This window comes from Tursiops truncatus, chromosome 10 (genome assembly GCF_011762595.2).
Source record: "Tursiops truncatus isolate mTurTru1 chromosome 10, mTurTru1.mat.Y, whole genome shotgun sequence".
Classification (NCBI taxonomy): domain Eukaryota; kingdom Metazoa; phylum Chordata; class Mammalia; order Artiodactyla; family Delphinidae; genus Tursiops; species Tursiops truncatus.
This window is the reverse complement of record NC_047043.1, coordinates 96,536,220-97,552,486: the sequence shown is the minus strand read 5'-3', so window position 1 is coordinate 97,552,486 and position 1,016,267 is coordinate 96,536,220. Positions and strand designations below refer to the sequence as shown.

General features: G+C 45.9%; 6 protein-coding genes, 2 long non-coding RNA genes, 3 other non-coding genes and 1 pseudogene across 30 annotated transcripts; 3 read left to right on the top strand and 9 right to left on the bottom strand.

Annotated features, from left to right (window-relative positions):
• The first annotated feature begins 52,999 nt into the window (after positions 1-52,999).
• Positions 53,000-322,880, top strand: LOC101339418 (phosphatidate cytidylyltransferase, mitochondrial). Of its 10 annotated transcripts, XM_073787705.1 has the most exons (13): positions 53,002-53,371; positions 55,843-56,025; positions 58,425-58,517; positions 58,630-58,653; positions 65,508-65,658; positions 81,677-81,822; positions 96,813-96,978; positions 98,483-98,545; positions 182,649-182,714; positions 283,628-283,817; positions 315,938-316,160; positions 319,636-319,756; positions 320,117-322,880. In XM_073787705.1, the coding sequence occupies exons 1-13, from the start codon at positions 53,237-53,239 to the stop codon at positions 320,386-320,388; spliced, it is 1,833 nt and encodes a 610-aa protein (XP_073643806.1). In that variant the 5' UTR covers positions 53,002-53,236; the 3' UTR covers positions 320,389-322,880. The 10 variants fall into 10 exon arrangements, with proteins under 10 accessions (XP_019800097.2, XP_019800098.2, XP_073643806.1 ...); XM_073787706.1 differs by lacking the exon at positions 58,630-58,653 and having other exon boundaries at positions 53,003-53,371; XM_073787707.1 differs by lacking the exons at positions 53,002-53,371; positions 55,843-56,025; positions 58,425-58,517; positions 58,630-58,653 and adding an exon at positions 62,464-62,484.
• On the bottom strand, positions 96,973-130,410 carry LOC109551429 (uncharacterized). Its single transcript, XR_002178200.3, has 3 exons — positions 128,224-130,410; positions 116,930-125,007; positions 96,973-102,386 (listed from the first exon to the last, which is right to left on the bottom strand). It is a non-coding gene; the product is annotated as an uncharacterized lncRNA (long non-coding RNA).
• A 1,071-nt stretch (positions 322,881-323,951) lies between the features above and the next one.
• ATG7 (autophagy related 7) lies at positions 323,952-560,970 on the bottom strand. 6 transcript variants are annotated; one of them, XR_012323919.1, is made up of 20 exons: positions 560,851-560,970; positions 544,213-544,382; positions 543,682-543,736; positions 536,654-536,771; positions 534,731-534,808; positions 531,263-531,379; positions 529,841-529,990; positions 518,561-518,649; positions 516,807-516,928; positions 512,740-512,830; positions 511,837-511,981; positions 506,441-506,599; positions 502,690-502,884; positions 499,596-499,799; positions 498,211-498,326; positions 493,394-493,469; positions 479,489-479,569; positions 443,463-443,585; positions 341,891-366,167; positions 323,952-324,224 (listed from the first exon to the last, which is right to left on the bottom strand). XR_012323919.1 is itself a non-coding variant. In XM_019944530.3 (19 exons), exons 2-19 carry the CDS (start codon positions 544,370-544,372, stop codon positions 324,192-324,194), a joined length of 2,112 nt encoding a protein of 703 aa, XP_019800089.1. In that variant the 5' UTR covers positions 544,373-544,382; positions 560,851-560,970; the 3' UTR covers positions 323,952-324,191. The 6 variants fall into 6 exon arrangements, 4 of the variants coding, with proteins under 4 accessions (XP_019800089.1, XP_019800094.1, XP_073643805.1 ...); XR_012323920.1 differs by having other exon boundaries at positions 544,213-544,385; positions 560,851-560,867; XM_019944530.3 differs by lacking the exon at positions 341,891-366,167.
• TRNAG-ACC (transfer RNA glycine (anticodon ACC)) lies at positions 362,085-362,157 on the top strand. The gene has a single exon. It is a non-coding gene; the product is annotated as a tRNA-Gly (tRNA).
• TRNAK-UUU (transfer RNA lysine (anticodon UUU)) lies at positions 407,140-407,213 on the bottom strand. The gene has a single exon. It is a non-coding gene; the product is annotated as a tRNA-Lys (tRNA).
• A 741-nt stretch (positions 560,971-561,711) lies between the features above and the next one.
• Positions 561,712-649,338, bottom strand: HRH1 (histamine receptor H1). 3 transcript variants are annotated; one of them, XM_073787710.1, is made up of 2 exons: positions 649,244-649,338; positions 561,712-571,370 (listed from the first exon to the last, which is right to left on the bottom strand). In XM_073787710.1, exon 2 carries the CDS (start codon positions 571,333-571,335, stop codon positions 569,872-569,874), a length of 1,464 nt encoding a protein of 487 aa, XP_073643811.1. In that variant the 5' UTR covers positions 571,336-571,370; positions 649,244-649,338; the 3' UTR covers positions 561,712-569,871. The 3 variants fall into 3 exon arrangements, with proteins under 3 accessions (XP_073643811.1, XP_073643810.1, XP_073643812.1); XM_073787709.1 differs by lacking the exon at positions 649,244-649,338 and adding an exon at positions 621,099-621,230; XM_073787711.1 differs by lacking the exon at positions 649,244-649,338 and adding an exon at positions 604,715-605,110.
• Positions 649,339-696,145: 46,807 nt separating this feature from the next.
• Positions 696,146-698,734, top strand: LOC101338335 (store-operated calcium entry-associated regulatory factor). Its single transcript, XM_073787813.1, is given in 8 exon segments — positions 696,146-696,150; positions 697,739-697,929; positions 697,932-698,073; positions 698,075-698,100; positions 698,103-698,468; positions 698,471-698,539; positions 698,542-698,634; positions 698,637-698,734. Coding segments are annotated over 8 exon segments (990 nt in total).
• A 57,297-nt stretch (positions 698,735-756,031) lies between these two features.
• Positions 756,032-796,460, bottom strand: SLC6A1 (solute carrier family 6 member 1). 3 transcript variants are annotated; one of them, XM_073787702.1, is made up of 17 exons: positions 796,275-796,459; positions 775,032-776,161; positions 774,700-774,762; positions 772,472-772,801; positions 771,914-772,045; positions 771,291-771,391; positions 770,411-770,520; positions 769,881-770,013; positions 766,777-766,911; positions 766,431-766,534; positions 766,055-766,179; positions 764,634-764,746; positions 764,148-764,279; positions 763,203-763,305; positions 761,947-762,047; positions 760,903-761,070; positions 756,032-758,415 (listed from the first exon to the last, which is right to left on the bottom strand). In XM_073787702.1, the coding sequence occupies exons 4-17, from the start codon at positions 772,707-772,709 to the stop codon at positions 758,311-758,313; spliced, it is 1,800 nt and encodes a 599-aa protein (XP_073643803.1). In that variant the 5' UTR covers positions 772,710-772,801; positions 774,700-774,762; positions 775,032-776,161; positions 796,275-796,459; the 3' UTR covers positions 756,032-758,310. The 3 variants fall into 3 exon arrangements, with proteins under 3 accessions (XP_073643803.1, XP_033719615.1, XP_073643804.1); XM_033863724.2 differs by lacking the exon at positions 775,032-776,161; XM_073787703.1 differs by lacking the exons at positions 760,903-761,070; positions 775,032-776,161 and having other exon boundaries at positions 796,275-796,460.
• Positions 796,461-804,601: 8,141 nt separating this feature from the next.
• Positions 804,602-840,436, bottom strand: LOC141279665 (uncharacterized). Its single transcript, XR_012334249.1, has 4 exons — positions 840,216-840,436; positions 808,092-808,322; positions 807,860-807,966; positions 804,602-806,887 (listed from the first exon to the last, which is right to left on the bottom strand). It is a non-coding gene; the product is annotated as an uncharacterized lncRNA (long non-coding RNA).
• A 1,967-nt stretch (positions 840,437-842,403) lies between these two features.
• SLC6A11 (solute carrier family 6 member 11) lies at positions 842,404-964,685 on the bottom strand. 2 transcript variants are annotated; one of them, XM_073787701.1, is made up of 15 exons: positions 964,081-964,685; positions 961,031-961,165; positions 960,775-960,915; positions 957,179-957,269; positions 940,604-940,736; positions 910,475-910,609; positions 874,306-874,409; positions 868,398-868,522; positions 856,324-856,436; positions 853,439-853,576; positions 849,476-849,578; positions 848,571-848,671; positions 847,593-847,763; positions 845,153-845,289; positions 844,618-844,765 (listed from the first exon to the last, which is right to left on the bottom strand). In XM_073787701.1, the coding sequence occupies exons 1-15, from the start codon at positions 964,334-964,336 to the stop codon at positions 844,750-844,752; spliced, it is 1,899 nt and encodes a 632-aa protein (XP_073643802.1). In that variant the 5' UTR covers positions 964,337-964,685; the 3' UTR covers positions 844,618-844,749. The 2 variants fall into 2 exon arrangements, with proteins under 2 accessions (XP_033721323.1, XP_073643802.1); XM_033865432.2 differs by lacking the exon at positions 845,153-845,289 and having other exon boundaries at positions 842,404-844,765; positions 964,081-964,679.
• LOC117314043 (U6 spliceosomal RNA) lies at positions 865,508-865,614 on the bottom strand. Its single transcript, XR_004528726.1, has one exon. It is a non-coding gene; the product is annotated as a U6 spliceosomal RNA (small nuclear RNA).
• A 15,268-nt stretch (positions 964,686-979,953) lies between the features above and the next one.
• On the bottom strand, positions 979,954-981,023 carry LOC101333519 (26S proteasome regulatory subunit 10B pseudogene; annotated as a pseudogene).
• Positions 981,024-1,016,267: the final 35,244 nt, after the last annotated feature.

Sequence of the window (1,016,267 nt, the reverse complement as noted above, 5' to 3'; positions counted from 1 at the left end):
AGTCGTTACACAGAGTAAGTGAGAGCATGTATGTAAAGCGCCTGGCAAACAGTAGGCATTCTAGTAGTGGTGGCAAGATTCTTATACTTTTTTTTTTTTTTTTTTTGCCGTACGCGGGCCTCTCACTGTTGTGGCCTCTCCCGTTGCAGAGCACAAGCTCCGGACGCGCAGGCCCAGCGGCCATGGCTCACGGGCCCAGCCGCTCCGCGGCATCTGGGATCCTCCCGGACCAGGACACAAACCCGTGTCCCCTGCATCGGCAGGCGGACTCTCAACCACTGCGCCACCAGGGAAGCCCAAGATTCTTATTCTTATTGGAACTAGTTCTCAGTAAGTATTTATTGGGCTGAATGGAATCAATGAGCAGCTTGTCACTAATGTTGGCAGGCAGTTCTTGCTTCCTACATCCCAGCTGGCACTCAGCTTGGGCACTGGAGATGCACAAACCAGCCCTGAGCCAGAGACCCAGTGATGTCCAAGAGGTCTTCGGTCAACTATAGTTATACAGTGGTCCTCCCATCTCCCATGTGCCAGGCATGGTTAGAGCTGGATAGACTGACATGAATGGAAAGTGTCCCTTGTTTGCTAGTTCACCGTCTATGTGGGCTAGAGGGGGAAAGTAGGGAGGACAGACAAAGAAACAATCACCACAATAAGATGGACGAGGTGTTTTAGGAGCACCAGAGAGCGAGGGATTCATTCTGCCTGTGAGGCTTAGGGATACCTTCTCAGAAGATGTGATATTTGAGATGGGTCTTGAGGCATCTGAAACGGTTTACAATCAGAGAAGAGGGAAAGCAGTCAGACAGAGAAGGCCTGCAGGAATGTTCCTTGATGACTCCTCCAGGAAGCCTCCCCTCAATCCTCCAGGGTGGGCTGTTTCAATGTCTGTGCTTGGTTTCGTCATAGCCCCTGAAGAAATGATAATAAAATATTCTGGTGACTAGAATATAAGCTTTTCAATGATGGGGTTGTGTCTCAGTCATCTTTGGACCCCAACACCAAGCACAGTGCCTGATACATAGCAAGGACTCTGCTGTTTAAGAATCCAGCTCTACTCTTACCCAACTCAGTTCTTGTGTTTATTGGAGAATAAAACTGATGTCACTAATAACTTAAGTAAATAAACTCAGTTTGATGTATTAAACTGAGTATTTTTTAGAAAATGAGAGGAATCTTTTCCAAAGGCATGAATCTCTACTGATGGGATTTCAGACACTGTATCACCTTAAGTTTTTTGAATGAGTGGGTTGTCTTTTTTTATATATATTTCACTAATTCCCCCCTAACCATTAAGCTTGTAGAGCACATATAATATTTAAAAATCAACCAATTAACAAACATGTCTTGAGTACCTAATACACACAAGGCATCATGCTAGGCACTGGAGGGTAAAGGAGATTCAAGATGAAGAAAATCCAAGTTCTGCCCATAAGAAGACAACTCAGAAACACGTGAACACATAATTAGCAATGGCAGAGCGTCTGTGTGTGACCAGAAAGTGGAGCAGGCAGTGAGGATTAAAGGAGGCAGAGGAAGAAGAGATCTCTGGGGTAGGAGGAGAGTTCACAGGAGCAGTAGAGCCCAGGCCGTGTAAAATGGGTGGAATTCAGAAAACCAGGACAACGTAGGGGAGACAGTCAAGACGGAGGAGATGGCAAGAGCAAAGTCAGGGAAGCTGGATTGGATAAGTCATAAGAAGGTATAGATCTATTCCTTGAAAGCAAAGACCCTCCCTGTATTATCACTATACTCCTTAAGCCTTAGAATAGCACCTGGCATGTAGAATGCACTCAAATATTTGTAAGAGGGGTTCTGAGAGGCTGTACTTGTGTGTGTGTTTATTTTGTTGGTGTCTGTCCAGCTATAGTTTTAGATGGCAAGCACCTCACAGTGAGGAATTCTGTCTGCTGCTTCTCTCACCATGATCTGCAAAGCCTGATGTAACATTCAACACACAGGAAGTATCCCAGTCTTGGGTGGTAGATCAGAACGTTCCCAGAGAACTGCTTACCTATAGATTCCTTCACTGATACAATGGAGGCCCACAAGACCATTAAAAATATTTATCAAATATTCCACTAATTTATAACTATTTTCTGGTAGGTTTTAATAAGAATATTACTCTTATGGAAGAACAGAATATTTTCTTATGATTGGGCATGGGTGGTTATTAATCAGCTCAATATAATCAGAAGATTTTCGTTAGTTGGCACAAATGTAAATCACAGCCGATTAAAACAATATCCTCCGTGTTCCACTGAGTCCTTGCCAGGAAGTGTCTTTAGCATGCAAAGACACTGTATTATAAATGGGCTTGGGTTTTCAATGAGCTGTAATGAAAATCTTTCCCGTATCCTTACCTGTGGATCTAGGTTCCAGATGCAGGGAGAATATAGCCCTCTTCATTTATCTTATATCCTGCCTTTTCTCTGGAATTGAAGAGGGAGCAGGATTGGGAAATGCTATAAAATATAAAATTCTGGTGCAGTTAGGGCCTTTTCTACCTATCTCCCTCTGAGACCAACCAGCCATTCCCCATCTCCAGGTAGAAGGCATTTCTCCCAGAACAATCAGTGAAGAAGTGGGGACGGGGGATCTCTCCCATCTTTCTTTCTTTCTTTTTTTCCTAACATCTTTATTGGAGTATAATTGCTTTACAACTGTGTCTTAGTTTCTGCTATATAACAAAATGAATCAGCTATATATATATATATATATATATCCCCATATCCCCTCCCTCTCATATCTCCCTCCCACCCTCCCTATCCCCCCTGTCTAGGTGGTCACAAAGCACCGAGCTGATCTCCCTGTGCTAATCATTCAGTGACTGACTAAGCCCTGACGGACTATTCTGATTCTGACTATCAGAATCTCGGAAGTCTCTTCCAGTTCTGGAAGCCTGGGACTCTTTGAGGTCCTTCCTTGTGTAATCTTTATCTTCCCACTGAATTGTAAACACAAGTAACCACCTGGCGACTGCAGATGAAAGAATCCTGCTAAACTTGGGAACCAATTTAAATGCTTTACCGCGCCCCTCTGATTTCTCTCTTCCCCTTGAGCAACAGTGCAGCAGAGAAGGCTCACAGGGAGCCAGGCTGGGTACAGGTCGGAGGAGCAATTGAAGTGCCTTTTGCAGGCAGAGCTCAAACACAAAGCTTAAAGGGGAACCTCGGCACACTGTCTTGGTTCCTCCCAAACAAGGAAATTTGCTGGAACATGCCAACCTTGGCCCTTGCTCATGCCTCAGGATCAGGGACCCCCTTCAGACCCAGCTGCCCTAAAAAGAAGTAGAAAGCGTTTGGGATTGAGGAACTGTGGGTTCTTGTCCTGGCTCCATTACTCGTTGGCTTTGCAGATTTTCAACAAGTTGCTCGGCTCCCTGGGCCTCTTATGTAAACTGGGGGTATTAGGTCTTCCTCGGGCCTCTCATGAGATAATATGACAACACTTTGAAGGCGACAAAGCTTTCCTGGAAGAGGCATCATTATTGCTCCCATACTATCTTGTTACCTGCCGTTTGGAGAACCCGGTTGAATTGAGGGTTTGCCATCTCTATTCAGGTGGGCCTTCGTGACCGTCAGCCCTGGGGATGCCCTCCTCCTCCACTCTGCACAGAAGACGGCTATGTCCTGAGCTTTGAATTCTCCGAATGTGGCACATCAGCTGGGCCACTTTGCTATACTTACGAATCACACAAATATAAGTTCAACTCCTAAATCTGCCTAGTGGTAACTGTGTCGCTCTGAACAAGTCACGTTCAGCCTCAGTTTCCTGATCTGTAAAAGAATGGCGATAATTATCATAACGACCTCGAAGGACTATTTCAAGAGCTAAATAAGATCAAGTATATGAGTGTATTTTATCAGCCATAAAGCACTGTGCAAATGTTAGCTATTAATATTTCTGATGCCAGGGGAATCACAGAATTTGCCAGTAGCACAACTAAATAAAAAAAGGACTCTCCTCATACATGTGTATCCCCACGTTACACACCCAAGAGAATTCATAGAAGGCACGAGGTCGACCTCTGCCGCTACTCCCAGGCTTAGTCATACCTGCCCAAAATAAATGCAACAACCACTTCAACTATTGGCTTCTACCTTTCTGGATGACCTTGAAAAGACACTTCACTTCTGTCTCCAGGCTTCCATTTCCTGGCTTGGAAGATGAGGGAGAGGGAGCTAAGCTGGGCGATCCTCAAGGTCTGGTGTTGTGGGATTCTCTGGGTAGGGCCCCGCAGGGAGAAATAAGCACCTGACGTCACCGGGCTGAGCCAGGGAACACAGGGGCAAACACTGAACGCTGAGACGGCTTTAGGAAGAGAGAGAAGCCGGGGCGCCCAGAAGAAACACAGGTGGCATGACTTCTAATTCCAATACCCCTGACTTAAGGGAGTCAGAGATGGTCCCCTTGCCAAGTCTCCACTTCTCTGACAGTATTGGGGACATCATAATAACTACAACTGATTAGATGCTGACCAGTTGCCAGAAACTGTCCATGTGTCATGTCATTTAATCTCCCACAAGGGAGGTGTTAAATATCCCCCTTTTACCAATGAAGCAATTAGACTTCAGAGAGGGTACAGCAACTAACATGAGATCTTTGAACTAAAAAGTTACAGAGCTAGAAGTCAGGTCTCGTTGTCTGCAAAGCCCATGAAATTCTGCACTAGGGTGTACTGACAGCCCCCTTAGAAAGGTGCCATCCATCAGCAACTTGCCTAATAAACACATTTATTGGAAGCCATGGAAAATGTAATATGCCCCCTGGGCCCTCCTCAAGCTTTCCTGCCATCTCCCTTTGCCCAGATTCCTTCAGACACAGGAGGCTTGGAATCCCGTATAAACATTCCTGCCCCAGCAACAAGCTAGCCTCAAGCAAGAAGAATCTAGCTGATGAGACACCCCTCCCCCATGCACCCCACTCCTACTCCCACCAAGCTTGGACCACAGCTCCCCACAGAGCAGCTCTGGCCTCTTGTGGGATGCTGGTGTATTGGCTGTTGCCATGGTGATAGAGGAACATTTCTGTCATGTGCGCAGGAGCAGCACAGAGTGGGTTTCCCTGCCTGGGAAGCTCAGAGGATTCATCAGAGGTTGCTTTTTAGCAGCATCTGCACACCACTTCATGGATAAATAAAAGAGCATCCCTTCCACTTAGCATTTAATCCCACTGCAGGGAAGGAGCTGAGCTCTCCGTACAAGTCGGTGCAGAAGGCAACCCCTTCCTTCTACCTCTGGTACAGTTCCTCTTCAGGGAGGTGCCTTCCAGGTGGTAGAAAGAGATATTTACAAGATGCCAGTAAATTAGCTGTTTACAGAAAGTGAGCAGCCCTTGACTCCCCATCCTGCTGACCACTCCCAGACTGTGGATCAATTAGATCTTTAGTGTCAGACCCATGCAGGTTTATCCTCTGCTTCAGCCACCTATTAGCAAGGCAGCCTCATGCAATTTCATTAATGAGACTCAGTTTATTTATCTGTAAGGTGGGGTTAATCATTCTTTGCAGAGTTATTGAAGAATATTGAGATCATGTAAAAATACTGCCCAGTACAGTGTCTGGCACATGGTAAGTGCATATCCATGATAGCAATTATTTTTAAAAAAGAAATGTAATGAAACTTATGTTCTGATTTGCAGACAGACTAATATTTGAATCCCTGGCTCACCACTTAATAGCTCAAGAGCTATGTAATATTCTGCAGTCAATTTTTTTTGAGTCTCCCATTTTCTGAAGAGGTCAGGATGAGATTCATAGACTCAGACTCTATGTGAAGATTTTATTTAGAAGGTATGGTTATAATATCTCTGCTGAGAACCTGAGGATCTGGGTTAAAAAGAAAAAAACATCTTCTCTTTTGGTGAAATGGCATGAGGCATTGATGGCATTACTCCTTAACGTAAATATCCGTACATTGAGAAGAACCTTGCCCACCTCCAACACATTGTATGAGTTCCTGCGTGGCTGTCCCCCAGGGAAAGGTTCCTCGGTGCCAGGGCCAGCTCTGAGCAGACGGCCCCACTTCTTCTCTTGAAAACAGCCAGCTCCAGGGATTGGAGAAAAATAGAGTCATAATCCAAGGTCAAACACTTGACTGTCGTTTTAATGAGTGTGATTCAGCCTGAAAGCCCATCAGTACTCTCTCTCCAACCCCTCCCCTTCACTCTGCACATCTTCAGGACTCTGCCAGCACTAGAGGCCCTCTCGAGGGCTGAAGACACCTGGCTGGCTTGCCTGTCTTCTGTTCCTGATCAGGAGTGGGTCAGTACTACTATTTCTTGGTTTTTATCTTCTCCCTACACTGCCACTGTCTTTTCTCATCTCCAAAATAGCATCTGGTCCATTTGAAGCAGACTAGCAGTAGGCTGTCTGCCAGCACCCTCATTTCTCGGAAAATGGAAGGCATCCCCCATCCAATTATCTAAAAGTCCCTTTGCCTGGTGATTCAGCCAACCCCTCCAGCAAAAGCCAGCCCTGGGTGTCCTAAAGGCACCTTGAACAGATTGATTGTAATTCAACGCTTCACACGTTGCCTTGAATTCTTATAATAGCTCTACAAGGTAGGAATCACATGCTCATTTAAACAAATGAGGAAACAGAGGCTCAGAGAGGGGAAGGGACTTTCGCAAGATCATACAGCCTGTCATAGAAGAGCTGAGATGCAAACTGTAATTTCCAGCTCTAGGAGGAAGTGTTGAACACTCACTTGCCACTTGCTTTTCTCACAAGCCATAGTGAGTGCTTTGGAAAGTGCTAGAGTTTAGAGAGCGTGGCAGCCGTGGGTTCCAGAAAATCAGCCCCGTGTCATCCCTAGTGTGCCCCCAAGCCTTTGCTCAAGCTGTTCTGTCTGCTTGGGATACCCTTCCCCACGCCTTCTAGCGTGGCATGGTGGAACAACCACAGGCTCTGCAATAGACAGAGCTCTTTTGGAATCCTGTCTGTACCACTTGCAGTTTTATGATCTCAGACAATTTATCCAATCTCTCTGAGGTTTTCTTCCTCCGTAAAGTAGGGCTGTCTACGTCATAGTATTGTCACGAGGATTCTCGCAGAAAGGGCCTGCCTAGCATGGTGCTAGTGACTATAACCAGCCCTTCCCGATGAGCTCAGGCACCACCATCTCTGTGAAGCCCTCCCTGACTGCAACTCCTGTCTCCATGCCCTAACATTCATTCATTTTTTCTTTCTTTCTTCATTCAACAAGTATTTGAAATACATAAATAACTCAATCATAGTGCTGTAATTATTGGGTCATCGTGCTCTGTTTCCCTCTTTAGACTGGGATCTTTCTGAGGGCAGGAATTTCAACTGAGTCATTTCTGAATCCCGAATGCCTAGTCCAGGGCCTGGCAGGAGAAAGGAAGGGAAAAAGAAAGAAAAAGGAAAGAATAAAAGGAAAGACAGAAGGAAAAGAAAACAAGGCACAGGACTGCTTATGACAATCTGCTACCCCAAAACGCCTCGTCTCTATATCCAGGCAGACAGGAAAGGCACCTAGTCCCCCACAGCCTCCTCTGAGAACGCATCCCGATTCCTCCATTGACGGGAGCCAACAACTGGATGAGAATATCAAGGACCGCCGGAGTAGGAGGCCTCGGATGAGCCCCACATTGAGAGTGGAGCCGGTGGGAAGGCGCAGCTGCGGAAAGGAAAATTCCGTCTGTGCCGCCGCTGGGGACAGACTGCCATCCCAGGCCCGGTAATGGCGCGTGCGGGCTGCGGGCCGCGCCCCGCGCCCCGCGCCCCGCGCCCCGCCCACCTCTGGTCCCGGCAGCTGCAGCCCCGGCGACCGCTCAGCCCGGCGGGCGGGGGAGGCATCTACCGTCTCAGCCGGAAGGCTGGAGGCTCGCCCGTGTTGGCTGGCTAGAGTGGAGTGTGCTGAGCCCCAGAGCGGGAGCTGGGAGCCCCAACCCTCGGGCAAAAGCATCAGGGAGGGGAGAGGAGAGGAGAGGAGGGATCTTCTTCCTCCCTGCTCCCCAGACAGTTCCCCTGCCCACCACCAGATGGGCAGGGGAGACTTCTAAAAAATTCCATTCTAATCCCACACCCCTTTCCCCACCAAGGGGGAAGTCACGTGATATCCGTGATTCTCCACACCACCTGACTAGCTCATCTCCTGGTCTTCCTTGAATGGCTCTGCAGCCATATTCAACTTCTTTCTGGTCCCCAAACAAGGCATGCTCTGTCATACCTCTGGGCCTTTCTCATGCTGTTTCCTCTTCCAGGAATGCACTCTGCCCATGCTTCGCTGTGTGGGGTCAGTTTCCCAGAGGCAGACCCTGAGACTAGGATTTGAGCACAAATAGTTTGCTTAAGAGGTGACCTAGGAAGCACAAGTGGGAACATGGACAAGCGGGACCCAGGAAGGGAAGGAAGCCAGGAAAATGTGCATTAGGAAGCAAGTTATCCCTTTGAGCAGCTGGGGCCCAATCCCACTGAGCAACCCTGGTAGATATTGTAGAACACATCTCGGAGCTGTCCCACTCAGTGGGTGAGAAACTAGGGCATTTATCCACCAAATTCCATTCCAGATTGGTTGAGGACTGCTCCTGGGAGCATTAACTACCACCACCACCCCTCCCCGACACCCTGGCATCCTGCCCTGTGCAAGAGCCAGGCCCATCCCACCATCAAGTAGAGCCTTACAGGGCACTAGTACCATCTGCTACTCTTGCCAAACTAGCTAACTACTCCTTATCTTTTAAGGCCTAGCTCAAAAGCCTATATCTCTAATCCCAAATAAATTCCAGAGCCTCCTCCTCTGCATTCCCATGGCATGTTGAACACAAGTCTATTGAATATTTGTCCTTATTCATTATAGTGATTTTCTGCCTATCTTCCCCACTGGATGGCTCCTCTAGGGCAGGATTTGTGACTTTATTCATTTCTGTGTACTCAACGCCCAGCACAAGATGGCACATAGATAATAGGTGCTCATTAAATATTAGTGATGGTCAAGAATGCTAACGAATATTGACGAGTTCCAATACCAGCCCAAGATTCAGTTTCTCTGGGAGGACGCCTGACACCCTATCGCCTTTTGTGATTTGAGAAAAAAATGGAGTCTCATCTTAAAAAGTATAATACTAGGGCTTCCCTGGTGGCGCAGTGGTTGAGAGTCCGCCTGCCGATGCAGGGGACACGGGTCTGTGCCCCGGTCCGGGAGGATCCCACATGCCACGGAGTGGCTGGGCCCGTGAGCCATGGCCGCTGAGCCTGCGTGTCCGGAGTCTGTGCTCCGCAATGGGAGAGGCCACAACAGTGAGAGGCCCGCATACCGCAAAAAAAAAAAAAGAAAGAAAAGTATAATACTGAATGCTGCCTCAGTTTCCTCAAGTTGATCAACTGTCAGGACACCAAAGATAAGTTTATCCAAAGAGTCTCAGACTGAAGCAACATAAGCTTTACTTTGCCATCTTCTGCCCTGGTGTAGACGGACACCTCATAGAGGATAAAAAGGCATTGGATTCATACAGATTTGTAGTTGTTTATGACATGCATAACATCATCAACCTATTTTAGTATACATGGCACCCATCCTAGAGGTGCTTAGCTGTATGGATAGGGCACTCCTCCTGCTAGAACCCTCAGACTTCATCTTTATCCCAAGGGGTCTGGGTCTTGCCTGCAGGCTGATGGCAGCAACTGGAACCCAAGTCAAGTCAGATGTGGAGTTTCCCAAGACAACTTGAGGCAATACTGCCAGAGTGGAGTATTGTTGTCAGTTATTCCAACAATGTTGGAATATTGTTGGAAGTATTGTTGTTACAACTGTTGCCAAAACAATATCCAGTTAGGAAATATGAGGGAAGGGAAAAAATATTTACAATAGCAATAAAAAAGATACATTATCCATCAGTAAACCTAACAAGATGTATGCAAATTCTATTTGAAAAAAATTAACATTACTGAGGGACATCAAAGAACACTTAAAAAAAGAAAGGTATATCTTTTTCTTGGGTAGGAAGACTCAACTCCTAAAGATGTCATTTCTCCTTAAATTAATCTGTAAATTTAATGCAATTCCAATAGAAAAAATACCAACAGATTTTGGGGTGGCAGGGGTGGGGAGCGAACTAGACAAATGGATTCTGAAATTCACATGGAAAAATAAACAATCAGGAATAGCTAGGTGAATTCTGAAAAGGAAGAGCAGAAAGAGAGGGACTGACTCTCCCAGATATTAAAACATGGTATTAAGCTGCACTAATTTAAACAGTGTGGTACTTGGGCATGGAAAGACAAATAGATCAATAACATAAAGCTCAGAAATAAACCTAAATATGTCAAGAGATCTAATATAGAATAAATGCGGCATTTCAAATCAGCAAGGAACAAGATTATCCAATAAATATTGTTGGAATGACTGGTTTGCTATTATGGGAAAAACTTAAATTGGAGCCATATCTCACTCATTACAGCAAAAAATGTACAGCAAAAACCCATAACATTAATAGAAGAAAAAGTAGGGAACTTTGTTTTATAAACTTGGGGTAATTAATAGCTGTCTAAGAATGACATGTCCCACTCATAAAATATAAAAATTGACAAATTCAACTGCCATAATGTTTCTCCATGGAAAAAACCTTTGCATTTTCAAAAGGCAAAAGACAAACTGGGAAAATATTAACAATTCATACCACAGGCATAGGACTAATTCCCTTAATATATTAAAAGCTTCTATGTATCAATAAGGAAAAAAAATCCAATAATTCTATAGGAAAATAGGTAACAGACATGAAAGAAAGAAAATACAAATGACTTCTAAACTTCATCATAATAAGAGACTGGGTAACAGGGAAATACCTGGATGCTCTTTCGTACCTCTAAATTTTGTACCGTTTGGCTATATTACCCAGTTTTGTTTTTTTTAAAGCACCCAAGCTCAAAAAAAAAAAAAAGAGCAAACAAAAATTATTTTAAAATAATAATAAGATTCTTGGTACTAGCTGAAAGCACCACTGTGGACATCAAAGGCATACGTGGGAAAACAAGTAACAAAGTTGATAACTGAGGACTTTAAAACTAGAAGCAAGGGTGGGGGAGTATAGTGGGGTGCTCAATCACACAAGCTTTGGTGTTCAAGTTCCAGAACTGTTTTGTCCTAGCTGTGTGACTTTGGCAATTAACTTCATTCTATGACCATCAATTTTCTCATCTGTGAAAAGGGAACAATCGTAGATTTTCTGAGGTTCAAAGAGGATATGCACAAAAAATGCTTAGGGCAATGTCTGATATACAGTAAGTGCATGAAGGGCACCTTGCGTGTGCTAGAAGAGAGTGGGTGTGACAGCTTAGTGGCTGAGTTTAGGTTTGTTTATGTATTCTGTAACTTTACTGTTTTCTAGGGTCCTATTTTTTCTACTACTGAAAGAGGAGTGTTGAGATCTCCAACTGGAATTGTAACTGGCTTCAGTTCTGTGAGTTTTTGTTTCACATATCTTGAAGCTCTATTTTAAGTGCATACATCTTTAGGATTGTTGGCTTCTTGATGAATTGACCCTTTTATTATTATGCCCCTTTTTATCCCTTATAAGTATTTCTTGTTCTAAAGTCTACTTTATCTGAAATTTCTTGTTCTAGAACCAGTTTTTTTTAATAAATTTATTTATTTTATTTATTATTATTGGCTGCGTTGGGTCTTCGTTGCTGCGTGCAGGCTTTCTCTAGTTGCGGCGAGCGGGGACTACTCTTCGTTGTGGTGCGCGGGCTTCTCATTGCAGTGGCTTCTCTTGTTGCCGAGCGCGGGCTCTAGGCGCAAGGGCTTCAGGAGTTGTGGCTCCCGGGCTCTAGAGCGCAGGCTCAGTAGTTGTGGTGCATGGGCTTCATTGCTCCGCGGCACGTGGGATCTTCCCGGACCAGGGCTTGAACCCGTGTCCCCTGCATTGGCAGGCGTATTCTTAACCACTGCGCCACCAGAGAAGCCCACATTTCTCCATTCTTGAATCTTTATCTTAGGGTCTGCTTGTGGTCAAATCCAAACTAAGACAGCTCCCCTCCGCAAATCTTTGAAATAGACAACTAACGCTTTCTCAAATATACATAAAATGTTATGCCAGTGGAATTTCCAATCCCTTCTGCTAACCAGGTTTGCTGTCCATAAAGCACCCCCCTGCCAATATAGGAATTCTGGAACTGCCACCACTTTGCGGGACAGATCTTGATAACCCCCGCCCTGCAATTCACACAATCCCTTACCTGGAGCTCAGTCCATCTTCAGTCTTTAAATTCCTCCTTGGGGACCAGGGAAGGCCTGCTCCAAAGCAGGAAACTTTCTATTCATTGTTGGCCTGGGCTTCATCCAATGGCACAGAAGCAGATCAGCATTTTTTATTCCTATTTATTTTCAATGTCAGGTCCTCTTGTCAGGCAAGATCATGCCCCTGCCTATCAGTCGTGAGGGCTGTCTGAACCTTTTGAGAAAAATGGATCACAAACTAACTGCAGTGTAAAGGTAGAGCAGAGGAAAGCAGAATTACACATGCAGGAAGCTAGAGCAAAGAGACCCCAGGGAACAATGGGATCTGATGGGAGCCACAAGGAGAGGACCCTCCCCCAAGCCCACACCCAAGATCTGTTCCCACAAACCTACCTGACCTGTGTGTGAGATCCCACTGTTAGAAAGTTGTGCCAGATGGTATTTCCCAAAGACAGCTACACCAGTACATGTCCATCCCACGTGTTCTTCTTATAATGTGACATTGACATTCCTGCATCGAGAAGTGGGTAGACCTTTGGTACTGCCTCAGCCAGTGGGATGAGGCAGAAGTGACACTGCACGAACTCCAAGACTAGATCATAAAAGGCAGTGAGTTCTGTCTGACTCTCTTTTGGGTTATGTGCCCCGGGAACTCAGTTACCATGTTGAGAGGAAGTTCAGGCCAGATGGAGAGGCCATGAGGGGGTGTTCCAGCTGACAGCCGGCCCCAGCCACCAGGCGTGTGAGTGAATGAGTCTTCCTTCTGCCCCCAGCCTTTGAGTCCTGCAGCAGAGGACCAAGACATCGTGGAACAGTCGAGACTTCACCGTTCTGCCCTGTCTGGGTTCCTGACTCACAGAGCTTACGAGAGATGATAAATGATTGGTGTTTCATCAAGCCACCAGGCCTTAGGGTAATTTTTTATATAGCAATAGATTACAAATATAGGAATGAACCCTCAGCTGCAGTTGAGAGCAATCTCTCTAAGTGCAGACACACCCAGACGGAGAAACATCTGACCCTAGGTATAGTCATTCACACTTCAGTATGAATCACCCATACTCAGCACCACCATCCCAATGAGAAAAGAGACAGAATTAAAAGTCTTAGGAGGGCTTCCCTGGTGGCACAGTGGTTGGGAGTCCACCTGCTGATACAGGGGACACGAGTTCGTGCCCCAGTCCGGGAAAATGCCGCAGAGCGGCTGGGCCCGTGAGCCATGGCTGTTGAGCCTGCGCGTCCCGAGCCTGTGCTCCACAACAGGAGAGGCCACAACAGTGAGAGGCCCGCGTACCGCAAAAAAAAAAAAAAAAGTCTTAGGAAATGAGAGAGAGGACCTGGGAAACTGAAGAGGCAGAAATGGATACGGGGTATTTTGTAGAAAGAGATCTGGACTTAAAGCCGGACAGGACTGTGTTCTAGTCCTAATCACGCCCCTTTCCAGCAGAATTTCCTCTGAGGTACGGAACGGGCTCTGCCACTTATTAGCTATGTGACGTGGGCACAGCCTCAGCTTTCTCATTTGTGAATCATTCACAACAATACCTACCTGTCTCTCAAGATTGCTGGGAAAAGCAAGTAAGACGGTTGTTATGAAGACAAATTGTTTATGTAATTAAGAAAGTTGCAGGATGTGGTGGACCAAGCAGGACTCAGCAGATCTGGGTTCTAGTCCAGACTTTGCCAGTAACTCACTCTGCAAGCCTTGGCAAACTCACTCACCTCTGCACTGTAGTCCCCACAAAGCTCGTGCCAATGTAATACTCACTGGTAGACCCAAGCACTCCTGGTGCAAGAAGGCCTACAGCCATCAGTGCCAGCAGAAGGTTGCAGAGTCTCAGTCACCAGTCCAGGTAACAAAGAAAGGTCAAGGTTAAATCAAGGTCAAAGCAGGGTCAATCTAGCAGAGTGAGAAGCCAGTTACAAACAGGGTTAAAGGAGTCCAAGGTGAGTCCCATCGTCTAAATATACCTTTTCAGCTCTGAGAATGAGATGCAACCAGGGATGCAGCTGATAACTAGTCATAGGACCATCCATTGCCAGTATAAAATATTATTTAGGAGTTTAAACTCTGGAGCCAAAACACCTGAGCTCCAAATTCCAGCCTTACTGTCGATTAACTATAGCGATCGTGGACATGTTATTAACCATCCTATGCGTCAGTTTCATCCACTGTAAAATGGAGGTGATAATTACTTATAGCACCCTGTTGATGGGGTTATTGAGAAGATTACATGGACACGTGCAGTAAGAATTCTTTCACACCTGGGAAGCTGGCCCTCAGTGAGGCAATTCTGGCTCCTGTTTCCTAAACTGAAGAAAATGGTTATAGGGCAATTTTAGGAGGTAAATTCACAGGTCCTTCAACATAAGATCACACGTCCCCCTCCACTCCCACTAAAATCACTTTTCAACGCTCCTTTGATCCTTCTGACTATACCAAAGAGAAAGTGTCAGCTTGGTGTTAGTAAATCTTAACACCCCTCTGGCTCCTACTAATTTGCTAATCCCCCTCCAACAAAGTAAAGTACAGGGCCTGTAGCTCAGAGCCTTTCCAGGCAACAGCGTCTAGCTACAATTTAGTAATATTTTGCTTCTGTCATATTTATTTTTATAGTTACTTTCTTTCTACTTGAGTGATTCTGGTTTTACATTGATAGTCATGATTTAAAGTTCTCTTTTAAAGTAAACGTATTTTTTAAGTAAGTCTTTTTTGATATTAAACATTATGATATATATGGTTCTTCGATATGGAAAATAATCATGAAGGTGGGAAACATGGTATCAGGCTGCACGGGCAGACATGGCATCTCCAGGGAGCTACATGGGTCTACTGACAGCTAAAGTACATGTCCTAGTCCTAAGTTGCGTCCCCAGAGTCCCCCGTTTTGTTTCCAGGACCCCAGAGACTCACGCTGCTCTTCAATCCTTCCAATGCTGCCAGAATGTAAACTGGTACAAACTCTGGATAATTTGGCAAGTATATCCTCTATGCATCGGCAAATCCATTTCTAGGAATTTAATAAAATAACCAGAGATATGCCCAAAGATACATGGTTGTGAACATTGTGGCCACATTATCTATGACAGGGAAAAATTGGAAATCATCTAAAAGGCCAACAATGGGGGACCAGCTTTGCAAATTACAGTATTTTCACAAAATGGACTGATCTAAAAATAATAATATGACAAACACTCTGCACAAGGTGGATATTATTATTAACTGCACTTTACAGATGGAAAAACTCAAGCACAGAGAGGTTAATTATCTTGCCCAAAGTCACAGAGCTAGTAAGTGATAGAGCTGACATTTGAACACAGGCCACCTAGATCCAGAGTCCATGTTCTTAACCGCTAGGTTGTCCTGTCATTGAAGCTGACATTGTAGATGAACATTTATTGCCATGGGAAAGTGTTCCCTCAATGTATCGGTAAGTGAAAAACAGGTGGGAAAAAAACAATCTGGAACATACACCATATGTCAAAAGAGGTTATTTCTGGTTGGTGGAATTATTTTATTTTTGTTGTTTGGTTTGTTTGTTTTTTTAATTAATTTATTTTATTTATTTATGTTTGGCTGCGTTGGGTCTTCGTTGCTGCATGCGGGCTTTCTCTAGTTGCGGCGAGGGGAGGCTACTCTTCGTTTTGGCGCACGGGCTTATTGCGGTGGCTACTCTTGTTGCAGAGCACGGGCTCTAGGCATGTGGGCTCCAGTAGTTGTGGCTCATGGGCTCTAGAGTGCAGGCTCAGTAGTTGTGGCGCATGGGCTTAGTTGCTCAGCGGCATGTGGGATCTTCCAGGACCAGGGATTGAACCTGTGTCCCCTGCATTGGCAGGTGGATTCTTAACCACTGCACCACCAGGGAAGTCTGTTTGGTTTGTTTTTATATGTGTTTTCCAGGTTTTCTGTTCCGAATGCCTATTACCTTCATAATAGAAATGAAACATGAAAATATGACTTTTCTCCTCAGTTCTCCCATTCCTTTCTGCTTCTAAAGACAAGACAATTGGTTCTTCATGATGACAATAAAAATGACAATGATGGTAATAATAGCCAACATTTAATTTTCTTTTAGTATGCTAAAGGAATGACAAGCACAATTTCATTTAACTCATCACTGCCACTTCCTGTGTACTGCCTCCCAGTCTGTGCACTGCACAACTCCAGGTAGTACCACTCATATATCATCTACATTATGGACTGAGCTGTGAATGGTGCTTCTGGGAGCCATGCAACAAGGCCACCCTGTCAACAACCCTCAGGGGTAGATACTCTGATAATCTCCATCTGATACAAGAAGAAATTGAGGCACAAAAAAACGCTAATTAACTTGCCCCGTATCACCCAGCTAGTGATTGGAACCGGTATTGAAACTCAAGCAGTCTGGCTTCAGGATCTGGTCTCTTTTTCTTTTTGGCTGTGAGACTTGTGGGATCTTAGTTCCCCGACCAGGGATCGAACCTGGGCCCTAGACTGTGTAAGCGCGGAGTCCCAGCCACCGGACCACCAGGGAATTCCCTGGTCTCTTATTTTTAATGGCAGAGGGGAGATAGGGCATGACAAAGAAGATACAGTAAAATCTGGACATCCAGACAAAGATTACAGATCCAACAGGACATTGTGGCAACATGAAGAGAGCACTGGTGTCAGAGGGAGGACATTGACATTCTGTCTCTTGCTCTGTCCCCACCTAGCTAGTGACCTTAGCAATTAGCAAAGTTCCTTTTTTTTTTTTTTTCCTTGCTCTGGGCTCAGCTTCCCCATGTGTAAACTGAAGGAATTAGATCTTTAAGATCTCTCGCAGCTCTGAGTGTCTACAATTACAGATGGCATCCCAATATGGGCCCAGAGCTCTGGCCTCCCACTCAGCACAGACATTCTCCCACCTGCTCAGGGAAGCATCTCTCAAGCTGACCTACTTTGTGTATGGGGGAGAGAAGGGCAGAGAGGAGGCCTAAGGCAGGGGTGAGAAACCAAAGGTTTGCCCTCCTGAGCAGCCAGGCTCCTCTCCAGCTGCTAATGATTCAGTCAGTGCCCCCTCAGAGGCTTCTGGGGCCTGTCTCCCTGCTCCGCAGAAGGCAGCGGGCTTAAAATATCTGACAGGGTGGCAAAGCTGTTTTAATGCATCGCTTTTAGTTTTTAATCACGCTGGTGATTCATCAGGGTATTTCTCTGACTTTCCAAACATGCTTTGTTAAAGTCATTCTTGCAGGATCTTTAGAATGTTTAATTAAACAAAAAAACAAGGTGCAGAACAGCGTGTATAAGGTGAGAAAAATTATTTAGATATACAGTTGTGTCTGTTTGCGAAGGGAGAAAGAATGAGTAACTCTGGGAGGAAACATGAGAGATTGGTAACCATTCACCTCCCAGGAGGGAAACCAGGTGGGTTGGGGGAGGGGCAGAGGCAGGAGGGAGAATTTATGCCTTTTGCACGTGCATGTATTATTACCTAGACAATTTCCCATCTCAAGAGTGTTTAGTTCTGACTTCTCTTCTTCAAAGATATTCCTGGCTGTATTAGTTTGCTAGGCTGCCATAACTAAGTACAATAGACTGGGTGCCTTAAACAATGGAAATGTATTTTCTGATAATTCTAGAGGCTAGAAGTGCAAGATCAAGGCGTCTGAAGGGTTGGTTTCTCCTGAAGGCTCTCCACTTGGCTTGTAGATGCCTGTCTTCTCCCTTTGTCCTCACCTGGTCTTCCCTCTGTGCATGTCTGGATCCTAATCCCGTCTTATAAGGACACCAGTCACGTTGGACTAGGGCCCACCCATATGACCTGATTTTAATTTAATTACCTCTTGAAAGATCATATCTCCAAATACAGTCAGTTTCTGAGGGCTGGGAGCCAGGACTTCAACACGTGAATTTTGGAGGATACAACTCAGCCCGTAACCGTGCCCTACACCAATGAACTCACCCCATCAGACCAGTGACCTCTGAGGAACAAGTACAGGTTCTTATATTCATTCAACTTTAATTGAGCATCTCTTGTGAGGGAAGCAATGTTTTAGGGTTGGAGGTGATATCCAATTGAGTTAGATTTGATTCTGGCCAGAAATAAATAGGAAAATGAGAAAGACCGCAAGACTTAAAATCAAAAGACCTGATCATCCAATCCCACCTCCCCCTCTTACTAGCTGAGTTAGTCTGGACGTAGCTTTTAGCCACCATTTTTATCCTCAAGGGCAGGTTGTAATACATACCTCAAAGGGTAGGGGAGAGGATTAAAGGAGAAAAGACAGGTAAAATACCTTGTCTATAGTACTTGTTCCCTGTACAGTGCTTATTCACCTCAACTCCTCCCTGGGTTGGGGCTCGGGGAGCAGGGTCCACACCCGTTCATCCTTATGGCCCTGGAGTATAGCAGTGAACAGTGGGGCACTGGCTGGGCAGCTTTGCTGGAGCATAGCCCAGATGGATTTGTGAGGCCACGTGTATATACCCCAGAGGGACTTTCAGAAACATCATAGAGGCTGCCTTTAAAAGCAGTTTTTCAAAATGAAAAAATTTGAGTATTAATGTTAATACGACCTCCTTGGGAAGCACAGGCTGATGGAGCCCAGGAAGATCTGAGCTATATTTGGAAATTCTGTCTTTCATGCCACACAGATCTCCCCAGGAGAACAGGAAGCACATAAGATTTGTAGTGGACGTTTGCTGTTTTGATCTGCCAAGCACAGATCCTGCTTCTTCTGGTAACAGAATTCCACGGTTCTTTTGGGGAAGCACACCCTCCAACATTCCCAGCCCACGTGGTTTAGACCAGCAGACCACATCTCCAGCTCCAGGAATGAGCCCATGACTCAGGCCTGCCATGGAGAGTTCTACCTTCTCTGGTTAACTGTGGCTGACGCGGCAACTAGCACATGACCCCAACTGGGCAAATCAGCAATTCCTGGGAGTTTGACAGGTTCTGTCAGGAAAGAAGTGCTCTTTTCACCAGGATTGCTAAACTAAAACTTCTAATGACTGTTTTGCCACCACCTGGGGAAAGCCTGTCTGAGATCCTGGTGACATTGTTTGAGCACCTGGATTTAGCCTTGCCGGAAGCCAGCAACCCTGAACCTCATGTTGATGTGAGCCGATAAACTTTCCTCATTTCTTAAATCAGTTTGACTTGGGGTTCTGTCACTTGTCAACCAAATAAATGGCACGTACAGGATTAGTTCTCAGTAACTTCTTTCCATGTGTAACTCTGATCCTTTCTTTGGGGGCTTAGAACTATTCACTACTCGAAATCAATTCATCAGACAACTTGCATGTAGACTCGCTCTGGAGTTTACGGACACCTTTCACAAATCCAGGGGTATGTGTGAAAAGAGCTATTGGAGATGGGGAGAGATAAAATGAGAGCTGACTGGTAACTACACCTGCCAGGTGGATCCAGATGCTGACTCTGGCCCTGCCAGCACATCTGGCTACAAGGTGGCTGATTCTGTGCTCTGGGTCAGCTGCGTGCTGAAGCTGGCCTGTACCAGCTAACAAGAGGATTTGTTAAATAACTGGGAATTTTGCAGCTGGTTTTAAACCACTGATAGTTTGAAATTGGCCATGGTGAGAGTATTTATACCATGGATATCACCAAACACTAAAAATCAAGTTAATTTTTTTCCCCTTGGAGAGTTTGTTTATCAGCAAACCACAGGCTTTGGCCTTGATTCAACAGGTCTGAAAATGGCCCATAAGAATGAGGGCTAAACAGCAAAGATAACCAAAATTTATATTCCACTTCACAGCACTTCCTCACCGAAAACCTCATCTTGCCCCTCTAGCAATGCTGTAGAGTAAAAATTATTACTCACATCCTACAAGTAAGGAATCCAAGGCCTTGGAGAAATGTCTTCCTTGTGGTCAGATGGCAGAGCTAAGAAATAAACTCAGGTCTTTGGACCCCATGCCTAACGTTGTTTCCCTGACATCCCAGTAGGAGGTGACTGAAGCATCAAAACAGGGTCTAAACAAGTAATTTTGTCACTGGGTATGGAAAGGCTCTTTCCAAAAACAAAAGAGCTTTTTAACAACGTATTTCTGAACAGAGGTGGCCAATTAGCAAGGCAGCTGCCCGGAGATTAGCAATAATACTACATATTCAATCCTCTAAGACAACACAGCACCACTTCTAATAAATTAGACAGCTCATATTTGTACAGAATATTTGGTTGGTTTATAAAACCCTTTCAAGTATGTTGCCTCTGTAGATCAACTCCTTTAAAATATTCAGAAACTTTGGCCCTGCGTGGCATGCTGATTAACTTAAAACTAACCATCAACACTCTTTTCCCTTAACTGCCTCCACTAAAACATCTGGAAAATTGGAATATTTACTTTTTCAGCCTCCCTTAGAGACCTACAGACATGTGATCTAGTGCTGGCTATTGAGACTTAAGCAAAAGTCGGCTTTCCTGATAAAAAGTATTGCCTTTGCCCCTCTCCATCCTGTCTTAAACAGGGACGTAATAATGGTACTGCAGCAGCCATTTTGTAACCATGAGGTGACAAGACAAAAAGCTAAGCAGAGCAGAGCAGAAATAGAGCAAAATATGGGTCCTCGATGGCATTATTGAGTCTGCACCAGGCTGCTTCCTCTGAATCTTTTATAATGGGAGAAAAACAAACCATTGTCATTTGACTATTCTGTTACCTACAGTGGAAACATTCCTAACATAACTAGAAATTCTACTTCTAGGAATTTATCATAAAGATCATCTATAATAGAGGAAAACTGGAGTCTCAATGTGCAACAATAGGAAGTTGATGAAACATAACGCAGGGTGGCTATATAATGTATACTATTCAGTTATTGAAAATTATATTGCAGGCAAGAGATTCTTCAACTTGTGTTCTTAAACAGGTGCCCCTAGATACATACAGACATTATGTGTGGATGCATATATGCATTTTTCTTGGTACATCATTATTTTCAGATTCTCAAAGCTTTCAGAAAAAAAGTTTAAGTATCACTATTTCAAATTAATATTTGTAGACATGGAAAAATGTTCACAATCTATTGGAGGAACAGAAATTGACAAAACAGCATGTTCAATATTCTTCCACATTGGAAAAAATTGCATATATATTATAAATGTATGTATGCATGGTGGTGAGCTGAAATTTACCGAATACATACTTGGGAGCCACACCCCCCAAAAAAAACCCACAGACTTTATTTCTGTAAACTTAGCTTTGCCTACTATCCCACATTCTTGCTGATTACAGAAAACTTAATCTTGCAATTCAAAGTAACTCAGACACTTCCTGATTTAAGATGGTCAGTTCAAGATCCTTCCCATTTCTCCCTCCTCTCCTGCTCCTCTAGTTCTTCCATGGACAGATGCATTGTCCTGGAATCCAGAGAAGTGGCATCTGGTCCTATGCTACCCTCTGTTCTTCCCTTGGCCTCTGCAGTTCATCTTTTCTGGTCCCCATCATGAAGCTCTGGCATCTGCTACTAATGTCTCTGGTCTTGTCCTGACTGTTAGTTGAGAAATCTATGCACTCCTGGTCTACCTGGTCCCAATTTATTCTCAGCCCGTTTAGTGCCCTTCACAGGGGTCCATGGGGACCATTCTTAGATTCTTTCCCACATCTGAAATGGTGCCCTCAGCCTCACCACCCCCACCCAAGCAATGGCTGCTTTGCCCCTCAAGGTACCAAGCTTGACATGGACTTTAATGGACTTACATCCTGGGAAGAGAGGCTCAAGTGCCTCCTGTTTTCCTGTTCTCACTAAACTTATTTAGGATCCCTAAGGCCCTCTCCCAGTCTCAGGTGTGGGGCGGAACTCTGAGCCCCTTCTCAGCACCGAGGTAAGGTGTCAGCTCTGATCTCATCCTTCCAATGTTCCCTGTTCTCTCCAGATATTCCAACTCTTATCTCTTTCTTCAGACATACATTCTTCTTCATTCTGGGGCTTATCTTCCAAACACAGTGCTCTGAGGCTCCCAGGTTTGCTCTTTTATATACTAAGTCAGGCTATTGCAAATCTGAAGATAAACTTTTTGTTTTCCCTCAAAATCCTGGCTCTTGTGACCCAAAAGTACTCTGGCTTCCAAATTTTGTGCCTGCTGTAAGTTTTCAAGTCACCCTAGGGGTCGCCAAGAATTTGGCTTTTTGTTTTTGTAAACACTTTATTGTCCCTGATGGGTAGTGCCTGAAAAATGCCCAAATGGTGGGTGTAGAACACAAGGTACAAGGTAGCATGTGTTAGGAGGAAACATCTTAATGTCTCAAATTATTTTCCTGCTGCATATTCATCGGGAAAGATCTGAAAAGATGCAAACTGAGATGTCATCATTTATGATCCCTGGATGATGAGAGTACATTAATGTAATAGTTATGATGGAAGTTACAGAAAACCCAACTAACAGTGGCTTAAAATAACAAGGGTTTATTCTTCTCACAAGATAAGAAGTATGGAGGTGGATAGCTGCTGGCGTTGGCCCAGCAGCCCAACACTGTCAGGGTCAGCATCCGTACTGTTCCCTCAGCCTTCCTCCATGGTCTCAAGATGGTTGCAACACCACACGTTACATCCCACATTCAAAAGGGAGAAGGGATGGCACGAGCTCCATCTGTTCCTCTGAGCCAGAAAAGCCAAAGCCTTCCACTTCTATCTCATTGACCAGAAATGGGTCACATGGCCATCCCAGCTGCAAGGGAAGCTGGGAAGACCCCAGGGACCGGTTGGCATGGGTTTAGCCAGCCGATGGTGCCTACCACAAGGGATAGCTACAGTCTTTTTTCTTCTTGCTTCTCTGTGTCTCCTAATTTTTCCACTATTGACAAATATTACATTTATAATAAGTGCAATATTTATTTATTATTATTTTTTAAAAGAATGAGAATTTTTTTTAATTTAAATTTTATTTTTGGCTGTGCTGGGTCTTTGTTGCTGCACGTGGGCTTTCTCTAGTTGCGGCGAACGGGGGCTACTCTTCGTTGCAGTGCACGGGCTTCTCATTGCGGTGGCTTCTTGTCGCAGAGCACGGGCTCTAGGCGAGCAGGCTCAGGAGTGGTGGCTTAGCGGGCTTAGTTGCTCCGCAGTGTGTGGGATCTTCCCGGACCAGGTATCGAACCGAACCCGTGTCTCCTGCATTGGCAGGCGGATTCTTAACCAATGCACCACCAGGCAAGTCCCAATAAGTGCAATATTTAATTAAACAAATAGACAATGCTTAGAAACCAAATACATTGCCTCATTTGATCCTCCCAACACCTTGCCCTGGATAATCTTACCCTTGTTTCAGGAAAAAGTGAAGATCAGAAGTGAAATGACTTCCAAGGACACATAGCAGATGATTGATAACACTGAAGAAAGCAAGCAGGTATCCATCCTCCAAATCCTCTGATTTTTCTCTACACCAACTTGCTGCTAAAGATCAAGAAGCTTAGAAATGAAACTTCACAGTTGCAGTTACGCTGAGAGAGAGGCGAGTGGAGATTAGTGAAGCACAGCACAGAAGGCCCATTCCCCATGTTTCAAGCAACGTCCCGTCAGGCCCTTCCTGACCGTCCGAGCCTCTTCACCTCCTCCTGCCTCCTCTGTCCTCAGCCCTCCTTCCTCACACTCTCCGCCCAGCCTTTCCCACCTGTCACCCCCAGCAGAGTGTCCCCCAGTGGAAGTGTGCTAGCTGGGCCTTCAGCTACTCCTGAGTCTGAGTCGCTGTTCCCCCAATTAACTACCCAACTTGAGCAAGTTGCTTAGCTCTCTGGGTCCCCAATTCTTCATCTGCTAAATGAAATAGTACTACTTGTCTCATAGGACTAATTTGTGAATTCTACGTAACAACATAAGTGAAAGCTTCTTGGGTGGTATCAGACGCTTAGTACATGCTCAATTAATGCCAATATTAGTCATTATAGTCATAATATGGAAGCTCAACAACATCTGAAATCTCAGCCTATAATCCTGCATTATTATGAACTAGGGCAAGCATATGCCAGAGCAGAAGGTCATCAACTCTGCTGTCTGTCAACAGAGCAGTCACTTGTATGTGTCACTTAGGATTAAAGCAAGAGGATTTAGGAGTCGACTCTGAGGACCCACTCAGTTTGCTGAGTGGAGGAATTCTTAGTAGCACATAGTTTTGAGCAGAGATGGTTGAAATCATGGCTCTCACACTTATCAGCTGTGACCTGGGTCAAGTGACTTACAGTCTCTGTGCCACAGTTTGCTCATTTAGAAAATGGGGATAATAATAGCATTTACCTTTCAGGGTTGTTGTGAGGATTCGAGGAGTTAAAATATGTAAAGCACCTAGAAGAGAGCCTGACATATCAGATCAAATGTGTTACATAACTCTACTGTTAATGCTATTATTATATCATATTGAACACCTACTATGAGCCCAAGGTCATGAGGTAGTAATAAATGAAGACAGGATTTAACCTCAGCACTGTCTGAGCCTGAATCAGCACTTCTAACCCCTAACCAGCCTACATCCATCATCTCTAATTTCCTCCCCTCCCCCATTGCTTCCCCTTCCCTTCACAATCCAACGCTTCCCTTGTGTTCCTAGGATACAGGTCCCTGTCTCCTCTTTATCCATTCTTGCCACCTTTTATCTCTACTTCTCCTTCTCCACCTCTTTTCCCCTGTGACAAGCCTGGAGCTGAGGACAGACTATAACACCAGCTATATCAGAGACCCAACTCCACTGGCTTAAACACATTTTTATTTTCTCTTCTCTTTCTCTTACATAAAAGAAGTCTGGAAATGGGTAGTTCAGGGCAGTTGCGATAGCTCAGTCATCAAGTTTAGGGCAGTTGTGATAGCTCAGATGGAAGTCTAATGGCTTCCATCATCAAAATCACCTCATGGTGACAAGAGTGATGCTGCATTTCTAGCCATCACATCTATACTCCAAGTAGTAGGAAAGGGTAAGATTATAAGAGGTAACCTTGTTGACTCAGCACAGTCAGCATCCTGGAAAGAGCTTTCCTTGAAGTCCCACTTCAGTACCGTCATCTGACCATTCTTATCTTCAGGGGAGACTGAGAAATAGTTTTTCATGTGGGCACATTGTTACTCCCAACAGAGTCCTGTTATTAAGGAAAAGAAGGAAAATTGTAACTGGATAAGTAGCTCGCTCTCACTGATATCCTATCTTCAGAAAGAAGAAAAGGAGACTGGATGTTGGGTAGGCAGTTAACCGTCTCTACTGCTCCATCCTTAGAATTCCTTCCAAGGAGAGTATTGTGAGTGGTTGGGAACGATTCTCTGATGAACCACTTAGACACATGATAAGACACCTAAGAAACATGGTCCAATAATTATGGGTCCCTAACTCACCTTTTAGGAAGGAGGTTCAGATTAATTCTGGCCTTTGTGCCGCTGAATGGAGATGTGAGTTTGAATCGAGAGCTGTTTTGCTTAGACAACAGAGAGACTAAATACTGCCAAGAGGACTCATTTGTTTTCATTCTTAACACGCAACAACATTCAGCCTCTTCTCTAAATACCCTTTTAGCAAATGTTTGAAGAATAATGGTTTGAAGGGATACCAAATTATTAGCCTGCCTGGGATAGACATTACTTGTGCTCACCAGGTTCTGGTTTTCCTTTTCCTCTTTCTGGGTGCACAGGGAGACTACACTCTTGCAACTATATGGGGCCATGTGGCTAGTTCTGGCCGGCAGGCTTCAGCAGAGGTGACATATGTCACTTCCAGGGCTAGGCACCCAAGAGCTGATGTGAGTTCTCTTTGCTTCTCTCCGCCCACACCCTGGTCAATGCAGAGGTCTTGGGTTGAGATGGTGAAGCCACAAAACTGAAGCAGCCTAGGTCACGTGCAAGACGCTGACCTAGGGGCTGGAGGGGGGTGCCAGTGAACTTTGACCAAGCAAGAAACAAATTTTTCATAATAGCTGAAAAGTATAACTGTTTCTTTCTCTGTAAAATGTAGACACTCATTCAGAGTTTGCACAGAACAGCTAGTATCGTGTCACATAATAGTTACCCTCGATGTATGACAATAACAAAAAGAACTTTATTTTCTCACTTAATCCTGACGATAATCCCTTGAGGATTAGAGCTCAGTGTTTCCCTTGGGACTTCCCTGGTGGTCCAGTGGTTAACAGTCTGCCTTCCAATGCAGGGGACGCGGTTCGATCCCTGGCTGGGGAACTAAGATTCCACATGCTGCGGAGCAGCTAAGCCCACGCGCCACAACTAGAGTGAAGCTCGCATGCCATGGTGAAGAGCCTGCGTGCCACAATCGAGACCCGACGCAGCCAAAAATAAATTTAAAAAAACCAAAAACTCAGTGTTTCCCAAACGTGACTGGTTATAAGAATCACCGGGAGGGAACATGGTATAATTATAGATTCACAAACTCTCGCCCTGGACATTCTGATCCAGTGGCACTGAGGTAAGGCCTAATGATTCTGCATTTTCATCAGGTGTTCTGAGGACTCTTGTGAGCAGGTAAGTTCGAGAAACACAGTGGGTGTTACTATTACTTTACTGATAAGAAAAGCGAGTTTTGGATCAGTGCATCTTCTGAGCATTTTAATGGGCAGGAGAATCACCCGGGGATTCTTATTCAGTAGGCCTGGGTTGGGGCCTGGGGTCCAGGAGTGCTAGCAAGTGCCCAGGGGCTGTCCGCACCGCAGCCTGAGGACCGCACTGAGTGGATAGGGCGAGCCTGGAGAGTGAGCTCACTGGTCCTCAGGCAGCTGTTCTTTGGTGTCAACTAAAAATGCTGATGCCCGAGTCCTGCCCCCATAGACTCTGATGTAATTAGTGGGGGTGTGGCCTGGGCATTGGAAGTTTTAAAACCTCCCCAGATGATTCTACTCTACAGCAAAGTTTGAGAACCACTGGTTCAGGTAAGTCATATAGTTTGAGTTCACAGAGCTAATAAATGGCCAAGCCATTTTTTTTCTTTTTTAAGATTGAAGTGTTGTTGATTTACAACGTTGTTAATTTCTGCTATACAGCAAAGTGATTCAGTTATACATATATGCATTCTTTTTTATATTCTTTTCCATTATGGTTTATCACAGGATATTGAATATACTTCCCTGTGCTCTACAGCAGGACCTTGTTGTTTATCCATCCTATATATACTAGTTTGTATCTGCTAATCCCATCGTATATATGCTAGTTTGTATCCCAGTCCTTCCGTCCCCCACCCCCCTCTCCCTTGGCAACCACAGGTCTGTTCTCTACGTCTGTGAGTCTGTTTCTGTTTCGTAGATAAGTTCATTTGTGTCCTATTTTAGATTCCACATATAAGTGATGTCATATGATATCCATCCATGTTGCTGCAAATGCAAGCTAAGTATCTTGTGAGAAGAGTATACAAAATGGTAACTGATATTATTACTAATATTATTATTATAGGGGGGACCCTAGAAATATGGCACAAAAAGGTAGCATAAGGCTGGGGTCAGAATCTGTAATTGGTCAGCACCAAGTGGGCCAGGCCAGTGGTGCGAGCAGCCTACAGTCTAGGCACGAGCTCCCTGCCTTGAGTCTCCCAGCTGCGGGCAGACAAACGTGGGCGTGGGCCACCCCCTCTCTTGCTGGCAACCCTCCAAGTGTTGTGAGCAGCTGCTGAGGCCTGAGCTCACCTCACACCCACACTGACAGCTTTTTGAAGATGGAGACAAAAGCCAGGCTGCCCTGGCGCCGAAATGGGAGTCACGATCTGTCAGCCTTGAGAAAAGGGCAGCAGCCCCTAACTCAATTTCTTACCAATTATCCCAGCAAAACATCTCCAAGGGACAGATGTCCATGGCCTGATTAACTAGAACGCCAGACCACTGGAGACAGACAAATATTCCAACCACAAAATTCATTTGGAAGACTCAAATAGAGAAGGGATGTCAAAAGAGACTGACTGTAATTTCAGAAGCCATGAGTGGTACCACTTGACATGAATAATAACAAATAAAAGCTATCATTTATCGAGGGCCCGCCGTGCGCCAGACTCTAGGCTAGGTACTCTCCACGCATTATCTCATTTAATCCTCACCACCGTGCTATCAGATAGGTACTCTTGGACCCTCTGAATATGCAAGGAGATTCAAGTTCACAAGCCCCAAGTTCACACAGCTAGTAAGTGACAGAGCTGTGGTCTGAAGGTTTAAACCACACCCTAGCTCTTACCCACTTTCTATTTTCCTTCTCACCCTGTATAGCTGGACCTCATAGATCACTGTCTACTTTGGCCTTTAAACAAAGAAAGAAATATTCTTTCTCTGACTCTGCATGGTAATAATTATTCACCTCCACTAAGCCATGGAGACACAGAGCCCAGCTGTTCCTCGTACCCATATCCATCTCTCCAAATGCCTGCTCTCCAGCGAGGAAAGGGACTGGCTCCGCGATCCTGCAGGGCCCCAAAGGAGGGATGAATATACTCGGCTTTGCAGGGCGCCAGTAACAGAGCGAGTGAGGTTGTTCTGAGTCCTTGTCTTTAGTTTTTCATCAGAGCTTTCTGCTGTTTTAATTTGCCCCAGGGATCTGGAAAGACAAGCCCTCTGTTCTAAAGGCTTCATGCAGAAACAACTACAGGTGTGGTCATTTAATTTCCTGTCTTTAAAAAAAAAAAAGGGATCCAGAGATGTTTTGAACCAGCTGGCAGATTTTTGTTCTAAAGAGCAGCATCGTTGCTGGTTCTTATTTTATGCTCTCCACCGCAGGGCATACCATGGTGCTCTGTCCTCTACCAAGGTGATTCCGGGATACAGCATTATCTACCCCCCTATCTGATCTCTGAAGCCTGAAAACCCTTTCACAGGGGGACAAAAGCTTTCCTTCCATTAGAGACCAGGGTTATAGGCAGATGGCCAGGAGAAAGGCAAGGTGAGGGCTTTCCAGCCTGTCTGCAAGCAAAGACCTAGAATCACCAGGAATCAGGCCCTTTGGCGACTCACAACCAGGAACGCCTTGGGAGGGCAAGTGTAAGCAAAAAGCTGGGAGCAGTCTTCAATTGTAGGCTTTTAGCTAGCTGACAAATTAGCGAACAAAGGATCTGAAATCCTTTTTTTCTTTTTCTTTCTTTCTTTTTTTTTTTAACTTGCACGCTAATGAGGAAACCTCTTCAAAGTGCAGAGCTAGCTAACAAGCTAGGGAATAAATGGACTCCATGGTGGATTTCAAGCTCTTTTGTTGGCTCGGATTCAAGTTGGTTTGGAAACTATTTAGCCAGCAAGCACGCAAGCAAATAATTTGAGGGACCATCTTGACTTTCTATCATTTTGGCTACAAAACCCAAACACAGATCCTTCACCAGTTCTTTCCCTAGCTGTCGGCAGGCTTGGGTTCCACTATCATTATTATTGGAATAAAGTACCCAGTATTGATAGAGTACTTACCATTTGCCAGAGACGGTTTTGAAGGGTTTATGGGTCTTAACTGATTTGCCTTTTTTCATTCCAACTTACACGTGAAGAAACTGAGACACAGACATTAGTATCTTCTCCAAGGACACAGACAATAAGAGCCAACCAGTCTGATTTCTGAGCCCACACTTGTTAATATTTTTTTTTTTTTTTTTTTTTTGCAGTACGCGGGCCTCTCACTGTTGTGGCCTCTCCCGCTGCGGAGCACAGGCTCCGGACGTGCAGGCTCAGCGGCCGTGGCTCACCGGCCCAGCCGCTCCGCGGCATGTGGGATCCTCCCGGACCGGGGCACAAACCCGTGTCCCCTGCATCGGCAGGCGGACTCCCAACCACTGTGCCACCAGGCAAGGCCCTCGTTAATATTTTAAATTGTGAACATTTTATAGAAGGATAACAGAGATCAACAAACAGAATATGATCATACCCAAGTGACTTCCTGCTCAGTTCCAATCCCTTCCTGCCACCCCAAGGTAACTACTATCCTGATTTAATACCATGAATCACTTTGCCTGTTTTGAACTTTATATAAATCTAAGTATACAATATGTAACTTTTCGTGTTTATCTTCTTTTATTCTTCATAATTGTGAAATTCACAATTGCCTCTCTATCCCATTCTGTCACTCTGTCTGTCCTTGGGCCAATACCACACTGTCCTAATTACTATAGTTTTTTGTTGCATCTTCACATCTGATAGTAACACAAAGCTATAATAATTAAGACAGCTTTATTCTTCTTCAAAATTGTTTTGGCTATTAGCTCTTTGCCAAGCTTGTCAATCTCTACCAAAATACGTGTTGGGATTTTGTTTGTTTGTCGTTGGGATTGCATTAAAATTATGAATAAATGTGGTGACAATTGTCATCTTCACAGTAGAGAGTCTTTTGAATGAAATATCCCTTCATTTTTTTAAGATGTTCTTTCTCTCAATAATGTTTTGTAGGGCTTAAGGTATTATATATCTTTCATTCAATTTATTCCTAGGTATTTGACGTCTTTTATGCCATTATATATAGATTTAAAATTCTTTCCTTTTTGATTTGTTTGTTGCTAGCATTTAGAAATAAAATGATTTTTGTACATTGACCTTGTATCCAGTGACCTTGCTAAATTCACTTATTAATTTAATCATTTTGTGTAGATTCTTTAGAATTTTTCACATACACAATTATATCTACAAATGATCACATTTTTGCTGCTTCCTTTCCAATAACTATGGCTCTTATTTATCTTTCTTCCTTCAGAGCTCATTACCTAAGTACTCTGCTAGAACCCAAATCGCCATGCAGAACAACAGAGCTCTCTGTAGAACCTGCTTTCCTCTCAAGTTAAACATTCCTGGGAACCCACAGCAGGTATTCTTTTCTTGTGTTCACTTATCAAGTTAGGAATGCTTTTTGTCCCAAAGGACAGAAAACCTGACCTTTGTGGTATAAGCAAATAGGAGAGTGTTTTGTTTTCCTTTGTTTTGCCTCAACCATTTATGGAGAGTCTAAATAAATGGCTGCTGCAGCTCCAGCCATCAAATCACATTCCCGGCAGGAAGTAAAAGGAAAGGGACCAGGGCACCTCGTGTTTATATCCTGAATACATTCTCAGAAGTATCCAGAGCGGATTGCCCCTTAGGGTGCATTGAACAGAACTAGGGCACATGGTCATTCCTTAACTTCAAGGGAACCTGGGAAAGTGGGGTATGGACTTATTAGAAATCCATCATCTGGGCCAGATTCATTGCCTCTTTGAACGAGATGTTAATTCATCTGGCAAAGAGGAAACGGTTTTGGATAGACAACGAGCCGCGTCCACTACAACCTGAATAGACTCATCTCCACCCTAACAGGCTTCCACCTGCTCTCTCTCCCTATCTCCCCTCTTCTGCACGACACCATCTCCTCCCACAACTGAAGCCTCCAGGTGGTCAAGCTGCCCTGTGTGTAGCAGCCAAGTGGAGCGAATGCTTCTCACCTCCTTTCCTGCTACCCTCTGTTTGAAGTGTCACAGATCAGTGCGGATCACGCTGAAAACGTTATAGAATTGTTAGTAAAACAGATTACTTACAATCCTCTCCTTTGCAAGGACCTCGACACAGGTGTCTGAGCCAAAGCCCAGTGGGAACCACCATGCGTGCACATGGCCCCATCTAAAGATCGGAATTTGCTGGCCAGCCAAGCTCCTTATGCTAGGCGCCCTCTCCCCTTAGGATGACCTCTTTCCCAGGAGGCACTGGCCTTCCAGTGAGCCAGGATTCTGACATGAATCCCCACTCAGGCTTGAGCTGGAACCCGGGCTACTCACATAAGTAAGCTAAAAACTAGGAAACCCTTTTGGCTTTGGAGCACTTTTGAACATGGATGACAAAGCAGTTTTGAATTTTTTTTTAGCAAGCTGGCAAGTCAAAAAACCTGGGTCTGGACCCAATCCTGGTAGTAATTGGCAAATTAGTCTCAGGCAAGTCCAAGCCCCTCTCTGGGCCTCGGTGCCCCCCTGAAAACATAAGAGAGCTAGCTGGACCAAATGGCCTCTCACATTCGACCCAGCTCAGCTCTTCAGAGCCCACCGATGAGAATGTGCTAGGGCAGCAGTCCCCAACTGGTCCCTGGTGCCGGTCTCTGGCACCAGGGACCAGTTGCATGGAAGACAATTTTTCCACGGGGTAGGGGGGAAGGTTCAGGTGGTAATACAAGAGATGGGGAGTGGCAGATGAAGCTTTGCTCAGTGGCCCGCCACTTACTTCCTGCTGAGCGGCCAGGTTCCTAAGAAGCCGTGGACCGTTACCCGTCCGCAGCCTGAGGGTTAGGGACCCCTGTGCTCAGGGAATGCCCCGTGAGCCCTCAGTATCTGTCCCTCAGTGTTTGTCGGCTTAGACCACGAGTACCCTAAGAGGATTCCAATACCATCCCACATTAAAGATGCGGAAACTGTGCGGCTCAAAGGTGAGGCACTGTCAAGATGGCACAGTTAGTAAGCAGTGATCAGGGTTTGGACCCAGATCTATCTGACTCTCTTCCAGGCTCCGGATCACAACAGGTGGCCTCTACAATACTGGTCCCACACCCGTTGAGACTGGAGCCTCTGGAGCCACTGTGCAAAGCCTCGGCTGCAGGGAAGATTCTCTTGCTTCTGGGTGAGTTGAAAGAGCTCCCGGGTGAGGGGCAGGGCTGTCATCTGCCCACCCATCCTTCCTGTGCATCAGCTGCCTACATGATTACAATTCTCTGCTAAGCCTTCGGCTTTTCTCTGCCTTCCCGTACCAGAGGCTTCTTATTTCATGATTTCCATATAAATGATTTCCTGGGAATTGTCATTCCCTACAGTGGTCAGCTGCTACAGAAATCGGATTGCCCAAATCTACAGTTAGGTTGAACAGAGGTGGTAAACGTACCCTTAGCTCTAAGGATGCAGGACTGAGCCAGTAGGCAGCCTCTGCACGTGCACCGTGTCATTCGTCCGACATACATGCATCCCTGGACCAGCCACGCAAGTGGGCTGCAAAGACCCTCGCATGTGTGCATGCTCTTCCCAGAGTCTCCACGGGAGCCCGTATGCACTCCAACAATTCCACCTTGAAAACTTTTTGTGAGAACTTATGTTGTATTTGTTAAGCTGCCTCAGTTTTCCCAAAAGCAATCAACCTTTGGGAGGACAAAAGGCAAAACAGCAGATGGGAGCATTCGGTTTCTGGATCATTCTCTTAGGCAAAGGCAGCCAAGACCGCAAACTTCTGAACTCTCCACCAGCTGCTTACCACTACAGGTTCCTGAGGGACAGCTGTGGAAATCTCAGCAGTACCTGCTCCTCGTTACCTTCTTTTCTCCTATTCTAATAAGCGTGGAACAGAAAGGACCTCTTTTCCCCCTTTTTTCCTGAAGCTCTCAGCAAGTGCTTCTCAAAGTCTCCTTGGTGAAGGACCACTTCCTCCAATCTGTCATGGATAGATAATTTTATAAAATACAATAAAAGTGAACTACTAGAAAAAAAGTAAGGAAAAAAATGCAAGTAAAAGCCTGTTTTATTATTAGGTTCAATAAATTCAATAGATTTGATAAAATTACCCTGCCAAATTGCTACGAAGTTTTTTTGAACACTTACTCTCAATTTCAGTTCTTATCTTGTTGCTGACCAGTTTCAAACAGCCCACAGATCAGCCCTGGTCCTTGGTCTGTGATTGAATAGCACTTGTCAGACCCCTGAGGGGCAAATAGGTGGATAAGTGCCCTCAGTCTCCTATCCCACAACTACAGCAAACACTGCTAACTGATCACAACATTCGTTCTTGACTGCAATCCCAGACTCCTTCTCTTTCACCTACTCCCAAAATCAGACTGAGTGTGCAAAAGGAAAACTCTGCTATCCCTGGTTCTCTTTTTCCCGCCCCACGCTCTGATCCTGGATCATCTGACTCTGTGCAGAGCTGCTGTCCTGAGTCATCCACTCCACCCCTCTTTGCCACTCTCTCCAACATGGATAGGTCTTCCAAGGGGCCAGAGTTTGCCTGCAGAGGAGACAGCCCAGCCCTGGATTCACTGAAAAGAAGAGAGAGAAGTGCAATCCTGAAATTTCAAGGAAAGAAAAATCTAAGGATGTTTTCCCTGCAACCAGTGCTTTTAATGATCTCTTTACACCCCCCTAGCAGTATGTACTAATCACATGCTTTGAATCTAGAGATGCCATCTGTGGAGCACCTGCAATGGATCAGACCTTATTTTAGGTGGTTATTTTTGCTGTCTCAATTCAAAACACCCGTATGAAATAGCCATTATTTTATCCCCATTTTAACAGAGGATGAAACTCAGAGAGAGAGTGACTGAGCAAAGTCACGGAGCTGTGAGTGATAGAGCTTGGAGTCAAAGGAGGTCTGTCTCACTCCAAGGTCTGTGTTTTGATTCACTTTATCTTCTCATCTCCATCCAGACCCAGTTTCGGAGTCGGGGAAGACAAGCTTGAGCTCCCTCTAGAGGTGACACTATGCAATCCACCGTCTTCTCCAGAAGCTACCACCAGGCAGGAGAGGCAGCACTTCCCCTCCCCACCCCTAGGCGGCAGTGGAGGGCAGACCAAGGCACAGCCCCAAACCCAGCGTTTTATCTTAAAGACCATATATGAATGACAAACCCACAGCCAACATCGTCCTCAATGGTGAAAAACTGAAAGCATTTCCACTAAGATCAGGAACAAGACAAGGTTGCCCACTCTCACCACTCTTATTCAACATAGTTTTGGAAGTTTTAGCCACAGCAATCAGAGAAGAAAAGGAAATAAAAGGAATCCAAATTGGAAAAGAAGAAGTAAAGCTGTCACTGTTTGCAGATGACATGATACCATACATAAAGAATCCTAAAGATGCTACCAGAAAACTACTAGAGCTAATCATGAATTTGCTAAAGTAGCAGGATACAAAATTAATGCACAGAAATCTCTGGCATTCCTATACACTAATGATGAAAAGTCTGAAAGTGAAATCAAGAAAACACTCTCATTTACCATTGCAACAAAAAGAATAAAATATCTAGGAATAAACCTACCTAAGGAGACAAAAGACCTGTATGCAGAAAATTATAAAACACTGATGAAAGAAATTAAAGATGGTACAACTAGATGGAGAGATATGCCATGTTCTTGGATTGGAAGAATCACCATTGTGAAAATGACTCTACTACCCAAAGCAATCTACAGATTCAATGCAATCCCTATCAAACTACCACTGGCATTTTTCACAGAACTAGAACAAAAAATTTCACAATTTGTATGGAAACACAAAAGACCCTGAATAGCCAAAGCAATCTTGAGAACGAAAAACAGAGCTGGAGGAATCAGGCTCCCTGACTTCAGACTATACTACAAAGCTACAGTAATCAAGACACTATGGTACTGGCACAAAAACAGAAAGATAGATCAATGGAACAGGATAGAAAGCCCAGAGATAAACCCACGCACATATGGTCACCTTATCTTTGATAAAGGAGGCAGGAATGTACAGTGGAGAAAGGACAGCCTCTTCAATAAGTGGTGCTGAGAAAACTGGACAGCTACATGTAAAAGTATGAGATTAGATCACTCCCTAACACCATACACAAAAATAAGCTCAAAATGGATTAAAGACCTAAATGTAAGGCCAGAAACTATCAAATTCTTAGAGGAAAACTTAGGCAGAATACTCTATGACATAAATCACAGCAAGATCCTTTTTGACCCACCTCCTAGAGAAATGGAAATAAAAACAAAAATAAACAAATGGGACCTAATGAAACTTCAAAGCTTTTGCACAGCAAAGGAAACCATAAACAAGACCAAAAGACAACCCTCAGAATGGGAGAAAATATTTGCAAATGAAGCAACTGACAAAGGATTAATTTCCAAAATTTACAAGCAGCTCATGCAGCTCAATAACAAAAAAACAAACAACCCAATACAAAAATGGGCAGAAGACCTATATAGACATTTCTCCAAAGAAGATATACAGACTGCCAACAAACACATGAAAGAATGCTCAACATCATTAATCATTAGGGAAATGCAAATCAAAACTACAATGAGATATCATCTCACACCAGTCAGAATGGCCATCATCAAAAATCTAGAAACAATGAATGCTGGAGAGGGTGTGGAGAAAAGGGAACACTCTTGCTCTGTTGGTGGGAATGTAAATTGGTACAGCCACTGTGGAGAACAGTATGGAGGTTTCTTAGAAAACTACAAATAGAACTACCATATGACCCAGCAATCCCACTACTGGGCATATACCCTGAGAAAACCATAATTCAAAGAGTCATGTACCAAAATATTCATTGCAGCTCTATTTACAATAGCCTGGAGATGGAAACAACCTAAGTGCCCATCATCGGATGAATGGATAAAGAAGATGTGGCACATATATACAATGGAATATTACTCAGCCATAAAAAGAAACGAAATTGAGCTATTTGTAATGAGGTGGATGGACCTAGAGTCTGTCATACAGAGTGAAGTAAATCAGAAAGAGAAAGACAAATACCGTATGCTAACACATATATATGGAATTTAAGAATAAAAAGTCATGAAGAACCTAGGGGTAAGACAGGAATAAAGACACAGACCTACTAGAGAATGGACTTGAGGATATGGGGAGGGGGAAGAGTAAGCAGGGACAAAGTGAGAGAGCGGCATGGACATATATACACTACCAAACGTAAAATAGATAGCTAGTGGGAAGCAGCCGCATAGCACAGGGAGATCAGCTCGGTGCTTTGTGACCACCTAGAGGGGTGGGATAGGGAGGGTGGGAGGGAGGGAGACGCAAGAGGGAAGAGATATGGGAACATTTTATGTATAACTGATTCACTTTGTTATACAGCAGAAACTAACACACCATTGTAAAGCAATTATACTCCAATAAAGATGTTAAAAAAAAAAAAAAGCATCGGCTGGAGAATTCACTCATCTGGCCTCCTAGACAGCTGCGGAAATAAATAAAACCAAATAAGAAAATGGGGATAACAACTGCTACTATTTATTGAGCTCCATATGCTGAGCTCCGTGATAAGCATATATGTATTCCAAAATACATATATTCCAAAACTTCAAACAGCATTCCTTTGCCATTTCTTCACGAAAGGAAAATTTTCATACTTTGGGTGAGTGATTTTTCACCAGATCCTAAAGTCATTTGATATAGATGCAGTTGAATTAGGTGGGTGATGGAACCAAATAATGGCTTTTTTTGGATCCAAAATGAAATGATGACTACAGAGTAATATAATCAATTTCCTGTGGGTCTCAGGACCTAGCTCTTAAGACCGCTAGAGACGGGGTTCTGGAAGATTTTGAGTAGTGGCAACCTTCCAAAAAAATATTTGTAGCCAGGGTGACTTCTTTTTCCCTTTTCAGAAAAAGCAACGTTTATTTGTTTTCTGAATCGCAAAGGCCATTTATCTTTACTGTAGAAAGTAGAAAATAGAAAAGACGAAAAACAAAAACATAAATTATTTGTAATGTCCTGTTATTGTTTAGTTGTTTCCAATTTTGTTGCTATTAAAATTAAGATGCAATAAATTCTCCTAATCATCTACTTTTTGCACATCTCTGATTATTTCCTTCATACAAAGTTTTAGACGTAGAATCCCTGGATCAAAATGTATGTATATTTTTAAAACTTTCGAAATTCATTGCCAAGTTGGTAAGTGAAAATGTTATCTTATTTTAAGATGAATGTTTTAATTATTAGTAAGATGGAATCTTTAATAGGTTTATTTGTATTTGTTTTTATGTGTTGCCCATTTATAACTTTGGCTTATTTTCATATTGAAGTATTTAGCTTTTCCTTTTTTCTTTTTTGTAAGGAATGCTTATCCAGTGAGGAGGCAACCCTTTGTGTCTCTTGCTGCTTTCCCTAATTTGTCACTTGATTTTCAATCTTTAATGATTTTTTAGCATCATGGTTTTTACTTTCATGTAGTCAAATACATATTGATAGATCTTTTCCTATGTGTTATCTGTCTTTGCTACTATACTTTAAAAGCCTTTTCCTAAATGGAGGTAAATATTCATTAAGGAGATTGCTTTGCAGGGAGCAGTGTGGTTTTGGATGTGTAAACACTGGTATATTGTTTTTAAAGTCTTGGTGCTTTATAGTCACACTTCTTAATGTATTCATTCAATCATGTTTCTCAACCAACATCAGATGAATACCTCTATTTTCCAGGCTCTGTGCCTACAGTTGGGTCATATATTTTCATAGATCATGAAAATATTTTCACGGATCTCCTGACCTCACTCTACTTTGGCTGAAGCCAAACTTGGCAACCCATGAGGCACAGGAAGAAAAAAAGCAGGGTCGCTCTCCTCATCTCCTGTCCTTGACCTCAGTATGTCCCTTAGATTCCGTGCTTCTTGGAGTTCTAGTTTAGGTCTTCTTTTCCTCTCACATGTTACAAGGTCCCCGGATGATCACCTCCAATGACTGTGGGGTCACCCTCCTGAACATCAGGATATATGTTACCTTCATCAACACCTGTGGGTCCCACAGGCACCTCAAACTCAACTCATCATCTTACCCACAATCCTCACTCGCCTGTTCAGCTCAGTAATGCCCCACTGTCTACTCAAAGTTCAAGCCAGCAACCTGGGCTCACCCTTCATTCCTAGCCTCTCTATTGCCTCTGTTTTCTAACCAATCACCAAATTCTGACAATTCTACCTCCTGTCATATTTCATCTCCACTCCCTTCTTTCCAAACCCATTACCATGACCTTATGCTGGGCCCTCACATCTTGCACCTGCATGATGTTTCAGCCTCCTAACTAAACTCCATGCTTCCCGTCTGGTCCCCTTCCAACCCATCTTCCACACGCCAACCAGAATGATTATTCTAAAGAGCAGCTCCGACCACGTGACATCCCTCCTTCAACTGGTTCTCCCTGGCCTCAGGATAAAGTCCATGCTCCTTAGCTGGCCCTACAAAACCCACTGTGATGTGGCCCCTGCCTGACCTCTCTAAGCTCATCTGCCATATTCCTTGCCCTCCGCCCTTCCTTATTCAGACTGCATAAACTACTCACAGATCCCTGAAGGTACCAAACTTTTTGTTGCCTCTAGCACTCTTCACATGCTGTTCCCTCTGCTTGGACCTTTTCCTCCCGCATCTTCACCTGGCTAACTCCCATTTTTCCACAGGGCTCAGTTTAGATATCCCTTTCTCCAAGAAGCCTTATGTGAAATCCACCTCCATGTCCAGTGACTTACATACCCCTCCTCTCTGCTCCCACAGTCTCCCTCCCTACTTGCCTTAAATACAGTACCACAATGGCCTGTTTACTGGTTTGCCTTCCTCTCTAGACTGTGGCATAGCTGCATGGGTTATACATTGCACAACTCACAAGAAACAATGATGTAGAGAGTGGCCCCGAAGTTATGCAGCATCTGGCAGTCCTACCTGTGACCCCTTGAGGAGGACTCTTTCTGTTCACTCTCGTATAACACGTGCTCGGAAAATAATTGTTGAGTTGATGGATGGAGAGATGGGTGATGAATGGGTTGATGGACGGATAGGTAGATACAGAGCTTCCTCCTTGGTCTCCATGTCTGCTGGCCAGTGAAAGTCCACATCTTTATCCTTGTCGTCTCCCATCTGCTCTGCTCACCTCTAGCTTCCAAGCAAAACTTATTTATGGGGTTTAGTCCTTATATTGCTTAAAATCAAGACTCATTGCTCTTTAGTTGCCACCCCAACTCCTAAGAGTCTCCTGAAGGTTTAATCAGGAGTGACTAATGACCTAGGGTTATGTGGGTTTTTGTCTTTGACATTATGAAAAGTTAACTAGCCTGTCTGCTGTGTTTCCTAAGGCATAGAAGATTTAAAGAGAAAACAACTCAAATCCTCCTTCCTCCTCCACCCCTTTTCCCACTGTTTAAAGAGAAATTTCCTTTGGAAAATTACAGAGTTGTTTTTTTTCCTGCATCCTAAGGAAGGAAAAAAAAAACTTTGTGAGAATTATAACCAAGGGATGTGCCTAGGAAACATTTGAAGATATACTGTGCAGATACACCAAATGAAATAAGCCATACTCAAAAGGCCAAATCCTATATAATTCCATTTATATGACATTCTTGCAATGGCAAAATTGTAAGTTCAGAAAACAGATTAGTAGTTGCCGGGAGTTGAGGGGCTGGGGGATTTGGGGGTTGGGGGGGATAGAACTGTTCCGTATCTTGATCGTGTTGGTGATTATACAACTGTATACATTTGTCAAAACTTGCAGAACTGTACACTAGACAGGATGAATTTTACTGTAAGTAAATTATACTTTAATTTTTAAAAATGAAAAAGGTTGTAACATCCAGAGACCATTAACAGCCATGTAAACGTGAAGAATGCAGAAGGCAATGTATGGTAAATTCAGTTCTGTTCATTTCCATTCAGTCTCTACCTCTGGAAATCCACGGAGAATGTCATTTTTTCTCACCCTTTACTCGCCCCGTTTTCTCAAACAAAAACAGACTTAGGTTTGAAACTCACTTTGCTACTTCCCAGTAGATGAATCCTGGACAAATCACTCAACCTCACTGAGTCTCATTTTGGGGTTTCCTTATCTCTAGAACAGGAAAAATCATATCCACCTTTGAGGGGGTTTCTGTGAGTGCAAAAAACAGATGATGTAAATTCAGGCAGGTACAGTGTCCTGGGAAAACCTGTAGGAGAGGTAAAGTGCCGTTGCATCCATCCATCCATCCATCCATTCATCCATCCATCCATCCTCTACTGATCACTTAGGGATCAAGGAGAAAAAGGACCAGTGAATTCACTTTGTTAAGGGTCTACTGGTACTGTAGACCAAACACTTTCATTTAAAATTTCTCATTTAATCCTCCCAATCTCATGATGAGACTCAGATTCAGAATATCAGGCTGCATCCCCAGGAAAAGGACTCAAAAGAATGCAAATTTTTCTGAGTCCACCCACTCCTTCCCCAGCTGTCAGAAATTCTGTTTTTCAAATGCCATCTCCTCTGGCCCTCACAACAACAACCCTACAAGGCACACAATCTCATCCCATCTTTTAGCTGTGGAAACTGAGGAGCTGTCCCTTGCCCAAGAACACATGAGGCTAGTGAGTGACTTTCTTCTACAGCTCCCGTCCAGCTCTTGTCGCTGCTAACTGGTCCTGGTCATGTTGCCAAGCATGGCAGCCACCCTCTTTTGCCAGGAGAACACCTGGGCTGTGTGTGATGCAGTGCACAGCCAGGGCACATAGGAAGAGAGGCTGTCACTGCCCTGAAGGGTGGGAGACACTTGGGAGTGAAAACCACCCTGACAGGTAAACAGTTTTCATAGTATGTGAGCTTTTCCATTATTCAGAGTGTGACCCTGTACCTATTACTTCCACCTTTGGAATCCCCATGGCCTCCTCTGTTAAATGAGATTATATCATGCATACCTGTCAGAGTGTGATGGGGATTTAATGAGATACATATGTGAAATCACCTGACACGGAGATGGTCCATAGTAGATGCTCAATAAAATGTAGCATTTCTCTCCCTTCCTTTTCACAGTCCCTGCCCTCCCAAAGCTCAATCCACCTGTGAGCAAGTAGTGATGATATTTATGGCTCGTTTATGTGCAGTGGTGGAGGGGAACTCAAATCAGCAGCACCTGTTAATATGATTAGACTGGAACGGAATCATCTTAGCTCCTGCCCCCATTCAGGCCACAGGCTTGGAAGAAGAAATCTAAGGAGGCAAGTTTATGGAGTTACACGTGGATGTGGGGCATTCAGATCAAGGCCTCTACCCTCCATGTGAGAAGGATCAGGAGTGTCCTTCCTTAGATGCGGAAAGGGGAGTAGTTGCCATAGTTCCATGTGCCCTGGACAACGCAGCTGGGTGGGACCCAGCCAAGTCTTGGGACCGAGGTGGGCGTTACTCCCGCAGGACCCTGCTGGGTGCGGTTGAAGGAGGCCTTCACTCCTCACCAGCAAGACAGCAGAGCCCTTAAAACAGAGGCCGGGTAGCCCCAGGGCTCCTGCTGGCAGGTGAGGGCCAGCATTCACGCAGGTAGAAGCTGGGTGGTGGGCAGAGCCTGGCTCAGCGCCTCTCCATGGGGTCCTTTCAGGCGCACACCCACCTCCCCACCTCCTCATGCCCTGTCTGTCTCTCTCCTCCTCTCTAGCACAGAGAGTCATTCTGTAGTTCTGAGGACAAGAGGCCTTTAATTTTTCTCTCAAATGAGTTGAATATGCCCTGAGTTCTTTTCATTCTCTTGAAAGTCTAGGCTTTGGAGACTCAAAACCCAGGAGCTCAAAACGCTCTTTCCTCTGCCAACGTATCTCCTCCCTGGGATAATCTGTCCCAGAATAACCTAACCCACCCCCGAAAGTGATTAGCAGTAAGTGCATCACCAGGAAATTTGTTGCAGGTACAAGTTCTGGGGCCTCACCCCTGACATACAAGTGGGAATCTCGGGGTGGGGGGTGGGTACCGTTCAGTAATCTGCTGGAACATCCCTCTAGGCTTTGCTGACACAAGATACAGTTTGAAAAGTACTGCTTAGCTGATGGCTCAGTGCCGAGGTGAAGTGTGTTGGGAAGGAGTCAAGGAGGAAATAAAAATACTAAGAGGAACCAAAGCAGTTATTATTTTAAATACGTTCTCCTCTTATAATGATGGCTAATAATTGTATTTGTAACGACTAACACACTTGACTGCTTACAGCGTACCAAGCTCTAAAGCAAGCGCCTGACCTGCGTTGCTCACAACATCCCTGTGAGGTAGGCACGCTTGTAATTCCTATTTTCCAGATAAGGAAACTGAGGCTTAGAGAGACGATTAGGAATTTGCCTTTGGTTATATAGGAAGTAGTGGGGTCAACATTGGGATCTTGTGTGTGTGGGTGAACAAAATGAATGAAGGAGATCGAAAGGTACAAACTTCCGGATATAAGACGAATAAGTCCTAGAGCTGTAACGTACAGCATGGTGACTAGAGTTCATCATACTGTGTATTATATTTGAAAGCTGCTAAGACAGTAGATCTTAATGGTCCTCATCACAAGGAACAAAACTGTGTAACTTTGTGTGGGGATGGATGTCGACTAAATTTATTCGGGTAATCATTTTGCAATATATACATATATGAAATGATTATGTCATACACCTAAAACTAATGTAATGTTATATATCAATTAGATTGCAATAAAAAAGATGAGGCTCATGTAAATATGCAAGAGCTCCATTTGAGCCCTAACTTAAAAATATCAGATTACAGAACAGTCACTAGTACGGAAAGTAGCATTACAGATGACTTTTATTTTCTTCTTTCTAATTTTCTATATTTTCCACATCTCCCCATGAACATGTGTTGCTTTTTAATCAGAAAAAGCGTTGCTCCTTAAAAAAAAAACAACAATTTGTACACTATGGTCCCTTATTGGTAAAAGAAAACCTATAAGACATATAATTATATATAAATGCACATATATACTTACATAAATAGATATATTGATAGTTATTTATTCATAAAAGACGAGAAGGCTCGCATAAAATGTCAGCAGTGATTATCTCTGTGTGGTAGGTACTAAATGATTGTAATTTTCTTCTATTCGCTGCTCAGTACTGTTGTATAATAAACATAAATTACTTTTGTAAATGGAAAGAAAAATATCATAAAAAGTCAAAAGGCTTTTTTTTTTTGGCGCTTTGGGTCTTCATTGCTGCCCGTGGGCTTTTTCTAGCTGCGGCGAGCGGGGGCTATTCTTCATCACACTGCACGGGCTTCTTACTGCGGTGGCTTCTCTTGCTGTGGAGCACGGGCTCTAGGCGCGCGGGCTTCAGTAGTTGTGGCACGTGGGCTCAGTCGTTGTGGCTCACAGACTCTAGAGCGCAGCCTCAGTAGTTGTGATGCACGGGCTTAGTTACTCCGCGGCATGTGGGATCTTCCCGGACCAGGGCTTGAACCCGTGTCCCCTGCATTGGCAGGCGGATTCTTAACCACAGCACCACCAGGGAAGCCCTACTCTCTGTTTTTATGAGCTTGGCTTTTTTAGATTCCACATACAAGTGATATCATACAGTATTTGTCTTTCTCTGTTTGACTTATCTCACTTAGCGTAATGTCCTCAAAGTCCATCTGTGTCGTTGCCAATGGCAGGACTTTCCTTTTTCCATTGTGTGTGATATATATAAACAGCATCATCTTTATCCATTCATCTGTTGACAGGCACTTAAGCTGTTTTCATATCTTGGCTATTGTGAATACAGCTGCAATAAACATGGCAGTGCATCTGTATCTTCAATATCCTGTTTTAATTTTCTTTGGTGTATATCCAGAAGTGGAACGGCTGGATCCTTACTAGCAGACCTTGTTTCTGTCCAGGGGATTTACTTCTCCCCCAGGGAAGGGGGAAGCTGATAACCACGCTCAGCTCTAGGAGACCATGTAAGAGATGAGACAATCCACCTTCCAGTGATTGGTTCAGGTACCCAGGCTAAAGCCAATCAGTGCATGTTGTTCTCTCATCAACTGTTATTGGTCCAGGGGTGGGCATGTGACCCAGTCAGGCTGAAAGGAATAAGGAGGGTAGAGAGAGTTTTGATCTGTCCCACCAGAGGTGGAGTGAGGAAGCATGCTGGTTCCGTTGATAACCAGCAACCATCTTGAAACCAAGAAGCCAAGCTAGAGGAGGCTAGAACCTAGAGGAGAAGAGAAAAATGGAACGAGAGCCCTGTCCTATACCTGAAGCCTACTTAACCCCTGGATTTATTTTAAGCTACTTTGTATCCAGACCTGTTATGTGTAGAGAAAGAAGCCAAATGGATGCACCTCTTAGAGCATAAGCGTGGGAGCAGAAGTTGTTTGTTTGCTAATCCTGAGTCCATCCTCTTACCCCAAGGGTTCTACAGATAAAGAAACGGAGTTACACTTAATAAATGCAGTTTGTGATAGAAGTCATTTCAAGTTTCCACAGGGTGTGGCTGTAGTACATTATAAATTTTAATTTTTACATTTTGTATTTTATAGTACATTTTAATTCTAATTTTTTTCTCTAAGACCCAGGGTCCAGCCAGTACTTGGCACACACACACACTCATAAAATAAAATATGTGTTGAATGAATACATCACAAGAAACTCATAAAAATGGGTCCTTAGTGGTGAGAGGGTTGGGAAGTTATTTAACCATTGTAAACACAGAAACGTTGTATGCTTTAGGTTCCATGAGACAGTGTACCTACAATGCCTAGCACAGGATCTGGTGCCTAGTAAATAAATGAAAACTGACATTAAGATTCTTGGAGTCAACTAAGCCAGTCCATCTTGAAGGTTCCTTTTAAATTTAATTATGTTGTTGTTCTAGGACATATAGTATAGTGGCTAAGAATGTAGCCTTCATTCATAATTTTCTAAAACCAGAAACGAATCCAAATTCCATCAGCAGGGCAATGGATAAACAAATTGTGGTATAGCCATATATCAGGATACTACTCAGCAATAAAAAGGAACAAAGTACTCATACATACACCACATGGATGAATCTCAAAAGTATTAATGTTAAATGAAAGAAGCAAGAGACAAAAAACTACATTCCGTGTGATTCTGTTTTTTAGCATGATGGCACATTCTCAAAAAGACAAAACTATGGAGACAGAAACCATGTCAGTCATTGCCAAGAGCTGGGGATACGAGCAGGAAATTAACTAGAAAGGAGCACGGTGGAGCTTTTTGGAGTGATGGAAATATTCTATATATTATTTGCAGTGGTGGTTAAACAATCATATATTTATCACAACTCATTGAACAGTACACCCCCAAAAAAGTGACTTTTACTATAATTGTATCATACCTCAATAAACCTGGCTTTAAAACCAAAAAGTAACATGCAGACTGTATAGACTGAATTCACACAGACTTGGTTTCAAATCCTGTCTTCATCACTTTCTGTGTAACATCAAAGATGTTTCCTTAATCTCTTGGGGCCTAAGTTCACCACCTAAATAATATCAGAGGAGATTTTGCTCTGGGTAAGATGGATTAGACACATTCTACCGTCTTTCACCCACTGAATACAGCTGTAAAACCTAGGCATGATGCTTGGCACAGATATTTGAGGTCTCTGAAAAGTAAATACTAGCAGTCAAATTAGGAAAGGAGACTAGAATTCGAAGTACCACTAAACTGAAATATAACTTTTTTTTTTAACTCCAGTATCTCCCAGGCTGGTCTCAGTATAGCCTCAGCCTGCAAGTGGACAACCACGTGGACAGAGAGAAGTCCTCTAGTTATGGTTCTGGGAGCAGGATAAGAGAGTCCTGGTGTTCAGAGAAAGTGAGGGAAATCTCCTGGGGATTTTATCTTCTTTTTTTTTTTTTTCTTTTCTTTTCTCAGCTCCTGTGTACTCATCCCCAAGCAATTGCACGGCAGTGGCAGTGATGTCATTGGCAAAAGGGACTCACAGGTGCCTAAAACTCTGAGAGGGGAAAATTCCTCTCTGATTATAGCAGAAGTGGTCCCAAAGAGGTGGGGCAAACTTGTTTATTTTTCTCTTTCTTGATCCCAGATGTGGGCAGTAGAACAGGATAAATAAATCCCCAGCTTTCTGTTTAAGGGCCAGAAAATATTTAAGGTGTTAAAAGAAAGAAACTGCAAAAGAAAACTGAATAAACAGAGAGACTGACATACCATGTTAATGGATCAGAAGATCCAACAGAATAAAGAAGTCAATTCTTCCCATACTGATCTATAGATTTAACATAATCCCAGTAAAAATCCCAGTGGGATTTTTGAAGAAGAAGAAAAAAAAAAGACACGCTGATTCTAAAATATAGGGAAAGGCAAAGGAACTAGACTACAAACCAATTTTGAAAAAGAAGAATAAAATGGAAGAAAACACACTATCCAATTTTATTTTTTTATTATTTTATTTTATTTTATTTTATTTTTTGGCCATGCTGCACGGCATTCAGGATCTTAGTTCCCCGACCAGGGATCAAACCCATGCCCCCTGCAGTGAAAGCACCTCCAGAGAAGTCCCCAGTTTTAAAATATTGTAAATCTCCATTAATCAAGAAAACTTTTTGATGGTACTAGAGAAGGAACAGACATATAGATCAATGGAACAAAAAAGAGTGTCCAGAAATACACATAAAATATAACCAATTGATTTTTCACAAAAGTGCAAAGGCAACTCAGTGGAGAAATGACAATCTTTTCAACAATCGATGCTGGGCAAATTATATATCCATCTTTTTCAGATTCTTTTCCATTATAGGTTATTACAAGATATTGAATATAGTTCCCTGCACTATACAGTAGGTTCTTGTTGTTTGTCTATCTTATATATAGCAGTGTGTATCTTTTAATCCCAAATTCCTAATTTATCCCTCCCCCTTTCCCCTTTGGTAACCATTAAGTTTGTTTTCTATGTCAGTGAATCTATTTCTGTTTTGTAAATAAGTTCATTTGTATCATTTTTTAAGATTCCACATATAAGCAATATCATATGGTATTTGTGTTTCTCTTTCTGACTTATTTCACTTAGTATGATAATCTCTAGGTCCATCCATGTTGCTGCACATGTCATTATTTCATTCTTTTTTTATGGCTGAGTAGTATTCCACTGTATATATATATACCACATCTTCTTTATCCGTTCATCTGTCAGTGGACATTTAGGTTGCTTCCATGTCTTGACTACACAGTGCATATTAATATATTAATGCTCTGAGAAATCCCACAGCAAAGAAGTCTATTTATCTCTACTTAATCTGATTTCCCAAACTTAGGTGACTATGGAATTTTTTTTCAAATAACTCCAAATAATAATTCAATGAAACCCACTTTGAGACACGCAGCTCTACGCCAAATCCAGATTGCAGACTTTGGTGGCTAGAGATAGACTAGGTATATAGTAATGAATTCTTTCTTCTCTAACTGGGTTCTTTGCCGATTCAATTTCTCCCAAAATTCAGGGCCAGTTTTACAAAGAGATAAAGTAGACAGTTGCTGACTTGCTTGAAATTCAGGGACAGTATATGATGATGATGATGATAATAATAATAATAATGGCAAATGCATACATAGTATTCACTACATGTCAAGTATTTTTCTAAGCACTTTATGTATGTTAACGAGTTTAGTCATTGTGACAACCCAGTGAAGTAAGCACTACTATTATCCCCATTTTATACATGTGAAAACTGAGGCACTGAGCTACTTGCCCAAGGTCACACAGATAATATGTGGCTGAGCTAGGATTCAAACCAGGCAGTCTGGATCCAGGGTCCATACTCTTGACCACTGTATTATACTACCTCTAAGATGAGACACCTGTTCTGTTCCCTGAAATTCTACTATTATTCATTCATTTCTTTAGTACTGTAAGAGTGTGATCTTCCAGAACTTCATTGGAAAACACAGTGCCAAGAAGCTTTCCCAGAATCCTTGAAGAGCTGTCTTACCACAGGTATGGTACAGACCATCTCTGTATTTCACTGTAATTGGTTTGTATACATGTCTATGACGTTCTCAATTGCAGAAATTTTGTTTCAGGCACTGTGCTAGGTACTAAAGGATAGAAATATGAATAAGATATGGCCCCTGACCTCGGAGAGTCCCCAAGCCTTTTATAACTCTTCTTGATGGACACATTTCGTATTTAAGACCAGGGCTGGAGAGCTATAAGCAAAGGGTTACATGTGGGCATGGAGGACAGAACAGTTACTTCTGATTAGAAGGGGGTGATATTTGAACTGAGGAAGAGGAAGATTTCAATGGGAGAATGAATGAATGAATGAATCCCTTGGGAAAATAAACGGTTTGTGTTATTTTTATGGTACAAGAGGAAAAGAATTAGATTTGGCACTCTATTGGGACTTCCAGCAAATGACTTCATTATTCTACACTTCAATTTATCCATCTGTAAAATTGGACTAGTAAATGCTAATTTCCCAGGGTTTGTTTTAAGAATTAAATAAAACCATGTCTGGAAAAGTTCTTTGTGCGAAATGCTAAGTGCCATGAAGATACTAGGTATTCTTACGCTTCTTAATTCCTCTTGTACATTGTCTCTTCAGAATCCAACACGACGGAGAACATTTACTGAGAGCTTGCTCTATGGCAGGCACTTTCTGGATACTATTTCATTGGCTGTCCCAACGATGCTAAAAGGTAGGTATTATTTGCATGACCATCCTACAAATGAGGAAAAGAAGGCATAGAGATCTTCAGCTGTCTTGCTCAAGGTCACACAGCTATTAACTCCTGGGGCCCTGATTCAAACTCAGGTGGTCTCTCAGCGCCCCAATGAGAGACTAAAAATGTATTAAAGATGCCCTCAATCTGGCCCAGTTTTGACACATCCGTCAGCTGAGAATGGACAGATGTGGCAGGTGACCCACCTCTGATGAGACAGATCAAGACATTTCTCCTTTACGTCCGTTAGCAGGTCAACTGAAAATTTGGTTAATTGTAAGGATCACAGTACCTGAAGTTTCTTTTCCCAAACACTTTATGCCTTTTACTTAAACACTGATTAGAAGAAAAACTAAGGCATAAAAGTTTCAGAGATTTCACAGGGTTTTTTAGAAAATGGAATAGGTGAACATTCTCTTGGTGAAACCTAGCCTGACTTGGTCATTGTTAAGGAGCACAAAGCCAACAGCGGGATAAATCAGGAAAATGAGATCCAACGTGCAGTCAAGTGGCATTTATCTATATTTTAAAATGGCTCCTAATGCTTTTATTTCATTGGTTATGAGAGTTCCAATAGAACCCTAAAGCGATTATATAGAACACTGGAGCTTCTTAATAGCTTCTAACTTAGCAAGCCACGGTAATTTAAAAGGAAGTGGATGAGCTGCTAGGAGCAGGGAGAATTCTGATGAAGAATACAAATGTGTTCTTGCTACATTGCTTCTGCCTCATTCTGGGGAGAGGCGAAATGCACACAGGAACGTGATGGAACTTTCCAGTTGGTGCTTTTGCATTATCAGGAAGGAAAGTGTTTATGGAAACGAAAATTACTGATAATTACGTGTGAAAGCCTGCAAGGGAAAAAAACGGAGCAACGTTGCAGAATCTTTGTTTATATCCAGGGCTGAACTCCACTGGTGGGAGTGGAAATTGGTACAATTTTTTTGGAGGGGACTTTAGCAATGTCCTGACACTTTGACCCAGCAAGTCCCCTTCTAGGAATCTCCTTTTTAGCAATACTTGCATATATTCCAAAGCTCTATGTAAAAGGATGTTCACTGTAGCATTGTTTGCATGTACAAAAAAATGGCAATAATCTATATCTATCAACATGAAAATGTTTAAACAAAAGATGGCATATCCATATTTTAGAAAATTTTGCTAATAAATGGAATGAGATAGATCTACATATTCTGATATGGAAAGGTGTCTGTGATATTTTAAATGAAAAAAAGCAAATTGCAAAAGAGTATCTATCATGTGCTTCCATTTTAAAATGTTTTTAATGTTAATATATTCATAGAAAATTATGTTGAGGAATATGTACCAAAGATTACCAGTGGCGATCTCTGGCGGACGGTATCCAGATTTTTGTAATGTTTACATTTTTATGAGTATGGATTACTTTTGCGAAGAGAGGCGGAAATAAAATAAGCCTAATTATTTCCTCAAGGGAGGAAAGAAAAAAAAGAAAAGAAGTACGCCTGCAGAGATTTATTCACTATCTTTAGGTGAAAGGTGTCAGTGTAATTCCACGGTGAGTGCATCTCAGATTCTGGCCATCTGGGCAAGGGTAGTGTTTAGTCAGAATGAACCAAAATGCCTGTGTTCCCAGAAGGGGACTGAGCCGCACTGTGTCTCCCTTCTGCCGTCCTCTTTCTGGCCTTGTGGTGGCCATGGCAGCTGCTCCTCAACCTTGGTTGATGGAGTAAAACCAGCTGGTTTCCCATTCCCTTCCCTTGCCTCACAAGGTGCCCACTTTATTTCTTTTTCTTTTCTTTCTTTCTTTTTTTTTTTTGCGGTACGCGGGCCTCTCACTGCTGTGGCCTCTTCCGTCGCGGAGCACAGGCTCCGGACGCGCAGGCTCAGCGGCCATGGCTCACGGGCCCAGCTGCTCCGCGACATGTGGGATATTCCCGGACCGGGACACAAACCCGCGTCCCCTGCATCGGCAGGCGGACTCTTAGCCACTGCGCCACCAGGGAAGCCCACAAGCTGCCGACTTTAGAAGGCTCTGAAACAAGGTGGTAAAGAGCTCGGCCTTTGGAGCTCAGGAGCCCTGGGTTCAAATCCTGACTTCACCACGCTCCTAACTGTGGGACTGGGGAAATCTGCTTCTCCTCTTAGGTGGTCTGTTTCCTCTTGTGAAAGATGATAGTCTAAAAGAACCTGCCGCAGGGGTCTTTGGAATGACGAGAATAGATAAGTATAGAGAATGCTTGGAATAGAAAATAAACAATTGTCACCTATTATTATTGTCCTATCGATCGATCCTTCCTTGGTAGAATCTCCCATCTGTCTTCCGCTTGATAATCTCCTACCCATCCTTTAAGGCCTGGCTCAAATGCCATCACTGCAAAATCTCCTCTGGTCTCTCCCTGCACATCCAGAACTGATTGACGCTCCCTCATCATAGGTCCTGCAGGGCACTGGGTACCCAGCTTCACCACCGCATGTTATTTTCTGGGTTTGCTTGTCTGTTTCCTCCATAGACCCTGAGTGCCTGTAAAGCTTCATTCCTAGTCATCTTGACTTACCTCAGAGTTTGAATTCCAATAATCATTTTTCAAATTGAATCAATCCCATCCCTGCCTCTATCACCCCAGGCCAGGCAACTTAATTCACAATGAAACTATGGTAACAGCTTCCTAACTGGTCTCCCTGCCTCTCTTTCCCCACTCTGATCCAGGCTAACGTTTGAGCCTGACAAGTCTCTGCTCAAAACCCTTCAACGACCGAGTGGAGTCGTAGGACATGGAGCCAGATTCTTCATTCCAGTTTTGCCACAAGCTGATGTGATCCCAAGCACGTTGCTTTCTCTAACACTTAGCTGCTTCATCTGTAAAATGAAGGCAATCACATCCTCCCACAAGGCAGTAGAGGGAACTCAGTGAAAAATGCATGTGAGTGCATCACTGTTACCCAAATTTAGCTATTACTACTTCTGTTATTGTTGAGAGGACATGAGCATCAGGGAAGAAGGGAAGAGTATCTGAAAAGTCTCTGTCTGGGGACTCAAACTACATCCTGAATGGCCCTGTGACCTGGAGCAAGTTTCTCTAGTTATACACAAAGAGGTGAGCTCTTCACCTGGGGTCCCGTTTCCACCAGAAACTGCATTTAATGTGCCCTTTTGTGAGCCCAGTCCACAAAACGAAGGGGCAAATACTCCTCCCCATGCTTAAAATTAAATACAAATATCAGAGAACCTTGGTGCAGGCTTTTTGTTGTTTTTGCTTTTACCATTTATGGAACACTTTAATACCCATTATCGGATCTGAAAAGGGCTTCAATGGCAAGAAGACACAGCAAACTCTTACCAGTAATAATCTCTGGATGGTGGGATTGGGGGTGATTTTAATCTTATTTGTGTTTTCCTAAACCTTCAAAATCTTCTGCAGTTTTCGAGCTGCATAGAGACATGGTTACACACGTTGCGAATGCAGTAAATGCCACTGAATTGTAAAGCGTACAATTTTAGGTTATATGAATTTCACCTCATCAGAAAGATGATGGGAAGCTGCAATACTACATGCATGATTTCCTAGTCACTTATTAAAGTGTGGTTTGAGGCGAGACCAAAAGAGAACTTTTAAGGTTGAAAAGCAGTTCAATCAGCTGTTACATTCCCCCACTCATGTTCAGGTCACTGTCCCAGGCTGCCAGCCTGCAGTGCGGTCCTCCGACCACCAGGGATCTCTGCGAAGGCCTCGCGTCCCCGCTCGCGAGCGAGCGCCTGCTCTTACTCTTGCGCCTTCGGAGCACTTGTGCGTGCTGGAGGCGTGGCCCAGGGTGGGCGCTAGACAGGCCAGGCAGACGCCTACCCGGTTGCCTGTTGGGTTCGTACCAGCCTCGTGTCTGACTGGTCTGCAGCCCCGAGTCCTTGCCGGGTCTTCCACTCCCCGCCCCCGGCTCCAGCCTTCTCCCGTCTGGGCCGGTCCCCGGCTTCCATCTCCCCCCCTCAGCGGGTACTCGTTCCCCGCCTGCTGCCCTCCACGGGTCCCTGTCAGAGCCCCGGCCCCATGGCTCTGCAGGCTTTGCAGAGCTCGGGGGTGGCCTTTCGCAAGATCCTGTGTCACTTCCCCGAGGAGTTGAGCCTAGCTTTCGCCTACGGCTCGGGGGTGTACCGCCAGGCGGGGCCCAGCTCAGACCAGAAGGTGAGCCCGGGTCGGCCCCACGCCGGGAGTGTTCTCACGAGTTCCCTTTGCCTTCGGTCCCTCCAGAGCCGTAGAGCTACCTGTTTGCTCTGCGCACTCCACGTATCAACTGGCAAAGTACAAGCCGTACAAAAGTGCTCCTAGTAGAACGACAGCGTCAGCTGAGTTTTGAAGGATACGTAGGAGTCAGCTTAGGTCTAGAGCGGGAGGTGCAGTCATGCGGAGGGAAGAGCTGATGCGGGGACAAGATGGAAGAAAGGAAGAGAAATATTTGCCAGGAGCTAGTTCAGTGCTCCCAGCCTCGGCCGAACATTGGCGTTTTCTGGGAAGCTTAAGAAAATACTGATATCTGGGTTCCATCTGCGGAGATTGAGATTTAATTGGTCTGAGATGAGCCTGGGCTTCAGGAATTTTAAAAACTTCCCAGGTGATTCTACCACGCAGCCAAGCTTGAGAATCACGTCTCCGGTTGTAGGAGAAAATACAGAATGATTCTCCTGACTTTGGGAAGCTGACGGAGTGATTGTAGGGTCAGGGCATGTGCAGTGACGTTAACTGACCGCAGAAGTTAGTGATGAGCAGTATAATTGCCCCTGCTCAGGACATGGAACAGGAGTCTGTTTAAGGCTACGCATTGTTCTCTTCAGAGCTGGCTGGGCACAACAGTAGTGAGGGGACAGTTTTCCTTGGGATTGCAGTTTTTTTTTTTTTTTCTTCTGCGACTGGAAAAAAAACTTTGCTTCCAAGGTGGCGACAAGATTCAAGACATAGCAGACAAGTGGCAGGCAGGTATTTTCCATTTAAATGAGGCTTTTAATTGACTTTGATACAGCTTTTGAGCTCTTGCTGAATTAATGTAAAAGGAGCGGGAGTCTAGATGGAGGTGTTTTCTGTCTGTACAGCTCGTGTTCTGGACTGGGTTTCTTGAATAAATGAAGGAAATGGTAGTGTGCAGTTTGCAATAGGGCCTCGTGGATCTGGACACCTGGCTGTAATCTGTCTTTCAGTTAACCTTCGTCTCTTCGCTTCCTGGTGAGACCGTCTGTACTGTTGCTTGGATTTCCTGTTTCCCACCTATACTAGTATTTAAGTAATAGTTTTCTTTAAATTGAGAGCATATGAGAAATTACAGATTTGGGGCATATAGGTTGGGCAACCTAATTGTAGTTTGCAATAGGCTAGTTATTTTCTTGTAACATAAATTAACATAAATTTTTTAAAAAAACGTGTCCACCCCAAATCTTAAGTATCACCGCTGGTTTGTGGATCACACTGTGGGAAACTCAGAACAGGCCTTGGCCTCCTGATTCTCTAGCCGCCTCTTCATTTTCCTGTGTAGATTTTCCTTTGAGCAGACCTGGAATTCCCTCCAAGAAAAGGTCCTTCATTTTCCCTCACCCTCATTCCCTACAAGTTAACAAGTAAACTCCAGCACCTAAGTCTCTCCCAGATGAGCCCCTGCCCTCAGTGCCTTAGTGGCAGTTAGCCTCGTGTGGTGTTCCATCCTTTAGTCTCTCCTCCTCCCTTTCTACTGCAGGAACATTAGCATGGTAACCAGCCTCCCTCTCTGGTCCCATCTCCCGCCACTCCCCTGCCTGCGTCGCATTCCAGTCCTACCAGCTCTCATCTCCACAAGAGTGTTTTCCTCTAACAGTACTCCCTCCCTTCCTCAGGCCTCCTAGTACTTCACCAAGCCTGCTGAACTCTTGCACATTCTTTTAAGACTCAGACTTATCAGAGTCTGGAAGAATATAAACCTGTAGGAAAATTCCTCCTTCTTCTCTGACCCCACTCTGAGTGAAGTTAGTGCGTTTTGTGTTCTCCTACCAAGTTTTTGCTAGCAACCTGTCTATTCTCCCCAGTAGACTTTGAGGTCTTTACCTCTATCCCAGGACCTATCAGAGCTCATCATAGGTGCTCAGTGAGGGGTTGGCAAATGGGTGAGAGTTAAAATAACTTATTTCCCTTTACATAACACTTTATAGAGCTTGTCCATATGGTGTTATTTGATCTGGGAGAAACGTAGAGCACGTTTAACTAGATTTAGATGAAAGACAGTGTGGCCAAGTGGTCCAGCACAGAATTTGGGACCAGATTATGTCTGTCACTCAGTAGCCATGTGTCCTTGGGCAAGGAACTTACTCTGTGCCTTGGTTTTCCTTTCCTATAAAAATGGGATAATGACAGTACCTACCTTGTAGGATTGTTTTGAGGCTAAAAAGAGTTACTATATGTATAATATATAAAGTGTTTAAAAGAGGTCTGGAACATCACTTCAATAAGTGTTACTGTTATTATGTGAGTTGACAAAAACGAAGCTCAGATTGGTTCCAGAGACTTGCTTAAGTTTCTGATGACAGCCCTGGGTCTGCTGTTAATCACAGCAGCATAGAGTCCTAGAGCTTTCCATTCTGCCTAGGTGCCTTTCTAGGAATTAAAACTAAAATTATTCTCTTTTCTTCACCTCCCAGAACGCCATGCTGGACTTCGTGTTCACAGTCGATGACCCTGTTGCATGGCATTCAAAAAACCTGAAGAAAAATTGGAACCATTACTCGTTCCTAAAAGTTTTGGGGCCCAGGTTTATCACCACTGTCCAGAATAACTACGGCGCCGGGGTTTACTACAACCCATTGATCATGTGTGATGGGAGGGTAAGTGACTGCGGGCCTTTGTCTTAACTTGGGTGGTTATTAACCTTTGTTAACAGAATACCAGCTAAATAGATGTGTTCTTACAGTTAGGAAATGTTCACACTTTTGCTGGATGAAGGTGGTGAATGTGACTGTTTTTATTTTTTGCCTTTGGCCAAATTTTTTTGGTTCTCAAATTTTAGTGTGCATCAGAATCACCTGGAGTGCCTGTAGGACGCACAGATTGCTGGTTCCCACCCCCAGAGTTCCTGATTCAGTAGGTCTGGGGTAAGGGTTTGAGGATTTGCATTTTTTAAAAACTGAGCGGTAATTGTCATATAACATTGTAGTAGTTTTAGGTGTGCAACGTAATGATTTGAGATATATATATATATATATATAGTGAGGTGATTACCCACAGTAAGTCTAGGTAACATCCATCACCACATGTATTTACAATTGTTTTTTTTTTCTGGTGATGAGAACTTTTAAGGTTTACTCTCTTAGCAACAAAGATTTGCATTTCTAACAAGCTTTCAAATGTTGCTCATGCTACTGGTCTGAAACAAACTTTGAGAGCCACTGGTTTGGGCAGTGGGAGGAGTAGGCGGACCCACTGTGGATCAGGGTGGAAATTAATCTTATCTACATACAGAGGGGCAGACACTCCCAGAAAGAAGTTGGAAGTGGAGAGGGTATCATAGGAGAGGGTTTCATAGGTAGACGGGAGCATATGGTGCCTCTTGTTGCCATCGGGTGGGTAGAATTTGATGAGGGGTATTGGAGAGCAGGTGAGAACCCCGATCCCAGCAGAGGGTTGTGTGACAGCAGGAACCCTGCCCAGCCGTCTTTCATATGGAGGGCCCAGCCTCTAAAAGGGCTTCCCGGAACTAGGCAGGACCCCAGTCTGAGAGGACCAATGGGGAACTGAGTCAGATGCCTCCTAGAGGTCAGCTGGGCTGAGGGTGACTCTGCTGTGCCAGCTTTGCTCCATGCTGCTGATGGCTTAGAGCAGTCATCCTTTGATGTGCAGACGAGTTACCTGAGGCTCCTTTTGAAATGCAGATTCTGATTCATTTGGTCTGGAATGGAGCCTGGTATTCTGTATCTGGTGATGCTGGTGCTACTGGTCAATGGACCACACTTTGAAGGGCAGGAGGTTGGAGTACTGACTTGAGAAGGATTTTGAAGACCTATCTGAACGTGGCAGGAACGAGTGCTGTGGTTGATTGGTGACGTCTTTGGGCCATACATTTACTTTTCTGGTTAAGGTCCCACCCGACACCACCTGTGGTTCGCAGATGAGGATACCAAGGTTCAGAGAGAGGAAATGACCTCCCTAAGGTCTTGCAGCTAGTTAGTGACAGGCCCCTGTGATGTTCCCATTACCTCTCAGCTGTTACGCACCTGCAGCAAGAAGGGCCGTCTGCAATACTGTGGCCAGAGTGGAGGGAAGAAGGTTATTCAGCGCAACGTTGCACATCCACTCTAGTCCTGCCAGACGCGTAGCTGTGTTCTTTCTCCATATTAATATTATGCTGAGCCGATCTGTAATTAGTAGTTTCAAATCATATTACAAGCTCCAGTAACCCAATGTTTGGGCATAATTATGGGCCAAAGGGACTGTACTTTTTAATTGAAATTCTTCAGCTACTTTTTAGATACTTGCAGCCTGAGAAGGCTGTTTGGGTACTGAAGTTCAGTGAAGTGAGTCTGAAGATATTTGTTGAAGCAAATGGGATTTCATAACCTGGAACAACTGCATTCAGGGTTTGTGTGAATTACTATTGAAATGAGCTTGACCATAATTCCATGTGTTCAGCACTGATAAAGAGGTTTTATTTTTGAATGTTGCTTTGTGATTATAAAAGTGTTTGAAATAGCCTATAGTGAAAGAGAACTTCACCATGTAAAGGATGTCAGTGAAAACGTTAAAGAAAATTTCTTGTGCTTTGTCGTGAAGCAAACATTGGAAGCCCAGACTGAAATTCAGGGACCTGGTTTAACTCTGCTCTATGTGGTACCATCTTGGGCACATCATCTGTTCTCTCCGAGCTTCAGGTTTCTTATTTCTCAAGTGAGAAACGTGAACTATGTTATCACTTCTTGAAGTGTCTGTGGTGAAGGACCGTCACGAGAGCCTGAGTTAAAACAGTGGTCACTTCACCTCGAATGCCTGAGGAAACACACAGTCTTGGAAACTAATCCTTTGCAAAAGGTTTTGTGGAGATGTGTATTTTTACAAGGTAGGCAGTTTGAGTGGCTTTGGAAGTGGAGCTTCTGCGCTGGTCAGAAACTCATTTTGTTTCTTTACGTTTTGTACTTGCATAAGCATCAGCGTGTTTCTTTACGTTTTGTACTTGCATAAGCATCAGCGTGGTATTTGGCGATTTCTCATGCCCATTTCTTTTCTTTTCCAGCTTATCAAATATGGCGTTATTAGCACTAGTGTTTTGATTGAAGATCTCGTCAACTGGAATAACCTATACATTGCTGGACGACTCCAAAAACCGGTGAGTGAGTGTCTTATTAGGGACGTCTCTCCTCTCTGAACCTCACCTTACTTTGATCTTTGTGATTGCAATGACGTAGAAATGAGTTTCACACTCCTTTCCCTCCCTACAGAACTCGTTGCCAGACAGTATCCAGGTATCACCCACACTGCTCCCTCCCTCCCTCTCAAGATTCTCCAGTTGTCTGAATGCATCAGGTTCAGAGTCAGTCCGTGTGGCTGGGGAGGATGGCAGAAGAGGTGTCCAGTGCCTTGGTGGAGCCTCGGTCGGCCTCCCCAGATCGCCACCTCTTCTGGAATGCAAGTGCCATGGGGCACTGTTTGTCCAGTGCTTTGTCCCAACAGTGCCTGGGATGATGCCTGGCTTGTAGTACGCATTCAGCAAGTGTTTGTTGAATAAATGAATGAGACAGATCATCATTCTGAGGCTAGTGGACTCTGTTCCCCTTTATTCTCCTCCTCAGGCCCTACCCTCATTTGGGACGTTGCTGGAGGAGGCTGTAGGGGCAGGCTTCTCCGGCTTTACTAGAAATGGAAACAAACAGAAAACAGGAAAAAAGTCGAGAGGACTTGAACTTTTCACTCGCATTCACAAATACCAGGTTTCCTCCTTTTTCCAGTTGTATAGTCTGTTTTCTGAGAAGGGGTATTTTCGTAGTTTAAGAACTATTTTGAACTATTTGAGGACTTCCCTGGTGGTCCAGTGGTAAAGAATTTGCCTTCCAATGAAGGGGGCTCAGGTTCGATCCCTGATCGGGGAACTAAGATCCCACATGCCGCAGGGCAACTAAGCCCACGTGCCACAACTTTTGAGCTCGCGCGCCTCAACAAGAGAGCCCGCGTGCTGCAAACTATAGAGTCCACACGCTCTGGAGCCCGCGCTCCACAACTAGAGAGAGAAAACCCGCATGCCACAACTAGAGAGAAGCCTGCACACTGCAATGAAAGATCCTGCATGCCGCAGTGAGGATCCCACGTGCCACAACTAAGACCCAGTGCAGCCAAAAAAATTTAAAAAATAAAATTAAAAAAAAAAAAGAACTAGTCGCAGTTGTCTGCGACTGCCTCCAGTTTCCCTTTCCCGCAGAAATCACGGCTAACTGGAGAATTCTTAGGATAACTAGACAGTTGCTAATCTCTCAGCAAGGAAGAATTTTCTCTGTGCTGTCAGAGGGTCTTAGGTCCCAAAGAGGGTTCAGGAATTATTCCCAAATGCCTCTCATGGGTGACTATGCTGCTCCTTTTTTGTCAGCTATGGCAAGAAATTAGAGAAATTTATACAGTCCTAGCTTGCTTGGTTGTGTCATAAAATCTCTGTTGATATATGTGGGAGGTTCAGATTCTCTTGCCTTGTATCTGGGCTTAAAATTAAACAGTGTAGGTCATTAAGACATACAGAAGCATTTGATCAGGGTGATAGTTACATGGGTACATCCATGTGTAAAAATTTGTCAAGCCGTGCTGATTAGATTTCTTTGCTTTACTGTACAGTATATAATTTTTACTTCACTAAAAACACATTTTAAGTCTGGAAACAATAGGTTACTGATTTAATTTCATATTTATGTAGATGAATTTCTCATTTCTAGGCTGGATAACTAGTAAGCCTCATAATTAAGCAAATAAATGTAATTGGAAATTTGTAAATATTCCTTTTCTTTCCAAGTTTCTTTTTAAATATACAAAATATGTAGTTTGATGGGAAGATTAATAAACGTGGAATTAGAAGCCTTGGGCCTTATTCATTCCTGCTACTTATTAGCTGTTTATGTGATCTTAGGCAAGTTGTTTTACCTTTCTGAACCTCAGGTAGTTTCTCTGTAGAATGGGAGTAGCAATCCTTGCCCTGCCTACTTCACAACGGTGTTGAAAATTGGAAGCAGAATGGTAATGCTGGAAAGGACACAGGTGTTTTAGAATCAGACAGATCTGGGGTTTGGGTCCCAGCTGTGACACTCCCCAGCTGTGTGACCCTGCACCAGTGACTTAATCTCCCTGGGCCTTGTGACACCCTCACCTGGGGACAAGGCCAGTGACACCGACCTCAAAAGGTGTTTGAGAAATGCCTAGATCTAAAATGTCTAGCATCCACTAGACACTCAGGAAACAATCTTTCTCTTGTCTCTGTCCTCGCCTGTCTCAGAGTTATTTTGAGATAAAATGAGATATTGAATGTGATATTATTCTCTGTACTATGTTTTGTGCTTGGAATAGTTCAAGTTTTTTTAGAAATAGGCTGTAGAAAACTATAATGCCATGAAATCTCAGAATGTAAACACTGGAAATGACCTCACATTTCATCTAAATGTCATGTATCCTAAAAAGATTAAAACATCAATTCAAGGCAAGTAGTGACAGATACACTTATCATACAAAACTGCATTTCTCAGCTAACTTGGAGAAGAAAATGTTCTTTATAACAGTGACTGCCCCTCCAACTTATTAAGAAGCTTCTAGCACAAGAAAATTAAACAATCTTAAAAACCATTTGAGGTGTTGAACATGACACGATTTTAAAAAATCAAAAATCGTAAATGGGTGAATTAACTCTTCCACCCACACCTGCCTCCAGTTTCCCTTTCCCGCAGAAATCACGGTTAACTGGAGAATTCTTAGGATAACTACCTTTAAACTATTTTTACCTCTAGGTGGCAGCAAATATTAATCAAACTCCATGAAACAAATCCGATGAAAAGAAAGGGTTGGTAGCATTTTGGACAAAAATAATGGGTGACTATCTTAAGAAAGAATTGTGAGAATGAGTGTGAATTTTTTGTTTCTATGTGTTTTAAAACGAGTTACATTAAATTATATTGTCTAAAGCTCTAAAATTACCTTCCATATTGCAAATAGAGTAGAATTTCTCAGTCACTAGCAATTTAAGTCTTTAAAAGGAATATGCAGAGGATATATGGGAACTCTCTGTACTTTCCATTTGGTTTTGCTGTGGACCTTAACCTGCTCTAAAACATAAAGTTTACTATCAAAAAAATATATAAAGGAGTACTTGGCTTAAAAAGATGGACATTTCTGGAAAAAGTTGAGTGCAAATTAAATTTCTATCAGACTTTACCATTACCTTACCTCATAATTGAGGAGATAACCCATTTTTACTTCTAGTGCAGCTTTAAGTTTGAGTTATTTACGAGTCAGTTTTCCAAGTCAAGAAACATGAAAAGTATTTAATAGAACCTTGTTGTGGCCAATCTTTTTTTAAGTCAGAAGAAGTCTAAAGTAGTATTTTCACTTCTGTAATTTATTTAATGTAAGTTGGATTTTTGTATTTCACGTTGTTTTGTATTTCATGTATAGATAACGTGGCTTGAATTTTTAAAGCATTCACATTGGCAAACAATGGTATTTTGCCACCTTGTTAAGAGGATTTTAATTTATTTTAATGTATTCATTCCAATATATTTTCTTTTACTTGCTAGTCATATAGCTTTTTATAACAGGTTTACTGAGATATAGTCACATAGCATATAATTCAGCCCTTTAAAGTGTACAATTCAGTGGTTGTTAGTATATTCACAGTTTGCAAGCATCACCATATTGTAACTTTGTTGATTTACTTTTTTGTAGATAGTAAAATCCCAGTGGTATAAAAGGTCCCTGAATGGGACTTGGAAAGCCCAGCTTACTAGTCTTGGCTCTGCCCGGCTGAGAGCAAATCTTTGGACTTCTAGCCTTGGAAATGAAAAGATTAAGCCATTCATTTACTTATTCAAAAGACAACTAAGTTTTTTTCTCTGTGCATGCCAAAAGAATTTTTTTAAAAAAAGCACCACATTGCTAGCCTCAAGAGCCCACAATCCAACAGGTAGATGATAAGGTTTTTTTTAATTCAGCTCAAATGTTCACTGTTTCTTTTTGATCCTCCAGCAAAAATTAGCCTTTCTGTTCATTTGGAATGGAAAACTACTGCGGGAAGTGTCATTTGCTTAATGGTCGAGTATTTGAACACTGAGGTAGGACTGTGTTCTTTGTGACTATAACTTCACTCTTTGCAATTCAAGCTCTGTCTCCATGTGACTATTATAGAGGAGACCACATGTGACTTTCTCTTTTTTTCTATCTTGAAAGGTACTCACAAATCTCTCAAGTTGGGCTTTTGAAAGTCCCTTCAAGTGTTGCCCCTTCCTCTCTCCAGTAAAGATTTTCCCCTTGGCAGTAGTGCTAATGCTATATCTGTGGTTCAGTTCGGGGCATTCCCAGTAAGATACAAACAGCTATTCACAAATCTGAGGACTTTCTTTTTTTCCCAGGCCTCTCTGGCAGTGTCCCAAGGGTTCACTGGCTTTTCACTCTGAACAACAAATAACAGTGCTTCTGAGACAAGTTGCTAGTTCACCTTACACTGGAGAACCAGATCAGCACAGTAGCAGAGTCTTCTGAACTGACATTTTTCCTTTGAGTAAGGATGATTTTATTTTCACTCTCTTAACCTTAAGTAGCAAACAGACTGCCTTTTTTTTTTTTAAACAACCTCACGTAGACACTTTCTTGGAGAACAAGGGTATTTTATTGAAAAGGAAAATTTCCCCAAACTTTTTCCTTTGCATCTTTGTTAATAAAATAACTTCTGTTTTCATTGAGTTTCTGTAAAAAGTTCCCCCCACACACACACACACACAGAAGAGGGTGAGGAATTATTGAGCAGGACCTGGTGAATGAGGATGAAAATAGGAATTTGGAAGTAAACAGGCTTCACAGGCTCACTTCACGAATCCTGGGTCCTGGTACGGTGTGCCACTGTTCCTCGTGGGGAGATCTTTTAACCCTCTGGGCCTCAGTTTCCCCATTAGTGAGATGAGGAGGTTGCCTTCCTAGATCCTTGATTCTGTATGGAGTATAAGGAGGGAACGTTATTCAAGGAATAGACATAGGAATTATAATAGGACCTTAAATTTTGTTTTAATCATCTTTCAAGATTAAAAGTTAACAAGAACAGAATGCATGAGGATAACTCAAAATATTTAGATCTGGGTTTGCCAAGTACAAGGGTGTTACCCTGATTTTTGCCATCAACTCATTATGCAACCTTGGGCAGATCATGCTGCTGGACTGCTTCTTGCTTTGACTATCTGCAGATGTTTGCAATAATACTGAACTCACCCAAGTGCTGCAAGCCTTCATTCAGGGCCATTAAGTCCTTGTAATTATGAGGGAGGAGGTGGTAGTATGGAATTAAGCGGCTTACCTATCACATGAGAGGTTTGTATGTTATAAATATTCCCTTAAAAAAAAGTAGGGACAAAAGGTAAAAGACAGATTTTAGGTTCTTAAGCCAGATTTATAAAATAGTTATGTTTTCTAATATTGCTTTTCACAATTAATAAAAAAAATTAGAGAAGAAACTATACTTGGGGATATACATCATTCCTGTCTTTCCTTGCTATCTAATAAAATTTTAGTTTGGAGTTTCTCATACTGTATGTGTCTTTTATGTGCCATCTGAATTTTGTCAGAAATTATCTATATTTGATAAATAAAAGGCAATTTAAGCCCTACTTTCTAGAACATGAGAAAACTGTGGTGACAGCGCTAAATGATTTAGAGATGGTGGTTACATTTCAGATACATGGGTGTCCTTATTAGGGATTTCTAGATCCTTCACTTGTTGAGAAAATCAGTCAGAAGCAACATGATAGTTTAAGATTATGTCAGGAGTGCAAATTGGCACAATTGCTACAAAGAGCGATTTGGCAATTCTAGTTCAAAGTAATTATACACCTTAGAGCAGTGGTTCTCAAAATGTGGACCCTGGGCCAGCAGCATCAACGTTACCTGGGAACCTGTTAGAAATGTACATTTTCAGGCCCTAGCCAGGCCTACTGAGTCAGAAACACTGGAGGATGGGCCTAATAATATGTGGGGGTTTTTTTGGCTGCGTTGGGTCTTTGTTGCTGCGCATGGGCTTTCTCTAGTTGTGGTGCACAGGCCTCTCATTGCGGTGGCTTCTCGTTGTGGAGCACGGGCTCTAGGCGCGCGGGCTTCAATAGTTGCGGCATGCGGGCTCTGGAGCGCAGGCTCAGTATTTGTGGCACACAGGCTTAGTTGCTCCGTGGCATGTGGGATCTTCCCGGACCAGGGATCAAACCCATGTCCCTTGCATTGGTAGGCAGATTCTTAAGTACTGCGCCCTCAGGAAAGTCCCATAATATGTATTTTAACAAGCCCTGCAGGAGATTCTGACGCTTACTAAAGGTGAGAACCCCTGGCTCAGAAAAACGCTTGCGTGTGCAACAAGAAACAAGGAATCTCACTTCAGCTGCGGCTTCAGATGAAACATCTCATTTAATCTTCCCAGCAACCTTATAAGCTTGGTTCGGTTATTAACCCTGTTTTACTGATAAGGAATGATGCCCATAGTCAAAGAGCTAGTAAGAGATGGAGCTAGGACTTGAACACATTCTCTGAACTGCAGTGCAGTCTTTAAAACCAATCTGAACACACTGGAGCAATTTGTATCTTGATGGATTGGGAGAAGTCAAAGACAGCAGATTCTACTGTAGCTAATTTTCTTTCCCTTTTCCTTAGTCACATTCAAAATCAGTTCAAAATAGAGCATGACCTGCTTAGGTTATGTATGGTTAAGAACAGAGGTGAGTTCTAAATAAAGAAGTAAAATGCCTTTTTCCACCATAAAATTAAGTGAAGAACAGTGAGATTAAAAAATAAAAAAATACTAAATTTCCCAAAGGTCACTTATTCCATTTTGTGCTGACTTCTTTTTCAAAACTCATGTTGAATTTCCTCATTTAAGAACAATATTTGTTTTTCTTTCCTATGTCACGAGTTCTCTGATTTGGGCTTAAAACAGGAGACTCTGGAATTGCTTATTAGAATAATAAATATTTCATGTCAACTGGCCTAACTCAAAGATCATCAGGGCTAAGTGTTTAGGACAGTTGCAGTGTATGTATAAACACATAGATTGGGCAGTACTCCACTTCTGGAATTTTTCTTCTGAATGTTCTGCTTTTTCCAGGTGAAAATCGTAGCAATGAATGAGAACGTCGCTCTCAGGTCGGCCCTGGATAAAAATCTGAAGAGTGCCGTGACTGCTGCTTTCCTCATGCTCCCCGAAAGCTTTTCTGAGGAAGACCTGTTTATAGAGATTGCCAGACTCTCATATTCAGGTCAGTAGGTTTCATGCCTGTACTTTCTAGAGGAAGGAGATTCGCTGTTGGAAGACCGTGCAGGCCAGACACCCCCGCCCCTCGCCCTGCACTGGAGCTGCAGCAGCCGAGGCTCGAATCCCACCACCTCTTTGAAGGTCGAGGCAGGAGTTCTTTGATTTGCCTCCTTGCCCCCAGGGTCTCTTCCTTTCCACTTCTCTACATAGGGTCACCTTTTTGTTGTTGTTATTGTTCAATTTTATTTTGAAACAATTTCAAAGGTACAGAGAAGTTTCAGTAATGATCCAGAAAACTGCCATGTGCCCTTTCCCCAGAAATGTTTCGCCACACTTGTTTTATCACTCTGTATCCGTGGTTTTCCAAAGCTAGTGGGCAGCTGAATCCTCTGGAGGGCTTGTTAGAACAGACAAGACAGCTGACTTGCGAGGTCTGGGCTGGGGCCCGAGAATCTGTATATCAAGCAAGTTCCAGGTGATGCCTGGTGCTCCTCCAGGGATCCCACTTTGAGAACCACTGCTCCCTCTGTATGTGTAAATGCGCCATATTATATATATTTTTTCTGAACTACTAGAGAGTAGGTCACAGATATCGCGTCCCCTCTAGGCCAGATTCTTCAGTACGTGTTTCCTAAGAACAAGGACATTCTCTTACATAACCAGAGTACAGTCACCAAATTCAGGAAATTTAACATCAATATAGGACTTCTGTCAAATTGCTGATCCTTATTCCAGATGTTGTCAGTTGTCCCAATAATGTCCTTTATACTGTTTTTTTCCTTCAAGTACATGATCCAGTCAAGGATCATATATTGTACTTCGATGCCATGTCTCTTTTTTTTTTTTTTGGTGGTACGCGGGCCTCTCACTGTTGTGGCCTCTCCCATTACAGAGCACAGGCTCCGGATGCCGCAGTCTCCGGATGCCACCATGTCTCTTTTATCTTTTAATTTGTAATGTTTCCTCAGCCTTCCTTTGTCTTGCATGACATTCACACATTTGAAATCTACAGACCAGTGATGTTGATGCCCTGACAAGCAGCGTTTTCTCCTTTCTAAGCGAACTCTGGGGAGACATTTGAAGGTGAGGCAAATACGCTGCTTCTTACTAAACTTGCCCTCCTAGTGTGAGTTTCCACTGATGGTCCTTGCTTGAGCCAGTCTTTACTATGATGGGCACAAAGTGGAGACTTGCCCACTTCGTCTTTCCTCACGTTAAAGAAAGCTTGCCCTCCTTCCCCAGTCATCTCTTTATTTATCTAAATATTAACTTCCTTTCCCCTTAAACCAGTTGTGCTCCTCAGAGATGTCAGGGCACAGGGGAGGCTGAGAGGGCGGATCCCGACCCCTCACCGCACCCCACTGATCTTTTTAATGTGTTAAGGGTCCATGTAAAACTCCGTTTATAGAAAAGTAGCCTGCTACCTAAAAAATAGTTTGAAAACCACTATCTTAAATAAATATCGTCTTTCCCAACTTTTAAGTATGAGTCAAAGAACTCTGTACTCAAAAAATTGCAAAGCAGGCTTCCCTGGTGGCGCAGTGGTTGAGAGTCCGCCTGCTGATGCAGGGGACACGGGTTCCTGCCCCGGTCCGGGAAGATCCCACATGCCGCGGAGCGGCTGGGCCCATGAGCCATGGCCGCTGAGCCTGCGCGTCCAGAGCCTGTGCTCCGCAACGGGAGAGGCCATGCAGTGAGAGGCCCACGTACCGCAAAAAAAAAAAAAATTGCAAAGGCAGTTGACTCATTTTCTGAATCCCTGTACAGATAAGATTTCATGGAAACGCAATGCTGAAAGAGACCTGAAAGGTCTTGTTCTTCAGTCTTTTTTCCAAAATGTGTGTGCTGTGACCACAGCTGTCATTGCAACACGGCCGAGAAAGGAGGTGGCATAACCTTGGTCTTGGTTGCTTCCAGCTTCTCATGGCAAAGGCAGGGGAGCAAGCGTGGCGTGGCTGCCTCCAGGGTGAACATGTGGGGAGGGCCTCTGGGTACCTCCCTCCCCACGCTCCCCTGTGAGACAGCGGGGACCAGAAGCCTTTTGTCGGCTTCTGTGGGAGAAGATGCAGAGCCGTTCTCTGCTCTGCCCACGTTGTCAAGATCAGCATAGTGTTAGGTGGATTCCAGTTCTCTGTAAATTCAGAACACTGACTAAAGACATTTATCGAATCTTATCACTGCTCCCACCTATTTGCAGACTTTAAGTCGGCACTCAGGCTGCTCTCAGTCTTGAGCTGAGTTTTGCTCTGCCTCCTGGAAGGGCTGTGTCTTATGCTCCTGGTTTCTCCTGTTGTTCAGTAAACACTTGCTGATTCATAGCAGTATCATCCTCTGTTTCGCTTCTTCTGTAATATATATTAAGGGCTGCTGTATAGCGACACTGTTCCAGACACAGATAAGGAGGTCAGTAAGTAGGTAGATAGATGTGTAGGTAGGTGGATGGATCATTTATTCCTTTATTCCATTACTGAATCCTCGTACTACAGCCCTGTTTGTTCAACAAATGTGTGTTGTGTTGTGTGTCTTCCCTGTGGCACACACTGTGCTAGGCCTGGGTGCTCACTAGCAAGCGTGACGCGAGTGAAACTCCTCGTGGAGTTTCTGGTCTTTTAGGGAGAGGCAGGCAGTAAAGAAGCAATAAGGCAGTTTGAGATCGCGCTAAGTGCCATGAAGAGAAGAAAATATATCAGGCTGAGGGTAAGGCTGTCTCACAGTGGGTAGCCCGGGAAGGCAGTCTGAGGTGGTGATACGGAGCGTAGGTGGAAATAGTGACAAGGAGCCGGCCCTGGGCTGTTGGGGGAAGAGCTGGCAGAGGAAGCGGGCTGCTCCCCACAGCCGGGTCTCGCACCTCGCTGTGTGTGACTCCAGCCCCTCGGCCTCCGGTCACTTCCGTTCCTCACCTTGCCGCTTCCTGTTATTTGTGATTGCTTAACCCAGATTTGGATCTGAGAATTTGGCCAAGTAGCCTACATTACTCATTTCAAAGAGGTTGGCTTCTTTTTCCCGCAAAACTTAGGACACAATACTTGCCAATCCTCTCCAGGGGGACTACTTCCAACACTGTGTAGTCCCTACCTTATGAATGAGACATTTTCCAGAAAGTCTTCTGTAAGCCAGTTGTTTAGACTGGGGATATATTTTCCCATTGAAACAACACCGTATATGATGGTTGTTCCTCAGCCGGGACACAGTATAATTAATGGTTACCTAGCCTATAACATGATGGAACTATACGAGGAGAGTGCACCTGGGGAAGGATCTAGGCCCTGCAGGCATGTGTCCTTCATAGGTATGAGACTTGCCCCAGGCGATGTGTTGAAAGGCAAGCTTTTCTACCTGCCTTTCTTAGGCTTCTGAGAACCCAGTATCCTTGAATTGATCAGATTCTATCCCTTGGGCAAACTACCTAAACCTCCCAAGCCCTCAGAATATTCCAGACTTCAAGTTACCCACCAATGTATTTTTATTTCCAACTTAGACATTTATTTTCCACCTGGTTCCAGTTGAGAGAGAGAATATGTTGTCCCTAACCTGTGAAATTCAACATTTCTCCCAGGCAGGGTCAGGAGGGACACAGAGAAAACAGTGTCTCCGTGTTATTGGACACGTTCCTGCCAGTAATTACTGGCAGAGGCAAGATTTGTCAGTATTGCTGGTAGTAATAATAACCCCTATATTTTATGCAGTATTTAAGGATCACTTTAACTGCCCTGGGGTCAGTATTTATGGCATTATTGTTATAAATGATGGTGAGAAAGGAGTAGGTGGATGATGAGAGCCTGCAAAATTGGGGAGGAGAAAGCTTTCTGATCCTTCAGTTATTCTTAGAAGTCAGCATTTAAGTAAACAAAAAGAAAACCAAATGAACTTTAAAGGGCCACCTTGAACATGCTTATGGAAGTACAAACTATTAAAATGACTAATTTTAGGTAATGATCCTGGTTGAATATTTATCAAGTGAATCAGCGTACCATAACATATGAAGAACTAAAGCTACAGTTTCTGCTGTAAAGAACTGCACATTAATAAACGTATACAGCCATGGTGAGTCAGTGGTAGATTTAAAAAACAGCCCATGTGGAAAAGGCAGGGGAGTGTGAAAAGCATGGCTTGTTTAGGGAAGAAGGAGCAGATTGACGTGACTCAGGTCCATGGCTTATGGCAGGAGAAAGTCGCATTTTTTATTGTGTACCAGGAATGACTCTGAATACTTTTGATCTAATAACTAGCTTAATCCTCACCACAACCCTTTGATTGAGTGCTCTATTATTGTCGCCATTTAACAGGTGAGAACACCAAGGCCCAAATCTGTCTCAGGTCAGTTGTTTGGTAGATTAGTAGGTGGTGGAGCTGGAATCTTAGCCCACACTCTTAACCATTTAAATTCACTGCCTCTCTGGTATTTTGGAGAAGAGGTTAGGCCGGTGTTGGGCAGGGCACTGAATACAAAGTGAAGAGGTGGGAATTTCACAAGCAATACACAGCTAAGAGCCACAGAAGTTTTCAGGCATTGCAAGTTGGTCCAGGATTTGTTGTTTTGGAAAGATAATTTTGCCAGCACTGTGCAGGAGGGAAAGAGACGAAAAACAGGAAAGTTTTTTCACTCAGCATATAATTAGGGGAGTCTTCTCTGCCCGGCGCCCCTGTAAGCTCTGGGGATGAAGGAAATAAACAAGGCAGGCACAGTCCCTGCCCTCATGGGGCTTTCTTTGTAGGTAAAAAATCAGACAGCAAACACATGGCAGCACAGAATAGGGGAGGAAGGAGAACGTTACTTTAGTGTAACCAGGGAAGGCCTCTCGCAAGGTGACGTTGGAACTGAGCACCAGCCTCTGAGGACCCGTGAGCAGAGCCCGGGTGAGAGCTGGCCAGGCAGAGAGGCGTCTGTGGGGAGGACAGTTAGGACCGAGTCTGTGTCCGTTGCCCTGTATCCTTGACCTCCGGAACTCTGCCGTGGCTCATGGTAGGCATCTGTGCATGTGTGTTGGGTGGATGGACAGAGCCCAGCAAGTCTGGATGGTGACGAGGGCTCGAACTAGGGCAGTGCCTCAGAGATGTGAACAGTTTCACGTGAAAATAATCAAGGTCAAACCCTTAACTGCTTCAATTAAGTATTCTATTGATATTTACTACTTTGCTTTTTTTTTTTTTCTTAAGTCATAATATTACTTCATGGAAGGGAGCATTTGTAAAGTGTTAAAAACCCAGTCAGACTCCTGGGTTCACGTCTTAGCTATAACCTTAATTAACTTTCTGCCTCCTTGTAACTCAGTTTCTTTCTCCCTAAAAAAGGTTTTTATAGGGATTAAATTAAATCATACATGTAAAGTGCATAGCCCAGTGCCTGGCACATAGTAAATGCTCAGTAAATGTTAGCCCTTATTATTCTGGATACATGTTTGCTTGTATTAACACAGACACTTAGAAAGGGCAAGACTACAGTCAGACCTGAGTTTGAACACCAGCCTTGTGGAGGTGCTGGAACCTTTCTGAGCCTGTTTTCTTCTTTGTAAAACAGAAATAACAATCTCATAAAAAGGTTTTCAATGAGATAATATTTATAAAAGCCCCCAGCTTCATACCTCATTGATGGTTGGGGCTCAGAAAATGACTGCTATTATTATTTATTACTATTATTGTGTACTATTGCTGGCTATAGAGGTTTTCCTCAGGCTGAGACACCTTTATTCGCTCGATCATTCAGTGATTGGTGGGTGCTCAGGCTGCCTCCGTCCATCATTGTTTTATTAATGACACTGCTGCGAATCACTTTGGCCAAATTACTTTGGTACAGAAGGGGGCAGAGTTGGAAGTTGTCTAACTTCCTTGGACACATTCTCCAAATTGGAATTATGTTGTCAGTTATAATAATCATAAAACTTGTTACATGTTGACAAATAATGCCTGTTGAAGTTAGCAGAGTACTTAAATCAGGTGGATTCACTTGGCCCTTTACAGTCCTTAAGAAACAAAAAACACCTTCAAGCACTGTCAGTAAGAGAGAGAATGGGTTTGTTTCGATGCCAGATTGTCTGAACGCAGTCTCAGCTACTTCTAGGAATAAGACAAAGCAGTGAGGAAGTGCCAGTTGAGTGATTCTTGGAGAAAAAAATTAGAAACGGGTGTCCGGACTCTAAGTGGGAGTAAACATCCCCATTTCTGGATCCTGGTCAAAGCTGGTAAAGAAACATTTTCTCTGGGGTGAGAGTGTTAAGACTTATTCCATGACAGTCACACCATCTGTGGCCTTGCAAGCAGTGTCATTGAATGACTTGCATGTTGGGGATTGACTCTTTCAGTAATTTGGAAGCATATTTCTCCAGGCTTGGCAAGCTCGAGCTTGTGCTGAAACCTCACTTGGAACTCTTTTTACTCAGTCGCTTGCTAATTTCTGAGCATGCAACACTCCTGAAGGGATGTTAATCACCAGTCATATCTAATGTTTCTGGATTACTTACTGTGTATCAGGTATTGTTCTAAGTGCTTTACATGTATTAACTCATTTAATCCTGGAAACTTGTAAACTAACAACTACTGCTGCTTCCACTTTACATTTGAGGATACCGAAACCCAGAGAAGTGAGTTGCTTGTCCTGGGTCATGTAGCCTCTAGTCCTGAGCTTGGATTAGAACACAGGCACTCTGGTTCTAGAACCCTTGCTCTTAGCCCGTCACTGTTCTACAAAGTGTCTGTGAGGCATGTGTCATTCCTGGTTTACACCTGGGACACTCTTCCCCCAGGGCCCCTTGTGTCTCGCTCCCCATTTCCGGTCAGCTTTTGCAGCTTGTGTTTTCTTCGGCGCACTTTCCATCATCTGAAGTACTGTTTATTTGTTGGGATTCTTGTCTCTGGTCTTTGTTCTACCACTTAGGATGCTGAGGGCAGACGTTTTTGCCTTGCTTTGCTCACTGTCCTCCAGTGCTTACAGTGGTACCTGACATGTACTGGGCGCTCAGTAAATACTTGATGAATGAATGGGTGGATGGTTGTGACATTGGTTCCTTCCTGAACCAGTATCGTAAATCTGATTCCTCCCCGTCCCTCCCTACACCTCTCCGTTATGTGTTCTCTACAGGAAGAGAAAATTTTATTTATTTATTTATTTTAAATAAATTTATTTATTTATTTTTGGCTGCGTTGGGTCTTCGGCATTGGGTTTTTGTTGCTGCGCGCAGGCTTTCTCTAGTTGCGGCGAGCGGGGGCTACTCTTCATTGCGCTGCGCGGGCTTCTCACTGCGGTGGCTTCTCGTTGCAGAGCACAGGCTCTAGGTGCGCGGGCTTCGCTAGCTGTGGCACGCAGGCTTCAGCAGTTGTGGCTCGCAGGCTATAGAAGGCAGGCTCAATCGTTGTGACGCATGGGCTTAGTTGCTCCGTGGCACATGGGATCTTCCCGGACCAGGGCTCGAACCCGTGTCCCCTGCATTGGCAGGTGGATTCTTAACCATTGTGCCACCAGGGAAGTCCCCCAAAATTTTTATATGATTCAAATTTATATCACCAAGTACATCAGCTGTTTATTCTTATCTCATTCTCTTCCACGTGCCATGGAGGTATTTTGGGGATGTATTTCGAATGATGTGTTAGGCTGCCTCCTAGAAATACTGCCTTAGTCATCTTTTTTCAAATAAGAATTATTTTGTCCACATGCAAAAGAATGAAGTTAGACCCCCTAACATATACCCTACACAAAATTAACTCAAAATGAGTCATGGATGTAAGAGCTAAAACTGTAAGACTTTTAGAAGAGTCACTTTGGGTTATGCAGTGGTTTCTTAGGTATACACCAAAAGCACAAGCAACAAAAGAAATAGATAAATGGGACTATACACAAATTAAACTTCTGTGCTGCAGACAAAACTGTCAAGAAAGTGAAAAGGCAGCCAACAAAATGGGAGAAAATACTTAACAAATCATGTATCTGATAAGGGACTAGTATCCAGAATGTATGAAGAATTCTTAGAATGCAGTAAAAAGACAAATAACCTAATATAGAAACGGGCAAAGGACATTTTTTCAAAGAAAGTATACAAATAGCAAATAAGCACATGAAAAGATGCTCAGCGTCATTCGTAATTAGGGAAATGTCAAACAGAACCACAGAGACCCTGTTTCACACCGACTACAATGGCTATAACCAAAGTGACAGGTGAGAACAGGTGTTGACGAGGATGTGGAGAAACTGAAACCCTTGTACATTGCTGGTAGCACATAAAATGGTACAGCCGCTTTGGAAAAATAGTCTGGCAGTCCCTCAAAATATTAAGCTTAGAGTAACTATATGACCCAACAGTTATACTCCTGGGTATCTACCCAAGAGAAATGAAAACATATATCCAGACGAAAAGTCATACACAAATGTTCATAGCAGCGTTATTCATAAAAAATGGCCCCAAAGTAAAAACAACCCAAATACCCATCAACTGAGAGATGGATAACTAAAATGTGGTACATCCATCCAGTGGAATATTATTTAGTCATAAACAGGAATAAGTACTGATAAGTGCTACAACATGATAAACTTTGAAAACATTATGCTAATCATAAGAGACCATATGTTGTGCAGTTCCACTTACATAAAATGTCCAGGATAGGCAAATCTATAGAGACAGAAAGCAGATTAGTCTTTGCCTGGGGCTGGGGGTGGATGGGTGGAGGGAGAGTGACTGTTAATGGTACAGGGTTTCTTTTAGGGAGGCTGAAATGGTCTAAAATTAGATGGTTGCATAGCCCTGTGAATAAGCATGGAATTATGTAGTTGACATAGATGAATTGTATGGTGTGTGAATTACATCTCAAAAAAACCCACAACTGTTTAAAATGAGTATTATGCTGCTGTGTCGACTTCCAGTTTGGGCTCCTATTCCTGACCACTTTCACATGGGAGTCCCACGTCGTAACCTGCACTGAAATGCTCTGTTTTCATGTCACTTACCTCCTGGGCAGAGCCTGTAGCTTTGTATCCCCAGAGTCCAGCACAGCTCCTGGCACTTAGAAACCACCCAGATATTTATTGAACTGAGATGACAGTGGTAGTGCAGTTAGTCTAAGAGGGGAAAGTTACCCAGTCAGTATCTTAAAAACTCAGGGCTTCCTGCACCCTCTGTCCTTGCCCTTCCCATATACACATCGTCACAACAATATCTGCTTCACTATTTACAAAGCATTTTCTAATACCTTAATCATTTGAGCCTAAAAGCAATTTTGTGAGGTTAGTATGACTATTACAGACATTTTTCAGAAAAGGAAACTGATTCAGAAAGGTTAAGTAACTCAACTGCAGCCACCCTGGGACATTGCCAGACTTGAGAGCCGGGGCCTTTCCACTCACATCCCTGCCTTTGTAATAACGTCCCTGACTGCTGCAGACATGCTGGAATCATAGAGCAGGCCAGCTACAGATGGGTTACAAGCCTCTGAGTTTGTCTTATTTCAAGTCAAGGAGCGGTTACCCTTTTGGTTACCCATTGAATTAGACTGGCAGTTCTCTGGCTTGAGCAATTATAAACCCACCGGTAGAGGCATAAAATAAAAGTCAGCAGTCAGTTTTTCTCAATCCCTGTATTTTGTTGTAAACATATATTTGCAGGTAAGAAAAATTGATTCCTATGATGCTGGTTCATGCTGTGCTCACGATTTTATTCATTTTGTTCTGAAGCAGCAGGTAATAAGCCCATTTGCTTGCTGTTCCCCATGGCTGAGCACAGCAATTGGAGAAATTCAATTCAGCAGACATTTATTGATGTGCCTTCCTGTGCCAGGCAGTGCGTGAGGAGCTGGCGGTTCAGGGACGAATAAGCTTCAGTCCGCGTTCTCAGAAAGTCCATGGTATTTTCCAGCTCCTTTCATTGTGGCATGCAGGCATGCAGTTGTTCTTTGGCGAGGATTTGGATTTGTATACCCTTACATTTTGGTAATGTACAGTCCCTCTCTCAGAAAGTTACTCTCTAAAATATAAGCACTTTTTGTTTGTGGAATGTACAGGGGAGAAGAAATGGCACAAATATTGAGAACTCAACAGTGATGCAATTTGATCTTTCACTTCCGAGCCAGCCTGTTAGATTCAGAGTTTGATGACATTTCGCCCCTTCAGAGATTAATAGAAGACATTTATAGGCTCTGAATAAAAGCGTAAGGATTTACACAATTGAAAGCTAACCCAGCTGCCTCTCCGTTCACATTTGCTGAGCTAGCACGTCTGTGCATCTGCGAATTTATTTTAAAATGCCAGAAGTAGTGTGCCATCGTTACAGAAGTGAGGGAAATGGAGGAAAATTACGAAGTGAAGTAAAGCTATTACCTAAGACATTGCTGCCCTGATACTAAGAGGTGGCTGGGCCTTGGGCAAGCTGTCTTTGCAACCCCATCTCCTCATCATTGAAATTGAGAATAATCAGTACCTTCTTTTTTTTTAAAATTTATTTATTTTCTGCTGTGTTGGGTCTTAGTTGCTGCGCACAGGCCTTCTCTGGTTGCGGCGAGCGGAGGCTACTCTTCATTGCGGTGCACAGGCTTCTCATCTCTGTGGCTTGTCTCATTGCAGAGCATGGGCTCTAGGCTCGTGGGCTTCAGTAGTTGTGGCACGTGGGCTCAGTAGTTGTGGCTCACGGCCTCTAGAGCACAGGCTCAGTAGTTGTGGTGCACGGGCTTAGCTGCTCCGAGGCATGTGGGTTCTTCCCGGACCAGGTCTCGAATACGTATCCCCGGCTCTTACAGGCAGATTCTTAACCACTGCGCCACCCGGGAAGTCCCAATCAGTACCTTCTTTACGAGGCTTTGCCAGCCCTGAACTAGACAGCCAGTGTGAAGCACAGGCCATTAAAAAGCCCACAATAAATGTGTATCTTATTAGAGCAAACATCACCATTTTAAAATAGCCCTTTTGTCTTGTTTTTCCTGTTTTTTACAGTTGTTTCCTTCTTGTACTTCTGTATCCTGGTTTCTTAGCTGCACATTATTACATGGTCATTTTACATCTCACAGTGTGTCGTGCCTGTAATTTTTAGTGGTTGCACCCTGCTCCGTGGTAGGTGTGGGTGCACCGTTCCCCTGTCATGGGACATTTGGTTGCTGCCAGGATTTCAGTGTTATAAATAGTGCTTCAGTGAACAGTTGTGTGTGTGGAATGTATTCAGTTGCTTCTTGTGAAACCTCAGGCGGGTTCCATCATCCCTGTGTCTCTTTTGCCTTCGTGCTCGATCGGGATAGGGCAGCATCCACCGGAGAGGACAGGTGCATGGACAAATGAGGTAATATGACAAAGCAAATGCTCAGCGAAGTTTGCCTCCTAACCTCTGTTTGGGTGTGTTGCTTGGGGCTTCCTCTCCAGAGATGAGGTTTCATCATTCACCGCTTCCAGAAGTATGTTAGCAGTTTATAAACTCAAAAGCATTATGTGAAAGAACCAATTTCTCTACACCCTCACTAGCAGTCGTCCCAGGGTTTAACTATGTAACTCTCTTCCCTTTAAAATAATAGTGAAAAAAACAGTCTTGTCTGTATTTGAGCAGCTTGTTAGGACAGGATTCACTTGAGCTCACTGCTCTAACCAGTCCCGACCTCATCTCACAAAGGTCGGGTTCCAGAGGCTGTTTGTAACTCTTTTTCCAAAGCTTATAGTCCCCACATGCTTTCTACCAAATTGTAGTGTAAGTTGGTCCTTTGAAGCTTAAAAATCCAGTGTATTTTATTCCTTACTGAAGTACATACTGACTATTGGATATCTTTTTATTTTTCCAAACAGACCAACAGTTTGCTCTAGAAGATCTGCTGTGGCTGGTCATAATTTTGATGATTCCCTTCCCTGCTCCCAAGAAAAGAAATCGGTGAGGGTAACCACATGTCCTGGTTTGCCCAATTAATACTTGTCCTGATGACTTTGCATTGCCCACTTCACCCTCAAAAGTGACCTAGTTCGGATGATAAGTTACACTGTCACCCTCCCCCCAGGGGATTCCTCAGCAGCTGAGGTATCTGCCTGCTCTTTCCACCTCACTCCTCCCCCAGACTTCTTTCTATCTGCCCAGCAAAGGCTTCAGCCACATGGCTTTCTCCAAGCTTCCCCAGGGGTTCCTCACGTGTGCCCAGCCTCTTCTGAGTTAACGTTAGCCCAATAGGCATTCACACAAGTTTTTGCATTTCATCACTCTTTTGCCCCCATATCTTGCTGATTGATGGTCGCCAGTGGCTTGGGCAGGGTAGGGCACTTTAAGGTTGTTTCAAAAGTTGCTCTTTATCCTTTGGAATTAGTATTTTGCAGCTCAGTTCATCCCACAGGCCAATGTAAGGTTCCTCATTTCTCACCACTTGCAATTTTTTTTAACTTTAAACTGAGCGTAGTCTTTTTTCTTCTTAAACTAAATTTCATACTTTTTTTCCAGATGCTTTGGCATCATGTAGAGGCAGCCTTTTGGTGCTTTTTTTTTTAATTGAAGTATAATTGACTTACAATATTATATTAGTTGCAATGTACAACACAGTGATTTTATATTTTTATACATTACAAAATGATCACCATGATAAGTCTAGCTATCATGTATCACCATAGTTATTACAATGTAACTGACTATATTCCCTATGCTGTATATTACATCCCTGTGACATTTCTTTTATAAATGGAAGTTTATACTTCTTACTCTCTCTCACCTATTTCACTCATCTCTCTCCCCCATCCCCTTTGGCAACCATACGTTTGTTCCCTGTATCTGTGAGTCTGTTTCAGTTTTGTTGTTTGTTTTGTTTTTCAGTTTCCACATAGAAGTGAAATCATACAGTATTTGTCGTTCTCTGACTTATTTTGCTTAGCATAATACCCTATAGGTCAATCCATGTTGTCTCAAATGGCAAGATTTCATTCTTTTTTTATGGCTAATATTCCATTGTGTGTGTGTGTATGTGTATATATATATATCCCATCTTCTTTATCCATTCATCCATCAGTGGGCACTTAGGTTGCTTCCATATCTTGGCAGTTGTAAATAATTCTGCAGTGAACATAGGAGTGCATATATCTTTTCAAATTAGTGTTTTGTTTTCTTTGGAAAAATACCCAGAAGTGGGATTCCTGGATCATACAGTAGTTCTATTTTTAATTTTTTGAGGAACCTTCATACTGTTTTCTGTAGTGGCTGTACTAATTTACATTCCTGAATGAGGGTTCCCTTTTTTCCACATCCTTGCCAACACTTGTTACTTGTAGTCTTTTTGATGATAGCCATTCTGACAGGTGTAAGGTGGTATCTCAGTGTGGCTTTATTTTGCATTTGCCTAATGATTAGTGATTTGAGCATCTTTTCAGGTGTTTATTGGCCATCTTTATAAAACTTCTTTGGAAAAATGTCTATTCAGATCTGCAGCCCATTTTTTAATCAGGTTGTTTGGGTTTTTTTGTTGTTGAGTTGTATGAGTTGCATATATCATTTGCAAGTATCTTTTCCCATTAAGTAGACTGCTGTTTTGTTGATAGTTTCCTTTGCTGTGCAACAGCTTTTTAGTTTGATGTAGTCCCATTTGTTTATTTTTGCTTTTATGTCCCTTGCCTGAGGAGACAGAGCCCCCCAAAATATTGCTAAGACTGATATTAAAGCTCATATGGACAGAGTTTTATGGTTGCAGGTCTTATTTTTAAGTCTTTAATCCATTTTGAGTTTATTTTTGTATGTGGTATGAGAAAGAAGTCCAGTGTCATTCTTTTGCATGTAGCTATCCAGTTTTCCAGTACCATTTATTGAAGAGACTGTCTTTTCCCCATGATATATTCTTGCGTTCTTTGTCATAGATTAATTGAATGTGTAAGTGTGGGTCCATTTCTGCACTCTCTGTTCTGTTCCTTTGATCTATGTGTCTGTTTTTGTGCCTGTGCCATACTGTTTTAATTTCTGTAGCTTTGTAGTGTAATTGGAAATCAGGGAGCATGATACCTCCAGCTTTGTTCTTCTTTCTCAAGAGTGCTTTGGCTTTTTGGGGTCTTTTGTGTTTCCATATAAATTTTAGAATTATTCATTCTAGTTCTGTGAAAAATGCCACTGGTGCTTTGATAGGGATTGCACTGAATCTGTAGGTTGCCTTGGGTAGTATGGTCATTTTAACAATATTAACTCTTCCAATCCATGAGCATGGTATATCTTTCCATTTGTGTAGTCTTCAGCTTATTTCATCAATGTCTTATAGTTTTCTGAGTACAAGTCCTTTACCTCCTTGGTTAGATTTATTCCTAGGTATTTTATTCTTTTTGATGGAAGTGTAAATGGGATTGTTTTCTTAATTTATCTTTCTGATATTTCATTATTAGTGTATAGAAATGCAACAGATTTCTGTATATTAATTTTGTATCCTTCAACTTAATTCATTTGTTCTAATAGCTTTTTGGTGGCAACTTTAAGATTTTCTATGTGTAGTATCATGTCATCTACGAACACTGACAGTTTTCCTTCTTCCTTTCCAATTTGGATTCCCTTTACCTCTTTTTCTTGTCTGATTGCTGTGGCTAGGACTTCCAATGCCAGGTTGAATCAAAGTGGCGACTGTGGGCATCCTTGTCTTATTCCTGATCTTAGAGGAAATGCTTTCAGCTTTTCACCATTGAATATGATGTTGGCTGTATGTTTATCATATATGTCCTTTATTATGTTCAGTGTGTTTCCTCTATACCTACTTGGTTGAGAGTTTTGATCATAAATGGACGTTGAATTTTGTCAAAAACTTTTTCTGCATCAGTTGAGATGATCATATGATTTTTATTTTTCAATTTGTTAATCCGGTGTATCACATTGATTAATTTGCAGATATTGAACCATTGTTGCATCCCTAGGATAAATCCCACTTGATCATGGTGTGTGATCCTTTTAATACGTTGTTAAATTTGATTTGGTGATATTTTGTTGACGATTTTTACATCTAAATTTATCATTAATGTTGGCCTGTAATTTTCTTTTCTCTTCTTTTCTTTCTTTTTGTGGCATGTTTGTCTGGTTTTGGTATCAGGGTGATGCTGCCTGCTTGTTTGGTTTGGCATCAGGGTGATGCTGGATGTTTCCCAATCTTGGAGGAGTGGCCTTATGTAGGAGACGTCCTGTGGGTCCCAGCAGCACTCTTCCTTCTGGTCACCAGGACTATATAGGGGTGCCCCCTGTATGGGCCACATGGGCCCTTCTCTTGTGGTAGGGCTGACTTCTTTGGGCATGCTCATAGGCAGGGCTGGTCCCTGGCCCAGTTAGCTGTCAGGCCCTGCCAGTGTCGTGGCCACTGGCTTGCTGGTGGTTGGGGCTTGTCCAAGGGTGATTGGCTGTAGGGCCTGGGGCTGGTTCTGACCCAGTAATGAGCAGGCCTTGTGCTAATAGGCTAGAGGGAGGACTCCAAGATGGCACTTGCCAGCACCAGTGTCCTCATGGTAGAATGAGCTCCTCAGAATGGCCACCATCAGCGTCTGTGTCCCCAGGAGTCCCAGTTGCCTCTTGGCTTCTCTAGAAGATCAGCAAGTTCACCACTTGCAATTTTTTAAATTATATCTGCTTTAAAGTTTATCTTAAATGTAAACCTTGCCCTTATCAAATATAATAAGGTTATTTATATTCATAAAGCACCTCAAAAGCCCTCACGCAAACAGCAAGAGGGCCAAGCTGAGTAAGCAGTACCAAGGACACAGCTGTGGTGAGGCACACAGCCCCCATCTCTGTGATTGGTCACAGGCAGAGTTTTGTTCACAAGATGAAAGTTTATAAATACAGAAGCTTCTGCATTGGAAAAACAAACACATATTAACCTCTCAATGGTGACTACCTTTTGTACTTAGGTAACTATATTTTAACTGCTAAAGGGCTTTGTGATTTGAGAGGCTCTCTTTCCCCCCGAACATGTGCCTGCATTTCTGGGGTACTGTGTTCCCAGTTTTAAGGTGAAAAAGCAAGTGTTTTGAATGAGAGATCCTGCCAGGTTGAACTAGTGCAGTGTCAGCTGGGGGACTGTAGTTCACAGGTCAGAATGTGAATTCGCAGTGGAAAATTCGTTTTTCTGTTTGTTTTAACCAGGTGACTTTCGGATGGTGGTTGGAGAGGATAAGGCAAAAGTGTTGAATATTGTGAAGCCCAACATAGCCCATTTTCGTGAGCTCTACGGCAGCATTCTACAGGAGAATCCCCAAGTGGTGTATAAAATCCAGCAAGGCAGCCTGGAGGTAAACTATCTGTGGGAAATCCTGTGGACTTATGTTCTTCCGTATATTTGAAATAAGGCTAAAAGGTACACAAATGACTAGTAAGTGACTAGTAATAAGAGGCTGCCTTTGGAGAAGGGGACCAAGGGCTGACATGAGGCGGGGGGAGGTGGGGACTGGTCCTCACTGTGTGTGTCTTTTTTGCCATTTGAAGTTCTTACTATGTATGTTAATTATTAATTAAAAATGAGTGAAAATAAACTCTGAAATTACCTTCTTTCCATCCCCAAGCCCACCTGCCTCCCCAGAGGTAGCCTTATTAACAGTTTGGCATGTTTTCTTCCAGATCTTGTTGCATGTACTTTTCTATGTATTTGTACATATACACATGTATGAAGCAGTTTGGTCTTTTTTGTTTGGTTTTATTTTACATAAATGTATTCATACAGGTTATTCTGAAGCTTGTTTTTTCCCCACTTGTTATATGTATCATGTCTTGGAACTTTTCTTTGATACATCAAACAAAACTTTCTTTCAAGGCATTCTTCAAAATATTAAATTTTTTGAAAAGAAAAATCAAAGAGCCTTTCCTTTGAGAAAAGTAATTTGGATTTAAGATTTTTTAAACTATAGAATTCATAGTTTTTGATCTTTAAGTTAAGGAATACTATTTTACTTTTTTAATGCTCTTCCTCTTCCACATAATAGGGGCAACTAATATTATGTTGAATGACAAGTTAATGGCATTTCTAGAACTGAAAGGAAACTTTAAAAAAGTAGGAATTATTTTAAATGTAATGTTGGAGGATAACATGAGTGCCCAGAATACCCACCACTCAGGTTAACAGATTTTGCCATGTTTGCTTTAGATTGAGGTATTTTGTTTTTAATTTTTACTTTTCTTAAAGTAATGCATACATATTGTTTAAAAACCAGGTGGCACCCCAAGGTTTGTAACAAAAAGCAGCAGTTCCCTGCTGTACACCTTCCTACTTGTCTGTGCTACTTCCCAGAGCAACTGCTTTCGTCTCCTTCACTGATTCTTCTTACGTTTACCTCCATATTTCTAAGTAATATGGTTTGATTGTTATTCTTGATTTTTTTCAACTTGTACTTTATTTTTGTCATCTTTCTATGGAAAATGAGGATTTTTTACTCTCTTATGCACCGCAATCAACACACATACATTCTCTCTCTCTCTTTCTCTCTCTCCTCCTCTCCCCACCCCCCACCCCCACTCCTCCACCGCTTATGCTCCATGTATAGTTATTACATAATTTTGGGTTAGGGTAATAGTCGATATTTACTTTATTGTGACACATAACTTTCTTCATTGCTAAGATACACTACTATGAAATTTCCTTTCCTGTACAACTTTGTTTTTCTTGGAGTTAATCACTGTCTCATTTTTTTCACTTGCTTAGTTTCTACATACCTGTAACTAATTCACCCTCAAATTCTGCTACAGACCTGTAGAACATCTTCCACTGTAGACAAACACATCACGTGTGTTCTCTGTTTCTTACTGTTCTTGGGGACGTTCTTCCTGGAGCCCTGTGTCCCCTGTTGCTTTCGGGTATGGTTCCATTCTAGGCTTGATGCACAGCTCTTCTCCTGAAACTTTCTTTCATTAATACCCAAGAATTTCTTCCCCTCTCCTTTGCAAGTTTTTGGTTTACTGGATCTTTTCCTCTTTCACGGTTTACACTTTAATTTTGATGAAGTATACCTTTTAGTACTTCCTAACATAGGTTGTGAAGGACGTAAATTTTTTGAGACCATGTACATCTGAAAATTCTACCCTCACACTGATTGATAGTTTGAGCTAGATATCAAATTCTAGGCTGGAAGTAATTTTCCCTCAGAAGTTTTAAGTCATAGCTTCATTTATTCTAGCTTCTAGAGTTGCATTCAGAAGTCCCACACTAGAGACTGTCATACAGAGTGAAGTAAGTCAGAAGGAGAAAAACAAATATCATATATTAACACATGTAGGTGGAACCTAGAAAAATGGTACAGATGAACCAGTTTGCAGGGCAGAAGTTGAGACACAGATGTAGAGAACAAACGTATGGACACCAAGGGGGGAAAACCGCGGTGAGGTGGGGATGGTGGTGTGCTGAATTGGGCGATTGGGATTGACATGTATACACTGATGTGTATAAAATTGATGACTAATAAGAACCTGCAGTATAAAAAAACAACAAACAAACAACTAATACTAAACTTTCTTTGGGTTATTTGTATGGAAATATGTTAATATAAATGTTTCAGACATGACATGAAATTTCTAAAAATCTTATATGTTTTGGTATAATGTTATAAGTCATAATTCTAGTTATTACTTTAAAATGTATATCTCAGAGATAACTAAATTTCCTTGTCAGTTGCATTATTATGAACTTTCATCAAATCTGTAACCGTGGTCATTTTTAAGTCTTTTGTCATTTACAGACAGTTCTGGGTGTACTCTGATGCTTTTGCAAAAATGTTCCTATAAAAGGGTTTCATCTTCAAGGAATTCATAGAAAAGGCTCTGACAAGTACAGGTTTCTGGTAACTGACTGTACTGCTGAACTGAATGAATAAGCATTTTCAGAGCTCTAATGGAAAACTGATGAATTCATAAAAGTGCTAACAAAAATCAAGAATGAAAAAAAAATTAATTACATGGGACTGAGTGAACTGATGAGGATGATTATAATTTTTGTGACTTTCTGTTTGAATTAAAAAAATAAAATGTCCAACACTATTCAGATTCCCTATCCTTTGGATGTGACCTTTTTTATCTCTCTGACAGTATTTAGGATCTTTTCCTTTTTTCCAGTATTCTTAAATTTCATGATGATTTGCCTTTGTCTTTGTGTGTATGTTTTTCATTTATTTTTAAAATTACTATTAGTTTTATGGCTGCACCATGCAGCTTATGAGATCTTAGTTCCCCACCCAGGGATCAAACCCTTGCCCCCTGCAGTGGAAGCGTGGAGTCCTAACTGGTGGAATGCCAGGGAATTCCCATGTTTTTCATTTATTAGTCTGGCATTTCATGAGCCTCTTTTGGAAATTCACGAGCTTCAGTTCTAGGAAATTTTCTTTTATAATTTCTGTAATGAAATTTTCTTTCATCATTTCTTCATATCCATTTTCTTAGCTTGTTCTTTCTAGAATTCCTGTTAGTTGGTTGTTGGACCTCCTTGTTCGATTATTTCTTTCCCTCATTCCTGTTTCTTTGGGTTTTTGTTCTGTTTTCCAGAAGAATTGTTTGAATCAATCTTCTAACACTTCTTTTGAATTTTTAATTTCCTCTGAATGTTCTTTTTTATAGCATCCTGTTCTTGTATGAATGCATTATCTTTCCTCATCTCTTTAATGATCTTTATTAAAATTTTTGAAGTTTTTTCTTGCTCTCTATATTGTCTCTGTTTCTCTTAGTTCCTTTTTTTCTATGGATTCACTCTCATCTGTTGTGTTAGAAGCTTTTCTCAAATGTTTGCACATCCTTTGTGGCCTGTATTTTAAAGAGCAAGGCAGTTTAAAAAATGCAGACTGGGAGTTCTTTGTGATGGATAGAGCATGTCAGCTAGTGAGCTTCACTATAGGATTTGGGACAAGGACCTGACTGTTTCATTGGAGGACCCCAAGTTTCAGTATTTGTAGAATTTCTCCAAAGAGACATCATCTACTCTCTGGTTAGAGGATAGGGAAAGATAATGTGCCTAGCTGCCAACTTTTAGAAACTGAGCAAGGGAAAACAGCTGGGAATTTCCTTTAACTGTGAAAATCAACTTCCAAGGCCCTCAGTTTGGCCTCTGAAAGCCTGGATGATCTATGTTCTAACTGGCTTCTTATTGTGGGGAAATGCACAAGAATAAGATGAGTGGGCTGAGCTTCAGTTCCCAGAGATGCATCTAATCTTAAAGCTGCCACTGATACCCATCTTCTCCCGCCTCTGCTGCCCATTCCAAATTCCCCTCACCCTTTCTAGCATTTAGGCTGGTCTAGCTAGGTGAGGTGGCCCAGACCCTCATCCCTGAGGAGTCTGAGACTCTGGTCACCATGCCCATCTCGGACTGTAGCTACTACACTTTCCATTTACCATCAAAGTTGGGCAAGAGGTAATAAGAGATGTGTACCAGCAGCCCTACCTCCTGATGGTCAGGTTTAATTATTTCTACCAGTATGGTGATTCATTTCTTTGTCTTCTGGACTTCTTGTCTGCCAATTCTAAAGTGATTGGACGGCAGTTATAGGTTTAAGTTTGTTTGTTTGTTTTTAATTAGTTATCCATTTTGTACATATTCGTGTATATATGTCAATCCCAATGTCCCAATTCATCACACCACCACCACCCCCTGTGACTTCCCCCCCTTGGTATCCATACTTTTTGTTCTCTACATCTGTGTCTCTATTTCTGCCCTGCAAACCGGTTCATCTGTGCCATTTTTCTAGGTTCCATATATATGCATTAATATACGATATTTCTTTTTCTATTTCTGACTGACTTCACTCTGTATGACAGTCTCTAGGTCCATCCACGTCTCTACAAATGACCCAATTTCATTCCTTTTTATGGCTGAGTAATATTCCATTGTATATATGTACCACATCTTCTTTATCAATTCGTCTGTTGATGGGCATTTAGGTTGCTTCCATGACCTGGCTATTGTAAATAGTGTTGTAGTGAACATTGAGGTGCATGTGTCTTTTTGAATTACTGTTTTCTCTGGGTATATGCCCAGTAGTGGGATTGCTGGTTCATATGGTAATTCTATTTTCAGTTTTTTAAGGAACCTGCATACTGTTTTCCATAGTGGCTGTATCAATTGACATTCCCACCAGCAGTGCAAGGGGGTTCCCTTTTCTCCACATCCTCTCCAGCATTGATTGATTGTAGATATTCTGATGATACCCATTCTAACTGTGTGAGGTGATACCTCATTGTAGTTTTGATTTGCATTTCTCTAATAATTAGTGATGTTGAGCAGCTTTTCATGTGCTTCTTGGCCATCTGTATGTCTTCTTTGGAGAAATGTCTATTTAGGTCTTCTACCCATTTTTTATAGGGTTGTTTGTTTTTTTAATATTGAGCTGCATGAGCTGTTTATATATTTTGGAGACTAATCCTTTGTCCGTTGATTCATTTGCAAATATTTTCTCCCATTCTGAGGGTTGTCTTTTCGTCTTGTTTATGTTTTCTTTGCTGTGCAAAAGCTTTGACGTTTCATTAGGTCCCATTTGTTTATTTTTGGTTTTATTTCCATTTCTCTAGGAGGTGGGTCAAAAAAGATCTTGCGCTGATTTATGTCAAACAGTGTTCTTCCTATGTTTTCCTCTAAGAGTTTTATAGTGTCTGGTCTTACATTTAGGTCTCTAATCCATTTTGAGTTTCTTTTTGTGTATGGAGTTAGGGAGTGTTCTAATTTCATTCTTTTACATGTAGCTGTCCAGTTTTCCCAGCACCACTTATTGAAGAGACTCTTTTCTCCATTGTATATCCTTGCCTCCTTTGTCATAGATTAATTGACCATAGGTGTGTGGCTTTCTATCTTGTTCCATTGATCTGTATTTCTGTTTTTGTGCCAGTGCCAGTACCATATTGTCTTGATTACTGTAGCTTTGTAGTATAATCTGAAGTCAAGGAGTCTGATTCCTCCAGCTCCGTTTTTTCCCTTCAAGACTGCTTTTGCTATTCGGGATCTTCTGTGTCTCCATACGAATTTTAAGGTTTTCTTGTTCTAGTTCTGTAAAAAATACCATTGGTAATTTGATAGGGATTACATTGAATCTGTAGATTGCTTTGGGTAGTATAGTCATTTTCCATGTTCCTGGATTGGAAGAATATTGATTCTTCCAATCCAAGAACATGCTATATCTATCCAACTGTTTGTATCATCTTTAATTACTTTCACCAGTGTCTTATAGTTTTCTGCATACAGGTCTTTTGTCTCCCTAGGTAGGTTTATTCCTAGGTATTTTATTATTTTTGTTGCAGTGGTAAATGGGAGTGTTTCCTTAATTTCCCTTTCAGATTTTTCATCATTAGTGTATAGGAATGCAAGAGATTTCTGTGCATTAATTTTGTATCCTGCAACTTTACCAAGTTCACTGATTAGCTCTATTAGTTTTCTGGTGACATCTTTAGGATTCTCTATGTGTAGTATCATGTCATCTGCAAACAGTGACAGTTTTACTTCTTCTTTTCCAATTTGTATTCCTTTTATTTCTTTTTTCTTCTCTGATTGCCGTGGCTAGGACTTCCAAAGCTATATTGAATAGGAGTGGCGAGAGTGGATATCCTTGTCTTGTTCCTGATCTTAGAGCAAATGCTTTCAGTTTTTCGCCATTGAGAATGATGTTTGCTGTGGGTTTGTCGTATATGGCCTTTATTATGTTGAGGTAGGTTCCCTCTATGCCCACTTTCTGGAGGGTTTTTATCATAAATGGGTGTTGAATTTTCTCAAAAGCTTTTTCTGCATCTATTGAGATCATATGGTTTTTATTCTTCAAATTGTTAATAATGGTGTATCACATTGATCGATTTGCATATATTGAAGAATCCTTGCATCCCTGGGATAAATCCCACTTGATCATGGTGTATGATCCTTTTAATGTGTTGTTGGATTCTGTTTGCTAGTATTTTGTTGAGGATTTTTGCATCTGTATTCATCAGTGATATCGGTCTGTAATTTTCTTTTTTTGTAATATCTGTGTCTTATTTGGGTATCAGGGTGATGGTGGCCTTGTAGAATGAGTTTGGGAGTGTTCCTTCCTCTGCAATTTTTTGGAAGAGTTTGAGAAGGATGGGTGTTAGCTCTTCTGTAAATGTTTGATAGAATTCACCTGTGAAGCCATCTGGTCCTGGACTTTTTTTCTTGGAAGATTTTTAATCACAGTTTCAATTTCATTACTTGTGATTGGTCTGTTCAGATTTTCTGTTTCTTCCTGGTTCAGTCTTGGAAGGCTATACCTTTCAAAGAATTTGTCCATTTCTTCCAGGTTGTCCATTTTATTGGCATAGAGTTGTTTGTAGTAGTCTCTTAGGATGCTTTGTATTTCTGCGGCATCTGTTGAAACTTCTCCTTTTTCATTTCTAATTTTATTGATTTGAGTCCTCTCCTCTTTTTCTTGCTGAGTCTAGCCAGTGGTTTATCAATTTTGTTTATCTTCTCAAAGAACCAGCTTTTAGTTTTATTGATCTTTGCTATTGTTTTCTTTGTTTCTATTTCATTTATTTCTGCTCTGATCTTTATGATTTCTTCCTTCTACTAACTTTGGGTTTTGTTTGTTCTTCTTTCTCTAGTTCCTTTAGGTGTAAGGTTAGATTGTTTATTTGAGATTTTTCCTGTTTCTTGAGGTAGGCTTGTATTGCTCTAAACGTCCCTCTTAGAACTGCTTTTGCTGCATCCCGTAGATTTTGGATCGTCGTGGTTTTGTTGTCATTTGTCTCTAGGTTTTTTTTGATTTCCTTTTTTATTTCTTCAGTGATCTCTTGGTTATTTAGTAATGTATTGTTTAGCCTCCATGTGTTTGTGTTTTTTACGGTTTTTTCCCTGTAATTGATTTCTCATCTCATAGCATTGTGGTCAGAAAACATGCTTGATATGATTTCAAAATTCTTAAATTCACTGAGGCTTGATTTGTGACCCAAGATGTGATCTATCCTGGAGAATGTTCCATGTGCACTTGAGAAGAAAGTGTAATCTGCTGTTTTTGGATGGAATGTCCTATAAATATCAATTAAATCTATCTGGTCTATTGTGTCATTTAAAGCTTGTGTTTCCTTTTAATTTTCTGTTTGGTTGATCTGTCCATTGGTGTAAGTGAGGTGTTAAAGTCCCCCACTATTATTGTGTTACTGTCGATTTCCTCTTTTATAGCTGTTAGCAGTTGCCTTATGTTGAGCTGCTGTTATGTTGGGTGCATATATGTTTATAGTTGTTATATTCTCCTGTTGGATTGATCCCTTGATCATTATGTAGTGTCCTTCCTTGTGTCTTGTAACATTCTTTATTTTAACATCTATTTTATCTGATATGAGTATTGCTACTCCAGCTTACTTTTGATTTCCATTTGCATGGAATATCTTTTTCCATCCCCTCACTTTCAGTCTGTATGTGTCCCTAGCGGGTCTCTTGTAGACGGCATATACATGGGTCTTGTTTTTGTATCCCTTCAGCGAGCCTGTGTCTTTTGGTTGGACCATTTAATCCATTCACGTTTAAGGTAATTATCGATATGTATGTTCCTATTACCATTTTCTTAATTTGGGGGGGTTTGTTTTTGTAGGTCCTTTTCTTCTCTTCTGTTTTCACTTAGAGAAGTTCCTTTAGTTGTAGAGCTGGTTGTAGAGCTGGTTTGGTGGTGCTGAATTCTCTTAGATTTTGCTTGTCTATAAACCTTTTGATTTCTCCATCAAATCTGAATGAGATACTTGTTGGGTAGAATAATCTTGGTTGTAGGTTCTTCCGTTTGATCACTTTAAATATATCATGCCGCTCCCTCTGGCTTGTAGAGCTTCTGCTGAGAAATCAGCTGTTAACCTTAGAGTTCCATTGTATGTTATTTGTCATTTTTCCCTTATTGCTTTCAATAATTTTTCTTTGTCTTTAATTTTTGTCAGTTTGATTACTATGTGTCTTGATGTGTTTCTCCTTGGGTTTGTCCTGCCTGGGACTCTCTGCGCTTCCTGGACTTGGGTGGCTATTTCCTTTCCCATGTTAGGGAAGTTTTCGACTATAATCTCTTAAAATATTTTCTCAGGTGTTTTCTCTCTCTCTTCTCCTTCTGGGACCCCTATAATGCAAATGTTGTTGCGTTTAATGTTGTCCCAGAGGTCTCTTAGGCTGTCTTCGTTTCTTTTCATTCTTTTTTCTTTATTCTGTTCCACGGCAGTGAATTCCACCATTCTGTCTTCCAGGTCACTTGTCCATTCTTTTGCCTCAGTTATTCTACTATTGATTCCTTCTAGTGTATTTTTCATTTCAGTTATTGTATTGTTCATTTCTGTTTGTTTGTTCCTTAAATCTCCTAGGTCTTTGTTAAACATTTCTTGAGTCTTCTCGATCTTTGCCTTCATTCTTTTTCTGAGGTCCTGGATCATCTTTACACTCATTATTCTGAATTCTTTTTCTGGAAGGTTTCCTATCTCCACTTCATTTAGTTGTTTTTCTGGGGTTTTATCTTGTTTCTTCATCTGGTACATAGCCCTCTGTGTTTTCGTCTTGTCTATCTTTCTGTGAATGTGGTTTTTGTTCTACAGGCTGCAGGATTGTAGTTCTTGTTGCTTCTGCTGTCTGCCCTCTCATAGCTTTAAGTTTAATAGGATGCTTACTGTGTCCTCTGGGAGAAGCATTTCTTCTTTTGAAACTAGGATCTCTAGACGCACAGTCCTAAAGTTGTGGAGGTGGGAAGCACAGATTGCCCAGGTGGTCCCTGGGAATGACAGTAAGCAAGGCTGTTTCTCCTTTTACCCCATGGTTCCCAGACTCATGTAGTCTAGCAGGTGGGAACATAGTACTCTATAACGGCCATGAATTTAGGGTATATACTGTGCCCCGCTCTCACAGGGTATCATCTCTAAGCTGTTGCTCAGCTCTTCTTCAAAGCTCTTTCATTGGGTTTTTCAGTAGTGACACCATTGACATTTTAGGCTGAATAATTCTTTGTTGTAGGGGCCAAAAATGTCCCCCTTTTGAGAACTACTGCTCTCCCAGGCTGGCAGCTCTGGCACACTGTGTGGTAGGAACAGTGGAGCCGTGATCCTGTGTCCGTCCTGCACCTGTGCCCTGTGAGCCCTGTACAGTGGTATTGGCTGAGTCCTGTGGGCAGGAAAGGCAAGCCCATGCTTAGAATATGAGTCACTTCCAGGCAAGAGGAGTTGCTGCCCGTTCCCAGGTGGAAGGGATCCAGCGTAGTCAACTTATCACCAAGTGGCTGGTTAGTCTCAGGAGATGGTCGTGTTATGAGGATCTCAGTGTTGGCCTCTGTTGCTGTCAGGATAGACTTTCAACCACAGCAGTGGCTCAGTCAGCCTTGGTGAGTAGAAGCCCCTGACATTGGATCTGGGCAGAGCCTCTGTCTCTCCCGCCCACTACTCCTGCTACAAGCCGTTATGCCATCACTGGGATGAAAGAGCCTGTTGAATCAACTGGCTAAATTGTTCTTTTGGTTGTTGTTGCTTCTTCTGTGTTGGATGCTCTCAGATGGAAGCATTAATGTACAATACAAAGATCTTCATACTTGTGTCCCCTCCCATAGGTCCATCCACATGCCTCTTCCCCCCAGATCCTGTCTTCCACCTTCTAATCTTCTTCCTTTTAGGTCCCTAACCAACCAGTGAACCATTGTCCACTCTTTGAGTCTTTGTATATTCTTATCTTGGGCCACTTTTCCATGTAAAGTGGGTAACCAGCTGTGCCACCTGCAGCGTACTCACTGGGACGATGGCTCCTCATCAGTGTCTTCCAGGGCCATCCCTGGGTGCGGCTGTGATGCATCATTTTCACCCCGTACATACTTCAAGCCAAATCATCCATGAAGCAAGCCCATCCTTTATCCTCCTCCAAAAGCCTCCTTGTAGCCGTGTGCATGAGCCAGTGGAGAAGTAGAACATTATGTGCTGGTGCAACAGTGGAAATGATGGGGGTCTGGGTTTCCTGTTTGTGCAGCTGACTTGTGCCCTCTGGCCTTGCGCATGTCCAATGCTGGTGTATCTCTTACATCCTACAGTGGATTGCTCTTGAGCTTCGTGCCCTTATGACTTGGTGAATCTGGCAGATCCCAGTTCATAATGGGCAGTTCTTGACACATGGTCATTTGATGTCCCATGGTTAGAAGCTCTGTCTCTGCCAGGGTGTAGCATCTAGGAGCTGATTTCAAATGGTGTGTGGTTCTTCACTACAGATGGCGTGGCCTTGCTCCAGAACCCTAGCAGTCTCCATTGTGATCTCCTACTGGGAGCCCACTGTAACTTCCCCTGGCTTCTCTGTACACTGAGGATACCTTTAGTACCATAGTTTACAGGGAGGTGTGGCCACGTGGTGGAGGGCTGCTTACCCTGCTGCCTGTATCTATTGCAGAGCTCGTTTTCGTTCTTGCCGCTCGCAGACCTTGCATCCTTTTATATCGCTGGGTAAATGGCTCTGAGCATTATTCCCAAGTGTGGAATACGCTGCATCTAGGACCTGAAGAGGCCTATCAGGCAGTGTGCTTCCTTCTTAGTGGTGAGAGGTCCGAGATGCCCTAAGTTGATCTTTACTTTGGAGAGGCTGTCCCAGAGCTCCAGGTCACTTGACCCCTAAACTCCTCCCTGATGTGGTGTGCTCCTCACAATTCATGAGGTGTATCTTCTCCCCGCTGGGGTGCATATATCTACCAAGGCCCCCAGTGTACTTGCCCTTTAGCGCTCACCAGGTGACAGCAGCAACGTGTCATTGATGTAGTGGACCAATGAGATTATGCAGAATATCCAAACAGTCTGGTTTTCTTTGAATATCTTATGACAGGGTGGGGGAATTAACACGGCCCTGAGGCAGGTGGTAAGCACTCTGGTCTGTCCTGTGCGGCCGCGAGCTGCTCCTCATCCTCCTTGCTCTGTGGATGGCAGAGAATGCGCTCGCCAGGCCTGTGGCCCCGTCCAGACACCTGAGGCTCTGCTGATACGCTTCAGCACACTTCCCACATCTGCCACAGCCGGTACAGCGGGGCTTTTACTTGGCTGAGTTTGTGGTGGTCTGCTACCATCTGCCAGAATCCATTTGGATTTTGTGAAGGCCAGACTCAGTGGAGACATGATGGGACCGTCAGCTCTAATATTAGTCAGGGTTCTCCAGAGAAACAGGACCAATAGGATATATAGAGAAAGATTTATTTTAGGGAATTAACTCACAGAGTTGTGAGGGTTGGCAAGTTTGAAATTTGCAGGGCGAGCCAGCAGGCCGGAGACCCAGGGAAGAGTATGTTGTACTCTTGAGCCCGAGGGCAATCTGGAGGCAGACTTCCTTCTTCCTCAGGAAACTTTAGTCTTTTTTCATAAGGCCTTCAACTGGCTGGATGAGGCCCATCCATATTAACGGGGGTCATCTGCTACTCAAAGTCTACTGGCTTAAAAAGATACCTTTACAGTAACATCTGGACTAAAGTTTAACCAAGCAACTAGGCCCTATAGCCTAGCCAAGTTGACATACAAAATTAAACATCACACCCCTGCATCCTGCAGGTCTATAGGTGGCATTAATCTCTGCCATTCCTCCTGTGATGTGGTTTTGTTTTTTCATTACTCTTTTGGCCAGGGGGTGAGAACGGCAGCTTCAGAGGCTTCCACTTGGCCTTGTACCCTGTGATAGCTCCAGAATGCTGTCTGAGAATGCTTTCTAGGACCACTCTTGGTACCAGTTGTGTAGGATCAGGATTGGGGAGATTAGAAACAAAGACTCCATCTGATCCTGTGATGGCACTGTGGAGCTCGATGGCCCTTCCTAGCCGTCCCCACCTGGGGCAAAGAGACCAGGCCTTTGTCCTCCTGCATTTTCCAGTCTTTGGCTACAGGCAGCTCCCTTTGCCTGAGGACAGTTGTGGGAGGAACTCTGAGGGAGGGAGTCAGCCAACTTTCCCAGCAGCTGGCAGAATGAGTACCTTGCCCCAAAGCCAGGATGTGGTCGGTGCAACGCAGCATCCACTATCATATGCCCATATCTGCTTTTTTAAAACATCAGCCTTATTGAGATATAATTTACATACTGTAAAATTCGGTGGTTTTTAGTCTGTTTACACAGTTGTGCAACCATCACCACAATCTAGTTTTACAGCATTTTCATCACTCCAGAAAGCAACCCCATGCCCAGTAGCAGCACCTAGCTTCCCCCCCCCGGCAGGCAGCCACTAATCTACTTTCTGACTCCGCGGATTTGCCTCTTCTAGATACTTCCTGTAAATAGAATCATAGAACATGTGGTCTTTTCCATGTCTGCTTTTAAAATGCAATTTGACTCATAATTTAACTGAATGCTTTCACTTTTGTGTTTTAATGAGAATTGAAGAGTAAGGATAATTAAAATTTTGCAATTTATTTGAACATGTCACCTAATATTTTGTCTTGGAACACATGCTTTCAAACAAAAAACTCCAGTGCATTCTTTTCCTCAAGAGAAAGCAGTGGCAAATAACTGTTTTCTAATTCCTCATATTACTCAGCCATTTTGGCATCTCTAAAATTCCTGGAAGTCTCATAGGTAAAGCCTTGAAATATAAGATCCTAGTGACTAATCTCAATACTTGGCCCCAAAATATGAGTCTATAAATGTCATTTCTAGCATCTTTTACAGAAATATTCACATTTTTTGTCATTTATCTAGCCAAAGCTAAGTGGAGGTTGAATCCTGTGAATTTAGGACCATCTCCATGATAAATATGAAATATTTAGGTTAAAAAAACCTTTACCTTATTGAAGCCACTATATAATAGCATTTTCTTCTTTTTTGCATAGATTTATAGATAAAACTAGAAAATCTAGACATTGGCATATACTCAGTAAATATTTGTTGAATGAAAAAGTGGTAGAATGAATGAATTCTAATTATTAAGAAAGTTGGTCATATCTGGAAAATCCAAATCTAAAATTTAATACATTCATGTATCTATTCTTTTTTCTTACTGTTCTCTTAAAGTTAAAACCTAAACGCTTGTTGAAAGAATACAAGACAGATTCTTACTGGGAGAATAATGTGCTGAGCTGCTGAGGGCAGTGGTACTGCTTTTCACCTTGGCAGGGAGTCATATGTTTACATGATTTTGGAAAAGTTTAGTTCCATGACGTAAAATATATTAGACTAGGAGTTGGGGAAGCTGGGTGTGGGCTTAGCTCTATGGATAACTTTTGATTCACAGGTTTCCAAGTAAAGTCTAATGCATAGTTTTATATATGCTTTATTTCTGTATTTTTCTTTAAATTTGATGTATTTTAGAATACACTGGGAACAGAAACCATTGGTATAACTTACTGCTGTTTAAGAAATAATGACAACTAAGCTTTATTGGTGCAGTTATTCATCCTCTTATTCAACCGATGTTTTTTGAGTACTTACTATGTGCCACGGGATTAAAAGTGAAAAAAGATTAGTCTCTGTCATCAGTTTATTCCTACAGTTTATGAAATACAGCATGGTACATAAAAGGCCCTACAGACAGGAGACGCGAATTTAGATCCCACTCTCTGATTGGCTGCATGTTACTGGCTATGTTACTTTGTGCCCCTGTGTTTAAAATGAGTACATGGGGAACTTCCCTGGTGGCACAGAGGTTAAGAATCCGCCTGCCAATGCAGGGGACACGGGTTCAAGCCCTGGTCTGGGAAGATCCCACATGCCGTGGAGCAACTAAGCCCAGGCGCCACAACTACTGAGCCTGCGCTCTAGAGCCCATGAGCCACAACTGCAGGGCCCACATGTCACAACTACTGAAGCCCGCGCGCCTAGAGCCCGTGCTCCACAACAAGAGAAGCCACCGCAATGAGAAGCCCACGCACTGCAACGAAGAGTAGCCCCCGCTCGCCGCAACTAGAGAAAGCCCGCGCGCAGCAACGAAGACCCAACATAGCCAAAAATAAATAAATAAATAAATAAATAAAATTTAAATACATAAATAAAAGAAAATGAGTACTTGGGTGAGCTGGTGTGTCGATGAATTTTAGCTGAAATTTTACTTTCTTTAACTACCGGATTTAGAACAAATAGAAATTTTAAAACTGAGAGTCAAAAATTGATTCTTGAAAGAAATTTCTATTCTTAAGTACAAGTAGAATATCATAGGAAAAGAATTAACTTGTTCGAAGGAACTTAGAATCCTTAACACCTAGGCATTCAGTTTCAGAAAGGAGAAAGTCTCCTTAGCACCTGCCTAGTCTACTAGGTGTGAGTTCATATATGTTCATGTGGTTTTAAGGAGAAGCCATGTGCTTTGAATATTTATAGAATTCAAAGCACTTTCCATAGACATCATCTTTTTTTTTTCCTTAGATCGATAAAAGCCCAGAAGGACAGTTCACTCAACTAATGACATTGCCCAAAACCTTACAGCAACAAATAAATCATATTATGGACCCTCCTGGAAAAAACAGAGATGTGGAAGAAACTTTATTACAAGTGGCTCATGACCCCGACTGTGGAGACGTGGTGCGTCTAGGTACGTGCATGAATCTGACGGGGAGGAAGTGTTGGCTGGAGGGGGTCGGGGGGAGCAAACTTTGTGGCTGAGACGGGTTCTCTATTCTTTCTTGCCTAGTGAGATGGAGAGAGAGATTTCCTCTCAGAATAAGAAAGCACTAACAGTCTGGGGGTTTTCCCAACCTAAATTCTTGTTTGTTTGAAGTAGGGTGCTGAAAGTACTTCTATTTTCAGATCCCTGGGTCCTAAATCACTGACAGAGAGGGAAACAATGATTCTTTTGGTCCCAAGGGCATAATGTTTAGAAGTTATTTCAAAGACATGTGTTTGTTCCTCACGGTGGTCTGAGGAGGATGGAGACTGGTGATTTTTTTTTTTTTTTTTTTTTTTTTATTGTGGTACGCGGGCCTCTCACTGTTGTGGCCTCTCCCGTCGCGGAGCACAGACCCGGACGCGCAGGCTCAGCGGCCATGGCTCACGGGCCTAGCCGCTCCGCGGCATGTGGGATCTTCCCGGACCGGGGCACAAACCCACGTCCCCTGCATCAGCAGGGGAACCCTCAACCACTGCGCCACCAGGGAAGCCCGAGACTGGTGACATTTTTAATGCTTTTATAACATCAAGAACACCACTCTCCTCAGCCGACGCCCCCTCGGTGTGGCTCCTGTGTGCACAGTAGGTCTGCTCCAACATGGCCCCTGTTCCTCACGTCATCCCCAATGTGGACCAAAAATCTGAGCCTGATCTTCAGAGACTTGCTGCCTTTTGAGGTGTTACAGGTAATTTACAAGGTCAGTCAGTAAGTAAGGAAATCATGAAATTGAAAATGATGCCCTCCCTCAGATGAGCACACCGTTTACTGTTGAGTACGTATTTGCTGAGCTTCCCCAGGGAGCAGCCTGGCCACCTGGCAGGATGCAAGTCACAGTGACGGTGTCACATGGAGAGACCTGCCCGTCGGGCAGAGCGGAGCATGTGCCTAGGGCGCTGGGTACCTTTTCTGAAGATACATGTGGAGGCGTGTCTTTTCTGGTCATGGTGTGAGTCCTTCTGCCTTTCTGCGGGCCTGAAGGACTGTCCCGCTGTCCTCACCGAGGAGTCCTCTGAGTGATTTCAGAATAAGTTTTCCTCCTAGGCAGAAACATTTGGTGTTTTTTTTCCCAATCTTTCCACATCTTGGAATTGAGAGCCAGCAGACTTAAGCAGATTTAAAGTGAAAAAAATGACCTTCAAGGGTCACCTAACCCACTGGTTGTAAGATGAGGCGTCCCAGACCCAGAGTGGGGCGGTCATTTGCTTGTGTTCACACAGCTGGTCAGCGACACAGCTGGTCGTTGACACAGCTGGCAGCTCCAGTCTCCTGGACCTCGATCCTGATACTCTTTTCACTGTCACTCTGACACCAGAGATAGATTTGCTGGTTTTATTGGATAGCTGGAAAGAATATTTAGTTTCAAGTTTTAAAAGTGTTAGGATGACTCACATCTGACTTTTTTGGCATTGTTATTGTTTTTTTCTCACAGGGCTCTCAGCAATCGTGAGACCTTCCAGTATGAGACAGAGCACCAAAGGCATTTTCACTGCTGGTAAGAATTGTTAAAAATCCACACTTAACGTACCTGCTGGATTGAGCAGCCTCAGTGCTCCTGGTTAAAATGTAAAGCTTTATCTGTATCCTGCAAGTACTTGCGAAATGCTGAATTTTGATGGTCATAACCTAGGACACGGCAGTAACATATAGACAGGCAGATGGCGCTGTAATCCGGAGTCTGAGGTGCTGCTGGGAGGATTTGCTGCCCCTCTGCGTTTTCCCAGTTACTCCTTATGTGCAGGTTTCCCCTTGCGTTTTTATATCTGTGGGAGTTACACATGATATTGTTGCAAAAACAGCAGTACCTTGCCCTCCCCGCCGGCCAGTGTTCCTCTCCAGAGACAACCACTGCTGACTCTCCTGGTGGGTTATTTTTGTTTTCACTGCTGTTTCTCTGGATAATGAGCTTATATTGCTGCTTCTCCCCTTTTAATTTTAGGCATCATCTGTGGACTTCTCACTCTAGCAGATTAGAATTCAACTGCCCCCACCAACGCGCACACACACACCCCCGCACCCATCCCTCTGTGTTCCAGATATGGTTGTGCCGTAGCTTTAGTGAAGCCAATCTTGAGTTTCCATTGTCTGACTGTGTTACTGTGATTCATAGCTGAGCCATGTGATACACTTCTCCTTGCCTTCACAGCTTTCTTTTCCCACAGAGGCTGTCGTCACCTGTCTCATGTGAGGAACCCTGTTTCCTGTATCTGGTGTCTTTGATTTTTGTGGCGCACAGCCTCATTTTGGTGAAGCGCACCATTCGGGAACTTCGTGGGAAAGGGGGCAGAGGAGGCAGATTTGGAGCCCACGTGTGGCCAAGCGTATCTTTAGTCCACCCTCACGCCTGACTGAGGCTCAGGCTGGAGATGATTAGAAATAGTTGTCCTTTAGAATTTTGATACCGTTGCTTCAATTATCTTCTCAGTTCTAGGAAGTTCTGATTCTTAATCCTTTGTGTATGTTCTTTGTGGAAGCCTTTTAGGTCTTCTTTTAACCCCAGGGCTCTGAAGTTTCTCAATGGTGTGTTTCGATGTGAGTCTGTTTTTATCTGTTACACTGAATACTCATTACCCTTCAGTTTGGAAACTCAGAGTATAAGAATATAGGAAAAATTTATTGTATTCGCTCTTCCCATCTGTTTTCTCTCTTCTCTTTCTGGAACGCCTTTTATTCAAACATTGGACCTCCTAGACTGGTCCTTTGGTTTTCTTTCTTTCGTGTCCTCTTTGTCCTTTTTTTTTTTTTTTTTTTTTTCGGTACGCGGGCCTCTCACTGTTGTGGCCTCTCCCGTTGCGGAGCACAGGCTCCAGACGCGCAGGCTCAGCGGCCATGGCTCACGGGTCCAGCCGCTCCATGGCATGTGGGATCTTCCCGGACTGGAGCATGAACCCATGTCCCCTGCATCGGCAGGCAGACTCTCAACCACTGCGCCACCAGGGAAGCCCGATCTCTTTGTCCTTTTGCTTTGCTTTCTCCACTTGAGTTTCCATTGAGTTGTTTTATTTTTGTTATTTTAATTTCTAGGAGCTCTTCTCTTTTTTTGTTCTCTGAATATTCCTTCTTTTTTAAATTTAAAACATCCTGTTCTTGTGTTATGGGCTTAAACATTGGAACATATCTTTGGATATTGCCAAGTTGCCAAAGTGGTTTATCATTTTATCATCCCACTAGGGGTAAACGAAAGTTCTTGTTTCTCCCCATTCTTTCCAACACTTGGTACTGTCTGATGACAGACTTTTCCAGTTCAGTCTCTCTTTATGCAGCTGTCTACTGAGCATCACTTATGTGCTCGCCACGCAGGATACAGGGTGAACCCTGTACCATCCTGCCTTCAGAGGCTTCATCATCTAGAAGGGGAGATGGACACATAAATAGAAGTTTGCATTACTAGGGATAAATGGCACAGAGGGAACCTGAAGAAGGAGTGGTCTTTCAGCCTGATTCTGGTCCCTGGCATGAGATTGCCAGGGAGCTGCACGATCACACCTCTTAAGGCCTCGCTTCGGTTGCCTGGGGACACAGCCAAATGTTGCCGTCCTGAATCTTTGGAAAGATTCAGCCCGTCCACAAAGGTTTAGTAGCACGTGTGCCAAACCTACTCAGCTGAAGATTGTCCTACCACTCAGGGGTGCATAGCTTTGCATTTCCAATTAAGATATTTATTTAATCTGTCTTCTTGCTGAGTTCTCCTGGCAAGGCTGAAGATGAGGTACTTTTGTTTGCTTGGGTGGCTCAGGCTATTAATCTGTGTTTTGCATGATTGCACCTCCCTTACCATAATCCTTGGGTGAGGCTGGATGCTTCGGGTTTTTTTATTTTTGGCTTCCTGTGCTATAAGCAACTACTAGATTTATTGATTTTTTTTTTTTTTTAGTTGTGATAATGGTGGTGTTACGGGGTTAAAAAATCATTTTCTTGTGGAAATACATACTAACATATTTACAGATGAAATGACAGAATGTCTGAGAATTGCTTCAAAAGAAAACATGTTGGAGGGAAGTGGGTAAGGGTGGGGATGACTCGAGATTGGCTATGAGTTGATACATTGTTGAAGCTGGTGAACATACATGGGAACATAATATGCCATTCTTTTATAAGCTTGAATTCATCTCTAATAAAAGGTTTTTAAAAATCCACCCTCATCATCTCTATTTTTTTTTTTTTTTTTTGGCTGCATTGGGTCTTTGTTGCTGTGCATGGGCTTTCTCTAATTGTGGCGAGCAGGGGCTACTCTTCGTTGCAGTGCGCGGGCTTCTCAATGCGGTGGCTTCTCCTGTTGCGGAGCACGGGCTCTAGGCATGCGGGCTTCAGTAGTTGTGGCGTGCGGGCTCAGTAGTTGTGGTGCACGGGCTTCCTTGCTCCACAGCACGTGGAATCTTCCTGGACCAGGGCTCAAACCCATGTCCCCTGCATTGGTAGGCAGATTCTTAACCACTGTGCCACCAGGGAAGTTCTATCCACCCTCATCATCTCTTGACACGTCAACCTGAAATGGATCTTTGGTCCTCTTTCCTCTTGTTCTTCCTGGTTGCCAGCAGAGGGCAGTGGGTATCATCTCATGGAACCCGCAGCCCAGATTTCCTTGTGGCAGTGGAATGCCCAGTGCTGCCTCCTCTGAGTGCTCACTGATTTTCTCCCTTCCCCTCTAAAGATGTCTCATTGGATTGTGGAACCAGAGGGACAGAATGTCTGCAGCCTGCTCTGAGGTTGCAGGAATTGTGGAAGGTGATGCGCGTTCCTTCAGATTTCGCTGGGTTTGCTTACCCTGTGCTCTGGCTTCTCTGGTTTCTGGTGGTTGAGGGCTGTGATGAAGGTGGCCCAGGCCAAGGGCAGGGGTTTGCGAGCCTCAGAGATTAGGGTTCGAACTCCAGCTTAACTACTGTGACTTGGGTAAGTTACCTAATTTTTCTTAGTTTTAATTTCATAGAGATAATTATGCCTGCCTCACTGGGTTGTGAAAATTATATCTCAAGACATATAAGAGCACCAGCACTGTGCCTGGTCTTTCCTCTTTGGTATCATTACCTAAAGGCTTCCTGCCGTCTCTTTAGAACATGCCTCCTTGCATTTTCCTATTCAGCTAGCAGTAGCCCCGTCACTAGGTCTCCAGCTGGAGTAGACTAGCAACCGTAGGCCCTGAGTGGCTGGTTTACTCTTTCTCTGTCCTCTAACTTCACAGCAAGCGTCAGAACCTCTCTCTCCTGTGCGCTGCTCTTTAGAAGTCCTCTGGATGTGGCCATAATTGCTGTTGTTCTGCCTGGCTTGTGCTGGGTGCATCTTCCTGAAATCTCCCAAGTTCTGCCTCTGGTCAGGTTTTCAGCCAGCTGATGTATCACCTGCAGAGTGAGAAAATCCCGGGTTATTTGGTTGCACTTTTCCTCCTTTGTAGCTCTTATCACTCCTCCCCTCTGCAGCCAGTCACTCGTAGTGGGGGTAAAAAGGAAGGGTCTCCTTAGCTAGTGAATAACTTTTATATTCAAATATTGTTAAATTCAGAGAGAGCGAAGCTAAGATGGTGATAAGAAGGCCTTGGCTCAGAGTTGTAGTTCACGTCTTCGCTCTGTAACCTTGGTATGTTAACAGCCCTTCTTCCTTGAAATGAAGGGGGTACTAATACCCAACTCGTGGCATGTTGTGAGAGTGTCCAGTATGTACCCAGTACCTAGTAGGTGCTTTATAAACTTCAGTGAGTCTAGATCTAAGTATCAGTCTCTTCCTGGAAGAGATGGAAGCCAGGCTCTATGTCAGCCCAAAGGGTTGCCCTTTCTAATGAACTGTGTTGGGTGACACGGCAGGTGTCCTCATGTGGTCTGACACTCTGTCTGTGTTAGTTCCCTGAAATTCCCCTACCATCAGATATACCCATGTTCCAAGGTGAGTACAGAACTACTTCCAAAACCAAACACTGTTTTTCCCTTTAGCCTGGGAGTCGGTTATTGGCAAGATAATACTGACTTCTTAGACTGTGCTGTTAATGGAGCAGCGGTTTTTATCAGGGTCTCGGGGCAGCAGCTGCAGCAAGGCAGCTCGGGAGAGCAGGAGACTGTTTAGCCTCCTGGTCCTTGCCTGCGCCGCCCTGCAGGGCAGCAGCACACCGCATCACGGCTCAGCCCGGCCAAGCAAACATCACGTTCTGATCAGCCACAGCCGTTTATGTGTCTAACCTGAATGAGTAGAGAGGAGTGGAATTCTTTGCATCTTTGCGGGAAGGCGGCGGGGAGCTTGGGGAGAAATGGGTCAGGGGCTTAGCAGTTAGACTGAGAAGGAAGCAGGAGCCAGACAGGGGAAGGCCTGTAAAAGCCTGAAGGGGAATCCAGAGTTTCACTGAGGGGAGAGGGAAGCCGCTGAAGGATTGTCGAAAGACGGCTGTAGCGAGAGGATAGAGAGCAGCTTGGAGGGAGGTGACGCTGTTGCTTGGGAAACTGATCGACTGCGGCTGCAGCCCGCCAGGTGAGGAGGCCTGGCCGCCCTGACTCAGGGTTTTGCAGGAGAGGCAGAGGAGAGATGCAGGCAATACTTGGAAGACGCATCCCCAGGTCTTGGTGATGGGAGGGATTTGGGCAGTGAAGCAGAGAGGAGTCAGAGAAGCTCCCAGGTTTCTGGCTTGGGGAGCGGAGGCGGAGGTGCCTTTCCTGGGGTGAGGGAACGTGGGGGAGGATGACAAGTTTAATCTTTGAAATATTGCTTTATTTTTCCCCACCTGACTTTCTGGTCAATCAGAATTCACTTTGGAGTCAAATACCTATTTACCTCTGTAGCTTCAAAAGATTCAACTTAAACAAGACAGGTTTAGTCTTGTGCCTAAAAAGATTCCGGCACGCCTCGGCCGGTCCTTACCAGCCCTTTCCTGAAAGTGATAGAGTGTATCATTGATTATCTTCTCCTTCTCATCTCTTACAACTGAAACATTTTATCCCCATTTTTCGGTACCTACATGTTTCAATAAGAAGAACACATGATAATAAAGATTTTTCTGGTGATGTATTTATCACTTAAACCTGAAAGTTTTAAAAATAAAACTGCCTCAGAAAAGATTTTCTTTGTAGATGTAGCTAACTGTGGTTGGAAATTAACTGGAAGAATGTTTGAGGCTTGCTGATTTTCTCTCCTAAATATCTGAAATATAGGATTATGGGAAGGTAGAGACCTCTCACAACCTGGTCTCATCTCTGCCTCACATTGTTTCCTGGAGCATTTTGTCTGTCACTGGACCTATCAGTTTAAGGTCACGCAGGGAATTCATAGTATTACATATGTAGTGATTTTGCTGTAGGTAACGTGAAACATACTGGAAACCAACAGAAGAAAAACCTTAGGAGCCATGTATTAGAGTAGATTTCCGTTTGCTTCCAAAACAAAATCCTGACTTTGGTTACTAATCAGTGTTCATAACGACCAGCTTTAGGTAAATAAGGATCTGCCTAAACAGGATGTCGCTAAGGAGATGTTTGCACCTTTATCCTCTGGGGAAGGAACAAAGTCAACAATGATGGTTCTTAGAGTAGAGTTTCTCTCTTAGCAGGCTGTCTTCCTTCAAGACGCATTCTAAATGCAGACTTCCTAAGTCACCATCATCTTTAGAAAGGAAGCAGAAACCACACAAAAGCTCAGTGTCGGCCAAGTAGAAGTCTGTGGATTATAAACTCTGTGAGGGCAGAGACCAGGGCTGTTGTTCATACCGGTGTCCCGAACAACTAGCTCCGTGTCCCGTATGTGTTGGTGCCCAAGAAATGCCTGTTCAGTGTATTTCAGTGACTGAATAAATGGAAGATTCTGAATTTTCTGGTAGTAGGGAAAGTCTCCATATATACAGAAAAGTACACAAATCATAAATTTGGTGAATTTTCACAAAGTGAACAGACTCGTGAACCCAGTACCTAGATGAAGAACTAGAATAGGGCCAGTTCCCCCAGAACCCCACTGTGCCCCGTCCAGTCACTGCTCCTCCCAGAGTACCTACTCTCCTGACCTCTAATGCCATGCTTCTGTTTTGCCCATTTTTGAACTTCATATAAATACGTACTCTCTCATGTCTTTCACTCCTTGTAACAGCAGTGAGATTCCTCGTGGTGTTGGGAGTAGTCCGTTTATTCTCATTGCATCCATCGTCTGACTAGAGCACAGTTCATCCCTTCTACTGTTGATGATCTCCCGGGTTGTTTCCAGTTTGGGGCTATTTCAGAGAGTCCTGCTATGCATGTTTTGGTACCTGTCTTCGAGCGAGCGTAGGTATGCATTTCTGTTAGGTTTTTAGTTGCGGGTGGAATTACTGTATCATAAAGTGTGTGAATGTCCAGTTGTGGTAGATACTACCTAACGAGTGTCTAGGTTACACGCCAAGCAGCAGAGTTCCTGCTGCAGTACCTCCGTGACCAGTGCTTGATAGCAGGTCTTTTTCTTTTTAGGCCCTCTGGTAGGTGAGTAGACGTATCATATTGGAGTTTTAACGTGCACTTTCCTGATGACCGATAAAGTTGAGCGTTTCTTCACATGCTTACATGGTCGGAGATCCTCTTTTGTGAAGTACCTATTCTACTTTTGCTCATTTTTCTTTTGAATTGTCTGCCTTTTTTTTTTTTTTTTTTACACTGAAATCTCTGTATAGTGTGGATACAGGTCCTTCGTTGGACAAGTGGAATGCAAAAGTCCCCCACTCTAGAGCTTGTCGTCTCGCTGTCTTAATGGTGTCTTTTGATGAAAAGTGCTTAATCTTACTTAGTCCAGTTTATCAGTTTTGTCCTGTAAGGTTAGCAGCTTTTTGTGTCCTGTTTAGGAAATATTGCCTACTCCAAGTTCATGAAGTTTTGTCCTCCACCTTCGTTGCAACTAGAATATTAAGGCAGGATCCTTCCTTCTAATCTCTTGGTTCTTAACCTCTTGAAAATCCTGGCTCCCAGTGAGACTCTGACTAAAACTCTGGGCCCTCTGCACAGACATGCACACGTGCACACACTCAGCAAACCTCCCTGCAGCTTCAGGGAGTTCTCAGACTGAGGCCTGTCTGTTGGCCCCTCGCTGGAGAACCCGTAACCTAGTCCAACCTGTCAGTTTGCAGATGAGGAAGTCGATGCCCAGAGACGGGGAGTCTCCCTGTCCCCAGCGGGGACTAACATTCCGCTCTCCTGACTCCCATTCCGGCGCCCTTGCCAGATCCGTCCCCGGCTGCAGCCGTCCTGAGAACATGTCTCTGGCAGAGCTGCCGAAGGGAGAGACTTCTTAATTAAGGGAGGTTTCTATCCACTAGCAGCAAAACATGGCTCCACAATGCCGCTCGTGGACTGTGGTGTATTTACCGTAAATGTTAAGCTCCCCAGAGTCTGTGAGGAAGGTTTGTGAAGCTGAGCTGGGACTCATTATGGTCGATGCCTCTTCCTCTCGCTGTGACTCAGTGCCCTGGAGTTGCCGCGTTGACCCTTACTGTGTGCAGCTTACCTTGGTGTCTTGATCGGTTCTGCCTGGAATTTTAAAAAGCACCTTACGTAATAAGATTCCAGTCCCAGTGCTCGAGTGGGTGAGGTTTACCAGAGTGGTTGCTCCAGGGAGAAAATTAAAACGGGTGGAGGCAGGAAAAGGAGCTCTGAGTTTCTTGACGAGTCTCGGTTTGCAGGAGTCGGTCAGTGGACAAGCGAGGCCACAGCTTCTAGAAGCATTCACTAATGACTTTATCGGTGCCCTGCCTTTTTACCTGCCGCTGCCTGCAGTGGCGTCGTAAAAGGTCCTAAGTGCATGAGGCGGCCTACAGGTAACATGATCAGGTATTTTTGAGAGCGCTTACACGCCAGTGCTCAGAGCCTCCGGAACCAGTCCTGTTATACCTTGTGAGCGGTGCCCACACTACATGTCACACCTGCAGCGCAGACCACGGTCTGGATCCCAGGGTGAAAAAGACTGTTCGGATCTTTGGGCCACACCCTGAAACACAGACTGAATGATCTCATCCTCAGCACAAAGAAGGTCAAGCCCGTAACACCGTCTGCAAATGGGATCCTGTGAGTCCCGACAGATAGCAGCACCCCGCTTAGTCCATGCCGTCGGACTTCTTTCCCGTAAACTCCCCCGAGAGCCTCTCCTCTGGTTTCATCAGGCACTTGTGACTCAGTAGATGGGGTGCTGGAAGGGCAGGTGTCTGAACAAGGTACATCTGTTCCATCACTGCAGGTGTTTACTGAGCACCTGCTGTGTGCCGGGTGCTGCACTAAGTAATGGGGAACCCGGGATGAATAGGACAAGGTCCCTGTCCTCAAGGAGCTCCCGGTGTAGGCAGAGGGACAGGAGAGCACTGTGCAGTGTGGTGAGTGCTGAGCTGGGCGTCAGCACAGGCACCGTGGGACCAGGAGGAACAGTGGCTGAATCGGCTGGGGAGCCCGGTGCTTCCAGGGGAAAAATCTGAACGGGATCGCGGCGTCTACCAGGCAGGGTGTGGTGGGAACGCCCTTCACCGCGGGCAAACTGGCGTCACACGCAGGGACATGGCAGCAGTGCGCTGGGGGTGGTTGGGAGGCATCGGGGGCTAGAAAGGGGGCCAAGGACGCTCACTTACATATGGCGTCTTGTCTTTGCCTTCCTTTCTCCTCCTTTTTCAAAGAGCTGCTAAATTCAGAGGTTGCAGCATGCTCCTATCTGAAAGGACTCCCTTACCCCAGAAGCTTGGGTGCCTTTGGCATCCATATCACTGCTTCAGCAGATGCGGAAATCACTCTTTTCCCTCCCGTTGATCACGATGGCCCCCAGGGTCTCCTGGACCCTGTCAGGCCCCCAGGCTCTCCTGGAACCCCAGTCAGCCCATCGCTGTTCTACTCCAAAGATGAGTCTGATCCGAATACCACAGGACCTCCACTGAGCATCTACTCAGTAAGCCTCAGTGTTCTTACTCTCTCTTCTTTTCTCTTTTAGGCCTGAAGAAATCAATGATTTATAGTTCTCTAAAACTGCGTAAAATGTGGAAAGGATGGCTGAGAAAAACATCCTGATTTTGCTTGCTTTTATCTATGTTATGTGTAGCTGAATAAAATGATCCTTTTTGACAGAACAGCGTCTGTTACTCTGACCTATTTGGTTGAATTTGAAGAGGTCTTGGTTTGCATGATACTGTACTGGATTTTGGAAATGTATGCGTCAGACCTTTATCCGGGGGGAACCAATACCTTTGAGGACTCAGCATGAGAAGAGTCCTCGTTACACACAGCACCATCTGGGCCCTGCTTTCCTGAGAGCTTCGGCTGTGGTCTGTTCGGCAACGAGGGTCAGAGGTCTAAGTGGCGGTGCACGCGCTGTGGACCGGCAGCCCCGTGCTAGGGCAGGAGCTTTGGCTCTGTCTGCCTCGGCTCCATCCGCTCACTCGGTTTTCTCCAGTGAGAGCTCCAGTCAGCATCTTCCTGGATCTGGGTGTTTAACATTTCTCCTTGTTCTCCATGAGGCTGTGTGGCAGTGACTCAAGTGAGGAACCTGCAACAGACCGGTGCAGAGCTTTCCCATGTAACAGGAGCGTTTGGGGAGCAGGAAAGGACAAAGGACTCATCAGCTCAAAGAACTGGAAAGTCAGAGGTTGGTGGGCTTCAGAGTTGGATTGATTTAGGGGGTTAACAGACCAATTTCTGTCCTTTCTCCATCCTTTGCCACATTGACATCACACTAAGGCCAGCTCTCCTCTTAACTCTGAGACCCCTGACAACAGCCTCAAGGGCTGTGTGCACCCCCATCTGCATCTGGGGAGACAGGGGGAGTTCCTTTCAGAAGCCCTCTTAGAAAAGCAACAGAACTGCAACAGTTCCCAGCAAGCCTCTGTCTGGATTCCTGGGCCCTAATGGGTAACTTGCCCATCACTGCACCAGGAATGGCCGGGGGGAACCAGGCCAAGGAGCTTGGACCTGAGCCTGCCTCCCCTCCAGCTCATGGGCTGCAGGATGAGCTGACAGATGGATGGAAATGGGGGGATGGGGGGGAGGCAGCGTCTGTTCCCTCACCTGGCACATCATCTCTTCAGTCCAAGCTCAGGTTTTGTCTTTCTTTTCTCAGATTGTCTCTACCTCACCCTGTTTCCATTGCCCAGTGCTCTAGTGCAGACCCTTAGGTTCTTTTGAAAATTTGAACAATAGTTTTCTACTAATTTTTTCTACCTTTGGGTTCAGCTCATTCCAACCCAAAAGAGCTCAGGCTTAAGATATGACCAAACTGGGTTGAATCTTCGCTCCACTGCTGACTAGCTTTGTGACTTTGGGCAAGTTATTTAGTGTCTCTGAAGAGTTTTACCATCTCTGAAAAGGGAATAACAGTACAGACCTCCTTGGGCTGTAGTGAAGGTCCTGCAAGCCAAGTGTCCTGTGTACTAGGACACTGCCTGGTAGCATTCAGTAAATGTCACTTCTGTCATTACTTTCTATTATTGTTTTTGTTACTGTTTTCTTCTGCAAGTGTTTTTGTTTTATTGGGTCAGGTTCTTCCTCAAGAAGCTAAAATGATTCCCCACTGCTTATGGGATAAAATAAGTATTTCTCATCAGCCTTGGTCAGTTCGGGCTGCCATGACAGATACCACACATTGGTTGGCTTATAAACAGCAGAAATTGATTTTTCACAGTTCTGGGGCCTGGAAGTCTGAGACCAGGTTTGCTGATATGGTCGGTTTCTGGTGAGAGCTTCTTCCTAGTTGCAGAGGCCTGTTTTCCCAGTGTCTTCTCTCACAGTGCAGCCAGCAGACCCAAAGCAAGGTCTCATGTTTCTTCTTATAAGGATACTAATCCCATTCATGAGGGTTCCACCCTCATGACCATGTTACCTGCCAAAGGCCCCACCTCTGAACATCATCACATTGGGGGTGGGGGTGGTGAGAGAATTCTGAGGGAACACAAACATTCAATCCATAACAAGATTATTCAAGACCTATAAGCTACAAAGTTGGTTCAAGATGGTGGAGTAGAAGAACGTGTGCTCACTCCCTCTTGCGAGAGCACTGGAATTACAACTAACTGCTGAACAGTCATCTATAGGAAGACACTGGAACTCACCAAAAAAGATACCCCACACGCAAAGACAAAGGAGAACCGCAGTGAGACGGTAGGAGGGGTGCAATCACAATAAAATCAAATCCCATAACCGCTGGGTGGGTGACTCACAGACTGGAGAACACTTATACCACAGAAGTCCACCCACTGGAGTGAAGGTTCTGAGCCCCACATCAGACTCCCCAACCTGGGGATCTGGCGACAGGAGGAGGAATTCCCAGAGAATCAGACTGCGACGGCTAGCGGGATTTGATTGCAGGATTTCAGCAGGACTGGGGGAAACAGAGACTCCACTCTTGGAGGGCACACACAAAGTAGTGTGTGCATCGGGACCCAGGGGAAGGAGCAGTGACACCATAGGAGTCTGAACCAACCTACCAGCTACTGTTGGAGGGTCTCCTGCAGAGGCCGGGGGTGGCTGTGGCTCACCATGGGGACAAGGACACTGGCAGCAGAAGCTCTGGGAAGTACTCATTGGCGTGAGCCCTGCCGGACTTGAGTCTGCCATTAACCCCACCAAAGAGCCTGTAGCCTCCAGTGCTGAGTCACCTCAGGCCAAACAACCAACAGGGAGGGAATGCAGCCCCACCCATCAGCAGACAAGTGGATTAAAGTTTTACTGAACTCTGGCCACCACCAGTCCCTCCCATCAGGAAGCTTGCACAAGCCTCTTAGATAGCCTCATCCACCAGAGGGCAGATCACAAAAGCAAGAAGACCCAGAATCCTGCAGCCTGTGGAACAAAAACCACATTCACAGAAAGACAGATGAAATGAAAAGGCGGAGGATTATGTACCAGATGAAGGAACAAGATAAAACCCCAAAGAAACAACTAAATGAAGTGGAGCTAGGAAACCTTCCAGAAAAAGAATTCAGAATAATGATAGTGAAGATGATCCAGGACCTTGGAAAAAGAATGGAGGCAAAGATTGAGAAGATGCAAGAAATGTTTAACAAAGACCTGGAAGAATTACAGAACAAACACCTAGAAGAATTAAAGAACAAACAAACAGAGATAAACAATACAATAACTGAAATGAAAAATACACTAGAAGGGATCAATAGCAGAATAACTGAGGCAGAAGAACAGATAAGTGACTTGGAAGACAGAATGGTGGAATTCACTGCCACGGAACAGAATAAAGAAAAAAGAATGAAAAGAAATGAAGACAACCTAAGAGACCTCGGGGACAGCATTTAACGCACCAACATTCGCATTATTGGGGTCCCAGAAGGAGAAGAGAGAGAGAAAGGACCTGAGAAAATATTTGAAGAGATTATAATCAAAAACTTCCCTAACATGGGAAAGGAAATAGCCACCCAAGTCCAGGAAATGCAGAGAGTCCCAGGCAGGATAAACCCAAGGAGAAACACGCCAAGACACATAGTAATCAAATTGACAAAGAAAAATTATTAAAAGCAACAAGGGAAAAATGACAGATAACATACATGGGAACTCCCATAAGGTTAACAGCTGATTTCTCAGCAGAAGCTCTACAAGCCAGAAGGGAGTGGCATGATATATTTAAAGTGATGAAAGGGAAGAACTTAGAACCAAGATTACTGTACCTGGCAAGGATATCATTCAGATTTGATGGAGAAGTCAAAAGCTTTACAGATAAGCAAAAGCTAAGAGAATTCAGCACCACCAAACCATGTACAACAAATGCTAAAGGAACCTCTCTAAGTGGGAAACAGAAGAGAAGAAAAGGACCTACACAAACAAACTCAAAACAATTAGAAAATGGTAATAAGAACATACATATCAATAATTACCTTAAACGTGAATGGATTAAATCCTCCAACTAAAAGACACAGGCTCACTGAATGGATACAAAAACAATACCCATATATATGCTGTCTACAAGAGACCCAATTCAGACCTAGGGATACATACAGACTGAAAGTGAGTGGATAGAAAAAGATATTCCATGCAATGGAAATCAAAAGAAAGCTGGAGTAGCAATACTCCTGTCAGATAAAATAGATGTTAAAATAAAGAATGTTACAAGAGACAAGGAAGAACACTACATAATGATCAAGGGATCAATCCAAGAAGAAGATATAACAATTATAAATATATATGCACGCGACATAGGAAAACCTCAATACATAAGGCAAATGCCAACAGCTATAAAAGAAGAAATCGACAGTAACACAATAATAGTGGGGGACTTTAACACCTCACTTACACCAATGGACAGATGATCCAGACAGAAAATAAATAAGGAAACACAAGCTTTAAATGACACAATAGACCAGATAGATTTAATTGATATTTATAGGACATTCCATCCAAAAACAGCAGATTACACTTCCTTCTCAAGTGCACACGGAACACTCTCCAGGATAGATCACATCTTGGGTCACAAATCAAGCCTCAGTAAATTTAAGAAAATTGAATTCATATCAAGAATCTTTTCTGACCACAATGCTATGAGATAAGAAATAAATTACAGGGGAAAAAATGTAATAACACAAATACATGGAGGCTAAACAATATACTACTGAATAACCAAGAGATCACTGAAGAAATCAAAGAGGAAATCAAAAAATACCTCAAGACAAATGACAACGAAAACATGATGATCCAAAACCTGTGGGATGCAGCAAAAGCAGTTCTAAGAGGGAAGTTTATAGCATTACAGTGCTACCTCAAGAAAAAGAAAAATCTCAAATAAACAATCTAACCTTACACCTAAAGGAACTAGAGAAAGAAGAACAAACAAAACCCAAAGTTAGTAGAAGGAAAGAAATCATAAAGATCAGAGCAGAAATAAATGAAATAGAAACAAAGAAAACAATAGCAAAGATCAATAAAACTAAAAGCTGGTTCTTTGAGAAGATATACAAAACTGATAAACCTTTAGCCAGACTCATCAAGTGAAAAGAGAGAGAGGACTCAAATCAATAAAATTAGAAATGAAAAAGGAGAAGTTACAATGGACACCAGAGAAATAGAAAGCCTCCTAAGAGACTACTACAAGCAACTCTATGCAAATAAAATGGGCAACCTGAAAGAAATGGACAAATTATTAGAAAGGTATAACCTTCCAAGACTGAACCAGGAAGAAACAGAAAATCTGAACAGACCAGTCACAAGTAATGAAATTGAAACTGTGATTAAAAATCTTCCAAGAAAAAAAAGTCCAGAACCAGATGGCTTCACAGGTGAATTCTATCAAACATTTACAGAAGAGCTAACACCAATCCTTCTCAAACTCTTCCAAAAAATTGCAGAGGAAGGAACACTCCCAAACTCCTTCTACAAGGCCACCATCACCCTGATACCAAAATCAGACAAAGGTACTACAAAAAAAATTACAGACCGATATCACTGATGAATACAGATGCAAAAATCCTCAACAAAATACTAGCAAACAGAATCCAACAACACATTAAAAGGATCATACACCATGATCAAGTGGGATTTATCCCAGGGATGCAAGGATTCTTCAATATACGCAGATCAGTCAACGGATACGCCATACTAACAATTTGAAGAATAAAAACCATATGATCATCTCAATAGATGCAGAAAAAGCTTTTGAGAAAATTTAACACCCATTTATGATAAAAACTCTCCGGAAAGTGGGCACAGAGGGAACCTACCTCAACATAATAAAGGCCATATATGACAAACCCACAGCAAACATCATTCTGAATGGTGAAAAACTGAAAACATTTGCTCTAAGATCAGGAACAAGACAAGGATGTCCACTCTCACCACTCTTATTCTACATAGTTTTGGAAGTCCTAGCCAGCGGCAATCAGAGTTTAAAAAGAAATAAAAGGAATACAAATGGGAAAAGAAGAAGTAAAACTGTCACTGTTTGCAGATGACATGAGACTATACATAGAGAATCCTAAAGATACCACCAGAAAACTACTAGAGCTAATCAGTGAATTTGGTAAAGTTGCAGGATACAAAATTAATGCACAGAAATCTCTTGCATTCCTAGGGACTTCCCTGGAAGTGGCGCAGTGGTTAAGAATCCACCTGCCAATGCAGGGGACATGGGTTCGATCCCTGGTCTGGGAAGATCCCACATGCCACGGAGCAACTAAGCCCGTGTGCCACAACTACTGAGCCTGCATTCTAGAGCCTGAGTGCCACAACTACTGAGCCTGCGTTCTAGAGCCCGCGTGCCACAGCTACTGAAGCCTGCACACCTAGAGCCTGTGCTCCGCAACAAGCTAAGCCACCGCAATGAGAAGCACACGCACCACAACAAAGAGTAGCCCCACTCGCCACAACTAGAGAAAGCCTGCACACAGCAACGAAGATCCAACACAGCCAAAACTAAATAAATAAATTTATTTAAAAAAAAGAAATAGGGCTTCCCTGGTGGCGCAGTGGTTGGGAGTCCGCCTGCCGATGCAGGGGACATGGGTTCGTGCCCCAGTCCGGGAAGATCTCACATGCCGCAGAGCAGCTAGGCCCGTGAGCCATGGCCGCTGAGCCTGCGCGTCTGGAGCCTGTGCTCCGCAACGGGAGAGGCCACAGCGGTGAGAGGCCCGTGTACCGCAAAAAAAAAAAGAAAAGAAAATAAAAGAAAAATAAATAAATAAAAGAAATAAAATAAATCTCTTGCATTCCTATACACTAACAATGAAAGATCAGAAAGAGAAATTAAGGAAACAATCCCATTCACCATTGCAACAAAAAGAATAAAATATCCAGGAATAAACCTACCTAAGGAGGTACTGTACTCAGAAAACTGTAAGACACTTATGAAAGAAATCAAAGATGGCACAAACAGATGGAGAGATATACCATGTTCTTGGACTGGAAGAATCAATATTTTGAAAATGACTGTACTCCCCAAAGCAATCTACAGATTCAATGCAATCCCTATCAAATTACCAATGGCGTTTTTTACAGAAGTAGAACAAAAAATCTTAAAATTTGTATGGAGACACAAAAGACCCCAAATAGCCATAGCAGTCTTGAGGGAAAAAAATGAAGCTGGAGGAATCAGACTCCCTGACTTCAGACTATACTACAAAGCTACAGTAATCAAGACAATATGGTACTGGCACAAAAACAGAAATATAGATCAATGGAACAGGACAGAAAGGCCAGAGATGAACCCCCACACCTATGGTCAACTAATATATGACAAAGGAAGCAAGGATATACAATGGAGAAAAGACAGTGTGTTCAATAAGTGGTGCTGGGAAAACTGGACAACTACATGTAAAAGAATGAAATTAGAACACTCCCTAACAGCATACACAAAAATAAACTCAAAATGGATTGAAGACCTAAATGTAAGACCGGACAGTATAAAACTCTTAGAGGAAAACATAGGAAGAACAGTTTGACATAAATCACAGCAAGATCTTTTTTGACCCACCTCCTAGAGTAATGGAAATAAAGTCAAAAATAAACAAATGGGAACTAATGAAACTTAAAAGCTTCTGCACAGCAAAGGAAACTATAAACAAGACAAAAAGACAACCCTCAGAATGGGAGAAGATATTTGCAAACAAATCAACAGACAAAGGATTAATCTCCAAAATATATAAACAGCTTATGCAGCTCAATATTAAAAAAACAACCCAATCCAAAAATGGTCAGAAGATCTAAATAGACATTTCTCCAAAGAAGACATACAGATGGCCAAGAGGCACATGAAAACTGCTCAACATCACTAATTATTAGAGAAATGCAAATCAAAACTACGAGGTATCACCTCACACCAGTTAGAATGGGCATCATCAGAAAATGTACAAACAGCAAATGCTGGAGAGGGTGTGGAGAAAAGGGAACCCTCTTGTGCTGTTGGTGGGAATGTAAATTGATACAGCCACTATGGAGAACAGTATGGAGGTTCCTTAAAAAACTAAAAATAAAATTACTATATGACCCAGCAATCCCACTACTGGCCATATACCCAGAGCAAACCATAAGTCAAAAAGACACATGCACCCCAATGTTCATTGCAGCACTATTTACAATAGCCAGGTCATGGAAGCAACCTAAATACCCATCAACATACGAATGGATAAAGAAGATGTGGTACATATATACAGTGGAAAAATACCAGCCATAAAAAGGAATGAAATTGTGTCATTTGTAGAGACATGGCTGGACCTAGAGACTGTCATACAGAGTGAAGTAAGTCAGAAAGAGAAAAACAAATATCGTATATTAATGCATACATGTGGAATCTAGAAAAATGGTACAGATGAACTGGTTTGCAAGGCAGTAACAGAGGTACAGATGTAGAGAACAAATGTATGGACACTAAGGGGGGAAAGCAGGGGTGCGGGCCTGGGGGGAGTGGGATGAATTTGGAGTTTGGGATTGACACATATACAGTAATATGTATAAAATAGATAACTAATAAGAACCTGCTGTATTAAAAAATAATAAAATAAAATTTTTTTCAGAAGCCCTATAAGCTGGCTTTATTTTAACTTTAACTTGTCCCCCCTGTATCTAATATAGCCTTTTATGTCCCCAACTAGTTTAGACAGTAAATACTCAGAAGAGCACAGAATATCAGTGTAATTTTCCAGTGTGGGGATCCCTGAGGCCGCAAGAGAGAAAATGACAGCCGAGGGTCAGAATGCACATGAGCATCGTGGCTGAGGCTTGACGCAGGCCTGCAAACTCCCTGGTCTGGTGCCTTTTCCTACACACCCCGTAGCTTCATAATCGATGAATGCTTGAGTCTCTTGTGTTCCACTTTTCCTAGATGTATTCTTATCTTCCTTTTCCTCAATGCATTTTGAAGTATAGATATCTAAGTTGGGAGTCATCAAACAGGTATATAAGGATGAGGGCTGAGACTTCCTCTGAGGAAAAAGGAATTCTATGGCAGGAAGTAGCTCTTCTCGAACTCCAGGAGACCCAAAAAATAAACGTACCTGAGAGTCAGACTTCCTTCCAGCCGTGTTCTTGGGCAAGTTATTTAACCTTTCTGAGCTTCAGTTTCTGTGCTGTGAGGTAGGTACACTCATACCTCTCTGGCAGGGCTGGTATTAGAATTAAATGAGGAAACATATGTTCAGCACCTAGCATGGTTCTTGGCACACGATAATAGTTCATGTTTCTACAAGTCACTCTACTATTCAATTCAGATGGTGAGTTTGGATAGCTAGGGATAGCCTGCATATATCCGTCAGGAAAAGAGAAACAGTCCTGGGTATATCAAACAGAGGGGATTTTATCAAGGGAATTAGTTACAAAAGGGAGAAGGAGGGAGGGATGACTCCCAAGGATCAGGAAGCAGCTAACATCCCGAGGCTGCAATCTCCAAGCTGACCTGCTTGCTGTGATCCAGAGATGCTGCCTGTGGTGGTTTCAAAATATGTTTGCAAATTCTTTGACCGTCTTCCCATCAGTAGGTGGACTCTTAATTCTCCTTCCCTGAATATGGGCTGGCCTCAGTGACTTGTTTCTAACAGATAGAATGCAGCAAATGAGATAACCTGATTTACAAGATGAGATCCTAAAATGTGGCACACCTTCCCCTTGGCTCTCAGGGCACTCGCTCTTAGAGCCCAGCCGCCATGTTGTAAGGAAGCCCAGGCCACACAGAGAGGACGTATAACTGCTCTGGCCGACAGCACCAGCTGCCAGGCAAGTGAGTGAGTGACCGCGGCCAAGCATGAGACCCCAAGCCAGGACCACCAGTCAAACTCCCAGGACTCTGAGGGGGAATCACAAAATGATTATTGTTAGAAGTTGCTAAGTTTGGGGGAGGCTTGTTTTGCAGCATTGGATAATCGGCCCAATGCCCCTGCCACTGCGGGAGCTGCTAAAGCGGTCTCACCCCTGCCCAGAGGCCACAGGGGACCACGAATATTGGAGGCAAACCGGGGAACTTCGCTCTTCCCTCACCCTCCGACCTCCTGCCACCGTCTCCAACTGGCAAAACCTGATAGGAAGTCACCAGGTAAGAAAGCCTGAGAAAGGTAGTTTACATTCCAGAGTGGAGTGTAAAGAATAGACGTGTGTCTGCATCCTACCAGATAAAAACTGCCACGTCCACTCCAGTGACAGGGCATCCGTGCACACCATTTAATCCATAGGTGACCCTCCCACGGTAACAGCAGCACCCCCAGCTCCACCGACACCAGGCACTATCCTTGGTACAAAAGAAAATGCTCTTGCTTTCTGGCAGAAAAGAACATTATATCCGTCTCTGGGTGATGCTAATTCCTCTTGCAATCACAGTCTCACCTGACTGTCGTGTAACCTAGAAACTAACATGTGAAGTTCACCACCGCTTCTTACAGAAAATGATAGAGGAGAATAAAGGGGGGTAAAAATACATACAAGGGCTTCCCTGGTGGTGCAGTGGTTGAGAGTCTGCCTGCCGATGCAGAGGACACAGGGTCGTGCCTCGGTCCGGGAGGATCCCACATGCCGCGGAGCGGCTGGGTCCGTGAGCCATGGCTGCTGGACCTGCACGTCCGGAGCCTGTGCTCCACAGTGGGAGAGGCCACAACAGTGAGAGGCCCATGTACCGCAAAAAAAAAACATATGAGCCGGTCAGTGAGTGAGTGTGTGTACTACACATTATCAAGCAAGGAAGAAAATACACCCACCTAATTTTTCTGAACTGGTCAGGGTGTCACAGCAGACACGTCCAGCATCTTTCTTTCATCACCCGTTCCGTGTTTCTACTGTCCTACTGGGGTGACCCAATCTTCCCTCCTGCAGGACCTGCATCCTTAGTGGTCCTGTCTTTATTGGGTCGTTCTAGTCTTTTATTAACTTTCACTGTTGAACATGTTCCAAGTTTTGCATGTTGAGTAGTGAGAATTTGATAATGCTTACTGTGCTAAGGACTGTTTCTTGCATTAACTCATTTACCCTCACTGCAACCCTATAAGGTCGGTACTATTACTATCCTACAAATGAGGAAACTGAGGCTCAGAGAGGTTAAATAATTTACCCAATGTCACACAGCTAGTTAAGCGGTAGAGCCAAGATCCACACACACGTTTGAATAGTCTGAATCCAGTCTAGGCGCCCGTAACCACTGTGCTTATCCACAGCTGGGCACACAGAAGGTACACGGTCAACGGTAGCTGTTACCATTCATGTTGCTTCCATTTGACTAATACTTGACTTTTGGGGAAGCTTTTACTCTCTGCCCTATAAAAATGACTAGTTGACTAAGTAAAGCCTAAATAAAGAAATCTCCCTGATATCTGGCTAGAATTCCTTAAAACACTCTGAGAATTCACAACTGTCTAATGCAAAGCCTGATTCCCAAAGCAGCGTCCCCTAGAATTGAGTCATGGCTTCCGGTCATAACATGTCCCTTTCTCAGCCGGGCAACCTCGGAAAAAGTTTGGGACTTGGTGACCCGAGACTCATGAGCAAATCCCAGGTGAGCTCTTCCCCAGAGCAGCCGGGAGACATCGGGCCTACCTGAGGGAGGCGACGGCTGAGCTTGCTCATGTGGTTGCAGCAGGAGCAGTCTTTGCGGATGGGAGAAAAAATGGCAAGGGTACGAGTACAAGGCAGTGCGGCCCTGGAGGGCTGCCCCTGCACACTGCGTGTGCCCACACAATCCCCAGGCGAGCGTCGGGAGAGCCGCGTGTTGAGAGGCCTTCTATACTCTGTCACGTGAGCAGAACTCCTTACAAGTAAGAGGTAGTCCTGTTGTTCCTAAAGTGTCTCCACGGCCAGTCCTGGGTTGCGGCTCCAGCTGGATCATGGATTCCTGCTCCACTGAGGTACTGTGTGGCCCCGTGTCTCCCCGCTGAGCCCTGCCCTCCAGGACCCCCAGTGCTGCTGGTCCCCTAACTACCAAAACACCCTCAGTGAACAGAAAGAAGCAGGAGTGTGAATTTGATCAGACTCACTGTATCTGACTAAGAGAAGATGCTCGTCGACCCAGGCATTCTGTGTGGTCCTGACCAAAAAGTTCCCGAGCTCATCTAACCACAGAAATGCCCACTGCCAACCTGTGCTGAGGAGCAAGTGGGTCCAGTGGCACAGGTACCAGTGAGTGTGCAAGTCCTTTAAACTAATGGAGGATGGAATGGAAGAGGGAAATGACCCAACAGTTGCCAAAGGCCTGTGAACACCAGGGGCCATACATAAACCGCTTCCTTTAATCCTTGCCCTGCTTCAACAGCACCCGTATGATTCCTGTTTTTTTTTTACAACCGAGGAAACTCAGGGTTAAAGAGGTTCCGTAGCGGGCCCACCACCCCACAGCTAGTACATGGCGAGGCTGGGGTTTGCGTTCGGGTCTGTCCGGCTCAGAAGTCCACTTGCTGTTCAGCATCACACCCCACTTTGGCCCTTGCCTGCAAGAGGTGGGTAATTCTCTCCAAGTTCATCCAGATGATGTCTCCTGTGATTATTTTCAGCCATCACTAGCCTTGGGACTAAAGTCATCTGGCTTAGTTTCTCCTACACTATTTCTATTTCTTCTGAGATCAAGTGGAATGATAAAAACATTCCTTCCTAGAATGAGCTCCTTCTGGAGAGATGATGCCTGAAATATCAGACTCGCTGGGGAGCCTAGAGACCGTTTACCCTCCCTCACTGTCCCGGTGGGATAAGGAGGTCCCAGACAGGTTGCACCTTCCAAGGCCACACGTATTTGCTGACAGCCTGGACTAAAACCTGCAGCTTTTACATCCCACTTAATCCCCCCTTCACTTCAGCCTGCTCTTCTACCCACCCAGCAGGTAGGTCAATTGTAACAGCACCTAGGGTTTCAGTAGCTTTTATGAGATCAAGAAGAACAAAATCTCCAGGCTCATATTCTTTTCAGAAATTACAGGACACCCCACCTAAATGTAGCTCCTAACTCTAACTTGAGTTTCATTATCCTCAACCCCTTCCTATATGACCGACCAACTATAATGTTTGGGCTACAGATAAAAGAAAGTCTTTCCCTGGAATTCCAGGTTACCCTGGGTTACGTGGAAGTATTATACATCAGGGACTGTAGCAGGTGGAAAAGCAGGAAAAGGCTAAAGGCTCTCAAGAGAATTGAATTCAACTGATAGTAATTCAATGTTGCTTAGCGATGTGGGGCTGGGGGGAGATGGGATCCCGCCCTCTGTAAGATTAGCAAGTAGGGAGAACAGAGTTCATCCTCATATCATAATACAAGATGAGAAGGGATCAATGCCATGAGGAGAAGTTCATGGATTAATTGACTTCATACTTAATAAATGTTTAATAAGTGCTAACTACGTGTCAACTGGAGCACTAATAATGAATAAGACATTGTCCCAACTCTAAGGATCTTACAATGCAGAAAAGTAGTCAGGTCAGTAAATTGTGAATTATGTTTGTCTGATAAATGCTGAATTATAGGGGTCACTATAGGCTGCTATGAAGATACATAAAAGTAAAGGCAAGTATTGTTTGAGTCCTCCCAGTGTGTCAGGTGCTATTGTCAGCATTCTCTCTGTATTTATTCATTAATCCTCCCCACAGCCTTATGTTATAGGGACTCTTATTATCCCCTATTTTATGCCTGAGGAAATGGAGGCCCAGGGAAGCTATACCCTGCACACTGTTTCACATCACAGTAGATGACAGCCAGGATTCAAAACTGGGGCGTCAGGTTCCAGAGCCCTTCCTTTTAGCCTCTTAGCTAAACCATCTTCCCATCACTTAGTGATCGCCTAGTCTGAAGGAAGGAGCAAGTGATGCCCAGCCTCGTACTTTAAGAACAAGTACGATTTACCCAGAAGAGGAGGAACAGTATCGCACACGTGGGGATAAAAGCCCTGAGTGAAGTCATCACCGTGCATTTAGGGAACTAAAGTTAACTCAAGAGCAATAAAATGCCAGGCTGATACCATACAGAAGTGAGGCTGGAGAGATGACTGAAGCCAGATCATGAAAGGTCTTACAAGGCCTGTTAGTGTATTAATCATTATCCCCAGAGCAATGAAGAGCCAGCAGGGATTTTGAGCTGGAGAGTGGAAAACGATTTTCATTTTATGGAAATGATTATGGCCTCAACATGGAGAATGGATTTGAAGGGACAGGACTCTGATCATCCAGTGGAGAGACAGTGGTGATCTAGGGCACAATCACCAAGAATGGACCCAGAGAGACAACTTCATCTGATGTTTGGGAAGCAGACTCAGTACACCTTGATGGTTGAACATGGAGAAGGTGGTGTCAAGGTTCTGGCTGGGGCAACCAGGAGGATGGGGTGCTGTCTCCCAAGTCAGGGGTCCAGGACGAGGAGCAGATTTTGGGGTGATGGGGACGGTGATAAATTCAGGTCCTGGCATGCTGAGTTCGGAAGGAAAACCAGGAGAACAAGGCATCAAGTCATACAGGGGATAGTGAGGAAGTGTTAAATTGTATTCCTGTTCCCCTGAATGATCAGTGTTTCCTCCTTGGAGTGCCTGCCCTACGGGAGGATTAATTTTCTTTCCCCATAGACATCAGATTTAGCCTTATGACTTGTTTTGGCCAATGAAGTGAAAATGGAAGAGACACATGTCACTTCTGGACAGAAACTTAAGGAGTCAGCCCAGAGTCTATCCTGTCTTGTTTCCCCCTGCCATAGGACTGGCAGTGTTCCAGGCAGAGGCAACGCCAACAGTCTGGGTCGCAGAGTGAAGAAAACGTGGAGCAGAGCCACAGCTGACCCACGATGCACTCTTAGCTTGAGTGGAAAACAAACATTTGTGGTTGTAGCCTCTGAGATTTGGGAAATACTTGTTACTGCAACATAACCTAGCCTATCCTGACTGACTAAGTGGGAAAGGTCACATTCAATTGGGAGGGTCAAAAAAGCTGAACCCTTACCTCACACCATACCAAAATTAACTCAAATGGATCAAAGCCTAAGTGTAACAGCTAAAAATATATAACTCTTAGAAGAAAACATGAGTAAATCATAACTTTGAATTAGTCAACGGTTTCTTAGAACACCAAAAGTGCAAGCAACAAAAGAAAAAAATATACTAGACATCATCAAAATTTTAAACTTTTGTGCTTCAATGGACACCATCAAGAAAGTGAAAAGACAACCCACAGAATGGGAGAAAATATCTGCAAATTATATATTGGAGAAGGTCCTTGTACCTAGGATATATAAAGGACGATTTAATTCAATAATAAGAAGACAACCATATTTTAAAATGGGCAAAGAATCTGAATAGACATTTTTCCAAAGAAGATAAACAGCCAATAAGCACATGGAAAGATGCTCGACATCATTAGTCATCAGGAAAATGCAAATCAAACCACAATGAGCTACCAGTTTACACCCACTAGGGTGGCCCTAATCAAAAACAACAGAAAATGGTAAGCATTGGTGAAGATGTGGAGAATCAGAGCCCTCAGCCACTGCTTGTGGGAATTGAGAGTGCAGCTGTTGTGGAAAACCATCAGGCACTTCCTCAAGTGGTTAAACAGTTACCACATCATCCAACAACCCCACTTTAAGCTACGCACCCAAGAGAAATGATCACAGACGCCCAAACAAAAACGTGTATGCAAATACTCACAGCACGGTGATCCACGATAGCCGAGAAGTGGAAACATCCCAGTGTCCATCACGATGATGGATAAAGAAAATGTGGTATACCCCTTACAACGGAATAGTATGCAGCAATAGGAAAGAACGAAGTGCTGACACATGCTGCAGCGTGGGATGCACCTTGAGCACGTTATACTCAGCGAAAGAAGCCACACGCAAAAGACCCCATATTGTATGACTCAGTGTCTATTGAATACCCAGAATAGACAAATGTATAGAGAAGGTAGGTGAGTGGTTACCTGAGGCCGGAGGTGGGTAACGGAGGGGGCTTGGGAATGACAGCTAAGAGATGAGGGGTTTCTTTTTGGGTTATTGAAAATGTTCTAAAACTGATCGTGGTTATGGTTGCACAACTCTGGGAATACACTAAAAACCATTGAATTGCACTTAAATTCGGTGGTTTAAGTATATTAAACAGTGAATTGTATGGTATGTGAATTATATCTCAATAAAGCTTTTAAAAATAATCAGAAGAAAGGTCTTATGGAGAAGGCCCTTGAGATGGCCTCATAGGAATGGTAGGAGTTAAGGAGTTGACAGGAAACAGCAAGTAGGGCTTTAATTTTTTGGCCTGAGAATTTAGAGTTTAGTTTTAGGGTCGCAAACCAGGGCTGCCTCTCATCTCTAAGCCAAGCTAGACTTTAGGACACAGGGGCAACTCAGAGGAGGTCCTACTCTGTTTGGTTGCCCTCCAGTGCAATGCCAAGAAATGCCTGGGTACATTGCTTCCAGCCCTCTGCTGGAGAGTAGGACTCCTCAGCCTGCCCCAGAGCCAGTGGTGCTTTCGACTTGAGTATCTACACACCTCACATGTGAGGCAGCAGTGGCAAAACGGGGGGCCCATTGTGACGTCCGATGACATCCAGTCTTACCACAGTCGCATACTGAGTGCAAGTTTCTCAATGTCTTATAGAAATTGGAGAAGCAAGTACGATTCCTGAGACTGGAGGGACTTCTAAGAGGGAATTTGCAGTGATGACATATTTTCCTCGTTTGCTGCAGAGATGTAGCTGATCATCCTACAAAAGGCCCACAGACCTCCATGTCCTTGGGCAACTATGGCAGACGAAAGTCTCAGTCTGTTGATAGAGTCACTTCCCTCGAGAAGGATGGTGTAAGTCCTAGGGGGGTTCCCTGGGAAACAGACTCTGAGAAGGGGATCGGCCTGCAGGAGGTTTATTGGGGAGTGGTAGAGGAACAGCCCCTGGAAGAAAGCAAGGGCAGCGAGGGCAGGCTGAGGGAGAAGCTGGGCTGGGATGCAGCTTCAATAGCGGCCTCCGCTGGTCCTCCAGGGAAGCTCCGGGGCCGGGTGGCCTTGCGGAGTACTCCAGATTGGAGCACGGCACCCAGGTCTGTGTTCCAAGGCAACAACTCTTTTCAGAACAGTTTCTTTCCTTTTCAGTTGTCTGGAACAACTCTCTTCCAGATCTTTTCAGCTATAGCACCTCAGAGCCCCTGTAATATAGAACAAACATTCAAATATTGGCTGTTTGTATGTTAACACTTTTTTTTAGCCCTTTTCTCTAAAGATCTCACAGACCTGTGCAGCCCAGCATGGTGGCCACTAGACATGTGGCCATAGAGCCCTTGACATATGACCGCTGCAAAGTGAGATGTGATGTGAGTGTAGAATTTATGCCAGATTTCGAAGACTTAGCATGAAAAAAAGAATGTAGGATGGCTCATGAATAATTTTTAGTATTGATTGTATATTGAGATGATAATATTTTGGATACCTTGGCTAAATATATCATTAGTGCTAGTGTTAATACTAATTTCACCTGTTTCTTTTTACTTTTTAAGATTTTTTTTTTCTTGATATGGACCATTTTAAAAGTCTTTATTGAATTTGTTACAATATTGCTTCTGTTTTCTGTTTTGGTTTTTTGGCCCTGAGGCACGTGGGATCTTAGCTCCCCGACCAGGGATTGAACCCACACCCCCTACATTGGAAGGTGAAGTCTTAACCACTGGACCGCCAGGGAAGTCCCTACTTTTTTTGTTTTAATGTGCCACTGTACAGTTTAAAATTGTGGCTCCCACGATGCCTCCCCTGGGCAGTGCTCCCCTGGACCTTTTCAGACAGTCTGTACCCTGGTTTCTGTCTGAAGTGCGATGAAAACTGTTCTCTCTTCATGGGATGACTGGTAAGAACTCTCTTCATTTCTTCTAGTCACCCATGCCTTGCCCATGGAAGCTCTCACAAAAGTTTGTTGAGGAAAATGATGAAGCAGGAACATCCCACTTTGTTTGACTTCCCTCTTTTAGATGTTCCTGTGCCATTGTATCAGCTTCATCACGGATGGGAAAGAAGAAAGATTGTGGGTGTGTCGAGGGTGTGTAAAAGAAAGAGTAGCTTCTTAGGACTTCGTGATGTCATTCAAAGAAAGCAGTTGGGGAAAGATTATACAAACACAATGGCCACTATTTGTGCAGAGTCTTAACAGCTATATACATGTCTCTGAATCCTTTTTCACGGGCATTAACTTAAGCCTCATAACAGTGCTGTGAGACATATATTTTTATTATTCTCATTTTGCAGGTGAGGGAACTCATCTCTCCAAACTCTGGTTTCTATTACCTGCCTGGCCCTGTGAGATCTGAGGTTTTGACACCCTGTTCCTTGGCCAATTACATATTTTTATATTGAAAACTTAATTGAAACCAAATGAGTAAGGTTCCAATATATGCTTTAGTCCAAAAACCTTGATTGAAAATTTTCATCAAATGCATTTACGTTGTGATTTAAATATTTATTTAGACTTGATTCCATCCCTGGTACAGGAGATTCCATTTCAGTTTTTCTTTTGTAACTATACTCTAGTTGTTTAACATAACCTTATTATGCATCCTTCATAACTCAAAGATAATTTTAAGGTTTCCTTTTTGGGAGGACCAGATGCTGAAAGCAGTTTGGTTTTCAAATTTTGGAGCTCTTCCAGAATCCGATGCTAATCGAAGCACATAACTGTGAATTCACTGGGAGGTGACCTGTTTCCAAGTCAGCAGGTCAGGGAGGGGCTTGGGTAATATTTTCATTATTTTTATTAAGAGTACAGCCACAGCCACCACAAATGTAGAGCTCTCAGTGGTTTTATTTAACTAGAACAACAAACATATGTTTCCCAGATATCTTTATTCAAGACAAAAGAAACAGATTTTCTTCCAACAAAAGAATGAAAGTTTTACAAATGTTTAACTCATTTATAAATGTAAAATACATTTATTTTTAAAATATGCAGTAAGCATATTTTATGATGTTTCTATCAGAATATTTTTCTGCTTTATTTATATATATATATATATATATATATATTTTTTTTTTTTTTTTTTTTTTTTTTTTTTTGCGGTACGCGGGCCCCTTACCGCTGTTGCCTCTCCCGTTGCAGAGCACAGGCTCCGGACGCACAGGCTCAGTGGCCACGGCTCACAGGCCCAGCCACTCCGCGGAACGTGGGATCCTCTCGGACCGGGGCACGAACCCGCGTCCCCCGCATCGGCAGGCGGACTCTCAAACACTGCGCCACCAGGGAAGCCCTATATATATTTTTATGTTTTCATCAGGTTTGCGTGTGAACCTTAAACTACATGATTATTTTACACGATTACGTACGTACGTACGATTTTGTAGTGAACACTCTTCTCAGTTTCTCTTTCCTTTTTACTCACAGAAGAGAAAGCGTTTCTACTTTCCAATTCCCAAATGATATTTCCACATAGTATTAACTTATCTAAAGGAAATACATATTCCTTCTATGCTTATTGCTGTTAGAAGCTTAATTATTGACTCAGAAAGTGCGTGGTTTAACGGGAAAGGTGTGACCTCTGGGGGTCGTTAGACTAGGGTTCCAATCCCAACCCTGCTGCTTGTCACCTGAGAAGCCCCAGGAGGTCATTCATCCTCTAAGAAGTTGGGTTTCCTCGTCTGGAAAATGGGGATAATGCCTACTTTGCACGGGTTGGCGTGAAGCTCAAAGTAAATGACCGTGGTAGTATTTTATCGATTGTAAAGCTGATGTATAATATCCTCTCTGATGAGCTGCGGTGAAGAGGAGGCAGAGTGGTATAATGGAAAGAGCTGAGAATCTGAAGATGGAGGGGAAGGAAGGCAACATTGCTGTGCTCGCCTCCCCTTCACGTAAACTGTATCATTTTCCTACAATAACCCTGCCAGGTGGATGTTAATATTCCCATTTTGCACTCTGTTCTTCTCACTATACCTCTTCGATTTAAGTTCAAGCTTCCATTATACCAATTACTATGTAGCCTTGGGGACCACATTTATTCTAAGTCTCAGGGTTTGTTTTTTTTCATTAATTGATTGATTAATTAATTAATTTGGCTGTGTCGGGACTTAATTGCTGCATGTGGGATATTTAGTTGTGGCATTTGGATTCTTAGTTGCGGCATGCGGACTCTTAGTTGTGGCATGCGGGATCTAGTTCCCCTACCAAGGATCGAACCCGGGCCCCCTGCCTTGGGAGTGCGGAATCCTACCCACTGGACCACCAGGGAAGTCCCATCAGGGTTTTTTTTTTTTAATCTGTAAAACTGTAGTGATATTAATCCTGACATCACATAGTAGCACCACAACTGCTTTTTTAGAGATGCCCAAACCCTTTTTAGAGCTAGATTAACTATAAATACAAAAGTAAAAGTTCAAATGCTTACCTTTAGGATCCGGTGGGATAATACGCTTCATAACACCTCGCTTTCAGTAGGAGTGCAGTAAAAAGTCTGGATCTGTACTAAGATTCCTGCACCAGCACAGTGGTTTGACTTTATTTTAAGACTTCTCAGCACACACGTCTCTTAAAATTTGTAGCAGTTTACATAGTGGAAATGGGACTGCAGAACGATTAGACCCTGGCCACCTTCCTGAAACAGCAATGCTGTCCTGAGAAACATAGTTGAAGGGTGAGTTGTGCACGTAGATGTCAGAAATCGCCAGGACAGCAGCAGGGAATGTGACCCTGGGGGGGCTGGTGAGCAGGGCTCCAAGGCCTGCAACGAATGTCGGAGGTCAGCAAGAGGAACAGTGTTCTGGCTCGTGGCCTGAGCCTCAGAGGGAGAGAGGTGAGGTCCGAGGGCAGCTGTGGGAGTCAGGAGATCGCGGGCTCCACCCCCTGGGCCTGTGGAGTGTGGTCCCTTCGTGGCAAGTGCCCCCCTTCTGTCCGTGGTCCAGCTAGTCCATCTGTGCTAACCCCGCCAGCTAGTCAACAGCCATCCTGGATCTCAGTGACTGCTCTTGTTGGCAGGGTGGAGGGCCTGCCTGTGTCAGTCTGGTTTGATAGAGAACTTTCCAGGTGCACATTTAAAGGGAAAGGACATCTTCTGACTCCCAGGGAAGAGAAGCAGACACCTCGCAGGGCTGGGTTTTCTAAGGTGCTGAGAGAGCCCTCCCTCACTCTGTTCGTCCAGGAAGTTTTCCTGCCTGTAAATTGCATCTTCTTGGAGTCAGAACCAGGGTGCGCAAACCTGTTTTCGGTCGCAGAGCACCTGGAAGTCAGCTTCCTTTGCAGAAGATGATGAAACACCTGTATTTCTATGTCTCATACGAGCCATGATTTAGCTGAGAATATGTTGATGTACTTAGCATCTAGTTGGGTCAGAAATGTTCTGCTTGATTAAACTTGCACACTGACGTGCCTCAAGCAGACTGGTTCATGAAGGAGGCGAGCTGCTGAGGCTCCAGACAGGTTTCCTCAGGATCCAGTTTCCAAGAGTCTCCAGTGCATTCATTTCATTTCCAGTATTCATTTTCCAAGAGGTTTGGGTGTTCTGCTACTATTTGATAGTAGTCATCAAAGAAAAATATTGGGAGAAAAACTTAAAATTGACCAAGTACTAGTCATTAGCTTTTTTTTTTTAGCAAATCAAAAAGGAAAAAAATAATTATATTTGGGAGACTTTGCAGTCAGAAAGACCTGGGTTCAAATTAAGAGTATTAGCTGTGGGACGGTGGACAGGTTAATCAATCTCTTGGAACCTGCTTCCTCTTCTAAAATGGAGACGATACTTACTTGGCAGGATTATTCTGCAGATTAGCACTAGTGTCTGTAAAGCCCCCAGCACAGCACCTGCCCCATGGTAGGAAGGTTAATAAACATCAGGCATTATTAATACTATTGGTGTGGGAACACCTCGTTTTGCCCCTGGAACACCAGTGTTCCATAAGCCTGAGATGGAAAAGGCCTGGAGATGATTGGATTGTATCCTGCACTCCACAGGGGAGGTAACAGAGACTCAGAGAAGAGCCCGAAAATCACACAGCAAGTTTGCAGCACATCAGGGGTAGAATCGCAACCTCAATGGCTTCCCTGCCACGTTGTGCTGTTCCCTTCTGCAAACCCAGAGCCTTTCTAAAATTCCCCACATACTGTCCCTTGAGGCCACCGGCTGTTTTGCCTGCATTCTCTTCTCTGGTCGCCTGCTAAGGCCAGAGGATGTGCAGTGACTCCCCAGGTGAGCCCGGCCCCAGCCCCTGCTGTGTTAAAGAAAACAGTCCTCTCCCGGCTAGGCCGACACGTTCGTGCTTCTCGTCATGTTCATTGGTCCCGCTGTGGCTTTGCTCTGTTGGAGAATTTGTCAAGGAGGCTGCCTGCCCCAGCACCAGGGCACAGCTCGAGATGCTGCCAGCATGGCTGCTGGAGCAGGGAAAGCCCCGGGGGCTCAGCCGGCCTGGGCTGCCCGCCTCCGGGCTGCAGAGAGCAGGTTTGGGCAGAGAGAGGGGGACTGGCAGTGGAGGGGGACCTGTCGGCACTTGCCTGCAAGTCTCCAGGGAGAGAGAGAGTGAGACACCTGGGACGGGGGAGGCAGAAGCAACACAAAGGAACCCAGGTACACCTTAGGGACCATGCAGAGATATCACTATCTTGAACACCGTCTTTATTATTTAAAACAGGAAGCCTATGCTTTAAAATGTGTTGGTTGGTGGCTCCCCCCCCCCGGCCCCGCCCCATTCTGTTCCTTTTTTAGGTTCACGGCTCAGCAGCCGCGCCTGGCCCACCAATCACCTTCCTGAACTTCTATTATGTCACCAGCAGCCAATCAGAGAAGCTGGTGAGTGTGCGATTCCAGTGTTACTGCCTAGGTTGACTTAATCCCGGCCAAGAGCAAAGAAGCTTGACAGTTTTCATCAGCAGGCCGAGCCTTTTAAACGGACTTTTGAAAAGCCTGCGTATTTTTTTAGGGCCACTTACAAACTTTCTCTGTGTCTCCACCCTAGGCTTATGGATGAGCCCTCCACACATCAAGGTAGAAAGCCGGCTTGCAAAGCCTGCGGCAGACACTGAAATAAACAGGCACCTGCTTCCAACTGTGCAGCTCCCGGCTCTGGTCCAGGACCACCTGTGCATCCCACCTCTGGGTTCCAGGGGGTGCCCTGAACAAATTCTTTAAATTACCTTGAATCAATCCTTCCTGTCCCAGACCAAGTTATGCTTTGCCAGGACTTTCTACCTTGTTATCCAGGCTCCTTCTTCCCGGACTGTGGTTCCTTGGCAGGATGGTCCCTGATTTAGGCTCCATATCTCCCATGTGGCTAACACAGGGGCTGGCAGAGAACTCCAGTGGCCTGAAGGAATGGTGTGCTTTGGCAGAGCCTCGGAGTTCTGCCTTGCCTCGTATCAAATGCTGGCTGAGGGTTGGATGGGGCTGGGAAGCAGAGTTCCGCTCTCCAGCCCAGCCCATGCTGAGGACATGACTCTTCTGGCACTCTGAAGGTAGCATCTGCCTCAACTAAAACTTCCCTTGTGGAAAACCAAAAAATAACATGCAGAGGAATCCCCATAACGTTATCAGCTGATTTTTCAGTGGAAGCTCTGCAGGCCAGAAGGGAGTGGCAGGATACACTTAAAGTGATGAAAGAGAAAAACGTACAACCAAGATTACTCTACCCAGCAACGATCTCATTCAGATTCGATGGAGAAGTCAAAAGCTTTTCAGACAAACAAAAGCTGAGAGAATATAGCACCACCAAACCAGTGGGGAACACAAGAGAAGAAAAAGACCCACAAAAACAAACCCAAAACTATTAAGAAAATGGTAATAGGAACATACATATTGATAATAACCTTTAATGGAAATGGATTAAATGCCCAAACCAGAAGACACTGACTGGCTGAATGGATACAAAAACAAAACCCATATAGATGCTGTCTACAAGAGACCCACTTCAGACCTAGGGACAATACAGACTGAAAGTAAAGGGATGGAAAAAGATATTCCATGCAAATGGAAATCAAAAGAAAGCTGGAGTAGCAATACTCATACCAGATAAAATAGACTTTAAAATAAAGACTGTTACAAGAGATAAGGAAGGACACTACATAATGATCAAAGGATCAATCCAAGAAGAAGATATAACAATTATAAATAAGCACCCAACATAGGAGCACCTCAATACGTAAGGCAAATGCTAACAGCCATGAAAGGAGAAATCAACAGTAACACAATAATAGTAGGGGACTTTAACATCCCACTTACACCAATGGACAGATCATCCAAACAGAAAGTAAGTAAGGAAACACAAGCGTTACATGACACGGTAGACCAGATACATCCAATTAGTATTTATAGAACATTCCACCCCAAAGTGGCAGAATACACTTTCTTCTCAAGTGCACATGGAACGTTCTCCAGGATAGATCACATCTTGGGTCACAATCAAGCCTCGGAAAATTTAAGAAAATTGAAATCATATCAAGCATCTTTTCTGACCACAATGCTATGAGATTGGAAATCAATTACAGGAAACAACTGTAAAAAACACAAATACCTGGAGGCTAAACAGTGCGCTACCAAATAACCAAGAGATCACTGAAGAAATCAAAGAAGAAATAAAAAAATACATAGAAACAAATGACAATGAAAACATGAAGACCCAAAACCTATGGGATGCAGCAAAAGCAGTTCTAAGAGGGAAGTTTATAGCAATCAGTCTCACCTCAAGAAACAAGAAAAATTTCAATCTAACCCTACACTTAAAACAGGTGGAGAAAGAAGAGCAAAGAAAACCCAAAGTCAGTAGAAGGAAATAAATCAAAGATCAGAGCACAAATAAATGAAATAGAAATGAAGAAAACAATAGCAAAAATCAATAAAACTAAAAGCTGGTTCTTTGAGAAGATAAACAAAATTGATAAACCTTTAGCCAGACTCATCAAGGAAAAAAAGGGAGAGGATTGATATCAATAAAATTAGAAATGAAGAAGGAGAAATCACAGCTGACACTGCAGAAATCCAAAGGATTAGAAGAGACTACTACAAACAACTATACGCCAATAAAATGGACAACCACAAAGAAACTGACAAATTCTTGGAAAGGCACAATTTTCCAAGACCGAACCAGGAAGAATTAGAAAATATAAACAGACCTATCACAAGTAATGAAATTGAAACCAAAATTTAAAATCTTCCAACAAACAAAAGTCCAGGACCAGATGACTTCACAGGCGAATTCTATCAAACATTTAGAGAAGAGCTAACCCAATCCTTCTCAAACTCTTCCAAAAAATTGCAGAGGGAAAAACACTCCCAAATTCGTTCTGTGAAGCCACCATCACCCTGATACCAAAACCAGAAAAAGATACCACAAAAAAAGAAAATTATAGATCACTGATGAACATAGATGCAAAAATGCTGAACAAAATACTAGCAAACAGAATCCAACAGCACATTAAAAGGATCATACAAGATGATCAAGTGAGATTTATCCCAGGGATGCAAGGATTCTGCAATATACGCAAATCAATCAATGTGATACACCACATTAACAAATTAAGGAATAAAAACCATATGATCATCTCAATAGATGCAGAAAAAGCTTTTGACAAAATTGAACACCAATTTATGATAAAAACTCTCCAGAAAATGGGCATAGAGGGAACCTACCTCAACATAATAAAGGCCATATACGACAAACCCACAGCAAGCATCATACTCAATGGTGAAAAACTGAAAGCATTTCCACTAGGATCAGGAAAAAGAAAAGGATGTCCACTCTCACCACTCTTGTTCAACATAGTTTTGGAAGTCCTAGCCGCGGCAATTAGAGAAGAAAAAGAAATAAAAGGAATACAAATTGAAAAGAAGTAAAACTGTCACTGTTTGCCGATGACATGTTACTATACATAGAAAATCCTAAAGATGCCACCAGAAAATTACTAGAACTAATCAATGAATTTGGTAAGATTGCAGGATACAAAATTAATGCACAGAAATCTCTGGCATTCCTATACACCAACAACGAAAAAACAGAGAAATTACGGAAACAATTCCATTTACTTTTTTTTTTTTTTTTGCGGTACGTGGGCCTCTCACTGTGTGGCCTCTCCCGCTGTGGAGCACAGGCTCTGGACACGTAAGCTTAGCGGCCATGGTGCACAGGCCCAGCCGCTCCGCGGCATGTGGGATCTTCCCAAACCGGGGCATGAACCCGTGTCCCCTGCATCAGCAGGTGGACTCTCAACCACTGCACCACCAGGGAAGCCCCCATTTACTATTGCAACAAAAAGAATAAAATACCTAGGAATAAACCTGCCTAAGGAGGTGAAAGACTTGTACTCAGAAAACTATAAAATGCTGATGAAAGAAATCAAAGATGACATAAACAGTTGGAGATATACACCATGTTCTTGGATTGGAAGAATCAATATTGTGAAAATGACTATACTACCCAAAGCAATCTACAGATTCAGTGCAATTCCTATCAAAGTACCAATGGCATTCTTCACAGAATTAGAAGAAAAAATCTTACAATTCATATGGAAACACAAAAGACCCGAATAGCCAAAGCAATCTTAAGAAAGAAAAATGGAGTTGGAGGAATCAGGCTCCCTGACTTCAAACTATACCACAAAGATACGGTAATCAAGACAGTATGGTACTGGCACAAAAACAGAAATATAGATCAATGGTACAGGATAGAATGCCCAGAGATCAACCCACGCATCTATGGTCCACTAATTTATGACAAAGGAGGTAAGCATATACAATGGAGAAAAGACAGTCTGTTCAATAAGTGGTGCTGGGAAAACTGGACAGCTACATGTAAAAGAATAAAATTAGAACACCTAACACCATAACCAAAAATAAACTCCAAATGGATTAAAGACTTAAATGTAAGACCAGACACTATAAAAGTTTTAGAGGAAGACAGAGGAAGAACACTGTTTGATATAAACCACAGCAAGATCTTTTTTGATCCACCTCCTAGGTAACAGAAATAAAAACAAAAATAAACAAATGGGACTTAATTAAACTTAAAAGCTTTTGCACAGCAAAGGAAACCACAAACAAGACAAAAAGACAACACTCAGAATTGGAGAAAATATTTGCAAATGAAACAACAGACAAAGGATTAATCTCCAAAATATACAAACAGCTCATGGAGCTCAATATCAAAAAAACAAACAATCCAGTTAAAAAATGGGCAGAAGACCTAAGTAGACATTTCACCAAGGAAGACATACACATGGCCAAGAGGAACATGAAAAGATGCTCAACATCAGTAATTATTAGAGAAATGCACATCAAAACTACAGTGAGGTATCACCTCACGCCAGTCAGAATGGCCATTATCAAAAAAGCTAGAAACAGTAAATGCTGGGAAGGGTGTGGTGAAAAGGGAACCCTCCTACACTATTGGTGGGAATGTAAATTGATAAAACCACTATGGAAAGCAGAATGGAAGTTCCTTAAAAAGCTAAAAATAGAACTACCATGTGACTGAACAATCCCACTACTAGGCGTATACCCTGAGAAAACCATAATTCAAAAAGAGACATGCAGGGCTTCCCTGGTGGCGCAGTGGTTGAGAGTCCGCCTGCCAATGCAGGGGACACAGATTCATGCCCTGGTCCGGGAAGATCCCACATGCCGTGGAGCGGCTAGGCCCGTGAGCCATGGCCGCTGAGCCTGCACGTCTGGAGCCTGTGACCTGCAACGGGAGAGGCCATAGCAGTGAGAGGCCCGCGTACCGCAAAAAAAAAAAAAGAGAGAGACATGCACCCCAATGTTCATTACAACACTATTTACAATAGCCAGGACAAGGAGCCAACCTAAACGTCCATCAACAGATGAATGAATAAAGAAGATGTGGTACATATATACAATGGAATATTACTCAGCCATAAAAAGAAATGAAATTGAGTTGTTTGTAGTGAGGTGGATGGACCTAGAGACTGTCATACCTAGTGAAGTAAGTCAGAAAGAGAAAAACAAATACCGTATGCTAACACATATATATGGAATCTAAAAAAAAAAAAAAGGTACTGATAAACCTAGCTAGAGGGCAGGAATAAAGAGGTAAATGTAGAGAATGGACTTGAGAACATGGGGTGGGAGAGCAAAGCTGGGGCGAAGTGAGAGTAGCGTCGACATATATACACTACAGAATGTAAAATAGTTGGCTGGTGGGAAGCAGCTGCACAGCACAGGGTGATCAGCTAGGTGCTTTGCGATGACCTACAGGGGTGGGATAGGGAGGATGGGAGGGAGGCTCAAGAGGGAGGGGATATGGGGACATGTGTATGCGTATGCTGATTCGATTTGTTGTGCAACAGAAACTAACACAGTATTGTGAAGCAATTATACTCCAATAAAGATCTACTAAAACAAAAACAAAAACTTCCCTCGTTTGGTTTTGATTTTCACCACCAATAAGAGAACTTCTGGATAGTCAGGGGCCTACTTGCTTTCATTCTTCCCTTGGCCTAATCTAGCAGTCAGTAAACCAGACAAATAGACTCTGCCTTGTTTTGTAAATGAGCTGTATTCGGATACAGCCAGGCTTATACATGTAAGTATTGTCTATGGCTGCTTTCACGCTACAATAGTGGAGCTGAGAAGCTGGGATGAAGATCATATTTTGGCAAGGCAAAAAATGTTTACTACTTGACCCTTTAGAGAGTTTGCCAACCTCTTAAATCATTTACCTGGCTGCCCCACACCGATCACTTAAGCCTCAGATTCAATCACACCATTCTTCTGCTTTAAAAAAATCTCCAAATTTACACTGTGTAGACAGAAGCTCCTTCGTGGGGCTCTACACAGCCCGGCCCTCACGCCCTTCCATCTCGACTTTGCACCCTCTGCCTCTGCTCACGATCAGCCCTGCTGTCATGCCTTTGTCCAGCCTAGAACACCGTTCCGCTTTCTCCATCTGCCAAGCGTCTAGACATCCTTTAACACCAAATTCAAATGTCATCTCCCCTATGCACCCTTCCTAGATGCTTGGCCGAATTAATTGCTCCCTGCTTGGTGCTCCCATGCCTCTTTGGACAGACAACCACCATTGTCTTGACCATATGGGATGGCAGTGGTGTCTTTCTGTGCTTGTCTCCCCCACTAGACAGTGAGCTACTAGAGATCAGGGACCTTGTCTCATTGGCTTTCTGCCCCTGCCAGGAGTGAAGATGAATCATCTGGATGATATGTTAAGTCAGAAGCAGATCTTTATAAAAGTGCCAGGAACCTGACTACAACGTCTTATCCATGCCACCTCTCATGATCGATGGTAGGTTTTTTCCTTATCTCTGTACCTCCTGGTAGCTGGAATATCATAGGTGCTCAGAAAATGTCTTAATAGTGAGTGTGTAAATACATATATTTTTTTTCTTCTATTCCAACATCAAAATGCAGTAAACACATTGTTACATTCCCTTTATCATCAAGTACCTTCAGGACTTTTAAAAGTCGTCTATCTCTACCCAAAGATATACAAATGGCCAATAAGCACATTAAAAGATGCTCGGTATTGTTAATCATTAAGAAAATGCAAATCAAAACTACGATGAGATACTTCACACCCACTAGGATGGCCATAATCAAAAAGACAGATAAGCGTTGGTGAGAATGTGGAGTAATTAGAAGCCTCGTACACTGCTGGTGGGAGTGAGACATGATACAGATGCTGTAGAAAACAGTTTGGCGGTTCCATCGCGTTACCAAATGACCCAGTAAATGTGCCTCCACACAAAAACACACACAGCAGTATTCCCAGCAGCGTTATTCATAATAGCAAAGAAGTAGAAATGGCATAAGTGTCCATCGACTGATAAATGGATAAATACAATTTGTATCCCATGCAGTGAAATATTATTCAGCCTTAAAAAGGAATGAAATTCTAATGTGTTCCATGAGATGGATGACCCTTGAAACATTAAGCTAAGTGAAAGAAGCCAGTCACAAAAGGCCACATAGCGTATGATTGCATTTATATGAAATGTCCAGAACAGGCAAATCCACAGAGACAGAAAGTTGATTAGTGGTGGCCTAAGTTTAGTGGGGATGGAGGTGGGGGAAGAGATGAGCAGTTACTGCTAATGCGCCGGGAATTTCTTTTTGGATTGATAAAAATGTTCTGGAATCAGATAGTGATGATAGTTGTACCAGTTTGTGAATATACTAAAGTAATTGAACTATATACTTTAAATGGTCTTATTTCATGGTAATGGATTATAACTGCATTGTGAGTGTGTGTGTGTGTGTTTTAAGTACTCTACATTAAATAGAGCTAAAATTGGTGAATTCTATCAATTCAATATCCAATTCAATATCCAAATTGTATATAATTTTTTTCATTGTAATGTAGTTGATGTACAATATTATTTAATTTCAAGTGTACAATATAGTGATTCACAATTTTAAAGGTTATGCTCCATTTATAGTTATTATAAAATATTGGCTGTATTCCCTCTATTGTACAATATATCATTGTAGCTAATTTTATTTATATCTTTTGGCTATGCCGCATAACATGTAGGATTGTAGTTCCCCAACCAGGGATCGAACCTGCGCCCCCTGGAGTGGGAGCGTGGAGTCCTAACCAGTGGACCGCCAGGGAAGTCCTTAATTTTATACATAGTAGTTTGTACCTCTGAATCCCCTACACCCATGTTGCTCCTCCCCACTTCCCTCTCCTCACTAGTAACGGCTAATTTGTTCTCTATATCTGTGAGTCTATTTCTTTTTTTTTATATTCATTTGTATTTTTTAGATTAAGGGATATCATACAGTAGTTGTCTTTCTCTGTCTGACTTATTTCACTTAGCATAATACCGTCCAAGTCCATCCATGCTCTTGCAAGTGGCAAGATTTCATTCTTTCTTATGGCTGAGTAATGTTCCATTGCACGTGTGTGTGTGTGTGTGTGTGTGTGTGTGTGTGTGTGTGTATCACATCTTCTTTATGCATTCATCTGTTGATGGACACTTAGGTTGCTTCCATATCTTGGCAATTGTAAATAATGCTGCAGTGAACATTGGGGTGCATGTATCCTTTTGAACCAAGTTTTTCTTCGGATATATGCCCAGGAGTGGGATTGCTGGGTCATACGGTAGCTCTATTTTCCATTTTCAGGTACATGTATCTTTTCGATTTAGCGTTTTTGTTTCCTTCAGATATATACCCAGGAGTGGAATTACTGTGTAGTTCTATTTTTAGTTTTCTGAGTAACATTCATACTGTTTCCACAGTGACTGCACTGATTTACTGTCCCTCCAATAGTGTATGAGGGTTCCCTTTTCTCAACATCCTCGTCAACATTTGTTGTTTGTGTTCTTTTTGATGATAAATATTCTGGCTGATGTGTGGTGATCTCTCACTGTGTTTGTTGTTGTTGTTGTTGCTTTTTGCGGTACATGGGCCTCTCACTGCTGTGGCCTCTCCCATTGCGGAGCACAGGCTCTGGACGTGCAGGCTCAGCGGCCATGGCTCATGGGCCCAGCCACTCTGCGGCATGTGGGATCTTCCCGGACCAGGGCACGAACCCGTGTCCCCTGCATCGGCAGGTGGACTCTCAACCAGTGCACCACCAGGGAAGCCCTCTCACTGTGGTTTTGATTTGCATTTTCCTGGTGATTAGTGATGTTGAGCATCTTTTTATGTGTCTGTTGGGCATCTGCATCTCCTCTTTGGAAAAATGTCTATTCAGATCTTCTGCCCATTTTTTAATCAGGTTGTTTGTTTTTTTGATGTTGAGTTGTATGAGCTGTGTATATATTTTGGATGTTAACCCCTTATCAGTCATATCATTTGCAAACATTTTCTTCCATTCTGTAGAGTGTCTTTTCATTTTGTGGATGGTTTCCTTTGCTGTACAAAGGCTTTTAAGTTTAATTAGGTACCATTTGCTTATTTTTGCTTTTGTTTCCTTTGCTTTAGGAGACGGATCCAAAAAAAATACTGCCATGATTTATGTCAAAGAGTGTTCTGCCTGTGTTTTCCTTTAGGGGTTTTATGGTTTCTGGTCTTACTTTTTGGTCTTTAATCCATTTTGAGTTTATTTTTGTATATGGTGTTAGAGAATGTTCTAGTTTCATTCTTTTATATGTAGCTGTCCAGTTTTTCCAGCATCACTTACCGAAGAGATTGTCTTTTCTCCATTGAATATTCTTGCCTCCTTTGTCATAGATTAATTGACCATAAGTGTGTGGGTTTATTTATGGGTTTCTTATCCTGTTCCATTGATCTATATGTCTGTTTCTGTGCCAGTGCCATACTGTTTTGATCACTGTAGCTTTGTAATATAGTCTGAAGTCAGGAAGGTTGATTCCTCCAGCTATGTTGTTCTTTCTCAAGATTGTTTTGGCTATTCGAGGTCTTTTGAAATCGAGACTCGAAGAAGTTAAGAAACGTATCCAAAGCCACAGAGCTACAAGAGGTAAAGACAGGATTCCAAACCAGGTCACCTCTGGGTTTTAAATTCTCATGAAACACCACATTAAATATTAAGTATGTATGATACACACACACACACACACACACACACACATACACGCATGCACACACACAGAAGTATATGAGCTGAGTTGAGTTACAGCCGACTGTTTGATGTAGGATCATAGTTTGTAGACATGTAAACATTTGTCAATGATTCTGTGGTTTTCTTTTCACCTTTTGGAGTCAATAAACATTTTTGGTGCATCCAACACTTTGGTCAGCTCTTGAAAAATTCATATTGTCAATGAACTGGGCCTGTGGTTTCCAAAAGCAAAAGATGCCACCAAATAGCAACATCATTTAAAGAACAGGGACATGCTGCTCCTGGAAAAATTCTTATCTTGGGAGGAGAGGAACAGGAAAGAGATTGAGTATGTTTTTAAATTATATTTTGTATTTTTAGATCACTGTAAATTCCATGCAGTTGTAATAAATAAAAGAGAGAGATCCATGTGCCTTTTATCCAGTTTCTCCCAGTGGTAACACCTTGCAAAACTATAGTACAAACTAGAACAAATAATTTTAAAATGCAATCGTATGCTATGTGGCCTTTTGTGATTGGCTTCTTTCACTTAGCTTAATGATTTCATTTTCTGTGTAAAGAAAATTGCAGTATCTACTCCATAGAGGTGTTGTGAAAGTTAAAATTACATGAATAACTAATTCATGTAAAAGGCTCAGTAGATTACATGCCCCATAGTAAGGAAGTTATGATGATGATGATGTTACACAGGACAGTGATTTACTCACTGTTGACCCTGATGGATATTTGTAGGTCACTGGGGCTGATGATAAAAGCCTTGAGCCCAGGAGGTCCTTGGGTCCACTTGACAATGGCTTTGTACTTAAGCAGAGCCAGAGTGACGGCTTCTATTCTCAGCTCTGCTGGAGGAACAGTTGAAGCAGAAGAACAATGACCTGGTTATAGTGGAGGCTCCAGCTAACATTATTTTAAATGAAAGCTACAAAAACAGTGTGGAAAAAGCACAGAAGGTGTAGAGCCAGCTAAGGTTTGCATCCTGAGGTCAGCTGGTAGTTGATTGAGTCACAAAGCATTTCATACAAATCGTGATCTGACAATGACTGTATTTTCCTTGCTAAAACACAGGATACCTGTTTTTTAAAAGTTATTTTTAAAAATCTGTGTGATTTGTAGTATCTGACCTATGAAAAGGCTTGCGTAGAACTTAAATCAAATGTGGTTATACATTTACTCAGTCATCTTTATTGAAAAAAGTAAGACTGTGTGCCTTGGGACCTCCCTGCCAAGCCTGAGCTTTAAGGTTGTGTCACCTTTGGGATCACTGTTTGGGACGGCTCTGAAAACATGTGTCAGGGGCTCGCACCTCACTGAGCACTGAGGACGCAGAACAGCAGCTCTGGCACTCAGTACCATACGTATAAAATGTAAAAGGCAAACAACGATAAAGCAAAACAAAACAATACGAAACACAAAAAGAGATCTTTAACAGATAAAAATCAGTGATTCTGTGAATGTTTTATCCTATTAGTCAAAGATAATGTTGAAACAAAAATGATTATGAAGGTCATATTCATGTTTCTGGCACTTGAAAAGTATTGTTTTAGAAAAACAATAGAACAGTAGAAATGCACTGATATACTAGGCAATACAAAGGTTAGATATGAAAAGATCTGGGTTGTGTTACAGGTTCTGCCACTTACCTACTGTGCAACTTTAGCCAAGTCGCTTAACCTCTCTGAGCTTCATTTTCCTCATCGGTAAAAAATGAACAATACCCACCTCACTGGTTTGGTGTGAAACTAAGTAAGAGAAATTGAACCTTATTCAAATATAAGCAACATTATGGGAAGTTATAGCAAATGTTCTCAGTTGTGGGCTGTTTACAGATAACCAGGACCACAGAATTGTATTATTTCTAAATGTGTTTGTTTTTCAGGTTTTAGGACAAAATTAGAGTGTGAAGTAAAAATTCCAGGACAATAGAAGGAGACCACTGCATGAAACTAATTTATAAAATTTCCCTGTTTTGTTTTTCAAGAGATTTAGGAACTTCAGTTGATAAAACAAAAATTTGTGTCTCCTCTGGGAGGTCAAATGCTCATCAACTAATAGTGAGTGTCTGAAGTGCTGGGTAAGGAGGGGTCATGCATCAAGGTCTGGGCAATAAGAGAGAGTCTCACTGATTGTAATGTTTGCTCTGCGCATGGGAAGGGCAGGATAGGTAAGAATTAGGTGTTCACTGACCTTGCATTTCTAAGGAGACAGATACAGTGTTAGCTTAGGGAAGAAAAAAACAAAGGAGGATTATGATAAATCTACAAGATAGCAATGGGAGTCTAACATTAAGTCACTCAACAAACATCAACGGAGCACCTGTTTTATGCCAGTTGTTTACTCCTCAGTGTTCTAGACAAGAGGCGTTGGAGTCAGCAGACTGAAGTTCAAATCCTGGCTCTGCTACTTGACCTATGGCTTTGGGCGAGCTGTGGAGTCAGCCGTGTAAACGCTTTTAGTACCAGGTAGCTAGCGGGCTAACAGAAGTGTGTGGAGAGGACCTGGGAGGCTTCTGCTTGAGGTGGTGTCGTCAGGTCATGCTTTGAGGCTTTCCGCTGCTCCAAATATATGAAATGACAGAAAAAGTGTGAAAAGAGAGAGAAAAAACATAGCCACACTAAAAGACATAATAAATATCTCTGTGCAGCATAAATGGAACACAGCGAGTGATAAATGGGCCAGCAGGGCTCTGGGTGGGAAAGCGGGCAGAGGTCACCAGGAATCAGCCTTTTGTGTAGTGACAGGAGAGGCAGGGCACCAAGCAAGGGGAAGGGCCAGGCTCAAGCTCCCTGGGGAAGGATGTCCTCTTTGTTCACACACGTGCACACACACACGTGCACACACACATACACCCAGGAAAGGAGGCTAAGAAATTCACAGCTCTCTGGACGTGTGGCTTGTGAAGGTATGCTCCCTGGGAGATGGAGAGGCCAAGACCTGGGCAGCCTTTCCAGTGACTTGTGCTCGGATTGGCATTTCCCCTGTGTGGGTGGAGAGCCCAATATGGACACCCAAGGCACCAACATGACACTTGATTCTGGACTAGGAGCCCGAGGGCCTGGATGGAGGCCACCAGAAACCTGGACAGGGAAGAAGGAAGGAGAAAAGCAGAGAGACCGGGCCGGGGGTGGGGGTGGGGTCAGGAGGGGAAATGCGGCCTCAGGATGAGCATGCAAAGCAGAATCCCAAAGTCTATAAGGAACATCAGTGCTAAGACACAGAGCCAAAGAACATATATTTCTTTACTTCGGAACGCTTCCTGGGAGGACAGCAACTCGCCCACCCAGAATGACTGCAGTTGTGTGTTATGGAAATATTCTTAGGTCCATCAACTTGTGGGTTTTCGGCTGAGGAATGTTTTCTTAAACCTGATTTATAGAATTTGGTTTTAGTCTAGCTACTTAACCCTGGAGAGAGGAAGAGCTGGGCTGGGGTGGTGGGAGTGAACATTTGCTGAGTCACACACTGCCCTTGTTTTCCATACACTTCTCATTAATCTCCACACCAACTCTGGAAGTTGGGTGTTTTGATCCCCGTGTTACAAACTGAGGCTCCAAAGGATAAAGGGCTTCAAATTTCCCCTGGAGCCCAGGAGGTGGTGAGGCGGGAATTTGAACCCATGTCTGCCTGTTCCAGTGCTCTTTCCACTTCAAAATAGAGACCATGTCACATTTTTGTTTGTATTTCTGGTGCCTAGCACAGTGTTTGGCACATGAAAGATGCCTAATAAGTGTTGGCCCAAGGAATGGAAGCCCCGTTGATCAACCCATAGGTTCCTAAACGGGCAATCAGTCCTTTCCCTGAATAGTACAGACCGGAGCTGATTAATACCAAGCACAGGGACTTCCCTGGTGGCACAGTGGTTAAGAATCTGCCTGCCAATGCAGGGAACACGGGTTTGATTCCTGGTCCAGGAAGATCCCACATAACATGGAGCAACTAAGCCGGTGCACCACAACTACTGAGCCTGTGCTCTAGAGCCCACGAGCCACAACTACTGAGCCCATGAGCCACAACTGTTGAAGCCCGTGCGCCTAGAGCCCGTGCTCCGCAACAAGAGAAGCCACCGCAATGAGAAGCCTGCTCACCGCAGCAAAGAGTAGCCCCGGGTCACCTCAACTAGAGAAAGACCGCGTGCAGCAACGAAGGCCCAATGCAGCCAAAAATAAAATTAATTAATTAATTAATAATAAAATTAAAAAAAATAGATAACAGCAAGCACAGGTTGGTGAATCCCTGATGGATATCTTTTATGAGAAAGATGAAAAGTAGTTGCTGTTCCATCATTACACTCTGTAATCTCACCAAAGCTTGCTAATCCTCACTCTTAAATCTCTCTCAAACAATTCACTCCTCTCCACGCCCACCACCTCCATCCCAGCCCGAAACACCTCGGTTTCCCACCTCCACGGCCGCAGTGGCCTCTCACCTGCCTGCCCTCTTCTCCCTTCTGTCCATCCCACGCTGCCGAGACGGTGGGATGCTTAAAACCCTTGAATGTCTTCATCACCCTTAAAAAACAAAAAGCACTGAAACCATTCACGCCTTAACCTGGCCTACGGAGTCCTGTACAATCTGTCGTGACCTGGCGTCCTCTTCGCCTTGCAGCGCCCTCCCTCTGGCTCTCTACCCTTCAGGCAACTGGAATTGTCTCCGTTCCTTGGACGTGCTGTCTCCTGCCTTCGTACATGCTGTTCTTCCCTTCTTTTACCTGCCTTGCTCCTTCTCTACCCCCAGCCTCAGTTAGACATCGACTCTGCAGGGAAGCATCCTCTGTCCTCCCAAGACTGAGTTGGGACCTGTGTTGTGGACGCCCAGGGCTCTCTGTTCACCTCCTTTAAAAACTCCTAATACAACTCTGTTCCTTAAATGTCCCCCTTCCCACCTTGACTCAGTTCCTAGCCCACAGGGACTGTCCCATCCTTATTCACCATCATCTCCTGCGCACCTTCTCGGTGAATGGGCGTGAAGCTCTCCATGAATACATGTTTGTCTGCCTGGATAATTTTCAGGCCGCACTGAAGAAGTGGTGACACGCCAAGTGATTGAAGGGAAGTGACACAGAATTGCTGCTAAATCGCAGAATCAGAGCAAAGATTAAACAACCCTGTGATTTACTTCTGAGTGACTTCTAGCTGGGGAGCTACTGACGGTCTGAAGAGTCAGTTTAAAAGCATTTTGCTTTCTGCGGCTGGCGGTTAATCAAGCCCCAGTGGGGCCCGATTCCCACGAGGGGAATAAACAAGGTGATATCATGGTGACACACTCCCGAGGGACTGTGCAAGTTGTCCGCTCTGTTTGCTGGTTGGAAGAGTCCTTGCTCTCTTGGGCTGCTCATCATCTTTGTACGGCTTCTGACTCTGTAGGTCTCCAGGGATGGGTGACAAACTTCATCTCCCGGTTCCTTTGCCCTCCTCGTGACCCTCAGGATCTAGCCCGCCCTTCTGTGGTGGTGGCCTCCACTGCCCATGCAGAGTTCCAGGAAAACAGTGCCTCTGTACACAGGCTTTCAAACCCTGAGCACAGTCAGTATTGCCCCTCCCCTGAATTTCGGCATAACAGCTAACAACAAGGTGTGTAAAACTCACCCACTTATTCCCTCTCTCATTTGATTGTGGGTCTTATGCTTCTTGAAGAAAAAAGATCAATTGAAGAGTGCAGTGTTCCGCATGTTATATATACAGATAGATTCTGCTCACGGTCTGGACAAGTCATTTCATCTCCTATGCTTCAGTTCTCTGAAAAACTGGATAGTAATAGTTCATAGGGTGTTTGCAGAAGTTAATTAAATTAATACATGTTCAGAGTTATAATAATAATTCCCAGGAAATAGGTAATCACTAAGTGCTAACTATTTCTATTACTATTATTGTTATATTGTAATTTTCATGAGAGGAAATGTGGTCTATTTATAAGGATACGGGCTTTGGAATCCAGAAGACTGGCTTTCTATCTTGACTCTCTCAGTTGCTGGCTGTGTAACTTCAGGGAAGTTATTCAACTTAGAGCCTCAACTTGGTCAGAGTAGGATAGAGATTAATACTACTGACCCCCAGCAGTCATTATGAATATTAACTGAGGGACTGTCTTGAAAACACCTGGTGAAGGTCAGACACAGAGTAGACACCCAGTAAGTGATAGCTCCTGTCTGTTACTCTGCATGGAAAATACATCATTTCCAATACATAATAAAATTGCACACATGTTAACTTGTAAAGGGAGGTCAAGGAGGAAGGGAAAGGCAGTGCTGTCAGACACTGCAGGTAGCATCCCACAGACTAGCTGTTCGGTGACTCTAGAATTAGGACCAACATTTATTGAGTGCCTCGAGGGCAAGAAAGAGAGCTAACATTTATTGAGCACCTACTATGTGCCAGGCACTTTAAATAAGTGCATTTGAGCCTCAGAAGGACCCACAAGGAAGGGTTTGTCTAGTTTCCTGGTAATAAGACAGACAAAATGCTTGCTAAGGTCTCACACTGAGTAAACAGTGTAGCTGGACCTCTAATCCAGGACTGTGTGATGCGCAAACATGGCTTTCCTCCCCCTTACATAATACTCAGACATGGAATGGCAGTCGTAAGGATGAGCGGAGCATAGCCAGGAGATGGGCAGGGGTGAAGTCATTGCAGGCATGAGAACAGCGCATGGGAGAAGCAAGAGCTGCAGAGGCTCACAGGAGGGTCTGAGTCCTTTCCAGGAAGGTAACAGAGGAGGTGGGAGAGGTGTGTGGGAGGAGGGGGGCCGCGGAGCATCCTGCGAGGCGGTGACCCCTTCACAGTGAGAGGAGGGCACAGGATCCAGCAGCTGTAGTGCTGGCCAGCGAGGGCACATCGGTCACATGGGTCACAGGGCCACGCGAAGTGGTCCTTCTCTTCAGGTTCAAGCTGAATGTTCCCACTTGACGGTACCCAGAGTGCTCAGGGTCCTCCCATGCTCGTCCTGTCCAGACGCCTTTTCCCATCTCCTTGACCCGCCTGTGTCCTCAAAACCTAGATAGCGACCCTGTCTGCATATCTCGAGGCTCTGTGTTGTTTTGCTGGATCTCTCCCTCTACCTTGAATCCCATCCTCAAGGCTTCCTTGTGTTATCCTGGCTTAGGCATCTGCCAGGTCAAGAAGAACTGGGCTGGGGGGTGGGGGGAGGGAGAAAAAGTAGATCCCACCACCACACTGGGAGGAATTCGGACTTCTCCACGTTCACCCCCTGCAGACTTAACGCTTTAGCAAGTTCAGAGCGAAGAGCGTAGTTGAGGGGACAGGACCAGGGGAGGGGGACGATGCAGGGCGACTGCAGCTGCCCAGGGAGAGCTGTGGCCCTCTGGTTTAGGACTGTCATTAGGCAGGATAGTGAGGAAAAGGGAGATCTGAGACATATTTACGAGGTTAGAATAAATCGGTAATTGGCTGTGGAGGTGAGAGAGAGGGAGGGATTCAGGAGGACACTCTGGTTTCTAGGTGGTTGTCTGGGTAGCAGGGAGCGTTGTTACCCGCTGCAGATACGGGGCTGGAGCCGATTGAAGGGGAGGCTACCGAGGACCTTGCACAAGTTTGAGGGGCCTCTGGGCTAGATGGGGGGGTCCAGCTGCATCTGATACATGAGCACGAGACCCAGGAGAGGTCTTGATGGCCAACTGAGAGCAGTCAAGATTCCCCCCACCTCCCTGGGTAGAATGAGAAAAACAAGGGGCAGGGAGAGAAGCTGGGAGAACAGCAAAGCTTAAGGGGCAGGTGGAGAGAAAGCAGCTCTCAGAAAACCCAGAGACGCACAAGAATACGGGGAGTGTGTGAGGCTTCCCGCTGCTTTGAGCGTAAGTCTGAACTCCCTACTGCTGCCCACAGGGCCCTGCCTCCTTGATCTCCTGCCTCCAGCCCCTTCTGCCTGGATGCGCACCAGACCGTCCTCTTTCCTCTGGCGCACCAAGCTCGTTCCTGTCTTGGGTCTGTCCTTCTGACCTTCCCCACCTTCCAGGGCAGCCGTTTATTAATCCACTTTATTGAGGTATGATTGACATGCAGAAAAGCTGTGCGGATTTAATGTAGACAACTCAGTGGGTTTGGGGATAAGTATACACCTGTGAAACCATCCCCCATCAAGGCTATAAACGTATCCATCACCTCCCCATTATTATTTTTGGGTTCCTCCGCCCCCCTTAGTTAGTAGTAGTAGTAGTAGTAGTGTGTGTGTGTGTGTGTGTGTGTGTGTGTGTGTGTGTGTGGTAAGCACACTGAACATAAGGTCTATCCTCTCAGCATATTTTAGGTATGCAATATGATACTGTTAGCTCCAGGCACTATGCTGCATAACAGATCACCGGAAATGATTTATCTTGCCTAACTGCAGTCTGTACCCTTTGATCGTCACCTCATTGTCTCCCTCACCAGCCCCTGGTTACCACCACTCTACTCTTTCCTTCTATGAGTTTGACGATTTCAGATTCCTCATGTCACTGGAATCCTACATTATTTGTCTTTGTCTGGCTTATTTCACTTAGCACAGTGTCCTCTAGGTTCATGCGTCTTGGCACAAAAGGCAGGATTTCCTTCTTTTTTTAAGGCTGAACAACATTCCATTGTATATATGTGCATTTATCCATTCATCCATCGATGGACCCTTAGTTTGCTTCCATGCCTCGGCCGCTGTGAATCACGCAGGGCAGACACTCTCGACCATCCTGTCTCAGGTAGCTCTTTTTCTTCCTACTCACTTCATCCTGAGTTACTTCCTGTCTGGCTCGTAGCACCATCTGAAATCTCTGGAACCTAAGTAATTATTTGTCTCTTTTCCCATCCCCCATTAAGACACAAGCTCCATAAAGACGTGAGCTTGTCTGCCTTGTTCGTCCCCATATGCTCGGCACATACCTGAGTGCCTGGCACCTCGTGCACACTCAGTGCATACCTGTAGAGAGAATGCATGGACCGGGAGGGGTGATGTCACAGCAGCCTAGGGCAGTGGTTCTCCATCAGGGCTGCTTGCATCAGAGTCACCCATGAGGTTTTGTAAACGTGCAGATGTCTGTCCCCTGCCCCAACCTCATACCCGTGAAATCTGAATCCCCTGGGCATGGGTAGTGTAAAATTCTCCACTTTGATGTACTTTGCTGACAGCCAGGTCGGGGAACCTGTAGAGTAGAGAATTTCAAGGATCAACAGCGCCAAATGCAGCAGGGAGTTTCATGGATCTAAGAGCCGAACAATGTCCAGACTTGACATGCTTTAGGGTTAAGCCAGTCAGTTCAAAGTACGGAGGAGGCTACCCAGGAGGGAATGTACCCCCATCTTCTCCCACCACCCATGTGGTTTAGAGGGTCTGACGCCCTCCTCCCCCAGAGCAGGCACTTACTGGTCACAGCGATGGGCTTCCCTTCTGCAGCATACAGCTCAGGGCTGGACACAGCCAAGGACTTCCAAGAGGAAGCTTGCTTGGGCTCCTGAGTAAGTCTCTTCTGGAAACTCCTGGAAAAGACCCTTCCTCTTCCTCTGGATGTTGTCGTGTGAGAGTGTGCGACCTGGACCTGCAGTAGCCATTTCACTGCCACAGAAGCAGAGAAGCTTAGAGCCTGCAGATAAACTAGGTCCCCCGGGAAGGGAGAGCTGAGGCAGGGAGAAACCCGGCCCTGTCTGGAGCCCGTCCCCTCTGAAGCTTCAGTTCCACGACTCAGTACACGAGAAGGAGCCTGACCGACCCACCCAAGATGTCAGCCTGCACGTGTGCTGAGTTGACAGTGAACCAGGCCTTTGTTGTTGTTTTATAAATTTATTTATTTTATTTACTTTTGGCTGCGTTGGGTCTTTGTTGCTGCGTGCGGGCTTTCTCTAGTTGCGGCGCGTGGGCTTCTCATTGCGGTGGCTTCTCTTGTTGCAGAGTATGGGCTCTAGGCACCCGGGTTTCAGGAGTTGTGGCTCGAGGGCTCAGTAGTTGTGGCTCGTGGACTCTAGAGTGCAGGCTCCGTAGTTGTGGCGCACAGGCTTAGTTGCTCCACGGCATGTGAAATCTTCCCAGACCAGGGCTCGAACCCGTGTCCCCTGCATTGGCAGGCAGATTCTTAACCACTGCGCCACCAGGGAAGCCCAACCAGGCCTTTGTTGTTCTGCAGACCCTTCAGCAGACTCTCCTGAAGCAGGATGGGGATCTAAGCCGTGGGCTGCAGTCAGCAGAGTGACATGAGCAATCGCAACACCCGTCACAATCTGTCCATATTTTTAGAGGGTTAGAACCTGGGTCTAAAGGGTTGGAAGCCTAACATGGCCTGATTCCGGGAAGTAGATCTTTTACGACCGATACAGAGAAAGCTATTTAGAAATAGACACTCTGTGAAGTCTTTTATCTTGTGGTCACACACCAACGCCAAGATGTTCCAAGATCCAGGACGGCCTCAGTAGTCTTCACAACCAAAGTCAAGTCTTGACACCTTTAGAAACCAACATGGGAACAAGCAGAACCAATAGGTCTCAAGCTACTGTGGGTGTGAATGAACATTCCCTTTTGCTTCATGGCCCGAAAGCTGTACATCTGTTTTCGATTGTACATTGTGTCTGTGCTTTGATCCACAGTAACTTCTCATGTTATGGAATTGATTTGCATTGAACACCACTGTAAATTAAAAGAAATTAAAAAAAGAAAAAGAAAAAAGAAATACGTGTCTGAAAAAGAAAGCTACCTGCCAGCAGATCCTGACCAACAGTAGTAACAGTGGACTGTTTGTCCTATGTAGGTTGGAGTTGCACAGAATTCGGGGGCTCTCCTGGGGACCCTTATCATTGTAAAGCAAAGGAAATGGGCTTTGGTGGCAGGACCCACAGCATATGACCATAAGATTCCAGTTTTGGGGTTTGTGGTCAAAAGAGTATGGACTTTGGAGACAGATTTAAGTTCAAGCCCTAGTTCCACCACAAGGAAGTTATTTAACAACTGGAAACACGAGTGCAGTCAAATCTGCTTCTTAGGTATTGAGGATCAAACGGTAATAGATATCATTTGAAGGTGGCTTGCAGGCCCCCTCTGGGCTCTCAGACTTTTCATGGCAACAGACTAGTGGCCACAGTTTCAAATGTCAGGCTCTCCACCATACCATCCAGATGACCCCTGTGGATCCTCTTCTCCCCCTTCAAAGAGAAAACTCTGGAAAGTGTCAGTTTTTGCTTCTTTTCTTTCTCTATCATTTTACTGCTGCATTGTAAGAGTACCCAAAACATTTATAACATTAATGTGAGACATTCTAATTACTTTGAGGCTGAAATCTAATGTTTGAAACATAGATACTGAGTACACTTTCTCATCTGCGTCCTCCCAACATTCTTTCAACTTTATCGACATATAATTTAGATCTGTTTTAGGTGCATGCCTCAAGGACTTTTGACAAATGTATGCACATATGTAAAGTATAAATGATTTCTACCAATAAAGTATAAATGATTTCTACCATTCCAGAAAGTTCCGTCATCCCTCTTTGCAGTCAATCCCTGCTAAGCCCTATCGCAGGCAACCACTGACTGCATCTCCATCACCATAGATTAGACGTGTCTTTTCTAGAATTTCATAGAGATGAAATCACACATGTAGTCCTTTGTATCTGGTTTCTTTTTTTCACCATAATGTTTTTGAGGTTCATCCCTGCTGTTGCATGTATCAGTAGGTTATTCCTTTTATTACTAAGAAGTAATCCATTGTGTCCATCTGTCTCAATTTGTTTATCTTTTTACCTATTGAGGGGCATTTAATTTTTACTATTAAAAAGTTTTAATCGTTTTCTGCGGTTTTTTACTATTAGAAGTAAAGCTGCTCTAACGTTTGTGTGCAAGTTTTTTTGTAACATTTCATTTCTCTTGGGTATCTATCTAGCAGTAGAATCGCAGAGTCATGTGATAAGTAAATGTTTACATTTTTAAATGTTTATAAAATGTGCCCAACAGTGTATGAGAGTTCCAGTTGCTTCACAGTCTTTGCCAGCACTTGATACTCTTTTAGCCATTCTAGTGGAGATGAAGTGGTAACATTGTGGTTTGTTACTAACCTTTTAAAAAAATTGTGGAAAAAACCATCTTAACCATTTTTAAGTGTACAGTTCAGAGGCATCAAGTACATTCACATTATTGTGCAACCGTCACCACCATCCATCTCTAGAACTCTTTTCATCTTGCAAAACTGAAACTCTGCCCCCATTAAATACTATCTCCCCATTGCCCCTCCCCCCAGCCCTTGGCAATCACCAGTTTACTTTCTGTCTTTATGAATTTGACTAGTACTCTAGGTACCTCGTATAGTGGGATTGTACAGTGTTTGTCCTCTTGTGACGGACTTATTTCACTTCACATAATGTCCTCAAGGTTTCTCCATGTTGTAGCATGTGTCAGAATTGCCTTCCTTTCAATTCTTTAGGGTAAATATCCAAAAGTGGGATTGCAGGATCATATGATAGTTCTATTTTAAAATTTTGAGTAATCACCGTACTGTTTTCCATAGAGGCTGCACCATTTTACATTCCCAGTGTCAGTGTACGAGGGTTCCAATTTCTCCACATCCTCACCAACACTTGTTTTCTGTCTTCTGGGTTTTTTTTTTTTCCTACTTCTTTTTTAAAAAAACAGCGATCCTAATGGGTGTGAGGTGTAGCTCACTGTGATTTTGATTTACATTTCCTTACTGATTAGTAATGTTGAGCATCTTTTCCTGTGCTTATTCACCACTTGTATATCTTCTTTGGAGAAATATCTATTCAAGTCCTTGGCCAATTTTTTTTTTATAAATTTATCATTTTATTTTTGGCTGCATTGGGTCTTCGTTGCTGCACGCGGGCTTTCTCTAGTTGTGGTGAGCGGAGGCTACTCTTTGTCACAGTGCACGGACTTCTCATTGTGGTGACTTCTCTTGTTGCGGAGCACGGGCTCTAGGCGTGCAGGCTTCAGTAGTTGTGGCACACAGGCTCAGTAGTTGTGGCGCATGGGCTTAGTTGCTCTGCAGCATGTGTGATCTTCCCGAACCAGGGCTCGAACCCGTGTCCCATGAATTGGCAGGCGGATTCTTAACCACTGTGCCACCAGGGAAGTTCCCCTTGACTAGTTTTTAAAATCGGGATGTTGGTTTTCTGTTGTGGTCGCCACTGACTTTTCAACTGTCCTTCTCTTAGTGGTGTTATTCCATTTTATAGATGAGGAAACTTTAGTTCAGAGCGGCAAAGTGACCATAATAGTACTAGTCACAGGCATTGTTCTTATCTCATCAAAGATAAAGATGAGTAATCATTTGAATTATCATTTGAAGATTGACTGAACATATACTAAGGGCAATAGAAGTGTGACACAGGCTGGAGATACCGGTTTACAGTTCCTGGAGGGAGACAGATAAGTAAACAGGCAATGTTAGTACAGTAATAGGGGAAGTACGTGCCGCTCTGAATATTTGGGAAACTGGAGGGAGCTTAGTAGAGCTGGAGCACTAAGTTTAGGAGTGGCTAGGAATGAGGCTAGGGAGGGAGATTGGTTATGGTTCTTAATTGCAAATAACAGAATCGGGGCTTCCCTGGTGGTGCAGTGGTTGAGAGTCCACCTGCTGATGCAGGGTACACGGGTTCGTACCCCGGTCCGGGAGGATCCCACATGCCACGGAGCAGCTGGGCCCGTGAGCCATGGCCGCTGAGCCTGCGCGTCCAGAGCCTGTGCTCCGCGACGGGAGAGGCCACAACAGTGAGAGGCCCGCGTACCACACACACACACACACACACACACACACACACACACACACACACACACACACACACACACACACACACACACACACAACCCAGAATCGACTCAGGTTTATTTGAGCCGAAAATAAACTTGTAAAAGAATATTAGATATTTCCAAGAGGACCAGAGAGGGGGGCTTGGAGGCTACAGGACCAGAAACAATACCCAAACCACCCCACGGGACTTTCAGCAAAGACCCCACTGCCGCAGCCCAGCTGGTATAGTCACTGAAGCTCACGAGCTGCAGTGACATGGACACCCAGCCCCCACCAGTGCTGCCCCCAAAGCCGGTTGCCTCTGCTCTCATCCTTGTCTTAACATGATTCCCTGGAGTGCCTGCTTCCTCACCCTGCTCACTTGTGAACAAAACCTTGCATGGCTGTGTCTGATGGACAGAACTTGCTCCCCAGATGCATGTTGGGAAAATGAGTTTTTCTGGCTCTGTCTTCAGTGAGCAGGACTCTAAAGGAGGGAATTCCCCAGTCACAGAAAGGGTTCAAGACAGTGGGCAGGTTCACACAAACACTTGTACAGGAACATCCACAGCAACTTTGTGTGTAGCAGCCAGTGACTGGAGAGAGTCCAGATGTCCTTCAACATGTGAATGGTTAAACAAACTGGTCCGTGCACACCGTGGAGTATTCCTCAGCAGGAAAAGGAATGGGCTGTTAATACACACAGCAGCTTGGATGGCTCTCCAGGGCATCACGCTGAGTGAAAGAAGCCAGTCCCCAAGGGTTGCATGCTGTGTGTGATGGAAGTACGACAAATAGTCTGCAAAGCTGCAAATCCAGCCTTGAGGCAATCAGGGAAGGCTCCACTGAGAAAGAGATCTTTTGAAGAAATGCTCTTACAGGGAACTGCACTGCAGGTACCAAGGCCTAAAAGGGCCTGTCAAGTTTAAGACAGAGAGGAAAGTCTAATGGTGTTGGAGCATAAGAGTGTTTTAGGAGTGTTAGAAGAAAAGGCCAGAAAAATGGGCTGGGACCAGAAGAGGAAGAGCCTTGAATGCCGTGCTAAGAAGTCTAGACTTGTTTCTATAAAGCAGCAATTCTCAGACCATAGCATGCTTCAGGATCATCTGGGGTGCATGTTAAAATGCAGATTGCTGGGCCGCACTGCCAGAGTTTCTGACTGAGTCTGTCTGGGATGGGGCCTGAGAATTTGTGTTTGTCCCTGCTGATGAGGGGACCCCATGTGGAGAACCACAGGTGTAACGAATAGGAGACAGACAGAAGTTTTCAAGCAGGGGAATAATGAGATCAGTTTTTTTAGAAGGACCTTCAATGGAATTAACCTGGGGACTGAGTGACTTCCTGCAGTGTAAATCCCTCAGACGATCTACACAGATGGTATTAAAAGCAAAGGGCTAGGTGTTGAGAAAATTTGGGTTCCAGTTCTGTCTCTGTGACTAGTGGCTGTCTGAACTGGGGCAAATATGTTAACCAATTTGAATGTCAATTAGGATGCCAGTAACAATAATTACTACCATTTATTGAATAGTTACGTAATTATCTTGTGAAATACAGCTGTTCTAAGAGATAGGTATTATTGTTCCGTTTTACAGGTGAGAAAATTAAGACTCAAAGGAGTTAACTTGCCCAAGATTCCAAGACTATTAAAGGGTGGGGTTAGGATTCAAAACTAGGATTTTTTTTTAAACTCTAAAGCTTGTGCTCCTAACTGCTTTGTCGAGGTTTCTGAAACTGAGGTTTACAAATGTAGTCTTAGGAAGTTATGAGTTTTCTATGAGAATTTTTAAACTCTGGTATTTTTTATGTTAATCTTTAAACATTTGATATAAGCAAATACTGGGTCATCTGGGTGACCTTTCTAGCTGATTTCAGGCCCTGCATTTGCATATGTGTTTACAGTGGCATTTAAGTGGCGTAGAATCATTGTAATTGTCCCAGCCTAAGCCAAACGGACATCAGTGGTCCTCAGTAGTGAATGATGTGACCATGCAAAATAAAGAGCCGAGGACCCCAACACAAGCTGGATGAATGAAGCGTTCTTGGTGGTTTGAATGGAGAAAAGGCAGGAGAGTTAAGTCGCCAAGGGGCCCACGGTAGTAAGAAAATACACACACACGAGCCCAGAGGTGAGTTCCATATTCACACTGCTAACGTATTTAGTTTCACGGAACAACATCATCTGTCATATTAAGTTAATGCTGTTGATTTCAACATTGCTGACTTAGTGGCATTGCATATGTTTAGCTTGCAAATACGTTTGTGTTTCATAATTGCTTAAAAGCTACAAGCCAGGGAATTCCCTGGCGGTCCAGTGGTTAGGACTTAGCACTTTCACTGCCGAGGGTCCGGGTTCAGTCCCTGATCAGGGAACTCAGATCCCACAAGCTGCACAGTGTGGCCAAAAAAAAAAAAAAAAAAAAAAAAGCTACAAGCCTTTTAACAAGGTACAAATCCTAAGAGTTCTCGTCACGAGGAAAAAGTGGTTTTTTTCCTATTTCTTTAACGTTGTATCTGTATGAGATGACAGGTGTTGAAAATGTATTGTGGTCATCATTTCATGATGTCTTAACTCAAATCGATGCTGTATACCTTAAACGTATACATATAGGTCAATGATATCTCAGTAAGACTGGAAGGAAAAGAAAGCTGCAATCCTCTAAGGGCCTTGCGTTGAGTTTTATGGTGTCCATATTCGAGCGACATGAGAACAAAAACAATATAAGTGAACTCTGGGAGGCCCGGGGAATCTTTGTTCATGAATGGGGGTCTGCAGATGACTTAAGAGTAGGCCGGGGTTCTGGGTTATAGTCAACAGAAAAGGTCTCTGGTTAATATAAGCAGAAAGAGAGGTTATAGGATGGGTATTGGGTGGCCAAAGAATAGATGGGAGGCTAGAGATTCAGACTCAGAATGTGGTCAGGAGCTCGGGAAGGGAAGAAGCCCTGGCTGTCCTGGCGCTGCACTCACCACTTCAGCCCGGGCACTGGAGTCCCAGGACTCTTGACATGGCTGCCACCACCAAGCCTTCAAATCACTGTCTCAAGAAGGAAGAACCCTGGCAGGAACGTCCAGTTGGCTGAGCCTCGCTCATCCCCCTACCTCCTGGCTGTCAGGGAGGGACAATGTGGCCCCCTTTGGTTTCTGTAGACCCAGCCAATGGAGAGTCTCTCCCAAATAGGTTAAACCTCTAGATGCTGGGGAGCCAAAACCCAGTCCAGTATACACACTCCACTGTGGATCAGAGAAAACGGGCCCAGTTCTAGGGATGTCAGCATTAAATAAGACAACCTCAGGAGCATCAGCTAGAAAGCCCCGCCCACATGTTTGCAGTTACTGCGGGCAGCGGCAGTGTCCTGCCAGGTCCCACCGAGATCCAGAGCAGAGATAAAACGCCCAGCCTCCACCCTGGCTATTTTGGTTCCACGGCCTCACTGCAGTGGGCAGATCAGGAGGGAACCACGCACAGTAACTGAACAGAGAAAACAGAAAATTTTTTTCTTCCTGGAAAAAAAATGTTTTTTCATTGAAATCAGCTGCTTCTGATGTCTATAAAAAGAAGCCAATAAAAGGCCTCGAGCTCAGATTTTGGAGCTGAAATTCAGAAAACATAGTATTTATCATCGCAGCACTCTTCTGTTCCCGTCCTCCTGGGCCGATCACACAACTGGTTTTGCTGGGAGCAGGAGTGCTGGGGGGTGTTTGTCCCGGTCTCTGATGGCACTGGCTTCAAACACTCCCCTGCAGCGCTTCACATGTGACTGCAATTAACTGCAGCAAACCTACTGCAGGAGGAGAGATTGTGTGTCTTATACTTCGCAGTAGGAAACTGTGACCCTTTCTCATTTTGGTCGCAAATCCTCCACTTCGAAGGTGTTTCATTTGGGGAACTGCACAGGAAGTTCTTGATTGTGTGTTACTTTTTTTGCAAAGATTTCTGTACCCGGAAATAGTGTTTTTCTCCCTCCTTCTCCAGTTACATGAAGGTGTTGGGGAGAAAAAAAACCTGTTTTGGCTACTGCATGACCTGCCCCCTGTCCATCTCTCTGACCTCATCGCTACCAGTCTTCCCCTCCCACCCCTCTCCAGCTACCCTGGCCTCCTGGCTGGTTTCAAAACACGCCAGGCCCTCTTCTGCCTCTGGGTCTTTGCACCTGCTTGGTCCTTGCTTTGGCACATCCTCCCCCCTTAGAGACACACGATTTGCTCCCTCAACTGCCTTCCAGTTTCTGCTCATGTATTTCTTACTACAGAAGTCCTCCTGCTTCTAGTATTTTCTTACTCACCCTGCCCTGTTTCTCTTCAGTGTACCTGATGCCCTATACTTACTCCTTTATTTCTTTATTATCTATCTTCTCCTACTAGAATAAATCTTCATGAGGCAGAGACTACGTCTTCTTCCTTGCTAATCACTAGTGGTCAGCACATAATAGACACTCAATAAAGTGTTGGATGAGTGAATGCATGTAATAGTAAAAGCCATTTCATGCGTAGTGGAATGATAAACATTATCTCTAAGGAGGAGTGAATTTATGCTGATGTAGTTAGTGCATTGAGGATCAAGGGCAATGGGGGACCTGTACCAGGATCAGAAGCCACCGGGGAAAGGGAAAATGCAATATTTAAATCTTCACTCTTGACACCTCCTTTGCAGTCCTGGCTCATATACCCAACTGCCTTTCCAACAGTCCCTTTTGGATATCTCAGAGGCAGCTCACATTACATACGTCCAAAGTGGAAGTCTTAATTCCTCCTGCTCCCAGGATAAATCTCCTCCTTCCCGAAGTTCCCATTTCACTTAAAGCCCACCTTTCACCTTGCTCATGCCAAAAGCCAAGGAGTCATCTTGGGTACCTTGCTTTCCTCCAACCCCTACGTGCAATCCACCAAAAAGTCTGCCAACCCTGCCATGACAGAAATGGCCAGCTGGATGCAAATCTGTGTCCCCTTTCCACAGCGTAGGACCATTGATGGGAAGTAGTTGGCTAACCAGGGACTACATTTCCTAGCTCCTGTCATTTGGGTGAGGTCACGTGACTAGCTCTCATCAAGAGATATAAGTGGAATGATCTGTGCAGCAGGCCCCCGTGTCCTTCTGCATCTGTGCGCTGGATGGAGAGGATCCTCAAAGGATTCTGGGGCCCCAGGGGTTGGCAGAGTCACAAGATGAGGATCCTGGGTCCCCGAGTCACCACTTGGAGGAGAGCCACTTGCTCTTCTAGAACTGCTCACTGTTTGGACTTTATGTCAAAAACCACTAAGTTTTTGGGGTCATTTGGTTCAGTAGCTGATGTTACCTTACCTAGTACATCTATCTCCAAACTATACCTCAGATCTGTCCACTTGTCTTCGTTAGTCTCTTATTTTCTTTGGAATCTCCATCCTCTCTCATCAGAAAGATTGCAGAAGTCTCCTAACTTATCTCCTTCCTCTATCCCTGCCGGCTATAGACTGAATGCTTACGCCCTCTCCCCCAGTTCATATGTGGAGACCTACTCCCCAGTGTGATGGCATTTGGAGGTGGAGCCTTTAGGAGGTGATCAGGTCATGAGAGCAGAGCCTTCATTAATGGGATTAGTGCTCTTATACGAGACTCCAGATAGCTCCCCTGCCCCTTCTGCCACGTGAGGGTACAGCAAAAAGATGCCCATCTAAGAACAAAGAAGCCAGGCCTCGCCAGACACCAAATATGCCAGTGCCTTGACCTTGGACTTGCCAGGCTTCAGAACTGTGAGAAATAAACGTTTGTCATTTAAGCCATCCACTCTATGGTATTTGTGTTATAGCAGCCCGGAAGGAGTAAGACCACCCCCCCCCCCCACCCCCGATAGTCTATTCTCTACGCAGCCATCAGAGAGACTTTTAAGAATCCAGGGCTTCCTTGGTGGCGCAGTGGTTGGGAGTCCGCCTGCCGATGCAGGGGACACGGATTCGTGCCCCGGTCCGGGAGGATCCCACATGCCGCGGAGCGGCTGGGCCCGTGAGCCATGGCCGCTGAGCCTGCGCGTCCGGGGCCTGTGCTCCGCAGCGGGAGAGGCCACAACAGTGAGAGGCCCGTGTACCGCAAAAAAAAAAAAGAAAAGAATCCAAATCGTGTCCCCCCCTCAAATAGCTTCCCTTTGCCTGTAGAATAAAGTCTGGACTCCCTCCCATAGCCAGTCCACGGCCCCAGCTTTATCTCAATCCTCTCTTCTCCCCCGTTTATTATGGTCCAGCCACCCTGGCCTTCACTCAGTTCTTCAAGCACAGGAGACTTGCTCCTGCCCCAGAGCCTTTGCACTTGCTGTCCCTTCTGCTTGGAAGTCTTTCCCCCAGATCGTGGTATGACTGGTTCCTTGTCATCATTCAGGTCTCAGCTCAAACATTACCTCCTCATAGGAATCCTCCCTGATCACACTGTCAGATTGATGCCACTCTGCTGCCTCAACGGGTCATTCTCTATTTCATTCCCTGTTTTATTTTCTTCATTGATCTTATCACTATTTTAAATGATCTCTTTTAAGTTAACTTACATGACTTAAACCATGTTTCCTGGCTAATCATGTCTCTCCCACCTCCTCCCCAGCGCCCCTCCATTAGAGCATTAGCTCCGCGGGAGCAGGACCTTGTCTGAGTTATTGGCAGTTGAATCTTCAATATCTAGAACAGTAAGACAGAAGGTGCTCTAGATCGAAGGAAAAAAGGGAGGGAAGGGGGGAAAAAGCGTGGCGGGGGCGGGGGATGGAAGGGAGAGAGGAAGAATTGCCCTAATCAGATCAAGGACCCTCACAGCACAACCCCAGGATCCACACAGAGTTGCTGGAGAGGTGGAGTGAGCTGGGGAGAGGCAGATGGAAGGCAGGCTGGGCAGCCCTTCTGAAGCAGCCTCCCAGGTACAGAAATGACATCACCTACCACCCCAGGCCATCAGCTTCCTATTCTTTGGGAAGCTCTCTCCCCCTATGGAAAGAAAAAAAAACAAAAAACATACCTTTGCCCTTCTTTTTTCTCTCTGTACAGAAACCTTATCTATTTTGGACCCAAACCCACTTTCCGTGCTTCCAGTAAGCACTGGAAAGGTTATCATGCCTCCTTGTCTGTGTGATTCAGAAGGATATGAAGCTGTGACTGTAGTATAAAGAAGACGTGGTTTGTCCAAGGTAACTAGTTATTTACCAATATGTCTCAAATTCTTCAAAAAGCTTTGTACATTGTGGTATCTTAAATACTAACACAGTCTGCTTACTGGGTATTCCAGGGCGGCATGCAGTGGGGTCACATTGGACTTTGAAATGGGACCCACTTTTATTGATTATGTGACTGTTCCAATGTATACAAATACTTTTTTAAAAAAAATACAAGCTAATACAAATTCATCAGTCTAAGCAAGGTTGACCTGGATTTTAAAGCTGTCCTAAGTAATCAACTGTAGGGTCAATCAGACGAATGATGAAGTGGAAGAAAAAAAAGCCACGAAAGAATTTTAATACTTTATAAAGTACTTAATAATTTTAAAAACGCTGCCTTTTTTTTTTTTTTTCCACTTAGGGCTTTTTCTTTTCCTTTTTTCTTTTTTTCCCAGTTTTACTGAGATGTAATTGACATACAGCACTGAATAAGTTTCAGGTGTACAGCAGAATGACTCGACTTACCTATATCGTGAAACAATTACCACAAGTTTAGTTAACATCCATCATCTCAAATCGATTTTTAAAAAGGAAAAAAAATGTGTTTTTCTGACTCAGGATGAGAAGTCTTAGGATTTCCTCTCCTGACAGCTTCCACATACACCATACAGCAGTGTTAATTATATGGCGCATGCTGTGTGGGTTACAGCTCTAGTACTCATGTACCTTATAACTGGAAGTCTACCTTTTGACCACCTTCACCCCATTCCCCCTCCCCCCGCCACCTCTGGTAACCACACATCTGATCTCTTTTTTATGAGTTTGGTTTCTTTCTTTCCTTTTCTTTTTTTTTAAGATTCCACATATAAGGGAGATCATACAATATTTGTCTTTCTCTCTCTGTATCTGTCTGTCAGTATTTGTCTCATAAGCACCTTTCTAAGTGGGAATCATCCCTGTTGTATAGGTGAGAAAATGAAAGTTTGAGCAGGGTCCACGTTTGTGCCTGGTGTCATGCAGCTAGAAAATGGTAGAACCAAGGTTTGAACCCTGGTCTGTCGCTGAAGTCTCAGCCATTCTCATGTGCCAAGGGCTTCTCCACCCTTTGACAAACAATGTCAGAAATGATGTTAAGACCCTACTAAATTCCAATTCCACATGGTAGCCCACAGGGAGTGGGAAACCAGCAGGAGATACTTCCCTTCAGAATTGAAGTGTCGGTCTAGGAGTGTAGATTCAGTGATTTATTTAGGGATTATCAAAGGGGTCTTTTCCGGGTGAACTGAGTGATACTGTTGAAAGATTATTGAATGAGGAGTCAGGCCAGGTGGTTTGAATCCTGGTTTGGCACTGCTCAAGTAGTTGCACTAAGGCCAATGTTCTACCTGCTCTGAGCCCCCATGTCCTCATCCACTGAATGGGGTCATCAGTGCTCTCTCACAGGATCACACTGCATTAAATGAGGGTGCTCAGCACAGCACAGTGCCTTTCACGTGGTTGGCACCCAGTATGCTGAGCTCCTTCCTTCCCTGTTTACTTTCTTCTTGCCTGTGTACAGCACATGCTTGTAAGAGTTAATGCCAAAGAAGCAATTGGAGCCAGGAGAGACGTGGCAATCTCGGTTTGAAGAATTTCTCTCTGAGATGATGTCCTCTGAGTGCATCCACCCTCAGAAGAAAAACCCATGCTTATTTTTGGTGGAGTTCCCCAGCTCAAACCATTCTCCATCTGAGAGGTAGGTAGTTAACTGTGGCCAAACTCTAGCCGGCCTTGAATCCAGCATCTGCAACATTCTTTTCTACGGAAAATGGCTCTTCTTATCTCCCGCCCCAGCCCACCGAAGTCTGTGTCTAAGAAAGACAACAAGAATAGATTGCCAGGCGCAATCATCCTTACAGTATTCGAAGGAAAATTTCTTGTGTGAGGACAAAGCCAATCTCTGGACCAGTGTTAAATATCACTTAGAGATCCGAGGTCTGAGCAATTGATCTGGCCATAAATCTGGTCTTGCTTAAGGGGACTCATTCAGATCCATGCTGTGAAAAGAGCTGACATTCAGAAAAAAGCTCACCGCTGACTCCTTGACAGGTTTCAGATGGTGCGTTCCCTTGGAACACAGCCCTGGAGCAAAGGCTCTCCGTGGAATTCGGCATGGGGCTCGAGGCTCAGGTTACTACCACTCCAGCGGCCCCACCATGGGATTCCATCCAGGTGTGTGGGGGGTAAAATCCCTGCTGGGTCATGGTGGAGATGAGGCTCACTTCTGCGCTCTGAGACGGAAAAGAAGAAAGGGGATTGAGTGCTTATTGCCTGTCTGGCACTGTTAGAGGCCTTCATATACATCTGCCTAGAAATTTTGCAAATGTTTTAACCATTCACAGGTCTGTTACTTACCACGTTGTGATCCTGTGACCATATCTCTGAAATCTGGGCACTAGAGGACTTGGCAAGCAGCTCTGGGTTTGAATTATGACTGCCCACCCAGGACTGATAGCTCAATGAGGGCAATGTGTTCACTGCTGCAGCCAGCCTCCTTGCACACAGGAGGGCCTCCATACTCATTTGTTAAGTTGAATTACCCTGGGCCTGCTTACTTAGCCTCTCTAAAGCTTCTGTTTCCTCAACAATAAAAGTAGGAGAAATAAAACTTAGATTATAGGATTTTTAAATTATGCTTTAAATTGTGAGGTTGTTGTAGATGCATATGCGATTGTCAGAAATAATACAGAGAGATCCCATATACCCTTTACCCCACCAGTAACATCTTGCAAAACGATAGCACTATATCACGGCCAGGATGTTGACATTGATCAATCCATTGATCTTATAGGATTTCCCTTCTAGGACTTTTATGTGGATTAATTGCAATTATGCAGGCATAATGTTTAGCAAAGTGCATGAGTACTGTAAACATTTAACAAAGGCAGCTAATATCCTTCTAGGAGACAATACGATGTAGACCAGTGCTGCTGAAAACATAATGCGAATATGAATCATCTGGGGGGCTTGTTGAAGTGCAGATTCTAATTCAGTAGGCCTGAGGGGGCCTGAGAGTGTGCATTACTAGCAAGTTCCCAGGGGGTGTCTGCTGTGGCTGACAGGCTAAACTTTAACATGGACTCCAGAATCAGACTGCCAGGGTTCAATTCTGGTTGTGCCCTTACTATCTTTAAGACCTCGACAAGTTATTTAACCTTTCAATGCTTCAGTTTCTTTATTTGCTTCATAGGGGTATTTACAGTCCCTATCTCACAGGGCTCTTGTGAGGCTTAATTATCTTAAAGCACTTAGTGCCTGGGCCGTAGTAAGTGCTCATTAAGTGTTAGGTATCATTATTTTAGATTATTTCTTATTCTGTACTCTCTCACTGAAATAAGACCATTTGGGTTTTCCCACTAGTTACTTTGGCCCCCAGAAAAGTAGAAATTCACCTGTTCTCTATGAGAAAAGAGAGATGTGATTGCTAGAAGGTATTTGTAGAGCTCTTCTAGATCAAAAATGGCAAACATCTGATTCAGCAGTTCCTATTCCCCACCCACAGCAGACATTACTAATCAATCTTGACATTCTTTTTTCATTGAACCTCAACAATAGCTTCAGAGGCCTTCTTAAGGGAGCTTAAGCACAGCTGGTGCTCAAGATGAAACCTGTGTGCCGAAAGTGATCTGGTCTAAGCTCCTCCCAGAAGTGGAGGCTTAGCCCCAGGGCTGCAAGCTGACTTCCAAGGCTCACACTATCACCGGGAGACTGAGTGTGAACTAGAACCTACATCTGTGCTCTCTGCGGAACGAGTTGGAGTGAAGAAATCAAGAAAGGAAGACCAGGAGAGATTCACAAGAGCACGTTAGAAGCAAAGGGATACGGGTAGAGAAAGACTTTCTTCATAGACAGGTTAGTGCATCTAGAAGAACAATCAGAGTCCCTGTGCACTGCGACCATTTCAGATTGGCAGCCATTGGGGTTTCCCTTATGACCCCTATGGCGTATGACATGGGAAGACACCCCGAAAAGTGAACTACTTATCGGGAATGTGGTGTGGAAAAGAAAACTGTCTTTACAGTACTAACTGGGGAGGCCTTAAAAAATCGAAGGAGCAAATGGAAAGGCAAAGACCTTATTCCCACTGAACTGAACTCCTGAGGGCTTTTCCATGTGTGAGTTATTATCTGTCTTGATGGGGCAGCTGTGCGCTCCACCCTGTAATTCTGCCTCTCCCCGCTCTCAGTTTTCATCACTGGACCGCGCTTGACTTTACAGGCCATCGTGGACCCAGGACTTCAAGGTAAATCAGATTGTGGCCATTTTTGTGGATTGGTAGAAAGACAAGAATCAGATCTTCTCTCTGAGCAGTTTGAATGATGAAGGTATGAAAGGAGTCAGTTACTGGTGGGGGCAAAAGCCAAAAGGGGGAGTAGGGGCAGTAATAAGGGAGCCAAAGTGAAGGGGAGGCTCCTTGGTAGATAAATGAGGAAGAATTAAACTGCGAGGAGGCACAGAGAAAAGGAGAGGGAGTCTGGGTAACGACTCTGTGGCCTGTGGGGGAGGCAGAACCGTGGTTCCCAGAGCCGCCTTTTCGTGAACTTTCTTCCCCTTTTAATTAATATGGAAAATTTCAAATCTATGCAAGATTCCACAGAACAGGGACTTCCCTGGCGGTCCAGGCTTCCACTGCAGGGGGCATGGGTTCCATCCCCGGTGGGTCGGTCGGGGAACCAGGATCCCGCATGCTGCCGGGCTCAAAAAAAAAGAAAAGAGTAGACGGAATAGTATAACCCCCGGCCCCCATACCCATCCCTCCGCTTCAACCGTGATCGACTCAGGGTCCATCTTGTTTCTTCTCTATCTCCACTCACTCACCTTCTTGATTATTTTTATTTATTTTAAATAAACTTCTGATGCACTTATAAAATCCTTGCTTTGAAACACATTCTTATCAGTGGTCCATGCACAGCCTTCCTTATTATTATCATTTTAGTTACTTAAAGTAGTTTTTTTGTTTGTTTGTTTTTCAATTTAGAAGTTTGCCCAATTTTTTCTTTTACCTCCTTAAATATATTTTTTATTATGGTAAAATATACATAGCATAAAATTTACTATTTTAACCATTTTAAGTGTGTAGTTCAGTGGCATTCACATTGCTGTGCAACTATCACTTAAGTAGTTAATTTTATTTATTATTATTATTTTTTTGCGGTACGCGGGCCTCTCACTGCTGTGGCCTCTCCCGTCGCGGAGCACAGCCTCCGGACGCGCAGGCTCAGAGGCCATGGCTCACGGGCCCAGCCGCTCCGTGGCATGTGGGATCCTCCCGGACCGGGGCACAAACCCGTGTCCCCTGCATCGGCAGGCGGACTCTCAACCACTGCGCCACCAGGGAAGCCCTAAGCAGTTAATTTTAATAGTGAACCCGTGAACCCATCAACCGAAAACTAAGACTTTGACAATGACCTACATCTAACCAATGGTTCCCTGCCACCCACCCCGTGCAGTTCCCCTCCCCAGGTAACCATCATTCCGAATTCTCTCATCATCCTTCCCTTACTTCTTTTTTACATAGTTTTATTGCAGGTGCATGTACTACCACAATTATTTTTCATGGTATTTGTAACATTACAAATAGGATATTACGCTGCGCGTAATCTTTGGGGACTTGCTTTTTTCACTCACTGTTGTCGAGATTCCCCTCTATTGCTGCAGGCCTCTGTGGAAGTCGCTCGTTTAGGCTGCTGTTTACATTCCCTTGTGCGGATGGTCCGTGTCTGACACATTCCACCTCCAGCGCACTTCTGTCTTGACAGCATACCTTCCTTTTCTTACGGTAGCTTGAGCGTGTCTCTCATCTGCTTGATCAAGACATTCAGACTGAAACCACCCTGGTTAGATGTGGCCAGGGAGAAGTCACACTAATGCTGATGTAAGGGAAGCAGCGAGATTAATCCTTGGAAAGGTTGAAGACTGGTCACATCCATGAGGAAAGGCCCTCTGTCCCCATGATTTATCTGCAGAGTAAGGCTCACTCTAAGCAGTGATGGAAATTAAAGAGGCAGCTTTAGGACCTCCACCTTGACCCAAAATGGAAATCATTTTGCAGTACACAAACGGCAGAGCTGTCATACAGATCAAATGAGATAATGATATGTGGGGACACTTTGTAAACCCCAGAGCCGTTTTATAAACGTGCAGTTGCATGGTGACTGTTACCATTACTCATTTGCATTATCTAGACAAATCATTTTCCTATCCCTCCATGATTACGGTGGCTGTCTGTGTATATGGTGCCCCAGCAAGACTGGGTTTAAGGGAGGTAGAGAGAAGGGGAGAGATGTGAATGTTCACCAGATATTCTGTCTGGTCTTTAGTCCCTGCAACAGCTCTTTAAATTAAGAATTGTCTCTGTTTTACAGATGAGAAAACTGGGCTTGATAACATGCCCAAAGTTATAACTTTGGGCATGTTATAACTTCATAACTGACAGAGGTGGGGTTTGATTCAAATTCAGGTTTGTTCAAATCCAAAGCCCCTCCTCCGTTGTCACACTTCCCGAAATCTGCCCCAGCAGTCCGCACCCTTTCCTCATTCCGCGTCCTAATGTGGCAGGATGAAAACCTCCTCTTTAGGATCTTTCTCAGGAATTTCTTCCCCTAGTCTGAGACTATTGATGAACTCAAATGGAGTCTAAGTAAAAATGTCTTTGGGAAGACTGGGAACCTCCCCGAGCTTTAATCTGTGCACTTTAATCTGGGAACCAGGGGAACAGGTGTGGTTATGCTTGGGTCAACTTGTCACCTGGGTCATCCTATCTCCATTGGCCCTGTGTGGACAGCAGGAGAGTGTATTTCACAGGGGGCCGCAAGACCGTGGCTCGGGTTCAGGCAATGCCTCGCCGCGGTTTAGGTAAAGCTAATCTCACTGTAAAGTGGAACTATCTATACCTGTCCTGCTCCCCATCCCGGGGCTAAGATCCAATGAGATAACAGGCTGTGACCCCATATAATTGGATGAGGTAATACATGGGAAAACAGTTTGAAAACTGCAAAGCATTTCCCCCCAGCATTAATGTAAGCCGGTATTTGTTTTCGTTATCATTCCATCTCAGCAGAGCCGTCTCCCAGGGAAAGCCCTATAGCAGGAACCCCTAATGATGACTGAGGTCTGAGAACAGCCAGAAGGCAAGCAACATGAAGCCATTTCAAGCAAACCAGAGGAAGTCCAGTCCCTGACTATTTATTTTATGAAGTTAGCGGCTGGGTACGTTAAGCAAATGTTTTCTTAATTGTGGCAGTATGGGAAAACAATGGGGCAAGGGCTGCCGGGGACCGGGGAGGATCAGGCCCCCACCCCTCCTACCCACACCCCGAAATCTCCAGAGAATGACAGCAAAAAAATAAAGACAGGGCTTTTCTTTTCGTGGTCACATGTCTACGCTGCCGCTGTAATAAGAACCTGCACCGATTAGAAATGTTTCGCCCCCTCCTCTCCGCCCCTTCCCGGGCACGTTCCGGAGCAGACCGGGCTGTGGACTCCGGGAGTGTGCCAGACACAGCAAACACCGGTGTGTGAGCGCCTGGAGGGGGCTCTTTCCACCCCGAACTCTCTCCCTTCCTCCTCGGTTCCCTCCCTTCCACACTGACTTCATTTACTAGGACTTCCTCCTCCGGGCGAGGGAGGGGGAGGAAAGACGCTGCCGTGCGCCCGTGGGGTGTGTGTGGAGTGCGGGGTGTAAAATGCTGTAATGAGAGGCAGCTGAGCGGCGTCTGAGAGCCGGGAGCTGCAGCAGCCGTTCTGATCGCGGTGGCACCTGAGCGCTCACTTCCCCAAGCTAGCGCGACCTGTCCCTTCAGGTGCGTGTGTGGTCGCCGGCCTGTCGGGCAGAGCGGCTGGGGGTGTGCGGGTCACGAGCGGGCGAACCAGTGCCCCAGGTCGGCGGCCCGTGGAGCTTGGAGCCCGGGAAACGGGAAGCGCCGGCGTGCGCGGCGCTCCGGCGGCTGAGCTGGCGTGGACGCCGACCCCCGGGCGCCTTCCCTGGGCAGCTTAGCGAGCCGCTCTGCGTGATAGGCGGGACGCGTGGGGGTCTGGAGCCGAGGGCTGCGGAGGTGCCGCAGGTCCGGCGCGAATGCGCGGGCACTTGGCCGGCTGCGTGGCGGTTAAGGGGCAGGGAGGTTAAGGGACAGTGGGTAATGGATCGGGTCGTCTGTGGTCGTCGTGGTCATGTGTGCTGTGTCCACCGGATGCGAGAGCCTACTGTGTGCGTGCGGGGGAGGGGGGGGCGTGCTGGCCCGGAGCGGCGAGCCTCTGGGCGCGCACGAGAGGTTCGTTTATGTTCGTGCGTGTGCACCAAATCTGTGTTCCCGCTGCCTGGGCCTCTGGGGTTCGGTCCGGTGTGTGTCAGAGGCCGGTGCACACCGCGTGCGCTGGGTCCACGCGCTCCCCGGGGTCGATCGCAGCCCAGGCCCCATGCGGACGTTGGCCGCCCGAGCACGTCTGCATCCGTTGGGTAGGTGCGAGCTGCCGTCAGGCGTGGAGCGGGTGGGGGAGGGGAAATGAGCCTCCCCCGGGCGCGCGAGGCCCTGCCCCCGCCTCCCCGCCGTCTCACCTGGGCCCGGCCCCCACCTGCTGGGCTGGAGGGGCGGGCCCGGGGGCGTGGCCCGGCGGAGCCCGGCAGAGCCCGGGAGAGGGCGGGCGGCGCCTCATTCCAGGGATTCCTCGCGCTCCCGCGCTTGCGTCCGCCGCGGAGCCGGCTCGGCGCGCGCCGCCCGTGTGTGCGTGTGGGTGTGCGGAGCGGCTGGGGTCGGTGCGGGAGCGCGGGCGCGAGGGCGCCTGCGCGTCGGCGCGCCCCCGGAGTGCGCCCGGTCCCGCGCGCCCCGTGGTCCCGCCCCTGCCCCCAGCGGGGCCCGGCCGGCCCGAGGCGGGCGATCCCAGAGCCGCCCGGCGGTGAGTGCGGGAGAAGGGGGCAGGGCGAGGGCTGGCTTGCGGGGAGCTCAGGGGTGGACTGGTTCGGAGCGGGACGCGGGCGTCCTCCTGGAAGGACGGACGAGGCGGCTTGTTCTTGCGGGGCAACTTGAGGCTCCTGGTGGGAACCGAAGCGCCAGGACACCCGGAGGGAGAGGTCTAGCGTCTGGAGTGGAAGCTGTCCTGGGAGTCGGCGGCGAGGGGCCGGCCGGGGGGGTGCCCGCGCCCTGTAGCCCCTTGGTCTTGGCCAGCGGCAAAGGAGGGCTGTGGTGCGGGACCGCGGGACATGGCTGAGGATGGGCAGCTGGGATCGGCTCTTTCCTCTCTGTATACTTCCTGCCCCCTTTCCAAAACAAAACGGCACACTCTTCCTGCAGTGAGTGAGTGCAGGCCTCGCCGCAAAGCAAAGGTCTTTTCCTTTTTTGTTTTGCTTCAAGTCTCCTTTTATTCATCTCCCTAGACCTTTAAATCTCTTAGGTTAGGATGACAGCACTGTTGGGGCCGCTGGTCTTTATGCGCTTTAGTTGGCATGTGTTCGTCAGTTCAAGCCAGCTGACTTAAAAAAATCGGTTTCACTTTGATCATTGGTGCTGTGTGTTTGCTAGTCGTTATTTCCTTCTCTGCGGTTAATAAGAACCAGCAGCCTGGGGGGCGGGTTGGAGGCGGCTCTTCTAGTTTTTACCAGCGGCTGGTTGCCCCCTCTATTTGGAAGGTACTGTCTCCTGTAGAGTTTGAGTATATTTTTTTACAAACCCAAGCCTATCTTGACGAAAATGAAGGCTCTCATTTGTTTCCTCTGAACTTTCGAAGACAAAGGCAACAAATGTTAATTCCTATTAGTATTTGGAGGTCAGTTTTGCGTTCCATTTTAGCATACCAAACTTTTAACTCTTTGCAGTAGCCTCCCAGTCCACAGACTTGCAGTGTTCATTGTTTCCTGCTTGCAGCTGATTAAGTCTGCGCATGAGCGTGAGGGGAGTAGTGTGGGTCGTTTAAAGAGCGCTTAGGGGTCAGCGCCTCAAGGCTGTACTGGGGGCACGATCTTGGAACAAGTTTTTTATCATCTGTCTCTAAATCTCAGTGCTCTCATTTAAATAATGGGTTTAGGAATACTCAGAAGTTTGTTGTCTTGTACTCAACACAGTTGTGTGTGTGTGTGTGTGTGTGTGTGTGTGTGTGTGTTTGTTTGTTTGTTCGTTTTCTGTGTGTTTCCTGATGTATCTGCCTGAAAAGTCATCTCCGTCCTGGTAGAAATGAGGTAACCCCCTCAATTTGTTGTTTGACTTTGGCAACATTTTAATCCCAGGCTAATTTCCTCCCCACCACGGTTTTTTCACACTTCTGGGCAGCCTGCCTTTGCTTTCCATTTGGAAGGGAATGCAAACTAAACTTTATGTTGACCAAAACACAATACAATTAAGACGATAATTCTGCTATAAATAACCATGAACTACATTCCAAAACTGTGAATGTTGTAGTAAAAACAGCTCTGGCTTATTTCTGGAGACTTGAGTTCAAGTCCTATCCCTGTCACCTACTAAGTTTGTGACCAGAAAAAGTTACTTCTAGTTAACATTTGTGCTTTATTTTCCTCTGTAAGAGGGTGATAAAATCTGTTCTGATACATCGCAGAGTTAATTACAGGGAATAGTGTGCTTTGAAAAGTATTTTGTGTCATGTTATTTATAAAAGTCTTTGAAGACTTGAAAGAGCTTCATAAAACACAGTTGTCACCACTTCTCCCACCCGATTTAGAACTATGACTTTACCTTAAGGTTTCAACACTTCTTACAAAACGACAATTATGAAATGAAAACTTTCCCTTTCAAATGGTTTATTTGACAAGAGTTCTGCCGTGTGAAATTCCTTTTAACTCCTTAGGGAGTCAGCCTTGTCATCAACCTCTGGTGGTTGCCCAAACAAATCCAAAGGAAGATTTTACTTTGTGTTTCTTCCAGGTATCTCTCCCGGATAGTTTTGTTGTGCAACTTTTAGTTTGCCTTAATAAAATAATAAGTCATATAGCCATAATAAAAGTTGCTTTGCAGCTTTGAGTATGACTTAATAAAAGAATGAGTTGTCATAAGTTTAGGAGGTAAGAGTCAAATACATTGGGAAAATTCTAATATAACTAAAATGATGACAGTATGTGGCAATTTTAACATATCAAGTCTCTTCATTGCTTGTGTTAGACAAGCTGTCGCAGTTACGGGAACCTGGTGAAAGAGAGGTTTTTTTTTTTTTTTTGGTTAAGAAGTTTCTGCAGGGTATGTTGATTGAGGCTTGTTTTTGATTCTTTTAGGGAGCCTCTCTGAAGTTAATCAAGTCTATATGTGGGAGCTTAAGAGAAGAGAAAAGGGGATAATATCAATCAGTCTATGATAATATCAATAGTCATTTAGGATCTGTCCACATTAAAACAACAAACAAAAAACCCGACAAGTTAGAAATCAGACTGCCAAATCTTGATAGTATAAACTGCCAAGGTAAGGAAGGAAGGAGTGTATGCATGAAGTGCTGAAATCAGAAAAATTCTTTCTACCTGGGCTACACCGTAGTAGCTCTTTTACAAAAGAAGAAACCCTTGTAGAATGTGCTTTCAGTATCTCAGGCCTCAGGTCTTATAACCAGATTCGTCAATCCTCACTGTTCGTGGATTCCTGTGTTTGTGAATTTGTCTCCTCACTGAAGTTTATTTGTATCCCCAAATCAGTACTTGGAGCAGTTTCTTCCGGGGCACATGGTTCAGTACTCACTAATTTGGAGGTCTCAGAGGCTTTATAGAACATAATGACTGCAAATGATAAGAATTTACCGTATTTGATGATGCCGATAATGAAAGAGCTTCCTAGTGATGCAACGTGTCATGGGTTAGAAGACTTTTCTAGGCTACTAATAGGCTGGGAGTTGAGCTTTTGGTACAGTGGGGAGCTCGACCTGGGTATTATGGGAAGTTGGCCAACTTAGGCTGTGATGCAGGTCCATGTCTGTCATTCTTGGGTGTAGCAGGTCCCCAAGAGGACCTGGCACCTCAGTACTTCTGAATAGGAGATTCTAAGTATCCAAATAAAATAAATGGCAAGAACAAGCGTATCCAGAGTGAACTAGAAAGGCCAAAGAGTTTCTTTTATTTCCTATGAGGTGCTGTAGAAGGCCGAGGTATTGAAAATGAAGAGACAGGTTCCCAATAGCCTAAATATGAGAAAGAAAAGGATAGTTCATTGTTTGTTTGACAACTGTGTTGAAAAATCGTGGCAATCGGTAGTCTGCTCAAAAAGTCCAGATGTGAATTTTATTTTTCCTCTTTGGACAGAGTGGTGGTGTCATTGTGGGCCCGCATACAGGCACTTTCCAGGGGGCACTTTAGGGAGACGGATGAACTTCAGCCAGCAGTAACAATTTTACACCAGCGTTGGGCAGCCTCACATAAAGGACATGAAATACGCTATAACCTGAGTTTGGTTTTGCAGCTTTAAGTCCATACAGGTGACCCTGACAGGCACACGATTGCTTTCGTACTGTCCATGTGTTTGCACAGCTGACACTGATGCTGAGCTGTGTTATGGTCATAGAAGATTTTGCTTACTGTGTGGTAGCACCGCTGGGCAGCTTCTGTTGCCCGGGTCATCAGGATGACTAAATATCACATCCCTACAGTCCCCACCTCGGGGAGGGGGGTGCCTAGGAGGCCCATGGAGCCTTGGGCCATTTTAGCATCAGAAAACCTAAGGTGGCTGAGTTGAGCATTTGTGCAAGGGTTGCCATCCAGACTGGTACCCGTTTTTGAGCCCAGCTGACTCTGTGTTGATGTGATGGGAGGTGGAGATGAGCAGGAGACCGAGCTAAGTTCATGGCAGACACCTGAGGTTACCTTGTTCCTGATACCTGATGCGTCCCTGGGGGGGAGGCGGGGAGATGGATGGCTGCCTAGCCTATAGACCTGCCCTATTGAGGTTTCCTGGGAGGGGGAAGGGCGTTAAACCCTTACGGAAAGGGTACACACCCTGTACTAACTTAGTGAATTCTTTAGTTTTCTAGGACAGGGCTGGGAGGGTGGGGGAGGAATTGCCAACAGAGCTGGCTCTCATCCTGGGACTTAGGCTTGAGGTTGACAAGCACCTGAAAGAAGCCTAACAAGGGGTTTTACACAGATATATATATATATATTTTTTTTTTAAATTAATTAATTTACTTTTTGGCTGTGTTGGGTCTTCGTTTCTGTGCGAGGGCTTTCTCTAGTTGCAGTGAGTGGGGGCCACCCTTCACCGCGGTGCGCGGACCTCTCACTGTCCCGGCCTCTCTTGTTGTGGAGAACAGGCTCCAGACGCGCAGGCTCAGTAGTTGTGGCTCACGGGCCCAGTTGCTCCGCAGCATGTGGGATCTTCCCAGACCAGGGCTCGAACCCGTGTCCCCTGCATTGGCAGGTGGATTCCCAACCACTGTGCCACCAGGGAAGGCCCCACAGATATATTTTTAATTCTCTGGAAATAAGCATAGAACATGTAGATATGTTGTTCAGATTTCAGACATTTGGCCTTCAAATGAATTTTCAGAAATGATTATGTGTAGAAATAAGGAATTGGATATAAGGGGAAGTCAGGCAAGTCCTTCTGACCTTGTATCTGGTAAGATGTTTCAAATTATGGCAAGACAGGTCCATAATTCATGTCTGGCACATGCCTCGATAAGGAAAGCTAGACAGGCAAAGGGTCCATGCGGTTGAAGGAATATTTTGAATAAGGACTGGTTTCTGTTTAAGAGTGTGACATACAATTTCAGGTTGTGAGAAAAACAAACAACGCGGTGAAAGTTTTCACATATCATTCATTGAGCCTTGAGAGTTATCCGCTGGAGTTTAATAGCAGGTTGTCTCGAACATGACTCAGTAGGAACCATCCTTCCTGAATACTGAACCTGCTCTTGGAGCTTGAAGTCCTCAGGGCTTATGTTAATTCCTGTGTGGCCGGGGGCCCCAGGGATCCTGTGGCATTGCTGCCAGCATTGTCTGTCCCAGTCTCACCAACGGACTTGGTGTGAGAATCTTCTTACCTGCCTTGGTTACTGTTCATGTGACTCTGTGCCGCTTTCTTTTCAAAGCAAGTGAAACATGTCCTGGTTTTTACGTTCCTAGGAGAGGAGGGCTTGTCTTCCTTTGCTTTCTTTAGAAATTATCAGATTATTGCTTCATATATATCTCAAGGTATAGGGGAAAGAGCACAGGACTAGAAGTCTAGCTGGAAGGTATTCTTTATTTTGGTTTTTTTTTTTTTTTAGATAAGCTAAAAAATTGCTTTTCTCCAAAAGGTCTTTATGAAAATCAGCTGAAAATAGTTAAAATCGCGTTGGATGTTGAGTCAGGAGACTTGGATTCTAGAGTTAGCTTCTTCAGGAAGTCACTTATATTCTTGGCACCTTGGTTTTTCATCTGTAGAAAAATATAGTAATCCTATCTGTGAGGATCAGTAAGCCAGTGTATGTGAGTGTGTTATTAAAAGTATAGGCTGCAAGGCGGTAAGGTGGCATAATGTGAATGTATTTCTCACTTGTGTTGATTGGGCATTTTCAGTGACGTTGTATCATTTAATCCACAGTGCCAAGCTTGTGACCATGTGAAGTAGGCAACGTTGTGACCATTTTCTTTAGGTGCGCGAACTTGGGCCCAGAGAGGTTAAATGGGCCCCACAATTGGTGTTAGGCATTTAGAGCAAAGTCTAGAACATCATCGGCTTTCCGTGATGATGGATTGAATGAGTTCAACGTATTAAAATAGGGCTCAGACTTAAGTTTTCTGAGGCTAAAGTCCCGGCTCTGCTGATTTAACAGATGGTAAAGTGCGAGCAGAAAAAAGGGTTACACCAATGAGAGAGGTTTTGAGCATGAAGAACAGAGGGGTGACCTGAGAATTGTATGGATGTTAACAGAGACAGTATGTGTGTGTTGCCAGGAGTTAGTGGGGCCTCAGTTGGACACGCTGTGGAGAAGAAACAGCCAGGAGGTTAATTCACGTCTACCTGATGTGCCTGAAGCTATGCTTGCACGTGGCCACCAGAATCTGGTGACGATTCGGTATGAAATTTCATTTCAGTTAAGCTCATTGAGACCCACAGCTGGCCACATCGACCACAGAGTGATCTGCATTTGGTGTAAGTTGCTCAGGGCAGGGGGTTCACGTTTTCTTTTCTGAAAAGTCTCTATGTAGTGTTTGCCAGACATAGGAGATACCCAGTGAAAGCCTCTGAGTTCTTGATGGCCCCAAAGGCCACACCCCCCCGCCATAGTGAGATACTTCATACTGTAGGCTTGTCCTACAGTTATATTTCTTAGCTGAGGCCAAGTTAGATTAGCTCGGGAAGTGGTCCTGATAGAGTGATGGGACGGGGCCAGCAGGAATTAGGGATACTGAAGAGTGTGCATCTGGGAGTTGGACGTGCCGTCAGGATCCCAGGATAGTGATATCTTCCTATTTCAGGTTTTTGGTCGAGTGACAGTGTGGCAGGGACATCAGGAGGTTTGAATGGGGCTCTCCCAGCCTCCACTGGTTTCCACCTCTGGCCAAGACTCTCACTCTTTCCTAAATTACACGGTAGTTGGGCCAGTGTTACTGGAGGAGCTGTGCAGTGAGCCAAGCTTGGTGCTGTAGTTTTCACCTTGGAACACTTCTATGACGTATCTTGAAATTCTGTTCCCTTGGAACACTTCTATGACGTATCTTGAACTTCTGTTCCCTTGCCTGAAAGAAACAAAACAAAACTAATACACCCCATAATTCTATTCCCAAGATAGGAGTTCATGTCCTCTTGTTGATCCAAAAAGAAAAAAAAAAAAAGACGGTCCTTTGTGGAAGCCCAGAATAATGGTGTTCGAATTTAGAGCTGAGCTTTTCATTAGCACCCAGTATCCCTAGAATGTAGTTATCATTGATACCTATTATTCCCTAATTCTCAATCTTAAGCTATTTGGAAGGATGTATTACTGGGGGTAAGGGAGCTTCAGGAAGGGAATATGGGCTGTATGGGCTGGCAGAGAAAATACCGACCATTGCCTGGAAAAAAAAAAAACCCAAAAAGCAAAATATGTGTTCTCTTCACCATGAGTTATATTCATAGTTGACAGCAGCCACGAAAAAAAGACGAATGGATAGACCAGAAATGGGTGGCAGTGCAGTAGAACCCTTACAGACGGACTTGATGTCTTTTTCCAGAAGCACATTCCTCTCCCTTTTACGGGGTTACTATGTTCCAGGTGTCAGTGTTTTAAGTGATTATGTTTTCGGTGATCACGATATTGTAAAAACTATCACGCCAGTGGGAACTCATCACTGGCTTGTACTTAGATTTATTTTCCAGATGCTGTGTAATCTTTTGCAAAAGCTCATAGATGATTTATGGTTCATAAAGGATATAAAATAAACCAGACATGTCGCTCCCCTGTTTAAAACCACTCAGACCATTCAAGGACTTTTCACTGACTAAAGAATAAGATCTCAGCTTTGTCACACCCTGCAGAGAACGCATGATCCGGCCCATGCCCACTTCCCTGCCTTGCCCTGTCCTCTCGCTGTGGTCGTGGGAGCGCCCCACGTTCACAGGGCCAGCTTGGTCTCTCCCCCACCTTCCCCTTTACAAGCCCAGTTCCCCTTATCCTTTAGGTCTCTCATCTCAGAGGAATCTTCTCTGTCTCAAGTACTGGCCAGTGCCCTTTTTCTAGTATGTTTACCATCATTTGCAATTTATTTAATATGTTTGCCTTTGTTTTGACACATAATTATTTTAATACGTGTAAAGTGCATTCACTTCTGACACCCTATGAGGGAGGTAATATCAACATCCCCATTTTACAGATGAGGAAGCAGATACACAGACATAAAGTCAGTTCCCAGGTCACAGAGGTAGGAAGTCGCTGTGCTCATTCAAGCTCACACGGTTAGTGTCCAGAGACCCCCCTCCTAAACCACCGTGATGCTCATTCCCCTCTCAGCAGACTGTGACCCTCCATCAAATACTGTGACCGTAGTTTTCTCCCCCATGTTACTCACACGTCTCACATGTTTTTTTGGGTTTCTTGGACTGTGGATATTGTACAAGATGTAAAAGTCAGAAGTGTTTTTTTTTCTTTTTTACTGTTATCTTTCACCTTTATTTGCTTAGGCCTTTTGTGGCTAAGTAGTGCCTGGTCCCTGGCCCTCCTCTCCCACCTGTATCACTGTACCCGCTCTCGTGGTCCTTATCTCACACCTGGTTCCTACAGAAGCCTCCTAGCTGATCCGCGTGACTCCTCACTTCATCCCTGCAGGTCAAACCGTCCTCCCCACACCTGCTAAACTAAAACATCCTTGACATCACCTCCCCAGCCTGCTCAGGGACTCACCACTGCCCGTTGCCTCCTCCAGTAAGTGGACGCCAGCCTGGCCAGCCTTGCGCTGTCTCCCGAGTTCACCCACATTGTGCTCCCCGCTCCTCAGCAGGGGTCCTCGATCCTGCCTGGGCGGGGCTGAGTCTCCCTCCCGGGCTCTCATACCTGTGGTTGTGCCTTCCCTCAGGCTGTGGATCCAACAGGACTGTACATGTAAGCATCAGACAGGGTACTTGCACCCAGGAAGTATTCAGACCGTGTGATCCAGGTGAGGAGGAGAGGTCAGAGAGTAGAGGCTGCCCAGGAGAGAGGAATGGAAGGAGACCTTTGAAGTGGCTTTTTTTTTTTTTTTAAATTTATTTATTTTGCTGTGTTGGGTCTTCGTTTCTGTGTGTGGGCTTTCTCTAGTTGTGGCAAGAGGGGGCCACTCTTCGTCGCGGTGCGTGGGCCTCTCACTATTGCAGCCTCTGTTGTTGTGGAGCGCAGGCTCAGCGGCCATGGCTCACATGCCTAGTTGCTCCGCGGCATGTGGGATCCTCCCAGACCAGGGCTCGAACCCGTGTCCCCTGCATTAGCAGGCAGACTCTCAACCACTGCGCCACCAGGGAAGCCCTGAAGTGGCTTTTTAAAACACACACACACATACACACACCAAACTGAGAAAAAAATGCATGTTCATGAGGTAAACACTTGAGCTGACACTGATCTCTCTTTTGTAACACACTACACATTTCAGTGTTAAATTATATTTTGTCTTTTATTATGCTCTTAAATTTGTCTGTTGTTATCCCATTCCATATACTTTAGGTTCATGAACAAGGTCGTAATTCCTTAAAGGCAGGGATCATATCTTCTATTTCTCTGTGACCTCTCCCGAATACTTTGCTGAACTCAGTAATTGTGTAATAAAAATTGGTCACATTAATAAGGTTGCAGCAGATGGCAGGTGCCTCGTAGATGAACCTTAAACACCTAATCTCTTATCTACCTACTTTGAACCTAAGTAGCTTGGAGTGAATGAACTTAAATAATCTTCCACGTGCTAGAATTCTGGGTCTACTTTTGTGTCATTTGGTATCTTTATGCTTTGATATTTTGCTTCGATGCACATAGTTTGCATAAGAGGCACATGTTAACATGTATCTTTTGGGGTTTAGAATTTTGAAAGCATTGTCCTTCAACTTAATGAGGCAATTAATTTAAGCAATTGTGAGTCTAAATACTGCTTTACAGAGTAGAATGCTTATCGGCATTTACTTAAAATAAAAGACTTTAAAGTCAGGGACTTCCCTGGTGGCACAGTGGTTAAGAATCTGCCTGCCAATGCAGCGGACACGGGTTCAAGCCCTGGTCTGGGAAGATCCCATATGGCACAGAGCAAGTAAGCCTGTGCGCCACAACTACTGAGCCTGTGTTCGAGAGCCTGCGAGCTGCAACTACTGAGCCCATGTGCTGCAACTACTGAGCCCATGTGCCGCAACTACTGAAGCCCATGTTCTCTAGGGCCCGCGTGCTGTTAACTACTGAAGCTCGCGCGCCTAGAGCCCGTGCTCCACATAAGAGAAGCCACCGCAGTGAGAAGCCCGCGCACCGCATCGGAGAGTAGCCCCGGCTTGCCACAACTAGAGGAAGCCTGCGTGCAGTAATGAAGACCCAATGCAGCCCAAAAAAAAAGACTTTAAACTCAAATCTTGCCTGAATAGGAAACTGGCTTGTGTGATGAGAATGTAACTGGGTTCTTGTGAGTTCAGCAAACCTTTTCCTGTCAGTCTGTCCCAAACTTTTGTTTCTTTGCCTTTGAACAAGTTTCCAAATCCTTACTCTCAGGAGGTGATCTTTTCTATCTTACAAGGAAGACAAGGATTGTGAATGTCGTTCATTTTTCTATCATACGCCTCTGATTTTACTCACCTCCTTCTTGTCTCTGAAAAAGAAGAAATTTACTGTTTGCTTTACAACCTCACTATCCTCCCTGTCACTCAGAGTCCTCTTGGACTCTCCTCTGACACCTTGAGACCTCCCAGGCTCCATCACTTCTGTCTGTGTTTTCTCTTATCCCCGCTGCCTCCAACACACGCCCCTCATTACTTCCTGCCCGCTGTATCCCTGTACCTTTCAGACTGTCCCCTGCCTTTGGCTTCCTATTCTGTAGGCTGCGACTACAGGGCACTACCAGGATAACTTCCCTGGAACATGTCAATGGCCAAGGTATTGCTCGGCTCAGAGATTTCAGTGGCTCCTTAATGCGGACAAAATGCAGCCCAAGTCCCGTTCAGGCCCTCGGTCCTCCCATGCTGTGGCGCCGGTGCAAGTTTCCATCCTCGTCACTTCCTGTCCCCGCATTGCTTGTCTCCTGGCTGATTTGGGCAGCTTGTTCTTGAATGGGTTCTGCTTCTGTTCTTCCCTTCTGTGCTTTCACATTTATTCTTCAGAGGCTCAGCTCATCTTCTGTTTTCTCCACAAAGCCTTTCGGAATTCATTGATATTCTATAGGATTCTGTTTATAGCACTGTTTTGGCACTTAGCACATTTTGCCTTAATCCATGATTTCCACGTGTCCCCTAGGAGGTGTTTCAGGTTAAAAGAAAGGCCAATGAAGTTTGAGAGACTTCAGGTATATAGAGCTGCCCTCCCTACTGCCTCTGCCCCTGCAGAAGGCACAGCAGCCTATCAAAAGCACAGGAAGGAAAAGAAACTGCTTAGGGGCTTCCCTGGTGGCGCAGTGGTTGAGAGTCCGCCTGCCGATGCAGGGGACGTGGGTTCGTGCCCCGGTGCGGGAGGATCCCACATGCCGCAGAGCGGCTGGGCCCGTGAGCCATGGCCGCTGGGCCTGCGCGTCCGGAGCCAGTGCTCCACAATGGGAGAGGCCACAGCAGTGAGTGGCCCGCAAAAAAAAAAAAAAAAAAAGAAACTGCATAATTTGGTTTATTCCAGTGTTTTCCCAACTTATTTATCATAGAAAAATTTTTTCCTTACAAAATATGAACATCCAGTGCAACATTTGGGGAAAACACTGCCTTAAACTAGATTTCTTGCAGGCATGTCTACTGTATAAATTGAAAGCTCTTTGAAGGCAACTGTTGGGCTCTGTTTATTTTTCCTGCCTTAGTACATAGTAGATAACGTTTGTTGAATGAAATCACATTGCAAGATCAAGAGCTGATGTTTCTTTGGAGGCCTGAGGTATGAATATTGTAAAGCAAAGCTGGTCTGCTGTGTCTTGTAACTGGCACATGCATAGTAGGGACTCAGTAAAGGCTGAAGAATGCTGAGAAAATGCTGAGCATCTCTAAAGGGTGCACTTAAAGTATTTTCTCTCAGTTGTTGAACTGATAGGGTGTGTCTCTTTTCCTAATAACTGTGTGTGCGTGCATGCATGTGTGCGTGTATATATTTAAATAATCCAAAAAAGGAAAACTGGGTAAAAGTAGCCTGATTCTCTAGGTTTTTCACCATCTTTAACTCTTTTTCAGTGTTTGCTTTTATAGGTGTGCTGTAATTTAAGAAAACAGAGTTAAAAATAAAAATCCAGGTTTTATAAAAAAAAAAAAACGTTGGTGTTAGGTGGTGGTGATAGCTTTAAAACATGATATTTAGAAATAAAGATTCCTATTGGACTTAAAATACCATTTAACTCACCAATGGAATTCACACACGTTTCATGAGTACATTGCCTATTTTAAGCTACACAGTTGTGCAGAGTCTCAACCAAGGAGGGAAAAGGACAGAATGGTTCAGTCTTAGTAATTTTTGTTAAAACTAATAAACCAGCAACAACGACGACTACCACCACGATCTCAGACTGGTATAATGCTGTGTTCATAGAGTAGCCTTTGTTCCGAGAACTGTTTTTTACTGGGTATGTCTGGACAGGCATGTTGTTACGTACGCACATAAACATTTATAAGCACGAATAACACGGGCAGGAATATTCACAACATCCCTTCTTTTAGTTCTGACTTGAGCTGCTTCCTGGAGTTGGCAAGGTTTGGCTGAGTAGGCAGCATGGAATTTAACCCCTTTCTCTATCTGTTCCTGAACCACGTCCACTGGATCTCGTCACAGGCTGGGAAGACTTTCAGTACAAGTATAATGCTTCAGCCCTGTGATTTGCATTTGGTGGAGGCATTATTCTAATGGTTAACTGCCAGAATTCTAAAAAAAGTCTTTGGAATTCCATTTAAATTCTTTTTTTCTCTCTTTTTTTCCTTCTGGGCTCCAACCAGGAATGGAGACGCCATTGGATGTCTTGTCAAGGGCAGCATCCCTGGTACATGCTGATGATGAAAAACGTAAGTCAGGAATGCATTTTAAGTGTTTTTCACCTATACCCCCTTGTCTCCTGGAGTATGATAAAATCACGTGTTTTTCCACATGGTTTTGTGGCTGTATGCTGTTAATTTTGGTTGTTTTCTTCAGAGATAACAGCTTGGCATCCTTATTTTTGTTTTCGAGTGCCAGAACATGTAAGTCGTCTGTTATCTTTGGATGCTAGGGCTTGAGCTGTTAACTCAGGAAGTTCTTTTCCTCCGCAGCTTACTCTAGTGGGATCTGGCATGGAGATACTCCTTACGTGTCTCTAGAAGTTTAGATAAATAGGTGTTTGTTGATAGACTAATTGACCAGCAGAGAACTAGAGATGCGAAGAGTCATCTAAGATCATTTGTGTCATTGGAAGTGTGCATATAATGGGAAATAGTCATGGAAGTTCTATTTGCATAGCTAAAAGAGAACAAATACTGGGGGGAGAGCGCCGCTAATGTGGTGGAGAAGGGGCACAAGAAGAGAGAACACCGACATTGGAAGCCCGTTTGCCATTGTGTGAAAGTGATTTTCCTGCTCGTCCTAAGGTATATTTAAGTGTTACTGTTCACAGTTGATATTTGTGAGAATGACTGTTCTCTGTGGAAGCAAGGTTGTGTTCTTTTGTAAGCACTAAAATGCTACTGACAGAAGATGTGGTGAGATTGAGCTTTTATACATGGTAAGTTCTTGAAGGTGAGCAACTTTCAAGTTCAGTTCTTAATAAGTTGGCAGCTGAAGTGCCTGTTGCTTAAGATGTAAGGTCTGCCTTTCTACTAGCTGGTAGGACTTCTATTTGTCTAAGGCTCAGTTTCCTCATTAGTAACCCCGAAATAATAGTAGCTACTTACAAAACATATGTGAGGATTAACTGGACTTTATGTGTATAGTACTTATCTTAACTGTCAACTCCTGGGGCGACTGCCGTGCCCTGTTCTCTCTAGGCACCTTGTTGGCCCTCTGATAGGACTTTCTCCAGTCCTTTATGTTATCCCTGTGCCTGCGGCTTCCTCCCTTCCCCCACTACCACCGCTCACACAAGATCATCTTTAGACGAGTGACTGAATGAAATAGCCATTGAAGTTTTTTTTTTCCCCCCAGCCTCTTTTGTAATTTACATTTATTTAGCTTTTGATTGTTGGGAGGTATAATTATCCTTTCCTAAGGAAACTGAAGCTCAGGGATGTTAAGTGTCATTCCCAGGGACATTGAGCTCGGGAGAGGCAGCTCAGGTTGTAGGCTTTTATTGAAACAACAAGAAACTCCTTTATGCCTCTAAGATTGCAAAAAGCGTTACTGACTTGAGTAGCTAGTTACGGATTTCGTTAAACATTAATATAGCTAATTTAGAAGTTTTTTATGTAAGACAGTATTTTGCATTTTTCTGTTTTATAATGCCCACACTTAGTTAGGATCAGTAAAACAAAATGGTGTTTGTATAAATGAAAAATAAGTAATGACCTCAGTGTAGCTTTTTGTGTCCTGAGTGAAGAGAGTAGAAGTTTCTTCTCTTTTTCTGCTGCCTTCTCAGGTTCTCTCCTGGAGCCCAGCTTCAGGATCAGTCTGCTCAGGTTGGAGTCCTGAATAGTTACCAATTCAGTGAGCAGTGATTGAAGGCTTATGGAAAAGGGGGCCTTTCTGGGGGGCAAGTGGCAGTCCTGCCTTCATGGAGCTTATGAACTGATTTATGCGTTGACTCTTGCGGCTGTAAAATGTATGTCAGGGGAGTCTGGGTGTACTTGTGACATAGGTGCAGGGCCTCCGTGGACCCTACAGTTTGAGAGAGCTGTTTTTCATAGAAACAGAACAATACTGCCAAGGGAGAGAGGAATTCTTACTTTCCGCCTGTGTTGAACACAGTATATTAGTGTTTTACAGAGGAAGGCTATATACGTATGGAAGGTCAAAGTGATCACAGGGTAGACTTTATTCTGAACTCCAATTCGTTTAGGAATGGGCTGGCATGATTCTGGAATCCCTCTATAATGGTTTCAGCATCTCAGGATCATTTTTTACATTTAAAGAAAAGTAAAAAAAAAAAAAAAGCCCAAAGATGTCTGTAATCATTAACACGGAGGCGACATTTTTGAGAAACTGTTTTACTGTGGTGCTCTGTGTACCACCCACAAGAGTAGAACCCAAGCACCAGGGATTCACCATATTTTCTATTACCTAATAACAATGTAAGAATGTGAAAATTCAGGCAGTTTATAGACGAAGTTGAACATTACGTTCACAGCCTTTCGGTAGATTTTTCAGACCTACTTGTGCTTGTTCAGCGTGATTCAGCTTTCTGTGCCCCAGATTAATTCTATTTTAGCTTTTGTTGAAAATTGCTCTTATACTTCACGTTCTCCTCAACTTTAAAAAAGTCTTGTGTATGTAATCTGATTTGGGTGTCTTATTACAAGCAGAAAAATGTTCTACGACTTGAGATCAGTTTTCCAACTTGTGTTGGTGACCTAAATGGTTCCCTTTCCTTTTGCTCCTGGAGAACCAGTAACTTAGGCATTTTTGAAGATGTTATTGTTTTAGCATCTGGAGGGGAACAGTGTCTGTTAGGAATTGAGTATTTAATACCTGGTAGCCTTAAGGCTTCATTATGTCTACCAGCAAAGAATCAAAGAAATATCTCAATAGTACACTGCAGAGCTGAAGTCAATAGTGAAATGGCGGTTTTGTAGTAACACAATAGCCACTTATCTGGATGGCCTAGAAGGAATACACTTACTTAAAATAATCATTCCACTGCTCATGAGACATTGATTTAATCAGCATCCCGGGTAATCCTGGAAGGTACTTAATGAAAATACAACATGAGATGGCCAATTTTCCATGTGCTTGAGGAATCTCTCCTTTCAGGGATCATTAATACTGGTGCTGGGAAGACCTTAACCTTTTTCCAAGTCTATTTTTTAGGAGTCAAAATTGAACAATTTGTGGACAGGACAGTAGGCACCTATGTTTATAACGTCACCTGGGTGTGTCTTTAACGTGATACTGCACTTCATCATGATATGTACAGAATGTTTTCTTTTTGGTAATTTTGTTCTTATATCTTCTAAGTTCTTGTATCTGCTGACTTCCTTACTTAGGCTGAAATAGTTTTAAGAAACATGTAGCTTTGGTTTTGAGGATTTTGGTGGAGGGGGTAGTACTTTTGATCTGGTCTAATGAATGTGTATGATCAGAACAAGCTGGGTAAGGTCGGCGTGAGTGACATAGAGCAGTAGGGGAAGAAGCAGCAGTAGGGGAAGAAGGAGCAGTAGGGGAAGAAGGAGCAGTAGGGGAAGAAGCAGTGTTGCTGTTGCATCTGCTCCTAGAAATTCACTAACTCCTTGTTTGGTGAAGGTCGCTGAATGTTGAGTAATTGATGAAGCATAAATTAACCATCCTTCTCCCGGGAAAGCATTCCTGGGAGCAGAAGCTCTAGTTATTATGAGGACCAGTGCCTCAGATGTGTGGAACATTTTCATGTGTGTAGGTTGTGTTCTGTTTTGCCTTAAAAAGGGAGAAAAGAAACCTATACACTTCATCATAACATAAAGATGAGTTGCGCTCACATACTGTCTTCTCGGACTTCTGTCCTCCTAGATCACCATCTCTTCTTGCTGGCCTCCTCGTCAGTCAAGTCACTGTGTGTATAGGTTACGGTGCTTTAGCCAGTGCTTTCCTGTGAGCACACCAGTCGGGGCTGCTTCTGATTTTTTTCCCATCCTCTCCCTCCCTCTTATCCTCTTGCCTTTCCTCTCAGCACGTGACACAGTGGCTTTCAAACATTTTGGCCACGGCCCAGAGTAAAAAAGCATCTACCTTGTGACCTTTGTACTCATATTGACATAATTGATACAAAAGCTTCATGGAACAATTCTTAACCCTGGCTTTGCACAGTGTAGCTTGATTTGCCTATATTTCTTTGCGTTTTACTTTGTCCAAATAAAAGTTGGGTCATGACTTGGTAAGTTGACTTTAGGATCCACAAATGAATTGGGACCTGCAGGTGAAAAAAACATGATTTGGTTTATGTATCTCTTTCATCGGGTGAACTTGCTTTTGGCTCCTCCATGTGTGTACTGGGGAGATTTGACTAACCCGTGGGGCATGAAGGTGCTGTGAGCCAGGGTATTCAGATGAGCTGGAATCCACTGGTGGCTGGACAGGGGTGACGTCCTCACATTGTTCTCGGTCAAGAGCAGTGAAGGACTTGGCATACCCACTGTGAGCAAACAGGACTGCCCCGTTAGAGGCACTTCCTCTCTGTCCTAAGCCTGGAGTGTTCCTGATTTTTAGAGTCAGTGCTCAAGAAAATGGTCACTCCCCTTTGGTTAACCCTACTTAGGTCCCTCTTGCTTCCAAAAGCGTGTTGCATTGAGACTGCCTAACGGACACTGATGGAGAGCCTACCGATCGGCTCCTTTGCAGCCCAATTTGATGGCTCCGATCACTGCATTTATGACTTTTATCCTTTATATCCTAACACCTGTAGAGAGACCATGTATCCAAGACAGGGGCTCACCGTGGCAGCGGTTCCCGGAGAGAGGAGGAAGGAGTTTTTGTAAGCATTTTGCAAACGCCTACCCAGGTGATTCTGATGTTGGGTCCCTTCCCCCAGATGTGACTTACTGAGTCACTGGTCTGATAATACTCCTTCGGGAGTTCTGGGTCTGCATCTTTAAGATGGAGGGGCTAGATCTTCTAGGTATGAGATGCTGTAATTCTTTGGCTATCATAATCCTTTAACCAGGTTGTTTATATTTTGTTCCATTTCCTTCTCTCTCTCTCTCTCTCTCTCTCTCTCTCTCTCTCTCTCTATATATATATAGTATATATGTATGTAGTGAGAGATACTGTATATATGCTATGTATATCATATCATATATATGAGATATTGTATATATGTATGTAGTATATGTGTATGTATACATGTATACACACATATATATGTGGATTATTTTTACTGAAACATTTGAGAGTAAATGGAAGCTATCATGCCTCTTTACTCCTAAATACTTAAGTATGTATTTCCTACGTATAAGAACATTCTGTTTCATAACCACAGTTTGGTTATCTTTATTGCAGTGTTACTTAAAAATATATAAGCAGAACACTGGGCATAAAATCTTTATGCTTACAGTTCTTTTACAGCTGCACAGCCAGAATATGAACTTATCATTTAAATGTAGCCCCTGAAAGTTAGCCATAATCCAATAGATGATGATCTGCTACCGCTGAATTCTGTTCCCCCGGCGTATGGTGCCACTCCTGCCGCGCTGGCCTTGATCCTTTTAACGTCACCGTACCTGTACTACCATGTGTCCTTTGACACAGTTTCCCCCACCATTTTTATCTGTGCAAACTCGTGTAAACTATTTCATTGCATGCATTGTGGTGACATAAACTGGTTTTCTTTTAGTGCAAATACCTCAATCTCATACGAGGTCTGTTTCTGTATTTTTCTCATTAGACCAGGAAAAAAATGCAAACACAGTCACCAAAATCATGTGCCAACACTTGGTTATATTTATAGTAGGTGTCTGATTCAGGATATACTTAAGTCAGATTTAAAAAAAAAAAAAGATTCTCAGTGAAATAACAGCACAAGTGAAAACTCCTTCCAGATCCCTCAGCATTTGCCTGTGGACCTCAGTTTAAGGGTTACTGTGTTCTCTCTTTCAGTTCTCACAACAACCCTCCTCAGGAGGCACTATAATTAGTCCCATTTTATGACCAAGGAAACAGAGATGTACAGCACTGAAATCATTTGCCTAAGGATTGTTAGCTGGTCATGGCAGTGCTGAGGTTTGAACTCTGAAGCCTAAGCCCTCATTCATCTGCTCGGTGCGTCCTCAGGTGGGAGGCCATTGAAGACATGGTTGCAGATTAAAAACAAACAAAACTCTACATGCCCCCCCCCCACTAATAAGTCAGCAGGGAGGTTTACATTTGGAAAACGTTTCCCAACCAGTGAAACAGCGTTTCCTAGGTATGAAGTAGCTGTCATCAGCCACATGTGGAGGACGGGTGTTAGCACGTTCTCAGGGGCTGCCCGGACTGTCTTCACGCATGCCGGTGACTCAGCTGCCTGCCGCCCCAGAACTTCCCTTTACCCTGAGCTTTCTTTTCCTGTAAGTACCTCAGTGAACACAAGGAGAGGATCTCGGCTCTGATGACACGGGCTGCTTACAGAGTAACAAGATCCCTCATTGCCAAAGTGCTCAGGCAGAGATGAGATGATGACTGTTCAGAGGCACTGAGGAAGGGAATAGGCATTGGGTGAGTGGCTGGACTTGGGGACCTAAGGTTCTGTGGGTCGGTGTTAGACCCCAGACCTGTTCACGGCAAGGGTTCTACACTCTTCTGCTTCGTATCCCACGCATGGACCATTTGGTGCATATGATCAGCCTTTAATCAACATCTGTAGGTAATAAAGTAACTGCTGGAGTGAAAGGCTCATCTCTAAGGAATTAATTTATTGAACACTAGCAAAAATGACTCACTCTAATTATCACTATGACTACTAATAACATACAAATTCAAAGGAGTACTGATTCCCTCTTGATAATACTTCATAGTTTGCAAAACATTTTCATTTGATTCTTATAACAAGAGCCTTTGCAGTAGGCTGAGTGGGAGGTGTCAGAGAAAAAATGAAGCGTTAAAACTTTGGATGCCTAAGTCAAGATGAAAGTTTAAAAAAAAACTTGAGGTGCTTCCCCCACCCACCCCAGTATCTTGATGCGCCGTCACGTGCTACGATCATCAGAAGAGCACTTAATAACTGAGTGTCAGCTGTTGCTGGGTAGTGCAGAGTCCTCCAGGCGAGGAACTCACAGGTCCTGGGGAGCTGTCTTCTCCTCTGGCTTCGTGTTCGCAGCCCTCCTTCTGATTTTCAAAGTAAGGAGGCTGAATTTACTGCCTTTTCTAAAGGTTGGAGTCACTCATAATTTGTTTTCTGCGTTCAGTTATTTACCTTTCATGAACAATGGCATTGAAAAGATCATTGCCCAGTAGCCCAATTTACTTTAAAAAGCTTCATAAAACATAAGGCGGGAGAGTATTAGGTGCTTATTTAAGACACTCTCTAGGTGTGGCCAGATGCTTTAATCACCGTTTGCTTCCCAGAGTGGGCACCTGGCATCTAATCAGAAGGGCTGCCCCCCAGAGACGGCTACTACAAATGTCTACCCCCCAGAGACGGCTACTACAAATGTCTCTGCTATTTTTGTAGTTTTATATCAGATCAAATTAGCACATTAAATGTTAGAAATGGATCTCACTGGTGAAAATAATGGCTTGTTAATTAGCATAATGGATGTTGGAACTAGATTCTTCCACTGAATAGCTCTTTAGACACTTGAGGATGGTTTATTATTTCCTTTAAATGAATATTTTTCAGTCTTTAGAAATCCCTGCTTTCCTTTAATACACATAAAAATGTTTTGAACTATTTTAATGTCATTCGCAGTTGAATTAAAAATATCAGAGTCAAAAATCCTTGGCTGATAAACCCACGCACATATGGTCACCTTATTTTTGATAACGGAGGCAAGAATATACAATGGAGAAAAGACAGCTTTTTCAATAAGTGGTGCTGGGAAAACTGGACAGCTACATGTAAACGAATGAAATTAGAACACTCCCTAACACCATACACAAAAATAAACTCAAAATGGATTAGAGACTTAAATGTAAGGGCAGACACTATAAAACTCTTAGAGGAAAACATAGGCAGAACACTCTATGACATAAATCACAGCAAGATCCTTTTTGACCCATCTCCTAGAGAAATGGAAATAAAAACAAAAATAAACAAATGGGACCTAATGAAATTTAAAAGCTTTTGCACAGCAAAGGAAACCATAAACTAGATGAAAAGACAACCCTCAGAATGGGAGAAAATATTTGCAAATGAAGCAACTGACAAAGGATTAATCTCCAAAATTTACAAGCAGCTCATGCAGCTCAATATCAAAAATAACCCAATCCAAAAATGGGCAGAAGACCTAAATAGACATTTCTCCAAAGAAGATATACGGATTGCCAACAAACACATGAAAGAATGCTCAACATCATTAATCATTAGAGAAATGCAAATCAAAACTACAATGAGGTATCACCTCACACCAGTCAGAATGGCCATCATCAAAAAATCTACAAACAATAAATACTGGAGAGGGTGTGGAGAAAAGGGAACACTCTTGCTCTGTTGGTGGGAATGTAAATTGACACAGCCACTATGGAGAACAGTATGGAGGTTCCTTAAAAACTACAAATAGAACTACCATGTGACCCAGCAATCCCACTACTGGGCATATACGCTGAGAAAACCATAATTCAAAAAGAGTCATGTACCACAGTGTTCATTGCAGCTCTATTTACAATAGCCAGGACATGGAAGCAACTTAAGTGTCCATCGACAGATGAATGGATAAAGAAGATGTGGCACATATATACAATGGAATATTACTCAGCCATAAAAAGAAACAAAACTGAGTTATTTGTAGTGAGGTGGATGGACCTAGAGTCTGTCATACAGAGTAAAGTAAGTCAGAAAGAGAAAAACAAATACCGAATGCTAACACGTATATATGGAATCTTAAAAAAAAATGGTTATGAAGAACCTAGGGGCAGGACAGGAATAAAGACACAGATGTAGAGAAGGACTTGAGGACACGGGGAGGGGGAAGGGTAAGCTGGGACGAAGTGAGAGAGTGGCATGGACATGTATACACTACCAAATGTAAAATAGATAGCTAGTGGGAAGCAGCCGCATAGCACAGGGAGATCAGCTGGTTGCTTTGTGACCACCTAGAGGGGTGGGATAGGGAGGGTGGGAGGGAGATGCAAAAGGGAGGAGATATGGGGATATATATATACATATAGCTGATTCATTTTGTTATAGAGCAGAAACTAACACACCATTGTAAAGCAATTATACTCCAATAAAGATGTTAAAAAAGAAAAGAATCTTTGGCTGAAGTACTTACCTTTCTTCATTTGATACATACCTTTCTCCACGTTCCTCCCTCCCCATCCTCTCTTCCCCTCCCTGTGTCTTGAGAAAATCCTTGCCCTCCCTAATCAGTATCTTGTCCAGACACCCCCAGCACAAGGACCCTTCTTTGTTGGGTGTCTTCCAAACCATCATTTGAAGTCGCTGTCTTCACCCACCCTGGCTCATCAGTCTGCCTCCTGTAGGATGGAACATTCACACCTGAACAGTGATTTGTGTGTGTGGTCTGGGCACAGTGTGCTGAGGACCGCCACCAGCCTTGTCTTAGTCATGAGTCCTTGGGGGTGAAGGGAGAGAGGGAGCTGGGTGGGTTGGTGACAGGTGCCTGAAGTGGCCAAGTGTGAGACTGCAGGGTGCAGGGACCCCTGGAGAACAGAAACTCTTCCTCCTTTTCAGGGGGCGGCCCCCACCCAGCTCCAGCCACTGCTATGCCAGAGCTGGCTCACAGGAGCCGGTTGTGCGAGTCTCCTCCCAACCTCGAGTCACGTTGGGAGCTTGAAATCAGCCCTGGTGGGAGTATTTACACCAGATCCTGGCTTTTTTGTTTTCCCTCCTTACAGAGCCAGTTGTTACTACTGGCTCCAGCTGACTACTTTTACATGTGAATGTGGAGCTCTGATTGTTCAAGACATCATGAAGGCTGGATTTTTATATAAAATTTCTAGATACTTAAAGTTCCATGTGAGGCCAACAGTAGTTCCTTTGCCAAGATGGAACCTATAAGTATCTATCTAGTATGTGTTTTCTAGTTTAGTCCCAATACTTCTATTAATACAACCTAAAAGAACAGATTTTTTAAAAAAGCAACTTCCATCAGCTTCTCTCCCCTCCCCCTTTGTAGTTGTGAATTCCTATAGCGATTCTTTAAGAGCTGGAAAAGGTGATATTTAATATTAAAACATCTCCAAGTATCTGTCATGATCTCAGTGTGGACATGAATCTGGGTATGTGTGTATTTCTCTTTCTATTCATACTGTTTATTTTTAAAAGACAAAAGGCCACATCTTTTCTTCATCTTCTTTTGTTTTCTTAAAGATTTATGTTACACAGTTATGAAATGCTTGTTGACACTGTATGTGGATATAATTTGTAGAAGCAATACGTGTGGGATTTACACTTTTAGAGAAATCAAATTCAGTTTGAAAAATCAAACTGTTACTTCCTCAGTGGCTTTTTGATTTATTGTTAACTGCTTTTTATTGGATCAAACTCTTGATTCCTTGTAAATGAAATGAGTACATCTTCTTTCCATTTGAAATCGAGGGAAGTTACCATTTCTTTCTCTACTTTTCATCAAGCTTCAATACATGTGTTTTTTTTCCCTCTGAAAAATACTGCTTAAAAGTCCCTTCTCTCATGGAACTTACCTTGTTTAACTGGGCTGCAGTCATTTCTTAAGTGAACTGGGCAAGGCAGAAATCCGTTTTGTTTACCGGTAAGCAGGGGTTGAGAAGAATGATTTTTTTCAGTTCCCCAGCAAAGTGCTAGCTTAGGGTGCTTTGAATAAAACACTTTAAATTACAAAGGAATGTTTCATTTAGGAATTCGGGAGGACAAACTGGATGTTTGGAGTAAAATGACAGCCCGAACACATGCATCAGGCTCCCCGCTTAACAGAAATCCTTTAAAATAAGAAAGTACACGATACATTTTAAAAAAATAATCTGTAACGCTGCCGGAAAACCAGCAAGGGTGCCTACCTTCGTTAGAGTAAGAGTTACAAAGAATTGCCGGAAAACTGAAAACAGATGCGATTAGATTGACAAAAGAAAACAAAAACAAAAGTAAAAAAATCATAACCCCAAACACAGGTGCAAAACTGAATTAAAAGCAGAACTTACAGTGACTAACAACTGCCAGTGGGAAGGGGCCCTGGAGCAAAATTCAGGAAATTAAAGTATTCCATTTATAACAGTGATCCCCTGGCTAAGAACTGACTGTGTTCACAAAACGTCAACATCCTGCTTGGGAGGGTTCCTCCAGTGGGTTTAGGGACCTGAGAGAGAAGCAGAGTAGAGTTTAAGATCACCATGGGCACCCACAGCAAAAAGGGTGCCGGGGAAGGAAGTCTGAGCCTTCTAATAGGCAGTATCTACTCAAATCCTTCACACGAGAGGCAAGACTTTCTTATTTTGGCGGGTCTGTGTATTTGTCTCCCAACCTGCCTGCTGCTTGTTCCTCACTCCTATACCCTAAAGCAAAGCCCATCATCAGACGCATCCTGTACTCTTTACCTAGAGCCCTACAGCTGAGCCTCCCCAGGGAGAGACCTCATACTCGAGAGGAAACAGGCATTAGTTGCCCTTGTGGATCAACCCAGTCTTTTATTCTTAAGTATGAATGAATATCAAGGGATCATCAGACATTTGAGGAAAACAAATAGGATGAAAGAAAAGAACCTGAGTCAGAAGACTCTGGGGAGTATCGGAGAAGTAAAAACATGTTAGATCTTCAAAGAGATTTGACAGTATGAATATATTAAATAAAAGTACCCTGCTATGAAGAAAAAGATCATTTGGAACAAACAACAGAGTTTATGGAGATTAAAGCTGTGATTATTGAATTTAAAAGATTAAGGGAGATCAGCTTGAGAATTGAATGGATATGATTGAAGACAAAATTAGGGGTTTGGAAGATAGGCAACAAAATGTTGCAGAATTTTACAGAGATATTAGGATCTTATGCATCTGCCGGATTGAAGTTCTGGTGGGATGAGGCCAAAGCAGTATTGAGAAGAAGATGCATTTATTCGGAAAATAGGAAATAAGTGAGTCAAATGGACAACCAAAACAATAACAACCACAATAATAATAACAAAAGTAGAAAGAAAAATTTATCTGCTTTTATCTTTATAAATGAAAATGAAAATAAACCAGCAAACCCAGACAGTAAAACCCCAAAGTGTGTTTTTTTAAAGTATAGTTTATTTACAATGTTGTGTCAGTTTCAAGGGTATATACTGCAAGTGATTCAGTTATATACTGAATATGTTTGTTATTATTAGAAAAGTAGCCATCCTTTAAAAGAAACAGCCTTGTAGAGGTTTATGTATTTCAGAAACATTTAGGGAAGTCAAACTAAGACCAGTGAACAAGAAAATTCAAAAAACGTAAAGAGTCTGTAAGCTTCTGGGCTCTGTGATAAAGAACCCACCGAAAGAAATTTGATCTAGATGGTTCTAATATAATTCTTCCTCTGGTGAAAGCAGTGAGGGAATTTACAGGATTTCATTCATTCAAAAAATATTATTGAGGGCCAAGTTTGTGTAGAGAACCATGCTAGATTTGAACAGAACACATTAAAATGTGTAAGACACAACATTTGCTTGAAAGCTAGCAAGAGATAGATGTTAACAAACAATTGTGTTAGTTTTCACTTGCTACTGTGACAATCACTGCAAACTTAGCAGCTCAAAATCCCACCTGTTTATTTTATTGTTCCCTTGATCTTAATTTGGTTTCTCTAAATCTTCCTGAATTAAGCAATTTTTGTTTTGACTGTAGTACTGTAGGTCTGCTTTTCCTTATTATTTTCCATCTCTCTGAGCTTTCAGAAGAATTTCAGAGATAAATCACAAGAAGCTACTTTACCTTTGTGTGAATAGACCATTAAAAAGATCTTTCTGTATTAAATTTTAAACTCTTTTTCCTCTAAAAATGGGTCAGTCTGGTTACCAAGGAGGTGGCCTTTTAGATAATTCAGTGTGAGGGCAGGCCCTGCTTGCCTTTGTGCACATCACTTTTTTGTGTGTTGTGTAAATATACACTTCATGAGCAAAAGGAAAGCCTTGTTAGTATTTGTATCATAACTGAGCGTATGCTCCATCAGCAGCCTTTTAACCAAACAGTAAATTATTCTTGAGACTTGTTGAAAACCCAGCTGCACTAATTGTAGAAGACTAGATGTTATTCACCTATTTTTCAAGAGTAATGAATTAAAATATAAAATAATTGTTAATTGTCCTTGAAGTATATGCATAGATCATATTTAAAGAGTGAGTCAAATTTTGTTTTCTTCTGTGGGTTTGGTTATTTTTCGTGGTATTGAACCTGAATTTCAGTTGAGCTGTATGGAAGTCTCATTATTTGATATTCCCATTTCATATGTGTGGTGCAGATAAGTTTATAAATTAATGTCCTAGTATTAATAGCATGAAGGAATAGCATGGTGAAAGGTTATCAGTTAGAAGATAACCAATGAGTAAAGGAATTGTTTACATCTTGGAGGAGAGGGAAGGGTTTAAAAACGTTTAGTTTTACATTTAATTTGAATATTACTGGTTAATTTTGGCTGTCACACCTCAAAACCATAGTGTCCTAGGTGAGGATTCTCAACCCCCTAAATTTTGCCTGTGGAGATTGGGATGGGATATTTCTATAATAAGAATGAAACTTGGTTTTTCCTTTATTAGATTTGTTTGTAAATATAACGATATTCATGTGCTGTGATGTTTTCACGCGAGACCACTGAGCTACTATTTCACAGCGCAGTGTTGTGAAGCGCCGGCATGTGGTGTTGGCATTTGGCGTATGTTTTCCTACTGAAATAATTGACACACAACAATTTTACGTAACGCTTTGTAATAGACGCCATGCTGCTGGTTGTGTGCCCCCTGGCAGCTCTCAGCCAATGGGAGCCTGCCTCCCGAGGTCATGCCCCTTCCCCGGTGCAGCCTGCAGGCAGTGACTGGTGGGTAAGGGGTGTAAAGGTCCAGCCAGCCCTCTTGCCCTGACTCCGAAGGTCGCTGTGGCCCCTGTGACTGCATTGAAGGCCAACTTCTCCCTCTCTAACTTCTTCCCTTCCCCCACGGGGATGATCCTGAGAGAACCCCCCCAGCAAACTTCCTGCACACTCTGTCCTCTCAGTCCGCTTTCTGGGGAACTCACCTTGCAGCAGACCTCTACTTCCCTTTGAGGACTTCTGTGCAAACAGATGCTAATTTAGGACCATAGGACTTTTCTATATAGATAGGACTTTGATTATATCCTCTTGTTCTTATATCCTCTAATGCAGAGATACCCTAGCAGTGTTCCTGATGTTTGCCTCTCTATCCTCTGCTTGGATGTAAGAGTTTATTAGTTCACTGCAATGTCAGTTGTTAAACACTTAGAGGAGCTAGGGCAGTTTTATTATTGAGTGGAAGTCTACAATGCTGTAACTTTCACTCCTTGGACACATTTCTACTCCCAGCTACTTAGAACATTTTATCCTTGGAATTGTTCGTTTCCATCCTTGCAATATTTGAAGAAAATTATCACATTCCCTTTAAGTTTTCTTTCTAATCCTGAGATGCCTCGTTTCTCACTTATTTCGTATATGATGTGCTTCCTTTCTTTTTTCCCCCAGCTTTATTGAGGTATGATTGACAAAAGTTGTATCGGGACTTCCCTGGCAGTCCAGTGGTTAAGACTCCACACTTCCAATGCAGGGGGCGTGAGTTTGATCCCTGGTCAGGGAACTAAGATCCCACATGCTGCGCGGCCAGAAAAGTGTTTTTAAAAGTTGTTTATTTACTTGAGGTGTACAGCATCATGGTTTGATATATGTATACATTGTGAAATGATTACCACGATCAAGTTAATTAACACACCATCACCTCACATTGTTATCAGTTTTTGTTTTTTTTTGGTGGAGTGAACACTCAAGATCTACCGTTAGCAAATTTCTAGTATATAATACAGTATTATTAACTTTAGTCACCATGTTGTGCATTAGATCCTCAGAACTTATTCATCTTTATAACTGAAATTTGTACCCTTTGACCAACATTTCCCTATTCCCTAACCCCCAACCCCTGGCATCTACTTTTCTGTTTTTTGTTTCTGTGTGTTCAGCTTTTTAATTTCTATTATTTACTTATTTATTTTTCTTCTGCTTTTATTGAGATATAATTGACGTGTAGCACTGTATAAGTTTAAGGTATACGGCATGAAGATTTGACTCACATACATAATGAAATGATTATCACATAGGTTGCGTAAACATCCATCACCTCATGTAGGTAGAAAAGGAAAGAAGAAAAATTTTTTTTCCTTGTGATGAGAACTCTTAGGATTTAGTCTTTTAGCAACTTGCATACATAAGATGCAGCAGTGTTAATTATATTCCTCGTGTTGTACATTACATCCCTAGTACTTATTTATCTTATAATTGGAAGTTTGTACCTTTTGACCAGCTTCATCCAATTCCTCCGACCCTGACCCCACCCCCGCCTCTGGTAATCACAAATCCACTCTCTTTTTCTGTGAGTTTATTTCTTTGTTTTTGAAGTATAATTGACCTATAACACCGTGTTAGTTCCTGGTGCACAACATCGTGGTTTGATATTTCTGTATATTACAACATGATCACCACGATAAGTCTAGTTACCATCTGTCACCGTACAAAGATATCACGTTTTTATTGACTCTGCTCCCCAGACTGTATACTCATACCTGTTTCTCATTTATTTTGTAATTGAAAGTTTGTACCTCTTTTTTTGATTGAGGTATAGTTGATGTATAATATTATATAAGGTTCAGGTGTACAACATAATGATTCACAATTTTTTAAGGTTATCTTCCATTTTTAATTATTATAAAATATTGACTGTATTCCCTGCATTGTACAATATATCCTTAAAGGTTATTTATTTTATACATAGTTTGTGCCTCTTAATCTCCCTCACCTATTTCTCTCATTCCCTACCCCACCCTCGCCGGCAATCACCTGTTTGTTCTCTGTATCTGTGACTCTGTTTCTCTTGTTATGTTTGTTCATTTGTTCTGTTTTTCAGATTCCACATGTAAGTGAGATCATATGGTATTTATCTTTCCCTGTCTGGCTTATTTCAGTTAGCATAAGGTCCTCCAGCTTCTTCATGTTGTTGCAAATGACAGGATTTCCTTCTTTCTTGTGACTGAATAATATTCATATATGTATTTATATAAATATATAATATCTCCTTTTCTTACATTAATATGTATTCATATATTCTCACTGTATTTCTCACAGTAATATCTACAAATATAATGTATATTAATATATAAATGTCTTACATTTTTCACATTGATATCATATATATTATATATACACACACATATATATCACATTTTCCTTATCCATGTATCTGTTTACCGACAGTTTGTTTCGATACCTTGGCTATTGTGGATAATGCTGCGTTGAACGTGGCAGTGTAGCTATCTCTTTGAGATACTGATCATTTCCTTTGGGTATATACCCAGCAGCGGAATTGCTGGATCATATGGTAGTTCTATTTTTAATTTTGGGGGGAACTTGCATACTGTTTTCTGTAGTAGCTGCACCAATTTACATTCCTGTCAACAGTGCGCAAGCGTCCCCTTTTCTCCACACTCTTGCCAACACTTGTTATCTCACCTTTTTGATAATAGTCATCCTAACAGGTGACATCTCTTTGTGGTTTTGATTTGCATTTCCCTGATGATACAAAGGTGTAGTTGAGCACCTTTTTATATACCTGTTGACCAGTCATATGTCTTCTTTGGAAAAATGTCTATTCACCTCCTTTGCCCATTTTTAAATTTCGTTGTTGTTGGTGGTGGTTTTTTGGGTTTTTTTTTGGCTGTTGAGTATTGAGTATCATAATACTAAATATTAACCCCTTTATATAAAGGGAATTATATAATATTAACCCTCGATATTAACTCATAATATTAACCCCTTATCAGATACATAGTTTGACTTTTTTTTTCTCTTCCATGGATTGCCTTTTTATTTTGTTGATTGTTTCCTTTGTTCTGCAGAAGCTTTTTAGTTTGATGTAGACTCAGTTGTTTATTTTTGCTTTTGTTGCATGTCCTTTCCATGTCATATCCAAAAAAATCATTGCCAAGACCACCGTCAAGGAGCTTATCCTTTATGTTTTCTTCTAGGAATTTTATGGTTTCAGGTCTTAATTTAAGTCTTTAATCTATTTGGAGTTGATTTTTGTATATGGTATAAGGGTCCAGTTTCATTCTTTTGAATGTGGATATCTAGTTTTCCCAGCATTGTTATTGAAGAGACTATCCCTTCCACATTGTGTATCCTTGGCACTCTTGTAATAGATTAGTTGAACTGTATTTGCATGGGTTTATTTCTGGGTTCTCGATTCTGTTCCACTGGTCCTTGTGTCTGTTTTTATGCCAATACTATACTGTCTTTATTATTCTAGTTTTTTTGTTTTTTTTTTTTAATGCTGTACGCGGGCCTCTCACTGTTGTGGCCTCTCCCGTTGTGGAGCACAGGCTCCGGACGCGCAGGCTCAGCGGCCATGGCTCACGGGCCCAGCTGCTCCGCGGCATGTGGGATCTTCCCGGACCGGGGCACGAACCCGCGTCCCCTGTATCGGCAGGTGGACTCTCAACCACTGCGCCAGCAGGGAAGCCCATTATTCTAGTTTTATAATATAGTTTGAAATGAGGAAGTGTGATGCCTCCAACTTTGTTCTTCTTTCTCAAGATTGCTTTGGCTCTTCAGGGTTCCATATAAATTTTAGGATTGTTTATTTTATTTCTGTGAAAAATGCCAGTGGAATTTTAGTAGAGATGGCTTTGAACCTATGGATTGCTCTGGATAGTGTGGACATTTTAATAATGTTAATTCTTCCAGTCCATGAATAGGAGACATATTTCCATTTATTTGTGTTGCCAATTTCTTTTATCCATGTCTTACAGTTTTCAGTGTACAGATCTCTTACCTCTTTGGTTACATTTCTGAACCCCTTATCATTCTTAATTATGTTCCAGCTTGTTTTTATTTTAAAATGTGGTTCAGACCAGGCCTTGTCATGGTATTACATTTTCCATATATACTGTTACCCCATTTGAAAACCTTTGCACAACCTGCGGTCTCTGCTTGAAGTACGCTTCTTCCCCATCTGAGTTGCTGGCTCCTCCTTCACGGTCAGTCTCCACCTTGAATGTCCCCAGGGCCGGAGTTTGACTTCCATGAGCCTGAGGCACGTTTGCTCTTGCAGGCGCCTGCCTTCCTCAAAAATGTTTTAAGAATTATATTTTACAACTGCTTTGGTATAAAGATGAATATATTGATATTATACATTAAAACATACTCTTCAAACTAATGGTTCATTTTTTCCTTCTGATTTTGAAAACAATTAAACCATTCTCACGGGCGACCCCTGCTCTGCCACACGATGCTACAGTACATAACGTATTTACCTCTGTAACCTCAGTATCTAGAGCAGAGCCAAGCTCATGAATGAATGAAGAAAGATACACTGGGCTCCAAGTCAAGAATTCTCTGACCAGAGTACATGAGAATTGGATATTTTGAAAATGTTTCAACCCGTATTAAGTTTTTATTATCTACCTAATACCTGCTCATTGTGGAAAGTCTGATAAATTCAGAAAAGTGGGAAGAAAAAACTCATAATCCGACCATCCAGAACATCACGTGTCTCTTCTGCTTTGTTTCTTCTCATCAGTTTTCTGTGCCTGCTTTCTTCTTTCATACGCTCACTGCTGGACGCACTCTTTAATACCCCTTTCCACTTAATATAATGTAAGCATTTTTTAACGTGAGGAAATGTTCCCACATACTTTAACGGTTGTATAATATGCCATCCAGTGCATGGGCCAAAACAGATGCTCCTCTATTGTTGGAGTTTAAAGTTATTTCTAATTTTTCCCTTTTATACATAATACTGCAGTGAATGTCATTTATTCAGGCAGCTTCTTCTTGCCTTTCCCCCCTTTTTAGGGTTATTTCTTTATGGTGAGTTCCCAGACATGAATTACTGGGTCCAAGAATGCATGTATGCTGTTATCACTACTTCTATCCTGGCTGTCCTGGGGTCTTTTCTTTTTCTTGTTTTCTTTCTTTTTTTTTAACTTTTCCCTGGCTCCTATCTTTATCACATAGAGCTGAATTTTCAGTTAAATGAATTTTTAATGGGTGGAATTAATACTTTGCTATTTATAGTTTATTGTTTCACACGTTTTAGTTTATTATTTCCAAGTAGGTATATAATTTTGAAGGTAGGATTTTATATTCTCAATTTTTCATTGTGCCCAGCACAGTATAGAATTCACAGTAGGTACTTAGTTTTGGTTGATTGGTTGAGAAGAAGAGAATTTTAGAAGGGGACCTAATGCTGGGGAAAGATGACACAGTTTTATTGCTGTCAGATCAGATTGTCAGTTCTAGACATATGAATTTGGAATGTATTCTAGTAATAATAATAATAGTAATAATCGACTCCATGGGAATGGATCATCTCGGAAGGAGAGAAAACCACAGCAGATGAGAACAAGGCAGGGGACAGAGCCCTGGGGAGGGGAGGAGGGCTGCTGCCCTCTACTGAATACCTGCTATAATGGTGTGAGCATTTCCACGTTTACTTCCCACCCATCCATCCATTCATCCAACAAATACTTATTGAAAGCTTATGAAGTGTCCGATGTCGTGCAAAGTAGCGAGATGGAGAGTATTGTCTCCGCCTGGCAAAGATTGGGAGAGACGGGGTGAGAAACCAGACTTGACAGATTCCACAGTGCATATCCTTTCCACTGGGCTGTTTCAGTGTAGGTGGAGATGATTAAATTGACTATTTGGAGTTCACCGTGCAAGTGTTATTTAGAATTTTGTTAAGGAGCTTGTACAAGTGCTGCGGATGAGGAAATAAAATTGGCTAAACGGTATCCACCAAGTCTGTGGCATCTTCCCGCTGTCCCCCCGCTGCCCTTCTGGGATTAGTCTTAGAATGTTACCGGAACCACGTTTTGGTCTAGTCTGCCCTGCAACAGGCTTGTCACCATGTCAGTCTGCCGTCTCCCCCAGGCGTCTTGATCTTTTGTGTCGTACTTTAAGCAAAATAAAATTTTAATTTTAAGTTGAATATTATTTTTCTTAGTAGGTGTAAATTTGGTAGTGTTTTGGGATATTTGATTAAAATACTGCTGTAGGAAAGAGCACACGGTTGTCATAGTAGGGAATACTTAAAAATAAGATGGCATTTCTTAGGAACATCCCTTTGCTGTGATTTTTTTTTTTTTTAATGAATACACTTAAAATTTTTTGTCATGAAAAATTTCCAACATAAACAAGTAGGGAGAACATCATAATGGACTCTCTTATTCCCTTCAACCAGATCAGGATGAGATGCTGAGGATCAAAGCTAAACAAAAGCCGGTTTAAAAGGAAGAGAGTTGCCAGCGGGAACAGAATTCCTGCTGAAAGATAATTAGTGCTTAGATGAGAATTAATACTATGTATCTTTGGAGTGAACAATGCCATGATATTAAGGATTTAGCTATGGGTCTGAGCCATTTATTTGATGTGAATCTTTAAGGAGCCTCTGTTCTTGAGAACTACCATCTGAGAATAGTGGCTTTCATTGAAGCAAGCCCATAGAATTGTTGATTTAAATTGTCAACAATATGGCTTCAACATTAAGCGAAATTTTAAAAAATGACTGCCTGTGTATTCACATATACTCTACTCATTATAGCACTAAAAAAATTTGCAGTCTACTTTGTTTTTTGGATTCTAACAAATCATATGCATGGTCACTGATGGGAGTACAGATTAGCAGACTGTTCATACTTATTAATTCAGTAGTTCTGCTTTTAGGAATTTATCCTAAGAAAATAATCCGAGGCTTACACAGTGATGCTTAGGGTGGTATCACATGATATAGAAAACAACCTAAATATTTAACAGTAAAACTATACATGCGGTATGACACTAATTCTGCCAGAAATGTGTCTCACATAGGTAAAAACTCGTGTCAGTTTTAGCTGTAGTTATCTTTTGATCCATAATATTGGAGACGCAGTAAGCCCCTTGTATCTGGAAACTCATTCCTGGGGAAATTTCATTGGTAATTCTTCTTATCTCTGTTTTTTGTTTTTCTTCTTTTCTCCTTCTGGCGGTTTTATTTTTCAGATGTTGGGCTTCCTAGACTGGTCTTCTCATTTTTCCACCCCGTTCTCCCTTTTTTCCTTCTTAACTTTTTATTTTACTTTCTGGAAGACGTTTCTCAACTTTATTTTCCAATTCTTCTATTATTTTTAAAACTTCTGCTATCATGTTTTTAGTTGCTAGAGCTCTTTTGAAAAATCACACCCTCTTTCAGGGCTGCTATATCTCTCGGGCAATTGATAGAGTATTTTGAAAATTTTCCTTCTTCTTGCATAGTCTTTGTGTCCTTGGGACGCTTTTGGGGTTTGGTTTGGCCTCTATCTTCCATGTTAGTGGCTTTCCTAAAAGAAATATCTGCATGTCTACTGATGGTTAAGGTCAGAGAAGAAATCACAGAGTTGAATAAAAGGTGGGGGGTGGCGGCTTGTACTCTGAGCCCCACTGTAGAGGGACCTCTGGGGGCCGCCTGTCTGTTAGGAGAACCTGCAGTCTCAATATAGTGGGTCTTTCATCTTGGGCTGGTCATGTCTCAGAGCTTCCCAGAGTTTAGAAGTCTGGCTGCTGGCATTCTGGAAGCCAAGAGGGGGACGTGTAATCAGCCTGCCAAGTGAACTTGGCTAGGTGCTCAGCTAGCACAAAACTGTGTCGTTTTATACCCGACCCCTTGTTTGCTATTCCTTTACTCTGCATTTTTTTTTTTTTTTTTTCCTCTAACTGTTGTGGCCTCTCCCGTTGCGGAGCACAGGCTCCGGACGTGCAGGCGCAGCGGCCGTGGCTCACGGGCCCAGCCACTCCGCGGCATGTGGGATCTTCCTGGACCGGGGCACGAACCCGTGTCCCCTCGGACTCTCAACCACTGTGCCACCAGGGAAGCCCTACTCTGCATTTTTAAAGACAGCTTTATTGAGATACTTAGATTGATGTACCACACAATCGACCAATTTAAAGTGTACAGTTCGATGGTGTTAGAATGTTCCCAGGGGTAGTATATTTGTAGCTTTGTGTAAATATACTTTTTTCTTTTTTTTAAATTGAAACATATTTGACATATAACATTGTGTAAATTTAAAGTATACAACACGTTCGATACATTTATATATTTTGATATGATGGCCATTGTAGTGACGGCACCTCTATCACATCACATAAATACCATTTCTTTTTTTGTGATGGGAATAATTAAGATCTAGCCTCTTAGCAATATTGTATTATGATACAGTATTGTCTGTATTCACCATACTGTACATTAGATCTCTAGGACTTACTGTCTACTCGTTGCAAGTTTGCATCCCGAAACACCATCTCTCCTATCCCCCCATCCCAATCCCTGGTAACCACTATTTTCCTTTCTGTTTTTATGAGTTTGCCGTTTTTAGATTCCGCAAGTAAGCGAATCCTGCATTTCTTTTTAGAGGACTTATTTCTTCCTGATATTATCTTATGTACTTGTGCACTGTCTCTGTCCCTCACAGGAATGCTAGCTCCTCAAGGGCTGGGACTTTGTTCACTGCCAAGCCCCGGCATGTAGAACAGCACCTGGTCTGTGGAGGCTCTCAACAGTGTATGTTATCACGTGGAGTTCTGCTTGGAAGGCTTGTATGGGCTTCCTTCCCTTTCCAAACCCCTCTGGACTCTCAGCTTTTGTCAGTGATTGCGAGGCTGCTTGTTGAAGTAGAAAAACGTTGAACTAATGATGGAGTTTTGGACTAAATATGTTTCAGAGGCCTGTTTCACTTCTTGCTCTGGCAATAACTGTGTTATTTATTTAATCTTTTTTGTATTCCCTTTTTCTTAGTGGGACTAATACCTGCTCTGCCTGCTTCCCATGAGTTGATCTTGTGAAAGTGCTTTAAAAAAGTATACAGTGCTGTTCTAACTCAGGGCATTTAAAAATTAGGAACAAATTTGTTGACAATTTTCAAGCCCTTAACTTTGGAAAGTTGGCCATTGTTACCATTGTCTATTACCATTGTTCATGGTAACAGAATAGCCTTGAAGGCAATTAGAACAAGTAATGTACAAGCTGAGTTCGTGAATAACAGCGTTGTCTCTTTGGGGATTAGGACAGGCGATGGAGGGAATATTGTGATAATATGATATTAGGAAGGTGATAATACAGTATGGGTCGAGAATATGATGTTTACCTCTTCAGTGGCCCAGTTTGTGTCGTTAACTTAGTGACAGCTGGCTCAGGAGGCAGCGCGGCGTTGCTCCTGGGAGCGGGCTGCAGTGTTGTTTGTTTTCCACCTGAGGTTAATTCACGGGAACTTGAAAATGTGCACTTTTTTTTTTTTAAGTGGGATATAGGTGAATGGGGTTCCAAGATTCCTTCTTTCCAAACTAATAATTATTATTTGGAATTGAACTCCCTGTCGAGTGACACTTACTAATTCGTATTGGTCAGTAAACAGGAACCCGGAGCCTGAAGGCAGGTGTTGGTGCTCAGCTTGGTTTTCTCAGGCCTGGGGGATGGAGCAGGCCTGTCCCCGCCCAGCGCTTTTCTCTTTGCCTTGGCTGCACCTCAACTCATAGCTTATTATCTGTCATTGATCCACACAGAGCTCAGCTCTGATCAATCTGTTTATCACACTTAATCCTCATTTTCCATCCATTCCCCGTCAACAGCCATCGTAGTTTGCTCAGCGTGTGTCCATGTGCTGCAACTTTCTTCTCTTCTTTCCCTTTTCTCTTCTGAGTCATTAATTCAACAAATATGTGTTGAGCATCCGTCCTGGGCTTGGCACTCTTTCGGGTACTGGGACACAGCAGCAAACACCCCCAAACCTTGTCCTCATGGAGTTACATGGACTGTCTTCCATCTGGGATGCCTCTTTTAATTACCTCCAGTATAAAGTAAAAGTATGTAATGAAACAATCCATGAATATCCTGGCTAAAGTTTATTGGTCTCTGTCCATATTTTAAAAAGTTAATTGCATGTGATAAATTTTTCTGAAAAATTAAGCTTTAATTCTTTGACTTATAATGATCCTGTGTTGACTTTTATTTATTTATTTTTTTCCTGCTTGGGTCAATGGTACTCAGTAAAGAAGGATTTCTCTACTCTGGTAAAATGCTATCAAACAGCATTGTCAAAACCTCCACCCTGATCAGTCAGCAGAATCAACTTTGAGGCAAGAGCCTCCACCAGCCAAAAAAAATTATGGGGCTTCCCTGGTGGCGCAGTGGTTGAGAGTCCACCTGCCGATGTGGGGGACACGGGTTCGTGCCCCGGTCCGGGAGGATCCCACATGCCGCAGAGCAGCTGGGCCCATGAGCCATGGCCGCTGAGCCTGTGCGTCCAGAGCCTATGCTCCGCAACGGGAGAGGCCACAGCAGTGAGAGGCCCGTGTACCGCAAAAAAAAAAAAAAAAAAAAAGAAAAAAATTATGATTTGCTGAACGCTCTGATGATGCTTAGTAATTTTAGCAATAAAGTATTTTTAATTGAGGTATGTACACTGATTTTTTAGGCATAATGCTATTGCACACTTAGTACACTGCAATATAGTGTAAATATAACTTTTATGTGCACTGGGACATCAAAAATACTGTGTGACTCACTTTATCACAACATTTCCCTTATTGTGGCGGTCTGTAACCAAACCTGCATTATCTTCAAGGCATGCCTGCAGTGTTCTTTCTGTGCATTATTTATTTGCATTTATCAATACTATTATTTTATTAAGACTCTTCAAGATTGTTGGCATAAGTAAGATTGGTCTACAATTTTGTCATTGTTTGCTGTCGTTCAGTTAGCTTTTTTTCAGCATTTGGAATTGATACTATGTTTGCCACACAAAATGAATAAGAAACTGTTACTTTTTCTAAATCATTCAGGAATAATAAAACAGTTTCCATGTTAAAGAAAGGAAGAAAGGAAGAAAGAAAAGGAAGGAAGGAAGGAAAGAGAGAGAGAAAGAAAGAAAAGAAAGAAAGAAAGAAAAAGAAAGAGAAAAGAAAGAAGAGAAAGAAAGGATTTCCTCCCTCTACTGAATAGTGGAGATTTGCTGTGAAACCTGGCCTGGTAGAATAGATGAGAGAGTACTTGCTGTTATAAATTCAGTTCTAGGAGTAGTGGCCTGAGAATTCACTATGATATTTACCCTTTCTTTTTTTCTTTTTTTTTTTTTTTGCGGTACACGGGCCTCTCACTGTTGTGGCCTCTCCTGTTGCAGAGCGCAGGCTCCGGACGCGCAGGCTCAGCGGCCATGGCTCACGGGCCCAGCCGCTCCGCAGCATGTGGGATCTTCCCAGACCTGGGCACGAACCCGTGTCCCCTGCATTGGCAGGCGGACTCTCAACCACTGTGCCACCAGGGAAGCCCCTGCCCTTTCTTTTTCCATTAAGATAAAGCGCTCTGCATTCTCTTTTTATTCCGTTTATAGAATTTTTTATCGGTAACTTTTTCAGTAAATGTTTATAAATAGCTTTTATTTCTCATAATTGGCTGTCTGTGCAGGTCTGTGGATTATTAGAAAGTGCACAAATGAAGATGCTAGGGGACTTGGTTTCCATAGCAGTGTGGCTTTGAACCTGTTTGCTTCTCTGTGGTCTCACCCGTAAAAGGAAGGGGCTGCAGGAGGCTGTTTGCAAGGGTCTTGCTCTGCCAAGAAATTTAGCACAGCCTCAGCAAGGGAGCGATGATAGAGGTCAGGATGCAGATGACACTTCCTTGCGAAAGTTTGACAGGTGATGTTTGTACAAACTTTGACTTGGAAATCCACAGCTGTGCTGGAAAATTCATGGGGAAATATGAAAAATTTGCCAGGATATTGAATGAGAATGAAGATGTTTTTTAAAATAAGAAAATAACAGGACAGTAAAATTTACAACAAGAAGAAAAAAACACTAAGTAGAAGCATATGTTTTCTTCTTGAGCTATTTTATTTTTTTTGAAATCCCGTTCTCTCTTTTTTTTTTTTTTGGCTGTGCTGTGTCTTTACTGTTGCATATGGGCTTTCTCTAGTTGTGGCGAGTGGGGGCTACTGTTCGTTGTGGTGCACGGGCTTCTCACCGTGGTGGCTTCTCTGCTGCGGAGCCTGGGCTCTAGGTGTGTGGGCTTCAGTAGTTGTGGCCTGAGGGCTCAGTAGTTGTGACTCAAGGGCTCTAGAGCGCAGGCTCAGTAGTTGTGGTGCACGGGCTTAGTTGCTCCGTGGCATGTGGGATCTTCCCGGACCAGGGCTTGAACCCGTGTCCCCAGCATTGGCAGGTGGATTCTTAACCACTGCGCCACCAGGAAAGTCCCTTCCTGAGCTATTTTAATGCTGAGAATACAGTCTTAGAAAATCAAGTTACTGCCTGGATGCCTGAAAGATCTTTGCATCCTAAATTCCTTTGAAGTTGACCTTCTAACTTGAATTCTAGTTTTGTAGCATTTTTGCTCAGTAAAGAGGACCTTTCCATGGGATGACAATTTGAAGCAATTACAAACTTTGAGAAAGTACAAACGTTCTTGTTGGTTTCCTGATTCCGTAATGGCTGCATGGTACTGTGTGGCACTGGGAATCTTAAAGAATTGAGAGTAATAGGGAGAGGTTGGTAAAAAGGTTCCAGCTTTCAGCTATAGGATGAATAAGGTCTGAACATCTGATGTGAAGCATGGTGACCGTAGTTGCTAACTCTGTATTGTATAATCGAAATTTGCTAAGAGAGTAGAACTTAAATGTCCTCATTAAAAAAAAAAAGATATGTGAGGTGATGGATGTGTTAATTAGCTGCATGGGGGATCCTTTCACCATGTACATGTATATCAAATCACCACTGTGTACACTTTAAATATCTTACAATTTTATATGTCACTTATACCTCAGTAAAGTTGAAATAGAAATAAATAAATGAAAGAATTTAGAAAACTTGCCAGGAGAGAAATCTTTCTCTGCTTTGCAGGAGATATGCAAATGGCAAAAGGCGTTTCATGTACGTGGCAAACAAGAACAGGGATTTGGCAATTTTGCGACACAGTTTAATGCCACGGTAGAGCAGGAAGTGGAAATTGAAAGAAGGATGAAGTTAATAAAAAAAATAATAGGGACTTCCCAGGTGGTCCAGTGGTTAAGACTCCACGTTCCCAATGCAGGGGGCCCAGGTTCAATCCCTGGTCAGGGAACTAGATCACACATGCATGCTGCAACTCAGACCCATTGTAGCCAAATAAATAAATAAATATGTTAAAAAATCTTTTAAAAGTAGTTGGATTGGTGAGTATCAAGAACTTTGCCAGAATATTAGGCAAATAACCTATTCTTTTTTAAAAAAATGCTAGGCATTTTGAAAACCTATTTTTAAAAGGAGTGTGGCTGGGATGCTGGGCTCTGAGCCAGGGTCTGGCTGCATAGAATTTTCCCAGTTGAAGTTTAAAAAAAAAAAAAAGTGAATTTTTAGATTATATATTTTCAGAATGCATCTGTTTGGGAAGCTTGTTACTGTGTAGAATATATTCTCTATCTCTTTGCACCTCCAGCGTGGTCCATGGTGTCACCTGGGAGCTTATTAGAAATGCAGCATCACGGCCTTCATAGCAGGGCTACTGATGGAGAGACTGCATCGTGACCACTTCCCTGAGTGAGTCCTGTGCGTGCTCAAATTTGAGAAGCACAGCTTTACACCAGGGTAAAATGTTCTCTTTACTTCCACATTTTCTTTTTGGGGGGAGCAGGAGAGGAGACTCAACGGTATTTTTTTTCCCAGCATGAGGTATAATTGGCCAAAATGTATATATTTAAAGTGTACAGCGTGATGATTTGATATCTGTATACTTTGTGAAATGATGACCACACTTAAGTTAATTAATACATCCATCACCTCACTTAGTTACCACTTAAAATTTTTTTTTTACATATTCTTATTGACCTGGCAAAATGGTATTGCAATGGTTTTCTTAAAAAAAAAAAAGTTTGATATGTTCATGTGAATGTCTCATTACTTCATAGAAACACTATTTGTGCTTGAGGCCAGATTGTAATCTTAAGGACAGGGGCTCTTGCCGCGATTATTCTCTCTCCTCCGCGCAGGGCAGGGGCTCATTAATATCCATGATGGTCTGTCCGTCAGGGGGCTCCAGGGACAGTAAGTTTTATTTATATTTATTTTTGTCTAAAAAAGAAAGTGAGCTTTGCTAATATGAAATATAGATATTGATGACATTACTTATATGTACTTTTTAAATGAATATACATATTTGGGGTATGAATGTTGGACACCTTTAACGATGGGTCACTTGATGAAATCAAATCCAGGTACTAACCATGTGTCTGCATCCTGAAAGGGACCATGGGATTCAGGTAAATTAACATGTTCTCTGTTAACAGAGTTGAGGATATTTGAAAATGATAGCATTTTAAATGGGAAGGAACCCAGGCTTTCCTTATTTTCATATAAAGAAACTGAGACCCAAACAGTAGAATTACTTTCCTAAGGTTATAATACTGGGGAGTAGGACAGAAGTTTTCCAGCCTATACTTCAGTTTTCTTTCCATTGTTCCTTTGGCTCCTGAGTGTCTCCCAGGGAACCTAGGGGTTACGTGCCGGTGCCTCAGATGCCAAGTTGTGGAAAGAAGGAGGAAGGGCGATAGGAGGGGTGTCAGGTAGCCTTTCTCTAATCTGAACACTTTTACTTGATCTGTTTTAGAAACAGGCTCTCACTTTTGCACATAGTTCTTTCCTAAAAACTCGTCTTAACAGACTTACCTGCTGGAAGAGGGATCCTGTTTTCCTATTTAGGTTTAAAGATGCATGCCAGAATTGATATATTCAAAAGAATGTTATTCTAAACATTACTCTAGAATCAAAAAATATTACAGTGATACTGTCACTGTTTAAGACATTTTTGAGTTGCCTTGGGGAAGAGTTTATAAAATGCACCAAAATAATCGATTTTATTCATATGTGAGCTCTGTTTTGTAACTGCAATTGTATTACCTGTCTTAGCCACCCCTTTCATTCACAACACTTATATATATGTATAGTTATATTTGATTAAAGAAATTTTTACACCACTTATATTTAAATGATTAGGTATTTCTTAAAATTCGAATTGTGCCTTCAAAGGACATTTTCCATCAGTTAAATGGATGCCATTAAAAAGGAAAGTCATAGTAAGGATTTCCAAAGCATTTTGAACAAAGAACATTCTGTCTCTGATTTGCTTTTTAGAAAACATTTAATTAAATGCCTGTTTATTCCAAGCCATGTTCTAGGTGCCATGGCTACAAAGATGGATCATATTTGGTCCTGCCCTTGAGGTGCACACTGCCCCGTGAAGGAGAAAGAGATGTTTAAATACAAATCACAATTTAGGGATGATGCCCTTGCTGTGTTGGAGGATAGTTGGAAGCCCAGAGAAAGGAGGGATTGTTTCAGCCTGATTGGTACTGAGTCAAGGACAGGGTGTGGGGTCGGTGGAAGCGACCAAGTGGGGAAGAAATTCTAGGTAGAGGAAACTGCGTGAATCTGGCATGAAGTCGATACAATGCATGGGTGTGTTTGGAGAAGGCTGGGTAAGGTCCTCTGACTAGAACACACAGGCGATGGGGTTGATGGGAATTGAGTCCTGAGAGCAGTTACCCCCACTGGAAGGTAAGCTGTGTGGGAGCAGGGACCTCGGTTGCATCCTTGCTACCTGCCAACGTGCCTGGTGTGTAGCAGCGCGTCAACATGTGTCTATTGATTTAATGGGAAGATTGTTGCAATTAAATTATGAAGATACTTCACTTTTTGCTGAGGTCTTTGGACTTTATCCTGTGGCCATTGAAGGTTTTTTATGAGGCATATGACACGTTGAAGTGTGGTTTCAAAATGTAACTCCACTAGCGGGATAGATGGGGTAGAATTGTCCTTCTCCAGTGTTTACCTGAAGAGCGGTTCTGGTGCAGCGGGCCTGGGGAGTGCCCATTAATTTGCATTTCTGACAAGTTGCCAGGCGGTGCCGATCGTGCTGGTAGCCTCGCTTTTAGTAGCAGGGGGAGAACGGATGGGATCGTTTCAGTAAGGAAGTTTCCAGGAGCCGTAGTGAGCACGATACATTTAGAAATAGCGGTTCCTCTAAGACTGTCTTTGGGATTTAGAAGAGGAGAGTGCAGCTGTTTTGATGTTTAAAATTCTGTCTGCCTTCAAAATACTGCTCTCGAGTTTGGTTTGTTTGTCTGTCTGTCTATACGTGGAAGAAATGGATTGTTTCCTGTGGCTTAAAGAGAGGAAGTTGAGGCTCTCACGAAATGTGTCAGGAAGGTTCTCTGGTTGTAAGGAACCTTTGCAAATTGCAGAATGAGGAAAACACAACCAAAGTGATAACGGTATTTAGAGAGTTTTAAAGGAAGTGACGTTAAGGAAGATTTTGAGTTGGCTTTGATGTTCGGTCACTTTCCATTGTCTTCTATACATTCGTTTGCGATACAGCGAATTAAGTATTTGTGGCCCTTCTATGTGCAAAGTCTGTATACCGGTACTAGACAGAAGTTACAGAAAGTGAATCAGTAGATCCTGAATGATGGTATAGCGTAGCAGGGAATATAAAGCAATCAGATTAATGAAAAGCTGTGTGTGTGTGTGTACATGTTATATAGATATATAAATAGATCTGTCACTTTTTACTTTTATGTCAGGTCAAAAGGAACATGAACCATAAAAAGAAGACAGATAACATGTTATGTAAATTCAGAGGAAAGAGAAGGAACGATTATCAGGAGACTCACTGATCTCATTTTGCTCCTTGTTAGTCATTGAATGAAGCCCAAGATGTGGTGCCTGTCACTCAGAATCCCACTCCCCTGGCTTTAGCCAAAGAGAAAAGTGAAGATTAGACGCTCAGTTTAGGACTTTGTGAACTTGAGAGGCTGCAGGGTACTAAGACGTGTCAAGGATGCAGTGTGAAGTAGGAAACTGTGGCCCAAAGAGAGTCAGGCTAGAGATGTACAATTTGTGTGCCCTCCCCTTTGAAGGGGTTGTTGCGCGAAGTGATTACAACTGCTGAGTGAAAGACTGTGGAGACAGGAAGAAACAGACGAGGATAGATCTTTGGAAGGGATCAGCTTCGGGTGTGTCAAGTGAGGAAGTGGGATGAGGGAAGGACTTGGGAAGGCACGGGTACCGCAGGAGAGCATCGCAGAGGCTGCGAGGGGAGTTTCATCAAGCAGGCGGTTAGCAGTCTTTACTGCACAGAGAGGTTAAGAGGACAGTGAGAATTAAAGAATATGTTGTTAGTGATTTATGAGAATAAATGAATTTCTCATAAATGTACATGAATCTCTACAAACAGTAGAGTGGGAATAAGTAGAAGTATAGTAGTTTAACATTTTGTAAGTGACTAGTATTGCAGTGGATTTCTTTTGTGGGTTTGGTGTTGTGGAGCCGTAGAAACTGTAGGTTTATAGTTCCCTGTTGATGACCTTTTATAGCTGAGAGGTCTCCTTGACTCTGGATTCCAAACCTGTTTTGAGTGTGAGTGGTAGTCATGCCCAAATACATGTTTTTGCAAATCTTACATGGAGGCCAAAAAGCTTAGAGTCACTCTTGACTCTGTTTCTCTCACAAACTGTTTGCCAGCAAATTCTGTTGGACCTGCCCGCTAATAAATTCCAAATCTGACCTCATCCCACTGCCACTGTTGCTGCCAGCCTAGTCCACAGACACTCAGATCTTTTTGTTTGTTTTTGTTTTGCGGGACGCGGGCCTCTCACTGTTGTGGCCTCTCCTGTTGCGGAGCACAGGCTCCGGACGCGCAGGCTCAGCGGCCATGGCTCACGGGCCCAGCTGCTCCGCGGCATGTGGGATCTTCCCGGACCGGGGCACGAACCCGTGTCCCCTGCATCGGCAGGCGGACTCCCAACCACTGTGCCACCAGGGAAGCCGAGATCTTTTTTTTTTTAAAATGAGCTAGAGTCGATGTACAACATTATGTAAGTTACAGGTGTACAGTATAGTGATTCACACTTTTTAAAGGCTATAGTCCATTTGTAGTTATTATAAACATTGCCTGTATTCCCTGTGTTGTACAGTATATCCTTATAGCATATTTTATACCTAATTGTTTGTACCTCTTATTCCCCTCCCCCTATTTCACCCCTCCCCCTTCCCACTGGTAACCACTAGTTTATTCTCTACATCTGTGAGTCTGCTTCTTTTTGGTTATATTCACTAGATAGTTGTATTTTTTTAGATTACACATATAAGTGATATTATACAGTATTTGTCTTTCTCTTTCTGGCTTATTTCACTTAGCATTATACCCTCCAGGTCCATCCACACTGTTGCAAATGGCAACATTTCATTCTTTTTCATGGCCGAGTAGTATTCCTCTCTCTGTGTGTGTGTGTGTGTGTGTGTGTGTGTGTGTGTGTGTGTATCTCACAGCTTCTTCATCCATTTGTCTATTGATGGATACTTAGGTTGCTTCCATATTCTGGCATTTGTAAATAATGCTGCTATGAACATTGGAGTATATGTATCTTTTTGAATTAGTTTTTATTTTTTTTCCAGATAAATACCCAGGAGTGGAATTGCTGGGTCATATGGTAGTTCTGTTTTTAGTTATTTGAGAAACACTCATTTCTTTTTTTTTTTTTAATTAATTAATTTATTTGGCTGCACTGGGTCTTAGTTGTGGCACAAGGGATCTTCATTGTGGCATGAGAACTCTTAGTTGCAGCATGTGGGATCTAGGTCCCTGACCAGGGATTGAACCCAGGCCCCCTGCCTTGGAGCGCCGAGTCTTAGCCACTGGACCACCAGGGAAGTCCTGAGAGACACTCATTTCTTGCTTGGGTTATTGCAGAAGCTTCCCAGCTGCTGTCACTACTTCTAACCTTTTTCCCTTTCAGCCTATTCTTAACTAGAATAGTGATCCTTTAAAAATGTAAATCAGGGCTTCCCTGGTGGCGCAGTGGTTGAGAGTCCGCCTGCCGATGCAGGGGACACAGGTTCTTGCCCCGGTCTGGGAAGATCCCACATGCCGCGGAGCGGCTGGGCCCATGAGCCATGGCCGCTGAGCCTGTGCGTCTGGAGCCTGTGTTCCGCAACGGGAGAGGCCACAGCAGTGAGAGGCCCGCGTACCGCAAAAAAAAAAAAAAAAAAAAAATGTAAATCAGAGGACATTGGACTTGTTCAGGGTGATATGGCCGTAGACTAAAAATGTAAATCTGATTATGTCACTCCTCTGTTCAAAAACCTTCCAGTGGCTTTCCATCTCATGCAGAGGTAAGAGCTGATGTTCTTATATAACCTCTAAGCTAAGCTGACCTCCTTACGGTTCCTGGAAAGCTTGCCCCCTCTCCTGCCTCAGGGCCTTTGCACTTGCTGGTCCCTCAGACTGCGTCCTCCCTTCCTTCAGTCAGATGCACCTTCTCAGAACAGCCTTTCTTGTCTCCTGCCTCCCCCCGGCCATAATCTGTGACTGGACTGCACTTTTATGCTTTATTTATCTTGTTTCTCTCTCACTTCGTTACAATGTATGATCCATGAGAACAGGGATTTTTTTTTAACAGTTTGAGGAATGTCCTTCATATTTTATTTTTTTAATTATTATTTTCATTGAAGTGTAGTTGATTTACAATATTGCGTTAGTTTCAGGTGTATAGCGTAGTGATTCATTTTGTTTTGGTTTGTTTTTGCAGGTTATATTCCATTGTAGGTTAATACAAGACATTGGGTATAGCTCCCTGTGCTGTGCAGTAAATCCTTGTTGCCTATCTGTATTGTGTATAATGGTTTGTATCTGTTAATCCCATACTCCTAATTTGTTCCTCCATCCCTTCCTGTCCCCTTAGGTAACCATAAGTTTGTTTTCTATGTCTGTGAGTCTGTTTCTGTTTTGAATATGGATTCATTTGTATTATTTTTTTAGATTTCACATGTAAGTGATATAGCGTTTGTCTTTCTCTGTCTGACTTATTTCACTAAGCATAATATTCTCCAGGTACATCCACGTTGCTGCAAATGACATCATTTCATTCTTTTTGGTGGCTAATATTCCATTGTATATATGTACCACATCTTAAGCCAGTCGTCTGTTGATAGGCATTTGAGGTGCTTCCGTGTCCTGGCTGTTGTCAATAGTGAGAGCAGGGATTTCCGTCTTGTTTTGTTCACTGTAGAATCTCCAGTGCCTGGGACAGTGCCTGGCCCAAGGTAGGCAATCAGTGACACGTGCGGACTGCAGGAATGCCGTCTCTTTCTCCCCTCACTGCTGGTGCGTGGGTGGGTTGGATGGGCGGGATGTGCATGGGCAGGACGGGGCTGCTTTCCTGGGACAGCATCCTCAGTTCCTCCCTCCTCTGCAGCTGCTCAGCCAGCGCTTCCTGCCCGCATAGAAGTTACTCATCCTCCAGGCCGCAGGCTGGCAGCGTGCTGTAAATTGGCTTTGGCAAAGTTATAGGCGCATGAAGCCATGTTGGGATTTGAATATGGTGGAATTTTAGAGTAAATGAGGACATTCAAATCTCTTTCATTTTGGTAAGCAGTGTTTGGAACTTTATTTTGGAATTAACCATATGTATTAACAAAGGTAAGGGGAGACATTCAAGAAAACCTCCAATAGTCACTACAGAGGGCCTGCATCCTGAAAGAAATGCAGGAAGAGGCTGCCCGGCTTGAGGATAACAGAATGGGAACATACTTTGGCTAATTGGGGCCGTGACTATTTGTTGTTTGGGGTCAGTTTTGTTTTCTGAGCGAGAATTGAATGGATTGCGGGGATCTGCGGCTGTATAGATTGAACATAGAAGAAGCACACTTTGGAAAAATCTCAAGGATTAATGTTTATTCTCTTCCACTTATTTCTGGTGAGAACTGTGTTCTTTTTGAGGAAATTGTTCCTGTCATAACCCTTGACAAGCCTGTCTCTATCTCCTAAGTCTAGACCAGTGTCTCTTTTATGTGGGAAGCGTTTCACCTCTGGGCATATCAGAAACCCCTGCAGGAGTTTTTACCAATGACACTGTGTGTGTGTGTGTGTGTGTGTGTGTGTGTGTGTGTGTGTGTGTGTGTGTGTGTGTACACATGTATGTCTTCAGAGATTTTAATACAATACACTTCTGTATCTTCTAGGTAAGAGACAAATGACAGAAAAGAAACCGATATTAGGGATTTAAAAATATGATTACAAGTTTATTGTCATTTGCTTCTTGCACATTCATTGAAAATTAGAAGATGTATAAAAAACAATCACAGAAACCACCTGAAGTCCTCCCTCCTGCTCACAAGATAACTTGTTATTAGTTTCGGTGTGCAGGCTTCAAACATTTTCCCATACAAGTGTATAATATATCGCAAAAATAGAATAATATCTAATGTAGTAATATTTATCTGTTGTTAGCTAGATATACAATTATATACACTGGTCATGAAACAAAAATGGAATCATACGTATATAAACAAAAATGGAGTTACACCATAGATACTGCCTGCTTTTTTCACTTAGAATTATTGTGAACATTTTTCCATATCACTAAATATAGATCTACATTATCATTTTAAATGACTACATGATATAGATGTAAATTCATTAGTTTATAAGTTCAGGTCGTTTTCGGTTTTTTAAAAGTTATAACAGTGCTATTATGAATATTTCTGTGTTACAGACATTGCTGTGTTTCTTATATATGCGTTTTTTTAATGGCAGTTCGCTAGATATCTGATAGGTATAATCGTTTTTCTTTAAATAAAATACTAAGACCTGTGGTCACACACTTTTTTTCTCTGGTTTGTGAAGATGTTGCCTAAGTATTAACAATAAGATAGAGAAACCTAGTTATATTAAGCTGTACTTTAAAAGAATTGCGAATATTGGGAAAAAATACATGACGTTGGAATTGTCGTAGAAAATTGGGAGAGATGGTTGCTAGTTATCAGTATGTGTTGGCTTAAGGCCATTACCTGCTTTATATGCAGCCCTGGGCTAAGGTAATTGATCTTCCCAGGGATGACCTGCTTCAAGCGTTCCAGCACGTCAAAGGGAGGCCGAGTTATCTTGTATAGTTATGAGTGTTTATTAAAGTATTTGTTCTGTGATTGTCTTACAAGTAATCGAAAATTAATTATTTACACTTGGTAACTTTCAGTTAGCCAGAGCATTTACTTAATACTCTTGTTTCTCCCAAACTTCAAATAATTAGGAGTTTACTGAAATTTCTTCTTACATTAAAAGTACACAGTATAGGTAAGTCTGTGTACGTCTGTGTTATTGAGTTGAGATGTTTAGGTAATTTAAATTGACAAGAAGTGAAAATGTTTATCTTGATGAGATAACACTAATTTTTAAGGAATCTGTTTCTAAACATTACACCATAGATTTCCTTGGCAAAATTCCACAAGCAAACAGAATTTCAATTATGAGGTAATTTACTCTCTGGATTCTGATGCATATGACTTCTCTGTTCAGACAGGTCCTACCAGTTCTCATTTTTCTCAAACACACTTTAAAAACATACCTAGTAAATAGTATCAATGCTATGTGAGTTTTTTGTTTGTTTTGATTTTGCTTTGTTTTGGTTTATTTCAGTTGCTCCTGGGAGCAAGGGACAAAGGAGTCTAAAGGAGAGAATTAAGAGGATGTGATAAAAAAGTAAAGAATCACTAGTGAAGAAGTGTCAGATCCCAGGAAGCAATAACCCCATTCTACTGGCCCGTTCTCTTCTGAAATATTGTGTTCAGTTGTGCACTGTTTTTAAAAGAATGTCAGTAACAATCTAAACTCGCATGAAGAAGGAAATTAAATGGAATGATGTAGGGTTAAGGCTGTGAAATCCTTTTTCTTCTCCAGAATTGAGAGAAGAGCCAGCTGCTGAATGACAAGTACCCTCATTTTAGATGAAGGATGAGGCTTATCGGTATTGCTCCAGGGGACCCCACTAGGATCTGTGGGCAGAAACTCTAGGAGTTGATTTTAGTTCCCTGAAAATAAGAACTGTCTAACATGAAGAGTGGTCCAGCAATGAAATAACAGGCTCCCAGGTGAGAGAGTGAGCCCAGAGCTAGAGCTGAGAAGGGACCACCATCCACAGGTCTTCTGTACTGTGATTTTTTTTTTTTAATTCAAACAACCGAGCTGATTTTAATCAGATCAGAAAAGCAATAGCACACTTAATGTTACATGTTGATGGGGAAATTCAAATTCTAAACATATAAAGAGAAATGTAATCTCCCTAGACAAACAAATAAGTAGACCATCATATTTAAAGTAGAATCTCGTAAGATTGCTTTGTTCAAGTCAGGCAGTCTCAATTTTGTGATGACAGATATCAAATAAGTATAAATCAGTAAACCATCTTCACTTCAGCCTGGCTTACCCTTAGTGTCCTCAAGATAGCTGACTTGTAAATACTCTTCCACTTCTATCCTTTTCTATAAAACAAGATAAAATGGCTAGCCAAGTGTTCTATATAAATTTTTAATCAAAAGGATTTTATTTGATATCTTCAGAGAAGATATAAGGCAAGACATAGTAATATCAAAAGAAAAAGAATGATGAAGCCATAATAATTCACATATGCCTTTTGTACAATGATTTCTTGTACTCTGGTGAGGAGGTGAGATTTAGACAGCCCGTAGGTCCCTTCTAATCCTGAAATGTTAGGATTTTATACATTGGCTAGTGAAATGCCCAAACCAAATGCTTAGTCATAAAAGTCTATTTCCTGGGCTTCCCTGGTGGCGCAGTGGTTGAGAGTCCGCCTGCCGATGCAGGGGACACGGGTTCGTGCCCCGGTCCGGGAAGATCCCACATGCCGCGGAGCGGCTGGGCCCGTGAGCCATGGCCGCTGGGCCTGTGCGTCCGGAGCCTGTGTTCCGCAACTGGAGAGGCCACAGCAGTGAGAAGCCCGCGTACCGCCAAAAAAAAAAAAAAAAGTCTATTTCCTGTCATTTAGTTAAAAAATTTTAAATGCTTTTCTATTGAAACTTCTGATGGCTCTGCAGCTGCTTTCTCAATGACACAGTTACTTACTTGAGCCTGGGTTGTGTCCTAGTGCTGTAAACTTTCTTCTCCAATCCAAAAATTTCTTTTTTAAAAAAAATTTTGATACCTTTATTAAGGTACCTGACGATGTAGATTTACATAAGAGAATATCTCAGTGCAAGAATTCTATCATTGCATTAATTTAAGTAACAATGAAAATTCACAGTTAATTTCTAAGTTGATTATGTAAAGATAGTGCTGACTGAAAGGCTGAATATATAAAGATAATTTCTGTAATTTATTCAAATGTATATTCACCTAAAGGCATAAAGACGTATTTACTAGGTGATTCATCATAGCACTGTGTATAGAAACAAAAAATATAGTGAATAATATTCCTCAATAGGTATTATTGGTGCTTTTAAATTTTGGAAAGAACAATTAACGTGAAATCTCTCTTAATAGATTTTTCAATGCACACTATAGTACTATTAACTCTAGGTACAGTGTTGAACAGCACATCTGTAGAACTTGCTCACTTTGGGTAGCTCAGACTTTATACCTTCAGACAGCAACTTCTGATCTCCCCCGGCCCCTGGCAACCACCATTCTACTCTGGGTTTCTATCAATTTGCCTGTCTTAGAGTCCTCGTCTAAGTGGAATCGTGCAATTTTTGTCCTCTGACTGGCTGAATTCACTGAGCATAATGTCCTCCAGGTTCAGCCGTGGTGTCGCATATGGCAGGATTTCTTGCTTTTAAAAGGCTGAATAGTATTGCATTTGCAGGTATGTACCGCATTTTCTTATTGTGCAAAGAAATAGAAGGGAACCGACTAGGATGAAAACTGGAAACCATTTGTGCATTAAGATGATGGTATTCTGGGTGAATTTTTACTCTTTGTATATTAAGTTGCTAATTATACAATGTTTCAAAAGTTATATATATATGTATATATATAGTATATAATGTATTTTATAGTTACTCTAGGATTAAGGATTTAAGGATTATTAAGGATTCCCCCCGCCCCCGCCCCCACCAAGGCAGATATGAAGTTGGGTAGTACAGGTTCCTAAGTGTAGGACTTTTGAACTATTCAGGAAGTTTGCAACAGCATGATTAGATTGCTATGTGCTCGGTGTCATGGGTGACCTGTTACCAGAGAGTCTCAGTTACTTCCAGGTCTCCAGCTCTGGTCCCAGACTCTCTTAGCTGCCATTGATGCCAGCTCCAAGGTTAAAGTAGACACAGAGCTGTAGGCTTAAAAAGGACACTTTTGGTCCAGTTCCTTTATTTAGTCGATGAGAGTGCTGAGCTTCGGAAAGAGGAGGTGACTGCCTAGGACCACAGACTTGAGACTAGAAGCCAGGTCTGCAGACTCCTCATTGTGCACTGTTTACTATTTCACTGTGCAAAAGTGGTAAATTGGACTCGGGCTGCCTTCCTTCTAGGGGATGGTCTGTGTCCAACTACTATTCTTTTTGAAGCTGTTTGGATGGAATTTATACCTAAAATGAAATGGAAAAAGAAATGGCAAATGTATTCTCTTACATTACAGTTCAGCATTGAGACATTAAATCCATCATTTTGCTGGTCTCAGAAATAATATGTAAAGCAATAGTGTGTAATGATAGAGCTGTCCAGATTCTTTATCATAGGCAACAACGGAATTCCTTTTATCAAGTTCTGCTAATTTAATTTGGAAACCTGAGGAGAGAGGTGGGAGAATACAGCTAGAGAGGAGGGCAGGGGCCGGATTAGAAGAGACCATGGAGACCTTGGAAGAAGTTTGGGTTTTTATTCTAAACACAGTAGGAAGCCATAGGAAGGTCTCAGTCAGAGAAGGAGCACATTTAATGCTTTAAAGATTGCAGCTTCTCACTAAAGGACTCATAAATGGAACGGGCGGAGTCAAGATGGGGGTACTAGGAGGACGCGGAATTCGCATCTCCTCGCAACTAGGGCACCTACCCGGCACCGGCGGGGGACCGTGTATGCCTAAGGGGACGGGAGGAACCCCCAGCGACTGGTTGTTTTAATTACAGTTTTATTTTTCCTTATATATTTTTTATCTTTCTAATTTTATTTTGTTTTTTATTCTTTGTTATTGTACTGCTCCATTTTTTCTTTCTTTCCCCCCCTCCCCCTTTTTTTTAAACCGCACCGCGAAACTTGTGGGATCTTGGTTCCCAGGCCGGAGGTCAGGCCTGAGGTCCCGTGGTGGGAGCTCCGAGTCCAAACCGCTGGACTAACAGAGAACCTCAGACCCCAGGGAATATCAATCGGAGTGAGGCCTCCTGGAGGTCCTCATCTCAGCACCGAGACCCAGCTCTATCCAACTGCTTGCAGACTCCAGTGCTGGACGTCTCAGGCCAAACAACCAGTAAGACGGGAATACAGCACCACCCATCAGAAAATAATTTTGAAACCTGAGAATTGAGTTGAATGAATTGGTTGTGATTTCCACTTCATTTTTCTTTTGCTTCTTTCTCTCCCAACTTATTTTGTACCCTGGACTGATCTTTAAACATTGTTTTTACCGTATTACTCCCTCCCTTTCCTCAAAACGAACCCGTGGGACTCTTCACTGCTGTGCGTTACTGCACAAAGTTGAATTTGATTTCTCTCTGATTTATTGCTGGTCCTCAACCTCTGGCTGACTTTACCGTTTCAGTTCTATTTTCTATTACTTTCCTCTCCCCCAAAGCCTTTGCTTCAGTAAACTCATGACTCGTGTCATTTTGATGGGCTGAACACCTTTTCTTCTGCTCTCTTGCTTACCCAACCTTTACTTGTCCCCTCTTTAAAAGCTCCTAAGTACTCTGAGTGACCCCTAATAACCTTTCATTCTGTATTTCTTAAAAAAAAAAACAAAAAACTTTATTTACCAGTTTTTGTTATAAAATGTGCTTTTAAGAAGAGATTCAGGAAAGAGAAAAACAAATGCTGTATGCTAACACATATATATGGAATCTAAAAAAAAAGGTTCTGATGAACCTAGGGGCAGGACAGGAATAAAGACACAGATGTAGAGAATGGACTTGAGGACACGGGGAGGGGGAAGGGTAAGCTGGGATGAAGTGAGAGAGTGGCATGGACATATATACACTACCAAATGTAAAATAGATAGCTGGTGGGAAGCAGCTGCACAGCACAGGGAGATCAGCTCAGTGCTTTGCGACCACCTAGAGGGGTGGGATAAGGAGGGTGGGAGGGAGGCTCAAGAGGAAGGGGATATGGGGATCTATGTATGCATGTAGCTGATTCACTTTGTTATACAGCAGAAACTAACACAACACTGTAAAGCAATTATACTCCGATAAAGATGTTTAAAAAAAAGTAAGGAGAATCAGGCAGTGAAGAAAATCCCTCCTATCTCAAGTTCCTAGTTTTTCTGAAGTAACCACTGTTAAGTTTCTTTTGTAGCCTTCTCATGTTTTTCACTCATGGTCACAAAATGGCTGCCTTATCTCTAGGCATCACATTTGCATTAAGACAGTAAGTCAGGAAAGGGAGAAAAAAATGGTGTCATGACCCATATCTGAATTTTTTTTTTTTTTTTTTTTAAAACAAGATCTTTCCCAGAAGCCCAAAGCAGACTTCTGTTTATGTCTCACTGGACAGGTCTGTGTTACATTGCTACTCCTGGCTATAAGAAACTCTGGTATACAGAGTATGTGTTTAGTTTTCTCAGTCCCTCCAGTGGAGATAATAGGGAAGGGAAGGGAGTTGGAAGTGTATTTTGAATGAGCCACCAGATTGTGTCTACCACACATAGAAGGTTAATTTTATATTGGATTTTGATAAATTAATTTTACAACAAGTCATTTTGCTATATTCTCTTATTGTTTTGAATAACTTTTCAGCTGTTCCTCTTTTGTCTTTGTGGTATGTTATTTTAAAAATATGAAAAACTCTCCTTTTTCTATTTTACTAGTATTAAAAATCTCATGAAGAAGCTTACGATGTAGATAATGGAAAACTCAATCAAAATGAGTTTAAAGACAAAAGGAATTTATTAACTCACATAGCGGGACAGTGTGAAGGTAGGGTGGGCTCCAGGTGCAGTTTGATTCAAAGGATCCTGGTGTTTTCAGGTTCTGGCTTAACTTCTCTGTGATTTTCTTGGTATGTGGCTTTGTCCTTGGCTGACCTCCTTTGTAGTAGCAGGATGGTTGCACCATGTTCACCAGAGAAGAATGTCTCTTCTGATAGCTCGCCTAGGCTTCTTTCCAGAAAGTCTGCAGAAAACATGGACAAGGTGTCTGCTCATCCTTGAACCAATCCCTGTGATCTCCTGAACCCTGCCTGTCCTTCATAGACTGAACTGAGTTTTCATCAATGTCTCTGTTTCTTTTATTGTTCTTAATGTGGTATCCATTTCTATCGTAGCCTAATTCTTCTTTTCTATTTCTTCCCTGAACTTTGCTCGCTCTCTTCATTTCCCCTCGTTGTCTTACTGTTTCCTCTTTGAGCTCTTATTTCAAAGAGGTTATGCCTTTCTTTTTAATCTCATAGAGAAATGTTGGTTCATAAATTTCAGATTCTTTGCAGCATGATTTCTCTGCTGTGTTTCTTTAACTGGCTGTCATTTGTAACTGCCCTTTCTTTCTTTTATCTTGCACATTAGTTGCATCATTCAGTGACGGTTCCTTTCTCGTTATTTCTCAGTTTTAAATGGGATTGTTCTTTCCTTTCTCGTTATTTCTCAGTTTTAAATGAGATTGTTCTTTCTGGGGTAGCAGTTTGCTGCATGATGTGTTTGGGAGTGCAGGGGCTACAGGCAGCTGCCTCAAGTACTTGCTTAGCAGCGCTCCATCCTGAGGGTCCTCCTCTCCAGTATGGCAGGAATTTTGGCTGTGAAATCAGTGAGCTCAGGTCCTTCTCACTTAGTGTCTGAATAGAAACAAGCAGGGTATATGTGTGCATTTTGGGGAAGACTGTAGTGTGTGATCATCTTGCTCTTTGGTGCCACGGCTGCCCTGATGAAGTGAAGCATGCAGTGGACTGGTCGCCCTTCGGTGTTCCGCGTTTTCCTTGATTTGTGGGAGCAAAGCTGAAATGCAGGTTCAGTTAACGTAATGCTTAAAAGTCTTCTCTTAGGATCCCACAGTTACTTAATTTTTAATTCTGAGAACTAAATTCAGATGATTTTCCACTGGCATTTCGTATACCCAAGTTCCCAAAGAAATATATATATATATATATTTTAAACCTGTAACATTAATCAAACAAAAACTCCTAGTGGGATAGAGATGTGCTGATGAGTGCCAGGTAAAACTCAGGTTTTGAAATTGGCATACTTCACAACTTGAAGAACAAAGGAAAGTATTTTCATAGTAAATAGAAATTCAGCAGAAGGAGGAGAATTTGGCAATTAGGGGGTGTCTGCTAGTACTAGCACTGTGCTGAGTGTTTCAGACTAAGCAGAGGACCCCAGGAAGCTCTTGGCCTATAGGGGAGGTAAAGCCATTCGAGACCAGAGCAGGCTGTGTTCAGTGCCCTGCTAAGAGTGCTGGCCTCCACGGAGAGGATCTGCCTTTTGGGGGTGCCGCCATCATCCCCATTTTCCTAAGATGGAGAACTAGACCAGAGAGGTTAAGTTATATGCCTCAACTCACAGAGCTAGTTCGTAGCAGAACCAAGATTGGAACCTGCTTCTGACTAACTCCTGGCCTCCAGAATTGCACATTTCAAATATTTCTATCATTTAAGTTACATTTGTCCCCAGTAATCAAAATTCACTTCATATGCCTCTGGAATAATTGATGAGTTATATCAAATATTTACTTTTGTTTATGTCTAATGGGGTACTCAACCCCACTTTGGAATTCTGTTCTTTTAAGGGCCCAGACAAATGTGCCACTTTCTTCATGAAGCTCACCCCTAAGTCCCTTCAGAAAATAGTGTTTCTCCCTCCTCTGCCTTCTATTTTTGTTTGTGGTTCCTGTGGTCTGTCATCAGTTATGAGCTCTTCAGGGACAGGGACCGTGTTGGCTTCATCTGTGGACCCCATCCTGTTCTAGGCCAGTGAAGTGGTCCCTGGGTTAACGTGGCACCCTGTCCATACTGTTTATCGCGTGTCTTGCTTCCCATATGTCTAGGGTTCTGAAGACGAGTGCATACTTCTTGGAGGCATGAAAATTGTATCTGTGTTGGGTTTAAATGCTAGATTTTTACTTCTCTCCTAACCCTGGACAGGATAAATTTGTATCTGAGGCTTGGCGATAAGAGGTGCATATGGGGAGCATCGGAGACGCCTGTGCCTCTGGGGCTCAGCAACGCTCTTTTAGTAGTAGTAATAATAACAAACTCTGGGTGGTACATTTTGTGTAGTGCCTTCTATCAACAGCCAAATAGCAAACTTTCTGGGTCTTCAAAATATTTTCACATTCATGTACTAAGTGTACACTGTAGGCATTTAAACATTTTATAAGTGCCTGTGGGGCAAGTTATTCAGATGCTCTTTCCATTCAGTGCGTTTACGAGTGAAAATTGAGGGCATGATTTTTCTCTTTCATGAAGAATAGCGGACCACGTGCCAGATGAATAAGAGGAAAGGTCCAGAAAGAGTTCATGTATCTTTTTCCTCTGTGGCCTTCCCAGTTTATTAAAACTCGCAGCTGATTCTTTCATTAATCATGACATGAAGACAGCAAACACACTGCGGTGCTCTGTCAGAAGATGATTGGAAGGTTCGCTTCGGTAAGAGGAAGAAGGGGACTTCCCTGCTGGTCCAGTGGTAAGGAATCCACCTTCCAATGCAGGGGACCACGGGTTCGATCCCTGGTTGGGCAACTAAGATCCCACATGCCGCAGGGCAACTGAGCCTGCCACCACAACTACTGAGCTTTCACGCCTCAATGAGAGAGCCCGTGAGCCACAACTACAGAGCCCACGCGCCCTGGAACCCGTGAGCCACAACTAGAGAGAGAAACGCACACGTCACAACTAGAGAGCAGCTCACATGCCGCAACGAAACATCCTGCATGCCGCAACTAAGACCCAGCGCAGCCAAAAATAAATAAAATAAACAAATAAATACATCTTTTTAAAAAAAAGAGGAAGGAGGCTTCTGTTTTGTGTGTCAGCCCTCCAGAGGAAAATGCGTCAGTTACCTTTCCTTGGTGGTTGCAGGTCAAACTAGAAGTGGTTCACAATGAGGTATCACCTCACACTGGGCAGAATGGTATCAAAAAAATATACAAACCATAAATCCTGGACAGGTTGTGGAGAAAAGGGAACCCTCTTGCACTGTTGGCGGGAATGTAAATTGATACAGCCACTATGGAGAACAGTACGGAGATTCCTTAAAAAACTAAAAATAGAACTACCATACGACCCAGCAATCCCACTACTGGGCATATACCCTGAGAAAACCATAATTCAAAAAGATAGATACTTCCCTGGTAGTGCAGTGGTTAAGAATCCACCTGCCAATGCTGGGGACACGGGTTTGATTCCTGGTCCGGGAAGATCCCACATGCCGCAGAGCAACTAAGCCCGTGCGCCACAACTACTGAGCTTGCACTTTAGAGCCCATGCTGTGCAACAAGAGAAGCCACCGCAATGAGAAGCCCACGCACCGCAACGAAGAGTAGCCCCTGCTCGCTGCAACTAGAGAATGCCCGCACACAGAAATGAAGACCCAATGCAGCCAAAAATAAATAAGTAAATAATTAATTAATAATAAATTTATTTAAAAAAGAAAAGAAAGATACATGTACCACAGTGTTCATTGCAGCACTATTTACAATAGCCAGGACATGGAAGCAACCTAAGTGTCCATCAACAGATGAATGGAGAAAGAAGATGTGGCACATATATACAATGGAATATTTCTCAGCCATAGAAAGAAACGAAATTGAGTTGTTTGTAGTGAGGTGGATGGACCTAGAGACTGTCATACAGAGTGAAGTAAGTCAGAAAGAGAAAAACCAAATACTGTATGCTAAGGCATATATATGGAATCTTAAAAAACAGTACTGATGAACCTAGTGACAGGGCAGGAATAAAGACGCAGACGTAGAGAGTGGACTTGAGGACACAGGGGAAGGGGAAGCTGGGACGAAGTGAGAGTAGCTTTGACATATATACACCACCAGATGTAACATGGACGGCTAGTGGGAAGCTGCTGCATAGCACAGGGAGATCAGCTCGGTGCTTTGTGACCACCTAGAGGGGTGGGTTAGGGAGGGTGGGAGGGAGACGCAAGAGGGAGGGGATATGAAGATACATGTATACATATAGCTGATTCACTTTGTTGTACAGCAGAAACTAACACATCATTGTAAAGCAACTATACTCCAATAAAGAAGTGAAAAAAAACAAAAAAAAACCCAAAACTAGAAGTGGTTCAGCCTGTGCTCCAAGCCGTTTGTACCTTTAGCACGTCTGCAAATAAAGTAAGGCCATTTCGTGGTGGTTCTTGGGAGTAGACACCACTAAGTGTGCAGGTGCAGTGCTGTTCTTATGCGTGTTTCCCTCTCTCTTTTTAAAACTTGTTTTACTGGGGAAATGGGGAAGAGAGAGCAGGAAGAAGCATTTACTTAGATGCAGTGTAAATTGGCATTCCTGCAACGAGGTTCATAATTTTCTTCTTGGCAGCTCGCACAGGGCTGTTAGCACAGATATCCTGTCGCGGTGATCCTTGAATAACCGGACTGTTACAGAACACCGATAGGCATTCCGAAGTAATAGGATTATACCTGACACTTTTATGGGTGAAGTGGTCAGGCTCCTTAACCCTCTCGTAACTAGCCTCACCTAGAACTAGAGGCAACTGGTAATTTTAGTTTTTTTCATTCTTTTTTTGGAGAGAAAAGACAGATCTCTTCTACTTAGCCTCGGTGTTCTCCCCAAAGAAATGTAAAACGGGCACTTGGAGGCCTCTCACAGTTAACTGTTGCTGAAAATGAGCTAAACAATATTCTTCATGTCTATTGTGATAAAAAATGTCTCTCTCTTTTTTGCCCTGGAGGGACAGCTCTAATTCACTCTTCACATCCCTTCAGTAACAAAAACCAAAGAGAAACTCATTAGCTCATCCAGAAACAACCATTTCTAAATAATAATCACCATCATTTATTATAAAATATGAAACTATTGAGATTGCAAATGAAAGTGGCAGCCTGCAGTTGGATGGGGGTGAGGGGCGAAAGAGAAGAGAGGAATTGTCCAGAATCTGAGAATTTTACGGCTGATTCTGATACAGTGGAGGAGGAGGAGAGAAGAGTGTCTGTGAAGCGGGGTGGACGGGAGGCGAGGCCTGGGGGGTGGTAGTAGTCGTGGTGCATCTTGTGTTCCGTCAGCAGAGTAAGTCGTGTCGAGTACTAGACCCTGTTTTTAATGCCATCTTGAGGATGTGCTTTTGTTTCATTTAAGTGATGGGTGAGTAGTCCATGTGAGTTTTGAATATTTGACAGCTTGTAGGGTAAGAATGCTAAATTTAACTGAGCGTGCATTATGATCATATTTTTAAAGTTTAAAAAAAAAAAAAGGTGTGTGCTGATACCTTCACAGGTCCCCTCCGGCTTGAATGAATGCCTCGGGACTGCTGGCCTCTCCTTTCAGAAATCCATGTACTACGGCCTCATTAAGCTGAAGGAAAGGGCTACTAGGACCTTTGTTCCCGCTGCTTTTTTATGGATGCTGTTTCTGTTTGAGGTTCTTGGGGTGGGGCAGGGTGGGGCCGTCTCCTTGTCTGAACAGGCCCCGCTTCTCCTCGTGGGATACAGAGGAAGACTCATCTTAAGGAAGAATGGTGGCCGTCGTGCCCTACGTTTGTGCGCACTTTGTGGTTTTGGACCCCTGTGATAGCCGGGTCTGTGCTGGGCAGGGGAGGTTCGCTCGATCTACCCCTTTTGCAGATGAGGCAACTGAGGCCGGGAGGTAGATTTCCTTGATCACTATCCCTTGATAGTGGGTCCGAGCAGGATAGGACCCTGGTGGTTCTGACTCTGGGTCTGGTGCTCTCTTGTGCTGGGAAACCAGCATGAGGTACTGAGAGCTCAGGAAGTCAGGGTTCCTCACCCCTTCAGCTTCTAGCTTCTTTCTCCTCCTTTGGGGGAGGGGAGCCACTGCTGTCTGCACCTGTAGGTGGCCATGGTCACCTACAGCCCTTTCCTGCTTGGGTTAGTCCCAGGCTCTCCTCTCTCCTTCCCTAGGGTCTGACTCCCTCCCCAGGGCCGTGGTTCCTGTTACTGGGGCCACAGTCGTTGGTAGTTGGCGCTTCCCTGGGAGGCTGGGATGTCGCCCATCTGCTAAGCCTACTTGGAAACCTATGGGGCATATACAGAGAAAAGTAAGGCACAGATCTAACTTTAAAGATCACGGCGTGGTGAAGAAGATGAATTTGTTGAAAAAGTTTAGGGTACAGTTCTTACAGGTGCATGTTAACTTAACATTGCAAATGATCTAGTTTTCATTCCTAGTTTTTATTCAGCTGCTTTTTGCAAATCTAGAGTGAAACTCGCCCCTTGCAAGATAAGTCATTGTAGACTTTAAAAACTCTTCTTATTTTTGGTTAAAAGTAAGACCCTGGGTAGAGTGGAAAATCACAGCTTCAGATCCCAGTTCTACACTCTTTGTGTGAGTTTGGACAAGCTTCTCAGCCTGATATGTTTCCTCATTTATAAAATGGTGAAAGTACCTCCCAGCATTGTTGTGAGGATTTAACAAGAAACAAGATACCTGAGAGAACCTAGCGCTCTGCCATGTGCCAGGCCCCACGCCCAGCACGTAGTAAATACCCTTTGTCTTTCTGTTCCTTCAGCTTGAGGAAATTGAAGACAGCAGGAAATTGACCTCTTGAGCTGTACCGGCCATCGATTACCTTGATTACATGACTAAGGGGGATGATTCTAACAACCGTCCGCTTAGATAATGGTTCCTTGGCAGCAGCATTACTGCCGTTTTGGTCCCGATAATTCTTTGCTCAGGGAGGCTGTCCTGTGCATTGTAGTGTCTTTGGCAGCATCCCTGGCCTCCATCCACTAGAGGCCCGTGGTACTGCCAAGTTGTGACAACCAGACATTGCCAAAGGTCCCCTGGGTTGAGGGAAGCAAAATGGTTCTGTTTGTGAGCCAGTGGATAGACCCTTACCCCACTGTTCTGTGTGGTGAATCCTATCCCTCTGCCTCTTAGGAGCATTTAAATGTTTTTACTCTCGGTCAGAGAAGTGTGAAGTAAAACCACAGTGAGGCTGCTGCATACCTCCCTGTGTAGCAGGAATGAAGAGATGAAAAAGTGCTGGCAAGGGTGTGGAGCAACCTAAAATCCCATACATGGCCGGCGGGAGTATAATTGCTACAAATACTTTGGAAAACTATTTGACAGCATCTACTCAAGCTGAATGTATGCAACAGAAATGCAGTCCATGCTCACCAAAGGCAGAGACTAGAATATTTGTAGCAGCACTATTTATAATATCCTCCAGATAGAAACTACCTAAATGTCCATCAACTGCAGAATGAAGTGTGGTCAGTCAGAGCAATGGAATACTATACAGCCACGAAAAGGAATGATTTTCACCTTCACTTAAAAAGAAGGCTAACATTCATAAACATAATGTTGAGTGCAAGAATCCAGTCACATAAAGGTACATACCATATGATTCTATCTGTATTAAGTGGTCAAACTAATCTAATGTTCTTAAAAGCTAGGATAGTAGTTACCTCATGGGGTAGTTACTGGAAGGGCGCACAGGTTGGGAGGAAGCATTACAGTTCTATTAAAAAACAGGTGTGTTGTCTGTTTTTTAGACTGGATCCTAGTTGGTTGAAAGGGTGATTCTGGAGGTAGAAAAATGGTGCCTAATGAACGAAATACTGTGAAGGCAAATTGAACTGCTAGGTGAAGATTGAATCAGAAATTGGGACTGTCAGTGACATTGACCTTCAGATGTTAAATATTTAGGACTTTTCCTCCATTGGACTTCTGTTTTTACCATGGCAGTAAGTGCTAGCCAACCTGGCAAGAATACGTCTGTGGATAATAATAACTGGTGAGAATGTGAATGTCAGAATAATATTTTATTTATGAAGGTTCTTTGAACAGGATTTACTGAACTAAATTGTCTACAATAATGAAAACCACTAAAATAATCATTCTTGTTAATAAGGAAACATTTGTTTCAAGCATATAAGGCACTAGTTTAAAACTAGTAAGTTATAGTGTTTTGCAAGATATTTCTCCTTTCTTGGGAATGCTAATTAATTATATTTCCTTCCCCAGTGCTGATTTATTTAAAATATCAATCCTAGTCTGAACTTTTAAATGCTATTTTTATCTTAAATTCATGTTAGTAAAGCAGATTTCCTATTCACTCATTTGATATCAAGAGAATTGATTTTGTTAGGATTTTTTTAATTTTTGCAAAGTTTAATGAGAGTGGAACTGTTTGTTAAAAGAGATTCACTGTGACTTTTTAAGTTAAGTAAGAGGCTTATTGTGTTTGAACTCAGGTGAGAAATTAGGCAGTTTGCTTTCCCAAAATTGTCTTTGCAATTTAAAATTCACCCTTAGAGGGTGCTGTTGTATTGAAAGTTTAAATCTTTGCTTTGAAGAACCATTTTAAGTTTTTTAAAAAGTACATATATTTGTGTTAAAATCCCATTATATTATAGCACATAATCTAGTCATACTTAATAAAACTTGAGAGTGTTTTAGCTTAGAAAGTTACTATTTTATAAACAATAAAAGTCAAGATATGGGGCTTCCCTGGTGGCGCAGTGGTTGAGAGTCCGCCTGCTGATGCAGGGGACACGGGTTCGTGCCCCGGTCCGGGAAGATCCCACATGCCGCCGAGCGGCTGGGCCCGTGTGCCATGGCCGCTGAGCCTGCGCGTCCGGAGCCTGTGCTCCGCGACGGGAGAGGCCACAACAGTGAGAGGCCCGCGTACCGCAAAAAAAAAAAAAAAAAAAAAAGTCAAGACATACAGCTTAATGGCATTTGCTTTTGTGAAAAATTTGAGAAAATACTGTATTTTTCATCGTCATTTCAGTGTGAGCAACTCCAAATTAGAGAAATAAGCAATGTTTTGTGATATATTTAGGAATTCTTTCCTTGACAGAAAATGTAAAAAACACAGAGAACTTAATAGATATTCAGGTTTGCATCCTTGATACTTGAGGCATTTGAAAATTGTTTTGTTTTGGTGTCTTCTTTGATTCAACAGGTACACTGTTGAAGACCTACTGTGTACAAAACAGTCTTTATAATCACGTAGGGGAGAGATACATAAATCATCTCGTAGTCTGCCTTGTTTTAGAATTAATGCAGCGTAAACCTAAAATACAGTGGACTCATAAAGAGATTAATCCTAGCTAATGGAGTTCTTGTGAAAGGTGGGATTTTAGCTGAGCTTTTGAGGAGCCACAGAACTTTGCATTGTAAACAATATTTAAAAGAAAAAGTTTCGTTCCTTAAGTCTTCTTTCTTACCACTCAGTGCTAAGTTTGTTTTCACCTAAACCCTCTTCTATGCTTTCCTTCTCTTACAACCTTGTCTTAGTAATTAAGGTAATATAAAAAAGTGAGAGTGCCTTGACCAATGAGGTATTTAACAAACATTATCATCACCATTGTTGCTGTTACTGTTCATATTATACTGAAGAATGTGCCCATAGATTGCAGTGGGGTCTAGAGATGCTCTTAAACATGGCACTTCTGCACATCCAACTGTTTGGTTAGTTGATAATGTAGATCAAGTTACAGTCAGACGTAACTTTCTTCCTTTGGTATCGTTTTTGATTATTAGTCACATATCAGGTTAAAGTGATTTGAAAAAATAAATGTGTGGTAAGGAGAAAAATAAACTTAAAAATGAAAGCATTAGTTAAATATATTGGTTACTTAGCATCCTGGAAAGAAGAGGGCAGTTGAATCCATTGGGGGGGACCAAGCAGCCCTGTAGGGTTATTTACCTTTCCTGGTGTCTGTGAAAAAATAATTGTTAGACTTAACATTAAAATATTCCTTGCTTGGCAGATGTGCTAATGAAAGCATTTTATTTTATTTCTTTATTTAAATTTTATTTATTTATTTATTTATTTATTTTGCGGTACGCGGGCCTCTTACTGTTGTGGCCTCTCCCGTTGCGGGAGCACAGGCTCCGGACGCGCAGGCTCAGCGGCCATGGCTCACGGGCCCAGCCGTTCCGCGGCACGTGGGATCCTCCCGGACCGGGGCACCAACCCGTGTCCCCTGCATCGGCAGGCGGACTCTCAACCACTGCGCCACCAGGGAAGCCCTAAATTTTATTTATTTATGTATTTATTTGTGGCTGCGTTGGGTCTTCGTTGCCGCATGCGGGCTTTCTCTAGTTGTGGAAAGCAGGGGCTACTCTTCATTGTGGTGCGTGGGCTTCTCATTGTGGTGGCTTCTCTTGTTGCGGAGCACGGGCTCTAGGCGTTTGGCCTTCAGTAGTTGTGGCACAGGGGCTCAGTAGTTGTGGCACACGGGCTTAGTTGCTCCGCGGCATGTGGGATCTTTTCGGACCAGGGCTTGAACCCGTGTCCCCTGCATTGGCAGGTGGATTCTTAACCACTGCACCAGCAGGGAAGTCCCAGCATTTTATATTTTAATAAGTGTCTCGAGAGTGATTTTGATCATTTGGCTTTTATGAAGCAGCTCACAGTTTTGCTGATTCTATTCTAAACTGGTAGTCAGCTCTCTAGCAAGTAGAACCATTTAACCTAGTCATTAGCCTGGGCTTCCTACTGTCATCATTTTGGCATCATTATTCCCCAAAGATGTTGAGGCGCTGCCGTAATGAACATTCATGGAGCCCTTATTTCATACTGTGGGGAGCTTTATACCAAGAACTGAAGCTTCGTTTTCCTTTTCTCCAAAGCTTATGGTCTAGTTTGGGGAATTGTTACTAATACATGAAATAATTAGTAAGTAATAGAAGACAAAAGCATACGCATACATGTCTACATTCTCTGGAAGTTTAAAGTACAGGGAGTTTCTCCTTGTAGACTGTTTTCCTTAGCCCCCCAGTTTTACTGAGATACAATTGGCATACAGCGCCATATTGTAGACTGTTCTTTAGGACAGATACCTCATTATAAACGTCTTTAAATCTTACAGAGTTCTAAATAAATGTTTGGAATTTTTAAATCTTTAGCTGTTAAATCCTAATGAAAAGGACATTTCATGGTGTTCAAAAATTAGATATAAATGATCCATTGCTTATGCCTCACCAGGGCATATTTTCTCATATGTCCCTGCTTTTTAAAAAGTGAGGACCTTCCTTCACCCTCACATTGATTATATAAGGAATATAGTCTTTGCAGGTAAATTAGAGACACAGGAAAATGTAAAAAATGCCCACCCGTCCAAGATAGGCACTGTTAACATTTTGCTATGCTCTCCAATCATTTATTTATTTTTATTTATTTTATTCCTTTTGACTTTTTCCTTTTTTTTTCTTGTTTTTCATTTTAAATTAATTTTTATTGGAGTATAGTTGCTTTACAATGCTGTGCTAGTTTCTGCTGTACAGCAAAGTGAATCAACTACAGCTATACATATATCCCCTGTTTTTTGGATTTCCTTCCCATTTAGGTCACCACAGAGCATTGAGTAGAGTTCCCTGTGCTATACAGTAGGTTCTCATTAGTAATCTGTTTTATACACGGTGATGTGTATATGTCAATCCCAATCTCCCAATTCATCCCACCCTCCCCTCCCCCCCGGGTATCCATATGTCCATTCTCTAAGTCTGTGTCTCTATTTCTGCTTTGCAGATAAGTTCATCTGTATCATTTTTCTAGATTCCACATATAAGAGGTATTACACGATATTTGTTTTTCTCTCTCTGACTTACTTCACTCTGTATGACAGTCTCTAGGTCCATCTACGTCTCTGCAAATTGCACAGTTTCGTTCCTTTTTATGGCTGAGTAATATTCCATTGTGTGTATGTACCACATCTTCTTTATCCATTCTTCTATTGATGGACATTTGGGTTGCTTCCATGTCCTGTCTGCTGTAAACGGTGTTTCATTGAACATTGGGGTGCATGTATCTTTCTGAATTATTGTTTTCTCTAGTACAGTCTTTTAAATACATGTGTGTATATATTTCTTTCTGCATATGTGTGTATACTTATAAATAAGCAAAATTGGTGCTTAGTGTACATACTATTTTTATATTTTTTATTTGCTTGTTTTCACTTAACATATGTAGTTCCATTAGCATATGTTTTGAGTATATCATTTTCTCCTGTCATTTTATATATATATATATATTTTTTGTGGTATGCGGGCCTCTCACTGTTGTGGCCTCTCCTGTTGCGGAGCACAGGCTCCGGACGCGCAGGCTCAGCAGCCATGGCTCACGGGCCCAGCCGCTCCGTGGCATGTGGGATCTTCCCAGACCAGGGCACGAACCTGTGTCCCCTGCATCGGCAGGCGGACTCTCAACCACTGCGCCACCAGGGAAGCCCCTGTCATTATATTTTTTAGAAGGAATTATAATGGTTGCATACTATTCTGTCATTGATATACCACAGTTTTCATTCATTCCCTTATTTTTGGACTTTTAGGTTTTCAAATTTTCATTATTATAAATAGAAGCATGATAAGCATCTTTATGTAATTCTTTGACCAAATCTTATTATTTTCTTAAAACAGAGTTCTAGAACTAGAGTCCAGAGCACGGAAAGGATGTGAACATTTTCAGCACTACAGACAGCTTGATGTGTATGTTGACTGCTTTGTAGAAAGGCATGGACTGCTTACACTTTTACTAGCAGTGACACAAATTCCAATGGCAGCTCACCTCACCAGCATTAAATAAGATTGAAATGCTTTGTCTTTTTGTTAATTTGGCAGGTAGAGAATCACTTAATTGTTTTTAATTTGTATTTTTTCTATTTTTAATGAGGTTGAATAGGCTTGTTTTTAAGAAAAAAATTTAAAGTGTATTTATTTTATCTTTTATTTGTTTATATTTTTGGCCATGCTGCGTGGCTTGCGGGATCTTCCCTGCGACCAGGGCTCGAACTTGTGCCCCCTGCAGTGGAAGGGTGGAGTCTTAACCACTGGACCGCCAGGGAAGTCCCTCGAATAGGCTTTTTAAAACTGTATTGGCCATTTGTTTCTCATGTTCTTTGCTCATTTAAAAATAATTTAGATTAATTTTTTTCTTATTTTCTCTTCTTTAATGTTTATATACCAAGAACATTCATCCTTCATCCACCATGGTATATGTCACAAATATATTCTTCTGTTTTGTGTTTTGCCTCTCTACTTGGTTTTGGTGTTTTCAGATGTACGAAACATAAAATTTGTATATTCAGTCAAATTCTACAGTAGTTTCCTCTGTGACTTCTTTCTTTGATTTAATTCTTTTTCAGGCTTAGAAAATGTTTCCCTATTCCGAATTAGATAGTCTGAACATTTTCTTACAGTTTTTAAAGTTTTTACTATGTGACAATATCTGTTTCATTTTTCTTATTCTCTTTCCAGTTCCACCCCAAAAATGTTCTTTGCTTTATTTATTTGTTTTATTTTATTGAAGTAGAGTTGATTTACAATGTTGTGTTAGTTTCAGGTGTACAACAAAGTGATTCAGTTATATGTGTACATATATATATGTATATATATGATTCTTCTTCAGGTTCTTTCCCATATAGGTTATTACAAAATATCAAGTATAGTTTCCTGTGCTATACAGTAGCTTTATGTTTTAAATATCTGATGGATCAAATTTCTTCATCCAAAAAAACCCAACTTTCTACCTGATTTTTTTTTTTTTTTGTGGATAAAATTTAGAACCATCCTTCCAGTTTCCTTAAGAAGAATCCTGTTGGTGGTTTAATTATGACAGTGTTAGTCTGTGAATGAACTTGAGAAGCACTGACATTTTCCAGCGCTTGGCGTTTTTCGCTGGACATGTTGACCATAACCTGAAGCCTGATCAGAATCTACATGAGTTTTCCTCAGATGTGAGGACTTGTGTCCCCAGAAGATTCTGACAGAATCCAGTTGGAGAAACGTTGAGTTAGATAATCTGGTGTGTGCTGGGAGTAGGGAGGGGGAGATAGAGAGTCTGCCTTTGAGGTGTTTTCATCTTAGAGATTTGATTCAACAGGAATTTATTGATGGCCTGCCGTGTGTCAGGCTCCTGCCAGACCAACCCTGCAGAGGTACAGAAGGCATAGCCCTTGCTCCTAAAGCCTGGACGTGCATAGGATGGAAGCATGTTGGTGGGCAAATGATGGTACAGGCCTGGGAGTGAGGACTCAGAGGGACGGGGGTCCCACAGGACAAAGGAGACGTGTGCCAAGTCCTGAAGGAAGAATGGGTGTTTGCTGGGAGAGAGGCTGGAAAAGTCTTGCACGAAGAGGGAGCGTGTGCACTGAGACAAGAAATAATTTGGTTTTCGAGAGTAACTGTAGGTAGTTCACTGCTTGAAGCGGAAGGTGGACGATGTGGGGAGCTGTGATAGGATAGGTCCAGCCGCAGGGACTGGCTGCCCTGCGGAGTCGGCAGGTGTGGCCACCACCCTTCAGGGCGGGGCTTCTCAGACTGCCTGCCTGGAAGATTTACAGGACCTAAGATGACTCTGTCAAATTGCTGTCAAAGTTTCTACCTGTTCACTCTCCTTGTCTGTAGCTCTAAGTAGGACCACAGTAGCGTCCAGATTAGTGGGAAACACGCGGTGGGGGCTGGGGATTTTATTTTCCCTCTGCTCATTGCAAACACAGGTCAAGGTGTACCTGTGGGCCTGTGTCCACATGGGTGGTTGCCTCTTGGAGAGTGAAGACTACATTGTAAGTGACACTGAGTCATTAAAGGGAAGTTACTAAATATTTTACTCATGTCGTTACCACTGGATTGTTTGGATCTGGTTAAATCACTGAACTTTAAAAAGAAAACTTTCCTTCTCGAAATAAGTTGTGTAAAATGAAGTATCTGAAGGCAGGTGATTTTTTTCCCTCTGAGATAAAAGCGGTGGTTCTCAATCTTGGGCGCATGTTAGAATCGCCTGGGACTCTTTAAAATCGATCCCAACACTGGGCCCCACCCTCTCAGATTATTTTGGGGTGCACCCACAGCCTCAGGATTTTAAAAAACTCCACACTGATTCCAAGGTGCGCCAGCTTTCTCCCATATGGGGTGTGCTAATGACTCATAACGTTTTCTGATTGAGAACTTACGTCAAAGAATGTAGCACAGTAATTGTTCTCCGCAACCAGCTGGGTAATTGAATTTGGACCAAAACTATCAGTTGAACTTGAATCTGTACCTAAAGATATTAAGATTAAGTACAATAATATATATTAGATGCTGTAAGAGTTTTCTTCTGACCCTCCCCGTCAAGTACCATCAAGTATTTTAATTACAATTGATGGTGTACATACCTTTCAGTATAGCTTATTCAGATTCCAGAATATGTAATCTAGCATTAATAAATACCTTGTAAATTAAAGCTTGTGAAATCTCGATTTTTCTGTTGCCTCCTTCACCTGCTGCTATGCCAGTTACTCCTATTGCAGCAGGGACGGCAGCAGTATTGGGTGTTGTATGTATCTCCAAATAGGATTCTATTAGAACAACTTGTCGTGAACATGCCTGTTACCCAAAGTGCAACTGCCGATCTTTTAACATATAAGCCCTTGAAATTATTTATCCAGTTCTTATTTTAGAGTATTACAATGTCCAGTCTTGGTCTACAGTATAGCACACCCCTTGGTATTTTCTAAATCTCCAAATAGCATACAATAGTATTAGCATAGAAACACCTCCTGTGGCGAATTACTAGTCTATTCATGGTGCCAAAAGCTAGGTGCCACCTCCAAAGAGAAAATTATTTTTCCCCTTTATTTTGCCAGTGTGTTCTTCACGTGCTGAAGATTCTGAACTTTCAGTGATTTACTGACTCAGTAAATAGCTTTTGGGCACCACTTGTGCTGGATGTTGGAGATGTGAAGTTTAAGGCCCAGGTCCTTACAGTAAGACGTGATGTGCTGGCGTGCTGTTCTGTTAGCCTCTAAAACACAGAGGGGACAGCTTTCCTATGTGCAAAATGAAAATAATTTTATCCCTCCCGCCCATCGTGTCAGGTAGGCTTCGTGTTTGGGATATGTAGTCTTACTTCCTTAAACTCTCTCTCTTTCTCTTTCTCTCTTCCTGTTTCTCCTTATCTTTCTCTCTCCCTCTTCCCCTCCTTATTTTTTAGAAGGTTTTAAGGGAATAACACACTCTGAAAGTAGTTCTACCAACTATTTTGGGAGCCATATACCATTATTTAATCCCTCTGAGCCCCAGTTTCCGCTGCTGTAAAAAGGTGATACCATCCCTGACGTGTTTATGTGAGTTGTTATGAGAATTATGAGAGAAGTTATATGTAACATGACATTGAAATTTTAAATATACAGTTAAAGTGTAAATGGACCTTGTAAAACGACTTTTAAAAGAGAAGGAAGGAAAGAAAAGAAATATGTGGTATATGTACCACTAGCTTTCGGTTTCTGAAACCCGAAAGTGAAGCTACACCAGTAACATGACATTGAAATTTTAAATATACAGTTAAAGTGTAAATGGACCTTGTAAAACGACTTTTAAAAGAGAAGGAAGGAAAGAAAAGAAATATGTGGTATATGTACCACTAGCTTTCGGTTTCTGAAACCCGAAAGTGAAGCTACACCAGAGTTAAATTCCATGGAAGTTTGCTTCCATGATGGATTTTTGACTTTGTACTCAGCTCCTGAAAAAGCGACTTCCTGGGTTTTCTCTTCCCTCCTCCGGTTTTGCAGCGGCAGGGCTGCTTCCTGTCAAGAGCAGCTCTGCCCCGGCCCCTCCTGCAGACTCTCCACCTCCTCCTTCTCTTTCTTTCAAACACTTAGTACATTTAGAGCCTGATCTTGTGCAGAAAACATCCCTGACATGTGAAGAGCCCCGGGGATTCAGTGAGCATGCTCCGCGCTCCCTCCCGCTGGGAAGAGGAAGCTCGTCCACATACGAGTCATTCCAGGCATAGTCGGCGTGTCAGCGCAGTGAACTCGCAGCGGGCTGTGAGCGGCGCGAGCGCGGCTTTGTCCTAGGAAATGGGCTTCGGGTTTTCCTTCCTTGCTCCTTTCTTACGTCGAAGAAAGACCCGTAAAGACTTCTGAAACGACTTTTAAATGTTCCATTGAGGATCCAGGACGTATACCGTCTGCCCACGAACCCTTGAAGGGTTTTCTGCAAGTTCGATTTTGTGTGCGTCTTTTTTTTTTTTTTCACTTTTACTTTGTTTTGATCCGAGGCCGGGCCTCCGTCTTTGTGAAGTTTAAGAGAAGAGCCAGGAGCTGCTCAGCACTAGTTGATTTTGGAAACGTACTTTTTCGGGGCGAAAGCAAAGAGCTGGTTTTCTGTGCTAGCCCAATAAATGCTATTTATGAAGATGGACCTGTTGAACTACCAGTACTTGGACAAGATGAACAACAACATCGGGATTCTGTGCTATGAAGGTAGATGTTCCCTTCTAGAAACTGCTACCCTATTGCTTGGGTCAAGGCCACTCCTCCTTTCCGGTTCTCATTGCCTTCTGTGCATTTTGTTCTCTTTCTTGAGACTTTAGGGTGCTTTGAAAGGCAAGCGGTTCTTAGGTACTGTTTTCAGGACAAAGTTTGTTGTTTGTATCTTAGCCTTCAGGGGTTACAGTGGAGGTGGGGGCGGGGCAGGGGCGGGGAGGTGGGGACATATACATTGTTAAAAGTTTGCTTTATGCTTGCAACATACTAACTCCTCACATTTTAAACTCTTTTAAATTGTATTTCTTTTTTGATTTCTGTTGGCGTTTTCTTTAGAGGAGGAACTTCTGGACCCAAGTAAAACATGCCAGATTTTCTCTCTCTCTCTCTCTTTTTTTTTTTTTTTTTTTGCTTTCATACTTACACTATCTACGTACAGTATTCCTGTTGTAGTCCAACAGCCAGCAAGAACTTTGGATTTTCACGTAGAGGGGAACAGAAAGTTACAGTGCGTTTTTGTGTTCAAGAGCGATTGTCCCAAACAATGAAGAATTTTTCTATTCAGTTTGGGGGCCTGGAAGGGCACCCATGTCACAGAGCACAGACTGGCCCTTTGTCTGATTTCCCGTTTCCTGTACAGCTCTGGGAGAGTTCTGACATTGAAGGATGTTCCCTCCACACTCCTGTCCCTTGTGGAAGTGATTGCACAACCTACCAACCAGAAAGCTAAATTAAAAAACAAAAACAAAAAAACAACTCGGAAATCTTATCACTTATTACCTCCTACTAAACCATGAGGTATTTCCCCACTGCCCTGTAGTATTTCAAGCTGTCTCTATTAGTAGTAAGAAGAGAAAAGGGAATTTCTTAATCCAACATTATCTACGTGCGATTTGAAAAAGTGGTAATGGTCTGAGTCTGAGTAGCCGGAGACACATCTCCGGGGGAATTCAGCTTGGCAGGGGAAGTGTTTTTTGTTTAACCACATACAAATCAAGGAGACTTCTCCCTTCTGATTCAGCAGGAGAAGTTTCCATGTCTCTGCCTATAGTGAACTGAACATTGCTCTAGAAAGAGAAAACATGGAAGAAACTTGGGAGGGTGAGCCGATCCACTTGTATTTTTCGTGTAGAAACTTTAGCCCTGTTGCCCAAGCAGTCAAAAACTTACCCTTTCCCCTTCAAGGAAAAAATCTCATTCTTGGTTTTATTTAACTTTGTGGATGAGAATCTCATATTTAAAGTAGTCTTTTTTTTTTTTTTTTAATCCTACTTGTTCCAGGAATGCGAATTTTGGTGAATTGCTTTCTTTGAATCTGCCGCTTTAGGTATCATCCTGTTTCTAAAGTCACTCATTTAAAAGGCAGACTTTTTTTTTTTTTACATCTTTATTGGAGTATAATTGCTTTGCAATGTTGTGTTAGTTTCTGCTGTACAACAAAGTGAATCAGCTATACGTATCCATATACTCCTGTATCCCCTGCCTCTGGAGCCTCCCTCCACCCTCCCTATTCCCACCTCTTTAAGTGTCATAAAGCACTGAGCTGATCTCCCTGTGCTGTGCAGCTGTTTCCCACTAGCTATCTATTTTACATTTGGTAGTGTGTGTATGTATGTATGTATGTATGTATGTATGTCAATGCTACTCTCTCACTTCGTCCCAGCTTCCCCTTCCCGCCCCCCCTGTGTCCTCAAGTCCGTTTTAGAGTGGTCTAAGCAACAGGCCACCAGGCGTGTTTCCTGTGAAATTAACATTGCAGTTAGTTTAAAAGAATTTTTTTTCAGTGAACAAGAAACTGAAAACTTCTAAGGCACTTTCTGTTGGATTGTCTTTGTCATTGAGTAATAAGATATTTTCAGAATAAAACAAAGCATAATAATCAGCCTGAGAGAGGAATATAGGGATTATTAGGAAATTGATACCACGTTAATTTTTTGTGTCTGCAGGTGGTGAGGAAAAGCTTACGGAAAGCTTGTCCAGGTTGATCTGTTGTTTAGTAGGTACCATACACAAGAGTGGTCTTCTAGGCTCCCTCCTTAATTGGGAGGAAGAAACTTTGATTCTGAAAGTTGAGTAGATGTGTGGGATGATGTGCTGTAGTCTGTTTGGTTTAAACATCTGCTGCTATTTTCCTTATTATGAAAGTTAACATTATTTTAACACCAAAATAAATACACAGGAAATGAAGAAAAGCACAGCAAAATCTGAGTGGTGTTTATAGTGGGCTGTTTATGTCCTAGTGGTTTTCTCAGTGTAAACATTGCACACATCTGCTCTGAACTCAAAAGGGTGTTTAGAAGATGGGCATAAATCTTAGATGGGATTTTTGGGCGGGGGGTAAGAAAAGTTGGAATAGTTATTGTTCCTTTTAAGTCCAGCACTTTGAGAGTATTCGTATTAAATCTATCAGCTCACCAGCATTCCAGGGAAGTTATTTGCAAAACGGAATGTACAGTTGGTGGGCAGTGTTTGATTTCACTTAGGGCCCAGGCATGCTTCACGTCTCTTAAAAATAAGGGACAAAATAGTTTTCTGAATTTTTAGTCTTAAGAAGGTAAGATGTTGATGGTTAATTATTCTCTAGGTTAGTTGTCTGTTTTCCTTATTTGTATTAGAGCTCTACTCCACAAAATAAACCATGTGTCTGCACCATCTTTCCTCAGCCTCTCTAGGAACTTATACACAAATAGGTCTTTTTTAGCCAATTCTCTCATAGCCTGCAAGGTCTTCCTAAAACCCCACATTTAGGGTAGACTCCAGATGGCTTAGATATGGACTCTCTGCTGGGTGTCTGCTCCTGACTTTCACCATAGAAATCCACAAACATAATTGAAAAGAGAATTAAGGGAAAAAAATGAACCACAAATAGATATGGGCTGGGGACCTGTTGGGATAGGAGAAGATGATTGGCAAAGGGCAGGAAGAATCTGCGTTTGGCTAACTTATGGAAACTAACTACCTTCATTGGTGATAAGCCAGTTAGCAGAACTCTGCTTGGGTCTTAATGTGTCTTTTCAAAAGTCTCTGGTTTATTACTGAAATTCTCAAGTTAGCCAGTTCATCATTCATCACCCTTCCTACTGTATGTTCAAATCATACCCGCTTGAATCCCAGTTTCGCCTCTATCTCCTTGAAAAGGAGCCTTCATTTTTTCCCCTCTGAACTCCTGAGAATGCGCCACTAATAGACCGAAAGCCTCATGAAGGCGGGGCTTTGTCTCGGTCACTGTATCCCTGAGTCCTGGCACAGTGCCTGGTGTGGCTCTCAGGAAGTGGTGGACTCAGAAATCAATGAAATCTCTCTGTCGGCAGCTGTGGTCGCTGCTGTATAATTTAGCACTTAATTTTATACTGTCTCATGTTCTCTAATTATCTAATTATTGCAGAGCTATCCAGGGCCTTAGATATAGCTAATACATTTGCCTCGTTTTTGCCAAGAAAACTGAGACCTAGAGAGGTAACTTGTCTGTCCGAGTTTATTCAGAAAGTTTGTGACAGAATTGAATTGAGGAGCAAAGTGGTTTCAGTTAGGCTGTGATTCTTCTATACCGCACCACCTCTCCAAAATTATTTGATGTCTTGCCTCCTTAATTAATCATCACCTCCTTGATGTTAGGGGCCATGCTCTGTCCCAGGGACCTTCACAGCCCGCAGCACAGGGACAGCATCTTGGATCACGATGCACAGCTGAGTCTGACCTGGATTCTTCTTTGCTCTGAAACCAGTTGTTGGTCTAGGTTCCCAAACTCTTGTGATAATCAGGGAAGACGGTAATCAGGGCTCTAGGCGAGGAGAGTCCTCGGAATTCGCTTTCCTCCCTCCTTTGGCGCGTAGCTTTGTTAACTTTGCTCTGACTGCAGGGGAGGAGGCCCTGTGTAGATGCCAGTCACAGAGAGTTTCCTCAAGGGACCAGGGAGCTGGTTCGACCGTGGACTTTTCTCAAGATGGCTGATCTATTTACATAATTACTTAGTGCTGAAAACTTAGGTCCCAATAAATGTACTCCTGGTTGGCCGTGGCTTTAAGCTGCTGTTAGTGATACTTTAATTATGGGTTAAGAGCCATTAAGGTGTAATTTGGTAGAAGAATTCTTCCCTTTTAATTTAATGGTGTGATTTATATTGGGAGAAAGGAAGAATAGATTGTATCTTCAGATCTTCTGAAAGTTTAAGAGAAGAGCATTGCAAGTTCCTGGACTTTTAGAGCTGTTCATTGTTTCAGAACTTAATTATCACTTGTTTCATCACAGGCTACATATAAATGAATTTTCTGGAATTGAAAGGAAAATGTACACAAGGAGGGTGGTGGAGTCGAGTGAGACCCCACTAGGGATGTGAGCGAGGCCCATGCCCTGCTGACGGATTTCTTTTGTTTTCTGCCAGTTTAACCAGCAGCAGTTTAATGGAGTCCTGGTTTCATTGTTCTTTGTCTAATGAGCTCAGAGGCATCAGGAAACTTAGGAGTGTCCGGTACTAGTGAGTTGAAAAGGGCACAGAGCAGAGCTGCTTTGTACTGGCTGTATTCTGTCCCCCGCCCCGAACATCAAGTGACCAGCTCTTCACCCAGGGGTGAGGTAAAGTGTCTGCAGCTGTTTTGCTGTGGAAATTCATTTTACTGTAGCTTTTAATTTGTAGGAGAGGGTCGGGAGTGAAGGGGGGGGGGGGAAGGAGAGCTGGAGAGAGAGGGGGGAGGGGGGAGAGGAGGAGAGGTTGGGAGGAGCTTGGTTAATAAAACAAACTCAGGTGAACCCAAGAGCTCTCCCGCGAGGACCTGGCCAGTACGTATTCCTTCTATCTACAGTTTGGGAGGGAACGTGTGATTATCCCCTCCTTCCTTCCGGCTCCCCTCCCTTGTTTCTCTACCCTTTTCTGGAAGGATTATTTTACTTGGCTGTTTCTTGGAACCTACACCAGCTTTGTTTTGGAAGGCGGATTTCTCTTCCTTCCTTCCGCCTTACTTCACTCTCGTCCTCAGGGCCTTCAATTCCTAGGGTGTTTGGATTCGTTCGCTGTGAAGGAAGATCATTTTAAAAACACACCGTAAGATATGAAGAAATTCCCCCTCTGCGTGTGAGAAGATTCGATACCTCTCCTTAATAGTTCGGTTCTGCTTTATTGTGAGGATGTTGCAGAAAACTGGGTTTTGTCGTGAAGAAATTAGATCCAGATTTAGCACTTCTGCATGTACACAAAGATATAAAAGCAGTCTTACCAGGGATTGTTTCTGACTGTATCTGTTTTATCTCTCTGTATCTGCACGTTTATTCCGTGACTGTTTATATTTAGTGGTGTCTATGTATATACTGGGCTCCTTGCAGCTGAGCTCAAGCCTTCCTCAGCAACGTCAGTTTGTCTTACAAAATAGTCCCTCTCCCTTTTATTTTTTAATGAATTAATATATCAGCCGCTCCCCCCACCCCAGCCCCCCAAATACTTCAACCACTTTATTTTAGAAGCAGAGTCTGAAATTTTGATTTTCTCTCTTTTGCTTTCCTTCTCTCTGCCTTCCTGAATGTTACCTGTTCTACTAAGTTCTGAGGGATTATTGCCATCCGTTTGCTTTCTTATCTTGCCTTTTCTACATTTTCTTTCTTAGAATTCTGTAGATTGTTTTAATTTCAGTGTATTGTATACAGGATATGTTTTAATCCTAACAATGTGAATCACTTCTAGTTGAAAGAATGTTTATTTATGCTAAATAAAATAGAAAATCTCTTCTGAAAGTTGTCTTTAATTTGTGGCTATTTGTGTGATCTTTTCTGAACTCTTAACATTTCACCCATCTGTTTGCAAAGAAGTCTGTAAACATAACAAACTGAAGTTTGTTAGTAAGTGATTGGAGAAGACTCAGTACTGTGCTTTTGTAACCCAGTATCCATTCTCTTAAACATGTATGGAATGCCTCTGCTCTGCTAAGGAATGTGTTAGGTCTTGGGTTGATCTTTCTCTGTCTGTGTCTGTCTGTCTCTCTCTGTGTGTCTCGGTCTCTTAACATTTTTTGTTATGGAACATATATAGACATAAAAGTACATAAAACATATGTGTAATTTATAGTTTAAAAATAATCAACCTTGTAATCATCATCAGGTGAAGAAGTATTCAACTGCCTCCTTCAAGTGTTCTCTCCCAGTCAGAATTCCTCCCGACCCCAAGAGGGCGTCGCAGTTGTAACTTGCTTTTCTTTATACGTTTACTACCTATGTGTGCCATTCTAGACAAATTAGCTTAATTTTGTCTGGTGGGGTTTTTTTGTTTTTTTGTGGGTTTTTTTAGCCCTATTTGATTGGAATTATCCTGTTAAGTCTTCTCTGTGTCTTGTTTATGAGATCTTTTAAAGTAGTAGCCATGTCCTAAGAGGTTGTCTTCTCCATATGAAGCCTGCTTCTCGGATGGGGGACGGCTTCACCCTGGAACTTTCGCGGATGTCCCAGCCTCCCTTTTCACTCACCTGCTGCTGCCCTGTTAACAGACGTGGTGTTGCTTTGGTCTGAACTTTTTTTTCAATCAGTATTTTGGTCACAGTCGTCACCACTGTTAAAGCCCACCAGCATCCATGTGTAATGGAAAATGGTGTGTTAGAAAAATTCTGCCCAGCACAGATGTAGAGAACAAACGTATGGACACCAAGGGGGGAAAGTGGCGGTGGGGTGGGGGGGGGGTGAGGGGGTGGGATGAATTGGGAGATTGGGATTGACATGTATACACTGATGTGTATAAAATGGATAACTAATAACAACCTGCTGTATAAAAAAATAAATAAAATAAAATTCAAAACAAAAATTCTGGCCAGTTTTGGAGAGCGTAGGACTGGGGGAGGGTGGGGGGACGCTTCTGGAGATACATAGGTTAATTAGGGTCTGAAGAGAAACTTTAGTTGTGCATTAACGAGCAATTTGCTTGAAGGCTGAGACCTGTTACAAGTCAGCTTTGTCGCAGCGCCAGGTTTCCTTGGATGGTAATGCAGGGACTTTTAGATATACAGAAAAAGCTTAAATTGTTTGTTCCAGTACTCAAACAATACTCTGCATTGTATAGAGATGGCTGCTGGAGAGCAACAAAGAGCTGAAACAATAGGCGGCCTCATGCACCACCTAAAATTATGAATGAAGAAGGACCCTCCGTATGTATCCCTCTTGGTGTTTATTTTATATCTGTTTTGCATGAAAAGAGTTGCCTGTTAATCCTTCTTGGCTAATGATTAGATTTTAATGGAGTGAATTCCAGAATTGAAGGGTTTGAGGCAGATGCTTTCTGCCGAGCAGTGTAGCACAGTGTTCACACTCCCTCACCTTACGCTGGACAGAGCCTGTGCTGTTTCCCTGTTCACAGTCCAGGGAGTGATGAGTGCACATTTCTGCATGTTTCCCCCCCTTTGAAAACAAACACACCTTCCGTGACGTGGCAGCCCTATTAAAGTGACAAGGGATTAATTTAAAATTTTATTTCGTTGTCGGCAGCTTTCTCCTGTACCCATTTTCTCCCTTTCTTACTATGCGTGTCCTTTTAAACTATTGTTTTTTTTTTTGATGAGCAACTGATAAACTATTGGCTGACCCCACAGAGAACCGTGTTTTATTTCCCTGCTGAAAAGCTCTGACCTCTTTGCCAGTGCTTAAAATCACCCAGGAGAGTGATTTGGGTAGCTTTTTAAAGAAATATGTAATAGCAGCTATAGTACCAGGCTAGAAGTTCTATGGCGTGGAGGGTAAGAGGGATGGAAAATAGTAGTCATTCTCGGTGTGAAACCTATGTAAAGTTCTGTAACACTGACGCACTGAATTCCCCATTGGGAACAATTACCACCAATTTCTGGAGATGATGATGGAGCCCTTTTTCTGTTAGAGGCTTTATTTCAATAAAGGGAGGGAAGCGGTAGAGTGAAGTAGAATTCCAGGACTAACAGCAGACATCAAATATTGCTCTTAGCGTCCAATAATAAATATAACACATAATAGATATATATATAAATAAAGTGATATATATATAAATATATTTTTACATATTCTCTCTATATAAATATATAAAATACACACACGTGTATACCATACATGGTTTTATATTTTGTTCGACAGAGAGAGAGAATGAGAGAGAGCCTTCTTGTAGAGTGGGAAGAATCCTTATATACCATGTAAGGAGAAAATAGTGGAACCACCACATCTCCTTGGCTTTCCTGCCTGCAGGCTGTTCAGAATCTGACTCCATCCTTCTTTCCTTTCCCCTAGGCCCAGTGAAAGGCTGGTTCTTCTATTTATGCTCACAGGTCCCTACCCTCTGGCCTCAGGGACTTATCAGTGTTTGGTTTCTTTTCTGATTTCCTTTCTTCTTCTTCTTGGGTCTTTCCCTTCATCGTGTGCTTACGCACAAGTCTCTCCCAACTTTAAAACAAAAACTAACCCATCCCTAAACCTTGTGTTCCCTTCTTACCTATTAGGTCTCTTTTCCTTGCCATCCAGGTTATCGGAAGAAGGTCGGTGTTCTCTGTTTAGCGTCTGTCCATTCGCTCCTCATTCCACCGCCATCTGATTTCTGTTCCCACGACTCCATTGAAACTGTTTTGGACAAGGTCACTAAATGTTACCCTCGTGGCACGTTCAGTGGACACTTGTTCGTCCTTGGTGGTTCCAAATTCTTAAAGTTCTTACATCCCTTGGCTCAGAGACTTATGGGGTCCCCACTCCATCGTGAACGAGGTGCTGTGCGCGGCATCGGCAGGGGCTTTATGTGCTCCTGGGGGTGGGTAGGAGGGTACCTGAGAGGGAGGCAGGCTGATAAACATTTGTTCTGAGCTTGAGAACAGACTGGAAGGAAATAGGAGAAATAGGAGAGGACGTGACTGTGCGATGCTTTGGGCAAGAGGTGGTGGCAACCCAAGTCACAGGGGTGGTCGTGGAGTTGGAGAAGGGGGTAGATTTTAGAGATGTTTGGAGAGAAGACTGAAGGGCGTGGTTCTGGATGGGAGCAGGGGAAGAGGCTGATGACGGGGAGGATAGTGGCTGCTTCCTCAGCTTCCGGCTTGTCCACGTGGAGGGACGGTGCTGCCGTTTGCAGAGACGGGAAACACGGGGAAGACTGGGTTCTGTGGCGAGATTGTGAGTTTCATGAGTTGAGTTTTGGGTGTGTTGAGTTTGCAGGATCTTTGAAATTTCAAAGGAGAGATAAGTATTAGAAAGTTGAGTATATAGGTTTAGAGCTCAGAGAAGTGGCCACTGCCGGAGATGGTAATTTGGGACAGAGAATAAGAATGGTCACCTAGGAACAAAGACTAGAATAAGAAGTTGAAGAGGTCCTAGGAACTCTTCTCTTAGTCAGGTCTCCATGGGTTTTCTTCATTATCACTAAAATAACCGCATCACTGAGCCCACCTCTCATCACGTTCCCTCTGGGCCTTGGTCTGTAACATCACGGGAGTGTCATTCCTCATGTACCCCTCCAGCCTCATCCTCCACTACTCTGTCGCCCACGTCATGTCTCCCATCGCTCCTTCACTTGCACCTGTGGTCCACACACACCCGACTCCTTCCTTCCAGTGAGCCGTGGCCTCTTCCTTGAATTCCACCTCTTCTTTCTCATGACGCCTGTTAGCCTCTCCCTCAAGGGCAGAGGCTTCTTCTGGAAAGTGACCCTCTTCACCCCTACCTTCTTGGCAGGGTTAGGTGTTGCGTTTGCGTGGCGTGCCACGTGTGCTTCTGTCAGAGCATTTGTACTCACCTGTCTGCCTTGCTGTAAGCTCTGGGAGGGCCAGGCCTTTGTCTTTGGTCTCTTTGTTCTTAGCATCAAGCACCGTGGTGTCTGCTTATGAGTGAATCCACGCCACTGTCTTTTCATTAAAGATAAAGAGACATTGGAATTGTGTGACTAGCCCAGGGATGCTCAGTTAGTTGAGAACACAAGGGAGTTTGTTAATTCTTAGAATGTTCTTAGAGGGGGGACAGAGAGCCAGGAAAAGGAGGCATATGAAGGTTGGGGGGGCACTCTTTAAGGCTCAGTGTCTGTAGAGAAACATTTTGAAGTGGGCTGGTTGCTTAGAAATAACTGCCCCTCCTCATCTGTTTTTTTGTTTTTTGTTTTTTTGTTTTAAATAGAAGGGGCACAGCCCACTGGGGAGACACATCGATCTCATCATTTTATTTTTATATTTATTTATTTATTTGTTTGTTTGTTTTTGGCTGTGTTGGGTCTCCGTTGCTGTGCACAGGCTTTCTCTAGTTGCAACGAGCGGGGGCTACTCTTCGTTGCGGTGCGCGGGCTTCTCATTGCAGTGGCTTCTCTTGTTGTGGAGCATGGGCTCTAGGTGTGCGGGCTTCCGTAGTTGTGGCGCGTGGGCTCAGTAGTTGTGACGTGTGGGCTCAGTAGTTGTGGCGCACGGGCTTAGTTGCTCCGCGGCATGTGGGATCTTCCCGGACCAGGGCTTGAACCCGTGTCCCCTGCATTGGCAGGCGGGTTCTTAACCACTGCGCCACCAGGGAAGCCCCTCATCTTGTTTTCTAATCACTTGCCTTTAGTCTATGAAGTGAACTGATCACTTATGGGAGAATATTTAATACCTGTTACGTGCCAGGCACTGTTGTATGTGCTGGGGATGTAGATGTCAACAAAATAGACAGCAGGATCCCTGGGTTTTTGGAGCATAACAGCGAAGATGGGAGGCACACAATGAAGATGTAAATAAAGAAAGAAGGTAATTACAGGTTATGAAAAGCGTTCTTATTACAGGTTGCTGTCTCTTAGCTGACTTACTGTTTACAGTAGTTTTATCCACGCTCAAAAAGTGACTAGCATTCCCAAGCTTTGAGTGGATGATTTCCCTTATTGTCTTGTGAAGGACTTAAACGTATGTTGAGGAAACTTGAAAAAAGTTTCCTTTGGAATCTTAGAAGTGTGGAGTCTCCTACTTGGTTTATTCACTGTGATCAGAGTCAGACTGCCTTGCTTCATCGTACCTGTCTGTTATATTGGGAACTAGTGTTTATTGCAGTCTTCTCAACTTAAAAAAACCCAAGATAGTCAAATGGTTCATTTGGGTCCTAATAGGAATAAAATATATATTTAGAATTTACAAATTCAGTGAATTAAAAAAAAAAAAAGCCCAGGAAATCAATGGATTAGTTGTATGTTCTTTTTAAAGTACTCTAGTCAGACCTTAAAAGATATTGCCCTGTCTGGGATAGATCCTCCAGTAACACAAAGGAATTTTTATTGGGAGCTCTTATTTTGTGATAACAGAGTGTTTGCCGAGGGCTAGACAAAAAGTCAGTCTTGGACTTCATGTGGATAATGGACTGGAGTGTCCCACCTGTTTGGTTTCCTTTTTTTCTTTCGTTTGCATTGAAACATAATTAATTATGGTGAAATCTTAAGGGCATGGGTTCAAGAATTATCCCCCTCTGTTTTTACTTTTTGTAACCACTACCCAGATCAAGACATGGCGCATTTTCATCACCACAGGAAGTTCCTTCATGCCCCCTCGCTAGGCGGTACCCGTCCCCCAGAGGTAATGTTACCACTGCTTCGACTCAGTGGTCATAAATTAGTGTTGCCTGCTCTTGGGCTGCACGTCAGTAGAATCATTTGATTCCAGCTTCTTGTGCTCGGCGTAATATTTCTGAGATTGGTCCACGTTGTTGCCCAGATCAGTAGTTTGTTCTTTTGGATTGCCCTGCTGTAGTCTGTCACACGAGTATATCACAATTTGCTTCTCTGTTCTCAGGTTGATGGACATTTGTCTTGTTTCCAGGTTTTAACCATTATGAATAAAGATGCTCTAAACAGTTGTTTCACTGTGGCAAAGGTATACCATAAAATTTGTTATTTTAGCCGTTTTTAGGGTACAGGTCAGCGGTATTCGGTCTGTTCACTTTGTGGTGCAGCCTCCGAACATTTTTGTACAAGCCTTTTTGTGGACATATGTGCTCCTTTCTCTTGGATAAATACTCATGGTGGAATTGCTGGGTCATTGGGTAAGCTGAACTTTTTTTAGAAACTGCTCAACTGTTTTCCAAAGTGGTTGTACCATCTGACGCTCCCACCAGCAGCACCTAAGGGCTCCAGGAACTCTGTGTCCTCACCAGTACGGGGTGTCACCAGTCTTAAATTTTAGCCCTGCTGGGGGTTTATCATTGGACAATATCCAGGTATTTTTCACTGTTAACTTATAATCCGTTACTTATTGGAATACCTGCTAGGACACTGCTGATTGGTACGATGTGCCAAAATACATAGTCTCTGCTTTGGATGAGCTGATGGCCTCAGCTAGAGGCTGGAATATGTATGTTTGTTGTCTAATTGCAGGGCAGAGGTAGTGATTTTGGTATTGTTCAAAGGAGGGGTTGTTTTTCCAAATGGGTAAATCCAAGGCCGTGGAAACCAGGAGGCAGCCAGAGTGAGAGATGTGAACAAACACCAACGTGGCACAGAGGCCTCTTTTTTTGGGAACACTTTGCCGTAGTATAGTGTTGCTTTGCTTTAGTTCATGTTAGGTAATGATTCATCCACCCACTGGCCTGTTAAAAGAAAGCTCAGGGATTAAGGTCTCTCAGCTCCAGTTTGATTTATGTCCTGGTTTACCTCCCATTCCCTCTTTAGGTTCTTCTAATCTGTGACTCGCCGCCCCCCCCCACTTTCGAATGCCCTCCACGCTCCTTTCCAGCAACATGAATTCTATAGATCCTTCAGCCTGCATTTATAAAACTTTACCTGAAACTCTTTATAGGCAGGAATAGTACTGTAACCTGTTGAATTCTCAATTCCTGGCAAGATGCCTTGTTGTCTTTCAATGTCTGATGATGTTTATATCCTTTTCTTTTGAGTTTCTGTAGAGTTTACAGTCTGTAATACTCATTTAGCAGTTAGATCACCTTGTATTTTGTTATCTTTAATGTAAATACAGCGTGACATTGAAAGCAAACAAATGTAACAGCTTCCATCTAAATAGGTAAGGTGCTGAAGCTTGTCTTCAAAATAGTTACCCTGGAAAATTACACACTTAACCCTGTGACGATCTCATTCCGAGAACACTGCCGGTGATTTAGAAGTTGCCTTCATGGTCCGAGATACATTCTTTTGAATATTTTAAACAGTTACCAATAACTAAATGTATATATTAGATATTTGTAGAGGGCTCATTCTCTGCCAGGCTCAGTTCTATGTAAGTGTGCCTATAAAATGATGAGCTGCTTTTTCCTATGTCATTCTAAAGCCAGTTCCACAAGTGGAGTTTGAAAATATATTTTAATCAGTGACAGTTTTCTTTGGAATAAGTAGGTTCAAGTCATTCCAGAGTGACTGCCTTGGAAATGACAACACTCATTTGCATGCTCACCAGGAATTTTTAAAATTCAGTTTTATTGGTGTGTGTGTGTGTGTGTGTGTGTGTGTGCAAGGCAAGGAGTCTACTATCTTTTGTGTATCCCGCTGCTAGTAAGTCGCACATCTTGCTGTGACGTGGCCGGCACTAAGTGAGTGCGTGGTGATTTGAGATCACAGAGCCCTTATTTTAGGGCTGAGATAATTTGGCTGTTATGCGAGGTAGACTGACAATCTCTGGCTTCATCTGTGTACTGTTCAGCTTTGCTCACTCATTTGTATGTTTGTGAAGTTCTAGCAACATGTTCTTCAGCTTACTTTATGGAAGATTTGAATGCTGCCTAGTTTGCCTGTGAGGGATTTTCTGTAAAATGACTCCCCCATTCCCATCGCTGATGGGGGATAATCACAGCTTATAGTGGCCACAATGGTGTCCAGAGTGCAGTTCAGGGAATAGTTGGTGCACTTAAAATACTTATTGCTGCCTTTAAAGGTTTTGAAATCTTCAGCTGTGCTAGGTCTTATGTGTCATGAGGAAAAAAAAAAAAAAAAATCAAGTTCCTGCCCTTCCCAGGGCTTATCTTTTAAGTAACAAGAGGAGAGCGAGAGAAACTCCGGTGACATGAGTGACACTGGGACACATACATACCCATACAGGGACTCATGTTGTTTTGATTTTGTGGTGTGTGTGTGTGTGTGTGTGTGTGTGTGTGTGTTGCACAGTTTATTTCTTTGGGTTTAGAAACTTTCCCTTCTGTGTTTGATTCATCTCACTTGGTTACATCGTAGCCGTGAGGGTTGATGGACTAATTCTTCTAATGCGCAGGGTTTATCTTGAGAATCTTGGAAAGATAAGGATTCACCATATTTACTGTCCTCCATGTTGGCTCTGTTTCTGCTATAGCTTTTAAAAGATGATAGTTGTTTTTTTAATCTAGTGTTTTTTTAACAGCTTTACTGAGATATAATTTGCATATCATAAAATTCTCCCGTTTAAAACGTACAGTTCAGTGGTTTTCTGTATATTCGCAGAATTGTGTAACCATCGCCCCGATCTAAGATTAGAACATTTTCATCAGTGTCAAAAGAAATCTTGTTCCCACTGGCAGTCCCTCTTCATTCCTTCCCTTCCTCCCGGGCCCTGGTAACCACTGGTTTACTTTCTGTCTCTCTAGAGCTGCATGTTCTGAATGTTTCATGTAAATGGAATCATATCATATATGGGTTTTTGTGACTGGCTTCTTGCACTTAGCATAATGAGAGGCTCACGCTGTAGCAGGTGTCACTGCTTCATTCTTTTCTATGGCTGAATAATAGTCCCTTGTATGGATGGGTCCCATTTTATTTATCCAAAAGTTAATGTTTTTTAAGAAGCAGTAACAGCTCCTGGATAGAGGTGAGGCTGAGCAGTTATACAGACTATGATGTTGTCTTCAGCCCTGAAAAGCAGAAGAAAGGCAAACCGTTTCGTTTGCTGATCTGCACTTGAACCCCAGCAAAATGTCATGGTCGCAGTCCTATGGTGTAACCCCCTGGTGCAGTAGCATGCTTTCTTTTCAGTATCTGAGTGATAATTTCTGCTCACAGGTAGACTGACAGTCTCTGCCTTTATCTTTATTCTGTTCAGTTTGGGGCACTCACTTATACGTTGCACAGATGGCTCTACAGGAAGATGGTAGATTCCTCGCTGTCAAGTAATTTGCACTTTAGTTGTGATTTATATACACACATCTCAGTGTGTGTGTGTGTGTGTGTGTGTGTGTGTGTGTGTGATGTATGGCAGTGAAATTGGGGTTTCTGTGCTAGACCTCTAATTTTACATGGATGTCTATTGATAGATATGTATATATATTTAGAACATTTCTATTATATATAAAGTTAAATATATATGTATACATATGTACCCAGATAGATAGGTAGGTAGGTAGGTAGAAGGAAGGTCTTTGGCACTTCAAAGACTTCAGAACCATAATGTCATTCAACCTGAACCATAATGGATTATCAACTAAGTGTTCTGTAGTTTTGTTCCCAGTTATCGTGGGGTTAGACAAGGCAGACTGCCGAATGCTAGCAGTCCTACCTAGGAGGCGCACTCATAGGATAAAAGAAATGTGCTGCTGACATTCACACGTAAGTCCTGTGTACTGTGTTTAATGATGTCACCTGGTTTTTCAATTTATTTGTGCTTTGTAATAAACTTCATATATCTAGACATTTGCAGGTTTCTTTCCCGTTTTTTTTTTTTTTTTTTTTTTTTGCGGTACGCGGGCGTCTCCTGCTGCGGAGCACAGTCTCCGGACGCGCAGGCTCAGCGGCCATGGCTCACGGGCCCAGCCGCTCCGCGGCATGTGGGATCTTCCCGGACCGGGGCACGAACCCGTGTCCCCTGCATCGACAGGCGGACTCTCAACCACTGCGGCACCAGGGAAGCCCTGCAGGTTTCTTTAAAAGAAAAACAACAACCTTGTAATCAGATGTCTGCAAGATGACTTCTAGGATAAGTGTTTCCCTCGGTACAGATTCTCTTTGAATTTTTGTTAAAAAGCTTTCACGTATTTAAAATATCTAAAAAGGTTCTATACTTTGTATCTCTGACATTCATGGAAACGTCACCTCTTGTTAAAGTCTTCCATAAATGTTGCAGTCTTTGTGATTATTCCCCTTTAGAGTGTTCTGAGTCCAACTGGTATAAAAAAATGTCTGAATGCTCAGGATACTGTTAGGACTTTGTCACTCATGTGAGCTTTTTGGATGTCTAAATGATGCCTACCCTGACAGATGTTGCCTGACATTCATTTTACTTGCAGGATTTCTCTCATGTGGTTTCTCTGCTGTACAATAAAGTATGACTTCTGGGGAAAAAAGAAAGAAAATGTGTGGCCACATGTCAGGAGCCATTCCTCTGTCATGAAGCAGCGTTGGAAAAGCAACCTGGGACAAAAGAAAGAGCCTCTGGCACTTTTGAATTTTGGGAGACAGAAACCTTTAGAAATTAGCATGAGATTCTTTGTAAATTATTTTATTTCTTATTTTATGAATATGCCCAGCCTGAAATGAGATGTTTTAAAAGGCAGATCTAGCAAAGGGCGTTTTGACCACCTCCGCTGACGCCACTTACCCGGGCCTGTTCTTAACTCAGTCCGCAGCTTGCCCGGGAGTGATCGCCGTGGCCTTAAGTTAATCCTGGGGAGCCAGCTGGGCGCACGCTGGCACGCTCCTGCTCAGCCAGTTGAGACTAGTGTCTGCAGTTAGAGTACAAGTTCCTCTGCTTCCCTGCCCCTCTCAGTTTTCTAGGCTTGGAGAAATTTACAGATCAGTAGCCGTGGACTCCATCTGCAAAGCTTTTATTGAACATCTCAGGGTCCTAATCCAAAGCTTTTGGGGGGATGAGTTGTTTCATTATGTAGAAGACATGTAGGAACTCTATGGCAGTAAATGCATTACAGGGAATATAGGGCAGCAGATGGTGAACCCATGTTGCTTATGGGGAAATTGAGGTATCGGTGAGGGTCCCCTCGCTGAGGTTCTGAACTCTAAAGAGGTGAACATTTAAAATAATTAGGCAGAGAAGTATCAGTACATCACTGTTTGAAAACAGGGTCTCCTAAAGGTGGTTTTTAGGTATTTGACCTGATACCGTTGGCTGGAGGAACCAGGACGGCCTAAGTCTTGCTGTCCTTCGGGCATTTCCTGATCAGATGCTTGAGCCTTGAGATACTCAGTCATCTGTTCTCCTTTCCAGCAACCACATCACTGTACAAACACCCCTTAGGCAGTTGGAAATGTTTGATCAGAATATTGGTTGATCATAGTATTGATCAATTTTGAAAGTGGAAGAGGCACAAGAGAAGATACCCACTAGCGTGCATGGGAACGTCTGGGGGGCATGCTTAATGACAGATTTTGAGGGTCCCTGGACCCCCTGGGACTGGGTTCGGGCCTAGGAATATGCATTTTAAACAAGCATCTCAGGGGATTCTGATATAGGTGGTCCGGGACCACACATTGAAAAACATTGTACCGAGTGGTGAGTAGGAGGAGCTGAATGAGACACAATAAGGAAAATCCCCACAGACGATGGGAGTAAACCGAGAACCACTTTTGCTTTAAGTAGGAGCTTGGTGTAGATCATGATCAGACTTAACCAAAAGTTAATTTACTCCCAAATTTTCAGGAATACATTTGTCACATGAAGTCAGTTTCACCTGAAAAATATTTAGCATCTTACAGAAAACCGCAAGAGAAAGAATGTAATTCCTCCTTAGTATACAACACCTATTTTTATTTTTGGCTGCGTTGGGTCTTCGTTGCTCGGGCTTTTCTCTGGTTGCGGCGAGCGGGGGCTACTCTTCGTTGCGGTGTGCGGGCTTCTCACTGTGGTGGCTTCTCTTTTTGCGGAGCACGGGCTCTAGGCGCACGGACTTCAGTAGTTACAGCACGTGGGCTCAGTAGTTGTGGCACACGGGCCCTAGAGCCTGTGGGTTCAGTAGTTGAGGCACGTGGGCTCAGTAGTTGTGGCTCGCGGGCTCTGGAGCGCAGGCTCAGTAGTTGTGGTGCATGGGCTTAGTTGCTCCGCGGCATGTGGGATCTTCCTGGACCAGGGAGCGAACCCGTGTCCCCTGCATCGGCAGGCGGATTCTTAACCACTGCGCCACCAGGGAAGTCCCTACAACACCTATTTTAAACTTTTTGCTAAAATAAGATCCTTTGCTGCTTCTGCTTCATACATCCTTCCTCTTATTCCTCCCAAGCGAGTCCCCGGTGCCTTGACAGTGTCCCAGTAGACGCTCTGTGGTCTCAGTGGGGTACCCTGATAACGTGTGGGTGAATGTGGAGGCAAGGATTTGGATGTGAATGAGTTGGCATCCCTTTCTCCATCTCGGTTTATCACCTCTGGGCTTTCAGCCACCTCTGGGATTCATAATAGGTGTAATGTGAGAATCTTCAGTGAATGTCCATCCGCCTTTGAGAGGTTGGAGCATTAGCCATTTAAGTTATTTGCCGAAATACCGAGTGCTTATGTTAATTGGATCATCAAAGACTGAAACTCCCTGAATGAGTATAAAAAAGAAAATGCAAGTCTTTCAGGCCTCAGTTCTCAAGGCAACAGATGGAAACCTCTCAATTACATGAGCTCACATCTGTCCCTCTGATTTGACTGGGTCTGTGCCACAATGTGCTATGGAATTAGTGATTCTGTAATCCCTGGAAAGCACGGTTGAAGTGAGATTGACAAAGAGCTAGACCCTCAAGGTTAATGGCACAGGGAGAACAAGAAGCCTGGAGAACGAATAGTGAAATACAAATGTCAGTGGTTGCAAACTGCCCATCCATTTAATTTGCTGGAAGTTAGTGTAGAGTCTAGTAGACCCCAAATTAAAATGTTTCAGTATTGCTTTGTTTCTTCATTAGTCTAATTCCCATTGACCTTATGTCAAGGCTAAAACAATTTAGAAGCACGGCTAGCATGGGAACAGTTTTAATGACTATTGTCAGCATGGTTTTAAAGGAAATAGGTTGGCAAAACATATGTAGGTCCTTAAATCTATTAATAGTGTGAAATTTTATTTCTTTGTTTTGTTAAACCATTAACATAAGGCTTTGGGGGATGGATTGAGTTTCTGAAATGCCAGAATGTCCATGGTGAATATCACTGTTATTTATTATTTCGGAGTTTGCTACCCAGGTGTATGCAGTGGGTATTTAGCGATGGATGGGGCCTCATTCTACATAGGCCGGCCTATCGAGAAACGGCATGGCAAGAGAGTGGCTTTTAGGAGAGCGTTTGTAATAAAATTTGCATACCTTCTAAAGGGAAGTAAGAGTAAGGATCAGATTTTCGTTCCTATGCCTGCAGGACATAGATAAGGGGAAAAATAGATTTGAATAAAAAGACAGGATCGGAGGACATCTTTACAAAGCAAAAATCTGATAGGGGACTTGTGTGTAGAAGATATAAAAAAACTCTGACACCTCAACTTTAAGAAGACATACAGATGACCAACAGGCACGTGAAAAGACGCTCAGCGTCATTAGTCATTAGGAAATTGCAAATCAAGACTACAGTGAGATACAACGTCATACGCACTAAAATGGCTAAAATAAAACAGACAATGACGTGTTGGTGAGGGTCTGGAGACGTTGGAACCCTCCTATGTTACTGGTAGGAATTGGAAATGCTGCAAAAGCCCCTTTGGAAAGCAGTGTGGCATTTTTCTCAAAATGTTAGAACACAGAGTTGCCGTTAGGTCCAGCAGTTCCATTCCTAGGTGTATAGCCAAGAGAACTGAAAACATAGCCTCACAAAAATCTGTCCACGAACATCCATAGCAGCATTATTTATAACAGCCCAAAAGTAGAATCAATCCAAAGGCCCATCACCTGATAAATGGGTAACTAGAATGTGGTATATGTCATAGGATGGAATATGATTTGGCAGTAAAAACGGGTGTATTGGCATAGATCATGGATGAACCTTGAAAACACTATGCTAAGTGAAAGAAGTGTGACACACCAGACTACACGTGTGATTCCGTTTCTATGAAATATGTCCTGAATAGGCAGATCTATAGAGATAGAACGTAGGTGCATGGTTGCCAGAGAGTAGGGGTCGGGGGCAGCGTGGGGAGTGGCTGCTAAGGGGTATGAGTTTCTTTCCGGGGGGATGAAGTATTCTGCCCTCAGACTGTGCTGATTATTGTACGACCCTATGAATACACTAAAACACGTGGAATCGGGCACTTTATTTTATTTTATTTATTTTTAAACACCTTTATTGGAGTATGATTGCTTTACAATGGTGTGTTAGTTTCTGCTTTATAACAAAGTGAATCAGGTATACGTACACATATGTCCCCACATCTCTTCCCTCTTGCGTCTCCCTCCCTCCCACCCTAATCGGGCACCTTAAATGGGTGAATTTTATGGTATGTGAATTGTATTTCAGTAAAGCTCTTGTAACATTTGGAGATTTGAAGTGGAGAATATTGTTTGTTACTGTTACTCCGTTCATTTGACTCTTGGCAAAGTTCTACGTGTGCCTTTGCTCACGTGAAAATACTTTGCGAAGTACCGTTAGCTTGATCATGAGCCTCAGTGATGGCACCTGTAGTTAGTGCCGTGGGTGCCTGAGCTAGGCTTTGTGTCTGGTGCTAAGGGACTTCCCTGCTGAACACGATACACAGCTCTTCTCAAGGAGCTGACAGTCAAGTATCGTGCTTTCTTTATAATCACTGCCAGCTATCTTATAGAGAAACAAATCAGTGCCATGCATGTTGTAAATTAAGATACTCTTTACAGAGAATAAGTGGTGTGTTTGTCAGGGTCGGGTGTTTGGAGGCTGGGGGTGAGGAGAGGAGGGGATGGAATTCCAGGGGAAGCAGTTGACAAGGACAGGTGTGCAGATGGCCACGTGTCCATGTGAGTGTGCTGCTTTCCGGCTCGAGCCTAGCCGTTTGCTCCGCGTGGCCTGCGGGATGAAGTCCACACTCTTTCCTGAGTGTGGCCAGTGAAACTGGCCGCTCCGGAACTTCCATGCAGGGCCGCTTCTGTGGGGGCAGTCTGATTGGAAGCGGGCAGAGGGAGGGCTCACGGACTTGATTGGCGCCCGCCTGCATAGCAAACTAAGTTTTTACTCACAGTCATTGATTTGAGGGGGCCTTGGAGGCGCTAAAGCCTTTGTACGACCCAAGTCTAAGCTGTCCCCCTTACACCACTGTCTGTGGGGCTTTCTTTTCTCTGCCTTGTCCTCTCCTGTGCTTTCACCGGCCCTGTGCGCTCCAGCAGCTCAGGGGTGCCATGCTGTTTCCCACCACCCTGTGCCCACTGGCAAACTCCTACTCATCCTTCAACACCCAGCTGGAGTGCACTCGGATCCACTAAGCCTCTCCAAAGGCCTGTGACCTGGGCCAAGTTGCCAAGCCACTTTTTGCTTCCATTTTCTCTTCTGAAAGGTAAGACTAATAATAGAGCCTACTCCACAGGTAATCAGGAAGATGAAATGAAATTCGTGCACATAATGCTGTTGGGATACCTCTTGGCCCCAAGGAAATGCTCCTGAATGGTTACCCATCCTCCTGATTATTCATTTCAGGCAGAGGTGGGTGGCAGGCTCCCTCCTCTGCTTCCTGGGCACTAACATGCAAGTCTTTTACTAACAATAAATTACAGGGGAGAAGCTGTAAATTCCCTGAAAAGTCTGCAGTATGGCCACAGCTGTACAGATAAGGCTGTTCCCTGTGTTAAAGGGGTTGGGTGGTAGGGTTCACAGTCACCTGTTTTAATAGTCACTCCAGGGAGTCTGTCTGAGGAAGGAGATTCGATTAAGTGACTTAAGGGCCCCTGAGAATGTAAGACCTTTCCTGCCCACAGGAGCTTCGTCTGCCCAGGTGCCTGGTGTGGGTAGAGGGAGCGGATGGGGTGAGCTGAGGGGGACTGTGGTGGAGCCAGAAATGGACCTGGTGTCCCTGCTCTTCCCTCCACAGCCCATCGTGGCTCTAAACCAGCTCTGCTCCCACCCGAGGTCCTCGAGAAAGTCTGGGGGGCCCTTTGCCTCAACGCACTAAGGATCCTTCATTAAACTCCTGGGGAAACCAGACTTCCTGCTACGGCCAAGATCTCTCAGAATTAAGATTTATTTCAGGACACACCTCAGGGGCATAAGGAGAAACTGTTTAAATATAATTGTACACGGCTTTAGACGTGCCAGCTTCCTCAGCAGTCCTTGAACCTTGTTACATTTAAAACTTTCCATCTTTTCAAGTGCAGACCTGATGTACGTCACTTGATGTTTTGGGGTTACGTACGCCCCTGTACACGCAGGAGGAAAACATTTGAATTTGTGTTCGTTGTTGTGGTTCTACTGTGCGTAACCGATCCCAGGTATCTGGCCCTCGGCAGGCCACCTCCTGTCCCTCACAGCCGCCTGTCCTCGGGGCCCAGCCTCTCGCTGTTTGCGCACCTGAGCTCAGCTGCCCTTTGAAGTGGAGGGCAGGCCTTTCATCTGCCTTCATTTTCACTTAAGGACAGCCCAGCCTTTGATCCGCTCCATTTTCCTCTTTCTTTTGCTTCTTAATGAGTCACTTGGAGGTGAGGAGAGACCTGAAGTATGGGCCCCCAAAGGTCACAACTTTTTAAGCACAATGGTTGTTTGACCTTCATATCTTAAGCAAACATGCCCCAGGGAGTCAGCCCTCCTTGGCCTCCCATTGATAAAATTCGCTTACCGGGATAATGTAAACTTAAAAGGAGAGGTTGGGGAGGGGAGCAAGAAGTAGAAGGAAAATGTCAACAGCACACGCCCCCAGCATTTGAAGTTGTTTCATTTGGGGGACCTCCCCGCCTTCACACTGAGCAGCAAGTGGGCGTTTTGGGTTTTGGAAACACATTAAATTCTACCTGCCCGTGGAATATTTGTTTTCAGATGAACTTTTAGGACATTTTAGATTAGTATCTAACAGTATCTTTTCTTGGAACTTGGTGAAGATACAACAAGTTCTCCTTGGTTGGATATAGTTTTTATCAGCATCTTGTAAGATTTCATAAGGAAATCAAAGATTTCCAACTAATATGAAAACCTAGGGGACAGATTTGCAGTAGTCCCTTCAGAAAGCAGCTCTCACATTCCCATATTCTTTGGTTGTGCTGTACACCGTGGCTATGCATTTTTCTTAATATGAAAGAAAAATATGTTTCGACATTAAATACTCTTTTGTATGTGTGAAATTAGCTGTGTGCCTCTCCAGTAAGTGTTTTAGTGCTGTTTCAAGCTGGCCAGTATACTGTGAGACTTCAGTTTCAATAGTCTCTTCGTTTGCAGTTGGGGAATGCAAACATCTTTTAATAATAGCTTATGCAAACTATAACTGTTGAAATAAGTTTGTACGTAAAAGGACTCCGAAGTATACTGGGTGCTGTGAAAAAACCAGCATAACTGTGTGTTAGCTTGGCATCCGTTTAGTGAATGATGGCATGTGGTAACTTTTTTAGAATTGGTTTATTTTAACATAGGGTAAGTTCCATACGAGTCTGCTTTAAATGACCATTCCAAATTTTTCTCTTATGAATATGCATTATTATTTGAGGTATTTGATAGTTGTTCTTCACAACTCAGTTGTTACCCAGAAAATATCTATTGAATGAATGTCAGTTAATCGTGGGTAATCGGAAGCTGTTAGCACAATCCCTGCCGCTAAAACGCTGGACATCAACATTATTTTACTTCAAGAAAATTTGGTGTGCTGATTTTTTTTCTCCAACAATAAAAATAGTCTTATTAGAATATTAAAAGTGTCCACTGACAGTGAATGTAGAAGGTTAATTAAACTTTGTTAGATCAACCTGTGGAACTTAACATACGGAGTTATACTGCTAATTCAATCTTTATTTTCCCTCTTATGTGTTGATAAGTCAGAAAAAATGTAGCTCTCTGGCTTCTTCAATTCATTTTAGTTTCTCAACTTATGAAGAAGCAAAGATCAGCGAGTGTTGAGGGAATGATTAGGAAGAAGATGAGGGTGGCCTGTTTTGAAAGGATCAGGTGAAGGTACAGGCTGAAATACTGTCCAGTTCTCTGATCATCCCTTAAAATGTCCCTTGGACTGGCCTCTTCTCCCCCCTCATGGGTATGAACATTGGTGCCCCGCCCCCGATGCATTGCTGCCCTGCCCCCTGGCTCAGGTGTGTCCATCCCAGCAACTCAGCATCATCAGACCACCCTTCTCTGAAGCTCTTCTTCCGCTGTGTGAGCACTCACAGAGGCTCTGTCCAGTTGTCTGCCGTCAGGTCTGAACTCTGCCTGTGCTCAGAGCCCTTTATTATCTGACCCATCTATCTGTTTAGCCAGTTACTCTTAACCAACAGAAGAAACGAGCCCTTTGTTCCAGTTAGATTGATCTCACACACACATGACGACGCCTTTCCTGCTTTCTGCCTTTATGTGTGTAGCTGTCCCCACCTGGAATGCCCATTCCCACCATTTCCAAGTGTCCAAATCCTACCTATTTTTGCAGTTCCACTCCTGACTAGATTATTAGAGCTAGAATTGATATCTTCCTCATCTAAAATGTTCATAGCTTCTCTGTTTTTCTTTTTACATGTAATGAGTTTATTTTTATCTTGAAATTAATATTTGAAAACTTTCTCCATTTTAATTCCTAATATGGTAATTATTGATAGAAATTATGTAAGCAAAAGCTCTTTGTGGTCCTCGGTAATTTTTTTTTTTTTTTTTTGGTAACAGCTTTATTGAGATATGATGCGTATACCATACAGTTCACCCACTTAAAGAGCATCTCTTTTGTTTTGGCATTTACGTTCTTCCTTATTATTTATCACCGTGACTTAACACTCCTACTGGAACTATGGTTCGTGAGGCAAAGACCAGATCTCAGACATTTTTGTGTTCCCCTTAGTGCTGGGCATAGTGCTACAAACATACCAGGCACTAAAATGCCTTTGAACGATCCACGTTTCCTCTTTTCTTCTGCCAGTTCTAAATTCCATACCTTCTTTAGGTGGGACTAGATTCAGCAATTAGCAGCTAGCCTTTAAAATAAGGGCTGGTATGTCAATTTCCAGGGCGATTCGGCAGGGTTGCTAGTTTCACTTAACTATCATTTGGGAATGAGGAGTATCTCAAGAAGAGAACTTGGATGGCAGCTTTCAGAGCAAAGGATAATGCGCTAGGGTTTGCCCAGCAAACTTGCCAGGTGATGGGGAGACGGAAGAGTGTTCGCAGCCTGAGTGAACAGCGTGAGCGGTGTAGCCTGGGAGGAGTTCGTTTGACAGGAAAGAGAGGGGTGAGGCTAGAGGGTTGGGCTGTGGAGGTCTCCACCACCAGGTTGAGAGCTCTTAGACTTTATTTCAGCGATCGAATCCATCAGGGTCTTTAAACTCTCATGGTGGAAGGCTGGGTGACCATGTTGAAGGACTTTCTGCCAAGGTATGTGGTGATATGAGAGGGATGATTGAGAGGGTGAAGTTAGTGCCAATAGCTTTTATTTGCCCGAACTGTACAAGCTCCTAACACAGCATTATGTTTATTGAATGCCTAGTGTATTTCAGGAAGTGCATAAGCCAGTCCCTGATCGTGTCAGGTGTTTTCTTATATTTTTCTTTCACTGTCTTTTATGTAAAAATGCTGCGTGTCCCATGTCAGACCTGTGCCGATTTGTAATCGGTGGGAGGGGGGCGCCATGTTTTATCCAGCTTAACTCTAGTCTCTTGCAGAACAAATAAAAAGTGCTTAATAAATGAGCAAGAGATTGAGAGGGAGTGACAAGATGCTCACCCCATATTACTATGAAAGGGAAAGATTACTTTTTTAGGATAGAGAAATTCTGTGGGCATCACTGTAACCAAGTACTCAAGTTTAGTGGCACCTGCATTGGGACACAGTGGCATCAGGTGCCTTTGATGTGATGCCACGTGCTGTGCACACCACCTCTCGTATTCTTGCCGAAAATGTTCACCTCAAATCGAATCATGAGGAAATGATCAGATCACCAAAAATTGTACGGCAGTTAATTAGTCTGGATTATTTAAATACACCAATGTCACGGAAGAGGAAGAAAGATGGAAAAAGTTCCTTTGGAAATTAAAGAGATGCAGCTATGCAGCTGCTTCCCACTAGCTATCTGTTTTGAATTTGGTAGTGTCAGTGCTACTCTCTCACTTTGTCCCAGCTTACCCTTCCCCCTCCCCGTGTCCTTAAGTCCATTCTCTACGTCTGCGTCTTTATTCCTGTCCTGCCCCTAGTTTCATCAGAACCATTTTTTTAAATTCCATATATATGTGTGTTAGCATATGCTGTTTGTTTTTCTCTTTCTGACTTACTTCACTCTGTATGACAGACTGTGGGTCCATCCACCTCACTACAAATAACTCAGTTTTGTTTCTTTTTATGGCTGTGTAATATTCCATTGTATATATCTGCCACATCTTCTTTATCCATTCATCTGTCGATGGACACTTAGGTTGCTTCCATGTCTTGGCTATTGTAAATAGAGCTGCAGTGAACATTGTGGTACACGTCTCTTTCTGAATTATGGCCTTCTCAGGGTATATGCCCAGTAGGGGGATTGCTCAATCATACAGTAGCATGCTTTGTGACCACCTAGAGGGGTGGGATAGGGAGGGTGGGAGGGAGGTGCAAGAGGGAGGGGATATGGTGGTATATGTATACATATAGCTGATTCACTTTGTTATGCAACAGAAACTAACACAACATTGTAAAACAATTATACCCCAGTAAAGGTGTTAAAAAAAAAAAAAGACACTGATGAAAGAAATTAAAGACGATACAAACAGGTGGGGGATATACCATGTTCTTGGATTGGAAGAATCAGCATTGTGAAAACGACTATACTGCCCAAAGCAATCTACAGATTCAATGTAATCCCTATCAAACTACCACTGGCATTTTTCACAGAACTAGAACAAAAAAATTCAGTTTGTATGGAAACACAAAAGACCCTGAATAGCCAAAGCAATCTTGAGAAAGAAGAACGAGCTGGAGGAGTCAGGCTCCCTGACTTCAGACTATACTACAAAGCTACAGTAATCAAGACAGTATGGTACTGGCACAAAAACAGGAATATAGATCAATGGAACAGGATAGAAAACCCAGAGATAAACCCACGCACATATGATCACCTTATCTTTGTTAAAGGAGGCAAGAATATAGAATATACGTGGAGAAAAGACAGCCTCTTCAATAAGTGGTGCTGGGAAAACTGGACAACTACATGTAAAGGAATGAAATTGGAACACTCCCTAACACCATACACAAAAATAAACTCAAAATGGATTAAAGACCTAAATGTAAGGCCAGACACTATAAAACTCTTAGAGGAAAACATAGGCAGAACACTCTATGACATAAATCACAGCAAGATCCTTTTTGACCCACCTCCTAGAGAAATGGAAATAAAAACAAAAATAAACAAATGGGACCTAATGAAACTTAAAAGATTTGCCTAGCAAAGGCAACTATAAACAAGATGAAAAGACAACCCTCAGAATGGGAGAAAATATTTGCAAACGAAGCAACGTGACAAAGGATTAATGTCCAGAATATATAAGCAACTCATTCAGCTCAATATGAAAAAAACAAACAACCCAATCCAAAAATGGGCAGAAGACCTAAATAGACATTTCTCCAAAGAAGACGCACAGATGGCTAAGAAGCACATGCAAAGCTGCTCAACATCACTAATTATTAGAGAAATGCAAATCAGAAGTACAATGAGGTTATCACCTTACACCAGTCAGAATGGCCATCATCAAAAAATCTACAAACAATAAATGCTGGAGAGGGTGTGGAGAAATGGAAACCCTCTTGCACTGTTGGTGGGAATGTGAATTGATTCAGTCACTCTGGAGAACAGTATGGAGGTTCCGTAAAAAACTAAAAATAGAACTACCATATGACCCAGCAATCCCACTACTGGGCAAAAACCCTGAGAAAATCATACTTCAAAAAGAGACATGTACCGGGCTTCCCTGGTGGTGCAGTGGTTGAGAGTCCACCTGCCGATGCAGGGGACACGGGTTCGTGCCCCAGTCCGGGAGGATCCCACGTGCTGCCGAGTGGCTGGGCCTGTGAGCCATGGCCGCTGAGCCTGTGCGTCTGGAGCCTGTGCTCCGCAACAGGAGAGGCCACAACAGTGAGAGGCCCGCGTACCGCAAAAAAAAAAAAAAAAAGAGATGTAGCGGGCTTCCCTGGTGGCGCAGTGGTTGAGAGTCCGCCTGCCGATGCAGGGGACACGGGCTTGTGCCCCGGTCCGGGAAGATCCCACATGCCACGGAGCGGTTGGGCCCATGAGACATGGCTGCTGAGCCTGCACGTCCCGAGCCTGTGCTCTGCAATGGGAGAGGCCACAACAGTGAGAGGCCCGCGTACTGCAAAAAAAAAAAAAAGGAAAAAAAAAGAGACATGTACCACAGTGTTCATTGCAGCACTATTTACAGTAATCAGGACATGGAAGCAACCTAAGTGTCCATCATCAGATGAGTGGATATGGCACATATACACAATGGAATATTACTCAGCCATAAAGAGGAACGAAATTGAGTTATTTGTAGTGAGGTGGATGGACCTGGAGTCGGTCATACAGAGTGAAGTAAGTCAGAAAGAGAAAAAGAAATACCGTATGCTGACACATATATGTGGAATCTGAAAAAAAAAAAGGTTCTGATGAACCTAGGGACAGGACAGGAATAAAGACGCAGACGTAGAGAATGGACTTAAGGACACGAGGAGGGGGAAGGGTAAGCTGGGACGAAATGAGAGAGTGGCGTGGACATATATACAGTACCAAATGTAAAATAGATAGCTAGTGGGAAGCAGCCGCATAGCACAGGGAGGCCAGCTCCGTGCTTTGTGACCACCTAGAGGGTTTGGATAGGGAGGGTGGAGGGAGACGTAAGGGGGAGGGGACATGGGGATATATGTATACATATAGCTGATCCACTTTGTTATGCAGGAGAAAGTAACACACCGTTGTAAAGCAGTTATACTCCAATAAAGATGTTTTTTAAAAATTCCACAAATGAAAAAGAAAGAAAATAAAGAGCTGCAACAAGTCCATCGACCAGTGTGTGATTGGATCCTGGATTCTCTCCACTACCTCCCCCCAGAAGAGATAGTTCAGTTGAGGAAACTAACCTGGATTGGGTATTAGATAATGATGATATATGAACTTGAACTTGCTTGGGTGTGATGATGGTTCTGTGTCTGTGAAGGAGAGTGCCTTCACTAGTAGAAGACACTTGAAGTATTTGGGGTACGATATGATGCCTGCAAGGTACCTTAAAAATTATAGCAGTTATAGTTTAAAAGGTGCATGTGTGTAGACAGACGAGATGAATCAAGGGGAAGGGAATGGGATGCTCACTTAGTAAACTTTTCGGTAGCTTTAAAATTATTTTAAGAATTGGAAAAAATAAACTTATGTACTTGGGCACTTGGCTGTTTGAGTGATAAGGCTGGCAGAACCCTGCTTTAACTGGCTCGTTTTACCAGTCTTCACGGTGATTAGGCCCTTGGATCACGTGTGTGCCTGAGTGCCCAGAGCTGCTTTCACTCTCAGTATTGTGGAGTCTTTGAACTTTGTGTCCTATTTTAATCCTTGGAAAAATCACTCTGGCTTCTGAAACCAGCTCATTGAGCAGCAGTAAGTAATCCAGTGGGTTGCTGCCTCTCTGTGGGTTGGCGGAATGGCCTTCTGAGATGTCGGACTCAGGATGTTCGTCATGTCCCAGCGACCTGCCGGCCTCCACGCTGGAAGGGGTTTGGAGCTGATGTGAGATTCCGTGTTTGGGGTAAGTCGGCCCATCTGTGGCCTTCAGGAGCTCATATGCCAGTTTATGTATGAATTCTGAGTTGGTTCCTGGGAGCCTCATCTTTTTCCTCCAGGTCTGGACTAGAATTTATTGCAGAGAACAAGACTGCCTGCCTGTCTCGTGAGAGACAGCAGCAAACACGATGGTACGGCTCAGAAATCTGTAGTTTGGGAGCTGGAGCCGGGCAGACTCCAGCCGGTGGTATCAGAAGAGGTGCTCTTGGGCGGCTGGCCGCCTTGAGATTGCATGTTGAAAGTGGAGATGACTGAATTGGTCAGGAGGAATTCTAGTGGGGGGAAAGGCGTCTGGAAACAAGCAAATGAGGGGAGGCTGTGGGGGGGGGGAGGGGCGCTAGAGCACCTGGCACTGTGCCAAGTGTCCTGTTTAACCCTTAAGATAGATCTGGGCCTCCGTGTGGGTTCACGTGGTCCTTTTCACACACGTGGAAACAGTCACAGGCAGTCAGGTAGCTGCCCCAAGATCCCCCACTGGCTCCTGGTGAAGCAGGTTTGGAAGGTCTCTGACCTGTGCTCCTGGCGCTGTGTCTGATTTTCGACTAGTTGGTGGAAACCGTGCATGTGCTAACCTCTCGTGAACAGTGGGAGCGACCCTGGAGTAGTTCCTTTGCCCCCATCATTTCATCCTCTGGGTTGGAGTCGTATCAAAGGATGGAATTGAACAGATGGTATAGTAACAGATGGCCCGTGCAGGGCTGGGAACTTCCTGTGCGTTTTCACTGGTTCTCACAAAAGAAGCTCTCAAGGTAGATGAAGAAATAGAGGCTCGAGAGAGATGAAGAGACTTTGCCAAGATCACACCTTTGATCCCAAAGCCCACCACGTCTCTCTGCACTGGGCCAGCGTGGTCGGGGACACAGAAACGAGTCACGGGGCCGCACTCTGACCACACGCAGGTGGGACAAAGAGGATGGGACCCAGGCAAGCTCGAGAGTAGCCAGGGTGTGAGAAGTCCATTCTAGAGGGTCAGTGTGATGGGACGTCAGAGGAAGGAACGTTTCGTTTTCCAGTGTCTCCTTCCACTCCCCAAACTCTCTTTTTCCTCCTTCAGTGGTCAGTGACTGATTCTTAGGTTCAAAACTCCCAGGGCCTCTGGCCCCGGTCATACCCTCTAGAATTCCCTTAAATTTAAGAATGTTTTGACAGTGCCGATACTAGCCTGTTACCTTAGATGTTTAACCTGTTGCATGCCAAAGGGCTGGAAGAGGGAGTTGCTTAGGGTATTTTTACCCACTTATATAATACATTGAAGAGGTGGTACCTTCCCCAGGTGGCTCTCCTGTTGAAGAGGTTAGGACAGCCTCTTTCTTGCTTCACGTCGTTCAGCGATTCCTTCTGTAAGCTCTACTCGAAAGAAAGTCGAGTCCCCAGCAGAGCGCCTGATTCCAATACCACCTGCAGACACTTTGCTTTCATAATTCTCCTCTTTTTTTATTAACAGAAACATGTTACAAAAGTAGATTTGCTAGTAAACATAGTGAAGAATTTCTGGCGGGCTTAGAGAGTCTTTTCCATTAAGGAGGGTTCTGTGCACTTGGCATCCAAGGTACTTGAACTGCTCTTATCTCCTTGGGGTTCACGGGTCATGTGTCAGTGCTGGGGCCTCAGACAGGGACATGTGAGGGCGTGTGACTCACTGTACTGATGTTCTAATATCCAGGCAGACACCATACAGTAGAAGCAGGGCTTGTACTTTCAGACTCAGCTTCTCTGATTTACTCTGAACCCTCTGCAGCTCCCGTCAGAGCCACAGTCTGGGGTTCGAGGACCAAGAACAGACGCCGGTGTGGTTACTAGGTCTGGCTCAGGAAACCAAGGATGCGAACGGGTGTTCAATCCTATTAAATCCCAGTTATGATTTATGAAGCCAAAACCCAACCTAACGCTGAGATCTGTGGCTCTTCAGCCTGATTTTCTCACTGTTTGGTACCTGAAATTTTCTTTAAGCCGAGATGATATATATGTGGTATATATGTATAGATGATATAGATAGTAAGATTAATCTGAGTTCTCTTACTTTGGGATAATTTCACCCAGGTTAGTATTACATAATCTGTGAAGTTCAGGTATAAGTTCAGGTATACAGTTCAGGTATAAAGTGAACTCAGTAAGGGAAATGAGATTGCACGGATTTTTTTTTTAAACCCTGAGCACAACACAGTTATTTTAAATGATGCAGAACTTGCTCATTCAATGAATAGCAACATATGGATGCGAATATAAGTTTTTAATTTACTTTATTTTCAGTTAGTGCTTTTTGATACCAGATTAACCTTTCTCTTCACCTTATTAAAACATCTTATTGTGTATTTAGAATGTATATTGGGAATTATAGACATCTTACCATTTCTTGGGGATTGTCTTTTTACCCTTTCTCCTCTTGCCCCTGGAGAATTCCAGGTGTTTAAAACCATTAGGAACTGTCTACACTGTCCACCCCTGGCGCACAGGCAGCTTCGGCACTGTCTGGGAGCAGCCTGGGTGAGACCCCCGCCTGGTCTCCTCGACCCTCCCCTTCACCTGTGCTTTCCAGAGAGAGCCCTGGTCTCTCCTGTGCGTTTGTTCTCGCTGAGACACAGCCTGAGTCTCTCTGCACTTCTCCTGGTATGGAGCCAGGGCTCCCCTTGCCCTCTGTGCCAGCCCACGGGTCTCGTCCCCTCCTGGGCACGTTCTAATCTGGAAGTGGCCTCCAGGCGTTAAATTGCTTCCATTTCTCCACTTATATGAGGTACCTAGAATAGTCAAATTCATAGAGTTGGAAAGCACATTGGCAGATGCCTGGGGCCGGGGGTTGGGGGCGGGGGAGTGGGGAGTTAGTGTTTAACGGGGACAGAGTTTCAGTTTAGGAAGGTGAAAAATTCGGGAGATGGATGACGGTGAGAGCTGTACAACAATGTGAATGCACTTAGTGCCGCTAAACTCTACAGTTAAATAAGGTTCAAATAGTATGTTTTATATTATGTGACTTTTACCACAATAAAAAAAACTTAAAAAAAAAAATTGCTTCCATCTCGACCAGTCCCAGTAGATCAGGTCATTCAGGATAGACCAAGCGGTGGAAGCTGTTAGGTCCCAAAGTGAAGAGCTTTATCCTTTGTGTCAGACCCAGGTTTCAGCCCTGTCCCTGCCTTCCCTGCTTCCTCCCTTTCTTCCCTCCTATGTTAGTTAGCTGGGGCTGTGGGATCATGGTACCCCAGACTGGGGGCTTACACAGCAGGCATCTATTCTCACAGTTTTGGAGGCTGGACTTCGAAAGATCAAGGTGTCGGCAGGGTTGGTTTCTCCCGAGGCGCCTCCTCTTGGCTCGTAGATGTCCATCTTCATGTTTCCATGGTCTTTCCTCTGTGTGTGTACTTGTCTGTGTCCTAATCTCCTCTTATAAGGACACTGGTCCTATTGGATTGGGGCCCACCCACAGGACCCTATCTCTACATACAGTCACATTCTGAGTACTGGGGTTAGGATTGCAACATATGAATTTGGGGGGCACAGTTCAGCACATGAGTCCCCCTTCCCGCCCTCACCCTGCATGCCTCCTCTTCCTCTCCCTTCCCTTCCACTCTCTTTCCTACTTCCTCCCTTCAAGTGTCGTCTTCCCACTCCTTTTCCTTAACCTGTAAACATCCTGCACAGCTAGAAGGATATGAAAGCTAGGAAAGCAAAATGCCAGGTGTCTCCTTCCAGCCCTTCTATCAATCAGTCTTGTGACTTGAGCTATTCACCCATTGTTATTATTTTTTTTAATATTTATTTATTTTGCTGTGTCGGGTCTTAGTTGTGGCACGCCGGGTCTTAGTTGCCCCACGGCACGTGGGATCTTAGTTCCCCGACCAGGGGTCAAATTGGCATCCTCTGCATTGCAAGATGGATTCTTACCCCCTGGACCACCAGGGAAGTCCCTTCACCCATTCTTGAAACACGACTCTCCTTGGCTGTAGGATGGGAGTTATTCTTCCTCTCTTCCCTTACAGGACTATAGTCAGGGAAACCCAGAATACCAGCTCGGATTTTTAAATGCTTTTAAAATAAAATATGCTGATATAAGATAGAAGAAAGCTCTGACAAAGTGTAATGTCTACAAGATTATCTGGAGTACTTGAAATTCTGATTAAAACAGTGTGCGTTTTAACTCCGCAAGTTTTACTGTGGTGTTGTTATCCTTAATTATATTAGTAGCAGTCAGTCATACAGGTTGTGGTTGTTTTTGTTTTTTTTCTCTCTTAACAATCTCATTGTTGCGCTAAAGAAAAGGTGAGAGCTGCTGAAACCAAGCTCAGTTCGAGGGTCTGGCCTAGCCTCCCCTGAGCCCCCTGACCCTGGCTGACTGGACAAGAGTGACCTTTAGCTGAGGTTTGGCCTCCAGATGTACGATCGGGCTGCGGGTTTAGAGCCGTGAGTCTAGGGTGGCAGTGGGGAGGGCACTTGGTGGGGCACCCCGAACGGAGGTGGGCGGGGGCTCCGTCACTGAGCCATGAAATCCTTGCACCGCTTGCAGACGCTACGTCACATCTTTTATCTCTGCTGGCTCTCCTGGGTTTCATCGTATTGCCTAACAGCCTTCCTTTTTAGAGAAAAGAAAAAAGTCAAGAATAGCCACAAGTTGGACTGTTTGAAAGAGGCTGACTTCTCTGTCTTCTCCCCAGCTGCTGGTCCGTGAGACAAAGAAGTATTCTTTGAAAGAAAATGAATAGGCCCCGGCTGCCGGGGCTTGGGAGATGGGAGATGGGTTGTGAAATGTAGAGTGCGTTTGTTTTATCAGGTGCTCCCCTGCCAGCAGGGTGATGTCAGTCTGTCGCCGTGGGCTGTGGTCACACAGGAGACGGATCCCACTGCTGGGCAGCTGGCTTGGGGGACTGAGCCGTAGTTTTACTTCTTTGGTTTACGTTTAGAAACAATAAAAGGGGTGAGGAGGAGAGTAGAACGTAAAATCTTGGACACAGCAGGGATTTAAATTGTGACAGAAAGCTCTCCGTTGGGCAAGGCATGGAGATTTTTGTGAAAAATCCTTAGAAGTTATAGCAAGAGACCCCTTAGTATAGCTGTCCCTTCCCCTTTGCCATAAACACAGACATTGTCATTTCAGCCTTGTGCTGTCTAACCTTCATAAAACGACAATAAGTGCCCTTATTTTGATTCATTTCCCCCGAGTCATGCCCACCTTAAGTGCAGCCACAAGCCCCCGTCTGGCCTTTGGCCCACAGAGCTGATGGAGGCGTTGTGACGGGAGTTGAGCCCAGTTCTGACACCGCCCCTGCTTTGTCCCGGGACCCGTCCGTCCCTCTGAAACCAGATCAGTTGTCTCCGCTCCATGGTGAAGGTCTTAGTCTCTGCCATTCAGCTCAGTAAAAGTCAAGTCTGCGCTTTGTGGACCACATTGCGTTTATCTCAGGCTTCAGTTGACTAAGGACAACTTTCTCGTAGCACTGGAATAAGTAAATGAAGCCGGGACACTGGCACCGAGAAGGGTGCTTGGTTTTTAACTAAATCTCCTTCAACTATGAGGTGAGCTTTGAGTCAGGAGTTCTTAGTTGAACCACCTTTTGCTCCCACCATGTCAAGGGTGTCCTGTAAAAGTTGACTATTTCTCTATCAACCACCTTTGGAAGATGTACCTTATGGACAATGTAGATTTGAGAGCTAAAGGTAGGCCTTCAAGATGAGCTAATGGAACCACTGAATTTTACAAATGAAGAAATCAGGGCTGAAGAGACAGGTGCTGTTTTGAAGGCCCTCCAGTCAGGTTCTGTATTGGGTCCAGTCTAAGATGAATCACTGTGTCATGTCCGCCAAAGAAAAACAGTCCTATCAAAATATGCCACTTGATGATAGACAGACTTCAGTTTTAGCTGTATTATAATGTAGGAAATAAGGGGTCTTAGAAGCCCTTAAATATGGCAAGAATGGGATTCTGAAACTAGGCTGCAGATTCCTGTGGGTCTCATCCCTCTGCCTTGGTCTCTCTTCTCCCACTCCATTTCTGACTTTGACAGCAGGATTTTCCTTCTGCTATTTCAGCAGAATCATTCTATAGCACATCATAAAGCTAAGTGGTTTTCTTTTTTCTTTCTCTCTGTTAAACTTTTTTAAATTGAAATTAATATATGCTGATTCTTGTGAAATCTTGGGCCCAAATCCTTGCTCATCTTCAAAATTGGGAGAAACATTTAAGGAATATATATATATATATATATATATATTTTTTGCGGTACGCGGGCTTCTCACTGTTGTGGCCTCTCCCGTTGTGGAGCACAGGCTCCAGACGCACAGGCTCAGCGGCCATGGCTCACGGGCCCAGCCGCTGCGCGGCATGTGGGATCTTCTCGGACCGGGGCACGAACCCGTGTCCCCTGCATCAGCAGGCAGACTCTCAACCACTGCGCCACCAGGGAAGCCCTTTAAGGAATATTTTTGATCCATATACTAGAACTGCTACCATGACTAAAAACAGCAATTAAGTAAATTTTTTGTATCCATTAGGCATTGTTCTCCAGCATCACATACCTGGATAAGATTATCTTCTGTTAAGAAGGCCAGATACATTTTAAAAGTTGAGCTTCTTTAGTTATAATTGTAACTTAAAAAAAAGAAGTTAAATTGACAGTTGTAGCTAAGCCAACTCGAGAAACTTAAAATACTGGGTTCCTCAGCTCAAACTCCCTCCTCTTGTTTGTTCTTGACAAAGAAAGATCATTTCTCCCTTTTCAATTACCAAACCATTGTGAGATTTAGAATACACATGAACACAAAAGGAAGAAGTCTTTTATACACCAAGATAAGTTCCTTTTGGTGTGTATTTTTTTTCCTTCCCTGCTTGTGGTCAGGGTCTGTATAAGTTTCATCATTTGTTTTTCTGACAGCGCTTTGCACAGCCTTCGGCATGTAATAGACACTCAAACACAATCTGATTAAAAGCTGAGCTGGAGCTTAATAGGACTCTGATGAATCCAAGTGTCTACATAACCTCAAGCACTTCTGCTTTGATTTGTTTTAACTTGATAAATATTTAGAAAATTATCTGACTGACGGAGAGATATCGCTGTAATAACAAAAGGTTTATTTTTATTTCAGGGAAAATTAATGGATGCTTGTTCTTATTTAACAGTTAATTGTGGAAAAGCCTGAGAGAGAAAAGGATCTCGTAATACTGGGATCTTCTTTCATCTACTTATAAATACAGCTTTATTGAAATATAATTCACGTTACCGTACAATTCACCCATTTAAAGTATACAATTCAGTGGATTTTAGTGTATTCACAGAGCTATGCAACCTTCACCACAATACATTTTAGAACATTTTCTTATCACCCGCAAGAGGAACCCTGCCCTCAGTAGCAGCCGTGTCCCACCCCTCACTCCCCCAGCCCCCAGCAGCCACTAATCTACTTTCTGTCTCTATGCGTTTGCCTTTCCTGGACGTTCCACAGAATGGAACCTGATGGCATGTGGGCTTTTGTGTTGGCTTCTTTCACTCAGCGTACCGTATTCTAGGTTCATCCATGTCGTAGCGTGAACCAGTACTTCATTCCTTCTTGTAGCTGAATAACATTCCATCGTATGGCTACACCACATTTTTTATATCTGTTCGTTGTTGATGGATATTCGGGTTTGGGGCTATAATGAATAATGCTGCTGTGAACCTTCATGTATAAGTTTTGTGTGCGTATATGTTTTCATTTCTTTTGGATATATACCTGGGAGAGTAGTTGCTGGGTCTGTGTTTAACCATTTGAGGAACTGCCCCAAGTGGTTTTCCCCAGCACCTGCACATTCCACCTTTGCTCCAGGAAGACACGAGGGTTCTAACCTCTTCACATCCTCATCAACACTTGTCCTCTGTCTTTTCATCCTAGCCCTCCTAGTGGCTGCGAGGTGGTGTCTCATTGTGGTTCTGTTTTGTGTTTCCCTGACGTCTAGCGATGTTGAAGATCTTCCCTTGTGCTTCTTGGCGATTCTCTTCTTTGGAGAAAGTTCTTGTGAGATACTTTCCTATTTTTAAATCGGGTTATCTTTCTCTTGTTGAGTTGTAAGCGTTCTTTATATAAATATATCCTTAAATAGATCTTTAAAAATTCCTTATTCTACGTTATCTTTGATCTTTAACATACCTCAAAACTCTATAACCTGGGCACCCGTTGCCTCATTTACTCATGGTCAGTGTATACTAACCATCTGCTGCATGGAATATATTGTGCTCTGTGTTCTAAGGATAGAAAATGAATAAAATGTCCCTTGCTTCAAGGGGCACAGAACAGAATGGGAAGGGAAGGGCCATAGTGATAAATTTCTGTGGGTATTCAGGAAAAGAGATGACTTTCAGATTGAGGAATCAAGGAAGGCAACCTGATGGAGGTAGCATTTTAAAAGTGGCCTTTGCAGGATGTGTAGGATTCAACACAAGAAGATTAGGGGAGGAACCTGAGTAAAGATCTTTAGTTCTCTGTGGAATGGTGACTAGTCTAGTTTAAACTTTAGGGCTGAAATTTTCAGAGCTTAGTAAGAGGAATACTAGGAACACAGATGAGAAGCATAGCCGGGACCAGGTGTTGACTTTGAGTGCTGAAGCAGTGTGGATAGTGTTTTATCAGTGACTGGCAAGCTCCTGGCTCTTTGGGTAAGGATGGGGTGATGTTCTCACGACGGAGCCTTGGAAGGCTGTGTCTACAGAAGGTGTAGGATGAATTGGGGGTGGCGTGATTGAAGGCAGCGCTGCTGGAGAAACTGGCACGTGCATTAGAAGACAAGAAGGAACTCCTGGGAAAATTATTTAATCTTGTGGTTTCCAAATTTATTTGACCGTGGATTCACTTTTTTTTTTACATATAAGATCTGAGGAACGTACTTTGGGTTTTGATGTCTTAGTTCAGTATTCACAAGTAATAATTTCATAGTAAATGTGGGTTGGTTGGTTGGTTACTTAATTGATTACAGGATTGTGGACCATAGAATTGGGTCTGAAGGAATATGAGATATTAGCTAGTCTGTCCCCTGGTTGGATGGAGGCCCAGAGGGGGGAAGTATGTGCCCATATGTGCCTGTTTCTGAATAAAGGGAGGGTATCCCACAGGTGCCTTGACTCCCAGATCAAATGTACTCCTCGGGCTTCCATGTTGGCACAATGGATAAGAATCTGCCCGCCAGTGCAGGGGACACAGGTTCGATCCCTGGTCCGGGAAGATCCCACATGCCGCAGGGCAACTAAGACTGTGCGCCACAACTACTGAGCCTGCACTCTAGAGCCCGCGAGCCACAGCTACTGAAGCCCGCGCGCCTAGAGCCCGTGCTCCGCGACGAGAGAAACCGCCGTAGTGAGAAGCCCGCGCACCGCAACAAAGAGTAGCCCCCGCTTGCCGCAACTAGAGAAAGCCCACGTGCAGCAACAAAGACTCAGTGTGGCCAAAAACAAATTAAAATAGAGTTTTACTAAAATAATTTTAACCTTGTTTTGCTACGTACACACTGACACCAGCAAATCCTGCTCTACGATACCTGGCGTTGGGCCAGGGCCCTCTCCAGGGGGGTGCAGAGATGAATGAAGGCTGAAGGCTTGTAACTGAGCAGACCTGCCTGCCCTTCTAACTGTGGCTCTTTTCCTCCTGCCCCTGGTTTCTTTGTGCTGAGCCGTGTGTGGGGCTTGCACGGTGTTTAGGAGGAGGTGTTAGCCTGATAGACAGAGGGCATGGTTCTTGCTATAGTTAACCTGTTCACATGTGACCCCGAGTAGGTGACTCCATCTGTCACACGAGGGAACCCAGCACTAACGGCATGCATGTCCCCGTCATCTCTGGAGGAGCCCCCCTCCCCCCAGGACCACCTGTGGTTCCTTCGTGGGTCCTTCACCTGCCAGGTTACCGATCTCCAGTGTTTTCAAAGGATTCCTGTGGACTTTCTCTGCCAGACACCAGCAATTCAGTCCTAAGATGAGCAGTGCCTGCATTTGATGAACTTAAATGCAAACAAGCACAAGAACTTGCACGAGGATGGAAACTGCGGAGTGAAGCAGGAATGTTCTCATTACCCCAAGAGTTTTGCTCTTCATGTGACAGTGATTTCCTGCGTAATGAGTGACTGTTCCTTTTTTGGGGTGATTCGACTTCGTTGATATGGTGGCGATTTTCCATGGCAACTGGCATTGCCACACATCTGGCATCTGATGAAATGGCTCCCAAAGCCCGGGGGTCCTCACAGAGTACTCCTCATCCCACTTACGCTGCCAGGGACATGGAGAGACGCTGGGTGGAGGGTGCGCTGGCGCTGTGCCTTGCGGATGAGGCTTGATTGGCAGTGGTTGGGTTTCTCAGGGCATCACCAGGGCTCCTCCAGAAGTTAACCGGGTTACTGATGCTCTGTGGAGAAGGAGAGAATGAGAAGGAGGGGCAGCTGTCGAAAGGATATTTTCTAATTTATTAAGGTACAGATATTAGCACTGCTGTTTGTTTGTTTGTTTGTTTAAACCAAAAATGACTTAATACGAAGTAGAGGTCAACCAAAATCCTGCTGAGTTTCTGAGTGTAGCAGGCCAGCATAGGGCTTGTGTTTTAGGTATTTCATTTAAAGTGGAAAGTTCCAGTTTGCTTTGGGGCCAGAATCCTTAAAAGAAATACTGACTAGAGGTGTATTATGGGTGACTGTATATTTGCTAGTTTATATCTTGCTGACTAAATTGGCAAAATTTTTATTTTTCCTGGTAAACATTAAGAAGGCATTTTTCCCTCCTTTCCCTAACAAAATCGCATTTGTCATATGTGTGTGAAGCAAACGGCTGTTAAAACTGTCCACGCATTTCTGTGACGATACGAAAATTAGTGGTGGCAAACAAAGATTTCCTTTCTTAGGTACCACAGGCCTCAGATGAAGTCGACTTTATCCTAATGTGACTCTCAAATGGTGACCAAGTGGAAACAAAATTGGTCAGGCCTTAGAGGCCAATATGAAAAGCACAACAAACAGGTTATTATTTGTGAAAATTTTAGGTACTCAGCCCCCCATGACTTAGAAAGCTTGATGTTTTCTCTTAAAGTAACTATTACTCTTGCTTATAATTTAGAAAGTATATAACCATTCTTGTAATGAAAGGTTATGCTTATTTTAATTCATAACAAGGCACAAAGTTATCTCTTCGCATGAAGCCTTTCTAAAACGGGAATGAAAGACAGCAAGATGTCGAATCAGATCAAAATGTGAACTCTGATCATGAGTGTCTGACTTTGAAAATATTTTGAGAACAGCACATGTGCATTAAGCTGGTGACAGATTATCCACAGAAGCTTAGTGCTGATAATAATCATATTTTTAACATGCCATTTTTAGTGTACCGTAAGAAAAAAATAAGTATTTCCCATTAAACAACGTATTTTTTTTGTTTTAACGTTGGGGGGCAAACATGTGAACTATTAACCCATAAATTTTCCTCATTCTTAAAAAAAATAACATACCAAAGACATAATAAAAGTGTAACAAGCAAGAAAAGTGAGTTTAGTTGTTTAATGAACCCACGGTTAGGTCATCATACTCTTACAGGTATGTCGTTGAATACCCGAAAATCAAAAGACCTCTGTTGTCTTCAGTTAACTTTTGAGATGGTTTATGGTTGATACGCCCTCTGTCCCCAGTTACTTTATTGCAACTTTTTATTTTAAAGCCCTAAAAAGTTATTGAAGAAATGGTAGGTATGTGACGTGATGGATGTGTTAGCTCTGGTGGTAACGTTTTGCAATGTATAAGTGTATCAAATCAACACGTTGTTCACCTTAAACTGACACAATGATACATGTCAGTGATATCTCAATAACGCTGGGGCAGAAAAGAGCGACTGTGCTGGGAAACCATGTTTATGTAGAAGGGCTCGCGCTTGGCAGCTCCCCGGGGCCCGGGCGCGTTTTGAGAATGGCAGCCCATCCCCTTGCCAGAAACTTTACCCCGGGAGTCGTTTTGCGAGGGGCCGGGGTGGGGGCGTGTCTCCTGCTTGGTGACACATGTCTCTCTCTCTCTGCTCAGGTGAAGCTGCTCTCAGGGGGGATCCCCGGCTGCAGACCCTGCCCGTGGCCTCGGCCCTCACTAGTCACCGCACGGGGCCCCCGCCCATCAGTCCCAGCAAGAGGAAGTTCACCGTGGAGCCCGGCGACGACGAGCTGGACTGTGAAAGTGACCATGCTTCCAAGATGAGTCGCATCTTCGCCCCCCACCTGTAAGTGCCCCCCCTGAAGCGGGTCCTGGGCCACGGTTCTCTTGCCACTCTGTGCCGCTGACTCGGAAGGGGAGAGATGCCCGCTACTCCCCTGCCAGGAGCGGGCACTAAACCGGTGTTAATAGCTCCAGGAGAGGTGACCTCTCATCTCCTTCCGACGCATGTGTGCAGCCATTCGAGTGTGTTCCCCAGAGGAGCTACCTTTCCCTAGAGCGGCTTGGGGACGTTGTCTGGAAGCCTTGGCTTCTCTTGCCTGGTCACTGCCAGCTGCTTGCGCAGGGGGCCTGTCCCCACCGAGTGTCCTTAGGGGCCGGGGCAGTGGCCGAAGGGGCGAGCGCCGGGCCACCGCTGTGAAATGCTGGCTCAGGAGCCCCAGTTGTGCACCCTGAGAGCTAGGTGTGCAGCCGCAGCTGTGTGTCCCACGGTGGGGAGGGCGCTTTTCGTGCTGGGGACGCGCGCGGGGCTGCCCCGCGCGGCTGAGGGAGCTTCCTCCCGCGCGCAGAGGAGCGGTGCCCGGGCGGCGGCCCTGCCCCTCCGTCCCCGCCCGCGCCTGCGGCCTCCGCGCGCGTTGCTTCAACTCCCTGCGCCTCAGTGTCCCCCTTTGCTGAGACGAAAGTTCTGTGACCCGATGCGGCGTCACCACGTTTGTATTTGGAAACCGGCGCGCTGTATCTGGGCTCCCTCGTTGTGTTTCTCACACGCACGCCTCGCGGAGGGAGCGGATGCTTCTTCGGAGGTCTGGCGGCCTCGGGGACCCCCCAGGCAGCTGCGCGGGGAGGCTGGCCTGGCGGTTGGGAGGCCGGTGGGTAGTCTGGGGTCTTGGCAGAGGGCGGAGGCCGCCCTGACGGCTGGAAGTAGCGCGCTGTCTGGGTAAAAGGCGCTGCTCCTTTCTCCTCCGCACACGTGACTTAATGTGTAGTGATTACTCAGGATGCTCGGCCATCCCCAGTCCTTCCGAGGATGCTGCCGTTCCTGGCAGGAACGTGGACCTCATATTCCAGGCTCCTCACTGGAGGCGGGGACCTAGCACGGTTCGAGGGGGCCGAACGCGCCAGCAGCCCTCGGCATTGCCGGCATTCCAGCGCGCTGGCCTGTGTGTGTAGTCATAAGACATACTGACAGCGGTATTTCTCTATCCTCAGTAAATCACTGTAGTGTTAGTCAGAGGCTGAGCCTGCAGTCTGGAGCCCTGGAATTTGCTACGATCAGGAATCCAGCAACAAGGCTCTGCAAAACAATGACCTCTCGCAAAGAGGGAGAGGCTCATAATTTAGACCCTGGGCGTCCAACTGTTTGGAGTTCATGCTTATGTTACTAGGAATCTCTTCCTCTCTCCAAACCCAAATAAGAGACATTTGGTCCTTTTTTTTTTTTTTTTCTCTTTTTTTTTTTTTAAACGAAGAAAGGGGGAGGTGGCTCTGAGATAGTAGGTTTTGTGATCAAGCTTGCCTTAGTTTAAATCCCAATTCTGCCACTCACCATCTTTGTGGCCTTGGACAATCACTTAATTTATCTGGGCCCGATATCCTTCTCTGTAAAATGGCAATGCTGACAGTTCATGTATAGACCTATTGTGAGCAGTAGAGTGAAAATATGCGAGGAGTTGGGCCCAGTACAATACTCAGTTGATGACAGTTACTGCTTTTATTATTAATGAGTCCATTATTCAGATACTGGTAGTGATAGGGAATAAGAGCACTGTTACAGTGAATGTAATGTGTGAACGTCGTAGCGTCGGGGTTAACATCCCAGCTTCCTTATCTTTCGACGGGAGTCATAGTGGGTCCTTCCTCAAAGGATGATGGTGAGCGCTTAGTGCGGTGCCTGGCAGATGACAAGCAGAGCTTTCGTCGTTATTAGTACTATTAGAACGTCGAAGCATTTAGAGAATGATTTTGTAACTCCTTGGGTGGTTACAAATGTGACCTCGATGCGCAGATCTGTGATGACACTGTAAGTGATTTAAAGTGTAAGTAATAGAACTGCAGAGTTCACTTGCAACTCACAATGGATGTCATCATGCACAGGTTTAGAAAACCAGAAACGGCAGCGCCCCCTGGGCCAACTCCCTGGACTCAGAGAGGAAAGGTGGGCAGTGTCACTTGTTCGCCGCAGGTTAATTCCTCATCTCAGTAACGTTACTGATGTTTCCACGTGTGTTTTCTAAGCGCTGAATGACCAGTTTCACAGGCACGTTTAAAAGATGCTGCATCTGTTACTTCTTCATGGGTTAGGGTACTTAAGTGCATCGTCTGATCTGATGAAATGTTTCCTATTTGCACGATAGTGTGTCCCCTCCTTTTTATTTAAGATATCCAAGAAACTTCCTGCACTGAGTTACAGATTCCTATGAAGAGGGTCTCAGAGATGCATGCTTTGGCTGCATTTCACTGTAGCCATCATACTGAGATATTTTCCAGTAGAGAGATGGAGAGGTTGAGCCAGGGTAGGAAGCTACAGAGTACGACCAACTTTCATTTGATTTGGTTCGGGGAGGAGGGGGAGAGGGAAGAGGTTTGCCTAGTGATTTCTCCAGAACTTGGAAACTGAGGATTCCTGGGTCATTTGAACTCTTTATTTTCTTACTGAAAGGGTGACCCTGAGAAATTTTTTTGTTTTGTTCCCTAAGTGTTAAGAACATGAATGTCTTATTTGGGAGTTGAAAAGTACTCTTATCTGCCGTAGAAATAAAGTAGATCAAGGTATGAGGCAAGGGGTAGAGTGGGGTTCGTCTTGTGGAAATGTCAGTGAGTAATTTTTTCTACGACCTTGGTATTCAAGTGTGATCTGGTGAGGAAGAGCTCTCCTTTCCCCCTGTCTGTCATCCGTATGGACTCAGGGATTCCTGTTTTGTTTGGTGAGTTGAGCTGTCCCTGATGTGGCAGATAAGAGTCCCTTCAACTGACTCATATGTCCTTCTTTTTTTTTTTTTTTTTTTTTTGTGGTACGCGGGTCTCTCCCATTGTGGAACACAGGCTCCGGACGCAAAGGCTCAGCGGCCATGGCTCACGGGCCCAGCTGCTCCGCGGCACGTGGGATCTTCCCGGACCGGGGCACGAACCCGTGTCCCCTGCATCGGCAGGCGGACTCTCAACCACTGCGCCACCTGGGAAGCCCTTATGTGTCCTTCTTACATGACTTCCCCCCCCCACCCCTTTTTTGAGCACTTTCTTATTGTCTGGGAGACCAGATGTTCATCTTGTAACTTACCTGCTTCAGCCATGGAGTCGGCCGTTTCTCCTGGGGACCCTAATTCCTTTCAGTGGGGAGTAGTATTTAGAAGCCAAGATCTGGGTGCTAAGTGTAACTGTGGTGTCATGGCCTCTAGCCTTGAGTTGTCTAATACAGTAGACACAGTTGCATGTGGCAGATCACACTTAACATTAAATAAAGTTTAAAAAATCAGTTCCTCAGTTGCAGTAGCCACATTTCCAGCTCAGTAGCCACATGTGGCTAGTGGCTAGCACGTTGGATAGACACACATAGAACATTTCTATCATCACAGAAAGTTCTGTTGAACAGCATGGTTTCTAGACTCTGTGGAAAGAGCCAGGGAATCATGAGTTCATTTTAATACTCCAGTTATAATCCAACCCCACGGAGTTCTTCCTCACCCTCCCCTATTCCATATTTGTATCTCCCTGATTCCAACAACTTCAGCCCATTTACTTAGTGTTCAGTCCTACAGCACACTTAAAAGAGTTTCAGAATTGCTATGCCTGTACCACTCTGAAAAACAAACCTGCTAAAAAGAGTTCAAGATTTGTTGGTGTTTTTTTTCCCCTGGTGCTGAGGGTATAATAGTAGCCTCTTTTGAAGTACCAACTTCAAAAGTTACCTCCCCTCCCCACTTCAGTGTTGCGTTAATTACAATCTATAATTAATTTCTGTTGGCACTCAGTGGGAGATTTTTTCCCATCCTTGTTGATTTCATTTTTTCAATATGTAAACTATTAACATGCTTCTGAAAGTCAAGACTGTGTCATCATATTGCCGTTTAAGTAAGTGAAGTCATTATGCTGTACACCTTAAACCTACACAGTGCTATCTGTCAATTATGTCTTAATGAGACTGAAAGAAAAAAAAAGTTAAAACTCTATTTAAAAGTACTAGAGGAGGGCTTCCCTGGTGGCGCGGTGGTTGAGAGTCCGCCTGCCGATGCAGGGGACACGGGTTCGTGCCCCGGTCCGGGAAGATCCCACATGCCGCGGAGCGGCTGGGCCCGTGAGCCATGGCTGCTAAGCCTTTGTGTCCGGTGTTCCGCAATGGGAGAGGCCGCGACAGTGAGAGGCCTGTGTACCGCAAAAAACAAAAACAAAACAAAACAAACAAACAGAGGTCCTAGAGGAGCATTATTCCCTTCCCTGTCCCGTTCACTGCTCTTGTTCGCTAACCCTGAAGGTGATTACCCTTCTTCTGTGTCTTTCTGTTAAAGTAAGCAGGTACATGAATATTTTCTCATTCCCTTTCTTTCTGACACACAAGGTGCCATACTTTGTATACTCACTTGAGCTCAGGTGTTTTCAGTCAACCATGTATTGTGGAAATCGCTTCATGCCAGTTTCTCATCCTTGTTTGCAACTGCGTAGTACTCCACTGCATGCATATGCCATGGTGGGTTCAGCTAATCCCCTTTGTTTGGACATTTAGATAATATTTTATAATAATGCTGCAATGGACAATCTTGTGCATTTGTAATATCTTGTGTATTTGTAATACAGTGAAGACTCTTGAAGGCTAACAGTTGATGCCGTGTAACAACACGCTGAATTCACACTGGTTTTGAGACTTAGTCTAGGTGCTTGGCTGGTGGAACCTGGTGAGAGTTCTGTGCTGAAGAGGATGGTCTAAGACGGATTTCAGTTTGCACCTCTGTGTGTGAGTGATGGGTATGTAGCTCAGCTGTTCACTCAGTTACCTGTGAGAGGAAGGGAGTGTATATTGAGTGCTTACTCTATACTGGCCCTATGCCAGACACTTTAAGTGTGTTATCTCATTTAACCCTTACAATAAGTGTGTCCCTTTAAGATGGGGTGTGTGTGTGTGTGTGTGTGTGTGCGCGCGCGCGCGCGTGCGTATTACAGAAGCAGAAATTGAGAGCATAACGTGTCCAAAGTGATGGAGCTGGGATTAACCTTGCTGTGTGTGACACCGAAACCAATCATCACGTGATTCTGTCACAGCTGTATCTCACCTGAGACAGGATGACATGCATCTTAAAGATGGACATCACATATTTAGGGTGACATTTGACCATTCTAGTGTCTGGCACATGGCAGGTGCTAAATAATTTTTGTGTTGAATTGAAAATTAGACCCACTGTCCAGAGAACGTGCTCTTTGAGCTCATTTCCCGATTGGAAGAGGCACCCTCTCTTTGATCAGTGCTATATAAATGTGCAAAATAGTTGCCCCTGGCCTCAGAACAGGGCAAAACCCAGAAGCTCACACTGAGATCAAAGCCATGGTCACTGGCCTTGTGCAGTAACGGCCGTGCTCGCCCCAGACGGCGTTAACCATCCAAGCTGAAAGAGGCAGGGCCCAGCGAAAGAAAACATGACCCCTTCTCCCTGGTGCTGTTCCTTTGAAATCCTCTCCTGGTGTGAAATATGTCCCCTGATGTTGTCTTTGCTTCTGTGGCCATGCCTTTGAAGTTTTCCTCAAGTCTGATGGAGCCGATTCTGGTGTATCCTTGGGTACGTTCTCCAGGCTCGGGTCCTCTGTTCCCTTTGCTCCTCCCCTTTCTCTTCCTCCTTCTTTCTCCTTTGCTTTCTTCTTCCCTTAACCTCCTATTCTTATTTTTATTTTATTTTTTTTTCTCCCTTGGTCTCAGTCACTTCCCTCTTGACCCCATGAGAGTGAACAGAAAAAGAGGGAAAAACAGACTCAAAACCAGTAATTCTTGCAGCTTGACAGAAGATTGGAGGAAGCCTTTGAAATCACGTTCTGGGTGTGATTTAGGAACTCGGTTTAAAAAAAACACAAAACCTTACTGATTACTGACTAGAATGGACATTTTTTTCCCCCAGAGGGATTGATTGTGTAGATGGTACCTCAGGTGTTCAGGAGTATCTAGTTTGTAAAGTATAAGAGCACCGTCATGCTCTGTTTGGTGATTCTCCATTTCTTGTATCTCTTTAGTACCTTTAGTAGGGATGTGTATGAACGTGCTTTACCAGGGGACTGTTAGTCCACAAGACTTCATGAAAGTAGAGGAAGCTATTCCTCATTTCAGTTTAAAACCAGACCCAGAGGGAATGTAAATTGGTGCAGCCACTATGGAAAACAGTATGGAGGTTCCTTAAAAAACGAAAGCTAGAGCTACCATATGATGCAGCAATCCCACTCCTGGGCATATATCCGGAAAAGATGAAATCTCCAATTCCAAAAGACACATGCACCCCTGTGTTCATAGCAGCACTATTTACAATAGCCAAGACATGGAAGCAACCTAAGTGTCCATCAACAGATGAACGGATAAAGAAGATGTGCTACGTATATACCATTGAATATTACTCAGCCATAAAAAAGAATGAAATATTGCCATTGGCAGCAACATGGATGGACCTAGAGACTATCATACTAAGTGAAGTAAGTTGGACAGAGAAAGACAAATATTATATGATAGCACTTACATGTGGAATCTAAAAATAATACAAATGAACTTAGTTATAAAACAGAAACAGACTCACAGACATAGAAAACAAACTTCTGGTTACCAAAGGGGAAAGGTGTGGGGAGAGCGATAAACTAGGAGTACGGGATTAACAGATACTATATGCAAAATAGATAGACAACGAGGATTTACTGTAGAGCCCAGGGAACTATATTCAGTATCTTGTAATAACCTAGAATGGAAAAGAATCTGAAAAAGATTATTTGTATATTTTTGTGTGTATATATATAGATTTATCTATATCTATCTATATAAAACCTAGTCGCTTTGTTGTACACCTGAAGCTAACACAATATTGTAAATCAACTATAGTTTAAATTAAAAAAAAAACCAGCTAGACCCAGAGGAAATTGAAAAGTTGGGGTTATTTCAGTACCTTGACCTAACAGCAGCTGAGACTTTAAAGGGTAAACAGTGACGTGTTTTTATTAGGTTAACAGTAATACGTGTTTATAGGCAGACCATGTCATTGCTGTGTCCATGTCTACGTAAGCCTTAGAGGGGGTCCAGATTTTCATCACTGAGGATGATGATGGGTCAGGATTCCCAGCATCTAGAGAATCAGGGGAGCCTCTGTATCAGGGCTTATTCGTGCCCGTGACTGTCTGTGGAGCCTGACGGTGTACCAAGCGCTGTGCCGAATGTTTCGTGGGCGTGATCTCCTCGCGTCCTCTCAACCCTGTGATGTGGATGCTGTGATTATCCCTCTTTTGCAGGTGGTAAAAGTGAGGCGCAGAGCGATTGGTAACTTGCTCAGGGTCACAGAGCTAGCTAGCTGGTCATGGAGCCAGGAATCAAAACCCAGCCTGGCTGTTCCTGGAGCCAGCGCTGTTGGGACCCATGTTACGTTGATACTGAGGAGCGCACGCATCCGGCTGCTGTGAACTGTTTGATACGGGAGCTTAGCGCCTTGTGCTTTTGGATGATCTGCCGTGTGAGCGTTCTCCACACAGCGGAACGATGCTTTGGAGATGACGGGTGGAGAGGGGTAGTTGGAGCACGCGGTGACGGGATGCAGGCGCGTAAGTGTGGAAGGGCTCTGAGAGCGCTAGGCAGGTCCGTCCGCCACGCACGGCGAGGCTTCCCTGCAGGAATGATGGGAGGAAGAGCAGCTGTTGAGCTTCCCCTGAAGAGGCTGAAAGGGCATCTCTGTGCAGGTGAGAGCCCCACGTGAACAGAGGAGGGTTTCCTTCATGCTCAGGAAAGTGCTTTTGAAATTGTGTTCTGGGGACTTCCCTGATGGTCCAGTGGTAAAGAATCCGCCTTCCAATGCACGGGACGCGGGTTCGATCCCTGGTCGGGGAATTAGGTTCCCACATGCCGTGGGGTGGCTGGGCCCGTGTGCCACAACTGTTGAGTTCGCGTGCCTCAGTGAGAGAGCCCGCGTGCCACAACTACAGAGCCCATGCACCCTGGAGCCTGTGCGCCACAACTAGAGAGAGAAAAAATCCGCACGCCACCGCTAGAGAGAAGCCCGCACGCTGCAACGAAAGATCCCGCGTCCGGCCACTAAGAACCAAGGCAGCCAAAAAAAAAAAAAGAAATTGTGTTCTGGTTTAAAATCTCTGACCCAATATTAAGTTAGTGGCACAGGCCAGTAGTAACGTTAGTCTAAAGATGAAGACGGGGGCATTTTAAAATTTGCTTTAAATATATGAAGACATTTCCCCCCCCCACCCCGCCACAGATTTCATAAATCAAGGACTTTTGAAATAGAATCCCTCAGACTATGTGCTTTCTCTTTTTCTCCCACATCCTTTTTGGCATCATCTGAACTTGGGAAGTTTTAGCCCCAAAATTCTCTCCTCTTGTGCGCTTTCACACACAGTCGTGTAAGTCTTCCCACAAGTGTTCTGGGATTTAAGATATTTTATAGCCTTAATTTTAGTTATCCTAAATAACTAACTCAGAAACTGAGATGTTGTTAATTTTTTTCTTTTAAATCCCCCCAACCTACAGCAAGTATGTGTATTTATTTCGAAAAGTAAATGAGAAGGGAGCCTGGGTCTTTAATGAGTGCTTCTGTGGGGACATAGAGTGTCAGAAGGGCTTCGTGTGAGGCTGACTTTGCCCTGCACTGGAGCTAGGGCTGCGGGTCAGCCCTCACGGGGGTGGAAATGAAGCTGGTTTTTACAGCCACTCCATGCGACATTAAAGGCGCATCTGTGTGTTGCATGTGAGTGTTTTGCTAATGAAGTGTGGTACCTTTAGATAAAGGTCACGGCCCGACCTCTGTTGTGTGGGTTTCTTGTTTGTCAGGCTAGAGGCATTTTCTCATTTTCACAGTTGAGCCGAAAACAAAGACCTCCTTATCCGAGCAGGGCGCTATGCTCTTAAGAGCTGACATCAGCCTTTTCCCAGCAGGCATCATTTCTGCCTTAAGAGTCTTTGCAGAGAGCTCGGAAAGCAGAGAACCGTCCTGCTACTGGCGTTGTTCTGGCCAGATGACACACGGGATGAAGAAATGCCAAGCGTGCCAACAACAGTCAAGGCAGCAGAATAAAGGACCGTCATCGCGTGTCTGTTCTCGTCTGCTCAGGGGACCTCTGGGCTCTTCGTATCACAGAGCTTATAGAAGTGGGACGAAACCTTGAAAAGGGGGACTTCTTTACTAGAGAGGCATTAAAGAACCTTTGGGATCCATCAGAGAACTTTCATTAGCATGTGTAAAGACACTTTTTAAGACGACACACTAAGATGGAAAAAAAGAAAAAGAGTGTTTTTAGGTTGATGGATTAAGTCAAAGGCATTTGTTCAGAAGTTGAGGAAACAGCTCAACATAGGGTTTGGCCGGTTCCCCCTCCTGCCCGGATTCTCCAGGCGCCTCAGCCCCTTTTAGAGCGCGGTCTCCATGAAGGTGCATCTGTGCCGGGGACACAAACGGCAGCTATATTTACACGCAGAGGATTAGTCTTGCTGCTGTGTGACCGCACAGACCTCTTCTCGTTGCAGCGTGGAGCCAGCCTGTCCTGAGAGCACATCAGGTGCTGTCACTTTAGTAGATCTGACTGAGGACCAGGAGGAGGACTGCTCAGAAGTGTGCCTCGTGTGAGTGTCGGTGGTTCTTTGATTTTCCTCTCGGGTCTTGTAAACCCATGGTCTCCTGTGCTACCAGCGGCTGGCACACGGTGAGGTGGCGTCCAAGTCCCGCGTGCTGTGTTTGGTGTGAGTTTTGTTTCATGACTGCCAGTACTTTGGTCCCTTATCTTCTTTGCTAAATCTTTGGGTACGCGCACACACACACACACACACACACACACACACACACACACTCATGCAGCACACATTCTCTCTCCCTCTCTCTCCCTCTCTCCCTCTGTCTCTCTCTCTTTCTCTGTCTCTGTCTCTCTCTCTCTCTCGAAATTTCTCCACAGATTGTCTCCAAAGCATAATTAAAGAGCTCAGTGTTGCAGTAAGGGTTTCGGTCTGGCAGGAGCTAGAAACCTTGGCAAACAAGGGATCTGGACTCTGGATCCGAGCCTCCACGGCCCCAGCAGAGGCCCCGTGCACCGCAGACTAGAGGGGGATGGATTTCGCTACCGTGCTGTCCTCTGACTTCTCTGCCTCCTGCCTTGCTTTCCTTGAAGAGATCTAAGAATACAACTAACAGATCCACAGAGAAACCGGATCAGGGCCAAGTGGAAGCAACAAACCAACTCCTAGTTGGTCAGGTCACTTTAGAAGCACGTCTGAGGCTGAACCCTCTTTGCTCCCCCAAACCTGTCCCTGTCGTTGAACCCGTCGAGGGAGGGTCGTGGGCTTTTCTGACTCATCGGAAGTCGTATCCTCGTGACCACCAAGGTGACCCCTCAGGGATGCAGGGCACCGCTGCCCGTCGAGGGCCTCAGGGCCCTCTTACCTCAAGATGCTCGAAGGACAGAGAGTGTTCCCCGGCCAGAGTTTGGGAAGCGCCCAACCCGATCTCCTGAGTCTGCCTGTGTGGTTGGCGCCAGTCAGGCTCTGAGAGTCTGAGGTGCAGAGACGTGGTTTAGCCCGGGGTTTCTCAGACGTTAACTCGCCGTGGGAGCCTTGATTCCTTTCTCACGAGCCCTGTTAGCAACATTCTGGGGGGCATACTTGCCTAACAAAATGAGCATTTTATTTGGTTTCAAAATTCTCTGATGAACGTGCAGACTCCCAAGGCTCTGGTGCCGTACAGCTTAGGTATGTGATGACAGGATGGTGTGATCCCTTGATCTGGGGCTGTAGGGTACCAGCTTTCCTGCTCAGGGCTTTCAGCGAAGTTCACTGAGGCCAGAGACGTTGAGGAAGCCTGGGGCCCCATTCTCCCTTGCCCGTGTGCCCCTCACCTTCCTTCCTTACCCACCTCTTTCCCTCCGAGCTGTTTCTAGGGGGTGGATTGTCTCCACTTCCGTGTCCATTCCCCAGTCCAGTGCCGTGATCCGGACCATCAGCGTTAATGAAACTTCTCTCCCTCCCTCGCTGGTGCCCTGCTGGTCGCCAGATGCAGGGGGAACCTGAGCCAGGTTATCTTAGTTGACTTCCTGTTTCATGGACGCCTCTTCTCCCTTGGTTTCCTTGGCCCCTTTCTTGCTTTCGTTGGTTCCCCTCCCAGTTCTCTGGCTCCGCCATTCAGGATCTCTCAAAGGCTTGTCCTTAATCCATCCTCCAGGGCTCCGTCCTTCTCACTGCACAGACCCTGGAAAGAAGTCACACGCCAGCTCGTGCCTTGATTTACCACTAGAGGTGGAGGGTTCCTAGGTCTTTCTGTCCGGCTGAGGCCACACCTCCACAGCCACAGAGCCGCCTGCCTTCCGGGTAGTGTGTGCGCCGCTCAGGCCCAGAGGTGCTCCGCCGGCCGTGACCTTATAGGCTCTTTCTCCTCCAGCGCCTCCCCAGCTCTGTCCCCCATCTTCATGGCAGGGCAGCCGTCCGTCTTTCCACTTGCCGTGAAGGCACCTCGCTCTTCTTCGATCTGGTCTCCCATGTGTACTCCCTCTGCCCCCTGTTAAGTCAGTCTGCTGAATCTTTTCCACGAAGCTCCTGGCCTCGGCCATGGCTTAGACCCCCATTCCCACGGCAGTGCCCTCCCTACTGGTCTTGGCACTTTAGTGCAGAAGAAGGTTTCTGACGTCTTCCTCTCTGTTGGGAATTCTCCCACGGCCCCCAGTCAGCTCCAGGGAGCCCTGAGCAGACCCCCGCCTGCAGGAGCTTCTGCGCTGCCCGCTGAGGTGCCGCCCACTGCGGTCTGTCGTCACTTTTCTTGCCTCCTTCTCTTGACAAAGGGCGGTTCCTTCCGCTTCAAGGCGAACAGTTCTGTGCATAGAATGATCACACTTTGCTGTCCCTTGTTGTGTCTGTCCCACCAGGGCACCCAGCATAGTGCCCGATGCCTTCTAGGTGCTAAATGTTTCCATGAAAAACGTGCCACTCTGAGGGCACTGTCAATGCTCTTCCCTTTGGAAAGGATGGTAAGAATTGCTTTCTTTTTTCTTTGTTTTCTTTAAAAAATATTTATTTATTTATTTATGGCTGTGCCGGGTCTTAGTTGCCCCACGGCATGTGGGATCTTAGTTCCCCGACCAGGGATCAAACCCGCGTCTCCTGCATTTGAAGGCGGACTCCTAACCACTGGACCACCGGGGAAGTCCCAAGAATCGCTTTCAAATATGCAATAAGCCCTGAGTGGCACCACGTACTGTACTTCTGTTTTTTTCTGCGTAGCCCTGATGTTTCATTCAGTGAACCCCTGGAACAGAGAATCCCACTGCCACTACCTGTCCTCCCCGAATCCCTGTTTCCCCCCCAAACAGAAACATGCAAATCCCTAGTACCTGGGCATGTGCACACTTAATAATCTGAATCACTGGCTCTGCCTGAGATGCTGGCTTTGGATCAAATGCTCTTATCCCAGTGCTGACCCTGAATAATAAGCCTTCGGAGTTTATTGTAGGAATGAAGTTTCCCCCGCTCCTCCCTCTGTTTATGTTTCTTCCTGTGCGTCTTGCTCTGAGCCCAGTGTGAGCACCAGGTAAGGGGTATAGCAATGAGAAATCCAGTTCAGGTGGGTGCAGCTTGCAGGTCAGAGGGATGGCCAGACACTTGTGGGTGTAAAGAATAGTTCTGTCCATGCTAGAAAAGCCAACAGATCTCTGCTCAGGTGTTTATTACTTCTGGAGTTTTTCAGATCTACCTAAAAAGTTCTCAAAGCCAAAGCCTTTTTCAACCATCTCATAATAGAGCTGTGGTGTGTATTTTATTTGTGTGCGACCACTTTGGGTGCTAGCTCTCGGGCAAGTTATGTCAAGTGACCGCAGCGCAGAGGCTCCGTGTTCTAACCGTGTAACACGGGTACATGGTGCTGATGCCCTGTGGCTCTGTGATTGGCACGTATTGCTTGAGAGCCACCCTGGAGGGCACGGCAACGTTCGCTGATGGGCAATGGTTCTGGCTTATTTTTGACAGTAAGATAAAATCCAGGTTATGTAGGATGACCTTCAGGCACTTTGGTGACCTGTCCTAAACTCCCTTTCCCAGAATTATTCTCAGTAGATGGCCGTCTTGGACTATCAGTTGTCAAAAGCCTCCTTTACCATGATTATGTTTAAAAGAAGTTATCCGAATCCCCGCCATTGTACGCCTTTGAGAAGCTCCACATGGTGTGAGAAGCGATTCTCCCCCAACTCACGGTGGGCAGTGTGGGTGTTCACCTGCTTTGGAACTTCCATTCTGAGGCTCCTATTTGAAACCAGCGTTTTCACTGCCCGGGGCATCTGAATGTGTGCGGTGTGGCCCTAGCCATCTCCCAGCTTCCTCTTCACACCCCCTGTGTCAGGGTTCCCAGCCTCCCTGGTTGCCTCTACTTTAACTTAGATCTTTCGAAACATGCCACCAAATTTGGCGAGCGTCTGACCTGCCATCCTCCCCGACATTTCATTTTGGAAAAAGTTCAGATCTACAGAAACATTAAACGACTGGTTTAAACAACCACGAGCATCCACATATCGTTCACTGGCTTCACTAGTTGTCAATATTCTGCCACATTTGCTTTCTCTTTTGTACGCGTCGTAGACAGTGATGCGATCTAACATAGTACATGTGTTCACTTTCGAGAAGGCCCTCTAGGGACGTTTTCCTTTACATTCAGGGTGCAGTTAGGAGCCACACATTGCATTTCGTTTTTGTGCCACCCAGTGATCTCTGATCTAGGACAGCTTTCCCCATGCTGCGGACTGGATGGTGGTGGCGTTGGGGGACGAGGGAGGCGGGGTCCCAGGCGGGGGCGTCCCTGATATCATTCCTTGGGAAAGTTGCCCTTTGGAACCAGCCAGACCGACAGCAGGGGCCTGTCTGTCCACACTGGGAGGGATGACGTTGTAGATGATAAATAAAGCACGTATTCAGGATGTGCATGTGGTTGTTACGTGGGGGGAAGGGTGAGTTCAGAAATGGACAAGGCAGAGGGAGAGAAGTCAGGTTGAAGGAGGAGAGGAAGCAATTGGAACAGGACGTGGCTGAGCTGTAAGGAACAGATGTAAATGTCCCTGCCTGCTCCGAGATAACTCACCAACTTTTCATATATTTTTATTGCTGCCCCAAAGGCTCATTTCTGTTTTTAGCCAACAATCCCAGTGGTTTTACTTACAAAAAGAAAAAAAAAAAAAAGCAACAACCCAGCACCTTCCCTCATTCGCTGCAAAGGTGGGGCGTTGCCCTATTCTCCTCCTCCCTAAACCTGCAAAACTCTAATGGACCGCTTTCCTGTGAGACCCCCGGTTTCTTAGATATAATTGATTCGAAGCTCAGGTGAAGTCTCTTGACTGTGAAAACTGGTAGCATTTGGGGGAGTGGAGAGAGGGTTCTTCTAATTTTCAGTAGTGAATTTGATGTCTAATAAAACCGACCTCAGAATTTCTGAGACTCGATGTTAACTCCTTGGGGGTGCTGTGATGGAGACCTAGACGGTGGCTGTGGGGTTTCTCACCCGAACTTGGAGCGCCTGGTGGGCTGGGTGGGTGGCAGGGTCTCCCAGGCGGGCATCTTGCCCGGTGCGGGGCTGGGGGCAGGGGACGCCTTCCTCCTCCTGTTGCCCAGATCCCGGGACGCCTTAATTTTTCCTTTTTGAGCACTGGTGGTTTGACTCTTCTTTCATTTCCAAGAAATGTAGCAGAGTATCCTTCCAGTAAATTCCCCCACTTAGCCTAAGCTAGCAGGCCTTGTTTTATGTTGCTTGTGACCAAAAGAACTTGTTAACAAATACAGATATTGGGGCTGTTTACAATGTTTCGCTATTATTTGTGATACCTCTGGGGCCGTCTCTGTACATCCATTCTTGTTCACATCTCGTATTCCCCCCGTTTCTAGAAGTGGAATTTCTGGGTCGGACAGCGCCCATTTCTGCTCCCGTGCATCCTGCCAGCTCATCTCTGGTAGGTTAGCTGACTGACATTCCACTGGCAACTCTATGCATGTGCCTGTCACCCACAGCATCACAAAGGTGACTGTTAATGTGTATTTAATTTTTGCAGGTTTCATAGGAGAATCATTGTGGTAACTTGTCTTTTTTGTTTTCTTTCTGCTACTAGGAAACTTGCATGGTCTTTTCATATTTTCATTGACCATTTGGATTTCTTCTTTTGTGACTGTTTCTATCTTCTTAAAAAAATTTAGGGCATTCATCTTCTTTCTATTGCTGTGCTGTAACTGCTTATTAAGGACCGTCCATCAGATGAGTTAGGAAAATAACCACTTTCCTAATTTGTTATTTGCTTTTCAACTTTACTGTGTTTTTGAAATCCAGATTTTTTTTAAATTTGGAAGTGGTTGAATCATTAAAGCTTTTCTTTAATGGAAAAGGCGTCTAAAGTGTACTAGAAAGGAGCGAAATGTGCTGCCTAGTACCTTGGGACACACGTCTAGGCTGTGTGTGTTGACGGTGGGATAATTGTATGTGCTTAATACATGTTAGTTGTGCAAGGAAGAGATGTATATTGTGTGTCCGTTGCTTCGTTCGTTCACTTATCCGGCACTTCCTGGGTGCCTGCTTCTCTGGCGGCATTGGGTGGGGGTATGAGGGTGGGCGTGGAGGAGCCCTCCCGGGCCTGAGGAAGTTTTGGGGGCGGCGATGTGCAGGGCAGAGCCCCAGGAACGGGGGCCCTGCCACCCCCCACCCCCGCCAGCGTTTCTGGATTGTCTGCTTATTCTCCCCTCCCCCTCCGAGGACATTTTCCACAGTTGCACTGAGCATCCTGAGTGGGCAGAGGGCTTTTGGTGTGTGTTTTAATGGTCTCTTGTTGGGTACCATCAGCAAGCTCTGAAATCAAACGTTTCAATTCTGGTTTTATTTAACCATCTTACCAGATGTTTCCTGTGGTTTGATAGATGTACCATTTACTTGAAAGTTACACTCCTGAGAGTTTGAATGTTATGGACACCGTTGCTATAGACAATGATTCGGTCCGGGCAGGATCTGGGAGACAACTTTCGCATCATTTGGGGGTTGAAGATGTGTTTTTCCCCAGAACAGTAACGCCGTCTTCATCATTGGCTTTTATCGTCTCTGTTACTGTTCTGATCTCTGGTTTATAAGAGACTGTAACCGGTTGCTCGGAATTTATTCCCCTCAACACCACTGTGCCGCCGCGGGTAGTACTTTCTGAAAGCAGCTGGACCCAGGTACATCTAGGTTTTGTCTGTAAAACTCACCTGGGTCGAAAAGAACTCAGGTGGTGGGCAGGCGAAAGTTCGAATTGGCCAGAAATGGGACTGAGGCTGGCTCCCGAGGGCTCCCTGATGCTGGGCGGGGTGAGAAAGCTGCAGACGTGGCATCTTTTGCACCCACCCCAGGCCTGTGGAGACAGACCCGGGACCGCGGCGGCACCTTTACCGTCCCCAGCGCTCTGCGGCCTGAGCCCCCGCAGAGCGGAGCCTCTCAGCCAGGCTTCTGCCGACGGGAGGAAAGCAGAAGGAAGTCGCTCCCTACCAGGCACGAGGGAACCTGGGGCATTTCGACCCTCCTGCCGTGGGGGGCGCGGGGGAGGGGACCGTGCGGGGCGGCGCTGCTCCTCCTCGCCAACCCCCCCCCCCCCCGCCCCGCCGGCAGCCCGCCGGCCTCTCTGGGTTCTGCTGGGCCTCGGTTTAGAGAGTTTTATAAAAGCCTGATGTTCTGGCAGACGGGGAGACAAAGAAAGAGGAAATGGCATGCTGTCCTCCTGACAGCGGATCTCTTTTCTCACGGACTGGGACCGTAACGATGCGTGTCGCCTTCTGGCAGGAAAGCCTCTGTGAACGAACCTCGGCCCGGCCCGGCCCCCGAGCCTGGCCCTCGCGCGCGGGCGGCGGCCCTCACCTTGCCGCCTCCCCCGGCGGGGACTTTTATTCTGACGAGCCTCCCGCCCATCCAGTTTTGCGCCTGGACCGCCTGCCAAGTTTGGGAGGCCCAAGGCTTTCTTGTGGGAGGACGCTGGGCTGTCTTCATGCTCTTTGGCAATGATTAAAGTGAGGTTAGTACCAAAAACCCTTTCATTTTATTCCCTTATCCTTGCTTTTGCAAGCCAGATGGCAACCCTGTATTTTCAGCTGTAATTAATTTAAACTCTGCGGCAGCAAGGCTGGGAGAGGCGGCAACTGCCTGTGCTCAGAAGGGCAGCAGTGACTTTCCTGCTCATCTCTCTTCCCTCACCAGGCGGCCCCTTGTCCCAATCAGATCCCCGTCGTATCCGGTTTCTTCTGAGAGCGGCCTGGAGAGAGAGGGCTCTTAAAGGGGCCGCAGCCCCGCCGCTGTGAGCCGAGGGGTTAAGGCACATGGGTAGTTGTTGCCTTAATGGGGTGGAAGCAGCCAGGTTCCAGGTGACCGCTGACCTGCTGTTGCTGGGCCGGGCCATCACTTGACCCACTAAAGACAATGATGCATAGCTGGTGAGGCTGCAGCTTCGGGGAGGACGGGGTGCGTTTTCTTCCCACTCAGTTCAGTCGCCAGGATCGCTTCCAGAAGGGGGTACGTTTTACGTTTAACATTTATTCTGAAAGAAAATGAGAAGGCAAATAAAAGCACTTGGGCACAATTGAAGTCTGGAGGTTCCGACCTCAGCTGCGTGACCACTGCCCTCCGTGGAGAGGGTGCTGGAGGCCCTCCTCTGTGAGTTGCTTTAGGGACCCACTGGAGAGGAGGCCCCTCCACAGGCCTCAGGACATGGGGCTCTTGTCCCATCTCCCGGGAACTTGCCACGTAACTCGGCGAGCAGCCTCCTCCCTCCTGGCCCTGAAAGGAAGCTGAGGTTCAGATGCAGACTGAGAGGTCCCCGGCCTGGGAGCCGGTGTCCAGGCGCCCTCACCTGTCCGCACAGCAGGCCATTGGAGGACCACACGTGCGGGGCAGCGAGGAGGGGCTGCAGACTGAGGCAGATCTGTTAACAATGACATGTGTGCGGGACACTCTGTAGACCTGTACGCTGATGTCACACAAATGGTAGCTCTTACTGTTCTTAACACTAGCCGTCCCTAGATGGCTCGAAGTCATTTCAAGGCCCATAGTGAGAAATGAGAACCGCAGGTGTGTAGGCTGTGAGTCTCCCAGTGCTCCCCGGCGCTGGCCACACCCCTGACTGCGTCCCGAGTGTGCGCCTGGAGCTGCAGGGCTGGCTGAGCTGGTGATGGGTGGCGTTTGTTTATTTACCTTTTGACGTCAAATGCTCACATTATTCTTCAGCATTTCTCTCATGAACCACTTGGACTGTGTTTACAGAGACTTGTGTTTGTGTTGTTGTTGTGAGCCAGACCTATCCTTTCGGAAGCCTATCATTTTTCTCTAGTAGAGAGGGCCACTGACTACCAATGATTTGTCAAAATGCCTAAGGAGAGAATTACACACAGAATTACCATAGGATCCAGCAAGTCCACACATGGGTATAGACCCACAAGAAGTGAAGGCAGGGACCTGAAACCGGTATCTGTACACCTGCCCATGTTCACAGCAGCATGATTCACGACAGCTGGAAGGTGGGAGCAACCCAGTGCCCGTCAAGGAATGAATAGATCCATACCACGGAATATTATTCAGCCTTAAAAAAGGAACACGCGGTTCTGGCACGTGTCACCGCGTGGATGAACCTTGAAGACATTATGCAAAGTGAAATGTGCCAGTCCCAAAAGCACAAAGAGTCTGTGATTCTTCTTGAGTGAGTGTCACATGCGGAGCAGTGAAGGGAATGTGGTTGCCAGGTGATGAGGGAGGGAGAACCGGGAGTCCGTATTTAACGGGCACAGAGTTTCACTTCGGAAAGATGAAAAGTTTCTCCATGTGGGTTGTGGGATGGCTGCACGACAGTGGGAATGTGCTCAGTGCCTCTGAGCTGTGTATTTTCAAATGACTAAAATGGTAAATTTTATGTGTATTTTGCCACAGTTTTGAAAAAAGATTAAAAAACCTTCCAAAGACTAATGATTAACTTTGGTTCAATTGAATAAACAATACCGAATCCATTATGTGTTCAGCCTTTGTATTCCGTGGTCGGCTGGGATGAACAGTGTGTCAAGAGGGGGTAAGAACTTGAAGGACAGACGTTCAGCTCTCAGGATGTGGCATTTGGGGCCTCATGGTGGGGAGTGGCACTGTGAGGACTCTGGGGCATGGTCATTTTAATTTAAAGGGTGGTTGGGAGTCACCATTGCCATTTGGTGTGGGAGGTCCTTGTGAAAAGGAAAGGAGTGCATCACTTGAGGTATTTGGGAATGGCAGTCCTGGATTCTCCAAAGACATTTTTAGAATCATCCACTCAGGAGTTTGCGGGGGAGATGCCATTTCTGTGTTGAACAGTCATGAGGTTCCCCTGGGTTCCTTTTCCAGGTCCCAGGTTTGGGATTAAATATGATTTTAATAGCCAGATGTTAATGACGTTACAGTAAAACTAAGCAGACGCTATAGGGAAAGTGAGTTCTCAATTCTCTGAAGAGTTTGAAAATAAGAATATTTGTCAAGAAATGCATTTTTGTAACTTGGAAAATGAAGTAAGCCATCAGTATTGGTTTTTATGGATCCCTTGGGAACTTTGCTTCAAGAATAGAGATTGGTTGGTAATTTGCCTATCAGTTGCTAATACATTAGTAGCCTTTCTAAGCACTGGAGAGTCCTCGAAATAACCTTTAAGAAGTTCAGATGCGTTCTTACCCTGTAATCTAAGTAAAGAGAAACAATGGCTTAGCTAACCTCTTCCTCTAGTTTTCGAAAAGATGGAGTTCAGCCCAGACCATACGGATTCTCAGAGGGAATTAATTCAGTACATAATGTGGTCTCAGATGCAAGGTTCTGAATAATGATAATTTTATTACTAATAATCATAACTAATAATTTAATAGTAACAGTAGTAACTATTTTAAAGGATATTTGGTAGATGCCTCAGAATCTTCTATTAAATGAACATTTAATCACTTTATATACTCAGTACTTAAATTCTCAAACTTTTTAGTATAGTTTTATAGTAACTTAATTCAGTAAGTAATTGAATTTTGCCTGCAGAGTTTCTGATGTCAGTCAGGCTAGGTGGGTGGTTTTAAAAGAAAAACTGGCTTTCTAATTTTTGTTTAGTGTAGAATGAATATGTTGAATTAGAGCTTATCCTCTATTGTCAAGAAGTCTGCAGCTCCAAAATATACAAACAGCTCATGCAGCTCTGTATCAAAAAAACCAAAACAACCCAATCAAAAAATGGGCAGCGCTTCCCTGGTGGCGCAGTGGTTGAGAGTCTGCCTGCTGATGCAGGTGACACGGGTTCGTGCCCCGGTCCAGGAGGATCCCACGTGCCGCGGAGCGGCTGGGCCCGTGAGCCATGGCCGCTGAGCCTGCGCATCCGGAGCCTGTGCTCCGCAATGGGAGAGGCCACAACAGTGAGAGGCCTGCGTACCAAAAAAAAAGGGCAGAAGATCTAAATAGACATTTCTCCAAAGAAGACATACAGACAGATGGCCAAAAAGCACATGAAAAGCTGCTCAACATCACTAATTATCAGAGAAATGCAAATCAAAACTACAGTGAGCTATCACCTCGCACCATTCAGAATGGCCATCATCAAAAAGTCCAAAACCAAATGCTGGAGAGGGTGTGGAAAAAAGCAAACCCTCCTACACTGTTGGTGGGAATGTAATTTGGTAACAGCCACTGCGGAAAAGAAGATGGAGATTCCTTAAAAAACTAAAAATAGAACTACCATACGATCCAGCAATCCCACTCCCGGGCATGGATCTGGAGAAAACCATAATTCAAAAGACACATGCACCCCAGTGTTGATTGCAGCACTGTTTACAATCGCCAGGATATGGAAGCAACCAAAATATCCATCGACGGATGAATGGATAAAGGAGACGTGGTGCATGTATACAATGGACTAAGCCATGAAAAAGGAACGAAATAACGCCGTTTGCAGCAACACGGATGGCCCTAGAGATGATGTCATACTAAGTGAAGTAAGTCGGAGAAAGACAAATATATGATATCGCTCATATGTGGAATCTAAGTTTTAAAAAATTGGTACCAATGAACTTACTTACAAAACAGAAACAGACTTACAGATATCGAAAACAAACTTATGCTTACCAAAGGGGAAACATGGGTGGGGGGAGGGATAAATCAGGAGCTTAGGATGAACACACACACACTAGTATGTATAAGATAGGTAACCAACAAGGACCTGCTGTACGGCACAGGGAATGCTACTCAGTATTCTGCGATAACCTATATATATGTTTAACTGAATCACTTTGCTGTATACCTGAAACTAACACAACATTGTAAATCAACTATACTGTGATCAAGTTAAAAAAATAAAGAAGTCCACAGAATAATTTGGAACCGGTTACTGCCACCATCGGGGCTGGATGCTGGGAAGGTACTTGCATTCAGGTGTAGGAATGCGACTGTGTGGGTATGTGAAGGGCAGGAGGGAATTGCAGCAAACCAAAGAGCACAGGGAGGAAATGTGCTGCTCTGTCTTTGACAGGCATGCGCATGTGATGCCGACGTGTGCAGTAACTCATTTATCTCTCTCTTTGGCCAATACAGGGTCACAAGTATAGCTGAATTAGGAGGATTTTAGGAGACTACACGTTACTATGCGACCAGGCTGCTGGCAGAACTGTTGTGTCTTGGGTCGTGCCGTTCCGGGTGGAGTCCCAGTTGACTACAGGTCTCAGAATCATCCTGATTTCCATACTCTATTCTGTTGACCTTGGTTCTTATTAGACCTTCTGCACTGACTTTTGGTTTAAAATGTGCTGTGTAAATTGAAGGGAGTTATCTTTTCTTGTGTGCTGTGTTCTTTAGATTTCCTCTGGAGTACTGTACATAGTTCTGGGTACCACACTTAAAGGTGGATGTCACTTTGGAGAGTGCTTGGAGGTGGGTGGCAGGATGGTAAGGTGTTAGGATGGTGTGAGGGTCGTTGGGAGGGATTCTTGTTGGGGGAAGAGAATTCTGGGCATGGCAGGGCTGACACAGAAGCAGTTTTCCAGTGATTGGAAGAAGAAATAGACTTCGTTGAATTTTTCCGAAGAGCAGACCGTCAATCAAAGAATCGCATTGGAACATCGATAGTAGGGGAGGGCCTTTCATTGAACCCTTCCAGGAGTTGAGTGAATTCCGTGGAGGGGGAGTAAACGAGCGCCCTACCCTGGGGGTGTGTGAGAAGCCGCCGCAGGGCGTCACGTGAGGACGCTGCTGTTCGCACCCCTCTCTGGGGTTCACAGCCGTCCCAGCACGAAGCTCTCTTCAGCTCTCTTCCTCTGAGTGGGACAAAGCTTCCACTCTCTTCAGTAAACAGTGTGTAATGTCTTCCAGCGATTTGCCACAGAATGTGGAACAAAAGCTAAGAGTGAGCCTTCGGAACAGAATCGGAACTTGAATAGAATCAGAAAGTGCCCCCCCCCCCCCCCCGCCCGCCCCGAAGAAGGGAGCGGAAATGGCACTGGAGGTGTTTGCAGACCACTCCTTCCTGGTGGCCTTGCGGGGGCTGGGATTGGTTCTCCAGTGACCCTTGACCCAGATGCTGCCCTGGAGCTTCGTGGGTTCCTGTCTTATTCAGACCAGTTGGTGCTGCTTTTCCCTAAGAATCCATTTGCTTTTTGGTCGGTTCATTCACGAATTAGATACTGTGTGTCGGGCACTGTTCTCCATGCTGACGCGTGGGGGCTTGGGAGCAGGGCGCTGGGCAGGAGGTCCGTGCCGCTCTGGGACTTCCCTGGTGGCGCAGTGGTTAAGAATCCGCCTGCCAATGCAGGGGACATGGGCTTGAGCCCTGGTCCGGGAAGATCCCACATGCTGCGGAGCAACTAAGCCCGTGCGTCACAACTACTGAGCCTGCGCTCTCGAGCCCACGAGCCACAGCTACTGAAGCCCGTGCACCTAGAGCCTGTGCTCCACAACAAGAGAAGCCACCGCAATGAGAAGCCCGCGCACCGCCAGGAAGAGTAGCTCCTCTTGCTGCAACTAGAGAAAGCCCGCACGCAACAACAGACACCCAATGCAGCCAAAAAAAATTAAAATATAAATAAATAAATTTATTAAAAAAAAGCCACTCTGGACCTTCTCTGTGGGCAGATCTCTTAGCGTCACCCCTTTCTCCCTCACCCAGCCATCCCAAGTGGTTGGATAGCCAAGCAGAGCAGTGCCGCAGTGATACCTCTGCTGCTGTGCAGCGGGACAGACGAGCTGCCCCAGGTTTGTGTGCGTTGCAGACACTGTAGCTGTTGTGCAGAAGGAGAGACATGATGTTTCTATCACTCCTCTGGTGCAGGGACTTCGATGCCAAAAACAGAAGAGTGGTTGTATTATTTTTTTTTTATTTTTATATTTTGCGGTACGCGGGCCTCTCACTGTTGCGGCCTCTCCCGCTGCGGAGCACAGGCTCCGGACGCACAGGCCCAGCGGCCATGGCTCACGGGCCCAGCCGCTCCGCGGCACGTGGGATCTTCCCGGACCGGGGCACGAGCCCGTGTCCCCTGCATCGGCAGGCGGACTCCCAACCACTGCGCCACCAGGGAAGCCCTGTATTATTTTTTAATATCATTCGTCAAGAGGCTACAGAATGACAAAAATGACTTACACATTTAGTAGCAGTAGGAATTTTAAATTAATTTGTATTTTATTAGTCTCAGCCACATCTCCACTCATTTGAAATGAGTGAGTGTACACGTGTGGCCGCGTGATCCGTTGAGTCCATAAGCAGAGCTCAGGCTGCACGTGGTCCCGTGCTGCGCCCGCCGTCCGCGGGTGGACGCCTGCCGCTCTCATGGCAGCCGTGGCCCACCCAGGATGGGGGGGGGAGGGGCGAGGGGCTTTCCCCGTCGCGTTCTCAGGGTTGACCTCTTTTCTAAAACTTCAGTTTTTTCTCTCGTCTCAGCTAATGATGGAAAACATGCACAGACTGTCTTAGTCAAAGAAAACTAGTCTCTTATTTTCACAGAGTTGAGCTGCTGGGAGAGGGGCTCCGGGTGGCGGTCTGACATCACGGGTCTCGCCCTCTCTGGGCAGCAGGTTGGGGAGCCCTGACTCCCCAGGCGAAGAAGGCCCGAGTGCTGGCCCTGTTCTCGGAGCGGAGCACAGCCTCTGGCTGCCTGGCCTCTGGGCCACCGCGAGGAGAAGGGAAAGCAGAGGCCGAGCAGACGGGCAGGGACCCTCCCGCCAGGCCTGCCCCAGGATGACCAGGGAGGAAACCAAGACACGAGGGGAGCGGACCCAGCGCCTGCAGCCGCTGAGCCAGTGAGGAGCCTTAGCACGGGACAGACGGGCCTGCGCGGGGCCGTCACGTCCCGAAGTCACGTTCATAATAAAGATCCCAAGTCACCAAGAAGGACAGGAGTCAATTGTAGGCTGTTGCAGACGGGTTCTAACTACAACGCCTTTAAAGTACCTTGTGTCTTAAGGCTTACACGGCGGTTGTTTAGAAGCTTTACAGAAGTGGCCGCCGTGGGCCCAGGTGACGGCTGTCGGGTGTCCTGGGTGCCCTGGGTCCCCACGCGGGTCTGCGCAGTGACTGTGCCCGAGGGCAGAGAGACCCACCGTCTGGGGGACAGAGCAGGGCAGGAGCAGCCACGAAACGTCCCCTGGGGCTGGTCCCCTGGAGGGTCCCCTGGGGCTGGCCCCCTGGAGGGTCCCCTGGGGCTGGCCCCCTGGAGGGTCCCCTAGGGCTGGTTTCCTGGAGGGCCCCTGGGGCTGGCCCCCTGGAGGGTCCCCTAGGGCTGGTTCCCTGGAGGGTCCCCTGGGGCTGGTTTCCTGGAGGGCCCCCTGGGGCTGGTTTCCTGGAGGGCCCCCTGGAGGCCAGCGCAGCCAGGGCATCTCAGGGCTGGAGATTGTGGAGCCGTGGGCGGTGCTGTCTCAGTGCCGCTCGGTCTTGAGGGCGGCGACTGGAGACCCTTCACTCAGCTACAGAGGCAGAGTCCAGTGAGGATGGCTGAAGCCTTCCTCAGACACGCCTGTCCTCTCCCCTACCCAGAGCTGGTCACCCTCCCTCCAGCACCGAACAGCGTGCAGGAGTTGAGGCAGGAGGGGGAGGGCTGGCCTGATGGGAGCCCCCGTCCCGCCCCCGCCGGCCTGTGCCCTGGGTGCGCCTCTTCTCAGCTCCGTCTCCCTCCTCCTGCCCTGGGAAGGGTGCGGACACCCCCGAGGCTGGCACGGGCGTTGGGGAGAGAAGGCGGGCGTTGGACGCAGCTGGCCCGGGCCTTGGGGTTGGTTATCGACGGGCCCATCCGCGCAGGACTGAGGAGAAGGTCTGCTGGTTCGTTCACTCTCTGCCTGCAGTGGTCCTGAGCTGGACGGCCGGGAGGATGGCTTGGCCGATGAGGGTCTGCGGTCCTGCGCGTCGGGGCGGGCGGTGCCTTTTCCTGGCTTCCTGAATTGCACTTGGAGGAGCAGTCGGGGGGGCAGCTGGCCCTCCAGCTTCTCACCGGCAGGCCTGGCCTCACACACTTTGTCACCTCAGTGCTGATTAAATGTCCTCGTGATGACAGGCACGTGTGACAAGGACACCTCAGGTCCGGTGGGTCTTAGGGGCCTCTGAAAATGTCCAGACCAGGCTTCAAAAAAATGGGTGTCGGGGGGAAGAGATTAATTACAGATAAAGCAGAATAAAACATGGATGTGGAGAATATCTAAAGAAGTAAAAGCATTGGGGGTAAAAGCCATGGAAACTGTATCAGTTTCTGGGGCTGCCATGACCAAGTGCCACAGACTGGGTGGCTTCAGCAGGAGAAATGTATTTCCTCCCAGTTACGGGGGCTGAAGTCTGAGACGGAGCTGAGGGCAGGGTTGCTTCTTCCGAGCGCTGTGAGGACCGCTTGTCCCAGGCCTCTCTCTCAGCTTCCGGTGGCCTCGGGCATTCCTTGGCTTATAGATTGCGTTCTCCCTACATCTTCACATCTCACGTCGTCTTTTCTTGGTGCATGTCTGTCACTTGGTCCAACTTCCCCCTTTTAGAAGGACACCAGCCATTGGCTGAGGGCCCACCGTAATGCCCTCATCTTAATATGATTCTCTGTGAAGACAGAGGTACTGGGGTTGGGTCTTCAGCCTCTTTTGGGGGGCAGGGGACACAATTCAACCCATAACTGATAAAAGGTAATTGAAAGGAGAAAGTGGAGTGGCTAACAAATGTATGAAGAGGCCCTCAGTTGCGCTGGTGCCAGACGTGACTGAGGACGCAGTGGTGGGAGGAGTGCGGTGGACGCGGGGTCCTAAAGGGCTCCGGCAGCACCCGCTGGCCCTGAAGGCGGGGCGCCCTGCAGCCAGAAGCCTCCCCTCCGGAGATGCACCTGCGCGGCACCCAGGCACAGGAATGTCAACACCGTGGGACTGTTGATAACTAGGAAAACCCGACATGGCCAAATGCCTGTCGGGACAGCAGTGGATCAACAAGCTGGTGGATTCCTGTGAAGGAATCCTGTATGGCAGGTGACGAGCATGAATGAACCGGATCTCTAGGCCAGACACACGTGAGGGGAAAAAGCCCGGCTGTTAAGTACATACAGTGATGGGAATGTACAATGTGCTGCTCTGCTTCCCAGATGCGTTCACAGGTGGGCAGAGGGCAAAGGCTCCGGGGGGAAGCATCTCCCAACATGGGCCAGCGGGTGCATCTAGGGATGAAGGAGGGGCAGGGCCTGGGGGCGTGAAGGAGGACCACGCTCTGCAGCTTTAATCCTTAGGAGGGAAGGAAAGATCTGAAGCGAATAGGATGGTGAGGTTTCCTCTGTCAGTTCTGGGTGGTGGGTACGTGGGTCTTTGTAGTTTTCTCTGCATCCCCCTCTTGAGACAGAAAGGAGCCAGTCAGATATAAATAGAACCCTGGCACTGTGTTAGTGTTGCAGCCTTAGGCAGGTTACTTATCTCCCTGCATCTCAGCGTGCACACCTGTGCGGTGGAGATGCTGACGCTGACGTTGCAGCACTGTGGTGGATTTAATAAGGTGAGGATGATAACTACCTTCAGTAAGTGGTAGTTGATGATAGTAAAGGTAACCCACGTAAGCAGTTTACTCGGAGGGATTCCCAGCCCGTAGTGCTCTCTCTCTCTGGGCAGGTTTTCTGAGGGCAGCCATTGCAATGGAGGTGCTTCTCCCTGGCACTGTAGGTCACACCTGTCATGGGACAGAGCCAGTGAGGAGTGTGTCGCTTAGTTCCAGGTAGTGGGTTTTTGAAATGTGAACTAGCAGAAACAGCGGGGGGAGGCATGTTACTCGGTTGGAAAGATGGGGCGGGGATGTCATCAGCCAACTGCACGGTCCTCCAAGCTCAGGTCGGGTTCCCTTGAACCTTGGATGCGGTAGGGCTGTGGCTTTTTTCTTGATTATTAAGTTACGTTAAGCGGTGGCAGGTGTCCTATACGACACAGTCTTCCCCCCAGTCAAAGGCAGAGACAGCTGCCCCCGAGTCACTGCCGAGCAGGACGTGCTGGGCACCGCAGCAGACAGTCCCTCTGTGCCTTTGGGATGCCCTGAATGCCAGTATTTCTCAGCTTTTTCCGGCCCATGACACACAGCTCACCATTTTGTACCAGGAGGGCACCTCTGCCTCGCCTCCCACCCCTTCCCCATGCCAACGCCTTCCCTCCACACCACACACCCTGGCGGCGCTGTCTTGCCCCGCCGCTTCCCGTCTGAAATTGGTACCTTGGAGTGACGAGACTGACCCAGGATGTCCTGGACACACCCACGCGCCCTCCCGCCTGGTTGGAAGGCAGTGAATTCTCCTGCTCACAAGGAGGAAGAGGGGGTGATGCGTGAGGTTTGGATGACCTGGGGGACACTTAGAAGCGGGGGAAGGGGAAACAGAAGATGGGGAAGGTAGTGAAAGGGAGAAACTATTTCACAGCTGTTTATGGCTGTTTAAATGCTCCCTAAATTCTGCATTTTTCAGAAAAAAAAGTCTTTCCTGTTGGGAATTTCCTCTGAAATTGCCTTAATTCCCTTTCGTTCACCACAGAGCCTAACTGGACTCACACATGATGTGTGTACTTTAATAGTTCAGTTAGGGGCTTCCCTGGTGGCGCAGTGGTTAAGAATCCACCTGCCAGTGCAGGGGACATGGGTTCGACCCCTGGTCTGCGAAGATCCCACATGCCGCGGAGCAATTAAGCCTGTGCGCCACAACTACTGAGCCCGTGCACCACAACTTCTGAAGCCTGTGCGCACCTAGAGCCTGCGCACCGCAACGAAGAGTAGCCCCCGCTCGCCGCAGCTAGAGAAAGCCTGCGCGCGGCGACGGAAGACCCAATGCAGCCAAAAATAAAATAAATTTTTAAAAAAGATAGTTCACTTAGTGAATGGTGGTTAAAACACCCGCTCTGTGCTCAGCCCCGTGCCTTGCAGGGTCGTCCCCTCACGCACATGCAGGTCCCCACCGTGCCCTCTGGTGCTCCAGTTTGGGGGGTCAGGGAGGGCCTCCTGGAAGCTGGGGATGGAGGGGTGGGTGATGCGGGGGCCTGCAGTGAGGATGGCTGAGCGGCTGGGTGTCTGGTTGCTGTCCCGCCTCCACCGCTCAGGCTAAGCGTTTATCGTCCTCATCTCCGGCCTCTTTTCTGTGAGACAGGGACGGGGCCATCTACTTGATCCACGTCACAGACCCAGCAACTCAGCAAGTAATGGCAGGGGAGAGACATTTTCTGGTTTTAATTTTTTTTAATGACTATTATTTTTAATTGTAGTGCATACAGTGTACCATTGTAGCCATTTTTAAGTGTACAGTTCAACGGCATTAAGTATCTTCTCTGAGGAAGCTGTCTAAAATTAACGATGCTTTAACAACTTTATTGTGATTTGTGTTGGGCCGTGAAGGTGAAGGTTTGTTACCCATCCTGTAGGTTCCCAGAGGGCGGACGCTTGTGTGAGGGATGCAGAGGACAGGCAAGATGGGTGAGTCGGAGGCCAGGCTCGGTCTTTGCCGGGACCCTCGTGGGCCCTGCTCCCTCCTTCCTTGAACCTCCATATACACCTCACCCTCGTGCACAGTGGGTCTTGCCACAGACCTTCAGTCCCCTCCTGCCGTGGGTGTTCTGCATCCCATTGGCCGGGACACCCTGTCACCTCAGGGATGTTCCTGTATTACGGGAGCCTGGGCCCGCGCGGGGGACACGGGGGCCGGGTTGGGCCGAGGGGCCTACAGCATGGGGACCCCCGGGGCCCCAGAACATTTCCTCCAAAGCACTAAGTAAATAGCTTCATCCCCACATCCCTCCCCTGTGCTAAGAATTCAGACTCCCTTTGGTTTAGTGAATTGGTGTCAGGAGGTAAGGAATTTAGTCGAGGCCCGAGATTGTCAAGTAAGACCTTCCTGAGGGTTTCCTTCAGCTCTGAGCCCCGGCCGGCTGAAGGGCGGGAAAACCTCACGTTGACGACTGTGCGAGTGGATGCACTTTCCTCAGTTTCACTGCCTGGAGTTGAGTCTACTTTTCCCCAGACACTGGGGACATTGCTGGCTTCTCGCCTCAGGGCAGAGCGGCAGCACGTGGCACCCATTTCTCTGTGGAAACGCCCTCTCCAGGGTGAGGATGGGTCCCGGGAGGAGCCGTGCACCCCAAGCCTCCTGTCATCGGCTGCCCCTCTGCGTCCAGCCCCCCGCACGAGCCCTCTGGACTCTTTCCCGAGCAAACGTCGTCTTTAATGAGAACGGAGGCGCCGCGGGGCTCGCAGGCAGGAAGCGTGTGGTTTGGGTCCGGGAGCACATGACGCCCCGGGAAGCAGTGGAGCCCGGGGTATGAGTCACTGGGGGAAGGAAAACAACGTCTGTCTTCAAGCTCCGGGAACTGGGAAAACGAGCTGGAAATCTGAGTAATGTATAATTTTACTAAAATTAACCAGCGAGGTCTTCAGATGGTTTCTGGGTGTTTCAGTGTCTTTTCCGGTCCTTGATGCCTGCCGCGTCCTGCCTGCGGGGGCCCATTCTCCCGTTCGCTCCCCGCGGGTTGACTTGGGACAGTCCCCATCGTTCCTCGGGCCCCTGCTGCGCTGTGCAGCGTCGCGGTGCTGCGTGGTGCGGGGTGTGAGCACCGGCGCCCCCGGGCGACTCTCCAGCCTTCTGCCCGCTCCTCCGGCCCTGCACCCCTCCTGGTGCTGTGGTGGTCACGGGGGAGCTTGTCGCCCCTGCCCGTGGTCGTGAGCCCATGAGAAGGGCTGTGTCTTCCTCTCTGTAACCGTCAGAAAATAGGGGCTCAGTTAACATTGGTTGAATATCGTGGGGCCTGAACTGGACGGAGGCGCGTTCCAAGTGACGTGTCCGGTCCCTGAGTTTGCAGAGTTCATGAAGTGACCTCTAGAAACCTCATTTTGGGGGGTAGGTTCCCTGACACAATGACAAACCTCACTGTGTCAGGGAAGCAATTCACATAGCTCATCAAACACTGAATTTTAGTCAAATTTAGATGGAAACCTGATGCTGGAGATGACTCTGTGTGACAACGTAGTCTTTTCAGACACTGGTCACCTGTATATTCAGTAATAAGTACCCGTTCAGGGAAAAGCCAGGTTATCTTGGGTTTGAGGGGCCTGAAGCCCATCGAGCCAGACGTCCCCGTTCTGTGCCGTTCTGCAGGAACGTTCGGCGTTTGCGGTCACGACCGCGCAGCCCTTCACTGTAAAGGCCTGTAATGTCATCTGAATCATCACAGGAAGATGAAATCATGGACGGGCTGGTTGCAGAATTACTTTTTTTCTTTCCTTTTTTTGGTATTGTAATTCTTTGAAACTTGTCAGGATCCATGTGGTGTGTATGGAACATCTCATCTACACTGTGACCAGAACATACTTTTCCGTGATTGTCTTCATGGGCTGCAAGTTTATTGTCTAATTGCTTCTAAGTCAGCTTGTATAGTCGACCAGCGAATAGTGCAGGGCTGGGGGGACACACCCATAAATTACATGCTGTGCCTTCCGCGGTTCGTTGCCCTGTAGTTGATGAACTGAGCTTACAGCTGATTTGGTTCCACTAATGTCCATTGATCTCTCCACCGTCACAGAAGTCATTACCACATTTTTAGTTAGAATACTTGCTCCTTTGTTATGAAAAAAAGACTGCTTTGGCAGCAGAGAACACAGCGGATTTAAGGGCTGAGACCTGAGGCACAAAGAACCCCTGGGCGGGGGTGAAACCTGGGCCGCGAGTTCCTGGGCTTCTACCATGAGGCCCACCGCTACTGTGCGGAGTCATTCTCCCCGTTCTCAAAGAGACGCAGCGTGTGACCTTGCCCCTAGACGAGATCCATCAGGTTGCAGGCAGGGCCCTGCTACCGCCTCATCTGGGTCCCACTCGGCCCGCACCTGCCTGTGGTTGGACTTTCCTATGGCAGGGCCCTCCCACTGGCGCGCCAGGCTCTCCACGCTCCACACCAGCCTGATCGCCACACCGTGAGCCAAATACCACGGCTCGCGGGCCAGTAGCCTCGGCCAGTGAGGAGACTGCACTGGGTCTCGGTCCCCTCGTCTGGGGCGGGGGTGGTTACAGCCTCCCCTTCTCAGTGCTGTTGGGAAGACTGAATGAGCTGAGGCCAGTGGAGCCTTAGAACAGGACCCGGCAGGTAGGAGGCATGGGGTTCCTTTGGCATCATCACCACCTTCATCCTTCTGAAGGCAGATCCTGGTCCAACCAAGCCAGCCTGGAGCACACAGGTGAGATCTCTGGGCTCCGAGCGAGTGGAGTTTGTTGAAGAAGCGCTCAGCCAGACTGCCGAGCAGGGGGCTGCCGTCTCGTCTGGATGGAGCTATGGAGCTGACTCTGGACCCTGGGAAGGTGCTTCTCCCCAGCACCCACCTGGGTTAGCATCCTGGCCCCTCAGTTACTGGTAGGCTATTCGATCAGAGCCTCAGACGGCGGGGTGATGATTGTGTAATATTTACCCACACCAAAGTGAGGGATGAAATGATCAGTGTGAGTGTCTCACCACGGTCGCCAGCCCCCTTGCCTCCCAGAAGCTGCCAGGTTTTCCTGTCTGAGCGTTCACTCCTCTTTTTCAGGAACAAGACGGCCAACGGGGACTGCCGGAAAGACCCCCGGGAACGGAGCCGCAGCCCCATTGAGCGAGCCGTGGCCCCCACTATGAGCCTGCACGGCAGCCACCTGTACACGTCCCTCCCCAGCCTCAGCATGGAGCAGCCCCTTGCACTGACCAAGAACAGCCTGGACGCTGGCAGGCCGGCCGGCCTCTCGCCCACCATGACCCCAGTGGAGCGGCAGCAGGTACGCCCTTGTCCAGCGCGGCTCGGCCGGTGGCCAGTAGTGGGTCCGGGGGCTTGGGGGATGGAGGGTGGGGTGCAAGGAAGGCAGTGACAGACGTGGGGAGTAACCCCACCCTCGGTTCTGTACTGAGAGTGGTTTTAATTCTGACCTGGGCCTGCCTAGGCCTCGCCCCTTGGGACTAATGGCTTCAGACAAGACAATGTCTTTGGGGCTTAGTTTCTTTGCACGAGACGGGGTTGGTCTAGACTAGCTGTGTTTCTAGCAGTCTTCCTTGGCAGCCGTGTTTAGGGATCAATGTAATAATCCTAATAGGAATCCTACGTCAACCCGTTACAGGGCCACACGGATGGAGTTAAATGCCAGGTTGCTTTGCTTTGGGCTGGAATCCTATGAAGTCAGTGGTCACAGTGGCTAGTAGCTCCTGCTGGTCAGAAACCTGTGATTGGCAGACAAAGATTTTTTTTTTTTTTTTAGGAAATTAAGTTGTTACTTAATAAACACAGATTGCTTGGTAGGAAAAAAGGCTTTAAAAAATGGGGTTCCTGGGGGCTTCCCTGGTGGCGCAGTGGTTGAGAGTCCACCTGCCGATGCAGGGGACGTGGGTTCGTGCCCCAGTCCGGGAGGATCCCACATGCTGCGGAGCAGCTGGGCCCGTGAGCCATGGCCGCTGAGCCTGCGCGTCCGGAGCCTGTGCTCCGCAACGGGAGAGGCCACAACAGTGAGAGGCCCGCGTACCGCCAAAAAAAAAAAAAAAAGTGGGGTTCCTAAGGGAAGAACTAATAAAAGGAGGCATTAGCCTTGAGGTTCAGAAACACTGCACGAACCCATGGCTTTTCTCTCTGAACCTTTGGGGCCTGTGACCTAATAGGTCCTCACTCAGTGTTTGCTTAAGACTCTTGGACGTGGACAGCGAGCAGAGGAGGTGGTGGGGCCGCCGGAGCCGGGCTGAGCCTCCAGGCCGCCGCTGTGTCCCTGGCCCGCGCCTGGTTCTGACCCAGTCTGTGACACCTGCTTGTGAGGGGCCCCGGGCGTTGGGCGAGGTTGCGCTGGTGCCTGTGGTTCCCAGTGAGGCTGATGGAGCCCAAAATCACAACCCTGTTTGTTTCCTTTGTTCTTTTAACAAAACTGCGTGGACACTTGCTTTGTGTAGGGAGTGTGTTAGAAACGGGTCAAGCTGGATGCGGGCGCTCACAGTTTTGAGTCTGGAGGAGACAGGGAGTCAAATAGCTCAAGTCTTAATGTATGAATTGGTGAGAACCAGGCTGAGTTAGCACGTAGTGAACACTCACCAGTGCTGCTGCGCCCCGGCGCTGGGAGGCCCCGGAGCTACAGGAAGGAAGGGAGTTATACTGGGAGGGCCCGGGGCGTCTCCCAGACCCAGGGTCGCGGGTACAGCCAGGCTCAGGAAGCAAGGGCCGGCTCTTGCCTGGGCGAGCAGATAGGAGGCAGGACCCTCCTTCCTCCCCTGGCCCCGTGCCTGTCTCTGCATCCTTTTCTCTCTCTGCTTCTGGATCACATGGCCAGCTCGGCGTGGCCGTCCCCCAGCTCCTGAGCTCAACTTGAATCTTCTCCTGAGTCGGCCTCGGTGGTTGAGCCGCAGCTGAGGCAGATCTCCAGCCTGACCACGGGGCGAGGTCACTTATGAACATGGCTGCACAGCCCCATCTCGAGGATGGAGAGCACGTCACTACGAGAGGGCTGGCGGGGAGATCACGGGCTCGGGGGTTTAAATAGGCCCTTCAAAAGGTGGGCTGCACACTGCAGGCTGTCCTTCAGGTGCGGCATGACCAGCACCTGCAGGGCAGGACTCCTGGACGTGACCACGGGCCAGGCCCTCACATCCATCTCAGGCGATGCTCCACGCCCCTCAGGTACGAGTCTTCCCGTTTCATACTCAAAGAAATGGAAGCTTAGAGGGCTGAAGGTCCTGCCTACTGACTAGAGCTGGTTCACCCAGGTCCACCCGGCCTCAAAGCCATGTTCTCTCCTGTCTGCCATTGTCGTCCACACGGGGCGGTGTCACACCAACTCTCCTGGTGGCTCCATCCCATTGCTCACACGTGGAATTAATAAAGCCCCAGATTCTTGGTTCACGTGCTGCCGCTAAGCTGCATCTTCTTCCATCCTGGATGCGTGGAATTTCTTGTTAGACCCAAGCACATCCCCGCTCACCGGTGTGGGTACAGATCTTCATCACAGACGTGTTCTTATCATTCGTGTTCACTTCCCATCGCAGGAAGGTTTGATGTGCAGACTTCACGGTGGCTACTGATCCACCTCTTTACGGGAAAGGCCGGGGGTGGACAAGGCCCGATTCCCTTGTTGACACTGCCTTTGGGGTGACCCTTCAGCTAGGTCCTGCTAGCTGTCTTGTCGTCCGGGTTTTCAGGAGTTAAGTTTCCTGGCTGGAACCTAAGGGCGCTCAGTTGGTTCACAGATGTTTTCCGTCCGGGTCTGGGGATGCAGACACTCGCTGGTCCCTGCTCTGAAGTGTGTGTGGTCGGGGAGGCAGGTGCCTCTGGAAGGGCTGGTATACTGGCTGAATGTGGGGCGGGCAGGGGGAGGGTCATGCTTCACAGAGATGATATTTGAACAGGGTTTTAAAGGACGAGCGGAGTTTGCCAGGCAGACTCTGCGGTGGTTTCGGGGAAGGAGGGCGAGCGTGGGCAGGCGCATGGGGTGAGGGTGCTTTGTGTGTAACTCAGGCACTTGGATAGATTACTGCGTTTCTGTCTCCATCGTGACTTGCATGGTTGTAACAGAAACCGACTTGAGCTGGCTTGGCTTGAGAAAAACCAGGAGTATATTAGAAGGGTCCTGGGATGGCCCAGAGAAGCCGGGGGTTGGGGGGAGGGTTCCGAGGATACACTCTGAGAAGGGCAGGGCCAGGCGCTCTCCGGACCGTGACAGTAGGAGCCGTGGTCCCTTTACAGCCCCGACTCGGCGATGGTCTCATTTCAGATCCGAGAGTTGGGACAGGCCAGCTCCCAACAGCCAAGCCTCTGTCCCACGTCCCTCACCGATCCACACTGCCACTGCCTCACACTGAGGGTCACTGCTCAGACAAGGGAGAGCTTGGGAGGGGGCCGAGCGCACCCCCCCCCCCCAAGACTCTAGTTCACGGTGGGTTCGGGTCGTTGAGCGGTGTGGCCCCCGACGTGAAGCAGGAGGCGGCACCTGGGCTTGACTGGATCTGCTGTTGGGCCGGCAGGGCTCCAGGAGGGGCTCCCGCAGAGCGTGGGTACTGGTGAGGCCCCGCGCCGAGGCACCACTCCAACACCGAGGCTGCCGGCACTTGGTTCTCCAGGCGGGACGGGTGCCCGGCGTGGGGACTGAGGGGCGCCGGGGTGGCCGCCCGGCCTCGGAGCTGGGCGGGGATATGAGGATGGGGTCGCCACTTGGGGCGGGGGAGCAGAACCGCTGCTGCCGCCTGTGTGCCCGCGCCCGCACTGACGCCAGCCCCCTCCTTCCGCAGAACCGGCCCTCGGTGATCACGTGCGCCTCCGCCAGCGCCCGGAACTGCAACCTCTCCCACTGCCCCATTGCGCACAGCGGCTGCGCGGCCGGCCCGGCCAGCTACCGGAGGGCCCCGAGCTGTAAGTGCCCCGCTCAGACCACTGCAGGGGACTGAGGGCTCCTTCCGTGTCCTCTTGGTCCCAGGAGCGGCTGGCTTCTGGGCCCCTTTCTGAGGGAGGTCGACACCCTGTTCTTTTGAGCCCCGGTGCAGTGGCCTTGTGCTTGGCGGGGGGGCCGGGGGAGCAGCACGTCGGCCCCACCCTCCAGGTCCCACCTCTAGCGGGGCCCGCCGGCTGCAGCACGGGGGGGGGTCTGAACGCGTTCACGGCCCGGCGCAGCAGGCGTGCCGCCCCGTGGCAGGCTCAAAGAGGTGACCTGTGCGGGGGGGCCCCCCCGGTGTCCCCGGGTCCCAGCTCTGACCGCTGTCCTCCCCCCCGCAGCCGCCACCACCTGCGACCCCGTGGTGGAGGAGCATTTCCGCAGGAGCCTGGGCAAGAACTACAAGGAGCCCGAGCCGGCGCCCAACTCCGTGTCCATCACGGGCTCTGTGGACGACCACTTCGCCAAAGCCCTGGGCGACACATGGCTCCAGATCAAGGCGGCCAAGGACGGCGCGTCGAGCAGCCCCGAGTCGGCCTCTCGCAGGGGCCAGCCCGCCAGCCCCTCTGCCCACATGGTCAGCCACAGCCACTCCCCGTCTGTGGCCTCCTGAAGGGAGCACCGCCCTCCAACGCCACGTCCATCTGCATGGTTTGCCTGAGCTTCGAACAGTCAGTGCTTAAAAAATGGAAAAATGAAAAAAAAAATCGTGGGGGTGGGGGGAGGGAGGGATGGTTTATTCGCAAAAACCACGTCGTCGGGATTTCTGTTCTGTTTTGTACTTGCTTGGTATCCGTACCCGGGGCCCTCAGACGTGATAGCAGCACCTGCGCGTGGAACCTCTGTCCGCTGTCGCTCCCCAGTCCCTGCCTTGGTTACCAAAGAAGCCTCAATGCAGGTCAGCTGCCCGACAGGGCCTGGACTCCACGGCTTGCGCTTTCTTAGTCACGGGCCAGGCCACTGGTGACCCAGACGCTTTGTGCTTTTTCATTTGCTTCTCGAGACCGGGGCGTGTGCGGCTCAGCTTCCAGCCCACGTGTGTGTGTGCGCTTGTGTGTGTGCGTCTACTTGAAGAGAACAGAACTGTCGTGTCTGATTTGCACTATGGGAGGAGGACTCAAGTTGCCTGCCTGACAACTTTGTGCGAGATGATAGTACTCTGAGGGCAAACTGCTGAAAAACGGAGGGTTTAAGGATGACATTTCTGACCATGGGTGTGTTTTTCTGTTGTTGTATTAATTTAGACAAAACTGCTTTGGAAGGGGAAGTCTCATGCAGGTTTATAGGTCTTTCTCTGTCTAGATTTTCAGGTGCTTGCAACTGGACTGCAGACTCTACCAATCACGGGCATTTTACCTTTTCTAAACACTGCAGTTTGTTAGACTAGAGCTGAAGTTGGAGGATTCTGTAGTGCTTTAAACGTGATGCATGTTTTAATGGATAAAAATAGCTGGTTTCTATTAATTGTATAGACAGTAAACAGAAAGCTTAATACTTACTAGCTTCTTTTCAGAATTCGTTTATTTTTGTCAGTTACAGTCCTAGATATACTTACTGCTGGTACAGTTGTACTCTAAGATTTGTGTTTGATATTCACGTTACTCCCAAGTAGCGTGGGGCCAGTCGGTCCCTGGCAGGCCCTGGACACAGGCGGGCGAGTGGCTGGTCAGCTGCAGAGCAGGACGCTCGAGTTGTGGCTGCAGGCTGACAGCATCAGTTATTTTTTGCATCCCTGTCTGCTTCTTAACGCGCTCCCAGGGCAGTTGGGACTTGTGTCTTCCAACTTCCCTCGATGCAGAAACTGCTCCCTTTGAACTCGTGGCTGAACAGCAGATTCCTGACAATCTGTGAGATGGTGTTTTGTATGCTTCCTCGTACGCTGGGGCCAAGGCAGTATACATTCCTCTGACTTTATACAGTTATTACTGCATTTATTATCGTTTGCTATAGTAATAGCTACTAACTAGAACTTAGTGAAGAAGAAAGCATGACAGACCCAGCTGTGGATGTTCGACAGCTGCTCTTCTTTCTGGTAAACGTTTCCATGCCCCTGCCCCTCCCCTGTGCTACTACCCTCCAGCCTTGCCCACCACAGGGCCTGAGCAGTCACCTGGCCAGGTGACTCGGGCATGACCGCCTCACCCGCGAGGCACCGTGGACTCACCGGAGCTCTCGAGGCTGGTTGTCAGTATGAGAAAAGTACAGGTTCGCTGGTTGGCATTGGTGAACAGGCAGGAGGATGGGCTCTTGTGGCCACAGGGTGGCTGTAGGTATTTGAAAAGGCGGAGGAAAGCCTCCCCTTTTGGCCCCCGCACATGTTTCCCTCCCACTTAACTGGGCTTCCAGGCTTCTGCATTCAGGCCCCTATATTTTCTGTAGAAAAAATCGTTGAGAACACTTTTTTTATATAGGTAACTTTAAGACCATCATTACGCTGTGCGTAAAGAATGTACAGAGAAATTTGTAGGTATTTTTTGAAGAACAATTAATTTGTTAATGATATGTAGCTATTTAATTTTTCCCTTTCCTATTGTAATCATTCATATTTTTTTGTTGTTTGGAAAAAAAAGTTGATCTTTTTTTTGTCGTAGATTTGTCTGTAAAAGTGCAGGAACACAGTTATTCTATGAGAACACTGCATCTGCCTTAATAGCCACTAGTTTGTTATTGCTACAGGCTACTGAGCGTCGCCCCAGGAAAACAACCCCACTGCCGGCGGCTCTGTGCAGAACGGGCTCCTCGCACGCCCGCGTCCACCAGCGAGGCCATCGCTTTGCGAGGGACGGTGGCACTGAGGGCCGGGTCCCTGGTGCGCTGACCTATCTGGGATAGGCAGCACCTGGGAGGGGCCTCGGGCAGGAAACCAAACGGTCACCAGGAAGGGACACTCCCAGGCCTCGGGGGGCACAGAGAGGTTCTTCACAGAGCCACGCCATCTGCAGTGTGTTCTGACCATTCTCTCCATGTTTGTAAATCTGTAATATACCATTCTCTGTGTGGCCTGTTTTTCCTGGAAGAAGAAGAAAAAAAAAGGTTTGGCAGGCCATCTTTTTTTTGTACTTAAAAGTAGCCTTAAGAACAATAATAAAGTGCTCTTAAACCACAGACTGTATGTGTGATCCTTGGGTCCTGCAGTGACAGAGCCAGGCTGGGCGGGACCTTTGCTTGAAGCCCCAGAGAGGCTGGGGCAAGGCTCAGCAGCCCTGCCCTGCTGTACAGTGGCCTCTGATTTAAGCCCCGCACAGGCTGGAAAGCTGTAATTTTAACTCTCTAGGAGTAACGTCATTTACCTAACTTACTTACAGAAATCCAACTCTTGTACGACTCAGACTCAATTCTGACTTTGGTTCCAGGCCCAAGACAAAAAAAGATGACACCACAGAAATAAAGTGGAAATGGCCCCTCTCCTGGGTTCCATGCCCAGCTCTGAGGCTGGCACGGACGTGCTTACCCAGGAGGAGGAGGAAGATCAGCCCAAGGGGCCCACGGCAGAGCCCTCCCGCCACCCCTGATGGACACCTGGCCACAGGCTGAGGCAGACACACCACGGACTCCAGCCCACACAGAGTCGGGCCTTCCAGGCCACCACCAGGGAGGAGCCTGGGACGGAAGGCGCAGCCGCCCCTGCTTGTGGCAGGAGAGCAGGCTCTCACGTGGGGTCTGAAGCCTTCTCTGGGCCTCGGGTGTCCTGTACAGAGGCAGGAGCGGCCCCACGCAGGCAGCTTCGAGGATCTGTCCCTGGGCCCTGCCACCAGCACAAAGCAGCAGACACTTGTGTCCTCCCAAGCCCGCAGCTGAGGACAGGCCCGCAGGCGGGGGGAGCTGTCTGGGCAGCAGACTCCGTCCTCAGCGGGGGTCTGGGTTCACAGGGATAAGTGCGGTCCCTTCTGTCCCGCACGTGCCTCAGCTCTCCTGCCGCCCCCGCCTGCAGGCCACGCTGACGAGAACCCCAGCGCTCACACGTGCCCGGGGCCCCTCTGCGGGCTTTGTGGCACTGCCCCCGCGATGGCTGCGGCAAGGAGCTGACTTCTCACTTCCCTGCCTGCTCTGCATTGGGCCAACTCCTCCCTCTCCTCATTCCACCCCATGGGGGTCACGGCCAGGAGAATCCCGGGAGCCTGACTACCAAACACGTGTGACAACAAGAAGAAAGAACTGCTCGTGGAGGGAACCAAGTCCCAGATCACTGGCAAGGCCGAAGCCAAGGTTATTATTTAGCTGAGAACTGGTGGGACCATGAATCATAAGAAACGGAGAAGCTCCCGGGCAGCAGAGGGAGGGCCCCAGTCCTTAAGGTATGGAGATGAGGGGACCACAAAGGTTGGAGAATCACCACAATCACCGGTCCTGGGGGCAGCGTCCTGCTCTGGAGACTGAGAGCCCCTCAGCGGGCCGGCAGCCAGGGTGGGGGGCGTGTCAGACGGTCTCGTCGTCGCTCATGTCCCAGATCTGCGTGGAGAACGAGAGATGTTCAGAGCGTTCGTTCACCCGGCACCACCTGTGATGCTGCCTCAAAGCCGTGCAGCTGTGGTGACAGCAAAAGGAACACGGCTGCCACCTGCAGTGCCTCAGCCCCCTTGTCACCAAGGGACTGACACCCCGTTTCCTGTATAACGAAACCACGTCTCAGAGCCCTGCGGTCACTTGCCCAAGGCCTCCCTGGTGAATGAGCCCCCGGTGGCCGAGCTGGGGGAGCTGGGATTTGGACCGGGCCGTGCGGACCCTCCCACTGCTGCAGCGTCCCTGCCCCGCCCAGCCCCCCACTCACTCCCATTTCTCTGGCGCTGACCACTGCTGCCCTCCAGAGTAAGCCCTCTGGCCACCACGGGCCCCGAGGAACGAGAGGAATGAGGGGGGCCCTGCCCGCTGGCCCCCACAGGCCCAGCTTTGTCTCTGCACCCCCAGCGTGAACCCCCGGGAGAAGGCCCAAGGCCAGCATGGAGCCCCCAGGCGCTCCTCGCACCCTGTGCGCCTGGGCCCTGAACTTACGCCTACAGACTTTCAAAATTCCTAGAATTGGTTGCAAAAGGCCACCTCAGTGCTGGCAGACCCGAGGAAAGGAACATCGTGTTTACGCGAGGCTGGCCCGGAGAGATGGGGAGTCCCAGCCAAGGTAAATATCAACACCAGCTTGGCTTTCAGTGTCGGGGATGTGGAAAATAAATACAGAGAAGGAAATTTCCTCTCTCCTGAGGACCAACTGCCTGGGGCCGAGGGCTGGTGGTGGGTGTGCCTCCCACACACCCCCGCACTTTTACATGCACCCTGCTGTCCAAGGACACTGGGACGAGACCACCAAGGTCCAGACGCCCGAAGCAGCGGGGATGGTGTGGAGGGCCTGGGGCTGGGGCCCAGCAGCCTGAGGGTGGCCTGGTGGCCCTGCCCTTTTCTGGGCCAGGCTCCCCGCCCGGATCCTCCTCAGCAAGGCTTGAAACAGACCCCTGGGCCTGCCCCCTCGGGTGGGATGGGGGCTGGCGGTGGAGGAGCTGTTGCCTTTCCGACTAAGGCTGCATCGGACGCACCTCCAGTTCTAGCCATCTGAGTGGGGGAAGGGGCACCAGAGGGCTCTCTGACACAATTCATTTATTCTTTCACTCTCTCATTCAGTAAACACACGCGGGCTCTGCCGACCTGGCACAGATGCTCCCTCCTTCACTCCTCACAACAGCCTGTGAGGAGGTCTAGATGCAAACAGGCTCAGAGAAGGAGTCAACTAGCCCAGGATCACACAGCAAGTAAGGTACAGAGCTGGGAACACGGGTGAGAGGGAAAGGGTTATGTGAGTAAAAAGGCTGCTTGGAGGAGGGGGCCAGGCCAAGACGAGGGGGGTGAGCCCGGCGGGCCACGGCCCCCTCTGTCCTCCCGCCCAGCCTCCGGGGAGGGGGGCCGCCAGCCAGGGCCGGGCAGAGTCCGTGTCAGTGAGCAACGCTCTCCTGCAAGTGGGTAGCCAGGGCTCTTCACAGGACCCTGGGGGCTTTAATGGGAAAGCAGGAGCCTCAATCCGTTCTGTCATCCATCTTATTGGCTCTCAGCTCTGGGGAGGACTCCTCAGCACCCGGCCCTACCTCTGCACACGGCAGGGCGGGGAGAGAGCTGGCTTGAGCGTGGGCAGCAGGGAGGGATCCTGGCTCTTCCCCTTGTTCCTGGCACTGCCCAGGCTGCGTAGGGGATCAAGTAAGGCACCCAAAGGGCTGATTATGATGGGACTCAGCAAAAGCGGGGTTGCGGGGAGGCAATGGATTTTACAGAACTGCTCAGGGATTTTCCAGAATGTGTTCTCTGGGCCGGAGATGGGGTTTCTCTGCTAGGGCAGCCAGTCCTTTTGCCGTTGGCTGGGCTCAGGAGGGTAGCAGCAGTCTTAAGTGTAAACCTCCAGAAACTTCAGCCTCGACAAATACTGTATGATATCACTTAACGTGTAGAATCTAAAAAAGCCAAACTCATAGAACCAGAGAGTAGATGGATGGTTGCCAGGCCCTGGAGGGGATGGGGAGATGGTCACAGGGTACAAGCTTTCAGTTATAAGCAGCATAAATCCTGAGGATCTAGTGTATAGCCTACTGACTGTAGTTTATAGTACTGTATACTTTTTAAATTTGCTAAGAGGGTAGATCTTAAGTGTTCTTACCACAAATAAAAAAAGGGCTGTGAGCTGAAGGATGTGTTAATTAACTTGACTGTGGACATCATTTCAAAAGTATACACATATTAAATGATCACATTGTATACCTTTAAAAAATCACATGTACAACCTAAATATATAGTTTTAATTTGTTAGCCATTCCTCAATAAAGTTGGGGGCAGGGGAGAAACTTAAGCCTCAGCTCCTGGTAGACCGTGGACTCCCAGGTTAGTCTGTTCCCTGCTAGGTCCTCAGCCTTCTGCCCACCACCTGGGGAAGACGGGGGGAAGACGGGGCCATGTCCTCTTAATGAATAAAGGTTGTAATAAACTGGCAAAGATTTTAAAAATGTTAACACTCAGTGCTGGCAAGGGTATGGTGAAACACTTCCAGGAGGAGTATAAATTGGTACCGTATTTTTTTAAAAGAAGAGATTTGGCAATATGTAACGCAAAGCTTTAAAAATGTCTGTACCCTAAGGAAGAGATAAATGATCTCTTTTGCAGATGATATGCAAGTATACCTAGAAAACCCAAGAAAATAAATGCTAAGATGAATACAGATAATAACGAGTATTCAGTAAGATAGCAAGATATGAAATTAATGACACAAAATTATAGCCTTCCTGTATACAAACAACATCCAGTTAGAAAACATAACGAAAGAGAAGAACCCATTGTAAGAGCAATGAAAAAGATAAATTACTAGGGAGTAAACCTAACATGAAATGCACAACATCTTTAGGGAGAAAATCCTTCAAAACAGTCCTGTAACAGTCCTCACAAACACTGTATGAAAAGTAAACTGGGATAAATGGGGATACACCCTGTGTTTTTTGCATGGGACAATTCAACATCAATAAAGATGTCAACTTTCCCAAGTAAACATATAAATTTAACACAATCTCAGTTTTTAAAAAATCAAGTATCTTTCCTGGAGCTAGACAAGCTGGTTTTAAAGTTTATGTGGAAAAGGAAATAAGCAAGACTATCTAAGAAAACCTTTGAGTACGAAAAGAGCAGTGAGGCAGTTCCCCTACTCTGTGTTTAAACAAGTCATAAAGCCTGTAATTTACAGGGTTGTGTCAGCAGGAGCACAGACAAATGGGCCAGTGGAACCAAATGAGTCGAGAAACAGAACAGAACAGAATGTCCAAATACACATGGAAATTTAGTATCTTAATAATAAAGGTCTGAGGAATGCGATCTCAAATCATTAGAAAAATATGAGCTTTTAAATAAAGGACATAGGGACAACTGGAGAGTCATCTGCAAAAAGATAAAATTGATTCCATGCCTCACTGTATATCAGAATCAAGGCCAAATGGAGCAGAGATGTAAGTGTAAAAAAATGAAACCATTCAAATGCTGGACGCAAACGTGGGTGAATTTCTTTATAACTTGGGAGTGGGGAGCCGATGATCCAAAATCTATAAACAATAAAAACAGATACAGTGGATGATGTAAAGACACACATGAGGAATTTTGCATGGATAAAACACTGTAAGCAATGTTGAAAAGACAAATGACACACTGGGTGAAAATATCACCACACACCATGAAGGGCTCATCCCCCTAACATATAAATAGCTCTTAAAATCAAGAAGAAAAAGACCAATAAACTGATTAAAAAAAAAAACCAAACAGGCCAAAGACATGGGCAGTTTACAGAAAAAGATAAGCAAATAGCTTTTATACGTAAGAAAAGGTGTTCAACCTTACGTGAAAGAAAAGAAATGCTAAAATTTCTTAGGACACAAAATTCAAAATTTCTGGTCTCTGAAAGACACCACTATGAAAATGAAAAGGCAAACGACAGAGCCACACTGTACATAAAGAGGACTCAGATCCAGAATATACAAAGAACTCTTCCGGCTCGATGATAAAGAGACAAATAACCTGAGTTTTTAAAAGTGAGCAAAAGGTTTGAACACATATTTCACAGAAGAGGAAATACAATGCTAATAAGAACCTGAGAAGATGCTCAGCATCCTTAGTCTTCAGGGAAATGCAAACCCAAACCACAGAGAGAGAGATGGCCAAAGAGCACATGAGAAGATGCTCAATAGCACTATTAGAGAAATGCAAATCCAAACTACAATGACACACCACCTCACACTGGTCAGAATGGCCATCATCAAAAAATCTACAAGCAGGGCTTCCCTGGTGGCACGGTGGTTAAGAATCTGCCTGCCAATGCAGGGGACACGGGTTCAAGCCCTCCCCGGGAAGATCACATATGCCACGGAGCAACTAAGCCCATGCGCCACAACTACTTAGCCTGCGCTCTAGAGCTGACACTCTAGAGCCTGCGAGCCACAACTACTGAAGCCCACAAGCTTAGAGCCCGTGCTCTGCAACAAGAGAAGCCACCGCAATGAGAAGCCCGCACACCGCAACGAAGAGTAGCCCTCACTCGCCGCAACCAGAGAAAGCCCACACACAGCAACGAAGACCCAACTCAGCAATAAATAAATAAAATAAGTTTTAAAAAATCTACAAACAGTAAATGCTGGAGAGGGCATGGAGAAAAGGGAACCCTCCTACACTGTTGGTAGGAATGTAAATTGGTAGCGCCACTATGGAGAAGAGTACAGAGATTCCTTAAAAAACTAAATATAGAAGTACCATATGATCCAGCAATCTCACTCCTGGACATATATCCGTAGAAAAGCATAATACATGCACCCCAATGTTCATTGCAGCACTGTTTACAGGAGCCAAGACATGGAAGCAACCAACATGTCCATCAGCAGAGGAGTGGATAAAGATGTGGTACATATATACAATGGAATATTACTCAGCCATAAAAAAACAAAATAATGCCATCTGCAGCAACATGGATGGACCTAGAGATTGTCATACTGAGTGAAATCCGTCAGACAGAGAAAAATAAATATATCACTTATATGTGGAATCTAAAAAAGGGTACAAATAAACTTATGTGCAAAACAGATGTAGAGTCACGGATGTAGAAAACAAACTTATGGTACCAGAGGATGGGGGGGAGGGATAAATTGGGAGACTGGGATTGACATATACACACTACTATACATAAAACAGATAACTAATAAGGACCTACTGTATAACACAGGGAACTCTACTCAATACCCTGTAATGAAGAAAAGAATCTAAAAAAGATTGGATATATGTATAGCTGATTCTCTTTGCTGTATACCTGAAACTAACACAACATTGTAAATCAACTATACTGCAATAAAAATTTTAAATTAAAAAAAAAAACCACAAAGAGACAGCATACCTTACCTTCTAGAATGGCCAAAATGAAAAATTGTGGCTGGCAGCACCAAAGGCCTGCGAGAATGTGGAGCAGCAGGGACTCACCGGCTGCTGCTCGTCGGAATGGAAACGGCACAGTCCGTGAGGAGAAAGCCTGGCGACTTAAGAGTCCACATACACATCACATGCGCCCCAGCGACTCCACTCCCATCTACCCCAAGGAATGCAAACACGGGTCTGCAAAAAGACTGTGCAAGAATGCTCATGGCATCTTTAGTCCTAATAGGCACAGACTAAGCTCAATCCGAATGTCCATCAACAGGCAAACAGTGACATCCATCCAGCGGACACTGCTCCCCATCAAAGGAACCAGCCACCAAGGCACACAGCAATGTGTATACATCTCAGAATCTCTATGCTGAGTCACGGGAGTCTGACACAAGTCTACATAAATCCATTTATATGAAATTCTGGAAAGGGCAAGACTAACCTATGGTGACAGAAAGTAGATCACTTGCCACACTCACCAAACTATACACTTTACATGCGTGTGTTTTATTATATGTAAATTGTACTTTAATAAAGTTGACATTTTTTAAAAAGCTACACAGAACATTTTTCACCTCTCAGATTGGCAAAACCCCAATACAAGTGCTGTGGGAAATAGAATACAAGTGCTTGGGAAACAGCACTCTCCTGTAACACTGCTAGGACAGAAGTGGTGTGACCCACAGATGAAAATGTGGCAACATCCAGCAGGACTGTTGAGGTGTCAACTCCTGACCCAACAAGCTCACTCTTCATAAAATTTGCAAAAATAAACAGGAAAGATAAGCCAGAAATTAAAGTAAATGGCTATCTACGGGGTGGGTGGAATGGGCGTGAGGCTACTCTGAGCGTACCTTTTCACTTTAGAATCAAGAGACTGTTTTGTGTATTTGAAAAACTAAAAAAACCAAAAGCACAGCAACAAAACCAAAATAGATAAATTGGTCTTAATCAAAATAAAAATCTTTTGTGCATCAAAGGACACTATAAAGAAAAGGGAAAGACAACGCAGAGTGAGAGAAACATATCTGATAAGGAACCTGTATCTAGACCATTGACAACTCAATAATAAAAAGACAACCCAGTTTTTTACAATGGGCAAAGAAGCTGAATAGACATTTCTCAAAAAAGACAGATAACTGGTTGAGAAGCACATAAAAGACACTTGCTCATCATTAGGCATCAGGAGAATGCAAATCAAAACCACAAGGAGATAACACTCTGCACCCATTAGGATGGCTTTAATCGGAAAGTCAGTAACAAGTGTTGGTGAAGATCTGGAGAAACTGGAACCCTCATACGTTGCTACTGGAAGTGTAAAGTGGTGCAGCCACTCTGGAAAGCAGTCTGGCAGTTCATCAAACAGTTAAACAGAGAGTTGCCAAATGGCCCAGAAATTCCACTCCTGGGTGTATACCCAAGAGAAATGAAAACCCATGTCCACATAAAAACTTGTACACGAATGTTCATAGCACTATTCATAACAGTGAAAAAGTGGAAACAACCCAATTGCCCACCAAGCAATGGATGGAAAATGTGGTCTCCCCTTACAGTGGAATATTGTTTGGCCAAACACCTGCCTACACTCCGTCTTCTCAAGAGCCTGGGGACGCTGGGGTGACTGTCCCCTTTTGCCAAGTAGGCAACTCAAGTGCAGAGGAAGTTATGTAACCTGTCAAGGAGGCCAAGCTAGTAAGGGGTAGAGCAGAGGCTCCTTCCACTTTATCTCACCATTTCCTTACTGTTGAGCATAATTCCTTCCAAAAAACAGTAAAGGGCAGAAGCTGACATTCTGTTAGCCTGGCACCCAGTGAGTGGCCCCACGGCCCACACACAGCTAACCCAGGGCAGTAAAGGCCAGGGCAGCTGGCTCCCAGGGTCCCTAACCTCTGTCCTCCAACACTGTTCAGAAAGCGGAACCTAAGCTCCTGCCTCTTGGCTCGGGCTTTGGGCCCCCCGAGGAGAGGACTGGCGGTAGCCTGTGCTGGCTGGGGGGCCTGGGCAGTCTCTGACCCGGGCCCCTCATGCTCTCCCCCAGCCCCTGCCCTGCAGCCCTCAGGCCAGTGTAGGTGTGTAGTTGGCGGGGCTGGGGCCACCACTGTGCATGTGGGGAAGGGGAGCCTTCCAACCGCTGGGGCCCGTCACACGGGGTCAGGGAGCACGAGCGCTGGACCACACACCCCCAGAGGGCCTCAAGGTTTCACTTTCCACTCTCCCAATGAGACAGACGCATCTCAGAGGAGCCATTTGTCTTTCAATTTCGAACCTGTGTCCCATTTCTGGACCACACTGTGCCTGGAGCCTGCCATGAACTAAGGTTTTTCTTTTATAAACACTGTAATTATCCCGTAAATGGCATGGTTATATTTGTGTGTGTGTGTGTTAAGTGTTCATTTGTTAAACGTAAACATTTAAAATCTACCACCATTTTTGAAACCTAGTTTTAGCATTTCTTTATTTTTAAGATAAAAATTAAAATATCCTGATCTCTCTTGGGCCTCTGAGCAGCCCTGCTCCCCGTACCTCCTCAGTGGGATCCTCACAGGTACGATTCGTTCTACTGGGAAGAACCGAGAACAGAGGGGTCTGGGGGTGGCATATGCTGGGGACCAGGTGAGGACACTGGATTGGGCTTCCCCGGCAGACTTCCCAGCCAGGGCTCCGTCCACTTGGGGGGAAGAATGAAGGTCCCATCATGTTTCCAAGTGGGTAACACTATAGCCATTCATTCATTCACTCATATGTTCACTCATTCAGAAACACTTACTGGGTAGTGCGGCATTAGGTGAGAGGAGGGGAGGGGGTTCCTTCATTTCCTGCCTGTCCAGGTGGTCAGTACTTTCCTTAAAATTATGGGAAACAGTGGCGGGCCGGGGTCTGGTGGTCAGTGAGCCCTGACTGAGCACTTCCAGGGGACCACTGGGACCAGAGGAGGAAGGGGACAGGAGGCACTGAGAAAAAGGCTCCAAACAGGTTCGGCCAGAGAGACACATGCCCACAGGAGGGCCGGGCCAGGCAGGGTTGCTTGGGACAGAGGACCCAATCATGGCCGAGGCCCAGGGAGACAGCAGGGCTTGCCGGGCTCCCCCGGCCAGTGGACTGTGGGCCTGTGCTTGGTCCCCAACATTCTAGGTCAGAGTCATGGACAAGGAGGGGAGGGGAGGAGGTGGCCTGGCAGGAGGAGCAGAGCGCAGGTTGCAGGCCAGCCTCCAGGCAATACCCCTCCCTGACCCCGGGCATCTCCACAGCGTCCACTTTGTCCCCCTGGGTGGAGACACGGGGCTGGGATCCCAAGGAGGAAGGCAGGGCTGCTTCCAGGGTCACTCTTCCACCCTAGGTGCCCGCCGGAGAACAGGGCCTCCTGTCCACAGGCATCATTGGCCCCTGGGGGCTCTTTCGGGTCTCCACAGACTCTGGTGCTGTCTACACAGGAAGAGTGCAATCCCTGCTCGTTTCCGGGCCACTGGGCTCCACACCTCTGCGAGCTCACCTCCCACGACCCTCCCTCCAGCTCACCAGATTCTAGCTGCCCCGGCTCTCGAGCTCTTCCCTTGCTCTGGGCAAGGGAGACCCCTCCCCTCGATTCTGCGCTGCAGGGCTGGCTCCTGCTCCGCGCGCCTCAGACAAACAGCCCGTTTGGTTCCTGCCGACTCCTCCCCTCCCATCATTCGTCATCGTGTTTTAGTTTGTGCATCTGCCTGACTCCCCAGAGGACAGCGAGCCGCCCGAGGGTGGGCCCCCAGCCCTGGTGCAGAGCCTGGCCCGATACGTGGCTTTTGAATGAACAGTGATTCGGAACCATCTGCCCTGGGTGCGATTCCACAGTGGAAAAAAGAAAGGGGAATTCTGGGTGTGAACATGATACCCAAGAATCAAGCAGTAAAGAAGGGGTCCCTCAGTCCACCTCCTTGCTGGGGATCCTGGCAGGTCAAGCCTTTGGCCTCCACGCCCACAGGACGATGGGGCAGGGCTGTGGGCATCTCCTGCCGGGTAGGCGGGCGGTAGAGCCAACTTTCCAGGGAGGCCTTGACTCCAGACCACTGACGCCCTGTTCTCCTCCCTGGGCCCCGCCCCGCATCGAGCCACACACCAGGCTCCGGGAGTGCAGAGTGGTGGGCAGTTCTTGCTTCTGGACTCCCAGAGGCGGGATTGGTGCTCGCTGGTGACTGTGTGTGCAGCAGCCGTGGGGCTGTCCAATGGCGCCTCTTGGGCTAACCTGTCTGCCCCGGGGCTGTTCGTGTCACATCCGGGGAGGGTAGCAGGAAGGGGCCCCTGGGTGAGGGCCCAGGTTCTGAGCCCACTCCCAGATTTCCACCTGGAGCTCCAGTCACACCACGGGAATAACCCTGCCCTTTCACCATAAGTCCAGAATCTAAGAGCACAGAGCACATGCCCCAGCGTCCCTGGAGGCACCATGTGATCTGAAAGCTTCAAGATCCTTCTGCCCCTCAGACAAGGGTGACTGAAGGGAACTGCCTAGGCTGCCTGGTGTGAGCAGATGACAGCTGTCAGGGACAGACAAGAGGGAAGAGAGAGGGTACAGCATCTGTGCGAGGAAGCCGGGGCAGATGATGAGGGCTCCCAGGGGACTTCCAGGGGCCCTTGCTCACACTCCATCCACCTGCCTTTCACCCTCCTTCAGTGGAGATGAAGCAATAGCCCCGTGTACCATCCTCAGGGGTCTGCAGGCCCCTCTGATGCACCACCACTTTGGTGCCTCCCTTCTGAAAGACCCTCACCTGCCACTCCATCCTTGTGTCCCAAACACTCTCGACCTCCTCTAGCCTGGCCTCTGCTGGACGCCAGATCTGGGAGAGGAATTAAGGCCCAACCCCTCTTCTTGGGGAACCCCAGCCCCAAACTCAGCCTTCCAGAGACCAGGCAGTGGAAGGCTAGTGGAGGGGAGGGGGATGGAGACATAGCTAGAACTTGTGTGGCAGCATGGAGCTCTAGAGGCTCCTGGTGGAGACCTTCTCACCAGTCTTTCCCATTCCCCCCGGCGGCCCCCCACCGGCGCTAAATCGGGCCCTGCGTGCACTGCCTCACGGTTCCAGGAACAAGGTTAAGGTTTCACTAGAAAGAAACTGTGGTAGCCAAGAGAGCTGATAGGATGCAAATAATGATTTACAGCAAGTACCCTGGGCAGCCGATGGGGAGGGAGGAAAGGCGAAAGGCAATGCTTTCTGGTGGCTGCAGCAGTGGCAGGAGCGGGGTGTGTCCCCCCCCCCACCCCGTGTGGCTGCAGCCCCCGTGCACACAGGCGGCCTGCACGCCACCTTCAGGGCCTCTGCCCCCATCCTCCCTGCTCCTCCCACCCACAGAGATGCTCTGGGCTCCAAGTGACAAGAGGAGATGATCTGAAGAAGACAGCCTCATGCCTCAGAACCTAGATCCAGAGAAAAAGGCCAACACGCCAGGCCGGCGCTCAGGAATGCTGGGTGGCGCCTGGCTGGTCCTCACTTCACTGCTCCAGGCACCAAGAACTCAGCTGACATGGGATACAGGGATAGGATGCCCTGGAGGGGGTTCCAGGGGGCCACCTGGCATCTTAAAGGAGGCACAGGAGGGAAGCAGAGGAAAAGAGGCTGCTGCGAGCAGCGACCAGACTGGAGACACAGACCTCAGGTGACACCACCCGGTGACAGTCCACCCAGGCTTGTTTCCACCTTCTGGGGCTCCTTGGGCCTCAAAGCTAGGGCAGAGGGACATGGGCGGCAGGGGGAGAAGGTATAGCCCATGGGGGGCAGGGGGCTCAAGTTGCCCCCCGGGCCAGAAAAGAGAAACAGGTGGCCTCCCCACACCATGGAGGGGACTGGGCAAGAGAACGTGGCCATGCACCAGAGGGAGGACTTAGGCAGGCGTTAAACATGTTTTCAAGCAAGTTTTAATGATGTGAGAAAATGATCAGAAATCTCTGAAAGGAGAAAACTCTGTGCTCAGTCTGACCCCACTGACATACATGCTTGGTGAAAAAAAGGGCTAGGAGTAAAAAGCAAATCAGAACAATAGCCTCTGAGTGGTGGAATCGTGGGTGTGAGTATTGTTCCTTATATTAGAATTTTTTTTATAATGCTCACTTATGACTTCCATGATCAAAAAAAAGGTTGTGTAAGGAGGGGGCGGAATCCTGACGCTCCCCAGGGAGTGTGGAGGTGAGGGTGTGGCTCTGTGCACAGGGACTCAGTGCCTGTTGGTTTCTTGTGTTTTTCCCTCCCAGGAAGTGCTGAGAAGCAAAATAAGAAACCTCCCGCTAAGGGTGGGGTGGGGTGGGGTGGGGGGAATGCTGCCATTTAACCGTGGACCCCCAGTGAGATTTAAGTGGAAGACCTCAGCCGGAATTCCCAGCCCACAGTGCAGGCTGCCCATCACCTCCCGCTGTGATTAGTCTGGAAAATGGGGCTCAGGGCCCTGCTATATATTTAGCCTCCTCCCTCCAGGCATGTCCTTAAATGAGGACCAACATCTAAGAGCTCTAAGGAGGGTTTACGGCCGGCCGAAAGACGGAGGTGTGACTGAGCTCTGCTGTGGGGAGGGCCAAGGACGGGTAGCAGTGGGTTTGGGCTCTCAATCCCTCATCTCTAAGGAGGGAGGCTCTCAAACAGCAGCAGCAGCAGCAGCAGCGACTGACAACAGGGTGTGGATTCTCCACTCAGACTGGGGAGTAGTGGGGATTCACTTTGGAGACGACACGAGGCATGAAGGAAGGGGACGTGAGGGAGAAGGGTGGCCAGGCCCCAGGCCTGCTTGCTTTCTTCCTGGCTTCGCAACACATTTTTCAAATTAGGTGGTAAGAATACAGGGCAATTTCTGTGGCACCAACATACTTTCTTTCAAGATATGATTTATACGTTTGGCCCACATTTTAAATGAAATGGTTATTGAGATAAATGGCCGTGCTGGAGGCTGCAAAATGTTTTCCATTATGTAGCTCTTCTTTTCAGTTCCTTAGAAAACTTTCTGATAAGGGCCCCATAAAAAGGCGGACACTTTGGCATTTTTGTTCTCTACCTCAAAGCGCTATGGGGGTCAACACTGGAGAGGGGGAGATGGAAGAGAGGAAAGCGTGAGAGCTCAGAGCTCCAGCGTGAAGTAAATGCAGCATCTAAACAGACTCAGAGCAGCCTTGACTTGGTACCAAGAGAGAACTCTGAAACTTTAAATATGCAAATGCAGGTGCCCTAGGCTATCTGCAGAGGGCCAAGATTCACCCCCCCCCACAACCCGCAGACTTTCTCCTGAGGGCCCAGCCTCTGGGCCTGACCACCAGAGACCTCGAGATGAGGCAGAAGCTGTCCCCTGGACTTTGTACCAAGCTACAGGAACCCGAGAGTGCAGTACTGACATAAGGGTGGAAAAAAATAGAGAGTGAGAAACAGACCCACACATATATGGGTCGAATGACTTTCAACAAAGGTGCCGAGGTAACTTAAGGGGAAAGGAGAGTTGTTTCAATACATGGTGCTTGAACGATTAGATATCCACATGGAGAAAAATGAACCTTGACCTTTATCTCAAATCATACGTAGAAATTAATTTGAAACGAATCATGGACATATATATGTAAAAGCAGAAAGCATAAAACTACTTCTAGAAAAGAACATTAAAAAAATAATGAGACTTAGACGTAGGCAAAGGATTCTTAGAATACCAAAAGTATGAACCATAAAAAATTAATAAACTGGATTTCATCAAAATTCAATGCTTTTTGAAAGACAACATTAAGAAAATGAAAAGGCAAGCCAAAGATATTGAGAAAATACAGGCAATGCATATACCTGACAAAGGACCTATGTCCAGAAAATATAAAGAACTCTTACAATTCAATAAGAAGATAAATAACCGATTGGAAACATGGGCAAAAGATCTGAAAGAAATGTCACAAAAGAAGATATACGGACAGCAAATAAGTACATGAAAACATGTTCAACATCCACTATCATTAGAATACAGAAATAAAAACCATATACCCACTCAAATGGCCAAAATTAAAAAGACTGCCAGCTCTAAGTGTTGACCAAGATGCAGAACAACCAGAACTCTCATACACTGCTGATGGGAAGAGATGGTACAGAGCAGACACTTTGATAAACAGTTTGACAGCTTCTTAAAAATTAAATATACACTTATATGATAACCCAGCAATTCCAGTCCTAGGTAATCACTCAGAGAAATGGAAACAAATGTCCACATGAAGACTTGTTTAACAAGCACACACTGGAGCTTTATTTTCAATAGTCCCAAACTGGAAACAAATACTCATCAATAGATGAGTGAATAAACAATTATGATATAAAATGGGATACTATTCAGCAATACAAAAGGACAAACTACTGACCCATGCAACAAAATGGATAAATCTCAAAAATTTACTGAACAAAAGAAGCCACACAAAAGAGTATTCAATATATGATTCCAAAAAACAATCCTAAAATCTGTATGGAACCCCAGAAGGCCCCAAATAGCCAAAGCAATCTTGAGAAAGAAGAACAAAGCTGGAGTCCTCATACTTCCTGATTTCACACTACACTACAAACTACAGTAATCAAACCAGTATGGTACTGGCATAAAAACAGACACACAGACCAACGGAACAGAACAGAGAGCTATTATTTGGCAAGGGAGCCAATAACACTCTATGGGAAAAGGAGAGTCTCTTCAATAAATGGTGTTACGAAAACTGGATAACCACATGCAGAAAAATGAGATTGGATCCCTATCTTATACCGCTCACAAAAATTAACTCAAAACGGATTAAAAACTTAAACATAAGATCGGATACTAAAAACCTGATATGGAAGAAGCTCCTTGACATTGGTCTTGGCAATGATTCTTTTTATATGACACCAAAAGCGCAAGCAACAAAAGCAAAAATCAACAAGTGGGACGTCAAACTACAACATTTCTGCCCAGCTAAAAACCGTGAAGTAAAAAGGCCATCTACAGAATGGAAGAAAATATTTGCAAATCATATATGAGATAAGGGGTTAATATCCAAAATATATAAAGAACTCATACAACTCAGTAACGACCATCACCACAACAAAACCAAACAATCAGCCAAACAATCTGATTAAAAACTGGGCAGAGGAACTAAACAGACATTTGTCCAAAGACATCCAGATGGCCAACAGGTACATGAAAAGATGCTTAACATCACTAATCATCAGGGAAATGCAGATCAAAACCACAGTGAGATATCACCTCACACCTGTTAGAATGGCTATCATCAAAAAGACAAGTAACAAATGTTGGTGAGGATGTGGAAAAAAAGAGAATCCTTGTGCACTAGTTGATGGGAATGCAAATTGGTTCGGTCACTATGGAAACAGTATAGTGGTTCCTCAAAAAAATTTAAGAAGAGTACTTTATGATCCAGAAATTCCAATCCTGGGTATCTATCCAAAGGAAATGAAAACAGGGTATCAAAAAGATACATGCAGTCCTGTGTTTACTGCAGCATTATTCACAACAGCCAAGATATGAAAACAACGTGTCTATCAACAGATGAACACGTAAAGAAGATATGCTGTATATATACTATTCAGCCATGAGAAAGAAGGAAATACTGCCATCTTCAACAACAAGGATGAACCCTGAGGGCATTATGCTAAGTGAGATAAGACACACAGAGAAAGACAAATACTGGATGATATCACATATGTGGACTCTAAAAAAGCCGAACTTGTTAAAACAGAGAATGGAATGATGGTTACCAGAGGCCGAGGGGCTGGAGAATTGGAGGGTACAAATTTGGAACTAGTAGATAAATAAGTCCTGAAGAGCTAGCTCACAGCACAGTGATTATACAAAATGATACTGTATCATAAACTTCAAAGCTGCTAAGAGAATAGGTCATAATTGGTCTCAACACAAAGAAATGACAATTATGGGACATGATGGGGGGCGGTTAGCTAACACTGACATTGCAAAAATAAATGTATCAAATCAACAGGCTGTATACCTCAAACTTACACAATGTTTTATGTCAATTACATCTCAGTAAAAATAAATTTAAAAAATAAAAAAATATGTTGCATTTATATGAAACCCTAGAAAATACAGATGGAATCTGTAATGGCAGAAAACAGACCCTTGATTGTCTGGGGCTGGCTGGTGCAGGATCTGAGTGTGAAGGGCCCCAGGGAAATCTTTACCTTTTGGGGTGATAGACATTGTCCATATTTTGATTGTGGTAGTAGTTACACAGGTGTGTAAGTTTCTCAAAAATCATAGAAAGGTACACCTTTACATATATTTTACTGTATGTAAATTACACCTCAATAAATGTGATTTTTAAAATTCAGCAAAAAAAAAGCTAAAAGGTGTGTGTGTGGGTTCACAGAATATAAATACATATTTATAATAATTGCCAAAACATATAATAAGAGGAATACTGTGACTTTTCCAAAACGGGCAAGAAGGCAGAGGGTGGGCAGTCCCCAAGGAGGGCCCCCTCCCACCCTTTCAGCACCCAGACTGTTTCCCAACCGTTTTACTCTGAGTGTAATTTTCCAACCACTGAGCGGAACAGAATCATTACGGTCTAGCATCCTTGCTTCCTCAGCTAGATGGCAGGCCTTCTCTTACCCTGGGTAGGATTTCCCCTTTAGTCACCAATCAACACCCCATGGTTTAGCCGAGGGGTAACAAGCTCTGCCTCTGAAACCAGACTTCTTGGACTGCATCCCTGCTCTGCCACTTAACTAGCTGGGTGACCTTGGGCTATTTACCTGTTCTCTCTGTTCCTCTGTTTTCTCATCTGAAAAACGAAGACAAAAACAGCATATCCCTCATAATGCTGTCGTGACAAAGGATTTAAAGTGCTCAGAATAGTACCCGACACTGGGTACACAGGAGTTGCTGTTATTTGCTTGAAATGATTGAGAACACAACTTAACCTGGAAAAAAAAAAATCCCTGTTGCCATCATGAACATTTTTTGGTAAGCTCTTACAAGTTGTGGGTAACTGATCTCACAGAAGAGCCTAATTAAAGCTTTTCATGCTGAAAATACCACAAACCTGTTTCCTCCTGTCTGTGATGTCATTCCTTCACCTGCTCAGTCACAAGAATCATCCAGGGCCAATTCTGTGTCATATTCAAATATGACCCTCTTTAATCTCTACCACACCATGGTATCTTTACAGATAAAAAGCTGATGGCTCAGAGGGCAGATGACTCAGCCAGGGTCACACATCTAGACAACAGCAGAGCCCAGATTCAAACCCAGGTCTCTCTGCTTCCATGCCCCATGCTCTCTCGCCACTGTGGCTTCTGGCAATAAGTCACTGTGAGGCTCCTAGGGAGTATCTTGCCGGGAGAACTATCCTCTGAAGGGTAGCTGTACGACAGAGTCTGTGCTCGCCTCAGAAAGGCCTTCTTGGGACTTCCCTGGTGGCACGGTGGTTAAGAATCCGCCTGCCAATGCAGGGCACATGGGTTCGAGCCCTGGTCCGGGAAGATCCCACATGCTGCGGAGCAGCTAAGCCCATGTGCAACAACTACTGAGCCTGTGTTCTAGAGCCCACGAGCCACAACTACTGAGCCCACATGCAACTACTGAAGCCTGTGCCTAGAGCCCGTGCTCTGCAACAAGAGAAGCCGCCGCAGTGAGAAGCCCACACACCGCAACAGAGTAGCCCCTGCTCGCCGCAACTAGAGAAAGCCCACGTGCAGCAACGAAGACCCAACACAGCTAAAAATTAAAAAAAAAAAAAAAAGAAAGAAAGAAAGAAAAGAAAAGAAAAGAAAAGAAAGGCCTTCCTGAAGTAGCTAACTGGTCACGCAGAGAGGGCAGGATCACTGGGCCTGTCCTCTGGGCTCTCAGCTGTCACTCATCCCAGTAGAGCCCCCACGCTCTGTATGTCACCGGGGCTAGATACGCCACAGACCTTCTGTCAGGTTCCCGTGATGCCCCGCATGGTCAGTCAACCCTGGGCTCCAGGTTCCTCCTAGTGGGGTGGATAATAGAGGCCACCTGAGGTCACACACACCCTTCCCAGGCCGCCGCCCTGTTACGGCTACAGCTCAGCTCGGCGGTGCCGGATAGGAAGGGAGCGAGGTGCTCCCAAGTACAGATCTGGGCTCTCCCACTGAACAGCTCCGTGATCTCAGGCGAGGTTACTTCATCTGTCTGAGACTTAGTTTCCACCACCACCCTCACAAAGGTTGTCATGGGTAAATAAAATACGAATGGAAAGCACTCACCCAGAACCTGGCATCAGGCAGGCCCTTAAGAAATGTTAAATGAATCTGAGTCCAACTGCGCTGAGGCCACAGCAACACAAACCCTCTTGGCTACTGGCTGAGGACTTCATAATGGACACTTGTTTTACGTAACATCTCCCTCATTGCTACATTCAGACCCTTGAGGGAGAATGGTGCCTGAGACTGAGAGATCAGGAAGAAAAACGATACTCTTTATGGAGTATCCAGCCAGCCAGCCACTTATCCATTCAACAAACAGGGAACACCCACTGCATCCCAGGCCCGATGCTAGGCTCTGGGTGTGCAGCAGTGACCGGGGCAGATACGGCCCCCACTCTCAGGAGGCCTCTGATTGTGCGAAGCTCACGTTCTAGTGGGGGCGACAAGAGACCAACACACAACCAGAACTAAGAAAATAGCTCCAAGACATCTAAGTACCATGAAGGAGAGTAAACAGGGAGTGTGAGATGGAGTAACAGAGGAGCATTTGCTTTAGACAGGGATTTTCTGTAAGCCCTCTTGAAGGCAACATTTAAGCTGAGATCTGAAAATGGGAAGGAGCCAGCCCATCAAAGAGCAGAGGGAGGGTGGCTCTTGGTGGAGGGACCGGCAGGCGCAGAGATCTAAAGGCAGGAACGGGCGCCTGTGCTCCAGGGACTGACGGCAGAGGATGTGGCTGCGGTGGGAAAGCTCGGGGCAGAGGGTCTGCGACGAGAGGGTCCATGGTGAGGAGTCTGGGTTTACTCTAAGCCACTGAACTTAAGCAGGAAGCAACACGATCACCGACGGTGCCAGGAGAAACAGAGAGCAGTGTGCATATCTGAAGTCTGTCCTGGAGGGAGAACCAGCAGGCTGAGCATAAATAGCTAGGATCGGAGTCCTTAAATGTCAGAGCTGGAAATCATCTTACACACATCAAGTCCCCCCACCCACTGTTACAGAAGGGGAAACCGAGGCCCAGAGAGGGGACACGGCCTAAGCAAGGTCATAGGCGGAGCTGGGCGTGGAACCCTAGACACCAGGGTGGTCCTCGGCTGCCCTGTCCCGGGTCAGAGCCACAGGCTTGGTCCACGCCCACGGAAGGAGAGGTGAGAGGGTCCACTCTCCCCGGAGGCCCCCCACCGGGTGTGCTCACACAAACGTTTACTCTGAAAACAAGGGCAGTGACCTCCGCGGAACACAAACATCCTCCCTAGGTGCGCGTGAAACTCTGCACCTCTTGCGAAGTGGAGGTTTTGGCTTTCTTCCTCTGCAGTCCCGGTAAAGGTCCTGGGAAGGCACAGACCCATCCTGAAGTCCAGGCTCCGTGGCCAGGACAAAACTCCAAGCGTCAGTGGTGATGGTCACTGTTGCTGGAGCAGGGTGCGGGCAAGGTGGGGCCCGCCCCCGGCCCTGCTGTCTCCAGGCCACCGGCTGCACGTTTCCCAGAGGGTTTATGGGAGCTGGCTGCACTCACTAATGGCAATCCATAAGGACATTCCTCTTGCTCCCTAGCTTGTCTCTGATGAGCTACTTCCCAACTCACCAGAAGGCCCTCAGGTCCCCTCCAGCCTGCTCACCTGGGTCCTGGGGACAGTCCTTCCAAACTCCCACTACCCAGGCACCGGCCCTGAGAGGCCCAGAGAAGCCAGGGCCTGGCTGACCTGCTCATGGAGGGGGTCTCATCCCCAGCCGGCCAGTGTGGGCAGCAGGCTTGGGCGGGGGTGGGGGTTTGGGGGCTCTGCCCCTCCCACGTGGAACCGCTTTTTCTCTGCTGAGAGTGACAAGCTTTGGGCTCATTTTTTGGTGGGATCAGCAGAAATTCTTTACAAGGGACAGATGTGTTTCACCCTGAGAGCAAGGGTACGAGGCTAGCAGGAGCCCTGGTCCCGGGGGGTTCCAAGGTGCTCTGAAGGCCCTGGGAGGGCAGGCTCGAGAACAGCCGCACGGCTCTCCCAGAGACAGAACCAACTGTGCCTCATCCCGGGCTCCCCCACGTCTGTGCCAAGGACCCTGTGAATCCGAAAACTGAGGGGGTCGAGCCCTCCTCACAGGAAGCCTGCGTGCCTCAAATGCCAAATCCACCTGCAGAGCTGGGTCCTCCCACTGGGCGTACAGCTGTCCCCTCAGTCCGCGGGCCTGAGGGCCCCATCAGGGCGGCTGTCCCATCACCACCTCCCACAGCCTGTCCAGCTCCGCGAGGGGCCGATGCGGGACAGTCTTAGGGTGACAGAAGTCGGGACTCCACCTTAGGGACCTGGGAGCTGTGCTAGGTGCCTCTGGGGATAGAACGATGACTAAGATGGTGAGGCCCCTCCCCTCAGCAGTCTTCAGTCTGGCCAGGAGAGTAAGGCACAGCAGGCAGGGTGTCTGATAGACGGCCCAGGGGAGTGGCCTGAGCTGAGGGGGCAAACGTCCGGGCACTCCGCTAAGGCTCTGCACAGGATGGTCTGGATCTAAGCCCTGAAGGATGGAACGTTCCAGAAGGAATGCCAGCATGGCCTCCAGGGAGGCCCCCATGTAAGGAATCCCAGGAAGAAATCAATCGGCCCTTTTACAGAAGGCTTCCTGGAAGAGGTGATTCACAAGCAAACGGGGGTGTGAACTGGACGCGCAGCCGGGGTGATACCAGGCAGCCAAGGCACTGGGGCGAGGAGTGCAGGTGAGGACTGGAGGCCAGGAATGAGGCTCCTGCAGGGAGGGCAGGGAAGGCTTCCGGGATGGGGGCTCGAGGCCGGGAGAAGCCTCCGGGCTGCTGGTTGGCTAAGGCCCGCTGAGCTGGGCCACCCTTCTGCAGGTGGGAGGCTCTTAGGTGGTCCCGAGGTGGCCAGGTACGTGACGGCAGGCAGTGACTGGGGCTCTGTCTCCAGGTGGCCAGCAGGCCCAGAAGACGGAGCCGGGGGAGAGCAGCTGCCCACTACGGGTTAAAAGACTACTGCTTCAGAGAGGCAGGCGATGAGCCACTGGACAGCCCGGGTCATCTGGGGCTCCACCACACGGCCTGCTAACAAACAGTGCGGCAACCTCAGTGTCCAGTCCCTGCCGGGTGGCACGTACCACCAGCATGAAGGACAGCCATTCAGGAAGGGCGCTGCCACCTTCCAAACTGCTGGGCTCTGGGGAGATGCCTTCTCCTCGGTGAGAATGTCTAACCCTGGGGGCAACACAGGGCCTGGCTGTGAGCAGAAGACGTGGGGACAGGCGGTGAGGGCCTCTGTTCCAAGACAAACAGCATGCCGAGGCGACATGGACCATGCCTTTCTTTACCTTGGCAACACCCTGCCCAAACCTAAATATAGACGCCTGTGCAGAAGGCGCATCTGCCTGCCGCCACAGCATCGGCACGGCCCGACTCAGAGCAGAAAGGCTCAGTGTTAAGACTCTAGAAGCTTTTCACTGTGGGTCGCTGGAATCTCAAGTTCCTTTCTTGTTTGGCTTGACCATCCTCAGGGGCAGGTGAAACTGACAGCCCGCCTGGCCGAGGGGCACAGCTACGCCAATGGGCTGGAGAAGCCCGGAGGCCCACAGCCCCAGCTAGAGGCTTTCCTCTGGTCAGTACTTTTCCAGCCCAGACAGCTCAGAAGTGCCGCAATTCTTGACCTCTCCTTTGCGGCTACACATTTCTGATGGTGAGAAATCTGGGCCTCGAGATGCGCTCCAGGTTTTTTCTAATTGGCCATAACTTGAAAGAGTTTAAGTGTTTAAGGATGAAAAAGAAACAACGGTTCATTCTCTTAATATTTTTTTAAAAACCCATTTCATAAACCGTTCAGAGTTTTGCGCTTCAAGCCTATTTCGTTTTTCTCTTTTCTCTCTCTTGGTCTGATGATAAACAGCGGGCACTACATTCAGAAAGTTGCATTTTGGTTAACAGAGAAGAACTGTGGCTACAAAAAATAACATCTTCAAAGAATCAGCTCCACGTACTCCCTCCCATCTCTTCTCTCTTCTCAGAAAGTAGTTGTAGTGATAGTTTTCAGTCATCTCAGAAAAGTTTCGGCCTCAGTGTGTTTCGTAATGGCTATTTTTTTTTTACAGAATGGGGATTTTTCTCAGTGGTCCCAAACTATCAGAAGAAGAAGGTAAGTCTAAGTTCATTCTGGGAACAACATCAAATCCAAGCAGAAGAAGAACAGAAAGCAAGCTATGTATGGTCCTAACTCGTTTAAAATCACACTTAAAAATCACTTTATCTTTCTTAATAAATTACTGCAAGCTGGACTGGGAAAAAAATCGCTCCAGAGGAGGTTTACAGTATAAATAACCGCTGAGAGATCATTTTCTTTGTTTTTCTTGGCAAGGGTCTTGCTGGGTCTAAATGAACACGCACAGCCATGCTGAGAGGCGCTGGGGATGAGGGCTGGGGGCTTAAACAGCTCAGCCTGGGGCCAGCCCAGACCAACCTGCCCCGCAGGCGGCACCGCGCTGAGTCTGTGGCGGGTGTGGGGTGTGGGGGGGGCGATTCCAGGTCCGGGACTCCAGGTGAAAAGCCCACTCTCTGCTCTGCCTCCAGGCTGTGCCTGTCTCGGGCCCCTTCTTCCAGTCCTCCCCCAGCCTGGGGCCTGCTCCCCTCCCAACCCCTCTGGGAAAGCCTCCAGGTGAGCATCCAGGTACCAAGCCGGGTATGCAAGGCAACACTGACACCGGGGGCCGGGGGCCTGTGTGCAGGCAGAGGAACGGACTCAGGGCTCCTCCAAAGCCCTTTCACTCCATTAACAAAGTAGATACATCTTCCTGCCTGCTGACTGCCTGTCAGGCACCGTTGGTAAACATGCCCTATGTTATCTAGATAGTTCCTCACCCCATGGGGAGATTATCATTAACCTTGGGAGAGAAGCCTGTTCTTAGCTACCAGCTCACACCCCTCCTTGTGCCTCCCACCCGTCCTTGTAGACTAGCCCGCTCCTGCGGGGCCCAGCGCACCGCACTTCTGGTTTATTCGTTGTGGATGATGCGCTCCTTAAGACCAGTGTCTGCAGCGTCTCACACAGCGCTCAGCACCAACACATCATAAACCAGGCATAAATCAACAATCAGGCTCAATAAACGCCTGTTAAATGAGGGAATAAAAGAACAAGCCTGTTCTTAGCACCAAATCAGCTCTGTGAATTCTCTTCTTACCATTTTGAATCTCAAGCACCTGGAGGGCAGGGACCAGATGCCCCCTGCAGTCTCTGCGTCCCTCACAGAGCCTAGCCTAGTGATGCATTGGTCAGTGTGTTGGTATAAAATGCAATCTTTTCGTTTCCCTTTTTTATTTTGGCCGCACCGTACAGCTTGTGGGATCTTAGTTCTCCAACCAGGGATTGAACCTGGGCCCTTAGCAGTGGAAGCACTAAGTTCTAACTACTGGACTGCCAGGGAATTCCCCGTTTCACTAAGTCTTAAGTGATCACTTTCTAAAGTGATGATTCTGGGGAAGATTAAATAAATTTGATGATTAAATTAAATGATGCCAACAAAGTATATGTGTGTTTGGCACACAGTAAGCACTGGATAAATGTTAGCTGCTGTTATTATTATTACTAGACCATTTTTAACCATTTAATAAACTTCAAAATGCTTTGTTGTCGGGGTGGAGCTTACCGAAAGCCAATGCATGGGCTTGAGGACTTTACAAATGAATGAGCACTCCTGGTGGCATCCAGCAAAGGACCAGGGCGAGGAGGTGGCGAGTCCTGTGAGGAATGGCTTTGCCTCCCCGACGGGCTGCACCCAGCTGCTCACCTCAGGCTGAGAGGAATCGCCAAGCATCACACGAGAGTAAGGCTGCTCCTGCTGCAAGCTCCCCCCGCCTCTCAGGCTGATGCGACAGGAGTCCCAGCTCCCCACCCTCACCCTGCTCCACTGGCTGGGCCCCTTGCACAGCCTCCCGCTCCCAGGGGGCCAGGATGACTAGGGTCTCCGCGCGCTATAACCTACTAGCTGAGAGTACTGCCCTGCCCTGCCCTGCCGTGAGGGGGCTCTCACCTGGGACCATGGGACGAAGGCACTCCTCATTTTCAAGAGTAAAACAAACGTGAAGGGTTACTATTCATTACTCAGAAGAACCAGAGAGACAAAGATCACGGCTAGACAGGGTCACAGATGGAGGTAGTGATCAGGAGGGTGACGGTCCATCTTGGGGCTGGGGGCACATTTCATGAGGAGGTGAGGTCCAGGTTGGGTGCCAGTGGGAAGAATTTGCATTGTTCTTACATTTCCGTTTACAACTAAAGCAAACCTTTACTTCACAGTTCAGCATCCAAGTTTGTCAGAAAACCATGAAAGGAGGGATGGAAGTGATTCCTGGGCCAAGATGCAGCTCAGGTCATTATGACTCTTTAAATTCAAAAGTTTATCTTAGTGAATGGATAAAGAAGATGTGGCACATACATACAATGGAATATTACTCAACCATAAAAAGAAACGAAATTGAGTTATGTGTAGTGAGGTGGATGGACCTAGAGTCTGTCATACAGAGTGAAGTAAGTCAGAAAGAGAAAAACAAATACCGTATGCTAACACATATATATGGAATCTAAAAAAAAAAACAAAAAAAAAACAAAGGTTCTCATGAACCTAGGGGCAGGACAGGAATAAAGATGCAGACATAGAGAAGGACTTGAGGACACGGGGAGGGGGAAGTGTAAGCTGGGATGAAGTGAGAGAGTGGCATGGACATATATACGCTACCAAATGTAAAATAGATAGCTAGTGGGAAGCAGCCGCATAGCACAGGGAGATCAGCTCGGTGCTTTGTGACCACCTAGAGGGGTGGGATAGGGAGGGTGGCAGGGAGGGAGACACAAGAGGGAGGAGATATGGGGATATGCGTATGCATATAGCTGATTCACTTTGTTACACAGCAGAAACTAACACACCACTGTAAAGCAATTATACTCCAATAAAGATGTTGAAAAAGAAAAAGTTTATCTTAGGATGTTCAACACATTGACGGGCAACCCGTTCAGCAGAAGGAAGCCTGTGGACGCACAGCCAGGACTTTTCCTGAGGAGAACGTGCCGTTTGCTCACTCGCCCTGTGAGCAGCTCTGACTAATGAATGAATTGTTCACAGCAGACAGAGTGTGTTTCGTCATGTCTGCAGACGTGGGAAGGATATTACAGCACACCTGTGGCAGCTCTGTCTGCATGGGTCATCCAGGCCTCAGGCCTGCCTCTGCCCCACTCCCTCCAGCCAGGGCCAGAGGGTCCCCCACAGGCCAGCACCTCCCAATGAAAAAGGAGTAAGCGTGAGGGAAGTCGGCAGGAGGGGATGGTGAAGGACAGTCACTGCAAGGGAAGAACATGAGAGAGACCCGGCCTGTGGCTGACTGACCAGCGCAGAGCTGCCCCGGCCCCAGCACCCTCGGGTGGAAATGCACCTGCACCCAGGCCGGCTCTTTATTCCTTGTCCTTCTTTCCATTCCTTGCCCTTCCTTCCATCCCTCCTCAGGTGCCTTCTTATCCAGCTACACTGGCTGGTCACCACTGTCACCTGGCTGTACCACTCCGTTATCAACCGTGCTTGCGATGCAGTATTTCGCTTACCTGAAATGCCCCCCAGGCCCACCTTTGAAATGCCTATCCATTTTGCAGAAACCCTCCTCCCTACCTCTCTCATCCCCACCAACAGTCTGACAGGTTATGTGGTTGTGAGTCTGACGACATTTTACATATGACTCCTCCGCTACTGTGTCCTCGAAGTGTGAGTTTATTCTTGTAATGTTGTTTTTAAGTCTCATGTGTGCTTTGTTTTGTCTCCCGTACTGGACTGGACGCTGGGCCATAGTGTCAGAGATGAGCTTTTTTTGCTGTGGTCTCAAGGTCTCTGGCGGTGGCCACCACACAGGAAGTGCACATCCGTCTGACTTACTGGATATTAGTGCTAATAAATGGCCGACCGCAAGCTTTCTGAAGGCAGGACAGATGGTGGGTGTTTTTTGTAAGGTATGTGCCATTATAACTCGATATACCTGGACATATTAACAGGGCCTGATACTTGATGACAGCAGCTCAAGAAATATTTATTGAATGAAGTCAACATTCTCATGGGCTGAAAACAAGAATCAGTACAGAAAACCTTGCCTTGTGAAATGATTACCTTTCAAACTAAAAAGTAAGCAGGACCTTGCTTCACTAATGTGTTTGTTTTCTTTGCCATGCCTATTCCCATGGTCTCCCAAATGAGAAGACAACAGAAAGCCCACAGCTGAAGCAGAAATTATTGCGTGGGTGATCTTCAACCAACAGGCAAAGTAGGAAAGATTTCATGATTCAAACCAATAGGCAGGGAAAGAGGAGTTACCCCAAATCAGTTCACTGATGCATTTCTGTGTAGATAAGGGTGATAAATCCTAAAGCAGGAAGGTAGTACACTGCTTCCTACGCAGTTAAAGTCCTTTGTAGGATAGAAGGTTCTCAAACTTTGATATGTTTGCTTCCTGAGTAAACTCTGTGGGGTGTACATGGTAACAATCACGCTCATGAACACAAATCCCAGTGTTCCTTCCCACACAATCCTCACACACCCGGCTGAATGTTGTGAGGCACTGGTGTAACATGAAAAATAGTCCGGTGTCACTAATATCTGGGAGTTAGTTCTTAGGAATACAAATTCTTAACTACAGGAAATAGTCACTCTGGGACAAAGGGAAGAATATTATCTCAGAAATGCGAAGATGGTTCAACATTTTTTCTAAAAATCTAGTAATTTAATATACCACACTACTACTTTTTACAAAAGGACAAAAAAAGAAACATCTCAATAGACGCAGGAAGTGTTTCTAACGCTGAGTCATAATTTTAATAAAACTGCAAATCTAAAACCAAAAGGAGATTCCTTAACCTAGTAAAACCTATGGTGAGTATCACGATAAATGGTAAAACTTTAGAAGCATTCTCAGGAAAGTTAGGAACAATTCAAGGAATCTGCTACTAGGGCTTTAATTCCACATTATTTTGGCAGCCTTAGCCAAAGGGGAAAAAAAAAAACAAGAAAAAGAAATGAGGTATACAAATTGGAAGAGAAGAGCCCAAACTATTTCTACTTGCAAAAGATCTGATGATCTACATTGAAAACGTGAAAGAATTCTCAAACTATTAAAACTAATAAGAAAGGTCAACCATGTTGTTAGATATACAATCAACATACAAAACTCAATTTTTGCTGTATACCAATAAGAATTAGCAATTTGAAAAAATGTAATAGGAAGAGGCAGGGGCGTTATTAACAGCCCTGTTGTTTATAAGGATTATTATTGTTTAGCAACTTAAAAGACAGTCAAAACGCTACCATGGCAGGGGTTCCTGAGTGCAGGTTATGGTCCAAGAATCTCATACTCTGCCCGTGAATCTAGGGAACAGCAGCAGTAATCACGTTTGTATGAGCATAGTGCTTTACAGTATACTGAGTGTGATACTGTGATATAACAAGAAATATATTGAGTGAAAGAAGGAAGAGCTGAGTGACTGTTCATAGGTATGGAATTTCTTTTGGGGGTGATAAAAATGTTCCAAAATTGATTGTGGTAATAGTTGCACTACTCTGTGAAAATACTAAAAACCACTGAATTGTACACCGTAAGTGGGTAAATTGTACGGTATGTGAATTATATTTTAATAAAGCGGTTATTAAAAAACAACAAAAAATAAAACAAAAAAGAATTTCTCTAGGCAAACCCATCTTAGAACTGACAGTAAAATGTCACCTACTTAATACCTTTTTCTTAAAGGTATACAGTCTTTTTTTCTTTTCCGCTTTAAACTCGCAACAATCTTTGGAAATACTGTTAGCTCCCTTTGGGCTTTATTTTACAGCTGGAGAAAGTGAAACACACAGCCCAGGTTGGCCTGGAAAAACCCCATGAAGAAAGGGAAACTTGGGTTGACTCTTGCTTGCTCTAGAAAGTGGGACTCTCAAGAAGGAAACAGTATTGGAGGATAAAAGTTGACAGCTTTATTAAAGAAGGAAAAAAGTGAAAGAGATGGTTAGGCTGCAAACTCCCTGAAGGCAAGAATTCTCTTTCATCTGTGGCCACAGTACCTAGTCAGAGGCTAGCTTAAAGAAAGGTTCAGTAAATATTTGTTTAATGCATAAAGGAAAAAGTGGGTGAATAAACAAACAAAAAAGAAATATATTTTTTGGTCTTTGTCCTTGGCTCCTGGCCAAGCTCTTATAACCTTCATAATTTCCTAAGTGATACAGGCGCTAGGAGCATCTTTTGTTCTAATATTTGGTCCTTGACCCAGGTTCCTGACACAGAGCTCCTAAGTCCCTCGGAATTTCCTGGGCGACAGGAGTACCTTCTGTCCTAATGAGGTGACTCTTGGTGTTTTCCTGGACGGCTTCAGGATGGGGGCTGGTCCCCAGAAAGACCATGCCATGATTATAAGCTTGGAACTTTCAGCCTCGCCCCCATCCTCTGGGGAAGGGAGAGGGGCTGGAGATTGAGTTAATAACTGATCACGTCTACAGATGAAGCCTCCATAAAAGTCCCTAAAGTACAGGGTTTGTGAACACCTGGGAGGTGCTGAGAGGGTGGGAGAGGGCTACGGCTCCATGCCCCCTCCCCCATACCTTGCTCTACACGTCTCTTCCACTTTGTTGTTCCTGAGTTGCGTCCTTGTATCCTGAGTTCTGAGAGCCATTCTAGCAAATTATGAACCTGGGGAGGGGGTCGTGGGAACTCTCGATTTGTAGCCAAGTCGGACAGAAGTCGTGGGTCACCTGAGGAGAGAGTCTTGTTGGAGGGGGAGTCTTGCAGGCCTGAGCCCTTAACCTGTGGCATCTGATTCTACCTCCAGATAGATAGTGTCAGAATGGAATTGAATTGTAGGACACCCAGCTGGTGTCTGCAGAGAATTAGAGAATTTCTTGGTGTGGGAAAAAGACCTGCACATCTGGAATACCAAAGTTTTCTGTCAGTCGGGAGAAACGGAATTTTTCCTTTCCCTGGGTCTAGTCAGCTATCACAAGAGCACTTCTGATCTTTCAAACAGTCTTGTGAGAGGGAGAATCTCCATTTTATACACAAAGTACGCTACAATTTTCTCAGTACCTGGTCGTCTGATTAAAAAAATGACTATACCTAGATATTCACACCAGCTGAATAAAAGACGCTCAATCCATCAACAACCACGTAAGTATCTATCAAATACAAGGACAGGGAGTAAAAAACCCCACCAGTGATTTCCTGTGACCCTCTATGAGTCAGTCACTCAGGCTGGAGAGGAGAGCAGTCTGTCTCCTCCTCAGGAAATAACTCATGTCAGATTTGAGCAGACAGAGGGATAAATGCCCCTACAAATTCCACCCCAATCCTGAAGCAGCAAGGGGAAACGCAGAATATATGGAGTTTGTTTCTGTGTTGTCGTTTGAAGTGTCTGCTCACTGACAGAGAGTCGTGTTCTTAATGATCTGCAAAGTACAGACCCTCACCTGGAAGATGACAGGATAATGGGGGGTCTGCTATAGACTCAGAATGCATGGTATTTATTAGGAGCATTAAAAATAGACCATACATTCTTTATTAGAATTCTTTGGCTTTTCTGAGAGACGTGGAGCAGCTGCCACCACTTTACGCGGTGCTTTTCTACTTTGTAACCCGCCACAGTTGCAGGGAACCCCCGCACCCCCGTTCGCAGCTCTCCGGCTCGGGTTTCCCTGTGGTGACAGCAGCAGAACAGGCTGCGCTGCCCATGGCTGGAAGGAAATGCCTTCCTTCATTTTAGGTGCTTCAAATTCAGCTTAACTGAGCCACGGTTCACCCAGGGGAGCCAGTTAATTGGGTTAGTCAGTGAACCTGGGGGAGCCTGCCAGGTAGGCAATCAGAGGAGGGGCACACAGGACAGTGGAGAGATTTGGGGTTCCTTTGGGGTTCCTTTTGATGGAGACATTCACGTGAGAAAAAGAGAATGTTTCAAACTGCTTTTGAACTGAGACTTTTAAAAATTGTTTTGTCTGTTTTGGCCTGGGGCTGCAAACTCGAAATGATAAAAGCAGTTCTTTCAACTGGACTTTAAGTCACGGAGTTCCCACAGCCAGTGTCCACACGCGGCGGCTGCCTGGGCCCACACCCGGCAAGTGGAAACACAAGACTGTGTCCCACCACTGCCCCCTCTCTCCGTCCCTGGCCATGGGTTTGGCTGATTTTCCCTCTTCTTTTCTAGTTTTTCCATGTTAGCTGGATTTAGCAACTGTTGTTTTAGCTGTAATCGGAGATCAAGTGTGGTTCAATCATCCTAACATCACAAGGTGCAGTTTTGTTTCCAGAGCTGACGTTTTAAACCCTTTGTTACTTGCTCAGTGCCAACATCACCAGAGCACTTCCTTTAGAGTATGTGAAAGGAAATCAGTACCAGGGTGATGCTGTAAATCAGGCTTCACCGAAACCCCCGCCCTCCCAAAGGCAAATCAACGTTTAGGGCTCCCCGAGGAACAGCGGGGTGGATTTCCCGATGACTCGAAATCAAACACCGGAGCCCTCACCTCTGCCTAAACGTTGACTGGGAACAGGTCACACATATGGTAAAAATTAAAAAGCATCCTCCCCCTTCCTCTCTCTAGGCCTAGAGATAGGCTAAATGGATATGCCTCATATGAGATGGGTCACCAGGATAGGGGGTAAAATAATCTTTGGGTAAGAATTTTCTGAAGACCATCTTAACAGAAGTGATCACCTACCATCACGCACTCCAAAAATGAGAAGGGAAAGATGCTGATTTTATTTTATAGGTCAAACATGTACAGAACCACCATCACAGGGCTTCTCTGGTGACACAGTGGTTAAGAATCCACCTGCCAATGCAGGGGACATGGGTTCGAGCCCTGGTCTGGGAAGATCCCACATGCCACGGAGCAACTAAGCCCGTGTGCCACAACTACTGAGCCTGCGTTCTAGGGCCCGTGACCACGACTACTGAGCCCATGTGCCACAACTACTGAAGCCCGCATGTCACAATTACTGAAGCCCGTGTGCCTAGAGCCCGGGCTCCACAACAAGAGAAGCCACCGCAATGAGAAGCCCACGCACCGCAACAAAGAGCAGCTCCCGCTCGCCGCAGCTAGAGAAAGCCCGTGCAGCAATGAAGACCTAACGCAGACAAAAATAAATAAAATAAAAAAACAAAACAAAAAAACTACCATCACAACTTTTGGTTGATCCTTACAACTTAGGGATGCTCTCGGGAAGGACTTGAGTTGGGCGTTACAAACACCAAGGAAGCATTTCCTATATGACACCAAATTGCTGGCAACACTTACAAGGTGCTTCACAAAGTGTGGCCACACAATTTCATTAACCCTTCTGAAGAACCCTAAATGTGTGTCGATTTTACAGGTGAGGAAACGAAGCTGAGAGAGGAAAAGCAAGTGGCTAGAGGCCACAGGGCTGGTAGGTGGCTGACTGGGACTGGACCTCTTCTCTGTTTGACTGTAGATCCAGAATGTCTACTAATTTGTAAAAAGGCGCCTTCAAACACCAAATCAAAACAGTGCGGGGATTCACAGCCTGCCTACGACTCCCGGCAGCCCCGCCACGATGCGTCCACGCTTAAGCGCAGGCACGTCAGGCCTGGTGTGGAGGATACGCAGTGGGTGTTCAACAGGCTAGTGTGAATATTGTGCCTTGTTTGAATCCATTGTTCACAGTCACGTGGAATTGCCCAGTAAACACTGTTAAAATTGGCTGCAGCATTTTAATATAAAAGAGCACTAGAGTCTAGTCTCAATTCCATTAAGAATGATGTCTGTCACCTTGGGGCACGACTGCTTCTGTTCCCAGCCATCCCAGCCCTGTGCAGCCACTCAGGAGGCCTTGCCCACACCCTGCTGACTCCCTTGGCCAGGTGGAGCTGTGGACTCCGCTGTGACGCTCATGGGCTTTTCTGATTGATTAGTAAGTCCTGAGCTTATTCAGGAATTCCCCAGGGTCTCCTAGCACAGAATCATCTTCCACATTTCTGTAAAGCCACCTCTAGTTAGGAAAAAGGAGTGAGGACACAAAAGGGGAAGGTGGGAAGTTCCCAAAAGACATGACTCCTGGCTTCAGGATGTCAGGGCTCCCTGACGCTACACCAAGGACATGTGCTGTCTCCAGTGGCTGAACCCTCCACAGGGAAGTTCCCACACAGAGGAGACCCAGGTGGAAGCAGGTGAACAGACTGCGGAGGCACGAAAATCTTCTCCTCCCAAGAGCCACCTTATACTGCTGGGTTAAGGGCTTGCATTCTGGGGAGAGACAGATCTAAATGGAACCCTGGCTTGGCCACTTCCTAGCTGATGACCTGGGGGCAAGTCAGGCAAGCTCTTTGTCCCTCGATGTTGCTGTCTATAAAACGAGGATAATGACGGTAGCCCCTCGTGAGTTAGCGGTGACACCAGGGACATAAGGAGTTAGCACAATATCAGGAGGCACTAAGACAGTCATCGACTTTGTCACTGTTGGTATAGCCACCATCTAGAGCCACTGGATGCCTGGAAAATTCCCCACAAAGCTTCCTGGAACGAGCATCAAAGTTCATCCCATGGCAGGCCCTGGAGGCATTAGAAAGAGACCATTTGGGTGCCAAGTCTGGCATCTGAGGGTCCTGAACACCCCCCACTCAGCGTGCTCCCTCCGGCTCCCCTGCCGTCAGTGCGCCTGCCCCGCCCAGAGCCCAGACTGTCTGCCCGTCCCACACCAACGCACACCCACGCTCGGCTGACGAGTCGCCACTCCGCCGCCGCTTCTCTCAGCCAGCCTTTCCCAGGCTGGTCCCAGCCCCCGTGGGATTTCTGTTAGCACTGTCAGCCTGTGGCCTGCACAGCCAGCGCTCTCATACATCTAGCTGTTTCCTGTGCTGCAGGCCCTCCCGACTCATTATTAGTAACGGCAATCAAGCTCTGCTGAGTGCTCTACAGATCTCACATGCGCTACGCCTGTTATCCATGATCAGCTATCCCCCCAACACCTCTGTTAGGCAAGCATTTCTACCATCATCGCCATGTTACAGAAGAGGCCACCATGCGGCTGGCTGTCCACTGGGCTCTCCTCCCTCTCCCATACCGGGTGTGGCCTGGAGCAACAGTTCCCTCCCCTTATGCGAACAAGGCAGCCACAAGTGCTACAAAATGCCCACCTGCCTGCAGAATGTTGACCCGCCCCCAGGACTCACAACTGTGCCTAATTCTTGGGGGTGGGGTGCGGTGGGAGATGCAGGGAAGACGGGAGGCAGAGGAGGGGGAGGGCTCCCACTAAATGCTGTTTAAGGACTTTTTAAACACACTGTTGGTCACTGGCACACCGAGGCCCAGATCCACAGAGTGATTTCCGTGACTGCGCTTGTCAGGTCCACGTCACCTCTGCTGGGAGGGAAGTGGGCGAAGTCAGAGACGCAGAGGCTGCGAGCTGAGGTTCTGCTTTCGCTTGTTATTTGTTTTGGAGCCATTTCCTCCTCTGCTAGCTCCTCCAGGGCAGGGGGAGGACGCGTCCACCTCAGTCTGATTCCCCCAGCCTGTCTGGTCCGGAGCCTCGCACAGAAGCCACTGTTAGTAGCCATAAAAACTACCGTTGAGGGGCTTCCCTGGTGGCGCAGTGGTTGAGAGTCCGCCTGCCGATGCAGGGGACACGGGTTCGCGCCCTGGTTCGGGAAGATTCCACATGCTGCGGAGCGGCTAGGCCCGTGAGCCATGGCCACTGAGCCTGCGCGTCCGGAGCCTGTGCTCCACAACGGGAGAGGCCACAACAGTGGGAGGCCCGCGTACCACAAAACAAACAAAAAAAACTACCCTCGAGCAGGCGTTTACTGTCCAGTTATAAACCAAAACTCTTATAGGGATTACCTCTCTTTAATCCTTAAAATGTCCCCATGAGGGAGGTGGATGCGTTATCTCCACTTGTCTGTTCAATGAACAAACGCTAGGAAGACAGTGGCATTTCAGACATGCTGGTTCTCTACCGGAACACTGCTGGAGGAGGGATTCTAACCAGGGTCCCCTAATCACGGTAGAGCAGCACGCTGAGTTGTGGGGTCTGCCCAAAGTGGGTTCAAGTCCCAGCTCTGCCCCCTTTCAGCTGTGTGGTCCTGGGTAAGTTTACTGAATTGCGCTGAGCAACATTCCTATGAAAATCAGATGAATTTACGTGCGGAAGTCTCAAGCACAGAGCCGCCATTTAGGCATCTGGCAGGCTCCCTCCTCCCCTTACTCACTGCAAGACCAGCACAGCCTCAAGCTGTATGAATGTGGCCCCCAAACTATTTCCCTTTTAAAATGCCCCCCAAAAGTGTCATTATCTGAAAGTGGGGATGGGAAGGAGAAAGTGAAGATAATTGTGCTGAAACAAAAAATGTTTCAGGAAGTAGGAAAACTCCTTTCACCGAATGACTTCAGTGGTGACAACAAACAATACTGTGAGCATGAGTGTAAGACAGCTCGTCCCCAGATTGCCGTCTGCTCTGAGAAAAGGAGCTGGGGGCGACCGCTTCTCAAGTCAATTCTAAGAATAGCATCAGAACAGAATCTGAGTAAGATTCACTATCCAGACAAATTCCGCCAAGGAAGCACAGGGTCTGAAATCATCACCTGCACCTATATATTTCTTCACTAATAAAATGGAGATTATAATTGCATCCGGGTTCCTTATATGACACAAGATAGCTGTTAGCTTTGCATTCTAATAGTATCAGGATATTCATTGCTGAAAATGTGGAACTTTATTGCCTTCCTCCCTTCCTTCCTCTCTCCTTGCCTTGTAAACTCAGAGCTTCCGAGGCTACAGTATTTTCAAAGAATAACACTTTACTGGTCAGGGGATTTATACTCTGGGAAATCTGGCAAGTTGGAGTTTCAAAATTAAAATTTTGGATTAAAAAATGTTTGAAGCTCAATAAGGGACAGCAGTGTACTCTGCGCATTTATTCACATGAGTCTTTTTAAAAAAATCTTGGTGAAAATTTTTATTAGGCTAGAATTTCAGAGCTGGAAGGGAACTCTGAGATCAACAGGTCTTCCTTCATTTACCAGATGAGAAAATTGGGGTCAAGAGGGATTAAGATTGTTTCTATTGTTTGCCTTACTGTTTAAATTCAATATTTTAAAAAATAATTGTTAGAATTCAACAAAAGGTATTCTCTTTTAACCAACTGCATTGGCTCTGAGGCTCACGTCGAGTTTCCCTCCACACTTCAGCAAGCCCCCGATTGTCAGTTTGGGTACAGGCCACTTTAGGACTGCAAAGGCTGTCAAATGTTTATTCTGGAATCTAACAATTCCCAGATGTCCATCTATATTCCAGGTTCTGGCTGAAGTCTGATGTGTCAAAGAAAAGAGTGCTAACAGAACAGTGATTTGCAGCAAGACTGTGCCTTCCGTGGGTTTTAAGACAAATTCTCTGTGCTGGCGTTCAGCTCTGTCAGAGCACAGCTCTAATCAACCTTGCTAGCTTTAGTCCCTCACCTTCCTCTCCCAGATGCTCATCCTCCTCTCTGTGGCCCCCACCACCCGCCATCTGAGCGAGACCCAGAGCCCAGGGAGGCCCCACCACCTCACCACCCACCCACCCGGTCATCAGGGCCTGCAGATTACACCCTCTCACTTCCTCCACTTCCCTCCGGCCTGCTCTCAGCCAAGCCACTGTCCCTCTTAAGAGGGCCAGCGCATCATCTCCAGTCTGTCCTGCACTCCGGGGCCATCGTTCTGAAGCAGCGATCTGATCATGTCACCCTGCTCAAAACCCTCCAGTGTCCACAGCTCTCCACGTGAAGTTCCCACATCCTCGTGCAGGCGACCAAGCCCTGCGTGGCTCAGCCGTCCGGCCTCAGCCTCCCTGCCCAGGCTCCTAGCTCTGCCGAGCCATCTGAGTCACATATGGTTTGTCCTCCTTTCTCTCACCTAGTCTATGCCTTTCCACGTGCAGTTTCTGTGGCGTAGAATGGTTTTCTTGCTTTCTTTCTGTTTGCCGCTCTTTCTAGTCACATCTTAGATGTGTCTCTTCCTTTAGAATCCGCTGGGAGCCCCCAAGGCCGGTCAGTTTCCTCCTTGGACTTCTTCTAGGAACAGAGGAAGAATCCACAGTTCCTCTGCTCCCTCTGTACTGCCTCTGTGTCCCCAGCTGGACAGACGTCCTAAAGGACAGGGATGGAGCCATTTTTTCTCCACTGCCCTAAAAATCCTCTGTGCTCTGCCGACTTATTTATCCTCTCTCTCCCCTGGCCCTTGGCAACCAATGAGCTTTTAACGCCTCCATGTTTTTGCCTCTTCCAGACTGTAATATCATTGGAATCATAGAGTGCACAGCCTTTTCAGACTGGCTTCTTTCACTTACTAACATGCGCTTAAGTTTTCCTTCATGGCTTGATAGCTCATTCCTTTCTAGCACTGAACAATATTCCATTATCTGGATGTATCACAGTTTGCTTACCCATTCACCTATTGAAGGACATCTTGGTGCCTCCAAGTTCTGGCAGTTATGAATAAAGTTGCTATAAATACCTGTGTGCAGGCTTTTGTATGGGCATAGGTTTTCAGTTCATGTGGGGAGACACCAAGGAGTGTGATTGCTGGATGGATGGTAAGAGCATGTTAGTTTTGTAAGAAGCCACCAAACTGTCTTCCAAACTGGCTGCACCATTTTGCATTCCCACCAGCAATGAATGTTCCTGTTACTCCACGTCCTTGCCAACATCTGGTGTTGTCAGTGTTTTGGATTTGGGCCATTCTAATGGGTGTGTGATAGTATCTCGTTATTGCTATAAGTTAGAATTCTCCAATGACGGATGATGCAGAACATCTTTTCATGTGCTTATCTGCCATGTATATATCTTACTTGGTGAGGAAACGTGAGCTGTCCCAAGACATGCCCCTGCTCCCGCGCCTCTATTCTGACCACTCTCCACTCTAAGATCACACCGCACAGGCCACCCAGCCGTCAGGACAGGTGAGGTTTCCCGCAGCCAGCAGTGCTCCACACTGGCTCCAACACTCCCCAACATTCTTTTGTTCAACCTCTCTCGTGGCAGAGACTGTATTTAACTATGCAAGACAGGCGACCACCTGATCTCGCGTGAAGCTGTAAGCTCTCTGAGGGGAAGGATCCATCTTTCACACTTTAAAGAAATATTTATTTTTAAAACTTACATATGGTAAAAACCCTGATTTTCTGGTGAATAACTCTATGAGCTTTAACACACACGTGTCTATGTAACCATCGCCACCACAACCTTGCTCACTTTCACTTCCCTCCAACAACTATTCAGTTAAGACACTGAAGAAAATTGCACCGTGTCTCACCTAAGACATGAACACTCTGCAAAGTGGCAAGTTTTATCATGTGCCTTTTCTTGAATTAAGATTAAAATGCAAATTCTATCAAGTCCTCTCAGGAACACTGACCAAAGACACTTGGCTGTTTCTCTCACTGGGAATATCCTTCTCTCCTCACAATTCTACCCATACACGCCAGCGCCAGATCAAATGCTCTTTCATGGGGGCGTCCCAAGAGCCTGTATCCATCTCTCCCCTCTCGGAATTCTCCGTTGACGCACCTTGTCCTTTACTGCCAAATATACACACACTGGTGAGTCACAGTGCCTGTTCCGTCTTTTCTGTAGGATGGGGGCTCTGTGTCTGACTCTCCGTGTGGCTGGCCACGAGCTCTGCCAGGAGCTTGATGAACTCACACCTGCCCCAAGGCTCTTAAAAGCAGAGTGGTTCTAAATGCCCTCCTAGGTCCATTGCCCATCCCCCACCCCGGGAACAGAAATGCAGTGGCACTTTCTGAGCCTTAGTCATTTTGACAGCTAGCGGCTTACACAAGAACCATCGTTGCGTTGGCTGAGGTATAGTCAGTGCACTGGGAGGTTCAGTGTGGGCGACGAGTGGGCAGCGTCTCCTGGAACAAGCAGCCACGTCCCAAGCCTCCCTCTCCCAGTGGGAAAATCACTGAGTTCCTTCTGCTGAAGGGATTAAGGGTTGAGCACAAGAAACTGCTTGTTGATCTGAAAATGGAAGGTAAAATATGTATCCCAAGGAAAAGAACTATAAATCCCCATCTTGGAAGTTAATTATGCTTCTCTTACCAATCCTGAAATGGGGAGGGGAAAATTCTACTTAATAGCTGAAAGCACGGGCCATAAAGTCAATTGGCCAGACTCAAATTTTGATTCTATCACTTTCCCGAGGTATGGGATCCTGACCAGTAACTTCATCTTTTCGAGCTTCACCTTCCTTTCTATAAAACGGGCATACTGGGACTTCCCTGGTGGCGGAATGGATAAAACTCTGCACTACCAATGCAGGGGGCCCAGGTTCGAACCCTGGTCAGGGAACTAGATCCCACTTGCATGCTGTTACTAAGAGTTTGCATGCCACAACTAAGGAGCCTGCCTGCCGCAACTAAGGAGCCCATGTGCTGCAACTAAGGAGCCTGCCTTACTAACATCCAGCACAACCAAATAAAAAAACCAAAACAACAACCAAAAAAACCCGGCATACTAATACTTTTAAAAAATAGTTGTCAAGATTAAATTAAATGAGATGGATCCCGTGAAGCACTAAACACAGTACTTGGGACACAATAGATACGTATAAAACAGTAGCTACTATATTTATTCTTGCTGTTGTTATGCTCTCTACCTTTCATAAGGCATTTCAAGCATTAATACATTATTTCATTTGATCTTCATAGTTATTCTGAGATGGAACATTAATCCTATGCCAAGGCAGAACCAAAGCTCAGAGCATCATTGGTGACCTGGTTTTGTGGTCCCTCTGGCGAGACCACAGCACCAGACTCTGAGCTTCTGGTGGAACTCAGAAATCGAAAACAGTCTCTCTACTTCCAGCACTTGGCCCAGGAAGGGAGAAGGGGTCCAACGGTCAGGGCTGGCTGGCGGGTGGAAGGGTGGGGGAGCTCCAAGAGGCAAGCCAGTTGTAAAGTTAAGAAGACACTCAAGGCCACTGGGTGGGTGAAGCCACACATGCTGGTAAATTATCCAAGGGAGCTAAGATTCCAAATGGCATTTTGCCAACCAAGTTAACATTTACACTTTAAGCTATCAATTCTACCCCCAAGCCTGGAAGTTTGACTGCCAAGAACAGCATGGTCAAAAACACAAGGTGAAAAAGAGAGCAGAATCAATTTTTGTTTCATGTTGAGAATGTGCTGTTTTCAGCATGAAAACCTGGGAAAAGGATGCAAAGAACAGCAAGCTTCTCCAGCTGACAGCATACTTACTATGGTGGATGTGGGCAGGGCGGAGGCCCCCTTAAGGAGGGAAGAGAGCTTTGGAGGCCCAGTGGGGCAAAGATGTCCTCTGGGAAGGCCTGACCAGGCACCACTGCCTCTGCGTCACTTGGGGTGGGCATGCAAGGCTGGGCACAGGGAGGCTGGCTGGGGTAGGGGAAAAGTAGGGGACCTCAAGGGAGGCAGTTTGGTTCATTAGCAGTAACTCTACTTAGGATCTTTTTTAAAAAGTTGGGGCAGGGGCAAACCTGCAAAGACAAACAAGAGGTAATATTGTAAAATATATGTTCAGATACGAAGTAGGGAATTGTTCTGCTTGAGAGCCGGTGGATATCTATTTCAGACAAGGCATCCAGTCCCAGAGATCCTGTGGCCTGATGGGCGGGGCAGGTGCCATTCTTGGGCCGGATAAAAGAAAGATGATCCTGAAAGGAGGTGAAGATATTCAATTTCAGGCAGCTCTGTGTCAGGCACGTACCTTCCTTCTGATTTCTGCAGACACCAGCTGGCTGGGGGAGGGGAAAGATAGGCAGGAAGAACGAAGAGAGGATCTCCCCAGCCGTGGAGGAAAACAGGGGAAGCCAGAGGGAGGAAGTCATTCTGGGTTCAAAGAAATCAACTTAGAAAGCTTCCTTTATAAAAATAGCCATTGGCAAATCCTAGTCTATTTATATCACCAATCCAAGGTCACTATCAGGATCCTGGACTGAATCACAAGACCCAGCAAATAATCCTCACAAGTATGGGGTGCTGGCTGCCTGATTTACGGGAAGATACTTGAAACACCACGGGAGCAACTAAGTCAGGGAAAATTTGAGCGCTGGCACCAAAAGGTGCACTTGCAAGTGGATCTCACTTTACATAAATAGATAGGTTCCTGGAAAGTTGGCTCTAAAATGCATTCAATTAACGGAGTCATATTTTCCTAGTGAATCACATTGTAAAACCAGAGATGGATTAGGGTCGGGGTGGCCGAACAAACACAACAAAACAATGATGACCCTAAGACTAAACAAAAACCACCCTTCATTCACCAAACTTTAAAATGGCACTTACTTAAAAGGCCATTATAAATGCTCAGAAAATACGAACGATTTGCCAGCAAACATATGCCTAGCGCCTGTGACACACAAGAGTTTGCACCAGGCTTTGTGAGGGCTCCGACGGCTCCAGCGCCTGCCCCTTGGGAGCTCACAATCTGGGACCTTAAAGAAAATGGCACTGAACAGTCGTGTTCCATCAGAAAAACATCCCCCTGTATGGAGACGAGCAGTGTGCAAGGGGTCGCCTGGCCCTCTAAGTGCTATCTGGCCTTGGAACAGCTCTGCCTCCTTCCTGCCAGGAGGAGCCAGACCAAGCTGGCCTCTAACTATGCCTTTTCAAACCCTCCGTTTACAAGTTAAAAGCTGCTGGCCATGTGCTACTGTGTCATAACTGCTATTTATTTAACTAACTTGAAAAATAAGAAAAGGAAAAAAAAACCATGATCTGGGCACTTTACAAATAAGAAGAGTTAAGGTACTTAAAGCTCTCTGAGAAGTTAAAGGCCGTACAACCCAAGGGGTTGTTATTTTAAACTTTAAAGGGCATTTGTTCAGGGATCTGTTTGTTTGGAAAAGGCCTGCCTCCTTCTACTTGATGTTCTCTTGCACACAGAATACTGGTCATTGGTGACAGGAACAGACACCTAATTTGTTATTAGTTCCGTAAGTGCAGATCAGGGCATACTGAGTTTAAACAAGGGACGACACACTTCTGGCACTGATAAAAATGGTATCTCTGTGCTAATGACAATGTTGCCAGCAACTATAGGCACAGAATTGGGGGACATTAGCTCAAAATGTGCTACATCCCTTAGACACTGCATGGCCCAGGAACTGGTACCACACTGGGGGCCTGTCAACAGCTAGTAGAAGTGAAACTTCTCCTGGCATTTTTGACTTAGCCCTGCAAGTGTACGAAATAAGCAGTGCATTTTTTGAAAAGATACTTTGTTTCATAATTATGAACAAAGCTATGGCAGAGACTGCTGGTTATCCTAATATCCATTCTTTCCTTCTTCCTTTAACTGATAGAATTCCTCCCAGTTTTGTTTTGTTTTGTTTTGTTTTTGCGGTACGCGGGCCTCTCACTGCTGTGGCCTCTCCCGTTGTGGAGCACAGGCTCTGGACACGCAGTCTCAGCAGCCATGGCTCACGGGCCCAGCCGCTCCGCAGCATGTGGGATCTTCCCGGACCGGGGCACGAACCCATGTCCCCTGCATCGGCAGGCGGACTCTCAACCACTGCGCCACCAGGGATGCCCTCCTCCCGGTTTTTTACTAGCAAGATACAGGGCTGCCCTGGAGACTACATTTCCCAACCTGCCTTACAGTACTGATGGTCATGTGACTAACTGCCGGCCAATGGGAGGCAAGCAACTTTCAGGTCATGCCCTTTAAAAGGGAAATCGTTTGCCCTCAACTTCCTCTCTTTCCCCCTTTCCAGAGGGTGGACTTGGCATTGCCAAGCCAGCTTTGACAACACCCAGCAGGGTTTCTTAATCCTGAAGTCCAGAGACTGCAAAGGGGTCCATAGATAGAATTGTTGGCCTATAAACTTGGATGGGGAAAAAAGCTATACAACTTTATTTTCACTAATTTCTATTTGAAATTTAGCATTTCCTTCAGTTATCAGGTAGGGAGAAAAATATAGTATATTAGCAGTATCCAAGACTCTGTCAGCAACAGGCATTTACAAATATTCTCACACCACATGATATTTGTTATGGATTATCTTGAAATATTATATGAACTCGTCAATATTTTTTTATTGTTTTAAATAAATTTATTTATTTATTTTTGGCTACGTTGGGTCTTCGTTGCTGCACACGGGCTTTCTCTAGTTGCGGCGAGTGGGGGCTACTCTTCATTGCAGTGCGCGGGTTTCTCATTGCTGTGGCTTCTCTTCTTGCGGAGCATGGGTTCTAGGCCCGTGGGCTTCAGTAGTTGTGGCTCGCGGGCTCTACAGCACAGGCTCAGTAGTTGTGGCACACGGGCTTAGTTGCTCCGCAGCATGTGGGATCTTCCTGGACCAGGGCTGGAACCCGTGTCCCCTGCATTGGCAGGCGGATTCTTAATCACTGCACCACCAGGGAAGTCCACTCATCAATATTTTGAAATTATAGTAGTCATTATACTTGCCCCTAGATCATTATTTGATGTATTAATAAAGCATATGTTACCACATTACGAGCTTGTTTCATTTTTCATTACCTTGATAATTGTATTTCAACGTAATTACTTTCCTTTGTAATTCTATGAATTTTATCTTACACATTTAAAAATATCACTCAAAAAAAAATATTACCCTGTGAAGTGGTCTGTAGGCTTTGTCACATTGCCAAAGGGATCCATCGCACACACAAAAAATATTATGAAGTCTTACCTAGGGAGTGGCAGAGCAGTAATATTTAAGGAACTCAGGTCCATGGATGACCTTGTACAGCAGAGCCACCCTTCAAGTTCTGGACCACTCCTCTAGAGCAGGGCTGCCCAACAGGACTTTCTGTGATGACGGAAATGTTCTATATGTGCCTTTCAATACAACAGCCTCAGTCAAGTGGCTACTGAGCATCTGAAATAAGGCCACTACAATGCACCCTTTGATACCTCAGCTGGTAGAGCGGAGGACTGCAGAGGTGAAATGAGGCCAGTACAACTGAGGAACTACATTTTTAATTTTATTTAATTTTAATTCATTTAAATGCAAACAGCCACATGTACCTAGGGACTACCATGCTGGGTAACACAGCTCTAGACTGTTATATGAGAGAGAAACACATTTCTGTCTGGTTTGAACTGCCATATTTTGGGGTCTCTCTGTTACAGTACTTTAACCTATACCTTAACTAATACGGAAGTCAACTACACCTTAACTACTACCTGGAGTCAATAATAATAAATATACTAGGGATAGAAGGCACATTTGTAGATACAACAGGTAAAGAAACTCATTAACTGAAACCAAGATTTAGAACAGGAAATTTCTATTTACAAAGCATTCCCGTGCACATGATTTTACCTGCTGCCTCTAATCACCCTGGGCTTATTATTGCACCTGTCTTACTCTCAAAGAGGTTAGGCAACTTTGTTGAAGTTACAAAGATGGTAGAGCCAAAAGTCAACTCCAGATCTTACGACCACACCTTGTGCTTTCTAGCCTTTCAAATGTCTCTGGATGGAGGTCGGCAGTCAGCAGTCAGCAGTGACCCAGCAGCTGCAAAAGACCTACAGCCAGCACTTAGCCACCCCACCCCTCTCCTAGATGCCCACTGGCCTCTAGGGCACACACAGCTGTCAAGTCCTTTTTCTGGCCCTGTGGGCTGTGGGATACTGCAGGCATCTGAATTTCCCAGATTCCTGGCAAAGTGCCCATTTCCTTTGGCGTCTATTGTCTTACGAGGACTTCTGAGTGCTGGGAATGGTGACTAAAACACTCTTCCTCAAGTCCAGGTAAGGACTTGCAAATGACACGGTCTTCTCAGCAAAACTTACTGCAAGTCATTTCAATGACAGCTCATTTTCCTCCCTTTGAAATTAGTTCAAAGAACACTATTATTTTAGAACAACAACCAAACATAGTAATACATTATAATTTTATCAGTTAACAAAAGGGCCATGTCTTAAATTCTAAACAACCTAGACGCCAAAAGGAGAAAAGCCAATACTGAGGTGTGACTACACCCCACATCTCAAGCTTCCATGTGGAGGCCAGGCAACACCCACCCTGCTTGCTGCCAGTCTTGGTTCTATTTGCCAGCACACCCTTCTGTTCCCTAGGCCCACAGAACTCCTACTTATCTTTCAAAAATCCAGTCTGTCCATTCTCATTATCACTTCTTCCATTTTGTTTTGTTCTTTTAAAAATTTTTCATTTGATTCTAAGTTATATATGAGCAAAGTTTAAAAAGCCAAATAATTCCAAGACGTGTTATGAAAAATAGCAGGCCTCTACCTTCTACTCCCCATGGTGAGTTACCTGATGCCATTCAAGTATTAACCTCTATGTTAAAATAATATGTCTACAATATTGTGCCATAAGAAATATATGTATTTGGTCACTCCAATGACTGAAATATATTTCTCACACATATTTGGTCTTCATCCATGGTTCTTGGCTCACAGCTCCCAAAAACCTTGGAATTTCCTGAGTGATAAGAGCAATGGGAGCATCTTTTCTTATAATATTTGGTCTCTTGTCCTCAGTTCCTGAAAACTCTTCAGAATCATAAAGGTGAAATGGGTGTCAAGTCCCTTTCCACCATAACTGGGTTCATGTTTTGTTTTGTTTTAATTTATTTTTTGGCCACGCTGCACAGCCTGGGAAATCTTAGTTCCCCCACTGGGGATTGAACCCAGGGTACCACAGTGAAAGCACCGAGTCTTAACCACGGGACAGCCAGAGAATTCTGGGTTCATGTTAATAAGGTGACTTGTGGAAATCTCCTAAAGATGGGGGCAGGGGACTGGTTGCCAGGGGAACTAACCATGAATAGAGGACTGTAATCTTCAGTTCCACCCCCTGATTTCCAGGGAGGGGAGGAGCGGCTGGAGGCTGAATCCTTCACCAATGGCTAATGATTTAATCAATCATGCCTATGTAATGAAGTCTCCATAAAAACCCAGGAGGAGGGGGCTCAGAGAGCTTCCATGGTTGGTAAACTAGATTGCTTCCACGTGCCAGCATGCCAGGCCCCATACTCCACAAGGACAGAAGCTCCTTTGTTTAGGGCCTCGTTCTATGTATCTATTCTTCTGGCTCTTGATTCATATCCTTTAATATCCTTTGTAATAAACTGGTAACCTAGTAAGTTGGTTTCTTGAGTCCTGTGAGCTGCTCTAGCAAGTTAACTGAACCCGAGGAGGGGGTTGTGGGAACCTCTGATGTAGAGCCAGTCAGTCAGAAGTACACGTAACAACCTGGACTTGTGACTGGCATCTGAAGCAGGGGGCAGTCTTATGGGACTGAGCCCTTAACCTGTGTAAACAGTGTCAGAATTGAGTTGAATTGTAGGACACCCAGCTGGTGCTGGAGAATTGCTTAGTGTGGGGAAACCATCACCCCACATTGGAATTGGGTACAAAATCTTTAATGTCTGTATTGTTACTTCTTGACTTTTTTTTTTTTTTTCAGGTTTAAGCATTATATGTCTATTTTTCTTTTTGGTAAGTGAGGATTTAGCTCTCTTCCACTGTTAAGCACGCCCTTACCCCTGTGATCACAAATTCTTACCTTCCTATCCTCTCATCCTTACATATTATAATTCCGATTAGATCAAAGTCTAATCGCTATATTTAGGTGACCTGTGTAATATGCTAGGATTACTTTTTTTCCCCTTCTACAACATTGCTTTCTCTGGAGTTAACAATTGCCTTTTTTTGTTTGTTTTACTTCGTTCCTAAGTACTTTCCCGTAATTTAATCCTAAACTTTCTGCAATTATCTAAATCTCCTAACTATATGCTCAGACACATTAGGTATTCAAGCAATTTGATCTCCTTAACAAAATCTGTGCTAGAGACTTACGGCCTAATCCAATCTGTTCTAGTTGCCCTTAGTGCTTCAGGCACAACTGTAACCCTGAGCTTTCCCTTCACCATTATTCTGAGGGTTCCTTTGACTCTCTTCTGGGTACCATTCCCCACTTCCTGCATTCCATGTCTTCCTCTTCCTTGGTTTACTCTTTTGTTCTTCTGGAGTTCATCCTTCAGTGGTTTCCTCAGAAAGGGTGAACAGAAGGTAAATTTTTTGAGATCTTACATATTTGAAAATATCTTTACCTTCACACTCAATTAACAGTTTGGCTGGATATAGAATTGTAGATTAGAAATAATTTTCCTTCATGGTTTGAAAGCACTGTTCCATTGATCTCTGGTTTCCAATGTAGTTACTGAGAAGGAAAAAACTAATCAGATTTTAAAAATTCTTTATATATGACCTTTTCTTTCTTTAAGCTGCAGGTATTTTTTGACCCCAGTGTTCTGAAATTTCACTGTGATGGGCCTTGGTGTTAAGCCTATTGTTATTCTCTGTTCTGGGCAGTCAGTAGGCTCTTCCAATCTAGAAACTGTATTTCTCAATTTTCAGAAATTTTATTTAATTCCTTCTTTATTTTTTCTGGTCTGTTTCCTCTTTCTTTCTGGAACCTATATTATTTGGATGTTGGCACTCCTAGCCTGACCCACTAATTTGCTTATCTTTCTCCCCTATCTTCCATTTCTCTGTCCTTTTGTTTTAATTTCTGAAAGATATTCTGAATTTCATTGTCAAATTCTTCTATTGAATTTTAAACTTATATTTTTAATTTCTGAGAGCTCTTTTTAATTATCTGAATATCCATTTTTATAGCCTTTTACTCTTGTTTCATGAATATAATATCTCTCTTATCTCACTGAGAACCTAAATGATGGTGGAACTTTTAGGAATACATGAAATTTTCATCTCCTGGCATAATCTATTTCCTTCAAATTTAGTTTAGTCTGTCTTTCAACTCAGATGTCAAGTAATACTTGGTTTCTGCTTCTATTCAAGGAGGTACTTGATTTTAGGTCCCCCGTGGACCTCACTGTGGGGCCGTCTGGCTGAGCTGTCATTTCAGAGCTCCTGACGTTTTTCTCTTTAGGGTTGGTCAGATTCCCAGGAGGAGGATCATCTACTCTCCCATCTGGAAGGTATTTAAGCTGGAGGACCTGTGTTGTGGGAGCCCAGGATGAGGAGAAGGTCTGATTTCTCTGTATTTGATACGTAAACATTCATTTAATCCCATGTTTTCAGTGATACATCCTATTTTCAACTTTGGCTGATGTGTCCTAGTCTAGAAACCCTGTTTTACTCTGACCAGAAAGTAAAATTTCAGTTTCTTAACCAAAGTTGTGCAAAGCTAGGGTGGGGATCTAATTGCTTCTTACAGACAGACTTTCAACTAACCCTCCTGTTTTAAGTCTCATATTTACTTCCCATTTTCAGATGTATCTACTGTCCCCAATTCCCAAGTCGTCAGGTGGTTCTAAGGAAAATATTGGCTTTCTCTACTGGCTGGCTTAGAATTTAACCTTCTTGTTGTCCATTTGTCTTGGTCAGTTCAGGCTGCTATAGCAAAGATACTATAGATTTGGTGGCTTAACCAACAAACTTTTATTTCTCAAAGACCTGGAGGCTGAGAAATCCAAGATCAAGGTACCAGCAGATTTGGTGTCTGGTGATGGCCTACTTCCTAGTTTACTGAAGGCCCTCTTCTCACTTTGTCCTCACAAGGTAGAAGGGGCAAGGGAGCCCTCTAGGGTCTCTTTTAGAAGGGGCTAATCCCATTCATGAAAGCCCCACCCTCATGACCTAATCTCCTCCCAAAGGCCCCACCTTCAAATACTATCACACTGGGGACTGGGTTACAACATATCAATTCTGGGGGGACATTCAGTCCACAGCACCACCTTTCCAGATTCCAAATTTTTTGTTGTTATTTGCTCTCCCATTCTTACTATCTTTGAAGGTTTTAAAAAATATTCTCTTTACTGTGATTTTAGGACATTACAGGAGAAATAATAAATAAATAAATATGCTTAATCAACTTTTTTTTGAGTATTCACATGGTTCAAGTTTCAGAAGGAAAAAACCATATATAATTATGTCTCCCTCCCATCCTTAATGACCAGCCAGCCACCCAAGATACCTCTCAGGGAGAAAACAGTGTTATTGATTTTTGGTGTCCTTCCAGTCTACCTTTATCATTTTAGATCCTACTCTATATTATCAGCCTATTTGTATCATTTTAGACTTTGCTTTATTACTAAAGTACTTTTCACAATGCACTAAGAACTTCTTGAGGAAACAGATAAAAGAAACCTAGCTCCTTGGGGAGGATTAGAACAATGATAAAGTTCATCTTTACAGTTCCTTCCACTTTATGTACATTTTCCCACCTTTTACGGCCCTTTTCACTGCCTCAGACACTAAGAAGTAACCACAAAAGCTTCTCTCACCTATTATTAAACTAGCTCTGCAAGAAAGGATCTGATAAACTGTTCTCATGTGAATGACTAATACAGCCTACTCTGTCAATCTTCCCCAAAGTGGCTGAACTTTCAGAGGAGATAAAACTTAAGGCCAAAGGAATCAAACTCTAGCAGCTGCCATTTTGAGAGCTGCCCAAGACAACCGGTCAGTTTTGCCAAGATGTGCTGTTACTAGGACTATGCTTACCAGGAAAATTAGGTCAAGCCAGAGTGGACTCTCAACACTAGACAATTTCAAACCAAGCAAACACCAAAGAAGCTATCTCTTAATATAATGAGCAACAAAGCTGAATAGGCCAAGTTAAACCTTTCTACATTATAAAAAATAATCATTTTCCATCTAAATGATAATCGGAAACATTACTAAATAACAAAATTACCATGAAGTAAATTTAAATCAAAATAAAAATAATCCACAAATTATGCCTTTTAAAATGAGTATAAAGAAATGTACCTGAAACCAAGATAGCAAAATGCTGACTTCCAGCTCTGACTATAATAAAGTAGATGGTATCAGACTTACTTTCTTGCCATAAACAATAATAAAAACAACAAATACATATAATAACTGTTACCAGGCTCAGAGAGCAACCAGTACAGGAACTCAAGCAGAGAGCAATGGTTTTGATAGAGAGACAAGGCAAAAATCAAACTTTGATGCTGCTGGGATTTGGGGAGCAGGTAGCAGGGATGGGTGTAACTTAGAAAGGGAACCCGGAAACCTACATGGAAATTGCCCTTGGATCCCTGGCTAACTCTTGGGCTGCAGAGTAAAGAGTGAGACTTCTAAAAGTCTGGAAGAAAGCTCGGACACTGAAGCTGAGACAGAGTGAAAATGCCAGATGTTAAACGTACTGGAGAGATGTTGGATTTTGCCCCAAGTCAGAGTGGAAGACATAGGTGAATACACCAAACATTTATTTACAACTCAGAAAGACCTCCTCCAAGATTATCAACCATACTTAGGATTTAAGGGGAACACTAAAATAGATCTTCCCTAGAAGCCCAAAGCAGACCTTAGCAGAACCAAAGTGAACTTCTAGTAACTTAGCTGACTGAACAAATTTAAACACCCTAGAATACTATAACATAATGTAGGGCAAATCTATCATTCACAGTGTATGGCATACAATAAAAAATTATTAAATATAGCCCTGTACAAAAAAATCATAAAAAATGACCCAATTATCAAAAGATAAAATGGTGACTAGAAATAGATCAGAGGTAATCCAGATATTAGATTTAGCAGACAAGGAGTTCAAAATAACATAATTAATATTAAAAAAAGATAGAAAAGCTGGATGAAAAGACAGAATATTTGAACTTAAAATTTACCAAAAAAAAAAAAAATCCAAAAACACTTTCCAGAACTTCCAAAGACAACAACTGAAATAAAGAACTCATTGGCTGCATTAACAGTGGACTGGATACAGAAGTAGACAGGATTAGTGAGCCAGTAGATAACTCAATATTAAATATCCAAAATAAAGCACAGAGGGGGAAAAAAAAAAACAGAATTACAATTACATCTAAAAGAAAAACCTATACTCTGAAAACTGTAAGACACTGATGAACGAAACTGAAGATATCACAAATAAATGGAATGAAACACCATGCTCATGGATTGGAAGAATTAATATTGTAAAAATGACCATACTACCTAAAGAAATCTACAGATTCAATGTAGCCCCTATCAAAATACTCATGGCATTCTTCACAGAACTAGAACAAATAATCCAAAAATTTGTATGGAACTACAAAAGACCCCAAATAGCTAAAGCAATCTTGAGAAAGAAGAACAAAACTGGAAGTTTCACATGCCCTGACTTCAAACTATACTACAAAGTTACAGTAATCAAAACAGTATGGTACTGGCACGAAAACAGACATAAAGATCAATGGAACAGAATAAGGAGCCCAGAAATAAACCCACACACATACGGTCAATTAATCTACAACAAAGGAGGCAAGAACAGACAATGGGGAAAGGAAAGTTTCTTCAATACATGATGCTGGGAAAACTGAACAGCTACATGAAAAAGAATAAAACTATACCATCTGCTTATACCACACAAAAAATAAAGTCAAAACGGATTAAAGATTTAAAGGTAAAACCTGAAACGATAAAACTCCTAGAAGAAAACAGGCAGTATGCTCTTTGACACTGGTCTTAGCAATATATTTCTGAATCTATCTCCTCAGGCATAAAAAATAAAGAAATAGGACCACATAAAACTAAAAAGCTTTTTCACAGCAAAAGAAACCATCAACAAAACAAAAAGGTAACCTACTGAATGGAAGAAAATATTTGCAAATCAGATGTCCAATAAGGGGTTAATATCCAGAATATATAAATAACTCATACAACACAATAAAAAGAACACAAATTACCTGATTAAAAAATGGGAAGAGGACCTGAATAGACCATTTTCCAAAGAAGACATACAGTTGGCCAACAGGCACAAGAAAAGATTCTCAACATCACTAATCATCAGGGAAATGCACATCAAAACCACAATGAGGTATCACCTCACGCCAGTTAGAATGGCTATCAAAAAGACAAGAAATAACAAGTGTTGCTGAGAAAGTAGTGAAGAGGAAACCCTTGTGCACTGTTACTGGGAATGTAAATTGATACAGCCACTATGGAAAACAGTATGGAGGTTCCTCAAAAAATTAAAAATAGAACTACCATCCAATCCAGAAATCTCACTTCCGGATATTTATCCAAAGGAAACAAAAACAGTAATTTACAAAAATATATGTAATCCCTATGTTCACTGCAGCATTAATTACAATAGCCAAGATATGGAAGCAACCAAAGTGTCCATCAGCAGATGAATGGACAAAGATGTGGTATATATGTATGTGTTTGTGTATACATACACACACACACACACACACACAATAGAGTATTTCTCAGGGATAAGAAAAGAATGAAATCTTGCCATTTGTGACATGGATGGACTTAGAGGATATTAGGCTAAGTAAAACAACTCAGAAAGGACGACAAATACTGTATGTTTTGACTTATATGTGGAATCTGAAAAAAATAAAATAAAACAAAAATAGACTCATAGATACAGAGAACAACCTAGTGGTTGCCAGAAGTGAGGGGGTGGGAAAACAGAAAAAAATAAATGAAGGGGATTAAGAGGTACAAAGTAGGGTCTTCCCTGGTGGCGCAGTGGCTGAGAGTCCACCTGCCGATGCAGGGGACATGGGTTTGTGCCCCGGTCTGGGAAGATCCCACATGCCACGGAATGGCTGGGCCCATGAGCCATGGCCATTGAGCCTGCGCACTCAGAGCCTGTGCTCCACAACGGGAGAGGCCACAACAGTGAGAGGCCCACAAACCGCAAAAAAAAAAAAAAAAAAAAAAAAAAAAGAGGTACAAACTATCAGTTATAAAAAAAATAAGTCATGAGGATGTAAAGTACAGCACAGGGAAAATAGTCAATAATACTGTAATAACTTTGTGTGGTGTGCAATCAATATGTTGTACACCTGAAATTAATATAATATTGTAAGTCAGCTACACTTCAACTAGAAAACTTTATTTTTGTATTCTATAATATTCATTGTATGTTATAATCTATTTAAATGAAAAGAAAAATCTGTCTATTCATTATTGTCTTTCAAGCAAATAGCTACTTATGCTATAATATGGAAATTATACACTCTTCAAAGCCAGAACAATATGAAACTGATCAAAATGCAACAGTGATAATAAATTCAATTAGTGACATCTACTTTTCATTGGATAACACATGAAATAACAAATTAAGTGATACAAAAAATGAATTATGTTTTGCTAAGAATTTTTCAAATTGACTTGTTTTAATACTATGCTGATATAGTATTGTAATGGTTTCTGAACATATTATATTTGAATAAGCCACAATAAAATGTCAACCATTAAAAAAAGAAAGTAATACAGATTTGAGACATGGTCAAATGATCTAACATGCATGTAATTAGACTCCTATACAGGAAAAAGAGAGAATGGGAAAGAAACCAAATTTGAAAAAATAATGGCAAATAATAGTCCAAGCCTGAGGAAACATATCTGCCCCACAGATTCAAGCTCAGTGATTCTCAGGTAAGATAAATATAAAGAGAACCAAATCCAGGTACACTACTAAATGATAAAAAGTAAAGATAAAGTCTTAAAAGTAGCCAACGGAAAAAAAAAGACATTACCTTTTGGGAAACAATAATACAGAAAAATATTTCTTAAGAGAAATGACATACGGCAAAAGATATGAAAAGTTCTGAAAGAAAAAAAAGTCAGCCCAAAATTCTATACCCAAGGAGAATGACCTTTAAAAAGGAATGCAAAGTAAAGATGCTCTCAGAAAAACAAAAACAAGAGTATTCATCATTTCTTACAGAGAACTTCTCTACAAGTAATACTACAGGATATTTACTATGATGAATACGTTATAGGCTGTTTTTCAGGTTGAAAGGCAAGTGATCTGATATGGAAGTATACAGTCATAAGAAGGAATCAACAGCTCTAAAATGGTAAATATACGGATAACTATAAAGATTAATGACTATTAAAAGCAACAATGATAATAAAGTCTTGTGGGGTTTGTTACTTATGTAGAAATAAAGTATATGGCAATTATAGCCAAAAAATGGTAAAAAATAAACAGAATGCACTACTTTAAGTTTCTTGCATTGTTTAAAAAATGATAAAGTAAGTTGTAAGATTAATTTGGAAATTTCTACAGTAACCACTAATAGATTGATATATAAAGGTATAACAAAAATGTTAGTAGAAAAAATAGAATTAAAAAATTCTTGACTAGTTAAAATAAAGCCAGAAAAAAGGAATAAAGGAAGAAGATACAAAATGAACAAATATAAAAGAAATGACAAGAAAATTAAACCTAACTATAGCAGTAATTACATTAAATGTAAATGGAATAAACAATCTCATGAACAGACAAAGGCTGGTTGGTTTAAAAAAAAACACACAACTGCAACTAAAAAAAATCCCCCAGCTGTTGGCAGTTTACAAGAAATACAGCCAAATGGTTTTGTTTTTTTTTTTTTACAAGAAATACACTTTAAATACAATGGTTGAAAGTAAATGATTTATATCATGCAAATATTAACAACAAAAGTTTTGCCATTATATTAATATTAGATAAATAGATGTTAAAGTAAGAAATATTATGACAGCTAATGAGGCATTTCACAATGATAAAAGGGTCAATGCAACAGAAAGATATCACTACCTGGAACATGTATGCATCAAATAATAGAGCTTTAAAAGGAAGAAAACAATGTTGAGAAGAAAAATCAAGGTATAGACACATCTACAGTCATAGCTGGGGATTTTAATACACCTCTCTAACTGACAGAATAAGCACACAAAATACTTCTAACAAAAGAAGCTAGAAAAAGAATTAAAAACAAATAGAAGTAAGAGAATAATAAACGTAAGAGCAGAAATCAATGAAAGAGAAAACAGAAATAACAGAAAATCAAGAAAGCCCAAAATAGGTTATTCTAAAAGATAAATAATTCAACAAGGTTGCAAGACACAAAATCAACACCCAAAAACCAGTTGCATTTCTATACGCTAACAATGAATAATCCCTAAAGAAAATTAAGAAAACAACTTCATTTAACATATCATCAAACGTCGGAGTAGAAGGATGTGCTCTCACTCCCTCTTGCGAGAGCACCGGAATCAAAACTAACTGTTGAACAATCATCAACAGGAAGACACTGAAACTCACCAAAAAAGATACCCCACATCCAAAGACAAAGGAGAAGCCACAATGAGACTATAGGAGGGGCGCAATCACAATAAAATCAAATCCCGTAACTGCTGGGTGGGTGACTCACAAACTGGAGAACACTTATACCACAGAAGTCCACCCACTGGAGTGAAGGTTCTGAGCCTCACGTCAATTCCCAACCTGGGGTTCCAGCAATGGGAGGAGGAATTCCTAGAGAATCAGACTTTGAAGCCTAGCAGGATTTGATTGCAGGACTTTGACAGGACTGGGGGAAACAGAGATTCGACTCTTGGACGGTACACACAAAGTAGTGTGCGCATGGAGACCCAGGGAAAGGAGCAGTGACCCCACAGGAGACTGAACCAGACCTACCTGCTAGTGTTGGAGGGTCTCCTGCAGCGGTAGGGGGTGGCTGCGTCTCACTATGAGGACAAGGACACTGGAAGCAGAAATTCTGGGAAGGACTCCTTGGCGTGAGCCCTCCCAGAGTCCACCATTAGCCCCACCAAAGAGCAGGTAGGCTCCAGTGTTGGGTCGCCTCAGGCCAAACAACCAACAGGGAGGGAACCCAGCTCCACCCATTAGCAGACAAGCGGATTAAAGTTTTACTGAGCTCTGCCCACAAGAACAACACCCAGCTCTACCCCCCACCAGTCCCTCCCATCAGGAAGCTTGCACAAGCCTCTTAGACAGCCTCATCCACCAGAGGGCAGACAGCAGAAGCAAGTAAGAACTAGAATCCTGCAGCCTATGGAACAAAAATCACATTCACAGAAAGACAGACAACATGAAAAGGCAGAGGACTTTGTACCAGATGAAGGAACAAGATAAAACACCAGAGAAACAATTAAATTAAGTGGAGACAGGCAACCTTCCAGAAAAAGAATTCAGAATAATGATAGTGAAGATGATCCAGGACCTCGGAAAAAGAATGGAGGCGAAGATCGAGAAGATGCAAGAAATGTTTAACAAAGACCTAGAAGAACTGAAGAACAAACAGAGATGAACAATACAATAACTGAAATGAAAAATAGACTAGAAGGACTCAACAGCAGAATAACTGAGGCAGAAGAACGGATAAGTGACCTGGAAGACAGAATGGTGGAATTCATTGCTGTGGAACAGAATAAAGAAAAAAGACTGAAAAGAAATGAAGACAGCATAAGAGACCTCTGGGACAACATTAAATGCAACAACATTCACATTGTAGGGGTCCCAGAAGGAGAAGAGAGAGAGAAAGGACCTGAGAAAATATTTGTAGAGATTATAGTCGAAAACTTCCCTAACATGGGAAAGGAAATAGTCACCCAAGTCCAGGAAGCACAGAGAACCCCATACAGGATAACCCCAAGGAGAAACACGCCAAGACACAGAGTAATCAAATTGGCAAAAATCAAAGACAAAGAAAAATTACTGAAAGGAGCAAGGGAAAAACGACAAATAACATACAAGGGAACTCCCCTATGGTTAACAGCTGATTTCTCAGCAGAAATTCTACAAGCCAGAAGGGAGTGGCATGACATATTTAAAGTGATGAAAGGGAAGAACCTACAACCAAGATTACTCTATGAAACAAGGATCTCATTCAGATTTGACGGAGCAATCAAAAGGTTTACAGACAAGCAAAAGCTAAGAGAATTCAGCACCACCAAACCAGCTCTACAACAAATGCTAAAGGATCTTCTCTAAGTGGGAAACACAACAGAAGTAAAGGACCTACAAAAACAAACCCAAAACAATTAAGAAAATGGTAATAGGAACATACATACGGATAATTACCTTAAGCGTGAATGGATTAAATGCTCCAACCAAGACACAGGCTCACTGAATGGATACAAAAACAAGACCCATATATATGCTGTCTACAAGAGACCCACTTCAGACCTAGGGACACATACAGGCTGAAAGTGAGGGGATGGAAAAAGATATTCCATGCAAATGGAATCAAAAGAAAGCTGGAGTTGCAATACTCATATCAGATAAAATAGACTTGAAAATAATGAATGAGACAAGGAAGGATGCTATATCATGATCAAGGGATTGATCCAAGAAGAAGATATAACAATTATAAATATATATATACCCAACACAGGAGCACCTTGATACATAAGGCAACTGCTAACAGCTATAAAAGAGGAAATCGACACTAACACAATAATAGTGGGGGACTTTAACACCTCGCTTACACCAATGGACAGATCATCCAAACAGAAAATTAATCAGGAAACACAAGCTTTAAATGACACACTACACCAGATAGATTTAATTGATATTTAGAGGCCGTTCCATCCAAAAACAGCAGATTATACTTTCTTCTCAGGTGTGCACAGAACATTCTCCAGGATAGATCACATCTTGGGTCACAAATCAAGCCTCAGGAGATTTAAGAAAACTGAAATCATATCAAGCAACTTTTCTGACCACAACACTATGAGATTAGAAATCAATTACAGGGGAAAAAACGTACAAAACACAAACACACGGAGGCTAAACAATACGTTATTAAATAACCAAGAGATCACTGAAGAAATCAAAACATACCTAGAGACAAATGACAATGAAAACACGACAATCCAAAACCTATGGGATGCAGCAAAAGCAGTTCTAAGAGGGAAGTTTATAGCAATACAAACCTACCCCAAGAAACAAGAAAAATCTCAAATAAATAACCTAACCTTACACCTAAAGGAACTAGAGTGAGAAGAACAAACAAAACCCACAGTTAGCAGAAGGAAAGAAATCATAAAGATCAGAGCAGAAATAAATGAAATAGAAACAAAGAAAATAATAGCAAAGATCAATAAAACTAAAAGTGGTTCTCTGAGAAGATAAACAAAATTGACAAACCTTTAGCCAGACTCATCAAGAAAAAGAGGGAGAGGACTCAAATCAATAAAATTAGAAATGAAAAAGGAGAAGTTACAACAGACACTGAAGAAATACAAAGCATCCTAAGAGACTACTACAAGCAACTCTATGCCAATAAAATGGACAACCTGGAAGAAATGGACAAATGCTGAGAAAGGTATAACATTCCAAGACTGAACCAGGAACAAATAGAAAATATGAACAGACCAATCACAAGTAATGAAATTGAAACTGTGATTAAAAATCTTCCAACAGGGCTTCCCTGGTGGCGCAGTGGTTGAGAGTCCTCCTGCCGACGCAGGGGACACGGGTTCGTGCCCCGGTCCGGGAAGATCCCACATGCCACGGAGCGGCTGGGCCCGTGAGCCATGGCCGCTGGGCCTGCACGTCCAGAGCCTCTGCTTCGCAAAGGGAGAGGCCACAGCAGTGAGAGGCCCGCGTACAGAAGGAAAAAAAAAAAATCTACCAACAAACAGAAGTCCAGGACCAGATGGTTTCACAGGCCAATTCTATCATTTAGAGAAGAGCTAACACCCATCCTTCTCAAACTCTTCCAAAAAATTGCAGAGGAAGGAACACTCCCAAACTCATTCTATGAGGCCACCATCACCCTGATACCAAAACCAGACAAAAACACTACAAAAAAAGAAAATTACAGACCAATATCACTGATGAATATAGCTGCAAAAATCCTCAACAAAATACTAGCAAACAGAATCCAACAACACAATAAAAGGATCATACACCATGATCAAGTGGGCTTTATCCCAGGGATGCAAGGATTCTTCAATATATGCAAATCAATCAATGTGATACACCAATATTAACAAACTGAAGAATAAAAAGCATATGATCATCTCAATAGACGCAGAAAAAGCTTTTGACAAAATTCAACACCAATTTATGATAAAAACTCTCCAGAAAGAGGGCATAGAGGGATCTACCTCGACATAATAAAGGCCGTATACGACAAACCCAGAGCAAACATCATTCTCAACGGTTAAAAACTGAAACCATATCCTCTAAGATCAGGAACAAGACAAGGATGTCCACTCTCACCACTATTATTCAACATAGTTTTGGAAGTCCTAGGCACGGCAATCAGAGAAGAAAAATAAAAGGAATACAAACTGGAAAAGAAGTAAAACTGTCACTGTTTGCAGATGACATGATACTATACATAGAGAATCCTAAAGATGCCCCTGAAAACTATTAGAGCTAATCAATGAATTCGGTAAAGTTGCAGGATACAAAAGTAATGCACAGTAATCTCTTGCATTCCTATACACTAATGATGAAAAATGTGAAAGAGAAATTAAGGAAACACTCCTATTTACCATTGCAACAAAAAGAATAAAATATCTAGGAATAAACCTACCTAGGGAGACAGAAGACCTGTATGCAGAAAACTATAAGACACTGATGAAAGAAATTAAAGATGATACAAACAGATGGAGAGATACATACCATGTTCTTGGATTGGAAGAATCAATATTGTGAAATGACTATACTACCCAAAGCAATCTACAGATTCAATGAAATCCCAATCAAATTACCAATGGCATTTTTTACAGAACTAGAACAAAAAAATCTTAAAATTTGTATGGAGACACAAAAGACCTCGAATAGCCCAATAAGTCTTGAGGGAAAAAAACGGAGTGGGAGGAATCAGATTCCCTGACTTCAGACTATACTACAAAGCTACATTAATCAAGACAATATGGTACTGGCACAAAAAGAGAGACATAGATCAATGGAATAAGATAGAAAGCCCAGAGATAAACCCACACACCTATGGTCAACTAATCTATGACAAAGGAGGCAAGGATATACAATGGAGAAAAGACAGTGTGTTCAATAACTGGTGCTGGGAAAATGGACAACCACATGTAAAAGAATGAAATTAGAACACGCCCTAACACCATACACAAAAATAAACTCAAAAGGGATTAGAGACCTAAATGTAAGACTGGACACTATAAAACTCTTAGAGGAACACACAGGAGGAACACTCTTTGACATAAATCACAGCAAGATCTTTTTTGATCCACCTCATAGAGTAATGGAAATAAAAGCAAAAATAAACAAATGGGACCTAATGAAACTTAAAAGCTTTTGCACAGCAAAGGAAACCATAAACAAGACGAAAAGACAACCCTCAGAATGGGAGAAAATATTTGCAAACGAATCAACGGACAAAGGATTAATCTCCAAAATATATAAACAGCTCATGCAGCTCAATATTAAAAAAACAAAAAACCCTGGGCTTCCCTGGTGGCGCAGTGGTTGAGAGTCCGCCTGCCGATGCAGGGGACATGGGTTCGTGCCCCTGTCCGGGAAGATCCCACATGCCGCGGAGCGGCTGGGCCCGTGAGCCATGGCCGCTGAGCCTGCGCGTCCAGAGCCTGTGCTCCACAACGGGAGAGGCCACAACAGTGAGAGGCCCGCATACCACAAAAAAAAAAAAAAAAAAAAGACAAAAAACCCAACCTAAAAATGGGCAGAAGACCTAAATAGACATTTCTCCAAAAAAGACATACAGATGGCCAAGAAGCACATGAAAAGCTGCTCAATATCACTAATTATCAGAGAAATGCAAATGAAAACTACAATGAGGTATCACCTCACACCAGTTAGAATGGGCATCATCAGAAAATCTACAAACAACAAATGCTGGACAGGGTGTGGACAAAAGGGAACCCTCTTGCACTGTTGGTGGGAATGTAAATTGATATAACCACTATGGAGAACAGTATGGAGGTTCCTTAAAAAACTAAAAATAGAATTACCATATGACCCAGGAATCCCACTCCTGGGCATCTACCCAGAGAAAACCGTAATTCAAAAAGACACATGCACCCCAATGTTCACTGCAGCACTATTTACAATAGCCAGGTCATGGAAGCAATCTAAATGCCCACAGACAGACGAATGGATAAAGAAGTTGTGGTACATATATACAATGGAATATTACCAGCCAGAAAAAGGAACGAAATTGGGTCATTTGTAGAGATGTGGATGAATCCAGGGACTGTCATATAGAGTGAAGTTAAGTCAGGAAGAGAAAATATCATATATTAACACATATATGTGGAACCTAGAAAAATGGTACAGATGAACCAGTTTGCAGGGCAGAAACTGAGACGGAGATGTAGAGAACAAACATATGGATACCAAGGGGGAAAAGCTGTGGCGGGACGGTGGTGGTGGTGGTGGTGGGATGAACTGGGAGATTGGGATTGACATATATACACTAATATGTATAAAATGGATAACTAATAAGAACCTGCTGTATAAGAAAATAAATAAATAAATAAAGGCATTTCCATAGGGGGGAAAAATATCATCAGAAAGAATAAAACACTTAGGAATAAATTTAATCAAGGAAGTGAAAGATCTGTACACTGAAAACTACAAAATGTTGTTGAAAGAAATTAAAGACACAAAATTCATCAAACTGTATACTTAAATGAATTTTATTATATGCAAATTATACCTCACTAAAGTTATTTCTTAAAAGGTATAAAATCTGGAAAAGTAGTAAATTAGTCTTTATTCAGTGATAACAAACTGCATACACTGAAAATCCCCGAAAATGGACAAATAATTGGAATATATAAGTGAATTTGGCAAAGATCACTGGCTACTAAGTCAACATGCAAAAATTAACCGTACTTCTATATTCTGGCAACAAACAACGGGAAGATGAATTTTTAAAAGTGCTATTTATAAAAGCATCTTTTCTGTTGTAATAGTAGCAGGTCCCATTTAATGAGCATGTATCATCTTGCCAGGTACTGACAAAATCTTTCACATATATAGCTTTCTTTACTGAACCTCCAAACAACTCTGAGAGGGGGGCATTATTAACTTCATTTTACAGATGAGTAGATAGAACCTTAGAGGTGTGGGGCTTGCCCAAGATTACACAGCTCCTAAGCATCAGTCAGGCCTGGGGTTCAGGTTTATATGACTGACAAAGCCCATACTCCTTCTGCTCATTTGGGTATACACATATGACAAGGGGACAGATGTGAAGATGGGAGATTTACTAAAGGGATTTCTTCAAGGCTACCTTCTCTCTACTTCCCCTGGCCACATCTGTAGTGTAGCACTTACCACAACTTACTGCTTCCCACTCTCTGTCCCCCACTGGTTTGAGAAATGCCTGTACCCCAAATAACTGGCACAATACCTGATACATAGTTGGGACTCAATAAAAAGCTGAATAAATGGATTCAGCAACAATCCTTTTTTACTTTTTGACAAGCCATGTGTTTAAAATTTTGATATTTTCCTGAGTGGCTGCACCATTTCACAATCTACAAGTAACGCCTGAGGGTTCCAGTTACGGTACATCTCACTAGCAATTGCTACTGTCTGTCTTTTATTTTAGCCATCCTAGTGGGTGTGAAGTGGTATCTCATTATAGTTTTGATTTGCATTTCCCCAACCACTAATGATGTTGGGTATCTTTTCAGGTACTTATTGGCCATTTGTGTATCTCCTTTGAAAAAAGTATATTCAAATCCTTACTTATTTTTATTTTTTGTTGTTGTTGATAAGTTCTAAGATTTATATATTATTGATCTGGGCTCTTATCAGACAAATAAATGATTTACAAATATTTTTTCCCACGCTGTGGGTTGTCTTTTCACTTTCTTGATAGTGTCCTTCAAAGAACAAAGGTTTTAATTTTGAAAAAGTCCAATTTATTTATTTTTGTCCTCTGTTTCTTGTACTTTGCTGTCGTATCTAGAAATCATGGCCTAATACAAGGTCATGAAGATTTACACCTACGTTTTCTTCTAAGAGTTTTACAGTTTTAGCTCTTACATTAGGCTTATGATCCATTTTACATTAATTTTTGTATATGGTATGAAGTAGGGGTCCAACTTTCATTCTTTTGCACGGGGATATCCAATTGTCCAAGTATCATTTGTTGAAAAGACCATTCTTTTTTATTTTTTTTTTTTGCGGTACGTGGGCCTCTCACTGTTGTGGCCTCTCCCGTTGCGGAGCACAGGCTCTGGACGTGCAGGCTCAGTGGCCATGGCTCACGGGCCCAGCCGCTCCGCGGCATGTGGGATCTTCCTGGACCGGGGCACAAACCCGTGTCCCCTGCATCGGCAGGTGGACTCTCAACCACTGCGCCACCAGGGAAGCCGGAAAAGACCATTCTTTATCCATTGAATTGTCTTTCACTTTTGTCAAAAATCAGTTGATCACAAATGTATGCGTTTATTTCTGGACTCTCAATTCTAATCCATTGATCTACATGTTTATCAGTAGTACCACACTATGTTGGTTACTATTGCTTGGTAATAAGTTTTGAAATGAGGAAGTGTGAGACCTCCAACTTTGTTTTAGCCACTCTGAATCCTTGCATTTCTATATGATTTTTAAAATCAGGTGTCAATTTATGTAAAAAAAAGGCAGCTGGGATTTTAATAGCGAATGCGTTGAATCTGTAGATCCATTTAGGGTGTATTGCCACCTTAATAATTGTAATTATTCCAATCCATGAACATGAGATGTCTTCCATTTATTTATGTCTTAAGTTCTTTCAATAATGCTTTGTAGTTTTCAGTACACAAATCTTATACTACTTTTGTTAAATTTATTCATGACAGTTCCATTCCTTCTGATGCTATCGCATATGGAATTACTTTTTAGATTTCATTTTTAGATTGTTCATTGCAAGTGTATAGAAAGAGAATTGATTTTTGTATTATTTGCCCTGTATTCTGCAACTTTGCTGAACTTATTAATTATAATACTTCTTTTGTGGATTCCTTAGGCTACTGTAAATATAAGATCATGAATAGAGATAGTTTTACTTTTCCTTTCCAATACGGATACCTTTTATTTCTTTTTCTTGCCTGACTGCCCTGGGTCTATGTCCTTTGGACAGACATGTCCTGTTAGTTTTGAGAGTTTAATTTATGTATTTTGGCATAGAAAGATATCACTCCAGATCTAGAAACAGTCATTTCTCCAGGAGCTCTGCTGTCTAGAGATTCTGAAGATGTATTACCTTCTCTGGCAATTACATCTCTACAGTGGAGAGGGAACACTGGCACTTAACATCATCCAACTTGCTCTGATCCATAATCAGCAAGTTACTTGATTATAACTTGTCTTTCCACGTAGAATGCGCCAACCAAGGGATTCTGATGAAAAGACTATCACAGTTCTGTTTTTCTGTAGTAAGTTCATATGTGTCAGCTCTGGGTACTCTGCAAAAACCAGGTTTCTGGGCCTTCATAATTGAGAGTCAGACCTTGACACATGGAGATGGAACCAAACTGAGCTGTCAGCTGGCAGCCTGAGAAACCTCGATCTCATCACATCTATAACACAGCTGTAGTCTTCAAGGACAGGGTAGCACTCTGCAGCAGGCACACCTAAGGGTGTCTTGTTATGTTCTTTCTGTCCCACTTTCATCGTTAAATGCCAGTTGAAGCATAATCCCTCTTCAGAGTTCACTAGCTTTTTATATTAGCTCCTTAGCCAAAAGATAAGGCCAAGTATACCACCATCTGTTTCATGAATCCTTTAGAAGCTTTCTTGCTCCTAAACCAATGTGGGTCAGATTGAGAAGTGAATCATATGACTCATGGAAGTAGTTTACAGGAATTCGGGAAGCAGTTCCTCTTTTGGAGAAGTAAAGGTGAGTACTATCCAGAAAGACATGCCCAATGGGAGAGGCCTAAAGTGCTGTCAGAGCAGTCTGCAGGACATTAGGTCTGGAAGGGATCCTGGGGCAACAGACAAACCCTGTTTTAAGATGGAAGGGACCGCAGTGTAGAAAGGTCGAGTGGCTTGTACAAGGTCTCACAGTCAACAGGCACAGCAGGGACACTAAATGCTGGCTCCCTGAGTTGGAATGCGGAGGACTTCTCTTGTTTCCTGACTTCAGCACGTGCAGAAATCAACACACAAAAAGTTAAGACATACGGGATGGCTGTTTAATATTTTTAACTGACGCTCATTTCTTTCATATGCCTCAAACTCTTGTCCTTATTTAGATGTCTTGGCAATTATTTCCAGATCATACTCCATTTTGTTTTCCCTTATTTTCATAGCCTTGAGTATTGATACAAATATTGCTGCCATTTACCTTTCATCTGACCCCAGTTTGACAAAATGAGTATAAACAGAAAAGGAATAAGTAACCAAAGCTGCCCTCTGTCAATCTGCATTTTGCTTACCCCTGACAGTAGCTGCCTTCAAATTCATCCTTTCCTTTGCTTTTTTCTATTGCTGTGCCTCTTCCTGTCTTCTGACGAGGCTTCCAGCTCTTCCTTTGCAATTAGTGCCCTTCCCGGCTGCCAAAGGCATTTTTCTAACAGTCCCTACCCCCGCCTACCTTCCTATCTTTCAAGTTCATCTCTCTGCATCATCCCTACATGCACCCTATTCTCCAGTTACCTGAAAAAGGCAAATCTGTGCCTTTGAACCTGCTGTTCTCATGTTCACCTGCTCTGTTAAAATCCTACTATGGCCCCTCTTCTGTGAAGTCTTCCCCATCCTCCAAACCAGAATCATTCCGTCTTTGACACTCTATATCTCTCCTTTACATGTGTCTAGTGGTCTTTATATTATTTCTTGGGTTACAGTTATAAAAGTATATATGTGCAGCCTTTAGCATCAAAACACAATCTCACTGAAGGCAGGCTGTAACCCCTATATTCAGCATGATACTGGGATAAAGTGACTGCCCTAGTATTTGGGGTCAAAGAGGTTAAGCCTTTTCCAACACAAAAGGAAGAAATACAAACGTCATCCAACCTGCCATAAATCCAGGCGCCTGGAAGGGATGATAGAGATGGAAGTCAAACGGCAAAACCGGCAGGCCAGGACCGCACCGCAGTGGCGTCCACATTCACAGTGGTTACTCTGCTGAAAGGCCACTTCCTCTCATGGGGTGGGCCCACTTTCTAGAGGGCTATGACCAGAGTCTACTGAGACGTAGTCAGGGACGGACGTGACTTACCTCCTCAGCTGTGCAGAGAATAGCCTGCCTGAGTCCAGCTGGGGTGGTAAATCAATGCACGGCCCCTGTCACTAGGAACTTCTCCAACAGGACCTCTTCTTCCCCCCGAGAAAGTCAAGTTCTCTAGGTCTGAGGTAAAGTCCTGAGTTTATTTTCAAGGAAAAAAAACCAAAAACAAACCCCCAGGTGACTTCAATGTACCACTCTCTAAGTTAAAACCCCTGAGGTAAACGAACGTGCCACCTCTCAGATAAACTCCCACCTTTATGAATCATGAGTTTCTGGACTAGAAAGAGACCTAACCCATTCATTCGGGGTGTTGATCAATGAAGGATACAGTGATAGTGAGAAAAGGCTCAAACCCTCAAGAACAGGTGCTGTGTGCAAAGGATGTTAGTTGGGGCATTATTTTTATCCAAAGCTTGAAAACAAACTCGATGTTTTTCAACAGAAAAATAGATGGATTTTCAAACTAGTATACATGTGGTAGAAGTGGCTGAACTGGAGCTACATGCAGCAACATGGAGACATTTCAAAAAATACACTCTTGAATGAAAAAAAGTTAAGTCGTGGAACGATATGTACAACCTGATACCATCTATTGATACATAAAGTTTTAAACTATGGAAAACAAGGTGATACATTGTCTAAGGAGACAGCACACATGCTGTCAGAGTATGAAGCCAGCACAGATGGGCCATGGTGGTGGGGCTTCCACTCAGTATCTCCCTTCACTCTGGGGCTCAGCGGTAGTATGCAGGCTTTCAGGATCTTTCCTAAATCCTTTTGCACGTCTGAAGTATTCCATAACAAAGACAGTGGTTAAGAAAAAGCTCTCAAGTGTTTTATGTAAAGATCTCCAGCGTTAGGTGTTTTAATGCACTGAGAGCAAAGGACAGAATCCCCCACGAATTTATCAGTCTTTTCCTGGTAGGAGGTGAATCGGGTTCCTGGCCAGGCCTTGCATGGGCAAAACTTGGTTTTCATGAACCTTGCCTCCCATCTGCCCCCCCCTTCCCCCACCCCCTCAGCTGTACGCCTCACTCCGCCCTTTTCTTCTGGAAGCAAACAAGCACATCAGCTGCAGCACCAACTGTCCAGGGTCAACCTGTCTAGGGCCTGTAGGAGGTCTCGGAGCCCAGACTCCCTGAGGGCTTCTCAGGCGCTGCAGTGTCACGGAAGCACCGGGCATGGCTCAGGGGACATGTGGGTACTAGCTGTGTCACTCAGCGAAGTCTGTGGACCTCTCCTGACCTAGGTGTCTTCATCTGTAAGGCATCCGGTTCGGACCCCTTAGGATAGTCCCTTCCAGCTCTGAAATCGCTGGCAGCACAAGCCATATCCAAAAGACGTGGTTCTCTCCACAGCGGAACCTCAAGGATCAGTGCCTCTCGCCCTGAATTCTAACTCTGACACTGGGGAGTCTCCTTGGTGTCAGGGTAAACAAGTTATGTATTAAGAGTATTCTACAGAAATGCTCTCCCACATGCCTGAGTCACAGTGAAAACAGGAAGCCCACACCTTTTTCTTCTAAGGAGCGTCCCATGTGCCCACCACCTTCCACCAGCTGTAAAAATGCCTTCATGAAAACCCCACAGGGCCAAGGCCAGGGGGCTGCTCCTTGTGGGTAGGGGCGGGAAGCACACAGGCTGCTCAGAGCAGCAGAGCCCTGACTCCAAAGAGAAACCATCTGCCTTGAGAGAGGGCATTTCCTAAGTCGTTTTCGGCAGCCCCAGCCCCCAGGCATTCTTACTTCATTTATGGCACAACAGTGAAACTGAGCACAGGACAGGGAGTTATATATTTCTTTTAAATGTGTTATTAGCTTTTTTTTTAAGACAGAAAATGTAACCACATAGTACAAGGTTCAAAAGCTAAGTCTCCTTCCAGTCCTTTTCCCCAGCCAACCAGCTCCCCTCCCCAGCAGCAACCACTGTTCTCAATTTCTAGTATATCCTTTAGAGACAGTTCATGCATGTACAAGCCTGTGAACACACAACCACACACATATACATACACGTGATTTTTAAAGCATACTATGTATGTTCTATACCTTGGTTTTTTTGTAATATTTGTTCTTTCACTTTTGAAAAGTTTCAAACTTAGAGAAAACTTGAATGATCACCTCTATACTATTTACCCAAATATACTGATTAATATTTTCCCACATTTTTCTCTTAATATATGTTTATTTTCCCCCCCGAACCTCTGAAAAGTATACAGTACCGCAGGTATCATGACACTCATCTTCTGAATGCATCAGGATATAACCTCTAAGAATAAGGGCATCCTCCTGTGCACCCACAACAACATGATCACACCTATGAACATTAACATTAATTCAATAATATCGCCTAACATGGAGTCTGTATTCAAACTGTCCCAACTGTCTCAAAAATGAAACTTGCTTTTTAAAATCAGAACTCGATCCTGGAGATTTTCCTGTACCATTCAAATAGAGACTCCTCAATATTTTTGATAACGAAATAATAATAAAGACTAACATCTATTAAGTGCTTACTGTGTGTCAGGCACTTTTAAAAGATTTTTCTTGTGCCATCCCTGGGTTAATTTTCTTGTTCTTTTTATAACTTTGTAAGTTTAGTGCATAATTTCTTTTTTTTCATAACTTATTTAATTTTCATTCATTTTTGTTATTCATATAAGAACTTATGCTGATGAATTTTCCTAAGCTGTATTAGCTGTATCAAAAAAGTATTTATGTGTAGAATTTTCACATTATTTTCTAGAGAGTCTACAGTTTTGATTTCGGTTTCCTTACTGACCCAAGGGGAGTTTTTAAATTTTCCAGTGATGTTTTGTTTTAAATTTTTTAAATTTGTACTTTTCAGTTATATTACATAGCGATCAGATACGGTTTTTGTGCTATTTCTACTTTTTTGGTATGTACTGTCATTTTCTCAGTGTCCTACTATATGGTCAATTTCTGTGACAACTGAAAAGAAGAAAGTTTTTCAATTAATCTACCTTATTAAGGGGCACAGCAGTTTTATGTCTCTACCTCTTTCCTCCACACGAAATTCATGTTAAAAGTCAAATATTTTTATAGTTTTGGCATGGGGTAATAGGACATTTCACCCTCACCACTGTCATGCAACTGTGCTCATATTGGTCCTATATGACATGTCACTGTCAGTGAATTAAAGAAGCTTAGCGATGACAGGGAATTTAAAAGGCATCTAAGCTAACCTCCACTTAGGAATTTCCTTCACAGCAGCCTCAAAAGATGTTCAGGTGGATGTAACTTGAATTATTACCATGCCAGAGAACTCAGCACATTGCTGAAGTTGTGGCATGTGTGGCCTCTATCAGGCACTCAAGGATTAAGATTGTATTAACTGGCTACCACCATGAGGACTGCATTACCCAACGCACTTTGGGGACACACAAGAGAAGGATGATATTACATGTGTGCTCTAGAGCTGTGGTCCCCAAACTGTGTGCCTTCAGGCACTGCAGTGAATTTCCACCATGAGGTATTTAAGATTTTGGAAACATGATATACAACATCTGTCAGGCCCCCCACACAAACTACTAGATCAAAGTAGTTTACAGCTTCCACATTAGTTTTTGCTACAATCATTCTGATGATCTCATATCTTTGCAAAATTAGGGTTCTGGCAGTCATTTTATAAAAGTATTATGTGAAAATCAACACAGAACAGCAAAGGAGTTTGGCAGTGTCCCATCTAATTCCAAGGTTTGGGAAGCTGTGCAGAGCCCAACAGAAGCAAACATCCTATTAGTAAATAACTGCTTATTTCAGAATAAAATGATATTATCTTTCAATTTACGTGCAGTATTTTTTCGAGTAGTTACTCAATTGTTAGGACATAGCTGCTTGCTAAGTTGTTTGGTCCTAACTACTTAATGAATGGAACTGTTATGTTTTTCTTTGGGCCTAGGGATTCCATGAAGTAACTCCTGAGACTCCAAGAGCACCGTGAACCGACAGAGCTGGAGAACTCTGGTGGCTCACAGCTGAGTTTCAGAGACCAGAAGTCATGCCAGTGATGTAATCGGGATGTGAACAGTTAGCCTTACACATTCCCTGAAACAGCAGACATTTCAGGAGTTAGACTGGAGGGAGCACAGCTTAGGACAGAGTCTAACAGGTGGGACTGGCCTGCCTGCTGAGAAGTGGGAAGGGCTGAACACGGACAAGAGAAGGGCCTTTACACGACCAAAGAGGGTTGGGAATGAATATGGCCTGTTCTGGTGACAGTGAAGACACTGGTCTGGCCGGGGGCCTTGGAAGAGCAGCTGAGGACACGGTGGGGTGGAGTTTGGTCATAGGAATGATGCAGTAAAAACCAGTGTTTTAGGAAGATTAATCCTAGTGGGGATAATAGATGGACTGGAGGGATGAGAAGGTAGGAAATTCTATCACCTGAAAAAGCAATTCTCCTACACAGTCCAAGCCTGATATAATTCAGAGCAGGTGGTGGTCCCTTCCTGCAACGCAGCATGACATAGGGGACCACACTGCAGAGTTCCCCAAACTGTAGTTCTTGACTGCAAGAATTGCATTCCTTGATTGTGTGCTTGGAAAATTGCTGTTTAAGGATTCTCTCTAACTGGGGCATGCTGGAATCAACTGTTTAGAAATTCTGCTTGGAGACCATAGCCTTCCTCCTAGGAAAGCAGGTAAAATGAGGGACTAAATACGGAATAGAGAAAAAAATACTGGATAGAGACTTGGAGTTGAATCTCCATTTGACCACAAAGAGTGGGCCGTGGCCCTGGCTTCTTATTCTTAAAATGAGGGCTCTATGATTTGAGATGCAAAGAAATACTAAATTGCCAAAGAGGGCTCCGATCCACCTGATGGCTGAGGTTCAATTTCTTTGTGTACTGATAAGGAGAGCCAAAATTGTGGTTTTAATATTTCATTTCGATTTGCATGAAGCATTTATACCAACAAAGGACTCTATATTATTGAAATACCATAACCTGGGCTGCTGTAAACTATTATTACTGTAATAGCAGTGAATCTATACAACAGACAGGAATATTGGCAGACTTCTGGGGAACAAACTGCAGCCTCATGTACCAAAGTTGCCCCACGATGATAACTCACAGACAACATTTAAAATAAAAATTAAGCCACTGACCTGCTTTGGATCTTGAGGGAACAAACATGATCTGTACAACCTACGTTAAGACAGGGTAGGAATGTCCAGGTATGGCGGGGTGAAGACGGTGGAAACTCAGCGGGGGCAGAAAAACTCAGAACTTGAAATAATTATGAACACAAGAAATAAAGGCTGCGTCAGAAAGGACATGAGGAAAGTCCTACGGAGTTTTGTTTAATTCAAGGAGTAACTTTATTTTTCCTTTCTAGCTTCAGGAGGAATGGCACTGTGCCTTAGAGAATTTGCCCATAAAGCACTCCTGATTCTTTACTCAGACTGCGTATAAGGTCAAATGAGACGGTATTTGGGACCCCCTACGGTGATAGGATTCTTAAATGTCAGGACTTGGTGATGAGTCACAGAAGCGGCCTCTGGCTTTTTCAATAGCCACTGGATATTCCGGTCTCTCTGATAGCCCTGAAATGTCTTTCTAGAGGCACTGGTCTAGTGGCGGCACGAAGCTCCAGCCTCAGCAGCCCCCAGAGAAGACCACGGTCAACACGGCCACAGCCAGCCTTTGCTGCAGTAGGGAGGCTGTGGTTGCTTTACAGAGGAGGAGGAGGGGGAAGAGAAAACATTCTCTCATCCTTGGGAAACTTGCAAAATGACTTCCCTACAGGAGTTTGTGCAAGGAAACTCTCTACCTCCCGCCCCTGCTCCCAGGTCAGTGAACCCATTCATGGATTAGGAAGTGACCCGCAAGCAACAGTGTGAGGAGAGGGGCGCGGCGGGGGAAACGCTCGGAGAGAATGCTGTATCCTGTTTAACTTGGCCTTGCCAACGCCAAACCCTTCTCTGTGAATGTTTCTTTAGTTGAAGAGCGATAACATCCTCCTTCCAATGGCCTCTGCTCTCACAGAACGGGCTATTCTCCATTCTCGTGAAAACACTCTCACCATCACTGAGCCGCTCCTACAGCCACCGCCAGACGCGGAGGAGGCCCTGACTGACTCGCATCTCAGGGCCGCCTTGTGCAAGTCACTGGAAGCACACGTGCGATGCACACGCACAAGGTCAGACTGACAGGCAGCCTGGCTCCTTACAGTGCAATGCCCACTACATGCACTTTGCATCTCGCTGTTGCCTGTTCAGTTAAGGGGAAATGATGGGTGAATGGGGGAAGTAAAACTAAACTAGATAAAGTGTGCTGGTGGCCTGAACTAAGGAAGAGTTCTCGAGAGCCATGCTTACGAACAAGGGCAAAACTGACACTCGGTGCCCGCGGCTGCTAGAAGGACGGCAGAGAGTTTAGAGAGTTAGCGTTAGTAGAAACCCCAGACGCCCCATGTGGCTGCAGGTGGAAAAGGAAGCCTCGTGTCCTAAGAAGGCGCCTTTCTCCCAGAGTCTTTAGGAACTTGCCTGCGGTTTGGTGTGGGCACCTTACTCTCTATCGACCAACACAGAAAGAAGGTGACATCACCAAGGCTGTGGGATCAGGGTCTCTGACACCTGTCTCCCTGCATGAGACCATGTGAGAGCACGGGGGTCCGAGGACTTCAGTGCCTGTCTCCCCGCAGGACTATGCACCTTACCTCACCCCCAGTAAAAACCCTGAGCAGCGCACAATGGCCTGCAGCAGCAAACCCGTCTGCATCTCCAGCCTGGGCCTTCTCTGTCGCCCCACCTTATCAATCCGAACTTCTCTCTCGTCATCTCCCACCCCTCACCTCACTCCCCATGCATGTCTACCTCCAAGCCTTCAATCACCTTGTGCTCCTTAATTCTGTCCGCATGTCAAGATCCATGACAATCCCTGCCCCCTTCCAGCCCAGGGCCGGCGTACCAGAGCCTGGATTGCGTGCTACCGTGGAATAGCAGGCGTGGACGAGGCCTTGCAGAGCATCTGTTCCACACCTCCACGGAGGGCACACACTGCTCCCACAGTCCCTCTGATGAGCAGCTGCTGGAGCTCTACGACTGGCGTGCGGGATGTCCTCCACACCCGCAGGGCCACGAGCCCACCTCCTCCATTCTGCCCGACAAATTCAAGGGCGGGTAACAGAACTAGAGACTCTTCTCTGTGAGTGCCCGCTACTCCCTGCTCGGCCCTGGAGCACAAGTCGCACTTGCCCCACAGGTGGGACAGCCGTCTGGTATCTGCGGATGGGACAGGGCACCCCTCTGGTTTCCTCTTCCTCCACCTAACTGCTCATTCTTTTTTTTTTTTTTTTTTGTGGTACGCGGGCCTTTCACTGTTGTGGAGCACAGGCTCCGGACGCGCAGGATCAGCGGCCATGGCTCACGGGCCCAGCTGCTCCACGGCATGTGGGATCTTCCCGGACCAGGGCATGAACCCACGTCCCCTTCATCGGCAGGCAGACTTTCAACCACTGCGCCACCAGGGAAGCCCTGCTCATTCTTTTATCCGAGGATGTTCCTGGTAACATGGTTCCCGATGCCAGTCCTCCACGTCCCTCGCTTCTGTAGGTGTGGTGATCTGAAGTCAACCCGCCAGATGTGGGTTCTGGCCACTCGGTTCCTAGAGACGGAGCTTCACAGTGCAGAAGCGATCTGTGACGCCCCTTCACACTGCTTCACTCGTACTGTGCTCACAAGCGTTGAAAACCTCTTTTCACTGGTTCTGTTTATTGCATCTCCCACATCCTATGCTCATGGAAACTTTTTTTTTAAAAAAGATCTAAGGACTTACACATCTGCCTGTTGTACTTCAACTTTTTAGGTTCAGCCTCAGGTCTGTCATGATATCTTTAGGTCCTGATTTTAGTGCTCTTTCCTGGCTTAGCACCACCCCTGAATGTGGCAGATGTACCAATTTTGTCCTAATCTAAATCATGGATAAAAATGCTGAAAAAGACAGTTTTTGAGGACTGAACCTTTTTGGCATATCACCTTCCCTTTAGGTTGTGAACTGTGCTTTGTGCAATACTGTGCATATAATAAATGATTAAATATAACTGTTGAATTACACCAAATTCGACTCCACATCAAAGAATATTATAATTATAATATATTTTTATGGTAATGATGGAATCCATCTTGATTCTTTCTTGCTGGTTTCATCTTCTCTTTCTCTCTCTAAACCTCCCTGTCTCTTTAGCTCACAGAACTCTGGGAACACGATGTAGCCTGCAAAGCCCAAGGAATAAACATGTCAATAACATGTTCCTTCAATCCTCTTGTAGAGTCTATCCTGATTGGCTGCAAAGTCAGTCTGTAGAAAACCCATTGCATTAAAGCAGATAACATCTGTGAATCCTCTGATTTCCTGTTTGGCTCCAGTGTCAATATAATAATAGCTTCTTGTAGATATTTTTACTGTAGGATAAACAGACTAAGCTCCACTTTTAAATACAAGGATTTGAGTGTGGCGGTACACGCCGAAATGGGGGCTTCTGTGGGCCTCCTGTAAAATAATCCTCCCCTCGTATTCCTCAAGATGGTCAACAGCAACATGTTGAAAGGGGAGTGTAATGCCGCTAGCGGTCTTCAAATGCATTTCCCATCCCCAAGAAAACGCAAAACGTAAGCAGGGGAAAGAAAAACTCTCCTCTGACAGAAAATGGAAAGCAGGAATCTATGCACTTTCGGAGCTCAGTGGATACTGGATGATTCTAAGAACCATACTCTTATTTAGCTTAGAAAACACTCTACTGTGAGGTCTGAGCACCAGGAAAACAGGACTAAGGTCCCGGGGGCCTGTTTCTCTTCTCTTCCAGACTGTGGGATTAAGCATGACTGACCAGAAAGGAGAAAGACGGGTGCTGGATGGGGGGCAGAGGGTGTACTGGAACATGTGGGGGACGAGAGGGCAGGAAAAGCATTTCTAAAATGATCACTACTTTCTTTTTGGTCACAATAGGCAATAATTAATCTTGAATTCTTAAATGATATTAAGTAGGAAGGTGAGTAGGACTTACGGGTGGGCATAGGTGGAAAAAAGTTGAGGACCCAAACTAAGGTGATAGATTAGTGATCCTTGGGGGACTGAGTGCAGAGGGTTCAAGGGAAGCTCTGGAGTAACTAGAAACATTCTGAATCTCAACCTGGATGGTACTTACACAAGTGTATAGCTAATAAAAATTCACTGAGGTGTACACCTAAGATTTATACATAATTGAGATTTAATTGTATATAAATTATAGAATCCTCAATAAAAAGTTAAAAAAAATTAGAAGGATTGAGAGCACTGGCTTAGTAGCCCGGCACTAGCTATCCCTTTTAACTCATGGAAGGGTGTTCACAAGATGGCAAAGGATATTGTTAACTTCGGAGGCTGGTAAATTGTACCACCAATCAAAGTCATCTTCCAACAAACTGGATAGTAGCTCTTGGTGAGGCCTGATGCAAGACCAGACTGTCCCGTGGAGCTGGGAGGAGCAGTGTGGATCCACAAGGAAGGAAGGGTGACAGTCGCCAGACACAGCTTTTCACACCTTGGGGACGAGGGGCCCACTGGGGCCAAGCTACCTGCCACAAAGACAGGTCTGAGGTAACAGTATCTTTCTTTACTGCTGGCTTTAGACTGAGGGACAAAGAGGTCAAATCAAAGGGTATCAAGGGGAAGAGATTCTAATCCAAGGGAAAGGTGGTAGGTCTGGTGGGAAGCGAGACGGTGAGGCCTCGGGTCCTAAGAGAGCAAGAGGCCCAGACGTCAGACACTGAGCACCACTGTGTTTCCACAGCTGTCGCTGGCGCCGGGCCGGGGGCTGAGGGGTGGGCCGTCTCCCCTCTCACACAGCATCAACATATTCATAGCATGAACTTCCCAGCCCAGTTCAAAGGCAGGCAGAGTGGGAGCACAGTCTAGAGAGTGAGCAGAGAGGGGACTTGGTACCAGGAGAGGGAGAAAGGATCTCAGGAGATGGTTGCGTGTTCCACATGTGCAGGACGAAGGGCTCTCTGGAGCCTGGCTCAGACATCCATTGCGTTACGGTCCTTGGACTGTCACGAAAGTCTCACAAATGTTTGTACGTTTGGCCTGACAACCCTACAAGGTGGGCATCTTCACTGCAATTTTGAGGATAAAGACATGGCAGTCCACGAAGATGAGATGATCGACCCTGTCATACTACCGGCCGAAGGCAGAAGCAGGAACCAGGGCCTGCAGGCCAGGGTTTTCTCCACTTTAGCAAGCCTCAGAACAGGATCTGAATCTGTTCTCCAGGCTCAACGAAGCTCCAGTCATGTTTGGGCACTGCGGTATGGACATGAAGTCTGAGGCCTAACTCGGGAGTTCAGTTCATTAGTTCACAGTTCATTAGTTGAGACTCTGTTTTTACTTCTGTTGTAGAGCATAATTATTTGTTAATTACGATCTTACAAAGTATTCCGATAATAGGAGATGTCAGTGGAATCATGACCTCAGAATTTGCTATGTGAAATACAAGAAATGTGGAATTCTAGGTTTCTGTGGTGAATCACACACACATATTTTGATATAGAATATATGAGAAACTTATAGCAAATAATTAATCTTGACTAAAGGAAAAATGCAAGAACCCTAATTTTTTTTATAATGGTAAACTATATATAACAAAATCTACCATTTTTAAGTGCACAGTTCAGTGGTAAGTATACTCTGACACTGCTGTGCAACCATCACCACTACCCATCTCCAGAACTTTGTCATCATCCCAAACTGACACTCTGCCCCCTTTAAATGCAAACTGCCGTTATCTGTTCTCAAGTAGTGGCTTCCACAGCACTTTGCCCAGAGCACATGCTTAGGAGATGCTTGTTGAAGAAGAGTGAGATTTACAGGTGTACAAGAAGACCAACTATTATATAAATAAAAGAGATTAAAGTGAATATATTTTTCCATAACTAAAAACTAACAGCATCGTAGCCAAGAAGCGTTAAGAGTAATTTACAACTTGTTTACACTTCTGGCATCAACTCTAATCACCTATTGTGACCAAGACCTCCTGCTCTCTTTAGATGCACTAGCAGGTGACAGGGACGGCTAATGGTGGGGGTGGGAGAGAAGAGACACCTGGCCAGCTGGCACTCCGGGCTAGTTGTTGAACTCTCACCTAGTGGACAGGGACACGGTTCTCTCCTAGGCAAGCCTCCTTTGACAGACTTGTGTGACTTGGCAATGACCCTGTGATGGAAATTCACCGAGAAGCCTGGATTTCAAGTCCTGGTGAGCAGAGCTTTCAGAGGTCTTCTGTACAGAAGCAGCCTAGCGAGGAGGCAAGCCTCCCCAATCCCCTTCGGGTGAAGTTAGAGAAGCAAAGAAACACGGATTGCAAGGCTGCTTACCGACTCTGGCACTGCAGAAGCATGGAAAGCCTGAACAAATGGGCCCTTCACTTCCGAATCTCCTAATCTGGTAAAGGCACACGGCCCTAACTGAAAAGGGCTGGAGGTAGACGATTTGTTGGAGGGAGGTTAGCTAGGTTTTCAAAAACTGACCAAGGGACCAGGCAGGCACACATACAGCAAATGGCCACTGTGCCACTGGTTGGCCTCCCTTGACTTTCTTTGGCTAAAGAATAATTAAAGAAACAAATTTTACTGGAAAAAAAATTATCCATTAGGATCTGTGGTGCTCTCTGTGGTCTATGACTCATCTGACAATTGCTCTTCCACAGCTTTTCCTTTGCTTCCTGGAGAACACGCCTTACCCGATGCTTCATACTCAAAACCCTAGGCTGGGAAGGTGATTCTGAGCTGGCGGACTTGGACTGGTTCGGAGATGCTCTGTTCCAGAGATGGGACCAATAAACATCTGGGCTTTGGAAGCGACTTTCTGATGTTTGGATTTTGTGCTGGCACCAGCCCCTGGGTTTTAAGCACTTTGCTGTCATACGGTGTGCGGCCTTTCCAAGAAAAACTCTATAAAATGAAAATACTTTATTGCCACGGCCTTTGACTTCTTGAGAGTCACACAAATACTGTAATCTCTTGCAACATTTAATTTAATTTAAACTCGGTTCACCTAAATAAAAAAATTAGCTCTGAATCTGCCCATTTCACCTCTTAAAAAGCACCAGTCTTCTCTATGTTTCACTGTTTTGTTTGCTATGTGCCAAACTGTTATTTCACATATGTGAAAAGACAATTGGCATCAAGTCCACATGAACTAAACTACTGGCAAAGGCGATGCTGGAGCTTGCCATTGAGAAGATTAGATTCCCAAGAAACTCCTGTAGCAGCATCCAATATCCACAAACTGAAAAGTGTGCGTGTAAATACACACATACTCATTCAACTGAAAGACGCTGCCTCCCCGCCTCCAAGTTCAGGTAGTATCCTATTAGTGGTTTAATTTACCCTGAGCTTCAATATCGCAGTTGTACAAATAAATACGTTAAAAAAAATGTGCATTGATTAATAAGATAAATAGGAAATTGAGAATTTATTTTTATTCAGCTGTGAGCTTGCCCACTTCAGTCAGTCATCTTTCTTATTTGCTTAATAAACAAGATGATTCACACTTTCCCCGTAAATAAGATCAGGTTAGGGTGGGCGGGGAGGGTAGGAGGGACACTTTTCTTTTGAATTTTCAATTAATGTTTTCCTTTACTTTAAAGACTTTTTTCTCTTTAAGTCTGCTCCTTTGCAGACTGTTTTGCCTTTGCACTCACAGATTCAAATATGGAGCTAAACCAGGAGGGAAATGGAAAATTTTATTATCCAGAACTGTGGTAAATAAATGGTTGAATACTTCAAGGTAGTTGAAAACTGTGCTCCCTGGAACCCTGGATCCTGAGTTGCTCATGATAACGCAGCCGTGGTGGCCATGCCACCAGAGCAAGCATCTTTTATTTGTGCCTGTCCCATCCCTTCAGCGCCCTGCCCTTAGATCACACTATTAAGGGGTCTCTGGCGCACAAGAATGACTACAAGTAAGGTTAGGCAATCACCTGAAACTCAGTCAGACACTTTTTCAACTCAGTCTCACAAAGGTGGACTATTTCTAAAAGAAACATGGAGATCCACACTTTGGGGAAACATGTAGAGAATGCTGTTTAAGTTTGGATCCTTCAGATTTTCACATTCATTTTCTTTTTTAAAAAATATGTATTTATTTTTGGCTGCGTTGGGTCTTTGTTGCTGCGTGCGGGCTTGCTCTAGTTGTGGCGAGCGGGGGCTGCTCTTCGTTGCGGTGCGCGGGCTTCTCACTGCGGTGGCTTCTCTTGTTGCAGAGCACAGGCTCTTGGAGCGCGGGCTTCAGTAGTTGTGGCACATGTGCTGAGTAGTTGTGGCTCGCGGGCTCTAGAGTGCAGGGTCACTATTTGTGGCGCATGGGCTTAGTTGCTCTGTGGCATGTGGGATCTTCCCGGACCAGGGCTCAAACCCGTGTCCCCTACATTGGCAGGCGGATTCTTAACCACTGTGCCACTACGGAAGTCCTTCATTTTCTCAAATAATTGTTGGTTTTCTTAGTCATTGGGGTACCACCTATAGGAACATATCAATGTCTCTGACAGGACTGTTAACCACAGGACTTTATCTTCTCTACCTTACACCCAGGGTAACATGTGATCCAAGCTTGGCCCATCACGTGGTGCCATTTCCTTGGCAACAGTAATTAGTCCAGGGGGTGGGTGTATGACCCACGCAGAACCAATCAGAGTCCTTCCCTGAGACTGATTTATGAATGATGGAAGACACAGTGTTGCTTTCCACTGGAGCTGTTCAGCTAAGAAGGTGGGAATCTGGGGCGACTAAGGGCCATGGTTCCTGACACAGAGGGAAGCTGGAAGCCCATCCTCAGAATGAGGCCAAAGCACAGGCAGGGTCAGCTGAGAAATGGACAGAAAGTCTCAGAGGGACTGAATCCTAGTTCCTAACCCTGAGGCCTGGTTCCTGCAGCTCTTCCTTTAATCCTATAAGCAGTTCCAGTAACATTCCAGCTACATAAGCCGGGAAAGTTCCTCTTTGTTAAGGTTGGTTAGGATTAGGTCTTTGACACTTACAACTAAAAGAGTTCTGAATAATGCAGGGGCCCTTCTTAATCTGGGAATCACACCCATTACTAAGTTCTTCAGTGATTAATGGCTTCCCAGCTGTCTGTTAATGAAAGCCACTTAACTTTTATACCAACTTTTTGTTAGCGGCATATCATGTCAATGTATATGTCAAGAAAGAAATGCTGGAACTTTAGAATGGGAAAAAATGCTTGTGTTAAAAAAAGCAGAATTATATTAATATACTTCTGCACATTTAGCATTTCTCAGCACATGGGGAAACATTCATTACTGAGTATATTTACTGACTCAGGAGTTTGAAGCACAAAAATTCTAATCCACATCTTATTTTAACACCACTGTTCATCTGCCTTGTGAAACAAAAGAGGCCAAGAACCACAATGGGGAAGAATAAAAGAAAACCTTCCATTCATAGGAGTGCTTGATTCTTCCTGTCCATATGTTTAGGTTCTGCTTCTTCCCCTCCAGAGCTGAACATCATAGAGATGCTGGCAGGTACTAACATGCTCCCTTTTAATTATACCACCAAATTGCTGCAATAACTGATTGCCAGTTAAATAATTATAATCAAGTGGCCATTGTGCATAACAATCATTTAATGACTGCCATCCCAAAACACTATAATAAAGAGAGCTTTAATGAAGAAATCTGGAAAGGGGCCAGGGTTTTATGGCGGTTTGCTTAAAGGGAAAGACAGCCATAATCTGTATTTAAGATTAAAAGAAGACTTTAATCCAGATGCTCGACATTAAACAAGGGAGTGGAGTCATGTTTTGATCAAAAGTTACTGCATGCATAAAAGAAGTAATGTAAATGTTCTTTTAGGAATTAAAAAAAAAGCCTCCAGTAAATTATATAAAGGAAGTGTTCGTAACCATTTGCTTTGGAAAAAAATGAAAAGGAAGAACATCTGATTTTCATTTTGGACAAGAATACTTAGCTAAAATAAAATAAAAGGGAACAGGATTTTATTTGATTTCTATAATATCACTGAAAACAAGGGAGCTGCCATTCAAGCTACCTTGTACCAGTAATCATTCTCCTACTGACTCTATTTTTTACCCTCACTTCCCTAGGCCAGGCCTGAATCTTTGGGAGGTGTAATTACATTCTCACACAAAGTCCTAACTGAAATGGTTTTGATGATCTCAGCTCTAGCAAACAGTAGTTCTCATCTGAGGGGAAAAAAACAAAACAAAACAAAAATCTCACCACATAAAACTCAGATCAACTGGCAGCTACCGCCACTGCTGATGCATGGAATATTTGGCTAACAAATTAAGACTGCAATTCCTAGAATTGCAGCCATTTTCTACAAACTGCTATGTAGCCTGGCCAATGACAAACACCAGAGCCTCCAGATTTTGCTAGAGTGATTGCTGGGAGAAAACTAAAAGCAACATAAGTCCTCTCAAGGAAGAATAAGAGGGAAAAAGCAAAACCAAACCAAAATAGTTCCTAGAGATATAAATAGATATAGACCAGATATGGGCTCCAACAGCTTTCCTAATACCCCAGCATAAAGGAACAGGACCTGACCCTAGTTACGTGCCCACAGAACACCCCAGCCCTTAGGAAATCCTGATGATGGCTTGGGGCTATGGAAAGACCCTGAGAGTCTGAAGAAAACAAACCACACCTGGGATCATTCTTGTCCCAAGGTGAACATTCAGAATGGAAGAAAACTGCTCTGGAGCTCTTGAGGTGCCCCAGCCTGTCCAGGTTCCGGGATGTGTGTGACAGAGACCGATGAACCAGGGTTAGGAAAATGTCCCCACTGGCCTGCCTGTCTGGGGTAGAGGACACAGGTCAGGACAGATTTCCTAAGACCATTTCAGCTTAAAATTGACCTAGGAGAAGGTGTAGGATTTCAATTATGACATCAGAACTTTCCCTGATATTCTAAGTTAAGGGTATTAACAAATTCTCCTTCAAGAAGTCCCCGATTTTGAACCCCCTTACACTGTTGGTGGGAATGTAAGTTGATGCAGCCACTACGGAAAACAGTATGGAGGTTCCTCAAAAATCTAAAAACAAGAGTTGCCATATGACCCAGCAATCGCATTCCTGGGCACATACCTGGACAAAACTATAACTCAAAACGACACATGCACCCCAATGTTCACTGAAGCACTATTTACAATAAACAAGACATGGGAACAACCTAAATGTCCATCAACAGATGAATGGATAAAGAAGATGTGGTGCATATATACAATGGAATACTACTCAGCCATAAAAAGGAACAAAATGATGCCATTTGCAGCAACATGGATGGACCTAGAGAGTATCATACTAAGTGAAATAAGTCAGAAAGAGAAAGACAAATACCATATGATATCACTTATACATGGAATCTAAAATATGACACAAATAAACTTATCTATGAAAAAGACTCACAGAGAACAGACTTGTAGTTGCCAAGGTGGAGGGGTGGTGTGGGAGGGATGGAGTGGGAGGATGGGGTGAGCAGATGCGAACTGTTATATATAGAATGGATAAACAACAAGGTCCTACTGTACAGCACAGGGAACTATAGTCAATATCCTGTGATAAACCACAATGGAAAAGAATATGAAAAAGAATGTATATATACATATAACTGAATCACTTTGCTGTAGAGCAGAAAGTAACACCACACTGTAAATCAACTATACTTCAATAAAATAAATAAATAAATAAAATTGAAGAGAAAGAAGTCCCCGATTTTTAGTCTGCGTTAGAGGTGTTCCCTCAGCCGCCCGGCTCCTCCCAAGATGCTCACAGGTCTGGCCACCTCCTCTACATTCAGGTCTCAGTTCGGAAGCCGCCTTCTCACAGGGACCGCCACCAACCCACCAGTCTAAGTTGTCTAGCTCCTGACCTCTATTCTCTCCACTTCCCTCCCCACCCCAGTTCATTCTAATCCAATACCCTGTTTTGTTTTCAGCTTTGTGCTCATCACTAGCTGAAGGTTTCTTTTTCCGCTTGCTTGTGGAACTAAGATGTAAGCTCCTGCAAAACATGGAGCCTTGTGTGCCTTGACTACCACTGTATCCCCAGAGCTTGGAAGGGGCCCAGCACTCAAATGAACATGCTGTCTCCTCCACAGCCTTGCACACAGGCTGCCACTTCCCAGGCACTCAGCCAGCTGCAGCTGAACTGCACTGCACTGAATTCAACCAAAGGGCAGATAACTAGGGCACAGATAAAAATCCAGCCTTGGCCACTGTCTTGCCGTATCAGATGTATAATGAAGGGCTCATAACTGGGACCTGTGCTTATCAAGGACTTCATAGGACCAAAAAGGCAGTGGACATGAGCGTGAACACATGTAAACATATTTAGGGCTCACCAATATTTCTGGGTTCAAAAGAAGTGCGAGGAGACACAAATGCCTAAATTCACAGCACAGAACAGCTGATCACACTGTGAAACCGGGGCCAAGTTTACATTTAAAACAAAGTCTTGATTTAAATTTATATATATATGCCAGTCAGGTTCAGAGAGAAGGAGAGTGGGAACTGGAGGCAGAATTCACCATTTTCTGAACTTGAATAGCACCATAAACCACACTGTATCACACAGCACTTAGCAATGATCCTATCTTAAATTTACTCTCATTCTTTCAAATGTGTTAGTCTTATTCCTTCCACTACAGGTAAGAAATTGGATCTTATATTTTTCCAGTATGTTAGCACTCCTAGCCTAATTTGTGGAGAATTAACTTTGAAGGTTACCAGACTCAGAACTGAATTCCAAGGTCTTCTACCAGTTCTAAGACATTTGGCAAATTATTTATCCTCTCTTAACCTTAATTTCCATATCTTTTAAGTAGTGATATTGATACCCATCCCACAAAGGGTTGCTATGAGAAATAAATGGGATTATTTGCAAAAAAAAAAAAAGTCCTACTGATGTACTTAACAGAAAGTAGGTATTCAAAAAATTAAAATTTCCATTTGGGTAGACGGTAGAAGCTCAAAATGCACTAAATAGGTGGCAAACAAATTGGGGTGGAAAGCACGCCAGGAAACAAGTATATGAAGAGTGGCAGGAAAAAAACAAGTTAGCAATTGGAAGACACAAAACATGGCCCAAACTGCCATGGTGTTTTGTTATTATTCCCCACATAAGCAGGATCTGCAAATATTCCTATTTTATGGCTTCACCACAGTGACACGTGGCAATCAGAGCTGCGTATCAATCAGAAAGTCACCGAATATGAGAACTCATTGGTTAACAGCCAAAAGAAATAGGAAAGTATGTTCCTGAGAACAGTATTTACTTTATTTATTTATTTTATTATTTATTTATTTATTTATTGCTGTGCCGCAGCTTGCGGGATCTTAGCTCCCTGACCAGGGTTTGAACCCAGGGCCATGGCAGTAAAAGTGCCAAGTCCTCACCACTGGACTGCCAAGGGAACTCCCAAACAGTATTTACTTTAAATCTATATAGTATCAGAGAATTCACGGCAGGATTCCAATTTTAAAAACACTGGCATTCCTTGATCTTATCAAGAAACGCAAGTCATCATGAAAAACTCTTGTGTTCACATCACTCCATTCCAAGGCTCCGACACAAACACTGGAGCTGCTGGACCCATCACAAAGTCTAGGGTGAAAATTCAGTCAAAGAAAGCAGTAAACTGGCTATTTTTAATAATCCTGGGGGACAGATATTTACGAAAAAAAAGAAGACAAGGCCACCTGCTTGGGGTCCATCACACCATTTAGCTCTTGGAAATAAGAGAAACATTAGCAACAACAACAAAAAGGAAAAGTAACTGTAGTGGACAGCTATCACTCTGCCTACTCAGACTGTGGCATCTTTATCCCCGTGAAAAATCATACCAGTTTTCTAATTTCTTACCAATTTCTCCCTGACTCTCAGGGCATGTGATGTAGGTGGGTCATTCACCCCATGTAACACTGGTGATGGGAACATATCCCAGATCTGACCAGTGAGAGTTACCCCCTGCCCCACCACTGTGACTGAGCCGTCAGTGACCAGTAAAGCAGGACACGCGCCAGCGCCCCTGGGAACAAGGCTCCCTTTCCATGGGAGTCGCTAAGCCCGGGGCTCCCAGTGCCAACTTGGTCTCATGAGGAGACAGCCTGCCTCAGAACAAAGCAATGCAGAAAACAGCCAGGCAAAGGAAAGAAGGCAGAAAGGTCACTATTGACATTTTTTGAAAACTTGGATCTAGTAGTGCCTAAGGCTAGAACTATCCATGAATTTTTCAAGTTACTTGAACAAATAAATCCCCATGTTTGCTTAAATCTCTTTGAATTAGTGTCGAACTTTCAACCAAGAGAGTGTGACTGATACAGGAAGTAATCTTGTAGAGTTTAATCCTAAAGGACTTATCTAAAAAGGCAGCCTGTGAAGCACTTTTCTGAGTTCTCTTAAAAAAAAGTTAGAGTAGAACATGTGAGATGCTGGGGAACCACCAGCATTTCTTTCTTTCTTTTTTTTTTTAATTTTTTTTTTATTCATTTATTTTTGGCTGCGTTGGGTCTTCATTGCTGCGCGCGGGCTTTCTCTAGTTGTGGCGAGCAGGGGCTACTCTTTGTTGTGGTGCGCGGGCTTCTCATTTTGGTGGCTTCTCTTGCTGCGGAGCATGGGCTCTAGGCGCGCCGGCTTCAGTAGTTGTGGCTCGCAGGCTCAGTAGTTGTGGTGCACAGGTTTAGCTGCTCCGCGGCATGTGGGATCTTCCCAGACCAGGGCTGGAACCCATGTCCCTTGCATTGGCAGGCGGATTCTTAACCACTGCACCACCAGGCAAGTCCCCACCAGCATTTCTTGAGCCAGCAATTCCATTTAACCAAATACAAATGGAATATAAATGAGACAAGTGCACTGTGAGGTCACTGTGGACAGAAGGAGAACTTCTATTCTCTACGTCCCTGATCCTTCATCTTCACCTCCCATCAAACACATTCACTCATTGTTTCAAAAATGTTCTTACTAAGCACCAAGTATGTGTCAGGTATTATGCTAGGTACTGAGGATACAGAGATGATTAAGACATAGTTCTCATTCTCAGGAAGCTAATGAATAATTATGATCCAGGGTGACAAATGTGAGAAGGGACCCTTCAGGAAGGATGAGTATGCGTTTGCCAGGTGGGGAAAACAAGAGCAAAGGGGCGGTGGAAAGCGTGGGAGGTCCAGGGCGGGAGGTAGGCTGGAGCCGGGCTGTAAGGGCGTCTGCGACTGCCTGTGAGGGGCTGACCTGATCCTGAAGCCAAACTGAGCCTCTGGAAGTCCCTGAGTAACTCTGTGCGCCACCAAAGGCCTGGTAACCTTTGTGGAGGGTGGACTGGACGGGACAGAGACTGAAGGCAGGACTTACTGGGGCCTGTGGTCATCAATGGGAAATGGCCATGGGGACTCTGGTGGAGAAAAGCTCAGACTGGAGTAGAAGGCAAGAGTCTACAATCCTAACTCAAAAAGCACTGAAAACCAATCCCATGTCGATGACTTGAGAAGAACTCTGGTCTAGGGCATTAGCTGCATCTTAAAGGACAAAGACTGAGTCAGAGTAATATGGGGAGTGGGTAATAAATGCCTGTGCCTTCTCAGACTCTGGGTCTCAGCTCCTCCATCCTAAGTTCTCTCCCCACCCTAAATCTGATCCACCCACAGAGCTCTGCTTCAGGGAAGGCCACTGCTCCATATCTGCTGGTAGATTGTTGGGTGCCCCCTTGCCACGGATCCTACACTTGTATTTTAGACCTGATCACTCACGACACTTCTCCGAACCACAGCTTCCTCATCTTGAAAGTGGGAAGACTGTCACTTATCTCAGGATAACGATCAAAATAAGAAAAATTTCATAGAGCGCTCTGCACAGAACCTGGCATGTGATAAACACCCCGTACACAGAAGCTGCCACACTCCTGCAGGAGATGAAGTAGACTGCACTACGCGCTACGAAGACACAAAGACATCCTCACGCCAAGCAGCAGCTTCTCACTTGCCAAGGATTTCCAGATCGTACAGTTAACAGAATGTCGCTCTAAGAACAAGGCAGAAGCCCTTTTGTGGTAGTTTAAGCACGTGGACTAACACAAGTGCACAACCTCTGAAGGCCCCTCAGAACTCCGCTCTGGCTGCTGTGAATGGGGCTGGAGGAGACGGGTGTCGGTGCTCCTGGAGGTGGAAACGCAGCTCTCAGCCAGCACTTCCACGGGCGAGATGGTCAAATGTATCACGGTTCCTCGTCCAAGAGTGTGGGAACGGCCAGGGAGTGTTTTGTGACTGAAGGGAGAAACTCCAGACTAACAGATAGGCTTGTTGGTGGTATGGCTCTGCCTTATCCTTGAAGCTGAATCCAGAGATACCTTGTTCATAGAACCTCCTACTACCTTCTTCAACTGGGTCCTCTGCCGACAAGTCAGGACTTGGTTTCCAATGCGCCTGACTTCATGGTTCGTGCAAACAGCAAACTCAGTAAGAGATGAGCGAGCCATAATGCAAAAGCCCAACAAGACTGGGCAGCTGTGCACTGCTTCTGCATTTCCACCCTCAACCCACGCACACAGAGCCTTGAGTGCCAGGGGGCAAAGCTGCAGAGTTTGCAAACACTATAAAAATATATTAGGTCCACTTAAGGCAGGGGTCCCAAACCTATTTTAGACCAAAGATATCTCTCGAGAATTTAATGACACAAATCCTTCCCCCATAAAACACACACATGCGACCTTTTGTATACAACCCCTGGGGGTTCAGGAACCATCCCCACCCCACCCCCTAAGCCCATCTTAGCCCAAGAGGAATTTAGAAGAACCAGTTCATAGGTCTTGAAAGAATGAGGTAGTAAGAGTCCAGAGTTCCTCTTCTCGGGGCTCGGTTTTCTCCGTGACACAGTTCGTTGCCGTGAATGCCACCTCTTCATAGGGAGAGGGCTAATGAATGATGTGACACTCAGAGCCCGAACATTTATCTGTCTGCAGTGCCCACCTCTCAGTGACTGTGGAAAACCTTGGAATCTTAGTGGTTTCCAAGGTGCTGAGTAGATAAAAGTCAAAGCGGATGCTCTGGGGGGGGGGGGTCTGTGGTGGAGAGGGGGGCAAGTGTGGTCTAGGCCCTGGAGAAAGATGCCAGATTCCCTGGGAAGCAGCAAGGAAGCCTGTTCTCCCCTCAGCTCCCCTCTGTCCTTCCACTCTCATTCCTCACTTATGCAGAGGCTGCAGATTCCTAGGGTGATCTGTACCAAATCCAGATGGTTAAAAATAATTCACTAAATACCTTCCTAGATAAATTGAAATCCAAGATCTTTTTGAGTCCTGTCCAGCCATCCCTCAAAGGGCGAGCCGGGCTGAAAGTCATGTTCTTTTCTAGCTGAATCCCTGAGTCAGACTCCTGCCTGTCAATCTTCTGATGTCACAAGTCAAACTGTGCCATCCAAGGCTGAGTAAGCACCTTCAGGAAACAGAAACTCAACTGTAAGAACACACGTATTTCCAAACAGAAAACAACTCTGCCCGGTTTCTAACTCAGCTACTGTATATACATTTAGCCATGACACTGGGAGGGGAACTTCTTACAAACAGAAGTCAAAGGCGAAAAGAATAAATAACAGTAATGTACCAGTCACTATCTTTGGCAAGACATATAAAATGGTAAACAAGACATTACAAAGTCTTTGCCCTTATGGGGACTGTATCTGAATGAGGGCTGGAGTGGGAGACAGAAAATAAACAGAAATTTCAGATAGTGATAAATGCCATTTAGAAAATAAAATAGCGTAAAGGGATAAAGAATGCTTGAGGAACTATTTTTATATACAAATAAAAATACACAGATGAGGAAATGGGGATAACAGAAGTTAGGTAAATTGTTCAAGGCTTCATAGCTAGTAAGTAGTGAATTTAAACTCAGGTCTTTCTGATTCCTCAGTTGTTCATAACTACTACCCTATGCTATCTCTATAGCATCCAGAGAAACCAAAGAATCTGCAGAATAGATAAGGTGAGAGACCACCTTTATTTTGTAAAAGTCCCTCCTTTTGGGACATTAGCAAAATTCTGAGATCTATGAACTCATACGAGTGTGCTACAGGTACCATTTTGATGGTAATGCAACTAACAGTTGAGTTTCTATACATGATATTTAACATACTTTAAACCTTAGAGCCACCCTCTGAGATGGGAATTACCATTCCTATATTTCATAAAAGGACACAAAGGCTCAGAGAGTGTAACCTGTTGAAAAATCATAGAGCTTGTAAGTGTGGAAGCTGCAATCCAGGCCTCATGCCTCTGAGTACATTGCTTTTTCCATTACACCAAGCTGCCTTCCAGAAGACTCCCCAGGGAGCTACATTTTTCTCCCACTGGGAGACAGGGCAGTAACTATCTTGGCAGTGCAGACAGAAAGGAGTGACTGTTCTGCGTCTCCGCCAAGCAAGTATTCATGCCCTTTGCAATATGACTTGGACACAACACCCACCCAAGCTCTAGGAGCTAAGCATTCTAAAATTTGCTGAAGAATTTTTTCACCTTCTCCGAATGGGGTCCAAAATTAAAAGGGGAAAAGCACATTTATGTCTCATTCAGAATTCAAAAAGTAATAAATCCTTCAAGGCCCTGGCAAGTTTCTCTAATCCACTGTAATCATGTTTCCTTGTATAACAAGTCTTGTGATGTCTGAAGCAGCGTCTCACTATAGTAACGGCAGCCTGAATCTTGGAGTTCTTCTTCTCAGGCCTGGGGGATTATTCCATTTTCCACATTAGGAATAAGCCGCAGACTTTAGGTTCTAAAACGGAGCCAGAAATGCTGACTAGAATCCAGATGCCCTAAATGCTATTAGAACTAAATTTTACTGCCTTCTGTGAAAGACACAAATGAAAAGAATGTAGCAACCTCTAGAATACTGGTCCAGAAAGCAAAGCTATGAATAGAGCCAACACAGGTTCTTATGCACTTAGAGGCTCCTTAAAACTACCTGGAGACTTTCCAAATCTCCCCTGCTTCAATCCTTGGCTTTCTAACTTTTACAAAAGCCAAACATACTAGGGATGGAGGATGTACTACAGACTCATCCTAATAAACCATGTTTTCATGGAGATAGCCTTTTACTTTTTTTAAATTTATTTTTTAAAACTTTTTGTTGGAGTATAAGTTGATTTACAATGTTGTGTTAGTTTCTGCTGTACAGCAAAGTGAGTCAGAGGTAGGCTTTTACGTTAAAAAAAAATAGGTTTTCAGAAATTGATTTGATAAAAAATGATTTACCTCTATGGTCAATTACTTCTGTTATTAAAAGAAATACATTTGGGACTTCCCTGGTGGTCCAGTGGTTGAGAATCCGCCTTCCAGTGCAAGGGATGGGGTTCAATCCCTGGTCCCGGAAGATGCCACAGGCCACGGAGCAAATAAGCCTGAGCGCCACAACTCCTGAAGGCCGCGCGCCTAGAGTCCGTGAGCCACAACAAGAGAAGCCACCGCAATGAGAAGCCCGCGCACCACAACAAAGAGCGGCCCCCACTCACCACAACTAGAGAAAGCCCACGTGCAGCAACAAAGATCCAATGCAGCCATAAATCACTAAATAAGTTAATTAATTTTAAAAAAGAAATACATTTATTAAATTCTTTAATGGAAATGACACCCTCATTATACCATTTAACATGAGCAGTGTGAAACAGTATAAATATATATGTCTCACTTCAAATTGCGACTGTTAATTATAATGATGATGATGATGACAGTTGTCCCATTTTTGAGTGCCTACTCTGTGCCAGGAACTGTGTTAAGTGCTGTAAATACATCATTTATTTAATTCTCAGAATTCCCCAACAAAGTTGTTATTATTTCCTTTTTACAGTAAAGGGGCTACGTCTCAGGAAGATTCCACCTCTTGCCCAGGGTTACAGAGCTAGTTAGTGGTGAGCTAGAAGGTGTATACAGGGGATCAGACTGCAGAACCTACTCTGGCATGAAAGGTAAAAGCCCTCTCCCCACTGCAGAAGAGCCATTGCTTCTAGCTACTGTCATCAAATCTTCCTGAACTAAACTTGACTTTCATAGAAATAACTTTCTTTTTGCATTTTTTCACTTGGGGGATATTTACTTAAATGGTATAATTACAACAGTAAGTCCATCTGGCATTCCCAGGTCTGGCAAGAAACACGAATGACTCTTGGAAAGTGTATGCCTCAACTGGTGGAAGCAGAAATGTGCAGGTGTCCTAGAAACCAGCCTGCTGGCTGGCAGCATCCAGCCTCCCACGGGCACCAGATCCTGCTGTAACAAGGGAGTGCAGAGTTAATCAGTCAGGAGGGGCAATGGAGGGAAAGCCGGTTAGGGAAGCTTTATTGAATATGCTTTATTTTTCAAAAGCATATTATGCCTCTTGCTACTTCAATCACTGAATCACCCCTCTCCTGATGGACTCAGGTTTGCAGCAGACACCTTTAGCTCTGTTTGCCCAGCACCTCCTGTCTCCTGGTGATGGCAAATACCTTCTAATGCGAACTGCTCCTTTCCCTCATGCCAACCATGTTCCTTTACAGACCCTGCCTCTCTGGCCCAACTTGACTGACCCCAAAATAAGCAAGAGGCGCAAGCTGGGCCCTGAGTTTTGAACTTGGGTCATGGGCCAGTCCACATCAGGTGAATGAAGCCATGAATTAGGAGGAGCTGCCAGCAGCCATGCTTCCTGCCTTGTGGAAGAAGCCGGTCTCCAGGGGAGAACACCTGTTCCTCCTAAACTGCAGCTTTTCCCCAAGGTTTGCTTGATCTACCTTTCGTTTAATTGTGTTCAAGGCTCCATTATTTCCATTTGCCTCTGATAATTCAAGTTGGGTGTGTGTCACTTGAAACCAAAAGCGTTCTGAATAATTCAGAAATGGTACCAGCAATGGAGAGTTGAAGGCAACCAAGTCTAAATACAGAAAAGGATGAGAAATACTCCACCCGGGGTGGAAAATTTTACCCACAATTGCTGTTACAAGGTGGTAAAAACAATTGGTTTAACAAGGCTGAAGGTTTAGGGGACTTAGGGAAGCATCCAATTATTGGAGACACTGTCTATTTCTTGCAACATTACAAAAGGGGCAGAAAGAGACGCTTCAGTGCAAGCTGGCCCTTCCAGAAGCAGATAAGGACAGCCGAACTGGTATATAACACCTTAAAAGGAGGCCTCTTCTGCTTTTGGTGGGCAGTCTGAGTCCTTTTGAACTGCAAAGTCTGCATTTTCTGCTGCAAACTGAAGCCAGTGGTTGTTAGGGAGATGGTGAGAGTCTCATAAATGGGCAGAAGTCGACAGGGGTGGGGGACGGGGAGCCAGGAGGGCCCTTAGCAATGGCAAAGGGAAGGCCCTAGTCTCAGATGCAGACTGAGGGCAGGGGACCTTCCAGGGCCCCAGCAGATGTCTTAAAGTGAGTTCCTAGAAGGATGAGCAGAGACTCTTAAACCGTTCCTAGAGGCATTTCTAGTTAGAAAAGGAAACCATGAGGGCTGACTAGGTTTAACACCTGGACTCCTCAAGTTATTTGGGGCTGTCTCTTTGGATTCAGATTCCACATCTTAGAACAAGAGCACCGGATGAGATGATTTCCAAAATGTCCCCTTGGTAGAAATGTTTTGTTTCTTGGTGATTAAATATAGTATAAAGCTTTATTATTTTCTTAAAATCACTGAGGAAAATTCTCCTCATTCTAAGCATTAAACTGAAGAGCAAATGTGGGGCAAGAGAGATTAAACACTTCCTTGTGGTCTTTGTTCAATTCACTGTGGGATCTCAGACCACAGACTTGATTTCCTCACCTGCAGACGGGGATTCTGGATGCCTGTCTTCACAAGGCAGGGAGAAGGGAAAAGTGAACGCCTTTGACTTCTCTTCAGAAAATATTCTGTGGAAATCCTAAACAGGATTAGGGCAAAGCTCTCTCTGAAATCAAAGGTTAGCTCCAAAATGACTTTATTTGGGGCTTTTCGGCCCAGTGATGCCATTTCTGACCCCAATCACTGCTCCCTGTGGTTCTCATGTGTCTGGAGACAACATATTTCCTAATGGACACAGAACAGGCCTTGGTGGAAACACCAGTGCTGGCTCATCTCGGGCATTTCTGACCTTCCCTTTTAGCATCCGACTCCACCTGCCCGGGACTGACTCCCTAGGATCCCTGGCTTCATCTTCCCTGAAGATCTTACTCATAGCCAAACTTGAAAAATACTGACTAACCATGATAAATTCCTTTCATCCTCTCTTCCTGGGTGTGTAACTGCATCAACACCCAAAGAGATAGCTTACTAATGGTGGTGCTGTATGTACTGTGAATATGACAGTTGCCAAAAAAATTGGGGACGCTGGTCATGCCAGGTGGCTATCAAAACATACTCCCTCATTGGCTCCATACACAGGGACTGAACCAGGGTCTGGACTCACTGGCACCATCTCTGTGATGCCTGTCTGCCCTTATTACAGCACTTTATAAGAATAATTATTACCTCACTGTACAGAAATGATTTGTTAAATTTTATGTTTGTAGCTAGAATAATATTTTTGGAAAGACTTTGACTTATTCATCTTTCTATTGTTTGTTTTGTACAAAGAGAGAATTCATTAGATTTTTGTAGAATGAATTAATGAATTATGTGAAGCCATTCAGGGTAGAGGGAAGCCCTGATCTTGAACTAGACCATGGCTGGCAAAGACACACACTCGTGCTTGCCCATGGGAGATGTTACTGCTAAGCCATGAACCTCTCTCATCACGTCTGAACCAGGCCTGAGACCCCTTCTCAACGGTTTCCCAGGCAGCAACCCTCCCTGAATAAGCTGGCTGATTAGCACTCGTGATGTATATAGATGAACGATACCCGAGGACAAGAGGGTGGGCGGCTGATGTACGATGCAGCCACACCAACAGTGAGATGTGTGCAAGAATGCTTAGATAGCGCTTACACTGTTCCTTTAAAATTCAGCATGCCACCTTAAAGCAATGCAAAAAGAACTGCTTAACTCAGTGAGCAAAGAACTGATCCACTCAATTTGGTAGCACTGCAGCTGCCTCATTTTTAACTAATAACTGCTGCTTTAAATGAGACAGTCTGTCCTGGGATGGCTCGGAGCCGGGGAGCTGAGCTGTATAACTGGTGGTAAGTTAAATCTCTGCGTGACTTCAGACATGTGACAGGCAGCACGGTGCAGTGGTTAAGACCACAAGCCTCAGAGTCCCTAACTCACAGAGCTGTTGTAAGGATGTGATATATTAATGTAGATAAAGTGCTTAGAACAGTGTCTAGCACATAAGCACCAAAAAAGGAAGCATCAGCTACTATTATTATGTGTGGCCTGGCTAAAGCTTACCACACAACTAGTAAAGTAGCCATTATTGATTAAATAAGGCTTGGCCTATGTTGTCACTCTTGTTTGCAATTCAATGTTTCATTATTGACTGATGGTTCTTGCCTTGGTAACGGCTATTAGAACAGGCCTGGCAGGCTGACGAATTGTGCCTGCATTTTCTTTTCTTCCCCCAAAGCCAATCACCCTGGCTATTATCAGACAACTAAAACTAGGTAGTCCAAGAGCCATGGAGTTACACTTCACGTTCAACTTTGGAAGCTTTCCTTAGTTTAAGTTTCCTAAAATAATGACTTTAAAAACACAAAACTGGGCTTCCCTGATGGCACAGCAGTTAAGAATCCGCCCACAAATGCAGGCGACACGGGTCCGAGCCCTGGTCCAGGAAGATCCCACATGGTGCGGAGCAACTAAGCCCATGTGCCACAACTACTGAGCCTGCGCTCTAAAGCCCGTGCGCCACAACTACTGAACCTGCGCTCTAAAGCCCGTGCGCCACAACTACTGAACCTGCACTCTACAACCCGTGCGACCCAACTACTGAGCCTGTGCTCTAAAGCCCGAGTGCCACAACTACTGAAGCCCGTGCGCCTAGAGCCCGTGCTCCACAAGAAGCCACCGCAATGAGAAGCCTATGTACCGCAACGTAGAGTAGCCCGCTCGCCACAACGAAGACCCAGCGCAGCCAAAGATAAAATAGAAAATAAATAAATAAAGACAACACAAAACTTCGCTCTTGTCCTTTTAATCTCATTCTACAGGTTTTTAGATTTAATTATGTCTACGGTTTTCACTGTAACTATCTTAAATCTTTTTTTGGAATCAGGCAGAATGTATATAAATATTAAAACATAGTTGTCAGATTCCTGATGCTGAATGTCAGCCAAGACGTGCTTGAGGTGATACCTTATGTTTTTATACATTACATGTACCACAATCATCTTGGAATATAGGGCAAATCTCATGGAACATTCTGCAGAGATTCCAAAAAAGGCTTTCATCATGTTGATGTTCTACTGCTGTGGTCATCATTAAAAATGTCACTCTCCTACCCTATCCCAGGATCACTGCTCCTTGGACAGAAAGTGAATCCGGAATCAGAGAAGCTATCAGCTAGGCTGAAGGCAGATTATACAGTTGAAACGAGTTCCCTTTTTCATCCTCCATCCTGATTCAACAGAATCAAAGAGCTCATTGACTTCAACTGTCTCATTTTATAGAGGACAGTGAGACCCAGAGAGGAGAAGTGACTATCTTAAGGTCACATCGTAGGTTAACGGTTGAGCTGTAAGTAAAACCCAAATCTGACTTCCAGGCCTGTGTTCTAAGATGCCAAGATTCTTCTCTAGACCACTGAAATAGAAAATGAATTTACTTAGAGTAGCCAGTTTAAGTTGAAATTCTTGAAATATATTATTTTGTTGTAGCAAAACAGAGGGCCTTTTTGAAAATATCAAGGCAATAGCTCCAAAAAAAATCAAAGTTCTCTGGGAAACACTCTGTTGCAAAAATTCATTTACTGTTATGGCCTTTAGTGTGTGTCATTTACTTAGAATCACGCGCCCATTCTAAAACTAGGAAATCAAGTCACTCATTCAACCAATGTATACTTAATGGTTAATTACTACATACAGGCAATGTGCTGGGTCCTGAGGATATGCTATTAAGACACTGTCCTTGTCTTCACAGAGTTCAAGGTCTAAGACAAATATTCAACACAATATGCCATCCTTAGTATCTTAGGCGTCATGACAAGAGACTGTCTTCCCTCGCTTATATGACCATGTTTCTTGCTGACCCTGAAACTGGCCTCAAAAATCCTTCCCAACACAACCCTCTAAGTGGCCGAGAGCAACTGATAAGAGGGGCATGCACTGAAATCTACCCATCACTCCTGAACTAGTATAGTTATTACTCCGTGCCTATTAAACCCTACACACAATGTGAAGTTCTTACTGTATCTACTAGAATGCTGATTTCCCCCCATTCAGAAGAGAAGAATGTAAATCCTTTCATTCATTTAGCACTGATTAAACTGGGAAGAACAATTCTTCTAGGTACTGGGAGAACCCTTGATAACAGCTCATGAAAGACCAATTACACCCCAACAAGAGACCCCAGTTCTCTCTCACTTGAAATTTCCCTTTCATCCTGGGAAGCACAGCCCTCTATCTCCTGTCCGTCATCACCCACAGCTGCCATCTGCTGCTGGAGAATCAAACAGAGGTGCTACACCACTCACTTCAAAGCAGCTGCTTATCATGCCCAGTGATTTACCAACTGAGAAAAGAACCGGTTACTGACAATGCTGCTGAGTACAGTTCTTCCTGCCAGCAAGAGTTTGGAAAAAAAAATACTTCTGATCTCACCTCAAGGTGGACCCAAAGACAGCTGCAGGGCCTCCATTTTATAAACCTGGCATCATTCCTCTCCTTTGTTTAAGCTGTCTTCTTAGGGTCTGATCAAGGGAGAAAAAGCAGGAAGACATCTTTTCCTCCTAATGGCTTTTACTGTGTCCTTAAACATTTTAATTATTGGTGATGAATGAGCAATGACCCTGTTAAGCCCTGCCGGTAGGGGTCCACTAATGCCCCACAGCTGACCTGTCTCCACAGCACAGAGCACTGCACAGTGTTGTCCGGAAGGAGACACAGTGGAAGCTGACCTTCCTTTGTGCTCCCAAAGTACATCCCCCTCGGGACACTCAGACCTGCGGGAGCTGTACACTAATTACCTGCATTTGCAGATTGGTCCCCGTCCACTACCAAGGCCTCGGAGAGGCCAGACACTTTTAGAAAAGAGAGCACATGCAGCACAAACAGAAAAAGGTGACAAAAATCAGGGTTAAACAAGGAAGAGAACTTTACAAGTCTCTACCTCTTTGCATTACATTTTGACATCCAAATAGCAGCTGTGTTTCTTGTTGAGTAGACATGGTGGTGGGTACTGGGTGAAGTAAAAAGAAAAGTGGGCCTTTTTTCCCCTACTCCCAAGGGTTTAGGTCTCCTAAGGAAGCCAAGATGTAGTAGTGATAAACTAAGTACCATGGGATTTAAACATTGGAATATTTGATGTTGCCAAAAGAATGGTACAAAACACAGTTACCATATGACTCAGCAATTCCACTCCTAAGTATATACCCAAAAGAACAGAAAACATATATTTACAAAACAACTTGTACACCAATGTTCACAGCATCACTGTTCATAATAGCCAAAAAGTAGAAACCACCCAAATGCCCAATGACTAATGAATGGATCTACAAAATGTTGTGTAGCTATACAATGGAATGTTACTTGGCCTTAAAAAGGAAGTACTCATTCATGCTACAACATGGATGAACCTTAAAAATACTATGCTAAGTAGAAGTCAGTCACAAGAGATCACATATTATAGGATTTCATTTACATGAAATGTCCAGAGTAGGCAAATCTACAGAGACAGAAAGTAGATTAGTCATTGCTTAGGGCTTGGGGAGAGAGGTGGAGCTTGGAGAATGAGGGCTGAAGGTTTCTTTCTGGGGTGATGAAAATGTTCTAAACAGATGATAGTGATGGTTGCTACCCTGTGAATACATTAAAAAAAAAAAACCAACACATTGACTTGTACATTTAAAAAGGGTGAATTAGGGCTTCCCTGGTGGCGTAGCGGTTAAGAGTCCGCCTGCCGATGTAGGGGACACGGGTTCGTGCCCCGGTCCAGGAAGATCCCACATGCCGCAGAGCGGCTGGGCCCGTGAGCCATGGCCGCTGAGCCTGCGCGTCGGGAGCCTGTGCTCCGCAACGGGAGAGGCCACAGCAGTGAGAGGCCCATGTACCGCAAAAAAAAAAAAAAAAAAAGTGTGAATTATATCTCAATAAAACTGTTACCAAAAAAACAGTAGCACAGACCATGATGTTAAGGCTTAAAGGAGGGATCAGAATTTCTGGCTTGGATGGTTTGAAACACCATCATAACAACAGGTATTTGAGCCAAGTTTTGAGGAGAAATTAGTACCTGGAGGTGGGGGAGATGGGTAGGGACTCAGTGTGAGCCAAAGGACAGAAATGCTCTGGGACTGTGAGTAACCAGTGTGGTGAGGATGAGAGCCTTCAGTGGGGAACGGAGGGGACAAGGCTGAAATGCAGTCTGGCCAGCATGGGCTAACCTGAGACGCTGACGATGGCCCCTGGCGAGGGCACAGTCTCTCACGCTGACAGCCTCACGTCAGCTTCTCTCAGGGCTGTCAGGAGAACTGGACGCCCCTGGAGGAGGGCACTGTGGGGAGGCTTTCATCCTCTCCAGAATGAGTACATCATAGGCCTGAGTATGCTTCAGACACCCTGCAGTGAAGGAGGGGGACAGCAGAGGGCCGGATGTGGGACACAACAGAGCAGAAGAGGAGCAGTAGCATGCCCAGGAGCACGTGCCAGAGACAGACCCCTCTGCTCTCACCGTGTCAGAATCGTCACCATCATGAGAGAGAAGGAACAAGCGCTCCGAGAAATTTTAGGACTTTACTACTTGAGTGACGGTCCAATGACCTAAAATTAAACCAATGACTTATTTCTTGAAAGGGCTCCAAAAATCAACACGGCATTCTATTCCACATATCTTCAGTTTCCAGGCCCAGTAAATGCTAGTTCCTCTTGCATGAAAGAACATTTAAGCGAACCACACTTTGTATAATGAGTGGCTCTATGTAGTGACTTTTTTCATTAAACTACTTCGTCAGAATTTATATGTAAATAATTATACATGGGAAAAATAAAGCTGGCCTTTTATAAATGAGTCTTTTCCCTAAGTCAGAATATCATTCTGTATGTGATGCTTTCTATGGTTATAATTTGAAAGCAAACAACTGCAAAAACTATAGCTTCTTGGAGGCATGTTCTGAGTCCTGCGCATGTCTGTATTTTCTGCAGTAGCGCTGTCCTCCAGAACTTTCTGCAATGATGGAAATGTTCTATATCTGTATTGTCCAACATGGAGGCCACCAGCCACCTGTGGTTATTGAGCGCGTGAGATGTGGGTGGTGTGACTTAGAAACTGAAGTTTTTTTAAATTTATTTTTCACCAGTTTAAATGTACAGTTAAAGAGCCACATGTGGCTAGCAGCTGCTGTATCGGACAGTGCAGCCCTATAAGATCCAGAACAAGACTTTGTTCCTCATAAGTGTTCAATAAACAGCTGTTCAACTGAATGAGAATTTATGCAATAAACACATACTGGACCTCCTCTACATGCCAGGCACTCTCCTAGATGCTGGGGCTGAGTCAATGAGTTAGAACTCCTGGTTGCAAGCGACAGGAAACTCAACTGAGCTTTACTCAAGCCAAAAGGGGACTTGGCTCACAGGCCGAGAAAGACCAGGATAATGATGCCTTCAGGGTAGCTTGGTTCAGGGCTTAGAGGATAAGGCCATGGCTGTCCGCACCCTCTCCCTCCTCAGCTAGCCTCAGCTCTCTTCCATGCATGTCCATGGAAGACTGTGTCCATGTGCAAACTGCCTCTCCACTCATAAGCACTAGAAGGCCGCGCCGGGCTAGACCTCACACTGGCAAAGCCCCGGGTCCTTTCCCAGCCTCCTAGCCAAAGCCTCATTGGGTCCCACTGGCCATGACTGGGTAATCATTACGACCAGGGAAATAAGAAGTGTTGAATGTCTTGGGCCGCAATTACATGCTCCAGCCCTGAGCCAAGGGTGGAGCCAACTGCACCAGAAAAGCACATGGGATGAGAGCAAGGTCCAGGATGGTCTCTGAGGGTAAAATCAAGGTAATCATTAGGGAAGAGGAAACTTTGCTAGGCAGCAGAAACAACATATATCCCTTCTAGTCTCTACATTAAAGAGCTCAGTGTCTCTCTAGGGAAATTTTAAATAAGAATGCTGGTTGGTCAGATCTGCTGGCCAGATAGTGAAGAAAATACTAAGAAGGAAAAGCTAAATTTGGCAAGATCCAGGCTGAAATGTTAGTAACATTTATTCACCCAGAATTTCCTCTGATGTTGTCTACTTTTTCACAGATAATTCTCATAAAACTCTGTGGCAAAGGTTACATCTATGAAATCTAGAAACCTTTAGGAGGGAGCTGTCAGCGGGTGGGGGCCCACTGTCTTCAGCCTGCCTCAGCTTCAGAGTCCAGACGTCTTCCTCTGTACTCCCCTGTCACTCGGCAGGCACACTGAGGGCGTGCTCAGACCTTAGAAGCCCTGACATGTGTGGATGCAGGCAGAGCAGACGCAGCACAGCCCACCCAGGGAAGGGACACACAATTGCCAATTCACACAATGCAATGTGAATTGTCTTATTTTCATAAGGGCTACTCCAAGAGAGATTATTTGTGGGCAGGATGACTCATGAGAGAGCCAAATGAATTCGCCTCACATAGAAGACAAAGAGCTTGGAACATCGCTGAGATGAGAAAAATTAGCCAAAACAGCTGCAGCACTTTAGGGTCTTTTAAATAGCCTCCTTCTGCCTACTTCTCCACCCATTTCTAGCTGTTCTCTCTCACTCATTAAACAGTGACTGAGGTCTTGCTTTTGTTGGCTCAAAGGGCCAGCAGAGGCTGGGAAATACTCTTTTTAGCAAGTGTACCTTTTTATCCCTCTGAGCTTTCTGGTATTATCTTTTGTGAAGATCATTCTGGATTATTCTGAGAATTACTCAGAAACTTCTTGGCTTCTTTCTAGGTGGAAAAAAAGTTAATAGGGACTTCCCTCATGGCGCAATGATAAGACTCCGCGCTCCCAATGCAGGGGCCGCAGGTTCGATCCCTGGGAACTTGATCAGGGAACTCGATCCCACATGCATGCCATAACTAAGGAGCCGGCAAGCTGCAACTAAGGAGCCAGGCTGCCATGACTAAGACCCAGTGCAACCAAATAAATAAATAAAAATAAATATAAAAAAAAGTTAATAAAGGTTGTGGACAGGACTTTCTACACTTCAAGGACATTCAGTGCTTAGGCCACATGGTAAGAAGGCCCATGACTCTGTCTGTTCTCTTCTCCTGGGAATTCAGAGAACCCTCAGCCCGCTCAACATCAAACTGACCACCCCTCCTTTTTTTTTTTTTTTTGCGGTACGCAGGCCTCTCACTGTTGTGGCCTCTCCCGTTGCAGAGCACAGGCTCCAGACGCGCAAGCTCAGTGGCCATGGCTCACGGGCCTAGCCGCTCCGCAGCATGTGGGATCTTCCCGGACCGGGGCACGAACCTGTGTCCCCTGCATCGGCAGGCAGACTCTCAGCCACTGCGCCACCAGGGAAGCCCTGACCACCCCTCCTTTAACTGTACAATGAACCTTCCAATTTGAGCGTGGCTCTCTTTTAGACTATCTACAGAGCTGTAGACAGTCATGCTTGGTAAGAATTAAGAGTTGTTTGTTTTCAATATCTTTTCTGGGTTTTAACAGATTGCTCAGTTCAGCAGTAAGTGGACCTGTCCCCCGCTGGACTGGCACTGGAGCCCAGATTAGACACTTCCAGCAGACAAGAACTGGTTCTCCCTTGGGTTGGCAACTGGCACATAGCAGATGCTTAGTGAATGCTGGTGAATTGTGGAATACTGTTGGTAACTTGGAGATGTTACTGTGCATAAAAAATATTAAATGGTTCTGAACACTAATATCTGCACTATTTGTGTTCTAGAAAAATGTTCATCTCGTCTACTTGACTCTATAAACCTCAGTCCCCCAGTCCTAACAAATTTTCAGCCCTAAGGTGACTCAGCTTTTAAAATGGTCCTTATTATGGATCTCAAGCCTATGTAACTAGTTAATTGATTATGTACATGTAAGTTAGTTAACTGGTTCTCTATTCCTCAAGGGTTAACACCCCAGGATTCCAGTAGATCAGATTAGCATGAATGAATCAGCTTTTCAAAATGCCCCTTGTCTTATCCCTATCATATCATTTGCTTGATGTCTAGTGGGACTTCTTATGGGTTTCACCTTCTCATTCATTTTATTTATGTCAAAAAAATTATTGCAGCATTGGCAGTAAAAACATAAAATCAGAAATAATGTAAACATCCATCAATAGAGAAATGGAAAAATAACATAAAGTAACATATATACAACAGAATATGATATTACAGTTAAAAAAGATTTTTATAAAAGATAAAAACATTAAATCTATATTTAGCAACATGGACAGATCTTTAAAGCATCAGGTTGAATGAAAACTGCAAGTGGTTGCAAAACACTGTTATAGTTTATGCAACTTATGTACTGTTTTTAAACACCTGAAAAATAATGCAATTTATTCAATATGAAAGCGAGGACAGGTACTAGTAATAGTGGTTTCCTCTGGGGAGGGTGAGGGATGTCAAGGGGGGGATTCACCTGTAATATTTTATTTCTTTTACTTAAAAGAAAAAGTTGAAGCAAATAATACGAATGTCAGTACTGCATGGTAGGAACATGAGTGTTTGCCATATTGTTTGTACCTTGTTTTTTTAAAATTAATAGACTATTAATTTAGAGAAGTTTTAGATTTACAAAAAATTGAGCAGAAATTAGAGTTCCAGTTAGAGAAATTAGTTTTCTCTCCTCGACCCTCAGTTTCCTAAGTAACATCTTGCATTAGTGCCGTATATTTGTTACAACTGATGAAACCATCGTGATACATTATTATTGTTAACTAAAGTCCATAATTTACATTAGGGTTCACTCTGTGTGTTTTCCAGTTCTCTGGGTTTTGACATGTACCCGTCATTACCGTGTCACACAGAATATGCCGGAAAAACCTCCTTAGCTCCACCTATTCATCCCTTCCTCCCTCCTCCTGAGCCCCTGGCAACCACTGATCTTTTTACTATTTCTGTAGTTTTGCCTTTTCCAGAATGTCAAATAATTGGAATTATACAATATGCAGCCTTCTCAGACTGAATCCTTTCTCTTGGCAATATGCATTTAAATTTCCTCCCTATCTTTTTGTCATTTTATAGTTCATCTCTTTTTACTGCCGAATAATACCCCATTGTATGAATGCAACACTGATTTTTTTTTTTTTAAATCCATTCACCTGTTGAAGGACACCTTGGTTGCTTCCAGTTTGGAAGATTATATTATACAACTCCCCTAAGCACTCGTGCAGATTTTTGTATGGACGTTAGTTCCCAGCTCATTTGAGTAAATACCTAGGAACACAATCCTGAATCATGTAGTAAGGGTATCACTAGTTTTGTAAGAAAGGTGCCCAACTGTCTTCCAAAATGGCTGTACTATTTTACATTCCCACCAGCAACAAATTCTCATTCATTTTAAAATTATTAAATTTACTGAGATATAATTCACATGCTATATAATTCACAGATCATACAATTCACCCACTTGAAGTGTAAAATTTTGTGGTTTCACTATATTCACAGAACTGTGCAACCATCATCACTATCCAATTCCAGGACATTTGCATCACCCTCCAAAGAAACCCATTAGTAGTCACTCCCGATTTTTCCCCAACTCTCCCTCCACCTCTAAGCCCCACCCCACCAGCTCCTGGCAACCACTAATCTACTTTACGTCACTATAGATTTGCTTACTGTGGATATTTCATTTAAATGGAATCTCATTCATTAAAAAAAAGAATTATTGTGTTTTCTGTGGCATGCCAGCTCTCATACCAGATACCAGAATCACAGATTGGAGTAAAATCTAGTGTCTGCCTTCTAGTTGCTCACGGTCCAATCATAAACATTTGCTGAGTGCAGACCTCCCAGGCTTTTCTCTTGGGCATGACAGCCACACACACATTAGCTGGCGGAGGCCCTTTGCACCCATGGGACACTCAGGCCAAGGGGCCCATCATTCCCCTTTGGTTTCAGCTCTATTGGGTAGATTCTACCCACTGCTCCATCTCGTGTGCTGATCAGGCCTACAGATGTTTATCTTCAGTCCTACTCATCAAGTACATGTACTTGACCTGTCCTCTTCAAAAGACACCCTCCTTGGTAATGATTCAGAAGTTTTAGTCTGTTTTTAAATGCACCCAGTTTGCCATCTTCTTTCCATTAAGATCAAAGGAATGTTTCTCCTGGGTTTCCAACAAGGTATTTGTGATGTTCCCCTGTGATAATGACTATACTTAGTACATATGAGGAGGTATACTGAGGTCTCTCTGCAGATCTTGAAAATAAGGTTAGCTTTAGAGAGTGGAATTAGTAGAACTGACACGCACTGAAGGACACTGGCCATGTGTGGAAGTTAGTCATCTGAAGAGACTGTAGAAAAGCAGGTGGGGAGATGGGGAATTTCCAAAGTGACAAAGGAGTGATCTAAGAAGACATATTTTAACTAAGAAAGCTAAAATCTACATAACTCTAGAAGATTGTTCATAGATGGTATCAGGTTCCACGTGAGTGTGAAAAGGGAGCCCAGAATTTCTGCAACAATTTGTTAATGTCTCTACCTTTGTCCAGAAATTAGCAAGATGATCTCACTGGAAAGCAAATCCCTTCAGTTCTTCAGGTATCACAGTTCCATGAGGTGATCATGAAACCTTCCAACTACCAACTGTCTCCCCATGTATGTATGGGGAGTGGCAGGCAGAACAAATTTAACAAGCTAGTTTATACATCAATCTCTTATGAGTTTGGCTCTTGGGAGTTAGCCCTCCTGCTCTGGCAAAATTGAGTTTCTGACCCAAAGGGGTAGGATCCGTACACCATGATGGTCTACCAAAGCACAAATGTGGAGAACAGAGGTTTGGGGAATGTGAAAACCATGGCCAAACACACAAAGGCCTGCCACATAGAAGAGAAATTTAACTAACTCTAGGCAGGCCCAACAAACAGAGATACTACAAGGTAGTAGTTAAAAACACAGGCTCTGGAGCCAAACTACTTGGCTCCAATACTTACTAGCTACATAAACTTGGGCAACTTAGCCTCCAGGCACCTCAATTTCCTCATCTGTGAAATAAAATGGTTGTGAAGACTAAATGGGATAACCCAAATAAATGCTTAGTATGACATCTGGAACACAGAAAGTTCTCAGAAGTTAGCCAACACATCATCATTGTCCAAAGGAGGAACAGACCACTCTTTGAGACGGGGAGCCCCCCAGAGCTCAACTGGCAGAGATACGTCAACTGAGGGCCAAATGTTGAATTTACTTCAACTCCAGGACTTCCAATTAGCTCCATGCCCCTACAACACTTACACACAATTCAAAACAAAAATGTGGTCTCAGCAGTTGATGTGTTTTCATGTAAAACTTTTTTTTTTTTTTTTGCTGTTCAACCAAAGTATACTTTTCTGATTACTTATGTGCAAAGCACCTGTTAGTTGATGAGAATGGGAAAGGTGGTCCCTTCCTTCAAGAAGCTGAACATCTAACTGAGAAAAGCAGATTAGAGAACCAGACAGTGATACAAACGTGTGCTGGATTTAGGCCAACCATCCATTCGGTGCTTGCCTTTTTATTAGAGTGGCATAACCAAGAGAAGGGTCAGGGAAACCTGTATATCTAGAATCACTCTATTCTAAGGAACATGAGAAGCTCGTTAGTAAAGTAAACTGAAATCAGTCACATTCCCTCTCCCTGCCTCTCTCAATCTCTCCTTTCCATTCCCTTCAAGGTACAACAAAGTGGCATGATGGCTCTGGGACCTTTCAGTCTCAGATTCTCAGGCCGTATTGGCCACCCCACAGCAGCAGTTGGTGAAGGTAGACAAGTAGCTTCCATGCTGTAAGTCCATGGGACACTAAAGGCTGTCCATTATTTACTCGTAACTACTGCTCTAATGCCCCTCTTTGTCTCATCTGTAAGTTCAATGGGAGAAGGAAAGTGGGCTTTCAACCTGGCACAGGAGGCTCTCTAATATTCACTGACTGAAGCAGGTTCATCCTGTGGCTTTTACAGTTAGCATGTGTAGGAAAAAACCCCTGATCCTCATTCTCTTAAAGCATCCTCCCCATCCCCAGTGACACTTTCTTTTTGTGACATTCGAACCACAGTTCCAGATTTCTTTTAGGTTCCATGGGATCTGGTTGCTGCATTTTAAGTATATTATTCTCCTTTAAAATATCACGTAGGGGAGAGAGGCCCCTGGGGTCTGCCTTGCACTTTGTGGACAAGCATCCAGGGCCAGGGACACCAGGAAACTACTCACAGTGGGACAGTTGCCAGTTAACTGATTGTTCTGTTGCCTCAAGAAATTCACAGCACCTTTGGGCAAGGGAACAGCAGTGTGGTGTTTATTGAAATCTACATCTGGTAGCAATTTGTCCAACAGCAACCAGCTTTCCCTCCTCCTTTTCTTGAGTCAAATAATCCACAGGGGCCCATAATAGTCCACAACTGTTCATCTGTGCAAGACCTGTATTGTGTCATTTATGTTCCTAATTACAGATCTGGGTTTATCAACAAGTTTCAGCATGGTAAGTAATTTTTTAGACTGCAGTGGAGACTGAAGGCACATGTCCTGAGGCAGTGACACGTACGGACCATCACCATCTGGGTTGAAAGACGAAGCCTCGTGCTGGCCTCTGGGCCCACACTTGGTCTGCACTGACGGCCAGAGCACTCCCCATCCCCACCCTAGGAGGTGTGGCCTCACAACGGTGTGTGGAAGCTTGCAACAGCTGAGCCCTAACCTACAATGAGAAATCTGTATGCTGTAGAAAAAGGGAGAAGCCCTATACTCCGTTCTTGGAGAAAATTCCTTCCTTCTTTGGAGCGGACGCTGGTGGTGAGGGAGACTGAGCAGCTGGTCTGCTAAAGAAGTCAATGAATAAAGAGTTCTTTTATGGAGCCTGTGGCTAGGTGAGAAGATGGCATAAATCTAGAAAGCAGAGCAACTCAAGCTTGGGGGGCAAATCTGGTGACTGGAATTTCCAGAGTTACAATAAAGTCCCCAGAGAAAAGCAGAACTGTTTAGGAGGGATGAGAACAGACACAGGAATAGAATTAAGAGTAGGGTAGACTTAGAATGGACTTTTGTACATACGCCCAACACCCATCCACCCACATCAGCCCCTCCCCTGGGGGGACTGTGCCCGTCTTACCCTAACGGTGTGGTTCTAATCACTGTCCCTGCCTGTGACCCAAGGTGGCCAATCACGGCAACCCACGCCTGCCGGCTGCAAGTGGTCCAGAGAAGTCATGTGATTAGGGCCTGGTCAATCACAGTCTGGGTCTGGGGTTTTCCTTTTAGAGCCACTGGGGAAGATGCTCTTAAAGGAAAAATGAGATTTTGGAACTACCTGAGGCCATGGTTTTTGTTAAATGGGAGGGGAAAAAAAACCCAAAAACTGGTTTGCAATCAGAGAGAATGAAGCCAACAGAGAACAGAGATGAGCAGTAACTACAAAGGTGGCTGCAACACGAAAAGCCCCAATCTAGAATCCTTGGGGCCAGGGTTCCATGGCCTGGTTATAAATTCCTCGTTTATGTTAAAGCCAGTTTGAGCTTTTGGTGTCTGCCACTATAACCAGGGTCTGGATGGCTACAGAAGATTTCTCATTGAGAACGATTGCTATCCCACAGCAATTCACTTATTTGTAATAGGGAACTCAATGCTTTTGTTCTGCAACAAGATATAAGTATTTCTAGTTTATCACTTACTTTTTAAATCAGATAGCTAAATAAACGAAAGTGGGGGCAAGCTCTTAATTTCGCTTTACAATTTAGGAAAAAAGGCCAGGAAGAAAGAAGTTCTCTCTTACCTGCCCTTTTCCACTGGTATGTCTGGAGATGGAAACATGAACGAGTATAAACCTCATTCCCACAGAGTTTATTAAAAGCCAGTCTATTCTAAAAAACTGTTCAGAAGTAAGAAATAACAGTGATGCTGGTTTCCTAGGCCCTGGGATGGATGGTACAGTGCAAGAAACCATGCTACCCAAGGACACGGTTGTAAGGAAACAGACGAAAAGCAAAACTGCTTTCTTAAAACTGCTCAGCGGGGCTTCCCTGGTGGCGCAGTGGTTGGGAATCTGCCTGCCAATGCAGGGGACACGGGTTCGAGCCCTGGTCTGGGAAGATCCCACATGCCGCGGAGCAACCAAGCCCGTGAGCCACAGCTACTAAGCCTGCGGATCTGGAGCCTGTGCTCCGCAACGGGAGAGGCCGCGATAGTGAGAGGCCCGCGCACCGCGATGAGGAGTGGACCCCACTCGCCGCAACTGGAGAAAGCCCTCGCACAGAAACGAAGACCCAACACAGCCAAAAATAAATAAATAAATAAATAAATAAATTACATATATATATATATATATAAACTGCTCAGCGTTGATGTAGTGGTACTCTCTACAAAGCAGAGCACATCCATGTCACTCCTTGTCCACCTCCCTCTCTGCTCCCAGGCTTGTGAGTGTACTGTAAGCCTCAAGATGTAAACACTGAGCATAGCTATGTTTAACTAGTCCAGTCAAGTTAGCAAATCAATTCACTTCTCTCAGCCTTGATCACCACATCCACAAAATGGGGTCACAGCCACCTGATAAGATTGTTTTGAGCGCCAAAAGGCTAGGTACCAAAGTGCCATGAAGATGATGGCTGATGTAATCAATGGTGCTTGCTATGCCTCTTGTAGTACTTTCTGTCAGAGATCCAGGCTGCACCCTGGGTCATGGGCCATTCTGGAATGGCTTCTCTCATTCTCCTTTCCTGCACTCGAAGTCCCATCTGTGAGGCCCAGCTCAAAATCCACCTCTTGCCCAGAGCCCTCTCTCTGTATCTGATGCCCTGAAATCCTGCAGGTCTTGCTGTGCCACGGGCTCAGCTCCTGTGCATGCCCAGCGCCCCGAGTCATCCTGCACACACACCCCGGGCTACCCACTATCAGTCTCATGAAGGCCTGGCTTGTATCTCTTTGAATCCCCACCCGACCATGAAATTGGAAAGGGTCCAATAAATATTTGTTGACCAACAGAAGCCATGATTAAATATGAACAATATTTTAAAAAATATACACCTTAGAATATTTCATACTCCCTTCCCTCCCTGCTCTCCCACAGCTAAGTGAGAAGCAAGACAGATCAAAACTAAGATTTCAGAACCAAGAATCAATTTAATTTTACAGTATCAAAGCATGGAAATCCCCCAAATTCAACACATAGCAGCTGTTATGTTTGCAAGTGAGAAGGGTCAGCTGTAAAAATATAGCCCCTAGAATCATGGTCACAGGGCAGACTGCAAGAACACCTCCCCAGGACCCTCCACTGCAGACGCAGTCAGGAAGTCCGCGCAGGCGCACCCTGGGCCAGCAGCTCTCTACTTCCTAATCTCCACTTTCTCTTTCACAGACTGAAAAACCCCTCCTACCCAACAAAATGCACTGTTTCATCTTATTTTTTTTAAATTATTCAAAGTCACACATAACTGCCAAGCAGAGCTTCGGAATGGGTCAAGCTGTTCAGTATTCTATTCTACTCAGAGACGACAAGAGTTCAGGGGGCAGGGATGGTGGTGCGGGAACAACTTGATGGTTTAGTTGGTCAATGTAATCTCATGGTATAAATGTTTTATTTCTGTTTGGCTTTTCCAAACATCAAAAATAAGCTCCACAGTCCCATTCCTACCTCCTCAAAGCCTCAAGCACTGGAGGGTGGATTGGCCATCAGGGCTGCTTCATTCAGACCAGAATGCTCAGGTAATACCCGAAGATAACCTCACCTGGAAGAGGCCTGCCTGGGGCAGCAGGATGGCTGGGGCACCTGCCTAACAAAAGAACTGTGTCTCCTCATGTGGGGATGAGGGTGCCAAGAGAGCTTAACAGATATGCTCAAGTTTATATACCAAGTGACTGATGCTTAATTATTCTTTAGAAACTGTTTATGTATAAAGTTACAAACTTAAGGAGAAAGCAAACAGTGGCTTAAAGGGTGGCTTTAAAATCCTGTGGACTATTGGGAAATTCTGAATATGTGATGGATTTTAGGTGGTGTTATGGAATTATCGTTCACTGTTCTGTGACGATAACAGTATTCTACTTACACAGAAGAGTGTCTGTATGACTAGCAGATTCATGATAAAAACCTAGCAGGGGGCTTCCCTGGTGGTGCAGTGGTTGAGAGTCCGCCTGCCGATGCAGGGGACACGGGTTCGTGCCCCGGTCCGGGAGGATCCCATATGCCGCGGAGCGGCTGGGCCCGTGGGCCATGGCCGCTGAGCCTGCATGTCCGGAGCCTGTGCTCTGCGACGGGAGAGGCCACAACAGTGAGGCCCGCGTACCGAAAAAAGCAAACAAACAAACAAACAACAACAACAAAATAACTTAGTGGGGAGGTGTCACTGTATATGGAACTTGCTTTCAAATGGTTCAGGAAAAGAGACATTGTGTGAATATGTATGTAGTGTGTGTGTGGAAAGAGAGCGCAAGAGATAAACTAGGTGTGGCAAGACGCTAACAGAGGAATCCAAGAGGAAGTTATTGCGGTATTCATTTTACTTTTCTTTAAACTTTTCTGTACGTTTGAGAATTTTCAAAATAAAAACTCTTGGGAAAAAATAAAATCCTGTGATAAAGAGGGAAGTTAAAAAAATGCAGAGCCAGGTTGGGATGTGGATCTGTCAAACACCTGCTTCAACGTACAACAACAGAGCACTCTCCTCTTCCTCTCACCCTTCCATTAGGGGCTGACATTTTGACTATCTTCTCCCAGAAAGCCCACAAGGGAGGCACTTGGCCAGTGGGCCCCTTTAGCATCCCACCCCCAATAAAGTATTTACTGGCTACCCGTGTTGCAGGAAAGGGTTAAATGAGGTGCACAGAGACTAAGGCTTTGAAAACTAAGACGCAATAAGAACATGAGAAATCACTGTTGCATCTACACCAAGTTCATTTCTACAAACAGCGAGCACACTGTCACCAGCAGAAAATCACCACTACCACCAGGAGCTGGACAGAGAGACGAGAGGAGGCAGAAGCACAGAGAGCCCCAGCTATGTGCCGTGGGGCTATGCGCTTGTTTTCTTTTCTTTTTAAAACATCTTTATGGAGAAGTAATTCACATTACCATGCAATTCACCCATTAAAGTGTATAATTCATTGGTTTTAGTGCATTCACAGTGTGCAACCGTTATCACAATCCAAGATTAGAACACTTCATCACCTCAGAAAGAAACCCTTACCCATAAGTGGTCACTCCTCATTTTCCCCCCAAGTCCCCACGCCCACTCTTCGGCAACCACTAATCTGCTCTCTGACTCTACGGATTTTTAAATTCTGGACGTTTCATATAAATGAAATACTATAATATGTGGCCTTTTGTGACTGGCTTCCTTCACTTAGCATAATTTCAACCTTCATCCGCGTTGTAGCTGTCTTTCCTTTTTATTACCAAATAACATTCCATTATGATTCCAAAAGTAATATCCACATTTTATTGATCCATTTACCAGCTGATGGGCCTGTGGGTTGTTTCTACCTTTTAGCTATTATGATAAATAATGCTGTTATAAACATTTGCATACAAGTTTCTGTGCGAACATATGTTTTCATTTCTCTTGCTTATATACCTAGAAGTGGAAGAGCACAACCATATGGTAACTCTATTTAACTCTGTGAGGAACTGCCAGACTGTTTTCCAAAGTGACTGCACTGTTTTACATTTCTACTAACAGTGTGTGAGGGTTCCAATTTCTCCACATCTCGCCAACACTTATTACTGTCATCCTTTTGATTATAGCCGTCTTAGTGGGTGTGCAGTGGTATCTCACAGTGGTTTTGATCTGCCTTTCTCTGATGGCTAATGGTGCTGAGCATCTTTTCATGGACTTACTGGACATCTGTATATCTTTGAAGAAACGGCTATTTATTTTTAAAAGTAATATACATTTATTTATTTATTTTGGCTGCATTGGGTCTTTGTTGCTGCGCACAGGCTTCCTCTAATTGCAGCAAACGGGCTACCTTCGTCGTGGTGCATGGGCTTCTCATTGCGGTGGCTTCTCTTGTTGCGGAGCAGGGGCTCTAGGCATGTAGGCTTCAGTAGTTGTGGCACGTGGGCTCAAGAGTTGTGGCTCATGGCTCTAGAGCACAGGCTCAGTAGTTGTGGCGCACGGGCTTAGTTGCTCCGCGGCATGTGGGATCTTCCCGGACCAGGGCTCAAACCCGTGTCCCCTGCACGGGCAGGCAGATTCTTAACCACTGCGCCACCAGGGAAGTCCCAAGAAACGGCTATTTAAATCCATTGCCCATTTTTAAATTGAGCTAGATGTCTTTTTATTATTGAGTTGTAAGAGTTGCCTATATATTCTGGATACCGGTTCCTCATCAGATAAATGAATTGCAAAAAACTTTTTTCTCTAATTCTGTAGGCTGTCTTTTCACTTCTTTGATAGCATCCTTTGAAGCACAAAGTTTTAAATTTTGATGGAGCCCAATTAATCTGTCTTTTTTGTTAGGTACTTTCTTATTTAATGCTCACAGTAACTGTGAGGAGCAGAAATTACTGATCCCAGTCTACAAATAAGGAACGTGAAGCTCAATGAAGCAAATGACCCAAGGTCTCACACAGGGCCACTGCACGTGGTTCTGCCCTGCACAACCCATAAGGGTGAACAGACAGTCCTGGCCATTTGTTGGAGCTGGGCTATGAACTCAGGCCTTCTGACCAAGCCTGGGTTCAGGCACTCATACACTCTATGTATGTTATAGTATAATATGGCTGATTTTTAAACAAGCTCCTCACATATTATACATTTAACATTCTAAGGATGCTGCTATTACTTAAAACTACAGGATTTTGGAGTCTGTCTTTGGAAGCTGTATGAAAAGGTAGTGAGTGGCATGTTTTATAAACATATTTAATTAAAGTGAGGGGAGACTTGAGTTTATGAAGAAGCCAAAAGTCCTCGGTACCGAAGTCTGGAGAATAAGTTATTTGGCCAGATTGCACCATTTTGGAGGTACATACTGCTACAGAAACCAACCAGTACCAAGTATGAGAAGTGATTAAAAGGTTCAAAGTACAGGTATATCTAAGTCTCAAAAGAATGCAACCAGAACTGTTTCTAAGCAATGGCAGCCAGATATGAAAGATACCAGAGAATATTTGTATAACGTATAAAAAGGAATCATTCTGATGCATTTGAAAACATTTTGATATAAAAATTGGCCATCTCTTTACTTCTTTTTTTTTTTTTTTTTTTTTTTTTTTTTTTTTTGTGGTACGCAGGCCTCTCACTGTTGTGGCCTCTCCCGTTGCGGAGCACAGGCTCCGGACGTGCAGGCTCAGCAGCCATGGCTCACGGGCCCAGCCGCTCCGCGGCATGTGGGATCTTCCCAGACCGGGGCACGAACCCGTGTCCCCTGCATCGGCAGGCGGACTCTCAACCACTGCGCCACCACAGAAGCCCATCTCTTTACTTCTTGGTCATACCAGGTATACTGAATCAAAATCACTGAATTACTAGAGCTAAAAAGGATTTCACATTTGCTTCAATCTCCTTATTTTAATCTGGTAAACTGATGCACAAAATGTTCTCATGACTCAAATACTCATGAGAACACTAGCAGAATAGGGACTAAAATTTAAGGAGGATGCAGTTTCCATGTTCTATTTCTTCATATTAGCTGTTTGAACTCAGCATTTATGGTTCTTCCCCTCTCTCTCCCACACACCTCCAAGTGGGCTGTACCATCCAAGACTCCTCTTCTAAAGGGCGCGGAACTCTGCCCAGGCTTCACTGTCCCTCCTCCAACTGGATCTTTCCCTAATACCAACTTATCTAAACATCTCAAATCCATGTAGATAGCTCTGACAGCAAATAGAAGTGACTCATTTTATAAAGTGAGCTCTGAAGGGATACTGCCAAGCCTTATTTCAAAAACCAGGCTCTAGTTTCCAATGTAAGAATTAAATGGCTTTCTGCCTGCTGTTTCTGCCTTTCCCCCCTCACTTAAGGAAAGAAAGCCAAAGCTGTGTCTTGAGGGATTGCTCCATAAGGAAAAATCAAGGCAGGATACAGTCTCAGGATGGGCCAGTGCAGGTTGGAAGTGGGCTAGCAGAAGGCTTGGGAAAAGAGAAGTGGATTCACGAGCAGGCTAGGTCAGTCCCCAGAGTGATTTCTCTCCATTGGCAACAGGTTTAAGTGCTGACACGGGGGTTTCCCACAGCTTCTACTGGCCTCCAAAGGCATATTTGTCATCGGAGGCTCTTGATGAAGCTGTACATAAATATCTGACTGTTGTTAAATACAAAACAAAACAAAGCAAAAATATTCCACAGGAACCAAATCAAAACCAGCTGTAAGGGGGAGAGGCCAAAAACTCAGTGTAAGTGCAAAAGTCCCAGCAGAAACACTTGTTAATTGTGCTATTTACTTTGCTAAACAGTAAATTGTCATGCCAATGAAGTCATATCACATGACTATAATGTTTTTCATATGACTTTCCTGCTAGGAGAGAAATGGGCATTTTATCTTCTAGAATTCTGAATTCTGTAGTGGATGAGTCAAAATCTGAGTTTTAATTAAAAAATCAACCCATCGGCCCAGCCCTGTGCATTTCTAGTCTGTTTATGACCTTACATCCTATGTTATAGCTGGTGTGCTAAACTTACTTTATAAATGATCATTCATTAATCCCCAATTATGCAGAAAGCAACTTCTGCTCAGCAAAAATGCAATTCTTTTGAAAGAATGCTGTAACTGCAATCCTAAAAACATAACTGTATGATACAGCATCAGTCAAGGGGAGAAAACATAGCCTAAAATTAATCTTGGAATCATGAAACTTGCAAACTTTCAAGAATGAGAATGAAATATTTCAGGAAAGTTGGGTCATGGAATTTTGGAATTTGAGTATCTCAAGGATATACCAATATAGCTTGTTTCATTAACTCTTATAATCAGTGTTTTCTCTCTAGTTAGATAGAATTTGAAAATTATTTGGCGTTTCCCACAGCACTATGTTGAACTCACAGTTGGAACTAAATCAGTACATGTGAACTGATACTTGATGAAAAATAACCCTAAGAAGATAAGTCACAGCACATTTTATGAAAAGATGGCTAAGTCATTCACATGTTTGGTTTAGACTAAGCCTTTCTTCAACAAATTCAGCAATTTAAACAGTATTTGGTGAGCACTTCAACAGCTTTGTGACTTGGATATCTTGTGTTTCATCAACTTTAAGGCCATTCCCTTTGGTTCCAACTGGGATAAACAGCCATCTAGGAGCCATATGGACCTGGGGTCAATCTCCAAATATCCAAACCCATTCTCAGTAAGGGTCTTGAAAGGAAAGGTCAGAACTCCATGCAAAATTCCGTACTCAGCCAGCAACATTTTAAGAGCGTGAAAAGCTGAGTGGGGCCTTTTAATACCTCATGGGCAGATGCACCTACAATTTGGCAGCTAGACGGGCTACAAAGAACACGAATCTCTGTCCAATACCCTTTCCTTATGAAATGTTAGCATTACCAAAAACATTTCTGACGTGGGTATTTAAAATTTTTTAATCTACAGCTTGAAATAAAATGAACATACCACACACATTTCTAAGTTTTCTTGCATCCTAGCTCTACAGCTTCGCCTCATTGTGCTAAATGAAACAGAATAATTTTATCTGAGAAATCAATCTACCAGTTCTGTTCTTTTTCTCCAAACTCTATCTCCATCCTATCTCTAATACCATCTAGTCATTTTCACTCATTTATTCCACTACCTCAAAATATCATACCCCCAGACAAAGTTACCTTTGTGAGTCTGGCGCCCCCTCCACCCCACTGCCAGTCCCCACTATGCACCTTGCTCCTCGACCCCTCCTCCAACAGAAACCAACCTGGCAGTTTGTTTGTTAATCTCAACAGCACTATCATTAAACTAGTAACCTGGACTAAAATAATGGCAATCATTTTTGTATACTTGATGATGGAAGGGAGATGGGTACAAAAAACTGGGTTGCACTGGTCAATCTCACTAAATCTGGATGATTCTGTCTTGAATATCTCTCTCAATCCATTCTCTCTGTGCCCCTTTCTATGAAAATAAAGGGATTTGTAGTCTCTAGCGGGATCAGCTTTGTATTCATCCTTCATAAAGGGGATATATTTAGGGAGACAGACCACAGGTATTAAGGGATAGGAGAAAGTTTAATAGCATCAAAACATTTTTCTTCTTTAAATTGAGAAGAATTACCTTGCTACAATATGGATGAACCTAGAAAACATCATGCTAAGTTACAGACATCAGACACAAAGGCCATGCATTGTTTGGTTTCATTTATGTGACATGTCCAGAATAGGCAAATCCCGCGAGACAGCAGGGAGATGAGCAGTTATCAGGACTGCAAGGAGCAGGTGGGAACAAGGAGTGACGGCTCAATGGGTACGGAGCTCCTTTTCGTGGGCATGAGAAGGTACTAAACTTAGGAATAACAGCAGCCTAACAACTCTGTGAATGCACTAAAAACCACCAGATTATATACTCTTAAAGGGTAAATTTCATGGTATGTGAGTTATAGGTCAATAAAACTGTTACTAAAAAGTATATTATCTGATTTCAGGTAACTCCAACTAAATGCTCACAATCTGAGTGACACACCGAAGACTCCTGGCCTCTGGGTCCTTTATCCCTAGGATGCCCTGGCCCTCCCTTCCTGTCCGACTCCTTCCGTACACTTTCCCTGCCCAAATCCAACTCTTATTTTTAGAGAGCGCCTACTCATCCTTTAAAACTAAATGGAATATTTGGTCCCTGGGAAGTTCTCCTTGACATCCCTGCTCCCCCAGGGAGTAACTTCCTCTGCTCCCTCAGCACCTAATATATAAATGACTACAACATTTCTGATGATACTAGAGTTCACTATTTACGTCTCTGCTTTGCACACTAGACTGTGAACTCATTTCATTAACTTCTGTATTCAGTCACTAGCATAGTGCCTTGCTACCAAGTTTTCAAAAGATGTTCAGTAAAGGTTTTTTTTTTAAGCTAGTATTTGCACAAATACATATTTTGTAAACAATGTATCACATGATACTGTCACATATCTTTTGATATTCCAGTGCTGATGGGTGAAAACAGCCCAAGATGAGAATTAATTGGGCGTTCCTGATTGCACTGCTAAAATAAGTAAGTTGGGACCTTTCTATATGGGACACAGAAGTTTGTATTTTTATTACTGAACATCTGTAAATGCACTGGGAATCAAGTACGCAAATCAAAACACTAGCTTTACACAGTGTATATGTGTATATTTTTTGATATTAATACTTATGTATTTACACACACATTTTTCACAGTAAAGTAAAAAAATATAGGCAAGACAATGATTTTTGTTGCTCTGAGGTCTGCTGGTGAGAATTATCTTTTTAAAACACAGTCCTATTTAGAGCTTTTTAAGAAAAAGAATAATCCTTTCCTAAGACAGGAGTTGCAAATTCCAATACCAATAAGGGTCATCAACTGAAGAACCTTTTTTTTTTTTTTTTTAACATCTTTATTGGAGTATAACTGCTTCACAATGATGTGTTAGTTTCTGCTGTATAACAAAGTGAATCAGCTATACGTATACATATATCCCCATATCTCCTCCCTCTTGCGTCTCCCTCCCACCCGCCCTATCCCACCCCTCTAGGTGGTCACAAGCCGACCTCTCTGTGCTATGCGGCCACTTCCCACTAGCTATCTATTTTACGTTTGGTAGTGTACATATGTCCATGCCACTCCTCACTTTGTCCCAGCTTACCCTTCCCCCTCCCCGTGTCCTCAAGTCCATTCTCTATTAGGTCTGCGTCTTTATTCCGGTCCTGCCCCTAGGTTCTTCATAACCTTTTTTTATTTTTCTAATTCCTTATATATGTGTTAGCATACGGTATTTCTTTTTCTCTTTCTGACTTACCTCACTCTGTATGACAGACTCTAGGTCCATCCACCTCACTACAAATAACTCAATTTCATTTCTTTTTATGGCTGAGTAATATTCCATTGTATGTATGTGCCACATCTTCTTTATCCATTCATCTGTCGATGGACACTTAGGTTGCTACCGTGTCCTGGCTATTGTAAATAGAGCTGCAGTGAACACTGTGGTACATGACTCTTTTTGAATTATGGTTTTCTCAGGGTATATGCCCAGTAGTGGGATTGTTGGGTTGTATGGTAGTTCTATTTTTAGTTTTTTAAGGAACCTCCATACTGTGAAGAACATCTTCTAAACAGAGCATCCTCACCTAAAGAATACCTTTGGGCAAGAAACTAACAGCAGTGTGTGTCTCCAGGAAGAGAACTGGGTGTTAAGGGACAGGTGCAGAAGGAAGGTTTCCTTTCCACACAGAATATTTTTATGCCTTTAAAAATTTGTATCAAGTGCATTATTTATCTATAAAATTTTCTTCTTGGCTCCAGCTAACATCACTATTAAGGAATGCAGGCCTGGGGTTGCCAGATCTGATTTTTCAAAGAAGCTGGAAATGGGCATGTTCATATTTTTAGGTAAAACTCATTATTTTTAAATGTTGGCTTTATTGAGAATTTAACACATAGGGTAGGCCAAACAAAACACACCTGTAAGCCATATCTGGCTCATAGGCCAACCAGTTTACCACCTCTAATCTAAAATTTGATGTGTAACTTATGATTCCAAAACTATAAATGTAATTTAATAGAGGAAAACTTCAAGAAGAAAGATAAGACTTGTGGATGAAATCATACCCCCTTCCGCCCTACCACCTAGCTGCTATTGCTCTCAAACTTCCCCTTCTCCTTCTGGGCCTTTGAAAAGATTATGAATGTTTGACCAACCAAAACGCAAAACAAGCCAGGTTTAATGAAGGAATCGGCCCATTATCCGAGCATCTGCTCTGTTTTTAAAGAGTGAAACATGGGATCAATTTCAAGTTGCAATTCTTCCAGGCAGTTAAAGAGAAGTATGTGAATTATTTCTAGCTGGGTGGAAAAATTCCCCCAGCCAACTAGTCAAATGACTGCGTGGTTGAAAAGACCCGTAAGCTATCTTTCCCTTGCCATCAGTGCTGCTCAAAAGAAAAAATGGCAGCCACGATCAACATAATACTCTGAACCATGTCTGGGAAGCCAATCACAGCTCTGAGAAACATCTCAACATCTCTTAAAGTCCTGTAGAGATGCCATTCATCTCCTGAAAATGAAGCTAAGATACCCTACGTGGGTCTAACTATTGGTCATAAGTGGAAGATTGCATCTGCTGAATGCCCAGAGGACACCAAATCAAGTCAAAGAAGAATCAGTTTCAGCTCTAAGTCTAGCACTAGAAGAGCACTACCATGATTTTCTGGGGTGGCTGCTGAAACCTTCACAAGATTTCCTTCTGCTATTTCTACATCGTTTTCCTATACTCAGGGCTAGTTCCAGTCTTCCAAACACCAGCCTTTTCACCACCAGCTACTGCAGTATTGGGCTTGACCATCACTCACTGACCACTGGGGCTTCCCCCAATGTTGAGCATACAAAACCCCAGACAGAAATCAATCAACTATGTTACTCAACATCTGTTACTCAACAGAGGAACTATCTTACTCTCAACATCAGTTACTATGGGACTGATGGTAACTTTGCAAGTATTCCACTCCCATAGGATACAGGCACTCCAGGTTTTCCTTATGCAGCTTGCGGAAACGCTATGACAGGCCACATTTTTCCTAAGAGCTTCTTTACCTAGGCTACTGGGTGGGGGTGGGGTGGGGTGGGGGTTGGAGGTGGGTAGGGAATGGCGGGGGCAGATGTTGGTTTAATCTCATTTAATCTCATTCATCCATTTTGAGGAACTGTCTGTTTGGCCAAGTGACCCAGCGGTGCCACACATACACAGCATACCCTTTTCTAAGTACAGTGAGCATTTGGAAAAGCAAAATGATAATCTAGTTTGTAATCCCAGTCTTAAAACACACACACACACACACACACACACACACACACACACACACACACGCACACTGGTAGCAACCCAGGAAATTACGATTTGCAAAATATTCTAAATGACAAGCAAAACAAAACTCTCTTAGGTTGTAACTGAGGAAGCCATTTCGTGGTGAGGTTCAGTGGCCTACAAAGATGGGTTCAGCTGTGAAATAAAAGACATGGCCAGAGTCCAATGTCTTCCCTGACTTGTATTTTGATGTATGGACATCACAGCCAACCCTCCAAGGGCCACAGGCATGCTGTTCTTCAGTAAGGACCAGAGGTGCTTGGAAATCAATAACCTGTACTTCCTTTATCAGCAATTTTGTGCATTTGGAACCTACCACACAATACCTGCACACTGCGTCATCCAGCAACTGCAGAAGGTTCATTTTCTGATAAGTAGCAGACTTATTTAGCGATTTTGTCCTAAGGAAAAACTGTAATGAACTGCTTCCTTCCTTTTCCATAAATCCAATTATCAAACAGGTTTGAAACACATCAGCCTTCTGAACAAAATGCTTGTTTTAGTCTTACCTCAGCAGCCTGGGTCTCCTGATGCAGCAACGTAAGACCAGTCAAATCCTCTAAGAAGGAATGTGAAGAATTAAACACCTTCACCAGGAAATTAAATCCTTCTCGTTCATACTGATCAAGAACCTGTAAGATATTTATACATATAGATGTACTTAAGGGGGCTGTAGGCTTTAAATGCATATTAAGAGAGTTTCACTTCTAATAATCACTTGTCAAAAATGGAATTAAAACTAGAATTAAAAATTAAATATGGGAAAAATCAATATGGTAGGCAAACAACTGTGAGGGCTTAGGATTTATTATTTTCTCTTTCTTAGAAAGAATGACAACATCATCTTCCAATTTAGATGATGGTATTTCTCCAACAAAGTAAGTTACATGCAAATTCACTGAAACTTCTAGAAGAGTTGAGGTTGCTGATTCTAAAGTTCACTTTTTAGGAGAAAAATAATAGTCAAGAGAAGAGCCAAGAAAAAAATTTTTTAAGGATAAAGGGAAATGGTGGGGACAAAAGGGTGGGAAATGTGGCCTACCTGCTAGTAAAATGTATTAAAAAAAATTTTTTTAATGTAAAAATGAATTTCACCAGGCATATCACAAAAGAAGTTGCCCAAATAGTCAATAAACATATGAAAAGTTGCTCAACATTACAAGTTATCAGGAAAATGACAACTAAAACCACAATGAACTACTAATTCATACCTACCAGAATGGCTAAAATGAAAAAGACAGAAAATACCAAGTACTGACAAGGAGGTGGAGCAACCAGTATTCTCATCAGAAGGCAAAATGAGATAACTGCTTTAGAGGTTTAACATGTATATGCCCTGTGATCATGAAATTCTACTCCTAGATATATACATCCAACAAAAAATATGTACATATGTGCATCAAAAGACCTGAACAAAAGTATCCATAGAAGCACTATTCATGATAGCCTCAAACTAGAAACTACACAAGTGTCCATCAACAGTAGAATGAATTAACAAACTGTGGTTTATTCATACAATGGAATATCATACAGAAATAAACAGACAACTACACGCAACAATATACATAATTCTCACAAACCTAATGTGCTACAGGATTACAATTACATAAAGTTTTTTTTTTTTAAATGAACCTGTGGTGTAAAAGTCAGGAGAGCGGTTATCCATTGAAGGACTGTAATTGGAATTGGGCACAGGAGAGGTCCTGAGATGTTGGTAATATTTGTTCTTTTATCTGGGTTCTGGTTACAAAGGTATACTTTGTGAAAAACTATCAAGCATGTTTTCATATACATGTTGTCCTTCAACAAAAAGATCAAAAGATAGGAGACCACTAGTCTTCTGAGAACAATGTAAGAACATATGACTACCTAAAAGCAAACCACACACACACGCAAAAAATGACTATCACGTTTAGGAATTCAACAATCATAAGAACTGTGAACTGCAAAAAGCAAACACTGAACCATTATGCCTTGGAAATTCTCTCAAAACTCAATAAATAAAGAGATGAAAGTTTCAAAAAGACAGCAGACATTGAAGATAAATCTAAGAAATCAACACATGAACAGAAAGGTTGGAGAAGCAATGACACACGATATAGAAAAAAGAATTAGAAAATTTTTTTCTCCATTCAGAAATAAAAATGTATAAGCCCTTCAATCCAGCAATTCCACTTCAAAGACTTTTCAAAGACTTTTTGTTGTTGTTGAGGGTTGGGGAATTGTGATTCCCTTTTTTCCAATATTCTTCAATATTCAATTATCTTTTAGTTTACATAGTAGACATTTTAAAGGAAACCTGATGATGAGAATGTTGACTCTTAGGCAGCATGCCCACACCATTCCTGCTTTTACCCTGCCTACATGGGCACAAAGACTGATGTGTAAGGACACTCACTGCAACACCGTTTGCAGCAACAAAAGATTAAGAATAACTACCCTTTTAAAGGGGACTAATTAACTAAATTGTGGTATATTTACAATCAAGGACATAATCAGGATCCATTAAAAGAATGAGGCAGTTCTATTTTTAGTTTTTTAAGGAACCTCCATACTGTTCTCCATAGTGGTTGTATCAATTTACATTCCCACCAACAGTGTAGGAGGGTTCCCTTTTCACCACACCCTTTCCAGCATTTACTGTTTCTAGATTTTTTGATGATGGCCATTCTGACTGGTGTGAGGTGATACCTCATTGTAGTGCTAACACATATATATGGAATCTAAAAAAAAAAAAAAATTGTACTGATGAACCTAGTGGCAGGGCAGGAATAAAGACGTAGACGTACAGAATGGACTTGGGGACACAGTGGGGGGAGCAGGAAGCTGGGGCGAAGTGAGAGCAGCATCGACATATATACACTACCGAATGTAAAATAGTTAGCTAGCGGGAAGCAGCAGCATAGCACAAGCAGATCAGCTAGGTGCTTTGTGATGACCTAGAGAGGTGGGATAGGGAGGGTGGGAGGGAGATGCAAGAGGGAGGAGATACGGGGATACATGTATGCATATGGCTGATTCACCTTCTGTGCAACAGAAACTAACACAGTATTGTGAAGTAATTATAATCCAATAAAGATTAAAAAAAAAAGGAGGAGGTGGTTCTATAGTACTAACATAAACTGATTTCCAAGACAGAGATATATTAAAAAGCAATGTCCAGACCATGGGTCTAGTATTAATATTTTTAAAATAAAGGTGGAGAAGGAGAGAGGAAGAAAGGGAAATGCACATACGCATAGGCTTGTTTTTGCATATAATATCTCTGGAAGAATACACACACACACACACACACACACACACACACATACACACACACCTGACATCAAGTAGTTGCCTCTGTACATTCTTCTACACTACATGAATTTTTAAAACCATGTGCACATATTACTTCGTCAAATAATATTAAAATCTCAACTTAGTTTTTATTTTTTTCTTCAGTGCTGGAGAAAGTTCTCAGAAGAAGAGGAAGAACTCTAAAGTCCTAATGAAGAAGTTGGAGCTAGAGGGGTGGCTCTGCCCCGGGCAGAGAAGTGTGTAGGTAGGGACCAGCAAAGCAGTTGAAATGTTAAGTTAGGAGAGAAGGGAACTGGGGGCCGAGGAACTCTATGGTCTGAACAGCAGGCAGCAAGGTCATCTGCTGCCAGAAAAGGGGATGGGGTGGGACATGGAGCTTGAGGGGGGTGATGACAGTCTGGGGCAGCTGGGTGGGAATGTGAGAAGGGCAGCTAATCAGCAGCGCATGAAGAGTGCTAAGCAATCTAAAGCCCCTGCTCAGGACAGAAAATATAAGTTTGGGGAGAAAGGTAGTTAAGGACCCATCTAATAAGCTTGAGGACTGGCCAGAAAGGGTCAAAGAATTTGAGGGGCTAGTGAGCAGCGATGAAGGGACCTGAGGCTGGTGAGGAAAGACCTGCAGGCTGTAGGGACAGAGAGACGGAATGTGGAGAGCTGGAGAGGCAGGGGATGACTGTTGCCCCAAGGCATTAACGAAGTACAGTCTTTGGCTGATTAGCCACAGTAAATTAATTTGACAATCCAATGCCTGGATAAAAAGGCACTTAATAATTGAATGCCTCAGTAATTATGGGAGTCCTTACAAACCAGAATGTTATCTCAGGAAAAATGTGCATAGAAAGTAAGTGATCTTTTTTGAAATGCTAAATGCTGTGTGTTTAGTGAACTCACTTTTTTTTTTAAGAGGCATGATATTAATATTGCTGTTTTTATTTTTTCAATTTATTTTTTAATTGACATATAGTTCATTTATGATGTTGTGTTAGTTTCAGGTATTCAGCAAAGTGATTCAGATATATATATATATATATATATATATATATATATATATATATATATATATATATATATTCTTTTAGCTTTTTTTTTTTTTTTTTTTGGTGGGCCTCTCACTGTTGTGGCCTCTCCCGTTGCGGAGCACAGGCTCTGGACGCGCAGGCTCAGCGGCCATGGCTCACGGGCCCAGCCGCTCCGCGGCATGTGGGATCATCCCGGAGCGGGGCACGAACCCACGTCCCCTGCATCGGCAGGCGGACTCTCAACCACTGGCCACCAGGGAAGCCCTATATATTCTTTTTAGATTCTTTCCCCATACAGGTTATTAGAGAATACTGAGTATAATTCCCTGTGCTATAGAGTTGGTCCGTGTTGGTTATCTATTTTATATACAGTAGTATGTATATGTTGATGTCAAACTCCTAATTTATCCCTCCTCTCTTTTCCCCCTTGGTAACTATATGTTAGTTTTCTCTGCCTGTGGGTCTATTTCCATTTTGTAAGTAAGTTCATTTGTATTTTTTTTTTAGATCCCACAAAAGTGATATCATATGGTATCTGTCTTTCTCTTTCTGTCTTAATTCACTTAGTATGGTAATCTCTAGGTCCATCCAGTGATCACTTATTCCTGGGTGAACTACTAAACTAATTAAACAGCTACTTTGTGCTAGGTTTCCATTAAGGTTAAAAGAAAAAAAAAAGAAGACATGGGAGTGAAAAACGGGCAAAAACTTTGAAAAAAAAATTTGGAGTAACTCCAGAGATGGCACTTTGTCAGACCTTACTTATTCTCAGATTTCAAGCCTACGTTTCCACACCTAACTGTGTAGTGCTACAAACCTGGACAGTGAAAAAACTAGCAGCAAGGGCAGAATGAGTGAAGGCCTCCCCCATAATCAGGATGTACAGCAAGTTTAAGGGTGAAGCATTATTAATAGCTCTGGCTTGAAAAATATGTGGAAAAATTTAATCCCTTAGGGGCATATTTAATCATGCAAGAGTTTTCCAGTATTCCCTTTATGTGCAGGAAAGTTAATCTGTGTTACAAGTATAAGCAGCTTATAAAACGTAGGAGGAGTTTTTTTTCCTCTACACACATCTTAACCTTCCTAAAGGGGAAAAATGTGTTTTAAATTACCAAAAATAAAAGATACTATCACAATGAATTTGAGCACTGCAACAACCTGTCATAAAACATAAAACATAGAACACCTCTTAAGTAAATTATATAATATGTGGTCTTGTACACATTACATTTTGGAAGGCTGTAAGTATTCTAAAGGTACTTTGCTAAGTAGAGAAATAATAATGACTCTTTCAGTATAAAGATACAGATCCTTTCCTAACGGACACAATTTTCCTTACTTAACTATTCTGTAAGGCTAGGTTATCTTTATTCATGATGTATATGAGCACATACCCCTGGACAAAGATGGTAGAATCTCTTCTTAAAACATGATTTTAGGAATATCACTTCTCTGGCTGAGACTCTTTGGTGGCTACTAGATCAAAACTATACTGTCCAGCTAGGTATTTAAGTCCCTCCAGAATCCTCCAATTGTTGGACGGCTCTCTGTGGAATGCCTTTCATAGAGTCTAAGATCTCCTGACTACACCATGCAATGACTTTCAGTTCATGAGAAGCAGAATGGATTCACAGTTTGCAACTCTTGTCTGTTATTCTTAAACAAGGACAAGAGGAACTGTGTGCCCTACCTAAAAAAATAGCTAATATATTTTCAAAAGGGGATGGGAACACACAGTGTCTGCAAAACTCTTATTTAAAGTCTTTGTTGTTTAGAAATTGTACTTATTTGCTCTTGATGATTTAAAAATATACATGGGTCATGATTTCTAAAAAAAAAACTTAGGAAAAGCTTGCCCAATATCCCAGATAGGGTAATAAAAGAGTATGGCTAGAAGCCACCAGGACCCTTAGTTCCCATCCTATGAGAATCCATGACAGAAGAGTCAAAACACTCCCTTCTGAGGGACAGTCACCCAGTTGTCTGCAGAGACTTTACTTCAAGTTGAGGGCAAAATTCTCTGTTTTCCAGTACTTTTGCTGAGGGAGCCATGCCAGGGTAGAGAAGCCCCCACTTTGGATAACGAGCTGGAAGCACGGCTAGTAACACCAGGAAGCCCCTTGATCAGTTTCTGTCTCTTGGTGCCCTGGGATTTCTCTCATCATCATAAAAAAGAATCAAAGAAGAGGAAAAAAGCCCTGATTTCAGCAGCCCTTACAACATGACTGTTCCACCTTCACTACTCCCAGCTCCTTCCTGGGACCATCACCTTGGAAAAGCTTCAGCTCCCTTCCCATTACCTCTTGGTGCTGGCCTACCTAGAACAATCTCTTGTCTTTCCTATCAAATGAGGTCTTGCACTTCAAAGTTCAGCTCAAGTATCAACTGCAAGAAGTCTTCCTTGATTAATTCCACTCCCGGTGATCTTTTTTTCCCTTTTGTCTTCTCTGACCCCACTACTCTCCATGGCACACTGAGTTGCCAAAGGGATTGAAAGAAATACTCTGCCTCACTGTCCCTGGTAGTCAGCAGTCGATGGCATTTTCAAATATCAACCGGATGTTCAGTAACTTTGTTCCTATTTCTATATACGTCAGTGATATAAAGCAGATAATGGATGAGAAAACGGCTTCATATGGAAACACGTAGCTATCATCCTAACTAAATCAGCTGCTGTTAACTTACTCTATTTAGACACAGGTAGGACTTATAAGGTCAAACTTTAAAAAAGGAGGGCAGCTCTGAGTTCAAGATATTTAATAGCAGGGGCAATACAGGGTTGGAGTGGGAGGTACAAAGTATTGGGTGTAAGACAGGTTACAAGGATGTATTGTACAACACAGGGAATATAGCCAATATTTTGCAATAACTGTAAATGGAATGTAACCTTTAAGAATTGTATAAAAATTTTTAAAAAGTGAGTCTGAAAAGATACGAGATTTTTAAGATTAGTTCTTCTTTCCTGTAAATTGATCTAATTTCATAATATAAATAAAAACACAAGCAAAGTTAAAGAAACATGTAATAGCATGTCAAAATTATAGCATTAATCAGGATAATTATTGGCATGTCAAAAATATAAAACAGGTAAGTCTCTTGTCCTTCCCCTAACGTCACTGTATAGTGTACCTTTTTCTTAGGCATCCAAATGTAAAATGGGCACAATGGTAATTTAAAGGATACAGGAGATTTTAAATCAAAACACTGAATAGCTTTCAAATTGAGATAATTGACAATGGTATGAAAGTTCCAACACTTCAGTATTTTAACTAAACTTCTTATGGTGCAACATACAACTGTACTAAAAAAAAGCCAAATAATATTACATCTTGGTATCTTCATGTACCAAAATCACAAATTTACTGAGGCCAACTGAGTAGAAGGAAAGAACTGAAAACTGGGAGTCAAAATGCAATGGACAGTAATTTGGCAACACTGGGCAAAACACTTCATCTTTCTGAGTCTGCTCATTTCTACAATGGGGATCCAACTCCATACCTATCTCCCCACTTAGATTAAAAAAAAGATTATGACTTGAATCACTGACAAAGAATGGTTTACAAAGAGCAACAGAAATGCTATTCATTTATTACCTTTTTTTGCATTTATTACTCAGAATACAATTATTATCACTAAATAGGGCTTGATAAGTACAGAAGAGATGACACAAAGTGATGTCAGTGAAAATAGTGGAATAAGGACCTCTGGAAATGCTCTCTTCCATAAAAGAAAAGAGAATACTAACAAAATCTGAGGAGAAATTAAGAAAAGCAGCTGATTCACAGTAAAAACAATGAGGTTTGTGGTATTTTAACTTGCCCCATTTCTGTCCCTTTTCCCCTTCTAGCTTGACTGTAGCCTTGAAAACCAACACACTACCACACTGAAAACAAGCCTGGCAGCCACTGGAGGAGGCAATTTGGAGCTCTGAAGGAGCTCTGACCCCATATTCACAAAACTGTCACTTGTTTGGAAGGAAGACCCTACTTGCTTGTTGTCTTTATTCAACCAAACTCAGAACTCACCCTGTGTGAAAGCCTTTTTCCTGGGACCAGTTGTTGAAAAGTATCAGGAGCAACTGTTTAACACTGTGATCTCCTGAGATGTTAAATAACAGTTGAAGCAACAAAAAGCTGACTAAAAAGCTTAAAAGGAAAATCTGGGGGAATTCCATAATCTTAGGAATCTAGAAGACTATGCACAGGCACAGAGCTAGGTGCATGCCCAAAGTCATGCACATGCCCAGGAAAGATCTGAGAAGGCCTTAAGCTCTCACCTCTAGCTGATCGCAAGGATGTGTGCAAGTAGGACATGAAGGGTAAGGCAGGGTTCTTAACTGCCCATCTGAGCCCAGAAGGCATGCCCCAGTATGCACACAGAGCCCCCCAGCAAAGACTGGGGGACTTACTGGTTCCAGGCATTTAAGAAAATCTCTATCCAATCATTAGATGACCACTAAGTTAACTGAGGAGAAACTTGATGGCCACACAGGACAAAGAATACAAACTTAAAGAAATTAGTTTAGAGAAGTCACTAAATAAAAAGTAACAGGAGCAGCAAGGAATAACAACAATAAACCACAGAGAAGGGGGAGAATCTGATTCCCAGAATTGTGGCATGATATTATTGAAAATGTCCAGTTCTCAAGAAAAAATTACAAAGAAACAAGAAAGTATGTCCTACTCACAAAACAAAAACAAAATCAGTGTATAAGAATTGTCCCCGAGGAACCTACTAGACAAAGACTTTAAAATAACTATTTAAGTATGTTCAAAGCACTAAAAAAAACATGTACAAATAACTAAAAGAAAGTATGAGAACAATACCTCACCAAAATACAGAATACCAATAGAGAAATTATAAAAAAGAACCCAAGAGGCATTCTGGAGTTAAAAAGTACAACTGAAAAATTCATGAGAGACACTCAACAGTAGATTTGGGCAAGTTGAAGAAAGAATCATTGAACATGAAGATAGGTCAATTGAGACTATCCAGTCTGAGGAACATGAAGATAGGTCAATTGACACTATCCAGTCTGAGGAACATGAAGATAGGTCAATTGACACTATCCAGTCTGAGGAACAGAAAGAAAAAAGAATGAAGAAAAATGAATACAGCTTCAAATATCCATCAAGCATACCAACATATGCATAATAGGAGTTTCAGAAGATAGGAGAGACAGAAAAGGGCAGAAAGAATACTTGAGGAAATAATGGGAGAAAACGTCCCAAATTTGATGAAAAACATTAATCTATACATCCAAGAAGCTCAACTCCAAGTAGAATAAACTCAACGAGATCCATACCACATAACCAAACTGTAAAAAGACAAAGGGAGACTCCTGTAAACACAAGAAAGAGCCTATCATGTAAAAGGAATCATTAACAGCCAATTTCTCATAAGAAACCACAGGGGCCAAAAGTAGTGTAATTAAATACTCAAAGTGCTGAGAGAAAAAGAAACTCTCAACCAAGGATTCCATGCCCAGCAAAACTAACCTTCAAAAATGAAGGAGAAATTAACACATTCCAAGATAAACAGAAAACAAAGAATTCATCACTAGCAAACCTGCCCTGTTAGAAACACTAAAGGGAGTCCTTCAGGCTGAAATGAAAGGATACTAGACAGTAACTCAAATCCACATTTAGCAAAGAACACAGGTAAAGGTGACGGTATAGATAAATATAAAAGACTAAATAGGGCTTCCCTGGTGGCGCAGTAGTTGAGAGTCTGCCTGCCGATGCAGGGGACACAGGTTCATGCCCTGGTCTGGGGGGATCCCGCATGCCGTGGAGCGGCTGGGCCCGTGAGCCATGGCCGCTGGGCCTGCGCGTCCGGAGCCTGTGCTCCGCAACAGGAGAGGCCACAACAGTAAGAGGCCCCTGTACCGCAAAAAAAAAAAAAAAAAAAAAAAAAAAAAAAAAGACTAAATATATTTCTGTTGTAATTTTTTTCTCCTATGTGATTTAAAATACAGCAGCAAAGTTTCTGTATACTAATGAAATTAAGCTGATGATAAACCAAATTACACTGTTATAAATTAAGATGTTAACTGTGATTTCCAGGGCAGCCACTGAGAAATTAACTAAAAAAATAAAAAAAATACAAGGGAATTAAAATGGTATATTAGAAAATATCTATTTAACACAAAAGAAGGTGGTAATTGAGAAATACAGGAAGAAAAAAGACAAGAGACACATAGAAAACAAATAGCAACATTGCAAATGTAAATCTTATCAGTAATTACATTAAATGTAAATGAATTAGACTCCAACTAAAAGGCAGACATAGCAAAATGCATTAAAAAAGCGTGATCCAACTATATGCTGTCTACTTGAGATTCATTTTTGATTCAAAGACACAAATAAGTTGAAAGTAAAAGAAGAGAAAAAGATATTCCATGCACTTTCAATTATGCAAGATGAGTAAGCTCTAGAGATCTAATGTATGGCACGGTGATGACAGTTAACAATACTATATTGTATACTTGAGATGTGCTAATAGGATAGATCTGAAATTAAACTTCTCAACACACACACACACATAATGGTAACTACTGGTGCTGGAGGTGATGGATATGTTGATTAGCTTGACTGTGGTGATTATTTCACTATATATACACATATATATATCAAAACATTAATTTGTATACCTTAAATATATATAATTTTTATATATCAATGATATCTAAGTGAAGTCTTTTTTTGGCCGAGCAGCACGGCTTGTGGGATCGTAGTTCCCCAGCCGGGGATGGAACCCAGCCCCAGCAGTGAAAGCACCAAGTCCTAACTACTGGACCACCAGGGAATTCCCTCAAGTTGCTTTTTAAAAAAAGATATTCCATGCAAATAGGAGCCAAAAGAGAGTGGAGAGACTATACTAATAACAGACAAAATAGACTTCAACATTGTTAAGAGACAAAGAAGGACATTATCTTCTAATGATAAAAGGGTCAGTCTATCAAACATGTATAATTATAATCATACATGTACCTATCAAACAGCCTCAAAACACATGAAGCAAAAACTGACAGAACTGAAGGGAAAAATATAAGTAAACAATAATAGTTGGAGACATCAATACTGCGTGTTCAATAATGGATATAACAACTAGACAGAAGATCAGCAAGGAAATAGAGTACTTGAACAAAACTATAGATCTAACAGACATTTATAGAACACTATATCCAGTGATAGCAGAACACATATTCTCCTCAAATGCACATGAAGCATTCTCCAGGATACACCATGTGTTAGGCCATAAAAAAATGAAGTCATACACTATATGTTCTCTAACTACAATGGAATGAAAGTAGATATCAATAACAGAAAGAAATCTGGGAAACTCACAAATATGTGGATATTAAAAAACACACTCTTAAAAGCAGTGAATCAAAGGAAAAATCAAGGGAAATTAGAAAACACTTTGAGATGAAAAAAATAAACACAACATACCAAAACGTATGAGATGCAATGAATGCACTGCTTAGAGAGCAATTTATAACTATAAATGTCTATAATAAAGAACAATTTTAGGGACTTCCCTGATGGCACAGTGGTTAAGGTTCTGCCTGCAAATGCAGGGGACACAAGTTTGAGCCCTGGTCTGGGAAGGTCCCACATGCCGCGGAGCAACTAAGCCCGTGCGCCACAACTACTGAGCCTGCGCACTAGAGCTCGTGAGCCACAACTACTGAAGCCCGCATGCCTAGAGCCCATGCTCCACAACAAGAGAAGCCACCGCAATGAGAAGGCTGAGCACCGCAACGAGGAGTAGCCCCCGCTCTCCCCAACTAGGCAGCCAAAAATATATAAATAATTTTTTTAAATGTCTAAAAAAAAAAGAACAACTTTAAATCAACAACTTAACCTTTCACACTAACAACAAAACAAAGCAAAAAGCAAACTAAATACAAAGCAAGCAGAAGGAAGGAAATATAAAGAATTGAGCGTAAATAAAATGCTGGTTTCTTGAAAATATCGACAAAATTGACAAATCTTTATCTAGACCGACCAAAAATAAAAGAAGACTCAAATCACTAATATCAAGAGTGACAGAGGGGACAGTACTATCTATCTCAGAGAAATAAAGTTGATTATAATACCATGGACGACCATATGCCAATAAACTAGATAACCTAGATGAAATGGACACACTTCTAGAAAGACACAAAGTATTGAAACTGACTTAAAAAGAAATAGAGGGACTTCCCTGGTGGCACAGTGGTTAAGAATCCACCTGTCAATGCAGGGGACATGGGTTTGAGCCCTGGTCGGGGAAGATCCCACATGCCGCAGAGCAGCTAAGCCTGGGCGCCACAACTACTGAGCCTGTACTCTAGGGCCCCTGCGCCACAACTACTGAAGCCAGCATGCCTAGAGCCCATGCTCCACAACAAGAAAAGCCACCGCGATGACAAGCCTGTACACCACAACAAAGAGTAGCCCCTGCTCGCCACAACTAGAGAAAGCCCGCGCACAGCAACGAAGACCCAAAGCAGCCAAAAATAGATTTTTTTAAAAACATTTTAAAAATTTTAAAAAAAGGGGCTTCCCTGGTGGTGCAGTGGTTGAGAGTCCGCCTGCCAACGCAGGGGACACGGGTTCGTGCCTTGGTCTGGGAAAGATACCACATGCTGTGGAGCGGCTGGGCCTGTGAGCCATGGCCGCTGAGCCTGCACGTCCGGAGCCTGTGCTCTCTAACGGGAGAGGCCACAACAGTGAGAGGCCTGCGTACCGCAAAAAAAAAAGGAAAGAAATAGAAAATCTGAATAGACTTATGAAAAGTAAAAAGAGCGAATAAGCAATCAAAAAACTTCCCACACACACACAAAAAAACTAGGATCAAGTGACTTTGTTGGTGATTTCTACTGGATATTTAAAGAAGAATTAACCAAACTTTCACAAACTCCCAAAAAACAAAAACAGAGGAAACATGTCTTAACTCACTCTCTGAGGCCAGTAGTATCCTGATACTAGAACCAGAAAAGACAACACAAAGAAATGTCCCTTATGAATATAAATGTAAAAATCTTCAGTACAGTACTAGCAAACTGGATCCAGCAACATATAAAAAGAATTATACACCATGAGAAAGTGGGATTTATCCCTGGAAAGCAAGGTTAGTTCAATATATGAAAATAAATCAATGTAATACACCATATTGATAGAATAAAGAACAAAAACCACATGATCATCTCAACAGAGACAGAAAAAGCATTCAATAAATTCCAACACCTTTTCATGACAATAAACACTCAACAAGCTAGAAACAGAAGAGAATTTCCTCAACCTGTTGCAGAGCATCAATAATCATCAACATTATACTTAATGGTGAAAGACTCAAAGTTTTCCTACTAATATCAGGAACAAGACAAGGATGTCTCCTTTCACCACTGCTATTCAACACTGTATTGGACGTTTTGACTCTGGGTAACAGGCAAGAAAAAGAAATAAAAGGCATCTACCTAGATTGAATCTGGGGAATTCCCTGGCGGTCCAGTGATCTCACAAGCCACACACAGTGCAGCCAAAAAAAAAAAAAAAAACTGGATTCAAGAGAAGTAAAACTATCTCTATTTGCAGATGACATGATCTTGTATATAGAAAAGCCAAAGGAAACCACACACACAAAACCCCTTAGAACAAAATAAGTACAGCAGGGCTGCAGGATACAAGAGCCATATACAAAAATCAATTGTATTTCTACACACTAGCAATGAACAATTCAAAGAAGAAATTAAGAAAACAACTCCACTTTCAATAGCATCAAAAAACAATAAAATATCTAAGAATAACTTTAACAAAATAATTGTAATAACACGTACACTAAAAACTACAAAACTCCATTGAAAAAAATTAAAGAACAAAATAAATACAAAGACATCCCAAGTTCAATGGCCTGCAAAACTTAATACTAGTAAAATGGTAACAATGACCAAACTGGTCTACTACTATTCAATGCAATCCCAGCTGGCTCTTAGTAGGAATGATGGATATTGACAAACTGATACTCAAATTCATATGGAAATGTAAGGGACCTAGAACAGCCAAAATAATCTTGAAAAAGAACAAAGTTGGAGATCTCACACTTCATGATTTCAAAACTTACTAGAAAGATACAATAATCAGTACTACGTGGCATTAGCATAAGGACAGACATACAGATCAATGGAATAGAATTGAGAGTCCAAAAATAAACCCTTACTTTTTTTTTTTTTTAGCAAGAGTGACAAGATAATTTAATGAAGCAAAGAACAGTCTCTTTAACAAACAGTGCTAGAACAACTGAGTATCTACATGCAGAAGAATGAAGTTGGACCCATACCATAGACCGTTATACAAAAAGTAACTGAAAATGGATTACAGATCTAAATGTAAGAGCTAAAACAATTACACTCTTAGAAGAAATCATAGTAAATCTTTATGACCTTGGGTGGGACAAAGTTTCTTAGCTATGACAACAAAACCATAGATGACCAAAGGAAACAAAAATTAAGACTTCATCAAAATTAAAAACTACTGTGCCTCAAAGGATATGTTAACAAAGTGAAAGGACAAGCTACCGGAGAAAATATTTATAAATTATGTACCTGACAAGAGTTCAGTATCCAGAATAGATCAAAACCCCTTAAACGTATCAATAAAAAGACAAACAACTCAATTTAAAAATAGGCAAAGGAATTTAACAGACACTTCTCAAAAAAAAAAAAGCTATACCAATAGCCAACAAGCACATGAAAAGATGCTCAACATCATTTGTCTTTAGGGAAATGCAAATCAAAACCACTATGAGATACCACTTCATACTCAGTAGGATAGTTATAATAAAAAGGAGACAATAACAAGTGTCAACGAGGAAGAGGAGAATCGAAACCCTCCTACACTGCTGATGGGAATTTAAAATGGTACAGGTTGTGGAAAACAGTTTTGGCAGTTTCACAAAATGTTAAGCATAGAGTTACCATGTGACCCAATAATTATACTCCTAGGTACATAGCCAGAACAACCGAGAACATTTGTTCACACAAAAACTTGTACACAAATGTTTATAGTAGCATTATCCATAGTAGCCAAAAAACTCATAATAGTCAAATATCCATCAATTGTTGAATGGATAAACATATGGTGTATCTGTACAATGGAGTATTATTCACCCATGAAAAGGAATGAAGTGCTGACACATGCTACAACATAAACGAACCTTGAAAGCATTATGCTAAGTGAAAGAAGCCATTCACAAAAGACCATGCTATAATTTTCTTTATACCAAGTGTCCAGAATAGGAAAATCCATAGAGACAGAATGTGCTTGCCAGGGTCTAGGGGAAGGTTGTGAATCGGGATACAGCTTTGTTTCGGGGGTGAAATTATTCTGGAATTAGATAGCATCATGGCTGCACAAACTCATGAATATATTAAAAAACCAATGAATTTTACACTTTAAAATGGTGAATTTTATGGTATATGAATTTTACCTTAACTTAAAAAAAGACAAACATACAATCAGCTGTTAGTATCAGGATTCAACATAGGGTGTCTATAAAGCAGCCTGCAGCCTGGCTGCAGGGAGGGAGGGTCAGAGAGATGAACTTAACCCTGCCCCCATCAATCTGTGGACTGCTAGGGAATGCTTACTCAACAATGTGTCATTTCCAATGACAGTTTTTTCGAGCTAAATAAGCACCAAGTCTAGTTTATCATTTTAAAAGATTAACAATACTTCTGAAGATTCTTGGGAAAATAAAGAAATACATATGGTGAAGAGAAAGGGAGAGAAGAAAGAGTAAGTTCTCTTGAGGAGGTTTCATAACCTTCAAGTTTTGGGAAGTAGAAGAGGATCAAAGAACTAGTGGAGATCCTTCGTAGAAAATCTAACCTGCATCCTCCACCCCCGACAAAAAAAAAAAAAGGAAAAAAAAGAAAATAAGCCATGAGCAACTTTATCCAAATCTATAAAACTAACTCTTTTTAATTCTCAAAATGAGGTTTTCTCAAATAATCTGACATTACAAAATTGAACTGATTAAAAAATTGAGTTGGTTAATGAACAGGATATTATAATGACCAAAATATTTACAAATGGATGCTCTGACCAATTAATCTACTCTTCTAAAACTTATTGTAGGTCATAAATTTGAGGAGGGCTTATTTTAAATACTGATAGAAATCGACAAGAAGGCAAATTGGAAAAATGCAAAAGAAGCCATTCCAAGAATAATTACAGCCCGAATCACTCAATACATTTATTCAAATATTTACAAAGAGCCTGCTCTAGGTTACAGCTTTCTTCTGGAAATTCAGTGTTTCTGTATAAGGGGTACCATCTTTTTTTCCCCAGTGTTTTTACTGAGGTAAAATGTATATAACATAAATTTACCATCTTAACCATTGTTTGTTTTTTTTTTTTTGCGGTACGCGGGCCTCTCACTGTTGTGGCCTCTCCCGTTGTGGAGCACAGGCTCCAGACGCGCAGGCTCAGCGGCCATGGCCCACGGGCCCAGCCGCTCCGCGGCATGTGGGATCTTCCCGGACTGGGGCACGAACCCATGTCCCCTGCATCGGCAGGCGGACTCTCAACCACTGCGCCACCAGGGAAGCCCAAGAAGTATCCCTTCTTAACATTTTCATCTGAACACAAACAAGCTGAAATGCCTACAATTAAAAAAGCAAAACCCAAAAAACTCTCTTACTTCCTTCCCCCTAATGCCCTTAACAATAAAAAAATACCCTTGAAAAATACATCTCTCTATGAGTAGCGGACAAGAAAGGCGGAAAGAGGATATAATTGCATCTACTGTCATACAAATCTCACTTTAAAACAGAATTTTTAGGGATGCAACTTTTCTTAGTCATCTTTTTAAAAGACTCTAACATCCTGGAGATATTCTTCGAAGGATCATTTGGAGGATTCCATGACTTAAAAAAAAAACCAAAACAATTGAGGGACTTCCCTGGTGGCACAGTGGTTAAGAATCCACCTGCCAATGCAGGGGATATGGGTTCGATCCCTGGTCTGGGAAGATCCCACATGCCGCGGAGCGGCTAAGCCCGTGCGCCACAGCTACCGAGCCTGCGCTCTAGAGCCCGTGAGCCACAACTACTGAGCCAGCGTGCCACAACTACTGAAGTCCGCATGCCTAGAGCCCATGTTCCGCAACCAGAGAAGCCACCGCAGTGAGAAGCCCGCACACCACAACGAAGAGTAGCCCCCGCTCGCCACAACTAGAGAAAGCCCGCACACAGCTACGAAGACCCAACGCAGCCAAAAATAAATAAATAAAATATAGATAAATTTATTAAAAAAATAAATGGGTGAATTGTATGGTACGTAAATAACCAAAACAAGCTGTAAGAAAAGTTAATTAAAAAAATACACCTGCAACCTTAACATAACAAAGTAAAACTTTCTAAATTCATTTTTCAAAGTCAGTCACAAAGCACAAAAACTACAGAGCAGTGATTCTCCAACTGGAGCACGCATCAGAATCCCCTGGAGAGCTTGTTAAAACAGAGATGGGTTCCACCCCCAGAGTCTGTGATTAATTAGGTCTAGGGTGGGATCTACGAATTTGCATTTCTAGTGAGTTCTCAGATGACACAGATGCCGAGGGTCCGTTTGAAAACACCTGCTATATCCAAACAGGAGCACATTCTCTTGAGACTCAACCTATGAAGAAACATGTACATTCCCTTTAAATTAATGTTAAAAACTCATCTTTAGCTATTCCTCCTAAAAGAAATTACTTCGTGCGATATTACTGTTTATTTAGCAGTTTTAGTCAATCCCTTTAATAAATTCTTTATGATAAAAAGTTTTAGTACCCCTTGAGAGCCAGGTCTCATTAAAAAAACTTATTACCCCAAGTGAGTCTTGCAATGTGTGAATTTTGGTTCAGCGAATTTCTTTTAATTTGGGGGCTGATAATTATACTAGCACATATTTGGCAAGCAAGCTCCATTGAGAAAAATTAGGTACTTGATTATACTGAATTATTTTATACATTATTCTCTATCTCCGTCTGCATGGCCCTTGAGGTTACTGCCATAAACTAACAGCCACTGGATGGAAATAGCCCAGACACAGATTTGGTTTGATACATGGAATACTTGGGGGAGGGGGAAGTTATGCTTGGTCCAACACTTAAAAGTCAGGTGCTTTCACATTAAAATTCAGATTTCCACGTACCCTTAAAATTAAAAAAAAAAAAATCAGAAAATCTGGCAACGTCATTCCCAATTTTGCACATAAATCATCAGCCAGAGTTGGGCCACAGCTGCCCTTCATAGAGAATTCGAGTTCTAGCTGGCCACAGTTCCCATTCATTTCCTGTTGTCTTCAACCTAGTCCTCTCCACTCTGTTTATTGGCCTAGCCTCTGCCGGCATGTGTATTTGAGTGCTGGGCGTAAGAGGAAACAGTAGTCTCAATTTCAAAAAGTAGATATAAACTGGCTTAAATTCAGTGTGGTGTAGGTAGTTCCTTTGGACTCCGTCTCTTATGGCCTAAGGTTGTTGAGTTGTGTGATCTACCAGTAGGCCACCTCTGCTCTCTAGAAATTCTTACATTAGAAACTTTCAGGTGGATGACCATGCTCTGAAAAGCAGTTGTGTCAGGTTGAGACCCTTCACATCTGGCACAGAGAACAGTGTAAATGATGGCTGTGCCTGCAAAAACCTGCATGCAGAATGCCTATTTATTATTGTAACCTTTTTTCTTGTGAAATAACACAGAAAAGTAAAATGGAATACATAGCTTAAAATACTGTAGAGCACTCTACAGTAAACCTCTAGTACCCAGTCAAGAACATCAGCACATCAGAAGTCCCTACAAAGCCACCTCCCAATCACGACACCCTACCTGCCTTTCTGAGGTAAACACTGACTTGTATAATTTTTCCACCTAAACCTGCTTCCCTAACAATATCACTTAGTTCTGCCTGTTTCTAAAAGCCAAGTTTATAAATGTTGTCTCTTGTAAATGAAGTTAAAATTTCAATTCTATGTTTTTAAGATACATGTTCATGTGCCTTCTTTTTCCTCTTGATCAGCCTCACCAGAGATTTATCAACTTTATAGGTCCTTCCAAAGAGCCAACTCCTAGCTTTGTTGATCTTCTTTCTGCTCGTCTTTAGTAGTTTCTACCTTCTACTTGTTTTTTATTGTGCTGCTCTTTTGACTTCTTGAGACAATATTTGCTAGTTACTTTGGGGTCTTTTCTCTTTCAAGGCTATACATTTTTCTATTAAGTACTGTTTATCTATATGCTATAAATTTTATATGAAATATTTTTATCATTTATTTAAAATACTTAATTTCCATTGTATCTTCTTTAACTCATTAGTTATTTAGGGTTATATATTTCAGTTTCCAAACATATGGAGATAATATTCTATTTATCTGTTACTGATTTCCAGCATAATTACATTAGAATCAGAGTACATATTTTAGGTATAATATCAATCTTTGAAATTTGTTGAGGATTAACAATCCAATCTATCATAAATTCTTGTAAGATATTATGTGCCTGCTTAAAAAGAACATGCACTTCAGTTTGGTGTAGTGTGTTCACTAGAATATGTTTATAAATCATGTTGACCAAATTTTCAATAACCTTTACAGATTTTTTTATATGCTTCTATCATCAGTTACTGAGAAAGATCTGTTAAAATTTTCCACTGTAATTACATATTGCCTATTTCTCCTACAGTTCTGTAAAATTTTGCTTTATATATTTTGCAGCCATGTTATTAGGTACATACAAATATAGAATTCTATCTTCCTGGTGAATTAAAACTGATCATTGAAAAGTAATAGTAACACATAGTGATGCTTTTTGGCTTGAAGTCTATTTTGTCTGCTACTAACATAGCTACACCAGCTTTCTTGTGATTAGCGTTTATATTGTACACATTTTTACATCTTTATCTCCAATCATTCTGTATCCATAGATTTAAGATATACTGCTTGTATAATGCATAAAACTGACAAAATCTAGTCTGAAAAATCTTTGTCTTCCAACCAAAATAGTTAGCCAATTTATGTTTAATGTAATTACTGATGTATGAGTTTAAGTCTACCACCTCTTCTTGTGTTTTATATATTTCACTTGTTCTATGTTCCCTTTTTCTTCCTTTAAATTGCTTTCTCATTAGGGCATTCCTTTTGTTAGTCAGAAGTTATAAAATTTTTCTATTTGTTTAATGTTTACTGTATTACAACATATATGCTTGATTTGTCAAGGTGAAAAGTTAATCGACACCTTTACCCTCCTCCAAAACAATGCACAAATCTAAGAACAGACTAATTCCACTTACCGCCTCCCAACTTTTATGCTATGTTTGCCCTGTATTTTATTCTTTTTTATTTATTTATTTATTTTATTATTATTATTTTTTTGCAGTACGTGGGCCTCTCACTGTTGTGGCCTCTCCCGTTGCGAAGCACAGGCTCCGGATGCACAGGCTCAGCCGTCATGGCTCACGGGCCCAGCAACTCCGCGGCACGTGGGATCTTCCCGGACCGGGGCACGAACCCGTGTCCCCTGCATCGGCAGGCGGACTCTCAACCACTGCGCCACCAGGGAAGCCCTGCCCTGTATTTTAAATCTCTCTGTATTGTAAAAAATCCACCACTGTATTATCTTACACAGTCAATGTTCACTTTGAGTTACCCACATATTTACCACCTTGTTTTCATTTTTTTCTACACTTCTGACCTCCCATTTGGATTACTTTTCTCCTACTTGAAGAATACCCATTAGGAATTCCTTTTGTGCAAACAACTGGTGGTAGACTCTGTTTTGTTTACATAAAATACCTTTAACCTTCACTTTTACCTCTTTCTTCTCATTCTTGAACACTGTTTTTTGCTGGGTCTAAAATTTGGGGCTGGCAACTCTTTCTTTCAGCACACTGAAAACATTATTCCACTGCCCTTTGCTTTATACTCTGTGACAGAAAAGTCACCTGTCGGTCTGACCATCACTCTTCTAAAGTTAATGACATTTCCCCCGCTCACTGCCTTAAGGTTCCTCTTTGTATTCTGTTTTCAGAAGTTTCATTGTGACGAGTCTAGGTGTGGATTTCATTTTATTTATACTGTTTGGGCTTTGTTGGGCTTCTTGGATCTTAAGTTTGAGGTCATTCATCTGTTTAAAAATGTTTAGCAATGATCCTTCCAATACTGCACTCTTTTTCTCCTCTCGTTTCTAAGACTCCAACTACATGATAGGCCTCACTCTCTTTTCTTACCTTCTCTTTTATATATTTCACTTTTTCCCCCTCTCTCTGTGCTTCACTTTGAATAGTTTCTTCTAACCAGTTCTTCAGTTCACTATTTGCTTTTCAGCTGTGTCCAACTGCCTGTAAACTTGTTCATTTTGTTCTTACATTTTCAGTTCTGGAATTTGTTTCTTAATCTGCAAAGCCACAATTTAGAGTTTTCAGTCCTTGCTGAAAATAAAATTTGGTGTTTATTTCCTTTAATACTGTAAGCATAGTATTTTATACTCTGCATCTGGTAAGTCCAATATCTAGAATCTCTGTGAGTCTATTTCTGTTGTCTGTTGCTTTGGCTGGTTCTCACGTATGCTGTCTTCTCTTTTTGTGTGCCTGGTTATCTATAATTGTGGCCAGATGCTGTAACTGAAAATTTATTTGTAGAAATCATTTGAGAATAGAATCATTATACCTTTCTCTGAGAACATTTCATTGCTTTTACCTGTTACCTATGGGCATTAGCTAAATGGAATCATCTAATTCCAAGTAACCCTTATGGTTTCTGGGCCACTCAGATAATGTGAAACTCAGCTGCAGCCAATGTGAGAGTTGGTTTACTACTAGTTCACCCTTATTCCTAGACATCTCTCTTCAGGGAGTCCCAATCCAAAGTAAGGAATAGTTCACCAGGTTTCCCAGGTTTCAAAGACTCAGACTACAATTTTTATCTCCCTAACTTTGAAAGGACACCAAAGGTGAGCTCAGACTTTCAACTTCCTTTTCCTGGTCAGCAAATGACCACAAGACAAAAGTGATGCCAGTGCTAGGCTCACTCCTCTGTGTTTATACTCTCTCCCAAATCTTAACTCATCTCCTCACAATTTATTAGTTCTTAAATGTTTAAGATTAAACAAATTTTTATCTAGTTTCTTTAAGTGACTTCAGTAAGAGAGCTGTTTGAATTACATGACTTACCACTAGTTAAAGTAGAAACCTCCCAGCATTCTGTTATATGTTATAACGTTGGTACATGGCCTTAGCTTGACAACACCTACCGCAAGATGAAAAGTACAAAGTCCTATGATATTCTTTGAAGAATAGTGACAGTTCTTCTTGGTAGCAACTTACCCCTGTAGTGCAGAGCAACTACACAGGATGAGATTTCAAGTTATAGTTCCCCTTCCATCAAAAGATGAATGGATAAAGAAGATGTGGTGTGTATGTGTCTGTGTATACAATGGAATATTACTCAGCCATAAAAAAATGAAATCATGCCATTTATAGCAACATGGTTGGACCTCGAGATTATCATACTAAGTAAACTCAAACAAAGACAAATATCATATGATATCACTTATACGTGGAATCTAAAAACCAGTACAAATGAACTTATTTACAAAACAGACTCACAGACATAGAAGACAAATGTCGTTACCAAAGGGGAAGCGGGGAGGGATAAATTGGGAGTAGAGGATTAACAGATGCACACTACCACATATAAAATAGATAAACAACAAGGATTTACTGTAGAGCCCAGGGAACTATATTCAATATCTTATAATAACCTATAAGAAATACATACACCTGAACCTAACATAATATTACAAATCAACTATACTTTTAAAAACAAAGTTATAGTTCCTGTAATTTATTCATTCTATGACCCTGGACAAAGATTTGTCTGCAAAATTGGGTAGGGAAATAATACTTCCACACTTACCAGAATATCAAGTGAAGGAACATAAAAGAACTTGAAAAAGCCTATAAAATCAACTAAAATTATAATTCTCTTCCCTCCTTTCTCTGCTCCATGGGTGAACCACTCATCCATGGCTCTGGGTAATTCACCACGGCAGGCTAGTGCTCAGCTGGTAACTCAGGTCACTCATCACTGGCTGGCAACATTACACAAGACACAGTATTCCAGGAGCCAAACAAGAGCTACCTATTACTATACTACTATCTATGTTTTTAAATACTTCAGTATACATAGTGTGCTCACAGATGATGTACACACACACTCTTAACCACTAGGGGCAGGTAGGTAGTATTTCAGGTACCTTAATAAAAAAAAAAATGCGTACTCCAGGTATGGTTGCTTCACATTTGAAAGACTGGAAGTCCAACCTTCAGAGTCAGACTATCTTAAGTGTATCAACTACGGCTATCTAAATCTATATTAGAGGGTTCCCTAATGAGAAAAGGAGGGTAGAAAGAATTTTTCTGATTAAAATAATAGTGTTCAATATATATATGGGTTGGCTAGAACGACTGTACAGGGGCACTGAACCTTGTGTGTACATGTGGGTTGTAAGTATCTGGCAAAGCAGGCAACCTAACACTCTCTTCAGTGGCCCTCTGGGCCTAGAGCTCTGGTCCTGGGTCTGGACACTTAACAGAGAATTTCATCACCTGATCCAATGGAAAGGTTAGATATATCCTGTAATGAGAATATGTCCACACCTGTCTCTACTGAACTTCTGATGCGGGCTACACAGCCAAAGCAAAAAGGTTGGGGCTTTTGTCTGTAAGAACAGGTTGAATGCCTAACTTTTGTGCCTGCTTGCTAATAAATATTCATATGTGTGGCAAAATGTGGTCTGAGTCTTGATTTTATTGTTGCAGACCACATGGTAGCATAACAACCTCTAATTATTGGAAGCTACCGATGTCTACCAAAAAGATGTGCACTGTCGGGAGCAGTGAGACTGGCTCAGTTCAGTTTGCAACAACTGTGGTGCATCAAATTTCCCAAATGAATACTGCTGGGACAGAACCTCAAAGCAGGAACATCACGCTGATCAAGCTGATGTACTAACTTGCCAGCCTGGACCCTCTAAGAGAAAGGCTGTTTCTCTTTAGTGGGAAAACCACAGGAAGCTACGAAGACAGTCTTGGGGTGTGGGTTTTGCTGGGAGCCTGCCAAAAATACCATCATTCTGTTTCTTGGCCCCTAGAATGCAATGATACCCAAGCTTTTTCGTTTTCTTTTTTTTTTTTTTTTTTTGCCTCCAATGATTTCCCCCAAAACACCTGGACTCAGTACTCTACACAAAATGATGTCAAACAGTATCTGTATTCAAAGGAATATATTAGAGGCAACTATCCTACTTGCTTAAGTAAATGCAAAACAAAAGCATTTGTACTTTCAAAACAGCACTTGTCTTGGATTCTTAACAGCTGTATGTCCCTACACTCCAAATGTTTTAAAAAATTTAAGCTAAAAATTTACCAAAATAGGAAAGTGAACTACGTTTGTCATAAACAGTTTTTTGAGGAAAACCTTGGAAACTTTCACCACCCACCCTGCATCGGTGGGGCACTAGACGTTGCACCAGCCCACACAATGTTCCTGATGGTACAGTCTGAAGACAACTCTCAGAAACACATTCCTCTTGGTATCAGGATTCCCCTTTAAAAAGACAAGTCCCCCAGGGGTAGTCAACCAACTGGTTCACCAAGGAGCTTAACCAATCTGTTCTTGAGCCTGCTAAAAATTTAAAGTAGCTGAGTAATATTCCATTGTACATATGTGCCACATCTTCTTTCTCCATTCATCTGTCGATGGACACTTAGGTTGCTTCCATGTCCTGGCTATTGTAAATTGAGCTGCAATGAACACTGTGGTACATGACTCTTTTTGAATTATGGTTTTCTCAGGGTATACGCCCAGTAGTGGGATTGCTGGGTCATATGGTAGCATGACCTGTGACCACCTAGAGGGGTGGGATAGGGAGGGTGGGAGGGAGGCTCAAGAGGGAGGGGATATGGGGATATGTGTATATATATAGCCGATTCACTTTGTTATACAGCAGAAACTAACACAACATTGTAAAGCAATTATACTCCAATAAAGATGTAAAAAATAATAATAAAAAAAATTTAAAAATCGAAAGTGGGATCTTCCTCCAACCCCAAATGAGTACACTGGAATTCTCTGAGTGTGAATTAATCCTACCACCTCATTGTCTGAGAGGTGTTTAATACGGTAGGTAAGTGAAGTGGGAGTTGGGAATCCTGGACTCTCATGCAATTTCTCTGAACCTAGTGATCTCTCTACCTGATAGACTGGTAAGCCCCCTTGCTAGCACCTTCATAGGAAGCTTGAAAGAGAGATTGGGAAAACACCCATCAAGTGATGCCAAAGGAAGGCAGAAATGCCGCAGCCAAGGCAGCTGATCCTCTCTGCTCGTGTTGCACTGGCCCACTCACGGTACAGCTCCAGCAAGAGGTGGCAAGATCAATGAGGCTAGAGACAGGCCTGTGGGCAGCAGCGTGGGGCAGGGACCAGAACAACCGCATGAACAGGCAGCAGCCTGCTGCTGTCACAGCAGCGCCACCCACACTCTCACGTCCTGGCCTCAAAGAGCAGAGAGAAACTCAGAATTCAGAGGGAGCACAGGCAAGAAGTCTTTACCCTAGGTTCATGTCAGCTCCTCTCAAGTTATAGGCCCAACACTGGCCACAGATTACCTGCACAGATCTTCAGGAAATAAGAGGATTCACCCCTGCCCAGAGCTCACACTCCTGGGAACATTAAATCTCATTTCATTGTGATTAATAATTAAACCCCTAGATTAACAGCTTGCTTGAAAAGGAAAGAAAAAGACAAAGAATCTAATAGCCTGCACATTTAATATTTGCTGACCTCTTGAGGCCCATGCCCCTTTTAAAAGAATTGCTCATCCTTTTGTATTCCCCTCCTTTTTTGTCAACTTCTAAAGATGGCAAGTTTTTTTATGGCTGTAAATTACAAAATGAGTGCATTTATAAAGCACAGGGGAATGGCACCGGATCTCTGCTTGTACAAAGGAGCGATCGAAAACATTTACAGAGTGCCGCGCCCGTGACACTCGGCATACCAGCTCTTGTTTAATCTTCATCGCCACCAAAAAAGAATTTTTAACTATTTTCTACCTGAGGAAACTGAAGCTCAGGAACTTCAAGAAACTTGTCATAGGTCACGTAGTTAGTAAGTGGCATCGTCTCAAAAGCCAGTGCTCATTTCTAGTGTACAAACCATGTCCAAGTGTCCTGTTATCTTTCTGCCAGCTTGTAGTCAAAGGCTGGTATACTTGGAGTTCCTGGTACTGGGGCTCTCACTTGTTCAGACCTGCAAGCCATTTGAAGCCTCTGCAATTCTTTAAAAAATTTTAAAACTTTTTCTTGCAAATGGCTCGTTCCCTTTATTCAACACACAGCTTCAAATTACTCTTGGCCTTTTCCAAAAAAATCAAACCCACTCTCAAAGGTCAAGAATTCACCACTGCTGAGGCTACTAAGAGGAAAATATTGTGAGATCTGAAGCAATTTCCCAAGAAGAACTTGTCAACTGTTTTGAGCTACCACAGCAGAACTGAAACAAGTACAATGCCCCCCCAACCGCACTCCGCCCCCAGGGGTCACTGAAACGGCCCATTTCTTGGAACTTGCAGTCCTTCTGCAGAGAGCATGCTATTGCGATGCAGGACTCATTTTTCAGGTATTAAGTGCCCACTGGAACATTCTCCATAATAAGAAGCAGTGAGTGATTAGGCAAAGAAAAGCAGATGTTGTGAAATAAAACTCTTACTCCTCCAGTAGGGCCAAGTGCTGCGTATGTGTTTTTGCTTTCTTACTTATGCATGTTATCCTACCAGGAAGTCACTGTGCTGTCAGTTATTACTATTATTTTTAAATCCACTTGCATTGTGACTGAAGTCAAGTTTGTCAGGTCAGACCGAACTAAGAGAAAATCTAGATATGGGTACAGTAGCAATCCCACGGACGGTTTCTAGTCAGGCTTTCTTCTTTAAGAAAGAGCAACGTGGAGCTCACGTTCCGTGCTCGGGATGTGTGAGGGGTTTTAATGCAACAGAGAAACATTGCCACTTCCTTCAATCCCACTTTTGTTATCATCTTCGTGAAAAAGTTGACATAAAAGGAAAGGGAAATGTGAAGTTCAACTGAGAACTAGGAAAAACCCAAGTTTTCTCTCCCGCATTTACAAACAACACAAAAATATACTTTTGCACAGATTTCTGTTCCAAGTTGGAGTGCTGATAAAGGTCTTAAACATATCCAAATGCTTCAGTAACTCGAGTCAACTGCCAAGACACCTAGGCTGTCTGGAGTTCTGACTGTGGGCCTTGTGACCATTCAACACACCCTTCAAAGTAGTCCTCATGGGGATGGGCAATCATCCCAGTGATGCTGCCGTTCCTTAAAACTCTGTTGGATGTACACTTACTTAGTGTCAAGATAGTTCTTCTAATTTACAAGATTTGCTATGTCTGTTCTCCCATTGACTGTTCACCTTTGGCACGCTTGCAGCCGTGTCAGGACCACAGAGCAGCTAGTTTCCCAGTTTTAGTCTGATAGTTATAAATTTAAGATATCTAACTTTGGTGTGTGCTTTAGCCAGCCCTTAGATACACCAGAAAACAGAAATACGTAGTTTTTTCTTCCTTGTTAAGAAAAAAAGTTTAATAAAACTTGTATGCTGGAAGAATTACTTAAAACCAGGGAAGGCCAGATACTTTAGAATTTATCACTATCACCACATAAGATGTTATATAAACAAGTTATAACAACAGTAACTTTGGGAATAGGATGTTCTCAAACAGTTCTTTCAATCTTCTATGGCAAGAAAGGCTGTAGTGATAAGTACTTTTAGAAATACCTGGACAGGATATTGGAAGACCTTTTAGAAAAAATAAAATGGACTTTTAAAAATCCTGCAGGAGAGCAACCAAAACCCTGCAAAAAGCTCACTGCCAGAATGTGTCCTTTCATAAAATGTTAAGTCATCTCTGATGAATCCCAAAGGCTCCTTATTTTAATATACTTTGGAAATGATTTTGCCACACAATAACAAATCATCGAAAGCATCAACTAAAGCAAATGAGATAGTAAAAGCTGGAAAGAGGCTCAGATGAACAAATATTCAGAGCACTGAAATGTAACATTCAGTAATAGCTACCACCTATGGCTTCATGATAAATCATGCCTCTGCACGAGTAGGCAAAGAGCGTCTGCTACCAAGCCTTAGACTCCTACCCGACTGAGTTCCTGGAGGGCACAGCCTATCTTCCCATTCTTCCTGTTGTGCTGTTCGTTTATTCATCTACAAAAACACTCATTAATTTTTCTCACCATTCAAAACATATTTAACCAGTTCCTACCTTTTGCTAGGAACTAATTATCCCTTCTAAGCTTAGGAACATTTCTTGGGTCAAGATGTTTAAATAAGTTGACGTGCTTGAGGTACATAATCGTGTATTATAATTTTCCTATCTTGTCCAGAAGGATATCATCAGAAACTTCTGAGAATGTCTTACTGACCTCTGTATCATCCAAAAATATATCATGAAACAGAAGCTCCAATGTTTGTTGAACTGCTATGACAACAGTCATTAAAATAAACAACGATACATATATTTACATGAGTTTAAGTACTCAATTTGAACAGTTATATATATATTATATGCAACCTGTGTATGTATAAGCATGTACATCCATAAAATGTTTCCCAATTCAAGCTGATGGCACCCTTATTTCAAAAAACCAGCGGTTACTACCATGTTCTTCCCTCCCTACCTTACAAAGGTACTAAACAGGAGGAGAGAAGAGGGAAGAAGACAAACGTATCACATAAATAAGAAGAAAAGAAGGAACATGAACAGATGACAGCTGGGGCTCTTTGCCCATCTGGAGTCAAATCAATGCACCACTAGAGAAAGGACAAATAACCCTTAGAACTCTGAGCCGCTTCGCTATCTCTCCCCTCCCCTACCTGGATGCTGCTTGGCCTAAAGAAACAAAGTAGCTGATCAAGAGACTACAACAATGTCAGAGTCAGGTAACAAAACCCAGTGGTACATCAGCCCAGGCATCTCCCTTTACTACAGTTGAGGAAAATGAGTCCCCAAAGAGAGAGGGCTACTTTCCCAAGCCACACAGAGAAGTCATGGTGGGGCTGTGGCTGGCTGCACCCACATCCCCCAGGGTCTTGTCTGGGAGAGTGTGGGGATGGTACCAAAGAAAAACTCAGAGCAAGGATGCCTTCCTAGGATCCACAGGCACATTTCAGGGACTTCACAAAGCCAATGAAATTGCCTGCAAAACTGTGTGGCTTCCATTTTTCAGGGGAGCAGGTTTACTGCTTTTATCAGTCTGAACGAGGTCCATGACTCAAAAAATTTAAGAACCACTATGTCAAGGGTTGGGCTTGGGGGAAAGGCTAAAAGTGAATGAGATTAATTCTAAACTAAAAGGAACTCAGATTTTCAATAACCTGAAGCCTATGCTTGGGCCAGGCAGCCTGTGGAACCACCTAAGGAGAACACAGCCCTAAATTTTCTAGTCTGGATGTTAGAGATCCTCTAAGGAAAAAAAAAAGTGTGTTAGGACAGGCGAGGCATGTCTTTGTGACCTCAGGTGACACAGAAAAGGAGTAAGCAGCACAAACTTTAACTACCGATTAGGTGGTCTCAGGTTAGAAGTAACTAGCAAGACTGAGTTCTCTGGAATCACAGAAAAGGTTTTGGCAGTAATAGTCATCATGAACCATGATGGAAGGTTTCTGCAGTCTTTCAAAGCCAAGGCAGACTTGACTTTCAATCGGGCCTTTCACTGTACCTGCTTGTGAACAGTGACCCCAGAAAGGGTGCCACACACCCCGGAAGACCTAATGAAATCACAGGGGTCTTTGTTTTCCTCTTATTTCTGATGTCAACATCAGTCCCAGGAGTGGGCAAAGGCCTTGGTACTTGGTCACAGGGAACTGGATACACGTCAGCCATTGCAATTTCCCTGGGAAACAGAAAATATTTTCCCCACTCTATGGATGAGGAAATTGAAGCAAAGGGAGAAACGTCCAAGGTTTTTCAAGGAGGTGAAGAGCCAAGAGCTCTGAGGTTAGGGCTTGTAGCTAAATACTCCACACTGGCTCTGGCTGGATATTCCATCTCCTTTTGGGAAGCGAGCAGTTGTGGAAGTTGTGGGAACTCTAGTTGCTAAGGACAAGATATGAGATAACAGTTTACACCACACAACTATCCATATGGAATCCATCGCACATTACAACAGGAGACTTGAGGCCTCACTAGGTAAATGAGAGAGAAAAAGGGAACCTGGGGGTTACGCATCATTTTCCAAATCAGAGATTTATGTCCCTTTTGGAAAGAAGAAGGAACACCTGGCTGCAGCCCAGTTTTGAGTAATATTTGCCACTGAGAAGCCGTATGCAGAAATTCCTGGCACAACTTTGGAGAGCTCTTCCGATGGGGCTCTGGCCGGTCCTTGTAAATGACTGAGATTTAAAACCCTATCAAATCAGAGAAGCAGAGAGTATGCTTGATGCAGCACCATAAATCCCTCTCTGCGAAGCTAATTTCAAACTTACAATAGCAATGTTCAGAGAGAAAAATTATCTGCACATACCCATAAAAGATAGGATTGTTTTTTTTTTTTTAAGCCAAGAAGGGTAGACATCAATGCCTAACAATGATCTGCGTGGCTGGAATACAGTCGATTACTTCCTTAAATATATTTTCTGATTTTTTCTGCAACGAAAATGCACTGCTTGGGGAATAAAGAATTAAATAAAAGTAAGTAAAGGAAATATAAAAGCTAGCAACTTCAAGTGTCAATAGACAGCCAGAGCTTATCTCATCCGACTGACTCATTTAACAAAAGAAAGGGAGGCGGCAGAGCGGGGAGCACCTTGCCTGTGGTCCCTCAGCTGGCCAGCAAGGGATGGAGAGCCAGGACCTGGAAATCCCCCGCCTGCCTTCCTGTCCTCTGCACCCTGCCCCCCCGCCCCCCAACGGGCTGCAGTTGCTGGATTCCTTAGGCTAGGAAACCCCTAAGCCTGATGCGAGGTGAGAAAGAGCCTCAAGTGCTAGACAAAGTACAGCCAGATTCCAGCTCAAGAAGAGCTGAAATGAAAATGGCACTCACCAAGAGGACAATGTGAAGGGAATGAGGTGTCCCAGGCTCTGTCACAACTGCTACACAGAACAACTTCATAAATGTGCCATGTTTTCTTGCCTCTGGCTGGCACACATGTGATCCCCCCACGCCTGGAATACCTTCCTCTTGTCCTCTCTCCCATGTATTTCTACAAATTCCTACTCATCCTTTAAGATTAACTTACAAGTCCCTTGCAAGACCTTCCCTGGTCTTCCCCATTTACAAAGCTAATTGGTACCAGGACACCTTAAGAAGAGGATACACCTTGACTGTAGAGCATATAACAATGTTAGGGAGATCAGCATTGGTTTATAGGTCTCCCTCACTCTTTTGATAGTATTCTTTGAAGGCAGTGGCTATTTTAATCACCTCCCTATCTCTGGTACACGGCAGGGACTCAAATGTCAGTTGAATAAACGTATGTCTAGCAGACATACGGTAAGAGTTTAACCTCTCCTTCCAAATCTACCATTTGTCTTTCTCTCCTCAACGGTGCATCTGCAGAACTTTTAGGTAATAGGTTGCTTTGGGATAGAGGTTTTTCTTTAAAGCAAGTTTAAATACTTGAGTTTAATTTTTGGCATTTCATGCTTCTCTTTTCTTAACAAAGAGAAAAGAAATGAGAGAAGAAAGGTAGGATTATATTAATATCAAAAGATAAATGGACAGGCTGACTATGACAAAGGCAAAAAGCAAGCACAGTTGACCATATGATGATACCAGCTGACACATATTCTACACCACCCTATCCCTCTCACTGCAAGACACACATACACAGGTGCACACAAAAAGCTAATAACAAGTCACTTTGGGAAGTTCAGTCATAACCTGTCAACAGGAGACCCCATCGAATAGTAAACACCAGAATGAGTATAATATTAGGGCTGCTAATGGCTAATTAAAATCTGAAGATCAGGTTTCTGGGCACATCTTGCTATATCTGTGCACTAGGCAGTCCCAGACGGTATAAAAACCAAGTTTGGGGCCTGCTTCTTCGTAATAGGCTGTTCCTGCAATATTGCCAAGGTTGTGACAGAATCGTGCGACAAGATCAAGAATCATCTGCCTGCAGTCTCCTCAGGCACAGCCCTGCTCCTGACTCTGCACATCTGAGAGAAGTCTCCAGTCAACTTCTGGGTCCCAGGAACAAGGCTACTGTTACATAAAACACCAGAAGGGGCCTAGTTTTACTCCTTCTAGGGAAAGAGAACCGTCACAATACTCAAAATACTGCTCCCCTCCCCCAAGACTGACTGGGAAGGGGTACAAGGGAACTTTCTGGCGTAATGGAAACATTCTATGTCTTGACTGAAATGTAGGTTACCTGGGCGTATGTGTTTGTCGGAATTATAGTATTGTCCCCTTAAGATTCACGCATTTCACTGTATGTAAATTTTGCCTAGAAAAAAAGAACCATGCACAATGATCAAACTCTACGTAATAGGTTTACTATCTGCAGTAGTATGGACTAGCAATTTTGGAACTACTTTCTGTGTATTCCAGGCTTGAGCAAGTTAAGTGAATATATGCAGGATACTGGGAGCCAGGTTTCTCACTGTTGGGGAAGGTAGTTACAAATATGGAAAGGGGGAAAGTTAACATTACCAAAGGGGATAAAATATATCATGTGCCTCCTGACATGAGGATACATCATCATTTCTTTGGTATTCCTGCCAAAAATTCATAACCTGAATCTAATCATAAGGAAACATTAGACAAATCCAAATTGAGGGAAATTCTACAAAATAACTGGCAAAATGTCAAAGTGGTGAAGTTAAGAAAGACAAAGAAAGGCTAAGGAACTTTTCCAGATTGAGGGAAGCCAAAGAGACATGACAACTAAATGCCCGATCCTGAACTGGATTCTGGTCTGGAGAAAAAACTTATGAAGAACATTACTGGTACAAATAACAACATCTGAAATATGGACCGTGTATTAGATAACAGTATTGTTACACAAACATTAAACTGCCTGAATTTGGTAAGTGCATTGTGCTTAGGTAAGATAAGAACCTTTTTCTTAGGAAACATATGTTGAAGTACTTAGCTACGAACAATCACCATGTCTCCAATTCACTCTCAGTTTCAACAAAAAGAGGAGAGGCAGGGAGGGAGAAGAGCACATACACACAAATGGGGAAAAATGTAAACACTTGGGGGATCTGGGTAAAGGAGTTCCTTGTACTATTCCTGCAACTTGTCTGTAAGTTTAAAATTATATCAAAATAGAAAGGTACCCCTCCAAATACCCTAACTTCCTCCCAATTACTTAGGTGAAAATCTAAAAACAACAAATTAACTCCATGTATTATAAGAAATTCTTTCAAGAATATCGGTTTCAAATCTGTACTTTTCCCTTTGGTAGCAATTCCACACAACTATTTGGCTCTGAATTCCTTTATGAAACCTAAAAAAGGACTCATATACCTTCCAATAGGGTTTTTTGAAATTCTAGTGACAGATACTATCATTTTGGAAAGTCTTACAAGGCAATAAATAGAAACTGGAATGAAAGCGACTCCTCACCACCCTCCTCCCTCCAGATTCTTCAATATTTTTTCTGGAAGATGGAACAATTCACCTGGCTGTATGCCAAGCTAAAATCAAATAGGATAAGGAACAATTTGCGTGTAGATGATTTAGCCTTCCCTGCCACAGAAGCAGAGAACTGTACTCTTCCCCACCTCAGGCCTTATAAAAAGTCTATATTTTACTGATATAAATAAGGTAATGAAGGCATTTTTACTCAGCATAGTTTATTCTACCTCCCCAATCTTTCTGTACTTGTGCTTAAATCAAGACACAAGCATGGCCTTAGTGCTAGGGGGAAAAAAAAGCAAAAATACTGAACACTACCAAAGGAAAAAATTACTTCATGGATGTCAAAGGAGAAATTTTTAAAAGTCATTTTTAGCCTCAAAGAATTTTTTTGAAACAATAACAACTATGATATGACTCAGTATAAAAAATATTATGCTAAGTATGAATTAAGAAAAATTCACATGCACAGAGATGAAAATGTAATTGGATTTGTCATTTCAAAGTATTAATGCTGGGTTTGCAGATAATAGAGAATGACATCCTCCTAAGCGAATAAATAAGTTAGCCAAGTAAGTAAATGCTGTGTTTCTACTGTAAGGAAATACATGCACCAATGAAGCAACCTTTTCAGCACAAAAGAAATTTAATACCCAGACCACATGAAAAGTGATCCCTATGGGAATAGCACAGCTGTTAAAATCCAAGTCAGTTTGTATTAAATCGTCCAGCATGTTTATGTAAAGCAGGACTCTCAGAATGACCACCAAGGGGAAATAATTTTGCTAACAAAAAAGTAATACCTATAATTAATTTAATGCTTACAATAAGTGTGAAAGAAAATGCAAAGCTATTCTCTTTCAAAGAATATAAGGGACCTCAGCTAGCTGGTATGCTTGTGATCCTTTTGTAAACAGTACCTCAAGGGCTAATTTAATTAGAAATAGAACAAGAAAAAATGAGTGTTTGCATTTCACTTAGAGAACCCAATTATCCTTATTTCATTGACTAACCAGATTTACATAAAGCCACAGAAAAACCTCTGGCACCGGTGCCAAACAATTTCAATATGAAAATTAATACTGCCAAGTTATTTTGAGACCAATTAGCTTAGCCATTCAAAGAAAAAAATGTGCTCCACTGAAGAGCACGTAATCCTAAAACCTGCATTTCTGAAGACAGAAGTGCACACAGACGTCCTTGAGGCCCTCACTTGAGAAGATAGAAGATGCCTTAAAGAACCTACAGAAAAAAGGAGCTCACGGATAACTACTAACAAACAGCTTTAAATCTCAACAGAGACACTTGGGATGCATAACGATAGAACAGGAGCTTACTTTACTTTTGAAGAAAAGGGAGAACGAGCTACTCTAAGTTTTTGAGCACCTAAAATTAACCAAATTTATCAACATTGTTTGTCAAATCTGAGTTTTTAACTTTTTTTTGGCCGTGCCGCACGGCATGTGGGATCTTAGTTTCCTGATCAGGGATCGAACCCGTGCCCCCTGCATTGGAAACTCGGAGTCTTAACCACTGGACCACCAGGGAAACCCCCTGAGTTAACTTTTTAGAGGGACTGACTGGTCAGGATTGTGCTTCTCATAAGACAAGACCCAGGTAAAGTTTTCAAAGAAAGCGTGTCATCTCAGAGTGGAGAGACTATCCCTAGAATTCAATCCCTTTCAGAGTGCCAGATGTAGGCTACACAGCAAAGTCCCAAATTATAACCGAGAGGCCAGAGTTTGGGATTAATGACCCCAACGCTATTTTGCATAACACTTGAACATGAAAGTCTTATCAAGAATCATGAGTTTTAAAAGCCCAGGTTAAATCACTGGGCATTAGAAGGCTTAAAGAGGTATCCAAAAGGAAATCAGCTATAACACACAGTGTACATGTGAAAATAACTCAGACTATCTCAAAGCCTATTAAAAAATGAGATGCCATCACTGTAGTTTTGAGATACATCAGCCGTTTCCCATTACAATGGAGGACATACCAGCTCTATTTTTAGAGCCTCTGGAAAGATCAAAGCTGAACAGGCCCTTTTATTGGCTCCCGATCCAGGGCCCTAATCTCTGTTTACTCCTTCTTTGTCATTATGTAGATCTCCGAAAGACACACCACCAGGACCGCCTGCTACCCCTCATCCCCGGAGTAACACTTAAAAATTGCTCTGGGATGGTCGGTACAAGCGAGGAGCTCTCTGGGGAGGAACAAAGACGAGTAAAGTTCAAATTCGAGTCCAAATTACCATCATGATTCAAGTACTAATACAGAACTATAGTAATCTAATTCAGTCTCTCTCTCTACACTATAAACCACACTTTCTCGGGCTGGTTTCTCGTGAGAATGAATACAGATAAAATGAAAACACAATCCTTTCTGGTTTGGCATTTTTAGGCCCTCCCCTCCTCCACAGAAAGCCCTCAGTTGGTTTCAGTGCCTCTGGCTAGTAAGGCTGAAGAGCTCATTTTAAACAAGTCCCATGAATGTAGAACGACTTACTTTGGAAGAACAAGCTGTACATTTGTCAAATGCCAGGCTGACAGGAAGGACATTATCAAACCGCGACAGAAATCCTCGTATCTAAAAACAAACACAACAAGGCACATCAAGCCCAGAATGACACACCTGTGAAGTACGTGTGTCGCTTCTGACAAGAAGTGGGAAACAATTAATAGGGTGCTCCTGGTACAGATTCACAAAAATGAAGTTCAATGTAGATATTTTCCCTCGTACTATATAATCAGTTTGAGGAAGAACTATATGAGGTCCTTTATTCCATTAAGAACTGGTCTACAAGCTTTGCACATATTTGAGACCTAAACACAAACTGACTCCAAAATATAAAAAGAAAGCTGTAAAATCTCAAGTATTGTTTTCATAAATGTCTTCAAATATATAACCAGTCAACTAGTTTATTACTGACAATTCTCATGTATGTTACAGTGAATATAGGACAAGTGTGCATTTTTAGGATGTGGTATTGGAGTGCGGCCTCAGTAAGAAGGGCTGGGGACTACAGAAGGCAGAAATGGTCCTAAATATAGATCCGGTTACTTGCCCGAGTTGGAACAGATAGGGATAAAATGGAGCGCATTACCAAGTTTATGGGGAAACAGCGCCACCTTGAGCACCTCAGTTATAATTTCTGAATTACAACTCATTTCCATTTACGGGGTGTCAGTTATAACCAGGTTTCGCAAACTATAATTTAAGTAATCCAGACACTACACTTCCAGAACTACACTGACACCAAAAGGGGACTTTCAACTGTTACATATATCATTTAAACATTATTACTAAAAATATGTATGGTGAAATCTCTGAAGTCTCCATAGGACTCAACATTTACAATAAGCCAAACACCACCAATCTTCTCTTGAGTTAATTTATTTGGTCTTGACAACTACCCCACTGATGAAACTCCAGCTGGGAAGGGTGAAGCATCTTGGCTCAGGTAAACAAAAAGTGACAACGCTAAGATTCAGAAGCGGGCCCCTGCTCCCAAACCTGGCCAGGCCCTGGCCGGGGCTCCCTCTCTCCTTCCTTTCCCTTCCCTCCCTCTCAGGACGGCACAGCTTTCGTCTTCAATGTGAGGGCTCACCACTCATTTAACAGCCTCACTTGAGTACAGCAAAAGAACCCCCCCCCCCGCTCTCCCCCCAGTCCTTGTTGCCTTTAGCCACCCTACCAACACTCCCCCAAAACAAAACCAAGGAAACCTGGCGGACTCTTTAAAGAGACAGGCTTCTGAGTGTGGGCGACTCCACCTTTAAGCCCACACTGCAACTAGTCTAGTTACATTTGCATACTTATTGCTGGAAGATCTAACCTTAAAGGAAATGCCTATAGCAATCTTTTAAACGTCGTTATCTATATGTTATGAGATTTCAATGTAATCCAAGATCAAGAGAGTGTTTGGTAGTAATGATAAGCTAGGTAGCTGGGATAAGTTAGCTGGCCTCACGGTGAACCTTTGAAAATGTGACAATCTTTAGTTCTCTGTATCTCAGGAAGGTGGTGACCATTTCCTAATACAGTGCTTGAGGCACAAGCAGGGTCCTAAGTTTGCTCTCCAGGTCACCAAAACAAGAGATGGCAGACCAGCAGAAAAGACTATAACAGCAGGTCACAAATGGGTATGTTGAGATCCTCATGAGATCTGGAAGTTACAGGCCCAAAGAATTCTCATAGTGAGTCTCCTTCTATCTCAATGGCTTTAATATTAAATTTACCTAGAAAAATATTTATCATATGTAGCATATTTTCCATGAAAATGTTCACTGATATGGCCTACAGGTTAAGGTCTCCATATAGGTTTCATGAAAAGGTCTCCTGATTCTCTTTTCTCTCATACAGGTAATAAACTTTGTGTTGTGCAAAGAAATACTGGTATTTTTCTCTGCTAAACTGTTCCACGATTGGAGGTGCGGAGTTAAAGGCAAAGGGAAGGGAGACAGTAGGCCCAGTTAGGAGCGGAAAGGAAGGGAGAAAAGGGAGAGGAAGGAAGGAAGGAAAGAGAAAATATAAACCAAAAACACAGGTGGTGAGCAACAGAAAGGAGCCGAAGTGAATGGGGTGGCCAAGCAGGGGCACCCACACCATTGTTTAGCACCCCAGACAGCTCTTTACCAGGAAACTGACTCATTTTCCCAGGAAATGAAGTAGAATAACATCTGTGTGTGAGGCCTTTCAAATTCCCCAAGTTGGTCTCAGAAGGTTCAGAACTCCACCAAACTAATTCCAGTTTTAGGAAATTCAAAAGAGGAAGGCCTGTTTTCACACCAACTGCGACAGACTCCTAACGGGCACCTCCACAGGTGAGCTCTCTCCCTCCCACTGAATCCAACGCTCTGCTATGGATTAATTTTCCTAAGACACAGCTCTGAGGTGTGTCACTTTTTATCAGCTTCCTAGAGCTGACCAAAAAAGCAGAGAATTCCTCATGCTGGCACTCAAGGTCCCCCCTAATCTGGGCCCATTTTGCCTTTCTGATCTTTTCACAGGCTTCATACAACTACTAAGCTCAAGTACAACGTCCCTCTCAAAGACATTACTGCGTTGCTGACCTTGTCTCACGCCGAATTCTGTGACTCAGAGCTCTTCCTTTGGGAACCAGCTATATAACCAAATCTACATCTTCCATAACAGTCACTCAAGCTCAAACGCACCTCTTTCATAAATACTCAATCCACCCGCCACTTGACTTAGAGATAACGCCTTCATTACGTGAAATCCTTCTTTTTGGTATTTATCACCAAAATAACTTATGTAATAGTTATTTCTTTAAAAAATAACAGGTTTACTGAGAAAAAATTTACTGAGAAAAATTACTTTAGCGTATACAATTCAGTGGCTTTTAGTATATTCATGGAATTTTGTAAACATCACCAATACCTAATTTCAGAACATTTTCAGCACCCCCAAAAGAAACTCAGAACCCCTAAGAAATTAGTCCCCATTTTCCACTTTTCCCAAATGCTGGCAACTACTAATCTACTTTCTATTTCTATTGATTTGCCTAATTTGCCTATTTACTACAAATAGAATCATATATGACTGGCTTCACTTACTATATTGTATCATGTGTATTTCATTCCTTTTTATTGCTAAATACTATTCAATTACATGGATATACCATATTTTGTTTATTCACAAGTTGAATAACCTTTGGGTATATATATATATATAGAATGGCATTAATGGATCTCATGGTAACTATATGTTTAACATTTTGAAGACCAAAGTGACTGCACCATATTACTTTCCTGCCAGCAACATACGAGGGTTCCAATTTCTCCACCTTCTTGTCTCTTTGAGGTAGCCATCCTAATGAATATGAAGTGGTAGCTCACTGTGGTTTTGATTTGCATTTCTCTAATGACTAAGTGTTGAGCATTTTTTCATGTGCTTCTTGACCATTCATATTATCTTTCTTCAGAGAAATGTAGATTCAAATTCTTGGCCAAATTTTAAATTGGGTTTTCTTTATATTGTTGAATGTTAAGAGTTCTTTATATATTCTGGATATGAGTTTCTTTCAGATATGATTTTGCAAATATTTTCTCCCATTCTGTGCGGTGTCTTTTCACTTTCTTGATGGGTGTCCTTTGAAGCACAGAACTTTACTTTCTTGATGTCCTATTTATTTTTCCTTTGGTTGCTTGGCCTTTTGGTATCATAGATAACAAACCAATTCTCACCCAAGGTTAAGAAGAGTTAGTATGTTTTCTTATTTAATAGTTTTAGCTCTTACATTTAGGTCTGCAATCCATTTTGAGGTGTTTTTTTATATGGTGTGACATAAGGGTCCAAATTCACTGTTTTGTATGTGGAAATCCAGTTGTTCCAATACTTTCTTGAAAAGGCTCTTCTCCCCCCGTTTAATTGGCAAGAAATGACCATAAATGTCAGGGTTCATTTCTGGACTCTCAATTCTATTCTGTTGATCTATATGTCTACCTTTATGACAGTACTACACTGTCTTGATTATAGTAGCTTTGTAGTAAGTTTGGAAACTGGGAAGTATGAGTCTTCTAACTTTGTTCTTCTTTTTCAAGATTATTTTAACTATTCTGGGTCCTTTGCCTTGCCAAATGAGTTTTAGAATCAGCTTGTGTAATATAATTACTTAAAAAATTACTTTTTAATCTCTCTTGCTTTTAGAGGGCAAGATATAGGTTGAACTATTTGCATCTGTCCATAGCACAGTGATTTGCTCATAACAAATACTAATTATTAATTATGAAATGAGTGGATGAGAAAAACACAAACATCCCAAAGCCAACCAAATTATTCATACCTGAAGTATTCAGAGGAAACACATCCCAAATAAACCACAAGAAAAACTCCATCTTACCACCATTCACATCTTCCAGGCAATATGAAGTCCTTCCCCATCAACAACTCTTTAAATCCCCTGTATTACAAATGCACTGAGCTTCCACAATATGCTGTGTTCCCTAAAATCTTACAAGAAATGCATAAAATTTAAAGAGCAGAAGTTGCTACTTAAAATTTTAGCACCTTCCTTAGACATGCATAGAAATCCCAGAGCAAATCTAAAATCCAGGCACCTGATGCAAAATCCTAATAAATATATTCTACCTATTTAGAGAGGCCAGGCACCAATTCACAATCAAAGAAGTTATAAGGATTTGTCCCTTGCTTGGGTGGAGAAAAATTCACCAACATCCTCCTACTTAGAAGTGTGCAAAGTATATGAAACAATATGCTCATCTGGTATTTTTCGATGCCTGCCTGATCAGAAGAATCCCCTGGAACTTGACTGAAAAGATCTGAAGTAAGGCCAGAGCATGTGCATGTTTAACAAGAGCCCAGGTGATTCAGAGCCTTTGGAAGAAGATGCTCTCAGTTACCAACCTCATTTACCCCTTCCCGTGGTTTAATCTATACCCTCAGCATCACCTGTTGTATGTCAGAAAGCAGATGGAAGCAGTTAGCAAGCCTCTGCCTCCTTTCCACGTTTTTTATGCATAGTACCACCACACCCAGCTAATTCAGCCACATCTAAATTAACATCTAAATGACGAGATTTTATAAAGTGATTTCTCCATCCACTCTAAGGCCTCTTGACACGGCTCAAGGTACAGTCTTCCAACTTTGGGGATTACACACAGCTTACTCTAAACCCTTATTTGATTATAATATTTGCTGTCAATCTTTCCTTAAAGGAGGGTAAGTATTAAACAGCTCTTTTTAAAAATTTTAATTCGACCTATTATAAAAGTAATAAGCATGACAGAAAACAAAAGAGCAAAAAAATAACCCGTACTCCCATAGCATATTTACTCCTGTCTTCCTATTTTTTAAAATATATTTAAATACTTAACTTCCTTTTAAACAGCCTCCCGAATACTATTGGCTTCTCAATCTCTCCCCTCCCTAGAGGGGGAAAAACTGCCAATTCCACAAACACACGAACACACACACATGCGCCTCTACTAGAGGGGCCAAACTTTGCCTGCCTCGCTGCATATTTTATTTTCTAAATTACATTGATGAAGGTTTTTTTTCCTCTTAATGCTGAAAAGAATAAAGAAGATATTAAAATGGCCTGTATGAAAATCCAGTCAGTGGTTGCCTGGGTCTGAGGGTGGGGATATTACCATAGAAAAGGCACAAAGTCAGTTTTGGGGATGGATGGAAAAGCTCTGGACCTCATTTGCGGTGGTGGTGGTCATATGCAAGTGTACACACTCGTCTAAACTCATTAAAATGCACGTTTAAACGGGTACATTTGATTGTACATAAGTTATGCCTCAAAAAAGGTGACTAAAAAAGGTTCATAACCTCCTTAACATTTTCCAAACAATACAGAAAGGTACAAAATGAAAGCATAAAGTCCCTATTGCCCCCAATCCCTCTGCCTCAAAAAAAACAAAAAAAACCACCAAAAAAAGCCCCCCCAGCATCAGTTTCCAATGTAGCCTTCCAGGGAAAGAAAGAGTGTTCTAGGAACAGACCAGCTCTACAACACGCGTCTCTTCGCTACCCCCTGAATATTTAAAAACCCCACCTGGGAAGCTGGGAGAAGTACAATTACCTGCGGTTTCCTGGCTCCCTTCCCTCTCTTCACCCCCAGGCCCCACAAAGGGCAGAAGGAGCTTGAGTTGAACCCCCGTCTTCAAACACCAGCGAGGCGCACGGTTGTACTTGCGCTTGGCTAACAAGGCCTCACGCCCCCTCAACCGGAAGGAGCAAAGATGAGCGCAGAGATGACGCACAAAGCCTCAGAGCCAGGCCTATATAGGCTCCCGGCCTCCCTCCCCCCTCGGGGCGGTTCCCAGGAGGACAGTGGGCGGTCCCGGCCGGATTCATTACGCGCACCTGTGCGCATCTAACTATCGTCCAAAGGTTGGAAGGCAGGAACACCTGTTTGGGGGTGTGTCCTAGGGATTAGGAGTCCAGGGCCCTTTTGGAAAGAGAACTAGGGCCGGTGGGAGCACAAAACTCCAAAGCCATCACCAACGAGCAGGATTTGGTCCGTGTTAACTTGACGAGTCACGTGCTTTGTCCCATAGGATGCCATCAAGAAACCATCTTTATAGAATGAAGTCGTTGTTCTCAAACACCTAACGTCCCTGGAGGTTGTCATTCAGTGGATCTGGAACAGGGCTGGGAAATGTGTATTCTGGAACGACTCCCGAGGTGATTCTGATGCACCATCCCTGGATTAGGCTGTCTTCCACTTAAAGGCTCAAGGACTCCAATTCTATGCCCAGATCCTCTGTTATCTCCTCCGGTCCATTCTCTGTACAGCAGCCAAACCTGATCACGTCACCGCTCCGCTTATGACTTTTCAACGGCTCTCCGCTGCCCCTGGGTTTAAGATGGCCTGTGAGGCCCTGCCTCTCCTCCTCTTCCCCTGTGCTCTCCCAATTCTCTACGTTACAGGGACACTGGTCGCCTTTCAGATTCTCAAACTCACCCATCTTCTCTGCCTCTCCTGTGCCTCCCCTAAAGTGCTAACCCCACTCCCTTCTCCCTCCATAGAAACAACTGCTCCCTCCTACCCCTGGAAGCCTTGCAGGAGGGCATGTCCTGACATCCTGTGGAAATGGTGGCCTAGGGGACTGAGCAGAGGAGCGACATCTGCTACGTGCCATCCCTGTGTCTGGCCCTCTGGAGTGTTTTCACATACTCATCTCATGTTGCCCTCACTACCATCCTGGGACTTTCCCCTGTATTCTAGATAAAGAAATTGAGGCTCAGGGAAGTGGCTTGGCTCGACCAAGATTCTACAACTACCAAGTGGTAAAGCCAGGGATCTGAGTTCTGTTCCTTCTCTCCCAAGTCTAGGGGAAAATCAAGGAGAAGGTAAAAAGAACGGAAGAAAGAAAGAGAAGACCAGAGGAATTAGAAAACAAATAAACACCCCCTCAAAACCAAAAACTCAATATCAAGATGGCTGCCATCAGGGTCTGAGTGGATTAAATTATCTTCAGTCATTTATGCCCAGTCAGCTACAAAATAAATAGATCAGGAATAGAAAGGGGTCTCTTCCATTCTGGGCAGCCCCTCATGGTGTTTACACCTAAGCTGAGTGAAAGCGGCTTGAGCCCCAAGCCCACCTTGAGGTGGGAGATAGATGGGCTCCAGGTTATACATTTACAACTGGCCTTCTGTTAACATTTCATGGGGCAGGAAAAAATGGGCTTAAGGCCGGACACTTACAACTCGCCTCCTGTTTGCATTTCCTGAGACAGGAGATAGGTGGGCTTCAGGTTAGACATTTAAAATCAGCCTCCTGTTTGCTCTCCGAAATGGAAGCAATGACAGAGACAGGGTAAAAAGCCAAGTTTTGTCTCTTGTGGATGCCTTAAGATAACAGTCATGGCAAAAACGAAGAGGGGCAAAACCTCGTTTGAGTAAAGGATCAAGGGATCTCCACTTCGCCCCTCCTTGGGGCAAGGGAGACACTACACGTGTGTAGAAAGGCTCCTTGGGGGTCAAAAGTCAGGGGACAACTCCATGCCACGGTGACTCTTGCTTCTCCCAGATGCCTTCACGTCGGGGTCCATCTTGACTGTGGGGTGAGTGTGCACCTCAGGGGAGGGTCCTGAGACAAATTAGCCAGGGGGGGACAAAGCAAGATGATTGGCCAGAAGGGAGACAAAAACCTGGAAAACTGCCCCCTCATAAAGGATTTAAACTTCCTAAAGGCGTTACTCTCTCTCTGTTCTCCCATGCGTCTTTCCGCAAGTACTTTGCTTTTCCAAGAAACTTTCTACTTTTCTCTTTACTTTCTGCCTCCTTGCCTGAATTCTTTCTTGACAAGGCAGGCTAGAATTGTGGGTTTAGGCCCTAGCCGCTGGCCTCTGTGGTCTAGCAGTTAGGACTCCCGGTCCGGGGACTAAGATCTTGCTTCCAGCTACTGCTCACTGCTGCTCGCTGCAAGTTGCCGCTTACTGCTGCGTGCGTCCAAAATCAACCTCCCCTGGATGGGAAGTGAAAAGCCAATGCCCAGAAATAAACAGCCATTCTGAGAAGGCACAGTTGCAGCCACAGCAGAAACCTGCTGCTTTGACTTCACACCCGTTTCCAGCAGGCCTGGCGGTATTTCTAGAGCTTGGAGTTTGCATAAATAAGAGCTAACTCCAAACTCCGCATTGCTCTTGGATGTTGCAGAGAGTCTTAACCAAATTCAACGCCAAAATAAAGTTTAGCAAATGCAAAACCTCAGGCGCACCACAGAGGTCTTTGTTTCAGACAACAGCTTCAGCTACCACCACTAACCCACCTCTCACTGTCAAACAGGGGCCACCAAGGGGCAGAAGAAGCAAGCTGGAAATGAGCCAGCGCCATCCTTAGAAAAATAGCGCAGGATGGAACTAATCCTTCCAACCCTTCCCTGCACACTCACTGCTTCCAGAGTTTTACGAGATTCCTTGTAACTCCCTTTTTAGGAGGCTAGATAGGCGCCCACTTTACCATTTTAATTAAAAGTGAAAGAGAAAGATAAAAACAACATTTACAAATGTCCCTTATGTGGCCAGAACTGTGCTAATGTAATTTAATCTATAATGTAATTTAATCTGTACATGAATCCCAGTTGTTTAGTATATTATTATGCCCGTTTTAGTAATTTAAAATATGAAGTTCAGAAAGGATCAGTAACCTGCCCAAGGTCACACAGTGACAAGTGGCAAGAACCGCCTTGAACTCTTTTGTCAAATGGATGAAAATGAAATTAAGAGGCAAAGCTGGGATTCTAATCGGATCTGTATGATCCAGAGCCTTCTGGTTCCCTCCCACGTGAGCCTCCCAAACAGGACAGCCCCATCGGGTGAGCAAAACTCTGGGGCACAAGTGACGTCCTTCAACTGATAAAATTACGCCCAAGTCCTCTTGGGCCAAGAGATGCTACCTGAGACGCTCTGGAACTCTGGCACTGTGTGTAATTTATCCCCCACTTTGTGTGCCAGGAGTGGGGAATGCCCCTCTCTTCTTCTAGGGCCTTGCACGCAGGGAAGCCCAGACCTTGTCGGATCTTGTACCCAAATCCCTCCTGTATTCAGGGGCCTCCCCATTGGAATGAGACTTCACCACATCTGAGTGGCTTGGGGTACATCCACCACCTTAGAAACTCCAAAGGCAAGTGGAACCAAACGCTTGTGCTGCGTGCCGGTCACCGAACTTCTCTGAACCTAATGGCGCTTTGGCACGGCGTCAGCGTTTGGGGATCACCTGCTGCAGGGATGACTGGAGGGAGAGGGAAGGGAGGACGAACAGGTCACAAACCACAGTAGCTGAAATGGTGAAACAGCAGACGTTTGGACTGTCTGTTCTTCCTGCCCTTTCCATTGCCATCAATTCGAGGGGTACAGAATCAGAGGGGGAAGGAGATTCCTTTTCTCGGGCTACATCTCAGGAAATACGCTCTTGGTGCTTATCTTCTTACCCTCCTTCCTCAGCAGTCAATCCGTCCACACCCCTAGAGGCACACTGAGGTCAGCATTTCAGAGCACGGTAAAGAGACCTTATTGAAAGCCAACGGCCTGAGGATTTGTGGGGCACAGCCTGTGCAGACAGGCCAAATCAAGAGCAGGCCGAGGCTTGGCTAGAGACCACAACTCTAGCTCGGCTTTTGTCTCACTGGGAGATTTCCCAGGCTGGTCCCTGCCCAGGTTCTGTCCTAGTTTGGGCTTTGTTCTACTCTTCTGAAAGTAACTAAAACGAAGAACTTGAAAGCCCAAGAGAACTATGGGGTTGGCAAGTCCAAACCCCTAGGAGGGGCATACCCATCCAGGGTCTTCATTCAGTAGTACTTGAGGACCAAGAGTCCATTTGCCCAAAGAGAAAAAACGTGAACTGCCTGGTCCATGTTGGTATCAAAGCAGGACTGTTATATTCATGACCATGGTTTTCAGACAACTACTGAATTGCCACGATGCTTTTCGTTCTCTGAGGGATGTCCAGTCAAATGATCAGCAGCTGCATCGGCTGTTAATTTCTGTCACATTTCTGACTCACCAGCCTGCACACCAACTTCCTGGAGACATCAGGAGTGGCCTCGACACTTGATAACTCCTGAACCGTGCCTCCCGCCAAAGAACCAGCAAAAGGGGTCTGGCCTCACAGAACAGTCACCACCCCAGGAGCCAGGAAAAGACAACCCCGCCACCTTTTTTTTTTTTTTTTTTTTTAAATAAAAGATCCCACTTGCTGGGAAGCAGAGGGAATAACAGTATGCGCTAAGATCTACAGTGAAAAAGTTCTCTCTAGCAAAGAAGCCAGACTCCAAAGACCATGTATTATATTATTTCATTTACAGAAAGTTCAAAATTAGACAAAAGTCTCCCAAGGTGTTTGGAGCCAAGAGCTGCGTGTCTCTGTGTGGGAAGGAGGCAGTGATAATTGAGGAAGCATGGGGGGATGTCAGGGAACTTGATAACACTTCATTTTGACCTGCGTGCTGGGTACATGAGTGGTGTTCATTTTGTGAGAATCCAAGTTGTATACTTAATGATTTGTGTGATTGTGTATATTTTATACATAGATAAAAATGACAAATTAAAAAACATTCCCTTCATAGGCAGAAAGTGGCTTATACTCATTGCTGCCTGCTTGCAGAATCCCATCCACACACAGTGGGCCAGAGACTTTTTAAAAAGAACAAACCCATAAGCCTATTTTCTCACCTTCAAATGGTTTTTTCACGGTTTTCAAATGCAATAAGAGGTTGTTTCAGGCTGAATATCACTGAATTTCAGGGACTAATCAAGCCTTTTTCTGCACTTGACCAATCTCTGGATAAGCCAAATTCGGCCTGTGGTCCCACGGAGAGATGGACTAAGTAATCCTCAGGCCTCCCAGGTCTGACACGGGGGAGAGCTGAGACGCAGAGAGCATGGGCGAAGTTAAGCAACTTTCCCCAGATTACACAATGAGTCGCTGGTGGGGGGCCTTGTGATTCTCGGTCCAAGGACTATCACTTTTCTACTACATCTCATTCCACAAGGGCCAATTAATAAACACTCTCCTTTGGGGAACGGAGAAAAAATGAGCCCGGGGAACGTCACTGGCTATTCTCTGTATACAAAGCACACAAAGGGGTTTACCGAGTTCCTCTCCAACAGGAAGTCATTTGTCTCAAGAGAGCCAGGAAAAGGAGGGGGTAAGTGCTGAGTCTGCATTGCAACACAGCCAGTGTTTTTGTGGAAACGGTGGTCCCCTAATCAAAACACAGTTGCATAAATGGACTCACTCCACTTCAAAAAGAAAAAAAAAAGAAGAAATTTAAAGCCTTATAAAATAGGGACCACACAACCCTGACTAATTTTTTTTTTTTAACATCTTACCCTGACTAATTTTAAAGCTCTTTCTCCACTGTCTTTTTTAGAAAGTAGCTAAAAATAAAGGCTTGAAACTTGAAATAATGTAAGCAAGTAATCTCACACACACACACACACACACACACACACACACACACACGCACTGGGCTTTTCCCATATATGGCTGCATTATTCTTCAGACTTTGAAAAGGCCAAATGAAGAGATGGCCAACAACCAAAATAATCCTTCAGACATTTGAAAACTAGGAGAAAGAACTAGAAGAGTGGGTGAATGACAAACAATTGCAAGCCTCCATGGGGGTAAATAACACTGAGAGGGATTAGTTGCCATAGTACTGTAAAAACATGGGCACATGCATTTTGACACCGGACCCCTTCTATAAAGAAACTGTTCTGCCCTCTGGCCTCAGCACTGAGAAAACTACAACTGCGGTAATTTAACATAAAGGACTTCAAGAAGGAAACCAGTGCAGGGGCACGACTGGAAATTTAATTAAGGCCCTTCTCAGCATGAAATCTGTAAAGGAGATGAGGGCACATCTCAAGGTCAGAAGAACGGAAGGAGACATGTGAAAAGGGATGAGGGTGAGGATTCAGATGAGCACGTCCACAGCAGAGGTTGGCTCTGGAGGACAGCTTCCTCATGGGGATGAGGGGGGCTTATTACAGGGCCTAGTGGGTCCTACTTGAAGTGTTTCTGCAGAAAAGATTAACCCATTCATGTCAAATAAATGCCATCTTGAGTGCGGCAGGCTGGAAAAGTCACATTTGCATGGTGATGTGTGCTTTACCAAGCCTCGTCACAGACAATCCTGCACACAAGGTAAAGCACCTGCTTTTACTGATACAGAAACTGAGGCCCAGGGAGGTAAGTGACCTAACACAAATCCATGACAGGTGATGTAGGGCAAGTGGCCCAGAGCAGCGATTGGAAGCAAACTCTCCCAAAATGCAGGCCGGGGCTATTTCCACTCACAAAACCTCAGACGCAGCCCTGGTCAGAGTGCCGAGTTTAGGTATGGATTTCGGCATACCTCTGTGACCGTGCACAAGTAATTTCCCCTCTTCTGATTCAGACCCTCAACCAGAAAATGACAGGGCAGGTGTGCGTAGGCAGCGAGAGAGACGAACGCGACCTGCGTGAGTTACCCCGCTCTCTGCACGCGTCGGTGAGTCTGTCCTCACAAGCCCCCAGATGGGACAGTCGGGTGCTCTCACTGCTCCCCTAACTAGACAGCCTTCCTGCTACAGACTGAGATACACACACGGAACCCAGAGAAATGGTTTCCGAAAAGTAAGACCAGAAAACCTCCAAAAGCATAGTGACGAAAACTGGTGAAGAGGCAACACGAATTTAACATTTTCATCCCACTGCTTTTTTTCTCTCTCGCTCTCTATGGGTGGACCTTCCCTATGATGCCTCAGATTCTTTTTTCTGAAAAGACACCCCACTGTCTGGTGACACTGTGCACTTCCAATGGCTTTCCCATGTATGCCCAGAAAGCCTTCTGTTATTTGGCTTCTACTATTTATTATTTCTTAATTATTATTAAGGAGTCAGTAATAATAAACAACAGCAACAAAACTAGCAGCACCATTTACTGAGGGCTGTGACGTACCAGGCACTGTCGCTAAGCCCTTTCTGTATAACATCTCTCATCTCTACTGCTACCAGCTGAGGTCGGTATTCTTGACTCCATTTTCTAGATAAGAAAACTAAGGCTCAGAGAAGTTTAATGACTTGGCCAAGGAAGGCCATCTTAATAACTGCCGGGCTGGGATTTAAGCTGCTGTCTGGTTGGTTCCAAAGCCCGTTCTCTCTTGTTCTACTCCATCACGAGGCCCCTAGTCAACATGCTAAATGCTAAATCAAGACTCTGGGTAATGCTGCTTGTTCAGGATTTCTTCTCGTCACCATCCTGCAGAATGGGATCTCCCCCAGGTGCTCATAAAGAATTCCCACTGAAATACCAGGGAAGCTGGAGGGTAGAGAGGGTGGAGAAGAGGTGGGCTGGAATGACCCCAAATACTTTCCCACTGCACCACTGGGATCGGGTCCAGAACTGTGATTTCATTCCCAGTCACTAACCTGGTGAGGCACGAGCCCGAGAGAGGTTGGAGGCTCATTCATGCGGTCGTCACTGCTGCTGGCAATGGCGTAGCCCCTGAGAAAAGGAAACCATTAGAGCTGTTCATTTCATAAAAATCTATGTTTAATTCCTGTGAGGACGATCTGGAGGAGGTCCACATAAGATTTATAAGGATAACCGAACACCCCTTGCTAGGCAGCATAAGCTAGGGAAAAAAAAAACCCTAATTTCCCTGGGAGGAAGGCAGAAGAATAGTTTAAAAAAGAAAAAGCTTGTGTTTTAGAGTCAGAAAGACCAGAGCTTGTGAGCACAGGCAAGTTGCTTAATTTCTCTGTGCTTCAGGTCCATCACCTATAAAATAGGAATAAGACAGTTGTGAGAAATGAATTAGGAGTAAGTTAGATAAATTGCCAAGTGCAACATCTGGCTAATGTTAATTCCCTTACTCTCAAATAGTCTTGTAAAACACCACAGCACATTGTTGAATTGAATTGAAATTTTGAAACAGAAAACCTTCCAACCTTAACTTGCTGGGGTGATGTAAATGCTACCACGATGGAGGAAGGAGAAAGAAAAGCGAGGGATTAATTGGGCAGAACGAATACTCCCTCCCGAATAACAGTCTGATGTTTACTTACGTTACAGAAGAGACGTGACACAGACCCTGGCTTTAGCCTATGACCAAGGCAAATGTGGCAGACAGAGGGGTCGGTGTCAAGGACTCAGAGCCAGCTCTGAGAGATTTTAACCCAAATGCTTCCTGTCAGGGGGCCACAATAAACAGAGGTGCCAGGGGGATGACAAAGATGAGAGGAAGACAAAAAAAGCTGCTTATTTTCATTTAACTCTGAAGCATCTATACTGTTACATATGCTACCAACATAGTACAGAGGCTATCTTTTCAACTTCAGAGAAGAACTCTGAGTTATACAGTAAATAGAATATTCATGTTGATTTCTGAGAACCTGAAAAACAAATCTTTCAAAAATTCAATTCTTTCCTGCCTGTATTACAAACAGCATAGCAGAGTGATTAAAAACAGAGTTTGGAGCCAAACTGGGCTGTGCTTAATCCCAGCTTTACTACTTATCAGCTTCATGAATTTCAGCAACTTAGTTATCTTCGCTATGCCTCAATTTCCCCATCAAAAATGGGACAGATAAGAGTTCTTTCCTAATCTGTTTGCTATGAGGATTAGATGAATTACTATTTGTAAAGTGCTTAGAATAATGCCTAGCACAACGTAAGCACTAAGTAAGGGTTGAAAATAAGACAAATCACAATGTGTTTGTCACACAGTGAGGTGTAAATACCTGTTTGGCTCCAGTTTGCCTTCACTATATCACACTTGAGAGCACGGTCTCCAGCGGATATTGAGAGAGTCTTAAGTTGTTTACTAAGTTTTCTTTTGCTTCTCTCTTTTCTTCATTTTCTTTCCTTTCCTTTTCTCTTCTTTTCCTTCCTTCTTTCTTTTTCTAAATTACTGACTCTATTTTTTAAAATTAATTTAATTTTTGTCTCACTTTTATTTATTATAAGATGAATTACTTCTGTTATTTATAAGTCATAAAGTAAGATCTTCTCCTTGCTTGGAGAAGAGAGGGTGTCTAGACCACAATTGTGCTAATTTTTATATCTGTAATATAACATATATACAATGTGTTACACATAGAGACTACCGAAAGGCCCAGGGTCAAGTTGAAACAAAACACACCAGCCTACTCCTTGCCTTCCTCTCACATGCAAGCCTAACCCTATGAGTGCTTAATAAATTAAAAAATATTTTTATAACTGGTGTGGCATTGGTGGACTAAGTGGTCAGGACCAGTCCCCTCATTGAGAACAAACAGGAAAGCTAGACAAAGTACACAAACCTCCGTTTGAAAGCATCAGAGAGCTACCACAGTAAGGGAGAATTACAGAGCTAAGGTTTATAAGAGGAGGGAAGCCCACAGAGGTAAATCAGGCATTTGCAAGGGGAATTTTCCCCCATAAAATGATTGTCAATGTCCAAAAGCAGTGGCCACAAGCTCAGAAGCTGAACAGTGATACTCACTGACTCATGAGGCTGATGGGAAAATCCAGAGTTGAGGTCTGCCAATAAGGAGGAACCATGGGAAATATCCAAGGCTTTGGATTGGGATCATACAGGGGTGCATCCTCAGACTAACGGTGAACCGGAAATAGATAAGCCCTAATTGGATAAAATGTTCTAGGATGGTAGTCCCCTTGGCCTAGCAGTTTGCCAGAAAGAAATGTAAATCACATCTCTGTAATTTTTCAAATATAATGTCCAGTACTCAATCAAATATAGCCAAGAAGATACAAGGAATTGAGGAAATTTAAATATTGATTGGATATGTGGTAATATTAGGAAATTGCCTTTAATTTGTTTTTATATGTAAAAATAGTAAAGATACATACTAAAAAGATATATTTTCATGAATGAAAGCTATGTCTTGGATTTGCTTTAAAATAAGTCAGTGGAAGGAGAAAAACTGTGGACAGTAGTACAGATAAATGATGACTGGTAATTGTTGAAGCTGGGTGGTGCATACAAGGTGGTTTCTACGTATATACACAAATTGTGTGTGCGTGTGTGTGTGAGAAAGAAGATATCTATATCTATCTATCTATATCTCTACCTATCTATATATATCTTTTCATATATGTTTGAAATTTCCATAATGAAAAGGTTTTGTTTTTTTTAAAAAAAACCAAAACCAGGTATATGAGGAGACAATACATAACCAAAAGCCAATAAAAACAATAGACAATAGGAACAGACTCATAGGAGATCCCATTAATGGACATTACTGATAAGGACTTAAAAGAAAAACATGATCAAATGTGTTCAAAGAATGAAAAAGACCAAAATCACAATTTTGGCAGAGAAGAGGGTATGTATAAGATAAGATCAGATGGAAACTCTAAGAGTGAAACATATAATTATGAAATTTAAAACTCAATGGATGGTTTAAAGCATAGACACAGAAGAAGGAAGAATTAGTAAACTGGAAGATAAGCCAAAACCAAATAGCCAGACTGAAGTAAGGAAAGACAAAATTATGGAAAGTACAGAAAAGAGCATAGGCTGATTCTAACATGCAACTGGGGACTCGAAAGGGGCAGAAGCAATGTTTTAGGAGATAATGGCTGAAAATTGTCCACAGTGGGTAAAAAACATCAAGCCATGGATTCAAGGGGCACTAAAAAGCACAATCAGAATAAATACAGAAATAGGTATACAATAACAAATAACAGAATTAGGTATGTGTTCCCAACTTCTGAAAACCAAAGACAATGAGAAAATCTTAAAAGCAACTGAAGGTAGGGGAAGAGGGAGAAAAACAAATTGTATCAAAGGAGTAGCAACCAGGTACACACACCTTACTCCTCAACCAGGATAAGGGCAGCCAGAGACAACAGGAGTGCACTCTCAACTTGCTAAAGGGAAATTACCACCAGTCTGGAATTCTGTACGCAGCAAAAATAGCTTTCAAGCGTAAAGATAAAACAAAGACATTTTTGGACAAACAAAAACTGAAATATCTTTGTTGCTGGCATTTCTAAAGGCAATAATAAAGGGTATTCTTCAGGCAGAAGGAAAATGCCCTTGGATGGAAGCTCAAGGTCACAGAAAGAAAAGTAACAAAAAGGAAAATATTAGCAAAATGAAATGAATACCAACTATATAACAATAATAATATCTTCTAGAGTTTAAAATACATACAGAACTTTTTTTTTTTTTTTTTTGCGGTACGCAGTCTCTCACTGTTGTGGCCTCTCCCGTTGCGGAGCACAGGCTCCGGACGCGCAGGCTCAGCGGCCATGGCTCATGGGCCCAGCCGCTCCGCGGCATGTGGGATCTTCCCGGACCGGGGCACGAACCCGTGTCCCCTGCATCGGCAAGCGGACTCTCAACCACTGCGCCACCAGGAAAGCCCCAGAATTGTTTTTAAATGAATGTGCAGACAGTACTGGGCGCCTGCCCAATGTATTCTCCACTTCTATCTCACCACAGTTTCACTGAGAGAGGCAACATGCCCAGCCAAAGGACTACATTTGTCCGTCTTCCTTGCAATTACGAGTGCAAGGTCATGTGATATAGGAGTTTTAGAATCAATGGGTAAGTCTTCCCGGAGAGCCTTTTAAAAGGGGGCAGCCTCAGCTGAGCACAACTTTCATCCTTTGGACATTCCTTTTCTCTTACGTGTAACACAGAAGCAACACTGTTGGCAGAGCAGCCATCTTGTGACCACAGGTGACAAGCATAAGGAAGGGAGCTAAGCGTGGCTGAGTGAGTGCTAAGGAAACAGTCCCCGATGGCATATCGGAGCCTTTGTACCAGCCCTGGATGCTGCCTCTGAGCTTCTTGCCGCATGAGAAAAATCAAGCTGTACCCTTTGGGCTAAGTCACTTTAGATGGATCTGTTACATACAGCTAAATGCAATTTCTATCATATGTAATTCACGTATTGCCTTACAAGTGCTCAGGGCTAAGGAGATCAAAACATATTAAGAGAATAAATGCATGAAGGTCCTAAGGCCACTACCAAAATTTTTATCCTTCCTTATTATCAATTACCAATTAACTCTAGGAGAGTTCAGTTCCAGAAGGATGCAGAGATACAGCTCCAAAGATCACAATGACAAGTCCTCCAGGCCAAAGAATCACACTGGGTTTTTTTAAAATCTTGTTTTTTTGAGGATGGAAAGCGCAATATAATTCTCAGAAAATTCAGACTGAGAAAAGGCCAAGGGAGATACAAAAGCTTTCTTTGCTTAAACACCCATCTCTAAAAGGCAAACTCACCCTTCTGGATGCTGCAAAACGGAAACCATCAACTCCACCGCCAGGGCTCCTGCAATCATGGCCAGTCCTGGACGACTCACAGTGCACTGCTGGTCCAAGGTCCGGTCTCTGGTTGACTACAGAGAACAGTCACTGACGTGAATGCAAAGTTCTGTTCCACCCAACGCCAGCTGTGTGAAGCATGAAACTCCTCCACAATAAAGCTCTATCACATACCAGACGCTCACTGTTGGCAAAGATCAGTCAGCCTCACATAATACCATTTCTTGCAAGTACCAAGAAAATCAAAATATACAAGTTAGGTAACTAAATGAGGTAATACATTAAGAAGGACTAGCAGTTATAAACAAATTAAAGATGGGGGGCCCAGCTGCCTCACACATGGAGTGGCGTCCTGTACTCTTAACTGAGTACCCTTAACCACCCTTCTTCACATAAGAGGATATTTTTGTCTTTATACTGGGAAGACACAAAAGCCAGTCATCCAGAAGAGGTGTAAATCAGTGAGGAACAAGTTTTAATAGAAGGTGAAAATGGAGGGGAGGGTACGGACAACACCTCTGCTTTGTTTCACTAGAAGTGATCGCCTTTTCTGATGAAAGACCATTCCTGCTCACCCTGCTTCCATGGCAGCATTAAGAACACAGAACCTTACGTTGGAACAGTGTAGTGCTTGCTGCTCAGAGCACTTCCATGTTTGAACCACCTTGCACTGTTAATAGTCAGGGCAAGTATTCGTCCCTCCGCTACTGGGGTTGGCAGATAAAATACAAGATGCCCGGCTAAACTTGAACTTTAAATAAACAACAAATAATCTTTTAGTATAAACAGATCTCGAATATTGCATGGGACACACTTATACTAAAATATTATTCGTTATTTACCTGAAATTCAGAGTTAACTGGAAATCCTGTATTTTGACAAGCTGAGTCTGACAACCTTCTGGGCCTCAGAGTCCCATCCTGCAGAAGCACAGGGAGCCTAACAGACTTATTTGGAATAATCCCGTGAGGCTGGACTGCAGTCTGGGTCTTCAGACTCCTCATTTAACACCCTCTTCACTAATATACCCTAAGAATCCACACAGAATACAGCGCGAAGCGCTGCCAGGAACCAATCTAGCCTGCAGTTTCCTTGCTGAGCTTTCCATAAAAATGGTTTGTTGCTGCGTTTACATTGGCGAACAGGGAAGAGCTGGACACAGTTGATGATGTCAAACAAGGCTCATAGAGGGATAAGGCCCTGCCCCACCCCCCAAATGGAGAATTTTTCTCTTTGTTAAAAGACAATATCTAAATAGTCGTAAAGGAAAGAACTGGGTCTCTCCACTCTAGTGGGCAAGACGGTTGTAGGAAATATTTGGAATAACAAAGAAATCCACTTACATCTCCGGGGGCCACCACATCATTGCAGAAATAGCAGCCAAGTTTGTAGCCAGGGATGTTGGCAAAAAGTGATGGGCCCAGGAGGTCGGCAGGTGCCACAGGGTGGCTGGGACACAAGTCCCCGGCTCCCTGCTGCTTAGGCTTCTTCAGGCCATGTCTCATAACAACAAATGTGTCAAATCCCAAGGCAGCATTGATGACCAGCTGTGAGTTTCAAGGAATAAAAGGCTAGAGTTAAGAGACACATATTTTAAGCCATGGCTAACTTCATATTTGGTCCACTTAAAGAATTTATTTTATTAGTGCTTGCAGTAAATGTTTGCATATGACTATAATTAGATTCTAGAAGCTAATGTTGGTAAAAGTTACCCAAGACTGAGGGCTTATTAGATGCAAAAGACTTGACAAGTGATTAACATAAATTATCTCATTTGGTTTCATTTAAAATTCCCAGCAAACATTTCCTATTTACAGATGAGGATACTGAAAGTCAGAGAGGTTACTTCTATAACTTGCCCAAGGTCACTTAGCTGGTAAAAGGTAGGTGTATAAAACTGTCTCGATAGTTCTCAAACCCATTCTTTCCAGCATTATGCTATCCTCTGTTATTTCTACAGAGATTTTTTTTCATAATAGCTTTATTGAGATATAATTCACATACCATATAATTCACCCTCCACATAGGATTTTTTTTGAATATTTTCTTTCTTTTTTAAAATTTATTTATTTATTTATTTATTTTTGGCTGCATTGGGTCCTGGTTGCTGCGCGCAGGTTTTCTCTAGTTGCGGCAAGCGGGGGCCACTCCTCGCTGTTGTGCGCGGGCCTCTCATTGCGGTGGCCTCCCCCACTGCGGAGCACGGGCTCCAGGCATGCGGGCTTCAGTAGTTGTGGCTTGCGGGTTCTCGAGCGCAGGCTCAGTAGTTGTGGCGCACAGGCTTCATTGCTCCGTGGCATGTGGGATCCTCCCAGACCAGGGCTCGAACCCGTGTCCCCTGCATTGGCAGGAGGATTCCCAACCACTGAGCCACCAGCGAAGCCCCCACATAGGTCTTTGAGGACAATTTTTTTCATTTATACTGTAAGAACGTCTCTTAGTTGTAATTTAACTTATTCTCCCAAATTTATGGTTAGACAGAAAGTTAGAAAAAATCAAGGAAAACCATACCAGAAAACAAAAATCACTCACAATCTCACAGCTCAAACAATTATTATTAATAGTTTGAAGTATTTCCCTGTTATTTTCGCTCTCTGTCTCCCATTCCCTTCCTCCCTTTCTCCCTTCTTCTTGCCACCCTTTGATAAACGTAGATATCTTTACATATATAAACAGAGTTGATAAAAAAATATATATATACAATATTATATCTTGCTTATTTAACATAATGTGGTATTTTCCATGTTATTAAAATTCTTTGAAGACATAACCGTGAACGGCTGCATACTATTCCGTCACACATATGTACCGTGATTTATTGGGTTGACCAAAAGGTTCGTTCGGTTTTTTCCGTAAGATGACTCTAGTAGCAGTTAGTTGTCTTTAATGTCATTCGAAACAATTTTGTTAGATTGTATGTGACAGCTGTCATATCAGCATGTGTTTAAAAAAAAGACATGAAAATTAGTGAATTTTTGTGTAGCCATTTTAAGACTGAAGATGAAAGAAAAAAGCAACATTTTCGGCATATTATGCTTTGTTATTTCAAGAAAGGTAAAAACACAATCGAAATGCAAAAAAAAAGATTTATGCAGTGTATGGAGAAGGTGCTGTGACTGATCAAATGTGTCAAAGGTGGTTTGAGAAGTTTTGTGCTGGAGATTTCTTGCTGGACACTGCTCCACGGTCAGGTAAACCAGTTGAAGTTGATGGCGATCAAATTGAGACATTAATTGAGAACAGTCAATGTTATAACACGCGGGAGACAGCCAACATACTCAAAATATCCAAATCAAGGGTTGAAAGTCATTTGCACCAGCTTGGTTATGTGAATTGCTTTGATGTTTGGGTTCCACGTAAGTTAAGCGAAAAAAACCTTCTTGACTGTATTTCCACATGTGATTCTCTACTTAAACGTAATGAAAACGTTCCGTTTTTAAAACAAATTGTGACAGGCAATGAAAAGTGGATACTGTCCAATAATGTGGAAAGGAAGAGACTATGGGGCAAGCGAAATGAACCACCACCAACCACACCAAAGGCCAATCTTCATCCAGAGAAGGTGATGTTGTGTATATGGCGGGATTGGAAGGGAGTTCTCTAGTATGAGCTCCTTCTGGAAAACCAAACGATTAATTCCAACAAGTACTGCTCCCAGTTAGACCAACTGAAAGCAGCACTCAACGAAAAGAATCTGGAATTAGTCATCAGAAAACACATAATCTTCCATCAGGATAACTCAAGACTGCATGTTTCTTTGATGACCAGGCAAAAACTGTCACAGTTTGTCTGGGAAGTTCTGATTCATCCGCCATATTCACCAGACATTGACCTTCGGAATTCCATTTATTTAGGTCTTTACAAAATTCTCTTAATGGAAAATTTCAATTCCCTGGAAGACTGTAAAAGGCACCTGGAACAGTTCTTTGCTCAAAAAGATAAAAAGTTTTGGGAAGATGGAATTATGAAGTTGCCTGAAAAATGGCAGAAGGTAGTGGAACAAAAGGGTGAATACGTTGCTCAATAAAGTTCTTGGTGAAAATGAAAAATGTGTCTTTTATTTTTACTTAAAACTGAAGGCACTTTTTGGCCAACCCAGTGTTTAAACATTCAGTTCTTTTGGCCCTTGAAGTTGTCACTGACCCAACAGTAGTGAATGAGACAAAATCTTTGCCCTCTTGGAGCTTACATTCTATTGTGAGTAGAGTGTCCCTTCCAGTAAAGGACCTCACAGGGTGGTTATGAAAATTAAACAGTAAAGGGTAACAATTATGCTGGATGATGGTGCATAAGGCAGAAACAGTCTCTGGAGGCAGCCCTCTTGTACCAGGTCACTAGGCCACACAAAGCACCTTCTGCTCTGGAGGGGGCAGATTGGGGACACTTCCCCCTGGGGAGATGATGCATTAAGTCACCACCAGAGGACCCACACTCTACCTTTCTCTTGCTCGCGGCGATGACGGCGGGCAGCCATCGGCTCTCCCGGGTGTCCATCAGCAGGAACACGACATCATGGCCTTCGACGAGCTGCTCTAGCCGCTCCACATCCCTGCGGGCCTGCTCCAGGGTGACGCTGGAGAAGTTCACTGGGTGTCCCGGCATGGGGATGCTCATGTTGAACCCTCTGGCGTTCTGGGGACACACCAGAGAGAGGGGGGTCTGAAGCAAAGGGACAGGCGGGATCTCAGAGCCCGCATCTCCCGGTCGCCGCAAGTGTGCACGCATGGTCGCTTACAGCCTGAAATCTCTCCATCATGACCACTCTGCCTTAGCCTTCTGCTGCCTGTGCCCCCAACCCTCTTCACCTCTTCAACCTAGACCACACTTTCCTGTCACCCAGGGTCCCTGAAGCTGGACAGAGCAGCAAACAGAGACACACGGATCCTAGTTCCAAAGTGGGTGGGGGGCACTTCCCGTGTGAGAAAAGGTGAACAACTGGAGAAAACTGTGTACCTTTGGCTCTTTCCTACAATCTGAGGCCAAGAAACTTCACCAAAATGCCCTCTGCCTGCCCAAGTCCCTCCATCCAGCCAGGCTGTCTCTCCCCACTTATTCCCAAGCTGCTGTCCCCTCCACTTCCTTACGGTAGAATACCTCCAAATGGGATGTCAGAACAAAAAAAATTTAATAAATTCTTATAAGATTAGAATGGCTGCTAGTCTTGCCTTAATCTTCTTAGGAGTATATGCATTAAAAACAAACAAAACCCTCAAAACCAAAAAACTCTACTTGCTGACTTGAACTAGAAAACTGGCTTAGGAGTGTATACATATTTGTTCGGGGGGTGGTAGTGAAGCTTCATTTCCTGTCCAAAAGCAGAAGCTGCCCAGCAACCTGGGTTCTCTTGGAGTGTGGGGACTCAGGATTTCTCATGGGGGCTTTAGAACAGCTCTGTAATTTACCTTTTGTCCCCTGCTGGCTCCACAATGTCCTGGCAGATGAATTGTGAGTCACAAAGGAGTGCCAATGGGCTAAAAAGTGTCTGCATGCAATAAATTGGGACAAACATTTCTTTCTGAGACCACAGTCTTTCACTACATATTGTTCAGTGTCTGAAGAGTCATTTTATATAATCTACCCAGGTGCAGAACTTTTAGGTGCATAATGGTAGGAGAGCTAGTCTATCAGTTACTCTTCAGGGTTGAAAGCAGATGTCCAGAGCTGGGTTTTAAAACCCCTAGTGTGGCTCTACAATCCTACATTTTATTGCTTTACCTTTGGGAGAAAAAAAAATGGTGACCTCAAATAGTTATTTGATTTATTAAAGGTCAGGTTTTTTTCCTATTCAATTAATTCAACCCCAGGATTAGGCACGGTATTTGCAGCTGAGCAGTTCTTTTCATGTCTTCTTCACTTAGGACTAGCCTTCTGTCCATGGCCTGGTGTAAGGAGGGTGATGAGTAAATATTTGTTGAATGAAAATATCAACAATATTGATTGTTGAACACTAAGTTGAACACACAAAGAAAATTACATAAGCCTGGCTAACCAATAAGTGAAACAGTTTCACAAGTACTTTTCACGAATTTGATGAATTACACTAGTACTTAGATGCATTCTGTGTTATCTATTATTACTTATAAGGCATGAAGGATAAAAGTGTAAGAGACCTGGCTCCCAGTGGTAAGGAATGCATAATCCAATAGGTAAAATGGAGTAACATGATGTAGGTGCTGAGGAAGAGGCTTGATCCTGGCAGGCTGATGTTTTCAAGAAAAGGTGAACTTGATCTCTAAGGCCCAGCATGACCTGGCCTTTGCTGACACAGACGCCCTAGCTGTGTCTTTCTTGACCTCCACGCTTCAGTCAGCCTGGTCTTCATTCAGTCCACAAAGGCAGCGTGCTGCTTCCTACCTCAGGCCTCTGCACAAATAGCTCTGCCCCGCCTTGGTCTAGCTAACTCCCACCCATGCTTCAGGACTTAGCTTCCTCAAGGAAGCCTGGTTTAGGTCAGGCCTACCTGTTAAACATTCTCACAGCAACTGAGCTCCTGCCTCGTGCACTTGTTCCCAGTGTAACCGTTTAGGAAATTAGTTTATTGACCGTGCCCCCAGCTGGACTTGAAGTTCAATGCAAGGGAGCAGGAACTTCGTCTGCCTTGTTCCCCAGTCCCTAGCATACAGTAGGCCTTAAATAAATATGTGAGGAGTAAGTCATAGAATAACTGAACAAAGAAATAGGGGGAATTGCATTGGGTCATAGACCATGGCTAGGATTTGGGCAAGCAAAACTTTCAGGCAGAGCTCAGATTCAAAGCCAGGTCTGTCTGGGCCCAGAGGGGAGTTCACGGTACTCTCTGGTGATAGAATGAATTATTCTTCCTGACTGTGCACTGCCTCCCTCTAATAGAATTATATGTCCATGCCTTTGCCATACAACTTTGCAGGACCTCCGACTAGGAAAGCAGGGTATCCTGACCAACCCCATTGACTTAGGGCCTGGCCCTGTGACTAGCTCTGGCAATGGAGATGGAGGACACTGCACAGTGCCATTTCTGAGCTGAGACTTTAACATGTACAGGTATGGTAAGCCTCACCAACCCCTTTACACTTCCACCTTCCACCATAAGAAGAGCAGGACAGCTGACTGTTGCTCCTGGAGCGTAGATTTTGAAATAATGACATATAGAGTAGATTGGAACCTGACTCGAAGCCTGAGTCCAGCCTAGCCTACAGCTAAGCTATGGCTAACCTGCAGACCCATGAGCATGAAATAATGTTTATGATCGTAAGCCATTTAGATGTTGGGAGTATGTGATACGCAATATTGTCACAGCAGAAACCTAACTAAGATGCCTCCTCAATGATGGGGTGTAACTTATTCTCATCTCTTCTGGCATCCAGCACCTCACTGGGTACAGTGGGTGTTCAATCAATACTGCTGAATTAAACCCATTCCTCTGGTACACTGATGAAATGGGCAAAACAAAGTTGCTTTTAAAGCAAAGACCGTTAAAATGAATGAATCTAATGCTGAGTGACCAAACAGAGAAATTTTGAGAAAGCAGGTTTTTTATTTTTAGCCAGGGCCAAGAGTCTCTTGTGGCACTTTAAGTACAAACAGATACTTCGGAGACACCTAATCTAACCTCTGTCACATAAACTGATTAAGCATGCAAGATGCAGAATGTCTTTTGCTGGATGACCTCAAAAACACCGACAAATTTCGAAGCAAATGAGCTGAATGACTTGCCTCATTGTTTTTAAAATAAATGATGAAAGTCAAAAATAAGAAGCAGCTGGAATAAAAAGCTAAACATTAGCCAGATCTTTCTTCTGCAGACTTACATTCAATTTAATTTCATAAACCTGTACTAACTATCAAGTATTCTGGTGATGAGGAAAATAATATCCTACATCTGAGCCACCATAAATCCCTTTGGAACAAGGCAGTATCTAAAAATATTTGTACCCCAAATTCCTCAACTCAGATAATGCTTTGCAACTTATAAAACATTCTTTTCATGTACTCTTCATTTTATTTTCATAATAATATATGAGAGTTTTGTTCTTGTAATCTGCATCTCTGAGATGAGGAAACAGAGGTTTGGCCACATGATGAGGGCCTGGTAGTAAGTGACAGATGTCTGACTCCCTTTCACCAATACCACAGGGCCTCATTCCCCAAGACTTAAACACTGAAAGATCCAGGAGAAAACCTCAGACGTTCTCAAACAGCATCAACGTACCACTCCGGGGAATATTTTCTGGAGCCGGTCTGCTGCAGCCAGGGCCTTGGGCTTACCACCCACCAGGCAATCTTCAAATTCATACAGAGGCTGCCTCACAGGGTTGGAATAGGAGATCTTGGCATTGTCCACAAATGTGATGTGTCTGACGCCCCAACCCTGCATGGAAACAGGAGATCATGGTGTGTTTCTGATGAACATTTCACAGGGTGTCTCCCTTGAAATCCCTAAAAGGGGTTTTATTTTGGAGCAGCTTGGGAACCTCAAAATACAGGGAACTCCAGAAACTGAATTGTGCAAATTCAGTTTTTGACAGTGTCAACTTCCTTTAAAAGACAAAATAATTATACACACAGTGCCTGGCTTCCTACAGTAATGAGAGTAAGAAATGTCATTGTGGGTCTGACTAATAATTCATTATTTTTGACAGTGGCACCAGAGGAAGCTTTGGGGATGAGTCCCATAAGAACTGTCTCTGTTACTGTCTTAAAAGGATTAGCAAGAGCCACCCAATGTCCTTGCTTTCCCTGAATGAATAAGCATAAGTAACATCTCATCCTAAAATTCACTTAAAGCCTGAATTAGCTCCTTGTAAAAGTGACTTATAAGTTATCTCCAATTGTATAACATCATAGAGGATTTTGTACTTTTTCTCCAAGAGGCAAAGCCCTTATTAATATTCTGGAATATAGGGGAAAATCTACATGCTCAGAGATAGTTTTCATGATTTCATACACTTCAATTCCATCTCCTATAAAGTCTTATAGAACCACATGATTTTAAAATTAGATAGACTCTTTAAAATCTTTAGTTCAATTACTTTATTTTACAGATACAGAAACTGAAGCCCAGAAAAGATAAATGACTTATCTTAGGTCATAGATCTGGTTAATGGAGGGGAGGAAATGAGATCCTCAGAGTGGCAACCAAATGAAGGTGCGTACTTTCTGGGGTGAGATGGGGTATGTGTATTTCAGTAAACCATGAACAAGCACAGTGATGTAAGAGAAGCCCTGGCAGGATTGGCTGCAGAGTTAAGAGTCTGATCTCTGTCTTATTTCAATATCCTTCCATTAGGGACTTTGAAATTCAGTTAGTCTGATGAGTCCAGGGGCACAGTCAACAACCACCCAAGATTCACTGTCGGGGTGGAGGATGATAGGCCAGAATCCACTCTTTTGAAAGCATAGTTTAAGTCGGCTGCTTGTTTTGAAGCCCACTGGTAACTTTGGTCTACCCACCCAGTTTTATAAGTGACTTTCACCAGGTAAGCAAACTACCATGGAGGGGGAATAAACATATGGAATATCCAAATGTCAGTGGTGCTTGGCTTGGGGATATTTATTTCGGGAGTATTTTTGCATTTTAAAGCAATGATGAGTGGAGAGCAAGGAAGGCAGTCTGGGAACATGCTTGGCGGTGGGAAGAAAGCCACATAAATTACAAACATGCCACAGGTTAGTCACATGCATGTGGACTCTCACACTTAACTTTCAGTTTCCTGTAATGCTACACAGTTTAAATGGCTAATCTGTAAAGATTAAAGAAAATTACAATACTCAGTGCTGGTGAGGATGGGGTGATGAAAAAACTATTTTACCGATTGAGAATGTAAACTAGTATAATTCTTCTGGAAAGCAATTTGGCAATAGGTTTCTAGAACTTTTTAAATGTTCATATCCTTTGACCTACTTCCAGCAATCTGTTTTAGGAAATGATCTAAAATACTGACAAAAGTGCAATCACAAAGATGTTCTCTGTAACATAATTTAGAGTTGTAAAAAACTAGAAACAATGTTAATGTCTAACATTAGGGGAATATCACAGTAAATCATGTTTCATCATTCAAGAAGGCATACTCTACAGCCATTAAGAAAGCTTTTAAGAAATCCTTTTTAATGACATGAGAAAGTGTTTACAATGTTAATTGGTAAAAGCAAGGGGCATTTTTATATATCAAATAAGATTTTTAAATATACATTAAACAAACACTGAAAAGAAGTGAAAATGTAGTCGAAAAATGGGTCTTCTTTTCTTGCTTTACAACTCTTATACTCTACAAATTTTCTACAATGTGACTATAATGACTTTATAATTTTAAAAATGCTAAGAAAACTTAAGTACCTAATTCTGGAAGTTAGGAAAAGAATGAAATAAATTCCACAAAAATGGAGAAGGAAGTGAATAAAGATAAAAGTAGATATTAATGAATCTGGAAGCAAAACAAAACAAAAATTATGGAATAAAGAGATCAAGGATTTAGTTCTCTGGAAAGACTGATAAAATAGACAAGCCTCTCTGGAAAGTTTGAAAAAGAGAAAACACAATTATTCAACATTAGGAATAAGGAGAGATAAAAGAGAGGATAAGACTTCACTGGTGGCGCAGTGGTTGAGAGTCTGCCTGCCGATGCAGGGGACACGGATTCGTGCCCCGGTTCGGGAAGATCCCACATGCCGCGGAGCGGCTGGGCCCGTGAGCCATGGCCGCTGAGCCTGTGCGTCCGGAGCCTGTGTTCCGCAACAGGAGAGGTGACAGCAGTGAGAGGCCCGCGTACCGCCAAAAAAAAAAAAAAAAAGACAGGATAAAGAGAAGATTTAAAAGTTGGTAAGAAGGACTTCCCTGGTGGTGCAGTGATTAAGAATCTGCCTGCCAATGCAGGGGATTTGGGTTCAAGCCCTGGTCCAGGAAGATCCCTCATGCCCTGGAGCAACTAAGCCTGTGTGCCACAACTACTGAGCCTGCACTGTAGAGCCCATGAGCCACAACTACTGAAGCCCGTGCGCCTAAAGCCCATTCTCCGCAACAAGGGAAGCCACCGCAGTGAGAAGCCCGCGCACCTCAACGAAGAGTAGCTCCCACTCGCTGCAACTAGAGAAAGCCTGCACGCAGCAACAAAGACCCAACACAGCCAAAAAAGAAACAGAGAAATAAAGAAGTGCATTTTAAAAAAATGAAATAAAATAAAAGATGGTAAGAGAATACCACATGTATTTTATATCAATTAATTTTCAAATTTAGATGAAATGGATGATTTTCTAGGAAAACAACATGCCTAAACTGACTCAAAAGAGGTATAAAATCTAAAAAGGTCAATGACTATAGAAACATTTGTAAAAGTTCCCAAAGATTCCCTGCCCTCACTGCCAAGAGAATTCCAAAAGGCATCAGGCCCAGATGGATTTATAACTGAATTTTGCCAAACCATCAAGGAACTGATAAGTCATACACTTAAACTGTCCTGGAGCATAGAAAAAGGCAGAAAGTTTTATTTTATAAAAGTAGTATAACTCAGCTATAAGATATACGACACCACAAAGAAAAGGAAAAAACATTACTATAAACCAACTTGACTTATGAATGCGTATGTAAAACCTAGCAATAAAACATTACCAGTTGAATCCCATAGTATATTAGAAGAATAACATACCATGAACAAATAGGGTTTTTTCCAGGAATGCTCAACATTAGAATATGATTATCTTGATAGATATATTTGATAAAGCTTAACAATCATTTCTGATGTAAACGCATAGTAAACTAGAAATAAAAATCTGCCTCCTTAATTTATAAAAGAGCATTAGCAGAAACCAATATCACATATCAAAATTAAAGGAAAAAAAAAGAAGTTTCTCATTAAAAATCAGTAACAAAATGAGGATGCCAACTCTCACCACTATTCCTCAGCAAAACCATGGAGTCCTAGCCAATCCTAGAAATAGGTATAAATGTTGGTGAGGAATACTTATCAACCTAGAAAATTCTAAAGAATCAAACAAAAAACTAATATAACTAAGAAAGTTTAGAAAGATGGCCAGATAGAATATCCTTCTTATATATCCCAGTAATAGTCGACTGGAAAATTTAGTGGGAAGAACATATCTTTAAAAGAAAAAAAACAATTAAACATGTGAAAATAAACTAAATGAGGCATGTGTGAGACCTAAATAAAGAAAATCTACAAAGATGATCTAAATAATTTAAGAGATATACAATGCTTCTGGAACTAAGGATCAATATTATAAAGATGTCAATCCTTCCCAATTTATCTATAAATTCATTGTAATTTGCGTTAAAGCTGTGAGTAATAATGCAGGAACAAACAAATGGAATGATGGAACAAGATAGAATCCAAAAAGAGACTCGGGTACATAAGGAGATTTAGTATTTGATTAAGGTGGGAAAATGATGATTTGTATTATTGAACGAATGCCATTCAATCAAATGACTATTCACTTTGTGGAAAAAATGTTAGATATTTAACTCTCATCATAAAACAAAAATAAATTCCACATTGATAAAGATCTAAACATAAAAACAAGAGTTCTGTAAACCGTAAAGAAAAAGATTGACATATTTAATAACATCAAATTTTTAAAAACCTTTATGTGGCTAAAGATAACTTAAATTGAGAAAAATATTTGCATTATATTACAGAAAAAAGGTTAATATCCATTAAAAAAAGAACTCCTAGTCAATATATAAGAAACACAGCCCAAAGGACATAAATAGAAGAAATAAAATTCACAAAAGAAATAAAATCAAATACTAACCCTCACTAATTAAAGAAATGCAAAGTTAAAAGCTCTGTTTTACATTCTAACACAGTAATTCTACTTCTAGGGCTTTTTTCCTAAAGAAATAATTCCACGGACATGTAAAGATATAAGCATGTTCACTTCAACAGCATCTCTAAAAGAAAAATATGCTGAAATTGATTAAATAAATTGAGGACAAGACATATAATAAAATCCTACATATACATAATATGGAATACATAGAAAGAGAACCACAATTATTGTTATATTAAGTTAAAAATAAAAACGTGCTACAGACAGTATGCTATGATCCAATTTTTGTAAATATAAATAAATAAATAAGTAAGAGCAAAGATGACAAATGTCTCTCTCTGCATTTGCACATGCCTACGAAAACTTCAGGGAAAGATGCTGTGTAATAATCTGTGAAGTCTGCTTAATTCTGGTAAGTGACTTGGGATGGGAGTGGAGGGAGAGTTCCTGTTTCTACCTTATAATAAAAGCATGTATTCCTTTTATACTTAAAGAGATACTGAGAAAAGAAAAAAGGGAGGGAGACAGGGAGGAAAAAGAGAAGGGAGGGAGGGAGAGAGAATAGGGGGAGTCTGGGAGAGAGAATAGGGGGAGTCTGGGAGAGAGAAGGCACTCAGGCGTAGTTGTTGCTTGGTATCCGTGGGGGACTGGTTCCAGAAGCCCCTGGGGATACCAAAATCCACAGATACTCAAGTCCCTTACATAAAATACAAGGCCCTCCGTATCTTCAGATGCGAAACCCACAGGTATGGAAGGTGGACTGTATAGCGAAATAAGAAGAGAAGCCACAGCTTTAGAGGTAACATCTGACCCCCACAAACTTACCATCAATGTCCTGGCTACATTACAACCCAAGGTGCCAGCTCCGAGCAGCAGACACTTGACAGACACAACCTTGTCTAAGTCCAAAGTAGGGACCAATCTCCAACACATCAATTTGAGATTTAGATCCACTGATGACTCAGCTAACCTAGAAAATGACAGAATTATTTATTTATTTAGTCAGTCACTCATTTATGCCCCAATCTTGTCCTTTTTAGATAGAAAGTAGCTGCATGAGAAAATAAGAAACAAATACTATGGAAATTAATATCAAAGGAAAAGTAAAACAAAGCTTGAGGGTGAGCGAGGAGGAGAAAGGTGACCACACAGAACACATGCCACCATTATCCTCTGCAACTGCACAGTGATGGGCCACCAATCTGATCCTGAGCTCCCAGCAGCCAAGGTGAAATGGGAAGCATGACCAGGTGTAGGAGTTACTGTGTCCAGGAATAAAAACACACCAGCCGCTTATGAGGAAAGATTTTCCTAATACTGAAAACAGAGAAATTTCTGTCTCCTCAATAAAGGGGGTACTTACATCATGCCTTCAATACAATACTGGTTTCTGTGAAATATTTCTTATAATGTCCTTCAGTGTAGGCTAATGGACAAAATCAAAGGGCAATGAATAAAGAACTAAAAGGTGGTGTAGGTACAGAGGTCTGAGAGTCTGAGCTTGAAGCAAGAACGAAATGTAGAATGTCTAGAGAAACGTGAATTGTGTGTCCTTCAGGATATCCATCATTAATATTAATTCTCACAACCAAACTTAAATCAAGAGGCAGCCAAGAGTGGATTAACACTCGTCGTCAGTGTGAAGGCACCCCCTGACTGAACTGGGCAATGCGCTTGGCCTGACAGAACCTGGTGTGCACCCTGGAGAAAACGGCTTCCGAAGTATACCTTTTAGGGTCCATACATTCGCTGAGGTTCACCATCCTTGGTCCCATGCCTCCTTTCTGGTTCTTTTCCCATCCAACCGCCTTGGGACAATCTTAAGGCAAATAAAACAGTAAGTTTAGGGAAGGAGGGAAAAATAAAAAGTAAGTCAAAGCAGCAAGATGACTCACGCATCCATAAGCTTTCAGTTCACTTCTTTTTCAAGGAGGTTTGCAGGCCAGATTTGCATCTACTTGCCTCAGTTGCCTCATTTTCCTGAGCCACTAGGAATCTTGTTTAGAGACCCTCAGATCCAAGCACTGCCTTCCCACAGAAGGGCTTCAGAAACAGCCCTGGTCTCTGGCCCGAGTTGCCTTAACTTTTGTAGTTACTGGAAGTTGCTCCAAAAACAGAATATATCTGGAGCTGGTCTAACTCTGTGAAGGGCTTTCTACCTTAGGAAGACAAGCCAGTGTGACTGCAGCACACCTTCTGCTGAGTTCCCACCTGGACCTGGACCTCTCCGTTGAGCGCACCCCTTCCGCTCTTCATCCTTATGTTACCCTTCCACCCAGCCTCTCAGTTCCATCACTGCGCCTACCTGTCTCCAGACCTCAGTCCAAGGGACTGCTCTTCTGTTAAGCTGCCCTCTCCTTTAAGCACATCCTTAACCATTCAGACTTTCCTCTCCTCTGACTTTTCCCTTTCCCGCTGACCTCTTTTAACCTCTGCATTGGGTGCCTCTGTAACTCCAATTCCAGCTGTTCTCAAAATTTGCTCCACGCAAAGCTCTGAGAGGATAAAGACTCCATGGCTGACGGGCTTGGGAAATGCTTCTGTACACCTACCTGTGTTCTCCCTCTGCCCCACCACCACCCAAACCTGGAGCGTCACATCGCACATGAGGGAGATAAAGCTCCGAGAAACCTGCAGTAAAGGAGCCACTTTGTCTGATTTGGCTTTGAGCTTCCCAATCTTACCTGGCTCTCCATTATCTCCCTCAACCAGTAACACCAATTAAAATCTCACAGGACACATTCAGGGTAATGCTGCTCTATTCCACTGTTGCAAAATCCTCTTAAAAATCTCAACTGCTTTGCAGATACTTCTGCTACCTCCTCACCTTAATGGAAACCTGTCTTCCTTGGTGGAAACCTGTCTTCCTTGGTGGAAATCCGGCTTCCTTGGTGGAAACCTGGCTTCCTTGGTGGAAACCTGGCCTTGTAAATCCTGCTAATGGGGGCCACCCAGTCTTACACTCCCCACACCTTGGGACCTCAGTTGCTCTCCCTTCCTCACTGAATTCCCAAAATTCACAATAAAGCCTCAACTCCTTAGCAGGGAATTCACTCAGCCACCTACCCTTCCAGCATCACCTCCAATATCTGCTTGAAGTAACAGTCTCTGAAGGAACAGAAGCTCCTTGACTTCAGGTTAAGAGATACAGGACTATGGCAGGAATTTTACATTTGTCTCTAATTGTACACTGGTTTTCTTTGGACATTCTCCTACTTTTATATTTCTATCAACACCTCTATTTTCCTTTCCTTGGGAACTTTTTAGCTTTCAACCTTTGTTTCTTAACATAATACTGCCCAATATAATTATGGGACCTAGAGGTGTTGATTTGCTTTACACAATTTTTTATTTCTGGGACAGGACGACCAATGGGAAACAAGGGGGTCAGTTATCTTCAAAAGCTACTTGGCTGAGGGTATCTTTCCCAGCAAGGAGCCGAAAAACAAATGACCCTTCCTGTTTTAACTCAGGTGCTCTGGTGCGGTCCTTTTTTACATCACAAAAAATTAAAACTGAAATAATAGATTTGAGTTCTTAAAGAGGATAAGAACTCCAAAATCATTTTTCTGGGGGAAAAAAAGAGTTCAAACCAGTTACTAACTCATATTTTGTTTGATTTTCTTACTATTCTCATGTTAAATTTAAAAAGGCTTCTCTAACACATGCACAGAAATTTGACAAGAAATTCAGAAACACAGTCTAGTACTATAATTAATAACTCCAGCCTCAGCTTTCTCCTGTTACAGATAAGAAATTATAAGACAAACACAAAATGTCATTGCAAATTAAAACATCTCTGTACTCAAGATGTTACAGACATTTTAAGAAAATTAGATGTACTTTAAACTTACTGATAATTTAAAAAAATACTATAGGTGACCATAATATTTAGTCTATCATATCTGCTTCCATATTAGACATACCCCAAATTAATGAGAAAGTATTTTTTAGGGGAAAGTTAGGCCCTGTCTTCCCCTAGCTGGACAAAGAGGAGGAGCACAGCAAGGACAGGAAGTGAAAGGAGGTCTCTCCCACCCTCAGCAGTGTCTGCGGCTTCCCTCAGCCGGCTGCTCGAACACTCTGTATCAGCAAAGCAGAGTGAGCTTGCCTGCACCACCAAGAGCAGAAGACACAGGATATTCAAAACTGCATTTCTTATAACACTGTCATTGCAACTATGGGATGTCTTAGAAATATTAAAAGACACTACCATACGAATACGTTCAGTTCACATTATGATACAGAATAACTTTACAAAGTTCTAGTTATTAAAAGGTTTTATTTACAGCTAAGAGGGAAAACATTAATTTACGTGAAAAAAGAGGAACATCTGCCTTTCTTAAACTAAATAATCTACACTCAATATCAAGTGTTAAGACTTGACAGCACTGCAGCGCTACAGAAAACCTCTTTCTCGAATAGAATTGCACGGTGTTTCCTGGGTTTGCCAGCTTCACCAAGCATCAGTAATATATCACTGGGAGCAGGGAGTAAGAGTAATTCAGTGACTTTATCTTAAAACATGGAAAGAAAAGTGCCTCCCCCAAAAGGTGGTTGGCAGGATTAAGTGAGTGACGTGTGGAAATAGCTGGTGGCCTGCCAGGTGGAGACCAGGCCGCATTACTGGTTAGTTCATACTCACCTCATTCCCCTGGAGCTACCTTCCAGTGGCGGCTTAATGAAACATCACATGGAAGCTATTTTAGAATGTGCCAGAAGAGGGTGCTAAATCAAATGTATTGAATATCTAAAGACGGCAGAGAGGTGATAGATATTTTAAGGCTCTAAACTAACAAGCAAACAGCTTCCTCTTTTGCCTGATGAAGCAGAGATTTTAACACCCCTCACCCCCAAAACACACACTCACATTAAGGCACATGATCCACGGATTAAAGAAGGCAGTGTTCCTTGGAACAATGCAGGTGCTGTATGGAGCAAATTAAACCATGTAGGTTGTACAAGTACTCTGGACAGCACGTAAGACATAGAAATCTGAGGGATCATCTTGGAAAGGGTTCTCGGCTTTGGGTAAGATAGGAAATTACCATAAATTATCACTTATTAAGCAACTATAATATGCCACCATTGTGTCTGTCTTTACACAGGAGTCAGATTCCTCATAGGGGTACTCCATGAGGTGGGTATTATTACCTTTATTTTACTCCAATTTGGGTATGTTATTCTGTCCTTGTGATGTGTACATAAATATAAATATATAAATAAATGCATGTATGTATATCTACACACACACACAAACACACACACACACACACACACATCTATATATATAACATTATCTGTGAGCCCAAGTTTCCTACCTTATGGAACAGGGAGAATAGCTGACGCCTACCACACAGGATCAGATGAGGAATATTAAACGTGGAAGGAGAAATGGCACTTTTGCTGACTGGCTTACTATACGGAGAATAAGATCACACACAACTTTTTGTAACAAATAAATATGTAGGTGCATTAATACTTCATTCTTCCTGTAATAAGGGTAAGGAATAAAGACTTTATGTTCAGCAAAAACAAAAAATAGAGGGAAAAAGAATTCTCAGGACTGAAAAAACTACCTGGAGGAAATATCCTGAGGACAATCTCTGCCTTTGTTCCTGTCTGAATTGCAGAGCATGCCCTCTGTTCCAGGGAAGAGTTCCTCGGGGCAAAGAGGTAGGAGCTGTACTTTTTTCTACCTCCATTGCCATTGTGAAGGGATGAAAGAAAAGTTAAACCTAATTTGGTTTCTGGTAAATGCTAAGTATATGCATTCTCAAAGACCGGCAAGTTACCTGGGCTAAATGCCATTTCTGGAAGCTTCACTTCGAAGATGATGCTGTGGGTGACGTCTCTCATCCCCTGCAGAGTGCGGTCCCGGAAGCAGAGGACTTCAACAGACTGGAAACTGCTACTCCTGATGTCGGGCCCAGATTTTTTTATTTTTTATTTTTTTTAAGGAAGGAAAAGAAAGAGCTCACGTAAGAACTTCGGCAAACCCAGGTGGAGAGGATTCAATTCATTGTAATTATGCCTCCCTGACACCCTCGGGGGGTGACCTTAACCTCTGAGAGATTCTGAACATATCCACGCAGGCTTCCTTTGTCCAAGTGTTTAGAGGCTGAGCGCTGAACTGACTATGATTTCTTTTTAGGTGAGTTTTATATAACAATTTCACATTGCACATAAATACTTCTGACAAATGAATCTTAAATGCAGAAAAAAATTAAAAAGCTCACAAAATATTAACAAGAAACTCCAAGACAAGCATGGGCTCCTCTGGTCCCCCTTCTCCCACCTGAACGTACAGTCTACGAGACGGCAGGTCGGGCAGTGGCGAGGAAGCCCACAGCTCTACAGACTCACCACCAGGACAAGCAAGTATAACACTCTCCCTCTGCGGATGATCTGTAATCTAGCTATCTTTAGTGAACACTGTTATTTAAGTAAAGCAGACACAGAGGTAAATATCCAAATCCTAAATATAACGGAGCTTGTCTCATGCCTCCTCCCAGTCAATAACCAGCCCCTTCAAAAGTAACTCCTGCTCCAACTTCGAAGTCCAGACATGGGTTTTGCCTGTTTTGACCTTTACATACATGGAACCAGGGAGCACGTATTGTCTCAGGTCCAGCCTCTTTCACTCAACATTATGTTTCTTAAATTCATCCATGTTGATATGTGTATCAGTAGTTCATTCAGATTCACTACAGCATCGCATTCCATTGCAGTGAATATCCTATTTATTGTCCGTTTCATTGTTCGAGGACATCTGCGTTATTCCCAGTGTTTGGGCATTAAGAATAATGCTGCTATAAACGTTCCTGTATATGTTGTGCTTGCATCTGAGTATGCATTTCTGTGCTTTATATACCCGAGAGGGAAACTGCTGAGCTATAGATATTTTTAACTTTGGTGGATACTGACAAACAGTTTTCCAGCAGTGTTTGAGGGTTCCAATTCATCCACATCTTTGACTTGGTATTCTCATCTTTTTAAACTCATTCTGGTGAGTATCTCATTATCTGCTGAGTATGCAGTAGTAGTTCATAATGGTATCTTATTATCTTTATTAATGAGTAGTATCTAGTTATACTTTATTTCCTTGATGATTAATGATGTTGAGCATCTTTTCAAATGTATATTACCCTCTGTTTTATTTAGTCTAAGGTTGGGAAAAAGGGCAGATGGTAGCAACAGGAAAATCCTATCTGAAGGTGACTCAGATAGCTGAAGGGAGGGCTAGAGAATTTCAGGATGGGGACCTCCAGCTGTTGGCCCTGCCCTACTCTAAAATATCTTTAGGGCTGTATGGTCAGAGTCTGAAGCTCCATAACAGACCTGCTTAGAGGCTCACCACTGATAGAAACTGGATCATGACTGATTTATTGATTTATTATCTGGTTTCTATGCCAGCAGTGAAAAAAATCCATTTGGGAAAACAGAAATATAGATATAGTTAGGCACAATGTCAAAAACATATAGACACAGACACAGACAGACAGACAGACACACATACACACACACACACACACACACACGTAAATACCATCTGTGGGCTGCTAGGACCAAAAAATTCCTCAAAGGCCATCCAGGGTACTGGGCTAAGTTACAGGGATCATATACACCAACAGTTATCTGTGAACAGAAAAGACTTTGTGAGTGAGGCAAGTATCATGTCAGATTCACAACACAAATACTGCTAATCCCTCCTCTTTCCTATTTATGCTGTTTTGCAAAAGCATCAACAATTAGACACTTGGTGAAGGGTTAGAGGGAAGAGAAGAAAGCCAAAGGACCTCACACCAGACAAGAGAACTTCTTGATGGCAGGGGCTGTCAAATTCTTCTCTGCACCCCCCTGTGCCTCACACTGGGCCTGGAAGAGAGTAGGAACTAGATACATTCTAGTTCCTAGAAGGAACTAGAAAGGAAGGAAGAAAGGAAGGAAGGAAGGAAGACTGAAAGGAGAGCCAGGAGGGAGGAAGAGCAGTCAATTGTCAGGGCTCACACAGAGAAAATCCTCGCACAAAGAGACATCATCTGCGAAAACTGCTGATTTTCATGTAATGAGAAGAGACATCATCTGCGAAAACTGCTGATTTTCAGGTAATGAGAAAATCAAAGAAGCGTCACTACCATTGTAAATCCACAGTGACACCAAATTAAAAAGCCGGATGCCTTTGACATTGCTAACATATTATTTCCTCTCATTCCTGCCTCCTCCAGCTCCCCCAACCCTGATTTCCAACTGGAAAACTCAACTGAACTTCAAACACCATGTCTTCAGTGAAGACTGCCCCTGGTGGAGGTTGTCACCCTGTCCTCTCTGCTTCCATAGCCCTCTGTACGTTATACATAACATCTTTCACTTTTTCTGTCTCCTTCCTCTCAAAAGACAATGAGATCTTGATTTCTAAATACCATTCTCCTGCAAAAGGAATCAGGGCTCCATGGCTACGTGGCTAATTCTAGGGCTGCAGCAAGGAAAATACAAGATGAGCCTGAAGCACCTTCCACAGCAGAAAGTAAGGAAGTGCTCAATAAACAGGACGGGGGGCATGTCAAGTGGGCACCCGAGACACCTGAAAGAGCTCTCAACGGCCAAGGCTGGGACAATCTGCTCAACAAAATAAATAACGTGGTACTGGATTATAACTGATATAAATGGTGAGATAAATAAATACGAAGGCGAAGGGACAAATCCTCCTTACAGAAGGTTTCCAAGCAACATATGTAGATACCTCCCCCTCCAGGAGTAGAGCTGAATCGTCCTCCTCCTTGAGTGTGGGCTCGACTTAGTGACTCACTCCCAAACCAAAAGAATAGTAGTTTTGCAGTGGAGAAAGCTGGCAAATTCTACCTTAAACAAGTGACCAAGTTTAACACCATCAGGGATGCCATGTGAGTATCAGGTAGCTTGGATATAATGATGACAAGGGCACTTCACCTTAGTGGTATTCTTTCCAAAAATAACCCCATCTAATATAACCCATCTAATCATAAGTGAACATCACACGAACCCAAATTAAGAGGCATTAGACCAAAATAACTGAACCAGTACTCTTCAAAACTGTCAAGGTCAAGGTCACTAAAAACAACAAAAGTCTGAGGAACTGCTGCAGACCAGAGTTGATGAAGGAGACATGACAAGAGAATGCATCTGGGATTCTCCTGGGTGAGAAGGTGAGAGCATGGTCTAAGAGACATGTTCCTATGAGAAGCAAGAGAGCTCTGAGAATGAGGCCTCTAGCCTAGCGCTCCCTCCGAATGAAAATGCTGTCTCCCTGGAGGTCTTCTGGTCCAGCTGGCCACCGCCACCACGTGGGGCACCTTTTTATTTTGTTCCCCTCTATCGACTGTGACAGAGGGCATTTGCCAGGCATACTACATGATTAGGTAATCACTACTTCAACTTCACATTTAAAAAAATTCACCGAAGGCATTTACCTCTCTGTTATCCAGCAGAGAAGAGAAGAGAAGAGAATGGCCTGATGCAGTGAAAAAACCACTGGCTGGAGCGCCAGCGGGCATGCGTTCTAATCCTGCAGCTAACTGATTTTAAGACCCTGGGGAAGGTCTTCCCTCACCTGTAAAGTGAAGCAGTAAAATAATTTTATCCCAAAGGATTCCTTCTACCTCCAGAATTATAGAGCTTTATAGACCATTAAAGAGAAAAAAAATCCTGTATAGCTTACAAAACAACACAGTCTCTATTAAGGCTCAATCTTACCAGGTGGCTAAAGGTTCTTCAAGTTTTATTTGGGAAGAACCCAGATAGTATGAATCCAGGAAATGCCATTCATATAGAGACACTGAGTTTCAGTTTTCAAGTATGACTCCATAAACCGAGGCTCTTATCAAATGTCCTGTCACTTACTCGAATTTGACTTTCAGCAATTTACTTCACCTCTCTATGCCTTAATTTTCTCATCTAGATGGTAACTCTCACCTGCACTTAGCACAGAGACTGGGAGCAAGATAAGCGCTCAACAAATGGTAACTGTAACAACAATATAAATAAACTCTATTGTGGTAGATTCACTCACGTCTTTGTTCAGTTCAGTCTATCACCCTTACACAGTTACCTACCTTCAGTTTCAGGGTTATCTTTTCTTAACCAGCAGAGAAAAAGGAGGCTAAGTTCTAGTTTATCAAATATTCTCCGGCTCTAGGTTTTACCATCTGCAATTGTAGAGTTGGGACAAAGTGATGTTTAAATTATATAAATTAGAATGTTACTTTAGATACAAGTGGATGCCTAATTTCAAAGAATGAGCATATTTCTGACACTAAATACAAAGGCAATGAGGCAGGAAGGTAATAAGAAAAAGAAATCTTTTTTGAGAAGACCAGGAATAAATTTCTTAGAGCAACCTGACCTAAAATGAGCTACAGAGAAGGAACGAACCACTTACTGGTAAAGGGAGGTCAGCTTGAAAATGCCTTAAAGTAACTCTCCTACCCACATGAGGCATGCATGAGTATGCATCCGGACTGGAAAATGAAAGAATCCATTTGACACTAGGCTGAATACCATTTAATTTTCCTTTGATGATTCAAAAGTGACTCCAAAATCTTCAAGTGCTTTAGGAACCAAATCCGGAACCTCAATCATTGTAGGAATTAGTCCACACAAGGCTGGGTAAGCCAGTTTAACTATATGGGTAAACAGATTTTTTAAATGGCAGTCAGAAATAACCATTGGCTAGGAGATCTGGATTCTAGAACTGGCTTTGCCACAAATTCATTGTGTGAACTTGGGCAAATCTCTTCCTTTTACAATACATCAGCAGAAAGAAACAAAATGTCATTGCAAAAAAAACGCTTTGTTTAGAAGGTTTATGAAATAAACACTCTTTTCTCCTTGGCTGAGGGCATACAATTCATTGAAGTTGTTCAGTAATGATCTGGCTGCAATCCACCCAGCGATTTGCTGAAAAAGTACAAAATGAGAAAGAAAAGAGGGCAAAATTGTCAACTTGAGTGTGTGGAGAAATTTCCACATTGATGCAAAAAAACATGCTTATCTGACAAATGGCTGTCTACTACCCAAACACTCAATATAATGGGAAATGCACAAGGGAGATTATGTGTCTTAAAAGCATAGGGGAAAAGTTCAGATATCTAATGCACGGCGATGTCACAGATGGCTGCCATGATGCCGAGATCACTAAGAGAAGAAAGAGCCCCGCTAACAGCAGACCAGTTATTGCTCCTTTGTTATTTATTGCTCTTGTCCAAAGATTTTACAGCCCTAGAATGAAAGGCTAATGTTGTCAAAATTACAAAACATTTAATCTTCAATAATTGCTCCGGGGCTTCCCTGGTGGTGCAGTGGTTGAGAATCTGCCTGCTAATGCAGGGGACACGGGTTCAAGCCCTGGTCTGGGAGGATCCCACATGCCGCGGAGCAACTAGGCCCGTGAGCCACAACTACTGAGCCCGCACATCTGGAGCCTGTGCTCCGCAACAAGAGAGGCCGCGATAGTGAGAGGCCTGTGCACCGTGATGAAGAGTGGCCCCCGCTCGCCGCAACTAGAGAAACCCCTCACACAGAAACGAAGACCCAACACAGCAAAAATAAATAAATTAATAAACTCCTACCCCCAACGTCTTCTTTAAAAAAAATAATAATAATAATTGCTCTGAAGAAAGAAGTAAAACTCAAGCAAGCAAGCTTTCCTTGAGGATTGGCAACGGGATAGTGACAGGGGCTGTTTCAGCGTAACCACCAGAACTGCTGCAACAGTGCGGTGGCCCCGTGACTCATAGTGGAGTCATTTCTTTGAGGGAAAGCAGAACTTAAACAAGGCCCATTTTCAGCCAATCGAATGTGTGGCAATGTACAGAACGTTCAATGCAGCAGGAGAAAAAGTCGGCAGCTTGTGGCCACAGTTACTGCAAGCAGTGGTGCTGGAGGGGCCCCAAGGCTTGGGAGAGCCGACTGGTCCAATCTCTCCCCAACTCCGCAGCCTGTGACTTCACACTGGGAGCCCGAAATGGGCCACGGTGGGAGAGGTGAGGTCACGGAAGTAAGCAGACGCTACAAAATCAGGGTACCCCCATCGCCAAGAGCCCGCTGTCAAACATTTACCAGCACACGACCGATTACAAACCTTAAAACGTTCAAACTCTTAACCCAGTAATTCCACATCTGAAATTTTTCCTAAGGAAATAAATAATTCAAAATACAAGGGGAGGGGAGTATGGGATTTCATGCACAAAGAGCTCCTAAAAGTGAAGAATTATGAGAAACCTAAATGTCAAAAACTTGGTAAATACATTATCATACAAATTTATTAAAAAAGATGTTAATGTTGAGTTTCATATTATGCTAAAATACTAAAATAAAACAGAATATAGTAGAATCTTAGCCTTTAGAAAAATGCACATAAGATTAGAAGGAAATACACAAAATGTTTACTTAAAAAAATTCCAAAAACTTAATGGAAGAGCTTTGTGAGATTTTAAAAACAGAAAGATACAGCTGGACATAAAAATAATGAATGGAACCACACCAAGTGCAGCTCATTTACCTGCCAGTATTCTCGAAGTGGGCACACAGCACCGTCCAGACTCTATGTGATGAGCTATTCGTGACTCCTAAATCACTCAACTGGGTCTCAACTAGCATATTTCAAAAGACAGAACAGGATAGAAAACAGAGTGCATAGCCCCTAGCAAAGTATTATTTTGTGAAAGTTTTGCTTCGGTTTTCTATGCGTCTGTATATACATCTAAAGACACACATAAATATGATTACTGAATCATAATGTAACAGGTATTTTTAACTATAAGTAACAGTCAAAGGACTTTGGCATTAAGCGATCCCCTAGCGATCACCTTTAACAACCGTTAAGTCATCCAAGAAACGAGAAGAAACCAACCAAAGATGCACTTGCTACTCAGCTTTACTTAAAGAAAGCATCATTAGTGAACTGGTCAAACCTTCCTGGATGCTCCGAGGCCTTCTGAAAATTTCCAGAAGGGCTTCTCCTGCAGGCAGGCCATGCCTAATTTCTCCAGGTTTCTGTTAAAACCAAAAAGGCAAGAAAGTGTGCCTCTCTTTGGTAAAGGCAAAGTTGGCTGTATGACTCAGGACCTCAAAATTCCATCTATATAGAATAGCGGGAGATGGAGGTCAGTCCACAGAAAATCATTTTCCTTTGAAAATGAAAGGTGACAAATGTATTCTAAGAAAATACAATGAGAAATATTATAACATGTGAGTAAAACCTAACAAATCCTGTTTATATCCATCATCTCTTAATTCTCACAACCATCTTATGAGGAAGAGGGGGAGGAAACTGAGACTCAGAGGTCACAGCCCACGAGGTCGCAGGTGGACCCAACATCTGCCCTTCCTACGCTGTCATGTCGTGCTGTGAGCTACTGAGAAAAACGTGGATGCTCTTTTTCCCACTGTGGGAAGCATTCTGACTATAGGAGGTAAGATAATTCACATGTGAAGGGGCCGCCATTCCCCAGCCTCATTTCCATTCTCCTCACCTATAAAATAAGAACAATACTACTCACTCTGCAGGGTGTTGGAAGGATTACTGATACCACGTGTGAGTGACCAGCTCTGTGCTGGACACACAGTCAGAACTCAGAACGTGGTAACAGCAGCCGCTGCTGACTGAGTGGACAGTGCGCCCTCTTCAGGGACAGGCACCCGCTCCCTCCCAGCGAGCTGGGGCTCCGGACCTGAACAGGCAGTACCTCCAGATGCAAAGGTCCCAGCTCTGGCTGGGAACAGAGATGGGCCACCCACCTCCAGATCTCAGCAATCCCACAGCCTTCTCTCCCCACCAGGGCAGGCTAACTCCTGTCCTTCCCTTCAGGTTTCTCTAAGTCAGGGACCCAGAGAGGATCCAGGAATGCGTTTCAGTGTTCTGTGGATCCCCTGACGTTAGATATTAGATGCTTATTTTTTGGTGGGCAAGGATGATTGCTTCCACCAAATTCTCAGAGGTTATACGTTTGACCATCATCCCTTCTTCAAATTAAGAATTACTGCTCTAAATTACCCACAGCAGATCACACACCTCCCCCATACTCTGTCTCCTGTCAGACCACCAAGCACGTCTACGACTCATGCTACATATTGACTTTAGGTGCATAGACAATTTGGAAACGCCTTCATAAGCAACACAGCCTGAATCAGAAGACCATATGAAACAGAACACTTATAATGAGCCCTATTAGGAGTAACCTACCGCTTGCGGAAGGCCTCCTATGTAAGGGGCACTGACCCAGGTATTTCACATATGTGAGCTCCAACCCTCACAACTCATACACTCACGCCCTCAGTCCCCCTTTGTATTTACACACCAGACATGATACCATGGGCTGTAGATGCAATGGTGAAAAATCAGACAGGATACCTGCCCTCATGGAGCTTACGCTGACATGGGAGAAGAAGATCAAAGGCCACTCAAGAAAATGTACAATACCATTGTGCTAAATATTACAAAGAGGAGCCACACAGCACTATGAGAACCCATCATGGGCAGCATAAACCTCTTTACAGTGGTCAGGGAGGGAGTCCCCAAGGAATCATGAGTAAGTTTCAATCCGAAGAAAGAGTGAACACTTCACTGGGCAAAGGGGAGGTGTGGAGGTGGGGAGAGAAGAGGCAGAAGAGAAAGGAGACAGGAGTTCTGGGCAAAAGGCATGTGCAAAAGCCCTGCAGCAGGAGGGCACCCAGCACCTCTGAGGGGAGCACAGAAGGACTTGGGGCTGGATCCACACAGGGGCCAGGCCATGCAGAGTCCTGTACGCCACGGGAAGGAATGAGGTGTCTATTCTTAGAGCACGGGAGAGAAGGCATTGCTATGCTTCAATCTGAGAGTGACACGATCAGATTTGCTTTTCAGAGGACTGCCTGGGGTGATATGGGGATGGACTGGGGAGAGGCCTAAGCAGCACAAGGAGCCCCATTAGGAGGACCTGCAGGAAAGCAGACAAAAGACCACGAAGCTCAGATCGGGGTGGTGGCAGAAGAAACGCAAAGGCGGAAGACCGACAGAAGTTTAGGACACGAAATCTATGGGACACGAAGGTGGTAAAAGACGGAGAGGTGTCTAGCAAGCTGCCCAGATTTCTGGCTCTCGGGACTGGACGGATGACGGTGTCATCAAGACAGCGATGCCCAGAAGAGGGCCAGACTTGGGCGAAGATCATGATTCAGCTTGGAGATACTGAATTCGAGGAGCTGGAGAAGGCAGCAGGGGGCTGGATACCGCAGTCCGGGGGTCCAGAGGAGGTTCAGGCTGGAGAATGTGGCCACTAGGGTTGTGGGCACCAGACTCCCCCAGATGAGAAAACAAACTGAAAAGAGAGAAACCTGGAGGGATTCCAACAGTTCTCCAGCTTTCCGTGAGGACAGCAGGGCTCACAGAGGAACAGTGGCTTCTCGGGAGTCAAAGTCCTGGTAAGAGGAGGCAGGAAATAATATATGAAGCCAGAGAACAACTGCAGGGGCTCACACTGAAGACAATGCCTATTTGTGGAAGAACAGGATAAAAAATCTCAAAGAAACTTCATGACTCAAGGAACACGAAAGAGCAACTGGAATTATGTGAAAGCAAATGAACAAGATCCATGCCATAAAGGCCGGAGTGACCTCAAGTGAAGTGATACGTAGGTTTCACAGAAATCATTTCTTCAGTGCTCTGCTCAAGTCCACAAGTGATCCTGCCTGTCCACAAGGAACTCTCTCCTCTCTACATGCACACATCACATGCCCATTAAGTGTCTGGCATTACACTAAATGCAGAGGATGTGCTGTGGGGTATAACACGGTCTCTGTGCTAACACTGCTCACGGGCTGGTCGGTGATACGGGCAAGGCAGACAAGCAGCAAACCAAGATTACACGCGAGCCCAGTCACTGCCAGGAGGGAGGCTGCTACCAGGACACAGAGGAGGGATACCAAACAGTACAAGGAATCCGCCAGCGCTTCCCAGGGGTGATGAACCGGAAAGGGGGTGGGGTGAGGCATTAGCCAGGTGCAGGAAGGACAACGGACAGGTGTGACTGAAGGTGGGAAGATGGGGGGAAGATGGGGGGATTAGGGGCGTCTGGAGGTCACAGTTGCAACCACAGCATAGGATGCATCTTGGGGAGCATCAGAAGGTAAGGCTAGAGGGATAGGCAGGCGCCAGGTTTGAGGAGGCATTGAATGCTAATATTTCTAACTTTATCTTGAAGTCAACAGGAACCACAGAAGGGTTTTAAGTAGAAGAGTGACACAATGCAATTTCTGTGTTAGAAAATGCGTTTGGGCAGCAGTGTGGGGAATGGATGGGACATTCAGGACCACAGAAGGGAGGTCTGCCAGGAGGCCATGAAACTCCTAAGAGCCCACCAATCTGCACAGCTTCTGGTGATCCTGTCTACAAGACTGGGCACAGATGCACAGATAAACAACCAAAAGTATCATCCGTATTATTTCGTTGGCACTTCTCTTCCGTGACTTGAGTTTCTAGTTAACTTTCCACAAGTCAATGTCTCATCTCCCCCTAGAAGGCAAGAACAGGTATAATCATATTTCATAATTTCTGGCTCATAGGAGGTGCTCGGTATATGCGCTGAGCCATGCCAGGCTTTCCTGAGATCAACCTTAGCCAAGCGAAGGATCTGTGTCTGTGTTGGCCAGTGGCTGGCCTCCAGGTCGGGGCCCTGGCGAACACGCCAAGACCGCTTCAACGGAGACTCCAGAGAGTCGTCCAGTCGTTAAAAACTGGCTGCTGCTGATAGGGCTTCCCTGGTGGCGCAGTGGTTGAGAGTCCGCCTGCCGATGCAGGGGACACGGGTTCGTCCCCTGGTCCGGGAGGATCCCAGGTGCCGCGGAGCGGCTGGGCCCGTGAGCCGTGGCTGCTGAGCCTGCGCGTCCGGAGCCTGTGCTCCGCAACGGGAGAGGCCACAGCAGTGAGAGGCCCGCGTACCGCAAAAACAACAACAACAACAAAAAACTGGCTGCTGCTGAGAAAGAAAGAAAGTGAGCACCTGCTATTATGCTGGCATTTTATCCACATCATCACGTTTCTCCTTCAGCAGCCGTGTAGGAGGTAGGATTAGCACCACAGAACAAGTAGACCCAGGTGAAGAAAGGGTGTGCAAAATCACTAAGTTCACGGAGCTACTAGGTGGCAATGCTGGGTATCAAAGCCAGGCTTATTTGATTCCAAATGTCAAGCAGGGACCGCCTCTCCCCCAGTGACATGAGAATGGAATGGAAGAAAGTGCAAAGGCTTTGGAATGAGACAATTCGGCCGTGTGACTCTGAGTCTCATTTTTGTCAAACAGAAAATGCAGATATTGAGAATACCTATTTCACCAAGTTATTACGCGATCCAGTACATGAAAGCCCCTTTTAAACTGTCACGTGCTCTGCAAACTGTTATTTCAGTAGAGCTGCCCTCTGGGGAGGACCACGCATTCACCACACACAACGTGAAATCCAGCTGCTTTGACACCCAGGCCGTTTCGCCCCGCCTGCCGTCACAACACGGCCTCGCCTTCGACTGGGCTTCAAATCATCAATGGTTGGTCTCGCGGCTACTAATTTAGCTACTGTTCCGTGAACATGCCTGGGGTGGTGGTGGTGGGGAGAATTTTAATAAAAATCCAGTCCTCAGTCATCAATTTAAATAGGGCTCCCTCTGAAAAACAAAACGCTAATGTGTTTGAGAAAAAAAGTGTACTTACAAAAAGGTATCTGAAGTTCAGGCTAAGAGTCAGGGCGCCAGGGAGAGGCCTGTCTCTTCTCAGCTCTGATACATCTACACAGCGACTGAAATTCTCCCACTTAATTTCAAAACTGCATAATACTCATCACGAATTTTTTTATTTTTAACTTTCAGTGTCTGATACAGCTAAGACACCTTACTATGTATCTCATCACGTCGAAAACACACAGTACTCTTTCCCTCATTCAAAAGAATTGTATTCAGGGCCTGGGACAAGGGCTGGCCACCACGCTGACACGGATACGTCAGACTTGGTCCTTGCCCTCTGAGAGCCTACAGCCTAACAGCACAAAAGGCACTGTATGCAAGCGAGTGAGTGGAGCAGGCAAGGGGGAGGTCGGGGGGCAAGGGCAGTGAGGTCAGAGGGGACAGGTCACACCTGCCACACCATGAGACGGCCTCACCGTGGAGGCAGGGTTTCAGCAAGGGAGAGAGTTTCTTAGAATCCACACAGGCAGGACCTCTTTCAGGAAGATGATAACAACACGAGGACAAAGAGAGATGGAGGAAAAGTTCTAGGTGTATTTGCTCAGGGGGCATGTCTGGTGGAAAACAGCGAATCTTAGCTGGAGCAATGGTTTGTGAGGAAAACAGTGGAAGATGAGGCAGGCAAGGTGGTTTGGAGGCAGAAGGAAGACACCGTGGACTCTTGATCCGTGAACGACACAGGGAACGTGAGGGGTCTGAGGGAGATCCTTCCCACGGGGAAGCAAGAGACTCTCACTGTCCAGCAGTGAGAGGACCGGGACCTGAACTAGCATGGTAGCTCTGGCAATAAATGAAAATATAGATACAAAATGTATCAGGAAGAAAAACAGAAATAACTTTACCACTAAGAGGAAGCGAGGAATCCAAAATTACTCTGAGGTGTCACAGAGCTAAGAAAATCTGGCGGAGGAGCTGATCTGGGAACTGCAGCGGTGGAAGAGGGTAAAGATAAAGAAATGTTCTGAAACGTTCTTTGCAGGGCTTAAGAAACCTAAACGAGTACAAATTTTGCAGTGGTCTATCATAACATGAACATCAGATTTTCTTAATGGATAATAAAATGATACTCAAAGTTTCTCTGACCTTGGTCCTCTGACCTTGGAAGAAATCACTGTAGTGTTTAAGCAAGGAAACCAGCACCATGGTCTCATCATACTTGATTAAGAAGTAAGGCAGTGCTGGGACTCCTTCTGTTTGACAAAGATCATCATATGCTCGTTCAAGGGCTTGAATCTGAAAACAGGAAACACTGAGTTATTCTCTAGACAATTACACATCTAGTTCTGAGCTAAAAATTAACATAAAATAAAAGGTATTACTTTCAAGCCAGAAGACTGTAAATGACTGATCACACTTTTGCAGCAAACAAACGTAAGAGTGCCCCAAATCGTACCACCTCACTTTTATATGATGCTTTCCACGTGCATGGTGAAGTGTCTCAGACAGGGGCACAAAGGGACATTGTATGGGACAGCAGGATGGCTCCCGGTTCCCTAAGTTGTCACCACAAAGGTTTAGAGAGGTAGCCGAACGTTATCTCTCCTGTGACAGCCAAGCATGAATCTACCACAGATGAATTTTTCCTTGACCCTTTCTATAATTTTTAACAGCTTTATTGACACATGCTTACTTCACTTACAATACAACTGACTCATTCACAGTGCACAATTCAATGTTGTTTTTAGCATGTTCACAGGAATTTGCAACCATCACCCCAATAACTTGAGAACATTTTTGTCCCCATTAAAAGAAACCTCAAACCCATCACCAGTCAATCCCTGGAATACTCTTTTACTCCCACTTACATTTCTCCTTAGAAAATTAATTCCACAAAACCATAACCTTTGACTTGTCTTAGTAACTGAGCTTACTATTATTTTTAATTAATAAGGGCTGCTCCCTGGCTTCGGAATTCAGGGTTTCAGCGAATGTCGCGCTTCATGAATTCAAGTCACCTTGCCACTCAATCTTTGCCTCAACAACAATCAGAATTTGGGGGGTGAGGGTCTGTGTTCTACCAACCTGATTATTTTCATTGCTCTTCTGGAAACCATCTCTAATGACCTTATTATCTTTCTTCAACTGCAAAGACTAGCTCTGCATGTACTGTTCTTAATGTAGAAGCTCTGCAACTTGGCGCAAAGGAAGGAGATCTTCTATTTGGTTTCAAAGACTCTCTCCCCAAAGTATATTGCCTCACGATCCCCACACTGAGAGTGGAGACCACACTTTGGCAAATTCCTGCAGTCTTTCAAAACGTTTCTATAATGCCTCCCTACTGCTTTTAGCATTTCAACCAATGTTGCTGAGAACCTGGAGGAGCGCTGCTCACTCTTCAAAATGCGCTTACAGACACTGTGCAGGTAAGTCTGCTTCCAGTACCAGCTTTGGAGGATTCCACAGGAACCACCTCTTCAGCCAGACGAGTGCCAGCGTGTCTTTAGAATGAGCTAGATAAACTATTCATGCACGTTAAACCCAGTTTTACCCGCATTTTGTTGATACCTGTGCTGGTGAGAACCTTTGATCCAAGCCCACTGGCCCCCGAATGAGGGGTATACTCTCTGGAAGGCAGAGAGCGGGGGAGCAAAACCAATAGTAGAAGTGGTACTTCTTTAGATCCTAGAAGAAGCAATATAATGTATCAGAACAGCGCCAATGGTTAAACTGAAATGCACCTATTAATTTAACTTCCCAGTAGCTACGTAAGACAGAAAACTTTAACGCACGCAAGATACAACCAGCTTGTCAGAAATTCTCATCTCCAGCAGAACTCATGATAGGATATGGAAACTCTGTGTTCATCCAAAATATTCCCACACACCACACACTAATATATCATGATAGACATAATATATTTTATAGGCCACTTGCTAACAGGAAGTATTCAGTAAGTAATTGACATTGTCGGCATCATTGTTTAATACACAAAATCACCCTGGGAGGTAACCGTTATTGTCCCATTTTATAGACAGGAAACTGAAGCTTACAGAGGGGTGAAAAAGCTTGAACAAAACAAAGATACTAAGTGGCAGAGAGGAGAGCAGAATTCTACTTCCAATACTTAGGCTCCTGTCCACGGTTCCACACATACACCATCTGTGGAGGTACGACCTCCAAACAGTTACCACTCTTTTCACAACTGAATGAACTAAGCATGCTATTAAAGTTATTACAATGTTCTATTCCTAACTATATATGCCTTAGATAATATAATGCCGTTTTCAGAAACGCCATGTTGGTGAAATTCAAGTCAACGACTAAGCACTTGCTGTGTACAAGGCAAAATGTTAGACACTCTGACAATAAGAAGATGAATAAAACCCAGTCCAGCCCTCGGGCAGCTCAGTCTCTGCAGGGAGCAGAGATAAAGTAAGTACATGATCAGCTGTATGAGTCACAGGAGAGCTTCCACAAGCTAAGGAGCATCGATGATATAAGAGGTCACATCTTCAGGGGTGTATGTGGCTGCCCCCGACCAGGGGAGGTGATGAAGGGGCAGTGACCTGTGAGGCTGTTCTAGATGCCATTCCCACTCAGGTCAAACGCTCTCGCCTCTGAATTCCTACACCAGGTGTGGCCCGAGTCACTCACATGGGAGGACTCCATGGTTATGTGGGTATCTGACAGCTTCCCCGCCAGTCCGTTACCACTGACCACTATGCAGTTTATTTGGCTACTTAATATTTCCTCTCGAATCTTGCTAAGAATAAAGAGGGGATGGCTGGTTGAAGACTTTTCATTGAGATATAATTCACGTACCATGAAAGTCGCCACGTTAAAGCGTACGAGTGGTTTTCTACTACAGTGACAAGGTTGTATCACTATCCCCACCAATTTCAGAACATATTCATCACCCCAAAAAGAAACCCCAACAGCAGAAGCTCCCCATTGGTTTATTAGTTAGAAATACCATTCATAGAAAACTCTTCATTCACCTCACTCTCATCCCCCGGAAACTCCTAGTCTGTTTTCTGTCTCTATGGATTTGCCTGTTCTGGGCTTTTCTAGTAAATGGAGTCATACTAGATGACTTTTTAAATATAAACTTACACATAAACGTGTGTCCAGATGAAAAAGTCTAGTAATTATAGTTTCCACAGTCTTTAATTCTGCCCACTAATTGATCAACTAAAAACAAATTCCCTTTAACAACAGCAAAGCAAACTGAAAAACTGAAATTTTAATAAAGTGTCTGTACCTTTGAGTCCTAAAAAGAGTAGAAAGGAAAGCAGAAAACACCTCCAGAGATTATTCTCTCTTCTTTGTATTTAAATGATTTGTCATAATTGATCTTTAGTAAAAGGTTAAACAATTCAAGATGAAGGACTTCACAGTTTCTAAGAAGCTTCATCAAGTCATCTTCAGAAGTCAAAAGGCTTGAATTTCTTAGAATTATTTGGGGATACAAAGGATCTGGATTACATTAAACATAAAGCCCTTTGTGTCTGATGATTTTTTAAGACAGAGACTTTTAATTTTTTTAAAGTCAGGCTAAGAATGCTCAGTAGAAAGGGCAACAGGGCCAATGCACATAATGACTCTGGGAAATGCCTTAAAACTTTAAGTGGGAGCTAAGACTATTTTCTCAGTTAAATGCAAATTGTCAATTAGATTATACTAACTAGAATTCTTGGTACAGAAAATGTATTGATGTTAAAGTAAGAAAACCAAAGTCTTTAATTAGCACTGCTTATATTTATCCTGAGCTTACAAAATTACTCAAATTTACAAATTACTAATGCCAAATTGGGCCTAGTAATCCCCTGAAGAATTTGAACCTTTTTCTATCTCGCCACTATCACACAGAAAGCATTTTAACTTGTTGGAAAATGTGCTCCTTGTAGATGGCCCCCCGGGGTATCGCTTCCAGTGTGGACCCTGTCTCTCTCTCCTTTGCCTTGGGCGGTACATCAGAGAGGCAGCATGAGTTAGAAATGGAGGACTAGTTCGTGGGGGACGAAGAAGGCAAGACCTATAACTGGCAAACGAAAAAAGGAAGAAAAATGTAGGGAAGAGGGTTAATATCCAAAACGGATGAACCTGGGGTGAAACAGCCAACACACTTAATACGTGTCAACATCAGTACGTTTACATGCCCACCCCAAAAAATGTATTATAAAGAAATAAAGAGGAAAAGAAAATCAGCGTGGCCGACGTTGTTCACTGTAACATTTTTTTATAATAGTGAAGACTGACAACAACCTAGACATACCCGAGTCTAAAGAACATACACTTGACAGAATATTATATTGTCAACATAATTATAAAGGATAAATTAGTTTTATATGTAGATATATGGATACACACATGTATGCATATATATGTATATACACACACACGTGTGCATGTGTGCATGTAGCTGGTACTTCTACAATCGGCCCTTACCTTCCTCCCACTTTCCCCATCACCACGACCAGATCCTTTCCCTGCTTCCCTAGGCAGCAGATATTACCCGAATGTGATTTTTTTCTCCTCTTCAAGGCTACCCTTAAGGTTCACTTTAATTAGGTTTCACTTGCAAAACATATTTTTCTTTCTTAAAAAGACACAGTTGTGTGGACAAGCTATGTAGGGTGATCCCCTCTCATCTAGAAGCCACCTGGGGATGGCTAAGATCCCTGAGTCGTTACCTGTTCCTCGAGTCGATGGACCCAGCAGCTGAGCTCTGCAGCGCTGAACTTAACAAAGACATTAGCAATGATGAACTGTGGTCTGGAACCCGACTCTGTCACATCCTAAATGATGAGAGTCAGGCAACAACCACCAGTACAATCAGTAAGAATGAATTAATTTTGCATCAGTGGTAAGGGCCAGCACCATCTGGCCACTAACAGAGCATTTCTTTAACAGCCATGACTTGACTAACACAAGGGAAAAGCTTCAGGGAGAAGAGAGCAGACTGACCCACTGGCGCACTGGGCTTGGCCAGGGCAGTCTGCAGTCTAGATGCAGCCGAGTCCGTGGACTTACCGCAAATGTCAAGAGGAGGAACTTGTTGAGGAGGACAGGGTTGTCAAGAGCAGCCCCCGATCTGATGGATTCCCAGATCTGCTAGAAGAAGGAAAAGCATCAAAGCAGGTGCCAGGGCCTCCTCCCTCCCAGACACACGTGGAGCTGCCCAGCAGCAAGCCCTTCCTGCCCGCAGGCCCAGCACCACTCATCATGGGCAGTGATGTGCGTCACCACTCACTCTGCCCCCTTCACACTGCCTCTCCCCCAGCCCCACTCCCTGCAGACTGAGGAAAGTCAGAGAACCCAGAAGCCTCCTCTCAGTGGGGCTCAGCATCAGAGGAGGCAACCAGCCTGTTTACGGCTTCGTTACTTCCTTCAACAAATATTTACTTATTCTCAACTACAGAGCAAGCACATCGGGGCTACAGAAATAGGAGACACAGTCCCAACCCTCAAGAAGCTAACAGGCTGTGAGAGAGCCAGGCGTCAATGTCTGTACACCACTAGGCAGCAGGTGCCCTCACAGGAGGGGGGACAGTTCCTGGGAGGAGCCCTGACCTCAGCTAAGGACACGGGAGGGAAAGGAGCCAGGGAGGTGCTCCGGAGGCAGTGATCTGAACTATATACAGGGATTTCTTAAAAGTCTTATTTGGGATTATCTTTCCCTGAAGAAGAAAAAAAATCAAGAGTATGGATACTCAGCACGGACTGTGACTGGAAGCAGAAGCTGGTCCTGGTCAGCGGCTGCTGATTGCAAGATGTTTTAGTAGTGAAGACTAGTTGCTAAACTTTGTGTCACTAAGCAAGACAAACAGTTGTGTCAATAAGAGCCATTGCCCACATGTGAGTGGAAGAGGGAAACAAGGAAAGAGAAGTTCCTGCTATTGAAATAATAACCTTGGAGGAGCTGGACCACAGGAGAGGAGGCCCCGCTTCTGAAAAACCAGGGTGGGGCAGGAACTGCTGGGGGTTGCGGGAAGCTGAGCCTCGGATGAGGGATGAGGATAGGGTTCCTGTGGGGAGCAACGTGCTTTTTTCGATGATGGCCTAAGACCTGACCCACCTCTTTGGAGTCGGCCTTTGACATGTGCAGCCAAGGCAGGAGCCCAGGAGCAGTCGAGCCGCAGGCCAAGTCAATCAACCATGGTCACCCATCCCAGGGGACGGGAAGGACTCCCTCCTCAGGCCAAAGGCAGGAGACTTCCCTCTCTGACCACGACCCTCACATAAATCAGACTCTTTTCTAAGACTAGTGTGAAGACCATCGACTAAGTGGTGTTAGAGGGGCTGGGATAAACTGCCCCTCATGTATTCCTCACACTAACTCAGACGTGAAGAAGTAAAAGAAAGACATTCCAGGCAGAGAGAACATCATGTCCCAAGGAGAGAGGAGAGAACAAAAAGTGGTGAAGGAAGGAATTCTAAGTGATTTGCTATGACTGGATCAAAGACAGCGAGGGCAAGAGTGTCAGGACAGAAAGGCCACAGGGCCACAGAGGCCAGGCCACAGGGAGCCTTTAAATGAGACGGAGCCATGTAGGTTCAGCCCTGAGGACCCTGGAGAGACTGCATGATCAGTTATGACAGCATTGCAGTGCTCAGAACCAGAAAGCCTCTTCAAGGGGCGTGAAGAACAGAGAACCCAAATGCATTCAGACACAGGAACAGAGCTCACAGAGAGAGGTCAAGCTGCTGCAAAATGCTAGCTAGAGATCAGCAGCAGAGCCTTCACACCCTGCCCTGCACTGACCTTCCAGCCTATCCCCAGGCGAGAGCCTCGCTGCCTCCCCCCTGACCTTCCCGTCAACGCAGAAGCCCAGTTACGCTTGAACACTGGCTATATACTAGCTTCTATAACAGACTCATGCACCTCAGGATCAGAGGCATCATGCCTGTGGGACCATGGAAAATATGACAGGTACCTTACGTTTCCCAGCTAACCTCGTTTGCTGCTTGTTCCAGAAGTAGCTTCTTATCTGCAGCCTTGAAAGCCTCAAGTGTGTTGGTGTTATACAGCGTTCCAACCGCTGGGCAGCAGTGGGCTGGTGTGGGAGCATTCCTGGATACAGAGAAACATGTTAACAGGCACAGCTGGGACTCAGAGAGTCAGGGACTGACAAACAAACCAGACTACAATGGGAGACAAGGACAGTGCTCTGCAGGGCAAAGAGAAGACTGATTCATATTTCTTTGGAAAAAGATGAATATCGGGCTTCCCTGGTGGCACAGTGGTTGAGAATCCGCCTGCCGATGCAGGGTACACGGGTTCGTGCCCCGGTCCGGGAGGATCCCACATGCAACGGAGCGGCTGGGCCCGTGAGCCATGGCCGCTGAGCCTGCGCGTCCGGAGCCTGTGCTCCACAACGGGAGAGGCCACGACAGTGAGAGGCCCGCGTACCGCAAAAAAGAAAAAGATGAGTATCATTGCTTAAGAGGTAAAAACAGGCACTATACCCCCCCCAAAGCCTCTATATTTCCCTTCCCCTAATCCCTCGGCATGCTCTTCTTCCACTGCCCCCAAATATAAGCTATTTTCCCATTTTAAAAAATTCTTTCCCATCTCTCACCTGAAAGCGAAACATGATTTATGGAGCTTCCTCTGTGCCAAGAACTATACAAGGTTTCAGTTCTCACAAGAGTTTGTTCTCTGACTTCAGGTTTAAGTAACTTGCTTAAGGTCACATAATAGGCAGAGCTGGGGCCTCAAATCAGAACTGGTTGACTCTAAGGTACTGTGTTGCCCACTCCCCACTCAAGCACTCCCAGGCGTCAACGCCCTGCTGCAAACCCTCCTCTTCCAGGAAGCCATCCATCCTGCCTTTCTCTGGTAATGAGCATAATTTATTTTAGAGTGTTTTCAAGACTAACATTCACACACCCACCCTGAGGACAGTAAGCTCCTTGAGGGCAGGGGCACGCCTCCCTCCTCTGCTTACCCCATGCCCTCTCCCGCCACAAACAGGCTGTGCGTGGAGCTGCTACAGGGCATGGCCCCATGCACATCGGAGCCAAACAATGCGATGAGACACGCTGCACCTGGGCCACCTGTGTGGCCATGTTGTGCCACATGTGTGTCACATTCTGCACTGTCACCGAAGGCTTCAGAGTAATCAAGGTCAGGGGAGGAGAAGGATGAGATGATACTGAACACAAACTCAGATGGGGAAAAAGCTGGTCTCATCTCTAAAATGATTAACTTGTGTTTCAGAGGTTACAGATGCTAAATGAAAACAGTGCTCATTTCATTAGTAGTTGAATACTGTGGTCACAACTACTGCAGAGAGGATGCATTTTTACTGATTACACTGATGGTAGCTGTATGGTTTAAAAGACCCAGCGTTTCTTCCTTTGGAGTCTGAGTAAAATTGGTTTGGGAGGTGGGGAGCGCTGCAAGGAGAGAGCTAAACCTAGAACAGGTGTGGAGGGGTGCAACAGGTGTGGAGTTTCCACCAAATGCTAGGTCCTGGGAGAGAAGTAACTTCCAAAGGCCAGAGCCTTCCTTCGGGAGCTGACGAGTCAGCGGATCACAGGCTGTTTGTCACCACTCTACCCCAATAGAAGAATATTCTTCATCCAGGTGAGATAAGGACATCAAGGATAGTCTTGAGGAGAAAAAGAAATCACAAAGGGACAAGATTAAGCCTAGAGGGAAAAAGAAGGAAGCAGAGCAGGTGGTAAACTAGGCCTTCCACATTCAGACGTGGCTTTATGAAATGACTGCTGAAACAGAGGGAAGGATGCTCTGATTGAATCTGGTTCCCTCCCTCCTAGAGTCCAGATGTCCCGGGTGTGCGAATCCAGGCCAAAGCCTTGCTCTGAGAGCAGAGGAAACTAAAGCACAAGCATGCAAGCAGCTGCCAGGACGGCGACACTCCCAGGACACGAGTCCTCGTGCGAGTTAATTACCGAGGACAAGCTGAGTTTCAAAGGAGAAGCATTTTTCATGACTAAAGTTCCACCAGGGGAGGCGGCCAAGGGAAAGAATTTAAGAAGTGATAATGGAAGGGAAAGCCATTCTAGCAGTTTCTCCAGGTTCAAGTTCCACTCGTTCTACAAAGAGGTGGTTCAGATAAGGACTGGAAAGAGTCCTAGACTTGGAAACTAGAGAATTCAGTCCCAATCCTGATCCTGGATATTTATGAGTTCAGTTTCCTAGGATTCCATTTCTATGGAATATCCAGAGCAGCCAATCCATAAAGCCAGAAAGTAGATTCACGGTTGCCTAGCGCTCAGGAAAGGGAGGAGGGAGGGATGGAGAGCGACTGCTAAGGGGTACAGGGCTCCTCTTTGGGGTGATGAAAATGTTCTGGAATTAGACAGTGGTGGTGGTTGCACAACCTCATGAATATACGAAGAAGTGCCGAATTGTCCATTTTAAAAGGGTTAATTTTATGGTGTGTGAAGTGTATCTCAATAATGCGATTTTAAAAAACCAGAATTAGAAATCTTCCCCAGCTCTTAAAGCCAACAGTGAACTCTCAAAAATGTACACACTAACCAGGTAAAGAATGGATCCCACAAAGGCCTAAAGCCTGGGCCTGCCTGGGGATGTTCCCTCTGGACATCTGGCCTTCATGTCTCTCAGTCTCACGGTGATAACTCAGGAAAGTACCGTGGCTGTTCTGGAATCTCCTGGACAAAGGCAGGCATGCGGCCAGAGCCTCCAGGACAGACAGGCAGTGGGGGTGGCCGGGATGGAATAGATTCCCCCAAAAGAAGCACAGAGGTCGCTTTTCACACCCGGAGAAAGCTTTGCTACGTGTGTACAGCTTCACATGCCCGTGGGGAGCTTTGGGAACCTAAGTCACACTCGGTCTGGGGGCACGACTGCATTACTTACTGCTTTCTGTAACAGTGTCTGAGTTTCTGTCCGTCACATCTTGCAACAGAGTCCATTGGTGCCTTTCCACCAACCACACCACATCCCGTTTGGACAGCCAGGGCCTCAGACTGCTTGTGCAACTGACACTAGCAACTACCTGAGCAACCAGTACACGTCAGACCTGAGTTAGGTGCTAGCGAGACAGCGGAGAATAAGGGAGCCTGTGCCCTGCACAGATGATTTCGCATCTGAGTCTTATTTCCTCAGCTACTACTTAAGTTCTTTGAGGGCAGGCGTTATGCCTTCTATTTCTCTTATTAAGTCCAACTTGAGGCTTAGAAAAGAAAAATCTTTCCTATGACTACATAGATAAATGTTCCTCAAAGGAATGGACTTTTTTTTCTTTTTACCAGCTTCAAATTTGTATAGAGATTGTCCACCAAAATCTATTTTCCTTTCCTTCAACAGAAATAATTCTCTGATGCTTGTAGCTCTCAGCACCATGTCTCCCAGTCTTCCCTGCGAGAAAGGTGAGGCCTCGAGCTCTCCCTGATGGAATCTGAGGGGGGTGATGCACAGCCCCACCCAACGAGGGCCTTTAAGAGAGTGGGTGTGTCTCTTCTGATTTTCACTCTGGTTCTCCTCCACCTCTATCTATTGCTACCAGAAGGTGACAATTCAGTTTTCAACAGCACACAAAGGCAAGCCCTCCAGGACGATGGAGCCGTAAGAGGGAAGAAGACTGGATCCCCACCCTGGACTATTAAGGGGGTAAGAAAGAGACTTCCTCTGTGTTTGGGCCATTACGTGTTGGGGTCTAGTTCATCAGTATGCCCTACCCTGAGACAGCACCCTCCAGTGCAAGACGGCTGGTGCCTGATAAAATACTACTTGACTGATAACTCACTTAAAACAATGTAGAGAACGGGATCTTGTGCTGCTAACTACTGGCAGAGATCCATCAGGCTTCCAGGGTCTCAGAGTAAGAGAGATTTATCTGGTCCTGTGCAAAGCTGAGGTACACTTGGTATCTATTAAAGAGTACTAGGACTGTTAGCCCTTCGACTGTATCTTATTCTTCTCTGTATGTCCAGGGCCCATCACAGTCTATTATCAAGACACAGAGGAGGCAATCAATAAGTATTTCTGAAATGACTATTAACTCTCCACGTTTATTCCAGCACTGCATTCACTGTAATGCCCATACCTGTCTTCTACCTCCATCCAGAGCTCCTCTAGAGTTCCCCATTTCTTAAGCCTTTTTATTCCTAACACCTACACATCCTGCATAAAAGGAGCGTTCGGTGTTGGATGAATAAGTTCATAAAGATTTTCCCTACAAACCCATGCAGATGTTCAGCAATAAAAGCAAAGAAAGAACAATAATAATGAAAATAATTTGGATACAAAAACCTCGTTTCTCCTGAGGAGCCCCAAGTGTCTTTATTAAACTTCCTAACTGTCTTGGTCTGCCTGAGAGGCTGTTAACACGACACCACAGACTGGGTGGCTACTAAACATTAGATATTTATCCCTCACAGTTCTGGAAGCTGAAAGTCCAAGATCAAGGGGTCTGCACAGTCAGGTTCTGGTGAAGATCCTCTTCCTGTTGCAGACTGCCTGCTTCCAGTTATGGCCTTGCAGGGTGGAGGGGGAGAGCTAGCTCTCCGGGGCCTCTGTTAGAAAGACACTAATCCCATTCACAAGAGCCCTGCCCTCATGCCCGCACCACCTCCCAAAGCCCCACTTCCTTAGACGATAACCCTGGGCACTGGCTTTCCAACATATGCATTTTTTTTTTTTTTTTTTTTTTTTTTTTTGCGGTACGCGGGCCTCACTGCTGTGGCCTCTCTCGTTGCGGAGCACAGGCTCCGGACGTGCAGGCTCAGCGGCCATGGCTCACGGGCCCAGCCGCTCCGCGGCACGTGGGATCTTCCCGGACCGGGGCACGAACCCGTGTCCCCTGCATCGGCAGGTGGACTCTCAACCACTGCGCCACCAGGGAATCCCACCATATGCATTTTTGAAGAACACAAACATTCGAATCACAGCACCAACCATCCTAAGAAAAGGGGACCCAGAAAATCACAAACTTTTAAAACTGGAAGGAATATTAGAAGCTGGGAGCTACAGATGAGGAAACTGAAGCTTAGAAAATGAAAAGGACTTATTCCAGGTAACACAGTTAATCAGCTGCAGATACCAGGCCTTCAAGCTTCCAATCCAGGGCTCCTATGTCTTATTCTTGCTCATCTCCCCCAGTACCTACCACGGAGCCTCACACGAGCATTCAAAAGCCAAATCACAAATTATGACCAGGAAAACAGAGCAATTTGTGTGAAAGCCATAGCTGCAGGATCACAGATTTTCTTACCTCCTTCAACTAAAATTTCTGGATTGCTAAAGTTTAAGATGCTTCGACTTTGAAACAAGATCAAACCTAACTTCTGTGACCTGCATTTTTCTATAATTAATTGTGCCAAAGAATAAAATTATTGAAACTCAGAAAATAACAACTTTCAGTCTAGTATCAGAATAGACGGGAGCGAGGGTAGCTTGCAATAAACGCTGGACTCTCCAGATTAATGTAGCAGACTACACTACTGCTATTCCCCCTCTACCAGCTCCAGATAATTCAAGGCTGTACAATGAATATATTTTCCTCATTATCTGGTAATTGCTCCAAAAGTCAGTCAGTCTTTCCCAACACAGGAGACAGATAACTAAGATTTAATTTGTTTTCAGAAGCGATCACAAGGATTTTTTATGGAGCAAGAAAGCTCTGAAGGGAACAAGAAACATCAACACATACCTTTTAAAGATATAAAGGCTAACATCATTTTCCATTCATGTTGCACAATTCAATTTCACAATTTGATTGTGATAGAGGAATAAAATGTATTGACTTTTGAAGAGATTTTTATTTTCTAATTCTAGGGAGACTTTATTTGAGATGCCCTAACCTTTGACTACCGCCATGTTCAGGCAGTCCTTAGCAAACACCTCTTCACTTTCCCCAGACTCCCTACCCTGATACAGCTGACACATGCAGGAGCAGGAAAAAGCTGCCCTCCCTCCCTGAAGCCTTTGACCCTTCAACTCTCAGTTATCCTAAAGCCTCTCAGCATGGTTTCTGCTCCACCCTTTTGTGCAGAATTTACTTTCTCAAACAACCCAATCAACAATTCCAGCAACCCTAGCACTGAACTCTGATGCTTCTGCTTCTGATGCTGTTGACCCTCCCTTCCCTTCCTGAAGACACCTTCTCTGGTTCTACTTCTCTGACAAGTCCCATCTCTTTGGTGAGTTCTGTGTCCCCTTGCCCACCCTAATCAGGTCCATTCACTATTCCAGCCCTTCACTCTTCTTACACTATAGTCTCTTCCCCTCTTACAGCCTCAGGACTTCTACGTGGATGACCCTCCCTCCTGGATGCCAGTGCTCCCTGGACATTTCTACTGGACGCTGTCACCTCAAACTCAACATGTTCTAAAACAAACTTACCTCCTGCCCAAACTGTATCTCCCTCCTGGCTTCTCAGTTTCTACAGAAGACAGCAAAATGCCCCCAGCTACTCAGACTGCAACTTCAGAAATACAGTTTATTTCTCTCTTACCCTTGCTTCCTAAATTTAGCCACATGTAACCTTGGGCAAGTCATTTTACCTTTGAACCCATGGTTTCCTCATCTGTAAAAGAGAGAAGAACCACACCTGGCAGGTCTGAAAGGATTATGTATGGAAAATAAGTCAATAATTAAGTCAATAAATGTCTCTCTTCTCTCCAGCAACTCCCCACGGCTCCCAATTAGTCAAAAAAATCTCTTTGAGGGCATATGTCATGTTTCTTTGTATATCCCTACAATGCCTCGCACAGTGACTTGTATACAAAAGTAGCCTAATAAACATTCATTGATGTACCTAATAGGCTGCGATACATAGCTGCTGAAAGAATGAATCAGATAGTCCTAAGCCTCTAGCACTTGTCTCTGTGCCATGGGAGGTACAAGAGAATCATGAGAAGCTGGCGCTGCTCACTGGAAGCTTCTGTAGTACCCCACATGGCCCACCTACGATGAAGGTTAAGAATGCTCATTCCTTGCAAAACACAGTGTTCTTTATTTTATATTTTGAGCAAAAAATACTCACATGTCAAAAGCACTGAACTCCAATGTTAAGCGAGCTGGCAGCCCAGCAGAATCACCTGGACAGAAGCATTATCAAATAGTCAATTACTAGTCATTAATAGTGGCATTTATAACAAAAACGTTTGTGAGTAATTTTGCTCTTTTGGTTGAGCCCAAAGTGCCCCATCCAATACCTGGTCATCCAAACTAAACAGGGACATAGCAGAAGATGACAGATTTCATGAATTCAAAGAATTTGCCAAGAATACAAAACAAGACTCATCGGGAAAAATATTTCCAATCCCATCCCCCAGCAATACTAAGTAATCGGTATTAATTCTTTGGATTAATAAATTAGGTTCTCCCTTTCTTTTCCCCATAGGAGAAAAGGAGTGAAAGTGAACTTGGGTCAAAAGCCAGGAAGTAAAATAGAAACCAGTGAATAGTATTAATTATAAAAGTCAAGGACATCCCTTCCTGAGGGAAAGCTGACCCTATACTGGGCAGAGAAGGTAACAGAAGAGGGCAGAAGATGGAGTTCCCCATCGCCTACCATTGTAGTAATAACCCTTAATGTCCTTGGGAGCTTCATCCAACCGATACTCATTCAGCTTCTTCTGGGTCAACTCATGCCAGAATCCAACATCCAAGGCACTGCTGAAGGGGGCAAACTGCAATTTGGAGAGTCCGGGATCCCCCATAACTGCCGCCATTATTTACTGCCTGCTGAAACCAAAACAGAACACAGCAACAATGCACAAAACATGGTGAGAAACGACATTTGTAATCATGGGCTTAATCAAAACAAACAAACAGAAAGTAACGAGAGGTAGATGGGGTGCCTGAAGACACAACTTTGGAAATCAACCTGAGGAATCTGGCTATGTTGCCAAGTTTAGTCTCCTTACGACACAACTGAACTTCCTGGCCTTCACTTTGGTGCATCTCCCTTTCTCATTAAAGTTGGTCTGACTGATGCACTAGTGTTATTCCTTCTTCGACATGGTCATAGCCTCAAAAGTTTCTGCCAACCCGTGTTGTCCTAGGGAACTTTACAAGCACAAAACCTGAAGTCCAGCCAGTTGGCATCACAGCCATGCAAACTGTCTGGATTCTGAGTGAGGCAGTGCTTGAACACCCCAGCCAAGGAGGATGAAGAAGTTCCCCCACCCTAACCACAGTACCAGAATTTCTTCGAAATCTCATGTTTTGTCTTTCAAATGCAGAAAACTTGCATTTTACTCTACCATATATATTTTAATATTTCATTCTCCCCCTCAAATCATCAAATAAATTTGACTGTCCTGGCAATCAGGCATGTGTACACTGTAACTCCCCACATGGCCTGCACACTCTCAGGGGTACACAGACCCCAGGGGGAGAAGCACAACACTACAGGAGCTTCGCAGTTCCAAAAGCACAAGTTGATGAGGTCACTTTCCATCCTGTCCAGCTGCCGCAAGACAGATGAATATTTCTGCAGTAGAATGTATGAACAGTCAAAACAGACTGATAAATCAAAAAAAAAAAATAGACAGTTCACATCTACTCAGAGAGGTTTTGTTTGAGTTTTGTGCCAAGGTTATTAAACCCCTTTCAGTTTTCTAAACTTGTTAGATATTGGAATTAGAGACAAGGAGCTTTGGTCCAATGGTGACGACATGGTAAAATGCAAAGTGAGCGCTACATAAACACACTAAAAACCAAGAAAGAGGAGCCAAGTGTGGGTCAGAGCAGGGCGAAAGGCTCTGCGAAGCCGCTGGGCACACGGCTGTCCTTAAACCCTCTGCTGCCTCAGTATGGATTTGTGGCATCACGCACCAGACAATGCCCGACTGAGTGTTTTCAAACTCTCACCACCTTGAGGGATTATTAAAAAATGAAGATGCGGGACTTCCCTGGTGGCGCAGTGGTTAAGAATCCGCCTGCCAACACAGGGGATATGGGTTCAAGCCCTGGTCTGGGAAGATCCCACATACCACGGAGCAACTAAGCCCATGTGCCACAACTACTGAGCCTGCACTCTAGGGCTGCGAGCCACAACTACTGAGCCCGTGAGCCACAACTACTGAGCCCATGAGCCACAACTACTGAAGCCCATGTGCCTAGAACCCGTGTTCCGCAACAAGAGAAGCCACCGCAATGAGAAGGCCATGCACCGCAACGAAGAGTAGCCCCCGCTCGCTGCAACTAGAGAAAGCCCATGTGCAACGATGAAGACCCAACACAGCCAAAAATAAATAAATAAAATAAATTAATTAAAAAAAAAATGATGTCTGGGCTCCACCTGCTGGGGGGCGGGGGAGAAAGGACGGTGAGGGTGGCCGGGACTAGGGCCCCAGGGTGATTCTGATTCGAGTTTGACGCTGTCTTCAAGCCTTCAGGCCACTGTCACTCTTACTTTTGGAGTCTCCACCTCTAAATCATTTCAAACATATTTAAATGAACCCTTGTCCCATATTAAATAATTTCTGGCTTTTGTTCGAAAGGATCTTTATAATTTTGCACTCTCAAAATGTTCATCTTTTTGGGTCGCTCCTGGGTTCATAGGCCCCAGAAAAGTTTGTGAATCCTACGTACTGTGGCTTCAGAGCCCAGTGGAGAAACAGACCCTCATGCAGATGGCCCAGGGCCCACACTTTGAGAAACGCCAGTCTAGAACACCCTAACAACCTCCTGCTTGGTTTAGCGGGCCTCCATTGCTGCTTTCTCCTCTCTTCCTCCACAACACAGCTAGCATTTTCCTTCTACTGTTGGTTTTTGAAAGTTCCCATGCTCAGCCCTCTCCTTAATCTATAAACTTTCCCCAAAGCAAAATTATTCATTTTCTACATCCATTTCCATCTATATGCCAATGAATCTCAGGACTGTATTTCTAGTGCTAACCTCCAACCATATATTTAAGTGTCTTCCAAAGCCAGGATGTGAATTTCTCACAGATATCTCGAGTTTGACAAATCCAAAACTGAACGTACCTTTCACTAAAATTCGGCCATGTTCCTATATGTCCCAGTTTACTAGATAGTACCACCATACAGCCACGAAGAACCCTCAAAGTCATCTTCAATTTTTCTCTCTCTCATATCCAATAAATCACTAAATGCTAGAGGCTCAACTGTAAACAGTCCTCTGGCACTGAGATGAAGGTGGCAGCTATTGAGTATTGGCCAGGAGCAGGAACTGCAGCAGGGGTGTGCGCCTGAATTTTCTCCTCCCCGAAGCCCTAAGAGGAGACAGCTCCAATTTCACAGAAGAAACTGAGGTTCAGAGAGATAAGAATCAACAGAGCAGCAGGCAGTGGTACAAAGGGATCTCATCTGAAATCCTCCGTGGGACGGGTCATCAGGCCCCTACACACTTCAATCATTCACAGCTTAGGCTTAAAAGTCAACAGTAACTCATCATCATTTTGATGACCTGCTAAGGTCACCAAGATGGAATTTTACCAGTGCCAGTGACAAAAGAGAAAATTCTATTCCATTTTTCTATTCAGCAGCTAGGAAAAAGTGACTCAGGAGTACCACAGAAAAGAATGGACGGGCATGCCAAGAAAGAAATTTGCATAAGAGGCATATCCTTCATTTTCTGACATGTTTGGTCTTTGAGAAATTCCAAACAGAACCCAAGAGCCTATTTCACAAGAGGATGTGGTTGGTGTCCAGCTGCTAAAGTGTTGTCTGACTGGTTAAGGCAACGTAAAGTTCTTAAGCAACAGCAGCAACAAGTGATTAGGAATCTGCTGGAAACATCTAAATAGGATACTCAATATAAAGGTATCACTTAGGAACCTATACATCTATGTCACATTGCCATCTTCCTTAAATTAGAAGGGAAGACTTAAGAAGTAATGATCAGAAAGGAATTCTGGTGGAAGAGGAAGTGAGTCTCAGGTGCAAAGTCATCCATGTGTGACTAACCTAGATCCAAACATTACCTGTGTCCTGAAAAGTAAGGCTTGCACATATAACCCTGAACAGTGCAGATGAAACCTGAGGCCTCTGCTTAGCTTAGAAAACTAAAAGATTATTTCTATCACACTTCAACGTTGTATTCAGGATGTGAAACCCAAGTGTTACACAAGACGGGACTGTGCCACTTCTCATGAAAGAGGAAAGGCTCTGAGGATTTGAAATTGTAATGAACAAGAACCGCAGCAGTAGAAGAAACCCAGCAGTAACCAAAATATCCAGTTAGGATTTAACTGAAATAGTAGGTGGATGAAAGCAATACAAACCTTCTGGGGCTGCGTCTACCACCCAAACTTATAAATTCCAGGCTTTTATGGAAATAAAACTAAGTCACGCTCGGTAACTTAAACAAGCAAGAGCTCAAAAAAAAAAAAAACCCGCCACTGTATGTTACTTATCAGAAGTTCCTGTCGAAATGGACCCAACCCTTGTGTTAGTGCTGTTCTTTACGATCAAATCCCTACAGGAAATGTGTAACAGTGGTTGCCTCCCAGGAAAGAAGCTCTGGGGTCACAGACCGGGGTGTGGAGAGCCTTATTTTCACCGTATAACCCTTTTGCCTTCTGAATTTTATACTGTCGATGTGAAATAATAATACAGAAATAAGTAAAATAATGGAAAAAAAAAAAGCCCTAACCCAATGGCAAGAAGAGAGGGAATGACAGATGTAAGATGACCAGCTCAAGCACTTTGGTTTCAAGAAATAACACCTGGGAAGCCCTGATGCAAGAACCTTGTCTTATTCATCTGTGGTCAGCACTTAGCACAGTGCCTAGAATAGATTAGTTCAGTAAATGTTGACATGAAATAGCTTTCTTCTTCCAAAAAGGGCCAAAGAATGGATGCTACAGTGAGACAAGATTTCAGCAGAGTTTGAAAACTACTAATGGCCTGTCCAAATAGGAAGTAGACTGACCAAAGAGATGATGAATCTTCCATCAGTGGACGTGTTCAAGCACATATTAGGCAATCATTTGCCACGTAACACTGCAGAGAGGATTACGGTATCAGGCAGTCATATGAGAACAGTGGTTGGCAAGCTTTTTCTGAAAAGGGCCAACTAGTAAATATTTTAGGCACTGTAGGCCAAAACAGTTTGTCATATTTTCTTCTTTCTTTCACTCTTAAAAAAAGTAAAAAAGACATTCTTAGCTCATGGACTGCACAAAAAAAGGCCTTGGGCAGGGCCATATTTGCCGACCTTGGACTAGAAGATCTTTGAAGCTGCTATTTTTTTGATTCTTGGAAGGTGTCAATAATGTATTTTGTTTCTAGGGAGACTGACCTCTTTGGCAGAATCTTTTCAGAGGGCAGTAGAGATCTGCAAGGGCTGCTGAGGGTGAAGCAGATTGTAAGACCAGATTCCGAGGCCACGTCTGCCATCTACGACACAAATCCGTCTTGATGGACCGGCGAATGTGGTCTCCACAGAACTCTCACACAGATGTGAGCATCACTAAGCCAAGACGAAGCTCATTTGGCATTTCCCGAAGCTCATCACGTGCGAAAGCGCGCAGCCGCAGCACTCCACCTCCGAGGCAGGCGCATGACCGCACCCCTGGCGGTTTCCTTCACACTTTCTCCTGGACCCCTGCTACTGCCTCCCAACTTCTCTAGTACCGCCCTGGGGGACCTGCCCCTCCTCACCTCTGACCTGATACACAGAAACATCGAGCTGCTTTGTGCTCCGCTAACTCACCTGCTGTCTTGCTTCTGCAACCCTGTCTGAAAGGCGCCCATGGCCCCCGTGACTGCCTGGCGCTCTCCAAATCCCAGCACAGAGGTGACCTGCTCTAGAAAGCCTTCCCAGAGCTGCCGCTCACTCTTTACTCCTGTCCTGCGCCTCCCGTCAATCACAGTTAACCACCTCCACCCCCCGGCCACCTGGACAGTATCGTTCAACTCTGTGTACCTGCCTGCCTCCATCAACCGGACTGTAAATCCCATAAACACAGACCCTGGTTCACATTCCTCTCGACATATCCTAGTCCCTTTCAGAGTGGCTCTGAAATGTTACTAAGATGAATTCTGGAAAATTTTTATGGGTACCTTCCCCAAGAGAAACAAGAGAAAGAAAGAACACAGGCTTCTGCGATTGGGAGGACAAACTCCAGGCTTATTACCATGTAAGATGGAGATTGGAGTAAAAACGTCATGAAGAACATATGGAGATATGCCATGTGACAGAAAGGGTCTCTAAACCTATGACTTTTTCAGGATAAGATCTTAGATGACAGGAAATATGCACAGACAAATCAATTTTTAAAATTAATTTTTATTGGCGTATGGTTGCTTTACAATGTTGTGTTAGCCTCCACTGCACAACAAAATGAATCAGCCATACACATACAGATATCCCTACCCTTTTGGACTTCCCTCCCATTTAGGTAGAGTTCCCAGTGCTATACAGTATGTTCCCATCAGTTGTCTATTTTATACATAGTATCAATAATGTATATATGTCAATCCCAGTCTCCCAATTCCTCCCTCCCCACCCCTTTCCCCCTTGGTATCCATACATTTGTCCTCTACATCTACGTCTCTATTTCTGCTTTGCAAATAAGATAATCTATATCATTTTTCTGGATTCCGCACAGATGTGTTATTATACGATATTTGCTTTTCTCTTTCTGACTTACTTCACTCTGTATGACACTCTCTAGGTTCATCCACGTCTCTGCAAATGACCCAATTTGATTCCTTTTTATGGCTGAGTAATATTCCATTGTATTATGTACCACATCTTTATCCACTCATCTGTCAATGGACATTTACGTTGCTTCCACAACCTGGCTATTGTAAACAATGCTGTTACGAACATTGGGGTGCACGTAGTTTTTTGAATTATGGTTTTCTCTGAGTATATGCCCAGTAGTGGTATTGTTGGGTCATATGGTAGTTCTATTTTTAGTTTTTCAAGGAAACTCCATACAGTTTTCCATAGTGGTTGTATCAATTTACATTCACACCAACATTGTATGAGGGTTCCCTTTTCTCCACACCCTCTCCAGCATTTTTTGTTTGTAGATTTTTTGATGATGGCCATTCTGACCAGTGTGAGGTGATACCTCATTGTAGTTTTGACTTGCATTTCTCTATTAGTGATGCTGAGCATCTTTTCATGTGTTTGTTGGCCATCTGTATGTCTTCTTTGGAGAAATGTCTATTTAGGACTTCTGCCCATTTTTTGATTAGGTTGTTTGTTTTTTTTGACATTGAGCTGCATGAGCTGCTTGTATATTTTGGAGATTAATCCTTTGTCTGTTGCTTCGTTTGCAAATATTTTCTCCCATTCTGAGGATTGTCTTTTCATCTTGTTTATGGCTTCCTTTGCTGTGCAAAAGCTTTGAAGTTTCATTAGGTCCCGTTTGTTTATTTTTGTTTTAATTTTCATTACTCTAGGAGGTGAGTCAAAAAAGATGTTGCTGTGATTTACGCCAAAGAGTGTTCTGCCTATGTTTTCCTCTAAGAGTTTTACAGTGTCTGGTCTTAACATTTAGGTCTTTAATCCATTTTTAGTTTATTTTTGTGTATGCGGTTAGGAAGTATTCTAATTTTATTCTTTTACATGTAGCTGTCCAGTTTTCCCAGCACCACTTATTAAAGAGGCTGTCTTTTCTCCATTGTATATTTTTGCCTCCTCTGTCATAGATTAGGTGACCATAGGTGCGTGGGTTTACCTCTGGGCTTTCTATCCTGTTCCATTGATCTATATTTCTGTTTTTGTGCCAGTACCATACTGTCTTGATTACTGTAGCTTTGTAGTATAAAGTCAGGGACTCTGATTCCTCCAGCTCCGTTTTTCTTTCTCAAGATTGCTTTGGCTATTTGGGGTCTTTTGTGTTTCCATACAAATTGTAAATTTTTTTGTTCTAGTTCCATACAAATCAATTTAAATGAAACTTTACTTAACCAAATATAAAAGTAGTAAAGAAGGGAATTCCCTGGCAGTCCAGTGGTTAAGGCTCCATGCTTCCACTGCAGGGGGCACAGGTTCAATCCCTGGTTGGGAACTAAGATCCTGCATGCCTCGCAGTGCGGCCAAAACTAAAACTCAAAATAAATAAAAGTAGTAAAGAATAAGTCTCCCTGAAAGGTTTCCCATGGTTATGTAAGTTAAAAGCTACACTCACAGTCTCAAAGTATCTCTTCACACACTCACACACATACACACACACACAATTATTAACTACAAAAAAGAAAAAGTGACTCTAAAGTGACAAAATGTGGCAGACACCATCTTAATGAAAGGGGATCAAAATTAATACTAGCAGTGATGGGACCAACAGACACTGTGTGCTATCCAATAGACGGCAATGAAAAGAACACGGCATCTATGGTATTCGGCTGAAAACAGTGGACCTGGCTCTAGTCAGGAGGAAACACAAGATAAACCCAAACTGAAAAACATTCTACAAAATGACTGGGACTGGCTTATAAACTTCAAAAGTGTCAAGGTCTTAAAAGTCAGGGGAAGACTAAGGAACTGTCCCTGGGATTAGAAAGACTTGACAACTGGGGGCAATTCGTGATCCTGCTTTGACTCTCTGCTATGAAAGATGTTACCAGGATAAAATTGGAATGCAGTCCCCGGGAGAAGGGTATATGGAAGGTCTTTGACTTATTCTTGTAAGGTTTCTGTAAGTTTGAAAATGTAATAAAATAAAATATGAAGAGGCACCTGCACAGACACAGCTTATTCTATATTCAACAGGCAAAACCAATCAATGTGATAGAAGTTAGAAGAGTAATGACAGAGTGGCGTGGGGCTATTGACTGGGAAGGGGCATGAGGAAGCCTCCAGGGGAGCTGGAAATATTCTATATACCTCAAGCTGGGCAGTGGTTACAAACCATGTGCATATATAAAAATCCATGAGCTACATTATTTATGATGAGTGTACTTTACTATATGTATGCTATACCTGAACAAAAAAACCCAGAAGATCCCATATTCAAGCTATACCAATCCCACAAAGAACCTTCCTTTCTCATTCAACAGTTAACAGATGACCTATTTAAATCTAGCTTTGTGGAAAAGCAATTCATTGCTCTAAATAAGGAGTGGAAATGAAATATCATTTCCATAAATTTTCTGGCACTTTGTTATTAAAGACGCTGAAGATGAAAGTATTTTGGTTTTGCTGCTTATAAAATTAATTGGAGCATAAGTGCTTCCTAGAGTGAGTCTGCCCAACCGTATTCCCTCTGCGGGCACCTATAGGATTGGACACAGCAAATATCAAGCCAGTATAGGACTTTAGGAAAGGAAGTAAAATTGGTAGAAAATAAGCAACAATCATACAGATTAAAAAACAAACAAACCTGCCTTTAGGGACACTAGACCCCTGGTGGGGAGAAGAGGGAAACAGACCAGCCGACTATCCAAAACTTCTCTCACTATAATTTTTCCCGTGTGCATTCTTGGGGTTTTGTTTGCTTGCTTTGGGAGGGCAGAGGAGCTTCGAACCGTTCAGAGAAAAGATGCTAAAAGCTAAGGTAGCTGGGAGCCTGGTCTTCAGTCAGATAAACCCACCTTTGAGTTCCGACTCCACTTCTCCCTGGCTAAGCAGCCTTGGGCAGGTAACTTCATCCCCTGTGCCTCCATTTCCTCTTCTGTAAGATGAGGATAATCATACCGAACCCACGAGGTTGTTGGGAGGGCTAAAGGAGAAAGTGTGTGACACACCTGTCCCGGTGCCTGGCTTAGTCAACAGTCAACACACGGCAGCTGCTCTTAGTCTCTGTCACCTCGCCCTCCCTCACCCCCCCATCAGCCAACAGTGCCTGAGAACGTGGTCGCCCTTCCCCACGCTCATCGCGAAAACTTCCTCTGCCTCAAGCAGGCCTCATAGAAGTCCTCCCTCCCTCACAGGAGCCCTGCAGACACAGCAGAGGTTTAATTAAAACCTGCAGGATGACCTCCTGCTATAGGTCATCCAGGGGAAGTCCAGAGGAGCAAGTGCTAAGGCGTCAGGAGCACTCTGTGTTCAACTTCTCTGAGGCTGCATGGGGCCATTCACTTAGCAGAAGGGCCAGAATAACCACGATTTGGCCCTCAAGTACCATCTTTGGGCCAAAATGGAGCACGCAGAGCAGACTTCTGTTCTCATTTTCCCAGCTGCGGGGCTGCGAGCTCTGGCAGTCATTAAAATAAGCACCAAACCACATGACCAAGTCCCACTGACAAACAGAATATGTTCTTAGCTGCTGATGGGTAAAAAGGCGGTGGACATCGCCAGGAGTGGGGAGAGGGCTCCTCTGGCATGCAGAGCCAATGCCCGTTTTGTAGGGCAATGATGTTTTTGCAACTTCAGGAGTTTTGGAAATAATTTGCAAGGCTGCTAAAGAAGGAGGTTTAAAAAGCCTTCCCTTCCAAAAGGAGGGGGGGAAACTTCCAAACGTAGAAGAAAAAGTATGCTTTACCAGAAGATGAAAACCCAGGACTCCTACAGGGGAACCAGCTGGGTACAGAAGCCTCAATTCTTTTTAAAAACTTCATTAGAGTCAAGATGCCCCTGAGCCAAACTGATGCCTCTGCAAGACACCAAGTCACCCCAAATGGCTTTTGTGGGGCCTGTGCTATTAGGTGGTAACAACTGATATGAGCAGGCAGGATAACTGCTCTTATGGACTGGTTGTCTCCCTCACCCCCGTGCGCCACCTCTGCCCCAACAGGATCCACGTTATTTGCTTCTTCAGGAGGTCAACCAGGGAACTGGCAATCGCCTCCACAGGCTCAAACTGTAACCTTCATTCTCAATAGTTACTTCTGGGAGTTGTTCTTCTTTTGTTTTATTTTGTTTTCCCTCTGCTATAGTAACTTCAACCTTCACATACAATCTGCTGTCTCGTTCAGGCTCAGTTTTTGAGCATGGATACCCTGGATACCAGTATTGTGGGCTGTGGCAAGCCTATGAGAGAGTGAGAGTAAAAGCTGAGAAAAACATGGGCAAGAGGAGAGAGGAGATCATACAAGGAAGATGGAGAACACTGTGCCCACTTTTGAGTCCTCTGTGTTACGTTCACCAACCAACAGTGTCACCTTGGTCCCTTCTGTACATGAGGGACAGCCACCTGGATTCACCTGAATCGCTAAGGAGCCCTTAGGTCAACCCACAACTAAAATCCATGATGGTTTCCTAAAAGCTGGCTGAAGTATGAAGGCTTGCTTCTGAGTAACAGTCTTTATTTCATTTCTGGTGATCTTTAAGGAGTCCTGGAAAATGAGAGGTGCTAAAAAACTGGGCCAAGCAAACACTTGATTTCAGATTTTCAAAATATTTGATTTCCAAAGATGAGAACATAGATGGATGCTACAACCCACTGGACAGAGAATCTGTTCCCAGGAAAGCTGTCATATAGTCCATTCTGGTTCACATCGCATCTTTGTACAATAAGAAAATTACACACCTTCCTCAAGACATTTTACCTCCTCTTCTGAGAAAATTGTTGTTTAATATATTGCTTGAGTTAGCTCAAGATATCTTTACCCTTGCCTGCCAGAAAACTGTCAGTACAAAATACACCCATGACGCCTATGATCTAAATGGAACCCTCTTGGGAAGAGATATGGGAACATATGTATATGTATAACTGATTCACTTTGTTATAAAGCAGAAACTAACACACCACTGTAAAGCAATTATACTCCAATAAAAAAGAAAAGAAAAAAAAAAGATCTGGCCTCTTAGATCTGGCCTCTTGTGCAGTGTACCACCTGCACAACTGTATGCAGCAACCCAGAGTATTCACAAAAGACCACTATGGTTTCTCCAAGAACAAGTCACAACAGAGTTACTGCATTTCTGCCTTGATTATGGAAGAACCATAGACAAAGGAGACAAACTATGTGGACCTCAGCAAGGTCTCTGACAAGTCTTCTTCAGATAGCCTAGTAGACAAGATGAAGATGTAGAACTGGACACTGACATAATTAGAAGGATTTAAAACTGGTAAAAATAATCTTATTCAAACGGTGTTGCTTAAGTAATGAACTGATGTTAATAAGAAAGGAGCTAACAGGGATGTCTTTGGCTCAGTCTCGGGGCCTATAGCCAATTTATTTTTATTTTACTTATCTACGTGAATGAATATTCATCAATATTTACCAAGTATTTTATGCGTGCTGAACCTTGTTACAGCAGGGAAGCTGACACATAAACAAATACATTCAGTAAGATATTCTTATAACCACATATAACCAGTGACTTGGATAACGATACAGGTTTGCTTATCAATTCTACATATGACATGAAGCAAGAAGGAACAGGCACTATAACAGATAACATAATTCACAATAAAAGATTCTGACCACCTGGAATGACAGGTCTATTTACCAAGATTAAAATTTTCACAGAGGGAAATCTAGGGTCTTAAATCTCAGTCCAAAAAAACAACTGGACAACAATGTAGTCTGATACGCTGGAGTTGGTATGGTAGACAGAAGGGTGTAGCTTCATGAGCCAGAGAGACCCGGGTTCAAAGCCCACCTCTACTACTTCAAGCCACACAACCTTGGGCAAGTCATTTTCCTTCTCTGAGCCTGTTTTCTCATCTGTAAGATAGGACACCACCTGTGGTGCAGAATTATTGACAGGATTCAACTAGAAAATGCATGTATCTGGCACACAGGAGGCACTCAAAAGGAAGAGTAATATCATCAACAAAGCACATGCCAAAAACACTGGGGTTTCCATTTCATTATTACTTCAGTAAACATTTATATGACCTACTAGTCCCTATGCTGTATCTCAGGACTCAATGGCAAAAAGCCATGATCCCCGCCTTTAAGGAGCTAACGGTTTTGAGGGTAAGACAGACCAGGAATGACAACAGAGCAAAGCTGCGGGTAACACGAGCACAGTTAAGTGTGGTGAAAGCATTTCAGCGGGCGCTGTGGGAGGAGGAGGAAACCCTCGAGCCCAGATTTCGAAAAGAACTGGCAGTGGATCCTCAACAGGGACACCACTTGACATGTTGGGTGGGACAATCCTTTTTCATTTGCTGCTAGCCCCACACATTGCAGAATGTCTAGCACCCCTGGTACCCTCTTAAATGCAGTAATGCCCCGTGGTCATGTCACAAAATACAACAGCTCCACACACTTCCAAATGTCCTTTGGATGGTTGGGAGAGGGGAGTGGTCGGCAGCACCAGCCCAAGCCAGTCCCACTGGATGAGGAAGCCTACAGTGGGGAGTAGGGACACTCCAGGCAAAAGGAGGAAGCTGCCTCAGTTCCACGTCTCCAATTCTAGAAACACCCCCATGGCCTCTGCACAAGCTTAGAATGTTCTTGTCCATCCACATGCCCAGCGTCTACTTAATGCCTCTTCTCCCATCAAATCTGAGCTCAACCATCAGTAGAGGGAAGCCTTCCCTGACTCCCTCGTCTCCTGCTTAGGTCAGTTCTCCTGTACTCTACCCACAAAGAGCACCATTACCTCCCGCTTCACATCACATGTGCAGTTATTTTATATATACTGATGAATGTCAGTCTTCCCTACTAGGAGAAAAGCTCTTTGAGAAAGGAAGTGTGTCAGTTCCTCATTGTCCTCCATCCGTCACTGTTTTCCCAGCACCTGACTCATTACTAGCACCTCACAGGTGCCCAAAATATACCTGCTGGTGACTGAGTCTATGAACAAAGGAAATAGCATGATATGTTTCAGAAAACACAAAGAGTTCTGTATGGCGAGAAGAAAAGGTTCGTGTGGCAGAGTAGCTGGAAACCACACCAGAAAAGCAGGTGAATGCCAAATCATGAAAGGTCTTCCATGAAAAGCTACTGATTTGTATTTTAGCCAAGGTCTGTATTTTAGAAAGGGCACTCCAGCACCAGTTAGGGCCAGACTGCTGAGGCAGGGCAACCAGCTCAGAGGCTGGGCAGGAATATAGGCAGGAAGTGAGAAGGGCCTAAGGCAGTGGGAGAGGAAATGGAAGCGAAAACATGTCAGGAGATATCAAGGGAGGAAACCTGTAGAACTCTGATGACTGCCCAGGCTGGGAAGGAGGAAGGGAGGGATGGGATGAGAGGAAAAAGTCCAAGATGACTCCCAGGGTTCATAATGTTTACTCACTGGAATGAATAAATGCAGAAAGTGAATGAGGGAGCGTAAAGAATGGAGAGAGAACCACAGGTTTGGAGAGAAGATGATGAGCTTAGTTTCGGACTCGCTGAGTTTTAGGGCTGGCATTCAGGAGAGATCTGGACTCAAGGTCCAGAGCAGTGGTCACTGGCACAGAAATGAGAGCTCACACTGTGGTTGAGAAGAGCAATGAGTAGAAGGCAGGGCCTTGAAGAAAACTAGCATTTAAAGGACAAAAGGAGGAAAAGAGCCCACAATGGAAACTGAGGGGAAACGGCCAGAGAGAGAGTTCAAAGCAGGAGTGGATTTTATAAGTGAAGGAGTATCGGCAATGTCAGATGTGCTGAGAACGCAAAAAATAAGGAAGGAAAAGAGTTCAGGGGTTCGGGCAACACCAAGGCCTGATGACTTTGAGGACAGCAGTTTTGGGGGAGGGGTGATGCAGAAGTAGAATTTCAGTGAATGATGACTTCAGGAAGTAGAGGTGGCACCTTGTCCAAGAAAAGTGGTGGGAAAAAGAGGTGTGACAGGGTACAGCAGAGATTAATGGGAGGGTGTTTTGATTTTTTTGAAAATTAGAGTAAACAGGATATTTAAATTAGAGGGATAAGTTAAACAGGAAAGAAATGGGACAAATGATGGAACCAGGTCCTGAGGAAAAGGAGGAGACAGGATCTCAGCATACGCAAAGGAAGTAACCTTAGAATAAACACCATTTTTTCACAGAATTAGAATAAAAGGCAAAGCAATAGGGTCAGCTGGAGAAAAGTTTGTAACAACTGAAGTTGAGGAGGCTTGACTGATAGCTGCAACTTAGTGAAGTCAAAGGCAAGGTAGGAAGCCGGGAGAGGAATGAAGACGTGAGAGACAAGGAGGGACGTACGTGTGGGCAGTGCTGAGAGCCCGGCTGGCTCTCAGATAGTGTGACAGTGTCAAGAGCGTGAGGCGTCTACAATGAAGCCCAGAAGAGTCACACGGGGCCTTGGGTTATGGAAAGAAGAGTACAGTCCTGTTCTGCATGGCCAGACTCCTGGAGAAAAGAGGACCTGCTTTCTATGCCACACACTCACAAAGAGACCGACACACAGGAACAAGTTCAAAGGATGGTAACCAGAAAGCAGAAGGTGTGAAAATCCCAGAGGTGATCACTCTGCGGCTGGACTGAGACCAGGTGGACACCCAGCCTAACGAGACCATGGAGATGCACGTTGTCTGCCTGGCAACAAAGCAGCACCTATTCACTCTCCCTTGAACACACAGTGGGGCTTTACTTACCCTAGAGAAAGCCAGGAGGATCTGGAGATAGACAGCAGGGAGGCATTAGTGAATCTTACTTCCATGGGTAAAAGTGGAGGACAGAGGCCACTCCGACTTCCAAATAAAATCTCTGAGGTCAGGGATAACCAATCAGGGACCACTGATCAAAAAACTTATTACTTATTTCCACAAAGAGGATTCATTCCCCACTCCACCCCCAATATCCTGACTCCTGACTCTCGAGGTATCATCCAATCAGTTACCAGTCCAGCAAATCCCACTTCCTTGGTCTCTCAAATCCACCCACCCCTCTCCATCCCCATAGCCGCTGCCTTGGTTCTGGCCTCCCTCCTCTGTCACCTGGACCATGGCAAAAGTGCCGGACTGGTCTCCCTGTGGGTCCTTCCCCACCCAGTGTAATCAGCACATCACTGCCTGGGTAATTTGAAACAGATGAGACCATGTCACACCCCTGTGTAAAATTCCACAGGACTCCACTCTTCACAGCCACATTTTCAAATAAAGCTTCTTAACATAGCAATAGTAACTGCTACAGCTTACTGTTTACTATCTACTAGTGCCACGTGAGTAACACATCATCTCACTTGCTTCTCACAGCAACCCTAGGAGGTAGGTTAATGTTTGCCCTTATTTTGTTTTTTATTTTTTGTTGCTGTTGTTTCGTTTTGGGGTTTTGTTTTGTTGTGTTTTGTTTTTTGCAACACCACACGGCTTGTGAGATCTGTTTCCTGACCAGGGATTGAACCCGGGCCACGGCAGTGAAAGCTCATAATCCTAACCGCTACGCCACCAGGAAACTCCCTGCTTGTCCTTTTTATAGTTGAGGAAACTGAAGCTAAGAAAGGAAGTGACTTGCCCAAGGTCACGAAACTAGCTCAGTGGCAAAGCCAGAAATGGCATACAAGTATCACAGCTTCCAAAGCCTGTGTTCCTCACATGCTATCGCCCACAAGATCCTTCATGATCTGGCTTTCCAGAATCACCTCTTTTACAGCTGGACACTCCAACTTGGGTGAACTACTTGCAGGTCATTCATTGTATAGGCTTCTGTTTATGCCACTCCCAATGTCTGCGATATGGTCCCAGCTCCCAGCCCTCTTCGCCTGACTAAACCTGCTCATCCTGTAGGACTTGGATAAAGCAACACCTCCTCACAGAAGCCTACTGATGCCTCGGCCTGACTTACAAGCACCCTAAGTCCTCCTCCAGCAAACTTCCACAATAGCTTCATTCTATAGTGCTGCTGTTCTATCTCCTTGACTTAAAAAAAAAAAAAATTAACTCCTTGAAGACAGGGATGTGTACCTTGCTTACTTTGGTATTCCCAGCTTGCAGAGCAGAGCCAGGCAAACAGCAGAAGCTCAATTAGTGTTTACGCTTATTCTCTATTATGAGAAGCTGGCTGGGGACAGAAAAACAATCCTGTGGTTGAATGAGAGCCCTGTATTCAACTCCTTAAAGGCTTTCAAAATCATGTCACATAAGCAGAGAGGAGTTGGCCAGAAAAGACGCGCCAGTCACACAGCAAAACCGGCAAAGCCAGGAGGAGAGCCCAGGCGGCCTGTCTCCCGCGTTCCAACACTGGAGATTCGGAGCACTTGCTGCCAGGGGACAGGCGGAATTCGTTCATCAGCAGGAGCTTCCTAGTCAGAAGACCCCGCGCTGAACCAGTCTGAGGGGACGTGACCGGAGACAGAAGGCGAGAGCCGGAGTCAGTGACTCCCTCGAGGAGGGAGGACCAGGATCCTCAGACCCGCCATGACCCTCGCCCTCACCGCCGAGCTCGCCCCTTCTCCCCAGGGCTCCAAAACCGACCGCGCAGGACCCCACTCCTCCCTCACCAACGCGGCTCACTTACCGCCACCCAACTTCCGGCAACCACGGCGCTGTCCGCCGCGCGCGCCCTGATGACGCAATGTGGCCCCGCCCCCTCCAGCCGAGCCCGGGGGGGGTGTGTTGTGGAGGAAGTGCGCACATGCGCACCCGGAGCCACGAGCCAGCAGGGTAAAGGAGCCCCTAGCACCCAGCTGAGTGGGAGGAACTTGAGCCGTGGGGAAGGCGGGGCCTCAGGAGGTGGGCCAGGACCCCTTGTGAGCGCTGCTGGAGAGACTTTCTCCTATCACATGTGGGAATGTGTATATGCCCCTCAGGATGTTAAAAAAGTGCTCCTCCTTCTCTCTAGTGATTTCAGAGGATGACAGGAATTATCATTTCCGTTTTCCAGGAGAGGCAGCATCAAATGTATCACAGGAACCGTTAGGGAGGCAGGTGTGGAGAGACGGGCCTTTTTAATACGTAAAGGCCAGATGAAAGTCCACAGTGACCAACCTGCTCTTTCTAAACCAGGTATTATTCTCAAACCCCACCCCGCCCACTCTCAGTGGGATAAAGGTATTCATTCTAAATGCTTTACTGAGCCAAGTGCCAAGCATTGGACAGGTGTGGAAGAGACAATAGTGGGTATAAACTTAATCTGACACGTAAGGCCGTGACTCTGATATAACTCTATTCACTACTATTTATTGACTATCCTATTTTCATGGTTTCCCATCTTTAGTCGTCACAAAGGTCCTACAAGGTAAAGGTTATATTATCCCCATTTTACACATGAAAGAACAGAGGCTAGGAGAAGTTGTGGCTTGTTGAAGGTTTAAGAGCTTTTGGCCTAGGATTCTAACGGAAGCCTGTTCGCTAAATAAGAAAACAAATCCAGACTTATTAAGGAGAACTTTATTCAGAAGGATTACTGCAAAGGGTGGGGGAGGGGAAGGGGCAAGACTATAGCTATGGGGAGACCACTCCAGCCGAAAGCTCTGCAGGTGTCTCAAGGGTTATGCAAAAGAGTTCTTCCTTCTCAGGAAGACTGAAGAAAGCTAGAGAGAACTGGATGTGGAAAGTGGGGAGAAAGAGTGGCTTGCTGGATCCGATAGTAGTAAATCGGAGAATGTTTTACCTTGAGGCCAGTTATATGCTGGCTCAGGCTGAGGGTGGGTCAAAGGGAGCCTGGGGAAATGAGAGAAGTTTAAACTTTGGTTGATCAGCATTTTGTTCTGACTGATCAGTGGAGACCAGTAGTTCAGCAAATCATTTATAAGGTAAAGAACGGGAATTCAGAAGGACTGTGTCTAGCCTTGCCACAGGTAAACAACGGAAGCATCTGCAAATCTTACGTTGGTCCTAAGGGAATGGATGTCTCTTTGCAGTAAACCATTTCCAGAGCACAAAAGAGTGGGGGGATTTCTTCACCATCACTGTTTCTCAAGAGTGCAGGGCTCAGGTAGAATTCAACTTTGTCAACTCTTTCCATTTTATCAGGCTCCTCTCCTGCCACTGCCCCCTCAGACCGCATGCTTGGGTCACACTAAACTAATTCTGGTGTTTAAAGCACACTCTACTCACTCTGCTCTTTTACATCTCCATCCCTGCAGTATCCTCACTCTTCCTCTTACTCTTCAAAACACAGTTTTGAAATGTGGGTGAATCTTAGACAAAATGTTGAAGGAAAAAGAATCCATACAATATGATTCCACATATGGAAATTCTAGAATCAGCAAAACTAATCTATAGTGAAACAAGTCAGATCAGTGGTTGCCTAGGGTATAAAGGGGAGCAGTGTCTGCAAAGTGCCATGAGAAACTTTCTGAGGTGACAGAAATGTTCTATATCTTGATTGAGATCAGGATGACATGGGTGTTCACATTTCTGAAAACTCATTGAACGGTACATTTAAACTGGGTGCATTTTACTGTATATATTGAATGTAATAAACTTGGTCCAAAAAAAAACCAGTGGGGATGTCACCTCCTAGGTGAAGGCATGCCTGACATCCACCTACCGCTGTGTTTCACTTGATTAAGCACCTGTGAGGCTGAGCTGAAGTTAGTTCTTTATAAGGTTTCCTCTGCTGGACTTCGAGATCCTTGTAATGAATACATTTTTTGCAGTTTCCACCCAGCTCACAATGATTCCTGCTTCTCCGGGAACTGTTGGTCCTCCAGCCATGTTTGCACCACATGTGCCAACTGGCCCCCACCTCCCTTTACAGTTGATTGCATCAGAGGTGGATATAAGATGATTCTTCACCCTCAGCTTTGGACTTTTGAACTGATACTCACAGTGAGTAGGAACAGGAATAATTCACATAGGTCAACGGCAGCAGTCTAGCAGGAACTTCCTTGGATTCTGGTTGTTGAGGTTCCTGCGGCTGCCTTGGCTCAAGCCTTTCAGAGGTGAGGTCATCCGAAGTGTTACTGGATTCAGTTAAGAATACGCCAATGCAGGGGACATGGGTTCGAGCCTTGGTCTGGGAAGATCCCACATGCTGCAGAGCAACTAAGCCTGTGCGCCACAACTACTGAGCCTGCACTCTAGAGCCCGCGAGCCACAGCTACTGAGCGCTCATGCCACAACTACTGAGCCCGCGCTCCTAGAGCCCATGCTCCACAACAAGGGAAGCCACTGCCATGAGAAGCCCGTGCACCACAACGAAGAGTAGCTCCCGCTCAGCGCAACTAGAGGAAGCCCATGCACAGCAACGAAGACCCAACGCAGCCAAAAGTAAATAAATAAATTTAAAAACCAGAAAAGACATATTCACCCAAGTGTGCACTGCACCACCAGTTAAGAAAAAAATAAGTGTTACTGGATTCCACAAAACACCCCAGTAGCCATTCACAAAGCTGGTTTCTGTCGCTTGTAACCCTGCAGTAGGTCCATGAGGTGGAAGCCATGTCTGTATGTCCTCCACTGTCTCCTATGGCCTGGCCCCAAGGACTGGCCCAAGAAGTGCTCAAAAGTGTGTGTTAAATTATTAGATGAGGGCTTCCCTGGTGGCGCAGTGGTTGAGAATCTGTCTGTTAATGCAGGGGACACGGGTTTGAGCCCTGGTCTGGGAGGATCCCACATGCCGTGGAGCAACTAGGCCCGTGTGCCACAACTACTGAGCCTGTGCGTCTGGAGCCTGTGCTCCGCAACAAGAGAGGCCGCGATAGTGAGAGGCCCACGTACCGCGATGAAGAGTGGCTCCCGCTTGCCACAACTAGAGAAAGCCCTTGCACAGAAACGAAGACCGAACACAGCAAAAATAAATAAATTAATTAATAAACTCCTACCCCCAACATCTTCTTAAAAAAAAAAATTATTAGATGAGGTCTGGGCATCCAAAGTAGATGGTCACTTAGGTCACAAATGTGGCCTCCATGTTAGCAGGGAATTAGGGTGAGGCTCAGAGCAGAAGATCTGTTCTTGCTGCCCAGCATGGGGGAGACAGACCACTGGGGCACCAAGATGATAGAGCATCAAAAAAGATGCAAGACCAGGAACCATAAAAAGGCAGAGAATGTTCTCAGACACAGTAGGGCAACAAGGCCCATGACACTTATTCAAGACCACAGAGATCCAGGTCAATGTACCTTCATCACTTGTCCTGCAGCTCAGCTGAGGACCCCTACCCCAATGGGAACCACTGCACAACCTAGACTTTGAAAGCCCAAGAAATTGTGGCATGATATGCTGGCAAATTAGATCTTAACAGCATTGTTTCTTTACGGCACTTAGAATGCGTCACAGCCAGGAGAGCCCAGCATCCTCTTCGCCCTGCTGTTAAGACTTGAATCTACCTTTTAGAAGACCCATCTTCAAAAGAGAGACAAGCGATTTTCTGCCAGCCAAGTAACCAAATGACCAATTTATCAAATGGCTAATCTGCAGACTCATGGATTTTCTAAATGGACATTTTGCTAATGTAAGCAGACAGGGTAGGGGGTCCCCAGAGAAAGAGAACTAGGCCTGGCTTCCTTTTTTTTTTTTTTTTTTTTTTTTTGTGGTACGTGGGCCTGTCACTGTTGTGGCCTCTCCCGTTGCGGAGCACAGGCTCCGGACGCGCAGGCTCAGCGGCCATGGCTCACGGGCCCAGCCGCTCCACGGCATGTGGGATTTTCCCGGACCGGGGCACGAATCTGTGTCCCCTGCATCGGCAGGCAGACTCTCAACCACTGCGCCACCAGGGAAGCCCAGGCCTGGCTTTCTTGACATAAGAGAAGCCATTTTTGGCCTAAGCCATTTTGTGATCTAAGCCTGGCCACAATGCTTATCTTTGAACAGGTCTCTGTAATTAATGGTCTTAAAGGAGCAACAACAACAACAAAAAAAATGCAGGAACAAACAACTTGTTGTTGCAAGAGAAGCAACAACAGCAAAAATAACACATCATTTGTAAAGACTCCCACTTCTGTTCCAATGGTGAAGACTAGCCTGAAGCACTTTCTTGAGCTGTTTTGCAGAATTTAATTCGCCCCCACCCTCAGGTGCTCAACCACCAGATCAACTGGAACCTAACGGCTGATGATGTGGACCTTTTAGGAACCTTGTGACTTCATTCAACGCCCATGCTCCTTCATGAAAATACATGTACCCCTAGCTTAAAACTTCCCCAATTTTGCTGTTGGGGAGACACTGCTTTGGGAAAGATCTCCAGGGTTCTCCTTACTTGCTGCAAGGAATAAATACTTCCTTCTCCCGCTCTTGGGCTTGGTTGTGTCTTTCGGATCGATATGCACCAAGAGGCAAACCCAGTTTTTCGCGAAACACTAACTTACCAACGTCTAAGGCTTATGGCGATTTCTACTGCATGGAATGGCTTTGCAAACTTTTATAGATTTATATGATGTTGTAGTTGATGGTTTTCATGTTGCCTTCAGAGAGGCATTTGAAAGAATTTTCTCTTTACCAAAAATTAAGGATGGCTTTATTTTTCCTTTGACTATACTTAACTTATGAACACATTAATGAAGAATATATTCTTGAATGTAGATTTTTCTTGAGTGTATTAATATCATGCCACTCGGTTTATGCTCTTTCTGTCTCCTGCTTTTCACTTCTCCTTCTGTCTCCTTTCCCATTCCTCCGTTTCTCACTTTGTCTTCCCCTAAATGTCTCCATCTCTCTGCCCCTTAATCTCTCCCCATCTCTGTCCCTCTACACTTCATTTCCCCCTTCCTCCCTCTTCTGTTCCTTGGTGTCCCCCATCTCTTCCCCTAGACCCCTGCTCTCTGACCCCCTCCACCCCATAACAGGGAAGAACCTTTGTATTCTATTACAAATTAATCACTAAAGGGATGTTGCCTATAGGCTTAAATTATACACAATGGCCCATCTCTGGGAACCCTGCCTCCCAGGTAATGAGCGTTGAGTGAAAATACTTTTGTTTAGCTCACAGGAAGCATCCTGGTCAGGCCCACCTGCGAATGGCTGCAGGAGGAAGAAATGAACACACGCCCTCTGGAATCTGGCCGGAACGAGGACTTTATCCCCTCTGCTTTTAGTATAAAATAAGCCAGAATTCTAACTCGGGAAGATGGCTCTTTGGGACACTAGTCCCCCTTCTTTCTGGTCCGCTGGCTTCCCAGATGAAGTCACCATTCCCAGCTCCCACAGCTCGTCTCTGGATTTACTGGCCTCTCACGCAGGAGCCATAGGAGCTCGGACTCGGTAACAGCCCTGCCTCCCCTAGTTTCCTCTGATTTCTACCCCTTGTTTTCTACCCCTCTGTCACCTGGAGTCTATTCACCTCTATTTCTCCCCTCTCTGCAACTCGGTCTCTCCCTGCAACAGCAGTGATCTGGGGACAAAGCATATTGAACCTTCTTCAATATGTGGCTGTGAAGAAAAACAAAAATCTGTTACTCTAACTTCATAACAATTGCAGAAAACTTCTCTTAAAAACCTCACCCAAGATGCATTGTGGTAAACCTTGTAAATAGTTAAAAAGAAGCCAACATTTGGTCAATTTGACAAATTGGTCAGTGGAGGAATTGGCTTTAAGCTCACCAGCTTTAAGGCCATAAAAAGAAACCCAAAGGGGCTTCTGACTCTGCAAGTTTTAATCTAAAATCAAGGTCTCTGACAGCCTTTTCCAAGAAGGTATTTACTTTCATAGTTTGGGCAGAGAGCCTGGTTTCAACTGGATTTTGTGTAAGCCATCAGCCACTGATTCTTTCCTGAGTGGGCTAGGGCTGAGTGACGTCTGCACCATAGTCCCTTGCCTTTCATGAATTTAAGAATTAATTCAAGCATACAGACAGGCGTAGGACGAGCAGGCTGATACCGTGGAGAGGAAGCCCATTCCACAATCAGATCTTGGACCTGGTCCTTACGAATCCCTCTGTGCTTTGGTTTGCCTACTTGTAAAAACACAGAACTCTGCCCCACGAGGTGCTGTAGAGATTAGATTACAGTGGTAAAGCACAGAAGGATACGCTCAGCATATTTTGAAACTCCTTGAGTCCCACTGGGTACCATCCACTCTGCAAGCACCGTGAACACTGTACACACTAATCCACGGACCTTGTTTATTATGCTCCGGCAATTTATAGTGACCATGCTTTGTTCTTGTCAGATTCAAATCCAAGTCTCCTTGACCCAAAGTCAGGGCTCATAACCACTCCTCTTCACTAGTCGCCTCATCTGCTCATCAACATCAATAGCAGGCACTTAGCCATTAGTCTGCGTGGGGTAGTCCTGAAAAAGACTTCAAAGTGCTCCTTGGTCCTGAGGGGTCCTGGGAAGCAACTCTTCCCGGTTTCTGACCTGGAAACAGACCATCTGCAGGATAACCTAAACCAGGATAAAAGTCTCCTTAACTCCCCCAGTTTTGAGGGAGAAGAACTTTGGGAGATGCAAAGTAGAGAGTGAAGCTCGTTATAAAAAGTCAGTCCTTTTCTAAAGATGTTTACAAATGTGAATGTATATGTCCTTACAAAACCAAAGAGAAACCTTATCAGATCTTATAACATTTGACATTACATTTCAATGCATCTTCTCAGTCCAAGAGACTCAGAAAGGTAGTATTAAATCAATCAAACTGGTAACAGTATAGTTTCAAAGATCATATTTTAGGTAGGTAAAAAATCTCTCATTTTAACAGATCATGCAAACAGGAACATAAGACATAAATTACCAGCTTGCACAGGCACTCCCACTAGCTACATATATTACAGTTTAGCATTGAGTTTTAAAATATAAAACACAACCAGATTGCAACATAAACACCAAGTAAATCTGCGTGTTCCCATGCCTTTGCTAGTTTTGACTTGAGAGGTGTGCCTATAAAGGAACACGATGACTTTTCTTGGACCAACAGCAAAACTCACAGATGAAAACGCACACTGTCCCTTCAAAAGTATCACCTCTGTGGCCACAAACATCTTCTATGTCAGCTCTTCCTGCTCTCAATATACCCTTTTCTCGTTTGTTTGTTTGCGGTATGCGGGCCTCTCACTGTTGTGGCCTCTCCCGTTGCGGAGCACAGGCTCCGGACGCGCAGGCTCAGCGGCCATGGCTCACGGGCCCAGCCGCCCCGCGGCATGTGGGATCTTCCCAGGACCGGGGCACGAACCCGTGTCCCCTGCATCGGCAGGTGGACTCTCAACCACTGCGCCACCAGGGAAGCACCCCCCTTTTTATAAAAAATAAATTTACTTATTTATTTATTTTTGGCTGTGTTGGGTCCTCATTGCTGCACGCAGGCTTTCTCTAGTTGCAGTGAGCGGGGCCTACTCTTCGTTGCAGTGCGCGGACTTCTCATTACAGTGGCTTCTCTCGTTGCAGAGCACAGGCTCTAGGCGTGCAGGCTTCAGTAGTTGTGGCGCACAGGCTTAGTTGCTCCGCAGCATGTGGGATCTTCCCTGATCAGGGCTCGAACCCATGTCCCCTGTGTTGGCAGGCGGATTCTTAACCACTGTGCCACCAGGGAAGCCCTCAATATACTCTTGAGAATTGCCACCACTCTCAGGAATTGCGTGTGTGTGTGTGTGTGTGTGTGTGTGTGTGTGTGTGTGTGTGTGTGTGTGTGTGTGTGTGTGTGTGTGTGTGTGTGTGTGTGTGTGTGTGTGTATGTGCGCGTGCTGAATAGAACAAATTTTTGCCTTTAGTAGAAAATGTGTTACGATGAGCTGAAACCACAGGATGTTCACTCTAGCTCTCCTATAACTAGCTGTGTGATCTCAGCCACCTTATTTCATCTTGCTGCACTTCAATCTGCTTCTCTAGCAATACCACCCTCCCGTTGTGGGGTGTCATGGGGCTTAAATGACATCAACCTGGCACAGCCCTCAAGAAATATGGCTTTCTTCTCCCCACACTCCCCTTTTTGGTTTTTAATGAACAACCATTTAAAAAATATTCTTTTGTCTTTGAGGGCAGCATTTAGCCTTTTTTTTATAGCAAAAAAGGAGTTTGGGTTTGAAAATGATGGAAGTGCAGACTGCACGATTTCCTGTCAACTCTAAGATGTGCATGAGTGAGAAATAACGAGGCAGAATCCCCAAGGTGGTTCAAACGCTGCGTCTGGAGAAGGCTGTAAAAGAGGCTCAGAGGAGAGGTGTTCTGAGAAGTAGCAGTCACAGGGGAATAGCTGTCCTGCCTCTCAAGGTGACCCCTGGCAGCGGACAGCATCTGTCTGTGTGTATCAATATACGGTCTCTGCACAGTCGTATAGCTCCATTCCAGGAAGGCTCCAGAGTTCTGCCTACTTCTCTACTGGAAACTCTACCCACCTGTCCCTTCGGTTGCCCATTAATTCGAGTCTGAAAGCTTGAATTACAATGTGAGTCTGAGGCGCCCACATTTCCCGAGGAGCAGGAGAGCCCAACCAGATCGGATTCTCTTGGAAGTATTCTGCTCTCAGGGTACAGTCTCTCTGCTGACCACCGCCATCTGCTCTTCTTCCAACGGTGCCTATGATCTTTCCAAACTACCCAGCCCCTAAGGCTGTTCTTTTGGCTCCAGAAAGCCCAGGTGTCTGGCAATGCACAGGCTTCCTCCTCTATTTCCTTCAGGGACATCGTAAGCATCACTTAGTTGCATGCCCTTGTAGCCTCCCTTAGGAGCGAATGTGCAGAATTTTCTTGAACGTCTTCTTGAAGTTCTCGTTGCACAAGGGGTAGATGAGGGGGTTCAACGTGGAGTTGATGTAGCCCAGCCAGATGGTGAACATGTGCACATGTTGGTTACAGCAGCTCTCGCAGAAGGCAATGACCATGAAGAAGATGAAGTAAGGAATCCAGCAAACGATGAAGGCCACCATGATAAAACCCAATTGTTTGGCGGCCTTGCGTTCTCGGTTCACGTGCAACACAGACACGTACTGTCTTGAATGTGAGCAAAGCCTCTTCCAGGTGAACTTGATATAATCCAGGCCTGTGCTAGACTCACTGTTCGATTTGGCTTCCCCTCGTGCCAACTCTGGGGCGGTGTCTGAGTCTGTCCGGGAGAAGGACTGGCTGTCACCTAGGATCTGATCCTCTAGTATCTCCTTGGCCCCATGCGTGTTGAGGCCCTGCTCGCCCATCTCGAGCTGGCTCTGGCTCTGGCTGATGGCTCCGTACTCCCGGCCACTCCCGTCTGCCTCCATCTGCGTCTGCACAATGTTAAGTGGGGAGCAATGGAATTTGTCCAGTCCTCCATCCTTCTCCTGGCTGAAGACACCTGGAGACTTTATCTCCTTTGGGTCTTGGGATGCTGACTTCAAGACAGGTCCACCACCGGCATCTTTCGGCTTCCTTTTCAGAACTTCCCCGGGAGACTCCTTCCCTGGTTTCTTAGCGCCCACCCTGAGGTCCTCTGGCTTCAGCTTGTCTTCAGAGAAGGACGGGAGGGATCCGTTGATGAGCTCCCGCTGCTGACGGTGCTGCTGTACAGCCTTGTAGATCTTAGCGTAGAACCAGAGCATGAGCGAGGTGGGCAGGTAGAAGTTGATGATGGCAGTCATGACCTTGAACCAGGTGACATTGTAGAAGTCCGTCTCGCACTTGTCCTCCCGGTGCCCTGAGGTCTTCGACATGAAGCGCTGCCAGCCCAGAATGGGAATAACCCACAGGAAAGAGAGAAACCAGGCTGCCAAGATGGTGGCCGACGCTCGGGTCTTGGTGCGATACCTCAGGTATCTGAGGGGCTGCTGCACAGAGCGGTAGCGATCAACGCACAAGATGAAGATGCTGAAAATGGACGCTGTGCTGGCCACATAGTCCATGGAAAGCCAAAAGAGGCAGAGAGGGCGTCCCAGGGACCACCTGGACATGAGGAGGTAGAGGATGTTCACGGGCATGACGACGGCCCCCACAATCAGATCGGCCACCGACAGGCTGACAATGTACAGGTTCCCCACCGTGTGTAGCTTCCGCTCGCTGTGCACAGCATACAGGACCAGCAGGTTGAGTCCCACTGTGACCAAGGAGATGGCGCTCAGGACCACCACCAGGGGCATCATTTGGGGGTTGGGCGTGGTGGTCTTGTTCCCCTCACACATCTTGTCTTCCAAGACGCTGGAGGAATTGGGAAGGGTCATTGGCACAAGAGTAGCCTCCAGCTATGGCTCACTCCCTGGGAGGAAAGACACAAGGATTCAGGTCAGAGCCCCGGTGATCAGCAGAGTCACTCAGTGCTATCACAGTGATCAAGCTAGGGTTGTATACTGTCGGGGCTGATAGACTGCTGGTTACCTACAGCCTATATCCCCTGCTTCTTTAGCCATTCCTTCCTCCCTTCCTTCACCTGATGACTATTTACTGCATTCCTGGGCATTGTTCTAGGTACTGGGAATAGAGCAGTGAACAAAACAAAAACCTCTGTCCTCAAGGAGCTCACATTCTAGTGAGGGGAGGGGTGAGCAAAAACAAGGGGCGGTTTGTACAAGTCCCATGTTGCACATGTCCTGGGAGATGGGCTGCATCATGACTGGTCTCAGCTGCATATGCCCCCTCGTTCCTCTTTGCCAGTGGCTGGTCTAGGAGTGGGTTTGAAACACAACTCCTAGAAGCCAAGGAAGTAGATGGGGAAGTCTCATGGCAGAGATGCGGTTCTGGAAAGTTCTTCCTCACTGACAAATGAGCAAAACAAGTAAAAGGGTGTTTCCCACTTGCCCTCTTCTTTGTGACAGGAAGTGATGCACGGGGCTATGACAGTCATCTTGGGGCCATCAGGGAAGCAGCACTGAGACGCCAGCCCAGAGACCTGTTATTACTGAGCTGCTGAACTGACCCTGGAATCATCTTCCTTAAGGCTGGTTATTATCGGAAATAATTAAATATCTTTTTTGCTTAAGTCACTGTTGTGGGAGTTTTTACTTGCATCTAAAAGCACTCCTAACCAATACAGAAGAGGCTACCAGGACACACAAAGCATGAAATAAATCTAGAAAGTCTCCTTAGATGAATGGTTCTCAAACGGGAAGAGGCTTATGTTATTTGAAAAAGCATATTCATTATTTTATATTTGAAATCTCTTTTCATTACATAAAATATGCAAAGTCATATGTAACAAAACCTTTGCTAGTAGGACTATACTGAAAATAGACTGGATCCTGCTATAGGTGACCCTCAATTGGGGAGGGAGGTCGAAGTAGGTATTAAAACCTCCACGAGGCATTGTTAGATTTTTATATTAATCAAAAAGTGGTATGAGTTTAAAGAAAACTGAGAAATACTCTAGCAAAAACATTATTTTTACATTAGGACAAAGCCAGATAAATTCTTGAGTAGAAGGCCAAATTCTTATGATTTTTTAAAGATAAAAAGCAAGACCCCAGGGCTTCCCTGGTGGCGCAGTGGTTGAGAGTCCGCCTGCCGATGCAGGGGACATGGGTTCGTGCCCCGGTCCGGGAAGATCCCACATGCCGTGGAGTGGTGGGGCCCGTGAGCCATGGCCGCTGAGCCTGCGCGTCCGGAGCCTGTGCTCCGCAACGGGAGAGGCCACACTGGTGAGACGCCCGCGTACCGCAAAAAAAAAAAAAAAAAAGGCAAGACCCCAAATAAGCAAATGGACCTAATTAAACTTAAAAGCGTTTGCACAGTAAAGGGAACCATCAACAAAATGAAAAGACAACCTACTGAATGGGAGAAAATATTTGCAAATGATATGACTGATAAGGGGTTAATATCCAATATATATAATTAGCTCATACAACTCAACATCAAAAAACCAAAGAGGGCTTCCCTGGTGGCTCAGTGGTTAAGAATCCACCTGCCAATGCAGGGGACACGGGTTCAAGCCCAGGTCCAGGAAGATCCCACATGCCACGGAGCAACTAAGCCTGTGCGCCACAACTACCGAGCCTGCGCTCTAGAGCCCGTGAGCCACAACTACTGAGCCTGTGCGGCACAACTACTGAGCCCGCACGCCTAGAGCCCATGCTCTGCAACAAGAGAAGCCACCGCAATGAGAAGCCCGTGCACCGCACCGAAGAGTATCCCCTGCTCGCCACAGCTAGAGAAAGCCTGTGTGCAGCAACGAAGACCCAAGGCAGTCAAAAATAAATAAATAAATTTTAAAAACGAAGAATCTGATTAAAAAATGGGTGGAAGACCTGAATAGACATTTCCAAAGAGGACATGTAGCTGGCCAACAAACACATCAAAAGATGCTCAACATCACTAATCATCAGGGAAATGCAAGTCAAAACCACAATGAGAGATCACTTCACACCTATCAGAATGGTTACCATCAAAAAAAAACCCCCACAAATAACAAATGTTGGTGAGGATGTGGAGAAACGGGAACCCTTGTACACTGTTGGTGGGAATGTAAATTGGTGCAACCATTATGGAGAACAGTACGGAGGTTCCTTAAAAAACTAAAAATAGAACTACCATACGACCCAGCAATTCCACACCTGGGTATGTATCTGAAAAAGACAAAAACACTGACTCAAAAAGAAAAATGTACCCCAATGTTCACAGCAGCATTATTTACAATTGCCAAGATATGGAAGCAACCTAAGTGTCCATCAACAGATGAATGGATAAAGAAGATTGTGGCATGTATATATATATATATATATAAAATGGAATATTACTCAGCCATATAAAAGAATGAAATTTTGCCATTTGCAACAACATGGATGGACTTAGAGGGCATCACGCTTAGTGAAGTAAGTCAGACAGAGAAAGACAAATACTGTATGATATCACTTATATGTGGAATCTAGAAAACAAAACAAACTAGTGAATATAATTTTAAAAATGAAGATTCACGGATAGAGAGAACTAGTGGTTACCAGTGAGGAGGGGGAAGGGGGAAGAGACAAAATAGGGGTAGGGGATTAAGAGGTACAAACTACTGTGTATAAAATAAATAAGCTACAAGGATATATTGTACAACACAGGGAATATAGCCAATATTTTATAATAACTATAAATAACCTATAAAAATATTGAATCACTATGTTGTATGCCTGTGACTTTTACCCATAACAAATATAATATACTTCAACTAAAAAAGAAAAAAAGCAAGACCCCAAGGCATTTGATCCTTGTGGAAGGAACCCTTTGAGTTACTTTGTTGGAAAAGCACCACATGGATAGCACGGATTTTGCTCCAGCTCCATCACTAATTTTCTGAGTGATCTCTCAGCCTGCATCTTCTCCTGTGGCATACGTGAGAGGCGGGGAGGTGATGGCTAAGACTTCCAGGTCTCCGTTTCAGAGGCTCGCGTTAGGTGTTCTTCCAAGCTCTGCACGGGCACAGCCAGGGTAGCCGTCCGACTCCTCCTAGTGTGCCTCCTCGGACTGCTTCAGCAGCATCACCTTCTCTTCCTGTGACACGATCCTACCCTCTGCTCCCATCGCTTCCTGCTGTCAGCCTCAGGGGTCCCACCCACTCACCCGACTCCACCCCAGCCATTACCTCTGTCAGGACAACCCCTGAATCTGTAGCTTCAGCCTGTACCTTTCTCCACTCCTAAAGCCAACACCCAATACCTTACAGCTTCCCCTTCAGCCCTGCCCAAGTCCAATTGCTTGGAACTGTCCACAGTCACCTCGGGAAGGAGGAAAGAAGGCTAGGGCCGTATGGTCTCAGGGATTTTTATTTTTTATTTTGGTTGCGAGGAAGCAGGAAGCACTTCCCGAAAATGCTCCCAGCTCGTCATTCCCCAGGTAGCTCTCACCTCCCACTTCCACAGGAGTGTCTGATTTCTGTCTTTCCTTATCGCCTTGAGGAAATTCCTCTCTTTTCTTATTTCTCTTTTTTCTCTTTGCCTCATACACACAGAGGAAAACAAATAATTTTTTTCATTGTGCATATATACTATTTATCATTCCACAATTCTATTTGACAGAAAATGATTTGTTTTTATATAAAAATCTATGTATTATTTTCCTTTTTGATTAAAAAAAAGTTTTCTTGATTGAACTGAGATCACTGAAATGAAAATTAGTGTGAAATTAATTGTTTAGGGGTGAAGTCTAGTGCTGTCTGCAACTTACTTGAAATTAATCAAAAAGTAAGTTGGATGGATGATTGGTTAGAAAAATGGATAAATGAATAGATATATGATAAAGCAAAAAGAGCAAAATGTTAATTTATGACCTGGGTGGTAGATATATGGGTGTTCACTATACAATGCTTCTAACTTTTCTATATCATTGATACTTTTCATAATAAAATGTGGGAGAATATATAATAGATAAACAACAAGGTCCTACTGTATAGCACAGGGAACGATATTCACTATCCTATAATAAACAATAATGGAAAAGAATATGAAAAAGAATATGTATTTATATGTATAACTGGATCACTTTGCCATACACTAGAAACTAACAAAACATTATAAATCAACTATACTTCAATTTAAAAAAAGGTAAAATGGGGCTTCCCTGGTGGCGCAGTGGTTGAGAGTCCGCCTGCCGATGCAGGGGACACGGGTTCGTGCCCCGGTCCGGGAAGATCCCACATGCTGCGGAGCGGCTGGGCCCGTGAGCCATGGCCGCTGAGCCTGCACATCCGGAGCCTGTGCTCCACAGCAGGAGAGGCCACAACGGTGAGAGGCCCGCACAGCGCAAAAAAAAAAAAGAAAAAAAAAATGTAAAATGTTGGAGAAAATTAATACAGCATAAGTTTATCTTCCTCACTTAACTATCACTATAAGCTCCCATTCTTTATCACATTTTCTCCTTCATAGCTTCGGCATGTTATTTTGCATAAAGCTAAAAGCAGGAAAAAGATCAAGAAATATTTGTTAAGTGAATAAATAAGTGAACGAGAGGCAGAGTGCTCTGAAATATCTCAGCTCAGAACTTATTCATTCAACAGATATTTACTGGTGAAAGGTTCCTTTTCAGCTCAGTGATCTGTTTTACGAGCAAGAAAACCCACTTTTGTTCTCTGAAACCACGCAATTCAGAAGAAAGATTCCTAGAAAGGCAAGTGCAGCACCCACGTTGCTAGAGCAGCATGTGGAACTGCTGCTGGGGGCCTGGCGGGTCCCACTGGGAGGGAGGCCAAGAGGGCAGCAGGGGCGGCCACATCTGCATCTCCTGCGTGTCCCACTCAGGACCCGCTGCATAATTTGCGGGGCCCAGTGCAAAATAACAAACTAAAAAATTATTAATCATTTCAAGACGGAGGCAGCAGAACATTGAACCAAGCGCGGGGCCCTCCTGAGTGCAGGACCTGTGTGACTGCCATTCTGATCTCTCTTCTCTCACCCAGACACTGCAAAGGCTCCACTCTGTGACACAGCTAATGTAAGGTGCTTTCCTCTCCCTTGGGGATCTGCATTCCTTGGAACGATCCGTGAACAGTTTTCCCTCTCTAAATGCCAGAGGGATGCCAGGCACTCCAGCAGAGGGTGGAAGGTATCTGAGGACACAGATTCTCATTTCACCCCATGCTGCACAGGATGCCACACTCCCCTTGGGCTGCCCAGAGCCCATCGGGCTCTGAGGTGTCCTCTCTGGGGTCAAGGTCGAGCCTACAGAGAGGATGTGCCCTGGGGAGAGAGAACTGAACCTAAGGAGGTACTTGGGACAGGGCACTTTGAGAAGAAAGAACCAGGGCACCAAGGGGTCCTTCTAGTACCATGTCCCTCAAGGAGCGGGCCCTGGAAGAGAGAGTTCTCAGCCGGCTCTGCCACTCGACGGGTTGTGTGGAGCCTAGGAAAACAGCCAGATCTCCAATTTCCTCACCTGTAAAGTAGGGAAAATTGTAACACCTCCCTCCCGGGGCTGTCGGCAGCCTCAGTTGAGACAATGGGGTGGGAGAGCTCTGCTAAGCCCCCGCGATGACAACTTGGTGACAAGCAGAAATGAATCCTTTCTCTCTAAGAGGCTCACGTACACAAGCAAGCCATCATTTTTGAGTTAAGGCAGTGGCTCCATTCTAAAACCAGGGGACTTCCCTCGTGGTCTAGTGGTTAAGACTCCGAGCTCCCAATACAGGTGGCCCGGGTTCGAGCCCTGGTCAGGGAACTAGATCCTGCATGCCGCAACTAAGAGACTGCACGCTGCAACTAAAGATCCCACATGCTGCAACGAAGATCCTGCGTGCCTCAACTAAGACCCGGTGCAGCCAAAAAGAAAAAAAGACCATGCTTATTCAAAAAAAAAGAAAAAATTAGCTGCAGTGGAATTTTTACTAGAGTGATTACAAGTCTAATCCAATCAGGTCCATGTGCCAGCAAATAAACAAAGGTAGCCAACAGTCCATCCACAGCCTGGAGCGACGCCTGTGGCAGCTAAGATGGTAAGTCAAGCCCTGGGCTTTTCAGATATCGGTTATCAAGTGCCCACCACAAGCCCATAGGGAGGTCTTCTGATGATCCCAAGGTACAGAGGAGGAAACGGTGAGCTCAGGCTCAGAGGGGTGAAGCAACTTACTCAAGGTCACACAGCTAGAAGTGGTTGGTGAAGCCAAGATTCAAAACTAGGTCTAACTCAGAAGTTTCCAACCTTTGTTCTACTGACATTTTGAGCTGGATAATTCTCTGTTGTGAAGGGGTGTCCTGTGCATGCTTGGACGTTTAGCATTATCCCTGGCTTCTACTCAACAGATGCCAGCAGCACCCTCCCCCGATTCCCAGACACGACAACCAAAAATATCTCTAGACATTTCCAGATATCCACTGGGAAGCAAAATGATCCGTAGGTGAGAATCACTGATCTAACTGAAGAATATGCCAAAGAAAACAGCTTTCAGCTCAAAGTAAGGAAGGAGTTTCTAAAAATAGGTGTTATCTAACAGTGCAATGAATTGTCTTGAGAGATACGAAGCAGCCCATCACGGGAGGTATCCAAGAAGAGGTGGCTCTGGCTCCAAATCAGAAATACTCCTGCTTTCTCAGTGGTAATTGTTGGTTTTAGATAAAAGGGGTCGACAGGGGCTTCCCTGGTGGCGCAGTGGTTGGGAGTCCGCCTGCCGATGCAGGGGACAGGAGTTCGTGCCCCGGTCCGGGAGGATCCCACATGCCGCGGAGCGGCTGGGCCTGTAAGCCATGGCCGCTGAGCCTGCGCGTCCGGAGCCTGTGCTCCGCAACGGGAGAGGCCACAACAGTGAGGGGCCCGCGTACCGCAAAAAAAAAAAAAAAAAAAAAAAAGGGGGTCGACGGGCAGGAATTTCTGTTGACAGCCAGGAAGGGGAGGCAAGAGGAACTGGAGGATTTGAAGAGATACTCCCAGGAAACGAGGCTCCCGGTGGCCTCACCCTCTCCACTTTCCTCCTCATTTCAGCAATGCTGGTCCACAGAAGGCTTGGAGCTCATTCGGGTAGCAGAATAGTGCAGCAGTTAAGAAGCCAGGCTTTGTAAATCAGCAAACCTCTGCTCTCATCCTGCTTCTGCACTAATTAGCTGGGCAAGATATTTCACTTCAAGAAGCTTCAGTACTCCTCACCTCTAAAATGGGGATAAACACCTAGTACAGAGCCTGACATATAAGAAGTGCTCATCTAAAAGCGGCTGTTGTGTTTTCCATTTCTTGGTGAGTGACACACCGACCCCACAGCCAGCCCTGCTGAGCTCAGAAGAATCATCCTTGACCTCTCCCTGTTTTTCACTGTGGCAGAAAATGCTAACAGTTTCCCAATATCAGTTCTCTTCTATTTAGAAATAGACTTCTGTTATTTAACTGAAAACATGGCTGCCTGGAATAGAGACTACATTTCCCAGGCTCCTTTGTGGCTGACATGTATGACCATGTGACTAAGTTCCAATGAAATGGAAATGAAAAGGTAGTTTGCAACTTCCAGAAAGCAACCCTAAAGGGAGGATGTGTTCTTTTCTTTGGCTCTTCATCCTTCCAGCTGGCTGGAATGTTGACAGGATGAATAGAGCTTAAGCAGCCATCTTGGGACCATGAGGAAGAGGCTCAAAATGAGGAAGGTGAAGCAGTAATTTGGAAGGAGTTGAGGTCCCTGATGATCATGGAGCTGCCATACCAGCTAGAACCACATCTGGATTAGCTTGGCTTTTCTATCATGCACACCCAAACCGAATCCTAACTGATACACTGCCCCTGACTTCAAGGAATTTGTCAATTAGGATGAGAATAAAGGCAAAAGATAAACAAACAGCATCAGAAAAATTAAATTAAAAATTCTACAATGCAACTGGGACAAGTGTGATAACTAAGGTAAGATCAAAGCAGGTGGCAGGACAGGGGAGGGAGGAACAGCCTCTCCCAAGGTACAGTGGGAATGTCAAGAAGGACATCACAGAATGGGTGATGTGTGACTGGGCTTTGAAGGATGAGTAGAAGTTTGCAGGGAGGAAGAAAAAGGAATGTAAGGGTGAGTAAAAGAAAGAATAAATGTACAGAGCTGAGTTTGAGGAGTTGGGAGGGAATCGCTGGAAGTGACTGGAGCACAGAATGAGGAGTCTGGAGACGCAGGTTGGGGCCTAGGTATAAGGATTCACTTTTACCCTCTATGCCTTTGCCTGTGCTGTTTCCCCTGCCTGGAGCGCCCTCTTGCCTCGAAGCTCTTAGCTGCTCCTCTTTCTGTGTTCCACAACAGTTCTAACACTCCCCTTTACATCAGCTATCTTATCATTCTTTCTTTACTTGGTTCTCTCCAACTACAAGGGGGTACCTCTAGCACAGGGAGTGTGCCCACTGTTTCTGAAGGTCAACATCCAGGGCCATAAAGGGGACACGCCCTACTTGATGGTAGGGGCCACACCTGCCATTCTCCTGTGCTGGCACACGATAGATGCTCAAAAGAAGTTTACTGGATGAGCTCTGAAAAAAAGACGCACATGGACAAAGCACAGCAGAAGACACAGGAAGTAGGACCTAAATGCAGAAGGTGTGGGCATACTTTTCACAGGGATCTTTAAGCCAACAAAAATTTGAGATAAGATTTGTCCTATTGATGAGTATTAATACCTTCCAGCAAACTTTCCTACGTTTTCTCGGAAACCTCTGGAAATTTCTTTCATGTTAATCCAAAACATGAATAAATATCGATGCACAAAAATGCTTACTGCAACATTATTCATGGTAGGAAATAAAAGGAAATAATCTAACATTTGGGAACTACACATATTATGGGATAGCTACAGTCATCGATAATCACATTTATGGGGCACCAGTAATGATATGGGAAAATGATTATGATGAAATTAAATTTACAGCAGACATTGTTTGTACAGGATGATGTCAACACTATTAACAGGCTTAGAGAGAGAGTGAGTCTCTGCTATGTTAACAGTGGTTTCCTCCGGGTAGTAAATGATATTTATCATCTTTGGTATTTTCCAAGATTTCAACAACAAAGACATCTTAGTTTTATAATAGGGAGAATAAGAACTAACTGCACTCCTTTTAGAAAACAAAATAAAATAGATTTATTCCACTGGGAAAAAAATTTTTTAATGTCTTCCACATCCTTAGAACATCTTTTATTTTCTTTAGTAAACAGTGAGAGTTTGGGATTCCTTTCTTGATACATTCTAAACTGCCTCACCCGTCACTCCCCATTCCAACTGCTCTGCCCTCTGCCCCACTTGCATTGGACGGCTATTGTGGTCAAGTAAGCCAGAACATTAAATTCTTTGCTCTAATTCTAAGAAAGAGATGCCATGCACGAGGGGGCCCCGAGGACTGCATATTCTCATCGAGTCTGTCCCGGACATCATTTCCATAAAACACCCAGGTTTATCAGTGCCACTGGCAGTGGTGCAGAGAGCTGAATGCAAACAGCAAAATTCCGCTAGGAGCCCAGTGCTGCGGGAATGTGGCTGACTCGGAATCTAGGGCAATGCTGGGCCCACAGTTTGCTTCTGCGTAAGACTCAAGAGGCAGATGACCTTGTGGGCAGGCAGTGGCCCTGAATATTTTTCAGGGGTGGGTGGAGGTACATATTCAAATGTCTACAGAGTCAGGCAGGAAAAGTTAATAAGAACAGAGGACTGTGTGTGGAGCACGACAGAGAGATGGGGGCTGGGGCAGCCAGGAGAGGATGTGCTTTGTCTAAAGAGGACAGCTGCCACTCAGATGCCACCAACCGCAGCAGGCCCAGATCTCTCTAATTTTAAAATGAAGCCTAAAAACTGAATTTTTGCATGAAATCTTTTAGTTTTTAATGTTGTCAATTAGTCAGTTGTTTCATTTGTTTTCTTGGACACTTAAACACAGGTCAAGCAAAAACACATTTGGGGGATCTGAACCGTGAGCCCTGAACTGGAAGTGTGAATCTAGTTCACAGGGGATCCAGGGTGCTGAATATGAGATAATGACCCTGGAGAGACACCTTTGGGGTATTTGCCCAGCTCATACCAAGCCTCCTCTCTGAGAACCGCCACCCACCTAGGGATGGGCCCTGGCAGCCAAAGTCACATCATGTAAACTCGACACCTAGGCACACGTGACGGGACCAAAAAAAAATTGTCTTCTGATCCCAAATGGGCCAATCAGTCCAATTCTTCCTCCAGAAAATTGGAATCAGAGTTGTGCAGTCAAGAGAGTCTGTTGGTCTCGCGAACCGAAGTGACAGGGAAGTGAGGGCCGAGGCTGCCGCTGGGGGGCAGTGTTGCTCACCTCCAGGCAGAAGGAGAGGAGGTGACAGAAGGCAGCAGACAAATGCAATAATGCACGTGCTGGAATGGCTGATATCTCCGTGCACAAGGATGAACTTAGACCTTTCCCGCACACCATACACAAAGATTAACCCAATACAGACCAAAGTCCTAAATGTAAGAGCCAAACCTCTCAAAAATTTTAGAAGAAAGAAAAGAAAATCTTTATGACCTTGAGTTAGCCAAAGATTTCCTAGACACAACACCAAAGGCGCAACCAATAAAGGAAAAAAATTGCTCAATTGGACTTCATCACAACTAAAAAATTCCCTGAGAAACTGCAAAGCTACAGAATGGGAGAAAATGTTTGTATATCATATATTTGATAGATCATATATCTGACGTATCCAGAGTATATAAAGAACTCTTACGACTCAATAATAAGAAGACAAATAACCCAATGTAAAAATGGGAAAAGGATTTGAATAGATATTTCACCAAAGAAGATATAGGAATGGCTCACAAGCCCATGAAAAGATGTTCAACATCGTTAGTCATTAGGGAAATGCAAATCGAAACCACGATGAGACACCACGGCACACCCACCAGGAGGACTATAATTTCAAAAGACGGACAGTAATAAATACTGACGAGGATGTAGAGAAATTAGAAGCCTCATATACTATTGCTGGGAATGTAAAATGGAACAGCCACTGTGGAAAGTCTGGCAGTTCCTTAACAGTTAAACATGGTTACCAGATGGTTCTGCGATTCCATATCTAGACATATGCCCAAGAGACCTGAAGATATATGTCCATGTATTTGTGTGTGAATATTTCTAGCTCTATTCATAACAGCCAAAAACTGAAAACAACCCAAATGTCTATCAACTGGTGAGTGGATAATCAAAATATGACATATCCATATATTATTTGTCGATAAAAGGAACAAAGTACTAATCCCTGCTATAATACAGATGAACTGCAAAAACATCATGCTAAATGAAAGAATCCAGACACAAAAGGTCACATATTGTAGGATTCCATTTATATGAAATGTCCAGAATAGCAAATCCATAGAGATAAAAAGTGGATTAGTGGTTGCCTAGGGTTTATTATTAGTGGCTGACTGGGGATGGGCATGGAAGGAGTCTTTGGAAGTGTTGACAACGTTCTAAAATTGGATTGCGATGATGACTGTATAACTCTGTGCATTTGCTAAAAATAATTGAATTGTACAATTCACTTAGAATGGGTGAACTTCATGGCATGTAAATTATACCTCAATAAAGTTGCTCAAAAAGAAATTCAGTGGTCCAGGAAAGAAGCTGCCTGGGTTTCCAGATCTGTCGGCTTTAAAAATCTATTTTGGTGCACTACTGTTGCACCCCAAAACACCTACCACAGGATTTTTTTTTAAGGAAATAAAGACTTGTTAGACAAAGAAGGATGAAACTAAAGGTGGGTCCTAAAGAACCACTATAGTTGGGCCACAGTTTTGACTCTGAGTTTCCCAGGAGCCAGAGCAAAGAGGAAAACGGGATCAATTACAAGATTCTAGTGTCATTTAAATGGAAGCAAACTAGTTGCTTAGCAGAAGGACAACTTTAGCTGGTACTAAGTTTTAGACAAAATGTACCTCATGGTTTGTTATAAAGGAAGCAGAGTGAAATGCTACACATAACTTCTTAATCATCAGAAGTGGAAACACAGAAATGATTTAGCTACATCATCCCTTTCTTCGTGTACCTCTATGGTTTTCTCTCCTTGTATAATTTGGTTCAAGAGTTTTGGAAGGTTGGACTTGCTTGATTGTTTGTCTGCCCTTTCCGTCCCCCACCCCTGGTGTGACAGGCTGGGATTTTTTTAATTAGGTAAAGGAAAGGGAAGCTGAAGGTTAATCATCACTAAATGGCCAAGAAAAGAAGTATAAAAAGTCCAGCTCCATTATTTCTTATCCTCTGGCCTAGAAAAGCAATGGAGAAACAGAAAAGTAATATTTCAAAGACTTTCTACATACCTGCACTGGGCTGGGAGGTCTTCCTCATTTAATCCTCACAGTGCTGGTAACCTCATAAGAAAGGAATCATTCTTGCCCCCATTTTAGAGATGTGCAAACAGAGACTTTGGCAGTTTATTGGTTGCCCTGCACTAAGCTCCAAGGGTGACTGAAGAGCAAGTTTCATTTAAAGGCCCAAGTGATACCCACCTGCTAAGACATTTGAATGAGCTGCAGACACCCCCCTCCCCACCCTCACTAACCCTCCTTTTCACTACAGTGAGAAAGAGAGGAAAGTGAATAAATGTTTTAAATAATGATTTCATGGAACTGGAAATATGAACATCCGTGCTGACATTAGTCAAGGATGCAGCAAACACGGTACCAGGCCCAGCACATGCACACGTAACCTTTCAGGACATGAAAAATGTTTTCTTTCTGTTCCAAATCCCTGGAGATTAAGCTGCGAGAAAGGCTTTTCAAAGACCAAAGTTATCCAGACTGTCCTCTTCTTAAGAAAAAAAATTTACGATACTGAAGTAAATAAAAGAGCCAGCAGAAGAGAAAGGAGAGGCAGATGCAGTGTTTACAAGCGAGAGCTCCCAGGTGATCAGGACTTTCTTTAATGTCTCTTCCTCCTTCAATCAGGTGACCGGGTGCCTGGCTGTGCAGGGGCCACCCCAACCCCACACCAGGGCTCTTCAGCGCCACCAGCTGGTCAAGCCCTCCCACTGGTTCGAGGGCCAGACTTGTCAGTGACAGGTATGTACTGGGGCACAGGTGTGTGTGTGAAACAGTCTGGCTGCTGGTTCCATCCTGCCATTCATTCATTCACTCATCCATCCATCCATCTATCTATCCACCCATTCTCCCTTCCTTCCATCCATCCATCCATCCGTCTGCCCAAAAAGTCTTTACATACCAAGGAATCAGGTACAAATGTTATGATAGGTGAAGGATAAACACAATTCCTGTCCGCATGGAGCTTACAGCCTGTACCAGTGGTTCTCAACCTTGGCCTGGAGAGCTTTTAAAACATACCAAGACATCTGCTTCAAGGAAGATGGGGTACAGGTACTTTCCCCTATTCTTCTGCTAAGTACAATTAGAAAACCCTGGACATCATATTTAAAATAAACATACGATGACTCTGAAAAATGGAGAGGCAAAGGCACACTAGTTATTCTTTGGATTTCTTTGGAATCCAGGACCCAAAGAATGACACAGCAATGAGTCCCCTGGGTTTTCATTTGGCCAAATACATCTGAGACTTTGAGCTAAAGAAGTTGGCAACTCAAAACACCAGAGGGCACAAACCAAAAAAAAAAGCCACAGTAAAAGCCTGCTGTGTCTAGACATAAACACAAGAAAGGTGCAGGCCAGGAAAACAGAAAACTTCTAGACAATAACTGCTCTACTGCAGCCAAACACCACAGAAAACACTGGAGCCCTGTTCCCATCTTCTCCAGCAAAGGCTGAGTGGGGAGCCAAGATTTCTCCCCTTGTCAGGCTATGACAAGGTGACCCCCCCCCTCACTGGGGTGGTATCCCTACAATCCCTAGTAGGGACTTTCATTCCCATCAGGTGGAGACAAGCCCTGCATCCACCTCCACAGTGCAAGTGGAGGCACATCAACGCCTCCCAGCCAGGCAGTTATCCCTGGGGGCCTGGTGGGGAGCCAGAACTCCTCCTCGCCCACCCCACTTATCAGTAATGAAGACCCCCTCCCCCTTCAACTGTCACAGAAGCCAAGTGGGGAACCTGGACTTCTATTCCCACCTGGAAGTAATGAGCCAGTGATGACAGAGACGTTCGGATTATCTGACAAATATTTTAAAGTAATCAACATAAAAATACTCAATGTCCAAATGGGAACATGTTTGAAACAAATGAAAAAGTAATAAGTCCCAGCAAAGAAACGGAAGATAAAAAGACGAACCACATGGAAATTTTCGAACTGAAAAATCTAATAACTGAAAAAAAAACAAACCCTCAATGGAAGGGTTCAACATCAGGATGGAGGAAGCTGAGGAAAGAATCAATGAACTAGAAGACAGAACAATAGAAGTTACCCAGTCTGAACATCAGAAGAAAAAGAGACTGAAAAAAACCAAAAACCAAAAACAAAACAAAAAACCCATAGTCCCAGGGACCTGCGGGACAGTAACACAAGAGCTAACATTCCTGTAATCATAGTCTTGGAAGTTGATGAAAAAGAGGGTTGGGGATGAAAAGATACTTGAAGACATAATGGCTGAAAACTTCCTAAATTTGACAAGAGACATAAACCTACAGAATCAAGAAGGTAAATGAACCTCAAACAGGATAACCTCCCAGCCGCCCCCCAAAAAACACCCACACCAAAACACATAATAATTAAACTTCTGAAAATTAAAGACAAAGAAAGAAATCTTGAAAGCTGCCAGTGAAAAAACATCTTACTATAATAAGAATGACAGCAGATTTCTCCTCAGAAAGTATGGAGATGGGCAGGAAGTGACACAATGCTTCTCAGATGCTGAAAGAAAAGAACTGTCAACCCAGAATCTTACACTCAATGAAAATATCCTTAAGGAATAAAGGAAAGTCAACACATTCTCCTATGAAGAACCTGTACAGGACTTTTATGCTGAAAACTACAAAACACTAATGAAAGAAATAAAAGATCTAAATAAATGGAGAGATACACATGTCCACAGCTTAGAAGATTCATAGGAAATAAGTAAGCATAGTAAATAAGTCAGTTCTCCTCAAATTGACATACAGATTTAATGCAATTTCTATCCAGATCTCAGCAAGATGTCTTACAGAGAAGGACAAGAGTATTCTAAAATCTATATGGAAAGGCAAAGGAACTAGAAATAGCTAAAATAATCTTAAACAAGAAAAATAAAATGGAAGAAATCAGTCTGTGTGATTTCAAGCCTTATTATATAGCTACAGTAATCAAGACTGTGGTATCAGTGGAGAATAATGGAACAGGATAGAGAACCAAGAAACAGACTCACACAAATATGCCCAAGAGATTTTTGACAAAGATGCAAAATCAATTTAACTGAGGAAAGGGAATTTTCAACAAATGGTGCTGGAGCAATTGGACATCCATAGGAAAAAACTGAAATCTCATACTTCATTAAAAAAATGCACTCAAAATGGTTCACAGACATAAAGGTAAAACATAAAACCATAAAACTTTTAGAAAAACACATTAGACAAAATCTTCAGGGTCCAGGCCAAGGCAAAGAGTTCTTAGATCTGACACCAAAAGCATGAACCATAAAAAGAAAAACTGATGAATTTTCTCTCTCCTTCAGTTATTTACCTACCCCCATCATAATCTTCACTGGATCTACGTGTCTCTTATACCATCGTTTCCTTTGTATATTTTCTAATGGATCCACCTTTTTTTTTTTAGCCTAACTTCATTTTACTATATATGAAAAACTAGTCATCTGTTTTTTGTCATCTATAGAAACTTTCCATAAGAATAAATAGAGTGGCAAAAAAACAGTGTGACTGAATTCTAGCCAGACATTTCGAGGAAGGCTCTGCTTTGTTAAAAAAAAAAAAAAAAGATGAGCAGGTGTAAGATAGGTGTTAAAGACCTACCAGCACCAAATGGAGACTCTCCTGGATGTAGTCAGGACTGCAAGCCCTTGTGAGTCAGTGTTAATTAATGCCACATCTGAGTACCATTTAGAGTCATAAAGTACCACCTAAAATGCAGTAAATACTGTTTTAAATCTCATCATACAATTGTTTTGCTCCTAAATGCCTCTAAGGAAAAGTGAAAACTCTTCAGGCTGCTGGCATGACATTTCCTTTGTGTCTGACCCACTCAACTCCAATAAAAATGAGTTCACTATCCCCAAACACTCAGGTTCTTTCAGGCTTTGGGTTCTGTACATGTTACTCCCTCCTCCTGGAAGAGAATGTGCTTTGAGGGTTGGGACCACATCTTTGTTTACTATTGTCTCCTTCTGGGCCTACTTCAGAGCCTGCCTGGAACAAAGTAGGTGAGAAGGATGAAAAGAGGGGAGGGGGTTGTGGCAAGGTTGATAAAGAAGATGGCAAGAAAAGAGAAAGGAAGGGAGGAAGGTGGGAACAAAGGGAGGGAAGAATGGAGGGAGGGAGGGACACAGAGAGGAGGAAGGGAGTTATTGATGAACTTCTATTTATTGTACAAAACCCATCATTTAGCCACCTCTAAGACTTCCTTCCTCTGGGATTCCACAGTATTGTTTCCTTATCTCTATCAAGACATTTAAATCTCTGTCTTCTACTGAATGAATAAATGAATGAATAAATGAAATCAGGTCTCCTTCATTAGACTGATCCTTACAAGGGCAGAGGCAATATGATATTCACTTATAATTCAGCACTTAGCCCAGTGGTTTTCAACCTTAGCTACACATTGGAATCACACGGGGAGCTTTAAAAAAATACTAATGCCTAGGTCCCACCCTTGGACATGATTCTGATTTATTTGGTCTGGAGTGTGGTCTGGGTCTTAGGATTTTCAAAAACTCTCCAAGTGCAGCCAAGATTTCAAACCATTGTCCTAACCCGAAGCACAGTGGTAGGAGGAGCTCAGTAAACGATGAATGAGTAAATGGAGAAACCCTGCCTTTAGCACATGAGTCCTGACTCAACACGACCGTTTTCAGGGTTTCATGTGATGCTAATTCATTAATACATTCAGGAACTATTAATTAGGCAATAACGTGGTACCAGGTGTTACGCAAGGCCAAGCTGCTGGAGATGCAAACGTGACTAAGACGCCCACTTCTCCCCCTCGTTCCAAAGTGCTTTAGGGAATGCTGAGGCTGGGTCCTAGTCCATCCAAGAACTTTCTGTCTTCCTGATTAATTGGCCAGTCCACAGCTATCACCTCCCCAGTGACTGACAGCAAACCTTACTTCGGGCTGTTTCCTTCGGCAAATGTAAGCACAGACTCTATTCACTCCCAGAGGGAGAGTTTGTGGAGGGTGTGTGTGAGTCAAGAGACCAAAAAAAAAAAAAAAAAGTATTTCTCTCTAGATTCCTCCAAACCCTGCAGAAGGCAAAGGCAAGTCTCAAGGGGCAGACCAAAGTCCTGTGCTGCTCAAACAAATTTCCTTCTGGGTGTGTATTTACACAAAGACAATCCAGGGCCTTAGGATATGATTAAGATCTTAATTACCCCAAGGTAAAGGCACTTTCCTTCCCAGCTGCTGCCTCCTCACTGCTTTAAGATTTTGCACCACAGATTACTGAAGGGTGGAGGTGATGACCATGAGTGCTACCTTCTGTGGTGCAGACTTTGATAACACGTATCTCCTCCTCTCGACCGTCCTAACAGCTTCCCAGCTGGCCATCCCCATACTGGTCTTGGCCCCTTCAGCCTATCCTACACACAAAAGGCAGATAATCTTTCTAAAACCACTAGTTCAACCACTCCTTCCTCCTATTTGAAACTCTTTTAGTGACTTGCCACTGCTGTCAGGATGTAACAGGATACATAGGGTAAGCCCCGTAGGTATCATTCAAGTGTAACCCAAATAAAACTGGGCTGCCTTGTGTCCAGTCCAACCATGGTATTACATTCAGAAGAAACTCAAGTCCAACATCCAGGGGAAAAAAAAAAAGAAAGATGGAAAATAACTTAAACCTTTACTGAAGACTCTCAAAGAGGCAAAAAAAAAAAAAAAAAAAATCTAAAGAACCTCTTCTCCCATCTGTCATGCCATAGTGCCGCTTCCTGTGTCAGCTGCTTGCCCTCAAATCTCCCTTCCCCCCAGCAAAAAACTTCAGCTTGCATTGGCGCTGCTCTATTCCTACCCACTCTCCAATCTCTCTGACCTGTTGACGGGCACCATAAATCCACTTAGCTGTCCCAGTGCCTTCTCTTCTTTATTCATTCCTGCAATAAGCACAACAAAAGCCCAAGAGACGAACATTCAGAAACAGATCCTGCTCTGGAAACTGAAGCAGAGGGCCAGGCAGTGACCGGGTATATGTTAAAACCTTTGACCCTATCATACAAGAACCTTCTTTATCTGGACCCAACTTACTGGGTAGCCTCATCTTTTGACACTCCACCTTCCCTGAATAGGTCTGGCTCTTTCATCCCCTATACCTTTGCAAATGCTGTTTGTTCTTCCTGCTAGGGATGCCTGACTCTACAGCCACACCTGGTTCTCACCTAGTCAAAACCAAAAGGAATTAAAAGCAATGCAGAAACAAGGCACGGAGACAAAATAAAGGCATTTAAACTTGAAGGAAGATGTAAAACTGTCTCTATTTGCAGATAACACAATCTTGCACATAGAAAATCCTAAGGACTCTCCAAGACAACTATTAGAGCTAATAAATGACTTCAGGGGGCGCAGGTCCTCAGTTTGGGGTCAGAGGGGACCCCCTGTTGCCTGGATCCACTTTTCTCAGCTGTTTCCCACGCATCTCCTTTCCTCTGCTCTCAGCACAAGTGGATGGCGTATCCTGTTCCACACTGCGCGCTCTCCCCTCTCTGCTCTGTGGCTGGGTGGTGCCTTTGTCTGCAGTGCTTCTCTCCCACCATCACCTTATCTCTAAAGCCTAGAAATAAGAACCACGTTTATTGAGGCTGAGTTGGACATGCATCATCTCATTTAATCCTCACAGCATCCCCCTGAGGTGGGAACTGCTATTATCACCCACATTTTTCAGCTGAGACTCTGTCCCCATCCCTTGCCCAAGCCCACACTATTATATGGCCCTGCTGGGCTGCCTGACTCTGACGTCCAAATTCTGAACCTAAAAGCTGGGAAGATAAGACAGGCCCAGCTCCAGTGCCTCCTCCCCTGGCTACATAGGTCTCTTCTCTCCCCCGGCCAGACACCAAGGCTGCAAAGGCATCAGTGCCTCCTTAGGACGTTGAGTGCTGACTCTGTAAAGCGGTCATTTAAGTAGAGCTTCTACCTCTTTAAGCGGGAAGTTACTCGGAAGCAGAGCCGTGTCTGGATCAGCCTGGAGCCTCCCATGCTGGCACACAGTAGGTACACATAGCACATGAAACAGTACGGGGGGAGGGGACTGACAATACACTAAAGAGAAGGCACGTCTGTTCCCTCTGGCGTGTCCAGGAGAGACGGTGTCACTGCTGTGGGGCGTGAGGGTCATGCCGTGGGTGGGGAAGGCTGCTGTGCGGTCACCCTGCACACAAGAGTCCGCTCTTCATGGCACGGGATGTGTGCGCACATCTTTATCTGCTATGTATTTGGCCCACAGCAGGTGCTCGGTGAGTATCTGTTGAATGAATTTGCTGTGAGACTTTGAACCCTTCTCTCAACTTCTCTGCATCTCCTCTGTCAAACAAGGGGTTTGCGCTAGATCAGAGGCTGTCAAACTCCCCCCCGACCCCCTTCCTTGGGAGTGCAACTACGGGTTCTTGTAAAAATTTCTGTCAGATAAAAGCAGACCGCTCTGGTTGGAGTGAAGAAGCAGTGGACCCGCAGCCCCATCTGCCACAGGCTCTCCCTTTCTCTTCGCCCCAAACTCCCCAGAAGCCCTCAGAGCACAGTTTTTTAACCACCAAGCTAGGTGAACCCAGAAAGTCCTTATTGCTTGAAAATTCCGTTTGCTCTTTACGGAGCACCTGCATTTTAAGAGAGTAGCTCCGAAAAGGGAAAATTCTTTCTGACGCATTTAAACAACTACTACTGCTCGAAGGGTGGAAGGCGAGGCACCTAGACTGGGAGAAGGAGAGAGGGTTGTTTCAGGGTGGAGGGTGGATGCTTCCCAGTGCCTTGAAACCACCCTGGATATAGGGGACCACTTGCTCAGCCTTGACACGCATGTAAGTCGGCCTGCCACACAGCACTTGAGCAGTCGGCAACTTGGACCACCGTTGCTTTCTGTCAGTCTGCTGTCTTTTTCCTAAATGTGCAATCCTGCTTTTCTCCACCAGTTTTTCCCTCTCCTTGTTTTCTAGAACTCACTAAAACCTCCACAGGTTATAAGCAATTTAAATAGTGCTGTGAACTCGGAGGAAGTTGAACAAAGGGGTAAGTGACAGGCAGAGAGCCTTAGATTTGGGTATTTTAGTTAAAATTCCACACAACACCTGGGATTTGTAATCACATGTAAACCACTTAGCTTCTTATGAAAACAATCATGGACACCATGAAATGGAAAAGAATCAGTTTTCATAATTGGCTGTCAAGAGAAACTTCCCAATCCAGGGAAGTTCCAGATGGGAATGGACCCCATGATCCGGTTGCTTTGTCCCTCACCCCCACCGGGCCCCTGCCTCCTGCTACTTCGCTCTTTCTCCACTTCCTAAGCCCAGGGGGTAAGTGCTAAAGAGACGTGTTAGCAAACTATGAGTACCTATTCGTACCCCATAAAAATCACAATAACCACCCAATAACTGGAATGAAGGATTGATGAACAATTTTAAGGAAAAACTTATATACCCATGTTCATAGCAGCATCATTCACAATAGCCAAAGGGTGGAACCGATGCAAGTATCCATCGATGGATAAATGGATAAACAAAACGTGGGCATCCCATACAATGGAATATTATTCAGCCTGAAAAAGGAATGGAATTCTGACACCTGCTATGACATGGATGAACTTTGAGGACATTATGCTAAGTGACATAGCCAGTCACAAAAAGACAAACACTATGATTCTATTCATACCTAGAAGAGTCAAATTCATACAGACAGAAAGTAGAATGGTGGTTGCCAGGGGCTGGAGGTGGGGGAATGCGGAGTCAATGTTTAATGGGTACAGTTTCAGTTTTGCAAGATGAAAAAATTTCTAGAGATGAAGGGTGGTGACGGTTGTACAGCAATGTGGATGTACCTAATGCCACTGAACTGGACACTTTGGTGAAAACAGTGAATTTTATGCCGTGTATATTTTACCACAATAATTACTAAATAGGTAAGTAAATAAATAAGTACGAAACCAGGCAGCTCCTTACAGCATTCGAGATGGAGTGGAGGTGGGAGGGGTTTCCTAACATGAAAGGATTTGCCAGTTGAAAGGGATCTTCAGAGGGAATCTTCCTGGGAATCCAAGGTAGGGTGAGTGGAGGTGTCTAGTAGCTACCAGTACATGGACTGAACTGTTAGACGTAAAATTAAATTTTCTTGCAAACATATTCCTTTGTCCAGATACTTCAGGGAGCGGCGACTCCAGGCTCTCCGTGTGACTTGATTTCCCCCATTAGCTCAGTTAAGCAACCGAGGACTGGCTGTCACTTTCACGCTACTGGGGAAGCAGTATTCTGTCCAAAGTGGCTCTGATGGGCAGGTAACCCTCCCCCGAGGTTGCTGTCACTGCCCTCCACTCGGCTGTTCTCCATGTTCACCCAGCCTGATGAAGGCAGTAGAGGGCAACCGATGCTTATGGGAGACAGCCCAAGCTTACTAGGGTAAAAACAGCATGATTCTCCCTGCAGAAAATGACAGAAAGCAATTTACTGTCTCGGTCCTGTGTCTGGGGGTGCATTTTCACCTGCCGGTGACATGGGAAGCGTTGACAATTCCACACCTCTCCTCGCCTGCTGCTTCCTGGGATGACGGAGGCTTTGTTGGAGGAAACGCAAGCTTGGGCAGGCTCAGCCTTGAGCTCCACAGGTCCCAGCAAGCAACCTACAACCTCGGTTAACAATCTTACATGCGACGGGGATTATCAGGGAAAGGAGGCATCCAACCACAGAGAAGCAACTTTACCAGGATGACGCAGCAGGTTGGAGTGGAGATGAGAATGGCATTTGGGGCTTCTTATTTCCAGGAGCACAACAACTCACATTCACAGCACTTGCTCTGGGCCAGGCATGGTGCTAGGGGAGTGCATGCGTTGTCTTATTAAAAGGCCAGCACAATGCTAGGAGCTAAGTACTATTATAACTTCTTTTCCAGATGAGGACACTGTGAGGTTAAGTAACTCCCCACAGGTCACGGAGCTGACAGGAGGCAGAACCTGGGTTTTATCTGGATCAGCGTGACTCTTCTCTCTGTCTGTACCCAAAATCTCCTCCTTTCCTTTTTTTTTTTTTTAAAAAAAAGATTTATTCATTTATTTTTGGCTGCGTTGGGGCTTCGTTGCTGTGTGCGGGCTTTCTCTAGTTGCAGTGAGCGGGGGCTACTCTTCGTTGCGGTGCGCGGGCGTCTCATTGCAGTGGCTTCTCTTGTTGCAGAGCACAGGCTCTAGGCGCACGGGCTTCAGTGTTGCGGCGTGCGGGCTCAGTAGTTGTGGCTCGCGGGCTCTAGAGCGCAAGCTCAGTACTTGTGGCGCACGGGCTTAGTTGCTCCATGGCATGCGGGATCCTCCCGGACCGGGGCACGAACCCATGTCCCCTGCATCGGCAGGCGGACTCTCAACCACTGCGCCACCAGGGAAGCCCCCTCCCTTCCTTTTAAAAAGGGTTTTTTTTTAATTGTTGTTGTAAAATAAAACATAAACACAGAAAACCACACATCTAGCGTATGAATTAGTGGATTATCATAAGGCAAACACCACTCAGAAAAGAAACAGCACTTTGCCCCCAATCCTGGAAGCCCAGCGCACATGTCCCATCCCACTCACAGCCCGCACGGTAACCACTATCCTGACTTTTAAGGAATCACTTCCTATGTCTTTTGTTTGTTTGTTTGTTTGTTTTATTACCCAAATGTGCATCTCTGGACACTACATTCTGGCCCATCTGAAAAATCTGATCTCTTAGGCCTCTTTTAATTTATGGGTTCCCCATCCATCCTTTGCATTTCCTGTCATGTGCTCACGGGAAGAGCCTAGGAGTTTGCAGCACCTCCCGGTCTGACGCTGCCGAATGCACAGCCAGGGTCCAGTTTAATGGCTCCTCTGTCCCTCTGCAAACTGGCCGCTGGTTCCAGAGACCGGATCAGACTCAGGCGCTGCTTTAGCTGGTACACAACGTCTGCTTGCCTCATTTTTGGATAATCTTAGCTGTGGATACTTAATGTCTACATCTACTCACATGTTTCCTTTAAAAAAACCTTTTCTAAATTGTGGTAAAATACACATAACATAGAATTTACCATCTTAACCATTTCTAAGTGTAAAGTTCAGTAGTGTTAAGTATATTCATACTGTTCCACAACCAATCTCCAGAACTCTTGTCATCTTGCAAAACTGAAACTGTCCCCGTTAAATGACAGCTCCCCGCCCCCCCTCCCCGCCTCTGGCAACCACCCTTCTACTTTCTGTCTCTAGGAATTCGACTGCTCTAGGAACCTCAGATGAGTAAAATCTTATGCAGTATTTGTCCTTTGTGTTCTGGCTTATTTCACTTCACATAATGTCCTCAAGGTTCATCCATGTTATCTCATGTGTCAGAATTTCCCTCCTTTTTAACGCTGAATAATATTCCACTGTGTTTATAGACCACACTTTGTTTATCCATTCATCTGTCACTGGACACTGGGTTGCTTTCACCCTTCTGCCACTGTGAATAATGTTGCTATGAACACAGGTGTACAAGTATGTCTTCAAGACACTGCTTTCAATCCTTTCAGACAAATACCCAGAAGTGGAGTTGATGGTCATATGGTGATTCTGTGTTTGACTTTTTGAGGAACTGCCATACTGTTCTCCACAGAGGCTGCCCCGTTTTACATCCCCACCTTCCAGTCCCTTTTCGTGTCCATCTCTGCTCCTCCCACCCTCACTGTTCACAGCTCTCCACCACCCACTGGAGGAGCTGAAAGGCAACGTTCCCTGTAATAGTCCCAAACTGGAGACTACATAAAGGTCCAACAAAAAGGGATCAATTTAATGGTAGACCCCTATCACTAAATCCCAGGTAGCCATCTATAATACTGTCGTGAGAAGGTATTTGATGACATAAAAAGATGCCTCTACTCTTTGTTTAGGGGGAAAAAAATGGTTACAAAACAGAATATGAAGAGTGAATTCTTTTTTTTTAAAGACAACTATTTGTTTACAGGAGTAGCTCTCTTCACTAACCTCCACTTAACTGATTCACTGGATTAACCAAAATTCGCCACCCTCCACCCCCAAGTAAACACAGCGACCCAACACCTCTAGTTTTACACCTTCTGTTCCCAACCATTGTGTTGTACAAAAACTAAGAGCTCTGTTTCCAAATTTGTGTGTTCTGATTGCATTTACTGTATACCAATTAGCAAATTACATATGACACAGGAAGGTGAAATATGAGTGCAAAAAGAATGCTTCTATGAGAACAAAGTTTAATGCTTGGGGAGGATGCATTAAGCGAGTGTCCACTGAGAGGTGGACGAGACAACTGTAAAAGTCTGGGGACACCACCCCTTTGAGGGGACCTACCTTTCTGAGTTATCGTCCTGGGGCATCAGTTCCTCCCCCTTTGTTGTCCTGAATGCCCAGAGCTCTCCATGGTGAGCTATCAGCCACATCACCCTCACCAACCGTGCAGACTCAAGAAATTATTTTCTTCTGTTGCAAACCCTCAGGTCAGCATATTATAGGTGTATACACAGCTCATTCCTGCAAATGAGCGGTATCTGACCTACTGTTCTCCCGCTTAGACCCATGGCAGACATTACTAATCAATCACCAGATTCCTTTCTGCTGAGTCCACACTGTTGTCTCAGAAACCCTCTCTGGGCAGCCATAATAAATCAATTGGAGTTGACATTTGAGATGAAACCTGTGAGGCCTCCCCAACTTCCCTTAAGTTACAGAAATGTCTTTTTCAATCAGGTAGAAAATTAAACATATACAAAGTGTCTGAAGTCTTGGCCACTGGGCCCTTGGCCTGAATATACTGTCTCGTGCATGTAAGTGTTCAGTGTTCATTGAATGAATGAATGAATGAATGAAAAACGTTAGTCCTCCTGTTTTCTTAAGTTAACCATTTAGTCTTTCTGCCTCACACCTTCCTTCTTGGTTTCCCCGTACACCTGTGCTGCGAATTTCTTCCTAGTCTACAAGACAGAAGGAAACCACCGTGCTCAGAAATTCCACCATAACCAATAGGTATTGTAGGGATGTGATACTCCATTCAGGGTTATTTGCAGGTGACCTCCAGAGTAGAACTACAAACACCTAATAAATCCTGCCTCCCTAGAGAAGGAATTGTGGAGAGCCAACAAAATGATGCCCAGGGATTGCTTTACTGACTGCAAAGCCGTCTGCCCTAAAAAGGAGACCGAAAATCAGACTTTCTCTTAGTTCTATTGTTGCACTCACTGGTTTCTCTTCTTCCAGGGAGAAAAAAAAATGCTTCCACCTTATTCTGCTTCCCCCCACCCTCCCCGTGTTTTGCAGTCCCTGAAGTTCAGGAAGCATGCCTGACCGCTCTCCCTTTTGCCTCTTCACTCGCACTGCTCCTTCATCCTGTACTATCATTCCTCAAACTGAGTATGACCTGCTGAGAGCCTGTCCAACCCAGAGGCCCGGCTCCAATGCCATCCCCGCTGAGAAGCCTTTCTTGATTCCAGCCATCTGGGTGGAACTGCTGCCACCTCTCAACACAACAGCCCTTTTGCAAATCTCTTTCATTTTCTTTAGCACATTCTGTCTTACTCTGTTGGTCTAAGTAAGAATAGTCTAAGGTCAGTCATCATTTACTGAGGACTTGGAGTGCGCTGGTCTCCACGCTAAGCACTTATGCACTGTCTCATTTACAATGCAAACGCCCATAACCTTGCTCATTTTATAGACTTGGAAACGGAGGCTCAGAGATGCTAAGGAGCTCCAGGTCACACAGCTAGTAAGGAAGAGAGCCAGGCATTCATTCATTCAATCAACTGATCATTACTTATTAAGGGCTTAAAATGCACTTGATATACTCCAGATGTTGGGAAAACAGAAGTAACCAAGTCAGAGTTCCCATCCATAAGAAGATATCATTCTGATGGGGAGAGACAGATCATAAAAGAAAAAAAAACCAAAAAACACACAAGTAAATAAATACTATGTGAGGTGTTGATAAACGTTCTGAGGAAAACAGGGGGTTAGTGACGTTTGGGGTGAGTGCTATTTTATTTAGGATGGTCAGGGTAATGTGGTGACTTCTAAGCAGAGACCTAAAGGAAGTGAGGGAATGAGTCTTGCAGACATCTGGGGTAAAGAGCATCACAGGAGGAGGAAACAGCCTGTGCAAAGGTCCTGGGGTGGACACATCTTTGACGTGTTCAATAAACAGCAAGGAAGTTAGTATGGCTAGGGCTGAGTGAGCGGGAGATGAAGTTAGAGAGGTGACAGGGATTAGATCACAGAGGGCCTTGCAGATGTGGGAGGGACTTTAGCTCTGACTTTGCGTGAGATGGAAAGCCACTGGAGGATGGCTCCCAGAACCCGTGCTCTAATTACTATGCTACACAACTGATGGATGCATGAATGAATGTCAGAAGGTACTTGGGAATGTTTTCTCATTAAAACCAGCAGGATGGCAGCCAGACAGTCTGAAAACAAGACAAGAGAGGGCAAGATCTGAGCTAAAAAGGAAGGCTGATTATTAAGGGCAGCACGACCATCCCCTCGGTTGTCAGGAGTCTCTGTGGCTCCTCCACAGCACAGGCCTGGGTGGGGCTCTGTGATGGCCTCACTGGACCCTCTAACTGGACTTGGTGAAGGGGAAATGTCCCAGTCCTGTCCCTGGGAGGTTTCAGCCTCTCCCTGAAATGTGTCCTTTGTTCACAAGAGGCAGCGAGAAAAAGGCAGTTTCTACAGTGACTCACCAGAGAGAAATAAAAATTGTGTCCAGGCTGGAAAGAATCCATCTGAAAGTGACACATTTGCCTCCAGAATGTATATATCAAAGTTCTTTTTTCTTCTCATTTGAAGTATGGCAGAGCTTCTCACACACACTGCCTCACAGCATGACAGACACCAGCTCCTGAAATTCCTTGCCTTTATTCCTGCCGCAGTTCTCTCCGAGGCAAAAACACGTAAAATACATACCGTGGGATGTGGCCAGCCTCCCTCCCCACGCCCCACCCCGCCACCAACCTGGCCGGGAAGAGCCAGCAGCCAGCAGGACAGCAAGCGCATGCCCTGACGGTCCCAGGACAGTCCCAATTACAACTATTCTTCTGATGGGTGCCCCGACCCGTCCACCGCCCCCCAACTTTGCAGTGCATGAGAACCATGGGGAGCTTGTAAAACGCAGACTCCAGGGACCTGCACTCAGGAGGTCGGGGACAAGGCCTGGAGGCTGCATTTTTAATAAGGAGTCCCAGATAATTCTGTTATCGGTGGTCTAAGAAACACTGTCCCAAACAACAGAGACTGGCCAAGAGCCCAACCTTTCTGCATCTAAGCCCACAGGACAAAGTGGCCCCCAGTCCTTTCTCAGACCATGAGAAGCACACTTAGACCCCAGGTAGGGTTGTGAACCCGCCCGGGCAAATGAGAACAGAAGAGAATCTTGAAATCCCAGTCTCTGTCAATGTTCATCTAAATCCTCTGCATGTATCATCCTAACTTGAGCTGCCCAGGGTTTGCTCTCTGGTCCTACCTGGGGAAGCCCAAGCCCTGCGTTTTGCAGCTGCCCTGGATGTAGCCATAACTGGAGAGGGGGCCAGACCTAGCTGTGACCATGAAAGATAACCGAAAAAGGCCTACTTGTGATTATGAAATGCTGTTTCATTTCTCAATTTGTCAGATTTACATGTTGACAATAGGTACTCCCATCACAGTTGGAAATAAAAGAGCTTGGCATCTACGGTTGCAATTCACTGGAGTAGGAGCCCACATGTAGCGCCTGGCTGCACCCTTTCCTTATGACTTGACAACGCTGCTTTGAGGGCCCTGTTAGCTGCCTGCTTTGGGCGCAAAACTGCTAATTAAAACCTTCCCATGGTGCACTCCACCTCGTTCAGATCTCTGCTCGGATGCCACCTTCCTTGTCGGTTTGGTCTAAATAATTCTCCTCCCCAAGCCCTCTCTCGTGTCATATCTAACCTCTTAGCCTGCTTGATTCTTCTTCACAGTGCCCAGCTCTCACGCAGGGGCTCCTGATGCACTCCCCCCACCCCTCGCCTGGCCAGCAAGAGGAAGCGCTTTGTGCTGATTAACGGTGCACTCCGTAGAGACTGTGCTCTGTTTTTGTGCATCTCCTCACAACTACCCTAGGAGAGAGGCCTTTTGATTAGTCCTCCTCCATTTTATAGATGAAGAAACCAAGACTCAGAGAGGTAAAGGGTCTTGTCCAAGGTCACACAGCAGGTAAGTGGAGAAGCTCAGACTCCAGGCCACCACTCCCTACCTCTAGTCAGTTCTGACTTAGCCTGGCCTTTGACGCTCAGCATGACCTGGCCTCTACCTACCTTTCCTGCCTCTCCCTCCCACTGCTGCTCCCTGCCCACTGGTGATCCCTGGCCCCTAAACTGCAACGCACCCCAGTACCTCACACCTCAATGCCACTACACCTGCCGCTCCTTCCTCCAGTCACACCCTTTCCACTGCAAACCTCCAGAGACTTCCACTCTTCTTCAACCCTCAGGCCCAGTGTTCTCTCCTCTGAGATCCCTTCTTTCCTTTTCTTTTTCTTTTTTTTTTTTTTTGCGGTACTCCGGCTTCTCACTGTTGTGGCCTCTCCCATTGCAGAGCACAGGCTCTGGACGCACAGGCTCAGTGCCCACGGCTCACGGGCCCAGCCGCTCCGTGGCATGTGGGATCCTCCCGTACCGGGGCATGAACCCACGTCCCCTGCATCGGCAGGCGGACTCTCAACCACTGCGCCACCAGGGAAGCCCCCCTTCTTTTCTTGACTCCTCCCTAGGAAGACTAAGGTCCTCTCCACGGCCCCGCACACGCCACTCCCGAGTCCCCTCCACCACCACACTTCCACCCTGCTCTGTCATTGTCTGTCCCCTCCTTCAAGTCTTTGTGCTCCGTGAGGATAAAGACAGCTGTCTCTCTGCCCCAGGCGCAGGGCACAGGGCCTGGCACACAGCAGGCACTTGGGACTTGAAGAGCAGCTTGACTAGAGGGCTTACGAATGAGGTTAGGAGTCAGACAGACATGGTTTGAGCTCCAGTTCTACCCTGTACCAGCTGTGTGACCTTGGGCAAGTCACTCGCTGAGCCTCAGTTTCTACATCTGTAAATTGTGGTGGGGATGCAATAACATAATTAAAGGTAAAGAGCTCGACACAGGGAACACTCCAAAAATATCAGCTCTAATAATGATGATGTCAGTGGAATAACATTTATAAATAAATACATCTGGCCACAGGTAGAGGGGCCATAGAGGTGGTGGTGGGAGGGAGTGGGGTCGGGTGCCACAGGTAAGTGCAGGTTAGCAGGCCAATTCTGACATCTAAAATGGGAAAACAGCCAACCGACAGGTGGCCATCCATGCAAAAGGGCAGGTATTGGGTGCACCCCAGCTTCACAGCCAGATGGACCACAAGGATGGGGCCTCCAGGACCTGAAGAAAGTCTAACTCTAAGACAGTGGGCCTCTGACAGCAGCAATGAGAACTCTGTTAGCCTAGGCTTTGTGGGTAGAACTACCCATACGGAATCTGGGGAACTGGCAGAGCTAATGAAAACGTCCAACATTCATGGGCCAGGTGCTTGCCAAGTGCTTTCCAGGCACTACCTCATTTCATCTTCACAGCAGCCTTATCAGGTGATGCTATCAGTGTCTCATTTCATGGAAGAGGAAACTGAAGCCCAGAGAGGTTAAGAAACTTGCCCAAAGACACACAGCCAAGGAGTGGTAGAGCTGGGATTTGAACCCAGGTAGTCTGGTTCCAGGGAACTGCTTCAACCCCTCCTTGCCCACATCAAGAGGCCAGGGCAGGGCAGAGCCTGCAGGTGGGGGTCATGGGGCCCAGAGGGGAGGAAGGTGGCAGGAGCCCGGAACTTGGTGCTCCCTACATCAGGGGTCACGTGATCCGAACAGTTTCTGCACAATGTGTTCTTCCTGAGGTGGGTTATCTTGCTCCGGCAGGAAAACTTTACCCCTGGAGCCCAGCCAGATGCAGCTTGGTGGGTGTCGGCGCATACACTTCCCCTATCCTCAGACCTGCCAACCAAGCAGAGATGCACCGAGTCCCGTGTCACCGGCGAAATTGCCTCCGAATTGCCTTCTTCGTTAACTGTACAAATCTGCATCTTAATTAGGCTCAGCGGAATACAGTTACCAGACCCCAAGTTTCTTTCTCTTATTCCAAGCAAGGATGCCACAGAGACAGACCAGAAGCCAAAAGGTGGGGCCGAGCAGAGCCCGGCTGGGCTCTCCCTGCAGGAAATCTCCCACTGGAAAAGGAGGGTTGAGGTACTGGGAGGGAGGGCTGGCTGCTGGTGGGTCCAGGCCTGAGCTGGGGAGCTGAGGAGGGCCCAGGCTGTGGATCAGGGAAGGCTGGCTCTGCCTCCGACGAGCGGCGTGACCCGCAGTCACCTGCCCTCTCTGAGCCTCAGTTCTCCCGTGTGGAAATGGGATGGGTGGCTTGGGGGAGCAGAGGAGATCCCACATATGCCAGCCTGGCACACAGTGGGTTCTCTTTCTCTGTGTCCTCTCTATGCACTCAAGGCCTACGACGCTGTCTGGAGCTGATCCCCGCCTACCTCTTCAATGACACTGCGCGGCACCTTACATCACGCCCTCGCCACACACACCTCTTAGTCCTTGGAAAACTCTAAGCTCCTTCTTGTCTCAAGGGCTCTGTAAGTGCTATTCCCTCTGCTTGCCAAGGGCCCATCCCTCTGCCTGGTTAATACCTACTCGTGCTTCCAATCTTGGCTCAAACATCACCTCCTTCAGGAAGCTCTTCCTAGCCCAGACTAAATTCTCCTAACACCATTTATCTGTGGGGTGATTTCATCAGGGCCCTCTCTCCCCTCCTAGACAGGAGTGTACGGAACACTTTTACTCTGTTCTCTGTTGTACCTCCAGCTCCCACCTCAGGACCCATCATATACCAGGTCCTTAATTCCTATCTGTCTAATGGATGAATGTGCACATCTCACGGAGCCTCAGTGAATGCATCTGTCAAATGGGAATCGTGATCCCACCCCCCTCATGGTATTGTGACATGATTAAATGATTTTTGGCACATCGAGGTCAACAGGCCCTCGACAGACCACCTCCCCATCTCCCCATTCCTTTTGACTAAGGAAGAGGCAGAAGCAGGAGTGTAACTAGCTCAAAGACCAGCCTGGCCCTGGATGGAGGTGGGCGGGGAGCCCGGGGTCCAACACCGCAAAGGGTCGGGATGCTAAAAGCTGGAAGGAACCTTAGAAATGATCTAGTTAATTGGTTGCCAAACAAAGGCTTCTTTTAATCTTTCCTGCGTGAAATAATTTCATCCACCACGAAAGTAAATGTATTAAGGGAGACTCCACTTTCCTAGCTTTGAATTACTCGAAGGCATCCTGTCCCATCCGCCCGGCACCCACCCCGTGTGAGGGTGCCGTGCGGAGACGCCATGTCGAGGCAATCCCGGCAAAAACGGAGGCCTGGGCAGCAGGTAAATGATTTCCCTGAACTTCCTGAAATGTTAACAACAGCCCCTGGAGGCTGGGTCCAGGGGTCCCGCGTTAAGAGCCGCCACGTGACCACACAAAGCTTTTATTTTTCCGAGCTGGCCAAGCTACCTGCGCGCAGCTCAGCGGGCTCAGAACAAAGCCCGGATAGGGGAGCTTTCCTCCCCGGGTGGTTCCCTCTCAGGGGGGCAGTTCCCTCTCAACGACCCTTGACCAACAGAGCCTGGGGTTGCGCTGATTTTTCAGTCTGGTTTCTGGAAGCCCGCGTCTGATGTTAGGTCCTTACAAACCTCTGTCGAGATTTCCCACCCTGCTCTCCACTCTTGGCACACCCCGAAGCACCCTGTATCCAGCCCCGTCCCCTGGGCTCCTCTCCCATGTGGAATTCCACCCCTCCCCTGCCCACCTCCCCAGTCTCCTGTCCCGCTTTGTTCTGGGGCACAATTCCGTAATACGAGGCGCCTTCCCCACCTTGGGGTGTGCGCCTTCCTCCCTCTGAGCACCTGTCGAACTCCTACACCAGCAGCAGGGCCTTCCCCTGAACTCCTGGGGAGCTCCAGTCCCTCTCCTGGAGTCACCAGGGCTTGCCTCTGTCCGCACCTCTGGAAATGGAGATGCTGCCTCCCCTTCTGCCCAGAGGGCCCCTCTGGAAGGATGGTATTCTTCCTTTGTTGCCCCTGTTCCAGCTCAGACAGTGCTGGAAGGCAGGGGTGGGCCTCGGCATGCCTTTTTCTAGTTGAATGGATCCCCTACAACCGTCCATGGAATTCTGAGGGCAGGAGCAGTTTTCTGGGAAGAGGCCACCAAAGGGGTCTGTTCCCCCCTTAAAGGTAAAGAACCTCCACCCTAGACCCTGAGCATCTTGACAGACGGGAATGTGTCTAATTCCCTGTATCGCACAGCCTGGCACACAGCAGTCCCTCACTGTATAACGCTATCAAGTCATGGAGTCTCTTTGAGCTGAAGATCTAGTCTAACTTTCCCATCTTACAAATGAAGCAGCTGAGCCTCAGAGCCAGGAAACGATTACTCATCTGTCAGCCAGACGGAATGCTTAGGGGAAATATCTTCTCTCTTATGAGTTAGGAAGTAGCAATATTAATGTACTCATCCTTCCACTTAATTAGCCCAATGATTTTTCAAGCACCTACTATGTACAAGGTACAACCATGGGGATACAGAAATGACAAACGCACAAGCCCCACTCTCGGAGAGCCCATGAGCCGCAGGGAGAGAAGACGCAAGCAGGGGTCACAGAGACACACAGACAGATGAACCCAGAGGAGGGAGGTCCCACCTTCTGGTGGGCCTCTGGGAAGGCTTTGTAGAGAAGTGGCATCCGAGCTTTGCACAAAGAGGTCCCAGGCCGTCAATGCCGGAGCTGGAGCCCACATCCCTGCTCTGTTCTCCACCAGGTCTCAGACTGTACTATCTCTCCACCACAGTGTAGTTGTTGGGATGATTTAGGCTAAAAGGAATAGAAAACCCCAACTCACTTGGCTGTAGTAATAAGGAAATGTATCCTCCCTCTAACGAGAAATCCCAAGTTAGGGCAGCTCCAGGGTTGGTAATTCAGCTCCTCAAGGACGTCATCAAGGACTCCTTTTCCACCTTTTGGCTCTGCCATCCTCAGTGTCTGTCAGGAATGTCCTCAGAGGAGATCACCTCTTGGTCACAAGATGGCTGCCGATACCTGGAGGTCACACCCAGACATGACAACATCCTGCCCTTTGAGTTTCTTCCCTAAGATCAAGGAGATCTTTTCTAGAAACACCTAGATCCCAGCCCCACTAACTTTCCTCATGCCTTAAGTCCACTACTGAGTGAATCACCAGCAATGGGGGTAGATTTCCCAGCACTGGCTGAGCTAAAAACAGGATCACCTTCCCTGACGGGTAGTTACCCAAACAAAATGAGGGTTCTCTTTGCCAGGAAACAGGGGAATGGCTGCCAGCTGTGACTATTACACATATCAAGCACAGTGACTGTTCCTAAGGTTCCTTATCTGGGGAACATCTGTAACAGAACCAACAGTGGTGGTCAACTGTGTACGTCTTCAGCCAGGCAGCATCTTGGATCCCTAACAGCATGTGACAGATATGCCTGGGTCCCTACCATGTGCCAGGCTCTGTGCTATGCTGGGAGGACTGTGATGGGCCAGACAGACAGGAGGCGAACAGACAGGTAAACAGGCAATTACAACATGGCACGATGAGTGCTATGGCCAGAGAACAGGGACACCAGGGACGCTGGGGAGGTGGCTCACCCTGCCCAAGATAGGGAGGATGTATGTGGGGAAGGCCTCCTGGAGGAGGCATAGTCCAAACCATGACCTGAAGGAAAAGTGGGAATTAGCTAGGCAGGGCGGGGGCACTGAAGGCAGAGGGAAAAGCACGTGCAAGGGCCCTGAGGTGAATGAGAATGTGTGTCTCCTGGGGCTGGCAGTATGTTTCATGGATGAACACAAGACCTGAGTCAAAGAGATCTGCACTGGAATCCTGGAGTCACCACTAATAGGAAACAGGACTATAGGCGAGCTGCTGAAACTTTCAGTGCCTGAACCGTTTCACCTGTAGAATAGGGATAACGGTACATATCTCACAGGGTGGGTGTGAGGCTCAAATAAGACCTTGCCTATAAAGCTCACACCACAGTGTAAATCCTCCAGTATCGTAATTATCTTACTATGAGGCTTGGACCCTACAATGAAGATCTGACCAGCAGAGGTGGGTGGGGGCTGAACTCCCCACTGTGGCTCTCCAGTGCAGGCGGCCTGGGCTTGCACCACAGGACATGTGGCCACCAGCCACAGGTGACTGGTGAGTTCTTGCATGTGGTGGGTCTGAACTGAGATCTGCTGTAAGTGTAAAGTACACACTAGAGTCTGAAGAATTAGTCCCTCCAACCACCTCCACGTAAAGTATGTCATTCAAAATTGTTTACGTTGGTTGCATGCGGAAATGGTAATATTTGGGATATACTGAAGAGTCATTCAAAATTGTTTACGTTGGTTGCATGCGGAAATGGTAATATTTGGGATATACTGAAGAGTCATTCAAAACTGTTTACGTTGGTTGCATGCGGAAATGGTAATATTTGGGATATACTGAAGATAAAACGTATTAGCGAAATGAATGGTACTTGCTGCTCGTTACTTTTTAGAATGTGGCTACTAGATATTTACAATTACATTTGTGGCTTGCGTATATTTCTGTAAGATCATGCTGGCCTAGGCATGTTATCCCACTGCAAATATAAAGAAACAGAAATGCAGACCCGTTCAACACCCTGCCTGGTCTGTGGCTAAGAGGATGCAGCAGAGACAGGGGCCTGGCACCAACTCCTCGTCTTTCGCTCATTCGCTCACCCTCTGCTCTGCAGAAGCCTCTCCTCCGACTCCTGGAAACCCACGTGGCGTCGCCAGTGTCATGCGCTCCCCACCCCAACCCGGCACTCTTGTCTTTCGATCTGCAGATTATCCTCGAATGGACCTATCTTCTCCCAGGCCCCCAGCTTCCTCTTTGCTAAATGAGCCCCATTTCTCGGAACTGTTGACAAGTGGTGCTCTCGATACAGAAGGAGGGAGGGCAGAGGTGCAGAAACAGCCGAGGCCTATTCTTCGGGAAGGGAACTGAGGGCTGAAGCATGGGCTCTGCAGCCAGCCCAGGGAGGGGAGATGAGTATGCACGGCGGGTCTGACCAGACCATGGACACTCAAGGGCCCTAAACAAGCATGAACACCCATCCTTCCAGGGCACAGCATCCAGGGCTCCTTGGTGGCTACTACAGTGTCACCACCATCTGCTTGGGGACATCTCGAGCTGGAAGTCTCAGATGCCTGGGACTCAACCCACCGGAGCTGTCTCATCACCTGTCGCAAACCTAGCGGACTCCTTGGTCTCCTCTGAGATAGCTGTGTATTCTGACAGGGGCTCTCCTCCTGCGGACGTTCTCTCCCCACCCCCCGCCACGGAGCAGGCTGCAAGTGCTGGTGAGTTAACCATCCCCTCAGGAGTGATGCCCAAGCAGTTTCAGGCGTGGCCCACAGGGTCTCAGCAGGTCCCCAGGAGGGCTGAGGCTCCACTGCCCACAGAAGTAATCCGTGCGTTAACACCTTTCATCAGTATCCTCCTTTCCCACTCACCTCCCTAATAAACTCCTTACGTCCAAACTAAGCCATCATCTCTCCCCCAAAACTGCTTCTTGTCCCATGGACTGCACTGCCCTCCTCTCAGATGCTGTGGCATCTGGAAAACAGGGAGTCAACTTTGATTTTCACCCCCATCTCATCTTCCACGTCCCAACCATCACCGAGTGCTGCCCATCTTACCTCCTAAATGCTTCTCAACTCTATCCACTCTGCTAGATCATTTTGCCACTGCTTCTGGGCTGGTTCACCATCATCTCTCATCTGGACAGCAGCTCTAGTCTTCTGTAACCCTGCCTCAACCCCCGAATCTGCCCAGATCTGCCAAGCCCAGGCCCACACACCCAAACGCCTCCTGGACTACTCCCCTTGGAGTGGCACCTCATGCCTGGCATTTCCCAGCCTCCTCCTGGGGCACCCAGGACCGTACCAGCTACACACCTGTAAAGCAGGAAGTCATCCTCTTTCCTCACCATCCCGCTTCTGCCTTGGAGAGTTCTTACACATTAATCCCCTTTCATTTCATGTCACTGCCTTGGTTCAGGTGGCAGGAATGCTATGACCCTCTCCTAACTGGGCTGCCCTCCTCCAGTCTTGCCCTCTCTGATCCTTTCTCAACGTTGCTATGAGAGGGACTGTCCTAAGATGCCATCAGATCATTCCAGCATCCTGTTTCACTCCTCACCAGCTCGCCATGTCCCACAGGACAAACTCTGTCTTTGACATGAAAGACCCCTTACAATTTGGCCCCACACAACCTCAGTTCCCACCCCACGCCCCCAAAACCCATGACTGCAGCCACTCCTAGACCATTTGTACTCTTTCTTGCCTTGGGCTCCACAACCATTAGGGGTGGGCCCAGGGGTGGCATCTCCATTGAAAGCTCAGTCAGCCATCTTGGTCAGAAGCCCCACTTTCCTCTTCTCCACCCCAGAGAACAGCACTGCCAGCCACCTGCATATCCAACCCAGAAGCCAGGCAAAACCAGGTGTCCAGTACAGAGCGGCAACTGTTATCATAATAAGAGATGGGCCTTCAAGTCATTCATATACTTTTGTCATCCAGTTCCTTCATTAAATAAAATTCTGGCAGTAGGGCCCTGACAAAATGGGAATTAGATCAGAAAGAGAAATGTCTGGAGCGTGGGGACTCGGAAAGTGAGGGTGGGGAATGGAGGCTGGTTTGGGGGGGACTTTGTGGAGAGAGCAGTGAGCAAGCACTGTGGGCGTGCAAGGTGGAGGGTGTGCAAGGTGGAGGGCGTGCAGGAACAGGAGGCGTGAGGACACAGAGGACCAACTGCAGCTCTTATGACCTACAGCTTTGCTCCCATGCTTTAGATATAAGAGGCTACAGGTAGTGAAGGAGGGTAGTGACTGAGGGTCCTGGGGGGTAGCTGGACAACTGACGCTTCAGCCACACACTGGAATAAATGATGCCGAAAGACAAGTGGCCTCAGAGAGCAGCATCCCCATTTTCCAGGCACGGAATGAAGGCTGAAGTTGAAAACTCGCCTGCACTCACCAGTCTGTAAAGGCAGAGCAAGGACTTTCCAGTCACAGCCTCCAAACGTGGTCCTCCTTGCTCTGTCCCTAAGAGCTAACGCTGTGGTGTTAGAGGCTGTGCAGACAGGAGGGCAGCCTTCAGTGAGCAGTCTTGTTTCTCTAAATTAATTCTGTGGATGCAGGTTGCGACCCCACAGCATAAGCACACACTTCTGAAGATGATCTTCAAAGGGCCCGCGTACAGCAACACACAGCAGTTACAGCTGTGAAGCCACACAGAACAGAAATGACAACTAAATCGGGTCGCATTTCTTTACCTATTTTTTATGGCATCCACTGCGTGACCGCTAAAAACATCCAAACTAGCATTGAGGTCATTTTCAGATAATGTGCCTTTCCCAGACACATTATTTTGTTTTGTTCAAAACAAAATAATTCATAGAGCATCCTGTAATATGAAAGGCCTTGTGTGGACCTTTCCTGGGGGCTGATTTTAGGGAAAAGTATCTTTGCCTGTATATGCGAGAACATGTACCTGGCCCTGAGGTCTTCCAGGGTCCCAGCCTTCAGGAAGCTCACAGTGTAGAAGAGAAGCCCAACGCTGAAGAAGCAGTGAGAAATGGAAAGAAATCAAGGGAGGTTATAGGAACGTATACAAAGTGTGTCCTAACCCAGTGCTTCTGAAACTTTAATTGCACGTGAATCACTCGTGAAAATACAGATTCCCAACGAGTAGGGCTGGGGTCGAGTCTGAGATTCTGCATTTTTAACCAGCTCGCCAGTGATGCCGATGCCGCTGGTCCGTGGACCACACTTGGAGTAGCTGAATGGCTCCTGGTGATGTGGAATATAATTCCCTATGACAGCATCATATGCAGTTTCCAAAAGGGCAGCATCTCAAACCTACGACACGGGTTTGAAGTTCAGATACTCTGAAAGGCTCGGGGAGATGAGGCGATTGGGTTGAAGCCTCAGCACTGCTGTTTCTGAGGTGCACCTCCTGCACACTAGGGGAGTAAACAGACACGTCTCCATCCTGGAGGAGTGAGCAGCTGCATGGGGGTAGACACGTAAAAATCAAAGACTCAATACGTGCGTCTGTGAAATGTAAACGTGCATCTGTGACAAAGGTCATGAGTGTCTGGAATAGGGAGCGTGACCTGGCCGGGGAGGCTGCAGGCAGGGAGAGGAGAGGACAGCACAGCAAAGGCCTGGCTGAGGATCCAGGGGACCCCAGTGAGGCTGGGCAGAGGGAGTGAAGGATGAGGCTGGAGAGTCAAGCAGGGCCCGACCACGCAGGACTTCATGAAGAGTTTCGCCTTCATCTAAGAGTGCGAGGGGCCCCTGGAGTGTCTTATTGGGAAGGAAGAGTATAATCACATTTGCATTTTGAAAACATCACTCTGGCTGTAGGGAGGAGGATGGGCTGAGGGGCCAGAGGCTGTGGCTCCTTCCCTGGGAGTGCGGGAGGGATCAGGCCTGATGGAGACGGCACTGCAGTCTCTCTCTGGGCGGCACAAGACTCTAAAGCTATGGATGGCCACCTTCTGCCCCATGGATGCTGGAAGCTGGACAGTCCGTCTGTTCAGACACACAGGAGCGAATCAGACAACCAGGAAGTGACTTGGAGAGAGAGGGCTTGCAGGGAAGGACAGGGGGCTTCTGCTCCATTTCGGCCACGGCTCCAGCCCTTCCTGAGGCTCCTCTGCCAGCCTGCCCTGATTTCCTTGCGATGCCTCTGTATCCTTATGAGGAGTTCCTCGGTTGAGGCAGTTTCTGTTCCTTGCAACCCAGAGAGTCCTAGCGAACTCAGCAGCACGCCTGCGCTGAGGATTTCAAAGGTGCGAGAGCACCACACACGCTGTAGCAGCGCCCCGGGATTAGTCTCCAAACACCCCATAATTTGAGGCAAGGCCATGGTAAAGTCACTACGTTCTGAGGAATGCATGCAGATTCCTGAGCTCCGGCAGGGACACAGGCGGTCATTCCCACCCACTGCACTGAGGTGGACAGGATTTCCAGCCAACCCAGGAGTGGAGGGTGTGGGGCAGGCTGTCGAGGGACCACATGGCAGATATGCCTAAACATGGTCCCCAGCTTCGAAGGTCACCTCCAGCCCTGTCCAGCCAGCCCCGTTCAAAGCTGTTTATGGTTTCCCCTCACATTGGAGGTTTGGGTTTGATTTACAAGGGACGGAGATGCATTTGAATCTTTTCAAAAAGAACCACCACCTTGCAGGAATCTGCAGGGTCCAGGAACCACTCGCTACAGTGTTTTGCTCTTTTTGGTGACAGGCTCGGAGATTCAGGATCTGAAAGATCCCTCTTAAGAAGAAAATGTCTTGAAGAAATGTCAGACTGACCTCTGAAAGCTACCAAGGTGATGTCTGGTTAATCGGGAGATCCATTTCTTTATCTCAAACAGGGGGTACTTCTCTTGACAGGACATCTTGAGGATTAAACATGGACATCTGGGGTGTCCCAAAGTGTGCCGTGCAGATTAATGTTGGAGGGCACAGTGATTCTTTTCTTCTTTGTCTCACACAAAGAAAATTATTGTTTTAATGGTTATGCATATATTTTAAGGCATGTTGGGAAAAAAAAGCACATCAAGCCCATAATTTCATGGCTACGATTGCTCAGGATGGGGCTTAAATTAAAAAGTGAGTTGAGGATGAACAGCAAGCTCTTAGTGTTATAGCACCGGGAACTACATTCAATATCCTGTGATAAACCATAGCGGAAAAGAATAGGAAAAAGAATGCATATATGTATAACTGCGTCACTTTGCTGAACAGCAGAAATTAACACAACATTGTAAATCAACTAGACTTCAACAAAATTAAAAAATAAATGACTGGGGAATTCCATCATGTAGCTTATGAGTACAAAATGTTTGCTACCTAATTTTCTAAAATAAAAAATGTTATATACTGGCAAAAGAAAGTGAACTGACTTAGAAAGTAAGTAAACAATAGTGCGGTTAGTATACGAGGAAGGCCAAGGCTGTGAACTGTGCAGAACACTGAGATGAAGAGCAGGCAAGCATCTGCATACAGCCTGGTACAGACCAGGGGCCCCGACGCGACAGCCACCATTTCACAAGTACCTACGTCATCTCTAATCCTTACAACAAGCAGGTAGGACTTCTCATTCCTATTTTAGGGTTGATACATGGAGGCTTGGAGAAATTAGACCCCTTGTCCAAACGCACACAACTAGAAAGTGCCAAGGTTGCGATCTGAACATAGGTCTGCTTGCCTTCAGGTGCCAGATTCCCTAACTGCGCCGCATCACCCTTAACAATACATCATTCTCTCTCTCCCCTAGAAAACACAAGTGTCTTTCAGAAAAGACCCCAGATTTGGGGCCTGGCCCATTTTATCCCAACCCATACGGGTACGCTATGTATCTATTTGCATTTGTGCTTGGACAACTCCTACCAAACCAACGAACTTCAAGACTAGCTCTTTCTTCCATGTGGTTGGCCCACTGCGCTGCCCCCAGGAGGCCTGAGGTAACCAGCCTGGGTCAGCCTGGCCTTGGCGCTGCATGTGATGGCCGGGTCTCTTCTCACTATTGGGACGGGAAGAGTTCAGGTCCAAGTGAGGACCAGGGAAGCGGGCAGAGGCCTTCCGGTCTGGTCCCGTCATGCTCATCTGGGGCTCGGGTGGGTTGCCGGAGCCACAGCTGCAGAATGCCACTCTGCTCAGCGTGCTCTGGGCGCTTATATGCTCTCTTGGGACTTGCAGGGCACAAGTGGGTGTTCCTGGGCCCCTGGCTAAGTACCACCTGGAGGACACCCTTCTACCAACATCCGTAAGAGTTTCCCAAAGTCTCTTCACGAGGCACCAGAGAGACTCCTGACTTCCTCCCTACACACATTCTAGAGGCACAGGCTTCCTGCCCGACTCTCATCCAGCCACCTGGATTTGCACCATTCTCACTCCTTGAGTGGCCACTTTCCACAAAGCGGTGTGTGTTTAAATGATCATCATCATACCATTCCATGTGAGCCATTAACTTCTGTCTCAGCAAAACAACAAACTGCTACACTTCATGGACCCCTAAGGTCCCTGAGAAGTGCCAAACGATCCATCCAGCGCTGCCCGGGATCTCATCAGGGTCCCGGCTGATGCGGACCGAGCACTGTGTCCCCAGAGCCACTCTAAGGCCGTCGTACGTGTTAGCTTACTTGATTCTTCCTGAGGTACTATTGCCTTCCTAATTTTACAGATGAGTAAACTGAGTCACAGAAGGATCAAACGGCTGGGTTGTGAATGCAGAGCCATGCCCGTCACCGCTGGGCTGGTCTAGGACAGGAACTTGTCTTCTGGATTTGGAAGGATCACAGGTTTATCTGAGAGTAAAGAGATCTGGGTTGCAGTTAAACAGAGCTGTGTGACCTTGGACAATTCACTCCACCTCGCTGAGACTTCCTCATTGGTACAATGGGGACAAGACCTGCTTCGCTCACTCAGAGGGTTCCTGTGAAGTTCAAAAGGGATAACTGATGTGAGAATACTCAGATTTTGGCAAATGTGTGCATGAAGGGACGGGGACGAGTGGATGAGTCCGATGCCACTCCTGCCTTCAAGAAGCATTAGGATCTTACAGAGCAGACAAGCATCTTCCTCCGTGGGCTCCTGCCAACGCTCAGTGTGTGAGGCACAGCTGAGAGGGCTGCCAGGAGCGCGCTGTGTGATCTGAAACGGGAGACTTCCCATCTCTGGGCTTCACCCTCCTCCACGCAAAAAGTGAGGGCCTCTCACAGGAGGTCCCTTCCTGTTCTAATGTTTTTACAACTTTGGCTTTGTTTCTGGGTTAAAATACTTATGAAACAGCAAACAGCTTATATTTGGAATTCTTCTTGCTGGTGGAAGCAAACAGCAGGGATGCATCTGACAGATATTAATGGCTTCTACACATGCAACACATAAACAACGTTTAAAATGGCATTTCTGTCTCCAAAACACCAGTGTTCTGATTGGGGATCTTGAACCTCGATGTTCCTCCTCATGGAAAACTAAGGACTTCCCCTTCGTCCCACTCCCCCAGCCTCCAACCTTCGCCTGCAGAATACATTTTCTTGTTTAAGGTCTCTTGAACTTGAAACTAGTTTACGAGGAAACAGCAACCTTGAAGTCAGACAGACCTGAGGCTGAATCCTGATTCTGCAACTTACTAGCTGCATGACACTGGGCAAGACTCCCTGAACTGCGCCTCATCTGAGAAATGGAGATGATAATAGCTCTCACAGGGCTGCAGTGAGGATTAAATGAAATAAAACAAGTTACGTTCTTGGGCATACAGTAGGCATTCAATAAACGGTAGCCCTTATTACTGAGAGTAGGGACTGTATTAGTCAGCCTAGGCTAGGTTATGCTGCAGAAACAAATTCACACCCAAATCTCAGAGGTATAACAAAGCAAATGGCCCGTCCTGGTCAGCAGGGCATTCTGCTCCACGTGGTGACTCAGGAAGCCAGGATGAAGAGGATGAAGCTTCATCATCTGAAACACTGTTGATCAACACCACAGCGGAAGTGAGTGCCGGAGGGTCTCCAACAGCCAGTTAAGTGCTGTGGACTTGACTGGTTTGAACTAGTTACTGGCCCTGATTGGCTGCCAGGGGCTGGGAGATGTTGGGGAGTGCATGGAGTATTAGATGAGCGTTACTCTTTATGTGATATGGAGCCAAATTTTGTTCACCTTTGGTTCTCCCACAGTGCTTAGCACAGTGCCAGGCTTATTAGAGAAATGAAGGCACAAGTCAAAAAGAAGCCTTCTCTGATGATGTAATAATTTTCTAGCCAAAAGAATTTTCTCTCTTTTTTCCTCCCCTTTAATCAGATGCTTATTCTCATCCTGCAGTTTATCACTGAAACAAGTATTTCAGAAGTTTTATAAATAATGTTCATTTTGAGGAAGTTTGCCAATGCCCTTCGAATTAAGGCAAAACCCCAGGTCATGTCTAGGCCATGAGTTTACACTTGGAAGAGGAAAAAAGAGAAGAGCAGATGGGACTGCCAAGGATAAGATGACAAGAAGTTTGCATTTCTTAACAATACTTCCAGCCCTTCTCATGACCCTTGAGTGACATGGGGGTGGGTGGGTGGTTCATGGCACGGAAATCAGAGCAAGGAGGCAGTATGGCTTGCCCATGAGTCCCAGATGAGTCAAGGGTAGACCAGTGTCCCTTCCATACTTTCCCCTTCTTCCCAAACCCTTGCATTCTGCAAAGTCTTCCTTCCTGCCCTACATTCATTGAAACTATTGTGGGTCATGACACACGGATACATCTACCCAAGAGAATTCCTGAGAGTGGCTGCTGATCACCCCCTTACCCTGGGTGGAGAAAGTGGAGCTCAGGAAAGATCCTTTTCCACGGAAGGAATGGCCTGTCACCATGTCCTCTTCTGGGCTCAGAGATGTACTCTGGTCCTGGCTCTGCCACCACGTCACTGGGTCACCTTGGACAACACACCACTCTTCTCTGGGCATCCCTTTACTCACCTGTAAACTCATTTAACAAGCACGCAGAGCAGCCTAAGAGGAGGGCTAGGAACGTGCAGGTAACTAAGCCGTGAACCTGACCTCCAAGCAGAGGAGTAGGGCGAGCAGGGGTCACGAGGACTTCCTATGCCAGCAGGCTAGGCGTGGACAACAGGGTTGGTGGAGGCCAGTGAATGGGGGAGGGCTGTGGACAGCTCGAGTGCCTGCTGCAGTCAAATGGGCCAGCTGCCTCTCAGCTCCGGCCCCACTTGCCAAGTGGGAATGTGGGCCCGGTATTGGCAGATCTCTTGATTGTTTTCAAGAGAAGCAGGAAAGACAAAATTATCCATGAAATGTGAGCAGACCAACCCAATCAGCTTCGTCTATTGTCTGGCTGAAGCCCGTGGCCCTAGCATTTGCAACTCCTAATGGCTGTCAGTCAGAGGACTTCATGAGATTATGATTACACAATCCTATTTGATCTGATAATCTCATTAGTCTTCATATGATCAGGCTTTTAAAAAATATGCATTGTTTTACTCTAATAGGAAAAGAATTACTACGGAAAATTGAAAAAAGGTATAAAAAGAAAATTAAAATACTCTTAATTGTTCCTAATCCCATTCCCCCAAAGTTAACATTTTGATGTATATTTTGGTGCGTTTCTTGCCAGCCTTTTCTCTATGCATAAATTATATAAATAACATTCTATGTGTGTATATGTTTATGCGTGTGTGTATACAGGTATATACAAGGTTACATAAGTAAAATGTATAACGTGAATCTCTTCTAAAATTAGGAGAACAGTATTTTGACTGTTTGGCTCTGCATCCTCATGACACTGTGGCATTACGGATTCTTCAAAAACATGATCTTTAACAGCTCCATAAAAATTCCATAACACAGATTTACCGTAATTTATACCTATAACTTACATCTCAACATTTGAAGGTGTTTCTAATTTTTTACTATATAAATAGAATTGCAGTGCACATTCTTATATATAAATATTTGTGCATATATCTGGTTATTTCTTTAGGTAAATTTCCACAAGTGGAATTACAGGGTCTAAAGGTATGAACGCTTTTAAGGTCGTTGATATGTATATACTCCATTGCTCTTCATAAAACCTATAGTACCTTCATGCTTTCACTGTATTCTCACTGACACTGGATACTGTCATTTTCAAATCTGAATGTTAATTTGATGCAATTAAACAAGTGATATTTCATAGGTATCCTAATTTTATCAATGAAGTTAGATATTTTCCCTCCAAATGTTTTCCGGCCATTTATATCTCTTTTCTGACTTGTCCTGAGGCCCCTTTAAAAAACCATTTTCTATATTATATGCAGGAAACCTTTGTATCACATATTTTTATAATAGGAAAACTGAGATGAAATCTACATGTCCAGCGACAGGGAAATATTAAATCAGTAAAGGCACAAGTAGTTGATGGGCTATTATGTAGTTGTTACAATTTGAGGATACAGAAGCATTGTGGGAAAACACTCATGACATGTTAAATGGAAAAGAGCAGCTATAAAACTAAATGAGTACCATGTCCCATGTTAACAACCAGATAAAAATAACAGTTACAGTAGGGGCTGTATTTAAGGGTTGGGATTTCTGAAGACATTCTTTTTTTCCTTTTATGTTTCAAAATGTTTTGCAATTCTGTTATATAACCTTTGTAGTTAAGAGAAAAAATACTTGAAAGACACATTTTCAGTTGACTTTCCAAATGCACCTTCCTAGTTTCTTAGGATTCCCCTGTATCCATTTAAAAACATCTATGTTTGTGTCACAGAAGATTAAAAACTTTTGATTTACTGAAATCTGTTAGCACTTTAATCAGCAGAGAAAAAGATAGCTTTGTTATCAGTAACAAGCAGGGCTCACAGTAATGACCTTGAGGTTGGGTTATTCCAGGCCTTTGGGTCCCCTCCATCCTCACCTTACTCTGAGGTTGGGGAAGAAGGCAGTTCTGAAATTGCAGAGACCTGAGGGGCCTCCAGTAAATAGGGGGCGGGGGGAGAGGAGTTGGGCAGCTCCTGTTGAAAACGAGGAAGCCTTCCAGACCTGCAGGGTCAGGAATCACCCACATTAGACCCAGATGGGCCCACTTTACAGATGATAAAATTGAAGCCCATAGGGGAAGAATTTCAGGACAAGCAGACCAAGCCTGCGGGATGCCCAGAAAAACCTTAAACAACAACAACATCATCATTATTACTACTAATGTTCCAGCATCAGACACCTTTCAAACCATGTTCTTTTTTTTTTTTCTTATTGGAGTGTAATTGCTTTACAATGTTGTGTTAGTTTCTGCTGTACAACAAAGTGAATCAGCTATATGTGTATATATATATCCCCTCCGTCTTGGACCTCCCTGCCACATATCCCCCTCCCACCCATCTAGGTCATCACAGAGCATCTAGCTGAGCTCTCTGTGCTATACCTCAGGTTCCCACTAGCTATCTATTTAACACATGGTAGTGTATTTATGTCAAACCTAATCTCCCAATTCAGCCCACCCTCCCCTTCCCCCTCTGCGTCCACACGTCTGTTCTCTACGTCTGCATCTCTATTCCTGCTCTGCTAATTATTAGAGAAATGCAAATCAACACTACCGTGAGGTATCACCTCACACCGGTCAGAATGGCCATCATCAAATGATCTACAAACAGTAAATGCTGGAGAGGGTGTGGAGAAAAGGGAACCCTCTTGCACTGTTGGTGGGAATGTAAATTGATACAGTCACTATGGAGAACAGCACGGAGGCTCCTTAAAAAACCAAAAATAGAACTACCATATGACCCAGCCATCCCACTACTGGGCATATACCCTGAGAAAACCATAATTCAAAAAGACACATGCACCCCAATGTTAATTGCAGCACTACTTACAAGAGCCAGGACGTGGAAGCAACATAAATGTCCATGGACAGATGAATGGATAAAGAAGATGTGGTGTGTGTATATATATATGTGTGTATATATACACACAGATATTAAATACCTCTTATGTGTCAGGTGTTTGTGTGTTGTTTTGTTATTTATTTATTTGGACATGTGATAACTAAATTTATGAACAGGGTTAGAAAAAAATGATACTAAGAAAATAGAGTTAAGAAACAAGCCCTATCCCCCAGCCACTCAGATCTTATTCCCAGAGCATCTGTCACTAGCATCCTATGTGCCCTTCCAGGGCCAGGCTAAGTGCACACACGCATATGCATCGTATGCTCTTCGCTTCCTCCTTCCTCCCTTTCTTTCTTTTCTCCTCTCTTACTCATGCCTTCCTTTCTTTTAAACAAATGGTCCTGGGGAAGCATTCTATATCAGTTTATATGGGCTGGCTTCATTCTTTTCCATAGATGCACAGTAAGCCATATATGGATAGATGACCATTTATTTAGCCAGTGCCCTAGAAGTGGCTATTTATGGCTGTTTCCAAGCTTTTGTCACTTCAGACTCTCCTCATACAATCAGCACTTCACACATGTGCAAGTTTGTCTGTAGAATGGACTTCTAGAAGTGGAATTGCTGGGTCAAAGGATTTGTGCATTTAAAAATTTGTAAGATCCAAAGTAATCTCCACAGAGGCTGTAGTATTTGTGCAGCATTTGAAATTTATGAGGGTGTCTGTTTCTGCACAACCTTGACAACAGGATGTCTTGTCTAACTTTAAAATTTCTGCCAATCTGATATAATTATACCTCATTGTAGTTTAATTTACACTTATAATAAGGGAAGTTGAATATCATTTCACATGCTTAAATGCCATTTGTATTTCCTTTTCTGTTCTCTTTCTTTCACCACTTTTTTCCTGTGAGGTTAGATCTTTTTTTTATTATTGATTGGTAGGGACTCTTTATATATTAAGAAAATTAGCTCAGGTCTGGGATATCTGTTTGTCACTATTTTTTCCAAGTAACTCATTTGTCTTTTGACTTTGCTTATAGTATTGTTATGAAGACATTTAAAATATTTAGGTATTAGAATTTACCAAAAATTTGGTATATTGTTGATTATACATTATACTTAGGAAGGCCTTCCCCACTTTGAGATTATTTTCAAAATCTCTTATTTCTTCAGGTAGTTGTATTTAAGCTTTTAAAAAAATGTACATGATCCATCTGGAGTTAATTCTGGTGAAAGGAGTGAGTTGCATCCAGGTGGTTCTCCAATTGTTCCAACACCCTTTATTGAGTAATCTATCTTTTCTCCAGAGATTTTCCATGTCACCTTACTATTTCTGGACTCTCTTCTGTTCTGTGTAACTGTCTGCCTATTTATTCTAGAGCCACTTTTATACATGATCACATTAAACCAAAGCACCCTAGTGGGGTAGGTGAGGCCAGAACCAGGTCTCCCAGCCTGTGCTACTTCACCTCCCATAACTGGGTGGTCTCCTAACTCTAGGGTGGGTTAGGGAAAGTCAGAGAGGTCCCAGATCCTGATCCTCCAAAGCAGGGAGAGAAACAAGCATAACACACAGCCTTTCCCTCCCCTTCACTCGCTCAGAGGCAGTGAGTGGCCTCTGCCAGCTCCGAGCTGGACTCCAGCTTTCTCGAGAGTGAAGTGGTTTGCCCTTGGGTAAGTCAGCTCCTCTCGTAGAGCCTCAGTTTCCCAACTGCAAAACGGTAATAGTAATAATAACACTGATGTCACGTTTCGAGGATGCAATCATCTGATGCTGGACAAAGATGCCACAGTAAAAAGCCCCAGCTAGGATGACAGAGGACACTGCACCATGGCAGAGCCGCTCCCCCTCCTTCTGAGGCAAACAACGCCCATCACTTGGGCTACGATTTAGCAGGGACTGAGCTATGCAGCTTTCTGACAGCCGGTTCATCAGTCTAAAGGTCTGGCTGTCCACACCCCAAGGACACAGGACTTGCAAGGCCAGGACCTCCAAAGAGAGGGGGGCGGAATCAACTCTGACCTCAGAGCCACTGAGGTGTAAAGGGCTCAGCGTAGGGCCCCATCCTGCTTGGCAGGGGCCCAGGAACCCTTGAAGAGCCCTGCAAGGTGGGCAGGAAAGGAAGGGAAGCTGGGCAGAGTGGGAACGCTGGGAAGGTGGTTGGAGGTTGAGTCTTCCACACAACATCCAAGAGCCAGCGGTGCTGTTCCCCAGAACCGTCACCTGCTTCTTTTTGGAACTTCCACCCGCCCTCACCAAGTGCTGTGAGCCCAGGGAAAAGCAGGCCCAGAACCCAGAAGTCATGTGAACAACATCTCTCGGAGCACCCACATTCCAGAACAGGAACAACACAGCCCCCAGGCCACCTGCTCCCACACATACCAGCACCACACCTCGGGTTTAAGCACCATTGCACTGTTTGCCTATATCAGCTGAGCTCCTCCGAGAGGGAGGGATTAATATTATTCCCATTTTCCAGATGAGCAAACTGAGACTCAGATGGAGCACATGAGCGGCCCAAAGTCAAAACGACAGCAAGTGGCAAAGTTAGAAATCAGGTCTTTTCAGCCTGAAAGCCTGACCACGATACGCTCCGAACAGGGGCTGCAGTGGACTGCTGAGTCATCTGTTCAACAAACATTCATTGAGCACCAACTTTATATTTGGCAACGGAATAGGTGCTGGGTGTACAGAGGCAGATAAGACACAATTCTTGTTCCAAAGGACCAAATACAATAGCTATTCTATGATGTCAAGTCTAATGGGTATACAAAGGGCTGTGGGAGGTCAGGGAAGAAGTGATTACCTACTTTGAATCAGGGCAGGCTTCCCAGAGGAGGCAACTTGTAGGACGGAACTTGAATCATGCTTCCATTGTCAATGGTGAGCAGGAGTTTTATTCCTCAGTGGCTGAAAATGGAGGTTCCTGGGCTCCAGTGCTATGTTCCAGGCTCCTGCCCTCTCTGGCGGACCTTAGAATTTCCAGGGAAGCTCGTTAGAAATACCCATTTCTAGGCCTCTCCTCAGACCTTCTGAATCCAAATTGCAGCCCTAGCATCCAAGCACTTGCATTTTTTTCACAGCCCCCTCCTTTTTTAAATTTAATTTATTTATTTTTTATACAACAGGTTCTTATTAGTTATCTATCTTATACATATTAGCATATATATGTCAATCCCAATATCCCAATTCATCCCACCACCACCATGACTCCCCCGCCCTGCTTTCCCCCCTTGGTGTCCATACATCTGGTCTCTACATCTGTGTCTCTATTTCTGCCTTGCAAACCGGTTCATCTGTATAGCTGATTCACTTTGTTATAAAGCAGAAACTAGCACACCATTGTAAAGCAATTATACTCCAATAAAGGTGTTAAAAACAAACAAAAAAACTAAAAATAGAATTACCATATGACACAGCAATCCCACTACTGGGCATATACCCAGAAAAAAACATAATTCAAAAAGACATGTGCACCCCCATGTTCACTGCAGTACTATTTACGATAGCCAGGTCATGGAAGCAACCTAAATACCCACTGACAGATGAATGGATAAAGAAGATGTGGTACATACATTCAATGGAATATTACTCAGCCAAAAAAAAGAACGAAATTGGGTCATTTGTAGAGGTGTGGATAGACCTAGAGCCCCCTAGTTTTTTATTGAAGGATGTGTATTTGGGACCTGCCATCCAATGGGCAGCTATCGGCAGGTTTTTTTTTTTCTTTTATGAATATCATTCATTTTAAGAAAAACTCTAAACACCATGGAAAAATAAAGCCAGAAGCCCCAGGGACAAAGCCCGCACCCAGTTAGCCTGTCATAATGAGTGATTCTCTCTCTCCCTTGTGCTTGGAAATCATTATCTGAGCACCTTAGCAAAGTGCTTCCTCCCCTCCTACTGTTAATGCCTGACATGGTGAGAGAGGCTTTTCTCCCATGCCTGCCTGAGAGAAAGGGAGCCTCCTTTCAAGACACGAGGGAGGGAGGGCAGGTTGTGTTTCACTGGCAGTTTTTAAGAAAGGGAGCAAAACATTCAGTGGTAAAGAGCATGGAGCCAGACCGCTTGTGTTCAGATTCTGCCTCTATTACTTCTGAGCTGTGCAATTTCAGACAAGTGACTTAACCTCTCTGTTTCAGGTTCTTCATCTGTAAAATGGGAGTAACAGTAATATCTATCTTATAGGTTGTGTGAAGATTAACTGAGTTAATATATGTAAAGGACTTAGAATAGTGCCAATCAGATATAGTAAATTTTATATAACTATTTGCTTTCATTATATTAACATGTCAGTTGGAGGTGGAAAGTCCGGGGCTGACCACAGGTAAGACTTAATCAGCAGAAGGCAACTCTGACCAACTGTTATCATTCACCAAGTGCTGCCTGAGAACCAGCTATGATGGTTTACAGTGCTGGGCACTGGTGATACAGAAGAGGAAGAAACAGAGCACCCGCCCCAAGAGACCCCACCTCCACCCCCAGTGAGGAAGCAGATTTGCCTGACTTCTAGAAGGAGAGGCCCAATGGATCTTTGCCCCCAAACTCAGCACAATCTAGGCTGGGGTTGGCCTTGGAGATGGTTAAACTTCTGGCCTCCCCAGGTCATCCCTTTATAAAGGTGGGACTCAGCTAGGCCTGGATGCATTTGAAAGTATCAAGTAAGGAGATCTAAGAAGTGATAAAAGCATTCTCTTTTTCCTCAGGTTTCCTCTGTGGTTATTAGAAAGTTTATGATATAACCACAATAAATATCAGAAAATGAAGAAAAAGGGAGAAGTGCTCCCCAGGAGGCACAGCAGAAGAGAGGACAGGTGTTGGTGTTGGAAAATCCTGGGACTGAATCCTGATGCTGTCACTTCCTAGACATGAGCCCCTGGGCAAGGGACTTCACTTCTCTGAGTATCGGTTTCCACATCTGTGAAATGGGCAGGTAGGAACACCTACGACTTAGTGAAGTTGGGAGGACTGAGTGAGATTACATTTTTCAGACAGCCCTTGCACACATGAGATGCTCAGGGCCAGCTAGCTGTAACCCCCTCCCTCACATCTGTTTTGCAAATGAAACCACTGAGGTGGAAGGAGAGGAGATGACCTGCCCACATGGTCAGGGCTCCATCCCAGATCTGCTTTAAGCCATTTCTGAAGCCAAGAGAAAGAAGTAACCTCTCTCTGGCCTGAGTTGCTTCATCTGTGAAATGGGTAGATAGAGGGGAGAGTCAGATCAGATAATACCTAGAGGCTTATCTGGCCCTGTGAATTAAAAGAATGTTCCAGTAATGATAACAGCTAACAGCTACCCAGGATGTGTCAGGCACCTTACATACTCTGTGCCTAATTTGAGGAACACAGCAAGTCACAAACAAAGGAACTGAGGCCTCATGTAGCTGATAAGGGAAAAATATCCAGAAAATATAAAGAACTCATGCAAATCAACAATAAAAATACATTTAACCCAATTATAAAATAAGCAAAGACTCTGAATGGACATTTCTCCAAAAAAGATATATAAATGGCCAATAAGCACCTGAAAAGATGCTCAACGTCATTAGCTATCAGGGAAATGCAAATTAAAACCACAGTGAGATATCACTTCACACCCACCAGGATGGCGACAATCAGAAAGACAATAACAGGTGCTGTCGAAGATGTGGAGAAATTGGAAACTTCAAACATGCTGATGAGATTGTAAAATGGTGCAGCCTCTTTGGAAAACAGGCAACCCCTCAAAAAGTTAAAAATGCAGTTACCGTATAACACAGAAATTCTACTCTTAAATATATACATATATGTCTGAGAGAAATAAAAACGTTTGTCCGTACAAAAACCTGTTCAGAGCAGCACTATTAACAATAGCCAAAAAATGGAAACAACCCAAACGTCCATCAACAGATGAATGGATAAACAACATGTGGTATGTCCATACAGTGGAATATTATTCAACCATGAAAAGGAATGAAGTACTGACACATGATACAACATGGATGAACCTTGAAAACATCATGCTGAGTGAAAGAAGCCAGCCATCATCAAAGACCACACACTATATGACTACACTTATATGAAATGTCCAGAATAGGGAAATCGGTAGACACAGAAAGTAGATCAGTGGTTGTCATGGGTTTGGGTTGGGGTGGGAGGAAATGGGGAGTAACTGTAATGGGTAGGGGCTTTCTTTCTGAGGTGATGAAAATGTTCTAAAATTAGATTGTAATGATGGTAGTACATCTCTGTGAACATACTGGAAACTCCTGAATTGTTTACTTTAAATGGGTGAATTGCACACTGTGTAAATTACATCTTAATAAAGCTGCTGAAAGAAAAAGAAAGAGAGAAAGAAAGAGAGAAAGAGAGAAAGAGAGAAAGAGAGAAAGAAAAAGAAAGAAAGAAAGAAAGAAAGAAAGAAAGAAAGAAAAGAAAAGAAAAAGAAAGAAACTGAGGCTTAGGGAGGCAAAGATATTTACTAAAGGATGATCAGCGATTTTAGAACAAGAGTCAGGCCTCCCATTCCCAGGCCAATGACCCTCTGGCTGACTTTCCGAAAAGAGGGATCACTAAGAGGAACTGTGCACTCACTACTTGCCCCACGCCAGGCACTTTGCATACTATTTTATCTAATCCTGCCAACAAGCCTAAGGAGTATACACGACTAACCCCAAGTTACAGATGAGAAAACCAAGGCTCTGAAATGTGCAGGGACCTGCCCAAGTCACTGTCTTAATTCAGGTTCCCCGAAGCAGACCCAGAGACAAGAGATACATGAAGGAAGTGCTCTGAGGAAAAGGCAGAAAAGGGGTGGGTGGGGAGGCAGCAGAGCAGGCGGGCATCTCAGGCAGAGTCCTGCCCACCCTACAGTGTGAGTCACCCCCAGGCTTGGCCCCAGCCACGCACGGGAGAGGGGCTCTCCGACTCCCGTACTCCACAGCGTTTGGTAATGGGCATCGGGGATGGGGGTGGGAGGCGTAAATTCCTGGGCCTGTCTAGACTTCTGCACTTGTGGCCCATCAGCAGCCTCCAGAGGAGGGTTGCAGGTGCAAGCCTTTGGTGGCAAAAGCACAGCTGACTTGGAGGAGGGTTCTCCCAGAAACTGCAAAGGACCCGAGGGGCTGTGGGTGAAGCACCAACACCATCTGCCCCGGCACCTAACTAGGAAATTAGGGATCTGGGATTGGTACCCAGGTCTGCCCTCACAGCCCATGAGCTCCTCACCCTCTCCAAGAGGGATGCGTCCATAGACTGAGCTGGGGAAGTGCATGGCCCACAGGGGTGAGGATGACAAGCAGAGCTAGAGGAAAAGGAGGACGGTGCCCAGTGGCTGGAGAGGGTTATGAGCCTGGATCCCAAGGAAGACAGAAGAGGAAAAAGCAGGCATGAGGTGGGAGCTGGGGGCTATGGGGTGACGACAGGGTCAGGCGAGCAGCACCTCCTCCCTCCGTGGCCTGGAGCTAAATGCAGTCCAACCCCCTCTTCTTGGCTGCTGTGAGCTCTGGCTAGGGGGTGGAGGGACCCAGACAACAGAGACAACTACAGGATGCAGACGTGTTTGAAAGAAACCCCATGGAAGACTTCTTCAGAGGGAGGCTGGATTGAGGCAGGGACACGCTGACTCCTGTCTCCATCTGCGCCAGCAGAGAAGCTGCAGTGTTTAAAGAGAGGCCATCAACAGCTAGTAAATCCCAGGTGACTGTGACCTGTTCCACTTAGTCACCCAGTACAAAAGGTCTGCTCTGACAGCAGCTCAGCAGGCAAAGTGAGTTGATTCAATCAAACACTCCTGCATTCTGCACTTATTCATGCCTGTGACGCACCCGGCTGGCATTATGTTGGACACCGGGGGGTGAAGAGGCACTGGGGGGTCTTAAAAATGAATCAGATAAGGTCTCTACTCTCAAGGAGCTCATCATCAAGAAAGGGAGACAGAGCAGGACTCACAACACAGGGTGCTTAGTGCCATGGTGAGAGTTAGGGATGGGAGCTTAGGAGCCCAGAAGAGGCAATACTCCCTTGTCCTGGAGGAGTTGGGGATAACTCACAAACAAGGTGAAGTTTGAGTTGGGACTTGAGGGATGAGTAGGAGTTTACCAGAAAGAATGAAAGAAATGCCATTTCAAAGTTACTTGGCTGATAAAGAGAAGGATTGGGGTTGTGCTTGAATCCAAGTTGTGCTCTGAACACTATACAATACTGTCTATCTTGAGACTCCCATTCCATTAATCCCCCAAGTAACAACCTTAACTTTTTAAAGTATGATAGAAATCATCCCCTTTCAAGTCAGTCCTGTTTGAATCCTGCCTTCACCACTCATTAATCATATGACCTTGGGCCCAGCTGAGAGTAAACTGTGTTCATTAATTCTTCACCCTTTTCTTACTTGGCTACAGTCTTAGCCTGCCCACTCCTTGGCCACTTTCAGGTTCACCAGGAGGTGGCACCTGAAGCTGTGGCCAGAGGGCCTGGAATTCACTGTTTGTTGGAGGGGTGGGAACTGTCGGTGCCACTGTGCCTCTGTAAACCTCAGACCCCCACCTAGCCCCACCATTCAAGCCTAGGAGAGTAGTTTCAAGCGGGGGCATGGGGGGGTACCACCTTCTATAGTGCATCTGGAAACAGAGGGGGCGTTCTGAGTTATCACAATGATGTGGAAGACATAAGTGGCATTAGTGGGCAGTGGCCAGTGGAGTTCCACACAACGGAGCATTGTCCTCTGTCCTGCCACCCTCTAAACATCCCCCAGAAGACACGTAGGTGGAAAAAACTTGTTTATAACTATCTAAATCCACCCCCCAATCCATTTACATGTGAACACAAAAGCTCACTGCACAGCTTTAATCTGCTCTAAATTGTCTAAGGTTGCTCCGATGATATAAACTGAGGGAAGGTGATGTACTGTTCTGTTTGGAGCTTTCCCATCGGTTGAAGCACTTGATGGTGTTTGCCAGTTCAACACATCTGTACCCATCTGCACTGGTAGCTGTGTATTTACCCGATTCTAGATGTGACTACAGGCAATGACTGCTTCAGAAAATATTCAAGTGTGGGCGTGCCCAAGCATTTATGTAGTGGAATATATATTATTATTTTATTACAAATGGCTTTCTGGGCTTCCTTGGTGGCGCAGTGGTTAAGAATCCACCTGCCAATGCAGGGGGACACAGGTTCGAGCCCTGGTCCGTGAGGATCCCACATGCCGCGGAGCAACTAAGACCATGCGCCACAACTACTGAGCCTGCGCTCTACAGCCCGCGAGCCACAACTACTGAAGCCCGCGCGCCTAGACCCCGCACACCACAACTAGAGAAAGCCCACACGCAGCAACAAAGACCAAATGCGGGCGAAAACACCAGAAACAAACAAAAAAATGGCTTTCCTTTTATTTCTCCTTTACCATGTGATTAGTGTATTACTATTTTCAGCATTTGTAGATAGATTATATGATCTATGCATGAACTGCATTTCAGGATTGTAAAGAGAGCATCACAATTTGTTATAAAGGTAACATTGAGACTGAAGGATTCAGACCCACTGGCCTGGTCTAGACAACTGGGAATCTATCCAATTTCCCTTGGGATGACAGACAGTACAGCCTAAGGATCAGAGCCAGGGTCTGGGAGCCAGAAAGACTGAAATTTGAAACCCAGCACTGTTGTTTACTAGCTATATGACCCGGGGGAATATGTATAATCTTGCTAATTCTTAGCATCCTCATCTGCAAAATGGGGATAAAACACCCACCTCAGAGGGTTGTAGTGGGGGTTATATGAGGTTGACTGTAGAAAGACACCAATTAAGTGTTCAGCGATAACAGAAGCTGCTGTCACCGTTATTGTTGCTGTTATTATCATTTCTCCAGGGAATCCTCCCCAGCTGGGACCCTGAAATGTGACCGGGCCTTGGCATCCCCCACCATCCACTGCCCACATCTAGTCTGGCTCAGCACGCTGATCTCCAGACACTGATGGGGGGATGGGACCTGATCCGCATGAACCATGAAACTAAGCCTCCCCCATCGGGACCGTATTCCACCCAGGCCTGAATCAGGCCTTACCCTCTACTGAGCGTTGCCCTGGGTGGTGACGGGGGAGCAGGCTACCACCCAACAGCTCCCTGAGTCTCCACGCTGGCTTCCAGCTCACCTTCCCCGCTTTTCCCATCGCTGCTGGGGCCCTGGTGTTCCCTGCGCTGAGCCCCTCGGCTGTGGGGGCAGCAGGGTCCGCCCCCTGGTTCCAGCTTTGGCCTCTGAGCCTCCGGATCAGCCCCTCTGCACTAGGCCCGCCCCTGGCCTGCAGAGCTGTCTCCTTCCAAGGTTAAGCATCCACAGGGCCCTCACCTAGCTCTCAACAAACCACCAACATGACAGGTCATGGTGTATGAACTCTGGAGTGGGCGCTGGGAGCTGCCCTTTCTTTTCTTTTCTTTTTTTTTTTTTTTTGTGGTACGCGGGCCTCTCACTGCTGTGGCCTCTCCCACTGCAGAGCACAGGCTCCGGACGCACAGGCTCAGCGGCCATGGCTCACGGGCCCAGCCGCTCTGCGGCATGTGGGATCTTCCCAGACCGGGGCACGAACCCGTGTCCCCTGCATCGGCAGGCGGACTCTCAACCACTGCGCCACCAGGGAAGCCCCTTTCTTTTTTTTAAAAAAAAATTTATTTATTTAGGCTGCACCGGGTCTTAGTTGCAGCACGAGGGATCTTTTTTTAGGTATAGTGTGCAGGCTTCTTAGTTGCGGCATGCGGACTCTTAGTTGCAGCATGCATGCGGGATCTAGTTCCCAGACCAGGAATCAAACCCAGGGCGCCTGCACTGGGAGCGCAGAGTCTTACCCACTGCACCACCAGGGAAGTCCCAGGGAGCTCCCTTTTCTTATCATCATTCCTCTGTGGTTCTCTCTGCCCTTCCACAGCAGGAATCCCAGCGTTCATCTCTGCTCCCTGGGCCTCTGCACTCAGGGACCCCAGGAAGGTCGTGAACCGTGCATTTGGCAGTCAGAGGGAACTGATTCTTTCCCCCAAGGCAATGGGAACCAGTAGAGTTGTCAGAGCTGAGATGGCGCCCCCCAGCCTCATAAGACCCAGAGCTGCTTCTTCATTCCTCCTGTCTTTGGCGGAGTCGTTAGGAATCCCTAGAAGGTGATGGATGAAATCTGGTCTTGATCTAGTGCTGCCTGAGAGTACTGAGATGACACACGTGATGCCCACCCTGAAGAAGTTCACGGTCCAGCTGGGAGAGGCAGTCATGTAACAGATAACTGCGGTTTTGACATGGTCCCTGTTATGTGTGAGGTATGCACTAGAGGCCGTTGGCCTTCTTATGTGGGAATGGCCAACTAACTCTGCCTGGGCAAGGTAGGAAGCCTTCTGAGCAAAGTTAACATGGGAATGGGGTATTGAAGGATGAGCAGGAGTTTTCCAAGGCCTGGGCTACTCTCAAGCCTCACCATCTATTTCTAAGCCCTACAATCCTGGCATGGTTAGCCCATGCCTTTCTTCCTGAATGACAATCTTGGGGGAAGGGGAGATAGAGGAGAAACTGAGGAGGGAACACAACTCTTTACACCCAGAAGGATCCATGTTTGGACTGGATCCCAGTTCAGAGACATTGGCTTCCCCAGACTATTCCCAAAACACAAAAATCAGTATTTCCCAGAGTCCCAAAGAGCATGAATTCCTTAGGAAAGTCCTACATGTAATGTGAAAAAGGAGACTCCAAGATCAAATACATTTCAGAAACACTGAGTAAGCAAAGCCAAGCAGATTTTACTGCAGGACTTCTCAGAGCCTTTAAAGGTAAAATAAGATAATAATTTACATATTTAAAATAAATTTGATAACTAATAATTTAATAAATATTAAAAATATAATAATTTTGCAGCTACCTTTTATTTGCTGTTTCCTAATGTGCAAGACGTGCCATGCATTATCTCATGAATCCCCATAAAACTTCATGTCATCAGTACTGTCATTATCCCCATTTGTCATTATCCCCATTATCCCCATTCAGAGAGGCTGAATCAACCCAAGTAGTGAAGTTCACTGCCCAAGATCACACAGTACATGGTGGAGCTGAGATTCAGTCAAGCTCTGTCCGACCCAAAGTCTCCGCCCTTTCCTGGGTATTGTGAATCCCTAAGACGGGGATGCGACATACAGCATTTCCAAACTTCTTCAGCCATGGACCCTCCTTATACCTAGGGTTCCACAGAGCAACTTTGGGAAACACTGCTCTCGTTTGTTCCCAGAAGATTCACCAAAAGCAACAAAAGGACTTCTGAGGCTCTGCTCCTCTTCTTCCTCTGTGCTCCACAGCTGGGCCCCGGGTCCAAGTCCCTCAAGAGGCCCTCTGTGTTCACTCCAGGGGCTGGTGTGAGAATTAGGAGGGGTTCCCAGGAAAGACTGGGATTCCAGCCAACAGCTCCTAATCTGTCTAGATCTAAACAGCTGACATCATTGGCCACATATGACCCACAGAGGGTTCCAAATTTCCATCCCAGCCAGTTCTGAGCTGCTGCTTCAAACTTAGCTGCTGCTTGCTTGCCAGCAGACTAGACAGGCTATGAGCTCAGCATCATTGCGCCACTGCCCACTCAGCAAGAAAAAGGATGGGCCCTCTGAGGCCTAATGCAGTTGACCAAGGAAGGCCACTGGCTGAACCCAGGCCTTGTCTTTCACACTTGGGCCCCTATGTGGCCTCTGCACTCATGTCTCCAGACCCTTCCCACCACCTCCTCACTGCTGGCAGAGGGGTCTTTCAACAGGCAACATTCATCTTGTTACTCCTTAGAACTCTTCTATGGCTCCCTAGTGCCCCCGGCACAAGTCTAGATCACTGCGCCTGATTTTCAAGGTCTTTGGAGATGGGGGAGACTTTGCAGTCATTTTCCCTTTCTCAAGAGGACACGTAGATGAACGAATGGGGGCCGTCAAGCAAGTGACACTCACAAGGTCTGGGTGCCCCGTCCTTGAAGATAAGCCATCTCATGGAAGGAGCCAAGTAGCACTTGCCGACTCTCTTGCCCAAATAGCTTTCATGTGGAGACTGTTTTTATCAAGGAGCAGAGAAAAGATTTCCCTTGACTGAATAAGTAAGAAAGTTGTGCTTAGATGTCCCACTTGCCCCTGCTTCAGATGAGGCCACCCTACCAGCGGGCTGGAAGCAGACTGGGGCACGCCCGCATGCCTCTTGGCACCACGTGCATCTCAATCTGTAAGGTGCATCCGTGTCACCGTGTTAAAATGCAGATTCTGATTCTGCAGGTCTGGGTGAGGGCTGAGAGTCTGCATTTCCAACAGTCTCCCAAGTGATGTCAGTGCTGCTGGTCCTAGGACCACCCCACAAAGAGCAAGGTTCCTCCCACAACCCTTGGTCCCATGGTGACCCTGAAACTACCACTCATTGCCATTAAAATATTCCAGGTCTGGGGACTTCCCTGGCGGTCCAGTGGTTAAGACTCCATGTTTCCAGTAAAGGGGGCGTGGGTTCAATCCCTGGTCGGGGAACTAAGACCCCACATGCTGTGTGGCGCAAATAAAAAAAATAAATTAATTAAAATAAATTAAAATATTCCAGGTTAGACCAAGACAGGGAGGGAGGCGATCCCTGACGGCCCTGCTTACCTCTCTAGGAGGGTCCATTTTCCCCCTACCCTACCCTCAGGCTTTACTTTATGCCCTGGCAAAACCTAATCCCTTACGGTTTCCTGCACACATCACACTATTGTGGATGCTACGTTGCTCGGCTCAGGCTGTACCTTCTGCCTGTAAAGTTCTTCTCACCTTACTTTGCTGAATTAAGACCTATTCATCTTTGAAAACCCTGCTGGCACGTCCTCAGGCTGAGATCAGGGCCCCACCCCTCCACCGCTACCCCAGCTTCTGCGCACACATAACCCTTGTGAATGTCTAGACCATAACGCATATCTTACTATATGGAGACTGCCCGAGTCTGGGTCTGCCTCCCCCCCAGGCTTTAAGTTCAAAAGCACGGATCATGCCTTGTCCCCTCTGTCTCCTCGGTGCCTAGCACACAGCTTGGCACACAGCAGGTGCACAATAAATGTTTGCCAAACTGATCCAAAGCTGGCAACATCGCTAAGGGAAGAGTTTAGTCGATTCTTTCCATCTCAAAGAAAGATGACTTAATTTTATACACAAAATGTGTGTGTGTGTGTGTGTGTTTTCTGCTTCCTTCTTTGTTCCCGAGTTTAAAGAAAGGTGTGAAATGATAATAATAGTAATGCAGTTTGCAGGTGCCTAACCTGGGTTAACCCATTGAATCCTGTGATGTGGGTCCTGCTATCAACCCCCTGGAACAGATAAGAAAACTGAGACTCACAGGGACCAGTGAGCTGTCAATAGCACCTCAGTGGCCGAGCACATGGGGATTCCAACACAGCTCTGTGTGACACCAAGCGAAGGGGCCCTTCTGCTGAGTTCCCAAAGCTGCAAAGCTTGAGGTCTGCATTGGAAATGGGGGAGGTGCAGACCTGACAGTGGTTACACGCTGCAGAGGAGGAGGTGGTGAGAGCAGAAGGACACTGGGATGGGGGACCAGGTCCTCAAACAGAGCTGTTCCTGCCTGCAAGGCAGTGAGCACCTCACTTGGACATCTATTCAGAGAGGCAGCCAGAAGCGCCATGGCTATGACCTGATGGAGATGGGGCAGGGAGGTTGTTACAAAGGGAAAGGCAGTGAATGCATCTCCTCTTGAAGAGGGACGGGCAGAGGAACAGGGATTCTAGAATGAGTCACATCCCACTCCAGCCGGCCCAAGCCTCAGGCACCTGGGAGGTGGCCGCACGTGGCCCTACAGCTGGGCCCCTGTATTCCACACTCTCTACAGGAACCAAGCCTCCAGGGGAGCCCAGCAGCCTGTCTCCATCACCGCCTCGACACCCGCCCGCACTCCGTTCCTCTGAGCCATAACTGCTGTAACGAGCCAGCCGAGGTGGGCCGGAGGGTGAGTGCGGGAAGGACGTCCCCTCCCCCACACCTCCTCTGGGCCTCTCCTATTCCCCCATCCCTTGGTTTCCATGGCAGCGTCTGGCAACGAGGTGTCTACTTCAAAGTGCTGGCAGGGACGCCAGGCAGGAGCTACGGAGACACAGGCCTGGGGGTGAGGGCAGGGAGCTCTCATCTGTTGAGTGCCTACTCCGAGCGGGTGCTGTCCAAGACTCCACGTCCATCGCCTCCCTTACTCCTCATCCCAGCTAGGGGAGGAACCTGTTATTATCTCATTTTACAGATAAGGAGACTGAGGTACGAGGGGTAAAGGCCATGCCCAGGGTCATACAGCCAGTCAGTGGCAGAGCCAGGATTCAAACTCAGACTTCTGTGGTTGAAGCCCAGGCCTTTAATCACTTCCTGCCTCTTGGCCAGAGCTCAGCTGTTCAGGCTGGAGCTCTGCCTCATGCCGCAGGCCCTTGGGTGAATCCCTTCGCCTCTCTGAGACTCTGTAAAATGGGGTGGTGAGTCCCATTGCTCGGAGGGGCTGGGAGGACTGAAGCACGTTGGGGGAAGCCCTGAGCTCCTGGCTGGGGTTCGGTAAAGGGCTCTGCTCCTCCATCTCCAACTGGAGAGACTCCCATCCCAGGATTCCCGGACAAGCAGAGCACAGCTGCCCGGATCCACGGGGAGAAGTCGGCCCGGAAGCCCCCCCGGTGTGCCGCCCCCGACCCAGTGCTCCTGAAAAGAACAGCTCTGGTCCGCTGGACATCCACTTTGCGCCAGGAGCCCCACTAGGGCCCTGCACACTCCCAGTGACCCTGGGAGGGAGACACGCTTACTATCCTCTTGTTATAGAGCAGGAAACCCAGTGGTGGCACCCACAGCGAGCACCCCAGGAGCAGAAAGGTCGGTACTTGCACCGACCTGGGTGACTGGAGGAAAGTGCCTCAGAGAGACACCCGTTATGTTCAGCTGTACCTTCAAAATAGACCTGCAATCTGATCCCCTCCCTTCACGTCCACGTCATCCCCTGGCGTGGCTACCTCGGCCCCTGCTCAAAGGACGGCAAGCCTCCCTCGGAGGCCTCACTTGGACACTGTTCCCTTTCCTTTGTGTTTCGTCCCCACAGAGGGCTGGGCGATGCTTCTCATCACACATTTGATCCTGTCATCCGAGGTCCCAAACCCTCCGGTGGCTCACAATGTCTTCCGAACAAAAGCCAGGTCCTCACGATGGCCGACAAGGGGACATCCAGCCCGTGACCTCTCGGACCCTATCCCCTACACTCACTCTTGTTCACTCTGCTGCAGCCACTGAGGCTTCCTCACTCCTTCTAGAACATTCTAAACCACCTGCAGCCCAGGACCTTGATGTTCCCTCTGCCCAGAATGCTTCTCCCTCGACACAAACATGATTCAATTCCTCACGTTTTGCAGAGGCCATCCCTCCCATTCTCCCACACTGCTCATCATCAACAACTGCTCAACACTGCAGTTTACATTCATTTGTCGACGTCCTTCTTTCACGAGAGTGAAAGTTCTAGGAAGGCAGGACTGTCCATCTTGTGCATCCCTGTCCCTCACCACCTACAAGAGTCCTTGACCCCCATTCACAGGCTATCTGTGGAGTGGCCTGGGGCAACATTTTTGGGCAACCAGGTGCTGGCTAACTGAACTAGTAAGATTCTCTCTAGAAAGGCTGAGTGTGACACGCACAAAGCAGCAGCAGTTGGTAGGAATCAGGGGCAGAAATCAAAAGCCATGAGGCTGCAGAAGCCAGGAGCCACGGAAACCACGAGGCAGCAGACGTCATGGGCCAGGAGGTAGAAACAGGCTCCACCTGAGCAGGCATCTTTGTCTGCTTTCTTCTGCAGGAAATCCCAGGGGCCTGGAGGAGGGCCTGGTGCACACAGGTGCTCAGTAAATGTTTGCTGAATAAATGAAAGGTGGAGCGGAGAAAAGAGAAGAGTTAGTTGGCATGAGCAGGAACAGCCAAAGTGGGGCAAGGAGTGGAGACGCCGTGGACACGGCTGCAGGGAAAACAGCCTCCAGGGGATCCGGACAAGCCTTCAGTCTCTGTGGGGCTTGGCAGTGTGATGGCGACACTGCTTTCTGTCTTTGCTACATCCCCCTATATCCAGGCAATAAGCCCCATTAACTGAGGCTAACTTGGACATGTCTCTAGTCCCTGCAACCCCAAACAACCTGCTAACAGGGAGGCCTCCCTGGAAGAGGCGCCACTGAAGGGGGAACTTGGAACAGGCAACCCCAGACCCCTCTTCTTACTTTCTTTTTTTAAGCAGCTTTACTGAGATGCAATTTACATACCATGAGATCCACTTATTTTGCTATGTATATTTTATCACGATTAAAAACCTCAGAATAAAACTCTTGGGGACTTAGGGTTTGAGTGGGCAGAGGAGGCAGGAGGGTCTGTTGGCAGCAAAGGCACAGTGATGAGAAGCATGAGGTGTGCCTGGGGAAGGGCGGGGTGTCCCACATGGATGGGCAGATGAAGAGTACGGGGGTGGGGGTGAAGGGTGGCCAGGGCGAGCCTGCCAAGAGCCTATGTAGAACACTCTGGCTCGGGGGCTGGATCGGCTGTGATGAGCCCCGGAAGGAGAACGGGCTGCCCAAAGCCAGTGGTGGTGCCCGCAGAGGTCAGCAGAGCTGGGTTCTAGAGCCGGCTCTGCTGGTAGAGCAGGTGTGGCCCCGGGCAGGTCACCCTCCCTCTCCCGGCCCCTCGCTCCTCCCTCCGGCATCTCTCAAAGTCCCTTGCTGCTCTAATTTCCCCTAAACAAATGTGGTTAGGAGAATGGGGCTGGGAGCCAGACCTGGCTTAGAAGCCTGGGTCCGTCACTTTCCAGCGGCATGACCCTGGGTTCCTCATCTCTAGGACGGGGACCACAGTCCCGACCACACACGGCTGCTTAGAGGGCCAAATGGGGCAACAAACAGAGAGGGCTCGGCACGAGGCCCTCACATGCTGGCGCCATCCGTACCACCGCCTCGTGTTAGCCGATGCTGATGAGATGCTGAGGGCAATCCTGTAAACCAGAAAGCACAGAAGCGGAGACCTGCTCCCAGCTGCAGTGTTTGCAAAGTAACACTTAGTGCGTGGACAGACACACAGCTTGGTGCCTGGGATGAAAGGGAGTAAAAGGCATTCGTTAGAAAAATGCTTGGTTTCCCTTAGTGACCAAGGACGCAGAGAAAGCTCTGGGTGTTCAGAACGGGCATGGTGTCCTTGCTGTTACGGAGCCCAGCACCGATGGGGCAACCAGGCCCCGCATCAGCCCGAACGAACCTGGGGTGTCCATCCTGTAACTCACTCAAGCTTTCCCTTCAATCCACAGAGCCAAATGCTCATTTGATTTTTCTTCCCTGTTCGCCTGTGTGTGTTTTTTCTGCTTATAATAGAACACAACAACAGCTCTGGCTATCAGTGAGCATTCAACATTGGAAACCCAAGGCTTAGTTTCATGACTTACTCCTACTATGTAGCCTGGAACTCGGGAAAAAGGGTACGGACAGGGTCTAGCACCTAGAAACACCCTCTTTTTATATTTATAGGACGGACTGAATGGACAAATGCAACGTAAGCTACCAAGCGAAAAACTGGAAGGGTTACCTAGGGCTGAGCAATTTCCAAAAACACTTCAGGCAATTAGCATCTCACCGTGGGGGGCTTCCTAGCACAGAAGAAAGGGATCCAAGTATCTCGGTTCAAACCCCAGCTCAGCTAAGCTAGCTGTGTGACCTTGGGCCAGCCACTTAGCCTCTCTGAGCCCCTGTCAGCACTGTGCTTCCCCATCTGAGAACATCACATCCCACTTTGTTGTTATTCTTCCAGCGTCTGTCTTCATCACCCTGCAAAGCCAACGGCTGTGTCTGCCTGTCCACTGTAGTGTCACCTGTGCACGGCAGGGGCACGATCCCTACGAACTCTCCAGATCCAGCTCTACCTTACCACCCCTCTGCTGCTGGCCCGGACGTTGCCTCTTTGGGCTTGGCAAAGATTTCGTTCAGCCCCAAGAACTTAAGTGAGGACTTTTTCTTCTGCAGGCCACTGGTCAAAGGCCAATGTCATTGTCTGACCCAGTAATGAACTGCAAGGCTGTTCTTGTTTCTGGCTTGATTTAAGAACTCCATAAAGGAAGCAGAGTCAGGTGAATGGTTTGATTAAGTGGAGAAGCTATATATCATCTACTCCCAGAAGAACTGGAGTGACTTCTACTAGGATCCCGATATCAGAACACACAACACAATCTATGTCTGTCCCCCTACGTGGCAGAGAAAAAGCAGGGGTGGATGAGGAAACAGCTTATCTTTATGGGCAAGAAGAGTTTTAGAAAAAAGAGGGGAAAAACACCACACATTTCCATCTCTCGAGGAGTTTACAATCTGCTGATGGAAAGAGACAGGTAAAGCAGGTATTTATTTTACATTATGATGAATGCATGGTGTCACAGAAGCACCTGGCCAGTCTGGGAGAGCAGGAAGAAATGAGAGAAGGGGATGACGGCCCTATAGATCCTTTCCTTGCCCATGCCCACCCCTATTACATCTGCTTCCCCTACACAGAACACCTCTCATGCCCCCTGCCCACCTTGCCCACCTTAATTGCTTCCTGTTACCCTCCCTACTCACATGCTATGATGTGGCCTGACCAGGTCACCTGCTGGATGACCACATGCCTTCCCACCTCGGCCCAGAATATCCTTCCTTCACATCTCTACCCCTCGAAACCTTATGTTTCAAAGCCCTGCTCACACTCATTCATTCTTCCATTCAAGAAGTATTTCTGAGGGCTTACTATGTCCCTGACACTGTGATGGGCACTAGGGATATAATGGGGAAGCCGCAGCCCATGTCCCCAAGCTACTTAAAGCCGTGGGGAGACAGACAGTCACAGTAAGGAGTAATACGTGTGTGGTAGATGTGAGTCCAGAGAAGGGTCCTAGCCCAGCCTTGGTGGGGTGTGTTCACGGAAGGCTTCCTGGAAGAGGCTTCTGAGCCCTGACAAATGAGGTTAAAATGGAGAGAGGTGCCTATTAATGTACGTGAACCTATAGAGTTATAATAATAGCTGACATTTATGGATGCTACTAGGAGCCAAGCACTGGGCTAAGCACTGTACACGTATTAACTCCTTTTCAGTCCTTACAACCCTATGGGAGTGAGTACTGTTATCATTCCCATTGCCAGATGAGGAATCTGAGGCACAGAGAAGTTAAGAACTTGCTCCTGGTCACACAGCTACTAAGTGGCAGAGCCGAGGTTCAAACTCAGTGCAGCCCAGAGCCCAGGCTTCTGACCACTGCATTCTGTTGTCTCAGGCTGCCAGTGTTATTCTGACATTTCCTCTTTTCATTTAACCATGAACTCATCACAGACATCCTTCTAAATGGTGCTACCCAGGCCCCATTCTACTTAATGGCTGCAGAGGGAGGATGACACTGGAATTCGAGCAGGGAAGTGATCTGATCAGATTCTTCCCTGAGAAACAGGCAGGGGGCCACCTAGGGGCAGGGGAGCTCTCTTGGGGTCCTGGGGAGGGAGGACCAGGCCTAAGCTCAGGCTGGGATAGGGAGGACACTGAGGGGGGCTGGGCTCCGGGAACATGACCGGGCAGCAGCACCTCTCAGGGGATTGTGGAAGTGGAAGAAGGGGTCCTGAGACACGCCCCCCCAACCTTCTGCTTACAAGCCTCTTACAGACCCAGCATCTTTCCCTCTCGCCCCACCCTAGCCCGGCGTGTCTGATTCTCCCTGAGAATCTCCCTAAGCACACCCCAGCTGGCACTTCCAATTAAGAGTTATCGACCATCGGGGCTTCCCTGGTGGCACAGTGGTTGAGAATCCACCTGCCAATGAAGGGGACACAGGTTCGAGCTCTGGTCCAGGAAGATCCCACATGCCGTGGAGCAGCTAAGCCCGTGTGCCACAACGACGGAGCCTGCGCTCTAGAGCCCGCGAGCCACAACTACTGAGTCCACGTGCCACAACTACTGAAGCCCACGTACCTAGAGCCCGTGCTCCACAACAAGAGAAGCCACCGCAAGGAGAAGCCCGCTCGCTGCAACTAGAGAAAGCCCATGCGCAGCAACGGAGACCCAAAGCAGCCAAAAATAAGTAAATAAAATAAATAATTTTTTTTAAAAAGAGTGATTGACCATCATTTTCAGTTCAGGTGACATGTGCAGATGTGGTGTCTATGGAATTCTTAATTCATTGAATATTCTTGGCCCAGGAGGGTCACATCTATTCTATCCAAAGTGCAAAAAACAAAACAAAACCACCACAAGTTACCCAGAAGCACTGCTTTAACACCGTCCTCTAGTACCACCCCATCCAGCCCCACCACATTCGGCCACCTGTCAGTCCTACTGCACCTGCTCCAACAGTCTTAGTCTGTCCACTTCTCTCCAGGGCCACCACCGCTGGTCTGAGTGACCTTCCTCTCTCACCTGGACGACTGCAATAGCCTCATTCCTGGTCTCCCAGCTCCACTCTAGCATAAGTTAGTCCACATCTCTAGCCTCAGTTTTCCTATCTCTAAAATGGGCACACTGACACTTCTCTCACAGGACTGTGGAGAGGACGGGGTGACATGATGAACCAAAAGCCCTGGCCGGGAGTGCCTTCTCAATGGATGACAGCTCCTTTCCTCCATCAGCTGGCTGGGAGGGATGAGAAAGGTGAGGGACTCTTCTGCTTTCATACTCTGCTGGTGCACATACGAAGCAGGCACCAGCAGCCTCTGCACATCCCTGCCTCTCTTGACCTCACTCCCCCAGCTACAGGGCTTCTTGCCTGTTTCCTGCCTCTTGTTTCCTTCCATGGAGTGGGAGCTCCTCTAGCTTCAGACCCTGGCCTCTCTCCCACTCCTCGTTCACTCTCTGGGGCCCGTGCACGGTGCCACGTATTTATAAGAGAGTTTGAGAGATGAAATAGGCAAGTCATACTCAGGCTCTTCTGGGCTGCTCTGCTGGGAGCCTGCATCCGACTGGGCTCTCAGTCAGCCGACCGAGCCCAGGAGAAAGACCTAGGCTCTGCAGGGACCCAGCCCCGCCCACCCCTGGGGCAGGCAGGAAACCCATCCGATTCTAGCCTTCAGCATTAGCCAGCCCACACGCTCCAGTGTCACTGGGATCAGTAATAACGGTGACGTTTTGTTCTCCGGCTACCTTGCTTTTTGTCTTAATACTCAGCTGGTGCAGAACTCAGGCCAGGCAGAGGAGTGCTATTTACTGGCCCCTCCCGCCCCCCAACAGGACTGAGCAGCGGGAGAAGACCCTGTCCGCTGTTCCTACCTTGTTAATGGAGATTCTCAGGGCCTCCCTCATCAAGCCCGGTGCTCGGTGCTGTGAGAACCAATCAATAAATGACTGACAAATACTTACTGAGCTCCTGATACAACCGTGAAAATAACTCATCTTTGTTCAGTGTTACTTACTACTTTTGAGATGCCTAAAAAGCATTTTCAGGTACTCGAACGCTACGAAGTGCTGGTATCTTCACCAACTTGGTGGTCTTTACTGCCATTTGCATGATCAGGGCACGCCCTTGTCTTTCAGGATCTAGCTGTGAACTCACTTCCTTCATCCAGTAAGGTTTCATTACACACCTACTAGGTGCCAGGTGCTATTAACGAAGGCACTGCAGGTATAGCTGCCCACCAGGCAGATGACACCCCTCCACTCCTGTACTGGCGATCTGGTAGCAGTGATGAAGAAAATCAACAGACAGGGACTGGATTGGGCAGCGGTCAAAACGGGGTAGTCGGGGAAGGGCTCTCCAAGGAGGGAACATCTGAGTCCTCAGTGATGGGAAGGTGCCAGCCATTGCAAGACCTGGGGGAAGGGGCTCTCAATAACGCTGTGAGTGGTGGTACTATTATTAATATTAGGATTCCCCTTTTACAGATGTGGAAACTGAGGCCAGGGAGGTTAAAACGCTTCCTCCGAGGCTAAAAAGGTAACTATTTATGGCACCAGGTCAAAACTCTGAAACCCCAACTGTTGCCACCAAACTCACTTGCCTGCAGGTTCTAGAACTTTTAAAAAGAATCTTAACCTCGGAAGTCTTCAACAAAGTAGCATGCAGCACACCCTCAAGAAGGCTCCAGTCTAATCTGAGAAAACATCTTTACACAAAAACACTCATCACACAAGGTGGGTCACAAATTAATATATAGGATTAAAACAGTTTCAAAAATTTTAAATCCGGTGGGATTTATTTTGAAACCTGACAAAATGACCCCCAATTTCTTGGGGAAAAAGAAATCCATGTAAGATAGTTATTTATTCATCGGTTTGTTTAATAAACACCTACGAGTTGCCAGGTTCTGCTGTCAGTGCTTTTCAAATATTAATTCTTTCAAACCTCATGACTCATTTAATACTCATAACAATCCTGTAAGTTAATACAGTCACTAACCCCTCTTTCTAATCAACGGAATCAAGGCAAAGATAGGGTGGATGGCCTGCCTGAGACACACTGCAAAGTGGGGGAGCCAAGATCCAAACCTACGTCGTCTGGCCCTGGAACCTTTGCTCTTTGCCCTAAACTGAATTTACAAGTAGCATTTACACAATTGAATTTATAGGTGCAATTACATTTTGTCTCTTTGTCTCTTTCTACCTGACATGAACTTGTTTTCAGAAGGTCTGATTTAAATGCAGAATTCATGGTTTCCCCCAAATTTGCTGTGGGAAGCCCTCAACAGGCTCTTGGAAAAGTTAGACCATCATCCTCCAGGGAGGCGGAAACTAGCTCTATCAGGGGCTCCTCAGGGTGGACGTGCCATAAGAACAGTTAGATGCTTCGGACCAAGGAAAGAAAATAGGCTTCCATTGGGGGCCAGCATCAACAGTCACACTGGCAGACACTCGGGATCACATGTGTGCAATGGCGATGGAACTGGGCTTCACTTGCACTGGGGGAAAGGGCCAGCAGGATGGGTTTATTTAGTGATGATTCTCTCCAGGAAGAGAGAAAAGCCATCTAGTAAATAAATGAAGTCCTTCTAAAAGAATAAACCGAGTGAGAATTGCCTAGAAAGTTTGAAAGAAAGAAAAAAAAGAGAGAAAAAGAAGGGGAAAGCAGATGCCTTTGGGAGCTGTTAACTTTTATTCTCCACAGAGAATCCTCCGAGCAGCATGGCACAGGCCTGCACTGCTCTCCTCCACCTGCCTGGCGTCCAGCCAGCGTCTGCCCTGGTCCTGCCATGACCCTGTCTGATGCTTGGCCGCCCGAATCAGCAGCAAGTTCAACACCTGAACGGCTGGGAAGGAGACCCGTTGCTGAGGAGTGGGTGTCCAGGCTGCAAACCCTGAAATAGAAAACCGTGTGAATGGTGCTCCCTGGAGTTGTACGGCGCTGCAGCTCTGCCTCTGAAGATGCAGAGCAATTGAGGATCTGATGCAGGCGGCAGAGGCGAGGAAAGGAAGAGCGAGCCAGCAGATGGGATGGGGACAACTAGAGAAATACGTGAAAAGAGAACTGAGTGAGACCTTCAGCTTACACCCAAACCCAGACAGGTTAGACAGTGGTAATTTACTGTGAAAGATGAAACTATTAAAACAATTCACAGCTAGAAACCTTGTCTTCCTAGTCTGCATAATGGGGGTAAGAGTAGCTACCTCATGGCCTTGTTATGGGGATTAAGAGAGATGATCCACCGAGCTGGCTCCCTGTGCTATGCGGCTGCTTCCCACTAGCTAGCTACCCTACGTTTGATAAAGCAGAAACCAACACACCATTGTAAAGCAATTATACTCCAATAAAGATGTAAAAAAAAAAAAAGAGAGAGAGAGATGATCCAAATTAGCACAGGGCCTCATGTTTTAGTAAAAGAGGATTGAGGAATGATTCAGCTGAGAAACTTGCCCAAATCTAGCCACCCTGGGGGTCAGAGGGAAATGGCTGGAGGGGTGTGGCCCCAGGTCATAATCTGGGGACTTCAGGCAAACTGATATCACAGAGGGGGAAAGAGGACGTGTGCATGGATGGAGTCAAGTCCCTTCATCGCAGGCACCGGAGAGTAGTAATTCACAGCATACACTGTCTGCAGATGCAGCAATTTTAGAAGCAGGAGGAGACGGGTACCAGATTTTCACCCTGGGCTGAACTTCCTTCATCTGGGATCCTTGGCTGGAAGGACCCTACCCAGAGCCCAAGGCGGGCTCTCCCCAAAGCACTCAGGACACCTAGGTTCACAGACTCTGCCCACTTCCCCCTGAGGCAGCCTGAGCCTCTCCCTGTTGGAAAGTTCTGCCTTGGACTGAGCTGAAACCAGCTGTCCTCCCCACCCTGCACTTAGCTTCCACCCACTGGGGATCCTATTGGTCCATTCTACCAAACTCTCAACAAGAACAACACCCAGCTTACATAATCTCTTCTAGAGAACCAAGGAAATGGGAACACAGCCCACCTTGTTTTATGAGGCCAGCATAACAGTGAAACCAAAGTCTGACAAGTAAACACCAAACAGGAAAATTGCCAGTGAATCTCACTCATGAACTCATGATGTTAAAGTCCTCAGCAAAAAGCTGATGAGAAATAGCCCAGCAAAAGAGATGCAACAGGACAACCCAAGTTGGGTTTATTCCAGAAATGCAAAAATCAAGGTAGTTCACCATGTTAACAGATTGAAAAATCACGACCATCTGAGCAGAAGCAGGAAAAACATCTACTTCCATTTATGACTAAAAAGGAAAGAAACACTTGGCAAACTGGGAATAGAAAGGAGCTTCTTTAATCTGGCAAAGATTATCTGCCAAGGAAATTCCCTGGCCGTCCAGTGGCTAGGGCTCACCGTCCAGTGGCTAGGGCTCGGCGCTTTCACTGCCGGGACCTGGATTCAAGCCCTGGTCAGGGAACCAAGATCTCACAAGATTATCTACCAAAACCCTAGATAAACATTAGACCTAACTGTCAAATGTAGACAGCTCTTCCATAAGAGAGAGAGAGAGAGAGAGAGAGAAAAAAAAAACCCAAAGGGAAGAAAGGATTGGAAAGGAAGAAACAAAACTTATTTGCACCTCCTATAATTGTATACACAGTATCTCCAAAATAATCTACAAATACATTTTTCTGAATTAGAAAGTTTAGCAAGATTTCTGCATACAAAATCGATGTGCAAAATGCAAAAATATTTCTCCAAAAAAGCAACCAACATAGCATAATTTTTTTAAAAATATATGTGTAGATAGATGATATACCATTTACAATAGCATATAAAATATCAACTAACTAGGAATATATCTAACAAAAGATGTGCAAGACCACCAAGGGACATAAGGAAACTGGACCTAAACTGTATCCTAAATAATGAAGAGAGATACCATGTTCATGGAAGTCTAAATACTGCACCCTCCACCCCCAAGGGGCAATAGAGAGCTCAGCAGGAACACCTGGCAGATCAGAGTAACCTGGGCTTATATTCTACCTCCTGTTGCTTCTAAAATGTGTGACTCTGGTGTGTTCGACCAAGCCCTCTGAACCCCAGTTTCCTCACCTGTAAAACATGGATAGCCATTCCTGTCTAGTTGTGAGGAGTCAATAGATAATAAAGCACTTTGTGGGGGGAGGGGAGGGATTAATTTGGAATTTGGGATTAACAGAAACACACTACTATATATAAAATAAATAAAGAACAAGGACCTAATAGGAAACTATATTCAATACCAGTTATATACATATATATATATATGACTGAATCACTATGCTGTACACCTGAAACATTGTAAATCAACTATACCTAAAAAAAAAAAAAGAAAGAAAGCACTTTGCAGAGTGTTGTATAAAAACAGGGATTCTTATGACTAGCATTTTTGCCCCTTGTTGGTCTAAGGGTAGGGAAAAAGCTCTCTCCCCCAGATTAGGCCAGCTGTGTCTTTGCTTTTGCTCATCAACTTGTCATCAAAGGCACTGTCGAGTGCTTATTCTGTATACAACATTTTTTCATTCAGTGCTCACAGCAACCTATAAGACGGGTGCTATGTTAGCCCCATTTTACAGATGAGAAAGCTGAGGCTCAAACAAGCAACTTGTCACTCATATATTCGTTCATTCATTCGACATTCATGAGCCCCTTCTATGTACCAAGAGTTGTGAATACCCTGGTGAGTAAGTTGGACATGGTCCCTGCTCCTTTAGAACTGATAGTCGAGGTGGGAAGACAGACAAAAATCATACCACAACTAACAAGCTGGCAGAACCAAGATTCAAACTCAGGTCTGCTGGACATGAGAATCCATGCTTTTAACCACTCCCCGAGGTGCCTTCCTCAACCTCCTCTGCTCCATCCTCTCTGTTGTGATGTAATGGTTTCTAACATCCACTCTGCTGGCAGCAACAAGTTTCAATGGGTCTTGCCATCCAAGCTGCTGCACAGATTGAGAGCTGTCAGCTTCGATCCTGGCCCATGTGATTCTCATGCATTACCACCGGAGAATTACAGCAGGGAAGACGAACGCATAAAGAGGAGAGGCATCCTGTCCCCCCTCCCCCCAGCATCAGCAGCACTGTTCCCAATGAGTGTGCGCCTGAGTCCTCTGCCACCATTAACGGCAGAAGTGAGTCACTTATAAGTAAGATACAGGAGCTTTATTATAATCACATCCCGAGATTCAGAAATGCTCAGCGTCACTGTGAAAGGGAGAGCAGCAGGTGACTGGGCTTGAATGATCCTCTGCCAGGTACGTCTTTCAGATAAAACGTCTTGGATCAGGTGCAATTACAGCTAATGCCCAGCCTGAATGCTAATGAGAATTACTTACAATTGCCTGTAATTCTTTGCCATTTACACTACCTGTTTTATTCCTTTGCTTTTCCACCCTGGCATTAACCCTGAGAAACAGGGTTTCTAGAACCTGAAACTAGAAGGTATGATTAATGGCCACTTTGCAGATGAGGAAATGGATGCTCAAGGTCACTCAGCTCAAAGGGCCAGGGCTGGGGTTCTAATCCTGAGCTTTTTTTACTACACCATTCTGTCTTTAAGGGGGAAAAACCCCCAGAACTCTGGATATGTCTTCTCCACCTGGAAGGTGCACAAAATATCAATCTGAAAGGCAGCTGGGGTGGCGTGTTCTGCTGACGTCTTTGCGTTGGTGAGGACAGGGCAGACCTTATGAAATGAACTTCACACCTACCTTCTGCCTTCCCACAACCATCAAGAGGCCCACACTTGTCCCTGAGAAATGACCATGAAGAGAGAAGCTGGGCAGAAAGGTAAGAAGAATCCTTCTCGTGCCCCACAAGCCAGAAAACTGTCCCAAATCCATGCCCCTCAGAAACATGCCAGAGCATCAAGTTCAAGGTGCAGTGTGAAGGAGTGAGGTTTGCCGTTAACAGTGGTAATCATAGTAATGCCCAGCGTTTGCTGAGTACCTCGCAGAGCACCAGAAGTTTTAAACAAGTTTGCACTGGAACTTGAGGTTTTAGGCTACTTAAAGCTTGAGTCTACACTAAGACTTCTTACATTACATCTAACACTAGACTACTCGCACTTTATAGACGAAAAAGCAAGAGTCTTAAGGAGATCGGGCAGGCAGCTCGCGGGTGGCAGAGCCAGGTTACCAAGCGGGGCCTGTTTGACCTTAACAGTAACTACAGTGACAACTAACATCTAAATAGGACTTCTATGTACTGCCTCATAGAAGCGTATTGTATCTAGGTGCTTTATGTGCATAAACACAATTAGTTCTCTCACCAACCCACTGAGGAATGTGCTAGGAATACTCCCATCCTAAAAATGGAACAGAGAGGTGTAGCAACTTGCTCAAGGCCACAGAGCCCATAAGTGACAGCTCTGGGATCTGAGCCAGCTCCAGAATCCACACTTCTGATCTCTTTGCCATGCCTCCCCTTTGTTATAGAAAGGCCACACCACTTCCACCAGGCACTCCTGGATGGTAAAAAGGAAAGCGCAAACAGGAACATGGGATTCTGAGAGAGTCCGAGGAAAGGAAGATCAGGTACAAGTTCTTCCTACCTCGGACAGCCAGCCAAGGGGGGAGCACTCCCAGCCCAGCACTGTCCAAACTCCTCTGGGCTGCAGGGGCTTGGAGGCAGCTCCTGCCTCCACCCAGCTCTGAAATCATGTTCAGGCAGTGCAGAGCCATCTCCACCCTCTATCCTGGAGGGATTCTCTCTCACACATGAAAATGGTATCAGGCTTCCCTACAGACTTTGCCTCCATCAGGGCAAATACCTCTTGAGACAGCAGGGTAGCCTCAGGCACCCTCAGGCTTCCGTGTGAGGGTCCAACTAGCCCTGGGTCAGATTAGGAAATTTATGTGGGGCTGTCAGGGATTCCTGTGAGTGATAACCACTCAGCAGCAGGCCTCCTACACGACACCTGTCACAGAGAGAGGAGAGCGGTGCACGGGCATCAGGGACCCTGTTGCCTGGCATCTCTCTATTTTCACCTTTGCTGCTGCCAATCACAAGCAGAAGGTACCTAAGGTCCCATCTACAGCCTGAGTGTCACTGACAATCTGGAAGGAGTCAAGGAAAACCTGTGTTCAAATCCCAACTCCTCCACAGACCACGTGGGCAACCCCAGGCAAGTTATTTAACCTCTGCGCGCCTCAAAAGACAATCTGTTCAATGAGCCTAGTAATAATAGTGCCCACTCTGCAAGGCTGCTGTGAAAACTAAGTGGGATAATGCATAATGATACTCTGACGGGTCCATTCTCTCTCTCTCTCCCAGTCTCTGTTCCTGCCTGACTCCAAGATTAAAGCTAAGATTGGGGCCTTCAAGACCTCCCTATCAGATCCCCAGCTCTGCTCTCCTTCATGCTCTGGAGACACAGGCCATCTGTGCTCCAGTCACAGGGACCTAGCCCCATCATGGAATGAGTGCCCCAGGTACCTTCCGGCGGGGGGACCTGGTTTACAAAGTACTTAGCCCCAGCACCATTCCTTCATCGTCGGGCTCCAGGCCTGAGGTGGGAGCCCCCTGCTGGAGGACAGCAGCTCTGCCTGGAGCATCTCACATTACCAGCTCCCAGGCGGAGCGGACACCTCAGAGAGATTAAGGGATTGGGGTGGGGTCTCTTTGGGGGGCGGGGGGGAGGGGAGAGTCACCCAGAGAAGGAAAGAAGTTTCCGTGAAGAACTGCTGCGCTTCAGCTCCTGACTTCCTTGGCTCCTTCCAGAAAAATCGAGAGTAGCTTCTGGAATTTGGCTCCTGTCACCTGAAAGGCGGCTTCTGCCGCCAGAATCCACTCCCTGACAGTAAGGGCCACTCATCTTTCCACAGGATCCTCTGCGAGGCACAATGAGGCGGTGGTGGTCCGCCCCGGGTTTGCAGCCGTGCTTGTAGGAGAGCGTGGGCAGTGGCCTCCACACTTCCCACACCAGACCCCTGGTGACGCTGAACCTGGGGCTTGCCCGCATGTGATTAAGTGGTGTGGGTCAGGCTGACTCGGGTTCAAAATCCTGGCTCTCTCCTTGACTCGGTGGTGCTCCTGGTCACAACTTTCCCTCTCTGAGCCTCTTTCCTTCTCTGTAAAATGGGTATAATAATACCGGTTCATCAAGTTAAAGGGAGAACCGAAAGAGATCACGGATACCCAGTGCCTGGCATATTCAACTCACTCAAGAGATGGGCTCGGACTGTGGGGAACATCAAACTCAGAGCCTAGGGCAGCTCTGGGAAAAACGGAGACTCGCCCCCCCTGTCGGAGCCGGAGGCAGACGCCTGGGGCGCGCACGCTGGCGAACCCAGGCAAAGCCACAGGTGTGTGCGCGTCGGGGCGGGGGCCAGAGCTGGGTATCAGACAGGGTGCCGCGGAGCCAGCCGCGCTCCGGGACCCTACCCGCGCCGCCCACAGTCGCCAGGGCCCCGGAGCGCGCCCACCCAACGCCGGCGGCTTCGGGAGCTCTGCGGCTCCGTGGGGATGCCCAGACCCAAGCCCGGCCACGCACAGCCTCGCCCCGCAGCCGCGGCCGCGCTCCAGCCCCTGCCCGCGCCCTGTCCGCTCTCCGCTCCGACTCACCGGCGCCGGCTCCCGGGAAAGTTTGGTGGCGAGGCGGCCGCGGCAGCCAGGCTGCTCGGTGCTCGGCTGCGGCGGCAGGAGCGCCGAAGGAGCGGACCCGGAGGCGGGGCGCGGTAGGAGGAGCTGCGCCGAGGGGCGCCAGCCCGGAAGGCGCGAGGGAGGCGGAGACCTGGGCCCCCGGGCCTGCAGTGCCCCCGCCTCCCGCTCTGTGCTCCTAGGCCGCCCCCCTCTCCGCGCACGCTGGAAGGGGAGCGAGGGGGCGCCACGGGCTCGGACCCCTTCTCCCACACCTGCCCCAGGGTCAAAGCTGCTCCCGCAGAGCGCCGCGGCCTCCGGCTCTGCACGGTGCGGAGGTTCCTGGGGTCTGGAGGGAGAGGTTGAAAGCAGGATCAGAACCCTGGCGAGTCCCCCCCCCGAGGGCAGACAAAAATAGATGAGTCAAAATAAAGAAGCAGAGAGAGAGAGAGAGTCAGAGATGCGATGATGTTTGGCAAAGTGAACCACAGCCCGACTGACAAAGACATCTAGTGACACCCTACTTCTCCGTGTCCCTGCCAGAGAGGCCAAACTAGGAAAAGACAGACAAAGCCAGGCAAAGACTGGGATTGACAGATAGAGACCCTACCCCTAGAGCTTCCACGGGAAACTAGAGAGACCCCCAAGGTCTAGAACCCCACACTCCTCAGCTCTTTCTCCCCAGCCGCTCAAACGAGCTCGTTTCAAAATTCAATGTGTTCCAGTTAGCATCCTGAAGCGTAAGGATGGGGGTGTGGTTCTTCTGCAGGTCTCCTCTGCCCTGATTCTAGGAGCCTGAGAATTCTTACCGGCTGCCTTCATTTCCAGAGCTGGGGAAGAGAAGCAGTTTCCCCTCTCTCCTCAGCGCCAGGAAAACTCCACTGGAACCGCTCCACTGTTATCTTATCTCAACACTCCAAAAGAGACACTCAAACTGAGTGGGAGAGGTGGGTGTTTTTGAAGGAGGGAGGGAATTCCCTGGCGGTCCAGCGGTTAGGACTCCGTGCTTTCACTGCAGGGGGCCCGGGTTTCATCCCTGGCCCGCCTCGCGTCCAAAAAAAAAAATAAAAAACGAAGGAGGGAACTGGGAGGGGTGGCTGTGTGTGAGTTTGGGGATATTTCATTTCATGGGGGTATCTTAGCGTCTTCTGAATAGAGGGAAATTCCACTCAGTGGTGGTGAAATGGTGTAGAGCCAGTTTGAGGCCCAGCTTCATGAGCTGTGTATGGTACGTGAGTGATCTCTCTTTCCCGCCTCAGTGTCCACATCTGTGAAATGAAGGTTAATTAAAACAGCTGCCATTGTGCCATGCACTTTTCTAAATGCTGCAGGTGCTTACTCATTTAATCCTCACAACACCCTGAAAAAGCAGGAACTATTATTACCACTCTTTTGCAGAGAAGAAAACTGGGGTACAGAGAGGTTAAGCAACTTACTCAAGGTCACACAGGAGAACTGGGAATCCAACCTATGCAGCCTGGCTACAAGATCCAAAGTCGTAATTACTGTACTGTAATCTTCAACTTGATGGGGCTGCTGGTAAGTTCCATGAGGCCATTTATGTAAAGGACTTAGCAAGTGCTCCATAAATGGTAGCTCACAGACCACTGAGCCTGTCTACAAGGTGGGGATTAAAGGGCTGATGGTAATGCCCAGAAATAGGAGACTTTGGATTCTGGATAACTGACAGACCATGTTACTATCCTGGGCCCCAGCTCTGACTTTCATGAAACTGAGAGGCAAAGGATTCCCCATTTGTTCCTCTGACCAGCCCCCTGTGCATTAGCATAACCCCACAACCAGAACTCACCCTGAATCCATAGTAAGCCCCCTCCCATTCCCTGGTGAGTCTCCAGGGCCCCCATATTTTACACTTTACCAGACTGATACACCCTTTGGAACTGAGTTAGCACTTGTGGTAGCAACTGTTATAAACTTTTTAAATTTTTAAAAATTTTTTAAATTTATATTTTTATACAGCAGGTTCTTATTAGTTATGCATTTTATACACATTAGTGTATATATGTCAATTCCAATCTCCCAATTCATCACACACACACACACACACACACACACACACACACACACACGCCGCTTTCCCCCTTGGTGACCATACGTTTGTTCTCTACATCTATGTCTCAATTTCTGCCCTGCAAACCAGTTCATCTGTATGATTTTTCTAGGTTCCACATATATGCGTTAATATACGATATTTGTTTTTCTCTTTCTGACTTATTTCACTCCGTATGACAGTCTCTAGATTCATCCACGTCTCTACAAATGACCCAATTTTGTTCCTTTTTATGGCTGAGTAATATTCCATTGTATATATGTACCATATCTTCTTTATCCATTCATCTGTTGCTGGGCATTTAGGTTGCTTCCATGACCTGGTAATTGTAAATAGTGCTGCAATGAACACTGGAGTGCATGTGTCTTTTTGAAATATGGTTTTCTCTGGGTATATGCCCAGTGGTGGGATTGCTGGGTCATATGGTAATTCTACTTTTAGTTTTTTAAGGAACCTCCATACTGTTCTCCATAGTGGCTGTATCAATTTACATTCCCACCAACAGTGCACACCCTCCACACCCTCTCCAGCATTTGTTGTTTGTAGATTTCCTGATGATGCCCATTCTAACTGGTGTGAGGTAATAACCTCATTGTAGTTTTGATTTGCATTTCTCTAATAATTAGTGATGTTGAGCAGCTTTTCACGTGCTTCTTGGCCATCTGTATGTCTTCTTTGGAGAAATGTCTATTTAGGTCTTCTGTCCATTTTTGGATTGGGTTGTTTGTTTTTTTTAATATTGAGCTGCATGAGCTGTTTATATATTTTGGAGATTAATCTTTTGTCTGTTGGTTCGTTTGCAAATATTTTCTCCCATTCTGAGGGTTGTCTTTTCATGTTGTTCGTGGTTTCCTTTGCTTTGCAAAGGACCTAAGTTTCATTAGGTCCCATTTGTTTATTTTTATTTCCATTACTCTAGGAGGTGGATCAAAAAAGATCTCGCTGTGATTTATGTCAAAGACTGTTCTTCCTATGTTTTCCTCTAAGAGTTTTACAGTGTCCGATCTTGCATTTAGGTCTCTAATCCATTTTGAGTTTATTTTTGTGTATGGTGTTAGGGAGTGTTCTAATTTCATTCTTTTACATGGAGCTGTCCAGTTTTCCCAGCACCACTTATTGAAGAGACTGTCTTTTCTCCATTGTATATTTTTGCCTCCTTTGTCATAGATTAGTTGACCATAAGTGTGTGGGTTTATCTCTGGGCTTTCTATCCTGTTCCATTGATCTGTATTTTGGTTTTTGTACCAGTGGCATATTGTCTTGATTACTGTAGCTTTGTAGTATAGTCTCAAGTCAGGGAGTCTGATTCCTCCAGCTCCATTTTTTTCCCTGAAGACTGCTTTAGCTATTCGAGGTCTTTTGTGTCTCCATACAAATTTTAAGATTTTTTGTTCTAGTTCTGTAAAAAATGCCATTGGTAATTTAATAGGGATTGTATTGAATCTGTAGATTGCTTTGGGTGGTATAGCCATTTTCACAATATTGACTCTTCCAATCCAAGAACATGGTATATCTCTCCATCTGTTTGTATCATCTTTAATTTCTTGCATCAGTGTCATAGTTTTCTGCATACAGGTCTTTTGTTTCCCAAGGTAGGTTTATTCCTAGGTATTTTATTCTTTTTGTTGCAATGGTAAATGGGAGTGTTTCCTTAATTTCTCTTTCAGATTCTTCATCATTAGTGTATAGGAATGCAAGAGATTTCTGTGCATTCATTTTGTATCCTGCAACTTTACCAAATTCATTGATTAGCTCTACTAGTTTTCTGGTGGCATCTGTAGGATTCTCTATGTATAGTGTCATGTCATCTGCAAACAGTGACGGTTTTACTTCTTCTTTTCCAATTTGTATTCCTCTTATTTCTTTTTCTTCTCTGATTGCCGTGGCTAGGACTTCCAAAACTATGTTGAATAATAGTGGTGAGAGTGGACATCCTTGTCTTGTTCCAGATCTTAGAAGAAATGCTTTCAGTTTTTCACCATTGAGAACAATGTTTGCTGTGGGTTTGTCGTATATGGCCTTTATTATGTTGAGGTAGGTTCCCTCTATGCCCACTTTCTGGAGAGTTTTTATCATAAATGGGTGTTGAATTTCGTCAAAAGCTTTTTCTGCATCTATTGAGATGATCATATGGGTTTTCTTCTTCAATTTGTTAATATGGTGTATCACATTGATTGATTTGCATGTATTGAAGAATCCTTGCATCCCTGGGATGAATCCCACTTGAATATGGTGTCTGATCCTTTTAATGTGTTGTTGGATTCTGTTTGCTAGTATTTTGTTGAGGATTTTTGCATCTATATTCATCAGTGATACTGGTCTGTAATTTTCTTTTTTGTAGTATTTTTGTCTGGTTTTGGTATCAGGGTGATGGTGGCCTCATGGAATGAGTTTGGGAGTGTTCCTTCCTCTGCAAGTTTTTGGAAGGATTTGAAAAGGATGGGTGTTAACTCTTCTCTAAATGTTTGACAGAATTTGCCTGTGAAGCCATCTGGTCCTGGACTTTTGTTTGTTGGAAGAATTTTTTTTTTTTTTTTTTTTTTGCGGTACGCAGGCCTCTCACTGTTGTAGACTCCCGTTGCGGAGCACAGGCTCCAGACGCACAGGCTCAGCGGCCATGGCTCACAGGCCCAGCCGCTCCGCGGCATGTGGGATCCTCCCGGACCGGGGCACAAACCCACATCCCCTGCATCGGCAGGTGGACTCTCAACCACTGCGCCACCAGGGAAGCCCTGTTGGAAGATTTTTAATCACAGTTTCAATTTCATTACTTGTGATTGGTCTGTTCAGATTTTCTATTTGTTCCTGGTTCAGTCTTGCAAGGTTATACCTTTCAAAGAATTTGTCCATTTCTTCCAGGTTGTCCATTTTATTGGCATAGAGTTGCCTGTAGTAGTCTCTTAGGATGCTTTGTATTTCTGTGGTGTCTGTTGTAACTTCTCCTTTTTCATTTCTAATTTTATTGATTTGAGTCCTCTCCCTCTTTTTCTTGATGAGTCTGTCTAATTGTTTATCAATTCTGTTTATCTTCTCAGAGAACCAGCTTTTAGTTTTATTGATCTTTGCTATTATTTTCTTTGTCTCTATTTCATTTATTTCTGCTCTGATCTTCATGATTTCTTTCCTTCTACTATCTTTGGGTTTTGTTTCTTCTTCTTTCTCTAGTTCCTTTAGGTGTAAGGTTAGGTTATTTATTTGAGATTTTTCTTGTTTATTGAGGTAGGCTTGTATTGCTATAAATGTCCCTCTTAGAACTGTTTTTGCTGCATCCCATAGGTTTTGGATCATAGTATTTTCATTGTCATTTGTCTCTAGGTATTTTTTGATTTCCTCTTTGATTTCTTCAGCGATCTCTTGGTTATTTAGTAACGTATTGTTTAGCCTCCATGTGTTTGTGTTTTTTACGTTTTTTTTCCCTGTAATTGATTTCTAATCTCATAGCATTGTGGTCAGAAAAGATGCTTGATATGATTTCAATTTTCTTAAATTTACTGAGGCTTGATTTGTGACCCAAGATGTGATTTATCCTGGAGGACGTTCCGTGCGCACTTGAGAAGAAAGTGTAATCTGCTGTTTTCGGATGGAATGTCCTATAAATATCAATTAAATCGATCTGGTCTATTGTGTCATTTAAAGCTTGAGTTTCCTTTTTAATTTTCTGTCTAGATCATCTGTCCATTGGTGTAAGTGAGGTGTTAAAGTCCCCCACTATTATTGTGTTCCTGTCAATTTCCTCTTTTATAGCTGTTAGCAGTTGCCTTATGTATTGAGGTGCTCCTATGTTGGGTGCATATATATTTATAATTATTGTATCTCCTTCTTGGATTGATCCCTTGATCATGATGTAGTGTCCTTCCTTGTCTCTTGTAACATTCTTTATTTTGAAGTCTATTTTATCTGATATGAGTATTGCTACTCCAGCTTTCTTTTGATTTCCATTTGCATGGAATATCTTTTTCCATCCCCTCACTTTCAGTCTGTATGTGTCCCTAGGTCTGAATTGGGTCTGAATTGGGTCTCTTGTATGTAGACAGCATATATATGGGTCTTGTTTTTGTATCCATTCAGCAAGCCTGTGTCCTTTGGTTGGAGCGTTTAATCCATTCACATTTAAGGTAATTATTGATATGTATGTTCCTATTACCATTTCTTAATTGTTTTGGTTTTTTTTTTAATTTAATTAATTTATTTATTTACTTTTTTGCGGTATGCGGGCCTCTCACTGCTGTGGCCTCTCCTGCTACGGAGCACAGGCTCCAGACGCGCAGGCTCAGCAGCCATGGCCCACCGGCCCAGCCGCTCCGCGGCATGTGCGATCTTCCCAGACCAGGGCACGAACCCGTGTCCCCTGCATCGGCAGGCGGACCCTCAACCACTGCGCCACCAGGGAAGCCCTTTGGGTTTGTTTTTGTACGTCCTTTTCTTCTCTTGTGTTCCCCACTTTGAGAAGTTCCTTTAACATTTGTTGTAGACCTGGTTTGGTGGTGCTGAATTCTCTTAGCTTTTGCTTGTCTGGAAAGCTTTTGATTTCTCCATCAAATCTGAATGAGATCCTTGCCAGGTAGAGTAATCTTGGTTGTAGGTTCTTCCCTTTCATCACTTTAAATATGTCATGCCACTCCCTTCTGGCTTGTAGAGTTTCTGCTGAGAAATCAGCTGTTAACCTTATGGGAGTTCCCTTGTATGTTATTTGTCGTTTTTCCCTTGCTGCTTTCAATAATTTTTCTTTGTCTTTGATTTTTGCCAATTTGGTTACTATGTGTCTCGGCATGTTTCTGCTTGGGTTTATCCTGTATGGGACTCTGCACTTCCTGGACTTGAGTGGCTATTTCCTTTCCCATGTTAGGGAAGTTTTCGACTATAATCTCTTCAAATATTTTCTCAGGTTCTTTCTCTCTCTCTTCTCCTTCTGGGGCCCCTACAATGCGAATGTTGTTCCGTTTAATGTTGTTCCAGAGGTCTCTGAGGCTGTCTTCGGTTCTTTTCATTCTTTTTTCTTTATTCTGTTCTGCAGCAGTGAATTCCACCATTCTGTCTTCCAGGTCACTTGTCCGTTCTTCTGCCTCAGTTATTCTGCTATTGATTCCTTCTAGTGGATTTTTCATTTCAGTTATTGTATTGTTCATCTCTGTCTGTTCTTTAATTCTTCTTGGTCTTTGTTAAACATTTCTTGCATCTTCTTGATCTTTGCCTCCATTCTTTTTCCGAGGTCCTGGATCATCTTCACTATCATTATTCTGAATTCTTTTTCTGGAAAGTTGCCTATCTCCACTTCATTTAGTTGTTTTTCAGGGGTTTTATCTTGTTCCTTCATCTGGTACCTAATCCTCTGCCTTTTCATCTTGTCTATCTTTCTGTGAATGTGGTTTTTGTTCCACAGGCTGCAGGATTGTAGTTCTTCTTGCTTCTGCTGTCTGCTCTCTGGTGGATGAGGCTATCTAAGAGGGTTGTGCAAGTTTCCTGATGGGAAGGACTGGTGGTGGGTAGAGCAGGGTGTTGCTCTGGTGGGAAGAGCTCAGTAAAACTTTAATCCGTTTGTTTGCTGATGTGTGGGGCTGTGTTCCCTCCCTGTTGGTTGTTTGGCCTGAGGCAACGCAACACTGGAGCCTACTTGCTCTTTGGTGGGGCTAATGCTCGACTCTGGGAGGGCTCACACCAAGGAGTACTTCCCAGAACTTCTGCTGCCAGTGTCCTTGTCCTCACGGTGAGACACAGCCACCCCCCACCTCTGCAGGAGACCCTTCAACACTAGCAGGTAGGTCTGGTTCAGTCTCCTATGGGGTCACTGCTCCTTCCCCTGCATACTGATGCACACACTACTTTGTGTGTGCCCTCCAAGAGGGGAGTCTCTGTTTCCCCCAGTCCTATCAAAGTCCTGCAATCAAATCCCGCTAGCCTTCCAAGTCTGATTCTCTAGGAATTCCTCCTCCCGTTGCCGGGCCCCCAGGTCGGGAAGCCTGACGTGGGGCTCAGAACCTTCACTCTAGTGGGTGGAATTCTGTGGTGTGAGTGTTCTCCAGTTTGTGAGTCACCCACCCAGCAGTTATGGGATTTGATTTTATTGTGATTGCGCCCTTCCTACTGTCTCACTGTGGCTTCTCCTTTGTCTTTGGATGTGGGGTATCTTTTTTGGTGAGTTCCAGTGTCTTCCTGTCAATAATTGTTCAGCAGTTAGTTGTGATTCCGGTGCTCTCGCAAGAGGGAGTGACAGCACATCCTTCTAATCCGCCATCTTGAACCAATCACAACTGTTATAAACTCTTGAGGAAATGCATTTCTGCTCTCTACAGCTGATAGGAGTGAAGGGGGAAAAATACCTCGGAAATGGCTGGGTCTACATCCATCCCCTCTCTCCTTTCTGCAACTCAGCAGAGGCTTGATTATTTGGAATTCCTCTCCAAAGTTTCACTTCTTGGGCTGGTTTTAGGCCTGCTCAGTCCATAGTGATCAGCACTTTTAGAAACATCAGCATTTGAGAAACAGTATGTCAGACATTATTGAAGCCCCTGGTGACTAGGGTATGTGTTGTTTTCTTGTGCCATTTGAGACTGATGTATCATGAGATAACTCAGGCCATATCCTGGGTGTGTGGGGTGGAGAGGGAGTAGCCAACTTACTAAGAGCATACAGACAGCAGAAGAAAAATGGTTAGCCCTTGTGTCAGACTTACCCTGTGTCAGGCTATTCTAAGAGTGTTACATAATCTAATATATCTGCTCACAACAATCCCATGAGGTAGGTACTATTATCCTATTTTGCAGAAGAGAAAACTGAGGCACAAAGAGATGAGGAGACTTGTTCAGAGAATACAGCTAGTGAGTCACTTCGAGATCAGACAGGTAGGAAGCAGCTGAACCAGGTCTGGAACCTGGATCAGTCTGGCTCCACAAGCCTATTCCTACTTCTGTGGTTTGTGAAAGAAAACTAAAAAGGGGGAACCACTTGAGCCCCTGCGTAGAGACTAGAGGTATGGATTAAAAAGAAGTAAAGATAAATTACAAGTTTGGGATTAACATATACACACTATTATATATAAAATAGGTATAAAAAAACAAGGACCTACTGTATAGCACAGGGAACTATAAACAATATCTTGTAATAACTTATAATGGAAAAGAATCTGAAAAAGAATACATGTATAACGAATCACTTTGCTCTACACTTGAAACTAACACAACATTGTAAGTTAATTATACTTTAATTTAAAAAAGAAGTAGATAAAAAATATCTACTCTGCCACTTGTTAGTTCTCTGCTTACTTTGCTTCTCTGAGCCTCTGCTTCCTCGCCTGTAAATGAGAATAATAACGCCTGTGCCACATCCAGGATTTCAGTGATGATCTTTTGGTAGCAGGGTACATTAAACCCACTTATAACTAGCTTTAGCCAAAAGGGGCTTTAAACTGAAAAATGCAGGAAGTCATTCTGGATTCAGATGCAGACCATGTCAGAAGCTCAAGGGAAGTTGTCATAAATCTGTCTCTCTCTATCTCTTGACTGTTTGCTTTCGTATCGGTTTTATTAGCAGGCTGGGTCTCTCCACAGGGATGCAGAAATGGCCAGTTAAGCAATCGCAAGCCAAGAGATCACTTCCTTCCCCAAACCTCCAGCAAAAATCCTAGGGTTGACTCCCATTGTCCTGGCTTGGGTCACATGCCCAGCCCTGAAACCATCATGGTTGCTCTCATTGGCCAAACCTGAGTCACATGCTTACAACTGGAGGGGGGGTCAGCCCCTCCCAAGTCACAGGACTAGAAGTGGGCTAGGGATGGTTTTGTAAAAGAAAATCAGGGTGCTATTAACAAAACAACAGGGCATCGGTGCTGGACAGGCACAGATGTCTACTTCCTCACAGAGCCATTGTGTGTTAGATACTCTTACGTATGCAAAGTGTTTGCCTCTGGTGGGTGCTCCGGAACTGAGTCCCTCCATTCTTTCCTCTCCTCTAAGCAACAGGATACACATCCCACCAAATCTAGGCCAACTGCTTCCTTGTTCACGTGGGGAAACTAAGAAGGTCCAGAGAAGGGAGGGGACTTGCCCAAGGTGACCCTGCAACCAGCCACAGAACCCAGCTGATCAGTCACAGAATCTGTGTCTTTTGACCTGAAACCAATCTCAGTTAAAGTCTTAGCTGACAACATTGAGATCCCCTACTAACCAAGGGAGTTATCTTCTCATTTGCACAGGGGAGACTGGAAAACTGCAAAGCGCTTAAGCCCCAGAGGAAATGATGCCACTCACATTGGGCTCCAACTATGCACCAAGCTGTGGACTGGTAGACCTGGCAGAGTGCCAGTCCAGCTCCCCACCCATCATATTATGAACCTGGCCACTTCCTCAGGGGACTGCACTCTGGAGGCGGAGAGACCCAAGTGGGCATTTTTCATACGCCTGCCCAAAGTAGGCAAGATGGCCCTTCCCTTGTTTACTTTCCTGGCTAGTTTGTGAGAGCAGCTGTGTCTCCTTCAGGGCTAAAGTGGACCAGGTAGCAAGCATGTGATTTAGCGTTGTCAAAATTGATCCTTTCAACTTGACCCTTGACTCAGTTCTAGAGTTTCTGGCCTTGGGCAGGTAGTCTAACTTCTCCACTCTAAATTAATTAGACTGGCATGCTGTGAAGCTCTGTGTGTCAAGGAAGGTGAGCAAGAATGGCGCACATCAAGCTGGAATGACAAGGCTGCTCCCTCCATCCCCCCTCAAGTAAAGCACATGGGTTTTGCGTACACACTGCTGCGGGGAGTGTACCTTGCTACAGGCTTCCTGGAAGGTAATTTGGAGCCAGGGGTTGAGAGCTTTAAAAATGTTCAGACTATTATTCCATAGTCTAAGCATTTTTCCTGAGAAAATAATCATGGCTGTCACTAAGATATGCATAAAGATGTTCATCACAGGATTGCATATAATAGTAAAAGACTGAAAAGAATCCAGACGTCTAACCATAGGGGATTGTCAAATAAATTATGGTACATCGATAGAGTGAGCTATTATACAGATATTAGAGATACAGATATCATATTAGAGAATACAGAATTATGTGAAACCTGATTATGATACGAATGTTAAAGGAGCAAGTTATAAGTGACTAGGTGTGCATAAACTCATTTTGTGAAAAAATATACATATTTATGTATTAAAGAGCTTAAAGTGGCCGTATCAGGGCTAGATGGGAAGGAGAGAAAAATTTGTGGGTGCTTTCGGTTTTCACTTATCTGTACGTTTTCTAACATTTCATTAATAAATTTGTATTACTTTGTTAATTAGGAAAAATGCCCAGTAATTTATAAAAGGGTTTGTGTTGGTTTCTTTTTTAAAAAGCACTTTCACTTATTAAAAGATCACAATCAGAAGTGAGGTTAAATTGATATCTCTCTCCCTCTCTCTCTGTCTGTTTCTCTCTCTCTGGCTAGGGCGTGTGGAGAGGAATGGGGAGCTGAAGGCTGGAAGAGCAGCAACAGCTACAGAGCGATACAGTGCAAGAAGGGGTTGCACCAGGAGGCTGTACCCGTTTGCTGTATGACCCTGGGCAAGTCACTCAACATCTCTGGGCCTCAGTTGCTACCTCCACAAAATGAAGTGTTTGGTTACATTATCTCTGGAGTTCTTTCCAGTGCGGAAATTCTAGTATGGATAAGTTCTGTGACCTCCAGTGAATGTTCATATATGCTCCAGGGGAACATGTAATGGCCCAGAAATGTGTTCAGCAAAAATTATTTTTGTCTCTCCGGCCCTGTGAGACTGTGGAAAACTCTGCTTGGCCTCTCTGTGTCTTAGCGTCTTCTTTCTGCTCAGTCTCTCCATCCAGCTACTTTGAAATTGGCAAATTCATGGAAAAGCACCTAGAATATCGGGCTCACCTCCATGTGTTTCTCTTACTCTGGGATCTTGATTCCTCAAGTCCTGGCTTTCTGGATAGCTCTTTGAAGCCTTCTAACAGATTTTATTTTTCTTTTCAACAATTTTATCTAGGTTTTCTAGTTGTTTATTGAGAGGATTGATCTCTACAAGCTAGTTTGTCATGGACGTAAGCACAAATCACTTCATATGTTAGTAAGTGAAACAGCTATTTATAGAATGGTATGTACAGTGGGTTCTATTTATATGCAAAGCATATATATATATATATATATATGTGTGTGTTTATACAGAAGAATCAGAGAAAGAACAAAAGCTATACACAGTACCTAACTGGCAAGGTTTTCATTTTTTAACATAACTATTTCCAATTTTATATAACAAACACTGAGTATGTCCAAACTGAGATTGACTTTTGAGGTCATTTTTACCCATTTTGAAAATGAGGAAATTGAGGACAAGAACATTTAAATTTATTTCAGTTTAACAATTACTGGAGACTTGTTGTGGCCAGAGAACCATACAAGGGGAATCAGAACTTCCAAAGCAATGTAATACCTAGTTGCCTACTCCTCCATTAGAAGTGTCTCCAATGTGTGCTAGATTTGGGGATATGTGGATGCAGATGACAAGAATCTGCCCTCAAGAAATTCTAGCTGTGGAGACAGATATTCAAATAAACCATCCCATATATGATGTGATAAATGCTAACCTGATGATATGGCAGAGACTGATTTTCTTCTTAATAGCCATTCTCTCAACTTCCAACTAAAAGATTGTATTTCCCAGCCTCCCTTGTAGTGAGTTGTGATCATGTGACAAAATTTTGGTCCATGAGATGTAAGGGGAAATGTTGTGGGGGTTTCTGGGAAGTCTTTTTAAAGGGAACAGCCAATCTCCTTTTCTATTCTCTGCTACTTGGAATGTAGATGCAATGGCTGGAGCTTTAGTAACCCTTTTGACCTATACTGTCACCTTGTGAAGGGATCACAATACTAGGATGATGGAACAGATAAAATAGCCTTAGTCACCAACACAATGGAGCTGCTCTATCAGCCCCGGATTATATATCTTTATACTTATTTTACATAAGAAAGAAACAAACTTCTTATTTCTTATGCCACTATTACTTAGGATTTTCTCTTACATGCAGATAAACAAAATCCTTACTTATACAAATCCTAAAAATAAAGTGTTATGGGAGCAAAGGAGTGAAGGAGGGAAGAATGAATATTTCCATTCTTGAGCATCAAGGAAGTCAGAGTAGGTGTGGAGGTTGTGAAGAGTTCACCAGTGAGATGGGCAGGGATTAAAGAGGAAGAGTGGACCATGCAGGGAGCATGGGCACAGGGCTGGGAATGGGCCCAGGGGTGTTGGAATCATGCAGCCTGGATTCAAATCCCATCACAATCACGTCAGTGCTCCATGCCTCAGCTTCCCCATCTGTAAAATGGGGGTAACAATAGTGTCGGCCTCATCAGCTTGTAGTGAGGATTACACGAGTTAGTATCTGTGAAGTGCCTGGTGCCTGGTGAGTGCTCAGTAAATTCTGGCTGTTAATGCGCTTATCTGCAAAATGGGATAATCATAGTCTGACCTCTCATGGCAGCCAATGTGGATAACACAGCACAGGGCTTTACCCATTGTAGGTGCTCAGCCGTGTAGCCCTCTTTCTTTCCCTGCCCTCAGGGAGCTTACAGTCAATATTTAACAAATTTTCACCAAGCCCCTACTCTGGGCCAGGAGGTCGCTGATTCCAGGTGAATCAGACCTTATCCCTGACCTCCAGTTACAGTCTCAAGGAGAGGAAAGTAATATAAAGAGACAAGCATAATATCATGTGGAAAGTGCAACAGTGGTCCAAGTTCAGTCCATGAGCTCAGGTGAGCAAGAAAGTTAGCTTTATTTTGGTTAAACGAGCTCACTCTCTGCTATGATCTCCCATATTGGGTGGGAGACCTTAATCTCAGGTAAGTTGAGATTTTCCTATTTCTCTGGGGGTGGTGTCTCAGTTCTAGGGATCTTGTGGGGAGCATCTGGGGTGCATCATCACTTATCCATGCTGACATCTGTTGAGACAACTTTACTTCTATCTGAGGAGGAGTCACCCACCTACGCAGGCCACTGCTAAGTTGTCCCTTGTTCTGAAGTCTCACCCCCTCTCTCAGCTGCTTCCAGGGCCCTTCCAAGTGCACGGGAACCACTGCTCAGCTCCGATGGCCCCCAGGGCACAGGGAACTCTGTTAGACATATGAGATTCTTCTGCCCAGCCACACACAGCCATTTTTCTACTAAGGGTCTGCCCAGGAGAAGAGCACAGGTCTTTTCCACATTAAATTTCCTTGAACTTATCTGGCGATTCTGTGGTCTCTCCAAGTTTAGGGCTGTGCCCCTAGAAGAGGCAGGTCTGCTCTTACTTTCCTCAGGGGTTACACCATCCATATCCCCCTTTGCTGATGCTCCAGCCCTCTCCTCACTCTTCTCTAGAAACTTTTGTCTAGTTTCAGAGAGGCAGAACCTTACTCTTAAACCCCCTGCATTTTCCCATATCAATCATGTCATCAATGCACAAAAGCCTTTTCCTGTTGCCCTGAGACCCTAGATTTTTGAAACTCAAAATCCAGGAAAAGATTCTGGTTTCTCTTTTTCTGCAGGGCCAGAAAAGGACAGTAGCCTTGAAACAACAGCCTACTGTTTTTTTGTTGTAATGGTGGTGGCAGGGGATTACATGTAAGGCTTCTGGGTAACAGAAATTAGCAAGAATGAAAAACAACCCAATGAGCTCCCTCCATTTCCCCCTGCCCCCAGAATAGCTAGAATTAAGAAGACTGACGACATCAAGTGCTGGCCAGGATGTGGAGCCGCTGGAACACTGGGAATGTGAAATTGTATAGGCACTTTGGAACACCACTTGGCAACTTTAATAAACAGAGATCTACCTTATGATCCAGAAATTCCACTCCTAGGTATATCTCCAAGAGAAATGAAAACAGATGTCTACAAAAGACAGTGCATAAATCATAACAACTTTATTCATAATAGCCCAAACTGGAAACCACCCAAATATCCATCAACAGGAGTTTGAAAAACCAAATTCTGGTAAGTTCATACTATGTGATACCACACAACCATAAAAGTAGATGAACTACTGCTGTCCACAAAACACAAGAGTCAAAACCATCATTCTGAATAAAAGAAACCAAACATGAAAGAGTAAATATTATATAATTCTAGCAATACTTATATGAAGTTCAGTAACTGGCAGAACTAGTCTATAGTTTTAGAAGTGGTTACCTCTTGGGGAGAAGGAGGGTGACTGTTATTGACCTAGCAGGGGCACCGGAAGTGACTGCTGAAAAAGTTCTACACTTTGATCTTTGGGATGATAACACAGGTATATAGATAGGAAAAATTTTTAATATTTGTGCATTTTACCATATGTAAATTATACCTCAGTTTTAAAAAATCAAATTTTCCTTAAAAACACAGAGGCTAACATTTCAAAAATAATATGCTACGCTGGTGCCACGAAGAGGTAAGCCCACAGCACTCTTTGAAAGCCCAGGAGAGGCAGTAACCACATAAAAAAGAGATGTGTGTGCCTGATGATATTGCTTGGGTTCCTAGATCCAGCCACGCCTGAAGGCTAACCTGGACTTTTCATCTACGTGAGCCAATGGATTCTATTCCTAGAATAACTGTTTGAGTTGGTTTTTTGCCACTTGTAACTGGAAGAGTTCTAATGAATATCGCCTCCACTAAAAAGCTTTTATGTGGATACAGAGCATCTATTTGGGATGATTTAAATTTATGGAAATGGATAGTGGGGATATGAATTGTGAATGTACTTAATGCCAGTGAATTGTACACTTAAAAATGGATAAATGATAAATTTAATGTTATGTCTATTTTACCATAACAAAAAATGTTAATAAAAACCTTTAAAAATATGCAAATAGAGAGACAGGCAATGTCATTACGAAAGATATGCATTTTGAGATGGAGCTTGAAAGATAAGTGATCAAGATCTGGTTCAGAGAGGCAAAGTATTTCAGGTAAAGGAACAGGGGGAACAAACCCTTGGAGGGAGGAAAGTAAAGAGAGCATTCAGGGATGGTGAGAAGCTGAGATGTCCTGAGCAAGCTGGAGATCATGGGAGGTGGGTCTGGAAGGTAGACTGGGGCCCAGATTGGGAGGGCCTTGAATGCCAGGGTGAGGGAGTTTATGTTAACCCAACCAGAGGTCAATTCCCATTGTCTAGAAAAGGCACTGGAAGTTCCAAGGCTGTTTGGGAAAACTTCATAAGAGAATTTAAGGAATGGCTTCTGGGGCCCAAGCTCCAGGTTGCCTTTCCTGGCAACTGGCTCCCCTGGAGCCAACTTCCACGTCCCACTGGCCCTGCAAGATAGATGGCTGGTGAGCTCAGGGACTGGTGATACAGGGTGTCCTTGCCTACCACGTCCCAGTCTGGGCTGTCTGGAGGTCTGGGCTGTCTGGCCAAAAAGAACCCAGACCCTTGCCCTCTGCAACCCACTCCCCACACAACAGGCAGAGGGCCCTTTTGACACACAGCAAGCCACTCTCATTGAAAACCCTCTAAAGGATTCCCAACCCACTTAGAATTCAGCCCACATACCTCCTACACCCCTCTGTCCTCATCTCTCACCCTTGTGCCTGGACTTACTCCCTCCAAGCACCCTGGCATCCCTGTTGTAAGTAGACACAGCAAACTTTTGTCCTGACTTGGGGCCTTTGCCTTCTGTTCCCTCTGCCTGGGATGCTCGTACTCCCGTCTCCCCAGAGACACCTCATCATCATTCAGTCTGTGCTCAGTTGCTGCTCTTTGGAGAAGGCTTCCCTGGATGAAGTCATGCTCCACCAATCGCTTCACCCTTCATAGTTCACAGGCTGTCTGTAGTGGTCTTTTTCCTGGTTTGTTGATTGTCTCTCAGCCACCATTTGGATGTGAACAGCTGGAAGGTAGGGATTCTGTCATGTTCTAGCTCTGTCTCCAGCACTTAGCACAGTGCCGGGCCCATAGTAGGTACTCAATAAATGATAATTGAATGAATGAACTATTCACACAGTCAAGGTCCTTACAGGTAATTCTGCAAATGGGGAAGTTGAGCCCAGAGAGGAAGAGGGGCTTATGAAAGGCATTCTGCAAATCAGTGTCAGAGACAGATCTTGACCCAGGATTTCTGGCTGCAAGTTCAGTTCATTTTCTGTAATTCCCCTCCACCTCCTTTTGCTAAAAGAGTTGCCAAGCTTCAGTGATTTCCCCTGTGATGCAAGCATCCCAGAACAGAAAAGGCAGAAAAGGTAGTGAACTAGAAGCCAGCATGCTTCAGAGCTGGATCTAGCTCTGCCACCCACACACCTTCCAGACTGTGAGTCTCCTTGAGGGCAAAGGCATCACCAGCATCTAGCACACTCATAGTACAGTAGGTGCTTAGACAAGGGTTGCTGAATGAATAAGTGATTGCTTACATGGAGATCATGGGTGTGAGCATAGGTTAAGATCTCGGAGTCTGAGCTAGACACACTTAAATTCAAATCCTGGATGTGCCACTTTCTAGTGGCTGGACACTTGGTCTCCCATGAAGAATATACTGTGGTAGCTAGTCCCAAGATGGGCCTCAATGACCCTCACCTGCTGGTATTTATGTTCATGTATAGCCCACATTAAATTAGGGCTGACCTGTGTGACCAACAGAATTCTGCAGAAGTGACAGTGTACGACTTCTGAATCTAGATCATAAAAAGTATTGCAGCTTCCCCCTTGGACTCGGATCATTCAATGGGTAAGCCAGAAGCCACGTTGTAAGGACACTCAAACAGCTCTGTGGAGAAGCCCACCTGGAGAGGAACCAAGCCTCTGGCACTAATTTCGGGACATGTGAGTGAGCCACTTGGAAATGAATCCTTCCACCAAGTCAAACCTTCAGATTGGACTTCCCTGGTGGTGCAGTCGTTAAGAATCCACCTGCCAATGCCGGGGACATGGGTTTGAACCCTGGTCTGGGAAGATCCCACATGCCGCGGAGCAACGAAGCCTGTGTGCCACAACTACTGAGCCTGTTCTCTAAAGCCCACATACCACAACTACTGAGCCTGCGTGCCACAACTACTGAAGCCTGTGCGCCTAGAGCCTGTGCTGCACATCAAGAGAAGCCACCACAATGAGAAGCCCATGCACCACAACAAAGAGTAGCCCCTGCCCACTGCAACTAGAGAAAGCCCGTGCACAGCAACGAAGGACCAACGCAGCCAAAAAGTAAATTAATTAATAAATTAATTTAAAAATAAAAAGTGGTTGTACCATTAAAAAAAAAAAAAAAAGCCTCCAGATGACTAAAACCCAGCCTCATGAGAGAACTTGGGATAGAACTGCCTAGCCCAGGTGCTCCTGAATTCTTCACCCACGAAAACCATGAGAGAGAAAAAGTGATTACTGACGTTTTGAGTTACTACATGTCAGAGTGATTTGTTATGTAGCAAGAGACAACTAATTCATCATCTATATCTTTTTCTTTTTTCATCTTTATCTTCATCACCAACATTTATTGTGAGCTTACCATGTGGTTTTTCATTTAACCCCTCCCCCCCAATAATGCTATGAGATAGGTACTCTTATTATCCCCATTTATAGACAAGAAAACTGAGGTTTAGAACAGTGAAGTCTCTCCCTGCAGAACCCCTGACCTTAAGGACTTTATGCTCAGGCCTGAGAGTCAGAAACTCAAATACCTATGATCCAAGGCAAAACACGGCTCTAGGATCCCAGGAGGGAGAGGATTTTGGATTCTGTCTTCTGGTAGTCGAGCCTTATAGGTTGAGAGAACACTCAAAAAGCAGCAGACACATCCCCTGCCCTTGAGCACCAGACTAGTAGAGGTCAGATGCTTGCAAAGAGTGTTTGGTATTTCCCTGAAGGGAAACACGTGCATGTCTATACATTAATGATGAGAAATAATAAGCCTTCATAGGGGTCTGGCACTTTGCACTTACAAAGCTTTACACATCCATAATTCCATGGAATCCCATCTGGCAGATAAGCATAGCATTATGGACCGAATGTTTGTGCCTCCCCCCTCCCAATTTTATATGTCAAAGTCCTAACCCCCAATATGATGGTATATGGATGTGGGGCCTTTGGGAGGTAATTAGGGTTAGATGAGGTCATGAGGGTGGGGCCTCATCATGGGATTAGTGGCCTTATAAGAGATAGCAGAGAGCTTGTTTTCTCCCTCTCCATGCACATACACAGAGAGAAGGCCATGTGAGGACACAGTGGGAAGACAGCTATCTGCCACAAGCCAGGAAGAGAGTTCTCACCAGAACCCAACCATGCTGGCACCCTGATCTCAGATTCCAGCCTCCAGAACTGAGAAAAGATAAGTACATGTTGTTTAAGCCACCCAAGCTATGGTATCTTATGGCAGCACGAGCAGACTAAGGCACATGGCAATGTGCATTTTATAGATGAGGACACTGAGACCCAGAGAAGTTATATGATTCTCACAAAGTCACACAGGCTTTAAGTGGCAGAGCCCAGGGTAAAACCCGGCAATTGGGTGTTTTTACAAGTGCAAATGGTTGATGGGAGGTCAGTGGGTTTCCTCTAAGAGGGGTTCCAGGAAGAGGTGAGCAGGCAGCAGGGTTTTAAAATGGGGAGGTGGTTTAGTGGAAAGGGTGGGGGCATGGGAGGGTCTGAAGGGGCAGAGTGAGTCCCCGGGAGGCTCCCAGGGTATGTGAAGTCAAAAAAGGAGCGTAGCTGGAGTGACAAGAATGAGCAAGTCTGGGCGTGTGGAAGAGGCTTGGTTAGGGAATTTGTGTTGGTAGAATTTCAGCTGGAGGACTGTGCAGAGAGATCTTGGAGCTGGCGCCAAAGTCAACCGTGTGCCTAAAGGGGAAGAAGGGCTTCTTTTGCTCCTTGGGTGGCTTTAGTACATTCCCAATTTTGTGCAACCATCTCCACTATCCATTTCCAGAACATTTCCACCCCCCCCAGCAAATAACTCCATATCTCCCAATTCCCCTTTTCCCCCATTCCTTCACAACCGCTAATCTACTTTCTGTCTCTATAGATTTCCCTATTCTTCACTTTCATATAAATGGAATCAACTCCACAGTGTTGTCTGATGTGACGGTCTTCTTTCATTTAGCATAACGTTTTCGAGGTTTATCTATGTTGCAGCATATATAGGTACCTCATTCCTTTTCATGGCTGTATAATATCCCATTGTGTGGATATTCCACATTTTGTGTATTCATTCATCAGTTGAGGGACACACAGGTTGTTACCTCTTTTTGGCGGTCATACAAAATGCTGCTATGAACATTCCTGTATGCTTGTATGAGGTTTTATATGAACCTATGGTTTTTTGGGGGGGGGGGTTTTGCGATACGCGGGCCTCTCACCGTTGTGGCCTCTCCCGTTGCGTAGCACAGGCTCCAGACGCGCAGGCTCAGCGGCCATGGCTCACAGGCCCAGCTGCGCTGCAGCATGTGGGATCCTCCCGGACCGGGGCACGAACCCGTGTCCCCCGCATCGGCAGGCAGACTCTCAACCACTGCACCACCAGGGAAGCCCTGAACCTATGTTTTTATTCTCTTAGATATACACCTGCGAATGGAATTGCTGGATCATATGGTGATTCTAGGCTTAATTTTTTGAGGAATCACCAAACTGCTCTCCAGGGCAGCTGCACCATTCTACATTTCCATCAGCAATGTTCAAGGGTTCCAAAGTCTCCACATCTTTGCCAACTTATCTGTTTTTTGTTTTGTTTTGTTTTGTTTTTCCTTTTACATATCCATCCTACTGGGTGTGAAGTGATATCTCATTGGTTTTGATTTGCATTTACCTAATGACTAATGACGCTGAGCATCTTTGCAAGTGCTTATTAGCCGTCTGTATATCTTCTCTGGAGAAATGTCTATTCAGATCTTTTGTCCATTTTTTTTTAAGTTGGGTTGTTTGCTTTTTAGCATTAATTTTAAGAATTTTTAATATATTCTAGATACTAGACCCATATCAGACATTTGATTTGCAAACATTTTCTCGCATTCTCTGGGGGTCACCTTTTTCTAATTCATACCAGGGTTCCTTTGGGTCTGATGGGGACTTTAACCCTGGTGCCACAGCCCTGGTCGCTCTCCTGCCATGAAAACAGAAACAGTCTCTCCGAGGTCTAACCAAGAGGACATGGAAGCACTTCAGCACCTTTACAACCGGTCTGCCACTTGGCACTAGGGGCTTAAATCTGGAGATAACATGGTCCCTTTCCTCCGCTTTCCCATCTCCTCAAACAGTGTCTACAATCAATCGCCAAGGCTCTCAAAGCCAGATACTCGGGCGCCCTTGACTCCACCCCCTCGCGTCACCAGCCAATCAGCTACCGCAGCTGTCACCTCTCCTTCCTCCTCCTCTCCACACCCCAGCCTGCGCCGCGGTTACCTGAATGATCTCAAGCTTCACAGTCGTGTGCAGACCTCAAGGCTGGCTTCTTCCAGTCCATCCCCCACTCCATCGACACAGGAGCAGAGTGACTTTTCTTAAGTAAAAATCCGTCCTGGGGTTCCCCCGGCTGACAACTTTGCCACGCCTATTGTCAGGACAAAAGACGCACAGGAAGCGACCTTTGGCTGGCACTGCTCTCCCCACCCCCTTCTTGAAGTGACTCAGCCAGGTCGAGTCTTCTCCCAGTTTGCCAACTCACCCCACCTCCATGCTGTACAGAAACCATCCCCTCTGAAATAGGGGATAGTAAAGAGATGGCAGTGGAGATTTCCAAAAGAAATCACAGGATGGGCAACAACTGGTCAGGGAGGAGCAGGGGTTTGTGTGGGGAAGGGGAAGGGTGCCCGTGAGGGGAGGGAACCTCCCTCAGTGTGTGCAGTGACACCCTTGGACACCCGGCCCGCTGGGGACTCAATCCAGTCACCTGAGAGGCTCCTGCGGGTGTGAGAGCCTAAGTCAGCCCCAAGCATCAGGAGGCAGAGTCCTCTGGCCCACTTGGGTCCCCTTAGACTCCTCACACCAAGGACTGGAGAAGCTGTCAGGCCACCTCTTCCTCCCTCTGCCTCCATAAACCTCCATCTAGACTCTTGCACTAAACTTTGATATCAAATGGGGAAACCGAGGCTCAAAGAGAGGAATAGGCAGTTTCCAGCCTTGGCCGTGTCTTAGGGTCACCAGGGGAATTTGAGGTAAATAAGCTTCCCTAGATCCTACTACCAGCTTGGGGTAGGGGTCCTGTCATCTGCATTTTTTAACAGGTGATTCTGCTGGGAACAGGAGAGCAGCTGAGTGCTTGGCGGACACACAGAAAAGTGTGGGATCTTGGGGGGGCCCATCTCCTGATGGCGTCTGGCTCTCTTCCCAGAACCCCGAGGTGTGCTTCTGGCGAGGGGTCACTAAGCCTGGGATGTGTGTGGCTGGACCAAATTTGCTGGGAATGCTTCTCGCCTCTGTGCTCTGGACTTTCGTTATGGATGTTCTTTGGAGAGAGAAGTCTCCTGGGAGGAAGCCCGGCTCCTCTGAGGAGTTTTCTCCTCGGAAACCTGAGAAGGAGAGATTTGGGGGCCTGAGGGAGAAGTGAGAGAGGAACAGAAGCTCCACCCCAGGGCAAGCAGAACTGAAACGAAATTAAAAAGGAGCCTGTTTGTCACCTGGGGGGGTGCGGACATGAGAGGTGGTGGTGCGGGCAGGCAAGTCAGCTGCCAGCCCCACTCCTGCCCCAGGCTCCCAGCACCCTCCTTGCTCCCTGCCTGCCTTTCCCATCACAACGTGTTCCCTGCGCAGGAGCTGAAACACATCCACCCTTCAGTGCAATTGCCTAATAACGCTGATCCAAAACATGACCATATTCCCCTCTTTCTTTTCTTCTCTCTCTTCCCTTCTTCCCTCCCTCCCCCTCCACGTGCTGCTTTCTCATTTTGTCCCTGGTCTTGAGCTTTTAATCTGAGTTGCATTTCCTCAGGTCTTTATGTCTTCATTGATTATTTGTGTTTTCCACACTCACTTGGCAAAACCACAACTCTGGTCACGTGCACTCTCAGCCACCCCTGCCCCACCCCCGCACAGCTACCGCTGGGTGAGGCTGGAGAAGAGCTCACAACCACCCTGGCTGCGAGCGCGGTCTGGCAATTGGACCCTATCTCCCTATTCATTCACTCTGCAGCTCTGCTCCACGGCTGTTTTCACTCCTCTGCTCCCTAAACCCTTAGTGCCTCCTCCCCCGTCCTCACTCTTGGCTTCCTGTCCACTGAGAAAATCAAAGCAATCAGAACGAAGACATAAATAGACATTTCTCCAAAGAAGACATACACATGGCCAACAAACACATGAAAAGGTGCTCAACATCACTAATTATTAGAGAAATGGTCTAATAATCAAATGGTCAGAATCAATAGTCAGAATGGCCATCATGGTCAGAATGGCCATCATCAAAAAATCTACAAACAATAAATGCTGGAGAGGGTGCAGAGCAAAGGAAACCCTCCTGCACTGTTGGTGGGAATGTAAATTGATACAGCCACTATGAAGAACAGTATGGATGTTCCTTAAGAAACTAAAAATAGAGCTAACATATGTCCCAGCAATCCCACTCCTGGGCATATACCCAGAGAAAACCATAATTCAAAAAGATATATGCACCCCAATGTTCACTGCAGCACTATTTACAATAGCCAGGACGTGGAAGCAACCTAAGTGTCCATCAACAGAGGAATGGATAAAGAAGATGCAGTACATATATACAATGTAATATTACTCAGCCAGAAAAAGGAACGAAATTCTGTCATTTGCAGAGATGTGGATGGACTTAGAGACTGTCATACAGAGTGAAGTAAGAAAGAGAAAAACAAATATCGTATATTAACGCATATATGTAGAATCTAGAAAAATGGTATAGATGATCTTATTTGCAAAGCAGAAATAGTGACACAGACGTAGAGAACAAACATGGATACCAAGGGGGAAGGGGGAGTGGGATGAATTGGGAGATTGGGATTGACATATATACACTACTATGTATAAAATAGCTAACTAATGAGAACTTACTGTATAGCACAGGAAACTCTACTCACTGCTCTGTGGTGACCTAAATGGGAAGGAAATCCCAAAAAGAGGGGGATATGTGTATATGCATAGCTGATTCCCTTTGCTGTACAGCAGAAACTAACACAACACTGTAATGCAATTATACTCCAATAAAAATTAATTAAAAACAAACAGAAAAACCCAAAGCAATTGGAACATCCACAGACCATACACCGACCCTCCCACCAGCATCTCCACCCACTACTCAGCCTTCCTACCTGTTGCCACAGGTGAGCTGACCACTCTCTTATGCACCTGTTTTGTGCACTGGACCCCATCCCCCTCCCTCTGCTCAAGGACGTCTCTCTAGCAACCCTCTCTCTCCTTCCCCAGCATCATTTCTAACCTCCTGTGGGTCATTCTCATCAGCATACAAACACACCGTTATTTTTCCCATCTTTAAAACAATAACAACAACAACATACCAATCTTCTTTACTCCTCTTTCCCTTCTAGCTACCCCTTTATGTCTCCCTGTTTGGGTTAGTTATTGTAATGTATTGTATTGTATTGTATTGTAATGTATTGTATTGTAATGTAATGTATTGTAACTGTGTAATGATCCACCCCAAACTTAGTGGCTTTCAAACAATCACCATTTTATGATCTCTTCAGGGCCATGAAATCCTATTGGATCTACCTTCAGAATATATCCAGACTCCAACCACTTCCCATCTCTTTGGCTGCCACCAACCCGGTGTGAGCTCCCATCCCCGCTTAGCTGGATGACTTCGCATTGCTCTTTCTGTTTCCACCGTAACCTCCTAAAGCCTGCTGATTTATAACAGAGTGGCCAGAGGGATCCTTTTAAAATCTAAGACAGATCACAGCCCTCCCCTGCCCAACACCCTACTAGGACTCCCTTGTTACTCAGCAAAAATGCCAAAGTCCTCACCATCACTTACAAGACCCTTTGTGGCCACCCCGTGACCTCTGACCCCCTTCTACTCTCCCCTTCACTCCCTCTGCTCCAGCTGCTTAGCCTCTGATACTATCCTTCAAACTCAGCTGGCGCACTGTCAGCCAGAGCCTTTGCACAGGCCCTTCCCCCAGCTCGGAGGCTCTCCTCCTAGATCTCTGCAGGGCTCCCTCCTTCGCCTCCTTCAACTCTGCTCAGAGGTCACCTCCTCCATGATGCCTTCCTTGATCTCCCCATTTAGAACTGCATCCCAACCCTGACTCTCTGGCTTTTCCAGCCTCCCTTTCCCTGTGCTCTTCTCTCACCAATAGCTCTTAGCCTTCTAATATACACTATAATTTACTCATTTATTATCTTTATTGTTTATTGTCTGTCTCATGCTGCTCATATGTAAGGTTCACAAGGGGACACACCTTTGCCTCTTGTTCATGGATGTGTTCTAATGCCTAGAGCAGAGCCAAGTACAGAGACGGTGCTAAAATTTTATTTTTTAATTTTACCATAAGTATCTCAAGTCCCTTTAAGTATGTCAAATCCTTTGTGACACAAGGCAGGGTACAGACACATTTACTCTTGCATTCACTCATCCATCCATCCATCCAACCATTCAATCGACTGCCCATCCATCCATTTGTATCCATTTATCTGCTTATCATCATCCATTTATTCTGTCTCTCTGTGTATCCATCTATTCGTTCGTCCTGTCTGGTATATATCTAAACAATCCTGCAACAAACATTTCTGAAGCATCGAATTTTGGCCAGCCCTGTGCTGGGCTCTGCACTCAAATCCATGACAATGACAGTCTGACCCCTGAGATGGCTGCTGTAAATAACTGCTCCAGGATGTCTGCATATGTTAAAAACAAAACAGAACAAAGCAGGCCCTCCAGCCTTAATGGAAAGGATGGCACCGTAAGTGACAGCTGTGAATTGCTTGGGTGGAGGTGGACTGGGGGAGGGAAAGGAAGTTCGTCTCCTCCTCTGTCTCTGCTCCAGGCTGCCCCTGCCCAGTACCAGACACAGACCTGGGACATCTGGGTTCTACTTTCTCCAGGTTCCTGAGCCCCAGGTTCCTCATTTGCAAAATAAAATAGTATTGCTCATCTGACCAAATTAACCAAAGCATGTGTGAAACTTCTTGTACCAGTGGATCTTGACCCTGGCTGCACATTCTAATCCCACAGGAAGCAGACACCCTTTTCAAACAATGAAATCTAAAAATCTTGGAATGGGGCCTGGGCATCAGCGTTTTAATTGCTCAGCTGTGGGGCCTGGGCATTGCTGCTTTTAGGAAGTTTCCAGGGGATTCTAATGTGCAGCCAGGCCTTTGTACCACCAGAGCTAGAGCTGTTTAATCAATGCCCTTTATCCAGTTAATTGATCTTGAATATTGCAGCTGGAGAAAAGCAGATTTAATTAGAGGAGGCGCAACATTTGTGAAGATGCTGATGACAATGTCTGGACATTTTCAAGGGCTTCACAAGTTGTATGTTGCTTGTTATTCTACTCTTAATTGTTTTAGATTTAGGTTACATCACGGGAAAAACTCATGTTCATAAGGCTAATTTTTGGAGGGAGCAGTTAGAGAAAGAGTTGGAAACTATCAATGATTGAGCCCATGGGGAAGAAGATAAAGTGAGAGAAACAGAGACAGAGACACAGAGAGAGAGAGGAGAGAAGTTGAGGAAGAAATTTTCCCGAGCTAATTGGGCAAGAGTAAGTAGAGAAATGGCAAAGAAAGATCTGTGAAAGCACAGGAGAACGGGCCCGAGGTCATGCTCTCCGGCTGCTGACTACGAGCGATGGGAGAGCAGGCTGGGCTAGGGCTCCCCTCCTTCCAAGGGAAGAGGTGTGTCTTGGTGGGGAAACAACACTGGACCCTGGATCCCACCTTACAGTCTTACTGTGATGGAACACCTGTTCAGGTCCTCCAAGAAGCAGACCTCAAGACAAGAGGCATGCAAGGGATTTATTGGGGAGCTCCTCGTAAGGAATAAAGCAGAAAGAGAGCACAAGGTAGACAGCAGAGCCTCAGGTTGCAGTGGTGGTTGGACACCTGTGAAAGGAGAGAGGCAAGAAGCGGCTTGGGCAGAAGGAGCCTCAGGCTGCCGTGTGGCATTGAGAAAACGCTGGCTGGGCCAGCGGGGGTGGGGGCCCCAAAGAAAAGACTGGCTGTTAGAGGAGCCCCTGCTGGGAGGGGAAGGCCCAGCTCTGGTACCCCACCACCACCACCATGTGCAGTCATTGTCTGGGAGCAGCTGGGGCAGCAGCTGGAGGCTGTCAGCCAAACACACTCTCCCCAGGAGGGAATCTTCAAGGGGCAGCTCCACGGCCGCCATAGACACTTACAAAGTAATGAAAATATTCATTACCTATAACCAATATTCGTTGAGCTCACATTAAAAATAAAGCACTGTGCTAGGCACTGTGGATATAACAGTGAACTTGACGGGCATGTCCCTGTCCTCGGGAGCTTTTATACCACAGCTGGGAGACACACATTATATGATGTCTTAGTCACCATTAAGAGACGCTCAGAGAATCTGTAATAGGTGGGATGAACATATGGTTTACCTTTGAAACCTGGACCCCTCTGAGATGAAAGTGAGTGCTACTAATAACGATGCTTGGACAAATGGCATAAACTGGGACTATCCTGGGCAAACTGGGATAGATGGTAATTCTGAAATAGAGAAACATGATCTAGTCCAGGAAATCAGGGAAGATTTCCTTGAGAAAGGGATGTTGGAGCTCGAATCTGAAGGGTGTGTAGGCGTTAACTAGTTGCTCAGGCCCCATTGTATGTTATCAGAACCTGTCGATGGCTCCTAGATGGCTGTCACCACAGGTGTTCACTGACCATCTGATGGCTAATTTCTCACTGGCTCAGGGACTCCCATATTGGGGATGTCACTGTTGTCTGAAAAGGCCCTGCCTGGGATTCTTCTGATGGCACCGAAAAGGACATGCAGGCACTGAGAGCCTGTCCATGGCTTTCCCTCTGCCTGGGTGATGTCATTCTGGACAGGGAATATGGGAACCTGACAACATGGATTATTACCCGCTTTCAGCTTTTTAGAGCCTGTGTCCCCATTATACCTCTCCCAGCCCCCAGCCCCCACCACTCTGCTCTCTGTCCCTGTGAATTTAACCACTCTAGGGACCTCACAGAAGTGGAATCATATGATATTTGTCCTATTGTGCCTGGCTTAGTTCACTTAGCATATTTACCACATTTTATTTATCCATTCACCTGTCTGTGGACATTTGGATCATTTCCACCCTTTGGTTATTGTGAATAATGCTGCTATGAGCATGGGTGTACAAATACCTTTTTTTTTTTTTTTTTTTGGTGATACGCGGGCCTCTCACTGTCGTGGCCCCTCCGTTGAGGAGCACAGGCTCCGGACGCACAGGCTCAGCAGCCATGGCTCACGGGCCCAGCCGCTCCGCGGCATGTGGGATCTTCTTGGACCGGGGCACGAACCCGCGTCCCCTGCATCGGCAGGCGGACTCTCAACCACTGCGCCACCAGGGAAGCCCGCCTTACTGTTTTTAACAGTGTCTTCACCATTTCACATTCCCACCAACAATGCAAAAGGGTTCCGATTTCTCCACATCCTTACCAACACTTATTTTCTCCTCTAATCTTTTACAGGGATTTGAATTGCTTTTAATTTTGAGATAATTGTTGATTCACATGCAATTGTAAGAAGTACTGTGGGGAGGTCCCACATACTCTTCACCCATTTCCCCCAGCGGTGACATCTTTCGTAACTTTAGCATAATATCATGACTAGGACATCAACATTGACACAACCCACTGACCTTATTCAGATGTCACCACTTTTACATGTACTCGTTTGTGTGTGTGTGTGTGTGTGTGTGTGTGTGTGTGTGTGTGTGTGTGTGTGTAGAATCAGTTTTTTGCAAATGTATCCCATGCATGGATTCGGGAGAGGCCGCGACAGTGAGAGGCCTGTGTACCGCAAAAAAAAAAAAAAAAAAGTCCTTTAAAATCTTTTATTTTGGAAAAACTAAAGCTACACCAGAGAAAAGAGTGGAGTGTAACGAACACCCATGTACCATCGCCCAACTCCAGCAACTCTCAATTTATGGCGGAGTTTGTTTCCTCTCTAGCCTCACCCACTCCCGTGTCACTACGCAGTAAATCTCAGCCTTCTTATCGTTTCATTGTAACCCAGCATTTCAGACTGCAACTCTAAGAGGCTCATCACTTTTAAGCAGAACCATAACACTATCATTGTGCTCCATCCCCTCCCCACAGCCACCAGTAATCCCCAGAGGCTTCACAGAGAATTTGAAGATATCCTAGGTTCTCCTTCGCCAAGTGACCTCCTAGAAAGGGTGCCCATGGGCTGTAAGTAAGTTGCTGAAGGATAATAGACAAGAGTAACAAGTTCTTTTTCTCCCACCTCTCACAGCCAGTCCATCAGAAAACTCCATTCCACCACCTGCGAAACAGAATCAGAATCCAATCCTGTGTCACCACGTCTGCTCCCATCATCCCTGTCCCAGCAATCATGTCTCCAACCTGGGCTGCTGCCCAGCCTCCTCCCTGCTCTCTCCCTGCCTCCACCTCTGCTCCACTCCGCCTGGTCTACGCACTGAGCCAGAGGGATGCTGTCAAAACCTAAGCCAGAGCACGCTCTCCTCTGCTCTGCACCCTCCAGGGCTGCTCATCACATTCAAGAGCCTAGACAATCAGTCTCTCCCCAGCACCCCTGCCATCTTGGGATTTCATGCACTCCTCTCTTTCTCTTTGCTGCCGTGTAGACATGCCAACCACTCTCCCACCACACGGTCTTTGCCCATGCTCTGTCCTCTGCCTGGAATACTCTTCTCCAGATATCCATTTGACCTTGCTTCCTTCAGGTCTCTGCTCAAATGTCACTGTGCGAGTATCTTCTATTTGCACACCTGGATCTACTCAACACCTATTTCTACCTTGCTCTGCCCCCCAAGTACTGACTATAGGGACAAACCCCACAGACTCCTTTGTCCTCTGGCTCCCATTGGGTTTGGCCCGTGGGGGGGACCGTGAGAAGGTTGATGAGGGGAGAATAGAGTGAGGTCGGGTATTTATTCCCCAGGCTCCCTTCCCAGATGACTGTTGCAGGCCATGTGCACACAGCCTTCCTCCTCTTTGTCCTCTGTCCTGTCTCCTCTTCTCCCACTCTCAGTGGGACGGTAGTCCCACGCCACTATCCCCGTGGTTTTCCTCCATCCTGCCCATATTGTTGTAAGTGGTCCCTCTGCTAACTCTCCTCCTGTGACCCCCTTGTCGTGCCAGCTGTTCCCTGCCGGGATGCTGACTGATGTAGTCATTTTCTCAGTGAGCCTGTCCCTGGCTATGCCAGCCTCCAGGACCACACCCTCCCTGTATTCTCTGCCTTGTGTTCCTCGGCATTTCTCACTACCTAATGTGGTACATACTCTACTCACCTATGTTTATTGTCTGTCTCCCCCAACTGGGTCAGCTGTGTCCTGTTGCACAGGCTGTGCACTGCACGGTTCCTGAGGTCACCATTTACACAGACGACAGTGTGATAGGTCAACGTCACCTCCTAGAGATGCACAACTGGGTGGCCCTGCTACCCACTGGAATACAAGCTCTGCCTTTTTCTTTTTTCCACTACTGTATGTCAAGTGCTTAGAACAGTGCTTAGCACATAGCAGTTCCCATAACATTGTCTTTAATGACAGTTCATCCTTTTTTACTTCCCATGAGGAGTGTAGGTATCCTTATAGGGTGGTGTCAGAAGGTCTTAGTGAGTTTTGGGAGGGTTTCCCTTGATATTTACCCCACGACTGTAAGGCCCGGACTGTTTTCCTTACCTACTGTATACCTGCTGTAATGTGTGCTCTTACTGCCCTTCTCAGTTCTCCTGAGAGTTGCCCTTGGCCAAGGAGGAGCCCCCTTGCCTTCCACACCTGGGATAGCCCATGGCCAGTGACGGACACAGGTACAAAATCCTGCCCGCTTGCCTCAAGGTGAGACCGACTCGGTGGTGCCGCCCTCCAGGGCCAGGCGTCCTCACTTAGTACCCAGCCCACGGGCATAAGCATCCTGACTCGGGCTCCCCTTCCCGGGAACCTGCCCTGAGACACGTGTGCGCCCTCCATGCCTGGCATACCGTGCCGCGCACAGCAGGGCTGCTAAACATTTCTGAGTGCATGAATAAAGCACGGGTTGGCTTTCCAGCTCTATAGCCTCCCCGAGTCATCTTGATCCTGAGCCTCAGTTTCCCAAAAGGCCTGGTGGAGGTAATCCTATTCACCGACATGACCCTACAGAGCTGTGAGGGACCAACGCTTGTTGGGAGCATTTAGATACACCCAGCAGAGTGCCAAGAAAGTCACACCCCCGAATTTCTCCGACAGCTTTGGGAGGCGGGTGCAGCAGTCTCCAGCCGGCTCCGCGCTTCCCTCCTCTCTGAACGGTAAACCTCGTCTGGCCGACTTACTTGTTAGCTCCTGGTAGGGTGGCTTTCTGTCTCATGGCCTCTTCCCCCCAGGGGCTGGGGCTCAGAAGCTCTGTGTGGATGCTCTCTGTCTGATTGAGAGTGCTTTGGGAACCAGGAGGGACTCGGGGAAAGACAGCAATCAGAATGTACCATTAGGTATTAATGCCACCTGCCATCAGTGCGCCGGCCAGACTGGCTTCCCTTGAGTCTGCTGGGCTGAGCTTAATTAGTTTTTGGATTTCTTAGCTGTGGGGTGTCTCTGTAATCATCGGCCACCTGGCCCCAGCTCAGCCCCAGCGGGAGAGAGGCCTCTAGAAGCATGAGCTGATGGGAGGCTATTCTTGCAGAGGGAGAGCCCCTCAGAGCTGAAGCCATGCTTCGGCAGCCAGACTGCCCACCTGCTCACCCCACTTGAGGAAATGGCGGCCTCCGGAGGTGGGAGTGACCCTCAGCACACTGCAGAGCCGGATGAGAGCTCAGGCTTCCTGTGTTACGGTCTGGGGTCTTGTGCACTTCTGAATCCCTCCATCCCTTCCCCAAATTCTTCCCCAGCACCTTCGCAGGCTGGGACGCTGGGATTTCATGGCTGACTAAGCCAGAGTAGCCCTCCCGTCCCAGGCTTACACAGTAGTGGAAGCCCGCGCCAATCAACAGGCAAGCTGATAATGGCAAGTGGCGAAAAGGCCACGGAGGAGACAACAGCGCCGTGAAAGAACCTACCGTGGATCGCCTTACACAGGGACATCGGGGAAGACCTCTCTGAGGGGCTGACTATTCACTTAAGAATTTTCCTCATAGAGTGGCAGTGAATACATCGAGGAAACAACAGAACAAGAAAATCATAATTTCGCAACCCCTATTAGTGGATCCAGGCTTTGGGCACCAGTGGTTGCAAACATCACTAAAAGGGAGGCCAGCAGACACTAAGTGCCTCGTGATGGAAGAACACCACAGGGCCCTGAAATTGCCATAAAATTAAACGGAAATCTGATCAAGTCCCTAGCCCAGCACCAGCCAGTGAAATACACACGGAGGCGAATCAACTTATCACATACGTAAGTTAAAATTTTCTAGGAAGTCCACTGAAAAAGTCAAAAGAAACAGGTGGACTTAATTTAATAGTATGCCTTATTTAACCCAACCTATCCAAAATCTTATCATTTCAATATATAATCAATATGAAAAATGATCAGTGAAATTGTTTGCATGCTTGTTTCATGGTTAATCTTTGAAATCTGGCATGTGTTTGACACAGCACGTCTCAGTCTGGACGGGCCACATTTCAAGTCTTCGGTAGCCACAGGTGGCTGCTGACAGCCGTCCCGGACAGCACAGCTCTGAGTCAGCTATCAGCTTCCAGGAAACTCAGAGGACAAAGGAATACGTGAGACAACACCATGCTGATGCCATCAGCAAAATCCAGATACTCCGGACTTCTGGAAAACTACAGGAAAAGCAACCCAGCTTTTTTTTTTTTTTCTTTAAAGAAATGCATTGTAAGTGGGAAAAATAACGGAGAGATAATCCATAAATTAACAGTCTTCAGAGACATACATATCAACCAATCACAATGTGTAACCAATTCCAAACAATACATAAAACACTTTATAGTGTTCATGAAATAACTGGATATCTGAACACTGAATGTTTGATGCTATTAAAGGGTAGTTATTTGTTGTACGTGTGATAATGATGTTGTGGTTATTTATTTTTTTGAGAGAGTCATTGTCTTTTAGAGAGACATACTGAAATATTTATGAAGGCATACTGAAAATAATATGAAGTCTGGAATTTGCTTCAGAATAATACAGGACGAGGGAGAAGAATGGAGGTGGGGGTAAAATGAAACAAACTTGGTAATGGGTGATGCCAGGTGATGGATACATGGATTTTATTATACTATCCTGTCTACTTTTGTATATGTTTAAAATTTTCCAGAGTCAAAAAGTTTTAAGGAAACTGGGATGATATTGGAAAGGAATAGGGATAGCGGAGGCCACAAAACAACAAATTCCATGAGGGCAGGGATGTCTGCCTTATCCATCAGTGTTTCATAGCAACTCACACAGACATGACACATGGTAGATACTTAGCACATTTTTTTTCTTTTTTGCAGTTATTTTTGTCCTTAGGGCTCTTTGGATATATCCCACCAGGGATGTACAGATTACTCTGTTTTTAAGAAATAATTCTTCTCTATGCGGTTATATCACCAACTTTTGCAAAGGTTTATTTATTAGATTTTATTTTTTACTTAGCGATTTTTTTAACTTTAATTTTGTTTCATAATTGCATAAAATATTTGAATGTTTCCCAAGTCAAATCTACAAAGGAAGGCACGAAGGAGCTCAACTTCAATCCTGACAATTTCCTTTCGAGGATTTATCTCTACTTTTTGGCTACAGCTAATGGGAGTGAAGTCACGGACTCCTAGCTAAAGGGGGTTGACCCATGGCCCATCAACTAGCCCACTGGTCACACCCTTTTGGAATCTGAGACTCTAACAGAGGGACAAAGAGATGAAAGTGGTTGGTTTTTACTCATCGGGGATGGCGTACTGACCAGAATGCCCTTGCTCTGGTCTCACTCCCAGGGTCCCGGCATCCAGCCCTCTGACGTTGCTTTGGATCCTGCATGGGTCCCAGGCAGGTCCTCCAGGTCCCAGGCAGGTCCTTCATGAAGTTCTGAGCCTCTGATATGAATTCACCAAATTCCCTCTGCCTTACGTTAGCCTGAGTCTGTTTCTGTTGCTTGCGCCTTGAGAAACCAAACCCACGCCATTAGCCATTAGCAGACTCTTGTGTTGGGGTCCACGAGAGTCACACCCATCCCTGTGCGGAGCTGCCAGATTCTGGTCTTGGAATAGTGCTTCTGAGCACTCGCTCCGCCCTGGGTGAGGGACTGCATTCCTTGGTCCACAAAGCTTACTGTCTGGTTACTCAGGTCTGAGGGCCCGAGGGCTATGGCTTCCTGTGCTTTCCCACTTTGCCTGGCCTCTGAGTATCTCTGTGCCCCCAGCCCCAGCAGGGAAGCAGCCTACCTGGCCCCCACCAGTCTCAACCCAAGGAATGGAAGTCACAGCGGCTGGGCCAGGATGGGGCTGGGAGGGGGTCTTCCCTTGGTCTGCCCCCATTTGCTTCCTGCTGGCTTCCTTTGACGAGCTTCTTCCTCCCCTGCTTCGCTGCCCACTTGGCTGTGAGGACACAAGAAGGCTCATCAGTTGCTATAACAACACCCACCACCTTCCTCTGCACTTAGCCAGGCTCTTTATTCCCTCTCAGAGAATGGATCTGCCTGCAGTGACCAGGCTCCCTTTGGCCTCAGAGTTGGGTTTGAGCAATTATTATTATTACTGTCAGTCGTGTTATCGTTATTGTTGGTTTGGAGCTGCCGTTTACTGACAGCTCACTATGATGACTCAGGATGCTAACTAAGCCTTTACAAGCACTATCTCATTTAATCTTCACAGTGACACTATGAGTCAGGGAATATTGCTCCCAATTTATGGCTAAGGAGAAAGTCAGTATGGTCTAGTTTATAACAGCAGGGGCTCTGTACCTGACTGCCCAGGTTCAAATCCTGACTCTGCTAGATGCTAGCTGTGAGGGCAAATTACATATCTGCTCCCTGCCTCAGTTAACCCATCTGCAAAATAGAGATAATAATGGTGCCTGGAGTAGTGCCTGTCATATAGCAAGGGCTTGTCTTGGTTATCCCAGAAGCATTTCCTGAGACAAGGATACCAGCAGAAGTATAGTTTGGGGGAGGTCTGAGGCCGGGAGTAGGGAATGAGGCGGGGAAAGGAAGGCAGCCCAGAAAGTATGCTTTATTAATTAAGGGACCGCCGTGGACAACTGGAGATGAAGCCTGCTGGGAGCAAGCGAAGACACACGTGCAGTTACAGCATCTCAAGAGTGATGGACTCGGGCTATTTATCCACCAGCTCCCGTCAGCTATAGGTTGAGGATTGCTCCTGGGTGGGTATGAACTCCCCAGCACTTCTGTCTTTCTCTATGGGCTCTGCAAAGTTACTCTGACAGCTGGAGAAAGCCTCCAACCAGGTGATGCAGGTGGCGGCAGCAGGAAGCTGGGGTGGGCATGTATTGAAGGCACCAATGGTGTCTGCTACAAAGCTAATGAACACTTGTCGAATGAATGAACAAAGGAAAGGAAACTGCGGGTCGGTCGGTCGCCAGAATGCACCACCCCAGCCCCATCCACAGATGTCAACGGTCTAATCCCATCGTGAATATGACAATATGTTATGTTACATGGCAAAGGGACTTTGCAGATGTAATTAAATTTACAGACCCTAAAACAGGGAGATTATCCTGGTGGACTCAATCTAATGACATGAACCATTAAAAGCAGACTTTCCCTGGTTGGAGTAGGAAAGGAACCACAGGAGAAGCTGGAGGGTTTCATCAAAGCATGAGAAAGACCTGACCTGCATGAGAAGGAATGTGGGTGGCCCCAGGAGCAGAGACTAGCTCCCAGGTGACCACTGGCAAGGAAACGGGGCCTCGGTCCTACAGTCACAGGATCTGGATTCTGCCTACAAGCTGACTCTACTTGGGAGCGTGTTCTTTCCCAGAGCCTCCAGGTAAGGGCCTGGGCGGGCCGACACCTCTATTTCAGCCTGTGAGACTCTAAGCAGAATAGCCAGCTGAGCCTCCTGGACTTCTGAGCTACAGGCTGCGAGATAACAAATTTATGTTGCATTAAGCCACCGAGTTTGTGGAAATTCGTTACAGCAGCCCTAGGAAACCAGCACAGAAACTAAGGCTCAAAGTGCGCCAGTGACCTGCTCGACGCCACACAGCCAATAAATGACAGGGCTGGGATGTGGACACAGACTTGCTCATCTTCAGTTCCCAGGTTCCTGACCTCTACGTAATGCTGTCTCCTGCTCCTTGAGGGGAAGCAGGGGAGAAGGGAACCCTGAGAAAGGGGAAAGGGGGAGAGTGAGGAGAGCCCAGGTGAACAATGTAGCATCAGCTAAGAGCACAAATTCTGAGCCGAACAGGTTTGTGTTTCAAGTCTGCTCTGTAACTAATTAGCTGGGTCACTTGGGGCAAAATCACACTGCTTCCTTAAGCCTTATTTTCCTCATCTATAAAATGGGGATGATACTCCCTGATGGAGTACATTGTGACGGTTAAATGAGATTGTGCTTGTACAGAGCTGTGTGTAATGCCTGGACGCAGGAAGCGCTCAGTAAACTTTACCTATTATTATAGTCACATGTTCAGCATCTATTTTGTGTCAGGTGCCTTAGAGGTGCCCCAATGCACACGACCACTCTCTGAGGTAAGTACTGTTGTGCTCACTTTACAGATGAGGCAACAAGGCTCATGGAGATGAAGGGACTTGTCGAAAGTCACATAAATGGTGTCAGTGCTGGACTCAAACCCAGCTCTGCTTGGGTCCCAGACCCTGTGTCTTTCTCCTGCACTTCCCGGCAGTCCTGACCTCTCTGTTCGGGGCCTGAGCAGTGAGCCTGGGGGACCATCAGAGCCTTCCTCTCTCTGCCCTGAGCGCAGCCACGTCAAGTCCAGAGGTTCACAGAAAGGTTTCACCTCCCAATTTCATTTTGGTCTGGCTGACTCATGGTCCCTACCTGGTGCCAGAACAGGGCCTCCTGGCTTCACAAAGCAAACACTCAGAGGGTCCTTGGCTGTGTCACACCCTGTCCTGGGCACTGGGGGGCACTTAGCTCGGACAGCCCTGGGCACACCCAGCCCTTGAAGAGCACCCAGTCTCATGAAGGAGACAGACATGGGGATAATGACAGCACCACATGCCCAGGTTATAACCCAGGTCTGAACAGCGGGTGGTGATGACAATGGTAATAATAACACACTGTACTGGGATTGTTTTCAGAGCTGCCTAGTGAGATAATAGAAATTCAAGAGGAATAATGCAATGCCAGGGCATCGTATGTTTGTGAGAGGTGATAGGGATTTAAGAAAAAAAAGGAAGGAAATAGGAATGATTTGGAAAGGGTGTTGAAATTTAGACTGTTTCTAGAGGAGGCCTTACAGAGAAGATCCATCTAAATGAAGACCTGAGGAAGTGATGGAGTGAGCTGTGAAGATACCTAGGAAGAGCTCCCCAAGGACAGGCAAGAGCCAGCTCAAAGCTCCCAGACGGATGTTAAATCAGCACGTGAAAAGATGCTCCACATCATTTGTTATTAGGTAAATACAAGTTATTCAAAGCTTGGTATTGAAGTCTCTGACATTATTGAGTTTTCTGTTTCTCCCTTCAATTCTGTCAGTTTTTGCTTCATGTATTTTAGGACTCTCTTGTTAGGTACATATATGTTTATAATCGTTACATCCTCTTGAGGCATTGACCCTTTTATTATTATAAAATGTCCTTTGTCTCTACTAACAGGTTTCTTCTTAAAGTCTATTTTTTTCTCATATTAGTATAGCCACTCAAGCTGTTTTGATTGTGGTTTGCATGATAGAGCCTTTCCCATCTTTTTATTTTCAACATATTTTTTTCTTTGAATCTCAAAAAACAGCACAAAGTTGGACCATAGTAGGCCTTAAAACAAGTCTTTATACACTTTTAAAAGATTGAAAATCATATAAAACATGTCCTCTGGCCACAGTGGAATAAAATTAGAAATCATCATAGCTGTAAATACCTACAAAAAAGGAGAAAGATCTCAAATCAATAACCTAACTTTACACCTTAAGAAACTAGAAAAAGAAGAGCCAACTGAACCAAAAGCAAGCAGAAGGAAAGAGGAAGGAAGGAAAGAAGGAAGGAATTATTAGAGCTAATAATTAAATTCAGGAAGGTTGCAGGACACAGGATCTGTATCTGAAAATCAGCTGTATTTCTGTGGACTAGCAATGAATGGGCCAGAAGTGAAATTAAGAAAACAATTCCATTTACAACCAAAAGATTAAAATACTTAGAAATAAATTTAACAAAAGAGGTGAAAGACTTCTTTTACATTGAAAATTACAAAGCACCTTTGAAAGTGACCAAAGACGTAGATAAATGGAAAGACATTTGTGTTCATGGACTGGAATACTTAATACTCTTATGATGGCAATACTGCCCAAATTTATCTATGGATTCATTGCATTCCCTATCAAAATTATAGTTGCCTTTTTTTTTTTTTTTTTTTTGCAGAAAATAACAAGCTGATCCTAAAATTCATATGGAAATGCGAGAGACCCAGAACAGTCCAAACAATCTTGAAAAAGAATAACAAAGTTGGGAAGAATCAAACTTCCTAACTTCAAAACTTAATTCAAACCTATCAAGTAATCAAGACTGTGGTGCTGGCATAGGGTAGACATACACTTGGAATAGAATTGACAGTCCAAAAATAAACCTCTGTCTTTATGACCAATTGATTTCTGACAGGGTGCCAAGACAATTCAACAGGAAAAGAAAAGTCTTTTCAACAAAAGGTACTAGGAGAACTGGATATCCACACGCAAAATGAATCATAGACACACATGTAAGAGCTAAAACTGGAAAACTCTTAGACAGAACATAGGTGTTAATTTTAGTGACCTTGGATTAGACAACAGTTTCTTAGATATGACACAAAAAGCACAAGCAAAAAAAGAAAAAAATAAATTGGACTTTATCAAAATTAAACCCTTTTGTGCTTCAAAGAACACCATCAAGGAAGTGAAAAGACAATGCACAGAAAGGGACAAAATATTTGCAAATCGTATATCTAATAAAGGGTCTAATGTTCAAAATACATAAAAACCCTTAGAACTCAACAGTAAAAGACAAATAATCCAGTTTAAAAATGGACAAAGGACTGAATAGACATTTCTCCGAAGAAAATATAAAAATGGCCAATAAGCACATGAAACAATGTTCAACATTTGGGAAATGCAAATCAAAACCACAATGAGATACCATTCCACATCAATTATGACGACTATAATAAAAGAGGAAAAACCAGCAACAGCAAGTGTTGACAAGGATGTGGGGAACCTGGAACTCTTATACATCTCTAGTTGGAATGGAAGTGGGGCAGCTGCTATAGAAAACAGAGTGGCAATTCCTCCAAAAGTTAAACACAGAATTACCACAAAACCCAAAGATTTCACTCCTAGGTATATGCCCAAGACCTGAAAACGTATGTTCACAAGAAAACCTTTACACAAATGTTCATAACAGCATTATTCAAAAAAGCCAAAGAGTGGAAACAACCCAAATGTTCAGCAACTGATGAACTGATAAACAAAATGTGGTATATCCATGCAAAAGAATATTATTCAGTCATAAAAAGGAGTGAAGTACTTACACACGCTCAACATGGATGAACCTTGAAAATATTACGCCAAGTAAAAGAAGCCAGATAGAAAATGTCACTTATTGTATGATTTTACATATATATATATATACATACATACACATATATGCCAGAATACGCAAATTCAGATTCCGAGAGTAGATTAACAGTTGCCAGGAGCTGTGGGAGAGGCGAGTTTGGAATGACTGCTAGTGGGTACAGGTTTCCTTTTGGATGATGAAAATGTTCTGGAATTAAATATTGGGGATAGTTGCACAACCTTGTGAATATACTGAAAACACTGATTGTGTACTCTAAATGTTATATAGTTTAATAAAAACAATTAAAAGAACAGCATGTATACCCAGCACTTGTATTAGGACCCTTTTAGCTGCGGATAACAGAAATACAACCTCCACTAATTTAATCAGCAAGTTTACTGGCTCGTGAAACTTGGAGTCCAGAGACAGAAGGAGCCTTCAGGATTCATTGATCCAGTAACTGAATGTTGGTATCATGAATCCTGACTTGTTAAATCTCTCTGCTCGTAGCCCTCAGTGTCAGATTTTCTTCAGGCTGGTAGTAAGATATCTCAAGTTACTCCGGGCATCACCTCACAAAGCACCATCCAAGGCAAAAAAGAGAGCTCATCTTCTTAAAAGTTTTCTCTTAAGAAAGGGGAAACTTCCCCCAAAGCCCCCAACAGACATGCCCTCACAGCTCACAGTCAGAATTGGCTCATGTGCTCATCCAAAGGCAATCAATGCAAACAGGGATAGGATTACTTTCAGACCACTGAGGTCCAGTCTGGATCTTGGGGTCCAGCAGTTGGCTGGGTGGGGAAGGAGTGGATATCGAACGTAGTAAGAATTAGGAAAGAAGGGGAAAACGGATGCTTGATAGGAAACCAAGAGCTTAATTAAGTTATCTCAACAGAATACGACTGATTCAATTTTTATAAATTTGATTAACCTAATATTAATATATTTAATCAATGAACTAGAAAGAAGTGCATGGACAATGAGGAATCCAGTATTCTCTACAGAGATTTAAGATGTAATAGTACCAACCAAGGATGCATCATAACCTCCATCCTCACTGCAAGAGAATCTCCTGAGAGGTTCCATCTCCCAATAGCTGGAAATCCCCTAGCAAGAGACCTCAGCTACAGAATAAGAGGAACACTTTGGAACTACCTACGCGTGTCTCAACAGCACAAATGAGTTGATTTCTAATCATTCCTCTCTAAGAAAGGGTGATTTGCAGAATATTTCTCTCCTATTTATAAATGGAAAAATAGTTAACAAAAATAAAAATAAACACATTTTTAAAAAGTAGGCAAGGGAATTCCCTGGTGGTGCAGTGGTTAATAATCCGCCTGTCAATGCAGGGGACACAGATTCAAGTCCTGGTCCAGGAAGATCCCACATGCCGTGGAGCAACTAAGTCCATAAGCCACAACTACTGAGCCCACGTGCCACAACTACTGAAGCCTGCGTACATAGAGCCCATGTTCTCCAACAAGAGAAGCCACCACAATGAGAAGCCTGCGCACCGCATCGAAGAGTAGCCCCCACTCGCCGCAACCAGAGAAAGCCCGTGTGCAGCAGCGAAGACCCAACGACCCAACACAGCCAAAAATAAATAAATAAATTTATTTATTTAAAAAATAAATAAATAAAAATAGGCAAAAGACTTGAATAGATGCTTCACAGCATAATATATACCAATGGCCAATGAGCATGTGCAGAAGTGCTTGACTTCAAAAGTCAACAGGGAAACGCCATTTCTAAAATTAAAAGCACTGAAAAGCCAAATGTTTGTGACGCTATAAAGCAGCTCAAAACGTCAAATATTGCTGGTGGGAGTGTAGGATGATATGTCCACTTTAGAGAACAGTTTGTTAGTTTCCTAGAAAGTTAGCAATGCCACTTCCATGACCCACCGATTCTTCTCCTAGTTATTAATCCACGGGAAATGAAAACATATGTCCACAGCGTTATTCAAGAATGTTCATAGCAGTCTTATTCATAATAGCCAAAAAGTAGAAACAACCCAAACGTCCCTCAACAGGACAATGGAGGAATAATTGTGGTGTATTCACACGATGAAATACCACTCAGTAAAAGACGGGAGTCACGACTGCTGCCTGCCCAGCATGGACGAATTTCACAGATAAGACGTTGAGTGAAAGATGCCAGACCCCCAAAAGTACATACTGTGTGGTTCCATTCATAAGATGTTCAAGAACAGGTACATCGAATTCATGGTGATAGAAATCAGAACAGTGATTGCCTACAGGGGTTAATCAGAAAGGAACACGAAAAACCTTCTGGGGTGATGGAAATGTTCTATATGCTGAGAAGTGTGTTCATTACACAGGTACACATTTATCCAAATTCACTTATTGGCACACCCAAGACTGGTACATTTCAGTGTATGTAAATTTGACTTCAATTAAAAGAAATGAAAAAGCTGAGAGCCAGAAGTTGTGACTGGAGGGAGGGTGTCTGGAGCCAAATGGGAAGAAGCAGGGATTCAGGGCTCAAGAGTTTGCCTCTGATGTTCTGGGCCCTGGGGACATGCAGGGGTGTGTGGCTCAGCCTTTGCTGCATGTTCTGGGGACACTGTCTCCCGTTACCCTGCTGTGCAGCTTTGGTGGCTGAGTCAACCGAGCTTCCTGAAACACCTTGGAGAGTTTGTCTCTGAGGAGAGGCTCAGGTGGAGGCACAGCAGCCTCTGGGTCTCCCTGCCTCCGATCCTGAAGCAACCAAGTGTGGGGAGGAACATCCTGCACAGCCCCCGCTTTCCTGAGCAGAGCTGGACGGAGGCTTCTGAGAAATCTCATTTCAAGTGCCTGCTGCCCGCCCAGTCCTGCTCCATGATTTCTCACCGCTCTGCATGGGTGATGACTCAGTGCGGGGGAGGGAAACAGGAACGGCGCTCTGCCCGAGGAAGCCTGGGCTGCAGCTGGGGGAGGAGAAGCTGCCCATCCCTGCCAGGACTTGGGGTTTCCTCTCCTGATCTGTCTGCTGTCCATTCTGTCCAGGCAGGATGAAGGAACAGAAAGGGCTTGAACTTTGGGGACAGACTAAGCTGGGGCGGGGGGGGCATCCTATTTAAGCCTCAGTTTCCTGTTCTGTAAAATAGGGTGGGGGTATCTTAGGACACTGGGTGATTTATTGAGGAAGAGCACTTAGGAAAAAGCTTTAAGGAGTGAGGGAAACAGGATAGGGAAGCGGGGAGCCAAGTGGGGAAGTGGCCACAGGTAAGGTCCAGCCTTAGCCTGATCCACTGTGGGCTGTGGGTTGTTCATGTCACAGAGTTGTTACCCACTCCAGATGCATCCCCATGTCAGCATTGACTGTGCGGTGCTCTTGAAAGGACGTAACCACCTGGTGAGGTTCCTGTCAACAGACGGCAATTCTCTGGAGAAGGGGGGTGGCTGTGAGCTCTTGGCAGTCAACGTGCTGGAGAGTGGACATGCTGGCCTGGCGACGGAGACCTACTGGTGCTGGGACCCCAACAGCAACTACTCTAGGGGTAAAATACCCGTTGCCCAGGGCTTTTGTGAGTTCACACAATAGGCAGTGAAGAAACAGTAACTATTTCTTAGCTGCGTGAGAAAGTGTACCCAGTACCATAAATGTGTACGCTCTGCCTACTGCAGATTCAACATGTTTTAGGGATCAGGGCAGAGTGAGACCCCAATATCTATGTATCTAAGCATGAGCAATACAAAGAAACACTTAGCAGATGAGAACTATTGTATATAGAATGGATAAACAACAAGGTCGTACTGTACAGCACAGGGAACTATATTCAATATCCTCTGATAAACCATAATGGAAAAGAATATGAAAAAGAATGTGTGTATGTATATATATATATGAATCACTTTGCTGTACAGCAGAAATTAACACAACATTGTAAATCAACTATACTTCAATACAATAAATTAAAAAAAAAAAAAAAGAAACACAACAGCCGGAAGTTGGCAGAGCAGCTGTGTCCTGAAGACCCCCTTTTATTCCTGGATCACAGGAAAGTTTGGGGTTCCCAAGGAAGGTAGCTGGAGCAGTGTGGGGACCCTTTAGGGACCTGGGGCAGTGGCTGCCTACCATCTGGCCTTACTGCCTTGCCACATAATTTCGCCTTCCTTCCATGTACCTAGAAGATCTTCATGCACACCTACCTGAGCCTCTGGTCATCTGTATCAACTCCTCCCCTTAACATTTCTCTATTTTGTGCTTCTAAGAAATTGAGAATTGACCACTAGGTACCACCACCTGGTCCATCCAACCCAAGACTCTGCTTTTGCTGGGGCTTTCCAGAAACAGTGAGTGGGAAATGTTCCTGGGATGTCCACACTTCCTCTAATAGTGTACGTCATGGGAGGAAAGAACAGTGACTTTAGAGTCAGACACACCTGGGTTTCAATCCAGCTCTGCCATCTGATGGCTGTGTGCTCTTGATCAAGTTGCTTTACCTCTCTGAGCCTCAGATTCTCCCTCTGTAAAAATGTGTAAATTAATGTGCTTGCTCAGAACGGTGATTAGGAAGATGAAGAGCCTCATCACGTGAGGTGCTCGGCACACAGTAAGCCCCTGATAAGCACTGACTCTTTGCCGCTTGTCTCCTCTGGAATGATGTCATGTATTTGGTCCTGTCACCCCTGGGGGAGCAGATTTCCTACGGTAACCACCTGCACTAGGGGGTCTGGCTTGTTTAGCCTAATGAACTTCTTTACCCTCTGGGAAGAGGCCCTCATCCTGTCGGTTTCTGGCCCCCGTTCCAGGAACTGCCCCACAAAGCCTCAATTCTTTCCTCTCAGCTGTTTCTTGCATCTCCCAGGAGACTATCTCTTTTACGAGCATCGTCTTTGTTCCCTCATCCGCACTTTTTCCTTGTAAAGATGGTTTGGCCAAGGTGGTGCCTTTGCCAGTAAGCTGTGTCTTTTGTTTGGAATCCTGGTAAGATGGTATGGAGTCCTAGTGGAATTTGCCATCACAGAGGAGGACTTGAAAGGGGCCAGTGGTCGGGTGCCTGAGCACCTGTTTCCTCCCTGTATTAGAGGTGCCTCTGCAGGTGAGGAGGGACTTTGAGATCTAAAATGTCAGGGCACAGACAGAAATATCCCAGCCTGACCTTGGGGTAGCTAACAACTAAAATGTGTCTTTTGACACAGTCTGGGGGTTCAGAGAAAGTAGGAGAGAGACCCAAGCATGGAGGGGCCCTGCCCTGAGTTCTGGGACTATCACATGCAGGGGGAGGGGATCTGGGTTCAAGTTCTGGCATGGCCACTTACCAGCTACGTGATGTAGGGCATTTTATTGAACCACTTTGTGCCTCAGTTTCTACTCCTATAAAATGGGTATGATAATGACAATGAGCCTTTTTCCCCAACACTGGCTTCTTAACTCCTTTACATATGTGCATCGTCACTTCTATAATAGCACCTGCTTTCCCTGGGGAGAAACCCCTGCACACCCAAGCCCTGTGTTTGGGAAAGATTGGCCTTAACCTCCAGGCTTCAAGTTGGGCATGTATTTCAGCCCTAGCCTATGAGCACATTCTACCCTCACACCCTCCTTGATAGTTCAGATATGGATGCTAGACCCCTGGGGGCTCAATGACACTCCAGGGCTTCTGTTGGAAGTTGAAAAACCGGAAGGTCTCTTTCCCCAGGGATTTCAGAGAGATTAGGGTTTCTGCTCAGAGCTGCTCATGGTCATTTTGCCTCCACAAAAGGAGAACATGATTGAGAAAGAAGCCGACACAGAGACAGGAGATGAAGAGACAAAGGTTCTTTTTTTTTTTTAAAGCATTTTTTAAAATTTACTTATTTATTTTTGGCTGTGTTGGGTCTTCATTGCTGCACACGGGCTTTCTCTTGCTGAGGTGAGCGGGGGCTACTCTTCATTGCGGTGCACGGGCTTCTCATTGTGGTGCTTCCCTTGTTGCGGAGCACAGGCTTTAGGCACGCGGGCTTCCGTAGTTGTGGCACATGGGCTCAGTAGTTGTGGCTCACGGGCTCTAGAGCACAGGCTCAGTAGTTGTGGTGCACGGACTCAGCTGCTCTGCAACATATGAGATCTTCCCAGACCAGGGCTCGAACCCATGTCCCTTGCATTGGCAGGTGGATTCTTAACCACCGTGCCATCAGGGAAGTCCCGAGACAAAGGTTCTTGATAACATCCATTGAACGCCTGGATCCAGCTGGGCCTGAAGATCAGCCTCAGGGTTTTTAATCACTGTTTTTTGCTAAAGCCAGTTTCTGCTGGGTTTTCTGTCCCTTGCAGCTGCAGAGTCCTTCAGCCGTATTGTATATACAATAGTATTATACATCCCTCTCTGGTTGTTTGGAGAATTAAGGGAGACAAGCCATGTGAGGCTCTTAGCACAGGGCCTGGCATGCAGTAGGTACTTAATAAATGCCCCTTTCTCCCAGGGCTTCAGTTTTCTCATCTGTCAGATGGGTGCATTAAACTATATCCTATCACTTGTTAGTGGAGGTAGAGACCCTGAAGGAGAAGTCTGGGCAGTTTTTTTGTTGTTTTTTTTTGTTTGTTTTTTTGCGGTACGCGGGCCTCTCACTGTTGTGGCCTCTCCCGTTGCAGAGCACAGGCTCCGGACGCACAGGCTCAGCGGCCATGGCTCACGGGCCTAGCCACTCTGTGGCACGTGGGATCTTCCCAGACCGGGGCACGAACCCGTGTCCTCTGCATCGGCAGGCGGACTCCCAACCACTGCGCCACCACGGAAGCCCTGGGCAGTTCTTTTAAAGTAACAATGAAGCACTGTGGTAGGAAGAGCAATGGTCCCACACAATGTCCACATCTTAAACCCTGTACCTGACAGTAAGTTATGTTATGTGGCAAAAGGGCTTTTGTAGATGTGATTTAATTAAGGATTTTGAGATGAAGAGATTCTTCTAGATTATCTGGGTGGGTCCAACCCAATCACATGAGTTCTTAAAAGAACGTAAGAATTAGGTCAGAGAGATGCAACATTCCTGACCTTGAAGATAGAGGAAAGGGGCCTTGAACCAAGGAATGTGGGCAGCCTCTAGAAGCTGGAAAAGGTAAAGGGATGAATTCCCCCTATATCCTCCAGGAAAAAACGCAGCCCTGCCCACACACTGATTTTAGTCCAGGGAGAATGGCGTCAGACTCCTAACCTCTAGGACTGTCAGATAATCCATTTGTGTTGTTTTTAGCCACTGAGTTTATGGTAATTTGTGTTAAAAAAGAGACAACAGGCCCAAAATGGAGTCACTTATACTAAGCTCCACGTCACCAAACTGAGACTTACTACCTAATTTAATTATAATTTCAGACTCTCCCAGGAATAGAATCTTAAACCAGTCAGGAATGACCTGGTCAGCACTACTGAACCTGCCTGATAGAAGCCTGTGCCCCCACTAAAGGAAGGTCACCTTGCATATCCAATTGCTTTGTGCTAGTATAACTTCCTCGTCCTGCTCCCTTCTTCAAAGCCTTTCATTTTGTACAGCTCCTCAGAGCCCCTTTCCGTCTGCTGGATGCGACACCACCTGGTTCCTGAATCACTGAATAAAGGCAATAAGATCTTTAAAGTTTACTCAGGTGAATTTTGTTTTTTAATTTTGTAGCAGCAATGGGATCTGGAGGAAACTCCCAACAACTTTGGGGGCAACAAGAAACACAGGCAGCGGTACCCACAAATGCTTTTAGTTCTCTGCCTTTCTCGCCATTTCCAAGGGTTCTCCTTGGTACAGAGCTATGTTCTCTTTGCATTGAGCCACTGATGTAATTGGCTTTCTAGCCCAGGGCAGGTCAGCTTGAGTTAGCAGACAGACTAGAATCCAAGTCCCAAGCTCTTGGCCCAGTCCCTGGTTCCACTTTGGGAAATGCTGCTGGTTTAGTCCGCAGTGCCCCATTTGACTGGAATCCCAGTCCACAGTCCCCATTTGTTGGGGATGTGCTGGTTCAGTCCTTTCTCCGGTTCTACACTGGAATTGCTGGTGGTGCACACAGGCCTTCTCTTGGCCAGTCCACAGTAACAGCTCTTTGGTTACTGCTGGTGTGTTAACATGCACAGGAGGGAAAGGCTATTTCTAATGGGAATCTCAGAAGCCAAAAGCTGCAACACTGGTGGACGTGGACTGAGTACTTCAAAGCTGTTAGAGCACTCACCACCTAACTCCAGGACTCCTATGTTAGAATACATTGATCACAGAATGGGTTAGAGTAACACTAGGTCACTCAACATCCTCAAGAAAATTTCCACGCAGCGAGGTACACTGTAAAACACCACACAATCCCCGACCCAGGGGCACATGCTTCTTAGGTATTTATTTGGGTAATGGGATCCTGAAATTCCCAAGAACCGAGCACACCTTCTGGCACACCCGCTTGTTTATGTCTAAGAACTGTGGTCCCAGGAGCTGTGGATACCCACAAAAATGGCAGAATCTTACCAAGACAACCTAGAATTATAATGGCCTTTATGAGGAATGTTCCAAGACAAGATCAATTAAGAAATGCACTTTAAAACAAGGGCTCCCAAATCAAACAAGCAGAATAGGTTACCTAATTTAGTTGTCATGCAGAAGCCTCCAGAGGGCTTCAAAACTACAAAATAGTTTCATTAGAAGAGTCACTGCCAAAAGCTAATGAAAAATTAAAGATGTAAGATGCACATAAAATAAAAGACTATGACATAACTCAGGCCACTCCCCTCCACCCCTCTTTATCTGCCATCTTCACCAAGCACCCTGGCCAAGGCTGGCGGGCTGGACGTAGCCAGACGCTGCCCTCTCCTCAGCTTCCTTTCACTTCTGCTGACCGTGGGCCCTGCCCAGGGCTGGAACGACTTAGACAGAATATTGTTGTGGGATGCAAAAGCTCTTACCCTCCACTAGGACCGCTACACCACTTCTCGTGGGTCGGCTCCAATCCCACAGTGAAATGTACTGGAGGCGTAGCTGGATGGGATGCTTATACCCCCAAATTCATACCGTGTCACAACACAGGGTGGGAAGGTTACGGTGTACAGTGGGAATGTAAGACTGATTTAGATATCAAGTACAAATTTGGAAAAACTGCCAGGCTGTAAAAGCTATGAATCCTCTGAAGGTACATACTAAGAGGCTCCTATACCTTGGAGTATAACTTAGATCACATGGAACCTGGCCTGAAGAAATTGAGAGAGTCTAGGGAAAACCATGGCTTTGACTCTTTATCTGATTATTATAAGAAGTTGTACTCCCCAGACTCATGTGGCATCAGTGGACCGATTACCATCGTGGTGCTACTTGCTATTGACTTTGGAGTTTATATATTGTTCCTTAGTGATGGTCAAGATTCTCCTCCACCATATTCTGAGTATACTCCACATTCCCATCATTGTCAGAGATTCACCAACTCAGCAGGCGCCCCTCCTGTGGGCTTTAAGGCTGAGTTCACAGGTCAACATGGTGCAACCTCTGGTTTTGGCAGTGCTTGCATGGACAGCAAGGAAATGAACATTCAGGACCAGGGTTCTGGACTGGCTTGGGAACTGGAGGAATATTAGAATATTTGGCAGCAAGAGAGCAGCAACACCGTTCTCAGACTCATGGTACCACCCGTCTCACCCTCCCTCATACTCCAGCACGTGGAAGAGCCCTGCTTACCACTTCTTGGAGGCACAGGTCGCTCTTCGGCATATTCAAGCTCAGAGACCAGACCCAGAACAGCAGCAGGATATGGTGGTACTAAAAGATGATAAAGTAAAAAGTTGAAGTCAAACACTGGTTGCAAAATTTCTGATTTTTCATCACTTTCTTTTTAAAGCAGTGCTACCTGCTAACAACTGGGGAAAGGGAATATACAAAAGTTCTGTGGTGTTGTGTTCTGTAAAGATTTTTGTATTATTTGAGGCTAAGAGGTGATATATGACAAAATGCTTATGTAGAGAATTATATGTTTGTGTAACATACAGATGTATATTACAGTTTTTGAAAGTGATGATTACTGTGGAACGCTAAAAATGTATTGTTTAGTTTATAAAACCTGTGATGCCACAAGAAGCATTAAGAGTGAAGTCTTTATACCAATAGACACTGAGTACAGAAAATTTCAGACTTAGGTGGTTTTAGTTTATGAGTCATTGCCTCCTAGAAACAATGCTGATATATTTATTACTGGGTGTTTCCTGTTCTTCAGATATTTAAGCCAAGCTTTGGACTACTAATTATACTCAGCTGTGCGTTCTGATCACTTTTGAGCTCAGGAACTTTGAATTCTTCAGTGGTGGGTGAGGTTCTAGTAAATGAGAATTACCTTTTTTGGAAAAGTAGAAAATACGTTATCTAGAAGGTTGTTGTGAACGTTTGTGTGCTGAAAACAACACTTGAAACCTCCATTTCATTTTAAAAATTGAAATATTTCCATTTTTACAATATTGATTTACAATATTATATTAGTTTCAGATATACAACATAGTGAGTGATTCAATATTTTTATATATTATACTCCATTTCAAGTTATTATAAATTATTGGCTATATTCCCAGTGCTATACAATACATCCTTTTAGCTTAATTAATTAATTAATTAATGGCCACGCAGCACGGCTTGTGGGATCTTAATTCCCTGATCAGGGACTGAACCCAGGCCCTCGGCAGTGAGAGCACAGAGTCCTAACCACTGGACTGCCAGGCAATTCCCTAGCTTATTTATTTTACAGATAGGATTTTGTGCCTCTTAATCTCCTAACCCTATTTTGTCCCTCCCCACTTCCCTCTCCCCACTGGTAACCACTAGCTTGTTCTCTATACCTGTGAGTTTGTTTTGTTATATTCATTCATTTGTTTTATTTTTTAGACTCCACATATACGTGATAACATACAGTATTTGTCTTTCTCTGTCTGACTTATTTCACTAAGTATAATACTCTCTAGGTCCATCCACATTGTTGCAAATGGGAGAATTTCATTCTATTTTATGGCTATTCTGTTGTAGACATTTTATATATATATATATATATACACACACACACACACACACACACACACACACACACATACACACACACCACATCTTCTTTATTCATTCATCTGTTGTTGATGGACCATATTCATTTTTTTAAAGAGGTAAAGTTCAAATACTTCAACAAATATCTTCTAATAGCAAAATCATGCAGTTCTCTGTGGAATCTCAAGTGTTGCTGTAGCAGTCTGTTCAATCTTACATTAAAATGACAGAAAAATAAAATAAAATAAGACCACCTGTGGGTGCAGGTGATTCTCTTCACTTCTTGGTCAAGGACCGAACTAAGGATTAAAGAATTTTCTAAACCAAGGGAGGATTCCCCAAAAGTTTTCTGAAAAATTTAGAGCCCTTATTGAGGCCTAGGACCCCAGGCTGCCAGGTCTTTATCAGCTTGTGCACATGCTGGTAGGACCTGGTGAAGCCCAAAAACGGATGCGGGAAGCAGAACGGCACGACCCAAGGATAACATTTGAGATCCTCAGTCTTCAACACGGTCTCCTTATGGACGAGGAAAAGCTTGCAGAATAGCAACTGATCTTTTAAAAGCTATTTCTAGAGTCTTCCCTGCCTGCACTGATCGGTCAAACATGCAAACAAAAGGAAGATAAATCTGTAGCGGACTTTAAAGCCCATCTGGAAGATCTCTTCCTATGGCGTTCTGGGTTCCATACGATAAATGATGTCACCCAACCTGCTCTAGCTGCCTTATTTGTCAATGGATTATCTCTTGAGGTTGGTGGTTTGATAAAAGGCAGAAAAAAGGATGGGAGGCCCTTGGCCTGACTGGACTTGTGACTATAGCTGAGCACTTTGAAAGGATTGTAAACAAAGGTCCATCAAGCTGCAATCACCCCAAGGCCAGAAACCTAAAATAATACCCGGGCGTCCTCCGCTGTAATCTGCTAGGGGTCCATCATCAAAATGCTGGCCCGTGGGTCAATGTCTCATTTGTAATCACCTGGGACAGTGGGAAAATATTTTCCTCAAAGGTTTTATGCAAATCCTTCCACATCAAGTTGAATGCCCCCACATACCTACCATTGAAGGAGGACTCCCAAATGGTTCACTCCCAGGGTTGATGGGTCTCTGAAGGATTTTCTGGTAAACTGCTATGCTATTCCCTTAAATAGCCAAGGGAAACTAAAATTAAAATTAATGGAAAACCATGCCAAATTCTGGTAGATACTGGAGCCTGCAGATGGGATCCTGGGAAAACTGGCAGAAGCCAGTGAAGGGTGAGAATTCTTACCAAAAGCAGCTCTCCTGAATCTCTGCCTGTAGTGCTTGGTGGAAAGAGGAAAATACACCTTCACACTGTCCCTTTGCAAATCCAGACCCATTGGTTATTGGTCCTTTCTCTCCCAGGGACAGCTGTAACCTTCTTGTTTGTCTTCTCTTGTGTCCTGACAGCTTGGCTTGGTGACTGCCAGGCTGGGGGCCTCAAAATATGGCCAGACAGAAATGTGGGTTGAACGGTTGTGGCTAGTGTCCATTGCCAGCCCTCCAGGGAAGTGTCTAGGTCCTTCTTTCTCTTGGCTCCCTTTGGGAGTGGCTCTAGACCTTGGGAGAGTATTATATTTTGCACCCTCTTTGAGGATGCCTCTTGTATCCATGGGATTGTTCAATACTGCCAGAAATATTTACTGTTTGTCCCAGCTGAAACCTGGCAAGATATTTGAAAAGATTTTTAATGTAGCTCTATTGTCAGAAGTTGGCCAAATTGGAAGCTAATATTCAGAGCCTGATAGGAACTTTGTTTAGGCGTCTTCCCTTAAGCTAAATGTATCTAGAGAGAAAGTAAAACCTTCTGAAGCCCTTATGGAAAAATTTACTAAAACATTCCAAAGACAAACAGCCCTATACCCAGAACATAGAACTCACTGAATTTCCATCTTAGGTCTCCCTGATATAAAGAAGCAAATTGAAGATAATATAGCTGGAAGGAGAGATCAGCCCCTAGATATCATTTAGGCTACAGCCCATTCTTTGAAAAATTAAAAGTCCTTGGCTTTCAAATTTTTGCAAAACCAGAAACGCAGCTCTGGAAACAATTCAAAGTCCACTTATCCTTACCATCTGCAATTCCTAAGATTGAAAAAAAGAAAGAAAGAGGATTTTTAAAACTACAAACTGCCAGGGACTTCCCTGGTGGTCCAGCGGTAAAGAATCCACCTAGCAATGCAAGGAACGCAGGTTCAATCCCTGGTCAAGGAACTAACATGCTGCAGGGCAACTAAGCTCACGTGCCACAACTACTGAGCCTGCACACCACAGCTACTGAGTTGGCGCACCCCAACTAGAGCCTGCAGGCTGCAAACTACAGAGCCCATGTGCCCTGGAGTCTGTGCACTACAACTAGAGAAGAGAAAACCCACACGCCACAACTAGAGAGAAGCCTGTGCGCCACAACGAAGAGCCCACGCACCACAACAAAAGATCCCACATGACTCAATAAAGATCTCGCATGCCACAACTAAAACCCAATGCAGCCAAAAATAAATGAATAAATAAATCTTTTTTAAAAAAAATACAAATACAAACTGCCAGAGAAGCTCCCTTGCCCAAAATCTAGTCCACAGCTTCCATAAGATGACTTGCCAAGGATGAATACAAATCTTAAGTGTCTTCTCTAAAAATATTAATAGAAAAACCTTTAGCCATCCTAGCAGGTAAACTTAACTTATTCCAACTGCCAAAAAAAAAAAAAGTTTGAATCCATCTGTTCTTTTATAAGCCAGTGAGTTTTGCATTATCATACCCATTTCACAGCTAAAAATGTGAAGTTAAAGCTATAAGATCTCTGCTTGCATTTGTCTAAATGTTTGTGTATGTCTATGAATGTATGTTGTAGCTGTGTGATATTTTTCTACCTTTGCGTGGCATTGCTAAGAGCAATTTGTAAAAGAACTTTAATTCACTTAAAGGAAAATACATGCTTCTAGACTCTCAAAAATATAGAAATTAACCCAAATGCTTTTCAACTTAACATGATTTAGGATAAATCTTTAGTAAATAAAAGCTAGTTTAAATTTTTTGGTTTAATTAAAAGAGGCCTGTCTTTAGACTTATCAGCACCAAATATAAAGCTTTTACTCTACTTAAGTTTACTAAAGTCAAATAAGCTCATGTTATCTTTGTTACAGACTTTGTCAGCAAGAAAAATAGCTTGGGATGACAGCAGACTTTGTCCAATGTCCCGAGAAGTTTTCGTGGATAGTTAAAACATAATTGTTAAGAACAACTGATGTAGACAGATATAAATGAGATAAAAGTTTTCAGGTGAACTTTCAGCAATAACTATGTGTAAAAGTATGTCTACTAAAAAATAGTTTGCCAAGTAGTTTTATAAACTGAAACTTTAAAGTTTTGATAAGTTAACTTAAATGATGGAAATTCATTGAAAATCTAGATCATTTCCAAATACAGCGCATTCATTACTGAATACAGATTTATCCACTTTTAGCTTTTTCTCAGAGGAACTAAAGCTATTTGGGTCTACCCGTAAACATGTCTTCTTCCACATTTAAAAAATTGTACTGTGAGGAAGCATATGCTTCTAGAGGTAATTCACGTATTCATCCATTTGCCAATCTAAAGAACGCTAGTGTAAGAGACAGTCTACAATTGCTTACTTCTTAGTTTTCCCTAGAAATTAAAGGTTCTTAGACTTAAGAATTCTAATCAATATATGTACTTAAAACTACTTAGAAATAATAAGGATGAAAGGAAACAAGTGTTTGTGGAAATTAGGTAAAGAAAGCAAAATGACTGATCCAGGATGAGAAAGAGTAAAAACATAGGACAAAATCTGAAGGGGTATTAAAAAAAAACTTGTGGAAGTTTTGTGGAAAAGGAATCTTAGGAAAGGAATTTTATGCATGGTCAAGCTAAGACTGGAATGAATTAATTAAAAAAGGGAGTTTTTATATCAAAAGTACACTGGTACAAAATCAGAATTTGGTTTTCTCTTTCAAAGTTGTTTTGTTTTTTTTCTGACTTTTGGTCTGCTTTTGGTAAGAATGATATTGTGAAAGGTTTTTCTTTACCTTTTGAGTAATCTGCCTAGAAAGCAAAGATTTATGTCTTACCAAAATAATTTCCTGTGCTTCATGTTGTCTTAGGTCTTTGAATATTTAAGAAAACTGAGTTTTCTCAATTGTAAAAGAGCTAAGTTTTGCTTACAACTATGTAACCTTTTGTATATGCCTTGGAAATCTTTCACTGTCACTTTAGTTAAATATCTAAGCGTTGTTTCATGACGATCTTTATTTAGTCAAGGGTCAAAAACTTTCTATATTTATTTACCAACTTTGTCAAATTCCAAATGAAGTCTTTTTGACTTAGAAGTAACTTAGGGATTTTTCCAGAGGACCCCTGGAACATCTCAGAAGATGTGTTCTCTCTCCTTATATTGATAAAAAAGAAGATGTTGAGCTAATTAGGCTTATTTAATATGTTAAATTATATGGGAAGCATTGTTAAATAAAAAGTAATACCAAGCCTTCTTTATGTTGTACTCATAAAGGTATAAGTTATAAGTGTTCCAGAAATTATTTGAAATTCCTAAAATTCTGACGTGTCCTGGAATGTTATCAGTCATAATTCTAGTTATCTTACAATATTGTATGTCTCAGAAATAACCAAATTTCTATTGCATTATAATGAACTCTAATCAGATCTTTAACTATCGCCATTATTAAAATCTTTTGTCATTTACAGACAGTTATTGTCCTACTCTGATGCTTTTGTAAAAGTGAGATTCATGGCAAGGACCCTACCAAGTATTCTTGACCCCTGACACTACAGCCAAATTACGAGGTGTTGAAACTTTGGGACATATTTCACAGCTGCAGAAGACCCCATCTGACATCTGGTCTTGTGTAAATGCCAGAGACCTCAAAATCAAATTGACTAGGAAGAGAAGCAGTCAACACTGAGGTAGACTGCTTCCTCCCAAAACATCAGATCAAGGGGATCAAGCACGTTTCCTTCCATTCCTCCTTCCCTTTCTGACCATTCTTTTCTTAATTCTTACACCATGAGGCTCTTTATGATTCTTTTGTCCACCTTTTTCCTTGCTCTGGCCTGAAAAGTTTACTGTTCACATATCTCAGGCCACTGTAAATGAGGATAAACTGACTGTTGGATTTGCTTTGATGCTGATGATACTGTAATTCTTTCTGCCTGTCACAAATGTCTTCCTGATTTCCAACACCTCAGTTTCTCAAAAAAAAAAAAAACCACAAAAAGCAAAACTCATCCCCGTCTCTATTGTGTCAGACTCTCTGACCTTGGGAGTCCATTTCCTTGTCTCTGGTTAACAACCTCAAACCCAGAGAACCTTGCATCCAGGCTGTGTATAAGGAAAGGAACTCAAGGCACAGGTAAGTAGAATAAAACCTCCTGTGTAGTCTACCGACTCTTAAATTTTACTGACCCGGCTGTCACTTTCTAGGCCTGAGCCACAGACTCAAACGGCAATTACCAGGAGGCATTCGTGATTCAAAATTAGCTTCCTTTGGTAGATCACTCCTCCCCTTGCTCAGAGTAAATGCAAACAAAGCTATGATCAGAAACCTCTCCTTAACTTTTGAAGATTTTGTAGAATCTGCAGCTAAAGCAATAGCTGCCCCACAAAAATTTTTAAATTCTCTGGCCACAGCTGTTCTTGCTAACAGGCTAGCCCTTGATTATCTTCTAGCTGAGCAAGGAGGTGCTTGTGCAATGGCCAACACCACTTGCTGAAACTGGATTAATACTTCTGAAGAAATTGAAACTCAGCTACATAAAATCACTGAACAAGGCACTTGGCTTAAGAAATTGACTCCTTTCTTTGACTTATTTGATTCTGATTGGTTTGGGTCTCGGGGAACATGGCTCTGAAATGCACTCCAGACATTGAGAATCATCCTGCTTATAATAATCATAGTAGTTCCCCTGGTGTACTGTATTCTCTCAGAAGCTTTAAATTCATGTTTGCAACTGCCAGTCACCAAACAAATGATCTCCCTAAGCCCAGAATGTCAGAAAAGGAATGAAGAGAATGACCAACCAAAGGAATGAAGAAATGAAGAGAAAGACTGCACTTGTGACCTGTGAATACCACAGAGATCCAGCAGAAAGATGTCATGACCTGTAAATACCACACAGAGGGTCAGGAAAAACTGTGAGAACTCCGGAGAGGTAGCTGGGAGTAGCGTTAATGGCTTAAATTTTGATAGCATCTCTGTTAGACTGAGAGCTTGACCAAAAGGGGGATATTGTTAAAAAAGAGACAACAGGCCCCAAATGGGGTCACTTATACTAAGCACCACATAACCAAATTGAGACTTAATACCTAACTTTGTTATAGTTTCAGCCTTTCCCAGGAATGGAAACTTAAACCAGTCAATCAGGAATTACCTGGTCAGCACTAGTGAGGTCATCTGCTTGACAGACCACTGCCATTCTCTCTAGGAAGATGACCTTGCCATAAGCAGTCCACTTTTTGTTAGTATAACTCCCCTGTCCAACCCCTTTCTGCCTATAAGATCTTTCATTTCATACAGCTCCTTGGAGCTCCCTTTTATCTGCTAGATGGGATGCTGCCCAATTCATGAATTATTGAATAAAGCAAGTAAGATCTTTAAAATTTACTCAGTTGAATTTTGCTTTGTAACATTTGTTACAGCAGCAACAGGAACTCATATAAGCATTCACATATATTCTTATTCTTTTCATTCATTCATCCATTCATCCTGCAACAACTATGTGCCAGGTCCTATTAGTAAAACACAATTTCTGCTCATAATCTACGTGGGGACACAGATAATTAATACCCACTTTGAAAATCTCTGTAATGGAAAAATTAAAGCTCAGTTTGATGAGCACTACAACAAAGGTCAGACAGATTTCTATGGCAACAAAGAGGAGGCACCTAACACATCTTGGGAGTGGGGCTGATGGTGGTCAGGGAAGACTTCCTGTAGGAAATGCCATTTAAGCAGAGACCTAAAAGGATGAGCAGAATTGACCAGAATATGAGCAGTGTGGCCTGGGGCATGCTAAAAAGTGTATGGTGGTGTATTAGTTACGTTTCTCCAGAGAAACAGAACAAACAGAATGTGTACATATGTATATAGAGAGGTTTATTTCAAGGAATCAGCTCACATAATTGTGCAGGTTTGATAATTCTAAAATCTGCAAAGTAGGCCTGCAGGCTAGAGGCCCAGGGAAGAATTGCAGTTTGAGTCCAAGGGCCAACTGCTGGCAGAATTCCTTCTTGCTTGGTGGAGGTCAGTCTTTATTTTATGAAGGCCTTCAACTGATTGGATGAGGCCCACCCCCACTATGGAGGGCAATCTGCTTTACTCAGAGTTCACCAATTTAAATGTTGATCTCATCCAAAAAATGCAAACATCCAGAATAATGTTCGACCAAATATCTGTGGTCCAGCCAAACTGACATACAAAACTGACCATCACAGGTAGGCACCAACTTGCTCCACAACATATGGACACACAAAACATCACATTATCTTATTTGTCTCAATCGCGTAAGGGTGTCCCTCTGCCCACACTCACCCGATTGGCAAGCACTCAGTCTCAGGCATGGTTTTGTGGGCTACTCTGTTTTAGGCTCAAACAAGAATCAAGGATGGGGGCTTTCTGTGACAGTGGGAAAACAGGGATGGGAAACAGGGATGGGGCCTGTTCTTCAGCTCACTGAGAGGCTACTGTGGCCATTTATTCTTCTGCTCTCCTTAGCAGCTGTTTAGCCTGCTTCTCTGTGCTCCATTGACCAGCCCCTGTTGACTCCAAAAGTTTCCTTCACCACCAGCCACATACCTGGCCATGGAAACCCTCCTGCCTCAAGCTCTCTGGGTGGTCTCTCCAGCCTCCCCAGGCATTCTGGAACCATAAAGACACTCCCTGTCTTCCTGCTTTGCAAAACCAACAACGCTGAGAAACCCTCCCTTCCCTTCCTGCCCCTTCCTCCCCAGTCAGATCTCTGCCTCTGCCGCTGCCTCCCTCCATGGACCCCCTCCCATCCCCACATTTGCAGTCCGGCACAGGTGAGGGCCCTTCCATAGGCCTGGAAAGTTCTCTCTGAGGCACTGAAACACAAAAGTTCCTGGAGGTATCAGAATCCACACTGAGAATTATAAAGGGGTTTGGGGGAGAGGGGAGGAATTAATACAGGCTTCTCATTTTTTGAGCCATGTGCAGGGGTGAGAATCAGTCAGAGATGAGTTCCTCAAGACACATGGACACATTAGACAAAAGGACGGCTTGTGCAAAGGCCCCAGGGCAGGGGCAGGGCAACAAGGAGGCGGGAGTAGACCAGGAAGGAGAATGGTGAGAGATGAGGAGGGTGCAGGAGGCAGGGCCAGACCACCGTTGGGCCTTGAGCCAGGGTGAGAAATTTGAAATGTATCCTGAGGATTGAGGGGAGACATGGAATGCTTCTGAGTGGGAAGCAACACAATCACATTTGTGCTTTGGAAAGCTCCCTTTGGCAACTGGATAGAAAGTGTCCTTGATGGGTGTTATGGGCTAAATCGTGTCCCCTTAAAACCCATATGCTGGGGACTTCCCTGGTGGTGCAGTAGTTAAGACCCCACGCTCCCAATGCAGGGAGCCTGGGTTCAATCCCTGGTCAGGGAACTAGATCCCACACGCATGCCACAACTAAGGAGGCTGCATACCGCAACTAAGGAGCTGGCGAGCCACAACTAAGGAGCCCACCTGCCACAACTAAGGAGCCCGCCTGCTACAACTAAGGAGCTGGCAAGCTGCAACTAAGACCCAGTGCAACCAAAAAATTAAAAAACCCGTATGCTGAAGTCCTAACCCCAGTACCTCGTAATGTGACTGCATTTGGAGATAGGGCTTTTAAAGAGGTGATTCAGTTAAAATCAGCTCACATGGGTGGCCCCTAATCTAAGATTTCTGGTGTCCTTATAAGAAGAGGAAATTTGGACACACATACACACACGGAGAAGACAGTCACGTACAAGGAAGGAGAGAGGCCTCAGCACCTTGATCTTGGACTTCCAACCTGCAGAAGAGTGAGGAGATACATTTCCGTAGGTTAAGCCCTCCGGCCTGTGGCCCTCTGTCACGGCAGCCTGAGCCGATTCATACACTGGGGCAAGAGCAGCCGCCAGGACACCACCGAGGCAGCTGCTGTGGTTTCTCAGATGAGAACTGACTGTGCCTCAGGGTGGGGCTCGGCCTGGGGGTGATGAGCAGATGGTCCTTGGAGGTGCTCAGAGGCCTGCAGCTGGGCAGGGCCTGGACCAATCACATCGCTTCCCCTTCAAGGATTTGAGAAAGGCGGGGTTTGGTGGTGATTCGGCCACATCTGGAAAACAAGTCTCCCAGCCCCATTCCCACCATGACTTGCTGAGTGGGCTCCCCTGAGCCTTAAGCAGACTTCCTCAAACCTGAAGTTTTCTCTTCTCTCGTCTCTTTGACAAACTGGCATTTTCCAAAGCTTGGTCATACCGAGAATATGACCAAGTTCTTATCAAAAAGGATCAGACCGTTTTTCTTCCTTTTAGAGCACGAGCACACCCAGGGGTATACTTCGTTAATTGTTTTGTGAAAACTTGGCATTTGGACACTTCCAGTGGTTTTTATTGTGGACAGTTCTAGAAGCAATATACACACATATATGATTATATATATGTATATACACATACATAGTATTTGTGTATTAAGATTTGTATAATTATATATTAATAGTGTTTTATTGAGTTGTTATTAAAGTACAGAAAAGTGCATAAATCTTAGGTGTACAGCTTGATGAATTTTCACCTCTGCTCATACTGCTGTAACCCCCACCCAGATCAAGGTGTTGAACACCTTCATCCCCCCCAAAAGTTCCCCATGCCCCCTCACAGTCGATAACCACCACCCCTCCACACTCACAAAGCAACCCCTCTATTATCACTACAATTAAGTTTTGTCTGTTTTTAACTTTGTATAATGGACTCTTACAATCTGTAGTCTTTTGTGTCTAGTTTCTTTCACTCGAGATAATATTTCTGAGGTTCATCTACGATGCTGCATTTACCGGCAGCCATTCTTTCTTATTGCTGAATAACATTCCATTATATGACTGGACCTCAATGCATTTACCCAGTCTCCAGCTGATGGACAGAGGCCAACTTATTTTGAACAAAACAGACATCGGTCATGTTGAATTTCAATGAACAAAATGTCAGGGCTGAGTAGAGGGAACCCTAGAGATCATCTGTTTCTATTTTCTTATTTTGTACATGAGGCCCAGGGAAGGAAGGTGACTAGCCCAAGGTCCCACAGCTTTGTAAAGGCACAAATAAGATCCAAACCAAGTCTTCTTCTTCTCTGGCCAATAGAGGCTCTTTTTTTTATTCAACTCCATATCTCACTGTATCTCTTAAACAAATGTGAAAAAATCAATCTTTTACATCCTAAATGGACACATCTTTTCGGCATGTAATGGCAAAGAAATGGGAATTCGGTCTGGAGTGTGTGAAACACAATTTTCTCCCTCTAAAGTCTGACATTTTCCTTGGCAAGAGCTGTAAGCCTTTCAAGCCTCTGGTGCCTGGCCTCGTCTATCTGCTTTGCTCTCCCTACGGTTCCATCTAGAAAGGGAGGCTGGAAAAAGGGCAAGGTTCCTGTTGTCTGGAGGGCATAGGGCTGGGCAAAGACAGCCTTGGTATACAGACCTAGCTTGGCACTGAGCCTGGTAAGGGTCAAACAGCAAGAAAAAAGGAACAGAAAGGCCCCAAGTAGGTGACTGATGTGTTGTTTTGTTTTTAAATAAATTTATTAAATTTATTTATTAAATTAAATTTATTTAAAATTTTAAATTTAATTTAATTTAAATTAAATTTATTAAATTTATTTATTTTTGGCTGCATTGGGTCTTTGTTGCTGTGCGCGGGCTTTCTCTAGTTGCGGCAAGCAGGGGCTACTCTGTTGTGGTGCGCAGGCTTCTCATCACGGAGGCTTCTCTTGTTGCGGAGCACGGGGTCTTCAGTGGCTGTGGCATGCGGGCTCAGCAGTTGTGGCACACGGGCTCAGTTGCTCCGCGGCATGTGGGATCTTCCCAGACCAGGGCTCGAACCCATGTTCCCTGCATTGGCAGGTGGATTCTTAACCACTGCGCCACCAGGGAAGCCGGTAACTGATGTTTTCTTTAACTTTTCAGGGCCTTAGGAGACCCTCATGAATGGAGCTTCAAGATTTGGGGTGTCCAGAGCAGAGGGAGAAACCCAGCTTGCTGGACAGCCCTGAGTTGGGATCCCTGCTCAACTAGCTGTATGGGCTTAGGTGAGTCATTTTCCTTCTTTGAGCCTGCGTTTCTTCCTTTGCAAGATGGGGAGAGTCATTCCCACTGGGAAGGTTCAAGGATCCAGTGAAAAGACAATGGGAGAATGGCGATGGGTCAGGCTGAGTTTCTTTTCCCTTCCTATAGTTGATGGCTGAGAAGACTCCAAGGTGCACCTACTAACTGAACTGCTAAGTTACTGAAGCCTCCCCACACCCCCACCCCAGATCCATGGCAAGTCTGGCAGCTTCCACAGGTTTGTCCACAATTCCCATCTGTCCAGCTCCAGGACAAGTAGGCAAGCCCAGCACCATGGTGGAGGAACATGGCTGTCACTTTCCAGGAGAATCAAGGGGTGTGTCTCTGGGACTTTTCTCGGGGACAGATACTACTTGCCATGTGACTTGGGCAAGTGTCTTCCTCTCCCCATTTCTGTTGCTTTAACTGTAAAGTGGGATTAAATAATTCCCCCTATATTGCAAGATTATCACCAGGATTAAGTGAAGTAATGACTGCAAAGCACTTTACACAGAGCCCTGTTAAAAAAGAGGAAGCAGACCCAAATGGAGTCACTTGTGCTAAGTGCCATGTTACCAAACCAAGACTTAACACCTAACTTAATTACAGTTTCAGCCTTCCCCAGGCATGGAGTCTTAAACCAGCCAATCTGGAATTACCTGGCTAGCACAAGTGAGGTAATCTGTCTGATAGAAGCCAGCTGTCCCCTCAAGAAAGGTGACCTTGCCACAAACAAACAGCTCTTCCGCGGTGTAACTTCCTTGTCCCACACCCTTCTGCCTATAAAAGTCTTTCACTTTGTACAGCTCCTGAGAGCTCCTTCCTTTTTGCTAGTTGGGATGCTGACGATTCGTGAATAATTGAATAAAGGCAATAAGATCTTTACATTTACTCAGGTGAATTTTGTTTTGTTTTGTTTTAACAGCCCAGCAAAGCACAGTGCTTACAAGAATGGGCCTGGGATTCAGTCTGGGTTCAAATCCTGTCTCCACCACTTCCTAGCCATGTAATCTTGAAAAACTCGCTTAAGCTCTTTGGGCCTCAATTTCCTCCTCTGTAAAATGGGGCTAGACCCCACTTCACAGATGGTTTAGTAGCACCAATAAGGTAACAGACGTAAAAAAAATAAAACGATTTGAAGCTGACCACAGGTTCTAGAATGGTAGGACACAGACATGGCCTGGGTGGGATGACAATGGTTAAGGATTCTCTGTTCTTAATCCCCCTGTCTACCAATCACAGCAGTATAATGTAGCTTTAATCAGTTACAGGAATGCAACTGAATTCTATACTGCTACGGCAACCTCTTTTTCACTTTAAAAATGATTCCCTTCCTAGCAGGGCCAACGTGACAACTGGAAAGAATGTGGACTTTTGGTTCAGACTGCGTGTTGAAGCCTAATTCAGTCACAGACCAGCCGTGTGAAACTGGGCAAGGGCACCCCCTCTCTGAGCCTCACTTTCCTCCTCTGGAAAATGGGGGTGCTGTGCTGATCTTGCAGGAGTCCCCTGATGACACATGGGGCCCAGCCCCCAGGCCACCCTCTGGCTGAGGCTCAACGCCTGCCCCCCACTCCCACCCCACCGGACAGGGCTTCCTGGTTTGCCTTTGTGTTGACGTTGCCATGGGAGTGGAAATTTGGCTCAGGGCGGATTGACTGCTGGCCATTAAGGGAATGTTGGTGTTTCTTTACTGTTCTGCGGACTCACCCTCACCCTTCTCATCTGCATTCTGCAAATGGACAGGAAGGCACAGCCCCGGGTGCCAGGAAGTAATCAGGATTCCTGGCTTCCTTGCTTTCCTCTGGCTGTCCAGAAACAGGGCTCAGGGGGCTGCTCCAGGGAGCGGCAAGACCTCTGGGCTTTGATATCAGACAGACCTGGGCTTGCATCCGTCTCATTCATTTTAAACCGCGAGTGACTTCAAGCTGTGACTCTAGGTTTCCCCATCTGTCAAATGGGGATAACAATGGTCTTCCCATTCCCAGATAAATGGGGTGTCTTCTATTCTTGTTGTTGAAGAGGGGCCTGGTGTAGTTTTCTGACCCAACAGTGAGTCCGCCAGCATGAGCAGAGCCGTGCCTTCCTATCACACCTCTCCGCAGGCTCCAGGGAGTGTGGCAGGATACATGCGCACTTGACAATGTCCACTGAGTGCTTGACACACAGCAGATGCTCATTAAGCGCTAATTCCTGCTCCTCCAAATCTCCAAGGCAGGTCTGAGAAGGTCCGAATTTTTTTGGAGGTCATGGTCATCATTTCCTTCTGCTCAGCCCCTTCCCACGTTCCAAGGGCCTAAGGTCTCCTTCCCCCAGGACAGCCCCGTGAGGCCTTGTTCCCTTGCAGGGGAGAAAACTCAGCAGGGAGACTCTCAGTGAGGCAGAGCTGGTGTGTGATAGTAACTATATCCTCTTCATCTGCTTCCCATCCATCAATCATTCACTCAACAAATATTTAACGAGTACTTCCTATGTGTTCTGGCCATAAAGTGGTTAACAGGACAGACTCCTCTTGGCCTGTGGAGTTTATTTTCTAGCTGGGAGAGAGACATGAATAAATAACTACACAAAAGTGAAACAGCAGCAGCTTAAACTGGTTTTGCCTCCTTAAATAGGCTGTTGATTGATCAAACCTTGAGTTATTTTGCAGAAACAGCAATATGCATGTGCAAGACGGGAGCCCAAGCCTCCAGGATGACCCCAGATCCAAAAATCTTCAGTCTGCAGAACTCAAAGCATAGAAATGTTGCCACTGGAGCCCTTTATAAAGCAAGAAGTCCTTCAATAAGGAAAATCTGGCTTCCAGCAGCACAAGTACCTTTATGGATCCATTAGCCAGTCGGCTTCCAAATTTGAAATTCCCCTAACCCTCGATCAGGGAGACAGATCTGAAAGCCTTGCCTCCCGTCTCCTTGCTGGTCGACCTGACAATAAAGCTCTCTTTCGTCAGAAGCTGGTACCACAGTGTTGGTTTCTATGTGTGCTGGGCAGCAGGCTCTTGCCCAGTAACACAAGGATGACGGATCTTCTGCAAGGAAATGCAGGGGATGGCCAGTGTATGGGGGTGCCCCAGCCTGCTCTGAGGGGGTCAAGGAAAGCCTCCATGAGGAGGGTCTCAGCCAAGTCCCCGAGAGCAGAGCTTGAGGCAGGGATTTGTCTGCAAGGGGTTTATTTGGGAAGGGTTAGGGTTAGGGAGGGATTAGAGAAGTGAGATGGGGCAGGAGGAAAGCCAATATAAAGAGGTGTCATCAAGGCCGTGACTGTGGGCACCTGGGCTAGCTCTCCTGAGACCACCTGAGGAGGGGACAGAGGGCCTCCTGGCAGTGTCTTCCCAAAGGGAAAAGGGAGCATCGTCCTTGTAGGAGGCCCAGCCAGCTTCCCCAGTGTCCCTCCCATGGAAGGAGCCCAAGGGCGGCCATCCAGCTCAGCCCCATCTGGACTAGAGCTTGGACCCAGATGAGATGGATGCAGGAGGTGACATTTTCCGTGCAGCTTGGAGGAGCCTTAGGGAGTGTGCCAGGTGGAGGGACAACTCCAAATTCACAACCTGGGCACCAGGCATTTCTACCAGGCCCTCTGAGTCTTGGAGTGGAAGTGTTTTCTGGAACAGCACATCTTTCCAAACTCTCAGCTCCTCCTGGACACCTACCCAAAGCTGCACTTCTCGGAGTGTCCAGCAGGATCGCTGTCTCCACCAGCAGATCTCTGGATCTGCTATTGATCTAGGTGGGCATGGGGGGCGTTGGTGAGAAGTAGATTTGTTCCCTTCTCCTCCTCTCTGGACTTCCTGCCTCCCTGACCCTCAAAGGCTTTGGACAGTAGGAAATTCCCAAACAAGCTAAGGAGGACAGACGATGGCCTGTGCCTGGGGTTTGGGTTATGGAGGGGTAGCTCTGGAAGGCCCTTGGTGACCACAGAAACCCAAAGAAGACACTTCTCAAACACAGATCTCTCTCATGAAATTCAGGAACCCCAAGGCATTTTCCACCCTTGCACTGCTCTCCCCCAGCCTTCCTATTTGCTACACAAATGGCTTCTGGCCAGTGGCCCAGTCCCCAGTCATGGGGCTGGAGGGAAGATGTCTTCAAGGAGGTGGCAGAGCTGCATTTTGGCCCCTCCCAACTGGCGGGGACAGAGCAATGGCCTGGGAGTAAGGAGGACTGGTCACAGGCTCACTGATTCCTACCGTCATTAGTGCAAAGAAACCTAAGCCAATCTGAAATGCACAAATGAGGTTCATTTTTGTGGGATCGTGTGAGGATTTGCAGCTTTCCCACAGTCTTGCTACCAGCCTACAATGAAAGCAAGTCGTGGACAGAATTGTGTCCCCACAATGACATTTATTAAGCAACCATTATAAGCAAGCAGGCCCCAAACAGTTCATGCAACACATTCTTTTTTTTAATTAAAAAATTTTTTTTGTTTGCATTGGGTCATCGTTGCTGCACGCAGGCTTTCTCTAGTTGCAGCGAGCGGGGGCCACTCTTCGTTGCAGTGCGCGGGCTCCTCATTGCGGTGGCTTCTCTTGTTCTGGAGCATGGGCTCTAGGCATGCAGGCTTCAGTAGTTGTGGCACACGGGCTTAGTTGCTCCGCAGCATGTCCGATCTTCCCTGACCAGGGATCGAACCCGTGTCCCCTGCATTGGCAGGCGGATTCATAACCACTGCGCCACCAGGGAAGTCCCCAAATTAAATTATTAAATTCAATAAATATTAGACAGAGATAAGAATATTCCAGAGCCACATTCTGTGATAGAGTCCCCTTCAGGCAACCAGAATCGCCCTGCATCGGTGGCCAGATGCAGATGCAGAGGAAGCAGCCTGGACTGCCATCCGAGAGCTCATGGAGTCTTACACCCTCTTCATGCCAGGGGAGGGAGTGTCTCTAAAATGTTTTAGCCAAGCTACACACTCTCAATGCCATCAATTTCATCAACAAGTGCCTGTTTCTAGCACTCATTAAGCTGGCTAACAAGCCACTGATTTCACCTCTGAAAACCCATTTTTTTTTAATTTTTGAATTTCACTTATTTTTTATACAGCAGGTTCTTATTAGTTACCTATTTTATACATATTTGTGTATGTATGTCAATCCCAATCTCCCAACTCATCCCACCACCCACCCCCCCCTTTCCCCCCTTGGTGTCCGTATAGTTTTTCTCTACATCTGTGTCTCTATTTCTGCCTTGCAAACCGGTTCATCTGTACCATTTTTCTAGATTCCACATATGTGTGTTAATATATGGTATTTGTTTTTCTCTTTCTGGCTTACTTCACTCTGTATGACAGTCTCTAGGTCCATCCACATCTCTACAAATGACCCAATTTCGTTCCTTTTTATGGCTGAGTAATATTCCATTGTATATATGTGCCACATCTTCTTTATCCATTCATCTGTCAATGGGCATTTAGGTTGCTTCCATGACCTTGCTATTGTAAATAAATAGTGCTGTAGTAAACACTGGGGTGCATGTGTCTTTTTGAATTATGGTTTTCTCTGGGTATATGCCCAGTAGTGGGATTGCTGGTTCGTATGGTAATTCTATTTTTAGTTTTTTAAGGAACCTCCATACTGTTCTCCATAGTGGCTGTATCAATTTACATTCCCACCAAAAGTGCAAGAGGGTTCCCTTTTCTCCACACCCTCTCCAGCATTTGTTGTTTGTAGATCTTCTGATGATACCCATTCTAACGGGTGTGAGGTGATACCTCATTGTGGTTTTGATTTGCATTTCTCTAATAATTAGTGATGTTGAGCATCTTTTCATGTGCTTCTTGGCCATCTGTATGTCTTCTTTGGAGAAATGTCTATTTAGGCCTTCTGCCCATTTTTTGATTGGTTTTTTTTTTTAAATAGATCTTTATTGGAGTATAACTGCTTCACAATACTGTGTTAGTTTCTGTTGTACAACAAAGTGAATCAGCCATATGCCTACATATATCCCCATATCCCCTCCCTCTTGAGCCTCCCTCCCACCCTCCCTATCCCACCCCTCTAGGTCATTGCAAAGCACCGAGCTGATCACCCTGTGCTATGCTGCTGCTTCCCACTAGTTAACTATTTTACATTCAGTAGTGTATATATGTCGATGCTATCTCACTTCGCCCCAGCTTCCCCCTCCCCACCCTGTGTCCTCAAGTCCATTCTATATGTCTATGTGTTTATTCCTGCCCTGCCACTAGATTCATCAATACCATTTCTTTTTTTAAGATTCCATATATATGTGTTACCATATGCTATTTGTTTTACTCTTTCCAACTTACTTCAATCTGTATGACAGACTCTAGGTCCATCCAGCTCACTACAAATAACTCAATTTCATTTCTTTGTAAGTCTAATATTCCATTGTATATATGTGCCACATCTTCTTTATCCATTCATCTGTCGATGGACATTTAGGTTGGTTCCATGCCTTGGCTATTGTAAATAGTGCTGCAGTGAACATTGTGGTACATGTCTCTTCTTGAATTATGGTTTTCTCAGGGTATACGCCCAGTAGTGGGATTGCTGGGTCATATGGTAGTTCTATTTTTAGTTTTTTAAGGAACCTCCACACAATTCTCCATAGTGGTTGTATCAACTTACATTCCCACCAACAGTGCAGGAGGGTTCCCTTTTCACCACACCCTTTCCAGCAATTATTTTTTCTAGATTTTTTGATAATGGCCATTCTGACCGGTGTGAGGTAACACGTCATTATAGCTGTGATTTGCATTTCTCTAATAATTAGTGATGTTGAGCATCTTTTCATGCGCCTCTTGGCCATCTGTATGTCTTCTTTGGTGAACTGTCTATTTAGGTCTATTGCCCATTTTTTAATTGAGTTGTTTTTTTGATATTTAGCTCCATGCACTGTTTGTGTATTTTGGAGATTAATCCTTTGTCCATTGTTTCATTTGTAAATATGTTCTCCCATTCTGAGGACTGTCTTTTCGTCTTGTTTATGGTTTCCTTTGCTGTGCAAAAGCTTTGAAGTTTATTTAGGTCCCATTTATTTATTTTTGTTTTTATTTCCATTACTCTAGGAGGTGGGTCAAAAAAGATCTTGCTGTGGTTTATGTCAGAGTGTTTTTCCTCTAAGAGTTTTATAGTGTCCAGTCTTACATTTAGATCTTTAACATTTGGAGTTTATTTTTATTTTTGTGCATGGTGTTAGGGTGTGTTCTAATGTCATTCTTTTACATGTAGCTGTCCATTTTCCCCAGCACCTTTACTGAAGAGACTATCTTTTCTCCATTGTATATCCTTGCCTCCTTTGTCATAGATTAGTTGACCACAGGTGCATGGGTTCATCTCTGGGATTTCTATCCTGTACCAATGATCTATATTTCTGTTTTTGTGTCAGTACCATATTGTCTTGATTACTGTAGCTTTGTAGTATAGTCTGAAATCAGGAAGTCTGATTCCGCCAGCTCCATTTTTTTCTCTCAAGATTGCTTTGGCTCTTGAGGGTCTTTTGTGTTTCCATACAAATTGTAAAATTTTTTGTTCTAATTCTGTGAAGAATGCCATTGATAGTTTGATAGGGATTGCATTGAATCTGTGGATTGTTTTGGGTAGTATAATCATTTTCACAATATTGATTCTTCCAATCCAAGAACATGGTATATTTCTCCCTCTGTTTATGATCTTTGATTTGTTTCATCAGTGTTTTATAGTCTTCTGACTACAGTTCTTTTGCCTCCTTAGGTAGGTTTATTCCTAGGTATTTTATTCTTTTTGTTGTGATGGTAAATAGGATTGTTTCCTTAATTTCTCTTTCTGATTTTTTGTTGCTGGTGTATAGGAACGCCAGAGATTTCTGTGCATTAATTTTGTATCCTGCAATCTTACCAAATTCATTGATTAGTTCTAGTAGTTTTCTGGTGGTATCTTTAGGATTTTCTATGTATAGTATCATGTCATCTGCAAAGTGACAGTTTTACTTCTTTTCCAATTTGGATTTCTCTTATTTCTTTTTCTTCTCTGATTGCCATGGCTAGGATTTGCAAAACTATGTTGAATAATAGTGGTGAGAGTGGACATCCTTGTCTTCTTCCTGATCTTAGAGGAAATGCTTTCAGTTTTTCACCATTCAGTATGATGTCTGCTGTGGGTTTGTCATATATGGCCTTTATTATGTTGAGGTAGGTTCCCTGTATGCCCATTTTCTAGAGAGTTTTTATCATAAATCGGTGTTGAATTTTGTCACAAGCTTTCCGTGCATCTATTGAGATGATCATATGTTTTTTTCCCCTTAATTTGTTAATGTGGTGTATCACATTGATTAGTTTGCATATACTGAAGAATCCTTGCATCCCTGGGATAAATCCCACTTCATCATGGTGAATGATCCTTTTAATATGTTTGATTCTGTTTGCTAGTATTTTGTTCAGGATTTTTGCATCTATGTTCATCAGTTATATTGGTCTACAATTTTCTTTTTTTGTGATATCTTTTTCTGGTTTTGGTATCAGGGTGATGGTGGATTCGTAGAATGAATTTGGGAGTGTTACTCCCTCTGCAATTTTTTGGAAGAGTTTGAGAAGGATCAGTGTTAGCTCTTCTCTAAATGTTTGATAGAATTTGCCTCTGAAGCCATCTGGTCCTGGATTTTTGTTTGTTGGAAGATTTTAAATTAGTTTCAATTTTATTACTTGTGATAGGTCTGTTTATATTTTCTAATTCTTCCTGGTTCAGTCTTGGAAAATTGTACCTTCCAAGAATTTGTCCATTTCTTCATGGTTGTCCATTTTATTGGCATATAGTTGTTTGTAGTAGTCTCTTACAATCCTTTGTATTTCTGCAGTGTCAGTTGTGATTTCTCCGTTTTCATTTCTAATTTTATTGATTTGTGTCCTCTCCCTTTTTTTCTTGATGAGTCTAAGGGTTTATCAATTTTGTTTATCTTCTCAAAGAACCAACTTCTAGTTTTACTGATCTTTGCTATTGTTTTTTTTGTTCCTATTTCATTTTCTGCTGCTCTGATCTTTATGATTTCTTTCCTTCTACTGACTTTGGGTTTTCTTTCTTCTTTCTCTGTTTGCTTTAGGTATAGGGTTAGATTGTTTATTTGAGATTTTTCTTGTTTCTTGAGGTGAGACTGAATTGCTATAAACTTCCCTCTTAGAACTGCTTTTGCTGTGTCCCATAGGTTTTGGATCATTGTGTTTTCATTGTCATTTGTTTCTATGTATTTTTTTATTTCTTCTTTGATTTCTTCAGTGATCTCTTGGTTAATTAGTAGCATACTGTTTAGCCTCCATGTATTTGTGGTTTTTACAGTTTTTTTTTCCTGTAACTGATTTCCAATCTCATAATGTTGTGGTCAGAAAAGATGCTTGATATGATTTCAATTTTCTTAAAGTTTCCGAGGCTTGATTGTGACCCAAGATGTGATGTATCCTGGAGAATGTTCCATGTGCACTTGAGAAGAAAGTGTATTCTGCCACTTTCAGGTGGAATGTTCTATAAATATCAATTAAATCTATCTGGTCTATTGTGTCATTTAAAGCTTGTGTTTCCTTATTTATTTTCTGTTTGGATGATCTGTCCATTGGTGTTAAGTAGGGTGTTAAAGTCCCCTACTATTACTGTATTACTGTCCATTTCCCCTTTCATGGTTGTTAGCATTTTCCTTATGTATTGAGGTGCTCCTACGTTGGGTGCATAAACATTTATAATTGTTACATCTTCTTCTTGGATTGATCCCTTGATCATTATGTAGTGTCCTTCCTTGCCTCTTGTAACAGTCTTTATTTTAAAGTCTATTTTATCTGATATGAGTATTGCTACTCCAGCTTTCTTTTGTTTTCCATTTGCGTGTAATATCTTTTTCCATCCCTTCACTTTCAGTCTGTATGTGTCCCTAGGTTTGAAGTGGGTCTCTTGTAGACAGCATATATATGGGTTTTGTTTTTGTATCCATTCAGCCAGTCTGTGTCTTTTGGTTGGGGCATGTAATCCATTTACATTCAAGGTTATTATCGATATGTATGTTCCATTACCATTTTCTGATTTGTTTTGGTTTGTTTTTGTGGGTCTTCTTCTCTTGTGTTTCCTGCCTACAGCAGTTTCTTTAGTATTTTTGTAAAGCTGGTGTGGTAGTGTTGAATTCTCTAGTTTTTGCTTGTCTGAAAAGCTTTTGATTTCTCTGTCGAATCTGATGAGATCCTTATTGGGTAGAGTAATCTTTGTTGTAGGTTTTTCTCTTTCATCACTTAAGTATATCCTGCCACTCCCTTCTGGCTTGTAGAGTTTCTGCTGAAAAATCAGCTGATAACCTTATGGGGAATTCCTTTGTACGTTATTTTTTGTTTTTCCCGTGCTGCTTTTAATATTTTTTCTTTGAATTTAATTTTTGCTAGTTTGATTAATATGTGTCTTGGTGTGTTTCTCCTAGGGTTTATCCTGCATGGGACTCTCTGTGCTTCCTGGATTTGGGTGACTATTTCCCATATTAGGGAATTCCACTATAATCTCTTCAAATATTTTGTTAGACCCTTTCTTTTTCTCCTCTTCTTCTGGGACCCCTATAATTCAAATGTTGGTGCATTCAGTGTTGTCCCAGAGGTTTCTGAGATTGTCTTCAGTTCTTTACATCCTTTTTTTCTTTATTCTGCTCCTCAGCAGTTATTTCCACCATTTTGTCTTCCAGGTCACTTATTCATTATTCTGCCTCAGTTATTCTGTTATTGATTCCTTCTAGTGTATTTTCCATTTCAGTTATTGTGTTGTTCATCTCTGTTTGTTTGTTCTTTAGTTCTTCTACATCTCTGTTAAACGTTGCTTGTATTTTCTCAATCCGGCCCTCCATTCTATTTCTGAGATTCTAGTTTATCTTTACTATCATTATTCTGAATTCTTTTTCAGGTAGATTGCCTATTTCCTCTTCATTTATTTGGTTTCATAGGTTTTTACCTTGCTCCTTCGTCTGTGACATATATTCTTGCCGTCTCACTTTTTTTTCCCATTTTTTAATGAGTGGGATTGTGTTCCTGTCTTACTGATTGTTTGGCCTGAGGCTTCCAACAGTGGAGTCCGTAGGCTGTTGGTTAGAGCTGGATCTTGGTGTTGAGATGAGGACCTCCGGGAGACCTCACTCTGATGAATATTCCTCGGGGTCTGAGGTTCTCTGTTAGTCCAGTTGTTCAGACTCGGAGCTCCCACCGCAGGAACTTTGGCCCGACCCCTGGTTCGTGAACCAAGATCCCGCAAGCTGCGGGGGGCGGCAAAAGAAAAAAAAAAAGAACAATAACAAAGTAAAAAATAAGATTAGACTAGGAAACTAACAGCTATGTTAGAAAAAATATAAAAATAAAAATATAGATGAAACAATAACCGGAAGGTAAAACAGAACCACAGTAGTAAAAAGGAGAAGGGGGCTTCCCTGGTGGCACAGTGGTTGAGAGTCCACCTGCCGATGCAGGGGACGCGGGTCCAAGAAGATCCCACATGCCGTGGAGCGGCTGGGCCCGTGAGCCATGGCCGCTGAGCCTGTGCGTCCAGAGCCTGTGCTCCACAAAGGGAGAGGCCACAACAGTGAGAGGCCCGCGTACCGAAAAAAGAAAAAAAAAAGAGGAGGAAAAAGAAAAAAAAAAGGTGGTAAAGGCCCTGGCTGTGGATTGCACTGAATCTGTGGATTGCTTTGGGTAGTGTAGTCATCTTCACAATATTGATTCTTCCAATCCAAGAACATGGTATATCTCTCCATCTGGAAAACCCATTTATTTTTAACAGTCATTATGCTAATCAGCAAAGTCTCTGGTGCTGATCAACACTGAAGGTAAAGCTCTTGTCCAAGTGGCTTCTGGAGCCAGCAAGGCCTTGCTGGAGAGGATGCCAGCTGGACTGTGAATTCTGGAATAAGCAACTGAAAACTCCTCTGGAGCTGCAGCTTGAACACAAACACATGTTCATATCACATTATCTTCTCTGAAGTGTTTTAGACTTGACATCCGACCTCATGGTGGTAAACTTCTGACAGTCAGCTCCCCCAGTGGGCCTCAGTGTCCCCATCTCTAAGGCAGAGCTTTGGGCAAGGCTGGTTCCAGGCTCCCTGTGGACAAGCCTGGGCATTTTTCAACACCTACCTTTCCTCCTTTTTCCCTTCCTTCTCTCCCTCCCTCCCCTCCCCTCCCTCCCTCCCTTCTTTCCTTCCTTCCTTCTTGCCTCCCTCCTTCCCTCTCTTTCTGAGATATCATTGATATATAACATTTTATTAGTTTCAAGTGTACCACATAATGATTCAATATTTGTATATATTTTGAAATGATCACCACAGTAAGTCTAGTTAACATCCATCACCAGTTACAAATTTTTTCTTGTGATGAGAACTTTGAACACTCTCTTAGCAACTTTCAAATATCCAACACAGTACTGTTAACTATAGTCACCATGCTGTACATTACACCCCATGACTTACTTAATTTACAAACTGGAGGTCTGTGCCTTTTGAAGCCTTTACTCATTTCTCCCACCTCTCACCTCAACCGCCTCTGGCAACTATCGATTTGTTCTCTGTATCCGTGAGCTTGGATTCGTTTGTTTGTTTAGATTCCACATATAAGTGAGATCATACAGTATTTGTCTTTCTCTGACTTATTTCACTTAGCATAATGACCTTAATTAAGGCCCATCCATGCTGTAGCGAATGGCAAGATTTCCTTCTTTTTTATGGCTGAATAATATTCCATTGTGCATGTGTTATATATGTCAATAAATAAAATGTGACATATGTATATATCACATATCAACATCACATTTTCTTTATCCATTCACTCATTGATGGACACTTAGATTGTTCCTAAATCTTGGCTATTGTAAGTAATGCTGCAAGGAACACAGGGGTGCAGATATCTTTTTGAATTAATGTTTTTGTTTCCTTCAGATAAATACCCAAACATGGAATTGCTGGTTCGTTTGGTAGTTCTTTTTTTTATTTTTTGAGGGCCTCCATGCTGTTTTCCATAGATGCTACACCAAATTATATTCCCACCAACAGTGCACAAGGATTTCCTTTTTTCCACATCCTCACAAACACTTGTAGTTTCTTGTCTTTTCTGTGATAGCCATTCTAACAGATGTGAGGTGATATCTCATTGTGGTTTTGATTTGCATTTTCCTGATGATCAGTGATGTTGAGCACCTTTTCATGTACCTGTTGGCCATCTGTAGGTCTTCTTTGGAAAACTGTCTATTCAGATCCTCTGCCCATTTTTTTTTTAAATGATTAATTTATTTATTTTTGGCTGCACTGGGTCTTTGTTGCTGTGCGTGGGCTTTCTCTAGTTGTGGTGAGTGGGGGCTACTCTTTGTTGCAGTGCGTGGGCTTCTCATTGCTGTGGCTTCTCTTGTTGTGGAGCACGGGCTTTAGGCACACATGTTTCAGTAGTTGTGGCATGTGGGCTCAGTAGTTATGGCTTGCAGGCTCTAGAACTTAGACTCAGTAGCTGTGGCGCACAGGCTTAGCTGCTCCACAGCATGTGGGATCTTCCCAGACCAGGGCTTGAACCCATGGCCCCTGCATTGGCAGACGGATTCTTAACCACTGCGCCACCAGGGAAGCCCCCTCTGCCCATTTTTAAGTCAGACTCTTTGTTAACACCTTTCATTTTGGAACAGCAGTCCTGCCAGCCAGTTGGGCTTCCCTTTGTCAGAGGTCACAGATGGTCATCCAGAGGCTTCCATCCCAGAGTGCTCATCCTGAGGAAAATGTGCCTGATGGCTGCTGAAAGAACCAAGCCTTACCTCCAACACTCTTGTTCAACTAATCATTTGTTCATTAATAGTTCTGGGGGTTATTTTCCATGTGCCAGTGACTGTGCTGGTGTTAATTTTCTGTCTCCCCTGCTAGACCATATGCTGCACCCTCTGTGCCTAGTACAGTGCTGGCGCTCAGGAAATATCGAACTAGAGTGTGAAAGAATGGCAGGATAGGAGAAGGGGCTGTGGATGAGGGTAGCAGAGGTGTGGCTGCAAGCTGCTGTCACCCTGCCTCTCTCTGAGGTTTCCCTGGCCCCTCCGTCTTAATGCTTCTCCCAGGTTGGGTTAAGCCTTGAGAGAGACGTAGAATTAAGTGTGAAGCTTCCTTCACTGAGTGCCCTGGAAGAGCTACGCCAGTTAGCCGATGGCCAGAGCGAGAGGCAGTTTTCCTCATCTGACTCCCCTGGGACTCTGAAAAGCCGAGGCCTGGTGAGGTTTCATGGACAGAGGGAGACAGAGGAAAAGGAAAAGCAAGGGCAGGTAGAGAGACAGAGTCAGAGCCAACTAATACCAGCTGAGATCTCACTCCATGTCAGTCATGCTGGGAGGACCTAGAGGTCTGTTTGTAAAAATTAATCAGGCCCTGCCTTAATGGAGCTTGGAGTCTAGAGCAGAGGCTGGCAATCTCCAACCAGTGGTCCAACTCTGGCCCACAGATTGTTCTTATAAATTAGGTTTTATTGGAACACAGCCATGTTCATTCATTTGAGTACTGTTTATGGTTGCTTTCATCCAATGACAGCACTGAGTATTTGCAGCAGGGACTGTGTGTGGCCCACCGAACCAGAAGACTGACAGTCTGGCCCTCCACAGAAAAAAGCCTTCCAGACCCTGGTGCAGAGCCCAAGCAGACACACAATCATAAAGAGAAGCAGAGAGAAGAGTGAGGGAAGTGAAAGTACACGCAGCCAGAAAACTGGGAGAGAACAGGAGACACCTGCCCATGTGACATGACGCAGAAGGACAGCAGTTCCCCAAATATTCCACTTGCCAGGACAAAACTCCACCATCTGGTGACTGCTCCTTTGGGCTGAGCAATGCTTTCAAATATCCCCCTGAGGAGGGTCGTTCACCCTCACCTTACACCCTGACTGTGGGTTAGCGGACGAGATCTTGCAGGTGGAGACAAGGCTACCAGAGGTTTCCAGAAGACTGGAAGAAGGGAGAGGGAAAGCCAGTAGCACTGTAAGCAAAAGCAATTGTGTTTATCAGAGATGAGCCAGTGCTGGAGTGTCTCCAAGCCACCCTGGGGTTTCTGAAAGGTGGGACTGCATTTGTGACTTAGGGGTCACTTGCCTCCTACTTGATTCCTCCTCCCCTCCCTGACCTTGGAGAGAGCCTGCCTGGGGTGCCTGCAGGCGTGTGGATGCCAAGATCTGCACACATGTGCAGGCACGCATACATCCTGTACACTAGTGTGGGCTAGGGATGTGTTCACATTTTGGGTTTTTTTGGAGGGGGTTAAAGTTTATACCATTTGGGAGACCCTCATTAAGACAAAGATTTCAAAATTGTCAATACAAATTTAGGTACATATGTACATACGTATTTAGAATTTTTAAAGATCACATTTTTTAAAAACTGACAAATACAAGAAAAATCACAAAAGCTAGAAAATTCACATATATTTTATTAACTACCTGATACCATTGGAAATGCATTTTCTACTCTTTTTTTGGGGGGCTGTAAACTCTTTGACAGCCTCTTCATATGTGCAGGATTTTTATATTTTTATATTTTCTATAGAGAGAAAAGAAAGATAAACCAGACTTTTGTCTGGCATGGTGGTTGCAATTTGCTTTTATTAACAGTTAGAATGTAAATTGGTGCAGCCACTGTGGAAAATAGTATGGAGGTTCCTCAAAAAACTAAAAATAGAGTTTCCATATGATCCAGCAATCCCACTCCTGGGCATATATCCAGACAAAACCAGAATTCAAAAAGACACATGCGGGCTTCCCTGGTGGCGCAGTGGTTGAGAGTCCGCCGCCGATGCAGGGGATACGGGTTCGTGCCCTGGTCTGGGAAGATCCCACATGCCGCAGAGCGGCTGGGCCCGTGAGCCATGGCTGCTGAGCCTGTGCATCCAGAGCCTGCGTGTCCGGAGCCTGTGCTCCGCAACGGGAGAGGCCACAACAGTGAGAGGCCCGCGTACCGCAAAAAAAAAAAAAAAAAAAAAGACACATGCACCCCTATGTTCATAATAGCAGCACTATTCACAATAGCCAAGACATGGAAGCAACCTAAATGTCCACTGACAGAGGAATAGGTAAAGAAGATGTGGTACATACATACAATGGAATACTACTCAGCCATAAAAAGAATGAAATCATGCCATTTGCAGCAACATCGATGGACCTACAGATTATCATACTAAGTGAAGTAAGTCACAAAGAGAAAGACAAATACCATATGATATCACTTATATGTGGAATCTAAAATATGACAGAAATGAACATATCTAATAGACTCACAGACATAGAGAACAGACTTGTGGTTGCCAAGGGGGAGGAGGGGTGGGGGAGGGATGAAGTAGGAGACTGGTGTTAGCAGATGTAAGTGTTTGTAAATAGAATGGATGAACAACAAGGTCCTACTGTATAACACAGGGAACTATATTCAATATCCAGTGATAAACCATAATGGAAAAGAATTTTTAAAAAAGAATATATACGGGCTTCCCTGGTGGCCCAGTGGTTGAGAGTCCGCCTGCCGATGCAGGGGACACGGGTTCGTGCCCCGGTCCGGGAGGATCCCACGTGCCGCGGAGCGGCTGGGCCCGTAAGCCGTGGCCGCTGAGCCTGTGCGTCCAGAGCCTGTGCTCCGCAACGGGAGAGGACACAACAGTGAGAGGCTGGCGTACCGCAAAAAAAAAAAAACCAACAAAAAACAAACAAACAAAAGAATATATACATATGTATAACTGAATCACTTTGCTGTACAGCAGAAACTAACACAACACTGTAAATCAACTATACTTCAATTTTAAAAAATTTTATAAGGAATTAGGATATGTAAAACTGGACTTTGTTCAGGTATTTGCTGCTTAGCGTGGCTTTTCATTTGGGCCCTATAGACACAGGGATTCTGATCAACTTTATTTTGTATGTTTCCTATCACATACTTGGATGTGTACTTGGAGTGATGTACGTTGCAGATTTGGGCATATACTGCATTATCAAACATATGCCCAAAAAATTTTTGACTAGGTGTCAATGAGAACTGAATCCAACTATAATACTACATGTCTGATGATTAGAAGAATGTTTCACTTCCATTTCCAATACTAACTTCTGGCTCTGTACCTATCCAACCTTGCTTCCTTTACCCATGTGTTCCTGGCATGTGAGGCACCAGAGCACATACTGAGACAGCTCAGCCCAACCTCAGGCCTCACTCCTCCGGGTCCTGATGCAGGGGGAGTTGGCACCAAGCAGCAGAGCGATTCCTGGAGGCCACTGCTATGCCAGGATGGCTAATGATAAAAAATATATAGGGTAGACATGAACCCCACACATACGCCACACGGTCCCACGTACCCTCAACTCAGCTTCCCCCAAATGCTGCTGTCATGACCGAAGTATGGCTAAGGGGAAGGCAGAGCAGTCTTAACCAGCTGCGGGATGTGTTACTTTTCCTGAATGTTCATCAACTGATGAAAGCATAAAGAAAACGTGGTCTATCCACACAACGGAATATTAGTCAGTCATAAAAAGAATGAAGTACTGATACATGCTCAACATGGATGAACCTTGAAAACATTATGCTCAGTGAAAGGAGCCCAACACAAAAAACCACATATTGCATAATTCCACTGATACGAAATGTCCAGAAGAGGCAAACCCGTCGCGTCAGAAAGTAGATTAGTTGTTGCCAGGGGCTGGAAGGAGAGGACGGAGAGTGACAGCTAGTAAGTATGGGGTTTCTTTTGGGGTGATAAAAAAGTTCTGGAATAAGATAGTAGTGATGGCTGTACAACTCTGAATATGCTAAAAAAATACTGAATTGTACACTTTAGCCGAGTCTAATGGTATGTGACTTTAATCTCAAGCTGTTATTTAAAAAAGAAGATTACTTTTTTAAAATTTACGAAACCCTATCATCAGGTGAACACATTGCTAGGGTGCCCTCCCAGCTCTCTTAAAAGGCCAATGCACATCACCATAAATTCTCCTTTGGTATATATACGTATCCATTATCTACTGGTACAGTAACGCTGTGTAACAACCAACCACAAAACCTCAGTGGCACCTAACAATAAATACTTATTTGGCTCATGAGTCGTCTGTGCTCCGCTGGGTGGTTCTGGTTTTAGCTAGTGTCCCACTTGTGATGGTTGGCCACGGGCTGGCTGATCTAGGTTGGATTCAGCTGGGACCATTGGGGTGACTTGGTTCTGCACCATGTGTCTTGTCTTCTAACATTCTAGGCACGTTTTCACAGTGAAGGCCAAGAGCAAGAAGAAGCACACAAGCACTTTTTCAAGGGTCTACTTGAATTGTGTCTGCTACCACTCCATTGGCTAAAGCAAGCCCCACGGCTGAGCCCAAATTCAATGGGTAGGGAAATAGATCCCCCTCTTAGAGGAGAGGAACTCAAAGCCCCATGTCAGAAGTGGATACGTGGAGGGATGGTAACTCAGGACCATTAAGGCAATCAATTCTGTGTGTGCTTCTATGTATATACAGGTATGTGCCTGCTTATGCGTTTGCAGGTGTATGTCCATGTGAACCTGCTTCTGTATGTTACATTTTCTTTGACTGTGTATACATGTGCTACATGCATGCATGTATGGACACATTCTGGAAGCTTTTCTGCTTGTTGGTCTGTGCAAGTGTGAACTTTCCTAGATAAGTGCCAGGTATAGTGGGCCACAGGTAGTGTCAAGTCAGTGCATGTGCCCCCCAACCCCAATCCCCATGGGGATTCTGGAGTCTCTGTGTCCTTGCCTGTCAGTTCCCCAAGATGGGCAACTATTACAGGAACAAGAGCACAGGCTTTGAAATCAAATACCAGTCCTGCCACTGACTCCAGCCCCAGTTTTCTGATCTGTAAAATGAGGACACCACTTCCTAGCTTCCTTGTGAGTACCCCGTGAGGTAATGCTTGTGAAAGTGCTTTGTAACAGTCACTGTGCTATGGCTTTGTTAGTTACAAGGATGCCGGGGGAGTGATTTCCCTCCCTCCTCCATATCCCAAAGGCTTGACCCTTTCCAGATGCTGCAACTGAAGGTGGCTCTGCATCTCTGAATGTGCAGCCATGGCAACCACTGCCTCCTGCTCGTATGTCAACAGTGCAGGATGGGGTTCTGTCGCCCCATCACTGCGGGGCCTGGGCGTGGCAGAGGAGCAGGCTCACGGCAAGTCCTCCCTTCCTTCCCTTCCGAAGTGGTCAGGGGAGGATTCAGGGAGGCTCTTACCTATCTTTGTCTGCTCTGCCCCCTCCAACAGCAGCTCGCTTTGGTGCTGGAGCAATATCTTCCAACTTTAGCACACCCCAAAATCAACTGGGCAGCTTACAAAAATGCAGAGTCCTCCGCCTCACTCCAGAAAGTCTGATTCAACAGGTCTGAGAGGGTACTGGGCACCTGCATTCTTACTCTGCTCCCCTGGAGCCACACCTGCAAAAACCCTGCACAGTGGGGCAACCCACTGGCTTATACTGCTAGTCTCCACAACATGGCCAGTCACTTCATTATTCATTCATTCTTTCACCCACTTATTCACTCATCAGTTTATTTGCTTAATCATTCAATTATTCATTCATCCACTCACATGTAAATAATCATTCCCTCATTTGTTTTCTTACTTATTTAAAGACATTTATTAATGTCTTAAGCTCTGGGAGATGAGGAGAGAATTAAGGCTGCAATCCCTGCAACCCTGCAGGAGGTTCCAGGCAGTGTTTTTCAGACTGTAGCAAAATGAATTTAATGGATCCACTAGCATATTTTAAAAAGTGAAACAGAATAGGCTATAATACAAAATATTAGTGTGCATAGCAGTTAGCAAGGGAAACTAGTGTTTGGGAAACTTTTGCATCCAGTGTACATGTGGGTGTGGGTATTGGATTTTAGTGTGAAATGTATTTTCCGCTGGGGGGCTGGTGTCATGGAAATAAATGTCAATGCTGCATGCTGGTTGTTATGGGGGGTGTGCTGGGGGGCAGCACAGCTCTATCCCTCTGCCAGGATGGCACTGGGAGGCTTCACACAGAAGGTGACATTTGAGCTGGGTCTTGAACCATGAGAGGAGTTTTTCCACTGAAGAAGGAGGAAGGGGGGTGCAGGTGGATGGAACAGCATGTGCAAAAGCACAGAGTCATGGAAAAGCAGAGAGAAGAGCAAGGTGACCAGTGGGCCTGTGGTGTGGAAGGTGCAGGTGGAAATGGAGTGAGTGGAGGCTGAAGATTAAGAGAAGACTGGATCCCAAAGGGTGTGAATGCCAGGGAAAGTGCTTGGGTTTTAGTATGATACCATCAGACCCCCTGGGGAGACAGCCAGGAAGTGACGTGGTCAGAGTGGCCATCTGGCGAGACCACACCAGCAAGGCTGGGGCAGGGAGGCCAGCGGACGACTGAGGCTGTTAGGTGGTGTGAGGTGGTGATAATCAGAGCCAGGCAGTGGTCTGTGCTTGGGGTTGGGAGGTAAGGATACGCGTGAGAAGGATGTGATGACTGGCCAGGTGGGGAGAGCATTCAGAAGAGTCTGCAGTGATGCCTGGGTTCCTGTTGTAGGAAGCTGGGTAGATGGAGAAACCGCTGATTCTCCTCCTCTTAAGGGTCCCCACGTGATCTCAGCACAGATACTCTCCCTGGGAAACGGAGGTAGTCGCTCAGTCCTCCAATCGGGAGAGGAGGTTTTATAGCCTTATAATTAAAAACATTAAGTTGGCAATATAGGCTCGTTATACGAATCATAAGAGCAGTGTGATGTCCATTGCTAACCCTACTTCCCCTATTCTGAGTATCTGGAGGATTACACTTCCCCTCACCCCTGGGATGGCTAATTTTATATATTAACTTGACTGGGCCATGGGGTACCCAGATATCTGGCCAAACATTATTTCTGGGTATGTTTGTAAGGGTGTTTCCGGAAGAAATTCATATTTGTGTTGGTGGGCTTCACCCAACCTGTGAAGGGCTTGAATAGAACAAAAAGTAACAGAAAGGGAGTATTTTTCTCCCTCTGCCTGATTGCTGGAGCTGGGGCCTTGTTCTTCTCCTGCCTTCAGACTGGGGCTCACACCATTGGCTCTCCTGGTTCTCAGGACTTTGGACTCAGACTAGAAACATACCATCAGCTTTCCTGGGGCTCCAGCTTGCAGACAAAATATTGCGGAACTTCTCAGCTTCCATAATAGCACGAGCCAATTATTATAATAAACCTCTTTAGACAGATAAATAGATATAGATGCAGACAGATATCTATGTATCTCCTATTGGTTCTGTTTCTCTAGAGAACCCTGACCAATGCACCCTTAAAGTGGGGCATGGGCCTATGACTCACAGGGCTGCTGTTCTAAAACTGGCCTGTCTCACACAAAGGGTGACAGCAATACCGTGTGAGGATTCTCATCTTTATCTGGAGTGTCTGGAGGGCTGTCACTTCAGACTGGTCCCACTGCCCAGGTCCCCCTTCCCAGCTTGGCAAAGACTGATCTGTGGGGTGGAGGGCTCTGGACTGTTGCTTCTGGGGCTTCTGAGTCAGGCAGCAGCGCCACCTGCTGGAGATATGAATCCCTCTGCATCTCTTGCTGCCTGGTGGCGGGGAGGGAAGGGGCCAGGCAAGCTCTGGGACTTAGCCCTGAGGCCCTCAAAGATTTGAAGTATGTGCCTACAGGGCATGAGTGGAGAGACCCCATCATTCCCACATTTATTCACAACATGGTTAAGAGCTCCAGACCAGGGCTCTGACAGACCTGGGCTCTGACAGACCTGGGTGCAGTTCCTAGCTGGACCATTTTCTAGCTGTGGAACCCTGAGCTACCCCCGAGCCTCAGGTGCCTCATCTGTAAAACGAGTGTGATCATAACACCTACCTCATGGATGTGGTGAGGGTCAACCTGGTAATGACCACATAACACACCTCAAAAAGGCCTTCCCAGACTATGCCCTCCTGAGAGTTCCCCCATCTCCCTCCAAGCCATTTTTATCCTTTTACTTTGCCTTGTTTTTTTCATTATATATATATAGCACGTACCACCATCTGACATTTTAATATTCCTTGTTCACTATCTTTCCCACAAAATGACACCTCTGTCATGGTAAAGACTCCGTTCACTGCTGTGTCCCAAGAGCCTCCTGCAGGGCTGGGTACATCGCACAGCTCAACAAAAATATTCATGGGTTGAAACACACTTTGTATTTTAACACTAAGTATTCAGTAAACATTACTGTTACTGTGATTATGCATTCATTTATGCATTTATGCATTTATTCATTTGCTCATCTCTTAGTTGATTCACTCACTCACATATATATATTTTTAATCGTGGTAAAACATATATAACACAAAACTTACCATTTTAACCATTATTTTCTATTTTTTTATTGGAGTATAATTGCTTTACATTGTTGTGTTAGTTTCTGCTATACAATGAAGTGAATGAGCTATTATGTATACATATCTCCCATCCCTCTTGGACCTCCATCCACGCCCCCATCCCACCCATCTAGGTCATCACAGAGCACAGAGCTGAGCTCTCTGTGCTATACAGCAAGTTCCCACTAGCTATCTATTTTACACATGGTAGTGTATTTATGTTAAACCTAATCTCCCAATTCGTCCCACCTTCCCCTTCCCTGCCATGTCCACGCGTCCATTCTCTACGTCTGCATCTCTATTCCTGCCTGCAAATAGGTTCATCTGTACCATTTTTCTATATTCCACATATATGCGTTAATATACAATATTTGTTCTTCTCTTTCTGACTTACTTCAGTCTGTATGACAGACTCTAGGTCCATCTGCATCTCTACAAATGACCCAATTTCGTTCCTTTTTATGGCTGAGTAATATTCCATTATATATGTGTACCACATCTTCTTTATCCATTCATCTGTCGATGGACATTTAGGTTGTTTCCATGTCCTGCCTATTGTAAATTGTGCAGCAATGAACATTGTGGTACATGTCTCTTTTTGAATTATGGTTTTCTCAGCGTATATGCCCAGTAGTGGGATTGCTGGGTCATATGGTAATTCTATTTTTAGTTTTTTAAAGAACCTCCATACTGTTCTCCACAGTGGCTGTATCAATTTACATTCCCACCAACAGTACAAGAGGGTTCCCTTTTCTCCACACCCTCTCCAGCATTTATTGTTTGTAGATATTTTGGTGATGGCCATTCTGACCTGTGAGGTGATACCTCACTGTAGTTGTGATTTGCATTTCTCTAATAGTGATGTTGAGCATCTTTTCACGTGCCTCTTGGCCATGTGTATGTCTTCTTTGGAGAAATGTCTATTTAGATCTTCCGCCCATTTTTTTGGTTGTATTTTTTGTTGTTTTGATATTGAACTGCATAAGCTGTTTGTACATTTTGGAGATTAATCCTTTGTCCGTTGCTTTATTTGCAAATATTGGGGTGGCCAAAAAGTACCTTTGGTTTTTAAGTAAAAATAAAAGACACATTATTTATTTATTAATTTATTATTATTATTATTAATTTATTTATTTATTTTTGGTGATATGCGGGCCTCTCACTGTTGTGGCCTCTCCCGTTGCGGAGCACAGGCTCCAGACGCACAGGCTCAGCGGCCACGGCTCAGCGTGTCCATGGCTCATGGACACGGCACAAACCTGTGTCCCCTGCACCGGCAGGCAGACTCTCAACCACTGCGCCACCAGGGAAGCCCAAAAGACACATTTTTAATTTTCACCAAGAAGTTTATTGAATAACGTATTCACCCTTTTGTTCCACTACCTTCTGTCATCTTTCAGGCAACTTCATAATTCCATCTTCCCAAAATTTTTATCTTTTTGAGCAAAGAACTGTTCCAGGTGCCTTTTATAGTCTTCCAGTGAATTGAAATTTTTTCCATTAAGAGAATTTGGTAAAGACCAAAATAAACGGAAATCCGAAGGTGCAATGTCTGGTGAGTAAGATGGATGAATCAGAACTTCCCAGCTAAACTGTAACAGATTTTGCCCGGTCATCAAAGAAACACACGGTATTGCGTTATCCTGATGGAAGATTATTTGTTTTCTGTTGATTAATTCTGGACACTTTTCATCGAGTGCTGCTTTCATTTGGTCTAATTGGGAGCAGTACTTGTTGGAATTAATCGTTTGGTTTTCCGGAAGGAGCTCATAATACAGGACTCCCTTCTAATCCCACCACTTACACAACATCACCTTCTCTGGATGAAGACCAGCATTTGGTGTGGTTGGTGGTGGTTCATTTCACTTGCCCCACGATCTCTTTCATTCCTCATTATTGTACAGCATCCACTTTTCATCATGTGTCACAATTTGTCTTAAAAATGAAATGTTTTCATTATGTTTAAATAAAGAATCGCATGTAGAAATACAGCCAAGAAGGTTTTTTTTGCTTAACCTAAACATCAAAGCGATGAACATAACCAAGCTGGTGCAAATGATTTTCAACACTTGATTTGTATATTTTGAGTATGTTGGCTATCTCCCGCGTGGTATAACGTTGATTGTTCTCAATGTCTCAATTTGATCGCTATCAACTTCAACTGGTCTACCCGACTGTGGAGCATCATCCAGCGGGAAATCTCCAGCATGAAACTTTGCAGACCACTTCTGACACGTCTGATCAGTCACAGCACCTTCTCCATACACTGCACAAATCTCGGCTGTGTTTTTACCTTTCCCGAAATAATGAAACATAATACACTGAAAATGTTGCTTTTTTAATTCCATTTTCAATATTAAAATGGCTACACAAAAATTCACCAATTTTGATAAATCTTTGTTTAAATGCATGCTGATATGACAGCTGTCACATACAATCTAACAAAATTGTTTCAAATGAAGTTAAAGACAACTAAGTGCTACTAGAGTCATCTTACGGAAAAAACCAAACAAACCTTTTGACCAACCCAATATTTTCTCCCATTCTAGGGGTTATCTTTTTGTCTTGTTTATGGTTTCCTTTGATGTGCAAAAGCTTTGAAGTTTCATTAGGCCCCATTTGCTTATTTTTGTTTTTATTTTCATTACTCTAGGAGGTGGGTCAAAAAAGATCTTCGTGTGATTAATGTCAGAGAGCGTTTTTCCTATGTTTTCCTCTAAGAGTTTTACAGTGGCTTGCCTTACATTTACGTCTTTAATCCATTTTGAGTTTATTTTTGTGTATGGTGTTAGGGAGTGTTCTAATTTCATTCTTTTACATGGAGCTATCCAGTTTTCCCAGCACCACTTATTGAAGAGACTGTCTTTTCTCCATTGTATATCCTTGCCTCCTTTGTCATAGATTAGTTGACCACAAGTGTGTGGGTTTATCTCTGGGCTTTCTATCCTGTTCCATTGATCTGTATTTCTGTTTTTTGTGCCAGTACCGTATTGTCTTGATTACTGTAGCTTTGTAATACAGACTGAAGTCGGGGAGCATGATTCCTCCAGCTCCATTTTCTTCCCTCAAGGTTGCTTTGGCTATTCAGAGTCTTTTGTGTTTCCATACAAATTGTAAAATTTTTTGTCTAATTCTCTGAAAAATGCCATTGGTAATTTGGTAGGGATTGCACTGAATCTGTAGATTGCTTTGGGTAGTATTGTCATTTTGACAATATTGATTCTTCTAATCCAAGAACATGGTATATCTCTCCATCTGTTTGCATCATCTTTGACTTCTTTCATCAGTGTTTTATAGTTTTCTGAGTACAGTTCTTTTGCCTCCTTAGGTAGGTTTATTCCTAGGTATTTTATTCTTTTTGTTGTGATGGCAAATGTGATTGTTTTCTTAATTTCTCTTTCTGATCTTTTGTTGTTAATGTATAGGAACGCAAGAGATTTCTGTGCATTCATTTCATATCCTGCCACTTAATCATATTCACTGATTAGCTCTAGTAGTTTTCTGGAGGCATCTTCAGGATTTTCTATGTACAGTATCATGTCATCTGCAAATGACATGATAGTTTTACTTCTTCTTTTCCAATTTGGATTCCTTTTATTTTTCTTCTCTGATTGCCGTGGCTAGGACTTCTAAAACTATGTTGAATAAGAGTGGAGAGAGTGGACATCCTTGTCTTGTTCCTGACCTTAGAGGAAATGCTTTCAGTTTTTCACCATTGAGAGTGATGCTTGCTGTGGGGCTGTCATATACGGCCTTTATCATGTTGAGGTAGGTTCCCTCTATGCCTACTTTCTGGAGAGTGGGTGTTGAGTTTTGTCAAAAGCTTTTTGTGCATCTGAGATGATCATATGGTTTTTATTCTTTAATTTTTTAAGTGTGCAGGTACATTCACACTGTTGTGCAACCATCACCACCATCCATCTCCAGAACTTTCTCATCTTCCCAAACTGAAATTCTGTCCCCATTAAATACCAACTCCCCATCCCCCGCCCCCAGGCCCTGGAAACCACCATTTTACTTTCTGTCTCTATGATTTTGGATACTCTAGGGACCTCATACAAGAGGAATCACCGTTTTATCTTTTTGTCACATGTATTTCTGAGTCCCTACTACATACGCAGGAAGTGGTTCTTGTAGTGTTACAGTAAGGGTTGGATAAGATCAATGCAGGTAAACCACCTGGAACAGGGCCCGTCACAGGAGCTGTGAGGTGCTGCAGCCTGGGCAGGGAATTAATTCTCAGACTCCTGTCTCTATTTTTCTCTGTGGCTGCTATACTCAGCACGGACACCATGTGGCAGCCTCTCGCCATGAAGAGGCCTTTGGTTGCTGCCTTTAGGGGAGCAGAGATGCTGGCAGAAGAGGGGGCCTGTCTGGGGCTCCAGGGGCAGCAGGAAGTGGTTAAGAAGAAGATTCCAGGGGGTGGGATACAGGGGCCTATGTCCTTAAGGGTTTGAATCCAGTGCAGATGGGTGGCAAGGCCCCAACAAGGAGCAGGCAGAGGAGAAGAGAGAAAGGGGCAGCATTTATAGGGGAAAGTGCACGGGCTGGCACGGGACACATGTGGGCTCAAGCCCAGCTCAGCCACTTTTCTGCTGTGTGGTGTTGGGTGAGTCTCTTCACCTCTTTGAGCCTCCACTTCAGCATCTGTAAAATAGGTCTCCTGATAAGACCCTCTGCAGGGTAGTCAGGAAAAGTGAAAACACAGCAAGTGTTACTTGTTTATTGGTATTTATTTGTGTTTACTGATGTGGACGAGAGAAAGTTTCTCTCTGTGACCATCGCAGAGCCAGGAGGTGAGGGGAATCTTTATTCCTCTTCCTGCCGTTCACACTAAGGGTCACCCTGTTCCCTACTTACTAAGTTCTCACTGCCCGCCAGCCCCTGAGCCCGGTGTTTGGCCACCCTGGGAGGTCAGCAGTTCTCCAAACCACTTTATAGCCTGTGGCTCCGGAGGCTCTCCTGCCTGCTTCTCAGCCCCAGCTGCTTCTGTAAGCTCTTTTTCTTTCCAAGCAAGAGTGACCAGGCAGGAGTGGTCATATCCCCATTTTACAGATTCCTTGCTAATCTCAGAAACTAGTTTTTATTGCCCACAAGAAGTCTGATTTAAGAATCAGACACAAAAACTCACATATGGTATGATTCCATTTATATGAAATGTCCAGAGACGGTACATCCATAGAGACAGAAAGTAGGTTAGTGCTTACCGGGGCCTGGGGGAGGGGAGGATGAGGAGACACTGTTTAGTGGGGTTTTATTTTGGAGTGACGAAATGTTTTGGAACAAGATAGAGGTGGTTGTATAACGTTGTGAATGGACTGAACATCACTGAATTGTTCTCTATAAAATGGTTGATTTTTTGGTAATTTCACCTCAATTTAAAAAAAAAGAAGTCTGATTTAGCAATATGTTACTGTTATTGTGACTATCAAAGATAAGGCTGGTGGGCAGGTGCAGTGGCCTTCCAAACCTTGAAATCCAAGACTAGAGCTTTACTCCCTCTAATAATTGAGGAAGGACCAGCATCCATTCATCTGTCTATGTGTCTACCAGCCTTCCAATCATTCATGTATCCACCCTCTCACCTACTCATCCACAATTTATGATTAATCTATCTATACTCTTATTATTCATCCACCAATATATCATCCCCTCTTGCCACTCAGCTACTTGTCTGTTCATCCACCTACCCATCTATCCATCCATCCATCCACGCATCAATCCATCCATCCACCCATCCATCCACTCAGCAACCCATCTACCCAATCATCCACCAACCGCCCATCCATCCATCCATCCATCCATCCACTCATTCACCCATCCATCAGACCTTAAGCACCTTCTCAGTTCCAGGCACCATTATTTTAATGACAAGCAGCCCCAATTAGTCCCTAACCTCAAGGAGTTCCCTAAGCCCAATGGATGAGACATATTTTTAAGCAATTACAACAGAGTACGACAAATGCTCAAGGAGGGAAGCTGAGAAGTTGTGGAAACCCTTAGCAGGAGCAGCTAACTCAGCTTGGAGTTAGGGGAGTGTTAGGGAGGGCTTCCCCAAGTGCAGCAGTTTTCAGGAGGGGTGGGGTGGAGGAGGAGCAGGAAGGGAGCTTCCTGCAGAGGGAACTGCGAGTGTGGAGGTGAGACAGCACGGCAAAGGAATGTTCAGGGAGCTCAGAGTTAGTTAACAGTGGACGTGAGGGAGGGCAGTGACCAGAAAGGACGGAAGAGGGACCCCAGCCCCAGACCAGGTGGATGTGGGCTCCCCGGGTCATGGCAAAGAGTCTGGGCTTCATGGGGAGGGATGGAGGGAGATGGGGAGCCTTGGAAGGTTTTAGGCAAGAGAGTGACAAGATTAAATCAGATCTGCATCCTAGACAGATCCCTCTGCTGCAGCTGGAGGCTGGGCTGGAGGGAGCGGGACTCGAGGAAGGTGGGGAAGAGCCAGACGAGGGGGTCCCGGGCTGCCTAGCTGTCTGTGGAAGTGACCGGATTGCAGTAGCCAGTGTTGTGGGGTTCTCACTCGCTGCCTCCCAGCCCCAGCTGCCCTCAGCAGGCCCCCCTTCCCTCCTCTAAGCCCAGCTGACTGGGCCCCCGCTGAGATCTCAAGTGATGGGAGCCTGATGCTTCATCACTTTGCAGGAAGTGGTGGTTACGGGGTCCAGGGTTTTGCCTCTGGCTGTTCTGTGGACTCAGAACCACTGAGAGGGGCAGAGAGTGGAGGAGGGAGGAGGATCCCCTTCCAGGGGCAGGGGTCCAGGATCTACAGGGGACAGGCCCTTCTTCTGGTGGCCATACCCTCCCCACCCCATGTCACAACCCTCCACAGGGGCTGTTCCTGCAATGCCTCTTACTCTATTGCCTCCTTGAGAAGGGGCAGGGATCCCATTTCACAGACAAGGAAATTGAGGCACAGAGAGGCTGAGTGACTTGCCCAAAGGCACACACTGAGAAAGCAGCCCCATGGAGGCTTGAACACACCTGCCTGACCCCTGAGCCTCCGCCCTTTCAACTCTTATAGCCACTCCCTTAATATGTCATCTTAAAAAAACTGCTACAAAGTACAATGCATGCCTGATTTCCACATCCACACGTCCACACTGAGAAGCAGAATAAACTGAGGACCCAGCGTGCAGGCCAGGAGCCCTGGGGCCTGGCCCTGAATCCTGCTCCTCTCCTTACCAGAAGAGCTGTGTGACCTTGGGCAGGCTCCCTAGCCTCCCTGTGCCTCTGTGTTTTCATTTGCCAAACAGGATAATGAAAGTGACTACCAGGTGAGATATCGGGATGGACCAATGAATTAGCTTGTATAAATGTTTTAATAACAGTTAACATTTACTGAGTGCAGGTCATGTACCAGGCACTCTTCTTACAGTTCACACATATTTATTAATTTAATTCTCACAACAGCCTTATGAGACAGGACTCACTATTAACCCTATTTTACAGATGAGGAAACAGAGGCCCAGAGAGGTGGATCACTTTGCCCTCGGTCATACAGCTAGGGAGAGCAGAGGCTGAGCTCTTCAGTCCGTTCTCTCACTGGTGCACCCTGAGGGACAACCATGTTCAATAACTGCTGGCCACAATGACTGCACCCATCACCACCACCAGCACCAGCATCACCCACCATCACCTGAACCTCAGCCCTGCTGCCAGGCCTCTGGGGAGATGGCTCAAGAGAAGGGACAAACATGGGCAGGGAGGGTCCTTCCTCCCCTTCATTTTGTCTGAGTAGACAACCCGAGAAGCCAGGCCGGCCAGCAAGGGGGGCAAGGGGAGCAGGAGAAGGAGCAAGGAGGCCTGGAGACACAGAGCCCCTGTTCGCCCCTGTGGCCCACACCACATTCTCCCGCCTCCCCTACACCACTAACAGCTAGTAGTCACAGTAATCTCATCTGCGGGGAGGGGTCCTCTCGGGGGGTCCTGGGTTCTGAGATCAGCCACCCTTCCTCACTGCAATTAGAAGACCCCAGTCCTGCAGGGGCCTCAGGAGGGAGCTGCAGGGATAGGAGGTGGCTCCCTCCCCACAGCCCTGCTCCCTCCGACCTCCACCCCAGCCTGCCCTGCCCTCCACCCCAGCCTGCCCTGCCCTCCACCCCAGCCTGCCCTGCCCTCCCTGGCCAACGTCACCGTTCAGCACACAGGGGTTTCAGAGCCACCCTGATTCTCACTTTAGTTAAAAGGAAATGTCCTCCCCAGAGTTGTTGGGCTGGTTTTTCTTTTCCTCCTTGGCACATTGGCTCAGCCTCTGAGCCGGAGCCTGGTGCCTGGTTAATTGAAAGTTACACATGAGCAAGGACACAGCCCTCTTGGGAGGGAAGGAGGAGAGACACAAGCTGGTGTTGGCATTTTTCCTGCAGGGAGGAGCGACCAGGGGCCAGGGGGCAGAAGGCGAGCAGGGGGCTGGAGACGCCAACCCCGCCCCCCCTCAGAGCAGGCCCCCTCCAGCTGCTGCAGACCCTGTGGAAGCCCCAGACACCAAACATATCCCAACTCTAAATAATGCCTGTGCTCACTTTCTACAGAAAAAAATGACAAAACAGAGCAAGATAAAGAGACCAGAATGCTCTAGTCCTCCCACCAGCTGGAGATAATTGTTGCAAACACCTGGGTATGTACAGCCTTCCAGAACTTCTGGACACTTTGCCTAAACAAATCATTTTATTGCCTTCCCCCTCTTGATTATATAAGTGATAGATGCTCATCGTAAACAGCTTAGAAAATAAGTTTTAAAAGCATACAAAAAGTTTTAACCACTTACCCATAAAGGCACACCAAGAGACTGTGTATAGAGAAGAGTGTAGAAAATGTGGGCTCTGGAGTCAGACAATCTTGGCCTTGATGAGAAACTTAATTTCTTGTGCCTCAATGGTCCCACCTGTGGAATGGGAATCATAAAAGGCCATCTCAGGGGTTGTTATGAAGGGGAATGAGATCAATGCATATCCTGCCTTGCCCTGCTCAGTAAATTTAGCCAGTATTGCTGCATACAGTGTTAACCTTTGGGGAGATTTCCTTCCACGCATACAATACAATACAATACAACCCAACCCAACCCAACTGAATACAATGTGAATGACACTATGTATGTATAATTTTGAATCCTACTTATTTTACTCATCATTGAATTTTCGACACTTTCAGAAAAATGACACTGACTTTTCTTTTACCACATCACTTCTAATGGCTGGGTCATGTTTCGTGGGCTGGGAGTGCCATCATTTATCCCACAAACCCTACTGCTGAACTAATGGGTGAATTCCTTTCTTCTGTTGTTGTTATATATAATACTGTAATGAAAAACTTTTAATACAAATTTTGCCCAGCATTGCTGAGTATTTTCTAAGAGATTCCTAGAAGTGGAATTGCTGAGTCAAAAAGAATGAGAGGGGCTTCCCTGGTGGCACAGTGGTTGGGAGTCTGCCTGCCGATGCAGGGGACACGGGTTCGTGCCCTGGTCTGGGAGGATCCCACATGCTGCGGAGCGGCTGGGCCCATGAGCCATGCCCTCTGGGCCTGTGCGTCCGGAGCCTGTGCTCCGCAACAGGAGAGGCCACAGCGGTGAGAGGCCTGCGTACCGCCAAAAAAAAAAAAGAAAAGAGAATTCTTACTCTATTGCCAAATTATGTTCAGAAAGTTTTAAAAAAATCAATTTAGGTATCTGTCCTACATCTATAAATGTGTTCATTTCCCTGCGTCCTTGCTGATACTGCCATTTATGTTTTTTTTTAATTTTGCAGATTTAATGGATGAGGAAGATTCCCTATAGAAGCTTTTTTAGTTACTAGGTGAAAAGATGAGTATCTTGGTATTTGGTGTTGAGTGTTTGGTAGCTAACAGAGCAAGTGTCTCATCTCTCTGCGCTTCTGGTCCCTTAACTGTAAACTGGGGATAATAATAATGTCTATTCCATAGGGTTGTTGTGAAGATAAAATGAGTTAATACATATGAACCTGCTAGAGTTCTTCTTGATAAATGTCAAATCAACCTCAGCAAGTATCATTATCTTTGTTGCTGTTGCTGCCAAATTTCACAGGCATAATTCAGGGCCTGTCTGCTAAAGGAAAGAACACTGTGTGATTTTGTGTAGGTCTCATGTCCTCTCTGGTCCTCAGTTTCTCGATCTGTCAAGTGGGGCTGAGAATGCCTGCCTTGTCCATCTTGGAGGGTTGTTGGAAGAAATCAATGAGGGTTTCCCTCTCAGAGGGCTGGGCACATGTGAGGGTTTATGGCCTCTCTTCTTGCTTTATGGGCCTCATATTCCAAAAAGAGGTGCAGACAGTCCAGGAAGTCTGCCTGGAGGAAGGGCACCAAAGCCAAGACTTGAAAGAGAAGTTGGAGTCAGCCAGCTGGACATAAGGAGGAGGGGGCTGCAAGCAGAGCAAACAGCATGTGCGAAGGCCGAAGGTTAGAAGAGCCTCAGGAGGTGGAGGAAGTGGATGGTGAGAGAGAGGATGGGAGTCTGAAAATGCGACTTGTGACTGAACATTTGATCATTTCAGTCTTGGGCTGTTACACACAGTGCTTCTATGAACATTCTTACACACACCTTTGAGTGAACATGAGCATGCATTTCTGTTCTACCTAGGATAAAAATGGTTGGGTCATAGAGTATGCATATATTCAGCTTTAGTGGATACTCAGGCTTCATTTTTTAAAACATTTTGCTGTGAAAAATTTCAAACATACAGAAAAGCTGAAAGAATAGTATAGTGAGCACCCACATACCACCACCTAGATTCTATCATTAACATTTTATTATACTTGTTTTATCATATCTCCATCAATCCATCCATCTTCCATCCATTCATCCCCTTTTTTTTTTTCCCAGCATCTACATATTTTCAAGAACCAAAAAATTCCCCTACCTCTCTCACCATCTGGCTCCTCACACCTCATTGGCCATAACTGCTCCCATGCCTATGACTCTACCAATCACTGTCCAGGAGAACAGAAATCACATGATTGACATAGACCAATCAAGATTTACCCTCTGGAGCTGCGGAATAGGATCAGGGTTTGGTACTGAGGAAGAAGGGGGGAAATGGCTGTTGGTTCACTGTCTCCAGACACCACCTTTGCAGACAGAAAAATGGGCTGCGTGGGAGCTAAGCATCCCCCAAGGAAGGGAGCATCCCATACGGCTGAGAGCTGGGCGCCTCCAGTTGGCCGCCTTGCCTCATTTACTCCTAGTTGTGACCCCCTTGGGTCTTGGCAGGCCTTGGGGGCCCTGGAAGCAGGGGATAGATCTGCTTCTTCCATCAGGGTAGGGGAGAAGCAGGAATACTGGTCTAGCTGAGTTGGAGCTGAGCTGCCATCAGGGACCTCCCATCCCTAAGTTCTGTTGACTGGAAAAAAAAAAAAAAGCACAACCTATAAGTTGAGGATTCTGTTTCATTTGGGGCATTACTGAGGACTTAAGCCTGAGATAGCCTCTCAGATAGCTCTCGGGGACTGTTCCGAAGAGTTAAGTGAGAAGTCAGGATATACAGAAGTTTAAAAAAAAAACAACCCAGGTAGTTAAACATCAAAAGATGACTGCTAATTAAAGAAAAACCAGACATCTCAGGTTAATGAATTTAGCGCTTTTCTATCTATGGGAAGATGCAAGAGTCTGGGCCTGTTGAAATTATTCCTTTGATATGAACCTTAACTAGATAGGCCCAGTATCCTGTTTTTCTTCATTCTGAATCCCACGTGCACCATTGGCGTGGCTGCAGTGGCTGAAGGCTTGATGGCCACAACACCCTTTGTTTACTGAAATGGAAGGTGACATTCTTTATCCACAGCTCCAACCTTGGGGTGCTGTGTCAACCTGGAAGAGGCCAGGTCTGAGTGAAGAGGCCTGCCCCCCAGTTCAGAACCATGCCTGGCACATAGCAAGTGCTCAATAAATATGCCATTAAATCAGTTTTTAAAAAGATTTGATTCTAGGCTTTGGGCAAATTACTAATCCTCCCCAGGCCTCAGCTTCCTCATCATGAAAATGGGAAAGTAAAGAAAAAGGAGAAAGATTGATAGAGCAATCCCTGTCCTACCCTTACATAGCTTCCTGCCCCAGGCCTGCACGCATTACTTGTCAACCCCTCCCATCCTTCTTTCTCTATAAAGGACTGGAGAGAAAGGGCTTCTAGAACCCTGGACCTCCAAGGGCACCCCCAGCCAGTAGCACCAGCACCATCTGGGACCCACCCCAGGCTTCCAGAATCAGGTGATGACCATGCTCATGTTGGAGGAACACTGATTTCCCAGGCAAAGCGGATGCTGCTGGTCCAGGGACCGCATTCTGACAACCACTCAGCCCTGGCTGCATGTTAGAATCACCAGGGGCTTTAAAAAGTCTGAAGCCTCAGCCTACCCACTAGAGATTCTGAGTTAATTGATCCAAGATGGGGCCTGCCAAGATATTTTAAAAGCTCCTCAGGTGATTCCAACATGTAGCCAGGGTTGAGAACCATTGCTTTAAACGATCTGGGGGAATGCTGTCACTTATTTACTGACATTTATGTATTCATCTATTTAATCATTCATTTGTGTTTATATTTGCTGATTAATCTGTCTTCCTGTATTCTCACTGGTTCATCCATCCCCCCATTTCAGTCACCACATGGTTACTGAACTTTACAACCTGACAGGCACGTGCTTGGTGCTGAGGAAACAGCAGCGGGACAGTTCCTGTCCTCGTGGGACTAACAGTGTATCTGGGGAATGAGAATGGGAGGGGACATATCAATACAGTGCATTTGTGCACAGCCAGGCAGGTCTGGAGGCCCCCAGGGCATGCATGCAAGGGGTCTGGCTCAGAAAAGGGTTCTGGGGGAAGAGGATGCCCCAGAGGGCTCTTGAAGTATAAGCAGGAGTTTACAGAGCAGAGCACAGTGAGAGGCGCAGGACGTACCTGGCAAAGGACAGGCACGTGCAAGGCCATATGAGTGTGCAGAGGGCCAGGAGCAGCTGGATGTGGCCCAAGGTGGGGGACCAGGTGAGACAGGGCCTTGCGGGGTACAGCCAGGAGCTTGAACTTAATTCTCAGCACAGCAGGAGGCTGTTGGAGGGTTTCCAGCAGGTGAGTCTCGTGAGTTGTGTAAGCTTTAGAAAGAGCTATGTGTGGACAGTGGGTTAGACACTCGAGAGTGGAAGCCAGAGACCAGTGAGGGAGGCATTGCAGCCACCAGGTGAATCGTGAGATGGGGGAGAGGAGAGGTCTGAGCTGAGCTATATTTGGAGGGGGGAACTCCCAGATCAAGGGCTGGTGGGGGTCTGGGGTGGGAGAGCTGGGTGGGGTGGAGGCTGAGAGCCCGATCCTGCCTGAGGCTCAGAAGATGCAATTTTGAATGTCCCAGTTGGCTCTCAAGCCCCAGATGGGACCAGCTGTGGACCCCATGTGACCCTATTAGTCTCACTGGGAGTTGGCTCCCTTGCTTCAAACGAAGTCTAATGAGGCCATCGTTTTGTTAAAAAGCTTCAGCTTGAAAATATTCTAAGTGCAAGGGCCAATTTTTCAAATTCATGTTTTAATGGGCCAGGACTTAGCAACAAGCCCTTGGGGGAGTGTTATTCTTGGAGTGGGGGTAGCGGATGAGGAAAGAGAGTACATGCTTATCTTCAGGTATCCGGTGTCCCAAGTCCCTTTTCCTACTGGACCATTTCAGAAATCATCTCTACCAGGAGAATCGTAGAATCAGCCCCTCCCAGGTGGGCAGCCAACTCTCATCTTCCTGTCATCTCTATCAAGTGGATCCCTCTGCTTGCATACCTCCAGGGATGGGGACCTCACTCACTACCAAGGCAGCGTGTTCTATTGTTGGAGAGTCCTGACCAGGGGAATGTGCTTCCTTCAGTTGAACTGGAGTCCGTCACCCACCCACCCCTAATACACACACCTTTGGCCCCTCTGGGATCACAGAACACCCTGACCTGACCTTCTACCTTATTTGCTTACTCATTTATTCAATAAATGTTTCTTTTTAAAGCAAATCACTTCATTTTTCTAAGCATTATTTTTTCATCCGTCAAATGGGAGTGATCAGGCCTACTGTCACCAGCAAAACCTGTGAACAATTCCTGGGGAATATAAATGGAATCTGGGTAATGAAAAAGTCTAACCTTTTTAAAAATTTTCTTTTGCCCTTAGTCTAGTTTCACTCGCTCATAGGGTGTTGCATGCAGAGATCTTGCACCCAGTTCCTCAGACCAGAGCTCCTAGTGCGACAAGGCCGCACCTGACACTTCTGCACACGACACTGCAATTCAGGATGGTGATGTCAGGCCATGTGCAGAGACGCTATGCCTGGCACCTGGATCTGAAGCCGTGAGCAGCACAACTGCGCCCAACCAGTAAGAACTCCGCTCCCTCTCTGCTGGGGGGAACCCTATAAAGCAGCCCCACAGGTGGCCTTTTGGGGACAGCGTGTGCTCTAGATCCCGAGCTCACACCTCTCCATTCTTCGATCAAAGAATAAAACTTTCCTTTGCTCCTGAACCAAATTCAGTCTCGTTCTATTGATGCAAGTGACTCGGGGCAGGAGGACCCTTGTTGGGGCCTGACTCAGAAGGGCTGGTAATAAGTTTTGGTGACCCAGATGGGCTGGACCATGGCCTTTTGCCTGCACCTATCCACTAGGCTCCGGGCTTGCCCCGACTCCAGCAGGAGGATGGCAGAGGCTTTGGGAGGTTCACATGGAAATGATCTCCTCTGACTTGAGGACACTGATGGGGTAGGACGGCAGTAGCCTTCTGCGGAATACAGAGCAACTCTGCCCAGCAACCCAATACCCAGGTGTGCTACACACAGAGTACAGCCCCAGAGTCATCTGGACTGTGCCCCCTTAAGGGATCACACTGTGGCATCACTGGGATCAGAGAGTGAAAACTCAGGCATGTCTGTCTCCTGCCTCTGGATGGCCTTCCAATGGTACCAGACGCCCAGGAAAGGTGGGGACCTGTGGATGAGAGGGAGGTCTCTTACTGGTGCCACTTACTCGGTTCTGAACACCAGATCAGGCAAACTTGGTCACAAGAGTTGTAAAATTATTGGGTATCAGAAAAGGCCCAAGAACTGGCGTTCACAGAGCCATTAGAATGTAAAGTGGATGAACACACTCTCACCCATTTCTTCCTATATGTCCCCAAATGCCCTATACCCCCCTGCTAGGAAGCGATATCTTACATAAATTGGGGGCTACTATCCACCTAATGGGAGACAAACTGGAGACTGTTGTCCCCTTAGACAAGGGGCACAAGAGGATAATGTTAATGACTGAGGACAAACCTTCCCGGACAGAGCAAGTCAACCTCCCTGGAGTAAATCCTGAGGTCTGGGCCGAGGGACGGGTGGGATGAGCTGTAGGAGCCAGTTCCATGGTAGTCCATCTAAAACCTGGACATACATGGCCCAGTAGAAAACAGTACCCTCTCTGTTGGGAGGCCTTGTTGGGCATCGCCCCTGTGATACAGGGCCTAAATGACCAGGGCCTTTTTAGGCCAGGCCAATCAGCCTGTAATACCCTCAATCTCCCCATAAAGAAACCCAGGGGGGAATATGTGATGGTACAGGACCTCAGGGTAGTCAGTGAAACCACTGAGAATACACATCCAGTAGTCCTCAATCCCTACACACTGCTGGTCACTCTACGGTCCACAAGGACCTGATATTCTGTATTAGATTTAAAAGATGCCACCTTCTGTTACCCATTAGCCCCAGAGTCATGAGAAATTTTTCCGTGGCAGGACCCAAACACACAACAAAAACAACAATACTGCTGGACAGTCCTGCCCCAAGCGTTCGAAAACTCCCCCACCATCTTTGGGGAAACTTTAGCGGAAGACCTAGAAGATACACTCCAACAAAAATACTGTAACCACCCTGAACCACCTAGCTGATAAAGGATATAATGTGTCCAAGAAAAAGGCTCAAATGTCACAAACTAGGGTGACCTACCTAGGCTTCATTCTCACAGAAGGTCAGAGGAGCCACCCCAGGAAAGAAAAGAAGCCATGTGCAGCCTCACCCCTCCTACAACTAGAAGACAGCTTACAGGCTTCCTGGGGATGGCTGGGTTTTGCCGCATCTGGATCCCTAACTACGATCTAATAGCTCGGCCTGTATATGAGAAGCTGAAAGGAGAGGATGATGACTCTTCTGAATGGAATTCAGAATGCAAAGGGACCTTTTAAGAATTGAAAAAGCAATTACATCAGGCCCTGGCCCTCCCAAATTTAACTAAACCTTTTGACCTTTACTTTCATGAGAGAAGGGGAAACCCCTTGGAGTGTTAGCTCAAAAACTGGGATCCCTTACTCAGGTGGTTGCTTTTTTCTCTGAACAATCAGATCAAACCACTAAGGGGTGGCCTCCTTGCCTATGGGCAGTAGCAGTTACTACAACCCTGCCAAAGGAGGCTTTAGTTAAAAGTTCATGTTCGGTCAGCCAATCACTGTATGGACCATACACCAAGTTCAGGCTTTAGTTAGTTCTAAGAGAACAGAATGGCTATCCCCCAGAAGGTCAGTTCAGATTCAGGCTATGCTTTTAGACAACCCAATAGCTACCACAAAAACCCGTCACACGCTAAATCCTGTCACCCTGCTACCCACAGAAACGGAGCCCCTGGAGCATGACTGTACAGAAACCATAGACACGACCTATTCCAGCCACCCCAACCTAGGAAGTGAGCCTCTCCCAAACCCCAAAGAGGAGTGATTCACAGATGGGAGAAGCTTTATGGGCAGGGAAAAAGCCTGGTGGGACACGCAGTGACCTCCCAGACCCAAGTGATAGAAGCAAGCAGCTTACCTCCAAGGATTCTGCCCCAAAACTGCGCTGATAGCCCTCACCGGAGCTTTAGAGCTCGGTGATCTTAAACGTTTACACAGATTCCCGGTACGCATATGCCAACCTACATACACACGGGGCTATTTGTAAGGAAAGAGGTATGCTTACTGCAGAGAATAAACAGTGAAACCTGGCTTAAGCATATGGAAGCTCTTAGCACTAGTACAGCTTCCAAAAATCACGTGGCAGTGATTCACTGCAGGGGTCACCAACAGGGGGATGCAGAATTAATAAAGGGAAACAAGGTGGACGGAACTGCCAAAAGGGTGGCCCTAGAACCAGTAACTTGGCGACCACTCCTCACACCCTGAAAGCCAGATCCATCCAATTATTCCCCCGTCTACACAAAGGAAGAATCAGACACAGCCCCCAAATGGGACTTCAATAGAGATCTAGGGGTGGCTAGTTAAAGAACATGGGCAATCCTTCCTTCCCCAAACTGCAGCTTGTCAAGCCATCAGGGAGGCTCATCACGAAACTCACTACGGGAGGAAAGCCCGTTTTAACTGCTTAGTTGGTTGAGGTCGTGGTAACTCCTGGCCTGATAGGTAACACCCCCGACACAAGACCCCCAAGAGGCCCCCAGATAAGGCCCATTCAGACCAGAGGAACATATCCTGGAGAAGACAGGCAGATTCACTGCACCGTCAGGCCGAGGGCACCGGCCAATTTCAGGCCTCTCTCGGTGCTAGTAGACACAGCTGAAACGGCAGCTGAAGTGGTTAAGGCATTATTAAAAGAAATAACCCCCAGGTTTGGGCTCCCAGGATCCCTACAAAGTGATAACGGTCCAGCATTTGTGTCTGAAGTGACACAGGGGATAATGAGTGCCCTGGGCAAAGGATGGACCTTTCATTCAATCACTGGGGAACGGTGAGAGATCCCATCAGACCCTGAAATGGGCCTTAGCCAAGCTATGTCAGGAAACTCAAGAAAATTGGATTAAGTTGCTTCTGATTGCCCTGCTCCTTGCGCAATCAGCCCCGAGGGATGAGTTAAAGTTAAGTGCATTTGAACTCAGGTACGGTAGACCCATTCTCCAAGCCCGAGAGATGGGGCACCTTAACCTCCTTGAAATGGAACCACCCAAGTGTGCCCTCCAGGTAGAAGAAACCAGGACGTTCTCACGGAATATGGCGACCAGGTGCTGCCCGCACCCACCCACCAGGCCCCCAGCCCATCCGGCCAGGAGACCAAGTGCATCTAAAACCCTGGAAAACCGGCGGCCCGCCAGCCCAGCTCGCCCCTAAGCAGATGGACCCCACTCGGTGACCCTAACCCGTCACACCGGAAGTCACAGAGATCACTCCATGGGTGCCTCACACTCGAGGGAAGAGACCCCCCCCCAACCTCCACACAGACGACCTGGAGCAACGGCCCCTCGACTACCTGGGGGAACCTCTCTCTGAGCTGAAGCTTCTCTTCCGAAAAACGACCAAAGTGTGACCAGGGAGATTCAGCCCCAGCAGAGCCTCGACGTCAGGGCACGCTCGCCCACGGCCCAAAGACTGAGAGACCCGTGTTTTCAGGAAAAACTTGACATGTGACCATTATTCTCTTGCTAATATTTGGGCCACGGATCTTAAATTGTCTGGTGTCCTTTGTCTCCAAAAGGTTAGACAAATGGGGGTCGCTCAGGGATACGAACAGTCAGGGCTGAGGCCTGGGGGCAACCAAACGTACCTAAAGGCAGCCGCGGAGCAGTTCCGCGCCTCCACCGGGTCTATCATGATGCCCCAAACCAGCAGGAAGCAGCCACAGAAGACGAGCCAGGGCCCCTCAGCGCCCCTCGACAGCGAGGAGGAGGACGCACGACACAGGGGGGGTTTGTCACCAGCAAAGCCCATTAACAATTCCCGGGAAATAAAAATAGAATCTGGGTAATAAAATCAAGTCTAACCGTTTTTCTTTTTTTTTTCTTTTGTGCTTTGTCTAGCTTCACTTGCTCAGAGGGCGCTGCAGGCAGACACTTCGTCAGAGAAGAGTTACTGGTACAAAATGGCGGCGCCGACACCTCCGCTTGCGGGCTGTGTGCAGAGGCACTGCGCTCCGCACTGCGACCTGGAGCCGAGAGCCCCGTGAGAACTCCGCCTCCTCCCCTGCCCCGCCCAGGAGAGCCCTACGCAGCAGCCCCGCCCACGGTCTGTCGGGAAGAGCACGCGCACTAGAGCGAGCTCGCACCTCTCCACGCGCACTAGAGCGAGCTCGTACCTCTCCAGGCTTTGGTCAAAGAAGAAAGCTTTCTTCTGCTTATGAGCTGAACTGGGTCTTGTTCTATTGGCTTGAACAACACCAGGCAGGAGGACCCTTGTTGGGGCCCGACTCCAAAGGGTCAGTACCTTATAGGTTTTGTGGGTATTAATGAGATAGAGGCTAGGCAGGGCTTAATTAGCTAGTGTGTATTGTGAAATGCTGGATTTCAGGAATCAGAAACCAAAAGCGGATCTCTTTTGAGCACTGGCGTGTGATAAACTTCATGCCATGACTAGGGACCCAAAGACGCATGAGACACAGCCACTCCCCTCCGGCCCCCAGAGGTTCGTGGGCCGGTGGGGAGACAGTGCGTGAGCAGAGAGGGGAGGACCCTGCCCCGCAGCTCTGACGGAAGCGAGGGGCCCCCCACGCAGCCTAGGAGGTAGTGAGCCTGGTAGGATCCAAGGAGGTGACTTCTGGGCTGAGACCTGAAGGCTTTCCAGGAGAAGAGGGGCAATTACAGCCATGGGAGTGCATGAGTGAGGAGTGGTCCTGGTCCAAACCAAAGACTGTGTCCATCTCTCCGCCCCCCTCACCCCGGCAGGAACCCCCATCCCCACAGCCCTGTACAGCGCTAATCAAATGAAGGTGACACCCAGGCCCTTCCTAGATTGTTTGTTTGAATAATTTCACACTTAGAAGTTGCAAAACTAGTATAAAGAGTTTCTGTACAACCTTCACGCAGATTCCTCAGGTGTTATTTCTCCACATTTGCCTGTTTCATCACTCTCCCACTCGACACATACAACACACACATACACATACCACATATGTGTAAATTATTTTTCCTCAATCATTTGAGAATAAATTGTAGACAAGATATTCCTTCACCCCTGAATATTTCCTAAAAGCAATGACATTCTCTTACGTATCCACAACGCATTGATCAAAATCAGGAAATTAACACTGATAAAATATTATTATCTAATCTACATATCGTATTCAAATCTCACCTAGTGTCCCACTAATGCCCTTTATAGCAAAAGAAAAAAATTTGTTTTCCTCGGCCCAGTGTCTAATTCAGGATCAGGCATTGCATTCAGTTGTCATATCTCCTTCATCTGAAACTCTTCCATTTTGTCTTTTATGACCTTGACATTTTTTTAAGAGCATAGATCGGTTGTTTTGTAAAACGTCCCTCAATTTGGGTTCCTAGATTCTTTTAAACAATGTTTCTTGATGTGATTGGCTACCAACTTTCTCCATCAGAAAGGCTTGGAGTGCTTTTTAGAAGGCAATTCCTGAGTCCCTGCCCGATGGCTCCAGCACCTGCGGGCTTCCTGCATCAGAACGACTTCCTGCATCAGAAAGTTTGAGATGGGGCCGGTGCCTTGTGCATTTGTCTGCCCAAGTAGACTGCTGTGGTGTCCAGTCCTGTGACTTAGAGCTGTGTGGCCTTGGGGGAGTTGCTGTCCCTCTCTGAGCCTTAGCATACTCATCTATAAATGGAAATAATAGCCTGCCCCTTTTTGCAGGTTGGTGGTAGGGAGTAAACAGCATTCCAGGAGAAAGTGCTGGGCAGGTAGAAGGCCTTCAGAAATGTAGACATCCTTTCCTTGTCCCTGCACTCCTGGAGAACTGCTGAGGGGAGTGCAGCTGGCTAGCGGTCTCCAGCTGCAGCTGTAGCATTTGCACAAGTCCACCTTCCCCTGGCAGCCCAGTCAGGATCCAGCATGGTGGAGGTGCTGTGGCCTGGGCAGTCCTCCATGTGGGGCTCCTTTCATGACAGCCGTGGCACTGGGGCTGTCCTTTGGTCTGGCTGACACCATCCCAGCCCTGCCCCATAGTCTGAGGCTCTTCCTACTCAAGCCTCCTTCCTTCTCTCTCTCCTGGCACAGGTGCCCGAGTGTTTCCCTGCTGGCTCCTGTCCTTTCTCCCCTGTACCATTTAAAGACATTTACCTCCCCCTTCAGATCTCTTGCACTTCTAGCTCTGTCTTTGGCGTCTTCTTCTTTCAGACCTGAGCGGACCCAAACCTCAAGGAAAACACCAACAAATCCCCTTGAAAACATCAGGGGACACCTCCAGCAAGCAGGTCTCCGGAGCCCCTGATTTCTCCTTGATCAGTGTTATGATGTTATCGTCTTCATCATGGCTGGGCTCCCCGCTCCATGTCCCCATTAGCATTTATTTTAGCACAAGAAGACTTTCCTTCAAGAGCAAAATATTCAGTCCTTAAATGTATGTGCATCATGATGAGATGTTCTTGTCAGTAAATTGTCCGCCTCCACACTGGCAAGCCCACGTGGCTTTGTGGGTTTTCTTGTTAAATACCATTTGTTATGTATTTCCCATTATAAAAGGTAATAGCCACGTTTGTGGCACAGAGTGGAGGTGGTGGATATCGGAGCTGGTGCGCACAAAAAACGGAAACTAGAAGGGAGCCAGAGCAGGGGTGAGGCCAGGGCATGAGCGTGAGAGCGCCGACACATCATGGGGGTGTCCTGAGGGTCAGCTGAGAAAATGCTTGGGAGGAGTTGGTGCAGGGCCTGCTGCTTAGTGGAACCACAATGGATCTGTTATCATCATCACTGTTGTGACCATCCCCACGGCCAACCGCCCACGGGGCAGCTCCCCCAAGCAGCCCCACAACAGCTCAGTGAGCCTGAGGCGTGTCCCGGGGGAGGGTCTACGGAGGACCATGAAAGGGATGGTTTGCCAGGACCGAGAGGGGAGTAATCTGCTGGCGCTATCATGGGCACTCACAAAGCTGGTCTTCAGAATGGGCCCATCTGAGCATTGATGTGTACCAGGCCCACTCCTACCTCTCCTGCTCACCTGGTTAGTGACTTTCCTCTGATCTCCCAACTCTCTCTTTCAGACCATTACTTCCTACCTTCTCCCACAACTGTATAAGGCTTGTTCCTCTAATAAACACCTTATTCCAGAATACTCATAGTGGTCCTGCTTCCCAGACTGAACCTTGACAGACAGACTTAAGGTGGCAACGTGTCAAAAACTGGTGAACCTGGGTGACTGTTGAACCTTTCTTACAACTTCTCTGTAGAATTCAAATTTTAAATAAGATTTTAAAATTAAATATTTTGAGGAATGAATCACGAGGGAATGAATGTTGTTAACTTAATGTGCTCCTATTATCCTAGTTTTAGACCTTCATTTCGTTGACCACATTTAAGTTTCTTAGAAGAGTGAAAGCACCTCCCTTCTGTGGCTCAGAATCATTTTCTATCCACTCATTCCAAGACTTCTGGGGAAGTCCAGTTCCATGTCCCTGGATTTTGAGCCCAAATCTCTCTCTGTTGGGGAAAAATGTTTTCTGTGTATCTCTCGCTGTTTTGATGAAAGAGGCTATTGTGACCCCCACCCCAAAGAACTGAAGGTCTGACATTGTATATCATAGAACCTTTATTATTTTTCCTCTATATTCTTAGAAACGTACATAACGCCCGTGCTCTAGTTATAACACCATTTATAGACATTTAAAATGCATCTTCATGTATAAATATTTTACATTTGGTCCATAGAACAGATAATTTTACTAAATAATACTGTAATATTTTTTAAAACAGGCTCTGTATATAGTTTGAATATGTATATATTACATATATTTTTTAATATAGAGATAGATTTACTTGGTGTTCTGAGAATAAATCCTTATTGCAAAAAAAAGCATATATGATAATACAATATCTTTCCCTCCCCAGGGCAAATACTAAAAAAAGTTACACATATTCACAGTTCTCACAGTAATTGTACGACACATAATATTGTGCTATATAAGTAGGTTTGGATGGAAATCAGTTAAGGGATTTCTTGCCAAACATCTCACTTAGATTTGATTACAAACATTAAATACGCTGCATTTGTCTTCGAAAGACTTGTTCTTAGTTTCAGAATGAAGAACAAAGAGAAAGTTAGAAGTCTTCCTGCCCTTATTCTAAAGGAATTCACACAAAGGATGGGGGCTGGGACCATGAGACACAGTGAAGGGTTCCTTTTGTTCTAAACCCTATAATTTAACAATACATATGCATTTTGATCCTGGATTCACCAGTTGGCATTTGGGATGCCTTAGTAATGAGACTATTTTACAGATGACTTCAGGAAAAGCTTTTAGATTTCCTACACAATATCAAATGAGACCCTATGTACCAAGCATGAGGATGAATGTACATATGTGTGCATTTATATGTGTACGCAGACTTTTTGTTTTTTCTCTACAAGAATGTGCTTAATATTCTGAGGGTAATACCTTATTGCAAGAACTGGTATGCTGGTCACTTTTGGACGAGGATGACAGATTAAAAAACCCACAGTCACAGTTATTTACCATAGTTATTAAGGATTAGTCGTAAAACACAACTCGTGAGTTAACTAGCTAAGGAGTACAGGGCACAACATACGATTTGCTACATGGGAACCCATGTTCCTGGCAAATGAGAAGCGCTGAGTTGCTGGAGCTTGCAAGAAACTGTCTTCACCCGATTTGCTGCCACCACTGTGGAGCCCAGTTCTGGAACGGAACAAATACTACTTCCCAACGAAGCAGCTTTAATCTCGGAAGCACTTGGCGGGGCAGGTCTGGATTAACACTAGCTCCTCATTTACTGGGCTGGCATATATTAGTGGCAGTGAGGAGATTCTCACCGGGGGACTTCAGGGAAGGGGAGAGGGCAGCAGCCTTGACTGGGGTTGCAGTGAGGGAGACGTTTTAAGAAGGAGACAGAAAGATCACTGGATCCACTTTGCCTCAAGGACAGAGCCTCACTTTGATTTCCTCTGCAACTGTTCTGTGCTCTGCAAAGCCGGGCAGCCTAGGAGAAACTGGGGCTCCTGATTAGGGAATTTCCCCAGCGGGATCTGAGGTCCCCGGAATGGTGATTAAAAAAATCAGTTGTGCTTGTGGCAGTTTTCCGAGGAGCAGCGCCCATCGGGAACGATCGCTGTTGGGCCAGGCGCAAGCAGAATGGCGTGGTGAGAAGCGGGGGGCGGGGGGGCCAGGAAAGCTTAGTGCACAGATGCTCATTCCGCCGGGCGGCAGGGAAACAGGACACTGGGCGGAGTGCTTGAGAAAGCAGTTCTGGGAATACCGAAGGGGCTGGGGGTTGTCAAGCTGCCTCGGGAAGGAGAAAACCAAAAAATGAAAGAGCTCTGCTGGCTCTCTGCTCTTAAGAGTGAGCTCTCCCTGGAAATGTCCATTATACAAAATGCCCTTTTCATGTGCACAGAGCAGTGTTCCGACGGAACCGAACTCCTGCCAAGTCCGAGATAACAGTCATGGGTTTCGGCAGTAAGAGAACAGTCAGGAATACAACTAAAAGCCAGGAGTGCGCGGCCTCTCCGCATCACACTCGCTGGCGGGATAAAAATGATCTATCACAGCGGTCACACAGGCCGACTGCTTGATGCTGATGGGGCCCAGATTAAAAAGGTCACCAGCCCGCAGGTGCTGGAGCCATCGGGCATCTTCTTTGCCCACGGCGGGGCCCACGGGGGTGTGACTGTCCCCACCTCCCTCTCTTTGCATGGTGATGGTGTCTGGACTCGCCACTCGAGGTAGGTTGAGATAGACGGTATCTTCAGACATCAAGTGGTGGTCGTGTACAGCCAGGGTCGGGGTGAGAGTGTGGGTGGGCGAGCCGCCCTGCACCCCTAGATGTAGGCCTCTTTGCTGGCGGAGCCGCTGGCCTGCGGCTGCTCTGGGCCATTCTCGGGGCGGACAATGTCTTCGCTGGGCTGGATCATGACCTGGATGCGCTGTGGACAGCAGGAGGATTCAGGCTGGGAGGGAGGGGGGCTGGCCTCTCGTTGGCCCACCCTCTTCTCAAGTCTCCCCTGTTTGTTCTGCCTGCGAGGTGCTCCCAGGTGCCAGCCCCCTCCTGCACACCTTCCAAAGCTCCGCTGGGCCACACCCACTCCCTCTCACTTGGGTCCCTGCAGTAACTGCCCCCAGCCCTCCACTTCCATTCCTGCCCCTAATCCCCTTCATTCTACTCTCAACACCCCAGCCAGAGGGGGATCACATCCCTCTGCTCCTCAGGACCCCACGAGGGCTCCCATTTCACCAAAGTCCTACACGGCCCCACAGGATCTGGCGCCCATCACTGCAGACCTCAGTGTTCTCCCCTCAGCCCCTTGCTCTCTACACTGCAGCCACACTGGCCTCCTCACAAGCACCAAGCAAGCACCTGCCCCAGGGCCTTTGCACTTGCCGGACCCTCTCCAGGGACACCCCTTTCAGACAGTGACACAGCTCAGTCTCTGTCTCCTTAGGTCTTGGCTCAGCGTTATCTCCTCAGCGAGGCGTTGCCCAGCACCCCCTACACCCTCTTTCTCCATATTCCTCATCCCCATCAAATGTGACTTTATTTTGTTAATTGCTGATCTTCCTCTCTCAGAATGTAAGGTCCATGAGGGTAGGATTTTGCTCATGGCTGTGTCCCCAGCACTGACAATAGTGTCTGGCACATAGCAGGTGCTCAATGCATGTTTGCTAAAGGGGTGCAACCTCCCCACCTTCTCTGCACACCCGCCCTGCCATCCTGCCCCATCAGCACTGTCCTCAGACGAGTCTTCCCTTTCCCACCGCTGGGCCTTTGCACAGGCTGTGCTCCCTTCCACAAATGCACCCCTTCTGCCTCTCTGCCACTCTCAGACCTGACTACCTTTTGAGACACAGCAGCGAATCATGGTAAACAAAAGTGTTGGACCTGGAGTTGGAAGAAAGGGCTGTAAGGCCCCAGCTCTGCTAATACCTGACTGCAAGGGATGGGGAAGCAGTTTCCCCACCCGGCACCTCATGTGCTCTTTCTGTGAAGGGAGGAGGCTGGCCCAGCAACTCCAGGGGCTGCGCACAACACGCCACCCCTATGATGCAGACCTTACAGACCCTCATTCTGGCTCTGAGTGTGTCTGGCAGGGACATCTTGGTGGGCAATAAGGCTGAGAGGCACAGATCTAGGTCCTCCCAGCTGTGGCCTTCCACCTCCTCAGTGAAATCTCCCCGGGCTACACTTACTTCATCAATGTCTCAGCACCTGGACCTCCAGCACTGCCTTGTTTCACTCAAGAATTCAATATAATTTAACAAAGAGCTGACGTGGACCTCACATATGCCAGTGGGTCCCTGCTGGGGGCAGCGTGCCTTACGTGAGGTCTAGAGTTAAGCTCTTAACACATCTGATCCCACCCTTACCTGCTCTGAAACCTCAATGGCTCCCCATTTGCCACTGGATAAACTCAGGATAAAGTCCAAAGTTCTTGTCCTGATTTTCAAAGCCCTTCATCATCTGGTCCAACCTTCTTACATTCCCAGCCTCATGTCTTATCACCTCCCTGCACCCCTCCCCACTCTACCCTCCAGCCTCACTGATCAGTTTATACCCCTGGGACTTCTCTCTGCTTCTACTTTTATTATTTATTTATTTTTTAAAAAATTGAAGTAGAGTTGATTTTATGTTAGCTTCATGTGTACAGCACAGTGATTTGGTTTTATATATATGTGTATATATATATATGTATATACACATCCTTTTTCAAATTCTTCTTCCTTATAGGTTATTACAAAATATTAAGTATAGTTCCCTGTGTTATACTATGTCCTTGTTGTTTATCTATTTTATATATAGTAGTGTGTATATGGTTTTTTTTGTTGTTGTTGTTGATTTTTTTGCGGTATGCAGGCTTCTCACTGTTGTGGCCTCTCCCATTGCGGAGCACAGGCTCCGGACGCGCAGGCTCAGCGGCCATGGCTCACGGGCCCAGCCGCTCCGCGGCACGTGGGATCCTCCCGGACCGGGGCACGAACCCGTGTCCCCTGCATCGGCAGGTGGACTCTCAATCACTGCGCCACCAGGGAAGCCCAGTAGTGTGTATATGTTAATCTCAACCTCCTAATTTATCTCCCTTTGGTAACCATAAGTTTGTTTTCTATGCCTGTAAGTCTACATCTGTTCTGTAAATAACTTCATTTGTATCTTTTTTCCCCCCCTGCTTCTACTTTTAAGTCTGGATAGTCCTTAGTTCTCTTCTTTGCTGTCCCCTCTTTAGGAAGCCTTCTCTAACCCTCTATAATGCAGGAGGATGTCTCCCTGGTTCACCCCAATCGTGACCTCTGACACTCTACTTTCACTGGCTATCAAGTTGTTTGTCTCCCCAAATAGACTGTGCTCCATGAGCGTAGGCGTGGTGCCCAACAGAGTGGGGAAGGGGCCCAGCGACAAGAAGGGTGAAGAAGGGACTTACCTGCTTCAGGGAGCCCTTTAAGGTGAGGAACATGTAGGCCATGTACCCCGGGATGAGGACCATGGAAGACAGGGCCATGAGCCAGCCCACACCCTGGCCCCACTTGGGAAAAACGTAGCTTCCCATGGTGAGAGGGGTCATCTGCACAGCACTGAAAATGAACACACCCTGGGGAGGGACAGGAAAGAGGAGGGAGGCAGGCAGTCACCCAGGCTGGACTGCCAAGGCCCCTCCCTAGACCCTGCAGCTGATAGGTCCACTGCCCTCTACCCCTGCCCTGGGGCTGACCCTCACAAGGGCCCAGCATCTTGGGAATCCTGCACCCAAGGCCACTGCTAGGACATAAGGTGCCTTTGTGTATAACAGAAGAAGCCACTGCTTCCGGGAGGACCAACAGAAAAAGGTGCCTTCTCAGTGGCAACCAATAGAAAAGGGCATCCCTTCTGGGAAAGCCAATACGAAGAAGGTGCCCCCTCTGGAAGGACCAATAGCAAAAGGTAGCTTCTCCGGGAGGACCAACAGAAAAGGGCATCCCCTCCTCCAGGTTAACCAGTTTGTCAAGCAGAACAAGGGTGGGAGGTCGCCCCGAGTCGGCCATTGGCTGAGTGTCCCTGTGCAGGACACAACATATGCAGTGGCCCAGCCTCACTGCAAGGACCTGGGCAGCCCCTCCCAGGCCTGCTCGTGCCTCGGCTTCCCCTTGCAGGAGGGAACGAGGGATGCTGAGGATAAGAGGCCTCCCCGAGTGACTGGTTTGGCTTCAGAATCAGGTTTGAGTGCAGCACCAGCCCACTGGGTGATGCTGGCTGGTGAGCCCCAGTACCGACAGCAGTCAAGTGGGGCAATAACGCCTACTGTGCTGATGTTTGAGGATGCTGCAGCGTGTCTGGTACCATGCAGGGCACAGAGTAGATGCTCAGCACAAATGAGAGAATAGTATTCCTAGGGAACAGAGGTCTGTGGGTCTCTTCCCCCTGCCTTTGGCTCCAGAAGTGTCTCTCTGGACCTGAGTCACCCCAGGGCCCGGTCTGGTCCTGCCCTTACCGCCACAATGATGGGGGTGAAGAAGGACCAGCAGAGCTTCCACCAGATGCAGGGCCTGGAGCCAACCATCTCTTGGATGTTGTCATAGAATCGGTTGACACCTGTGACAATTGGAGCAAGAGCAGGAGGGATGGGCGAGCCGTGAGGACTGCAGGTTCAAGGCCCCGACCTGCTGTTTTGTCACAGTGTGACCACGGGCAAGTCACCTAACCTCTCTGAGCCTCAGTTTCCTCATCTGTAACATGGGGCTAATGCTCTGGGGTGGGGGTGGGGGTCCTTATTAGCTAAGGATTCAATAACCAAATCCCCCAGCAAACGAGTTGTATGGGAGAGCAAGTCACCTGAATGTGAAAACATCCACCAACAAAAGGATGTACTTACAAAGAGCATCCCCGTCACTCTCAGTGTCCCTCCCACCCAACATCTCTCCCAGCCATTCCTTCAAAGCTTTGCTGGGCAGGGGTGGTTTTCCCTGCTGATCTGATGCATAAGCAACTGGTGATGAATTGCAAATTGCAAAGAAGAACTGCCAATCTTGCAAAAAAAAACAAAACAAAAAAACCCACTGCAGATGTCCTGAAGTTCATGAGAGTGACACTGGGCACTGGGCACTGCTCAGATCATCAGCAAAGTCACTGACAGTGAGGACCTGACAGTGCTAGACCAGTTAGAAAGCAAGAAGAAAATGATGAGGAAGGGTGAGGTGGCAGGACTACAAACAACATACACAGAATACCAAGGACCCAGAGGGACTCTGGAGAACACTTCTTCCAAAAACATCATCTTGCTGTGACAACCAAAGTGCCCGGAAGGACAGCCTTTTCACTATCACGCAGTTGGGTCAGGAAACTTAGCCCACAAAATCAACAAATAAAAATCATCATGTCCTACATTCTAAGATAGTGCATACTTTTAATTATAGCCTAGCTTTTAAAAATATTTAACTTTAGAACTTTTTTATAGTTTCAGTTTCCTTTTTCTCGATAAAATCTCAAAGAGGTCTTTTATGGCAAAATTTATGAAGAAATTTTGACTCCCATTTTAAATGAGTTTATTTAACTCTTCTTCTTATGGTATCTTCTAAACATGGGACGTCCTGTGCTAACTTCATCGAACTGCAGTGAGGACCGAATAAATTAATGTATGGAGAGGGCCTGGTGCTCAAGTCGTATTTACTGAATGATGACTGAAGAAAGGGATGAATGAATGAATGAACAAATGAACGAGGGAGGGAGGGAGGCGGGGTTGGTGCTTACCATAAAACCAGGAAATGGAGACGCATTCAAAGAACACGAGGAACAGCAGGCTCATGCCACTGGCGGAGTAGTAATCAAAGAGTTTGAAGACGTAAATGCCCCCCTGCGAAAGCAAAAGAGCTGAGAGAGGGTCCACTTCCCCGGGGGACCAGTGCATTCAGTTCCTGGTCAACACAGGCTGTGTGGGTTGGGATTAGGCTACACTGCATCAAGAAGGCTTGAGGGTAGATGAGAGGAAGCACAGAGGTCTTTGCGACCCTGCAAGGATGTGGGCATGGACTCTGGGGAATGGGAAGAAAATGCCCAGGTGGCGGAGGGAAATGTCCCATTTCTGGGAGGGCCTGAGGGCAGAAAAAGGAGCTGGTCATCTGAGCCATCTGTTCACAATGTTAAACCAGTCATGTCTCTCTCCAGAAGCTCTTCCATAGTTTAAATAAGACTGTAATGTAATATATACAATGTAAAGAGATATAAAGTAAAATAAAATAAAATCCAAATGCCCACCTGGAAGGTCCTGCATGATCTGGCTCTGCAGCCACTACCTACTCCCCCACTCCCTCTGTCGCTACCACGCTGGCCTTCTTTCTGTCCCTCAAGCTTGCCAAGCCCATTCCCACCCCAGGGCCTTTGCACCTGCTGTGCTTTCCTCCCCTAGCTAGATCTTCCCCTGGCTGGCTCTTCCTCGCCATGTGAGTTTCAGCTGAAAGGTCACTTCCTCAGAGGGACTGCCCTGACTACTCTGTCCAAGGCACCGTCCTTCCCACCCCTGCTGTTCATTCTCTGTCCCACTATCCTCTGTTCTTCATGGCATTTAATGATCTAATTTGCATGTCAGTCTTGTCCACCAAAATGAAAGGTGGGATGGGACAAGGCTGGGGCATAGAGGGCCTGGGAGTGGCCCCGGGCAGGCAGCAGCAGAGGTGTGCCAGGTGCTGACGCGCTCACCTGGGTGATGTTAGACAGGCCGATCAGGTAGGAGACGATGCAGACGGCGGCAATGAAGAGCTCCCTGCGGTTGCGGAGCAGCCTGGGGTACTCATCCACCAGGGCAGTGATGAAGCCTTCCACGGTGCAGAACTGCGGGGGGCGGAGGTCAGCCACCCCAGGCAGCCCCAGCCCCACCCACCCAAAGCCTCACCCTGTGGGGACGGCAGGGCCAGGGGAACCCTGGGTTCCAGGCCTGACTCTCCCTCTGCCTCCCTCTGTGACCTCAGGAGAATCCCTTCCCCCTGGGCCTCAGTTTCCCCATCTGGAAAATGCGGAAGGTAGCTGAGCTGATCCCTGAAGTGTCATGTGGTAGAACATCCCGTGGGTTTGAAACTCTTGGCCAGCTTCTAGGGGGCCTAAGACAATGGGCTCCTCTCCCTGCTTGGTCCTGGACCAGTGAGGCTGGGTGGGGGCTCCTCAAGGCGCCAGGGAGGGTAACCTCACCTGGCTGTCAATGCCCAGCATGAGCAGCATGGAGAAGAACAGGATGGCCCAGAGAGGAGAGATGGGCAGCTGTGTCACCGCCTCCGGATATGCCAGGAACGCCAGCCCAGGGCCTGTGGCAGGAAGGGCAGAAGAGGAAAAAATACAAGGCGCTGAGCCCCTGCGGCATCCCCAGCGCACCCACTTCCTGAGCTTTATTTCATCTCATCTTCAGAGGAAACGTTTCAGTGAGTGTTATCAGCCTCCCTTTCCAGACAAGGAAACAGTTGGGGGGAGGGGCTGAGGAAGGGGGAGGCAGGAGGCTACAGAGTTGGGTCCAGAGGCAAGGGGACCAGTGAGATAAGAGGAGGGACTGCAGTGACCTGGCCAGCGGTGGGGACTGGGGACAGTGCTGGCGCAGACAGGGGACCGGATGGAGAGATACTCAGGAGGCAGAGTGGGCAGGTCCTGGTTTTGGTTGGTTTGCGAGGGAAGGGGAGGGAAGACAAAGGAAGGGTCCAGGATGATGCTGGGGGCCTGGCCTGGGCACTAGACACTGGAACCCTTTGCTACGATGGGAGAACAGGGTAGGAGAAGGCTTGATGAGTTTGGGACACTGTGAGTGTCTGGGGGTGGGTATTCAGGAGATCAGGGAAAACAGTGGAAGAAAGAAGAGACTGTAACCCCTCTGGGGTCTGGCTCTGGAAAGGGGGTTGGCTGGGAAGTTCCAGAGAAATGAGATGCTGCGCTGCCCGTGCAGGGGAGAGCAAGCCCTTGGAGGGGAATGTTCCTTTCCACACGACACGCCCAGCTCCCCACGACAGAGAAGGGACAGGTCACATTGCCTCCCTGAGCCTCTGCTGAGCACACAGTGGGTCCCCCGCGTTTGAGCAGGGAAGGGGGTGTGTCTGGGGCTGTCCTTGGACCCTGTGGCATGGATGACTGTGTGGAGAGCAGAGTGGGCACAGCCCAGTCGGTGAGAACCTTTTTGGAACTGGGACAAAAGCACCGATGCGGGCGCTTTGAGTCACGATGGTGAAGGTGTCTGGGTTGGACCGAAGTTGATATCCCAGGGGACAAGAGTAGGTCTGCTCCCCCCAGATGTCCAGGATCGTGCTGGAGGTGCCAGAATGGCCTGGCTTTGCAACCAGCCAGGTCTGGGGTCAACTCCAGTCCTACCACCTTTGAGCTCTGTTAATTTGGGTAGGTGACCTTGGTGAGTCTCGGTTTCCTCACCTATGACATAAGGATAACAAGAGCACTGACCCCATGGTGTTGGGAAGATTCAGGGACACTGTCCATGTAAATGCTCAGGGCACTGCTGGCAGGTAGGGACACTCAACGCCAGCGAGCCACGGTGGTGATGACGGTGACAGCGATGAAGATGTACAAAGTCCGCGGGGTTAGCCCCTCCCCCCAGCCCTCCCCAGTGCGGTGCTGACCTGAGGCCGCCACATCAGCAATGGACCTCTTGGTGACATGGGCCATGAAGCCCACGATGGAGAAGATAACAAATCCTGCGAACATGCTGGTGCAGGAATTGATGCAGCAGACGATGATGGAGTCCCTGCAGAGAGGGAGGGATGGGGTCAGGAAGGGTGGGGCTGGCGGGAAGGTGAGCTAGTGGGCCGTGGTTATCAAGGGGCGAGGCGGAGTAGGGTACCTGTGAGCCGAGCTACTGGTGTGCCCCTCCCCCCGCCTCCCCCGGAAGGGGTGGAACCGGAAGGAGTGGCCAGAAGGTTTTGGCTCAGAGATGGGTGGAGTTGACAGGCCAAGGGAGGGGCGTGCTCTCGGAGGGGCGTGGCCGCGGGGAAGCACCTGTAGACGTTGTTGTGGAAAGAGTTGTAGCTGCCGAGAGCGATCAGGGATCCCAGGCCCAGCCCATAGGAGAAAAAGATCTGGGTAGCCGCATCCAGCCACACCTATAGGCAGAATGATTAAAAAAAAAAAAAAAAACGTCAAAGTCATAATCATAGCCCGGAACGCCCCAGGGCCTTTCACACGTGCTAACCAGCTCTACCAGGCAGCAACCCCAGTTCACATACGCGGGTCCCTCCGAGAGGTGCGATAACTTATCCTAAAGGTGGTAAACGATGGCTCAGGACTCAGATGTGCTCTTATCCCAGCGGGGGGCGCTCCAGGACCAGGTTGGGAGGTTGCTCACCTCAGAGTCCGACAGCTTGCGGAAGTTGGGCGTGATGTAGAAGAGGATGCCCTCCTTGGCCCCGGGGAGCGTCACTCCGCGGAAGAACAGGATGATCAGCATGATGTAGGGATACGTGGCAGAGAAGTAGACCACCTGGGAGGAAAGGGGGCGAAGGGTTACGCCCCTTCCAGCGCACCCATGCTCTCCTTAACCACTTTACCTACATCCCTACCTGTTGTGGCTCTGGGCTTGGTTCCAATTCATCTTCCTCCAGGAAGCCTTCCTGGATTCCTAACCTGCTCCTCTTGGCCACTTTTCTGAAGCTGCTCCTTGGTGTCTGAATCAACCAGCTCAGCACCCATTTTTTCCCCTTTCCCTACCCTTCCTATTTTTTTATTTTTATTTAAAGTATTCAAATAATATATGTGGTGACAAGGAAATTTTTAAATTACATATGAATACACACACAAATTAGAGTTCCTTTCAACAGCCCGTAGAATACAAGTTACATGAGGGACAGGACTTGTCGTGTTCACTTCTCTGTTTTCCCAGTGCCTAGAACAGTCCATGGTATATAGTAGACACTCAGTAACTGCCTGACAGATACATAAGTGCATGGATGTTAATATTTTAATATTCTCTTTTGAGACTTTCCTTTGCATATATGATTACATTTTCTGACAAATGAGGTGCAAATTATATACTTGCCTTTTCATTTAACATGTTTAAAGTTAAAAAACACAGTACGTACAGCTTTGTTTCTTGTTTCGTTTACTGAATGCTGTTTTACTGTCTCATACACTGTGATTTTTAATTATACAAAACAGTCTCTCAGGAGGTCCCACCACCCTTTTTAAAATTTCCCCTACTGTTATCCGTTCAGGTTATTTCCAATTTTATGTGAGTCTCAATACTACTACACCAGACACCCTGTAGATAACTTTGTCTACAAAATTATTATACTATTCTCGAGAAAAATTCTTAGAAGTGGAATTACTGAGTGAAAAGGAATAAACTTCTCAAGGCTTTTTGATCCACATTGCCTAATTACCTCCCAGAAACTGAACTTCGTCCAGTACTACAGACAGTGCCTTTCCCACAAAGGGGCCAGCACTGAGGATAATCACCTTACAAATTACTTTAAATTGATAATCAAGAGACTGACATCACTGTCTGAAATGGCATTTCTTTGCTCACCAGTGTGAAAGAGCAATTTTCAAGGTCAGTAACCTCTGTACCTCCAAGTCTGATGTGCCCCTACTTCCCGGTCAGCATAAATTATTCTCTGGGTTAGTCTCATCTCCCTGACGACTCTGAGACTCTTCAGGCTTAGGAAAGGCAGCCACGATCCAGCAGAAAAAACACTGTACTTGGAATTAGGAAAAGGGGATTTAAAACCATCTGTGTCACCTACAAGCTGTGTGACACTGGGTCAATTTCTCATCCTCTCTGAACCTAGCTTTTTCTTGTCTGGGTACAATCAACCTTTTTGCTCAGACAGGTTGGGTGTATGAGGACATACAACATGCTTAATCCATGTCATCTATGTCTTGCTCTTCACTGGGTCTTTGGCATGGAGCCAGGTATACAGTAGGAGCTCAGCAAATGCTCATTGATAGACTGGTTGACTCACTCAAAAGATGCAGTGAGAGGGGCTCTACTCTCTGTCCCCAAGAAGTAGTCAGTCTCCTAAGGCAGCAGGAACTTTAGGTACCACCCACAACCCACAAATAATTATAATAGACATCATGTATTGAGTGCCGACTGTGTGCTAGGCATATGCTCTACATTCCATGCAGACTGATTATCTCAGTCTTTGAGACAACCCTGTAAGGCACTAATACTGTGACCATTTAGCAGATGAGGAAACTGAGGCTCGGAAAAGTGAAGTGACTTGCCCAAGTGCACACAGCTAGGGCCCAGGGGACTGACATTCAAATTCAGCTCTGTCTCCGCCAAAGCCCTTGGGCCCTACATTCTTCTGCTGCCTGAAGTTGGGCTGGGAGACACCCGTGCCCTCCTCCTGCTCACCTAGCCTAGGGACAAAGCAGAGATGTTTGACAGCGGCCTTGGTTCTGAGAACCCGGTGGATCCGAAGGTCCCACCTGACCGCAGTTGGGCAGCTTCTCGTTAGCTGGGTCCGTGCCCAAGTGTGTAATTCACTAAGGTTCTGTTTTGCTCGATTCAGCTTCTTGGGCAGTCTGGACCTCCCTGTCTGAGCCGGATTCAGTTCAATTCCTTTCTTTCTCTTACTTGCTCTAAGACCTCAGACAATACCCTTGCCCTGTGAGTTTCCTTCCGGTCCAGGCCAGTGAGAGACTTGGCCATCTTCTGTCCCCAGACTCCTGGGATGGGGCTTGAAAACAGAAAGAGGTGGGGGTGAGGCCAGTCCCCACCTCACCCCCGATCTGATTGGCAATTTAATCCCCAGGTGTCCCCAGGCTGGACATCCCAGCTTGGCACGGCTCTGCCTTTGCCAAAAACAGAAACAATAACAACTCCTCTTGCTAGCTTCTGATTTCTTCACAAAATCAGCAGCTCATTTGATTCACATAACAAACCAATGGATAAGCGGTTATTGGTCCTATTTTACAGAAGAGGACACTGGGTTTCAGAGAGGCAAAGCGATTTGTTCCAGGTCACACAGCCACATAAATGGCCAAGATGGGTCAGAACCGTTTGAACACAGGGCCTGAGTATTTAACCATGAACCAATCCATCTCTATTACCTCCTCAAAGGCCAGGATGTAACTGTGCTCACCTCTGGATCACCTGCACCTAGAACAAAGCTTGGAACAGAGTAGATCTCAGGGATGGTTTGTCAAATGGTCCAGGAGCCACATTTGCCCTCCGCTTTGCAATGGCTCTGCCCGGCCCAGGGGAATCTCGATCTCAAGGGATTCACCATGAGCCTGGCACTGCACTAACAGCATGACTTGCAGTATTTCCTTTAATCCTTTTATTCCTATTTTACAGGAAAGGAAACTGAGGCACAGAGAGATGAAGGCACCTGCTTAAGTCAAAGCTGGATGGGGTTCCTGGGAGCTATTGACTCCTCACCCAGAGCAGAGATCCCTTTGTAGACCCATCCCCCTTGGGTCCCCACTGTGCACACCTCTTACCTTTCCAGTCCAGCCAACACCCTTCCAGATACAGAAATACACAAGGATCCAGGCGATGGCCAGGGTGATGGCCAAAGGCCAGCGGATTTGACCTGGCTTATCCAGCCCGTCTGTCATCTGATGCATGTTGCGCCTGGTGGAACATCGGAGGGAGGACAAAGTTACGTGGGGCTGGCGGGGGCTGGAGTGGCCCGGGGGCGCCCAGGGAGTGATGGTGCTGACAGCTGTGATCACTGGGCTCCAGGAGCTGGGCGGGGGCCACGGGTCCGTTACACTAATCGGGAGAAAGTGCTGTTTGCTCAAGGGACCTGCCAGTGACTTAGTTCTGCCACCACGGCTGCTCACCTGGATGTCTGCAGAGGCCTCCCGGCAGGACCACCCCCTTCACTTCTGCTCTGTCCCCACTCCAGCCCCTTCTAATGTCTGATCATGTCACTTTCCTGCTTAAAAGCTTGCAGTGCATAGCTCGCTGTTGTTCTCACTGGCCCTGAGTGATACGCCACCGCCCCCAGGGATGGCCCCGCACTCACTCCCAGAACTCCACCACGGCACTGGTCATGGTGCTGGTGTTGACGATGCTGTAGTTGGAGAAGCAGCGGTCTGTGTTCCAGGGGTTGTCACACTGTTTCCACGGCAGCGTCTGCAAAGACACAGCGGCCCAGATAAACCACATAAGACCCCCAGAGCTGGCCCCAGTGGCCCCAGCACATCCCGCACATCCTCACAGTCCTCTGAGCCTGCTCACAGCCATTACCGCACCTCCCATTCCCAACAGCTCCAGATGCAGGTCATGTTGTGAGCCCCATTTTAGAGATCAGAGAGGGGCAGCAACTTGCTCAAGACCACACAGCTCCTACATGTCAGGGCTGAAATTTGAACCTCAGCCTTTTCACTCTGAAAACCAGCTCTCCGAGCTGTACCGAAAGGTCTCCTGTGTCCACCCTGGGGCCACTTCCCAGCTACGTGACCTTGGGTAAGTAACCATGCCCGTCTGAGCCGGTGCACGATGAAGTTAACAGTGAACACTTACAGTGTTTGTTCTTTGCTGGGTATGGTTCTAAGCACTTTACACATATTACTCCTTAATCCTCACACAACCGTATGAGGTGAGGTGAGTTTTACCTTAAGCCCCATTTTATAAATGAGGGCACTGTGGCTCAGAGAGGTTAAGTCTCTTTCCTGAAGCGGCACAGTTGGTATAGACTAGGGTCAGGATTTGAACCCAGGCTGTCTGGGTCTATATAACATGGGCGAATGGTGCTATGACGAGGACACAAGGGCTACTGAAGGCAAACCACGCCCGCCACCCGGAGGAATGGCCCTGTCGGCAGAACGGTGGTCCCAGTAGAGGGAGGGTGGGGTCTGGGTCTGCCTCCTTCTGGGGGGCGGGTGTTCCAAGGGGCCACTCACTGTGGTGAAGGAATTGTACAGGTAGTAGATGGCCCAAGAGATGATGACAATGTAGTAGATGTTCAGCCAGAACGACAGCACAGCAGCGGCAAGGCCCACACCTGGGACCAGACACATCATCACGACCTTCATTTAATACAGTAAGAATCATAACCATCCCAGCTCCTGTCATTGTTGTCATTTTCCAGGACATCTACAGTGTCACTGGAACTTGGAGAGAAGCAGGGACTTGGCTAAGGTCACACACACATGGCAAGTGAGGGAGCCAGGACTTGCGTCTGGGGCCCAGCACAGGCTGGTTGCAGGGCGGACCGGGGCCTTGGCTTGCCAGGCAAGCACGACCCTGCACATGTCCACCCGAGTGTCCGTCAGGCACTGAGCAAGGAAGCAGAGGAAGTCGCGCTCAGCCCCTGCTGGGGAAATGAGCTCAAGGGGCAGGGCAGGCTGACGTGCGTGCGGGGCCTCTGGACTGGGTCCTCCTCTGACCAGCATTGCCATGGGTCACCTGGCCCCTGCAAGGGCTCCCCGCTGCTCAGACGTGACCCAACAGCTCCCTCTGTCCAGGGCCCGGAGCTGTGGGCAGGAGCACGACCACAACCCACAGCTCCACTCTGCACACTCACCCTTGAACATGGGGGCCAGCTTCCACACCCCCAGGCCCCCGATGGACGTGTACTGGCCCAGGGAGCACTCCAGCAGGAAGAGCGGGACCCCCGCAAAGATGAGCGTCAAGAAGTAGGGGATCAGGAAGGCCCCTGCGGGGTCGAGAAGAGAGATGCTCGTGGCCTTGAGCTTTTAGAAACCCGGTCGGTCAGAGAGAGCATCACAGCGGGGCGTTCTGGGGTCCCTGCCACGATTTCATTATATTCTACCTTAAAAGCAGCCCCCGAAGCCAAAGTGAGGCCCGAGGACGTCCTTTGCTCAAGACCCATGCCCTGCACTTTGCAGAATGAAGACGGGACCTTTCGGGCATCATTAACAGAGGACTACTGCCCTTTGGGAATCCTTTGGAAAAGGACAAGAAGCAGAAGTGGGGCCTGGCACTCCCATTGGAGTCTTTAGGGGACCCATTTCCCCAAGGTCACCCCAGAAAATGCCTAAGCAGGACACTCTCCGTGTGTGTGTGTGTGTCGGGGGGGGGGTGTGCAGACCCAGCAGGAGGTCACCAGGCCAGCACCTACCGCCACCGTTTTTCCCGCAGAGATATGGGAACCTCCAGACATTGCCCAGCCCGATGGCGTAGCCCACGCAGGACATGAGGAAGTCGAAGCGGCCCTTCCATGTGTCCCGGTCTGGAAGGTCCGCCGCCTTTTTCTGCACCTTGACCACCAGCGTTTTGGGCTTGTCATTGGCCACAGGGACCTCGCTGACCTCCGTGGAGATCTGCCCATCGGCCACCTTGCTGCCATTGGTCGCCATGTCTTGGAGTTTGGACGCAGGGGTCCTGGCAGACGGACGTGCGATGTCAGCCCTGGTCTACGTGGACAGCAGTTTTGCGGCTCAAGGTCACCCTAGGAGAACAGAGGGATAGGGTGACAGGCACTGAAGGTGTTAAGATCCTGGAGTCGCCCCAAAATAACAAAATAACCCACAAACCAAGGGACGAAGAGGGCTCTCCCTCTTTTTCCTGCCAGCTCCTGCCCCAGGAGGAAGGAAGATGCCTTTTGCTTCCAAAGTCAGCATGTGAGAATGTGGTCTTGATGTCTCCTGGGCTAGCATCAACGCTGGCCATCTGTGTCACGTGCCCTCCGTTACATGTCCATGTCAGAGAGTAGCCCCAGGCAACCAAAATTCCAAACAGAAGTATTATGTGCACTTCACCTTTGCCTCCCAGGATGCAGTTGGGAGATTTTCCATTCGCTGAGGCCATAATAGCCAAGGCAGGGTAAGCAATGCAGGATTTTCCTGTGAGGCTGAATAGGGAGGTTTCCTGGCTGCAGCGGTAGGTGAAGGCGGTATGTGAGCACAGACTCTGATCATGATCAAAGTCCTCTTTGCCACTTTGGAGCTGTGTGACTTTGAGTAAGCTTCTTAACCTCTCTGGGCCTCACTCTCCCTATCTTTTAATTTGAGGATGATCGTAGTGGACCCCTTACCGGGCTGTTGTTCTTCACTTAGTGAGCACCCAGTGGCTGCAAACAGTGAGGACCTGCTACTAATTCACCAGCAGCCCCCAAGCCTGGCTGTGTTTCCAAGTCATTTAGGAAGCTCTACAAAGACACAGGTCCCCAGGTCCCTCCCCAGATGTGCCACATCAGAATCTCTAGGAGACAGCCCCAGATCTATACTTTTTTTTTTTTTACATCTTTATCTGAGTATAATTGCTTTACAATGGTGTGTTAGTTTCTGCTTTGTAACAAAGTGAATCAGTTATACATATACATATTTTCCCATATCTCTTCCCTCTTGCGTCTCCCTCCCTCCCACCCTCCCTATCCCACCCCTCTAGGTGGTCACAAAGCACCGAGCTGATCTCCCTGTGCTATGCGGCTGCTTCCCACTAGCCATCTATTTTACGTTTGGTAGTGTACATATGTCCATGCCACTCTCTCGCTTTGTCCCAGCTTACCCTTCCCCCCGCCCCCATATCCTCAAGTCCATTCTCTAGTAGGTCTGTGTCTTTATTCCTGTCTTACCCCTAGGTTCTTCAGGACATTTTTTTTTCTTAAATTCCATATTATATGTGTTAGCATACGGTATTTGTCTTTCTCCTTCTGACTTACTTCACTCTGTATGACAGATCCTAGGTCCATCCACCTCATCACAAATAGCTCAATTTCGTTTCTTTTTATGGCTGAGTAATATTCCATTGTATATATGTGCCACAAATAGAACTACCATATGACCCAGCAATCCCACTACTGGGCATATACCCTGAGAAAACCGTAATTCAAAAAGAGTCATGTACCAAAATGTTCATTGCAGCTCTAATTACAATAGCCAGGAGATGGAAACATCATCAATGAACGGATCTATACTTTTAACAAATCCCGATAAAGGAGATTCTTAGGCCGGGAGCCCAGCCCAGCCCTCAGGCAAGGAAGGACTACCAGCTTGGATGACCTCTCTGACCCTCGGTCTCCCCCAGATGTTCTACCTACATTCTGTACCCTTCTTACCTCTTTAGTTGCAGAGGCAGCATGGGGTAGAAGACAGCATATGACACTGGATCAGACCTGTCCTGGATTCAAATCTCCAGTCCACCTTTTACCAGCAGAGTGACCCTAAGTACTACTCTTGATTTCTCTGGCCTCAGTTTTTCCACCTATAAAATGGGGAGGGGGGATCCTATCTGGCTTGTAGAATTATGGCCAAAATAAACTTTAATGGCTGCGAGGGTGCTTTTCACCCAAATGGTTCAGAAAAGAACTCCATAGATGGTTGTTTTGATTTTGGTTGTTGATGTTACCTGACGGTTTTCTGTGCTGGGTCAGCTCCAGAGCAGCTCCCTCTGCAACCCCTGGGTGAGAGCCTGCAAAGCAGAGGACAGGAGGGACGTTGAACGGACAGACGGGCTGATAGTAGCCCTGGGCAGAGAGCAGCAGGGGTGCAGGAAGCCTGCCAGCATCTGAGCTGCAGATGGGCCCCATGGAGCCACCCAGCAGGGGTGACCACAGCATGTGCACACAGCAAGATGCCAGTCCCCGGCGCTGGGAACGTGCAGGAGTGGGCTTGCTGCCCTCGGGACAGTAGTGGGGGTGGGCATGAGGGTGACGTGAGGAAGACATTCCATAATTTTACCAGAAGGAAAAGAGAAATCAAGAGAGGGGCTGCAGCTCCGCAGGGCCCCGTGGGGAGCCAATGAATGCAGCAGATATTTTTCTCCATCCTCCATCCAAACTTGCAGAAGTGTTGCCAAAGACCATGTACGAATATGGGAGAGAGTGAAGAAAGTAGGTTTCAAAACAGTTCATTTAGTGTGACCCCATTTTTGCCCCATCCCCCCAAAACTGTTCATTAAAAAAAAAAATCAAAACCTAAAACACCAGAAGGATATACCCTAAGACATTCACATTCACAGTGAGTAGTTTCTAAGTGAGTTGTATTTTCTTCTTTGTTCTTTTCTGGATTTCTATAATGTTCCACATTTTTTTAAAAAAATTAAAATACCAGAATAAACTTATGGAACCCTCAGAGCAAACGGAGCACGTGAGCACTGGCCAGTGGGCTCTCAGTTGTAGGAGCTGAGCCAAAGCAACGTGTGGCGTGGGCCTGGCCCTGTCCCAGCGGCCCCTCCCCTCAGCTCTGCCCCACCTGGGGGCACCCTGTTTGCTGTGCACTCATCCCCCCACCACATGCAGTCCCCGTTACCAAACTCCACTGTCTCTTCCTAGAGTTCACAGAGAACCAGACCATCTTCGGATAATCCAAACTTTACCGCCAACCCTGCTTCTTGTTCTCAAGGATGGTCTCAGATGCCCATCTAGATCCTGGCCTGAGCAGGGGAACATCAGAGGGAACTCCAGACTCGGGTGGGGTGACTGCCTCCTAACATCAGGAATGGCAGGAGGCAGCCGATTCTATGTCCACCAGGGAATCTTGGGGACAGAGCAGCCTCAGGAAAGTGGGGAGAGGCTAAAGCAGCCCCTCTTTTGGGGGAGGAAGGGTCAACCATTAACTGTTAAGACAATGATGCCCTTAACTGTCTCCACAATTTAAACTTACAGGTACTAGCCTCCATATTTGTTCAAAATGATCCAACCACTTTGCACCAGGGCTGGTCACCTGACCCCGGCAAGTCAATCGAGCCTCCTTCCCTGGGAATCCGGCGCGGGGCCGAGAAAGAAGGCAGTCTCTCCAGCGACTTGGGAACTCTGAGGCGGCCATCTTTTGCCCACCTTGTCCTCAGAGCAGCAGAGAGAGTTGGTGTGCTGAGGAGGGAGGAAATCAGAGATCAAACGACAAAGAGAGGGTCTTCAAGGCATTCTACTCTGCGGTTCCAGGCTTTCTTAAGACTGGCTACGTTCCTGCTCTCGGAGTTTGCAAAGCATCCCCATGGTTGTAAAACAAATTCCCCATTTTTGCAGGTTGGGTCCGGGGTTCCTGCTACAATCCTGAATCTCTGCACACACCCCTGTGTCCTGGAGGAACAGCAACTTCTGGGCTTCATTCTGGGTTTACTTGTTGATTCTCAGGGAGACTCAAATCAAACCAAACTCTAAAATCTACTGGGCTTTGGAAACTGGTGTGTGCCCTGGGCCACAGGGTCATCTGACGCCAGAGAGAGAGGTAGAAAGATGGCAGGGCGTGTTGAACCAGGTGGAACGGGGTGTGTATATCCTTTGCGGGAACCGTTCAAGGCTGAAGGAGGAGAGCTCCGGTTCACCAGGAAGTTTATTCCATCGTCTTCTCCATGAGTATATCGAAGCCCTCCGGAGAGATCAAAGAGGGCGGCTGCTCCAGAGAACTCACAACGAGGAAGACATATGTGCAGTTTCCAGAACTAGGGCACGTATACAGATTCAGCCAAATGTCTGCAACTTCCCCATGAAGAGCCGTATAAGCACACGTGCAGTCTTCCAGGATCAAGAATGTAAAGCCAGGAATTAGTATAAATGATGCTTCTTTGAGGAATCAGACTGAGAAGGCCCTTCCTGCAAGGACCAGCCCAGGCCTAAATCAGACAGACCTTCGCTCCCTCCGACACTTACGTTGGGCGAGTTACGTCACCTCTTTGATCCTCATCTGTAAAATGGGGGGAAGATAATGCCTCCCTCCACGGGTTGTGGGAAGATTAAATGAGACATGCCTGTAAAGCATGGGAAAGAACACCCGGCTCACAGCGAGGGTGCAGGGAGTTTCAGCCGTTATCATCGTTGTGATTGCTGCCATCTGTGTGCGGATCGTGGCTCTTAATCTCGTGTTCTCAGCTTCCCAGAAGGCCACAGAGATGATGATGATGTAACAACCATAACTGTAATAAGAATAGCAGCTAACATTTATTGAGGGCTTATTATTCAGGCCCTGGAGCGACTTTCAGCATTTTCAGAAGCCAGATATAAATCAATCTTTTAGTCATCATGGGGAATACTAGCTAATAAAAATGTCAAGCCCTTTGCTTTGGGCTGTCTTTATACCAGCTCAGAGCGGTCTAGCTGATCACCTTGGGCCAGTCAGAAGCCAGCAGTGGTACCTTTGTGTGTTTGGTTAATAAGAAAAAGTATTGTTCTGTAGTAAATAAAATCTGGTAAGAAAAGAAATTCCAAAACATCTCAGCGATGGGAGGAAAATGATAAAAGGCCCTCATTAGTGAAAAAGCCTGGGACCCGGTGCTAACCCAGAGCGGCTCCAGGAAGCGGCCTCATTCACGCACTGCTCAGGTAACTTTAATTCCTGACCTGGCTGGTTCACCTGTCGCCCCCTCCCCCATGAAGAACGGCACACAGAAAGCACAGGCACATGCATGTTCATGGCAAGGGAACCCACTGTCTTTCTAGAAAATTAATGATCTCTGAAGCAGAAGCAACCTTTTCACCAGTGTTACTCTCTCTTTCCTGAAACTGGCACCCGCGCTCTGCAGTGCCGGCGCCGCTCGGGGTCAGAGGATGGCTCTGCGGGTCGGTGGCAGGGAGGCCCCACCTCTCTTTCCTCTTCCTCCTTTATCTGCTGGCGGAGCTGGTGGAAGGAGAGGCCTCACCACCTCAAGATTTGAAGCATGTTTCCAAGGACTTCTTCCAGAGTCTCCCCGTTCTTCCTCGTCAGATGGCAATATTCTGCAGACCAAGAATCCAGTCGTTCACGTGCCAACATTCACTGAACTCCACCAAAGCAACGTTCTAAATGGTACAGTTAATGTGAGACCACAAGCGACAAGTACTCTGTATTCACTCACCTTCACACCTTCATTCATTCAACAAGCATTTACTGAGCTCGTTCCAAGAGCTGAATTGGCGATGGGACAGTTGTTCCAAGCGTTTTGCATTCTGAACTACACACTGGTCACCAGAGTTTGAACCAGTGATCTAACAGGTGCCGGCAGAAAGATCCTATTTTGTAACTACATACTGAGAGCCTAATGTGTGCACGGAGCTGGGCTGGATGATTAGGTGGCAAGGATTAATAAGACAAGATTCCTGACCTTGACAAGGTCACAGGCTTTAAAGAGAAATAGCTCTGCTACAGTTATTCATAATACTCTGTGATAAGTGCTACAAGACTGTATGAACCAGACAGGCCTAGAAGGAATGATTTAATTCAGCCAGAGAAGGTATTCCAGATGAAGGGACGTTTGAGCTGGGTTTTGAAGGTTGCATAGGTGTTCATAGGCTCAAAAAGAGGGAAAGGGCATCCCAAGTAGAGGGAAACACATGAACAAAGGTAGGGAGGTTTGAAGCTAGGAAGTTTAGTTTGTGAAGGGACTCAAAAGCCAGGCTAGGGAACTTAGGGACCAACTGCAGGGATGGGACAGGGGTGACAATGTGGTCAAGTTCATATTATAGAAGAAGACTCACTCAGGGAGGCTCTGGGGAGGATGGAGTTAGAGAAAGAGATTCGAGACAGGAAGATGCTAAAGATGTTCCCATGATGCCCCATCCTTCCTCAATGAGCACCATCAATAAAAATGGGGCCAAAGCAAACAGGAAGAATATGTCTGCCAATCCCTGAATGAGGAAATGCTTTGTAAGGAAAAGAAAACATGTGGAGTTTGGAAGCTCTAGATCAGGAGTGGCAACACGGGTCAACATTGGCCCTTGGGCTTGCTTTATTTGGCCTGAACAAAATTTTTTTTCAGTTTGACTTAGGAGCCAGAAATGTGATGCTCTAGAATACAGCATTTTAACGAGAGGGAACAGCAAGTGCAAAGGCCCTGAGGCAGGAATACGTTTGGCATGTTTTGCGAGATGGCATGGAGGCCAGGGTCGTGGGAGTCCCAGGGCAGGAGGGGACAGATCTAGTTAGAGGCAGGCAGGGGCTAGATCATGCAAAGTCTCAGAGACCACGGCAAGGAGCTCAGATTTTATTCTAAAGGGGAACGGAGAAAGTGGAGCGTTTAAGTGGTGGTGGTGGCCTGACTTACGTTTATGAGTCTCACCCTGGCTGCCCAGAAGAGGCTGCCCAAGAGCAAGGGTGGAAGCAGGCAGGCTCCTTAAGAGCTGAGAGTCCACGCGAGGAATGATGGTGACCTGAACAGTGGCAGCCAGGCCAGAGATGGTGAGGAGTGGACGGGGATCTATTTTGGAGGTGGGGCCCCGCAAACCTTGCTGGAGGATTGGCTGTCAGCAGCCCAGCCCTAGGCCAGATGGCAGGCTGGGGGAGGGGAGCATGTGGCAGCTGCCTTGGACAATCCCCCTCTGTCCTACTGCACCAGCGGGATGGGTGGCTGCGTGGGGTAGGGACCTGGGCAGAGGCAGAAAGGCCAAGGCCTAGTCTCAGGCTGTCATTGTCTAGGGCCAGGGCTGGGCCCAGAACCCACTGGGAGCGAGTGGGGCACCGGGAAGAGCCAGAGGCGGGGAGGGGGGGCAGCAGGCCGGGAGGGGGCCGCTCCCTCCCATGACGCTGTGCGCACTCCTGCTTTGTTTTGCTCCTGTTCTGTAATTACAGAAATTACAGAGCCTTGCTTCAGACTGCAATCACTCTACTCCCTTCTCTTTCTTTTTGAAACTCTGCGGTTCAAGAAAAAAATTAATATTGGGTTTGGCAGCATGCCAAGGGGAAACAATACAGTTTATTCTCTCCTTTAGGGAGAAACGCTAGGCTCAGTTGATTGGACAAGGCTTTATTGAGCGTCTGTTGTGCACCCAGACCCACGCCAGCCCCTACCAAGGGAGAAGAGCCAGCATTTATTGAGCGCCTGTTGTGTGCCAGGCATTTCACAGGTGCTACGTCATCCAGTCCTCCTCCCATCTCTAGAAGCCAGGGGCTATTTCACCCATCTGACAGATGGGGAAACTAAGGCTTGCCAGCCTGAGGCTACTGTAAAGGAGTCTCACATGGCTCAGCGATCCAGAGCCTTGCTACGCAACGTGTGGTTCTCCGTGGGCAGCATCAGCATCACTGGCAGCCTGTCAGAAATGCAGAGTCCTAGGCCCCACTCCAGACCCACAGGATCAGAAGCTGCACTTTAACAAGGTCCCAGGGATTCAGGTGCACACGGCAGCTTCAGAGGCGGTAGGTTATGGGTGACCCTGATTATTTCACGGAGCTTGATTCAAATCCCTGCGTGACCGGGGGCTAGATATTTAGCTTGCTCGAGCCTCAGTTTCCTTGTCTGCAAATATAGACCCGTACACTTCATAGGATTGTTGTGAAACTCTGAAGTGAGATAATGCATGGAATGAGACCAGGGAAAGCAGAGGGCCTGGCACACAGGAAGCACTCAATAAATAGCAGCTTAGATTGCCATTCAAAGAGATGAATGGCCACGGAAGTGCTTTGTAATCGAAAAACGCCATACAAATGTGAGGACCAATTAATAGCTGATGATCCAGTGCGGAAGGGTAGAGGGAGGGTGGACTGTGCAGGTGGAGGGCTGGTGCTGTGGGCGGCCCTTGCCACGGACTGCCCTGGAGGTCCGTGACGGCTCCCTGGAGAAGGTGCTCTGATGGAGAAGGTGCTCTGATGGAGAAGGGGCAGCTCGAGAGGATCTCCAAGGCCTCAGGGCTTAGGCCTCAGAGGCCTGAACCCAGTCTGGCGGTGAGGAGTCAGTCTTTGCCAGGGTGCAAGCTGCAGGCTAAATGGATGGCTGCAGGTCCAGGCGTTAGGCTCTCATCCTTGGACCAGTGGGGCTTGGGGCCAGGACCAAGGCAGCCTCCTTCCTGGTTCAAGTCTGTTCCATGCCACACGGTACACCTGGCCTATAACAACAGTCTACAGATGGAAAAGAAGGCCCAGAAAGGGCTGGTGGCTGGTCCAGGGTCACATAGCACACGAGTCATATGACCCTTACAGACCCCCACCACCCCACATCTCAGCCCCCTGCACACTCTTACTTAAGACACGAAGGAAAAAGCTTCACATCTAGGTGCAAAGCCCTCCGCTGGTTCAACAAACCCGAGAGGTAATCTGCAGCCCCAGGCGCATTCCCCAGTATTAAGTGTTGAATGCCTCTTCTCTACAACATCCCAGTGTGACTTTCATGTAAGTTACATATTTTCCCAAACTGTCTGTTCTAACAGGAAATGAGGCCAATGGTCACCACTTTACACAGGCCCAGGGCTAGATTTAGATTTTCTAGCCCTTGGCCAGCAAATGCTAAATACAGTGAAGCTAAAATGATTATTCGTCCCAGTTTGCAGATAATGGTACTGGGGCTCAGAGAGGTCAAATAACCTGCCCAAGGTCACACAGGAATTTAGCCCAGGCCCTCTGCTTACCTACCACCTGCCTCCCAGACACTGGCCTGGGTGAAACTCTCTGAAGCGTCTGCCTGCTGGGTTCTGGGGAGGTAGAGAGGTGACAGCATGGAAGGGGGTTTGCCTGGTCCCACAGTCCTCGACAGACGATGAAACCGAGGTGCAAGCCCTTCCCCTCGGCCTGCAGCCTTGGAGAGCCTGGAAGTCTGGTTTTCTAGGGTGCCCCCTAAACCAGAAGGTACGAGAAGGTTAGAGGGCACCACCCCACACCAACAACCAGAGTGAGAAAAAAATCAGGTTTATATCAGCTGGAGGCTTCCTAGACTCATTCAAAGGTGAAATAAGTCATGCTGCTCTTTTCTCTGCGGCTGCACACAGGAAAACATCCCCAACTTTTCATTAACAAAAAGGAAAGAGATAGGAGAGCTCACAGTACGAGAAAGAAGTCAGCTGAGTGCTTAGCTGACAATGCCAGGGCCTGCTCTAAGTGCTTTATGGATAGTAAACGGCCGTTCTCACCCCTCTCCCCCATTTTACTGATGGGTAAACCAAGGCAGAGGGAGGGAATGGGAATTGCCAAAGGTCTCCCAGCTAGGAACATGGGGGGCCAGGACTGGAACCCAGGCAGCTGGGCTCCTGTGTCCACACTCAACCAGCGTCTCTAGCAGGGTGCCTGCGGAACCCCTGAGCCCCACCTTTAGGGTGTGGGAGAATGGTAATTCCTTCCAGGGCAAACCCCCAAGGACAAGGCCTGCTGCTCTTTATAGGAAACCCAAAAGGAGCTGCTGACACTCATCCTCTGAGGTCTGGCTTCATGAAAGGCTAACTTGTCCCCATGGTCATACTGGGCAAACCCTGCAGGGGTCCTGGGAGCCGACAAGAGGTCACGTGGGATCCAGGCTGAGCAGCTCTCACCAGGCCCCTGGGGCTGGGGCCCTAACGAGAGTCCCCCCAGGAGACAGCCAGCCCCAGGGGTGGCGATCCCCTCTGGGAGTCCCCAGCTCTCCTCCCCCTGCAGACACGGCCTGTGCTTGCAGCAGGGAGAGGGCCTTTCTAGGGCCCAGCAGAGGAGGAAGCACAGTTAGCTTCAGACTCTGGAGTCTGCAGACCCCGGTCTGAATCCTCACTCCACACACTACCAGCTGTGTGACCTTGAGCCAGGCCCTTTCCCTCTCTGTGCCTGGGTTCCCTTCTGTGTGAGAGGAGAGGAGTCAGACTCTAGCCGGCAGCATCCTCCTGACCCCCATCCTCATTCTCATCTCAGCCCCCCTGCCTCGCTCACACAATCAGCCGTTTGCTAACATCTGTTTGGCCGCTAATTGTCCACAATGCCCGACCGAGCACCTCGCTTTGTCGAGGTAATTTTCAATCCAATCCGACCTGCATCAACCTCGCACCTCCAGGGAGCCAGGTCCCACGCTGGGTGCAGAGGGATCGTCTGAGTCTGCCGCCACTGAGCGCTGGGGACAGCTGGGTGACGGGCCGCGTGGATAACCAACATCCATGCAGTAAGTTCTTCCATGGCCCAGATAGAGGGGGCCGGGGTTCAGGCAAGAAACTGGGAGATGATGGCATTTGGGCTAGTGGAAAGGGGACAGAAATGGGGACCTTCCTTTTATAATCACAGCTACAGAAGCAGGACTAGAATCCTTGCTCCAACCACAAGCCTAACTGCTTCTGGTCCATCTCAGGCAGAGAGGACGGGGGAAAAGCATAATGTTTTTAGAGACAGTGAGGGGCCTGGCTTGGTTGGACAGAATCTGGGGTCATTTAGGGAGCTTGGCTGGGAGGTGGCAGTAGCAGTAAAGGGCTCTGAATGCAGGAAAAGGGGGTGCCCTGTGTCCTGCAATAAGAACAGTGATCATGCCAAAGGCTTATTCAGTGCTTACTCTGTTCAGTGCATCTCATAGATGCTCGCATTTAATTTTCACAGATACGGAGACTGAGGCTCAAAGGAGGACAGCAACTTGCTCACGGTCCCAGATCTGGAGATAACAGCTCAACTCCGAAGCCCATGCTTTTAATTGCCCCTCCCCACAGTGAGTACTGGGAAGGCGGGAGCTTGGGAACCTTGGAGCCTTTGAAGGTGGAGAGATCTGATCTGATGGTGATTTGGCAAGAACCCGTCAGCTGTGTATGTGGGGAGGTCAGGGATGGAAGGACAGTGCCTGAGCTGGGACTGTGGGCGGGGGTGGGGGCCATGGGGAAGGCCCAGTCACTCTACACAACTTGGCTCCTATCCTGATGCGTAACTAATTCTTCTGTCCTACCTCCCCAGCTCCCCTGTCCCCTCTGTACCAATGGGACCTGGGTCTTCAACTTGCTCTGCTTCCCCCACAGCAGCTCACACAGTGCCAGACGCACATCCCGAGTCCCACCCTGGTGGCAGGGGACGTTGTTATTACAAGTCCTCGAGAAATGTCTGCTTCGGAAGAGGTGGCTGGCACCTGTCTCCAAAGCAGTGGTGTGCTGGTAAGCTTTAACAAAGGTCTCTCCGGAGAGCAAGCGATAGTCCTGACTGGGGGCGTCTACTGATTTCTGTGGTGTCCATGTTCCCACCAAAGCCTGGTCAGGGTCCACCATGAGGTCACAGGATCAGAAAGAGATGCGCATACTCAGCAAACCTCACAGGCTCATTCCTGTAAGGAATGCCCTGGACGTCAAAAATGAGAGACAGGAGAGAGGGAGACTGGAGGGGAGCAGCAGAGTAACGGGGAGAAGGGGCAGGAGGCAGAGGGAAGGAAAGAGAAAAAGGAAGAAAAGACGGAAGGAAGGGACGGAGGGACGAAGGAGAGAAGGAAGGAGACGCAGGTGTGCTGTTGATTTCCTCTGTGCTGCACCAGGCTCTGCTCTGCGATCGCACAGAACCAGCCCAAGACCCCAAGGACAGAGGGAGCCTATGTTTCAGAAACCCCCCGGCAGAGCCCAAGGTCGCAAGTGGTTGAAGAGCTGTGATTGGAAGCAGGCCGCTGGGCCTCCCCTCCCCCCCCCCCCAGCTCCCTCCAGCCTTCCTAACTGGCTGTGCCAGGGCAGGCTCCAGCACCCCTGAGAACCACCCAGGGGTACAAGGGGACCCGCAGTGGAAGAGCCAAGGCTGCCGGCTTCCATGCCCCCGCAGTCTGCGAGGGAGTCTCTCTTCCTCCCTTCCTCTGCCTGGTGTGGGGAATTCTGGAGAATTCTGCTCCAGGGGACGCCTCTGAAAAGACCCTGCTCCACCAGCCAGAAAGGATTAATTCAGATCAGGAAATAAGAGGGACAGGATGCCCACCCAGCATTCTTTCACATTGCTCTTTGCCTTTTAAGACACACTTGTAAGAAAACCAGGGGGTTAAATAACCATTCTCTCCTGTTCAAGATGTTCTTCAAGGACTCTGAAGGGCATTAGGATTAAGGCCCTTTAAGAACTCAGATTTGGGAAAAAGAAAAACATAATACCGCAGGGACTGGCTGAACTAAATGGTGATCCGTAACAAGTCATGGGCAGACGCGCAGCTGGAATGGAGAGCTGAGTCCGTGTCACGGAACGGTACTTTGGTGACGGTGGCCCTGGGCAGCTCCACGGTTCCTTACCAAGCGTCCACACCTGGGACTCCATTTTCTCCTCTCGACGGCTCCGCAGCCTTTATCAGCCCCCTTCTGGAGATGCACACACCAAAGCCCCAAAGACAAACTGTCTGGACTGAGATCACACCAAGTCACAATAAGGACCACCAGGGATGTCACACCGATGGCCTGCGGGCCGAATGGGTCCCACACGCGTTTGGTTGCGTGCTTTGGGGACGGGGAGTCGGTATGTGTTTTCCAGTTTGCTACAAGTCCCACCATGACCGTCACCTTGTTCCTGACCTCTTTACTCATTTCTTTGACCCGCATGGCCCTCCATGGCCTTTGAGTTCGCAATCCTACTATATAGGAGCAGTCTAGTCACTCCAGAGAGCTCTTTTCTCAAAGTGGTAGAAGAAGGGGTTACTGTTGCCCCTTCCCTAGGAAATATGCAAAATTTGGGGGCTGGTTAAAAAAGCGAGGTCAGCAATATGAGTTTATATTTGGGAAACAACAAATCCTATTGTTCTTATAATACAGCTCAGTTAGATTTAAAAAAATGTTGAGAGACATTGCTTCAGAATATTTTGCAAGAATGAGGAGGGAGTGTATTTTCAGAGTCAAGTAAGGGTCAGATTCCTGGGTCTCAAACATTTCCCACAAGAGAAAGCTAATTTTGTTTTTAAAAGACTCAAGCGAATGCTCACTTTAGCCAACACATCTGTTCTTGATTCACTCACCAAGCTTTCCAAAGGAATCTTTATAGCATGAATCCCCCCTTCTTTGTCAAGCGAAAAAGCCCATGTAGCGAGAAGCACCTCTCCATTTGGGAAAGTGAGATTTTTATTAAGTAAACGTCCTTAAGTCCCACGAACAATGAAGAAATGCATGAGTAACTTCCACTTGAGAAGTCAAGGGTACTCAGAGGTTTACTTGTCATGAGACAAGACGGAATAGGGCAGTGGTTCACGGCACTGGCCCTGAGGTCAAGAAAACCTGGTTTTGAGTCTCAGTTCGGATGCTGCGTGACTACAAAACCTCTCTAAGACAGAGGTGATGATATCTATTTTCATGGCCACTGTGAGAATTACATGGGAGACTGTGTAAAGTGGTTCATACAGAGCCTGGTGCATAGTACTTGCTTGTTACCTGGCAGAGATTATAATAAATCACCTGATTAGGGCTAGTATTATTATTTTTTAAGATACCTATGGGAAAAAAGTCCTGGGCAGAATGCCACACTTATCTTTTTTTTTTTTGGCGTTATGCAGGCCTCTCACTGTTGTGGCCTCTCCCGTTGTGGAGCACAGGCTCCGGACGCGCAGGCTCAGCGGCCATGGCTCATGGGCCCAGCCGCCCCGCGGCATGTGGGATCTTCCCGGACCGGGGCACGAACCCGTGTCCCCTGCGTCGGCAGGCGGACTCTCAACCACTGCGCCACCAGGGAAGCCCCACACTTATCTTAACGCACATGCAACCGATAAAAGGGAATGGTTGAGCCACTGGCAGCCGCCAATCATATCAAATTCTCAAACTGCTCATTAAACACGGTCCCTGAAGTGTTCATGGGTACCTATCCCTGTAATTAGCACGTTTGCTCAAATCCCGTTAAATGTCAACCGTCTTCATTTGTCCACAGAATGAATCTCCCTGACTCTCTCCCGCCTGCCGACGATGGAGGGGTCAGAACCTGGGGGGCTTGGGCTCACTGCTTTCCATGCACCCTGCCATCCAGCCTCAGGAGCAGCAGCGAACAAACGACGCTCCCTCTCCAGGAACCCAGGAACAGGTTTCTACTCTGGGGGTGGATCTGCTCAGACAGGTTTGTGGTAACAAACAAAATGGTTGCTTGCCTCTAAGTAAGCAGGATCCCAGCTCTCACCACTGCTTTTGAAATAGCCCAAAACGCCTGAGTCCAGCACCCTCTTTCTGCTTCCAAAATGGAGTGGGGTTGTCTGCCAGCTTGCATCCCATCTTTGCCAGCATGCAAATGATATACTTTGGGGTTTCTTGGGGTGTTAACCCCATGATCCCCAACCCCCAACTAGGGAAGTGAATATATTGCACCAGCAGTTCGGGATAGAGAAATGAAGAGTGTGGGTGAGAGTATTTATTTTCCACGGGGCTGCAGCGCAGGGTCCTGTGGATAGCCGGCATAGAGCAAACACGGTTTCCCCCGATGTGGTTTGCAAATAGGCTTCTAGGGACAGTACCTTTAAAGTGAGGTACACCAATCATGCCTTACAAAGACAAAATATTTATTTATATTTTTGGTGATGGGGACTGTTCATTTGTTCTGCTGATATTCACTAGCCTGGAATGAAGATCCCTGTTATTTATTGCTCTTGCACTTGTTTTAGCCAATTTCACTCTTCCAACACCACACCTTACAAGCTGATACACGGTTGGGAGCAGACCCTTCTCCAAGCCTCTTCTCTTTGGTTAATAACAGTGACTGTGCTCAGCAGTGGGGCTTGATGCTCTTCCTACCTTACCTTATTTGGTCTCATAACAATCGTAAGAAGTAGGTCTTTTATTACCCATTTTACAGATGCGGACACTGAGGCTCAGAGAGGTGAAGTGACTTGCCCTGGGTCACACAGCTAGGATACGGGAGGGCGGGCTTCGACTTTGGACTTACTGTTTCCCATTCCTCTTGGGCTGGAATTGTTGCTCCTGGCCCACCAGAATCTTCATGTTTGAGACTCTTCTCAACAGTCTTTCGAGAGGTCCACGTGCTCCGAGTACACTGTGTCCCCAACTGCCCTCCCTCTCGCTGTGCCCCCTTACGGGCCCTCTGTAGCCTAGACTCCCTGAAGCCACTGGAGGTTTGAACGCCAGCTCTATCTCTTGCCCAGGTATGTGACCTGGGTGAAGTCACTTCCCCCCTCTGCACCTCACTGTGCACCTCTATGAAGTGAAGGAAATTATCCCTTTCTGCGAGGTTGTAGCAAGGATGCTTCCAGACAAAGCAAGTTTCCCCGCAGCTGCCCTCACTACCAGCCTCTTTCTTGGGGAAGCTCAAGCCCTAGACACAGTCCCCTCCACTCACTCGCTCGCTCTAGCAGCTCCTGAATCAGCATTCAACACACATCACTCTGCCTTGTGCAACGCCATTATCTCCTGAGGACACAGGCTCCATTGCCATGGCAACCAGAGTCCTTCCAACAACTCTATTTAATGATTTCTCAGCAGCAGAGCTGGGCTGGCTTGGGGCAGGGGAAAGAGCACGGGGTTAGGGGTTAGGAGCTCTGGGTCCCAGCACCTGCAGGCCTTAGACCCCCCTCTTCTCTAGGCCTCAGTTTACCCATCTGTAACAGAGGTGTCTGAAATGGGTGGCTTCTGTGACTTTCTCTGGCCTAGAAAAACCTGAGAAACAGATTTCAAGGTCCAGGAAGCAGGAGGCAGGGAACCAGAGTTACTGAAGAGGATTGAAGGTTTGAGTGACATTTTACATCCACAAGAAGAACCAGAAGCTGCCTTTGGTGACCACGTTCTCTCCTGAGGAGTTGCCATCACAGCCCTCGCTGTACCCAACTTGCAGGTGTGCAAACTGAGGCTCAGGGAGGGCAAAGGGGTCCATGGGCACCAGCAAGTAAAAGGTCCGACTCCCGGAAAGGCAGGAAGGGTGGTGCCTAGGGAAGTGCGACAGTCCCCTGCCTGTCCCTCTGCTCCATTCAGCCCACGGCTGGTTTTGCTCTGGTCCCCACTTGTGTGGCCTCTGGCTCCCACTTAAGGAGCCACATAGACAATCACAAGCAAGAGCTAAGCACCTGCTACGCGTCCCCAACTATTCTGGCACCAGAGACACCAGAAGACATGGCATTCCTGCTCCCGGTTTACCTCCATGACCCACAGTAGGGCCCAGCACACAGTAGGTGCTCAAAGTTTTATATGGTCCAGTTGTTGGTCCACATCTGCCTCTGACCCCCCAGAGGCCTCTAAGAAAATCTCCCAGAGCAGATCCCGATGTCTCAGCTCCAAGGAGCCGCCGCGGACCCCATGCTGGGGAGGGGCCAGTGCGAACGAGGCTTTGCGACTCCTGGCTGGCTCCCGGGTTGGGGAGGGGGCGGTTCTGCCTTGGCGCAGGCTGATGGCGCTGCTTTCAGGCACACCCGTGGCCAGCCCAGTGGCACTATTTAACTCCTCCCGGGCTGGCGTTTTGGTTTAATACCCGCGGCATAATTAACAGTGCTGCATCTGCTCTGTCATTAGCGGCATTCACTGCCATTTGGAGAAAGGGCTCTTAGTTTCCCAGTCATTAGTCTCAGGGACGCTATTATGGGGAAATGGAGGAGGAAGTGGGGCACGCAGCCCCCCTTTACCGCTTGGAGAGCTGGCGCCGGGCACAGGGAGCAGCCGATCGACGTGTCCGGTCCAAACCCCTTGGCTTTACAGTCTGAGAAAGCGACGCCCAGATTAGGGAAGGACCCGGCCCACTGTCCCCCAGGCTAACGGGCAGCCCGCATAGGAGGCAGCTCTCCCGCCACTTCCTGGGGTCTGCAAGCCCAGGCCTCGGGTCTCCCAGCACCTGTCAGTCAGGGGGGCGACCCGGGCAACCACAAGAGTGCCCTGGGCTCAGTGTCCTACTGAGGATCCTGGGACACGGCTTGTAAAGTGCTGGGCTCAGCGCCTGCATCAAAGTCAGCGCTCAGCACTGGGGCTTGTACGCATCTGATGACTTCGTGTCACAGCACTGAGACGACCTGTTAGGAGCGTACGTGCAGTACAATGAGTGCATTTAAATTCCTTCAGTAAAAAATAAATAAATAAATAAAGTCCTTCAGTAAGACTGCTTCTTCTCCATCCCCAAGCGCACTTTAAAAAAAAAAAAAAAAAATCATAGGTGGGTCCTTGACCTCAAGCTCTGGAAACGGCCAACGTGAGCGCTGAGAGGCTCGGGCGGCGGCGAGGGCTGGACGCAGGTTGGACAGCGCACAGCGCGTGGGAAGCGGCAGCCTCTGGCTGTGGTCACTTTTGTGTTGTTTATCCTCCGCCTCACTGAGTGAAAGCCCCACCTCCCCCTACTACGCTCTCACTCAGGTGCTCTCCAGTCGCAGCGGGTGGCCTGGGAAGCGCAAGGGGCTGGCATCAGCAAGTCCTGGGTCTGAACTCTGCTGTGTACCCCGGGGAGAGTGATTCCACCTCCCTCAGCCTCAGGGTCCTCCTCCGGCCTATGGGGACAGCAACACTGATCCCCCAGCACTACTCTCACCAGCCTCGGGCGGCCCACGACTGATGCCTGGGAGGTGCTCCTGCACCAGTGGTCAGGGCTGGGCTGGCCACGCAGCCAGGGGACATGTCAGACCCTCAAGTGTCCCTGCCACCCCCAGAAGGAAGCCCCTAGACCTCGTGATATTCCACAGTCTTCAGCATGGGCAGCAGTCCATGGGCAGACAGGAAGGGGGTACGGGCCAGGGTGAGTGGTTTGCATCCCACTCCCCCATCCCTTCCCTTCCCTCTTGGGTGGGGCAAGACTCCAAGGCACAAAGCGGGTCCCAAACCACCCGAGGCTCACATACAAACACTTGCCCACACCTCTCCTGGTTACCAAGGCCCTTGATCTTTCTAGATGATCTCACAGGACCCCTGGTGTTCATTTTCATCTAAATCCATCTAGGTACACACACGTGTGCGTGTGCCCGAGCATCTGAAAGCAACCATACTTCCTTTCCCCGGGTGCTGCCACCGCTGCGGAGTCCTGGCCAGATGAGCACACTTCAGACCCCAAACTGGATGCGACGGAGGACATGTCAGCTGCTGGCCAGGGCTCAGGGGAGGCTAGAACAAGATCAGGGACCCTGTCCTTCAAACCTCACGCTGTGCCTTTCCACACTATCTGGCAGGCTTGACCCCGGTGCTGTGTTCTGCCTCCTACAAATCGAGGCTCCTCTGGGTTCCTTCCAAGGGGCTACCTGGTGAATTCGGATTCGGGCTTAGGAAAGGTGATTCCCCTCAACTGGGAAACCAGAGGTCATGGGTGAGGGTGTTCAGGGCTTGCAGAGCTCCTGTTTCCCCAACCAAAAGGTGGAGATAATAATAGTAGTAATAATAATAATAATATTGCTTTCACCTGGAGCTCCCAGGGCTCATGCAAACTTCAATGGAAAGCATTTTGTGAAATTCTGCTTAAGCGTTAAGTGTGTGTGTATTTTACGTGTGTGCAAAGAGGCCTCATCTGAGTCAAGGTCATTCTGATTTGGGCTTTTTGAGAAAAGTCACTTAAAGAAGATGTCTCTTTTTGTCTGACAGAGGACCGTTCTCCGGGATATCAAGAACCATATTTTCTTCCCCTGGCATACTTCATACAGGAGCAAAAGAAAGAACAGCCACAAGAGCTTTTTTTTTTTTTTTTTTTGTAAAACGTGTTGTTCTGATGACTGGGAGAATTGCTTTCAGCACTAAGTTCCAGAAAACTGCAACACTGATACCAAATGTCATTTCTCACCTTCTTGTGGCTGCTGCCTTCTCCCTGCACAGAACCTCCTTACCAAACAATAAGGCCATGAAAGCAACCCGCTGTCAATGTCTTTCCGGGCATCTTTGACCTTGAATGTCCCTCTGGTAAGAACTCAGTTATCTCCAGAGTTGGCATGCGACACCAATCTTGCAGACACTGGGCAGCTGACAGGTGGGCAGAGCTGCAGGTCACTGTCCGAAGCAGCCACTAACTCCTGCATCCTCCAGGCTGACCTGCATGCCAGGATCTCATCCAGCCCCGGAAGCTGGGAGCCCCTTCTGTAGCCAAGACGGTCCCTGGCACCCTAAATGTGGCCCGTTCCACCTAGCTGCACACCCCCTGCTTGCACAGGGCTCCAGCCAATCGCTCCACAAGGCCTGGCCTCCTTGTAATTTCCAATTTGTGAGAAATGTAAAAATAGAAGGCCATTCGCTGCAGGCAGCTCTCATCAAATCGGATGCCACTTTCGTGTCATGTCAGATCACGGTACACAGAGCTGACGGCTTCCTCGGCTGCTCTCGATGGCTTCCAGAGCAGCAAGAGGGTGGTGACAAACTGGGGGGCACCGAGAGTCAGGGCAAGGTGGCTGGGTGCACAACGTCAACAGCAGCTTTAAATGAATCTACAGCATAGGTCATGAATGCGCTGTACAGGGGGGCACCTGAGTGCAAATCCAACAGAGGCATTAGCAACTGAGGGACACTGGGTACAAATTCATCTCTCTGCCTCAACCTCCCCAGCTAGCAAATAGCAGCTATCACGCTACTGGCCTCCTGAGCTGTGGCAAAGCTCAACTGATGGAACGAACTGGGAAGTGCTTTCTATTGCACAGCTCCTTAAACAGGGCATCGTGGGCCTTGCCAAGTGAGCAAGGCCAGGGCCTTTTCCGTGGCAGGGGTGTCAGCACCATGTGGCCGCCTCTGGGCTCCAGGGCCATTTCCTAGGCCAGCGATCTTGCAGCAGGTGCCTAAACCTCTCTCTTTCTCAGTTTCCTCATCAGCACAGGGACAACTCCACTATGTAGCTCACGGGGTTTTGTGAAAATTAAATGCAATACTAGCAGGAAGGCACACAGCACACTCCCTGGCAGATCACCAACTTGCAATAACTCTTAGTTATAACTGTTATTGATGATATTATCATTGGAACAACATTTAGTGGGTTTTTCTTTCCTGTTTATGACTGGATCCAAGTCTGTGCTGAAACATCACAGCTTGCGTTCGCAGCTACGGTCTATGCCAGGCAACCCTATCTCTGCTATTAGCCGGCTTGCCGCTGACTCTCACCCCCTCCCCCTGCTCCGGAGGCCCTCAGGTGAGCTGGGAGTGAACATGCTGGACATTCGTAAAGCTCACAGGCACGTTTTCTGGGAAGCCCTATTTTGGGGTCCACATCGGGCCTCCCAGCCTTTCCCCCTCTCAAGTACCACCCTGTTTCCCACCACCTTCCAGCGACCTGCAGAGAATGGGGTAAAGGTGGCAGAAAGGCCCCTCGGTGCTGGGGCCATTTGGGGAGCTGGTGCCGAGGAATGCCACAGAGCAGTGGATGAACAGCTGATGGTCTCCCCACTGAGGGCGGTGGGGGGGGGGGTGGCGGTGGGCTGTGGCTGCAGCTCTTTGCAATTGCTGTCGATTCAAGGTTGTTTTTATCGTGGCAGGTGTGCTCTGCCCACCGTCCAGGCAACTTGGCCCAGTTGAATGGAAGGGGCGGTTCTGACATGGGCAAAGGTTGACACATCTCTGTTTCCATCTGGGGAGCAGGGGGATTAAGAGTCTCTAACTGGGTTTGGCGTTGAGATGTAGCTGAGGGAGACGGCTTAGGTGATCAAAGGCAAGGAAGCGCTAGGCACGCCTCAGGCCAGGTGACAGGGAGGGACTCAGGCACTCCACCTGCTCCCAAGGACAAAGGGGATGGACTTTAGGATGCAGGGGGCTGGAGGCGACAGCAAGGCTTAATCAGCTGGGGACGATGCTCAGCCTGTGATCCACACCCCACAAGAGGGACAAAATGACATCTCCAAATTCCAAGCGGCTTGGGATGTCTCTATCTCAGCTACTGAGCTCACAGACAAGCGTAGGAACAGCGTCTTTATGCGAAGGCAAGAAGCTGCCTGACACTGTGCTTTATTTAAGGTTGCTCTTAGCATATGTGGGAAGGCAAGGGAGCAGCCACTGCTCAGACGGCAGTCCAGAGGGGTCTCAGTGTCAGTCATCAAACCCTGACCATCGCCCCACCACCTCACTTTATGGAGGTGAAAAACAAGGCCCAGAGACCCATCAAAGGGGCAAAGCGTTGGCCTGGAAGTCAGAAGAGTGGGGTTCAAATCTCAACCCTTCCTCCTCCTGGCTGTGTGACCTTGGGCAAGTCACTTTCACTCTCTGTATTGCAGTTTCCTCACCTCTGAAGGGGAGGATTAGAATAGTACCTGCTGCGCAAGGTTACTGTAGGAATTATAAGCTGGATACATTGGCAGCTTTCAATACTTCATTCCTAGCTTCCCATGGGGATGAGAACTTGCCCAAGGTCACCTGCAGAAGATGGCAGCAGCCCAGCTCCAAGCCAATCCTTCTAGGGCTCGTTCCTGGCCGAGGTCTCGGAGGCCGTATTTTGTAGCCTTCCAGCTCAACGACGCAGGGAGGTCCATGCTAGGCTGTCCTCACCTTCCATCTATGTAGGCTTTATTGTAAGACATTGACTGAGTGCCTGCTGGGTGCTGGGCCACGCACAGACACATTCATAGCACTTGGAGCTCCTGGTTGCCATGCGTATGAAATCCAGGGAGAGACAGGTCTATTGTGCTTCTGTCAGCTTTGAGGGACTTGCTCTTTCCTTTGCCCTCTGAGTTGCCTCCTCCTTGGCCTCTAGACGCCCCTCCCAGCCCCATCCTGAGTTCCTAGGGGACCCAGTTCTCACTGAGCCTCCAGCATGGACTAAAGGGTAGGACATCAGCAGAGATGGTTCCCTCTTCTCTCCCACAGCGGCCGCCTCTCTACTGTAATTCTGAGGGATCGCCCCACTCTCTAGATGCTCTGGCAGACAAGCCGGGCTGCGTCCCACTGCCTGGGACTCACTGTTTGTCCTCTGAGGACTGGCCACTGAGCCAGCGCTTGGCTAGAGAGAAAGCGCTTCCTTTGTTTGCCGCCTGCCTGACAATATCTTTCTGAGGCTCAAGGGAGGCTCAGCCATTTTGCCCCATTCCTGGCGGGGGGGGGGGGGTCCCTCTCACTTCTCCAGGGACTTGTATCATCCTCTGTGTGTGGGGAGGAGGGGGAGGGAGGGTCTGAGGCTGCTCTGACCAGGACCAGAGCAGGGGCTGGGTCAACCCTTCCCAGAGAGAGCATTCCAAGGAGAAAGAGAGAGTACAGATGCCTGCTGTTCCCACTGACCTCCTTTGTTCTGGAATTTGGGAGTTGGGGTGCCTTTTCACACTCCCTTATGAATGCATTTCCCCCAAAGTTCCCAAAGAGAGAATCTAAGCAATACCCCAGCACCCAACACCCCCTCTCTTGCCAAACACCCACCTTGCCTGTCACAGATAAAGGTTTACCCCAAAGTCCACTCAGCCTGACACAGTCTCTGATTTGGGGGTGTCACCAAAGCTCAGGAGCCATTTTATTCAGAGCCCCCAGTTCTTCATGAAGATGAGGCTGAGCTTACTGGGAGAAGGAGAGAGAGCTCAAGCCCCACATCGGGAAGACACTAAACATCATCACTGGGCTTTTAAAAACCCAATCTTCTCCTTGGGGTTCACATCTATTTGGGGAGTAGATTAGCCCAGAGCCTCAGTGCCGGGCTGCCAGGTCTGAGTTCCTTGTCCAAAAAGCAAGCTACGCTAGAACACGGCATCTGTGGGTGCCAGCCGTGGGGACGTGTGGGTACAAAGGGACCACGCATGAAGACCCGCTGATTATTTCCCCCCAGGCAACCTCGGGGAGCAGGGTCGTCCCTTTTTCCAATCCTCGGAAAGTAAATGCCAGGATGTAAGGCAAGAAGCTGAGAATGGTCCCTGCGGTAGCAAGGAGACACCGTCCTCAACCCCTCTGAGAGACCCCCCCTCACTCCACATTCCTCGGGGAAAGGAGTGGGGAGACCGCGTCGCGAGCTTCAGCGCGCTCAGCTCAAGCCCGAGCTGTGGTGTGCTTTCTAGCCAACATTTCTTGACAGCTTAAGCGGCCCTAGGACAGAAAGGAGGTGTCCCATTCTCAAGTCGCCTGGTCCCCAGAGCCCGGAGAGAACAGAAGAGGGGCACAGCTCGACCTCGGCGCAGCTGACCCCAGACGGAGAAGTGGCGCACGACTAGCCAAACGTTATCATTCTTTCCCGGGTCCCCCGCCATCCCCTGGGGATGAACGCGGCGCTTCGACGGCTCCAGCAGAATTCAACACCAGCTGGGGGTCCAAGGGGCCCGCGACCAGGAAAAGGCAGGAGATTCTAGCGACCCTCGGTCCCTCTAGTTCCCCCGGTCCCCTACGCGTCCCATGGGGATGGCCGGGGTGCGCCTCGACTGTCGGAGAGGCACCTCAGGCTCCTTCCTGTGGCCCGAGGCCGGGCGAGGCGCCGGGGCTGGAAACTCGGCGTGGTCGACCCCATCCCGCCCGGCCCGCGGCGGTGGCTCTGGGCGACCGTCCGCGCTGTCCAGCCGTCCCGGACTCTGCGCCCCGCGTCCCGAAGCCGGCAGCCCCTTCCTACCTGCGGCCGGGGCTGCGCTGCCCGCGGCGGGCGCTGCGCGGGCAGCTCGGCCCCTCCGGTGCGCTCCGGACGCGGGGCCGCTCCCGCCTCGGGCCGCGCTGCGCTCCCCAGCTCCTCGGTGCCTCAGCTCCGCGTTTCTCGCCCGCAATCTCGCTGCTCGCTCAGTCTCTCGGGGGCGGGCGGAGAGACACCGGGAAGAGAGGGGCGGGGAGTGCGGGGGGCGGGGCGCGCGGGGGGCGGGGCGGAGGGCGCGCGGGCGGGGGCGGGGCCGGGGCGCCGGAGCCCGCCCAGCCCGGGGAGGGGGCTGCCGCCAGCCGCGCGACCCGTTTCCGCGGCTTCTTCGGCGTCCCTTCACCCCACTCCCTTCCTTCAACTCCTGTCTTCTCTCCTTGTCTCTCCCGTTTCCCGCTTCCAGTTCTTCGCTCTCCATCTCCCCTCCCTCCCCCCTTTTCTCTCCTTTTCTTCTCTCTCCTCTCTTCCCCGCCCCATCCGCCTCGCCCGCTCCCCTCTCCCCCTCACTCTCTCCTTCCTTCGCCTTTCGTCTGGTGGCCTCTTCCCTGCCTTGGCCCGTCTGTCTGGGTCTCTGTGTCCCAGTCCTTTTCAACATGGATTTCCCTCTTGGCTTTTCTCTCTCCAGCCTTGCTGATCTGCTTCTGATGGTCTTTTTCGTTTCTCTTTCTCTGTTTCACCCTCTTCTCTCTCTGTAGGTCACAAGGCCCCTCAGTGGGGGTGGGGTGTGGGCTCCTGCCCCCTCCCTGCTCCCCTGCCTGTTACACAGGGAACAGTTTCTGAGCTGAAGCAACGAGGCTTTTGATCCCAGGCAGGATGTGTGCATAAGGCGGGGAGGGGCGGGTTGGTGAGGACTCCCTCTCTGCTGCCAGGGGGTGGTGGTGGAGACACAAGTGGCTATGCGTGTGGATGGACAGATGGATAAACAGATGATTAAAAAGAGAAACACAGCCTGCAACAACACCCAGGGATGGCAGCAGAACACCCCCTCCCCCTCCCCTGCCCCCCCAGCCCTGTCCCCCAGGTACCCTCCTCCTTCCAGTTCTTGAGATTTGAGGGATTGTCCCAGAGAAGCCTCTCTCCCAGCCAGTGCTCACCCAGTACCAGAGGACTCCCTCCCTACCCCTTGCCAAGTCCTGACCTGCCAAGACTCCTGGTAATGGGGCCATGACTGCCCTTCCATCTGGGTTCCCCAAGGACTCACAGAAAGGATCCCTTCTCTCTACCCCTGACCTACTCTTTGCCTCCTCTCTCTGGCCCCAGGGCTGGCATTTGCTGATAGACTTGCCGTCCCCCACCCCACATTGCCCACCCATCATCCATCCTGGACCCCACAACCCCCAGTGCTCCCCAAGGTGACCCTGACTGCTCCTGGCTCTTTCCCACACTCTCACCCACAAGCATGGAATCTTGATATCTTCCTTGACCCATCCATTCCTCCCGTCTACTGGTCACCACCTGGAGACACCATGGTGAACAAGACAGGCCACAGACCCCAAGGTGGTCCTGGTCCGGTGTGGGAGACAGGCTTCTGTCAAATAACCACACAGGCCCAGAGTGACAAGCTCTGCTGGGAGCACACATTCCAGGCGATCCGGTCCAGCTTGGGATGGTTGGGAAAGGTTTCCTCAAGGAAGTGTCATTTGAGCTGATGGCCAAAGGATGAATAGATGCTATCTGGATGGAGATGCGGGACACAGATTTGAGCAAGGGTATGAGAGTAGCAAATATGGAAGCTATTTTTTCTTGCCTGACATTCATTTCAGCTTGTTCAGGCGACAGCACCTCAATTTTGATTTGGGGAACTTCCCCTTCTCCACTCATATTCGTATGGTTGGGTGGAGTTCCCTCCTTTCAGGGGTGGACATGTGACCCAGGCACAGCCAGAGCACATCACCCTGATCTCAATGGAAAGAACGTGTGACATATACTGGGTTGATGAGAACTGTTCCTGGGACTTTTGCTAAAACTACTGTCAAACACAAGTTTGATCTCCACCACGGTTCCTAAGCCTGCAACTGCTGGCAGCCAGCTTTGTCACTCCTTGAACAGATCATATCTGAAAATGAAGCCAACACAGAGGAAGGCAGAACTGAGAGATGGACAATGGACAGAGTCCTGATGAGTATTGTTTGAGTCCCTGGACTCAGCCATGCCTGAAGGCAGTTTCATTATTGAAATCACATTAAGTTCCTTTTTTGTCACTTACGCAAGTTTGAGTTCAGTTTATGTTGATTAAAACCAAAAGAGTGCTGATGAATCCAGTTCTGGATTGAGAAATGGGAAGCATTACTGATATAAACGAATTATAGTAACCATTTCCACTCCCCTTTCTTCCTTCAAGTCTCCTCGATAATCTCACAATCATCTCTCTTTTTTCTGTATTCCTATTCAGAAGTTAATTCCCCTCTATTTTCATTGCTCTAAATGTGTTTTGCAGGGGCTTCCCTGGTGGTGCAGTGGTTAAGAATCCACCTGCCAACGCAGGGGACACGGGTTCAAGCCCTGGTCTGGGAAGATCCCACATGCTGCGGAGCAACTAAGCCCATGCGCCGCAACTACTGAGCCTGCGCTCTAGAGCCCACAAGCCACAACTACTGAAGCCCGTTCGCCTAGAGCCCGTGCTCTGCAACAAGAGAGGCCACCGCAATCGGAAGCCCGCGCACCATAACGAAGAGTAGCCCCCGCTCACCGCAACCAGAGAAAGCCTGCGTGCAGCAACGAGGACCCAACGCACCCAAAAATAAATAAGTTTTTTTAAAAATGTGTTTTGCCTACAGCAAAGTCTGGCTGTCAGGTCAGTTTCATAGACTGGACCATCTAATGCTTGAATTATCTCCATAACATCCCCTGCTCCCCACTCCCCTCCCTCCCTGCCTGCCCATGACTGTCTAGCATCTGCCTGCACATCTCCAGTCATGGGAAACTCATTATTCCACCAGGCGGATGGTTTCAAACAACAAACTCTTATCTCACTGGTGTTCCAAGGACTGTCTACTGTGCAGAGGGGAGCTTCAGATAAGGGACCCTATACTATAAAGTTGAGATGTCTGATGCACCGTCTCCATGTCCTTCCTAAAAGCCTGGTTAAAGTCTTCCAGAGAACTTACGTGCATCCCTCGTGGGCTAGAGGGATAGTTTCTGTTAGCAGAGTTCTCAGAATGTGGGCTGGCAACCATTGGTGGTAGCTAGGATAATTTTCAGTGAGGTGGAATAACTTGGTGCACAAAAGCTCTTCCATATTCATCTCCCTGTAACATCCTTGTGATTTCTGTCCATGGGCAAGTCTCAGGTTGGGGTAATTTGTCTTTAACACCTCTCACAGTACTGAGCCATCCCATTTTAACTAAGAGAGATAAGCCCTAGGACTGTAGCCCTGGTAGACACCAATATCTAGTTAGAATTGAACACATTGCTCAACTGTCCTTGTGTCTATTTTAGTGGAGACCTATTTCTGGCAAGTGATACTGATCTTCTAGTTACAGTGTGATGTACAGTTTCCTTTTCAGATACATTTATTTAATCTAAAAGAGGAAAATACTTAAGTAAATAAAAATAGACACAATGCACAGATTTTTGCAAAACTCTTGCGGCTGGTTTGCAAGTGACTGAAGTTTGCGTAGCCTAATTTAGAGAAACATTTCACCCATGTGTTCGTTCACTCAACAAATGTTCATTGAGCACCTCTGAGACGAGACACGGGGGAGGACTCGACAAAGAGACAACACAGCTGGTAGGAGATTCCATTAAAGAGGGCAAGGCCTCACCATGGAAGGTTTAATCACCACATGGAAGAACTGGATCTGACCTTGTGGGGCACTGGGGAGCCATTGAATGTGCTGGAGCAGAAACAGTAAGGTAGGATTTAAGATTGTTGAAACTGGCCAGGTATGCAAGGTGGATTGAAGGGGAGAAGATTGGAAGCCAGGAGACCAGTAGGGGGCTGCTGTAATGTTGTAGGCGTGACATGAGGGGGACTGGCACCTAACAGTGGGCACTCAATAAATGGTTGAAACTATTATTGTTAATATTATTGTTGTAGTCCCCTCCCTTCCCTTGACTTGGGGCAGTTCAATGAGTCATAGACTTACAGGGCATCAGACTGGAGATGGCCCTGAGATATTACCTAGTCGAATATCTTTATTTTAGAAATGGGTAAATTGAGGCCTGGAGAGACACAGTGACTTGCCTGCGAGCACCTGGCTACCTGGTAGCAGAGCCAGGAAGGTGATGACCGCTAGCTGTATTTTGGAGCACTGCTGTGTGCTAATCACTGACCCATGGGGAAACAGAGAGTCACTGGCCCAAAGTCTCACGGTAGAAATGGAGCAGAGCTGGGATCCCAAATGAAGCCTGGCCATCTCCACAGGTGGCACCCTGGGCCATTAAGTTCATTAATCTCGCCCCTGCACCCCCAGGCAACCTCTCATCAGGCCACAGGTGATGATGCTGTGGGAAGAGACCTGATTTGGGGGGGGCGGGGCGGGGCGGGATGTCCAGATCTGTCATCAGCCCTCTGTGTGTCCTTGGGCAAGTCCCTTTCCCTCTCTGAGGCCCAGTTTCCTCACTTTCAAATTAAAGAGATTTCACTTCCCTTCTGACATCCCAAGTCCTCAGGCTGCTGGGTGAGGGGCTCAGGAGGAAGGCCATGCCTGAGTCTGCTCCCCACACCTTGCCCAGGCCTCCTGTCCTGAACCCTTCAGCTGCTCGTGGCAGATTCTGTTTCCACAGACAACACAATTCCATCATCCAGCTTGTCCAAAATTCTAGTAACACTGACAAGCCTCCCTTCGACCTAAGAAAATATCCCCTGTAGGGAAACAGGGCTTCGTGTTTTGTTTTCAGAAGGGATGCTATTACCTTAACCACACCCCCTTCACACCAGAAATTCCCCCATTAGCAAAAGAGCCACCACATTAATGTGTGTAACCACTTGAAAAACCACAATAAACCTCGCGGGGGATAATAGGACATAATATCATTTTGTTATCCTGTCCATGAGTCACGCTGGGGCAGATCCTTGGCAGCGGCCCTGTTGCTGAATGTTCAAATATTTGTGCATATCATACCATGCTGGGCTCAATACTGCAACACCCTGACAGACTGCCACTTCCAAAGAGGCAACCCCCCACAAGATGGGAAGCAGGCTGTTCTCAGTACAGACAGGGCCTGTCCCAAGGAGATGGCCCGATAAACTCTTCTCCACAGCGTACAGTTTGTGGGTAATGTGCAGACTTTGGAGCCAGACAGACCTTAGCCAAGTGACCGCACCTTCCTGGGCCTCAGTTTCCTCATCTATAGGATGGGAATAATAATAACAGTTATAGCTTCTACCTGACAGCATTGCTGGGAGAAAGCCAGCTCATGTTCTGGTACGTGGTAAATGCTCAAATACTCTTATTATGCAGGTGCCATTTGCAATCTGCTCTACCCCCGAGTCAATAAGATTCTAACTGAGAGTTGAAGGCAATCTCAAATGCCACCACCTCCAAGAATCTTGTCTGGCTTTTGCCCAACTGCATATGATTTCTTCATGCCTCCAATTCCTACACAGATCTCGTTCCTGCTTCCCTTTAAAGGTACTCACCACTCTACCTTCAATGGGGGCACAGACTGCTGTTCCTTGGAGCCCTGCACACAATAGGGGCTCAATATTCACTGACACTTTGTATCTGCTCCCAGGGCAGAGAGCCCAGGGCTATTGGGTTCCTTCCACACTCATTGCCAACATCCAGATATATGAGACTACTTTCAGTGCTCCTCAAGGGTCCCAACCTCTGGGCCTTTACATATGCTGTTCCCTCTGCCAGGAACACTGTTCCCTTATCCTCTTCTCTAGTGGACTTACCTTTACTCTGCAGGTTTTGACTTGGATGCCAGTGGGATGACTCCTGCCCTCACGGCCTGGCCCCGTTCCCTGGTTGGACTCACTCTGCACGTTTCCCCTTCATAGAAATGCGCACACTGGATTGTTTAACTCCTGGTTTCATCCTCTCTCTCTCTGGACTCTTAAGCTCTGCGAGGTCAGAAATGGGTACAGCCCAGTGCTTGGCACACAGGAACTGCTCACTAAATATCTGTTGAAGAGACAAATGCACACATGAAAACCATGGGATCATGTCTTACTCATGTGGCAGGTTCTTGAGGACCTGCCCGTTGGCTCCTCGGATAGACAGGGTGCGAGAAGGGCTCGGAGTTCTGAGAATTCTGACTTTTTCTCCCCTGAGCACTGCCAGGCTCCTGGAAGTGAAAACCCTACCTGCTGGCAAGCATCACAGTCACTCTCAGGACGGATCTGAATGTCACTGTCACCTGCGGGCATCTGAAAACCAACCCAGGCTGGTTCCCATGTGTAGGGCACTGAGGACCCCCAGGAGGAGATGGGGCAAGTGTGGTGACTGTGCTGGAGGGAAACCAGAGGCCTGGAAGAAAGGCACAAAGAGGGAATTAGTGCTGCGAAAAGAATATGGGCCTCAGGGTGGGGAGACTAATTCATACCCCAGGAGCTGCATTACCATGGGCAAGTTCATGCCTTGAAAATTCTAAGTACTGTAACTATGTGAGTATTTATTGAGCTTCTACTTAGTGCCAAAGCCCTTCGCATGAATCATTGCAATCACCCTCCCAGTGACCCCACAGGATGGGAGGTGTTATACCAATTTTACAGCTTAAACTAAGACACAGAGGGTGTCTGGATCTTTTTTGGGTTCCCCATAGGCCAAGCTGAGGACAAGGACTTGAGTGCAAGTGGGTTATTTGGGAGGCAGAGCTAACACAGGAGGGAAGTGGGATGTCAGAAGGGCAGGCAGCCGGCGTAGGGTGTTTGATCCAGCCAGCTACCAGGTGGGCAGCCGGCACTTAATTCCAGGGACAAAACTCTAGGAAACAGGGTAGCACATGCATCTCAGAGTTACCCCACCTGAGGGGAAAGGGAGCTGGGGTATTGATACACCAATTCTCGCCAGCCTTTGGTTGAAGACTGCTCCAAGGGTGCCAATTTCCTGGCACTTCTGCACTAGGAGGCACTTGGCCGAGCAGCCTTCTGGGGGTGCAGGGAAGCCCCCAGGCACAGCATTACAGGAAAGAGAGTGGGAGGTTGGCCAGAGCCCCTGGGAAAGTCAGGTGCAGGGTTATGGGTGACATACTGTGTATCCTCCAGTAGGAAAGGGGTGGACACTGCAAAGGTAGCTGATGCCTGATGGGGCTGGGGCACGGAGCATTATCCAGAGTCTGCTCAACCTTATTCACTTTCTGGAATTTTCGCCTTCCAAGAGTGAGGGGCAGCTGGGGTAGACGTGTGAATCCTGATCTTAGACTCAGGAGTTCCTGGCTCGTTCTAGGACCTCATAGCTGAGTGACATCCCTGGGCCACAGTTTCTTCCTCTGTTACACAGGCGCAGCCGTGATTACCTAGGAGAGCTGTTGAGAGGCAGAAGGAGTTCATGGCACTCAAACCCTGGCATGGAGTGGATGCCCCATCAGGGCTTTGGCATCCATACCTCTATCTCTATCTTAGGAAATCCAGAAGCAGCAAATGCCTGCTCCACTTTCATTATTTGCCATCCAAATGGCAGCTAATCATAATATTGTTATTTATGAGAGAAATGGATTCAGCATTTTTATTCCAAACAGAAGCTATTGACATTCCTAGAATAGTCCCGGGAGAGGGAAAGCCCATTGCAAAGTGCTCCTTCAGAAACAATTTGCAATCTGTGGCCCAGGCATGGGTCCAGAGATGTGGTCCTTGCTGGTTCTCACTGACTGATAACGAGAATAAAGCACTCCACCGGAGGCCAGGGCTAGGGGCCGGCAGCAGCCAGGAGAGAGCTGACATCTTAATGGGAGAGAATATGTCAGAGCTCTAGGATTGCAGCTTGCCTGCCCAGGCTGAGGTGGGCCGGAGACATCTTGGCAGGTGGGTAAAGAGGGGGCCACAGGGCGTTTCTGTCCTCTTCTGCTTCCCCCCTTGCCCTCCCCCTCCCTCCCTTTCTCTCTGACCCTCTCTTACTTCTCTTTTTACCTTCCTTTTCTCTCCCTCCCTCTCTTCTTTCTTTCCTTATTTTGTTTTCCTTCATTTTTCCTCTTTAAAAAATATTATTAATTAGCCGAGTACTTCTGGTATTTACACCCTGTTAACGATCACAATATTTAAGACAAAAGTTCCCTTTGATCTTCCCATTTAATCCTCATTTACTCCTCCTCCCCTTTGCAGATATAATAGGAATAGTTTGCTGCATGTCCTTCCACACATTGTTTTCTTCCCATTTGGGTACATCTATAAATACCTAGTAAACATCTTTTTGTTTGTGTGTTTATTTTATAAAAATAGCATTGTACTCTAGTTGTCATTCTGTCACTTGCTTTAAAACAACAACAACAACAAAACCTTTTTTTAAGCAAGTTTTCAGTTCATGCAAAATTAAGAGGAAAGGACAGACATTTCCCATATACCTCCTGCCCCCGCATGTGCACAGCTTCCCCCATGATCAACACCACCCCGCAACATGGTACATTTTTTACGACTGATGAACTTACGTTGACACAACGTTATCACCCTAAGTCCACAGTTTACCTTAGGGTTCACTCTTGGTGTTATTGTATATGTTCCATGGGTTTGGACAAATGTATAATGACATGTTCCATTATTATGGCACCCACTGCCCTAAAAATCCTCAGTGATCCGCCCACTCATCCCTCCCCTAGCCCCACTCTTGGGCAACCAGTAATTTTTTACTGTCTCCATAGTTTTGCCTTTTCCACAGTGTCGTGTCGTCAGAATCATACAATATGTAGCCTTTGCAGATTGTCTTCTTTCACTTAGTAATACGCATTTAATATGTCTTTTTATGGCTTGAGAGCTTATTTCTTTTCAGTGCTGAATAATGTTCCATTGTCTGGATGGACCACAATTTATGTTTCCATTCACCTACTGAATGGACATCTTGGTTGCTTCCAAGTTTTGGCAGTTATGAATAAAGCTGCTGTAAATATCTATATTTGGTTTTTTTTTTGGAGGTAAGTTTTCAACTCCTTTGGATAAATAACAATGAGTGGTATTGCTGCATAGCATTAGAAGAGTATGGTTTTGTAAGAAACCAACAAAACGTCTTCCAAAGTGGCTGCACCATTTTGCAATCCCACCAGCAATGAACAAGAGCTCCCATTGCTCTAAATCCTTACCAGCATTTGATGTTGTCAGTGTTCCAGATTTTAGCCATTCTAATAGGTGTGTAATGGTATCACATTGTTGTTTTAATTTGAATTTCCTTGATGACATATGATGTGAGACATCTTTTCATATGCTTAGTTTTGATCTGCATATCTTCTTCTTCGGTGAGGTGTGTGTTAAGATCTTTTGAGTTTCAAATTGGGTTGTTTGTTTTCTTATTGTTGAGTTTTAAGAGTTCTTTGTGTATTGTGGATAGGTCTTTTGCAAATATTTTCTCCCAGTCTGTGGCTTGCCTTCTCATTCTTTTGACATCGTCATCTGCAGAAGTTTTTAATTTTAATGAAGTCCAGTCTATCAATTATTTCTTTCTTGAATTGTTCCTTTGGTGTTATTTAAAAAGTCATCACCATACCTAAAGTTATATAGATTTTCTCCTACATTATATTCTAGGAGTTTTCTCCTTTTGCATTTTATATTTAGGTGTATGTAGGATCCATGATCCATTGTAAGGTAATTTTTGTGAAGGGTATAATGTCTGTGTCTGGATTCATTTTTTTGCATGTGGATGTATAGTTGTTCCAGCACCATTTGTTGAAGAGACTGTCATTGCTCCATTTCATTTCCTTTGCTCCTTTATCAAGGATCAGTTGATTCTATTTATCAGGATCTATTTCTGAGCTCTTCATTCTGTTCCATTGACCTATTTGTCTCTTCTTTCACCAATAGCACACTGTCTTGATTACTATAACTTTATAGGAAGTCTTGAAGTCAAGTAGTGTCTGTCCCCCAGCTTTGTTCTTCTTCAATATTGAATTGTGTTCAAGGTCATACAGCTAGTGAACAGTGATGCCAACTCAAGTCTTGGACTCTTATTCCAGCATAGAAGAGTGGAAGAGACAAGGCTGAGGAAAACAACTAAAGTGAGATCACAGGGGGCCTTGAGCACGAGACTGAGGCACGAGGACCTTGTCCTGATGGCATTGGGGACCCAAGGAAAGTTCTTGAGCAGGAGACTTACTGGGAAGCCTTGGGAAGATTAATCTGGTGATGGTGTGTGGTGTGGGTTGGATGGACAGAGAGTGAGGGGGACCAAGAGGCATTTAGGAGGTGGCTGCAGTTATCCAGGGAGGAATGATGACACCATGAGGAGAAACCCTAAGGACAATACCTGCACAAAGAACCCCCAACTGTCCACTGGGAGGGCCACATGGACGTCTCTTGATGTCCACTCCCAAGGCCACTCCCTATACGACGGTGCATGTCATATCGTGGAGCTGGACTCACCTTTGGCTCTAGAGATGGGCACGTGACCCAGGCCTGGCCAATCAGGGTAAATTCATCATTCCCACTTGAGTGATTGGTTCAGGGAGGAGCACATGACCAAGCTGGCCCAATCAGAATGAATCCCAGACCTCTGTTGATGAAGAGTGCTTGCCTAAAATCAAGGCCAAAATAGAGGCAAATGTAGTCAAGGAGTAGTGAGAGTGAAACTCAGTCATAATGAGTCCTATTGATATCATCTGAGCCCCTGGATCCAGCAACGCCTGAAGCCCCGCTGGGACTTTTTCTTTTATATGACCCAACGAGCCCCCTCCCCTAGACAATGTTTAGTGTAAGCCAGTATGCATTGGGCTTCTTTTGCTTGCAACCTAAAGTGTCCTGACCAACACACCAGTAACCTAGATCAGGAGTCAGCAATCTATAGCTCGTGGGCCAACGTCCGCCTACCACCTGTTTTGTTAAATAAAGTGTTTTTGGGAACACAGCCATGTCCATTTACTTACTTACTGTCGATGGCTGTTCTTACACTGCCAGGCAAGTTGAGTAGTTGTTACAGAGACCCTATAGCCCACAAAGCCTAATATGTTTTTTATATGGTCATTTACAAAAACATACATCAATGCCTGACCTAGATCAATCTCTCTCACCTCCTATTAAGGTGGAAACTGGGGCCCAGAGAAGGGCTGGCCTAACGCTGGGGCAGAGCCAGGCCTAGAACCCAGGTTTTCTGATGCCCAGGCCAGAGTCCTTGTCCCCAGACACTGCCCCAAAGTGTTCTCTGTCCTTCTGGAGGGTGTTTGATTCACTTGGCCGTTGAATCCCTCTCATAGGCCCAGACAAAATCCTTCTCTGCAGCCTCCCTGTGATGCTCCTGGGAGTTGCAGGGAGCATGGGAAATTGAATTCCATAAATAACCGAACCTGACAGTCCAGCCAGTCCAGCCCGCCTCCCCTAGCGACCTGCTAACGGGAGCTGGAGCAGACATGGAGGACAATTGTCCTGATAGGGACCCCATCCAAATCCCGCAGATGCTCTCCTGGCCATGGGACCCAGGACCAGAGGAAGGTCCACTTGTAGAATGCTTGTACATCATCCAAATAAGATAGGGCAGGGGTTTGAGACTCACCCATCATAAAGGGGCTGAGAGGTGATTTGGGTCACACGGGGTAGGGCTGGGAGGGCTCAGAGGCACGAGGAATGTGCAGTCAGAGAAGGTTCTCTGGAGTAGGCAGTCTGGAGCATTGAAGGACAAAATTTAAAACGTTCAGGAAACCCTTTGCTACCTCTCTGAACCCTTCCCCTCCCCCAGCCGTCTACACTCCAGCCACATGAGCATAACCCAAACGTGCCAGACCCACTTCTGCCTCAGGGCCTTTGTACTGGCTGTTTCCTCAGCCAGGAGTTGCCGACTCTCAGACCTTCACGCTGCTTCTTTCTTCTCGTCATTCGGGCCTCAGCATACTTGTCACCACCTCTGAGAAGCCTTCCCTCGCCGCCTATCTTGAAGCTGCTGGCTGAGCCTAGTCGGTCTCCCTCTCATCCTCCTTTCTTGTTTTCTTGTATCTCTGGCCTCTAGAACAGTCCGTGGCCTGGGGCAGGGGGAGATCAATAATATCTGTTAAGTGAGTGACCGGGGAAGCACCATGTGCCCCGGGTACTTACAGTTCAGTGTGGGAGACACAAATCCCCTGTGGTGTGAGAGGCTCCACGAAGGGAAGGGGAGGGGAGGGCAGCTTGGAGATGGGATCTGCCGTGGCCTTGGGGGGCAGGGAAGACTTCCGTGAGCAGGGCAGGGTGGGCAGGAGTGAGTTGGGAAAGTGTGAAGGAGACTGGTGGAGGGAAAGCGAAGCATCAGAGGTGAAGGAGCGTGGGTGAGGAACTCAACGCAAGAGTGGAGGGGAGGTGGGGCTGTGAGGCTGGACGGGGCCAGGGTTGGGGGGCGGGGGCGGGGGCGAGGCCCAAGGCCAGGGCCAGCTGCGGTGTGTTAGGGAGGCTGGACTTCATTCCAAGCCAGGACGGTGGTGGAGCAGGGACATGACAAAAGCAGCCCTGGGCTTGAGAGGCTCATTTCAAGGAAGTGTTGGAATCAGAAGGCAGGACCAAGGCGGGAAGATCTCTCTCCTGGGAGGGGGTAGGGTGGTCACCAGAGAAGAAGATGGGGTGACCTGGACCCTCTGTTCCACCGCCTCCCCCAGCATCCACACCCAGGGCTGCTGTCCTGCCACAGCCCAGGCCTGGCGCCTCCAGGATGCTAGGTGGGCAGCTTCCTGGAGGAGGTAACCTGGAGCAGCCCTGGACCCATTCGAACAGGGAGACCTTAGCCCAAGGCTTTTGCTACCAGTGGGTAGTGGGTAGTTTTGCTACCAGTGGGCTGTGTGAACGTGTGCACCTCTCTGTGCCTCAGTTTCCTTATCTGTCGAACAGGGAGAAGAGCAACACCAACATCTTGGTCTAAATGAGAGAGTGCATGTCAAGCGCTTAGCACGGAGCCTCACACAGGGTCAGCACCCGGAGGTGACTGTTAGGGGCTGGCTTGTTCTGACTGGAGGTCCCCGCAGGGGGAGGAGGGGCGAGCTGGGAGTAGGGGAGGGTTGCTGGAGGTTTGGGGCTGTCTAAGGCATTTTGGAGAACCCCCAAGTCCCTTCTGGAAGAGACTCATCTTTGGGGATTGCTCAGGGCTGGGTCTGTCCCGCCTGGGCCCCCATCCCCCAGGGCAGCTCTGAGAGAGGCAGTCCTGGGACTGGAAGGGGACCTCAGTCTCTGGAGCTGGAGGCTGCGGACAGAATCCCTGCCTGCTGTCCTGCCACCATTCCTCTGCAGCCACAGCGTGCAGGCCAGGTGGAGACAGCCCAGCTGCCACGTGGAAGGTGACAGATGGCCACAAATGAGGGGTGAATGAACCTGCTAAATCATCAGCTGGGAAATTGAGCATCTCACCTCCCATCTGTGAGAGCTTCTTCCCTGTGGAAGGGAGCGTATGTTCGGGTGTGAGTGTGGGGGGCGTTTGCTGTACATACAGATGGACTCAGTGCCATGGCTAGGGCAAGTGGCATACACGTGCACACATGCTTGCACACGTGTGCGCACACTCGCACACATATGCACACACAAAATTTGCACACACATGCTCACACCACCCTGACTCACATTCTTCCCATCACATGTGCACTCCCATTTGTCCATTCACCTACAGGCTCCTGCGCACACCACTTACACACTTGTTTTACATCCAGAAACACCTACCTACACCTGTCCACACCCAGAGCACAAGGTATCCCAAAAGGTAGATTTGTGCAGCTGCACTTTCTCACATTAACCAAGACCCACAGTTTCTCACACCGCTGAATCAGAGTTGGGTAGGCTGCCTCCAGTTCAGGGGTGCCTCCTGGCTCTCCCTGAGGGAGGGGCCACTTCCCGTGAGGACAGACTCAGTCACGTGACCAGCTCCAGCCCCTGAAGTTGGAGGGGAAGAGCTGTGTGCCCCTCTGGGTGGGAGCCTCCAGAGCCAGCTTCCAGGTCCTCCAGGCTCTCTTCTCCCTCTGCTGTGGTGACCTGTGGCACTCCGGGTAGAGGCTGCCCATTTACTCTGGGTCCCAGGGTGTTGCTGACAGGAAGCAGCGCCTAGGTGACCCTCGAAGTAATGTAGATGCTGAGAAGTAACTCTACATTGCTGTGAGCTATTGTGCTCTGGGGACCACTTGTTACTGCAGCATGACACGGCCTTGGCTGAGAGAGACAACACACACACATCCAAACATACGCACTGTGAGATCACATAAACATTATACATACTGATCTCTGCTCCCAGTTCCTGGCACGGAGCTCCTGAAGCCCTTAGAATTTCCTGAATAATAGGAGCGATTTTTTTCTAATGATGTGACACTTGCTGGGCTCGTGGATGGCTTCAGGATGGGGGCTGGTCCCCAGAAAGACCCAGCCATGATTAGAAGCTTGGAACTTTCAGCCTTGTCCCTCATCCTCCTGGAAGAGAAGAGGGGCTGGAGATTGAGTTAACGATTGGCCGTGCCTCTATGATGAAGGCTCCACAGAAACCTCAAAGTGTTCCTAGAGCTTCTGGGTTGGTGAACATATCCACATGGTGGTGGTGCACTCCAGCTCCACAGGGATAGAAGCTCCTCTACTTGAGACATTTCTGGACCATTCCGTACATACTTCTTCGTCTGGCTGTTCATCCGCATCTGTTGTTATACAATAAACTGGTAACCTAAGTAAGTGTTTCCCTGAGTTCTATGAGCCATTCTAGCAAATTATCAAACCCAACGAGGGGGTTATGGGGACCCTGACTTATATCTGCTTGGTCAGAAGTGCAGGCGATAACTCCGGACATGTGATTGATGTCTGAAGTGGGGGAAATCTTGTGGGACTGAGCCCTTAGCATGTGGAATCTGACGCTAACTCCAGGGAGACAGCGTCAGAACTAAGTTGAATTGGAGGACACCCAGCTGGGGTCACAGAATTGCTTGATGTGTGGAAAACCCACGTGTCTGGTGTCAAAAGTGTTGTGAGTGTGGTCGTAGTGTGAGAGCAAAGGAGAAACACAAGGGGGAGCATGTTTTCTTATGTACACACACATTCCTGCAGGGTTCACACACACACACACACACACACCCCACTCCCTGGGCTCACACACTCTCCACAGCATACTCCAGGCTAGTCTGACAAGCAGGGCATCCAACCTCTGGTCAGGAACAGGGAAAGCAGCGGGAACAGGGTGAGGTGGAAACAGATGTATGGTTCGGTGATGGAGCTGGGGTTGAATTATTTCCTTAGGGGATTTTCTGTTGTCAAAAGATGCAGAACTCAAGTGAGGCTGAGTGAAGTTCCTGAGGGTCAGGGAGCACTTCCTGGGGAGTCCGGAAACTTGGCTTTGGGCCTCATGTGGCCATGTGACCTTCTCTGGTCTGCACCTCCCTGGGGACAGGAATTGCTTTGAATCCAGGAAGGGAGGCTGGTCAAATCTGAATAATAATAAACAACCCAACAGCAGCCTTCCCCGTCACTGAGCCAGCCTCTTCCTGAGTGTCCACTCATGGAATCCTCACAGCAGCCCTCTGAGATCTCAGCTTCCATGGATTAAAGTCCCCTTGACAGACATCTGTGGGTAGCTCCCAGCCCGCAAAGCCCAGTGCTGGGTGTGGGTGTGGGTGATGCCATGATGATCCCTTGTCCCTAGACACAGCTGATCGGAGCCCACGGCAGGAGAGGCAGGCATGATGTTGGGATGGAGTGATGTGGGGATCCCCAGGGGCGAGTGGCCACATCTTGGAGAGCTCTGGCAGGACTACTTGAGCAGGGCCTTCAGATGCTGATGAAAACATGAGTTTTGGTGACAGAAAGACTTGGTTTCAAGTCTCAACTCCTTTGCTTCCTGGCCGTGGAACCTTGGGTAAAGGACTTAGCCTGACTGGGCCTCAGTTTCCTCACCTGTGAAGTAGATATAATCATTGTTACAATCATCGCTGGGTTGTTATCGTGAGGATGAAATGAGAAGATGCTCAGAGCAGCCCCAGGCAGGACCAGTCTGTGCCTCTTTGCATAAAGGCTCATTTCTGATGTTCCTTCCTCCAGGAAGCCTTCCTTGATCTCTTTTTCCTCCGAGCTCATGGAGCAGTTTGTACTTGATTAAAACACCTGTTCCCACTGGACATGAATTTGAGTTCACTGAGTCATGAACTTGTTCTACATTTTATCAAGCACGTCTCTGTATCAGGACCAGGGCTGGGGGCAAGGGTGTGGAGTTGAATAAGAGATAGCTGCCCTCCCCAAATGCCCCACCCATGTGCCTGTAGTCGGGCTTAGGGCCGTGGCCCTGCTGTGTCAGTTCCCACTGCTTGTGGGGCTCAGTGACTGGCACACAGGTCTGCATCAGGGGCTGGGAGACAGAAGAGTGGGGTGGGACGGGCTCAGGCATGGAGTCAAGTCCAAGCTCTGTTTCTTTCTTGCTCTGTGACCATGGGCAAGTCCCTGCACCTCCCTGAGGCTTAGTGTCTCAATCTGTGAAATGGCAGCAATTGGGCCTGATTGTCTCTAAGTGCCCCTGGGCGCTGGCCCTGCAGAGTTACTGAGCATGAGCTTGTCCTCGCATGGGAGGATGGTGGGTGGCCCAGAGCCAACCCCAGGCTCACCCCCTCCAGGCCCCAAGTGCATCCTGCAGGGGAAGCAAGGGAGGGTTAAGGTCGAGCTTTCAGGAGGCCACCCTTTATTTGGAGTGGCTTGAATTAGCATCTGCAGGCTGATCAGAGTCCGGGTATTAATGAGCCATTGAGTCAGAGGCAGTTTTCCAGTGCACCATGTTGTTAATGAATTAATCACTTCTGACAGCTCCGAACGCCAACTCCATGCTTACCCCCAGCAAGCCTGGGGTGGCCACTGGCTGAGCCACCCAGGGTCCAGGTTGGCTGAGCTGCCCTTGGCACCCCTGCCCCCAGCGGCATTTCAGTAGTTCAGCTTGGGGTCTTGGCTTCTTTAATCTGAATCCAGCCTCTTTCCTTTCCATCCATCACTTTTCCCTGATTCCTAATCCAGTCCCATCCAGGCCAAATCATTCAGCCTCCCCAGCTAGAATAGTGGGTGGCCTCTTCCACTCCTGTCCTCCCACTGCATGAAAAAATACTCTCTCATCTCTTGGGTAACAATGTGCTGAAAATCATATGCTCTCAGAAGTTCATTTTCTCCCTAGGAAGAGAGGTGTTTTATTTGGATGAATACTTGTATACTTTTGGGGGGATCGGGGGTGAGGTCTCCAACAGGAATGCAAATTGAGGGCAGAGCAGAATTGCTCCAGCAGTAAAGGGGATTTTTAGAGACTATGTGGGGAGAAGAGAAAGGAAGAGATGCAGACACGCTTTGGCTGCTCCTTCTGCTTTGACCTTTTGGCAATTCCCTGGCCACTACATGACCTTTCGTACCCCTTGGCCTTTGCTTGAGCTGTTCCCTCCACTTGGAATGCCCAGGTCTCTCTTCTTGGTTTGACACATCTCCTAATCATGCTTCAAAGCCCTCTCTACCTTCTCCAATCAACCCTTTCTGGGTTTCCACTCAACTCTGAAAAGATTGCCTCACAGGTGAAATTAAGGAAACAATCCCATTTACCATTGCATCAAAAAGAATAAAACATCTAGGAATAAACCTACCTACGGAGGCAAAAGACCTATACTCTGAATCTATAAAACACTGATGAAAGAAATCAAAGGTGAAACAAACAGATGGAAAGACATACCATGTTCTTGGATGAAGAATCAATATTGTCAAGGTGACTATACTACCCAAGGCAATCTACAGATTTAATGCAATCCCTATCAAGTTACCAATGGAATTTTTCACAGAACTAGAATTAAAAATATAAAAATTTGTATGGAAACACAAAAGACCCTGAATAGCAAAAGCAATCCTGAGAAAGAAAAACAGAGCTGGAGGAATCAGGCTCCCTGACTTCAGACCATGCTACAAAGCTATAGTAATCAAAACACTATGGTACCATTGCAAAAACACAAATATAGATCAATGGAACAGGATAGAAAGCCCAGACATAAACCCATGCACCTATGGTCAACTAATCTATGAAAAAGGAGGCAAGAATATACAATGGAGAAAAGACAGTCTCTTCAATAAGTGGTGCTGGGAAAACTGGACAGCTACATGTAAAAGAATGAAATTAGAACATTATCTAACACCATACACAAAAATAAACTCAAAATGGACCAAAGAGCTAAATGTAAGGCTGGACACTATAAAATTCTTAGAGGAGAACATAGGCAGAACACTCTTTGACATAAATTGTAGCAGTATCTTTTTTGACCCACCTCCTAGAGTAATGAAAATAAAAACAAAAATAAACAAATGGAACCTAATTAAACTTAAAAGCATTTTCACAGCAAAGAAAACCATGAACAAGATGAAAAGACAACCCACAGAATGGAAGAAAATATTTGCACACAAAGTGACTGACACGGGATTAATCTCCAAAATAGCTCACACAGCTCTATGTCAAAAAACCAAACAAGCAAATCAAAAAATAGGCAGAAGATCTAAATAGGCATGTCTCCAAAGAAGACACACAGATGGCCAAAAAGCACATGAAAATATACTCAAAATCACTAATTATCAGAGAGATGCAAATTAAAACTACAAGGAGGTATCACCTCACACGGGTCAGAATGGCCATCCTCAAAAAGTCTACAAACAATAAATGCTAGTGAGGGTGTGGAGAAAAGGAAAACTTCCTACACAGTTGGTAAGAATGTAAATTGGTATAACCATTATGGAGAACAGCATGGAGGTTCCTTAAAAAACTAAAAACAGAACTACCATATGATCCAGTGATCACACTCCTGGGTGTACATCTGGAGAAAACAAAATCCAAAAATATACATGACTCCAATGTTCATTGCAGCACTATTTACAATAGCCAAGACATGGAAGCAACCTAAATGTCCGTCGACAGAGGAATGGATAAAGAAGTTGTGGTACATATGTACAACGGGATATTACTCAGCCATGAAAAAGAACAAAATAATGCCATTTGCAGCAACATGGATGGGCCTAGAGATTATCATACTAAGTGAAGTAAGTCAGACAGAGAAAGACAAGTATCATGATATTACTCATATGTGGAATCTAATTAAAAAATGATACAAATGAACTTATCTATAAAACAGAAGCAGACTCACAGATTTCGAAAACGAAAACAAACTTACGGTTACCAAAGGGGAAAGGTTGAGGGGAGGGATAAATTAGGAGCTTGGAATTAACATACACACACTACTATATATAAAATAGATAACCAACAAGGACCTACTGTAGAGCACAGGGAACTCTACTCAGTATTCTGTAATAATCTATATGGGTAAAGAATCTGAAAAAGAATGAATATATGTATATGTATAACTGAATCACTTTGCTGTACACCTGAAACTAACACAACTTTGTAAATCAACTATACTCTAATACAATTTTTTTAAAAAGATTGCCTCAGAGGCATTTATAATCCTGCTCTGGATGTATTTGTGTACCCATCTTCCTCCCCTGGAGCTGAGAGCTCCTTGAGGGCAGGGACCTTGTCTCATTCACCACTGTAGCCCCAGGGACAGGCGTGGAGCCTGTCATAGGGAGGAGCTCAGGCCATGGTAGGGAACGGATAGAATTAGTCAAATCCCCATTGATGGAAGAAGGTCCTTTGGGAGGAGTTGAAAGTTTCTACCCTGGGTTTTGGTCATGTGTGCCCCCTGGATTGGTAGCCCCATGAGGGCAGGGCTGAAGTCTGATTCCTCTCAGAGTCCCCAGCATGGCCTTGTCCATGGGTGGTGGCCAAGTGGAAAAACAAGGGTGCGTGGAGCTGAATGAGGCCTGGTGGCTGGACCCTTCCCTGTCCCTGGCTCCATGACTCACCTGGGCCTGGAGCCCGGGCTCCAGGGATCTCAGGCTGCCCAGTCCCGACCCTACACAAGGACTAGGCACAGAATGTGCCACTCATCAGATTGTCATACGCAGGTAGCGTCAGCATCAGGATACAGAACCCCAGCTCTGCCACTTCCCCACCTGTGTCCTTGGGCAGGTGATTTAACCTCTCTGAGCCACATTTGCACCTCTGCGAAAGGCTCTGCTTCATGGGGCTGTTGTGCGGATTAAGTGAAATAGTGACTAGAAAGCCCAGGGTTGATGTTCACACAGGGTCTTCATTCCTTGTCCTCTTTCCTGTTCATCCTCTCTGCCTTCCTTCTTGTTCCTCCCCTTTCAGCTCCATCTCTTCCCTCCTCTCTGTCAACTTTCCCAATTTACGGTCCAAAGGTCGAGAGAAAAAGAGAGACAGAGAGACAGAGAGACAGAGAGAGAGAGACAGAGAGACAGAGAGAGAGAGCATGAGAGAGAGAGGACACAGTGATGGTTCAAAGGATGGCTGCCCTGTGGGGGTCAGGCATCTGCGACCACACTCTGACCAGCCTCACCTGCAGCTATGGGCCTCCTCCCTTCAGAGCAGACCTCGCTTCATCACAGTGTTAGTATTTCAGCAACTGTGGACTGTTTCTCCTGTTGGGTAGAAGTGTCACGGCCTCAGCCTGCTGCTTAGGGGGCCAGTAGGCGGCCCAGGGGGCTTGAGGAGGATGAAAAGGGCCGCCCGGATGGCCTGGGGCCTCTCAGAAGCGGTGTTCTGAGGGAAAACAGCTGTCACAAGGCTTCTGATCATACTCCCTGCGTGGGGCTCCCTTTAATGTCTATGATCACACCAGTCCCCTGAGGCTCTGCTGGCGGTGGGAACACAGGGATGGTGGGGCAGCCGGACCACAGCAAAGCCCATCGGCCTCCTGCCGGGCCCAGCTGCCTGTCTGCTGGGCCTGCATTCCAGACTCTGTGTGCGGTGTGGTTTCCACCAGCACCTATTCCTCTGCTGCCTCCTGTCCCTCCATCAAGTAAGTGGTGAATCTGTGAAGAGGTACAAGGATGCTCACTCACTCATTCAGTCATTCACTCATTACTAAATTCTCTTCTCAACCTGGTAGCCAGAGGGATTCTGTTACGTGACCAGACCCCTGCGCTGCTTGGAAGCCACCTCCCTCAGAGCAGAAATCAAAGTCCCTGCCATGGCCTTCGAGGCAGATCTCGAAGGGGCCCCCTCCTCTGGGAAGCCCACCCCCCGTCTCAGCCACACTGGCCTCCCGGCTGTTCTGTTCACACACTGGCAGGCTCTCGCCTCAGCAGTTTATATTTACCATTACCTCTGCCTGGAACATTGTTCCCTCACACAAATCCTTCCTGCCCTCACCTCCTGTAAGTCCTTAAATGCTGCCGTCTCTGTAATCTTTCTCTGATCACTTTATTTCATTTCGTACCCCTCCCCCAGCACGCCCAATCCCCCTTATTTTACATATATATATATATATATATACACACGAAGTTTTCTCCACAGCACTTGTTGCCTTTTAAAGCCCTACACACTTGCTTGTCTCTCTACATCTCTGAGGATATACGGGACATCAGGGCAGGAATTCTCATTGATTTTGTTCACTTTCTAGCTGTCCAACCTTACAAAAGTCATGTAACCTCTATGCCTAGGTTTCCTCGTCTGTCAAGTGCAGACGACTGTTCACACAACCGCACAACCTCACAGGGTTGTGTGAGGACTCCAAGAGAGGATGTGTAAGGGACAGATCCTGGCCCAGATGGTGGCCATGCAAACCCATGGACACAGTCATGACCAGGACCCACATTACAGGAAGCTCCGCCCTCTCGTGGGGGTAACTGAGGGTGCATTTCAGGTGGAGGGGGTGCAGGTAATTCCCACTGTGGGCCCTGTCACTCTCCACCCGACTGCTTTCTCTTGGCTCTGCAGGGCAGGCTGGGTGTGCTCCTGGAAGCAGCCCTGGCCAAAGATGGACAAGAGTGGGAGGATGGACCCCAGCTTCTTGTCCCTCCAGGGATGGCTCGAGGTGAACACTAAGCCCCAGCTACCCACAGTGGGAACCTACTCAGCGGTGAGCTGTTTCTTTACTCCCTTCCCTCCTCAGCTTCCTTGACTAGGGTTCCCTGGGGCCACCACCTAATAAGCTGCTTCCATTCAGATCCTTGTCTCAAGGTCTCTTTTAGGGGAGTCCACCCTGAGACAGGTGGATTCTTGGGGAGGTCTTCATGGGGCACCTCCACATCCCTCCTTTACCAGCCCAGCCAAGCCTTTCCATCCCAACAGTTGTCTCTGTGGTTTTCCTCAGAGTGTCCTTGGGGACTTCCCCGGTGGTCCAGTGGTTAAGACTCCGTGCACCTAATGCAGGGGTCTGGGTTTAATCCCTGGTCAGGGAATTAGATCTCTCATGCCACAACTAAGAGCCTGCATGCTACAACTAAAGGTTCCACATGCCACAACTAAAAAAAAAAAAAAAAGATCCTGCATGCTGCAGCTAAGATCCAGCGCAGACAGACACACACACACACACAAAAAAACAGTGTCCTTGGCGTTTTCCTTTGAAATTCCACCTGCCCCTGCAAAGGGGCTCCTGGTCAGGACCTGGGCTGCATGGGAGAGGAAGAATTAATCAGAGTGGTAGAAGAAGAAATTTTCCCTCCAACTAGTATTGTCACAGGTCAGGGGAATGTGTATTCAGCTGAGTCAGAAGGTGACTGGGAGGAAGATGCCTTGTATGTGTGGGAGATTCTTCCACAACATCCTCAGGCCAAACGTGGAGGGGAGACTTTGTGTGAAATAAAGTGGGTCTAAAATACAGGAAGAGCTCAGCTGGCTCTTGTACTAGCTTATGGACTCAAGTGTTCATTCATCTGTTCACCCATTTATTCACTCAACACACATTTAAGAAGTCCCTGCTCCATCTGTCAGGATCCAAGGATGCAGTGGAGAACAAGACAGATATGGCCCTAACCCCAACCCTAACTGAACCCTAACCCAACAAGGCCATCCCAAGTCTGTGATGGCTCCATGGCTTGGGGGGTCTATGCAGTTGGGAATCAAGAGGAGTTGGGCCCAGTGAAGGGAGCAGAACCTGCTCTTCGAGGGTCCCTGCACTGCTGTGCAGTGGCAGTGATCAGTTGGCATCCTTGCTGATGGTGCTGGCTCCATCTCTGCTACACTGGTGTTTTTACACTCCTTGGTCTTCTGTGGTCTCCTGATTACACCTGGGAAGGGGCAGTAGAGCTGTGAGGTGGTTTGCTCACCCAAATAGAGAGACAAACCAAGCCCTGGCTTCTGTCTTTTGACGTAGAGCCCATGTGTCCCAGAGGAGGACCAAGGCTGCAGACACCCAAGTCTTGGTTGGAAGTGAGGCCAGCTAGCTGGCTGGATCTTCTTAGAGGGAGGAGGGAAGAGAAAGGGAGAGAGACAGAGACAGAGAGAGAAAGAGAGAGAGAGAGAGATTCCCCAAATGAGAATTAATGTGCGTTGGTGGTATACTGGTGAGCATAGCTGCCTTCCAAGATGAGAATCATAGAGCAGCCTAGAGCCCGTGAGCTGGAAACAAGAGGTCCTTGGGAGCAAGTTACAGTCCAAACTTCACTCCCAAAGCCGGAAACCTCTAGACACAGCTCTCTCTGGTTGTCTACACTCCACCAAATGAACTGTTTTCAGTAGAGTGGCTTGTGCCTGTGCATGTGTGTGTGTGTGTGCATGTGTTGGGAGGGTTGTGGCTGGGTAGGATAATAGCTAAGAGCTTTAGGCCTTTGGAGCTTGATAACCAATAGTAATAGTGAATTTTCGTTCAGCGTGTACTGTGTACCTGGACCATGATGAATGTGTTACATGTGGGGTTTTCTTAGCTTCCCCAGGAACTCCATGGGAGAGTGTATCAGGTGGGGTCCTGACAGGAAAGAGAAGGTGCATACACAGGGAGGAATTCAGGAGAGTTTAACGAAAGGTTCAAGAAAACCAACAAAGGATGATGATGCAGCTGAAGTCGGCAACTAGGGGCCTAAGTGGACCAAGGGAAGGAGGTGTTACTGGAACACAGAGAGAGTGGCCATAGCTTCTGGAGCAGGATGCCGGCCAGGGGAACGTAGGCAAACTGCAGTGACCCAACAGGGAGGGAGCCAGGGAAAACACCCCACTGAGGGATGGGTAGCATGCCCTTGAAGCTGAGCACCCATTCTCCTCCTGCCCTCCCATCTCCTGCCAGGGTGTCCCATTGGCTTGACCCAACTGTTCATCAGAGGACAAGGGAGCCTGAGGGTTAGTCCTTATAAGCCAACCTTCTGGGCCATAGGGCAGGGGGAGAAGGCTGGAGAGTAGGCCCAGAGTGGAAAACAGAATGTGTCCAGTAGAGGGAGGTGCTATGATTATCATTCCCATGCAGGAATAAGGAGCTAAATGAGCTTCAGGGCTGAGTGCAAAATGAAAATGCCCATCCCCCTGTTAAACAATTATTATGAATTTCAAGACAGTGACAGACGAAAATTAAACCACATTACATGCCCATGAACCCAGCCTTGGTCCCTTGTTACAGAAGAGACTGAGGCACAGAGATAAGCACCTTATCTAAGGCAGTTATACCTGGGCTTTGAGTCCGGCTCTGCCCTTCTAGCTACAGTGCTTCAGACAAACCACTTTGCTGACCTACAGGAGGGTCTCAAGACATCTAACTACTGTGGCGGTGTTGCTAACAAGGAGGGGGATGAAACCAGGTGAGGCCGGCCAAGCCTTTGGGAGCTGTCCGAGGTGCTGATGTGACTTTGGGCTCCCTGGGCCCCGCACGGCCCTTGGACGCTTAGATCAGCAACAGCTTTTGAAATAACCCATTTCTACTCTCAGTCTGTCTCTGGGCTCCTCTAAGTGTCAGAGCACAGAGATCTGAAATGCTATTGTCTGGAGTTTGTGCTGTGGTGAGCTGGAAAGAGCACAGGAATCGGAGTCAGGAAATGTGGATTTAACAAGGGCAGTGTGGACACCATCTCATTTCAAACTCACGGCCATCCCTCAGAATGACCACTGTAGCCACATCACAGGCTTTATTGAACACTTACTATTTGCCAGGCACAACCACTGCTCAGTTACTCTGTCATGTAATTGTTGTTATCATCCTCACTTACAGATCAGGAATCTTAGGGCAAGAGAGAGTCCCCACTGCAGTAGATTCCATTAGGGCATCACCCATTATGCTTACCCTGTGCACAGGGTAAGCTGAAAACACTGGAGGTGATGCCCATGGAAACACCTCTCAACCAATGACGGGCAAGGGTTGGATGGAGAAATACCCTTGCGTCTTCACCTCAAGGTTGGGATGACACTGAGGCATGTTCTACACTGTCTTCCAGAGTCCCCTGTGGGGTTAAGCTCTAGTGGCCCACAGTGGGATCTGGCTTGATAACACACCCTCTACTGGTTTCCTTTGCTTCCCCTGTTTCACTTCCTGTCACAGCCAACCTCTAAGATGACCCAAATGATCCTCACCTCCTGGTATTCACACCCTTGTAGCCCCTCCCACACTGTATCAGGGTTGGTCTGTGTGACCAATAAAATATGACAAAAGTGATGGAATGTCACTTCTGATATTAGGTTATGAAGGACACTGTGGCTCCTGTCTGGAGATCTCTGTCTCTGTCTATCTCTCTCTCTCCCCCATCACTCACTCTGGGGAGAGCCTGCTTCCATGTCATGGGAAGCAGTATGGAGAGGCCCACACTGTGAGACACTGAGGCCCCCAGCCAGCAGCCAACAAGGAATCTGGGCTGTCAACAACCATGAGAGGCAGCTTTGGAGTGAATCCTTCAGCCTCAGTCAATCCTTCAAATCGTCAGCCCTGGCTGACAGCTTGATTGAAACCTCATGAGAGACTCTGAGCCTGAACCACTCAGCTGAGCAACTTCCAGATTCCTGACCTTCAGAAACTATTAGATAACAGAAACTTGTTGTTTTATGCATCTAAGTTTTGGGGTAATTTGTTATGGTGATAGTTAATTAATACACTCTCTTACTCCGCTATCAAGGTTTCCTGGGTTCACCTCCCAAATGAACTATTTAAACTTGAATCTTCATTTCAGGCTCAGCTTCAAGAGGAACCCAAACTCAGACCTTTACCCAAGGGCATCTGCCTGGTAAGTGGAGGAGCCAGGATTCAAACCCACAGTATATGAAGCGACTGCTCAAGAGCTCAGTGCTATATGCGTCGGTCACCCCTGGCTGCAGCCTGTAAGCACCTTGGCTATAGAGACCAGGTCTTGGCTCCCTTGGTGGTCTCCATACCTAGCTCATTGCCTTCCACATACTGAGTGCTCAGGATACGTTACTTCCCTTCTGCTCCCTGCCTGGCCCTTTATTACAGATGTTTGACTTCAGAACTTCAGGTATTTAAGTACCTGAACCCTGGATTTAGGCTGTCTGTGTTCAAATTCTGACTCTGGAATGCACTAGCAGGGTAACTTTGGGCAGGTTATTTAATCATTTTGAGCCTCAGTTTCTTCCTCCATAAAATGGGGTGATAACGGTACCTACCTCACTGATAGGACAGTACATACCTAAATAAATGTGTACATAGTCTTGGTCAATGCCAAGCACTTGGGAAATGGTGTATAAGCGTTGGTGTAACTAGGATCATTTCATGCCTGTCCCCACTCTCACCTGAAGGGCACACAACTCAGGCAGCAGTTGATTGGGGAAATGACTTAGAGAGACATGAGAGCTGAGTTCTCTCAATTCCCAGAGCCCCTTGGAGAGCCTTACCAGACATGTATAACTTGGAATGAGCTCTCACCTTACCCTGACAACACAGAGAACAGAGCTCTTTGGGAGTGGGAGGGGAGATGAGGGGCTTGGGGGATGGAGAGCACACTCTGTGAACTTCAAAATTGTTTTTGCCAAGAATGAACCCTGGCTGCCTTCCCAGGTGCTCAGTAAATACAAATGAAAGGATGAATTGGAAAAATGCTAAGATGAACATCACTGCCTTGAAGACAGGGGTGCGTTTTACATAAAACAACATCTCCTGGGGACAGTCACATAGCACCTCTCCTAACCACACACTTGCCCTCTTCTCCTCTACCTTCTAAACTGGTGACCCCAACCCCCGGCTGGTTTTGATAACTCTACCAGAGACCCTGAAGGCACCATAATTCATATTCATCTCCCATGTTGGGTTAGGAATATTGGCCATTTATGCCCTGATTATGCTAATTAACTGTTTTTTTTTTTAATAAAGGAGACAGTTATTACCTTCAGTTTGACAGCTTCTAGCTGCATTAGCAGTCACAGCTGCCAACATCATGGTGTTGATTAGTTACCTTGAATTGCTTGGAGACAGGCAATTCTCACCAGGGTGCACCCCCAGAGTCTCCTGCATTATGCGGGTGCCGGGCTCAATGATTTCAACAGTCTAGGGAGATGAGGCCACAGCCGGCATGGTCACCAGCTCTGATCGCGGTTTAGGCGAAGGCAATGCGTTTGGAGCGGGAGGCCGCTAGAGTGGAGGTCCAGACAGCTGTGGTGCTGCTCTAGGATCAGAGGAGCCATGGTGACAGGAGATCCACTTTCCCCCAACAACGTCGCTTTCCATGGTCCTGAAACACACTGCACTGGGGTTCATGGTTTCTCCTAACTCTTTGCTCCTGATTTTGGAAACTCATGGATTACTATTCCCACAGCTCATATACTTTCTTTACTTTTTAAAACTCTTTACCTCTTGATAAACATTTTTGTCATTTTTTATACTGTCACCGATTAGTTAGGCCCGTGACTTATTAATAATTCACGGGAGTGATTTCATATACCTTTGACAGTTCCATAATGCTTCTGACAGTTACACACTTTATTTTTGTCTCTGAGAGGCTGGGAGGGGAGCTCGTGTGACCTTAGCTGCCTTCCCTGAGGTTCTGCTTTTGAGCAGTGGGTGCACCTGGGGGAGGGCGAGGATGAGACCTCTAGGAACGCTGACTTCCAACTTAGGGAGCCGAGGACAAAAGTCTGACCAGTGCCACCAAAGGGACAGGAATGAGGGAGAAGGGGGCCTTCAGCGGGAAATAGGAGTCAAATCTTCCAGCATCTTCCAAGCAGTTGTCCGTCAGAACTGTGTCCTCCCGCTGGAGTTCCCTAGTGGTCTAGTAGTTAGGATTCTGGACTTTCACTGCTGTGGCCCAGGTTCAATCCCTGGTTGGGGAACTGAGATCCTGCAAGTTGTGTGGCATGGCCAGAAAAAAAATAAAAGGACTGTGTCTTCCCAGAATTGCCCATTGACTCTGGTCCCCCATGTGTCAAGGGTTGCCTGGAATGGGGTGCTGATTCCCCAGAATCTCTGAGCTGCATGTGCATGAGGTTCCCGTGAACTCCATGGACACCCCCTCATTTAGGCAAAGACTCTGGCATGTCCTTGAGCAAAGTGAAAAGGAGACTGCACAGACAGCCATGGCTGAGATCGGGGCCGGGGTTGGGGGGCAGTGAGGGGTGGAAAGTGTGTGAGTCAGAATCATTCCAGGCACCAAAATGCATTGGCCATTTACATTGGCTTCCTTTAGGTAGGTCCTTGATAACTCCCTGTCTGTGCTCCCTTCCCTAGCAGGGCTGCTCACTCTGACAATATACCAGATAACACTCACTAAGCTTTGCTATGTGCAAGTCCTGTTCTCATTGCTTTACATCTGTGAACTCTTTTAAACTTCCCGACCATCCTGCAAGCTCAGTACTATTATTGTTGTTGCTTCCATTTTACAGATGAGAAAACTGGGGTCCAGGTAGTAAGTGGTGTTAAGTTGGATATAAATTCGGCCCTGAAATCTGTCTCTTAATTATTCTCCAATGATAGCCCAAGTTCCAAGTTGCCTGACCCACCAGGAGGATATTTGGGGTATTTCTACCTCAGCAGCACGTGGCTATCCGCTGGCTCAGGTCACTTCCTGGGGGGGGCTTTTGGGCAGAGCAAGTTCCCAGCACTGGGGTGCTGGGGAGAATGGGGCTCAAAGCCTGGAGGAGGGTATCTTTTTTTAACCCCTGCAGGCCTCCCCTGGGACTGCTTTTGCAGACCTCGCCCAGCCCTTTCCTCTGTCTCTGGCCATTAACCCGGGCCTGGGTCTCAACAGAACCTCATCTCACATCCTGGAGGTGTGGGCACAGAGCTGCCAATCAATAACCACCCAGAACCAGTGGCGTCCACAGCTTGACTCCCAGCAGCTGTGGCAGGACAGTTGCTGGGTCACTGACAGCTGGGCATCTCTCCAAGCCACAAGTGCCTACTGACTGCTTCTGAATGAACCACTCGAGGCCAGCTCCCCTCTGCCCACCCGAGGAGGGGCCACAGCTTATCAAGGGGAGCAGGGGTGGTGTGGGAGGCAGCGTGGTGTCCTGGGTTACCCGGCCCCCCCACCCTGGCTGGATGACTGACTTGGGGTCCATCATTCTCCCTTGGACCTCTCTGGAGAGAAAAGAGATTGGGCTGCGACAGGTCTCCCCGCTCAGGATCACAGAGGATGGAGAAAGGTAATAACTTGCACTGGGATTGTTCATCCACTTGTCAGCAAGCTCTGTCTCCGGACCCAGAGCCAGATGTCTTCTTCCCTCCTAGGTCCCAGTGCCGTGCACGCAGGTAAGTGCTCCATAAACGTGCAGCGAACAGATTCACACGCAGTTGCTGATTATCGTTACTAATAGCTATTGCTGGCTGAGCGTTTACTCTGCACGAGGCTCCGTTACAGCATCCCTGCATGTGATCCTCACAGACCTGGGAGGGGAAGCTCTCCATTTTACGGATAAAGAAATGGAGGGGGAGAGAAGTTTAAGCCACTTGTCTCAAGTCGCACACTGCTCCAAGGGCCAGAGCCATGATTCCAGCCTAGGTCTGGCCAGCTCCCAAGCCTGGTCCCCAGCCTCTGTTATACTAGAGTAAGAATCACAGCTGCTGTTTGTAGATCAGGCTTCTCAGCAAGTCCCCAAGGAAGGATGTGTATAGATACCATCTCATTTAACCTTTGCAACAGCCCATTTTATGGATGAGGAAACAGAGGCTCGGAAGAAACAAAGCCAATTGCACAGGAGCACAGAGGGCCTGGAAGTGGGGGAATTGGGTTTGGAGCCCACATCTGGCTGCCCTAAATCCTATATTATTTTGACCACCTTACTGCTCCCCCGGAACCCCCACTCCAGATTAAGTTGGGACACGTGGGTGACAAGCCCTTCTAGAATACCCAGCATAAACCATAAGGCCATCCCTGCAATCCCCATGGGCTATGCTCGAGTTGTTCAAACACGCGTCCCCCTCCACTGGCAAGAGGTAGAAAACGGGGTCAAAGTCTCTGGCAGAAGAGGAGCAAATGCAAGATGACAGCCCGTGGCCGGCGGGCCTACGGGCAGGAGGGCGTGGAAACGGGTTAGTGTCCAGGGCAGCACTGACCCACTTTGGGGCTCATTTCCTCTCTCTAAGCCTTTTTCAGGCCCCTCCTCCCCTGCCCATTGGGACTGGGTGAGTGGGCTGGCCCCTACCCACAGGGGAGCTAGGGACATTGGGAAGATCCTTCCCGCTTTGCCTCTGTTGGGGAAATCATGTGCCTGGTACCCTGAGTGCCAAGGAGACCTGCCTGAGAGATTTCAGCACGCCCATCTGAGCAGGAACAACGGGCTGGCTCGGCAGGCCCTGGGAATCATTCGGGCAGCCATTACAAGCTAGTGGTTTCTCTCTAAACATCCACAAGAAGAACCTACGTCAAAGACAACGGTTAAAATCCCTCCCCTTGATTAAGCACCACTGTGTGCCGGGAACTTGACATACCTCATGAAGAATCTGCAGTGGGTGGAGGGACCAGAGTTATATTCAATTTTCCCATTACAGATGAGGAAAACAAGGCTCAGACAGGTTCAGCAACGTGCCCAGGATCCCACAATAGGTCTGCTAGGACGTATCCCCGGCCTTTCTGCCTCCAGGGCCCCCAGCTTGCCCCTCTGTCCTGAGACTTGCCAGGTCTCTACTCCAGAACAGTGGTTCCCAGTCACAAAGAAACTTGCTAAAAATACAGGACTCCCTAGAAAATTCTGAACTGGCAAGTCAGGGATGGGCCCTGGGAAGCTGGATTTCTTAGAAGTTTTTGGTGGGGTCGGGAGCCCCATTTTAAGGAGGCATTGATCTGAATGTGGAAGGTGAGTTCTAGGGGGTGGTCTCAGTAAGTGGGGACTAGGTTTCCGGCTGCCTTCACCCTGTTTGATTCAACTGGATTGGGAGTCCAGGGGACCAAATGGCGGAACTCCTGGAACGTGAGGGAATTTGTCGTCTGAGCACCAGACCTCTCCAAAGCTCTTGTTTCAACCCCAGCAGGTGGGCCTCAGATGAGCGTCTCTGCCCAGGGCCTGCATGCCTGGAGCGGCTGAGGGTCAGGTGGAGGCAGCAAGGAGGGGATATTTTTGCAGCTGCTGCCCTCAACAGCTGCCTGGGGCCCCATTGGGCCTGTGGACACAGTCTCTCGGCTGCGGGGGCAGCCATGGACCACCCCCCGACCGCCACCAACTTGATGAGGCGTCTGGGTCTGAGGCCCAGTAGACCCTCAACAAAACACGGCAGTGGCCTCCACTTACCCAAGGCAGAAATCGACTGGTCCCTGATTCCATTTTCTCCCCAGCACCCCTGGCTCCTGGCTGCCACACCTGTCCCCTCACCAGGGCCTGCCCACCTGTCCCGCCCACGTCATGCCTCCGCACCTTGCGCACCACCAGCCTCCTCTCTGTAATTCACACACACTTGGGCATTTTGCTCTCTCCTTTCCCGATCGATCATGCGGTTCTCTCCACTCTGCCTGGCCAGCTCTTTCTCCTGCTGGCGTCTCCTTCAGACCAGTATTTCCTGACCACCGTCACCAGCCTTAAGACTCACTGTCTCAGGCCATTGACCTCCCCCCTTTCTAGCGCAGATCATTGTCATTGTTTTGTCTACTTACAGATGGATATATTAAGGTATATACTCCACGCAGCAAGAACATGCCTCTGGAGTGGTGGTTGGCTCATAGTAGGTGCTCAAGAAGGTTTTATTTAGTGAGTTAATGAATAATTATTGAATGATCTCCAACCCGTGCTTCTAGCTGAATGTCTTTACTCCTGTTCCTGGCTCCCTGTCACTTCTGGATCTTTTGAAAATGGAAGATGAAAGGCACTGACAAAAATCATAGTGAAAAGATGACTTTAACAAAATGTAAAGAGAAATCTGGGCAAGGATGGTGTTGGTGAGAGTCCCCAGGCCCAGCAAAACAGACACACCAAGGCTGTGACAAAGTCCTCTCCCTCTAAATGAGGAGCGATGAGACCCAGCGCAGTTGGGGCAAGAGGCTGGGCAGAGAGGCCAGCCAGGCCACAGTCAGGGGAGCCCCTCTGTCCCCCAGTAAGGACTTGGGTCCCTCCTTCAGATGGGCCAAGCTCACCAAGCCCTGGGTCCGAGCAGAGCTGACCACCAGGGGCCCTCGTGCCCGCACCCCGTGGTCCCTCACCTGCTCTCAGCACCCCGCACCCACAGGACCTGTGCTGCCAGCCTCAGCCCACTGCTGGGGGCCCTGACGGCTGCTGCCCAACGTGGGAGCTGAGCCCCTGTGCTCCTTGGCCGAGTCAGAATGATCACATTCGAGATGAGACAATCAGGAAGACAATGGAAACATCTCAGGGGGAGAAGACACCCAAACAGCTCTGCAGGAAAAGTCAGCATGTGTGCGTGTGCATGATATGGTATGTGTGTGTGGTGTGTGTCTGTGTGTGTGGTGTGGCGTGTGGTTTGTGTGTACACGCTCACGTGCAGGCACATTTCTCCCAGAACTTCTCCTTTCAAGTCCCCCCCTCCTGCTTAGAAAATCTTTACAAGAATCTCCTTCCAGCATGATTCTCCTCTGAACATCTCTCTCAACGCTCACCTCCTGGTCCACAGGGCAAACAATGCCACGACGTCCCACCTGACTCAGGCAGAGGGCCTGTCCCTAGCAAAGGATGGACCAGGTGGACCCACACACCACAGCACTGGGGTGGGGTGACTCTCTCCCTCCCCTTCCCCATAGCAGCTGCTTCCTAATCCAGCTGCACACAGAGGGCAGGTCTCGGGAGTTATAAATCACGTTCAAGGATGCTCTGAACTGCAGAACCCAAGCATCTATTCTGCATCCTTATTTGACAGATGAGAAACTGGGATCAGGGAGGGGAGGCGCTTCCCCAAGGTCATACAGACAGCGACAGGCACACTCAGGGGCAGAACCCAGTCCCCTGACTCTCAGCTTAGTGCCTGAGCCAACACACAGCCCTGCTTTCAGGAAGGTTACAATCCAGCAGGCACGGAGCTGTGTTCTTTCATTCATCCATGCGTGTGTTCGTTCGTGCATCTCTTCATTCATTCATGCACACGTGTGTACACTCAGCCCACGCTCACTGAGCACCGCTGCGTGCGCTTACCGAAAGCACCGACCATGTGCTCTGGGTGCATCGCGCTGGCCAAGCCAAGAGCTGCCTTCAGGGAGCCCTGCCTGGCTGTGGAGACAGGACCAACGGTGGGCTCGATGAGCACCCTCACCTTCCACGCTGAGGGCAGATGGGGGCGGGGCTCGCAGGCGGGTGGGATTGGTGGTGGGCTGGTGCCCAGCTTGTCCTGCATGGATTAGAGGAGCCAAGATGGGGCTGTCCAGTGGCAAGTGCCTGGTTCTGGGGCCAGTGACTCTTCCTGTATCATAGGGTTGAATAAGCTCATTTGAGACGTATGCGCGCGGTGTGTGTGTGTGTGTTTGAAGGGGGAGCCCTTGCTGCTTTCTCCCCCAGCAGCCATGACAGGCAGAGCAGGGGTGGAGTCTGAGTCTGGCGGACAGAGAGAAAAAGAAGTTGAGGGAGGGAAGTGGCTGACTCCAAACCTGAGCAACCAGCCAGACGCTCAAGGACCCCAGCGGCCAGGCAACCTTCCCCCTCCCCAGCCGATACCTGTCCCCCAGCCCCATCTTTCCTTTCCTCCTCCAGGGACACCAAGACCCAGGCGCTCAGTTCTGGCCCCTCCCTCTCTCCTCACACTTAACCCCACTTGCTGGGCAAACATCTGCCCCAGGAACGGAGCAGCTGGCAGAGCTGGGACTGAGGGACGTGTGTCCTGGGGAAGGGGATGCCTGGGTTCCAGCCTAGCTCCTGCCAAGCCCTGGAGGAGACAAACAAGAAAGGAAAGAAGGGGTCAAAAATTCCTCAAACACCACCTCTGTGCCCAGTGCCTGGGAGTGATTGCACCCACTCCCTGGTTTAATTTTCACAGGTGGGGACTTGCTGTCATCAAACCCATTCTACAACCGAGAGCCTGAGGTTCAGAGAGGTAAAGGGGCTTGCCCACGGTCACACAGCAAGACAGCACATGGCTTACACCTGAGCTTATCTGACTCCCAGGCCCCATGCACGTTTAATTCTGCCACATTTCTCTGGGCCTCAGTTTATCCATCTGTAAATGAGGGGGTCGGAGCAGGTTCGAGATAATAAATTGGTTTATCCTTCATGCCAACTCTGGTCCACTGTTAGAGCTGCCTGACCACTGTTCTGAGAATTCTGAGCTAAGGCTGGGCTCGGTGGGAAGGAGTACGGTCATCCACTAGCAATGTCTGCCCTGGCTCAGGCATTGAGGGTTATAGCAAGCATGTTCTTTAAGAGCAGACTTTCTAAGGGTCCTGCCAGCTCTGGCGTTTTGGTGCTAGGATGAGTTAACCCTCATCTCTAGTGGTCTTGAGTAAGTCCCTGCACATCTCTGAGGCTCAGGTTCTCACTGGGTCTGGCGTGGGAGCGGCTTCCACCAGCCCCTTTGTGAAGGACAGAGCCAGCTGCTCAGCCTCCCTCTACTCAACCTCTGCTTGTCCCCTCAGCCTTGAGCAGCTGTTGCCTAGCAACAGGGGGTGGGAAACTGGGAGGGGTTTGCAGAATCCTGGAATCTGGGCAAACATTCTGCCTATCTCCCACATCCCAGGCATGGGCCCTGGAGACCCCAAAGTAGCCCCGTGATGGTCCCCAAAGCTGGGGTCCAGGACCAGGTAATGGAGGGAGACAGTTCTCCAGGGGCCATGCAGCTGAGCTCAAGCCCTGGCCTTGCTAGACCAACTGTGGACCTGGGGCTTGTGGCCTCACCTTCCTGAGATGGGTTTCTTCATGCATAACACTGGGGTGACTCATCCCAACCCAGCCGAGGCACAGAGGGAGGGTTACAAAGATGATGGATGTGAAGGTGCCTTATGATTCTTAACCCCCCAGACCCTTCTCCCTCTGAGGACCTATGTAGAAACTCAGAGAGCGGCTCAGATGTTCATTCCCCTGCCCAGAGGTCAAGCCTGAGACCAAGGTCGGTCTCTAGCCATCTATTACAGTTCCCAAGCACCACTGTGTGTCAGGCGGGTGCTCAGGACATCAGGGGAAGGACTTGGGACTCGTATCTCCCTCCTCAGGTTTGTGACATTGGGGTCCAGCCTGGCCTGGCCTGGCACTTGCAGCACTCCCTCGGACCCTGGGCAGGATGGACAGAGGTCCTTGGTCTCATACACAGATGGGAGCAGGGTTGCGGGAGGGGATCTGCAGAGAGAGAGAGAACCAGGGACGAGGTCTTCAGACAAAGAGGGGTGTAAAATGATGGGGAGGGGAGAGGAGACAGCAGGAGAGGTGAAAGCCTACGGGAGAGGGGGAGGGAGGAGAAGTACCGAAGAGAAGAAGAAGAAGCGGGTAGGTGAAAGGCTGGAGGATGCTGGAGAGAGAAGGGGCCTCAGGGTAGCAGAGAGAAGGGAGAGCTGATCTGCACGCTCCTCGGAAACCTCTCGGGGCTGGAAGGGCTGCCAACCAGGAGTCAGAGCGTTCCACTCCCCAGAGCTGCCCAGGACCCGGGGACCAAGTGGCAAGTAGAATGAGAATTCCAGTCTCTTTGCCAGAGCTCTGGAGCCCCCGCTGCTGCCAACAGGCCTTCGCTTAGGTTGCCTGGGATTCTGAGGACCAGGGCCAGGTCTCCACTGCCGCCTCGCTCCCCACACCCCAGGAGGGCAGGGCTCCCTTGTCCTAGAGGCCCACAGGCTCTCGCAGGTAGGGAGAGGGATCTAGGGCTCAGACCCAAAGCAGACATCCCCTCTGTGACCTCCTCCCAAGTGGATACTCAGAATCATCTTGCACTCCTCCCTGCACGGGGAGTTTACTATCCCCGCGGCAGCCCAGTCTCTCCCAGGATACTCCCAGGAAGTGAGGCTTAGTTCCATCTAATGAATGGACGGGAGTTAACTGGAAAAAGAAGGGAGAGGAGGTGCTCTAAGAAGAAGAAACAGCGATGCAAAGGCCCTCTGGTGGACCTTTGACTCACACAGTGGGTCAAAGTCTGAAATCTGAAAGAAGACCCGGGGAGGGGCTGGGGTTGGTGGTGTAAAATGAGGCTGGGGGTGGGAGAGCAGCCCCCGGGGCTGCAGGGACGTGCAGACCAGAGCGTGGGCTTCAGTCTTTGTGCCTGGAGCAATGAGGAGCCCTTGACGCTTTAGGCTAGGAGGTGGTGCTGGTGTTTGGATTTGCATTTCAAGAAGATCCTTCAACCTGCAGTGTAGAAGACGGGTGAGAGGGGCCAGAGCGGCAGCAGGGAGTCCAGGGAGGAGGCTGCTGCAGTGCTTGGTGCACATGGTGATGGGAGCTGGGGCTGGGGGCAGGGCGTAGTGGGGGGCGCAGAGAACCAGATGGATTGGAGGCCCATTTTGGAGAACAGACAGGTCCTGTGCATGGGTGGGGCTGGGGCGGGGGCCTGAGGAGTCTGGGGCAGAGTTGACTGCTGTCAGACAGAACAACTGACCCACGCCTGTAGTGTCTTAAAACACTGCTTCCTGGGCCCATCCAGGCCTACTGATTTCAGATCTCTAATGACTGGGTCCAGAACCTACATTTTTAAAAGGTACTTTCAGATTATTCCAAGAATCAGTCCATTCATCACGGGCAATGGCTAGAATCTGGGATGCCCTGAGTCAATTCCCCATTTTACGGAGGAAGAAACAGGCCCCTGAAGGGGAAAAATGCTTTTCCAGGATCACACAGGACTAGAATCGTAGAAACAAATAGCATTCGATGTCTGATCTATTCTTCTTCTTCATGGTTTCCCTTAACCCTGGCCAAGAGCCCTGGGCAGGCTCTGGGGTGCTGGGAAGCACAGGCTTCGCCCTCACAACGACCTTGGTTCAAAGCCAGATTTCACCATTCCCTGGTTGGGTGGTATGGGCAAGTCACATCACCTCTGGGAGCGTCAGGAACCTCACCTGCACAGGACATGAGATAGGTGCCTCAAAAGATGACTGAGGCGTTTGCACACGAGATCGTGTGCCCTGGGTGCCTAGCACGTGCTCAGTTAAGGGACGCTCTGGTTATTAAAGTTCACCCCACTGCACCAAGGGCAGCCTCAAGTACAGGTGGGAGTGAGTTTGCGTGTGTGTGTGTGTGTGTGCGTGTGTGTGAGACAGAAAGAGAGACAGACAGACAGAGACAGAGACAGAGAGAGATGGGGGGCTTTGAAGTCTCCCCCTGGCCAAAACTATGTTCCTTCTCCTCATGACAATCACAACCACAATGTCTGAAAGCCCACCGTTGAAGCCACACTTCCCTATAGGCGCTATTCTTTTCCTTGCCTGCTTGAGCACAGAATTTTGCCGTGGAAGGAAGAGAGGCTGGAGGGGGGGAGGTGACCTCCCCAAGTCCCACAGGCGGTGGAGGCAGAGCGAGGACCCCAGCCTGGCTATGCTGCACTCCTCGCGGGTCCAGGGCCCCTGGGTGCCGCGGGGCCACGGTCGGAGCAGGAGCATGGACTCCCCGCGGAGCCTGGGGAGGAGGCTGGGCTATGCGCTCGCCATAATCAAGGCGCAATCAGCGCTAATCAGCGTGTTCTTGAAATAGACCCAACTGGATGGGGGAAGCGAGCAGCCGCCTGGGTTTGTATAGCGGCAATCAGAGGGAGGCAATTTTAGATCTGCGGGAACAACAGCTCTTTGTCCGTGCGCAGGGACTCTGCCGAGCTCTGCGGAGCCCACTGCGGCTTGGGGATAAAAACACTCCAGTGGGGGCTGCAGCTGCCCCGCCCACGAAGGCGGGGGGAGCATTCAGGCAGCGGGTCCAGCTGCCTCCAGGGTGAAGTCCAAACTCTCTAGCACTGTGGCGGGGCACCTACTATGTGCTGGGTGCACAGACAGCTGCCTTTTTGGTGAGTGGTGGGCTCCCTTTTGCAGGAGAGGGGTTGGAGGCTCAGAGAGGTGGTGGCTTCACTGTGGGTCACTGGGCTAGTAAGTGGCTGAGCTGGGATGGGAATCCAGTCTGTCTGACTTCAGAGCTTGAGCCTGTTCCTTTTATGGGGGACCATCAGACCCTAGGAGACCTTATCCTAAGTTAAGCGAACACCCTAATGGAACTCTCAGGTCTTGCAAAAATCACAAAGCCTGGGGATTATTGGTTCCAATTTGCAGATGAGGCAAATTGAGGCTCAGAGAGGCAAAGAGACTTGCTTGAGGTCACCCAGATGGTGTAAGTGGTGGAGCCAGAATTCAAACCACATCTGTGAGATGCCAGAGCCCCCAGTTGAAATCACTAAGCTCTGGACTTCTTCAAGGGCCCAATCCCCACCACCGCCTCCAGGAAGCCTTCTCTGCCAGCTCTGGGGCTGCCATTCTCTACCCCTCTGAATGACGCTTGGTCATGGAACTGGCCTGGTGGTTATGTGTGGCTGGGGTATGCACTTTTGGGGCTTTTGGTGACCGAGCATCATTCCCCCCCTCTGTTGGTGCTGGTACCCCCTGATTTCCCTTTGGGGTAGTAACTCTCAGGCAGAAGGAAAGCTCCCTGACAGCCGGTGCTGAGTGAGGTGGGAAGTGCTCCAGTCAGTCAGGGGCACTGACAGGTGTGAAGGGCCTGATCACAAGCAGAGAATGCACCGGGGAGGGGCGGTGCAGGCCAGGCAGGAAGCCACGGCAGCAGCCCAGGTGAGGGCGCAGAGTCCAGCAGTGGCTGGAATGGAGGAGTGTGTGAATTTGAGAGGTACCAAGGAAGAGGATGGGGAGACTGGCTGATTGGTGGAATGTGGAGAGTGAGGAGGATTCTCAGTTGACGAGCTGGCCCACACGCCGGGCATCCTTGATTCCCCTCACACCCACTTCCAAACCCCCAGGAAATCCTACCTTCAAAATATGGCCACAATCTGACAACATCTGCCCTCTCTCTCCAGTCCAACCCCCAAGATCGCTTGCCTGGATGACAACAGCCTCCTCACTGGTCTCCCTGCCTCCACCCAAGACCCCCACAGCAGCCTATTACAGCAGAAATCAGATTACGTTCCTCTTCTGCTGAAAACCCTCCTGTAGCTCCTTAGCTCACATCTACACCAGCCTCCCAGCTGGTGATCTGCCCACCACCTCTCTCACCTCCTTTCTACACGCTCCCCTTGTTCCCCTTGCTTCAGCCATCCTGGCCTCCTAGCTGCTCTGGGAACAGTGCAGATAAGCCCTCACCCCAGGGCTGTTGCACATGCTGTTTTCCTCTGCCTGGAATGCTCTTCCCCAGACAGCCACAGGCTCCCCGCCCTTCTCCCTCCCCCCCTTCCCTGACCATCCTATTTAAAATTCCAACACAACTCCGTACTCCCTGGCCCTCCCTATACCTCTTCCCCACTTTCTTTCTGGCCCCATTATTTATCATCTTCTATACTGTATATTTTTACTCTTTAAAATATTCAGTCATCTTGTAATAACCTATAATGGAAAAGAATCTGAAAAAAATGTATATATGAATCATATATATATGATTCAGTTTTATAAATATATATAAAATTGAATCTCTTTGCTATACACTTGAAACATTGTAAATCAACCATACTTCAATTAAAAAATATTCATTGTCAAAAAAAAAAAAAAGGGCTTCCCTGGTGGCGCAGTGGTTGAGGGTCCACCTGCCGATGCGGGGGATGTGGGTTCGTGCCCCGGTCCGGGAGGATCCCACATGCCGAGGAGCGGCTGGGCCCGTGAGCCATGGCCGTTGAGCCTGCGCGTCCGGAGCCTGTGCTCCGCGGCGGGAGAGGCCACAACAGTGAGAGGTCCGCATACCGAAAAAAAAAAAAAAAAATTCATTGTCTTGTCCTCCCACTAGAATGTAAGCTCTGTGAGGGCAGAGTCATTGTGGGTCCTCAACCAATATTTGCTGAATGGAGGAAGTGGTTGGATGGTAGTGTCATTTATTGAGACAGGAGGAACAGACTGGTGGGTGTGGGGTTAGAGGAGATGAATTCAACTGGGAAACTTGAGTTTGAGATGCCCCAGTGGACTCCCAAAAGGAGCTGTTCACAAAGCAAATATACAAGCATGGACCTTAGTTTCTTCATCTGTAAATTGGGCTAATAATCCCAGCTCCCTCAATGAGTGTGTGTGGGGAGGGTAGGTCTCCTGAGATAAAAGGGCGGCAGTAATGAGCACACAGTCAGCCCTCAACAAAGAGTGGCTTCCTTGCTAGTGTGTTTCCTTCTCCCCTCAAACAGCTGTGAGAAGCTCACTATAGACAAGTTCCCTGTGACAAGCTTGAAGCCGCTGGCACATCCATAAATGTTTGGAGAATTATGTGGCGCAGAGAAGGGGTCCTGCCCCATTTGCTTCTCCCTCCTCCTGAGGCTTAGCTCGCTGGGCGCCCAGAGGCCTCAGCAGAGGCTGGAGCCGAGGTTGAGGAATGTATGCAGTGGCAACATCCTCCCCTTCTCTCTCTTGCCATTTCTTCCAACCACATGAGAATCATTTTCCATTCCCTGCGGGCCTGCGTTTGTAACCAGCCTCCCAGTGGTGAGGAGAGGATTGTTAAAAATAGCTTTATTGATTTTATTTTTTGGAATATAAAAGCAATAGATGCTCTTTGTTAAAGAAAAAATTAGATGGCATAGAAAGAAAGGAGAAAATTAAAGTCAGCCCAAAACGTATCACCCAGAGATAATCATTATCTACATCTCAGTGTCTGGCCTTCTCATCTGTGTGCTATATTTTTGTGTCCAAATGGGTTTGGGGCAGGACATCCGGGCAGACGGAGCAAGGTAGGGACTAGAGGGAGGCTGGGCAGGTACCAAGGCAGGGCCTAGTGGTGGGGCCTCTGTAATTGCTAGTACACGGTCAGAGCAAACCCACAGTCTGTCCCACGTCAGGTCCATCCCTGAGAAGCTTCCCTGTGCTACTCATATTTTATCATCATTTTCATATTCACCTATCCACACTCCCCTGGAAATTTTCATATTTTTAATACCTTTCCTGTTTATTGGGAGCTCTATAAAACAAAGGCCATATAGCCGCTATCTCATTTAATCCTTAAAATAGCCAAAAGAGAACATTCCTGTGATTAGCCCCATTTTACAGATGAGGAAACTGAGGCCCAGGGAGGCGAAATGACTTTGTCCAAGGCACAGAGCAAGTTCAGAACCAGGATGCAGGTCTCCTGACTCCAGCATCCTGAGCAGAGCTACATGTAACAAGAAGCACACTCTCTCCATGTGCCAGACACTTTAGGCGCACACCATTGTCTCCTTTAAGCCCCTCAATGTCAGAGGGGCTTATTCTGTCCAGTTGCACAGATGAGGAAACTGACATCAGAGAGGTGAAGTCATTTGCCTAAGGCCACACAGCCAGTGAGTGAGGCTGTTGAGAACTGAAGGCAGGGGCATCTGGGTGTTGCGGTAGCACTGCAGACACAGCTCAGGATGGGGCGGGGTGAGAAGGGTGAATCGTGCCCTTCTGTCAAGGGCAGCCTCTTGGTCCCTCATCTGGAGCCTCTGGACCCTCTAGTCTCGAGTTCCAGTCTCTGCTCCAGTTCTGACCTCACTGGTCGGAGCCTGGATCCCAAGGACGGGGGTTGGGTTTAGCAGCAGCGCCACCTGGTGGCAACCAGAGCCCATCTCCGGGTAGGACTCCGGGTAGGAGGGCAGTGATCAGGGGAGGGAGGTCCCCCAGCTCGTTCTTCCTTGTGGGAGCCCCAGGTCACCCAATAGCCGCCTGGTATAGAGAAAAAAACCAAGGACTCTGGGTTTGATAGACTTGGCTTTGAATTCCAGCTCAGTCTGTGTGATGCTGGGCAAGTTCCCCCACTTACTTCTCTTGAGTTTGTTTCCACAACTGTACAGTCGGAATGAATCGCAGTTGCAGGGTAGTTTTGAGGCTAATAGAAAATACCTGACCCTATCCCAGGTGCATGGGAGGTGCTGAATAAATGATACTCTCAGCGATCAGTAAATGACACTTGCCTTTGCTCTGCTGTCTCCTCTGACCCCTCTCCCCACTGTCTGCTCACGGGGACCCACCGATCAGGCCCAGACCCTCTGCTGGGCTTCTCCTAAGTCACCCTTCTTTGTTTGGGCCCAAGCTCCTGTTCAGACCAGGCCATGAGCGTCTCCTCACTCTAGAAATGGTTCGCTTTGGGAAGATACTCAAAAGGAAGGCAGAGAAGATTCCTGGGAGAATAAGAAAAGCCAAGTGTTGGCTAGAATTAGTCTGACACACCTAGGTGGGGGGTGGGGGAGTCTCTCTGGAAGAGCAAAGCCTGCGCCACTCTCTCAAGGTCAAGGTCATGGAGTTCTCAGCCCAGGCCCTCCTTGCCCACCGCCTCCCCTGGTTTGCAGTTCAGGCGGGGCCTCCCCATCACTGCCGGGCCGCCCCCTGCCTTCACTCACATTCACGTCAGATTCACTGCCCTGCCCCGCCCCCGGAAAGCATTTCTGAGCTCCCCTCCTCCCCTTTCCTCAAGGCTGCATCCTGCAGGGTGCTCTCCAGAAACACGCTTACCACAAGGTGACCCCAAGTGCCCCCTAGAACTCTGGATGGCTCCATAGCCCCGCAGTAATGACCAAGGGCCCTGATATTCTTACAACTCTGGATGGCCCTCAGTAACTCTGACATACTCTGCGATGATTCTCCATTTTCCCCAGCGGTCCCCTATGTGTGTGAGTACGGGTACCATCCAGTACCCTCAACCCCTCCTAGCTCCCAAAGGGCTCCATCACGTACTGATGGCTCCACATAATTCTGCTGGATTCCTAGGACCCCCTAACTTGTCTTTTAGGTCTCCAGGGGTCCCAATGGTCCCTTCCACTATCAACACCTCACTGGCCCCAAACGTTCCCTTGTCCTCTCAGTGAACCCCAGTGGCAGGATATCATTTCTGGGAAACTCTGGAGACTTCTAGAGGTCCCTAGTGTCACCTGAGGTGTTTCAAGGCTCCTGAAGACCCTCAGATCTTTCCCACACGGCCTCCACCACCAGCCGGTTCCCCATGGCCATGAATGATCCATCAGTGCTCATGGCGGCACTCAGTGCCTTCCAAAGGTGGTCTATGGAAAGGGCATGGGCCTTGGAGCCGGAGACCCCAGGCCTGTTACCGTAGCTCTGCAGCTATCCAGTTCTGGGACCTGGGGCAGCCAAATCGACTTCTCTGAGCCCATTTGCTCATTGGTAGAAGGTGACCACCATGCCAACCCGCACGGGGAACGAGGGCAGGGTGCTACTTATGGGGGAGCCAGCATGGTTTCCAGCACCAGGTAGGTCTTCAGTGCCTGTTCATTCCCTTTCCCATAGCTCCCCACTCTCAAGCAAGCTGAGTGTTTATTCATCGAAGCCCCTGCCCCAGGAAGCATCTGTTCTGTGCCAGGACCTGCACTGATGCTGGTGTTACCCAAACCCCTTACTCTGAGAAACTGGGGAGGGCTCACCGCAGCCACACAGCAGGTGAAGTCGCACAATGCGTTATAAGAGTAAACCAGGGCTGGGGGGCGGGACTCTGGCTTTCACCATGTTTCCCCAAAGACATTTTTCTGCCTCTGCCTTTGCTCAGGCTGTTCCCCCATCTCAGATGCACTTCCCTGCCTGGCAAAGTCTTCACATCCCTCAAGGTGCAACTCAAGTCTCCAGTCCTTGGTTAAGTGCTTTGGTATGTGGCCTCTAGGCAGACCCGGCAAACCTCGGTCCTACTCAGCTCCTCCACTCTCCAGGAGGTATATCCGGTATCATTTTTTGGCAAATTATTTACGGTCTCTAAACATTAGTTCTTTTATATAAAAAAATGGGATAACACTTACCTGCTCAGTTTGTTGTGAGGCTCTGATGAGGTAATGCAGGCATGACCCCTGGAACATAGTAGGTGCTCAATAAACTGCTCTGATCCTGCCCTTGGCACTCCCTGAGCACTTGTCCCTGGCACGTTCTGCCCTGGAGTTTCTCGTGGGGGTGGTCCTGACAGTCCAGCTAGCCTGAAGCTCTGAGGGCAGTGCCTGTGTGGCTCCTCTCAGTATCCTTCACGAAGTGGACCTTATTCAAAAGTGAGAGACAGAGAAGGCCAAGAGTTGGCAACAAAGACTGACTCTGCTCCCTAGCGGGTCATGAGGTGCCCCGGCCAAGGGCTCATTTGATTTTTCACAGCCTGAGAGGGTGCAGGGGGCTGAGTATGAGACGGGAGGGCAGAGGACTTCTAGGGGCATCTTGAGCCAGCTATATTTCCTCTCTGGGTCACATTTTCTTCACCTTTCTACTAGTGGCCAATCCAAGGCCCGGAGAAGTGGGCACACTTGCCCGGGGCCACACTGCAGAGCTCAAACTGGCTGGTGAAGACTGGGGAAGACAGAGCAGCTTCTCTCCACGCACTTGCCCCTGTCCAGAGGAGTGTGGGCACCTCTCCTCTTGACTAGGAAGGGCAGGGACACTCAAGACAAGGGGCTGTTCCACTTTTCTCAATACCCCTAGTCCTGGGTCCAGGCAAGGAGCACGGTGCATGCTCAGTAAGACCTACCGAATACATGACCCTATTTTCCAGAATTTGCAGTTCTCAGCCCAAAGTGCCAGCTATTTGGTGTCTGATCCCCTCCCTCAACCCAGAGAAAAATATCTTAGGCCTCCCCTCTCCTCTGGTTAATTGCAGCACCTAATAGAGCTAGGCTGCAGAGTCACACTTGGCCAGCAGGGGTTGCTAGACACACTGCAGCCTGCCAGGTCTACTGGGTGAATTAATGCCACAAGTTACCAATTCTGTAAGCTCGGGAGTCTGCAAATCAGATTTCCTGGGAATGAGGGAGACCCACATTTCCATGACGCAGCCTCTTTGTGCCTTGCTGCTGATCACTGCCTAACACAATATACTTTCAGACACAAGGAGGGCACGTGGGCAGGGGACGGGTGACTGGACCGATCCCCGTGGCTCTGTGAAGTTATAAGGTACTCAGGGACCCTCTGGGGAGTCACAGGGATTTTCTGAATTCTGGATCTTTGTGGGATGCTTTCCCTGTGAGCAGATGTTACCACCTCACATGTGGCAAGAGGCCAAGACAGGTTCAGGTGGACCTGGATTTTAAGCAAAAGAGCCAACCAGATAGGAATGAGCAGACCCTGTGTGCAGACGACCTTGCTGTGCCATGTGCTAGCAGGACAAAGCACACTCCATGGTCCTGAGCCACTGTCTGGAAATCTCAGACGCAGATTTAGAGATTTTTGTCTAAGTTCTGAGCAACAACACACTTTGAGAGCTTAGGCACAATTCTTTCAGGATAATGATAACCAGTGTGAACACAAAGCTTTACCATTCACACCCAGAGTGAATAGGATCTCACAGTCATCCCAAGTTTGAAGCAGGAGGTATTATCCCCATTTTAGAGATGAGAAAACTGAGGCTGTCAAAGGTGGATCCCAGAGCCCAAAGCAGAGCTGCACGCTCCAAATCCTTGTCTCCTTCCACCCCCCGTTGCCTGCCTCAGACACGCAGGGCTGCCCCCTAGGACAGGTGCAGGAGCTTTGTGGCAACCGTCGCTGCCATCACGGGGTAGCTCTCGCCTTCTTTGCGTCTTGCAGCCTGAGGGAGAGTAAGGTGTAGTGACAAGGGGACTGGGCTTTGGGTTCAGACAGAGCTGACTTCTCTTTCTGGTCCAGCTATTTACTAGCTGTGAGGCTCTGGGCAAATGGCTTGACTTCTCTGTGCCTCAATTTCTCCTGTCTGTAAAGCAGGGGAAGTAATAGACAAATAAAGTGGGGTTGTGGTAGGATTTAAAGAGAGAAATTTTGTAAAGCACTTAGCACACAGTAGACCTTCAGTGCATGGGGATCACATGAAAGGCAGTGTGGGCTCCTGAAACAGCCCTGGGTGTTTCTAACTTGGAATCCCCAGTTGAAACAGCAACCTCCAAATGCCAAGATGGCTTTGCAGGAATATCACGGAAGTAATAAAACAGGAAGAACCACCCGATGAATACCACTCTGCCAGGAACAGCCACAGAGAGTTTGTTCACTTCTTTAATTTTTAAAAATGAGTAAGCTGACAATCGTGTACCCTTTGAATACCCAATAAAAACGTTCATTGTGCAAAACAGTACAACCTTTTTCATTTTTTAATAATACTGTAAATATTTCAGAAAGGATGTATTGTTTCTAATGAATATCAAAAAAGTCACTGCAATGACGTTTCACCTGCCCCCTCATTTCCCTCCCCGCCCCCCAAAGTTACCCAAATACTAGTAGGAAATTACAAAAAGCAAAGAACAAAAACCCTCCCTCCGCCCTGCACCATGAGTCCCGTGAAGTAAGTGAAGTGTTAAGTGCCACAAGTACAATGCGGCTTGTCCCCAGCTAGGCTGTGGGGCTGTGCACTGGCGACAGTGGTTGGTGGAGAACCGGTAGCAGCAGCAGTGGGGAGACCCCCTCCCCGACCTGTTGGGAGAAAAGCAGACGACGATGGACACAGGCGGGGGCTCAGCGAGAGCCCCGGTCTTCCTGCATCCATTTCCTGGCTCCACCGGAGCAGACAGCTCATCCCGACTCGCCTGGGGGGCGCTTGGCATCCCTCTTAGCAAACGCGGGCTTCAGATGGGGGCTGGCCGGGGCAGAGAAGCTGGGCGTTTGGGCCAATCAAACACGCAGGTTTATTACAGGAAACTAAATCCTCTGTTTGGAGGAAACTCGCATTTCCACCGAATAAGATAGGGAACATAAAGGAAAAGGATAAAGAATGCACCTTCCCTGTCCCCAAATAACTCCAGATCCAAGGCAGAGGCTTGCCGTCAAATCCAATTAAAGAAGAGAGGGGTCAGCCAGGGAGGCCTGGCGCGGCACCAGCCACCTCCCCACACCCTAGGGCTGTACCGAGGGACGGGTGGGAGCCCCCATCTCCCCATCAGTGAGGCTGAGGCTTCTCAGCTCCCTGGCCAGGGAGGCAGGTGCGTTGGCTCCGGGAAAAAGGTAGGGAAGAAGCCTTGTGAAAATTCCAGGGTTCTGCTGGTGACAGGAAGGGATGGGGAGGGACTGGAGGTCACAAGATGGCAGGAGAGGGAGGAGGGCAGGGACGACAGCGAGAGGGACCAAACGAGGCAGGAGGACAAAGAAGGGGCTGGAGGAGGAAACCAGGCTCCAGGCCCGACCACAGCTCCCTCCCTGGAGGCTGCTGGAAGGTCCTACAATGCAGATCCCGGTGGGGGCCGTGGCAGGACAGACAGCCGCAAGCAGAATAGAGGCTGCTGCCCGGGCCCGAGAACCAGCGCACAGGCAACTCCAGCCAGCCCTTCTGAGGACAGAGAGGCAGAGCAGAGGGTGTGAGCAGACGGCCAGGAGGAGCCCTGCCACAGGGCCGAGGACCTGGCTGGTCTCGAGGATGGGAATGCTCATGGATGAAATCAAACCACAAAGTTTCCATGACAAACTTGACTTTAAATAAGGGGGTGAGGGGCGAGGGACTGCCCACCTGGAAGTCTTCAGAAGAACCCGAGCTCAACAGCGGGTCTGCAAGCCAAGGAGGCACGCAGAGCACCCCCAAGAGATGAAGCCGGGTGGGCAGAACCTCAGAGGTCACCTGATCCAGCCCGCCCCACTGGGGACACGCGAGAGGGGAGGGAAGTGCCCCAGATCACCCGGTGGGACCAGGGAAGAGGAGGGCCTGCCACCCAGGAGTCCTGAGTCTGCTGGGACTTCTTCTCTGACACAGCCTTGCTGTCTGCAAACCCACCTCTAGGAAGCTAGGGAGGGGCTGAAGGGGAAGCACGGCAGCGCGGAGGAAGGACAGCTGCGCGGTCAGGGACAAAGGTGGGACATGAACCGGTGGGTTCAAAGGCTGACGGAGGGGGACAGGCATCGCTCCCGCCCACCTGCCCCACAGCCCGAGTATAAAAGTCTGGCCCTATGATACAACTTCCTAACCCCTAGAAAATGCTGGTTAAAAGCGTCCTAGCACGAGAGGATGATACTAGTCCCTGTACAGGATTATCTCTTCATATTGTTACTCACATGGCAACTGGGGGGCGAGGAGGGGATGTGACTTGAAACCAGAGTGGGTGCGGCCACCTTAAAATTAACTTGTTAATGAATCCTGTGCAAAACGAGCAAGCCTCTACCATTAGGTGAAGTACGTGGTTCAGGTATTCATTTGTACACAGGGCGGGGACGGCGGGGACGGCGGAGACGGGGCGGGCGAGGAGCGGAAGAGGCATCGAGGTGGCAGGGGCGCTCAGAAGTGCGTCTCCTTCTCTGTGATAGCTGCAATGGTCCCATCACCCTTGAGTTTGGCGTCACAGTCATTAACCATCACCGTCCGTGGGCCTGCCCCAAGCTTGCCCCGCGTGCTCAGATCGGCGCTGGGGGTCGTCAACTTCTGGAATTTCTACACGGTTGGAGAGGAAAAGAGCTGTCTGAGAGCGGCTGCCAGGGTCCTGGGCCTGCCTCGGCACCTCCCAACGGCACGGTGGACACCTCGGGGCAGTGAAGCCCCCAGCCCCAGCCCTGCCACTCAGAGCTCTGTCCTGGACGATGCGTGGACCTCCGGGTCTCCGTTTCCCGCCCCCACCCCCGGACATGGGGACAATCACTGGGTGAGGAGTAAGGAGACAGTGAGCGGAAGTGCCCACGCTGTACCTGGCCCGCTGCAGGTGGCCGGGACGTGAGAGCTGTACCCGTGGAGACAGAGAAGCTGCTTAGCCTCCCTACATGTGGGGCAAGTCACCTAACATCTCTGGGCTGTTTTCCCATCTGTGAAATGGGATAGGAGTACCTGCCCGAAGGGCTGCTGTGAGGATGAGCTACGGCACCTCCAGAGCCGTTCCTATAATGATCGCTGGATAAACAGGTACGTTTCCCACAAAAGGCTGTCATCACGCTCCCCCATCCAGGGGAACAGGCGGTGTGTGTCTAAAGACGGAAACGTTATCCCTAAGGCCACAGCCTCACGCCGCCTGGCAGAGTGGCCGGCTCTGGGCTGGGCGCAGACAGGGTGGCCATCGTCTACTCTACCGATGAGGGAGCGGAGGCCACGGGCAGACCCTGGACACACGCTCCTGCCCCCCCGGCCCAGCCTCGGGTCCCACACCTCAGCCTCATGTGCACCTCCAGAAGACATCAGGCCAGGATTTGGGAGGCCTTTCCTGGGCATAAACCTTCTCCCCAGGAAGGCTGGGAAGACTTTGGGGTGGCTGGTTTCTTATGATCAAGGTTCTGTTTTCTCTTTCAGATCATGCCGTGCCTGAGAGAAGCTGGACCTATCCTGCCCGGACGGGATTAACAGGCAGCTCCCGCACCCCCGCCCACCCCTCGGCAATGCCGAGCACCTCCTGGGTGCCAGGTATGGTGTTAGGCTCTTGACACAGGACAGGCGCTGGGAGCACGGGCTCTGGAACCAGACACCTGGGCTTGACTCCCAGTCCCACCACTTAACTGGGGCAAGAACTTAACCCTCCGTGTCTCGTTCCCTCATCTGTCCAAGGGGGTCACAGTGGCACCTGCCTCTAGCGTTGTCATGAGGTGGCCTCAGATTTGTTGACCCATCCACAGCTCTTAGCACAGACTACCCACCCTCACAGCAGTTCTCTGACCCCATTTTTCCTTCCAGAACCTTCCCATCAGCGGGCAGAACCTTCTGGAAATGGAAGAAGGGGAACTAACTGTCAGGGGCCTGCCATGGCCAAGGGGTTAGGGCTCCAGGGCTGCTCTCCTCTGGACACGTCTGGTCCCAAACCAGAATTAACAACTGCCCTTGACCTACATTCCCTGCAGGAGCGGAGGACCCTGACTTGCTTGAGGGCACGAGCAGGCTGGAGAAAGGGACCTTCCCTCTCAGCCTGCCCCTCCTGGCTGGATGGTGGCTTTTCTGGAGCTCAGGCCCCTGGGTGGGCAGGAGAGCTGGCTCTTGCCTGTGCGTGTCTGCACCCAGGCCGCATGCTTGTGAGACGCAGGTCAGCCCCGAGAGCCCTGGGGTGCTGCGTTGGGGCAGGAACGAGGCGGGGGCAGGGGGCACAGGGTACCTGCTGCATCACTCAGAGGCTGTGTGCCCTTGGGTAACGTGCTTCCCTTCTCTGTGCTCAGCTTCCTCACCTGTGACGTGGGGACAGGAAGCTCCTCCGCCTCACAGGACTGCTGTGAGGAGTCAGTGGCCTAGTGCTTGTAGACGGCTTAGAGCAGCGTCTGCCACACGGCAGACAGTTTGCAAAATGGGCGAGAAGCTGACTCAGACCTTCTGATCTGCCAGCGGGTGGGAAAGGAGAGTGAGGAGAGAGTGGGTGGGGGGGTGTGACGGGTTGGGGTCCAAATTCACTCTGCTACCAAGAGACCACATACTGCAGGATTCCACTGGCAGGAAACGCCCGTAAGAGGCACACACACACAGACAGATTGGTGCGTGTCTGGGCTTGGGAACAGGGCTTACTGGGAATGGGCACCAGGGATCTTAAAAATAAATAAATAAAATAAATAAATACATACATACAAATATTTGCAAACTGATTTATGGTGATGACTGCACTACACAGAAAGTTACTAAAAAAAACCCCACTGAATTGTATACCTGAAATGGGTGAATTTTATGATACAATATAGAAAACATACCTCAATAAGATTGTTAAAAAATTTTGGTTTGCTAATTTTTGGCTGTGTGATCCTAGGCGAATGACTTAATTTCTCTGAGGACTAGAGGAGATGCAGCACAGAGAGAGCTTGGCATAGCGACGACACAGGATAGATGTTCCACAAATGTCAGACCCTCTCCCTGTGCCCTGGGAATGGGGTCCTTAATGAACAGAATCAACAGAGCAGTAAGAGCTAACACTTGGTCTCTCTCTCTCTCCCAGGTCCTGGTCTAAGTGCTTTCCCTCTGCATACTCACTGAGTCCTCAAACAACCTCTGTAAGTGAGGGACTGCTGTTGACCCATTCTACAGATGAGGAAACTGAGGCTGAGCTCAGGGAAAATGTCTCAACCCCAAGGCTTCAGCACAGCAGTACTGACGAATACCCGCCAGGGAGGAGTTGGCCAGGCTTCCCTGGGAGACACGTAGGGACACGTTCTCATCACACCCATTGCCCAGATGAGGAAGCGGGGACCCAGACGTGCCCATGGCTGTGCCCACACTCACCAGTCCTCCCAGCACTGCCAGCCCTGCCCTGAGCCATACGCTCCACCTCTGAGCCGCCCTTCCTGACCCCTCCTCCCAGGCTGCTCACCTCCGGCAGTGTCCCTTCCGTCTTCCACACCTTGATGAAAACCCAGAGCGGGATGCAGAGCATGGAGGACAGGGCCATGAGCCAGCCAATGCCATAGCCCCAGGCGGGGTAGGTGTAGATGTTGTTGTACTTGAGGGGCTTGTACTTGACCAGGAAGAAGATGAAGATGCCCTGCGGGGAGACGGGGAAAGGTCCCTGGGGCGGCCCTCAGCCTGCGTGCGGGCAGCCAGCAGGGGAGACAGCCAACCCCGTGTGGCGGCCTCGGAGAGGTGATGCCCTGCTGGGTCCACAGCGAGAAACACGGGGAACTAACCCCCACAGATCCCAGGAGACCCTCCGCGACCCCCAGGAGCCTCACTCCCCGGCTCTGCCCAGTCAGGAATTATTATTTTTTCCTAGCTACTTCTCAGGGCTGGTTTCAAAGCTGCCTTTCAGAACTAAGATGGTTTGTGAAGATGCTCTGAGATACTTCCAGTGCCAAGGACTGGGTGAAGAGCAGGGGGTTTTGTCTTTTTAGTTAAACGTCCTCTCACAAAGGCCTCTCCCGGTCTGACGTGAGGGGCAGAGCGTGGCCCCTTCACCCTCACACTGCTGCTTCACTGTGAACAGCAGAGCCAAACGCCTTTCACAGGACCCTCGGCCCCCACAGAGGCAGGTCCCAGCCGCCTCTATACGTGTGCAGGCATAGAACCTGAGGTCCCAAGAAGGGAGGTGATTTGCTCACAATCACACAGCAAGCTGGTTGCAGGGCTGGGGTCCTAGTGAGGCCCCCTGGCCAAGCCCAGAGACTGTCCCCACAATGCCGGCTTTGAAAAGTGTCAGGTGCCTCGGACCTTCTGAGGGCGCAGAGGGTCCCCAGGGGGACATCACCTCCTCAGTCTCGGCCTCAGCCAGGTCTGGGCTCTGGGGTGCAGAAGTACGTGGGTAGGTGGGTGGGTGGGTGGGTGGGATGCAGGCGGCTCCCGGCAGGGCCCTTACCGCACAGATCCCGGGGGTCACGACTTTCCAGCACCATTGGATGAGTGACAACGGCCGGTAGCCAATCATGTCTTCGATGTTATCATAGAAGCGGTTGCTTCCTGTCCAGAATAAAGAAGATGGGCAAACACACCCCAGAAGATTTCTGTACAAGACTCAGAGGGAAGGCTACGAGTGTCTGGTTTCCCCAGCCCAAGACACATTGCGGCAGGAACCCTATTTACCGCTTAAAAACTACCAAGGTGTTACATATGTGAGGTGTCAGGATAAACTGCGGTAGAAGGGACTCTGGTTCAATATTGGGAAGACCCCTTCTGACCCTGGGCAGTGAGGTCCAGGAAACGGGCAGGAGTTTCTGGGGGAAAGGAGGAAGGTGGTCCCTTTGAGGCAGGGCCAGGGGCTGGCTGACCTGCACGGGGGCGGGGGTCAGGGCTCTGAAGGTGAGGGCCGGACGGGTGGCCTGTGGGGTGTCTATTCCCGAACCACACTTGGCAGTGTGCATCATCATCGAGACCAGCAACCCTCACGCACTCACACGGTTTGGGGAACCAGAAGGCATGCGCTGACTGAGGGCCGGGCACTGGGCCGCCTGCTTTGCCTACACTACCTCCTGCTCGGAGACACTACTCCATTTTGCAGGTGGGAAAACTGAGCATCAGGGGCAGAAGGACAGAATCAAGGTCACAGTGTCCGAGCCTGGAACCCCTCCCTCTGCTGCAGGGATATAAAAGCAGGAGGGTCTCCCGACAAGTGGGAAAGGACAAGAAGTCCCTGAGGGGAGGACGGAGAGGTTGATGCAGATGGAGACCAGCCAGAGGGAACCCAGGCCCAGCCGGGTCCCGGGTGTGCATGTGCTGGGCACCATGGCGGCCTCTGGGGTGCGCGAGGGCTCAGCCTCTACTCACCGTACACCCAGCCGATGCAGATGCATTCGAAGATGGCCACAAAGAGAAGGCACATCCCACTGGCGGCGTAGGAGTCAAAGAGCTGGAAGATGTACATGCCACCCTGGGAAGTGAGAGGACAGAAATATGGACAGAGGGACAGACAGCTGGAGAGCAGGGTCAGCCAGCTGGCCTTGGGAAGGGCTCTCCGCCCTGCGGCTACCACTAGCCGGGGCTCACTTCCACCAGGACAGACTGGTCTCCCCAGGGTCCTGGAACACTGCGCCCACCACACCTGGGCGCCCCCTAAGACCACCCTCTGGGGGGTTGCTGAGATTGCGATGGTTTGTCTTGTCCCTGCTCCCCAAACGTCAGAGACAACACAGAAGACCAGAGACTGGAGGTTGGGAAGGCTCAGCACCTCTCTCCAGGTGGCTGTGACAGCCTCCCCACTGGCCTCCCTGCCTCCAGCCTCCCTCTCCTACCCTTCCACACACCAACTTTCACAGGGACCTTTCCAACCTGCAAATCCAACCATGTCACCCTACAGTTTACAATTACCCCTTGGCTTCCTTCAGCCTGCCAGGCAGGGCTGCCCTCCTCACTGGGCCTCAGCTCCCCTTCCCACAGTCCCCCTCAACATGCTCCCTCCTGGACACACCAAGGGACTGTCTCACTGCTGTGCCTTTGCACATGCTATTCCCTTTCACTGGGTAAGTTCCTTCAAAGCTCATCTCAAATGTCACCTCCTCCAAGCAGCCCTCCCTGACAGCCTCGTTCTTTCTTTGGGCCTCCGTAGCACATTTTAAGGATTCATAGTTTTAAAAAAAAAGTGTTCTGCCATCAGCTACTCTGTTAGCTCTGAGCTCCTGCTGGGAAGGCCCCCGCACTGTCCTCTGTGTGTCTCCCACCCTCAGCGCAGGGCCCGGCTTGCAGTATGTCCCCGTAAGTGCAAATTGAATCATATGAAGTGAGTGCCCTGTTGGGGAGGGACTCTGAATGGCTTGTCCACAGCTGTGTCCCTGTTTCTGGCCAAAGACTCGGCACACAGTAGGTGCGCAATCGTTGTGGGATGCAGGAACAAAGTGGGCCAGCTCTGTGCTATGCAAATCTCTGATGATTAAGTTCAGTGGAAGGCCAGGGAGGTGCAAGCTTGGCTGGCCAAGGTGCTCTGGAAGGATCTCTGGGAGGCAGGGGAGGTGTCTGGGTGGGCAGAGGAGGGGAGGCCAGATGCAGGTGTGGGAAGGGTTGGGATCCGTAAAGAAAATCCTACAACACAATGAGAGTCCTTAGCGGGACAATCAAAAGCAGCAGAAATAAAAGTACAAAAGGGAGGGAGGGTCGGGTTGGGGGAGGTGTTCCAAATGCCAGGAAAGGAGGGGGGTTAAGAGGCCAGGATGAGGGCTGGACAGCCTCCTTATGTGTCTGCCACCGGGACCTCTTGGGACTAAGCTTCTTCTCTGTGTTCCCCAAGTCCCCGGGCCTCCTTCTGTCATGTGAAAGACCACACACCCTGGGACTATTTGTTTCCTCATTCTTCTCTTCAACTAGACCAGGGGCAACATCTCAGTGCTGAGTCCAAGTGGTCCTAGTGTGTGACAGAGGGAGTGGTGGGGACTGTGGCTAACTGGAGAGCATAGGCCCCACGTGGCCACACAACTCCAGTCGACTGCTGCTGGGGGACGTAGGCCTGGGCAGCCAGGTCTGCAGATTTTCTGGAAGATGACCCAAATCCAAATTTTCTTGAGAAATCTTTCTCTTTAATTTTGGTAACCTCTTCGTCTTCTTAAAAGATCACCGTGAGGGGGAAACAACATGGATCGCTGGGCCGTATCTGGTCTGGGGCCTCCTGTCTGTGACAGATATGGCAGGTGCTCGGGTCTCTGAGCGTAAGGAGCTTTCTGAGTTAAACCCAGGACTGCCCTCCTAATTGCTCTCCCGAGGGTCTCCTTCCACAAATATCATACATTAAAATAACCCAGAAGGAAGCCTTAACGCAGTGCTCTCCACCTGCCAGCTCTGTGGTACCTGGTCCCAGGTCTCAGTCTAGCTGTTCCTGCACAGTGTGATCACAGGGCAGGTGCTACAGTTAGACTCAGTGCTCACGTGGGGGAAACCGAGGCCCGGGCCAGTGAGAATACGCACCACAGGTCACCCAGCTGCCCAGCCGTGGGGCTGAGGACTGAGCCCAAGTGTCCGGCTGCAGAGCCCGTGCCCTTCACCACCCATCACACTGCCTCAGTGGAAGATCAGATATTTGCGGACTAGTTTTTCTCTAGAGCAGAGCTTTAAATGAGGGAGAAGATCCTGCCAGCAATTACTGAGGCCGACAGGGCCCATTTGGCAGTGTGACCTTCCCGGTGTGATCACTCAAGGACACGCTGGTCCTGGGCAGACACAGCGCTGGCTCCCTCATGGGCGGGGGGGGGCAGGTGCCCCGGGGCAGACCCGAGGCCTGGAGGAGGGTGGGCTGGAAGGCTCTGTGAGCAGGGCACCCAGGGCCGGTGTCCAGGAGGGTGCTCTACCTGCCTGCTGCAAGCCGGGGACGCCAGCCAATGCCTTCTCTTCTTGTAGTGCCACCAGCCTTTTTAAGGCGTCAGGTTAACCCCCCAACTTGTGCGTGACAAAAGACTCTACTTTGCCTAATTAATCAGCACTTAATGAGGCCCTGCTCACTGCCTCCCTGGTTCTCCGTGTGGGGAGAGCAGAGGAGGAAATGGGAAGTTCTTCACCATTCATTTGCTCAAATGCTGATTATCACTCCCATTAATGTGACAATGACTAGGAGCAGTAATAACACCAGCCACCACGCCCCAGAGCGCACTCCATGCCAGGTCCCAAGGGTGCAGAGCAGGTCAAGGTCAGCTCCTGTTCTTGAGGACCTCGGGGCCTTGTGGGGGCAGCAGGTGAACAGACAGGTCATTGTAATGGCCAGAGGGAGGCTGAGCTGAGCTTAGAATGAAGTCCTGAGTGGGAAGGAAAGCAGAGGTGGCTTCCAGGAGGAGGTGGCATTTGAACTGAGAAGTGGAGGATGACAATCAACAGACCGACTTCAGTACCATATCAGCTGCTTTGACAGATTCTGAATTCCCTCATTTCTTTCCATGTTTCTTACAAAACCTCTTCTTGTCCCTAGACAACAGTTTTTAGGCTTTTTGGTGGGGGGTGGTTTGGCTTTTAAAATTAATTAATTTTCTGAGTGTGGATAAAAAGATATCTAATCACACCTCCATGTTTCTTACAAAACCTCTTCTTGTCCCTAGACAACAGTTTTTAGGCTTTTTGGTGGGGGGTGGTTTGGCTTTTAAAATTAATTAATTTTCTGAGTGTGGATAAAAAGATATCTAATCACACCTTCCCAAGGTACTTAAGAAAGTATTTATTTGACAGGATGGCTGCAGGAGCGAAGAGAAACATGGCTTTATGAGACAGTCTTAATTTAGGGTCATGATGAGCCCCGCCTGACCCCAGGCAGAGACAAGAAGAGGGTACACATGAAGGGCTGGGGCGGGAACACACAGTGCCTGAAGGTGCCCAATTCCTCATGCCTATTCTCAGTGATGCCCCAGAAAAGCCTCCTCTGAACTGGAGGCCGATAATAGTAAATAGTTGAGGGTTCCGTAGCTGACACTGTCCCCTTCACCCAGAAGTTACTAAAAGGGGTGGCCCCGGCATCCGGACGTTCACGATGACCAGGTAAACCCAGCCTTTCCCTCTGGGAGTTTTATTCCTTCTGGCAGTGAAGTGGAGACCTTGAGCTGAGCACTTACACGTGCAGGTCACTGTGCTAAGGGCTTAATGAAAACGGCCATGGAGTCTCACAACAACCCATTACAAACATAAGAACACGGAGTCCTCGAGAAGTGCTGGACCTGGAGCCAGGGTCACACAGCTAGTCAACGTCAGATCCGCTAACCCAAAGCCCAGGCGCTTAACCCTTGCGCTACCCTGTTCACATCACTTACCTGTATCCTCATCACTCACCTCCGTTAACATCACGAGGCCCAGAAAATAGGAGGTGACCGACAGGGCCAGGATGAGCAGCTCCCGCCGATAGCCCCTCCGGAAGACTTTGGGGTACATGTCCACCACAGCGGTCACCAGGCTTTCCACACACACAAACTGGACAGGGTAGAAATGATGGTGTGAAACCCAAGAGAAAGGCCGTTCTTACTGGCCCTGGCTCCAGGCAAGCAGAGCAGCCTTAAACCCTGGGCTTCCTTTCCACTGGGTCTCACCTTCATTCCCACACTTACCCTGATGGAGGACCCAAGAATAAAAATAATCCCGGCGTTTACAGAACTCCGGCGGGCCCATTTAACACATGAGGACCCTGAGGCTCAGAGATGGAAAGCGACCTGCCCAAAGTCTCTCAGCAAGGAAGTGGCAGGGTCAGGACTTGAAATGAGGTCTCCTGACTCTAGAATTCCTTATCCCCCCCAAGCTGCCTATCACGTGCCTATGTGCTGGGCCCTGTTCTGGGGTCAACGACTTAAATGAGACCCAGCCTCTGCCTGGGAAGCAAGATGGGAATCCCTGTAACTGTCCTGAGAGCTGAGGGCTCTGCTGCTGGCAGGCTCTGGTCTGTGGGTGGGACTTGACTTGCTTTGTCCTCCAGGCCTGTGACATTTACCCTGCCCTTTGCTTCTGGTGGGCAAGTGACCCTCTGCTGGGGGGAGGGCAGTCAGGTGAGCTAACACCCAGCTCTTGCGTTTGGGCTGGGCAGGCTTCAACGGCAGAGCCTGAGCCACTAGGCATCTGTGTCCCGCCATGCTGAGACAGGGCTGGGTATGAGCTAAGTTACACTCCTACTCACCCATCAACACCCAGCCCAAATATCCCAGCACACCCCTACCCCCCTGCCCGGGTTCTTCCAGCACTGTGGGCAGACCTCCTGCATGAGCCTTTTCTTCGCTGCTCCTCCTTGCCTCCTACTTGGGCAGAACAGATCTCCCCTCTCTTCCCTCTAGTCCATATCCTTCATCTCATGGGGCCCGTGACTGCTGTTGACCTGTCTCCTAGCAAGAAGGTGAGACCCTGGAAGGCAGAGGCCACATCGTTTTCATCTATTTCCAGTGGCACAGAGGAGATGCTCAGAAAATGTTTAATAAATGAATAATAACAACAGTGGCAAACACATGGTGCTTGTCGTGTGCCAGGCTCAGTTCTAAGCAGTTAACATATTAATTTATTTAATCTCTAGGTGTTAGGTCCTATTATTACCCGTTTTGTAAATGAAGACACGGAAGCACAGGGGTGTAAGCAACTTTCCCTGAGATCAGAGGTATAACATATTAGGGCCAGAATCTGAACCAGGCAATCTTGTTCCAGAGGCTGGCTGTCACCTCTGTGGGGCACTCCCCCCACTTCCCTGGAGCCATTCTTTGGCTCCAAATCCTTTCTGGTTCATGTCTACCTCCTTAGGGTACGGATTTCTATCCTTATTGTGCAAAGGGACTGTAGCACAGAGAGGTGAGGTGACTAGCCCAGAGTCACACAGCTGGCCAGAGTCGTGCAGCTGGGACTCAAACCCAGCCCTGTCTGGCTTCAACACCTGGACTCCTAGCGTCCAGGCTGCCCTGCCTCTGCAGCAAGGCTGGCCGTGCTCGTCCTTTCTCCAGGGTCCCCAGGGAAGGAAGGAGGCTCCGGGGAGCCTGTTGACCCAGCACCTAAACTGAAGTGACATCAAGGCGGGCGGCTTAAGCAGCACACAGACCTGGGTGCACGTCCAGCAAGTCACTCTGCGTTTCTGCGCCTCACTTTCTTCCTCTGCAAAATGAGGATAACAAAAGGGGACCCCCCCCCCCAGCCCATGTCGCTATCATGACTGAGAACTGAGGACACAGCCCAGGCACAAAGCCCATGCCATGTACACCTGGGGGTGAGCAGAGCAGCCATCCAGGCCAGACCTCTGGGCCCCCAGTTCCCCTTTGCAAACCAAGTGTCTCCGTCTTAATTCTGGCCTAGCTCAGCCCGGGGACTCACAGAGCCGAGGCTCAGACCCTGCACACCCTGCGGAGGCGGGCCTGTCACTGTCACACAAGCTGCCAACCCCTCCTGAGGCCTCTGCCCGCAACCACGGACGGGATGATTATCGGCAAAAACATCCGGTGCTGCGGCAGCTCGGCTCAGCAGTTTCTGAGAAACCATCCAGGGGAATAAACAGGACTTGGCTGAATAGACAGACACACCAGCCACCAGGCCTGGGTGCTACGTGACTCACACAAGGTCACCGGTAGGGGGGTGGGCAGCACCTTGCCAAGAGACCCCTGTCTGAGAGCAGAGCACCTGGCTTTGGCTGGAAAACCTTCTCTGGGGCTCTTAGGAAACCCAGCCACGATGGGGCAGCAGGGCAAGGGGCAGATTTCTGGGACAGAAGAGAGACTGGAGGCCACAGGTTTCTGGCAGGAAAACCAAGGAGAGGATTAGAGGAGCGTGGGAGGGCGGGCTGGGTGGGTTTTACAGTGTGAGAAGGTGTAAGTGTACGTGTTCGTGTGGAGAGAAAGGAAAATGTGCACAGATAAACCGCTAGTTCTAACTCTACAGCCTTCACGGAGGAAGGCGGGCTGCCAAGTGGAGGGTGGGTCGGGAGAAGCCCACACGGGGAAGAGAGGCAGGCAGGTGGAATGTCGGGGGCAGCGGTAGCTGGTGGTGGTACCGAGGACCCATGTGGCCGCCAGTGGCATGCCATGGGGCCCCAATCCACAGATAAAGGAAGGAAGAAGAAGATGCTCTTCCACATCTCCGTGTCCTCCAGGGTCTGGGCGGTTCTGACGACAAGGACCAGGATGTGGTGTGTAGGTCTCAGAGCTATTCTGGAGAGCGACATACCTGGCTCCCTGCCCTTCCAGCCTGGGCTCCCCTCTTACCTGGCTGTCCAGGCCCAGGAAGATGAGCATCATGAAGAACAAGGTGGCCCACAGTGGGGAGAGGGGAATCATGGTGACGGCCTTGGGGTAAGCGATAAAGGCCAGGCCGGGGCCTGGAGAGGAAGGAGAGAGAAAGGTGCTGAGTGGAGTTCAATGCCGCATTCAATTGTTATTTTAATCCAACATGTATTGAGTGCTTCCTTTGTGCCAGGTGCTGTGCCTAATTTTACTCAAATCACGTAATCTCCCAGCCACATCATGCTATTGGTACTATTATGATGCCCATTGTACAGATGAGCAAGCTGAGGCAGAGAGGGGGAAGCAAGGGTCTGGAAGGGTCAAATTCAAGCCCAGGTTGGTCTGACACCCAGACCTTCCTCTGCACAGACCTGTCTCTACTCTTCCTACTGGGGTAGGTGGGGGTAGGAGGGGGACATTCTTGTTAAAATGCAGGCTCTCAGGCTCACCCCAGGGATTCTAATACAGTCAGTCTAGGGTGAGGCAAGGACCAGGCACCCGACGATTCCTATGTAAGTATTTAGAAGTCCAGGCTTAGACAAATGCTGGTCCCCACAGGCCACCTCTTCCTTTGGGCGTCTCCTCTCATTTCCCAGATCCACACTCACTTCTCTTAGCTGCTCCCAGCAGAGGGCTTGTTAGCACATCCTCAGGATAAGCTTTATGAATGTCAAGGGCGAGATTGTGATGTTCTAGCCCTCTAGCACAGTGGTCGAGGGCTCAGATCCTCATTCTTTACTGTGAGCTCTACCTCTGTCTCCTCAGCTAGAAAATGGAAACAATGTAGTCCTACCTAATAGGGTGGTTTGGGGAATTCAGTGCGATGATACAGAATATGGAAAGTATTTAAAAAGGTAAATGTTCAAAAAACATTCATTCTGATTGTTTTCTACCTTAAAAACAGCCTTGTTAAAGTCTAATTTACCTATAATAAGCATTCATTTTTAAGTGTACAGTTCAATGACTTTTGAAAAGTGGATGCACCCAGATAACCACCACTGCAATCAAGATATAGAATATTTCCATCATCACCCGGGGCCCCTGTGCAGTCTCTCCACCCTCATTCCCCGTCTTTGCACTGGTCAACCACTGATCTGATATTTTTTCACCTTAGATTAGCTTTATCCATCCTACCTGGAATTACCAGGTCATATGGTAATTATATGTTTAACTTTCTAAGAAATGCCCAACTGAATTCCGAAGTTAACTGTGCCATTTTACATTCCTACCAGCAATGTTTGAGAGTTCCAGTGGCTCAACATCCTTGTCAACACTTGATGTTGTTATTTATTTATTTATTTATGCATGCATGCAGCGCTGGGTCTTAGTTGTGGCACGCAGGATCTTCATTGTGGCATACGGGATCTTTTAGTTGCAGCATGCAGACTTCTTACTTGCGGCATGTGGACTTCTTAGTTGCAGCATATGGGCTTCTTAGTTGTGGCATGCGAACTGTTAGTTGTGGCATGCACACAGGATCTAGTTCCCCGACCAGGGATCAAACCAGGCCCCCTGCATTGGGAATGCGGAGTCTTACCCACTGGAACACCAGGGAAGTCCCTGGGATATAAATCCTTTATGAGAGAGAAGTATTATAAATATTTCCTCCAAGTCTGTGGCTTGCCTTTTCAGTTTTTCAGTTGTGTCTTGTGAAAATCAGAAGTTTAAAATTTTCCAATTGTTTGTTGCTAGCATATACACAATACAATAGATTTTTGTTTATTATCTTTTTATCCTGTCACCTTACTAAATTCACTTAGTAATTTTTTTTTGTAGGTTTCTTAGGCCTTCTCTATGTGGTCAATCATGATGTTTATGAATGAAGACAGTTTTTATTCTTCCTTTCCAATCTTAATCTTTTTTATTTATTTTTCTTGCCTTATCACACTCTCTAGGAATTCCAGTATTATATGGAATAGAAGTGGAGACAGCATACATCTTTGCTTTGTTTCAGATTTTAGGGTAAAGCATTTAATATTTAATAGCTAGGAAATTAACATTGGTACAATACTATTAATTAAGCTACAGACTTTACTCATATTCCATCAGTTTTTTTTCCTTATGTCCTTTATTCTGTCCTAGTATCCAATTCAGGATTCCACTTTGCACTTCATGGCTGTCTGTCTTTAGTCTCCTCCATCCTGTGACAGTTCCTCAGCCCTTCCCTGTCTTTCATGACCTTTTGATGAGTACTGGTCATTATTCTGCAGAATGCTCCTCAATGTGAGTTTGTCTCATGTTCTCATTATTAAACTGAGAGTATACATATTTTTGGCAAGAAAACTATAGAAGTGATACTGTGTCTTTCTCAGTTTATCATATAAGGGGACACAGGATGTCAATAAAACTTAGTACAGGAGATGTTTACCTTGATCATTTGGGTAAGTTGGTGAACGCCAGTTTTCTCCACTATAAAGTTACCATGTTTCCCTTTGTAATTGGTAACCATCTTGGGGAGGATACTTTGAGATCATGAAAATATCCTCTTTCAAGTCAAACCTTTACTCATTGATTTTATCATCCATTGGTGGATCTTGCCTGCAACGATTATCCCTATGGTGTTTGCCTAATGGGTTTATATTTTCTTCATTCCTTCTATACTTACTAATAAGAATTTTTCTGTAAGAAAGAGCTGCCCTGTCACACCCACTTATTTATTCAATTTTTATTAATTTCAGGTATGGACTCCTGGGTACTTAGATTATTCTAGGGGTCATAATCCAGTACTATCATTATTTATTTTGCTATTCAAATTATCCCTGGTTTGGCCATTGGGAACTTCTTCAGATTGATTCCTGTGTCTTTTTGACATACCTCCAACACTTTTCTGAGTACTTTCTTATTTTAGGGGCACCATGATATGTTCCAACTTCATCTTGTCCTTCCCCAGCACTCAAACCAATTGCTTCTCCAAGGGGTTCTGGTTCCTTTCTAAATGGCATTTAGAAACCAAGATCTGACCACTAGGTATGCTCATTGCTACTGGAGTATCATTGCTCACAGACCCTCTCAGCACACAAAGCTAGAAAACATGTATACGTATATTTACCCACAGAAACATACATGCTTATGTGTCTATATCTACCTGTATAAATATTAAAATCGTAAGTCCGAACTTATACCTCCAATTCTAATACAGTTCATTCTAGCTTCTTTACTTTCCTTATTTGTAACATCTTTTTCAGGCGGTGAAAAATCTGCCTCAAATTATCTATATTGACTTGTTTGTTCAATCCTAACATAGCCATGTAATAGTTTAGAATTGCTAACCCATTTCCCTTTACCAACAAGGGTACAGTAATTTTTTTAGCCTTACAGTTTCCAGTCAACATACTGCTTCCTGAAATTCACTTATGTTAGCTCTTTTCTTCCCCATTCTCTTAAGTATGGTTGCATTGTTCGTTTGTAATATAGTTAAGTTCGTTTGTCACTATTTGTATTACATTTTGGTTCCACCCACAAAAAGCAACTATTTATTTTGGGTGGTATGTGAAATATTACTGTGACTCTAAGAGTCAGAACTAATAAAGATATATACTCAGGGAAGGGGTGCTTCCTTCTCATCCTTACTTCTTATTCTTCCCCCTTTTCTATCCCTTTTCTACCCACCCCTTCAGGTAACCATGCGCTTTCTTTTCTAGTTTCTTCTATTTATTTTTAAATAAATAAATAACAAGATTATTAATAATTAACAATATTTAATAGTTCAGTAAATATTAATAATTTGTTAATTATTAATACTTATTGATAAAACTTAATAAGTTTTCTCCTTTCTATTTATTTATTTTCTGTTTATTTTTACACAAACACACAGACGTATTTTCTTTTATCTCCTTTCTTACATGATGGGTGGAATATCATAGATACTTGCTTTTTAAACTTTGATATGCATACCTATTTAAAAAAATATGCTTCAATTTCCATTTACTTGATTTTTTTTTATAGTGAATAAATGTTGAATTTTTCAAAGACTTTTTCAGTATCTATGGAGATAATTTCATGATTTATTTTATTTGGGCTATTAATATAGTGTGTGATATTAATGGCTTTCTTAGTGTTAAATCAACCTTACATTACTCCTGTAATAAACCCTACTTGGACATGGTATATTACCTTCTTAATGTGAGTGTGGATTCTAATATTTTGGATTTGAGTTTGCTAATATTTTATTTAGTATTTCTGCAGCAATACACACGAGTGATATTCATCTGTAGTTTTCTTTCTTTGCATTGTCTATTTGGTTTAGGTATCAATATTATACTTTTCATATAATAAGTTAGGAAAGTTTCCTCCCCTTTCAATGCTCTGGAATAATTTATAGAGCACTGGGCCTAGCTGGTTCCAAAGGTTTGGTAGAATTCTTCTGAGAAACCATCTGGGCCTGTTTTTTTTTTTGTGGGGTAGTTCCTCAATAACTTTGTCTATCTCTTCTATGGAAACTGGCCTGTTTAAGCTTTCTAAATCAAATGGGGTCAATTTTAGCAATCTCTATTTCCCTAGGAAAATATTCATTTCATCTAGGTTTTCAAATTTATATGCAAAGAGGATTGCAAAATAATCTCTTATGATTTTTAAAAATGTCTTTTGCTTCAATGGCTATTTCCCCTTTGTCATTTCTAATTTTGCTATTTGCATGTTCTCCCCCCTCCTTTTATTTTCTTAATCATCTGATTTGTCTATTTTTATTTCTAAAAACCTAGAATTTTAATTTATTATTATTATTACTTTAACTTTTATTAGAGTATAGTTGATTTACAATGTTGTGTTAGTGTCAGGTGTACAGCAAAGTGAATCAGTTATACATATACTGATATATAAATCCACTCTTTTTTGATTCTTCTCCCAAATAGGCCATTACAGAGTATTGAGTAGAGTTCCCCGTGCTATACAGTAGGTCCTTATTAGGTATCTATTTTATATATAATAGTGTGTATATGTCAATCCCAATATCCCAATTTATCCCTACCCCCTGATCCCCTGGTAACCATAAGTTTGTTTTCTATACCTGTAACTCAACTTCTGTTTTGTAGGTAAGTTCATTTGTACCCTTTTGTCAGATTCCACATATAAGCAATATCATATGATATTTGTCTTTCTCAGTCTGACTTACTTCACTCAGTATGACAATTTCTAGGTCCATCCATGTTGCTGCAAATCGCATTATTTCATTCTTTTTTATGGCTGAATAATATTCCATTGTATATATGTACCACATCTTCTTTATCCATTCCTCTGTTGATGGACATTTAGGTTGCTTAATTTATTATTTTTATAAAACCAGATCTACTATTTTTCTGTTTTCTACTTCATTACTTTCTGCTTTTCTCTTTATTATTTCCTTCCTTGTGCCTTCTTTTAGTTCATTTTGTTGTTGTTTTTCTTATTTTTCTAAACAGGGGATGTAATTAATTTATTTTCATTCTTTCACTTTTATTGATAAATGTGTTTAGTAAAGTTTTCTCTTATTGTTAGTTTATTTCTGTCTCTGTCTCCTTGCATCTCCTGCAGTTTTTGCTTCATAAAGATTATTGCTGTGTTATTTAGTGCATACATTTTTGTGTGTGTTATATCTTCATTGTGAATTGTGGCTTTTAACATTAAAAAGCATCCTTTGTCATGCTTAACGCATTTGGGCTTGAATGCTACTTTGTCTGACATCAGAATTGTTATCATCATCTATCCCTTTATTTTTAGGCTTTGGAATCGTTTTGTTTTAGATGTGTCTCTTATATACAGCACATAAAGGCATACCTCAAGAGATGTTGCAGGCTCAGTTCCAGACCACCACAACAAAGTGAATATCACAATAGAGTGAGTCACATGAATTTTTTTGGTTTCCCAGCAAATATAAAAGTTATGTTTACACTATACTGTAGTCTACTAAGTGTACAATACCATTATGTCTAAAAGAACAATAAATACCTTAATTAAAAAACACATGATTACTAAAAATGCTAACCATCATCTGAGCCTTCAGTGAGTCATAATTTGTTTGCTGGTGGAGGGTCTTGCCGCAACGTGGATGGCTGCTGACCGATCAGGTGGTGGATGCTGAAGGTTGGGGTCGCCATGGCAATGTCTGAAAATAAGACGACAGTGAAGTTTGCGGCATTGGTTGACTCTTCTTTTCCAGAGTGATTTCTCTGTAGCATTCCGTGCCATTTGATAGCATTTTATCCGCAGTAAACGGGGTATGCAAGGTTGCCACAAAGTACTAATTTGTAAAAAATGCAGTATCTGCGAAGCACAACAAAGTGAAGCACGATAAAACAAAGTATGCCTGTGCGTAGGTCTTATTTTCTGAGCCAAATTGAAAATCTTTTTCTTTTAATAGTTAAGGTCATTCACATTTATTGATATGATTGATATATTTGGTCTTAACTGACAATATATTTTATAATTATGTATGTTTTTATATGTATCTCTATGAGTTGTGTATTCTGTGTTCTTTATTTATACTTCTATTATTATTATTTTGGTATTTAGGAAGGTTTATGTTTTTATTCTAGTGGTTACTTTTATACTTGTACCTTTTTAAAATGCTCTTAGGCCCTTGTTCTCTTATGTAAATCTTTACTATCTGGCTTTCCAGGTTTCACCCGCAGTATCCGTTACTATCACCTATTGCTCATATATCAGTGAGCTTTTTCTATTGATATTTTCTCTTGCCTCCTCTATTTTTTGGTTAATGATTTCTACTTTGTAACAGTATGTAGCATATTTCTACATTAGTCCTCTTTTTCCTCACCTTTGTTTTGGTCTTATATGTATACTTATATATATTTTAAGTGCTTACCATCAGTCCTATTTCTGAAGTTTTCCCAGTTGTTAATGGGTTGGATGAAGTTCGCCCTCTGGCAGATTCTTCCAAAGGGCTGAAGATTGTATAAGTCTCTAAGTTCTTGTATCTTGAAAATGTTTTTTCTATAGCCTTCACATTTGAAGACATGGCCGGATATCAAATCTTTGGTTCACACTTCTTTGTGTGAATTTTAAAAAAATGCTGCCCCATAGTTGTCTTGTATGTGAGTTTTGAAAGGTATGATGCCAGTTTAATACTTTTGCTGTTATAAGTTATTTGATCTTTTTTTTGCCTGGAAGGCTTGAGGAATTTATCTTATCTTTGAAATCTAGTATCTTTACTAAGATGTCTTGGAGTTGATCACTCTGGGTTAATTTTCCCTAGTACCCAAGGAGTCCTTTCAATGTGTATATTCAGCTCTTTTTCTGTTTCTAGAAAGTTTTCTTGGATTACGGTTTTAAATATTACCTCTGTTCCACTCTTTTATTTATTTATTTTTCTTCAGGGGCTCTGATAATATGAATATTTTCTTCTTTGCTGGTCTTCCCTCTACTTCTTTGGAGGGATCATTTTTACTTCTTTATGTCATTTTCATTCACCTGGTTGTTTTCCTTCCTTTTCAAAATGCCTTTTATTGAGACTATTCTCCATTTGATACTTTGTAATTTATTCTTCATTTCTTTTCTTTTTTTTTTTTTTTTTGCGGTACGCAGGCCTCTCACTGCTGTGGCCTCTCCTGTTGTGGAGCACAGGCTCAGCGCCCATGGCTCACGGGCCCAGCCGCTCCGCGGCATGTGGGATCTTCGCGGACCGGGGCACGAACCCGTGTCCCCTGCATCGGCAGACGGACTCTCAACCACTGTGCCACCAGGGAAGCCCTATTCTTCATTTCTGAGATAACAATATCTTTCCTTTTTTCTCATTTTTTCCCTGATTTCAATCAACTCCCTTTTCATTCATTCCTGTTCTCCCCCTCATGCATTTGTTAAAATTTCTGGGTCAGTTTTTTCACATCCTCAGATGCTTGTTTGAGTATATTTAATTCTGTTTGGAGTGTTGACTTACAATTTTCTTCTAGTTCATGGTTGTTTTTCAGAGGCACAGTGTGGTTCTTCATAGACACGTGGGAACTTTCTACTCCTGATTTTCTATAGTAGTTCTGCAGGGACTTGACTTTTCTCTTGTTCGCGTTCTTGGGTATTTTACAATAGTCCCAGCTTAACAGCGCCCTCTTCTGCCAGTATTGCAAAGTCCAGGCACATTAGCAGCCTTTTGTTCTGGTGATGGGGGAAGGGTGAGCTCCCATTTTCACACCCTCACTTTATGGTTCTCTTTTGTTTTGCAGGTATTTACATTTTATCCCCTTTTCTTGGTTTCCCTTCACCATCTCATTGTAAAAGGGTGTTTTTCCTTTCTTTTTGCCTTTTTTCTCCCCAAGAAGCTTTGTGTTTCAAATGGTACCTCCTTTAAAATGTTCCTGTCCCTTTGAAATGGTCCGTGCCCCTTGAAATCACACCTACACTGAATCCCTTCTCTGTAGTCCCAGCTAAGGGATGTGTCTGGATCCTTTCCAGTACATTCAGGTTTAGAGTAGATTTAATCTTTCTGGTGGTTGCTCCAAATCACTCAGGTCCTTTCGCTAGCCTCTATCTTCTGTCTGTCCCACAGTTTTTCTCGGTTTGCCTCTGCGGTGGAGACTGTGAACTGGGATTGGTGATTTTTCTTTCTGTTACAGTTATCTGCAGCTTCGACATTTTCTGCTTCAGATTATGCAGGGGGCATGGTTTTCTGTAGAATATTCTTTTCCCTTCTTGCTGTTTTCTTTTTTGGGGGAAAAAATGGGGATATATGTAGCTATACAGCTGTCGTCCTCAGATACTCTTACTTCCTCTAATTTTTAAAAGAGTTTGTGTAAGAGGGATGTTACTTCTTCTTTAAACAGTTGGTAGAACTCGCCAGTGAAACCAGCAGGGCTTGGAGTCTTCTTGGCAGAAAGATTTTTGACAATGAATTCAATTTCTTTTCAAAATATAGAGCCATTTAGTTTTTCTATTTCTTCTTGACTCAGTTTAAGTAAATTATGGATTTTTTCCTAAAAATCTGTCCATTTAATTTACATTATCAAGTATATTTGCTTTAAGTTGTTCATGATATTTCCTTATTCTCATTTTTAATGTCTACAGTATCTGTAGCCATATTTCCTCTTTCATTCCTGATATCAGTAATTTGTGTTTTCTCCTGTTTTTTTCCTTAATTAGTCTTGCCAGGGTGTTATAAATTTTGCTATCTTTTCTAATACCAAATTTTGGCTTTGAAAATTTTCTCTATTGTTTGTATGTCTTAACTTTATTATTTATTTATTTTTAAAACATGGAACACTTCACGCATGTGCGTGTCATCCTTGTGCAGGGGCCATGCTAATCTTCTCTGTATTGTTTCAATGTTAGTATACGTGCTGCCGAAGCGAGCACACCTTTATTATCTCTTTGCTTCTACTTACTCTGGGTTTAATTTGTACTTTTTTTTTCAGCGTCTTCCGATAAAAACTTTAATTTTTTACTTTAAACCCTTCTTTCTAGTGAGAGAGTGGCATGGACATATATACACTACCAAATGTAAAATAGATAGCTAGTGGGAAGCAGCTGCAGAGAACAGGGAGATCAGCTCGGTGCTTTGTGACCACCTGGAGGGGAGGGATAGGGAGGGTGGGGGGGAGACGCAAGAGGGAGGGGATATGGGGATATACGTATACATATAGCTGATTCACTTTGTTATACAGTGTAAACTAACACAACTAACACAAGCAATTATACTCCAATAAAGAGGTTAAAAAAAAAACACCTTCCTTCTAATTAGGTAATTAAAGTTGTAAATTTCACTGTAAGAACCTGATGAGAAGGGTGAGTGGGGGGGGGGGCTACATACTTACAACATGCAATTGATCCAAATGGCGGGAACTCCTAAAGGGGATCTTGGTCTGATTCACACCCCTAACCATAGAGCAGGCTTACCTGCTTGACACCAGGAGTGACACAGGAGGGTGAAGCAGAAGAGGCTAGAGCCAGGCTGTACCACCTATGGGCTGTGTGGCCTTAGGGGACCCACTTCATGCTCTGAGTTACAGATTCCTCATCTGTAATGGGCAGTATAAAGCCCAGGACTGCCGTCTATGTGAATGACGCCCCCTGGAGTTGTGCAGGGCACATTCTGCACAGCCACAAATGCAGGCCTTGATAAAGCATGCCTTGCAGAGGTGCTATGAGCATTTCATGAGGTAGTATATGAACAACCACCCCAGGGCCTGACAAGTGAGACACAGTAAATCAATTATGGTACATCCATTCAGTGGAATACTACACAGCCATTAAAACTCATGATTGAGATCTTTATTTACTGTGGCAGAAAGCTCTCATGCTTTATTGTGAATCGAAAAATGCAACCTAATATGATCTAGTTTTCATTAATATAGATATAGCTATGTATGTATGGAAAATCCTGGCAGGAGAACCCCAAAGTGTAGTGAGATTCAGATTGGAGATTTTCCTTTGTCAATATTTCAGCATTTTTCTACAGTGAATGTGCTTTCAATTTGAAATAAGAAAAAAAAACAATAAAATTTATTTCTAGTTGGCTCTCTTGCTTTCTCTCCATGACTCTTCTCTGAGCTTCATCTGTAAAACGGAAATAACGATAAAAAGAGTAACAACAGTGCTGTAGATACCCTATAGCACTCAACACCTGAGGTGGGAATTAGTTTGCTCATTTTACAGAGGAGGAAGCAGATTCTCAGAGAGGTCAAAGGTCCCTCAGAGAGGGCAAAAGTCTCACAGAGAAGGTAATGCTGCCTCCTCACAGGGCTGCCCCATGGTTTAATGCCAGGGAGGAACATGAATGTTTTGTGAAGTGCCAGGTGCCTGCCCCCAGTGGGCAACGGGATGGAGTGGTGAGAGCATGGCCTGGATTAAATCTAGCCCTGTTCTTTCCAGTCTGTGTGACCTTGGATAAGTGACGGCACGTCTCTGCGCCTCAGCTTTCTCATCTGTAAAATGGGGGTGGCAAAACTGCCACCTCGGAGGGCTGAGTCGAGGATCATATGTGACAGTTCCTGCCCATGGCAGGCGCTCGATGATTGACAGCTTCGATCATATTAATATCCTCTGGTCCAGCTCTGGCCCCCTGATTTCAGCAGGGACTGTCTGTCCCTCTGACAGACACCATGCAGAGGAAGCTGGAGCCCATGTGGTCATGAAGCAGAGCTTGGCAACCAGCTTCCTGCTCCAGTGTCCACATCTACCACCCTGCCCAGCTTGGTGGGTCAGAGTGGTGCTTCCCTCTCTGTGCGCGCCAGGCAGAAGCAGCCACATCCTAGACCAGTGTACTCAGTGGAGGGAACGAAGCCCCAGGGGTGCGTCCTAACAAATGGACGGCATGACCGGCATTGAGTAGATGGAGGCCAGGGAGGCTGGGCCCCCTGTGAAGCTCCTGACTAACTGTCCTTCCAGACATTCTTGCAGGTGAAAACCTTATTTAGATGTATTGGAGGTGAGAGGCTAACTCTGTTATGGAAACGCAAACTATTTTTGTACTTTTAACTGTACATTGAATTTTCCCAGAATTCAAAAAAATGTCAATCAAGGGGAGAGTTACTCACCATTTTGCACAATTACCTTAGCAGCAATGACCCTACCTGTGGTGTGTTTGATACAAACACACGTCATCTTACACTAGGACTGTCACACTCATGGTGATTCTACATCTAGAACAAGGAAAGGGAAAGAGGTCCTCCAAGCAGAGGGAACAGCATGTGCAAAGGCCCTGGGGTGGCAGGGAGGGAGAGAGCGATGTTGCAGAAGTAAAAGCAGACCACAGTGTGGTGGGGCAGAGTGAGCACAGGGGAGCGAGGTGGAGGGTGAGAGACCGCAGGAGCTGGGCAGTGCAGGGCCTTGGGGCCACACTGAGAGGTCAGCCCTAGGAGAAGCCAAAACAGGCAGTTCGTCAGGGAAGGACAGGTCCAGGTTTGCATTTTGAAAAAAAAATCACTCTGCAGGGTGAGAGGTGCATGGAACAGAGGGGACAACAGGGGAGGCAGGGAGGCCAGTGAAAGCTCCTGTGGTCGACCAGGTGGCGGTTCTCTGGGCTGGTGGCTCCCTCCCAGGAGCCTGGTTTGTGGACGGACAGTGGGCCCCCTCCTGAGACCTGAGCCCAGGAGCAGAGCGAGCTGAGGAAGATCATAGTTCCTCTTTGGCAAACTTACCTGACTCTGCTACCTCGGCGATGGGCACCCCTTGCTCATATGCCATGAATCCCAGGACTGAGAAGATGGCAAACCCGGCTATGAAGCTGGTGCCGCTGTTCAGGCAACAGAGCATGATGCAGTCCCTGTGGGAAAGCAGCGAGAGAAGCTTGGGTCAGGGTGGGTGGAACCAGTGCAGTACTGGAACGTTCTGTCTGAGCACCATGGCTGTCCCACTGCCTGAGGAAGCCCTTGTGGTTCAGAGAGCGTAGGTGGCTGGCCCACGATCACACCGCTTGTCCTGCATTTCTAGAAGGTAAGGTAGGTCACAGACCAGAAGCATGGAGAGGGGGTGGGAAGGAAGGGAAGCTGGCAAGTGGGAAAATGCAAACCGGTGAGGAAAGACTTGGAGACAAACCATCGCTCCTCCAAATTCCTGGTAGGAGAGAAAACCAAGGGAAGCGAGAGAGGATTGATTTTCTAGGAGCTCAAAACATGAGGATATAAGCCTCTGAGAGAAAGAACTGCTTCCCCGACAGTGGAGCAGCCTTGGGAGACACACCCCTCCTGGCCCAGCTCTTTACCAGAGCGGCATCTCCCAGACCTCACTGCAAGCGTCTGCTCTTCTGCTGTGAGGGGCAGCCCCTCCCAGGCCAGACTCCTCCTGGGGGCTTCACCAGAGCAGTGACTGCTCCCTGCTCTTGGGAAGGGCTCACAGCAAAGAAGCAGCAGCATAAAGCCGTGACCCAGGAGATTTCAGACTACAAATGACAGGGCTTTGCCAAGATGAAGAAGATGGAACCCTCACATCCGGGTCCCTTCAACCTCGGCTGTGCATCCTCACGCAGATGGGTCAGGGAATCAGCCTCTCAGGATCTCAGCCGCCACAGAGCGTGCACATAGGAATCAGGCTTACAACACCTGTGATGCTCCACTTCAGAGGGAGGGGCTCTGGGTGTTTTGTCCAATCTCCTCCCTGAAGCACGACCAGCCTGGAGCATCCCTGCAATGGCGGCGAGCTGGCCTCTGCTCCCACCCTAGCAAGCAGGACCAGTCACCTTGCTCCGTGGTGCTTTTCTTCCCGGACCGCTCTTGCCGCTCACAGTGCAAGAACTTCCTCATGCTGGGTTCGACCCAAATCCACCTCCTCTGGGGAGTTTTAGTTCTACTCTCCCAAACAGCCTACAGTTCTGAAGATATCCCCTTCAGATCCCCCTGAGGTTTTAGCTCGCTCATTTAGACCTCCCAGTTCCCTTATCAGTGTTCCTCATCCTGCTGGTGATCTGAAATTCACTCCAGCTTGTCCAGACCCTTTTCCAATGTCATATCCAGGACTGAGCACTAGACTCAAGAACAGAGCAGGACTCTCACCTCCTCTTCTCCTGACACCATACTTTTTGTAATGCAACCAAAGTTTACACAGATGTTGGTGACTGTGGCCCCCAGTTGCGTTGCATTGCATTGACCCTGGGAATCAAGGGCATGGTGGAAAGAGCATTAGACTTGGGGTCAGGAGCCTTGGGTTCCAATTCCCCTTGCAATACCTTCTCTCTGGGCCTGACCTTACCAGCTATATGACAAGGTGGCTTGGATAAGAGGGTCTCTTGGGCCTTGTGATTGATTAAGTCATTTTTCAGCAAGTGGTCACTTCCATACCTTCTTCCTTGGGGTAGAGTATATTTCCCTGCCCCAATGACTTTGGGCTTAGCCACGTGACTTGCTTTGGCCAATGAGCTATCAGCAGGTGTGACACAAGTGGAGGCTTGAGATGTGTTTGTGCAATTGGTCTTGTCCTTTATCCCTTCTGTGATGTGCCATGAGAAGGACTTTTCCAGGGGAGCTGCTGTCCCTGCAGCCTGGACCCCAGAATGTACACATGGAGCAGGCTTGAGCCTGGCCTGGACCCTGGAGCCAAACCTGCCCAACCCACAGCCTGAAGGAGAGAGTCCCCAGCTGACCAGCAAACTGGTGAGCAATAAAAGCGAATGCTTGTTGTGGTGAGCTACTGAGTCCTGGGGCTGCTTGTTACACAGCATTCTTGCGGCAGTGAGTGACTGATACAGGTCCCTTTACAGAACTCTTCTGGCACTGTGGACAGAGGCTGGGCTGGCAGGCCTGGAGACTTTATCTGCAAGACTGATCACCTCCTCTCTAAGGGAAATTCAGCTCAGCCCAGGAGGGCAAAGTTATTCCTAAGGCTGGGGTAAATCTGCCCTGCATGCCTGTTTCTGGCCCCTGACTTATCCAACAGTCCAAAACAAGGCAGCACTGGTGAGCAAAGTGTTTTCTCCATAGCCTCTCCATTCTGGAATTCTCCTGTGTTTTTTGGACCTGCAGTGTTGGATATTGTCACTGAATCCTGAGGCCCAGGGAGGAGAGTCACACACTCAAACTGTTTTGTCATCTGCCGGGGAAGCCGGGATGTGAATCTAGTTGTCTCAAACACCAAAGCCCACTCTTTTTCTAGGCGCTACACAGTAACAATGCTCCCTAAGAATTCAGATTTCTAAATCCTGACTTTTGGAAAACAATCTTTGGGCGTCCATGTGGCTGTTGAAAACAAATGTCCCTTATTGCAAGGTTCCCCGCCCCCCCCCCCTCCACGCTGAGTGACTTCCTCACATCACAGAGGGACAGAAGCTCTGAGCAGACTCGAGGTGCTTCCAGTCCTGTGCCCTGCACCCCCTTCCTCGGAGCACCCCAACCTCCAAGCAGAGAGAGCTTAGCAGCCTGTGTTCTGAAGTGAGGATTTTCCCCATCTGGTTTGCTCCATCTCCAGCCCTCTAATTCCTTCCCCACGGGGCACCTTCTAGGTGAACAGCTACGTAAGAAGCGCTTTGAAGTTGGCAGGAGCTGAGCTGGGCTTTGAAGACCTCCAGAAGCTATTATGCTGTCGGAAGAGAGGGTATTAATTTACTCCCTCTGAGTTGGGAAGATGTGCTCAGGGAAAAATTTGGAAACAGAAATAAAAGGAGCCCTGAGATTTTGCAATGTCACCTAGGGGATTTGCTTTCTGCTACTGACAGGAGGGGAAAAAACCTGCCTGTTGGAGGCGGAAGCAGAAGGGATCTGGGGCAGTCAGCATATTTCACCCACCTGCTTGGCGAGGAAGAAAGTTGCCATTGTCACTGCCCTGAGACGAGGCATGATACCCCAGCCTGATAACGACGCATTCTCGGCCAAATCCTTGCTGACTGCAGCAGCTGGGGAAGAACTGGCCAGGCCTGGGAGTGAGGGATAGGGGTGCAGGAGCCAGAAAGGCCCAGGTTCAAAGCCACGTTCCATCAAGCAAGGGGCCTACCCCGGCCTCAGTTTCCTCATCTGGATAACGGTGTGGCTCCTTCCTTGCCTCCTTACACTTCAGCCAGTGTTCTCCTAGGCTTGAGGAATGGTGGTGAACAAGAGGACCCAGACTGTGTCCTCATGGAGCTGACGGCCAAGCTGGAGGTGATGGACAGTGACCTAGAGATTTCCGCAACGCCCGGCACGGAGGGCCCGCGCTGGACGCTGGCTGCTGACGTGCTGACAGCTGTACGCAGACAGCATCCGGAGAGTGTCACACTCAACCCAGACCAGGGGTCTGCCCGCTGCTCTCCCTGTGCCTGCGCCCTTCTCTTCTTACCCGTGGTTCTATTTTCTATCGTGGCTGACAGTGTGCTACATCTCATCCCCCAGACCCACCTCCTGTGAATGCCTTGGAGGATGAGAGGCTCTTCTGGACAACCTGGTCTGACCTCCCACCTCTCTAACATCCCTCTGTCCAACAGTACCCAAATGACTTCTCTGCCTAACGGCCCAGGGACAGCAGAGCCCGCTGGCTTCCCCTGTGGCCTCTCCTCCAGCATGTTGGATCTGCCCCCTTTCATTGCCTTGGTTTCCCCAAGTGGCAGTCTCTGTAGACTGGAGCTGTGTGTATCTCCAAAGGTAGCGATTTGGGCATCTCACACTTAGTGACACATACAGCACACGGCTGACTTAACAAATGGGTTGGTAAAGCGATCACAAAGCCAGCTTTCAGGGAGGATGCAGCAGAGTGGTAGGATGGGGATTAGAAGAACGTGGCCAGAGTCCAGGTCTACCACACCTAGCTGGAGGAATGACATCCATGAGCCTCAATTTCCCTCCCTCGAAGATGGGGATAACACGGGAGGGACTTCATCACTGACAAAAGTTCTCTGAAATGATGCTCCCACTCGAGCCACACAACAACCAAGTGATGTGGCTGTCACCTCCGAGTTCCCATCCCACCAACAGACTGTGACATGGCCCCTCTCACTGTACCCTCACCTGCACCAAACAGGGGTCATTTTTAGACCACAGCTCATGTGCTAGTTAAGAAAAATAAGCTCATTATTTTAAGAGTGTGTTGCTGATTTTTCTCTTGGTGTTTTAGGGTTTTTCATATGGGCCTGTTTGTAATCTTTAGGTATTAGGGGTGCCAACACTTCGAGTATCATATTATATGTTGTTCGTATGCCCTTTAACTTTGTAGATGATTTTCATGTTTTGCTTGGAGATGTAATGCAGGAGGTATATAGATAACATTTGTATTAATGTGACTTTTTAAAAATTATAAAAGCAATATGTACTCAAGAGTAAAGACTAGGCAAAACAAAACCTTTAAATTGTACAGGAAGGTATAGGTATAGGTAGAAAAAGCCTGTCTCCCCATCTCTGACGCCTGTGTCTCTCTTCAGAGGTGGCTCTTTTTAAGTTTCCTCTGTATCTTTCCAGAAATTTAGAAGTTCTAGATATTTATGTGAATCAATCTGTCACTTCCTTCCTGATTTAATGATTTTGATGTTTCCATATCTTTCCCATTATGAAAACAATATTTTACTCCTCATTTTAGGATGGCTTTCTTTTAAAAAATATTTAACTGTTGAATCAATCTGACACTTATTATGGTGCATATGTGGGGCAAGGTGAGGATCTATCCTAATTACTTCCACCAAAATACTTATCCTGTCTCAGAATTGTTTGCTGAAAAACCCTTCCTTTTCCAATGAACCTGTGTTCAGGGACGGCTTCACTGCCATTAGTCCACGAGTTTCTACATTAGAATAAGGAGCTCTGGAACTCGGGGACAGAGATGTGCTGTCCAGCCTTCTCTGCGTATTCACCGTCTATGACCAGGCACTGATTCAGGGGTGCAGCGACCTCAGCCAACAGGCGTAGAGTTAGAGACCAGGGTGCAAAGTTCACTTCCGCCAGGCACTGCTGGGTGACCCTAGCCAAGTCCCTGGGCCTCTGTGGACTCAGCCTCTGGGTAGAAACCAGGCTGCAGGCATGAGGACCAGGCAGCCAGGGTCACACAGCCTCAGGCTCACCTCCCCATGTGGGCCCCTTCCCCACGCTGGGTGCGGCCAGCTGCAGGAAGCCAGGGAGGGAGGGAGGCCTGTCCAGAGAGGGGCGGCAGGGCACTGGCCATTCCAAGTGGGACTGGACAGGACCCTACAGTCAAGTGTGAAGAAGCAGGAAAGAAATTCCTGAACAGAAGGCAGAACAAGGCCCTTCGTGTCAGAAGACCTGGGTTCAAGTCCCAGCATTGCCACTTACTTGCCGTGTAACCTTGGGCCAATCATTCATCCTGGGATAAAGCTTTGCTGTATGGGGTAGGATGGAGGCCTGAGTCCCATTCCCGGAGTAGACTCACTTTGCAGCCTGGAACGCACTCTGATCATGTTTATTATTCTCCTAGCTCCTCTGTTGGACCATTCTTTGTCCCTGGGGTGGGGAGAGGCTGACAAATAGCCCAGGGTCCTCTCCAGTTCCACCTGGAATGGCTGGTGCCCTGCCGCCCCTCTCTTAACAGGCCTCTTTCCCTCACCCAGACCTGCAAGGTGAGAAGATGACCGTGAACTAGCCGGGCAGCATGGCGGGCTCTCGGGTTTGGTGGAGAGCTGGCAGGGCCTGGGGAAATGCTCACCTGTAGCAGTTGTTGTTATAAGTGTTATAACTTCCCAGAGCAGTCAGACAACCCAGGCAGATGGCATAGGAGAAAAAGATCTGCGTCCCAGCATCTACCCAGACCTGTAGGAAGGCACAAAGAAGTTGGCAGAAAGAGAAGTCAGATGTGCGGCGAGGGGGTGGGTGGGTGGGATGGCCCTGTTCTCTGAAAGCCCCCACCCACACCCAACCTCCAAAAAGACTCCACAAAGGGACAATCAAATGTCCTCATCTCAGGAATGCATTTTTTTTTAGAAGTTCTATTCTTGGGGTGATTAAATATAAACGACCTTAGTTAAAACCAGAATTTTCTGGACTTTATGGACAGTAGTTCACCAAATAGCAAGAATTTGGGTTTTAGGACTCTGCTCCAGCTGTGTGACCTTGGAAAAGTTACTTAACCTCTCTGAGGCTTAGTCTCCTGAACTGCAAAGTGGGGAATAAACTTCCCTCTCAGGACTGTTGAAGCCAAAACAAGTGATTTTTTCTGCTTTGCGATTAAGACCACCACGAGAAAAGCTCTCTCGGGTATTTTTGAACTCACAGAGCTTACTTACCATGTATATATACCAGGGGACCATTCACCATGGGGCCCAATTACAATGAAACCCCATTTTTCCTCCAGGTCTGGAGACTTCTCTCACTCTGCCCCATGTGCTCGGCCAGAGGACAGGGAAATGAGATGCGGGAGGCCCTCCCACCAAATCTTTACCACCTTTCCAAAGAGGTGCATTTGGGCTTCCTATGTGATACACGTGGAAACTACTTTCTTAGTCTCCAAGCTTGCCTCCAACAAAACCTGCCGTGGAAGCCCTGACACGCACAACAGGAATTATGGTGGCTTCTCTAACACCCCCCTGGACTCTCTCTGAGCGCTGCTCCTAGAAGCTACCAAGGAAAATCCACAGCTAAAACCCAAATGCAGCTGATGAGACTGAAGCTTGAGAAGCAGCTGCCATCTAGAGAACGGGGCAACTTGCTCAAGACCACACAGCTGGGAGCGGCAGACGCAAGTCCAAGGAGACACACCGCTAGAGAAACACATGTAACCAACCCCAGAATTTCAAAAAACCTCTAGTGTAGGGCTTCCCTGGTGGCGCAGTGGTTGAGAGTCCGCCTGCCAATGCAGGGGACATGGGTTCGTGCCCCGGTCCGGGAGGATCCCACATGCCATGGAGCGGCTGGGCCCGTGAGCCATGGCCGCTGAGCCTGCGCGTCCGGAGCCTGTGCTCCGCAACGAGAGAGGCCACAACAGTGAGAGGCTGCGTACCGAAAAAAAACCCCCAAAAAAACATCTGGTGTAACCCCCCACCCAACACAGGACTCTCTTCTGAGTACTTTTGACAGAATGGTCTCTGCTTAACTACCACCAGTGATGTGGAGCTCACTACCTTCTGACACAGCCCCTTTCTTTTTCTTAAGAGAACTCTGACCATTAGAGCATTTCTTAAAATGAGAGAAAATCTCCCTTCCTGTTTCCCTGGCTCTGGGGCCACCTCTCCCTCTCCCCTGTGGCAGCACTTTACAGATCTGAAGAACCCTCTGGAACACAGCCTTTTCCAGGCAAATTTTCTCAACTTCCTCTCTCTTGGGGATTTGATTACACAGTACAGGTCACTCTACCCTGGGTTTGCTTGCTTGTTAAATCATTCAAGAAACATTTATTAGAAGTGAAGATCACAGTGCTGCTTTTCAACCTAAAAAGTGGTACATTGTCTTCCTCTAACAAAGAGCCTTCGGGTTCAGTGTCTCAGCGCTAAATGAGGAACGCAGGGAAAGCTCTTTCATGAAGTGTGTGTATGTGTGTGTGTGGAGGGGGTGCCAGCAGATCAGAGTGGGCTGAGACACGGCGAGGAGGAGATGGGAAGAGGGAATATTAAAAAACTTTTTCAAGAAAGGGGAGTTGGGAGACAGGGTGGTTGTGTGAGAGAAAATAATTTAGGGAGGATTTTTTAAAAATAGCAGAAACTTGAGGATGCTTAAATGTTGACAGGAAGGGCCCAATGCAAAAAAAAACAATGTTGAAGATTTGGGAGAGAAATGGATGTATTTTAAAGTCCTCCTGCTGTGCCTCAGTCTCCCCATTTGCCACCTCAGTGCACCCCCTTTTCTCCTCGGTAAGGCCAGTAAACCATATGGAGAAGCAAAACACAGGGCAGCTCCTAACCCAGAAAGCAAGGCCAGATCCCAGCAGCAAGGTGCTGGGACGCTCAGCACTCGAACACGTGTGGTTCCTAGAGCCTCGGCAAACGGGGTGTCCCTCTCCCCAGAACCTTCACGGAGTGCACAGACCAGAGTGAGGGAAGCCTCCAGACCCGTGGGAAACCTGGGGGCTTCATCACAACGGGGCCCCATGGCGAATGGCCCCACCCTCCCCACATGGTACATAAACCCCTCCGTGAGTTCAAAAACACCCAAGAGAGCTTTCCACCCACACGTCCCAAAGATGGGGCCTCAAACCACGCTTTCCACCCGCAGGGGATTTTTCTTGCAGTTTGCTCATCGCACCCAGCACTAAAACAGGCATCTGCTGTTTTTGCCCACCCGGCACCCATCTCCCCTTTTCAGGTAACAGCACCCCAATTTTACTTTGAAAAGCCACCTCTTCCCCACCCAGGCCAATCAAAGCATTTCTCTTGGCCACAGTGCCTGGCTCGGGGATGAGCATATGATGCAAACCAAGCCAATGAAACTCAATCCTGGGACTTTTAGTGGAGCTACTGCAAATGGGACACATTCTTTTCTCTTAGAGAGATTAAGCTTGTAACTGCTGGGGGTCATCGCTGACCATGAGTGAAGAGCCTGCCTGAGAATAAAGCCAATGCAGAGGAAAGCAGAGTTTAGAGCAAAGAAAGACTAATATTGGAGATATGACTCAAGTCCCTGGATCCAGCCACACCTGAAATCAGGCCTACCTGAGAGTATTTCAGTTTCAGAGGCCTATAATTCCTCTTTTTCTTAAGTCAGTTTGAATGGGACTGCTGTCACTTCAAGCAGAAAGAATTCTGACTAACAGCAACATTAAGATCTTAGAAAAACCTAGGAGCTCTAAGCCCAAATTCTTCAATCAATCCTGAATTACCAATGACCCAGCATTTATTGAGTGCCTTCTGTATGCAGAACCCTGTGCCAGGCTCTGAAAGAGGTAATGTACAATTATTTATAGCACTCCATCTCTGTCTGCAGGTGAGATAAAATGAAACATTCAGAGAACAAGATACCCAGTACCTGGGAGTGGTAGAGGAGGGGAAAGATTAACATGTGCTAGGGAAATCAGAGAAGGCTGTCTGGAGGAGGCACACCTTTAAAGAATAGAGAAGTGATGAAAGAGGACACATTGGGTATGGAGGTTCACGTGAGGGAGGAATGTATTCCCAATGATTTTTTTCTCTTGCTCCCCTACCTCTGTAGGGAAAAGGCTGTCATTTTTATTCAGATGATTACCATTAAATCAACACCTTTATACAATACCCTTAGCCCTCCCCCTGTTGGCTCCCTACTATGAGGAATATTGAAATTAGCCACATCTCTTTCTTTCTTCCCTTTCCTCTAGAATCTAATTTGAAGAAATATTCATTTGTTTCCAGTTAATACCTAAAGGCATTATGTGAATTTACTTTACTTTTCATATACACACTCCCTTCTCTCCCAATTTTTAATACTTGTACTGTATCTGCATTATCAGAACATACAACCATTTCATATTATACTGTCCCCCTCTTGCCATTATTTAGTGTGAGTTCTACGGGTGACCATAAATTTAATGCTCACCCCCAGCCATTATGTTAATACCTCTCCAGTCAGTTTTGTTGTAGCTTGTTCTCTAGTAAATTCCTCTGGAAAGGCTTATGGGAAATATATTTCCTGGGTTCTTTCATGTTCCTAACAGTTGATCTGTGGCTTTTGTGCCTGAAAGTTGGTTTGGCTGCATATAAAATCCTTGGTTCTCTTTTTCTCTTCCTGAGTACTTTGATGTTGCTTAGTTGTCTCCTGGCACAAAGTGATGGGGTAGAAAAGTCTGATGCCACTCTAATTTGTTTCCCCTTATAAAAGCATTTACTCTTTTTGTCTGAATTATCAACAGGTTTGTTGCTTTCTCTTGGAAGTCCAATAATTCTAATATTATTCTAATAAAAACATGTCTTAATGTTGATTATTCTGGGTTATTTTTCCCAAGCTTGTGATATACTTCTTCAAGATGCAAATTCGAGTCTCCTCTTTTATTTCAGGGAGAAAAATTTCCTGAATAATTGTTTTTAGTATGTGTTCTCTTCCATCACTTTGGATTTCTCCTTTGGGGACTTGTTTGTATGTTGGATCTTCTTTATTTCTATACCTATCACTTTTTCTTACATTCTTTAAAAACTTTCTTCATTTGTTTTTTCTTTCATAAGCTGTCCTTCCTGTCAGCTCTCCTTTCAAATATTCTTTTTGCCTAACAATTTCATTTATGCTAGCGTTTCATAGCATCTATTGTTTCTTCATTTCTTTTAGCTTGTTGTGAAATATTAAGTTGCTGGGTCTTTGTGGAATGTGTCCATTATCTGTAGGAACACTATTCTGCTCCTAATTCTTTTTCTTATAATAGCTTTGTATGAGACTTGATCGCAATCCTTTTCTGGTGCTCACATGTAGGTGACGTGCTTTTTTTTTTTTTTTTTTTGGTACTCTTAGTAGGAGGTTTTCTTGTGTAGATTTTCTGGCCTCAAAGGTCTAGAGTTGCCTCTTCCGACAGTACCAAAAAGTCTTTAAAACTATAGCCACGCAGAGAGTACTTTCTGCAATTACTGTTCTCCACTCTTATCCAGAATTTCTCTTTGTTTCCTCTACTGTCTTTGTCCTGCTCAATTTGGATTCTGCTTTCAGTGGTTTCTCCTCAATGTGGGGGTCCTGTCTGACCACAGAGCCTCAGCTGGTCAGTCTGTAGAGTTCCCAGGTCCCAGACCCCTGCCTGAACCTCCCACAGTCCTCTCACACTCACCTGTGACTTGCAGCCTGAACACATCCCTCCTAGTTTCAGCTGACATTCTCAGATGGGTGCACCAACCTTCTATTCCCAGTGCCCTCTCCTTCTATGGGTGAATACATGTTAGAGATGTATGGGTTTCCTGTCTCTCAGCCTTCTGTATCCCTTTGCCTTCCTCTTCCTCTACCTCTTCATCTTCATCTCATCCCATAGAGTAGATACCATGCAGATGTTACTGCTGTTGGTATTTGACCTGTTCACCTTTTGTGGTTCATGGAGCCACCTAGTTATGCTGAAGGTACCATCCATATGCTTTTTGGTTTACTATCCTAGTTTCTCTGTTTAGGTGTGGAGATTCTGGAAAATTAAAAAAAATTTTTTTTCTGTTGCCATCTTGTCTCCTTGGTTCTCAAGACATTTTCAGAGGGCAGATTAAAGAAGACTGGTCTTGACTGGGGGTGAGAGACGGATCCCCAGAACTGAGGGATGTGGTGGGTGGGGGTGTAACACTAGAGGATGAGCCAGTTTTTTAAAGGGAGGTTCGAGGTACAATGTGGGGAAAAGGGTACGAGTATAGTCTAGACAAGGCATCAGGTGAGCTGTTCAGGAGATAGGCAGAAAGTTTAGGGCTAAATATTGCAGTCTGGGCTTGAGACACAGATTTGCAAGTCATCAGGATTTTAGTACTAACTTATCGTCTCCTTGACTCCAGATCCAAAGCTCTGTCCACTGGCCTTTTCTATTTTCCACATTTGATAAACCAGTGTTGATTCAACTTTTCTGCTGAGATACATGCTTACTGGGCCTGCAGAGCCCGCGAAGCTTCAGGATTCGATTTCTTGAAAAAGTCTCACAAAGAAGCATGACATGTCTTCACGTGGACTCTACACCATCGGACTCCTCAGCAGACAGGCATACCTGCTGCACGTCTATGTTCTTGAACACACCTGTGGCTGCGAAAATGCCACAGGGATCCAACTGTTAGCCTCCCTACAACCTTTGTTTAGGAAGAAATGAATGAACTCACTGGGGGAGCTGTATGTGTTCAGGCTACGCTGAAATAAACAATAACCCCCCGAGCCTCAATGGCTTAGCACAATGGAAGTTTATTTCCCGCCTACACAAAGCACATGGCAGACTGTGCAGGGGCTGGCTCTCTTCCACCCAATGACAGCGAGCAAGCCCTCCTACCTCATCATGATACCCCCAGGTCAGCACAGCCTCTGACGCAGAGGAACAGACTACGAGAGCTTTGTTTGGGAAGGTGGGTTTTTTTTTTTTTTAAATTAATTCAGTAACTTTTTGCTGCGTTGGGTCTTCACTGCTGCGCGCGGGCTTTCTCTAGTTGTGGCGAGAGGGGGCTACTCTTCGTTGCAGTGCGCGGGCTTCTCATTGCAGTGGTTTCTCTTGTTGTGGAGCACCGGCTCTAGGCACGTGGGCTTCAGTAGTTGTGGCACGTGGGCTTCAGTAGTTGTGGGTCGCAGGCTCTAGAGCGCAGGCTCTGTAGTTGTGGCGCACGGGCTTAGTTGCTCCACAGCATGTGGGATCTTCCCAGACCAGGGCTCGAACCCATGTTCCCTGCATTGGCAGGCAGATTCTTAACCACTGCGCCACCAGGGAAGTCCCGTGTTTGGGAGGTTTTTAGAACCAGACTTGTGATTACTAATACCACCCTGCCCACACACCACTGACCAGAACCAAGTCCCGTGATCCCCACTTAAAGACAAGGAAGTCTGGGAAAGTCTCTTCCCATTTCACTCAGGAAGAGAAAAAATAGATGGTTAGTGAACAGAAAGCCTTGCCTCTGCTACAGGCATTAGCCCAAGTCTTTTTCACCTAAGGCGATTTCTTTCTTCAACTAGGGATTCCACAAACATCCAGAGATCAAACTAGATCATGGTGGCCACTGGCATGATTTGACAGAATGATTTGCAAAGAGAGGCTAATAAAACAGGCCAACAGGACATTCATGAACCTTCTACCAGTTTGGTGATGCCTTAGGAAGTGGGCATCTTGAGTCACCATTTGTTGAAAACCTACCATGTACGCAAGGCTTTCATGGAACAATCTCATAACTGACACAACCATCTCACTAGGCAGTACTTTAGAGTACTCTTTAGAGAAGAGGAAGCGATCCATAGATGGTCAAACAGCTAACAAGGGACAGAGTCAGGTTTGAACCCCAGGCGTTCTGGCTCCACATTTTAAAGAGAAAAGCTGGGGCCTCCTGGTGCACTGCGCAGGCCTGGACTCTCGGCAGGGGTTTAAACAGCTCTGTGGCTGTGAGGTCAACAAGACAAAAACAACCCCACCTCCATGAAAGGAAGACCAGGCAACTGAGCCCCACTGACCAGCATCTCCCAGGATGCCACAAAGGGGGCAGCTCAGTGGAGAAAGGCCTTCCCAGTTCTCAAGAGAATTTGAAGAGAAAACAGTCTCCACAGAACAAACCCTAAGGAAGCTGGGTCAGTAGCTGAGAAACGGATCGCTCCCCATGTTCTGCAGCAATGAATGGGGGGCGTTCTGGCTGCGTGGCAGGGGCCGTCCACATTCAGAGGTTTGGAGGACAGATGTGCATGGGAACCAGGGAGCAGAGCCCCTTTGGAAGAGAAGTGGTCCCGCCCTCCTAGCTCTGGGGCGACTGCACCGCTTTCAGACCAACTTGTTCCGATGAGCCCTGGTACACGGTAGGTGCAGAAAGCAGTGGATCAGGGTGTAACCCTCCTTCCCAACCGGATCGGTGGGGCCCAGCCAGGAGAAGCAAGGAAGGACGGACGGACCAGGACACACTCTTCCCTACCAAGCTCAGGAGCTACACTGTCAAGACGGACGCTTAGTACCCGCTGCCCCTGTCCACACGGACAGCACTTTAGAGTGTACAAGGCATCGTCCTACATCCTGTGACTGCCCTGGGGTGGGCGTCATCACGCCCAGGTTAGAGACAGCCGTTGGCGGGGGGGACACGGAAAACGCCTGTCCTCTCTCCCTCTTCCCCCTTTGACCTCATATGTAGAATGTCTAATCTCCTAGAAGCTTGAGGGCAAAAGCGTCATGTCTTTTTCTCACCCCTTGGAGAGAAGAGACTACCCTGACTGGGGAGACCTGGGAGAGGGTCAGTGTGCATAGTGGTGAGCCCCTCCCTCCTTCTCTTGCGCACAGAAGATTAAATAAGATGATGTGTGTGAAACAAATACTCAGCACAGAGCCCAGCTCTTGGAGAGCCCTGAGGAAGTGCTCAGAAACCCAGCCGTGAGCTCCAACAGCAGGCACTTAGTCAATGTTAATCCCTTCTCAGGATCTACCGGTCTTCACAAATCTGGAGGAGAAGAAAAAAGCCTCTTTTCCCTTTTCTCCCCACGGTGCACAAGCACCAAGTGTCCACTATGTGCCAGGCAAAGTTCCAGGAGCTCCTGCCCTCAGGGAGCTTACTACCTTCTAGCAGGAGAGACAGGCCACAAACACGGGCAGATAGGCTGGAACACAGCATCTGGTGGAGACGAGCAAGTGGGCGGATGGTGAGAGGCAGGGGCGTGGGGCAGCGGGGCTGGGGCCCTGCTCTGTGAAGGGGCAGTTGCAGATGTGACCTGCTGCAGTGTCTTAAGGCAGCACGGGCTACAGAAAGAAGATCCCCCAGAAATGTGCTTTCATGTCGACAAAGAGCCGCCAGTCAGAGCAGAAGGGCAGCAACTCTGCCAGGGATCAAAGCTGGCGCCAGCAGGTGGGCCTGGTCCATCTGTCCCTGTGCCCTGGAGGAGATGGCGTTTGCTGCACTGATGCTCTGAGGTCTCTGACAAACGCAGCGTTAACCCATCCTGCCAGGAAAGCACCAGTGAGAGGAGCCAGTCATCAGAGCAACTGCTCACCTTTGGAAGCACCGATGACACAGCAGGGGCTGTTCTACACACTTCACAAATATTAGACTCACTGTTGAGATCAGTGCAATTATTATCTCCCTTTTATGGATAAAAAACTAACACCCAGAGAGGGGGAGTTTGTTGTCTATTTAGCTTTGGAGAGATGTACGCACTGGCCACTGTGTGAGGAGTCCCCTTGGGCTTAGGGACAAAACCTCCGGAACCTGGCCCGCCTTGGGGAGAAGGGACTGGAGCATCATATGAAGGGGACTATATCAAACCTGGGCTTTTCCCCGGTGCCTGGTTCCGCACCTCTCTGGGGCTTAATGGAAAGGGCATGAGCTTCAGGGTCAGGTAGACCCAGGCTGGAGCCCTGCACTGCCATTTACCTGCTGTGCAACTCTGGGCAAGTTACTTCACTTCTCTGAGCCCCAACTTCCTTGTTCACAAAAGAAAGATACAATGAATGTAAAGTACGTAACGGGGTACCTGGCACAGCTCCCTTAATCTGCTTCCTTTTGGTGGCTAATGCTTTTCCACTCCTCATGTGGCTAATGCTATACACAGCATGTACGGTAGCTTCTCCACTGTACATGTTATGAAAACAGGCTCCCAGGTCTTTCCCACCATCCCAGCCCCCTCCCTACCAGGTGAGCTAATCAGATTTCTGAGCAGTACCAAATGCGGCCACCGTCCATCACTAAAGCAGAGTCACCTGCCCTTAGGGCCGTGAGCTAGGGTACAACAGGGAGGGGCGGAGGAAGCCAGCACCCCACTGCTCCTGTGCTCCTTGCCCTGCCAAGAAGATGCTAAAACCTCCAGACCCAACAGCACACGCGGCGTCTGGCTCTCGGATCCAAGTAGCCAGGACGGGGCTTGGTGGCCGTCCTGGGCTCATGACCCACAGCCTTCTCTTTCTTTAACATTTTCTTTTCAGACAGACAGCCACACACAGACACAGAAACGCACACACAACACCACTTTTGTAAGCAGAGCCTTCCACTGAGGTGAAAACATAACGTATATGGCCCGGCAGAAAATAGCTGAATTAAGCTCTTTCTTTTGGTCATTTGTATTGGGAAATAGTCTCAGAAGATTAAAAGTAGGTTAGGAGAATAATACAACAGCTGTGTTTCCAGTGTGTACCTGACAACGGCTTTTGTAGAAGTGAATGATTACATGAATATCACTTCCTTCCCACCTCTTTCGCAGCCCCCTCTGGGTTGCTAGGCGCCCTCTCTTCTCCGCTCAGCTAATGCCACATACAGACACTGATGAATGCAGTATGGCCATTATGAGGAAGGGAGTCGAGGCAGGAGGATTCAAGTGCTCCCTCCCTGGTGCATTCAGGGAGGGGAGAGGGCTTTGGGGGAGCCGATTCTGGATATATTTAAATGCTAATGTGCCGGGCAGCCGGGCAGGGCCAGCGGGAACAGTGGTGGGAAGGGGCAGAAGCTCTTGGCCTGCAAGCTCCACTGGAAATATGTTCTGCAGCCTCTGGCTCTGGTGCCAGCCCTTCCCCGGGCAGCCAGCCTTGCCCAGAGGCCCTGCCAGCAAAGTGTCACTGGGCTGAAGGGTAGCACCGTGGGCGGTGAGGGGAGCCTGGGTGTGTCGGCTGACCCCGGTGGCCCCTTTGTGTGGAGCAGGGAGCGGGGTCACGGTGCTGGGCCTTTGCCCGGAGGCTGGACAGCTGTGTCCTGGTCACAGAGTGTGGAGGGAGTGGACGGGCAGTTGCTGGCACTGGGCTGATGGCAGTGACCTCCCTGCCTTATGTGATAGGATCCTGGGGCCATGCGCGTCTACCCCTTAAACCATCGCATGAGACAGCGGAGCCCCATTTTACTAAAGGGCTAAAGAGAGGAGGTTTGGAGCAACGGAGGGCATGAGCAAGGCCTGGAGACAGCACGTTCTTGGTCCTGCGTTGTTCCCGGGACTGTCCACACGGCCTTGGGGGCTACATTTTAGGGCAAGGTCTTCCCCCTAAAGTGTTCCTCTAAGAGGGTGCAACTGGCCTTCTGGACAGGACATTCATTGTGCAGGACGGTCCTGTTCGTTGTAGGAGGTTTAGCATCACCCAGTCCCACTCTCTAAATGCCAGAGGTGCCCCCGTCATAGAGGAAACCAGAATTACTCCCCGACGTATTACTAAATGACCCCTGGGCAGTGGTCCCACCTCTCCCTCTGGGAGAACCAGTGAGGCAGGGGAGTCTGAGCTGGCATCAGCGGTGGGGCTGCAGAACCCAGCTGCCGTTGCTGGGAACACAAGGCCAGGGTCTTCCGGGCCAAACCGAGCCCCAAGCAGGTGCGTTCTCCTGTGTCATCCGAGCAAGCACTGAGATGGAAATGAAACCTTGCCATCTCCCGCCTTAATCACTTCTCTCCTAAGAACCATGGAGCTGGTACAGAGGCAGAGAGCCAGGGAAAGAAAGGGCACACAAGGAGGCTCCAGGCCCTGGGAGAGCCAAGCAGTGGTGTGTACTCCAGCCTAGAGAAGGGACTTCCTCAAGAGGAACACAAAACAGCAAGCAGCCACGGTTGGTGAAGGCAGCTGCCTCTGCGTCTGCCCGGAGACAGAGAAGTCAATACATTTAATGACATCATTATGTTCGTTGATTTTTGTCTGTCTCCCCCCAACTAGAATAGAAGTGCCAGGAGCGCAGGAAGTTCTGTTTTTTCACTGATGCATTCCCCAGCACTTTGCACATTGTCAGCACTCAAAAAATATGTATTGAATGCCACATCTGCTTAGTCTCCAGCACATAGGAATGGGGAATTCAAGGCTTATGCAGAATCCTAGCTACCAGGCCAAGTGGACAGTGTGTTAGACTGAGAGGGTCAGGACACCTGGTTGCAATTCTAGGTTGTCCCGAAAGTTCCTATGTTTTCCCTAAAGTTCTTTCTTTCCTCCTGGCCTCAGTTTTCTAATCTTCAAAATAAGGAAACTGGAATGCAATGAGATGACAAATATATGGCATGTACATCCCATCCCTATTCCTGTCCATGGCAGACATTACTGATCAATCCCACCTATCATTCCTGCCCGTGGCAGGCATTGCTAATCAATCACACAGTCCTTTTGCCCCCAGCTATGGTGGAGAAAGTCCACCACCTGTCAGAGTTGGTAAGCGAGTTAAAACCTGACAGGGATGTACACCGCAGACCTACATAGCAAGGATATGTTTGGGGGTCAGCTGTGACTCATTTTCCTTGGGGTTTTCTGCTGGGGTGTTTCAATCCTACAGTCTTGAAAGCCTAGGAAGACACTGTAACACCACGGAATTTAAGCTCCTAGCCACATTACGAACAAACTTCAAGTCAAATGCACTGGGCAGAGAGTCTTTACAAAAGCAAGAAGGAGAACACCACCATGCTCATGGAGATTCACACTTCCAATGGATTTTTGGTACTTGCCCTGGCCTGGAAGGCTGGAGGTAAGCGGCATAAGCAAAGGCCTGGAGGTAGGGAAAAGAAAGGACTGTCTGGAGCTTCCTAGTGGGAATGCTAGGGACTGAGAGAGGATGGAACGCTCCTTCCTGAATCCCATGGATTCAGACAGCTGGTACTTCATTCACTTCGTCTTTGGCTGAGGTGGGAAAATACCTACGGTAGCCACATGGTGGATGCAGAAGATGCTACTCAATTCCACGTGAAAATAATTCTGACTGGGGCAAGGCAAAGTGCTCAAATTTCGGCCCGGAGCAGCCTCCCAGAGGGGAGCCATGGTGGCAGGGGAGGGGTGGGGAGGTCAGTCACAGTCAACAATGGAAGAGCTTCCTCCCTGGCTGAGACCCCCAGCCCTGGGATGAGTTCCCTGTTAGTAGAGGTAACCAAGCAGAGCTGGGGATGCGATTCTTGCATTGCCTTGGAAGTTAGGGCAGAAGATCTCTGAGGTTTTCTGCTGGTAAGAAACTTGATGGTCAGTGGGTCAATTCCCCTCAACAACGTTTTCTGAGCACCATATATATCTGCCAGGCATGGCCAATACGGAGATAATTCAGAACGCTGATCCCCTGCTCAGAGGCTAGCAATCTAGCAAGTGTATGTGGGGAAAGGAGGTCAGCCAAGTGCCTTCCCTGGTCACACAGAGTCAGACAGATCTGGCTGGGTGCCAGCTCTGCTGGGCGACTTCAAGGAGGTCACTCCTCGAGCCTCAGTTTCTCTGTGGGCACAATGGGAAGAGCAACAGCTCCAGGGGGTTCTGGAGACAAGACTCAGTGTGTGTAGAGCGCGTGCTGGCACCCGGCTCACAGTAACTGCTCATCCAGTGGGAGGGGCTGAGTGGCCACAGACGGCTCATGACTTCCGGCTTGAGAAGAATCTTTGAAGGGTCTGGGGGCTGCGTAGGTGTGTCCCAGGAGGGTAAGCAGAAGAAAAGTCAGCTCTTCTCGGCACAGTCAGGGGCTGGTCCCAGAGCCCCGCCGCCTCCCCCACCTGCTATGGAAGCTCCACCAGGGGCAGGACGCTGGCCCCCTTGCAGAGGCTCAGAACTGCCCCGACAGCTGCCCAACAAGCCTCCTTCTCAGTCACACCTCCCTCCTCCCCCAGGCCCACACACAAACCTCAGGGAGCGGGGCTCTGAAGGCCTCAGGGCACCTCTCTGTCTCCCTGGGGCCATCGCCTCCGGGTGGCATTAGGAGTGAGAACAAAGGGGAAACCCGCTGAGGCTGTGTGGGCCTTCATGGCTGCCTGTGTGAGCATCGCCTGGGGATGCAAAGACACTCTGCTCCTGAAAAAAGAAGGTGGGTGGGTTCCTTAATCATCTCAGCCACAGAAATCCAGGATCCCAAGCCCTTGCAGACTCTCTCTCTGCTGGGGGCTTACGAAGCTGACTGTTCGTCTCATGTGGTCCTCGCCACACCTCAAGTCAGATGCTGTTATTATCTCCACTTACAGGCCAGGAAACAGAGGCCCAGAGAGGCTATAGAAGTGACCCTGGATCAGGCAGCCAGTAGGAGGAAGACCCAAACCCAGACTTGTTGACCCCAAAGCCCTCCCTTTAATCTCCCCAATAGACTTCCACCATCTCAACCAAGAGGACAGAGCCCCAGGCGACCAGCCTATCACCCGAGTCTCTGCTCCTCCCAGGCCCACATCCCGGGGGATGCGGTGCTTGACATCCGCGGACCTGCCTGTGTCCGCTCACAAATGCTCCCTCCACCGCCCACTCCCACCCCACGTCCTTGCCAGCCTTCACGGTCACATAGCCATCTGCTCCACACTGCCCCTCCTCTGCTCATCTGAACGGAGAGGTGACAGCCTTCAACGATACCAGATGCTCGGGAGGCTGACTAACAGAGCAGCAAGCCCAGAGTGCCCAGGAAGAGGGCAGAAGCAGGTCCAGAGACTGCGTGTGTGCACGACCGTCACAATATGGCAGGCTGCCCCCCACCCATGAGCTGCGAGGCCGTCTTCCTGACCACGCACGTCAAGGTCGTGCAGGGTGAGAAAACAGGAGCGATGGCGAACCTCACGTGAGCACGCACAGGAGACAAGACAGGCCGCCACAACACTCCCTCCCAAGTGATGCTACAGGAGGGTGGCCTCGGCTCTGGGCAAAGCCACCTGACAGAGGGACTGTCCTCACTCCTCACGCCTCTCTCAGTGACGTCCCTGGGCATCTGCTTGAGCAACAAAACCAAGAATGACAGAATAACCAGTTTAAAAATAAATCAAGACATGAATGTTGAAGTCTTTGGGGAGTGAAGTGTGCCAATGTCTGCAACTTACTCTGAAATGTATCCAAAGAGATAAAATGGATGGATAGATACAAGTCCTGGGAAGGTCTGTGATGAAGCCAACACAGCAAAATGCTGATGGCAGAATCTGGGTAGCGAGTAGTATGTGAGTGTTCCCTGGGCAGGTAGGACCAACAGGATGCTGGAGAGGATGATCCCATCCAGCAGTGGGAACTGCGGACTCACTGCGGAGATGGGTCCATAATTGCTAAGGGGGAGGGACACGCTTCCCAGGGACACGTCCGGGAGAAGATGTGTGTTTTGTGGCCGGTACCTCACGAGCACGTCGGTGGGGACTAAACTGAGGAAATCGTAGCTCTGCCCAGGTGACAGTCAGGGGCCAAACCCAGCGTTCAGTCAGCGACCAGAAATCTCGAAGTTTTCTGGGATTCACAAGTCTCCTCGACCTCACCTCAAAGATTAAAAACACATGTGAATTCTTTAAATCCTCCAGCTGTGATTTGTGGATTTATCTGAGCAGGGCTTAAACCTCACTGTCAGCCACAATTCCTTTCAGGCTGAGGTGGAACAACCTTCCAGGGTTCAAGAGAGGTTCAGGAGTGGTGACCAAGAAGGCACAAGGGCACACACCCCCACCCACCCCCACCGTCACCCTCTGCACGGTTTCACGGATACATTTGATGCTCTGTCTCTGAGGCATTCACTAAGATGTCCGTGTCTGTAATGTGTTTTCCTTATCTGTCTCTCTCAGAGAACATTTACTTTCTTCCTCCCTTTGTGTCTTCTCTACTCTGTCACCTATTTCGAGGTATAAACAATTATCATGGCAGCCCCTTTCCGGGCAGGAGCCTAGCGCTGAGATGATGGCATTCTACGACAGGTGTTTAGTGAGCACGTACTGGGTGCTGGGCAGCATGGAAGCCCCCATGGGGGAGGTATGGTTGAAAGAGATGCTGTCTATGTTCTGGAAGGGTAGTCTTGGGTGGTGAGCCCGTGTAGTTTGGATTAAGCCCCCAAGGATGTTAATCACATATTTGCTTAGAACGGCATTCATCCAACCCTCTTCCCCCACTTACTTACATGGCCTTGAGAACTCTTAACGTGCTATCATCTATAACCTTGGAGACATGTGGGTGATTTATAACATAAAAATATTCACATGCTCATAGATAAATCATCTCCAATCTCTGGGTCTAACTTTCATAGAAGGACATTTTAAAGATTAATTCCTGGGCTCTGGCACCTTTATTAATCATCCACATACAACCGCTAATAGGAACTTCCTGTCAGTATGAAATAGCCCAGAATGGGTCCTAAGGGGAGAAAGAAAAGTCAAGGGTCATTGATCGTGAAAAGATTGAAAACCAGTGATTTTACTTGATGCCCTCATTATGGCTGAGGGAACTCGGCACAAGGAGGGACAACGACCCTTCAAGGTCAGTGATGGAGCTGGGTCCCCTGATCCTGAGCCTAGGAGTTTCCCACTGGGCAACAGTACCTCCTGCAGGCAGGAGAGGGTGGGAACGGCACGGAGGGAGCAGCTGAGCCAAGTGGGGTGTCTCATCAAGGAGCCGGAGCAGCTTCCACCCTCCTTGTGAACGTCACGCAGGACTCAGGACTGGCCCTGAGGGTCTTTTCAGCTCTTGCTCGCACACGAGAAGTGAGGCAGGCGGAACATGAGATTCACACACCAGTGAGTTTTCAGCATCAAAAGTCCCAATCCCCAGCAAACTCAGACGTATCAAAGCCCCGTCACCTTGCTGCTCGCAGACAGAGGAAAGCCTTGCTCTCCTCGCTCCCATTTGTGCTGGGTCAGAAATCATCAGAATATGTTGCATTTGCAAAGCATGCGCCTTCCTCACTAAGGAGGTATCTCGGGAGGCGGTCTTAGCATCTTCCAGAAATGAACGGCGTGCACCTCTCGGCAGCCCTGTGTTCCTCAGAGCTCTGTCGTACGGGTCAGCCCCACTGGTACTCTCAGCAGTCACCTGAGGTGGAGAGGGTCGGGCTTATAAAGATAGAAGCCCAGAGAGGTTAAGTGACCTGCTCAAGGTTACAAAGCTAGTGAGTCAGGACCTTATTCCATGTCTGCTCTAACCTCTTGATTTCATAGTTGGGGAAACAGGCTCAAGGGGTGGAAAGATAATAGTTTCAAACTGGAGGTTCTATGTCCTCATCCTGTTCTCCCCCAGCTGTGGCTGTGGGTAAGTCATGTCCTCTCTCTGGGACTCAGTAACTTGTCCACAAAAGAAGAAGGTGAATCTAGAAACTGACTCTCAAATTTGTTAAAACAGCAAATAAATGGGGCCCAGGGGGCTTTTTGTCAAAAACCTTGACGAATATGATTTTACTCCATGTGCTAGAGACAAATTCGCTGTCAGAAAACATAATCATGGATAGTGTGGAATATGAAATCATCACCACAAACATACGACTTTATGAACAAAACTGAACTGTTGAATTAAGCACCCAGGGATACTTCCTTTAATATTAATTTCCTGCTTAAACATTCAGTATGTCATGTTCAAGACCAGCAGATAAAGAAAAGCAAATACCAAGGGTCCAACATATTTTTATGAGAGATACAGAAAACAAATAATTATGAAATGTAACAGATATTGAAAATTCATAACCTGTCTGGAAAGGGAGATAGAAAATTCTTCCAGATGCCAGAAATGAGAGTCAAAGCTAAAAGATGAAGACTAGGAATAGACCCAGCAACCCATGGGGACATCCAAGTAGAGAGACACCTGAGGATCTAGAATTTAAATTCCTTCCCAAGGACAGAATTAAGATTTCCGGCCCTGGCAAGAACACACAAAGGAGAAAAGACAGTCTCCTGAATAACTTGTGCTGGGAAAACTGGACAGCTACACGTAAAAGAATGAAATCAGTATACTCTCTAACACCATGTACAAAAATAAACTCAAAATGGATTAAGGATCTAAATTTAAGACTGGAAACCATAAAATTCCTAGAGGAAAGCATAGGTAGAGCATTGCCCGACATGAATCACAGCAGTATTTTTTTTGGATCTGTCTCCTAAAGTAAAGGAAATAAAAGCAAAAATAAATAAATGGGACCTAATTAAACATAAAAGCTTTAAAGCAAAGGAAACCATCGACAAAATGAAAAGAAACCTACTGAATGGGAGAATATATTTGCGAACTATATGACCAGGAAGGGCTTAGTATTCAACATACACAAACAGCTCATACAGCTCAACATCAAAAAAAACCGAACAACCCAATTAAAAAATGGGCAGAATAGACATTTTTCCAAAGAGGACATGCAGATGGCCAACATGCACAGGAAAACATGCTCAGCACCACTCGTCACCAGGGAAATGCAAATCAAAACCACAATGAGCTATAACTTCACACCGGTCGGAACGGCTACCACCAAGAGAAACACAAATAACAAATGTTGGCGAGGATATGGAGAAAGGAGAACCCTTGCACGCTGTTGGCGGGAAGGTAAATTGGTGCAGCCAGTGTGGAAAACGGTATGGAGGTTTCTCAAAAAACTAAAAATAGAACTACCATATGACCCAGCAATTCCACTCCTGAGTATGTATCTGAAAAAGACAAAAACACGAATTCGAACAGATACATGCACCCCAACGTTCATACCAGCATTATTTACAATTGCCAAGATATGGAAGCAACCTGTGTCCATCAACAGATGAATGGATAAAGAGGATGTTGTACGTTTATACAATGGAATACTATTCAGCCATAAAGAGAATGAAATAATGCCATCTGCAGCAACATGGATGGACCTAGAGATGATCATACGAAGTGAAGTAAGTCAGACAGAGAAAGACAATAATTCCATGATATCATTTATATGTGGAATCTAAAATATGATACAGAGACAAATATTGTATGGTAGCACTTATATTTGGAATCTAAAAAATATAACAAACTAATGACTATAACAAAAAAGAAACAGACTAACAGATATAGAGAACCGACTAGTGGTTACCAGTGGGGAGAGGGAAGGGAGGCAACACAGGGGTAGGAGATTAAGAGGTATAAACTATCATATATAAAATAAACTATAAGGATATATTATACATCACAGGGAATATAGCCAGTATTTTATAAGTGGAGTATAAACTTTAAAAATCACTACATTGTGAATCACTATATTGTACACCTGTAACTTACATAATACCGTACATCAACTATACTTCAATAAAACAAATTATTTTAAAAAAAAGATTCCAGGCCCTGGGCATGACCAGAAACTGAGTGGGATCACTGCAAAAACCTAGGAGCCAGAAAGGGATTGTCTTATGGTGAATGAGGGGTCAGAAAACTCTGCCCCTCAGCCCAGGACTCGATATGGAAATATCAGGTATGGGTATGATCACACAGTGCTCCTGCCAAGTGGGCATCCAAGTTTAAACTGACACTTTAAAACTACTGTCCTAGAATTGCATACCCAGCTAAACTCCCATTCCAGGGTGACAGTGAAATAAATACCTTTTCAGATATGAACTAAGAGAGCTCAGTTCCCAAAGGCCTTTGCTGAAAGAACTACTAAAGGATGTACTCCAACAAGAAGAAGTTTAATCTATTAGAAAAGAGTAAAAATAACAGGAAGCAAAGAAATCAGTAAACACATTGTAAAATCCAAATAAGTATCAACTCTATACAGTAATAAAGCAGAATTAAAAAGGGGTGGAAAACAATAACAAGGATGGGGAGAGTGTGGAAGCTGGAGGGAAATTTGTGTCCCATGGTATTTCTTGCTCAGAAAGAGAAAAAAGCTAGTTAAGAGCCACTCTGACTAACTGGGCACCTGCGTCTTCTGTCTTCCCACTGCTCTGGGGGAAGACCCTTTCCTCCCGTCCTGCGGCCACTGCAAATGCAGCTAGCGCAGCCTCCTCGGCATGTCACTGGGTGGAACTCCACTGCAGTCCACTCTGCCCAAGACAGCTGTGGCCACAGTTCTGATCCTGATTCTTCAATGTGCATTCTCTGAACTCTTCTGGAAATAACCAGGCCCCTAAGGGGTAGAGGAAAGAAACCCACAATGCCAACAGCATGCCTTCAGAGAGGCAGGGCTCATTTGGCATCCGGTGCGATTGGAGTTTGAGTTTCCACAGACTCTTCTGCTTCTTGAGGCTTTATCCCTCTAGAGCACAAAAGTACAGCAGAACGGTCTGCGATGATAGAAACATTCTATACCTGCTCTGTCCGATATGGGAGGAACCAGCCACACGTGGCTATTGAGCATCTGAAATCTGACTCTTGAACCTGAGGAACGGAATATTGACTTTAATTTCAATGACTTTAAATTTAAATGGTTAGATATGGCTTGTGGCTCCTGTGCTGGACAGTGTAGTTTTAGAGGGTGGGCGATCCCTGAAGGGATCCATTCCATTCTCAAACGATCCTGAGAGAGAGGGGTACAGGAATTCCCAGAGTGATCTCTCCCACCCTCTGCCCCGGAACATGAGCGAGAGCAGGTAGGTGGCCCCAACACCTGGGAAAACCTTGCTCACCTTACTTGGCCCCAGGACCTCTTCCTCCCCGACCACAGCCTTCACTGATGTGTCTGATACGTCTCAGCCAGACCTGAATGCTCCTAGACCAGTGCTCCTCAAACTCCCACATTGTAAAACCAGTGAAGATGTTGCTGAGATGCAGACTCTGATGGGGCAGGTTGGGGATGGGGCCTGAGAATCTGCATTTATTAAAAACTCCCAAATAAGGCTAATGCTACTGCTGGTCTGGGGACCACACTTGGAGTCATAAGGTTTTAGACTTCTCGAAATGTCAGTTAGCTCTGTCTACATGTACGATGACAGCTAGCATTAATAGCTTACGTTAACATCTGTATCTGTTCTCTCAAGGCGTTTAAAAGCATATTCTGTGAGAGCAAGATAGGTTAACAAGTTCATACTATGTAGCACCACAAAAATGCCTGAAGTTTTGGTCAATAAAATTAAAGGCATATTCATCTCTTAAAGAAAATAACAGCTAACATTTACTGAGCATTTACTATGTGCTGGACACAATGCTATGCACACAATGAATGAGCATTATCTCATTTAATCCTCACAACAACCCTTTTTACAGATGAGGAAATCAAGGCACAGAGAGGCTAAGTAATGTGCCTGCGGTTACACAGTTAGTAAGCAGACGAGCCATGAAATCCAAGCAGTCTGATGGGACCCCACACTGTACCTGCAGCTTTGGTTGAAAGCTCAAGAACAGGGATCTCCGTTGGGGGTGAATGGACTCTTTTTAAGAAAAAGATGCTAACGAAATACCTGCCCACAGATATTCATAGCAGCTTTATTCACAATCATCAAACTTGGAAGTACCCAAGATGTCCATCAATAGGTGAAAGGATAAACAAATTGTGCTTCAAGCAGACAACAGAATATTATTCAGGGATAAAAAGAAAAGAGCTATCACGACACAAAAAGACATGCAAGAACCTTAAATGCATATTATTAAGTGAAAGAAGCCAATCTGAAAAGGTTACATAATGTATGGCATTCTGGAAAAGGCAAAACTATGGAGACAGTAAAGATCAGTGGTTGGCAGGGGTTTGGTGAGGAAGGAGGAGGGATGCCTAGTGCAGCAATTTTAAGGCAGTGAAACTGTCCTTCCTGTATGATACCATAATGCTGGATGATGCATTTGTCAAAACCCATAGCCTGCACCACACAAAGAGTGTGCCCTAATGTAAACAATAGACTTATTTAGTAAATACTGCAATAATAATGTGTCAATACTGACTCATCAATTTTAACAAATGCACCACAGAAATATAGGATGTTAATAATAGGGAAAAAGTGGGACCAGGGGAGAGGAGATATATGGGAACTCTGTATTTTCTGCTTAATTTTTCTGTATAGCTAAAACTGCTTTAAAAAAGTTTATTAATTGAAAAAGAACATGCTTAATATACAATATTTTATATATAACTTTGGGGAGGGGTGGCCAAAGACCTTCCCCCAATGAAAAAACTCCTGTCCTAGAATATATCGCTCATCCACCCCTCCACCCCACTCCCACAGAGCCCAGCAAATGTCTGGCAAGAGCGGATACTTTGTACATTTCTGTTGATTCATTTTCAAAGCAAAGACCAGGCGCAATACCTGGCATACAGTATGTGTTCAGTGATACTTGCCGGATGAATAAACATAAGACTGGAATTCTAAAACATTGGCCTAAGAACCCCTGGAGACGGGCTTGCAGCTGCTCCTCTCCTGTGCTGTAGAGCTGGAGTCCTCACTCTCTGTGGCTCTCACCAGCCCCAGCTGTGGCCACTCCTGGTGACATCTCAAGGGTAAAACCAGTGCCTGACTCATCCCTCATACTTCTACCCCATGGGCAGGACTTGCACACAGTAGGTGCATCCTGAATGTTTGCTGACATCAGTCTCTTTTCTCTGTAGCGCCTCTCGGGCTTCTGCAAGTAGCTAGACAAACTCACACAATGGCACTAACTCCAGCCACACCTGCCCATACACCTGTGACATCACAGCTGGAGGGCTGCTTCTCATATCCCCTATGACATGGCAAAGCTTCCCCTCTCCCCCAGATCAAGGTCATCTGGTACGTATCTCTGCTTCTTCCCTCTTCACCTCCAAACATACTCTATTTTCTCGCTCTTTCTATGCACCTGGAGAAGTTCCCCTGTGCTGTTTCATCTGACCGTACCATATCTACGAGGGCGCAGGAGGCGAGTAAAAGATGGGACCCTGCCTGCTAGAGGCTTACAAGAGAGGAAACCGAGTGTCAGAGAGAGTGAGTCACTTGCTCAAGGTCACACAGTGGGTGAGGGAGAGGCAGGCACTCAAATGCAGCTCCGTTTGACTCTAAAGCTCTCTGATGGCAAGCTCTGCTGAGCCTCTCTTGTCTGCATAATCTTCTGATGTTACAGCTTTGTTCATGCCGGTCAACCTCTTGCCCCGAAATGCTCGACAGCTCCCTACCGACCACTGGATGAAATCTTCAGCTCTCTGGCCTTGACACATGATGCTCCCAGAAGGAGGGGTCTCAGTCTACTGTCTCAACCTTATTTCCTGTGATTTCCTGTCACAAAACCTATCCTGTAGCCACATTGAACTTCTTACCATTTCCTTCGTATATGTAGACTTGCTGGTCTTTGCTTATCTCCAGATAGCCTTCCCTTCTCCATCCTTCAAGGATGAAATGAAAGGCTACTTGTTTCATAAAATCTTCTCTGGGACATATAATTGGAAATAATTCTGTTCTCCTCTGTTAGCAGTCCTTCATCTAAACCACCATATGACATCCACCCACCCACTCACCCATCCACCCACCTACTCATCCAGTATTGACGGGAAGCCTAACATATGCTAGGCTCTGTGCCAGGTGCCAGGGAGTCCACATTCTAATTAAGGGAGGCTAACAGTGAGGCTTCAACAAATGAACACGCGATTGCTTCAGAGAGCCACCAGCCCCATGAATAAAATAAAACAGGGGCTTGGTTAGAGTCACGGGGTTTAGTGGGGATGTCTGAGCGCAGCTGATCACAGAGGACTTTGAAGCGGAGACCTGTAGGGTGAGAAGGAGCTGGACATGGGAATATCTGATGGGGCAGTGGCCCAGACAGACAGGCTCTGTGGTAGGAAAGAGCCTGGGATGCCCAGCACCACGTGGGACATGGGGCCAGGCCACGGAGGGCTCCTCAGCCTGGGCCATGGTGAGCAGTCTGGATTTTAATCCTCATGCAAGGGGAAGCTGCTAGGGCTTGTAAGCAGGAGAGTCAGACTTCTGCTTCTGGTCCTGAGGGACTGGTAAGGAATGGCCCTCCTGCCATAAGCAACTATCAGAGCAAACAAAAATATAACCATTTTCAGGCAGTAGATAACACGCAGGGCAAGACTGCTACCCCTGAGAGATGGGAAGATCCAAGAGGGGTGTGCTGAGCCCTCTGCCTGGGGACAACAACTAGAGCCAAGCAGAACACACAGTCCCGCCAAGCTGAACAGGCAGGGCCAGAGAGCAGGGCAGCTGAAATAGCTGGAATCTGCAGTGTGGGGCACAGGAAAGGGGGAACTGTGCAGAGCGGATGCCCCAGATGTCCATGTGGAGGTTCCCACGAGGCTGTGGCTGATGTAAACATCCAGGGTGAGACCACCAAGACTTCCCAGATAGCACCGCTTGGGGCTGAAAATGCAAGAGACACTAGAGGCCAGACGCCGCCAGGGAAAGAGCAGCGCCAGGGGATCGGGGCTCCCTCCCTGCCCGAGTAGACAGATCTGGCCAACGCCAAGTATTCACCCTTGGTACCTGGCTGAGACACAGAAGGACCTTCCATTGGGGGAAGAACCATGTCCTAAAGCAGGGTTTCTACACTGTGGCACTATGGACATTTGGGACCCGTAATTCTTTGTTGCAGGGGCTGTCCTGTGCATTGTAGAATGTTTAACAGCCTCCCTGGCCTCTACTCACTAGATGCCAGTAACCCCCCAAGTTGTAACAATCAATACTGTTTGCAGACATTTGCAAGTGTCTCCTGGGAGGCAAAATTTCCCTGGTTGAGAGCCATCACTCTAGAGTAATCACTACTCTAGCTCCATCCTAATAAAGCCTAAAGCCAAGCCCTGGCAAGATCTACTGGGGAGACAGAGTTCAGAATCCCATTAAGTCCTATCCACTCCCATCAAATTAAAGGAGCTTGGGAAACAGCTTGGGATTTCCACAGATCCACACTAAAAAACAACGTTGAACCTATAGAAGTTTAAGGTGATCCGCCAATAACTGAACTACTTATTAAAATAAAAAAAAAACACTCTGCAGAGGAAGATAACAAAATCCAGAGTGTGTACAACATATTATTCACAATATTCAGTCAAAAACTACCAGACATGCAAGAAAACAAAACAAAACAAGAAACCAGAAAAACGTGATCTATATCCTGAAAAATGTCAGATTTAGCAAACACTGTAAAGGAGTTATTATAGATATATTCAAAGCATTAAAGGAAAATACATTTGAATAACAACATCAGGAAGTTGCATGATCCAGATTCCTTTTTCAGAGCTCCCTGGGTCTGCTGTGTGAGGAAAAGAGTGAGTGAGTGAGTAAGAGGCCCACCTTGGAGGATGGGGCCCATCTTGGAGGCTATTCTATTAGCCCAGAGGAGGCTGGCTTGTGCCTCAGTAGTTTAGGCTCCATTTAAATTAGTGTGTTCAACCCTGGTGGATACTCTCAAAGTGGGGGACTGACAACTTAGAGCAGATGAGTCAAGAAAGAATAAGCAAGTGAAAGAATAAATGAATATCTCAACATTGGGACCCAGGTGAGTAGAGGGCTGTCCCAAAGTAGAGGTGAGGGGCTTCCATGTCACAGGAGGGGCCACTCAGTGGCTGACCAGGTTTCTACAGAGGGGATTCCTGCACTGGGCACCTCGGGTGGGAATCTCACCCAATGCTGAGATTCTAGGATTCCTGCAAAATAGTCACATAGGTCTGGGATGCTCAAAGACCCCAGAAGCAGGACTGTCATCCCAGTGCTGGGCAGAGAGAGAGTGAGCCCAGAAAGATCAGATATGACAAAGTTTCAGCATTGAATCCTCTACATGGCCGAGTGAGACTCACCTGGGTTCAAGTGCTAGCTGTGTAAGCAAGACACTAGTGCTGGAGCCCTGACTCCTCACGTGAAAGCCTTTAGGTCATGGGTTTTAAGATTCTCAGGTCCTATAAGATAGGACTTTTCTCTCAGTCACAGAATCTAAGGACTTCTTATTGGTCATCAGAATTTAAGGTACTTACATATAGCACTTAGCTCCTGAGTCTGAGACAGAATAATTTTCAACACCTGACTATTTGCTGATTAAGCGAATTGGATAAATTAAATGACAAGTTCATAAAGCACAGTAACTGACATAGAGTCAGCCACCAAGAGATGATAAGCAGTAACCAGTATCACTACTCTTACGGATACCTGAGCAGCTCCTCAACCACCAAGACTGCAGGTTAATAAGGTGCCGCTAAAACTGCCAAAAACTAAAAAGCACAAACCTTCACCTTGAGTAAACCTGTGGTTGGAAGAATTTAGTGGGTGCCCAGCGATGTACAAAATCTCACTGGCGTGTACAGGAATTCTGATTCTAACAGCAGGCAATTCTGAAGGAATTTCAAGCAGTAAAGAAAGAAACAGTCACTGTCTTTAAGTGTACATGATATCAGATCAATAACGCATCTCTAATTCCAGAGGCGTTTACCTGACGACTGGAAGGAGCACACCTGTGTCAGGTGAATTCCGACCACTGCACAGCCCTTCACCACTGACTTTATTGTTATTGTGTGTCTTTCCTAAGAGACTGTCATCTCCTTGAAGACAAGAACAACGTGTGATCTGATTCTGCATCCCCCTGCTTGGTACTGAGAGGAAAACAAACCGGCATGGTGGGGCAGTGACCCTAACCCTGAATCAAACGTACCGAAAGGAGACCTTGGGGGATTTTCAGTCCCATGGCGTGAGGTTTGCAACCCCCATGTCAGTGAGGTTTGTGATCTTTTCCAAAACACATCCCATGTCTCTAAGTCGATATCAATTTTGTAAATATTGGTTTGAACATCCAACAGCCAAGAGGCCCATTTTCCCTTGGGTCCCTGCCTGGAATCAGAGTACACTGCCAAATTCCATGGTCCCATCCCTGAGGTTCAGCAGGTAGGGTTTTCTTTTATTTATTTATTCATTTATTTATTTTTAACATCTTTATTGGAGTATAATTGCTTTACAATGGTGTGTTAGTTTCTGCTTTACAACAAAGTGAATCAGTTATACATATACATATGTCCCCATATCTCCTCCCTCTTGCGTCTCCCTCCCTCCCACCCTCCCTATCCCACCCCTCTAGGTGGTCACAAAGCACCGAGCTGATCTCCCTGTGCTATGTGGCTGCTTCCCACCAGCTATCTATTTTACATTTGGTAGTGTATATATGTCCATGCCACTCTCTCACTTCGTCCCAGCTGGGTAAGCAGGTAGGGTTTTTTTTTTTTTTTTTTTTTTTTTTTTTTTTTTTTTTTTTTTTTTTTGTGGTACGCGGACCTCTCACCGCTGCGGCCTCTCCCGCTGTGGAGCACAGGCTCCGGACGCACAGGCCCAGCGGCCGTGGCTCACGGGCCCAGTCGCTCCACGGCATGTGGGATCCTCCCGGACCGGGGCACGAACCCGCGCCCCCTGCATCGGCAGGCGGACTCTCAACCACTGTGCCACCAGGGAAGCCCAGCAGGTAGGGTTTTAAACCGAGGTCTTGTTTTCCCTGATTTGTCCCCCTTTGGGGTGGGGAGGGGGATAGATTTGGTGTTCTACGGGCTCTCACTGTTCGGGCATCCTTGGACCCCATCCCCAGGATCTGACACCTTAGCTACAGGCTCCAGTTCCCTCCAGAGAGGAGGCCGACTCGGGGAACTTGTACACGCCCTGGGAAAGCAGACCCCACGACTTGGATCTGTGACAGGCTTTTCTATTCTTGCCCTGAAAACACACACTTGAAACACAATGAAGCGCGAGAGTGGCAGGAATCTGGGGCAGGGAAAATGTGATTTCCTGCAAGAGCCCCTCCACTCCCCAAAGACTGAAAAGGCAGAAAATAAAAATTTGAGGGAAAAAAAAAATGGAGTGGAAGCACTTCATACTTCAGAGAGAACACAGGGCTGACAGAGAAGACAAATAGATGTTTAGAAAGTTATAACAGACCACGGAATGCAAATTGCCAGGGGACAAAGGCGGCGAATTGCTGTGTGGCTTCAAGGGCTTGATGAGAAACTTAATTTACTGGACCCATGATAAAAGCTCTCAGTTCTGAGTTCAAGGCCTCCCCTTTGGGCTGTGAGGCCTAGGCTTGCCCTGGCCAGCGCCAGTGGCGTGGACACAGGATGAGGAACACCGCCGACTTCTCGGCGTCCTCCTATGTGCCGGGCACCCAAACTGAAAACTAGAAGTGTGTTTGCATTCCCAGGCACACTGGCTTCACGGCTACTCTATGCAGTAGATATTCATACCTGGACGGACAGGTGAGTTCCTTGAGCCCAGAGAAGTAAAGGGATGGGCTGAAGGCCGCCCAGCAGCTCAAGGGCAGTAGTGTCTCAAATTTCTTTCCCTCGACACCAGATTCCACTGCACTGAAAACCCCTCTCTCTGGAGAGCAGACCCCCAACCACAATGTATGCTACGTCACCGTAATGCAAAGTCACACAGGCTCTGGTGGGAATCGTCCTTCCTTCACTCATTCAATAACTATTTATCGAGCATGCACTGTGGGGCAGGCAGAGTTCTGGGGGCTGGAGTTCTGCAGCGAACGAAACAGATCAGTCACCTGCGCTCACTCATGGAGCCTACACTGTAGCGTGTGGGGCACAGTGATACACAATGAACAACATCTGAATGCTGGCAAGTGTCAGGGAGAAACCAAAGCCGGGAAGGTGGGCAGAATGCGTGGAGGGTGGAAGGGGGCTGCAGTTTTAAACCAGGTGGTTGGGAAGCCCTCATGGACACTACAGCCTTTTAGACCTGGAAACAACTTCCATGGCTCTCTCGACCCCGCGTTTTCCTGTGAGGCAGGTGTTCTCCCAGCTCCCAGGTTCCCACAGCTTAGCTCTTTACCTACTTTCGCTTTCTGGAGTTCTCTCTCCTGCTTCACTAGCTGGGAGACAGGAAGAGAGGGCTGTTGTGAATACTCCCTGACCCGGCCCGACAATCAGTTTTTTTTTTTTTTTTACATCTTTATTGGGGTATAATTGCTTTACAATGGTGTGTTAGTTTCTGCTTTATAACAAAGTGAATCAGTTATACATATACATATGTTCCCATATCTCTTCCCTCTTGTGTCTCCCTCCCTCCCACCCTCCCTATCCCACCCCTCTAGGTGGTCACAAAGCACCGAGCTGATCTCCCTGTGCTATGTGGCTGCTTCCCACTAGCTATCTATTTTACGTTTGGTAGTGTATATATGTCCATGCCACTCTCTCACTTTGTCCCAGCTCACCCTTCCCCCTCCCCATATCCTCAAGTCCATTCTCTAGTAGGTCTGTGTCTTTATTCCTGTCTTACCCTTAGGTTCTTCATGACATTTTTTTTTCTTAAATTACATATATATGTGTTAGCATACGGAATTTGTCTTTCTCTTTCTGACTTACTTCACTCTGTATGACAGACTCTAGTGGGAATGTGAATTGGTACAGCCACTATGGAGAACAGTATGGAGGTTCCTTAAAAAACTACAAATAGAACTACCATATGACCCAGCAATCCCACTGCTGGGCATATACCCTGAGAAAACCATAATTCAAAAAGAGTCATGTACCAAAATGTTCATTGCAGCTCTATTTACGATAGCCCGGAGATGGAAACAACCTAAGTGCCCATCATCCGACAATCAGTTGTGATGGAGAATCCCTGCCACACAAGCCCAGAGGGGCCAGGAGGGTCTCTCAAAGGGAATTTTCCCTTGTCCAAGGCCCCGGAGCTGGGGTCCAGAGCTCTGCACCAGTCAGGCTCCCTGTGTCCCTTTGTAAATGTAAATGACACAGCAAACAGGCGTGTCTGAGCCCCTTGTAAGCAGGAGGGAAGGGAGCTGGGCCCGGACCTGGAATTAATAGAGATGCTGGATCCTGGGGAGGCTGCAGGGCTGCATCTAAGCTCCTCACCATTCTGGTCCAGATGCCGGGAGAAGAGCATCCTATGGGGAGGGAAGGCACCCTGGGGACCGTCTTTCTCCTGTGGGTCACTGCCTCCCCTCCCCCTGATGACATGCATGGGCACCACCACCCCCACCCCAGGCCCCAGACTTCAGGGAACCCCCAACATGTCTGCAGAGAAGTGAAGCTCTGATGGTAATGTGCAGCCCCTCAGTTATCACTGGAGCCCCAGGACAGGGCCGGTGCCTCAGGCTGCAGGAGAGACCAGGAGAGCTAGGGGTTCTAACGCGTGCAGCCTCAGCCGTCAGCAACCCCCGCCCCTGAGGCCCCCACCAAGTACGCCTCTGGAAGGCATGAGAGTGAAAGGCATGGCAGGAGTGCAGCCGCTTCCCATCCCCGTGGGTGTACGTATAAAAGGCTGAATCGTTCACTGGTTTTGGCGCAAGGACGGTTATCAGTAACAAGCGGCCACATTCTTCTCAACTGACTGGAAGGAAGGACGGGAAGCTGTGATCTCGCCCAGTGCCTCTTCCCTCTTCTTACAGGGAGAGGAACTCAGGCGAGGAGGGGTGACTCTGCCCTCTTACGCCAGACTGTGGGCCCCCTGAGGGGAAGGGGGGGTCTCACTCATTCTACACGCTGATGTCTGGCACATAGGTTCATGCAGCGAGCATCTGGAATAACGTAAGGTGCAGCCGTGCCAGGCTCTGGTGACAGATGAGTGGTACACAGGACTAACGGGATGCCCGTCCTCGTGGGGTCTGCAGATCAGGAAGGACTCCCAACCAAGTGCTCACTTCACCCCCTGCTGACCCCTCAGTGCACCTGAGATCACTGACCACCCCCCACTCCCCAGGGACCGGATGGAGCAGCCCCGGGGACCAACGACCTCCCCGTGGCTCACCTGTCCCCATCACCTCTCCTTCCCAGCTCTCCACCCAGGTGGCCCCGGAATCAACGCTTGAGTCCCTCACAGCCTGCACGCTGCAACTTCTAGATCATCCCCACGAAACAAGTGTGTTCACACTCCGAGAGCCGCCAAACAACTAGACCGAGTGACACTTTCCAGGAACTTTCCTTCTTGGTGCAATTTGAAGTACAAATGGGAAACTAACTTAAGATGATTATTCAGAAAAAAAAAAATCTGCACTGGCTAAAAGGAGAACACTACCAAGAGACACAAGACCGAGGCTTTTACTGACCTCCTGATAAAATATGTCCAGCCAGCAGCTCTCCGACCAACTTTCTCTGTGAGAGCTGGCCTCTTGTGTCGAGTGGGAGCATGTGGCCACCTAAAGTCCTAACACTACCCAGATGTCCCTCCAGCCCCGGCTGTGGCCCAAACTTCAGCCAACCACCTTTCACTTGCACTATTTTTGCCATGTCCATGTTTGTTCTAATATTCATCTAATACTGCCTTACTAACACAACACTGTAAAGCAATTATGCTCCAATAAAGATGTTACAAAAAAGAATGTTATGGCAAGATAATAAACATAATTTGCAAAATAAAAAAATTAACCTTGTTTATTTTATCATGCATATATATATATATACACACACACACATATATATATTTTTTTTAACCAGTCATTATTTGATGGATATTTATTTCCAATGTTTCCTATGATAAACTATTTCTTTTTGTTTTTTTTAGCAAGCCTCTATGTGCACGCCTCCTTATGCACACACATAAGGGATGTTCTGGGCGGCAGCCTATGCTCACTTCTGGTTTTCAAAGTTCTTGCCAAATTACCCTTCAGAGTATGTGTGTGAGGGAGGGGTGTCACATATATACACGTGAGTGTGTATACTGTCGGGCCTCTGTATTCACGGGTTCCACATCCTCAGATTCAACCAACTGCAGATGGCAAATACTACATGGTCTGTGGCTGGTTCAGTCTGCAGATGCAGAACCTATGGATATGGAGGGCCGACAGTAAGGGACTTGAGGATTTGTGGATTTTAGTATCTTCAGAAGACTGGCTCCAGGACCTCACACAGAAACAAAATCTGCAGATGCTCAAGTCCCGTAGTCGGCCCTCTGTACCTGGGGCTCGCATCCGGGGATTCAACCAACCACACATTGTACTGTAGCATTTACTGAAAAAAAAAAAAAAATCCATGTATAAGTGGACCCACACAGTTCAAACCCGTGTTGTTCAAGGGTCAGCTCTGTGTGTGTGTGTGTGTGTGTGTGTGTGTGTGTGTGTATTTTGATTTGGTTGATATCCCAGATTTTTTTCTAATGCACATTAAAATAAGTACATAACTATAAAAGGAAAAGAATATTCCTCCACAGCTGGGTCATCATCCTAGACCTTCATGGTCATCTGATGGGGCAGGCAAGTACAGCCTGAGATCCTCATTCTAGAGAAGAGGGAACTCACCCCAGAGAGGTGAGGAACCTTGCTTGAGGCCACATCTCCAATAACGGGAGGTAGGAGTCAAAACCAGTGGCCTCTGCTTCTTCATGGTCTGGAATATATACAAATGGGAACAGTTGTAACCGGGTGCTGTGGATCTGTTTTCTTCTTAAGACCTCACCTCCCTTCATTTAGGAGTTGTCCTTCCCAGAACCCAGGAACCCTGGGCTCTAAGTCTTCACTGGGTTGCGAAGCTGCTGTGTGGCCACAGGCAAGTGGCTCAGCCTCTCTGACCTGGATCTCTCTATCTGTCGAGTAGACATTCCAGCTGGGGCATTGTGATTCTACTGACCTGCTCAGATGCTGCCCTCTCTCCCCACAAGGAGACAAGCTTTGCGTGATGCACTAGCCTCCAAATTTGAGGAGCCATCAAAACCCTTATGCAGACTCATCATGACTGTACACTCTACTGCCTGCCTTTCAGCGCCCAGAGCAGATCAAGAGCAGGTTCGGGGCTGCTCCCACCTCCCTTTCCAGACCTCCCTTTCCTGAGCCGTTCCTGCAACACACCCCAGCTTCCAAAAAACACTAGCTACCTGGAGTTTTGTTTTCTTTGCCCTTTGGGGTCAGTATCCGTATCTCGGTCCAGACAATCAGCTATGACTGTGGAGACACACACAAACATATCCATTTTCTGGCCATTACTGAGAGAGAAACAAAAAACATTACAGCTCACAGATCTGGTGAGCTGGAGGTTTTTAGACTTCTTGCTAAAGCAACAAAATCTTTCTTTAAAAACCAAAATAGCTCTGGCTCTTATATTCATTCAGCAAACATTTACTGAGCTATTATGTACCAGGCACTGAGCTATCCAGGGCCTAGGGACACAGTGGTGGGCAAGGCAGATACAGACCCAGCTTCCAAGGTGCCTTCTTAGAGAGGCCCTTCCTGGCCACCTGTTGGGAATCACAGGTCTTTTCCCCAGCACTCTTTCCCCACGTCCATACTTTGTCTCCATGGTTCTTGCCACCATCTAATGGATGGCATCTTTGACTTGATTTTGTTTACTACCTTCTTCCCCAACCAGCATATAAATTCCATTGGGCAGGGATCACTCTTTTGTCCACTGTCTAATTCCATATGCCTAATACCTATAATAATCTCTGACACAAGAGTAGGCACTCAGTAAATATCTGTTGCAAATAAATAGAAAATAAATAAATCATACAGGTCATACATATATATGACATATATATGTGATTATTTCATCGCAAACATGATAAGTTCTTTGGAAAGTCAGTCCAGGGGTGCATGGTTGGCAGTTGGGACAGACCTGCCTGACCAAATAATGTTTAAACTGAATCCTAAAGGGTGACTGCGTGTTGCTCAAGCAAGGTGGAGAAGGAGGGTCTCGGGGAGAAAGAGTGTTCCCAGTGGAGAAACAGCATGTGCGAAGGTCCTGGGGCAGAAAGGAGCCCAAAATCTGGAATTCTAAGGTGTGGAATGATAGAGGAGGAGAGTGATGGGGGATGCAGCAAGGAGGCAGCTCACGGAGGACCTCAGAGGCCCCTCCACTTGGATCTTATTCCAAAGACCACAGGGAACCCCAGAATGGATTTAAACAAAGAGGTGCCCACCAGATTTATATTTCAAAAAGATCACTCTGCTGCTGGGTGGGGAGTAGCCTAGAGGGGTTAAGAGCCACTTCTGGAAGACCAGTTAGGAGGCTTCTGTAGTTGTCAAATGGGAGATGGTGGTGGCCTGAATGAGGCTGGTGGCAGTAGAGGCAGAGGGCAACAAGGATGGAGTGGAGGGATCAGGTGGGGGTCGGAGCCCATCAACCTTCCCCTCACAGGTGTCTGAAGGTTCTTCAACTCAGGGGTCAGCAGACTTTCTCTAGAAAAGGCCAAACAGTGAATATTTAATGTTTTGCAGGTATGCAGGAAAGCGTTACCACAGCAGGCCTGACGCTGCTCTCCAGGAGGCATGGCTTGCCCTGGTGTCTAGGAACTCCGCTTCGACATTCCCTATGACGCCAAGCGATGCGGTTGTCCGCATGCCTGGGGCACTCAATTCTGCTGGACCAGCCTGCCTGGACTGTCCACACAAGCAATGCACTTTACAGTGAATGCCGGATTTCCTGACGGGGGTCTGGAATCCAGAGGACTGTGCTCAATCATGCACTTAATCAAATGCCCCCATTAAAAACCCGGACTCCAAGTCCGGAGCAGTCTCCCCTGGGCAGAAGTGCTGCCCATGTGCTGCCGCATTTCGATACTGGAAGAAAGAGGACGTTCTGTGCAGCCTCTCCCGTCAGGAAGGGGAGAGACTGCTCTACGCCTGGTGTGGATTCCTCCAGACTTTGCCTGATGTGTCTTTTTCTCCCACTGATGATGGAAATAAACCAAATCCAAGAGAATAACTTCTTCTACGTCTTGCAAGCCCTTCTAATAAATCACTGGATGTGGGGTGGTGATGGGGGGAGGTCTTGGAACCCTTGATACAGGGGGTCCTATGGTTTCTGCCTCAACTACCCAGTTCTGCCTTTGAAGAGCCACAGACAATAGGTTAAAAAAAAATAATACCATGGCCATGTTCCAATAAGACCTTATTTATAAAAACGGGCAGAGGGCCGAATTTGGCGTGCAGGTCACAGTTTGCCGACTCACGCTCATGGAAAACTCAGGGCTCTCCAAATCTACTTTGAAAACCGCTGACTGAATTCACCCTTTCATGTCATCAGCGGGGAACTGAGGCCCAGAAGGAGAAAGAGAGAAGGAACCTGTCGAAGGTCACTCAGGACCAGTGGCATAACCAGAGGAAGAATCCACGTCCTGACTCCCAGCCCCGTGTGCTTTCCACCACTCCAAGCAGCCGCTCCATAGGACAGCCTTGCCGATATGTGCTGGCCTGGGACCCAGAGGCCTAAAGGAAAGATCCGGTAGGAAACTAGGATGATTCGGGCAGGGGGTCTGAATGGTGAACCGCCTGGCCTCACTTCTGTTCTGCGTGTGGTGTGTGTCTGTGTGTGCACACGTGTCTTATGTGTAGGGCTCCAACGTTGTAGGTATCAGCTGGGTTTTTGCCAACTTTTCTGATCATCAGAATGGCCTCTGAAGCTTAAAGATACAGATGCCCAGGTGCCATCTCAGCCCCCCGAGAAAATGCATTTCAGCATGTGCCAAGGTGTTCTGAGGATCAGCCAGGTTTGGAAACTCTGGGAGATGCTCGGGACTGGCCAGCCCTGAGGACCGGGAGAAGCAAGCCGGTGGGCGGAGGAGGGAACAGGACGGCCATCCGGATCAAGGCAGAATTTGTGGACCTAACGAAAATGCACAGGGCAGTCACTGTGGAAATCTGTTTTCCAAAACTGCTTCTTCAACTGAGCCTTTGGCATCGGAGGTTGGAGTTAGTGAAGCCAGTCGTCAGGAGCTAATTTCTTTCTTCCTGGGATTCTGCTTGCGACTCAGGCTGCTCCTTGTTGGGGCCTGAGCCTCGGGGCCCTCACGGCGGGGCAAACTGAGACAGAAACGAGCACACGGGCCCCGCCGCCGTCCACCTGAACCCACCGTAATGAGCTACAAGCTGAGCTGCGTGAACCAGCGCTGCTCACAACCCCATTCTCCTAAGAGGGGGCGGCCGCAAGCCAGAGACGGAAGACTTGACATCTCTTGCAAGCCTCGTGATCAGCTGAACGCAGATTCCACACTCTACGGCACGATCTGTGTTTGTTTTCAAAGAAAAACGAGCGCCTCTTCACCCGCTAAGATATCTGTTGGGCATGTTATTTCACACATTGGAATTGCCAGGGGGCCTTCAAAAGATACTGAGACCTGAGACCCACCCCCAGAGGGTTTGTTTTAAATGGTAGGGGTTGTGCTCTGGGTGGGAATCAGGATGTTCAAAAGCTCCCCAGGAGTTTCTAACAAGTAGTGGAGGTTGCGAAGACCTGGGCCCCTAAGACGCTGCGTTCATCTGTTGTCTAACACCTCCCCCCTGCAGGCACACCACCCCTACCCACCTGGAGAGGCTTCGGCATAAACAGTTCTACCCAGAATTCAGAACGGCTGATGCCTTTCCAAAGACAACTGACAGCTTAGCCAGGTCACCAGTTATTTTGTTTCTGTGACCTACCCCCGCAAGGAGAATCACCAACAAAGACCCAGTTTCTCTCGGAGAAGCACGCCTGCAGAGATCTGTGTTCTTAGGTGGAGAAGAAAGTGTATTTTTATTTTAAATGACCTCTCACTGAAATTTAGCATTTCCTTCAATTACAAAGGCAGGCGACAGACCACAGTACTGTCATCGGTAGAGATCCCACATATTTTCATATCACTGTACAGAGTTCTCCAAATATCATGTATGCTCATCACTGCTTTGAACTCATGGAAATTATTCTCCTCATGCTGGATATTGCTACATTACCATGTCATAAATCTCTTTTTTTCATGTTTTGGTGATTGTATTTCAATGTATTTGATTCCTTGTGTATGTAATTTACGCATTGAAAAGTATTATTCTGAGAAGGGGCCACAGACTTCCCTCAGTGGGTCGTTGAGGCGCCGTGTAGGAGGCTTCCCAGAGGTGGAGGGCAGCTGTGCACGGAGCCAGCGACTCTTACCTGTGGGTCGGAGAGCCGGGAGAGGTCGGGGTATAGGTAGAACTTGATGCCTTCGGAGGCCCCGGGCAACGTGACCCCCCGGATCAGAAGGATCAGCAGCATGATGTAGGGGAACGTCGCGGTGACATACACCACCTGCCAGGAGAGGAGAGGGAACAATCAAGAAGGAGCGACAGTGGCAGGCAACGCGGCAGGCCCCTAACTTCTTGCTGGCAGCAAAGGGCCGCCCAGCGCAGCGGTAAGAAGTGAGCCCTAACACAGCTTGTTCTCGCACCCACCCCCGCAAGGCTGGGTCCTGCAGTGAGCACCTACTGAGAGCCCACAGTGGTGCTGTATCAGTGCTTTCCAATCTTTTTTGGACCAGAATGGAAGAAAGCAATATATACGATATCACAACTCATACACACATAGAGCTGAAACAGGAAGTTTCACAAACTCATGCTCATCTCACATGTGTGATGCACTCTAGTATTTTCTATCATACTGTTGTCATTTTTAAACACTGGTCATGGCCCTTTAAATTCATGTCAATTCACTAATGGGTCAAGACCAACATTTTTTTTTTTTTTTTTGCGGTACGCGGGCCTCTCACTGCTGTGGCCTCTCCCGTTGCGGAACACAGGCTCCGGACGCGCAGGCTCAGCGGCCGTGGCTCACGGGCCCAGTCGCTCCGCGGCATGTGGGATCTTCCCAGACCGGGGCACGAACCCGCGTCCCCTGCATCGGCAGGCGGACTCTCGACCACTGCGCCACCAGGGAAGCCCCAAGAGGGGAGGGGAGGAGAGGAGGAGAGGAGAAAACAGAGAAGGGAATGGGAGGGGGAGAGGAGGATGGGAGCTGTTTAGGGTGGGAAAGACCCAGTGTTTTCCTGGAATCATTTCCGCTTGGTCTGCTTGGAAGCAAGCGATTGGACCCAATGAACCTGAGAGACCCTTGCAGTCCATGGAATCTGCAAGAATCAAGGCGGTGCAAGGAACGAAATCCTCCCTAAGCTTTCCTGAACAAAAGCCGCGTGGAAGGAGACAGCAACACCTTGACAGAGCACAGGAGTTCCTGTTCTACCTGAGGTGCCCTCAGGACTCAGTGTCCCCTCCTGGTCTTACTTTTTCTCCCTCGTCACATCCTCTCCTCCAATCACTTCATCCCTCCACCTATTTAGAGCATCAACTTGTTAATATTTGGGGGCCACAGACACTTCTGAGAATCTGATGACAGTTATGGACCCTCTCCCCCTTTCCCCCAAGTGTGCACTTTCACAGATACGTGCACCAGCTTTTGGATGGTCCAGAGGCTCAGATTCCTCAAGTAAAGAACCTGTGCTCTAGGACCTAAGATCTTAATCCCTCCATCACTCTGGAGCCTCTCACCCCTTTGCAATGCAGGGTTTCTTTCACTAGCGGCTCAGGCCTTCACTCCACTCATTTATTTATTTACTCACTCATTCACCCACAAACCCTAAACACTCCTATGTACCGAACACTGAGCTAGACTCCTGAATGAATGGGAGTCACAGGATGAAAGTTTCTGTTTCAAGAGGCTTCCCACTGACAGAAAAGACAGGCGGGTATGTAGGTAGATAATTAATGCACTGTGTAATCGGGGGAACGCAAAGGATGGTGGAGCACAGAGAAGGGAGTAGCTAATCTCAGGGGTAGTCAGAGAGGGCTTCTCCAAGGAGGTGATCCAAATGTTGTCCCGTAAAGGATGAATAGGAGCTCAGGACATGGGAAATGGAGGCGGAAGGAAGAAGGAACAAATAAAATCCTACTATATGCTGCGCACTTTGCACATGACAATAGAAATTGCTATGTTTATTCACCACTTCCACACACCAGGCATTCATTCTTCAGATAGTTATGAGTACCGTCTTTTTAGATATGAGGAATGTCAGAGAGGTCACTGCTAACTCACCTAGGGTGGCCCAGCTAAGGAATGGCCGATGTGGGATTCACAAGGAGGCCTGTCTGACTTCAAGGTCATGCAATCAACCATGAGGCTGTATATGTGACTCCCACGACAGCAATGCAAATTCAGTGTTATTTTCCCCATTTTTAGAGACGTGACTCTCAGAGAAGTTACGTCATTTGGTTGGTAAGTGACGAAGCAGGGATTTAACCTCAGTCCTGAACAACGGGAAATAAGAAGCAGCAGGGGGTGGTGTCCATGGGTCCTGCCAACACACCCTGGATGATCTCATCCAGACACCGTTCCTAACCTACCATGATGGTACCCACCTCAGGCCACCCACAACTCTGCCCCACAAATTTCGATGTCCATGGCCCCAGATCAACCACTGGCTCAATCGACAAGGCATATAATCAATACAAACAATTTCTTGCTGTCACATATATGGTCACCCAAAGAAGTTGAAAGTAAGTCAAATATATAACTATAGACCAGTAGACGATACTAGTAATAATAATAAATTAGAGACCAGTAAACAGTAAATGTCGATGGTTCCTGCCCAGAGAGCTAATTAAGATTGCTATAAAATCTCTACTTCCCTTAGCTTTGTAGGCACAATCTATCACAGATCTTCAGCATTTCACACAAATGCTTGATTCTCCTCCTTCAAAATGAACCCCCCTAATCAACCAGCTTAAGTCTATGAAGCTGGGAAGGCTAAAATCTATTGCTTTCATCGTATAATTTCCACTTTGGTCTCTGTTGTACGGCAGAAGATTAATTATCCAAAATGCCCAGGACCTGATGAATGATATTTCTGGAGCTTAACCCCCAATGCTCACAAAATTTAGGGAAAAAGATGTTATCCCGTAAAACGTAAGAGCAAACGAAAATCACAGACATTTGGCCTTCATCTATGGGACCATCTTGATGTGACTAAACGTGCTGGTTGTGCTCTGTCTGGTCTGTGGTGAGCGGACTGGGCCACTGGTGTGGCATCAGGGGTCCTTTATAACCTGGCCACACGCAGCCTGCCATGCCCGTGGCGGTACACAGAGCAGACTGCTCCTCAGTCAGCACACGGGCAGGATTTATTAAGTGGCTGATGAGTATTCTGAAACAATTCCAATGTTCGGAGTTCTAAATGGAGGCTCTGCTTCTATAGGACATTTAGGAGAACTCCACTCTCTCCACTGGCACCCACACCCTCCTTTTGACACTCATTTTGTAAAACCGTAAGGGAAATAAAATATTCAGGTAAATTGCCCGAAGACCACAGCGCGGACAAGTCAGCCTGCCAAAGTGAAACCACTGGGTGTCAGGCCTCAGCTAGAACAATCCCTTAGTAAGCTGATGTTTGAGAGCCCGGAGCCGGGTACAAAAGGTGGTTCAGGAGGGTCATTATGTAATGCACGCAAGCGGAGAGCAGTATGAAAACTGAGACGCATGGCTGGCCCAGCTCTCCTAAAAGCCCCTTGCAATCGGTCTCTACCCTCAGCCGTCCTAGACACGTGCACATCACCTTTGATTTTTCCCAAGAGTAGCTGGAGACTGTCCAAACAGTACACATCTTGCTATCGAGAACCTGCACGTAAATGGTACACATGCTGCCACATCCCTCCTGTGCCCATGCCAGACATCACCCCCTATCATGATACCCTGAAGCTAAGCCTGGATGTGGCCCCAGAACCCTCCGCGTGGGACTCCAGGCAGCCCCATTTTCATCTGGGAAGAACCCACTATCTGCTCCCCTTGCTCTAGTCCATTTTTCACTCATGCCTTCACCATCCACTGCAGGTCCTTAGTCCCGGCCCTCAGAATGGTGAGACCAGGTGTTGTGCTCAAGAACTGCTGGATGTGTGCACACGGATGAGGTGCCCAGGGTTATGAACCCACCACAGCAGCGTGAAACCGGGAAAGGAGGCTAGAGAGGCAGGTTGGAGGGTCTCCAGGAAGGGCTCTGGCCTTCTCTTGGCAGTGACAGCGGGGTTGGAGCTGGGTCTCCAAGGCTAAGCAGGAACGGGAGAGCTGAGTCAGGCGGGGAAGGTATGGAACCAGCCAAAGATGTGGAAATGAGCACAGATCTGGTCCCCTGGGATGTCTAGGCACCTCCAGGTTGTCCTGCGGGTGCTCAGGCTGCAGTCAGCCTCACCGAGGCTGCCCTCACATCCCAGCAGGAGCGTCAAGTCCTGCCAACGTGATCTCCAACTATACTCGAAATTACACCCTGCTTTCATCCTCATCGGCAGGGCCCTTCATCACCTTTCTTCTCAGTCATGTGACAGCCCCATTCCATAGCCCAAGTTTTAAAAATAAGAATCTGGCCTGTGTCTTCCTGCTCCTGAGTCCACCTCCCAGTCTCTCACTCAGGGTCGTGGGATACAGAGCGAAGGGCTGGGCTTCACGTCAGGAACCCTGTGCTCCAACCCTGGCGCTGCCCCCACTTGCTGTGCGACTCCGTCGGTCTCCACCCCTCCCCCAACCACTTTGCTCTCACTGTGCCAGGTTCCCCGCCGCTGGGGCGCATGCCAGGCCCCCTTCAGGCCTCCCTGCCTTTTCATGCCTCCCTTTGTCCGGAACGTCCATCCCCGGCTCCTGGGCCACCCAAGGCGTTAGTCCTGGGTACGCCTGAATCCCCACAGGGCTGAGGACTCCTCACAGCCAGGGGCCCTGCCTTCCAGCTGCGATATCGTCCAATCTACTGTCCACATCAGGCAGGGAGGCCCCTGGTGGTGGGTTTCAAGTACCTCAGTCTTACGTCAGGAGCCACCCTCTTCACTATAAACCACGCCTGTCTGCCACGTCCTCCCTGCCCCTCACCCCACATCCATCCCTCAGTCACGCCAGCATCTGCCCAGCACTGTAGCTGTTCTCTGTCAGCTGTTTTATTGTCTTGCAAATTTAACATTTCTAAAATGTAAGTTCCACAGAAAAAGGGAGTTGGGTCTTTTACATTCTCTGCTGTATCCACAGTGCCCAGGCTGGCATAAGGTACATACAATGTGCTCAATAAATATTCGTTAGAGAAACAAATCAGTAGTCTGACATCTGGACCCCGAGGTTAGAATGCAGGTCTTCAGAATAGCTCTTGTGCTTTGTCCATCTGAAATGCTAGAACCACATAAAATGGGGTTCAGAAAATTGCATCGGATTTTAGGGAGTGTTCATAAATAAGGAAACCACAGGAGATGCGGCTTTAAAAGACAGGCGAGTCCGCTGATGGAGGGCAAGGAAGTTCAGGCGCAAAGTTCAGTTTCAAGATGTTTGACGCCCTAGGATCTGTCTGGAAGGGAGCCAAGCAGGGCTCAGGCATTATGCTAAATTATGCAGGGTCTGCTTACGGGCATAATAAGGTCACTGACAAGGTACCATCAAGCCTGGCTGTTCCTGGCCACTGCCAGTGATGGCTTGGACCCAGAGAGGTGGGTGTGGGGGGAGGAGGGTCTCAGCTGTCAGACCTCTCAGGCCTCTGAAAGGAGACTCCTGACCAAAGCACACCCTTTGGTTCAGAAAGAGGTTGGGTTGGGTTTTTTTTTGTTTTTTGTTTCACTATTGTTTAATTTCCTTTTAGCAGGTCAAGTCCTTCTGAATATAAAGGTTAGCACAATTGGTGGTAATTGTACTGTATCCTGTTTTAATTGACTCTAATTGCTCATTTGCATTCCAATACTGGAATTGTGGGGTGTTTTCTCCCTACTTCCAGGACAAAGCTATTTATTTCATAGGGGGAGGGGATGGTCGGATCACTGAGAATGCCACGAAAGTTGAAGAAGGGCTGCCCCTCCCTACGTTTTCTAGGATAATGGAGTCAATTGGAAAGCTGAGCATTGTTCAAAAGGCATTGAGCTAGCAGGTTGGTGTTGGGGCAAGGACCCAAGACCACAGGGTCAGAAGGTACAGTTTGCTGAGCAGTTCGGGCAAGTTCCATACTCTCCCTGGGCTGGCATTCTACCATCGACAATGAGGCGAGGTTAACTAACCCAAACTGTAATCACTCTTACCATCTGGCCCATTTTTTTTTTTTTTTTTGCCACATACACGTATCATCTTTGCATTATTTACTTAATATTTTCTATAAATCAATATGCTCTTTTACATTAAATAAATATTATGTAATCAGAAAACTGTAAGTTGCCGCGATAAACTGAAAACCATTCTCTCTTACCACGAATAGAAGATAAATGCAAAAATAAATGCAACGAAGATAAAACGGGATTAAATTCTAAGCCAAAGGTTCTGAGTCTGAGCTGTGTTCTCTCTTAGTTCAAAACCAAGTATAGCAGGTGTCAGAGAGGTGCTAAAAGATAAGCCAGCTTGCTGCACCTTTTGCCTTGAGACACATGAAAAGGGAATATACTGTCTCATTATGTGGCGGGATGTTCTTTAATCTGGGCTCATATACCCCCAAAATCACCCTGTGGACCGCCAGGAGAAAGAACACTTCGCCTATGTGTGAGAAAGACAGGATGGATGAAGCTGACGTCCATCCCCGCAACAGCAGTGTTTCCTAGAGCAGCGGTCCCCAACCTTTTTGGCACCAGGGACTGGTTTCATGGAAGACAATTTTTTCACAGATGGCCGGGGGGTGGGGGAGAGTGCGGGGGTGGGGTTTGGGGGAGGCGGGTGTGTGTGTGGAGATGGTTCAGGTGGTAAATGCAAGCGATGGGGAGCGGCAGATGAAGCTTCGCTCGCTCGCTTGCCCACTGCTCACCTCCTGCTGTGCATACCGGTTCCTAACAGGCCGCGTGGTCCGAGGCCCAGGGTTTGGGGACCCCTGTCTAGAGTACAATCCTTTTCAAAGGACCAGGACTCCCTGGAGCTCTCCAGGGTCCTGATCCTGACTTGGGCTGAACCTTCCTCTAGCCAGCTAGCTGGAGCTTGGAAGACACTGAGGTTAACTGAGCACCTACTAGGTGCCTGAGATGTGTCACAGAGTATCTCTAACTGATCTTAATACCACTTGAATAAGTTCTATCCCCACTCTGCAGACAAAGAAAAAACTGAGGCTTGAGAGAGAAGTGGCTTGTTCCAGGTCACAGAGCTGTCAGTGATCAGGAGTTTGCCCTCTCCACCACATGTGCTGGGCTCTCTGCTGCAAACCTGGCGACACAATACTTTCCTGTCTTCAACTCCTGTTTGCTCCTCTGTCTGTCCTTAACCCCAGGGGCCCAGCTTGCCTGACTTTTGGCAGCAACTCATCATTGCCTGCTACCCCAGCCATGTTTGCCTCTGTGTCTGGGGTACATCTGCCCATCCCATATGGTTGGAAAGCAGGGTACTGAACATCCAATCCTTAGAGAATCACTGTTTTGAACACCAACAGATTTTTCCCAGCTTTGGATTTTGAGAGAGCACTACCTGAACTCCTAGGAAAGAACGCTACAGCAGGCACCAAACAGTCTGGCATAACTTCCATTAAGATGCTATTGATCTCTAGGAACAAGTTGCCAGGAGAATGAGAATCTGAAAAGGGAGGTCACCATGGACACATCTGGCCTCTTCATCATTTTTAGAGGTGTTCTTAGACCGCTGCAGCAGAAACAGTAAACGAAGAAAAAACATTCTGTTTCAAGTAACCAAATTCTAAATAGGTGGAGGGAATCATGTTTGCAAAAGAAAATACTGAAGGTATTCACTATTCAAGGAGGTAACAGTACTTTAGCAATACAGCAATATTTCCACGAGGAGCTAAAGTTTTCATTTTTGTGCAGTGACAGTGGTTTGTCATTAGCACCTGTGTGGAGCCTAAAAGAACATGCCAGAACATTGGCTTGCCTTGGGATCCAGGTAACATGGCCTCAGCCCTGAGCTGGGCTGAGGAGTAAGTGAGGGAAAGTGACAAGGGACAGGATTAGAACTGAGAGGCAACAAGGGAGGGAGGGATAACTGGGTTCTAAGTCCCCATCCCACCACAACGGTAGAGACTCTGAGCTGTCCCCCACCAAAGATCCACTCTCCCTTCTTCAGCAGTAACAAAACCCCTAAGTTTTGACTGGATCCACGGCTGCCTAGAATAAAGACATTTCCCAGCCTCTCTTGCAGCCAGGTGTGACCATGTGACTATGTTCTGGCCAATCAGATACAAACAAAGGTGCCATGTACAACTTCCAGGTTGTATCCTTAAAGGGAAGGGCTGTACCCTTTCCTTTCCTTCTTGCCCTTCCCACGGGCTGGAATGAAGACCAGGTAGTGAGCCATCTTAGACCATGGAAATAGGGACAACACCCACAGGAAGGCCGAGGGACAAAACAGAAGGAGCCTGGGTCCCCACAAGCAGGCAGCTTATGCCTGGACTGTTACAGGAGAGAGAAGTGAACCATCTTCTTCCTGCTATTGCTCTTTGAGGTCTTCATTACAAGGAGTCAAACATGTAACCTAAATATCTAACCCTTGAATCTAACCCCTGACTACCTCTGTGACTGTGGGTAGGGCCTGCTCCCAATCTTAGTCTATGCCACCTTTCCTTAAGTGAATGCACCCACCCAGATGATCCGCACTATTCCTTTCTACTCAGAATGAAGCGAAGATGCTGAGGACAACCTGAGGATCTGAACGTGGACTCTCGAAAGCGACCATCCTACACCTGGGGTCAACCAGGAATAGGAATAAATAGAGTCAGGAAGCCTGCAGGAAGGTCCAGTCCATCATATTAAAAGAGAAGTTAGAACAGACCTGCCAGAGATCACCATTTCTTGGAAATCCACAGTTCCAACCTTCTCTGTCACAGTTTAGACTGACCTGACAGTGTGGACACCATCACCAAGTACAAAGCTGTGTGCCTGGGTTAGAAGGTCTCTGCAGCCTTCCAGGGCCTCCATCTTCCTCGGTGTAAAATGAAGATAACACCTGTTTCCAAGGTCGATGTGAAGATTAGAGATCACCACGCCAAGCACATGACACAGACACTGACCGCTCAATAACTGGAAGGATTCTGACTGCCTTTGCTGGTATCACTGAGGCAAGACGCAATGCCCTCCAGCCCAGTGGCCTTGGCTGGCCAAGAACAACATATCTGGGGGCTCAAAAATGCAAACAGAGAGGCTGTCTTAGCTATATGGGGAGGGACAGAGTGGTGTCGCCCGGAAATCCCTATGGGATTCCCTTACTGACAAAGGGAGTGACTGGCAATGTGGTGGCAGTGGAAGGCTGGTGTTAACAGGTGGTTATTCATTGGCTGGAAAATCTGGGTGAATCGGGTGAACAGGACTCAGAGATTAAAAAAAAAAAAAAAATCGTCAGGACAGAGAGAAGTGTACACAGCCATCCTGAGGAGGTGTAGCAGCCAGACTCCGGGATAAAGGATGGAAGGCAGTGGGAGTGAGCCATAGGGGCCATTACGGATGGAATCCTCTGAAGTCCTAGCTCCAGCAGCGGCTGAGGGGCCAGGGGGCAGAGGGTCCTTAGATGGAATAGAAGACATTCTATCAGGCTGGACCAGTTAAGACAGAATTCCAATTTAAAAGAATAGAAGGGATTCAAAAGCTGAGTTGGAGGGAAGGACGGGTCCCAGATGTGCCATTGCATACATGTTTATGTCAGGGATGAAGCTTGCCCTGCAAAGGGGGAAGCCGGGCTTCTGGAGAAGCTGAGGAAAACGAACATCACCAACCGCTGTGGGGCTCCAGGAACCCCGCGAGGAAGGGGCTCAGGGGCTCCCCACTGAGGGGTACGTGGTTGCTGGGGGCTCACGTGCAGCTTATGGAGAGGAACTTGCAGAGACTTCTCGGACACTGACCCCAAAATGTCACCCCCAGCCCTGGTAGTTCAGGAGAGAAGGATTCACTCAACATCTGATCTCATCATCAGGGTTGGGGCATTGTGGGCAGGAAGCCCAACATCTCAGGAGGCCAGGGAATGGTGTGACTCTTTCTTCTTGCTGATGGTTGGCACCAAAAAGATCATCCACACCCATGGCCTGTTCCAAGCTTGAGATCCCATGGCTTTATTATTTAGTCGTCAGGGACATCCTGGTGGAAAGCAGGGGGCTCAAGAGGGAAAGTGCTCAGTTTGGGAGAAATGGAAGATCAGGGGATACTCGGTAATGACGTAATGATGGGACTAGTTTTTGTTGCTGGCTCTACACGCTTTGCTCTTACGCTATCGAATTCTAAAAGACAGAAAGTAGTATCATTCCCATTGCACAGAGGTGGAAACGGAGGCACCCAGAATTAGAGTATTTGGCCCACGGTTGCCCAGATAGAAGAAGGTAGGATTCAAGCTCAGAGCCATCCAACTCCAAAGCCGACACTCAACTACTACCCAGCCCCACGGGGAATTCAAGGGCAGCTTCATCTCACACCACATCTCCCTGTGTTCCCCGAACAAACCCTGCACTTTCCCACGTGCAAGACTTTGCTTCTGTTCACCCAGAAGCTCCTTTCCTCCTTCTCTACTTACCAACATCTCGCCAGTCTTCAAGACCAGTTCAGTTACTATGTCTTCCAGGTCTCAGCATGAGGCCATCCAGGAAGGACAAAATGCTCCTTCCATAGCCTACAGCACACTGGGCAATACAGCACACAGATACGGGATAGGCCTTGACTCCAGAAAATCCAAGTTCAAAACCCAGCCTCTGGTGCTTTCCATGTATGTGGCTGATTTTTGGCAAGCTGTCTTTCTAGGTCTTCCTATTCTTTTCCGTAAAGTGCGGACAATAATGCAGCAGATTGACTCAATCCCTCTGAGCCGTAAGTTTTGTTTTGTTTTTCAATTAATTTATTTATTTTTGGCTGCGTTGGGTCTTCGTTGCTACACACGGGCTTTCTCTAGTTGCTACGAGCACGGGCTGCTCTTCGTTGCGGTGCGCGGGCTTCTCATTGCGATGGCTGCTCTTGTTGCGGAGCACGGGCTCTAGGTGCGCGGGCTTCGGTAGTTGTGGCTCGCGGGCTCTAGAGCGCAGGCTCAGGTGTGGCGCACAGGCTTAGTTGCTCTGCGGCATGTGGGATCTTCCCAGGCCAGGGCTCGAACCCGTGTCCCCTGCATTGGCAGGTGGATTCTTAACCACTGCACCAACAGGGAAGTCCCTGAACCGTGGGTTCTTAAGTCCATGGAACGTGGATAACAGTTCCCACCCCTCATGGCAGGTGTGAGCTACACGAGCCAGTGTCTACACAGCAGCAGGCACAGCAGCCCTACTCAACAGCTCTCCTTCCTCCTGAGCCCTTTTTCATTCTTTACTCTCGTGCACCTGCCTCTCCCTTACTGAGGGTAAGGGCCTTATCTTTGCGTGCTCTGCGTGCTCCTCGCTGAGGCCTATGAAAGCTGTAAACACTCGGTGAATGAGTCCATTCTGACCCCAATTACCCAGTGAGAATGAATGGGACAAAACAGGACATCAACCCATGTGTCTACAACGGGCTTTCAGCGCAAACAGTCTGCTCTCGCTCGAGCCTCTCCATCTGAAAGTAAAGGACATTCTGTCCAATTCGATTCCCCAGCCATTTATTAAGCCCACTGGGTGCCAGGTCCTGTGCTGGTCTTCGACATCATGCTGATGAATGAGCCAGACCCAGACGGTGACAGTCATGACGAAGGACCACTGGGGGGACAGCAGCAGTGGGAGCTCAGGGACACAGAGGCAGCTCAGGTGGCAATGTGTCGCCAGAGAGGTCCTCCTGGAGCTGGGCTTTGAAGGGGAACAGGCTGTCCTGTTGCTCCCAAGGAGTCCTGATCTAGAACATGCTGTGTGAATACATTCTTTAGAACAAGAAGGGTCGGCACACAGGGCGCTTCAGCCTAGGAACCTCACCTCTAGGAAAGAAACAAGATCTGCACGGTGGCAGGGAAGCCATGTCCGCAGGGGACAAGAGACTTAAAGAACAACCACATGCACAAAGATTGCGGAGCCCAATTCAAGTCCTTGTCCACAGGATACCTAAAAAGAAAAAAAATCACTGGAAGGGGGAGTCTGGTGTTTAAGCCTATTTCATGGTGAATTAAGATGAGCGAGCGAGTCGATGCTATTGATTTTTACACATCTCCACCACGAAGACCACAAAAATGAAAACGAATCCCCCGAAGAGCCCAAGAACATAAATATTCCGTGCAGAGCCCAGCCAAGCTTCCACCAGCATTAGGAGCTATTATTTACGGCCTGGAAAAGACACTGGTACCTTGGCTTAGAGTGATTTAAACACCATCCATCTCTCTTGGACTAGAAGGCTGCTGTCGCCATGGCAACCAAGGGCACCATGAAAGCACACCCCTAAATCCCGGGCAAGGGTTTACTGGTGCAGGGAGGTTATCGAACAAGAAACACCACTCCATGTCCTCTTACTTTAGTCTTCAACACACTCTTAGTGATGGAGGGGAGAGGAGAGCGTCCATGCTCAGGGGCTGTGTCTGCAGCCAGAAAGGGCAAGATGCTGCCTGGATCCTGTAAGCATCACTTGTTCCCTAAGACAGACTGCTTCTCATCCATCCCACAGGGCAACGACTGGGGGGCTCTCCTGGGCCCTTTCTCAGGCGTCCTGAGCAACACGGGTCCTTCCCAGACCACCTGTGCTAGCTGCAACACGCTCCTTCCAAAACAGCTTCATTGGTTGAAAGAAGAATCCATGCTTGCCTCCTGTTCTTGCCTCAGGTGATGGCCATCTGTCTTGTTTCCCAACTCTCCACTCAAGGGCCGCTCCCCAAGGACACCAGGGCACCTCATTAACGGACACGTCTTTCTCCCAGTTCCCAGCTTAAAAACTTTCCCCCATTAGATGCTTCTGCATTCCTGCTTCCTTTCCTCATGTTTTAGTCTTTTACCAGTTCATTTTTTCACACATTCTTTCCATCAATTCATCAACCAGTCAGCCAACTCTGATTAGCCTCTGTCATGTGCCAGTTACTGCAGTAGGCATAGAGGATGCGAAGGTAGATCAGGAGCGAGCCCTGCCCTCTGGCTGTCATGGTGGCTGCTTGCTGGGTCTGCAGATTTCTAAGCGGTTTCCCGGAAGTCCGGCCTCCTCCCACATCTGTTCTTTCTCTACACACTCCCGTGGCTTTTCTTACCTACTCCTGCGGTTCTTGGGGCCACTGATGTGCTCATGATCCTCAATGTCTCTCACCAGCCCAGTGGTATCTCTTGAGTTTAAGACCCATACTTTCAACACCCTTTTGTGTACATCCACCTGGATTTCCTACCTACAACCTCATGCTCAAAACAAAAATTGTTACTTTCTCCCCCAATCTGTTCCTCCTTCTGTGTCTCTTTCTTGGATAATAGTGTCACCTACACGACAACCTCACTGTGTCCTCTTTGAGTTCAACTTCTGAACTCAAACGAATAAAGCCTTTGAAAGGGAGAGATGCACAGTCGGGATCCACTGCCCTGCAGCCCCGATGCTGCCCTCCCCAGGCGTGGCCAGCTGCAGGGGGCCCTCCCTCTCCTACTCTCTTCCAGGTCCCCCCCCACCCCCGCAACCAGCCTTTCTCTACTTCCCAGAGAACTCGGCTTCCTCCACCGCTCATCTCCCCAAGTCCCATATCTTTACGCCTCGGTGCTTCTCTTGAATTCTCTCCCTGGGTATCCCACCCGTTCCCAGAGCTTTAATGCCATCAACTCTAAAATGCGTTCTTTTAGCACTATTTATCTTGTTGTCTCTGAAATCAGGATGTCCCCCAGGTGGCATGTAGTTAGCACTCTCTGAGTGTAAGGGACCTGGCTCAGAGCTGATCCTTTCATCATCACTTTGGCTGAGTTACGGGCTCTGTTGGTTAAAATATTTTTAAATCAATTTAATTTAAATCAATTGCTGTTTGATGTTTAGAACGTCTTTTTAAAAGATTACACTGTGTTTCACAGACAGAGGGTTCAAGTTGATACTGTAAAGCAAATATAAATCATTAGAGAAATGATCACGATCCTGTATTTTCTTGCAGAGAAACAACCAAGTACTTTATGGATCTGAGAAGATACGCACCAGTAGACGAAGCTGGGTTATGCTGTTACTGCAGTACATGCAAACTGATCGCTGTCGTACCTCAAACAATACCCCTGCAGACAGGAGAACCTGCCGGTTCCTTTGGGAGAGATAAATAATCTTCAAAGCAACAAGAGTCCGGTGTGGTTATTTCACGTGTCACAAAGGAATAACCAACGTGAAGGTAACGTAGAGCAGATTAACTAGCAGTATTTCTGCTTCTGACGTACATCCTTCTTCACTGGACGTATTATGTACCTTCTGGCATATAAAACACCAGTGTAACTTAGAACAGGTAAAATATGGCATGTCAGAGGTTTCTCATCTTTTGGGGGACACAGGCCTTTTTGAAAATCAGATGATAGCTATGGACTCATACCCTAGAAAAATGTACTTATTCACATGATCCCATCATTTTTTTTAAGATTTTTTTTTGATGTGGACCAATTTTAAAGTCTTTATTGAATTTGTTACAATATTGCTTCTGTTTTTTTATGTTTTGGTTTTTTGGCCGTGAGACACGTGGGATCTTAGCTCCCCAACCAGGGATCGAACCCATACCCCCTGCATTGGAAGGCGAAGTCTTAACCACTGGACTGCCAGGGAAGTCCCCTGATCCCATCATTTTTATACAATTCCGAGGGGTTTCAGGGCCCCCCCCCCCCCGAAGCATCCCTGGGCCCCAGGTAAAGAAATCCTAACACACAAACTGATGACTCTACTCCACATCCCTCTGTCCGAGCTCCAGGCTTCCCGTCCACCACCCGGACATCTCCACTTGCCAGTCTCAGAGGCACTGCAAACGTAACGGGTCCCCAAAGAGAGGCATATCTCCCTCAGTTCCGGCCCAACTTCTCCCTCCCCTGACACCACCCCAACTCACTCAACAGCTCCACCAAGCGCGGGCACTCAAGCCAGGAAGCTGCTTGGACTTCTCTGCCCCCGACACCCTCTGCGTTCAGTCACTGAGGGTGGATGCTTACCCTTGTGTATTTCTCAAACCGTCCTCTTCTCTCCGAAAGCTGCCACCACCTCCCACCGAACGACTACTATGTGGAATGCAGCCTCAGGTCCCATGTACCCATTCCCCATGCCACAAGCATGGTGGCCTTTCTCTAAAGAAAGCCCGGTCACGACACTCCTCTGCTTTAAGCCCTTTGTGGCTCTCCACCACTTGCATCTCACTAGGTGCCTTCCTAAGCCACCCCTGCCTGCCACTCCAACCCGTCTCCCTCCGTTCCCTGTCAAGGACTGTGCACTGGCCACCCTGAACTTCTTTCTGTTCCTTTCCTGAGCCATGACCCCCCACTCCACCCTCTCTCTGTACCAGCCCACACTTTGCACAGGGACCACATCTTAGGTATTTGCCTCTGTGTCTCCAGGACTTACCAGGGTGCCTATAATCCAGTAGGTGTTTAATAAATGCATGTTGAAGTAACCTTAAGGCACATTGTTCCATAAAACACTAATGCAGTACTAAATGCTCTCCTGAGGCAGAAAAACAGAGAGGGTTCTGGTCCCAGCTCTGGGGCCTTGAGCAGGTTACGGCACCTCTCCAAGCCTCAGTGTGCACATCCAGAAAATGGGAATGAAAACATCTACTTCAAAGTGTTGTTGCAAAGGTTAAACAATTTAAGATAAGTTGGCAGTTGCTGCAAAAGCAGTATTGTCACCTAAAGGGCAACCTGGAGACACATAGGGCTATTTTAGGTGACCACAAAGACTGAGGGTCAGCATTTAATGACTCAGGCCTAGGAAAGCTGGCAATCCTGCATGCACGGGGACAGTCCCGCACAACAATACTGCCCTGTTTTTCATGATTTCTAAACGTGCCACCAGACACTCATGGGTGTGGGTTGCTTATAATTATTAAGCCTAGAATCTGATTCTGCTTTACATATAACCTCAAAGTATATTTCACTTCATTTTAATATAAACTGAATTTTCCAGAAATGCAATTACCATATAAATTGAAGGTGGATGGTACTATCTTTTATTCAGTGCTTTACCAAATGTTATCCATCATTTAAGAAGATCACGTCACTACCGGCGATGCCACCAGTGGAACCTGAGTAGCCAGTGCCACTCCCTTCTATGAGTCCATGTTTGTAGCCATGGTATTCACGGAGATTCTATAATAATGTAGGTGCTGGCTCTTATTTCAAGATGTAAAACGTAGAGGAAAAGTACAGACAACATGTGGCTCTCCCATCTCGCAGCCAAATGCAATCACTCCAGGGTGGTGCTGGTACCCGTCGACTAGATTATGTCTGTGTCTGAGCCTTTACATGTTGAAACACATGTTGTTTTATTATAAGTTGCTTCCTTTCTGCTTTTCCTTTAAAATACAGCTGGGATATTATATAGATTTTCTCAGACTTACCTGTGCTGGTAGATTATTTATGACTTGCACTTCTAGGTGGCAAAGGCAGTGTTACAATCCTCACCATCAACAGGGGTGCTGGGTCTATAAACGGGGCTCGTAAAGGCTGTGGTGCCAGTGCTGGCACAGAGGCAGCACTGGTTTCCCGGTGTCAATACGATGACCGTCAGAGCACCGGGCCAGTCATAACTGTTACACAACATACTTGTGATTCAGGGCCACAGCAGTGCCTGGCTTCTGCAGAGTGAGTTACTACCTGCTCCAATGTTCTCACTGGGGGGCTCTCGTTTATTACCCACGGGCGGCTGTCCAACAGGAAGGAAGGCAGCTGCTGCCCAGCACAGAGTGCAAAGTGAGGCGTGTCGGGGACCCCTCCGCTCTCCTCAAATACATCCTTGCTCAAGAACTCTCAATGGCTCCCCATTGCCCACCTGCCCACGGGACCTAGTCTAGCCCGACCCTGGAGTCTGGCCCAGCCTATCGCTTCCAACCTCCACAGCCATGCTTGATGGTCCCTTTCCTTACCCCTCCTCCTGCACATAGCCATCCTTCAGCGTGAAGCTCACGTCCCACCTCTCCCAGGGGCACTTTCCAGACAGCTCTGGGCCACAGCAACTTCTTTATCCAAACTCTGTACCAGCACTGACCGAGCCATCATTTGACAGTTCATCTATACTACAAAATGCTGTTAATTATCTCCAAGTGAGTGAATCCAATCTTACTGCCCCACTAGACTGAAAACTCTTTTAAGCTGGAGAATGGGTTTATAGAAATTACAAGCCATAAAATAAAAACAATAGCGATTTGTGTGTTTACTGTGTGATAAGCAGATAATTTAAAGGCAACACCTCACTTAAGCTTCACAGCAACCCAACGAGATGGGTCCTCTGACTGCCCCCAGTGAAGGCTGAGGAAACAGCTCAGAGGCAAAGAAAGGCCCACCCCCAGGGTCATGCTGGAGGCAGAGCTGTGATGCAAACTCCTGTCCGCCGGGCTCTGCTCTCTCCCACCCTCCCACCACCGGTGGGCCCGTAGTGAGCACTCGGGCCGGGGGGCGGCTGAAGGTTCACTTACTGAGGGCTCTGCATTCACCAGTGGGAAGAACAGTGGTTGGGGATCGGCTTCCACCTTGGCGGACCTGGGTTCGAATCCTGCCTCTGCTAGCCACGTGACCCATGCCCATCACCTATGCCTCCGGGACTTAATTTATAAAGTGGGCGTGCTGACCCTCACCTGACTGTCTGCTGTAAAGTTAAATTAGACAATGAACAGAGAGTGCCGAGCCCAATGTCAGGCATACAGTAGGTGCTCTGTAGAAGGCATTTCCTTAGCTTGGGGGAGGACCCGAGCTTTGAACCTGGGCAGCCTGACCCCTTAGCTTCTGTGCCCCCTGCTCATCTCCCTGCACCCCCTCGACCTGCAGTCACCCTCCATTTGCTCATCATCCCCCGAGAGGGTCTCGCACCTACAGCTGCACACAGGTCACACGCAGCTGCCATCCACCCTGCCTCCTTTTCCACTTCTCTCCCCTGAGAACGGTTTTCCCTCTGCTGTTTCTTTAGCCACAGGGAGGGCAGGGGGCGGGCAGGGCGGGGAAGAGAGCTTGGTCGCGTGACTGCCAGGAAACGCTTTAGAACTTTCACCTCAATCCATCAAGCAGGTCCTAGCATGTGACAGGCATCACACACTTGTTGGCTGATTGAATCAACACGCGATGGTTCCCAGCACCGACCACGCGGGCTACCCCGGGGACAGAGAAATGCACAAGGGCCCCCGACAAGCCAGGGGTGCTCTGTCAGCATACACAAAGAGGAAGAAAGAGGCAAGGAAAAAGGGAGGAGGGAGGACAAAGGATGTAAGCTAGCTTCTTGGCCTTTGTACGTGGTTCCTTTTACCTGGAATCTCCTTCCTCCTCTGCCTTTGGGTAATTAATAACCACCCGTACCTCCCCAGCCAGCGTGGATCCCACTGCTTCCTGCATTTATCCCCAGCACAGTGATATTTTGCAACTGCCTGTTTACCTGTCTTCTAAACTCTAGCCTCTAAGGTTGTTTAGAGTTGATATCTGTGGTCCTGGGCACAGGACACGGTACACAGGACATGTTTAATAAATATTTGCCCTACAGGGTAGGAAATCACTCTGGGCCCACAAGCCCAGCAGTCACGAGACAACGAGAGGCAAACTCAGGGCAGCCGGATGCTGCCGAGGTGAGAGCCTCGGAGTGAAGAGAAAGCCGCGAAGGATGAGGGTGCGAGGGGCCCCTGAAGGCTTCCTGGAGGAGAAGAGACAGCAGGAGGGTGAGAAAGCAAGAGCTGGAAGGGGGCAAAGTGCCCCCGGTCACCCTGCTCATCTGTCAAGTGAACATGGAGAAGGGAGCGCTGGTGGAAAGTGGGGACAGGGAGGCGGGTCTGAGGGAACAGGTGTTTGGGGTGAAGGAGACTTACCTCTTTCATCCAATCCTAACATTTCCCAAATGCCAGGACCGGACTTGAGCTGGGCCTTCAACCATGAGCATCTGGGCATGAGGAGAGAGACGCTGGAAGCCCGGCAGGAAGCAGGGGGTGGGAAGGGAAAGTAGACAAAGATTCTTGGGGCAGATAAGACTGATTCTGGCAGAGGTTTCACACCCTGTCGCCTTCCTATAGCAAAATGATCTCCCATAGGGAAGGAAAGCCACATGAATCAAGCACTCCCATTAGCATTTTCAACGACTGGAAAAACTGTAAGTATCTTGAGTCCAGTAAGTCATGGAAGAGTTTACGATGTCATGAAAGATTTATTCAATGGAATTTAAAAATCGTCTTTTGGCAAAATGGGGGCAGCAGGGAGGCTCTGTGATGAAAAAGGCAAAACATTCAATTCTATCATGTTATGATTAAATGAGGTACAAACTATGGTTATACGAAATGTGTACAAGGATTGGAGGGCAACAGGGAAGTGATTTGGGGGGGACCATTTTTCACTTTGAAATAGCTATTGTTACATATTCTTTGGGCAATTTTTAAGACTCAGAGTAGGTGCTATAGATGCTGGGAAGCTATGGTGGAGTTCTGAGGGAACAGGTACATGACGAAAGCCATGGTTAAGAAAGCAGAGTCTGGCAGTGGCCAACACGCGGCCTGGGTCTGGGTGGCCTGCTGTGCCAACATCCGGGGGTGAGGTGGGGGGCACGTGGATGAAGGTGCTGGGAAGGCTCTGCTAGGTGGCTAGGCTACAGTCCCAGTTATGCAAGCAAACACTAATCTGGGTGTTGCTGTGAAGGTGTTTTATAGATGTGATTAAAGTCCATAATCAGTTGACTTTAAGTAAGGGAGATTGTTCTAGATGATCTGGGTAGGCTGATCCAATCGGTTCAAAGGCCTTAAGAGCAGAACCAAGGTTTCCCTAATGGAGAACGCCCACCTGTGGGCATCGTTTCCTGCAGAGAGCTACAGCCCACCCTCTGGACGCCAGACTTGCCCAGGCAGCCCTCACCACCACCAATTCCTCAACGGAATCTCTGAATACGTATCTCCTGGCTCTGCTGCTCTGGTTGAATGCTGACCGACAAAGATGGCCACAGGGGTGGGGAGCAGAGGGGATCTGCAGACACCCTGGTGAGAGACAAGCGCAGTGGAGTGACGGACGCCTCCACAACACGCCAGTCCCCTGCTTAGCCCCCGGCCTGCATTCTGCACAGGCTCACGCCATCCCTCACTGCTCCCCCAGATGTCTCTTTGGGCCTTTGCCTGTCACTGTTCCCACCACATCTGTCAGAGCCAGCCCACCCGTCACCTGCCCGGAGCCTCCTGGACATGCTGACCCCTCCCACCCCACCCCCGGCATGCTCTGGCTGCCAGGACTTAAAAGTTCTCTCCCTAGTGACACCAGCGCAGCCCCCCCACCTGTCACTGCACCTGTCACGCTACCCTTGAAAGAAGGGGAAACGGAGGCCCAGGGAAATGGAGTAACACAGACAGCCAGGGAGGGCGATGGTGGCCGCACTAACTCACGCCGCTGGCGGGTTGTGGGGCAGGACTCTTGACACCAAACGTCGGCTCATTCCATCCTTCATCACTAGCTCTGTCTTCAGCTTCTCTGCCCAATTCTGGAGGGCAGGGTACACAGCTAGCCATTCTTTTAAACTCCCCCTTGCAGTGCTCAGCCTGGTGCTAATATTCAGGAGGCTCAACATAAACACTTCTGCCCGTTTCTGGTTCAGCCCATGACACCTCGCTTGGTCTCACGTGGAGTGCAAAGCCGACTTGACTCCTTGACGCTGCCATGCGGGAGGGCGGCTCGTTTCCCAGGGAGACGGCCGCACGTGGATGGGCTGCGGGCAGGGCCGGGCTCCCCGGGGCGCTCCAGAAGGGTTAACAGCGCCCACTCCCCTTGGGCCCCCCTCTGTACTCCGAGGGCTTTCTCAGGAGGCGGCCAGCCCCGCGGGACCCCTCCCACCCAGAAACCACTCAGACTTTGGGGGGCCTTTGTGCTTTAATAAAGACGGTATTACTGAGTCGCAAAGCTTCCCTCCTTTCCAACCCTCCTTGCTGCCAGGGTTCCCGCTAAAGGTGAAGCGCCGTCATTCAAGGCCAAAGAAAGGGCTGAATCAAGACGCTAAACTCTTTTGACTTAATGTTACAATCTACGGCTCTCCCCGGACCAGTTGTGTGAGAAGTGCTCCCAACATCGCACAAAGGCCCCTCAGCAGTGGCTTGGGGTGTCCTCGGGCTCTGGGGGCGGAAGGCAGGGGATCTCCTTGCGGGGCTCTCTGCATGCATCTCATGAACGCTCTAGTTTCCTCTCTGAATGCAGACAGCAGCCGGGCGCTGGAAGAGCCCCACCACCAACGCCGTCCCCGCTTGCTTCAGGCTGCAACAAAGGCCACTTGAGGGCCGAGAGACAGCACTGCCCAGTTCCTTTCCTGGGCCTGTTCTCTCCCCTTTCACACATCTTTCCCTTTCATTCCCCCCTGCCCCCTTTACTCCTGCTTTATGCCTCATTGAATCCATCAGCCACTTTATGGGGCGCTCCTGAAGCATAAATGTTCTGTGGGGGGCTCCTGAGGGTTTCCCTGCTGGCAGCTCCAAACCCCCTTGGTGGTAGTGGGAGGGAGGGAGAAAAAGGCACACACTCGAGGGAGGAGCCACGGATGGCCCCTCCAGGCTGCATCTCCGTCTGGCAGGTCTGGGATAAGCTGGAGGCAGCAGGCACCCTCACCGGCCAAGAGGCCCCGCCCTGCTCCTCCCTGCTCCCGAAGGGGTGTGATCCCTCACGATCTTAGGGCAAGCAGCTTAAGCCCCGTGAGCCTTTGTCTTCCCATCTGTGAAATGGGGATAGCAATCGTACCTTTCTCATAGGGTTGTCTTAATGGCTCAGCGGGCTAATGTAGCAAGCGCCTTGGAACAGGGCCTGGATCAAAGTGCCACTGAAACATCTGCTTTACCATCACCATCATGCAGAGAACGCGGGCTGTTTAAGGGCCCTTGCACAAATGTAACAGGAACAGGCTGTGGTTATCAGTGGGAAGACAGGTGAAGGGGAGTAAGAGGTACAAACTACTAGGTATAAAATAAATGAGTTACAAGGATGATGTAAGTACAGCACAGGGAATATAGCCAATATTTCCCAATAACTTTATATGGAGTATAATCTATAAAAACATTGAATCGCTATGTTGTACACCTGAAACTAATATTGTAAGTCAACTACACTTTAATAAAAGAAAGAGTCCTTGCACTACCTCCAACGCCTCTACTTGTTTGTGAATGAAGGAAGGAAAAGAAAAAAATAAATCAATTCAAGGCTATTTGCAGCTGTTTCTGTGTGAGTGTGTCTGTGTGTGTTTTCTTCTTTCCTGCCTTGGTGTCCTGGAGCTCTGAAAAGAATAAAAACAGTGGCCTAAAGCAGTGAACAGGCAGGATTCTGCTTAAAACCCCAGCTAATCCTGCAGCTTCCTTTAAAGTGGCACTAGGAGGAGGCAGGGAAGAGGCCAGAACTATTTTTGTAGCACCCTCCCCTCCCAACCACTGCTCCTGGAGACCAGGAAACGAGGGGGAAAAATCCATAAATCATCCTCTGAGAGGAGGACAGAAGAAGGAACCGCCAGGGGGACAGAGCAAAGAACAGCGGCCAGCTGGGCAGGGAGTGCGGGTGGCATGAGGGGGCACCTGACTAGCTGGTGGGCAGGGAGGGCTGCCTGCAGAGGGCAGAGCATCTAGGCAAGAGCTGGGCAAGCCGCCCCATTCAAAACTCAAAAGAGAGAGAAAGGTCTTAGGCTCCTGTGCAGCATCGGGTCCCGCAGAAGGAGGACGCCACACCAAAAGGTGTCTCTGATTGGACACTTCTCTCCATCCCGCTGCACCTTCCCCCTGGTCACCCGCTACTAGAGCTCCCCAGCCTCTCCGCTCCCACCCGTCCATTGTCCACGAGTAGCCAGAGCCAGCTTTTCAGGATGAAAGTCAGATCGTGCTACCCCTGCTTAAAAATTTTCAGCGGCTCTCCACGGCCCTTAGAATAAAATCCCCGACCCTTCACCATGGCTGTTAGTCTGTCCCCTGCCCCATCACTTGCTAACATCGACTCCATCTGGCCTCCACCTTTACTTTGCCTCTCAAATTCACCGAGTCCTTCCCACTTGAGAATGTCATCTGTGCTGCTCACCAGGCCAATCCCTTCACATCCTTCCCATCACAGATGGGGGCCTCTCTCAGGGAGGCTTTCCTGGCCCCCCCGTGAGAATGTCTCCTGCCCTAATTCTTCCCCCTCAAGGCCCCCGTCCTCCGCCCACAGCGTTTCTATAGCTGCTTGTTCTCCATCTCCCCCACCAACAGTCAGCTTCACAGTCTGACTCGCTCACCACTGAAAAGAGCCCCCAGCCTGGTACCTGGCACACAGTAGGTGAGCGATAAACATTTAATGAATGAACAGAAGAATCAATGAGTAACATCCATAGCAAGTGAGCATTTGGATACAAGAACCAGAACATTTAGGAGCTGGAAAGGCTGGGGTGAGATTTTAAGATTCCTTCAGAAAAGCTCTCCATTGCAAACGATCACTGTAGCTTTTCAGCATCTGAAGTGGTCCACGTTTGGGGTGACAGCAATTTAGGTGTTAGTTTCTTGTTACACGGCAAATAGTTTGCATTAATTAGTTTAACAGAGGAGAGATCCATGAACTTTTTCTGTGAAGGGCCAGATAGTGAATATTTTAGCCTTTGTGGGTCACACAAACTCTGTTGCAACTACTCAGCTCTGCCATTGTAGTAGCACAAAAGCAGCTGAAGGCAACGCAGAAACATATGGATGTGGCTGTGTTCCAATAAAACTTTATTTACAAAAGCAGGCCATAGGTGAAATCTGGCCAAAGGCCAATGCTGACCGATCCCCAGGTCGGACTAAGGCCTAGCAAAGCCACACGAGAAGGACACGTAGTAAGGACCGGTTTTTTCAGTCTTCAAAGAATATGCATAGCAGGGACTAGGCTATCACCATTCCCTAACGTTGCTTCCATGCTGTAGGATGACAACATAGAATAAAGACAGGAGCACCTTGAATTTATTTGAAATTATTGTTTCATAGAACATAAAGGATTTCAGTCGTGTCATTCTGCATGTCAGCAATATGTTTGTGCAAATGGGAAGTTCTAAGAGCAATTTTCACTCTGGAGGTCCTGGGGAGCTACTGTTGAATGTCTAGGTGGGTGGCTGAGTGGATGGATGGACAATAAAAATGGACAAGACAGGATGCTTTCTAGGGTGATTACAAAGTAGACTTGGTCAACAACTGGAGAGGTTAGGTGAGAAGTTGTCAAAACAAGTTAGTGGTTTGAGGCCTGTGAGACCAGAGGGAGGACCTGGTGGCGGCGACGGGCAAGATGGATTTGGTGGGCAAATAAAAAAAAAACAAGGAAAGAGCAAAGCCAGTCTTTTCAACAAATGGACATCCACATGCAAAAATGAATCGAGACACACACCTTACACCCTTCACAAAAATTAACTCAAAACGGGTCATAGATCTAAATGCACAACTATTAAACTCCTAGAAGATAACGTAAGGGAAAACCTAGATGACTTTGGGTATGGCAAAGACTTTTAGATAAAATACAACACCAAAAGTACAATCTATGAAAGAGCTAGTTGATAGGCTGGACTTCATTAAATTAAAAACGTCTGTTCTGCAAAAGACAATGCCAAAAAAATGTGAAAACAAGCCACAGACCAGGAGAAAATATTTTCAAAAGACCCATCTGATAAAGGACTGTTATCCAAAATACACAAAGAGCTCTTAAAACTCAACAATAAGAAAACAAACAACCGATTTCAAAATGGGTCAAAGACCTTAACGGACACCTCACCAAAGAGATATACAGACAGTAAATAAGCATATGAAAAGATGCTTCATATCACCTGTCATCAGGGAAATGCAAATTAAGACAAAGAGATACCACTACATATCTATTAGGATGGCCCACATCCAAAACGCCAACGATGCCAAATGCTGGCAAGGATGCAGACAACAGGCATTCTCTCATACTGCTGTTGGGAATACAAGATGGTACAGCCAATTTGGAAGGCAGTTCATGGTTTCATACAAAACTAAGCATGCTCTTACCATAAGAACCAGCAGTCATGCTCCTTCATATTAATACAAAGGAGTTGAAAACATATGCCCGTACAAATGCTTGCACGCGACTGTTCACAGCAGCTTTACTCCTAATTGTCCAACTTGGAAGCACCCAAGATGTCTGTCCATAGGTGAATGGATCAACAAACTGTGGTACGTTCAGACAGTGGAACATTACTCAGTGATAAAAAGAAATGAGCTATAAAGCCATGAAAAGACATGGAGGAAACGTAAAGGCACATTACTAAGTGAAAGAAGCCAACCTAAAAAAGCTACATACAGTATAATCCCAATGATATGGCATTCTGGAAAAGTCTAAACTATGGAGACAGCAAAAGACTGGTTTTGTGTGTGTGTGTGTGGTTGCCAGGGATGGGGAAGGGGGGAGATGAACAGGTAGTGCACAGAGGATTTTTAGGGCGATGGGACTATTCTATATGATACTATAATGGTGGATCCATGCCATTACACATTTGTCCAAACCCACAGAATGTACAGCACCAAAAGTGAACCCTAATGTAAATTACGGACTTTGGGAGATTAGGATGTGTTTAAGTAGGTTCATCAGTTGTAACAAATGTGCCACTCTGGCGGGGGATATTGATAATGGGGGAGGTTATACAGTGTTGGGGGCAGGGAGTGCATGAGAAATCCCTGTACTTTCTGCCTCATTTTGCTGTGAACCTAAATCTGCTCTAAAAAATAAAATCTTTAAAAACAAAAAACAAGGACACAAGAAAATCACAAAGATGTCTCCATGTCTTAGCCACTTGATTTCCATTATCAGTTGAAAATGATTATCATCCAGAAGATGACCAGTTATAAACAGCCTGGACGTTTCCTCCTGAAGAAAGAAGGGTTTCAGAATCCTATATTTTCTCAGGACTTGATATACAATCGAGAAACGTTCTTATTTATTTTGTTAATCCAGACTTGTGAGAATTTCCAATATTGTCCAGAGAGAGAAGAAAAATAACCTTGTAGAACTAAAACCAGGGCAAGAAAATAAATGGCTTACTAAGCCCCTGCCACGCGCCCAGAAATCGGATCCATGTGTTCTCGTTGAACCTGGACGTGAACCCACAGCTGGAGGTATGAGAACAGATGAGTACCAGGCCTAGGGAAGGCAGACAGATCTGGATTTGGATCCCAGCGCTGCTCTTCCCAAGCAGGGTGGTCTTAGGCAAATCTCGTGGCCTCTCTGGGCCTCCACTGCCTTATTTATATAATAGGGTTTGGACTTAAACCCTCCCGGCTCGGACAAGCTATATTCTAACATTCCAGAGCCAGTTCTCCGCCATTAGAAGCCCCACGTTCATAGGACCCGACTGTCTAACTGTTCCCCAGTGTGTCCCAGCACCTCGCAGGGAGGCCCTGCCCAGGCAGGATTCATCCGTTCCTCAAATGTTCACTAAGCAACAGCCATGTGCCACTCGCTATGTACCAAAGCTGGAACCTAGCTACTCTCTCTCCAGCCAGAGCAGCTTCTTCTGAGAGTTGATGTTGCTTGCCCTGACTCTGGGAGATGCTGCATGCGGGCCTCTGTGATGTCAGAAGGATGAAAAGCACTGAGGAAGGCGCAGGAGGTGATGGAGTGAAGGTCACATACAGCGATTGTCCTTGGTGGGAGCAATGACGCCAACACAGCGTCGGGGCCCACACACCGCCCCTCGGGCCGCTAGAGAGCACTGCTACACCTTCACCTATCACCTTGCCACGGCTTCATCTGTGATCTGCTTATTTGTGATGTGATCCGAAATCCCTACTTACAGAGCCACCTGCCAAGAGGCTGAGCCTGCAGCGTCTGCATGAACTCCTGAGCAGGGGATGGGCTCTCAATTGAGTTAAGGCTGGGGTTATAGTTTTTGCCTTGGAGACAGGATGCGGCCAGGAACTTTTTCCAAGTTAATGAAATTTCAGAAATTTCTGGTGCAGCCCAGGTATGGAGAGCACGCTGGAACTTGGGATGCAGAGGAAGAGCCAACTCGGGCGTGGCCTGGACAACAGCAGGAATATGGAGTTCTCGCTGCTTCCTTCAACTGACTCCTGAGGGCGGCTCTGGCCAGGGTCCCGCAGGCAGGCGGCAGGGGCAACCTCTGCCCACTCAGGAAGACTCAGATGACCCTGTGTTTATTTTTAACTGTTTTTGTACAAAATCGAAAAGCCTTTGGACACTGGGCTCATGTTCAAGGTGAGATGAATGATAAACAGTAACAAAAGCATCAGACCCTCTCCTGAGGAGCCCACATGCTGATCCGGGCTCTCCTGGTCTCCCCAAACTGTCAGATGTGACCTACAGAACCTTGTCATTTATAAACAGCCAGGGAGCTGGGCCACCAGACCAGGTCCTAACCTGACACTTAACTCACTGTGAGACCATGGACAAGTCCCTTCTCCTCTCTGAGCCTCAGTTTCCTCATGCATAAAATACAGGTGCAGATGGACCAGATAATCTCTAAGGAACCTCACAGGTCCAGCAAACCACATCTCATCCTGGACACTTACCCTGGTCTTGGGCATGAAACATGGGGAAGAGCCCATGAAACCCAGTCTTGAGGAAAATACTGAATTGTTCATACGACTTCAGCATTTCCCTTAATAGCCCCATTTAGATCCAGCTGCAACCAACAATCATAGAGCACCTACTATGTTCTAGGCAGTCTCGTCAACGGCCTCTTCATAACCAATCCGCGAGGAAACGGTCATTGCCCTCAGGTCACAGACGACAGGAATGATGGTCCACTCACCCAGAGGCATGGGCTATGTGGTCACCGAGGCTTGGGGTTAATCCCGGCCCTCCCCTCCCTACCTGAGTGTCCTTGAGCAAGTTACGTAACCCCGCAAAGCCTCAGTTTCCTCATCTGTAAAATGGAGATAATGCTAGCCCCTGCGTCTCATGGGGTTGTTTCAAGGTCTGAATGGAAGGGGCATCTGAAGTACTTAACAACCGTCACCTTGCCTTCCCTAAATCTTCTCTGAAATCTCTCGGAACATAGCTCACCGGTTCTTCCTTGATACTTGGTCCCTGCCTTAGGATTCTCTGACACACAGGCTCGATGTCCCAGCCAATGGCAAATGGCCCCACTGGGGACTGAGCTTCCTCCTGAGGGCCAAGTGGAATGAAATTCTGCCGTGGCCCAGGTCCAGGCCCGAGAGCCCAAAGCCACACATGCAAGTGGACAGCCCATGCGCGCACCCGCACCAAAACCTCATCACTGCAGCCCTCGCTGGCCCAGCACGGACTCGCAGAAAGGTGGTCATCACAGTAGGAGCAATAAGAGCACCACCCATGATACCTCCTCCCTTTTTTCTATGGTTCACAAAGCACGTTCACATATGTCACCTGGGTAGGGTAGAGGCTGTGCTTTATCTACCTTTACATACCCACTGAATAATGCTAGGTATTAAGCAGATTCTCAGAAACTACTTCTTGAATGAATAAGTTTTATAACAAGATGTTTTTAAATCACCGTCTACTCAGCACATATGATCAGTTCCCCATTCTGCTAAGTGCTGAAATGTGCAGCCTTGCATTCCACTCCTACAACCATCCCTGAGACGAGGTCACTCATCAATCCCTGTTTTGCAGAAGAGGAAACAGGCTCAGAGAAGTTAAGTGATGCACCCAAAGTCTCAGCCAGCGAGAGAGAGAGACCTGAGATGTGGACCATGGTTCCAGACCCTGGTTCTCACCCCCTCCAGTCTTTCTCCTCTTCTTTAGCCAGAAGAGGCAGCAAGGGGGGCATGGGGGCAGGATGCATGTAGTCGATAATGCAATGAATTTTATGTTTGGAAAAACAAAAAAAAATCCTATTGTCTTTAAGACACAAACCAGAGAAAGCAAAGATCAGCAAAATCACCTCGGCTGAGGGGACATGAGAGTCTCTGTTCTACTCTCCGGTCCCTGAGGCACAGCTATGACGACTTTCTAGTCCATCCTTGGCCTCCTTATAGCCCACAGCACGGGGCTTGTTGGTATCTCTTCTGTGTTCTCCTAAGCCCCTCCTGCAGGTCTGCCCGCCTCCCACATTCTAGCAGTTTCCTCTTCATCTCACCTACCCCTGTGGGAGCCAAGGGGACCATCTTTTGCAAAACGTCCCGGAGTTATTAAGTTCCTATTTCCTTGGACGTTTCGTCTTCACCCACTGCCCCAGCCAATAACTTAGAATAAAGTTTATGAGCAACTGCCTACCAGAAGCAGGCAGGCGGGGAGTGACACGGTCAGGGTGACACAGGCATTTAAAAAAAGTCTGATTTTCCTCTTTTCCACAAATGAGGAAACTAACGGCATTGACGCCCAGCCACAGGACCAGGGGTGATGGAAATGGTGGGGACTGGTCAACCTAGTATCCCTAGAAGCAGGTGGCTGCGGCCCAACTCAGCCCACTGCTACCGGGTAGGCGTGCAAGCCCAGCGTGGCCCAGTCTTCCCACTCAGCCCACTGCTACCGGGTAGGTCATCAATCCCAGCATGGCCCAATCTTCCAACTTTCCGAGCGACAACAGAGTCCTACTTCTTTTTCCACATATTTCACATGAAACTTCCTGATTTCTGAACGTTGGTAACTAATTCTCCCCCGCCTCTTTTCTTTTTGATATGATACAGGAGTGGGCTGGACTTGGCCATGAGCTACACAGTTATAACCTCTAGTGAGACTTGTGGTACAGATGGCTGTACGCATCAGACGGCCCTTTGCTGCCCTCACTTCTAAGCCTCCCTGGCGGTTGGTAAGCCTGGGCCTTAGGCTCAGGCCGGTGGCCTGTGAGTGGAAGAGCCGCAGAACCTTCCAGGCCAGGGCAGTGCAGAGCTGGCTGTCTCCCCCCATTTCTCCTCCCCTGTGAGGCACTGGCCCTGGAGGCCACCTGCTGCAGCCGGCACAGCAAGGCTACAAGATGGAGGCTGGTGAGAACTCGGGATCTGTAGCGGAGGCGCCCAGCACCACCTGCCCTAGCACACGCCTGGAGTGCAGGTCTTCATTACAAAAACCCCATGGTAGTAGTTCAGCATTTCCTGCTTTCCAAAGCACCTTAACTCTACTTTCCTTATATGACTCTCAACCCAGTTAGAAAACAGGACCAGGCTCTATTATTTCACAGGTGAGCAAACTGAGGCTCAGAAGGTAGAACCGAACACCCCGAGGTGTGTGGCAAACAGGCGGTGGACTGGGATTCCAGCTCTGGACTCCTTGTCTAGCAATCCTCCTAGCCTCCCACTCAGGAGCTGGCCTTCGCCACGTGAGCCCCCTGGCATTCTCTGGGTCCCCTGTGGCTTGTACAAGGACGACTCGCCCCTCCCCTGCCCACGGCTAGCTAAAGATCCACCTCTTACTTTTCCTGTGGACTTGGTCCCCTTCCAGATGCAGAAGTAACAGATGGTCCAGGCTGCCAGCAGACACAAGGCCAGCTCCCAGCGAAGGTTCCCGATGTGCTCGATCCCATCTGAGATGGCCAGGACCCGGCGCCTGCAGAAGGGAGGGCAGAGAGTCACGGGGGTTGGAGATAGCCCACACCGACCCCACCATAAGCAAAGCTAGTGCTGCAGAGGGGCAAGGACAGCCCACTCATTCGCCCACCATTCACCAAGGGTCTTCTCTGAGCCAAACTCAGGGCCGGGTGTGGGAGCCTCAGAAAGGAGAAAGACTCAGCCACAGCCTTCATGGATTCGCTCCATGGGGGATAGGATGCGGGTTAGCAGATGGTTTATGGAAACAGTATGGTAAGAACTGCAATGGGAAGAAGCACAGGGACTTTGGGAAGACCGAGAAGTACCTAGCCCACCTCAGGGGTGCTGGAAGACGGCAGGACGGTCCATAAACATCCCAGGTCCCTCCCTCAGGGGAGATTACACAACCCTGCTGAACTCAACGGTGGCCAGAGGACCTGCTTTGGCCAGCGGCACACACTGCCCTTCAGACGGAGGCGTTCAGAGGCAGGCGGTGTGGTCCGCCATGTTCTCTTCGCCCTAGTGTGGCTCTCATAACAGAAGCATGTGTCAAGGTGGACCTCTAGAAGCCCAAGTTCCTAAGTGAGTACATGAGCCCTCCTGCCACCCCACATGAGCGGGGTGGCTTTTTTTAAATGCAAGAAGCAAGAAGCAAACTCTGCTGAAAGACAAATGCTGGATGATATCACTCTATGTGGAATCTAAAAAATACAACCAACTAGTGAATAAAACATAAAAGAAGCCGGCTTCCAGATACAGAGAACAAACTAGTGGCTACCAGTGGGGAGAGGGAAGGGGGGAGGAGCAAGACAGGGGTAGGGTTTTTTTTTTTTTAAGGGGTTATTATGGGATTATATAAATCATGGGTGTGAAAATTTTGAAAATTGTAAAGTACTGTAGAACTTAAATAACCTTTCATTCAAAAAAAAAAAAAGCCACAAAAACAAAAAGAAACCCAACTCTGTTGCTTCAAGCTACTAAGTAAGATCTTTGTTACTGCAGCATAACCCAAACTCTCCTGACTGCCACAGGTGTCCGAGAAAGCTTTCTGGAAGAAATGATATTTGAGCCAGATTTTGAAGGATGATAGAGTTTAGCCAGGAGAAGGAGGGGGTAAAGATTGTTTTAGGCCCAGGGACTAGCAAAAGCAAAGGCCAGAAAACGGAGCATGGGATACTTGGGCAACAAGGAAGCCCAGAGACCAGAAGCGAAAAGCAGGACAGATAAACAGAGGAGGCATCCTCGGGAGCCTTGAATAGTGTGCCAAGGGGCAGGAGGGGAGGGTCCCAGAGGGCCCAGGCCACAGGAGAGGGGGACCCTGGCTGCGCTGAGCCAACGTGATCAGCCATGGCCCTCCCTCAGACCCCACCAGTCCTTCAGGGCTGACACAGGCCTGGCTCCTACAACCCAGCCTGGGGTTTGTGTTTCTCTAAAGTCAGACTCGCCACGCTCCATATTGTGCAGAACCATGGCACCAACACAAACCCCCTCCACACTCGCTCCACGAACCCCATGCCGGCTGCCAAGCCACCCCCACCGGGCCACGCCAGTCGCCTGGGCGCTCTGGGAACGTCCTTTGAGAAAGCAGCTCCCATCCCACCAAGCATGAAAGCCTCCCTCAGTGTCTGTCTCCCTGGGAATCCACTCGGGGCCTGATTTTGCATTAATTACTCAATGACACCAATTAGCGCTGGTCTGCAGGCTCCCTCCAGCCCCAGCCCCTGTCGGAGAAATCAGGCAGGCCCCCAAATAAAATTGGGCTGTGTGCAGCCGGGGATTTACTCGAAAGGAAGCCAGCTCTCACACCTATAGGCAGAAGGGGGGACATCTCCTAAATATACATTTATTGAGCATGTACTAGGTACCAGGCACTATATTAATACTGAGGATAAAAAGGCACGCATGGTATGGGGCTTGCCCTGTACTAGGGTAAGTTGGACAAAAAAAAGTCCAAGTTATCTGAGAAAGAAAGGAGACAGCTGCTTAGCTATAACGGTTACTTTATTTGCTTCTTATATCTTAGCAGTCTTTGGCTTTAATTCGTTTTAAAACGACAGGCTGTATTAAATGAAACCTTTAAGAGTATCTATCATTAAAACAGAGCAGCAGGACCCAGAGCATGGCCCTTGTGGGGTGCTTGCCAAAAATACAAAAATTCCTGTGGACCCACTGAGTCTGAATCCTTACAAAATGGTTCCCGGGAAGCTACCTTTTCCTACGTTTCCCGGAGGATTGCTCATGCACAGCAAGGCTTGAGCAACACCGGAGAAGGAGAATTTCCTGGTGTTGGAGGAATGATGTACAGACTCCAAGGGTTTTGTTTTGTTTGTTTGTTTCTGAGAGGACGTGGACAGGGAGTTAGGGATCCTCTGAGAGGGTACTGAAGGGATGTACTTTCTCCCCAGAGAAATACCCTGATGTGCCCATTCACTCCCCAAATTCTGCAGGAACTTCAGGGTGCTCACAAACTCCCCTGTCTTCAGACTTAGAGCCTCGCAGCCGCGGATGCATAAGTACCACCTTACAAACTGCCCCCCGAAGCTTCCCAAACACCCATCAGGTGGCGAATGAAAAAGGACAACCCAGAGCAGGAAAGAAAGCGGCTACGGCAGACGGAAATGCCCAGGGTACTCTCTGTGCCTGTCACTGCAGCCTCGAAATCTCCATTAAAGAAACACTGAGACAGGCCTAGCAGGGCTGCATGCACACCCATGCCCTCTTGCTGGTGAGGTTGTTTCCTGAACAGAGAATCTGAAAACTGGAAACAGCACAGGGACAGAGGGAGAAAGAAGGGAGCAGACCCGCCAGGAGAGAGCTGGTGCAGGCCCCCCTCTTCCACAGTTTGGATGCTGCAAACTTTTGAGTCATGCAGCTGGCTTCGGCGCCCTCTCACTTAATTGAACAATCTAATTCCCAAAATGGGAAGCAGATTACTAAAAGCTATGCAGGATGAATTGCTCTTTTGTTCCACCAGACATTATTTGAAAACATCCTCAAACTATTTTCTTTAGGTTTAACCAGCACTGACTCTAACTAGCAAGGGACATTGAGTTTCTAAAGAAAGGAGGCTCGGGGACCAGGTTCTCAGCCTGCAGGACTGCGGGGTTGTTTTCAAATCTACAAGGACAGCCTTTGAGAGCATGGGAGCTGGGACACTCAACTCTGGAGACTTGGAGAAAGCACAGCTCTTCCTGGGAAAAAAACTTTCTTAATGACCCTCCCCCGTGAAGCGCCGGGACAGAAGAAAGGTCTGAATAAGGAAGAGTTTGCTGCCAACACCCTGGCAAAAAAGGACCCAGGAACAGACCTCCCGACACCGTTCAGGGGGCGGGAAATGTTGAAGACTGGATGGGGCCCTTCGGAAGGATTCATTTACCCGAGTAATATTGTGCACCTACTACGAGCCAGGCATGAAAGCAGGTTCTTCGTGAAGCATTTTTTTCAGGCCATAAGACTATTTCTGGAGATTTCCACCCAGTACCTGGAGGTGTAATGCCTCTGCTTCTCCAGCCCTGGGCACACACAGAGATGGCTGGGCTCAAAAGCCAGCTCTGCTCCTGACAAGCTATGTGACCTTGGGGAAGGGACGTCACCTCCTTTCCATAGGTTTTCAAGCAGGAACTCATCTCACCCTCCCAACAATCCTCGAGGCAGACGCAATTGTTATCATCATTTCAAAGATGGGGAAACCGAGGTGCCAGGCGGTTAGGTAACTTGCCCAAAGTCATGCCGAGAGCAAGTGACGGGCGGGATCTGAACCCAGGGATCCTGGCTCCAGGGCCCAGACTTGCAGCTGCAGTGCTAGCTCCTAGATTCCCCCATGACACTAAGAGGTGTTTGGGAAGCTTCGGGGGGCAGTTTGTAAGGAAGCCCTTCCTTCCTTTACAAGTTAAAGCCATGTTGAATGCACCCCCCCAAAGCTACCTCACGTGACTTCGTGCGCTGGGCAAAAGTAGTACACAGCACGCATCCTTCACGCATTTATGAATTTATTCAAGTGATACTTATTAAGGTGTTTTCAGTGTGTCAGGTACTGTGCTACACTTGGGGTCCTTCAAGAGCTCATGGTCCACGGGGGAAGACGGACAAGTGAACAGAGCAGAGTGTGGAGAGGGTCAGGACAGGGAAAAGCAGAGGAACCTCACTGCAGATCTGGCCAGTATCTGGACGTGGGAGCGGGGCTGTGGAGGCCCTGGAGGGTTAACAAAGAAGAGGGAGGCATTTGGGGCAGAAAGTCCACCAAAGGCAAAAGCCAGGAGGCTGGAACAAGGGCTCGATGTGCAGCAGGAAGCGGGGTAAGAAGTGGGGGCAAAGGATGAGGCTGGAGTGATGAGCAAGAGCTGGACTCTGAGCCTTGCTGAGGAGCTGGGGCTTCATCCTGAGGGTGATGGAAGCCGAGAAGAATCTTAAAAAAGAGGAAGACTACATCAGGTGCATGTTTCCGAAAGCTCTCTTTGGCTGCACTGGAAAGACTGGAGGGTAAGGGTGGAATGGAGCGAGGTGCCCAGTGTGGAGACTTTTGCCTTAATTTGGACAATAAAGAGGGACGGGCTGGACGAAGGTAGGGAAATGGCCCTGGAGGGGAACAGATGGGCTGGGGAGCAGCAGGGGTGCAAGGTGGCTGCCTGGGGGTGGCAGGTAGCAGGGAAGTTGGAGGTCCAGACGGACGCCAGGTTTGTACCTTCATGGATGGGGGTCATTAGCTGAGCAGGAATGAATTGTCAATCGGTGTAGAGGAGGAGGAGGTGGAAGGTCAATCTTTTTTTGTTTTGTTTTGTTTTGTTTTTTTGCGGTACGCGGGCCTCTCATTGTTGTGGCCTCTCCCGTTGCGGAGCACAGGCTCCGGACGCGCAGGCTCAGCGGCCATGGCTCACGGGCCCAGCCGCTCCGTGGCATGTGGGATCCTCCCGGACCGGGGCACGAACCCGCGTCCCCTGCCTCGGCAGGCGGACTCTCAACCACTGCGCCACCAGGGAAGCCCCGGAGAGTCAATCTTTTAGACAAGGTGATTTTGAGATGCTTGTGGAACACCCAGTCGGCTGCAAGGCCCAGAGGCAGCTGGGTGTCTGGGTACAAACCTCACAATAGAGATGCAGGCAGGAGATTCAGACCCGAGCCCTTGGCCATCAAGTGTCCTGGGAGAGCATGAGGCCGCCTGGGGAGAGCCGGAGAAACAGGAGGGAGAGGGCTGGCCACAGAACCCCCAGAACCCCATCACTTACAGGGCAGATGGAGGCTGAGAGGAGCCCTTTGAGGAGAGAGAGAAGGGTTAGGCATCCCTGAAGAAGGTGGCATCCCCAGAGGCAGAGGGAGAGAGCGTTCCAGGAGGGCAAGGAACCCATCTGCCAAGTGCCTCCAAGCGGCCTGGTGAGAGGGAGAGCGCTGCGGGATTCGGGGCCAGACTGGCAGGTGAAGCAAGGAGAGCTGCCTAGCCCTGGCGGGGCAGACTTCAGACAGCGGCACGCAGGGAGCAGAGGGGAGGTGAGACCTGTTGAGGCGGCTCTTTGGAGAAGTTGCTCTGATGAGAATGCGAACTAGTAGTTCTTGGCCACAGGGCATCAGAGCTGTCTTACCTACGCTTGTTTAATTTTCAGGTTGGCATGACTGGGATACTTAATGGAAAAGAGCCAGGAGGGAGGGGAAGCTTCAAATGCAGAAGGGAATGGGGGGCGAGGGAGGAAAGAAGCAGGTAGAAGTCTCTGAGACGGGCAGCAGGGAAAGAATCCATGCGTGGAGACGTCATTTCTACAGGAAGAAGAGGGAAAGAATTGGGAATCCAAGAGGTGAGTTGAAAAGCAAACTATCCTCATTAAGAGACTCTCAGAGTAAGGAACAAGAAGGAGCTGGTAGCAGAGGGGACTGTGGCAGGTGCCACCCAAGAGCCCTCACATCTCACTGCATTCAGTCCTCATACCAACATAACTACCATGAGGGCATTCTTATACCCATTCTACAGGTGGGGAAACTGAGGCCCAGAATGGTGAAGCAACTGGCCCAGATTGGGACCTGAAACCAGGTTCTTCTGATGGCCACACATCCTTCTGTCTCGGCAGAAGCTGACCCCAGAGAGAGGATGCCTCCCACTCAAGGCTTCTGCTATGTCCTCCGCAGTCTGAGGGAAGTGGCTGGAATCCGATCCTGCAACACCCTCACTGTCCTCTCTGTATCTCACATACACAGAGGGGCTGAGTCCAGAGGGAAGGAAACAGCCTCATACCTGGCGCTTTCCTTCCACACACTAGCTTCCAGAGCCGAGAGTCGTTTGACCAAAGAAAGCAAAGATGGAGTAGACCCTTCTCTCCCACCACCGCAGAGGGCCTGGGAGGGGCGCTGTGGGAACGGGTCCCAAGCCAACCGGGGAGGCCTCATCTCAGTGTCCAGCATGGAGCCGGCGAACGCATCACCTTTCTTTAACCTGCCATGGAGGGTAGCACTGCCAGGGATGCAGAGGCCGCCCTAAAAGCTGGCACTGAGGGACTGCGCTATAAATAGCCTTGCTCAGTCCTCCTTTCTGGTCTCCCAAAGCAACAAACAAAGACAGCCCATCACCCAAACAAATGCGCCTTCCCTGCCCCCTCCATAATCCCTCCACCTTCGGGGTCCTGCTCTCACTTCCCCGGCCCAGTGCAGGCCCCCAACTCTCCCCGTGTACGGGGTCTGCTCCTACAGAGCCCTCGATCGAGGCCCTAAACTGAGCTGAGGACTCAGGGCAAGGGCCCTCCTAGGCCTCTGCATCATGTATTCACTCAGGAGAGTGACTGGATGCTACCTGCGCGTTGCTGAGGGCCCTAAGAGCAAGGCCTGCAGTGATGAGGAAGGCAGGTGAGTCCTGCCCTCAGGGAAGAGAAAGGTGATGACAAGGTCAGTGACAGTCTGCACTCCCTTCATGCTTACTGAGGCCAGTGCAACCATGATTCCTACTTTACTGATGGGAAAACTGTAGCTTAGGGCAGCAACATGCCCAGAAAGGCAGAGGCAGAACCTGAAGCCACATCTATCCAACTTCAGAGACACTGCTCGGACCCATGGCCCCATCTTGGGGAAGATGGACTAGAAATTGTGTCACCCAGGGAAGACAACTAGGCAACGAAGCTGGTCTGTGGGGTCTGGAGCTCCCATGCCAACTTCTTCTATCACTGCAGAAATCCTCCTCCCAGGTCGCGAGGAAGTCCCCTCCAGTCCCCTCCACTTTCCAGGATTCATTCCACGGTTCTCTCTGCCAAGAATGTCCCTGTAAATTCTCACATGCCTTAAAAATTCTGCCTGTCCTTCAAGCACCAGCTCAAATAATACAAAGCCTCACCAAGTGCTTCCTTGGTCCCCACCTGTACCCTGAGGACGGGTCCCTCCTTCCCCATGAAGGTGCAGTGAGCATCTACACGCACCAGGCACTCCTAGGTCAGGGGTCAACAAACAGTTTCTGTAAAAGGCCAAATAGTACAGATTTAGGTTTCGCAAGGCATATGGTCTCTGTCCCAACTATTCAACTCTATCCTTGCAGTGTGAAAGCAGCCAGAGACAATATGTAAATGAACACTATGGCTGTCTTCCAATAAAACTTTATTTACAAAAACAGGCAGCAGATGGGATTTGGCCCATAGTTTCCTGACCTCTGTCCTAGGCTAATGCTTCCCAAAGAACACTAATCCTTTAATACACCCTGAGGTCACACTGGGACCTCACTGAGAAATGGCTGCACATTATAGCCCTCCTTAGAGAGGCCCAATGCTCATTAGACTATTAAAGGCTCTGAGAAGTCCTGCAATAAAGACACCTCTATAGCTCTGTCTAACCCAATGTTTCCCAATCTTATTTAGAACTATTCCCCATTAAAGTGAAAATTAAAACCACAATGAGATACCACTAGGGTGCACCCAAGAGGACGGCTGTAATCAAAAAGACAGACAACAGGGCTTTCCTAGTCACACAGTGGTTGAGGGTCCACCTGCCGATGCGGGGGACATGGGTTCGTGCCCCGGTCCGGGAAGATCCCACATGCCGTGGAGCGGCTGGGCCCGTGAGCCATGGCCGCTGAGCCTGCGCGTCCGGAGCCTGCGCTCCACAACGGGAGAGGCCACAACAGTGAGAGGCCCGTGTACCGCAAAAAAAAAAAAAAAAAAAAAAAAAAAAAGACAGACAATGATAAATGTCCTCAAGAATACGGAGAAATGGAACCCTCACATATTTCTGGTACGAATATAAAATGTTCTGGCCACACTGGAAAAGTCTGGTAGTTTGTTAAGAATTTAAACATAAAACTCAGCCATTCCACTCCTAGGTTATTCAAAAAGAGCCCAAAACTGAAAACCACCCAAATGTCCATCAACCAATAGACAAACTGGGGTCGATCCATACAATGGAATATTATTCAGCCACGAAAAGGAACAAAGCAGTGACACACGCTAGAATATGGATGAACCCTGGAAACATGATGCTAAGTTTCATGAGGACAGTAACAGAGACCACACACTGCATGACTCCACTGAATATGCAACGTCCAGACTACACAAATCCACAGAAACAGATAGCAGGTGAATGGCTGCCTGGCAGGGACAGTGAGATTAACTACAAATGGCATGAGAGATCTTGCTGGGGAAATGGAAATAGTACAAACCTATTTTGCGGTGACAATTTCACACTTGGCAAGTTTGCTCGAAAATCACCTACTTGCACACCTAAACAGCGTGCAGTTTATGGCATGTAAATTATACCACAAAGCTATTAAAAAGTTGTTAAGAAGGAAGTGCCCCATCACGTTTCTGCCTTTCCAAAGCAATACCTCCTAACTTTGTGTAGAACACACTTTGGCACGGAGCACTGGGCAGTCTCGCGTATGTTGTCTTGTTTTACACCCACTGCCCAGAGCAGACTGAGGCTCCAAGTAGATATGGACCTTGCCATAGATCACAGACTGGAAAGTGGCAGAGCCTGGCCTGGCACACCAGTCTCCTGACCCCAAGTTCAATGCCTGTTCTGGTCCTGCATGGCTGGAGGGTAATATCCAGCAAGATAGGAAGCAGTAAGGAGAGGTGTCTATAAGTAGGGATCCCACGCCACGGAAAGGGCCTCACTGCTCCGTGGCTGGAATCCCAGCGCCCTTCTCCTCCTTACCAGGACTCAGCACAGCCTTCCCAGACCCCCGGGTTCCCCTGGTACAGCAGCTCTGTGTTATGAGTGGCCAAAAGCTCAGGGAGGGTCTGACACCTGGCGGGGTCGGCCCCTCCAAGACACTCTGTGTTAAGGCTGGCAGAGAGCCACTGTCTGCGACGGAGGGACTGCGGGCAGGAGAGGCACACGTGACATCAGGAAAAGCCCTGGACGAGAGATCCAGAGCAGGAGCGGGCATCTGCCCCCAGGTCCAGGGTATCCCACCAGGAGGCCTCTGTTTTTTGAATGACACCTCATCCACCTGAGCTGTTGGGTGGGAGAGTGGGGACAGGCTGAGAAAGGGCAAGATGCAGGGGTGAGCGGAGCCACCATCGACTGGTTACTGCCCCCCTGCTTCCATCACTGGTTACTGCCCCCCTGCTTCCATCACTCTATGCTGACTGCACCTGGAAGGGTGGTGAGGTGCACCCATTTGCCAGGGAGGAAAGTGAGGTTCAGAATCACCTGCCCAGGGCCCCCAGGAGTGAGTGGGAGAGTCAGGTCCCAGCTCTGGTGCTTCTTCCTCATCTTAGAGGTCTTCCAGGGAAAGCATGGAGCAGAGTGTGTGTGTGTGTGTGTGTGTGTGTGTGTGTGTGTGTGTGTGTGTGTGTGTGTGTGTGTGTGTGTGTGTGTGTGTGTGTGTGTGTGTATGTATGTGTGTGTAAATCTGGAGAGTTTCAAACACTTTCTCCTGGTTTTATTAGAAGTGATAAGGAATCGAGATAACACGCTAAAATTTGGGAACAACCCCTTCTGAGTTACTCTCTGCCTGAGCCTGAATTCAAGTCATTCATGAACCTCTTGTGCCACCAGCTGCAGGGCCACAACATACTCCAGGAGGCCAGCATCAATTTCCATCTCTCATCACAGTAGATCAGAGTCCGCTTGCCTCACACTCAAGGCCTGGCTCAGCTGGAAACCACAGTATTCTATTAAAAGCAACATTCAAGTCATTTCCTAAAGGTACCTCTTGAAATCCAACAAGACAAAAGCCAACAGGTGTTTTGTGTTTTGTTTGTGCTGGGCGCTGGAGACAAGTCATTCCTCATTCGTTCCTCCCTCCCTCCACCAATTATACATCTCCATCTACAGCAAAACTCTCTCTTCAAGACCCTAGGGCCACAGGGCTGCAGATAGAAGGGACACACCAGTCGGATTCTGCCCCGTGATAAAACAGGAAGCTGATGGCATTTCAGACATGGGCGGGAGGAGCATGTACGGAAGGGTGGAGGGATGCAGGTGGGATCAGAGAGGGCCGGCTCTCAGCCCAGCTCCAGCTCTTGCTAGACAAGAGAGGCACTTTGGATAAGTCCCTTAACCTCTCCCTGCCTCAGAATCCCCTGAGTGAGATGGGAATCTGTTCAGTGATGCTGTATCATGTATCCCCTGGGTGGGTGGATTAAATGAAGCGATAGGCCTGGAGGGCCATGCTCAGGGCCAGGGTACACAGTAGCTGCTTAGCAACTAACTGCAACTTCCCTTCCTTTACTTCATCCATCAGGATGTAAAAGGAATCTCAGTCAGAACTCTTGTGGTTCCGTAAATCACTGCTTCCCATTACTCGGTGTAAGACATCCACTATTTATGAAAACAAATGCCCTCATAGCTGATTTTATATACAAATATCTTTAATGATCAAGACTGGATAATACTAGGAGTTCTATAAAAGGGAGCTGATCTAAGAGATGAATTACGTTTCTGAACCTGGGAACTTATACTCTTCAACAGACAGGGCAAAAGCAAAGTAAGAGGACACAACTCCACGAGGTTAAAAAACATTCATTCATTCATTCAATCTTCTATCCATGTGTTTGAATAAATATTTTGTGAGCACTTAGAATGTGCTGGCAGGACAACAGGGAACAAAACAGGACAGTCCTTGCTGGCATAGGGCTTATAGTCTAATGGAGGGAGAGAGAGAATAAACTAGTAAAAAAGACACAAGGATTTCAGGTAAGTCCTACGCAGACAATAAAACAGACAGATGGGGTTGAGAGGGACCGGGGTGCCGATTCAGCTGATAAGTGGAAGCAACAGGATGGGCAGGGAGGGCTTCCCAAATGACACGTGAATTAAGACTCAATGATAAGAACGAGCCAGACACCCAAGGACTTGGTGAGGAAACTTCTAAGCAAAGGGACTCTTCTATGCAAAAGCTGGACACTGAGCCTAGGACAAGCCCAGGACATACGAAAGACAGAAAGAAGGCCGGTGCGGAGGAGGGCAGAGGGGAAGACGAAGGAAGCAGGGGCGGCCCCGGGCCCACAGCAAGAATTAAGAGTTTCACTTCAGCAACTTGGAGCCCAAATTTTGTGTCCAAATTAAAATCAGTTCAAGTGGCCACATGATTTAGAAATAAACAATTTTTTAAAACCTCCTCCAGGAAAGATAAACCAGAAAGACAAGACTGCATCCTTCTGAATAAAGATAGAGAACTGAATACCCTTAGAGCTTAATGCAGGCTCAGCACACAATATGCTCTCAACAAATGTGTGCTGAATGGATGCCACACAAAAGCGATTTCAACTGTATACATGGCGAGAATGCAGTTGCTTGCAAAACCCTGGGCGAGAGGGATGAGACGACTGAGAAAGGGAAGTGAAAATAGACCAAAGCCCATCTGATGCTACAATGCCGGTTACACTCTTATAGCACTCAATCCCTCCAGAGGACACAGGCTCAACATGTAAAACCGCAAACATATTGAGATAAACTCGTGGGTGCCAGATGCATAATGAGTTACTAAGGGAAACCAGGGTGGCCTGATTTTGAAATCTGACATGAGGAAGACAAGCCGCCCCTGCCCCACAGGCCCCCTGCCTGAGCCAGAACCCAGGACTGACCCAGAGCCTGAGCTGTTCTCCCTGGCTAAGCCAGTAACATGAATTATTCCCTGAAAAGGAAAATGAACTTTCAAGATGCCAGATGCCCAAGGTCAGGGTAAAGCCATGGGCAGCCCTGCGGAGGGAAACAGCACCTTGTAACTGACTTTATGGGAATCTACAGGCTTGTCTCTCCTCCGCTTCTAGAGGGCTAGAACGGCGTCTTACATTCCCACCACTGCCAATTACGCCAAGTGTCCTTACGTGCACCAGGAGCTCAGACGTTTGTTGAATGAATGAACAAGCACACAACTGAGGCAGTCCATTCTGACCAAGCAATGTGGCCCTGAATAAGGTCCCTGGAGTTAGAGGCAGTGAGAGCGAGACAGTAAGAGCACACTATAGATGGGAACCAGCCACACAAGGAAACAGCAAAGAGAACTAGGAAAGAAACATTTTTAAGGACACTTGATCCAATACTTGAAGGGCTGTCACATGGGAAAGGAATTAGGCACGTTCTATCCAAAGCCCCAGAAGCCAAACTATGACTGAATTCAAGGAAGAACTTTCTCCTAGCAGAGCGTTTGCCAGGCTGTATTTAGTGGAATGCTAGCGTTCTGGGGTGGGCGATGGGTGGGGGATGAGGGGAAAGAGTCCAAATGATTGCACGGGAAAATATGTTTGGGAATTTGAGTTAATCAAAGGTAATGGATATTCTTACTGAAGGGCATGGCTTTCAGCCCTTCTCAAATTTATGTGGCTCCAAATAGCTTTTCATAGGATGCTACAAACATCTCACAGAGTCTCTACATTCCAAGTTCAGCTCCGAGGAGAAGATGAATGAGAGCTGTCTGATAAAAACACCTTACGAAGGAAGGAGCGTCACACCAGCATTTGAGTACTTTTAGGATGCAGAATTCAACATTGCATAGATGATACAAATGCAATCAGAGTAGAAAACTAGAACGATGGGTTCATTCTCACATTGACTTTCATTTTGAATAACCAAGTAGCAGACAAAAAGGCCCAGTTACAAGTGAGGACACAGACTCGCTGCCCCTCCCACCACTTGGTGTCCAAATGAGTGGGTGACATGGATATGACAAAGGGATACTCAAAGCCATCAGTGCTGTTCTGGGGAGCTTAGGGACAGGATGAGTTCTTGCCAGAGCCCACTTTGACTCTCCTCATGTAGTATTTTCTAGAAAATATTGCCTGCCACCTTCCTCCCATGTACCTGTACATTCTGTAAATATTCACTGGGGGCCTTCCATAGACGGGCAGTAGTGAGCAAAACCAGAAAAGGTACTGCTTCATGACTGCCTCCTGGGGAATTCACACAATAATCGAACGTATTGCACAAATAATAATTTAATCGAGGTTTTCCATACATGTTACAAAGGAAATGAATGGTACAAAGCAACATAAGTTACACAGAGAACTTATCCAGTGTAGGATTTGAGGTTGTGTTCCCTAAGGGAGCACAGAGACCATGTTTTGCAGACACTCAAATGTGCAGGTCCTAAACATTCCACTGGAAAACCATAGCCCAGTGAGGCTGGAAAAGGTCACACAGCACCTCCTCCCACCCCCCAAGAGCAGCCTCTGCTCTAGCATAATGTCATATGGCTGCTCTATTGGGACTAAGACTCAGTAGGTCTGGAGAGAGCTAGAGTTTGCATTTCTAACCAGGTGATTCTAATGCTGCTTCTCTGACAACCACATCAGGCAGCACTACTTCATCAGGCATTTTAAAAGACCTAAATAGGAGCTTCCCTGGTGGTGCAGTGGTTGAGAGTCCGCCTGCCAATGCAGGGGACACGGGTTCGTGCCCCGGTCCGGGAGGATCCCACATGCCACGGAGCGGCTGGGCCCGTGAGCCATGGCTGCTGAGCCTGCACGTCCAGAGCCTGTGCTCCGCAATGGGAGAGGTCACAGCAGTGAGAGGCCCGCGTACGGCAAAAAAAAAAAAAAAAAAAAAGACCTAAATAAATGGAGGGGTATACCATGTTCATGGACAGAGAGGCTGAATCACAAAGATGTCAGTTTTCCTCAAATTAACCTGTAAGTTCAATATTCTCCCAACCAAAATCCCCACAGAGTTGTTCTGTTATTATTGTTTTTTAACTCGACAAGCTGATTCTAAAATTCATTTGGAAGACCAGAACAATTTTGGAAAGAGCAAAGTGATGGACTTGCCTTATGAGGTCAAGGCTTAAAATTAAACTATAGGTATAGTATTGACACACAGTTAGCAAAAGAGATGAGCAGAACAGAGAGCCCCTAAACAGACATGTGCTTGTAGGAAAACTTTATATGGAAGATGGCATTACAAATCAGTAGGGATAGGATGAACAATTCAGCAAATACATATATACATGTGGCTGGATTCCTACCTTGCACCATATGCAAAAAGAAAATTCCAGGTAGATTATATTCCTGAATGTGAAAAAACAAAACTTTAAAACTCTTAAAAGAACACCACCCCCCAAAAAAAGAAAACCCAGAAAAACATTTTTTTTACAACTTTGGGGTAGGGAACTATATCTTAAATAAGACACCAAGTGTGCAAACCAAATAGAAAACTATTGGCAAATTTGAATTCAATACAATTTATACCATACATAAACAAGAAAGAAAAGCCACACACTAAGAAAAGCTATTTGCAGCATGGGTACTAATACCTACAATGTATCAAGAACTCCTACCTATGAGAAAAGAGAAAAGGATATGAGCAGAAAGTTAATGGATGAGGAAACCCAAATGGAGCAAAAAAACCATGAAAAGATGTTCAACCTCATAAAGTAATTAGAGAAATGCAAATTTAACACAGTGGGATACAATTTCATATCCATTACACTGGCAGAACTTAAAAACTCTGACCAGAACAAGTGCCTAGGTCTAGAATGGGGAGAAGTAGAAATTCTCGTTCTACTCTTATTTGGAGAGTAAATTAGAACAATTCCTTTAAAAAGCAATTTGACATAATCTGATAAAAGTGACAGTGCATGAACCCTACCTCCCAGTAATTCCACTGTTAGGTGTATGGCCTAGAAAACTTGATTTGTACAGAGAAGCACAAACAAGACATTCACTCAGCTTAATCATACTGGGAAATGCGAGACAGTCTAAATGCCCATCAAGAGGAGCCAGGTAAACACAATGTAGACTCTTTATATATGGAAATACTATACAGCAGGAACAGAATGAATGAACCGAAGCTACATGTATCAATATGGAGACCATCTCAAAACCAATATTGAGCAAAGAAACAAAGCTATAAGAAAGAGGGAGTAATGGATACCATTAATATAAAATTTTAAAACATTCAAGGAAGACTTAGCTATTATTTGGGAGATATACATAATATGAATATATATGTATATAGGCACATGTATGTACAGAGGGAAGTATTTTATTTATATCAATATTTATATAAATAAGTTATATTTATAATTATAAACTCATGTTCTTTACATTCATTTTATAGAATGATAAATCTAAATTCAGCATAATGACCTCTAGAGAGGGAAGGAGAAGAATGGTATCTGGGAATAGAATAAAAATCACTCCTAAAACCACTGTCCCTCTACACTATCATTAAAGTAGGGGAGGGTCTTCAATGAAGCCAGACCTTTCCAGATTAAAAAGCCTCAGAAAGCCTTTAGCCACCCTTCAACCCACAGAGGAAACTGCTCTTCAATTCCTGGGGCACTGCACAATTCTGCACATTCACAATGTAAATCATGCCCTCTAGGGGTGTGCAGTGAACAACTTATACAACCGTACGTGGCAGCTCTCGTAACTCCAGGGCCACAGACCTCTTTGGAATACTGATGAAAAATGCCCGTCTCTGGGAAAATGCCCACCCACACAACTACTGCCTATAACGTCTGTGGATTCAGGCATCTTCCCAACAACCATCAGCAGGCCTACACTGGTCAAACTCTTCCAGGAACAAGGGCTTACAACCTTCGGAAGTACTTGCAGACAACTCTGTGAGGCTAAAGCTCTTCCTAAGTACGTTGAAAACCTGCCTCTTTACAACCTCTACCCGTTAATGTTGATGTACTTCCTTTCCGCATGACATTGCTGCTACTGACAGAAAGCTAACCTGCCCCCCCGGAGACTTCTGCTTTCAAGGCTAAATATATTCTTGATTTAGTTTATTGTAAACGTGCCAGATCTTATCTTTTGTTAAAAATGAATTTTTAAACTGCCCATCATTTTACCAAGCACTTCTTGTCCCAGTAAGTAAATAGGCATGCTGACATGTCATCAAAGAACAAGAAAGCATTTCTCTCAGCTGCCCCTTTGGGAAACCTCTCAAGATCTCCATTCTGGCTTCCAAAGCAGCCAGATGCCCATAGAAGCCAGGAAGTACAAGGCTGGAGGCAGGGTCAGGCTTTTTCCAAGGGTGGGGCAACGTTAACTGAGCAGCACCAGGACAGAGCCCCCCCGGGGCCAAAGGAGACAAGATGTTTCCACTTACTCCCAAAACTCCATGACGGGAGAGGTGGCATTCTGTAGGGACACATGGCTGTGGTTGGTTGCGTTCAGTTTCTGGAACTCCACGCAGTTCTCTACAGTGGAAACAAGACAAGAAACACAGGAAAATTACCCTCCGTGAGGGCTGGAGCTTGGAAAACCTTCAGGGCCGATGGTGCAACCCAGCGGTTTCACCCAGCCGCTCTGGGTAAACATGGCTCAGAGAGCACTGTGGGGAAAATCAATCACTTACAAACAGTTTAAGAGGGAGGCTTGGCTCGGTTCAAACAGGAGGAGAAGTTTGGGGGCAGGGTACCTCCTCTCTCCTATTCCCACGAATATGGCCTTTCCAATTCTTTCCTCTGGCCTGGTTCTTGAATCTTTCACCTTTTCCACTTCCCTGCCTAAGGCCTGTCCATAGCATTTACCTGTTCTGCTCAGTGGCCCCGGCAGGAACAAGGGGGCTAAAGGGGGGCGTCAGCCATGGTGTCCCTGGGCCAGTAATGCAGGTGAGACTCAGTTTTTCTTCATGGAAGAAGAGGCTAATGTCACAGCTGCCTCATAAAGACCTGATGACTGGATAAAATAACATCCAAATGTGTAAAGAATCCCTAATTCCTTCATCATTCCCTCAATCCAGGAAAGGACTTATTGAATATCTCTTCTCATTTCATGAAACTTGATGACCAAGAGAGATTTGAATCTCAAGTTAAAAACATCTGAGTGTTCATCCTTTAAGGCCCAGGTCAGCCCGTTAACCTCTCCTCCAAGAAGCCTTCCGTGATCTCTATCTCCTGAATTCTAAGAAAGTTAGAATTTAAAGGTCCTCCAAGGAACCTCCTTCTCCATGCCCTTTATTCTGAAGAGGAGGAATCAGGGTTCAGAAGTAGTCAAGGGACCCCACCCACACCCATTCCCCCCTCACAAGTCACCAGCCAGTTAGGGGAAGAAAACGGAATCAACTCCAACCAAGGCTCCACCTCCTTTGCCATGGTTATTGCCTGGTTCTGTCTGCCACCATGGGATCTGGGTTTCCTTCCTGCACCTCCCTGTTCACGGAGCTACCTCAGTCACCAGACTGTGAGCTCCCAGAGGACAGGGCCTCCTGCACCCATGCGCTTCAAAGCCCATGCACCCAGCACAGTGGCCAGCACGGAGCCCGTGTTCAGCCTCACTCTGGCCCTTCGCTCTCCTCATGTGTGCACGAGCCCTCCAACTCCATCTATAATCTCCAGAACAGGAAGCCTTCCTATATGTGATGTTTCACACAAGTGTTCACGCGCCCTCAGAGAAAAGGGAATGCAATCAGTGGAAGAAAGCTTTGCAGCCCACTGGGGAAAAGTTCCCCAAGTGTCTGCCCCCTTCCCACTTCTCTGGGCAAGTGCTAACCATATTAGGAAAGGAGATGGTCTGTGGGGTCCACAGACAGTCCTAAGAGAAGTCTGGGAACCTAATATTATAGGCAAAATGCCTGAATGTACACTTGTGCCTTTTTCTGGAGAGGAGCCCTTAGCTTTGATCAGATTCTCTAAAACACTGTTTCTCAAATATTTTTTTCTAGAGCAAAAAAATGTCTCAGACACCCAAGGTTGACATGGTATTTTTTATTAAAATGACATTTAATCTTTTACAAATAAGTAATGAATTATAAAGTCTGTGATTATAGTATTCAAACACCTATAAAACCAGAACTTACAAGTTAAATGCCAACTATACTATGGAACCAACAATTCAAATTGATAGCATAAAACGGATGTGTATGATAATGCCATCTTGTGACATTAAATCGATTTCCCAACAGAAAAACAGAACTGACAGGTAGGAGGCAGGGTCTATGGAATTAAGCTTGCGTATTTTTTTTCTTTTTGCGGTACGCGGGCCTCTCACTGTTGTGGCCTCTCCCGTTGCGGAGCACAGGCTTCGGACGCACAGGCTCAGCGGCCATGGCTCATGGGCCCAGCTGCTCCGCGGCATGTGGGATCTTCCCAGACCAGGGCACGAACCCGTGTCTCCTGCATCGGCAGGCGGACCCTCAACCACTGCGCCCCCAGGGAAGCCCAAGCTTGCGTATTTTTCCATGCACTATTTGAGATTCAATTCTACCACCATTTTTCTCCGGTCACAAATTTGCAAATCCTTTGTTCCTACAGTTTGTTGCATTCTTGGCTGGACTTAGCATCAATGACCATTTATGAATTAAATCTCTCTGCTCGTTTTCCCTTGGCCACCATCATCCTGTTCACCAAGAATGCATCTTAAATTGTAAACACGGACAAAGTCAGGCACTGAGATCCCCCAACCGTCCTCATTTATAAGATGGCTGTGCAGATGATCCAGAACATGCACATATTTTTAGAATATCCTCAAAATAAAGATGCACAATTAAATTATCAGGGAGGACTCACAGCCCTCCAAGAACATGTCCTTGAATTTTAGTTTGATAAACAAGACCCCACAAAATGTGGTGGGTGGGGGAAGCAAGGCAAAGTCATGCAGGAATAGAAGCTAGCTCACAGCGTTTTCTTGGTCTAATGCCCACTGTTCCTTCCGCTGGTGACCAACATCCTACCCAGTCTTACTGTGTCTCAGCTTTCAGGATGACTGGCCACTTCCATTGACAACCTAACCACAGGTTACAACACAAATGGCAAACAGGTTAAAGCATGTGTGTTGATTCCAGTCAAAAGGTGGTGGCTGCCTAGACTACTGAGCAGAGTTCTGAGGCCAAGACTAGACTCAAAAGGAAAGCATTCTACAATCGACTAGTGATGTCTGCACTGAGCACAGCCTCCAAAGACAGGGGTTGAGAAGTATTTGCCTTCCCTAGATTGTAAGATTCAATCCTGACAGGATGACAAATTGAAAAGTAAACAGTATATTAGAATCCAAAGTAATGTAAAAAGTTACCCGTTCAAGGCAGGAGGAGGGTGGTGAATTCAAGTATCTACCTGGGTAGGACAGGTAGAGTAAATGAGCAATGTGAGCTGGGTGGGGACTGTGGCCAGCTTGAGGACAGAAGCTTCAAGCAAAGGCAACAGACGGTTCTCAGCTGCAGCCCCTGCTGCCAAGTAAGAATGTGGGAATGTGGCTCTGGTTTGGCCAGATCTTTTTAATTTTTCAAGAGAAGCTGAAAAATCTGGATTTTCATGTCAAGCCTTCTGATTTTTCAATTTTGACAACCAAATACATTTTTGAAATTTGCTGGTCACTGATCTAAAGCCTAACTGGCTGACAGGCCCCCTGTCTGCAACCCTTGATCTAGTCTAACCCCTTCATTTTACAGAGGAAAATCTGACACTCAGAGGCAGGGCTGCAATTGCAGCCCAACCCCCCGAACCTCAGTTTAGTACTTCTTCCCTGCATCCCTACTCTGTGCAGGAAGGGTCCAGTCTCTGTATTTGGCAAAGCAAGGAAAGAGCATCACAGTTCTTCTCCCTGTGCCAATCCCTGGGCCAGTACTCAGCTCAGGTTCAGAGCTGAAGAGTGTACAGAACAGGTACACTTTCATTGGAATCTGGACTCATGGCAAGAGACATGACATACCACCAATCCCAGGTCCCTCAGCAGGACCATCAGAGAGACCCTCCCTGGAGGCCATACCTGTGTTCCATTTGTGCCCACAGGTGGCCCAGGGGAGCTCGGTGGTGAAGCAGTTGCTCAGGTAGAAAATGGCCCACGCCAGGATGATGATGTAGTACACGTTTAGATGGGCCTCAATCACCTGCGTTGCATAGCCAATGCCTGAAAGAACGAAGGAAAGCCAGTGATTTGTCTCTCTCCGCCTTGTTAAAAGCTGCCCTTCACAACCTGACATCACCCAGGAACCCTTTTACTTTGTTATTAACTCAGCACTTACCTTCAAATAAAGGGCACACTTTCCTCCAACACGTAATGCCACCTTCACTCGTAAATTGTCCCAGAGCTGTTTCCAGGAAAAAAACAGGAATCCCACAGCATATAAAAAACACCACATAGGGAATCAGGAATGCCCCTGCAAGGATGCAAAGTAAGCGAATGAGGTTAAAATTGCCTCTACCACTTCACGTTCAGCCCTTTAATAAGCACCTACCAGAGGCAATACCTCATGTGCTCTGAGCTTGAGTTCAAGTTCCTGCTATGAGGACCAGAGTCAGAAAATGTGAGCCTGGGTTTGTGCTCTCTGCTGCCTACTCCCTTGAACAAGTTTATGTCACATCTCCCAGCCTCAACTTCCTCAACTGTAAAATAGGGCTTTAATACTTAATATCGGCACCACTTATCTCACAGAACTGTTGTGCAGCTAAGATGATAATGTAGAAGAAATTGTGTTATATGCTTGATTCTTTTATTTATGCATTCTACCCTCCAGCGCAGGTCAAATTCATTCCCTCCCTGAACGCTACATCCTTCTTTTATATTCTAAAGTAACCTCAACAGGCCAGGGGAGGGGGACCTCTTCTTCTTACTTGGGAAGTGACCTGCAAAAAGTCTTCATAAAGAAAGGCATTCTCAAGGAGATATACAATGAGCAGTAACAGCCCCTTGTACATGAGCCCCAGGTATGAAGCTGAGTTATAAGCAGTTCGTAGCAAGAATCCGTCCAGAGAGGCTGGCTTTGAGTCAATCTGAGAAAAGACCACCGTAAGCTTTAGTGCTCCCATCTTGAAACACAATACCCACTGCCTGAGCCTTTCTGTGAAACAAATTAAATAACTGAGGTGAACATGAGCCATTACAAGAAGAAAGGGATTTTCCCAAATCCCTCATTCTCTCTCTCTCGTCTAATAACAAAGCATGAAAACACACGCTATTCCCCACCATCTGATCTCACAAATGAAGGCTTTCATTGAAATTGCTTTCTGCTAAATGAGTCCCTTTAACCACAGGATTGAAAGCAACGATTTTGATCAATCCTGATAATAGGACAATATTTACCAGGTTTTGAAAAGGTCTTAGTTTTCTATTTTTACAAAGTTTCACCTTGGGAAAGAAATACTAAACTATTGTTGCAATTTATGAGTAGAGCTGTGTAGATTTTTTTAAAAAGGTAAACAGTTGATAAGCAGATACCCCAACTATATTAGAAGGCAAAAAGTGTGTAAAAGATAAGAGGGTCTGTTTGCTGAATATAAATCTAAGTGATTAAAACAAGCCACAGAAGTTTCCCGAATATGCTGTAATTTACCTGTGAATCCTCTAGAACCTAACAGATGACACTTTCTGAAAGCCTTGTGGCCTCTCTGTTCACAAAGCTAGTAATCCTTTGGATAACTAGCTCAATTAAACCAGGATATCTGTGCACCCAACGGAGACTCTTGTCTCATTAGAGTAAAAAGAAAATGACTCATTTTTAAACTTGACTCACTACAACCTTTTTTTTCATCTAAGGCAGAGTTTGTAATTAATGCAACTTACACTATTTTCTGATTTTAGGAATGCATTTTTTGTTGTTGTTTTGGCATAAGAATTTCCCGTATTTAAAAAAGAAAAAGAAAAAAGATGTTAAAACAGCTCTTGCCTGGGACTATCCCAAAGGGTTTCCACAGGCATCTAAGCCGACATGGCAGCTTACACAGGCTGAATGTACAAAGAGAGGCGGATTCCCAGATGAGGGCACAGGGCACGTTTGGGGTCTCTGGGTCTGCTCCATCTCTCCCCCTTGCCAAGCCACCAACACTGGCGGCCACTTCATTACCAGTGCAGGGCAGGCTTGGAGCAGGCTGTGCCTTCAGGATGAATGTCTCCAAAGAAAGGGCCCTGGCCAAGCAGTACCCTTTTCACTCTCCCTGCAGCTGCCCGCACAGGAAGTCCCGCTCCACGAAGCCTAACAGTGTGGTCCCTGCCAACCCCTGAGCCACCTTCACTGGGGTCTGGGGATCTGCTGGAGGGACACAGCAAATAGAGGGAGGAAAACATAGACACAGACTTCTCCTTGCGGAAACTGTGCCACTCAAGGTTTCACAAAGTCCTCTGCCACGGAACTCCCAGCTGTCCTGCTGATATGACAGGTCGGGGGCTCCTAAAGCCTGGAGCCCCTTCCTTGGGCTGGGAGATTTGAGGACTCACTGCTGCATCTCCACCAAACTGAGTCGGACACGTTGTCTCTAGAAACAACCTTCTCATCACCTTCCTTTCCCTGACCCCTGCAAGCTTTAAGCATCTTCTAAACATCCAATTATTATTGTTGCTATTTGTCATGAGTGACTGAGACCAGTAAAAGAAACTGTTGGCTGCCCATTTTCCCACCAGACAGTCCTGAAAATAGGCCCTAGAAAAGGCCCTACGAGCAAATGAAAGGCAGGGAATCAAACAGCAATGCCTCACCTAAAAGTTCTCCCTGTTGTCATCCAATCCCACTTTAAAACCAGGCCTTTGGTGTCAGAATCCCATCTTTACCCCTTATTAAGTGAGTGACTTCTCTGGCCCTTAGTTTCCTCATCTGCAAAACGGGTATAGCACTACCTACAAAGATGACTGTAGGATGAAATGAGACGGTGTAAGTAAAGTTTAGTACGGAGGCTGGCGTTTCAACAAGCGCTCAAAACCCGAGCCTACTCAGATTATGAGCCCCTTTCCTTCATGCAGGTTTCCAGTCAGGAAAGCTGAGGCTCAAAGGGTCTGTCTCCTGCCCCAAACATGAAGGGCTCCTCGTCTCGGTCTGCACCTCACGCTGGGACAGAACACACCTGGCGGACAAGTCCCCGCGTGCTAGCAGGTGGTACACGCAGGTGCGAGGCGCGCATGCGCACTGGGACAGCGGCCTTGCTCAGGGGTAAGCTCGCTCGCCAGGTGGGCCGGGCCGGCGTTCTCCGCGAGGGGCCCCCTACACGCAGGCGCGGGAGGGGTCTCGCGCTCACCCCTAGCTCCCCGCCCCCACAGGGCTGGCTTCCCCCAACGCATTCTCCTCAGGGCCGCGCGTCGCCTCACCTCCGCCGTTCTTGTAGCACAGGTAAGGGAAGCGCCACACGTTGCCCAGCCCGATGATTTCCCCTGCCACGCTCAGCACGAACTCCACCTTGTTATTCCAGTGGCCGCGCTCGTGGACTGCCTTGTCGCGCTTGTCGCGCGGGTCGCGGGCGGACGCCGCGCCCCCGCTGCCGCCGCCGCTACCCAGCACCTCAGACTCCCGCGCCTCCTCGGCAGCCTTCCCGTTGCCCAGAGGCAGCGCCTTCTCCGCCGTCATGGCCGCGCTGACTGCCTCGTGCGCCGGGCCGGCTCTGCGCCGCCGCCCCGGGCGGGCTGGCTTTTCAGGAGGCGCGAGCAGGCGGGAGGGGGAGGCAGGGGGTGGAGCTGAGGGGCCGGGCCGGGCCAGCGCAGGGACGGGGACGCCGCGCGGCGGCCCGGCGGCCCGGCCCGCCCGGCGCCCGCGTCGCCTCAGCCCGGCTAGGCCGGGCCCGGGAGCCCCGTGAGCACCTTGCGCGCGCCGCACTGCGCGCGCCGAGCACTTTGCGCGCGCCGAGCACCTTGTCGCGCTACCCCTTCCTTCTCATGTCCTACCCACATGGCCTCTTAAGAGTGGAAGGGTCCGTTCAGGCCTAGGCTGGGCTCCAGGCACCAAGCCCTGAAGTTCCACCACTCTGTAACCTCCAACCTCCTGGGCCTCAGTTTCTCACCTCTAATAAGAGAAGTGGCTGTAGAACAGGCTTCTCCGACTCTAACGTACACACCAAGCACCTGCGGATCTTGTTAAACTGCACATCCTGATCCAGTGGGTGGGGCTGGGCTGGAGCTTTGGCGTTTGGAACATGTGCCCAGGTGATGCTAATGCTGTTGGCAGGGACCACACCTGGAGGAAGAACGGAGTAAATGAACTCCGGGTTTCTTCCCGGTGCTCAGACTGTGAGCTCCCCTAGGGAAGGGACACCTCCAGATCTTGTCCAGCCTGGCACCCACTGCTCTAAACACAGTGACTCCGGACAGTGTGGCAGTTAAGCACGTCTGTCCAGACTGGCAACTGTAATTTGAATCTCATGCTCCACCTATCTTAGTCTACTCAGTCTTGGGAAGAAGTCATCTGACCTCTCTGTGCCTCAGTTTACTGATTTGCAAAAAGGAATACCAACAGTGCTTTTCTTATGAGTTTGTGTGTGTGTGTGTGAGTTAATAAGAAAATGCTTATAAAGTATTTAGTGTTTTCGAAGTGCTCTATGAACATTAGCGATTATTAGTAGTATACAATGTGTAGTCACTCACAAATATATTTGTGCATATTCTTGTTGAATATCTGTCTTTCCACTCAATTGAAAGGATGATGTACACTGTCTTGTTCATTATAACAGGTACAGAAGCCAGCACAAGACCTAGTACATAGTAGATGCTTACTAAATATTTGTGGAGAGAAGAAGGAAAGGCCAGAGGAAGGAAGGGAGGAAGGAAAAACAAAAGCAAAAGAAGATTAGGTCTGCAAGGGGCCACAGAGATAATCAGACCCACCTCTCATTTCACAGCCCTGAAGAAGCCCAGCCACATGAACTGTCGCTAACACCACCCACTGAGCTCTCCATCCATCCCTTGGAGCTCCCCCGAACCTCTGAGGAAGAGCCTCCTTGTCTTGTGGCCTCAGCGTCTCCTTCATTCTAGCTAGCAACTGCTCTCCCCACCTCCATGCCCCCCAGAAAACCCTTCCAGTCACCATCTTCCCCTTTCAAGCTTCCTTCCTCCCCTCCCCCTCACTATCATATTTCTTGAAAGAGTGAGTTTACATGCTGCCTGCCCTATCTTCACCTCCCACTCATTCCTCAGCCCACAGCAATCTGGCGCCCACCCCCGCCACTCCCCTGAAAATGCTGTCTGTGAAGCCCTGGAAGCACTCTTAAAGTGGCAAATCCTACAGTTCCTTGTCCATCGCCATCCTGCCTGACCTGTAGGTAACTTTCGGCACCATTATTCCCATCTCTCCCTCTTAAACTTCACACCTGCTTGGTTTCCTTGGTACTGCCTGCCTCTGTTACTGTTTCTCTCTCTGCTTCTCTAGTCTTCCTCTCTTTCCACTTAAATTGAGTCTTTCTCACGCTGTTAGCCATCCAACTAAATGCTGACAGCTCCCAAACCTCCACTCCCAGGTGCTGTCCAGCATATATTCAAAAGCAGAGATCCTGCAGAGAGTGAGAGTGAACTGAACTCAGGTGGATTCAGGCTCTGCCCCTTATTAGCTGTGTTACCTCTGCCTCAGGCTCCTCCTCTGTAAAGTGGGGTGAATATTAATTCTGACCTCATGGGGTGGGTGTGAGGGATAGAAACCTTGAGCACAATAGGTGCCCTGTGAATAGTATTTATTATTTTTATTGTGATCATCATGATGATGATGGTGATGATGGTGATGTTGGTGATGGTGATGTCATTCCCTTGCTTAGAAGTCTTCATCGGGCCTTCTTTTCCTACAGGATAAAATCAAATCGCTGACCCTGGCATTTTGAATTACCACCACAATCTGATTGTCCCAGACTTTCCTTCTAAATTAATTCCATCTTCTCCCATGCTAAAGGTCCACATCAGTATTTTCATTTTCTTTGCAGTGGTCCTCAATGCTGCATATAGAATATATAGACAGTCAGGATCATCTTCGATCTTCGTGGTCCCTGCACATAATAGGCACCTAGGAGTTCATTTGTTAAATGAACACAGCTACATCAAAACTTAGAGATATATTCCTGGATATTATTATTGCAATATTGGGCTATACCCCAGAATCTGTGGAAACCTCCTTTGAACCTAATTACGTTTTCACTTTGTACAGCTGGTCAGCATAATTAGCTACAGGAGTTGACTTCCTCTGAGCAGCTATGATTTTGCAAGGCCTGCTTGGGAAGTAACGTGAACCAGCAGCACAGGGGGACCCCAGCTCAGTTCTGCTGACGAGCTCTGTGGCCTCGGGTGCATCCCCTCGCCTCTGAGCTTTGGTGTCCTCAGTTCGTAAAATGAGCCTGATTCTCGTCATCTCCCATGGTGGTCTTAAAGATGAAGCAAGAACATATGCAGAGAGCGTTGTACAAATACTAATGTCTCAAACTCACCTGTCAAGTTTTAACATTTCCCTTTATGAAAGTTAACCAGGTCAGTGTTCTCCTGTTAGAATTTAGTAAATAAATATTTAAAGTCCATCCCCATGATTATTTCATGGCTCTTGAAAAGGCTTCATCTTTTTCTCTGTCTTTATCCAAAAGAGACCACATCTCCCTTATCATCTCACAGCCTCAACTCTGGACCTTTTCTATTTGGTTATTTCTTTGTTTAGGTTCAGTGACCTGACGAGCACACACCATGTCCATGGGGTAGATGTGCTTAGGTTGGAGCACAGATGGGGATATGAGCCAAGTCTCATTTCCGGAGCTGGTCCTGATGCAGCATCGTGTAGTGGTTAGGAACGTGGGCTCTGCAGTCATACTTCCTGGGTTCAAAGCCCAGCTCCGCCACCTTGGCAAACTACTCTCAGCCTCAGTTTCCTTATCTGTAAGATGAGGGTGCTAATAGTATCTGCCTTTTAATTGCTACGAGGGTTGAATGGGTTAGCGTTTGCAAAGTACTTGGATTTGTGCCTTATACAGACATTCTGTTAAATAAATATAGAAATAGTCTTTAGAGAACAGAAATGTCATGACTCCCTATTCTTCTTGGGCCAAGCATTCAAAGTCTTCTGTCTTCTAGAAACAGCAGTTGCTGTCCTGAAGGCCTGTTTAAACTTCAGGATTGCTCAGTCATTCATTCACCAAATACCTATGGCTCTTCAGTTGTTTTTCAGACACGGTATTGGTCACGAGGGGACAGGCACAAGGCCTGCCCCAGTGGGATGCTGGAACCCGCTCAGACGGCCTGGTGAAAGCTGATGATGAAGTTTTCAGGGATTTTGCAAGCCACAGTTGTTGGTAGCTTGAACTCTGTCGTGGTGTGGTGGTTGTATTTACACCACAGGAATCTGCCGATGCTACAGACACTACCAATCAGCTCCACCCCACTCAGCCAGTGTACCACCCACTGTTCTGGGAGGAGACAGCTGCTAGTCAAGTAGTCATGGCAATGACTGGGAAGTTGGTGCTATGTACCACGGAGGAGAGGTCTGTGGTGCTGACAGACCTTGTAACTGAGAGGTTGGACCTCGTCAAGGAGGTCAGGGAGCAAGTGACAGGTGAGCTGCAGCCTGAAGGGACAGGAGCAGTGACCTGGATGAGGAGGGGTTTGGGGGTCCTGAGTAGTGATCTCGAGGGCTGGGGCTGGAGCACAGAGTGCAACAGGATGTGCCTGAAAGAGAAGAGTTTTTAGCAGTGGGCAACATGAGCAGATTTGCATTATAATGAGATTACTGTGACTGACTGCAGTGTGAACAGTGGATTATGGGGCAGGGTGGGGGCGGTGAAGAAGCTACTGCAGTGGTCCCAGCCAGAGCTGATGGCAGCTTAGAGGAGGGAGGGGACAGTGGAGAGCGACAGCAGAAAGTGGAGTAGAGTGATATGGCGGGGGTGGGGGGCTGGGGAGGGGTGAAATCCAGAGGACTCAGCCTGGGACTGCATATGGAGGGCAAGGGAAGGGAAGCTGTCAGGTGCGTCTCCTGGTTGGTGGAGCTCTGGCACCCCACCGTGGGGTGATGGTCCTGCTGCACTTTGTGCAGGTGTGCCCACTGCTGGCTCGTTGGGGGACCAGAGCACTGTCCTCAATCATGTGAACGGCTGCTGGACCAAAAACCTACATGGCAGAACCAGGATCAAAGAGAGGAAGCAAAAAGGCGTTCGGTACCAGAAAGAACTTCCTGCAAACTGTCCATTCTGAATAGTCTGCTCCAGGAGGCGGTGAGCTTCTCAGAGCCGGAGATGTCAAAGTGGAAGCTGGATGCAGCACACGGCAGGGACACCGTGGGGGGGACTTAGGGATGGGATTTCCCAATCATGAGAGTCAGAGAGAGCATGGTTTCCCAGAAACACCTTGCCTCATTATTACCACCATCCTTTTTTTAATAAGTCTGCCTCAAGAATCTCAATTCTTCATCTTTTGTTGGATCACGCCATTAGCCACTCACTTCTTCAGGACGCTCCCAGCCCTGGAGTTCGGCCATCTGACTTGCTTTGGCCACTAGAGCGAGGAAGAAGAGATGACGTGTGAGTTCCAAGCCTCGAGAGACTGTGTTTCTATTCACCTGGTGAACAGGAAAAAGGATGTTTCTGGTCCGTCTGCTGATCCAGGAGGAAAACAAGGTACACACAGAGCAGAACTGCCCCAGCTGAGGTGCCCGCAGACTGAAGCAGAGCCTGCAGCACCCCACAGAGGGATGAGCAAACCCAGCCTGGGCCAGCCCACCTCCCACCTCCTGACTTAAAAGCTGTAATAGTCAGTGCCTGTTGTCTTGAGGCTCTGAGTACAGGAGAGGCTCACACACTTTTGTTCAAGTCCTTCCCTTTCTTGAACACCCCCGTTTGCTCATCCGACGGAGCTCATTCCCTCAAGCCCAGATTAATGCTCGCCTTCTTCATGAATTCTAAAATGCTTTCTCTACCTCTAAACTCTCAGGGCTCCTTGATGACTCAACCTTCCAGCATGAGGCATCATTTTGCCATCCTTCCACACCAGATCTAGGACATGGCCCTGGGGAAGGTACCTGTAGAAGCATTCTTCCCTAAGTGCCCTCAGTGCTGGCTTCGGGCAAGGTCTTTACTGGTAAGGCCAGAATTCAAATGGAAGGATGGGGGAGGCCTGCTGGCAATGCTGCCCTCCCCTTGACCTCTAGCGATCTCTTAAGTCTTTGCTCTGTCTGCGTATCTTCTGCCACAGTGTCTGGCACAGCCCTCTGTGATCGGAAGGAAATGCTGAAAGAACTGAAATGAGCGTGAGTAGATGATGACTCTGTCTGTATACTGTAGTAGATTGAATGATCGGTCCTGACTCTTCACTCCCCCGTAACTGTGTCTACAGCCTCATTCTTGCCATGGCCCCCTGATGGACAGACTGTCCTGCTTCTTGCCTTGGTTTTGGCCTCGGCCACGTGATTCACACTGGCGGTTTGACACGTGCTTGCACAGTTGGGTTTGCCCTCTTACCCGCTGACACTGCTGTGAGAACACAGCCCACGTGGCTGCTGCCCCCCCACCAGCCTCAGCCCCAGAAGGAGACAGTGGGGCTTGTTCCACAGCCAAAGCTGACCAATATGCTTATCACAGGCTGCGCTTGGGCCCTCCCGCAGCCCTTCTCTGTTATGCTGCGTGACACCACTGTGGGGTAGGGATGGTTATATCTTTGTTCTACAGATAACAGAACTGAAGCTCAGAGATGTTGAGCACCTTGTCCACACTCACACAGTGGAGCCAGAATTCGATCTCAGTTTTGTGATGATACTCTTTGACCTGCCAGGTTTGATTGCAGTCCTCTTCTAGCCAGTGGTTTCACCCACATGAACTTTGTCTTTCCCTGTTTGATCTAAGCAGAAAAAGGAGGGGACAGAGGAGGAAGTCCACGTCCTCTTCCTCACCTAAGCCTGAGAACATTTGCTCAAAACTTAGTCATTATATCCTGGATGCCAACCCGGGAAGAGGAGTCCCCATCTGGGCCATTTCTGGAGGAGACTCTAAGTTCCCAAACCCTGATTTTACACTTGCACTCTGAGCTGCAGCCCTTCTGGAATTGGGCAGCATCTGTGTTGTGAACGCAACTGGTTCCTCACTTCCGAGTTTCCCTGTACTTGTACCTAATCTCCCTGTTATCCTGCCTCAGGTGTCTAAAGCCAGTGGCATATCAAGATGCGTACATTTACCTACAGGTGGGGCTTCCAGAACCACTGCATCTGACAACAGGCTGTGTGTGCTCAGCTCCAGCGGCACCATTCACATTGTCACTCGAGAATTGTGCAACGTGGTGGCCCTGATCCTGTTACAACACATGTCAACCCTGACCCTGGGTTACCCAGCTGGGAGACTGCTACGCTCCCCATGGGCCCCAGATATACAGTGCCTTATAGCTGTATATCAAGGTTCCTCAAATATTTCCTGTGAGGACCATACACTAAGAACTGAATGACTATTAACGATATGTCCAGCCCCAAATCATAGCTCTCTGGGTCCGTTTCTCTGGTAACAATGATATCCCAAGCAACATTTTATACACCACTTTCTTTTTTGTGATCCATTACCAAAAAAAAAAAGGGGGCTTCCCTGGTGGCGCAGTGGTTGAGAGTCCGCCTGCCGATGCAGGGGACGCGGGTTCGTGCCCCGGTTCGGGAAGATCCCACATGCCACGGAGCGGCTGGGCCCGTGAGCCATGGCCGCTGAGCCTGCGTGTCCGGAGCCTGTGCTCCACAACGGAAGAGGCCACAACAGTGAGAGGCCCGCGTACCACAAAAAAAAAAAAAAAAAATTATTGGGGAACTTTTAACGAAATTTTCCTTGTGCCCTAACACCCTCATCCCAGAGAGAGCCCACAGTGGCCCCTAGGGTCTGCCATGTGCTAAGCAAGGTGCTTAGCAAGCAAGGTGCTGGTGATGGTTCAGAAGTGGTCTTGGCCTTTCAACAAGTTAAACATAATCCAGCATGGTGGGCACTCGAATAGAGGGGGAAACAAGGTCTTATGGGAGCATCCTAGGGGGTTGCATAAGACTTCAGGGAGGAGGTGACATTTGCGCTAAGCCCTTGAAGTATGAGTAGGCGTTCAGATGGGCAAAGGAGAGGAGGTGTGGCAAGCAGAAGGAACAGTGTAGGCAAAGGCACGGAGGTGTGGAGATGCTCGGTGGGTTCGGGGGATGCCAACTACCTAAAACAGAAGTGTCCAACAGAGCAGCCGCCAGCTGCACGTGGTTCCTAAGTGCTTTAAATGTAGCTGGTCCTACTGGAGATGTAAAACACATTCCAGATTTTGAAGGCTTAGTGTAAAAAAGAAGAATGTAAAATAGCTCACCAATATTTTTAACATTGATTACATGTTGAAATGATTTTTTGGATTTGTGGGTGTGATATTGTGATTTATAAGAAATATGTATTTGATCGTTCAGATGACGAAACTATAGTTCTCATATATATATGGTCTTCATCCACAGTTCCTGGCTCACAGCACCCAAAACCCTTGGAATTTCCTGAATGAAAAGGGCAACAGAAACATCTTTTGTCATATTTGGTCTCTTGTCCTCAGTCCCTGAAGTCCTTGAGAGCCATAAAGGGGAAATGGTATCTTGTTATTCGTAACAAGTCTCTTTCCACCACAACTGGGTTTTTGTTAGTGAGGTGACTTTTGGAAAACACCTGAAAATGAGGGCTGGTTGCCAGGGAACCAACCACTAAGAGAGGGGTGGGACTTTTACTCCCACTCCCTGATCCCAGGGAGGGGAGAGGGGTTGGAGTTTGAATTAATCACTAATGGCCAATGAATTGTGCGTATATAAGGAAGCCTCCATAAAAACCCAAGTGGACGGGGGTTGGGAGAACTTCTGAATCAGTGAACACAGGGAGACGTCCTTCCCCATACCTTGCCCTATGCATCTCTTCTATCTGGCTGTTCCTTAGTTATATCCCTTTGTAATAAGCCAATAATCTAGTAAGTAAACTGTTTCTCTGAGTTCTGTGAGCCACTCTAGCAAAGTAATCAAACGCAAGGAGGGGGGCATGGGATCCTGCGATTTATAGCCTCTTGGTCAGAAGCAAGTGACAAGTCCAGCCTGGACTTGTGATGGGCGTCTGAAAGGGGGGAGGGTGCAGTCTTATGGGACAGAGCCCTTAACCCGTGGAATCTGTTGCTATCGCATCAGATAGTGTTGAATTGAGCTGAATGGTAGGACACCCAGCTGGTGTCTGAGAATTGCTTGGTGGGGTGGAAAAACCCCACACATATTGGAACTGATGATCAGAATCATCTATTGGGTTAAATATAATATAAGATTAAAGTGAATTTCATCTTTCTCCTTATAGTTTTTACATGTGGCTACTGGAATATTTTAAATTACTTATGTGACATATTTATGTTAGCACTGGGCTAGAAAAACTGGAGCCACAGAGGCAATGAATTCAGATTCGAGCCTTTAGTTCAGCTGTGGGCTGAAAGGAGCCGGTAAGCACGCCCGATTTGCTACATAGCTCAGAGCAGCAGCCACTCACTGTTACATGGCAGCCAGCCTCTTCACAGTGTTACGTGCTCTGCCCAGTCCCTGAAGCATCTGTGCTTTAGATGCCGCTGTGAGCACCCGCGGTGGCCATACTCCGCAGAGTGGCAGCCAGAGCGTGAGTATCCCAGCTTTTCTGCACCAGTGCTGTCCTGTTGAGATATAACGAGAAGAGGTCCAGACCCTCATTCTTGGGCTGCCTGGGGAAAACGTTGGTCTATGCTGTAAACCCAGTCTGAGTCCCAACCAAGTAAACTCTCAGGAACCTATTTGAGGTCTTGAATCAAAGCTATTGCCAAACCCAAGACAGACAGCTTCCTGCCCGAGGCGGAATATTCAGCCATGACTTAGAGATCAGGCCCCCCCGCTGTGGGCCATTTGCTTCTCATCAAGCTGTGAGTTATGGAGTGCTGTGCCCATTTCTAAACGCCCATCTGTTCTCCTCTTTAGAGAATGGCAAGGGGACAGGTGTCTGTCGCTGCCCCAAGTAGATTTTTCTCAACTGTCTTTCTTGCAGATTCCCTCATTCAGTTCACACCACAAATAGTGTGTGGTTTGTATTATCATCATCTCCAATTTATATTTGAGCGAACCAGGCCAAAAGAGTTTGAATGGCCCACGTAGCTTGTAAGTGGGGTTGCGGGAGCTTGGATTTGGGTCTCCTGGCTCCAAAGTCATCTTCCCATTGCCTGATCTGGCCTCAGCCTTGTTGTGTTATCTGACTTCCCAAGCTCCAGTCATGAAGCTCTGTGTTAGTTAAGAGAATGCTGGCGGCCGTAATACATAAACACTGAAATCCCAGTGCTTTCACACATTTGAGGTTTACTCTCAGTATGCAAAGCTCTATCAGATGTTTGAGAGGCAGCCTTCCATGCAGTGATACAGGGATCCAGGTTCCACCCATGTTGGGGCTCTGCTAGTTTCAACATGGGGCTCACAAGATCTCTGCCGATCTCCTCCACGGCTGCCATGACAAGACAGAAAACCACCGACATCCTGTTGGGGGATGCTGGGGATGGAACATACATTAGGCAGCAATGGCATTCCACTTCTAGGACAGAGACCCCAGATGACAGTGTCTTAAAGAGAGGAGGCATGCCCCTTCTTCACCCTGCAGCTTAGGATCCTATACACGTGGTGGTAAGCCACCTTGAGCCACATGGTTAAGAAAAACGCCCTAGGGATGGCAGACTGCAAGAGCAGAGGCTGGGTCCCTGAATGACTACACGGGGCTGAGTCACCATGCCAGCTGTGCACTACCTGCCTCCAGAGACTGTGTGCAGGAGAAAGGGATTTCCGTCTCATTTAAGCCACTGTTGTTTTGGGTTCCTGTCCCATGCAGCTGAACCTGCATCCTAAATACAGGGTGCCCAGCCTTTTTGTCCGCAGTAGGACTCTCACAAACAGTGGCTGGAAAAAGAGTTAGTCAGCCCACAAGCCCCAGCCCTTACCACAGGTGCTTAGGGAGTCAGCAGAGGGAGTAACAACCTTTTGGGCATATCATGACATTTTTTATTATGATAAAATAGGTATGACATAAATTTACCATTTTAACTATTGTTAAGTGTACATTTCAAAGGCATTAAGGACATTCACACTGTTGTGCAGCCGTCACCACCATCCATCTCCAGAACACTTTTCATCTTTCCAAACTGAAACTCTGTCCCCATTAAACACTAACTCCCCCTTCTCCCTCCCTCAACCCCCTGGCAACCACTATTCTACTTCCTGTTTCTGTGACTTTGGCTGCTCTAGGGACCTCGTGTAACTGGAATCACATAGTCTTTGTCCTTTTGTGACTGGCTTATTTCACTTAGCACAGTGTCCTCAAGGTTCATCCACGAGCCAGAATTTCCCTTTTTTAAGACTGAATACTATTCTATTATATGGATGGATCATATTTTGTTTATCCATTCATTTGTTGATGGACACTTGGATTGCTTCCACCCTTTGGCTATAGTGAGTAATGCTGCTGTGAACGTGGGTGTGCAAATATCTGGGAGGAAAGGAAAGAGCTCTGTGGGAAGGGGAAGAGAAAGTAGAAAAGGCACGTTCATATCGTGGACCTGGAAGTAGTGTGTAACTTTTCAGCTCACATATCATTGGCAGGAACTACTCATAGGGTGTACTAGTTATCTACTGCTACATAACAAATTACCCCAAAACTTAATAGCTTAAAACAATAAATACACAGTACCTTATGGTTTCTGTGGGTCAGGAAATAAGGAGCAGATTCACTGAGTAGTTCTGGCTCAGGGCTTCTCATGAGGCTGTGGTCAAGAGATGGGCTGGGGCCGCAGTCGTCAGAAGGCTTGATGGGGCTAGAGGACCTGCTTCCAACATGATGCACTCACATGGCTGTTGGCAAAAGGCCTCAGTTGTTTGCTGTGTAGATCTTTCCACAGGGCTGATTGTCTTCAGAATGTGTCAGCTGGTATTCTCCAAAGGAAGGGATCCAACCTAGCCTCAGAAATTATACACCATCATTTCTGTGATAGTCTGTTGATTACATAGGTCAAAGCTGTAGGTAATGCTCACTGGTGTAGTTCAGACCGAAGTCTCAGAGAGACACCATTAGGGGAGAGGCATCATCAGGAAAAGTGTGGATGGGAGCTAAATTCAAGGGTTGGGAGTCTAGGAAGCAGTATAACATGTCAGATAAGAGCACTGGTTTTGGAGTCAGTAGCCTGGGTTCGAAATCCACTTAAAATTTTTCGTTCTTGGATGAACACTCACCTCTCAAGAGTCCATTTTCCTGTATAACAGGAAAAAACAACATTTACCTCAGGATTTTTAGGATTGCTGATCCAATCCAGTGTTTCCTAAACTTTGCTTTATCTGTGTCCTTAATGCTTTTTTTCATATATGTATGCCACCTATAGTATTACCTAATATTTTTAGATATTTTATAACATCTTTATTGATATATAATTCACACAATACAACTCACCCATTTAAAGTATACAATTCAGTGGTTTTAATATATTCACAGCTGTGTAAGCATTACCGTAGTCAGTTTTTGAACACCCCAATTTTCATCACCCTAGAAAGAAACCCTGTACCCTTTAGCAGTCACTCCCCGTTTTTCCCCAGCTCACCCCTCCAGCCCTAGGAAACCACTGATCTACTTTCTATCTCTATGGATTTTCCCATTGTGGACATTTCATATAAGTGAAATCATAAAAATATGTGGTCTTTGTCTGGCTTTTTTCATTTAGCATAATGTTTTCAGGATTCATCCCCATTGCAGCATTCATCAGCACTTTATTTTTTACGGCTGGATAACGCATTGTGTGGATATGCCACATTTTATTTATCCATTTATCTGTTGATGAACAGCAGGATTGTTTTCAGTTTTACACTATTATGACTAATGCTGTGAACAAGTTCGTGTACAAGTTTTTGCATGGACGTATGTGTTCAGTTCTCTTGGATATACCTAGGAGTGGAATTACCTGGTCGTATGATAAATCTGTGTTTAGCCTTTTGAGGAACTGTTAGACTGTTGTACAAGGGTTACAATTTCTCCAACTCTTACTATTATTTTTTTTTACTGTAGCTGTTCTACTTGGTGTGAAGTGGTAGCTCATTGCGGTTTTGATTTGCTTTTCCTTATTATAGACTCATTTTGTTTATATTTAAAGGAGACTTCACATTGCTACCCTAAGCGGAAAGACAGTATCATTTACCACAAATAGTTGGTAACCTGCTAATAATGTAACTATGAGAATGACACTTGTCTGTGTATGCATGCTGTAATTGATGTTTACTGCATTTGGGGAAATACCAATATAGTCTATGTAATAAGTGTGAAGCTATCATTTTATTATTGTTTGTGAGTCATAGGCAAAGGCAGAAGAGGGTCTTTTGTTGTGTTTGGGTTTTTTTTGGGTTTTATCCAGGAAGAGGGTGGGGTGAGATTCAGAAGATCTGTATTAAAGAGGGAGGTCTGGCTAGTGCGAGGGAGCAGCCTTAGAAAACTGAAAACAACCAGAATGTGGATAGCGGGAATTTATGAAGTAGCGTTAAGTATAAAATCTGCTGGATGGCAGAGGTGAGAGCTCAGGGATTCTTTTCTCCAATGTATGTTGATCTTAACTCTCTCTCGCATCCTTGCAAGGCAGGCTAAAGTATATATTCTTAGAGCTCATGGATGGTGAGGGACCAGTGCTGGATCTGATTCCGCCTTAGATTCCCTGCCCTGCCCCCAGTGCTGCAGCTCAGACACCTTGTGTGAGGAGAGAAGGGCTGGTTGGGGAGTCCTGACCTGGCAGCTGGGACTGAGGTTCAGAGACTGCAGAAACTTGTCCAAGTTCATGGGCTTATAGACAGGAGACCTGGGACTAGAATCCGGGTCTCCCGATCCCCCTACCATTATTGTTTCTGGAAGGCTCCTCTTGGCTCTTTATTTCACCTGTTTGTATAGTGAGATGCCCACAGATTTCTTGCTAATAGACTGAGCTTTGCTACTCACAGTGTGGTTCATGCCAGCAGCAGCAACAGCACCTGGGAGCCTATTAGAAATGCAGACTCTCGGGCTCCACCAGACCTACTGAATCAGAATCTGCATTTTAACAAATCCCCAGGTAATGTGAATGCACATCAATGTTTCAGAAACACAGACTAAGATATTACTGTTGGGTTTATTCATCCAAAACCCTTATTTCAGCACCTACTATCTGCCAGGCTCTAGTAAGTGCTAAGCAAGCAGAGGGTCCCAGGCCAGTCAGTGAGACAGATGAGAAACCAGAGATCACAGACCTACCACTGACTTTTATTTATTTATTTATTTACTGCTCGCTGAAACAGTAGTTGCTTTATTGATTTCCCTAAAGATGAATCACTAAGAATTCACTGGTGGCTGCTGTGGGTGGTGTATGTCCGTCCAGCATGCTTTGCCTTTTGTCTTCTTCCAGATCATTTGGAAACTTCTCCCCTACTCATTTTTTTTTAATTCAAAAATATTTATTGAGCAGCTTTATATGCCAAGTCCTGTTCTAAACACTTGATACAGTGGTCAAGAAATCAGACAAAGCCCCTCTTTTCAAGGAGCTTCTTTATATTCTAATAAAGAATGAAAAATAAATAATATCAAAGAGTAATAAGTCTTCTGGAGAAAAATCAAAGTGACAACAGGGTCAGGGAGGAGTGTTCTTTGGGTAGAATGGTAGAAGAAGGCCTCTCTGAAGATGTAACATTCCCACCCAGGACCTGAGAAGGAGCCAGTCCTTTGACATCTCAAGCAAGAGCAGTTGGTTGGTTTTGGTGGGGCTGTCACTCAAGGTGCTAGAGCTGCCCTCTGGCAACAGTGATTGGTACAAGGATGAGCATGTGATCCCAAAAGAGCCAATAAGAGTCTTTCCTGGGGTTGATGTATAGACAGGGGGAGAAACCAGTTGCTAAGGAGATTTCTTTGTGATTTTCAACAAGTCTCTTGCCTTCTCTGTGCCTCATTTTACTCATCTGTAAAATAGAAGGGTTAGACCACATGCCACTTCAGCCTCTGCTACCTGGAACTTGCAGTTCTGAAAGATCCTGCTTTTTGAAACAAAGTATCACAATGCTGGCTTCTTTGGGGGTCTGTCCTCCCTCCAGCCTTCTCAGATACATCTCAACAACAGTCTTAATAACTGAAGCTGACTCCTATTTGAAAATTTTAAATGGTCAGCCTCTGCCCAGCAGGGATTCTATCTTCTAGAAGTTTGTTGAGGTCCATCTACCATCCCTATATTTGTTTCACAACTGGAGGTTGGGAAGAAGGATCTAGGCTCAAATCCTAGTCTGCTTCTTATTCGTCAGGTGACCCTGAACAAGAATTGTAACTTCTCTGAGTCTCAGTTTCTTCCTCTGAAAAGTCAGTATAATAATAGCATCCATCTCGTGAGGCCCTTTTGAGAAGCATATGAGCTGTCACAGGCACCTCTCATGCCCAGATCTGCGGTCTGTGGATCAATGTCCTTTCCCGCTAGACTGTAAGCGGCATGGGGGCGTGAACTGGGACTGATTTTACGTACAATACAGTTAGCCATTATTTTCTTTTATTACTGTTGAGAAAGTTAACGTTGATTTTTGTACTTTTAAATAGCTATGCCAATCTGCTATCAAGATTATAGAAAGGGCTGGGGTAAGATAGGACTTTTTAGGGGCCTCTAATGAAAGTGTTTGCATAGAGTACATGGGAATAGCAAGAGGAAAAGAGAACAGACATCTATTGAGCACATCCAGTATGCCAGTCAGTGTGCAAGGAGCCTGTACAGCCAGTGCCCATTAACCCCTCACCACAATCCCAAGAAGTGGGTAGGGTTGTTATCCCCATCAGGCGGATAAGAAATTGGAAGCTCAGAGAAGTTATGACACTTGTCCAGGATAACACAGCTAACGAGTGACTCAGATGAAATTCAGGCCAGTCTGGCTCCAGGGCCAACTTCTTCCTACCTCTTTAAGATGTAGTTCTTCACAGGTGATAGGAAGAATCCATACTTGGTCAGGAGTCAGGGAAGTAGGTGTTCTCTGGTAATCAAGGAGGGAAGAGAGGCCTTGCATGTAAACTGAGGCAGAGCTTCTGTGCTGAGAGGGTGATCCTGGGCTGAAAACAGAGGGCATCTACCTGTGTGGTCCTGTAGTGACCAGATCTCAGGTACTGTTTGTTGAATGTCACTGCTGTGCTATGCTCCATTTTTAGCTTTACAAGCACCACTCACAGGAGTGCCAGGAAATAGGGATGTTGTAAGCCAGACCTATCCAAAATCATGATCAGCAAGAATTGCAAACATACTTGCTTCAGTACAAACCTTTCTAAGTGAGCCACATTTCTAAGTTCTGCTCCATTAAAGCCATCGGAAAGCTTCACGATTGCTTCATAATCTATTTCACCATGCTTTGGAATGGGACCTGCATGGATTTTCAATATATCTAACCTTGCTTGTTCGTTTGATAAATAAGTATGTATTTTTCTATCTAATCTGCCTGGACGAAGCAAAGTAGGCTCCACTGTATCTGGCCTGTTTGTAGCCATGATCATTTTAACTCTATGTAGGGTATCAAATCCATCCACTTGATTCAGTAGCTCCATTAAAGTTCTCTGAATCTCTCTATTAGCTGAAGTCCCCTCAGGAAACCGACGACCACCAATAGCATCTATTTCATCCATAAAAATGATGCATGGCTGATGGTCCCTGGCATAATTAAACATTTCTCTGATCACACGAGCACTTTCACCAATGTACTTGTCTACAATAGAACTAGATACAACCTTTAAGAAATTGCAGTCCAGCTTGCTAGCAACAGCTCATGCCATGAGTGTTTTTCCTGTACCTGGTGGTGCCTATAGCAAACAGCCTTTTGGAGGTATTATTCCTACACGTTGGAATAATTATGGGTTTGTAAGAGGTCATTCTATTACCTCTCTTAATTCCCGAATCTGTTCTGATAGCCCTCCGATCTCAGAATAAGGAACATTCCCAGGGTCCTCATGAGACATGTTGTGAACCGGTGGCTCTACCTCTCTTGGCAAATACCTCATGATAGTTAGTGTAGTCATATCCAAAGCAACTCTTGTTCCTGGCTTCAACTTACTTTTGTCAAGCCGTCGACGACAACCCACAACATATCTTGGTCCATTTGTAGCTTTAACAATGAATTTTTCTTCAGTTAATTGCTTAAGTACTTCAGCCACAATCTGCCCAACACTTTGTAGGGCCTTCACATCATTTTCAGACTTTTCATACTGCTTGGCAAGTTCTTTTAATTGTTCCCTTAACTCCTTGAGACAGCTGTCCATCTCCTTGTGCTCCAGCAGCTTCTCTTTTTTTTTTTTTTTTTTTTTTTTTTTTGCGGTACGCGGGCCTGTCACTGCTGTGGCCTCTCCCGTTGCGGAGCACAGGCTCCGGACGCGCAGGCTCAGCGGCCATGGCTCACGGGCCCAGCCGCTCCGTGGCATGTGGGATCCTCCCGGACCGGGGCACAAACCCGTGTCCCCTGCATCGGCAGGCGGACTTTCAACCACTGCGCCACCAGGGAAGCCCCGGGAAACTATTTTTAACTTTTTAAGCAACTATTATCAGTTTTCCAAAGTGACCATACCATTTTATATTCCCACCTGCAGAGTATGAAAGTTCCAGTTGCCCCACATACTCACTAACGTTTGGAGTGGTCACTCTTTTTAATTTGAGCCGTTCTAGTGGTTGTGAAGTGGTATCTCATTGTGTTTTTTTTTTTTCATTGTGGTTTTGAATTGAATTTTCCTAATGACTAATGATGTAAGGCATCTTTTCATGCACTTACTTGCCATCTTCTTTGGTGAAATGTCAGTTCAAATCTTTTACCATTTTCATTGGGCCATTTGTCTTACTATTGAGTTATACATGTAAGAAAATATATCCTACATAAAAATTCTTTGTTGATTCTGTTTTACAAATATTTTCAGTCTGTGACATGCCTTTTCATTTTTATAACAGTATCTGTTGAAGAGCAAGTGTTTTTAATTTTGCTGGAAACCAACTAAATTAATTTTTCTTTTATAGTTTATCCTTTTGTTTCCTATTTAGTTTTTTTTTTTTTTTTTTTTTTTTTGCCAAATATAAGATCACTAAGATTTTCACTCATGGTTTCTTCTAGAAGTTTTATAGTTTAAGCTTTTACATCTAGATCTATGATCCATTCTGAGCTAATTTTTATATATGGTGTGATAGGATAATGATCTGGTTCATTTTTTACTTCCAAATATGCAACTGTTCCAGAACCATTTTTTGAAAAGATTATCCTTTCTCCATTGAACTCCCTTGGCACCTTTGTTGAAAATTAATTAACCGTAGGTATATGGATCTATTTCTGGACCTTCCATTCTATTTCACTGATGGGTGTTTATACAGATGCCACATTACCTTGATTAGAGTTGCTTTATAATAAATCTTGTAATCAAGTAGTCTAAGTCCTCCAACTTTGTTCTTCTTGTTCAAAATTATTTTGGGTATTCAAGGTCCTTAGCATTTTAATATAAAATTTAAAATCAAGTTGTCAACTTCTACCAAAAAAAAAAAACCTTCTGGGACTTTGATTGAGATTGATTGAATCTACAGATTGATTTGGTGAGAATTGCTGTCTTAGTATTGATTTTGCCAATTCTCAAACATGGTATATTTATCCATCTATTTAGGTTTTCTATCATTTCTGTTAGCAATGTTTTGAAGTTTTTGAGGTACTAGCCTTGTATATCTTTTATTCAAACTTTTGTTAAGTATTTTATATTTTTCATGCTATCATTGATAGTGTTTTTTAAAAATAAGAATTCCTGATTGATTCTTTCTAGTACATAGAAATAGAATGATTTGTTTTATGTTAACTTGGTATCCTGCAACCTTTCTAAATTCACTTATTCCAGCATTTTTTTTTGGGTAAATTCCTTAGGATTTTCTACAGACTATAATTTCGGCTACAAATAAAGACAGTTGTATTTCTTCCTTTTGAAACTGTATGCCTCTTATTTGTTTTTTCTGGCCTGTTGCACTGGGTAGAACCTCCAGTATAATATCATGTACGAGTGGTAAGAACAGACATGTTTTTCTCTCTCCTGATCTTTGTGGGGACTGTATTCAGTCTCTCAGTAAGGTGATATTAGCTATATGTTTCTGTGGATCATCTTTAACGGGTTGATCAAGTTCCCGTCTATTCCTAGTTTGCCTAGAGTTTCTATTATGAATGGTTGTTGGATTCTATCAAATGCTGCTGTTGCGTCTGCTTCCTCCTCTTCCTACTCCCCCTCCTCCTTCCCCTCTTCCTTCTCCTCCTCCTTTTCTTCTTTTTCCTCTTCCTCTTCCTCACATCTTTTGAGATGATAATATGCATTTTTCTTCTTCTTTTCCTTCCATAAGTATGGTGAATTACATTAATGTTGAATGTAAAACCAACCTTGCATTCCTGGGATAAACTTGGTCGTGATCCTTTTACATATTGTAGTTATGATTTACTAAACTTCATTTTTTTGCATCTATGTTCATGAAAGATGTTGATCTGTAGTTTTATTTTGCTTTTTCATGTAATGTGTTTGTCTGGTTTTGCTACCAGGTTAATGCTTGCTTCATAGAATTTGTTAGGGTGTGATTTCTCCTTCTGTTTGATTTTCCAGAAGAGTGTATGTAAAACTGATATTATCTTTATTAAATGTTTCACAGAATTCACCAATGAAACCATCTGGGCCTGGAGTTTTTGTTTGTGGGAAGTTTTTTTTTTTAATTAATTTATTTTATTTTTGGCTGTGTTGGGTCTTTGTTGCTGCACTCGGGCTTTTCTCTGGTTGCAGTGAGCAGGGGCTACTCTTCGTTGTGGTGCTCAGGCTTCTCATTGCAGTGGCTTCTCTTGTTGCAGAGCACGGGCTCTAGGCGCGCAGACTTCAGTAGTTGTGGCATGGGGGCTCAGTAGTTGTGGCTTGCGGGCTCTAGAGCGCAGGCCCGGTAGCTCAGTAGTTGTGGCACACGGGCTTAGTTGCTCCGTGGCATGTGGAATCTTCCCGGACCAGGGCTCAAACCCGTGTCCCCTGCATTGGCAGGCGGATTCTTAACCACTGCACCACCAGGGAAGCCCCCGTGGGAAGGATTTTAACTACAAAAGAAGTTCTTACTAGATATAGGGCTATTTAGGATATATATTTATTCTTGAGTGAGCTTTGGTAATTTGTATCTTGCAAGGAATTTATCCATTTCATTTAAATTGCTGAATTTATTGGTATATACTTATATATAATATTCCCTATTAGCCTTTACTCTCTGTAGGATCTATGGTCATGACCTTTTATTCCTGATATTGGTAATTTATGTCATCTTTCTTTTTCTTGATTAGTCTGGCTAGTGGTTTGTCAATTTTAATAATTTTTTAAATAATCAGTTTTGCTTTGCTTTGTTACTTTTCTGTTTCAATTTCACTGCTGTTTAATTTTTTTTCTCTTTATTTTTTTTCTGCTTATTTTAGGTTTAAGTTGCTGTTCTTAGTTAGAATAACTTTGAATAGAATAATAAGTTAGAAACCTAGGTCATTGATTTGAAACTCTTCTTCTTTTCTACTATAAGCATGTATTACTATAAATTTCCCTCTAAGCAGAGTTTTAGCTGCATCCCCCAAATTTTGATGTGTTGTATTTTTATTTTCATTCAATTCAAAATATTTTGTAATTTTCCTTGTAATTTCTTCTTTGATCCATAGGTTAATTAGAAGTGTGTTGTTTAGTTTCCTATATTTGAGGACTTTCCAGATCTATTACTGATTTCTAACATAATTATATTGTAGTTTAAGAACATAATTTATATTATTTAAATTCTTTTAAATGTATTAATTTTTATGTTGATCCTGTATCTAGTGGTCTTGACAATTTCACTTGTTAATTCTAATTGTTTGCTTTTCCCCTAAGATTGTGAATGAGATTGTGGGCATCCTTATCTCGTTCCCAAACACTAGAGGAAAGAATGCAGTATTTTATCATTAACTATGATGTTAGCTGTGGATATCTTGTACATACTCATTATATAGTTAAAGAAGTTCCCTTTTATTCCTAATGCTGAGGAATTTGTTATAGATAGTTATTGATTTTATCAAATTTTTTTTTTTTTTTTTGTGGTACGCGGGCCTCTCACTGTTGTGGCCTCTCCCGTTGCGGAGCACAGGCTCGGGACTCGCAGGCTCAGCGGCCATGGCTCACGGGCCCAGCCGCTCCGCGGCATGTGGGATCTTCCTGGGCCGGGGCACGAATCCGTGTTCCCTGTATCGGCAGGTGGACTCTCAACCACTGCACCACCAGGGAAGCCCTTATCAAATGTTTTTAATAAATCTTTTGAGATAAGATTTTTCTCAGTATGGTGAACTGTATTGATTGATATTTGAATGTTACACTGTACTGGTATTTTTCAAATAAACTTCACTCAGTCATGATAGATTATCCTTTTTTAAAAATATATCACTGTATTCAATTTGCTAATATTTTGTATAGTATTTTTGTATCTCTATTCATGAATGGTATTGTACAATAATTTTATTTTCTTATAATATCCTTGTCTGGTTTTGGTACCAGGGATGTGTTGATCTCAACATGTTAAGAAATGTTGCCGCTTTATTTTGGTGACAAAAAATTGTTTTTATTTAATGTGTAGAAAGAGTTGTTTGTCTTTTCTTTAAGAATATAGGACTATTCAGATTTACTGTTTCTTCTTGTTTTCATTTTGGCAAGTTATGTTTTTCAAAGAATGATGGCATAAAAATTCCCCTTTTAGCAACATGAACATCCGCTCTATGTAAAGTATCCTAAAACACAGAGTGTTGGTTTTAGTTTATCAACACACCCACTGGCCAATGGCAAGACCAGGAAAGTCATCCCAACGCTTTAGGAGAAAAATTTATGGTAGTATATAACAACACTTTACACATTGTTAAGTGCATGTGTACAGTTTGTTGTTGGTTTTTAGCGAGGTGGGAACATATTTTGGAATGCCCGAGGTGTCTTTGGCTAAGCCTATCAGCTGTCCTAAGATGGGTTGGAAAATATAGGTTGCTAAGAGTCTCCCAGCATCCAAGGAAAACTATTATATATATTTGTATTACGAGGTTCAGAGTAGCCAATAGTTGAGCTCCTTTTGAGGGGTGATGGTACCTCACTGGAAATCACTTCATTCAACCAGCAGCTCCCTGGAAGCTGGGACCAGGAAAAATAGTGCATGAATTGGAAACCAGAAGAATTCTCCAGAATCTGGGTGTGAGCTAGAGGTAGCAGCAAGGTCAGGGTGAGGGCCAGATAGGGCCACGAGCCCCTGAACTAAAGTCACCTCCTAACTGAGAGGACTGGCTTCTCACCGGCAGCCTGCCTGTCCTCCCATCTCAGGGAGTAGGGACTGTCCTGGGTTCCAGGGTCACCAAGTGAGCCATCTCTGGCTGGAGTGGGTCAGATGTTAGGACATTCATTTATTTACCCACTTGCTCATGTTGGGTCACCACTGAGGTACCAGGGCCCTGGTGACTCCTAGCCAGGTGAACACAAGCCTTCCCCCCCGTCCGTTCCCCATCTCATCCCCTTTTCTTCCTCAATTCATGTTTTCTCTCCTTTTGCATAATTCCTGCTTCCTCTCTCTTCCCCTCCTTTCCTCCCCTCTCTCTACCTTACCCTCCCTCATGTCTACCTTCTCCCCCCACCCCACTTAAGACACATTTCTCCCACTTCTTCCTCCCCCCTGCCTTTCTTGTCAGACAGTAAGAACCTCGGAGGTGGTTGCCAGGATACTAGACTAAAACAGTGACAGAAATGCAAACCAGGAGTTGTTTGAGCAGAAATAGGAATGAAACAAAAATTCAGATCAATAGATGTCAAGCCACAGATCTTTCGGGTACAGCCCGCGTTTCTCTGATCCAGGAAGGAAGGACCAATAGCTCTCTAGCCCTTTAAGGGGACTTAATGTTAAAGAACGTGGCTCTCCTCATCGGGCAGAGAAGGAGCTTTTAACTGTACTTCTGGTGCTGAGTGCCAAGAAGTCGGGAAAGAAGAAAGAAATTGGGAGAGTCATTACCCAGGATTAAGGAAAAAAAGGCAAATGTCCTTCCAGAGCCAGGGGTTCCACTTCACAATGGAAGTTCCAGGCATGTCCTAAGGATATCACGGTCCTATTAATTGGAACCTTTGGAGCATTTGGTACTCATGTTCCCACGTCATTCGTACCCTGAGACAAACACAGACCAGCAATCATTGTAAAACAAAGCTCATTGCCTTTGCCAAGGGGCCATGTGAAGACGCAGGCATGCAATTATGAATATGACCACCAGGGGAGGTAGTGATTACTGCAGATTTGGGGCAATGGACCAAGATATATTCTCTCTCTCTCGCTCTCTCTCTTTCACACACACACACACACACACACACACACACACACACACACAGATGAGTCTATCTCCTTATCAAAACAATAGAAATATTACTCAACTGCTGTATCAGATTTAGACTGAGATAGGGAAAATTACAAATGTCTAGATCCAAATTGCATCTTTTCTCATCTTAAACAGTTTCTCACGTTGAGGTGGGGCCTTGGTGTGACATTAGGAAGACACAGCGGCTTTCTGGGCCTCCTGGGTCCCCAGCTCAACATCTTGCTTTTCTGTGTAGGGACTTCAAATTGATTCTTTTAAAAGCTTTTAACTATTCATTTGCTCTTTCAGATAGAATGAGGTAATTGCCCTTTTCAAACTATTTCTGCTTCAGAACTTCCTATGCTAACTGTCTCTCCTGCTTCACTCCCCCCACCCCATTCAAATACAAGAACTTTTCTTTCCACTTGAGAGCAAAGCTGAATTCTTATATGCCATAATCCAAGAAACGTTTCTTAAAACCTGGGATTATATACCTGAATCCTCACACCAGATTCTTCGTGATTCTTTTCCTTTTTAGTCAGGAGGGAGATCCCAGGCATCTCACTCCTTACCTCTCCCTTCCTCCCACTATCCAAGTTCAGGCTCACCAGGATGGAATACAAAAATAAATTACTTATTAAAACTCTATTAGGCCCCTGTCCCTCAGGCCTAACATTTTGCATTTTTCTTCCTCTGAATAGTTAAAAACCCATTTTGAGAACATTTGAATAAATGAGTTTTTAACCAAAATTTAAACAATGATTCTTCTTACACGATCACAGGTTCTTGGGAACAGAATTGCTGAGAAGCCAATGGGCAGTGCAAAGAGGCTTCTCTTCTGAGCCAGCTCATTTATTTGCTTGGGACAGTGAATGCTCTAATCACAACATATTTGGTTTCCTTTGTAATACTGGAATTCCTTAAGTGTCCTTGGCCACTTTCCACCCCCCAAATATTAGTCATGCCGCTTGGTGCTCAAACAAATCCCCAGCTCAACACTCCCGAACACATCCTTTCCCATTTGCATGGAAATTAGATTTTTAAAACTTTAAAATGAAAACAAGCTTCACAGCCCGTGTCCACAAAATGCCTCTTTGTCAGTGCGTGCACTGTAAACTTTGCTTCGAAGCAGTAGTTTTCAATTCCATCAGTTCATGAGGCTTAAGGAGCTGAGCTGGCGGAACACCCCTGTCAGTGGGGAACTTCTCCCTCAGTGCCAGCTTCGCCGGCTTTGGCTCTGCTTAGATCTGAATTGAAGCACCTGTGTGTCTTTTACCTTGGTGCTTTCAAGTCTGTAAGATAGCACATTGATTTTTTAAAATCAGAAGGTAAAAACCCCTCACCGTCTTTGGCAATGGATAGAAAAACTCATTGTCTCCAGTGTGGGCGCTGGGAACAATCATATCTCACAAGTCCATCCTGTGTAAATAACTACTGAATATTTTGTTGAGCACCTAATATGTACCAGGTGCTGGGGATGTGGAGAGAAATATGGTGGTGCTCACGCTGGTAGGGAGAAAGAGAGATGTGAAGAGATTTGAATAGAGACCATAGCCTGATGTAATGAAAGCAGAGGGTAAATGAGGTCTGTGGGGAAGTGGATAACTTTCCGGAGAAGTGAGGTAAGGCTTCCCAGAAGAGGTGGCATTTGAGAAGTGCCTTGAATAAGAAGCAATGTCCTTGCTGGAAGTGGAGCGTATGGCAATTGGAAAGGGAGTTTGGGTCAGATGTGTGAAGGTCTCCAACTACCTGGCCAGTAAGTATGGCCTCCATCCTCCTCACGTTCATCTAGAAACATTTGTTGGTTCATAAGTTTATTCTGCTATCTGAGTGGTTGGTCCCTGGGTGCCAGTGGTGCTACTGGTGTGCTGGGATCTTCCTTCAGGTCCACCAGGCACCTTACTCTGCACCGCCCTGGGCCCTGGGAGGCTGACCCGCGCACACTGCATCAGCGGGCACTGTGCCCTCTGGGTGCTGGTTAGAGGTGGCAAATTAGAGGCACTAGCAAGGGATCAGGGGGTAAAGGGAAAGAGAGATCGGCTTATTCGTCACCCCAGTTCCCTGCCTGTGGGGTTACAGTGCCCCAATCTCCCAAGCCACAGCTGCTGTCCGTCTACCCTCTCCACATAGCTCTCTTGGGGTCTCCTTGGTCCTCAGGCCTCGGGGGGCGATGACTCCCTGCTGATACTTGTCCTGGGCGCTGCACCATCTCTGTTGCTCTCCTTAGTCTCTGCCCACACCTTTCCAAGTAGTCCGTTCGTTAGGCTGCCCTCCGTTACCCAGCTTGGTGTGTGTGCCATGTGTCTCCTCCCAGTACCATGACTCATAAGAATGGCGAGTGAGGTCCCAACCCCCATGCAGCTTATCATCTAATCCTCTTGGACTTGTTTAAGCAGGAGAGTGATCAGATTGCCTATGTATGTTTCGGGGAAATCACCTGGATGGCAGTGAGGAGAGAGATTTCAGTGGAGGGGAGAACCGTGAGGGAAGGGGTGTCGCTCTTGTCCTTGCAACAGATGCGGGTGGTCCACTTCAGGGAGGGACAGAGGGAGAGGAAGGGGATGAAAGAGTGAGAAGGAACAGTTCAGGGGGGCACTCACATCCTGGCTGGGACAACTGGGCAGATGTTCTCTGGGGAACCCCGGAGAAAGAGTTGTTTGGCAGGGAGGGGAAATGAGAAGGTTGGCGTTGGTGTGTCTGTCGCCAGTGGCACAGCCAGATGGATGTGTCCAGCCAGCTCTTGCAATTGTGGTTTTGAGTCTGTGGGAGAGGTCAGGGTGGGAAATATGGATCTGGGCGTCCTTGGAGTCTAGGTCTAGGGGGTGGGTAAGACCCAAGAGAGAATGTGTTGGGTGAGCAGTGCAGCTGGCCTGCGAGAGGGCCTGTGGGGCCTGGATATGTGCAGAGCAGCTCAGCACTGATGCAGGTGCCTGGAACTCCCCACACTGGGTGGTGAGTCCCCTCATCTCAGCCCAGGGCTCATGGGGGGCCTTACACCACCCCCATGTCTAGGGAATGCCACTGAATCTGTCCTTGATGCTTCAGGTTTGCCAAGCACCCCAGGCTCTCCATTCTGCTGAATGTGGAGATGGGTAAGGAAGAGGCAGGACATTTAATTTGATTAAATTAAACGCTCCGTCCACGAGCGTTTTCTTTGGTCATGTCCTCTCATTTTGGGGCCAGGGTGCCTGCTGTCTTCTTTGGGAAGCCCTGTGGCTTGGAGTTAGGGTGGCTCAGCTATGTTTTGAGTTTGGTACGAGGGAAACTGCTGACCAGCCTCACCGACAGATGCAGTGACCTGGCAAAGGTCACACCTGTGGCTGGAGCTCTTGAGCTGCTGTGAGTCTTGGGAAACTGCACGCCTGAGCTCGCAAGACAGCCTGAAACCCCATGTTGGGGAGTAGTTACAGGGTTGGAAGGTGTAATAGGTTGAGCTGTGTCCCCTCAAAATTCATAGGATGAGGTTCCAACCCCCAGTACCTTATAATATAACCTTATTTGGAGATATGGTCTTTAAAGAGCTGGTTAAGTTAAAATGAGGCCAGTAGGGTGGGGCCCTAATCCAATAAGACTGGTGTCCCTAAGAGAAAGAGACCCCGGGGGACCTGCACGCAGGGAGGGATGACCATGTCAAGAGGCTGCAGGAGGGTGGCCAAGGGGAGAAGCCTCAGAGGAAACCAACCCTGCTGACACCTTGATCTTAGACTTCTGGCCTCCAGGACTGTGGGAAAATAAATTCCTGTTGTGTCGACCACCCAGTCGGTGACACTTTGTTGTGGCAGCCTGAGCTGACTGGCACAGAGGGAAGGTGACATGTGCACTAGTAAGTTACCCTGCCTCTGAATCACACTGCTACACCGAGCACAACCGTTCACCTCCTGCATCTGCTTTTCACCCCAAAAGAACAGAAACTGTTGGAAGGATGAGATACTCTCTATGCCTACACGCCCTGACATTTTCAAATAAATAAATCAATCATTCGAGAAAAGCAAGCAGTAACCAAACTGATTGACAAGGAAGAAGGGCCAGCAGATAGTGACCATATGCAGCCCAGCTTCCCTGTGCTTTATATATAAGCCCGTTTAACCCCAAATCCCTTTGCAGCGCACCTTATGAGCCCCTGGGGTGCAGACAGGGTAGGTAACTTGCCCCAGTTCACAGCCATAAGTAGCAGAGCTGCTAACAAACCTGCCCCAGCCAGCTCTAGAGGCCCAGTTATTTCCACTGTCCTCTGCACTTAGCTCCCGGGGAATTAAAAAGAAGACAGGACACTGCACCCCTCTCTCCCAGTCTTACTGTCTGGCTCACAAGATGAGACGTACACAAGTGGAAAAGTGATGGACAGTCAAGATGATTGACCTACTTGCTGTGTGGTTGGAGCTCTTGGCCTCTGCTCTCAGAAACGCCCCATGACTGCCTGGTGGAGCTGGGCTTCACAGAGAGACCCACAGGGGGGTGGCCCTGGAGGCTTTGCTCTCAGACTTCACCACAAGATGTGCAGTTTTCTTGGTTCTTACCACCCAGCTCAGTTTTGCCTTAGCAACTGGTTAACTGTGGCTGTGGCCCTGCATCCTCAGCTAAATATTCCTGGTCCCTCGACCTTGGCCTCTAACCTCCCCATCTGTCCTGGCTGCAACCATGGACTCCTTTCCCTTTTGACTCCAGTGCTGTAATGATGCCACAGCTGGCTCGCCGCCTCCTGGACCTGATTCCACGTGGTGATAAGAGGCAGAAATCATCCTGGGCAGGTAATGATCAGGTGTAAGAGGAAGAAGCACCCACGGGAGGCCTTGAACAGAGCCTTTTGATTTGTATTTTTTCATAAGTTTATTTACTTTATTTATTTATTTAGGCTGTGTTGGGTTCTCCTTGCTGTGTACGGGCCTTCTCTAGTAGTGGCGAGCAGGGGCTACTCTTCTTTGCGGTGCACAGGTTTCTCATTGTGGCGGCTTCTCTTGTTGCGGAGCCCGGGCTCTAGGCACGTGGGCTTCAGTAGTTGTGGCTCGTGGGCTCTAGAGCGCAGGCTCAGTAGTTGTGGCGCACGGGCTTAGTTGCTCCACGGCATGTGGGATCTTCCCGGACCAGGGCTCGAACCCATGTCCCCTGCATTGGGAGGCGGATTCTTAACCACTGTGCCACCAGGGGAGCCCCCAAGAGCCTTTTTAGACATAAAGTGGAAAGACTTCAGACACTTTCCGTAATGGCTTTGGCATTCTGCTCTGTACAATTCTCTCCTCCTTTCTGAAAATCCATGCGCACGCTCGACCTGACTTGCTGACAGCGCCTGTAAGGAGGCATCAGCAGTCACAATGCACACAAAACAGAGAGCAGAGGAATTTATGGGCAACCTGGAGTGGAGCACGCTCAGACGAGTGGAGCAAAGAAATACAAAAGACACATGGGAAAAAGAGGGGCGAGGGAGAAGAGACAGGCAGTGTCTGGGTAAAGCAGAACACAGACGGAATGCCGGTCCTTGCAGGGCAGAAGCTTCTTGTTCTTCCTACATTGTTCTCAAGGTGGCGTGGAGCAGGTGGCCCCTGCTGGCTGGCTAATTGAGTGATGGCTCCAGGAAAACACAAAATGAACACTTCATGCTTAGAGAAGGCTGGAGAAGATGGCCACAATATGCCTGATGAAGCCTGGCTTTTGTCCGACTTTCAGAGGTTCCAATCTTGGCTCTGCACCCTCGATTCTTCCCGGGGAAGCTCCTTGGGGGTCAGACTCAAGTTTGCGCTCTTTGTCAAATATCTTCTTTGGAGACATCCCAGCAGCAGGGTTGGCCAGCTTGGTTTTAGGAAAGAAGGGACTGTTGGAGAGCTTACTCCATCCGATGCATTTTCCAGATGGGGAAATTGTGGCCCTGTTTGGGTCAGGGGCTGTCAGTGGTCTCTACCACCTCCCACCTTTGCTCAGCTGCAGCTCTGGTGCTCTTGAACTTGGAGACTCAGCCCCCGCTGCCTTCCTTAGTCAATCCTGGCCCACAGGGGTGTGTGTGGGGAAGGAGGCATTAGGAGTCCCTGCCCCACTGGCGTGATGAAGCTGAGTTTCATCTACGGCTGGGGTCCAAGAGCAGTACCCCCAATATTAGGTGAAGGACTCCAGTCTCTCACACCCACCCCTTCTCCAAGGCTTCATCTGTAAATACAGAGACAGCAAGTTGACTTAATTTCATTTGACAACTCTCATTGAGAAGGATTGGGAGACTTCCAGGTACCACTCTGTGGTGGATTAGTTATGTCTGCCAGAGACACAGGCTGCAGAGTGGGGGTAGGTAGGCCACGGATTTGGCATCCCAATTGAGCCACATCCATTGCCTACTAGACCTCAAGTATCACTGCAACGTGGGTTCTCCAGCCCCACCCGTCTATGTCACCTCTGACATAGATGCCTGCTGCACCCAACCCCAAGTGTGGTATGCCCAGTGTCCCCTGCTGACCACCCACCTGGACCCTCCCTTACGTCTCGGTTAGTTTGTCCAGTCTCCACTTCTACCTGAGCCCAGCTTCCTGCTTGAGAGCAGTAAACAAGCAAATGCCCCTAGAGTATTTGGCAGTGTCCACACGTAGTAGGTACTCTGTAAGGTACTAGTACATGTGTTATATCACAACTGTCTGTCGTCCTTAATAAATAATTGATTGTCTACTACATATCAGGTATGTTTTGTAGCTTGTCCCACTTAATCCTCCTGACTGCTGGGAAGATAGGTACTACTATCATAGTTCCAGTTTTACAGATAAGGAAACTGAGGCTCAAGAGGTGACATCATCTGGTCAAGGTCAGATAGCTTGTAATCAATGAACCTTTGGATGTTTGATCCAAAGCTCTGTCTCTTTTCAGTGTTTGCCATGTGGGCTCTTTCCAAGTTGAACCCCCATCGCCAATCAGCATTCTTTCCTTCTCAGCCTGCTATGCACAGGCTAAGGAGTTTCAGTACTGACACTGCTGGGTGTCAGCCTGCACTTCTCTACGGAACACCGAGATGCCTTCTGGGTGTCCTTGTGCACGTCTGATAGGATAAAGTCATGGGCTCATGCCCAGCAACCCGTTCCACCCCCTCCAAACTCTCCAAACCTCTCTGGCCACAAATCCGGGACCTCAGGAATTGGCTGAAGAATGCTGCTGTTCTCACCAGTCCCCAGCGGCCTTTGCATTTCTGGCAGGGAAATTACACTAAATGACCTTTCCGTGCATTTAATTCCGCATTTATTCTGGCTGATATCTTCCACAGAACCTTTTGAAATAGGGGAGGAAAGTCCTCGGACGTGTGACTTAAAGGGCTTTCTGCCCTGGGGCTGGGCTGGCTCCCTGGGGGGCACTGCTCCCCTCAGAGGGAGGTGTCCTGGCCACCTGGCCACCAGGCTTGCATGGGTGCTGGCTTCGCTGTCCGGCTATGCCATGTGGTGAATTGCTGTGTGCTCTGGGTTTGCTGAGGCCGTCTGGGTATGGACTTGGAAAGGACAGAGGGAGAGCGGGAGCGGATGTGACCTGCCAATGGTGAGCCTCGGGACAGTGACTGGGGTGCCTCAGGCGTCCTCCATGCCTTCGTGCACTTTCTTGGAGGATACTGTTACTTCCCTCCCTCCCACATCGTGGGGTCATACCTGCCCCTTTGCTGCCTGCACACGGCCATGGATTCACCCCAATTTCTAAGCCAATCCTACCCAAGGCAGGAAATACACCAGCCACCCTAGCCCCACACCCAGCTGCTCCCCATAATTCTGAGCCCTGGGATAATACCCAGGGAGCAGATGCTGTTGATTCTGTACTGGTAACCCATCTGTGTGCTGATGGTGCCTACTGTGGGGACCTGGTGGATTAAAACTCCTCTCGGGGTAGCTCTGAGGCACGTTCTACACTGTCCCCCAGAGGTCTGCAGCACAGCTGGGCTCTAGTTGCCCACAGGGGTCATCTGCTTAAAAACAGCCTTCGCCTCCCTGTCTCCTGCCCCACCTCCCTTACTGAAATTTCCTAGAATCACCTTCCAAATACACATGCCTCAAGTCTGTTTCTGGGAAAACCAAACCAAGACACCCTCCACACCATTCCTAGAGCCTGCTGGCTGCCCCCCAGCTCAGGGACCAGCTCCCCGGGAGACACATGCTAGTTCAGCCCAGTGGGCTCGGCCTCTTCTCCCTACCCTTCATTTCTCATCCCTGCCACCCTCAGACCTGGGCTCTGGCTCCCAGCCAGCATCTTGCCCACTGAGGCCTTAAACGTGGGCCACTGTCTGGGTTCCTTCCACTCTACTCCATCTGTCCCAATAGCAGCCTTTTCCAGTGTCAACTAAGACCCTTGAATCTGCTCAGACCATGTGGCTGGTGCAGCTACAATTTCAGAGTCAAGTCCTCACCCTTTCCCTCAGACAGGAGGAGAGGCAACGCCCCGGCCGGAGGCAGGGCTGCTCGGTGGAGGAGGGACAAGTTTAGGAGGCAGATGGACCTGAGCTCAGGTCTCAGCACCACCATTTACAAACTTCTCTGCTTGAGGCAGTCCATCTCTCTGCGATTCAGCATTTTTATCCTTAAATGACAGGTGTCAGGGAAAGCTAACTGTCCTCCATGGTTTGTGCTCCCCCTTCCACAGTACAGAGCTGGAGTGGCCGCCCAGCCTGGGACAGGATTTCTCAGTGCTCCTTGCACTTCGGTGACGGGTTCTCGCCAACAGAATGTGAGTGGAAGGACTGTATGTTACTTCCAGGCCAATGCGACTAAGAAGCACGTGTATCTTCTCCATCATCTCTTTCAACTTCCTCCTAGATGCAGAGTTCTAAGCCTGGGTCCTTGAATCACCATGTGGAGCAAAGCTGCCTGCCGACCGGAGACGACATCATTGGAGCACGTGAGTAAAAAATATTTCTAAAGCTACTGAATCGTGGGAGTTTATTTGTTCCAGTAGCTGGCATGGTGCTAACCGATACATAATTATGTCTCCACGTTGTAAAAACCTAAGTAGATAATACAGAGAACCTCTACTGTAACGAGCACTTACTGTGTAATGAGTGCTTACACTTACTGTGTGCTGGGTACTGTCCTTTACATGCATGGTCTTACTGAATCTTCAAAGCAGCCACATGAGCCACATCTTGGAGCTGGAGAAACCCTAGCACAGAGAGGTGAGGTGGCATGGCCAAGGTCACACAGCTAGGAAGTGCTAGATTTGACTCTAAAGCTATTGCTTAACCATTAGGCTAAGCTGCCTCTAGTGCCTGACACAGAGGGATGCTTCCCAAATGGGTACCATCTTTGTTAATCAGGCCGAGCAGTTTGGCCAGGGCCTCCTGCCACCTAGACGGAACCTTTGTCTACATGGGGCAAAGCGCCACCCCCTGGGCAGGTGAAGGGGACAAGGGAGCCTCGCCAGAGCCCTCTTGGCCTAGCACTTGCTCAGGACACAGCCCTGAACACGGACACCCCAGAGTCGCTGCTCCCCAGAGATGCCCTGAGTCATTCCTCCACTGGACACCTGGCTGGTGGGGAGCCTGAGAGCAAACCCAATGTCCCAGGTTTCCGGAGGTGAAGACACTCCCTCAGAATCCGTCCCTGCAGCCAGCAGCCCCCGGGGACCTGGCAAGCAGCTCCCCTCGAGAGGCCTCCCTGGGCCCCCTGGGATGGCTTCTCTCAGCCTTTGGCCTGAGCCCAGCCTCCAGCAGGGCTATTTCTGGCCAGGCGGGTAATAGATTTCTGTCTCCTTTTTGAGAGCCTTTTGTGTGCCCTCAAACCCATAGCCAAATGCTCCCCCTCCAAAAAAAAAAAAAAAAAGCCGTGTTTCCAGCCCCCGTGTGAGGACACTTCTTGCAGAGCTGGAAGACCCTGGGGGAGAGCTGGCCGGAGGTTTCATTTATGTTAATTGCCCACCTCTCTTCCCGAGCCCTCGCTTCACAAAGCTCCCTTGTGGGGCACCAGTGAAGCATCTAATGTGTGGTATATATCGAGGCACGGGTGCTGCCCTGCGTTTCCTGGCTCGTGATTTATGAGGTGGGGCTGGGCTTGCCGCCCTGACCCCGCCTTGTCGAGGAGAGGCAGCCTAGAATCCTCTCGGATGGGGATCCGGGATCTGGCGCCCTGCCGCACCGCTCCAGGAGCTTACTGAACCTCTGCCGGCCACTATTTCCATGGTATGATGGGGAAACTGAGGCACGGTGAGGTAGCTAGATGTGGGTGCCAATGAGGGGAGCTTGGGTCAGCAGAAACTGTCTTAACTGGAGCCCCGTGTTTCTCACCTTTACTCACGGCACTTCTCTGGGAGCTGCTTAAAAATACTGACTCAGTCACGCTTGGGGCCTGTGGTCCTAGAAGGTCAACATGAAACATGATTAGGCACCAGCGAGTGTTTCAGGGATCATGTTGAAACACACAGACGTCCCAGCCCCACCGGAACCTGGACACCATCTTGAATCTTCAGGGATGGGGCCTGGGTGTTTTGCTTTCACTGAGGTCTGAGAAATGCCGAAATATGAAAGCCAAAAGGGACTATGAAATTCATAGAGTCCAGATTTCCTATTTGCTAGATGACAAGATTGAGGCTTAGAGGGAGATGGGGTATCGGCCAAGGTAACACACCAGAGTTACTGAGAACCAGAGGAGAGAGGGGTGAGGGTGGTCCTGGAGGAGGTAAGAGGAAGCAGAGGTATCGCCTCACCAGCTTGAAGCCCCCAGACCTCTGGGAGGCTGGAGCTGGCACCTGATCCCAGGCATCCTGTCCCTTTACCACTCAGTCTCAGAAAACCCTTTCCCACTTTCTCCAGGTGGGAAAGAGTCCTGCTGTCCTGTTTTGTCAGGACTTGGCATCCGTAGAGGTGTTTTGCAGGTTGTATCAGGCCAACGGGCAGGGGTTCTGGGCTGTTCTAGAGGAAGAAGACACAGCTGCCCTTAGACTGTTGTGGACATGGCCCTGGTCTGCCTTTCCCTATCACCCAGCCCAACACGCTGGGGACCCCTGGGGCACCTGGTCCCTGGGACCGCAGGTAGACTGCTTTGATCGTGGCTGCATGTGTATTTGTGTGCATTAAACAGAAATGGAGGGGTGGAAAGGAAACAACTTATAATTAATGAAAGGTGGTGTTTGATTTAGAATTTCTTTTCCTTTTAAGTTTCACAACTTTTGCTCCAATGTGAGCAGGCAGCGGTGACCTGACAGAGGAATGCTGGACTCAGAGAGCCAGATTGCAAGGGCTCACATCCCTGTCTGGCATGTGGCCATGTGGCCTTACGAATGCCATCCACCCTCTCTGAGCCTTGGCTTCCTTATCTGTAAAATGTGGGTCATTATCGCTCCTTCACAGGTTGTTGGGAGCATGACGTGAGATGCCATGGGTGGAAGTTCCTAGCACACTGTGGGTGCTGGGTATTTGCAGAGCGAGCCCTCTCACCTGTCCACACAGAGATTCTGCAGACCCAGCACAATCTTTTTGGAGAGGCATATTTTAGCAGACATGGTTATTCTTTCATTGTTGCCTAAAGGGGCAGGAATGTTGTCAGGTAAATATTTTTCAGGAAATATATTTCTCTCAAAACTTTCTCTGCCCTCACACATATGTGAAAATGGAGGGAGTGAACACAGAAATACCTTCTTAAAGGTTTTCCCCTTAATTTTTACCAAAGTCTTACAGACATGCAGAAAAATGCACAAATTGTACATGATTTGTGCTAATGACACTAGCTGATGACATCCATGAAACTAGCACCAGCTCAAGAAGGTTCTAGAACCAGAACCAGCATCCCAGAAGCCCCTGCTGTATCCTTTCCAGGCCACTCTCCTGAGTCCCACTTTGGAACTTTGTAAGAACAGACTCTAGAGTCTGTAGTATTGTGTCTGGTTTCTTTCCTTCAGTGTTGTGTTGGTGAGATCCGTCTATACACTTCCAACATGTACTCCCCCATCCTTGCAAACACCTGTATTGTCTGTCTTGCATTTTAGCCATTCTGGTGGGTGTGTAGAGGTGTCTCATTGTGGTGTTAATTTTCTCTTCCCTGATCAGTGATGAGGTCGTACCTCCTTGCATTTACTTGTTGGGCATTTGGACATTCTCTTTCTACAGCGCCTGCTGAAGTCTTTTACCCAGATGTCTACTGGGCTAGCTGTCATCTTATTGATGTGTAGGAACTCTTTATATATTTTGGATACTCTTTAGGTATTTAGGGCTTTAGAGGGCTTCCCACTGCTTTCCCAGACCTTTCACCCTGAGTACATCAGGAGCTCTGGTCTTGATGGAAACCCATTGAGTACGAGCATTCAAGAGACGTTCTCCTCCCAGCTTGATGCTGCCATGTTGCCCTTCAGAATGCAAGGTGCTCCTCTGCACATAGAAGCTGGAGAACCTTGTCTCTGGTCCCCTCCCCCCTCTACCTCCCTCTGTGTTTCTTTTTCACTTTTTGGTGCCCACTACCTAGGTTCCCTTCCCATGGACCTTGTGCTCAGCTGGCGAAAAAAACCAAATCACTTTCAAGGTATCTTTTGCCCAAGAGTCTCCAATCCTTTGGTTGATAGATGGAGGAGAGGGTTGGGGGGAGTGGACCTTACAGAGTGTCTGGGGCCTTCCCACCACTGGTCACTGCACCTGAGACTCCACCATTAAAGCGTTAATCCTCAAAGATGGCAGCTAGTTACAACATGAGGACAATTTCTGTGTCGTAGCAGAAGGTTTAGGTGCCCCAGTAGATATCAGCTGAATACTAGCCATGCTCAGTGCTGAGCCCTGACCAGGTCTGTGGCACCAGGCTTATTCTTGTCTTAGCCTCCCCCTTGCCTGGTTCTGGAAGGAGTAGCTCCAGGTGACTCCTCCGGCTCACTTCCATCCCATGAAGGATCTACACTTTAGATCCTCAAACCTGATGCCAGTTGCATATCTCTATTCATAAGACAGCAGGCTTACTGTTCCATTCTGCTCAGCTCCATCATAGGGCACTGTGGGAGGCTGGAAGGGATAAAGCTTCCCTGGTGGAATTACAGGCATCATGGTAGCTGATTGAGGGAGGTTCGCACAGGAGGTCCAACCAAGGGGATCCAGCTGCCTTAAGTGGACCAGTGAAAGGATGAGCTCCGTGCTATTCTTGGACATCTTTCCAGAGGGTGGATATACATTACTCTTTGCTGCCTAATTGTCCCCAGAGCAGGAAACCGAAAGGTCTTGTGGAAGTTATTGCCTTGACATTTTGACTGAGCTATTTCCCCTCCAGGTGGGTGACCCAGTGCCTGTGTGTATTGGGCAGAGACCAAAAATAAGATCCACTGGTTTTAAAGCCATGTCCCCCAAAGTGTTTCCTTCTGCACATCGAAGCTCCGAAAGGATATCTTTAAAAGGTTAGGCATCTCCGCCAGGAAAGGCATTTTGTTGTCTTGCTTGAGCAAAAATGTCCTTAAAAAGCTTCTAGGGCTTCCCTGGTGGCGCAGTGGTTGAGAGTCCGCCTGCCGATGCAGGGGACACGGGTTCGTGCCCCTGTCTGGGAAGATCCCACATGCCGCGGAGCGGCTGGGCCCGTGAGTCGTAGCCGCTGAGCCTGCGCGTCCAGAGCCTGTGCTCCGCAACGGGAGACACCACAACAGTGAGAGGCCCGCATACCACAAAAAAAAAAAAAAAAAAAAAGCTTCTAGTTGACCCTGCCAGCCTGAGCAGAAGTAAGATTTCATCTACAAAGGCCAATATGAGGGTAAAACTTGAAACACATTTAAACCAGTTACTTTTTTAATGAAATACATGCTCAAGAGGAAAAATTCAAATAATACAGAAGATCCCAATACTCAGCCTAATTTTTCAGCCCTTTATGGCAAAAACAAGCATGTTACTGCCACCATTTCCGTGGGTGCATCAGTCAGCATAAGCTAAGTTATGCTGTGATAACAAGTAACCCCAAGATCTCAGTGGCTTACAACCACCAAGATTTATGTCTTGCTCAAGCTACTTTTCCAGTGGGGATTGACCGTGGGGTGTGTCATGTCTCTTTCACTCTAGGACTCAGGCTGACAGAGCAACCCCTGTCTGAGATGTTGCTGTCTCACAGTAAAAGTAAAAGAGAGAACTCAGTGGCACCAGGCAATGACTCTTAAACCTTCTGCCTGCAAGGGATATGTGTCACTACCTCTCATGTTTCATTGCCCAGAGGAAATCACATGGCCACACCAGAGGTCAGTGTAGAGAGATCAAATATTTTGATCAATTATACAACCTTTCATCACAGGCAAAAGTCAGAATGATCTGTCTCCATAGGCCCTTTATTCCCATCACACCACGGACGCCTTCACCCTGGAGAACGCTCTATCCCCGGCACATCCTAGGCATGTTCTGCAGAATGCTATTTTCCCGATGTCAGTAAGTGCTGGGAGATGAAAGGGTTCCATGGTTAAATAAGTTTGGGAAACACTGGGTTAAAGAGAGGTCTTCAAGACACGGGCTCTCAGAATCTGTAGTAGAGTGTGAATTGTTGCTTTTAAAGAAGGAGAGAGTCAGTTGGGCCTACTGCCTGGTCCCTCTAGGCCAGTGTTCCTAACTTTGGCTGCACATCGGAACCACCTGGGGAGCTTTCAAAGAAATCCTAATGCCCAGGCCACACCCTAGACCAGTGGCTTAAGCATCTCTTGGGGTTAGACTCAGTGTGGGTGCTTCTTTCTTTTTTTTTCTTATATTCATTAGTTTGCTTGATTTTTTTTAACATTTTTTTAACATCTTTATTGGAGTATAATTGCTTTACAATGTTGTGTTAGTTTCTGCTGTATAGCAAAGTGAATCAGCTATACATATACATATATCCCCATATCTCCTCCCTCTTGCGCCTCCCTCCCACCCTCCCTATCCCACCACTCTAAGTGGTTACAAAGCACCGAGCTGCTGATCTCCCTGTGCTATGCGGCTGCTTCCCACTACCTATTTTACATTTGGTAGTGTATATATGTCGATGCCACTTTCTCACTTCGTCCCAGCTTACCCTTCCCCCTCCCCGTGTCCTCAAGTCTATTCTCTATGTCTGTGTCTTTATTCCTGTCCTGCCCCTACGTTCTTCAGAACCATTTCTTTTTTAGATTCCATATCTATGTGTTAGCATATGGTATTTGTTTTTCTCTTTCTGACTTACTTCACTCTGTATGACAGACTCTAGTTTCATCCAGCTCACTACAAATAACTCAGTTTTGTTTCTTTTTATGGCTGAGTAATGTTCCATTGCATATATGTGTCACATCTTCTTTATCCATTCATCTATCTGTGAACACTTAGGCTGCTTCCATGTCCTGGCTGTTGTAAATAGTGCTGCAGTGAACATTGTGGTACATGACTCTTTTTGAATTATGGTTTTCTCGGGGTATATGCTAAGTAGTGGGATTGCTGGGTCGTATGGTAGTTCTATTTTTAGTTTTTTAAGGGACCTCCATACTGTTCTCCATAGTGGCTGTGTCAATTTACATTCCTGCCAACAGTGCAAGAGGGTTCCCTTTTCTCCACACCCTCTCCAGCATTTATTGTTTGTAGATTTTTTCATGATGGCCATTCTGACCGGTGTGAGGTGATACCTCATTGTAGTTTTGATTTGCATTTCTCTAATGATTAGTGATGTTGAGCATCCTTTCATGTGTTTGTTGGCAATCTGTATGTCTTCTTTGGAGAAATGTCTATTTAGGTCTTCTGCCCATTTTTGGATTGAATTGTTTGCTTTTTTTGACACTGAGCTGCATGAGCTGCTTGTATATTTTGGAGATTAATCCTTTGTCAGTTGCTTCGTTTGCAAATATTTTCTCCCATTCTGAGGGTTGTCTTTTGGTCTTGTTTATGGTTTCCTTTGCTGTGCAAAAGCCTTTAAGTTTCATTAGGTCCCATTTGTTTATTTTTGTTTTTATTTCCATTTCTCTAGAAGGTGGGTCAAAAAGGATCTTGCTGTGATTGATGTCATAGAGTGTTCTGCCTATGTTTTCCTCTAAGAGTTTGATAGTGTCTGGCCTTACATTTAGGTCTTTAATCCATTTTGAGTTTATTTTTGTATATGGTGTTAGAGAGTGTTCTAATTTTATTCTTTTACATGTAGCTGTCCAGTTTTCCCAGCACCACTTATTGAAGAGGCTGTCTTTTCTCCATTGTATATTCTTGCCTCCTTTATCAAAGATAAGGTGACCATATGTGCATGGGTTTATCTCTGGGCTTTCTATCCTGTTCCATTGATCTATATTTCTGTTTTTGTGCCAGTACCATACCGTCTTGATTACTGTAGCTTTGTAGTGTAGTCTGAAGTCAGGGAGCCTGATTCCTCCAGCTCCATTTTTCTTTCTCAAGATTGATTTGGCTATTTGGGGTCTTTTGTGTTTCCATACAAATTGTGAAATTTTTTGTTCTAGTTCTGTGAAAAATGCCATTGGTAGTTTGATAGGGATTGCATTGAATCTGTAGATTGCTTTGGGTAGTAGAATCATTTTCACAATGTTGATTCTTCCAATTCAAGAACACGGTATATCCCTCCCTCTGTTTGTATCATCTTTAATTTTTTTCATCAGTGTCTTATAGTTTTCTGCATACAGGTCTTTTGTCTCCTTAGGTAGCTTTATTCCTAGGTATTTTATTCTTTGTGTTGCAGTGGTAAATGGGAATGTTTCCTTAATTTCTCTTTCAGATTTTTCATCATTAGTGTATAGGAATGGAAGAGATTTCTGTGCATTAATTTTGTATCCTGCTACTTTACCAAATTCATTGATTAGCTCTAGTAGTTTTCTGGTGGCATCTTTAGGATTCTCTATGTATAGTGTCATGTCATCTGCAAACAGTGACAGTTTTACTTCTTCTTTTCCGTTTTGGATTCCTTTTATTTCTTTTTCATCTCTGATTGCTGTGGCTAAAACTTCCAAACTATGTTGAATAATAATGGTGAGAGTGAGCAACCTTGTCTTATTCCTGATTTTAGTGGAAATGCTTTCAGTTTTTCACCATTGAGAACGATGTTGGCTGTGGGTTTGTCATATATGGCCTTTATTATGTTGAGGTAAGTTCCCTCTATGCCTACTTTCTGGAGAGTTTTTATCATAAATGGAGTGTGAGTGCTTCTTACTGCTCCCCTGGCAGCCACTGATTCCAGTAGGACCCCCTTCTAGGGGGTTGGTAAATCTGGGAATTGACCTTCCACCAGCTTGATCCAGAAGCCAACACTCAGAGGGGACTAGCATTGATTTGTAGCAGTTTCTTGCATCTATTGTGCAGATAAGCTCTAGCCAGAATGTTCAGAATGGTCTAGATGGGCAAGAGGAGTGTAACTACCCCAAAGAACCCAGTGATTTAATATTGTGTTGCTGACAAAAGGCCTCTACCATATAATTAGTAGCACGGGCGACCTGGTGTCTCTTGGAGGAGACTTAGCACTGCCAGGGGCATGAGCCAGCACTGCCAGGGGCACGTGCCAGAACATCACCAGGTTTGTCTCTGAACTCCACACGAAAACCAGGTCCCTTTCTATGGCCTTTGCCTTTAAGGAAACATTCCACTCTTTCATGACATCACTGGTATCTTTCAGTCAATCCCAATCCATCCTGCTGGGACCCCTGCGTGTTCTCAGACTTACTGGATCATAACCCTCTTCCTGGAAGGTGTCAAGGCACTGGCGTTCGCCCCACAAAAGAAGCTTTTCGAAAGTGTGTAGGAGAAATTAGGAGCCCAGTTAAGGAGACACTCACTCTGCTCCTCTTGAATTGTGTCTCCTTGGTGTTCCTCTCTGGCAGGAAGGATGAGCTGTTGTCTCCAGATGATGTTGACTAAATGCCTCCCTGGTTTGAGTGATCTCTTGGCCGAGCCCTGCTCTGGTTGAACAGGAACGTGTTAAAGATGCCTTAGCTTCCAGCTGGGGTGCTCTCCCCAGTGCATCAGGAACACTGGAAGCCAGTTGAAAAATAGAGGCCGAATCTCTGAAGCATTTTGTGCTCAGATTCCTCTCATCAGTTGTCTTTAGAAATGAGTCTGGAAAGAGTGGGAAAGGGGCGAGTGTAGAAACTGCCCCAGGTGGATTCTGTTTCAGGTTCAACCTGGACTCGCCCCAGGGTCGGCAACTGAGTATTGCATCCCTCAGTACCTCATGGTGCCAGGGCTCCGGGCTCAGGGTCATGCCCTTGACCCTCGGACATCCCCCCGTCAGTCATCACATGCACCCTATGGTAAGGAAGTCACCCACTGCTCTGTCTGTCTCTCCAGCCATGCACTTGCCCTGTGCATCCCCATGACCCAGCACCAGGCCTAGCACATAGTACGTGCTCACTCAATGTTGAGAACACAATGCAAACACATCTCCAACCTCCAAGGACCCCTCGTGAACTCTAGGCTTCAGTTGCCCTGTGTGTTTTGGGGGCTAAATTCAGATAAGCTCCAGGGAAGCAAGATGAGCTTTTAGATTCCCTGGATGTCCACATGAGACCCAACAGCGCAGGTTTAAAGGTTAACAGCTTTAAACCTCTATTTCCTCTGTGGCGGCAGAGAAAATTGAAAATGAAGGCCTCTGTTTTGGGTTACAGAATGGAATTGGTTCCCTTTATGCCTCTCTGTGGAAGAGAGAAACATTTCCGTCATCTCAGTTTATAAAAAGCAAGCGTAAGGCCAAGAAGAGATGAGTGGAGTAATTTCAGAAACTCTCAATTCGGGCAGTTTCTTAAATCCTCAAAGTCTGAAATTGCTGCACATGAACCTTTCTGCAAGCATTGCATTTCCTGGGCCGGCTGCTTCTTGGAGAATAATTGGGCAGGTTGAGGGGGCTGTAGCCTAGGGGGCTGGGACAGGGACAGGGACAGGAAGGCAAGGGTGGGAGGCGAGTGTGGTGGCGACTGTGAGTGGCAGCCTAGGATACAAAGGGTCTCCTCGGCCAAGATTTTAGTGGATGAGGATTATATGGGATTGTCTTAAAACCACGTCTGCCTGTACCTTCCCACCCCTCCAACCCCGCACAAGATTCGTGTTCAGCAGCTGTGGTGTAGGGAGCTACTCAGCAAGTGAATTTGAGCAGGCAAGTGACATCATAGCGTAGGAAACCCAGCCACCTGGGGTTCCCAGCACTGTCATCGGCATCCTGCTCTAGCCTCCCACCCCGACATCAGGCACACCGGCCTGACTTCTACCTGCCAGCCCTGCATCCCTTTCTTGAGGGCTCTCTCTTGCCCCAGAGCCCCTCTGCCCTCCCAGCAGCAGGCCAGAAGTGCCAGGGGAAGTAACACCTTCCTTCCCTGTGTCACTTCCTACTCCCCGGCTGTGTTTCTGGGGATCACCTCCCAATAAACCTCTTGCCCTCAAACACTTGTCTCAGGCTCTGCTTCTGGGAGAACCCAAACCACACAGCCCGTGGGAGCTGAATGACCTTGGACAAGTAGCTTAAACACTCAGAGTCCAAGTTTCCTCATCTGTGCAGTGGGGATAATGTTACCTGAGCCACAGGGCAGGTGTCACAGACAGGAGGCCTGGGGACTAGACGTGGCCTCCAGGTAGGTTTTGTTTGGTCTCCAGGTGGTTTTAAAATAGTTTATTATGGAGTCCGTGTCATGCATTCCAAAGAAAATATATGACGTTTATATAAGGTATGAAGATTCATGTCATAAATATCCACGTACCCACCTCCTAGCTTAAGAAACAGACCAACCCCAAGACTGCTGAGCCCTCTGGATACCCTCCCAGTCTGTGCTCCCAACCCCCAGGAGGTCACCACCATGATGAATTTTGTGCTTATCATCCCCATGCTTCAGGCACAGTTTTACTTTAGATATAAAATGGCATACTGTTTAGTTTTGCATTTTTACAGATTGATATATTTCACATCAAAATCCAAATTTCCAACTTCCTCTAAGATCCAGCCAGGGGACTTCCCTGGTGGTGCAGTGGATAAGACTCTGTGCTCCCAATGCAGGGGGCCCGGGTTCGATCCTTGGTCAGGGAACTAGATCCCACATGCATGCCGCAACTAAGAGTTCTCATGCCACAACTAAGGAGCCCGCCTGCTGCAACTAAGGAGCTGGCAAGCTGCAACTAAGGAGCCTGCCTGCTGCAACTAAGGAGCCCATCTGCTGCAAGTAAGACTCAGTATAGATAGATAGATAGAAAGAAGATCCAGCCAGGCTGGACCCACATTGCCACGTGGTAACAGTTGTAGGCACTGAGTCATTGGGGACCTACCAGGTGGTGTGGGGATCTTCAAGGACCCACAGTTGCCAGTCCCTGCTGTCCCCTCCCTGGGCTCTGCACTCCTTCATTTACCTGCCCGTTGTTCCCTGTGGACGCCTGGCCTGGTGAGTTCTCATCGTGAGAACCTTTCCAATGAGATAGCCCACAGGACGCCCTTTGAGGAGAGCCTGGCCCAGGAGCAGTACTACGTCAAATTGGTCCTTATCACTGCCAGTATCAGTGACATCCTAGGAGGCAGCCAGGGTCAGCAGCCTTGTCTTGAGACTGATGAGGTGACGTGCTGAGGCCAAGGCCACTTGTGTGGCCAGAGGTGGGATCAGGGCTCCACCCAGCACTGGGGCACAGGCGGGAGTGTCTGCAAATCCACTGGGCCTCAACCTCGGGCTGGGGTCTGCGCCAGGCCGCCCTCCCCCAGGCCTCACGTGCGTACCAGCCGAGTCCTCACGCTGCTCCCCGCCCAGGCCCACCTGCCTCTTCCACAGCCCTCACTTTGAAGCCAGAGGCAGGGACAGGTAGGGGAGACTTGGCACCGGTGGCTCACGTCTCATCCTCCCGCAGGAGCAGGAAAGGGCTGCGCCGGAGTTCTGCACCCCTGAGTAGGTCTGCTGGTCTCTCTGGGCCCCTGAGTGGGTCTGCCGGTCTCTCTGGGCGCGGAGGTGGGCGCTGGGGCCTGTGCATCATCGCCAGCGGAGGGAGCTTTGTTTGCCTCGCTGAGTCCCCGGACCAGGGGCCGGCCAGAGAGAGGGCTCTTTCCTGAGGGGCTGGACTTTCCCACAGGAACAAAGTGGGGCTTGTTCGCTGGGCATGAATCTTGGCGTGGGGCAGCCCAGGCTAGGCTCGGAGCTGCCAGGCGGCGGCTCCACGATATCAGGCAAATTCCGCCTTCCCCACAGCTGGGGCTGACAGCAGGAAGCCCCAGGGAGGCTCCGAACAAAGGCAGAAAAATGGGCCACGTTTATTCATTCACTGACCAGCCCGGGCCTGGCTGGGCCACAGGGCCCTGTCTCCGTGGTGACGGGCAGCCTTCGGAGCTCCCGGTTGGCTCGTCCGTTGACCACTGCCCCTCGGTTCCTGCACACCCCCAGCACACAGGGACACAGCATCCCGTGGCTCCCCCGGTACGGCCTTGCTCTGTGGTGTCTGGGGGAACGTGGGCCAAGCCAAACGGGAATCAAGGGCTTGTAAACAGACAGGAGGGAGCCGGTGTTGCGTTCTGAAAGCCGAACACATGGCCAGTCTTGGGTGAGTGCGGTGAAGGTGTTGGTGCAGATCCCTACACTAGCCAGGCACCCACTGTGTGCCTGGCCAGGGGACGCCCACATCAAGCCAGCTCCGCTTGGCCTCTCCAGTCTCATTCTAATATAGCAAAAATGGAGAGCTGTTTGAGCCCAGAGAGCGACTACTACTTCTGCCTGGGGGAGGCGGTATCAGACAGGGAGGCCTTCCAGAAGAACTGTCATGGGCATTGGGTCTTGAAGGATGCATAGGAGTTTGCCAAGCAGGGAGGGAAAGGGCGCTCCGGGCAGAAGGACAGGTACTGAGACCTGAAAGTACGTGGTGTGATAGACAGTAACAGAAAATTTTTTTTCACTGGAATGAAGAAGGGACATAGCTGGAAATGAGGCAGGAGTAGGGGTGGGATGGCTGGGAGATATGACTCAGGGAAGCAGGGCCACCATCTCCCCAGTCACTGCCCAGAAGGCGCCCCTGGGACTGACTCTGAGTTGTGAATTCTGTATATTGGCCTCTTCTCAGAGTGGTTTTGGTTGTGGGCTAAAGAAGAAATGACAATAATGATACCTTACAACAATTTAGGTCAAAAATGGCAGACAGACAGCATAGGAGGGAGTGCCCGCCCATCTTGCCCCTGTGGCAGACGTAGCTAAGCAATCACAGCCTGCTTTCTGGTCTGGCTTGGCCTCAGCTTCAGAATCCTTCTCAACACGGTGATGATCAGGCAGCCACTACCAAGCAGAGGTGACACCCGAGAGAACATGTGTTTGTCATTCCTGGTCCATCCCTCTGTGCCCTCCGAACAGCCTGCTCACATCTGAGCCTCATTTTTGCCCCATTCGTCAGGGTGAGTGTAACTGTCTTCGTTTCACAGATGAGGAGACTGAGGCCCAGAGTGACTTCCTCTGTAACACACAGCAACTTAAGCACAGAATGAAGGACGAGAACAGAGGGATCTCGGCTCTTACTCGGTTTAGGACGTGTTTAGAAGGCCCAGTGCAATCAAGGTGGTGGCATTCACGTAGATTTTTCTTCCTTTTTTGCTCTGGAAACCCACCCAATCCCATCTTCCACTGCTTTGGCCAGGACATAAGTCCCCTGATACCATCCAGAGATCTAAGGCATCACTACATCTGGCCATTCCCTGAAGCGCCCGGCCTCACCGGCTTCCTGGAGCGTGGATGACGCTGCGGCGTCAAATGTGCTGTGACAGCTGCTGACGAGGACGGAAGAGCAACGTTTGTGCAGCTCTGTTGGGCCAGAGAGAGCTGCTCAGGGAAGCTCCCCAGGCTGGCGGCCGGGGCACCTTGAGAGCAATAAGGGCAATGGAGGGATGGGTTCATGGCCCCCAGCTGACTGCTGATTCCAGGGTGCGGGCATGGATGACCCAGCCTCCCTGACCTTGTGTGTTTGTTTGCTGCTGAACTGAATGAAGCCTCATTCTTGGAGCCAAGCCCCTGCTGGGTACGCTACTCTCTCCTGTTCTCCTTCACACCTCCACCCTCAGTGAGTGCCAACTGACTACCAGCCACCTGGACCCCTGCCCGTCACCTGCTCCCAGGTGGCTGTGTCTCACCGGCTAGGACATCCACCAGGCACCTTCTCCTTGCTGCTCTGCCTTCACCTGGGCGGGACTGGCTCACCTGCCCCAGCCCACCTTCCAGGCTTGCCTTCTTCCCCATCACCTGCAGGTCAGTACTTCCCCAGACACACCTGCCCTGCTCTGGCCACTTGGTGTGGCGAGACCCTCAACCCCCTTCTCTCCTGGGTACCATGAGCTCTCTAGACACAATCTCAACTTTTCTTGATCTGGCTCTGTCCCAGAAATTGCCACCTTTGCAGTAACAAATACCTGTGTTAGCTTCCAGGTGAAGTGACAAGTACTTATCATGCACTCACTGTTCTCAGGCACTGGTGGGTGACTTTTTCATTCTGTGTCAGGCTCCGGGGAGCATGTCTGGCTTGCGAAATTTCATATCTGGAAAAATAGCAAAGAGGTTTCATTTCAGCTGTCAACGCTGATTATCTGGGGATGTCTCTTTGAGTACGCTGTGGGATAGGCATCTAAGGCAGCCATGGACTCAGTGGGAAAAAGTTCAGCAATCAGTTATTAATGTCTGTTTGGGGCACAGGAGTGGGTAGTAAATGTCCATGTGCCACAAATTTCATTTCTCTCTGTCTACACAGTGGATAACATGGGAGTTTCTAATAAGTTCCTAATTATGTAAAGCAGACAATAAAGGAAAGAGAAAGAGACTGGTGTCTCCTAGGAAGGGCTGCTTGAGGAAGGGAGGAGATGAGCTTTTGGAGTCACTGCACCCCCTGGGATCTGAGGTATCATCTGGGCCAGGTTGAATTTACTTAGATGTGATAAAAAGTTTGATTCTTCCCTCTGCCTTGGTTCTGCTTCTCTAAAACAAGTTAATTCTGTCAAACTAAGATCTGGAAGGTCCTTTCTGACTCCAGTGTTCCTAAGTAATGATGTCTCATAAGTGTAGAATGCTTTACAGCTCCCAGCCTCCTCTCATACCCACGAGCCCACCTGTACTTCACAACAAGCCCATGATGCAGCCATTCTAAAGATGAAAAAATGGAGGCCCAGAGACCTTATGTACCTCTTACCAAAGGTCTGCCCAGGTCTGCAGAAGAGTTACCTGAACTCAGTTCTCCTAACTCTAGTTATTCTACACCTGAAAGTGTATTTATACATTTCCAAACAATCAGGACATGTAGGTTATGTTTAAAAGTTCCTCGGGTGATTCTAGTGTTCAGCTATGGTTGAGACCATTGCTAAAAAGTTAGTTTTATGACTGACTTCAGAGGAGGCTCAGAGAAGTTAAGCAACTTGCTCAACGTCACACAGCTAGAAGATAGTGAATTCCATGCCAGACAGGATGACTGTGTAACCATGTGTTTACCATGGTCCAGGGACTCTTGTATATTGATTCATTTCATGCTCTTGACAAGTTTATTCTTTAAAAAAAAAAACCTGAGGAAACTAAACCAGAAAGGTTAAATAAGCAGCCCAGAGCTACAGAACAATTAAAAGGCAGCAAATAATGGTTTATGCCTTGATTAGATTTGGGTACACAAGTGTGTACTTTTTATAACTCATGCATTGGTTCATTTAAGATCTGTGCCTTTTACTGTGTATCAATTTTACCTTTAAAAGAGCATGAACTCTAGTCCTGCTTTAGAGCAGAGAGAGAGATTTACAACTTACTTTGAAATGCACGAAAAAAGTCGGATAGATGAATAGAGGAAGAAATAAGTGGATAGATATGTGATAAAGGTGTTGGGTCTGTGGGTGTTCACTGTACAATTTTTTCAACTTTTCTGCATGTTTGAAATTTTTTGTAATAAAATATGTGAGGGGAGGCTGCTAATAACTTGCCTTAGACTGTGAGCTCAGTGAGAACAGGGATCGTTGTCTGGGTTGTGACCGCTGAGTCCCCGGCACCTAGAATAGTGGCATGAAGCAGGTTTTCAGTAAAAAATGGCCGAATGGAAAGTGATAGGAGAATATTTAGCTTGTGTCTTTAAACCTTAAACTAAGCACTTACATTACAGAGAGGACTTGGTGGTATCTGTGAAGCAGAAGGTAGGGAAGAGGAACACTGGGCAGAGTAGAGTGGGTGGGCACAGTGGGGAGGGCTCTCCCCACTTTCTGTGCATGAGTTCGGCGCCCACTTCCCTGGCAGCAGCAGTAAGAGCCCCTTGCCCCAGAATTGCTGTGCCAGGAGCTGGGCGTTGTGTGGGTGCATGCTGCCCTCATGTGGCCAAGATGAATATTGCACTAGTGTTGGAAGGGCCTCTGCCCCTTGAGGCCCACTGGGCAGTACTCGGGAGGCCACAGACACTGGAAAACCAACGCTGGGTCCAGAGGGGCTGCATCTCTGGGCCTGGGTCCACTTGTTGGCACGCTCCCCTATCAGCTAATGGTTCTCCCGGTGGGGGGGGGTGTGGATCTCCCATGACCTCACTGCCGTCCTGAGGTTTGGGAGAAGTAACTGACATGTGTTGGCACCCCTACTTCCTAACGCTCTTCCGTGGTCTGTCCGATATGATCATCACACTGACCCTGCCAGGTAGGTGGCATGATGGCTCAGAGAGATCAAAGCCGCACAGCAAACTAGGGACAGGGAAACTGCCTCTAGGAATTCCAGAATATGGCAAAGAGGATGCTAGCCTTCCTCTGGCAGGATTCAGAGGACTCCAGCTCTGGAAGGGGCAAGGAGTCAGGGCAGTTTGGAAAAGCCCCAGTACTCACATCCACACCTGGAGCCCTTCAGCTGTCACCGAGGCACCATAGGTGGGCTCTTTACCTGCCCCTTCCATGCCTTGCTGGACCCAGCTGTGTGACCCTGGGGAAAGTTACTTAACCTCTCTGAGCCCTGCCTCAGTGTGCCAAATGGGGATGACAATGTCCTTTACCTTTTAGGGTGGTCATATACACAATTGAGTGAACGTAAGCAAAGTACAGTGCATGCTCAGAAATTACCCCCCATCCTCCCTCCGCATTGCAGCTTCCACATGGGCAGGGATTGTACGTGTTGTGTTCACTCCTGTAACCCCAGCACAACTGGAGGGGTCATTTCTCAAAGAAGAGTAAGGTCAGAATTATGAGTGAGGTCTTTGCAATCAGATACCTGAGTCTGGGTCGTGGTGCTGGGTGACCTTGACAAGACACCTGGCTTAAGACTCAGCTTCCTCCTCTGTAAAACGGGGATAACCGTTGCTGTATAGCCTGGTGCAGTGAATGGGCTGATGTGACTAAAGCCCCCGACACAGAGCCTGGAACATAGTAAATGCGCAAATAAATCCTGGCTAGTGGTCGATGGTTCTAAGGTGCTATTCAACATGAGCTGTGGCCGTTGTGAGGCGTGGCGGTAACAGTCCATCGGGCAGACTGATTTCCCGTTCAAGGCTGCACCAGCCGCAACTCTAACCTGACCCTGTCTGAATTCACGTGTTGGTGGAGGGGGAGGAAGGGCAGTGATGGCATTGCTCTCTGGTCCCCTGGGTCCAAACGACCCTGGACACCAGCACAGGGCCCCCAGCCCTCAGTAATGATGGTCCCGGGCAAGAGGAGTGGGCTGTGGACTTGCCCACGATGGAGACATCGCTCTGCCTGACCCGGGGTGGGGATGGTGCTCAGGGCTGGGACACAAGGAGGGACGCTTCCCTCTTCTGGGGCAGATCAGACTGGTCTTAGTGCTGGGTGCAGAGCCGGCCTGCAAGGTGGGAGGAGAAGGTGATGTGAGTGTGGTCAGCTTTCAGACCGTGAGCCTTGGCTTCAGCATAGGACTCGCCGGGGGTCTTATGGGAATGCAGACCTCCTTCAGTAGGTCTGGGCGGCGTGGGGGGCCTGGGGTTCTACATTTCTAACAAGCTCCCCAGTCACCTCGATGCTGTGGGGTCCAAGCCACACTTGGAGCGTCAGGTTTAAGGAAAAGCAGGCTGACTTATCTTACAGGTACGGTGTGGGAGGATTGCAGCAGGCCTGGGGTCGCCCTGGGCTGTTTTGCTGAAGTAAGAGGGGTACCTGCCTGGCACTGAGCCCTGGTCAAGGCATAAAGGGCACTGATCTGTGACCACGGGTCCGAGGCCACCAGCTTGTCAACAGCGCTTATGGTTAATAATGGGGTCAGTGATGTGTATCTGGTCTCAGAGAGCCCCTCCAAGGACTCTGCTGTCAGCGTGGTTACCTGGCAAGAGCACGGCTGCCCGGCCAGGGGGGCATGGGAAGCTGGTCTACACCCCGTCGTGAGCCTCCTGCTTCTAATATCCCGTGTGTAGACATCAGTGGTCCCTGATCCGGTATGGCTGTGCCTTGTCAGTGTGACAACTGGAGGCCTCACCTGGCCTCTTGGGCCCCCTTGCTGTGAGAGAGCCTTTGGCTGTGATGCACATCCTTCCTTTAATACTGCTACTACCGTTTTTCCCCAGCTTTATGGAAGAATGACTGACAAATAAAAACTGTGTACATTGAAGATACATTTAAGGTACACAATGTTGTTTTGATATACAAAACATTGTGAGAAATGATTGTGAAGTACGAAACGATTACCACAATCAAGCTAATTAACATACCCTTTGCCTCACATAGTTATTCTGTGTGTGTGTCGGAGGGGAACACTTAAGATCTACCTTCTTGGCAAGTTTCAAGTGTGCAGCACGTTACTGCTAACCATAGTCATCGTGCTGCACGTCAGGCCATGCTGTTCCTATCTTGTGTCTTTTTCCTGCAATAAACCTTAGATGCTGTGAGTTTTCTTTGCTGTGGAGCCCAGCCTAACTGCCACTAGTGCAACAGGCATTGACATACTGCATCCTGTGGGCATGTCCTGGGCTCCACTCAGTGGGGACAGAGGTGGTTAAGGTTCTTCTCTGCTCTCCCAGGAGAGCTGTGGTTCTCAACCTTGTATATACATTGGTATCACCTGGGGAGCTTCAAAACTACCGAGGCCTAGGCCCCATCCCCAGAGATTCTGATGTAATGTTGTGGTCGGGGGCGTGGCCTTGGCATTGGGGTTTTTAAAAGCCCCGCAAGTGGTTAGATAGATAGATTATATGTGTGTGTGTGTGTGTGTGTGTGTATATATATATATATATATAATATCTAGGATATCTGTTTGTCTATCTATCTATCTATCCTATTGGTTCTGTTTCTCTGGAGAATCCTGACTCTCCCACTACCCAAGGCTAGAGAGCAACCTTGGAAGTCTTTCACCTTTGAGGTGCTAGCTGCATTCTGAATGAGCACAAAGAGAAGAACAATACCCAACCCCAAAGAAAGACTGTCATCTGCAAGAGTGGAATTTCTGACTTCATCGTGCCTAGATGAGGGGACACCTGGGGACAGGAGACTACATTTTTATGCCTCTCATAACATACACTCGGGATAAGACCCAGTGCCAGACACTCAAAACCATCCCACAGGCCCCCGAAGATGAGTCGTGTTGGCTTTGCTTTGAGGTGTGATTCTCTCTTCCGGGCTCTGAAGCAGTCCCTGTCCACAGCTCTGGGTCACAGAACTGTGTACTTGCTCTTGACCTTGAGCGTTTTCTCTCTCCAAGCCGTATTGTGATTCTTGCTTCAGAGAGCTGGCGTCAGGATCCAGCTCTCTTGTGTTGCTGTAGTCACCAGGGCCTCACAGCTTCTCCTGCAGTCACAGCTGACTAGCTGCACAGGAATGAGCCCCAGAAGGGACTAAGCTTTATCCAGACCAGAACCAAAGAAAATTTTGGCAATGTGGGAGCTCATAAGTTGTCCATCTGGCAAGGAGTCAGGACAGGCACAATGACTAGGACTCATAGAAAGTAAACCATTTGTTGGTTTTCAAGTAGGCTTTCTGATGGGAAAAGAGGGAAAGCAAGATAAAGAGAAATACGAAGAACTTTAGAGCCTGGAGTCTTTGTGCACCGCTGGTCTGGGGCTATTAGATAGGGATACCTGCAGGAACCCCAAAGCACCCAGTGCGGCCCTCTGAGGAAGTCATAGTGCAGCAGCCCCCCAAACCTTTTCCGCACATCTGCTTCCCCTTTAGAATGTGAGTCATCATCTCAGGATGACTTGGGGTAGTTCATTTTCATTTCTCTGGGGCTCGGTTTTCTCACCTATAATATGGGCAGAGTAGGGGACCAGTGGTGTCTAGAATCAAGTACACACAGGACCCAGAAGTCAGCAGTGAGGTGGCGTGGTGGGTGATGGAGTTGGATCCGAGGTTAGACTCAGAGGGAGACCCGTGACAGCTACTTTCAGCTCCAAGGTTCCATTTTTCAGTCTCTGCATCCCTGGTTAGCACAAGGCCTCAGCCAGGAGGGGAAG

What these genes read in the sequence shown, in the direction of transcription:
- ATG7 (XM_019944530.3), bottom strand. Translation starts at nt 544,372, where the DNA reads ATGGCGGCAGTTATGGGGGATCCCGGACTCTCCAAATTGCAGTTTGCC. An exon ending in GAGTTCAGTGCTTTTGACAT is followed by an intron (nt 536,772 to 543,681) that starts GTGAGTATTTTT and finishes CTCTGTATCCAG; the next exon opens with GAATGCTCCCACACCAGCCC. An exon ending in TCCAAGGTCAGAGGACCAAG is followed by an intron (nt 518,650 to 529,840) that starts GTCAGAGAAACT and finishes TTCTGTTCACAG; the next exon opens with ATAACTGTTGGTGTATATGA.
- HRH1 (XM_073787710.1), bottom strand. Translation starts at nt 571,335, where the DNA reads ATGACCCTTCCCAATTCCTCCAGCGTCTTGGAAGACAAGATGTGTGAG.
- SLC6A11 (XM_073787701.1), bottom strand. Translation starts at nt 964,336, where the DNA reads ATGACGGCGGAGAAGGCGCTGCCTCTGGGCAACGGGAAGGCTGCCGAG. An exon ending in GCCTCGTGATGTTAACGGAG is followed by an intron (nt 849,579 to 853,438) that starts GTGAGTGATGAG and finishes CTCACTTCCCAG; the next exon opens with GGTGGCATGTACATCTTCCA. An exon ending in TGACCCCCGGGATCTGTGCG is followed by an intron (nt 847,764 to 848,570) that starts GTAAGGGCCCTG and finishes GTCTCCCCGCAG; the next exon opens with GGCATCTTCATCTTCTTCCT.
- LOC101339418 (XM_073787705.1), top strand. Translation starts at nt 53,237, where the DNA reads ATGGCTCTGCAGGCTTTGCAGAGCTCGGGGGTGGCCTTTCGCAAGATC. An exon ending in TGCCAGACTCTCATATTCAG is followed by an intron (nt 65,659 to 81,676) that starts GTCAGTAGGTTT and finishes TGTTTTAACCAG; the next exon opens with GTGACTTTCGGATGGTGGTT. An exon ending in TCCAGCAAGGCAGCCTGGAG is followed by an intron (nt 81,823 to 96,812) that starts GTAAACTATCTG and finishes TTTTTTCCTTAG; the next exon opens with ATCGATAAAAGCCCAGAAGG.
- SLC6A1 (XM_073787702.1), bottom strand. Translation starts at nt 772,709, where the DNA reads ATGGCGACCAATGGCAGCAAGGTGGCCGATGGGCAGATCTCCACGGAG. An exon ending in GCAAGCTGTCGGACTCTGAG is followed by an intron (nt 766,535 to 766,776) that starts GTGAGCAACCTC and finishes TTCTGCCTATAG; the next exon opens with GTGTGGCTGGATGCGGCTAC. An exon ending in CTCCATTTCCTGGTTTTATG is followed by an intron (nt 762,048 to 763,202) that starts GTAAGCACCAAC and finishes CAATTGTCACAG; the next exon opens with GTGTCAACCGATTCTATGAC.